Consider the following 1,143,552-nt stretch of genomic DNA (forward strand, 5'->3'; position numbering starts at 1 on the left):
ATCAGGAATGGACACATGAGAGCATGCCAGTCTCTGTTCCTGGACATGGGTGGCGGTGAGGGATGTGTGCTGATGCCATGTACATGTATGGTGTCCATGTCTGTGTGTTTGGCCTGCGTGTCTGTGACTTGTGAATGCCATGGATGCATGACACATGGCTGTGACAATGTTCAGAATCACTGATGCAGCCTAGTTATCCTTGCATCCACTGTGTCTGGGGTGTATGAGTCCAGATGGATGAAAGTACGGTGAAGTGTGTGCATGTGATAGGCATGACCCATGATGCATGTTCAAAAACAACATTGCATGTTTCAAGAGTCCCTTGGACATGTTTGCTAATGTCCATAGCATGCGCCATGCCTGTTACTGCATGTGTTTTGCCTGCACTGACCCATGTGTTGTGGAGGGACATGATGGAAGTGATCGTTGACAGTGCCACTCATCTGCTATTGCTTCCTGTCTAGGGGACCATTGTAGAGTACCCTGATGCTTGTGTTCTATGTCTCCCTCTACACAGCGCAAAGTGAAGAAGGGGGCGGAGACAGCGCTGTGGAGCGAAGCGGCGGGGATGCCCCCACGGCTGCAGCGGAAGGGGTGGGTGAGCCCCCACAGGGGCTTGCAACGGCGGAAGACGGGGTGGAGCCATCCAGGTTGGTGGTTTCCACAGAGGAGGAGAAGGCCGCTACTGAGCCGCACATGGGGCCTGGTGGGGGCATCCCTGCTGGTGCAAGTGGTGCAGTCCAGGGGCAGGGGCAGGAGGCAGCACAGGTCGCCGTGGAGGTGCCTGTGCATGTCACTGTCCCTGACACTGTGACTGCACCACCATGCACCAGCAGAGATGCCCCATCCCAGGCCCGTCCGCAGGTAGGGGGGATGTCCATGTCATTTGACTCCCCTCCACCTGCGGACGAGGGGACCCCTGGCCGTATGGAGAAGGTTCTGATTGGTGTCGCGTTGCGCATGGGTGTCATTCGTGATGAGGTGCGTGCTTCCCGGGGGAGCACGCATGTCATCACAAAGAGCACCATGCCAACGTGGCGCAGTTGGGAGCGACCGTGGTCAGGGGTTGCGTACATGTGTCAGCCACTCTGGCGACCCTCTCCTCCTCTGTGGAGGCTATGCGCCAGTCGTTCTCCATGCCGTCTTCCGGCCCAGATGCCACCAGGGCCCCCTGTGGACCTGCCCCGACCAACGCAGTCAACTCGGTGGGGATCCCATCCCTGCCACAGTCGGGAGTTGGAGGTCCAGCAGGGGTGGACACACCAGCAACTGGACCCCAGCAGATGGAGGATGTGACGGCATCATCGGGCAGGGCACGTGCATGACGGCGTCGGTGGATTCCATCAGCCTGGATGCCGTTGTGCTGGCAAAGGCAGTTGCGTCGGAGGCAGCGGCAGGCTCGACATGGGAGGCATCATGGCTCGGGGCCATCAACATCAGGGGGGCAGGCATCAGCCGGAGGGCAGGAGAACCCTGGAATGGGAGTGTCTTCCGTGTGGGAGCGGTTGGGCCAGCAGATAGGTGCGGAGCGGCAGCGGGCAGAGGAGGAACGGCTCACAACGATCAGGGCGGAGAACTCCATGCGGAGGGCGCAGAGGCGGGATGAGTGCCTCGAAGGTATTCGCAGGGAGTTGGAGCTGGACACTGCATTATCCCTGCGAGACCTCGGGGCCAGGGAACATGCCCGCCTCCAAGCCATTGAACAGGAGTTCGATAATGCCCTGGCCCATGACAACAACCAGTGAGCCGTCGGACTAGCCCGCTGCCCTTGTAAATAGTTAGGTAGTTAGTGTTAGGTTTCCTTTGCTTTTTTATTTATTTTGGACCTTTTGGACAATGGACCACATTTTTGTATATAGTTTTTTTATTAGGTAGTATTTTTAGATAGGTTTCATTTCTTCAGTTGGGATCATGGACCCTGGATTGTTTATCTGTATATAGTTGACTGTTGGATTATAGTTTTTTTTTTGGATTTACCCATGGAGCAATGGTTTTCGGTTTTGTTTTTCCCTTGGATGTACTTTTTTGAACTGTGACTTTGGACACCTTTCCTTTGGATTATGATTTGTGGTTTTTCATTATTTTACGGACATGCTGCTTTTGGTTTTTAATTCCCATTGTCGTTTGTTTATTTTTAATTCCATTTATGTTGCTTTTAATATATTTTTTTCATCAAACTTCAATGTGTAGTATCATCTCATTGGTTTCATGCATATCATGATATGGGTTTTGACATTCACTTACACCCATTGTGTGTATGTGAGGGATATGTGTTCATTTACATACTTGCCATTGGGGTTGTATTGTGTAATTGGCATTTCTAAGTGGTTGGATGCAATACTTGGGTGGGTGTTTGGCATGTGGAGGCTGCCCATAAGGGCCAGGGATCTAAATTGTGATGACGTGTTGGCTGGGGGACATGTGCCAGGGCCTGCTGGCAGGTGCCACACAATGCTGGGGGGTGGGGGTGCAGGGGACATGAGTGGGACATGAATGGGGGCTTGCTGGCAGGTGCCCCGCAATTCTGGGGGTTGGGGGTGCAGGGGGACATGAGTGGGGGCCTGCTAGCAGGTGCCCCACAATGCTGGGGGGTGGGGTGCAGGGGGACATGAGTGGGACATGAATGGGGGCCTGCTGGCAGGTGCCCCGCAATGCTGGGGGGTGGGGCTGCAGGGGGACATGAGTGGGACATGAATGGGGGCCTGCAGGCAGGTGCCCCGCAATGCTGGGGGGTGAGGGTGCAGAGGGACATGAGTGGGACATGAATGGGGCCTGCTGGCAGGTGCCCCATAATGCTGGGGGGTGGGGGTGCAGGGGGACATGAGTCGGACATGAATGGGGGCCTGCTGGCAGGTGCCCCGCAATGCTGGGGGGTGGGGGTGCAGGGGGACATGAGTGGGACATGAGTGGGGGCCTGCTGGCAGGTGCCCCGCAATGCTGGGGGGTGGGGGTGCAGGGGGACATGAGTGGGACATGAATGGGGGCCTGCTGGCAGGTGCCCCGCAATGCTGGGGGGTGTGGGTGCAGGGGGACATGAGTGGGACATGAGTTGGGGCCTGCTGGCAGGTGCCTCACAATGCTGGGGGGTGGGGGTGCAGCAGGACATGAGTGGGACATGAGTGGGGGCCTGCTGGCAGGTGCCCCACAATGCTGGGGGGTGGGGGTGCAGGGGGACATGAGTGGGACATGACTGGGGGCCTGCTGGCAGGTGCCCCGCAATGCTGGGGGGTGGGGGTGCAAGGGGACATGAGTTGGTGATCAGTAGTGCAGGAGACATGTGCCTTTGCTGGGGGGCATGCCCATGTTGGGTGGGCTGCCTGCGGGACATGACCAGGGATGCAGGGTAGTCCCCTGTGGTGTGGGCTGCCTGCAGGGGCCGTGGAGGGTGTACAGGGAACACCTGGGAGGAACCACACTGCCAAATCACATGTGGGACTCCCCGGCACCCCTGAAACAAACGTACCCTGCTGAAATCGCGTGTGAAACTTCCCACGCACCCCAGTAATGCACGTACCCCGCTCGCACAGGGCCAATCGCGTGTGACACTTCCCGCGCACCCCAGTAATACACGTACCCTCCTGAAATCGCGTGTGGAACTTCCCGCGCACCCCAGTAATACACGTACCCTGCTGAAATCGCATGCGAAACGTCCCGCGCACCCCAGTAATACACATACCCTGCTGAAATCGCGTGTAAAACTTCCCACGCACCCCAGTAATACACGTACCCCGTTCGCACAGGGCCAATCGCATGTGAAACTTCCCGCACACCCCAGTAATACACGTACCCTGCTGAAATTGTGTGTGAAACTTCCCGCGCACCCCAGTAATACACGTACCCTGCTGAAATCGTGTGTGGAACTTCCCGCGCACCCCAGTAATACACGTACACTGCTGAAATCGCGTGTGAAACTTCCCGCGCACCCCAGTAATACACGTACCCTGCTGAAATCACGTGTGAAACTTCCTGCGCACCCCAGTAATACACGTACCTTGCTGAAATCGCGTGCAAAACTTCCCCCGCACCCCAGTAATACACGTACCCCGCTCGCACCGGGCCAATCACTTGTGAAACTTCCCACACACCCCAGTAATACACGTACCCTGCTGAATTCGCGTGTGAAACTTCCCGCGCACCCCAGTAATACACGTACCCTGCTGAAATTGCGTGTAAAACTTCCCGCGCACCCCAGTAATACATGTACCCCGCTCGCACAGGGCCAATCGCGTGTGAAACTTCCCGCGCACCCCAGTAATACACGTACCCTCCTGAAATCACGTGTAAAACTTCCCGCGCACCCCAGTAATACACGTACCCTGCTGAAATCGCGTGTGGAACTTCCCGCGCACCCCAGTAATACACCTACACTGCTGAAATCGCATGTGAAACTTCCCGCGCACCCCAGTAATACCCGTACCCTGCTGAAATCGCGTGTGAAACTTCCCGCGCACCCCAGTAATACACGTACCTTGCTGAAATCTTGTGTAAAACTTCCCGCGCACCCCAGTAATACACGTACCCCACTCGCACAGGGCCAATCACGTGAGAAACTTCCCACGCACCCCAGTAATATACGTACCCCGCTGAAATTGCGTGTGAAACTTCCCGCGCACCCCAGTAATACACGTACCCTGCTGAAATTGCATGTGAAACTTCCCGCGCACCCCAGCAATACACGTACCCTGCTCGCACTGGGCCAATCGCGTGTGACACTTCCCGCGCACCCCAGTAATACACGTACCCTGCTGAAATCGCATGTGGAACTTCCCGTGCACCCCAGTAATACACGTACCCTGCTGAAATCGCATGTGAAACTTCCCGCGCACCCCAGTAATACATGTACCCCGCTCGCACAGGGCCAATCGCGTGTGACACTTCCCGCGCACCCCAGTAATACACGTACCCTGCTGAAATTGTGTGTGGAACTTCCCGCGCACCCCAGTAATACACGTACCCTGCTGAAATTGCATGTGAAACTTCCCGTGCACCCCAGTAATACACGTACCCCGCTCGCACAGGGCTAATCGCGTGTGAAACTTCCCGCGCACCCCAGTAATACACGTACCCTGCTGAAATCGCGTGTGAAACTTCCCGCGCACCCCAGTAATACACGTACCCTGCTGAAATCACGTGTGACACTTCCTGCGCACCCCAGTAATACACGTACCTTGCTGAAATTGCGTGTAAAACTTCCCGCGCACCCCAGTAATACACGTACCCCGCTCGCACAGGGCCAATCGCGTGTGAAACTTCCCACACACCCCAGTAATACACGTACCCTGCCGAAATCGCGTGTGAAACTTCCCGCGCACCCCAGTGATACACGTACCCTGCTGAAATCGCATGTGAAACTTCCCGCGCACCCCAGTAATACACGAACCCTGCTGAAATCGCGTGTAAAACTTCCCGCGCACCCCAGTAATACACGTACCCCGCTCGCACAGGGCCAATTGCGTGTGAAACTTCCCGCGCACCCTAGTAATACACGTACCCTGCTGAAATCGCGTGTGAAACTTCCCACGCACCCCAGTAATACACGTACCCTGCTGAAATCGCGTGTGGAACTTCCCGCGCACCCCAGTAATACACGTACACTGCTGAAATCGCGTGTGAAACTTCCCACGCACCCCAGTAATACACGTACCCTGCTGAAATTGCGTGTGAAACTTCCCGCACACCCCAGTAATACACGTACCCCGCTCGCACAGGGCCAATTGCGTGTGACACTTCCTGCGCACCCCAGTAATACACGTACCCTGCTGAAATTGCATGTGGAACTTCCCGTGCACCCCAGTAATACACGTACCCTGCTGAAATCGCGTGTGAAACTTCCCGCGCTCCCCAGTAATACACGTACCCCGCTCGCACAGGGCCAATCGCGTGTGACACTTCCCGCGCACCCCAGTAATACACGTACCCTGCTGAAATCGCGTGTGGAACTTCCTGCGCATCCCAGTAATACACATACCCTGCTGAAATTGCGTGTGAAACTTCCCGCGCACCCCAGTAATACACGTACCCCGCTCGCACATGGCCAATCGCGTGTGAAACTTCCCGCGCACCCCAGTAATACACGTACCCCGCTCGCACAGGGCCAATTGCGTGTGAAACTTCCCGCGCACCCCAGTAATGCACGTACCCCGCTCGCACAGGGCCAATCGCGTGTGAAAATTCCCGCGCACCCCAGTAATACACGTACCCCGCTCGAACAGGGCCAATCGCGTGTGAAACTTCCCGCGCACCCCAGTAATACACGTACCCCACTCGCACTGGGCCAAACGCGTGTGAAACTTCCCTCGCACCCCAGTAATACACGTACCCTGCTGAAATCGCATGTGAAACTTCCCGCGCACCCCAGTAATACACGCACCCAGCTGAAATTGCGTGTGAAACTTCCCACGCACCCCAGTAATACACGTACCCCGCTCACACAGGGCCAATCGCGTGTGAAACTTCCTGCGCACCCCAGTAATACACGTACCCTGCTCGCACAGGGACAATCGCGTGTGAAACTTCCCGCGCACCCCAGTAATACACGTACCCCGCTCGCACAGGGGCAGTCGCGTGTGAAACTTCCCGTGATCCCCAGTGATACACGTTCCCCGCTTGCCGTGCTGGTACAGGGTTAGCGCAGCTCTTTGCGTTGGATTGGGGATTTTGATGGCTTTTCCCTGCGCGAGGGACGTTCTTGGGGGCGTAACTGGCGCTGCTGCAGGGTCGCTGCGCCACTGTGTGCCACGGCTGGTTTTGGTAGCTGAAATCCATGAATACGCTGTGCGTGGAAATGGATTTTAGCGCACGCGGCTGGCGCAGGGATTCGCACGCGCACACTGTGCGCCAGCCGCGTGCGCCACTTGTGTGCTAAATTCTATGAATTACCCCCTTAGTCTCTTCCTGGGCTCTTGGAGTGTGGCTAATACCGTCCTGGGTGCTTCATGTGGGCTACAAACAGACCCCCCAGTCTGAGAGGAAGCTTTTGGAGGCCCTCTTAAAGAGATGATCATGCGCATAATTTGCTTTATCAACCCCAAACTACTGACTAGGAGATTAAGAGAGACAGACCTTGTATTGTATATGCCAATCAATAAAACAGCACAAGTGAAATATGTATACATGCTCGGATTTCATCGCGGCAGATTGTGTGCTTTCCCCGGGGTCTCTCTTGCACCGACTGTGGTTTTAAAATGGCACTGGTAAATGCATGGCGAAGATTCCTTGCGTTTGATCTCCTGGGCGAGCCCCCGTTGAGCTACCAGCCCCAGCCTTTGCAATGCGAGTTAAGCGATACATCACTTCATTACACAGGGGCCGGGGTTCTCTGAGAATATTGCAATGGCATTACAGCCAGCCCATCTCGGGGCTGCGGGATATAAGGAGCGCGGCTGCAGTATGTCACTGCGGTTCAGGCAGCCCAGGAAGATTTACTCCAGATGTCATCAGAACCTTGCATGCTGCAATTCCATCATCATCTGAGCTCATTACACTCGTTTCGCTGACTCATGTGGCTCTGACAAATGGATGTGCTGTGTGCACCCAACCATTCATGTCTGAGTTGAGTTCTGGGCCCTGCTCGGAATTATAAAATAGATGCGTCGTCCCCATAAGATGCGCTTCGCGGATGTTTAGAGAGATCGTTTGATCTTTCCCTGTGTTTGTTACAGGTGCCTTGCAGCATTGCCATGGTGACACCATCTGGGAGATTGTGGGATGGGAAAATCAAAAGCCTCCTCGTATTGTAGGCGTGTGATTTTCTCTCTGTAGCAAAGGAGAGTGTTCGGTGCTTTAAGTGGGTTCAGAAATCGGAGGAGGGGGGTGTTTAGTATCCTAACATATTGAAGAAATATTTGGCAAATAAGTGTCTGCCATGGTTTCAGAACCGAACCACCAAATGGCTAAGAAACCTTTGAAAGACTGTGGGTGAAGGAGTGATCTAACAAACACAGCCCAGTTTTCGTACCTCGAATGAAATGGAGTAACATATATTGTAAAAGGTTTGTTAATTAAGCAATATGACCAGAGCGGCGGGGGCATTATCGACTCAGGTAATGCCCCGGGGCACATAGTTATATGCCCGAGCGAAGCCCTCCGCCGCGAGGGTCATATTGCTTTTAGTACCCCGGCCCACATTATGTGCGTGACCGGGGCACTAAAAGCATTTTTTTCTGTCCAGAAAAGCCGTGGCATTTTGGGACAGGATAAAAAAAAAAAACGACCAAGAAAATGGCTGCCGGGAAAGGGAAAACGGGAGTCTGTTTTCCCTTTCCATGGCGGCCATCGGGAGCGGACGCGCTGGGAACACTTGAGGTAAGTAGGGTACAGGGGAAGTTTGAAGAAAAAAAAAAAACACATACCTACGTCCCTGTTAGGGGACGATGCAAGCCTCCAGCCATGTGTCTCCACACTGCTGGAACTTGCAATCATTCCCCAGCGGGGACGCAGCAGCAAAAAGGTAAGTGGGGCGGGGAGGGCAGGGAGGGAGGGAAGGAAAAGGCTGAGGGGCTGCCACGCCCCCCGCGGGGTAGAAAGGCTGTGGAATCCCGAAAGAGGGATTCCCGGCCTGGTAATGACTCGGGGAGGGCCAATCAGAATGGCTCTTGCATTCTGATTGCGCCCTCGCCGGGTACTAAATATCATTAATGTGCAATCAAAAAACTGAGCATAATAAAGATGTTAAAATATATAAAATTGAAAACAAATCAAAATAGGTAAAGCCTCCATGATGCTTGCATATTTTAATAAATCATTCTAATGACAGGACTTCAATACATAATAGGTTAAGACAAATTAAGCAATATTTTCGCCCTTTCCCTCAGCATTATAAAACCAATCATTTAATTCCAAAGATCGGTGACTAATGGTGCGACTCTAAGCACAGCTGGAAGTGGCATCTACTGTTCTGGAAGCCTGGGCCGGCCCAAGGCCACTTATAGCCCCAAGGATGGTCCATTGCTCATAATATATTACACACCTGACCAAAAAAAACAGGTGCAGGATGGTGACAAAATTACTTCTGCTCTGCAGGAGTCCGAGGATGAATAGTGGCTAATCCGCCTACTCAGCCCGCACACTACTACAAACAAACAGTGATCCCAATCAAAAAGGTGAAAGACACAGCCAAGAGATATACCTCCTCATCCTTTTTTAGTAACGTGTGACGAGGAAAGGCTTTAAACTGTAAAGGGGTGTGAATGTGAGACATAGCCCCCCAAATAGCAAAAGCACAACAGTTCCACTATAGAAGAATGTCCAAACAAGGTTCTATACAATTATATATTTTACTAAACAATTCAATTATACAACTAACTATAAAAACACTATAAAAACCCAACCCTGTAAAAGAAAACAGAAAGAGCCTTTACCAACTCTAGGTCCCCGAAAATGGACCAGGGACTTAATGGTTCTTAATAGTACCGTATTCCAGTTCTTAGGTGTCCACCAGGGTCGAATTAAGCTTCGAGGTGCGATGCTTGCGGTTCCAACCAGGATTGATGGACACGAGTTGCATTGATCTCGGATGGTGAGAAAGCGTTGAATTCATGCAGCGCTCTTTGTGATTGGAAGGCGATGTCAAGAGATGCAGATTGATGGCTCATTCAGAGTGGTTCGACGATTGGGTGTGGTTCGAAATGATGAGTAGTGCTGCTTCAGGTCAAGGAGTGATGCAATGATCCAGAGGTTCGAGTCGAGCTGCTATGTGAAGTTCTGGCTGTTCGATGATGCAGCAGTTTTAAGTTGTCTGCATGTTGTGCTGGTACACAAGCCGGATAGGTCACAAAGCTCTGGTTGAGCGATGCACCACAAGCCAGATCAATGATGCAGCAACAGCAGTTTAAACTTCCAAGATGAATGCCAAAGGTAGCACCAGGGTCCTGGTGGTTTGGAAAGGGCAAACATGGTTTCAATGCGATTCAAAATGGATCAAGTGGTGAAAACAAGAGACCTAGCTGCTATGGCTGCCCTGGATGTTGTGAGTCCCAATCCAGGTGCTCTCATACAATATTGACCTTTCTTCTGTTCACTCCCAACAGGGGGGAGGCTAGCTAGCACTTGCAGAAGTCCTTCACATCCAGTGTACCAGTGTATCTGGCAGAGAGATGCAGGTCTGGTCTACAACAGCAGTTCACCCACAATATGTCCTTGGATGGTTAGGGAAGAGAGCTAGCCTCTGCCTTTGAACATTATATTCCCCTCACTAGCAGGGGAGCTTGGAAAGGCCTGCTCTCACAAAAGAGGTCTCAATTAATTCTTCCTGAAATCTGAAATTAATCAAAGGTGTGGAAGACCCGCTGTTTTAAAAGCGAAAAGGGACTCCAGGGATTGGATGAAAGCAAGCCTGCTCTATGGGGTCCTAATACCTTGCTCTGAAGGAACTGGAAGGGACAGGAATTAGAGAAAACCTTACAGAAAACCAATATGCAGGAACCCTTCCTTAAGCTCACTTGTGCACTCCAGCTGTGTTCACTTGTCACCTTTTTAAGCCTGCATCTTCAAATTCTCTCTAGTGTGCAACCACGTAGTGTGAGGCAGGCCTTTGACATGGAAGTGCCTCATTGAAGCCAGGCTCCCAGGAGTTCTTCTGTTGTGAGCTCTTGGACCTTGCAGGGGTGAGTTACCCAACCTCCCAGAGTGTCAAAAGAGGCAGGCAACCTGCCCTTTGTCCTATTCAATGAAATGCAGACAGTCAGGTGCCTGGAATCCACATCACCACACATGGCTGGTCTGAGCTAGAAATCAGATATGGCTTTAATAATTATGTAAACTCTCAGCCACCCTACCAAAACCTAGGTATGGCTTGTATGTACATATTATCCCGCTATCAGTTGATGATTTAGCATAATTACCATGGTTTTGGAACAAAGGTGCAGACTTAAATGTGGCCTTTGCATGGGGATTAGTTTGCTCTCACAACTGCTGTGAAACAGGGGTCTTGTGATCTCTGAACCTGCTCTGCGCCACTGAAAAGCAGGTGTTTAGATCAGAATACTGATGCAGCAGGGCACAGGTGTACACCACTATGCTTTTGGCATGGAGTTGAATGAAAGACAGGACAGGTTAGCACAGATGGGATTACCTGCATCATTTTATTATGTAATACAAATGTAAAAAACGAGGACTTTTGAAACCCCTCTGCCAGAAGCCACCCCTCTGTCTGAAGCCATTTGTATTTGAACAATGGTAGACTGTTTATGTATCTCTGCACAAATATGATACTTTCTGTTCTGCATAAAAGTCATGGGAAGTGGTGGCCAGGGTGCACCTCATGCTCTGATGGTGGCCACTGCAGTGCCTGGTTACGAACAATTTCTGAATAGAGTGGCTGGCAACTACTGGCCAAAGATAATTATGATGGCGAGTCAGGGATCGAAATAACTGGAGCTATTTTGATGTTGCTTGTACCTTAAAAGAGCCAGGTGAGCTTGTATTTTTGTTTGTTCTGCTGTATACATACGTCTATAATGATAGGGGTGCACCAGCAACACCATACCTTCCATTCACCTATGGGCTATGGTCACAAATGTACTCTCAGTCTTTACATTTGACAGTGAAAGAGGTTGATAAGATACAGTAATAGTAATAGTAATAGTTTATTTCGACATATGTAATAAAACGTTACAAAATACATGATCAATAAAAAACAAACATTTAGAACAACTTAAACACAATACATTGCAGTGGTCTGAGCCTTAAAATAAGGATAGTGTTGCTAGTTGCACTATTATCATAAATGGTGGCCCAAAATGTCTTTCTCATCAGCCACAGCCTGTGGCTGTATCGAGCTGTTGCAAATATCACAGTGGGGGAGGCAGAACAGGTTAATAACACCACTGCCTGGTTAACTGTGTGAATTCCAGAGTCTCTAATGACCAGCTTTAAGAACAGGAGTCTCAACCTCTGACTTTGCACAGAACAGAAAGAAGTGTGAAACTGTTTCTCGTATGCTACCACACATAGGACAGATATCAGATGCTCAGGGGCACCAGACCTGGGTCAACACAGCAACTGGGTAGATACCCAATCTCAGGCACATATACAAAAATCTTTCTAATGGAGGCGAGATTTCATCCAAATACTGCTTAAAGCCTCGCTAAAGTGGGAAATATAGACACGACCAAGCTTGCACTTGGTGGCATCCTCGAGAAGAAGCTCAATTGCAATCCGTTTATCAGAGATCTTTGCTTTATTCAAGGCTGAACTGCTACTCCCCCTAAGATCACTCCAGAGTTCACCGACACCCAGCCTATGTAACATCTTCACGGTATGAACAAACCATTTGAGGCGTTTTCTTCAGCTCAGAAACATGAGATGTGCCAATGCTTCCCTACACTTTTCCAGGCCCAGTTGAAACCAGACTCTTATCCAAAAGAAGGCAGGATTAAACATAGCCAGGGTGCCCATAGAAATATCAAACTCCAAGTGAGTAGAAGGGGAGAAGCAATAATTCTTTTGAAAATGTGTTTTCTATTACATTCAATTGGCCAACCTTTGCATGTCCGCAGAACACTGACCGATACAGCACTGCAGGCTGAACCTGCTTGCTATATAGGTGCAGAGCCGGGGACACAGCACCACTTCCATGGCTGCAAAATTTTGACCTAACAGTGGCACTTAGTTTGTCCAGGTTGATCGCTGCTTGACCTCAATGTCCTCGGTCTCACCGAGACATGGTTAACGGCCAGCTCTGTCACGAGCTTTGACACTCTCCTCCCTGATGGCTACAAGATCCTCTCTACACCCAGATCCAACCGTTCTGGAGGGGGTGTAGCCCCGATATTCCCGGAGTGGATTCCTGCCTCTGTCATTCCTACGCAGGCCTACTCATCTTCCGTACGCCTCATCTGCAGGCTCTCTCTCTCCTGGCCATTCCCTTACTGTGGCTACCCTCTATCCACCAACTGGTCAGATCTCCTCCTTCCTCTCTGAGTGCGCAGACCTCTCCTCCTCCCTCCTGGTCTCAACCATTCATCTCCTCCTTCTTGGAGACTTTAACACCCACCTGGATGCTTTCTGTCTTTCCTCTGGACTCTTTCGCGACCTCTGCAACTCTCTCTCACTCTCTATCCTCCCCTCCGGCCCAACTCTCTCTGCAGGGCACACTCTGGATGTTCTGATCTTTTCAGAACGTCCCCTTTCTATCCCTCTCACCACTCCTCTCTCCTGGAGTGATCACTTTCTCCTTTCCTCCCATATCACCCTCTCTACCCCTCAAGCCAAGCAATCGCCACCACTGCCACCTACCTTCTCAGTTATCCAACAATGAAGCGTGTGTCAGTTGAGGCTTTCGCCGCCACTTTCTCCGCCTCCCTCCCCCTTCGGCTGACTCACACCCTGACACAGCCCTTTCCAAGCTCCACTCTGTTATATCTGATACTCTTGATGTTCTTGCCCCTGTCATGAGGATCCGCTTGAAGCCCAAAGCCAAGGGCAACTCCTAGCACAACTCAGACCTCGACACCCTTAAACGCAAGTGCAAGTGCAGGGTGGCTGAAAGGAAAGGGCATGCTTCCGGTACATCCTCTGACAAACTAGCCTGCCGACTGCTCCAAAGGCAATACTGGCTCTCTGTCTGCACCAAGAAGAGAGCCCACATCCAAGCCCGTGTCTCTGCAGCATCCAACAACTTGGCTGAACTCTTTAAAAACTGCAAGGAGTTGGCCATTCCTGCTGCTGTCTCTACTTCTCCTGTCCCCTCCCAGGCCCTCTGCATGGCCCTGGCCTCTCATTTCATCTCAAAAACTCAGGACATCCTGTCCTCTCTCTCTTCTCCCCCTCCTCCCTCTACTCTCCTCTCCTCTCTTCCTCTGGCCCCTCTTTGGCCACCTCTCCTCCCTCCTTCTCTGACATTCCCCTGTTCTCCCCAGACGAGTTTTCTAGACAAGTTCAATCTATGAAAGTCTCATCAAAAAAGGTTCTTACCTGTTCCTCCAAAACCATCAAGGACCACATTGACACCATGGCCCCTGCTCTGGCTGACTTCTGCAACCACTCCTTCACCAGTGTAGTCTTCCATTGCCCCCCTGAAGCACTCCATGTGCACCCTCTTCTTAAGAAACCCTCAGCCGACCCCTCCTGCCTGGCTAACTATTACCCGATTGCCATCACTCCTTTCCTGGGAAAACACCTGTAAAAGCTGGCCATCTCCCAGCTTAATCTTCACACTGAATCTGTTGGTTGTCTCCATGACCATCAGTCTGGCTTCAGAGCTGCCAGAAGCATGGCAACTGCTCTCCTGAACATCTGTGAAGACCTGCTCTCCAACCTTGATTCCAATACACCCTGTCCTCATCTTACCTGATCTCTCTTCTGCCTTTGACACGGTCAACCATGCCATCCTGTGGAACCGTCTCCATGATAACCTGGGTATCACCGATCATCCTCTGGCTTGGCTGACCTCTTTTCTCTCCGAAAGAACGTTCAGTGCTATGCAGATGGCACTCGGCTCATTTTGAGGCTCCCTTCTGCCACCTCTTCACCTTCTCTCATTTCTGACTGTCTGTTTGCTACCCAGGAGTGGTGTGCTGCCAATGATCTCTGCCTTAATGCCAGTAAGACTGAGATTCTCCACATCGGCACACCTGCTCCCTCCATTCCTGTCACTCTCTGGCCGGACTCTCTTGGCCTTCTTCCTGCTCCCACCTGTGGGGCTAAAAACCTTCGGATCATCTTCGACTCCACTCTCTCCTTCTCTCCTCACATCTCTGGCGTCTCTAAGAAGTCCCACTGCCAACTGCACCTCCTCAGAGGTATTTTTCCTTTCCTCTCCTTACCCCAGAAGCTCACTGTCTCCAGAGCTCTGGTTCTCTCTAGGCTGGACTATTGCAACAGCCTCTTTCTAAATCTGCCTGCCTCTACTCTCCACCCTCTGCAACTCATCCAAAACAGGTCTGCAAGATTGGCCTTGACCTCAAGGCCAGGGATAGTATCTCTCCAGTACTGAAATCTCTGCACTGGCTCCCAGTGGCTGCGAGGATTAAGTTAAAAAACCCTCTGCATTTTCCACAAGTCCTTCTGGGGTCTGGGGCCTAACTGCCTTCAATTTTCTCGTCGTAAATATCTTCCTTCTCAAGCTCTTCGCTCATCCGCCTCCAACTCCCTCAGGGTCAGTCGCTTCTCTAAACAATGAGTTGATGGTAGATCTCTTTCTTCGGCTGGGGCCTCCCTCTGGAACAGCCTCCCTGCCTCTCTGAAACTTCAGGAGAACATCTCCGGTTCCGGAAGCACCTCAAGATCTTCCTCTTTGCTTCTGCTTTCTCTCTTCCTCTACCCTGCTGAACTCCTGGCTGAAGCTGAGCCTGCACTGGTCACCTGGCTACCATCTGATCTCAGGCCCAGGTCCCCTCCCTACCAGTTGCCCACCTGCACTGCCCCCGTGGTAACCCTTCCACTCGGGGGCTGTTTCTGTATCCCTACAGTCCCCTATCAGCACTTGTCACTTGATGTCTGTACTTACCCTTGTACTTACCACTAGCCGGCCGCACTTTTTATTTATTTGTTTTCTTTATTTTTACTGTTGATCCTGTGTACTGCACTGCCTGTTAGGGAGAATTCTCTGCAAAGGCTAATTTCCCAAACCTAGTGAGTCCCCCAGCAGCTTTGCTGGATTTTTGGGGTTTATTTTTTTCTCCTGCTAAGAGTGAGACTCTTTCTCCCACTCTTAGGCATGATTTGAGAATGTCCTTTGACTATGTAATGTGTTTTATGGGCTATGGGGTCTTTTACTCCATAGGGCATCATGTGTTTTTGGTAAGTGTGTTACACAGCACCCTCAGTGCAGTAACACCGGGGTGTCATAGTGACCCCCAAACATAGACTCCATGCCCTGGGACTGACTACTGTCTCCCAGGGCATGTAAAGTCCATTGACTTTACTAGTCTTAAATTGTGAACAGAACCAGTACAGACCATCATATTGTGGAAGTACTGGTAGGGGTAATTCGATTGCCCCTGGGTCTGTTTTTCAAGAGGGCACTGTCCAGTCCCCCCTTGTCAAGTTTCTGGCTGGTGGCAGTGGATACCACGCGAAATATTTCACCGAAATATTTCCTATGGGATTTTCCCATTCATTTTAAATGCACCACTTTTTTGGTGCAATGTTAAAGTTACCGCCGGGTTATTTATTTAATATTTATTCCCCGGTTGGGTCTTTTTGCCAGGACTCGGTTTTAAAATGGCATTTGTGTTCGCCTCTGAAACCCTAACCCAAGTCGAGCCCTTTGTTCCACTTTTGGCAGGCTTCTGCACAGAAGCCTCCAAAAGTGGTGCCACTCTGTCGGGGTTTACAGGATGTGTGGGAGGGGGGAATAGGCACCCTGGACTGAGTTGCCTTGGCAACTCAAGTCGCACTCTTGTGTGATTGGCCCAGTGGTGAGCCGCCCAGCTCACCACTTAGCATGTTTGATTGACAGCTAGGCTGATTAATGGGGGTTTTCTGCATAAAAGCAGGGCTTTGGGGACTAGAACTTCAGAAGTCACCACAGGACCTAAAGAATCCGAAGAGGAGAGAAGCTGAGCCATCTACAACGACGACACCACCGGTGGAGCCCTGCTGCACGAAACTCACCACTTTCCCGATGACAGAGAAGATCTTCTTCCAGGAGAGTCTTCTTCCCTTTGAGCTGGTGGGACCAACAAGTTTGCATTTTTCATCTTCCTGGATCGTCTCGTGGTCGAATCGCCTGTGCCAAGCACCCCGGTGGCCGGATAGCCACGCTTCACCACTACAGCGAATAAAAGGGTAGTACCTTTTAACCGGGAAACTCCGCAGCTGGTTTCTTCCCTGGCAGTGCAACGACCTCCAGCTTTCCTCCACATCGAGATCTTCTCTTCCCCTGGACAAAGCCCCGACTTGCACCCTCTGCCAGGAACAACTGCCCCCACTGGGGCTTTCTCACCTTTTCAGGTACTGTGTCCCGCCTGGTCTCCCTTGCAACAGACTGTCCAAGGTGTCCCGAAAATCCTTGACTCTCTATCCTGGGGTGACCTCGGACCTGTTAACATTACCTTTCTAACTTGATCCAACCTCTTTTTGACTTTCCTGCAAAGACTTTGAGTGCATTTCCACTGTGCACATTCCACCTTGCTCTCTCTAAGAGTGGGCCTGGCCTATGAACTTTTTGCTCTACAGTAGACCCTGCCTTTCTTGACTTGTGGTTTCTTAAAAGTGTTGGTACTGTGTAATTTTCCATTCTGCCTTTTCTCTCCCTTTTTAAACAAATTATTGGAGTGCCATCTATGGTTACGCGCTCACCTCTGTTTTGCTAAATAAGTGGTGTCTTAACCTAGACTTGTCAAATAATTAATTAGGGAGGTGTATATATTTCCAGTGACTGTGTTTGAACTTGCTTTACATATTAGTGCCAGTGTATTTTTACAAGTGTGTTTTTAAATAAATAATTATATACTTTTATACCAAAGCTCTGGTCAGTGTTTGCTTGTGCTACTGTATTTTTGTACAGTATATACACGCAGTATATTGTGTATACTCTATATACTGCCTAACTCTTCTTGAGAGACGTCTGACTGCTCAGTCACAGCTACCAGGTAAATCCGGGTTGTACAGACTGCTACCAATTGGGTTTACTGCTAACACCTGTAGTCTTAAACTTTTTGCAGTGGTCCCTAAGGGAACTGCACAGGTTTCTGCCTAACACTGCCCCCTCCCCTTCACACTTTTCTCCTCCCCGTCCCCTGCACTTGCGCGATCTCATTGTCACCTGTCCTAGTAAGATCGCTGTCTCTGTCTTCACTCTTTTCCCTCTCCCTTTCCGCGTTGCGCTTTGAACACTTGTGTATAGGTGCATTATAAATGCCATATCATATTAACCTGGGCAACTCAGCCTGGATGCTCCTGGTACTTCACCCCAAGACAATAAAAACGGACCACTTGTTCAATCAAACCGCCTCCCGCTTTCAAATTGCTCACCATATATTTGGAGGGTTGGGAACTGAACACCATTGATTTTGATTTACTCACGTTCAATTTCAGGTGAAGCTCAGAACCCTTGGCCAGGAAAATAGATAGGGATTTTTCTAGGCCCTGTGGAGTGGTTGAGATTAGGACTGCACCATCTGCGTAGAAAAGCGCTGCGTAATTGTATAAGGCTGATTTCGGGCAGTCCTGGCACCCGCTCAATAACGCATCAATTATTTCCTGTATGTAGATGTTAAAAAGGAGCAGGGCCAGGACACAACCTTGTCTTACACCCATGGACACTTCAAACGTGTCCGTTGTCTCCCCCTGCCCCCGCCCATAGTTGATAAGATACAAAGTTCTCCAGGAGTCTGCTTTCTTTTTGTATCAGCACTATTTGGAGCTGGTCCACGTCTGTGGTCAATACACCCTCTCCTGTTATTATATTGAGATAGAAATAACAGGGAGCTGAGACTTCAACACAAATGGTGACAAATATACCCTCTAGGACTACAGTGCTCTTTAAATTCCATGATTGCTTGTCCACCAACTCCAAAAACAAACCCCACAATGCCCTCTGGAGTGACGTAGGACCCTTTCTGAAATCCTGGATCCACCACAGAAGGTATGGAATATCTGAAGACCTTTTTTTCTGGTGTAATGGCAGAGACAGCACAGTCACAGAAAGAGAGACAGAGAGCCACGTTATGTAAAGAATGGACCATGGTGTTGAATGAACATTGCTCATTTATTTGGTACCTTGATTACAGCTTCTGTAATAAGGAATGGGGCAATCTATTACCCTAAAGTTATTCACATTTTTCACATTTACAAAATAGAGAGCATGTGCTTCCTACTTATTACTAGACAAAATAGTGAAAACATGTTTACTCTATTTTTAGCTCTCGTACACAATTGTTCCTAATCTGGCCCATAAGAACTTTAGAGCAACACTTGTTTGCTCCATTGCCTATTGTGCAAGCAGCAAAAATGATACTGTGAATTTCCTCTGTGTTTTTTAATCTGGTGCAAACTAATACAATGGGTCTCATTAAAAGTCCAGCGGTAACCCTGCCGGTGCTACCTGGGGGTTGCCGCCAGTCCTGAAAGATTTACCGGTGCCTGGCTTGCCGGTAAAACCAGGGATTACAACCCCGTCGTTCCAGAAAGTCAGGCACTGTTAAGGTGTCAATCCCCATTCCCATAGGACTCAATGGGAATGGGGACCACAGAAGCACCAGCACCGTTAGTAACAGTGCCGGTGCTTCCATATAACTCTGCGGGCGGGTGCCGTTTTGCCTGCCAGGTCTGACATTGGCGGGATAGCGCCCGCATGCAGAATCGTACTGTGCCAGAACGGTAACAACAATGGCGGTAGGCTTACCGGCACCGTTGTTACCGGACCGGCACAGTCATAATGAGGCCCAATTTCCCAGTAATGGGTACAGAGGGTAATTTTATGAGCACCAGAGTGATAAAGACATGTAAAACCAAGGCATAGAGCGGTTTACACCTTGTTGTACAGCTCTAGGAGACATTCTTACTCTTTGAAGGTCTGAGGACACAAAGCAGAAATAAATTAATGCATTCCTGCTCTTTCTCCAAGTACATGGTTTATCACCAGCATGTAATTTCATGCTAATGTCAAACTAATGGATTCCTATGGACTCTGACTGCATTTCGCCCCTGCTAAAAGCAGGCAGATTCAATGGCAAGCCATTGTAAAGGATAGTTGCAGAGTGTCATTTGCACGCTTCATTTACATTTTTACAAAAGGGAGCAAGCAAGCAGTAAAGAATATTTTGCCTGTTTTTACTCTTTACTTTTGCGCTCCATTTTTCAAAAGTTGAAAACTGCACGCAGGAGGCCTAACAGCACATAAGTGCTAACGCTTGTGGTCCCCTGCATGCAACTTCCACTTTTAATAGAAATTGCCCCAATTGTTGCAATTGGAACTGACCAGCTGGATTTCCAGTAACTCCCCCCTTTATATCCTGGCTTCACTCAGCCATTGACAAAATCATGATGCTGTGATGCCCAACGTCTCACAACATACTGCTAACCTCACATACTTGTCGGTTCTCACTCGCCGTGTAGTCATTTCACTCACATAGCAAGCCCTTTACTCCCAGACTTCTATGGGTTCTCACCCACCAAAACTAAAACAAATCTGTATATTAAAACGTTGAGAGGTGTATCAAAGGGTGAGACTATAATAAACAGGCAACGCTGTAATTGTGTTCACATGCCATTTAGAACATGTTCTTTGCTGATAATGTAGTTCTGTGAGATAGGACTCCAATAGGACTACAGTGCTCTTTAAATTCCATGATTGCTTTTTGGAGGGGGTTGGATCTGGAGACTAGCAACCCCAAAACTAAAGTCCTGAACATTAACCACGCCAAAGCTAAAATATGACACTTGCTTACTGTGTGTATGGAGCTGAATTAATTAACAAGCAGGTCGACAGGTCATTGATTGAGCGCAAGTTGTTGCAGCTCTGCCTACAGTTACCCAACAGAGTTCCTACATCAATTTTATGACATGCACTGTGTCTCAGCTCATTGCAATCTATAGTTGAATGGAAAAGGTTAACCTTGTTTGAGAACATTCTTGATCCTCCTCCTCACTCCTTATCAATAAAAATTAATGATCTGTGGGCAAATCGATCATATACAATTTTGAATCATTAGGTGGCTCCAAGTAAACATCTCCCAACGTTATTAGATCTGGGTACAAAGGACCTCATGTCTAATCCCAGTTCACTTAAAAGGAAGCTTCAGGTAGCAGACTGGATTAGTACTAGAGATTGTGCAATTAATTATACATTATTTACCTATTCTGCCTAGTGGGCCAAAGCCCCTAAAGCATTTAGAGCAATACCTAGGTAGATTTCCCCATCGCGATTGAGACAGAACTTCATGAGGGTACGATTTAATATTGGCACCGGGAAAAAAGCATGTATGCCAATATTCAGGGCACCTCGGAGGAAGATGTCAAAATAATCGGGAGATCTGAATTTTTCCATTGTATTGCATTGGGGTTCGAATTATTTAAGAAGGGAGAAAGTAAAAAATATCAATATTATTGATCGAAAAAACAGGGTTTTCCCACCTAAATCGTGAGGGTTGGCATGCATGAAAAAGTTCCTAGGGAGCTTTCACTGTAGATTTGTTAATCTACCCAAAATAGTTCAGATGCTGGATCATCTTTTTGTTCAATGTCCTGTAGAGGAGCAGGTAGATGCTTTCTCACTAGTCCCTGCCCCCTAACCACCGTCATACTGGAACAGTCGGAGAAGAGCAGTAAATGGGACCCCCTGGATGGTTCCCAGACCGCAGCAAGTGTATGAGAGACAATATGCACTCAGAGAGCCATACAGAATGTACCCTCGCACTGAAAGTGTGGAAGGATGTCGCATGGAAGAATGCTACATGGAAGGATGTAACCTGCCAAGATGTCAGAATACATCTACGAATATTATGGATGCATGTTAAGTGAAATCTGATGAGCACAAAGTGATGTCATGAAGAAGATATATGAACCTATGCTGAAACAATATGAGAACACTTAAAAGTAACAATGTAACTGATGCATTAAGAGTAACATGTGGCTAAAGTAATCATAGATCTAAAAAAGATGAAGTAACTTACTGACCAACAACTGTAAATAAGCAATAAAGCAAGGTAGAAAGAAAACATACAGAAGCTTGCTATAGAGGAATATATAACATGGCAAGGAAGGCCATAATGAGAAAATGGATGCTGGCTCACATTGAACTTAACCAAGCTACCTCAGAGAAAGGCAGAAGCTGTAGAATCAGGAGATGCAGACACACAGCTCCATTTGGAGAGTGGATGATGAGTCAAGGTTGGCCCAAAGTTAAGGATGCTATTTTAAAAGGATAAGCACAGAGCAAACAGGGAGTACATGGATAAGCTCTTAATTTGGCACAGTCTTCATAGATGAAAGAAGAAGAAAACTTCTGTGAGAGCCAAACTGCTGATCAATTAAAAGTATACAAAGTTCATATGAGATCAAGTGAGCAACTCTCTAAAAGCTAAAAGGAGCAACAGCAGAAGGCTGAAATTGACAAATGTATGCTCTCTTCACATGTGACTCAGTAGTCAAAATCAAAGGCTATTCATTGGAGCCTCAAGCAAAAATAGTGGTGTGCTCACACTCCCTTTAATGTTCCAGGACAGTGAACAGGCAACAAAGTCAACTACAAACAGAAGACTTCGGCTATTGGCATACAAATGAGAGATGATGGACTAATTGTGAAAAACGGGGAGTAGTCTGACGGGATTCAAACACCTAAGTTTTGTTTTGGCTGCTAAAGAGCCAAAAGTCCAAGGTTGGGATAGTATGCCAACCAATCAATGGAGTTGAAGGACAACCTAAAATGGAATATAGCATAGACCAATCCACTGTTCTTTCGTCTGATATAATCAGCACTGTACGTATTTAGAGGTAGATCAAGGCGTATCCTACAGATAAGGGGTAGCCTATGATGCACTAATCCTTATATGTTCTATAAGTAGATATGTTCCCTTAACCAATCCCTTCCCTTAATTGGTTTAGTATTTTGCCACGTAGAATGATGTCATGGGTGACGCATATTGGTGTATAAACCTCCAAGCTACTAGGTGAGTGTGCATGCATCAGTCCGATGTCCGAGATCTCCCTGCTTTATTAACTGAAAATAAAGGAGTACTTTGCCATATTCCTTGAGTTTGTCCGATTATTTGATTTGAGATCATTATTGTAATTCCATCTAGCACACAAAAAGACGCTTCAAGGTGCTAGAGCAGAGTCTAATATTACAGTCTCAGAGTGACTTTTTTGCATGTTGTATTTTTGACAACTCTATGATAGCAACTTCACATTTCAGGAACCGAATTTTAATATGAACGTTTTCTTCTTTAACCATTGCAGCTTTGTACCTTATCTGAAGCATTTTAGGACAGACTAGTTGAATTAGATGTGTATTATCAATTATCTATAGTCAATCTAGGGGAGGAGGAAGGATAGCTCTGGGTAACGCATTGTCAGCACAACACAGTATCCACCACTTTAAAAGAACAATTATCATTAGAATTAATTGTGTGATCTATCTTAACTGCTAGCTAATTGATTAGATAGGGATGCTTGTTTGTTTACTTTTTTAATTAAGCTTTCGTAAATTATGTTTTTATCTTTTTCTAGTCGCGTTATCTTTTGTACAACCGTAACAAAATTAACAAAAATGATGGCCTTCAATAGCACTCCGCCTACTCAATGTGACAGTGAACCTGAAGGGAATGCGGCAGTGTAAACAATGCCGTGGCGCAGGAATATGAGCTCACGTTGCAGCGGCCATTAGGCTGCCTCGGCAATAAAAGGCGCGGATATGACTCCAATAAATTCACGGAAGTACCTGCCCGCTTTAAGCAGCGCGGTAGCTGATGCCCTTGAAATGAGTTCCACTTACTGCTAGCGGAGATTATTAAACAGCCCTAAAGGAACGCAGCAGGAATAGTGGGCCTCGACATGTAGATGTCCTGGGAGAAAGGTGCACGTCTTTAATGCAATGTGTAGCTCTTGGACTCCCCGGGGCTGTCACGTGCACTCGGGATTCATCAGGGCACTGCATATGTCCACCCACACGGTGCCAAATTGGGAAAATTTGTACAGATCTGAGCAATGTTTCTGCTGGGTTTCTATTGTTTTCTACATTGCGCAGTTTGCGCGACTGTTTTTAGTGTAACCAAGGCTAATTCTTCACGAATATATTCCGAGATTGTCGCAGACCTGTTGACCTTGGACACAGCTGGCATTTGCAGATAAGCAATAAAAAAAGGACCTAAAGATATCCGGCCGCAGGGAGAGTGTGTACAGTTTATTTCAGCAGAGCAGTGAGGGTCTCGGGGGGAGAAGGTGGGGAGATGGGGGTGCTACAAGAACATTGCGTGTTTTAAAGCCCTGACAAGGAAGTGCAATCCGGGAGGAGCGAAAACAGCGCAACACGTTCCCTTTTGAAGGGGAAGGGGAGGATTCCATCAATGTTGATGACAATACGACACCTGAAACAGCCACTCTCTGGGGGAACAGAGGCCTGGCAGCAGGCTCGTTGCCTGTGAATGCGAGTGATGCTTGCCACTCTCACATCTATTATTGATTTGATGAACAGACAAGATTTTGTCGCTGGAATTTGTAATAGGGTTTTTTGTTGGAAGCTGGCATTCTGTACTCGGAGCTACTGGCATGTATTAGTCTCACAAGTCTTTCCTGGCAGTGACATTTCAAAACGGCTCACCATGTTGCCAAGCTGCGGTCAAAAGCAGATGGCAATTTATGAGGAGAAACGTACGGAGAAACGAGGAGGTGCAATCGACCTGCTTCTGTTAACCCTGGATGCATTCTGTTAACCCTGGATGGATCCTGTTAACCCTGGTTAGATCCTGTTAACCCTGCATGGATCCTTTAACCCTGATTAGATTCTGTTAACCCTGGATAGATTCGCCTGTAACTGGAAAAACGGAGGTCTAAGTATTGCAAATGTAGCATTGAGATGGTGTATAACTAGATTCCAATCATTTGAAGAAAATTCACAAACACTAATTTGTGACTCTTGCTTAAAGCTCCCGTCGATGGGCCTCATTACACGGATGGCGGTAAGGGTTTACCGGTACTGGTAAAATACCAGTACCAGTAAATCCTTACCGCCTTACTACGAGGTCCCTTTGCGGGTTGGGGGATTTAACGCCTGCTTTTTGCAGGCGTTAAAAACCAACCCGCAAAGGGACCCAGGAAGCTAATTACGGTACCGCAATTTGCGGTACCGTAATTAGCGCCTTCCCCATTCCCATTAAGCCCTATGGGGCAAAAATGGGAATGGGGAAGGGCAATGGGGGAAGGGGGAATTACCGCCCCGCCAACCTTGGAATGGGGCGGTAATTCCCCTTTCCGCCAAGGCAGTGCCGGTATTTTACCGGCATGAACCATGGCGCTAACAGCGCCATGGTTCTCCGCCATCCGTGTAATGAGGCCCGATATGTCTTAATGGGAGAGTTAAAAACGGAACAAATCCCCCACATCTTGGAAGATAAAAAGTCGTCAGTGCACATTTTTGAAAACATAAATTATGCATTGTGACATCGAGCTGCACTCCTTAATTCCGCGGTCGCCCGCATCGGCATCAATTTTCCCGCTTGGCCCCACGCTGCTGTCACGGTGCAACAAACGCAGAAGAGTAGCCCCTACTCGACCAAAAGGGCGTCTGTCGCAATATTGTTCAGTACAGTAATTTAGAAAATATTCATAAGCAATTGCTAGCCAGCACTTACTCATTTATTGAACTTATGAATAGTTTCTAAAGATGACTATTGAACAATAGTCCGACAGAGGCCCCTTTGTTTTGTTGTTGTGATGTCAAAATGCAGAGAATGGGTGGAGAAGGAGCACAGAGCGAAAGATTACGGGCGAGTCCAGTCGCACCTCCAACATTATTGATGTATTACTGCGTGCCAGTGATTTGCAAATTCAATAATGTGAATAAAGCGTTCATCATTGACGTCGTCTACAGAAAATCATTTTTATAAAGCCCTTAGTGGCGACTCGTTTTCTGGGCCCCTAAACACATCTTATGCATCACCGACACCCGAGGAGCATTTCATGCAGACAAGGTGTTAGAGAAGTTTTCCTAAAGTCCATTTGAGGTAAGACTTCATAAAACAATCACAATGGCACACAGGTCTCCAACTCTTAGTATAAGTCTGTACTACTCATGGAACCTTGGTAGAGTGGGAGAGCAGTCAGCCTCATCATAAGAGGAAGATGTGAGCTATAGGTAAGTACACTGAACCTTGTTAGTAAAGCAGGTCAAAGAAACACACCAATAAATGTACATTAAAATATATATTTATGATAGTTACATAAGGAATGCTTCAAAATGCTAACATAACGTAAACCAACGTACATAGAAATACTTTTAGATCATTTTCAAAGGCCACTGTGAAGTGGGAGAATGGAAAACCAGACTCCCGTCCTTCACCTCTCGCGCTTGGCCTAGAGGGTCGCGGCCCAGACACCCGCCACGAGAAGAGTTTGCCCATTTACCAGATGACCAAATACCCTGGTACAGAAACATACGGATGTGTCCATCTGCCTGCCCAACAGCCCGCACTGGCCATGCCGACACCTGCGGCACGGACCAACTAGACTGAAATCTACACATCGTTAGAGATGCCATGACGACCTAGATAACGGGAAGCACCGCTGAACTATTATACACGCTGAACATTTCCACACCAATCTACACGAAGAACATACTCAGTGCTCTGACGTAGGCGACAGGCTTATTCACGGACGTGCATCTTTATTATTTTTACATAGGCTTTCAGAATGCAGAAACGCAAGACGCACCATGAGCTCATTTATAACGCTTGCTCACGCTTCTCTTGAAACCCGTTACCATCATGAGAGATATAATGGAAACACGATACTGGCCATGAAACTGTATGCCACTATAACCTAAAGCATCCATGCACTAAATGGATTACTCGTGCACCAGGCCCAAGTAGGCCCCAAGCAAGAGTTCCCGTGGACATTAACAAAGCAAAAGTCAGGTTGCTGAGCCTGCAGAAAGAACCCAGTGGAGCAACCAGCCAAGGTCGTAATGTTGCAAACCCACAGTCAAGAAACAAATCTTCAAAGGCACGATGTTGCAACCTCGCACTCCACGTACCAATGTTAAAATCATATCTGCAAATTAAACCAGACATACAGTGGAAAAACAATATTAATTGTGCAGAATTATGCCTCAAACACGGTCCCTCCCCACGTGACCAAGCCGAACCTGACGAGATGCCAAAACCCAGGAGAGAAAAGGCGTCTGGGTACCTCGCTACGAGACGCAGGCCGACACACTTGAAAGGCTCAATGGACACCTGCTACAGTGGGAACGGTCAGTCTCCCACCTATGAATAAATCCTCACATTGCCTGCACGTACCCATACTGAAACACTGTTGCAACCACAGGTGCACCGTGTGCTGGGAACAACGGTGGTCCCAGGCTGGGGAGCTCACGGATGCACCAATCAGAACATGAGGTTCTTATCTCAGACGTCAGTAACGTTAGCCAATCCTCAGGGGTCTTCATGTAACAATTCTTATGTATCTAATTGTAGGGACAACCCAGATATACCACCTGACTACACCTTAACCACTAATATCATTCTCTATAGGCGTACTATACTAACCCCACCACTCGAGCAACCAATCAAGAGTGGCGATAGGTTCTTTTGGTAACTTTTTGGAATGACGCAAGTAGCGCGTCATAATGTAGTAAAAAGGGCCTGCGAGCCCCACTATTGTGTGTGTGTCAGGACGAACGCGTGCGCTCCTTGACCCATCCCTGCCGTTTGCATAATAAACGACAGAAGTTGCCTTGCTCCTTGTGTGTGCCTCATACTCTGTCTCGATCCGAGATATACACGGGAGGAGTTGGGGCCTCCCTGCCCGGAGGTCTGCGGACGGCCCGGCCGACCCCGGCAGAATCCCCCCCGACAAGTTGGAGGCACTGCTGAGATCTGTTTAAGATCGACTTTTATTTTTTATTTTTCCAGGCACTCCCGTTGCGGGGAGGCCCGGCGGCGCGGCCCCCTCTGCCGTTGCCCCCTTCTGAGGACTACAGGACCATCGCGGAGCTGCGAGAGGACCGGACAGCGCAATCCGGATATTGGCCCTCGGGAGCCGGTTGAGAAGTATCCCGCCCGCGGTCGGCGAGTGTCCAGACGTGGTCCAGACGAGGGGAGGTGGCGAGCCGCTTGGAGGGGTGCACGCAGTCGAGCGGCCCTGCATCGAGGGAACTTGGTGAGCATGACACGCACAACAAGCAATGCGAAATTGTGAGGGAGGGGGCGGAAGTAAATAAGGGAGGAGGGAGGTATTGTAAAAAGGTGGGGTGAAGGTTTAATTGAGTGATGATAATGGAATGAATGGTAGTGAATTGAGTGCGAGAGAAGGCGGCTAACGTTACGCGAAAGAGGGGGGCAGGGCACGAGAACAACACGTGCAGACGCTCGCAACAAAAAGCTAACGTTACGCGAAAGAGGGGGGCGGGGCACGAAAACATCACGTGCAGCCGCTCGAAAGACACTGATTGGCCTAAATCGCGACTACGTGTGAGGGTGGGTGTGTGTGGTTTCCTACGATTTGACATTTATCATTCAATGAGTAGATGAGGTTCCCTATTGTTCGAGCAAGAAACTCGATAGGTAGATGAGGTTCCCTATTGTTCGAGCAAGAAACTCGATAGGTAGATGACGTTTCCCTGTGGGCGGTGGCTAGTTACGTAGTTGCCCAAAACGGAAGATAATTGGCTGGTTAAGCCCTCCTGTTGAGGGGCGTATCACACGCGAGGCGACGCAGCGTGCGCAGTCCGGTTATAGTATTGATGAGATTACCTTGTTCCAGGAGAGACAGGAAGACAGCTGTAGGGTTAGCGGGGTAGATTGCAAGTGTATTTTGAATTTAAAGAACATAACACGAATATACCAGTAGTTCGAAGAAATAGGTGACGTCACCAGTAGGGATTTAGTAAGATATCGTGAACACAAGAAGCTTTGGGTTTGACACTGGTGGGGAAGAGAAACATGATAAAGGAGCGGACACGGAGATAAACGATAAACGAGTGGATCAAAGAGGAGAAGGGGAAGGGGGCGTGGCTGCGCACGGAGAACGCCGGCCACGGCAAGTGTAAAGGTGGGAGGAGAACGGGGAAAAAGGACGACTGTGTAAGATCGTCGTAAGGGGTACGCAGCTGCAGGGGGCTGCGTGCGCTTCGGCCGCAGGGGGCCGTAGGGGAAGGAATATAATATAACATCATAAATATATTTGTTTTATAATTTTTTTTTTTTTTGTGATTATTATCATTGCATAATTTGTCAAAGGATTGTCGTAAGTCCCCACACTTGCGGGGCAAGGTAAGCAATAAAAGGTTGTATGTTGCAAACTGGTAGCAAGGGGAAGGGTAAGAAAGGGTGCGCTAGTATGTCATACGGGAGAGGGTTGGGAGGGTGGGGGAATACCCTCACTACCCCACTACAACATATATGCACCACACTGCCACCACATAGGGAGAAGTTAATTAAGTACAGCATAGAGTGGACCCAGGGGACGGACAACAAAATGTTGACACCATGGCCGCCTAATGGTAGCTTTGACCCATATGCCCAACATTCACTATTAAACCATCTGCACAATACATACAAGGGGAAGAAGTTGGCAAACCATGTGGAGGTGTTTAACTTATGGAGGATGTTCCAGGGGTCTAGACCAGGACCAAATGGAATGTTCACTATGGGGGAAACACCGGAAGAAAAGGAGATTAAGAAAGAAGGAACGGATGGGGAAAAGGAGAGTGAAGGAACAAAGAATATGGGGAATGAAAAATTGGGTGGAGGAAAGGTTGATAAATTAGCTGACATAAAACAGGAACCGAGCAATGAGATACCCTTAACACCGGGAGTGAAAACAGAGGGGGGAGGGTTGTACCCTTTAAGAGAATTAGGAGAAATAAAAGGACAGTTAAGGGCGGCTGAAGGATACTCAAACCCGGCATACAGCCCTCCACCATATGTGGCTCATGGAAAGATACCAATGGGGGACGGGAGGAGAGAAGAGCAGACTGTAGAGATAGGAAACGATGAGTGGGTAGCTGCACAGATATTGTTGAAATTACGAGGATCACTAACTGGAGAGGAAAGGGAGGCGGTAAAGAGAACAAACGAGGATAGTGAAAGAGAGAGTGAAATGAGGGGAGAGGAGCTGCTACGGCAGAAGGAAGAGATTTTGGAGGAAAGATTAGCTAAACTAAGGGATGAGCAGAATGAACTGATAAAACAACTTGAGGGGGAGGAAAGAGAGAGAGTGAGGAAAAGGAAAGAAGATAAGGACGAATTGGAAAAATTAAGGGAGCAAAGTGAGGAGAGAAAGAGGGAAGCTGTAAGGGTAAAAGCAGCAGCAGAAAGGGTATCAAGAGTAGTGATGAGGGAGAAGAAGAAGGAAGAAGAAGAAAATGAAAAGGAAATGGAAATATGGAGGAGGAGGATAATATCAGAGACAGCTAAAAAATATGAAGAGGGGAAGGTAATAGAGAGTATAGTAGAAAGAGAAAGGGTGAAATGGGAAAGGAGGAGAGAGGATGAAAGGATATTGGAACAGATGAGCAACGAAGTAATGGAGGAATTAAAAAGGAAAAGAGAGGAAAATAGTAGGGAGATGGAGGAGAGGAGTGAAGGGGAGAGAGAGGAGAGTAAGAGGGAGAGTGAAAGATGGGGAGAAGTATATAAAAATAGAGAGGTAGCAACAACGTCAGCACTAAGGGGAACAGGTGGTAACAACGGAAAGGAAGAGGGAGACCTAATAGACTTAAAAACTGTAACAATAAAAGGAAAAAAGGCAGAGTGGGGGGCGCAATTTATGAATGATTTTTGTAGTGAGGATGGAAGGAAGAGTGAAAGGGAAAGCTTAGATAAGCTATACCTCACTAGAACAAACATAGATTCGCCATGGGTGAGTAGAAGATGGGAGGAGCTGGAGAGAAGTAAGGAGGAAGTGAAAAGAATGGGAGAAACACAAACTAACGAACACACGCCACCGACGCTCACCAAGCAACACACGCCACCCACATCACCATCACGCTCTCTAACGCCACACCCCACATGTTCAACAACTGCACGCTCTCTGCACAGAATAAAGCTCGCACCCTTCATGGACGAAGTTACACCTTATGCATGTCGGCTTAGGGACCTCCCTAGTCGCAGGCAAGACAGGCAAACAGACGTGCCAATATTGAACACAGGAAAGGATGAAAAAAGGGGAAAGGAAGAAGAGGGAGGTAGGAGAAGAGGTAGTAAGGAAGGATTTGAAGTAGTAAAAGGAATGGGGGAAGAGGAGGGGTGTGAAGAGTTAACATCATGGAGCATAAAGGATGACACAAGACAGAATGTAATGCCACTGCTGGAGAGAGGAGGGGTTAGACCACAATATGTACCTTGGAAACATACGGATAAGGAAAACATAAAATGTAGGCTCCCATCATTAAGTGGAGGTGCGGGTAAATGGATATATGAAATGGAAAAACACACCGCAGGACAGAAACTAGCAGTGGGAGATGTTAAGGGCCTGTTAATATCAATATTAGGGGATAGAGCGGATGACATTTGGAAAAGAGCGGGATTCCATGGGGTAACAATAACAAACACATCGCATGATGGGGCACCATTTGCAAACTGCAGACATGCGCTATGGCAGGCACTAAGAGTGCAGTACCCAGACACATCAGACATAGGAGCCATTACTTCCCGTAAGATGGGTGAGAACGAGGATCCTGTTGATTATATCCAGGATATTCAAGAGAAGTGGCGCATGGAAACTAGAGAACAATGGGACAAAACACCAGCCATATTTTATCATATACTAGTACAAGGGCTCCCAGAAGGAGTTCAGAGACAATTAAAGAAAGTAGTGGGGATGGAAGCAAAACCATGGCCGGAAATACAACTGACTATAGTACATCACTGTAGAACATGGCAAGGAAAAATGAAACAAAAGGAAGAGGACAGGAAAACAGAAGAGGCCAAATTAGTACAGAAAAAACTTACTAAATATACCATGGAAGGGGCACTAATAACTGCGCCAACACCAATGGCCCAAAGCCCAACGCAAGTAGTGGCTGCACAAAATCCAGCTCAAATAGCGCCTCCACAAGAGGTAATAGAGCAAGTGCTGCCTCTGCAATCACACGCACAGAACATGGGAGGAGGGTACCCAATGCAAGGAGCTGGGTATTATAATTATAATAGAGGGAGAGGAGGGTTTATGAGGGGAAGAGGATACGGATATAATACCCAACAACAGGCTGGGGGACTCAGAAATAACTACCAGACAGGGCAACCAGTATACCAGGACAACACAGGGAACTTCCCATGGCAAAACAGGGAACCACCCGTGTGTTGGAGCTGCGGACTATTAGGACACATGTCACGTACATGCAGGGTCAGGCCAGGAACACCAGCATGGAACGAACAAGCACAACATAGGACATCACAAGAACAGCAGGGCATACAACCACAGCAGATGTCACCACAAGGGAGTGACCAACACTATTCCCTACCACAACAACAAATAAAACAATACCTGCCACAAGTAACTGGTGCAGCGTTAATACAACCACCACCACAACCTGAACGAACGCAATTGGGTGGGGTGACGGTGTTGGGGCACAACCCTTACACAGGGAATGGCCAGTCATTGTACCCCCAATAGGACAGCCCACAGACGGCCTTGGTGTGTCCCATCCTGTCAGTAACACCTAATAGTGCGGAGGAGCCACGCATAGAGGTAACGATAGGTGACAAAAAATTATCATTCCTTGTTGACACCGGGGCGACCCGGTCTTGCATAAGGGAAGGTAAGTTTAAGATGTCAGGCGAAGCCATGAACACACAAGGGTTTTCTGGGGCTAAAGGGTTGGTTCCATTTACTGATAACGTTCCGCTATCTATTGGAGATTACGATCTGTCAGTACCACTTTTGTATTATAGTGCCTCACCAGTAAACATACTGGGGAGGGACATAATGAACAGATTAAATATGACGATCTCCTTTACAGAGGATGGCATAATTTGCTCTACTCCAGGGATTAACATGCTTGCAGCACGACAGATTTTGCAAGCATACTGTGGACAGATAGCGATCAGGGCGGAGCCGGTAGACGGCGAGCTATTCCAGTACGGAACAGACATGGCATTTGCATGGATGCCAGGGATAGGAGGGAAAATATGGAGGAGACCAGCAGCCTATCTATTCCGACCAGAAACACCAGCTAATGAACTGGAAGGGAAGGTCATTGCAGTGGACATTGAGAGCATTATTGCAACAGCTGATTATGTTGCTGTGCACGCCCAAGATAAAGAAGGGAGAGCATGGAGGGCGGTGATAGCACTAGCAGAAGGATGTAGGCTGACCCAGGTGTCAGATGAAGAGTTGTTTTCAGAAGAAAAGGAGGAAAATGAAATGGTGTTCATGATGAGTGTAGAAATGTGGCTAACAGTGGCTCACAAACAAGTGGCACAGAAAATTGCAATGGCACTTGAGGCACCCGCTGGCACACCAGTCCCATTTTTTAAAGAAGATATGTCAAAGGTGCCAAAATCATTATGGACTATTAGCCCTTATGATGTAGGATGCATTAAAAGCATAGGGGGTGTAAAGATAAAATTAAAAAAGGGTGCCATACTACCAAGAGTGAAACAATACCCATTGTCAAGAGAGGCAGATGAGGGCATATACGAAACCATAACAGCCCTTATAAACAATGGCATATTGGTCCCCTCAGAATCCCCATGCAACACAGCTGTGTACCCGGTGCGCAAGGCTAAAGGAGGGTCTTGGCGGTTCATACAGGACCTCAGACCGTTGAACAACATAGTAGAAGCAGAGTATCCAGTAACAGCAAACCCGGCCACAATTTTGTGTGGCATTCCAGCAGAAGCATCACGGTTTACAGTGATTGACCTTAAAAATGCTTTTTTCTCAATACCATTACACCCAGACTCACAAGACTTGACAAGCTTCACTTACCGAAATAGGAAGTGGAAACATACCAGATTACCACAGGGATATTGTGAATCACCTTCAATTTTCAATAGGGTAATACAGATGGATTTGGGTAACGTTGAGTTGGAAAGCACAGTGTTACAGTATGTGGATGACATAATAATTTGCAGTACAAATGAAGATAAATGTAGAGAGGACTCATTAAAAATGTTGACGATATTGGCTGAAAAGGGGTACAAGGTAGACATGGAAAAGATACAATACTGTCAGGAACAGGTACTTTACATTGGCCAACTGATATCACAATATGGAAGAAGGATTGCACCACAAAGAGCACAGGCAATATCAGGCACTCCCGTGCCACAGACTGTAAGAGAACTGCAGCAATTTCTGGGACTGTGCAACTACTGTAGAGCATGGGTATTTGATTACAGCTCTTACATAGGACCCCTGCTTGAGGGTTTGAAGGAAGCAAATAAAGGGGAGAAAAAGTTGGGATGGACTATGGAAATGAAGGAGGCATTTGATGAATTAAAAGAAGCAATATCAACTGCTCCAGTACTAGCATCCCCAGACTATGAGCGACGATTTTTTATATTTTCACATTGCGACTCAGCAGTAATGAAAGCAGTATTGGCCCAAAAGACTAGCATGGGCTATAAACCAGTAGCATTTTACAGCGGTCACTTAGATCCAATAATGTTAGGACAATTCTCTTGCGAACAAGGTCTTGCTGCAGCTGCATTTGCAGTAGAAAAAGCATCATCAATAACTATGGGGTGTCCAACTACACTATTTGTAGAACATGCACTATTTGCGATATTGAATAAACCTAAGTCCACACTGACGACACAGAGGGCAACAGGTTATGAGATTATTTTGTCCAAAGCTGAACTGGCAATTGTTAGATGTAGCACGGTTAACCCTGCAAGGTTCTTAGCAGAAGTAATTGAAGAGGGAGATTACGCCCACGACTGCACCCAAGTAACTGAGATGTACTCATGTACTAGGAAAGTTGAAGAAAACGCACTAGAGGGAGGTGAGCTTTTGTTTATTGATGGGTCATCAACTATTGATCAAGGAGACGGGATAAGGAGGACTGGGGCAGCAGTAGTACAAATGATGGAAGCGCCAGTGTGTGTGGCTATTAAGTGTGTACAATTACCACAGCATTACTCTGCTCAAGCGGCGGAACTGGTTGCACTCATATTGGCACTAAAGGAAAGTTTTAATAAAAAAGTTACTATATATTCCGACAGTGCATATGTTACATCCACTGTCCACTCAGGGCTATCAAAGTGGAGAAGAAGAGGGTTTAGGAGAGCTGACGGCACTCCAGTACAACATGCCCTCTTGTTGGCTGAACTAATTGAAGTAATAAACGATCCCCAAGAACTAGCCCTAGTAAAATGCACAGCACACACCAATGGAGAAGACTATATATCAAAAGGAAATGCAGCAGCAGACGCACATGCAAAATATGCTGCATATTTTGGTGAGATATGGAACCCCACAGACTCACAGAGAGGGAGAGGGAGGGGAATAGCGAGGGAGATGTTAATAAAAGAAGGGTACACCCATCTCCCAGCCACCCAGATTATGGAGTTACAAGCGGCTGCACCAATGGCCGAAAAAGAAGTATGGGTGAAAAGAGGATGCACAATGTCACCAACCGACGCACTATGGCGCCAGGGTGGCACTGGGAAAGTTGTAATACCATTGGCATTGTTAAATACCGCCTTGAACCAATTACATCACCCTGCCCATACAGGCAAAGAAATAATAGCAGCACGAATTAGAGAAGATTGGTTCTGTCCCGAGTTAACATCCCATGTGTCAAATTTTATCAGCAATTGCCTTACATGTCAACAGTTCACGGCCGGTCATACTTTAAAGGTGATAAGAGGTACCATACCCCGACCAGAAGGACCTTTTCGGCACCTCCACATTGACTATGTTGATATGATCAACATTTGTCAAGGCAATAGATACATGATAGTAGTAGTATGCCCATTTTCTAGGTGGATCGAAGCAGGGCCCTGTTCACACCCTGATGCGTTTAGAGCAGCCAAATTTATAGTAAGGGAGGTATTCCCCAGGTGGGGAGTGTGCGAGGTGTTAAGATCAGACAACGGACCCCATTTCGCAAATGAAATGTTCCAGCATATCACATCCCTACTGAACATTAAACACAAATTTGCATGTGCGTACCACCCACAGGCCAATGGTGTATGTGAACGCCTGAATGGCCTATTGAAGGAGGCAATTGCTAAAATACAGCAAACAACAAAGAAAAGTTGGTTGTATTGCCTTCCGTTAGCACTGTTCGAACTTAGAAACAGGCCAGGGTCCGACCACCACCTCACCCCACACGAGGTGGTTACTGGACGCCAAATGCGCCTTCCCCTAACACCAACGTCAAGGGCATTCACCGACCAAGAAAGTTCTGCGAATGTGTTAGGTGATGAAATGTATCAATATGTGTCTTCTTTGATTACTAGCGTTGTGTTTGTGTCTCAACAGCTCGAGCGCACACGGGGCGGGTCCACCAGCAACCAAGAAATAGACGAAAATACAGAATTGGGAAAGGAGAACTTGTGCCAACTTGCCAAAGGTGACCACGTACTACTTCGAAATTTTAATAGAAGGTGGAACCAGCAGAGGTTCACTGGCCCCCATTTAGTAGAGGACGTATCAACAAGAGCAGTAAAACTAAAGGATAAGCGTGCGTGGAACCACCTGCATGATGTAAAAATCTACAAACTGCAGACCCGCCCCAGCGCCAACGACAGGTCCATTGGAAAAACGCCAACAACATCCCCGGCAGCGGAAGAAAACACAACCACAGACAACGACCCAATTGTCCCCTCGGAGAGAATAACGGACGAAGAAGGGGGTGATCCCCACACTGCCCACCCCATGGTCACACGTTCAAAGAGTAAAACTGCTCCCACCATCTGAGCAAACCCCCCCCCATTGACTACTAAATACAATTGTAATAAAAACTAAGGACTTCGCTTGCACCAATACACATGTAAACACGTGAATGTTCTCTTTTTCTCTCGCACATACAGGAGCTGCGTAATATTGTATTGTTAAGAAAAGTTATCTAACAAATTCAGTGTGCAGGCGTAGATGGTGCTGCCAGACGATAGTTACCCAGAAGAATTGTCACACCAATTTGTATACGAAATAAAAAGGCCAACATACTTAAAAAAGAAAAGGGTACGTGTATACTACACGGCCTTCCTCCTGGCCATAGAAAATTACATGCCCCACCTCCGCCCATACTTGCCGGTCTTGAGAGACCGATCACTTAGAGTAGCGTGGGAGCAACTCTTCACCTGGGCACTGAATGACTATTTGATAGGGAGAGCTTAATGAAACAAAACTAACATTTAATAACAAGCACTTTTTGAGAATTTTTAGGCGGGCAACTTTAACGTCGCAAGAATACGCTGCCAGGACTGCAGCAAGGTAAGAGCAAAATGTCGGTGAGGTTAGCATATGTAATAAAAATAATAGGGATTTTTATGATCACCGGAGTTTTGGCTGCCTCTGTATGGCAGTACAGCTATGCTATGAGTTTTTTTGCTGCACCCAAACCTAATGTACCCCACCTCCCTGCTGCAACAGGTGTTACGTCAGGTGGTAACAGTAACAATGAACAAAAGCGAAATAAAGTTAAACGCAGCACATACTCAGACAATAAAGGTATTGATAATTATGTACAAGATTCAGCACACGTCACAAACAACATATGGTACCAGCACATGACCCGCATTGGTAAGCAGACAACTGAGGATAGCTGTTACGTTTGCTCATTAATACCATACGCCATGAGCGCTTCACGAACATTTGTTGCCACAGAAATAGATGAAAAAACAGCACAGTGCATAATATATTTGGCCCTGTTCCAAACGAAAGGAAGATTCCAAGGAACAGTAGTGCACATGACATGGAAAACACGAGACTCATACCCATATGAAAACAACTTCCTCAAGACCTATCTGAGTTATCACAAGACCAGTTTACATGCTGAAGCATTCAGATACATAACAAGTGGCCCTGAAAAAGGAGAAACAAAGAAGGTAACACTGCAGTATCTACCATGTGATTGGTACGCCACGGAAGTTCCGGGTAAACAAGGATGCTGGGAGAGGCCATTACTGACGATAACAGGAAAGGTGTTCCTGGGTACCAGCTGGGAGATAGGAGTGGTTGGCAGCAACATGGTAACAAAAGAAACTATCTCAACCATCGAGACACACAATCATCGATGTTGGACGACATGGATCAAGTACGTACCAATGCTCACGTGGGTAGAAGAAGATGAAGACCCGATAACTATATTACCATTGACTGCGCCCAAAGTATGTTACCAGCATAAAGGAGAGGTGGACGTGGGATATAACACCAATTGTGCAAGTGTGATGGAGTTACCTGAGGGGGGAGCGGGAACAGCAGTAATAATGGACCATTATTGGGCCTGCGGAGAAAAGGCATATCATACACTGCCTCCCCTGTGGAGTGGTGTGTGCACAATGGTACACGTCAATGTACCATCACTAGTGGTACCTAAGAAGCATGTCGATGTGGCGAAATTTCCGAAAATGGATGAAGGAGACAGGAGAAGAAAGAGATCTGCACCACTCCAGAAGGAGCAAGAAAACAGGACCAACAGCAATAATACTGTCCTAAACAGGAGAAAAAGACAAGGAGAGCCATTAACAGGAAATTATCTGTGGGGAAGGTCGGAAACGGAACTAACCTCAATACCGCCAGAACACAGACTATTCAGCAGAGCAGCAATGTTCTTCTCCTCAATAATACATCCGGGACTGCAGGCATACGCAAACGCAAAATGGCTGCAAATAACCAGATGGGAACTAATGATGACCATAAATTCGACAGTAAATGGGTTTAACGCAATTAAAGAGGAGCTGCGAGCTGTAAGGATGGTAGCACTACAGAACAGATATGTATTGGACCTTCTCACAGCAATGGAAGGAGGAGTTTGTGCAAAGATAGGACAATCATGCTGCACGTTCATACCTGCCAACGATGCCGACAATGGTACACTAACAGAAGCAGTTTCACAATTGGCCCAGATGCACTCCAAAATGATGGACGAAAGTAACGGCGTAAACAAGGATAAAAGCTGGTTTTCACTATTATGGTCATGGATGCCATCTTGGCTGTCAGATGGACTGAAAATAATAGTGGGATGTGCTATTTTGGCTGGAGCTGCACTGATAATAATTAGATTTTGGAAAGCCCGGAAGGCGCGCTCAACTGATGAGTTGCTGGAAATGGTGGGAATGCACCCCTTGATGCCAGCGGATGACGGCCAGCACACAGGTGTGATAATACACGAAAGGGAGAAGTTGCGCACCCAAATCATCGCCAATCATCTAGACCCACCATCAGTGAAGATCGAGAACCCAAGGAACCCTAGGAGCTACATAGGAAGATGGGTGTACTGTACTCCTGGAGGAACATGCGAATACATGTATTGGTCATTTGAAGATCACGTAAACCATTATGGACATCTCGGAGGGATAACCAAGATATGGAGAGTAAGAGGAGATAACGAGAAGGATATGTTTGTGGTCGACAAGTCGACCAGAGGGGGGACTGAAGTGGGAGAATGGAAAACCAGACTCCCGTCCTTCACCTCTCGCGCTTGGCCTAGAGGGTCGCGGCCCAGACACCCGCCACGAGAAGAGTTTGCCCATTTACCAGATGACCAAATACCCTGGTACAGAAACATACGGATGTGTCCATCTGCCTGCCCAACAGCCCGCACTGGCCATGCCGACACCTGCGGCACGGACCAACTAGACTGAAATCTACACATCGTTAGAGATGCCATGACGACCTAGATAACGGGAAGCACCGCTGAACTATTATACACGCTGAACATTTCCACACCAATCTACACGAAGAACATACTCAGTGCTCTGACGTAGGCGACAGGCTTATTCACGGACGTGCATCTTTATTATTTTTACATAGGCTTTCAGAATGCAGAAACGCAAGACGCACCATGAGCTCATTTATAACGCTTGCTCACGCTTCTCTTGAAACCCGTTACCATCATGAGAGATATAATGGAAACACGATACTGGCCATGAAACTGTATGCCACTATAACCTAAAGCATCCATGCACTAAATGGATTACTCGTGCACCAGGCCCAAGTAGGCCCCAAGCAAGAGTTCCCGTGGACATTAACAAAGCAAAAGTCAGGTTGCTGAGCCTGCAGAAAGAACCCAGTGGAGCAACCAGCCAAGGTCGTAATGTTGCAAACCCACAGTCAAGAAACAAATCTTCAAAGGCACGATGTTGCAACCTCGCACTCCACGTACCAATGTTAAAATCATATCTGCAAATTAAACCAGACATACAGTGGAAAAACAATATTAATTGTGCAGAATTATGCCTCAAACACGGTCCCTCCCCACGTGACCAAGCCGAACCTGACGAGATGCCAAAACCCAGGAGAGAAAAGGCGTCTGGGTACCTCGCTACGAGACGCAGGCCGACACACTTGAAAGGCTCAATGGACACCTGCTACAGTGGGAACGGTCAGTCTCCCACCTATGAATAAATCCTCACATTGCCTGCACGTACCCATACTGAAACACTGTTGCAACCACAGGTGCACCGTGTGCTGGGAACAACGGTGGTCCCAGGCTGGGGAGCTCACGGATGCACCAATCAGAACATGAGGTTCTTATCTCAGACGTCAGTAACGTTAGCCAATCCTCAGGGGTCTTCATGTAACAATTCTTATGTATCTAATTGTAGGGACAACCCAGATATACCACCTGACTACACCTTAACCACTAATATCATTCTCTATAGGCGTACTATACTAACCCCACCACTCGAGCAACCAATCAAGAGTGGCGATAGGTTCTTTTGGTAACTTTTTGGAATGACGCAAGTAGCGCGTCATAATGTAGTAAAAAGGGCCTGCGAGCCCCACTATTGTGTGTGTGTCAGGACGAACGCGTGCGCTCCTTGACCCATCCCTGCCGTTTGCATAATAAACGACAGAAGTTGCCTTGCTCCTTGTGTGTGCCTCATACTCTGTCTCGATCCGAGATATACACGGGAGGAGTTGGGGCCTCCCTGCCCGGAGGTCTGCGGACGGCCCGGCCGACCCCGGCAGAATCCCCCCCGACAACTGCTTAGTTTGTTAATGCTCGCAGTTACAGTTGTTATAGAGTTTGACACTAATAACAGTTCATACCGTACTATCGGTAATAACGCGCACCAACACAGAAATACAGTAATTGTATTTAGCAAAACCACATAAGATAAAGTCGTTTTGGAAGGAAAACAGTTGGTTAGTCAAACAGTAGCAGAGCTTAAGGTTCTAGAGGCAGTTTTAGTGCAAGTTATCACTTTATAAGTCCAATCCCTAACTCTATGTAAAATGTAAGTTTGGAGAGGGCTCCAAATATCATGAAGCAGCAGAACAGCAAACATTCCTGTGGATACTTTCAGTCACTAGGTAAGAATACTAGAAGAATAACTCAACAGCAGAGACCCTGTTAAAGTACTCGAAAAAAGGGCCACAAGCTGCATCAGAGGTAAGAGTGGACACCCCATAGGCCTCTACATGCACTCCCACACTCTGGAGTGATTTCTTGGATTAAGGTAAGCAATGGGCCTCATTACACGGATGGCGGTAAGGATTTACCGGTAAAATACTGGTACCAGGAGGCCACCAGGGGGCGCGCAGGTGATGGCTGCCTGAGCGTTGCTCTCCCGCCGTCCGAGGCCGGTTAACGGGGATTGAGCCCCCCCCGGACCCCCACCGACGGCAACGCAGAGCGGGATCGGCAACCGGACCCCCCCCCGCGCCCCCCACGCAAAAGAGCGGGCTCCGAGGTCCACGAGGAGCCGGAGAACGAACTTTGCGGCCTGGGACAAGGGCGCGCCAAAGGCGCCTGGTGACTCCCTCGGCTGAGACATCGCAGGCGACAGGACCCGGAAGGTGAGGCACGTTCCGCAGGAGGACGCGAGAACCAGGGACGCAAGTCCCGAGCGGGACAAGGACATCAGCGCCTACGCCCCCGGGCGGGCTCAGGCACGGAAGGGGAAGCCGCAGACGGCCCTCCCACAGCAGCGGAACTCGAGTGCCCCGCCGACCCCCGCGGAGCAGAGCGCGGGAGGCGCCGCGGCAAGGGCGGCCCCCCGCTGCCCAGTAGAAGCACAGGGCTAACACGGCGAGGCCCCGGGGAGGCCCCCTCACCCCAGCGAGGTCCCCTCTGGCCCTCCCGAGGTCTGAAACCGAGGGAAAGGCAGGCGACGGCGTCGGGGGCTCGAAGACCTGGAGGGCCCCGGACAACGGTCCGCCCCCCCCCGGACCCAGAGGTACGACTCCGGTGGGTGGAGGCCCCTGCACTAACTCGCAGGGCGTGTGCCCGCCAACAGCCCCCCAGGAGCGGTCAGAACCAGGAAACGGACCCAGGCGCGAGGCCCCCACTTGGCTCTCGTGGGGCGTGTGCCCGCCTGAAGGCTCTCCTCGACCTCCCGGGCCCCCATTGTCTGGGGCCGAAGAACAATTCCCGTGGCCCTGAGCTGGCGGTGGACAACGAAACAGGTGCGTAGAAGGCCTGCATGGACTGGCAGGAAGCCTTGCAATCTTTTCGCTACAAAGGGGCTGGGAAAAATAGCGAGAGCCCCATAACCCACGGGGCCATGGCCCACCCGGAAACCCCAACGCCCTCCACCACAGCCATGGAGAAGGGATTTGCATCCATACTCCAAGAGATCCGGGATATGCGGTCAGACATCGCGCAAAAGCTGGAAAAAATGGATAACAGGGTGGATAAGATGGAAGACAGGCTCCTGCGGGTGGAGACCGACCAGTCCTCCTCAGCCATCCAAGAAGTGCAAATGGAAATGCGGCTGGCTGCCTTGGAAAAGAGGGACGAGGAAATGGCCAGACAAATGGATGATTACGAAAATAGGGAAAGGAGGAACAACCTTAGATTTTTTGGGGTCCCGGAAGTGGAAGGGGAAACGGAGAGAGACTTAATTCGGGTGGTTCGAGACATAATCACCCTTCTCTTTGCCAAAGAAATGACAACAGAATTGACATTCAACCGCGTGCACAGGGCGGGCGGCAGAGCGGGAAGCCCCCGATCGATCCTTGCATGATTTCATTACTATACGGACAAGGCAAAGGTCCTGGAGGAGGCAAGGAAAGCAGGGGTGATCTCCTACAACGGTGCTGAGATCTCGATATTCCAAGACCTTTCAGCCTACACCCTGGCGAAGCGGAGAATGTGCCGCCCCCTAACGCAATTACTGAGAGATAAAGGAGTACGCTACAGGTGGGGGTACCCATTCTCCCTGGCTTTTGAATACATGGGCCAAAAGACGTTGTTAACCACGGAAGAGGACATAAGAGGGGCCATTCGGGACTATGTGACTGAGCCCACCGATAGCAGAGGCCCGATGGGCCCGGCGGGATTGGGGGAGGGGCCTTTGGACCGTCCCGGGCCCAGGAGGAGGAAAACCGGCTCAAGAAAATACAGGAAGCTTAATACCCCCCCGGCTGCGAGGGAGGGGGAGCGCAACGACACAGACGACTGAGAACAGGGGCGACTGGCCCACTGGAGAGTCGATGCAGTGATGGTCCGGTTGACCACACACTTCCCCAGGACAGCAAGTAAGGTGGGATCGAAGATGGGGGAAAAAATGGGGGGAGGGGCTCACAACAAAGAGCTTAGCCCAGCGTGCCCGGCCGGGTAGGGCAGACTGGTGGTCCGGCCTAATGCCAGGAATGGCGAACTCAATGGCTGGACGCCGGGTAGGGGGGAGGGGGGGACGAAGTTACCAGGGGGTTGTTGTTGGGGGAAGGGGATAGGGGAAAAGTTGAGGGAAGGTCCGAATAATGCCCGACCAGTGCGATTACGGGAACAGATAACGAACAGTGATGTTAAGCGGGTGCCCAACAGCTTTGATGACTTAGAATTTGGCTGACTGCCGACCGGCCCTGGGGGTGGGCTCTCTGAACGTACGGGGCTTGAACACACCCACCAAGAGGTCCCTGGTTTGTCGCGAATTCAGGAGGGCGCAGCTGGACCTGCTGTTCTTACAAGAGACACATTGGACGAAAGGGAAGGAACCCAAAATGAGAGGGGGAGGTATAGGGGAAGTCTTTCACGCATCCCATAAGGGGAAGAAAAGAGGGGTGGCTATCCTGGTCGCCAGGGGTCTCCGCTTCACAAATGAGGCTACCATGCAGGACCCCGAGGGGCGCTTTCTTCTGGTGAGGGGTACCCTACAAGGAGCCCCCCTGACACTGGCTGTGGTGTACGGTCCGAACGACGGCCAGGCCCAGTTCTGGGAAGAGGTCAAGGAGAAGCTTAAATTATTCGTGAGGGGCACACTAGTGGTGGGAGGAGATTTTAACATGGTGTTGGTCCCGTCCATGGACAGGAAGAGGGTGGGCCCCCAGAACCCTAGACCCTCGGAGGAACCCATGGCGCGATCCTTCCGGAGAGTTAATGAGGAGCTAGGCCTCGTAGACTCAATCCCGACCCCCAGAACAGGTGTCCCCTCTTATACGTATTACTCGGCCATCCACGCCTCGTTCTCGAGGATAGATTATATCCTGGTGGATGAAACGCTTCGCCCGTATGTTACAGGCTATAGGGTCGATCCTGTTCCCTGGTCCGACCATGACATGGTAAGGGTGTCAATATCGGGGGGATGGTGTGAGGAGCGCAGGGGCCGTTGGAGATGCAACAATGCCCTACTGAAGGATGAGGCTCGTGCCCAAGAGATTGTAGATTCCATAACAGAATTCTTTGAGTTAAATGACAATGGGGAAGTGGCCACGCACACGCTCTGGGATGCCTTCAAGGCGACTCTTCGTGGTATCCTCATCCAAAAAGGTGCAAGGGTAAAAAGGGAAAGGGAGGCCCAGGAAAGGTCCCTGCGGGAAAAAATCGCCTATCTCCAACTGAGGGGGTCCCCAGACCGGACCCCAGACCGCGATCGAGTGGCCGTCCTGGAGGATTACAGACTCCAGTTGAAGGACTTACTTCTCCACAAAACGGAGAGAAGTCTTCAGATGGTAAAGCAGAAGTACTATGAGAAGGGGGACAAAGCGGACAGGATCTTGGCATGGAAGCTGAGGGAGGTCCAGAGGAGCAGAATGGTGAGGGAAGTGAGGGACGCCCAGGGAACTTTGGGTTGCGAATCCTCCCATATCGGAGGAGCCTTCCGCCAATATTATAAGACCCTGTACTCCTCCGAATACGACGAGGGAAACTCCCCGATAGAGAATTTTTTGAGCTCCATCCGGCTCCCGGCTCTACCCAGGGAAACATCCGAAGGGCTGGAAGGGCCAGTGACCGAAGATGAAGTGGATAGGGCCCTAGGTGGGATGAAAGCGGGCACCTCCCCTGGGGAAGATGGGTTCTCTGTCTTTTTTTACAAAAAATTCCGATCTTCCTTAATCCCGTACTTGGTGAGGGTTTTCAACTCGGTGCTAGAGGGGGGAGCCCTACCCGACTCTATGATGGGGGCTATCATTGCGGTATTACCTAAGGAGGGGAGGGACCCCAAGGAATGTGCCTCCTACCGCCCTATATCACTGCTTAACACAGATGTTAAGATACTGGCCAAGGTGGTGGGGAAGCGGATAGAGGGAGTACTCCCGAAACTAATCCATGGGGACCAGGTGGGGTTCATCAGTGGGAGACAGGGTTTGGATAACATACGCAAGACCATAGACCTGTTCCACTTTGCACAACGGTCAGACCTTAACGCTAGTGTCCTCTCTCTGGACTCAGAGAAGGCGTTCGACAGAGTCGAGTGGCGGTACATGGACCTCCTCCTGAGGAAGATGGGGTTCGGGGCCCACATTATGAGCTGGGTAGCGGCCCTTTACCGAGCTCCCACAGCAAGGGTCCAAGTAAATGGGGAGTTGACCGACGCCTTCCCCCTCTCTCGAGGGACAAGACAGGGGTGCCCTCTCTCCCCTCTGATATACGTCCTTACGATAGAAGCCCTGGCCATAGCCATCAGGGCCCACCCAGGAATTAAGGGGATCAGCAGGGGGGAGGTGGAATTTAAACTCTCCTTGTTCGCAGACGATATCTTGGTCTACCTGGTGGACCCTAGCTCCTCACTCCCCCCCCTACTAGACCTGATATCGGAATTTGGTCGCTTTTCGGGCCTGAAGATTAACGCTTTGAAATCGGTCCTGCTCCCCATGAGACTCCGAGACCCGGGGCTAGACCCCCTGAATAGACTCCACGGGATTGCAGTGGGGAAGGCTGAAATTCGATACCTGGGGGTCCTCCTTACACGGGATTTAACTAAACTGGCCACTGCAAACTATGACCCCATAATAGAAGGGATCACATCAGATTTAAGGAGGTGGGGAAGGATGATCCTCTCCTGGTATGGCAGGATGACGGCGGTTAAAATGAATGTACTGCCACGGCTCCTGTACCTCTTCACGGCACTCCCAACCAGTGTTCCGCAGCAGACTTTTAGGGTGTTACAGAACTCCACTAGGGACTTCATATGGCAGGGGAAAACACCGAGGACCAGGAGGACTACGCTGACGCTGCCCCGGGAGGAGGGAGGGTTTGGACTGCCGGACTTCGGCCTGTACTTTCGGGCGGCTCAGCTGAGGGTCCTCCTGGAGCACATGAAGGAGGGAATGGGGACGTACTGGTCGTATCTGGAGGACATGGACACCCACCCCCTGAAGGTGCGCGACCTCCTGTGGGCCCCACGGAGAACGATCCCGAGTCACCTGAGGGCTCACCCGACCTTGGGAGTCCTGTGGGACATCTGGAGAGAAGGCCCTGAGACGGCGCATCTCACCACATGGCCATCCCCGATGTCTTCCCTCTGGGGGCATCCCCTTAACCTGGGTAGCAAAGGGTTCAGGTTCTCCCAATCCTGGTCGGACAAAGGTCTGGAATGGGCGGGTCAGCTCTTCAGGGAAGGTGAATTCTTGCCCTATGAAGAATTGAGAGACACACTTGGCCGGGGATCCCTGTCCGTTTTTGAGTACCTCCGTTTGAAGGGTATATTGTGCGATCAATCATGGGGCTCCAGTCTGAGTAGACAGCTAACCCCCTTTGAAGAACTGATAGACACGGCAACCTCTAGGAAGGGGGCGGTTTCTAGCATGTACAAAATCCTCAATACGTATGACCTCCAAGGAAGGAGAACCTTCCGTAAATTCTGGGAAGAGCTGGCAGGAGAGGAGATCTCAGAGGACTCCTGGTCGAGAATTTTCAAAATCGCCTTCCATGGGAACCTTTTCACGGCCGATATGGAACACAATTTCAAGGTACTACAAGGGTGGCACAGGGACCCAGTGAAACTGTCGAAGATGTTCTCGGGGGTGTCCCCACTGTGCCCGAGGGGGTGTGGGCAAACAGGCTCCAGGAGCCATATGTGGTGGCACTGTCCAAAGGCACAGGTGTACTGGGGGTTGGTGAGGGGCTGGATGGCGGAAGTAATAGAGGAACTTTTACCTCTCAATCCTCTGACGATGCTGTTGGGCCTCCCCCCCCGAGGAAATAGAAGTTCACAGGTACCCGAGGATGTGGGAGACAATGCTGCGAGCGGGCAGGGTAGCCCTCGCACAAAAATGGAAAAGCCCGGAGCCGCCCTCCAAGGAAGAGTGGATGAAAAAGGTTAAAAATATGTATACAATGGATAAACTGACTGCCATGGTGAACAATGACACCAGCGCCTTCCTTACAAACTGGTATGGAATACAACAAACTTGGGGATGGGAGATCCACTAATCCTTCCGGTGAGAGATCCCGGTCCCAATGGGGCATCCACGCGGAGGTTGGCACCTCAGCGGTCGGAGAAGCCCAGCACCCGGGGCGGGACGGCACCAGACCAGACGGTACTAAGGGCATCAGCTGCATCACACTTGGAGGGATTGTACTCGGCGAGTCTCCCGGCACAACAGACTGGGCTTGGGCATTGGACAGGGGGGGTGGGCACAAGTTGGGGCGGTGGGGGTGCGGGGTGGGGGGGACATGGGGAAACTGTTTTTCTGTAAACCTGAATAAAAATTGAAGTTTAAAAAAAAAAAAATACTGGTACCAGGAAATCCTTACCGCCTTACTACGAGGTCCCTTTGCGGGTTAGGGGATTTAACGCCTGCTTTTTGAAGGCGTTAAAAACCAACCCGCAAAGGGACCCAGGGAGCTAATTACAGTACCGCAATTTGCGCTACCGTAATTAGCGCCTTCCCTATTCCCATTATGCCCTACGGGGCAAAAATGTGAATGGGGAAGGGCAATGGGGGAAAGGGGAATTACCGCCCCGCCAACCTTGGAATGGGGCGGTAATTCCCCTTTCCGCCAAGGCGGTGCCGGTATTTTACCGGCATGAACCATGGCGCTAATAGCGCCATGGTTCTCCACCATCCGTGTAATGAGGCCCAATATCTTTTCTCCCCACAGTACCTTAGGTTAGAAGAAATGTTTGTGGGTGGATTCTCCACAATGTAGAAATACTGGACCCGACCCCCGGATTCCTTGTTCTGGTGGAGGAAGGCAGGACAATGGACAGGATCTCTCAGCAGCAGTCTTGAGGGAGGACCTCTGGCATGGATTTCTTCAACTTCTCTGGTCAGTCTGAGGTTTTGGCGCCTTTTTCGGTAGCACCAACAAAGGCCACAATTTGCCCGGTCAATCTTCGTCAATTCCTCCACTCTGGTGAGGGACTTTGATGAGGTGGTTTGTGTCTCCAGAGGGTCCTCTGGAGCTCAGCAAAGACTTGGATGGGTTCAGAGCACTAAAATTGTGTTGGAGGTCTCCTGGTATTTGCGGTCTGAAGCTCTGGAAAGTCACAGTACCTCAGGACATGGCTCAGACTGTAGATCATCTCAGGGCTGGTTGTTCCCACCAGTCAAAGGGAAGGAATCATCTTCTTCAGAGTCCCTCTGTCGCATAGAAAATGGGGACGAAAAAGAGCAATGGCAGGTAATTACCCCGGTTCACACACTCGACATTTGTTGGAAGAGTGTATGGCCTTTGAATTTGCAAATACACAGTATAAATACTGAAATACGCATATAATTTGAAAGAAATCTCCAAAATTTAGAAAAATATATATCAGTTTATTTAGACAGCTGGAACTTAAAAGGATATCTAAAAAAGATATCTCTGAAGCAGAATATACATAAACATACAAATACCACAGATAAATCAATGTGGTACAGTTTCAAGCACAAATGAAGTGAGGTTAGTACGTGTTTATCGTGCAGCACTAGTTGCACCAGCAAACCATAGGGTAAAAGCAGAGGTGTTACACTTTGTCGTGACTCTGTCAACAGAATAGGCTTATAGATGTCTTTAGCCAATGTGATGGCATAGAAAATGGGATCAGGAAAGCAGTGGTCACTTTACAGTGTTGCAAAGGGTCTGCGGGCATCTCTGGTCATCTTCTTCTTCGGTTACTTCACTTTCCAGTAGTCGATTTGCCTTTCACCTCAAGAACCTCACCTTTTATTCAGTTTCAGCACACACTCCTCTGCAATCTCTCTCAGCAGTTTACAGAAAGGGGCGGGTGGCTATCCAATCAGGACAGCGAGGCCCCCAGTTGGAGCTGGTTCCACTCAGGTAGACAAAAAGCAGGGGAGTTAAAAACTCCTCCCCACTTTCTACCTTCCCAGACACACTGGAGCCTCGGCAGGGACACCCAAGGCTTCCGGCCAAAGGTAAAACACACACACAGACGCCCCTCCCAGAATGGTAGAAGGGCTTACAAAGCACAACCATGCTAGAAATGGCAAAACAAGAAAGGAGCCACCATGTTATTACATAAGTGACCCTATTGTGCACAACCAAGACTGTGAATACAGTGTGCAGTAGAAACAACAAAATAGTTTGTAGAACACATCCACTGCCACCACCCATAACTAGGAGCAAAGAGAAGGGGGATAGTAAGTATCCCCTTGGCACTCCGCATGTGCGTGCCAATCTCTCAGAATATATAACGTTTTAGAAGAGAAGCAAAGCATCCCTCTATCCTTAAATAAGGCTAAAGAAAGAATCTGAAAGGAGAAACTAAAGAGTCCCCAGCAATACTGCCCATAAGGAGCTGTGTGCTGCAAAAGTAAAATAGAGATGCCTTAAAAGAGATGTGGAGGAAAGTAGACTCCATAGAAATAGTAAAAAACAGAGAACAACATTCCAAAAGTCAGAGCCCACAAGAATGAGTGAGTGGAAAAAAGCTCCACACATTCAGGATATGAATATAAGGTCCAGAAGTCCAGCAACAAGTGCTGGGGGTCTTACTCAGAAAGGGGATGAAGCATAACAAATATACATCTCCCTAACACCCATACCCCCCCAGACTAGGCACATGAGGATCTAATCCACTCCTGGGTGAATCTATTGATCCAATCGGTCATGTTTTCTGGAGAGCCATCAGCATTCTTATGATGGGTATCTGACGTGTGCTCAACTGTGAATTCAAAACTTTGTAGGCTTATGGACCACCTGAGTAATTTTGAGTTTTCTCCTTCCATCTGCATCAACCACCCTAAGGGTTGGTGGTCAGTTTGAATCTTGAAAGTAGTTCCATAGATGAACTTCTTCAAGGTCCATGCAATACAAAAACATTCACGTTCAATTTTGCCCCCCCTGGTTTCCCTATCTTTTAGTTTTTTACTAATAAAGCAGATGGGATGCTCCTTACCTTTGCTATCAAATTGCTTCAAGTCTGCTCCTATCGCTGTGTCAGAAGCATCAGTCTGGACTAAGAAGGCCTACATATAAATCTGGAACACTCAGCACTGGAGCTTTACAGAGGGCACCTTTCAGCCCCTGAAGGCTTTTTCACAGTCCTCATTCCACTTGACCTTTTTAGGGTACTTGGGAGAGGATACAGTATTCAGAGGAGAATATATGGTCCCATAGTTCCCAATAAAGTTCCTGTAGTAACCAGTAAGTCATTACAAGGCTCTTACTTGAGTTTGACTAGTTGGAGTTGCACAGTCTTATACAGTCTGTACTTTGCTGGGTAAGGACGTAATCTCGCCTCCTTCTACAACATGACCAATGTAGACCACTTTATTCTGACCAACTTGGCACTTGCTTGCTTTGATGGTCAGACTAGCCTGTTGAAGGGCCTGCAACACATGTTCCAGGTGGATAATATGTTCTTCCCAGGTAGGGCTGAAACACTGCACTGTCATCCAGGTATGGCCATTCTGGTAACCCATTCAGAACGGTTCCATGTGTTACTATCCCCGCAAAAACATCGCCATATAAGTATGGCACAGTTTTTCTGTGGTGATATTAACCTATGGAACTAGTGAGCGGGGGACACCCCCGCAACCATTTACCCCATAAATTATCCCCATAAATAATGTTGCCTATGCTGTTTCCTGGCGACCATTTATATGGCGACATTATTTATAGGGATAATATTATCCGATACCTTCAGAACATCATTAACCATTCTCTGAAAAGTGGCAGGTGCATTCTTTAATCTAACTGGTATGACCGTAAACTGGTACAAGCCTTCTGGGATGAGAATGCCATTTTCACCTTGGCATGGTCAGTTATGGCAATCTGCCAATAGACAGTCAGTCAGTTCAAAAGTACTGAGGAATTTTGCTGAGCCCATATCCACCAGTTCATCTGCCCTTGGCAAGGGATGGGCATCAGTCCTTGTAATTGAATTCAAGTCCCTGTAGTCAACACAGAATCTTAGTTATGTAGTTCCTGCCTTTGGTATTAACACAACTGAGCTTGCCCATGGACTTGTGGAATGTTTAATCAAGGCAAGGTCAAGCATCTTGTTGACATCCTCTTTAATGTGGTTTCTCACATTATCGAACATCCTGTAGCCCCTGTTTTTAACAGGCACACTATCACCGGTGTCAATGTCATGTTGGCACAAGGGTTCAAGCCTGGTGTAAGTGACAACAGAGGGGCAAACTGATTTAATAGAGCTTTGTGCTCCTCTTTTTGCTGCAGAGTCAGATTAGAAGAGAGTTTAACTCCTTCTATAGACCCATCTGAAGGGTGTCCCCTGAGAAGATCTGGGAGAGGCTGAAGAGGGAAAATCCAAGTGTCCCTTCCCGCCTGATGGTGCCTCTAACTGGAAGAAGCACTCCCGGCAGAACTATCGACTATCCGAGATTGCACCCTATCCCACCGCTCCCAACGTAAGCTATTGATATTTTCTATTTCTATCTTGCTCGTACACAAGTGTTTCAGAGCGCGACAAGGCAAGGGAGGGGAACAGGGGAGAACAAAACAGTGATCTTACTATGCCCAGTGACATTGAGAACACTCAAGTGCATGGGAGAGGGGGAGGGCAAAAGTGCATGGGAGGGGGAGAAGTGGAAAGTGCAAAGCAGAGGAGAAACAGATAAATAGCAATAAATAAATAATAAAGTCAACAAACAGTGGTAGTGCAGCCAGCAATTTGCAAGTGCTAGGTTTAAGGCAGCAGGCAGGGTAGGTCTGATAAGTGCAGGAAGAAAAAGGGGGGGCTGCATGGGTACAGATACAGACCCCAGTGCAAAGGGTGGCCCGAAGGCAGTGCAGGAGGGTGGAGGGGTGAGCAGGGTCCTGTGCCCGGAGGACAGATGGTGTCCAGGTGCATGGTGCCAAGTGAGAAAAGATCAGCAGGGGAGAGGGGGAGAGAAGGCATAAGAAAAGAGGAAGGTCTTGATGTGCTTCCGGAATCGGAGATGGTCCTCCTCAAGTTTTAGAGTGGCAGGGAGGCTGTTCCAGAGGGAGACCCCAGCCGAAGACAGAGATCTACCCCCAGCTCGTTTCATTGAAAAACGACTGACCCTGAGGGAGTTGGAGGTAGAGGAGCGAAGAGCTCGAGAGGGAAGGTATTTGTGGAGGGATAGGTGAAGGTATTTTGGACCCAGCTCACATCATGACAGACATCATAACAGACATCCAGCCATCCGCCCGATCAACCCCATGACGGCATGAGCCTTAGCCAACACAACCAACGACAACCAAGACCGAGCTGGAGACGATTATATGGAACAACTCGATTGACATCCCACAGACCATGTTGCTGGTCGTTAGAGACTTAATGACGACATAGACGCGTTAGACAGGAAGCACACGTGCAATAGGCACAATTGGGACACTCGCACACCAATCCGCACGAAGAACATACGCATACAGTTTATGAGCTAGAGGACAGTGACACACATCCTGCCTGCATGTTTGTTATTTTTCATGTAGGCCCGCTATCGCACCGCAGAAACACAAGATGCCAGAAGAGCTTGTGTGTATGCTTGCAGATGCTACTCGCTTGTTACTCTATGGATGGACAGGAGAACTCCAGGGACCTGACCACTCATTGCATGCTTTTAACTTGAGCAATCATATTGGAAGAATAACCAGAATTTAAGTAGGCCTCCGATCAATCCAGCACACTAAACTCCTTTTGTAGAGATCTCGACGCTGCAAGCTGCTGAGCGAGCAGAATCGCCCTGGCAGTGGCTTCCACCGCCAAGGCCATAATGTTGCAATTGACATTCCTCACTCACGGTGCCATGATAAGCCCAGCTACAGGGCAGAACATCTCAAGCTAAAATACAAATCGAAGTAATTCGACTTCCCTAGCGGTCTTCTCACACGTGATCTGGCCGACCTGACATGATGCCAAGACCTGGAAGTTGGGAAGATGCAGCCATCCCACGCCTGACTGGACTGCTCTCATGGCATTAGCAAAGACCTCATTGTTACACACTGTCACATAGTTACATCTTGTTGATACACATTACACAAGAACAGGTGTCTCGAGGGCTGGGAGCAATGCTGGTCCCAGGCTTGGGGGCCCGCAGCCTGACCAATCAGTACACTGGGGGACAGGGGCTGGCGACCGGAATCTCCATCCAATCATCAGGGGTTCCAATGTAACATTTCTCAGGTAGCAATTATTAAGGGATGAACCAAGTATACCACCTGACAGCGTGCCCACCAATAACAGGGCACCCTATATGTCTCCATACTGGACCTACCACTCTGGGAGCCAACCCAGGGTGGCATTAGGTTCGAGGAAGATTTTTGGTAAGTGATGACGATTGTGACGTTACGAGTGTACAAAAAAGACCTGCAAGCTTGAAATTGTCGAGATGTACTCGGATGAAACCTGATGTCTAGTATGTTGTCCCTGCTTGTTTTATATAATAAAACGGCAGTTATCCTTTGCTCCTTTTGTGGACCTCAACTTATTTTGGATGTTGGAGAGTGTTGGGGCCCTCCGAGAGCTTGAGGTCCGCGGACCCTAGGTACGGCTCTGCCGACCCCACAATCTACCCTAACAAGTTGGAGGCACTGCTGAGATGCGCTCCTGGGACCCCGGCAAGACTGCATGCAATGCCAGCCCGGCAAGGTGCGGCCCCTCCGCCGTCGAACCTCGAAGGACTGCAGGACCCTCGCGTAATTGCAACACCACGGACGGCGTAACTGGTGATTGGCCTTCGGGAGCCGACTTCAAAATGTATCCCGCCCGCAGTTGGCGAGTGTCCACACGCGGTCCAGAAGAGGTGAAGCGAGCCAAGTGGGAGGGGAGCCAGCAGCCGAGTGGCGCCTGTAGACATGCACCTAAATGTAAGTGTGGTCCGCACAATGAGCAACATCTTGTGTAGGAGGGGGGAGGATGTGCGTGGAGGGTGGTATCACATTATCATAATATTCGGAAACAAGGTAGTGATTGGCATGTGTACAAGTAAATGGAACAGAGCGGAGGTAGCTCCTTCTTGTGCAGGCTAGCATCTTGGGGGCGGGACAGGGGGTCCCCAGGAAACAGAAAGGTTGTTGCGCCAACAAGTCTGGACAGGGAACACATGTCTGGGTGGGGGAGAAGTATGGTTTTCCTATGAATGGACGTTGTAGTTCGGTGAATAGATGTGGTGTTCCTTTTAATTGAGTATTTTAGTTCGGTCAATAGATGGTTTTCATGTTGATTGAGTGGTCTAGCGTGGTCAATAGATGTCTGATTCCCGTATAAGTTAGCTGTGACTATCTTAAGATTGCGGAAGGCAGGTGACTGGTTAAGTTTCTGGCATAGGAAGCGTATCACACGTCAGGCAACGAGACGGGTGCAGTACACCTACAAAAGGACAAGAGGTGATTGATAATGTATACTCCACTCCGGGGGAGGTGGGAAGACAGCTGTGGGGATTTTTTGATGATGTAAAATTAAAAGGGCCGGAGTATGTGTATGATACGTGCATGAATTGTTGGCATGAAGATTTAGCTGGGTGACGTCACCCATAGGCCATTGCATAGGGCAGTGCGTGATTAGCAGGTGCAGACCTTGCGAATCGGCGTTCAAATTACAAAACAGGTGGATTACTGACAGCGCGGACAGTCGCAGGGGGCCGGACACATTGGAGGGGCTTTCCGGGAGGTTACAATGCCCATGAAAATGGATTATACTGCATAAGGTATACGGCCACGGGGGCGTGGCTTGGTGGCCATGCAGTAGGAGGCACGATCGAGAAGCTCCTTCGAGATCCTAAGGCAGATCCAGCCAAACTGGTGCAAAACTACTAAAAAGCACCTAAAACTAACAGAAACAGACGTCGGAACATCCGTAGATCACTTGCTGAGTCTCCCGATGGAAATCGGAGCAGGAATCGAGGAGAAAAAGGCAAATGAATACGGCACCCGCGGAAAAAAAAATGGCGGGCGCGAGCGGCCAAACTGCTGGAGAGAAAGTCAGCGCTTCATAACAAGGCGAGGAGCGGCTGGCTAGGGCAACACCCTGCACAGTGGGAGCCACCCCAGAGAGGCGGCCGAAGATTAACACAGGCGGCCCAGGAAAGGGAGCCCAGGCACTACAGAGGTGCAGAGCCAGAGAAGCCCAGCATGGAGAACGCACCCGAGCTCCACTCAAACACGGGCGCGAGGGCCCCATCTCCCTCCGGAGCCACCCTTCCGCAAGATTGACAAAGTTAAGGCGGGTTAAGATAATTGGACAGAAACACCCGTGGCTGACTGAAGACGAACGGAAGCGGTCCAGGAAAAGCTTATATGGACACTAGAGAGGTACGGGGCTGGAAGAAGCCTGGCGGGGAGAGCACACCCGAGCTCAAACACGGGCGCCGGGCACACAGGCCCATCCCCCTCCGGAGCCACTCCCTCAGCAAGGATCATAAAGGCGGGTCAAGATAATCAGCCAGAAATTCACGTGGCCATGCGTGGGTGAAAAAAACATACCCAGAGGTCCGGGGAAGCAGCGGCAGGCGAGAGGGGCAGACAAAATAAAGGGAAGCGGACCCCGTAGCAAACTGAAGACACACGCAGAGAAGACCACAAGGCGCATTGGGGTGCACTAAAGAAGGGCTAGTATGAAACAAGCTACGGCTCAACATTCAGCACTGTAATCTCCCCCAGCACATGAAGAGGGCGCACAACACCTCACAGGACAGTTAAAACCCATAGCGGGAAGCCCAGGAACTCGAGATATTTAGAGACTGATAGGGCCGGGGAACGGATGGACCCAGATCCGACGACCACTTGGCAGTACAAAGGCGAGTTCCATAGAGATAATGCCAAATCGGAAAACAGAGGGAAAATCTAAACAAACCAGCATAGAAGCCTTCACTAAAACATCCGGAAACAAACAACCTGTCCAGCCTGACACAGCAATGGCTAACTCAAGCACAAAACAACAGGCAGAAAACACAAATGAAGGACTAATCCTAGAAGCAATAGCCGCCTTGAAAGCGTCCCTTGAGACCAAAATGGACACAGTGATAGGCGCCCTCAAGGCATCCTTAGAAAATAAACTGGACACTGTTATGGTAGACGTGGGCCTCTTCCGCCAGGACACCAGAAATCTGCAAGTGCAGCAAAACACCACTGATGTGGCGGTCACGCAAACACAAATGTCAGAAGTGATACAAAAGGTCAAGATCCTCAAACAAAAGGCGGAAGACGCAGAAGGCAGCGCATGAAGGAATAATATTCACATAGTTGGGCTTCCAGAGGGCGAAGAAGGCAGGGATCCCACTGAATATATCGAAAACATGCTGCTCCAAGAGATTGGAGCGAGAACACTGTCCCAAGGTTTCGTAGTGGAGAGGGCGCACAAAGCACTAACCAAAAGACCTGAGCCTGGCGCCCCTCCGAGAGCGATGATCGCCAGGATCATGAATTTCAAGGACAGGGAGAAGATACTATCATTCTCAAGAGAAGGGGGAATGATTACAAGGAACACCTCCAAAATTACCATCTACCCAGACTATACTGTCATGGTTCAGAAACAAAGAGCGAAATTTGTTCCGACTAAAGAGCGCCTCAGGACGGCAGGAGTGTGATACATGCTCTTATACCCCGCCAAACTTAAGGTATTACATTAAGAGAAATAATGGTTCTTTGACTCAACCGAAGATGTTCACACATGGATGGACCAACAGGGCATCTCTCAGCAAAGACAAAGAAACCGGAATAACAACGAGAACCAGCCTCGGTGAGAGGAAACGTCGACTTTAGGAACAAGATGTCAACATAAAGTAAGGTCGCCAAGCCAGATGCAGAGCATGAAGGAGCGACTTGCTTCAATCCAGCTGTGATGGATAAGGAAAGCCACAACCCAAAAATGAAAGTTTCACAAGTTCGGATGCCAGTTTGGAGGCATCACACTGCGGCAAGCCTGTTCCACTTCGGCGGACAGAGCAAGAGAAGCGGCGAGGCCCGAGCAGGGGGAGGGTGGCTGGGCGTTAGTTTGGAAGTTTTAGTTTATGTGTTGGTTAGTAAAAAGTTTGGCCGGCTGGCACAAGGCACTCACGTTGGGAAGGGCAATTTAGGCATTCACAGAACAGCTCGAGTGAGAGGGGACCAGGAAGACAACTAAAGGGAATCACCCCTGACGAAAAGGCGGAGAAGATCGAGAGGAAGGGGGCACGCCCCAAGAGACAGACAAAAAGAGAAGAAACAGGGCAAGAAACAAGATAACGGCCATGGGACAGCAGAGCCTGAGTAAACAAGACATAGATGGACCCTGACGAGATAACAATAGCAACCTGGAATGTGTGAGGACTTAACGCCTACGTCAAAAGACTCAGAGTGTACGCCTGGTTAAACAAGATGAAAGTGAAAATAGCAATGCTGCAAGAGACTCATCTAACATCAGAAAAACAGGCCAAGGTGGGCAAGAAATGGGAGGACAAGTATACAGCACTACATACTCGAACTATGCAAAGGGGGCGCTAATCTGGATAGCGCCGGGTGTACCGTTCCAACTATTAAAGCAGGAAAGCAATCCAGAAGGAAGACTAGTGTTGGTACACGGAATGCTAGAAAACAAGGAAATATGCCTGATTAACACCGACGCCCATTACAAAGATGCATCAGAATTCTTCAGGAGCTTAGCGCCCAGGCTTGCTCAATACAGGGAGGCTACGTTCATCTGGGCAGGAGATTTTAATTGTACACTGGACCCACTCCTCGACAGCTCAGACGATAAACATAGGAAGCTGGCACCCCCTGCTAAAGAGCTTCAAAGGACCCTCGCATGACAGCAGCTGGTGGACATCTGGAGGCAGGTACACAGAAGCGGGAGACGGTATATACACTATAGCGCACCACACGGCACATTCACACGAATAGACTGCCTATTTACGGGTACCGAATCTCTGATAGAATTCACAGGAATTGACATAAAAGCACGCACACTCTCAGACCATGCCCTGATACTAACAATAAGAACCCCAATAACAACGTGGCGCCTTCAAGCAGAGGCCCTAGGGGAGGGAGAACTGGAAGAACATCTGCAAGCGGTGATAGAAGATTACTTTGAACATAACAAGGGTAGCGTAGGAAGTAATGCCACGCTCTGGACGCATTCAAGGTAGTGATCAGAGGGGCGGCAATTGGGAAAACAGGAGGGTTAAAAGTAACAATCATGGAAGAACTGGACAAACTAGAAAGGGAGATAAAAATGGAGGAACGAAGGCCAGAGAGGGCGGACGAGGAACCAGGGGAACTACTGGAGTTAAGAACAAGATGCATAGAACTCTGGGAGAAACTAGGGAAGCTGAATTATATTAATTTGAAGATGAATATTATTTACAGAGACTCCACGCAGAAGGAGATAAACCTGGCAGCCTCCTAGCATGGCTCACTAAACAGGAAAACAAGAGAGAGCCCATAGTTGTACTAAAAGATAAAACAGGGACCAAGGTCAGGAACCAGGAAGATATAAACAATCTATTTGCTGGTTTTTATGAATGGCTCTACGCTCCCAACCCATAGGTGGAGCCGGAGGACATTGCAGACGCCCTAGCAGAGAAAAGATTACCAAAACTAACAGCCGAACAGGCCCAACTATTGGACGCCCTGTAAAGACTGGAGGGGGGTGTCTGTACTTCTGCTCTCTATATGGTAGAGGAGAGGCACAGAGGACCCCAGCCAAGATTCTCTATTCGGTAGCTATGGTCGAGCAATCGAGGCCTATCTTCTCAGGAGGTGATGCAGGCTGGTTCCTAAGTACAGTGTAGTCCAAAGCCCCCACAAAGGAATGTCCACACACTGTATTAGTTAAAGCACAGTCTTTATATAATTAATATTCAAGGTTATGTACACTATCACAATAGCTCACTTTGTGCTCTGAAAATCACTAATGGTAAATATATGCAGTTCTAAGTGGTACCACAATTATTAGCAGATCTCATTAAAGTGCATCAACTGTACTCAGGTTAAATGTCACACAGATCAAATTAATAAGGAAATGAACAATAGAAAATAGGAGGAAAGCAGTTGGTTGGAACAATTGGCAGAATGCTGGCCCCGTACCACTAGACACAGTTCTGTGTGGCGATCCCCCACCTGGGCAACCTGTAAAGCAAAGATGTATCACAAGCCCAGTCCATATATTGTTCTATGAGTCTTATTTCCTTCTACAATAGTTCTACACCCTCAATGTACCTGGACCTGTAGCGTTCGTCGATGGGAAATCGACGGCCCTTCTTGAGTGCCCTCCCTTTAAGGCAGGAATCACGGGTCATCGAATGTCCGACGGAGAACAGGGTGAACTACGGCGGTGAAGTGGCTGCTTCGTTCCTAGCAGTGCTCATCGACGATGGAGCGTTGGCGTCCTGCAAGGAAGAGGCGTGCGGGGCACTTCGGTGACAACAGTTCTGGACCGCAAAGAGATGATGAAGAACTGTGGCCCAGCAAGGGCGTCGAGTCGTCGGCGTCTCTGTGGTCTTTGGGTGGTGGGAAACCCACTGGTGGATGCTCCTTGGCGCGTCGACGGTCGGGCCTTCTCCAGCGGGATAAAGCGGGCAGCGATGCTGACGAGAGCCTCCTTGGATCAAATGAAGTTCTTAGGCAAACGGGAGCACGGTGGCTCCAGTCAGCGACGGCGGTCATCGACAGTGGCGGACAACAGTCTGGGCGCTTCTCTTTGGGATTCCGCAGCAGTCCCCATCTGGGGTCGGCAGCCTGTCGAAGGTCTGTCTAACAGGGAGCTTTGGCAAAGATCAGCTGGTGCACAATGGTCCCTCGTAGCTCGGGAAGAGGGTGCCTTACCAGGTCCTCTCTGGGTCAGTCCTTGGAGGCATAGCAGCTTTCAGATTGTGAAGGAGAGCAACAGCAGTTCTTCTCGTCCAGCAGGGCTTCAAGGTCAAGCTTCAGTTACTCCAGTTTTTCGTCGTAGTGGACTTCAGCTTCTGAACACGATTCCTAGCAGTGAGAGGTCCCCAGATATACTGTTGATCTCCCATTCATTCCGCTGGGTCACACTCAAGCATCCAATCACGACTACGGTCATTCATGCAGGCAGGCAGCCAATCAGCCACATGGGGCATTCAGGCCATTCACTTCTCTCCAGACACTCACAACAAGTTATGTGTATTGGGACGAGTACCGAGCCATTCAACACTCCAAGCTGCATTCACACCGGTTTCGGGCAGGGCTGTCTCAACCATTGTGTCAACCACCAGATACTAGACAGCCACAACATAGAATGTATATTCGTCAAATACTCCATTCAACCAGGTCCCTCCGACAGGCGTACCCACAACATACGGTCGTTGAGAAGGCTCCAGCCAGTCTGGTCGGCACTTCCCCACACTACCATATAGAGAACTTCCACCCAACAGCCAGTCAGGGGGAAGGGACAGAGGCAGGGATTCCCAGGACTTCGAGAAGATCAAGGTAACAGGTGATGGAAGGCAAGAGGCCATGTGAGCCATTTCTTCTCCATCTGGAATCTACCGATTCCAATGACAGGGTCTGGTAATCCCAAAATGGAGGATGCTCAGGGCACCAGTCATTTCAGCACGGAGCTGCCACCAGCCCGTACCCTGCTCTGTGGGTCACACACAGGTGCCCAAAAACATACACTAGGTGCACAGGGTTGCACCCATACCCATGGGTGCCATAAGGGTATCCCATGAGTCTGTTCACCAAAACCAAAAGAGAGAGAGCTGCACCGCCAGGTGTCCCACATGAACTCCTGTTCGGAAAACACGACAGAACACACGATAAAAAGCAGTAAAGGACAAGGATACAGAGGCCCTGTCCCTCCGATGCATTTCCAGCATCACACGCACCCATTACTGTGGAAGAAATCGAGACAGTGATTTCTGAGCTCCCTTCGGGCAAATCCCCGGGCCCTGATGGGCTTCCGGGAGAGTTTTATAAGACATAAGGGCACTATAGCCCCAAAATTACTAGAAACGTACCAAGAGGCATACGAAACAACAGAACTACCAAACAGTGGGCCTCATCACGACCTGGGCGGTAACCCTTAAAATCGGCGGTAGCGCTCATAGCGCCGATTTTAAGGGTCCGTCAGATCATGACTCCAAATACAGCCGGCGCAAGGACAGCCGGCTGTACAAGCGCCGGCCACAAGAGCGCCAGGAACCTTTAGCGCTAAAACATCATCGATCAGGAGTCCGGAGTAAGCGCTATTAGCGCCATAAAGGACCCACCCATGCACAACACCCCCTCCCCAACACCATGCTGCCATTTGGAGCCGGGAGCCTTGATGTCGACTTCTACCTGCTGCGCCTGGAGCTACAGAGGCCAGTCAACCAGGCCAGGGCCCTGGGAGTGCAGGGGGCAGTGGGGATGAGGAGAAGGAGGAGGAGAGCAGCAGCAGCAAGGCGCCCAGCCATCCCCAGGGTCAGGCCAACACCCTGGGCCCTAACTGATGGTCAGTTGGTGACAGAATATCGGCTGGACAGGGCAACCATCACCCAGTTGCTGGACACAATCCAGGGTGACATATGCAGCCGCAGAAGGGAGAAGGGGAAACGGGACACAAAATATCAGCATGGAACTCCCTGATGCAGGATCTGTTTGAACATAGAGAGGAAAGTGAAGAGGATGATCCTAGGGGGGAGGAGGAACAATAAAGAAAGACACTTGAGGACCCCCCCAAGAGCTGGAGGCACAAATTGGAAAAATCTCATGACTGCCACGGGCACAAAATTAGCCTACAACAACACGATCACCGGATCACTCCGAGATGGAAGATGAGAAGGGATACCCACGCAGAGTGCCAAACAGTCAGCTATGTTATATGTTTTGTAATGTTAATGCAAAATCAATAAAGAGTATTAAAATAAAAAAAGGTATACGGCCGCAGGGGGCCATAGACTTTGGGCGAGCGTGCCGATCAGCGACAGTTCCTTAAGAAGGAGGGTGGTACGAAAGTACGCCTCGCAAGACGTGCAGCTGTTAAAAGCCACACGCAGCACTAATTAAACATTGAACTGCATAACGAAAATTGTTCCACCCTTGTTCTAACAGCGGAAAATCAAAATCCTCAATTTGAGGTCAGGTAAACATACGAGTGAAAGACAATTATGTACCACGGGGTGGGGAGGAGCATCATACGGGATGCCCGGGATGGTACTGATCCCAATCCAACACATTTGCAAAACACTACCTAATTATTGAGATAAAATAGTGAAGTACAGTGAAGTACAGTGTAGAATGGGCTAAGGGTACGGAGGGGAAAGGATCTATACCATGGCTGCCTAACGGCAGTTTCTCAAGGGATACCTTACAGTCACTACTCACATACATACACAACACATACAAGGGAAAGAAATTAGCAAGCCGCCTAGAAATATTCGAACTTTGGAGAATATTCCTGGGGCATTACCATGGAATGTTGAACTTACAGGAGGCAAAAAAGGAGGGAGGGGGCACATGTGCCCCACCTCCTGCACCTCCCAGCATCGCCTCAGATGATGCGGATGATGAGGAGGAACAGGGGTTGTACCCGATTAGGAAACTAAAAGAAGCAACGGAACCTCGAGAATTAGCTGCAGCCGAAGGGTACTCAAACCCCACATACAAACCCCACTGCACGCCCTGAAGGCGCACACCACACGGGCAGAGGTAGGTAGTCCAGACGTCAAAGACAAAGGGCTGAGGCAGACGAAGAGCACATTCGCAGGGATAGGCCCAGATGAGTGGATTGCAGAGCAAGTACTATTGTGATTACAAGGAACCACCATGGAAGAACCAGAAGGGGCAACAGAAGCAATAAAGGAATTAGAGTTGGGGAAAGGATGTAAATGCAGCCAGATGAACGGCACAGGAAAAGAGCAATTACGGGAAGAGGAACGCGTTAGTGAACCAGTTAGAACAGAAGGAACAGGAAGAGCAGCTAGCATTAGAAAGGCGAGAAAAGGTGGAAAACTAAAGGAGGGAGCGGGAGGAGTTACTGGAGAAAGAACAGAGAGAGGTGATGGGGAGGATACAACAGGAGATTCGAGTAAGGTAAGTACGGAAGCAAGGGGGCGTAGAACACTAGAGAAAGAAAGGGTTGAGGCTGAATGAGAAATGGCATTCTGGAGACAGAAGATATTGCTGGACAGCGCCTATAAATACGAGGAAAGCAGGCTGAAGGAGTTAAGGTTAGCATTGACAGAAGAAGAGCAAAGTGAGAGAGAAAAGGATGAGGAAGCGCTACAACAGAGCACAAGAGAAAAGAAGATATGAAAGCGGCAAACTTTACAAACATTGATCTTGAAAGCGTAACAGTGTGGTACCCAATACCATGAATAAATGAGTGAAATGGATAGAGGAATTGGGTAACATCCACCTTCTGAGATCAATCGGAGAATCGGCCGATTACCCGATACATGAAACTATGCATGAGTTACAGATCCAGTCTGCAGCCCTAACCTCTAAAGAACTGAAACCAAAATCAAAATTTTTACCTCAATTGGCACCAGACAATATGATTGATGCTTTCTATAAAGCAGTTTCTCATGATCTACACCAATCTTTCAAAAAATCTGACCACCAAAAATGGAAACATGGCATAAACAACCTCCCAAATCAGGAAAGAACTGCACTAATGAATCTACAGACAAACAGACAACTCGTAATCAAGGGAGCAGACAAGGGGGGGGGGCATTATGATCATGAATCGGTCTGACTACATACAAATGGCTCAAAACCACCTTGAAACCCCTAACCGCTGCGAAAAACTCACATGTAACCCTAAACAAGAATCACACAAGAACTCAAGAACCTAATAGATGGTTGGCATCGTCAAGCCCTAATTACGGATGATGAAAGACAGAATCTATTCATACCTAAACCTACCATACCGACAATTTATTTCCTTCCTGAGGTACACAAGCCCGTTCTCAAAATTCCCGAGGGTAGACCAATTGTAAGAGGCATTGGATGGGCCACTGAACCCATTGCCGAATACATTGACAACATACTCAAACCGAAGGTCTTTCAGGTGAAAGCATACTTAAAGGATACTACTTCAATCATCAAGATACTGGCTGAAATAAAGTGGCATGACAACTATTTGCTGGCAACCTGGGATGTCAAAGCCCTCTATACTTCAATCGGACACAATCTAGCATTACAAACAAAAGATTATATTTTCAAGGACAAATCTGCATCACATTTCAGTTATGTTTATATGTTAAAGGAAATGTTGCTAACCACGCTGGAAAATAATATCTTTATCTTTGACAATAATTTCTTCAAACAAACATGTGGCGTCGCAATGGTCGTTAAATTTGCACCAGCCCTTGCTAATCTTTTTTTTTTATTTGTTTATTTATAAAGTTTACATATAGATAATCAATCAAACAATCATAACAATAAATACTCAGCAAAAATACACAGAATAACAGAATATTATATATACATAACTTGCAATAAATCAGTAAATACTCAGAAAGTCATCCCACACCTTTCCGTACAACCTCAACTTCCCTTCCCTCTTGAAAACCACCCTTTCCATGGATGCAAGGGCAGACATCCCCTCAATCCAATCATCAAGAGAAGGTGCATTCCGCGACTTCCAGCCCCTGAGGACCAATATTTTGCCCAGACAAGCTCCACGGAGTAAAAACTTTTTCCGTGACACAGAGAGATCCTCCAGCAATTCTCCACCTCCCAAAATCATTGTCATAAAATCCAATTCAACATCCAAATTCAAAACACGCAGACAGGCACCACAAACATCATGCCAAAATCCCCTTACACGCACACATTCCCACAGCAGATGTTCCAGACTTCCCTGTGCATTCCCACAACACCAGCATTCAGCCGAGTCCATCAACCCCCTCTTAAAAATTAGCTCCGGGCTCCAAAACACTCTATTGAGGATCTTTATCTGTCTTGACCGTTCCACCAGATCAATTGCACAGAGTTTAACATTCGCACACATATCCAGCCACATCTCAGGCGAAATCTCACACCCCAACCTCCTTCCCCATTCATCTCTCAAATCAGAATTTTCCTTATAAGCAGACACAATACAATTATATATCCTGCTAGCAATGGAACAACCACCTTGCTCCCTCTCCATAAAATAGAGATTCACCATTGAACTTCCTAGCTCCGCCACATCACCTATACATCTTTTCAATTTCCTAAAGTCTTCAGTTCTGAAATTATCAATGTGAAACTTTGCTCGTAACTCACGTTCCCCAATCCACCCTCCATCCACCATAACATCATCAATCCAGAGCACCCCACCTAGAAACCAATCCGGCCAGAATAAAGACCTGCCCCCGATAGAAATCAATGGGTTCAACCAAATGGATGAGTGAATGGTCCTTGAAGAAACCGAGTCCAACAATTCATGAACCTGTCTCCAAGTCTCTCTCAGAAAAACCGTCAAAGGCGATTTATTACATGACTTGTTTGTTGCCGTGAGAATTGCCCTTGGAGGGAGCGGACCCAACATACTTGCCTCTGCAATTACCCATTTATCAGGTAAGCCAATCAAAAAAGGCACAATAAAATGACTTGAAAAGGCTAAATGATATGCCCTGAAGTTCGGTACCCCCAGACCACCTTTTTCTACTGGCAACTGAAGATTCCACAATTTAAGCCTAGGCGGCTTATTATCCCACAGGAATGACTGCAACAAACCATCAATTTTTTTCCAGTAATGTTGACCAATTTTCATCGGAAGCATACCTAGAACGTAATTAATCTTCGGAGCTGCATTCATTTTGATAGCGTTCACCTTGCCCCATAGGGACAAATGAAGCAAAGACCACCTCAAGATGCTCATTTTCAAATCAGTAGATACCTCACTCATGTTTACCACAACCATCTCATCCACCAGTGGGGTTAGCCATATACCCAGGTATTTCAGTTTCCTTTCACACCACTGAAACCCAATCCCAGTAATCAAGTTCTTGTCACAATATCCTGAAATTGGCAACACCTCAGATTTAGACCAGTTAACCTTAAATCCAGCCACCGCATGAAATCTATCCAAAACATTCAGCAAGGCCGGAAGGGACACTGTTAAATTCCGCAACAACAAAAGTAGGTCATCCGCATAAAACCACAACTTTTGGTCGGCAACATGAAAACTCAGACCCTGTATCCCCACGTCTCTCCTCAAGGCAATCGCCAATGGTTCCATGGCCAAAACAAATATCAGGGGGGATAAAGGACATCCCTGTCTTGTACCCCTCCGTAGCACAAAAGAGTCTGACAATTGCCCATTAGTTCTGACAGCGGCAGTCGGACAAGCATAAAGCAAGACGATCCATGAAATAAACTCCTCTCCCAAATTCATAGCACGCAATACTGAAAAAAGATAGTTCCAATCAACACGATCAAACGCTTTCTCCGTGTCCAAGGAAAGCACCGCAACATCATCATCCATATCCTTTGCATGTGTCATCAACAACAATAAGTTCCTAATATTGCTAGATGTTCTCCGGCCGTGAACAAAGCCCGACTGATGAGTGTGCACTAACTTCAGATGAAGATTCTGCAAACGAAGGGCCAATAGTTTCGCAAAGATCTTATTATCAGTATTAATCAAACTGATCGGACGGTAATTCGAAGTCAAGCAACCATCCTTACCCTTTTTTAGAAAAACCGATATAATGGCATGACTAGTAGAAGCAGGAAGAAAACCTCCCACCCTGGATTCCATGAACATATCCCGCATAAGTTCTACCACCGAATTTGGTAAGAATTCATAAAATTCAGCAGGCAGACCATCCGGACCCGGAGACTTGCCCGAGTTCAACTTCCCAATCGCAGTTTTCAATTCATCCACAGTCAAAGCTTCACCCAGCATTGCATTCTCCAAATCATTCACTCTAGGTATCTCCAATCCATTAAAAAAGGAATCATTCAATCCATTGACACCCAACTCACTTTGATAGAGTTTCATATAATACTCCTTGAAAGTCTCATTAATCAATTTCGGGGTCACAAGTCACCTGACCATTCTCTCTTTTGATAGAAGTGATAGATCTTTCTGACTGCTGTTGTCTTAATCTATAGGCAAGCCAGCGATCACACTTTTCACCATATTCAAAATAAGAACATTTCAATTTAAACAAATCCTTTTCAGACCTTGTTTTCAAAGTCTCATTCAGCTCCCTCTGCAGTTCCCTAAGTTTTCTCCCTTTCTACAGATTAACTGAGTCATTTATCAAATCCTTTGAAAGCTGCTTAATATTTTGTTCCAAATCCAAACTCTTCCTCTCTATACATTTCCTCTTGCTACTGGACAAACCCAGGATCAATCCCCGCATCGCACATTTAAATGCCTCCCAGACTGTCCCAACACCAATTCCTTCTGTCCTATTTTCCACAACAAAATGATCAGCCTCAGACCTGATTTTGTCTACTAATCTTGTAATGGAAATGTTTGAAGATCTGTTCATCTACCAACTAACAGCTTTTAAAAATCCTATAATCAAATGGACTTTTTACATATACGAGGTATTACTAATCTGGAATGAAACCAAAACTGATCTTGACATCTTTTTGGAACAAGTCAACAATAATACCTTTGGTCTACAATTCTCTGGAATCTAAAGTGACTCAGAAATACACTTTCTAGACCTCACCATTCTCGTCTCAGGAGACAAACTAATAACCAAGACCTACAGAAAACAAACTGAAGTTAATTCAACCCTCTTTGCTACCAGCTGCCACTACAAACCGGTTATCAAAAATATTCCTAAAGGGGAATTCATCAGGGCCAGAAGGAACTGCACAAACACATCATCTTTGAAATCAGAGTGTGAATTACACTCTAAAAGATTTCTTGCCAGTGGGTACCCCAGAAATGCAATAAAAAATTCCAGAACCAAAGCTAGACAAATGAACAGACAAGATACTTCGACTCCTAAAATTAAACCAACCAAACAGGAAGACACAGTTCAATTTATCACCACCTTTTGTGAAAATACTAAAGTGATCAGAAAGGTACTTAAAAAGAATTGGTACCTTCTTAAATTGGACCCTCGCATTGCCAAAAACATCAGAGAGACACCAACCTTGATCTTCAAAAGAGCCAGAACCTTGAAAATGAGTATCAGTCCATCCTTACTACCGGATTTTGATGAAAAAACAAAAACAAACTTGCTCCAACAACCAGCAATTGGTTTTAGAAAATGTGGATTCTGTACTATGTGTAAGCACGCTTTACCTGAAACTACCACGTTTACAGATAAAAATGGGATCAAAACAACAATTAAACAACAAATCAACTGTCGCTCTAAATATGTGGTTTAGGCTATTCAATGCATATTGAATCCGGAGCCGGCTTCCGCTTCCGACGAATATCCCACTTGGTACCACTTGGCGATCCAATCCATCTTACTCTCCCCACTAGTTGCATTATAACATAACCACTTATCGATCTAATGCCTGTGCTTTCTGCTTCTCTGCATTGTTGATAAAACAGATCTCTAGCTCTTCTGTTGCCCATGCCCAGCCATTGCTGCCCATACGGAGCCACTTTGTCTGGCCTCAACCATCCGGGTCGCCCAGAGCCCACTGTACTATTGTGTTGTGCCTTATGGTCGCCTAGAGACCACTGTACTATCGCGTTGTGCCTTATGGTCGCCTAGAGACCCCTGTACTATTGCGTTGTGCCTTATGGTCGCCTAGAGACCCCTGTACTATTGCATTGTGCCTTATGGTCGCCTAGAGACCACTGTACTATTGCATTGTGCCTTATGGTCGCCTAGAGACCACTGTACTATTGCGTTGTGCCTTATGGTCGCCTAGAGACCACTGTACTATTGCATTGTGCCTTATGGTCGCCTAGAGACCACTGTACTATTGTGTTGTGCCTTATGGTCGCCTAGAGACCACTGTACTATTGCATTGTGCCTTATGGTCGCCTAGAGACCACTGTACTATTGTGTTGTGCCTTATGGTCGCCTAGAGACCACTGTACTATTGCATTGTGCCCTATGGTCGCCTAGAGACCACTGTACTATTGCGTTGTGCCTTATGGTCGCCTAGAGACCACTGTACTATTGCATTGTGCCTTATGGTCACCTAGAGACCACTGTACTATTGCATTGTGCCTTATGGTCGCCTAGAGATCACTGCACTTTTGCGTCGTGCGAAGTGACGCACTTAGCACAAATACTCCTATCACTGTATTTAGCCTATCTTCATTTAGTATTTGACTGCTGCCCTAGACTTGTATCCGACTACTGCTTTTAGCCTAGTTCTAGACTTTTAGCCTAGCTCTAGACTTGTATCTGACTATTGCTTTTAGCCTAGTTCTTGACTGCTGCATTTATCTCGTCTAGTATCTGATGACTGTACTTAGCCCACTCTGCCCAGCATCCAACTACGGCATCCAAGTCTAGTCTCCCTAGTTTATCTAGTAGCAACATTATGTACTCCTTCCTGCCTAACCCAGCCCACCAAGCATCGCTCACCAATCTGACAGTCATACTCACTATTATCTATATGACCATGCCAACACTTCTGCCCACAGAGGGCCCAGGAGCCTACATACAACCTATCTCCAAACCTTGCAACCTAGCACAGAGGAACCTTAGACTCCGTGCTCGACTACCCAAAATATTCGAACCTATCATTAAATATAACATCAACCTGGAACACCTTTGTCCCAAACTACTTCGACCTTTGGCAGCCCCCGCCCCTCCCAGTAGCCAACTCTACCATAAAACTCACAAACCTACAGCCAATCTCCCTCTCTCGCTACCAGAACCTGAATTAAAAGCTGCCTTAATCAATGCCAGATCATTAGTCGCTCATGCTATCGACATAGCAGACGCCATACGGGAAAATGACCTTGACTTCATCGCCATTACCGAATCATGGCTTCACGAGGCAGCAGGTCCGGCACTCACTCTGGCAGTCCCAGAAAACTACACCATCCTCAGAGCTGACAGACCAGACGCACGTGGTGGAGGAATAGCAATTATCGCCAAATCTGATCTCTCTATGAGAATCACCTCCACACCTTCCCTTAAATCCTGTGAGCTTCTCTCCATCAAACTACCCACCGCCAACTCTCAAACACTAAATATCTACCTCCTCTATAGACCCCCTGGCCCCATTAGCACTTTCAATGAAGATATCACCACTATTATCTCTGAGAAGCTAAAAAACTCCTCCCAAACCTTAGTGTTAGGTGACTTCAACCTAGGGTTCAACGATTTCAATGACCACCAGGCTACTGCTGTAGCCAATACCCTCTCGGAACTAGGCTTCACGCAGATCGTGAATACTCCCACACACACCAAAGGAAGAACCCTTGACTGGATTGCCAGTCACAACTGTAACCCTGCTATAACAGCCATTGCCCCCCAAACATGGTCAGACCATCATCTTATCTCCTTTACCCTCAATACTAAAAGACCCACAGTTTCTACACCCACGCCCGCAATACCCACCTTAACCAGAAACAAGAAAAACATCACAGCTGCTAATATTCTGCCCTATATCCTACCCAAACTGAATTCTCTTCCCGATCACACTGACCCAGGCACCCTAGTGGATGAATTCAATAATGCCATGTCCTCTGCTCTTGACAGAGTTGCTCCGTTCAAACTTAGGAACAGTAAACCAAAAAAGCACCTGAACCCCTGGTTTACACCCCACCTAAAAAACTTAAGACTACAGAAGAGAAAATGCGAAGCAGCATGGAACCGGCACCCGACCGCTGAAAATAAAACCAACCTAATAAACATCTCTTCGCAATACAAAAAAGATATTATCCTGGCCAAACAAGAAACTTACAATAACAGGATCACCCAAGCCAACTCCAGTATGAAGGAGCTATTCTCCATCTTAAAAGAATTGGAAACCCCTATCGCAGTACAGGATGACTCCATCAAAGATAAAACCTGGTGTACAGACATACAACTGGCACTAACCAACAAAGTGGCCAACCTCCAAACCAAAATTGCCCTAAAGAGAGCCTCTTTACCAACTCAACCTCCGTTGGACAAAATTCCCACACCCAAAGAATCTCCCCTATTCCGCTTCTCCAATGTCTCGGTAATTGAGGTAGAGAAGACCATTCTGACTCTTAAACCCTCTAATTGCAAAGGTGACCAATGCCCTGCACAACTGATCAAGGACGCGGCTAGAGATCTAGCCCCCTTCATTACAAAACTCATTAATGCCTCCTTCACTACGGGCACCATCCCTCGTAATCTAAAGGAATCCTGGGTACTCCCCCTTCTAAAAAAGCAAACATTGGACCCCAACATTCCTACAAATTATAGACCCATCACCACGGTGCCTTTCTTACTAAAAATATTAGACAAGATAGCATACACCCAAATCCAGAACTTCCTTGAGATGAACCATCTCCTTGGCACCCGCCAATCCGGTTTCCGTCCACAACACGGCACAGAAACTGCCCTTATCGACTTAAAGGCCCAAATAGACTCACTCAGAGACCAGGGCAAATTAGCTCTCCTCCTCCTCCTAGACCTATCTGCCGCCTTTGATTTGGTGGACCACAGAGTCCTTTGCAATCACCTGGACTCGGCGGCCCATTTCTCAGGGGAAGCTATAGTCTGGATACAGTCATTCCTTAGTGACAGGACCATGAGGGTGTTCTCCCCCGCAGCGGCAGCAGACCCGATTCCCATCACCTGCGGAGTGCCCCAGGGATCCTGTGTCTCGCCGACACTCTATAATATCTTCACTAAGCCACTCTTCGACGATCTTGATAATCTGGGTATCACCTATACTAACTACGCAGACGATACCCAGATTCTCCTACCACTTACTGGGGATTACGTTGAAGATCTGGCTTTGGTGAACAGAGTCTACAGCATCGTTCAAGCTTGGATGGCCAACCATGGCCTATGCTTGAACGATGACAAAACAGAGCTCATCATCCTAGGTACGGCAGCCCGCATTTCCAAACTCAACCAAAACTACTCAGCCTTCATCATCGATGGTAACACCATCAAAGTCGCTAGAGAAGTAAAAACCCTAGGTTTTTACCTTGATGCGACACTATCTTTTACCAAACAGGTGAACGCATTGGCCTCATCCACGGCTTATACATGCAAACTAATACGAGCTGGGAAACAATTCCTATCAGATGACAGCTGTCTTATCCTAGCTAGAGCCCTCATCTTATCAAAATTAGACTATTGCAACGCCCTTTACATAGGGACAACCAAACAAATCATCAATAGAATCCAAGTGCTCCAAAACAATGCACTTAGAGCGGCACTAAGTATCCCTAGAAGAGTACATATCTCTGAAATAAGACGTAAACACAAATGGCTATCCAACCAAGAAAAAATCAACCTCAAATCTGCCTCCCTTATCCACAAATGTTTAAACAACAAAGCCCCCCGCTACCTCTCAGAACGCTTCAACAGAAAAAATCCCACTAGACTTACAAGGACAGTCAGCCCTAACTGCCTACTAGTACCCAGATTTAAACTAGCCACTATTGGAGGATCCAGCTTCCCAGTCAAGGCAGCGCAATTATGGAACGCCCTACCTCATGCACTCAGAGCTAACCAAACGTTCAACAACTTCAGAAAGAACTCCATAAAATGGCTTACTGAGAATGAGATTTAAATGACTCTCTACCCTTGCACTTCTACATGTACTTCACATTTCACCTGACACGCTATGACCTGCTATATTGCTCGTTCTCTACCGACCTGCTATACTGCTCGCTCGCCTTGGATTTGATTGATTGTCTGCACTTGTTTTACCTTGTAAAGTCAAGTAATGGCCACTCCACATGCTCTGTAACCTGTAACTTGTAATGTATGTAACCAAGCTGTAAACTTCCTTGTTCTCTTGCGCCCTGCTACCCCAGGGTCCGGTGCGCACAATAAATAAACAAACAAAACAAAACAAAACAAACATATGTCAACCCATTTACATTGGAAGCACAATACGGGAATTAAGAACATGCATAAGGGAACATTTTTCAACAATAAGCAGCCAAGACAGTAACCTGCACTTGTCACAACACTGGCAAATGGCTCACCAGATGGACAATAAAAAAGACATCAAATTTATTGGCTTACAAAAATTTCAGAGGAACAAAAGAGGTGGTAATCAGGAACTACATCTCAGAAGAGCTGAAGCAAGACTAATTTGGCGCTATCGATCTGTAGAATTTGGTCTGAATTCTGATAATGAAATGGCTCATTTCCTTTAATGTACCTATTGACTCATACTCTATCTGGTATATGTTGCACTGATACTCCTATATATATATATGTTCTATGCATCTTTCTCTTTCTGCTATGCAATGTGAATATACCTGTACATATCCACGGTGTTCTCCAAACAGCGGATGTTACGTGCTATACATCATTTTGGGTTAAATGGACAAGCTAAAGACTTTTAATTCTCGTGAAACATATCTAATTGGTATCTTTGTCCTACTCTCTCTCTCCTTTCTAGTTTGCAATTTCGACTTAAACTACATAACCACAATGCAACTCATGTGGTGTCACTACTCGCTAACCAGAACAGTTTTGAGAATTGAATTTAGTTAAAACTATATGTGCTAACTTTGTGTGAAGTATTTTCTTTTCCAAAATCATCCTTAAATGTGAAAACAAAAAACACATTTCTGATCAAGCAAACAATCTGTTTTGCCCGCATCAACTGTAAGCCTACATCTTTAAATGGGCATATTCACTATTCTAACCATTTGCCACACGTTTTGAACTTCCCAAAATATGGCCGCAGTGTAAAACACTAAGGAAGGATTTATCTCCCCCTCACATACACTGGCTGGCCCATCCAACGCGGACCACTTGGAACACGGAGGACATATCCGTATGAGGTAAGGCGTTGCTGCTTACCCGCCCACATGCGGGGTGTCTTGTACTTCCTGATCCCACCATTCTACATACACGTGCTGCACAACGTGCGCACGTGTATCCATTTTCTTATATAGTGTTTGAATCTTAGACTGTGTTTAGACGGTATGATCCGTAGTATCTTGAAATACCAATCAAAGCCTCAGAAAGTAGCACAACGTGCGCACGTGTATTTATCTCCTCATATTTTGAATGCTTAATTGTTTTGAGACAGCATGATCCATGCTATTTGGACTAATAGAAATAAAGCCTCAGTAAGAAGCACAATGTGCGCACGTTTATCTATTTCCCTACATTTTGAATCTTGAACCATGTTTAAAAGGTATGATCCGTATTATCTGAACCAATACTAATAAAAGCCTCTGTAAGGAAGGCGACATTATGCTTTTATCATAATTTTGGCCAAATATGGCAAGCAATATACTGTCATTCTACTTACAACCAACGTTTACACTTTGTGTGGCTATAAATTCCAGTAGCGCATTATCTAAATACTATGAAACTAACTCGCTAGCATATGAAGCCATACACAAAATCCATATGGCATGGGTGACGAAATTATGAACTAGAAATGACATCAAACTTTATTTAGAACATAGGGCATGCTCTTTTGTATTTATGTTTACTCGCTCCTTCAAGCCAACCAAGTGTAACTAATGGGTTTGTTTGCAGTTTCCACACAGGTGGGATTGAACCCATGACTTACCTCCTTCACTGGCATTATGCTGGCATTCACGAAAGTGAGCAAGGGTAAGACCCTTTATTATGCATATGCTGCTAGTTCACTCATTTATCCATTATATCTTGCTTATATACAATCACTGTTTCTCATTTAATAATGTGTAAAATTACTAATCATCATCTCCATTTCTCCTCCAAACTTTTCCTCCTATGTATATGACGTCATCTACACTTTGGACCAACAAATCACTGGGCTCCACTCAAACTCACTCTCTTTTGAATGATTTTAGCACTATACTTGCACTCAGTGACAACATGGTAACTGTACATTATAAGTGTTTTTCAAAAGTGATTTACCATGTGTTTCTCATTTGCTTTCATGTTTTCTTTTCTCATTTATGTTATATGTATCTCTAGCCCGGATTTGAAAAAGGCAATGTAAACTTGCTGAAACACGTGTCATCCATAAAGGATACAATTCTCAAAACCTTCAATTAAAAGGAATACAAAACACTATCTCAAGATGTTTTCACTTCTTTATTTTTCGACGCAACAACAACTGTAAGCTCATTCCAACAATACTATTTTGAACAAACGGAGTGGAGGGTCTCGGTGTCTCCGTAGTTGCCTACTCCGATGCGACGATTGATTCAAATATATATTCCTCACAACTGAACGGGCCTCATTACACGGTAGGCGGTAAGGGTTTACCGGTACCGGTAAGGCCACCGGTACCGGTAAACCCTTACCGCCTTACTACGAGGTCCCTTTGCGGGACCCGACCTTAACGGCTGGTGTAGATCCGTGAGTGGGCAAAAATGGGAATGGGGAAGGGCCATGGAAAAAGGGGGAATTACCGCCCCGTCAACCTTGGAATGGGGTGGTAATTCCCCTTTTTTCCATGGTGGTACCGGTATGATACCGGCGGCAACCATGGTGCTAATAGCACCATGGTTTACCGCATAACGTGTAATGAGGCCCAATATCTAAAACTTTAAAACATCAACTAATAATTGGTTGCGAGGTACTGCCCCTCAAGGTGTCAACTAAAAAGTCCCTCATCAGTCACGCACCCAATACCGCGCAAACTAACATTCTCAGATGGATTTTGCAGTGAGAAAGATAAAGATAGCAATGGTATAGGTAAGGAAGGGCTAAGCAATTTGTACATTACACGAACAGGCATAGGAATGTCATGGGAATGTAGAACTCAAGATGAAAAGATCGGGGGATGACACACTGACACAACTACAGAGGATAGAACAGCAACAGTAGCACCACAAACACCCTACATGCATAGGCTCCAAGACTACCCCAGGTGCAGAAGAGATGGGGAAGCAGTCACACACAACAGGGGACACACACATCAGCAGGGTGGGCACACAGGACCCCGGGAAGCATCCCATGCAACACCATGAGGTCACAGACATCGGGGTAGACGTCGAAGATGAGAGAGGCCCAATACAGATACGACAGTATAGAAGAACACCTAGGAAAGGGCTGAATATTCACAGATGCCATTACTAGAAAGGGGAGGGAGTAGACCACAATATATACCATGGAAGCACGCAGACAGGGAGAACGTCAAGAATAGTTTGCCATCACTGAGCGGAGGGGCAGGGAAATGGATATATGAAATGTAAAAACAGACAGCAGGACACATACTGGCAGTGGGGGGCGTGAAGGGGCTATTAGTGTCCATAATGGATGATGCAGCAGATGAGATTTGGAAGAGGGCAGGATTCCCAGGGGTAACAACACAGAACACTACACATGACGGATCCCCATTTGAGAATTGCAGGCACGTGGTATGGCAGGCCCTAAGGATACAATACCCTGATACATCAGACATAGGGGCAATTACGTCACGCAAGATGCGTGACAACGAAGATCCCGTCAGCTACATTCAAGAGATTCAAGAGCTTTGGCACCTTGAAACTCGGGAGCCGTGGGACAAAACACAGGCTATCTTCTATCACATCTTGATCCAAGGGTTGCCTGAATCTGTGCAAAGGCAACTCAAGAAATTAGTGGGAATGGAGGCCAAAGCATGGTCAGAAATACAACTAACAATAGTACACCATTGTAGGTTATGGCAAGAAAAGATGAAACAGAAGGCGGAAGATAGGAAAGCGGATGAAGCCAAATTAGTAAAAAAGAAATTGTCAAAATAGGCCCTAGAAGGAGCAAACTCAGACAGCAGTGTCCCAACCCCAACAACTACCGCAACCACAAATACAACAACAATTACCACAACCACAACTACAGCAGCAATTTCCACAGCAGTTGCCACAATACAACACAGCACAGCAGTACCAACCACAGGCGGGGGGGATATATGAGTATGGGCCGGTACCAACAGAACTTTAGAGGAAGAGGAGGGTGAAACCGGGGGTGGGGATTTGTGCCACCAGCACACTACCCAGGAGGAGGGTTCCGGGGTTAGCCACAACAGGGATGGCAAGGTCAAGGAGAGGGAGGAGGAGGATTCCCATGGCAAGCAGGAGAACCACCTCAATGTTGGACATGCATATTAATAGGTCACATCTCCCACACGTGCAAATACAGAGCAGCGCAACAAGGGTGGGGCGAGCAAGGGCCACAGAACTACCAAGGAGGTCAGAATGGGTATTATCAGCAAACAGGACAACCACCCACGGTGCAACAGCGAGGCATACCCCAACCGCAGACGCAACACCAACAAGTACAAGGGACACTGCAACCACAGCAACAGCAAACACTACAACACATCCAGACAGTACAACTGACACAATTACAGGATGACATACAACAGCCAATGGACACAACAGCGATAGTACCGGTAACACAAACGGGAGGGGTGACTATAATAGGATACAACCCTTATACTGGCAACGGATAACCACTATACCCACAATAGGAAAGCCCACAGACAACCTTATTGTGTCCCATCCTATCAGTAACACCTAACCCTGCAGAGGTGACAAGATGGTTTCCTTTTTGGTTGATACGGGGGCCACAAGGTCATGCGTACGGGGAGGGAACTACACGATGTCAGACGATGCCATGAACATTCAAGGATTGTCAGGGGCTCGCAAGTGGTTCCATTCACCGATAACATCTCCCTATCTATTAGGGATCATGACCTATCACTGCCCTTACTATACTCTAAACATGCACCCGTAAATATTTTGGGACGTGACATAATGAGCCAACTGAACATGACTATCTCCTTCACAGAAAAGGGTATAGTGTGCTCCACACTAGGCACATACATGCACACATCAAGACAGATGCTCCAGGCATATTGTGGCAAGAGTGTGCAGAGGGGGAGCCGGTAGACCCAGAAGTGTTCCAATACGGACTGACATGGCAATGGCATGGCTACCAGGAATAACATGGAAAGTATGGAAAAGACCAGGTGAGTACCTTTTCAGGCCAGAAACACCCACAGATGAGAAAGAAGAAACGTTTGTGTCCGTAGACATTGAAGGGATAGTGGCATGGGAGGATTGGGTTGCAGTACACACCCTAGACAATGAAGGGAAGGCCTGGAGGGCAGTAATAGTGCTAGCAGAAGGGTGTATATTGACCCAAGTATCTTATGAAGAAGTCGTCTCACAAGAAAAGGGAACGAGTGAGATGATGCTGGGAATGAGTGTATACGTTTGGATACAGGTAACACACAGAGAAGTGGCCCAGACAATGCAATGGCAGAAGCACCACTCCCAGCACCACTCCCATTCTGCGAGGATGACCTAGCAAAGGTACCAGCTTCTTTATGGACAACAAGCCCTATGACGTGGGGTGCATGAAAAGCATAGGGGGAGTAAATATTGTCAAAAGAAGCAGAGGAGGGCATTTATGAGACAATAAGTGAACTCATTGAATGAGGCATTCTAGTACCATCAGAATCACCTTGCAACACAGCTGTGTACCCCGACCGCAAGGTAAACGGAGGATCATGGAATTTTCATACAAGATTTGACACCCCTAAACCACATTGTCGAAGCAGAATATCCAGTAGCAGCTAATCCAGCTACAATACTTTGTGGCATCCCAGCATCATGGGTGTTTGATTACAGCACATACATAGGTTCCTTACTTATAGCTAAAGGACGCACAAAGGGGACAGAAAATGCTGAACTGGACATGGAAATGACAGATGCATTTAATTATTTAAAAGAGGCGATATCAACAGCACCAATCTTGGGTACCCCTAATTATAAAAAGGAATTTTATATATTCTCATACTCTGATGGGTGATAATGAAAGCGGTACTAACAAAAAAGACAAGCATTATCCACAAAATTGCATAGTACAGCGGCTAGTTAGACCCAGTAATGACAGGACATTTCCCGGTACGAGCAACACTTTTTGCGGTTTACACAATCCAAAAAGAACAGTGACTACACAAAGAGCAACAGGCTATGAAATAATCCTCTCCCGACCAGAATTAAAAATAGTAAGGTGCAAAAATGTTAACCCGGCACAATTCCAAGCACAAGAAGTAGGAGAGGGAGAATATGTCCATGACTGTACAAAAGCTATTGAACTGTACTCAGAAACACGTAAAGTAGAGGAAGATACACTTGAGGGGGGAGATGTGCTATACATTGACGGGTCCTCAAAAATTGACCAAGGTGATGGGGTGAGAAGAACAGGGGTAGCGGTGGTAAGATTAAGAGAAGACGGTACAAGCGAGGCAGTAAGATGTGGTAGGTTGCCTCCCCAGTATTCAGCACAAGCAGCTGAATTAGTAGCCCTGACAATAGCCCTCAGAGAGAGTGAAGGGAAACGGGTCACTATCTATTCAGATAGTGCCTATGTAACATCAACAGTGCATTCTGGTCTAGCAAAGTAGTTAAGAAGAGGGTTCAGACGGGGCAGATGGCACACTAGTACAGCACGCACTCCTCCTAGGGGAACTAATTGACTTTGTGACATATCCAATACAACTCGCATTAGTAAAGTGCCGAGCACACCGTAATGGGGAGGACTCAATATCAAAAGGAAATGAAGCAACAGACTTCTATGCAAAACATGCATATTTTGGGGAGTTATGGAAACTCCAAGGAAAACAAATAGGGAGGGGAGGGGCAAGACAGATGCTAATGAAGGAAGTTTACAACCACCTACCAGAAACTCAAATAATGGAAATGCAGGCGGCCGCATCAATGACAGAAAAGGAACTCTGGGTAAAAAGAGTGTGCTCAATGTCCCCTACAGACGCTCTGTGGAGTCAAAATATTACAGGGAAAGTAGTGATGCCTCTCACATTATTACATACAGCATTAACACAATTACACCATCCTGCACATATTTGGAAGGAAGTGATAGCAGCACAAATATGAGAATCATGGTTTTGTCCCGAATTAAATGCCCACATAGTGAATTTCGTTAGTAATTGCCTCACCTGCCAGCAATTTATGGCCGGACATATACATAAGGTGATGAAAGGTATAATACCACGACTGTAGGGTCCCTTCCTGCACCTCCACGTCGACTATGTCGACATGATAAACGTATGCCAAGGCTACAGTTATATGATTGTGATAGTTTGCCCCCTTTCAAGGTGGATAGCAGCAGGCCTGTGCTCCCATGCTGATACATTAAGGGCGGCAAAGTTCTTGGTTAGAGAGGTCTTCCCAAGGTGGGGCATCTGTGAAGTTCTAAGGTCAGACAACGGCCCCCACTTCTCCAATGAACTATTCCAACACATCAGCACGTTGCTGGGGATAAAGCACAAGTTTTCATGTGCATACCACCCACAGGCCCACGGCATCTGTGAATTGCTTAACAACCTTCTAAAAGAAAGAATTGCCAAAACAAAACAGTCAACCAAAAGGAATTAGTTGTATTACTTCCCCCTGGCTCTATTTGAGCTACGGAACAAACCCGGGTCAGACCACCACCTCACGACCCAGAAGGTGGTGACCGGATGACAAATGCACCTTCCGCTGGCTCCACCCACAAGAGCCATGTATGATTGCGAGAGGGTAGCGGAAGTATTGGGGAAGGAAATGCATGACTATGTCACTTCACTGGTAACTAGTGCCTCATTTATCTCTCAACAGATCCAAAGGACACAGGGGAGGTCAGAGAACGACTAACAAGAAGCCAATGCCACTCCAGGGCAGGCAAAAGACTCAACGATCAAGCAAGGAAATCAGGTTCTTTTGCGCAATTTTAGTCGCAAGTGGAATGCACCCAGATTCACAGGCCTTCACATAGTGGAGAGAGTTGTTAAATTAGCAGGCAAAACTGTTTGGTCGCATTTACATGACATCAAGCCCTACAAAGCATCGACCTCACCCCACCTCAGCATCAACAGGGCCATGCTTCAGCAACGGATGCACCAAACAACAGCAGCATCCCACTATCAGTACCTGCCAGTGTAGATAATTCTAAGGACATGAATGAACAAGAGCGTACATGCCACTCAATGATCAGGCACTCACAGACATCTGAAGTTCCCACAGAAATGTTGATTGAAATGTAGAATAAACTGGACGTTATCACCAAAACATGTAGACTTATCATACAAATGCTGGTTATACAAAATAAAGAACACTACCATATAGATCGGGCTATTCAGCGCGCACTCACCCATTAGGAATCCACTGTGTTACCCTATCTTTGCATGCTCTCCTCTCTCTTTTTGTCTCGCACATGCAGGGTTCTGTGTCTGACAAATGTATATGAATAAATGTTGAAGATAGATTGAACGATTAATTGATTTAGATGTTACCTCCCATTGAACACTCCGAAGCACTCTCCCACCAATATATTCACGGCCAGCGAAGACCCACCCATTCCAGACCAAGGCCACCTCGCATGTATTATAACACGTTTATTGAATATATAGCGCAATCAGACCCACAACTCCATCACGCCCTACCTATACTCAGAAATAGAGCAATGAGGAGGATTTGGGAGGAACTTTTCTCTTGGGCATTAAACGATTACTTAGTTCATCGGGCTTAAAATACTCACCAATACTAATGCATTAACGCGGGTTTACTAAGATTTCAGGCGGGCAACTATATCATCTCAACGACTACAAGACTGCAGGGGTAGTGCTTATAATGGCTACCTTAATAAAGATTGTAATAAAAATAACATGGGTAGTTTTGTCTACTGGATTGGTAGCTGCCGTTGTTTGGCAAATGTACACAGCTTTGCATGTATCTGCAACACCCCATACTAACATTTCCCCCACCCAAGCTGCAAGGAGCACCGTGCCAGGTGGTATGACCAGCACAAACGAGAAGGTAAGGAGTGGTAAGCGTAGCATTGGCACTGATGTTAATGGGGTTGACACATATCTCACTGATACAGAACACGTCACAAACAACATGTGGTACAAGCACATGTCAAAAATTGGCAAGGACACAACACAGGATAGCTGCTATGTCTGCTCCTTGATCCTGTATGCCATGAGCGCTTCCAGAACCTTTGTAGCCACAGAAGTACCAGCAACAACAGCACAATGCCTCCGATACCTTGCATTGTTCCAAGGATGGGGGAGATTCCAAAGGAAAACAGCAACCTTCCGGTGGAGATCAAAAGCAACATACAAGTGCGAGGATAATTTCATAAAGACATTACCTATGTTTAATAACTACTGGCAGCACACACAAGCACTCAGGTACATAACTGACAGGCCAGAAAAAGGAGAGACTAAAGGAGGTAACGTTAGACTACCTGGCATGCAAATGGAGAGTCAGAGAAACAGGCGGAGAACCTGGTTGCTGGGAACGCCCCCAGATGTTGATATATACAGAAAAGTATACACAAAGGAAGGATGGGTGGATGGAGTGGTGGGAAGTGTTAGGGAGAATTCTCTGTTTAGGCTGAATTTCCTAACCTAGTGAGTCCCCCAGCAGCTTTGCTGGATTTCGGGAGTTTGTTTTTTTCAATCCTGCCAAGAGTGAGACTCTTTTTCTCCCACTCTCGGACATGTATGTGTGTAATTCCTTCAAATGTCAATGTGTTCTATGGGCTATGGGGTCTTTTACTCCATAGGGTCTCATATGTTTTGCTATGTGTGTTACACCGCACCCTACGTGCCGTAGCACTGGGGCGTCCTAGCGGACCCCCACCATAGACTCCATACCCAGGGACTGACTACTGTCTCCCCGGGCATGTAAAGTCACCATTGGCTTTACTAGACCTAAATTTACTAACAGAACTAGTACAAACCATCTTTTTGTGGATGTACTAGTAGGGGTAATTCGATTACTCCTGGATCTGTTACTCGAGGGGGCACTGTCCCGTCCCCCCTCGTCGAGTTTTGGCTGGTGGCAGTGGAAACTACTTGTTATGTTCGACCCCGGACATAACCCTATGGGATTCGTCCCATTGTTGGAGATTGATACTTTTTCTTGTTAATCTCTAACGTACCACCGGTCTACTTATCTTAAATAAGTTTATCGGATGGTGCCAGAACTCGGTTTTTAAAATGGCGTCTGTTTTCGTCTCTGTGACTCCTAAACCAAAGGTCGAGCCCTTTGTTCCACTTTTGGCGGGCTCTGTGCAGAGACCCTCCAAAGTGGTGCCATTCTGTCTGGGTTACCACAGGGGTGTGGGAGGGGGTTTAGGCACCCTGGACCGAGTTGCCTTGCCAACTCCGGTCGCACTCTGGAGTGATTGGCCCAAGTGGTGAGCCTCCCCGCTCACCACTTAGCATGTGTTGATTGACAGCTAGGCTGAATGAATGGGGGTTTTCTGCATAAAAGCAGGGCTTTTGGGACTGGACCTTCAGAAGTCGCCACAGGACCTAAGAATCCGACGAGGGTAGCGCTGAGCCGACCTGCACGACGACACCTCCGGTGGAGCCCTGCGGAACCGACTCACCACTTCCTGACGACAGAGAAGATCTCCCTGCCGGAGACTCTCTTCCCCAGACTGGTGGGAACAACCAGTCACCTTTGCTTTTTATTCGCCTCAGGACGCAGTGGTCGAATTGCCCGTGCAGAGCACCTCGGCAACCGGATAGCCACTACCCCTGTACCGCGACCAAAAGGTGGTGCCTTGTGACGGAGCACTCCGCGGCTGGTCTCTTCCCTGGTGGTGCACCGGACTTCACTTTTCATCGACGATGAGATCATCTCTACTCTTGGCAAAGACCCGACGTGCATCCACCACCAGGAACAACTGCCCCCGCCGGAGCTGCTCTCCACAACAAGGTACCATGTCCGCCTGGCTTCCCTTTCGATCGGTTCGAGTGAGGTGTCTTAATCCTCTCCGTTCCGTTGGGTCACCTCCAAGCTTTTCTCATTCATTGTTCTGAACTGGTTCAATCTGCCGATAACAATTTGCTACAAAGACTTGAATGCATCTCCACTAGAGACTTTTTGGGACATCGCGCCTTGCCTCTCTCCGAGTGGGTCTGGCCTCTGAACTTTATGATCTATTGTGATTCTTGCCTTCCTGCCTTGCATTTTATCCGCGTAGGATTGAACTGTGTTGATTTCATAACCTGCCTATCTTTTTCTCTCCCGTCCTAACAAATATTAGAGTGTCATCTAGGTTGAGGTATACAGCTCTGTCTGAAAATAAGTGGTACCGGTAGAACCTAGACTTGTCGAAATATTGCTAGGGGGATTGATCGTTTTCTTCTCGAGTAATTGTGTTTGATTTGTTTGCCATGAACTTGCCATAGTGTTTTTCATAGATGTTCTGTTATAAATAAATACCTTAATATCTTTACACTAAGCCTCGTTGCGTTTTTGCTTGTCTTACTGGGAAGAATTGCCCTATCTTGTATACTCCACATACTGCTCAACTCTTCTTGAGGGAAGTCTGACTGCTCAGCCACAGCTACCAAGTGAATCTGTGTGGTACAGACTGCTAGCAAGTGGGTTCACCGCCAAACACCTGTAGTCCTAAATCTTTTGCAGTGGTCCCAGAGGGAACTGCACAGGTTTCCGCCTAACAGGAAGCAAACCATTAACATTAACAAAGGCTGCAGTGAACAAGGTCCAGGAAGAAAACAATAAGTGCCTCAAAGAATGGGCCAAGAGTGCAAGCTTGCTGATGTGGTTGGATAAGGAAAACGGTCCACTGACAATCATTCCTCTCACAACACCAACACTATGTTACCAACACGACAGAGATATTGAAGTTGGGACAAACGAAGGATGCAGGAGAATAGAGAAGCTAGGTAACATGGGATCAGGCAAAGCAGTACTGATGAACCAATATTGGGCATATGGGACAAAAACATACGACAAACTACCACCTAACTGGCAAGGGATCGGCTCTTGGCACATGTTGATGCACCCTCACTAGTGGTACCCCAAAAACATGTCAAGATAGACGACTTCCCTAAAATGGATGAAAATAACAAGCAGAGGAATAGATCATTATCCCCTAACCCACTACCATCCAACAGTGACATCACCAAGGAGACACCATTACGAAGTGTGAAAAGGCAGGGAAATTACTTATGGGGCAAATCAGAAGCTGCACTGGACGAAGTACCAGCATCACATCGGCTGTTCAGCAGGGCTGCCATGTTTTTCTCAGGAATAATACACCCAGGGTTCCAGACATACACAAATGCAAAGTGGCTCCAGATTACCCGGTGGGAGCTGATGATGACAATAAACTCAACAGTTAACGGATTTAATGCAATAAAAGAAGAGCTCAGAGCTATACGATTAGTGGTCCTACAGAACCGGTATGTGCTGGACCTGCTCACAGCCATGGAAGGAGTAGTATGTGCAAGAAATAGGGAGTTCCTGCTGCATGTTCTTACCAGCCAACGACGAAGATAACGGAACGTTATCAGAAGCAGTATCGCAATTGGCAAAAATGCACACAAAAATGGAAGTAGAATCAAAGGGCACGAAGAAGGACGGAAGCTGGTTCTCATATCTCTGCTCATGGATGCCGTCCTGGCTAGCTTATGGCCTAAAGATACTAGCAGGGGGCTTGATCCTGGGATTGGCTTCTCTACTTGGAATAAAAGCATTCATGGCAAAATCAAAGACAACTACAGAAGAAATGATTGGGATGAAGCTACTCCTACCTGCAGAAGATGAGCAACAAAGAGATATAATACATATGGAACGAGAGAGGCTAAGACAACAACTAATGGAATCAGATATGTACCCGCCATCAATGAGATTAGAAAACCCAAGGAATCCAAAGATTTACGTTGGAAAATGGGTTTACTGCAAGCCCAGAGGAGGATGTGTGTATATGTACTGGTCATTTGAAGATCAGGTAAACCACTACTGACATCTAGCAGGAATTACGAAAGTATGGCGCCTGAGGGATTGCAAGAGAAGCCATAATTTTGTGGTCGACAAGTTGACCAGAGGGGGGAATGAAGACAGAAAGTCCGAGTGGCCCTACCCTCTGATGGCACCCCTAACCGGAAGAAGCACTCCTGACAGAACAACTATCGACCATCCGAGATTGTACCCAGTCCCACCGCTCCCAACCTAAGCTCACATCATGACAGACATCCAGCCATCTGCCCGATCAACCCCACGATGGCAAGAGCCTTAGCCAACACAACCAACGGCAACCAAGACTGAGCTGGAGACGATTATATGGACCAACTCGATTGACGTCCCTGCAGACCATGTTGCAGGTCGTTAGAGACTTCATGACGACATAGCCGCGTTAGACAGGGAGCGCACGTGCAATAGGCACAATCGGGACAGTCGCACACTAATCCGCATGAAGAACATACACATACAGTTCTATGAGCTAGAGGACAGTGACACACGTACTGTCTGTACGTTTGTTATTTTTCATATCGGCCCGTTATCGCACTGCAGAAACGCAAGATGCCAGAAGAGCTTGTGTATATGCTTGCAGATGCTACTCGCTATTTACTCTATGGATGGACAGGAGCACTCAAGACCCCTGACCACTCATTGCATGCTTTTAAACTTGAGCAATCATATTGGAAGAATAACCAGAATTTAGTTAAGCCTCGGATCAATCCAGCACATTAAACTCCTTTTGCAGAGATCTCGATGCTGCAAACTGCTGAGCGAGCAGAATCACCCTAGCAGGGACTGCCACCGCCAAGGCCATAATGTTGCAATTGAAATTCCTCGCTCACTGTGCCACGATGAGCCCAGCTACAGGGCAGGACATCTCAAGCTAAAATACAAATCAAATCGAAGTAATTTGACTTCCCTAGCGGTCTCCTCACACGTGATCCGGCTGACCTGACATGATCCCACGTCTGAGACTGAACCTTGCCAAATAACTGCAACAATCCGCCTACAATATGCGCTGGGACTGGACTGCTCTCATGGCATTAGCAAAGACCTCATTGTTACGCACATAGTTACATCTTGTTGATACACATTATACGAGAGCAGGTGTCTCACGGGCTGGGAACAACGCTGGTCCCAGGGTTAGGGGCCCACAGCCTGACCAATAAATACACTGGGGGACAGGGACTGGCGGCCGGAATCTCCAGCCAGTCATCAGGGGTTCCAATGTAACATTTCTCAGGTAGCAGTTTTTTAGGGATGAACCAAGTATACCACATCCTATATGTCACTATACTGGACCTACACTCTGGGAGCCAACCCAGGGTGGCGTTAGGTTCGGGGAACGATTTTGGTAAGTGACGATGATTGTGACGTCAAAAGTGTACAAAAAGGGCCTGCAAGCCTGAAATTGTCGAGATGTACTTGGATGAAACTTAATGCCGCGTATGTTGTCCCTGCTCGTTTGATATAATAAAGCGGCAGTTATCCTTTGCTCCTTGTGTGGACCTCGACTTATTTGGGACGTTGAAGGGAGTTAGGGCCCTCCATGAGCTGGAGGTCCGCGGACCCTAGGTACGGCTCTGACGACCCTAAAATCTACCCTAACAAGTCTCACTCTCCTCTTCTTCTTCTTGATCAGAAGCCAAGAGCAAAGCTCCTATCTCTAGTTTGGAAACAAAAGTCTTCAGGTGGTTGGTATGAAAGACCCTAAGGGCCTCCTTGGGGTTGCCCAAGTCTATCAAATAATGTATTGCCCTAGGTTTGCCTACAACCTTGAAGGGTCCTATCAATTTGTCCTGTAAGACCCTCTGTCTTACTAGAACCCTTATGAGAGCATGCTGGTCTGGAGTAAATTCCACCACATTAGCCTTCTGGTCATTCCATTGCTTGACCAGCTTTAAAGTTCTCAGAAGTCTCTGTCATCATCTGTGCCATCCTCTGTCTGAGGCCTAGTACGTAGTCAGTAACCTTACTGGCTTGAGGGTTGGACCATTCTCCAGACCCTCCTTAATCAGGACCCAAGGCCTCTGACAAGATGACCAAAAAGGAACTCAAATGGACTAAATCCTACTCCCACCTGAGGTACTTCTCTATAGGCAAAAAGAAGGCATGGCAGAAGAAGATCACACTTTCTTCTAAGTGGTTCTTCCAAAGCTACTCCACCATCCCATTTGTTTGAGGGTAGTAGCACTTTGAGAACATGTAGGTGACCCCGCGGTTTTCCACATGGCCTACATATAGTTGGACATAAAGGTTGACTCCCTGTCAGATACACCCTCCTAGGAAATCCTACTCTGGTAAAAAAAAATACCAATTAGGCCCTTAGCCACTGCATGGCAGTAACAGTCCTTGTTGGAATAGCGTCAGGGTATCTAGTGGCATTGTCTACTACAACCACTATAAATCGGTTGTCTGATGAAGTTGGAGGGTCTAGGGGACCGACAATGTCAATCCTCACCCTCTCAAAAGGACGTCTGACAACTGTAAGAGGCACTAAAGGTGCCACATTCTTGGCTCCACTTTTACCAGATAACTGGCAAGTGTAGCAACTCCTACAATGTTTCCCTACCTCTGCACCCATCTTGGGCCAGTAGAAGTACAATGATATCCTCTCCTTGGTTCTTTTTTAACTCAAATGACCAGCAAGGGGGACTTCATGTGCTCGTTTTAGGAATGTGGCTCTCAATTCCTGGGGTATCACCAGTCTCCAGAGGGCCCATGGAATAGAAACCATAGGCTCACTGTAGAGGAGTCCATCCTCTCAGTACGGCCTATGCTTCCCTGGATCTTGCCCTTCACTCTGGGAAGCTGCCTGCTGATGCAGACCTTCTAGAGGGATCCTCTCTCTGTCCTCTACTGAAGTCTGTCCTTGAGGGTCCACCTTATGCAAGCAAAGTCTGCAGCTCAGGATGGTCTCTAAGATCCAGATCTTCCAGACAGAGTTGAATATCTTCCACCTCTGCCTCATCAGAAGATGGTTCTTCTGGGGATTCATCTGGCACCATCTCAGCCACAGCTGGTGGTGGGGTTACAGGTCTTATAGTTTCTCTTCTACAGGAACTTTATTCCTTGAGGACATTTAGGGCTTGGGGCCCTTCTTTCCTTTGGAGAGCTGACAATGAAAGCAAGAGAGGCAACCTTAAAAGGCCTTCCAACTGAGACCGATGGGAAACCCAGAGTATACAAAAGAGATTGTAAGAATGACACAATGCTCCAAAGAGAACACGAAAATTGTACACAAACTTGCAAAATAATTGGAGAACTCCAACGCTAGATCAGGATCTTAAGTCATACTTATTTGACAGACCTAACTTGATTTTCACGAAAGCTCCGACATTGAAAAAAGAGAATTTAGTCCTTCTTTCCTCAAACCTTTGGAAAACATCTAAGACATGGTTAAGGCATAATATTGTTGGGTTCTACAAATATGGGATGTGCAGAATATGTCAATACATGCAAAAATGTAAAAGTACCAAGATTAATATTAAAGAGGATATGAGAATCACTGATTTCATCAATTGCAAAACAAAATGTGTGGTCTATACAATATCATATCCATGTGGATTACATACCATTGGTAGCACGATCCGCAAGTTGAGATTCTGGATTAGTGAACATTTGTTAGCGCTTACTAAAGATGAGCCTAAATTACCTTAACATAAGATTCATAGAGCTGATAACTATACCTAGGTACCCCAGGGAATAGACAGAGAAAAGGCACTTAGAAGGTCAGAAGCAAAAGCTATTTGAAAACACAGAACTGTGACACATGAATATATAAGTATGGGTGTTCCCTTTTTTGGGGGGGTAATGTTAATATGGGAGTCACAATTCCTATACAATTAGGCAACAGCTGGAATATATATTTGTTTGCAGGTATTGAGCTATATTTGCACTAATCCAAATCAATCACCATATATATTAAGGTAAATATTCCTCACGCACATTTTCAAAGATTTTTGGTTAAGGTGCAAACTGCATTTTTCATTTTGTCCTTCAGAGCAGTATATGCAATATATCATAATAAGGGCATGCTCCCTTTCTGTCTTCAGGCAACGCGCCAATCATTTGTGGAGCATCCTGGGCTCCAGATGAAGGAGCTATTTAGCCTAATAAGAAGGTTTACCATATTGTGTGAGGAGCACACACATTTAGAGTGTGAGGAGCACACACATTTAGAAGTATGAATCGGGCACATTAGTGAGATGTGGGTAGTTAGTGTTCAGTTAGGATATCAGACTCAGTTCATCTAGTAACTATTACTCTGATTCTTTTTTCAGAGTTGTGTGCACATTTCAATTTAGAGGCAAGGATAGAATACCTATTGCTTTATTTGGCTGCTTATAGAAGTTTGAAAACAAATAATTGGAGATAATAAAGTTGATAAGTCCAACTATAAAGTCTGTAATATTTACATCCTGCACTGATGGGTGGTTTAATTACCCCCACCCCCACTCATTTCTTTTTTAGGACAACTAGTCCATGAGGATGTTGCGTATTTTACCAGAAATTGGGAAGTAAGATGCTGTTAGGGTATACTTTTTTAAACTTAGAAACGGTTAACTATTTCAACCTGCATAATAATCAAGACTTAGAGCACACTGCGTTTACAGTATTGCACAAGATGGCCAATCTGGGAAAGGGTAGTGGTGGGCAACAAGCCATGTTCATTTTAACTTTATTGGGTTGGTGCTTCAGTGGTCGACACACGTGTATGGTGGTGGAGAATAGCATACATTAAAAGTATGTGGTGTGTAATAAGGATCAGAGATCAGGCTCTGATTGTATTTCTTCTTACAAAAATATATGGGCTTGCTATTTTATGTTACGTTTTTGAGATATATGTTTAATGTGAGTTTTTGGATATTTCTTTTCTCCTTTTTGTCTTTTCCTTTTTCTTATATACCCCATGCTGGGATTTCATACATGACTTACGTTGAGCAAACAATGATAGATGTACCTGTCTTTATGGATCGACAATCCTGTGGTTATGTATGGGTCTATGTTGACATATTTTCATTCGTAAACCATGTAATTGGCAATTGAACAATGTTAAATTAAAGCCTTGAGGATGACCTTTATGTGTAGGTCGAAACACGTATCGGGGGCATACTAGTAAAAAGACTCTGTACCAAGAATTTGCAGAGCATTTGTGTTATTTGTAAAAACAAAGACCTTGTATTGATGGATTGGTTCATATGATTTTGTGGTGTAGCACATTATGCCCCTGGACTCCTTTTTCTGATAGTACCCTACTTGTACTTCAGACTGGACACTCACAGTTCTTTTAACAGTCATGTCATTACTTTTAATGATAGCTGGCAGTATGGGACATATTTTGACTGGACCTGCAGCTAACCTGGTAAGCCTTTTGGGAGCCTTAGCAACTTCCTCAAGTTGAAAGAAACTTTCATCTACCACAGTTAAACTGACCCCAGTGCCTCTAATGGCAGGGGTGTCCTGACCATTTACAAGAACACAGTCTTTATAAAACTCTTTAGTATTATCAGGAATGAAATCATAGACTTCAATATTTTGTTGTTCCCACAGTCCCAGAGAAGGTAAAGAAACTCTAGCTTGAACACCTATGGGTTCTTCAGCTGGAGTGTGAAAGCTAGCACCTGCCATTGGTATATCCACATTATGTGTGAATGCTAAACTGACAGATGGGATCCCGAAAGGTTTACCCTTACATCTGGGATCTCCTTTCACATGGTCACCAGACCCACAAACCACACATTTCCCAAATGTCTTCTGGAATAGGGGTTTCTGGTAACCACCCTCTGGTTTGTGCCCAGCGGTTTCACTAGCTCTATAAGGTTATTTAGGGGGATAATTACCCTTGTTATGTTTGTGGCCCTCTGGGGGATTTCTGGAATGATCCTTCTCGTCCTTTTTATGCTTCCTCCCATTCTCATTTTCGTGAAGAGCACCAGAATCCTTGTTAGTAGCCCTTTTGGCCACCTACAAGCCAGCAGCTATTGATAGCTTCTTGGGGTCCAGGTCCTTTGAGTCATCAAGGTGCTGGCTCAGCTCTGGGGAACCGGCATCAACAATACTTTCTCGCATGAAGAGGCATCTCAAACCATCATAAGTGCTCACCTTGTAGCCCTTAATCCACCCATCTAAGCTTTTCAGGCATTAACACACCCAAGTGGTCCACAAGTTACTACCCCTTTTCTTGTGGTCCCTAACCCTTTTTAGGTATGGGCAAGGGCTCTTCCCAAAACAGGCTATGGGAGCAGTTTTTTACCAACATTTCATTTTGTCTATCAGTCTCATTCAACTCCATTACAGCCAATCTGGGGGAGCCTAGAGATTACCCATGGAACAAACTCACTTCCAAATAAACCTTGCACTTTACATGCAAACTCATATGTACCCAGCCGATCTAGAATATCCGTTTTAGGCTCATACACACTCACCAAATCTTTGGGGAGACAAGGCTTCCTGGACCTGGAGATGTCGGGCAAAGAGGACCCTGAAACAGAAGTGGAATCAAGGGACAACTTTTTCATGTCAAGCTCATGCTGCATGTCTTTTCCCTGATTTGCATTTCTTTCATTTCTTTTGCTCTCATTTTAGACCAGTGGTCTTCAAACTTTTTTGGCCTAGGCCCCCCCTGAGCAAAGTTTGGGCAGGCCGGGCCCCCCAAAAGTGGTCTTTGGAAATGAAGGTGCCTTGGGGGAAATCAGTGGTGGTATTTTACCACATTGTATATCAAAGACTGCCAGAGAAAGTGCAAAGGCAGCTCAAGAAGTTAGTGGGTATGGAAGCAAAACCGGAGGCAGAAATACAGTTGAATATAGTGCATCACTGTAGACTGTGGCAGGATAAGAATAAGAAAAAAAGAGAAAACCAGAAAACCTTAAGAAGCCAAGCTAGTACAGAAGAAATAGTGAAAATACACGTTAGAAGGGGCGGTTTTGACAAGCGGAGAAGTGCCAGGAATGCAGCAACCTATGGTTGCATCACAGGGAAATAATCAGCAGCAAACAGACCAAGGAGGAAGTGGAATCATGCAGAGAGGCCTAGGAATGGGTTTCAGAGGAAGGGGTGGTTTTCAGAGTAACCACAACAGTTTTCAGAACATGCAGAATGACAATCATAATATGCAATAAGGGCAAATTAGAAAAGCACCTCTTGTATGTTGGGTATGTGCATGACAGGCCACATTGCATGCATGTGTGGAAGTCAAGGGTATGTACAGAATGGGCAATTTTCAAGAGGGGGGGACATCTTACCCTCCGGCATATAGTCCACAAGTTGGAACTGGATTTGCACAAGATCAGACAGTATCAGCAGCAAGTGCCACAAATACAGCAAGCACAGCAAATACAGCATGCACAGCAAATACAGCAAGCACCATTGAGTCTTCTGCAAGGGCAGTCACAACATGCACCCTGCAAATACAGCAGAATGCAAAAATGGGACAACTGATGACTCCTAGAGCTGGAGGTGCACCTGTGATGAATGAGAATCCTTTCACAGGTATTGGGATGAGCATATATCCACAATAGGACAGCTCACAGGGTAACAATGTGTTCAGTACTGTCGGTAACACTAGATCCTCAAGAGGAACCGAGGGTTGATGTATCGAAAAGAGGCAAATCTTTTTCTTTTTTCGTAGACACAGGTGCAACTCGCTCATGTATACGGGAGGGAAAATCTCAGTTATCGGGAAATAACATGAATGCTCAGTGCTTCCCTGGAGCTACAAGTAGAGTTTACTGATGACTTGCCAACTTCTGTGGGAAAATGTGATATGTCTGCTCCTTCATTGTATTCATGGCAGACACCAGTTAATATTCTGGGGTGAGATTTAATGACAAAGCTTAACATCATGATTTCATTCACTGATAATGGCATAGTTTGTTCCACTCCTGGGAAACACTATTCAAATGTGGGCGAATTTATAATGGAATTTACAGGGCATGTGGCTCTGCGGGAAATGCCACTCTAACCAGAGTTTTTTTGTATGGGATACGCATTTTGTTAACATGGTTGCCTGGCTTAGCAGGAAAGACTATGAGAATACCTGATGCATTTCTGTTTAAACCACAGATACAGAGGGACGAAGGGGGGGGGACAAGTTATCCCTCTAGAATTATTAGCAGCTCTAGTACAAGGGTTACTAGCCCTGCTTGAAGGATGGCATGAGCGAAGGCCATGGAGAACAGTCATTGCAATTGGAGAAGGGTATAGACTTACTGATGTTACAGATGGGGATTTGTTTACAAATGATCCAGCAGACGAGTTGGTATTTGAAATGAATATTATATATTGGATTAAGATAGAAAAAAGAGAAGTCCCGCAGCAAATGATGATAGTACGGCAGCGTCCAGAATATTTTGACAAGGATTTAGACAAAGTGCCAACCTCATTATGGACCACAGGCCCTTATGACATAGGACTATTAGAGTGGGTAGGAGAAGTTCAGATTAAAATAAAACCAGGATCAATTTTACCTTGAGCAAGGCAGTATCCCATGTCTCGAGAGGCAGATAAAGGATTTTTTAAAAGCATTTCAGCATTAATGAAACCGGGTATTTTAGTGACGCCAGAGTCACCACGCAAAACTGCATTGTATCCAATAAAAAAATCTAAAGAAGGATCATCACGTTTAATTCTGGACATGAGACCAATTAACCAGATTGTAGAGGCAAAGTTTGCCCTAGTTCCAAATCCTGCTACAATATTGTGTAAGATTACTGTTGAAGCACGATATTTCATGGTGATTGATTTAAAAAAAATTGTTCTTTTCAATCCCGTTGCATAAAGATTCTCAGGATCTCACATCATTTACATTCCATCAGACAAAACTGAAAAGCACAAGATTACCTCCAGGGTACTGTGAGTCTCCAGCGATCATTAATAGGGTCCTTCAGATGGACTTAGGCAATGTTGTTTGAAAGGGAAAAGTGTTGTACTGTAATATGTAGATGATATTTTACTCTGCAGCACGACAGAAGACGAGTGCAGGGAAGACTCGATTCAGTTAATGATTATTCTAGCAGAAAAGGGATATAAGGTGGACAAGGAAAAGCTATAGTATTGCCACAAGGAGTTGTTGTATACAGGCCAGTTGATTTCACATGAGGCAAAAAAGGTTACACCTGAAAGAGCAGAGGCAATTATGAAAACAGCAAAACCACACAAGATAAAGCAGTTGCAACAGTTTCTGGGACTGTGCAACAATCAGTCGGTTACTTGTGGAGATTATTGAACAGATTCAACAGCTTCCGGAACACATGACAATTTTGCATAATTAAAGACATTTATCCTTCCCTAAAAAGTAGTTTAGAGGCAAAATGTGGAGTCCTAATAGTGATACTATAGCAGACAACGAAAGAGCACAGCGACATATGAGGAATCATCGCGGGTGAGGATGAATGTATTGGTGTATAAATATATGCATGCATCATATTCATTATTGTCTTCTTGTTTCTCATGATACACACAGTTTATTTTGTTGGTCCAAAGAGGGCAGCATTCCCTTTGATCCTTCCCACACCAGTGACCCCAACAGACACATTTGTTACGCGAAGCCAAGGCCATATGTGACTGTCCCTAAACCAAAGGCACGTGCAAAGTCACCTATCTCTTTGACAAATGGTTCTATGATTCCCTCTCAAGGAAATAAGTTTCTTAGCATATTTAATGAGTATCTTGTAAACAGTTCCCTTAAAAGAAAAACCTAAGAGAGGTATAGTAGAAGATGATTATGAGTTAAATAATGATCCTGACAGCACAGCATGTTTGGGGAATAACATGTGGTATCAGCACATGAAAGAGTTGGGCAAAAGAACCTCTGAGGAGAGTTGCTATGTTTGTGCACTCCTACCTTATGCATTAGGGAACTCTAAGATATTCATAGTTATATACATAGATGTCCAGACCGCTCATTGCTTAACTCACCTTGCACTCTGTCATACAAGTGGTCACTTCCAGGGCCGAACAGCATCGTTAGTATGGGTGACGGAATGGACAGCACCAGATGAAAGGGATTATGTTCAAGAATTGAAGACAAGAGCAAGAGCCCACACCAGAAATCAAGTGATAAGATACAAACAGCCTGTAATGAAGGGAGCAGGAATCAGAAGGGCAATAAACAGAAAGCTCAATTGCCAAGGAAAGACGGAAGTAGAAATACAAAGTTGCAAAGAAAGAGGCCAGATGCAAGTTTGGGGAACAGTACTTTCACCAGATGGATGGGAAGAAGGCATAGTTATATGCAGAGCAGTGGCATAACTGGACATCGCAAACCAGTTATAGATCATTTGCAGACAGGATGCAAACCACTATGGCCGAAGCTTGCTAAGCTGCTGACCTGGGTTGAAGATAGAGGAGGCCCAGTGCAGATGGTGCCTCTAGCAAGTGCAGACCTGTGCTTCAAAAACAATGGCACAAGAAAAGTTGGAGAGAATCAACAGTGCAATTGAATCTTTGATGTACCAGGAATGAAGGATGGAACAGTAGTGATAATGGATCCCAAGCTTATATGAAACTACCCAGAGACTGGGGAGGACTGTGTTCTATAGTAATTATTCATGTTCCAGCATTAGTGATCCCGAAAAGTGATCCAAACATTGGGGAGTTTCCCAAAGCGGATCTCATCTAAGAAGAGATCACTTGAAGTTCTTACTCAAACGAAGAGGGAGAATTATTTCTCAGCCAATAGCAGGTTTTGACTCCATTCCATATGTGCACACGTTGTTCAGCAAGACTGCTTCAACATTTATGATTAACTTCATGCCAGGGATCCAGACGATGGCAAACAGTAAATGGTTACAAATAACCAGATGAGAGCTCCTGTAGACAATTGTCACTACCATAAAGGGATTCAATGCAATCAAAGAAGATTTGAGAGCCATAAGACTAATGACACTCCAGAATAGATATGTCCTGGATATGATTACAGCCATGGATGGAGGTGTTTGTGCCAAAATCGGAGAATTATGTTGCACATTTACACCTTCTTATGATGAAGAGAATGGAGTCTTGACAAAGACCATAATGATGTTGAAGAACCTACACGTCAAAATGGGAGATGAAGTAGAGGACATCGCAGGTGACAACTGGATTGTGTCAATCTTCTCATGGGTACCTCAGTGGATGGCAAACATATTCAAGTTTCTTGGAGCACTTCTAGTGATGATAAGGTTTGGATTTTGTGTGATCAAGATAATAATCACACAATGCAAGAAGACAATGAAGCAAGTAATAGGAATGAAAATCATGCTTGATGTCAAATCTGGGGTTGAACCAAAGGAGCTGACTCATGAAGAAATCAGAGACTATATAAAGGACAGCATCCATGCACCTGAGGGAACAACGTTCCTGTATCCAAGAGACCATAAGAAGTATGTAGGAAGATGGATTTATTGCAGCCCAAGTGGACAATGCAGTCACATTACCTGGAGCATTGATAACCATGTAAAATCAGCAGGATCTTTGAAAGGGGTAATGAAGATATGGGTCCTCATTCCGAGTATGGCGGTAAGGGATAGCAGCCACCGGTAACGAGACCGGTGGCGGTATTCCCTTACTGCCATACTCCGAGTTCCCTCTGCGCCCTCGCCCTTAACGCCTGCTTTCAGCAGGTGTAAAAGTCGAGGGCGCAAAGGGGCCTCCAAGCCAATAACGGTGACCGTAATGAACGGTCACCGTTATTTGCATCTTCCCCATTCCCATTGCATTTGGGAATGGGGAAGAGCCTTGGTGAATGGGGAATTACCGCCCCGCCAACCTTGGAATGGGGCGGTGATTCCGCCATCCACCAAGGCGCTGCCGGTCCGGGTACGGCATTAACCAAGGCGTAAATAGCGCCATTGGTTACCGCCGTACTCGGAATGAGGCCCATGGTCCCCAAAGAAGCACTTCTTCAAGGATGTCGGAATATGAAGACTGATGAAGGAGTGGTCGATGAATCACCCAGACGGGGGAGTGTAGAGGAGGACTGAAAATCCTCTACTAGAAGCCCCGCCCCTAATCTGCCTATATGTTGGGAACCAGAGATAGTGATAAAGATGACACCAATAATTATGCCAATAACACGAGCAGCCTTTGAAGCAAAGTACCCATTAAGAAAGACATTCTTTATATATCCTCGAAGAGCGGACAGTCTCTTGGGGAAGATCCCCGAAGAGTGGGAGGAGATGAATGAAAGAACAGACTGGTGACATCACATGATGTAACGTGACACACTGCGAAGATATAATGGTGAAGCACATAAAGAGAACATATATAATCTGATGGTGAATTAAAGAATTGAGTAACCTGTTACGTGTAAAATGAACATTACACGTGTGAAGAGCACGGAAGAAACTGCAAATCATTTTATAAATGTACAGAGCCAGCAACGCAAGTAGACAGAGTGATCATAGAAGCTAGCTATACGTAGTATAATAGACTGCAGGCGGTGCCGCCAAGGTATGTATAAGCATAAGAAATGTGGATATTCCACATCGTGTTTTAGCAAACTGGGATCTCATAAGCAAGAAGCCTGAAGTTGTGTCGCAGTTAACAAACAGCTGACGAGCAAGGAAGATTCAAGGAGGCTTGTGTGGCCCAGTGTTAAGAAGGCCAGTGCAGCTGAGAACTGGTTGTCTATTCAAAGGATACAATTAATAGAAGAGACAAGCCAAGCTACTGCCAAGGGACAGCTAAGAGACAATGGGCCTCATTAGGAGTGTGGCGGCCACGGAATGAATGGTGCCGGTAAGGGACCGGCACCGTTCATTCCGTGCTGCCACATTACGAGGTCTGCAGCGGGTCCTGCTCTTCATGCCTGGCCAGACCACACGTGCAGAGCAGGACCTGTTTGCACACCAGGATGCTAACAATGGGCCTGCCATTAACGGGCCCTTTTTTAGCATCCTCCCCATTACCATTGAGCCCTATGGGGGCTCAAATGGGAATGGGGATGTACCGGGTCTAGGGCCCGCAAAAGGGAATTACTGGGCCCTCCAAGATCAGAATGGCCCGGTAAGTCCCCTTTTGCGGGACCCGAGTTTGGAGGTAGCAATGCCTCTAAAAACGGCATGGCTACCTCCAAACTCATAATGAGGCCCAATGAGTGCCAAGTTGTATTCATTTTAATACCATTTAATAGTGAATTGAAGCTCAAATTGTGGTCTTCAGACATGTGACCCAGATGAAAATAGACTTGAGCAGATGACGTCAAGGCAAGAAGATGTAAGTATACCCATACTTCCTAATATTCCCAGGAGTTTGTGGCGCATCCAAGGCCATGTTCAAAGGCTAACTTTATGACAGACAGTTTGAGTGATGATAGATGTTGGGCTAATTAGGTGGGTAGGTATGTTCAAGGCCAACCCACCCGCACCTGGAGCACCAGCTTGTGCACTGCTAGCGAGTGGAATATTCCAGAAGGGTACATACGTGCCAACCAATGATAGAGGGCCACGTAGCAAAGAGCCCTATAATTTGTGAACCAATAGATCGTTGTGTATTTTGTGACGATGAAGATGACTTGCACTAGAGGAGGGCTTAGTTTCCCACCTGATAGTAGAGACCCAATCATGACATGAAACCCCATAGAAATTATATGTCGATATTTCCCATTACCCAACCACAGCACTGCATATATTTTTACAATTTGCCACGTAGTAGGACGTCAATGATGACACATTTCTAGTGTAAAAGAATGCAATTTATGAAAATCTTTGAGCTTGAAACTGTTGACATGCGTAGATGTCCGTTGTACTGCCCGTTTTAGATAATTGTTGATAAAACATCGTACCTTTTGCCAACTTCCTGAGTTGACCTGAATATTGATGTTTGAGTAATTTCTTCATCCCCATCCTTCCCATAAGAGTGCCCCCTCGTCTTAAAGAGCCCCCCCCAAACTTTGGATCAACTCAGCTTTCTTTCCTTTAGTACCAAGGCATTTTTCTCTACACATTTCTTTAAGTTTCTCAACAGTAAGAGGAATTAGAGCTTCTGTTTTAAGGTTTTCCATAGTGGACATGGTTTAGTACTTTACATTATAGTAACTAGCCTTGAGGATGGATTATTTGAACACAATACAAACAAGAGTCACTCAGATCCAATCTGCACAAATCCCACCAGCTGTACCACTAGTGGTAGGGGAGTTTTCGTAAAGTCCACTTGAGGTAAGACTTTATAAAACTATCCCATTAGTATACAGGGCTCCAACTCTTAGCATCACTCTGTACTACTCATGGAACCTCAGTAGAGTCGCAGAGCATTCAGGCTTATCATAAGAGGAGGAAAATGTGAGCTGTAGGTAATTACACTGAACCTAGTTAGTAAAGCAGATCAAAGAAACACTTACACCAATAAATCTATATTAAAAAATATATTTCTTATATTTTCACAAGGAATGTTTAAAAATGCTTAGATAACTTGAACCAACGTAAAATACTTAGATACTTTTCAAAGGTCACTGCTTAGTTGGTTATTGCTTGTGGTTACAATTGTTACAGAGATTGTGTTAAGGCGAATCTTGGTATGGCGCAGAGGCAGCACAAATTCATACCTCCCCTTGATGGTCTTGGCGCCTCTCGTAGTGAAAACACAGGGCGCACATGCCAGGGCGTTGGTCTGGGCGTTGCCCAGAAGGTTTACAGGGAAAGAGGGTTAACGGTCATGGATTGGATGGGTAGAGGTAAGTAGGAACAACGGTAAGAGGATTAGGGAGAGTTTATGGATAGGTAGAAGGTGTTGGGGAAAGCATGCTGCTTGGCTCTTGGCTTATGGGCCTGTTCCAGCTGGCTTTTTGCTGGAGCGCACTCTGGCACTTCCTGCACCCATTCAAGCACAAACATACACCTAGAATGGGGTTTCCCCACTTAGTTGTTTGATGACTGAGTTTCCCCCTCATAACTCACATTAGAGACTTCTGATTGTGGAGCGTGGTTTAACCCCTGGACACCAATTCAGAGCTCAGCACCTTGACTCTGAGCTTCATTCAGTAGCGCCTGACTTTAGCGCTCAACCATTTGTTTGTAAACATGAGGAACATAAAACACTGGGTACATCAACTGTGTAACCTTACTTTGCCGCAATCAAACTATAAGCAATCATGCATTGCATATACATTAAACACTTTTGCATAATATTGTCATTGAAGTAAGCAGCACTTAGCTTTGGCTGTTTACATTTTCCGGAACCTGTCCCGGTAGTCAGCTGTCTCCTGAAGATCTAGGGGCAGCGTCTGTGGTCTAGCATAGATGAAACAGTGTGCGCCTCGGGCTGAAGGCACGTTAGGTTTAAGCACATCAACAGCACACGCATCACAAGAAGTGCTCTCCAAACACTTGTCATGCTTGTTAATGGCTCTATATTAAAGGCTCCAGGTTAATGGCTCCCCCCCCCAGTGCCCGTTCCCAACTGCATGCTGTTTATTCCCAAGCCGTAAGATTTAGCTGCTCCCCACTGCCGCATGAAGTGCCCGATTCCCTCCACTCATCTTTAAGGCTTGCAGTGCCCGAGGGAGTTGTTGTGGGCGAGGGAGTGGCCCCGCAATGGATTTCGCCTTCTGGGAGCTCCCCAGGATGCATTTGTGCTGGTGAAGCGTTGCCTGTGAACAAGCGTTCATTGCTCGCGCATGCGCACATGCCATGGCGTTGGTCTGGGCGTTGCCCAGAAGGTTTACAGGCTCTGTGGCCTGTCTCTCTTGTGCCTGTGAGCCACTGGGGCTTCTGGGAATTCTGGTCCTTTCCCCCAATTGGCCTTGTGTTGGGTTTTCTGCTGGCACGTGCTGGCTTAAATTGTCTGGTGCACCTGCAGGAGGGACAAACATGGCACCTACTGTGATTCTGGCCCCCCATTTTGCCTGCTACTCTGTTTCCTGACCTGCCTGCCTTGCCTCATGACAGTTTGACACTAATAACAGTTCTACAGTACTATCAGTAATAATGCGGACTCGTGCACAGACACAGATATACTGTAATTGTACTTAGTTATCAAAACCACATAAGATAACGTCCTTATGGAAGGAAAACAGTTGGTTAGTCAAACAGTAGCAGAGCCTATACGACCAATCACCAAATCTATGTAAAAGTCAGTTTGAAGAAGGCTCAAAGTCACACGAAGCAGCAGAACAGCCAAGGTTCCTGTGGATACTTTCAGTATCTAGGGAAGGATACTAGAAAAATAACCCAACAGTAGACACCTCTACGTGCACCCCAACACTCTGGAGTGATTTCTTGGATGAAGCTAAGCAATACCTTTTCTCCCCAAAGTATCTTAGGTTAGAAGGAATGTTTGTGGTTGGAATATCCTCAATGTAGCAGAGCTGGACCCAACCTCCGGATTTCTTGGTATAGTGACAAAAGGCAGGACAATGGACAGGATCTTTCAGCAATCTTAAGGAAGGGGGGACATTTGGCATGGATTTCTTCAGCATCTCTGGTCAGTCTGCAGTTTTGGTGCCTTTTCTGCAGCACCAACAAACAATATGATTCGTCCCATTCAATGTTCTTCGATTCCTGGAGTCCTGAACTCTGGTGAGGGGAATATGATGATTTGTATTGTGTCTCTCGAAGGTCTTCTGCAGTGCAACAAAGACTTGGATGGATTCAGCCTTAGCAAGATGATGCACTATGATTGCGTCAGAGGTCTCCTTTGTGGTCTGCATCTATGGAAATTCACAGGACCTCAGGAGATGGCTCAGACTGTAGTTAGTCTCAGAACTGGTCATTCCCACTAGTCAAAGGGAAGGAGTCATTCTATTCAGAGTCTCTCTGTCACTTAGAAAATGGGGTCAGGACAGCAGTGGTCACTTCACGTTGTTGCAAAGGGTCTGCAGGCATCTCTGGTCATCTTCTTCTTCGGTTACTTCAGTTTCCAGTAGTTGACTTGCTTTTCACCTCAGGAACCGCACCTTGTATTCAGTTGCACATACTCCTCTGCAATCTCTCAGAAAGAGGTGGGTGACTGCCAATCAGGACAGCCAGACCCCCACACACACGCACACACCTCCATCCTCCTCATCATCATCCTTGTCCTCCTCCTCCCAGAATGATAGAAGAAAGACTAACATCAATCATGCTAGAAATGGTGAAAAAAGAAAGGAGCCACCATGGTAGGACATATTTATTTATTTTGATATTTGTATCGCGCACACAACTCTGAGGCATATAAGCGCTAATCTTAAGAAAGTGGTTACATAGGAAAAACACTTAGGAGTTACTGTTGCAATTAGACAATATTACAGACTTGCAGATTTAGTGGACAGGGCATAATTGGTAATCTTCAATGTCGGCAGGGCGGGTAACTTGGCTTAATGCCAGCAATTAGACATATTACAGATTAAAGGACAGTGTATACGCAGAAATATTCAGTGTCAGCAAAGCAGATATGGCTAGACTTAAAGCCAGCAGCGATGGATATGTAGGAGAGCCTACTGGTTATAGAGTGATGAGGGGAGGTTGATGGTAAGGAGCAGTCACTCATTCAGGGTACAGCCATGTCTAGGTCTCCGGAATCAGAGTTGGGAATCTAGGTTAAAAAGTCTGGTTTTCAGGGACTTTCGGAATGACCAGAGGGATGGGTCATTTCTGAGCTGGGGTGATAGGGTGTTCCACAGTTTGGCTACTACTACCAGAAAGCTGGAACCCCCAGCTTTCTGTCTTTTATACCTAGGAGTGGCAATGAGGTTAGCATATGAAGCTTGAGTGTGTCTGTTGGTCTGAATTTTGACTATTTGATTGTTTAGATAGGATGGTGCGTTATTGGCAAGGCATTTGTGGGTAATAATGAGGATTTTAAATGTAATCCTATCTTGGACAGGGAGCCAGTGGATATGTCATCTGGTGGATGAAATAAGCTAATTCTTGGGAATATTCATTACAGCTCTCCTAGCGTTATTTTGTACTGTTTGGAGTTTCTTTATATTTCTAGTACTGGTGCCAGCAAATAGAGAGTTGCAGTAGTCTATCCTTGAGAGGATTTGTGCTCTTGCTCATGTGTTGCTATTGTCTGAAAATAGGAAAGGTCTGCTCAATCTAATAAGTTTAGAGGTGTAGGCTCCTGATCAGATAATGGCTTTAACCTGACCATTAAGGGTGAGCGAAGAGTCTATGTAGACCCCCAAGGTTTTTATTTCATTGGCGATATTGATGGTATTGCCATCAATAGTGAAAGAATGGTATTGTTTTGGGGGTCATTTATCTTGGTTTTGTTTCCTATTGGGATTAACTCAGTCTTGTCATCATTGAGGCATAAACCGTTTTGTGGCATCCAGGCCTGGATGGCTAGATAGATTTTGTTAAGGTTCTCTGAGCCTGTGGCATTCCAACCTGTGATGCGTATGAGTATTTGCGTATCATCTGCATAGTTGGTATATGTAAAGCCCATTTTGTCTACTTTGTCAAATAACAACTTTGTAAAGGCATTATACAATGTTGGTGATACGCAAGAGCCTTGCGGTACGCCGCATGCTACTGGGACTGGTGTAGCTGCTGAGGAGGTGGAGAAGACCCTCATCGTACGATTGGACAAAAAGGATTCAATCCATTTGATGGCTTCAAGAGAAAAGTGTACCGCAGTTTTGAGATGGTCGAATAAGATTTTATGATCGACCAAATCAAACTGCAGAGAGGTCTAATAGGAGAAGGATGCAGAGCACTCCTCTGTCCTTGAATTGGTCCATTTGTATCTTTAGGTCCAGTAGGGCTGACTCTGTTCCGTGTCCAGGTCTAAACCCAGATTGTCTCAATCCTAGAAGTTTGTTGGTTTCCATGAATTTTTGGATTTTCAGATATGCCCCACGGTCAAGGATTTTTAATAAGAATAGGACAGTAGGTTGGAAATTAGTTGGGATATTCGGGTCTAGGGTAGGTTTTTTTAGTAAAGGTAAAACCGAAGCTTCTTTTAGGTTATCTTGTACTGAGCTAGTGGTGAAGGAGCTGTTGTTGATGGAGGTGATAAACGGTGCAAATTTATTAGCGCATTCTTTTATGAGTGAGGCAAAGCAGATATCGCCTTTACATCTTGAGGGTTTTAATCTTTTGATGAGGTTACACGTTTCTTCTATGGTTACGTGCTTGAACATGAATTTGTTTGTTGCTTGTGGTTCTGAGGTCGAAGGTCCACTTTTGGGGTCTGTTGTCAAGATTTGAGGTGGGAATTTTGGTACAGGAAAAAGGGGGTGCTTTTGGGAGGAAAGGGGAAAGGCTTGGAAAAGGGTGGTGACAGGGACACAGTAGGCATGCCAGGCCATTTCTTATTGTGATGAAAGAACCTGATGAGCAGGGGAGGGCTGCTTCCATAGTTAAATTTGGCGCTAGGCAGACTGTCTATTAGTAATTGCAGTAAGTTGGGCAGGGAGTATAATTTGAGTTTTCACTACTTAGGGCAGGGTACAGCAGTCAGATATACAATGGATCAGACCAGGTGCACATTAGGCATATGGGTCAGGTGCAACAGTCAGCTATTCTAAGCAAGTAGACAGGGTATGGCAATCAATAATACAATGATTAAACGAGGTGAGCATTCAGAATTTAACATGTAGGTACGGCAGTCAGCTATTCCAAGCAAGTAGGCCGGGTATGGCAATCAATAATACAATGATTAAATGATAATCAATAACAAATTTCTTAAGCAAGGTATGCATTGAGCATCCTGCATCTAAGGTCCGGTGTGGTACTCAAATGCTATACCAAATAGGCCAGGTGCAACTTTCAGTGAGTCAATTACTTAGGTGAGATACTGTGGTTGGCGATAGAGCTCATAAGCATGATCAAGCGTCGCAGGGAAGTGAGTTCAAAATAAGGCAGTAGGCAAAGGTGGTGATCGTTAGAATTAGGTCGGTGGTTGTGGTATGACTCCAGGTGGGGACGGTTGATGGACTGGGCATTTGGGTCAAGACAGGTAGTTTAGGTAAGTAAGGGCCTCATTCCGAGGTTGGAGGTAAGTACCGGTCGTTTCCGGCATGACGTAAAGTACGACTCCGCCAAGGTTACAGACCGCTAATTGCGTCCCATTCCGACCTCGCGGACACGCGCTTTTCGCCATGCCGGAAAAGTACCTAGCGGCATGCCGCAAAACCCCCCGAAAAACCCCTACCGGCCTGCTGCGACACGTACATTACAACACCGCCATGGAAGCAGCAGCGACAGTAAATAACGGGGACCGTAATTTACGGATCCCGTAAATTACGGTCACCGCAAAACAACGGAACCGGAAATTACGTCATCGCACAGGAACAGGAAGGAGCGCTGCGGCCATCTATAAAAACACAATCCATAGCCATCCTCATCAGGCAGCACCCTCAGGAGCAATCCGAAGTTGGGGAAAGCATCAGGAACCCAGGAACTATGCCTAAAGCACCTAAGAAGTCTGCGGACCGGCTCCGCAAGAAGCGATTCTGCCCTGATGAGCTCCAGGTCATGGTGGACCACCTGGCAGAACACGCTGACGTGGTGTTCAGCCCAGACATGCGGAGGGACTCCACTATCCGCAAAAAGAACATCTGGGCAGAAACCGCCCAAAGGGTGAGCGCTGTAGGCTCCACCCCTCGCACCCCCAAGGACTGCCGCAAGCGGTGGGATGACTTGCGGGTGCGGGGACTCCTCACTGCCAACAGGAGTCAGGCCATGCAGACTGGAGGGGGCCCAAGTTCCCCTGTGCAACTTGAGGCATGGGAGGAGACATGCGCCGCAATGATTGGCACGGAATGCATAGAGGGCATCGGTGAAATGGACTGCGGGGCAACGTCATCTGCCGATGGAGGTGAGTGTCCAAAGTCAACACTGCCAATGGCAATTGCATGATGTAGACTCCCCCAAAGGCACCTTGTCATGTAGCCACCCCCCCATCCAACTAATGCAGAGTCAACTGCGACGCAATCAAGGGCCAACTGCAAGTACATAACACACATCAGCCATAGTGCAGTAACTTGCACATTCCATCATGCACATTGTGCATCAGGTTCGGCAGTGTGTGTGCCAGACTGCACATTACTATGGCAGGATGAGTCACTCCGACACATGCGTACACATGCGTACATTCAATTCACATTCATATGTACTAGTACTGTTGCAACGCCCATAGGGCCACAAACCCCAAATTACAGAAATGTTAATGCAGCGATCTATGCAATTAGCGCATCATACAATCACTCATGTTGTCCCTCTCCTCTACCCCCACAGGCACCGATCATGACAGCGGGGATACCCAGACGACCCGTCCATCCACCTCCACGTGCAGAGGCCGGTCCCGGAGCATTCCCGCACGGAATAAGAAAACCACCCAGGCACCACAAACACCAGTGGAGGATGCACCACCACAATCCCTCCCTGCCTCGGCACCTGCCACATTAGACACCCCAAGGTCGGCAGAATCAAGCATTGCTGGGGAGTTGGCAGCTACTGCCACCCAGGAGAATGTGGACAGCCCCTTATCGATCTGTGGTGCCACTGAGGAGGACTTTTACCCCACAGTCCACACCCCGGAGCCCACCAATGTCCCCCTGCCATCAACCAGTGACTCTGTGGAGCAGGAAACACCTGGACGTAGTGCTCCAGCAGATCCTGGACCTATTCCACAAGTTGAGGCCATGCCAGGGCAGGTAGGCCCAAGACCCGCCAGGAATGTACCTACATACATTGATGAACCACGTGCACATCAGCTGACGGACCTCATCAATGCCTTCATGGAGGACACCCGCCAGGGCAGGGTGGAGTGGGTGGATGAGCTAAGGCAGATGCGTCAGGCGGTCACTGACAGCAGCAATAGGTTGTGTGCGGTCCTGGGACGCATCGCGGATGCCCTAGAGGCTGCACCTCCCACACGACAGCTCCAGCGGGAGGACACACCGTCACAGTGCTCCTCCACCCAGACCAGCCCGCTCCGACGTTCAATGCGTACATTGCGCCGGCCCAACATGGATCCCCCTGGCTCTGGGGGCACGCCTTGAACATGCTGGCACACACATGTGGCCTATGTTGGGCTTATGGTACTATTCTGGGGTTGTTGTGGGTGAGGGGGAGGGGAGTGAGGGTGTGTTTGGGAGTTGGGGGGAGGGGGAGGGGAGTGAGGGTGTGTTTGGGAGTTGGGGGGAGGGGGGAGGAGGAGGGGAGTGAGGGTGTGTTTGGGAGTTGGGGGGAGGGGGAGGGTGGTGGAGGTTTTGTTGTACACGTTTCATGTCAATTATTCAATACACTGGTTGTTCATAATGTAAAACGGAGTGGACATTGATCATTGCGCAGGTGTCATTTGATGTCTCACAGTGCATGGAAGGCAACATTTGCTTCCTGGGGAGTCCGTGGTAGGTATATGTAGTCCCTTGTGTGCTTGAGGAGGGCATCCAGCTCTTGGTTCAGTATCCGGGTAAATAAGGGTTGTGATATACCATGCATGTGCCCCACTGTGTGCTGGTAGGTGCCTGTGGCAAGGAAGTGGAGCACAGTCACTACCTTCAGTGGAGGGGGGATGGCAGAGCTTTATTCAATGAAACTCACTATGTCGTCATGTATCAGGTCCACTATGGTGGTGATGGTGTCATGGTCAAGCCGGTACAGGGTGTGGATCTGATGTGGTGTTAGGTTGAAGGAGGTGGCTCAGATGCGAGGGATTGGGGGCTGCCGGCGTGGTGCATGCTGGGCCTGTCTCACCCTCCGTCTCCTCCTGTGTGTCCTCTGTGGTTGGGGCTGTGGTTGTTGTTGTTACTGCCTTGCAAGCAAGGCCTCCTGCTCCAGTTGTGCCACTACTATTGGTATCATCTTGGTGTGGGAGAGGGTGTGGTGTGTGGGTATGCTCATTTTGTGCTGTGCCAGACTCCATTGGCTACACCTGTGCTGATTGTGTGCACCTGTGGCTGTGGAAACCACTGCTCTGTGTTCTTAACTCCTTCTCTGAGATGCCTGTATGTACTCCATGCCAGTAAGGTACTTTACGGCCTTAAGGAGACCGTTATTTACGTGTGCTCCTTACTTGCGATCAGCTCCGGTTTACGCCATGGCGTTAATTACGCCATGGTGGTGTGCGCGCGCGACCCAAGACCGTAAATTACGGCATTGTTGTTTACGGTGCAGTAATTTACGGTCTGAAGGGTCGGAATGGCATGGAGCAGAAATCCATGCCGGTAAATCATTACCGGCATGGTTTGTACCTTACCTCCAACCTCGGAATGAGGCCCTAAGTCTTTTGCAGACAGTAGGGGGATGCCAGTGGGTACACCGTAAAATGGCCGGCTGATGATAGTTAATATTAAGTTTTTTTTTTTACTTGTGTACTAATTCTATGTTTATTGGTATGAGTGCGAGCATTCTGGGTGGAGCTCGAGTAGTAATGGTAATAGATCCCAACAGAGGGTGAGAAAAGTTAATGGAAAGGGGGTTTAAGAGGCCCTCATGTGGCGTTGGGAGTGGACAGTAACTTACCGTGTTTGCAGCGTGGCATCCAGATGCAGACCACGTCTGCCACGGACAGACTCGTATAGAAGGGGCCTTGAGTGCGGGCCTCAGGTGCAAGGCCGGCGTTTGCCTGCCGGCTCCCTATTGGTCTGTTTTCACTACAAAGGGACCAATGGCGTTGCTGGCTCAGGTGGAGCAAGGAAATCAGCAATGCACTCCAGTGCATTGTGGCCCGACGGCCATTTTCAAGAGGACTTGTGTAAAGTGGCAAATAGTGGCGATTTGCAGCGAGATGTAAAGCTCTGCATCAAGGACACACAATGTTTCAGGCACACAATAAGCCATATATTTCTTTGTTATATCAGGATAATTTCAGCGCAGCGTCCATGCAAACGGTAATATTTGTAAAAATGTTCTCTGCTCTGCGGTTAAACCGCATAAAGCCCAGATGGGCTTACCTTGTTGTTGTGCGAGGGTTAGGGACCCTCTGTAGGTCTCCTTTTACCAGTTGAGGACGACGATCCCCACTGCTTCCATGTAGGTGCAAGCAGGCAGATGTGGCCCTATTGTGCACAACCGAGACTCTGAATACAGTCTGCAGTAGAAAATAGCACAAGAGTTGGTAAAACACATCCACTGCCACCAGCCACAACTACAGGGTTGTCTATGTGACTTAAAAGGCACAGGAGCAGAGAGAGGGGATATACTAAGTATCCCCTTGGTACTCCACATAAGGTGGCCTTTGCCAATCTCTCAGAATATAAAGTTTTAGGAGAGATACAAAATATCTCTCTATCCTTAAGTAAGGATAAAAAAAATCCTCAAAGGAGAATCCAAAGGGTCGCCAGCAAGACTGCCCATAAGGAGCTGTGTGCTGCAAAAGTAAAATACAGATGCATTAAAAGAGATGTGCAGGAAAGTAGACGCCATAGAAAAAGTAAAACACAGAACAGAGTTCCAAAAGGTAGAGCCTATAAGACTGAATGAGTGGAAAAAGGATCCTTTTACTCAGGATATAAAGAAAAAGGTTCAGAGTTCAACAAAAAGGGTTAGGGCCTCACTGGAAGAGGGGATGACGCACACAAATGATAAATCTCCCTAACACAAGATGACTTTTGTGCTAACAATATTTTACCCTCATTAGCATGCAATTCACTCCAACACCTGCATTCTAGAGGCACCAGGTTACCCACGCAAACCGTGGGATCAATGGGAATCTAATTTCTATACATATATTGAACCAATTGATGGGAATAAATTTGCCTTAGAGAGATAATATACCCTGCTATTTAATGCCTTAAGAACCAAAAGCCAACACCTATTCGCCTTGGCAGTAAGAACCAAGAAAATTGATGGGTCAGCACACAATGACACCGTCAAATAACCACTGGCAAGGTTTGAATGCAGGTTCAGGAAAAATCTCCTACATAGTACATGAACCTCATAAATTCTATACTTCACAGCAGTAACCATCAGAATCGATATATAATTTTGTCACCGCCCTCAAGGAACTTGTGAGCATGTGCATCTGCGACTATTTGGACAACCAGCGCAGGAAGGATCAATTTATCGTTCACAGTCACAATTCCAAAACCAGGGAAGCATTGTGGATGGACAGAGACCCCAATGCTCAAACAGATATAACCACTGCCAAAACAGTAGAACGTTCTCTGTGCTCATTCAAAGAAATAAAACAAATTTACATCAAACAAGAGGTCTGTATGGGAAAATGAAGAACAGATATTCATACATGGGGAAGGTTGCTCAGCCAATCAGGTGGCTCTTGCACAGCGGGTGAGAATACACAATCCCTGCCCGCTGTCCCAGCCACCCGAAACGCTTCCCCATGTAGCGCCTTTATCTTCTTCCTTATTTTCAATGCTGGGAGGCAACAGGGAACCTCTCCCTGTTGCCTTCCCACCACCTACACTTACCCGCGCGGCAAGAGCTCCTCCCATCTAGCTATTGCGCAGAGATGGAAAAGGGACTTAATCCCTTTTCCATATGTCGGCAGCCATCTTTTTTTCTCCATTTCTCATTGTGATATCAACTGTGCTAGCAGCGTGGATCTCCCAATGAAAAATTGTGAAAACCATTTGCACGCCGGACGAACCGCAGGGTGCAAATGGATTTCATGCCCTGCCAGTCAGGCGGACATAGCCTTTAACAGCCACAGCCTGAGCTGAGACCCTCGCTTTGTTCGGGCCTGCTTTAGCTCAGGCTGTTAAAGGCCATCTTCACCCTCCTGGCAGGGCATGAAACCCAAAGAGGAAGATTTATCACGGACAACAGAATCTGCAAAGACGGTTGAAGCAAACAAATTCTAGATAACAAGAGAAGAGAACAATCACACAAGTTTTTTTGAATTGTCAGCCGCAACCACATTGCTAGTGACAGATCATGCCCAGCTACAGGAAAATGATGGTTTTAATGCCACAAACTAGGGCACTTTGCAACAATGTGCAACACCACAGTATTGCAAACAGCAGCAACAGTACAAACCCCAACAGAGGAAGAAGAATCAAGTGAAAAACTCGAACAATTAGTAATATGCATCCAAGATAACAAGAACCTTGACAGAAAATTGTTTTACGACATCAAGCTGGATACCATACAAACATTCTGACATGGCCAGATTAAAGTATTTCTCTTTCAGAAGAATGGTGTAAACTGTTCCTGTACAGCAAAGAAAAAACATGTGACAGTGATAGAACCAGGAATATACAGTGGACACATAATAGAGCTGCTGCGATACTGGCGAAGCATGTGAAAGACCTTTTAGCCGTTGTGAAAATATATGTCAGAGATTATTAAGCATCAAACTGGATTCTTGTTCCATAAAACATGTCATCTCAGTTCAGCACTCAACAGTTAGGACTTACTCATCATCAGAACATCGTTCAGAAATCAACTGAAACACTCAGACAGTATGTTCATAAGATCATCCTGCGTCCAGACACTTTTCCAGTAAAGCACAAGGTATGTTCGTGTCCCTTGTTGGCATGCAATACTGGATGAACTAATCTCCCACTGAAACAGGTAGAAGCAACTGAATGGTTACTTACAAAGAAACAAGGTTGCCAGACACTGCATTTCTGTGTGGCCCTCTGCAGATGTTCACAATCTGTATTGAAATTGTAGGCTTTGGAAGTTGTTTAACATAGGTTCTCTAAACAGATAGTTGTGAACATGTTTTTTCTTTAAAGAAGCCCTTAGACTGCAAAAACACAGAATGTCCTTTTAAGGATTCAGCTGTTCACATGTCCTCTTGAAGTAGGTCCAGTGTGTTATATTAGCCAAGGAGCAACTGCGTGAAGTAAAGTAAAACCACGTCTGGAGTCCAATTTTAGCTCTGAGTCAATGGCCTGTTGTAATACTACATGGGCTGTAAACATATGAGATGTGCCTCTTCACAATGGGGGAAGAAAGAACAGAAGGTGCACTTGGTGGCTTGAAACCATGATGAGTTCGCTGCAGCAGAATAAACATGTCTCTCTGAGTTTTAAAAACCCCCATTCTGTTCTGGTGTTTAATGTTACCTTAAAGTTATTTTCTGGACACAGGCAGGGATACTAGAAGTATTTTCCTACAGACTCCACATGAATATTGTTATGTACTCATACCCGTTACCATACATAACAGAACTGTTAATTCTTGCACAGAATGAAAAAGTCTTCACAAAATGAAACCTTAAAGAGTGCATACCATTAAATCTGCCTACATCAAGACTCAAAAGGCACACACTACCCACATCACACCAGAAGGCACATTTCAATATACCAGGATGCCTTTTAGCTGGCCCTCTGCAGCAGCCATGTTACAAAGGCGTATTACGAATCTGCTCAAGGACATACCCAGTCTTGCCTTCTTTCAAAGTGACATTCTAGTCCATGGACAAAGGCAAAGAATCTCACTGTACCACATTGAGCAAAGCTCTGAAGAAGCTGTTGGACAGTGGTCTCACCCTCAGACAAGAGAAGTGCAAATTCTAGCAGCTGAAGGTTTAACACCTGGGATACATCATTTCAGTGAGGAGAATGCACACTAAAATGTCTCTGGTAGACGATAAAGCTTCAAGTGTAATGAGCAAATAGCATTTAAGTCCCTGCAAGTCTGTCAGAATATTATGGCACATTTGGGGCAGCCTTCTCTGTGGAAACAGAACCACTCAAAGCCCGCCTGAAGAAAGGCGTATCATACAAGTGCACAACTGCATGCCAAACTGCTTTGGACGGGATCAAATCCAACATTATGTGTGCTCCCATTCTGCACCCATTTGTACCAGTCAAAACCACAAGTATTACAACAGGAACCAGTCCCTACAGTCTAAGGGCAATCATGATGCAGAAGTAGAGAGAAGGACATTCCATTGTTGCATTTGCATCTAGAGCGCTCACAGACTTGGAGAAGAACTGTTGTGTAATAGAACAAGAGATGCTTGCATGCACTTGGACAACCAAGCATTCCAGGAAGTAGGTATGGGGAAGGCCATTCCCACTTCGGACAGATCACAAACCTTTAGTGTACATTTTGACATCGGATGGCACCAACAAAGTCACATCATACCTAGATGCGCAATTACAGGAGTTCATGATCAGGGTGGAATACGCGCCAGGCTGAAAGAACGCTCAAGTCAACAGCCTATAAGCACTTTCCCTACCACACAAAAGTAACAAAAGATCGAACCAACATGTGGTCGCTTCTGCACAAGATGCAGAGGAAAGCACTGCATTCAGCATTCACTGCACAAGAATGGGAAATACACTCACGAGAGGACCCCACATTGCGACTAGTTGCCTCACACATCAAGACAGGGTGGCCATCAGAGAAAGAACTACCACAAAGCATACATCCATTCAGCAAGGTAGCACCGGAGACAACAAAAGAAGATTCATTACTTCATGAAAGCGACAATCTAATAACACCACCTGAACCCTAATGTCCCTATCGCAGCACATTTTCTAAAGACAGATTATGCTGTGGGTTAGTTTTAGCCCCTATACAAAAGGAAACTGCATTTGGATGACTGAGGCCTAAAAGTGCAGAACATTCAACACTCACTGTGGGTTGACAGAGAAAAGGCCAGCATGTACATTTCAACACTACCACATACCTCAACGGTGTTGTCAGAAGAAAAACTAAATTAAATGGGTCCTGTGCTGAAAAGATAAGGCCAAAAACCAGAGGCCTAATTTCCATTAAGTGTGATTGAAGCCTAAAGTGTAAATTTGCAGAAACAGTTAGCATGAAAAGGTATGCATTTTGCAGCTTAGAACAAAGAACACATGGAATCTCCCTTGCCAGACTAATGTGAATATATATATCAGGATGTAAAGTTAGACATTGATTGCATGATGCAAGATATTAAAGCGGGACATATGTAAAAGGAATTGAAACCTTCGAAAACACCAGTTTTTTGTGCATGAAGAATAACTTTGCTACCCCTAAATGATGTTTTTCATGAGATTCAAAGGCCCAGGCACTGCACACCTTCCACCTATCTTTATCTAAAAAAAATATGTGTGAAAGCTAACAAAGCCAGGCCAGGTTTGGTGCCAGACTAAAGCGTTGATGGCCCCTTAGATAGACAAAAGATCCAGTTATTGGAAGTAAAAACTTACAATATATGTATTAAAATTCAAATCTTCCAAGTTCAGGATCTGACTGACAGATGATATGCGGCAGAAGACCACCACATGATGAGAGGTGGAGCTTGCCTCTTTGCTCTTGAAGACAAGCAACATATGATCCATTAGCACTGGGAGAAAGAATGTTAATGGATTATTTGCAGGCAGAATAAACAAAGAAGCATATGGCTGAGATTACACGTTAAGTTTGAAGAAAAGAAATGTAATGTGCAATTGAAGTAAAACATGCATATTTAATTAAGAGATTGCCATAAGGGTATATATAGGATCAAGAGTTTATTGATTTTCCCCAGAACTGTACATCAGACAAAAATGGTTCAAGTATCATTAAAAAGCTTATGAACAGACCGATCTGTAGTGACAACTCTCCCAGAAATGTGACCCTGAAAACAAGAGTTACAACCTGGAATGTGATTATGACTTCCCTGAAAATGTCATGAAGCAGAGATTGTGAGAGATAACTGTATGTAAAATGTTGTGACACTGACTTATCATTTTTGAGTAATTCACAAAAAACTGTCAATGGAACCTGCAACCTTATGCGGTCACAGGGCTCATTGCATTTAGTCTGGCATGAGACTAACTCAAAAGTATATATATGTTGTTAGGTTTAGTCAGAAATTATAGCGATTCACAATGTCGTAGTTTTTTAAGTGCAAAACTGAAATGTGTGAAAATGCAATCTGGAACGAATCCTATGATATTGTCACAACTTCCATGGGGGATGCCCCTTTCCATGAAGCCAGGGAGGTGAGGCCACTACCCGATAGTCCCCCTTGGGGTGGTACTCAGCGGGTGGATCTCATGGAAGGGTAAATACTCCATGGGATTGCTGACAATGGCCCTGGGAGAACGCAGCATTCATTCACTCCTTTGGTGTCCCCACCTTCCCTAGCCCTCACTCAAGTCCCTCTGGTCTATCACACCACTATTTGTTATGGTTTAGCAGAGAACAACCTTAAAAAGACTGGGACAAGGAATAGGGAGATACACCCAACTCTGATGCAGAATATCACTGCAACGAGGAAGATGAAGCAAAGAGTTGAAGCTGCACAGCAGAGCCTACACACGTGGTGCAGCTGCCCAAAGGTCAGCTGGTTGGTAAAAAGGGAAGAAGGACTCACTCTCACATTGAGCAGCCAGCCCCGGGGAAGCAGGGAAGGAGACACTGGTCCCATACCTAGGTAAACCAAAGCCTGGAGAGTGGTACGCAGACAGCCACAGGTACCCAGGAGGTCTTAGAGAGGCAGACTTTACCGATGGCAGAGACACAGGAAGCCAGATCTGTGAAAAACAACCAGGAGCAGAGACACACAAAGCCGAAGGTGAGCGATCCTGGTGCTGCAGAGCCGCGAGAAGGAGAACGTCGAGCTTGGCAGGAACAGAGACGTTTCGCTCCACCTCCTGAAGAGACCGAAGACTGCCCGAGACTTCCCAAAGGTAGGGAAAGGGCCAGACTGATCAGGGGGGCCTTGAGTGAGCTGAGAAACCTTGTGAGAACATCCTGAAGAGCCAAAGGGGTTGAAAGGGGTCCTATACAGTTTAATACAATTTTTACAAACTTTGTGAAAGCACCCTTAAGATTACAAGGGATGAAAGGAAGCATAGAAATAGATACACACTTTATAAACCAAATAAGAAGATCCCGAAGAGCACAAGGGGATAAGAAAGAGAATATACAAATGAATGCGAACTGTGTGAGGCAGATAAGCATGTCCCGAGGGACGTAAGGTAACAACAGAAGAGGCATACAAGCATTGAGAGTGCACCTAGGTGGGACAGTACCTTGCAGAGGAGTATACCAGGTCTGTCCAAGTAGACACTAGGTAACAAAGAGACATGGATTCCGTAAAGCCAAAGGAACAGTATATGGGACGCAGGTGAAAACAGTCAAAGCCCATCAGTGGAACGCACAGGGGTCGAAGACCCACCTAAGTACAGGAAGAATTGTAATCAGTGGGCTGGAGAACCAAAACACAAGTATATATGAAACTGAAGGTTGTGGAAATTAAGTGTGGCAGGCAAGTAAACCAGACTTGATACACTATTGGAAAAGTCTACATTGAGATCTGGCAGGTTAGTGAACCAGACCTGACAAGAGACTGGGAAGGATAATTTTGTGCTACGGACTGGGGAAGAGGAATTCCCCAGAGGATAATGAGGAACTTCGTTTTCTGAATAACTTGAAGCAGGAATCGAGGAAGAGGTTTGCCCCGCCCCCAGGAGAGTGGGGAACTGGGTTATCTTTAAGTTTGGCTGAACTTGTTGACAGTGAACATTAAACTGTATACATTCTTTTGCATAAGAGCAGTGCTTTGGTGTCAGCATCCAGAACGGGAGAGACTGCCTTCTGGAATTAAAGAGAGACCCACTTTTTCTTTAGTTAGATGGAAAGTGTAAGGGATGGAAATAGGAATGGACACAGGACATGGACATTTTTGTTTGAAGGTTATCCTGACCAGGTCCTTAATATTCTTTTGTTGAGGTAGGACATCCCCTCATAGTGGTTAAGGACAGTTAGGCCTTTCCCCAACCCCTTTTTCTTTCTTTTGGTATAAATAAAAGTCTTTAGCCCAAACAAATATGCCGCTGGGTCTCGTCTCTCTCCTTCCACACCCTTACATATCACAGATGGATGGAGTCATAAATTCACAGGGATGATGCTGTAACTTCAGGAACCAATCATTGCAATGGACCTACAATTGAGAACCAATCTAAATGAAGAGCCAATATGCTGGCACATCCTAATTTAAAAAATGTGGGGTGCAATTAGGGGTTCATAAGATCACAATGGAAATAGTGTAGAGCTGTATGAAGGCTTCTGAGTTAGAACTCCTGACTAAATTGCTGTTGGAAACCAGGGAAAGACTAAAAGCTGGCTGGGACCGATACCAGGAGGGGTACATCAAGGGGGATTGGTGCAAGAGGTATCGATGACTGAACCTGTAGAGGCCATCTGACCAGATACCAGTTATGTTATGTTATCTCAATTTATAAAGAGCACGTTCACCCGAGGGCATCTTGGTGCTAAGAAACAACCATAAGGCACCACTTCAGTCTAGAACTTGAATGTTTTAAGAAGATGCCTACATTCCAGATGATTCTGGTGGTTCTAAATAGCACAGGCAGAGCATTCCAAATCTTTCCAGCGGTGATGGGGACAGCATGGCCACCGACTTGGAAGAGATGAAACCTGAGGATCATCACCAAACAGGCATTAACCGAGCTGAGGTTTCGACTGGGGCAGTACAGGATGAACTTGTCCCAAAAATGAGCAGAACCCTGCTGATAGAAGGCTCAGTGAACTGAACAAAGAGCTTTGAATTTAATACGCCGAGCCACTGGAAGCCAGTAAAGCGAGCAAAGAACTGGCGAAGTGCGGGTGCCATAAAGAGAATTGGTAGCAATTCGAGCTGCTAGATTTTGCAAGACCTGGAGCCCATGGATCAGTCCCAATGGTTGAGCCAGAGCAAAGCATTTCAATAATCCAGCCGGCTGAACACAATAACAGCCACAAATGGAAGGCAAAGATGGATGGTAAGAAAAGGAAAAACCCTCTGAAGGATCCTCAGGTGGAAATGGCCAGCTTTACAAACTGCATGACCTGAGGAGCCATGAGACAGAACCAGATCAAGAGTGTTACCCAAAGCATGAGTAGGCGCATTAACAAACTGAGAGACCAAGGTCAGATAGTGCCTCAAAGAAACTAGTAACCATTGAAGGTTTGCAGCTGATTAAACTTGATATTAAAGTCACCTAAGGCCATCCAGTGGGTATTTAATCTGGAGTTCCGAAGTCATCAATAGACTGATTCAAAAACCCTGTATGTGGACCAGAGGGCCTATAAACTATAAGGAAATACCACAGCAAAGTAGGTGAGAATGTAAGGCAGCTTATCAGAGCTTCAATACCAATATCATGCACTAAAGGGGTCTGAGCTAATTGTAATTCAGTTCTAAAAACAATTGACACCCCACCCAACATGCAGAGTCGGAACAGCCACCACAGTCAGCCAGGTCTCAGTAAGGCACATTAGGTCCGGGAGAGATTCAGTCAGCACATTCTGGACATGGGCGGCATGGGCTACCAATGAACGAGTTTTGGATAGAATGACTTTAAGAAAGGAGCTAATTTCTCCCACACAAGGAGGCTGCACCGCTACCAAATAGGTCCAATTAGCAGGAAACAAGGTGGCAGCTGGGCCCAACTCAAGAATCCTCTGCCGTGTAAGCCCAGCCGCGGCACCCAGGCAACCTGGGACCCAGACTGGCTTGCCTTAAGCATGCATTTGGAACACTCAGTGCATGCCTGCTGTGCTCGCCCACTGTGCCGTTGTTTCCCCAAGCACATATTTGCAGTGGGTCACGTGCGGCGCACGGAGGGCTACAATGTAAGTGGAAGAAAGACTTCCCGATCTGGACACAGCAATATAGATGAAAAACAATATATTCCCCTCTGAACAGTAAATAACTCTCAAGTAGTATCACTTCAAAAGAAGGTAAAAACACAGCGTTTGGTATTTAAGTGGCGAGCTCCTAACAAGAAGGCAGCCTTATCGTTTGTCTCTGCCGCGGCCGCATTTCCCCAAGCACATATGTGCTGTGGGTCACGTACAGCGCGTGGAGCGCTACAATGAAAGTGGAAGAAATACTTTGCCAGAGCGTGAAACCCAGAGAAATTCTATGTAAGTAGCCTGTCCAACCAGGCCAGGTTTTGTGGGGATCTGTTTGGTTTATATATTCCCTTATTGATTGGGTGGGCCCATGCAGAGGCAGCAAAGTTAGATCACAATTTTTGTACTTACTTTTTGACACTTTCAAAAAAGTAAAGCAAAGGACAGATTTGCAAAAGCATGCTTTCAGGTCCTATTGCATTCTCCCTGCGCAAGTTTGCTACAATCCCATCCAGCACTTCGGGCTGCAGCTGTAAGCAGAATATTTGTTGCAATTCAAACCTGGGGCTTTGGACATAGCGCAAGCCCCAATAAGCAAATCAGAGTACACATTTTTCCTTGCTCAGGGCCAGGCCCATTGCCCAGACACAAAAGTTATATCACAATAAATTGCACTTACATTTTGACACTTTAGAAAAAATGAAACGCAGGACAGATTTGCAAAACCACGCTTTGAGGTCCTTGCTGTTGCTCCTCGCAAATGTTTGCTGCAATCCTGTCCAGTACTTCGGGCTGTAGCCACAAGCAGAATTCATTTTCCCATTCAAACCTATCCCAATTTTGAAAAACTTTACCACATAGCCGGACCCTGGTGGCCATGCCCACTTTAACCCCAGTGCCGGTCCCTCGTAGTTATGGCCAGTAGGCAGATTGTCCAGATTATTTGGCCATGACCCGAACAATCTGGGCACTGCCCATGGCTACAGGCTAAAACACGTACACATTTGCAAAACAATGCCTTCGGGTCTATGCCAGTGCTCCTTGCACACGTTTTCAAAAAATAAAACATGGACAGATTTTCAGTAAAGTGTCAAAATGTACGTACAAAAAATAGTCATGTAACTTAGCCCCCTCTCGACAAAGTCCATTCAGACGTTGCACAAACATTCAAAGTTGGGTCTATAATCTTTCTGAAAAAATGTGTACAGATTCATCAAACGGCAATGAAGTTTTAAGCCATCTAAAAATGTTGTGAATCCCACTCTAATTTTGCCCCCTCTTAACAAAATCCCACCAAACATTGCATAACCATCCAGAATCTGTTCTAAAATGATCTTGCAATATTTCATGCAGTTTCATTGAGTGGTGCCAAAGTTATAAGCCATCCAAAAACTGCTTTTCACTGACCCTGTAATGCAGAAATATGCATGGGCGTCCCGAACATCTGAGATGTGTGCGCTCATCGGAGAAGAAAAATACCTGATTTTTGGCTTTTTATGGCCATATCCCATCCTCATCAATGTTGTGTTTTTTAATGTTTTTATGTTAATATGGGCGCAAATCCAACATGGCATCAGTTTCAAAGGTTTTGATGAACCTCACGTTTTTAACAGACCAATCAGAGGGTGAGTATAATGTCCGCAAAATGTCACACTGCTCTCCGATTGGTCCAAAGGCACCCGCAGACCGGACCCAGATATCACACATTTTTTCCCCATACTTTTTGGACATTATTTTAACAACTATTGAACAGATGTAGACCACATTTACAAAAGTACGCTTTCAGGACTAAGCTGCCGCTCCTGGCGCAAATTTGGTGAAAACCCATCCAGCGGTTTGGGCTGTAGTTGCGAGCAATTTTTTTTCTCCCATTGCATCTATGAGGATTTCCACACATTTTAGGACCCCCACCTATAACTTTGCTCCCCATGGACGAAACCGCACCAAACTTCACAAAATCATTCTGAGGGGGCCATATACTTTTTGTGTAACGTTTGGGGAGGATTCGTCCAGGGCAGGCAAAGTTATAAGTCACTCAAAAAGTGTTCTTTCTATGAGTTGAGAAACGTAACCATAACTACAGGGTCACTATCCCAGGCCCTGTAATAAAATGTGTTTTGTTTTAAAAGTCTGTTGTGCTCCAGCACTGCTAGCAGTGCCTAGTGTGCAGGGAGATTAAAAATACAGAGCGCTGCATGTGTGAAATTGTTTTTGCAAATAGAAAAGTGTTGCATATTATTTAAATAAAACTTCATGTAAAGTATAGTGCCATGGTTATGATTCTGTCATGTTTGTAGGTGCCCCGTCATTGCTGGCGTTAAGAGATTTCTGTGTGTGTTAGAAAGATTGAATTATTTATATGACCTGTGTTTTATTTCCATGATAACCAAAAGTTAAAACGCACATGTAATCTCAAATCTTTTTTTAATGTCTGTTCCCAAAAAGTTAGTTATTTGTATGGAAGCTTTGTTTTGTGTCACAGAGAAAGTGGCACCTCGTGTGATGTTGTGTAAATATCAATTTAGGTGATTCATTAACAAATATATATTCTTTCTCTACACCGGCCAGGCTCTTGGCTTACCTTTTGCTAAAGGGTGAGGGATCAACGTGGTTCTATGTGATAGAGCATAAACGGAATATTGTTGTGGTTATTTTGATTGTGGAGGGAAAGAATTCCCTGCATAAAAATAAAACATTCGAAAAAAAAAATTCGCCAATTTTGTGCCGACAAAAGGCCTTTCGAAAATATGGCATTCGAAAAACTCACTATAAACCTTGATTGTTGCCACACAAATGTATTCAACAGCACAAACAATACTGGTGGCCTGGGATGGACAGCAACATGGAGAAACATGCGAATGCCTGTTCAGCATGTAAGGACGCTGAAAAATGACTGCTTATTCACATGCCACCCATGAGATCAATAGAATGCACAGTAGTCCCTTGGTAGAACATCAGAAATGACTTAATTTTTCCCTTGGAGCAGTTGCTACAGAAAAGAAGTACACCTTGGTATTACACATCAAAATGGATGGAAGTGCAGCTAATGCAGTTTATGGTGTCCAGTTGGTATTAAATACGTTGGTGAATTTTCTTTCTTATGAGAAATGACATACAGCATCTTTGTACAGCCGCTTTACCACCCCAGGAGCAAAGGGCAGGTGGAGAGAGCAAATAGAATTTGTATTTGTATTTGTTTATTATTTATATTGCGCACCTATCCCTGAGGCAACTGGACGCTGGAAACTTAAGTTATAGGCATACATACATGAAATAGCAACAGACAGGTCGACCAGTGGTTACAGGTAGGTCATGTAGCCAATAAATACAGATAAGAGCATATGTCACAGTTGAAAGACAGTACAGTGAAATATACAAGGAAAGTTGATAGCAGAATGTGGAACAGATGCAAGAATAGTTAGGGCAGATGAGGTCAGCATGTGGACCAGGGCTTCAGATAGTTCTAACAGTGAGCCAACTCTTTACTCTAGTTTTGAGCGAGTAGAAGGAGGGTTCCGTTCTAATGTCAAGAGGTAGGGAGTTCCAACATTTGGCAGCTTGAACTGGGAAACTAGCTACTCCAGCTGTATTTAGATTGAATCTTGCTACTGTGAGGCAATGTGAATGGACCTATCTGGTGGGTTGGGCTGATTGGTGTTTGGCGAACTTGTCTGACAAGTATTTGGGGGTGGAGCTACACAGGCACTAATGGGTGATCAATAGAGTGTGTAATGTTATTTTTTTTTAAAAATTAATTGTATTGGTGTATATGCAAACCTTTAAAATAACAACATTCTTTAAAACATTCCTTATTACTCGTTACATCTCTTTACAGTATAGATCTTTACCAACGCTTCTTCTTCAATCTGTTTTTATACATGTGCGTGCTCTTAGCCTCAAAATGCATTTTGACTTGCCCCACAACGGTTATGATATATACTTAAATCAATAGACGGCTTTCAATTATTGCCAAAAAATGAGTCAGTGGTAATACCAATTTCATGTCTATTCCGTAGAACATTTGTTGCCACCACTCTTCGGCATTAAGAGACAGATGAGACTCGCTCCAAAGGCCCAGATGTCGGGTTCTTTCTGTTCGTAAGTTAGTGCAAAATAGTACCAAAAATGTTTTAGAGTTTCATGTTCCTGTGTACAGCATTGACATGTCGGTTTCAAGTTTGCATTGACTGACCATGCTCTCAAGCGTTCTTTCGTTTTGAACGTGTTAAGCCGAAAACTCATAAACAAACTTCTAGCATTTGGATCTGGGAATAATGCAATGTATTTTTGTGTGCTATTATAAGCACGAGCCTCTGATGGTACCTCGCTCAACATTTTAGATGCCCCTCTTTCAGAGCATGTCAAATCCCGGTCCGCCCGCCAAATGTTTGATTTTGCTGCTTCCGGGTTACCTTGAAGCAGATCTGGATTTATGTCAAATTCTGCCATCAAGTTTTTGCAGCGTTTCAGCCACATTGCCATCATGCTTGAGGCTGATGAAGTGGCACTATGGAAGATTTCAAATTGTGGAATTTGTTTGCATGCTTTTGTTTTCCGGTATAGCGATAACAGGCTCCAACATACTCTGCGTGGATAGAAATGAACGATAGTTCATACCGAATGGAAGCCGTCGATGTACCTTTCGGTAATCCCAGTACTTTGGTCCAAAAAATGTTCTCAAGCGAGGACCCCACCACCCATGAGCAACACAGGGCGTTTTCTGCCCTGTACGTTAGTACTGGTATTACCTTCTGTTGATAGAATCGCAAAACCACTTTAAGTGAAAACCTTCCAAATCTCCTTTCTAGCACTAAGACTTGATTTGCCAGTTGTTTGCATTTACATTTAGTCACCGTTACCCATGGGCCGTCATTAAGGCAGGAACTAACGGTCATGCCAAGATATTTTACACTCAGGGATATCAGCAATTTTTCGTGCCCCATAAACCACAATGATTTCTTTGCCAGTCTTGTTCCACCTTTGAGATTCTTGAGAGCAAGAATTTCACATTTTTTTGTGTTGATAAGCAGACGATTTTCAGCCACATATTGTTGAACTGCCTCAATTTTTCTTTGCAGACCAATTGGTGTTAAGTCCAACAATATAAAGTCGTCTGCATAGAGAAGCCAACTTAAGCGGGATCTATGCATCTTTGGGGGAAAGGACTTTACTGCCTCAATGGAACTGCCAATATCTGATATAAACAGGGTAAATATCGCAGCTGCCAAGGGGCAACCTTGTTTGACTCCCTTAAATGTTTTAATCGATGATGACAGGGTTCCAGTTTGATCCAAGCGTACTCTAATTGAGGTGCCCGTGTGCAGTTATTTTATTGCCACCAGTAGATCTTCCGGGCAACCCCATGTACGCATTTTGTTCCATAGCAATCCCCGGTCGACCGTATCGAATGCATAGGAAAAGTCAATGAAGGCGCGATATACTGTAGTTTGGGATTTTATCGCCTCCATTTTTAATAGATTCAGCAACAACAGATTCAGTGAACAACCAACCTGCTTAACAAATCCAGTCTGTCTAACATCAACATGATTCGACAGTGTGGCCCATTTTACTAGTTTGAGTTGTAACATGGTCACGTAAATCTTCCCTAAGATGTCTAATAAAGCCACCGGTCAATAGTTTTTGGGTTAAGTTCTTTCCCCCTTTTTAAACACTGGCACAATCACGGCAGATTTCCATGAGGTAGGCGTCTGACGCTGATCGTTTATTCTCTGAAAGAGGGCCACACAGACGTCTGCCCATAACTCCGGATGTTGTTTGATCGTGTAATTTTTCAGGCCGTCTGCGCCAGGCGCACGTGAGTTGTTTGCTTTGATGATTATTCGTATAATGTCCTCCTTTGGAAATGGTAGAGCCCATTTTGTAATAATTGGGCCATTCCAATTTGTTAATTCTGTGTTCCCTTTGTATAACTCCTTAAAGTGGGCTATCCACACTGCCTCCGCAACCATATTTGTTTTTATAGCTGCCTGGGGAGCTTGGATATCATTAATGATGTTCCAGAAGGCTCTAGTGTTCCTATTTTGAAGGCTTTCCAGCATTCGTTCTGAGTCTCTTTGTAGCATTAGACATTTGTGTTTTAATCCAGTTTTTGTACCTTTGTTTGGCAGCTTTTATGATCGATGCACGTGTTCCTTTGTCAGATGACCGAGCTTGACGAATTATAAGTCTCAATGCTCGTTTTTGTGTTAATATGTCTAAATCAAAACAGTGGAGACGTTTCATGTTCGCATGTTTTGAACCACCATTGTCTGTTTTGAAATTGACTAGTAAGTCTTCATATTCGAGAGTAGATCTCCCAACACAATATTGGTTTGATATCTGAACTACCTGCTCTTCAGTAAGCCTTAGCCTCACTCTAGATTCAACTTCGATTTTATGTGACCATTTTGTTTTAACATTTCTCATGGTGTTAGCAAATTCCATTATTAACATATCATGGTCACTACTTGTTTTGTGAACCACTCTTAGTGTTTTCACCCGTTGATGAAGGTCTGTTGATACAAATATATAATCGATTGTGGAACCATGATCTGCTCGATTGCACGTTTGCGCCGGGGGTATGTCTCCTTGTGTACTTCCATTCAAAATTTGTAGGTTTCTTACACTCATTTCTTCCATCCATTGGGACGATACATTTTTATTCAGAGACGTCTTTGGGTTAAAATGATCAATGTTCAAGTCGCCACAAAGTATTATGTTACAGCCCTTTTGGTCTACAAGTAAGCGATCAATAATAGTTGAAACTGTATCAATAAATTCTTGGTTACCTGCTCTTCCATGGTTCCAATACAAGTTTATTATCGACATTTGTTCTATTATTTCGGGCCTGGAATCCAGTTTTGCGATCGCTGACTCTTGGATGAATGGAGAGTGATTTATTGAATTAATGATGTCAAATCCTGATGATCGTCTTACCAGAGTTATCAGGCCAGCCATAGGATGTCCCTTTTCTGGTTGTATAGCAGGATTTAATACAATCTGGAAATCCAATACCATGGGAATTATGCTTAGCCAGGTCTCCTGTAGGCAAGCAATAGTCAAGTCACCTAACCACTCTCCTTTGAACAGATGACTAAAACCTTGCGTGTTCCATGAGCCTAATGTGTAGCACTGCGATACAGGCTCCTTCTGACATTATTGCAGTCGGTTACTATTTAACGTTGTGGCCAACCACTGCCATTTTTGAGCAGATTCTTGGTTGATATTGCTTTTGTGAGGAGTGTCTGTTGGATGATCTGGTTGCATTTGACCTTGTATGGTTATACTTATTTGTTTGAATTCGTCCACTGCCTCTGTACTTTGATCTTCAGCAAACAAGACTTGTTTCCTTTGATTGGGCACCAATCCTTTTTTATGGTCTTCATTGTTACAGATGTTAAGAGATGATGTAGATGGTCTTATAGGCTGATTGGAGACCACTGTGATAGATCCCATTGACAGTTTGCATGAGGTAGATACACGTTCTAGGCCATGTGATTCTACATCTCTGTCATTTTTTTGTCACTGCAGATTTTTCATCTTGCAGCTTGTAAACATCAAAGCCCAAGGAAAAGAGGGACACATTAGCATCCAAAATGATGTAGCTATTAAAGGCAATGTAATATGAAGCACCACTTTATCATTACCTCGCTTGTCTGTAAATTCAACAATATAAAGGTCTTCAGTGGTGATTGCACGCAATCCAGGTACATGATGTAATAACTTTATAATGTTCTTGCGATTTAAAATCAGATTATCAGACGACTGTAGCCTCTCCACCTGTAATCTGATCAGAGATTGTTTAGATGTTCCCCTGGTTATATTGCTTCTTCTCCGTAAGGAATCACCATTGTAATTTCCTGTCAATTGAACCTTTTTATGTTTATGAGGCAGGTTTGGGAGGTGTGATACGATTCTTTCCTCACATCCTCGTTCTTGTTTCGTCCATCGCTCTCTATTACTCTGGTCACTATCAACATTTTTTGTAATTTGTGCGAGGTAACTTTTGTTTATCTCTTGTCGTTTAGCCTGCATTGTCAGAAAGACAGGACTCTTCAATGGCGCACTCGCATGTGATTTTTGAACCCTTTTGTCGTTATTGGAACTAGGCTTTTCAATTGAAGTCTCTGATTCTGCCAGGCAGGGTTCTGGTAGATCTTGTTTTGGCACGTCCTTCTCGAGTACAACAAGTCCTCCCACCGGTACATCTCTTACCACTTTTGGATTAACAGATATGTCAACACCGGATTGTTGTTTTTCTCCAGTACTATTAGTGGACTTGGCAACATCCTCGTATTCAGCATCGTCCTAAGTCGACATGTTTAGCAATTCAATTGGAATTTCCTCCTCTGCACTCCCTTTGTCAGTTAATTCATCGCTGATTTGAATAGCAGGGGGAGTCACTGCAGCTTGATTTTTAGTTTTCTTCGGCAGTTGGTTATGTTCGTTAGCTAGCACATGGACTACTTTAATGTTCCGCAGAAATTTGCGAGCACCAGACAATTTATTCCCTTTTCTAGCTGGTAGATTTTTAGTTATTTTACATTGTGGCGCTTTCTCCTGTTGTCCAGTACCCGTGTTTGCAGGTGTCCCTGCCTCTTTGTTAAAGATAAAAAATAATGTTGGAGCTGTGTTTAGAATGGATTTATTCCCATTACCACATGTGTCCTCCACCTGTTTCATGTTTGATGTGGAATCACCCTGCACATCGGCAAGAGCTAAATTTGTAGAACTTCTTGCTTGTTCGAAGGCAGTATGAAAGGACACGTCCACAATTTCTATGATAGGTACTCCACTTTGATTCGGTTCCTCAATATTCTGTGGTGAGTTTAACTCTCTGAGTGGCAGAGTACTCGCCTCGCTATTGTTTGGATTCAAAGTCATGGGTACAAAATTTGACATTAGTGGATCTGGTTTTTCAATCGGAGTCTTAGAAATGTTCAGCGCTTAGATGTTCTTTGTTGCTATTGGACAACTGGGTGCATTTATAGTACTGCCACTGTTGGCCGTGTTAAGGATTTCATCATCCATGGTTGGTCGTGTACAACCATTTAGGCCATTGCAGTATTCCGCAGATAAAGATCTTTTTCCATCCAGTTTAAATAACGCAATAGCTTCTTTTGCAACCTCGGCAAATAGCTTTTTATCTATTGCGTCATTACTCCTTTGATCATATAATAACTTGTATAAGGCATCCAGTCTTTTAGAATCGTCAAGTTGTTTGTGGTTTGTTAGACCACATATTTGTTCCACATTTGCTACTTTAGAATTTAATAATGCCACAACTGTTGTTAAACCTCTGGTAGCCTCATGTGAGCTTTCATATAGCTTCATCAATGGTGCCAATGAGATAGTTCATGTGGATAATAATAGTTTTTTGTAAATCCATGGGTGGCATTACTGTACTTAAAGCTGGACCTTGTTAGTGGGCTTTCGAGCGGGGGGGGGGTCACTCTGACAGCGCTGCCTCTATTTCTCCTGATTTTGGGAAAGGGGCGTTCTATAAACGAGGAGTCAGCTGTGTCATCTGAATCTGAGTCAGTGTCAGAGTCTTCAGTCCTCAATAGTTGCTGCATTTTTATTTTTGACGCACTGTGCGTAGTGGCGCATTTCTTATTCGCAACCAGCCTTTTCTGTGACAGGGTGGGTAGACAGGAAGTGTCATGAGCGAGCCCAGTGTGCTCACTTTTCTCAGACATTTTAACACGTTTACAAGGGACACTTGCCACTGTCTCTTCACACGGATCAGTTATCATCCTGTTATTCCGTCTCAATGATACTTTAACTCCACCTGTCGGTGATTTGTCACAGTCATTATTCCTAGAAGCTTTATTTAATGTAAGTTCTGTAGCACGTTGCTTACAATTTCTAAAGAATCACGTCGCACATTGTGTTTTGAAGTTAAAACCGACACTGCAGGGTCGACTAACCTACCCTTGTCAAAACCATAATCCTTTTCCCCAAGCCAGCCATCATGTATTTCCCCAGCCGGTTTTGACACGTTTAATCCTGCAGAGCAGCTCGCAACTACCTGTAGTGCATGGAGACGAGCTAGAGACTTGCCAGCACTAGGTGAACAAGGTGAGCTAGTGTAGTAAATTTCTCTCAATGAAGACAGGAGCCTCTGATCTGTTTACAATGTATTTAATAACTCAACCAGATTCGCGCAGTATACACCCAACGTGCGTGCATTACTGATAAAGGCCAACGGGCCTGGGTTGGCAGAGAGAAAGCTCTGTTTATTAAAGTCCCCGCCTCGTAAGGAGCAGGCCCCCGTAGCAGGAGGGCTGTGCAGGACGCGCCTTCTCTGTCGTCCGCTCGTTCCTCAATCCCCGCGAAGGGCGCGGGGCGGAGCCTCCTCGGGCCGCGAGATCTCGCGAGAGGACGGGCTCTCGCGGTGTCTCTACACATCTCCCCTTTTCAAACGCACATCAAACTCACTGTAAAACATAGTCATTATATCTCACCGGTCTTCTGTGTTCCCTTCTGGGACGATCAACAGTCCGGGTGAAATTCTCTCGTTGCTCCTGATCAGGTTCTTCACCCGATGGTTCCAGTTCGACTTCTGTTTCACCCCTCTCTCTGCCGCCTCCTTCTGGTTCTCTTTCCTCACCTGCTCCAAAGTCCCTTTCGGGTTCCGCTGGAGGTCTCTCTGGGGTCTTAGCTCTTCCTCGATTCTTTTGGTACAATGCTACCCTTTCTAAATTCCACGCTCGCCCGTCTTCCGTGCGGATGTGGTTTGTCCCTTTGTGAGTCACTCTGATGGGTCTGCTAAACCGAGACCCTGTGCTTTGATCCTTCTTTGGTAACTGGATTTTAACCAAATCTCCCTCTCCGATGTCTGCCATCTGCTTGGTCCTTCTTCTTCGATCACTCCATGATTTCATGCGAGCCTTATCGCTTTCAATTCTCCAGACTACTTCTGCCATGTCCACCGCTTCATCCTCTCGTATTTTCGACAACCATGGTGGGATCAGCGTGGATGCTGCACTCCTCCCTCTCAACATTTTGAACGGGGATATTTGGGTGATCCCATTGGGTGTGAGTCTGTGGGCTGCTATGGCCTCCTTGGTAATTTTGAGCGGGTCCATGCCCGACGCTGTCGCCAATTGGATGGCGCCCTTTATGAACCTGTTGGCCCTTTCGACAAGCCCATTTGCTTGTGGGTGATACAGGGCCGCTTTCTTTTGTTTTATGTGGTTTCTTTTTAAGAACTCCTCCATGTCTTTCGAGACTAGTTGCACCCCATTGCCGGTGACTACTTGCTTTGGAAGACCTTCCCTCTGAAAAATTTCTGTGAGTACTTCTATAACGGTTGCCGTGGTTATGTTCGGGACGAACGCGGCCTCCACCCACTTGGATAGGTAGTCAACCAGTACTACACCGTACCGGTGTTCAGGTGCCATAGCTTCCAAGGGCCCTATGAAGTCAATGCCGACCTTTGACCACACGGCTTCTGGAATTTCTGTGGGTATAAGGGGTGCTTGGCGAACCTTGAGTCTCTTGTCGCTGTTGAGGCATTCATGGCAACGTTCTATCATGGATCGAATTTCCTGATCCATGGATGGCCACCAGTAGGCCTCTCTCACTCTGCGACGGGTCATGGTGTTTCCCAGGTGGCCCGCGTGGGCTCTACCTAGGATGATTCTTCTCATTCCTGTGGGAGGAATAATCTGGTCTGACTTCAGGATTATTCCCTCCGTTTCCGATAGTTCGTCCGACACCTTCCAGTAGGGTTTCATGCCCTCAGGTAACGCCTTTTCACTTGGCCAACCTTCCTTCGTCCATTTGCGGATCATGGCCATAGTGGGGTCTTTTCCATCCTCCTCTTCCCAGTGTCTCTCGCTGAGTTCCAGGTACTCTGGCGCTCTCACATCCATAATCGATGCCACTATGCATTCTCCACGGAGAAAAGTGGTGGCTTTATCCTTATCCTCCGGCAGTCTCGACATGCAGTCGGCTTGTGAATTTTTCCAGCCTGAAATATGCTGGATCTCGAACGTGTACTCTTGCAGCTTAGCTGCGATGCGTGCCAATCTTGGCGTGGATACTTTTGTGCCTCCCGGGCTAAGCATGTGGATTAGGGGCTTATGATCCGTCACCAACTTGAATTTGGTGCCCCATACATATGTTCTCAAATGTTCCACCGCCCATGCGCAGGCCAACATTTCTTTTTCGATGGTGGAATAGTTCTGTTCCGCCTCTGATAATGCTTTCGATGCAAAGGCCACCACATGTTCGGTGTCGCCTTTCCTTTGTGTTAGCACTGCTCCCAGTCCATAGGCACTGGCGTCGGTGGTGACAACTGTTTCCCACTCGGGATTGAACGGTTGGAGGCATGGTGCTTCTACGATGTGTTGCTTTATCTTCACCATTGCTGTCTTCTGGGGTTCTTGCCACACAAATTCCGAGCCCTTTTTGAGAACTTCTCTAAGGGGTGCCGTGGTTTCTGAAAACTTTGGTATGAACTTCGCATAGTACTCAGCCAGTCCCAGAAACGACCTCACTTCCTCTTTGCAGACTGGTTCCGGTGCTTTAATGATTGCTTGCATTAGATTCTGTTTGGGACTGATCCCTTTTTCTGAAATCTTATATCCTAAGTATTCAACTTCTTGTACTCTGAGTAGACATTTCTCATAGCGTAACCGCACCCCTGCCTCTTGTAGTTTGTTTAAGACAATTCTCAGCGTGGCATCGTGCGTCTGTTCATCCTCCGCATACACGAGGATGTCGTCCTGGAAGTACACTACGTTTTTGACTTTCTTCAGCAAGACGTCCATCATGCGTTGGAACGCCGACGCTGCCGATGACAACCCGAATGGCATTTTGGTAAATTGGTATGTGCCAAATGGAGTGATGAATGCCGTGAGGGGTTTCGATTCGTCATGTAGCTGTATTTGATGATATGCATTCCTCATGTCCAGTTTCGAGAATATCTTGGCTTCTTTCATTAGCAGAATGAGTTCATTTATGCTTGGAAGGGGGTAGTTATCAGTGACGACTTCCAGGTTTAAGCTGCGTAAGTCTATGCATACCCTGAGTTCTTGTGATTGGGGTTTCTTTATGAGCACGACGGGGCTCAGCCATTCAGATGCTTCGATTTCTTCTATGACGCCCTCCATTTTCATCTTCTCCAGCTGACTTCTAAGGGTATCCCTTGCCGTGGCTGGTACTGGCCTCACTCGGTGCTTTACAGGGACAGCATTCCTTTTGAGTATTATCTTGTGGAGGAATCCCTTGATGTGCCCCGGCTCCTCTGAGAACAGAGTTGGGTAGTCGCTTTTGGCCACGGGTCCTCTCGTCGCCCTGACTGACAGGACTTGTTCTTCAGTGCTGGGATCCAATCTGATTTTCAGCTTGTCCTGGTCGTCCCACCCTAGCACTGCTGGGCCTTCATGACTGAAGTAGACCCTGGTCGTGGTTTCCCTTCCTTTAAATTCGACTTTGGCGTTGATGTATGCTAGTAGATCGACTGACGCTCCTCCAAACACAGTGGGTTTGTGCTTCGTTGTGAGCACTTGCACCTTTTCCTTTCTCACCATGTCCTTATATGTGCGAAGGGGAAGGATCGTTAGATCGGACCCTGAGTCCGCCATGACCCTAGTTTCCATTCCATCAACTTTGATCACGCAGTGAGGCTTCTCTCTCCTCGCTCTTGTGCTGTTAACCATGATGACAGTGGGTCTCCCTTCATCGTCGGAGGATGACTCTTTCTCCGGATTGCGATCTGCATTTAAGCTGGACACTTTCTTGTTCCTCCACCTACACACGATGGAGAAATGGCCAATGCGTTTGCAAATGGAGCACTCCTTGTCTCTGGCTGGGCACTCCCTGTCAAACGCCAGGTGTTTCGTGCTGGTGCACCTGTGACACTTTAGGGGTTCTTTTCTGTTCCCTCTCCCTTCTCTCGTGTCAGCAGACCGCCTCTCTCTTCTTGCATGGTAACCCACTGCTTGTATTTCTGCCGAACTCTGGGCCCCAGTAAGCTCCTTACGTCTCCCTGCTGTTTCTTCGACTGCCCTGGCGATCTCAATCGCTTTCTCCAAGTGCAGTTCTTTTTCAACTATAAACTTATCTTGGACCTTCCGGCTGTTAGTGTGGACGACCAACATGTCACAAATGTGACTCTCCGCGTTGTTGCCAAAGTTACAGAGCGCTGCTAATTCCCTCAGCTTGGTGACGTAATCGTCGACCGGTTCAGATATTTCTTGCTTTCGTGTGTAAAACCGTATCCGGTGGAGCACTGTGTTCTCTTTACTGGCAAACCGTTTTATGATTCTCCTGACGGCCTCCTTGAAAACATCGTCATTGTCGCCAGCCACTGGTATCGGGGTGAGACTCTCGAATATTCTCTGTCCTTCCACCCCCAAGGCATTTAATAGCATGGCCCTGCGTCTCGCCACCGAAAACCCCGCTCCACCTAGGGCCTCCACATATGTCGTGAATAGGGGCTGCCATTGTGGCCATGGAATGGCAGGCCTACCTGAAGTCTGGAGAAATGGCGGCGGTGGCGTTGCTCCTTGCATGTTCTTCCGTGGGTGCTAGTGGTGATCCTCGTCGCCAATTTATGTAGTAAATTTCTCTCAATGAAGACAGGAGCCTCTGATCTGTTTACAATGTATTTAATAACTCAACCAGATTCGCGCAGTATACACCCAACGTGCGTGCATTACTGATAAAGGCCAACGGGCCTGGGTTGGCAGAGAGAAAGCTCTGTTTATTAAAGTCCCCGCCTCGTAAGGAGCGGGCCCCCGTAGCAGGAGGGCTGTGCAGGACGCGCCTTCTCCGTCGTCCGCTCGTTCCTCAATCCCCGCGAAGGGCGCGGGGCGGAGCCTCCTCGGGCCGCGAGATCTCGCGAGAGCACAGGCTCTCGCGGTGTCTCTACAGCTAGCTCTCAATGGAGATAGATTGCAGGATCCAAAATAATTTGTGCAGCACTCGACTGCAACTGTTTCGCATGTCTTACCTGACAGCACCTCTCGACCAGCTGAGCACACTGCAACGACTTCCGGCATTTCATTCAACGCCTCCACCAGCTGCTCTGCGCCCCCTTGAATCGAAGACAAGCGCCTCTCATAACCCCCTTCCCTAGGGCCCCCGCCAACAACCTCCTAATCACCAGGGGCCACAGGTAACGTTCCATTTGCTTCTATGCATGAAGCTATTGTCTCGGTATTGTGTGCTTCGTGCATTTCGTGTATTTCCAAAGCTACAGTTGTTGGATTACTTTGCGCTGCAGTAACGCTTACGCAATTGTTTTGCATTAAATCGTGTTGCACAGAGATGACCTCCTCTGCAGCGTTGGCATTATCATTAGCATGTCGTACCGATACAATACCAGAGTCAATCGGTTGTGGTTGTGAGAGTGAAAGTGGAATACTCTCAGTGAGTTCACTTGTAGAGGCACAGGAGTAATATTTACTAACTTTGATATGACGGCCGTGATGAGGCACTGTAATTCCACTTAAGTCTTCAGTGCACTCACGTTTCTTCTGTGCCTGCGTTTTCAGTGATGAGCTGGATGTTATCAGATGACATTTTTGCCACTCGGCAAACAGCTCAGCAGCAAGGTCCACAGCCCTTTGGTCCTCAGGGCTTAGCCTAGCTTAGTAATGTTATTCTGTCACGCACCGGGAGGCAGCTAGCTGTCGTCTGATATTAGAGATGTTGCTGGACTTTGGGATACTAAGGCAGATCTTAGGGCATTATTTTGTAGGACCTGTAACCTGTTGAGGTTCTGTTCAGCAGATCCTAGGGATAGCGTGTTGCAATGATCAATCTTTGATAGCACTAAGGCTCTGGCTAACGTTTTGCAGCTAGTGGGGGATAGGTATGCTTTACAGGCATTGATTAGCTTGTTGGTATAGGCCGTAGGTGATGCTATATTGCTAACTTCTTTTTTTAAGGACAAGGTAGCATCAAGGTAGACACCGAAGGTTCTGGCTTCCTTCACAACTTTAATTGGATTCCCATCAATATTGAAGGACATATACCTAGGGTCAGGTTTGTTTAGACGTGCCTGAGTGCCGACAATCAAGAGCTCCGTCTTTTCATCATTAAGGCAGAGACCGTGAGCGTGAGCAGCCATCCATGCCTGGATTTCCAAGTAGATATCGTTAATTAGCTTAGAGTTCTTTTCGTAGCAGCCTGTCAATGTGATGAGAACCTGGTTGTCATCTGCGTAATCCGTGTAGTTGACACCCATGTTGTCCAGACGATCGAAGAGGTGCTTCGTGAAAATGTTGTATAGCGTAGGGGAAACACATTAACCCTGGGGCACCCCGCACAATTGATGTGGATCGGGTCGTTAGAGGCTTCAGGCGCGAAGACTATGGTAGTTCGGTTGGATAGAAAGGATTTGATCCAGTTAGAGGCATTGGTGGAGAAGGCTGCTGCTGTGGACAGATGTTCTGTGAAGATCTGGTAGTAGTGGGATAGCCAAGTTACCATTGTCTTTAGCTTCATCCAACTGTATTTTCAGGTCTAGAAGGGCCATCTCCATGCTGTGTCTAGGCCGGAAGCCAGATTGTCGGAGGCCAAGTAAGTTGTTGTCCTCCAGATGTTTCTAGATTTGGAGCTAGGCAACTCTGTCCAGAATATTAAGAGGAAAGGGATGGTTGTGATAGGCCTGTAGTTCGTTGGTACTTTAGGGTCTAAGTTTATTATTTTTTAAAGAGTGGCATGACCCAAGCCTCCTTGAGGTTGTTGAGGACTAGGCTGGATTTGAATGAGGAGTATATCACTGTAGCAATTAAGGGGGACAATTATTTTGCGCCTTCCTTAATGATAGAGGCTGGGCATATATCTCCTTGACATCATGACATTTTTAGGCCTCCGATGATGTCTTCCACTTCTTTAGGAGAGACTGGAGAGAATGTGAATGGCAGCCACCGAGGGGCTTTTTGCTCTGGAGAGTGCTTTGTGGTGGAACTGCTAGTTAGGCTTTTTTTTGGGGCTTTTATCTTAGTCTGAAGTGAAGCTATTTTGTCTGCTAGGGCCAGCTGGATTTTGGCACACCAGGCTGTGTCCTTTATGCAACCCTCTGTTGGTGGGGCTGGAGATTCCAGTTCACTTAAGATGCTAAAGAGCTCCTTTGTCCTAGATTTAGCATTGGAGATTCTATTGTTGTAGGTTTCTTTTTTGGTAGTGAGATTGGAAGATTTGTAAGATGGGGCCACAGAAGTTAGCAGTGCCTTATTATGAGTGGTAGGTGATTTTCACCAAATGGTTTCTGCTGCTCTTTTGGCATTTCTCAAGATTTTTAGTTCAGGTGTGAACCATTTTTTGAGGTGGGCAATTGGTTTGGCCTTTTTAGGTTTGAGCAGTGCAATGTTGTTCAAGGCTGACTCTAGGGTGTCGTTATTGAGGTCAACTAGTTTGTACGAATCTAAGTTCTTATAGTTGGTCACGTCGAGGGTATTATTGATTAGAAAGCTTAACTTAGGGAGTGTTATGTTCCGGGAGTTCCTATGGAGAGTAGGAGGGACAATAATAGGGTTAGGGAGTGTTATCCCCTGGATAGCAAAAGAGATGTAATGGTGGTCTGACCAGGCGATGGGTTAGTTCTGAAGTAATTTAGTGGAAAGTTAAGGACTGATAGCCAATCCAGTGTTCCAACCCTTGGTATGTGTAGGTCCCATGATTAGGTGCTTAAAGCTGCACTGGGTGATGGATTTTTCCAAGGCTGAAGCGTTGGTATCGTTAGGATCCTGAAACCCTAAATTGAGGTCTCTGAGCAAAAAGATTAGCAAGCTTAGTTTAGTGTTAGAGGTTAGGAGGTTCATGATATCTTCCTCAAAGGAGGAGATGGGGCCTTGTCGGTGGTAGAGGAGGTGCATAAGGATAGTTTGGGTGGCTGTTAACAGTATTTCCACTGATAGGAGTTCTGCAGAGGGTAGGCTAGTATGATGCCCAGATGAGTTTTTGCTATGAAGGCAGCTCCCCCTCGGTTACCCACATTTCTGTCTGCTCTAATGATAGTATAACCCTCTGGGAGGGATAGCGAAAGTGCGGGCCTGCTGATTGATGGAGCCAGGTTTCAGTTATGGCGAGAAAGTCCAGGTCGTTGGCAGAGATGAGGTCCGCAATATCAAGTCGAGGGCAACTAGGGAGCGTGCATTGATCAGTGCTCCTTTAATGGTAGGTGGTATTGCTGCAGAGATAGGTCCTCCCGAGCTTGTAAGAGCAGTAGGTAAGGGATGTAGGAATAGGTAGGCTAATAGAATCTATTTTCTTTATAGTTGCTGAAGAGTGGGTGGTCGGCAAGGGCTTTTTGGGAGTAGTCGTTGGGAGATGAATGGGTGAACTTGAAGTTGTTTTACAATTAGGGAAGCAGGATCTTAGTCTCTTGTTTCTGATATTCACAGGTCAGGGTATTAAAGGAGTAGGTGGTGTGGTAAAGCGTTGGATCCAGTCTGCAGGTCTGAGTGGGTTATTAGGAGAATCTCCAATATGAGTGTCATTGATGGGAGCGATGTTTTTGCCAAACGGGTAAGGAAGGGGGTAGGAAGTTGGTGTGCGTGATAGATTGGAACAGCGGGAGGATTGAGGCCATTGTGAGAGTGACTGTGTGTAGGGCAACCATGAGGGCAATGGATGGTGACCTAAAAGGCATAGCTTTAGAGAGACGGGTGACGCACAGCACAATGCAAGGGTATGGAGCAGGGTGCTAGTGACCAAAAGGCACAACACAATGCAGGGGCTGGGAGCTGGATCCTGGGGCCTAAAGGCAACCTGGTACAGGCAGTTGACTATATTATTCTGGTATCCTAGAGCACAACACAAAGCAGTGGTAAAGGTACAGGGGCCTAGTGACCTAGTGGCATATCATGGAACATTAGGCTGAATGCATGGTCCTGGCAACATAGAGGAACAACACAATGCAGGGGTAAGGTACAGAGTCCTAGTGGCATATGATGTTACATTACACTAAGTGTATGGTCCTAGAGACCTAGAGGCACAACACAATGGACCAAGTAATCTGTCAGTCACACGAGCTACAGTAGACTGGGTGAGAAGTCCTGGAGGCACAATAGGTACAGGGCCAAGTACAAATTAGTAGCGATACACTTACAGAGATGAAAGACTGACCCAAAGGGATGAACGAAACAAGTAATTGAGTGTCTTGCGGTAATCATAACCTAAATATATTGCATGTAGCAGTCAGGTGTCGGTTATGATTAACAGGCTGCTCCGCTGGGTGCGTGCGCACAGGAGGCACGTCATTCCAATTGGGCAACCCGTCTAAGGATTAAAGAATACAGAGTGCAACTTAGAGTGTGAGCCGTGGATGCTCATTAGGAAACGTAGACACGGAAAGGCGAGTAGGTGCCATAGGTGACACGCTCGGCGTGCTGATCAAATAGGGATATATTGATGCCGCTGTGCCAGCTGAGTTGAATAAGAATGATAAAAGAAGCAATACAACAAGCCAGAGCAAACAGCTCAGACCTTTCTGGACCAGTACAAAAGATTCTCTTAACATACAGAGTAACGATTGTTTCTACCACTGAGATCCCCCCTTCTCAAGTGATGAGAGGATGAATGCCATGCACTAAGCCATAACCATCATGGACACACTTGCATTCAGAAATACATGGACGAAGTCAATCAGAGAGGAAGGTGTTAGACGCTCACGAAAGACAAAGACGGCATCTGACAAAACAAATGCTGTAGCCACAAGGACTGTTAAGATCGGAGACATTATCCAAATAAATATGGCGCCCAAAAGAACATGGTTACCTCTTCGAAATGTAGTACCACCATGAAAGCCATTACGACGCACCACGACATTGTAACAACTGAATACGTGAAGAAATGGAACATGTGAAGGATGGCAATGTACTAAAGGAATAAACACACCACTGTGAAGAGAGGATACAGAACAATACGACTTTGAAAGAATGGGCCAACATCCAGGAAAAAGCCATGAAACCTACAATCCAATGAAGGACAGGTGTACAGTTTGTTCAGAACAATTCGCCACAACGGGAAATCATTTTATGCTGAAACCAAACCAAACAGGAGCAAAAGAAACAGGGACAGATGCATACACATTGACCATTGTGACTATAGCATGGAAGGACCCAGAGTAACACCAGATTACAAGTTGGAAACAGGCTCAAAAGGAAGGAGAGTGTACCTATAAGGTTCAATCGGTACGAAGGAGAAGGTGGAGCATCTCGCCATGCACTTGAATTCCGTGGGCCTCCACAACGCATCAGCACTTTTGCCCCTTCACGGCAGTGGTCGAAGTGGGCTTGTTTTCATGCACTTCGACCACTGCTTCACTCCAGACTCGAGATGCAGCGTGGCTGAAAGCGGGGGAGCAAATGGGGGAACGAAAGAGAATGGAGCGAAGGTGATGGGTGAGTCCAGGTTCACCTTCAAAAATATTGATTTATCACCGCGTGTAGGTGAGGGTGTTTACTTTGTAAAATCATCAATGAATATAAAAACGTACATCACTGACCCCGCCTACAGAAGACCATTTCATAAACCCCACATGCAGGTCAGGTGATATTATGGTGCAGAGGCTTGGAGCCTGCTACCTCATTGGTTTTGACAACTAAGATCAGGTGTGAACAATGTATCCTGCAAGGTGGTCTCTGTTCACCGCACGCCGTATTTACAGCTTGTGCGTTCAGTGCAGAACAATGTATGTAGTGTTTTCAACCTTCTTTGGGGATCATGGAGAATATATTGATCATATGCAATAACCAAAACTGAACTCCTTATTGAAGTGTTTCATAGCCACGATGGTTAAGATCACTCTATGTGGTAAGCACTAGAGCCAAAACCCTGCCAAACTTGACCTTTCATCTCTCCTAGGTTATCAGAAGAGGATACCCCCTTCAAAAAATCCTAATTGTACAACTGGCTATAGTGTTGCTTCATATTTAATAATAGTGACTACTGCACACCCCACCTAAGACCGCATAAGTTTAGTAAAGCTATCAAAACCAGGCGTTTCTCCTAAACCCCTATGTAAGCTAGCAGTGCCTCCAGGCCAGGTCGATAGGTGTGCACAGTTAATAACAAGCTATATGTAATGTGCTATGCCACGATATGCTATACACCATGTAACCTTTGTGTAGCCATATCGCCCCCCATGTAACACATCATGTACCCAAGTTTGTACACTTACCTACAACTGTAACTAAGTCGATTCCTTGTAACAGCACCACAATGCCTCAAGGCTGTTTGTGTGCTTTATAAATGCAAATAAATAAAAATAAATACAGTCAGAAAGATGAATGTGAGCAACTGCACCACAGCTGCTGACTGCAGTCTCTGGGTGATTCCTTCCCACCCCCCATACCGGTGGCAACCCATACCCAAATCAAAACCCATGCCACACCAGAGAGGTCAAAACAACTTCGATATTTACACGGGTTAAAATAGGGAAATCTGACTCACCAATCAGCTCAGAAACGATACTCAATTGACTCTCCCAATATCACTGTCATCCCCACTCTTTTCCATGTGTAAGACAGTGGTAAGCACTTGGTTAAGTGAAGTTACCTATCCCCACCTTAGGCACAGATGATTTACTCTCAAATGAGCCAACCAAAAAAAAAAGAAATCCTTTAAACCTTTCCTGCATCCATCATTGTGATTCGCTGGACTCAGGGCTATTAAGAGAGCACACATGTGAGCTTTGTGGTAGGTTTCCCTTGGACCCAGGGTTTCTATCAGCCATCAAAGCAGATGGACACCCAACTGGCATTTCTCAGAGCCTTTATTCTGTACTCACTCGCATGAACTGTGCCTTGTATATCTCCGGTGTCGTATAACAAACCAATTAGAGGTCTAAAGTGATTGGTCTCCTCATACCTTGGATGACCATGGGTATAAAATATGTAGGTCCAGCTTTCTCACATTTATGTTTCTGTGCCAGGATGTTTTTAGGGAAATGTAATCCTTTGAGAAAATTCCTCACATTTCATTAAATATCGATATTCATAAGAGTCTCTGTCCCATTCTCTTAGTATATGGAGATACCAGGATGTTGCGGAATGCATACGTGTCTGAACAATGTCATGCGGAATTTTATGACTTTATGTCGTCGCCCCGCCGCTTCCCTCAGGCACAGTTTAAACACCCCTCCCCAGAAGCTTCTCAAAGAGGATGGCAATGCAGCAGGCTCTCCAGGTTCTCAGGGTCAAAAAGGTCAACCGCAGAGTCCTCTGGGAGGAACAGGGTCAGGGTGTACTCCATCCTGTTCTTGGTGCCCAAGCCGTCGGGATGTACAGGCTCATCATAGACTTGAAAGACCTGAACTGCTTCATTCACACTCAACAGTTCAAGGTGGAATGTCTCCAGCTGATAATGTCACTGGTGCGAGACATGGATTTTCTCGGTTCCCTAGACCTGCAGGATGCATATTTCCATGTCCCATCAACAATTCCTGCAGTTTGCAGTGGACAAGGACAAGTTCCATTTCAGGGTACTGCCCTTCGGCCTGACGTCCGCCCGCAAGTATTTACCAAGGTGATGGGACTGATTTTGGCCGCTCTCCACCTGCAGGGAAGCCAGGTTTTCCGATATTTGGATTGACTCCTCAAGACTCCGTCAGATGACCTGCTGATCCGGCATGTAGTGGCCACTTGCAGCCTACAGCAGACTCTGGACTTCCTTGACAACTGGTCAAAGTTGCATCTGCGGCCATCCCAGGACCTGCAGTTCATCGGGGCATGGTTCTGGACAGCAAGAAGTCCGGTTGTCAGGGCCCAAAAGTTATGGGACAGTTTGGAACTGCTGCTTTCCCAGAGTCAGGCTCCGGCCAGGGACTTCCTCTAGGTGCAGGGGTACATGGCATCCTGTGACTTCTGTGTCCCCTGGGACAGACTGCATTTGAGATCGCTGCTGCTCCACCTACACATGTTCTGGAGGGAGGAATCTTTGGACTGGACAGGGGTTAGTAGAAACCGACAGGACAAATGGGGATGTGATGATACCCTGGGCTTTATTTGCAAGCAGGCAAATGCCCCAAGCTTCATTGGCACAATCCCTGTTTGAACAACTTTATTGGAGGGAGCCCCAAGACATGTTGAAGAAAACCTATTGCCCATTTCTCAAACTGCACAGAAATTAAAATCACATATGTCAGCAGTACGAGAAAATGTAAAGGACCACCTGGGACAAGACAGGCTGTGTACAACAAACGTGTAGTCTCCCTTACCTTTTCTGTAGAACAGTCAGTCTTGGTTTTATTACCCACATCGGAAAGTCAAATGTTTTCCAGGTGGTATGGTCCCCAAGAAATCTTGGAACAGAAGAGCCTCCTGAATGATCTCGTATCCGAACCCAATAGATAAAAGAAGACACAAGTCTATCATGTGAACTTGCTTAAGGAGTGGAAAATAGTGCGACCATTCACTGGATGCATCACTTCGCCCTAAGGGGCAACCCTTTCCCATGAGGCCACGGAGGTGAGGCCAGTACCCAATTGTCCCCCTGGGGGTGGTATAATTCGGGAGGATCTCATGGGTAGGGACTCCCCCTCTGGGGATAAGGATGACCATCTAGGGTACAGCCCTTATTAGAACATCACACCCCGACATACTCTAGCCACTACTTCCTCTGCTCACCTCTTTGTAGACAATAGATGTATGTACTGTTTAAGGCAGAGTAGCACAAGGTTCTTGAAAATACTGAGATAAAGAAGAATAACAGGAACCCAAGTAATCCAAGTACTGGGACGAGTTGGCCCATGGAGCAATTAGGCTAGAACCCATGTAAGCGACGAAGGACTTCTACAATGGGCCCAGACACTGCTGGCAACATTGCATAAAGATGGACAATGGACTAAACACTTGGTTTCGAGCAGAGGCGGAAGACTGCAGGTGTGCTGTGCACCAAACGCGGGAGATTCAAACCTGCATCGCAGATCCGAAGGGAGAGAGCTACAAGGACGCTGGCAGACTGCAGCATTTGGTGATCAGAAGGCCTGCAGGAGCAGACCTGTGCACAGCATTGTTGGGAGAAGGAAGGAACACAGACAGCAGCTGGGAATGCCATCTCACAGCAGCAGGAAAAGCAAGATGCCAGAGAAGCCAAACCGAATGCTTGCCATCCCAGGAAGCCACAGTGCCATCTGACAACCGTGACAAGGTAAAGGGTGGCATGGGAGACGAGGAAGGGAAGCTGGGTGGCTCACCAAGAAGGCACATGCAGCTGTCCCTAGACCCCTTTGCAATCATAATGCTTTGGTGGCACGGCAGGGGTAGAAACCCTACAAACCTTCTCTTCATCGGAGTAGTGGAACAAAGCCCGTTGACTACCAGGGCAGGGTCGAGGATCCAAAGCACCATCCATAAAGAGAACTTGAGAGGCAGAGTCCCTCACAACAGTGGCAGAGATAAATCCACTGACAGGCAAAGGATGGTCAGGGACCCTAAACAAAGTATGAGTTATTTTTTCTTGTGATAGTGCTCAGCAGGGAAGTGAACCAAGTGGACCAGTTCAAAGAAGAAGAGAAACCAGGGTCTGAGACCCAAAGTAAGAAAGTGATACGTGCGCAACGGGAAGTGCTCAGAAGTGCCGCTTTGTGCGGTTGGAATCCTTGTGAGACTGCAGAACCCAGGATACATGATATTGCTTTTATCCCAAGTAAATGAGTTTCAAACGTTAAGCCACACCCACCAACATCTGCTTCCTTACAAATACGAGCACGCACGCACAATGCGCGTGCGCAACGGGAAGTGCTGTTTGTGCCTTTGGAATCCTTGTGAGACTGCAGAACTCAGGGTACGTGATATTGCTTTTATCCCGTGGTACGCTTTTCACTGCCTCAATGAGTTGATATCCTCTGTGGATATATACTGAGAACCTATTCCTGAGCCCTAGAAGTAGTTATCTCATTGTTATTTCTTTTATTTGTAGTAAATAACATTAAAACATTAAGCCACACCCACCAACATCTGCTTCCCTTCAAATACGACCACCCGCAAAATGGGAAGTGCTTTGAAGTGCTGCTCTGCTGCTTCGCTCTGCAACGTGCAGCAAGCAGCATCCCAGGCTGATTCTGGTGGGTGTGTGGGCCTAAATGAGTAAGTAATGATTTGTTATCATTTTAGCACTTGGTCTCTAACCTTTGTACCGGCCTGATACTAATTGGATTATCTGTTAGAGTCTTCTATATGAAATTATTCCTACACATTAAAAATGGAAGGCCTGCTCACGTCATAGTAATGCGAGCCTCTGTACTGTTAAAACCGACTCAAAGGCGTTGCCAGCCAACGCCATCAAATGGCAGTTAACTGGACAAACTACCATGACGCCGGATGGAAAGAAGGCTGCGGGTAATATCCGCAAGTTTTGCTGTCCGTGCACTGGAAAGGATGCTACATCGCGTAAAGGTGGCGTTTCAAAGTCTCGTGTCAACATCATACAGAGGGCTGATCCTGAAATAAGTACTGTAAACAATCTTAATATTTCTATATCGGACACGCAAATTATTTCAGGTGCTGGTGGTTCACCGTTAGCTTCTTCATCTGTGATACCGTCTGTTGATTTAACTAGTCAGGCTGATTTTTATCTGAACAGTTGCCTGTCCCTTTCCTCAACACTCCCTTGTCCATGGAGATTATTAATGTTCACTCAGTTGCTGATTTGTTACCTGCTGATGTGCCTCCATTGTTACCTAAAGCAGTCCTTGATGTTTTGAACACTTCGAGGGAGGCGGCTTTACGAATTGCCTTTAAGCATTGTTGTGAGTCTGAACAATAATAGTTTGTGTAAATCCCTGAGCATGTTCAATCAACCGATGCATGACTCGCCCAACCTCTCTTTATCATTTTCCTGACCAATGCCTTGTAGGACTCAACCTCCCCCTTGTGTACCTCGTGCTCCATTTATGAATCCTACTCTGAGTGAACACGCAAGTACCTCTTTTGGAGATCACATTGAATGCTATCAATTTGACCATTCGTTCATTGACTAAGCTATTTGAAACATTAAATTCTAAAATCTCACTTCAATCCAAGTAGATAGATGTTATTGTTTTATGGATGAATACCGGAGAACTTATGTTCTGCACAGGTGCAATTGTCTGTCTTCCCGAGTGTAACCAAATCTTGTCGGCCACTTGAAGGGATCGATCAAAGCACACTCCCCACTTTTGCCTCAATATTTGTATTTGTATTTATTTATTTGTATAGCGCGTCAAAACCATGAGGCAAATGAGTGCATCACTTACATTGTATTGATTCACAATTACAGAAGGATATGTACAAGTAGTGCGCAGTTACATTTACAGTATTATGCAATTTACATTTACAGTAATGTACAATAAAAGACACAAGAGCAAAAGCAGTGGATATATAGATCTATCCGGGCGGGGGCGTATTTACAATAGATGTTATATCCCTTCTCAGTTATGTTCCTGGTCCCTTAGCCAGGTTTTAACCTTATTCGGAAGATCATTAATGAAAGCTCAGCTCTAATAGAGATGGGGAGCGCATTCCAATTTTTGGCAGCGAGGACTGGGAAACTAACTACGCCCGCCCGTTGTTGGTTGAAGCGCGGAATGATGACACAGTGTGTTTGAGCTGTTATACTAGGTCGTAATGAAGTGCAGCGTGAGAAAGTGTTGCAGAGGTATATGGGTGCCTGATTATATAAGCACTTATGTGTTAGAGCAAGTGCTTTTAGTTCAATTCTTTGCTCGATGATTAGCCAGGTTAGATTTTGTCTAGCTGAAGAAATATGGTGTTTCCTTGGGATGTTGCATGCGGATCTAACTGCATTATTCTGCATGACTTGCAGTTTGTTTAGATTCTGTTGGGACATTCCTAGGTAAAGCGCATTACAATAGTCAAGCTTAGATAACACTTAGGGCCTCATTCCGAGTACGGCGCTAACCAATGGCACTATTAACGCCTTGGTTGACGCCGTACCTGGACCGGCAGCGCCTTGGTGGATGGCGGAATTACCGCCCCATTCCAAGGTTGGCGGGGCGGTAATTCCCCAATCCCCATTTACCCTTCCCCATTCCCATTCTTGCCCCATAGGGCATAATGGGAGTGGGGAAGGCGTTAATTACGCCACCGTAAATTACGGTGGCGTAATTAACATCAAGGTCCCTTAGCGCCATGGTTTTTAACACCTGCTAAAAGCAGGTGTTAAAACCTCCATGGCGCAAAGGGAACTCGGAGTATGGCGGTAAGGGATTACCGCCACCGCTCTCGTTAGCGGTGGCCGCTATCCCTTACCGCCATACTCGGAATGAGGCCCTAAGGCTTTTGCTACTGGTATGAAGTTGGTTGTAGATAGGTATGGCCAACAAGCTGTAATAAGCTTGCATGTGTATGCTGTGGCCGATGCTAGGGCATTGGTTTGTCTCGTGAGAGATAGTGATGAATAGATGTAAAGACAGAGTGTTTTCACATCATTTTCAACATTGTGTTACCATTGTGTGGGAGCGAGGGGCCAACGGGCCCCTCGCATCCTTTACTTCTCAGAACAAACTCGGACCAAGTGCTTCCAGTGGTGGGTTCACCCCTTGCCCTTATGCGATGTCAACTTTGGTTAGCATTTGCGTTGATGGGACCAGTGAGCAGGACACAGGGCATCCATTTTTCGACCCCCTTTCGACTCCATCTTGGTGACTAGGCCTCACTGTGATAATACAAAAATGCTTCTCTTTCCTTTCTCGCAACAGCCAGGTGCGCAGGGCACATGGCCCCCACCATCTTTCCCACTCTGACTGGAAAACTCTACAGCTCCATTCTCACGCTGAAGCCGGAGGTAATTGCAACAAAGAACAAATGTAACACATCACTCTTCCTCTGAGATCACTGTCCTGCGTGTGAACCGGCATGAGCTGAGCACATAGCTCATCCATCTCCACAAATGTGTCCTTGCCCCGTACCCCCGCCAGTGGAAACTTACTGCCATTGTAACTCCGTGCCCCTGCAAGGTATCCCTTTTATGTGCCAGATCGCTGACCACGCAATGATGCCCACCCAACAGACCCCCAACTAACATTAGACCCCTGCTGCAGTATATTGTTGTCTACTACTAACAAATGTCAACATACCAGAGATTCTTATGAACACAGACCCTCACTTCAACCAGTGTTTTTATAGCGGTCAAAACCCTTAACCTAATGCCTTTATAATCCGATGTTATTGATAGTATAGACACGTGTGTGAAGTTAATAGAGACATGATGATTTGTTCAAAGACTTCGAATGATTAGTATTTAGTGCATGCATTTTCAAGAATGTATTATGTTAGTTTAGCTAGTGGCCACCCTGCTTCACAGCGACCTGACCTTCACCCATTCGGAGCACAGATGCCTGATGTCCATCCTCCCACCAACCAAGCGGCCAACCCGGAGGAAGAGATGCCGCCCACACCATAGGTACTATATGGACTGTCCAATCCGGGACCAACGTAGTACCCTATGTTAGATGTGTCATCAATGACACACAATGACACATTTGTCCTATAGAATGTATTGTAACCTTAATTCTTGTCAGTGTGCTTTCATAGGCAGCAGAGTTCTTTGGATGCCATTTACTTACATAAACCTTACCTTGAGCTCTCGCAGCCTGTTCTCCTTGCCACATTCCCCGTCCGGGGTGTGTCTATTTTATTCCTTTTGCACGTGAAAGACGGGAAGGGCACAAACATTTGGTGACCCCGACGTGATTTGGGAAGGTGCCTTGAGGCCCGCACCGTGCGGCGAGATCCGGGACGCCCCCCAGCAAATCCATTGCCTCCGCGGTTGACCAGCCTGTGCGCACAACGAGAAAGGGTCAAGGGTTCCCGGTTGACGAATACCCAACAGTAAAAGCTGCTCGCTGACGCGGGCCACGGCTTGGTTGGGGTGCGAACCCGATTGTGGATAGACTGCGAACGGTGACTCTCAAACTACCCGAATGAACATGTGAGTACCAGTTGCGAAAGTTCCCAAGGAAAGGTAAGGGGAGGAATAAGGTAACAGGTGGCAGTGGGTCAGAACTAAGAATAGGGTCTGTATGAGTGATGTTGAGGCTTTTCTGATCTATCCTTTATATGGCCATTAGGTTTTGTGAGAATAAAGAAAAAGAGAAGAGGTATCCTAGCCCGAACGGGGTAGAAGGCGGCGCCGCGTAGCATTGTCTCGTCCAGTGCAGATAAATAAGTGAAGATAAAGAGAAAATAGTAGGGGTCTCGTATATTTAGTAGACTCGGAGTAGTAATTTAGAATATTCTTTTTCTGTGTAAGTAAGATTCTTGGGAAAGAGTAAGAGGGTGCAAGAGCAGTGGAGTGAATGAGAAGAGCAGAATAGGGGGTAAGGAGCCTACACAGTAACGGGAACAAGAGGGGAATAAAAGCACGCAGGTAGTACATGTTATGTGTTATATGTCTTTTATGTTCATTGTTGTGACGTATGTCAAGACGTTATTTGTGCTCTGTCAGTAATTGGTTATACATGCAAAAAGTGAAATGTTGGAATTGAAAATGCAATGATTACAAAGGTGATTTGAGTATTTAGGAACAACTGTCAATGATTGAGAACATTTATAATATTGTTGATTTACAATAAGGGGAGAGGTGTTTGAAGGGTGAAAATACCAAAAAAGGTAACAAATATTGCACACGACATAGGGGGGAAGTTCAGTTGCGGGTGAGTGCACAAGTACAGGGAGAGGCATCGTCATGGGGGGAATAACACCATTAGCTCACATTTGTCAACATCTCTCATTGTATAGTGAAAAGATACAAAAATATAACTATCAGTGGGTGACGGAGATAAAAGAGGATAGTGTAACACCAATCTGGCCAGAGTGAGGGTCGTTTGACAAAAGGGTATTAGATTTAGTAGCGACACACCTATTAGCAAGATATAAGGGAAAACAGTTGCAAAACAGAAGGGAAGTGTTAGACCTACGGCGAATGTTCGAGGAGGTTACCCCCACAGCAGAGGTAAATACAGATAAAACAATCGAGAAGCAGAAAACACAGGAAGAGGTGAACGGAACACCAAAGGTTGAATGCTCAACGACCACAGTTGAGAATGAGACAACTAAAATATACCCCTTAATGACAAGACAAGCAGTAGAATACAGCGAACCTCTGTATGTACCTGTGTGCCCCACCCCCACTCCCTCGGGCGGAGTGGTAGCCACCGTGCCACCACCATATGACAAAGGAGGGCTTTATGGCCCGACAAGTGCACCCCCTGTAAACCTAGCGCGATTAACCGGAGATTTAGACCGCCAGTTAGCACATGCACAAATGGAAACATCACAGCTAAGAGCACTGTGTGACAGGGGCCAAATGCTGCCTGGGGGAGGAGGGGTACCACCATTGTCAGTAGCAGACCTCACACCCCTCCTAAGTGTAACAGGAGAATCAGCACCAGCGACGCCAGGGCCAGCGCAGTCTACATTATCACAAGGAGCATCCACATAACAAGGGCGAGAAAAAGAATGGCGATCAGGAAAGTTCCTGTTCCATCTGAATGATAAACCAGTAAAAATAATACGACCAGCCACCCCAGAAAGCCAGCGAGGGGAAGGACAGGAAGAGAATAATGAGCAAGAAGAGGAAGTAGAAGAGGTGTGGCGTGATCAAGATGAATATGAAGAGGGAGTAGCAGCTGTAGGATCCCCACTGCCGTTTCATTTTGATGACTTAGATGCACGATCACCCCCATGATGGCAGCGTAGATTAAGGCGACGAGTAGGGAATATGCTGGTAAGTAAGACGAAGAAAGGGACGGTAGGTAAAACAGGAAAGAGGCATAAGCTGCAGATGCCGTTGATACACAAGGGAGCAGGTAGGCCACACTATATTCCATGGGCCCAGATGGACAAGAACAACCTGTTGAAACTCCTCCCCCCACTTCGGGAGGGGCAGGGAAATGGATACATGCATTCGAGAAGAACACAGCAGGAGTACCATTAGCGATAGGTGATGTAAAGAGTTTGTTAGTGTCTGCCGTTGGTGATCAAGCAGATGCAGTGTGGGAGAAGGTGGGGTTCCCAGGGGTGACTATGAGCTGTGACCGCCACAATGCATCACCCTTCAATAATGTTCGAGCACAAGTATGGGATGCGTTGCTGCGCACATTTCCAGATATTCCAGATTTACACTTAGTGATGCAGTGCACAATGGAGGAGAACTAGGACCCTACACAATTCATACTTCGAGTGCAAGACTTATGGAGAAGTGAAACTGGTACGGCGTGGAACCAATCCACCGCCTTGTTCTATTTTATAATAAAGAAAGGGCTCCCAAAAGAGGTACAGAAGGCCTTGGACAAAATAGCTGGGATAGAAGGCAAGGGCTGGCCTGAAATTCAGAGCATAATTGTGCACCACTGTAGGAGGATCAAAGAGGGAGAAAAGGAGATAGCACAAAAAAGATTGGCAGACGAAGCAAAGCTGGTGCAGAACAAATCAGTGAAGGTCGCCGCCATGAACGCAAGCGTAACAACAGATGGGGAGAATGAGGGGTATGAAAGTGCAGGAGGCAGGCCAGTCAGAATCGCTGCAGTGTGAGCAGCAGGAGGGCCAGGACAGTGGGATGGAGAAGAGAAAAACAGAGGACCTCAGTGGCAAGAAAGACCGGCAAGAGGATGAGGTGGGTACCGTGGTCAGAGAGGGGGGTTCGGAGGTATGGGGAACAGAGGATTTCGCGGGCAAGGGATGAGAGGAGGACAACAAGGGTCGTGTTGTAACTGTGGAAGGTGGGGGCACTATTCAAGAGACTGCAGGATGCGGCCCTCAGGGTATTTCTAAGGGCAACCTCCCATGGAAAAGGAACAGATATGGGGATGTCCACATCCAGGTAGCCCCTATGGATTACCAATGGGGGGGGAGACTGCATGACCAGTGTTATAATGAACCCCAAATGCAGCAAAGACAACCGCCCTCACAACCACACCATGGCGCCTCACAACCCATGGCAAGACAAAACACTATAGGAAACGTTAACAGCAAAATTTTCCCGACATCCGCAAATGGTGCACCAGCACCGCTCTGCGGCACAACTGTGGTGGGAGATAGTGTTTTTTCAGTGCCAGGACAGGAAATGTACGCAGATTAGGACAACCGACAGGGAGCACTTGCTTGTCCAGTCCTATCCACCCCCCTACGTGCAGAAGAGGAACCACTAGTGGGGGCAGATATAGGAAATAAGCAGTTTATCTTTATGGTAGACTCAGGAGCGGAAAAACCATGTCTTATGGAAGGGCGGTTTCCGCTCTCAGGCAGGAATTTGGAAACGCAGGGGTTCTCTGGGGCTATTTTAAAAGTTCCTTACAGCAAAGATCTTGATATAACTGTAGGGGGAAAAACAGTGTGCGCACCCTTACTGTATCACGAAAACGCGCCAATCAATTGCTGGGAAGAGACTTGTTGAGTAAGTTGAACATGACCATCTCATTTACCGAACAGGGAATAGTGTGTTCCACCCCAGCAGTATGCTCAGTACGAGCGATGTTGATGATTAGCACGATGACAAACGAGGTCGAAATACAAGGGATACCTATTGACATAGACATGTTCATCTATGTCATCAAGGTGTTGGCCCGAGTAGTACCTGAAATAATGAGAAAAGAGTGGAGGATACCATCAGATTTTATATTCCGCCCCATCGCAAATACAGATGTTGTACCAGGAACTAGACTGCCCATAGACATCGAGGCAGTTCACGTATCGAATAAACGAATTGTGGTAATAGGGCTGGACATGCATGGATATGAGTGGAGAACTGTGCTATGCATAGACCCAAACATAACGCTAATAGACCTAACTGACGAAGAACTATTCACTGATAATGAAGGTGATGGAGAGATAATAATGGAAATAAGTATACCTTGTGACATCATGATCCAGTACAGAGAGGTACACAACCCACTTATGGCCAGTGTCAATGCCCCACCAACAATATTTGAGGAAGACATGACGAAAGTAACACCAGAGATTTGGACCACAGGCCCCCATGATGTAGGGTTATTACATGAAGTAACGCCAATAAAGGAAAAACTCAAACCAGGTGCCATACCGCCAAGAGTGAAACAATACCCAATATCAAAAGAGGCAGAGGAAGGGATTAGAGAAACAATCAATGCACTCCTCAGACAAAGTATAATAGTGCCATCGAATTCCCCATGCAATACGGCAATCTTCCCGATCAAAAAAGCAAAAGGAGGGGCGTGGAGGATGATCCAAGATCTCCGCCCACTCAATGATGTCATCCAAAGGAGTTCCCACTAGTGCCTAACCCGGCATCAATACTGTGTAGTATACCAAAAGAATCTACATGTTTCACTGTAGTCGACTTGAAAAATGCCCTCTTTTCCATACCACTCGACCCAAGGATATTGTGAAAGGCCAAGCATTTTTAACAGAGTATTACGTGGAGACATTGGAAATATTGACGTAGAGAGCACCATAATAGAATACGTAGATGATTTACTTATCTGCAGCAAAACAGAAGAAAAATGTAGAGAAGATTCCATGACATTGTTAAATGTGTTAGCCACCAAAGGGTACAAAGTTGATAAAGGGAAATTACAATATTGCCTTGCCGAGGTCTTGTACCTCGGATAGCTGATATCCAAAGATGGCAAAAGAATACTCCCTGACAGAGCAGCTGCCATACATAACGTAATAATACCAAAGACAGTGAAGGATATGCAAACATTTCTTGGCATATGCAACTATTGCCGAGCATGGATACTTGATTAGGCAGCATACACACGCCCATTATTGCAAGCATTAAAGGAAGCGAAAAAGAGCAGGGCCCCAATAAAATGGACACATGATATGATGGCCCAGTACTTCAGACTGAAAGACCTCATAGCAGAAGCCCCAGTTCTCGCGAACCCAGACTATGACAGGGAATTTTACATATTCTCACACTGCAATGGAACACTGATGACTGCAGTGTTAACGCAAAAAACATCACTAGGCCACAAGCCATTGGCCTACTACAGCGGAACACTGGATGCAGTAATGCAAGGTAACTTCGCGTGCGAACAAGCCCTCGCAGCTGCAGCCTTCGCCATTGAAAAGAGCGCCACAATTGTAATGGGATGTTCAGTAACACTGTATGCAGAGCATTCACTATTTGCGATTCTTGAGCGGTCAAAATCAACACTGACAACACAAAGAGCGGCTGCATATGAGATAATTATTTCAAGCCCCAACGTGCATGCAGTCAGGTGCAAAACAGTAAACCCAGCAACGTTCATTACAGAACCGTGTACTGTGGAAGACATGCAGGAGCACGATTGTGCAACATATGAGTGGGAGGGTGACGATATTCCCAAAGCGAGCGAAAACGCTCTGCAGGAAGGGGAAATATACTTCATAGACAGTTCAGCATCAATAAATCCAGAAACAGGAGAGAAACATGTAGGAATGGCAGTAGTACGGATGCAGGAAGATAGCTATGAAACGATCGTCCAAAAGCGCCTCCCTTCCCATTACTCCGCACAAGTGGCTGAACTAACGGTATTAAATGAAGCATTACATACAGCCAAAGGATGCACAGTGACTCTATATTCAGATTCAGTGTATGCAACTACCACTGTACATTCAGGACTATCGCGCTGGTGTAGAAGAGGGTTCGGAAGAGCAGATGGCTCACAAGTACAGCAGGCCACATTATTGAATGAACTAATAGAGGCCTTAGCAGAACCATCAGTAGTAGCAGTGGTGAAATGCCAAGCCCATACCAACAACACAGATGCAATCTCATTGGGAAACGCGGCAGCCGGCGCAGCGGCGAAGGAGGCCTCGTATTTCAATGTATCCCCGGCGGCTGAGTGCATTGTTAAAAAAAACACCACAGAGCCACTAGAAGAGGCCTATAGCAACACGCCCATAACACAATTAATAGAGCTACAGAGAAGAGCACCAATAGAGGAGCAAGAATTATGGAGTAAATGGGGATGTAAACAATCCCCTATAGACCTCATTTGGAGACAAGAGGCAACAGGGAAGGTAGTAATGCCGGCAGAATTACTAGAGGTAGCGTTACAACAGCTGCTTTTTCCGGCCCATGTGGCAAAACAACACATCGCCACAGACGTTCAGGAACATTGGTTCGTCCCCAACCTACAGGAACATCTGTCCAAATTAATCATAGATTGTACTATATGCCAAACATACAATTTGGGGATGACTTTGAGGACATTACGAGGGACTTTGCCACGGCCTGTAGGGCCCTTTAGAGAGCTCCACATAGATTATGCAGACATGGGAGAAAGATGCAATGGGGCAAGATATTTAATTGTCGTAGTATGCCCCTTCTCAAGGTGGGTGGAAGCGGGACCATGCCCCCACCCAGAAGCCAAGTGTGCAGCCAAGTTTTTGGTGAGAGAAGTGTTTTCCCGGTGGAGAATATGTGATGTGATACGATCAGACAATGGCCCGCACTTGGCGAATGACCTCTTTAAAGAAGTGACATCGCTCCTAGTGGTGAAGCACAAACTGTGTTCCATTTATCATCCGATGGCTAATGGGATGGTGGAAAAGATCAGCGGCATGCTCAAGAGTAAACTATCGAAATTGTGTAACACACTGAAGAAAAACTGGGTGTATTGCTTGCCCCTAGCACTGTTCCAACTCAAAACACAGACAAGCAAAGATCACCATTTGAGCCCCCATGAAATTGTGACTGGGAGGCGAAATAAACACACCACTTTCCCCGATCAAAAGAGCATTGGATAAGCACAGAGCTGCCACACTGCTGGAGGAAGAATTTAAGGAATACTTGACCCAGCTGACACGCGCAGTACGCAGCATAGCGCAACAGATAGCACCGCCTTTCATTGAAAATGCAGCAACAGACACCACAATGCCAGCCACAGATAGCCCCAGTGGCCCGCTAATGCCAGAAGCACAGGTATATGTGAGGAGTTTTGTTAGAAGGTGGAATTCACCAAGGTTCCATGGTCCATATGAGGTGGTTTACAGTACACCCACTACAGTGAAGGTTAAGGGACTGAAGTATTGGGTGCACCTCTCAGATGTGAGGAGGGCGAGCGATACAGCACTCCCTCAATGCGAGCAGACATGTGAAACAGATGCTGCGAATGAGGTTGAAAAATAATAACAAACTGAATAAATAAAAAGGCACTTGTAATGAAAAAGGAAGATGGGTTGTCTCTCTCCCTCTCTTTCTCTCTCTCTCTCTCTCTCTCTCTCTCTCTCTCTCTCTCTCTCTCTCTCTCGTGACTACTCTCTTCCTCCTCCTTCTCTTGCACTCCCCTAGTGTGAGCAAGCAGGTATAAGTAATACTACAAATAAGGTTAAGAACTAACCACAACATGGTGGTCAATAGAGAAGAGTTTGTAATGGAGCAAAAACAATGATTTGCCTTCCCGCACTTCTCTATCTCTTCCACTCTCTTTTTCTCACTGATTATTCCTATGCACAGTGAAAAGAGGATATATGTGAAGCTGATGAAAGAAAAATGTCTATAAAACGTATAGTTAAAGTAAATGAAAATAGTGAATAAATGCAATATGTAAATATGTATATATGATAAGCATATTCTGGTGGCTTAACAAATTTATATCGCCCCTCCAGGTGACACAATGGCCGAAAGGAGTGCACTCACAGAGACTGATTTAATGTTAGCTAGCAATAGGGATGGCAGTAGGGCCAATAAGTACAGCAATGTTGAATGTGTTTTAAAATGTGCTGCTGTTTTGCTTTCTGTGATGCTGTTCTTCATGGCCTGGTATTACACTCTCTTATCTCTGGTTAGTGATATGCACAAAGGGGGGAGCGGGGCCCAACTGATACGAGAAGGGTCAAGCCTAATATGGACTGGAGTAAAGACAATATGGGGAGAAACATATGTCACTAATGATAATTATACGAATGCAACACACGCTTTAGAGCACTTCACTGCCGACACAACAATTATCTCCCTGTTACACCCTGGCATAAGCATGAGTAATGATAATGAAACAAATGAATATGATGGCGACTATTATTGGCCGAGTGACTTGGCTAACACAAGTATGCATGTGCAGACAACCATAGAACCTACCTCATATTACACTGCTGCTACTAATGAGTATAAACACGTCATATCTAACAGTAATGATACTGCCTGGGCTGGGGTGTTCCCAATTCATTATCGAAAAGTAAGAAGTTATAAGAAGGAGGGAAAGAGGAGAGAAAAAAGGGGGGCGGGAGGGAAAAGATATGACATTTATCATGATCTGGGTTTAGATGAAATATTAGACCCCCGCCACCCGATCAATCTAACAAATGGTATTCGGACATGAGTGCCACGGCAAAGCAGGCAACGAACGAAAGCTGCTATGTCTGTTTACTCATACCGCATGCATCAGGGACGCCCAAAATGTTAGTACCACAAGAAGTGCCCTTGTCGGAGGCTCAATGTTTGATTCATCTTGTTCTGTGTAGGATAAAAAGCACCTTCCAGGCACACGCCGTCACAATAAAATGCTGGAAAATGAGAGAATATGCAACAGCGGGCGTCAAGGAGTAATTTGCATCAAAGAGCCATTTTTTGTCATAAAGGAGATAAGGTATGCAGAGAACAAATGGCACGATGAAACTATCGAGTGCAAACCAGAAGCACTCAGAGGACTACCTGAGGAAAACTTCCAGTGGGTGAAAGAAGTTTGTGCCCCTATCTGGTCGCAACACGTTACTAAGCTAACATGGATTACCGCACTGGAGAAGCCAATAAAAATACAAAAGGAAATACAGCATGAACTCTGCTTCCACGCGGAAGGGAAAGTGAACATGGGGATGACAAAGAGATGCAACAAGAATATAATAATTCCTGATATGAAGAAAGGTACCGCAGCACTCATGGGCATGTACTGGATTTGCGGTAAACAAGCCTACCTGCATCTACCTGCTTCCTGGAAGGGTACTGGTGCCCTAGCCACCCTCCATACGGCCTTGATGGTAGCACCCGAAAGCCACATCCAAGGAGCAGCAGGAGAATCGGCTGGCAAATCGGCAGCAGGGCAATCGGCTGACCCATCAACAGCACCCCCAACAAGCAAAAACAGAACCACCAGCTTACAAACTGTTGTCAGAGCAAGAACTGAAAACAAAATTATCGCGAAGTAAAAGATCATCCAACTATATTTCATCTGAATCACCAAAACTCCTTGCTGAGATTCCACAAAAATACAAGCTCTTCACATCCGCAGAGACATTCTTTGCATCGCTCCTAGCACCAGGGCTCCAAACGCGAGCCAATGCCAAATGGTTACAAATAGTGTGCTGGGAGCTAATCCAACTGGCCAACGACACTGAAGAAGGGTTCAACATAATAAAAATAGAGCTCCGTGCCTTGCACCTAATGACAATGCAAAACCGATATGTTCTAGTCCTCCTCACAGCAATGGACGGCGGTGTTTGCCGAAAAATCGGGGGGGCGTGTTGCACATTTGTGCCATCTGAAGATGCAGATAACGGGACACTTTCCCATGTGATATCAGCAGTTTACAGCTTATGAGAACGGATGAGAATGGAGGGCGGAGTAGAGCCAAGCACATGGTTTGACAACATGTTCAGCTGGATACCATCTTGGGTCAATGTAATTATGAAAATACTTGTTGCTGTCACCGTCCTTGTGCTGCTGTTTTTCTGTGTGTGCCAATTAGGTCTGCGGTGTTGTGTAAAAAGTATGCCTACCTCAGCTATGATGATGGTAACAATGAGCCGACCGACAACGGTAGCAACTATGATAGATGCACAAATACAAACGGGGAACATAGCCCCCCCAAAATACAGGATGACTGCAATATACAGGCAGTATGGGGACAGGGTTGATAATTTGTACCACACCACAATCAAAGAACCAAGGGAGCTACAATGGTATAAAGAGGTATGGGTAGATCTGGATGGGGATGGTGGGATATACCTAATGTGCACTCCTGATGAATACGCAAGAAGAGGGCATAGCTTGAGGAGTGTATGCATGGCATGGATGCCTATAAAAGATACCCCAGCCTGGGAAGAAGCTGTTGCTGAAGCGGAGTATTACCGAAGGGAGAATAACAGAGCACAAGGTTCGTAATTCGTTACTTTAGATGTAATGAAAGGAGGGAATGTGCGGGAGCGAGGGGCCAACAGCCCTTGCCCTTGCCCTTATGCAATGTCGACTTTGGTTAACGTTCGCGTAGATGGGACCAGTGAGCAGGACACAGGGCATCCATTTTTGTACCCCTTTTGACTCCATCTTGGTGACTAGACCTCACTGCGATAATACAAAAACGCTTCTCTTTCCTTTCTCGCAACGGCCAGGCGCGCATGGCACATGGCCCCCACCATCTTTCCCACTCTGACTGGAAAACTCTGCAGCTCCATTCTCACACTGAAGCCGGAGGTAATTGCAACAAAGAACAATTGGAACACATTACTCTTCCTCTGAGATCACTGTCCTGCGTGTGAACCAGAATGAGCTGAGCACATAGCTCATCCATCTCCACAAACGTGTCCTTGCCCCCGTACCCTCGCCAGTGGAAACTTACTGCCATTGTAACCCTGTGCCCCTGCAAGGTATCCCTTTTATGTGCCAGACCGCTGACCACGCCATGATGCCCACCCAACAGACCCCCAACTATAATTAGACCCCTGCTGCAGTATATTGTTGTCTACTACTAACAAATGTCAACATACCAGAGATTCTTATGAACACAGACCCTCACTTCAACCAGTGTTATTATAGCAGTCAAAACCCTTAACCTAATGCCTTTATAATCCGATGTTATTGATAGTATAGACACGTGTGTGAAGTTTATAGAGACATGATGATTTGTTCAAAGACTTCGAATGATTAGTATTTACTGCATGCATTTTCAAGAATGTATTATGTTAGTTTAGCTAGTGGCCACCCTGCTTCACAGCGACCTGACCTTCACCCATTCGGAGCACAGACGCCTGACATGCATCCCCCCGCCAACCAAGCGGCCAACCCGGAGGAAGAGATGCCACCCACACCATAGGCACTATATGGACTGTCCAAACCGGGACCAACGTAGTACCCTATGTTACTTGAGTCATCAATGACACATTTGTCCTATAAAATGTATTGTAACCTTAATTCTTGTCAGAGCACTCTCATAGGCAGCAGAGTTCTTTGGATGCCATTTACTTATATAAACTTTACCTTGAACTCACGCAGCCTGTTCTCCTTCCCTCATTCCCCGTCCCTCATTCCCCGTCCGATCGGGAGCCGAGTAGGAGTAGTTCGGTTTTATCATTGTTTAAACATAAACCATGTTTGGCCATCCAAATTTGTATAACGCTGTAGATGTCATTCAGTGTTTTGCTGTCTGCAACATAGTCACCAGTGGTAGGGATGAGTTGTCATCCGCATAATTTATATACGTGACACCCAGATGGTCAAGTATATCAAATAGAGGCTTGGTGAATACTTTGTAGAGCGTCTGTGACACGCATGATCCTTGGGGGCGCCACAGGAGACTGGCGAGGGTAGGGCTGGGGATGATGGAGCAAAGACCCTCATGGATCTATTACTGAGGAACGCTTTGATCCAGGAGTTAGCTTGATCAGAGAAATGTGCAGCAGATGACAGATGCTTGCATAGTATATCATGGTTCACCAGTTCAAATGCCGTGGATAGATCAAGTAGTGATAGCAGGGCAGATTTGCCTTTGTCTTTTAGATCCTGGATCTGGTTCTTTAGGTCAATGATTGCTGTCTCTGTCCCATGACTAGGTCTAAAGCCTGAGTGTCTTAGACCTAGTAAGTTACTTGTTTCCAAATATTGCTGAATTTGGAGATACGCTGCTCAATCCAGTATTTTCAGCAGGAAAGGGACAGTGGTGATCGGGCGATAGTTGGATGGGTTGTTAGGGTCCAACGTTGGCTTTTTTAGGAGTGGTAGTACCCATGCATCTTTCAAACTGGTGGGTACATTACTAGAGGCAAATGAGGCATTGATAAATGCAGTGATAAAGGGAGTGAGCTCAGTTGCAGTTTCTTTGATTAACTTAGGTAATAAGTTCAATAATACGTCCATATCAGGATCACATGGTGCTGAGTTTACATCATCAGGCCGTTTCTCTCGCAGGCAGTCCTGTCCAGTGAAGTGCACTGCAACCCAGTGTCCAAGCCTTCTGCTTCATACAATATGTTTGAGTTGAAATCAAAAACTAAACCTCCAAATCCAGTGTTGAGCAATTTGTGACTCCAGCCATTAACCTTGCCACCTAAGAGAGTGTGTAATGCTGTGTTAACTAAGTAGAAAAATATTGCGCTTAAGAAACAGGGTAGCTCAATTTCAAATTCTACCTCTCCTAATAATTACCCTCCTTTGAATGATCTGATTTCAGCTATTGCTGCCTCGCAGAACGAGGGTATTACATGCGCTCCTCTTACATCTCATCTTCCATCAATTTAAGCTCGGCTAGTGTGGTTGACGTAGGGGCTGCATCAAACACCAAAGGTCTGATGCTGAGCTATGATGTTCTGCCACAAATCTGAGCCGGAATTCATAAATCTATTGAGGAGTATTTGAACTTGAAACACCTGAACGTGACTTCATCTGCTTCTAGTCATTACAGCTCTAGTTTGGGTGTTAAGAATGACACAAACATTGGCCCTGGCAGCTTGATTGTACCCCCTCATTCTCGAGAGATATTGTCCCTGTCGAACAAAAATGCTGACCAGAGCCAATCTGTGACCCAATGTTAAAGTAATCCTTTAAGACATAGGATCTTAACACAACCTATGTCAATCAACAAATATCATTGATTTATACTAAAATGTCAGCTGGCACCTTATTCTACGATCTAAGTAGAACAAGTGCCCTGGTCATTTTTAAAGAAATCAGTAGCTAATAAGATGTGAACTCCATGGACATTGCACACATGGAATTTTTAAACGATGATGATTTGTCTATGGTTGGATTATGGTTAACTTCCAATCTTGTAAGGAATGTCATTTGGCAAGCTAGAATGGAATTGTTTTCCTTGGGCTTTGTTTTAGCACTAGACCCCACTATGCTCAATGTTGAAAATGAGATGAATCATCCAAAGATGCTAAAAGCTAAATCCCCGGTTAGAAAAGTAAATATTTACAATCGTATTCAATCTGCTAGTGCGTCTTGTAATGAAAAGTATGCCGCTCTATGCAATTCTAAAAACGTGTTCCCATAACGATCTTTGGAAAATTAGCAGAACATAGTGACACTTGCTAGTTGGAACACCTGTGGATCGTCCCATCTCTTTGGCGTGAGTGCCATTTCCTTAATTTCTTTTGGCATTATAGCCATTCAGGAAACCTAGCTGGTTGAACACCCAGCATGGAATGATAATAATATGCTCTTCCCAGCCAAAGCTGCATCTAAAGGACGTCCATCATCAGGGCTTTTAGTAGTGGCCAAAAGTAGTAAATGTTTTGAAATCTATCCATGGGCCTCACCAAATTTATATCTACAAATGGTTAGAGTAACATACCAAGGGGGTGTTATCACTCTTATCAACATCTACCGCAATACAGCTGCGATAGCCGACGATAAATTCTTTGCTGACCTAAAACAATTAAACATATTCTCGCAAATGCCAGAAATTACCGACACCAGTTTGGTTGGGGATCTCAATTTACAGTGCTTGGCACATCGTGAGACAAGAGACAATTCTACATGCATTTGATGGCAATCCTTGATGGAAAAACGCCAATTATTGTTTTCAATGGTTCTCTTGTGGGGAATATCCCATTGCAAAACACATGGCAAAGAGCAAAAAGTGAATCCATCATCAATTACATATACGCTGACCAGCAAACTTTCAATAAGGCTATAAAATTTGCGGTGATTGAACAAGCTCACAGTGACCACGAGTTATCTTTAGAGTGGTCATATGAGATATCTACATTTAATTCTACTCAAAACTGCTATAAGCCATGTTTGATTATTAACAATTTGACAAATCGTTTTTGCTGGAATTAGCATTTCTTATTATGTTTAAATGAAAATATTGGGGCTACTGGAACAGGGTGGGGAATAAAATGAATTAAGTTGCCACCATTGTTTGGGGAAATAAGTGATTCATGACTTTTACTGTTGTGAAGTGGAATCATTTTACGATATAGAATATTCCTGTATTTTGTATAATGTTTTTTAACATGTTTACGTGATATCTGTTGTTTTTGAATTAATTACAAATTGATTTTTATGCTACGTTGTTTGAAATTTATGTACATTCGATGTAACCTACATTGGTTTTAAATGATGTTGTTTTGACACCTTATCTAGAGGATATACCCTGAATATCACACCTAAAGAGGGTTATGTGTCTCCTTCCTTTGGTTATATATATAAATGAAAATATCACAAGCAAGAGTTCATGCGCATATTGGATGGGCGAGTCTTACACTTCCATTCTTCAGTTATACAAACTCCATTCTAGCACAGCAACCCATTCTTATTATCAATCCAAGCATGTTTTCAATCCTGAAGTACAAAAGCGGAAAGCTGCATTAGGTAAGCAAAACAAAATGGCCTTGATGTTGCCATCTGAAAGATCCAAAACCATCCATGCTTTAAAATGCAAACACAGAAATTGGCTGAGAACCTAGAAAGCTCATTTATATCAGTGTGATGGAGAAGCTATGTTAACTAAAAATACATCTCAAATGTGGTCTCTGCTTAACATAGGTAATCATTCCAAACAAATGCCAGTGCAAATGAATGGGGTGTCTGAGAGTGAATGGGTTGCATACTATACCAAGATGTAAGCGTGCCCTCCTCAATCTAAGCAGCAGAGTACAATGGTGATGTCAAGTAATGTCCATTCGCAAATAACTGAGGAAGATATTTTGTATTTCATTACAAAATCAAGTAGCTCAAGGGCCCCTGGTCCTGACGGCCTGAATAATATGATGTTTAAACAGCATCCACAGTAATGGGTGACGATTCTTTTTAATATCTTTTCGCAAACAATGAAGTCCAATGTCATTCCTGAGTCCTGGCGTTGTTCGGTCATTGTCCCCATTTTCAAAAGAGGCGATCAGTCCTGTCCCTCCAATTACAGGCCGATAGCCCTCTTAGATGCGCAGGGAATTTTTTTTCTCTCTTTTCATCCTTAGAAACTTCAATAAATGGGTCACTGAACACTCTAAACAGGACCCATTTCAAACCGGATTTATTGCAGATTTGGGCACTTTCATCAACATGTTCACAATTACATCAATTATATCACATTTTGCAAAAATTAAACAACCTTTGTATTTTGTGTTTGTTGACCTGCGTGCTGCATTTGACTCAGTTTCTAGATAACTTCTAATAGAGCATTTGCTGCTCTCAAGCTTTCCAATGCACATTATTACACTCATAAAAGCTTTGCATACTTGCACTTCAATCCAGGTTAGATTGACTTTGGAAGGGAATTCGTCATGTCACATTGACACGAGCAGAGGGCTGAGGCAGGTGTGCATCCTTGCCTCAGCACTCTGATTTGTTCATATCTGATAATAGCAGAGTTTTTGAGGGAATAATATCTGATGCTCCGAAATTGGCAACCAAGTCTATCCCTGCCTTACTATACGCGGATGATTTGGTGTTGGTATCTAAAACGCTTCGGGGCCTACAAAAATTGTTAGATGCTCTTTCCAGGTATGTTCAAGATAACCTGCTTACCATAAATTTAGAAAAAAACTAAGATCATGGTCTATAATTCCAATAGAAAAAACAATACAAAAAATAACAAATGGTTTTTACAAGGGATGGAATTGGAACATGTCCATCAATATTCATACTTGGGTGTTCGTATTGTAGACCATAATGATCTTGAAATTTATTTGGCAAGTTTGAAAGCCAACTAACCATGACCATTTCTCAAGCCTTGGGCATCCAAGCCAAATATGCAAGTTTTCAATTGTCCCGGCCCTTGCCTATTACCAGCAAAAGATAACACCAGTCTTATTGTATGCATCTGAAACAAAGGCGGCTATAACTGAAATAGTGTGGCTAAAGTTTGAGGGCCTATTTTGGAGGCGCATCTTAAATCTTCCCAAGTGCGTCCCCATGGTATGGATAAAAATTGAATTGGGCTTGATTTCCTTATATGCAAGGTATTCATGGCAATTGATTGCATTGTTTAGAAAGTGTATTTTATCATCAGAATCGAAAATGTGCATACGCATACTTTCTACACACATTTTCTCTTATAAAGATCTGTTCATGCGAAAATGGAGATCATTGGTAGTTCAAGCGCTAGCAGAAGTGGATGCTTCACTCCATGATCTTTAGCAAAATCTGACTAGAGTCAAGACCAAACTATTCCAATCTGATTGGATCAGGACAAGAGCTAAATGCATGGGGTTTCGAGACTTTAAAGATAACCTGTTTCAACATAGAAAATGTAGTGTAATGGAGCCATATTTGATTAAATCCCCCAATCCTCGCACAGAGCTGATTTTCTGTGATTAAGATTTAACATATGGGTGACGAAAGACATACAGGTCAAATGCAGAATTATCACTCAACAAGAAAATGTGTGTCGCTTTTGCAAAGTATCCACACAAACTGAAACCCTACAACACCTTTTGATCGATTGCTGTGCCTTGAGAACCGTCTGTGCTTATTACTTGATACAATCTGTTCTGCAATACGCAAATATGTCACCAGAACTGTTATGGCAGTTGATTTTTTGTGGATTCATTACTTCACTTAGGCTTGGTGCAATTGGGTTCCTATATGTGTTAAAAATGAATGATGCTTAGAAGTGACAACTGTTTGATTAACTTTCTGATCCATGGAATGCATAATGACATTTTTTTTTCTCCTGCTTTGAGTGTGGATCTCGATACAGGTGGAAACTAGACGTTAGTGGAAAGGTGACCCGATGTCAACTAACAAGTTGGAAAGTGTTCAATAAGCTATGAACTAGCATTGATGATTTTCTATGATTAATGATTTTAGATTACATGTTTTCGTGTGACAATGATCAAGTGAAGGTTTTTTCTCTTGATTATGCCGTTTTTTAAGAATTGATTTATGTGTTTTTACTTTCTTTTTTATGTGTTAAAAATATATTGTAAAGTTGATGTAAATCAGCTAAATCGTTTAAAAAAAAAGTAAGAAAGTGATACAGGTCATCGGCCTTGCCGCAGTACTTGGAAAAGTAGTGAACCAAGAGAGTCAAATTAAAGGGCGACGCCAGGGTTGTGGACCCTCCTAACACTTAAAATTAGGTATTGTAAAACCAAAGGAAAAGAATATCAGAGGAAGGGAGTAATTCACGCTGGTTGTAAGGAAATGATAACAAGATACCAGGAGAAGGGAGTCATTATCTTGGTAACCCAGACCAGAAGGTCCAAAAGCCAGAGGGTTGGCAGTCAGTCCCCCGGACTATGTGAGACCAGATGACAGGAGAAGGGAGACATTCTCCTGGCCCACCCAGAAGAAGAATACAAGTATTGTTTGGAACTTTACCATTAGGGAAGGGAGTCATTCCCCTGACAACATGTAGACACACAAACTGTTCTAAGATTTGAGAATTGTTTGGTTAAAGCAGGAACCCTCACGCAAGAGAAGGGAGTCAATTTCCTGGGCCAAGAACAATATTTCCTTATTCTATAGCTTATAGCATAAGGGACGGTAAGTAAGGTTTTGTTTGATGCAGGACAGTGGACAATTCTTTTTTGACAGACATCCTGAGAGTCACTGTATCTCTTTGTTTGAGGCAGTGAAACACATCCTACGAATAGGGATAGTTATGTATTTTTTTTCTTTACGATTCAATAAAAGTCTTTAGCCCCAAAACATGCCACCTTTGTGTCAGCGTCTTTCTTCTGCACTCTTACATAGACCATAGAGAGAATACCAGCGTTACTGTGGCTGCCCTGTTTCCGGATTACGAAGACCAAGATAGGTTAATCCCCCTCGATCTGCCACCTTCCCAAAAGAATATTATGGACATATTGGACCAGTTTACTGAGGTACTCTATGAGCAACCTGGAAGGGTAAAAACCTTTTCCAATTCATAAGACCCCCAGCAGGAAAAAATCGCAATTTGAAACATTATAAAATACCGAAGCCCGAAAAGAAATAATTAAGAAAGAGGTAGAGAAGATGCTCAAAGCAGATATAATCGCGCCCTCCTAGAGTCCCTGGTCCTTCCCTATAGTTCTAGTCGCAAAACCAGACCAGCGCTGGGGATTCTGCATGAACTTCAGGAAGCTCAACTCAATCTCAATATTTTACAATTACCCGATGCGGATTGTTGAGCGGATTGAAATGTTGGGCTCCGCCAAGTATATACAAACCCTAGATTTGACCAAGGGTTATTGGCAAGTTCCCTTGAGTTTACTTGACAGAGAAAATACATCCTTTTCAACACCACAAGACCTGTTTCAATTTGAGATCTTACACGTTGGCCTTCATGGAGCCCCAAACAACTTTTCAATGACTGAAAGACAGGATCTTAAGAGCTTACTCAAGCTTTTCTGGCACATACCTAGATGATATTGTGGTCCATAGAGATAGTTGGCGCCACCTCTATGAGGAATGGCCTAACCCAAACAAATAGAAAAGGAAAAAGTCACTTCTAAAAACATCTCCACTACAACCAAAAGAGGACTTCACGCCTTTTTGGGGGTTAACCGGCTATTATAAGAGGTTTATAACTAATTATTTGAGCATTGCTGTGAACATTACAGATACATTGAAAAATACCCAGTCACAGAGAAGCTAAACTGGAGCAATAAAGGACCAAGAAAGTTTTGATGGCCTGACAAAGATCCTGTGTAGTGAACATGTCCTTAAAATGACAGACTTTAATAAAGAATGTTTACTACAAACAGACACATCTAAGGTAGGGTTGGGTGCTGTGCTATCACAAGAACACAACAAAATTGACAATTCTTTTAAAAACAAGGTTTTTATTCATAGTATTGTAGCAGTCAGATATATGACTTTTCACATTCATACAAAATGTAAAACATTAAAATTGTAAAAAACGTCATTGAATAAAATATAAATCATTAGTAATCCTAACCAGTCCTCAGATCACATCCTTCCAGTTATACAGCATAAAAACCCAAACAATTCAACAATTTCAATACTTGCATACTTACGAATGTTTCATGACCCGAGGAGAGTCTTCAGGATTCAACCATCCTATCTTATCTACAAACCGTTCCAGATGGAGAGCCCTCAAATCTTGGATCGTCGGACATTGAATCAGAATGTGACGTAATGTCTGCCATTCCTCGTCTTTACATAGGCAGCATTCCCCTCTTATTTTATGCTCTTTGTCCCGTGCCGCCAAAATCTTGCCTGTTGGCAATAGGTTTAGACGGAATCTCAAGAACTCAGGTCTCCATCTACAATCTGGGAATTTCTTCAAGCATGACGGCAGAATACCCATTGGTTTATCCAAGAAGGAGAAGCAATTGTGAAGTTTATAACACTGCATGGTGTCAATTGTCATTGCCCTGTCCTCATGATAGCTCTCTTAATTCCACCTGGGTTATCTGCCAGCTCCTTTACTGTTCTAGAACAGTTGGCTAAAATTGCCATCACCTTACCGTCCAACTTGCATAGAAAAATGCTGATGGCCTCCTGCTGCAAGGATTCTATGTCTTCATACAAAGTGAGTTTGAGTGGAACCTGGACTGGATTGACAAGTACAGTAGCATCAACTTCCAGTGCAGGCTAATACCGAGCGAACTCAAACCAAGTTTGTATCTTAGCACTGCCATTGTGAGGGCAGTGCTAAGAAAGGTTTAAGACCATCTTCCACAGCGTACCTTTGAGTCGTGCCCAATTTAAATTCCACGCTTGCGACTCCACATCCATCACATATAATAAAGTTGGAATTACTTTGCCCCTGTAGAAATTAAGGGAACAATGGAAAATCTAGAATATTTGCCCTTCAGTCTCTTCATCTGGCAAGTAAGTTGGTCTATTATTCTCTTCAATTTACTCTCAATGACTGTGCTGGTAGGGTTTGAAGTCATTTTTAATCGTAGATTCACAACTTCTTTAGTCTGGCTTATCGGCTGGCCACTGAGGGTCTGGATAGTGCCTTTTTTAGTTCAATTGCAGAAGCGCGTAATGTTATATTTGGATAGATTAATGAGTAGGGAGTAATCTTTGGCATAGGATCCTAGAGCAGTTAGTAGACGTTGAAGGCCACCCAGAGTATAATGCAAAAGCATGTCGTCTGCGTATGCGATCCAACTTACTTTCCGATTCCCCACCTTCAGGCTTGCTAAGGCCTGATCATTTAATGTCTCACTCAAATCTGCCAGGTAGAGGCTAAGGAGGCAGGTGGCCAAGAATGCACACCTGCCTCATACCTCTCTCCATGACTATGGGATTGGTTAGATTAACCAGATCATCTAATCTAACCTCTATGGTCGAGTTCTCGTGAAGATGGACTATTATTGATAACATGCCTGGTGGGATCCCCCTATGACTTAGCTCATTTCAAAGGCACCCTCTTTTAATGGTGGCAAAAGCTTTCGATAAATCAATCAGGGCACCATAGAGGGGGTGTTACACGCTTTCCAAGCCTTCTCATGCAAGTTGTTTAGGTCATTCAGGGAATTAGACATGCCTTTCCTGAAGCCAATCTTCACTTTGTCCAATATGCAACAGTTCTCAGCCAACTGTTCTAGTTCTCAGGGAACTGCACCTATCAACAGATTACTGTCTGCATCTAGAAGGGCGATCGGGCGATAGTTAGCAGGGTCTGCCCGATTGCCCTTCTTGTAGATTGAAATTATAATTGCAGTTCTCCAACTCATTGGGCACCATTTCAAACTAATCACATTATTGAACAGTGCCAGGAGGCCTTGTGACCTTACAGCTATATCGTATTTAAAGATTGTATTCGTGAGGGCATTAGGGTCAGTCACTCTCAAAGTTGATGAATTCTTTATTAGTTCTGCTATAACCTCTCTGGTCAGATTTAATGAACAAGGGCCATTGTCATTCCACTCCTCATCTCCTGCCAGGTTCTTTGAGAAACCTGAGGGCATCCTCACATTTACTCCCCTTGGGTCCTCTTCTCAGGTGGCCAAGGAAAGGCCATTGCTTTTGGATACTGATGCTAGGGTTGGAGAAGCGAGGGAGGATCATCTGGGTGGAGGGTCCTTGGTGATTGGGAATGAGATGGCTGCAGGTGAGCTAGGGTATTCCACATTTCCCTTTCAGAAAGAATACTCTATCCAGTGGAAGTTATGGGATATTGCTATCCTTTTCCCACTGACCTGTAAAATGCTCAGAGATATTACCACTCTAGGAGCACCAGAAAGTGGGTACAAAAGTGAGGGGTCGCAGGTGAGACATGGTATACCCCTTTTCCTATTAAAGATCAACTTAGCCTTCCCCCGGCCTTTATACGCTATTGTAAAGTCTCTCCCCCTTTTCCCGCACTTTTGACCTCTGACAGTACTGGGACAAAGAAGATGCGACTAGGAGTGATGAACACTAAAACCTCTGTTCACCAATCTAGTAAAGGAATGAAGAAAATGCCTGTAGAGTGCTTTAAAGGTCAGGCATGTTCCTTTAATTATGGTCAGACAAGCCCAATCGGATCCACACCTGCATCCTGTCAAGGGGTTGTAGGTGTAGAAAGGGAGAGCCAAAGAGCAGCAAAAGGGAGCATAAGGGAGGCCTGTGTGCCAGAGACCAGCAGGAGGCAGCCGTGTTGGGACCTGAGAGGAAGCCAGGATGCCGGCTGATGGCCCAGAGACCTGTAGAACTCAGGGCAAGCTGAGTTGTTAAGCTGCCACAGGTGTAGGAGCCTCCATGTTGGAGAGAGAGAGCAGCTGAAGCTGCGACCGAGGAACGAGGAAGGAAGAAGAAAGGACACTGCCCGTGTCCGTGCTGAAGCAGCCTAGCCACTGGTGCACGGAGGACCAACTCCAGAATGGAAGCGTGGCTCGCAGAGACCGGCCCACCGACCTGAGAAGCAGAAGAGGAGATGCAGAGCCCCGGAGAGGAACGCAGAGGACCGGTGAGTGCCACTCAGTACCGGGGCACTCCTAATGGGCTATTCATAGGCAATCAAGTGCTGAATGCATTTATTGAACATTTATTAGCAACTCTGTGTACTCACAGTTTGATGTTCGCTGCGTCTGGATCTCCACAATGGTTCAAGAAGAATGCAAGAGTGTCCTGCAGGGTGTTCAGAGACCAGAAAAACTGGGCTCTGTGCACCCCACGGGAAGCACTTGTGAGAAACCATCTCGGGGAAGAAAACCCGATGGTGATGGCCGATGGTTAGTTCTTGCAGTGATGAGAAGCCTTGCGGAAAATAGAATGGTGGTCATTCCGAGTAGGGTGGTAAGGGTTAACGGTCACCGGTAACGAGACCAGTGCTGTTAAACCCTTACCACCCTATTCCGAGTTCCCTTTGCGGGTTGGTACTTAACGCCTGCTTTTTGCAGGTGTTAAAAAAACAACCCGCAAAGGGACCTAGGAGCTAATTACGGCACCGTAATTTACGGTGCCGTAATTAGCGCCTTCCCCATTCCCATTGAGCCCTATGGGGCAAAAATAGGAATGGGGAAGGGCCCATGGTGAATGGGGAATTACCGCCCCGCCAACCTTGGAGTCGGAAAAATAACAGCGTCAACCAAGGCGCTAATAGCGCCTTGGTTAACGCCAGGGTCAGAATGAGGCCCAATGTCGTAGCTGAAATAGATTTCGTAGGAATGGATTCTTGGTAACGGGCATTGTAGATACGGAATGCTTAAATGTCCAAAAAAGATGTCCAGACACTAAGACTACAATGCCGAATGATGGTCCGGGTATGATACCAGACAAGGAAGAGAAAGGAAAGGAGCGAAGGCAAGAGCTGAATGAGAAAAGAAGAACAGTGAAAGGTAGAGAGGAAGCATAAAGCAAATAAGGACTAAGGGGCTCAAAGAAACAAGGAAGCAAGGCACTGTACAGAGAGCGCATGCACCATGGCTCAGATATAAGCAAGGAAGAATAACAAACAAGGATAAGGGGCAAGAAAGGAGGAGGAGCGCGGAGAGAACACTCCGAGTACGAGGGCGAAAGAGCAGTGAATAACAAATACATATATTTAGAAAGGAATGGAAGGCAGAATAAGAGTGTGCAAGAGAAGGTGCAGAACAACAAAAACGAAATGAAGTAACAGAAAAGCAAGGGATGGAAGAAAGAAGCAAATGCAAGTAGCAGGGATGAAAAGGAAACACATATTCACAAAGATCGAAGTAGCAATGCACCTACCTCTTTGAATCGGCAGTATTTAATGAGAAGGAACAGTAGGAACTTTGTCGTCCGCCATTTTGGAAAAGACTAGACCGGGAACTTGCTCTTCTGCTAACGGCATCAAGGAGGCACCATGTTGGTTTCCATTTGATGTAATGAGAATGGTACTTTCTCCAGTTTACCCACAGAGATTGGGACGTCTTTCTAACAATATAAAACTGTATGAAACTTTAATCAAAGCTGATTTATGTTTATTGAATACTGAATTTAATGAAACTTTGAAACAAAGCTGAATTACATATACTTTATATTGAACTGAATGAACACCTTGAAATGGAGTTAAAATCAGTTTATTTTATACAGAATGGAATACAACTTTATGGGCAAAGCGAATAACGGTGGAAAACCAAAAAGGAAAGTGCCCATTTACAAGAAACTTACTGAAAAGAGCGCAATTGTGAAACAAATACAACGGGAAGGTGGGGCATGAGAAAGACCACCACAAAGTGAATTTTATGAATGGATACAGTGCAGCAAGGTCAAAGACTGACAAAAAGTATGCAACACATTGTGGCATGGCCAAGAGGCTAAACAGGAGAAACCAGGATGGTGTGAAACTGCACACAGAGCCAAGAGGTTGATAAAGAGAAACCATGTGAATGTGAATCTATACACAGGGACAATTGCAGAAGAACCTGTGTGGGCTGGAGAGCCAATGGTTCCTGGTTGCGTGACCTGTAATGGGTGGACTGTGTTATCTGACAACTGCCCTTAGACCAGTGAGCCCTAAATGGTGAAAGTCAAAGACATTGTGAAATAAACCGAGAAGGAGCACTGTGAGTTAACTTGTAAAGCAAGCCAGAAGGAGGCTAAAGTTGACCTAGATTTGTGTTTAACTTTGAAAGATTGAAACCAATTCAAGTTGCTACGTTGAAATCTTGGGGAACGGAACCCTGAGAGTTGATGAACTGCAGTCTGTCTTGAGGACTCAGCCTCATGATCCCTTTGCTATGTGAACTGTGTTGCCTTGAACTTGGGGAAGGGAACCCAGAGGATTGTGTGAAACTGTATTGCCTTGAACTCGGAAAAGGTAATCTTGAGACCTTTGTGAAACTTTCTTGAACTTGGTAAAGGGGAGTTGAAGAGGAAGCTAAGATCTGGAAGAAGCTCAGAACTGATCACCATTTCTTTCATTATTAACATCCCTGCACATTGTTTAGCTTTAGTTGTTTAGGCAAGGATAAGTTTTAGACACTGACAGATTTTTAAGTTGAACTCTTGGACTTCGACTATTCCTTCGTTTTGTTCAGGTCAGGAAATCCCACCTTAGCATAGGGCAAGTTAGGCCTTCTACCATCTTGACATTTCATTTAATAAACCATTTTCTTCTGAACTTTGAATCTGTTGTCCGTCTCTTGCATCATGATTCCTTCACAGTTCCTATATAGTTCTTTAAAATGTTTTGCCCAGTCATTCTCAGCCACAAAACTGCTTTGCCACTGGGCTTGACTACCACTCTCCTGGTTTACAAATGCCCCTCATTAGTTTGCCCGGTCTTTGCTGCTTTAGGAGTCTATGTGCCCTGGGCCAGTTGCAATATTTCACAGCCAGCATCTTTTACTCTCTTAAAATCTCTAGTTTTTGATATTCTTTCTCAGCTCCCTTTTGCAGATCCACATTTCATGATCAAAGGCATAATTATTATTGGTACTGGATGTTTTCCCAATGTATATGGGTTTGTCCTGTTCCCAGATGAAATCTAGGAAGTGTGAAGGCATCATGAAGCAAGACACAGACAACAGATTCAAAGTTCGAAATAAAATACTTTTATTAAAGTAAATGTCAGGATGGTTGCAAGGTCTAACTTTCCCTATGCCAAGGTGGGATTTCCTTACCCAAAGAAACTAATGACAGTCTGAGTCCGTAAAGTTCAACTTAAAAGTCTGTCTGTATCCAAAACCAATGCTTTCCCTCACAACTAACACTAAACAATGTGTAGGGATGTCAACAATAAAGTAAGCAGTGTTCCAAAATAAAGTTCTGAGCCTCGTCCAGCTCTTGGCTTATTTTCCAGCTCCCCTTCCCCAAGTACAACACAGTTCCAAAACAATACATTTCAAAAAGGGTCTCAGGGTCCCTTCTCCAAGATTCCAACAGTTCCAAAAGAGCCTTGAGGTATTCCTTCCCTAAGGCAACAATGCAGTTCAAAATGTCTTATGTTTTCTTTCCTCCAGAAATCAGTTTGTCCAACTTGCCAGCTCACACTTCATTTTAGTCACTTACTATTCAAAACCAGTTCCAGGTCAACTTTACACTCTTTCAGATTCATTAAGAGTTTTATACAGATTTCTTTCTTCTGCTTTCACTTCAGCAATCTCTTTCATGCATATCTGTTTGATTGCTTAGCTTTCACAAAAGGGTCTCCTCTGTCTAGGCGCACTTGTCGGGCCAAGCGGTCTACCCATTACAGGTCACACAATCGATAACCCTTGGCTTTCTTGACCATACAGGCTCCTTTGTCACTGCCCCTGTGTTTTGGTTCACCTTTACTTTGGTTTCTCCTTGCCAGCCTCTTGGCTTTGCCACAATGTTTTTTCACATGGCCAGTCTCTTGGCTTTGCCAAAATGTGTTCTTTTTACACAGTTCACTCCGTGGTATCTACTTTCCTTCACCACATTACTTTCACACTCTTCAATAATGTTCATCACTTGCATTATCACTTTATCTTCTATGATTCAATTAATTGCCTTTCAGTACTTATTACATGCGTTTCAAATTTGCATACTTTCCATTCATAAGGTTCTCCAAGCTTTCCTTTTGTTCAGTGTTCAATAATGCTTAATTCATGAGTCTTTTTCTTATAGTTCAACTTGTTCATATAACCCCTCACTTTAGGTTCACTTATGCTTGCATCTCTCTTTTCGTTGATCTGGCAATCACATTGGCCGCCCAAGAGCACCCCAGTACGAGTGCTTCCCATTGTGCACTCACTGGACCCTGGCGGCACCTCCAGGCGTCTTCATTCCTTGCTCTCTGATCTGCTTCCACATCTCCATAATGCTGTGAGCCATGCTCACACTTTGGAAACCTCTTGGTGGGTTGCCGGCAGCTCTGCTTTACACTTACGGATGCTGCCGGTAGCTTGCAGCACTTGAGTCTCTTCCGTGCTGCAAGTGATTTCAATCCGGCACTCACTTAAGTCAACGCCTAGCGTGGAATGCACAACTGAAATCCTTATTTATTTGTCTAAAAGTTCTTATATTCTGAACGATGTACCACTCATATAACGCCCCTTTCCTGGAACCCCCCTGGTCACACTGACCAGGAATCCGGCTGGTTTGCAAAGTTAAAATATTTCTTTATGTAGTTACAATTCAATAACACTATGTTTTAATGGGTACACAATGATCACCAATGGGGTGATGTAACACTAAATAATCTCTTTAATACACAAGGAGTAATAGCGAGCAAAACAATTCAGCACCGAAATAATACTTTTGTGTGTGTTCAGACCAAATAGCAGTGTGGTTACTAGTTCCCCCTGCTCACCCCTCAAACCCTCAACAGGCAATGTAAAGAGATAAGAGGAGAGAGAGAGCAGATATTCAGGAATGGCAGCATTCAAACAAAATATCAATCCCAATTTCCCCCAGCAAACACAAGAGAGACACGGAATTGATGAGCAAGCTGTCAAAATGGTTTTTAAAGTTATCTGAGAACGGAATGTGCAAAAACACTAAATATGGTTTAAATTGCTGAAACTTTTTAAATTCTTATGGGAGCAGCTTTAGATAGTTACAAACACTAGCAATGATTTAATGCTAAGAAACAATGTGAAATCTTAAAACTGAGCTTGGAAGCAATCAAAAGCTGTTTTACACGTGTCAGAATTTCCCTCAAACGAAATTTGCGGCAAACTTTTCAGTGCGCAGTAATCGTGAATACGGCAGAACTGTATGGATTTGGAATGCGGTTTAGATGTGAATCAAAGCTGTGGATGTTAGCTACAAGCAGAAGCTGAAAATGTTGTTTCTAGCACAAAAATTGAGGAAGTTATTGAGGTTTTAGTGGAGGTCGTTTTTTGAAATAGGTGCAAGAATGGAAAAAACAGGAATGCGCTTTTAAATGACAAATGGATTTCTTACACTAGGGGATGACTATGAAGAAACAAATACCACACAGAAGCACAGTCACTTGATCAGGGCGACTGCCTGCTGAGGAGCTCGCCTTCTTCAGATGAAAAATATCAGCGCAGATAGTTTTAACAATACTAGCGAAGGAGGAAGATAGGAGGGATGGGATAGAGAGTCAGGCAATTCAAAAATATTTCTAAGAATTCAGGTTCTGAAGACAAGATAGGATGGATTTAAGGTAGGGATTGACTATGGACAGTACATATGCTAGTGACACAGTTCTATCTATAGATACTCACTAGATATGTTTCAAATGATACCGTCAGGGATTCTGGTCAGGACAGACTGCTGGGCACATCAGATTTGGTAGCGTCAAGGCGATCTGGACACTGTCATGATCTCTGCTTCCAAAAGGTCAGGGTTTTCCCAACTCCCTTGGAAGCAGATCCATAACCCAGGTTCCGAGTGCCAACCAGTCCCAATTGGGACCTTTTGGACCCAGTCCTGGCGCCAGTGGCACCAGGCTCATAAATATGCCCAGTCCCAGCGCTGGAAGCGCCGGGCTCATAATGCTTGGGTGGACTTACCTGCAGCAGACCATGCTGCTTACTTGCCTGCCAGTTGAGCCTCTGATCCTCTTCTGTTTGGAACTACTTTTCCTGTTGGGTGGGGCAGGAGCCACTCCCTAGATTCAGAACACTGGAACTGTTCTGGAAAGCAGGAACTCTTTTCTTACCTAGGCGTGGCTGTGGAAGGAGACACCTAAGCACTACAGGAGGCTATTTAAACCACACCCGATGGATGAATCTTGCTTTGCGTTATTCTGCATCCTCTGCAGCAGAACGCTCATCGTGTCTTCTGCATCTGATCCTGGGCCTAAGGAAAAAGGCTTACCATCCTGAATCCAGTCTTCAGCAACACCTATAAAGACAAGAAAGAACAGGTTAGCATTACGGTCTTCAGTGACAGCTCTTCACTTACCTGGTCCATCGGCTGTCACCAACGCCTCGCGCTGCATTCCGGCATCTGAAAGACAAAGGCTTACCTACTCTTCGTGCGCTCCGGAGGTCTTCACACTGCATTCCGGCATCTGAAAGACAAAAGCTTACCAACTCTTCGCACGCTCCGGAGGCCTTCGGCGCTGCATCCCGCATCTGAAAGACAAAACAAGGTGCGTTTAAAGACATTGGGGAACTTTAATACTCACGTGCCATTACTCCTTTCCACATCTAACCCAGTGGGTATTCCGGCAGCCTGCAGCCACTCCGAACTTGTACCTGCAAAATAAAAAGACAGTTATAGCGCATCGTGAAGCAGGCAACAAGCGCTTACTTACGGGCTTCCAGGCGCTTCTATTCATCACACGGGCTCCATCTTCAACTCACTTCAGCCTGTCATCCGCCATCGCCGGAACCCTGCAAAACAAGAAACATCATTACTAAAGACTTTAAAGACATTAGAATTACTCGAAACTTACCGTTCGTGCAGTAAACGACGGACAGCAGTCCTCTGAAGTCAAGAGGCCTGCTCCCCTTATCCAGTGAAGAAACTGGTTACAGCACCCTGCCCCGAGGCAGATGGAGAGCACGGCGTTCACTTACCTAAGGTGAGAGCGTTAACCTTTGGGGTTCTACAGGAGAAGAGAAAGGGAAGAAGAGAGAGACATTCAATAACCCAGTTCCTTAATCCCATATTTTCTATCTGCAAAGATCTTACCCTTCGAGTCAGACATACAGTGCACAGAGGTCCAGCCCAAAGAGCCAGCCGTGTGTTACACATCACCTTTGAAGATACGGTATACGCCCAGTCAAGACCGGCGCCTCTACGGGAATCAGGTGAGCGTTACAGAACGCAAAGCCTACCACAAAACTCCCGTCCAGGCGCTATGGAAACCTCGGATACCGACCAGCTAGCCCAGTTACTTGGGGAACTAAGGGCAGAAGTGCATGCAGCCCGTCAGGAAACAAACGCTCTAAGAAGGGAACTGATTATTTCCAAGGAGCGAACAGATGATCTCGCTAGACAATTGCTACAGTCACAAGCCGGACAGACCCCGTTACCCGCATCTGGGGGAAATCTTCCTTCTACATCCTCTATGAATCCAGTGCAGATCAACCTACCTGGGAATGTACCTCTGGCTCCGCCCGAACGATTTTCTGGTGACCCAAAGAGGTTTGCAGTATTTATCAATCAGTGCCGGTTGCATTTCTTATGCCGGCCAGCAGCCTTTCCAACTGATCAAGCTAAAGTAGCTTTCGTGCTTTCGTACCTTAGTGGCAATGCGGCAGACTGGTCGATCCCTCTAGTAAATCAAGATGATCCGGTCCTCCATGATTTTCAAGCTTTTCAGCTCAGTATGGAAAAACTGTTCGCAAGACATTCACAGGGGCAGGCCTTGGACAATGAGCTTCTTTCGTTGCGACAAGGTAATCAAGACCTTTTGGCTTATATTGCGTCTTTCAACAGACTGATAGTGGAAACTCAATGGCCTGAGGACAAAAGGATTACGCTGTTTTATAGAGGTCTACGTGGAGAGCTCAAAGATGTGTTAGCCCAAGTAGTGAATCCCCCACAAGATTGTTCGGACTATATAGACTTAGTCGTTCAAATAGATCACAGACTGCAGAACAGGAAGGCCGATCGTTCCAAGTTTGATGCTCGAGTATTTTCCAAACCGCCAACTCCTTCCAAAGGAGTAGACTCCGGGGAACCCATGCAAATAGGGGGTCTGAAAGGTCCTCTAACACAAAAGGAGCGGGAAAGGAGAAAACAGTTGCAATTATGCCTCTATTGCGGAAACTCAGGGCACTTTCTTCGAGATTGTCCGGTGAAACCTGCCAAGAAGGCAGTAGGAGCTGCAGTTACCAAAGTTACAAACTCTGAGCAGGGAAACAACCTCGCCCGACAAGAATAGAGGTCCTCTTGCCGAGCGTGAAAACCAGTTCTGTGACCTCGCATTTCGTGATACCTATGGTCCTCATTAGCCCTGATAATCCGGATCGATTACATGCAATTGAAGCTTACGTCGACAGCGGTGCCATCGGCAATTATGTGGATCATGAAATGGTTTTGAGGATGAATCTAACTCTTTGTCCCAAGGCTGTAAAGGACGTCATTACTACGGTGGATGGTACAGAGATAGCCTCCGGGCCAGTAATGCATACCACTCAAGAGGTGACGCTAGTAAGTCAAGATGGACACCATGAGAAGATCGTGTTCGATGTGATCAAGGCCCCTCAGTTTCAGATTATTCTAGGAATACCTTGGTTAGAGAAACACAATCCTCTGATCGATTGGCGAGCAACAACGGTCCAGTTTCCAGAATGTGTCTCTACTTGCTACCCTCCACCTGGTGTTGCACTGGCAGCAATTTCTTCAGAGACTCCCCAGTTACCTCCCGAATACCTAGAATACCAAGATGTTTTCCGGAAGGATCAGGCTAACTCTCTACCTCCTCATAGGTCTTATGACTGCCAGATAGACCTGATACCTGGATCTACTCCTCCTTGTATTAGAATTTATGCCCTCACCGAGCCTGAGAACCTTCACCTTCGACAATACCTGGATCAATACCTGGCAAATGGGTTTATTCGTCCTTCCAAGTCCCCTGCTTCTTCAGCTTTGTTCTTCATTCCAAAAAAGGAAGGAGACCTTAGAACTTGTATAGATTATCGCTCCCTGAACCAGATCACTGTTAAGAATAGATATCCGTTACCTTTGATCCCTGAACTCCTGGACCAAGTCAGAAAAGCATGCATATATACAAAGCTGGATCTTAGAGGAGCTTACCACTTGGTACGAGTAAAAGAGGGCGATGAATGGAAGACGGCCTTCCGCACCAAGTATGGGCTATTTGAATATCAGGTCATGCCCTTCGGACTTTGCAATGCCCCGGCCGCCTTTCAATATTTTATGAACGATGTCCTCAGAGAGCTCATGGATGTGTGTGTTGTTGTTTACATTGACGACATCCTCGTTTATTCTTCATCGGAATCTGAACATCGGAAACACGTGAAAATGGTCCTCGAAAGATTGCGTCAACACAAACTTTTCGCTAAGTTGGAAAAATGTGTTTTCAACGTGACTGAAGTTGAATTCTTGGGATTCATATTATCACCTGGCGGAGTGCGTATGGATTCAAAGAAGGCCGATGCAGTTCTCAAATGGCCATCACCATCCTCCGTAAAAGGTGTGCAAAGCATGTTAGGCTTCGCTAACTTTTACCGCAGGTTTATCCCCGAATTCTCTCGAATAGTCCAGCCCATCACTGCCTTGTTAAAGAAAAACAAACGTTTTGAATGGTCTACCGAGGCGGAACAAGCTTTCCAGGATTTGAAGACTAAATTTACCTCTGCACCAATCTTAAAACACCCTCGCCCCGAACTCCCCTACATCGTGGAAACTGATGCTTCAAGCCTTGCCATGGGGGCAGTTCTATCACAAAAGGACCCGGTAACCAATCAGTTGCATCCCGTGGCATTTTGGTCCCGCAAATTCTCGCCTCCTGAAATCAATTACACGATTACTGACAAAGAACTTCTGGCTATCAAGTCTGCCTTTAAGGCTTGGCGGCATTATCTGCTGGGGGCCCGACACACCGTTACTAATCACCGGATGTGATTACGGATCACCGAAACCTGCAATATTTGAAAACCGCAAAAGCCCAATCCTCTAGACAACTCCGTTGGGCATTATTCTTTGCCGAGTTTGACTTCATAATTACCTATCGACCTGGTACAAAGAACGGTAAACCTGATGCCCTTTCTCGGATGGGAGTGGAAAAACACTTGATCAACCCTAAACCTGTACCAATCATTCCCGAACAAAGAATTCTGGGTGTAATCGCCACAGAATCCATAGAGGAAGTTAAGGATAAAGCCAGGCAACTTGTAACTCCAGCAGACATACAGAATTGGCATCTGCAGGGAAAGGACTTTGCAGTAAAGGACAACTTATTGTATTTCCAAGAACGATTATACCTACCCAGCACAGATTTACAGAAAAAAGTAATCTCTTGTTATCACGATTCTTTAATGGAAGGACATCCCGGTATGGCCAAGACCTCAGAAAAGATCAAGCGCTACTTCTGGTGGCCGTCTTGGAAAAAAGATATCAGAGACTTTATAATGTCCTGTGGAGTATGCGCCCAAAACAAGAGTCAAAAGGAAAGACCAGCAGGCCTCTTACGCCCTATTGACATCCCACCTCACCCTTGGCATACGCTTTCTATGGACTTCATCACCGATCTACCTCCATGCTCCGGATACAATACGATTCTAGTAATCGTGGACTTATTCTCCAAGATGGCGCATTTCATTCCGCTCAAAGGCTTGCCAACAGCAGCAACTCAGGCCCGAGAATTTCTCGAAAACATCGTCCGACTGCACGGTTTTCCTTCGGTTCTAATTTCGGATCGAGGTAGTCAATTTATTTCTCATTTTTGGCGAAGTTGCTGTCGGTCGGCTCAAATTGATGTGAGACTATCGACCAGTCACCACCCTCAGACCGACGGACAAACCGAGAGGACCAATCAAACTCTGGAACAGTATTTACGCTGCATGCTGCAACAAACTGAAAAAACTTGGAAAGACATCCTTTGGATAGCCGAATATGCCTACAATAACTCTGTCCATTCAGGAACTGGGAAAACCCCGTTTTTTCTTTTGTACGGCAGTCACCCTCGAACCTCGGAGTTGGATCCCCTCCAAGATCTTGAAACACCAGCAGTAGACTACCAGCATTCTACAATCACCCAAGCCTTTAAGGAAGCTGTTTCTCACCTTCAAAGGGCTAAAGAACAATACAAGAGAGGAGCAGATCAACATCGGAAGGAAGCCCCTCAATATCAAGTAGGGGATCAAGTCTGGTTATCCACCAAATATCTACCTCTAAAAGGGCCACGCACATTCAACCCAAGATACCTTGGTCCCTATTCCATCACTACCATAGTAAACCCAGTAGCGGTCAAGTTGGACTTGCCCCCGCACATGAAGATACATCCGGTCTTCCACGTCTCTCTATTAAAACCCGTGCAACCTCAAACCCAACTAACTAAATCTCCAAAACCTATCCTAGTTGATGGAGAACTCGAGTTTGAAGTCAAAAGCATTCTGGACTCCAAGATCTCCAAATCTAAACTATTTTACCTAATTGACTGGAAAGGCTACGGCCCCCAAGAGAGATCCTGGGAACCTGCTGAATATGTCCACGCTCCTCGCCTAATCAAAAGATTTCACCGAACATTTCCTGACAAGCCAAAACCCCCGGAGAAGCCCGGTTTGGGAGGGGCCTTGAGGGGGGGTACTGCCATGATCTCTGCTTCCAAAAGGTCAGGGTTTTCCCAACTCCCTTGGAAGCAGATCCATAACCCAGGTTCCGAGTGCCAACCAGTCCCAATTGGGACCTTTTGGACCCAGTCCTGGCGCCAGTGGCACCAGGCTCATAAATATGCCCAGTCCCAGCGCTGGAAGTGCCGGGCTCATAATGCTTGGGTGGACTTACGTGCAGCAGACCATGCTGCTTACTTGCCTGCCAGTTGAGCCTCTGATCCTCTTCTGTTTGGACCTACTTTTCCTGTTGGGTGGGGCAGGAGCCACTCCCTAGATTCAGAACACTGGAACTCTTCTGGAAAGCAGGAACTCTTTTCTTACCTAGGCGTGGCTGTGGAAGGAGACACCTAAGCACTACAGGAGGCTATTTAAACCACACCCGATGGATGAATCTTGCTTTGCATTATTCTGCATCCTCTGCAGCAGAACGCTCATCGTGTCTTCTGCATCTGATCCTGGGCCTAAGGAAAAAGGCTTACCATCCTGAATCCAGTCTTCAGCAACACCTATAAAGACAAGAAAGAACAGGTTAGCATTACGGTCTTCAGTGACAGCTCTTCACTTACCTGGTCCATCGGCTGTCACCAACGCCTCGCGCTGCATTCCGGCATCTGAAAGACAAAGGCTTACCTACTCTTCGTGCGCTCCGGAGGTCTTCACACTGCATTCCGGCATCTGAAAGACAAAAGCTTACCAACTCTTCGCACGCTCCGGAGGCCTTCGGCGCTGCATCCCGCATCTGAAAGACAAAACAAGGTGCGTTTAAAGACATTGGGGAACTTTAATACTCACGTGCCATTACTCCTTTCCACATCTAACCCAGTGGGTATTCCGGCACCCTGCAGCCACTCCGAACTTGTACCTGCAAAATAAAAAGACAGTTAGAGCGCATCGTGAAGCAGGCAACAAGCGCTTACTTACGTGCTTCCAGGCGCTTCTATTCATCACACGGGCTCCATCTTCAACTCACTTCAGCCCGTCATCCGCCATCGCCGGAACCCTGCAAAACAAGAAACATCATTACTAAAGACTTTAAAGACATTAGAATTACTCGAAACTTACCGTTCGTGCAGTAAACGACGGACAGCAGTCCTCTGAAGTCAAGAGGCCTGCTCCCCTTATCCAGTGAAGAAACTGGTTACAGCACCCTGCCCCGAGGCAGATGGAGAGCACGGCGTTCACTTACCTAAGGTGAGAGCATTAACCTTTGGGGTTCTACAGGAGAAGAGAAAGGGAAGAAGAGAGAGACATTCAATAACCCAGTTCCTTAATCCCATATTTTCTATCTGCAGACATCTTACCCTTCGAGTCAGACATACAGTGCACAGAGGTCCAGCCCAAAGAGCCAGCCGTGTGTTACACATCACCTTTGAAGATACGGTATACGCCCAGTCAAGACCGGCGCCTCTACGGGAATCAGGTGAGCGTTACAGACACCACACGGCACAACTGGATTGGATCTTTTGGTTTCTGGGGATGATTCTTTTAGCAGGCAAGCAGTACAGCACAGCCCGGCTGTATATATTTTGATGTTCCCTGTAAAGCAATAGACTGGGCACAACAAGTTGAACAAATAGTTTATTGCTTGTAGGGATAAGCTGGGTAGTAGAGACCCCCAACTATCTGCACAAGTAGACTGACTCCTCAAAGAATAACATTCTAACACAAAGCTCAGGATTGCTCTGATGTCATCAATAGCTAGGATTCCATCAGTAGAACAAGGAATGGGAATCAGATAACACAATAACATATAATAGAAAAGTCATCAACATAACATTCCCCTTATGTTTCTGGGGTTAGTTCTGGTTCTGGAACTTTTAAGGCCTACCTGAAAATGGTTCAGCTATATAATGGGCCTTTCTGCTTTGCCAAGTTTCTGGAGTCTTGAGCAAGTGAGATAGATGGTTCTGCTGCAGGGTTCTTTGCCAGTATTGGGATAGTGGATGAATCTGTGTGTCTCTGTGTGCTGAGCTGTCTCTATTTATGCTTATGATAAAGGGTGTGTGTGCTGGTTTATCCTAAGCTCGCCCCTTGGATAGGGATTGGTCAAGGTCTCCTCTCGCCTTGATAGGACGAGAGAAACAGGGTGTCACCTGGCTTGTGTGGGTTTATGAGGCCTAGAGTCCACCCTTGCCTCTTGAACACAAAATCTACTTTTGGTACAATACATATTTCCACAGGTGCGACGTCTATAACAACCACATATATAGATCACATATCTTGAGTAGCAGATACTCCTCAAAACCCCGTCGTTGTAGGATCTTGTATCTGCTTTTGACCGAATTTCACCTTTTTTATCAGCAACACCATGTTTAGTTTTTCAGCAAATTTGTACATGTGTGCGTGTATAACATGGGCATAAGTGTATAAAATTTCAAACTTCTATCATAAATACATTTTGTGTAACATCACATTTTCCGTTGTTTCTTCCCAGAACATGTCACAGAGTTCTGGCGCCTTTTAAAATGTGCAGCCAATATTTACATTAACAATGCTGTTATTTTTGTGTTTTTGACAATTTTACACAGTAAGTTATGTCTTTTCAAAATGTGTCTTTTGTTCTTGTTAACTTGCTTTGTGTCCGCCTCCTTCTGTCTTTCTGCAGTTCAGAAGCAGTCTCCTCCCAGTTCCTCCTGAGCAGAGGCCATTTACGACCCCTCACACTTGGCATTCCTTTGACTGGAGGATGTCCATTGTCTCCTTCCCCCTGCAGACCAAATTCTTCTCCCACCCTATAATCATCACTTAGGTGTGTTTTCCTGGTGGATGGAAGCAGAAGGGAGAGGCCTTGCCTCTGTGGGGGAAGCTGTTATACTGGTTTGGTTGCTTTTAGTCAGGCTTAAATTCAAATGTTAATTCTGTTGCATTTTTTTCTTTGCTTAAAACAAACTTGTAATTTCAAAACAGGCAGCTAGAACACTTATTCCAGATTCTAAACCATGGGATTAAACAGTTACAACATAGTTTATACTCAGTAACAAGCCACTTAGTTTTCAAACATTTGATTTCAGTTTGTACAAGTTTTAGAGTTTATTATGCAGGCTTCTGACAGCTGTCATTCAGGCGGCCAAGGGTACTGCACCCACATTTTGACAGATTACACAGGCAGGCAACTTTGGCTGTGGATGTTTATTTGATACTTTCAGCTTTTCAGAACATTGTATGTTCACTATGCTTTCTTGAACTAAGTGAATTGTAGCACCCAGCAAGAATTCTGGATGTTTGAGGGTGTTTTGTGCCGGCATTCTGCAGTTTCAGCAACAAATAAAAAGATTTAAAGCAAGATTTTGGGATTTCCTTTAGCAGAGCCCTGCTTTTCCTACTGTCCTCCATATTCACTTGTTGTGGAGCCCAGTGACATGTTTACGGAGTGGGATCTGTGTTCCACCACTGACAACATGCATGGCACATTGGGCAGCCATCTTTTTGTGTTGCAAAGCACAATTTTTAGTGGTTTTGGCGGGCACAAGGGTTTTGCAGCCATGTTGATGTTTCTGGCACCATCAGAACACAGTGATGCTGCATGGCAGAGCAAAAGTGGGTTAAGACATCCCACAGAGCCCCCCCCCCTGCGGACTTGAGTTTGACCGCCCATCAAGGGGAAGTCAGGAGATTGGGATGTTCGTTCTTTCTTTGGTCCAGATGGAAAAAGTCATCTGCTTCTCCCATCAGTGCTGGATTGACAGGTTTTCCTCGCTAGTTCTGGATGGGAGTTTTGAGCGATACTCCGGGCGCCTTGAGTCTTTAGTCCCGGTTCCCCGAGTGGTCCTCCTTGGTACTTAGAATCCTGGGTTTCAGTGCTATGAGACAGAGCAGAGCATGGTTATGGAATTTTCCACACTATTATTCATGTGGTGGGGAAGATACATACATTGAATACTATTTACAATACCCCCTGTCTGTAATTCCCAATGATTTTGACAGGTGGAATTTTTCTAGGGATCCAGAATGTCCCCCTCTGGGTTTCCAGATGGCTCCTCTATTTGCCACAGAGAATGCTTGGGATGGCAACTCTTCAGCTGGTTGATGTGGACCCACTTGTCTTCCCCTTCTGCCAAACTGCCTTTGGGGATGCAGACTTTGTAGGCGACTGGTGAGACTCTATCTACAATTTCAAAAGGACCCAGCCAAGTAGGGAGACATTTGCACTGTTTGGCCTGGTTCCTTTGGAAATTGTACAAGTAGACCCGGTCTCCTACTTGGTATTCTTTTTTAGTCGCCTTAAGGTCATAGTGGGTCTTCATACTGTCTGCAGTTCTTTCTAGATTCTGCTGAGCATAGGCAAAACCATGTTGAAGGTGTTTTCTCAGATTCTCAACATATTCATGAGTTGTGGAGGCATTTATCAAGGTCTGCTCTTGGGTTCTGTAGAGCAAATGCTGGGGAAGCACCATACTTCGTCCAGTCATCAGCTCAAAAAGAGACATTTTTGTTGCTGAAGAAGGGGTAGATCTGATGGCCATAAGGACAAGGGGTAATCGAATGTCCCAACTTGTCCCAGAATCTGCCACAAACTTTTTTAATATGCTCACAATAGTCTTGTTGTATCTCTCAAATCCACCACTAGAGGCTTGTCGGTAGGCAATGTGTAGTTTCCTTTTGTCCCCAAGTATCTCCCACATCTTTGTCATCACTTCGCTAGTGAAGTGGCTACCTCGGTCTGACTCAATCCTTTGGGGTAGTCCAAAACTCGAGAAGATGTGGTTTATCATCAGGGCAGCTGCTGTTTCTGCCTTGCAATTTGGGGCTGGGAGACATTCCACCCATTTAGTGAACAAGCATGTTACGGTCAACATGTACTTGTTCCCCCTAGAGGAGCAAATCACGGGCCCGATACAATCGACTTGTAAATCTGACCAAGGCAGTGTCATCCCCCTCTTTTGGAGGGGAGCACGGTGTGTGAGTGATGTTGGCTGAAATTGTGCACACACAAGACACCCCTTCAAGTATTGGTCGAGGTCCTGCCCCATGAGTGGCCTGTATGCAACCTCTCGCAAGATTTCTAGTGTCGTATGAAACCCCCTATGACCTGTAAGTGATTTCCATCCAGCACTCCAACTAAGTCAATGCCTAGGATGGGATGCCCAATGGAAACCCTTATTTATATATTTTTATGTCAAAAGTTTGTTTAATTCTGGATGATGTACCCTTATATAACACCCGTCTCTTTGAATTCCCCCGGTCTCACTGAACCAAGAAATAGGTTGTTTTGCAAAGTTAAAAGATTTATTTGAAGAATTGAACAATATATAGATTACCCTTTTATGAATATGAATAATATCTGAATATCACACTTATGAATATGAACAATGATCAGCAATGGGTAATATTACAATATCAACAATCTCTTTAATCAATCAGGAGTAGGAATAGGAAGATTAATGTAGCAGAGAATACTTTGTGTGGGTTCAAGGAAATGCAATGATATGAAAGAATGCAACACAGAAATAAGCTTGATATGAAATTAACCAAAAGACAATATGATCACTCTTTCCCCTGTTACTACTCACTCCCCCCAACGTGCAATATGAAGATAAGGAATGAGGGCACACAGGTATCAGTAATAACAATCAATAATGCAGTTCAATCCCAATTCCCCCAGCAAGCTTAGAGAGAACAGTAATGATTTTAAAAACAGGTCAAAATGCTCTTGAATGTGATTTGCAATGAATGGGAAAATGCTAAAAATGATTTTAATTTGCTAAATGAGATTCAGAACTAGTGAGAGTGGCTTGGGATAGGTTCAGGTCAACACTAGCAATGATTGTAGAATGATTAGCAGATGGAAAATGAAATTCAGAAGTTGAAAGCAAGAAACAGCTATTTTACATGGAGTGAAATGGAACCAAATTGCAAATTCGCTGCAACATTTCCGCGTGCGGGAAACGCAATTACAGAAAAACGATAAGGAATTGGAATGTCGTTTTGGGTTTGTTTAAAAGTTGAGGATGTTAGCTTCAAAATGACATTACATTTCGTTTCTAGGACGGTTCAAAAGTTACAGAGGTTTTAGTGAAGGTAGATTTTTCAGAAACAGAGTAAAGATTCAAAATTAAAGATGCGTTTAAAGATTAGGAACCCAGATGGACTTATACTAAAGGGCTATCAAAGTGCAAGATAACCAATGGGACAACCACCAGAACAAGGTGCCTTCCGCTCTGATTGCTGTGCGTCAAGACACTTGACTTTCTTCAGAAAATATCAGCGCACAGATGATTATCGCTACAATTATCACAGACTATATAATGAGAAGAATTCAGGATGGACACAAGATTCTATAATGCAGTTCTGGATAGGTTAAAATGGATTGAATAGGATTACTTTAAACTAAGAGATGACTATGGGCAGTTCTAGACTAAATACTCACTCCTATGGCTTTGGAATGGAATAGGCCACGTCAAAGATCTGGTCAAGGTTTTGGACTTCATTCGCCACCAGACAGGTCTCAGGGCACGTGGACTCTGCTCTCAGCAAGGCCCTCTGGTCTGCGCGGCCTCTTGGACTGGATCGGACGGGTTGGTTCTGGGTACAGCTCTGCTCTATGGGTCTGGATCTTGGTTCTAGCACGAGGTTCTTAGCTAGAACAGCAAACCGCTCAGCCAGGCTGTTGGATTTTGTGGTGCCCCTTGGAAGTTTAGGGGTTCAAATCAGGTTTGCAAGATTTTTAAAGGCCTGCTGAAAAGGGTTCAGCTATTTGGATTAGGCCTCTGCTTCAAAGTTCTAGAGTCTGGATTCTGGGTCTGGTTCTAAAATCTGGAGTCTGGATCTTCCGGCAGGGTGCTTCGCCAAGGAATCAGTTGATGAATGGAAAGTGTGTTTCTGGGTCCTCAACAGTCCCTATTTATCCATTTCCAAAGTGGGTGGGGAGGCTGATTATCTATGCCCAACCCTCTAAGGATCCGATAGGTCAGAGAATTTCCCCTCTCCTGATTTGAGAAAGGAGCAGTGTGTCTTATGTGTCAGAGTGACACTGTGTTTATGGTCCAAAGGAAATCCCTCCCCTTTGCTTTTACTTAGGAAATCTATTTTCCCCAAAAACATATTTCCAAGATGCACAACTTGTTAATAATACATAATTACATCACAGATTGCTTAAGGTACATTGCTGTCCAACTCTCATCTTCCTGCAAGCTTAAATTCATAAATGACAACTTTTTTTGCACTTTTGGTGGGTTTCTCAATGTAAGTTCTGCACCAATTTTTATACATGCATACACATCCCATCTGGGCATCTTCCTGTAAATTTTCATGTTCCTAACATAAACACAATGGCTAAAATATGAATAATTTACGGGGTTCAGTCTCAGAACATCGCACAGATTCCAAATTAGTTTTAATATGTGGGCGAATTTTTCATTTTAACAACTTATAAGTTTCATATTTTTGTCAGTTCAGTACAATTTGTTATAAGAATTTTTCTAAAACATACATTTACTTCAATTTCAATTCACATTTCCAGTCTGGCCCGCCTCCAAAGCTCGGCTGAGTCAGAGGGTCACATGGCTTGTCTTCCTGCCAGAGCAGTTGTTGTCAGTCACACCCGAATTAGCATTTTCTATTCAGTTCAAGGAACCGTTTGTTTCTTGCTCAGGGCAGCAGAGGAAATCTCCTCCCCTTCTGATTAACATGCCAATGCGAAATCCTCTCCTTTTGGTGGGAATGAACAAGGTGGGAGATTCTCAGGGAAAGAAAGCCTCTTGGGAGTTTTAGCTAAATTAGGTTACCTTATGGTCAATTGTGACATAGTTCTTTGTGAAAACATTACATTTATAAATTTTAAATAAGCAAACATATCTTTAATTCCAGTCTTTTTCCACATGAAATCAATGTGTGGCACTCAATATGGCATTTTGATGGAAATCCCTTCTTTAGCATATTTAGCTTCTGAAGACACAAGTTCTCCTGTCAGATTTAGAGATCGCCAGCGCCTGTCGGAGGCGAGTAACGGTACTGCACCCATTTTTGACAGATTTCTTTCCATCAAGTATCTTTAAAATTGGATTTTGTTCTGATGACATGATTCTTGCTGACATTGTATTTATGTTAATGTTAATATTAAGGACATTTGTACCGCGCACTATCACCACCGTAGTGGTCTCTTGGTGCTCTGGCGGCTCTGAAAGAGGAGGGGAAGTTGAGTTAGTGGGAGGAAGCAGGAAAAGTGCAAGAGAGCAGTGAAGTGCTGTTGACAGCCTCAGCCCGGTGGGTCCATTGGCTCGGCTTGAGGTGTTTTGTGGTCCGTAGTCGTCATGTGCTGTTGTGCAAGTCTATGTGTGGTTTGTTTTGTTGTTGGATTGTTGTGAAGTTTGTGCGGATTGCTGCGTGTTAGGTTTGTGGTTGTGTTTGGTTAGAGTTTGAGAGGTGTATGCAGAGGGATGGAATTGTTAGTTGGTTGGTTAGTTGGCATTGCTGTCATTACAATTGTGGGATTCCATCTAGGTGCGGCACCTGCTGACAGTCACCTTTCTATCTAGATTTGACGCGAGCTAGGTTCATAATTCTAAGTGTGGCACATGCTGACAGTCACATTTCTATCTAGATGCGATGCAAGTTAGGTTCAGAACTCTAAGTGTGGTGCATGCTGAGAATCATATATGCTAATCACATTTCTGAGATTCCATCTAAGTGTGGCATATGCTAACAATCACATTTCTGTCTAGATGATACGCAGGCTAAATTTGAGAAATTCCATCTAAGTGTGGCATATGCTAATAATCATATTTCTGTCTAGATGCGACGCAAGCTAGGTTAAGAATTCTAAGTGTGGTGCATGTGGATTCTTGCAGCAGAATGATGTGGAACACCCAACAAGGAGGTTGGATCTTTTTGGTGGTTTGTGAGCCATGATTTTTGTAAATTTGACAACCAAGAAAACGGATTCCCAAACAGCTCTGTGTTTCTTTTTGCAATCAGCATTGTTTTTTCAAGTGCTTTCAGGCTACTTTATGGGTAGCCCAATGGTGGGTGTTGGCAGTGGACTCCTGTGTTCACTGAGATAGGCAAAAGTGGATGGCGGCCTATTTTTCAGATTTTTACTGCGCAATTTTGGGTGATTTTTAGCGAGCAGCATGCTTTCCGGCGGCCATTTCGGATGCTTCTGCTGCCAGCAATGCACAGTAATGTTGCAGGGCCTGGACCAGTGGGTTGAAACATCCCACAAGCCCCCCTCTTGCGATTGGCGTTGATCAACCATCAATGGGATTTCGTAAGACTGGGATTCCTTTCTGGTAGTCTTTAAGTCATAGTGGGTCTTCATGCTGTCTGCAGATCTCTCTAGATTTTGCTGAGCATAGGCAAAAGCATGTTGAAGGTGTTTTCTTAGATTTTCAACATACTCATGGGTTGTGGAGGCATTGATCAATGTCTGCTCTTGGGTCCTGTAGAACAGATGCTGGGGAAGCACCATCCTGCGTACAGTCATAAGCTCAAACAGTGACATTTTAGTTGCAGATGAAGGGGTAGATCTGATGGCCATTAGGACAATAGGTAATCGAATATCCCAACTTGGACCAGAATCTGCCACAAACTTTTTTAATATGCTCACATTTGTTCTATTCTATCTCTCCACTGCACCACTAGAGGCTAGCCGGTAAGCAATATGTAGCTTCCTTTTAACCCCAAGTATCTCCCACATCTTTGTCATTACTTCGCTGGTGAAATGGCTACCTCTGTTTGACTCGATCCTTTGGGGTAGTCCAAAACATGAAAAGATCTGGTTGATCATCAGGGCAGCTGCTTTTTCTGCCTTGCAGTTTGGGGCCGGGAGACATTCCACCCATTTAGTAAACAAGCATGTCACGGTCACCATGTACTTGTTCCGCCTAGAGGAGCGAATCACGGGCCCAATTAAATCTACTTGCAAATCTGACCATGGCAGTGTCATCCCCCTCTTTTGGAGAGGCACACGGTGGTGTGAGGATGTTGGCTGAAATTGTGCACACACAAGATACCCCTTCAAGTATTGGTTGAGGTCCTGCCCCATGTGTGGCCAGTATGCAACCTCTCTTAAGATTTCAAGTGTTGTATGATACCCCCTATGACCGGCTGTGGCCACATCATGGGCGTGACTTAACATCAGGCTTCGGAATGAGGTAGGAACCACCCACTGATCATGGCCAGCTAGGGATTTCCTCACCAACAAACCGTCTTGGATTCAGAACATTTTTGGACATTTCATCAACACTCTGAGGTCCTGTAATCGGTATCCATCAGGGGAAAGTTCTCAGGGTCCTCAATGTGTTGATAAAACTTACCAATTATTGGATCCCCCTTCTGAGCCGTAATCAAATCAGCATCTAGGGTCTCCTTACTCCATTGTGCAGTTAAGAGGTCATTGTGAGCAAGCAGTGACCTGGATTTCCCCCAACATGGGCTCGCTCTCAATTAGATCCCCTTGGATGGCCCGGTTTTGGCCAGCTGATCAGCTAAGTCATTTCCAGTTTTGTCTGGTCCCTCTACTTTGGAATGACCCTTGATCTTTTTCCAGTAGATGGTCATCCCATTCGAGGTGTACAGATCATCAAAATTTTGGATTAACTTCCCATGTTTCAAGGGTTTGTTATTAGCACATAGCATGCCTCTGGTTTTCCAATTAACCAGGTGCTCCACGAACCCGTTCCGTACATAATCCGAATCAGTGATTATGACCAGTTCATGGAGTTGATGTTGGACAGCAGTGAGGATGGCTTGATGCACAGCCATCAACTCTGCCACTTGACTACTTCGGGGACCAATCTTGTACCCAGCAGAGGCTTCTGGGGTCTCATTCACCCATGCATTCCCTACGCCGGCCACAAGTTCTTTTTCCCCGTTGTTGTCAACATGTTAAGAGCATCCATCCACATAGACAGTGGGCATTCCCTCACACTTGTCTTCTTCAAAGACTTTGTGTGGGCAATTGAGGTATGCCTCCATGTTGTCCTTGATTTTTAGACTATCGTCCTCGAGACAGTTTTCTCTGGCACCATCATGCAAGTCAGCCAGGCCTTGTGTAAGGGGACTCTTCTTATTTTGGTCATATCTGACCTCCACAGGAAAGCATTGCATTGACAGAATCCAGGGAGTAATTCGGGAATTACTCACATTTCCGGCCCGGATTCTGTCACTTTGGAGATATTGTAGAGGCTGGTGTGGAGTCTCCACTATAATGCGTTCCCCCTGGATAAACGGGCGGTAATTCTTCAATGCCCACACCGCTGCCAGGAGTGCCTTCTCACAATCGTTGAATTATTCCTCCACAGAGGATAAAGTTTTACTCGCATAGGAGATTACTTTATTGACCTTTTCATGCTTTTGATATAATATTGCAGTCAAGTATTTATTTGAGAACCCTGTTTCCAAGAAGAACTCCTTGTTTTTGACAGGGTAAGCTAGGCAAGGTGCTTGTGAGAGGCTTCTTTTGAGTTGTTTTACTGCCTTGGCTTGTTCTGGACCCCCTCCCACTTGACCCCCCCATCAAAAGATGGATCTGGGGTCTTGTGATCTCGGCGTAGTCCTCAATGAACTTTCTGCTGTAATTAGTTAGTCCAAGGAGGCTCCTTAGTTCCCGCAGAGTTGTGGGGTCTTTTAATTTCTGGAGTGCTTCCACTTTCATTTCCTGGGGACAGAGACCATGAGGAGTTATCTCATGCCCCAAGAAATTTACACGGGTTCTGCACCACTGTGCCTTTTGAAAGGAGAGTTTTGCTCCGGCAGCCCTCAACGGTGTCAGGACATAACGGATCTCCGCTATGTGTTCCTCCACAGTTGAGCTTTTGACTAAAATATCATCTACATAGGCCAGGTTACCCCTTTCACCCAAGTCGGGCATGGCCTTGTGTAGAAAAATGTTAAATTCATTGCCGGAGTTGATGTATCCGAAGGGAGTCTGGGTCCAAGTGTACTGCTGCACACCGAAGGTAAAGGCCAGCTTGTATTGGTCCTCTCTACTGACAGGTACAGTCCAGTACCCATTGGTCAGGTCAATGGCAGTGAATACCTTTGACCCCTGGATCTGGGCCAGCCCTTGGTCAATGTAGGGAAGAGGCCATCGGGAAGTATGGACCCGTTTGTTGAGCTCCCTTAGGTCAGCACAGATTCTCCACTGGCCATTTGGTTTCAAAATCCGTAGCACCCGATTATTGAAGGTGATGTGGACTGGACGAATTATCCCACGGGATTCAAGGTTCTTAATTATTTCCGTAAGGGACTCCATTGATGCGAGAGGCAAGCAATATTGCTTCACAAACACTGGAGTCATGCCAGTCATGCCAAGGTCCGTGGGAATTGTTGTTGTGTGGATTTTGGTGCAAACACAGTCATATGAGTCCACCGCAAAGAGATCTTGAAAATCTAAGAAAACTTGTTTCAATTTTTGCTTTTGCTCCAGAGTCTCACAGGCATCAGCTAGGTTGACTCTCTCTTCCACCATCTGCCTGAAGCCTGGAAATACTTACGGTTTGGCTATCTCAGCGGCCTCCTCCAGCTGGCTGGAGAAGTCCCTGGTCAAAGTGCTGATTTGGACAGATGGCTTCAGGTGGGGAAGGCAGTCCTCGTGAACTTGAAAGACCACCTCATCCCTCCTGAAGTCAGAGGTCACATCTTCCTTACCATAAGGGCAGGAAGAGTACACCAGGAAATTCCCCCCATGCCGGGTGACAATCCTGTTTGGGGTTGTGTCATTGTCGCTATCACTGTCAAAACAGTACTCGAGGATTGGTCCTAACAGTTCATTACCTAAATCTATGGAAAAATTTCGGTCATCATCTGCCATTCCAATAATGGTGCCTGTGCCCAGAGTGATACTCTTTAGGTCTCGGTTATCCACCTCTATTGGAATGGTGTTGTGGTCTATGTTGACTAGTGGTGTTGAGTTTACCCCAACCCTTGTTGTTGGAAATGAGCATTGAGATGGACATAGCCGTCAGGGTTTTTCAGTTTCTGTCCTCTTTTAATTTTTACTGCCAGTGATAATTGTCAGGTCCATTCTGGGATGGTGACTTCCTCTCCAACCTGAATTTCAACTGCATATGGCAGCAGTTGTGCTGACCGAAATGCTTTCCGGGGTCATCAAAGTCCATGGGATTACCCGCTAATCGGGACCATGCTTTGAAGTTTATTAGGTCCAAACTAATGGCAAAGCGATTGAGAATGTCACCGACTAAATAAAATGCAGCCGGGACATCTTGCACGACCCAACAATTGTGGACTATGCTCTTGTTGCCTATGGACATTTTGAGCATGCACCTGCTAGGCAGGAGATGTTTGGAATTGGGTATTTCCAGGTCCATTTCCCATTTGTCTAACAGTTTAAATGTGGGAATGGCTGGATCTTTTGGGAGTTTGTGGGACATGGCCTCGCTGATGAAGCTCTTACAGTTGTTCACACATACTCGGGCAAGAACAGAGTCCTTCACTTCATGTAACTGAATAGGGATGAACAGCTGCTCTCCAATTTTTTGAATATCAGCCAAGTTTGAGCTGATTTCTCATCTTTTTGCACTATAGGAATGGAAATTTCTGATTGTGAATTTGTATAGAATTTCAGAGTGTTTCCTTCCAGTGTGGAATGCCACCTTAGACTGGAAGGAAGGTTGATTTTCAGAAATAGAGAGGACTCACCATCACCAGTTTGTTGTCCTACTGCAATTACTGTCACGTCTGGGATTTGATTATTCTGGAAGTGAAATTATATTTGGTCAGGTTTTTGTTCAACCATGTGGCATGTGTTGTTTAAACTAACATGGTTGACACTCTGTTTCAATTTTATTGGTCGGCTAGTCTGGGTCCAGAGGACCTTGTTTACACAATCTATAAGGGGAGACAACCTATGCAGGATGTCATTCCCTAGTAAACAAGGTGTGGCCTCTGGAGTCACAACTATGACCGGGTGCTTCAACTTGTGTCGCCCAATTTTAATGTCTAAATCTGCAGTCCCCTCGACAGGAATTTCATTCCCGTCGAAGTTCTCAAGTTGTCCAGGAAGAGGGGTGAGAGGAATTTGGTATTTCTCCCCCCTTCCCGAATTCAGTTGATCAAAGGCCCTTTTTGACAGAAGGGTAGCTTGGGATCCAGAGTCCAGCAGTGCCACAATTGTACATTGCCCCTGTATTTGGACTGGGGCATAAAATCTTCCCTCCTTTTCCTCAAGGGGGAAAAGATAATGCACATTTCTGGCCCACTGGTGGGTTAATTTCCTTGCTTTGGATACTGACAGAGAGGTGATTTGGGCAGGATTTTGTTTGGGCTCTTGGGAACCTGTAAGAAAAACGTGACAGCTAGATATGGGGGAAGTTTTGGGTTCCCCTGGTTCTGATTCTGGGCTGCCCACCCTTTTTGGAGGCAGTCACCAGGGTGTGTTTGAACCAGGGGATTTTCGTGCTGGTCATTCTGGGTACTGATGATGGGCAGTTTTTATTCGGTCCCCACATCTACCCAGTCTGGATTGGGATCCTTTGGGACCCATTTTTCTTTGGGAGGAGTTCCCCCACCCCTAAAGGAGAAGATCCTTTTCCGAAGATCCTCTGAGGAGCCCTCTCCTTCAAACTGGAAGAATTGTACCTCCTCCACAAAATTGGCCTTTTTAGGCTCTTTATTTCTCCTACCCACCCTCTGCTCCTTGGGTTGCAGACTTTCGGGGGCAGGAGATTTTGGTTCCGGTCCCTGTGTTTCCAGGGGTTTTTCACAAGTGACGAAGGAAGCTTCCTCTAAGGCTTTACACCCCCCTTCCCCTTGTGCCACCTCCCTGGGAATCGGTGAGTTGTCGGGGTTCTTCCCCCGTCATTGTTCTGGAGCACCAGACCCTGGATTGGAGGAGTTCTGAGCCGCCATGCTCATCTGAGGGTTCTGTTGAGCCCTCAGCATGTGACCCATATCCTGTGCCATGTTCTGAACCTGGCGCTCTAGTTGGGACACCGCTCTGGCTGGTATGGGGTCCTCGGGTCTACCCCGGGTTGATCCCGGGAACGGTAACTATCCCTTATTGCAAAATACCCTGGGTTAGGTAAGTTTGGGTACCCCTCCACCCTTGGCCTCCCCTCTCCCGGATTGGGCGGTCTGGGCTCAGGAAAGTGGGGAAAGAAAGAAGGGTTGTTTTCGGGGTTGAAATTTGGCAGGTACCTGGGAAAGAAATTTGGTCCGGCATTTGGGGGATTACTGCCCTCCTGGGGAAAGTGGGGAGGGAAGTTTCCTGGGTTCCCTGCTGTCTGGTTAGATCCCCCCCTTTGGGCTGGAGGAGTCCACACATAGCTCCGGATTGGTCTATTTCCCTTGTAGCATGGGCTGATATAGTCAGGGGAGTTAGGGGTCCCATTTGTGGGGTTACCACCCTGGCTCCTTGTTTGGGATTGGCCAGAGGGCCTTCTGGGTTTGGGGTTGGTTGGATTCTGCGCGGGAAGGTTCTTAGGCCCCCCCATCTCCAGATCTAAAATGGGGGCAACCTTCACCTCCGCCACCTTAGCAGCAGCAGGGGTGTTGGTTGTTTTGGGATTTTTCCTAATATTTTTATTTTCCAACGGCTTCTGTACTTCATAGATGCACGTTGCTTGTTCAATGACCCAGTCTAGTGATCTTTTCTCATGAAAGTCCCTCACTATCTGGGTCATAATATACTTAGGGAAAGCATGAAAGAAGGTGTTCACAAATTCTTTAGTGTCAGTGCGCACCCTTCTAGTGGTCTGCGCAAAGGCACGTTTTAATTCCTGAACAAATTCTTGTGGGGCCTGGTCTTCCCCACATTGTAAGTTGTAGGCTGCCTTTCGAGGGTTCCTATTAATGGAAAAATGTTTCAAGATGGCCGCCCTATAGGTGGACCATCTGTATTGGTTCTGATCCTTCAGCCCCGCAAAGAAGCTGGAGTACTCAGGAGAAAATGTTCACTTTACATAACGAATACAGCTTTGGCTGTCCTTCAGATGGAAAGTTTCCATCATCTGTTCAAATAACTCAAGGTGCTCCCAAACCGAATATTTAGCATTTTTGTGGTAGGGCGTGATGACGCTTCTAATAGCTTTTATTTGTTTCAGGGGATCCTTGCGCAAGGCCCTCTTGACCTTGTTAGCCTTTTTATTTCTTGTCACCCTGGTCCACTCATCCTCTGACTCAGAGGCACTGCTACCAGAGGTAGCTGTCTGGTCTAGGCTCTCCCGAATTCTGTGAGCTTGGGAATGGCTGGCTGAATGTGGGGGCCTAGTTTCTTGGGACCTGTGGTGCTCAGAAGAGTCTTCTGACTCTTCCTTGCTCCCCGGATTGGTTGAGTACCCCCACCCACTGTCCTAGCTGGGAAGAGGTTTTTAGTATGCGCTTAGTGGGCCTGGTCTCATGGAGTTCCCGTCCAAATTTTACTGTCTGATCTATGGGTAAGTGATCTGAGGATCCGTTTCTCTGATTCTCCCCTCACTGGAGTCTGCCTGATCAGAGAAGATGGCCCTAGCACTTGGGAACCTATACATAGATGCCCGCCCATCCATTTCTGGAAGGCGCTGACCTATGGGCCCCATATTCCCCATTGGGTTGAAGTCTACCATCCCTGGGCCCTTGGCTCATGTGAGTCAGTGGACATGGGAGTGGCAGAGTCCATGGAATGGAATAGATTAAAGTCTCTGGTGCCAGGGTTCCTGAGGTTATGCTCAGGTGTTTCCCTCACCCATCTGACCTCATCTCTCTCAGCCCCTGCTCCCTGATCTGATGGCATGCAAGAATCTGACCCTTTTGTTCTTCTTTTAAAGTCTTACTGGTCTCTATTAATTGTTCCTGCATGGCAACCTGTCTATGGAGCCTGTCATTTTTCTCACAGAGAGCCTCATTGTCTCTCTGTCCTTCCTGTCTGATTTGGGAGTATTGGGACAATTTTTGCTGCAGGAGGCTCACCTCCTGAGTTCTATCCTTACTGGCCTGGTCATTCTTTGCCAGAGCCTCTTCCACCCTCCTAGTGTGCTCTAACAGCTTTTCATAGTCCATTTTGAGTTCACCCAGTCCCTGAAGGGCCAGGTGATTTTCTTCCACCTTGGTTTTTAAATAGTTGACTTCCTGGCCTAAGGCGTCCCTTTCCGGAATTAGAGTACCCCTCTGTGCAGCCAATTCGTCCCTTTGTTTTTTGAATGCACCAGCTTTCTGGCACTCTTCATCAAATTCTGTTTGGGATTCAAGGTCTTTAAGAATTACTTTATTATTTTCTTCTTTTAATTGGTCTCTCTGGTCTTGTAAGACGACCATCTGTTCTGCGCAAACTCTATTAAAAGTTAATTGTTGTGCCAGTTTTTGTTAGCTGTTTTAAAGAGTCCAACCTTTCTTGACACTCTTTTTGTAGTGTCAGTAATTTGGTGTGTTGCTCTACCCTCTCTTGCGGCAGGAGATCCAGATCTTCTTTTACTTTTGTCAGGTACTGTCTGGTTTCACTCTCTGATTCTTGGCTCTTTTGTAGCCTTTGCTCTGCAGAATCCAGATCAGTTTGGTCCTTCTCTAGGGACTGTACCTGCCTTTTTGTCAGGTGTAGGTTTTCGACATATTTTTCCTGTATTACTCCAATGTGGCGATACAGGTACGCCGCTATTTTGGCAATTTTACATTGCTCTTCTTTTACCCTTGGGGGCATATACAGTTCACTAAGTGCCTGGTGTAATGGACCGTGCTCCTGCCATGTATCTCATTCTATGGCAGTGATTTGTTGTTTGAATTCCTGTAGCCAAACATTCTCATCCTGCTCAGCCCATTCACCCCTGACAAACAGTTTGTGCAGTGGGTGTTCTTTTGCCATATTCATCTACACTGGGGTCACCATTCTGGAAATATTAATTTCCTTCTGACTTATCTCAGGGTTACTTTTAGCTTTGCAAAACTGGCACAACTCCTTTGAGTGTTTCTATTGAAGGGTGTTTTTACAGTATAGCACAGTGTGGTAGCCAAACAAGGTGTATGTACCCCGTCAGTTAGCACGCTGTGTTAGGCTGTCACAAGTGGTATGTCTAATTCAGGATCTCATGACGAGCCCCCAATCTGTAAGTGATTTCAATCTGGCACTCACCTAAGTCAACACCTAGCATGGAATGCACAACTGAAATGCTTATTTAGTTGTCTGAAAGTTATTTTATTCTGATGATGTACCATTCATATCAGGCCCCTCTCCTGGAACCCCCCCCCCCCGGTCACACTGAACCATGAATCAGGCTGGTTTGCAAAGTTAAAATATTTATTTATGTAGTTACAATTCAATCACACTATGTTTTAATGGGTACACAATGATCACCAATGGGGTGATGTAACACTAAATAATCTCTTTAATACACATGGAGTAATAGTGAGAAAAACAATTCAGCACCGAAATGATACTTTTGTGTGTGTTCAGACCAAATAGCAGTGTGGTTACTAGTTCCCCCTGCACACCCCTCAACCCCCCAACAGGCAATGTAAAGAGATAAGAGGAGAGAGAGAGCAGATATTCAGGAATGGCAGAATTCAAACAAAATATCAATCCCAATTCCCCCAGCAAACACAAGAGAGACACGGAATTGATGGGCAAGCTGTCAAAATGGTTTTTAAAGTTATCTGAGAATGGAATCTGCAAAAACACTAAATATGGTCTTAATTGCTGAAACTGGTTAAATTCTTATGGGAGCCACTTTAGATAGTTACAGACAAACACTAGCAATTATGTAATACTAAGAAACAATGTGAAATCTTAAAACTGAGGTCGGAAGCAATCAAAAGCTGTTTTACACGTGTCAGAATTTCCCTCAAACGAAATTCGCTGCAAACCTTTCTGTGCGCGGTAATCTTGATTACGGGAGAACTATGTGGATTTGGAATGCGGTTTAGATGTGAATCAAAGCTATGGATGTTAGCTACAAGCAGAAGGTGAAATGTTGTTTCTAGCACAAAAATTGAGGAAGTTATTGATGTTTTAGTGGAGGTCATTTTTTGAAATAAGTGCAAGAATGGAAAAACAGGAATGCGCTTTTAAATGACAAATGGATTTCTTACACTAGGGGATGACTATGAAGAAACAAATACCACACAGAAGCACAGCCACTTGATCAGGGCGACTGCCTGCCGAGGAGCTTGCCTTTTTCAGATGAAAAATATCAGCGCAAAGATAGTTTAACAATACCAGCAAAGGAGGAAGATAGGAGGGATGGGATCGAGAGTCATGCAATTCAAAAATATTTCTAACAATTCAGGTTCTGAAGACAAGATAGGATGGATTTAAGGTAGGGATTGACTATGGACAGTACATATGCTAGTGACACAGTTCTATCTATGGATACTCACTAGATATGTTTCAAATGGAACCGTCAGGGATTCTGGCCCGGGATTCTGGCCCGGAATTCTGGCCAGGGATTCTGGTCAAGACAGACTGCTGGGCACATCGGATTTGGCCAGCGTCAAGGCGATCTGGACACCGCACGGCACAACTGGACTGGATCTGATCTGCAATGGCTCTGGTCACAGCACGGCACAACTGGATTGGATCTTTTGGTTCTGGGGATGATTCTTTTAGCAGGCAAGCAGTACAGCACAGCCGGGCTGTATATATTTTGATGCTCCCCTTAGGTTTCTGGGGTTAGTTCTGGTACTGGAACTTTTAAGGCCTAGCTGAAAATGGTTCAGCTATATAATGAGCCTTTCTGCTTTGCCAAGTTTCTGGAGTCTGGAGCAAGTGAGATGGATGGTTCTGCTGCAGGGTGCTTTGCCAGCATTGGGATAGTGGGTAAATCTGTGTGTCTCTGTGTGTTGAGCTGTCTCCATTTATGCTTATGATAAAAGGGGGGGGTGTGCTGGTTTATCCTAAGCTCGCCCCTTGGATAGGGATTTGTCAAGGTCTCCTCTCTGCCTTGATAGGACGAGAGAAACAGGGTGTCACCTTGCTTGTGTGGGTTTATGAGGCCTAGAGTCCACCCCTAGCCTCTTGAACACAAAATCTACTTTTGGTACAATACATATTTCCACAGGTGCGACCTCTATAACAACCACATATATAGATCACATATTTTGAGTCGCAGATACTCCTCAAAATCCTGTCGCTGTAGGATCTTGTGTCTGCTTTCCACCGAATTTCGCCCTTTTTATCAGCAACACCATGTTTAGTTTTTCAGCAAAATGCGTACATGTGTGCGTGTATAACATGGGCATAAGTGTATAAAATGTCAAACTTCTATCATAAATACATTTTGTGTAACATCACATTTTCCGCTGTTTCTTCCCAGAACATGTTCTGGCGCCTTTTAAAATGTGCAGCCAATATTTACATTAACAATGCTGTTATTTTTGTGTTTTTGACAATTTTACACACTAAGTTATCAGTCTTTTTAAAATGTGTCTTTTGTTCTTGTTAAGCAACGAATGGTTGTTTGTCTCTGCCTCTTTCGGTCTCTCTGCAGTTCAGAAGCAGTCTCCTCCCAAACCTCCTGAGCAGAGATCATTTACGACTCCTCACACTTGGCATTCCTTTGACTGGAGGATGTCCATTGTCTCCTTCCCCCTGCAGACCAAATTCTTCTCCCACCCTATACTCATCACTTAGCTGTGATTTCCTGCTGGAGGGAAGCAGAAGGCAGAGGCCTTGCCTCTGTGGGGGAAGCTGTTATACTGGTTTGGTTGCTTTTAGTCAGGCTTAAATTCAAATGTTAATTCTGTTGCATTTTTTCTTTGCTTAAAAAAACGTGTAATTTCAAAACAGGCAGCTAGAACACTTATTCCAGATTCTAGAACATTGGATTAAACAGTTACAACATAGGTTAATCTCAGTAACAGGCCACTTAGTTTTCAAACATTTGATTTCAGTTTGTACAAGTTTTAGAGTTTATCATGCAGGCTTCTGATAGCTGTCATTCAGGCAGCCGAGGGTACTGCACCCAAATTTTGACAGATTCCACAGGCAGTCAACTTTGGTTGTGGATGTTTCTTTGATATTTTCAGCTTTTCAGAACATTGTATGTTCACTATGATTTCTTGAACGAAGTTAATTGTAGCACATAAGCAATAATTCTAGATGTTTGAGGGTGTTTTCTGCTGGCATTCTGCAGTTTCAGCAACAAATAAAAAGATTGAAAGCAAGATTTTTGGATTTCCTTTAGCAGAGCCCTGCTTTTCCCTCTGTCCTCCATTCGCACTTGTTGTGGAGCCCAGTGACATGTTTCAGGAGTGAGATCTCTGTTCCACCACTGACAACATGCATGGCAGATTGGGCAGCCATCTTTTTGTGTTGCAAAGTGCGATTTTCAGTGGTGTTGGCGCGCACAAGGGTTTTGCGGCCATTTTGATGTTTCTGGCACCGATCAGAACACAGTGATGCTGCATGGCAGAGCAAAAGTGGGTTAAGCAACCCACGGAGCCCCACAGCTCCGGCTCTAGGCATTTGACCAAGGAGGCTCAAACTGCTGTGACTCACCCGTGGGCCTCCCAGGCCTCAGCGGCGCAGTCTCTCTGCAGTATTCACCTGCGTCCTTACCCCCAGGCAGGATCCTCCTCGGCAGCCTCCGTCCTGCAGGATTTCTCTCCTCACAGGCCTGACACACACGGCCGAACTTCTCTCCTGCTGGTCTCTCTGTCTCATTGTCGGCTTCACCTGTTATGCACCTGTAACCACTTAACAAGCTGCAGGTGAGTCCTTAGGCCCATTTGCCTGAACATAGTTACTGGTGTTCTCTGGACATGCCTGACCCTCACAAGACAGCCTTCAGGCCTCTTCCTTTTCTCAGTACCAGAGTGGTGAAATGACATACTAGTGTGCACTGCTCCTAGTCACCTCTTCTGTGTCCCAGTACTATAGTGGTGTGACTGAGGGGGAATGATAGAAGGGGATTTAAAATAGCCCATAAGGGCAGGGGAGGGCACGATTGGCTATCACAAGGAAAAGGGGGGTACCATGTCTCATCAGCAGACATCCTCCCCCATGTCCCCAAGCACCCTCCACCCAGGAGATCCTCCCTCGCATCTCAACCCCCAGGGTCAGGATCCAAAAGTGATGGCCTTTCCCTAGCCACCTGAGAAGAGGATCCAAGGGGGAATATGTGTGAGTATGCCTTCAGGTTTCTCATAGAAGTTAGAGGGGGAACATCCTAAATCAAGTCGATCTCTTAACATAGGGGTCAATCTATCGCTAAAAAATGTATTCCATGTGTGACCTACCGCTCTAAACTTTGACATTCTGTTCCCCCCTGGAATCACCAGTAGCCTTTACTGTATACCAATCACCACTCTTGATTCCGCTAGGGAAAACGTAGTGGTTACCATGTTGTGGTCACTGCTAGTGGTCGTCCTAATCTCCATAAATAGACATCGATCGAACATATCTCTCGATAGTATTATGTTTTCTATGATTGAGCTGGACAGACCACTTTTCTATATGGGAGCAGAATGGCGATCCCCTCAATACTTCCATTACCCAGAATCAGGTCCCATTCATCAATGAAAGTCACCCATTTCTTCCCATTTTCGCGGGCCACTAGGTTGTTACACAGAGATGGATTTGTTAGCAGGCAATATAGGTTGAAATCGCCAGCCATCATTATGCTTGTTCTCCCACCCGAAGAGGCCTCCAACAGTATTACAGATAAATTCTCCATGAACGTTTCCAAGCTTGAACACATGGGGTTCAAATACAGATTCACTATTGTTAAGCTTTTCAAATTGTCACCTACCGGATAATGCAATTATGCTGCAGGGATGACTGGAGAGTTATTCATTAATGTTTTGGACATTATTATCGAGTTCTGGGAGGGGATTAATAGGCCCCCAGAAGGACGCCCTCCATTATAATGTGTTGCCTTTTCTTCCAATATGGAGAAACCACCTATTATAACTCCTGATGTTAACCAGGTCTCCTGCGGTAAAATCAGGTATTATTTTTCAAATATTTCTGCTTGTGTAAACTTATTTGTGAAACTCCTATGGCCTCTCGTGTTCTAATTTAGCGTATTAATCACACGGTTGGCTAATGCGACACATTACTCTTGCAAGTTTCTGGAAAACCTGGGCGAGAACGTCTGGCAACAGGGACCACACTTTACTTTTAGAATCAAACGAAACACAGGTTTGATTTACTTCACCTGCCTCCCTTCCCCCTACTTGTCCTTGCATCTTTCTCGATGAGAAAAGTGTAGTTCTTGATAGCTTTTCTGCCCCATCTGCTATTACATCCCTTCTTTTCTCTGCTGGTTTCCTATTCAAAATCACAAAGCCCAATTTCTGAAAATCTTTTTGAGCCGCCAGCAGAGCATTGTACCCAAGTCAGGTCTTTATACTGATTTCTACGATGTTTGTGCAGTCATCATAGGGACAATAGATATAATTGATGTCATGGGTTGCGAGAAGATAGAGGTCAGGGATTTCTTTTGTGATTTGTAATATTTCCTGTGTGTTCAAAACGAGTTGGTTTCCTACCAGCACTAATTATTCTATCCAAACTGTAGGGAAGTCAAAAAGCATGTTGTCACTCTCCTCCTTATTCTGGGTGCTTACTTCTGCAACCTGGTTTCTCTTCGACCACATGGGTGATGGGCACGACCTTTATAAAGCCGCTGGTATTTGAGGTGTCTGTCTAGGATTATTCTCATTTCCTAACCCAAGGGGCGAGCCATCCTCTAGGATGTTAAAGTTCATTTGCAGTTGAGCTGGCGTGTTTTTTTCTGCTGCTGGTTCTTTTGGAATCATTTTCCCACAATAAAACATTGGCTCCCAACTCCCCGGGGGAGTCAACTTCGCCAGGTGAGGTGCACCCAAATATCTCTTTGATAGGTTGACATCTTTCAAGATTCTTTTGTTTGCTAAGAAGATCACAGCATTGCAAAGCCAAACAATCTGGTTCATTACCCTAGAATCCTCCAGAAATTCCATTTGCCGATATGCATATTTTGTTCCCGGTTTATTCGATGGATTTTCACTATTGGAATCCCCGGAGGCTATTCCGGCTCCTACTTCTCTTGGCTCTGATAACCAAGTTCATCTAACTCCTCCGAGCTCCGTAGCTAGCATGGTTTTATTCAATATCTTGGTATGAGTGCCACTGTCATTTTTTGGGGGATATGTAAAGTTGGTGGCACACATCGCCTTAGCCAATCTGTGCTCATTGTCTGATTTTCCCTGCGTCCGCTCTTTACAATCAGATAGATCATCTACCAAGTTGAGGGTTCTCAAGAACTTTCTGGAATTTCTCCTTGGCTTCTTTCTCCGTTTTCTTGTTTTCACATTCACCTTTTTTTAAAGTTACTTTTTGCACAGCATGTTGTATCACAATTTCCAAGCGTTGATTTGTGTCTACTTCAGTGAGTGCTCCCTATGGCAAGTCTATAACTGCTGCGCTCAGAGAGTGGACTTCCAAGTTTATTGATTCTCGTGTCAAAACTGGAGTTGGTGCTTATCGTATTAATGTCAGAATGTACTCGCAGCAGTGGAATCCCTCAATGGTTATTGATGAGGGTTTCTGAGTGAGGCTTAGGGGCTGGACTCTGCTAGACACTGTGCATGCAATAACTTGTATTACCTTTGAGAGCTCCCTTGTTCTTTCATTCAGTCCTACCAAGGTTGAGGCTGTCTTTCTTTGCCTCTTGGCTGTCATTTTATTTTGTATCTAGCAAGTCTTTTAACGTGAACGGCACAATCTTCATCTCACTCAATTGTAGTGCGTTAGCTGAGAGTTTTACCATCATGTTTTCATATAAGCTCACAAACAGACTTGAGAGCAAATTTAGAGGCAAGATGGAGGGTGCAGTTAGTTTTACCCTTTTGTCCATTTTCCATAATGTCACGTGCAGACATGGATGTAACTCCGGCCCTAGGGACAAAATAGAGCTCAGCAACAGATGTTTTGTCAATATTGAGGCAATCACCTCAGAATTTGTGATCTGCTCTTTTTCTATAAGCTTGATTCACAACTGAGCAGCATCCAGCTCTGGAGAAGGTATCATCAACAATTATCCATCTTTTAGATGGGTTACTGCCTCGAGAATACTTCCATCGCACACAAATTGAACTGCCAACTCCCCTGGCTGATGTCTACTCTTTCTTAATTTTGAGCAAGAGCCCAGATTTTGAAAAATCTTTAATGTTTCTTTTGTCCGTAACTGTTGATATGCGAGAGGTTGTGGGGCTACCAAATGCTTCCATTATTGCTCCATACAGAGGTCTTTCATTCAACTGATCAGTTGTCGCACTTGGACCCTGGGGTATACTCAGATTTTTATTTAGGGGGTTTTCTCATGCTTTGAAATTTTTGGGGTGCAGGCTTTATCCAGCAGAATAAACCCCTTCACTTGTTTTTTTTTAACCCTGCCCCCAGCCAAATATGTGGCCGATATTATCAATGGAGTAGAAGGTAGAGCTTGATCTAAGGACTCCACATTCAGACCTGGAAGCCAGTCAGTGAAAATGGACGCATTGCTCCCTTTTTTAACTGCACCTGCAGCCCTGTTTGAATAGCCAATATTATCCAGAGGAACTGGGGTCTCAATTGATACGGTCTATTTTTCCCTTACAATCACATTTTCCCCTTCAGTTGGCGTCTGCATTGCAACTAGCATTGTCATTTCCATTGTTTCATTTCTTTGTTTGATTCGGATATATTTCCTTTGTGTCATTTGTTTGTCGTCTGGCCACTTCTCAAGTTATACATGCATAGATATTTGTCAAGTTTATTCTAACTCATCTTTTCAAATGAAATCGTTGTGTCTGGGGACTGTTTGAGCAGAATTTGTGGTGGTACTGGATTCCTCACTGAGTGATGACTCTGCAATTCCTTAACAATTAAAATTCATTAAAGCTCGGAATGCAAGTTTTTGGGATTGTTGGTAATCTGGTGGCAATAGGTGAGGATTCTAATAGTATTAGTGTTAAAGGCAATATAATAGTTACGTCCCCCACTGCTCGCCGTAGAAACAGTCAATTCCACCATTTTTGTTATTCACTTTAGGTGACAAAGAATGGATTCTGCTGACTTCGCAGCAGAGAAGGGGGTAATTGGGACATGCGGTTCAAAGGTTATATTACCCACAATCACTGTCCCTTGTACACTCCCTTTCCTTACTTCACCTGTGTCATCACTTTCAACATATGCCGCCTGGTGCCTGCAAATCACTGCTTGTATAGCTGATCAGATCAGCGCTGAACAGACCGACAGCAGAGCATTGATATTTAACCAACACCTAAAATGCGATTCTCTAAGCATCTGTGGTTTCAATCGCTGGGTGTGGTTTTGGAGTGGTTCAAATGCTCTAGGCCAACAGTCCCCACCCATTGGCTCCAATAGATTGCAGTTGCCCTCGCTCTGTGCTCTAACTGCCTTCCGAAAAGTGGCAACAGACCAGCTTTATACTAACTAATCGATGAAACGTTTAGTTGATCACAAGGCTGAAATATATAATTTCAATTTCTACTGCGCTTTTCTGCCCGCAGCACCACAGTGGCTGTCTGATAATATAACAATGTGTCCCGTTTGAGTTTAAATCCTGAGAATACTGGCTGTGATATGGATGCAGATCTTTTCATTAGCAAGAGGTATGCAGTGCCAGCTAATTTCAATGCTTCAGCGTTCACTGCTGCTGATCAATAAATGTCTATATGTGCACAAGTGCTGCCCAGACCTCAAAGAGCATGCACTCGTTCCTCAGGCAAAGATTCCAATTCCAAGTTCAACTGGAGGATATAAGGAGAACATCCTTTCTTCTCACCTCTCCCTGCCGCCCGAAAGCCAAACCATCTCTCTCACTTACTGCTCACATTCAGTATTATATACAAGCCAAAAATATTTCCCTAGAGACAATCATATGCTACTTTGAAACTCGTAACCTTTGCGATAAAAAGGGCTATTATACACTTAGGGCCTGATTCACAGCGGGTTTTCCTATGGATTTGTGCCATTTTAAAACGCTTCTGTGAATCAGGCCCTTAAGAGTCTAACAGAAAGTTTAGGTTGATTACCGATTACGCTCCATTGACCTGGATGAGTGTACAGAAAGACAGCAATGCCAGAGTTATGAGATGGTTATTGGATTTACAACACATTTGCTTTTCAGTGGAACATCAAAAAGGTCAGGAAGAGGGGAACATGGACTTCCTCAGCCACTTTCCTATCAACCAAGAACGGGACGCCACAGAGAAGAGGGGAAGGGTATGTGACGAATCGAGGGAATTTGTCACTTTTCCCCAAGGGGGAGGCCCACTGTGAGGTTTGGGTGGTGAGCCTGCTCCGCAACACCCCCTTGGGGGTCGAGGCAAGAGGGACATCAACGAGAGAGACTCCCTAAACCAGTAAAGCTAATGGACTAAATGGGACTCTCTGGAATGCCAGAAAGTTTCAAGCCTCAAGACCTGCGTAAAAGAAAGGTTAATGTATATCATTTGCAACAAGAAAGAGGGCTTGTCTCTTCAAATGAAATGCTCCAATCCACTAAGACAAAGACGTTTAATAGCGAGCATATATTGAATGAGGAGGAGAACGAGAGGGAGAGATGCATATGCAAGCAGGGGCAGTCCCCCTACCAGGATCATAGCCCTGAGGCTCTCGGCTGTGAGGCATTATACAAACAATATGCAGAATAGAATAGCAGAAAGAGGAGGCGCGGAAGGGAAGTGCGTAGCTCACGCTGTTGAAACCTGCATTGAACAAAGGGGGGCAGAAATGCTGGTAAATCACTGTAACAACGAGTGGGGGAAGGAGTAAGAGATTTTGCAGAACCCTGAAGGCAGTAGCGGAGAAGGACAGAGGGTGAGCAGAAGTTGTGGCATGGCTGCAAAGGAGTCGGGGTGGGCCAGTGGCCGATGGAACAGTGCTGAGACCACAGCAAGAAAGCGAGAAACAGTTTGGCTGGGTGCCGGAGCATCAAGGCGGCAGGAGAATGAAGTCTGCAGCGTGATCACTGGAAAAAGTGAATTGATAACCAAGCAAGACAAAGGACGCCCCCAGAGGTGGGCCAAGCCTGAAGAAGTCTACCGACATCAAAAAGAGGTAACAAGAAGAACAGGTGGCCAAACAGGAATTATAACACAGTTGGGGAAACTCGTCCCAGTATAAATATTGAAATTTCTAGAACAAACTTGATAAACTATAAATGCAGAGAAGAGAGAAACAAAAACCCTTGTAGAGGGATATGAAACAGCCTGCATAATAATAACCTATGAATAGAGAGAATCCACATATGGGTGTACGAACGAACAAAGGAACAAAATAGAGAATGGATGTGATGAAGTGAAAACCAGAGAAACCAATAGGCAAAACCATATCTCAGACCAAGTATATGATATTGATGAGTACTGTAATTATACCATTTCTGGACCAAATTGATACTTTACATAAAGTGCTTTGAGACTATTGATAATAATCAGAAGAACCCTAAAAGGGCCAAGAAACTGAATATTAAGAAGGGGAACGGAATCAAGAGTCCCTTTAGGGCACTTCAAGAGTTGATACAAGTCATGAGAGACTATTTGAAAGTTAATTATTGAAAGAAGGAACTAAGAGTGGCACAATAACGGTCTGTCAGCTTAGTATTGGACGGCGGACAGTTTGTTTTGGACATTCACTGGTGACTGACAAGCACCAGAATTCGTTTTTGTAGGTAGAGAACATTCCTATAGCATTAGGGAGAAATTAGCCTTATACTTATTAACATGTCCAAAGATTGCTGTGTCCTCTTTCTAATGCACCACAAAAGCCAGAGAAAGGTCAATACTGGCCATGAATACCGGCGCTGACATGATATCCCATGTGAAATCTACTTAAGATATTGTGAGCAGCAGCCCACTTGTTAAAGTCTTAATGAACAAGGGTCAAACAATTATTTGCATCAGCGTCCAAGGGGGCAATGGGTCTGTAATTCATACGATCTTTTTACAAGCCTTTTCTTTTGATAGAGACAATTATTGAAGTTTTCCAGGAAGGAGTATGCCCAGTTCTTAAAATTTGACAAAACTAAGTTTAAAATGCAAACCCATATGTTGGGTATAGCCTTAAAAATTCAATTACATAAACCATTCGGACCCAGAGCTCTAGAATTACTGCACCTATTGATGATAATCATAACATCCTCTACATCAAAATCTAACAACCACCTATTATAATCAGGTTTCCTTGCCGGGTCATCATCTGGTTGTGAATATAGCGTTGTATAATATTCACTACAAACAGATTGCAGGATTGATTTTCCTGGATGGCAGATTGAGACACATTCATAAAGGAATCCAATTTCCAGATATTGATATCCTATTTCCTGAGAATAATGTTCAACATATTTTCACCATCAACTTGTGACAACTTTACGTGCAATGCCTCCACACCATTTCATATTTGTCCCTGAGAGATCAAACCATTTTTAACTAGCGCAATCTGTTTCCTCATCAGATTTTTTATTTTTTCGTGAATCACGTCTATACCTATGTGTTCTCCTCGAAGTGGGCCTTTGGTAGTATACGCTCTCCTCCATTAAAATCCTAACAAATTGAGGTAAATCGTCTGGGGAGAAAGTTCGGTACTCGAACTCAGATAAAGTGTGATCAAATAGTCAAAATTGTGCTGTTAAAATGATCTAGGTTTCCTGGATGCCAAATGATAGACTTTGTCTTCCCATCTACTTCAATTTCAGGAATCCAATTAGGTTCGGGAACTGTATAGTAGTTTTCCAGAGTCATGATCAACATGTTATGGTCCTTCGCCGGCAAAGCTATTACCTCAAATTTTAGGCACTGGTTAAAAATGGCTTCCGACATATAAATGCAGTCAATACTGGATGATTGGTCATTCCTATGCCAGGTTTTTCCCATCAGTAGTTCTCTCTCAATATTACCATTCAGGAGGAACAAAAAACAATCCTCAAAGAATAGAATCCACTGATGTTCCCTCATATCTAATTTGAATTGATGCATCAATTGCACTGCCCTACAAGGTGGTGGGAGCGATCAACCGGGCAATTCAACTTTACATCTCCTGCCACAATAATACATTCATTCCCAAACATCATGATCCATCTACTGAGGATCGTGGCCAAATTACACAAAACAGGGTTAAAATTGAGGCTGCCTATTTGTAATGTAAATTAATCTGGAGCAAATTAATTTGATCAAGGGCCATAGTTTAAAATAAAACAGCAGCTTTGAGTTCCATGAGAGACACCTCATCCATAAAAGACTACAAAAAAGCCATGCTGGGGTGAAGACACATGATCACTTTTGGCTGCCAAAACCCCAGAACTTGCAACCCCTAACGAAAGGAGTTTGCATGAGCTTAACTTTACAGACAGGACCAAACGTCAAGTTTGTTTCTGTCTGGATGGGTTATGACCCTCTAATGGATCAAGATAGCATGGGGAACCTAAATAAATATATATGTCGAAACCTTTCTGTCGTAGTTCGTCTGTGAACAATTAACTGCGGATTATGCACGATGGAACCATAATTACTACAATGTCCGTTCTGCTCTCAAGTATAAAGTCTACCAAGTCAAGGTCTCGAGATGTAACTGGAGTGAGATAAGGAATTTTTTGAAACAACAATAGTACATATCCACAGTTTAACATCATCTTATTGTCTTGTGGGAAAATAGATTCAATCAGCATCTTTCCTGACATGGTCTGTTGGCTGCAATTGGGCACAAATGGCAGCTCTACATTTCCAAAGCAATCTTTTTGTCAACTTTCATTGGAACAAAAATTCCCTCTCCGGACCTTCTTGAACTTAATTGTTCATCCTCTAACCTCCTGCAGAGGAGGCACCACCAGTTGAGAAGTATCGGTCAAATCTACCAACTCAATCTGCAAACTATCAGTAGTCGTTGGGGCCAAGGATACTGTTGGGTAGATTAACCTTTTTTCCTTTTCTTTTTCTTTTATTTCACCAATTCCTTTAAATTAGCACCATTTTGATGGTTACTCACAGATGGCAACTGCGATTCAAATTCCCCTTCTTTTGGAGTAGTTTTATTCATCTGTCCACTCATGCTGCTTGTTTTGGAATTGTTTCCGTAGAACAAAGCTCTAAAAAATGTAATGGAAGAATGTTTATTTGTTTTTACTTCAGATTTTTGGTTCTCTTAATTTTTCCCTGAATATTCATATCAGACGAGATGTTGTTAATCCTGGAATCACCCAATTGTGAAGGCACACAAATAAGAGACAGCAATAGAGTTGATGGCGCTACATATGGCAGTTGACCTAGTCTCGCAAACTCTTGTAAGAATTCCATCGAGTGTTAGGAAATAGCCTAGAGTGCTTATTGATCATGGGGACAGGCAGCACCTCCCCCCCAGCCGCCGGAGCTATTTCCTTGGTCAGTGATATTTGAGACCGTTGCCGCCCCATTACCATCTGTCAAAGACTGTGGATGCGTTAGATGTTGTTCAGTATAAAGGTGCGCGATTTTACTTCACAGTTAATCAGGTCATCATACATTTTGACCAATGAGTTGAGAATAAAGTTAAGTGCAGTAAATGAGGATAACTTTGCATCATGCAGAGACTGGCCCATCCGGGGACAAGGTGTGGAGGTGGCCGAACATTAGGACGAAGAAGAAGAAAAAGATAACTCATGGTGCTGTTCTTTTTGGGTTCTAAGCAGAGCCGGAGTGTCAGATAAGGCTCCCATTGAATGTTTCATCACTTGTTCGTTTACAATGAAGTCCACTCTGCTTGACACTCAGTCTCTGTGTCCACACTAGACTAGACAAGAGCAAGATCGCAGAGTTTGGAACCGATACCATCAGCAGTGGATGCTGAGATATCGATGGCAAGTCTCCCTCACTGGCGCTGCTGTCTCTAAAAAAAAAAGAAAAAAAAAGAAATATCATTCTTTGTTGATGTTAGTAGAAGTCAGCAGATCGTTCTTGCATCTCTTCACCTGTAGTTACAGAGTTTGTGTTTAGAATTTTAGAATTACATTTCACAGAGGATTCGGTTTCAGCCCTATTGTCAGGTGCTTGCATATCTACATGAGCAATATCCATTGCTGTGGAATTATTTCTCAGATAGTACATTGCTGTCCAAGCATGTACCTTCACCAACACTCCACGCTAACACAGCTTCTGCCTGCTCCAAATGCTTTCAATTTAACTTGTGCTGTGCTGCGTGTCACACACAGTGAATCACGTTAAGGAGAGTCCGGGCAGCAACAAGCTGAGCCTGTCTAGTTAGATAAAGCGATTGCCATTAGGTCATCCCAATCAGCTAGCCTAGAGATTAGCTAGTAGGACTCAATCCTCACTAGATATTAGCCTGGGTTACGGTGGAAAATGCTACTTATAAATGAGAGAGAAATAGAGAGGGGACAGCCCTAGCGCCATGCAGAATACAATAATAAAAACCTTCAAACCAACATTGGGAGTTTGAGTGTTCCTTGAGCCATCTGACAGCAGACACATGCTTTGTTTTTGTTCGTTATGTTTGGATTGCCACATAACATGGAAATTAGAACCATCGTGTTTCTAACTTGTAATGTGAATGGGTTTGGGGCATACATTTATGATATGCGCTGCCTTCAAGTTTCTCTGTTGACACAAACCGCACTGTGTTGTTGCAGGAGATGACTCGTTGGCAAGCACTTACTCTCAGAGTGGATAATGCCTTATACTTCATGCTGGCGTCCCTACACGATGAAGGTAGAGTCAAGACTGTGTCTTAAGTACACTCCATTAACCATATCCCAGATTCATCAAGACACTCAGGGCAGGAGCATAAGGATGAGTGCTATATGAAGAGGGCAAACCAGCTATTATAAGTGCATAACTCATCTCCACCATTATTACAAGAACTCAATGAATTATTAACAAAATATCCAAGGAAAACTCCTCACAGATTTTCATCTTCAGAGGTGATTTATATGCTATTATGAATCTGCCTCAGGATCATTGGGAACACAAGGGGTGCTACAATAGGGAGTTGCATTGACCTTAAGACATTTGGAACATCTTTAGGAGGAGATGTCTAAAGGGTGAGCTACATTATTTTGTATGCCCCCCTCAACTGATTTACAAAGGGGCTTTACATAGTCAGTACTTGCATCAAGGGCTATCAGATCACTCCCCTTTGGTACTAGTGCTACAGAGGAAAGGTGGAGTGTAAATAGAGCCATGGCAGCTGCAATCACACAAAGTTACCAATATAGATATACAAGAGGGACTGAGAGATGCAGCAAACTCTTTCTTTGATCTTAATGAGAGCTCAGTGTATAGTTCAATATTATGAGAAGCCAGCAACACTGTTATAAAGGATAAGGCTATTTCTCTGATAATAAACAACAGAGTCCTTTTGAAGAGAATTGAAGGAACAAGAAAAGGGAGAAGGAACTTATTTGCTTCAACCAGATGCAACCACTCTATGGCGATAGCAAATACATTTACATAGTATTATATAGAATATTATAGCGCCTGCACAGCAGATGGGGACAGGATTATCAATGTTTTCCTTTTAGATATGTTAGATCAAAGAATAGATGCGAGCATACAGGAAGTCTTAGAATTGCAGACATTTGTCCAAGAATTAAAAAGTGTGAAAGTCCTGATACCCAACTAGCTTCCTTCAGAATATTAAAGACAATGTACTGCTCACACACTATTCCCCATATGTTGAAGTTGTTTTAAGAGGCTAGAGCTAATGAAACCCTCCTTCAAGTCCTTTGTGTGACCCTGATGGTAGTAATACCAAAAAGGGCGGCCTTAAGAATTGCATTCATCCTGTACACCCATTCTCCTCAATAAATATAAAAACTGAGATATTGGCGAAGGCGTAGAAAAGACTTACGACCCCCTAACCTCCATTGATTGATCCCAAATGCAGTGGTTTTAATTACTTCCAGGGCAACAAAACATTAACTTTGGAGACTTTGAAATGCATTACAAAATGGCAGAATGAATTGAGAGCCTTGAGCAATAATGTAATTGGATGCCAAAAAATAATTTGATGCTGTGGAATGGCCTTATAAGCTTCATGTTCTATGAAAGATTGAAGCTGGTCTGGGATTTCTGAGCTGGATCAAGTGGATATATACTGGTTTAAAAGCTTTAGTAACAGTAAATGGCCTAGAAGATGCACAAGACCATGCTGCCCTCTTTCTCTGACACTTTTTACCTTGGTCAAGAAATTTGTGGCTGAATGGCTATGAAGGGATTTACGGTGGAAGAACTTAATCTTGCTGGTGGCAAACAATTTTCTTCTGTACATTAGTGAAATTGAACTTTCCATTACAATGGTCATGGAAATAATTACTGAATATGGATGCTACTCAGGTCTCAAGAATAACTGGGAGAAATCTGCTGTCTTCCCACAGATGTTGGCAGAACATTTTATTGTGTTCATTTCCTACTGATGGTTGAAACCACCAATTTAATAACCTGCAGAATCCAGGTGAATACAAACAAGAAGATGGTCTTTGAACCCAATTAAAAGCCCCACTTTTCAAGTTTTACAGAAGATCTCAAAAATTCGGCCACTCTCCCCTTAGGTCTGATGGGTCGGGCAGCCAAAAACGATCACTCTTCGTAAGACATGTCATTCAAAATTTACTTTATTATATTCCTCAGTCATTTCACTGAATTGACCACAAATTCAGGGTCATTTGGTTGAATGGAAACAGTATCCAGGATTGCCCTGTGCAAATTATAGACCAATGTGGAAAGGAGGACTAGGCCTACATAACTTACAAAAGTATTAATCGGCAGTGCAACTATCAGTGGCCAACAAATGGTTATTCAAAGAAGATGAAAGCCTAGCTATACAACAGGAGTCAGACTGCATGGGGAAGGGCGGAGGGAGGAAAATGCTGTGCAGTGATAACGCCTGAAAAGCTGTTACAATCCATACATGTGGTCCTTAGTGGGTGGTGAATAAGCTTCAAGATATACCAGGATGAAAAGATAAAAATGCAAATTATACACCAGTATGGTGGGGAAATAATTCACTGAACATGCATCCCCCACCAGGGTTCCAAAATAGGGACAGACTAAGTATCACTTTATTAGTTCAAATAGGGGATGGCAACAGTCCCAGGCCACTTGAGAGGATACCTGGAGGGGCATGGACCAACATAGACAGTTATTTCTACACATGTTTAAGTCATGGATTAATGAAACAGATCCCAAGTACTTCACTGTGCCAGAAAGACCTTTAGATGAAATAATTTTTCAAGAACGTTTGACCCTCACACCTTACACCCATGACACTTCTCTAGAAGGGTCTATCCCTCAACCCAGAGGGCACTTGACCAGATTAAAAAACAAATGAAAGGCTCACTTGGGCCTTCTGGAGGAAGAATGGGTAGGAGCTCTTCCAAGCCCTCAAGTAGTGGTGATCAGCACTAGGTTCACACTCGCACAGCTGAAAAACCTCCACAGAATGGATTATTCCATGGAAGAACTGCATTGCATGCAAAGGACAGATACGTCATTATGTGTTTTGTGTAGAGCAGAGGAAGAAACCTTTTTTCACAAAATATGAACTTGACTCAATATTTAAAGATATTGGGTAGACATATCAGAACATTTGTCACAATTCATAGCGATATCATACAACCCAACATGATTTTTGTTTGAGGACTTGGGGCAAAATTCACCATTTCCTGTGATTGCTTCACTTTGGTTTCTCTACCTACATTGGTGGCGAAAAGGGATATTGCATGGAAATGGGCATCCAGGGGCACCCCCTTGGGTGCAGCAATGGACGCAGGGAAAGGACAAATGTTTGGAATTTGAAAAACCTTTTTATTTTTTATTTTATATGGTTTGTTACAAACCTTTAAAATACATTTTCACATTCATATACAATTTCTTTCAACTTTTGATTACGCTCCAGGTGGTCATACTATGTTCTACTAAATCTAGCCATTTTTGTAAGCATCTACACTCAATAGAGCTTCATGCAATTACTTGTGATTTTCAAAATCACAATGAGAGTAATTGCTGTTTACAGGTCCTCGTCCAAGGTTTGGAAGCGCAACAGGGTTTCTCCTATAAGAGAAGTCAGCGCTAGAGTTAGGGACCCGTCAGTCTTGTCAAACATTAGCTGCCACCAAACTTCGGCGCTTATCGTCGGACGCTTCTATATGAAACTTCCTAAATGTTTTGTTCATTCGTTTGTGACGAATTGCCGCGCAAAATAACTTCAGGTGTTTCAACGTTTCTTCATTAGATTTACACAGTCTGCATTGATCAATCGTGTTATTGTTCTCTGACCAGGTGTTTGTTCTTTCTTTAGTTTTAAACGAGTTTAATCGAAACTTCATGTAGGTTCTTGTACTTTTTAAATCCGGAAATAGTTTCCAAAAGTTTTGAATTTAATTGAGGGTTCTTTCGTCATAGGGAACAATTTTCATTATGACATGGGCTCTTTGTTCACAGGTCATACATCAATCACGTCTCCATAACATTTTTTTGGCAAGCTCTGGATTTGTTTGTTGTGTGTCTATATTGATGTCAAGTTCAGACATTAGGTCTCTGCATCAGTTTGCCCATAGCACGAAGACCGAGTTCTCATTGACAGGGCCTGTATTTTGCAAGATCTTGAATTGTAGAGGCGTTTCCTTCATAGTCGTTTTCCTGTACAGGGAAAGCATGTTCCAACACACTCGAGCTTTGATGGATGTTAAACTAAGTTCATGTCGGATAGAAGCTGTAGGCATTACTTTAGGTAGATTCAACACTCTAGACCAAAATATGTTCTCAAGAGCACTCCATAGTTCCTGCGGGCAGCTTAATGCGCATTCAGCACCAGAAATTAGTGCAGGACCACCTTTTGTTTATAAAAGGCCAAGGCTGGCATCAGGGAGTGTTTGCCGTATCTTTTATTTACTGCGGCTGCCTGAACTGCCATTTGATGGCATTTTTTTTGGTTCCTTCAATCCATGGGGTATCATTCATATTGGAATTAATTTGCATTCCCAAGTATCGCGTGTTCATCGTGGTGTTTAACAAAGTTTTGTCCAGATGTCATCGAAAGTGTGGCTGTTGATGCCGTCTCGTGCCACTCAGATTTTCAGGTAAGAGTATTTCTGATTTTGAGATGTTAATACTCAGACCATTGATTCTCACATATTGCCCCAGTGCGTTCAATTTTCTTTGGAGACCAATTGGAGTTGAATCTAGTAGTATTAGGTTGTCTGCATACAGGAGACGACTTATGTGAGATCCATTTAATTTGGGTGAAAAAGATGTAGTACTTTTAATGGTTTGGTCGATGTCAGAAATGAACAAATTGAAGATGATGGAGGCTAAAGGGCATCCCTGTTTTACACCGCACTGTAACCGGATGGGATCAGATAGTTTCCCAGAGCGGTCCAATCTGATGCTTGTTTCGTGTTTGTGTGAAGTTCCTTTATTGCCAAAAAAAAGACTTGCAGGACATTTCCATTTGATCATTTTTTACCATTATATCTCCCGATCAATGCTATCAAAAGCATGTGATAGGTCAATTATGGCCAAATAGATCATGGTTCTTGTTCTTATGGCTTCCAATTTCAAAATATTGACAATTAAGAGGTTTAGATTGCACCCCACTCCATTGACAAAGCCCGTTTGTCTCTGGTCGATATGCTTGCTCATGGAAGTCCAAGCTAATAGCTTGCGTTGTAGTAGCGTGGCATATATCTTGCTCAGCACATCCAGAAATTCAATTGGGCGATAGTCTTTTGGATTTGCCCTGTTTCCCTTTTTAAATACTGGTAAAATAATTGCACTTTTCCAGGATGCTGGTGTCGCACACGCCCTTGCGATGTTCTTGAAGAGAGTGTAGCAGAAATCTGCCCAGGCCTGTGGATTTTCTTTTAGTGTCAAGTTGGTTAGGCCATCTGGGCCAGAGGCACAAGACGTGCTTATTCTGTTAATGATTTATAGAATTTCAGATCTCTCAAATAGCAAGTCCCACATGTCTGGTGCGGGAAATGAGGGGTCTACAGAGTTTCCCTTCTTGTAGAGCTGATTGTAATGACTCATCCAGTCTTTCTCAGTCACCATATTTGTTTGGAGTGCGGTCTGGAAGCCCTCTTGTTCATTCATCAAAGTCCAAAACGTGCATGTGTTGTTGTTTCTCATTTTTGACAACATTAATTCTGCATCATGTTTTAATGTGATGGATCTATGTGATTTCAGCCAGTTGTTATATGAAAGTTTTATCATTTTGATGTTAACTGCATCTTGAATTGTATATGGTTTTCCACATGCTCTAATTTTAGATTGCATCTTGCGTTTTTGTCTCATTATATCAAGATCAAATGTGTGTTTATTGCTGAATACATGATTTTTCAAGCTTTGCTTCTTGTCCATAAAGTTTACAAGTAAGTGTTGGTATTCCAGTTGGCTGTGCTCGTTCTGATAAGCGTTATTGATGGTTTTGACGTAATGTTCGGTCAATCTGAGTCTGATTCTACTCGATACGCCCGCTATTTTGTGCTTCCATAGCTGATCAGAGCCGTTCTGTAGGCCATACATGCTTAGTAATACCAGACTGTGGTTGCTTTCCAGTTTTGGGACTACATGTAGTGATTTGACACGCATATGCAACGCTTCAGAAACAAGAACGTAGTCCAGCGTGGACTCTTGCAACTGTCTCTTCCAGTTTGCTTTTGCTGGTATATCACCTGTAGTGTTACCGTTTAGGAATTGTATATTTCTCAGTTCCATTTCGGAACACCATGGCTCAGATGCTTTCGTTCTAGCTGCGTTTCGATGGCGTGTTTTGTTAGATAACTCCAAGCAGTTGATATTTAGATCTCCACATATTAGAATATTTGGAGCTGGTTCCAACTCATGAATTTGATCTATTATAAATGTAATTTGGTCAACAAAGGCTGATGTGCTAGTTGCATTGTGTTGCCAATAGATGTTGATGACATGGAAACGATCTTGTTCGATCTTTTTTTACACCTTCAGCAATCAATAGTATTTTTTGAATGTAAGGTGAGATGTTATTTGTTCTTGAATTTTATGGCCAGACTTCTTTTGTACAAACGTCATGAGGCCCGCCATGGGCCTACCCTTGTTTTTTTTAATTGCAGGGTTTAGGGGAATTTCAAATCCTTCTATGGTTGGACACTCCACAAGCCAGGTTTCTTGCAGGCACGCTATGTGCATGTTTCCCAGCCAATTCGATTGAAATAGATGTACAAAGCCACGAGTGTTCCAACATCCGATCTTAATCAGTTTCAGTGGTTCTGATTTGCAATGTTAGCTTTGGTTCTGAAAAGCTAAGGCTTTCGAAATCCAGCTCCAGTCAGTAGAACCCCCACTTGTTGTGTTCAAACAGGATGGTGTTGAGGGTCCTCCAAGTGTGGACTCCTCATGTACAAAGGTTATCTTAATAGGTTCCTTAGTTCCGGTCACTTGGGGGATTCTTGTTACATCTTGTTGATGTGTTTTATTTTTTACATTGAGTCCTTTCTGGCAGCTGGCATAATTCTCGGATTGAAGGTTTTTCATGCCTTTCTGCATTACCACCTGATTTCGTGATCTATCCAGACAGATCTTTGCATCTGAATTAGGTTGTTTGACTTCAGGTTCTCGATGATTATGTGTCTCTGTGATGTCAAAGCCCATTGATATTAAGGTTGGCGCAGCCTCTAGTATGATGTTGAATATTATTCTAGAGTCGATGTGAAGCTTCGCGGTGTCGTTTTGGTCCTCCTTAAAAAAATTCCACAATTTTTATGTTTTTGGTGTTAATCATTCGCAGACTCAGCACATAATGTAGTAGTTGTAGAATGTGGTTGCGATTGAGAGAAAGATCATCTTCAATATCTTCTATGGGCTCTAAGCGTAAACAATACTTGGCGTTTAGATGTTTGTTGATATTTTGCTTCTAGTTTTTATTTTTCACAGTATGTGTATTTTGGACTTTATTTCACTCTCAGCCATAAGTGACACCCTCTTGTGGTTTGCTACTGTTTTTGTTACTCACGTTTCCGTTTTGAGCATTCTTTTGAGAGTATATACGTTTTTCGTTGCCAGTGGTTGGATGGAAGGCCACTTTTTGCTCTGACAGCTCCATTTTCTCGATGGTATGATTCATATCGAGTTTGTCCCATTTCTGGCATAAAGTCACGAAAGGGGGACTGTGTGGTTTTTCCAGCATTATTGGCAACTTTAAGGTGGAATGTACTATTGTTCATACTGTTGATGGTTTGGATGTTGGAATGTGTGGCGAAAAGCACAATAATTTTGGCTGCTTCACCATCGAAAATTTTTGCTTCTTGGACAGCCTCAACATCGTCTGCTTCCTCATCGTCATAAGTAGATAAATCCAAGAGATTGATTGGGATTTCGTTGTTAGATAAAGGCATGTCTGGCATTGGATCTTGCGTTGAGCCACTCTCCTTCGGTTTGTTTGGCGCCAATGATGTTGCCTCCGTGCAAATGGTGTTTGAGTTTAAAGTAAAGCTTACAGCTTTGATGTTTCAAAGACATTTTCTCGAGTTATTGGTCATCCAAGCTTTCTTCCCCTTTAGATTTTTTGATTTTTTAATTTGCAATGGTTTTGGATGTGGAGTTTTTTTGACTTCTTTTTGTGGTGCTTTAAAGTTCGGAAACACGTCTTCCGTAGAATTTGTGATCGCAATCACCAGCATCACAGGACCCTGAGGATCGATGATTCGGCCTCTGAGGTCCGCAGAGGTAGAAGGAATTTGTAAATCGACATTTGCAATGTTTCCAGTATTTTGAACGCTTTCCAACACACTGGCAAAGGACGTAATTTTGACCGCTGGCACGTGCACAATTTCCAAGCTTCTATCATGGTCTAAGAAGGTTGGTAGTGGTTGTAAAGTGTCCGGTGCTGAATTTCCGCTATGTGAAGGGCTTTTTAGTGTAGCATCGATGAGCAGTACTGCGTCCGTGGGCATTTGTGATGATTCCACTTTTTTAGATTGTTGATGGATTCCAATCAGAGGGTGTTCTGTCTCATTGATAGTTAGTTCTTTATCCATTGGCTCTGTATTTGAATCTTTGTTAGCAGTGCTTTTCATTGCCTTCTTGGGTCCAGGTGACACATAGGCTGTCCTACCCTGTTGACCGCTTCCCTCACAGGAATGATGTTTTTGTTGACGTAATAAGCCAAGAGCTTCTTTGGCCACTTCGGCCAGAGGTTTTTTGTCGTCACTATTGTTTTGTTTTTGGTCTGCTAGTGTGGAAAGAGAAGAATCAATTTTATTTGTGGATTCGTAGAACATTTGTTTGAATAAATTGTTGTTTCATTCAAAGTTAACTACTTTGGAGTTCATCAGGGTGACCAATGTAGTTAAGTCATTCAAGCGGTCCTTCATTTGTTCATGTAATTTAATGAACGGACACAAGGTCATTGTCATTGTGGATGTTAGAATCGGTTGCAATTCTCGCACAGTTTTTGTAATTAGTTCATCCTGATTACGGGATCACTCAGTTCTTCTTGATTTCCCCTCTGTGTTGTAATCTTCAAATTTTAGGATACCCCCGTTCTATGATCGATGAGTCGGAGGAGGGGTCGTCTGGACTGGAATCTTTTGCGTTGTTCACTGAGGTCATACTCAAAACTGCCTCTGAGATGCTGTGCACCGATCTTTCATTGCTTTGTCTTGGGGGTATTGCGTTTTGTTTCAAGTCCTTCCATGCTCTTTATTGAGAGCAATAAATGCCTGGAGAGTCACTATCTTCAATCCTTCTACGTTTAAAAGGGGCACTTCAGCCAGTAATGTCAGTTGTGGGCTTCGTTTTGGTTGGAGACAAGTTGTTTCTAGCCGGTATTTTAGGGCTAGATGATGTTAAAGCCTGGTCATGTTTTGCTCCATTGCGCGCTAAATTGATCTTAGTTAGATCTTGTAGGAGTTTGTTCACCACATCAAGTGAATATGTTCTTGGCGTTCGACAAGGGGATTTTCCCAGCATACACTGAACTTCTTCGTCTTCTGTCAGTCAATTGCTCAAAGGGGCTTCAGGACTTGTAAAATGTAGAGTAGATGTGACGGGCAATAATCTGTTCTCCTTCACTCGCCCACTAGAAGCACTTTCCCCAGGGTCAAGACTCCCACAAGCGGCATGTAAAATGTCATCAGTTGACGCTTGTGGGGCAAGATCCCATGTTTTTGGGCGTGTTACATCTGTAATCATTGTTGTCTCCTTTGAGCTTAATCGGGACTCACAAGAGGGCTCACAGGAGATAAACACTTTGTTATGCGGTGTCCATGATCCGTCTTTATTGATTTACTCATTCACTGTCTCCTGAGGCTCTTTGTTCGTGAACGTGAAATGCGTTGTTTTCGGTTTGAGTTTTAACAAGCTCTTATAAGCTCTTTAAAATGTCGTTATGTTTCTCGCTCGTTTTACAAGCCATGTCATAAGGTGCTTGGGGTAATTCAAAAATATCCGATGCAGAAAAAAACAAGTGGCATGCGGAGGGTGCTCAATTTCCCGATTGCCCAGCTGCTTCTCAGAAGAAACACACTGCAGCCCCTCATGAGCAGACAGCGGACGTGCAGGAAAGGTACAATACAGCACCCGCACGGTGATCACAACGAGCAGGCAAAGGCTGCCCCGTCCCGATCCACCAGCACCCCAGGAGCCCACAACGGGTGCGCGGCACCCAGGGTCACCGTAAGTGTTCGCTCATTAGGCGATCTCCTTGTTTGACCACTGTTGTCAAGTGCACAGGGCGGGGACACATGCCGCCGGGCTCCTACGTTCTGGGGAGTAGATGACATGGAGTTAATCATCATTAATGACATTTTGGATGTGCTTTGTATAGAACTGTGAGAACACGTACTGATCATAGAAGCACACGTGGAGGGTGAGGTACGGCTTACTTTCGTACTAGTCACACTGTTAATGTTAGAATTGGTGTTAATATCAGGAATCAACCTTATTTGACAAGGGAGAGGAGCCGCTTTCGAGATGAACAGTGTGTCACTTGCTCCACGACGCAGCTGTAGTCGGGTCAAAGGGTGTTGGAGGACTCTTCCCCTCCCTCAGGGACAAGTTGGGAGTTGCGAGTCTCCCATTACAGCAAGCCTCTCCACCTCTCCTCCAAGGCCTCCCAAGACTCTGCTGACTCCACATGCGCTCCGCCGATAGTCTTGAGTCTCATGGCACTGGCAGCAGGTATGCTCTGCCTCCAGGCAAGAGCAATAGAAAAGTTCCTCAGAGAAGCAAAGACAGAAAGACTCTGGATGACTGTCTCTAAGGAAGTTCTCTGGAAACAAACCAGCCATCTTTGAATGGTAAATATACCATGCATCTTCCTATTCGGTGGGACACAAAGGCCACAACTGTTGGCTTTGACAATGCTTGTCGAAGAAGGTCACAGGAAGGGTAGTTCACTGTGCAAATGTTCTCTCTTAAGTAGATCTCGCCCTCAAAGGCAAAATATTTTTTCACCCATCTTTTAATTTGAAAAGGCTAATATGTATGTCTATGAGATTAAAGTTTGAGAATTATAATACTTCACCATGTCCTTAACAGAATTATGACTTTCCTAAAACTTAATAGAGAAAATCTGTATTCAGCCTCCTGGGCTCAGAGGACAGGTCAACAACCCAATAGATTAGCCGAACCAGCTTTCAAACCTCATTCAGCCCCACCCTCATCCCCATGTTAAGGCAGGCTCCTCCCTGGTTAACCTCCCGTTAACAAACAATGATCTTTGCTCTACTCTGAGACAGTCCCAATGTTATACCCCCCTACCCCCCACGGGAACATAACCTTTAATGAAGTGAGTGATGTATGCTAGCAAAATGAGGACAGTCAAATACATTTTTCCTAGAATTTTAAGGCAGGCATAGTTTTATTTGCCTAAAACTATTTAGGGTAGTGGTTGATTTCTGTGTCTCCCTCATACATATAGACACATAGTCCCCTGTTATATGCAACACATGGGGGGTCATTATGAGGCGGGCGGTAAGGTATTACCGGCACCGGTAAGGACACCGGTAATCCCTTACCACCCTATTCCGAGGTCCCTTAGCGGGTCCCTCCAGTAACGCCTGGTCTGACCAGGCGTTATGGACAGGACTCGTTAAGGGACTTCAGAGCTAATAACAGTACCGCAATTTGCGGTACCGTTATTAGCGCCTTTCCCATTCCCATTGAGCCCGATGTGGGCTCAATGGGAATGGGGAATGGCTTTTTCAATGGGCACTTACCGGTCCCGCAATGGTCGGACTACACCGGTAAGTCCCCATTGAACTATACTGGAGTCGGTACAGTTATTGGTGGCAGTCACGGCGCTAAGAATGCCATGACTACCACCAACTTCGGAATGAGGGCCATGGTCTTGTGTGAATGAATGAGTGGTAGGTCATACCGTCACGAACGTCACATCCTGCCCTGCAACTACCCCATTTACTGATGTTTGGAAAGGGCTCTCTCAAGTAAAGTACAGTGAAGTGAACCACAATTCCTGTGAAGCACTGTGCAGACCTTTCCACGCCCATCAACTCCTATGTTGGCTCTGCCCACCGGCGAAGGTAGATGCACTTCCGGTGTGAGTAGCTGGAGACAATGCGAGAGTGAGTGTGGAGAGCCACTAATAAGAAGGAAAGAGCCGGCGTCTACGTCCTGCGTCGATGACATCGATACGCCGCCCTCAAGGACCTCCTCCGTCGGCACTGGATGTTAGAAGTAGGACGCACGACGCCCGTAGCCTCAGTTGTAGTTTTTTCCCCAGAACGTGTGCCACCAGTCTTCTGCCAGTCTGACACACAAAGCCTTGTGGAAACGTAAGCTGCAATGGCATAAGAAATTCTGTAGCAGGGAAGGGAGGGAGGGAGCGATATGGAATACGTCGTCGGACCATCTGATCGAAAGAACGTTACCAGGTAAGAAAGTAACTTGTTCTTTGAGGGGATTGGGTCCTCCGACGTATTCCATATCTATGACAGACTCCCAAAGCAGTACCAATGCAAGGAGGTGGGAAAAGAATTTAGAAAACAGAAATTTAGCATGCCCAATCAAATTGCGGAGTAAAGGACCGCCTTGTGAAAGGCCAGATCCTGCCCCCGGATGGAATCGAGGGAGTAGTGACGTACAAAAGTATGTACCGAAGCCCAGGTGGCTGCATCACAGATGTTATGAATAGGAACACCCCTCTGCAGGGTAGTAGAGGCAGCCATACCCCTGGTAGCATGGGCCCGTAAGCCTACCGGTGGGTCCTTACCCGCCAAGCGGTAACACTCAGATAGCCAAAATAATCCAGCGAGACAAAGTCTGTTTCATCACAGCTTGTCCCAAACGCTTTCCAGCGTAACCAATGAAGAGCTGATCGTCCACTCTGACCCGGGACATTCATGAAATATAAAAGCTTAACGCTCTCCTGGGATCAAGCCTATGGAGCCTCTCCTCTCCCTTACCAGGATGTGGAGGAGGATAAAATGCCGGAAGAACAACCTTCTGGCCTAAATGAAATTCCGACACCACCTTCGGAAGAAAAGAAGGATGAACTCTAAGGACAACCCTGTCCTTATGAAACACAGTGAAGGGTGGCTTAATTGAAAGTGCCTGTAACTCACTCACTCTGCGAGCGGAAGTGACCGCAACTAAAAATACAGTTTTAAGAGTTAACAGTCTCAAAGGGCATGAATGCAAAGGCTCAAACGGAGCACCCATCAGAAACTTGAGAACAAGGTTCAAATTCCAACCGGGCACCTGGAAAGGTGACGAAGGGAACACATTAGTGAGCCCTTTCAGAAACTGAGAAATTAAAGGAATTTTAAAATAGGAACACTCTTCAGACGAGCACTTAAATATGGACAGTGCCGCCAGGTAACCTTTAATGGTACCCACTTGAAGGCCCCTGTGGGCCAAAGAAAGCAAAAAAAAAGACAGAACCATGGGAATGTAACATACAAAATGATCCACATTCTTAACCCTGCACCAGTCGCAGAACTTACGGCAACGGTACAGGGACTTAGTTGCGGGCCGTCTGGCCGAGAGCAACACCTCCATCACGTCTTCACGGAGGTCCCAATCCTTATACCTCAACCTTTCAGAAACCAAGCGTGAAGGTTGAGGGATCTGACCTCTTGATGGAGAACCTGAACCCCCCACTCCCGTGAGAGCAGATCGTCTCGGTAGGGAAGACGACGTGGAGGGCAGATGGACAAGTCGAGAAGGTACGGGTACCACGCCCTCCGGGCCCATGCCGGAGCAATGAGGATCATCCGGGAACCGCACCTCCATAACCTCCACAGTACTTGTGGGATGACAGGGACTGGAGGAAACGCGTACAGCAGTGGGAATGACCACTCCACCACAAATGTGTCTCCTAAGGCTCCATTTGGAGGAAATTACCGCGAGCAGAACCTCTCACACTTCCGGTTGACACTGGAGGTGAAAAGATCCACTTGAGGGGTCCCCTAAAGAGTGAAGATCTCCAGGAGAATCTCCTGAGCTAACTCCCACTCGTGAGAGATGGCGCTCTGCCTGCTCAGAGCGTCTGCTGTCTCGTTTTCGTCTCCTGCCAGATGAACTGCCGAGATCGAAACTTCCTGCTGGATTGCCCAGAACCAGAGCTGCATCGCCTCCCTGCACAGAGGAAGTAACCCTGCCCCACACCCCCCTTTTTTGTTGAGGTAGTGCATGGCCACTGTGTTGTCCGTCAGGATCAGGACATTCTTTCCTCACACAGTCAGCAGAAAAGCCTTCAGGGCTAGCCTGACTGCCCTCAGCTCCAACAGATTGATATGGAGTCTGGACTCCGACAGAGACCAACGACCCCTGACTGTCAACTCGTTGGCATGAGCTCCCCATCCCGTGAGGTATGCGTCCATCACAATTGTCACCTCTGGCCAGGGCAGCCAAATGGAGCCCCCCTCATCAGATTGCCTCCGTCGGCCCACCACAGAAGGTCCTGGGCGACTGAGGACGGCACCTGAACAGGGTCCGACATCCTGCCGGAGGACTGAGACCACTGGAGCTTACGTGCCCATTGCAAAGATCTCATCCGAAACCTGGCCTCTGGCACCAGAAGAATGCAGGATGCCATGAGGCTGAGCAGTCTCAAGAACTCGAACGCTGGGAGACTCTGGGCAAGTTGAAACTTGTGCACCATCTGCTGAATGTGATGAGCCCTCACCTGGGGAGCAATACACTGCTGCGGGGACGTGTCGAGCACTGCTCCGATGTACTGGAGCTTCTGAGTTGGTGTCAAATGGGACTTCTTTAAGTTGAGGGAGAAGCCCAGCTTGTGGAGGGAGTGGCAGGTGACCGACAGATGATCCAGGACTTGCTCGGGAGAGTGTGCCCTGATCAACCAATCGCCCGGGTAGGGGTAGACCTGAATCCCCCCTTTCCTGAGGAGCGCTGCCACTACTACCATGAGCTTGGTGAAGACCCTCGGTGCGGAGGTCAATTCGAATGGCAGGACCCGAAACTGAAAGTGCGAGTTACCAACCGCAAACCTCAGGTACTTCTTGTGCTTTGGATGGATCGGCACATGAAAATAAGCGTCCTTTAGGTCGAGAGACACCAACCAGTCCTGAAGTTGAAGGGCCTGGAGGACTTGAGAGAGTAACCATCTTGAACTTGTCCTTCCTGAGGAGTTTGTTCAAACCACGCAAGTCCATGATGGGTCTCAATCCGCCCGTCTTTCTTGGAAATCAAAAAATAAGGGGAATACCATCCCTTGTTCCTCTCCGCTACAGGCACCAGTTCTATGGCGCCTTTCTCCAGCAGGGATTGAATTTCCTGCGCAAGGAGCGGATCCGGACTCTTCAAAGAGATTCCCCGGTGGATTGTCTTGAGGCCTCTGCCGGAAAGGACAGTAGCCGTGGGTTATGATCTCCAGAACCCACACATCTGAAGTAATGGCGCGCCACTCTGTAAGACGCTGCACCAGCCTTCCCCCAACCGGCGAACCATGGGACATGGCCTCATGACTGAGCTGAAGCGGCTGCGGCGTTGCCTGATGGCAAAGAGGCAACAGCCCGAGCGGCCTTGGCACCTCGAGTACCTTGTATTCCACCTCTGGCACTCTCATGGTGTCCCCTTTGACTGGAAGCTCCTCTCGCTTTACCAAAGGATGAGTAATAACGAAAGGAACCTCCCTTCCATTGCTGTCCCCTAGGACGAAAAGGCAGAGGTTGTCGAACTGCAGCGCCCAACGACTTTGATGCAGCCTTTGAGGTCTGCAACCTCTCAAGGCTCTCGTCAGCCTTGCTGCCAAAAAGATGTTCCCCATCAAAGGGCATGTTGAGGAGCCGGGCCTGCACATCAGGAGCAAACCCCGACTTCCGCAACCACACAAACCTGCGTATCACGGTGCTCGCCGCCATGGACCGGCTGACGCAATCTGCCATGTCCAAACCCGACTGAACGGCCTCACACATGGCATCCTTGCCATCCTGAACCATGCCAAGGAAACCATCCAGTTCGTCCCCTTTGGGAATATATTCACCCGCCATGGAAACACAGTTCCACAGAGTGTGCGTGAAACGTGACAAGGCACATATGGAGTTGGGCGCCTGAAGTGCCATACCCCCTGCAGAAAACACTTTCTTTGCCCAGCCGTCAAAACGCTTGTCGTCCCTATCAGGAGGGATGGTAGGGTACGACGCCTGCTTTGCCGGGGCTGTAGCCCCTGCACCACCAAACTCTCCAGAGTAGGGTGCTTGGACAAGTAGCAGGGGTCGCTACTGGCTGGGCGGTATTTTCGCGGCAAAGACTTGCCCACTGCCGGGAGACTCTCCGGAGCAGTCCAAGCCGCCGCCACCCTCCTCTGTAGAGCCATATGAAACGGCAGTACCGGGTCAGTTGGTGGACCAAGGTCGAGAATATCCGTAAGGTCATCCTGAACAAACTCCCCCGGGGAAGCAGACCATCCCAAGTACTCGGTAACGCTTGACATAAGGCGCCGGTACGAGGAGTCGGCATGAGTGCCAGGCTAGGCCTACAAAACTCCACCTCCGGAGAGGTGTCCGGCCCACTAGCATCATACAGGGACTGCCTCAGGTCCTCAAATTGGCTATGGCCCGAGATAATCTCGTCTGGCATCGTGTCAGGCACCATGCCATCATCAGAGCCCTCTTCCACCTCTGAAATAAACTCCAGATGGCGGTAAGAAGGCACAGAACGTGAACCAAAGCCATGCTTGACCTTGACCAGAGCCTTTCTAGGGGGTTCCATCGAGCCACGGGGTACCCCTTTCGACACAGCCTCGAAAGGCATCGAGTGAATGGGCGTCGACGCAGTCCTCGAGGCCAGGACATCGAGCGTGTCCTTCGACGGCCGGGACGCCGATGGCGTCGATGACTTCTTCGAAGGCAGGCCCTCGAAAGAGTCCGTCGACGACCTCGACGTCGACGTCTTCCGTGAAGACACCACAGGTTCACACGATCTCAAGTGCGTCGAGGACCTGGACCGAGCATGACGAGAACGATTCCCCTTGTCCGAGCGGGACCTCTCCCGTGAATCGTGACGACCACCCAAGGCCTCTCGGCTGATCACGACTGACCCCACTCGGAGGCGCGGACGGACCAGTGCCCTGCGATTCGAGAATTGCCAACATTTTCTTCCCGAAGGAAGCCCATTCCTCCAGCGTCGCATGCTTAATGGGGGTAAGCGACCCGCCGTCGGGCGGAGTCCTCGGATGAGGACGGGGAAGGCGACCGATGACAGCGCTTCCGGGAGTGCCTTGAAGAGGCAGAGGAGTGGCGAGACCGACTCCGGGACCAAGACCCACTGGACTTCCGATGACGACGCGGAGAGTCGCCCCTCGAGTCGTCCGTCGAAAGCCCCGCAGACCTCGACTTCCGGGGCTTGGACACCTTACCTACCGATAACTTCTTCTTGCGCTCCCGCAAGGCTTAAGAAGTGAGCGACTGGCAGTCGACACAGTCATCCGTGTCATGGGCCTCCCCGAGGCACCAGAGGCAGGCGCCGTGCGAGTCCGTAACCAACATCTTGGACCCACAGTCCCCGCACATCTTACAGCCCGGACGCAGTGTGGAAGACGAGGTAGACATCTTCATGAAGAAAGTACTTCACAAACACCAAACAGGTTCGAAGAACCGAGAAACAACAGAAACTCCAAAGAATCGAGGCGCGCTGAGATTCCCGAAGCAAACACGTTCGCGGAAAAAACGGAACTGAGGCTACGGGCGTCGTGCGTCCAACTTATAACATCCAGTGACGTCGGCCATCGGAGGAGGTCCTCGAGGGCGGCGTATCGACGTCATCGACGCAGGACGCCGAAGATTTTCCAAAGCAGCACAGCTGTGGTGATTACTGTCATAGATATGGAATACGTCGGAGGACCTAATCCCCTCGAAAAGTACTTTTGTGTCTTTACGTACAACCAAGCACTTTTACACGCACATTGAGCACAAGTCTCCATTCATCGTAGGGTTGAGCTTATAAAGTTAGGGTCTCTTCTCTGTAGATTGGCTATGCTATAAAGATTGCCTGCCTTTTTCCCTTACAGTTATTGGTGGAGTTTAGACCTTTACCGCATTGACTCCAATGACTGTATATATTTTACATGGTGTTGATTGTGTGGAATTTTTACGTTGCTTTTCATTATTCACTTGTGTTTATTTATTGGCCTAATAGATTGTATATTTTTGTATACTACTGCCTAAGGGTAATTCTTGGTGTCTGTGTGTGCTCATTAAAGACCTCTGATCACCCCCACTCCTGCGGAGACTTCGTCTTGACTGCTCTCCAAGCTATCACAAATTGATCTGGCTATCTTCCCAGAGGTGTCCCCTGTTTCACCAACAAGGGTGGCCTCCTAAACCTCTGTTCACCAGAGCAGAGATTAGAAATCTATTCTAACATATTGTATTTAGATATCCCTGCCAAATGCACCCGAATATAGGCGTAAAACAGCCTAATTTCAACAAAACTAACAGATACAGCAGGAGATGGTGGGACTCCTTTTCCAGTGGCTGCAGGTCTTCTTGTGCACACATGCACAGAACCCTTTCTATTTTTGCTTGAATGACTGGTTAGTAGAAGCAGCCCTCAGCCCCTGCAGGATCCCCCTACATTCTACGGGCACATCTAAGTGTCCAAACTCAGAAGTCAGGCACCACGTAGTGAGCCTGAGAGATCCTAGATTGTGATGAAGTATTTGTCCCCCATTCTGTTACTCTAGGTCAAGAGTTACTTTCAATGGGATTGGGTGATCCTCTGGCATGTGCACCAAATCTGAGTACCATGGTTGATGTGACCATGCCAGGGTTATGAGGACGAGGGGAAAGGTGCATCTCTGCATCATTTCTGTCACTTTGCACATCACTGGGATTGTGGGCAATGTCTAAGCGTACATCCCTTTCCACAGGATTGAGAAAGCGTCTCCTAGTGAGCCTTCCTGAATTAGCCTTGCTGGTGAACAGTGAGAACTTTATTTTTGTCACAAACAAGTCTATTTGTGGTGGCGCGCAGTGTTTGAATATATTTGCGAGCTGTTCACTGTTTGCGTTCCCATTCGTGGCATTGATTTACCGCTCTGCTGAGTGCGACTGCTTTGGTCATCTGGCAGGTGGGATGCTTGTAAGGTTATGTTGTTTTCACTTGCACAATGCCACAACCGCTGAGCCTCCAGTGACAGTTGCCTTGACCAGGTACCTTCTAGCTTCCTTGTTATAGTGCAGCAGTCACCGCACTATAGTTAAGGTGAGTAGTGAGTATCAAGAACATAGGAAACACAAACATTGAATTGCTAATAACTTTTGACGCACAAGATGGATTTGCCTGAAGTTTTGCAAACAAAAGATTCGTCACAGCACCTCCTACACATTGTGGTAAAGATTAATAAAAAAAATGCAAACGTTAGTAAGAAAGCAAAAAAAGCTGTTTTCAGCCTACTCCCATTCATTTCCCCATAGAGAATAAGTCAAGATTTCTGGGCAGCACAAAGCAAAATCCATCGCATGCAATTGGACTAGTTATGAAATAACTTGGGCACGAACCGTTGACTGTTTCTGAAAGGGGTCTTAGGTTACTGCATCCAGTAGTTTTTTTGATATTTGACAGGGGAAGGACGTGCCCCCTTCGCCCAAAATCATAGCTATATCTCTGTTACCCGGGACTCAAGGGGTTAACGCTCGTCCCGCTCAAGATGGCGAATTGCCAATTTCAATTTATGATCGACTCTGGGGCCACAGTGAACATCATGGGTGAACAAGACTACGCCAGGATACCATGCCCGCCACAGCTCAGTCCGTCTCGCTCCAGAATCTTCCAGTGGGGTGCCGCCACCCCGCTCCAAACGGTGGGTCAATTCACCCAGTGCCTTCTCCTGAACGGGCGGCAAGTCGATGCGACCATTCACGTGATACGGTCCCTCGCCAAGAGCCGATGCCTCCTTAGCTACTACACGGCGTCGCACCTCGGACTGATCGAAATTCACGTGAATGCGGGAGACGTGATCACTGCCGCAGCGGCCAAACCCGGCCAGGGGAACACGGTAGATGCGATTGCCTATCATCAAACTCAATCGCTCGTCTCACAAGAAGACATCGCGGAGGCCTTCCCCAAGCTCTGCGTGGGGCTAGGAAAACTACAGGGACCCCCCATCCGGCTCCACATTGACCCCAACGTGCGTCCAGTGCCGCAACATCCCAGAAGGGTCGGATTCCACCTTCAGGAGACAGTTTCGGAGGCGCTCCAGCAACTGCTCCGCGACGACATTATTGAACCGGCGACGGGGCCGACGCCGTGGGTGTCCCCCCTTGTGGTGGTACCCAAGGAAGGGGGTAAGATCCGCTTGTGTGTGGACATGCGGGTGGCCAACACGGCGATTCAACGGGAGCGACACCCGGGACCATGTATTGAGGACATGATTGTGCTGCTGAACAGTGCCCAAATGTTCTCCAAACTGGACTTAAATCAGGGATACCATCAGCTGGAGCTCCACCCTGATTCCCGGCCCATAACCACGTTTGCGACACACGATGGGCTCTTTAGATACCGGAGGCTGAACGTTGGAATCTCATCTGCCGCTGAGATCTTCCAGGAAACTATACGCCAGATCATCCGACCTATCAAGGGGGCTCTCAATTACAGCGACGACATTCTCGTCTTTGGATCGTCCAAGGAATCCCATGACAGGGCTCTACACGACACATGCGAAGCCCTTCAGAGTGCCGGCCTCACGCTCAACATATCAAAATGCCGGTTCAGCAGAACAAAACTCAAGTTCTTTGGACATATCTTCTCCAAGGACGGCATGCTGCCTGACCCTGAGAAGGTCGAGACGATCACCAACCTCGCCGAGCCCCGACAAGTGGCGGACGTCCGCTCGTTCCTTGGCATGGCAGGATACTGTGCGAGGTACATCCCCCACTATGCCTCCATCACAGACCCGCTGAGGAAACTGCTACAGAAGGAGTCGCCGTTTGAATGGACACAGGCCTGCCAACAGGCTTTCGCGGACATCAAGCAAGCCCTCGCCGAGGCTCATCGCCTCGCATATTTTAACCCACAGTGGCACACCGAGGTGGTAGTCGACGCCAGCCCCGTAGGCCTCGGTGCCATTCTGGCCCAAACCAGTGGCGCGGATGTTAACCCCAGACACGTGATTGCATACGCGAGCCGAGCGCTATCAACACCTGAACTAGCCTACTCCCAAGCCGAGAAGGAGAGCTTGGCAGCCGTCTGGGCGTGTGAGCATTTTCATAACTTTATAATCGGAAAGAAGTTTACGCTGATCACCGATCATCAGGCACTCCTCTCATTGTTTGGGAACCCGCATACCAAGATGCCACCGAGGATCGAGAGGTGGGGCATCCGCCTCCAGGAATATGATTACGATATCGTACACCGCCCGGGGGGCGACCTTAACCCCGCTGACTACCTCTCCCGACACCCAGTAGGGGCCCCGCTGGCACGGAAGGGTGACGTTGCGTATGTGCAATATGTGGCGGCTCAGGCGCTGCCCCCGGCACTATCACTTGAAAGGGTAGCGGCCGCATCGGCAGCCGATCCCACGACAGCCCTGGCGATCAGCCTCACGACGGCCAACAAGTGGAAAGATCACCAGAGAGCCACCCTAGCTCACCCGGGCGTGAACAAGCAAGAAATCGAACGGCTAGCCAGGGTCCATGGTGAACTGGCGGTAAAGGACGATAACATTCTGCTCAGAGGGTGCAGGATCGTCATCCCTGCCACACTCAGGAGCGAGGTGGTCAGCATAGCGCACGAAGGTCACAGGGGAGCGGAGAACACAAAGAAGCAGCTCAGATGCCATGTGTGGTTCCCCTTCCTGGACGCAGCTGTGGACGAGTGGGTGAAGAACTGCCACGCCTGTCAGTGCACAGCCCCTGCAGAACGTCCGCCCCCGCTCCAACACACTCAAATACCTGAGCACCCATGGGAACGAGTAGCCATGGATTTTTACGGGCCCACTGAAGCGGGCGACTACATTCTGCTCTTCGTGGATGAACACTCAAGATTCCCGATTGCCAAGAGAGTCAGTTCCACAGCGTTCTCTCAAGTTGCGGCAACGATAGAAGAGGTCTTTAGTGAGTGGGGGATCCCCAAGTGGGTCAAATCCGACAACGGACCACCGTTCTGTGGACACGAATTTGGGACATTGGCAGAGCACCTGGGGTTCAGGCACATGAAGATCACACCACGTCACCCCCAGGCTAATGGAATGGCGGAGCGATTTATGGGATCGATTAAGAAGACCATTCAGAGGGCACGGCTGGACGCCGTTGATACACACCAAGCGCTATGCCGCTTGTTAAGAGACTACAGGAACACTCCTCACGAGGTCACAAATAAGACGCCTGCAGAGCTCATGTTCAGATATGTGGTGCGAACTCGCATCCCGAGGAGTACGGTGCAGGCTGAGCCGGCCGACCAAGATCTGCTCCAGAGAGATGCGGTGGCAAAAGAGGTTGCGAGGCGTCGCACCGATGCACGAAGAGGAGCGGTGCTGCCGGAGCTCCAGGTGGGAGACGAAGTCCTGGTACAGCAGCCGGCAAGCAGGAAGACAGACCCGCGGTTTGCTCCAAGCCCCATGAGGATTGTTGCCATGAAAGGCACGATGGTGACGGCGGAAGATGAGAACAGGACCATCACCAGAAACTGTCAGCAGTTCAGGCCATATACAAGGAGAGAGCCCACGGAAGGAACCCAAAGGGCACTTTCACCGGAACCACGGATGCCGAGGGATGATGAGTGGTTTCCCCCGGAAGGGGACCCCCGGGACATGGCCCAGAGTGAAGTGATTGAAGAGGAGCCTGATCTGGGGACTCGAGGTGAGAGGCCGAGACGGCTCATAAAGAAGCCGATGAGACTTGTTGAAGAGTGTTGAGTTATTTGTTGAGACACAGCGTGTCAAGTTGATGTTTGGACATATTGTCCGGGGGTAGTGTTACCCGGGACTCAAGGGGTTAACGCTCGTGAGCCCCCTCCGTTGTAAAGGCGGAGTTTGACTGGGCAAGGGGGTTATGGGGCACGTGCGCTGCGAGTGCCAGTTCCAGTTTGGTTGTGAAAGAATAAAGAAGTTCCTCTTATCTCTCCGTGTGTGCGTCCTTCATTTGGGCCTAGATCCCTAGGCAACAATCTCCCATGGTGCTTTGCAGCAGAGTTACTTTTCAGAAATAAAAAGACGGGATTTTCTTTTGTTCGATGCAAGAAAAGATTGTGGTTATAATGTAAATAACTGGGGTTAGGTGAAAACAAATAGTGAAAAAAATCCCATTTGGAGGAGAGGGTGCAGGGGATGGGGGTGAAAGGACATCTGGCTAGAGGTGGGCAGGGGGAAAGAAGGCGCCATGTGAAATTGTAGAGTCTAGAATGCCGGAAATAAGGCAATTGCCATGAAAGAATTTACAATAACCGTGGCTATGAAAGTGCCCATAACTGCAGCTATACGTGCTATATGCAGTTAGAACCAGGGAGAGCCGTAAATAAAAAGTTGGAAAAAGATTGAAATGACATAATTCTAGAGATGGAACGAAGACACCATGTGAAATTGTAGAGTCTAGGATGCAGGAAATAATGAGATTCCCATTAAGAAATGTACACCACTATAATCACATTTTATAACAGCGGCTATGCATCCTGAACACCAAATCAGCAAAATGTAAGTGTTTCACATAAAACATTAAGTATATATAAAGAGGCAGTGCTGGGGCATCATAAGAATGGAGGGTGAGTGTGTGTGTGGAGAGGGTAACTGAGTGTATTAAGGGCTATTCGAGGTGCACATCTGCAATTTTCATCAAATAATCGCGGTTATGAGAAAGGTACATTTTGGTGCATTTTCATAACCGCGGTTATTCAATAATAAGTACATAGATAGAATTATACTGACATATTGTACAAAATGAATCATATGGGTTATTGAATCATTCATACAGTCGATTTATTTCTGTTTTTATCACTTAAAGGTGGTTCTGAGAAAAAAACATTTTGTGGGGGGCAGAACTTGGATTGGAAGGGGGAAAAAAAAGGGAACATGCTTTTGGGGGTTCTTGGTTTCTTAATTCTTTTGTGGGTTTATTTGGTTAAAAAGAGGGAGGAGGAATTACCACTCAAACACGAAAGGAAAACCAAGCAGTGACATTTGACTTGCTGAGTGGGCTGTTGCAATTGCGGACCACCTAGGGAAGCACCTCCCATGGGAATCCTTTGTGGCATACAAGGTACAGGACCAAGCACTCATTCAGGTTTACCTCCTGTCGAATGCCAGCAGGTTGGGTCACAGGGAGGGCGATATATGCCTGGCTTCGGAGTGCCACACTGTGGGCTACTCACCTCCCTCCCCAACTGTTGGTGTTTGGGTGTGAGCGGGTTACCATAAGTCCTTGCAGCAGAAACAATATTGATTTATTACACCTACACTGGCTCTTTGCTGCAAGTGAGACTGCCTCCCTGATGAGCACAGATATATATTGCACAGCCCGTGGTAGCAGCTGTGTAGTTAGGTTACATTGCTAAATCCATATGAAGACCTCTATTTGGGCAGCTTATGCTTATAACTAAACTCCCCCTGGACGAATCCTCACCAAACTTTGCACACAAAAAAAGTATATGGCCCGCTCGGAAGTTTTTTTGCAAAGTTTGGTGAGGTTTCGTCAAGGGGGGCAAAGATATAGGGGATCCCACATTTGTTTTTCTCCATAGACTGAATGGAGAAAAATCTTTGCTCACACCTTCAGCTCAAACTGCTAGATGGATTTTCACCAAATTTGCGGCAGGAGCAGTGGCTTGGTCCCGAAAGAGTGCTTTTGTAAATTTGGTGGAAATCCATAAAGTAGTTATTTTTTTAAACAACAAAAAGGTAGGCCCAAACAAATCTGTGATATCTGGGATTAGGCTGCGGACCCATTTCCCGGTTCAGTCCAGGGACAGGACTCTGATTGGCTTAGAAGGCAATGTGGAGTCCAAGGACATCAGACGCACCCACTGATTGGATGGTGGAAAGTGTGAAATGTGTCTGATTTTTGGAAATGCCCGTCATCTTGGATTCACAGACAGCAGACGGTGTCCGCAGACATCGTGGTAAAAACATACCAAAAAAAAACACAATATTGCACTTGTCAAATTTATCAAATAATCTCTGGGAGTTGAGTGGTGATGAGGATGGGATGGGATATGGCTGAAACAAGCAAAATAAACGAGTGTTTTTCGCTGTAAAAGTCCAGATGTTCGCTAACAGTCCTGCGAAGTTCGCAGACAGTTCTGCATTACAGGGTTGGTGAAAAGCAGTTCTTGGATGGCTTACAACTTTGGCGCCACTTAATGAAACTGCATGTCATTTTGCAATGATGTTCTTGACCTGATTCCGAAAGTGTTTGCAAAGTTGGGTGGGAGTTTGTCAAGAGTAGGCAAAATTAGAGGGGGGTCCCAAAATATTGTAAAGACTTATACATGTGGTGCCCTTTCACGAATCTACACAAAGGTTTTCAAAAAGATTATAGATCTAGAAATAAATGTGTTTGCAAAGTCTGGTGGGATTCTGTCAAGAGGGGGCAAAATTAGAGGGGGGATCCAAAAATATTGGAAAGGTTTATAAATGTTGTGCAGTTTGACAAATCTACACAAATGTTTGCAAAAAGATTTTAGATATAGATTTAAATGTTTTTGTAAAGTCTGAATGGATTTTTTCAAGTGGGGGCTAATTTATATGACTATTGTATGTGCATACATTTGACACTTTTGAAAAAATAAAACATGGGTGAATTTCCAGGAAACTTTTGTATGGAGCATTGGCAAGGTCCTTAAAGCATGGTTTTGCAAATGTGCCCATGTTTTATATTTTGACAAGTGTCATAATGTAGGTACAAAAAATAATGATATACCTTTGGTGACTGAGGTGTAGCCTGTGGCCACATTGTCTGGGTCATGGAATAGGTCATGATCCAGATAATCTGGCTACTGGCCATGACCACGAGGGACAACACATGGGGTTAAAGTGGACATGTCCACTTGGGACCGGCTTTGTGGTAAAGTTATTCGAAAGTGGGATAGCTTTGAAAGGGAAGAAAAATGTGCTTGTGGTAATATGGTTTTAGGGTTCTCTTTTTGCCTTCTGCAGGCTACCATGGAAAGCACAGAGGGCCTTGTATGGAACCCCGCCTTCCCTTTCCATGGTGGCCATCTTGGAAAAGGATTTTCCTTCCTACACTGGGACACCGCAGGCGTCCGGGAGTAGGAAGAAAAATCTATTTTTTTTTTTAGCACCCTGGGTTCCTGCTTTCGAAATCTGGGGTGCTAATGGCCTTCTTCCCTCCATCGCAGGGGCTGGAATGGGGGGGATAATGGTCCGGAGACCTTGTTATCCACCCTTGCTTCGCTTGGGCTGATAACTTGGGCTGCTGGGCTAGTTTCCACTGTTCCAGTCCCTGGAACGGGGGATGAACGCCACAATATTCCCATTAGCATAACACAACATGCGAATGGAAACGTTGGAAAATCTTATTGTGTCTATGTACTTTACTGAGAAATGTAAAGTAGATGGAGTATTTTTTTTTTGTTCTATTTTTTAACTGTGAAAGGTGGTTCCTAAAGGAACATTTCTTTTGTTTTTTGATGTATTCATTTTTTTGGCAGGAGAGCTTAGAACGAAAGGTGATATGATATGGCATTTATAACGTGCCTATACACAAGTGTTTCAAGGCGTGACGAGACAAGGGAGGGGAACAAAGCGACAACAATCCTACTATGCCAGTTGTCATTCAGATCCCGCAAGTGCGTGGGAAAGGGGCAGGGACAGTGCAGCACATGGCAAAGATGATAGCAATAAGTAAGCATGTGGCAAGTGCATGGTAAGTGCAGACATCAGGTGTCAAGGGCAGGAGGGGGACTGTAGGGATACAGAGACAGTCCCCAAGTGTGGGGGTTGCCAGGTGGGCAGTACAGGCGTGAAACGCTGGCGGGGAAGGACCTGGTCTCGAGATCAGAGGGTGTCCAGGTAGCCAGTGCAGTTCCAGTTACAACTAGAAGGTCAGCAGAGGAGGGTAGGAGAAAAAGCAGAAGCAAAGAGAAAGGTTTTGAGGAGCTTCCGGAACCGGAGATGGTTCGCCTCCAGTTTAAGGGAGGCTGTTCCAGAGGGAGCCCCAGCAGAGGAAAGAGATCTCCCACCAATTTGTTGCTTGGAGAAGCGACTGACCCTGAGGGAGTTGGAGGCGGATGAGCGAAGAGCTCGAGAAGGGAGATATTTAGGAAGAGAGAGTTGGAGGTATTTAGGCCCCACGCCCCAGAAGGCCTTGTGGATGGTGCAGAGGGTTTTGAACTTAATCCTTGCAGCCACTGGAAGCCAGTGCATAGATTTCAGTCCTGGAGGGATATGATCCCTTCGCTTAAGGACAAGGACAAGTCTTGCAGTCCTGTTCTGGATAAGTTGCAGAGGGTAGAAGCAGGCAGATTTAGAAAGAGGCTGTTGCAATAGTCCCGTCTAGAGAGAACCAGAGTTTCTGGGGGAAGGAGAGGAAAAGAAGAATACCCCTGAGGAGGTGCAGCTGGTAGTGTGACTTCTTAGAGACGTCAGAGATGTGAGGAGAGAAGGAGAGTGTGGAGTCAAAGATGACCCCCAGGTTTTTAGCCTTGCAGGTGGGAGCAGGAAGAGGGCCAAGAGAGGACGGCCAGAGGGTTGCAGGGAAGGAGGGAGCGGGTGTGCCGATGAGGAGAATCTCAGTCTTACTGGTATTAAGGCAGAGGTCGGTGGCGGCACACCACTCCTGGATAGCAGACAGATAGTCAGAGATGAGGGAGGGAGGGAGGGAGAGGAGGAGGCCGAGGGTAGCCTGAGAATGAGCTGGGTGTCATCCGCATAGCTCTGAAAGTTGGGGCAGAGAGCTGCGATGCGGTGGGCAAGGAGTGCCAGGGATTGGTTGAACAGCCAGGGAGAGAGAAAGATAGCAGAGAGGAAGGACCCAAGTTGGACATGTGAGGGTCAGCCAGTGAGGAAAGAAGTCAGCCAAGCCAGAGCCTGACCAGTGATACCCATGTTATCACGTAGACGGTTCAGCAGGATGGCATGGTTGACGGTGTCAAAGGCAGAAGAGAGATAAAGCAAGATTAGGACACAGGGGGTGTTAGAGTTGGAGAGTAGGTTTTCACAGATGTTCAGGAGAGCAGTTTCCATGCTTCTGGCAGCTCTGAAGCCAGACTGATTGTCATGAAGACAGCCAACAGATTCAGTGTGGAGATTAAGCTGGGAGATGGCCAGTTTCTCCAGGAGCTTGCCCAGGAAGGGAGTCGTGGAGATTGGGCGATAGTTAGCCGGAGGGGTCGGTGGAGGGTTTAAGAAGAGGGTGCACAAGGGAGTGCTTCAGGGGGGATAGGAAGACTCCAGTGGTGAAGGAGTGATTGCAGAAATCAGCCAGGGCAGGAGCCAGGGAGTTGATGTGGTCCTTGAAAGTTTGAGGAGCAGGAGGTGAACCTGTTTTGACGAGACTTTCATAGATCGAACTTGTCTAGAAACCTCATCTGCAGAGAAAAGGGGAAAGGCAGAGAAGAATGGGGGGTTGGCTGGAGAAGGGTCAGTTGGAGAGCAGGGTGAGGGAGGGGATAGGGGAGAGTGAGGACAGGATGTCCTGAGTTTTAGAGATGAAGTGAGAAGCCAGTGCCGTGCAGAGGGCCTGGGAAGGGACAGGAGAGGTAGAGACTGTGGCAGGATTGGCCAGTTCCTTACAGATTCTAAAGAGTCCAGCCGAGTTGTTAGATGTTGCAGAGACACAGGCTTGGATATGAGCTCTCTTCTTGGTGAGGACGTAGAGCCGGTATTGCCTTTGGAGCAGGCGGCAGGCCAGTTTGTCAGAGGATGTACATGAAGCATGCCATTTCCTCTCGGCCACCCTGCACTTGCGTTTTAGGGTGACGAGGTCTGAGTCGTACCAGGACTTGGCTTTGGGCTTCAGGCAGATTCTCATGGCAGGGGCGAGGATATCAAGAGTATCAGATATAGCAGAGTGGGAGGGGACGCTGTTGTGCGCTGAACAAGATGGCTGCCTAATCTGTGAGCTCCGTGGCTGGCATTGTCCTGCATCTGAAAATACTGCTAAAATCTGCAATTGTCGAGTGCGCAAATACTGGAAACAGTCTGCTGAATACGCCGGGACCGCACTGTCCCAATCCTGGGTGAAATTGGATCCCATATCCTGAAAAATGGACGTCAGAACTACCGAGATCCCTCCCCAACGGCTGCGACGCTGCGCACCAAAACCGTTCCTTGGATGACATCCTTGCATTGGACGGAGGGAGGAGTGCGAGCAGCCCGACTACTGGCACCATACTAGCCTGAGTGCAGCCCGGGGCAACTGACGGCAAGATCTGAGTCCCCTCCTGCTGCCAAGTCAAATACTGGAGCCAGAGATCCGCTCTGAGCGAGGACCGTGGCCCATGAGAACGCGGGGGCTGCGTGTGTGACAACATCCAGACGGGGGTGAAAGAAGAGCCCAGACAGTCTGTTGCAGGCCACCCCCCCCCAGGCCATTATCCCTAATCAATGTGGACGCCAAAGCCATTGCAAACAGATTGAACCCATATATGTCCAAATTAGTACATCCGGACCAGACTGTCTTTATACGAGGCAGATCTACCCCTCTCAACCTGCAGAGATTCTTCGCAATTCCCCCCACCTTCTCCTGCAGCTGAATGAAATCTGCACGGGGCGGAACCATGATTACCACCCCACACCCCCCCCGCCAGCGAGACACAGCAACATCTGGGGAGGGGTAGCAGCGGAGACACAGCACGGCAAAGAGCAGAGGCTGTGCTCACGGTGCCCCGCTCGCCCCTGACTGCACAGATCACAGCACGACCGGCCTGACACCAGCAAGGTACGTGAAGGGGCGGGGGGGGGGGGGGCCATAAATTTTCCCACGCGGCCTGCAGCACAGACGCGGCTTCTCGCCCCCTAGGATGAACTGAAGGAGGTGCTGGACAATACCTTGCTCCTGGCACATATTTTCACACCGCCAAACCACAGACTCCTACTCCCTTATCCACCACCTAGACCGCCTCAGAACACCTGAGCCCCCGAAACTCTGTTGCGAGGACCTGAAAATAAAAAAAAGAAAAGCACCCCATTCCCGGTGGGCAGAGTAGCCTGCCATAGACATATAAAGGAACAAATACTTAATCCAGTGCCACAGACCCACTACATTGCGCTCCATACCAATCCCCCCCGCAGAGGCACAGAAGACCACAGAACCAACACACAGGCGTGATGGGAGGTTCAAAAAATAAGAAGCGGGGACCCATGGATGCCTTTGCTAATACTACCATGATGGACCCAGATCTTGACTCAGCGCCCCTCTCCAGGGGCTCCACATCCGACCTCCCAGAACAAAACATGACCCCATACATGGCGGCAATGGAGAAAGGGTTTTTGGCAATCAACGCCAAACTGGATGACATAGGCGATAACATCACGTCCATCCGAGCAGACATCAGGAAGGTTAACTCCAGAGTCGCAGGGGCTGAAGAAAGGGTGTCCACTCTCGAAGACACGTCTGTCACACAGAGCAAATCCATAGAACAAATCCAAAAAGACATCAAAAATATCCAGAGCAAGTGCGAGGACCTAGAATCCCATTCACGCCGCAACAACATAAGGGTGTTAGGGGTGGCGGAACGCAAACTTAACACCCCCATGGAACACTTCCTTGAGGATATACTCCATTCTGTTCCCGGAGGCCCAGTTTTCTAAACAATTTCTGGTCGAAAGAGTACACAGAGCACTTGCCCCTCCACCTAAGCCAGGCGCTGCACCCCGAAAATTATAGCAAGAATACTTAATTACCGGGGCCGCGATCTCATCCTCAGACTGGCACGTGAACAAGCCCCCCTGTCTCCATCCCCATCCACATATATCCAGACTTTTCATCAGGAGTCCAGGCAGTGAGGTGCTCCTTTGACACAATAAAGAATGCTCTCAAGGAAAGGAAAATAGTATATGCAATGCTATTTCCGGCTAAGCTACGCATACAACATGTCGGCAGGACAGATTTCTTTGAGGAACCAGACAAGGCCATGTCATACCTAGAACAACACATTCCGACAGTGCAGAATGAAACCTGAAATCAGAAGCCCATATGACCACATTTCACATCAGAAACAGAACGACAATGCACCAATACGATAGTCTAATACAGCCACGACTCCAGACAGCCTCCTCTATTTCACAAAGTTGCAGATGGTTCAATGGGTCACACCGCCCGATTGGGGGGATGGTGAGGGTGCGTGGGAGGGACAGGCTCCGGTGCGGTTGTCTGGGAAGAAGCAGATCCTCATTACTATATAAACATGCACCCATAAGTGTGAACAAGGAATCAAGCTGGGGGGAAGTTACGACAGTTAAATGTTTAGTTGTAAAGTTTGAAAAAAACTGGCATCAACAGTTGGGAAAGGAAACCAATATAAAGCCAAGAGATACAATCCTGATGAAAAAGTATAGCGAAGGATGACTCAACAAATGAACAACGGCATTAGACTCCTGTCATGGAACGTCAGGGGGTTGGTCAACCCAATCAAAGCCAGGAAAACCCAAGCATATGCCAACAGGCATAACAAATACATTCTTCTACTACAGGAGACCCATGCCACCGAACGCACATCCGGCGCTCTAAGTCGCTCCTGGGGTCCACAAATATTTGCGACAGACTACAAGAGGGGTACTGACAGCGATCCACCACAGAATAGGCTTCCAGGTGCTAAAAAGCAAGGTGGATACCAAAGGCAGATTCGTAATACTATGGGGAACAATTCAAGGGCAAGAAGTAATTATAGTCAACACATACGGCCCCAACATAGACTCTCCTGAATTCTTCCAACAAATAATTGCATTAATAGTGCCGACAGATGATGCAAGAGTAATTTGGGGAGGCGATCTCAACAACACCCTCGACCTTTCACTTGACAGGTCAACAACAGCTCAGAGGGCAGACTCAAAGGCAGCAACCACCATCAAGCAAGCCATGACTATGCTACCGCTATCAGATGCATGGAGAGAACTGCACCCACTTACCAGAGAGTATACATTTCACTCACAAGTGCATGGAGCGAGTTCCCGCATTGATCACTGGCTTTGCTCTACTGACAGTATCCCAGACACGAAGGAATGCACAATATTACCCCGAACCCAATCAGACGATTCCCCCGATTGTCTTGGAGATTCATATAGGGGTACCCACACCAACCCATCGTACAAGGAGAATGCCCCCCGATCTCCTACAAGACGAATCCTTACATTAACAGCTGAGGATCGAGGTGACTGAGTTCTTCGAGCACAACCGGGATTCCGTTAGCACACAATCCACAATCTGGGAGACCTTCAAAGTGTGGCTTAGGGGACACCTAATCTCCAAAGTCCGCAGCACGCTGAAAAGAATACATGCAGAGCTGTCCCAAACTGCGGAATGCATCAAAAAAGCGGAGGAATGGTACACCACAGCACCAGGACCAAGAACCCTGACTCCGGTACAAGATGCCTTGGCAGAATTCGCGACATTAGCAGAACGAGAGGTCTGGTACTTGGCACAACCCACCAAAGCCAGGAAATATGGGGAGGGGAATAAATCTGGTAAAATGCTAGCTAATCTAATCAAGTCTGAATATGGACATCCACAAATTACTAGTATTACAGACCAGATGGGGGTGACCCATGTGGATCATCAAAGGGTAAATGAGGAGTTCCAGAGGTTCTACACTGAGCTCTACACAAACTCAGATCAAGCTTCAACAGAGGAACTGCGAAAATACCTGTACTCCTTCCCGCTCCCTGCACTGCCCCCAGAAGACAGAGCTGCCATGGACCTTCCCCTATCACTGGAAGAAATAGAACAAGCAATTAAGTACCTCAGGGCGGGCAAGGCGCCGGATCAGATGGTATACCTGCGGATCTCTACAAGACCCTCACTGAAGAGCTAGCTCCAATGTTGCTAGAGGTATGGGAGGAATCCATGGAAACGGGAACTCTCCCGTCCACAATGAGAAGGCATTATCACAGTCCTTTTGAAACCTCTCAAACCCCCTCAAGAACCATCCTCATACAGGCCATTATGCCTAATCAATGTGGACGCCAAAGCCATTGCAAACAGATTGAACCCATATATGTCCAAATTAGTACATCCGGACCAGACTGGCTTTATACGAGGCAGATCTACCGCTCTCAACCTGCAGAGATTCTTCGCAATTCCCTCCCAGATGGAACCCCATGCCAAAACAGTGGCGGTCACCCTGGATGCGGAGAAGACGTTCGACTACATATCCTGGAAGTTCATGTACGCCATGCTACAAAAGATGGGGTTCGGAAACCTAGTATAGGGGTGCTATACTGTCATCCTACCGCTAGAGTGAGGACCAACAAGACGCCATCACCAAGCTTCAATCTACAAAGGGACACCAGACAAGGTTGCCCTCTCTCCCCCCTAATTTTTGCACTAACAATTGAAGTAATTGCAGCATACCTATGTTTCAGACACGCTTGGAGAGGGATCTGCATCATGGGAAACCCCCAGTTCATATCTCTTTATGCGGATTATACAATGCCATACCTCAGAAACCCTGACATTAATCTGACACCCATTATGAGAGACATTGAAATCTTCACAAAATACTCTGGATACAGGATAAACCAAGCTAAGTCAGGAATAATACCACTATCCAGTTCTACAAGCAGAACCGTGAACATGGAGGGCTTCCATTGGTCCCCCACCGACGCACGATAGCTGGGCATTATAATGGCAACAGACAAGCGCACCCTGTACGACGACGACAACAATATTTACGCCCCGTTCCTGGTGCAATTCGAAATTAAATTAAAAACATGGGTCAAACTGCTGCTGTCCCTCTACGGACGCATATCCCTCCTCAAAATGGTGATAGTACCGAAACTACTATACCTCTTCAGTGGCATCCCCAATATGGCCAGGAGGTACATTTTTTGATATACTACAGAAAATGGTCTCTAACGTTGCCTGGGGAGGAGGTGCCATCAGACTCAGCTGGCAAAAGAGGTGTGAGAACTACGACACGGGAGGGATGGCTGCACCAGACTTTCTCCTATACTATCACTCTGCACATGCATACTTTGACAAATACTGGAACAATACTGCAGAGCAATTTGCACATATACGCGCTGAGGAGTTTTTGGCATCCCCCCTAAACGAGTATGATATTCGCCAAGGTCCCTGAGGAGAGGGTACTGGCAGACCCCCTATCCTCAACAGTACGGGCATGGTCATAGTTACTCAAAAGAGTGGGTTGTGACATACCGTACTTGCCACACCTACCACCATGGCACTATCCCGCACTCAAACCCATCGGCTGACCACACCATACAAAGAAGATGGGACCCAGACAAGAAGGCAAAAATCGGGGATCTCTTCCCTGAAGGAAGATTCCTTACTGTTGCTGAAATCCGAAACAGAACTGGACCAGGCCTATTCACAATCCTACAATGCCAACGCCTGAAAGCGGCCTGCATAAAGAAATGGCCATCCTTCCCAATGGCTCCTCCTACACATAAATTCTTATTGGATATCCTGATGGAAGACGGTTTTACCAGCAACGTCTCCACAATATACCAAGTGGTACAACGCAATACCCCATCTAAGAATAAGATGAAAGAAAAATGGGAGAGGGACCTGAACGTGGTGATTGACGAGCAGAAATGGGTAAATTATTTTAGATATACCAAAGACATCTCTCTAAATGCGAACTTCAGACTCATACAGCTAAAAATACTAAATCACTTGCACATTACCCCAAGTAAGGTTGCAAAATTTGATCACACTAAACAAACTGCATGTCCCAAATGTGGAGAGGTAGCCGCCAATTCAATCCACATGTACTGGGAAAGCCCCCCGATCAAACGATTCTGGGAAGAGATAGCAGAAACCATGAGCGACATACTGAACATGCACATCCCGGCCATGCCGCAGAAGTATCTACTGGGGGTATCGGGAAGGCCTCTATAAAAACTCAGACTATTCGCAGTGGGAGGAGCAGTGGCCAAGCGCAATATCCTCAGAAAATGGAAATCCAAATCCCCTCCCGCCCATGGAAACTGGTTCTGAGACCTTAACATACAAGAAAACCAAAAAACATCCGAGGCATCCAAGCCACCTCCAGACCAAAGGACATCTGGGGTCCCCTCAGGGAGTACTTACGAAGCAGAGAAGACCTCTCTGATGAATGAAATGCCTAGACTGTAAGGAATATATGCTCGACTCATATCCCCCTGTATTCCCCTTTTTAAAACAATCGAAACAAATGCAGTGTATGATGATTTATGTCTAACCGAATTAAATGTGATAAGAATGCCTAATGACATATACGATGATCCCTGTACTGTAACATGCCAGCATTAAATAAAGTAAAAAAAAAAAAAGATATAGCAGAGTGGAGGGTGGAGAGGGCTGTGTCAGGGTGAGAGTCTGCCAAAGGGCGTCGGGGGTGAGAAGGTGGCGGCGAAAGCCTCAGCTGACACACACTTCATGGGTCGGATGATCGAGAAGGTGGGTGGCAGTGATGGAGGTGGCTTGGCCTGAGGAGTAGAGAGGGCGAGATTGAAGGAAAGGAGAAAATGATCACTCCAGGAGAGAGGAATGGCGAGAGGGACAGAAAGGGGAAGGTCTGAGGAGAGCAGAACATCCAGAGTTTGCCCTGCAGAGTGAGTCAGGCCAGAGGGGAGAATAGTGAGTGAGAGAGAGTCGCGGAAGAGTCCAGAGGGAGGACAGGAGGCATCCAGGTGACTGTTGAAGTCTCCAAGAAGGAGGCATTGAGTGGTTGAGGCCAGGCGTGAGTAGGAGAGGTCAGCTCACTCGGAGAGGAAGGAGGAGATCTGACCAGGTGGCCGATAGATAGTAGCCACAGTAAGGGAATGGCTTGGGGGGAGACAGAGAGAGGCTGCAGATGAGGCATTCAAAAGAGGAGTAGGCCTGCGTAGGAGTGACAGAGGAAGGAATCCACTCAGGGAAAATCAGGGCTACCCCCCCACCAGAGCGGTAGGACCTGGGCGCGGAGAGGATCTTGTAGCCGTCAGGTAGGAGCATGTCAAAGCTGGTGACAGAGCTGGCCATGAACCATGTCTCAGTGAGACCGAGGACAAGTTCTTCCAGAAGGCGGCAGATATCAGAGGAGTGTTTGACAGTAGAGCGACAGTTAAGAGTGGCAATGTGGAGAAGGTTGCCATCCTTGAAGGACTTTCGGGAGGGGTACAGATCAGAGGTACGCCCTGCAGAGGTTTAGAAGGGGGCAGAGAGGGAGTGGGAAGGCAAGGTAGCCATGGAAAGGGGAGAGGGGACAGCCAGAGAACAAAGGAAGTTGATGAGGCGCGGGAAGCGTCTATCAAAGAGGTGAAGGTTGGCCTGAGGGCCTTGGACCAAGACAGTGCCATTAGAGTAGACATTAATGATGACCTTAGAGGAATGGAAGGAGGCCAGGAGGGTATCCCGATGGGTGCCATCATTAATGGGAGAAGAGGAGAAAGGATAGAGAACAGAGACCATATGAAGGGTCCATAAGTCATGTGAAGGCAAGACAAAGAGGATGTCGGTGAGTTCCCTTAGAGGAGGCACTGGTGTAGGTGTCAGCGATAGGGAGGCCTGGGTTGGACACCAGGATGTCCTTTTTAAACTTCTTCCTACCAGATTTAGTGAGGGGAGCAGGATAGTCAATAGAGAAGCAGTGAGAAAAGATAGGAGAGACAGAGCACCATAGAGTAGGTGGGAGAGGAGGGGGTGGAAGGAAAAGGGGGAGACACTAGCGGGGGACACTAGACTAGGCAGACAAGACAGCGAGAGGCAAGCAGGTTGAGCAATAGGCAGAAGACACACCTATGTTTGAGACTCCTGAAAGGGGAGAAAAAGGCCTAGTTTTCACAATGCAATTTTAAATACTGATACAGTCAGTGATCAAAGTGAGCGGGAACGGTTGGGAGCGGTGTTCCACTACTTTATTTTTTTCTGTTTACCATTCCTCTACTTTTTACGACTATGTTCACCATTCTATATAGAGGATATGTGCATTCATGTCCTTGTGCGGCAAGTGTAAATTTGTAATAGGAGCCTTAGTTACTACTCACTTAGACTATTGGAATGCCCTGGCCGCAGCACGTGTCACATGTTGCACTATGCTTCCACCTACCCTCTCCCCTGCCGAGACCACAGTTCCACTACTTTATTTGGTACACTTCTACCACTGGATACCATGCAGGATTATAACAAAATGGGAAGAAAACCACCTAAGTGTGAGACTCCTGAAAGGGGAGAAACAGGCCTAGTTTTCACAAACCAATTTCTAAATACTGATACAGCGAGGTTCACAGAAGGGTAGAGGTGGCAGGTGAGCACACACGGGGAGAAAGGAAGGAAAGACCAGCAAATTCAATAAAAACAGACCACGGAGGCTCACAGTACCTTCTGCAGCCGCCTGCAGTCACCCGCTGGACCCAGGATGGAAGTGACAAGCACAGTGAATTGCTAGGTTAGCTAACTTGGCCCGGGAAGGCACACCAGCCAATCAGGGGGGTTGGGAAGGTTGGGAGACAGGTGGGAGGGAGGGAGGGAACAGCAGCGAGGATCACAGAAGAGGAGAGGGGGCAGGGGAGGACACATGGGGAGAAAGGAAGGGAAGACCAGCAAATTCAATAAAAACAGACCACAGAGGGTCGCAGTACCTTCTGCAGCCGCCTGCAGTCACCCCTCTCCCCAGGATGGAAGGTGGGGAAGAGGCACCAAGCACGGTTATGGAGGGGCAGGTGGACAGGGGAAGATGTTGCACATGTGCTACTTCTAAGGGGGCAGTGTTTCTCATGCTTCCTGATTACCGCTTCAAAAGCACTTTGAAATTGCTTCCCTCTGCAGAATGATGTGTTGTATATACTGAGGACTGGTGTCTTAAAAAAAATATGGATCAACAGCATCTTTCATTCCTTGCAAGGTAGCTGGTGGGATTTTGTGTCCCACAGAAGTAGGCTGTGTGGTTACAGTATTGGATGAGGTGGACGACGATAGCCTCCTACTTGCTAAGAAAGGAACAACCTTTCTGAGAGCATTGCAGTAATTGGTTTTGGCGTGGCAGCACATGGAGGTGGTCCCGTAGGAGTACTGTCCGGGGAGTCTGCAACTGAGCATTTCACTTTGGCAGCTTTAGCCTTTGGTACATTCCCAACAGTGTTAAAGAATGTCCACACCCATGATTCTCTCTTCAGGCACTTCCTCTACCTCATCTTCTTGGTCCTCTTCATTGTCTTTGGAAGTACTGCACTTTTTTTTGTGAAGGTCCTCCAGCTGGTGGTGGTGTTGGCTCTTGAGGAGGAGGGATGGCAATAGGTTATGCCATTTTTAAGATAAATAGCAGTTTTGCTAAAATTCTTCCAAGTATGTACTGTGTACTAGATTGTTCATGGATAATGAATAAAATTAGGTGTAGGAGCTGTGCAAGGGACATTTTTAAGTTGAAAGTTCTTAGATCAGTAGAAAACTCAGCTCCGAACTGTCCGCGAAGCACGGATCTGATCGCGAAGTGCAGACGCGCTCTCGGGCACGTCATCATGCCGCACACCAGCGTATGGTCACGTGTCACTGTCCGGAATGTCCACGATGAAGTCTGATGTTCGTGGGCGTCTACGAACGCAAACTCAGTTGAAAAAGTTGCAAAAAGTGTATAGAAGTGTTAAAAATTATGCTAGAAGATGGGAAATGGCAGAGTTTTAAGGTGAAACTTTGTAAATTGGACACAAATAATGCTATGTTGGGTAAGTATGATATTAGTAGGTACCAGGAAAATAGCATGCACTGGTAAAAACCCATGGAATTCACTGAAAAAACTTTGTAAAAGGGACGTTATGGTTACAAGTAAAAACAAAAAAACCTCAGAAATTTGCCAGTTAAGGTAGACTAAGCAGAAATAACTCACGCCACCACCATGCACTGCTAAAACGAACACCCAGGACATCACGTGTGAAATTAGTTTTGATGAAAAGTCCCTACAAGGGGTTGTGTTTATAATGTTGGTAACAAGATGTCAGGGGTGATCGGGACACCTATCTTTAACTACTTAATGTATTAAAGAATGTACTTATCGAAACAACAGTGTATTGGAGTGTTGTTGATACGGGAACCATATCATATATAAACATAGGCAATGTCTGCAGCATGCACCATAGAAGTACAATATTTATAATCTTGTAATTTTGGAAAGTACAATAATTAATGCTACCGTATGCAAGTTTTGAGTAATGTTAAACATGCAAATAACTAGCTAACAATTCAAGACTTACTACACTTATGCTAGTACATATGAAGAACCACAATGCATATAAATCAGAGGCACATACACGGAAACTAAAGTAAGGAAGAAAGAAACAGCATCATCAGAAAATGTTAATAACATTCAAGTTTATCTTCATGTATACAAATGAATTGTGTGTTTGAGACCATCTTATTTCCCCATGTATGTGCACCATTAGCTGAGACTAAAATCTAAGGAACATACTTTAATAACATATGATCAGGTTAACATCTAGATATATAGCACCTTTTCAATTTTGATATTCTGACTGTCAGTGAACAAAAACAAGTGGCCCAGACATTTGTGATGTCATCTTTGATGTCCTGGTTGTTAGTCTTAGCAGTACACGGTGGTGGCATGAGTTATGGTTGTTTAGCTTACCATAACTGGCGAATGTCTGAGGTTGTTCGGTTTTACTTGTAACCAAAATGGCCCTCTAACAAAGTTTTTTCAATGAATTTAATAGGTTTTTATTAGTGCAACTTAACCATAACGTCCATTTAACCAAGTTTTTTCATTGAATATATATATATATATATATATATATATATATAAGTTTAAGTTGCACTGATAAAAAACTATGAAGTTCAGTGAAAAAACATTCCTAAATGACGTTATGGTAAAACTCCATTAAGGAGTAAAGAAAGAACATCACTAGAAAATGATAGAGTTTATTATCGTGTATTCAAATTAATTGGGTGTTTGAGGTGTGCTTATTTCCCCATGTATGTGTACCATGAGATGAGGCCATATCCTAAAGAAAGTAACCTAACAACATAGAACAAAGTGAACGTCTAGATATAAAGCACCTTTTCAATTAAAAATGTCTTACTGTCTTTGGAGAAAAACAACTGGCCTAGACAAGTCAGTGAACATAAACAAGGGGCCCACTTATGTGATGTCATCAGTGATGTCATCAATGACATTTGTGATGTCATGGGTGTTAGTCTTATCTGTGTACAGTGGTGGTATGAGTTATGGTTGCTTATTTTACCATAACTGGTGAATTTGTGGGGGGGGGGTTCGGTTTTACTTGTAACCATAACGTCCCTTTACAAACTTTTTTCACTGAATTCCATAGGTTTTTACCAGTGCACCCTTTATCTGCGACAAGTTCCTTATATTGTTTTGAGCCCCAATGTAGCATCTGTAGAGTCTGTGGACAGTACAAAAGGTTGCGGACATCAGATAGCATTCACACAGACCAGAAGCAGAGATGGCAACAAAACATTTTCTACCCATAAACCAACACACACATAAAACAACTTACTTATATTTAACTGCAACCAAATATACCTTTTTGTAGAAATTATTACTTGAAAAAGTACAAATTATTTATAACACAATATAATGGAATGTACCAAGCATAAACCATAACTAAACACCTGATATCACTTCAATACAACTGTGCATAGAGGCTGACACACAACAAGCGCTTATTCTAAAACAATATCTCACCAAACAGTAAGTACACTGTATTTATTTCATTGTTAGCATGCATTATGTAAACCTGAATTACAAACAAAAAGCACTATTTTTTCAATTAGACAAAAATGGTAGACACACTTGAATGGTTAAAGATGAACTTTCCAAAAGAATAAATGAGTGACGATAACCTCTCTAATGGTATACATGTTTCAATATAAACAAATAATACAATTTGTATAGCCCTCACTAAAATAATTTATTTTTTCTTACAGTACATAGTTTTCATGAAGAAACCATACCCCATGTTAATTATACAAAATCCCAAGATCACAAAGAGAAGCCCTTTCCCCAACTGTGCATAATCAAATCAAGAACTTGTCTACAAAATTGGATGAATTAAGTAATGATTTTAAAGAACTTTTACAATATGTGAAAAATCATGTCATTAAAAATGTTCCCCATCACTGTCCTTCTTGCGCCTGTCCCTTGTCCCCAGCAATCGTCCCCATCAAATTCTGAAAATGTTAATCAAAGACACTTTGATGAAACCCCACTTCCTTTCTCCCCTACAGCAATTCCCAAGACTCCCATCTACGGTTCCCATTCCAGTACCCCATCCCTTTCATAAATACATGTATTTTTTTATACTAATATTTTGTATAGAATTGTGTGATATTTCCTTTTTTTTCTTCAAAAGCCTAAATATGAGTCCACGGACACCACAACTGTCTGAGGTGTTTGCACTCAAAATGGAGGTGCCCCAGACAGGTGTGATGTCCGGACATGTCCGGTTTCGCATGACATACTTTTAATTAGTCTGCGGACACTGCACCTGTTCTACGGACACCCAGCGCATGTGCCCTGCGATTCCCACCCAATGGGTGTCCCCAGACGTCATCATGTGGCCGCACCCGTTTGGCATGATGGCCTGTTTGCAAATGGGGTCCATGCTCCACAGACAATTTAAAAGTGCATTTGCAGCCTGTTTATGGTGTTTCAAGCGCACACTTTACCATTCCACAGCTTCCAGACACATTCATGGTTGATCTGGCAAATTCTTCCAACTTTTTAAGGCCTATTTGCGACTCAATTTTCCATGGACGGCACAACTGTCTGCGGACAACTCTTTGAAGGTACCCACCCATTACTTTTCCTTGTTCTCAATCTGGCTATCCAAGAGAGAGCATCTGTAGTGACACCTGCTTTGCAGACCACCTTTATTTGCACCAAAGGCTTCACTCATTGCCAGCCCTCCTTGCCAGTGGCCACCACCATCACCTGGAGGCTTTAGGCAGGGGAACAGGCACAATGATGTAGAGGAGGATCAAGAGGCGGTAGAGGAAGTGCCTACAACCAGCACCGGAATGAGTCCTGGGTGTGGCCATTCTTTAAGACCATGGGTGGAAGCCCAAAAGTGAAAGCTGCCCGTATTGAAAGCATTGTGTGTGGGGTGAAACTCAGTCACAGACAATAACAGAGGCACTACCCGTTCGGGACCACATCAATGCACCAGCACATCCGTTTTAACCACCTGATTGCACTGAGACAGGCTGTTCCTTTCTCAGGGAGGAGCATGCCATCTTCCTCTGCACCATCTTCCTCAATCACTCCTGCTAGCACAGAGGGCACTCCTTTGGGGCAGAGAAACCCGCCAGCTGCCTTGCAGGCCATATGGTATGCTGTAGATCCTTACCTTTCTAGGGTCACAGTGTTCTGCATGTACCGAGACACTGCTATGCAGGGGGGAGCAGTTTCAAAGTAATTTTGAGGCAGTTGTTCAAGGAGCATGAGGAAACACTGCCTGACCTTAAATTTAAGGCACAGCCAACATCTTCCCCTATCCACCTAGCCCTCCATCTGTTTGTGGTGCCCCTTTCCCCACCATACCTCTTCCTGCAGAAAATCCCACCCAAAAAAACAAAAAAAACAAAACCAAACAAAAATGAAAGAAAGTCACAGGCTCCTGCGCAGCCTTCATAGTCCGTGGACAGCGCAGTAGTCCACAGACATCTGAACAAATTCCAGGTGTGGGTTGGGAGAATTAAAATCATTTAAATTGATTTACGTTAAAAAAAATCTGTGGCTCTTAAAAACCTTTTTTGTGTTTTTGGCTTTTTTATTTATTTTATTTTTGGTTTTATAAACTGAACTAAAGAACATTTTACTGAACTTAATTATTTCATCACACTTTTACAAGTGTTTTTTTTTCTGGATTTTCCATTTTCTTTATTTCAATTAAAGAATGCTTAAATCCATACTTTATATGTTCACGAAAACTGCTCCAAAGCATTGTGAAGGTTTTCCAGAAAAAACAGATTACCAACATCAGTTAGATGGACGCCATCGCTCCGAAAAATGTCAATGTCAAATTTAATGTTCTCATTATGAAAAGATGTCATGCCAACATGTCATAAAAAGCATACAAAACCTTATTGACATTGTGCCTGGCTTTCTCCATTTGTGGACAAAATGAATCTGAGTGCATGCATGAAAACATAATTTTCGAATTTGGAAACATTTCCATCAACTTTCCAAAAGTATCCTTCATTGCAAATTACATCCGGGTAACATACCACAAACTATTCCCTCCGCAATGAACATTAATGATGTCCGGATGTTTTAAGTGAACCATATTTTCACAAAACGGTAGTAAGTCAAGCCACTTCATTTCACGCACTCCACACCAAAACACTTAAAAATCAAAAAATCCAAGATTTCCAGCCACTCCACAGTTCTCAGCATACACTTCAGCCAATGGATCCAAGAGTCCACCAAAATCCATTCACTCTGCCTCCTCAAATACGTAGCCATTTTCGCTGCACTCAAAACTCCTGCTACCCTCTTTTCATGTACACCACACCCAGGAAACCAGAATGGCTGATCCCCCGATGTCCGCGGTCCCATTTCTATGCGAGGCATCCTCAAAAGACCCAGATATGGCACCTGCCGTTCACGGACTACTGTGGACGTCGCAGCCACTGAAATGGGTGGGGGGAAATTAAACACAATTTCAGTTATTTATTCTTTAGTGGTGGCTCTGAAAAGAATTTTTGTTTCATTTTTTTACTTTTGTGTACAGTACTATTGTACACTCTACATCTTCCATTACAATTTTTGTACTTTTTCAATGTATTCCTAACATTGTAAAGAAAAATCGCATTTCCGACAACTGTAAAATAAACTCCAAGTTCACAAAAAGAATTGACACCATCAGACCTTATATTGTCACTCGCAAAAGATGACATTCCTGCAATATAAAAAAGCAGATACAGCTTTATTGAAAAGCTGCCTCGATTCTTCCATTTGTGGACTGAAAAAGTTTGATAATCATTGCAGGTGGAAACAGTTCAATTAGGCTTTTCAAGAAATCCTTCAGGGCAACCTATAAATACATTGGAGTCACATACCCCAAACTGTACCCTACACAATGCACAATTACAATGGCTGGACATTTAAAGTGGGTCATGCTCTCACAGAATGGGAACAAGCTTGCCCAGTTTAAGCCACAAACTGCATGCCACAAAACATCCACTTCTGCCAATCCAATACTTCCAAAGATGCCATGATTTTCAGCATACACCTTCAATGACTGAATTGAAGAATCTCCCAAAATCCACACAATATGCTTCCGCAAACCCATAGACGTCTTCACTGCACACGACATTTGAAACAGCTACTACCCTCTCTTCCCGTAAACCACAACACCTCATTGGCTAATCCCCATAGTCCCTGTCCATGCCAGGCATTCTTCAAAGACCTGGATGAGGCACGTGCAATCAACAGACTACCACGGTGTCCGCGGATCTCGTAACACAGGGGAAGCCCTTCTACCCTTTCCACTTTCATGTTCTCATCACTCCCTCATTGGCTGCTTTCAAAGAATCACACATCCGTCCACCACTCGCATCCAAAAACTCTACACCTTACTCAGTCATCTCAGTGCAACACTTCAGATGTGCACTTGAACTCTAAGAGTATATATCTCCTGTTAATCACAGCCATCTGTATATGGAGTGTTCCAGCTACTTAAACTATAACAAAGTTTTCAATAAGCATATTTTCTTTTTAACGACTCTTCTTTTTTTCTTTACATACTGTCATGTCTAACACCACTTCTCCCATTATAAAACTCAGAATGCATAGTCAAAACCAGAACTGCAGGGAAGCTTGCAAAGTATGAAACGTACATTTGAAATAAAAATGGAAAATGCTATGCATTAAAAAATATTTCTATTTAGCAGCATTGTCATTAAAGCTAACAAATACATGTATACATTTACAACAGCACTGTGTGCATCTTTAAATAAAAAAAAAGTGCAAGCAATGTGTATAATGTTTGCACCCAGAGAAAATCACTGGCGTGGCAGTTCTTTACCACTGTTGGGAATGTACCAAAGGCTAAAGCTACCAAAGTGAAATGCACGGAGTGTAACCTTGTACTCAGTAGTGGACTACTTGGGCAGTACTCCTACAGGACCTCCTACAGGACCACCTACACGTGCCACCACACTAAATCCAACCACTGCAATGCTCTCAGAAAGACTGCTCCTTTCTTAGCAAGTAGTAGGCTGTCTTCCTCTACCTTATCTTCCTCAACCAATACAGTAACCACATGGCTTACTTCTGTCGGACGCAAAACCCCACCAGCTTCCTTGCAAGTGATAAAAGAGGCTGCTGATCGATATCGTTCAAAGACAACAGTACTCTGTTTATACTGCAACCTATCACTGTGCGGGGGGGACAATTTCTAAGTGCTTTTGAAGCTGCAATCAAGGAGCATGAGAGAAACTGCGCCCCTACCTTGGATATAACATGCACAACATCTTGCCCTGTCCACCTGTCCCTCCTTATTTGTGGTTGACGCCTCTTCACTCATTTCCCTCCCCACCTTACTTTGAGTTCTCCTGAAAAAAAAAATGAAAAAACTGCAAAAATGAAGGTTTCTTTAGGAACCACATCTCAGCTAAAAAAAACAAATAAAAAATTATCGTATAGACTCCATCTACTTTACATTTCTCAGTAAAGTAGTTAGACTCAATAAGATTCTCCAACATTTCCATTAGCATTTTGTGTTATGCCAATGGAAATAATGGACAATTGTATACTGGAGAAAAATATAAAAAGGACAACATTTTCTGTCCCAAAAACATTTCTCTAGCATACAAAAAGGACCATAATCTATGGAACTTTATAACTATCCGCTGTCTCCACAGTCCCCTTTCCAGGCCATGGATCATTAAAAGACCTGCATGGCACGTGCACACCATCAAACAGGAAAGCCCTTCTACCCTTTTAAATGTTATATTTGTAACACTTCCTCAATGTTTACTTTCAAACAGTCACACATCCATCCACCAATCACTTCCAAAAACTGTACATATAACCCTATGAACATATTAAGCTTCCACACACCAAATGCCACTTAATCTTCAACAAATCGTTTGCATCTGCATTTTCCTTACTTAAACAGAAAAAATGTAGAGTGGTCCTATACATGCACATGTGTTAGGACAATTTATAAAGGGCACGGTCACACAAGGGTATCATGGCACTGAGAGGGAGGAAGAACAGATGGGCAGTCCCATTTAAAACAAATAGGTCTTCAGGGCTTTTCTGAAAGTAAGATGATTAAGCACATTTTTTAATGGCTGCGGCAGGTCATTCCAAAATTGGGCTGTTGCCACGGAAAAAGCCTGGCCGCCAATACGAGAATGACGGACAGGCAGCACACAAAGCAGGCCAGGAGAGGCATATTGTAATGTACGATTGGGGGAGTAGCGGATGAATTTGGCCCTTAGATATTCAGCTCCTGCATATGCATTGTGCAGTGATCAAAGCACATAAATAGAAGGAGCAGTATGGATGGGCAAGTGCTCATGAGAACCCAGGAGGGAAGGGCCAAGGTGGGGCGCCCCTGGCCAACTACTGGAGCAGAGGAGACCAAAGGGTAGGATGCATCTTAACCATAACACATACTTATGTCTGTCGTTATCAGCATAGCATTCTGGGAATGCAAATCATCACTCAATTGCCTACGACATAAGGCTCTACCATGAAACCAGCCACACCAAACCACCCCTATAATTCAATGCACCTACCGTGCATCATAGCTCAGTGTCCACTATACCCTAATAATGTGACCAATGGCCAGTGCTCATAGCTTGCAGCCATGGCCAGTCGCCAACACTATGCCGCATTCCCCACTAAGCAAATCAAAGTACACATTTGCATCTGCTGAGGGCCAAGCCCACTACCAAGATACCAAATGCATATCACTAGTGTTTGTACATACATTCTTACACTTTGGAAAATAAAATAAGGCCTATTTTCAAAAAAATGCCTTCAAGCCCTTGCTAATGCTCGTCGCGCAAGTATGTTGTAACCTAGTCCACCACTTCAGGCTGTAGCAGCAAGCAGAATATTGTTTCCCATTGAAGCCTACCGCTTTGGCCATGCTGCATGCCCCAATAAGTAAATTACAGTACACATTTCTCCTTGCTGACAGCCAGACACGAATGTTATATCACTGTGTTGTGTACTTACATATTCACATTTTCAAAAAAATAAAACGCAGGGCATATTTGCAAAACCATTCTTTGAAGTTCTTGCTGATGCTCCTCGTGCATATTTTGTGCCATACCATCTAGCACTTCAACTTGTACCCACAAGCAGAATTTCTTTTCCCATTTAAACCTATGCTGATTTTGAAAAACCTTACCACATAACCAGTCCCGGGTGGCCATGCACACTTTAACCCCATTGCTGGTCCCTCATGGGCATGGCTAGCAGCCAGATTGTCCACACAATCTGGCCACTGCCCATGGCCACAGGCTATATTCCAGTCACCAAAGGTATATCACTATTGTGTGCACCTACATTATGATACTTTATTAAAACAAAACAAAAATCACACACATATTTGCAAAACCATGCTTTCATGTCCTTGCCAATGCTCCTTGTACGAGTTTGCTGCAAATCCGCCCAGGTTTTATTTTCTGAAAAGTGTCAAAATGTAAGTACATAAATTAGTCATATAACCAGGGACGTACGTCATTAGGGGTCGCCAGAGGTCACAACTGTGGTCTCCCTTGCGACATCTATAAAAAAAATAAAAGATTTTTTTTTGTTTTTTTTTTAAAATGCAAGAAGCTTTGAGTGTACAAGAAAGCCAGCCACTCCAAAAGTAAAGAGCCAGCACCATGTGGCTCTTTACTTCTGGACTGGCTAGCTTTCTTGTTCAGGCCCCTTAAAAAATCAAGAAAAATTAGAACAGGAGTGCCACAAGTCCAACACTTTCAGCACTGGCCGTAAATAAGAAAGAATAGGAATACCAAATAATGTGTCTTTCTGGAATTCTATACAATTGCTAGACTCATTAAAGGTTCATTTCAGGCACACTTCAGGGGGTGAGTCACTGGTTTAGTCTGTTCTTAAATGCTTCAACTCAGCCTTTCATCCTTCTGAGGTCGATTAATGAGTACCAACACAAGTTGGGTGATATTGGTGTATATTTTTTTCTATATAAAGCGCTTAAGCGTAAGTGCTATATAATAACACATCATTGTCATGGACGTCTGCTTGCATTCACAGTAATGTGGTAATATGGGCCTATGCACACTTATTTTAACGATGCAGATGGCGATCCATTCTTGTATGAAATGTACATCACATAGTAATATCGTAACCATATTTTTCGTAGCGTACAATGCTATGTGATGCCACTTCCTGTTTTGTCAATGGGTGAAAGGTTGTGTTCCATTGCTTCCCACGATATCACTTAAGTGTGGGGTCAAATGGCATCACTTCCTGTGATGTCATCAGGGGGTCAAGGGTCCTGTGATGTCACTTGCGCTACCCCTGGCATTTTGGTGAAATGACGTCCCTGCATATAACACAGCCCCTACTTGACTAAATCCATTCACACTTTGTACAAACATTCAAGGTTGACTATAATCTTTCTGAAAACGTTTGTGCACATGCATAAAACAGCAACAAAGTTATAAGCCATCTAAAAATGTTGAGACCCCCCTCTAATTTTGCCCCTCTTGACAAAATCCCACCAAACTTTGTAAAAACATTCATATCTATGTCTAAAATCCTTTTGCAGATGAATCAAATGGTACCACATGTATAAGCTTTTAAAATATTTTGGGGACCCCCCCCATCATTTTGTTTGCTCTTGGAAAAACAGCACCAGACTTTGCACAACACCATTCGGAGTCAGGTCCCCAATGTTATTCAATTCATTGAGTGACACAAGTTATAAGCCATCCAAAAACTGCTTTCTCCAACCCTATAATTCAGAAATAGGCATGGATATCCCTGAACATCTCAGATGTTCGTGAACATCACAGTACTGCCCCCAACATCTGCCCCGTTCGTGGATTTCAGAGATGAAATAAACACCAACACTTTTTTTTGCTTTTTATGGCCATTTCCCATCCCATCCTCATCAGCCCTCACCTCGACAGAGATGGTTTCAGAAGTTTAACAAGTGCAATGTTGTGTTTTTTAATACGTTTTTACCGCTATGTCTGTGGACAACGGGTGCAGTCTGCAAAGCCAACATGGCATGTTTCAGAAAATATGACTCCCTTCACGGTTTTCACCATCCAATCAGCAGGTGCATCAGATGTCCGCAGACATCACCTTGCCCTCTGGACCAATCGGAGGCCCGTCCGCGGACCGAACAGGGAAGTGAGTCTGCGGACCAAACCCAGATATCACTAATTTCTTTTCACCTTTTTGACAGTTTTAAAAAACCTACACCAAATGTACAAAAGCACGCTTTCGGTATCAAGCCGCCACTCCTGGTGCAAATTTGGTGAATATCCGTCCAGCAGTTTGGGCTTGAGGCATGAGCAACATTTTATTTCCATTGCGTCTATGGGAGCAACCACAACTTTGGGGACCCCCTATATAACTTTGCCCCCCCTGCATGAACCCTCACCAAACTGGACAGAATCAATCTGATCGGGCCATATACCTTTATTGAAAAATGTTTGTGAAGATTCATCCAGGGGAGGGTAAGTTATACGCCACCAAAAAAGTGCTCTTCCTATGGGTTGAGCAAATTAACCATAAGTACAGGGGAGCTGCTGCAGGCTCTGTAATATATGTGAAAACTTGTTTAAATAGATGTTATGTTTAAGTTGCACTTATAAAAAACTATGAAATTCAGTGAAAATCTTTTTTAAAGGGACGTTATGGTTTCAAGTAAAACTGAAAACCCCGGGAAATTCGCCAGTTATGGCAGGGTAAGCAACCACAGCTCGCGCCACCAACATGCACTGCTACAACTAACACCCAGGACATCAAAGATGAAATCACAAATGTCAATGACATCACATATCTAGGCCACTTGTTTTTTTATCACTGACAGTCAGAATTTTAAAATTCAAAAGGTGCCATATATTTAGACGTTAACCTTGAGGTATGTTAATGTACTTTCCTTAGGGATTCCACAGCTCATGGTGCACACATACATGGGGCAATAAGCAGGCCTTAAACACATTCATTTGTATACATGATACAGTATAATGTCATTTTCTAGGTGATGTTTGTTTCTTCCTTACTGCAGTTTCTCTGCATGTACTGATGATTTTGATGCATTGTGGGTATTCATATGTATTGTTTGTACTAACAGAAGTGTGTAGTAAGTCTTCAATTGTTAGCTATTTATTCCATGTTTATCATTACTCAAAATTCTGACATGGTTGTATTTATTATTTTACTGGCCAATATTACCAGATTAAAAATGCTGTGCTTCTATGGTGCATGCTGCGGCCATTAGCTATATGTATGTATTATTACTTACTTGTATTAACAACACTCCAATATAATGTTTTGTTTAGATGAGTACAGTTTTTAATACATTAAGTAGTTCAGGAGAGGTCTCCCCCGATCACCCCTGATGTTGCTACCAACATTGTAAACACAACACCTTATGTGGACTTTTCATCAGAATTCATTTGATATGTGAGGTCATCAATGACATTTGTGATGTAATCTTTGAAATTTTGGGTGCAAGTTTTAGCAGTGCACGGTGGTGGCACGAGTTATGATTGCTTATCGTACCTAAGCAGGTGAATTACTAGCGGTTTTCAGTTTCACTTCTAACCATAACATCCCCATAACAACTTTTCTCACTGAATTTCATAGGTTTACTAGTGCAAATTAACCATAACATCCCTTAAAGTTTTTACCATACCCCCCTACATTTTCTACAAGTTCCTTATATCATGCTCACCCCAATGTAGTAGTTATATTGTCCGCCGACAGAATGAGTATTGTGGATGACAGGTAGCATCAACAAAGCCCAGAAGCAGAGGGAACAAAAACATACATAAAACAACATTACTGATATTTACTACACCCAAATATAACTTTTTATACAATTCAACATTTGAAAATGTAAAACGTTTTTTTCATTTAGCACACAATATTAAAGGAATGCACCAAGTACAAACTGTTACAAAGTCACTCCCAGCCTTCTTAGGTTGACTTGCCAGTTTTATTACAGCTTCATAAGTATCTTTACAGGCAGTCATTTAAGTTGCTTATAAGTTACATTAAGGACATTACAACACTGGCAGCCCATCACCCAGGCCTCTAGCTAACCAACTGACCAGGTTAGAACCTTCACCCCTGCATTCCATCACTCAGGCACAAACATTCCACATGACATCACAACATTCCTTCTGCAAATGCCAAGCCATACACAACACAAACCATAAGTATAGACCTCATATCAGTTAACTCATACAGACTGAGATGCACCAGGAGCTCATTCAAAAACGACCTCTCACCAAATACAGCGTATTTATTTCTCTACCATTAATTATGTAAAATGTCTCAAAACCAAATGTCATCATTTCTTATTTTGACAGAAGTGGCTAAAAGAACACTTTCCCAAAGAAAAAATGAGTGATGATGAAATCTCCAATGATAAACAATACATCTTTCAATATAAACAAATAATGTAATTAATACAGAGCTCATTGAAATCATTATTTTTTCTTTTCTTTCACTTGAAGACACTACACCACAAATTAATTATGGAGAATCACAACAATCTGAAAGACAATCCTAATCTCCAACTGTACAGATTAAAATCATGAGCTTTCTCTGCAAAATTGGATGAGCTTAGCAATGACTTTAGGGAGCTTGTAAATTATGTTAAAAATCATGTTATTAGAAATGTTGATGATCACTGTCCTACTTGCACCTGTCTCCCTTGCCCCCAGCAATCACCCCAATCAAAGTCACAATATCTAAATGAAAGACTGTTTGATGAAACTGCTCTCCCTACCTGCCACAAATTTCCAATAAATAAATGTGTTCCTACTATAAATATCTTCTATATTATTGTGTGATGAATTCTTATTTAAAAAAATATATATATTAATAGTTTGCGGACATCACGAATGTTCAGGGAGTCAGTTTAGGCAATGGGGCGTCCATAGACATTTTACCTTGTCTGGGCATGTCCTTTCTTGCAGGACACACTTAATTGGTCAACGGACAGCGTGCCCATTTGCAGACATCGACGTGCAGGCGCCCGGTGTCTCCTGCTCGGCAATGTCAGCAGACACCTGCCGCCGCAGTGAACATCCCCAGATGCCATCATGTGACCACACCCATGCCGCGTGACAATGTGACCACGGACAGCTTGCATTTTTGGCCAATCTAGGATGTTTCAACTTGAAAGTTTACCCTTCCAGTACTCCTAGGCCCATTCTTAGTTGATTTATCAACTTTTTACAACTTTCCAAGGCCTATTTTTGACTCCGTAGTCCACAGTCAGTTCCTCTGAAGGGATCCAACCATTACTTTTAGTCATTCTTTACCTGGCTTCCTGGAGAGAGCACTAGGAGAAGACTTGCTTTGCAAAATCTTCATAATCTGCTCCAATGGCATCTGTCATGGCCATCCCTCGTTCCCAGGGACCACCAGCTGGAGGGCCTGGACAAGGGAACAAATGCAGTGATGCAGAGGAGGATAATGAGGAACAGGAAGAAGAGGTAGAGGAAGTGCCTACCTCCAGCGCCCGGAGAGCATCATGGGTGTGGCTCTTTTTTTACCACTGTTGGGGTGTACCAAAGGCTCGGGCTGCCAAGTTGAAATGCACAGAGTGTAACGTTGTGCTCATTCGTGGACAACCTGTGTAGTACTCCTACAGAGCCACCTCCATGCGCCGCTATACCAGATCCAACCACCATTGTGCTCTGAGAAAGGTTGTTACATTCTCAGGGAGAAGCAGGTTAACGCTGTCTACCCCATCTTCCTCAACCACTCCTGCCACCACACATGCTACTCCTGTGGGGCAGAGGATCCCGCCGGATGCCTCACAGGCCATTGAGGACACTGTTGACCCTTACGTTCTGGCACATTGATTGGTGGCAACCAGTCTGCAGCACCAGCAGGGTTACCACCATACTTGCAATGAGGCCCAATGTTATTAACTCTTCTTCCCAACAACTCCTCCTACATTCATAAATAATGTCTTGTATTAAAATTACTTCACCATTACCATATATATCCACTAATTTTCTTCTTTCTAGATTGCAGTGAACAACAACCTCCTAGAAGACCCCAACCAGAAGAAAACTACTCTTCACATCCTACAAAGTAAATGCAATAGTGTAGTAGTATTCTTTGTTACTCGTACAGTATAGTTTAGCCACATAGTAGCCTACAAAATTCCTTTCAAATCAACATTTATTTAGACTAATCATTAATAATTAGGAAAAGCTAACTCAAATGCGACAACCTCTTATAATGAAATGAACAGATGAGTCTGAATTTTGAATTATATTTGATCAATCTTCTTTATTTGCCAACTTAAATACGGTTCTTTTTCGAGGTTCATGAAGTGTTGGCTTCACACATCATATGTATTGTTCAGTTCAAATTTAGCAAATCATTTTCAACCAGTGTTGCTTTCACACTTTGTAACAAATAAATCCTCTTAATTTCAGGAAATTGGCTTGGATTGCTATATTGGTTACCATGTACTTTATAGCTCATAATTTCTAACTCTCGACACGTGTTTCCCCATTGTTATTTACAATGGTTCTTCCGGAGATTAAACATTTTCTAATAAAAAAACAGAAAGAAAAAAGCATACTAAGTGTATTTTCTTTGCCTTGTAATTTTCTTTGTGCAAATAGCAAAATAAAATGAAATAGCAAAAACAAAAAATGTTTTCTTTGAATCACCCTGTTTGCTTTATTTGTTAAAGTCCACATAGATGGTAATGACTAAATTTACTGTCCTGTTCTTCTTTGTAAGAATAAGTTTTCAATTTTAACCTAGTGTGCAGGTTTTCTATGAATTGCTAAAGGAAGAGAAAAATAGTGGTGTTTATTGTTCCTGTTTAACAAGTGCATTTAGATGTTAAAGGGAGAATTATTTAGCTCTTATTCACTTTCGCTCTTATTCACTACACCTGAACATGCACAATTTGTATTCTCACCTAAACCACCATTATTATAACACCCACTGTTAGCCTGAAAACATTGTAATGTCCTTACCTATTCATTCACACTACCACTCTTATGCACTAACCCAAGCCCTTCACATATCTACAAACACACAGCTATTCTTGAAACCTTCCCAACCACAACTAGCAGCCCATTGCACAATCACAGAGCCCTCTATTTATGTCTGCCATCATATCCACACACTCATTCACAATACACTCAAATATATTCCACAACTTTCAAACTCACACTTTCATTTCTTTTTCCAACAGACAGAACACCTACTAAAAAGCACCTCAGTAGAAAACAAAGAATAGAGCAGATAAAAATAAAAACATGCCAACTACTCATCCACCTTTAGCAGAATGTATAGCAAATATTCAAACAGAACTGCTAATACAATCAGTCGTCAAAACTAAACCAGCAACCACTAAACAAATTAGGGCCCCTCTTTCAAAACATAAAAATATCTAATGAAGAACAAAACTGCTAATGACCTTACCACTATATTTAACAATGTTAACGTAGCCACAGTTAAGCATTTGATTATTTTTTTTTACAAATATGTTCCACCGTAGAGTACTTTTGAAAACAGCTGAAAAGTCATGCTCTACCCTTAATAATTATAGCAGAAGACTAATCCTGGAAGATCTAATTGACAGCACAATTCTGCTGTAAAGAAAATTGTTTACATTTATTTTAAACAGAATGAAACAACTAACAAAATTAATCAGTAAATTACAAAAAGTACTTCTAAACATGCCAACGTCAACATAGATATCTTTTCAAACTTCTGTGAAGGTGAATGGATTCACACAAGCAGCACAGAACCATATTTCAATGAAGAGGCTTATAAACAAGAACAGAAAAACCCAATTTGCATACATAGTAATGGCCAAGGGTATGAAATGGTAGAAAACACCATTATGGCACAAGAAACCCTTATTGAAAAAATTCCCCAACAAACTTTCCATCAACTGTTCCTTTCAGCCAACCAATCCGTCCAGTCTACAAATGGCCATGCTGCTCAATGTGTAACATACGGCAACAATTCTTCAAATCTTTACAACAATTCCTTTATCACTATATGAAAGGAAAAGACAAAATTTGAATAAAATCTTTACAAAACATGGACTCCTGTCCAGCGCGCAACTACACTGGACTGCGAAGACATTCATTAGCCTGCATTTTCAGGAACTGCTTGCAAAAGCACCTTCCAACACATCAAAATGTTAGGAACACACCATTCCACTATACAGAATCTTCTGCAGAGACTGTGCTATGCAAAAGGTTCTCCTTTACAACTGCAACATTTTAATTACATTCTCCTACATGGAACTGCCAAAGAAGTTCTTCAACAAACAGAACACATCCAAAGTAAATATTTTGGAAGTGAAGATGACTTACAAAATTCAGTAACTTTAGAGAACATCAACAAAAACATTACAAACACCAATTGTGTAACAAACACATACAAAAAAGAAATAGCACTGTTTAAAAGCACATCTGCTGAAGTACCAAACCAAGTATGTGTGTGTTGTTGCAGAACTATTCATAAAAAGCACAAAACTGTAGATATCACTTACAAAAATAGAGGACAGCGAGGAATCCCAATGGTCCCAATTAGCTTTATTTATTATCTTATAACAGAAAATAAATACAAAATAAGTGACCCCTCAATTCTTTGCACATACTGCAATACAAAGCTTGAAAATAACCAAATGCCATCATGCGCTGTCACTAATAACTTGGAAATATTGCCACTACCAAACCCTTTCGAACAGCTTAATTTGTATGAAAGCATCATAATCCAAACAGTACACCCATTTCAAGCTATAATACGCCTTCAACCCAAAACAGCCAAATTGACGCCTCCTGAATTATTAAAAGGCATTTGTGTCAAAGTAGTATATGTGCCATTCGATCTTAACAAAAATGTAGTCCAACGGCCAATAGATCAATCTTTGATTATCCTATGTAATGGTGTACCAACAAAAGACAAAAGAAATTGGCAACAACTAGTAGACAAAAAGTTAGAAAAGACCTACAATATCTAAAAGAAAACAAGGAGTACTAACCAAGATATAAACATACAAGAGAACTTAAGAGAAAACACCGAAATAATTCTGGTTTCATCACCAATTTGTTAGACCAGAAACGTAACCCTATAATCGAATAATATGTATAATATGTTGGCCTGAAACCAATGGCATCATGTGACAAACATCGCGATCAAAGAATCTTCAATGTAACCAAAGGGCGTCCATTTTGTATAATGTCAGCCATTTGCTTTTGTCATTGCTTCGAACGCACACAGTGCGAGGCCAAGGCCTGCATAATGAAATACTAACACAGACCGGAATGTCAAACTGTGTAGAAATACATTGTTTTTCTCTCTCACTAAGTCCTTGAAGGCGAGCAGAAGCAGCATCTAATCAGCAGACCAGGTGCCGGGTTGTCCTGCAAACGCTGTAGTAAAAGGCAGTTAAAACATTAATTATATTCTTCTAGCGGTGCTCCTTCGCAGAGAATGGCATTTTCTGCATCAGAACTATCTGACCCTTAGCTCATGACCCAAGTCATACAGATAACGTAGTAAGGAATGTTTCCCTGCTAAGAACACATCCCTGCTCAACCATAGCCCCATGTTCCCCATAAGAGAAAGCTGTCTCTGCTTGCTTTGCTAAAATAACTATGTTTAGACTGAATGAAGACTTGTCATAACATGTCATAATTGTCAGCCACTGAACCCTAGCCTGAATGACATGAATATGGGCGGATCGAATTGCCTTCACAAAGATTATGTCTAATGTTTATATATTGCTGCTCGAGTGCTGTTCACTCTCTCTCGCATCTCACAGCGTTTCGGAACACACGTCCTGAGGCATTGAGACCCAGTCGGCCGACAGAGTACTTTGAAATAAACCAGACTTGTTTGTAAAGCGAACCTCATGTCTGACGTGTCACTTTAGTATATGGTTATTGTGCCTTAGTTTCCATATGCAGTCTTTATGGCCTAGCAAATATGGCGCCCGAACAGGGACCCTCCCACTAATGCTCCATCGTATACGTTGAAGGTGAAGAAGGCAAAAATGAGTAGAGGACAAAACAGTCGAGCCGGGATCGGAAGGTGTTCGGGGCACCCCTGTAGAAATGATGAGACTCCTCTGCAGATCTGTACACAGCCGATCGCTGATCGACGAGCAGCGCCCAGAGAGCATCAAGGCGAGGGTCTTGGAACTAGGCATATTGAGCCAGACACGCAGTCACAACGATTCTTGGTTGCGTCTGTATACGGGCAAACTGCATCCTGAGTGACGAATTGGTTGATCAGGTGAGTCATGCCCTGATTCTTAAACGTCCTGATATTGGTTGAGTGTTGCTCTTGCAAGATCAAATGCCCAGGGTAAGAAAAGGATAACATGCATGGAAAATTTTCTTCCTGTTTATTGAGTTTTTTTCACTGCGGTAGACAATCTTTGGAAATTGTCCAGGTCGCGCCACCCGAAGGGTCGCCGGCACATGAAATGTACATTAAATACGGTATAGTGGCAATAGTGTTTAATGCGATTTGGCATAGGCAGACCAGACGTGTCTCAGACCTTCAGTGGCCTAATAATGGGAGCTTTGAATTATCATGTATAGAACACCTAGAATCAGTATTACTACGCAAGAAGGCCCGACCAGCACCGTTCGACATTGTAAGAGACTGGAGGAAGGAAGCTAATCTCTTATTGAGAAGTAGGGAGAAACACGCGCGCAGAAATAAAACGAATGTAGAGAAAGCGCTAGAACATGACCAACATCAGCAGACAGAAGCCATTAGGAACAAGGACCTAATAAACCAAATATTAAATGAGCTAAGAAATGAACATCAAAGTACTGACCCAGTTGCACCTCCTCCTTGTGTACCTCCCATTCCAGTTATTCCATCAGCACCTGTAGTAAGCAGTTCCTCTCCCCCTGTGCCTGTGACATAATTTCCTCCACCGCCTTCAGAGCATGAGTTAGCCGCTTTAGCAGGCAGTTCTACAGAGATGGGGCCTGCACAAGGAAGCATTAGACAGACTTGTAGTACGATTAGCAAAGAAAGGAAAGAAGAACTGAAAGAATGGGCCGAAACCTATTGATGATGGCAATGAAGTGGCTGTGCAAAGTTCCATATCTGATCATAGAGGCCTTGGTGAACAACAGGTATTGTTAGAATGCATGGGGAATTATCTTGTGAAAATGTGGAGTGATGTTACAGATACAGTGGCACCGCAAGAGTTGCGCGATTTGGTTGTTCTTTCGAATTTGCGAGATAATGCGACGAAAGTACGAGAACACGCAAGCTGAATATTTGTGTTTAAGCGAGAACTTGATTCTTTGCATAGAGAATTTTTGAAAAAAGATAAACCGCATATGTTGTACGTCCAGCAACGATTTCTGCCACCGTTGAAACCTGTTAGTGAAGAAATGCAGATTTGTATGCGAGATGCACTTAGATGGATTACGGATGTCGCCATTTCCCAATTGAAGTGCATGATACGTTTAGTCAGTATACACTAGAAATGCAGAGAAAGGCATTACAGGTTATGGGAGAGTACCTACAAGATGAATGTATGAAGAATAAGATATGTTGTCCCACTGATTTAATGACAATTTATAAAAGAGCATTTTTGCCTGAAACTGGAAAGACTGCTTTTTCACTTGGTTTAGCTTTGTTGCTTAATAGACGAAGGAATGTAGAATCACCTAGTTTGCAATTACCTATGAGAGAGGTGCCTCCCACGTTTGTCCCAAATGTAGAGGTTGCTGCCTCTGGAGGTACTCCAGCTCGAACGATAGCAGCTCATCATATCGCACAGTTTGTACATGTACCTTTTTCAAGGCAAGAGGTAAATACTATAAAGCAGATGATCCCTGGTATTAGGAAAAACCTGTCGGGATTCTATAAGGAAATTGAATCGGTTTTGAATTCATCTGTTTTTACATTGAGTGACATTGATTTATTGTTTCCCGTGATTCTTCCTGTAGACGTATGGAAACAGGTTAGAAATATAAATGACGAGCCAATGTTAGGCGATACATGGGAGAATTTGACTAGAATTGATAGTGAGAGAAAGGCTGGAGAGAAGCCATTGCAGGTAATGTTGGCCTTACCATCACAAATAGTACAGAAATTGAAAACTTTGGTGCCCAAGAAGAGAATAGTTTGGGATAAATTGACTGCTTGTTTGCAGGCCAAAGAGGAAGGAGCGACAGATTATTTTAATTGATTTGAAGAAGTATTTGCAGATTTTAGTGGTCAAGATCTAAGTACTGAACCCGGGAAGAGATAGATTGTTGATAAGTTTGTGCGAGGGTTATTACCAAAAATCCAAAGTTTAATAATGACATCTGAAAGTGCATGGCAAGCAAAAACACAAAGTGGAGCATTATACATGGCCCAGTATAATGCAAACAGAGTAAATTTGGAAAAGGATAAGGAACTGAGGGACAAAGGGAATTTGAAAACAAGAGTACTGTTACAGCAAGTAGCAAACAATAATAGAGGTGGTGGGAACGCACCGCCCAGAGTCCAATTTGCATTAACAACCAATATGCAAGGGGGTCCAATAGGGATTAATGAATGTGTCTATTGTAGACAAGAAAGCCATTGGCAAGCACAGTGCCTGAATATACAGAATAGAGATGGGACTTTTCCGAGAAGACAGAATAGAGGTCGTCCGGGAATACAAGGACAGAATAGAAACCAAAGAGCGCCACAATTTCAGGATAACCAGGGTAATCGGAATTAGAATCGGAATCAACAACAAAATAATACAAATGGTGGGAATGTTTTTGACAATCAGACCAATGCATATTACTCTGGCGACTTCAAATCGGACGATGTACTGTTCTACTAGGACAGCCCGAGACAGGGGTTGGAAACAGTATCTATTCCCGTATACCAGAAAGGGCCCTAAATAGAAATGAAGGTTGGAAATAGGGAGCACTTTTTTTTAGTGGACACAGGTGCACAAAAATGTTCAATTGACCATCAGCGGGTTCCAGAAATACCACTGTCAGGGCATAAGAATGTCTCAGTAGGGTTCTCAGGTACGCCAGTAATAAGTCCACTGTCACAACCAATACCTCTAAGACTAGGTCCATTCACAGAGTCTTGCCCATTTCTTTTGACGAAAAATTGCGGCAAACATTTGTTGGGATTAAATTTATTAAAGAAATTGAATGCAGTCATTTATTGTTTTCCGGATGGAGTGTATTTGACAATCTCGCCACAAAAGACTCCTGTATCGCAATCTGCATCTAAGCCACTACGGACTGAATTGACTAAAGTACCGGCTTGTATATGGGCAGTGAACGACAATGATATTGGTTGTTTGAAAGTACAGCTAGTAAAGATTGTTTTGAAAGTTGGAATTGCATTGCAGCGTATTCCGCAATATAACATTTCGGCTGATGGAGAAAAAGCATTGAAATGCATTGTATCAGATTTGATTAAAAGAAAAACGTAATTGAAGAAACTTCTGGTAGTACTTGCAATAGTCCGATTCTTCCGGTTTACAAGAAAGGAGGTAACGATATACCTCACCATTTTATAATTGGATTTACGCAGAGTAAATAAAGTGGTTGATCTGCAATTTCCATTAGTCCCGGATGTGACTACAATTTTGACTATGATTCCAGCCTCTGCTTCATATTTTAATGTCATTCTGAAAAATGCATTTTTTTAGTATCCCAGTGCATCCAGATAGCAGATATATGTTTGCTTTTACTCTAGGAGGACATTCATTTACATTCACATGAATTCCGCAGGGCTACACGGAGAGTCCAAGTATTTACAGTAGAGCCTTGAAGGAACAATTAGATATGCTTGAACTACCGACAGGCTGCGTATTACTACAGTACATAGACGATTTGTTAATAGCAGCAGACACAGAAGATATTTGTAAAGAGAGTACAGTTGCATTATTGACACATTTAGCAGCACATGGACACAAAGCTTCGCAAAAAAAATTCCAGTATTGTCGAAAGGAAGTGGCCTACTTGGGCTACCTCCTTTCGAAGGAGGGAAGAAGATTGACACCAGAAAGAATAGAAAACATCTCTGATATGCCTATTCCAAATACGCAGAAAGAAGTCAGGGCTTTAATTGGCCTGGCTTCAATATTGTAGGCAGTGGATCGCTAATTTTTCGAGGATCGTGAAACCAATAGTGGCATTTACAAGGAAGGATGTTACCTTACCTCTGCCATGAAACATGGACTGTCGAGAAGGATTTGACCTGCTTAAAGCTGCATTATGTTCGGCTCCAGTTTTGGGCACGCCAAATTATGACAAGAGTTTTAAGTTATTTGTGCATGAAAACACTGGATGTGCTTTGGCTGTTTTGACCCAGGAACACGGGGGGAGAAATAGACCATGCAGTTACTTCTCTTCCACGTTGGATCCTGTTGCATGTGCTTTGCCGCGTTGCTTGCGAGCTGTTTCTGCAGCCGCTGCGTCAGTAAAACAAACCGAGGGAATGGTTTAAAGTCACGCTTTAACTATAATGGTACCTCCCTCATGGACGTTCTTTTAAATAGAACGCAGATGCAACACCTTACATCAGCCAGTTTAACAAGGTATGAGATGGTTCTATTTGCACTGCGATCCAAATTAAAAGGTGTTGCGCTTCAAATCCAGCCGAGTTAATGCCCCCTCCAAATGAGAAAGGGAGTGAAAAACAATTCCCCCATGATTGCTTAATGGTTACTAAACAAGAAACAAAAGGAAGAATTGACCTAACTGACACCCCACAGAAAAAGCCAGAACTGTTTTGTGACGGTTCTTGTTTTAAATGACCAGATGGCACATCAACTGCTGCTTATGCCATCACGACACTGAAAAGTATTAAAAAAAGCAAAAAAATCCCATATAACTCAGCACAAGCTGCAGAAATAATGGCGCTGACAAGAGCATGTGAAATCTCTGCAAATCTCAATGTAAACATACATACTGATAGTCATTATGCCTTTGTGGGGGTACACAATTTTGGTTGATTATGGGCTGAATGGGGTTTCCTGACATCACACAGAACCAAAATCCAACACGGCACTTTGATAGTGAAACTGTTGCCAGCGCTTGCGCTTCACAAGCGATTAGCAATAATGAAATGTGAAGCACATAAAAAAGTAACATGTAATGTTGGAATGGGAAACGCATTTGCAGACAGAATTGCGAAACAAACTGCCACTGATGTACACACAAAAATGTATGTCGAAAAAATTGAGGAAGTACCCTGCATGATAGAAAATGGAATTGCAACAGTTAAGGAAATGCAAGCAGAAGCTACTGTAGATGAAATAAAAAACTGGTCTGAGGGCCCAGCCAATCCTGAAGGTTATTGTGTGGACAAGAAAAATAACAGATGGATGTTACCAAATGCCTATGTGATGGCAATGGTCACTATGCCCAGAGTCCGAAACACATATGTGCTAGGAAAATGATTCAACACCTGCATTCTGTATGACAGAATCCACACATTACAAAAACTGCTGAAAGACTGGTTCAGAACTGCATGACTTGTTTACAACATAACATTGGAAAGGAACAGTGACACCCGTAGGTAGTTTTGGCCCACCGTCCATGCCATTTGAAGTCATCCATTTTGATTTCATAAAAATTGAGAGGTGCCAAACTATAAGTATGTTCTTGTGATGGTTTGTGCCTTCAGTAAATGGGTAGAGGCCTATCCCCTGAAAGACTTTACAGCTATGTCCACAGCTAAAGCATGCTAAAAGAATACTTTCCCCGTTTCGGCCTACCCAGTGTCATATGGTCAGAGAACGGCCCACACTTTATTGCGCCCGTGACATTACAAATCTGAGCAGGTCTCCAGATTGATAAACAAATTCATTCAGCCATACACCCGATGAGTGCTTATTTAGTAGAACGTCAGAACGGTATCCTGAAAAACAAACTTAGTAAAGTATGTGCGGGGAGCAATTTGAAATGGCCCGATGCACTACGGCTAGCTTTATTATGCATGCGAACAACTGTACAGGCGAGGACTGGTCTCTCCCCTTACGAAATCGTGATGGGGAGACCATTGAATGTTTGGAATGCCCCTCGACCAAAACAGTTGAGAGACAGAGTACCCATTACTTATTGATTACTGTAAACAGTTAACTCAAAACTTGCGTTTGATTCATCAGCAGGTGCAGGAGGCTCTTCCTGTCAGATATACCAGCCCAGGACATGGTCTGCAGCCTGGGACTGGACACTTGTCAACATTTTTGAAAGAAAATCTTCACTTGCACCGAACTGGACAGGACCCTTCCAGGTGCTACTGGCTATGCAGGCTGCCATCCGAGTGAGTGGACGCAAGCATTGGATCCACGCAACACACACGAAAAGTGTTCAGTTTCCTTTGCCACATGAGAAAGAGCTTGATGATCCTGACATCGAAAGAAAGACAGCTGCACTTGATCACAAAGATATCATCGCCAGTCCTCTGTCAGAAGTGCTTCCTAAGCCTGAGAAAGGGCCTGGGGAGATTGCAACGAAGATCGAAAGGCCAAAGGTGCCTCAACTTTGACTGACTGCTGCCTTATCAACATTATGCAGTGCATCTCAAACTGGCACTGATCCTGCATCTGGAAATGAGTGCATTGTTCATCGACCATACTGTACCTGGAGCTGTGAGGTACAATATACGTTCACAAAATCGTAAATGATCAGGTTTTGTTTTGCCTTTCTTCCTAGCCCACGGATGACGATGGGAACGGAGGCCTAGGGAAAAGGAGCGTATGAGCTATATCAAGCTGTATCAAATTGAAGGCTCTGACATGCGGTTTCCCGATGCTACCATTGAAAAGTGAAGGACCAATGCAACCGAGCACGGACAAGCAGGGGCATATGGTACCGACACAATCAAATTGATACTTGCTCCTGCCTTTTTGAAGCTCTGTGCCAATTCACATCAGCTTTCTATCATCAACAAGCAGGCTAGCCTGGACAGACCTGAACATTTGTTGCAAACGTGTGTTGCTGTGGAGACCTTTCCCCGACGGACACTGAAAAACTCTTCCTGAGTTAAACATTACAGACAATGCCTATATTCACTCCTGCTACCTCCTGCACAGATGCTGTTGATATAGAGATAGAGATTAAGCCTACTGCAAGAAAGACTTGATTTAGAAGGAATAATATGCTAATGATTATGATACTGCTTTGCATTTTTATTACACTAGTCCCAATATTCTGGTATCTAGAAATTGTGCATCCTTTGAACTCTCTTTTTACTGCTACCAATGCTCCTACTATGAGCAGCCCAGTACATGTGCTCTTTTATAGTCTCCCCTCACAAGAAGTGAAACATAGAAAAGGGTAGGACAGTAATACATTGCTACCGATTATGAATATGACCTATGCTATCTTGAATAGGTCTAATTGTTGGGTTTGTTCCCATTTACCCCAGCACGGGGAAAGAGGAATGGGTTGGTATGTACATCCTTTGCCACTTAATACCGCCTGTTACGCATCATTAAGAGCGCTATTTTTGGAAAATGGAATGATAGTGTCACTGGTCAGTTCGATGGAACAAACCTAAATGAATTTGAAAGATTGGTATTGGAACCATTGGGTTGTTCCGTATTTACAAGCAGAAGCAAAGTAAGCCTGGTAACAAGTCCAGTAGATAGGCTCTCTAGGCCTTACAAGTCCCTAATCACTTTTAAAATGGCTCCGGTAGGAAATAACGATGCTGTGCCTCCCTCTTATACTATTAATCATAGTCCACGTTGTGTCCCATTTTGCTTACGGAAAAAGGGTTCCCACATGAACATTGCTGTGCTTGAACAAGAAAAACCATTATACATAGGAGGTTCTGTCTATTTTATATGTGGAGATCAGGCCTACCCATGGTTACCTAGAACTTGGGAAGGGACCTGTTATTTAGGTATACTTTTGCCTGGTGTATTTCTTTCCAAAACATCTGAGATAGCAAAACTATCTAGATCTCGGCCACGTCGAGATGATACTGCAGGACAGATCGTAGGAGATATAGCGAAATCATTTATACCATTTTGGGGACAAGCAATACATTTGTGGAATATAAGGGAACTGTCCAGGGTGTTCGAAAAAAACGATAAATGGAACAACAGATATACTCTATAATATGACATTGGAACAAACAGCAATCAGATTAATTGCACTTCAAAATAGAATGGTTCTTGATCTAATTTTGGCTGATCGTGGAGGAGTATTCAAATTGGTGGGGTCAATGTGCTGAGTATTCGTAAGTGACTCCTCCCACACGATATATATTTTTTTTTAAGTTTTTATTACATTTTTAAACAAACAAACAATAAAACCAAACAAACAGTGCATGTTCAACAGTTTCATTACACTTTTTTTTAAATTCCCTAACCACTAATCCCACTACCCCACCCCCCTTGCGAGTCTATCATCTTGAGTCATCAGATTCCACACCCTGTGGTTTGGTCTCCTCCTCAACAGGTTCAGTCGGGTCATTTAATGACCCAAACAATCTGGCTATCAGTGATTTCCAGACCATCAGGGACTCATTCTCCTCCTCCCCTCCATTGCTGCACGCCTCTTGCCATGCTATGGTTTTGGCTTCTGCCCATTTTTCCAAGTCTTTCCACCACACCTCTATCCTCGGCACATGGAATGACTTCCATCCCATGGCAATCCTTCTCTTCGCAAGCACATAAGCCAGGTCCCTTAGTTTGCTTACATGCCTGAGTTTCCGTGGTCTGGGGAACCCCTCCAGCAGGCAGGCCCACACCGTGTCCACTACTATCTTGACCCCTCTTCCTTCTAGTTTCTTTTTTACACCCCTCCAGAACCTCTCTATGATCGGGCAAGACCAAAACATGTGCACCTTGCCTGTGTTCTCTTCGTCGCACTTGGGGCATGCTTGCCGACCTGCGTTCTCGAACCTCGATATCCTCCAAGGCGTCATATAAGCCCTGTGTGTTATGTAAAGCTGTATCTGTTTCAGTCTCGCGTTTCTAGACACCTTCTTATGATACCTTTGCACCCGTTCCCACATCCCATCTCCCATTTTGGCCCCAACCTCCGTTTCCCAGTCCAATCTCAGCTGCGTGACCTCCTTCCCCAGTTTAGACATCAACATCTCGTACAGTCTGGAGACCTCATGGCCCCCCTCAGCTATATCATATATAACGTCTATGGTGGCGTCCTGTTCTTCCTCCAACACAGTTTCAGGCCACATTCTCTTAATCCTCTGTACCATTCTGTGGCACGTGATGTACTGGCCTTCGTGCAACCCAGCCTCCTCCCGCAGCCCCTCAAAGGTAACACAAGAGCCCCCCTGCCAAATATCCCCCATCGTTGCCACCCGAGCCGGCTCCTAGTGGGTCCGGAATATCAGTCGCAGCTGAGCGTCTGCCCCTTTCAATACCACCAATGGCATCTGCGGCGAGCATGGGGACGGGTTCCCCATCAATTGGCATGCCCTGCGCCACACCTTCCACCCCAGCAGCATCATTTTAGGGCTCCCCACCATCTCCGCCCTGGGTGCCCACATAACTTCTTTCAAATAAAAGGGTGCACAATCCCGCCCAAACAGCCTAAATTCGGAGGTCTCTTCATCAGATAGCCATTTGGCAACATATTGCAACTGGCTCGCCACATAGTACGCCTCGTAATTGGTCAGCTTTATACCCCCTTTGTCATGAAAGTTCTGACGCTTCCATAACGGCACTCTGTTTCACGTGCCATGCCACAGAAAGTCCCTACACATGCTATTCAGTTTGGCAAAAAACCCTTTAGGAATCAGATATGGAATATTCCCGAAGTAATGTAGGAGCCTTGGCAGGACCACCATCTTTAGCATCGCTCCCCGCCCCATCATCGCCAAAGGCAGCTTCGCCCGAAACCGCATGCATTTCTCAATTTTTTGGATTGCCACCTCTGTATTACACCTATGCTCCTCCCCCACGGTGTGATATATATCTATACCCAGGTACTGAAAAGTACTAACCGCCAATGGTACCTGTAAGACCGGTAACCTCTCTGCTGGAACCCCTGTATACCCCCTAACAGGAACAGACTAGACTTCTGGGGGTTCACCGCTATGCCTGACAGCACAGCGTATCTCCCAAGCACTTCCAAAATGTACTGGAGGTTCTCCTCCAGATACCGCACATACAGCAGCATGTCGTCTGCATATAGGGAGACCAAATGCCTCTCCCCGTTCACCTCGATGCCTATGGTGTCATATTGCTGCCTCAAATAGATCGCGAGAGGCTCCAGGGCCAAAATGTAGAGCATAGGGGGCCACGGGTGTTAGGGAGAATTCTCTCTTTAGGCTGAATTTCCTAACCTAGTGAGTCCATCAGCAGCTTTGCTGGATTTCTGGAGTTTGTTTTTTTCCTCCTGCCCAGAGTGAGACTCTTTTTCTCCCACTCTTGGACATGATTAATGGTAATGTGTTTTATGGGCTATGGGGTCCTTTACTCCATAGGGTCTCATGTGTTTTTCCTATGTGTGTTACACAGCACCCTCCGTGCAGTAACACAGGGGTGTCATAGTGACACCCCACCATAGACTACATACCCTGGGACTGACTACTGTCTCCCAGGACATGTAAAGTCACCATTGGCTTTACTAGTCCCAAATTATTAACAGAAACCAGTACAAACCATCATATTGTGGACGTACTGGTCGGGGCAATTTGATTGCCCGGGGGTCTGTTAGTCGAGGGGGCACGTCTCCGTCCCCCCTGATCGAGTTTTGGCTGGTGGCAGTGGAAACTACTTTTTATATTCGACCGCAAATATTTCCCTATGGGATTTTCCCATTGTTCGAGGCTACCAACTTTAATTATTTAATTCTCATAGTCTCGAACATACCGCCGGTTTATTTAATTAACATTAATTCTCCGGTTGGTATTTTTTGCCAAGCCTCGATTCTAAAATGGCGTTTGTGTTCTCTTCTGTGACTCCAACCCAAGTCGAGCCCTTTGTTCCACTTTTTGGCGGGCTTCTCCACAGAAGCCTCCAAAAGTGCTGCCACTCTGTCTGGGTACCACAGGGGGTGAGGGAGGGGGTTTAGGCGCCCTAGACTGAGTTACCTTGGTAACTCAAGTCGCACTCTTGTGTGATTGGCCCAAGTGGTGAGCCGGCCGGCTCACCACTTAGCATGTTTGATTGACAGCTAGGCTGAATGAACGGGGGTATGCTGCATAAAAGCAGGGCTTTGGGGACTGGAAATTCAGAAGTCGCCACAGGACCTGAGAATCCGATGAGGGAGAAGCTGAGGCGACCTACCACGACGACACCACCGGTGGAGCCCTGCAGAACCGACTCACCACTTCCCGACGACAGAGAAGATCTCCCGGCTGGAGAGGCTTCTTCCTCTGACTGGTGGGCACAACCAGTTTACCTTTCTTTCTCCGCACCCCAGCCTGGTTTGTGGTTGAACTGCCCGTGCCAAGCACCCCGGCAGCCGGATAGCCACTCACTACTGAACCGCGAATCAACGGACCGCTCCTTGTACCTGAGAAACTCTGCCACTGGTTTCTTCCCTGGCAGTGCAACGGACTACTGTCTTCCTCCACGACGAGATCCTCTCTTCCCCCGGACGAAGCACCGACTTGCATCCGCTGCCAGGAACAACTGCCCCCGCTGCAGCGTTCTCACCACTTTAATGTACCGTGTCCGCCAGGCCTCCCTTTCTAAAGATTGCAACAAGGTAATGATAACTCCTTAACCTTCTGGACTGGGCTGGCCGCCTTGACCCTCCAACTGGTCCCTTTCTTTGATCCAACTCCTTTTTGAACCATTAGAAGACTTTTGTGCACTGCAACCGTGTGACCTTGGACACATTTGGTTTTGATCCTCTTAAAAGTGGATCCGGCCTACTGACTCTGAATTCATGGTTTTACTTTGCCTTCCCCTCTTGTTCTGTTCTTGTAAAAGTGTTGGGATCTGTTTCAAATTGTTCTCTGCTTTTCTCTCCCTTTTTAAAAAACGAACTATTAGAGTGCCATCTACGTTAAGCGCTCACCGCTGTCTGAAAATAAGTGGGGCTTTACTTAAGACTTGTCTAATATTCTTTTAAAGGAGTGTATATCTTTTAGTGACCGTGTTTTTGAATTGCTTACTATTAGTGCGTGTGTTTTTCTAGATGTGGTTTAAAATAAATAATTATATCTCTTTTACACCAAGCCCTGGTCAGTGTTTACTTGTTCTATTGTGTGCTCTTGATCTATTGTGAATACTCTGTATACTGCCTAACTCTTCTTGAGGGAAGTCTGACTGCTCAGCCACAGCTACCAAGTGAATCTGTGTGGTACAGTCTGCTGCCAAGTGGGTTTACTGTAGTCCTAAATCTTTTGCAGTGGTCCCAGAGGGAACTGCACAGGTTTCTGCCTAACAACGGGCATCCTTGTCTAGTACCCCTACTAAGCTGCCACCTCTCTGATATCACAGATCCCGTCTTTACTCTGGCCAGCGGTTTACTATACAAAATCTCCGCCCACCTTACATAGCCAGGCCCTAACCCATAGTGTTTCAGGCCCGCCAGCAGCCATGGCCACTTGACGGAGTCGAAGGCCTTGATCGCATCCAGGGACACGATTGCCATTTCTTCCTCACTTCCGCTGCCAAACTCAATGATCCTCTGAAGTCGCCTATGATTGTTTAGCCCGTTTCATTTGGATGTATTAACTTACCAATGACCTTTTTCAGTCTATTCGCCAAGACCGCAGTTAATATCTTGCCGTCTTGGTTCAACATTGACACAGGTCTGAAGGAACCACAGCTGCGCCCTGGTTTATTTGGTTTAGGGAAAGGTACTATAACAGCCTCTCTTTGACTCCGGCAGACGGCCCATCTCGAATGCCTCATTTATTATCTCCAGCAGCGGGGGGAGGACCTCTTCTATATATACCTTGTAAAATTCCCTTGGGGGCCCGTCTGTCCCCGGGGTCTTACTAGTAGGCAACTGCCTCACCACCTCCCCCAGTTCTTCCAGGGTAATCGGGGAGTCCAATTCCTCTCTTTCCGCCTCACTTATCTTGGGCAGCCCCATTTCCTGAAGCGTTTCTTCTATCATTGCCCGGCTACTTTCCCCGTCTTCCCCGTATAGCACTTTATAATAACCAACAAACGCTTGATTAACCTCCTCCTGGGTGTCCTCTACGCTACCATCTTCCCTCTCTATAGTTCTGATTGTGGCTCTAGGGGTCTCGCTCTTATATAACCACGCCAAAAGTCTCCCCGGTTTGTCACCTCCCACATGCTGTCTCTCTATGTACCTTTTATAGTTAAGGTTGCACAATCTCTCCAGTAATCCGCACATTTTTGCTGCAGCTTAAGTATCAAATCTAGTTTATCCCCTGTATTGTCGCCGGCTTTTAAGGCCTCTTCCAATTTTGCTTCCGTCTCCCTCCGTTCTGTTGAAACCCCACCCTGTAGGCCCTTGGATTTCGTCATGGCCGCCCCCTCACAACAACTTTAAAGGCCTCCCATAGTGTCCCCGCCGAGTCCACACTCCCAGTATTGGTTTCAAAATAATTTACTATCTCCTCCTGTAAATCTTCTCTAAAGAAGGGGTCTCGCAACGCCTCTGCTCGTAGGTGCCATGTCGGGATCCTCGCCCTCGGGGGGCAATATTGCCATGCAAGAATCAGGGGCGAGTGGTCCGAGAGGACCCTGGCCCTGTACTCTATGTGCGCAATTTCCGCTATCATTTCTGGTGATGCGAAGACATAGTCCAGCCTTGTTGATAATTGCTGTGGGGCAGAATAATGCGAATATTGCTTCTCCCCAGGGTGCCACACTCTCCATGCATTTTCCAACCCAAAGTCATCAAGCAGTGTCTGTAGTGCCCTGGCTGCAGGGGCCGGTCTATCCAATTTCCTGTCTGATCTATCCACCCTCGGGTTCAATACACAGTTGAAGTCCCCTCCCCATATCACCGTGCTTCCCACACACACGCTCAGGTTCGCACTCAGTGTCCTAATGCACGCCGTCATGTTCTGGTTCGCGGCTGATAATCGTCAGATTTTGGAAGCCATTACGGAGCTGAAGGAATCTTGGGAGGTTGCGATAATGGACCTACGCACTTCCCTGGAGGCCAAGATTGAAGCAGTGGGCATCGAAGTCTCCCTGCTGAGACAGGATGTCAGGGGACTGGCGGAACGCACAAGCAGCCTAGAGAGCGCGGTGAAATCTAATAGGGACACCGGTGCCAACAATACAAAAGAGATCCATGTTGGCGATTATCAGCTGCTGTCGCGCCCTCAGCTTGTGCCATTAGGCCTTTGGTTGAGGTGGCCGCAGGAGACAGTTCTGCTTTTGCAAAAATGTCCATCGTGGGTTGTTTGGTCTTGTTCTTGCCCACGGCCCCTCGTGCCGCCATTTTCTGGTTACCGTTGGGTCTCCCTATCACGATTCAGCGAGCAAGTGTCTCCCCAGCTGCAATTTCCACTCTTTACCGACTGTCGCGGTGGTCTCCAGGCAGAATCGTTCCACCTTGCACATAAACTCAAAGCCAATAGCTGATACTAATGCTTTTAAGATACAACACAGATGGTACGAAAAACAACTGCAAGCTTACTAGCTTCACACACAGGCAAGGATCTATTGGCAAGAAAACCTTCCCAACAGTAGGCATAATCTACCACCCTAGTGCCACAACCACTGCAGGTCACTATATTTCATACATTAAAAAAAAATATGTGGTTGGTTTAAATGCAACACCACTTCTGTTACTCTAAAACAGATATGACCAGCAAATCTAAAACGCCTACTTAATATTCCTTAAACCTAAATTTAGTCACTGACCTCGAAACTATCAACAGTTAGTGCACTTTAAACATTTACTTAGGTACTGCATACTTCAAACAAACATACTGTGAAAGTTAAACTCACATAAATGTAGTAGGTTATTTTTGAATGCTGTATAAATTAGTATTCCCAATGACCCAATGATTAAACAAACAAACAACAACTGTGTAGAACACACAGTAATGCTGTTTCAAACAAAGTACTTAGAATGTACGGATGAGGCTCTAAAAAGTACATAAATATGTGAGATTGTATGCAATGAGACATTGTAAACTATCTTGCCTAACATATTATACTGTGTTTTGATCAGAGACAGAAGCAAAGGTTTCTCCTTCATTACCATGTACAACAAACTCAACCTGTATCCCCAATGGTACAGCACTCATAAGTACTATTTGCACGTCAATTGCATTATGTCACCATGTTACAAAGCACTGTATAGAGTGCAGACACTATCTATAATTACTATACACATATTATAATGGTTGTATCCAGTGGCCAGATAACATTTCTGTAGACACGTTATAATGGTTGCAGCCAGTGGGTAGATTCCTGGGTGCATGCCCTACAAGGTTAAGTTGTGTATTTGCCTCCCAATTTGCAAGAAAACGTGAATACTGTCGGAGTGAAACATAACATTAATGATCCTTTGTTTTAGTGAATGTGTTAATGAATGGTGTTGCTGCAAAGCACACGTTTAGCAACAGGTTATAGATATCACAAAGGTGAGCTTTATAGTTTCTAGTCAATCACAAGACAGTCTGACTGTACCAGGATTAACATACAAGAACAGTGAAGGTCAGTTTCAGTGTATGCTGCAGAAGGTAACAGTTTGTATGAGCATTACACGATTCATCCTCTACACTCATGAGAATTGATGGGTTCTAGTCTTGAATTATATCAAATGAAAAACAAAAAGGTGCACAAGTAAGTGTCTGGGGAAACAAAAACTTTAGAAGGTTGTTGTTTCCTTATGCTTTTCCCCACTTGAAAAGGTGACCGAATGGATGATCTGAAAGTCCCCATTTCTTCTTCGAATACCGTTGTACACGTATGTATTTGGAAAATTCCAGATTCCACACCAATATCAAATACGTTTTTCACTTACTGTATGAAATTGAATTTTCAACTGCAAATTTAATGGTGAAACAGGTAAAACAAAAGAGGTCAAACAAAAGAATGAAGTCCTAGAAGGGAAAAATACCAATGTCCTTGCCACTATGAGAGGAACTAAAGACTATTGGTATGGAAGGCATTCTGAGGTCAGATGTATGCTCTGAAACTTGGGTCCTCCAACTTGGTTTGTGACAAAGTTTTGCAGAGTATGGCTGGGAGATTCTGCATTCACCGATTTTTAGAAATGTTACATTTTACATGTAATAAGGAAAATGGTCCATTAGGCATGGTGGAACATTACCTTTGTAGAAAAGAGTACCAAGAATGTGGAGCTCCACATATACAAACGCTTTTGTGGATTAAAGATGATCCACAGTTTGATAAAGATACCGATAGCTGCGTAATGCAATTTATTGAAAAATAGGTTACTTGTTCTAGCCCGACTCAGCATGTCAATGCTGATCTCTGAAACAAGATGAAAAGGCTTCAAATGCACATGTGTAGAAAATTGAAACGTAAATACAAGTACTAAGTACAGATTTTGATTTCCTAGGCCTCCTTCCTCAGTTGGTCGAACAAATAGTGTTTTTACATCTGCTCGGCACCATGTAACTGGCAACTCGCCTACAAATACATATCACCTAAAAATACATAAGGAATGCCATTTTGTAAATGATTACAATCCTGTCATTGCTCAGCTTTGGAATTCTTATACTGATATACAGTATATTGCTGATAGCACAACTGCTGCTCGCTAAGTTACAGCATACTTGACAAAAGATGAAAAGAGCAATGCAGCTGAGGTGTGGTCGGATTTATCTGCAGACAAAAGTCTTACTCAGAAAGCACTAGGCTTTGGTATAAAAATGTTCTCACGGCAAGTGTGGAAGCTATGAAGCTGCAGCTCGGTTGATTAGTTTCCCTCTGTAAGGACGTAGTATGAACGTACTTTGGCTAAGTCTTGGTCCTACAATAAGCAGAAAACGGGTACTAAAGCCTATGACTGAAATTGAACAGTTAGCTGAAAGAGTATCTCATAGTACAGACATTTAGAAAACGAAGTTAATTGATACCCATTATACAAAAATAGGTCTTCAAATTTCAGAACGTTATTCATACCGGAATGTGGAAGCGAACAATGACAGAGGATGGTTTAAAATACATAAATGTACGGGTTGTCTGTTGACACATGCTAAGTGTCATCAACCACATGAAACTGTCTTGCCAAACTGCAGAGAAAAAGGAAAAATGTTATTTTTGCCTTTTGCAGTTCTTGTTGCCAGAGCGTTCAGAGAAGTGATTCGCTTGGAAGTTTTCAAACTTTCAAATAGTAATTTCTTGCAAATAAAGTATATATTACTTACACAAATGTGAAGAGTACTTAGAACTACCGCAGCAAAATTAAATACGCCAAGATGAACTTTTGGGAGCTAATCTGGTAAAGGAGACTTCTGAGAGCAGTCAAGAATCTGTTGAAGGGAGTGAAAATATGTTAGGAGATCCAATTGTTCAAACAGATGTTGAGCTTGCCATGGAAGGCGTGGAGTGCAATGGAACAAATGGAACATTCACATAAAAATATGGAGATGTTATTAAATAAACTAAACAAAGAGAAAAATCAAATTTATGAGAAATTAAAATATAGGGTTTTGCATTGTCTTAAACATAAGCATGAATGTTCCTGTGACCACAACATCCCTTTATTGATGAAAGTTAGTGGACAGGCTGGTACATGATAATTTCTTCTAAGTCATGCATTGAGAGCAATGATACAACACATGACTGATTGCTCTGTGCCATGTATTGTGACTGCTCCCACAGGCTTAGCAGCATTCAATATAGATGGTGTTACTTTACATCGGTTGTTGATGCTACCAGTGGTGCATGACAAACTTGAATATCGGAAACTTGCATCAAATGCAGCACAAGTAGGGAGAGTTATGAGAAAGTTAAATGCCTTGATTGTAGATCAAGTCAGTATGATGTCTAACCTGATGCTAGCTTTCATTCACTTGCAAATGCAAGAGGTTGTTGGGATGGAAATTAGTCTATCCCCACCCCCCTAGGTGCTTAAAAGTGTGGCAAATCCCATACAAAGCTGTGTAGTGTGCTAGGGGGGAGAAGACCATGCTATAAAGTTCCACAATATAGCAGGAACAATAGATGCATAGATTCAGTGTGCATATAGAAAGGAACGCCATTTTGTAATTATGGAAGGTGCATAGTCTTGCATGGTCGTGCGGCACAGCTTTAGCTCCATGTAAGAACTCGACTAGGCCCAGATCATTAAGACATGATGAGCCTGCATGGCCAGTTCTCACAGAAGCTTCCCTTTGTCCCTTCACTGTTGCAATTACTCAGTATCACTGGGAGGAATGCGCCCTGCAAGGCTGTGAGACAACACCAGGCTCCTTGCAGTGTCCATTCATCACAGCCAAACTACAAGCAGACCTCAAACCGCCACTGAGGCTACCCAGAGCCATGGCCCACACCACTGACCTGATCCACAGACCTGTGCATTTTATGATCGCGAGTGTCCCCAGCCACAACCATCAAAGATCTGAGCATGCACGGCCGTTTCACCTCTCTATATCATTACATCCTTCCTTTGGAGTGCGAGGTGCAGGGAGGGATTAATTATAGACCAAATGAGGGTGGAGGCCTTGGGTGCGAGGGGTGCGATATCAACTAAGAATATATTGTGTGGGTCTGTGGGACTATATTTCTTCCTCCCTTCCCCCTGGCACCAGTCCCAGAGCCCCCCATGTGCATGCCACAGTTATGCAGTAGTAGTAGGCTTAGTGTATCATAGCAGTTCTGATATTGTAGCCTGGCATCCCCTATGGAGCAGGCCCACGTATATGGTCTCGCCAATCAGTGGCGCTAATTTCTACTGTATATTGACGCTACACCGGCTTTTAAGCTTCCGTTTGTACTAGGTTGGGCCAGAACATTCTTGAGCAGGAAAGTTCTTTGCTGATACCTTTGTATTCTGTACAATTAAACCTTGTTATCCTTACATACAATCTCTTGGCCTTTTCCCCTAGAGGGTTGTATTCTTTCAGACGCGAGCGTAACCAGGGACTTGCCTTCATTTGGTGACCCTGCCAACATGATCCCATCATCCCCGTATCTGTAAAGGCATCCAGGCGGTCTCTCCGGAAGGGCCGCACCTACCTACAGTGACCAGCCATAAAACACGTACCCTCGAGTAGCCCGGTGGGAGCCGTCTTTGCAGAATCCTGCCTGCTCTTTGGAGTGGGGTGCGGCCCCAAGGAGATCTGCGGGCCGGTTTTGGAACCCCGCGAACTGAGGAGTTCGGGTGAGCACGCACATGTGAGTATGGCCTGCAAGGGATAAAGTAGTGGCGGATGTATAGAGCAGTGTGAAAAGTGTGAGCACACAGTGATTGAAATTGAGTGCAGGGTATTTGAGGAGTGCATGGAATTTTTGGTTCTTTATTAATTTTTTAAGGAAAAGGGAAAACTAAGAGGGAACCTCCACGAGTAAGGGGGTGAAGGTGGCGCCACATGCATTGTTTAAACAGTGTGGAAAAAAACAGAAGAAATATAGGAGCTCTGCATGATTACAGAGCTCTGGAACAGTTGCGGTTGTTGTTTTAACTTGTTATTTTAGTTTGTTTTATTGGCGTATTTTATGGTGTAAGGAGGAGGTGCCTGAGGGGCACGTATGTGTGAGTTTGAAAACGTGAGAGTGTGAGGTGGGGTTATAAACCTCGAATTGGGGATAGAGGGGTGTGGGTATTGGACAGACGATTGCATATTGGGGTACTTATTGATGATGTTAACTTACATTATTGACAAAATTGAACTGTATGCATTGCAAACAAGTTATTGTATAACAACTGAGGCACAGTAGCATAGGTGTAGCCCCACTACCAGACACACATGAGACATGACTATGGGGGGTAGAACTTCCCCTAGACTCTGTATGCAAGGCCCCACCCATGTATTCCGAAAGAACTAAGAAACATCACAACCAGTGTGTGACAGACTAGAAGAGGGGGGGGGAATGCCCCACTCCTGGCCTGATCAGGGCTCTTTTGAATAAAGCAGGTTGGAACATATTTCTACCTTCTTGACAATAAACTATAGAAGCGACGACCATTACAGAATATAAGAGAAATATTAAGCATCTGGAAAATGTTTGAAGAAACAGAGGATCCAAAGGGATAAGGGGCGACAAACAGTAGTAAAGAGAAAGACCCAGGGGAAAATCGGAAAAACGTGGAGGGGCAAACAAAGAATATATCTGCTAGCAACTAGCCCAGTGGAAAGGTACTCAAATCCAACATATGTATCAGCAGGCATGATGGCAGCAGCAGTGGCCACAGCCCCACATCCCCCTTACGGCCCACACCGGGGTGAGCGCAAGTGATCTAGAAATGACACTGGCATCCACACGGACAGAGCTAGCCAGGCTAAAGGCAGCATGCAATGTGACCAAGGCAGTTACAGCGGTGCCACCTGTGGGGACAACGGCACAACCAGTGGGGGGTAACTGGAAGTCGGGAGACTTCTTATTCAGAATAGACAGCACACCCATAAGAACCATTCACAGAGCATGATGGAAAGAGAATTTAGGATACGAGAATGCGAAGGTGAAGACTGGAGTGAATTTGATACACAGAGAACGAGGTGGAAGGGGACGCAGCGCAAGCGTCCCAGTGCACCCAGAGGCTAGAAAGTTTATGGGACGGAAGATTGAGGGAGAGATTTGGCAGGATAGCATTAGCAAGAAAAAAAAGGAAGTGTGACTAAAGGCGGAAAAGGCAAGATGAAATGCAAATGCCACTGATAGACAAGAGAGCAGGGAGGCCTCACTATGTACCCTGGACACAGATGTACAAGAATAACCTCCTCAGGGTACTCCCAACACTCACGATGTGGGCAGGGAAGTGGATATATGCTTGTGAAAAGAACACAGCGGGGGTGCCCTTAGCAATAGGAGATATTAAAAGTCAGTTTGTGGCTGCAGTGGGGGATAAAGCCAAAAATGTGTGGGTTAAAGCGGGGTACCCAAGAGTTACATTGAGCAATGATGCCCGTGATGGAGCACCATTCAACAAGATTAAGGCCAGGGTGTGGGACGCGTTGCGACAGGTGTTCCCAGACACTCCCGATATACAATCCATCATGCAGTGTACTATGGGGATGTTGAAGCCGCTGCTCAGTTTATTCTCAGGGTCCAGAAGATTTCGAGGGCAGAAAAGGGCAATCAACCACACTTTTCTATGTTATAGTAAAACAGGGCCTACCCAAAGAAGTGAAGAAGGCACTCAGCAAAATAGCTGGGTTAGAAGCAAAAGTATGGCCCGTAATTCAAAGCATTATAATTCATCATTGTAGAAGGATAAAAGAGCGGCAGAAGAAAATGATTCAGAGGCGACAGGCTGAGGAAGCGAAACTGGTCCAAAATAAGTTAGTGAAAGTAGCTGTGGTGGCTACATGGCCAGCAACGACTCAGGCAGATGAGGGAGGGTATGCCCCCAATGAGGCAAATGCAAGAATAGTGGCAGTGTGGGCTGAAGGAGGACAAGGACAGTGGGGCGGCATCCAGCAATTTTCGTGTCCAAAATGGCAAGGATGACAGCAACAAGGGAAAGGTGGGTTTCGGGGGTCAAGGCGAGGTGGATTTGGAAGTCTTTGACCAAGAGGAGGGGGAACAGGGCAGAGCTGGACATGCGGGAGGTGGGGGCACTTCTCCAGAGAATGTCGGAGTAGGCAGAGTGTGGGATAAAACTGCAATTAGCAGCATTATGGCTCTCCACCCCAAGGGAATCCCCAAGGGCCACCTCCCAGAATGACTTCAATACCCTATGAAATGCAACAAGCTTATACACAGCTACCCCCGCAGGTTCCCGGCCCCTGCCACCTGCAACACCCACAGCAAACAGTTCAGCATTATCCACCTCGCACTAACATCCAACAAGTAGACAACAGGAATGCCTTTGGTAGCGCACCCAATGGCACAGTGGCCCAGTTTCAAGGTGCTACCGTGGTATGGGGAAACGGTTTCTCATGTCGTGGGACAGACACATACCCTGACTAGGACAGCCCACAGAGAGCATTTGCGTGTCCAGTCCTGTCAATAACCCTAAATCCAGAAGAGGAACCGTTGGTGGGGGCAGAGATAGGGAACAAACAACTCATCTTTATGGTGGACTCAGGAGCCGAGAAGTCATGCATAAGTGAAGGCGACTTCCTGCCATCAGGAAAAACTCTTGACACGCAGGGATTCTCTGGGGCTGTTTCAACTGTTCCATACAAAAAAGACTTTGATGCAAAAGTGGGAGGGAAAGTTGTACAGGCCCCCCCTATTATACACTAGCACTCTCCTGTCAACTTGCTCGGTAGGGATCTGCTGAGCAAGCAGAACATGACAATATTATTCACAAACAGCGGTATCGTCTACACCTCACCTGGCATGTGTTCAATGAGGGCAATGCTCACGATGCATGCCATGGCACATGATGTAGTGGTACGAGGCGTTCCTGTCAACCCCACAATTGTAATTTACGGCATCACAGTGCTTGCACAAGCAGTTGCCCAGATTACTAGAACTTGCTGGATAGTACCCACTGATTTCATTTTTCGGCATTTGGCGTCCCCAGAGTTGGTTGCAGGTACAATACTCTCCCTGGACCTAGAGGGTCTGCTAGTGTCAGCCAAAAGAATTGTAGTTCTAGGCACTGACTCTCACAGATGCCAGTGGCTCACCGTCTTATGCATCGATCCTACTGTGCCCCTTAAAGAATTGACTGATGCAGAACTCAGAGAATGGCCACAATGACGGGAGATCATACTTGAAATTTGCATACCCTGTGAGATTATGGTGCAGTACCGAAAATCCAAAGCCCCCTCATGGCTGTCACACCACCCCCATTCGGCCAGGCACACTTACAACCGGTTCCCCCACATTTATGGACAACCAACCCACATGATGTAGGGATGTTAAAGGAAGTAACCTCAGTGAGAGTAACCCTAAAAGTCAGGGCAGTGTTAGCCTGGGTGAAGCAATGCCCATTGTCGAAGGATGCAGAAGAGCGGATCAGAGAAATGATACAGGCCTTACTACACCAAGGGATCATGGTCTCCTCCACTTCACCATGTAACACAGCAATATACCCCATTAAAAAGGCTTTGGGGCAGATGGAGGCTGATCCAGGATCTCTGCCCCCTCATTGACTTAGTACAGAAAAAGTTTCCACGTGTCCCCAACTCTGCAGCCATTTTGTGCAGTATCCACAAGAAAGCGACCCATTTCACAGTAGCGGACCTAAAGAACACTTTCTTTTCAGTGACCTTGCACCCAGACTCACAGTACCTCACAGCATTAACCCTTGGCAGAAAGCGCTACGAACACACTAGTTTTCCCCAAGGGTACTGTAAAAGCCCCAGCATATTTAATAGGATACTGCACGATGAATAGGCTCAGCACAATAATCCAATACATAGACGATTTACTGGTGCACAGTGACAGTGAACAGAACTGCTACAGAGACTCTATTGCACTGTTGCAACTGTTAGCACGTAAGGGGTACAAGGCAGACAAGGAAAAGCTCCAGTACTGCCAACAGGAAGTACTGTACTTCGGGCAGATTATCTCTACTGACAGGAAAAGCATCATCCCCAACAGGGCCGCAATAGTGCGTGCCACTCCCAAGCCACTCGCAGTGTAAGACATGCAGAAATTCTTGGGGTTATGCAACTACTGCAGGGCATGGATTCTTGACTATGCAGCATACACAAGGTCACTCTTACAGGAACTCAAGGAAGCACAAAATGTTAACAGCAGAATAGAATGGACCACAGCTATGGTTAAGAGTGTCAATGATGTAAAGGAAGTGATCTCAACAGCCCCTGTCCTTGCCACTCCAGATTACATTCAGGAGTTTTACATATTCTCACACTCGAATGGCACACTCATGACAGTGGTACTGATACAAAAGAGCACAATGGGCCACTAGCCACTGGCCTACTACAGCAACATGCCATGCTAGACACTGTTATGCAAGGACAGCTTGCATGCAAATGAGCTCTTGCTGCTGCGGCCTTCACAATCCAAAAAAGTTCCACATTTGTGATGGGGTGCTCAGTAACCTTGTATGTGGAACACTCGGTGTATGCCATCATAGACCGCTCAAAATCCAATCACCACCCAGCGGGCATCAGCATACAAGATTCTCTCAACCCCACATATCCATGTTGTGAGGTGCAAAACAGTGAATTCAACCACATTTCTCACCGAGCCATGCACAGACGAAGATTTGCAGCAGCATGACTGTGCAATTTATGAGGGTGAGGAAGATGACCTCCCCAAGGATAGAGACGGCCCTTAAGAGGGAGGCGAGGTACTTTTTGTTGACAGATCAGCAACCATTGACCAGGACAGACAAGTTGGGGGGCGGCAGTGGTGTGCCTAGAGGCGGATGACTATGAGACACTAGTAATGAAAAAGTAACTGATGCATTACTCAGTGCAAGCAACCAAACTCATAGAACCTATTGAGGCCCTTTAGGCGTCAAAGGGATGTTGTGCCACCATTTATTCGGACTCTGCATTTATCACCACCAAGGTGCACATAGGTCTTTCACACTGAAGGAGGGGCTACAAGTGGGCGGACAGCTCACCAGTGCAGCATGCTCAACACACAGATTTCCGCCCTCACAGAACCCTCTGTAGTGGTGGTTGTCAAATGCGCAGCACACACCAACAACACTGATGAATTCTCGTTGGGGAATGCTGCCAAGGTTGCAGCATATCTCCCAGTGCCCATATTGCAGCACTGACCGCAAGACCAAAGGCAGACCCATACACAGCCCTACCCATAACCCAAGTAATAGAGCTTCAATGTAGGGCACCAGAGGAAGAGCAAGAAATGTGGCTTAAACGTGGATGTGCAATGTCTCAAACCAACACATTATGGAGACAACAATGCACTCAAAGTGGTGATGCCTGTGGCACTGTTATGCACGCCGCTTGAGCAGTTGCACTACCCATCTCACATTCCAAACACATTGCAGCAGAGATCCAGGAGGACTGGTTTATGCCTAATCTCCAGGAACAACTCTAAACGATGGTCATTCAATGCACCACCTGTCAAGTGTTTAGTACAGGAATGACACTCAGAACATTGCAAGGCACTCTGCCCCGCCCCATCGGATCATTTTGGGAGCTGCATATTTACTATGCAGACATGGGGGAGATATGCAATGGGGCTTGATACATTGTTGTGGTGGTGTGTCCGTTCTTTAGGTGGGTTGAGGATGGTCCATTCGCCCCCACCCAGATGCCAAGTGTGTGGCAAAATTCCTCATACATGAGGTTTACCCCCGGTGGGGGGGAATCTGACATTCTAAGATTGGACCATGGCACCCATTTTATCAAAGACCTCTTCAAAAAGGTCACAGCGCTATTGGGTATCAAACACTGAATTTGTTCCATTTACCACCCACAAGCAAATGGGATCGTGGAACGGATCAATGGCCTCCTCAAAAGCAGGCTTTCCAAACTAGGCAACCCCCTGAAAAAGAATTGGGTGTACTTTTCAATTTACGCACTGAGCCTAGCAAGGATCATCACCTCTCCCCTCATGAAATAGTGACTGGCAGACACATGCAAATGCCAATCTCCCATGAGGAAGGGATCAGATGTCCATAGAGCAGCAGCAATCCTGGGGGGAAGCATTCAATTTTACACATCTAACACGTGTGATCAAGTGTGTGTCACGACAAATGGCACTGCCACACGGATCAATGGCCTCCTCAAAAGCAGGCTTTCCAAACTAGGCAACCCCCTGAAAAAGAATTGGGTGTACTTTTCAATTTACGCACTGAGCCTAGCAAGGATCATCACCTCTCCCCTCATGAAATAGTGACTGGCAGACACATGCAAATGCCAATCTCCCATGAGGAAGGGATCAGATGTCCATAGAGCAGCAGCAATCCTGGGGGGAAGCATTCAATTTTACACATCTAACACGTGTGATCAAGTGTGTGTCACGACAAATGGCACTGCCACACGGATCAATGGCCTCCTCAAAAGCAGGCTTTCCAAACTAGGCAACCCCCTGAAAAAGAATTGGGTGTACTTTTCAATTTACGCACTGAGCCTAGCAAGGATCATCACCTCTCCCCTCATGAAATAGTGACTGGCAGACACATGCAAATGCCAATCTCCCATGAGGAAGGGATCAGATGTCCATAGAGCAGCAGCAATCCTGGGGGGAAGCATTCAATTTTACACATCTAACACGTGTGATCAAGTGTGTGTCACGACAAATGGCACTGCCACACCCAGAGGAGTCACAAAACAGGACAGCCTTGCCGGCTGACCCAGCACCCGCCCACCCACTGTTTCCATGGGAGCTAGTGTATGTCAGGAGTTTTGTGAGAAAATGGAACAATCCCATGTTCCATGGTCCCTATGAGGTTGTGTTTTCCAACCCTCTTGCAGTGAAAGGGCTCCGATATGGGATACACCTCTAAGACATTCACAGGGCCCCACCTGATTCCACACCAGGTACTGAAAATTAATGCAATAAGTCTACCTCATCTCATGTAGCTTAATGTTGACTATTTAAGTGCATGTGCAAGAGCTATACAAATAATCTCTCCCCCCTATCTCCTTCCTCCTTGCCCCTACCCAGTTTTTACCTCATTTACCCTCATCCCAATAACCTCCCATTTCTTTGGTTTACCCGTTCTTATTCCCACTACAGGTGTTGGAAAGATGAAGACTTCAACGTCAAATTGTTCATTACCTAGCAATAGAAATGTAATCAGTAGCACTAGAATGTTTTCTCATCAGTGTGGCCTCCCCTGTATGGCCATTTTGTTTACGTTTCTCATGTTTTTATTAGGAATATATTGGGGAGCATCTTTTATCTGACCAGGCCATGTAAAATAAGGGGGGGGGGGGGATTTAAACAAAAGTATACCCTTTAACTTAACTGAATTGACCCCAAGCCTGAACCTGAATGAAAGCATGAATGAAAGCACATCCTTTAATTTAACCGGACAAGAAAATATAACCCCAAATATGTATAATATGACCCCCGCCAATTACAGCAATACCTGCATGACTGTCTGCACAAGTACAATGTTTGAAGCATTACTTCCAAATGTCAAAAACCTTTTGTGTCATATAAATAATGATGTAAATATTATGAACAGTAGAAGCAGGTTAACAAAAAGACACATCTCACGCCTTAACAGAATAAAAAGACAAGTACATGAACCCAAATATGACGCATACCATGGCCTAGGCCTCGATGCACTTGAAGATATTCATCATCCCGAACACAACAGTTGGTATTCCAACATGAGTGCAGTGGGAAGACGAGCAACTAATAGCAGTTGCTATGTGTGCTCCTTAATACTGCATGCATCTGGGGCATCCAAAGTTCTAGTACCACTGGACGTAGCAATCAGAGGCACATTGTCTAATTCATATTGTGCTATGTAGGGTCAGGAGGCACTTTCCAGGCACGCAACAGCCATCTAGAACTTGTTGATTCGGATGCCCAGAAATGCAAAAAGAGTTCGACCAACACCAACTATCTAAAACAGCCCTACTTGGTGGGCAAAGAAGCAAAATACATTAACAAGTGGGAAGAAACAACCCTCACGTGTAAAGCTGAAGGACTTCAAGGGTTCCCAGAAATAACTGAAACCCATGGAACAGACTTATGCACAAATATGGATAGAGCACGTCCCCAAACTGAAATGGATTGCAGCCATAGAGAAGCCAGTAAAAGTGCACCAAGAAAAGACTTCCGAACTGTGCTTTTTCAGTGTAGAAACTATTTGTTGGCTCAAATGAATGGTGCAACAGAACAGTGCTGATTCCAGACCTCAAGAAAGGAACAGTAGCACTGATGGACTACTACTGGGTGTGTGGCGAGCATGCATACTTGCACCTCCCACCCTCATGTAGGGGCTATTGTTCGCTAGCTATGCTACACTCAGCCCTGTTAGTAGTCCCAGAAGAAAACCTGAAAGGGGGGCCACCACCTGATGATACCCACACAGTACTCTCAACCATTGCAGCACAGCATATGCTGCCGCCACCAGACTTACTCCATACTCTGCTCTTTGTCAGTTCAACTGCTCTATGTAGGTCTCATATTCTGGTTTCCAACAGACAGGTAAAATGGGCGGGCGGTTGGAGTAGGGGTACTTAGCTCCTCATCTACACTCCCACAACCCCCCTCTGGGCGATTCATCGACCACTCTCGCATCATCCTTCCAATCCAGGCATCCTCTTCTGAAAAAGAGCTTCTTAGCGACGCATATCTTTATAACTCCATTCAGGCATCCAGCTGATTTAACATGCTCATCTGTGTTCCATGTCATAAGACTACATTGTCCACTGTCTTTGGATAGAGGAACTCCGTTCCCACAGGTGCATGGATACTGGCCTTCACAAAGTCTCGGATTTCTTCATCCGTTAGGTCTCTAGCCTTCCATCCTGAAACGACATCGATCATGACCTTCATCCATATGGCTTTCTTTGCTGTCTTCTTACACTGCAAGATTATTAATATCTTGATCACACAGAATCCAAGCAATATCAAAACTATCAGGGCTCCAAGAAACTTGAACATGTCTGCCATCCATTGTGGAACCCAGGAGAAGAGTGATCCAAACCAGCTATCAACAGTGTCTTCTACTTCGTCTATCATCTGGCTATGGAGTTGCTGTCATGACCCTTGCCCTTGGCCCTCATTGGCAAGTCAGCCTTCCAGTTAGGGCCAGGTCAAAGGCCTTAAAACCTCATCCAAGACTCCCTTGGAGTCAGTTCTGGGGCCTTTGGCGCCAGGCTCATAACCATCGTGAAGACCAACATTAGAATGGGATTATTTACTTGGGACTATTTAACTTGGGGGGGTTCAGCCAACATGGAGGCACACACATAGCTCAGTTACAAGGAGCTGAGCTATGCGGTCTAGTCTTTTGGGTGTGGCAGGCCTCGGACTACTTTACTGGACTACTTTGGGTGTGGCAGGCCTGGGACTATTTTACCTGGACTACTTTACCTGAGACTAGTTAAACCACACCCAAACAGCAGAACATGCTTTGCGTTATTCTGCTGTGGGCAGCGTAACACTCACCATGTCCAGTTCTTTGAAGCCAGTTTACCTGAAACCAAGGACCTGCAGAGAGAGAAAGAACACTATGAAACTTACCTGGAACATTATCCTGTCTTCAATCCATCGCCGACTTCAGTTCCACTCACCTGAAGGTACGAACTCCAGCATCCGGCACCGCATGCATCCTGCAATACCATAACCTGGAAAGAGGAGAAAGAAAGACAGCATTAGTAAGCGTTTACTCACGTTTCCTTCCGAATAAAGAAAGCCACACGATTCTTACCTGGGTAGTCATCTCCTGGTCAGTATCATTGCTGGAACATTACGGCGCTCAGCAAGGAACATCGCAACCTGCAAGGAGAGAAAAGACACAGGTTAGCTATATAAAAGGCGAAACAGCGCCGCGCATCGCGCATCACTCACCGGACAGCATCGCGCACACCGCGCTTTCGCCTACCGGCCCATGCTCATCTTCAAACTGCATGACAACTCCAAAATACCTTTATACCTTTCCATACCTAAAAGGAAAGAAGCAAGACATTATTCGAACTAAGAGGAACATAAGACCTGCATATAAACACTGTAAAGCAGCAAACCTACAGAGTCGCAGAAGGCCTGGAATCCCACAGGGGGTGCTTGCACCAGTGAAGTAACTTGGTCGCTGCTCGCCCCCCACATCTACGTGCCCCTGCCACGAGGAGCAGGACGGAGAATCCACCTTCTACAATATTAAGGTGAGGAGAGGGCCCAAGGGGGAGGAAGGAGTTGAGGCCAAGGGAGGTGGGAAAACAAAGAAAGTGGTATTGAATCCAGCTCTCCTATATTGCAGATCCATCTTTAACCAGAGGCATTACCAAGGCACCGGGAGAGGGTTTGAGAGTGCAAATCATCCAACCAGGGCTGGGTGGCATCCCTGTGGATACCAGGTGAGCGTAACAGTATCGTCAGCATGTCTACAGCCTCTGCCAAGGTTCCATTCTCGTCATGAGAAGCTATACATGTGCAACATGATTCTCCAATTTTTGCACAAACACCTCCATCCATAGCTGTGATCATGTCCAAGACGTATCTGTTCTGGAGAGTCATCAATCTTATTGCTCTCATCTTGTCTCCGATTGCATTGAATCCCTTTATGGTAGTGTTAATTGTCTGCAGCAATTCCCACCTGGTTATCTGTAACCACTAGGTGTTTGCTCCAACCTGGATTCTCAGCATGAAATTCAATGTGAACACTGAAGAAGTCTGGCTGAACAGTCTGTGCGAATACAGGATAGAGTCAAAAGCTTGTATTGATTTGGCTGAGAAATAGTTCTCTCTCTTCATCCTCTTTATCAGCTCTACAGATCTCTTCTTCCTCAGGTGAGCATCTGCTTTTGGAAAACTGTAGAGATTCAGATCACTCTTTGGAATCACTAATGCTGAAACATGGACATTCACCAGTGTGCAGATTCCTCCCCAGTCTTTAGGTAACTTCAAGTATGCCTTGGATCCACAAGCCCAATAATGATCCATAATTACTGCTGTCCATTTACCATTCCTGGAACATCAAAGATTCGACCACAGTTCTGATTCTCTCCAACTTTTCCTGTGCCATTATTTCTGAAACACAGCTTTGAACTTTCCAATGGCACTATCTGCAAGGGTCCTCCTCAGTCTTCGACTCAAGTCAGTAGTTGAGCAAGTCTTGGCCATAATGGTTTGCAGACATTCTGCACTATGTCAATGGCAGGTTTGTAACAACCAATGACCACCCAGGCTCTGCAGATGACCACTCCTCCTTCACATCCGTCTGGTGATACCATGATCCCCAGATCTGCATCCGTCCTTCCATCCTCAAATGTCTCCAGATATTCCTGGACTTTCCAGTTTTTTGTTTACCGCCCATCTGATTCCTGTTCCTTTCACTCCAGGCTTCTTCTATCTGATCACATGATTCTCGTCTTTATATCCTGGATATAGTCATCTTCATCTGGATCTCTCCATTCAGTTGCCCATTTGAGGTAGGCATTGCGACCCATTAACTGGCCTCTGGTTTTGCAAAGTGCTACGTGCGAAACACAATGTGCTGTCTGGACATTATTTCAATAGCAATGAAGATTTTAGACTTCCCCATGGTCTATGGCATGAGTGCACATACGAAGCATTCCTTCTTTGAAGTTCTTATTCCAACTTCCTTCATGTGTTGATCTATGTTATTTCCCAAGTGAGATGTGCTGTCCAGGTAATCATTTAATTCATAATTATCTTCCTGGGTGCTTCTTTTAGGCCTCACTCTTTTCATGTGAGCTTCTATGATCATATCATGAAGAGTACCAGCATAGACTCTTCTAGCTGGCCTAATTACAGGAACATCTATCAATGTTCTGTGTGTAGGAGAAGTTTCGGCAAGTTTCATCCTCTCAACATACCCTTTAGGCATAAAAATGTCTAGCAAAATCTCCATGTGTGACTCTTTTGGGATTATGTTTGGGTCATTTAATACAGGACCAGGTGTATTTGCATGTATTACTTGTATGGGTTCACTATCTAACAACCTCTTGTCCTGTCAGTCTTGCCAAGCCTTTCTTTTCTGTCCAAAAAGAGTTTCTAGGATGCTTTTTGTATGTGAATGATTACTAATGGCACTTATCTCAGGCTCAGGCAATTTGTCATCTTTCTTTGGGACAGCAATGACTACATATGGTCTGGACTGCCTAGTAGTTGCCACGTTTACATTTTCCTTCTGCTCAGTAACATGCATAGGAGTCTTGGCTCCATTTGCACCTATGTGCGTACTGTCAGTGAAAGCATTACGATTATAAACAAAATGCAATCATAAATAACACAGAGGTATGTTACTTTACAACATCTACTTCGTGCACATCGTGAAAGTCACTCTGCATCCGGCATTATTATACTACTGTTGATGCTACCCATCTTTTATTGCCTAAGGAAGGAAAAACTCAAACTTTAATGCTGCAACATTATGTACTTCTTCTGGAATCTGCTGTCTTGACTTCAGCACTTTGTCCTAGCTGATCAAGGATAAGGCTCTCAACGAGCTCCTTGCATCAATCTTATCGGATAAAATACAAATGTCTCCTCAGCAAGAAAGAAAACGACTTCACCAACTGTTCTCTAGACGTCGTTCTCCCGAAAGTCTCCTTTTATAATGTTCTTATCTACTTCAACTGTCTAGATAAGTTCATTGACATATCAGCTCCCAGTCTATGCCTCGAATCTGCTTCAGCCCAGATGACATGATGAATTTCTTTCAGCATGAAACAAGAGTCTTTCTTTATCAGCAACCTCTCAATCTGTCCCTCAAAGGAAAGTTTCACATCGACCTCCGAGTTCCTTCGGAATATATGCTCACTTGGATTATACCACCTTCCAAGATTACATTCAAATGTGCAGTGTTTCTCGGATCTCTTAAAAAAGGTGAGCACATCCGTACGTCTTCCAACAAGAACTCAATTAGACGAAAGAACACTACAAAGACTATTCTATGAGCGGCATCGGTTGATAGGGGCATTTGTGCTCTCCTCACTGTACTCTGGTAACTGCAAAATTTGTTCAGTGATAACTATAAGCAACCTTCTTATAACTGGGCCATTCTTAGGATCTCGCGAGATAGCTCGAATGAGAGTAGTTCTCCCCATAATCGAAGGAAATCCATGCAATACAAACTCGAAATAAGCAAGAACGAGCCGAGAAAAGTCTAACACCACAGGCAAATCCAAACAGGAACTCAGTCTGAAAGGAATCAGGGTACTGCACACTCTTCCAATTGTTGTAACCACGATCAGAATCTGGCATACTTCTCTTCTTATCATGGCTTAAGCATGCCTCAGTCCAAAGTTTTTAACAAGCTTCTCTGTGGCTTTAAAAAACAAGTTTTTCCTCAACCCTGTAATGACTGCAGAGTATTCGAAACAAGCCACAGACCAATGAACTCTTTCACTTTAACAGCTTCTGTGTCCTTCTTCCTCATCATAGATCTCGTCTGCACGTGCTGTGGTTCTTCCCCAATGCTTGTACTTGCTTCCAGTAGGGGTGCGGGCAGAGGAGTTTCTTGAGCAAAGATCTTAACGTCGCCTAAGAAAGTCCAAGCAAGCCTGCCCTGCAGTTTGACAGCAGACAGCGTGACGTCTTCCACAATCAACGGACCGTTAAAGCGGGGTTCACCCCACTTATTCCTTGTATGGTTGCGGATTAGGACCGCATCTCCGGGGAAAAGTTTGGGAAGACCAAGTTCTTTAGATTTACCCGTTAGAGCATCTCCTCCTGTGTTCTGTACTGCCCTACACCCTTGTCGCTGCAGCTGCCCTGAAATGACAGAGATACTTGAAGTCATGCAATTCAAATAGTCACGCAATTCCCCTCCTAGCAAATCTGCAGTTGGCTGAGCATCACTTCTAATTCTGGATGGAGGCATTAGGGGGGTTCTCATTAATCTCCCTGTGACTATCTCGTGGGGGGTGAGATGATGGTCAGAACCCGGTTGGTTCCTTAAATCATATAATGCCAGTGGTAGGCAATGCAACCACCCTTTCTTCAAGGGAAGCTTAAATTTGGCTATTCTTTCTTTAAGCAAACCGTTGAGCATCTCACATATCCATTTCCCAGTGGACGATAAGCCGAAGAAAATGTGTGCTTTATACCAAGCAACAAGCTGATCTGTTCAAATGTTTGTTTCACAAAATGTGGGCCATTGTCTGACCTCATTACGTCACAAAGTCCCCATCTAGGAAATATCTCCCGCACTAAGAATTTTGCTGCACAGGTGGAATCTGGGTGTGTACAGGGACCTGCTTCAATCCACCTTGAAAAGGCACACACCACTACAATCAGGTATTTATATCTATTACATATTTGTATCATGTCAACATAGTCAATATGCAAATGCTGAAAAGAGCCATTAGGTCTCGGAATAACTCCCCTAACTGTGCGCAGATTATGCCCAGCCGTACATTTTTGACATATAAGACAATTCACTACATAAAATGCAACATCTTTTTATTTATTAGCATTCATATAGCACACAGCAGCCCAGAGTCCTTGTGACACTGTTATAGTGAACATATCTGGTTACAGTGGGCATAACAGACATGTACATGTATAGAACACTTAAATGCAAATGGTCAGTTTAGTTATGCATACTTACTTAGTGGTTTTGAGACTTTTGCAGAATGTAGTGAGGGAGGTTTCAGCTCTAAGGGTGTTGGGCAAAGTATTCCACAGTTTGGGGGCTAGGTGGGGGAAGCATATACCCCCTGCTTTAGCTCGTTTGATGGGTGGGATGCGCAGTTGGTTAGCGTGATGGGGCGTGCTGATGTGTCTCTTGATGGTTTCGGATAGGTAAGAGGGGGCAGAGAGGCGAAGGCATTTATGGGTTATGGCAAGAGTCTTGAATGTTATTCTTTCCTTAACTGGGAGCCAATGGGCATCTCGTCTGGCCTGTGTGATGTGGTTTCTTTTGGGGATGCTGAATGCTGCTCGGAGCGCATTATTCTGGACAATTTGGAGACAGCTTAGATTTTTAGCTGAGGTGCTTGCAAGGAGCATATTGCAGTAATCTAGCTTGGCACCAATGGTGGCTTGGGCGACAGAGAGGCTGTTTTGTTTGGAGAGGAATGGTTTAATGGCTTTTATTAGTTTAGTGGTGTGGGCAGAGGCAATGGCATTAACCTGTTTGTCATGGATAGGGTGGAGTTGAGGTGGACCCCAAGGGTCTTGACTGAAGTAGAGACTGGGATGATGGTGTTGTCAATGATGAAGTTGCTATACTTCTGGTTCAGTTTGTCAAGTATTTCTTTAATGCTCTAATAGATTTGGTACAAACCAATTGTCAGCAATAGTTGCAGCAAGATTTTCCCTCGTCGTGTGCGCAGGGTGGTGTAGCTGTTCCAGTGCCACCCTTAATAAGGCTACAGGCATCACTGGTTTACCAGTACTGTCTTGTCACCACAATGCTTCAGAGGGGTTTAAAGAACACCCTCTTTGCGTCCACAAATTCTTTTCCTCTTGAGGTGCTTCCCCCCTGGACCTCTACCAACTGCATTTTTGACAGGTTATTATAACTTTCAGAAACAGTCATCATAACTATTTTTTCATTCATATTAGGAGTCTCAACATTCATCATCTCTATCTGTATTTGCTACGCGCTTGGCCTCGGCATCTGCTGCTTGATTTCCATGCGAAATAATTTTCGTGTGAGCTGCGCACTTGATGACTGCGATGCTTCCTGGGAGTTGGAGTGCCTTAATAAGCCTGTCCAATAAGGTGGCGTGCTGCACTGGCGTGCAATCCGCTCAGAGGTAGCCCCTCCTTTTCCAACGTGCTAACCCTGCGTGCACCTGTGATGTCACATAGGTGGAGTCACTGTACACTAACTTCCTGGTCTGTGTGATTCTCGAGCAAGAGTATCAACGCCAATAATTCTGCAGCCTGTGCTGAACAATGAGACAGCAATCAAGTACTTTTAAGCACCCAAAATTCCCCACTAGCCCTGTGCTTTATCACAGCGGCACCTGTATACCTCTGTCCACCATTTTGATCCATCCTTGAAGAACCGTCAATGAAAACAATCCCCTCCTGCTAATGCGTTCTCTTTTATTCTAGGGATTTCATCATGGAACTCTTCATAGTTTGCGCAATCGTGTACAGGCTCTCCTTCTGTCATTAGCTCAGCTACAAACATGGCAGACTATTTTAAATCGCTGGATTCGATATAACTACCTCATAGGCAGAAGCCCTTTGAGAAGTCAGCATGCCCTTTGGTTTCTCAAAAATAGGAAATACTGCATGCTCAAAGAGTAATGTCATGGAACATCCCATCAGCCATCTCTATGGCAAACGCGGTGGTAGCTAAAGACTTTGCATGGTAAGTGAACTCTCATTACTGGGTCTAAGATTCCACTGTAATATGCAAGGGGCTTGTACCCAAATGTGGTTCTCTGCTGAGTACTGCTGTCAAGACAGTGCCATCTGTATGCGAGAACAAAAAGAATTCCTCAGCATAATTGGGAATCCCTAAAACTGGAACAGTGCAAATTGCTAATTGCAATTTGTCAAACCCTTCTTCCATTTCCTCAGTCCACATGATTTTTTCCTGCGTTGCCTGTGCTTTCTTTAGAGTCTGCAATAAAGGCCTTATATACTAGCTGTAGTCAAAGACCCATGCCCTGACATAATTGCATAATCCCAAAACCTCTGCATATGTTTAATCGTGTGTGGCTTTGCAGTTTTCAAAATAGCCTCAGCTCTTTCAGGGGTGACCTTCTTTCTTTCATGTGAAATCAATTGGCCTATGTACAGCATTTCTTGTTGACAATATTGTAACTTTTCTTTGTCAACTTTATATCCTTTGTCAGCGAGTATAATCATCATCTGAACAGATTGCGTCAGCACTCATCCTCTGAGGTGCTGTATACTAAAATGTCTACGTATTGCAACACAACACTTTCTAAATCAATATTGCTTAAGTCCATCTGAAGGACTTAGTCAGTCTGAACGTGAATGATCTCAGATCCTGGGAGTCTTTGCACAATGGGATTGAGAAAAACACATTTTTTAAGTCAATCACCATGAAATATTGTGCTTCAACAGGTATATTACATAGGATTGGAGCCGGGTTAGAAACTAGAGGGAACTCGGCCTCTACAATATGGTTTATCGGCCTAAGATCTTGAATTAGCCTCCAAGACCTCCTCCTTAGATTTTTTGATAGGGTACACTGCAGTATTAGATGGTGACTCTGACCTCACTAAGATGCCCTGATCCATCATGGCAGAAATCGTCTTAAAAATACCTTTGTCTGCCTCTCGAGACATGGGATACTGTTGTGCTCAAGGTAAAATTGCTCCTGATTTCAATTTAATCTTCACTTCTCCAATCCCCTTTAATAGGACTACATCATAGGGGGCATTGGTCCATAATAAAGCTAGCACTTTCGCCATGTCATCATCGAAATACTCAGGACCCTTTTGTGTTATCATCGTCTGAGTAACTTCTCTTAATTGCTTTCACCCAGTAAGTGAAGTAAGTGATGTCTATGTTATATATTACTTCGCCATCAGATGGATGATCTCCAAACAGATCGTCAGTGACGTCAGTCAATCTGTAACCCTCTCGATGGCGATTACTGGGCACCAATGTCAGTTTTCATCATCAGTTCCATCAAGCAAAGCCATTTCTCCTCACACTATGGCTGCTTTTAGCTTTAAGGGAAAGACTCGTCACTCCTCTTCAAGAATAGGTATTCTTGGTCTGAACAAAAATTCATCGGGTGTTCTCATTGCTTTGCCTACTAGGCCTGGTAGCCAGGACAGCAGAACACGTACTCCATATTGACAAACCTCTGGTTCTAACGGTATTGCTCTCACAGCTATTTGTCCTGCAAAAGTCATAATAATTTCACACACATTTAAATAATGCATTCCTGGTGTTGAACGCACTATGCCTACATCAGTAAATTAAATTGTCATATTCAACTTTGTCATTAAATTTCGTCCCAATATATTAACAGGTGTTTGCCTTGAATATAGCAGTGGCACCTTCATGTCGCATTCTCCTATAGAGACTGGTAATTCTTCATTGAAAGGAACTCTACTTGCAGCTCCTGTGAAACCCTGAGTATTCATGGCATTGCCAGACATTGAAAATTTTCCCTCTTGTATACATGAGCGTGTTGCACCCGTGTATACTAAAAATGAAACAGGTTTGCCTCCTATACCGACTTCTACCCTTGGTTCCTCATGAGGATTCGGCATCACGGATAGTATTGAACACATCAGGTCTCAAAGTGAGCTGTCCTATTGCGGGTACAGTCTCATTCCATTACTCGTATAAGGATACCCTCCATCAACAGTGACACCCCCTACTCTAGGAGTTAACGGTCCTGTGCTTGTGTTTTGCTGCCGCTGCATAGGTGACTGCTGCCACTGCCCTTGTGTTGGATTAACTGCTACTTGCTGCATTTGCAAGCCTTGCTGCACTCTCAGCGCTTGCTTCTCAATGGTTTAATTGTGAGCAAATACATCTCCATTTTGCTGCGAATATGCAGGCGGATTTGACATCCCCCTCTTAAAAATTGCCCATTTTGCACTAATCCTTGACTTCTACACATGCGAGCAAAGTACCCTGTCATTCCACAAGTCCAACATATAGGCAGAGGTCTCCCAGCCTGCCCATTTTGCATTTTCTGATTACCATCCTCCATATTTTGAAACCCACCTTTGTTATTCTGAAACTTTCCCTGATTATTCTGCCAATTCCCTGGATTACCTTGCCAACCTCGTCCTCGAAATGCTCTTCCTCATGAAGCAAATCCACTATTGCTTTGATCGAACTGCCTTTGATTATTCACCTGTGGCATGTTCACGGTTTGCTGTGAATTCGATCAGTCTACACTAGTCAACATTGCCCCTTCAAAGGCATATTTGGACAATTTTTTCTGCACTAGCTTCTCCTCTTCGCCCTTCCTAACACCATCTTTTTTGCGATTCTTTTCTTGAAGGAGTCTGCAGTAATGCGCAATGGTCAGCAGAATTACCAACCACGGTTTGATTTCCATACCCACAAACTTCATGAGCTGCTTTTGTACTGGCTCTGGTAGACCTTGGCATAATATATGATAGAATACTGGTATAGATTTTCCCCAAGCTTCGCGCGTTTCCAGAGCCCACACCTCCTGAAAGTTTTGAATGTAAACAATCGAGTCATCTCCGTCCTGCATCTTTTTTGTCATTATAGCTCCCATAGCAGACGTGTCCAGATACTGTACTCCAATCGCTTTCCATACTGCCGCTCTACAGTTATTGAACGGTGCTCCGACATGAGCAGTGTTAACTGTAGTTACACCAACATATCCTGCCCTTGACCAAACATCATCAGCTCTCTCACCAAGTATGGCAATCAGGAGACCGTTAATGTCCCGTATAGCTAATGTATTTCCTCCTGTCATTTTTTCTAACTCTTGTATCCATTTCTCAGCGCTAGAAGTTAAACTCGGAAGTTTACACCTCAAATTATCCTTATCCATCTGGGGCCATGATCTGGCCCCCTCCCTTTTCCATTAAGAGAAACTGCGAAGCCCAAACTCATTCTCATCTCTCATCATTTGTCTGTCCACCGCAGGGACGATATTCCTGCATCGCCTTCTACCTGGCAATGATCTTAATCTGCTTACATATGGTGGCGATTCCCCCCCCCACTCTCACCGTGGAGTGGCCCTTTAGGTCGGTCTGACTGTGTCAATGGTTCCAATGTCCTAGTTATAGGTGTGTTTAAATCCGACCATCTTACTACTTATCCATAGGAATCCCTCAGGACCACATGCGTCATCTCTCTCTTCCCCCCATGGAAGGTTTCCCATTCTTCGTCTGACATTTCTTATGCCCAACCCGTGCAACTTCTCTCTTCTTCATCTCTATTCAGAGTCAGTCTGTCTAAAGACAGCTCCTCATGCTTCGTACTACATGAGGCTTCCTCTATGTCATACAACTGAGTGCTCTCAATTCGATCATTTTTTTACCTTCCCCTTGGACTCTTTGAGCTCTCACTTCATGGTATACTTTATCGATCACTTCCCCAATGCGCCTAGAGTCAAAGTCGTCTTCTAGATTTTCTCTAGACGGCCCTGGTAATGACCAATTCTGGAGAAAATGTCTATATCCTCCCATGCTGGATTAGGATTCCTTACTTCCTTTTTCCAGGTGATCAGGATTGCATGCTCTCTGCCTTCTTTTGCGTTCCATATCAATGTCAAATTCTCTTTGCTTTCTTGCTTCCTCTCTCACTCGGTCTTCCTCTTTTTTTCTTCATATCCCTTCTCTCATTTGCCCTTCATATCTGCTCATTCCTTCGTGTCTGTATTCTTTTTTCTCTTAACTTTTGCTCTTCCTCTTCTATTCTTTTTCTTTCTAGTCTTTCCTGCTTATCAATTGTTCTTTGTCTATTGTCACGTTTCCTTTGCTCCTCTGCTCTGTTTTTTTCACTTGCTCATCCTGATATAACTGCTCTCGTCTCCATCTTTCCTTTTCACCCCTTCGTCTTTCAATCATTCCTCCCTTTCTTTATCTTTATCTTGCTCATCTTGATCTTCTCTGTCTTACGTCTTCGATGCTTTTACCATAGAGTAAGCGAAATCTGACCACCCAACCATTCGTTCTTTAAGAGCGCTATCTCATCAGTTTTATCTCTTTCTCCTCTCCATCTCTTTATTTCTCTTCCTATGTCTAGAGATGTACTTGCTCGATAGCTTCTCTCCTTATCGCGTCTCTCCTCGTCTCTCAAGATCTTCGAGATTACATCTTTCTCTGTATTTTTCTCTGGACCCTCGTCACTACTTTGTGTAGGTGACTCATAAGCGGGTTGCTATACCCTGGCACTGCTTTAAGCTCCCTCAATGGGTATAACCCATCTTTCTTATTTTTGTCCTTTATTTCAGATGGGGCGGGTGGAGCAGATGGCTTTTCACCCCCCTCTTTGCATACATTAAGTATCCAATCTATAGGAGGTGGCTCATCTCACTCCTCCTGGTACATTTTCCAGATCTCTAAGCTTGCTAGTCGCTTGTCTAGCTTCTTCTCAGAATATGCTGCATGCAAATATGTCATCATATGCTGCAGGACTGCCTTCAATAGTGACCCTCCTTGTGGCCACGGCATAATATGTGTATCTGCAGTTCCTTTAACCCATTCTGCACTATACTGTCTAAGTTTATGTGCATGTTTCGGAAACTGCTTGCAGAGATGCACAAGTGGAGTAACCTCCTACAGTTTCGATTTGTCACTTTTTAAACTGTTAATCACTCGTTTGCCTTTATCACAGATTTAAAAATATGCATCAAGAGCACCAACCGTCGCAAGCTCCAATCCCTTTGGTCACAGTTCTTACTTTAATCTTGCTAAAAAAAAAACACCAAGTGCAATTTAAAACAATCAATTTCTTTTTTCTATTATGATGTCATCTTTAAAACCGCATAAAACAAGACAGAAACTCGACCAGTCACACAAATCTTCTACGATCTTCCCTTTAAGACTCGTCTTGCCTTCTAAAATATGAAGTGTAAATTAACCTCTTTAGATTCGCCTTAAATCAAATACGTGTTTTGTGACATCCACTACGGGACTCTATGTTTACATTTCTTTGAACGTTCTTTAAAACCTATGTATGGGGTGTATCCTCTGTATCGTGGCCTCTTTCACAATATTTCTTATTGCTCGGCCACCCTCAAGTCAAGATCTACTCAACATTTTAACACTCTTATTCTCATGTTTATCCCGCCTTGTAAAGTCTTGGTAATTACACTACCCACTATCTATGGGGAGCTTCAATCAGCCGAATGGCAAAGGACGTGCGATATTTCCGGGACTCTAAAGTTTACTTATGTTGATGGATTTTTTTAATAAACCATCCTCTCTCTGCTACCAAGTGAACTGGATATTCCAGCCCCTTTGATGAGTAGAAATTACCCTGCAGATGGATGGGGATGCAGATTTTATTCATACATCAATAATCAAAGTGACTCTGGTAGTTTGGCAAGAGGAAAGCTGTTTTAATGTCAATTATCTAAAACAGGGAGTACAACGAACATCAGCCCTCGCTCAATCCTCTTACTCACCGACTCACAAAAAACAGAGGTTATATTAAGAAAATTCATCGTCAGTGACATTTTGACCTGCGTCATTACCAACGTCATCCTCAGTGGCAAACTACAAAAACTATTGAAGGAAGTGATAGGCTCTAAGTGAATATCTAAGTATACGTTCCATATAAGCATGGGGCAGTGAATGAAAGTGATCGAGTATTTATCAGGTGGGGCAACGAAGCCCTCCCCTTAAAATGGCCACTATGAACGTCACTAAATACACGACGTCCCATTGGCTACACAAACTATAGGACCCTTAATTACATGGTCCCCTACAATTGGTTGGCTTCTAACCCCCATGAGTACTTTCGACCTACGTCTAGCAGCTTGCAGGCTGAAAATCCAGATGCTGGTGAGCTCATCCTAACACTAGCTTCCAACCAATTAGCAAATCAATCCATCATCACCTCAATGGTCTAGTGTCAATTAGGGATTTGAAGTTCGGCCTTGAGTTTGTACTATGCACTGAGAAATGTAAGGCGGGTGGGCACACTCTGCCCTCGTGCGTAGGTGTGACCACCTCATTTGTCCAACTTCATGCTTTCACGTGACTGAAGACCATGGAATCGAGCCTTTTGTTGCATTTAAAATACCATTCTCTAATAGTCCTCCGACGTCTTTTGTTCTGATAATGCCTTCTTTCACACGATGTGTATCCAATGTTAGTTCACACCAGTTTGATAAAACCTTGGCTTAGACTGGTGGCACACGTTCTGGGAAACTACAACTGAGGCTACAGATGTTGTGCGTCCTACTTATCACATCGGGTGACGTTGGCCGTCGGAGGAGGTCCTCGAGGACGGCGCATCAACGCAGGAGCCGAACATTTTCTGAAGCAGCACAGCTGTGGTGATTACTGTCATAGATATGGAATACGTCGGAGGACCCAATCCGCTCGAACTATTAATTTGATGCACCTTCTTACTCAGGATTTTCTTTGTGAGAAATAACCACATCAAAAGGGCCTCAATGTACACAATCAAAAAATATGGCCCCTGAATCGCGCTTGTGTCTTTAGATATTACATCATCATGCTTCTATTAGTCTGATTTTTTTTAATAGGAATTCTACCAAATCCCCATTTCGAGATAAGAAAAGCTCAAGTTTTCCTACATTGCATTCAGACCAAATAATACAATTTCCTTGTGTGTGAAACCTAAACCATGCACAACTCTAGGGTTTCCTTTTAACCAGAACAAGAAAAATGAACACTAAGTAGACATGGTCACTAAGAGCAGTAAAATTGGCTTCAATACATTTAAACTACTTCGGAATGCACACTTAAACAAAAATGAAATCGGGCCTTGAGTGAGCATTCCCATTAGTCCACGTAAAGGAGGAAGTCTTCCCCACCCTACTTAACATTTGTAAACTCGAAAGAGCATACTCACACAAACATTAAGACCACTTATGACCAGAATCAGCATTTTTGCCAGTTAAGAGGCAATATTGGTGCTCTCAATTGTACTTTGGCCAAATCCTCACCAACACAATTATCCCCAGCAGGAGAAAGACAATAAGCTTTAAAATAATCTGCAATGAGAACATTTTGGCTCAAGTTGGTGGCATTCCAGCTCAACAATATATTGTCTAAATCTTGTTGTATAGCAATGGTCTGTGCCACTCCAAGAGAGTCATACAAATTATTCAACAATCATTTGTTTAGGGGAGAAGGCAGTCCCTCAACTACTGCACTTAATGCAAAAGGTGATTATCTAAATTTAAGGTATTCACTAATTTTTAGATGAGTTTTGACACAAATACAAAGGTCACCCATCGGACATCCCCATTCCTGTGAGACGGAGCTTGCCAAATTGTGTTAAAACCATCAATAAAAAAAAAAATATCTTGCTTGACCAGGTCTCCTGTAATAAAAAGACATCATTAGCAGGTCCTATAGAAAAACCACAAGGGTTACGGATAAAATAGTGGAATCCACAAGTGTTGAGGGGAAGAAATTGACAGGTTGATGTTTCAGAATTACATTATGGTCTATTTGAACCCAACATCTAAGAGATCCAGCAAGTCTCCTCTCTTACCATCTTTTTCCTCCGCAAAGGTTGAAGGACAAAATAGAAAAGGCTTGATCTTTCAGAAGAGGACCTTGCTCCATCTGGTTCTCGGTTGAAACAGAATGTCTGGGCTCTATAATATCAGTAGGTAGCTTAATAATAGTATGTTTGCAAGAAACAAAGCTAAATCCTAGATACATTAATGAGGAACAAATATCCAGTCCACAACAATATATTAAACAAATTCAACCAAAGCCGAATTTTCTATAAAGTCAATGTCTGGTAGTTCAACATATGCAATGTCAGAGGAAGAAATTCTTCTAAGAAAGGGGACTTGATGCATTAATTGTAAAATATTGTGCCGATTAAGAAAAAGACTTTCAGCAGTGGCGACAGTCTCCATAATTTGTATCCACTTACCCAATGGAGGCTCATTGACTGGTAACGATTGCTGTGTGAAATTGGAATTGCTGTGGTCAGGTATACCAGAGGCAACCTTAGGAGCAATATTAAGGTTGTGTTCCCCGTCTCCCTCCTCCAACCCTAGCGGCTGGCTCTGCAAGCTTGACTTCTGGCACAGATGAATTGAAAGGTTTGCACTGCACCAAGCAAGAGTGCGTGGACTGAGCATTAATCAATGGTTCACTAGCTAATCGAGGATTGTTGGCACCAGATAGAATAGCAGACTTCTGCAAGCATTTATCCATTGGGTGACACTGCTCAAGATCACAAATTGGACCCCTAGGTGCCTTAAGAGTTACAGATTTTTCCTCCAATGGTGAACAGCAATTGCTCATCCTAACGCCAACCAACACCACTTTATTGGGGTCTTCCAATGCAACATTTTTTTTCTTTCCCATAAAGGCTGCTTCCGAGGTCACTTAACAGGTATTATGCTGTGGCTGAAATATCTGCATTTTATTACACTTACCATGCCTCCATTTCCTTGCGCGTTTTTTGGAGACTTAATAAAATACATCATCAACCTCTGGCATGATAGAAGGATATTCAATAGGGAAAATACTCTTCACAAGATTATCTTCTCTATTTTCATTTGGGTCCGGTCTCACAACAATGGGAGAAAAACAATTAGTAGAAATATAGGGGGTTCAATGAAAATCCCAAGAGGTTGTACTTAGATCTTGTATAGCTTCCTTATTAGTAATAGGTCCATGACCCTAGCCAAAATCTTAAATTCCATTTGCTCTTTAACCACATTAGAGGATATGCCAAAAACGGCATCCACATTAATAGCAACTGCGTTTAAGCTAGGTGTTAAGTTTTCAATGGGAAAGATGATTTCTATTTACTTAAAGTTGTATCTAAGTCATCCGTTCCTGCCAATTCATCCGCAATTTTTACCAAGTCTGGTAAGGCTGATAAGTTAGTTCCTGTTTGTTTATTTTACTTACATAGTGCACCTGACCCAGGGGTATCTGGGCGCTCTTAAGGCAAGTAGAATGTTACAGACATGAGGAGTGTATTAAGGAATACAGTAGAATATAGTAATATACAGAAAGTGCATACAAGGAGAATATGATCAATTGCACATAGGTAGGACATGGCATTTAGAGACATAGGCAGTGATGGAGGGTTACAGATCCAGGTGTGTATTAACATGGCTAGTAAGATGGTCACGACAAGTATAGAGAAACAAGTGTTCTACTGAAAAGCTGACATGTAGGCAAGTCCAAAGTGCACATACTAGCAGATGAAGACAGGTCAGGGGTGGTCAGAAGGATAATACGATACTTTAGACGGTGGCGTTTCCAAAAACTGGGTTAGTGCTAACTAGTTCTTTCTGAGTAACCAAGAGATGACACTCTTCCTGAAGTTGCAGAATATGGTATCACTATATATTATCCCCAACAAAAATATTGGCGTATATATGGTCGTCTGGAATGGTCATAGGTGATATTTTTGGGGGGATAGTTTGAGGGGTTTTTGGGAGCGGGGGTTGCAGGGGTGGACCCCACTCCTTTAAAAATAATGCGAGGGTGTCCCCTGCAGGTTCCATGCCTTAATATCACTGCAGAAATATGGAGATATTTTTGAATGGCAATATTTTTGCGGGTATATTAACACATGGAACTGAGAATACTTGGATAGATTTAATGTCAGAGGGGAGGGTGTTCCACAGTTGGGAGGCCAAGACTGGGAAACTAGAGCCACCTGCTCTTTTTTAGGTTAAATCTTGGGACCACCAGGCAGGATGAGTTGGATGATCTGGTGGTTCATGTGGAGGATCTCAGGTTGAATTTTTTGGTGCGATATGGAGAGGGCTGTGTGGTTTAACGCCTTAAACGGTGAGACAGTTTTGAGTTCAATATTGTCTTTTATGGAAAGCCATTTGCATTGTTTTCTGGTAGCTGATATGTGCTCTCTTCTCTGTATATTTCATGCAGCTCTAAGAGCATGGTTCTGCATTATCTGTAGTTTGTGGAGTACAGCCTTATTGGCGTCTAAGTAGAGACCATTACAATAGTCCAGTTTGGACAGTATAAGTGCTCTAAGCTAGTGGGAGGCAGCTTTCTGTTGACAGGAATGGTCGGCAGGCCCTTATCAGCTTGCCTGTGTAGGCAGTGGCTGAGGCGGTCATATTCTCTTGTTTGGTAAGATTAGAAGTGGCATCAAGATTAGAGCCTAAAGTTTTTACTTCTTTAGCAATTGGGATGTTGTTCCCATCTATATTGAGAGTAGTGCATTTGTGGTTTATTTTCTTTATATAGGCTGGTGAACAGACTAGGAGGAGTTCTGTTTTGTCGTCAGTCAGGTAGAGGCCGTGGACAGCCATCCATGCCTGAATGATTGTGTAGATTTCGTTCACACGTTGTACATCTGAGTCATAGATGCCTGTAAGGGGTAGGAGTATCCGGGTGTCATCTACATAGATTGTATACGTGACACCCAGACGGTCCAGTTCATCAAATAGCGGCTTTGTAAAGATGTTATACAAAGTTGTAGATACGCATGAGCCTTGGGGACACCAGAGGTAATGGGTATCGAGTCAGCTGAAGTGGACGCGAGAAGACTCGCATGGTCCTATTGTTTCGGAAAGATTGGATCCACGTGGGTTCCATGTCATTTCATCACCTGCCTCTTCATCCCCAGGATTTTAAACGTACACATTCCATCGAATGCGCTCATGGTTTTTTTTTTTTGGAGGGGGGGGGCCCTCAAACCGCCCTCCCACACTTATTTTTTGCCATTGCCCACCCGCCCATACCCTTATCTGCCCTTTCCCACCCACCCCCCCTAAAAAAAAAATCGATTAGCACATTCGATGGAATGTGCACTTTGAAAAGCCTGGGGATGAAAAGGCAGACGATGAAAGGACGTAGTACCTCCACGTGATGGGTGTCTTGGAGAAGTGTGCTGCTGAGGCGAGGTGATCACTATGTACCATGTGGTCGACCAAGTCAACCCGCCGACAGGTCCAAGAGGAGCAGGATTGAGTTTGTCAATCTGGCTTTTAAGGTAAATAAGGGCGTTTTCTGTCCCATGTTGTGGTGTAAAGCCAGTTTGCCAGGTTCCTAGGAGTTTGTTGGTCTCTAAATAGTCTTGCATTTGCAGATATGCAACCCTGTCCAAGATTTTTAACAGGAAAGAGACTGTAGTAATAGGTCTATAGTTTGTGGGGATCATGGGGTCTAGTGTTTGTTTTTTAAGTAGTGGGAGTACCCACGATTCCTTCAGGTTACTGGGTACAGTGCCATTTGAGAAAGATGCGTTGATTAATTTGGTAATAAATGGGGCCAGGTCTATGGCCGCATCTTTAACAATCTGTGCAGGACAGCTGTCACCCTGGCAATTTGAGGGTTTGAGCGAGGCCATCATTTGTTGTACCTCAGGTACTGATACATTGGTGAATTTAAAAACTAAGGGCTGTTGGGTAGAGGTTGCTGGGGTCTGTTTGGATGAGGCTGAATCAGTTAGGAGTCGCCGTTTATCTGCTATTTTAGTCTGAAGGCTGGCAATTTTGTTGGGGAGAGCATTTTGAATGTTCGTGCACCAGAGTTTGTCTTTTAGGCATGAGTCAATGGGTTGGTTGAGTGCCTCCATTTCTCTCAGAATGATGAAAAGTTCCTTAGTACTAGAACCTGCTTGGTTAATTCTATTGTTGAATGTATCCCCCTTGGTGCAGATAATCTCTTCATATTTAGCAGTAATAATGGCTAGGTTAGTTTTGTTCTCTGATGAAGGGGTATGTTTCCAGAACTATTCAAGTTTTCTTTTTCTGAACGAAGCATCTTTAGTACGAGGGTGAACCAGGAGTTCTACCAGTAAATTAGGGTTGCTTGTAGGTAGTGCGCTTAGGGTGGGGATTACTAGAGGCATAATTGCCTCAGCAGTAATGTTATGTTTATTTCTGGACGGGCACGGTGGTGCTACAAGGCCGATTGTATTTGGTAATTTATTCATGCTAAGCTCAAAAGACAGAAGGTAGTGGTCAGTCCATAGTTGAGGTACGATCTCATTCACTGTGATGTTGCAGTTTAGATCAGCTACCCAGTCAAGGATCCTTCCTTTCTCGTGGGTTGGTTGGGTGATAGATAAGCCCAATGGTTCTCTCAGCAAATTAAGGCAGACGTTCAATAATGAATTTTTGTCATTAATAAGAGGGGAGTGTGCCGACTGCTCAATTCGAGAAGAAGTCTAAGGTATGATAATGTGTATCTGTAAAGCGCCTACACACAAAGCAAGTGTTTCAAAGCGCTCAAGGAGGGAGGGAGACAAGTGGGAAAACCAGAAGCCGTTCAGATCCCTTGAATTTCTGAATGATAGAAATCTGCACAGGCAGAATAAGTGCATATAATAAAATGAACAGTGCACATAACAGCAAATGGGTCCGATGACTATTCTGCAGTTTTTCAAAGTGCATCGAGGTGCCACCATGCAAGGAGGGGGGGACAAGGGAAGACAGATAGATGAATCTTCAATGCATGGTACGTTCAGATCGTGCAAGTACACAGACGGTACAGGAGAGAGAGTTCGGGGGGGGGGGGTCAAAGTATGCCCAGTCAGTCAGAAGTGAGGTAAGTGCTGAGAGATGCCACTCTCATGGGTACATTGGCCAAGTGCAGTAATGATGCAGCAAGAGGACTGGTGAGGGTGCCAGGGACCCGTGACACTCTGAGATACACCCGGAGGCCAGTCAGCAAGCTGTGCGGAAAAGGAGGGAGAGGGGGATAAAGCTGAGAGGAAGGTTAGCAGGGTAGAGGGAGAGAGAAGGAAGAGGAGAAGAGGAATGTCTGAATGAGTTTCCATAACTTAAGGAGATCAGGCTCAAGACGGAGGGCAGCTATTCCATAGGGAGGTCACTGCTTAGGATAAATATCTCCCACCAAATCTCTGCTTGGCGAACCAGCTCACTCGCAGAAGGTTGGAGGTAAATGAGCGGAGGGTTCGGGAAGGACTGTATTTATGTAGGTATCGCTGCAGATAAGTCCCCAGAAAGCCTTGTGAACAATGCAGAGGGTCTTGAACTTGATCCTTGAGCTACAGGGAGCCAGTGGAGGGATTTCAGTGCCAGAGAGCTGTGGTTTCTGGGCTTGAGGCCAAGGATAATAAGGGCAACAGTGCAGTGTCTTCACAAACTTGCGCCATTACAGTTGATGCTGAGAAAAAGCCAGTGATTTTCGGCTGTTCCTCCATAAGCATTTCCATATTGTCTTTCTTGGAGCAGGGAGCACCCAGTCTTTCTTTAATGATGCATCTTTGTTAACAATCAGCACTCACCAAAGTCTTTCAATGGATAACGAAGCCGCATAACTGCCAGACTACTTGACTGCACTTACTGGTGCACTTTCACTGTGTACGCACATGGAGGTCAACGTTAAAATAGAAAACAAATGATGTCAACACAGCAGAAAGCAATTATCCTTGGCAGCGGAGCAGGCAAATGTCTTTGTACCTTAATTGCACTTACTGGTGCACTTTCACAGTCTTCAAGATTCTTCAAAGAACAGTAAAAAAAACTATAGGTAGCATTGGTAATGGGAACCTTTGAAATTATTTTGAATATATGAAGCTTAACCTTAATATAAGGCAGTATGCAGAAATGTTATAAAACATTTCAATAAGTTTGCTTGAGGACGATATGAAAACAGTCTTAAAAAGGTAGACTGATTTCAAACAGGTTTCATGCCGGTTCATTGGAGGTCATGTTGAATCTCCAAGTAAAGAACATTCCTTGTGTTGCTTTGATGTCTAAACTTGTAGAGTGTGACAAGTTCAACTCTATAATAATGTGCTCTGAGAAGCAACCAATTATATAGATAAGATTGTGCAATGTTCTAGATGTCACCTTACGCCACTAGAATTTGATCAAAAAGCACAAGCGCGATTAAGTCCATTAGAAAAAATCTATTTAAAAAAACAGAAGGTCTAGAGTCCATTTTAAACCTGTGCATAAATGCAGAGGTTATGTTAAAGTAAGAATCTGACTGTTGAAATTGGTCTGGTGAATGAAGCAACGGGGAGAGATACTGCATTTCTCACTTTTCAACACAGTACAAATATAGAATATATTTTGTTTAAGTTTTATTGTGTAGAGGAACCTCACTTGGTTTGTCGTACCTCTAGAGGCTTCATGAATTTTAAATATTGGCTTGTGAAAAGAGTAACATTTCCATTGTGCTCTGCATATGCAATAATTGTGAGAAACCTGCTGGCATTTACACAAGTAGTCCCTGGGGATCCGTTGCTCAGGTGGCTAGTGTAGGGCCAGTGGAGGGCCATTGCTCTGGGATCCCAACCCTGGGGGCAAACAAGCAAGGGAAGATCACCTGGGAAGCGGTCCTTTGGAAATGCAGGGAGAACATCCAAAGGCGAGACTCGGTATCCCAAAGGGACGATGAGTGAGGCCCAGAAGCTTTTATGGGATATGTTGGTCCCATCATCCCTGACCCAGGCCTCATTAATCCTGATCCAAGAGAGGACAAGAAAATATTTTATTATAAGAAACTAGGTCATAAAAAAGATCCAATAAGACAAAGACATGGCCTTAAGGGAAGTATCCATTCACCTTCCACTACTCTACACCACAGGGAATACTATTAAGTCCCAAGCTTGTATGCCAATGTGTCAAGGGTACACAGAGTGGCCTACCGAGAGGGAAATCTATCACTTTAAATGAAACCAATGCTAGAGGATCTTCCTATGATCCCCATTTCAGTCACCTAATGTTTCACTAAATAAATCTAATCTACAGTCACATTTCCTCTCTCCCTCCCAATTTCCAATAAGTACTGGGACGAGGAAGAGGCGATCAAGAGCAACAAGGATTACCCATAGAAACAACATAGGTATATAAAGGGAGGCCTACCATCCAACACTTTTGAATTGTCTCACTAAGAGTCAGGCACTGTTCCCCAACTGTGCACACCTGACTTCCATGAACTCGCCTACAGTATAAAAAAAGGGTGGTTCTGCCAGAATCAATGAGCGAGCTGGGGTTGCTGGAAGGAACACGGAGGCCAAGAAGCAGAAGACTGTAAGGAGAGGAGCCCAGAAGGACTGGTTGAGTGCGGGACGAAGACACACTAGCCCAGTGTGTGTGAGGGGCTGCAGCATGGCCAGGGAGCCATGTCTCCAGGGAGCCAGAGCAGGACGGAAGACAGTCTAACAGCCCCGTTTAGGTCAGTGGTCATTCCCCTGGCACATGTGCGGGTTGCAGGGGCGTCTGAGGGGCAGGTGGTGAGACCCTGACCTCGACCCAAACCGATTTAACCAGCTCTCTGGTGCAGTGCTACTGTTGGCGAGTTTCATGAGACAGAGAAACTCAGTAGCGTGTGGGTGGCCGGAGTGGGAGCAGGAGCATTGTGGAAAGAAGAGCTTGGTGAGGGAAAGCGGTGAAAGAAAGCAAAGCTAAGCAAGAGATAGGTAAAAGCAAAGCAAAGCAAGCAGATGCTGGAAAGCAGTGAAAGAAAGTGATTCAAAATGACAGGAAAGGTGCGCTTGAAGGGTGGAAATAAAGAAAGACAGAGCAAGTGCGCTGGTGGCACGGAAACAGCCAAGATTGGGTGCGAGTGACTCGAAACCAAGAGACGCAAAGACAGTGAGAAAGAAAATGGACACTCAAGAGAGGGTGCAAGCATCCTGAAAGAAATACTGAGAGTGAAAGGCATGTTGAAGGGCAAATGAAGCACAGGGAAAAGCAAGTAGAAGTGTGCAAGAGGCACAAAGGTGGAAAGAAGGTGCAAGTGTGCACAACAGGAAAAGAAGATGTGCAGGAAAGGACAGAGTGACAGGCACAGAAGAGGAAAAGGTGCCAGAGAATAAGGAGAGGCGTTAAAGGTCAGAGTGGTCGCACCTTGGAAGAGCAAAGAACCAAAAGTCTCTGATACTACCCCCATAAAAGGACTGTAAAGTGAAAGGTACTTCCTGACCAGAAGGTCCTAGGCTTGGTAAAGGGAACCCTAAGAGGCACACAAAAGACATTGTTCAACTTTGTGAAGAGAGGCCTAGACTTGGGGAAGGGAACCCCAAGAAGCCTCACAGCAAGTGTTTTTTCTTTGTTTGGAACTGGAAGGACCAAAGCTTGGAGAAGGGAACCCCAAGATACCCAGAGACATTGTGAACCGATTCTGCTGCAAGAGCCCTGCATGGAAGGTTCAAGGGCCCCCTTTTTGAGTTGAACTCTTTTAAACTAGCAGAATTACACCTATTGGTAAGACTACCTTAGACCAGCTGCGGTTTACATTTCGTTTTGAATGGCTGTTATACCTTTACAAAGGCCCCCTATCACATTGAGTTTAAGAGTGATGGCAAGCATAGGTTTGGGCACAGACAAACTGTTTGACTTCCGGCAAACGACGGCCCTTAGAAAAATCAGTTGAGGGAACAACCCCCTTAGAGTTCAGGCCAGATGGGCATTACACCAACCCCACAAAGTATGATAATAAATGTTTCGACCCCGTTACATACAAGTCTTTGTCTCTCTTGTTACCATGCTTGTCTCAAACTGCATAAACCACAATGATTGACTTTAGAAGCTGCACTGATAGACATAGATCACACAGTGTTTAAACAAGGAATGCCATATTTAGCAGTCACAAATTTTTTTTAATTAAACTTTGACGAGACCAAAGTGACATCTGAATTTCATGTATTCAAGAGTACAATAGGTTACGTGTACTGTATGCTCCTCATCTTTGCTTATTACCAACTCATGTCAGACTTATTTCAACCAAAAACAAGCAGCAGGTAAAGGTACACTCAAAGACAATTGTTGCAGTCTAATCTGTCAAAGAATACAATCTTACAGTGTTGAAAGTAAAGTAGATTTGAAATACTCCCACTGTAAATTTTGTAATGAAACAGGAGTTGAAAGCTAGTCAAATGCAGCCTTATGTATGTTGTTCCAAATGACACCACTCACGCAAATAGTATCTTAAACAGCAGACAAAAAACCTATTGTTAGGGGAGTTTTCCTAAAGTCCACTTGAGGTAAGACTTCAAAAACTAGCCCTTGGTATACAGGTCCCCAGCTCTTAGTATACGTTTGTACTACCCAAAGGATCTTGGTATAATGGCAGAGCAGCCAGGCTTATCATAGGAGAACAATTGTAAAAAAAAACTAACCACCACACAGAAATTCTTAATACTTTTCAAAGGTGATTACTTTAAAAGTAGTTGCTTGCGTTACAATTGTTACAGAATGTGACAGTAATGCAAGTTCTACCGTATTGCCTGCACTACTGTGCACCATCGTTACTTCACTTGTATACAGTAATTGTATTTAGTTAGAAAAACCACATCAGGTACAGTCTTTTGGTTATACACAGCAGCTGAGCTTCACATTCTAGACACACTTTTATGATCTTCAAACACTTTAAAAATCCAATTTCTAACTATACAGAAAGTCAGTGTAGGAGTAGAGACAAAGTAGCAGAATAAGCAAAGTTCCTCAGGATAAGATACTTAGTAATATAACACAAGTAAGAGGGACCCTGTAAAACTAAAAGGGACACAAGCTGCACAACCTGGGTCAGTGGTATGGTGGACAACCAGATGTCTCTTCATGCACTCCAGTCACACTGGAGCGACTCTTTGGTTTAAGGTAAGTTCTGCCTTTAACCCCACAGTACCTTAAGGTAGAAGAAGTAAACTCCTCTGTGCAGCGGCGACAGACCCAGTCTCCCGATTCCTCAGTCTGGTGAGGAAAGGAAGGACTCTGAATGGGATGTCTCAGCAGCAGTTTCAAGAGGACCCTTGGCATGGCTTTCTTCAGTCTCCTTTGTTGGTCTGCGGTTTTGGCACCTTTTTATCAGCTCCAACAAAGGACGGTATTCGCCTGTTCGAAATTCTTCAATTCTGAAGTCCTGCACTCTGGTGAGGGGACTGAGATGAGTGGGGTCATGCCTCTGGAGGTTCAACTGGAGCTCACCAATGTTTTGAACGGATTTGGCCTCGCAAATGTTACACTACAAATGAGTAGGAGGTCCCCCAGTAATCGCAGTCTGCAGCTCTGAAAAGGCGCAGCACCTTAAGAGAGGGGTCAATTTGTACTTTGTCTAAGCAGCCAAAGGGAAGGAGACATCCTCTAAAGAGCTCCTTTGCTAATCAGAAAACGGGGTTATGACAGCAGTGGTCACTTCACGGTCATTGAAAGGGATTGCAGGCAACTCTGGTCATCTTGCCTTTCACCTCAGGAACCTCATCTTTAATTCAGTCTTTCCACACACTCCTCTGCAAACACTCAGCATTTTACAGAAAAAGGCAGGTGGCTGTCCAATTAGGACAGCCAGTCTCCCCCCACAGTGTGATGTGGTGATGATACCACCACCACCACCACGTTAGTACATAGGTGACCCTATTGTACACAACCGAGATTGAATACAGTCTGCGGTAAAAATAAAAAATAAATAGTACAATAGTTGGCAGAACACATCCTCTACAACCAACCATAACTATAGGGTTGTCATTGTGACTAGAAAGTCACAGGAGCATAGAGAAGGGGGATACTAGGTATCCCCTTAGCACTCCACATAAGGTGGTGTGTGCTAATCTCTCATAATATAATGTTTTGAGAAGGATGCAAAGCATCTGTTAGGACCCTGCAGTCCTCCCACATTTCTCCGCTTTCTATGCAGGAGCTCACCGGCTTCCCTGGAGGTTTCAAACGCAGCAGCAGAGGTGGCAACGATGACAACAGCCACATCCCGTCTTCTGTGTTGCAGGCTTACATGACAGCATGACGTTGCAGGGTCCTTTCCTCTAGTGTGACCCACTGTACCTTATCTACACAGAGCATATTTTAGCCATGGCGAGACAGTTCGAGGTGTTCTCGCAATGGTTGCAGTTACTGTGGAACTACAGACCCCAGATCCAGGACAATGTATATTGCTTGGTTTTTCATCATTTAGTTACGTAATCATTTAGCTAGGACTTTTTCAAGACTTGGATACATTTTTGAATATTAAGGATTTACAACTGATGGACAGGATCTTGTTTTTATTGTGCTCTTCTTGACTCATGGCATCTTCTGCCAGGTACTGACCCACATATATTGCTGTGTTGATTGACTGTCGTTCTTGGTGTCCCCCCCCCCCCCTTACCCTGTACCCTTGTCATCACTTACAGTTCCTGTCCTCCACATCTACCATAATAGGTGTATCACGTAGCACTTCCACCAGGAAGAAGGCCCTCACTGTGTGGTTAACCCCTACCAGGGGGTGGCGTTCTGACTGGTGGGCAGTGTATAGCTTCCTGCTAATGAGAGGTCCACAGGCACGCTGAAAACGTTTACAGTATCCCTCTATCCTTAAGAACAGTAGTTGGTTAAGGATAAAGAATCTCAAAGGAGAACCCAAAGGGTTCCCAGCAACACTGCACATATGGTGCTGTGTCCTGCAAAAGTTAATCAAAGATGTCTTTAAAGAGATATATATGAAAGCAGACTCCATAGTAAAGGTAAAGCACAGAGAACACAGCAAATAAGAATGAATTGGGGAAAAAGTCTCCTCTCATTCAGGATGGAAAGAAAAAGGTCCTGAATTCCGGAAAAAAAGTGCTGCGGGTCTCACTAGGAGAGGGGAGGAAATATACACATGATAAATCTCGCTAACACCTATGTGTGGAACTTTCAAGTTTTAAAAACTGTAGATAAAAGACCACAAGACAACTATTCTGCAATGTCCATTCGACATGTAGTAGCTGTAGAGAGGCAATTCTTCAGAACATAATCAACAATATGCTCAAGAATGTTTTGGGAGTATTTTCGAGGTGTTAGTGAAAGACAGAGTAAGTGTAGATAACTCAATAGGAATACCCTATGAGTGGTATCATGAGTGTCCACAATGTCATACAAGTAATGAGTCTCAATCCTTTGGAAAGGTTTTTATATCTTCCAGTACCTGATCACAAATGTGTACATTTTGCTGATCTGGTAATAAAACCTTATGAGATGAGTTTGTAGAGGAGCAGGTAGACGCATTCTTCTAAGTAACTGCCCACTCCTCCGCATCCTATTGGAATGACAGATGAGGAGAAACAATTGGGAATCCATGCACAGGTTTATGCGATATTTCGATACCCCATCGATTATCTGAAGGCCGATATGCACTCAGGCAGCCATTCAGAAGTCACCCTCCCGTTGAAACAGTGGAAGAAAACTACCATTATGTTAAAACAAAGTCCAATTACAGCAAAAAAAGAGTGTCCTAAAGAAGATATATGAACCGTGTTGAAACGATATGAACCGTGTTGAAACGATATGAACATACTTAAGGACTATGTATTTGGAGCACTAAGGGAAACATGTACTCCATGATGCAGTATTTACGAATACAAAGAAGAATGAATTGACTTACTAGTCAATAACTAAATATGCTGAAACGCAAGGTAGAAACAATACATAGAAGCTTGCTTATAACGAGGTAGATATTCAATGGTTAGGACTACCATCATCACAGGATTGACGGCGGCTTGTGTCAATCAACCCAACAACTTCAAAATACGAGCCCAGAATCTTAACGTGGAAAGATGAAGCTGTTTTCCTTGTGAAATAGGGGAGGACATTGGCTTGAAACCAAGGAAGCTATTTCGAGAGATTAAGGAAACGTACGAAGGGAGTCCAACGAGCAAACCATGCCCAAGGACATATTTCCCCAAAGATAAGGAGGAACAAGAACATTTACTGATGTCAAATATTGCATAATTAAAAGGACATAAAGTCAATATGGGATAGAGCAAGCAAGTCTCTAAAGGTTAAAAGGAGAACTGCAACCAGCATAATTGAATCAAATGATGTAAAATGCACTGTCGAAATGGACAGATTCATGGTCTTGCAACACGTGATTAGGAGCTCGGAAACAAGGGTTATTCATTAGGCCTGGAGCTAAGATAGCAGTGTACCTACACTCCTTTGAATGTCCCGAGACATTGCGGACTGGCAAGGTTAGTCTTCAAACAGAGGACACGGACATGAGGCCTACCGATGAGAGGGTGGCCTAGTTGGGAAACAAGGGATGAGCAGACGTATCTCCAAACACCTGGGTTTCGTTTCAATGTACTTGCCGCTAGCAAGCCAAAAGTCCACGTTTGGATTTGGGTTGTCAACCAATTAGAAGAGCTTGCCATGCACTTTTACATACAATGTTGCAAAGTGTTATTCCGCTACGATGAGTACCCTACCTCACATGTAGCGCAGGGTGTGTCTCACACATAAGAGACCACCAATGAGAGACCAACACACATTTTCTATAGGTAGATTATGATCCCCTAATCCAATCCCACCCATCAATAGGTTTTTACAGTTTGCCATTTAGGATGACGTCATAGATGAAGCATCTAGCATTATATAAGCTAGAAATGAATTAAACAAGACATTGTGATCTTGCATGAGTAGAGTTGAGTGTTTATTCGCCCTGCTTTACTTCTTGAGATTGAAGCAGTACTTTACCATCTCCTCTTTGTCCAGTTATTTTGTCTGAAATGTTTTACTGGTAATTCCATCTAGCACAACAGATGCTTCAAAAGCACATATGGTAGCAGTGTGGATGGTTCTGGTCTAATCGACCTAGAGCTCAGACCTTGTTATGCTCACCTGGTCTCCACAGGGGCATCGCACGAAGCTGAGCGATGACCGTCTGCACGCGTCTTTCTCTGTATCACTACTTCTCTCAAACGTGGGCGTTTCCCTAGAATGTTGAACAGAGATGTTAACCTGCTGCATAGGATAGGCAAGTCTCCCACCTCCCAAAACCTCCTACCGCTTCCCTCTGTGCTCATGTCTCACCTTAGGTGTTCTAATGGTGGACTCTCCGTCCTGCGTCTGAATGCAGGGGAGCTTTAATGTTCATAGGCGTATTCACTGGATCTAGTTGCGTCACTGATCCTGCGGCCTGTAGAGGAATCCAGACGAGCTGTGACTCTGAAGGCAAGTCTTCATGGCCAATTGGTTCATGGTAACAGTTTGCTTAATGTGTTCTTTTGTTGCCGAAGTTTTCACTTTTGTACTTATTCCTTTGCAGGTGGGTTTTTGGAGGTGTCAGATGAAGGAATGGGCTCCTCACTGCGATGCTGCACAGTTTTTCTGCAGGTGAATTTTAGCGCGAGAGTGCAGCGTCGAGATGCATTGTAAATGGGTTTTTTCTTTACACGACTACCCTGAGGTTTTCTTTTCCCTTTCTCTGCATGTGCGGTGTGGCTCCAGAGCAGCAATCACATGCACCGCTTTGATGGAATGCTGGGAAGACGGACGCCGCCTGGTGAGTTCTCACTCTCCCTTCTTGTCTTTTTCTGCAGGTGCGGTGGTTCCCAGGAACGGTAGAAGAGAAGGCCGTCGGATAGAGTTGGAGGACTGCTTCTCTTAGGTAAGGACACAACCGCTGTTCCTCTGCTTATTTTCTCTTTCCTTTTCTCCAACAGGTGCTGATGGTCTGTGGTTCCTGAGGCATGGCTGAAGTCTGGGTAAGCAGGAGCTGAGCAGGCACGGTGAGCATTATGCTGCAGGACTGCAGAATAACGCGAAGCGTGTTCTGTTCTTTGGGTGTGGTTTATATAGCCTTGATCAAATAGTCCCAGGTAAAGTAGTCCCAAGCCCTGCCACACCCTGGAAACTAGACTGCATGGCACAGTTCCTCCGACTGGGCTATGTGTGCCTCCATGTTCACTGAATCCTCATTCACATGATCAAATAATATGAGCCTGGCTCCAGGAAGGCTTCTGAAAATGTTTTGGGGCCTTAAAGGACGCCATGGGAGCCTGCAACTGGGTAAGGCTGGAGGTATGCATCATGACAGACCTAGAATCCAAACCTAGATTCTTTGACATCCGACGGCTCCCGCCATAAGCCAGTCGAGCGGGGATTTCCCTGCGGTGAGCGGTGCACTAAAACAGAATCACGTGATCCATATATGGTCGACAGGTCCCCTTTAAAGAAATTCCTGTTCAGTCCCCACAGGTATCCCACGGACAAAAAGGTGACCTGGTTGATTGTGGGAGAGTCGATGTGGGTGGAATCGAGCTGAGTACCATACATAAGTAGACCATCGTAGTTGGTAGAAGAGTGCATGTCAAATTCCCAGAGGGGGTAAATAAAAAGAGGGGAATACATCCACTAAGGTAGTGGAGAAAGACGTACATAAAGGGGAACATATATATATAAAAAGTGCACTTATGTAAAGAGTATAATATGAATGTATAAAAAGATGGGTTTAAAATAAATAGCAAAAACAAAGAAAGAATAGCGCAAGATAAATATATGATTTCTTTCCTTACACTTTTTTGACAAAGGATCAACGTCGGATATAAATGTTAGAATTAGACAATACCAATTAAGAAGTAAAGAACAGTCCAAGGATACTAAAAAAACAACTATATAAAAATAATTCATGGAAAGTGTAAACGAAGCTATAAAATAGTGTTGATAAAGTTTGTTTTCAAAAATAAACTAAAGTAGGAAAACTATGCTGATTTCTGGAATACGAGGGGTGTTTGATGGTGCCTACTCAAAAATATTGAAACAATATATTTAGTTAATTTGGAAGCAAGAGAAAAACACAAGTAAGTATTGTTAGGCAGAATTTCATGCAGTACACTCTGGGACCACTACACACAATTAGGACTACAGGTGTTAACCAAACCAACCTTTGGTATAAGTCTGTACCACAAAGTTTTTGGTAGCGAGCTGAGCAGCCAGGCTTATCTAAAGAGTGAATGTGAGCAGTACAAGTAGTTACACAGAGGACTTTCAATCACAGTGGTTCAAGTAGACACTTATACTCAAGGTTTCTTGGTAAGACACGTATTAATTTATTACACAACCATTTAGAAAACATTTCACTAGCAGAAGAAAAATTATTATGTACCAATACAAAAGATTTTGAGACCGTTTGACCTCCCCTGAAATAGGAGCCAAATGGCAGTTCGGTTATTTATAAGTGAGCAAAAAGGACAAGGTAAGTAGAATAGATCACATATACTTGTTAGACAGTGCAAATAGTTTCAGTACACCAGAAGAGGTCAATTCAAGTCAATAGGCCAGGCCAAAGGCAATGTGCTAGTGTTCTGGCTAGGAAAGAGCAGTTCTGGTATCAAACGGTAAAGTCTTTGCAAAAGTTCTCAGAAGTAGGTTAGGCGAAAAAGAATAATATGTCGGGTCACAAGTTGATTAGGCCTGTAAGTTGGGAAAGTTTCACAAACTTTCACAGCGAGAGTGGCGTTCTCTCAATCGGGTTGGCACAGTACCTTAGTATGAAGAACAAAAATGCAGCTGAAGATGTTGGTTCCTGGCAGGTCCAGCAGATATCACTGTTCCTGAGCCTCAGTTGTGGGGACACGAGGGAGGATGTTGAGGGACTCCTGCACTGCACGAGATTGTCGAAAAAGCAAACAAGATGCAGCCACTTCAGTTCCAGTAGCTGTAGATTCAAGCACACAAGCTGGCATCCCTCTCCCTGGTTAATCCTAACCAGCCTTGAGAATGGTATCCAGGTGGTTTACAAGTTGATTGGTCCCACCAACTCAAAGGAAGAAGTTATCCTTTAAGGGCCTTCTCGATCGAGATGAACTTGGCAATTCGGACCTGCAGCAGGGCTTCACCGGGCAAGCCAACGGTCCACGAGTTGCAGCAGCCGTCCTCTTCCAGTTCTTCTTCGGTTCTTTCATTCCAGTGATCAACGCTGCTTTCCAGTCCAAGAGACTTGCCTTTTAAACAGTTCTCTCCCTTTCATTCCAGCCTAGCTGTCACTCACCCAGCAGAGTGGTTGCCCTTGCTGGACAGTCAGCCAGCCAATCATGCCAGAGTGGATTTGGGTCTCCTAGGAGACTAAGGCACAGGGAGTTTCGGGCACCTCCCTCACTTCCTGCTCACCCCAGACACTCAGACTCCAGAGGCGATCTTCAGTCCTGAAGCCTGCCAAAGGCACACGAACAAAGGGACCAAACCTGGTTTGGCGCGCAGAGACAAACACTAGAAGGACCTTTCCAAAATGAAAGAGCAAAAAAAGACCAGGACCTGTTTAAACAAAGGGGCTTAAGGCGCCATCTTGAAAAACATGGCTCCCGTGATTTTTAGCTACCAGTGTTCGCGGTCGGGAAAATTCATGGTAGTTCGTTTTAAAACCACTGCCACCAGGATTTTCAAAAGGAAAGGGGAGCATTTGACTGCTACATGAGTATTTAAACACAGGGTTTACCGTGTAACCCCTTCAACACTCCATTGTAAGATGGTGTGCGCTGGGTCTAGGAATTTGGAAAGACTAGTAACTTCAATTTCACTTTACATTCTCTGGGAAACAGTAGTTTATCCCAGAGAAGGTATTTTAAACCTTTGGGAAGTCTAAAAGACAACCCTGTATTACTGCACTCAGGGTGCTGTGTAACACACATGAAAAGATGATGCCTATCATAACCAAAAGAAATAAACACAGAAAACAAACAGAAGTAAAAAGTTCAAAGTCCAGCAAAAGAGCTGGGGGTCTCTAAGGTAGAGAGGGATTAGCACATTTTGAGAATTCTCCCCAACAAGTATTGTCTGAATTGGCCTGTTGTAATGGAGGAAACAACCCTCACACCTATGCAGGACACTGCCAAGATATGCAGCGAAGATTATGCAGTGCCATTCCGAATGGATTAAGGGCACGATCAAAATAGTTATTCCCTGCCCTCCAGGAGGTTCCTTGTCAAATATAGTATTACAAAATCTGACATTTGCATGCCACGTATAAGGGAAAGCAGCTAGATAGAAGATTGGCAGTATTAGAGCTTTAGAAAATGTACAAGAATGAGAAAGAAGATCCAGTCTATAAGGCATGAATGCTCAGTCAGCATAAAAGACCCAACGACTTCAGCTCCTCTTTCCCTTCTTGAGAAACACGACCATAAAGGAGAGATTTTACCTTGTAAAGGAATTGAAAGCAGCAGCGAGGTAGGTTAACCCACCATCTGAACCCCCTGCCTATACTAGTGAAGAGACAGAGGAAGAGAGTAAAAGTAGAAAATGTAAATATTTACAATCATGCAATGAAAGCAAACAGCATGATGAGAACAAAAATAGACAGAAGAAACAGATAGAAGAAGAGGCAGCGAAAACAAAGAAAAGACAGTTAAGGGTACGGCAATAGTACAGAATGAATCAAAGGACAAATATCGCTCAAACGGTTACATGTCTTTATACCGGAATATTTTATAAAGAATGAACATATATCGAATATTGTATCATGAAAAAATGTATATAGACTGCACTTTTTCTGGGGTGGGGGTCCTCCCCCAAACCCTTGTTTCCCACCCCTGAAAATCCACTGCAACCGTTTCCCAAAATTATTTAACCCTTTACCACCACCCCTAAATGCATTCTCTATAAAAATGTTTGTTATAAAATATTTGATATATGTTCATTCTTTATAAAATATTGGCTATAAAGACTGCATACTGCTCAAACTAGATGATAACGCTATTGATGAGGTTCAAGAAAGAGAAAAGGAAAGAGCAAGACAAGAAAGAGAAGGAAGAAGAGAGGTTAAACAAGAGAAGGAATGTTAGAAGGGAAGAACAAAGCATGAAGCGAAAAGGGAAAAGGAGATGTTAAGAGAAACGAGAAGAAGTAAAGCCCAAAGATTGAAAGCACGTAGGATACAAAGAAGGCGAGAGGAAGAGGAATTAAGGGAGATAAGGAGAAGGGAAGAAGAAATTAAAAGCAGGGGGATTCAAAGACGATGAGATTGAATACGCATGCTTGGGAGGCATGATAACCATAGAAACACAAGTGTTAACCGAAGAGAAGATATGGTTAGAAATGTTGCATGGAGGTTGATGATGGGCATTATATATGGCAACATGGAGAGAAGAAGATACAGAGAGTAGAGGAACAAGAATGGGGAATCTGTAGAGACAAATGAGGGATAAGGAAGAGTACAGAACTCAAGAGGGCGAACAAGAAGCATCCTTTAGAGGAATGGGAGGAAGCTTAAATGACATCAGGGTAGACAATCATAGAACTATATCCTTAAGTGGGTTAGACCAGGAGGAGGTGGAAGAGGATAATAGTCACACGAGTTGGGGCATAATGATATCAGATGAGGAAAGGAGTCAAAATAAGATGCAAGAAAGAAGAGGGTGCATATGGATTTTCAAGAGAATTGAGCGTAGATAAAGGGGTAAAAATAGTTAAATCTAGAGGACCCTATAAGGAAGACACCAGAACCAAAAACATATTCTGAGCAAGCCCAAGTTGGTTCGCATAGTACAGGGGATGAGTCCCCAACATATGTAAGCCCTTAATCTGCTTACATATGTTGGGGACTCATCCCCTGTTTTTACCACAGTCACACTCCCCAATTTGGGTTGGACTACCTGTGTAGCTCCAGTATCTATCAAATTGTGATGAGCCTGTCTGTTGCATTATATCTTGTATCTGTTGAGTTGAGTGCCTGTTGCATTTGCATAGGCGTTTGCTGTTTCTGCCCCTGTGATGACTGTGTCTACATTGGTACTTGTTGGAATGCGGTTGTGACACTAGTGTCTGTATTGGCGCTCGCTCAAACTGCTGTTGCGGCGCTTATGCTTGATTTTGCATGTGATCTTGGCCATAATATCCTTGTGAATCTGTGTTATATTGTGGAGCATATGCCATCCCCTCACTTGGAAATTGCCATTCTGTTGTGGCATGGCTGCTCTGCTTCTACATACTCTAGCCATATGTCCTAATTTTCCACAATTCCAACATATTGATGATTGTCCGCCATTAAATCCTTCCCTCCTTTGAGGGTTTTGAAATCCTCCTTCTCAAGGCCCATTCCCTCTGCCCATTGGCATATAATTATACCCATTCTGATTTTGGGCATTGGCTATGTTGTTTTGCTGTGGGAACTGTACTATTTGAGACTTGCTTCCCTCATTACTTGTCAACACTGTTCCCTCCTATGGCATACTTTCATCATTATTTCTGCACCAACTTTGCTTCTTCTGGCTTTCTTCCCTCAATGTTCTTCTCATCTTGCTCTTTCAGCATTCTGCAACAATGCACGACTGCCAATTGTACTCTGGTCATGGTTTTGCTTCCATTCCCACCTGTTGCTTTGACCGCCTCTGCGCTAGTCCTGGCTGGCAGTTCATGACATAATATATGGTAAAATAATGCTACAGTTTTATCCCACGGTTCATGCATCTCTGCACTCCATTTGTCTTGAATATCCTGAATAAAAGCAATGGGGTCTTCATCCTCCCTCATCTTACTAGTTAGGATCGCCCCAATTTCCGATGTATCTGGATATTGTACTCTAAGCGCTCAACATTGGTCTGCTCTACAATTATTGAATGGCGCTCCATCATGCACTGTATTTTTTGCATTTACTTTTGGATACCCTGCTCTTTTCCAAATGTCATCATCTCTCCCCTAGGATAGCTGATAATAGGCCTTTTATATCTCCTATAGCCAACGTCATTCCTGACGTTCTTTTCTTTCATGTCTGTGGTAAGAGGGAATCCTTTCATAGGCACAGGAATAAATGTATACCCACAATAGGACAGCTCATAGGACGACTGGATGTGTGCAGTACCATCTGTAACACCAGACCCCCAAGAAGAACCAAGAGTCCAATTGACGATAGGCGGTAAGACCTACTCATTTCTTGTAGACACTCGAGCAACTCGTTCCTGTGTCAGAGAAGGAAACTGTTAAATGTCAAGCATTGCCATGAATGTACAGGGATTTACTGGGATGACTACTGTAGTTCCATTTACAGACGAATTACCCATTTCTATAGGGGAACACAACACTGGTGAACATATCAGGACGTGAATTCATGGCAGAAATTAACATGACAATATGCTTTACTGGCAAAGGCAGAGTGTGTTCAAATCCAGGTATACATTACAAAAACGTGAGAGAATTTATACTAGCCTTTGCAGGAAAGTAAGCCTTAAGGGTAGTGCCTCTAGATGAGGAAGTGTTCTTGTATGGAGTGCACACTTTATTATCATGGTTACCCAAAATGGCAGGTAAAATAATGATGCCTCATAAAAATTATTTAAAGCCTGAAATTCCCATGGATTTATTTTATTTGTTGGTAGCGCCCAGACCCGGAGGTATCACGGCGCTAGAGGAATGGTAAGGTACAGGTAGTAGATGTAAGAACTGGGTTACAAGTGAGAAAATGATGCAGGCATAGCCACTGCAGTTATAGGCATTCACATAGAGCAGTAAAAGCAGTTACATGTATTGAAGATTTTCTCTTTTTTTTTTTTTTTTTTTTTTAGAAGAGAGGGTATGAAGGTTCTACTTGTATACAAGGGGGTAGGGCGTTCCACAGGGTGGGAGGCGATGGCACTGAAGCTGGAGCCGCCAGCTCTCTTTCTGTTGAACCTGGCGGTGAAGAGTGTGGAGGAGGAGCATACACTGCGAGTGGTGTTTATTTTTTAATGATGTGGCTGGATAAGTAGGCGGGGCAGTGTTGTGAATGCAACGATGCGTCATAGCGAGGAGTTTCAACTCAATACGTGCTTTAATGGGGAGCCGGTGCGCATCGCGTCTAACTTGGGAGATATGGTCTGATCGTTTCAGACCCCAGTCTACTCTGAGGGCATTATTCTGAATCAACTGAAGATTATTTCAGTTTTTGGTTGAAGTTTCAGCCAGGATAGTGTTGCAAGGAAGCGCAAGTTGTTCCTCTGGAATTAGAAGCAGCAGTGGTGAGAGAAGAAAGGGTGATGCTTCAATGAGACAGATGAGGGAAGAGGATGGAGACCAGTGATAGCCCTCAATGAAGGATTTAGACTGACAGACTTGACAGATGAGGAACTATTTAGGGATGATTATTCAGATAACAAACCAATATTCTGTTTAAGTCTCACTTATTGGATCAAGTTTGAGATCATAGAGGTATCACAGAAAATGGTGGTGGTAAAATCAAAGCCATAATGTTTTCAGGACACATGAAAAAAGTGCCAACTATTTTATGGACCACAAGTCCATATGATGTGGGTCCATTGAAAGGAGTAAGAGCAGTGAACATCAAACTTAAAACAGGAGCTATTCTGCCACGTGCAAAGCAATACCCTATGTCCAGAGCTGTGTACTCTGTCAAATAATCGAGGGGGGGGGAGGGGCATGGAGATTCATCCAGGACCTTTGCCCTTTACACCATATACTTGAAGCAGAGTTTCCTTAAGTTCCAAACCCTGCAACAATATTGTGCAATATCCAGTCAACAGCTAGGTATTACTATTGTCGATTAAAAAAATGTTTTTTTTTTAACTCCCTTACAAGTCACCGGATTGGACTTCCTTTTCATATAGAACAATACGCCTGAAACATACTTGTTTGCCTCAGGGATAATGCGAGTCCCATTCTATCTTTAATAAAGTCCTTAAATGATGAGCTTGAAAAGTGCCATAATTCAATACGTGGATGACAATTTAGTGTGCAGTGAGACAGAAGAAAAATGTAGAGAAGACTATCAAACTTTTGATGATACTTGCTGAAAAAGGGTACAAAGTAGACGAAGGACAAGGGAGTAGTTTCTTACCTGCAACTCCATTTCTCCAGCGTTGCTATCTTTCATGGATTCACATGCTATGAATATTCCCGTTGAAAGGCTGGGAACCTCGGTCATTTTAACTTACCGTTTTCCCATGGAAAACTTCGACACTTCAGTGTCCTAATAACGTCCTTTTTGGGTGCTTTAGCCAGCACCAATAGGACGTAGATTATAAATAGCCCCGCCCCTGCGGCTTCCCTTCAGATTTTAACCTCCAAAGTAGAGGCAACCCGAACCAGGTTTGCATGCAGGGGCAGCCGGTGGGCGCATGTGAATCCATGAAAGATACCAACGCTGGAGAAATTGAGTTACAGGTAAGAAACTACTCCATTCTCCAGCATTGGATCTTTCATGGATTCACATGCTGTGAATAGATTACATAGCAGTACCCATCATGCATGGTGGAGTGTAAATGCAAACCAATATAGGAACAGAATCACATACATGAGACCAAGAAACCCATCCAGTGATCAGGTTCAAACAAATCCCCTTAAGCTGCAGGGCTTACCTTATTGAAACAGGCGTTGCACGACCGTCCGTCCCACCTGCACATCCACACAATGCTGCTGCTCCAGACAGTAATGTCGAGTAAAGGTATGCGGCAACGCCCAGGAGGCAGCCTGGCAAATGTCCACCAGCGGAATCCCAGACCATAATGCCGCCAACAAAGCCGTAGACCTCGTCGAGTGTGCCCTAGGTTTCTTCTCAAAAGGCTTCCCAGCTTTAGTGTGGCAGAATGAGATAGCAGATAACACCCAACGAGAAAGTCCCTGCTTGGAGATTGCCTATCCTTTGACGGATGGTCCATAAGCCACAAACAGCTGTTTTGAAAGTATGACTCTTGAGTATGATTCAAATAAAACTTCACCGCCCTCTTGACATCCAAGGAATGCAAAGCCCGCTCTGCAGGCGTGGAGGCTTAAGCAAAGAACGAGGGCAACACAATAGAAGAGATTTTATGAAATGTGGTTGGCACTTTTGGGATAAAGTGCGGATTATTAGCCAACACCACCTTGTCTTTGAAGAATCTCAAGTATGGAGGGCCCACAACCAAAGCTTGCAACTCAGACATCCTTCTAGCCGAAGTAATGGCCACCAGAAAAGCCACCTTCCAAGACTAAAACTGCAAAGGCGTTGACGACATCGGTTCAAACGGTGGTCTCATCATACCTGACAGAACCACATTAAGGCTCCACACTGGCAGAAACTTCTTGACTGGAAGAAAAGTTCGAAACAACCCCTTCAAGAAATTCTTGATGAGAAGATCACTAAACAGAGGCGCTGCATGCCACTTCCGAGTAAATATAGAAATTGCTGCCAAGTGTACCTTAATGGAGGAGAACGCCAGACCCTTTTCCGCCAACTTCAACAAGTAGGGCAGAACCTGCCCCAGTGAAATGTTCAAAGGGTCCACCTCAGGCTGGCCTTTACACCACACAGAAAACCTTTTCCATTTACATGCATAGGAGGCATTTGTGGACAGAGGTCTTGCCGCCTCCAAAATGCGCCAACAGTCACCAGAAAGCTCTAGCAGGCCAAACTCTGAGAAGTCAGGAGCCAAGCCGTCAGGCTGAAAGATCCCGGATGGTGGTGCCAGACCGTGCCCTTGTCCTGAAACAGACAGTCCGGCGTCACTTCTAACCGAATCGGCTCTGCGACGGACAGATTAAGGAGATCCAAGAACCACGGCTGCCTGGCCAACAACAGCGCCACCAGAATCACACGGCATGGGTATCTCCGAATCCACTGGAGGGTACGTTGAATGAGCGGAAACGGGGGAAATGCATAAGCGAACCAGTCTTTTCCATGGGAGCGAGAATGCATCCCCTAGAGACTCGGGGTGAGCCCGCCTGCTGGCAAACTCTGTGCACAGTTTGTTCTCCCTCGTGGTGAAGAGATACAACGGAGGATGGCCCCATTTCTGGAAGATCATGCACACCTGTTACTCCTTCAGCTGCCATTCGTGGAGCTGGCCTACCTCCCTGCTGAGCGCATCCAACTGCACATTCAACATTCCCGGCAGATGAAACGCCACAATGCCAATGTCGTGCAACAGAGCCCAATGCCAAAGTTCTTGTGCTTCTTTCGACAGCACCCTGGAATGCGTGCCCCCCTGTTTCCTGAGATAAAACATTGTGGTGGTATTGTCCATCAACACCCTCAGCACCGAACCGCGTATGCACGGTAGAAACAATTTCAGGGCCCAATGTACCGCTCTCAACTCGAGCACATTGATATGGAACCGTGACTCCACCAGAGACCACAGGCCATGGACCTGCGGAGCCCTTGAGATGCGCCCCCCCCCATCCTGTCTGAGAGGCATCTGTCACAATTGGAAAGTGGAACTCTGGTTCCAGCAAAGGCATGCCCCAAACCAGATTGTCCGAGCACGGCCACCATCGCAGAGCTTCCAACAGAACGCTGTCGATCACCACCTTGTTGGACCACGATCAACGACTCTGAGCCCACCGGTCGGCAAGGAACTCCTGCACCGGCCTCATGAAGAGACAGTTTTTCACCAGCGGAATGCAGGACGCGATGGCCCCCAGCAGTGACATGTAGGTCTGGACCGACACCCTTGTACCGATCTTCCACTCTGCTGCTCTTTGCCAGAGCTTCAGAACCCTCTCACCAAAGGGCTTCACAAGACCCAGCTGAGTCTGGAACTCTGCCCCCAGAAACACCAGGTCCTTGGAAGGCGATAGAAAGGACTTCTCAAAGTTCACGGCGAAGCCTAGACGTTGCAACAGCTGCATGGTAGCGCTGAGACTTTCCAGCGCCTCCCATGGCGACTAACCGCGTACCAGCCAGTCGTCCAGGTATGGGTAGACGTGATGACCTTCCCATCGGAGCCACGTCACCACCGGCACCAAACATTTTGTAAACGTCCTGGGAGAATACTTTAACCTGAACAGGAGCACTCGGAACTGGAATCTTCTCCTATGACAAGCCGCAGAAACGTTTAGTGCCGTCGACACATCGGAATGTGGACAAATGCGTCCTGTAAATCCAACGAGGCCAGAAACTCGTCCGGCTGTACAGACCGAATGACTTCCTGAAGTGTGAGCATCTTGAACTCCAGGCGTTGCAGAGTCTTGTTCAATGCCCAAAGATCCAGAATGGGTTGCCACTTGCCGTTGGGTTTCTTCACTACAAAGTAACGGGAATAAACCCCTTGGCTTTTCTCGGCCACTGGAACCAATTCTATAGCCCCTTTTGTAGCATAAGTGCAACCTCCTGCCATAGGATGTGAAGGTGAGGTTGCACAGCGTACACTGGAGGAATGGGAACCAGGGCACACTTGAACTTCAGCGAGTGGCCCAGATGCACCGTATCCAACACCCAACGGTCTGACATAACCTTGCACCACTCATCCACCTGCAGTGCTACCCTGCCCACCAGCAGAGTTCCCTGATGACAGTCATTGCTGTGGCTTAGCTTGTCTCCCCTTGGAATAAGAGGCCTGCCCACCTTGTTTCCTGGAGGCCTGAAAGTCCCGACTCTTCTGCATCGACTGCGCCAACCTCCTATACCCCTGGGGGGAGTCACCAGACCGACCGTACCCCCGGTCTCTGGAGGATGTAAACCGGGCATTTCCCTGATGCCCCACGGAAGGGACAAAAGGGGTGAAAAGAGCGCCAACTCTGCAAAGCTCCCAATGATTTAGCAGTTTCAGAGTACTCCTTCATACCCTTGAGGGCCTCATCAATTTTCTCACCAAACAACTGCTCCCCCTCACAGAGCATGTCCAGGAACTTATAATGCACCTCCGGGCGAAGGTCTGTGCACTTAAGCCAGGCATGTCGACGCAGCACAATGCTGTTAATCTGTTTCAAACCAGATTCCGCCAAGTCCACGGCAATGTTAATACTAGGATTGGACGCCTCCTCCCCTTCGCGTACCAACAGCTTGGAAGCTTTACAGTGTTCGTCAGGCATATGTTCCAACAGAGGCGCTAGCCGATGCCACATCTCACGATCATAGCGAGCCATGATCGCCAACGAATTGGCCACTTTTACCGTTGTCACCCCAACAGTCAAAACCTTTTTCCCCCGAAGGCATCCTGCCTCCTGGCATCACTGTCGGGAGCGGAAACACATTTGTGCTAACTCCTGGCTTTACGACTAGCAGCCACCGACACACCGACTCAGGCGTGGGCTGAGACACTAAGCACTTCGGTGTAGAGTCCGGGGCCTTAAACTTCTTCTCCAGCCTCCCTTGGACAGCCGGTTCCGAGAAGGGATGTTGCATCGTGCGCAGGCCCTCCTGCCACACATGGTCCAGGATAGGTACGGCGAACACAGCTTTCCGTCTCTTGCCCATGTGGTCAAACAGGAAGCACTCCTTTCACTCCTCCTCAGGAGCGAACCCAAATTCTACACATGCCTTTGCCATCATTGCGTGGAACGCCCCAACTTCGGGAGGAAACGGTTGTGCCGGACTAGGAGGCAAGTCTACCTAAACATCCAAGTCCCACGCCGGATCCCTCGACAGCGACGAAAAGCCAGTAGACATGGTCTCCCTAGGCACACTGTCCGACTCAGTTAAGCAGCTCACCCTCTACAGGATGGGAACATGGACGACCTTCACTCACCGGCAGAGGCAACTCAGCTGCATCCGTCGAACGCAGAGGAACACCTGCAGCAGTGACGATAGGCCCAACTGGAGCCACATTCAGAGGAGGCAACCTGGAATCCAGCTGGCCCAACAAGGATTGCAGCGTGGACAGGACCTGGAGCGACATCGCCTGCGGATTCACCAGGGGGTAACTGGACAGACCAGCCCCCACACCCATCGACATCGATGGACCAACACACTGCAGGCCCAGGGCTGGCGGACCCAACACCGGCTCCCATTTGTCCTCCACCTCCGATGACACCAACAAAGCAGCAGTTTCTTGATGTAGAAGAGTGTCAGGCAGAAGTGAGTCAAAAGCAGAAGACTGCCACGCCTCACTCATTGGCAGCAAGCTGTTCGTATCCATCCTCGACGAGAACCTCGGGCCTTTATCCCCAGTCATTGCTAGAGCCAATGACAACTGTCGACGACGGCATCAGCACTGGCAGAGAAATCATCAACAATGGGACCCCTGTCAACAATGACGTAGGTCGGAACCTCAACCTGCGGTGTAGATTTTCCAGGCGATCCCGCCTGCCTGGCCCCACTGGACCAGTGTTTAGATGACTCCCTGCTAGAGGACGACCTGGGATGGTCCCCTGAAGAGGAGTGTTTCGACGACGAGTCCTTCTTGGCCTTCACCTGCGATGCAGACTTCTCAGGACTACCTCCAGACCCTCAGGACTGGTCCGACCGTCCATGCTTGGACGAAGACGCCCCCTTCGACAGGCGTTTACTCGACGAGGAGCGACCACTCTTCACGACCTCCGCCCCAGGGGCAGGCCGAGACTTCTTAGAAGGGGGCTCAGCCGATGCACCCCAGCGATGATCCGCCACTTGAACAGGATTTTCAGATGCCAGACTACGAACCGACCCCACCTCCGAGGCAGGGTAGGTACCCTCATACAGCCAACATATCAACCGCTGATTGCAGTCCTTAAGCGTCTTCTGCGAAAACCCTTTACAGATCTCGCAAGAATCGGCCGAGTGATGGGGGGTAAAGGCAATAGAGGCAGTCCATATGCCCGTCCCCCTCATAGACCTTCAGGCCGAACGTCGCACAGGGCCGGAACAGGGACTTCTTCATTCCTGAAGACATCACAAAACCAATAGCACAAGCACATGCAGAAACCACAACGAGCACGAGGTGATCCCAACACTTTGGAAATGGTTGAAATCTGAAGGGAAGCCACAGGGGCAGGGCTATGTATACCCTACGTCCTATTGGTGGTGGCTAAAGCACCCACAAAGGATGTTGATAGGACACTGAAGTGTAAAAGTTTTCCATGGGAAACGCCAAGTTAAAATGACTGAGGTTCCCAGCCTGACGACGGGGAATATTCACAGCATGTGAATCCATGAAAGATCCAATGCTGGAGAATTACAGTATTGTCAAGAAGAAGTGGTATACATAGGGCAGTTAATCTCACATGAAGGGGAAAAGAGCGACACCTGAAAGAGCAGAAGCTATTATGAGAACCGTGCAGCCAAACACAGTGAAACAAATGTACATTTTTTTAGATCTATGCAAACACTGCAGGGCATGGGTCTTTGGCTACAGTACATATATTCAACCACTATTAAAAGTGCTTACAGCTGGTTAAAACTAAATTAGTGAACAGAAGACATGACTGAAGGATTTAAATGAATTAGAAAATGTGATTAGTACAGCTCCTGTATTAGGGATTCCAAATTATAGTGAATCATTTTATTTATTTTCCCATTCAAATGGAGGTCATGACAGCAGTCCTTGCACAATGACGCTAGGACATGGCCATAAACCACTAGCTTATTACAGTGGGATTCTAGACCCAGTTATGAAAGGACACTACCCTTGCGAACAATCTTTGGCAGGTGCTACATTTGCCATAGAAAAGGTCTGAAGTATAACCATGGGGTGTGCCTTAACCATTTGTAGAGCATACATTATTTGCAATTTTAGAGAAACCCAAAAGTATGTTGACTACTCAAAGAGCATCAGGTATGAAGTAATTATTTCAAACCCTGCAATTAAAATTGTAATGTATAGTGAATCCTGAACAGTGGGAGATTAAGATGATGTGCATGATTGAGTTACATACACTGAATGTATAAATTATATTCCCCATGTTTGAGAGTATGCCCTAGGAAGAAGGGAAGTAGGTTTCATTGATGGTTCATCCAAAATTGATCCGCAAACTGGGGTGAGACATTCGGGATCGGCAGTAGTAAGGATGACCCCCGAGAGGGCACCTGTGAAGTACTAATGAGCAGATGATTACCGTCAACCTATTCAGCACAGATTGCAGAATTAGCCATGCTTATTGATGCACTATGAAGCTTTGAGGATGAGGAAGTGACGGTGTACTCCTCCTATGCGACAACAGTACATGCAGGCCTAGCACGTTGGAAAAGGAGGCGCTTTCTCTGCCCAGACAGCACTCCAGTGCAACATACAGGGCTATTAAAAAAACTAATTGAAGCCTTAAGCTTTCGAGCAACCGTAGCAATCATGAAATCTGTAGGGCATTCAAAACTAACAGATTTAATCTCTTGCGGAAGAGAAGCCGCAGACTTTGAGGAAAACATGTTGCATAATATTCAAGATGAATGAAAAAGACTAAAAGTGACAGGGCGATGCATGTTGGTTAAAGAAGGATTTGATATAATGTCCATTGTACAGTTAATTGAGATACAAGGACGAGCATCTCAGGAAGAAAAAAGAGTTATGGAAAAAGCGGGGGTGTTCTTTATCCCCCACTGAGGCACATACGAGACAGGACAGTAAAGGAAAGCCAGTTATGCCTCTTGCATCATTGCGAGTGGTACTGGAGCAGCTCCAATATCCCACCCATGTGACTCAAGAGAGTATAGCTGCTACTATAGCAGAATACTGGTTCATAATGAACCTCAGTGAGCATGTGGCACAGTTCATTGTAAACTGTATTGTGTGCCAGAAATGTACGGCAGGGCACACCCTGCGAGCAGTAACCCCCAGACCTGATGGCCTCTTCCAACATTTGCACATAGATGTGGATATGTTGCAGACATGTAATGTTATCGATACATGATAGTTGTAGTTTGTCCATTTTCTAGACGGATTGAAGCATGTCTGTGCATGCATCCTGATGCTGCAAAGTTTTTGGTCCGAGAGGTCTTTCCAAGATGAGGGGTGCAAAGTTTTGCGATCCGATAATGGAGTGCATTTTGTGAATGAACTCTCTGAAAATATAGTCTCCCTTTTAGGCGTTAAGCATAGGTTTGCTTCTGCCCATCACCAGCAAGCCAAAAGGATATGCGAGAGATCAAATGGACTTCTGAAGGAAAGGATAGCAAAGCTTAAATTGACATTAAAGAAAGTAAGGCTACACATTGCCTACCTCTTGCGTTATATGCACTGAAAAACCAACCTGGTTCAGATCCCCATTAAACGCCCCACGAGCTGGTGACTGGATGTCGAATGAGTACTCCTCACACCCCCACAACAAGGGCAAATACAGATGTCCACAGTGTAGCAAATGCACTAGGGGATGACATTATTTAAAAACAATGACTCAAAGAATCTCTTATAGCTCAAGAGATCAAGCGTCAACAGGAGGGGTCAAATTTACACAAAGAAGACAATTTGCCTATCAATTTGGAAATGACACTAAAAGCACTGCCAGTATATATAGGGGACCAAGTGTTAATATGCAAATTTGTACACACCTGGAGTACCCCTCGATTTGAAGGCCCACATGAGATGGAGGACATAAGCCCTACTGCAGTGAAGTTTAAAGAAAGAAGGGCATGGATCCACCTGCATGATATCAAAACCTATAAAGGTGAAGCACCATTGACCTCACCTGCACCAGTCTTCAGTGAAGCAGGTTTCACCAGTGAAGCAAGTATCTCCAGCGAAGCAATCCCCACAGGGAAGTAAGAAAAGAGCCACAACTGATGCAAACGATGGTCAAGAACATGGACAAAGAAAGTAACACACTTTCAGATTAGGATTGATTTATGGATCTGCAGTAATCTTGGAACATTTTTTCCTAAATCTGACATAGAAAAATACTATGAAATATTTGAGTTTTTATGTTGCCAACCATCTATACATTCTTACTTCTCTTATATACTTCAGTCTTATCCAGCTTTAATACAAAGAACTACAAAGATTGGGACATTTATTCAGAGTTCCAAAGAATGGCTTTGTTTTAAGAATTGTTTTGGCAATTATTTTACAATTTGTTATAAATGTATGACCGTTAAAACGATAAGCATTGATATATTAAAAAATAAAAGTGGTAACAATTGAAGTGTTCCAAGAGTTAACAACTGTAGCACCACGAAAACATTTTCTGTGGAGTTTTCTTATTTTGACTAATCTCCTTAGAACGTTAGCATTTACACATGTTACAAGCAGTCGGGAGGCAGAAAATAAGACAACCCCCCACTAGTCCCATTACCCCCGTTAAGAACCCAAAAACACCATTACGTTCGAACATTAAAAAACCCTTTTCCTGAGTAAAGAGAAATGCTGAGGAAGATAATGAAAGTATCACACATTTAGGTAAATCGGCTCACTTGGCAAATTATGTATGGTACCAGCACGTAAAAAGGTGTGAGAGAACTTCAGAAGAGTTGTGTGCTCATTAATACTGTATGCCATGAATGTGGCAAGAACCTTTATTGCAAGAACCTTTATTGCAAGAGAAAAGTCTACACACTATACAAAATGTCTCATCTAGCAGCCTGCACTACGAAAGGCCAATTTGAAGGGAAGTGGGCAACTTTAAAATGGCGATCAAGACAGAAATTTCCATATGAAGATGCATATGAAAAAGGCAAAAACAATGTAGATTGGACAAACTAGAAATGTATATATACATCCCAATTTGGAGAGGGATGGATATATACATATATATACACGAGCTGTTAACATGACAATGAATTTCTCAGACATAACTGAAAAAAAAAAATCAAGGGAGCCAGGATGTTGGGAAAAAGCACAACTGTTGGTGTTTGGGCATGTGGCAACTGAAAATGGATGGGAAGATGGACTAATATCATGCCCTGGACACTTACTGAAAAGAGACTCAGTCCACAGAGTACAAAAGATGAATAATGAATGCTTGGAATCATGGGCTAAGCATGTACAATTATTCACTTGGGTTGATAATGAAGCAGGACTGTTGCATATACTACAACTGAAGAATGCAACAACCTGTTTCAAGAATAAGGGCAAGGTCTATGCTGGAAGAAACAAAGGATGTGGAGAAACAATTGAAGTACCAGGAATGAATGGAGGAACTGCAGTTCTGATGGATCGATATTGGGCCTGCAGATCCAGAGCCTACATGCCGTTGTCTAAAGATTGGGGAGGAGTGTGCTCCATTTTAAATGTGCACATTCCAGCACTAGTGATTCCCCAAGGTGATCTCCATATTGCTGAATTTTCAAAGATGAATGACTATTACAGAAGGAAGAGATCATTTCATCTTCGCCTATTGAAGAGGGAGAACTATTTTTCATTATCAATGAGCTTATGGAGACATAATGAACACAAATTATTCAGCAAGACTGCCATGATAATGACATCTATATTCACAGCAGGACTTTAAGCTGCAGTGAACGCGAAGTGGCTCCAGATTAAAAGATGGGAGCTATTACAGAAAATCAATGCAACAACAAAAGGATTCAATGCAATAAAGGAAGAGTTGAGAGCCATCAGGCTGATGACTCCAGAAAAGGTATGTTCTGGATCTGATAACCGCAATAGAGGGAGACATGTGCGCCATGGTTGTACCCTCTTGCTGTATGTTCATACCATCTCATGATAGAGAAAATGGGACCCTGACAAAGGCAATAACTATGCTGATGACCCTGCACACAAAGATGAAAAAAAAGCTGATGAAACAGCAGGAGACTATTGGTTTTCATCTTTGTTTGGATGGATTCCATCTTGGTTGGATAATGCTTTTAAACTACTTGGAGCAATATGACTGTTAGTAATGTTGGGATTCTGTCTCGTAAGGATCATGGGACAACGCCAAAAAAGCTATTGGAATGGAGCCAATGATTGACATTAATAGACATACTGTGGAGCATGGATGCAGACAGAAGAAAATACGAGAGAATATAAAGAAGAGTTCTCTTGCACATCCAGGAACTAAGTTGTATTATCCCCAGAACCAGAAAACATATGTGGGACGAAGTACATTTTGTTTACCAGCAGGAGATTGTCAGATACATAAAGACAAAGTCTAATGACCGCATAAGAGTGTCCTCAAGAAGATATATAAACCTATGTTGAAACAATATGAAAATACTTAAGAATGACGATGTAATTGGAGCACTAAGAGGAACATGTACTAATTGGGAAACAAGGGAAGAGCTGACGTATGCCCAACCACCTGGGTTTCGTTTGTATGCACGTGCTGCTATCAAGCCAAATGTCCAAAGTTGGATTTGGGTTTCCAACCATTTAGAATAGTCTGCCATGCACTTTTACATACAATGTTGCAATGTTGCTGCCGAGGTAACCTACACTAATCTTTAGTTTGGGTTGGAGTTTTGAGAGTGGTCACTAGCGCACCAATAGGGACCGATCCCACGATAACAATTCTTGGTACATCCCTGTCTTACTCCCTTATTAATCTGCACCGGTGCAGAAATCATGCCATCGTCTGTAAGGCAAACACCCACCTGACTACACTGATGGAGGCTTTTCAGGATATTTATAAGCCAAGGCGGGCATCCCCATTCACTAAGTTTGCCCCATAGTTTTGCTCGATCAACACTGTTGAATGCTGCCTTAAACTCAACAAATACTATTTAAAGCGTCTGCCCACCTATCTCTAATGTCTCTTATCATTGAATCAAGGGTCGTGCTTGATCAAGCTCGAAAACCTGTTTGCGTATAATGTACGATCTTGGCTTCATCTACCCAAGCCTGCCAGGCTCAAAGTACAAATGTTGAAAGCAATTTTCCTGTCACATTGAGTAGCGACAGTAATCTGTAATTCTCAATCTCCTTTTTTATAGACAGGGAGAAGTATAGCATGCTGCCAGGACTCCAGAATAGTCTGAGATAAACAAACCTTCGCAAACAGCGTCAGTACCCTCGCCCACTGGTCTAGCTTACGCTTGAGTACTATATTGGCTAAGTCATTTGGCCCTGGGGCTCTGGAATTTTTAAGTTTAAGGATGGAGTTTCTAACTGCCTCGATACTAAAAGACAAGGCCAATCTCCAACCATGTAATCAGGACTGGCATTCTGTGGCTGATAGCCAGTTCTATTTAAGCTACAAACAAATGATAAGACATTGTGATCTTGTATGAGTCAATTTGATGAGTGTTTATTCGCCCTACTTTACTTCTTGAGATTAAAACTGTATTTTCCCCATCTCCTTTGAGTCTATCTGGTTATTTGGTGTGAAATATTTTACTGGTAATTCCATCTAGCAAAACAGATGCTTCAAGGTGCTACAGCACACAATGTAGTCACAGTGTGGTTGTGATTTACAACCCTCACTTCAAACTTTAGAGTATAAGTATATTTTAGTGATGATAAAAAGCGTTACACAATGCATGGTAGGAAGATTAATATTCACATTTCACACTTTGTAAATGCTCAGATGTCCATTTGCAAGAAAACATTTAAAACATCTGTAATCATCCTTCATGAGGGTGCATCCTGTCAGTGTATATTTCACAACATGGATGCACACAGAAACAGATTGGCATGTGTGCAATGACTCTACATTATGAGACAAAGTTTGTTTGCCCAAGGGTTTAAAGCATGCCTACTTAATATTACTAGAACCAAGGTTTTAAAGTATATGTGCATATCCGCAATGACAAGGTAAATAAACCTACAACAGAGAAATATTGATGCTACATTTGTGTGTATTGTGTACATATTTAGTACGTATTAATATGATATCAATAAGAAAGGTTTATGGTTCTAGTTCATTTACCTTCTCTAAACCGAGTGTGCATGCTGTCAGAGTGCACACAAGAAAAATGTTCCTTCTGAAGCCGAATATGCTCAAATTGATAGAAATTAGCATTTTGCAATCTTCTACTTCTGTTTTAAGTACTAGCTTGCATAGGTGGGCTCTGTGTGCATTATTTTGAGTTTAAGGGAGTGCAGTTGAGATAACTTTACATATGAAACAAAAAAGTGTCATAAGGAGAGCTATAAAAAAAAAGTCACACAAATGTAAAGTATTGAAAAAGAAGAACTGTATTAAAACAGTTTGTATTGTGAAGTATAGATTGTAGAATACAGTCATGAGCCTGGTTTTAGGTGGCCAAATGATGCACACAGATTTTACAATAAGTATTCTAATAATAGTTAACAGAGATTCACTGTGTTTTGAATTATTGATGTAGTGATAGTGTAATATTTTGTATTCCTATTATTTTATATAATATTATGACTTTACAATAAAATGTTTCCACTCCAAATAATGATGAAATGTTGGCATGTCTTTACATATTTAGTCAAACTGATGACATGGTTAAATTCTGTGTCTCGGTTTCCTTAATAAGGTTGCAAATCCCATATACAGAAATGTTAAATAAAATGTGTACAAACATGAAACATAAGCCATTTGTATATATTATGATGCTAGTGTACATTTGTGTAAATAAAATTGCTATTTTGTTAAATTATTTTAGGAATTTTGGATAATATTGTAATTTAATATGTACATTTTATTATCGAATGTAAAATTACATATCAGAAAAGGATTAGCAATAAGTACTTTAAATAGTACTGTTTTTTATAAATAGTTGAATGACAAGTAATAGTATTCTACTTTGATACTTTAACACTATTAGAAACACTACTTTTATAAAACTAAAAATGTGTCACACATTTTTGTTTTTTTCCTCTGCAGCAAAATGTTTAGTAATCATAACCGTAATTGGTTGAGTACTAGGAATACATTCAGTATTCATACAGTACTATTACAAAAAGAAAACATTTTTTTACCCGTCTTTTCCTTTTATTCTCATTGACAGATTTCATCCTGACTAAGCTATACAAATTCAGAAGATTAAGATTTCAGGTTAGCAATATTGAATAATATTTGCTGTTTCATCTATTTTTTGAAATATTTGTTGAAAATATGGATTTTTCTTTATTATATCAAAGAAAATGTATAAGCTATAAATGTTAAATGTATTTGTACCACGCACCGTCACCAATGGAATTGGTCCCCAGGCGCTCTGGCAGATCTGTAAATAATAAGGGGGGGATTGGTTATTAGGGTGAAGAGGGAGTAGGATAGTGAGAGGAGTGGTATCCTGTTGGCAGCTTCAACTCGGTGTACACCGGGTGCTGAGCTTTGGTGTGGGTATTGGATTGGTGTCAGTCCGCGTGTGCTGTTGTCCCGGCTTATGTGTAGTTGCAGTGTTGTGAAGTGCGTGCGGCTTGTTGTGCGAGAGATGGTTGTGTGAGTTTTTTGAGTGAGATAAGTATGCAGAGTTTGAGTTTATATTGGTTAGTGGGTTACATGACCTTTAGCATGCTAACATTCAAAGTTTTGTCTAAGTGTGGCACTTGTTGGCCTTCACATGTGGGCATGCCTACATTCACAGTCTTTTCTAGGTGCGGCGCAGGCTAGTGTTTAGAAATCTGTCTAGGTGTGGGCATGCTAACATTCCTAACTTAATCTGGATACAGCGCAGGCTGGTGTTCACAATCATGAGTGTGTCACCTGCTATCATTCAAGTTTCATCAAGGCGCGGACATGTTATCCTTCAATCAATCCTATCTAGATGCGATGTAGGCCAATTGTCCACAATTTTAAGTGTGGCCTGTGCTAGTCTTCACGTTTAGCGTAGGTGCGGGCATGCTAATATTCAGAGTCCTATCTAAATGTGATTCAGGCTAATATTCACAAATCTAAGTGCGGGCATGCTAACATTCAAGGTCCTATCTAGATGCGATGCAGGCCAGTATTCACAATTCTATCCAAGTGCGGGCATGCCAACATTCAAAGTTCCATCCAGATGCGACGCAGGCCAATATCCACGACTCCATCTAAGTGTGGCCATGCTAATATTCACAATTCAATCTAAATGCATCTGCCGGTCTGGATATGCTCCGTCCGGTACGTACGAGTGGGCGAATCACTAGAGGGCTTTCGTCTGGGTCCAAGTATGTGATCAGTCTCTGGAGCCTTCCTTTAGTGGCTATTTTCCATGATATCTTATGCTCAGTCGAGTGGTTGGTTCTTTGGTTTGAGTGTTTGTCCAAATTGAGAGAGGCCGAGGTTGGAGTTATTTTCATCGTCGTTTTAATGTCTGCGCATTCTAGTGCATCTCCGTTGTGGTTACTCTGCGAACAGCCATGATTTGAGGAGTTTCCTGAATGCTAAGTGGTTTGTTGTGTTCCGTATATTCTTAGGTAGGTCGTTCCAGGCTTTGGGTGTCTGATGAGAGAAAGAGGATCTTCAGAGTTTTTTTCTGTTGTAGGGTTTTGGTTCCAGGTGTATGTCAGTGTTTGATCTTAGTGCTCTTGTCGGTTGATGTAGGCATAGTTTTTCGCTTAGGAATTGTGCGCCTTGTTTGTGTATTGCTCTGTGCGTGATGCACATGGATTTGAACTTTATTCGCTGTTTTAGTGGTAGCGAGTGTAATATTTTTAGCGCGGGTGTGATGTGTTCTCTTCTGGGTAGCATGAGGAGGAGTATGGCTGCTGCATTTTGTATGCGTTGCAGTTTTTTTTTTTTTTTTTAGAAGTCGTTTGGGCATGCCCAGGAATAGGCTATTGGCATAGTCTACTCTGGACATGATCAGAGAGATGATGGTTAAGTGTTCTGTTGGCGAACAACAGTAACGGTAGGATCCTTTTTGCTGCTCGCAGGAGGAAGAAACATTTCTTGATTACCGAGTTTACTTGTGGCTCTAGAGTGAGGTTGTTATCCATCAGAGCCCCTAGGTTTTTTGAAGTTGATGATGGTTCTGGTGTGGTGCCGAGCTCTCTTGGCCAGGGGATGTAGTTGATGTCTCCTCCTTTTTTTGAAACAATCATTATCTCCGTTTTGCCTGGGTTGATTTTGAGATGGTTGAGGTTCATCCAGTTGAATATGTTGCGAAGGGAATTCTCTAGTGTGGCGTTTTCTTCTCGGGTATCTTGTATGTTGAAGATTATTTGAGTATCGTCGGCATAGTTGTAGCATGTGAGGCTGTGTTTTTTGATGAGTTTGATTAATAGGTACATGTAGATGTTGAATAGAAGCGTGAGAAGGATGATCCTTGTGGTACTCCGCATGTGGAGTCTCTGGGTTTGGATGTAAAAGGTTTCATCCATACTGTTTCTGTTCCGTTTGTTGGGAAGGATTTGCTCCATAGTAGGGAAGAACAAGTTACTTCTTACCTTGTAACGTTCTTTCGATGGGATGTTCCTCCGATGTATTCCTTATCTTAGATATCTCTTTCCATGTCCCTCGACAGCCGCCGTACCAACGTCGACGTCATCCTGCCTATAAAGGCCGCGCGCAGCGTCCGTTGCTCAGTTCCGTTTCGTAGCCCACAATAATTCTTTCTGGACTAGACTAATCACCCAGAAGGAGCGTAAGCTGCAACAACAAGGGAAGTAGTACTGCGGGGATGGATGGGAGGGTCGATAAGGAATACGTCGGAGGAACATCCCATCGAAAGAACGTTACAAGGTAAGAAGTAACTTGTTCTTTGAAGGGATTGTGTCCTCCAATGTATTCCTCATCTTAGATAGGCTCCCATAGCAGTATTCTGTTATTGGAGGTGGGAGTACTGACTTCATGCTTCCTCTTATTGATGAATAGAGTGCAATACTGCCCTTCCAAACCTAGTTTCCTGACTGGAGGAAGAATCCAAGTTGTAAAACCGTGTAAAGGTATGGACGGACGACCATGTGTCAGCCGTACATATGTCTTGAACCGGCACTCCTCTTTTGAGGGCCGATGAAGCTGCGATACCTCTGGTCGAATGAGCCCTAAGATTTTGAGGGGGCTCTTTTCCTGCCAGTTTATAACATTCCAAAATGGCTAAAATAATCCATCTGGAAATGGTCTTCTTAGTTATCGGTAGCCCCAGCTTGTGACCTGCGAGGCCTACAAACAGCTGGTCTGCTTGTCTTATCCTAGCCAGTCTACTAATGTAAAAACTTAAAGCCCTTCTTGGGTCCAGCCTATGTAACCTCTCTTCCTCTTTCCCCGGATGGGGAGGAGGATAGAAAGATGGAAGGGTAATCTTCTGTGTGATAGGAAATTTAGAAACCACCTTTGGGAGGAAATTAGGCTTCACTTGCAGAACAACTTTGTCTTTGTGAAAGATTGTATGAAGGGGTTTACAAGAAAGAGCTTGTAACTCGCTCACCCTTCTAGCAGATGTAAGTGTTACTAATAAAACAGTCTTAAGGGTAAGAAACCTTAACGAACAAGAGTGGAGTGGTTCGAAAGGTGTGCCCATCAGGAAAGTTAGGACTAAATTTAAATCCCATAGGGGAACCTGGAATGGTCTTGGGGGATAAACGTTAGTTAACCCCTTTAGAAACTGTATTACCAAGGGTAACTTGAAATAGGATGGTTCTTCCGCCATGCGCTTAAAGATGGATAGCGCTGCGAGATAGCCCTTGATAGTGCCAACTTGAAGGCCTGAATTTGCCAAGTAGAGTAGAAAGGATAACACTGTTGGTGTACCACATGAAAAGGGGTCGATATTCTCTTCTCTACACCAGCTGCAAAATCTGTTCCAATGGCAGCGGTATAAAGATTTTGTTGCTGGCCTTCTTGCCGAAAGCAACACCTCCATAACGTCATCAGGGAGGTCCCAATCCTTGTACCTCAGCCTTTCAGAAGCCAAGCGTGAAGGTTGAGGGTTTTGATGTCTGGATGGAGAACCTGACCTCCCTCCCTTCTGTGGGAGCAGATTCTCTCTGAGTGGAAGTCGAATTGGAGGGCAGATGGACAAGTCTAGAGGGTCCGGGTACCACGTCTCCTGGCCCAATCCGGGGCAATTAGGATCATGGTTTTCCGGAATCTTCTCAACCTCCTGATCATTTGAGGAATGACAGGGACTGGTGGAAACGCGTACAGGAGTGGAAACTCCCAGTCCACTATGAACGCGTCTCCCAGAGCTCCTCTCGGGGGAAATTCCCTTGAACAGAACAGATCGCACTTCCTGTTGACACTGGTGGCGAACAGATCCACCTGAGGGGTTCCCCAAAGGGCGAAGATCTCTTGAAGGACTTCCTGAGCTAGTTCCCACTCGTGGGAGAGACTGCTCTGCCTGCTCAGAGCGTCCGCTGTCAAGTTCTTCTCTCCGGCTAGGTGAACTGCCGATAGAGAGATTCCTTCTTGGATTGCCCAAAACCAGAGCTGCATCGCCTCTCTGCACAGTGGTAGTGATCCTACGCCTCCTCTTTTGTTGAGGTAATGCATGGCCACTGTGTTGTCCGTCATTATCAGGACATTCTTTCCTTGTACAGATGGCAGAAAAGCCTTCAGCGCAAGTCTGATGGCCCTCAGCTCTAACGTAGTCTGGACTCCGATGGAGACCAATGACCGCTGATCGTCAAGTCGTTGGTGTGGGCTCCCCACCCCGTAAGTCAGGCATCCGTGACTACTGTTATCTCCGGCCAAGGTTGCCAAAACTGCTCTCCTTTCAGAATGTTCTCCTGACAGGCCCACCACTGAAGGTCACGAGCCACCCTGTCGGGAACCTGAAGAAGATCTGTCATTCTCCCTGAGAATTGTGACCACTGAGTTCTCAGTGCCCACTGGAGAGATTTCATTCTCAGGCGAGCCTCTGGCACTAGGAAAATGCAGGATGCCATGAGGCCTAGCAACCTCAAAAAGTCGAAGGCTGGGAGACGTTGGGCATTTTGAAACTTGGTGACCATCTGTAGAATATCTTGAGCCCTCACCTCTGGTGGCGAGGCTTTTCCCAGGGAAGTGTCCAGGATCGCTCCGATGAACTGGAGTCTCTGCGATGGTATCATTTGTGACTTCTTTAAATTGAGGGAGAAGCCTAGTCTGTGAAGGGAGTGGCAAACAATCTAGCTGGATCTGAGCTTGTTCCGAAGATACAGCTCTGATAAACCAATCGTCCAGGTAGGGGTAGACGTGAATCCCTTCCCTCCTTAGACTTGCAGCCACTACCAACATTAACTTGGTGAAGACCCTCGGGGCGGAGGTCAGCCCAAATGGTAGAACTCCAAATTGATAATGAGAGTTGCCAATTGCGAACCTCATGTATTTCCTGTGTTTGGACCTTCAGGACGCTTATTTCCATGTGCCAATCCATCTCAGAGATACCAACCAGTCCTGTAACTGAAGGGCCTGAAGGATCTGAGAGAGAGTTACCATCTTGAATTTGTCTTTCCTGAGGAATTTGTTCAATTCCCGCAAGTCCAAGATGGGTCTCAGTCCTCTGTCTTTGTTTGGTATGAGAAAGTAAGTGGAGTACCAGCCCTTGTTCCTCTACGCTACAGGTACCAGTTCTATGGCACCTTTCTCTAGCAGGTCTAAAATTTCCTGCAAGAGGAGCGGATCTGGAGCTTTTTGAGAGCTGATCCCCGGTGCATGACTCTGAGGTATGCGTAGGAGAGGCAGGCAGTAACATTGTGCAACTGTCTCCAATGCCCAAGCATCTGACGTGATAGCCTGCCATTCCGCCAGATGTTGAGTTAACCTGCCTCCTATAGGTGTCTTGTGAGGGAAGTCCTCAGAGTGGTTTAGGGGCGGCTGATGCAGATGCCGATGGTAAAGAGGCACCTGCTGTTGCTGCGGCTTTTGAATATTTACCCCGTCCACCTCGGGTAGTTCTTTGTCCCCTTTGAGCCGGTCGTCCTCCACCTCTTCCGAATGCGGAGTAGAAGCGAAAAGACTTGCCTCTCGCAGAGGTTCCTGTGGGACGAAAAGGTGTCTGACGGATTGCAGCGCCTAGGGATTTTGCTGCTGCCTTTGATGTTTGCAGTTTTTCTAAACTGTCATCCGCCGTTTTCCCAAACAAAGAAGAGCCATCAAATGGCATGTTCAAGAGCCTGGCTTGCACATCTGGGGCAAAACCAGACTTTCTCAACCAAGCAAATCTCCTGGTTGTTGTACTTGCCGCCATTGCTCTGCTGATACCGTCTGCCGAGTCAATGCCTTTCTGGAGGGATTTGCACATAGCGTCTTTACCGTCCCTTATGATATTTAGGAACGCCTCCCTTTCTTCTCCCTCCGGGATGCAGTCAGCCGCTGTAGAAGTACACTCCCAAAGTGTATGGCTAAATCTAGCAGGGGTGCAAGTAGCATTAATAGATGTTAACGCCATGCTACATGCCGAAAAGACTTTCTTAGCCATAGCCTCGTATTTCTTATCGTCCCTGTCCTGTGGGACGGTAGGGTAAGCAGTCTTGATGTCAGTAGAAGATGCCGCCTGTACCACCAGACTTTCTGGGGATGGGTGTTTGGACAAAAACACTGGGTCTGCAGAAGATACCCTGTATTTAGCAGACAGTTTTTTATTTACTGCCGGGACGTCATTTTTCTTTGAAGAGCTTTATCAAGAATATCCGTGAGGTCATCCTGTTGGAAAGCCGGTGAAGGTGTTGACCACCCCACAAATTCTGCATCCTGGCCATTAAGGCTCTATAAGGGGTTTCAGCATGCTCCCCGGGTCTGGCCTAGCGAACTCCACCTCTGGGGAAGTGTCTAAACCACTTGCCTCATGTAAGGAATCATGGAGTTCCTTTAATCTGCGTTCCTCTGAGGAGAACTCCTCTTGAAATGGGGTTGCAGATCCCTGCAACTCAAATGGCTCTTCTTGATCAGACAGTTCTCCCTCTTCCATAATTGAAGACATTGTTCTCAATTGGTCTGAGCTCACAAAGGGTGTGAAACCCATCTCCAAGGCAGAGGGTGCCAAACTTGTCGTAATCGGCCTCGAAAACGTCGATGTCGTCAACGCCGACGTCCAAGGCTTCGAAAGTGGCGTCGAAAACAAAGGTGGAGGCCTCGAGGTCTTCGATAGAATTGGAATTCTGCTCGAGGATATCGACAATCTCGACGACATCAAAGACCTGGGAATAGGCACTGGGTGCGCCGCAACCGTGACTTTCCTTGGCGTCGACGCCGGTGTTGAGGATGGCGTCCAGTCGACAGACCCGTGTGTCGAAGGTCCCTTCGACAACAGCGTCAAAGACACCGACCTCGGCGTCAACGGAACCTTCGAAGAAGGATTCGAGGTCTTTGCTTTACTCGAGAGTTTGTGACGCGCTCGAGAAGCTTCCTTCGCCAGATGCTGCGACTCGCGGCGTTTTGGACCTTTGGGTCTTTCGACCAGAGCATCGCTCTCGGCAGTCTTCGAGGGGGTCGAGGCCGCTTTCTCGAAGACGCTCATCATATTTTTTCGGAATTCCTCCCATTCAGCCTGGGAACTATGCTTCGTGGGGCAAGGGATTCTCTTAGGTGAAACAGAGGAAGAAGAGGACGAAGAAGGGGATCTTCGGCGTCTCCTTTTCGAGTGCTTCGATCTCGAAGAGTGATGGGACCCGCTTCGAAACCTGGAGCGCGAATGGTGACAAGGAGACGAATGTCTCAGCTTCGTCGAGGAAGAACAAGCTTTAGAAGTCTTACCTTTTTCCAGCTTCCCCCTACGCTCCTTCAGGGCTTTAGCAGTCATGGACATACAGTCCTCACACTCCGAACAATGGTGTTCAGCTCCCAAACACCACAGACAGACCCTGTGAGGGTCCGTTAGCGACATCTTTTTTCCACAGTCTCGGCATTTTTTAAAGCCGGACCGAGGGGTCGTCGGTTCAGACGAGGAAGCCATCGAGTAGGGATCGAATATCTCGAGGAAAATGGAATAATATATCTACGAAACTGAGCAACGATATTCCGAGGCACTGAGTAAGTGCGGAAAAACGGAACTGAGCAACGGACGCTGCGCGCGGCCTTTATAGGCAGGATGACGTCGACGTCGACACGGCGGCTGTCGAGGGACATCGACTCGGCGGACGTCGACGCGCAGCGCCCTCTAGAGAGAAAAAATTTCAGAGGCCAGCAAAGCTGGAAAGAGATATCTAAGATAAGGAATACGTCGGAGGACAGAATCCCTTATAAGTGTCTGTTATCCCTAGTCCTTCTAATCTCTTTATGGGGATGGCGTGGTTGACAGTGTCGAAGGCTGCAGACAGATCAAGGAGAATCAGGGCGGTACTTTTGTCCGAGTCTGCGTTTCTTTTTAGGTCGTCATATTGAGAGGAGAGCCGATTCTGTTCCTCTCATGGGTCTGAAATCAACTTGTGCCTGTTCTAGTAGGCAATGCTCTTCTATGAATTCTTGGGTTATTTGGTAGACGTAAGTTTCTAGCAGTTTGGCTATGTAGGGTATGTTGGAGATGGGTCTGTAGTTGGAGAAGTCCTCCACATTTCCTGTTGTGTCTTGGAGAAGCGGCTTGATGTAGGCAGATTTGAAGGCCTGTGATACTTTACCTGTTGAGATTGAGAGGTTGAGAAGGTTCCTGTGGTATTCCATGGGGGTTCCTTGTTTGAGAATCGTTTTGTATATGTCCGGGGTGCAAGGGTCTTCAGGAGAGCCTGATTTATTGTTTTGGTTTACCAGTTTGACAAAAGCCTCAACTGATATTTCTGGGAAGTTTCGTAGCTTGTTTGCATGTTCCTCATTGGTGTCGGTGGGGTTAGAGCTGTGATCGCTTGGTCTGTTTTGTATGGAGTGTTGGATGGAGGTTATTTTGTTTTTGAAGTGGTCTCCGAGGTCCTCGCAGAGTTTCATCAATGGAGTTGGCGTGTTATTGCAGCCTGGTGGGTTTTTTATTTCGTTTAGGATTTTGAATAGTTCTTTTTGAGCGTTTGGTGCTCTGAAGATTCGGTTGTCGTAATGTTTCCGCTTCCCTTTTTGCATTTCCTTTTTATACGAGCGGATCTGTTGTAGGAATTTCAATTTGTTTGCGGTGGTGTTGTCGGTCCTCCATTCAGATTCTAGTTTTCCGTTTTTTCTTTTCATGGCGTTGTGTAGCGGGGTGAACCATTTTGCTGTAGTTTTCTTACGTGATGGGGTGAAGGGCTTTTCTTTGGCGATGTCATCTATGGTTGTTGCGATCCAGGTATGAAGTAGTGCAACTTTTTTGTCTAGGTCTGCTTCTTCCATGGTTGATGCTTGGGGTTTGCCGAGTTCTAAGAGTTCGCTTAGGTTGGAGTTTTTCATGGTTCTCCAATTTCTTTTCATCACGATGGGTCGTTTTTCTTGCTTTTTTGTTGCAGCGGCCGTTGTGATTATGAATGGAATGATGAGGTGGTCCCTCCAAAGTATTTGAATTGGGGTGTCGTTGTGATGAGATCCTTGTTGGCAAAGATTGCGTCAAGTGTGTGCCCTGCTTAGTGGGTTGCTCCTTTGACTAGTTGTTGTAGGTTCATGGCTGCTAGTTGGGCAGTTAAGGATTTTTGTGTAGTTGTGGTTTCTTCATCGAACCAGATGTTGAAATCTCAGAGGATGATCAGATGGTTGTATTTGATGGCTGGGATGGTGATTGCTTCCGTGAAAGAGTCTATGAAAGTCGCATCGTAGGTTGGTGGTCTATATATCAGGCTGAATTTCAGGTTAGTTTTGGGATTTACTGAAAGTCGTATTAAGGATTCGCATTTCTCGATGTTTAGTGGATCTTCCATTTTGATGGCCAGTTGTTCCTTGTGGATGATCGCTAGCCCCCCCCCTTTTTGGATTTTCTGTTTGTTTGGATGCATTTGAAGTTTTCAGGCAGGCAGTTGTTGAGGGTGATCTTGTAGTCGTCTAGCCATGTTTCGGTTACAAACATCTATGCCTCCTTCTGACAGGTGGTTGTATATTTCAGTTGAATGCTTGGACATTGACCTGGCGTTTATTTACAGTGGATTTTCTGGGTGAGATTTTGTTTTGAGGTTATTTGTTGCTCAAGTTTGTAATTGTCGGTTCGTGGTGTTTCCGCGTTGATGTTGGTAGGATGAAGAACGGCGACAGCTGCTTCTTCATTGAAGCGGTCCAATAGGTTGATAACAGGGCTGATTAGTCTTGGTGTTTCTGCTGTGATGGTGCTCGGATGAGGATCAGCGGTGGTTTCTTCATTGAGTCCGATTGTTGGGTGGGGGTAGAATTGCTGGTGCTTCGCCGTATTGTGCGGGATGTAGTGGAAATCGATGTTGCTCCTCTGTTCTTGTGATGTAAGGTGTAATGGGGTCGGAGCCCTCCCCCACTCTTGTTGAGTGTTCCCATCTTTTTTCCGTGTGTTTCAGGAAATTCTTTGCATGTTTCGAGGTTTCTGTGTTGGGGTGTCGGTGTACCGTGGTTGTTGCAAGGTAAGGTATGAGGTATAAGGATTTTTCTCTTGTGGATTTTGTTCCAGTTATGGCTGTGTTAGGCGCATTTCCTTCCAATGGGGTTGCTTCTTGTGGGTTCTGTCGGTGTTTTGTGTTCACGTCTCGTTGCAGTCTTGTTCTCTTTCTCCGCGTCCTTTTCTGGGTCGGGCCATATTCCAGTTTAAGTGCAGGCTTAGTAAAGTAGCTGGTCCTCTATGCTGTGTTGTGCTGTCGCAGTGACCTCGGTTTTTTCTTCTCTGGAGACGCTGGAGTGTACTCTGGCTCAGTTTGCTTTTCTGTCGGTGGGTAGGGTGTGTTTCCCAAGGGTGCACTGTCGGGTAGTTACGGTGTTAACGGTCTGCTGGAATGGGACTTAAATGAGTTAGGTTGTGGTGGGTTTCCGGGGTTCATATAGTACTCAACCAAGCGCAGTTAGGTTATTTGAGAGACCTGTATAGTGGAAAGAGTCCTATCAGTGCAATCTAAACCTCACACAATGCAGTTTGAAGAGACCTGTACAGTGGGAGAGTGGTCTAACAATGCAGTATAAACATCACATAGCGTGGTTTGAAGACAGAGCCCTTGCTAGGTGTGAGAGACCTGTATAGTGCGAGAGGCCTATCAGTGCAATCTAAACATCATACAATGCAATTTGGAGACAGAACCCCTGCTAAGTTTGAGAGACCTGTATAGTGGGAGAGAGGCCTATCAGTGCAATCTAAACATCATACAATGCAATCATCTTCTTTACTTTGGGTTTGGTAAGTGGCTCGTAGGCTGGGGTAGAGTAGTTGCTCTACTCCTGACCCATGCCACTCCTACCTTACTGGTCCTTGTAGACGATAGTTGATGGCCGGCCCCTGCAGACACTTCTTGTGGCCGCCTCTGTTGGAGCCGCCCTTGGACTTAGGGCCCTTAGCCGCAGGGCTGCACGGGCAGGAGTGCTGCCCTGGGAGAGTCGTTATGACCTAGATGGGGTGCCAATCAGGGAGTGGGGTGGGCTTAGGGAAAGGGAAGGGAAATACGGAAGGGAGGCGAACTGGAGAGCGGCGCTGATGGGGCTGCACACGGGCCTGGGGTGGCCTCTGGCCTGGCAGGGGAGATCAAGATAGAGGCCTAGATGGGCGAACTCACCGGTAGGCTTCCTGATCACAATGGAAGGACCAATGGGATCGGGCAGGGGCGGGACGGGACGGGTCACTAGGCTCACCAAGCACCACGGATGGACCAATGGGAGCGGGCGGGGGAGGGCGAGGATTCAGGAAGAGGGTGCGGGAAGGGAAAGGAGAGCAAGGGGCCTGCTTTCAGGCTCGGGATGCCACTGAATGGGCAAAAAGAAATGCAAACAAGGCGCTTCCTAGGCGCATGCACTCACCGAGCTCCAAAGAATAACAAAACCTTTGAAATTCACTGAAGAAACATGTAGTCTTGTCAGTCTAGAAAAATGGATACCTCATGTTTGACGGCAAACGTATGTTGGTGGCCGTGGGCCAACCGTCTCATGCACGATATGACAGACATATAGGTTTCCGAGTTTGCCAATGAACGACCATTTTGATGTAACAAGGATCGCCATTTTGTTTTCTAACCATTGCTCATTGCTTTCTGTTCTTATTGCTTCCCAGCACAGGGCCGCAAGGATAACAAGGGTTCGTTGAAACACAACGTAGGCAGCGCCAGGAAGGAATGCCCAGCTCCCTCCCGAATGTAGCCTTGAAGCAGAGCTGCAGGGCATTTAATCATTTTGCAGCTGCCAGCCAGTCTCGTTATATGGTAGAATATGTTGTAATAAAGCAGGTAAAGGCCTGAATTATGCTCTTCTTACAGCCCCCCCCTTTACTGAGCCCTGTAGAGCGTGTCGGCTCCCAGGATACGAATAGCACCTCATAGATAGCAAGGTCTGGAATGTGACTTTTCCCCCCGTATGTAACTCACTTCCAAGAACAGAAGCACTGCGTTCTGTTCAACAACTGAAAGATGCCTCCGCACTTGCAAATTGCATATTGTTACTAGGATATTAGAAGGTGTCATAATTGGCGAAAGTGTCCATCATCACACCGAGTTCAAAGAAACCCAATAAAGGGGGGTGTTAAACATGTCATAGCTGATTGTATGATATGCATTTTGTATATATGTAACTGATGTACATAATTCACTCTCTTGCGTCCCTCGAGGTCTAGAGATACATGTCGCGGGGCCTGAGACCGAGTTGGCCAACTGAGACTATTTGCTTTGCAATAAAGCCTAGCTTTGGGAATACAACCTCATGTCTGGCGTATCTATTGTGTGTGGCGACTTGCCTCGTTTCCATATACGCAAGGGACACATAGGGTCCCCTTTCAAGATGGCACCCAAATAGGGACCCTCCCCCACTTGTTCCATTGCATAAGTTGTAATTGAGTCAAGGTGGAGAACGGCAAGGACGGGACGATCGAGCCGGGATCAAGAGGTGTTCGGGGCGCCCTGTAGAAGTGATGAGATTCCTTTGCAGATCTGCACACATCTGATCCCTGATCGACGTGCCTGGCTAGAGAACAAGGAGGCGAGGGTCCCGAAACGAGGCGAAGCCAAGAAACGCAGACACAACGTCATTGGTTGCGCTGGATTACAGACGACTTGGGTCCGAAAGGACAAATTGATTTATCAGGTGAGTCATTCCCCGATTCAAAGTGATCCTGATATTGGTTGAGAGTTGACTTGGCAAAATCAAACGCCCTAGGTAAGGTTGATTAACCAGGGGGAAGGTTGAAACATGCCTGGGGTATTGTCCACCCTAGCGGGCTTTTCCGCTGTGGTAGACAATCTTTGGAAAATGGCCAAATTGCACCACCTGGGGGAACGCCGGCATATGAGATGTATGTGAAGTATGGAGTGGGTGCAATAATATTCTGTGAGACTTTGCATAGGCAAACCAGAAAGCAACAAGACCATCAGTGGGCGATTAATGGTAGTTTTGAGATAGCGAGAATAGATAACTTGGAAAGGGTGTTGATAAGAAAGAAAGCGCGTCCTGCAGCATTTGATATCGTTAAGGACTGGAGAAGGGAAGCAATGCTCCGATTTAGAAGTAGAGCGAAGCATGTGCGCAGGCATAAGTCGAAAGGTGAAGTAGCGGAAGAAAAGGAAGAGGAGGAGTGGACTGAAAGTCTAAGGAGGTCAGGTAGACGTGACCAGTTGAATATAGAAAAAAATATACCCACAACGAGAATTGCACACAGCAGATGAATTGATAGAAAACATATTGACCCATACAAAACAAGGCCCAAGATTAGAAGCGAGGCCAAACATGTCAGTAACTAGTGCCCAAACCCCGCCCGGAGCTCAAACTCTCCCTCCCGTAGCTCAAGCCCTCCCACAGCCACAGACCGCGCACGTAACACTTCCTATTAGCCAACCAGGCCCACAGCAGACACTCCCTGTTCCCATTATCCCATCAGCACCTCCCGCCTTAGATACAGACTTGGTACCGTCCGTCCCTCCCGGGGTTGAAGTTGAAACCGCGGGGCGAGAGGCGGGACTGAACAAAGTAGAGGTACGAGGGTAACTCGCAGTGCGATCAGCAAAGAAAGGAAGGAAGGTGGAATTGCAGCAACAGGCAGAAATGTATATAGATGGGAATGATGGGACGGCAGCATTGGCCCCGATGTATGACTTCCGAAGAAGCAACGAAAGACAGGTAGTGCTGGAATGCATGGGTGAATATTTGGTGGAGAGATGGAAACAGTTAACTGGGAAATTACCACCGCAGCAATTGTTAGATTTGAATGCATTAGCACGCTGTAGGGAGAGGGATGAAGAAGTGAGAGAACGTGTATATGGACTTTTTGAACTTAAAGATGAATTAGATAATGATTATGCCGAAATGTTTACTGCACCTGGGTACAGGGGTAAGGATATCGGGAGACATAGGAAACTGTAGAGCTGTATATACAACGATGACATTCAGTGTCGTCATTACAGAGGGGCGACAAGTTGAAAGTATGTATACGAGAAGCGTTTAGATGGATGTCGGATCCCAGTATCCCCACAATGGAGATACATGAGATATTTGATGAATATTCCATGCCCATGAAAAGAAAAGCACTGCAGTCGATGGCTGAACATTTACTAGACAAAGATATAAAAAACGATAAGGCCAGCCCACCCGAAATAATGGCAGTATATAAGAGAACACTAGAGCGAGGGACAGGAGAAACAGCTCTCTAGCCATTTTCTATCGCTTGATTTGGGAATATTGTTACACATGAGAGAAGGGGGCGGGACAGTAAGTGGGGCATTTCCTAAGAGAGGTCCCACCTACCTTTGTGCCCAAAGTAGAGGTTCCCGCAGCGGGCAACGTAGCGGCGCAGGTAACACCAGCCCATTATACCGCCCAATATGTGCATGTCCCCTTTTCCAGACAGGAGGTGAACAACATAACGCAGACGATTCCTGATATAAGAAAGAATCCTGCAGGGTTTTACAAGGAAGTAGAGTCCTGCCTGCAATCATCCCTGCTTACCATGGGTGGCATAGACCTAATATTCCCAGTGATCCTGCCAACAGACATATGGAAGCAAATAAGAAAGGTGGATGACTTAATGCCCTTTTGCGCCACATGGGCGGACTTGATAATAGAAGACCGGAATAAAGCGGTTGGAGGAACACCGGGACCGAACCTGGTAGCATTACCAGCACGCATAGTACTGAAATTAAAAGAAATTGTCCCAGAGAAAAGAATTCAATGGGACAAATTGACTGCATGTGTACAAGGCCAGGATGAGTTAGCTACAGATTATTTTAACAGGCTTGAAGAAGCATTTGAAGACTTCAGTGGGCAGGATGTGAGCTCGGAAGCGGGAAAGAGGTTATTTGTTGACAAATATGTGAGGGGGGGGTTAAAAGTTCCAATCCATAACCTAATAATGACATCAGAGAGTGCATGGCAAGCAAAATCGCTGGGCAAAGTATTACACATGGCCCAATATTATGAGAACAGAGTGACCGCGGAGAAAGAAAAAGAGGAGAAGGATAGGGTAAATCTGAAAACACGGGTACTACTGCAGCAAGTAGTAGGACATAATAGAGGGAGAGGGAATGCACAAGGAAGGAGTAATTAGAATATGCATGGGGGACCAGTGGGACCAAATCAGTGTGCGTATTGTAAGGAGGAAGGACACTGGCGAGCGCAATGTCCACATCTGCAGAATAGAAATGGGACTGGTCAGAGGAGACAGCACCGAGGGCACCAAGGAGCGAATGGACCAAATAGGAATAGTATGCAGCACAACCACAATAATGGAGGTAATCAAAACCAAGCCCAAAACCAAAGTGCCCCCAACCAGAGTCAGGGACAGCAAAACCAACAGTATGGAAACCAGAGTGGGGGAAATAGAGGGAAGAGTAGGAACGTTTTCGATACACAGCCAAACACGTATTACAGTAATAGTAATGATTACACATCGGACAATGTGTTATTTCCCCAATAGGACAGCCCAGGACAGGGGTCGAAACCAGTGTCTATTCCCGTGAATCAGAGAGGACCCTACGTAGAAATGAGAGTCGGGAATGAGGAGCACCGCTTTCTTGTAGATACAGGAGCGCAAAAGTGTTCAATAGACCATCACTTGGTTCCAGATATACCACTGTCAGGGCAAAAGAATGTTTCCGTAGGGTTCGCAGGTACACCAGTCATAAACCTAGTGTCACAATCAGTCCCAGTTACTATAGGACCATTCACTGAACAATGTCCTTTCCTTTTAACAGGAAATTGTGGGGAGAACCTGTTGGGATTAAATTTGTTGAAAAAATGAGGTTCCGTTATACATTGCACGGCAGACGGGGTGTTCCTAACGATTTGGCCACAAGATGACCCTGTGTCTGAATTCATGTCTGAAACTTTACCAGGAGAACTAAGTAAAGTGCCAACCTGCATATGGGCAATGCATGACAACGATGTAGGATGCTTGAAAATAGAGCCAGTAAAGATCATTTTGAAAGAGGGTGTTACACTACCGCGAATTCCCCAATACAGAATTTCGGCTGAAGGTGAAAAAGGATTGAAGAGTATTGTTACAGATTTGGCGAAATTAGGGGGTGATTGAAGAAATTACAGGCAGTACATGCAACAGCCCGATTCTTCCAGTTTATAAAAAAGGAGGCAATGAAGTACCATACCGTTTCATAATTGATTTGCGCGCGCTAAACAAAGTAGTAGATCCACAATTTCCTTTAGTGCCAGATGTCACTACAATATTGACAATGATACCTGTTTCAGCAGAATACTTTAGTGCAGTTGATCTAAAAAATGCATTCTTTAGCATTCCGGTGGACAAGGACAGCAGATATTTGTTCGCGTTCACATTAGGAGGACGATCATTTACATTCACGCGGATTCCGCAAGGTTACATGGAAAGTCTGAGTATTTACAGTAGAGCATTGAAAGAGCAGCTAGACATGCTAGAATTACCAGTGGGTTGCGTACTCTTGCAATACATAGACGATCTATTATTAGTTGCTGACACAGAGGAGATTTGTAAAGAAAGCACTGTATTACTACTGTCACACCTAGCTGCACATGGCCATAAAGCTAGTTTGAAGATGTTTCAATATAATCTTAAGGAGGTAGCTTATTTGGGCTACCTACTTTCGAAAGAGGGGAGAAGGCTAACGCCAGAACGAATAGAAAGTATTTCTTGGATGCTTATTCCAAAGACACAGAAAGGAGCCATAATAGGCATGGCTTCATATTGCCGACAATGGATCGGTAATTTTCCGTTAATTGTGAAACCGATGGTGAATTTGACTAGAAAGGATGCGGTTATGCCTTTACAGTGGGATGAGGAATGTCGGAGAGCATTTGAACAATTGAAAACTGCATTATGTTCTGCTCCAGTTTTGGGCACACCGAATTATGAAACGGTTTTTAGACTGTTTGTGTGTGAAAGGGAAGGATGTGCATTGGCAGTTTTGACACATGAACAAGGTGGAAGAAATAGGCCATGCGGCTATTTTTCTTCTGCGCTGGACCCTGTAGCGCACGCACTACCACGATGTTTGCGATCTGTCGCGGCAGCTGCTGCATCAGTGAAACAAACGGAAGGGATGGTATTGGGGCATACTTTAATTCTGATGGTGCCACATGCCATAGACGTTCTATTAAATAGGACACAGACACAACACCTCACCTCTGCTAGATTGACAAGATATGAGATTATCTTGTTCGCGCCCCATATCCAAATTATGAGGTGTAGCACTTTGAATCCTGCAGAATTAATGCCTCTACCCATAAAAGATTGGTGAGAATAAATCACCCCCCCATGATTGCTTAATGGTCACTGAGGAAGAAACCAAGGGGAGAGTTGATTTAAGTGATACCCCACAGAAAGAGCCAGATGGAGAGTTATTTTGTGACTACTCTTGTTCGAAATCATCTGATGGCACGACAACTGCCGCGTACGCTATCACTACCCTAGTGAGCGTTGTAGAAAGCAAAAGAAATCCCCTACAACTCGGCACAAGCCGCAGAGATAATAGCATTGACCAGAGCCTGCGAGATTTCTGAAAATTTGAATGAATATATATACTGATAGTCCGTATGCTTTTGGGGTGGTTCATAACTTTGGTCGACTCTGGGCTGAGAGAGGGTTTTTGACATCACATGGCACAAGAATTCAACATGGCCCTTTGATTGTACGATTGCTGTCTGCACTCACGTTTCCAAAACGCCTAGCAATAGTGAAATGCGAGGCACACAAAAAGGTAACATGCAAAGTAGGAGAGGGAAACGCGTTTGCAGACAGAATTGCGAAACAAACTGCCACTGATTTAAATACTAAAATGAGGACGGTTCAGACTGAGGAAGTACCCTGTATGATAGAAAATGGAGTTACCACTGTCAAAGAAATGCAGGCCGAAGCCACGGCTGATGAAATACAAGGGTGGGCAAAGGGCTCTGCTGATTTAGATCTGGAGGGTTGTTGGGTGGACAAGGAAACTAGAAACAGGATGTTGCCAAATTAGTATGTGACTGCAATGGTCACAATGGTCCACAGCCCTACTCACATCTGTGCGAAAAAGATAATGCAGAACTGCATCACGTGTTTACAGCACAATGTAGGAAAGGGAACAGTGACTCCGGTAGGCAGTTTTGGCCCACCCTCTATGCCTTTTGAGGTAATCCATTTTGATTTCATAGAGATGGAGGGATGCCAAAATTTGAAATATGTCTTAGTGGTGATCTGTGCATTCAGCAAATGGGTGGAGGCATATCCCTTAAAAGACTGCACAGCAATGAGCACAGCAAAAGTAATGCTTAAAGAATATGTTTCCCGTTTTGGCTTGCCCCGTGTCCTATGGTCAGATAATGGCCCACATTTTGTGGGCACAGTGGTGTCACAGATATGTGCGGGTCTTCAGATTGATAAGAGATTCTATAGTTCAAGGCATCCGAGTTCGGCCGGTCTTGTGGAGAGGCACAATGGGATGCTCTAGTCAAAAATAAGCAAGATATGTGCAGGAAGCAAGTTGAGTTGGGTGGATGCATTACCAATAGCGCTATTGTGCATGCGTGCATCTGTACAGGCTAAAACTGGGCTCTCCCCGTACGAAATCGTAATGGGGAGGCTGGCAAATGTTTGGTGCGCACCTCAGCCAAAACGACGAGAGGTAGAACATCCTGTGCTTAGTACTTATTGTGGCCTTTTAATGCAGAAATTGCGTTTGATTCATCAGCAGGTGCAGGAGGCTTTACCCGTGAGATACACTGGTCTGGGGCACGCGCTGGAGCCAGGAGACTGGGTGCTGCTTAAAAATGTTGAAAGAAAGTCATTGTTAGCACCCAGGTGGCGCGGCCCCTATCAAGTACTCTTGGCAACGCAGACGGCGGTACGGGTGGATGGACGGAAGTCGTGGATCCATGCCACCCATGCCAAAAAGATTCCAACTTCACTGAAAGACTGGAAAGAGACAGCGGTCCCAGAAACGAAATAAACTGTTGCCAGTAAGCCGCCACTAAATCTGCCCAAGCGAGAAGTGAAACTCGAAACAAAGCCTGAGACGATTTCCAAAAAGGGGGAAAGGCAAAGAGTGCCCCAACGTTGCCCAGCAGAATCTACATCACTGTTGGCTGACACGAAATCTGCCTTGCAAATACCAGCAGACTCAAAACTTGTACCTCTTTGGCGCCCACCAGCACTTGCCAGCATGCCAAAGACCGAATCTGCATCACTGGCGTGGCGCACACCAGCACCTGCAGTAGCGCCACAGGCTGACTTTGGGCCTGAATCTGGAAGTGCACCGGCACTGTTCACGGATCACACAATACCAGGAGTGAGGCGATACAATTTGCGGCCTCGAAAGACAAAGTGATCCATAGTTCTTTGGTGTTTATGTCAACCTCTAGTTCTGCTCATGAACGGAGAAGGAACTAGAGCTGTAGAGGAGAGAAGCATGAGAATTGTGCAGGTCGGACAATTCAAGACTCGCGGCTCCTCGGTGCGATCATAAAAAGTAGATGTGTCTGGAACCAGAGCGGACAAGCTGGGCGCACATGGTACTAAGGCAATAGATAACTGATCAAAAGTCCTCTGAGCAGTGTGAGAAAGGACAAGTGATCTTGCCTAAAAACAAGTAAGCAAATCCAGGCTATAAAGAACTGGCAGCACTGAACTGTGACAATTCGGTTGAACTTATGGACATCAGAGCAAGTGCAACTAAGAGATATCCACAACGAACTCTAATAAGGAAGAAGGACGATGAGAAACATGTCGGGACCGGTTTCACCCTCTTCCTGCACCACTGCTGAGAATGAGTTAATTGTAAAGACTAAGCTTAAGAAAAACACATGGTAAAAAGAATTCTATGCTGGCACTGACAATAATTATGTGCTTTATGGGTGTGGTAGCACCAATAACGACAGCCCTAGTATTATGGTATGTGGAATTGATACAACCATTGGGAATGTTTTTACCAATAGTTAATATATCCACTACTGAAAGCCCGGTTCAGGTGATTATTTATACCTTGTCCCCAATGGAAGAAAGACGCAATGAAGGGTTTGGGAACAACACGTTATTGATCATGAATATGACACATGCAATTCTAAAGAAAACAAATTGCTGGGTATGTGCCCATTTACCACAGCATGCTGGGAAAGGAATAGGTTGGTATGTACAGCCATTACCATTAAGTTCTGCATGTAGTGCATCTCTAATGTGCAATGTTCTATGGGAAATGGAATAAGAGTAGTACGTGTCAATTAGACAGAACAAACATGAATGAGTTTGAGGAAATAATTATGAGGCCTGTGGGTTGTTCCATATTCCATAGAGCACAAGTGATGACCTCAGAGCCTACGAGAAAAAGTATGCGAAAGATAACACGACAAAATAGACAAGATAGATTGTCCCCACCAGTTAAAACATCTCTGATGACGTTTCGTGTAACAGACGAGAACAAAGATGCAGTTCCCCCTTCTTACACGGTGAATTATAACCCAAGAACTGTCCCTTTTTGTCTAAACAAGAAAGGCTCCTATTCAGTCGGAACATTTACTGGATGCATGAATACAGTGGTATTAAAATGGGAAATAGAACCAGTATATGTGGGAGATCCAGTTTATTTTATATGTGGAGAGAAAGCATATCCTTGGTTGCCCAGAAACTGGGGAGGTACATGTTACCTAGGTCTACTGTTCCCAGGAGTGTTCCTCTTACAGCAGACATGGCCAGACTATACAGATCTAGAACCGAAAGGAGTAGCAAAGGTGTTTTGATAGCGACTGACGTAGCAAAATCATTCATTCCATTTTTGTCCCAGATAGTGAACTCCTATAACCTAAGGCAGCTGTCCAGAATACTAAAAAAATACCATAAACACAACAACAGATATACTATTTAACATGACGCCGGAAGAAAAAGGAATCAGGTTGATGACGCTGCAAAATAGAATGGCTCTCGATGTGATCCTGGTTGATCATGGGGGATTTGCAAAATAGTGGGATCAGCGTGTTGTGTATTTGTAGATTACTATTCCCCTACGATTTTTGAAGCAATAAAGAAAATGCATGTCCTAAGCTCCGAACTCCCTACTGGAGAAGGAGGCTGGGGAATAGAGTCCTGGTTGTGGGGAATATTGCCTTCTTGGGGATGGAAGTTGATCTCAAGATTAGTAGTGGTGTTTGGAATATTCATAACGTGCTGTTGTTGCATACACTGCCTACCGATAGTTTGCACTGAGTTAACTGAGGGATGTACTAAGGGATGTATGCATATGATGACAAAAAGAAAACAAACTCATGGTCGGGCTGACCATGACACAAATGAGATGAAGACAGTAAAAGAATTGATGGCTATAGATATTAAAGATGATGCTTACAATAGCATGCAAAATTCAGACATAAGTACTTCAGACTTATCGTCATCAGAGAAGGATACAATGAATGGATGAGACGTTTGGCATACGGCCAAAGGAGGGTTTGTCAGTCTAGAAAAATGGATACCTCATGTTTGACGGCAAACATATGTTGGTGGCCGTGGGCCAACCGTCTCATGCACGATATGACAGACATATAGGTTTCCGAGTTTGCCAATGAACGACCATTTTGATGTAACAAGGATCGCCATTTTGTTTTCTAACCATTGCTCATTGCTTTCTGTTCTTATTGCTTCGCAGCACATTTTCTGCTTACACTGCTCGACTAAAACATTGTTGTCTGAACGTGAAAGGACAAGGCCGCAGGGCCGCGAGGATAACAAGGGTTTGTTGAAACACAACGTAGGCAGCGCCAGGAAGGAATGCCCAGCTCCCTCTCGAATGTAGCCTTGAAGCAGAGCTGCAGGGCATTTAATCATTTCGCAGCTGCCAGCCAGTCTCGTTATATGGTAGAATATGTTAGAATAAAGCAGCTAAAGGCAGCTAAAGGCTTGAATTTTGCTCTTCTTACAGCCCCCCCTTTACTGAGCCTTGTAGAGCGTGTCGGCTCCCAGGACACGAATAGCACCTCATAGATAGCAAGGTTTGGAATGTGACTCTTCCCCCGTATGTAGCTCGCTTCCAAGAACAGAAGCACTGCGTTCTGTTCAACAACTGAAAGATGCCTCCGCACTTGCAAATTGCATATTGTTACTAGAATAGATATTTGAAGGTGTCATAAGTGTCCATCATCACACCGAGTTCAAAGAAACCCAATAAAGGGGGGTGTTAAACAGGTCATAGCTGATTGTATGATATGCATTTTGTATATATGTAACTGAAGTACGTAATTCACTCTCTTGCGTCCCTCGAGGTCTAGAGATACACGTCGCGGGGTGTGAGACCGAGTTGGCCAACTGAGACTATTTGCTTTGCAATAAACCCTAGCTTTGGGAATACAACCTAGTATATGGCATATTCATCCTGTGTGGTGACTTGCCTTGTTTCCATATACATAAGGGACCCCTAGGGGCCCCTTTCAGTCTGGAAACAGTTAAGGTGAGCAGTACATTCCAACAAAACCTTTGAAATTCAGGGAAAAAAAAAAACTTTAGTTGCAGGGACGTTAAGGTGAAAATAAAACCCAACGAAAACCTGGAAATTCAGCAGACAATTCAGGCAAAGCCACCTTAACGTCCCGCCCCCTGTTGCGCAGCATATGATCACACTGGTGGCATTACTAATTACATCATATATGAGATCACTGATTGTATTATTGATGGTCCAAGATATGCAATCACTCATTAAGTTAAAATATGGAACAAGTTACTTACATCAGGCTATTCCCCGTCAGGCTGGGAATCCTCAGTAAAGAAAAAATCAGTTTCAGTTTCGTTTCTGAACTGTCTTTCTACTAGTAACCAATCACTGGTCTCTGGGTCATACTGCCCCCAGCCAATGACTGCCCTCAGCCCAAGCCCCTCCACTGGCAGCCATCTTCAGATTTGGTAGCACGTGAAATGGCAGTAGGACCAAATGACCATGCCAGAGAACAACAGTTACAGATAAGTAACTTGTTCCTTCTCCAGCATGGGGTCTGGCATGGATTCACATGCTCATGAATACAAGAATACATAGCAGTACACACATGCACAACCACGGGAGGTGGCAAGGCTGAACATTAAGCATTTCAACAACTCAACATTAAGCATCTCTTACCTCCTCAGTAGGCTCACCTTCAAGCGAACAGGTTGCGCAGCACTGCCTGGCCGACTCTGGACTCCTCCCTGGAATCACAGTCGACGCAGTAGAATCTCGTGAAGGTGTTTGTCGACCTCCATGTAGCGGCCCTACAGATGTCCAGCAGGGACTCACCAGACAAGAACGCTGTGGTAGCAGCGATTGCTCTGGTTGAATGGGCTCTTAGAGGGCCAGGCAACGGTCGGTTTGCCAACCGGTGACAGTGCAGGATGCAGCCAGAGAGCCATCTGGAAATGGAAGCCTTCGAGAGGGCCTTTCCCTTGGTTCACAGGTCCAAAGTTTACAAACGGCTGTGATGTCTTCCGAAGACTCTTGGTGCAGTCCATGTAGAACTTCAGCACTCTAGCCACATCCAGCGAGTGCCAAGTCCTCTCAGCCGGCGACAAAGGCGACAGGAAGAAAGCAGGTAACACCAAGGGCTCGTTGAGATGGAAGTCCAGCGGCAACTTGAGCATGAAGGAGGGGTGTGTCCTCAGCACTACCCTCGTCTCGTGGAATGTCAGTTATGGAGGTTTACAGGAGAGGGCCTGGATCTCTCCCACTCGTGCGGAGGTGATGGCCACAAGAAACGCTGTCTTCCACGACAGGAACATCAACGCTGCTGAATGCAGAGACTCGAATGGCAGCCCCATGAGCCTGGTCAGCACCACGTTGAGCTCTCATGCCGGGACCGGAGCCTTCACCGGTGGGAACGATCCGTACAGTCCTTTCATGAACTCCTTCACCAGGCAATGAGACCACAGAGATGACCGCCCGAGTTCTGGTGCAGCGGGAGATAGCCGCCAGATGGATCTTGATGGAGGCATGTGCCAGTCCCGCCTTGGCCAGCGATAGCAAGTACGGCAGAACTTGACTTGAGGGGCCGTAATCCGCAGAGGGTTAATCTTCTGTGCACAGCACCAGAGTACCTCTTCCATTTGTGTCCATAGCACTTGAGAGTCAAGGACACTCTGGCCTTTGCAAGCACCTCCTTACAGTCCGCAGGGATATCGTACCCTCTGAACTCTAGTGCTGCAGGAGCCAGGCCTGCAGGTTCAGCGATCCTGGGTCGTGATTGAGGATGGCGCTTCCTTCCCTGGCGAGAAGATCCGCGTCTGTCAGTAGTTTGACCGGGGGGGGGCGGGGTAGCGCCGACATGTCCAGAAGGTCCAGGAACCAGATCTGCCTCAGCCACGCAGAGGATCATCCTGCACCGGAACCATCCGAGTTGCCTGATGAGTCGCAGTAGCAACGGCAACGGGGGGGGGACACATACAGGAACAGGCCGTCCCAGGGGAATGAGAAGGCATCGCCCATACTCCCCGGCTGGGGAAACCTGGCAAAACCTCCATCACTTGGCGTTCATCGCTGTCGCAAATGGGTCGATCTGGGGATTGCCCCATCGTCGTAATAGGAGATCCACTTGATCCTGCCGAAGTTCCCACTCGTGGCACGAGCGCAGCTCCCTCCTGAGTGAGTCGTGATGGTGTTCTTTATTCCTGCCAGATGGAAGGGCACCAGGAAGATCCCCTGGGCAACAGCCAAGTGCCACAGATCCTGCGCTTCCTTGCTCTTGAGGGACGGAAGGAACGCCCTGAGGGCCCAGAACACGGCTCGGAGCTCCAGGACGTTGATGTGTAGTGACCTCTCCTCCGGGTGCCAAAGGCCTCTTGCATGGAGAACTCTGGTTTGTGCTCCCCATCCATCCAGGGAGGCGTCTGTTGTCACAGTTTCCTGATGTGCCGGGGTGTGGAAGTCCATGCCCGCTGCTAGATGCTCGCGGGTGCCCCACCACCAGATTGCTTGGTGGAAAATCTTGTTGAGTGAGATACTGTCTTCGAAACTGCCTGCCGCTTTGATCCAACGGGCGTCGAGGAACTCCTGCAGTGGACGATTCCGCAACCTGCATAGGCGCACGCGGTAGATGCACGAGGACATCATGCAGAGTAGGGACTTGATGGACCTCACCCTGGCCACGCCCATGGTCAACAGCCGTTGTACCTTGCCCAGGATGGCTTTGGTCCTCTACTCTGACGGCGAAGCCAATCACGCCCCTGTGTCGAGTCTGGCTCCCAGGAACAGGGCAGGGTGTCTTGCGATGGTACCAAGTGGGATTTCGCGAAGTTGATCGAGTATCCCAGATCCGTGAGCAGTTGGATGGTCTTTGCTGTGTGATCGACGGAGAGTTCCCTTGACTTTGCTCGGATGAGCCAATGTCCAGGTAGGGGTAGACGTGGATCCCGTGCAGGTGCAAACGCACCGCCACTGGTGCCAGGCACTTGGTGAAGACCCTGGGCGCCGACTTCAATCCAAAGGGAAGGGCCTTGAACTGATAGTGTCACCCTTGGACCACAAATCGTAGGAACTTTCAATGTCCTTTGAAAATGGGGATGTGGAAGTAGGCATCCTCCAAGTCCAGCGACGATAGGAAGTCACCTTCCTCCAGCTGTCCCAGCACATGCTGGAGGGTGACCATCCGGAATTTCTGGGACTTGATGTATTTGTTTAGATGATGAAGGTCCAGGATGGGTCGCCAACCGCCGGTCTTCTTTCGGGCGAGGAAGTACCGCAAGTACACTCCGGAGCCCCTGAGCCTCTTCGGGACGAGTTCTAACGCACCCTTTTTCAGCATTGCTCGTACCTCCAGAAGTAGCTGTGGGACATGGTTTTCCTTCCTGGCCACAGCTGGTAGACGGGGACACTTTCTTTGGAACTCCAGAGTGTGCCTGTGGGTCAGCACGTCCAGCACCCAACGATCGGTGGAGATGGACTCCCACACGCTGACTAATTTCGCCAGCTGGCATCCCACCCGGGTGCTTCGGTGGGGGCCCGGTGCCGCGGCCGGTTCAATCCTGCTTCGCTGAGGCATTGGCACCGATGACGTCCTCCGGCCTTGCTGCGGCCTCTGTAGGCCTCCTGCAATGATAAACGGGCCGCTTGGCGGTACGACGAGGAACTGCCACCAAATCCTATGGAGGCATCTTGAGACTTGCCTCCGGAGGTCCGAAAGGGCGGCCGTCATCGATGGAGAGAACCCAAGGCCCGGGCCGTCTCGGTGTCCGCCTTGATGGCCTGCAGTGACTCGTCCACTGCCTTGCCGAACAGGTTGTTCCCGTCGAAGGGCATATCCAGTACCCTGGTCTGTACGTCCTGACAGAAATCGGTGGCCTTAAGCCAACCGCGCCGGCGAAGGCAAACGCTGGTACCCATTTGGCGAAAGCCGGTGTCGGCGATGTCTGTGGCCACCGTAATAGCATGGTCCAAAGTCACCTCGCCTTCCTGCAGGATTTCAAGGGGTTCCGCCCCCTCTTGTCTGGGAGGAAATCCAGGAGGGGAGCGATCTTGAACCACAGCTCCCTGTCGTAACGTTCCATGATCGAGAGGGCGTTGGCTGCTTTGATGATGGTCGCCGCCGACGAGACTCCTCGTCGCCCCATGGCATCCAGCTTCTTCCCCTCGCCGTCAGGTGGGGAAGTGGAAGTTGATCCCGTCGCCCATGCCGATTTCTTCTTGGCCGCTGTGGAGACCACCGAATCCAGGGACATCTGAGCTCTGAGGCATATCGGGGCAAAATTTAGGACCCGGTACTACTTCTCATACCGGTTCCTCTTCGCAGGAGCCGTGGATGGGTTCTTGAGTAGCGATAGTCCTTCGTCCCAGATGCCGTCTAATAATGGTAGTGAGAGGACGGTCTGCCTCTTGGCCTCCCGTCGCTGGTAGAGGAGACCCTCCTTCTGTTCTTCGAGACAAAGTTGGAAGAGCCCCTAAGCCCTGGCGATCATGGCGTGGAAAGAGCCTATTTCGTTGGGAGGGGAGGCCCGGGCAGGAGGTGATGGGAGATCTGTCCCGTCACCACCTTCGTCGTCTGTCTCCCTCGTCGTCGTCGTCATCTCTGGTCCCGTCTCATCCCTCGGTGGCGGGGAAGGATGTGAGGGCTGCAAAGGAGGGGGGGTGGTATGGATTTGCCTCTGCTTGTTCGGTGGGCTTCCCGACGGTTGAGGCACCGCTGGATCGTCTGCTGGGGTCAAGGGCAACCTTGTCCTCATCTCCATACACAGGGCCTGGGATAGCCATCAAGATTGCACCTGAGTTTTCCTGTGGCATAGGCACCGGTTGCAACGGGATCGATGGCTGGGGAGTAGGATCCTCTGTTTCCTCCACGATCCGCGGCTGCACGTCAGCTCCACCGTTGCCTACGTCTGCCTCGACGGGATCCCTCCCGTAGGACCAGACTTCCTCAAACTTCTTGTCCAGGATCTTTGGGACACCAGCCAGCCCATCTTCAGAGGTGGTATCTGTGTCCGTTGTGTCTACCGTGCCCCCCCCCCTTTCTACACCAGGAATTTCAAAGGGGTCTTATCGATGGGCCGAAAAGAGGATTCCCTATGGGGTGGCAGGGAAACTCTAGGCCCGGAAGCCGTCTCCACTGGGGTAGCCTCCATAGGCTCTGCTAGGGCCACCACGACTCCTTCGATCAAGGCCTTAGCTGGGTGAATCAGGGCCTTCGTGACTTTAGGGGGGGGTTGCTGCCTTGCTGCCCCTCGGGTGCCGCCGTCGGGATCGACCGGGGCTTCTCCCGAATCTTACTGGGTTGCCTCGTGGTTGATGGTGTCAGTGACATTGCGCCCTGCCTGGCAGCCAAGGAGCCCGAACCATCGGCACTCCCGGTGCCCGCGGACTTAGAAGACCGCTCTGACTTCTTCTCTCCTGCTGCTGGGCTCTTACCCTCCAGCCAGTTGGTGAGCCGAACGAGACAATCCTTCATTGTCCGTTCAGACATGTTCTTACAAAATGCACAGTCCTTCTGCACGTGCGATTTGTCATTGTGAAGGCAGTAGAGGCACCGACTAAAGTGTTCATCTTCCTTGAAGACATTCTGTAATCCGCATCCAGGGCAGCTCCTGAACAGCTTGGATCCAGGTGTCGTGTTTCCTTTGTCCCGGGCCATGTCTACGTGGGGTAGGCCTCAAAATCGACGCAAATTCGCCCTTGAGGGGCATAGAAAATTCCGAAACGGGTCCCTGTTGATCGGAAGTAGAATCGTGGAGCTTGAGGCTCGATTGACCGAAAAAAATAAGAGTAAACTCTTTGAAAAATCGCAAAACGCAGTAAAAGCTGGAGAGCTATAGCACGAGGACTCCCAACACTTGAACGTGCGGTAAAAATCTGAAGATGGCTGCCAGAGGAGGGGATTAGGTAGAGGGCAGTCATTGGCTGGGGGCAGTATGACCCAGAGACCAGTGATTGGTCAATAGTAGAAAGGCAGTTTAGAAACTGATTTTTTCTTAACTGAGGATTCCCAGCCTGATGGGGAATATTCATGAGCATGTGAATCCATGCCAGAGCCCATGCTGGAGAAGTATAGGGCCCCTCTCTTGGCACATATGTACATTGACAACATTCTATGAAACATTAAACGTCTACACAAGCATATCATCATCAGCATTTGTTGCAGTGATTCTTATAATGGCATTTCTTTTGAGATGCGTGTTATCGTCCACCACTTCGACTAGGGCTGTTGTGACCTTGAACTTGTTGTCCCAGCTGCCCTTAATTTGCAACCATCTGTCAGCTATGAATTGTTGAACTGGCTGCATTTGCATTCTGCAATTGAGGATCAAAGGAATGCACATCAGCCCCAGAAGCCCCATGAACTTGCTGACCGACACCCACATTTTCGGTCTGAATGTAGGAACCATCTATCATAGTGTCTTGATTCTATCCAGGGAACGGTCGAACTAAAGCTTCCGCAGTTGAGAAGGCAGCTCAGAGGAAGTTCACTTGTTTGGAAGGCTGCATACAGGACTTTCTGTAGCTGAAGAAGCCAAGACACTTCAACACACTCATCGTGTGCGCAAAGGGCTGTGTCACTTACCTGATTTTGGGCACCGATACCAGCCAGTCATCGAGGTATAGGTGCACATGATTGTTTCTTCGCAGCTGGTCTGCTACCGGGGTGTGACATTTTGTGAATGTCCTCTGGGGCCGATTTTAGGCCGAACAGCAGTGCTTTGAATTGATAATGTTGGATTCCCACTATGAATTTGCACACTGTGTATCGGAATGTGGAAGTATGCTTCCTGAAGCTCTAACGAGGCAAGGAAATGCTGAGGCTGCACCGCCTTGATCAAGGCGCTCAGAGTGATCATCTTGAAACTTTGCCTTTTAATGTACTTGTTGAGTGCTCAGGAATCGCCCTGCATCTTATCTGTTTTTTTGATTACCAAGTATGTAGAATACACTGCTCGCCAACAAGTAGTCTTGAAACTTCAGATAAGGTGTTCTTTTTGATTCTAGTTTGAACTTAACATTTCTACGTGTTATAATGAACTTCTTGGAGTTCTATTTGGGGGATTACTGGTCAATTCCATTACATGTCTGTTTCGCATCAGGTCTTGTACCCGTTTGTCTGTGATGTTCCATTGTGTATGTAATTTGTGAGGTTGCGGCTGACCTTAATCTGTGTGGAATCCTTTCTTTCTAAATCCTTGAGTTAGTATTCATGACTCAGGTACGATCAGTCACCTCTTGTTGATGTAGCTGAGCGACCTAATGCTCCTCAAAAGGGACAAGGTTTTCCTCCCCTGGAGGGATGGTATCCATATCTGATTCCATGGCTTTTAAAGCCTCATCAATATTTGGCCCAAACAATTAGTTCCCCTCAAATAGCATGTTTAGAACCTTTGTTTGCACTTTCGTTCATAAATCGGTGCACCGGAGCCAATCTTCTCACCAAAGTACACTTGTTACCCATCTGCTTAACACCTGTTTCTGCCATATCAACAGCTATATTTATATTATGGTTTGATGCCTCTTCCCCCTTGCAGAGGATTCAAATGGTTGCTTTTCTTTTTTCTTCCAGCAAGTGCTCCAACATGGGAGCCAGTATGTGCCAGATTTCCCGGTCATTTCTCGCCATTATGGCCAGTTCATTTGCTGCTCTTACCTTAGTCGCCCCTATGGAAAGTACCTTCAAGCCAAAAGCATCTGCTTTTCGTCTATCATCCGGTGAGACAGAGCACTTGGATGCTTGTGAATTTGCTTTCCTCCCGGCCACCGAATCGGGCATAGGTTGTGCGGCAAGTCATTTCGAGTCTGAGGCTCTACATTCTTCTCAAGCCGCCTTTTCAATGCTGATTCTGAGAACTGGCGCTTCAATGTGAGAAGGCTTTACACCCACACATGATCCAGGATAGGGATAGAGACCACCAATTTTCCACACTTATTCATATGGTCGAATAAGAAGCAGTCTTTTTCCTCTATTGATGTCTCATCAAATTCTTTGCATTTCCTTTGTAACTAACCTGAGAATTTGTTTCTGCTCCCCAAGGTGGAGCCCCCGCCCCCATGTGAGGCTAGGGAGGTGAGCAAGCTCTGCAACACCTCCCCGAGGAACCGAGGCAAGTGGGACCTCACCAGGCGGGACTATCCTTTTTGGGGGCAAGGAATCCCATTCATGTGAGGAACTCCCAAAGAAACCATCCAACCATAGTTCTTCAAATACCTCCAGTAAGGAAATGCATGAAGAAAATGCTAACCATGTTATTGCCACCAAGAAAATCTGATCCCTCTTTTAAAAGAAAAATCATCTACAACCGAGACAAAAATGATCTGTGGAGCAATAAAGACAGAAGAAACCCAAAAAAAGGAATACAAGATAGCGTCTGAGAAGTTCCACAGCTATGTAAATAAAGAAAGGGGAAGAGACTTGCGAGAGAGGAACGGACGACGCCCGCAAGTTCCAAACTTGCTTGTCGCTTATGTGAAGAGACTGGATGTGTGGCGTCCTGTGTTTGAAAGGAAGCAAACTATAGTGTTAGATGTGCAGCATCAAGAAACCAGAGGCGAGATGAAGCCCGAGAGTAACAAACCTGCTTGCCAGCTTATGTGAAGACAAGACTGGACACGTGGCATCAAGTGTGAGGAAGCAACCTGCAGGGTTAGACACGCAGCCTTGAGAAACTGAAAGGAAGCGAGAAGTGAAAGCAGACATGAGGCATCCTTATCCTGAGCTAGGGATGAGTGGTGGCATGACCACAACCGAGCCGTGGTGGACCAGAGGTCCCTCAAACAACGCTGATAACACTGCCATTTTCAAAGCAGAACCTACCAGCAGAGGAAACACCTGGGAATCCGCCTGTACAGCAACACGAAGGAACAAGAAAGGAATCACAAAAGACCAATCTGACAAACTGGAGAGAAGGTTCCAGCTGAAGAGCAAACTCGATGACATTATCCCTGAGCATGTCAGGTAACAGCAAAAACAGGAGACAGAAGAGAATCATTACTGGAATGCTCATACTCGTCCCATTCGAGATAAAGCATGGTCATTGAATGAGGATTATTATAGCACTTTTCATACTCGTCCCAGGCAAGGGGAAAGTCTTGCCATACTACAAAAAAACAGCGGGAACAAACCTCAAGATTGGAATGTTCATATTGAGATCCAAGCAGTTTTAACCAGAGAAGAGGACCACCAAAAAAAGGAAAGCCTGAACAGAAGATGGAAATAGACAATAAGGGCAAACACCAACGAGAATCCAGCGACTATGTCCTATGTACCAAGGGCTAGAGAAGCTCAAAAGTTTAAAACGATCTCAGAGAATAACTCCAAGTCCAGAAAAGAACACGAAAGTAGAGAATAATTATCTAAAAGAAGCAGCAGGAATTGAACAATCATTTAACAGAACTGTTAAAAGCAATCACCAGTAACTATTTGGGGAATAGTTTACGGAACAGATTGTGGTAAAACAAGTCTTCAGGAGAAGGGAGTAATTCTCCTTCCTTTGTTGGTTATAGTAATGGTAGGGTTAGAATAGGTGAGTTTGGATGTTGGACAGATTCTGATTTGGACTCTCACTGATGACCGACTAGCACCTTTGTTTTGTTAGGTAGGTAAAGTCATTAGCATAGGGAAAGGTAGGCATTTATTTTTAAAGTTAAAACTTTCAAGAAGATGGAAAATCAAAATCTGTGTCCTCCTTCTGGCATCAGTTAATATTATCCCCAATAATATTGCCATATATGTGGTCGTCGGGAACGGCAACAGGCGAGATTATTGGTGGGGATCATTTTTGGGGTAAATGTGAGCAGGGGGTTGCGGGGGTGTCCCCCACACCCTTTAAAATAATATGGGGGTTGCAGGGGTTTTCCCTCGCAGGTTTAATGGATTAATATAACTGCAAAAATATGGTGCCATTCTTCTATGCCAATATTTTTGCAGGGATATTAACACATGGAACCCTCCTCCTTACCCGCCAAAAGAAGTCCTGACAGAGAGCACCCACCCCAAAATGTTTCCCTTTTCTCTTTATGGCCCAATATATGGCCACACTGTATGATCAACTACCTCCTATAGAATTGTAAGGCATAACACTTAGCTTAAAAAGGGGACCAATCCCTGTGCGTATTAAGCCCACTCCCTTAAACTCACGATTACCTGAGCTTCGGAAAGGGAGAAAGAGGCCAAAAAGAAAATCGACTTGATAAGTCAGACGATTGGGAGGAAGCTGAAAGTGAAGACTCCCAAAATGGGACCTCCAACAATAAAATAGATTCCAACATGAGCACATGGTAGATCACCAGATACAGGCAGATCAAAGTTCTCAGGAAGGCCTAGACCAATAAGAACATGATTCCAACCATGCATAGTTCCCCATGGAGTATTACAGCCCTATCAAGAAGGGGGCCTTATTTATACATTTTGAGAGGTTGGCTACTCAGTTCAATTGGGATGAGGGAGAGAAGACATGTTATCTGCTCCAGTTATTGAAGCGAGTTACAAGCTTCCTATCAAACCTCAAGAACCCACTGTTTGCTGGAAAAAAAGAGCACTATTAGAGTGGGAAAAACCAAAGGGTTAAATCGACAACGGTTTCATGAACGCCATCTGTAAACTGTAGTTAGCTGCCCATGTCCTAAATACACTTTGCTAATGGTTAGGTAGAAAAAACCTCACAGAAAAGCTTTACGCATTACCATTACAACAATTAACAGCCTGCCCCCTTCATTACAGCGAGTAATCCTCCAACAATACAAACCCATGTTTGAAACAGCTATTCAGGTGGCCCAAGCCCACTCTGAGGTTGCCAAATATCTATGGGTTGTAAGCAAATCAGGGGAAGGGAAGAATGAAAACCTCCAACCAAGTACATCCCACCTGAAAAGTGGGTCCGAAAAGATAAATTACATCCCCAAGATCTCACTAATACAGAAGACTCCCATATGAAATATCCTTTGAGAACACCCACCAAAGTACCACTAATAAGTGGAGATGAAGGCGGGAGGTTGAAAACATCTGGGTCTACTTCAACATTTCCTTTGCATGTGGAGAAAAGGGACATATAATTTACCCCAAAACCAAACCCAAGGAACTGATGTTAGGTGGTTGTCAGCAGAATCCATGGGAAGAGCTAAATGAAGAACCAAATCCCAAGACCAAAATGGCAGAGATTTATTATTGTGGATCCGACCCCGGATCCTAACAACTGTAGGCTAATCGCCCTGATTGACTCCATTAGTAAAGTTTTCGCAATCCTTTTCTTGAGGGATCTTGGGACATTAGTTTAAAAAAGAAATTCCTAAGTCAATTTCAGGTTGGTTTTAGGCCTGAGTTGGGTACTTCGCTTAATGCCACAATCCTGTCCCATGTCATACATCAAGTTCAGATCCAGGTTAGGCAGATCCAGGTTAGGCAGAAACTCTTGGAAATGAATGTGCCAAGAAAGTTGGTTGAACTCCTTGCCGTTCTTCACACCAACACGTCCATTCACATACGTCTAACTAAGGTAGGTGCCCTGTGATGAACCATTAGAACGTTTGTTGGGGTAAAACAGGGTTACACCCTGGCACCTATTCTTTTGCATATGAATGTGTGTGACGTAGCTAACATCTGGCAAGGCCCTTCAATTGAACCAGCAAGGTTAGGTAACTAGGTAACATCAAGCTGGGATGGATGGCCTATCCCGATGATTTTATCATTTTTGATAGGATACGTAGAAGATTGAGTTGCAAATTGAATTTATTCTATGATTATGCTGCGGCTAACAACTTACTTCCCAATGCGACTAAGCCCAAGTTTACTAGGGGGCATATGCTCAAAAACAGAGCCTGGGTTATGGGTAATGAAAAAGTAGGAACAAGTTACTTACCTGTAACTATTGTTCTCCAGCATGGGTCTGGCATGGATTCACATGCTCATGAATATTCCCCGTCGTCAGGCTGGGAATCCTCAGTAAAGAAAAATCAGTATCAGTTTCGTTTCTGATCTGTCTTTCGTAGTAGTAACCAATCACTGATCTTTGCGTCATACTGACCACAGCCAATGACTGCCCTCTCCCTAAACCCTGCCTCTGGCAACCATCTTCAGATTTGGTAGCACGTGAAGTGGCAGTATGACCAAGTGAAGAGCCGCAGAGGGGTAGGCGGGAGGGTTCGCATGTGAATCCATGCCAGACCCATGCTGGAGAACAACAGTTACAGGTAAGTAACTTGTTCGATCTCCAGCATGGGGTCTGGCATGGATTCACATGCTCATGAATAAAAGAATACATAGCAGAAAACAGGCAACACCAAGGGTTTGTTGAGGTGGAAGTCCGACGGCACCTTGGGCATGAAGGAGGGGTGCGTCCTGAGCACTACCCTCGTGTCGTGAAGAGTCAAGTACGGGGGCTTGCAGGAAAGGGCCTGGATCTCTCCCACCCGTCGTGCGGAGGTGATGGCCACAAGAAACGCTGTTTTCCACGACAAGAACTTCAACGGAGCCGAGTGCAGAGGCTCGAACGGAGGTCCCATGAGCTTGGTCAGCACCACGTTGAGCTCCCACGCCGGGGCCGGAGCCTTCACCGGCAGGAACGATCTGAACAGTCCCTTCATGAATTCTTTCACCAGACGAGACCACAAAGACATCTGTCCCGTGGTTCTGGTGTATCGGGAGATCGCAGCAAGATGAATCTTGATGGACGCGTGCGCCAGTCCAGCCTTGGCCAGCGTCAGTAGGTACGGCAGTACTTGGGGATCCGTAATCCGTAGAGGGTTAATCTTCTGTGCGTGGCACCAGAGAACCTCTTCCATTTGTGTCCATAGCAGTTGAGGACGCCCTGGCCTTTGCAAGAACCTCTCTGCAGTCGGCCGGTATGTCGTAGCCTCCAAACTCTAACGCTGCAGGAGCCAGGAGCCAGGCCTGCAAGTTCAGCGACTTCGGGTCGTGATGGAGGATGGCGCCTCCTTCCCTGGAGCGAAGATCCGCGTCCACAGGCAGCTTGATTGACGGGGCCGCTGACAAGTCCAGAAGGTCCGGGAACCATATCTGCCTCGGCCACGCAGGTGCGACGAGGATCATCCTGCACCGTGACCTCTTGAGCTGGTTGATGAGCCGGATCAGCAACGGCAATGGAGGGAACGCGTATAGAAACAGGCCCTCCCAGGGGAACGAGAAAGCATCGCCCAGGCTCCTCGGCTGGAGAAACCTGCTGGCGAAACTCCGGCACTTGGAGTTTGTCGCCGTCGCGAACAGATCGATCTGGGGTGTGCCCCACCGTCGGAAGAGGCGGTCCACTAGATCCTGTCGTAGTTCCCACTCGTGGCACGAGCGCAGCTCTCTGCTGAGCGAGTCGGCGATGGTGTTTTTTATTCCTGCCAGATGAAACGGCACCAGAAACATCCCTTGGGCGACGGCCCAATGCCACAGATCCTGCGCCTCCTTGGACAGGGCTGGAGATCTGGTACCGCCATGCTTCCTGATGTAGAACATGGTGGTGGTGTTGTTGTCGGTGAAGATCCTCGCCACCTTGCCATTGAGGGACGGAAGAAAGGACCTGAGGGCCCAAAACACTGCACGGAGCTCCAGGACGTTGATATGGAGGGACTTCTCCGTCGGAAGCCAAAGGCCTCTCGCGTGCAGGTTTTCAGTGTGCGCTCCCCACCCTTCCAGGGAGGCATCCGTGGTCACTGTCTTCTGATGGCCGGGGGTCTGGAAGTCCATGCCCGCCGCCAGATGCGCGCGGGTGCCCCACCACCGGATCGCTCGTCGGAAACTCTCGTCGAGTGTGATCCTCTCCTCGAAGCTGCCCGTCGTCTGGATCCAGCGCGCGTCCAGGAACTCCTGCAACGGGCGCATCCGGAGCCTGCACATGGGAATGAGGTAGATGCAAGAAGACATCATTCCGAGGAGGGACTTGATGGACCTCACCCTGGCCACGTCCGCAACCAGCATCCGCTGCACCTTCCCCAAGATGGCCCTCGTCCTTTCCTCCGACGGAGAGGCCAGAAGCGACACTGTCGAGCTTCGCTCCCAGAAACAGTGCGTCTTGCGCGGGCACCAGGTGGGACTTGGCATAGTTTATGGAGAATCCCAGGTCCGTGAGTAGTTGGACGGTCCTTGCCGTGTGCTCCACGGCGAGCTCCTTCATCTTCGCTCGGATGAGCCAGTCGTCCAAGTAGGGGTAGACGTGGATCCCCTCTAGGCGCAGCCGCGCCGCCACCGGTGCGAGGCTCTTGGTGAACACCCTGGGTGCCGACCTCAAGCCGAAGGGAAGGGCTCTGAACTGGTAGCGACGCCCCTGGACCACGAATCTGAGAAAATTTCGGTGTCCCTTTAGGATGGGGATATGGAAGTAGGCTTCCTCCAAATCGAACGACGACAGGAAATCGCCCTCCTCCAGTTGACCCAGGACGTGTTGGAGGGTGACCATGCTGAACTTCTGTGCCTTGATGAATTTGTTCAGTCGTCTTAGGTCCTGGATGGGACGCCATCCTCCCGTCTTCTTCACGAGGAAGTATCTTGAGTAAACACCAGAGCCCCGAAGCCTCTTTGGGACGAGCTCGATGGCGCCCTTCCTGAGCATCGCCCTTACCTCCAAGAAAAGTTGAGGGACGTGATGTTCTTTCCTGACCACAGGGGGGACGCGCGGGCACCTCTTTAGAAACTCGAGCGCGTGACCCTGAGCCAGGGTGTCCAGCACCCAACGGTCGATGGAGATGGACTCCCACACGCTGATGAAGCTCGCCAGCCGGCCTCCCACCGGGGTGCTTCGGTGGGGGCCCGACCCCACGGCCGGTTCAGTCCTGCTTTGACGAGGCTTTGCTGCCTTGTCCTCCTTGGCGACGACGGCAGGGTCCGCCCGACTTGCCTCGTCCCCTGTAGGCTTCCTGTGACGAACAGGCCGCTTGACGATAGGTGTAAAATCCGCCGCTGGAACCTTTGGAGGCACCCTGTTTGCCTCCGCCGCTCCGAAGGGGCGGCCGTCGTTGCTGGAGAACACCAAGAGCCCGGGTCCACCTTGATGGCTTGTAGGGAATCCCCAAACAGGTTGCTCCCGTCGAACGGCATGTCCAATACTCTGGTCTGCACGTCCTGACGGAAGTCAGTAGCCTTGAGCCATCCACGCCGCCTAAGGCACACGCCGTTGCCCAACTGGCGAAATCTAGTGTCCGCGATGTCCGTCGCTATCGTAATGGCGTGGTCCGACGCCACTTCTCCTTCCTGCAAGATCTCTAGGGCCTCAGCCCTCTTGTCGTCTGGTAGGAAGTCCAGCAGGGGGGCGAGTTTGTACCACAACTCCCTGTCGTAGCGGGCTACGATAGCCAAGGCGTTTGCAGCCTTGATCGTCGTCGCTGCCGATGAGATGACTCTGCGTCCCATTGTGTCCAATTTCTTTCCCTCGCCGTCCGGCGGGGAGGTTGACGTAGAGGCCGCCCCCCCCCCCCTGCTTTCTTCCTGGCCGCCGCGGAGACGACCGAGTCCGGGGTCGGCTGTGCCCGAAGGCACAAGGGGGCCGCGTCCGGGACCCGGTACTTCTTCTCGTACCGATCCCTTCTAGCCGGCGTCGTGGATGGGTTCTTGAGGAGGGCGAGGCCCTCATCCCAAATATCGTCTAGTAGAGGTACAGCGAGGACCGTCTTCCTCTTGGTCTCGCGCCGTTGATAAAGGAAACCTTCCTTCTTCTCTTCCGGGCAGAGCTGGAAAAGCTCGGATGCCCTGGCGATCATGGAGTGAAACGATCCAATCTCGTCGGGTGGGGAAGCCCGGGTGGGAGGTGACGACGGGAGATCCTCGTCGTAAACCTCGTCGTCTGTACCCGTCGCGGCCGTGTCAGTCCCCGTATCATCCCCACGTGTCATGGACGGGGAGGAGGGCTGAACAGGGCGCAATGGCTGAAAAGGAGGTGGAGGATGAATCCTCCTTCTCTTAGGGGGAGGGCTCCCAGAAGGGCCTGGCTCCGGGTCCCCCGTCGGGAGCGGTTCCTCCGTTGGTGGTAACGGCAGTCTCATCCTTATCTCCGAGCATAAGGACTGTATGGCCGAGTTATCTTGCGGCACTGGTTGAGGGAGATCCGACGGCCGATCATGAGCCCAGTCGGCATCCTAGACGCCCTAGTCTTCCACGTCGGGGTCCCTCCCGACAGGATGGCCTTCTTCCACGCCAGAGCCGTGGCCTAAGACTTCGATCAGCTCCTCCTCATAGGTTGAGGCCGAGTAAACGACGACCTCCTGCCCCCCCCCCCTTTTTCTTCTCCGTCGGAGGTTTCACGGGGGTCCTGTCGATGGGCATGAAAGAGAACTCCCTCCGCGGTGGCAGGGAGATTCTGGGCCCCGGGGTCGCCACCACTGGTGTAGCCTCCACAGGCTGAGCCAGGGCCGCCGCGACTGTCTCGATAGAGGCCTTGGCCGGATGGATCAAGGCTTTCACCACCTTAGGTGCGCTCACCGCCTTCTCCTTGGGGGGGGAGGGTCACCACCTCGCTCCCCCTCCGATGGGGCCTTAGGGCACGACCGGGGTCTCTCCAGGAGTTTCGCCGGGTGCTCGGCCTTCCTCTTACCCGAGCCAGAGCATTGGCTCGTGGTTGATGGCGCCGGGGAGGATGCGCCCTGCCTGGCGCCCGTAGAGCCCGACCGTTCGGCGCTCCCGGTGCCAGCGGACTTGCGGTGCTTGGCCTTCTGTTGGACCCCCGTCGCCGGGGCGCCCTCAAAGGTCTTAGAAGACCGCTCGGACTTCTTCTTCTCGCCTGACGGGCTCTTTCCTTCCAGCCACTCGGCGAGACGTTGATGGCGGTCCTTCATGGTCCGCTCCGACATATTGCCGCAAAACGCACAGTCCTCCACGTGCGTCTTGTCCTCATGTAGGCAGTAAAGGCAAGGGAGTGTTCGTCCTCCTTAAAGACATTCTGAAGCTGGCATCCAGGGCAGACCCTGAACAGCTTTCCGGGCATCGAGCTTCCCTTCTCCTGGGCCATGTCCGAGATGGGCCTGAGAAACTTCTGGAGTCCTCCAAAAGCGTGGCTCGACGAAATCTTCACCCTTGAGGGGCGTAGACGAATCCAACACGGGTCCCCGTTGATCGGATGAAGAAACGGTGGAGCTTGAGGCTCTTTTGACCGAAAAAAGAGACATTTTTCTGAGAAAAAAACGTGAAAAAAAGCACTAACGCTCGAGAGCAATAGCACGAGGATCCCAACACTTGAACGTGCGGTAAAAATCTGAAGATGGCTGCCAGAGAGGCTTAGGGAGAGGGCAGTCATTGGCTGTGGTCAGTATGACGCAAAGATCAGTGATTGGTTACTACTACGAAAGACAGATCAGAAACAAAACTGATACTGATTTTTCTTTACCGAGGATTCCCAGCCTGACGATGGGGAATATTCATGAGCATGTGAATCCATGCCAGACCCCATGCTGGAGAAGAGCAGGTTCTAGAGGTGACCTATCTGGGATACAAGCGCTCTAATGGGACCTTCCTGGAATCCGTGAAAACTAGCCTATACCACTGTTAGGCAAGTTTATATGTAGTACCCTTTAGGTGCACTACAAAAACCTTGACCGCTTGACAATAGGGACCCAACCGTTGGTATAAGTCTGAACTACACAGGTTGGTAGTGTGGCTAAGCGGCCAAGCTTATCTCAAGAGGAGTCAATGTCAGCAGTAATGTTGTGACAGAGTTTCACAGTAGCAGTTATTCAAATAAACACACTCAAGTTTTCTTGATAAAACAATTATTAATTTATTCCAAAGTCAGTTATATAAGCCTTCTTCAGAAGGGAGCAATATATGTAACAATTAAAATATACTTCAAAACACACTTAGTTTTTCTAAATCAGATGATACCCATTGGGATGACACACTTCCTACACCCTCAGGTTACTTAAATAGCTTTATCGCTGGTACATTTAGAGCAATACTGAGTTTGGTGCAAAACAGAATAGAGGAATAAAACAAAAGGTTAACAAATAATTCACAAACAGGTAAGTACTTTTTTAATCCTTCCAATGTTCAGTAAATTAACCCTATCCTAGGAAAAAGATGAAGTACAGAGTCAGAGGAAAAGAGGAGTCTATCAGGGAGCCAAAACAGCCAATGTTAATTGCATAATGTCAAGGGTAGCTGAAGATTTTCTTTGCAGGTAGGTAAAAAGTCTTGCACAAATGTTTTTAGAAATGTTTGTAGAAAACAGAACACTTGAAGGGACACAAGCTGGGAGGCTTGTGACGGGCAAAGTTTTAGCAACTCTGCAAGGTAGCCAAGACAGGTCTCAACTGGAGCAAGTAAGGCTACACAACTAGCAGCAAGTTCTTAGACTTTAAAGTACATCTGGTTCGAAGAAATGGTTCCAGCTGGCTTCTGTTCCTGTACAGCTCTGCAAATCCTGTTGTTCCTGAGCCTCAGTCGCGGGGACAAGAGGGAGGACGTCTGTGGACTCCTGGTCTGCAATGGGAAGGTCAGTGGCAGCAATGGGCAAACTTCAATCCATCGGTTCTTCGGTTTTCAGCTCCTCGCAAATAGCAACACCGCAGTTCTCGGATACCACTTCAGACTTTCCTTGCATCTGGGGGCCAGCACTGTGTTGAGGTGGCTCAAGCTTGGTCAGTCCTGCATCAGGGAAGTCCGGAGGATCTTCCTAGCGCTCGGGTCCGACTTAAAGCAACGCCCACAATCTGGTGCTCCTCTCCCTGGCACTTTGGTTCCAACAGCAGCAGCGGAAGTACAAGCAGCTTCAAGAGGATGTCCAGGCGGGCTTACTTTGGAGTTGATTGGTCCCACCAACTCAAAAAGGGAAAAGTCGTCCTTGCAGGGCTGCTCTAGTCTAGGCGGATTCAGAGCTTCAGCACAACAGCAGGACTTCACTGGGTAAACCAACGGTCCAGGAGTTGCAGCAGGCATCTCTTCCAAGTTCTTCGGATTCCATAATCCAGTGGTCGACTCTGCCTTCCAAGACAAAAAGCCTCGCCTTTTATGCATGTTTCTCCCATTTATTCCAGCCTAGCTGTCGATCACACAGCAGGGTGGCTGTCCTTGCCAGACAGCCAGCCGGCAAATCACTTTTGGGTGAATTACTGTAACCAAGGAGATTAAGCATAGGGAGTTTCGAGCACCTCCCTCACTTCCTGCCAGACATACTGGAGCCAGAGGCGGCTTCACTCGTGAATCCTGCTAAAGACAAAACGAACAAAGGGACCAACCCTGGTTTGGCGCGCAGAGTAAATCTCAAGAAGGACCGTTCCAACAAGAAATGGCGAAAAAAAGACAACCAGGCCCTTTGGACAAAATGGGCTCCCATGGGTGCCTTACTGCAGCTGCGAACGCAGCCCACAGTAAAAACACAATGGTAGAAAAAAGTAAACCACTGTGACCAGCCATTAATTGTAGAACGGGTAACATAAAAATGTTAGATGATAAACTACACAAAGGGGATACTAAGTCACACCTCCAGCACCCTACGATAAGAGTGTGTGCTGGGTCTAGAAAGTTACAAAACGTAAGTAAAGTCAATTTCACTTCACTGCTCTTGGAAACAGTAGTTTCACCACAAGAAGGTATTTAAACCTTAGGGAAATCTAAAAAACTTCCCTGGGCCACTGCAATGAAGGTGCTGTGTGACCCAATGTAAAGATGATGCCTATGGAGTTTGTCAGACTCCAAAGTCACAAGAAACAGAATAAATCACATTAAAATTATATGAGCGATAAAAAGATCCAGCAAAAAGAGCTGGGGGGTCTCTAGGGTAGAAGGGAATTAGCAAATATTTGAGAATTCTCCCTAACAATGTACATTTTCTTTGGTTCCTCTCCAGCGCTACTACCTTGCCAAAGTTGAACCGACAATCCGGTATAGGCTTGACATCTCTTTACATGAGTTGGGTAATCCGCTTAATCATATTCAAGGAAAGCTTTGGAAGGAGGTATTGGGTCCGTCCGTAGCAGAACCTAATTCCGTCATTAAACGGGAACTTTGCCTCACTTCCCTGAAAGGATTGGTCTCTGTGGAGACAACTATCCACCTTAAGTAAAATTCTTGTTCCTCCTGCTAATTCCTTATATGAGGCACTCTATGTAGTGATGGAGGTTCGGGCCGTTGCATTATTCAGTTTGGGCTCTATGATTTACCTATTATAGGTCAGGAAAAGGAAGTAGACTGACATTCCTATATCAAGGACGACATACATAGCAACAAGTAAAGGTTGCCAGGAGGCACTGCCAATAATTCCCAGCTGCCTATAAGGTATTTTATAGAATAATATATCTTAGTCCTAAGGGAGCATGGACTGTATATATCTATTTAGAAGATCAATATATTATATTTTATGTTAAGTGTCTTTATTCAACATTGTTTGGCAGAGAGACTAGGAAGAAAAAATGTAACATCGCCAGGCTTTTTCTACAGCACACACAAGTGGAAATGTTGCCCCTGATGAATGTCCAACATTGAAATGCATGGGTAGGACAGAAGCTTGTACGAGTTGGGCTCAAAAGGCAGTGAGAGTAATCGCACGAATAATACACTTTAGTGAGACGAATCCAGTGTAAAGTTTGTACATGGACAGATTTTTTTTGCTGTAATTTTGAAAGATTGTTCACATGTTTGTATGTAATTGTGGTTTTATACATTATTCTTAATGTTTTGAAATAACAATTGTATTTTTTTTTAATACATGTTTGGGAAAAACCCAAGGATGTGTAGGTTTTCCTGTCCCTCAAGAGTGATGACACTTAATGTTTAGCTTCCTTTTGTATAGTTAATGTGGTTACCCGCTTGCAAAACATGGTGTGTACATCACACTGGACATAAAACATCCTTCAGCTTGGACCTGAGGGGGAAGCAAAAAGGGATATCAAGCATTGCTCTCATCTTCCCTTATACTGAGATGAATTAAGCTTCTGTATGTCTGATTTGAGGAAGTTTTACTTGGACAGTACATTAGCCATTTATGATAAATGTTCTATTAAAATGCTGAAAAACTACTGTTTTTTTTTTTTATTAAGTGCGTACGGTTGCATTCTGAACAACCTTTAACATTATAAAAAAAAGAATGTACTTACACACCAAAACAATGAATTACATCGAGTTTAAAAACAATACATTAGAATTACATATTTACATCAAATTGATGCATACAAACTACAAGCTTTTTATAAATATTTTGTAGAAAAAAGTCAGTAAAATTAAGAAATGGGTAGATATTAAAAGAGAAATCAGGCCCTTGGCCAACAAAGTTCTACAGCTAATTTACCTAGGAATTGCTTCTAGCAACACTTTAGTTCCAGTCCATTTATGATGAGCTGACAAGTAATTCTGCACCAACTAGCATGCTCCAGAACTGATCTAAGCCGGGTGACTTAAATTTGGCATACCCTTTCCCATAGTTTGCACTAAGAACTGTGCATTGCGTCAATATGTAGCTCACAGCTCTTAGTAATCGTAATCAAAGTTGTGGACAGATGACTTGTACAGTGTTTCAACCTGTGTGGGCCAGGTGGTCCATTCATAGATCTAGAAAATAAAGGTAGATAACTCAAGTTATGGTTAGGCACATTTAGGACTTCGACCGATGCAGGTCGCACTAGGCCAGTGTGCACACACGGCATACTGGGTGGAATCTGTGTGTTGGGAAGGATATGACTAGCAACATGTGTAGAGACATGAACAAAAGTATGGTTATTTGCATGCAAACACACACGAGCCAAAGAGCACGGAGACAATGGTTGGAAACTTCCATAGGGGCGCGGACAGCCTGTAGAGGAACAGGGCAGCGTACTGAGGTGGACAGCCTGTAGAGGAACAGGGCAGCGTACTGAGGCTTGCACCGATGTATTTGCCCTGTGTGTAACAGCAGACTGGGCTTCAGACAACGTTGATTTAGGTGGATGTGAGCAAGATGAAAGAATCCATGTCTATAGGACCCTGTAGCAGCACCTATCTAATAGACCAATCACTTAGGACATTAGAAAAGGGGTATTGGCCAGCTGCAAATGTCTTCCCTTTCTGAACAGCTAGTTTGCGAGACAATAAACATGGAGGTTTTGTGGATTCTGGTTTGCCATGGCGGCTCAAAGAAGCATGTTGGAGACGATTTTTCTGTTTCTTTTTTTGCTTTATGGCAGGACTGTTTAAAAGAGATTGCCCGATAGATATTGCTTCAAGAATTTTCGCCTCAGTGGCAGCAGTAACCTTAAGGGATTCTTGCGGCCTGGCCATCTGTTCAGAGGAAGTGGGTCGGAGAATGTTTGCATTTAACACCCCGCTGGATGCCAACAGGGTGATCACGTTGTGCACGATACACAAATGATCGCTGGACGGGTCAAGCGTGACTGAAGGGTTGGCTGAAGAAACCCCTTGAGTAAGGTTAGAGTTTATACACGAGTCAGAGCTTTAGTCAACGATATCAACCACTAGGGCCAATATATGTTTCATCTCACACTGGTCTTCAGCCACTTTAGCACATAAAAGGAGCAGAGCGTCCAATATGCATGTTCGTGTGTTTGAGGTAGAAAAAGAGTAAGAGGTATTCTGTCCCCAAGGAGAATTGTTACGTAAAGTACAGTGGTCCTCTTCGCGTTCACTTTCGTAATTCGAAGGGTCTGTTAAAGAAACTAACCTTTTTAAATCAGGGCTTGCCGAAAGGTTAGAGCCAATAATGTTGTTATTGCTAGTGCTGTTAGGGGCAGAAGAATCGCATTGCAAGCTTAAGCACAGATTAAAGAGTGATCCCTGGTTGTCAATTGCGGGAGAACAAAAAGGGGTGTTTTTCCTTTGTTGTTAACATCTTTACTGACATTTCCCTCACTGCTTTGATGACAATTTCTTTTTTCAAGTAGCCAGTTATCTTCGTTTGGGATGTGTCCGTTAATTTCTTTCAACTTGATGTATTGGTGCCCATCATAAGAGGGGCTACGCGCACGTTTACCTGGCTGGGGGACAGCACTTAGTAGACCATACCGCGATTGTTGGTTTTCATATGCGCACTATACCAGATGAGGATTAAGATAAATGAGTGCTGCCAGCGCTAACAATATTCAAAGAGGGAGGAGCAATAAAAAAAAGCGGAGGATATCACCACTACAGGCCCTAGACAGCAAGCTCTGCAGTAGCAGTTTGATACAACACTCCCTCGGGGTAATTAACTCTGGGACTCGCCTTGCAATCAGCAATCATTTGGCGCTTGGTTTCCCTCTTCCTGCGGGTCTGCGAGGCACTCCCTTGAACGCGCACGGTTCCCCACCTTACAGCACTTCCGGCGGAGCAGGAGAGACTTCAGATGACTCGACCAATCAGCAGAGAAAGTAGCTGGAAAGCACGTTATTTGAAAACAGAAACGCTACGATCCACAAACAAAAGCACCAGAGTCTGCACTCGTTGAAAGCACTCCCTCGAATGCCAGCCATTTCCTTTTGTGCAGGCTATGGAACCAAAAGCCACTACTTTTCTCTCCTCAGAGGAACAATTCTTTTTTTTTAACCCTTGTTCAAGACAACAAAAGAATAGATCTCAAGGTAGTAACAACACGTACTCAAGCAATGAGGCCTTGCATCAAAGGGGTATTGTCAGTGGCCTGCATGTTAAGGGTGGGTAGCAGAAGTAGAATAGAGGTAGGAATCTGCATAATGTATGTACTCCGAGCCATTAAAGTGTAGGAATTTACAAAGATAGAGAACGTGGGCTCCAGCTTTTAAATGTGTGGAAAAGGCTCATGTTCTAAAAAAGAAAAGAAAAAAAGGTCACTTATTCAGCTTCCATTTGCCTGAAGCCAAGACAAGCAGTTTTAGTGTCTGGAATGAGGCCTTGGTACTGTAAGAAAGCATTTATCACCATATGAGGAAGGAGGGCCATCATTTTCTAACACCTCTGCATAGTGGCCACCACTTATGGGCTCCTTTAGACAACCTTAAAGCCATTGAGGGCTTTTAGAGGCTTCTCTGAAGTCATACATATTGGCTATATGTTTTCACAGTAATGTGATCCCATCGTTAACGTGCTCTTTGTAGAGAATTCAAAGTGTTGACAGACCTCTTACAAGCAACATTCTTTGGCAGTGGTTTCACAGATTGAATCATACAATTTTGTAAGCAGCCTTTTTTAAGAAACCATGACTATATATCATTTGGTATTGTCTTTAAATAAAGACAAAGCCTGTTTTTTTTTTTTTAAAGTTAAAGCTCACCGTAACCCAGAAGGTAATGGGATGCTTCACAGGGCAAAGGAAAAGCATAATAGTTTCATCAACAAATCAAAAGAAAATGTAAGTATTAAAACAAAAAAAAGATGGAATATCCTGAAACAGAACAAGGAGAATACCAAGTGAAAAACATTATGGATACAGGAAGTGACAATGCGTTTTTATGGCCTTGTGAATATCAACAAAGAAGGAAAAAGGGGGATGGAGATTATAAGAGCTCTAGGCACAGAAAAGGCTTGGTCAGAGTAAGATGCATGAAGCAAACGTGGAATCATTAAGCTAAGAGTGTTGGTCGCTCGTAGATCACGGGGGCCTTCTCATAAATTAGGCTAAGCTGCAACATAGGCACATTTTTTTAAAAATGTTTTCTTATTTTTAATTTTATTGGTTTAAAATCAACCCTTTAAAATATTACACAAACACAATCAACAGAAGTAAAAACCACAAAATCCAGTGACATTTATCTCCCCCCCCAATTAAACCTCCTCCCTTCTCACTGCCCAAACAGAAAAAGTCGCATTGCCAGATCTTATTTTTCATGATCAACCTTGAAAGCACTTAAACTCGTTCAGCCAGGAAGGAGGTCAGGGGCATGATTAATTTCATTTCCAATCCATTCCACATTCTCCACCACTCGTCTGCACACGCAGACTGATTTTCATAATGCCATCGGCCCAGATGAATTGATCTTGCATCTTTCAACGCTGAGCAAAAGAGAACTAAGTGTTTAAGGGACTCCAACTCCTTATTACAAAAGCGACGGATAGAATTTAGTCACACATTACATGCCCAGTGGCCGGTTCGCTCTTTAGTGTTCATTGCATTCAGCCGAAATAGCATATATAGTCTTCTGGCTTTCGAATTCGGGAAACGAGTCAGATATTTTTGAAGGATGTTGTAACCCCTTGATTCAGCAGGGGAATTTTTCATCGCATTGGCGGCTAAACGCTCGTTACAAGTATTTATCCAGTCAGCGCGCCATAGGGTCACCTTGGCAGCCGTAGGATTTGTGTGAAGAGTTTTCAAGCTAATGTTGTTAAATGCTAAAAGATCTTCACATCTTTTTATCCATTGAGAGAGAATATCTTAGCCTCCCGATGGAGCATTGTGGAATATCTGGAATTGGAATATTCCTTCCTCTAGTCTAGTTTTTTTAAACAGTGCTAGTTGGTTCAGCATATCCTAGCGGGCAGTGAAATTAAAGCCAATTCATACCGTATGCAGGCTGATGCAATTCCAGGTGGTAAGTTTAAGGTCTTGGTCCAGAACATATGTTCTAGTGAGTTCCAGTGTGATGCCGGGCAACCAAAGGCGTTTTCCGCGCCGTAAACCAGAATCGGCACAACTTTTTCTTCATAGAAATTACGCAGCGGTTGCAATGAAAATCGCCCATATTTTCTATGTATCACCAAGCCCTGGCAGGCCAGCTGACCACATTTTCGCTTTGAATGGCCCACCCAAGGGTCGTCACAAATGCTGGAATTTAGATTCATGCCGAGGTATTTTACGCTTTTTGAGAGCTGTAGTTTCGTTTGATTTAGAGACCACACATATTTTAAGTCTCTTGAGTTACGACTTGTTTTTAAATTCTCGAACACCAGTATTTCTGTCTTGGTTGTGTTGATCTTCAAATTATTCTGGCAAACGTATTTTTGAACAGCTTCAAGTTTGCGTTGAAGACCAATCGGTGTTAAATCTAGAATTACCAAGTCGTCAGCATGCAACAGCCAGCTTACCTTCGATGAATTGAGTTTTGGTGGAAAAGATCCCACCGATTGATTTGCATCCCCAATATCGGAGATAAACAGGCCGAAAATGGCAGCTGCTAACAGGCAACCTTGCTTGACTCCTTTACACGTCTTGATTTGAGCTGACAACGTCCCCGATGTGTCCAGCCGAACGGCAATTGAAGTATTAGAGTGAAGCTCTTTAATTGCTGCAAGTAAGCCAACCGGACAGCCCCACAGTTCCAGTTTTTGCCACAACAGTTCACGGTCAATCATGTCAAATGCCATAGAAAAGTCAACAAAAGCAAGATACACTCGTGTTAGTTCTCAAAGCTTCCATTTTCAGCAGATTTAGAACAAGCAGGTTTAGTGAACACCCTATAAATTTCACAAAACCCGCCTATCTTTCATCCGCTCTTTTCGCTGATTTAGCCCAAGTGATCAATTTTACTTGCAAGATGGATGCAAAAATCTTGCCCAGAACGTCGAGGAGCGCCACCGGATGATAATTTTCCGGTGATGCTCGGTTTCCTTTCTTAAATATTGGCACGATTATCCAAGTCTTCCATGAGGCTGGCACTTGCTTTTGCAAGTTGATTTTCGTAAATAGATCAAAACACAAGTCTGCCCATAGATCAGGAAACTGTTTGATCATATAGTTAGACAACCCATCGGGGCCAGGGGCCCGCACATTTTTTGCTTTCATCATTACATCTCGAATATCGTCCTTTATGAAATGTAAATTCCATGATGTTATGTTGGTAGTTGACGTATTTGGAGCAAGATCTTTGAAGTATAGGGCTGTGAAGTGGTTTACCCACTCTATTTCAGGAATAGGGCAAGCTTGCAAGGCCACTTGCGAGGTTTCCCTGCAGTTGATAGTTTGCCAAAACTCGCCACTGTTTTTATTCATAAGGATCTTCATCATTGCTTCAGCATCGTTTTGAAGTAATATAAATCGATGGCTTTTGATCCAATTTTTATAGGCTTTTTTGACTACTTTGTTTTTTACTGCTATTTCACTCTTCGGGCCTTTATTATTTTTTTCGAATTTCAGCTTGCATCGTTCTTTTTCGTTGTTTTACCATAAGATCAAAACTATGTTTGTTCACAAAAGACCAGTTTTTCAGACCAATATTTTTGGTTTTAAATTGAGATAAAATTGGCACATATTCAATCTCCACTGACTTTGACTTGAATTGTTTAAATATCTTAGCCACGTCTTGTTCTCCCAATTTTAGGAAAAGACGATTTGTTTCCACTGTGATTTTAGTTTTCCACTTTTTGATTTGCAGACTTTGTGTGTCTTTAAATCGTAGTTCTAGCATTTCATGATTGCTATTTTTCATGGTACGAACTTTCATGGTCTTAATTTTTCCATGCACCGTGTCAGAAACAAAAATATAATCAATGATGGAACTTTGACCTTCCCGCTGCCACGTGGGCTTAGCGGTACGTCTCCTTGCGTTCGACCATTTAGCATTGAGAGCCCTCTTACTTCCATTTCTTCTAACCATAATTTTGACAAATGACCTTTGGCGGGACACTGGGGATTGAAAAAAATCAATATTTAAGTCGCCACAAACTATCAAAGCACTTCCACTGTTTGATTCCAACAAGTTATCAAGAATTGCGGTGACCTGATCAATAAATGGAAGTGACCCAGTCCGTTGGTGATTCCAATATAAGTTGATAATCTGGATCACGTCGGAAAGTTTGAATGGAGCGGCGGTTTTGCGAAACTCACAGACTTGGATGTAGGGCGTGTAATTCATTGAGTTCTGCAACCGGTATCCCGATGACCTTTTAATCAATGTCAGGAGACCTGCTACTGGACGGCCCTTTTCTGCCTTAATGGCTGGATTGATTGCACATTCATAGTCTGTGATTGTTGGTAATTCACAGATCCAGGTTTCCTGTAAACAGATTAATTGTAACTCGTGTGCCCAGTTATTATTTAAGAGATGTGAAAAACTACGCGTATTCCATGAGGCAAAAGAGCATTCTTGATTCACATTAAACTTCGGGCATTAGCTGTTCAAATTTGCATTTAGTGTCGCGGCCATCAAGTTCCAGTCTTCCACGGGGACAAGTTCTCTTTGAGTGCTTATTTTTTTTATCAATGAGGATTTTTCAGTTGGTCTCTCGTTATCTATAGTAATCTTAATTTTCTCCATTGAACTTCTTCTGAAGCTCATGGCCTCTTCAACCGCCGCAAAACTTTGGGAAGGCGAAGCGGCTGATTGCGCACTGCGAGTTAGTCCATTCCGATCGGACGAGAATCACCAGGTTTTCTCACTTTGATCCAACTTTCTCGCCACTTCAAAAGGTTTAGAGGTGCACTTATTAGAGTGCCAGGCTTCTCGTGGCTGATTTGACATCTCTTCTTTTTCACGTCGTTCCGGGTCCCTCACTTTAGAAGCGTCGATACCCATTGATAACAGCTCTTCATTTGCATCCAAAATTACATTTGCGATTAGATTAGAGTTTAGATGTAAAATCACCTTATCGGTGCACATTTCCTCAGGGAATTCAATAATTTTCAGATCTTTCGACTCCAAAGAGCGAAGACAGGGTACATGATGAAGCAGTCGTAGCACATTAGTTCTATTCAGAATAAGTTTATCCAAGCCCTCCAGTCGCTCTAACATTAACTTAATCACCAACGGTGGCTCTGCCGTTTGTACGGCAGGCATCCTGTTCTTGTTTTTCAGATTTTGCGCCAACATTTTGGGCTTATATAAGTCCGGTTTCTGGAACTTAGCTACTTTGGCATCAAGAGTTGCTTTCGCGCCTGATCCCAATTCCTTCTCAAGATACCCCTCATATAAGTTACACTGGCTTAAGTCGTCAGTATTTTGAACTTTCAACTGGCCTTGTATCCTTTGTCTTTCTCTTTTAGCTTGTAGTGTAATGAATTCCGGACTCCTTGGCACTCTACCCTCATCATTCTCCTCTACAACTAGAGGAATGATCTCACACAGTCCGTCTCTCACTACACATCTTGGACAGGTTAATGGAGCTTCATCCTTCTGTGACTCACTCAGGGTGCAATTTTGTTTCTCTAATGATGTAATCTTACAATCGCTGCTCGATTTTGTTTCTAATGCAGATACAGCAGCTTCTTGAGTGACGTGTATTTCCGCAACAGTTTTAACCGTTTCAACATCTAGTTCAATCTTGTCTTCATAAACTGAAAGATCCATTAATTCCACTTGTATTGCCAAGTCCTCTTCGTTGGGCGGACTCTCCATCGCGTTAGACTTTGGATCATCTATTTCAAGGTGGACAATCTGACTCTCCTTTATTGTGTCCGCTAATTTCAAACTGGTGGAAGTAGCCTTGTCAACTAGTTGAAACATTTAAATTCTGTAAGAATTTTCGGGCTCTTTTTTGTTGCGATTTTTTTCGAGCAGGCATGGTCTTTTGCTTTTTCATTAGAGGATGATTTTTCTTTGAACCCATAGTTGAAGTTGGTTGCACTTCTAGATCTAAGCTTTCAAAAATAGGAAACAGACCTGCGGACTTCGCTGTTATCACCGCCACATTCTGCAGGTCAGAAACCCCTTCTATAATTTTCTGAAGTGGAGATGAACCGGAGGCCATTTGAGGATCCACTAAGGCTGGATTCGATGCATTATTTGCTTGCATAAAAGCTGTATTAAACGAAATATCAAGAGCTTTTACTAAGCAATAATTTTTGGAATGGGATTCATCAATGAGCTTTTGCTTGCGCACCTCGATTTCCAACAGAGCAGCACTTTCTTTAGGCCCCTCATTCGAGATGTCAATCACTTCCGTTATTGAACTTCCTGGTGATTTACTATGCAGGAGAGATTGCGTGTGTGGTTGGACAGGCTGTAAATGTGGATCAGGCATCTTGGCCAGTTTTGAAGAGTTTACGCAGACATTCGAATTGGCAGCTAAAGCTTTACTTCCCAAGTCTTTCAGGTTACCGTCGTCCCGCAGCTCATCTTTTTTTTATTATGGCTGTGTCTGATTTATGAAATAAGGACAAGGCTTCTTTTGTAACCTCTGCAAACAGCTTTTTTTCAATCATATAATTCTTTTTAGTTTCATTTGTTGCTAGGATGCCCGCCATAATTAATTTGATGAGTCATCTCTTCTTGTTTGTGTCTATCTCTACCCTGCATTGATTCTAGGGGAACCAGTTTGGAATTCATCAGAGCTAGTAAAGTTGTGACATCCTCCACGTTATCATTTAAGGTTTCATATAACTTAGTGAAGGGTGTGAGAGAAATTAACATTGCCGATGTAAGAGCTATTAATAGATCATTAGAGGGCACGTGAACACAAGGAGCTGGCCGCTCACCTTCCACTCTCCCCTTGCCTTATGTGGAATGCGTCTAGAACATGCCCCTTCCCTCCTAATCTTAGGAAACGGATGTTCACCAATCGAGGAGTCCGACATATCAGAATCGTCAGATGTCTCTTCACACACTGAGCTTTCACTTCCAATGATGTAACGTCTCTTGTTGGTGGACTGATCAGTCTTGGGTGGAATAGGCACTCTTTTCTGCAAATCGGCCACATTTCCCTCTTGTAACGGTTCAAAACTATCAGAAGACTCTGTCACAAGTGGTTTACTTCTTTTATAATTACCAATTCCCCATATATCTGGATTTTAGTTAGTGACACTCATACAATTCCTTTTCTGGGGGCTTTGGATAATAACTCGTGAGGTAGATTAGATGCATCCAACCGGTTACAAGATCTGGATTTGTTTAAACTTATTAGGTTCTGTAGGACTGCAGAGACTACCTCTAACAAGTTTCTTTTGTCATTATTTAGTAAACCATTTCCTGTAGAATTTCGAATATTCTGTGTATTTTCACTATGCCATGTTGTATTCAAGCTAGAATCCTTAAGGGGGGTCTCTGTGGGCTGTGAAGCATAAATGGGGCTCTTAGCATTTTGAGGGGTGGCAAAAGAATCACAGCGAGGCATTTACAGGATTGCTCAGCGACGTGAGAGAATCAGAGATTGTACTTACAGCATTTTTGTGGCCAACGCCCGCGCCACCTGTCCCGCTGGGTGAAGCGGTTAGCCCCATATTACACTCAGGGGGAGGAAGCGAGGCAGATCCCACTGCAGCATCTGCCAAATTCACCAGGCGCTGCACGATCCCCGCCTCACTCGCGATCCCCACAGCGGCGACGGGCTCGCCCGCGACCACTGGCCACGCCCCCTGGCCCAGCCCGCCAACAGATGCCACGGAAGGGGATCTTGTGGTATCCTCCATTCTCCACTCCTCGGCAGCCTCCTCGCACACTGGCACAACACCCATCGAGCCAGCTGTCTCCGCTCCACTTGGCGACAGATCGGCCCGGCCAATCTGCGAATAAAGGTCGGTATTACTGCTCGCTTCAATCTCGATACCACTTGACTTTGCGTTCTTCATATTATTCATTTCGTTTTTTTGTTGGTCCTCTGAACTTGGTTTGAGAATGTTGAGCTTGTGCCCCCATCCTCCTCTACTTGTTTTACTTGCAAAGGAAGGGGAGGAGGCAATGGTGAGGGAAGGCTGGAATTAGCCTGCACATGTAGGGTAAGGGGCGTGGACATGTCACGAATAGGTGATAGACCAACATCCAGTGTTTTCAGGGGTTCAAACACATCTTCCAACAGCGTTACAGATGCATCTTCAGCTAAGTCAATATTGTCAGTTACTGACCCACAGGAAAAGTATTGGCTCCCTTTTTTGGTTTTCGATTTTTTCGCCTGCAATACTTCTAAGTTTGCTGTTTGTCTTACTTAAGCTCTAGTTCTTAGCAGCACATTAGATGTAATGAGATTAGATGGATCAATTTCTTGCAGACTAATTTTGTCCGATTATTGGCCTTGCGCCACTCGCCAAACAACAAACAGCGATATTCTCAGCCCTTTGGTCCTCAGGGCTTAGTGCCACAAGGGCGGAAGAGGCGGCCTTAAGTACCTGTTTGACCAGGGTCAGATGATCGGGTCAGTTGGTGAATTAAAGGTACAGGCACACGCACCTCTGTTTCCTCTCCTCTCCACCTGGTTGAAAGGAACACTCGCCACAGAAAACAGCGATATCCTCAGCCCTTTGGTCCTCAGGGCTTAGGCAAATTATACCTGTACGACAGCCTTCAAGGTGATGCAGCATTTCTTCCAAAAAGTGAATAAGTGAATTAGAGGCCAATAAGAAATTAGTGTGGCAGTGATGTGATTGAATTTCCACACACCTGAAATGAGGTGTGCTGCAGAAAGTAGGACCGTTTTAGTGGGGCAAACAGGGTTGAAGAAATGCCACTATGGACATCATTGCCTCCGAATAGCCATGAAAACTTGAACGAAGTGCGTAGATCCACCTGCGAAACAATGCTCGCATTTTCCAAAGAAGCGATACGTAAAAGATTTTTTTTTTAAAACAGGAAGGTGAGAATTGAGATTTGAAAATCTAAGCTCGAATCCTGAATGAATCCCAAATGACTTTAAAGGACAGAACAGAACAAGGGACACCTAGTGAAGAGTGACAGAAGCCCCCCATGAATAGATGGGCAAGAGATACACCAACAAAAAGTCTGTTTGGTGGAGGTACGTTTATTTATTGGATATTTATAAGGCGCTTATACAACAAGAGCAGTGTTTCAAAGCGCCACAAGGCTAAAGGGAAGGGAACAAAAACAATGGAAAGGTAATGAGTAAATAATAAAACAAACATCGGTCCTAGTAGGTAGTATGACATTTGGAACGTGCAAGTGCAGCGACAAATAAGAGGAGAAGGGTGGGGGGATAAGTGCTAAAGGGTCACCGGGAGGAGAGTGCCAAAGGTGCCTGTGGGGGGGGCAATAGGTAAGTGCATGGGCAGAGACGTCCCAAGGCAAAGAGGATGGTCTACATCACAACAATTAAGTGCATGGCTTAGAAAAACCACCCAACAGACGGGTGTGGGCGCAGAGGACAGTGCAGGAGGAGGGAGGGAGGGAGGGAGGGAGGGAGGGGAGCTAGCGGCGATTGGGCAGATGCCCAGACCATATGTGAAAGTAATGACATCACTACCCAATGGTACCAACAGTCTCTCCGGGAGTGGACGTCAGCACAGGCCTGTTGAACGTGATGAATAGAGACTGTCTGAACATGCACAATAATAAGCTCAAATAGCTCAGTTGGTGCGGCATACGTTACTTTCATTTTCCCACGACCCAAAGTATTTAGTTTAAAATATGTTTAGAGTTCACTTTCGACTTGGGGTGCCACTGCCTTAAATACATTTTAAATTTTCCACAGAGAAATGAAACACTCAACAGAAAAACAAATTAAAAGAAACTAAGATAGTGCCTGTGATTGTCAGCTTTTATAGCCTTTGCAATAGAAGCACAAATAGTTGAAAATAAATCCCTGACCGGGAAAGGCGAAAAAAGGTTTACTGCTCAAGTGTTCAGGATGCCCATTCCAGGCTGGTGTGTTCCTTGGACTATGATGTGATTTTGCAATAATTCCAATGCTGCTGGATCACAAGACCTGGGAAAGGAAGTGAGCCAGATTAAAATGACTTCATCCAACGTGGATTGGTCATTTCTTACTAAAATATTTACTACTGCGAATAAAAACTAACTATTCACTAAACCACGACATCAATTAAATACCTGTGGGCTTATTTTAAAATATTGGTTATTGATTTTAACAAATGTTTAACTGTCTCCCCATTATAGCAAATCATTTACTGCAAGAAACAGGTGAACAATAACAATGGAACATATAATAGAATACATATTTTATTGCATTGAAATATATTTTTTCTGGCTGTGACAAAACCTGTTCGGAAAGCTGAAAATGTACCCAGTGCTGACATTTGACAGATGGAATTCCTATTTACTTTCTTTGGAAGGCAGCATATTTAAGAAAAAACTTACAAGTCCCATCTTTCTAACTTACCATACCAACTTTTATCAGTGCTCTAAACCTTTAGAACCCCAACAATTAAAGTGGCATTAACCATATTTCACATGAAAGGTTAGAAAGTTAAGTCTAGTTTTTAAACAATAATTTTACTTCACTTGTGGGAAAGATAGACTAAGTACTTAACATGCCTTGTTCCATAGGACAAAACTAAAATTAGTTTGAGTATTTTATACTTCGTCAAAATACTCAAACAATATACAGTAAAGGAAAACAAAAACGAATATGCTGCATGTATGCACATTTATGGATTTGAATTCACTCAAAAAAACAGTCTTCATATGGATAGTCTGGAACACTTCTGTGATGGTATGTTGCGCTCATCTTTAGAGAAGTCCCACCAACATGCACATTTCAAGCGGTTTATTTTCCATTTCTGGATGCAAAAGCACTTTTCTCCCCTTACCTGACACGCTCTATTTCAGCTCAAGCAATCACGGCAGAATATTTGTGTTTTCATCACACTTTGTGAAAACTGGCAGCATACGAAGGCAGGCCAGGCTGACTTCACCATTAGTCTTAGGTCGTTTGTGCGGTATTCAGATTTTCTATAGAACACCACCGAATGTTCTTCACATTTCTCAGTTTCACAATACTTTCAAAAGTTAGTGTTACGTTTATGAGATGCTTTCTAATTTAAATTTTATGAAACCGAGCAACGTGCAGAAGGGCTTTATAGGCTACAGAGTCCCATTAGTAAATCATGGAGTTAAAAAGTTCCCATTCGTTTTTTTTAAATTGAAACTGAATGGCGCTCAATTAACATACATGAGCTGCTCAGGAAATATGGTAAATCAAGTATATAATCATACTGTGCAATCCTTTGAGGAATTGAGGCATTTGCTCGATGTTTTTAAATATTGCTTTTTCCTGTTCAGATCGCAATAATAGTTCAGGATTTTGAGCTTCAAGCATAGGGACATCTCCTTAATCTTTTCTGAAACATTGTTTATATAGATGGTGTTGCTTCTTTGGCCTGATTTATGTACATAAATTACATATTAAATAAAACATGTAACCTTTACATGTAATTTTACAACAAGTTCCAATTTAAAAATTGAGTTTTATGAACGATACACAAAAAAAATCTGCTCTTTGTTTGCATCTAGGTTCCAAGACACGGTGTTGATCAAGGTGTAAATCTCATTTCTCATCTGAATATTTGTGAAAATGACTGCTGGATAAAAAAAAAAAAAGGAAACAAATTATTTCTCACAAAACCAGTAGCCACAGAACTCAATCAAGTTAAATAGACTGCTGAAACATTCTCTGGGCGTGCACTGCAGGTTCCCTCCCAAGAACAGCTCCTTGTACACAGAAGAAGCACCAGTAGCAGCCTCTCTCTCCATACCACCCAAGTACGGTGATTTAAAACCTTTTTCATTGCCGAGTGTTTGCTGAACTACCCAATTAGGGTAACTTTCCACACCTGATGAAGACAGTGCTGTGAATTAGAAGAATCGTTAGTAGATTTCCCACGCTGTATTTTGCAGATCAGAGGTCAGTGAGCGCTAACTGTGAACGTTTCATGTTTTTTCAAGAAAGCATCTGGATGTACTTGCTGACCATGCAAACCAGAAAGTAAAAAAACAAAAGCAAACGTGAAACTAATAAACACAAAAACAACTGCACTTCCGGTAGAAACGCTGTAATATTAGGATATACCATAATTCTAAATCTTTCTTGGGTAGGTCTGGATAAAATAGTGAAATTCATTGTCACTCCAAAATTCCGATTTACATTCCAGTTTACAGTCTCCGTGTTGAACAAGGCTTTGACGATTCCTTTTTCTGTGTATGAATGCACTGAAATATATACGATGCAAAGGTAAAAAGACCCATTAGGAGATTGAATTTGTTGTAGAAAATCAAGTTCTTCCTGTACAGTCTAGAAATAAAAGATGTTCCCAATTCCAATAGGCATGAGCAAGGATCGTTCCAGTCACACCAAAATGCTATACACCACCGCTGAAGGTTCTAGGCTTTAGTGGTCATTTTCATTTTGAAGAGATGCTGTAGCGAGTGCTACTGCTGTGACCTGTTGTCCCATGCCATGAATTTGCAGCTTTGCCATTTTCTTCTGTTCGCACTGTGACACTAAACGGTTCAACTCTGCTGCGCTGTAGCCAATTAGAGTTTTCAAATCGCAGACAAATTTGTACACAAACCTCTTCCCTTGTACTTTGCAGATCATGTCCCCATCATAGTAATACCTGGAAAACACAAATAAGTGCATATTAAAAGCACAATGAGAGGCCATTAAGAAAATAAAAAAAATCAACGAGCACCATCATTCCTGGTATCAAAACAAACGTGCTGTTTCTCATGTCCTTCATTTACCGTTTGAACCTAGAACAGCCGCCTTGCCATTCTAACACAGAAGGACCACTATCTTCCCAATGCTACCAACATAAAAGAGGATCTACTTCCCCTTTTCCACTGCACTAAAAAGCATTCTATACGTCATTTGTAGCACTACAGAATCGATCACTTTGACCATCATCTCTACCCTCTGTTAACAACCATAATACCAAGGCCACTTTACGTGCCATACTGCCAAGACACTGATTAAAGGTGTAAGCTGTACTATTGCATCAACCTGTTTCTCCACTATTTTTAGCTGCATACTAAAGAAATCCTCAACTTTGCTACTTGCAGCCGGTTTACTGTTAGGTAAGAATTAGTGCAGTCCAACTGGTGTGGGACTACACAAGACTTCTCCTGGTATTAGGTAACCCACCTTTTAATATAGGCCTGTAGTACACAAGTTGGTAGTGTGACTGAGCAGCCAGGCTGATCATAATAGGGATAATGTGAGCTGTAGAGCTGTACAATGAAATCAGTAAATACAGGTATCCAAGTAAACACATACACACCGTTATATAATAAATGAACGCCCGTAGCCTCAGTTGTAGTTTTTTCCCCCAGAACGTGTGACACCAGTCAACTGCCAGTCAGACACAAAGCCTTGCGGAACGTAAGCTGCAATCGCAAAAGAAATTCTGCAGCGGGGAAGGCAGGGCGGGAGCGATATGGAATACGTCGTCGGACCATCCCATCGAAAGAACGTTACCAGGTAAGAAAGTAACTTGTTCTTCGAGGGGATTGGGTCCTCCGACGTATTCCATATCTATGACAGACTCCCAAAGCAGTACCAGAGCAAGGAGGAGGGAAAGAATTTAGAATCAAGATTTAGAATACCCAATCAAATAGCAGAGCAAAGGACGGCCTTGCCAAAGGCCAGATCCTGTGCTCGGATGGAATCGAGGGAATAGTGACTTACAAATGTATGTACTGAAGCCCAGGTGGCTGCATCACAGATGTTGCGAATAGGAACACCGCTCTGCAGGGCAGTAGACGCAGCCATACCCCTGGTAGAATGGGCCCGCAAGCCAGCCGGTGGGTCCTTACCCGCCAAGCGGTAGCACTCCGAGATGGACAAAATAATCCAGCGAGACAAGTCTGTTTCGTCACAGCTTGCCCCAAACGCTTTCCAGCGTAACCAATAAAGAGTTGATCGTCCACTCTGACCCGGGACATGCGTGAAACATAAAAGCGTAAAGCTCTCCTAGGATCAAGCCTATGGAGCCTCTCCTCTTCCTTACCAGGATGCGGAGGAGGATAGAATGCCGGAAGAACAACCTTCTGGGCCAAATGAAATTCCGTCACTACCTTCGGAAGAAAAGAAGGACGAACTCTAAGGACAACCCTGTCCTTGTGAAATACAGTGAAGGGTGGCTTAACTGAAAGTGCCTGTAACTCACTCACTCTGCGAGCGGAAGTAACCGCAACTAAAAACACAGGTTTCAGAGTTAACAGCCTCAAAGGGCAAGAATGTAAAGGCTCAAACGGAGCACCCATAAGAAACTTAAGAACAAGGGTCAAATCCCAACCGGGCACCAGGAAAGGGGACGGAGGGAATACATTAGTGAGCCCTTTCAGAAACTGTGAAATCAAAGGGATTTTAAAGTAAGAACACTCTTCAGACGAGCGCTTAAAGACGGACAGCGCCGCCAGGTAACCTTTAATGGTACCCACTTGCAAGCCCCTGTGGGCCAAAGAAAGTAAAAAGGACAGAACCATGGGGATGTCACATGCAAAAGGATCCACAGTCATAACTCTGCACCAGTCGGAGAACTTACGCCAACGGCAACGGTACAGAGTCTTTGTTGCTGGCCTTCGGGCCGAAAGCAACACCTCCATCACGTCTTCAGGGAGGTCCCAATCCCTATACCTCAACCTTTCAGAAGCCAAGCGTGAAGGTTGAGGGATCTGACCTCTGGATGGAGAACCTGACCCCCCTCCCATGAGAGCAGATTGTCTCGGTAGGGAAGACGACGCAGAGGGCAGATGGACAAGTCGAGAAGGTCCGGGTACCACGTCCTCCGAGCCCACGCCGGAGCAATGAGGATCATCCGGGAACCGAACTTCCGTAACCTCCGCAGCACTTGCGGGACGACGGGGACTGGAGGAAATGCGTACAGCAGCGGGAATGACCACTCCACCACGAACGCGTCTCCTAGGGCTCCTTTCGGAGGAAATTCCCACGAGCAAAACCTTTCGCACTTCCGGTTGACACTGGAGGCGAAGAGATCCACTTAAGGGGTCCCCCAAAGGGCGAAGATCTCCAGGAGAATCTCCTGAGCCAACTCCCACTCGTGAGAGATCGTGCTCTGCCTGCTCAGAGCGTCCGCCGTCACGTTTTCGTCTCCGGCCAGATGAACGGCCGAGATCGAAACTTCCTGCTGGATTGCCCAGAACTCGAGCAGCATCGCCTCCCTGCGCAGAGGAAGTGACCCTGCCCCCCCCCCTCCCCCCTTTTTGTTGAGGTAGTGCATGGCCACTGTGTTGTCCGTCAGGATCAGGACACTCTTTCCTCGCACAGTCGGCAGAAAAGCCTTCAGGGCAAGCCTGACGGCCCTCAGCTCCAACAGATTGATATGGAGTCTGGACTCCGACGGAGACCAACGACCGCTGACAGTCAGCCCGTTGGCATGAGCTCCCCAACCCGTGAGGGATGCATCCGTCACGATCGTCACCTGCGGCCAGGGAAGCCAAAATGGAGCCCCCTTCATCAAGTTGCCTTCGACGGCCCACCACAGAAGGTCCCGGGCGACCGAAGGCGGCACTTGAACCGGGTCCGACATCCTGCCGGAGGACTGCGACCATTGCGTCTTGAGCGCCCACTGCAAAGATCTCATCCGCAAGCGAGCCTCTGGCTCCAGAAGAATGCAGGATGCCATGAGGCCGAGCAACCTCAAGAACTCGAACGCTGGGAGCGTCTGGGCATGCTGAAACTTGTGCAGCATCTGCTGAATGTGAAGAGCCTTCACCTGGGGAGGAAAACACTGCCCCAGGGAAGTGTCGAGCACTGCTCAGATGTACTGGAGCCGCTGTGTTGGCGTCAAATGGGACTTCTTGAAATTGAGGGAGAAGCCCAGCCTGTGAAGGGAGTGGCAGGTGACGGACAGATGATCCAGGACTTGCTCGGGAGAGCACCCCCTGATCAACCAATCGTCCAGGTAGGGGTAGACGTGAATCCCCCCTTGCCTGAGATGCGCTGCCACCACCACCATGAGCTTGGTGAAAACCCTCGGGGCGGAGGTCAATCCGAACGGCAGGACCCGAAACTGAAAGTGCGAGTCGCCAACCGCGAACCTCAGGTACTTCTTGTGCTTGGGATGGATCGGCACATGGGAGTAAGCATCCTTGAGGTCGAGTGACACCAGCCAGTCCTGAAGCTGAAGGGCCTGGAGGACTTGAGAGAGAGTAACCATCTTGAACTTGTCCTTCCTGAGGAGTTTGTTCAAACCGCGCAAGTCCATGATGGGTCTCAATCCCCCGTCTTTCTTCGAAATCAAAAAATAAGGGGAATACCATCCCTTGTTCCTCTCCGCTACAGGCACCAGTTCTATGGCGCCTTTCTCCAGCAGGGCTTGAATTTCCTGCGCAAGGAGCGGATCCGGACTCTGCAAAGAGAGGTTCCCCGGTGGATTGTCGCGAGCCCTGTGCCGAAAGGGAAGACAGTAGCCGTGGGCTATGATCTCCAGAACCCACACATCTGAAGTAATGGCACGCCACTCTACAAGATGCTGCGCCAGCCTTCCCCCAACCGGCGAACCATGGGACATGGCCTCATGACTGAGAGGGAGCGGCCGCAGCGTTACCTTAGGGCAAAGAGGCAACTGCCCGAGCGGCCTTGGCACCACGGGTACCCTGTCGTCCACCTCTGGTACCCCTGCGTTGGCCTCTTTGACTGCCATCTCCTCTCGCTTTACTGAAGGACGAGTAATAGCGAAAGGAACCACCCCTCCACTGCTGTCCCCTAGGACGAAAAGGCAGAGGTTGGCGAACTGCAGCGCCCAACGACTTAGCTGCAGCTTTCGAGGTCTGCAACCTCTCAAGGCTCTCGTCAGCCTTGCTGCCAAAAAGGTGTTCACCGTCAAAGGGCATGTTGAGGAGCCGAGACTGCACATCAGGAGCACATCCCGACTTCCGCAACCACGCAAACCTGCGTATCACGGTGCTTGCCACCATGGACCTACTGACGCATTCAGCTAAGTCCAAACCCGACTGAACGGACTCACACATGGCATCCTTACCATCCTGGACCATAGCAAGGAAACCATCCCGTTCGTCCCCTTCGGGAATATGTTCAGCCGCTAACGCAACACAGTTCCACAGAGTGTGTGTGAAACGAGACAAGGCACAAATGGAGTTGGCCGCCTGAAGCGCCATACCACCAGAAGAAAACACTTTCTTCGCCCAGCCATCAAAACGTTTGTCGTCCCTATCAGGAGGGATGGTAGGGTACGACGCCTGCTTCGCCGGGGCCGCCTGCACCACCAAACTCTCCGGAGTGGGGTGCCTGGTCAAGTAGCAGGGGTCGCTACTGGCTGGACGGTATTTTCGCGACAAGGATCTGCCCACCGCCGGGAGACTCTCCAGAGCAGTCCAAGCCGCCGCCACCCTTCTCTGTAAAGCCATATGGAACGGCAGTACCGGATCAGTTGGGGGACCAACATCAAGGATGTCTGTCAGATCATCCTGCACAAACTCCCCTGGGGGAGCAGACCAACCCAAGTACTCAGAAACCCTGGCCATAAGGCGCCAGTACGAGGAGTCGGCATGAGAGCCAGGCTCAGGCCTACAAAACTCCACCTCCGGAGAGGTGTCCAGTCCACTGGCATCATGCAGGGACTGTCTCAAATCATCAAACTGACTATGGCCCGAGACAATGTCATCTGGAACCCGACTAGGAACCAGGCCATCAGAATCCTCATCCGCCTCTGAAATATAGTCCAGGTGGCAAAAAGAAGGCACCCGAGAGTGCTTGCTCTTAACCAGAGCCTTCCTAGGGGGTCCACCCGTGCCACGGGGTACCTCCGTCGCGAAAGGCGTCGATGGCGTCGAGCGAATCGGCGCCGGCGTCGAGAGAACCGGCAGCGGCGCCGAGAGGATCGGCGTCGAGGAAATCGGCGTCGACGTCGAGGAAATCGGCGTCGACGTCAGATGCAGCGCCTCCAGCATTGGCGGCGTCGACACAGCCCTCGAGGCCAGAGCCCCGAGCGTGTCCCTCGACGATATGAGCGTCGACGGCTTCGACGACTTCCTCGGAGCCGGAGCCTCGAGAAAGCCTGTCGACGCCCTCGACGCCTCAGACATCGATGTCTTCCTCGAAGACCACACAGGTGCACACGGTCTCGAACGCGTCGAGGACCGGGACCTGGAACGGGTACGTCGAGAACGAGCCCCCTTGTCCGAACGGGACCTCTCCCGTGACTCGTGCCGACCACTCTTGCGAGCGGTGTCTCTCGACCTCACACGACCGACCCCACTCGGGGGCGCGGACGGCGCAGAACCCTGTGATTCAAGAATCGCCAGCATTTTCTTCCCGAAGGAAGCCCATTCCTCCGGCGTCGCACGGCTGCTGGGGTAAGCGACGTGCCGGGCAGAGTCCTCCGAAGAGGACCTGGAAGACGACCGGTGTCGGCGCTTCCGAGAATGCTTCCGAGGAGACCCACGAGACTTCCGACGATGACGCGGAGAGTCACCCCTCGAATCATCCGTCGAAAGCCCCGCAGACTTCGACTTCCTGGATTTGGACACCCGACCTACCGACAGCTTCTTCTTACGTTCGCGTAAGGCTTTGGACGTGAGCGACTGGCAGTCGACACAGTCATCCGTGTCGTGGGCCTCCCCGAGGCACCAGAGGCAGGCGTCGTGCGAGTCCGTCACCGACATCTTGGACCCACACTCCCCGCACTTCTTGAAACCCGGACGCGGGGCCGAAGACAAAGTAGAAGACATCTTCACACGAAGGATATCCACAAAACGAACAGGTTCGAAGAACCGTAGAAGAACAGAACTCAAAAGAGTCGAGGCGTGAACCGAGAAACACGAAGCAACACGTTCGCGTAAAAAAACGTAACTGAGGCTACGGGCGTCGTGCGTCCTACTTATCACATCGGATGACGTCGGACGTGGCCCTCGACGACGGCGCATCGACGTCATCGACGCAGGACGCAGAAAAAAGTTTCCGAAGCAGCACAGCTGTGGTGATTACATGTCAGATATGGAATACGTCGGAGGACCCAATCCCCTCGAATGTGTATTTATACACAAAGATATTTAAAGCATTCTTTAAAAAGCAGTAATTAGCTGTAACATTAAACCCAAGTTAGGATTCAATTAAAAACGTGAACAACAAAGCAGGTGAGTAATTCATTCATACGTTACACATGTTTCAGCACCTGGAGGTGATGTCATTTGAGGTCAGTATAGCATTTGTATAGTATCACCTTTGCAGTATTGAGTAACTTAAAGGAAGGAAAGGTTAGGGTTAGGATCAGACAGACTGATCGGTTATAAGAACAGTAAGATTCCCTCAAAGGTATGCAGGCAGTCTATTATCCCAGCATTAAAGGGTTCAATGTTTAAAACCTGTAAGGGAACAAGCACTGCCAAAGCCAATAGGTTCAGAAGGAGGCCTTTAGGGAGCCAGGACAGCCAAAGTCAATGAGCAAAGTCAAAGTTCTGATGCTCTTCTTCTAAGAAACTTTCTTAAATAGTCAGTGTTCAAAAGAGAAATCACAGCAACTCAAGAGCAGTCACCTTTAGAAAGCACAAGTTGTAAGGCCAGTGCAGGTAAGTTGAGGTCAACTTAGAGTAGGGTTAAATCGCACTCCCGAAGATAGGAAGCACCCCAAATGGCAAAAGGATAATTTACCCCAAACCCCACAGTACCTTTGAAATGAAGAAGTTGCTCCAGCTGGATGCCTTCAGGATGAAATGCAGTAGACCATTGTTCCTGGTCCTTGGTCGTGGTGACGAAAGGGAGGACGTCTGGTGGGCTCCTGCGGCAGCACTCGAGAGAGGGACTCAGCAGCAATGGATTTCCATTGATTCAGTGGCTCTTTGTGGGTTTGGCACCTTTTTCTGAGCAACAAAGAATGAAAATCTCTGGTTAAGATTCCCTTGATCCCTCGGTCCTGGACTCCGGTGAGGGGGCTCTGGATGTGGAATTACTGCTTCTGTAGGGTCTGGATGCCCACGAAGATCTGGCTGGATTCGCACCTAAGAGGACAATGCACTCACAGGTGGTCGAGGTACCCCGGGTATTGGGCTTCTGCAGCCTTGCAAAGTCACAGCAAGTTGGGGGTTGCGCCAAAATAGAGTTGGTCTCGAGGCTAGTTGGTCCCACCAGCCTAAGGGAGGAAGTCTTCCTTTAGCAGTCTTCCCCCGTCGATTCGAAAACTGTCTGCACAGCTTCACCAGGTACTTTGCTGTCCAGGAGCGTGCTGCTAGTGTCTCCAGGAGCGTGCTGCTGGCGTCTTCTCTCGTCTTCTGCTCTGGATGTTGTCCTTCAGTGGTAGACTCTCCTCTTAGTCCCAAAAACCTTGCTTTTTATGCAAGTTCCCATTCATTCACAGCCCTAGGCTGTCAATCACAGCAAGGTGGCTGTCCTGCGGGACAGCCAGGTGGACAATTTGTACTGGTTTCACTCAGGCACACCTAGAGACAAAGGACAGGGAGGTTTCGAGACCCTCCCTCACTTCCTGCCTTTCCAAACACAATGGAGCCTGGGCGTGCTTCTGGGCTGAATCCCGCTAAAGGCAACACTCACAAAGGACTCAAACATGATGCAAACAGAGTAAAAGCACAGAAGAAACTAAGAAATGGTGAAAAAAAGAAGACGGGGGCCATTTTGATTAACTAGTTACCCTTGGGTGCAGCACTGCAGATGAGGTATCTGCCTGCAGATACTTGTCACTAGGTAGTACAAAATAAACCACTGCCACCATCCATTCAAGTGAGTTAGTGTAACAAAAAATTACATGAGGAATTGGTTAAATGAGTCAATATGTAAGCCCCCCCAGCACTCCACAAAGGTTGGTGTGTGCTGGACCCATAAAGTAAAGCTAAGACCAGGGTCATCTTACTATTCTTGGGAACAGTAGTTCACCCAAGAAAATGTAGTTAAACATTAAAGTCAAACTGACTTCTCGGTGGCACTGCACAAAAAGGTGATGTGTGTCATAATGTAAAAGCAGATGCCTATGGAGTTTACCAGACGCCATAAAACAGTTAGGAACAAAGAAAATCATAGTCCGGAAAATACATCAGTGAGTGAAAAAAAGGTCCCACTCACTCAGGAATAACATTTTAAAAGCGATGAGTCCAGCAAAAGAGCTGGGAGTCTCTAAGGTTAAATGGAATTGGTACAGAAATTAAAATTATCCCCAACATTTACCTTCCCACATCCAAATGTACCTGACCCTACAAACATCAGTGCAGCTGTCCTGTGGTGCAAAACTGGCCACTATGTATTTTCATAGCATTCAAATCAGTCATTTACCTAAACAAATCAGTTTAAGCCCCAGGCCGGTAGCTGTGCACTCTTCTCCATTGAAAGGTGATGTGGTCCTACCTCTTCTGCTCTTAAATGAAACACTGTGCCAACACACGTTCTATTGCTCCCTGCTTCTTCACTACATGATTTAGTTATTTTACCCTACTGCCACTCCCCCCACTGCAGCGCTTTCCCCCTAGAAACAAAAAGGAGAGGCTTCTAGTCAGGGCTCCTTTAAAGTGACCCTCAAAATAGAACTCCAGGGGTCCTCACCAGATGTCTTGGTCAAATTAAACCACAATCACCAATGGTTAAACGCAACTTCGTATTGTCAAACATCTCTGTCTACACGATTCTCCCTGCATCGTGGCTATTGATGGCACATACAAAAAAGAAATCCAAATGAGTCATGTACTTTTGATGCAACCATAGTGCAGAATTTCTATTCTCGATAGCAGCGCAAAAAATATGCATTCACAATCCTGAGAACATCAAAGCATGCAGGAAACCACAATCAGTTGAGAGAAATTCTTGAAAGAGGAAAAAAGGTGGCAAATTAAAAAACAGTTACCTTAAAGCACGACTGAGCTTCTCATAATTCATTGTTGGTTTGTTTTTACGCTGCCCCCATTTCTGTGCAACCAGCTCCGGCTGATTTAACTTAAACTCCCCCTCATCTCCGACCCACGAAATGCAATCCCGAGCATCCTTATCAGTGAGAAGCTCAAGCAAGAACTGCCAAAGCTGAATCTGACCATTGTTTCCTATTTTTGAAAGGAAAAAAAAGATCTGTGAAAAATAAAGTTCATCGATAAGAGATGTTCGACAGAAATAAACCTGTAAGAACTTTACATGCACTTGCCAAATTACAAAAATTGAGGGCAGGCATTATTAATGTAAACATCCTACATTAGCACCCTGGGAGGTGTCGTCAACCAATGAGAATGCTCACAGCATGCACTGTATTCCCCAAGGAAAGCCTGCGTTCCAAGCATTTTCATTGTTGTTGGGTACTTCTCCCCCTTCCCCGCTAGCCCTTCAACCTTAGCACCCGCATAGTTCCCGACACGCGTGTTAATGTATTTTTATTTTTTTGAACAAAAAAATAATAATAATAAGACATTTACCTTGCTGTGCAGCCCGCAAGTGCTCAGTGCGGTCATCTGCAAAGTCTGTTTTTCATGTTGATAACGTCACAGTAATCAACATGACAAACGGACATCACGAACACCAGCACTGCCGGTGTCCGAACGCACAAGCAAGGTACGTGTATTTTCTTTTAAAATAAGACACCATTAGCACCTGTGTAGAGAACTAAACCGGTGCTAATAGCGATATGCCCCACGGTGATGGGATGGCTCTTTTGGTAATGGCACCACCTCGTTAAGGGACTCGCTGGGCACGTGCCATTACCTAGAGGGTCAGCACGCCATCTCAGGGGCATATTGCCTCAATATTTATGGCAGCTCCTCAATTTGTGACAGTGCCCCGACCTGCCCGTCGCCCATTATTAATGAGCCAAGCCAGCCCAGAAAAAGATCTCCCAAGCTTGCTTTAACTGTCAACAGGAAACTTGTTTTCCTTTGTCATTTTAGTTCACAATGAGCATACCCAGTGGGCCATGCAAGGCAGGGTGAGTTTTCAGTTTGGTACTTTAATTTGGCAATAAACAGCCATAAAGGTTACAGTAAAAAAAAATAATAGTTTAAAATGTTCAAAAAAAGAGTTAAAATCAAAGATAGGTATTGGATTTCAATTTTTAGTACAGTCATAGATAGCAACTTCAGTGCAACAGCAATTAACAATCCATACAATAATAAGACCCATATTAACGCTAATGAACCAGTTTGTGAAAAAGGACATCAAAACACATTTTAATAAATACTACCCACATCCCATATTCCCCCACAACTAAGAAAAACCCTCAATCGATAACATGACCGAAGGGATTGCAGTATACATTTTACTAAAATATCTCCTACGTAATCACAAAATTAAATCATTTACCTACACTCGGCCATCATTTTCTTTCTGCTGATACAAGCAAGAAATGAACATTTAGCTACAGCAAGTACATGCACATTATTAGATTTAGAAGCTCTCCTGGCATTCAAAGTATTATGAATATTTAATTCTAAAAATATTGGCTTCAAGTATGATCTTCTCAAGTTGCCGTATAAAGGACAAATAAGAAAGAAATGAGCGTTTCACTGTCATCAGTACAAGTGGGGGATGTTAGGTAAGAGTTTCAGGTATCCAGTCATTTTATTGCGAACAAAACAAAGTGGTACATAACATTTTGGCAATCAGTGCCTATTGTTGCTGGGTTGCCCTAGGTGCTCCCCTTTTAACTTTCTCTGGCTAGCTTTGTCAGAACTACTGTTCCCAAGGGTATAAAGGATCTTTGGATCACTTTCACATTTTATTAGATGAGACCAGCTTCCCACACCCTATGTGCAGTGCTGGGGAGACGCATTTAAAAAGGAAAGGGGATACATTATAACATTTATGTTACAAGGACAAACTTACCTTTAATGGCTGGTGGCAGTGAACCTTTTTATTAATTTGGTGCACTTTTACCATGGGCTGTTTCCACAGCCCCGGTAAAGGCACCCATGGGTGGCCATTTTCCCAAAATGGCCAGAGTCTTGTTTTTTTGCCATTTTAGTGTTCCTGGTCCTTTCTTGTTCCTTCCCCCAACATCCAGGGTGGGAAATTCCTGTGTGTGATTTTTGTGTCTGCGAGGGAGGAAGCCAAAACTCTGCAGCCGTTTGCCTGAAACCTTCACCTTGCCTGAAAGGAACCAACTCACATTGGGGGGCTGGCTGGTGCTGATTGGACAGCCAGACCGCCCCTTGCTGTAAAATGCAGGGAGAGAACTCAGAAGTTGTGCTGATAAATACTCCGAACCTGGAAGCTGCTGACAAGTCAACCACTGGACCTGAATCCGAAGAGGAAGATGACGATTTCCAGAGACCGGAGAGCCTGCTGTGCAACCTGAGATGTTACCCTTCTTTCCTAGCTACCTGGGACTTCAGAAATAACAGCACTGACCCAGAGCCTATTGAGATCCACTAGACTTAAGACGACCTGCATTTTGAGCCATCCCATGACGTGCTGAGACCTTGCTGGGCTGCAAACCGCCACTACCTTGGAGCCAGTGTGCGGTGCACGGTCTTCCGAAGTTAGATTCCGTCCGAAACGTTTGTGGACTCCTGCTGGACCTCCATAGACAAGATTCGAATCCCTTAAGTCCCCTCATCAGAGTGCAGGACCGAGAGAGTGAAACAAATTCAACAGGCGATATTAGTCCTTCATCTGGCTCCAGTAAAAAAGGCGCAAAATCCACATAGCCACGAGAAACTGGGAAGAATCCTTTGCTGGAAGCCTTCTCTGGCAACTGCTGCTGTAAGTTCGCATACAGTGTTCATTTCTTCAGTATCCAGACAAAGAATCCAGTGACTGGGTCCTGTGCTGCTGCATCCTGAGGGCATCCATTCAGAAGCTCTTGTTTTCTCCAAAGTTACTGTGTTTGCTTGGGTTTAGTTTAGCTTGTTTATTTGTATAGTGCAGCCAAACCCTGGGGTAACTGGGCCCTTTGACCCTTAAAGAGCAACATAAGTAACAGAAAGTTGCACAGACGAGAGACAGCAAGGTATGATACAGTACAGAAAGAACATGGAGGACCAGGTTACAAAATGATCTGTGATAAAATGGGCAAGGAGAGTTATACTGACCAGGTTACAGGTTGGTCCGTAGCCGTATTGGCACACATTTAGCAGGATATACGATATTGCTAAGTGCAGTTGACAGTTTATTGCTGAGAAATGAGCAGTGCCTTTACCTTGGCCCTGAATGACCAGAACAAGGATTTGGCTCCAATTGCCATAGGTAGTGTGTTCCAGCAGTTCGCTCACAGGAAAACTAGCTCTCCCTGCCGTCTTCAGGTTGAATTTAGGGATGTTAAGTTGGTGTAAGTATGGGAACTTAGTGGGTCTGGTGGAGTTGTGCCTAGTAAATTTGTCTGATAGGTAATGTGGGGCTGTCAGAGGCATTTGTGTGCAAGGACTAGTGCTCCTAATTTAATTCTCTCATGGATGGGGAGCCAGTTTGATTCATTCCCCGATGGTGCAGATGGGGGCTTGCAGGGGAGATTGACGGCACATCTGAGGGCGTTGTTTGGAAGTATCTGTAGTCTGTTCAAGTTGTGATTAGTGGAGCCAAGGAAGAGTGTTGCAGTAGTCTAGTTTGGAAAATATCAGGGCCCTAGCCAGTGTGAGAGGATAAGGAACAAGTTACTTACCTGTAACTGTTGTTCTCCAGCATGGGTCTGGCATGGATTCACATGCTCATGAATATTCCCCGTCGTCAGGCTGGGAATCCTCGGTAAAGAAAAAACCAGTATCAGTTTCGTTTCTGATCTGTCTTTCATAGTAACAACCAATCACTGGTCTCTGCGTCATACTGACCACAGCCAATGACTGCCCTCTACCTAAGCACCGCCTCTGGCAGCCATCTTCAGATTTGGAAGCACGTGAAGTGGCAGTATGACCAAGTGAAGAGCCGCAGAGGGGTAGGCGGGAGGGTTCGCATGTGAATCCATGCCAGACCCATGCTGGAGAACAACAGTTACAGGTAAGTAACTTGTTCCTTCTCCAGCATGGGGTCTGGTATGGATTCACATGCTCATGAATAAAGAATACCTAGCAGTACACACATGCACAACCACGGGAGGTGGCAAAGGCTCAACATTAAGCATTACATCAAACTCACCATTAAGCATCTTACCTCCTCACCAGGCTCACCTCAGGCGAACAGGTTGCGCAGCACTGCTTGGCCGACCCTGGACTCCTCCCTGGAATCCCGATCGACGCAGTAGAATTTCGTGAAGGTGTGCGTCGACCTCCACGTAGCAGCCCTGCATATGTCCAGCAGGGGCACACCAGAAAGGAACGCCGTGGTAGCTGCGATCGCTCTGGTGGAATGGGCTCTCGGACGGCCAGGCAGCGGTCTGTTTGCCAACCGATGACAGTACATGATACAGCCGGAGAGCCATCTGGAAATGGAAGCATTCGAGAGAGCCTTCCCCTGATTGACAGGTCCAAAGTTCACAAAGAGATGTGACGTCTTCCGAAAACACTTCGTGCGGTCCACGTAGAACCCTCGTGTCATGAAAAGTCAAGTACGGGGCCTTGCAGGAAAGGGCCTGGATCTCCCCCACCCGTCGTGCGAAGGTGATGGCCACAAGAAACGCTGTTTTCCACGACAGAAACTTCAACGGGGCCGAGTGCAGAGGCTCGAACGGAGGTCCCATGAGCTTGGTCAGCACCACGTTGAGCTCCCACGCCGGGGCCGGCGCCTTCACCGGCGGGAACGATCTGAACAGTCCCTTCATGAACTCTTTCACCAGACGATGAGACCACAGGGACGTCCGGCCCGTGGTTCTGGTGTATCGGGAGATCGCAGCAAGATGAATCTTGATGGACGCGTGTGCCAGTCCAGCTTTGGCCAGCGTCAGCAGGTACGGCAGCACCTGGGGAGCCGTAATCCGTAGAGGGTTAATCTTCTGTGCGTGGCACCAGACAGAGAACCTCTTCCATTTGTGTCCGTAGCATTTAAGAGTCGAGGACGCCCTGGCCTTTGCAAGAACCTCTCTGCAGTCGGCGGGTAAGTCGTATCCTCCAAACTCTAGCGCTGCAGGAGCCAGGCCTGCAAGTTCAGCGATTTCGGGTTGTGGTGGAGGATGGCGCCTCCTTCCCTGGAGAGTAGATCTGCGTTCACCGGCAGCTTGATTGGCGGGGACGCTGACAAGTCCAGAAGGTCCGGGAACCATATCTGCCTCGGCCACGCAGGTGCGATGAGGATCATCCTGCACCGTGACCTCTTGAGCTGGTTGACGAGCCGGATTAGCAGTGGCAAAGGAGGGAACGCGTAGAGGAACAGGCCCTCCCAGGGGAACAAGAAAGCATCGCCCATGCTCCTCGCCTGGGGAAACCTGCTGGCGAACCTCCGGCACTTGGAGTTCGTCGCCGTCGCGAACAAGTCGATCTGGGGTGTGCCCCACCGTCGGAAGAGGCAACCACTAGATCCTGCCGTAGTTCCCACTCGTGGCACGAGTGCAGCTCCCTGCTGAGTGAGTCGGCGATGGTGTTTTTTATCCCTGCCAGATGTAACGGCACCAGAAACATCCTTTGGGCGATTGCCCAATGCCACAGGTCCTGCGCCTCCTTGGACAGTGCTGGGGACCTGGTTCCGCCCTGTTTCCTGATGTAAAACATGGTGGTGGTGTTGTCGGTGAAGATCCTCACCACCTTGCCCTTGAGGGACGGAAGGAAGGACCTGAGGGCCCAGAACACTGCACGGAGCTCCAGGACGTTGATATGGAGGGACTTCTCCGTCGGGAGCCATAGGCCTCTCGCGTGCAGATTTGCGGTGTGCACTCCCCACCCTTCCAGGGAGGCATCCGCAGTCACTGTCTCCTGGTGGTCTGGGGTCTGGAAGTCCATGCCCGCCGTCAAATGCGCGCGGGTGCCCCACCACCGGACCGCTCGGCGGAAACTCGTCGAGTGTGATCCTCTCCTCGAAGCCGCCCGTCGTTTGGATCCAGCGCGCGTCCAGGAACTCCTGCAACGGGCGCATCCGGAGCCTGCACATGGGAATGAGGTAGATGCAAGAAGACATCATTCCGAGGAGGGACTTGATGGACCTCACCTTGGCCGCGTCGGAAACCAACATCCGCTGTACCTTGCCCAGGATGGACCTGGTCCTTTCCTCCGACGGGGAGGCCAGAAGGGACACTGTGTCGAGCTTCGCTCCCAGAAACAGTGCGTTTTGTGCGGGTACCAGGTGGGACTTGGCATAGTTCACGGAGAAACCTAGGTCCGTGAGAAGTTGGACGGTCCTTGCCGTGTGCTCCACGGCGAGCTCCCTCGTCTTGGCTCGGATGAGCCAGTCGTCCAGGTAGGGGTAGACGTGGATCCCCTCACGGCGCAGCTGCGCCGCCACCGGTGCAAGGCACTTGGTGAATACCCTGGGTGCCGACCGTAGTCCAAAGGGGAGGGCTTTGAACTGGTAGTGACGCCCTTGGACCACAAACCTGAGGAATTTTCGGTGCCCCTTTAGGATGGGAATGTGGAAGTAGGCATCCTCCAAATCCAACGACGACAGGAAGTCTCCTTCCTCCAGCTGCCCCAGGACGTGCTGGAGGGTGACCATCCGAAACTTCTGCGCCTTGATGAACTTGTTCAGACGTCGCAGGTCTAGGATGGGGCGCCATCCTCCCGTCTTCTTCTTCACGAGGAAGTATCTTGAGTAAACTCCGGAGCCCCGAAGCCTCTTTGGGACGAGTTCGATGACGCCCTTCCTGAGCATCGCCTTTACCTCCAGGAGAAGCTGAGGGACGTGAAGCTCTTTCTTGGCCACGGGGGGGGACGCGCGGGCACCTTCTTTGAAACTCGAGCGCGTGGCCCCGGGCTAAGGCGTCCAGCACCCAACGGTCGGTGGAGATGGACTCCCACACGCTGACGAAGCTCGCCAGCCGGCCTCCCACCGGGGTGCTTCGGTGGGGGCCCGACCCCACGGTCGGTTCAATCCTGTTTTGACGAGGCTTTGCCGCCTTGACCTCCTTGGCGACGATGGCGGGGTCCGCCAGACTTGCCTCGTCCTCTGTAGGCCTCCTGAGACGACGAGCGGGCCGCTTGACGGTAGGTGGAGAAACCGCCGCCGGAACCTTTGGAGGCGCCCTTGCCTCCGCTGCTCCGAAAGGGCGTCCGTCGTTGCTGCAGAACCCCAAGGGCCCGGGCTGTCTCAGTGTCCGTTTTAATGGCCTGAAGGGAATCGTCCACTGTTTTCCCCAAACAGGTTGTTCCCATCGAACGGCATGTCCAGGACTCTGGTCTGTACGTCTTGACGGAAGTCCGTAGCCTTGAGCCATCCACGCCGCCTAAGGCACACGCCGTTGCCCAACTGGCGAAACCCAGTGTCGGCGATGTCCGTCGCAATAGTGATGGCGTGGTCCGACGCCACCTCGCCTTCCTGGAGGATCTCCAGGGCATCCGCCCTCTTGTCGTCCGGTAGGAAGTCCAGCAGGGGGGCCAGTTTGTACCAAAGCTCCCTGTCGTAGCGGGCCACGATAGCCAAGGCGTTGGCCGCTTTAATAGTCGTCGCTGCAGACGAGATGACCCTGCGTCCCATAGCGTCCAATTTCTTTCCCTCGCCGTCCGGTGGGGAAGTCGATGTGGAGGCCGCACCCCCCCACCCCCCGCTTTCAACCTGGCCGCCGCGAAGACGACGGAGTCCGGGGTAGGCTGCGCCCGGAGGCACAGGGGGGCCGCGTCTGGGACCCGGTACTTCTTATCGAACCGGTCTCTTCTAGCCGGCGTCGTGGAAGGGTTCTTGAGGAGGGCGAGGCCCTCATCCCAAATGTCGTCCAGTAGAGGCACCTCGAGGACCGTCTTCCTCTTGGCCTCGCACCGTTGATAAACGAATCCTTCCTTTTTCTTCTCCTCAGGGCAGAGTTGGAAAAGCTCGGATGCCCTGGCGATCATGGACGGGAGGAGAAACCCTGGTGGGAGGCGACGACGGTAGATCCTCGTCGTATACCTCGTCGTCCGTACCCGTCGCTGCCGTGTCAGTCCCCGTATCATCCCCTCGGGAGGAGGGGGGGAGGAGGGCTGGACGGGGCGCGACGGCTGAAAAGGAGGTGGAGGGTGAATCCTTCTTTTCTTGGGCGGGGGAGCACCAGAAGGTCCCGGTTCAGGATCCCCCGACGGGAGAGGTTCCTCCGTCGGCAATGGTAGTCTCGTCCTTATCTCTGAACATAAGGACTGTATAGCCAACAAAATGGCCGCCGAGTTGTCTTGCGGCACTGGCAGAGGGGAATCCGACGGGCCGGTCTTCCTCCACGCCAAGGCTGTGGCTTAAGACCTCAATCAGCTCTTCCTCTGAAGCTGAGGCCGAGTCTACGACGACGCCCTGCCCACCCTTTTTCTTCCCCGCCGGGGGTTTCACGGGGGTCCTATCGATGGGCACAAAAGAGGACTCCCTCCGAGGTGGCAGGGAGACTGAGCCCCGAGGTCGCCACCACTGGTGTAGCCTCCACAGGCTGAGCCAGGGCCGCCGCGACAGTATCGATAGAGGGCTTGGCCGGATGGATTAAGGCCTTCACCACCTTAGGTGCGCTCACCGCCTTATCCTTGAGGGGGGGGGACATTGCCTCGCTCCCCCTCCGATGGGGCCTTCGAGCTCGACCGGGGCCTCTCCAGGAGCTTCGCCGGGTGCTCGCCCTTCCTCTTACCCGACCCAGAGCGTTGGCTCGTGGCTGAGGGTGCCGGGGAGGGTGCGCCCTGCCTAGCGCCCGTACAGCCCGACCGTTCGGCGCTCCCGGTGCCAGCGGACTCGCGGTGCTTGGCCTTGTGTTGGAACCCCGTCGCCGGGGCGTCCTCAAAGGTCTTAGAAGACCGCTCGGATTTCTTCCTCTTCTTCTCGCCTGACGGGCTCTTCCCTTCCAGCCAGTTGGCGAGACGTTGATGGCGGTCCTTCATGGTCCGCTCTGACATATTGCTGCAAAACGCACAATCCTTCTCCACGTGCGTTCTGTCCTCATGTAGGCAGTAGAGACAAAAGGAGTGTTCGTCCTCCTTAAAGACGTTCTGAAGCTGGCATCCAGGGCAGATCCTGAACAGCTTTCCGGGCGTCGAGCTTCCCTTCTCCTGGGCCAAGTCCGGGCCTGAGAAACTTCTGGAATCCTCCAAAAGCGTAGCTCGACGAGATCTTCACCCTTGAGGGGCACAGACGAATCCGACACGGGTCCCCGTTGATCGGATGGAAAGTCGGTGGAGCTTGAGGCTCTTTTTGACCGAAAAAACGAAGTTTTTGAGAGAAAATGTGAAAAAAATGGCACTGACGCTCGAGAGCAATAGCACGAGGATCCCAACACATGAACGTGCGGTAAAAATCTGAAGATGGCTGCCAGATGCGGTGCTTAGGTAGAGGGCAGTCATTGGCTGTGGTCAGTATGACGCAGAGACCAGTGATTGGTTGTTACTACGAAAGACAGATCAGAAACGAAACTGATACTGGTTTTTTCTTTACCGAGGATTCCCAGCCTGACGACGGGGAATATACATGAGCATGTGAATCCATGCCAGACCCAATGCTGGAGAAAAAAGGTTTACAGGCATTAATACTTTTATTTGTGTAAGCCGTGGATGAGATGGTGGCGATAATTTGTTTTTTGAGTGAAAGTGTGGAGTCAAGATACACACCCAACGTTTTAACTTCTTTTGAGGATTTTTATGATGTTGCGATCAATGGTGAAGGATTGGTATCTAGGATCGAGTTTGTTGAGAAAGGCTTGGCAGCCGATGATAAGCAGTTCCGTCTTGTCATCATTTAAGCAGAGGCTAGGAGTGGCCATCCATGCTTGGATTTCAATGTAGATCTCATTTAGTTTTGCAACATTGTCCTCATAGCTCCCAGTAAGCGCAATGAGGACCTGGGTGTCGTCGGCATAGTTAGTATATGTGACACCCAAGTCATCAAGGTGGTCGAAGAGGAGCTTGGTGAAGATGTTGTAAACCGTTGGGGAGATACAAGAACCTTGGGGGACTCCACATTGAATTGGGACAGGGTCCGCAGCGCCTCCGGCTAAAGGGCCGAAGACACTGGTTGTTCTATGAGACAGGAACGACCAAATCCAATAGGTGGCATTCTGGGAGCATGCAGCAGCCAAGGAGAGGTGTTTGTTAAGTATTTGGTGGTCGACTAGGTTGACGGCTGCAGACACATCCAACAATAATACTTACCCGAAGCCTTGTGTGAATCCTGCGAGGCTAAGTGGGCGTTTCGTGTGGTTGGGTGTTTGGCCATATCATTCGCCCAGGTATAATGCTGGAACGCATATAGGAGGGAGCCTTCTGTGAAGTCCCTGAACACTTAACTAACTCTAAGGTTAATAGTTACTTGAAAAAGATAACCACTGTGTTAGGCGGAATTTCATGCAGTACCCTCTGAACACCACACACAATTAGGACTACAGGTGTAAGCAAAAACCAACCTTTGGTATAAGTCTGTACCCCACACTTTTTCGTCGCGAGCTGAGCAGGCAGGCTTATCCCAAAAGGGAATGTGAGCAGTAGTTGAAGTTACACAGAAGTATCACAATCACAGTGGTTCAAGTAGACACTTACACTCAAGGTTTCTTGGTAAAAAAATACTTATACATTTATTGTGAAACACCAATATACTACAGTAGCAAACTAAGTTGTAGGGACAGTTTGCGCTCCCCTGAAAAAGTAGTCAAATGGCACTTCAATTACTTTCAATGGGAATATAAAGACATAAGGTTGCACAATTGGTTAGAAAACACTTCTGTTAGGCAATGCAAAGGTTCAGTGTACCAGGAGGGTCAGTTCAATTCAATAGGCCAGGCCAAAGTCAATAGTCTAGTGTTCCTGGATAGGACAGATCAGTTCTGGTAACAAATGGAGAAGTCTTTGTAAAAGTTCTCTGAAGTAGTTTAGTCGAAAAAGAATGATATGCTGGGTCACAAGCTGATTAGGCCTGCAAGTTGGGAAAATTGACAAACTTTCACCGCAAGAGTTAGGATCTCTCAACCGGATGGCACAGTATCTTAAAAGTGAAGCAAAAATATGTAGCTGAAGACGTTGGTTCCTGGCAGTTCCTGCAGATCTCGCTGTTCGCGAGCCTCAGTCGTGGGGACAAGAGGGAGGACGTCGGGGGACTCCTGCACTGCACGGGATCGTCGTCAGAGCAAACAAAATGAAGTCACTTTGGTTCAGTAGCCGTTGCTTCAAGAGACAAACTGGTTTCCCTCTCCCTGGCTAAACCTAAACCAGCATTTAGAATGGTATCCAGGCGTCTTCTGAGCCGATTGGTCCCACCAACTCAAAGGAAGTAGCCGTCCTTGAAGGCGCTTCTCTGTCGAATGGCATCCTGGTGATTCGGATGTGCAGCAGGGCTTCACCGGGCAAACCAACGGTCCAGTGGTTGCAGCAGCCGTCCTCTTCCAGCTCTTCTTCGGTTCTTTCTTCCAGTGGTTGACTCTGCCTTCCAGTCGTGGAGGCTCGCCTTTTAAACATTTTTCTCCCATTCATTCCAGCCCAGCTGCTACTCACCCAGCAGGGTGGCTGTCCTTGCCGGAGAGTCAGCCAGCCAATCACGCCAGAGTGCATTTGGGTCTCCTAGGAGAATAAGGACAGGGAGTTACGGGCACCTCCCTCACTTCCTGCCCACCCCAGACACTCAGGCGCCAAGGGTGGACTTCAGTCCTGAAGCCCGCCAAAGGCTCACGAACAAAAGGACCAAACCTGTTTTGGAACGCAGAGTTAAACACCAGAAGGACCTTTCCGCAAAGAAACGGCGAAAAAAGATGAAGAGTCTGTTTTTACAGAGGGGTCTTGGGCGCCATATTGAAAAACGTGACGGCCCCGATTTTTAGCTACTGGTGTTCGCGGTCGGGAAAAATCATGGTAGTTCATTATAAAACCACTTTCACCAGCCATTTCAATAGGACTTGGTAGCATTTGACTGCTACAAGAGTGTTTAGACACAGGGGATACTATGTAACCCCTCCAGCACTCCATGGTAACATGGGGTGTGCTGGGCCTATGAATATGGAAAAGACTAGTAATGTCAATTTCACTTTACATTCTCTGGGAAACAGTAGTTTATCCCAGAGACGGTATTTAAACCTTTTGGGAAGTCTAAAAAGACATCCCTGTGTCACTGCACTGAGGGTGCTGTGTATCACACATGAAAAGATGCCTATGGAGTTATCTTAAAACTCCAAAGTCAAAGTACACCAATGTAAAACACACATCAAAATACATGAAAGAGGGGGGGGGGAAGAAGCTCACTCTTTCCAGATTAAAAAAAATCAAGTCCTCAAAATCCAGCAAAGTTTCTGGGGGTCTCTAAGGTGAAGGGAATTAGCACATTTATGAGAATTCTCCCTAATACACTGGAACTCACTTTCCTGCATCTCAAACCTTTCCTGGTCTGCCTACAGCTGGCTCCTAGACCACTAGTCTCAATTGGCTTTGGCACCTCTATTTTATGATTACTAAACTCGGGGTCTCATATAAACCAGTAACCCCTTTAACTCTGGCAAGTAGAAACAGGTGGGGAAATGAGGTAGGGGCCAAGTGGGAAAAGCCTGGCATTCAAAACACTCACAGCAGCCACTCAAAACGAACACTCCCATCACTTAGAAATCTGCACACCTTCCTGGTTTTTACATCACTTCCCGTCACTCCAATATGGACATTGTGGAACATCCAGGCATCCTGGAAGCTACAGTGGGCTCTAGTGTTTGGGCGTGGGTCGCTATAAAAGCCACGCCCAGAGATCAGCCCGTGCTTCGTGTGCTTCCTGTAAGCTCGAGAGCACAGGCTTACCGCCACCACGTCTTCAGTTTCCAGTCTTTACCCGATCCGATTCCTTCCGACGACCGCAGTCAGCGCTGGCTTCATCAACCCTGCAACAAGAAGAAAGAGAGAGGAAGCAGTTAGCGGACATTGAGTTACACGCGCCTGCAAATCTCTGCGCTATATGCTTTGAGGCAGAAAGGTAAAAATTACCTTGCGCACCATTTACAGTGATCCATCATATCTCGCGCATCTTCCACCCGACTCGGGTAACCTGCAAGGCAAGAGAAAAGACATTAGAACTCTTCATCCATCGCCGCTCGCCGCTATTGCTGCAGTCCAGTGCTGCGAACTGGCACTCAAATCAGCAAGCGCCACGGCAGATCGGAGACAGCATATTTGAATAATCCCAGTGAGGTAACTGGGCAGGCAGTTACTAACATTGTGATTCTACTTACCTGACCTTACCTGTGAATTTACCAGAACTGAAATCCCAGTGCAGTAACTGGGTAACACAAACTCGTGCAAGTAAAGCAGCAAACTCAGCAACTCCGGAGCAGCTCCCAAGATATAGCACCCCTGCATGAGCAGGAGGAGTGCGCACCAAATTAAATACCCAGGTGAGACAGCACTATAGTGTATTAGGCATCTAGATGGGTTGGGAGGGAGGAGGGTAGAAAATCCCTTTATTTCAACCCTAACATTTAATTCTTCTGGCAGGTCAGACTCCCACAAACGGAGGGGTGGTATAGAACCAGAGACGGAACTGGAGGACTCCATTGGTCCTGCAGAGACGCAGGTAAGCATGACACTATTTCACAGCTGTGTCGCTCTCCTGCCTCTGAGAAAACTCATGTTATAAACTAGGAAAGGAATACAAAAGATAAGGCTTCTGTCATGAAACTATAACAAGTGTAAAAGTACTTAGTTGAAAATGAGTTGGTGTTTTAACCGGATCTCTGAAATGAACAAGTTACTTAGCAACTGGTAACGTTCTTTCGACTGGATGTTCCTCCCACATATTCCACATCTTTGACATGTAATGTCCACAGCTGTGCACTTCGGAAACTTTTTCGGTAACAGCCTGACCCAATCGGTGTACAGCATATCCTACAAAGAGTTGATCGTTCACTCTGACCCTGGGCATCCTACAAATGTAAAAGCTCAGAGCTCGCCTAGGATCCAAACGATGGAGTCGCTCCTCTTCCTTACCAGGATGAGGAGGAGGATAGAAAGATGGAAGAACCACCTTCCGACTCAAACGAAATTCAGATACTACCTTAGGTAAGAAGGAAGGACATACCCGCAGTACAACCCTGTCCATATGAAACACAGTAAAGGGTGGCTTAGAGGAAAGTGCCTGCAATTCACTCACTCTGCAAGCAGAAGTAACCGCAACTACGAACACAGTCTTGAAGGACAACCTCAAAGGACAAGAGTGCAAAGGTTCAAACGGAGCACTCACGAGAAATTTCAAAACCAAATTTAAATCCCAAACCGGCACCTGGAAAGGGGATGGCGGGAACACAATTAGTCCGTTAAGAAATTGAGACATCAAAGGAATCTTAAAGTAATAACATTCTTCAGATGAGCGCTTAAAAATAGACAGCGCCGCAAGGTAACCCTTAATGGTACCCACTTGAAGGTTCCTGTGGGACAAAGAAAGAAAGACAAAACCATAGGAATGGAGCACTGAAAAGGATCAACATTGTGATCTCTGCACCAGTTGCAGAACTTGCGCCAACGGTACAGGCATTTTGTTGCAGGCCGCCTGGCCGAAAGCAACACCTCCATCACGTCATCCGTGAGGTCGCAATCCTTATACCTCAACCTTTCAGATAACAAGCGTGAAGGTAGATTGTCTTGACCTCTGGATGGAGAACGCGAGCACCCTCTGGGTAGGGAAGATGGCGTGGAGGGCAGATGGACATTTCTATAAGGTCTGGGGTACCACGCTCTCCTGGCCCAATCCGGAGCAATGAGGATCATGTGGGAATCGAACCTCCATAACCCCTGCAACACTTGAGGAATGACGGGGACTGGAGGAAACGCATACAGCAGCGGGAATGACCAATCCACTACGAACGCCTCTCCTAAAGCTCCTCCGGAGGAAATTCCCTAGAGCAGAATCTCTCGCACTTCCGGTTGACACTGTGTTGTCTGTCCTGATCAGGACACTTTTCCCCCAGTCGGCAGGAAAGCCTTCGAAAGCCTGACGGCCCTCAGCTCTAACAGATTGATGTTGAGTTTGGACTCCGACAGAGCAACGACCGCTGGCGGTCAAGTCGTTGGCATGAGGGCCCCATCCTGTGAGGGAAGCATCCGTCACTACAATCTCCTCCGGCCACGGTTGCGAAAACAGCTCCCCCTTCATCAGGTTCCCCTTGTTGGCCCACCACAGAAGATCCTGGGAGACCGAGAGTGGAATTTGAACGGGATCCGACATCTTGCCTGAGAAGTGCGACCACTGCATCTTGAATACCCCCATTGCATTCATCCTCAGCCGGGCCTCTAGCAGCAGAAAAATGCAGGATGCCATGAGGCCGAGCAACCTTAAGAAATAGAAAGCCGGGAGACTCTGGGCATGTTGAAACTTGTCCACCATCTGCACAATGTGTGAGCCCTCACCTTGGAAGGCGAGCACTTCCCCAACTACGTGTCTAAAACAGCCCTGATGTACTGCAGCTGTTGGGAAGGTGTCTTCTTGAAATTAAAAGAAGCCCAGCCTGTGGAGGGAGCGGTAGGTGAGACTGAGGTGATCAAATTTCTTGCATGGGAGAGCGCGCCCAGATAAGCCAGTCGTTCAGCTAGGGGTAGACGTAAATTCCCCCCCTCGCCCGAGGTACTCTGCCACCACCACCATTAGCTTGGTGAAGACCCTTGGGCAGAGGTCAATCCGAATGGCAGGACCCGAAACTGAAAGTGAGAGTCTCCAGCCGCAAACCTCACGTATTTTCTTTGCTTGGGAGGAATCGGCACACGAAAGTAAGCATCCTGTAGGTCCAGAGACACCAGCCAATCCTGAAGTTGAAGGGCCTGGAGGACTTGAGAAACAGAAACCATCTTGAACTTGTCCTTCCTGGGTAGTTTGTTTAACCAACCCAAGTCCAGGATGGGTCTCAATGCCCCCGTCTTTCTTTGGAATCAATAAATAAGGGGAATACCATCCGCTCAAGACTCTCGTCAGCCTTGTTGCCAATGTAAGTGATTTCAATCCGGCACTTCACCCAAGTCAATGCCTAGCGTGGGATGCACAACTGAAACCCTTAATTATTTGTCCCTATAAATTCTTTTATTCTGAACGATGTACCACTTATATCAGGCCCCTCTCTTTTAACCCCCCCGGTCACAGTGAACCCGGAAGCAGGCTGGTTTCCAAAGTTAAAATATTCATTTAGGGATTTCACAATATATATCACACTATTTTTAATGGTTATACAATGATCAGCAATGGGATAATGTCACACTACACAATCTCTTATCATAAGGAGTAATAATGGGCAAAAACAAGGCTGAGAAAAATATTTTTGTGGGTTTGTTCAATCAAATGGCAATGTGATTACTATATACCTTGCACACTCTTCAATCCCCCCAATATGCAATATATAAATATAGGAGGAGAGAAAACAGGTTTCAGGAATGCAGAATTCAAGCAAATATCTCAATCCCACTTTCCCCCCAGCAACCACCAGAGAAAAACAGGATTAGCAAACTGGTCAAAAAATTGTTTTAAATTTGGCTTTGAATGGAATAGGTAAAACACTGAAAATGGTTTAATTCGCTGTAATTGTTGAAATTCTAAAGGGAGCCACTTTGTATGGTTGTAGATAAACACTAGCAATGATATGAGAGTAAGAAGCAATGTGGAAACTTAATTTTGAGGTCAGGTGCAAGGAAGCGCTATTTTACACGTTATAGATTTTAGCCAAACGAAAAATTTGCGGGAAACTTTTCCACGCGCGGTACACGTGACTGCCGAAAAACTATAAGGACACAAATTTTGTTTCTATCATAAAATATGAAGTTATGGACGTTTTTATGGAGGTCGTTTTTCAGATAGAGGCAAAATGTGAATGCGCTTTCAAAATACAAACAAGATTTCTTTACACTAGGGATGGACTATGAAGAAATAAACTACACGACAGCATAGCCACAAGACCAGGACGCCTCCGATCAGGTTTTTGACGGCCGAGACGCTTGCCTTCTTCAGATGAAACTTATCAGCGCAAAGATAATTTTAACAATATTATTACAGAAGGACTATAGGATAAGAGAGAGAGTTCAGGCAAGACAAAAGGATTTCTAACAATACAGTTCTGGATATAAGATAGATTTGATTTGGATAGGGATGACTATGGACAGTACATAGACTAGTGACAATCCTATAATATGGATACTCACTAACAATGTTTTGAATGGAACCGTAAGGGATTCTGGTTCTGGTTAGGGATACTTTCTGGGACAGACTGCTGGGCACACCGGACTGGTCTGGTTCAGCGATCAGCAAGGCGCTCTGGACACTGCACGGCAGGACTGGACAGCAAGGCGCTCTGGTCTACACTGCACAGCACGACTGGACTGGACTGGATCTGCAATGGCTCTCTGGTCTGCACAGCACGGCACGAGATTGGGATTTAATCTGCCCTTCTGGTTATGAAGATAATTCTTTGGCAGGCAAGCAGTTACTACACAGCCTGGCTGCTTCTTTGGTTTCCCCTTTAAATTGACGGATGGGTTCTGGAAGTTAGGCCCAGCTGAAAGTGGACCAGCTATGCAAGGAGCCTTTCTGCTTGCAAAGTTTTTGGAGTCTGGAACAAGGAATATGGATGAATCTCCTTCAAAGTGCTTCGCCAAATTCGGGATGGTGGGTGGATCAGTGTGTTTCTAGGTCCTCAGCTGTCTCTATTTATGTGTTTGATAAAGGAGTGGGTATACTGAATTATCCTAGGCGCACCCCCTAGGTAGTCTATTGGCTAAAGTCTGCTCTCTCCCTTGATTGGAGGAGAAAACAGAGTGTCATCATAATGATGTGGGTTATGAGGCAAAACATCCTCCCCTTTGCCTTTTGCACATAAAATCTATTTTTGATAGAATACATCTTTACATGTGTACAATCTTTATACCAATAACATACATAGATCACATTTTGTGGAGCACACCCTCTAAGAAGCTTCGTTGCTGTGAGATCTTGAGTGTGAATTTGACACATTTTTTCAATAATATGCTTTCTGTGCTTTGTGAATTAACAAAAGTGTCTATCCCCACCTCCATCTCCATCTGGCACGTCTGAAGCAATCCGCCCCCTTCCTTCTGGGAGAGGCCACTTTTTGACACTTCACAATCGGCATATCCTTTCACCCAAGGAGGGTCCACTGTCTCTTCCAGGAGCAGCACAAGCTCTCCTCCCCTGATTGAATCAACACAAAGGTGTAAGTTCCTGGCCTTGTAGGAAGCAGGAGAAATGCCTTTTGTTGGGGGAAGCTGGGGAGAACTGGTTTGGTAACTCTGAGTTCAGCTTAAATTCACTGTCAATTTCTTACATTTTTCTTGGTTTAAAATAAAACTTGCAATTTTTTAATCAGGCAACTAGAACTCTAACGCCAGTCTCTAAACCATGAAAATTAAATAGTTACAACCTATATTACTTTTGAGAACAGGTCACTTAATGCCAAACATTTGATTCCAATTGCTCAAGTTTAAGCTTCTGATGCAATTGGTGACAGCTGTCATACAGGCGGAACCTGGTACTGCGCCCATATTTTGACAGATTGTCACAGGTAAGCACACTTTTTACTGTGGATATTTTGATGATAGATTCCACTTTTCCTGACATTGTGTGTTCATATTGACTCCTCAAATGAAGTGGCGGGTAACACCCAGCAAAGATATTGGAAGTTTTGTGGTGTTTTGGTCCGGAATTTTGTATTTTCAGCAACCAAGAAAAAGGGATTTAAGAGCAATTCCTGGGTTTCCTTCAATAAAGCACTGCCTTTCATGCAGTTTCCATTTTTCCTTGGTATGCAGCCCAGTAACATGTTTCAGCAGTGAGGTCTCCTTTCCACTACTGACAACAGGCAAAGTAGATTTAGCAGCCATCTTTTTCAGTTTCAAAGCGCAATTTTCATAGGTTTTTGGCACGCATAGGGCTTTTGTGGCCATTTTGATGATGCTTTACCCATCAGCACACAGGGATGTCGCAGGGCAGAGCCTAGTGGGTTAAAACATCCCACGAGCTCCCCCTCGTGAGTTGACTCTTGACCGTCCGTCAAGGGGAAGTCAGGAGATTGGGATGTCCAGTTTTCTTCTTTCTGGTCCAAATGGGAAAATTAGTCTGCTTCTCCCATCAGTGCTGGATCGACAGGTTCTCTTTGCCGGTTCCAGATGAGTATGGAGTGATACCCTGGGCCATTTGGATCTTTTCGTCCGGTCCCCGAGTGGTCCTCCTTGATGCTTAGGATCCATGGTTTCAATTCTAGGATGACAAAACAGAGCGTATTTGTAGACATTTCCCCACCACTATTCATGTAGTGGGGCAGAAGCATACATTTGATGACAATCTTTTCTATTTGCAATTTATTATGCATTTTCAGCAGATGGAATAGTTTTATAGTTGGAATTCTAGGGGTCTGGATGGTCCGCCCTCTGGGTTTCCAGATGAATCCTCTATTTGCTGCAGAGTGTGCCTAGGATGGCAAAACTTCAGCTGGTTGATGTGGACCCACTTATTTTCCCCCTCTGCCAAACTGCCTTTGGGGATACGGATTTTGTAGGCGACTGGTGAGATTTTGTCTACAATTTCAAAAGGTCCCTGTCAGCTAGGAAGAAATTTGCGCTGTTTGCACTGGTTCCTTTGGAAATTGTATAAGTAGACCCGGTCTCCTACTTGGTATTCTTTTCTAGTAGTCTTAAGGTCATAGTGGGTCTTCATACTGTCTGCAGATCTTTCTAGATTCTGCGGAGCATAGGCAAAAGCATGTTGAAGGTGTTTTCTCAGATTTTCAACATTCTCATGAGTTGTGGAGGCATTTATCAAAGTCTGCTCTTGGGTTCTGTAGAGCAGATGCTGTGGAAGCACCATCCTTTGTCCAGTCACCAGCTCAAACGGTGACATTTTTGTTGCAGAAGAAGGGGTAGATCTGATGGCCATCAGGACAAAAGGTATTCGGATGTCCCAACTTGGCCCATAATCTGCCAAAAACATTTTTAATATGCTCACAATTGTCTTGTTGTAGCTCTCAACTCCACCACTAGAGGGTGGCCGGTATGCAATGTGTAGTTTCCTTTTGACCCCAAGTATCTCCCACATCTTTGTCATCACTTTGCTAGTGACGTGGCTTCCTCGGTCTGACTCGATCCTTTGGGGTAGTCCAAAACGCGAGAAGATGTGGTTCATCATCAGGGCAGCTGCTGTTTCTGCCTTGCAATTTGGGGCCAGGAGACATTTCACCCATTTAGTGAACAAGCATCTCACGGTCAACATGTACTTGTTCCCACTAGAGGAGCGAATCACGGGCATGATAAAATCGACTTGTAAATCTGACCAAGGAAGTGTCATCCCCCTCTTTTGGAGAGACGCACGGTGTGTGAGGGATACCCGTTCAAGTATTGGTCGAGGTCCTGCCCCATATGTGGCCAGTATGCAACCTCTCAAGATTTCCAGTGTTGTATGTAACCCCCTATGACCGGCTGTGGCCGCATCATGGACCTTGACTTAGCATCAGGCTTCGGAATGAGGTGGGGACCACCCACTGATCATGGCCAGCTAGGGATCTCCTCACCAACAAACTGTCTTGGATTCAGAACATTTTTGGACATTTCATCAACACTGAGGTCCTCTTTCCCTATGTAATTGTGATCCGTCAGGGGAAAGTTCTCGGGGTCCTCAATGTGTTGATAAAACGTACCAATTATTGGATCCCCTTTTTGAGCCGTAATCAAATCAGCATCTGGGGTCTCCTTACTCCATTGTGCAGTTGAGAGTTCATTGTGAGCATTTGTCTGGGACCTAGTGATAGCAGTGACCTGGATTTCACCAACAGGGACTCGATCTCAAGTAGATCCCCTTGGACGGCTCTGGTTTTGGCCAGCTGATAGGCTAGGTCATTTCCAGTTTTGTCTGGTCCCTCTACTTTAGAATGACCCTTGATCTTTTTCCAATAGATGGTCATCCCATACGAGGTGACCAGATCATCAATATTTTGAATTAATTTCCCATGTTTCAATGGTTTATTAGCACATAGCATGCCTCTAGTTTTCCAGTTAACCAGGTGCTCCATGAAGCCGTTAACAAATAAGAGCAAGGGAAGAGGACCCAAAGTTCGAGTCCTCCCGTCCCCTGCACACTCTTGGACTACGCAACAAGGGCGTAGATTCTTAAGAATATAGTTAGCAATATTCGTTTTTAAGCACTCTTTAGAGAATAGATTCTACAAAATGTATAACATCGAACAGAAGAACAATGGTTTCTGCATTTTAGGTGTACAGGGATGAAGTGAACACCTATTTATTTATACATAAAAAAATGTAGTTAAGACAGGAGAAATTGCATAACAACATTATAATGTCAACATAATCAAAGGTTGATGGAAATTCCACTCTCAATGGCTTGACGCGTTTCGAGGTGATACCTCTTCTTCAGAAGCCTCTGTGGATCTACTGTCTAATCAAAATACATTCAGGGAAAGAAATCAACAGAAGGTATACTTGTAAGTTCCTCAACCAAATAAACAACAAGTAGCATTACTTCATTTAAATTAAGTATCTACATGTTATGCGTTAAACAGTGCAAACATTCAATTTAGTTTGACCATAGAACTATCTGGCCATGTTTTTTTTAAAAATTCAAAACACTGTCTAGTATAAATTCTGTGCACCTCTCATGGGAATCCAACCAAATAGATCATTAGTAATCTAAAAATGGAAGCTATAATGAAGGCTTCTAAAATTCAATTCAACAAATGAAACATTCGATTTTAAGGGCATATTCAACCAGAGTAGATTTACTGTTAAGCATGGTAAATACAAACTACACACCAAAGAAGGGTTTTTTTTTCACAAAGAGGATATTATACATAAAAAAAAGTACTGACCTATTAAGGTTTAATGTTGTAGCTGAAAAGCCATCTATGGCGAAAAATAAGTCCACAGAGATTACCGGAAGTATTGAAGTACTTTTCTGTACCAAGAAAACACCTAAATCGAAGTCTTGGCACTGCAAGCATGTCCACTTCGACTTATTTTTCGACATAGATGGCTTTTCTGCTACAACATTAAACCTTAATAGGTCAGTACTTTTTGTTATGTATAATATCCTCTTTGTGAAAAAAAACCCTTCTTTGGTGTGTAGTTTGTATTTACCATGCTTAACAGTAAATCTACACTGGTTGAATATGCCCTTAAAATCGAATAGGTTTAATTTGTTGAATTGAATTTTAGAAGCCTTCATTATAGCTTCCATTTTTAGATTACTAATGATACTCTATTTGGTTGGATTCCCATGAGAGGTGCATGGAATTATACTAGACAGTGTTTTGAATTTTTAAAACTTTTTTTTTATTAGCTTGACAGCACAACAAATAAAAACGGGAGGGAGCCACATGGGACCAGTGCAGAAAGCACACAATGAGAATTACAGGCAATACAATTTGTATCAAAAGATGACATTTTGGAAGAATGGAGTGTACAAGTTATTAACGCATACATTTTAACATGACAACCACTATGGAGGACCGCCTGGGGAGGCAGTGGCAGAAGTTAACGGCGAGGTCAGGGCAGAGATATAGTCTCGAAATCTCGGCCAGACATCCCTCGGCCTGGAGCGGGAACACTGCATCGCACTCCAGGACTGCTCGGTGTCGTGAGCCCACGTGACCGAACAAAGCCAGTGTGTGTAGGTAGGGGCTCTAGGGCGGAGCCAACATAACAATATGCAGCGAACTGCCAGCAGCATACAGAGACCCGCTAGTTTCTTAGAATCTCGAGGCAACTGAGGGAAATCATGGAAAAAACAATGCAGTGGGGTAGGGGTTATCGGGTGTTCCAGAATGTCAGACAATGTAGAGCAGATATCTAACCAAAACTGGGATAACCGGGGGCAGAGCCACAACATGTGCATATAGGAAGCTTGGTCTGCGCCACACCTTGGACAAGAGGGGGGGGTTAGCATCGGACATGCGATGAAGTCTCATAGGTGTATAATGATATCTGTGCAGGATTTTGAACTGGATGAGTTTGAATTTAGTGTTGTAGGAAACCTCGTGGGTGCGGGCGCACATCCGAGCCCACCTCTCATCAGTGATCTCTGAGCCAAGATCCCTCTCCCATTTGCGTCGAAGCTCGGTGAAGTGGGGAGCCGCTCTGGACTGTAGTAAGGAGTAGAGCCTCGACACTTTGCCTCTGAAGGAGAGATAGGAGCAGAGCTCCTCCACTATCGGTTTATCCGGGGGCAGGGCAGGGAAGTCTGAGTATCTGGCTTTGAGGTGTCCGCGGAGTGACGAGTACTGTAGCCACACCGAGGGTCGGCGCCTGAGCAGGGGGGGAAGGTCAGACCATTCTATGAAGTTTCCCTGCTCGAAGGCGTCGCGCAGAGTCAGGAATCCCGCGGTGGCCCAGCGGGTGACCACTGAGAGTGGAACGTGCGGGACACCGGGCAGGAAGTTCCACAATGGGAGATCCCCGTGGAACGGATAGGGAGTGTCAACCATGGACCAGAATTTGGACAAGGCCAGGGATGTGCTGGTCACTGGATTCGCAGAATTCGGGTCAGGGGGAATCGGCTGGAGGATCAGGGAGCCAATCACACTATCACATACAGACAGCCTCTCGAGGCGAACATGTGGGGGGGGTCAACAGTATTGAACCAAAATGCCGCAAACTGTGATTGGGCCACCACCCAGTATCTGACAAAATCGGGTGCGCTAAAGCCTCCCAGTGCCTTAGGGGCGGATAGTGTAGAAAATTTGAGGCGAACAGCCCCGGAGTGCCACAGGAAAGTGTTACATATGCTGCGAAGCATTCGAAAAAAATTGTCCCCCGGCCAAAGAGGCAGATTGGTAAATCGGTACAGTAATTGGGGCAACACAGTCATTTCGAGTATACCAATCCTGCCTGCAAGCGAGAGGGGAAGTTTAGTCCAGCTGGCGGCCTTGGCCTGCAGGGTAGTTAGATAGGTGTGGAAGTTATCATCGCGCAGCTGAGGTGTGTGCCGGGAGACCACCACTCCCAAGTAGGTGAAGCTGTCAGGACACCAGTTGAACCCATGAAGCTTGGGGGGAGCCTGTGTGGAGTCTGTGAGCGGAAACAGTACAGATTTAGAACAGTTAATCCTCAGACCGGATATGTCACCGAATCGGGCCACGTCCTTCAGTATGGTCAGAAGGTTGACCACCGGGGATCGAACATAGAGCAGGGTGTCATCAGCGTAGAGGGAGATTATGTCAGTCTGGCCCGATGTGCGCAACCCTCTGTGCGAGTGTGACTGTCTAATCATGTCAGCAAAGGGTTCCATGGCAATAGCAAAGATAAGCGGGGAGAGGGGGCATCCCTGGCGAGTTCCTCTAAAAATCTGGAGGGGGGAAGAGCACCTATCTTCTGTGCGGACTTTGGCGGACGGGGCGGTGTAAAGGAGCTTTATCCAGGCGCGGAAATTAGGACCGAAGTTACATTTCTCAAGAACACACCATAGGTATCTCCATGAGACTGAGTCAAAAGCTTTCTGCATGTCCAATGCAGCCGCCACTGCCCGATTGGTAGGGTCGATCCTGGTGATTACATTGAAAAGTCTCCTCAAATTCAGGGAAGTGGACCTGCCGGGGACGAAGCCAGCCTGATCCGGATGGATAATGTGGGCCATGTACGGGGCTAAGCAGTTAGCAAGTAGTTTGGCAAATATTTTAATGTCACTATTGATCAGAAAAAGGGGACTGTATGAGCTGCACTGCGTAGGGTTTTTCCCTGATTTAAGGAGCACTGTAATCAACGCCTCCCGGAGGGACGGTGGAAGTATGCCACTGTCGCATGATTCTTCCCAAAGCATCAGTAGATGCAGTGCCAATTGGGACTTGAATAGCTTATAGAAGTCCATCGGGATCCCATCGGGGCCGGGGGCCTTACCGGATGCCAGGGACTCAATGGCCTCCACGATTTCCTCTAGGGCGAAAGGCCTCTCCAGGGAGGCGCTAGCGTCGTCTGACAAGATCGATAGAGGAAGACTCTCCAAAAAGGAGTTGATGTCGGAGATCTGGGAACTGTCCACCTCCGAGTACAGGGACGTGTAGAATGCGAGAAACTCAGAATTGATGTCCTGAGGGGAGGTGGCAAGTGTGCCATTTGGTCTAGAAATGGCCGGGATATGGGGGGCCCCAAACTCGCGGCGCAGCAGTCTAGCCAGCACTCTGCCGGGCCGTTCACCCTCGCTGATTGAGGAGAGTCTAGGAACCTGACCTCGCGCTCCGCAAGGCCACGAAACCTGTCCAACTCGGAGCCTAGAAGCGCTAGTGTGGACGGGGAGTGGTCCACCGCGTATTGGGATTCATAGGCGGACAGGGCCGATTCGCAGGCAGCGATATCGGCACGGATGTCCCTAAGTATGCAACTGCACTTGGAGATGGCAACCCCTCTAGTGTGTGCTTTAAAGGCCTCCCAGAGCACCGCATATGTTGGGACAGAATGTAAGTTAAATTTGAAATATTCCTCGATAGAGGTCTCGAGCTCAGACACAAAGACTTGGTCAAGGAGTGAGTGGGGGCTCAGTCTCCACTGTCTAGTTTTATTGCCATCTAGTCCCCAGTTCAAAGAGATTAGTACAGGTGAGTGGTCCGATAGTGTCCTGGGAAGAATGGCTAAGTGGGTAATGCATCTAACGAGTATATCTGTGACAAGCCACCTATCTATCCTGGAATGGGAGTCATGCACTGAGGAGTAGAAGGAGTATGTATGGTCATCAGGATACATCAGGCGCCAGGCGTCAACCAATGCCAGGCGGGGGAGTGAGGTAAGGATAGAGTATGCTGCCTTAGAGAGTTGGCAGGGACGAGAACCCGATCTATCCAGGCTGACATCTAGTATCGTGTTGAAGTCACCGCCCCATAGAATGGGAATTAGGGTAGGTCTCAAGTAGAGTGGCCAGGTGGAGGTAGAAGTCAGGGTCGTCAATGTTGGGACCATATATGTTCAGAATGGCTATCTCCTGTAGCTGTAATATACCGGTGATGAGTACAAACCTACCGAGTGGGTCTATGTGGGAGTGCTGACAGGTGAACTTCAGGCTTTTATGTATTAGGGTGAGGGTGCCACGGCTCTGAGTGGAATAGTTAGTATAATACCTCTGGGAGCCCCATTGCTTGGCAAAGCTCTCACAATGCTCCGAGCGAGCGTGGGTTTCCTGCAGGCATAGGATCTTAACTCCGTGGCGTTCGGCGTGAAGCTGAATCTGTCTCATCTTCCTATGGTTGCCCAGTCCCCTGACGTTCCAGCTCATAAAGGTGAGAGCCGTATCAGCCATATTCGAAGGGGTGATGGTGGAATAGATAAGTGTGGATTCCAGTAAGGTGAACGGGGTGTACCCGTGTGGTACGCGGCCCTCCGGTCATATGTGTGTATTGATTGCACGTGGTACCTGTGGCGCCTCTAGAGGCTGTCAAGACTTTTACAAACCATAACATTCCCAATTTACCCCCACCCACATCCCTCCCCCAATCAGAGGGACGAAACCCAAGCACAACCACAACAAACAAACTTTTAGGCATCAACGCCTGGGGGTCTGCTTGCGGCCGGGCTATGGCGCGCCGGACCGGGAGAGCGTAAGGAGAGTTATGCTACCTAGTAGGATTAGGCAGGGCGGTTTAGAGTGTATGCGAGTTGCCTCAGGACCAAATCCGCGGGAGGGTGGGCTCAACGGAGATTGGGGTGCCGCCGTGTGATAAGACGCGGTAGCAACATGGATGGGTGCATATTTAGCTAGAGGGAACCTGGGTTCCGCGATCAAATCAAACAGTGACTGGGATGAAATGTCGGATGACTCCGGAAAGGGACCCTTAAGAGATGGTTGTTACAGTTAGTGGTGCAACAGCAGGGTGCGAGATACACCCACACAGATAGGAGATGAGGCAACCACCGCAACATGAACTACAATTAAGTGCGATGAATAGGGGTAATCGCGGGGGGGGGGGGGAGCACCGTGGCGGCCCCGACCGCGGCCCAGTTACAACAGCAGTCATCGAGAAACCATACAACCAATGTCCACCTTGTCTAGATCAACCAGGAAAGTGTTCATCTATAAATTTCGAGGCTTCTTCTGGGATAGTGAAAAAGTGTGTTTGATTAGAGTGTACAATCCTCAGGTTGGCGGGGAAGAGCATGGAATACTTGACCCCCAGGTCCCGGAGTCTCCTTTTCACCGCGAGGAAGGTTTTACGCTCCTGCTGCACAGCCACAGAGTAGTCCGGGTACAAGTGTATCCTCGCCGCCCCAAGATGAAGCTCACCCTTGGTCCTGGCCGCACAGAGCAGGGCGTCGCGATCACGGAAATTAAGGATTCTGGCAATGATAGGGCCGGGTGGGGCACCCGGCCTGGGTCTCGCGGCCAGAGAGCGGTGGGCACGCTCCACTGCAAATTGTGCCGAAAGCTTGGGGTTATCCAGGAGGGTCAAAAGGGTGCGCTCCACATAGTCCTCCATGGGCTCACCGATATCGTCCTCTGGAATGCCGACGATGCGGAGGTTATTCCAGCTAGAGCGGGATTCAAGGTCGTCATTTTTCTTTTCAACCATAGAGACCCGGCTGGTCAGGGTGGTCACAGCTGTGCGAAGGGAGACCAGGTCGTCCTCTGCGGTGCTAACCCTTGTCTCGATCTCAGCGACCCTGCTGTCCGTTTTTTCGATATGGGCCTTTATGGATGAGATGGTCCCATTCATATCGTCCAGCTTAGTGTGGAGCGCGGTAAAACCCTCGCGCATGTATTCCATCATTTTTTGCGAGTCGTCGGAGGTAGAGGGAGTTGCAATGACTGGGGACTCCTCCGGGGGGTCAGTCAGCGGCCTGGAGGGAGTTTTAGCAAACATATTTAGCGAGGCCTGCCTCTTGTTAGACCCGGCTCCTTTGGTCATGGTGACAGAGCGTGTGCGGCGTCCAGGATCAGGTGCAGGTGTGGCGGGATGCCTCCCGATCGACGGACCTCAGGGCGACCAGGTGGGGAGAAGGGAAGGTGTGGAGAACAGCTGACAAGGCCGGGGGAGGCACCAGGGGTCCACGACAGAGCAGGCAGAGCGAGATAGTCGGGCACAAAGACCAGAGGGGTAGGCCAGGCGTGAGGTTGCTAGTGGTGTGTAGGGGCAGCTCCGCAGTCGTAGGGGGCAAGGACCCCTCCCCCAGGGCAGTTGGCGGGCCACTGGCACAAGCCCGGGAGCGCCGGAAGCCCACACAGCCGAGTCGGCTGGTGGCAAGTGGGGGAAGCCAATCGACCGTGGGCTAGAAGTGGATCTGAGAGGGGTATTGCACAAGGGTTGCCCAGCGAGGGGTCCAGATCCAGAGTTAGGGGGGGGGCAGAGATGGAGGCCGGAGAGAGCTGCGGTGCCCCAGAGCAGGTGTCAGCTGGGGTTCAGGGTCCGAGGTCGCTGCAGGCAGAGTCCACTGAAGTGGGCAGGGGACAGCACCGTGGTTGGCACGGCACGTAGGCTCAGCCGCGGCCAGGATCGTGGGAGGCGAGAGAAATCCAAGCGGCCCCCTCCCCCCGAGCCCCCCTACCTTGTCGTGGGTCAGGGGGGCAACGCCTCGCTGGAGGGGGGGCGCCGATGGTAGGTGGCGCGGAGAAGCAGGGGTCCGCAGTGACGACTCCGTGGCACGAGACAGGGAAGCCAGGTAGATCGGCGTCACAAGCGCCGCGGGAGCCAGCCGATGCAGGTGGTCACAGGTCCAGGCAGGGTGCGTGGGGTCCCCAAGAGGGGTGATGAGGCCGTCGATGGAGCACAGGCCCACTCGGGAGCCGGCCAGCCCGGGTCGACGAGGACGACTCCGGGGCCCCTCCCCCACCGCGGCCCACAGCGCCGCGCTCTGAAGTGGAGGGGAGAGCCGCGGCCGCTGGAGCCACGGGCGGGCGGCCAGGCGCACTCGATCCCGGCGGAGTCGAAGGCAGCAGTACGGTCCCCAGGGGGGGCGGCGGGGGCCAGGAATCCGCAATAGTGCAGCGGACGCGTTCAGGAGGCAGCACCGCCTGCGTGCAGAAGGATAGCAGCAGCAGAAGAGTCCTTTTTTCGGGTTAGTACGCTCTCCCCGCACGGAGCTCCGCAGTTAGGCGGCCATCTTACTTCGGCGCAACAGCGCCCCCCAGTGTTTTGAATTTTTAAAAAAAACATGGCCAGACAGTTCTATGGTCAAACTAAATTGAATGTTTGCACTGTTTAACACATAACATGTAGATACTTAATTTAAATGAAGTAATGTTACTTGTTGTTTATTTGGTTGAGGAACTTACAAGTATACCTTCTGTTGATTTCTTTCCCTGAATGTATTTTGATTAGACAGATCCACAGAGGCTTCTGAAGAAGAGGTATCACCTCGAAACGCGTCAAGCCATTGAGAGTGGAATTTCCATCAACCTTTGATTATGTTGACATTATAATGTTGTTATGCAATTTCTCCTGTCTTCACTACATTTTTTTATGTATAAATAAATAGGTGTTCACTTCATCCCTGTACACCTAAAATGCAGAAACCATTGTTCTTCTGTTCGATGTTATACATTTTGTAGAATCTATTCTCTAAAGAGTGCTTAAAAACGAATATTGCTAACTATATTCTTAAGAATCTACGCCCTTGTTGCGTAGTCCAAGAGTGTGCAGGGGACGGGAGGACTCGAACTTTGGGTCCTCTTCCCTTGCTCTTATTTGCTATAGGGTTTTTGTGCCAAAACCCTCTTTTCCTCCTCTGCACCTCATAAAAGTATCGACACCACTCCTCCATTTGGGTGTGCACTCACTTCTCCACTATACCTTGCTCCATGAACCCGTTCCGTACATAATCCGAATCTGTGATTATGACCAGTTTGTGGAGTTGATGTTGGACAGCAGTGAGGATGGCTTGATGCACAGCCATCAACTCTGCCACTTGACTACTTCGGGGACCAATTTTGTACCCAGTGGAGAGTTCTGGAGAATCATTCACCCATGCATTCCCTACAACAGCCACAGTTTATTTCTCCCTGTTGTTGTCAACATGGTAGGAGCATCCATCCATATAGACAGTGGGCATTCCCTCACACTGGTCTTCTTCAAAGACTGTGGGGAATTAAGGTATGCCTCCATGTTGTCCTTGATTTTAAGACTTTCGTCCTCGAGACAGTTTTCTCTGGCACAATCATGCAAGTCAGCCAGGCCTTGTGTAAGGGGACTCTTCTTGTTTTGGCCATATCTGACCTCCACAGGAAAGCCTTGCATTGACAGAATCCAGGAAGTAATTCGGATTTTACTCACATTTCCGGCCCGGATTCTGTCACTTTGGAGATATTGCAGAGGCTGGTGTGGAGTCTCCACTAGGACGTGTTCCCCCTGGATAAACGGGCAGCAATTCTTCAATGCCCACACCGTTGCCAGGAGTGCCTTCTCACAATCGTTGAATTTTTTTCGTCCACAGAGGATAAGGAACAAGTTACTTACCTGTAACTGTTGTTCTCCAGCATGGGTCTGGCATGGATTCACATGCTCATGAATATTCCCCGTCGTCAGGCTGGGAATCCTCGGTAAAGAAAAAACCAGTATCAGTTTCGTTTCTGATCTGTCTTTCGTAGTAATAACCAATCACTGGTCTCTGCGTCATACTGACCACAGCCAATGACTGCCCTCTACCTAAGCACCGCCTCTGGCAGCCATCTTCAGATTTGGAAGCACGTGAAGTGGCAGTATGACCAAGTGAAGAGCCGCAGAGGGGTAGGCGGGAGGGTTCGCATGTGAATCCATGCCAGACCCATGCTGGAGAACAACAGTTACAGGTAAGTAACTTGTTCCTTCTCCAGCATGGGGTCTGGCATGGATTCACATGCTCATGAATAAAGAATACATAGCAGTACACACATGCACAACCACGGGAGGTGGCAAAGGCTCAACATTAAGCATCACATCAACTCAACATTAAGCATCTTACCTCCTCACCAGGCTCACCTCAGGCGAACAGGTTGCGCAGCACTGCTTGGCCGACCCTGGACTCCGCCCTGGAATCCCGGTCGACGCAGTAGAATTTCGTGAAGGTGTGCGTCGACCTCCACGTAGCAGCCCTGCATATGTCCAGCAGGGGCACACCAGATAGGAACGCCGTGGTAGCTGCGATCGCTCTGGTGGAATGGGCTCTCGGACGGCCAGGCAGCGGTCGGTTTGCCAACCGGTGACAGTACATGATACAGCCGGAGAGCCATCTGGAAATGGAAGCCTTCGAGAGAGCCTTCCCCTGATTGACAGGTCCAAAGTTCACAAAGAGTTGTGACGTCTTCCGAAAACACTTCGTGCGGTCTACGTAGAACTTCAGCGCTCTAGCCACATCCAGCGAGTGCAAAGTCCTCTCAGCCGGCGACGAAGGCGACGGGAAGAACACAGGCAACACCAAGGGTTCGTTGAGATGGAAGTCCGACGGCACCTTGGGCATGAAGGAGGGGTGCGTCCTGAGCACTACCCTCGTGTCGTGGAAAGTCAAGTACGGGGCCTTGCAGGAAAGGGCCTGGATCTCTCCCACTCGTCGTGCGGAGGTGATGGCCACAAGAAAAGCTGTTTTCCACGATAGAAACTTCAACGGGGCCGAGTGCAGAGGCTCGAACGGAGGTCCCATGAGCTTGGTCAGCACCACGTTGAGCTCCCACGCCGGGGCCGGAGCCTTCACCGGCGGGAACGTTCTGAACAGTCCCTTCATGAACTCCTTCACCAGACGATGAGACCACAAGGACGTCCGCCCCGTGGTTCTGGTGTATCGGGAGATCGCAGCAAGATGAATCTTGATGGACGCGTGTGCCAGACCAGCTTTGGCCAGCGTCAGCAGGTACGGCAGTACTTGGGGAGCCGTAATCCGTAGAGGGTTAATCTTCTGTGCGTGGCACCAGACAGAGAACCTCTTCCATTTGTGTCCGTAGCATTTAAGAGTCGAGGACGCCCTGGCCTTTGCAAGAACCTCTCTGCAATCGGCCGGTATGTCGTATCCTCCAAACTCTAGCGCTGCAGGAGCCAGGCCTGCAAGTTCAGCGACTTCGGGTCGTGGTGGAGGATGGCGCCTCCTTCCCTGGAGAGTAGATCCGCGTCCGCCGGCAGCTTGATCGGCGGGGACGCTGACAAGTCCAGAAGGTCCGGGAACCATATCTGCCTCGGCCACGCAGGTGCGACGAGGATCATCCTGCACCGTGACCTCTTGAGCTGGTTGACGAGCCGGATTAGGAGAGGCAAGGGAGGGAACGCGTAGAGGAACAGGCCCTCCCAGGGGAACGAGAAAGCATCGCCCATGCTCCTCGTCTGGGGAAACCTGCTGGCGAACCTCCGGCACTTGGTGTTCGTCGCCGTCGCGAACAGGTCGATCTGGGGTGTGCCCCACCGTCGGAAGAGGCGATCCACCAGATCCTGCCGTAGTTCCCACTCGTGGCACGAGCGCAGCTCCCTGCTGAGTGAGTCGGCGATGGTGTTTTTTATCCCTGCCAGATGAAACGGCACCAGAAAAATCCCTTGGGCGACGGCCCAATGCCACAGGTCCTGCGCCTCCTTGGACAGCGCTGGGGACCTGGTTCCGCCCTGTTTCCTGATGTAAAACATGGTGGTGGTGTTGTCGGTGAAGATCCTCACCACCTTGCCCTTGAGGGACGGAAGGAAGGACCTGAGGGCCCAAAACACTGCACGGAGCTCCAGGACGTTGATATGCAGGGACTTCTCCGTCGGGAGCCAGAGTCCTCTTGCGTGCAGATTTTCGGTGTGCGCTCCCCACCCTTCCAGGGAGGCATCCGTGGTCACAGTCTCCTGGTGGGCTGGGGTCTGGAAGTCCATGCCCGCCGTCAGATGCGCGCGGGTGCCCCACCACCGTATCGCTCGTCGGAAACTCTCGTCGAGCTTGATCCTTTCCTCGAAGCTGCCCGTCGTCTGGATCCAGCGCGCATCCAGGAATTCTTGCAACGGGCGCATCCGGAGCCTGCACATGGGAATGAGGTAGATGCAGGAAGACATCATCCCGAGGAGGGACTTGATGGACCTCACCTTGGCCGCGTCGGCCACCAACATCCGTTGCACCTTGCCCAAGATGGTCCTGGTCCTCTCCTCCGACGGGGAGGCCAGAAGGGACACTGTGTCGAGCCTCGCTCCCAGAAACAGTGCGACTTGCGCGGGCACCAGGTGGGATTTGGCGTAGTTCACGGAGAATCCCAGGTCTGTGAGGAGTTGGACGGTCCTTGCCGTGTGGACCACGGCGAGCTCCCTCGTCTTGGCGCGGATGAGCCAGTCGTCCAGGTAGGGGTAGACGTGAATCCCCTCGCGGCGCAGCTGCGCCGCCACCGGTGCGAGGCACTTGGTGAATACCCTGGGTGCCGACCGTAGTCCGAAGGGAAGGGCTTTGAACTGGTAATGACGCCCCTGGACCACGAATCTGAGGAATTTTCGGTGCCCCTTTAGGATGGGAATGTGGAAGTAGGCATCCTCCAAATCCAACGACGATAGGAAGTCTCCTTCCTCCAGCTGACCCAGGACGTGCTGGAGGGTGACCATCCGGAACTTCTGCGCCTTGATGAACTTGTTCAGACGTCGCAGGTCTAGGATGGGGCGCCATCCTCCCGTCTTCTTCTTCACGAGGAAGTATCGCGAGTAGACTCCGGAGCCCCGAAGCCTCTTTGGGACGAGTTCGATGGCGCCCTTTCTGAGCATCGCCTTTACCTCCAGGAGAAGTTGAGGGACGTGAAGTTCTTTCCTGGCCACGGGGGGGACGCGCGGGCACCTTCTTTGAAACTCGAGCGCGTGGCCCCGGGCCAGGGCGTCCAGCACCCAACGGTCGGTGGAGATGGACTCCCACACGCTGACGAAGCCCGCCAGCCGGCCTCCCACCGGGGTGCTTCGGTGGGGGCCCGACCCCACGGCCGGTTCAATCCTGCTTGGACGCGGCCTTGCCGCCTTGACCTCCTTGGCGACGACGGCGGGGTCCGCTAGACTTGCCTCGTCCTCTGTAGGCCTCTTGCGACGACGAGCGGGCCGCTTGACGGTAGGAAACGAAACCGCCGCCGGAACCTTTGGAGGCGCCCTTGCCTCCGCCGCTCCGAAAGGGCGTTCGTCGTTGCTGCAGGACTCCAAGGGCCCTGGCCGTCTCAGTATCCGCCTTGATGGCCTGAAGGGAATCGTCCACTGTCTTCCCAAACAGGTTGTTCCCGTCGAAGGGCATGTCCAGGACTCTGGTCTGGACGTCCTGCCGAAAGTCCGTAGCTTTGAGCCATCCACGACGTCGAAGGCAAACGCCGTTGCCCAGCTGGCGGAACCCAGTGTCGGCGATGTCCGTCGCCACGGTGATGGCGTGGTCCGACGCCACCTCACCTTCCTGCAGGATCTCAAGGGCCTCCGCCCTCTTGTCGTCCGGCAGAAAATCCAGCAGGGGAGCTATCTTGTACCAGAGCTCCCTGTCGTAGCGGGCCACGATAGCCAAGGCGTTGGCCGCTTTAATCGTCGTCGCTGCCGACGAGATGACTCTACGTCCCATAGCATCCAATTTCTTTCCCTCGCCGTCCGGCGGGGAAGTCGATGTGGAGGCCGCACCCCCCCCCCGCTTTCTTCCTGGCTGCCGCGGAGACAACGGAGTCCGGGGTAGGCTGCGCCCGGAGGCATAGGGGGGCCGTGTCCGGGATCCGGTACTTTTTCTCGTACCGGTCTCTTCTAGCTGGCGTCGTGGAAGGGTTCTTGAGGAGGGAAAGGCCCTCATCCCAAATGTCGTCCAACAGAGGCACTGCGAGGACCGTCTTCCTCTTGGCCTCGCGCCGCTGATAAAGGAAGCCTTCCTTTTTCTTCTCCTCAGGGCAGAGTTGGAAAAGCTCGGAAGCCCTGGAGATCATGGAGTGGAAAGATCCGATCTCGTCGGGCGGAGAAGCCCTGGTGGGAGGCGACGACGGAAAATCCTCGTCGTATGCCTCGTCGTCCGTACCCGTCGCTGCCGTGTCAGTCCCCGTATCATCCCCTCGGGTGGACGGGGAGGAGGGCTGGACGGGGCGCGACGGTTGAAAAGGAGGTGGTGGATGGATCCTTCTTTTCTTGGTAGGGGGAACACCAGAAGGTCCCGGTTCTGGATCCCCCGACGGGAGAGGTTCCTCCGTCGGTAACGGTAGCCTCGTCCTTATCTCGGAGCATAAGGACTGTATGGCCAACAAAATGGCCGCCGAGTTGTCTTGCGGTGCTGGCAGAGGGGAATCCGACGGGCGAGCAGGGGCCCCGTCGGTATCCTCGACGATGTCGTCGTCACCTGCGTCGGGGTCCATTCCGACGGGCTGGCCTTCTTCCACGCCTAGGCCGTGGCTTAAGACCTCGATCAGCTCCTCTTCTGAGGTTGAGGCCGAATCTACGACGACGCCCTGCCCCCCCTTCTTCCCCACGGAGGGTTTCACGGGGGTCCTATCGATGGGCACAAAGGAAGACTCCCTCCGAGGAGGCAGGGAGATTCTGGGCCCTGAGGTCGCCACCACTGGTGTAGCCACCACAGGCTGAGCCAGGGCCGCCGCGACCGTTTCGATAGAGGGCTTGGTCGGATGGATCAAGGCCTTCACCACCTTAGGTGCGCTCACCGCCTTATCCTTGAGGGAGGGGGCACTGCCACGCTCCTCCTCTGCCTTAGAGCTCGACCGGGGCCTCTCCAGGAGCTTCGCCGGGTGCTCGGCCTTCCTCTTACCCGACCCAGAGCGTTGGCTCGTGGTTGATGGTGCCGGGGAGGGTGCGCCCTGCCTGGCGCCCGTAGAGCCCGACCGTTCGGCGCTCCCGGTGCCAGCGGACTCGCGGTGCTTGGCCTTATGTTGGGCCCCCGTCGCCGGGGCGCCCTCAAAGGTCTTAGAAGACCGCTCGGATTTCTTCTTCTTCTCGCCAGACGGGCTCTTACCCTCCAGCCAGTTGGCGAGACGTTGATGGCGGTCCTTCATGGTCCGTTCCGACATGTTGCCGCAAAACGCACAGTCCTTCTCCACGTGCGTCTTGTCCTCATGAAGGCAGTAAAGGCAGAAAGAGTGTTCGTCCTCCTTGAAGACGTTCTGCAGCTGGCATCCAGGGCAGACCCTGAACAGCTTTCCGGGCGTCGAGCTTCCCTTCTCCTGGGCCATCTCCGAGACCGGGCCTGAGAAGCTTCTGGAGTCCTCCGAAGGGTAGGTCGACGAAATCTTCACCCTTGAGGGGCACAGATGAATCCGACACGGGTCCCCATTGATCGGATGTAGGATCGGTGGAGCTTGAGGCTCTTTTGACCGAAAGAATCGAAGTTTTTTGTGAAAAAGCGCGAAAAATAGCACTAACGCTCGAGAGCAATAGCACGAGGATCCCAACACATGAACGTGCGGTAAAAATCTGAAGATGGCTGCCAGAGGCGGTGCTTAGGTAGAGGGCAGTCATTGGCTGTGGTCAGTATGACGCAGAGACCAGTGATTGGTTATTACTACGAAAGACAGATCAGAAACGAAACTGATACTGGTTTTTTCTTTACCGAGGATTCCCAGCCTGACGACGGGGAATATTCATGAGCATGTGAATCCATGCCAGACCCCATGCTGGAGAAAGTTTTACTTGCAAAGGAGATTACTTTATTGACCTTGTCATGCTTTTGATATAATACTGCAGTCAACCATGTATTTGAGAACCCTGTCTCCAAGAAGAACTCCTTGTTTTTGACAGGGTTAGCTAGGCAAGGCGCTTGTGAGAGGCTTTTTTTGAGTGGTCTTACTGCCTCGGCTTGTTATGGACCCCACTCCCACTTCTCCCTCCAACCCCCCCCCCTTCAAAAGATAGATCAGGGGTCTTGTGATCTCTGCGTAAATCTCAATGAACTTTCGGCTGTAATTAGTTAGTCCAAGGAGGCTCCTTAGTTCCCGCAGAGTTGTGGGGTCTTTTAATTTCTGAAGTGCTTCCACTTTCTTTTCCTGGGAACAGAGACCCTGACGAGTAATCTCATGCCCCAAGAAATTGACACTGGTTCTGCACCACTGTGCCTTTTGAAAGGAGAGTTTTGATCTGGCAGCCCTCAACTGTGTCGGAACATAACGGATCTCCGCTATGTGTTCCTCCACAGTTGAGCTTTTGACTAAAACGTCTACATAGGCCAGGTTACCCCTTTCACCCAGGTCGGGCACGGCCTTCTGTAGAAAATTGTTAAATTCATTGCCGGAGTTGATGTATCCAAAGGGAGTCTGAGTGTACTGCTGCCCCTCGAAGGTGAAAGCCAGCTTGTATTGGTCCTCCCTACTGACCGGTACAGTCCAGTACCCATTGGTCAGGTCTATTGCAGTGAATACCTGCGACCCCTGGATCTGGGCAAGCCCTTGGTCAATGTAGGTAAGAGCCCATCGGGAAGTATGGACCCGTTTGTTGAGCTCCCTTAGGTCAGCACAGAGTCTCCACTGGCCGTTTGGCTTCAAAATCCCCAGCACCGGATTATTGAAGGTGCTGTGGACTGGACAAATTATCCCACGGGACTCAAGGTTCTTAATTATTTCAGTAAGGGACACCATTGATGCGAGAGGCAAGCGATATTGCTTCACAAACACTGGAGTCATGCCAGGGTCCATGGGAATTGTTGTGTGGATGTCGGTGCGAACACAGTCATATGAGTCCACCGCAAAGAAATCTTGAAAAGCTAAGAAAACTTGTTTCAATTTTTGCTTTTGCGCCAGAGTCTCACAGGCATCAGCTAGGTTGACTTTCTCCTCAACCATTTGCCTGAAGCCTGGAAAGACTTCGGTTTTGCTATCTCAACAGCCTCCTCCAGCTGGGTGGAGAAGTCCCTGCTCAAAGTGCTAATTTGGACTGTGGCTTCAGATGGGGAAGGCAGTCCTCGCGGACTTGGAATATCACCTCATCCCCTCCTGAAGTCACATCTTCCTTACCATAAGGGCAGGAAGTGTACACCAGGAAATTCTCCCCATGCCATGTGTAGATCCTGCCTGGTGTTGCGTCATCGTCACTATCAAAACAGTCCTTGGGGATGGGTCCTTACAGTTCATTACCTAAATCTATGGAAAAATGTCGGTCATCAACCGCCATTCCAATAATGCTGCCTGCGGCTAGAGTGATACTCTAAGTCGCTGTTATCCACCTCTATTGGAATTGTGTTGTGTTCTATATTGACTAGTGGTGTTGTGTTTACCCCCAACCCTTGCTGTTGGAAATAAGCATTAAGATGAATATAGGCGTCAGGGTTTTTCAGTTTCTGTCCTCCTAACTTTCACTTCGTGAGAATTGTCGGGTCTGTTCTGGGATAGTGACTTCCTCTCCAATCTGAATTTCAACTGCATAAGGCAGCAGCTGAGCTGACATAAATGCTTTCTCTGGGTCATCAAAGCCCATGGGATTACCCGCTAATCGGTGCCAAGCTTTGAAGTTTATCAGGTCCACACTAATGGCAAAGCGATTGAGAATGTCACTGCCTAAGTAAAATGCAGCAGGGCCATCTCGCATGACCCAACAATTATGGACTATGCTCTTGTTGCCTATGGAAATTTTGAGCATACACCTGCTAGACAGGAGATGTTTGGAGTTGGGTGTTTCCAGATCCATTTCCCATTTGTCTATCAGTTTAAATGTGGGAATGGCTGGATCTTTTGGGAGTTTGCGGAACATGGCTTCGCTGATGAAGCTCTTACGTTGTTCACACCCAATCGGGCAAGAACAGAGGCCTTCCCTTCATTTAACTGAATAGGGATGAACTGCTCTTCAATTTTCTGAATATCAACCTGACTTTGAGCTGATTTCTCATCTTTCTGGACTATAGGGGTGGGATTTTCTGATTGTGCATTTGTAAAGAATTTCAGAGAGTTTCCTTCCAGTGTGGAATGCCACCTTAGACTGGAAGGAAGGTTGATTTTCAGAAATAGAGAGGACCCCCCCCGCCCCATCACCAGTTTGTTGTCCTACTGCAATTACTGTCACGTCTGGGATTTGGTTGTTCTGGAAGTGAAATTCTATTTGGTCAGGTTTTTGTTCAACCATGTGCCGTTTAAACTAACATGGTTGACACTATGTTTCAATTTTAAAGGCTGGTTAGTCTGGGTCCAGAGGACCTTGTTTACACAATCTATGGAGGGGTGACAATCTACGCAGGATGTCATTCCCGAGTAAACAAGGTGTGCCCTCTGGAGTCATAACTATGACCCGTTGAAGTTTTGAAGTTGTCCAGGAAGAGGGGTGAGAGGAATTTGGTATTTCTCCCCCTTCCCGAATTCAGTTGCTCAAAGGCCCTTTTTGACAGAAGGGTAGCTTGGGATCCAGTGTCCACCAGTGCCAAAATTGTACTCTGCCCCTGTATTTGGACCGGGGCATAGAATCTTCCCTCCTTCTCCTCAAGGGGGCAAAGATGATGTACATTTTTGGACAACTGGTAGGTTAGTTTCTTGGTTTTGGACACGGACAGGAAGGTGATTTGGGCAGGATTCTGTTTGGAGACTTGGGAATCTGAAAGAAAGGTGACAGCTAGATATGGGGAAAGCTTTGGGTTCCCCTGGTTCTGATTCTGGGCTGCCCCCCCCCCTTCTTGGAAGCAGTCACCAGGATTGGTTTGAACCAGGGGATTTTCATGCTGGTGATTTTGGGATTTGATGATGGGCGGTGTTAACTCAGTCCCCACATCTACCCAGTCTGGATTTGGATCCTTCGGGACCCATTTTTCTTTGGGAGGAGTTCCCCCATCTCTGAAGGAGAAGATCCTTTTCCCAGAATCCTCCGAGGACCCCTCTCCTTCAAACTGGAAGACTTGTACCTCCTCCACAAAATGGGTCTTTTTGGGCTCTTTATTTCTCCTACCCCCCCCCCCTCTGCTCCTTGGGTTGCAGACTTTCAGGGGCAGGAGACTTTGGTTCCGGTTCCTGGGTTTCCAGGGGCTTTTTACAAGTGGGGAAGGAAGCTTCCTCCAAGGCTTTACTCCCCCCTTCCCCTTGTGCCTCCTCCCTGGGAACCGGTGGGTTGTCGGGGGTTCTTCCCCAGTCATTGCTCTGGGGCACCAGGTCCTGGATTTGAGGCATTCTGCGCCGCCATGCTCATCTGAGGGTTCTGTTGAGCCCTCAGCATGCGACCCAGATCCTGTGCCATGTTTTGGACCTGGGGCTCTAGTTGGGACACCCGCTCTGGCTGGTACGGGGTCCTCATGTCTCGCCTGGGTTGACCCCGGGAAGGGTAGCTGTCCCTTCTCCCAAAATACCCCGGGTTAGGAAAGTTTGGGTACCCCTCCACCCTTGGCCTCCCCTCTCCTGGATTTGGCTGTCTGGGCTCAGGAAAGTGGGGAAAAGAAGGATGGATTGTTCTGGGGATTGAAATTTTGCGGGTACCTTGGGAAGAAATTCTGTCTAGAATTTGGGGGATTACTGCCCTCCTGGGGAAAGTGAGGAGGGAAGTTCCCTGGGTTAGCTGCTGTCTGGTTGGATCCCCGCCCCCCCTGGGATGGAGGAGTCCATACATAACCCAGGATGGGTCTATTGCCTTTGTAGCGTGGGCTGATGTAGTCAGGGGAGTTAGGGTTCCCATTTGTGGGATTACCTCCCTGGCTCCCTGTTTGTGACTGGCCAGAGGGCCTTCAGGGTTTGGGGTTGTTTTAATTCTGCGCTGGCAGGTTTTTAGGCCATCCCCATCTCTAAATCTAAAATGGGGGCAATCTTCCCCTCCGCCACTTTAGCAGCAACAGGAGTGTTGGTTGTTTTAGGGCTTTTTGGATTATTTTTGTTTTCCACTGGCTTTTGGACCTCAAATGCGTGTGGACTGTTCAATGATCCAGTCTAGTGATCTTTTCTCGTGAGAGTCCCTCACTAGCTGGCTCATGATATACTTAGGAAGAGCATTGAAGAAAGGATTTACAAACTCTTTGCTGTCAGTGCGCACCCTTCTAGTGGTCTGCGCAAAGGCACGTTTTAGCTCTTGAACAAATTCTTGTGGTGCCCGATCTTCCCCACATTGCAAATTGTAGGCTGCCTTGCTAGCCTCCTGAGGATTTCTGTGAATCCCCTATAGGTGGACCATCTGGAATGATTCTGATCCTCCAGCCCCGCAAAGAAGCTGGAGTACTTGGGAGAAAAGGTCCATTTTACATATTGAATACAGATTTGGCTGTCCTTCAAATGGAAAGTGGGCATCATTTGTTCAAATAGCTCAAGATGCTCCCAAACCGAATACTTTGCATTCTTATGATAGTGCGTGATGACGCTCCTAATGGCTTTGATTTGTTTTAGGGGATCCTTGAGCAAGGCCCTATTGACCTTGTTGGCTAGTTCGGGTGACCCTGGTCCACTCATCCTCTGACTCAGAGGCACTGCTACCAAAGGTGCCCGTCTGGTCTTCTAAGCTCTCCCGGATTCTGCGAGCTAGGGAATGGCTGGCAGACTGTGGGGGCCTAGTTTCTTGAGCCCTGTGGCGCTCAGAAGAGTCAGATTCTTCCTTGCTTCCAGGATTGGCTGAGTACCCCCCACCTCCCACTGTCCTAGGTGGGAAGAGGTTTTCAGGATTCCCTTAGTGGGCCTACCCTCATGGAGTTCCCCACCAAATTTTACCATCTGGTCTCTGGTTAAATTATATTTTTTAGGATCCATTGCTCTGACCCTCCCCTCATTGGCGTCTCTCTGATCAGAGAAGATGGTCCTAGTACTTGGGAACCCATATCCAGACACCCGCCCATCCATTCCTGGGAAGTGCTGATCTATGAGCTCCACTATTTTCTCCTGCACACTCTTCAATCCCCCTAATATGCAATGTATAGATATAGGAGGAGAGAAAACAGGTTTCAGGAATGCATAATTCAAGCAAATATATCAATCCCACTTTCCCCCCAGCAACCACCAGAGAAAAACAGGATTGGCAAACTTGTCAAAAAATGGTTTTAAAATTTGGCTTTGAATGGAATAGGTAAAACACTGAAAATGGTTTAATTCACTGTAATTGTTGAAATTCTAATGGGAGCCACTTTGTATGGTTGTAGATAAACACTAGCAATGATATGAGAGTAAGAAGCAATCTGGAAACTTAATTTTGAGGTCACGTGCAAGGAAAAGCTATTTTACACGTTATAGATTTTAGCCAAACGAAAAATTTGCGGCAAACGTTTCTGCGCGCGGTAAACGTGATTGCGGAAAAAATATAAGGACACTTCAATTTAGTTTCTAGCATAAAATGTGAAGTTATGGACGTTTTCGTGGAGGTCGTTTTACAGATAGAGGCAAAATGTGAAAACAAGAATGCGCTTTTAAAATACAAACAAGATTTCTTTACACTAGGGCTGGACTATGAAGAAACAAACTACACAACATCACAGCCACCAGACCAGGACGTCTCCGATCAGGTTTTTGCCCACCGAGACGCTCGCCTTCTTCAGATGAAATATATCAGCGCAAAGATTATTTTAACATTATTACAGAAGGACTATAGGATAAGAGCAGATTCAGGCAAGACAAAAGGATTTCTAACAATACAGTTCTGGATATAAGATAGATTTGATTTGGATAGGGATGAATATGGACAGTGCATAGGCTAGTGACAATCCTATAATATTGATACTCACTAACAATGTTTTGAATGGAACCATCAGGGTTTCTGGTTCTGGTCAGGGATACTTTCTGGGACAGACTGCTGGGCACACCGGACTGGTCTGGTTCAGCGATCAGCAAGGCGCTCTGGACACTGCACGGCAGGACTGGACAGCAAAGCGCTCTGGTCTACACTCCACAGCACGACTGGACTGGATCTGCAATGGCTCTCTGGTTTGCACAGCACAGCACGAGATTGGGATTTAATCAGCCCTTCTGGTTATGAAGATAATTCTTTGGCAGGAAAGCAGTTACTACACAGCCTGGCTGCTTCTTTGGTTTCCCCTTTAAGTTGAGGGATGGGTTCTGGAAGTTAGGCCCAGCTGAAAGTGGATCAGCTATGCAAGGAGCCTTTCTGCTTGCAAAGTTTTTGGAGTCTGGAACATGGAGTATGGATGAATCTCCTTCAAAGCGCTTCGCCAAATTCGGGATGGTGGGTGGATCAGTGTGTTTCTAGGTCCTCAGCTGTCTCTATTTATGTGTTTGATAAAGGGGTGGGTATACTGAATTATCCTAGGCGCACCCCCTAGGTAGTCTATTGGCTAAAGTCTGCTCTCTCCCTTGATTGGAGGAGAAAACAGAGTGTCATCATGATGATGTGGTTTATGAGGCAAAACATCCTCCCCTTTTCCTTTTGCACATAAAATCTATTTTTGATATAATACATCTTTACATGTGTACAATCTTTATACCAATAACATACATAGATCACATATTTTGTGGAGCACACCCTCTTCCAAGCCTCGTTGCTGTGAGATCTTGGGTGTGAATCTGACAGATTTTTGCACTTACTATCCGGGAAACAATGTCTAAATTGTCAAAAATTGTTTGCATATGTGCGCATGATATCTGGGCATAATCGTATGAAGTTTCATGCTTCTGACATAAATACAACTGTTACAAAACCAGAATTTTCACTGCGCCTTCCCAGAACATCGCACAAAGTTCTGGCTCCTTTTAAAATGTGCAAAGAAAAAAAAAACATTCACAATGCTGTTGATTCAATCATTTTTACAAATATGCACAGTCCTTTATCAGTCTTTTTCGAAAATATGCTTTCTGTGCTTTGTGAATCAACAAAAGTGTCTATCCCCGCCTCCATCTCCATCTGGCAGGTCTGAAGCAATCCGCCCCCTTCCTTCTGGTAGAGGCCACTTTGACACTTCACAATCGGCATATCCTTTCAGCCAAGGAGGGTCCATTGTCTCTTACAGGACAAGCACAAGCTCTCCTCCCCTGATTTAATCAACACAAAGGTGTACGTTCCTGGCCTTGTGGGAAGCAGGAGAGATGCCTTTTGTTGGGGGAAGCTGGGGGGGGGGGGGGGGAACTGGTTTGGCAACTCTGATTTCAGCTTAAATTCACTGTCAATTTCTTACATTTTTCTTGGTTTAAAATAAATCAGGCAACTAGAACTCTAATTCCAGTCTCTAAACCATGAAAATTAAATAGTTACAACCTATATTACTTTTGATAACAGGTCACTTAATTCCAAACATTTGATTTCAATTGCACAAGTTTAAGCTTCTGATGCAATTGCTGACAGCTATCATACAGGCGGCCCCTGGTACTGCGTCCATATTTTGACAGATTTTCACAGGCAAGCACACTTTTAACTGTGGATATTTTGATGATAGATTCCACTTTTCCTGACATTGTGTGTTCATATTGATTCCTTAAATGAAGTGGCGGGTAACATCCAGCGAAGATATTGGATGTTTTGTGGTGTTTTGGTCCAGTATTTTGTATTTTCAGCAACCAAGAAAAGGGTATTTAAGAGCAATTCCTGGGTTTCCTTCAATAAAGCACTGCCTTTCATGCAGTTTCCATTTTTCCTTGGTAGGCAGCCCAGTAACACGTTTCAGCAGTGAAGTCTCCTTTCCACTACTGACAACCGGCAAAGTAGCGCAATTTTCATAGGTTTTTGGCGCGCATAGGGCTTTTGCAGCCATTTTGATGATTCTTTCCCCATCAGCACAGGGCAGAGCCTAGTGGGTTAAAACATCCCACACCAAAACAAATGTGCGCCATCAAAGGGCCTGTTCAGAAGACAGGCTTGCACATCCAGAGCAAAACCCGACTTCCGCAGCCACCAAATCTGAGTATAACGTTGCTCGCAGCCATAGACCAGCTAACACTGTCGGCCGTATCCAAACCAGATTGAAGGGATTCGCACATGGCATCCTTGCAGTCTTGCACGAGAGCAAGGAACCCATCCCTTTCTTCCCCCTCGGGAATATGCTCAGCTGCTAAAGAAACAGTTCCAAAGTGTGCGAGGAACCTTGCTAAGGCACAAGTGGTGTTGGCCTATTTCAATGCCATGCTCCCTGCAGAAAATATCTTCCGAGCCCAATCGTCGAAGCGCTTGTCGTCCCCATCAGGAGGGATGGTAGGGTACGCCGCCTGCCTCGATGTGGCTGTAGCCGCCTGAACCACCAAACTCTCGGGAGTGGGGTGAGTGGATAAATAGCTGGGGTCGCCAACGGAAGGGCGGTACTTTTTGGTCAAAGATTTATTAACAGCCGGAAGAGATTCCGGTGACTGCCAAGCAGCTGCCACCCATTTCTGTAAGGTGAGATGAAACGGTAACACTGGGTCAGAGGACGGACCTTGATATAATAGGTCAGTTAGATCATCCTGCACAAAGTCTTCAGGAGGACTGGACCTGCCCAGATACTACGAGACCCTAGCCATGAGCCTCCTGTATGAAGACTCAGCATGTGCCCCAGGCTCAGGCCTATCAAATTCCACTTCTGGAGAAGTGTCCAACCCACTGGCATCATGAAGGGTTGGCCTCAATTGCTCCAACCGACTGTCTCCAGAAAAAATTGGAGCCACATCAAGTTCAACAGGGTCTTCAAAATCCAACCTTTCTTCCTCTCCATATATGTAGTCCAGAGGGAGTCGAAACCCTGGCCTGGGGACAGAAGAGGGCCTGGAGTCCAATACAGGCCTCCTAGACTTCGCAGTAGTCTTCCTAGGAGGATCCACCACACCAGGGTACTCCAATGGCAAAGTTTGGCCAAAAATCCCCAAAGGCGCAGAGGGCTTCGACGCCGAGCGCGTCAACAACCTCGGCGTCGTGAGCGCCGAAGGCTTCGGTGTCAACACGGGTGCGACGGCGCAATGGGCCGATAAGACGGCAAAGCGTCGACGTCTGAGTCGGACGGACACGGCGCCGGCTTCGAGCCCTTAGTAAGTTGCAGCAGTCTCGCTGGGGACGAGGACCGAGACCTAGAAGCACTTCTCTTGCGACAATCCGAAACCTTGTCGAACGGGACTTCGAAGGTTCCCGATGCGAGTCGCGGACCCGAGCCCGAAGGCGTTCGAGCCACGGTACAAGGCCGATCCTGGCCGGCTTCGTTAGAAGGTGCAACCGGACCCGTGCCCTGCGATTGAAACATCGCTAACATTTGCTCCTTAAAGGCAGCCCTTTCCTCCGGAGTGGAGGTCTTCGTCAGGCATGCCACTTTCCTCGCGGCTCCATCCTCTGAGGAGGAAGGGGAAGGCGCCGGTGACAGCGCTTCCGAGAATGCTGCGAGGATGAAGAATGGCGGCAACCACTCTGGGACCGAGAGCCCCGGGCCACCACACGACAGAGTCGCCCCTCGAGTCGTCGACTTGGACTTACTGGGCTTAGAACCCCTACCTACCTGGAGTTTCCACTTCCGCTCCTGCAAGGTTTGGCAGTTAGCGACTGACATTTTGAACAGTCGTCGGTGTCGTGACTCTCACCCAAGCACCACAAACAAATGCGATGCGGTGATCGAAATTTTCGACTTACAGTCCTGGCAGGTCTTGAAGCCATACTGCGGAGTCAGAGGGGTTGAAGAATAATACATCTCAACGATGAACACACGAGGCGCCCTGCTGCCCATTTTGCACACATAGTTGTGGAAAGGCCAAATTCGTCCAAGTCTTTGCTGAGCCCTCAAGGACACACTAGAGACACAATCCAACTCATCCAGACCCCCTCATCAGAGGGTGGGACTGCAGGAAACAAAGATTGATCGGGCATCCTTTGTTGGTGCTGCAGACAAGTTGTCAAAAACCGCAGAGTGACCAGAGAATTTGAGGAAAGCTGTGCCAGAGGTCCTCCCTCGAGTGATGCCAAGAGATCCTGTCCATTGTCCTGCTTTTCCTCATCAGACCAAGGAATCCAGAGGTTGGGTCCAGAGCTGCAACATTGCAGAGCATCCAGCACAAACATTTTGTCAAAACCTAAAGGTACTGTGGGGAAAAAGGTATTGTTTACCGTATTCGAGAAAGTCCCTCCATAGCGTTTGAGCGCACGTACAGGTGTCCAGGGTGTCTGATGCTTGTATCCCTTTAGCAAGTCCTTTAACAGGGTCTCCAACGGCAGTTAAGCCTTTTTGCATATTTTTTCTTAGAGACTAGAAAGTATCCACAGGAACGTTTTGACTTCTGCTGCGTTTCAAGACTTTAAAAACCTCCCTGAGCTGCCTTTTAGCTAGGATTGTGTTTTAGACTTTAAAAGACTTGCTGTGCATAGAAACTGCCTCTAGGACCGGAAGTTCTATTCGGATAAGCTTAACCAACAGTTTTCTTTCCTAAAATTCACTCTTAACTGTGCTCTTAACTGTGTATGCTGACGCAATGCAATTACTGTATTAGTTTGTGGGTGGGCGTTATTACCAGTAATACAGCAGACCTGTCAAACTCCTGTTTTAGGCAAGATCGTGTGCAGTACCCTTTGGGTGCACTACAGCAACCGTGACCTCCTGGCAATACCAGCACTTACTTCAGCACTCTCCCTGCACTTGCCACCTGCAGGCCGCTCTGATTATCTGGTTTATTTATTATTATCCCATGTGCTGCAATTTCCGTTCTTTTATTTATCTTGTTTATATTATCCCATGTACTGCACTTTACCACCCCCCCTCGACTTTTCTTCCCCCTCACCTGCACTTATGCGATCTGAATGACACCTGGCCTATTAAGATCGTTGTCTGTCTTCCCTCTGTTCCCCCTGCCCACCTTTGCCTCGTCGAGCCTTGAAACATCTATGTATAGGCGCGTTATAAATGCCATATCATATCAATAGGAACCCAACCTTTGGTATAAGTCTGTACTACACAGGTTGGTAGTGTGGCTGAGCAGCCAGGCTCATCTCAAGATGGGCCAATGTGAGCAGTAGGGTTGTAACACAGTTTCACAGTGACAGTTATTCAAATAAACACTTCCACTCAAGGTTTCTTCATTACACAATTATTAATTTATTTCACAGTTATATAAGCCTTCTTCAGAAGGGAACAATATATGTAACAATTAAAATACACTTCAAAACAAGTTCTCTAGATCAGATGATACCCATTGGAGATGACACACAGACACTTCCTACACCCTCAGGTGACAAATAGCTAGGACACTGTGGACATTGTTTTATTCCCATATCTAACTTTTGCACCAAACTCAGTATTGCTCTAAATGTACCATTGAAAAATCAAAGGTTAACAAATAATTCATAAACAGGCAAGTACTTTTTAAACCTTCCAATGTCAAGTAATTTTTAACCCTTTCCTGGGGGAAAGGTAATGATATGATATGGCATCTATAACGCGCTTATACACAAGTGTTTCGAGGTGCGACTGGCAAGGGAGGGGGAACAGGGGAAAACAGAAAACGATCCTACTAGGCCAGGTCTCATTCAGATCGCGCAAGTGCATGGGAAGGGGAAAGTGCAGTACATGGGATAGTAGAATAAATAGCAATAGGTAAAAGTATGGCTAGCAGGTGGCAAGTGCAAGGTTAAGTGCAGACATCAGGTGTGAAGTGCTGGTAGTGCGACTGTAGGGATACAGAAAACAGTCTCCTAGTGCGGGGGTTGCCAGGAAGGCAGTGCAGGTGTGTGTGTGACTGGCAGGGGAGGGACCTGGGCCCGAGATCAGAGTGTGGCCAGGTAACCAGTGCATTATCAGTTTCAGCCAGGAGGTTAGCAGGGGAGAGGGGGAGGAAAAAGTAGAAGCTAAGAGAAAGGTGCTTCCGGAACCGGAGATGTTTCGCCTCAAGGTTCAGGGCGGCTGTTCCAGAGAAGGCCCCCGCCGAAGAGCTCTTCCACCAACTTGCTGCTTAGAGAAGCGACTGACCCTGAGGGAGTTGGAGGCGGAAGAGCAAAGAGCTTGAGAACGAAGATATTTAGGAAGAGAGAGTTGAAGGTATTCAGGCCCCAGAAGACCTTGTGTACAATGCAGAGGGGTTTGTACTTAATCCTTGCAGCCACTGGGAGCCAGTGCAGGGATTTCAGTCCTGGAGAGATACGATCCCTGTGCTTGAGGCCAAGGACAAGTCTTTCAGCCCTGTTCTGGATGAATTGCAGAGGGCGGAGAGTAGAAGCAGGCAGATTTAGAAAGAGGCTGTTGCAATAGTCCAGCCTAGAGAGAACCAGAGCTATGGAGACAGTGAGCTTCTGGGGGAAAGAGAAGAAAGGAAGAATACCTCTGAGGAGGTGCAACTGGTAGTGTGACTTCTTAGAGACGTCAGAGACATGAGGAGAGTGTGGAGTCGAAGATGACTGAGGTATTTAAGCCTCACAGGTGGGAGCAGGAGGTGGGACGAGAGAGGCTGGCCAGAGAGTGACAGGAAAGGAGGGAGCGGGTGTGCCGATGAGGAGAATCTCGGTCTTACTGGCATTTAGGCAGAGATCGTTGGCGGCACACCACTCCTGGATAGCAGACAGACAGTCTGAGATTAGAGAGGAATAAGAGGTGGCCGAGGGTAGCCTGAAAATGAGATGACTGTCATCCGCATGGCACTGGAAGTTGGGGCAGAGCGCGGCAATGCAGTGGGCAAGAAGTGCCAGGTATTGGTTGAACAGCCAGGGAGAGAGGTTAGACCCCTGGGGAACACCACAGGTAGGGATAGAAGAGAGGAAGGACCCAAGCTGAACCTGGGAGGGTCGGTCAGAAAGGAAAGAAGTCAGCCATACCAGGGCCTAGCCGGTGATCACCAGGTTATCACGAGACGGTTGAGCAGGATGGCATGGTTGACCATGTCAAAGGCAGAGGAGAGATCAAGTAAAATGAGGACACAGGGGGTGTTGGAATCAAGGTTGGAGAGCAGGTCTTCACAGATGTTCAGGACAGCAGTTCAAGGCAGAGTGTCAAAGGTAAGAAGAGTCTCTCAGGGAGTCAGGACAGCCAATGTTAGTTGAACAATGTCTAGTGGAGCTGATGATCTTCGCTGCAGGTAAGTAAAAGTCTTGCGCAATGTTTTTAGAAAAGTTTGTAGAAGTAAGATTCTCTTGAAGGGACAAAAACTGAGGCTTGTGAGGGGCAAAGCTATAGGCAATTCTGCAAGGTTAACCAAGACAAGTCAACTGAGAGCAAGTAAGGCTACAGCACAAGAGGTACATTCGCTTAGACTTTACAGTACCTTTGGTTAGAAGAAATGGTTCCAGCTGGCTTCTGTTCCTGTACAGCTCTGGAGAGCCTGGTGTTTCTGTGCCTCAGTCGTGGGGAGAAGAGGGAAGATGTGTCACAATTGCCAGGTAAGCACCTTTCCTTCCCAACCTCCTCACCCGAGCCTTCTGATGAGCTGTCCTTGGTTTCTGTGATGGGTATTCTCCTGGGTTTCTAAGAACCGGTAATCAACTGCCTTTGGGAAGGCTTCTTCTTTTCGTGTAAATAAGGCCTGGCTCCCTCAGAGGCCACCTTGGCAGGAGGGGGCACCTGTCCAAGGGGAACCCCGAGGTGCCAGACCTCGAGTTGCAGGGAAAAAGCCTGATAGGCAGAAAAAACCCTGGTATTGCAGGCAATGGTAGTCCTCGTGATGTTCCTGTAGAAAGCGGCTGAAGACAAGATGTCTGATGGAGAGGTCTGTCCACTTGAAAGCGATGAAGACTGTAGGTGGGCAAACCATGAAAGTTTGGTCTTCAATTGAGTCCGGGGGGGGGGGGGGGGGAGTAGCAACAGAACAACAGGTAAGGGATACAAAGGAAGTATTCACGAAAGAAGCAGGGGTTAAGACACCAAAGAATCAGCAGAATCCCACTTACCTAGAATACTGGCAAACCCGGGAAGTGTAAGGTAACCGAGCCGCGGTAAATGAGAAAAATAGCTCCGCGGCTGCGAGCAGAAAAGAAGAGTCGCGGCGCGGTGAAAAGGAAGGGTGAGTTGCAACCGCGAACGAGAAGAATAATCGGAACAGCAAGCCTGCTGTGAAACAACACCAAGGTAAGTGCAATAGTAGTATAAAGAGAGGAATACAGAATATAACAAGAGCTAAGGTAAGGAAGCACACAGAATACAGGCAGAAACGAAAGGGAAAGCTAGTGAGACGAAAATAGGACAGAAGACTGGAATCACAAACAGGGAGAGAACAACTGAAGCAGAAGCAGTGGATCGGGGAGGCAAGGCAGGAATCAAGAAAGGATCCGTAGAGGAGAACTCCGCTATACAGCGCAGCAGCGTTGAAAGGGACAGAAAACAGATACAACGCGCCAAAAAAGGGGGCGTGGTTCTGTCTTATAGTAAAGGGCCACCATGTTGAGTGAGGACTAGACCTGAAGGTGTACTGGTAGTCCGCGCCGCCATGTGTTCCACAACTTCCACGGGCGAGTCCTGAAAGGATGTCTGGGGACTCCTGCACTGTAATGGGAAGGTCAGCAGCAGCAATGGGCAAACTTCAATTCAGTGGCACTTCAGCGTTCCAGCTCCTCGCGTCTGACAGCAAATTGCAGCACTGCGGTTCTTAGATACCACTTCAGACTTTACTCGCATCTGGGTGCCAGCACTCTGTTGAGGTGGCTCAGGCTTGGTCGGTCCTGCTTCATGGGAATCCGGAGGATCTTCCTGGTGCTCTGGTCCAACTGAAAACTGATCCACTCAGTTTGGTGTTCCTCTCCCTGGCACTTTGGTTCCAGCAGTGGAAGTACAGCCAGCTTCAAGAGGATGTCCAAGGAGTTCACTTTGAAGTTGATTGGTCCCACCAACTCAAGGGGAGAAGTTGTCCTTGAAGGGCTTCTCTAATCAAAACTAATTCGGAGCTTCAGCACAGAAGCAGCGCTTCATCGGACAAACCAACGGTCCAGGCGTTGCAGCAGGGGTCTCATCCAAGTTCTTCTTCGGATTCCTACGTCCAGTGGTCCACTCTGCCTTCCAGGCCAAAAGCTACGCCTTTTATGCAGGTTTCTCCCATTCCAGCCTACCTGTCAATTACACTGCCAACAGGCCAATCAATTGTGGGTGCATTCCTGTAACCAAGGGGATTAAGCACAGGGAATTTCGGGCGCCTCCCTCACTTCCTGCCCCTGCCAGACATACTGGAGACAGAGGTAGGCTGGCTTCACTCGTGAATCCCGCCAAAGACAAAACAAACAAAGGGAACAAACCTGGTTTGGCACAAAGAGTAAATCTCAAGAAGGAACTTTCCAGAAATGGCAAAAAAGAAGGACCGTGGCCATTTGGACAAAATGGGCACCCATGGGTGCCTTAGTGCAGCTGTGAACGCAGCCTGTGGTAAAAATACACAATGGTAGTAAAAAGTAAACCACTGCCACCAGCCATTAATTGTAGAAAGGGTAACATAAAAATGTTACATGAGAAACTAGACAAAGGGGATACTGAGTAACCCCCTCCAGCAGCCTATGGCAAGATAGTGTTAGCTGGGTCTACAAAGCTACAAATTGTAAGTAAAGTCAATTTCACTTTACTGCTCTTGGAAACAGTAGTTTATCCAAGAGAAGGTATTTAAACCTTTGGTAAATCTAAGACTTCCCTGCGCCACTGCACTGAAGGTGCTGTGTGTCACAATGCAAAGATGATGTCTATGGAGTTTGTCAGACTCCAAAGTCAAAAGAAACAGAGTATAAATCACAAAACAAATACATGAAATATAAAAAGTCCTAAAGTCAAGCAAAAAGAGCTGGGAGTCTCTAAGGTAGAGAGGAATTATCCCGAACATCGTGTAACAATTGTTCAGCAACTACCAACTAAGTGGCCTTTTGAAAGTATTGAAAAGTATACCGGTGTATGTTAGTTTATTGTGCCAAGTATTTAACAATGACTTGTGTTAATATAATTAATATATATTTTAATATAAAGGCATGTTCATGTTTCTTTGATGTGCATTAATAACTAGGTTCAGTGTACTTACCTACAGCTCATATCTTCCTCTTAAACCTGACTGCTCTGCTTAGCAAGGTTCCTGAGTAGTGCAGACTGATGCGAAGAGTTGGGGATCTCCAAACCACTGGGATGGCTTACTAAAGTCTTACCGCCAAGTGGGACTGTAGGAAAACTCCCCTAACAAAGATTTTTTTCAAACCAAAGGTTTGTAGGGAGAAAAGGTATTGCTTACTTTGACCCAAGACGGCGCACCAGAGCGCTGGAGTGAACGTAGAGGTCGCCACTCTTACCTCTGACCCAAGCTGATGCTTGTGTTCCCTTTTCAAGTCCTTTAACAGGGTCTCCCCAGTTATGTTATTCTTCCAAGTATCCTTATCTAGAGACAAAGGGCCCAAATCATGGAAGTGTTTTATAATGGCACAATCCCATAGGAAAACATTCCATGAATCAGGCCCTAAAAGTATCCACAGGAACTGTGCTGCTCTGCTGCTTCACAGGACTTTGAGCCCTCTCCGAAATGCCTTTTAGCTAGGGTTTGAGAATTGGACTTTAAAAGGCCTTAGTGTGTGAATAAACTGCCTCTAGAACCTTAAGCTCTGACACTGTTTGACTAACCAAATGTTTTACTTCCAAAAAGTATCATCTTAAGTTGTTTTGCCAACTAAATACAACTGCTGTATATCTTTGTGGGTGCGCGTTATTACCAATAATACGGTACAACTGTCATTGTCAAAAGCTGTAACAATTACCGCAAGCAACTACCAACTAAGCAGTGGCCTTTGAAAAGTATTTACAAGTAATATTGTGTGTTTTGGTTTAATGTGCCAAGTATTTTAAAACATCTCGTGTAAATATATATATTTTATATAAATGTGGGAGTTTCTTTGAATTGCATTACTAACTGGGTTCTGTGTACTTAGAGATCACATCCTCCCCTTATATAAGCCTGACTGCTCTGCACTATACCAAGGTTCCATGAGTAATACAGACTGATACTAAGAGTTGGGGATCTATATACCATTGGGATAATTTTATTAAGTCTTAACCCAAAGAGGACTTGCCTAACACTTGTAACTAGTGTTGGTATAACTAAGTGACTCTGCAAGTGAATAACACTATGTTATAAGCCATATGGTCTACTAGCCTTGATTTACTGAATATAATCTAAAAGTAACTAACTGTGGTTTTACTCCCCAAGAAAAGTTGAATGCCATTCTGAATTTGTTATGGGTTTGACTCACCTTGAACTGCTGATTGCTATTCTTAATAAGGTTATACTTTGGTTTGTATATCTTAAGTATTGAGTTATTTTTTTTATAATTATGTTTATATGAGATGTTATAGTGCTTACCCAAGATTTATCTTGGTCTACTTGTAGATAGATTAACCATTTATTTTTACAATACATAGTGTTTGGACTTGGACCATAAGTATGCTACAATTTCTTTGTACCAAGCTACAGCCCTCTGTCCCTCCCAAGATGAGCCTGGCTGCTCTGTCTACGCAACCAAATGTTCTCAGGTGGTAGAACCTTCTACACTAACGGCCCAATTCTCATCATGGCGCAGTGAGCGTGCTTAATAGCACACTCACTGCCCCATTTCTTGACACCCTGGCACCACTGCTATTCTTATGTGGGCCTGGGCGTCTTCGCAAAGCACGACAGTGCTTTCACTGTAATCTGCCCGTTTCTAATGGAAACGGACAGATTGCAGAATCTCAGCAGCATTTCCGTTAAATAACGAGGGAATGGTTATTTAACGAAAATGTTGCGGAGATGAAAACAAAAATGCATGTGCTGTTTGGGTGTGCAGATGGTGACAGGTCCTGCACTGCATTTGTTTATCTTTGTTTGCAGAAGGAACAAGTTACTTACCTGTAACTGTTGTTCTCCAGCATGGGTCTGGCATGGATTCACATGCTCATGAATATTCCCCGTCGTCAGGCTGGGAATCCTCGGTAAAGAAAAAACCAGTATCAGTTTCGTTTCTGATCTGTCTTTCGTAGCAATAACCAATCACTGGTCTCTGCGTCATACTGACCACAGCCAATGACTGCCCTCTACCTAAGCACCGCCTCTGGCAGCCATCTTCAGATTTGGAAGCACGTGAAGTGGCAGTATGACCAAGTGAAGAGCCGCAGAGGGGTAGGCGGGAGGGTTCGCATGTGAATCCATGCCAGACCCATGCTGGAGAACAACAGTTACAGGTAAGTAACTTGTTCCTTCTCCAGCATGGGGTCTGGCATGGATTCACATGCTCATGAATAAAGAATACATAGCAGTACACACATGCACAACCACGGGAGGTGGCAAAGGCTCAACATTAAGCATCACATCAACTCAACATTAAGCATCTTACCTCCTCACCAGGCTCACCTCAGGCGAACAGGTTGCGCAGCACTGCTTGGCCGACCCTGGACTCCTCCCTGGAATCCCGGTCGACGCAGTAGAATTTCGTGAAGGTGTGCGTCGACCTCCACGTAGCAGCCCTGCATATGTCCAGCAGGGGCACACCAGATAGGAACGCCGTGGTAGCTGCGATCGCTCTGGTGGAATGGGCTCTCGGACGGCCAGGCAGCGGTCGGTTTGCCAACCGGTGACAGTACATGATACAGCCGGAGAGCCATCTGGAGATGGAAGCCTTCGAGAGAGCCTTCCCCTGATTGACAGGTCCAAAGTTCACAAAGAGTTGTGACGTCTTCCGAAAACCCTTCGTGCGATCCACGTAGAACTTCAGCGCTCTAGCTACATCCAGCGAGTGCAAAGTCCTCTCAGCCGGCGACGAAGGCGACGGGAAGAACACAGGTAACACCAAGGGTTCGTTGAGATGGAAGTCCGACGGTACCTTGGGCATGAAGGAGGGGTGCGTCCTGAGCACTACCCTCGTGTCGTGGAAAGTCAAGTACGGGGCCTTGCAGGAAAGGGCCTGGATCTCACCCACTCGTCGTGCGGAGGTGATGGCCACGAGAAAAGCTGTCTTCCACGATAGAAACTTCAACGGGGCCGAGTGCAGAGGCTCGAACGGAGGTCCCATGAGCTTGGTCAGCACCACGTTGAGCTCCCACGCCGGGGCCGGAGCCTTCACCGGCGGGAACGATCTGAATAGTCCCTTCATGAACTCTTTCACCAGACAATGAGACCACAAGGACGTCCGCCCCGTGGTTCTGGTGTATCGGGAGATCGCAGCAAGATGAATCTTGATGGACGCGTGTGCCAGTCCAGCTTTGGCCAGCGTCAGCAGGTACGGCAGTACTTGGGGAGCCGTAATCCGTAGAGGGTTAATCTTCTGTGCGTGGCACCAGACAGAGAACCTCTTCCATTTGTGTCCGTAGCATTTAAGAGTCGAGGACGCCCTGGCCTTTGCAAGAACCTCTCTGCAATCGGCCGGTATGTCGTATCCTCCAAACTCTAGCGCTGCAGGAGCCAGGCCTGCAAGTTCAGCGACTTCGGGTCGTGGTGGAGGATGGCGCCTCCTTCCCTGGAGAGTAGGTCTGCGTCCGCCGGCAGCTTGATCGGCGGGGACGCTGACAAGTCCAGAAGGTCCGGGAACCATATCTGCCTCGGCCACGCAGGTGCGACGAGGATCATCCTGCACCGTGACCTCTTGAGCTGGTTGACGAGCCGGATTAGCAGAGGCAAGGGAGGGAACGCGTAGAGGAACAGGCCCTCCCAGGGGAACGAGAAAGCATCGCCCATGCTCCTCGTCTGGGGAAACCTGCTGGCGAACCTCCGGCACTTGGTGTTCGTCGCCGTCGCGAACAGGTCGATCTGGGGTGTGCCCCACCGTCGGAAGAGGCGATCCACTAGATCCTGCCGTAGTTCCCACTCGTGGCACGAGCGCAGCTCCCTGCTGAGTGAGTCGGCGATGGTGTTTTTTATCCCTGCCAGATGAAACGGCACCAGAAAAATCCCTTGGGCGACGGCCCAATGCCACAGGTCCTGCGCCTCCTTGGACAGCGCTGGGGACCTGGTTCCGCCCTGTTTCCTGATGTAAAACATGGTGGTGGTGTTGTCGGTGAAGATCCTCACCACCTTGCCCTTCAGGGACGGAAGGAAGGACCTGAGGGCCCAAAACACTGCACGGAGCTCCAGGACGTTGATATGCAGGGACTTCTCCGTCGGGAGCCAGAGTCCCCTCGCGTGCAGATTTTCGGTGTGCGCTCCCCACCCTTCCAGGGAGGCATCCGTGGTCACAGTCTCCTGGTGGGCTGGGGTCTGGAAGTCCATGCCCGCCGTCAGATGCGCGCGGGTGCCCCACCACCGTATCGCTCGCCGGAAACTCTCGTCGAGCTTGATCCTTTCCTCGAAGCTGCCCGTCGTCTGGATCCAGCGCGCATCCAGGAATTCTTGCAACGGGCGCATCCGGAGCCTGCACATGGGAATGAGGTAGATGCAGGAAGACATCATCCCGAGGAGGGACTTGATGGATCTCACTTTGGCCGCGTCGGCCACCAGCATCCGTTGCACCTTGCCCAAGATGGTCCTGGTCCTCTCCTCCGACGGGGAGGCCAGAAGGGACACTGTGTCGAGCCTCGCTCCCAGAAACAGTGCGACTTGCGCGGGCACCAGGTGGGATTTGGTGTAGTTCACGGAGAATCCCAGGTCCGTGAGGAGTTGGACGGTCCTTGCCGTGTGGACCACGGCGAGCTCCTTCGTCTTGGCGCGGATGAGCCAGTCGTCCAGGTAGGGGTAGACGTGAATCCCCTCGCGGCGCAGCTGCGCCGCCACCGGTGCGAGGCACTTGGTGAATACCCTGGGTGCCGACCGCAGTCCGAAGGGAAGGGCTTTGAACTGGTAATGCCGCCCTTGGACCACGAACCTGAGGAATTTTCGGTGCCCCTTTAGGATTGGAATGTGGAAGTAGGCATCCTCCAAATCCAACGACGACAGGAAGTCTCCTTCCTCCAGTTGACCCAGGACGTGCTGAAAGGTGACCATCCTGAACTTCTGCGCCTTGATGAACTTGTTCAGCCGTCGCAGGTCTAGGATGGGGCGCCATCCTCCCGTCTTCTTCTTCACGAGGAAGTATCGCGAGTAGACTCCGGAGCCCCGAAGCCTCTTTGGGACGAGTTCGATGGCGCCCTTTCTGAGCATCGCCTTTACCTCCAGGAGAAGTTGAGGGACGTGAAGTTCTCTCCTGGCCACGGGGGGGACGCGCGGGCACCTTCTTTGAAACTCGAGCGCGTGGCCCCGGGCCAGGGCATCCAGCACCCAACGGTCGGTGGAGATGGACTCCCACACGCTGACGAAGCCCGCCAGCCGGCCTCCCACCGGGGTGCTTCGGTGGGGGCCCGACCCCACGGCCGGTTCAATCCTGCTTGGACGCGGCCTTGCCGCCTTGACCTCCTTGGCGACGACGGCGGGGTCCGCTAGACTTGCCTCGTCCTCTGTAGGCCTCTTGCGACGACGAGCGGGCCGCTTGACGGTAGGAAGCGAAACCGCCACCGGAACCTTTGGAGGCGCCCTTGCCTCCGCCGCTCCGAAAGGGCGTCCGTCGTTGCTGCAGGACTCCCAGGGCCCGGGCCGTCTCAGTATCCGCCTTGATGGCCTGGAGGGAATCGTCCACCGTCTTCCCAAACAGGTTGTTCCCGTCGAAGGGCATGTCCAGGACTCTGGTCTGGACGTCCTGCCGAAAATCCGTAGCTTTGAGCCATCCACGACGTCGAAGGCAAACGCCGTTGCCTAGCTGGCGGAACCCCGCGTCGGCGATGTCCGTCGCCACGGTGATGGCGTGGTCCGAAGCCACTTCACCTTCCTGGAGGATCTCAAGGGCCTCAGCCCTCTTGTCGTCCGGCAGAAAATCCAGCAGGGGAGCCATCTTGTACCAGAGCTCCCTGTCGTAGCGGGCCACGATAGCCAAGGCGTTGGCCGCTTTAATCGTCGTCGCTGCCGACGAGATGACTCTACGTCCCATAGCATCCAATTTCTTTCCCTCGCCGTCCGGCGGGGAAGTCGATGTGGAGGCCGCACCCCCCCCCCGCTTTCTTCCTGGCCGCCGCGGAGACGACGGAGTCCGGGGTAGGCTGCGCCCGGAGGCATAGGGGGGCCGTGTCCGGGACCCGGTACTTCTTCTCGTACCGGTCTCTTCTAGCTGGCGTCGTGGAAGGGTTCTTGAGGAGGGAAAGACCCTCATCCCAAATGTCGTCCAACAGAGGCACTGCGAGGACCGTCTTCCTCTTGGCCTCGCGCCGCTGATAAAGGAAGCCTTCCTTTTTCTTCTCCTCGGGGCAGAGTTGAAAAAGCTCGGAAGCCCTGGAGATCATGGAATGGAAGGATCCGATCTCGTCGGGCGGAGAAGCCCTGGTGGGGGGCGACGACGGAAAATCCTCGTCGTATGCCTCGTCGTCCGTACCCGTCGCTGCCGTGTCAGTCCCCGTATCATCCCCTCGGGTGGACGGGGAGGAGGGCTGGACGGGGCGCGACGGTTGAAAAGGAGGTGGAGGATGGATCCTTCTTTTCTTGGCAGGGGGAACACCAGAAGGTCCCGGTTCTGGATCCCCCGACGGGAGAGGTTCCTCCGTCGGTAACGGTAGCCTCGTCCTTATCTCAGTGCATAAGGACTGTATGGCCAACAAAATGGCCGCCGAGTTGTCTCGCGGCGCTGGCAGAGGGGAATCCGACGGGCGAGCAGGGGCCCCGTCGGCCTCCTCGACGATGTCGTCGTCGTCGCCTGCGTCGGCACCCATTCCGACGGGCTGGTCTTGTTCCACGCCTAGGCCGTGGCTTAAGACCTCGACCAGCTCTTCTTCTGAGGTTGAGGCCGAATCTACGACGACGCCCTGCCCCCCCTTCTTCTCCACGGAGGTTTTCACGGGGGTCCTATCGATGGGCATAAAAGAAGACTCCCTCCGAGGAGGCAGGGAGATTCTGGGCCCTGAGGTCGCCACCACTGGAGTAGCCTCCACAGGCTGGGCCAGGGCCGCCGCGACCGTTTCGATAGAGGGCTTGGTCGGATGGATCAAGGCCTTCACCACCCTAGGTGCGCTCACCGCCTTGTCCTTGAGGGAGGGGGCACTGCCACGCTCCTCCTCTGCCTTCGAGCTCGACCGGGGCCTCTCCAGGAGCTTCGCCGGGTGCTCGGCCTTCCTCTTACCCGACCCAGAGCGTTGGCTCGTGGTTGATGGTGCCGGGGAGGGTGCGCCCTGCCTGGCGCCCGTAGAGCCCGACCGTTCGGCGCTCCCGGTGCCAGCGGACTCGCGGTGCTTGGCCTTATGTTGGGCCCCCGTCGCCGGGGCGCCCTCAAAGGTCTTAGAAGACCGCTCGGATTTCTTCTTCTTCTCGCCAGACGGGCTCTTACCCTGCAGCCAGTTGGCGAGACGTTGATGACGGTCCTTCATGGTCCGTTCCGACATGTCGCCGCAAAACGCACAGTCCTTCTCCACGTGCGTTTTGTCCTCATGAAGGCAGTAAAGGCAGAAAGAGTGTTCGTCCTCCTTAAAGACGTTCTGCAGCTGGCATCCAGGGCAGACCCTGAACAGCTTTCCGGGCGTCGAGCTTCCCTTCTCCTGGGCCATCTCCGAGACCGGGCCTGAGAAGCTTCTGGAGTCCTCCGAAGCGTAGCTCGACGAAATCTTCACCCTTGAGGGGCACAGATGAATCCGACACGGGTCCCCGTAGATCGGATGTAGTATCGGTGGAGCTTGAGGCTCTTTGACCGAAGAATCGAAGTTTTTGTGAAAAAAGCGCGAAAAAATAGCACTAACGCTCGAGAGCAATAGCACGAGGATCCCAACACATGAACGTGCGGTAAAAATCTGAAGATGGCTGCCAGAGGCGGTGCTTAGGTAGAGGGCAGTCATTGGCTGTGGTCAGTATGACGCAGAGACCAGTGATTGGTTATTGCTACGAAAGACAGATCAGAAACGAAACTGATACTGGTTTTTTCTTTACCGAGGATTCCCAGCCTGACGACGGGGAATATTCATGAGCATGTGAATCCATGCCAGACCCCATGCTGGAGAAGAGTGCATACTGCCATCGATAGTTCTACTATGCACTCTTCTGCAAACAAAGATAAACAAATGCAGTGCAGGACCCACCTATCACCATCTGCACACCCAGACAGATGCGTGCTCCTTGTGGCACTCCTCCTGTATGACACCAATTTGGTACCGTACTTCGGCTCCAATTTCAGGCAGTTCCGAAATTGGAGGAGTGCCACAAGCATACCCATGCAAAAGGTGAGGTAACGAAAGTGCCGGTTGCTAGGTCGGTTTTCAGGCCTTCCTGGCAACCAGCACCGATATTCCGAAAGTGGCGCATTCAGTCCGACTTTGGAAGAATGCGGCACATTCAGAATAGGTGTTAATTACCGAAAATGACTAACACTTTTTAGGACATTTTCGGTAATTAACACCCACTTGAGAATCGGGCCCTAAGAGTGGAGTTTTGTGCTGCCCCGGAAATGGTTTTATAAAGCTCTTAGTTGGACTGTCCTAACAAAGGGGTGATGAGAATGGGATGGGATATGGCCATAAAAAAAAAAAAAAACACCACAAATCTGGTGGTTTTTGCTCTCTGAAGTCCGCAAACATCTCAGATGTTCGGGGACATTGGCAAGATGTTTCTGAACGTAAAGGTTGGTGGACATCCATGCATATTTCTGCATTACAGTGTCTGTGAACAGCAGTTTTTGGATGGTTTATAACTTTAGCACCATTAAATGAAGCTGCATTTTTGTTGCAAGTTTTGTGATATAATTTCAGACCCACCTTTGAATGTTTTGGCAAAGTTGGGTGCCGTTTCGTCAAGAGGGAGCAAAGTTAAATTGAAGGGCTTATAAAGTTGGTGCCATTTGACAAATCAGCACAAAGGTTTGCAAAAGGATTTTAGACAACTTGTAATGTTTGTGCAAAGTTTGAATGGATGTGTGGGGGTAAATTATCCCTATTTTTTGTAGCTAAATTTCCTAATAAATAAAACTCAGATCTGAAAGCATGCTTTTGCTAATATGTCCATCTTTATTTTTTTTAAAGTGTCATAATGTAGGTACACAAACTTTTATATAACAGTGGAGATTGAGGCATAGCATGTGGCCATATCCATGTCCGGGACAATCTGACCATTGACCGTGGCCACCTGGGAACGGCAATGGGCAATCTGGGACCTGCTGTGTAGTCAAATTGGCAAAATTCCCGATAGGCTTGAAGGGGGGAAAAAGTCTGGGAATGGCAATGGGGTGTCTACTCAGATTTGGTTATTGGGGTCTGCAGCATGGCTGAAGCCCATGCCCCATGGATTGTGGAGACTGGCCATGGCTGCAAGCCATTGGTCACATTATGGGGGTATAGTGAACACTGGTCCAGGATGCAGGCTAGGTACAGTGGATAACAGGGGTGGTTTGGTGGGGCTGGGGTCATTGGTCGAGCCTCATGCCCTAGGAAATTCAACCATTTGTGATGTCTTCTTCGATAACCTAGGTGTTAGTCTTATCAGTCCATGGCGCTGACCGTGCACACTGGCCATGGCCAAAAGGCCATAACTAGTGGTCTTGTAGTGTTCTCAAATGGACAATGGGCACGGCCAAAGGCCATGGCTAGTGCTCTGGTAGCGATTTAAAAAATAAAGTGGGTATGGCTGGAGTCCATACTCGCTGGTCATGGCCGTGGTCTGGTAGTTTTGTAAAACGGACAGAGGGCACAGCCGAAGGCCAGGCCCAATCGGAGTCCATGGCTAGTGGTTTGGTAGTGTTCTAAAATATACACTGGCAGTGACGCAGAAAAAACTATGGTATAACAAAACCTTGGAAATTATTTGCAAGAACGTTAAGTTGAGAATTTAATGCAACAAAACGCCTAAAATTCAGCTAAAGTCACCTTAACTTTGCGACCCCCTCTTGCATAGCCTATGACCACAATGATGACATCACAGTTTACAGTGGCCCCTTATTGTGTTAAAATATACAGTGGGCGCGGGCAAACGTTGCTGCAACTTCCCATGGACATAGTGCAGTGATGTTGCCATTGTGGTCATATTGCGATTGCATCACTTATTCCATCATGCATGACTTCACTGGTGCATCACTAAAAACATCATATGACAATTATTTAACTGGTGGCATCAGACATATAATCACCCTAGGCACTTGCACATATTTGGACCACTGTGTCTACATATGTCATTTTATCATTTTAGAATAATTTATAAATTGAAGTTACTCAGTGTAGTGACTAGAGTACTCAGTCCTCAGTCCCATTTCCTCCATTCTTGTGGGCGGCCCAACATGGGGACAGTTTTTGCTTCCCCTTGAAATTTAGAATAGCGCGTGAGGGGCGCTTCCCCGGGTTTGGGAATGCCCCTGAGGCCTCGCCCGCCCACTCCTTACCTCAGTCCCCTTTATACACATCAGAGGCTTTAATACCTGGCTACCTTGTGGGTGGGATGTATGGAGAAAAGGGGACTAAGGACTACGAGTACTCTAGGCTGACTACAGTGAGTAACTTAAATCACTCATATGTCCCCGACCCCTTTCCTCCATCCTTGTGGATGACTCCACCGAACAAGACCATTGCGTGGAGCTGTGACAACCTGCCTCATACTAAAGAAGCAAAAAGGTTCGACAGAACCACCCGACTGAACTTTGCATCTCGCCTGGAGCTAGTATCCAGGGAAATGGTGCTTACAGAACGTGGCCCAAGTAGCCGCAATGCTGATGACTTCCCCAGAAGCATGCCTCTGAAAGGAGACAGCCGTCGCCTTTGCTCTGACCGCATGAGCATGGATCCCGCAGGGACCACCTTATCCATGGATGTATATGCCACAGAAATGGCCTGGACCACCCAATGGGCGAAAGAAGCTTTGGAAGCCTGGATGCTGGATGCCGGGAGATGAGCCCCCAAAGGCAAAGAACAAGGCATCAGATTTCCTGAAAGGCTTCGCCAGGGAGAGATAGAACTAGAGCATTCTTAATGTCTAAGGGATGCAACACCCGTGCTGCCTCACACGTACGCAAGATGACTTATGAAAAGTGGTGAAGGGCTCACATGATAAAAGAGCCAGCAGCTCGCTGACCCTGCGCGCCAAAGTGAGCGCCACCAACAGTTCTGCCTTAAGTGTCACCAGCCTGATGTCGACAGAGGCCATCGGCTCGAAGAGCTTACGCTGCGTTAGGACAATTTTTCTCAAGTCCAACTAAGGGCTTCATAAAACCATTCAACTGAGGCAGTACAAGAATTCACTTTTAGTAGAAGGCTGTACCACCTGAGTTCATGGTAGCGTAGACAGAGCAGCCAGGCTTATCTTAGGAGGGAGAGAGGGTTGTAGAATCAGTACAAGTGAAATTGTAATACAAATGGTCCAAAGAAACACTGAAACACTATGTATGTAAAAATAAAGGATTTATTTAAATACAAGTAGGCCCAGATAAATCTAGGGGTCAATAATTACTAATACATTATATGAAATAATCACAATTATAAAAACACAACACTATACTTGAAGGTACACAGACAAAAGTATAAACCTTATTTCCAACAGCTAACAGTAGTTCCAGGGAAGTTAAAACCTTTTCATACACATTTAGTATAGGTCACACCTATTCTTGGGGAGTAAAAACCAATAGTTACTTTCACAATTACATTCAGTAATGCAAGGGCAGTAGACTCTACCAGTTGTACAGTGACTCTCGGTAACAAATCGCAATCAGTCAACTGGATAATATACTTTTGGCGAATAGTGTAACACTTATTCTCGGTACAGTAAAAACCTATAACTACTTCTGTGATACACAGTTATACTAGGCGAGTAAAACCTAAGGGTGTAATATTCAATTACAGGTGCTTTTGAGATCAGTGAAACACAGATTGAGCTAAGCAGTAAAGAACAAATTAATTACCTGTAACTGTTGTTCTCCAGCATGGGTCTGGCATGGATTCACATGCTAATGAATATTCCCCGTTGTCAGGCTGGGAATCCTCGGTAAAAGAAAAAAAGTTTCAGTTTCGTTTCTGAACTGTCTTTCTCCTAATAACCAATCACTGGTCTCTGTGTCATACTGCCCTCATCCAATGACTGCCCTCTACCAAAGCCCCTCCTCTGGCAGCCATCTTCAAATTTGGTAGCACGTAAAGTGGCAGTAGGACCTAGAGAAGAGCCGCAGAGGGGTGGAGAACAACAGTTACAGGTAAGTAACTTGTTCCATCTCCAGCATGGGGCCTGGCATGGATTTACATGCTCATGAAGAAAAGAATACACAGCAGTACACACATGCAAACGACGAGAGGTGGCAAGGCTCAACATTAAGCATTTCAACAACTCAACCTTCAGCATCTCTTAGTTCCTCATCAGACTCACCTTCAAGCAAACAGGTTGCGCCGCCCTGCTTGGCCGACTCGGGACTCCTCCCTGGAATCCCGGTCGACGCAGTAGAATCTCGTGAAGGTGTGCGTCGACCTCCATATAACAGCCCTAGAGATGTCCAGCAGGGGCACACCGGACAGGAACGCCGTAGTAGCAGCAATCCCTCTGGTCGAATGGGCTCTGGGACGGCCAGACAACGGTCGGTTTGGCAACCGGTGACAGTGCGTGATGCAGCCCTTGAGCCACCTGGAAATGGAGGCCTTGGAGAGGGTCTTCCCCTGGTTCACAGGGCCAAAGTTCACAAACTGCTGTGACGTCTTCCAAAAACTCTTCCTGCGGTCCATGTAGAACTTCAGCACTCTAGCCACATCCAGCGAGTGCAAAGTCCTCTCAGCCGGCGAGGAAGGCGACTAGAAGAAAACAGGCAACACCAAGGGCTTGTTGAGATGGAAGTCTGACGGCACCTTGGGCATGAAGGAGGGATGCCTCCTCAGCACGACCCTCGTTTCGTGGAATTTCAAGTACGGAGGCTTACATGATAGAGCCTTGATCTCTCTCACTGGTCGTGCAGAGGTGATGGCCACAAGAAACGCTATCTTCCACGATAGGAACTTCAGAGGTGCCGAATGCAGCGGCTCGAACGGAGGACCCATGAGCCTAGTCAGCACCACATTGAGCTCACACGCCGGGGCCAGAGTCTTCACCAGCGGGAACAAGCGGAAAAGTCCTTTCATGAACTCCTTAACCAGGCGATGAGACCACAGCAATGACCGCCCCAGAGTTCTGGTATAGCGGGAGATAGCCGCCAGATGAATTTTGATGGAGGCGTGCACCAGCCCCGCCTTGGCCACCGACGGCAAGTACGGCAGCACTTGAGGGGCCATAATTCGTAGAGGGTTTATCTTCTGTCCACGGCACCAGACGGTGAACCTCTTCCATTTATGTCCATAGCACTTAAGCTATGAAGAAGCTCTGGTCTGAGCTCCAGGGCGTTGATGTGCCTCCGGGAGCCAAAGGCCTCTTGCGTGGAGATTTCCAGTGTGCGTGCCCCATCCCTCCAGTGAGGCGTCCGTCATCACTGTCTCCTTATGCGCTGGGGTCAGAAAGTCCATGCCTGCTGCGAGAAGCGCACGGGTGCCCCACCACTGGATCGCTAGACGGAATGTCTAGTTGATGGCAATCTTGTCCTCTAAGCTTTTTGACACTTGTATCCAACGGGTGTCGAGGAACTCCTCCAGCGGCCGTATCCGCAACCTGCACAGCCGAACGAGGTAGATGCATGACATCATGCCGAGCAGGGACTTGATGGACCTCACCTTGGCAACCTCCATGGTCAACAGCCTTTGCACCTTGCCCAGGATGGCTTTAATCCTCTCCTCAGACGGTGAGGCGAGTCGTGCAACCGTATTCAGCCTGGCTCCCAGGAATTGAGCGTCCTGCGATGGAACCAAGCAGGACTTTGCATAGTTTATCGAGAACCCTAGTTCCGTGAGCAGGCAGACGGTCCTCGCTGTGTGTTCGATGCAGAGTTCCCTTGACTTCGCACAGATCAGCCAATCGTCCAGATAGGGGTAGACGTGGATCCCCTGCAGGCGCAGCTGCGCCGCCACCGGCGCCAGGCACTTGGTGAAGACCCTTGGCGCTGACTTCAAGCCGAAGGGAAGGGCCTTGAACTGATAGTGCTGTCCTTGGACCACGAAGCGCAGAAACTTTCGATGCCACTTGTGTTTGGGGATGTGGAAGTAAGCATCCTCCAAGTCCAGCAACGACAGGAAGTATTCCTTCCTCCAGCTGTCCCAGCACATGCTGAAGGGTGACCATTCGGAACTTCTGGGATTTTATATATTAGTTAATATGGCAGAGATCTAGAATGGGCCGCCAACTGCCGGTCTTCTTTCGGACGAGGAAGTACCGCAAGTATACTCCGTAGCCGCAGAGCCTCTTCGGGATGAGCTCGATTGCGCCCTTTTTCAGCATTGCTCGTACCTCCAGAAGTAGTTTTGGAAGTGTTTCTTTCCTGGCCACAGGTGGAAAGCGGGGACACCTTTGGAACTCCAGGGTGTGTCCGTGGGCCAGGGCATCCAGCACCCAACGGACGGTGGAGATGGACGTCCACACGCCGACGAAGTTCGCCAGCCGGCCTCCCACCGGGGTGCTCGAGTAGGGGCCAGACATCACGTTCATTCAGTCCTGCTTCGCTGAGGCAGTGCCACTTTGGGTCCCTTGGTGACAACAACTGTTTCCTCCGGCCTTGCTGAGGCCTCTGTAGGCTTCCTGGGATGAAGAACGGGCCGCTTGACGGTACGAAGAGCTGCTGCCGAATCCTTTGGAGGCACCCTACGATTTGCCTCCGGGGACCGAAAGGACGGCCGTCGTTGCTGGAGTGTGCCTAAGGCACGGGCTGCCTTGGTGTCTGCCTTGATGGCCTGCAGTGACTCGTCCACCGCCTTGCCGAACAAGATGTCTCAGTCGAAGGGCATGTCCAGTACCCTCGCCTGGACGTCCTGACAGAAGTTGGTGGCCTTGAGCCAACCACGCTGGCGAAGGCCAGCGCTGTTGCCCATCTGGCAGAACCCGGTGTCGGCGATGTCCGTGGCCATCGTGATGGCATGGTCCGAAGCCACCTCGCCTTCTTGTAGTATCTGAAGAGCCTCCGCCCTCTTGTCATCTGGGAGGAAGTCCAGGAGAGGGGCGATTTTAAATCACAGCTCCCTATCGTAGCGGGCCACGATAGCAAGAGCATTGGCCACCTTAAGGGTCGTCGCCGCCGACGAGATGACCCGTCATCCCATGGCATCCAGCTTCTTCCACCCGCCACCTGGTGGGAAATGGAAGTCGATGCCACTGACCCTGCAGATTTCTTCCTGGCCAGCACGGAGACCACCGAGTCCATGGACGGCTGCGCTATGAGGCACATCGGTGCAGAGTCTGGAACCCGGTATTTCTTCTCGTACCGGTCTCTTCAGGAGGGGCCGCCCTTCGTCCCAGATGTCCAACAGCAGGACGCAGAGTACGTTCTTCCTCTTGGCCTTTCGTCGCAGATAAAGGAAACCCTCCTTTTCCTAGAGTTTGAGCTGGAACAGATCCGAAGCCCTGGAGATCATGGCGTGGAAGGATCTCATCTCATCGGGGGGAGAAGCACTGGGTACCGGCGACGGGAGATCTGTTCCGGCTCAGTCTCATCCCTCGGCGGAGGGGAGGGGTGGTACGGTGGAGGAGGATGGCCTCGTCTCCTCTTAGCTAGTGGATCCTCTGACGGTCCAGGCACTGGGTGCCCGTCGGCAGCCTTGTCCTTATCTCCATGCACAGGATGTGCTGTGCTTGTAGGAGGTCTTCCGACCTGTCGGTCGGTCGTGGAAGCGGTTGCGATGGGAGTGGCCTGGGGTCCGGTTCCTCCCCGCCCTGCCGTTCCACGTCAGTTCCCTCATCGCTCTTCTCATATGCCTCGTCAGGGTCCTTCCCGTAGGGCCCGGCCTCGATGCCCCTCTTCTCCAGCACAGAAGAGATCCAAGCCCAGCTGGACCACTGTGCCTTTCCTCCCCTTTCTTCTCGGCCAGGGGCGACCGTCTCGGGGAGATGAGCAGCATCTTCACGGTAGTCATTTCAATGGGCACAAATGAAGATTCCCTCTGGGTGGGCAGGGAAACGATGCCTCCTGGCAACCCGTATCTGCGGCCTTCACCAGGGATTCCACCACTTGCTCAATAGACCGTTTGGCCTGGTGAACCTGGGCCTTCACGACCTTAGGCACGTCTTAGGCCTTCACCGTGGGGGGGGGGTCAGCACCTCGCTCCCCCTTGGCTTTCTCTGTCGAAGACGATCGGGCCTTCTCCCGAAGCTTACCCGGTTGCTCCGACTTCCCTTTCTACGCTGAGCCGGAGCGTTGGCTCGTGGTCGACGGAGTTGGCGAAGCTGCGCCTGGCCTGGCTGCAGAGGAGCCCATACCCACTGCGCTCCAGGTGCCCACGGACTTGCGGTGCTTTGCCTTTTGTTGGGTCGCCGGAGCGCCCACAAAGGTCTTAGAAGACCACTCAGATTTTCTCTTTGGCGAACGTTGCCAGGGCTCACCTGCCACCGGGTTCTTTGTCTCCGGCCACTCAGCGAGCCACTTGTGACGGTCCTTCATGGTGCGGGAGGACATGTCCTTGCAGAACGCACAGGCCTCCTCCACGTGCGATTTGTCAGTGTAAGCAGTAAAGGCACCGGGAGTGCCCAACCTCCTTGAAGACGTTCTGTAGTCCACATCCTGGGCAGATCCTGAACAGAGGCGTCGAGTCTCCTTTGTCTTCGGCCACGTGCACGCGGGGGTAGGCCGCAAGTATCTTCTGGAAATCCTCCAAGAAGTGAAGTTCGACGTACATTTGCCCTTGAGGGGCATATAAGCTTCCGAAAACGGGTCCCTGTTAATCGGATGATTAAGCGGTGGAGCTTGAGGCTCAATTGACCGAAATAAATTGAGAAAATTCTCTGAAAAAACACAATACGCAGTAGAAGCTCGAGGACACCCAACACTTGAACATGCCGTAAAATCTAAAGATGGCTGCCAGAGGAGGGGCTTAGGGGGAGGGCAGTCATTCCAGTGATTGGTTATTAGGAGAAAGACAGTTCAGAAACAAACAGATTTTTTCTTTAACCAAGGATTCCCAGCCTGACGACAGAGAATATTCATGAGCATGTGAATCCATGCCAGATCCCATGCTGGAAAAATAAGTTTAACTTGCATTGCTGTGAAAGATCTAATCTAGGCTTCATTGGGAGATTGTAAAGTATTCATATGTTACGAGACCGTTAACCTTTTCCTTCACTAACCTTTTCCACAACCTCAGAATTGCATTAAATGTAGAGTAATATATTAATGCCAAACATTGCCCTAGTAATTGAAGTCACCTCAGGATGTAGGGAGTGTGTGTGTGTGGCATCACAAAAGGGTATCCACTTGCTTATCTTAAATCTGAGGGAGTGTTGTGAAGTGCATTTTTATTGTTGCATATTGCCCTTTTCAAATAAGACTTATTTAAAACTGACTGTTAAATGAATAGTTATTTTACTAGAAAACCTTGAGTGTACGTGTTATTTGGATGCTTGTAATTGTGAATCTCATGTTACTTGAGCTACGTCTTGCTGCTCAGTCACTCTACCAACTTGTGTAGGACAGACCTATACCAATTGGTGGGTTACCCATTACCAAGAGGACACGGCTGGTGTAGTCTCCCACAGGGTTACTATATCCAATCTTGCCTAACAAGGAGCAGCTAACCGGAGGGATATTAGGCCACAAATTGGCAAACTGTAATGTCCCAAGCCCCAACTCTGGACGACAAGCAATGCACCGGAAAGGCATTGTGCAACGCTGGCTATCCCACAGTACCCTTGTGACTACTTATGGTTACACCAGTCCAAGGGTCGAAGCAGCGACAAGGGTCTTCTTGCAAGAGAGGCGCAAGGCCAGAGCAGGAATTAGCTTTGGCAAGGCTCAGTGGATATCTTTTGGGTCGTCAGCAGTGCTCCTCTTCTTTGGGGTCTTGTTAGGGAGAATTCTCAGAAATGTGGTAATTCCCTTCTACCTTAGAGACCCCCAGCTCTTTTTGGTGGACTTGAGGACTTTTAATGTCATGTAATTTTTAATGTGATTTATCCTCTGTGTTTCTTTTGACTGCTGAGTTTAACAAACTCCATAGGCATCATCTTTACATTGTGTCACACAGCACCTTCAGTGCAATGGCACATGGAAGTCGCTTCGATTTCCCAAAGGTTTAAATACCTTCTCTTGGTGAAACTACTGTTTCCAAAAGCAGTGAAGTGAAATTGACTTTACATTTGTAACTTTCTAGACCCAGCACACACTATCTTCCCATAGGGTGCTTGAGGGGTTACTTAGCATCCCCTTTCTCTAGTTTCTCATGTAACATTGTTACGTTACCCTTCCTACAAATAATGGCTGATGGCAGTGGTTTACTTTTTACTACCATTGAGGGTTTCTATCGCGAGCTGCGTTCGCAGCCACGGTAAGGCACCCATGGGTGCCCATTTTGTGAAAAATGGCCATGCTAGTCTTTTTTCAGCATTTCTTGTCAGGAAGGTCCTTCTTGAGATTTACTCTGCGCGCTAAACCAGGCTTGGCCCCTTTGTTTGTTTTGTCTTTGGCAGGCTTCACGAGTGAAACTCGCCTCTGGTTCCAGTATGTCTGGCAGGGGCAGGAAGTGAGGGAGGTTCCCCGAAACTCCTTGTGCTTTAGCCCCTTGCTTACAGGAATGCACCCAAAAGGGTATTGGCCAGCTGGCTGACTGACAGCTAGACTGGAATGAATGGGAGAAACCTGCATAATAGGCAAGGCTGCTGAAACACCTGAACTGTTGGTTTGCCCGGTGAAGCCCTGCTGCTGTGCTGAAGCTCCAAATTCGCCTAGACTAGAGAAGCCCTGCCTGGACGACTTCTTCTTGTGAGTTGGTGGGACCAATCAACTCCAAAGTAAGCCCGTCTAGACAGCCTCTCAAAGCAGTCTGCATTTCCACTGCTGCTTGTTTGTTTTATTAATTTCTAATGCGCTCCAGACCCGTGGGTAGAAAGGCGCAGCAAGTAGGATAATGCAAAGTTTACAAAGTTACAAATTATACAAGATACAGTAATATACAGTGTTATGCAGAAACCTGTGCAGTTCCCTCTGGGACCACTGCAAAAGATTTAAGACTACAGGTGTTTGGCAGTAAACCCACTCGGTAGCACTCTGTACCACACAGATTCACTTGGTAGCTGTGGCTGAGCAGTCAGACTTCCCTCAAGAAGAGTTAGGCAGTATACAGAGTATTCACAATAGGTCAAAAGAACACAGTAGAACAAGTAAACACTGACCAGGGCTTGGTGTAAAAGATATAATTATTTATTTAAAACCACATCTAGAAAAAAACACAGGCACTAATAAGTAAGCAATTCAAAAACACGGTCACTAAAAGAAATACACTCCCTTAGAAGAATATTAGAGAAGTCTTAAGTAAAGCCCCACTTACTTTCAGACAGCGGTGAGCGCTTAACGCAGATGGCACTCTAATAATTCATTTTAAAAGGGAGAGAGAAGCAGAGTATAAATTGAAACAGATCCCAAAACTTTTACAAGAACACACCAAGAGAGGAAGGCAAAGTAAAACCGTGAGTTTAGAGTTCAGTAGGCCGGATCCACTTTAAGGGGATGCAAACGAAATGTGTCCAAGGTCACACGGTTGCAGTGCACAAAAGTCTTGAAAAGGTTCAAAAAGAGTTGGACCAAAGAAAGGGACCAGTTAGGTCAAGGCGGCCAGCCCAGTCCAGAAGGTTAAGAGGTTATTATTACTTTGTAGCAATCTTTAGAAAGGGAGGCCTGGCGGACACGGTACCTTAAAGTGATGAGAATACTCCAGCGGGGGCAGTTGTTCCTGGCAGCGGATGCAAGTCGGTGCTTCGTCCGGGGCAAGAGAGGATCTCGTCGGGGAGGAAGACAGGAGTCCGTTGCACTGCCAGTGAAGAAACCAGCCGCGGAGTTCTCGGGTAAAAGGAGCGGTCCTTTTATTCGCGGTCCAGTGGTAAATGGCTATCCGGTTGCCGGGGTGCTTGGCACGGGCAATTCGACCACAAGACGGCCTAGGATGTAAAGAGAAGAAGGTAAACTGGTTATGCCCACCAGTCAGGGGAAGAAGCCTCTCCAGCCGGGAGATCTTCTCTGTCGTCGGGAAGTGGTGAGTCAGTTCTGCAGGGCTCCACCGGTGGTGTCGTTGTGGTAGGTCGGCTCAGCTTCTCCCTTGTCGGATTCTCAGGTCCTGTGGCGACTTCTGAAGTTCCAGTCCCCAAAGCCCTGGGGCACACCCCCATTCACACACCCCCATGCAGCACACCCCCATTCACTCAGCCTAGCTGTCAATCAAACATGCTAAGTGGTGAGCCGGCCGGCCGGCTCACCACTTGGACCAATCACACAAGAGTGCGACTTGAGTTACCAAGGTAACTCAGTCCAGGGTGCCTAAACCCCCTCCCATACCCCCTGTGGTACCCAGACAGTGTGGCACCACTTTTGGAGGTTTCTGTGGAGAAGCCCGCCAAAAAGTGGAACAAAGGGCTCGACTTGGGTTGGAGTCACAGAAGAGAACACAAACGCCATTTTAGAATCGAGTCCTGGCAAAAAATACCAACCGGCGAATTAATATTAAATAATTAAACCGGCGGTATGTTCGAGGCTACGAGAATTAAATAATTAAAGTTGGTAGCCTCGAACAATGGAAAAATCCCATAGGGATATATTTGCGGTCGAATATAAAAAGTAGTATCCACTGCCACCAGCCAAAACTCGATCAGGGGGGACGAAGACGTGCCCCCTCGACTAACAGACCCCGGGGCAATCGAATTGCCCCGACCAGTACGTCCACAATATGATGGTTTGTACTGGTTTCTGTTCATAATTTGGGACTAGTAAAGCCAATGGTGACTTTACATGCCCTGGGAGACAGTAGTCAGTCCCAGGGTATGGAGTCTAGGGTGGGGTGTCACTGTGACACCCCTGTGTTACTGCACGGAGGGTGCTGTGTAACACACATAGTAAAAACACATGAGACCCTATGGAGTAAAGGACCCCATAGCCCATAAAACACATTAACATTCAAAGGAACACCACAAATCATGTCCAAGAGTGGGAGAAAAAGAGTTTCACTCTTGGCAGGAGAAAAAAAACAAACTCCAGAATTCCAGCAAAGCTGCTGGGGGACCCACTAGGTTAGGGATTTCAGCCTAAAGAGAGAATTCTCCCTAACATACAGCAGTCATAAAAAAGTACAGTGAATTGCATTAAAAAAAATGGAACATAATTCAACAAGGAAAATGGGACCAGTATCAGGTGTCAGACCTAGAAGTAGGGTGGGCAGGTACAGATGGGTGACTAGTGGTCATTAGAGATGAAATGTTGGATGGCGTTCCTTCTAAATAGTAGGGAGGCTTGATCTGCTCTCAGGTTGTTTGGTAGTAGGTTTCAGCAGCCTTCACAGGGAAACTATTACTACCAATCGTGCAGTTTAAATCTAGGTACTACTAGGCAGTTTGTGTTGGTAACTCTGGTTGGTCTAATAGAGGTTTTCTTTCTGTATTTTGTTCACGAGGTAGCATAGGGGCGGCATTGTTAAGAGCTTTGTGTGTCAAAGAGATCATTTTTAATTGTATTTTGTTGTCTGTGGATAGCCATTTATGTTGACGTCTGATGGCGGATATGTGTGCTCTTTTATTTATGCCAAGCGCTGCTCGCAAAGGGTTATTTTGTACTGTTTGTAGTTTCTGGATGGTCGATTTATTAGCCCCGCTGTAGAGGGCATTGCAGTAATCTATCCTGGAAAGAATTAGGGCTCTGGCCAGGATCATGCAACTGTTAGAAAAGGCTTGCCGGCTCTTATCAGTTTGCAAGTATAGGTGGTGGTGGAGGCCAGGGATTTTAACTGTTTATCAAATGATAGCGTGGAATCCAGGTAGAAGCCAAGGGTTTTTACTTCCTTGGAGACCCTAATAATATTTCCGTCTATGTTGAAGGAGGAAAATTCCTGGCCTAGTTTTTTGATGTTTATGTGTGAACCCAAGATTATCAGCTCTGTCTTGTCGTTCAAGCACAAGCCATGAGTGGCCATCCTTGCTTGAACGATGCGATATGCTCTGTTCACCAACTCCCGAGTCCTTACTATGATCCCCAGAGAGTGGAAGGAGAATCTGTGCATCATCTGCCTAGTTAGTGTAGGTGATATCCAGAAGATCCAAATCGTCGAACAGGGGTTTGGTGAAGATGTTGTATAAGGTTGGCGAGACACAAGAGCCTTGAGGAACGCCACATAAGATAGGGGGTGGGTCAGCTGCAGCCGATGGGGGAAAATACTCTCATTGTTCCCTCACTGAGGAATGATTCAAACCATTTGATGGCCTCAGGAGAGAAGTGGGCAGCAGAGTCCAGGTGTCTGCAAAGGACCTTATGGTCTACCAATTCGAATGCAGCTGAAAGATCGAGTAAGAGCCGGAGTGCTGTTCTCCCTCCATCTCTCAGCTCATCAATTTGAGTCTTTAAACAGATTAGGGCAGTTGCCGTTCCGTGTAATGGGCGGAAGCCAGATTGTCTAGCTCCTAGGAGCTTGTGCAGATCAAGGTGTTTTTGTATCTGGATATAGACGGCTTTGTCCAGTATTTTGAGGAGGAATGGCACTGTGGTAATGGGGAGATAGTTGGTCGGAATGAGCGGATCTAAGGCCTGTTTTTTGAAGTGTTTTAAATTAGCTGGGATAGTACCTGATGTGAAGGAAGCATTCATTAATTTTGAAATTAATGGTGAGAGGTCTCTGGCGGCATTTTTTTAATTAACTGTGCTGGGCAGATATCGCCTTTACAGTTGGACGGTTTGAGCGAGAGAATAATTTTTTTCTAGTGGAGAGGTTTTGGAAAAATGAAATTTGTTGTTGTGTGCCTCGAGTGAGTCACTGGGTGGTGAGGTATTGGGGATATGCTGTAAATTGAGCATATCTTTTTTTTGCTGTATTTTGGTTTGGAGTGTATTGATTTTTCTTGCTAGCGCATTTTGGATATCTGCGCACCAAGTCTTATCCTTGGTAACTAAGTCTGGTATAGCGATTGGTGACTAATTCTTTCAGTTTGGAGAAAGGTTCCCTCATGCTGTTTGAGTTGGTGATGCGTTCATCATAGGAGTTTTTTGGCAAGGTACACTTCATTTTTGAAGTGAGAGGAAATGGAGGTTAGTTTGGCTTTGTTTTCGTTTGAAGGGCATAGCCTCCAGGAGTTTTCACTTTTTCTTTTTAGAAGTCGTAGGTCTCAATTGGGACGTGAACCATTTGTTAAGGTGCGCTTTGGGTTTACTTTTTCTAAGTTTGAGCGGGGCAATTTTGTCCAGTGTGTTCAGCATGATATTGTTGTATTCCTGGACTAGAGTACTGGGGTCTAGGTTGTCAGGCAAAGCGTTTAGAGTAGGTAGGATAGCAGGGATAACTTTGTCCACTGTAATACTTTTTTTATTTCTAGTTAGACAAGGTGGCGCTAGCAGTGAGACCGTAGGAGAGGGTCTGGCTGTTGATAGCTTAAAGGCCACAAGTGAGTGATCTGTCCATGATTGAGGAGATATGGAGGAGATAGAGAATGTACAGTTGTAGTACGCTATCCAGTCCAGTATTCTCCCTTTTGAATGAGTGGGTTTATTGACTCTGAGACAGGCCTGAGGTGTTGATGATATTGGCTATATCTGAGGCTTGTCTGTCCCTAGGATCATTAAAGCCTAGACTGAAATCTCCTAATAAGAGAAGCTGAGAGGTTGGTTTAAGGTTGTTGATAATTAGACTATACAGGTCCTCCTCAAAGGCACCGAGAGGACCTGGGGGTCTATATATTAGGTGGATAGTGAGAGTTTGTGTATTGTTTATCTGGAATTTAATAGATGTTTTCACAGGATTGTAGGGTTTGAAAAGGGGCTGTTCTGAGAGAGAGGGTCAATTTTGAGATAATAGCGATTCCAAAACCTTGTGAACCGTGTTTGTCTTGTTATAGTGTAACCTCCAGGGATGGCTAACATTAACGATGGGCCAGCTACATTGTGTAACCAAGTCTCGGTTACCGCCAGGACATCCAGATTAATTTCTGTAACTAGATCGGCTATGTCACGGGCATTGGGGACAAGGGATCTTACGTTGAGAAGTGCTCCTTTAAGTGGTGATGCCTCTTTTGACGTGTCAACTTGGCTGGGAATAGTAAGTTGTGTCTGTAGACTTATGCTTTTGTCTCTTAATTTTGGTGGCATTTGTTATTTCAATGTGATTTGACTTTTGTAGGTAATTTGTTTTCAGGTTGGTTGGCGGTATGGTTCTTCTCAGTGGTTCATATAGTTTTGTGAGTCTTACGCGAAGTTTAAGATTTTTGTCTAGTAAGGTGCGTGGGAGGGAGGTGATGATTTCACCTATGGTGCTAGTGTTTTTAGGTTGAGAGGTGGTAGAATTATTAATCACTACGTTGGGCAGCGTATGTGAGATAGGGTCTGACGCCGAGGAGGAAGGCGCAGTATGGTATTCCTGGGTCATGGTGATAGAGAGTAGAGTAGCAGCTATGCTATAGTACAATGATGGATACAACATGTGCCAGCAAGTCAAGATCTGTGCACGTAGGTGCCTGAGAAAAATGAATACCATGCAGTAGGTACCTAGGTTTAAATAGGCTAGTGGTGGACACTGTGCTGTATCAATGGGTCAGGGACACTATACAGTACAGTTAGGTCGCAGCTAAACTAGTGATATTACAAGCATGTGAGGCGTGAACGGCCAGGCGCAGTTCATAAGTGCGCCTAGCAGACAGATGCCGTGGCTAGATCGGACCTAGAATAGTACTGGTATACTATAGGTAAGGTACAGAGGTACATGTGTTATGTTGCAGCAATAACAATCCAGTGTGCTGCTGGAACCGAAGAGCCAGGGAGAGGAACACTAGATTGTGTGCTTTGTTTTTAAGTCGGACCTGAGCGCTAGGAAGATCCTCCCGACTTCCGTGTTGCAGGACCGACCAAGCCTGAACCACCTCAACAGAGTGCTGGACTCCAGAAGCAAGGAAAGTCTGAAGTGGTATCCGAGAACCGCGGTGTTGCTATTTGCTGTCAGACGCGAGGAGCTGAAACACTGAAGAACCGCTGAATTGTAGTTTGCCCATTGCAGAGCAGGAGTTCCCAGTCATCCTCCCTCTTGTCCCCACAACTGAAGCTCAGGAACAACGGGATCTGCAGAGCTGTAAAGGAATAGAAGCAAGCTGGAACCATTTCTTCTAACCAGAGGTACTGTAAAGTCTAAGAGAACATCTCTTCTTGTGTACCCTTACTTGTTGTCAGTTGAGACCTGTTTTGGTTACCTTGCAGAGTTGCTAAGGCTTTGTCCTTCACAAGTCTCCCAGCTTATGGCCCTTCAAGTGTTCTATTTTCTATAAACATTTCTAAAAACATTGTGCAATACTTTTTACCTACCTGCAAAGACGATCTGCAGCTCCCCTTGACATTGTGCAATTAACATGGGCTGTCCTGGCTCCCTGAGAGACTCCTTGTTACCTTTGACTTTGTGCTGTGACCGTTCCCCCAGGAAAAACGTATTTGCCATTGGAAGGTTTTCAGAAGTACTTCCTGTTTGTGAATTATTTGTTAACCTTTGTTTTATTCCTCTATTTTATCGTTTACACCAAACTCAGCATTGCTTTAAATGTACTAGTGATAAATCAATGTCCAGTGTCCAAGCTATTTAAGTCACCTGAGGGTGTAGGAGGTGTCTGTGTGCCATGCCCAACGGGTATCACCTAATTTAGAGAAACTAAGACTGTGTTTTGAAGTTCGTTTTAATTGTTACATATATTGCTGCCTTCTGAAGGAGGCTCTACAACAGACTGTGAAATAAATTAATAATTGTTTTAGCAAGAAACCCAAGTGTTTATTTGAATAACTGCTACTGTGAAACTCTGTCACAACATTACTGCTCACATTGACCCCCTCTTCAGATAAGCCTGGCTGCTCGACCACACTACCAACCTGTGTAGTTCAGACTTCTAGCAAAGGTTGAGTACCTATTGCCAGGAGGTCACGGTTATTTTAGTGCACCCAAAGGGTACTGCAAACAATCTGGTCTAACAAGCCTTGGTTCCAGTCGATCTGGCGAACTGCTGCAGGACTCATTCTTTTATCCCAAGCACGGACTGGGGCTACCTTGCTAAGTATCTGCACCAAACTGGTTAGAGCTGCCCAGTCGTGGGCAGCCTCTTGCCCCACATCTGCCCAGAAACAGCTGTCCCCCAATTGTATTGTGGATTGGGACACAACAGTCACATTTCCCCATATCGGGCCAGGCTGTACACAGCTGCACTTTCCTTGGGAACTCCACGCTGGAGCATGTGCGTGTGAATGCCTTATACAACATTACTTGACCCAACAAGGCAGGAAGAAGGACAAAGTAAAAGATGGCCAAAGAACAGGGTGAAAACCAGATGGAACAGCCATTTTGGAGTACTTAGTGCCTGAAATGGCATAATGCAGTATAAAATACACGTGCATCAGAGTACATTGGGAAAAGAAGCATTGGCATTATGCATTCATAGGCACCTGGGTGCAAGGAGGACTGTGCAAAGTTTTAAAGGAAGATGTGATAAGGGACGCTGGTGTGCAAGAGAATGAGAAGGAAGAAGAATAGAGAAAAAGCCTAATATGAAATATTGTTAGGGAACTTCTCAAATGCTGTACATGGCACATATTGACATAAAATGATCCGTATAGCTCAGGAGTAACATGGAAGCAAGGCAACGCGGCGCAACACAGGTTTGAATTCCCATCCTGCGCTTAGAACCCACTCGCTGGTATTAAGCGTGTTATAAATGAACAATAAAATAAATTATATAAATCCCAACTGTAGCCGGTACTTATTTATCAACGTTGAAAAACAAAGGCTCAGTTGTCCTCGCCAGGATCTGAACTTGAGATTCGGCACACATTGCGTCAGCAAGCGTACAACCCACTGAGATATCTCACCTCTATAACAAAACCCTGCTGTTCCCAAACCCCACCAACCTAACTGTGTCTGGTGTAGGACGGTAGCATAGTAAGGCAATGCACAACCAATGGGATTATATGGTGGAAGGGATTATTAGGTGGCCGCTAATGCTGATCACCATTATGTGCATTCTCTGCGACATCTCACCATATTTACTTCAAGTGTGAGGTTAAAGACACAGTAAATCAGGTGATTTACCCACATGAATCTGGGGTTTCCCTGATTCCTCTGTGTCTAGTGCGGCTAGACCAACCACTTGTGCAATCCATTAGGGTCTACATGCATGAAGAACACTTTGCAGCAGTACACCAAGAATACAATTCCCAGAATGCAGTAATTTGATAAATGTTAGCTTGTGGCTGGAATCTCACTCATATAAGAACTTGTGTGTTCAGAATCTGCTGTACTTAAAAACGAGATTAAACTGATGCGCGAGGCATCCAAAACATTAAAATGGGAACTAAACAGTCAATACACAACCAAAATATAAATCAACTGGTAACCGCACACATTCTAAAAGTAATATTAAACAGGCACTCAGCATGCACCCTCTACAGAACCATTAGCGGCCACCCATCCCCTCTCTCCAACCCGAGAGAGAGAGACACAGACAGAGAGACAGAAGAGAGACAGAAGAGGGAGAGAGACAGAAGAGGGAGAGAGACAGAAGAGGGAGAGAGACAGAAGAGGGAGAGAGAGAGAGAGAGACAGAGAGAGAGAGACAGAGAGAGAGAGAGACAGAAAGAGACAGAAAGAGACAGAAAGAGAGACAGAAAGAGAGACAGAAAGAGACAGAAAGAGAGAGACAAAGAGAGAGACAAAGACAAAGAGAGAGACAGAGACAGAGAGAGAGACAGAGACAAAGAGAGAGAGAGAGAGAGAGAGAGAGAGAGAGAAGATCCTCTCTGTGGGGGAAGACGGCGTGGAGGGCAGATGGACATTTCTATAAGGTCCGGGTATGACTCTCTCCTGGAGCGATGAGGGTCATGTGGGATCCGAACCTCCTTAGCACCTGAGGAATGACAGGGACCGGAGGAAACGCGTACAGAAGTGGGAATGACCAATCCACGAATAATGCGTCCCCTAAGGCTCCACTTGGAGGAAATCCCCTTGAGCAAAATCTCTCGCACTTCCGGTTGGCACTGGTCGCAAACAGATCCACTTGAGGGGTTCCCCAAAGGGCGAAGATCTCCAGAAGGACTTCCTGAGCCAACTCCCACTAGTGGGAGACAGTGCTCTGCCTGCTCAGAGCATCCGCCACTGCATTCTCTTCTCCGGCTAGATGAACATGCCGAGTGATATTCCCTACTGTATCGCCCAGAACCAGAGCTGCATCACCTCTCTGCACAGCGGGAGGGACCCCAACCCTGCCCCCCTTTTTTGTTGAGGTAATGCATGGCCACTGTGTCGCCCGTCATGATCAGGACACCCTTCCCCCGCACAGACAGCAGAAAAGCCTTCAGGGCTAGCCTTATGGCCCTCAGATCCAAAGGGTGTATGTGGAGTTTGGACTGCGATGGAGACCAACGACCGCTGGCGGTCAGATCATTGGCATGAGCTCCCCATCCTGTGAGGGAAGCGTCCATCACCACTGTTAACTCCGTCCACGGTTGCCAAAACGGCTTCCCACCTCATCAGATGCTCTTCGCTGGCCCACCAAAGAAGATCCTGCGAGACAGAGTGGAATCTGAATGGGATCTGACATCTTGCCTGAGAAATGCGACCACTGCATCTTGAGAACCCACTGAAGAGATCTCATTCTCAGTCTGGCCCCTGGCTCCAGAAAAATGCAGGATGCCATGAGGCCGAGCAACCTTAAGAATTCGAAACCCGGAAGACTCTGGGCACGTTGAAATCTGTTGACCATCTGTACAATGTGATGAGCCCTCACCTTGGGAGGCGAGCACTTCCAAGGACGTGTCCAACACAGCCCCAATGTACTGGAGCTGTTGGGAAGGTGTCATATGCCACTTCTTGAAATTTAGGGAGAAGCCCAGCTTGCAAAGGGAGTGGCAGATGAGGCTGAGATGATCCAAAGCTTGTTTGAGAGAACGCGCACGGATCAGCCAGTCGTCCAGGTAAGGGTATACATGAACACCCCCCCCCCCTCCTGAGATACGCTGCCACCACCACCATTAGCTTGGTGAAGACCCTCAGGGCGGAGGTCAATCCGAATGGCAGGACCCAAAACTGGAAGTGCGAGTTGCCAGCTGCAAACCTCAGGTATTTTCTTAGCTTTGGATGAATCAGCACATGAAAATAAGCACCCTGTAGGTCCAGAGACACCAACCAATCCTGAAGTCGAAGGGCCTGAAGGACCTGAGAAAGAGTGACCATCTTGAACTTGTTCAACCAACGCAAGTCCAAGATGGGTCTCAGTCCCCAGTCTTTCTTCTACTAGTTCTATAGCACCTTTTTCCGGCAGGGTCATGATTTCCTGATCAAGGAGCGGCTATGGAAGCTTCAAAGAGGGATTCCCCGGTGGATTGTCGTGAGGCCGCTTGAGGAGGGAGGCAGTAGCCGTGGGCTATTGTATCTAGAACCCACGCATCCGAAGTAATAGCTTGCCATTCTTCGAGATGCTGAGACATTCTACCCCCAACTGGCGATTAATGGAGCATGGCCTCATAGCTGCTTTGGAGCGGCTTTGGCAGCACCTGAAGGCAATGGGGCAGCTGCCTGAGCGGCTCTGGCACCTCTATTTTCCCGTGCACCACGGGTACCTTTTCAGTGGCCCCTTTGATTAGGGGCTCCTCTCGTGCTACCTAAAAGAGGAGTAGTAACAAAAAGGAACCCCCCTCCATTGTCGTCCCCTAGGACGAAAAGGCGGAGGTTGACGCACAGATGCACCCAAAGATTTACCAGCAGCTTTAGAGGTCTGCAACCTCTCAAGGCTCTCGTCAGCCTTGCTGCCAAACAAATGAGAGCCATCAAAGGGCATGTTCAGAAGACGGGCTTGCACATCCGGAGCAGAACCTCCACAGCTATGCAAATCTGCGAATCACGGTGCTCGCAGCCATGGACCGGCTAACACCATCAGCCGTGTCCAACCCAGACTGAAGAGATTCCCACATGGCATCGTTGCCATCCTGCACAAGTGCAAGGAACCCATCCATTTCTTCCCCCTCAGGGATATGCTCAGCCGCTAGAGAGACAATTCCACAGTGTGTGAGAAAACATTGCCTAGGCACAAGTGGCGTTGGCCGACTTCAGTGCCATACTGCCTGCAGAAAATACCTTGCGTGCCCAACCATCGAAGCACTTGTCGTCCCCATCAGGAGGGATGGTAGGGTACGCCGCCTGCGTCGAGTTGGCCGTAGCCACCTGAACCACCAAACTATCGGGAGTGGGATCGCTACTGGATGGGCAGTATTTCTCAGTTAACGACTTGTTGACCGCCGGAAGAGCCTCCGTGGGCTGCCAAGTAGCCGCCACCCTTTTTTGCAATGCCAAATGAAAAGGCAACACTGTGTCAGTGGACGGACCCTGATCCAAAATATCAGTCAGGTCATCCTGATCAAATGCAACCGGAGGACCGGACCACCCGAGATACTCTAACTCGAGACATCAACCTCCTATAAGAGCATTCAACATGATCCCCAGGCTCTGGCCTACCAAACTCCACCTCAGGAAATGTGTCAAGGTCACTGGCATCATGTAATGACTGATGCAACTCCTCCAACTGACTGTCTTCAGAAATGACCATGTCAGGAGCCTCATGAGTTTCAACAGACTCAAACTCCATATCTGATCTCTCCTCATCCTCAAATATCATTCATAGAATGAAGAACTTCTTCCTCGGGACAGGAGCGGCCCAGGAGTCCACAACAGGCCTCACAGTCTTGGATAAAGCCTTTCTCTGAGGATCTACAGTACCAGGGGGCTCCACTGGCGATGTCTGGACAAATTGCCCCAAAGGCATAAAGGGCGCCGTTGGCTTTGGCGTCGAAAATGGTGCCGAAGGCTCAGAGGGCTGGATCGAAGGAAAAGCTCTGGCAGCCGCACTCGGCGGACACAGCATAGACGCCAACCTCAAGCCCTTTCCAGATTTCTGCACTTTAGCTGGGGACAAAGACCGAGACCTAGATCTTGCACATCTCAGGCAATCCACCGGATCCTTGCCCGAACGGGACCTCCACGGTTCCCGATGTTGGAGTGCCCGGGTTCCGAAGTCACGTGAGCTTCGGACCAAGACCGTTCCCCGCCGGCTTCTTCCGATGGGACTGACGGAACTGTGCCCTGGGATTGAAAAATCGCCAGCATTTGCTCCCTGAATGCCTCCCATTCCTCAGGAGTCGAGGATTTAGTGGAAGAAGCCACCTCGCAGAGTCATCATCCGACAAGGACGGGGAAGATGACCAGTGACACTGCTTCCGGGAGTGCCGAGACGAGGAGGGTGGGTGGCGGGACTCACTCTGGGATCGAGATCCCCAGGACTCCTTCGGATGAGGAGAGTCACCCCTCGAATCATCGGAAATACACATCGTTTTTGAGGATTTACGGAGTCTAGAAACCCAAACTACCTGTAACTTCCCCTTACACTCCTGCAAGGCCTTGTCAGTCAACGACCAGCACTTCGAGCAGTCTTCGGTATCATGACTTTCGCTCAGACACCACAAGAAGATGCGGTGCAGGTCCATAATCGACATTTTGGACTTACAGTCCCGGCATGTCTTAAAACCAGACCGCGGAGTCAGAGGGATAGACGATGAAGACATTTTCTTTGAAGAAGATCACACGAGGTGCGCCAAGTTCTCGAAGCAAACACGTTGGGGAAAAAGCAGAACTGAGGCTACGGGCGCTGTGCGTCCTATTTATAACATCTGGTGACGTCACCCTCGACGGAGACCTTTGAGGGACATCGCCCAACGCCACCGATGCAGGACGCCCTTTGCCGAATAAAATTCCGAGCAGAACAATTGTGGACATTACATGTCAAAGATGTGGAATACGTTGGAGGACACAATCCATTCAAAAGGGGATTACTGACTGTGTAGAAGAAGTGCTGGGATGCGCATTTCAATGCCAGGGGCAAACACTGTCCCTTGAAATTAAGAGGCATATACTGTTCCCCACTATCAGCTGGGTAAAATATGCCACACCGGAAAAAAAATCCATGTCTAGTGATAAACCCCGACAAGACACAGTGGGCAAAGTCGAGCACCATACAACAAAGTTATTTTGTTTAAGGGCGGTTTTCTTTATGACGCCACACTGTAAATAATGTACCTCAATACGCAAAAGGTGCCCCAGCACAACATTGCTGCATTACCTGAAAAACTGTGCTTAAATTAGAAAACACGCTCTAGGCGCAGGGCAGGTGGGGGCATTACTCTTCGCCAGATGCACAATAGGAACTTCGTGGTGGTGCGTTCTAACGTAGGTTCTGCTAAAGAGTTAAAGGGGGCAACCATGGCCCTGCCCAATAGAGCTGTTTCGGAGGGGGGTGGGTGGGGGGCGAAAGAGAGCATATTTCAGCATAGGTCCTACATAAGGGTGACTGCTAGCGCAGCTTTAAACTAGGCGCTGCCCAGAGGCAAAGGAGGGGGGCAGGGTACACCTTTGACCCCGTGCAAATGAGTTGGTGGGGGTTCCGACTTAGGTCCTGAACCTGGACTACGTCTTGCACAAGAGGGGATGGCTCCAGCATAGACCCTTCAATGGGAATGTGGGGGCAGATGGGAGTCCTGCTTTGGTGGGTGGGGGGCAGGGGAGGGGTGTAGGATGTGCAAATAGGCCCTGCTCCGCAGGCCTGTCTGCCCTCCGATAGCAACAATTCAGACCTACTAGAAACATACTTGCTTCTCGGCCCGCTAGTACTCGTCCTCCCCGGGATCCCTGCACAGCAGTTCGGGAGTTCAGGCTGCAGGAGGCCATTGTGACGTGGAACCAGCTCAATGTCTAAGTCTCTGATCTTCACTGGAGCCCCCACCCTCAACATAGCTGAACTGTAACAGCTGCTTATCCATAAGAGGAATTGTGGGGTGTGTTCAACCTCGGAAGCAGTGAGCTGCAGCAGGCGTTAAATGGCCACGACCCCCTGGTTCGCCTGCTGAGCTTTCTTTATTTCACGTCATGCGCGAGCCGTGGATGCCGGCGCCAGGCTGCAAAGATCACGCTGCATTGGACAGTAAATATAGTCTGACAAAAGCATTAATGCATAAAAAAAGAAAATATTAATAAGCACATAGTTAAGTGAAGTCATTGTGCTACTACTTCGGAGCGTGCACAGCTCCACAGTAAATGCAGCAGGCTGGCAGACGTGAACAAGAGAATCAAGGCCCCAAATTTGCTTTAGGGTTTTTCATGCCAAATCCATAGACTTCTCCAAAACTCCCCTTTACAGTAGCAATGATTTGGCAATATTTTGATGGTTACACCACAAAATGAACCAAAACCAAAAAACGTAGAACTCCAACTGTCCTGGATACATCCAAAAATGTAACAAGAATGTTACCACAGAAAAAGAAAAAGGAATACATTTTACCTGTGCAGCACTTCGCTCTAAGTACAGTAAAACATTACAAGAATCTTGCAAAGAGGACACAGTCGGGCAAGGGAAGTAAAGCAAAAACACTTTAATTACCTCCAACAGTGAGTACTGCATTTATGCCATAGACAACAGCTGGGAGTTTCATTGATGTAATTGGAATAAAGTAGCAAAACCAAAGTCTCCCCAGACAAGCATTTTCTTAGGCATTTGAGGAGAAGCAGGAACTAAGTGTGATTTTGCATGGAGAGCCGTTAGTAAGATTTTCTAAAGTCCAACTGTTGAGACTTCCTAAGACTTTTGGTATTAGAGAACCGACTCTTAATATAGGCCTGTACTTCAGAAGTCGGTAGAGTTGCTGAGCAGCCAGGGTTATTTACGGAGGCAGTCATGTGAGCTGTAGATCAGTAAACACAGGGATCCAAGTAAACACTTACCCACTTAAAGTTATATTAAAATATATTAATTTGTATATACACAAGGCACACAAATCTAAAATGTAACCACTAACATTTAAAGTGAAAATATAAGAAGACATGCATTACTCACCGTAATAGCATTTCTGATTTTATCTGCTTAGATTCACATGCTGTGCATATGGTCCGACATCCAGTGGTAACCGCGGAGTATTGCAGCTTATCTTTCGGGGACCGAAAGGGGACGTCGGCATAGGTGTCTGTAACACTATCCCTATAGTACCGTGTGTAGTACCCAAAATCCCTCACGCGCCGAGGTCCCTCCGATTGTATTTTTTCTGCCATGAGGGAGCCCAAGGCTATAGTGAGTGAGTACATAAAGAGAGAAAGTAGTCAGATGTCTATGTTCCTTCCACCCCAAGCGGGGAGGAAGGGAGGGAGCATGTGCATCTAAGCAGATACAATCATCAGAAATGCTATTACGGTGAGTAATGCATGTCTTCTGATGCTTGTTAATCTGCTTAGAATCACATGCTGTGAATAGGCTAGCGAGCAGTACCCAGAGTTGGAGGTGGGTTCTGAGAAGGAACTGTAGAGAAAATATGTCTTAGTACTGCTTGTCCCACCTGAGAATCAGACCTAGAATGAGTGTCTAGGCAATAGTGTTTTGTAAAGGTGTGTACAGAACTCCAGGTTGCCGCTTTGCAAATGGACTCAAGGGGAACATTTGCAATGAATGCTATGGATGTCCCAGTGCCTAGAGTAGAGTGTGCTCTAGGCTTGAAGGGCAGGTCTCTCTTCGCAAGAGTGTAACAGTGTGATGCATTTGACAATCCACCTTGAGATCGCGGATTTAGAGACAGGATCCCCTTCTCTCCCAGCTGCTACTGAAACGAATAATCGTTTAGTTTTCCTCAGTGGTTTAGTTCTTTCCAGGTAAAACATGACTGCCCTGCGCACGTCTAGTGTGTGAAGGCTTCTTTCAGCCATGTTAGTAGGGTTCTGGAAGAACGTGGGTAGTTCGATTGACTGGTTCACATGGAACTTCCAAATAAATTTCTGCGCAAACCTGTGATGTGTGCGCAGAACTACCTTGTCTTTGTGGACTGTAACAAAGAGGTCTAAAACGGAAAGAGCCTGTAGTTCACTAACCCTTCTGATAGAAGTGAAAGCCACTAGGAAGGCTGTCTTGTAAGTCAGATCTTTCAGGCTTGCTTTATGCATAGGCTCAAAGGGAGCTCCCATGAGCCTGGTCAAAACCACATTCAGATCCCATCCAGGGGCTGGATGAGAGATGGGAGGATAAATCCTCTTAACCCCTTCCCATAAAGGCTTTAATTACTGGTATCTTTCACCACAATACTTTTTGCTGTGATGTGGTGTAGGCTGACAGAGCAGCCAGATGAACCTTTAGGGAATTGAAGACTAACCCAGAGTCCAACAGGTGGGTTAGCTACAACCCAATCTGTGAGGGTGAGCAATCTATGGGATTGACGCCCCTGGAATAGCACCAGATGACAAAACGTTTCCATTTGCTGGCACAGCAATAACATGTATTAGGCTTTCTCGCTTCCCTGAGTATGTTTGGCGGGCCCACATGGGAGCCACCAGTATCATGGTAACTGGTTCCTGGTGCATCTTGTGCACTATCTTGTTGAGAATGAAAGTCAGGGGGGGGGGGGGGGTATGTGCGTAGACAAATTTCCTCAACCAAGTTATCCAGAGACCGTTCCCCTTGGATCGGTTCTGAGGGTACCTGGAGGCGTAGCCTTGGCATTGGGCATTCTCCTGAGTAGCGAACAGGTCGATCTCTGGGAAAACCCATTCTGCGAAGACGTTGGACACAATGTCTTCGTGCAGCCACCATTCGTATTCATCTGGCAGAGGAAAATCTCTGCTGAGTACGTCTGCCAGAAGATTGAGTTCCCCTGGAACATGTTGGGGCAACAAAAACATCTTGTGTTTGAGAGCCCATATCCAAATGTTTTGGGACAGCTTGGATAGCCCTGGAGAGTTAGTGCCCCCGTTTGTTCAGATAATACATTGCTGTAGTGCTGTCGGTTAGGATCAGCACTGTCTTCCCTTGCAGTTGCACCTGAAAGGCTTTCAATGCTTTGACCACCGCTAGTAGCTCCAGTAAGTTTATATGGTTGGACGCTACTTGAGGGGATCACACTCCGTGTGTGTGTCTGCTGAAGCAGGTGATCCCCCCACCCCCCAACCCGTGAGAGATGTGTCTGTCGTGAGAGTGGCTTCCACTGCAGGGGTGGTGAAAGTCTTCCCCTTCAAGAGGTTTTCTCTTGACCACCACTGCAGAGAGGAGGAGAGCTGGAGAGACAACTAACAGATCTTCCCATTGTCCGCTGGCCTAACACCAATGGCTGTTGAGCCACTCTTGCATGGGACGCATGCGCAGCCGCGCATGGGGAACCAAGTATATACATGACGCCATCATCCCTAGCAAAAGCATCGCTTTGCGTAACGTCACCTCCTGACTGGCTACATATTGAGGAATCTGAGAGAGCATGTTCTAAACCCTCTCGCTGGAGGGGAAGACAAGACCGTCTTCTGTCCGAATTAGCACTCCCAGAAATTGTTTCTTGGCTGGGGGCTAAGCTGGATTTCTTTTCGTTGATTGAAAAACCCAGGCTGAAGAGATCTACTGTTTTTTGGGTGTTCGAAAAACAAGCGTTGAATGAGTCCCCCGTAAGCAGCCAGTCGTCGAGGTAAGGGTAAACTGGGACTGATAGTCTGCGCAGGTGTGCTGCTGCCACTGCCAGGACTTTGGTAAACACCCTTGGCGACGAGGCGATGCCGAAGGGGAGTTCTTTGAACCTTAGGTATTTTATGTGCGCTGGCAACATTGAAATATCAAAGTATGTATCTTTCATATCCAATGTTGCCATGAAGTCCCCCTGTTGCAGCAATGGGATCATCTCCTGCAGTGTTACCATGCAAAACTTCTAGGGTTTTATAAACTTGTTCGCTGGGCGCAGATCCAGAACAGGACGCATGGTGAGATCCTTTTTGGGTACAAGGAAGTTCACTGAATAAGTACCCTCGTTTACCAGAAGAATAGGGACGGCTTCTATGGCGTCCTTTCCCAGCAGTGCTTCCACCTCTTGGATCAGGATCTCCAGATGGTCCGGTGAAAGGCGCCGTGAGCGCGGCGGTCTGATCTGTGGAGGTCGGGCGACCATCTTGAAGACCCACTGGGCGGAAGTTATCCCCTCCCATGCCTTGAGGAAAGATGTTAATCGCCCCCAGACCGGCGAGACATGGGAGGGGACATGGACTTGGTGGTCATTTCTGACCAGAGGCTGTGGCTCCTCTGGGATTGGGGCCTCTGCCTCTACCTCTGCCACGTTTCTGACCCCTTGCGGGGTAGTAAGTAGGGCTTCCAGATGTTTGATTCGTGTTGAAGTTACCCGTGCCATAGTTCTGACCGGCACGGGCTTGTCCTCTAAAGGACCGCCAAGAATTATTACCCCTCTGGGAGGAGGGTTTTTGTGTAATCTGGTGCAAAGACCTAATAGTCTTGTGCTCCTTCTTGGCCGTCTCCAACGCTTCAACTGCTTTCCCGAAGAGGTTAGTCTCCTCAATGGGTTTATTAATGAGGGAGGCCCGAGTCTCAGGTCTGAAGCCTGATGTACGCAGCCATGTGTGTCTTTTCAGAAGAGTACCTTGTGCAAGAGACCTGTCTGCTGTTTCTGCAGTGTCCAGGGTGTTCTTCACCACATTCTGGTTAACCAGTTTTACCTCTGAAACAATGCAGAGAGGTTTTGTTCTGGCTGGTTCAAGAACCTCCTGGAGGCCTTCTTGGAGTAAGTTCCATTGGGCATCAGCATAGCTTGCTAATAACGTAGTATTAGCAACCCGAATGGTTTATGCAGCTGCTGATGTTGCACGTTTGCCCAGGGCATATAACCTTTTAGACTCCTTGTCCGGTGGTGATTCTCCCGTGGCAAGGGGTACCCCTGCCCTCTTCCGAGTGGTAGTCACTACCAGCGAATCTGGGATGGCATGCCCTTTGATATGCAGAGGGTCGGTAGGAGAAGGCCGAAATAGTTTTTCGACTCTCTGGTTCACTGCCCGTGTCTGAGCAGGTGTGACCAAAGAGGGAGCTACCCGCCCCTTAACAGAGTTAAGGAGGAGGATGGATTGACTCGCTGGAGGTTTTTCTTTAATAATATCCTCCACGAAATCCTGCTCCGGTACCGCCTCCCGAGTGGCAATTTTGAAGAATTCTGCAGCCTTTTTCAACATGGAGTTGAAAGCCATTTGGTCATCCACAGGGGAGGCCTGGCGAGCCGGGGTGGACGGAGGAGAATCCAAACACAAAATATCAGTCTTGATCCGGTTGTGTCCAAGGGTTTTCACCTTCCTGCTGGATTTCCTTCCAGTTGTCTGTCGTACCCTGTTGATCCTCCTCATAGTTTGAGAAAGGAAGCTTTGTCTTCTTCATTATAGATGTCTCTAAGTATCCACCTAGATCACGTCTTGTTGGAAAACCGGAGACTGATCTACTTGAATTTGGGGGTTAGGGTCTAACCGTGCCCTTTTCGGGGGCGGGTGATCAGAAGAACTGATAATCCGCTCTAGCCGATCCATATAACCCTCGAACTTCTCTGTAGTCCACTTAGAGTACCCAAACGGGCCGGCGCGAGGAGAAATGACATTCTCCGCACCTTGGCGTCAACGGGAACCTCTAAGGGTGTCAGAGAGAGTCTCTTAACTATCTACGTAAGTTCCATCGGAATCGGGAATCCAATCCACCAAAAACCTTTCCGCGGATTGACCCATAACCTTCGGCGTGACCGGAATAAGGCCCACCACCGCTGCGATTCTTCCGATGCTACTTTATATATAGTCGCCGAATCGTCGTGAGACAAAGGCTCTGGTGATTTGTCGGCAGTAGAAAAACCGTCCGTGCCACCAGGAGATTTAGCGGACGGGTTTCCGGGTAGAGGCCTAGTCGTAGTTGTTGGGCCTACTGAGGCCCTGGAACTCGAAGCGTCGGGCTCCCGACTTTCGACGTGTCTAGGATTAGGAGTAGCGCCCTTGGTTTGTCTTGGTTGCCCAGTCGCCATACGCTGCTGCGAATGCAGGGAAGGCCTTGGATCAGAGCGATCCGAGGGAACCGGCAAAGACTTCGGCGGCCCCGCTGGCGCTTTTGTCTTTTTCGACAAAGGTGTCAAAATTGGCATAGGGGTTATGTGCTTAGTGCGATGCACTTGTACGCCCCTGTTGCCGGGTGTGGTCCCTGTAGCAAGACCATAGTCGAGCCTGGAAGGGTCGGGCGTGGCGATCTAGAAGTGTCCACCTCAAGGTCTATAACATCCGCGTTGGATGTTTGGTAATCCGAAGTACTCCCGTCACTTTCGGCTGGTGTGGCAATGGGGGAGAGGCGCTCCACGCGTGACATGCCATACGCGGCCCACCGCTTTACACGGCGCTCCTTAAGGGTCTTGGGCCGTAGGAGTTTGCACGCCACGCACCGCTTCTCATTGTGCTCTAGGGGGGAGACAGGCGTTACACGTCCTGTGTTCGTCCTTCCAAGGATATCTGACCCTACACTTAGGGTAGAATCTAAAAGGAGTCCTCTCCATAGCAAAAGGGAAGGATGACCAGACCGAAAGGGAAAAGAGGGGAAATGAGGAAAGACATACTAAACAATATGGCCACCCCAACCCCACTCTCCCTACTGTAGAGGTCAGCCAAAGGGCCCGACCACGTGGACAATCCGGCCGCCGGATCTTGGGCACCGAAATCCACAGCCGTAGACTATTCCCCCATAGGCTTTGTTGAAGTTGTTGTTATTGGCGAAGTGACTTAACGAGGAATAAACCAACAATTCGGTAAAGATAAACAATGTCTTTAGTAAGAGCTGCGCTATAGGGCGACCAGTTATCTGGGCGGAAAAAAACAATCTGAGGGACTTTGGCGCGTGAGGGATTTTGGGTACTACACACGTCACGATAGGGATTAGTGTTACAGACACGCCTATGCCGACGTCCCCTTTTGGTCCCCGAAAGACAAGATGCAATACTCTGCGGTTACCAATGGATGTCGGACCATATGCACAGCATGTGATTCTAAGCAGATTAACAAGCATCAGAAACAATAATACAGGTGACTATCTATGCTTTACATATCCAGCACACAGAGTGACATCAATTAAGGTCAGTATCAGCACTTATATATATATCACCTTTGCAAAACTGAGATGGGAGGGAAAGTTTCAGAGTTAGGCAGAACAAACTTTAGTTTTAATAAGTACACTCTCCCAAAGAGGGATATTGGCAGTCGGTTTCCTATGTTCACAATTAAAATCTATAGAGGAACCAGCACTGCCAAAATCAGTAGGATCAAGAACATGGACCTTTGGGAAGCTAGCGCAGCCAAAGTCAAATGGCCAGTTCCAGTTCTGATGAATGTCTTCAGAGGAAAAAAGTTAGTTAACCAGTCAGTGGTTCTTGAAGAAACAGGAGCTCAAGGGGACCCTACCCGATGGTGCACAAGCTGCAAGGCCTGCACAAAGGAGTGGAGGTCAACTCAATTGAAGAAAATAGCACTTCCCAAGCCAAGCACAGAAGAACAAGTTACTTCTTACCTAGTAACGTTCTTTTGACGGGCTGTTCCTCCGACGTATTCCTTATCTTTGATAATACGTTTCCAGCTTGCTGTACTCAAATTATTTCTGTAGAGGGCGCTGCGCGTCGACGTCTGCCGAGTCAATGTCCCTCGACGGCCACCGTATCGGCGCCGACGTCACCATGCCCATAAATAGCCACGCGCTGCGTCTGTTGCTCAGTTCCGTTTTGTAGCATAAGAAAAGTCATGCCTGAATTGGTTAGTGACCTTGAAGGAGCGTAAGCTGCAACCACAAGGGAAGTTATCACTGCGGGGATGGTTGGGAGGGGCGATAAGGAATACGTTGGAGGAACATCCCGTCGAAAGAACATTAACAGGTAAGAAGTAACTTGTTCTTCGAAGGGATTGTGTCCTCCGACGTATTCCTTATCTTTGATAGACTCCCATAGCTGTGGCATGTAATTGGAGGTGGGAGTGCTAGTGTTATGTATCCCTTTAGGGATGGAACGAATGCAATACGGCCTTGCCAAATCTGGTCTCTTGAAAAGTGGAGGAATCCAGATTGTAAAATTTTGTGAATGTATGTGCGGATGACCATGTGGCAGCCGCACATATGTCCCGGACCGGTACCCCTCTTTGGAGAGCCGAAGAGGCTGCGATACCCCTGGTTGAATGAGCCCTGAGATTTTGGGGTGGCTCTTTCCCTGCTAGTCTAACATTCCAGGATGGCCAAAATAATCCACCTGGAGATGGTTTGTTTTGTTATGGGTAGTCCCAACTTGTGACCCGAGTATCCTACAAACAGTTGGTCTGCTTGCCTGATCCTAGCCATTCTGCTGATGTAAAAGCAGAGAGCTCGCCTAGGGTCCAGCGTATGTAGCCTTTCCTCCTCTTTCCCCGGATGGGGAGGAGGGTAGAACGAAGGCAAGGTCATTTTCTGAGTAATATGAAATTCAGAAACCACCTTTGGGAGGAAATTAGGTTTCACCTGTAGGACAACCTTGTCCTTGTGGAAGATTGTATGTGGGGGTTTACAGGAGAGGGCTTGTAGCTCGCTCACCCTCCTAGCAGATGTTAGTGCTACCAATAGGACAGTTTTAAGCGTGAGAAATCTCAGCGCACAAGAGTGAAGTGGTTCGAATGGAGTGCCCATTAAGAAGTTTAAGACTAAATTTAAGTCCCATAAGGAAACCTGGAATGGTTTTGGAGGGTAAACATTAGTTAGTCCCTTGAGAAATTGTACCACTAGAGGAATTTTGAAATACGATGGTTCCTCCGCAGTGCGCTTAAAGATAGAAAGCGCTGCAAGATAGCCTTTTACAGTGCCCACTTGAAGGCCTGGGTTTGCCAAGTAGAGTAGAAACGATAACACCGTTGGTGTACCACATGAAAAAGGGTCGATATTCTCTTCCCTACACCAGCTGCAAAATTTGTTCCAACGGCAGAGGTATAAAGACTTTGTTGCTGGTCTTCTGGCAGAAAGCAACACCTCCATGACGTCATCAGGGAGATCCCAATCCTTGTACCTTAACCTTTCATAAACCAAGCGTGAAGGTTGAGGGTTCTGGTGTCTGGATGGAGAACCTGACCTCCCTTCTGCGAGAGAAGATTCTCTGAGTGGAAGATGGATTGGATGACAGATGGACATATCTAGAAGGTCCGGGTACCACGTTCTCCTGGCCCAATCCGGGGCAATTAGGATCATGGTTTTCCGGAATCTTCTCAACCTCCTGATCATTTGAGGAATAACAGGGACGGGTGGGAACGCGTAAAAGAGTTGAAACTCCCAGTCCACTACGAACGCATCTCCTAGAGCTCCTCTTGGGGGAAATTCCCTTGAACAAAAAAGATCGCACTTCTTGTTGTTGCTTGTGGCGAACAGATCCACCTGAGGGGTTCCCCAAAGGGTGAAAATCTCTTGAAGGACTTCCTGAGCTAGCTCCCACTCGTGGGAGACTGTGCTCTGCCTGCTCAGAGCGTCCGCTGTCAAGTTCTTCTCTCCGGCTAGGTGGACAGCCGTTAGAGCGATTCCTTCTTGGATTGCCCAAAACCAGAGCTGCATCGCCTCTCTGCACAGTGGCAGTGATCCTAAGCCTCTTTTGTTGAGGTAGTGCATGGCCACCGTGTTGTCTGTCATTTTCAGGACATTTCTCCCCTGTACTGATGGCAGGAAAGCTTTCAGCGCTAGTCTGATTGCTCTCAGCTCTAATAGGTGGATGTGTAGTCTGGACTACGATGGAGACCAACGACCGCTGATAGTCAAGTCGTTGGCATGGGCTCTCCACCCCGTGAGTTAGGCGTCTGTGACTACTGTTATCTCCGGCCATGGTTGCCAAAACAGTTCTCCTTTCAAGATGTTCTCCGGATAGGCCCCCCATTGAAGGTCGCGGGCTACCTTGTCCGGAATCCGGAGGTCTGTCATTCTCCCTGAGAATTGCGACCACTGACTTCTCAGTGCCCATTGAAGAGATCTCATTCTCAGGCAAGCCTCTGGCACAAGGAAGATGCAGGATACCATGAGGCCTAGCAACCTCAAAAAGTCGAAGTCTGGGAGACGTTGGGCATTTTGAAACTTGGTGACCATCTGTAGAATATCTTGAGCCCTCACCTCTGGTGGCAAGGCTTTTCCCAGGGAAGTGTCCAGGACCGCTCCAATGAACTGGAGTCTCTGTGATGGTATCATCTGTGACTTCTCCCTCAATTTAAAGAAGCCCAGTCTGTGAAGGAAGTGGCAGACATAATCAAGCTGGGCCTGGGCCTGTTCCGAAGATACAGCCCTGATCAGCCAATCGTCCAGGTAGGGGTAGACGTGGATCCTTTCCCTCCTTAGACTTGCCGCCACTACCGACATCAGCTTGGTGAAGACCCTCGGGGCAGAGGTCAGCCCAAATGGCAGAACTCGAAATTGATAATGAGAGTCGCCAATTGCGAACCTCTGGTATTTCCTGTGTTTGAGATGGATTGGCACATGGAAATAAGCATCCTGAAGGTCCAGAGATACCAGCCAATCCTGGAGCTGGAGGGCCTGAAGGATCTGAGAGTTACCATCTTGAACTTGTCCTTCCTGAGGAACTTGTTCAATTCTCGTAAGTCCAGGATGGGTCTCAGTCCTCCTCCTTCTTTGGTATGAGAAAGTAGGGGGGAGTACCAGCCCTTGTTCCTGTCCGCTACAGGTACCGGTTCTATAGCACCTTTCTCTAGCAGGTCAATAATTTCCTGCAAGAGGAGCTGATCTGGAACTTTTAGAGAGCTGTTCCCCGGTGGATGACTCTGGGGAACGTGTAGAAAGGGTAGGCAGTAACCCTGGGCAACTGTCTCCAATGCCCAAGCATCTGACGTTATAGCCTGCCATTCCGTCAGATGGTGAGTTAACCTGCCCCCTACAGGTGTATTGTGTGGGAAGGCCTCAGAGTGGTTTGGTGGCGGCTGATGCAGATGCCGAGTGTAAAGTGGCACCTGCTGCTGCTGCGGTCTTCGTACTTTTGACCCGTCCACCTCGGGTGGACCTCCTTTGGCCTCTTTGAGCCGGCTGTCCTCTGCCTTTCCCGAATGCGGAATAATAGCGAAAGGACTTTCCTCTCCCAGAGGTTCCTGAGGGGCGAAAAGTAGTTTGGCGGATAGCAGCTCCTAAAGATTTTGCTGCTGCTTTAGAAGTCCAACTTTTCCAGACTGTCATCAGCCTTTTTCCCGAATAATGAAGAGCCGTCAAAGGGCATATTCAAAAGTCTGGCCTGTACATCAGGGGCAAAGCCAGACTTTCGCAACCACGCATGCCTGCGGATTGTTGTACTTGCCGCCATGGCCCTGCTGATACTGTCAGCGGAATCAATGCCAGTTTGAAATGATTCGCAGATGGCATCTTTGCCATCTTTAATAATGTTAAGGAAGGCTTCCTTTTCCTCTCCTTCGGGTATGCAGTCAGCCGTTGATGAAGCACACTCCCATAGTGTGTGACAACCTGGCGAGCGTACAGGTGGCGTTGATGGACTTCAACCCCATACTACAGGCAGAGAAAACTTTATTTGCCATAGAGTTGTACCTCTTGTCATCTCTATCCTGTGGGACAGTAGGGTAAGCGGTCCTATTGCTAGATGAAGTTGCCGCTTGAACCACCAGGCTCTCTGGGGTCGGGTGTTTTGACAGGTATTTAGGGTCAGCAGCCGCTACCCTATACTTGGTTGACAATCTTTTATTGACTGCAGGGATAACTTCGGGAGTTTCCCAATTCGATGCAATTTTCCTTTGTAAGGCTGCATGGAAGGGGACCACCGGGTCCTCCTGTGGGCCTTTGTCCAATATATCTGTTAGGTCATCCTGTTGGAAAACAGGTGAAGGCGCAGACCAACCCATAAACTCAATTATTCTTGCCATCAGGGTTCTATAGGGTGTTTCGGCATGTTCCCCTGGGTCTGGCTTAACAAATTCCACTTCTGGGGAAGTGTCCAGCCCACTTGCCTCATGTAGTGACTCCTGTAGTTCCTTCAGCCTTCTTTCCTCAGAGGTGAAATCCTCTGCAGTAGGCAGTGTGGTCCTCTGTAACCCAAATGTTTCCTGGTCAGAATCTTCCCCTTCTTCATAAATTGAAGAAAGTCCAGGGTACTCTGACCTCTGAAATGGAGTAAAACCCATCTCTAAGGCAGAAGGAGCCAAACTCGTCATTATTGGACGAAAAAACGTTGATGTCGTCGACGCTGATGTAACGGGCTTCGAAGGCGTCGAAAACTGCGTCGAAAAAACTGGAAGGGGTCTCGAAGAACTCGAGAGGATCGGGATCCTACTCGAGGGCGACGACGGTCTCGGCGTCGTGCCGGAGGCCCTTGAAATCACTGTTGGCTGTGGAGTGGCCTTGGTCCTCTCTTTCATCGGCGGCGACGATGGCGTCGAGTCGACAAATGCGTCGAGGAACCCTTCGACTCGTCGGCGTCGAGTCGATCGACCGATGCGTCGAGGAACCGTTCGACAACGGCGTCGATGGCGCTGATCAGTGCGTCGAAGGAATCTTCAACGACGGCGTCGAAGACGGTGCCTTCTTACCCGATGGCTCATGGCGCTCTCGGGTGGAATGTTTCGCCGGGTGCTGCGACTCAAGGCGTTTTGATTTTTTGGGTTTTTCACCCGGGGTATCACCCTCAGCTGTCTTCGAGGGGGTCGAGGCCGCGTTCTCGAAGACGCTTAACATTTTCTTTCTGAATTCCTCCCACTCAGCTTGAGAACTGTGTTTAGTGGGACAGGAGACCCTTTCTGGGGACACAGAAGACGACAAGGAATGGGACCTTCGACGTCTCTTTTTTGAGTGTCTTGATCTCGACGAATGGTGGTAGCTGCTTCAAGATCTAGAATGGGAATGTTTGACGGCGAGGAGACTAATGCCTCGACTCAGCCAACAAAACTTTCGAAGAGGTTTTGGTTGACTTACCTCTCTCGAGCTTCCCCTTGCGATCCTTCAAGGCTTTCGCCGTCATGGACATGCAGTCCTCACATTCCGAGCAATGGTGCTCGGATCCCAAGCACCATAAGCAGATCCTGTGTGGATCCGTTATTGACATTTTTTTACCGCAGTCTCGACATTTCTTGAAGCCGGATCGCGGCGTCGTCGGTTCTGATGAAGAAGCCATCGAGAACGATAAGGTATATTCGAGTAGAAATCGATAGTTAACCTGACTGAACTGAGCAACGACGTTCCGAGGCTCCACGAAGCGTGGAAAAACGGAACTGAGCAACAGACGCAGCGCGTGACCATTTATGGGCATGGTGACGTCGGCGCTGATACGGTGGCCGTCGAGGGAGAGCGACTCGGCGGACGTCGATGCGCAGCGCCCTCTACAGAAAAAATTTCCGAGGCCATCAAGCTGGAAACGTATTATCAAAGATAAGGAATACCTCGGAGGACACAATCCCTTCGAAAAGGGCATAAGGTAAGTACTACTCAAGCCCCACAGTAGCTTGACAGTTGGGAAATTGTGGTTGGCTTCCTTCGAGGTCCAACACTGCAGACCCCGATTCCTGCTCGTTGGTCATGGTGACGAAAGGGGAATGGGGGGCCCTCTGGCTGGCTTCTGCGACAGCACTCAGAAGAAAGTGTCGGCAGCAATGGATTCAGCTCACGTCAGTGGCTCTTTGTGGTTTTTATTAGCGCCAAGAACAAACTAATATCGGTGGTCAATTTCTCTTCAATTACTTGGTCCTGAACTCCAGTGAGGGGACTTTTGGTGAAGAATGTCTGCCTCTAGTGGCCCACATGGATGCCTGAAAAGTTTCAGCCAGATTTGATCTTCAAAAGAGGATGCACTTGATGATCCAGCTACCTTGGGTATTGGGATACTGCAGGAAAATCGCAGTAAGTCTGGGGATGGCCCAAAATGAACATGCTCTTGAGGCCAGTTGGTCCCGCCAGCCTAAGGAAGGAAGTCGTCCTTGGCGGTTGATCTTGTCGATGTGAAAACAGGGTCAGCACAGTTGCAAGGCTTCACCGGTGCTACTTTGGTCCTGTAAGGTGCTGCTTTCATCTCTGCTTATCGTCTGCTTCGGATTCCTTGTTCCAGTGGTCGACTGTAGTCCCAAAATCCTCACCTTTTATGCGTGATCCCATTCATTCACAGTCATGGAGCTGTCAATTACCTGGGGCTTGGTTGTCCTCCAGAAAGCCGCCCAGTTAGAATTGGTTTCAGCCAGGCACGCCTACAAAGGACAGTGAAGTTTCGGGCTCCTGCCTTCCCAGACAAACTGGAGCCTGGGTGGGCTTCAGGGCCGAAGCCCGCCAAAGGCAAAACCCACAAAGGACTCAGATCTATTCTAAAGGATAGAGTAAAAGCCCAGAAGGAACTGACAGCCACGGTGAAAAAAGAACACAGGCCATTTTGAGAAAATGGCCACCCATGGGTGCTGTACTGCAGTTGAGAGATCAGCCTCCATAAAAGGTAGTAAAAAGTAACCACTGCCACCAGCCAAGTAACAAAATGTTACATGAGAAGTGTGATAAGGAGTTACAATGTAACCCCCAGCACTCGCGCCTTGAAACACTTGTGTATAGGCGCGTTACAAATGCCATATCATATCATAAGGGGTTGTGTACTGGACCCACAAAAGAAAATGTAAGTAAGATAAAAGTTATCTTACTATTCTTGGGAACTGTAGTTGACACGAAAATGTATTTAAACATTAAGAGAAGTCCAAAGGATTCCTCTGTGACACTGTGGAGGGTGCTGGATAGGTAAGATTTGCACAGAACTGGTAAATCTCCCTTTCCTGGTTAAACCCCAGAACTTTTTGCTTTATTAGTGGGATATTTTTCATTAATACCTCAGTGAGTGGGAACCTTTTTCCACACGCCATAATCTTTAACTCTTTTTATGGGCGTCATTTTTAAGACTCTCCATAGTGTCTTATTAGTATCATCTTTAACAACTTATTGGCAATACGTGCCTGTTGTTGCTGGGTTGCCCTTGGGGTTTCCCTTTTCACTTTGTGCTAACCTTGAATGAACTACAGTTCCCAAGGGTAGAAAGGATCTTTGGATCCCTTTTACATGTTATTCTGTGAAACCAGCACACCCCGACCTTGTATGGAGTGCTGGGGAGATACGCTGTATCCCTTTCACATTAAAACTAACAATTCTGTTACAGTGACAAGCTTCAATGGCTGGTGGCAGTGGTTTCATTATGAACTAAAATGGTTTGCATTTACCGCGGCTGTTCACAGCTCCGGTAACGCTAACCACGGGAGCCATCTTTTTCAAAATGGCATCGAGTCATCTTTGCTAAAATGGACCCCAGACTTCTTTGTTCGCCATTTTACGGTTTCTTGTTGTTTCTTCTTCCTTCCCCCGACATCCAGGGCGGGAAATTACTTTGTGTGTTTTGTATCTTCGGCGGGAGTCCCCTGGACTCCACACCCAGGCTCCAGTCTAAGAACAGGAAGTGAGGGAGGAGTCCAAAACTCCCCAGCCCTTTGTTTTACGCCTTGCTTGAATTGAGACAAATCCCAGTCGGGAGCTGGCTGTCCTGATTGGACAACCAGACCGCCCCTTGTAAAATGCAGGGCGAGAATGCAGCGGTTGTGCTGTAATTCCTGATAAATACTGCAAACCTGGAAGCCGAAGAATAGTCGACCACTGGAATTTAAACCGAAGAGGAAAATGAAGGAAAAGCGGGTGAGACGATTTCCAGCGACCAGAGAGCCTGTTGTGTAACCGGAGCCTGCTGTAGCCCTTCCTTCCAACCGACCTGGGATGTCCGAAACGACGATCCCGACCCAGAGCCTGATGTGACCCACTAGACTCAAGGAGAGCTGCATTTTGAGCTATCGCACATGTTGCTGCGACCTTGCGTTGTTGCAATACACCAATGCCCTGGGACCGCGAGCAATTGTGCGGTGCACGGTCTTCCAAATTCCGAATCTCGCTGAAACGCCAGAGACACGAATCGAGTCCGAAAAGTCCCCTCACCAGAGTGCTGGACCTTTGTAACAACAAAAATTCAACTGCGATTTTCTGTCTTCTTCTGTGCTCCTTGAAAAAGGCACCAAATCAGCAGAACCGCATTCAGCCGTGAGGGAAACCTTGCCTAGAGCCTTCATCGATCCCTGCTGCAAAGTCCCTTCTGAGATCTTGTTTTCAGTCACCATGAGAAGGAATCCACTGACCGGCTATTTGGCTGCAGACCCTGAAGTTCTCCTGCTGCAAAATCTTCAATGCTGAGGTACGGTGTTGGCTTGGGTATGTACTTAACTTAAACCCGTTAGTATTTCTGTGCTACTATGTGGTTTTTTTCTGTGATTGGGAGGTCCCTCGTCCAGTACACCCAGTCCCACTGCTAGAATCCAGCTAGGGTGTCTTCATGCGAAGCCCCTGGACCCTCTTCTAACTTTAAATTAAATTACTTACCTGTTTGCCCAGTTTTGCTAAGGAACTTTTTGCTACTAAAGAACCTATTCTGACACTGCCTGTTGGTCACTAGTCCTAGTGACCCCCCTTCTGCCACTGGTAGCACTCAGACTGTCAAGGGATTGGGAAAAGAAAATAAGTGTTTAAAAGTTACTTACTTGTAAAGAGTTGGTTGTTAACTGTAATTCTAAGAGTGAACATTTACAAACGTTCTTACTGATCTTGAATGTGTGATGCACTATTCTCATAAGTATGGTTATCATCTTTTCTTCCTTAGCCACTGTTTTGCCAGCATTAGAACGTAGATGTGAAGGTGTTTTACTCTCCTGAGATTAGGATGTGCCTCTTCCCAAAAGTAAAGTGTTGGTATCACCTGTGGGATGATTCAACCCACTTGTTGCTCTGTCTTGCGGCATCACTGTGTTCTGATGGTGCCAGAAAGATCAAAATGGCCGCAAAACCCTTGTGCGCGCCAAAACCTCTGAAATTTGCCCTCTGCAAAGCACAAAAGGATGGCTGCCCAATCTGCCATGCATGTTGTCAGTGGTGGAACAGAGATCTTGCTCCTGGAACATGTCACTAGGCTCCACAACAAGTGAAAATAGAGTACAGAGGGAAAAGCAGTGCTCTGCCAAAGGAAACCCCAAAATCTTGCTTTAAATCTTTTTCTTTGTTGCTGAAACTGCAGAATGCCGGTACAAAACACTCTTAACATCCAAAATTCTTACTGGTGCTAGAATTCACTTAGTTCAAGAAATCATTGTGAACTCACAATGTCTGGAAAAGCTGAAAGTATAAAAGAAACATCCACAGCAAAAGTCGCCTGCCTGTGAAATCTGTCAAAAATCTGGGCGCAGTACTCTCGGCCGCCTGAATGACAGCTGTCAGAAGCCTGCATTGAAACTGTAAACTTGTACAAACTGAAATCTAACGTTGGAAATCTAAGCGGTCTGTTCTTGAGAGTAATCCATGTTGTAATTGTTTGAGCCCACGGTGTAGAATCTGGAATAAGTGTTTTAGCTGTTAGTTTGAAATCACAAGTTTATTTTAAACCAAGAAAAAAATGCAACAGAATGAACGTTAAAGTTAAGCCTGGCTAAAAGCTACCCAAACTGGAATAACAGCTCTCTCCAGAGTCCTCTCCAGCAGGAAATCACACCTATGTGATGATTACAAGGGTGGGGGGGGGGGGACAGTGGACATCCTCCAGCTACAGGAAACGCGAAGTGTTAAGAGTCATAAATGGCCTCTGCACAGGAGAAAGAGGGAGATGTTCCTGGGTCCCAGGAAAAGACCAAAGGGGTGGAGCTAAACTACCATTTGTTGCTTGACAAGGACAAAAGACACATTTTAAAAAGACTGATAACTCCCTATGTAAAATATATAAACAGCAGCATTGTTAATGTAATTTTTGGATGCACAGGTGAAAAGGCGCCAGAACTCTGACATGTTCTGGGAAGAAACTGCGGAAAAAGTGAGATTACAAATGTACGCATTGAACATAGGCATACGTGTATCAAGTTTCATACTTTAATTGCTCCGAAATTGGACATTGTGTTCAGGATGAAAAGGGCAAAATTCTGCGAAAAGGAGACACAAGATCCCACAGCGACGGGACTTGGAGGATTATCTGCTAAACAAAATATGTAATCTGTATATATGCCTGTTATAGAGGTTGCACATTTGTAAATATGTATTGTATCAAAAATAGATAAGTGTTCAAGAGGCTAGGGGTGGACTCTAGGCCTCAAACCCACACCATAAAAGATGACGCACTGTTTTCTCCTCCAATCAAGGAAGAGGGGAGACCTTGTCCAATCCAGGTCAGAGGGGCGAGCTTAAGATAAACCAGCACACACACCCCTTTATCATAAGCATAAATACAGTTAGCTCAGCACTCAGAAAGGACAGATTCACCCATCATCCGATTTCTGGCAGAGCACCCTATTGCAGAACCATCCATATTACTTGCTCCAGACTCCAGAACTTGGCAAAGCAGAAAGGCTCATTGCATAGCTGAACCATTTTCAGCTAGGCATTAAATTTCCAGAATCAGAACCAACCCCAGAAATCTAAGGGGAACCAAAAAAGACAGCCGGGCTGTGCTGTACTGCTTGCCTTCTGAGAATAATTATCAGAACCAAAAGAGCCAATCCAGTTCCGTGCCGTGCTGCAACCAGAATCAAAAGACCTGATCCAGTCTTGTGCCGCGCAGTGAACAGAACCAGTCAGTCCGAGGTACCCAGCAGTCTGTCCCAGAACCAGAATCCCTGACCAGAAATCTTGACGGACCAGAATCCAGACGGTTCCGTTTAAGAACATATCTAGTGAGTATATATAGATAGAACTGTGTCACTAGCATATGTACTGGCCATAGTCCATCCCTATCTTAAATCCATCCTATCTTGTCATCAGAACCTGCATTGTTAGGAGTATTTTTAATTGTCTAAACTCTCCATCTTATCCCTCCTATCTTCTCCCTGTATTGTTAAAGCTATCTTTACACTGATAGATTTTATCTGAAGAAGGCGAGCTCCTCAGCAGGCAGTCGCCCTGATCAAGTGGCTGTGCTTCTGTGTGGCATTTGTTTCTTCATAAGTCATCCCCTAGTGTAAAAACTTCATTCATCATTTAAAAAAAGCGCATTCCTGTTTTCCCATTCTTGCACCTATTTGAGAAAAACAACCTCCACTAAAACGTCCATAACTCGCTCTGTTTTTGTGCTAGAAACAAAATTTCAACTTCTGCTTGTAGCCAACATCCACAGCTTTAATTTGCATCTGAAACCGCATCCCTTATCTATAATACTATTATACTACATGAAGGGTCTACTGCCCTTGCATTACTGAATGTAATTGTATAAAGTAACCACTGGTTTTTACTCCCCAAGAATAGGCTTGACCTATAATGAATGTGTATAAAAATGTTTTGACTTCCCTAGAACTAATGTTAGGTACTTCAAATAAGGTCTATATTTGGGTCTGTGTACTTTCAAGTATAGTGTGTTTGTATAGTGTGTTTTTATAGTGTGTTTGTATAGTGTGTTTTTATACTGTGATTTCATTAATGTGTTAGTACTTAACCCTGGATTTATCTGGGCCTACCTGCATTTAAATACATCCTTTATTTTTACAATACATAGTGTTTCAGTGTTTCTTTGTATCATTTGTATTACAATTTCACTTGTACTGATTCTACAGCCCTCTCTCACTCCTATGATAAGTCTGGCTGCTCGATCTATGCTACCATGAACTCAGGTGGTACAGCCTTATACTAAGAGTGGAGTCTTGTACTGCCTCAGTTGAATGGTTTTACTAAGCCCTTAGTTGGACTTCAGAAAAACTGTCCTAACAGTGCAGTGTGTCACTAAGCATAAAGAAGATGCCTATGGAGTTTACCAAACTCTGTTAAACAGTAAGAATCAAAAATCCCAATCAGAGAAAAAGAATGAGTGAGTGGTAAAATGTTACACTCACTCTGGAGATTGAAATCAAAAAAGTCCAGCAAAAGTGCTGAGGGGTGGGGGGGCGGGATTGGTGCGGCCTGGGGGTGTGAGGGGGGGAGGGGGGGGGGGGTTCTCTCGGGTTAAGAATTAGCACAGAAACTGAAAATCTTCCCCAACGAGAGCCAACCAGCCTGGCAACAGTGGGCAGCGGTGGGGCAAGATTTGGGTATGTTTAAACAGGTATGTGTCGCAAAGGTGAGCATTGTGTTGACAGATAAGGCGTAGAGGGAAAGAGCAGGAAGTAGGTTCATGCAGTACTCCAGTGTTGGGGAGAATTCTCAGATGTGCTCATTCCTCTCTACCTTAGAGACCCCGAGCTCTTTTGCTGGACTCTACGACTAATTTTTTACCTGGAGAGAGCGACATCCTTTTTTCCCCACTCTCTCATGCATTTATAATGTGATTTTGAAATCTTTCTTTTGTTTGTGGAGTTTGACAAACTCCATAGGCATCATCTTTTTACATTGTGTCACAAAGCACAGCACCTTCAGTGCAGTGACACAGGGAAGACTTTTTAGATTCCTCAAGGTTTAAATACCTTCTCTTGGATAAACCACTGTTTCCAAGAGCAGTGAAGTGAAATGGGCTTGACTTACATTGCAACTTTCTAGACCCCAGCACACACTGGGCATCATTACGAGAATGGCGGTAATGATAAAAGGAAGGCGGAATGGTAATAGCGGCATCATCAACGGGTCCGGGGCATTCCGTCCCGACAACCTGCCAATACCGGCACCACCCATACTGTGCTCCCTCATACCGGCATGGGCACGTACACGCGCCCATTCCGTGAGCAAATACTGGCATGCCGGTAATATGAGGACATCACAACCCACGTGGACATGCAAATACCGGCTTCCCGAAGGCGGTAATTAGGGGCTGCACGATGCCGGCCATACAGGCATCGCGGACCACGCGTAATCGGCAATCAAGCCAACTGCCACAGGTGCACACAATCACCACAGGTGGAGTCAATGGAGGCTGGGCCAGTATAAAATGAGTACGCCCACACACCACACCCCTTCCTACACCAAAATGCTACCACTAGCTGTTGCAATCATAGCGCTGGAGGACATGCCTACACTGCTGCAACAACAGCAACTCCAACAACAGCAACTCCAACAACAACTACAGCAGCAACAACAGGCAGCACAGAGGAGACGCAGGAGGAGAAGGAGGAGGAGTGTGAGACAGTGGCAGCAATTACCATCAGCGCAGCAAGCAGTGCCTCGTAGGCAGCCACCAATCCCTCGCATCAGACACAAGCCATTCAACCTAACCCCTGAGCAGATCCACACCCTGTACCGGTTGGACCGGGACACCAGCACCACAATAGTGGACATGATCAACGACATTGCCAGCCTCATAGAAATACCGCACTGCCATCCCCCCGCTACTAAAAGGTGGTGTCTGTGCTCCACTTCCTGGCTACAGGCACCTATCAACACAGTGGGGCAGCTGCATGGCATTTCACAACCACTATTCTCACGAATGCTGAACCAAGTGCTGGATGCCAACCTGAAGCACACAAGCACCCACAGATCCCTACCACGGACTGCCCAGGAGATAGCCAACACCAAAGTAGGCTTCCATGCACTGGCAGGCATGCCCAATTGTGTTGGTGCCCTGGACTGCACCCATGTGGAATTGGTAGTTCCCCCATGCCATAGAAGCGGTGTACCACAATCACAAGCAATACCACTCCATCAATGTGCAAATGGTATGCGACTCCAGCAAGATCATCACCCATTGCTGCTCCCGATTTCCCGGATCAACACATGATGCCATGGTGCTGCGCAACTCCACGCTACCCTGTCACATGGAGCGACATGCTGGACCACGTGCCTGGCTGCTTGGCGAGTTGCCTGACTGGCCCATGGCAGTGCATCGGGGTACTGATGTGTAGGGATGCATACTCCACCTGGGTGGGAAAGGGGGATGCGTACTCCACCTGGGTGGCAATTGACGGTGATTGGAGAATGCATGCAGAGCTAGACACTCCTGACCTGAACCTCCCAAACCCAACATGACGCATCACTGGCAAACATTTTACCAATTATGCATATCGTTGACAACAAGTAAGAGGCAAAACCAGGCCACCATGGGTATGTCAAGCAATGCATGACTGCACAGGATTGCAACTGTGCTAATGTGGCTAGTGTGACCATGAACAGTGTATATTAAACAGCATATATGGGAGGCTAAACATTGTCGTACAACCACAGGACATCCACCTCAGAATGCATTATTTCACCCTGCATCATCTATTGAACGCCATCCAGACTACCACACCACATGGCATTATAGTATGCATCTAGGTACCATTCTTGCATAAGTACAGGGACATGTGCATGTCCACACCAAATAGCTGCGGCCATGACTGCTTCCTGAAGGTGGCAGCTCAGAGTCAGACACACCCATTTGTATTTGCTTGCAGGTGATGGAGGATATCCCTTGAGGCCGTGGCTACTTACCCCTGTGCGGAACCCGCAGAACAGCAATGAAGAGGAGTACAATTGTGTTCACACCCGTACCCGTGTTGTGATTGAGCAGACCTTTGGCCTGTTGAAGGTGCGTTTCCGCTGCCTAAGCAGGTCTGGTGGGGCACTCCTTTATAGGCCTGAGAAGGTGGCAAAGATCACCATGGCCTGTGTCATGCTGCACAACATGTGCGTCCGGAGAAATGTACCACTGCCACCTGACATTGACATGCATGCGCCGGGTGAGGGTGATGAGGATGAAGACGGAGGTGAAGTAGCAACCCTGCCAGTACGTGATGCACGGTATGGGCATGCAGTACGCCAAGCACTGATTCACGAATACTTCTGAACCACAGGGACTATGATAGACATGTGTCAGTGACACACTGGGTCCATGTGGACATGCACACAGGGATTGTTGGGAGTTGGGCACTGAACACCGTCACACATTAAATGGATACACACGAAATGAACAATGTCCAGCCATTTAATGATTTTTCTCACAACGGGTGTATTAGTTCAAATAGTAAAAATGTGACAAACCCCCCCCTCAAAACCACCAGTGAACTCACAACCCCCCCAGTTAACTACAAACCCCCACAACAAACTCCAAAACCCCCAAACCCACCCAACAAACTCCCAAACCCCCCCAATAAACTCCACAATGTGCTCCCCTTCACCCCCAACCATGTGTCCCACTCCCATTTTCCGCCCACACTACTTGCGGGACTTTTTGCTGTCCGGGGGCGGCATTTCAGTGTGCATTGCACTCCTTCTGGTCTGGCGCACAGGGCTGGTGGGGACTGAGGAAGCAGGTGTTGTGGCTGATGAGTCGTCGGTGGCAAGTTCCACTCCTGCTGCAAGGCGTGGCCGCTGCATGTGGAGCAGGATTGCTGCAAGTACTTGTGTTATTGCCCCTAGACAGTCCCTCATCAGCACAACCGACACATTCACAGCGGCTGTGTTTGCTGTAATGGCCGCTGTGGTCCCCGCAATGGCAGTCGCGATTACCCGCCTGGTGTTATCTCCATCCGCAATGTACTGCCGCAGGAGCTCCGACGTGGCCTCCTGACGGGCCTCCACCCTCGACAGACGGGACTCGAGGGTGTTGGTGGGAGCTGGAGTGGTGGGTGGTGCACTCACAGGGCCTGCATTTTCGGTGCTGTCCTCCTCGAAGGGGCTCAGGTCCGAATCATGGAGGCAGGGATCAGCACTGCTGTAGGTGGGTGAGGGCTGGATATGGGGCGGGGGGGTGAACATGGGGCTTGGGCTGGGTAGACATGTCACTTCCATAACTCCCGCCTGGTCAACATTGCCATCCAAGTCATCCTCAGTGTTGGCCGGTGCTTGTAAGCACTCCCCTTCAACTGGTGTGGGTGTGGGCTGCTGGGTCTCAAGTGTGTCAGGCACACTGGCAGCAGGTGTTGTTGGCTGTGTCTGGGCTCGGTCAGGCACACTGGCTGTGGCCTGCTTGGTTGCCACGGAGGTGGTGGTGGCCCTTTTCTTTGGGTGGGACGTGGATGCCCTTGCAGTGTTGTCTTGGCTGGCATCTTCCTCATCGGTGCCTGGGGGTAGAAGAGATGCAGGGCATCAGTGATGGTGTTACATGCCAGAAGCATACAATGGTGCTGTTCATTATTCATTTAATCATGCATTCATGTCTTACAGGTTTGTCACACAGGGTATTCTGCGGGGGCATTTTGGCATTCACTGCATGGCAGGTGGCATGCCGTTTATTTGCGGTTTGTGTGATGTATTACAAGGGCACGGTCCAGGTGTGTTGGTTATGGGATTGGCACTCAGCATGCATTTCTGTTTGGCAGGGTTTGGCCCGCCATCTGGACTTTGATATGTTCATGTGGGTGTTGGGACATGCATTGCCTTGCCTAGACTCTCTTCCACATCACTTGTGCCATGTCATGGTTGCCCCTACAGGGATCTGCAGGGTCACTCACCTCCTCCTGGGGATGATGCCGCACCCGTCTCCATCTCCCCAAATCCCTCAATGGACTCTGGATTTATGAAGCTGCTTGCGGTCTCCTCCCAGGGCATCATTTTGGCAGGAGAGTGGGAACCCCGCCTGTGGTCATGGCCTCCCTCCTGTTGCGGACCCTCAAGCGGAGGTCATCCCACCTCTTCCTGTAGTCCTTGTTCCTACAGCCGACACCTTGCGGGCTACCTCCTGCCAGATGTCATCCTTCTGCTGCACCTCACGCTTCATGTCATGGGATTTCATGAGATCTGCATGTGCAGCAAGGGTGTCCGCTAACATATTTAATTCAGCGTCGGAAAAACGCTGGTTCCGCAGCCGGGGGGGGGGGGGGGGTGGTCTTCCGGGTAGACTTAGACATTCTCGAAGTATTGGCACAGAGCTCTCCAGGAATCAACTGGTGGCTTGGGAGGATTGCAATGGATTGTGTTTTTAAAGATGGCCGCCGGCCCATTTCCCGTTCCGACGCGATGACGTTATTTCCGGGTCTGGTTTTACAAGCCCCGTATTAGTGCGTTTGTACTACCAGGTCAGTATTTAGGGGTTCCTCCTAAGCGGTGGCGGTATCGGCGGGTCCTGTGATGGCGCTATCGGGGGGTTGGAGGGCCTTTTGCGGCATGCCGGTATGGCCATTACCGGCATGGGGGTTTGCGCACTCGTAATCACCCACTATTAGCGGCGTCATACGAGCACGGACCCGCTCGTTCCGCCATGCCGGTAATGACCCCGTTTTTACCGCGCTACTCGTAATGAGGCCCACTATCTTACAATAGGGTGCTGGAGGCGTTACTTAGTACCCCCTTTTGTCTAGCGTCTCATGTAACAATTTTATGTTACCTTTTCCTCGAATGGCTGGTGGCAGTGGTTTACTTTCAACCACTGTGGTGTGCATTTACCGCGGGCTGCTTTCGCAGCTGCAGTAAAGCACCCAAGAAAAAAAAAATCATGGTCGACTTTTTTGCCATTTCTTTGTGGAAAGGTCCTTTTTGAGATTTACTCTGCGTGCCAAACCAGATTTGGCCCCTTTGTTAGTTTTGCCCCTTTGGCAGGATTCACAAGTGAAGCCCGCCTCTGGCTCCAGGGTGTCTGGCAGGGGCAGAAAGCGAGGAAGGTGCCCGAAACTCCCAGTGCTTAGTCTCCTAGGAGACAGGAATGCACTCTTCGGTGATTGGCGGGCTGGCTGTCTGGCAAGGATAGCCACCTTGCTGGGTGACTGACAGCTAGGCTAGAATGAATGGGAGAAACCTGCATAATAGGCAAGGCTTTTTGGCTTGGAAGGCAAGAGTCGACCACTGAACTAAGGAATCAGAAGAACTTAAAGAGAACACATGCTGCAACTCCTGGACCGTTGGTTTGCCCTCTGAAGCCCTGCTGCTGTGCTGAAACCCCAACTTTGTTTTGACTAGAGAAGCCCTGCAAGGACAAAATCTCCTCTTGAGTTGGTGGGACCAATGAACCCCAAAGTAAGCCACCTGGACACCCTGTCAGAGCTGGTTGAAATTCCAATGCATTTGCTGCTGGAACCGAATAGCCAGGGAGAGGAACACCAGATTGTGTGCATTGCCTTTAAGCTGGCCAAGAGCTCCAAGAAGATCCTCCGGACTCCCAGGAAGTAGTACTGACCGAGCCTGAGCCACCTCAAGAGTGCTGGACCCCAGATGCAAGGAAAGCCCATCACGCCAGCCAGGAACCGTAGTGTTGCTATTTGCGGTAGACGCAAAGAGCTGAAACACCGAAGTGCCACTTATTTGAAGATTGCTGGTTGCGGTCAGTGACCAGTGCAGAGGTCCTCAGACGTCCTCCCTCTTGTCCCCACGACTGAGGACCAGGAACACCAGGATCTGCAGAGCTGCACAGGAACAGAAACCATCAGCTGCACTTTTCTTCAACTTGCCTCTTGTCATGTAACTTCACTTGTTCTCGGTTGGCAAGACTTGTTGTAGTTGCTCTGTAGAGTTGCTGACAGATTCTTTACGTCACAAGCCTAAACAGCTTGTGGCCCTACTTTGAATTTCTTTTCTACAAAGACTTCTAAAACATTGTGTAAGACTTTTTCTCACCTGCAAGAAGTCCTTCAGCTCACCTAGACTTTTGCCCAATTGACTTTGGCCTAGCCTGGCTCCCTGAATGACTCTTCTTCCCTCCGACATTGTGTTTTGTGTTCCTTCCAGGAATGGGTTAACTAACTTTGCATTGGGAGTTACCAAAAGTACTTAACGGCTTCAGAATATTTGTGTGACCTCTTGTTCTGTTCCAATAACCTTTTTCCTTTGACAAACTCTTAAGTCTGATTCTAAATGCAAACAGTGGAATATTAATGGCCACAGTGTCCTAGTTACTCAAGTCACCTGAGGGTGTAGGAAGTGTCTGTGTGCCATCCCAAAAGGGCACTTACTGATTTAGAGATATTAAGAGTGTGTATTTTGAAGTGTATTTGTGTGTTACTATTATATTGCCCCCTTCTGAAGAAGGCTTATTCTAACTGACTGATAAATTAATAATTGTTTAATCAAGAAACCTTGTGTGTAAGAGTTTATTTGAATACGTGTCACTGTGAATCTCTGTAACTCCCCTACAGCTCACATTGACCCCTCTTGAGATAAGCCTGGATGCTGAACAGGCTACCATCCTGTGTAGTACAGACTTGTACCAAAGGTTGGGTTCCTATTGCCAAGAGTTCAGGCTTGTTGTAGTGCACCCAAAGGGTACTGCATACAATCTTGCCTAACATCCAGTTTGCTGAGCACTAGAGAATAGAGTATTTTAGTGGAGTGATTTCTGAGATGTGGACAAATTATTGTAATGTTTAAGAGGCTGAGATGAACTAAAAGTTTCAGAGCATTGTCAAAGAGAAGCCCAGGTTTCTGAGCCACAGGTGAAGGGAACAGAGGGGAAGAGATTGGAGAAGGGATAGTTGGTTCTTCACGGAAGATAAGGTTGATGAATATCATTTCAGAAACACAAACGTGGACAAAAAACCCATCATACAATGATAATCTTTTTGCAGTTTAAAAAAGGAAGTACAGATGTTGTAGTAAAACTGACCGTCAAATGAAGGGATAATACGTTTACATATTTACCAATTAAGTCAATGAAAATTTCATTTGGTGGTACAGGCATGTAATGTTTTACATTACTCTACTATTAAATCATATCAGTCAGAGAAAATCCCTTTGATAGACTGGGTTTGGACAATAGACTACTTGTACCTGTTCTGTTGCCCGGCGAGCTCCGATCTTCGCCTGAAATTCTTGGTGCTCTCTGAACTTTAGCTGTCTTCTGAGTATTGTTTATTACCTTAATCGTAGTTGGAGTAGAAGACTGAAGCGATGCTGGAATAATTTGGACAGCTTTAAGAAAAGAAAATATTTAGGATGTGCACGATATACGATATTTCATTACCACACAAACATTGTACTGAGATTTAGCACTTTTTAAAAAGGTGTTCTCCTAAAGTTGGGAAGAATGTTTTTTAATTCAATATTTCAGGTTAGCACAAACATAACTATCAATATTTGTCCAAAATATATGTTTCATTAGTTGATCAACTTAGCCCTACTTTCCGGACCTCTCATGTTGCTTTAAACCAGATACAGCTCTAATGGATGGGAAAAAAATCATTTTAGCCAGGTACTGCACAGCTCTTTACCGACCGACCGACCTCAGACACGCTTCACCCTTCCATCGCTCTTCCCTATTTCACACAGCAAGGTTATTTGAAACTGGCAGGAACGCACTCTCAGGCTGTTCTCAGGAAGGGGGGCCTTCCCACCCTCTTCCTAACTAACCACGTCACCCCTCACCCTGCCGCTCAACTTGCTTTGAGCTCCTCTGCCCCTTCCAGGCTGCTACCCCAATGCAAGCTGCTTCCCCAGACATACCTACTTCCCATTGCACCTGTTAGGCAAGATTGTATGCAGTAACACTGGGAGACTACACCAGCCTTCTCCTCTTGGCAATAGGTAACCCAACCTTTGGTATAGGCCTGTACTACACAAGTTGGTAGTGTGACTAAGCAGCCAAACTTATCTCAAGGAGGGTCAATGTGAGCTGTAGGGTTGCAACATAGGAGTTTCATGGCAACAAGTATTCAAATAACACCTACTCAAGGTTTCTTGATTCAATAATTATTAATTTAACAGACAGTTTTAAAATAAGCCTTCTTTAGAAGAGAGCAATTGGCGACAGTAGAAATACACTTCAAAATGCACCCCTTCAGTTCAATAAAGTAAGTAGATACCCTTTTGGGATGGCACACATTCCTACACCCTCAGGTGACTTCAATAGCTAGGACACTGTGGACATTAATATTTCACTTTTCACACTTATTGGTAATACTGAAGTTGTGGCAAAAGGGTTACTTGTGGCTTCATCAGTAGAAAACTGAAGGAACCCGAGACAAGGTGGGCAACCATAGAACGTGAATGTTTTGCTATTGTGTGGGCTTTGAAGAAGTTTAGACCATACTTTTATGGATCTACTTTTGGGATTCAAACAGACCACCAACCCTTGAGATGGTTAATGCAGATGAAGGGGGAAAATCCTAGATTGTTAAAATGGTCAATCAGCCTACAGGGTTTTGATTTTACCATTGAACGCAGGTCAGGGTGTAATCACCAAAATGCTAATGGTCTCTCCAGAAAGTATGACAGACTGGAGTAAGGAGATTCATCCAGGGGTGGATTAAATCCTCCTTTGCCTTAGTCTGGGGGTGAGTAGTGTTGGGGAGAATTCTCAGAAATGTGCTATTTCCCTCCACCTTTGAGACCCCCGGCAACTTTGTTGGATTTTGAGGACTTGATTTTTTTAGCCTAGAGAGCGCAATACCCTTTTTTCCACTCTCTCATTTTCATGTGATTTGAACTCTTTTGGTTGTGGAGTCTGACAAACTCCATAGGCATCCCCTTTTACATTGTCACGCACCACCTTCAGTGCAGTGGCCCAGGGAAGTCTTTCAGATGTCTCAAAAGGTTTAAATGCCTTCTCTTGGATAAACTACTGTTTACAAGAGCAGTAAAGTGAAATTGACTTTACCTACATGTGTGACTTTCTAGACCCAGCACACCTCATTTTACAATAGGGTGCTGGAGGGGTTACCTAGTATCCTGTTTAGCTTCTCATGTAACATGTTTTATGTTACCCTTTTCTCGCTGAATGGCTGGTGTCAGTGGTTTTGTTTTAACTACCGTGGTGTGCCTTTACCGCGGGCAGCGTTAGCAGCTGCAGTAAAGCACCCAAGGGTGCAATTTCTGTCAAAATGGCCCTGGTCTTTTTTTGCCATTTCTTTGTGAAAAGGTCCTTCTTGAGATTTACTCTGCGCGCCAAACCAGGTTTGGTCCCATTGTTCGCTTTGCCTTTGGTTGGATTCACGAGTGAAGTCGCCTCTGGCTCCAGGGTGTCCGGGGTAGGCAGGATGTCCGGGAGGTGCCCGAATCTTGCTTAGTCTCCTAGGAGACCCAAATGCACTCCTTGGAGATTGGCAGGCTGACTGTCCGGCAAGGACAGCCACCCTGCTGGATGACTGACAGCTAGGCTGGAATGAATGGGAAAGAACTGAAAAAAAGGCAAAGCTATTGGCTTGGAAGGCAGAGTCGACCACTGGACTAAGGAACCGAAGAACTTTAAGACGCCGCCTGCTTCAACTCCTGGACCGTTGGTTTGCCCAGTGAAGCCCTGCTGCGGTGCTGAAACTCCAAATTCGTATCGACAGAGAAGCCTCTGCAAGGACGACTTCTCCCTTTGAGTTGGTGGGACCAATCAACTCCAAAGTAAGCCCGTCTGGACATCCTCTCTGAGCTGGCTGTACTTCCACTGCTGGAACCAAAGTGCCAGGGAGTGGAACACCATATTGTGTGCGTTGCTTTTAAGTCAGACCCAAGCGCTAGGAAAATCCTCTGGCCATCCCTAATGCAGGACTGACCAAGCCTCAGCACCTCAACAGAGTGCTGGACCCCAGACGCGAGGAAACTATGAAGTGGTATCCGAAAACCAGAGTGTTGCTATGTGCTGTCAGACGCGAGGAGCTGAAACACTGAAGAACCGCATAATTGAAGTTTGCCCATTGCTGCCGCTGACATTCCCATTGCAGAGCAGGAGTCCCCAGACGTCCTCCCTCTTGTCCCCACGACTGAGGCTCAGGAACAACAGCATCTGCAGAGCTGTACCGGAACAGAAGCCAGTATTTCTTCTTACCAGAGGTACTGTATATTAAGAGAACTTACCTCTTGTGGTGTAGCCTTGCTTGCTCTAATTTGAGACTTGTCTTGGTTGAGTTGTTAAAGCTTTGTCCCTCACAAACCTCCCAGCTTGTGGGCCTTCAAGTGTTCTATTTTCTACAAACATTTCTAAAAACATTGTACAAGACTGTTTACCTACCTGCAAAGAAGATCTTCAGCTCCCCTTGACATTGTGCAATTAACATTGGCTGCCCTGGCTCCCCGAGAGACTATCCCTGACTTTGAGCTTTGGCCTTTCCCCCAGGAAAGGGTTAATTTACTCTGCATTAGAAGGTTTTAAAAGTACTTACCTGGTTATGAATCTTTTGTTAACCTTTGTTTTATTCCTCTATTCTATCTTTTACACCAAACTCAGTATTGCTCTAAATGTACCAGTGATAAATCAATGTCCACAGTGTCCTATCTATTTAAGTCACCTGAGAGCGTAGGGAGAGTCTGTGTGCCACCCCCAATGGGTACAATCTGATTTAGAGCAACTAAGTGTTTTGAAGTGAATTTTAATTGTTACATATATTGTGCCCTTCTAAAGAAGGCTTATACAACTGATTGTGAAATAAATTAATAATTGTGTTTATTTGAATAACTGTACTGTGAAACTCGTCAACAATTCTGCTCACATTGACCCCCTTTGAGATAAGCCTGACTGCTCAGCCACTCTACCAACCTGTGTAGTTCATACTTATACCAAAGGTTGGGTCCCTATTGCCAAGAGGTCAAGGTTATTGAAGTGCACCCAAAGGGTACTGCATACAAACCTGCCTAACATCAGGAACGGAGGAAGACAAAGAGCTGTGTAGTTTTGGACTCCCATCTTGCTTCCTGCCCTCACAGACAGACTGGAGCCTCTGCGGGGAGTCCAGGGGACTCCCGCCAGAGATAAAAATCACGCAAAGGAATTTCCGAACTGGATGTCAGGGGAAGGGACAAGAAACACTACAATGGCACAAAAAAAAAAAAGAACACCGGGGCTAGTGTGGTAAAATGAGCACCTTTAGGTGTCTTTACTGCAGCTGTGAACACATCCCGCGGTAAATCTGCACCAAATTAATGCAAGGTATCACTGCCACCAGCCATTGAAGGTAAGCTTGTCCCTGTAACAGAATTGATACAATTTTAGTATGAAAGGGGGTGCATTGCATCTCCCCAGCACTACACATAAGGTGGGGTGTGCTGGTTTCACCAAATAAAATGTAAAAGGGATCCAAAGATCTTTTCTACCCTTGGGAACTGTAGTTCTCTGAAGGTTAGCAAAAGAAACTTAACAGAGGAGCTCCTAGGGCAACCCAGCAACAGCAGGTATGTATTGCCAATAAGTTGTTAAAGAGGATAACTAAAAGGAAAGCAAAGAAATGACACCCATAAAAAGAGTAAAATATTCTGTGAGTGTGGAAAAAGGTTCCCTCTCCCTGAGGTATTAGGAAAGATATCGCACTAGTAAAGCTAAAGGTTCTGGGGTTGACACAGGTCAGGAAGATTTACCATTTCTATGAAAATCTTACCTAAGAAAACTCAATAACACCAAGTTAGGACCAATAGGGGTCTGCTGCCCTTGAATTACTTACTGTATTTAGTTTTACTCGCCAAGAATAGCATATTGCCATTTCTGATTGTGCATCTTTAGGTTTGACTCACCATGACTTGCTGGCTGCTCTTCTAAACAAGGTTATACTTTGTTTTGAATACCCAGAGTATTGAGTTGGTTTTTAGAGTTGTGTTTATATGATATGCAATAGTATTTACCTTTCCCAAGATTTATCTTGGCCTACTTGTATTTAAAAGAAACCAATATTTTTACAATGCATAAGTGCATCAGTGTTTCTTTGGACCATATGTATGCTACCATTTCTTTGAACCAACCTAAAGCCCTCTCTCCCTACTAAGAGGAGCCTGGCTGCTCTGCCACTGCTACCAAATGATTTCAGGTGGTGCATCCTTATACTAAGAGTGGAGTTCTGTATTGCCTGAGGTATGGTTTTATGAAGCCCTTAGTTGGACTTTAGAAAAACTGTCGTAACACACTTTGCCCAATCCAAGCTGCGCTAGCATACCAACATGCACAGTCAAGACAGTCCATTAATTTTGTCACTTTGGAGGAAGGCTTGTTCTTCTCTACATCCCTTTTCTGAATTGGAAGAGTAGGAGGGTGTGAGGGTAAAGGTCATATGTGCGGCCAACAGAAAGTCACCTGAAACGTTTGCTTTTGTCTGCTGGTTCACAAACCTTTTTTCACCTAGCGAGGCCCCTACCAGGGCTTCACTGTTAATGTGAATTGTGTCCCCGGGATTCCTTACGACTGCCAGGCAGGTGTGCACCAAAAATATCCCATTATCTGTTTACTTAGCCCCTTACCTCACTGTATGGCAGTAGCCTTTTCAGTTACTGTTTAAGGTTGCACACTGCAGCTACAATTTTGTTTGCAGGGAATGAAGGTTCCTGTGGGTACTCAGACAAGGGAATTCGGTGTCAAGGAGAAGTTCTGCTCCTTAATTAAAAATAACTGGCAAGTGTTTGGGCAACTTGCTCTGGTGCCTCAGTGCCACCATTGTCCAGTATGCACACATAATTAAGATAGTTTACTGTCATAGGAAAAACACATGGTGCATTTTGGGCACCTTACTCAGAGAGGCTTAAGGTCTCTCAGCGAACAGTACATTTACAGAGGTGCACACTTACTAAGTTCATTGTATGCGGATTCATAGGAGAAAGAGGATCTCTGAACCTGCCAAGACAAGCAAAAATATCAGGGTGCTTGTGCCAGTCTTAGCTCAGGAATTTCACCACAACCACCCCTAATTCCACTGGGGACAAACAGATTAGTCGGGGGTGTGCCCCAAGCCACAAACATGTCTGCTACATTCTAATGCAGTGCTGACTCATGGGATGCTAATTCCTGCTTGTTCGGGTCATCTGCAACATGTTGTCCATCCTCACAAGAGCTGCCACGGAGGAGACCTGATCTTAGGCCAGAACCATGAACACAGCTGTGTTGCACAGCAGAAATCACCTCTTTCCATCGAATCACCGGAAGGAAAAGCCCAAGGGCGTGCTGGATAACTTGCACCTCAAACCTATTTGTGTAAAGGCCCCTTTCTCTGCCAACAGTAGATTCTCAGTGAACGATTGCACAGACGAGTGCCATAAAAATGGGGCATGCAAGAACAGTGCCAACTCAGGCCAAGGTATCCAAAAGTACACCCTCCACAAAAATTGTCCTGGGAGATGCAGCACAGAAAGTTGGACTGCACCTTCGACAGGACATGGACCAAGAGTGTCAGGTCTTGCTAAATCTGGAACCACTGTGGCTGTAGCAGAGAGCACATTGTGCAGGGCTTCTCTAGTCGAAGCAAATTCGGAGCTTCAGCACAGCAGCAGGGCTTCACCGAGCAAACCAACGGTCCAAGAGTTGCAGCAGGCGTCTCTTCCAACTTATTCTTCGGATTCCTTCATCCAGTGGTCGACTCTGCCATTAATTTCAGACTGGCTGTCAATCACACAGCAGGGTGGCTGTCCTTGCCGAACAGCTAGCTGGCCAATCACCTCTGGGTACATTCCAGTAACCAAGCGGTTTAAGCACAGGAAGTTTCGGGCAGCTCCCCAACTTCCTACCCCTGCCACACATATCGGAGCCAGAGGCAGGCTTCACGCGTGAATCCCGCCAAAGACAAAGCGAACAAAGGGACAAGACCTAGTTTGGCATGCAGAGTAAATCTCAAGAAGGACCTTACCAGCAAGAAATGGCAAAAAAAGAAGCCCAGGCCATTTTGACAAAATGGCACCCATGGGTGCTTTACTGCAGCTGCAAACACAGCCCGCGGTAAGAACACAATGGTAATAAAAAGTAAACCATTGCCACCAACCATTAATTGTAGAAAGGGTAACACAAAAATGTTACACGAGAAAATAGACAAAGGGGATACTAAGTAACCCCTCCAGCACCCTATGGTAAGTGCATGCTGGGTCTAGAAAGTTACAAATTGTAAGTAAAGTCAATTTCACTTCACTGTGTCAGGGTGCAGGCCCTGGGATTGTGTGTAAGGAGGCCAGCTGTGGGCCCAAGGCATAAACCAGCAACAAACACCAGGAAAAAGAAACCCACAAAGAAAGGAATCCAGACTTATAAAAGGCTTTTGTGTCCTTTCTGCGGGAAAAGGAGCCTACAGGCTACGGCTTCCAGCAGTCACCGGGCCAAGAACTACAAAACTCCACCCACTTTGGGTGGGGCAGTGGGACGCATCGAAAGAGCAGAAGCACAGGGTTTGTGCTCAGACGTCCGACTGAAGCAGACGTGTTTTCCAGAGCTCTGAGCAAGGGGAGAAGCACGAGGGGCCATGCCCCAGACAACCTCCTTTCAGGCCCCTCGCACACCTCAGCTAAGTAGCGCCAGCGCTGGGGAGCCCAAACAAGCGTTAGGAAAAACACGTGCACAGCAGCAAAGCCGCATTGAGGAGCGAACGCTCAGGAAGCTTACCACGCGGCCAGGGGCATATGCAGGGGGCGTCGCCCACAGTCTTGAGTCCCCCCTACTCCAGAGAAGCTAAGTTACCCACGCAGTAGCATTCCTAGCAACAAACCAATACCGCGCGAGGGAGCATTCCAGTGCGCAACAAGTCCTAGATCAGTGAATGTTATTTGCATATATAATTAGCCAGGCGTGTTGTCTAGAGAAACTGACCGGCATTAGCCAATTCGTAAAGAAGTCGCAACTCGCCACGTGCGGCTAGCAGCACCTCAACGACCTGTACAACCTTGTGCGATTTTTAACACAAGGGTCACCTTTCACAACAGAGCCACGAGCGGCTATATTTCCGCATAAACAGTATTTAACCCATCACGGCTGCATGTAAACTAATACGGAAAAAGCCAGAAACAAGTGGGCTTGCATGGGGAGGTGTCACTAATCTGCTGCATGAGCATTGCTATGTGTGTGTGTGAGGAAACACCCACAGAATAATAACTCGCACCCTCTTTGCAGCACTGAACTGCTCCTTACAACGGACCTGAGTGCGCGCAGGCAGGAGGCCAGCACTCACCGCAAAGATAAGTCTCTCTTTGGCTCGCTTTTGAGCCTGGTTGTACTATGTGCATGCAGTGTGTGGTTTTCCGACGGAGTGTGTTTAATTGTTAAATGTCTTCTTTACCCTATGTTCCCTTGCTCCTGAACCTCTTTCCGGTTACCCTAAGTACCAGTTCCTGTCCAACCAACGATTCCCGAACCCTTTTTTCCCCGGTGGGGACTCGGAGACCTGTGTAAGCCTCGGCTTGCAGGCGCCCAGACCGCGGAGGGGGTGGTTGGTTCGTGCCACTTCTGCGCCTGGAGACCGAACTGTGACACACTGCTCTTGGAAACAGTTTCACCAAGAGAAGGTATTTAAACCTTTGGGAAAGCTAAGAGACATCCCTGTGCCAATGCACTGAAGGTGCTGTGTGTCACTTTGCAAAGGTGATGCCTATGGAGTTTGTCATACTCCAAAACCAAAAGAAACGCAGTGTTTAAATCACAGAAAAATGCATGAGTGGGGAAAAAGCCCTGACTCTCTCCAGGTTGAAAATTAAAAATTCCTAGAGTCCAGCAAGTGCTGGGAGTCTCCAAGGTAGAGAGGAATTGGCACATCTCTGAGAATTCTCCCTAACAAGGGCTATCTTAGAATATAATATTTTTAAATCTGAATTTAAAACCCATTTCTTCTGTTGATTTTCTTCTTCCATTTCTGTTTATTCTGTATCCCCCTTTAGCATCATGATGACTCTGGCGATAGTTGCGCTATTCAAATTTTCTATAGCTCGATAGATGGGTCAGCAGGCCCGAAGGAGCAGCACAGTCCGGCTTTGGGTTCCAGCAGGTCCTCCATCATGACAATGGAGAGAAGCGTCGGACTGGTAAGAACTACGAAGATGCTAGCAAAGTTTCCAGCGATGAGGCATGCAGGTTCCCGTGGAAAACTGCAGTACGGTTCCAGTCAGGTACAGGCCAATTGCAGACCGGACGATGACTCAGCCCTCAGAACAGATGGATGCAGAGCAGGACTTCAGACTGGTGTGTCCCACCAGTGCAGAGAAGGAAGACACACAGTATAGGTCTTCCCAGTGGATTTGAAGGTAGAGGACCAATAGACAAAGCAGTGACCAGATATGATATGATATTTAGAACGCACTTAATACCCAGAGGTTTCTAAGCGCGGACCTGGGGATCGAACCTGGGTTGCTTTGTGTCGTCTTGCTTCCAAGGCGAGCGTGTTGCCATGGAGCTATCCTCCCGAGACAGGAGTCCCGAGCTGGAGTACTGCAAAAGTGCATCACATTGCATGGCCATTTCCTATCTGAGAAGCAAGGAAAGTGACTAACAAAGAAGATGGAACAAAGAACTGGTCATGTGCAACGAAGATCAGCCATTGCGAGTATATGGTACTCGAAAAGGCATTATAAAACAGGTGTTAGGGAGAATTCTCAGAAATCTGCAAATGTTTCTCTACCTTAGAGACCTCCCCAGCAACTTTGATGGATTTTGAGGACTTGAATTTTTAACCTGGAGAGAGTGAGACCCTTTTTCCCCCCACTCACTCATGTATTTTTGTTATGATTTGAACACGGTTTCTTTGGTTGTAGGCATCATCTTTACATTGTGTCACACAGCACCTTCAGTGCAGTGGCACAGGGGAGTCTTTCAGATTTCCCAAAGGTTTGAATACCTTCTCTTGGATCAACTACTGTGTCCAAGAGCAGTGAAGTGAAATTGAGTTTACTTACATTAGTAACTTTCTAGAGCCAGCACACACTATCTTACATTAGGGTGCTGGAGAGGTTACTCAGTATTCCCTTTGTCTAGTTTCTCATGTAACATTTATATGTTACCCTTCCCCCGATGAATGCCTGGTGGCAGTGGTTTACTTTTGACTACTGTGGTGTGCGTTTACCGCGGGCTGCATTCGCAGCTGCAGTAAAGCACCCAAGGGTGCCTTTTTGTCAAAATGGCCTCGGTCTTCATTTTTCACTGTTTCTTTGTGCAAAGGTACTTCGAGATTTAGTCTGCGCGCCGAACCAGGTTTGGTCCCTTTGTTCGTTTGGTCTTTGGCGGGATTCACGAGTGAAGCTTGCCTCTGGCAGGGTGTCTGGCGGGTGCAGGAAGAGAGGGAGGTGTCCGAAACTCCCGGTGCTTAGTCTCCTAGGAGACAGGAATAAACTCTTACACGATTGGCCGGCTGGCTGGCCAGCAAGGACAGCTACCCTGCTGGGTGACTGACAGCTAGGCTGGAATGAATGGAAGAAACCAGCATAAAAAGGCAAGGCTTTTTGGCTTGGAAGGCAGAGTCGACCAATGGACGAAGGAATCCGAAGAACTTGGAAGAGATGCCTGCTGCAACTCCTGGACTGTTGGTTTGCCCGGTGAAGCCCTTCTGCTGTGCTGAAGCTCAGAATTCGTCTTGACTAGAGAAGCACTGCAAGGACGACTTCTCCCCTTGAGTTGGTGGGACCAATCAACGCCAAAGTAAGCCACCTGGCCATCCCCTCGAAGCTGGTTGCATTTCCACTGCAGTTGCTGCTGGAACCAAAGAGCCAGGGAGAGGAACAACAGTTTGTGCACGTTTCTTTTAAGTTGGCCAAGAGCTCCAGGAAGATCCTCCGGACTCCCAGGAAGAAGGACTGCCCGAGCCTGAGCCACCTCAACAGAGTGCTGGACCCCAGATGCAAGGAAATCCCATATCGACAGCAAAGAGTCCGCAGTGATGCTATTTGCTGAGACGCAAGGAGCTGAAACCGTGGAAGTGCCACTGAATAGAAGTTGCTACTTTTTGGTCGCTGACCGTCCCGTTGCAGGAGTCCTCCAGACATCCTCCCTCTTGCCCCCACGACTGAGGCCCAGGAACATAAGATCTACAGAGGTGCACAGGAACAGAAGACAGCTGGAACCGGTTTTCTTCTAACCAAAAGGTTCTGTAAAGTCTAAGAGCACTTACCTCTTGTTGTGTAACCTCACTTGTTCTCAGTTGAGACTGGTCTTGGTTGCTTCTGTAGAGTTGATAACAGCTTCTTAACCTCACAAGCCTAATCAGCTTGTGGCCCTGCTTTGATTTCTTTGTTTCTACAAAGACTTCTAAAACATTGTGCAAAACTTTTCCCTACCTACAAGAAGTACTTCAGCTCACCTAGACTTTTGTCCAATTGACTTTGGCTTGGCTACCTGAATGACTTGTCTTCCCTCTTACTGTGTGTTGGGTCTTCCTTCCAGGAAGGGGTTAATTTACTTTGCATTGGGGATTACCATTTGTGAGATCTCTTGTTTTGTTCTAATAACCTTTTTCTTTGACATACGCCTAAGTATTGCTCTAGTATGTCCAGTGTCCTAATTATTTAAGTCACCTGAGTGCGTAGGAATGGTCTGTGTGCCATCCCAAATAGGTACTTTCTGATTTAAAGTGTATTTTGGAGTGTATTTGTGTTTTACTATTATATTGCCCCTTCTGAAGAAGGCTTACTAAAACTGACTTAAATAATGGTTTAATCAAGAAACCTTGTGTCTAAGAGTTTATTTGAATATGTGTCACTATGAATCTCTAACTCCCCTACAGCTCACATCAACCCCTCTTGAGATAAGCTAGGCTGCTCAACATGCTACCAACCTGTGTAGTACAGACTTGTACCAAAGGTTGGGTTCCGATTGCCAGGAGGCCAGGGTTGTTGTAGTGCACCCAAAGGGTACTGCATGCAATCTTCCCTAACAAAAGGTATAAAATAAAACGAACAACTGTGCACCGGGGAAAAAACATTTACTGACACCAACCTGTTCAGTACACATCACAATAGTAATGTCGATGTTACTTCTAGAAAAACAAAAAAGGGACAACACTCCACTGAAGGTGGCTTGCGCGTTACTCTAAAAATAAAAGGTGAAAAACAAAGGGTGACATTCCCTGCACTGGCAGCCACAGGGGCTAGCCAAAGCATGCCCCAAAAAACGAAAACAGCATGTGATCACTCATCCTAAAAATCTTTCATTGTCCAGACAGAAAGGAGGTATGCTCGAGGACTCCACTAAAGTCAGTGGATGAAAGATGCAAACAAAAAATAAAACATTCCTAACGCCATGGTTCTGGTGCTCCCGTGCTCTAGATGTACAAACGGAACATACACAAAGGTCGGAATACACTCCTTCCGCCACCCCAAATTCTTCAGCACCTCTTTCATTAAATGAGTGCAGGACAGGCGCTTTATCACAATGTGTTTCTGGCTGCAAATACGTTGTACCCTTGTGCAAGCAAGCACAAAGGGCCACCTTCACTCATGACAACATACCCCAGGGTTTAACAAGATCGAAGGAGAATGCCTGTCGGCAAAACGCTAATAAACCTTCCTCAGGAAGACAAGTAACTATTCCGGGGGATAGCCTGACTGATTCAGAGCTGACTGCCGTTGCCAACATGTCAAAGTCTATATAGGTCTGCATTCGAAGGGCTGCATTGGAGAGTAGTCTGCTGCATACTGCCCTTTGTCTGACGTCACTATACAACCGCATATTTTTCAACTAGGTCAACATAAAAAGGATTCACTAGTGATTTTTTTAATTATTTGGCTCCAAGAAGTGGAAGCAAACCGTTCTCTGCTATAACTCTTAAGCCTGAACAATAGAGTACGAAAAGATGTAAAACCGTGCACCGAGAGAGAAAGATCCATAGGGCGTGAGCGTAAGGGGCTTAAGCCGCAATTGAAGTGCAGGGGTGGTAATGTATACAACTACAAACTACTTTGCAAATTACTTTAACCGGCCACAAGATGGCAGTATTAACACGTGGGACGTTGAAGAGCACCGAAAGGGAAAGTACACCGACATCTCCAAGTGATGATACATAAACAAAACTTAATTTACTTTATAATACATGGCAGCCTGTAATATTGCCATAAAGCCCCGCAAATAATCTTGTTACAGGAGAGTTAACGACATCACAACTAACCTGTACCAAGAAAATGACATCACAATTGTTTTGTAATCCGTTATTACACTCAGTTGTTACGTCACAAGGCTTCCTGCTTGAGCCAGCAGAGAGTATAATTTCAACTTTCACTGTAACACTTAATTAAAACCTTGACTATTTCAAATTTTTTGCTTGTAAATTAGTTTTTCCATGACAGTTTAAAGCCATTAATTGACAAGGAACGGTCTGATTGACCGTTTGACAAATGTGAGCAAGAATATGCATGCTACTCCTTATTTTAAAGTACAAAATGAAAACGTTTTCGATGCATTTAAACTCCTTACACTATTTTTTTCTGCAGCACATTACGAGCTACCAATTCGCGTGTTTACGTGCAAACAGGCTACATTGATAATATGGATCAGCAAGCAGAAGATGACTTGTATCAGATTTAACAAGAGGACATGTATTAAAGAAGATGACAGTGTGGCCATGTATTAGTGGAATGAAATCCCCCGTACTGTATGTAAAAAGAATATTGCAAGTCACCTGGGACTTCTGCAAACAGATAAAGAAACTCGGGCTTTGGCTCACGGAATACCCGTTAAGTAGAAATATCCTTGTAATGTAGGAGAGGGAGTACTTTACCCCATATATGAACCTAAAACAGAAAATGCCAACTGCGACAGAGGATCTCTGTGAAAACGCATTTATCTAGAGCATCGGAGCCCGTGGGTGAGGTTGACAGGCTTTACAGAGAACAGGGGATAGTGTCTCGAGAAGACAAAATCAATTGAGGCGTGAAGACGGTGCCTGGGCAGCCTGACGGATATGTAACGGCTAATGATTAAGTGCTGCTCATGAATTCTATAGATGATTGAACAAACGGGTAACAAGTAAACTGATGCGACAAGTTAGGCAAAATCAGAGCGGACCCAACAAATGGCCTTGGTAGATCGATGAAAGCTAGTGCTGTGTCAACCAGTATTACAGGCCAAGCTCGACTCAAATCGGGTGTAACTGAAATAATTATTAAATCTTCTGACAAATTATCTGTACTTACGTTGATCAATTGTAACCGTGGCTATTTCACCAGAATTTTCTTGGCTGGCCAGTACATCTGTCAAATGAAACAGAAACATTTACTAAATATAAATTCGGCAATGGTGAAGTATTGCAAAAGGTTCAGGAGGTTTAACGGTTACAATGCCCTTATTTTAAACAAGAATTACTTATAAAACGTTCTGTGCAGTTCCCTAAAGATATTAAATAAGTAACAGGAAATGATTTTAAATGCAGGACCATCCCAACGTTCTTGTCGTTCAAAAAAGAAACTTAAGACCTTGCTCTTCATTCAATACCTAGTTGCCACTCCTTGTATTACAACATCACATCCCACCACCAGGGCGGAACATCCGTTGCCACATATTGTAGTCCCTCACAATCAACGACATTTACTGTGCTATATTGCTTCGTATTTTAGTCCAAGCAATTTAAAAGTGTTAAACACTGCAAGTGTTATTTATTTTAAACAAGATATTTAATATATTATTGGACGTTTGGTAGTGGCCAAACATTGCAGATTTAGCATTGACAGTATTCCCCTAACCTAGACTGCCTCCCCAATGCATTTAATGCGCAATGTATGTTGCGTGTATTTTCCCTTAGATCTTAAACAAAATCTTCTGCAAAGAAGGGGGAGGGACAGAGATTACCCAAGCTTGAGGTTGGATATTTCTAGTCGTATACACATCCACCTTAGTGATGTGTAATTCTTTCCCCCTCTTGTACGCTTGACACTGATTTGCTGTAAATTTAATGGGCGCAGACTCAGATGTCCAGGCTTGTCAGAACAGTGCATTTTCCTTTGCTGCGTGTGCCTACATGTTGGTGTTATATGCTTTAATAAGTGTTAGCAATGTTAATAGCATGAACATCACTCCTTTAGTCATGGCATGTTTTTTACTGGGACAGTTGAAGTTCCACTTGACATATCAAAGCTAAAACCTATTAGCTTTTTCATTACTTAATTGCAAAGGGATGTGTAATCCAATGCAGAGAATAAAAGGAGTGGAGTTTGGATCAGCCAAGGGATAAGAGGTAAAGTCTGTCCAATTAGAAGCGGAGCCAGCAGTGGCCATTATATGATACCTGGCTCTCAGAGGACATGTCCTCCAAGTATTTGAGCTCAAACCTCTCTCCCAACTACTCATTCAATGAGGCGATGAAGCATGCAAAGACCAAAACTATCACAAGGTTTAGCAGGACCACACAAGTGTGGGAGGTTTCGGATTTCTTTATTCCTGATGGAGGCAGACAGAGAAACTGTATTAAATGAAATCCAGAAAACGAAAAACCAGTCTTGGATCTTGCATCTGAAGGGCCTGCAGATGAAGAAAGGTACAGTATCGAGACAACCAGACATGGGATCTGAACCAGCATCAAGCCGGTGGTCTAATGTAGTTAAGGACCAACCCAACCTGTGCAAAGTGGATTAACTTGGGATGCTTTAACTAGAAAGGGAAAGGCAGGAGTCAGAGAACCCCGAATCCCCAGACTATACATTCTAAATCAAAAGCTCAGGAATTCAGCACATAGGGCATTATGGCAAGCTGTGATATTTAGTTCTCAGTAGAGCCATGGAAGTAAACCAAAAAGTCTGAATTTTGTAAAACACTGTTATAGCACCCACCTCATTACAGACATGGCATTTACCTTCGATCGTATTCCTATGGCATAGCATTGATGGTAGATACCACCATATAATAGGATAGTAAATCTACTTAGTTTTATCTCCACGCCAGAGATCGAGGTAACCATTTAAAATACCCTCAGAAGTTCTTAAAATAATAAGCGCTGGGCCTCAATACGGAACAAAACATTGTTCATGGGGAAGGGAAAGCAGAGCATCTCTGATGCCCAGTCATCTCCATTCCTATGTAATGCATGTACATGATAAAACTGACCATTTTGTGCATTTCAACAATTGTACTGTAGTCATCTGAAAAACTACTGTGGCATCATTCATTTCCACTCTCTAAACAAGCGTGGAAAAGTATATAAATACATATTTTCTGGAATACCAGCAATGATATTCGAAGAAAAAACAGCAGTTGCCACAGGTACAGTGGTCATGCTGTAATTGGGTTGCTTTTTCGAAATACCACTGGTAGTAAGGAAAATTCCCTCCCGGTATTTTGCAGACAAACAAATCCACCAAGCTGTGGTAATAAAGACCAACGTTCTCAAACGCCCCTGAAAGTCCTGTTCCTAAAAGTACTCCTTTGAAAAGTCAAATATTTCTCATACTCTCTTACATGTCCTCCGATTGGCTCTTGAACATCGTTGACAAAGGAAAGCAATCGTTTACAGTCTCGACCATGCCCTACCTCTATTAAAAATGTGATCACAAAAAAAATCTGCGATATCCAAAGTCCCTTCTATGAAACTCACTTTGCTTTCCAGTCCTGGAAATCTGGCTGGACCGCTAATGAATTGCAGGAGCGCGGCCGATATTCCTCAAGGATTAAAAAAAAAAAAGGATGGGGCCTGCCTAGTCAACATGAGACTCATTTCACCCGTAGTCGGTCTCTGGTACTGAAGTCTGTAATTATATAAAAGTGGGAGCAGTCAACTTGAAACAAAACTGGTAAACGGCAGAGCAATGGACACTGGTCCCAGGTCTCATGAATGGTACCCACTAAAACAGTCCAAAGTGCTTGAAAGCAGAGAACGGTACACAGGTAACCCAATGAAGATGTATTGCATGGAGAGAGGGGACAGTGGGTCTCAACACTCTGGAAACAGAGTGCTTTCTTCACCAGCAGGTGGAATAGAAGGAAATGAGTTGAGCTATGTGCAGGAGAGCATAGATCGGGTAAGAGCTATACACATCCTTGACTTCAATCTTTTCAAAGTGCTATGCCACTTTTTCCATTTGCACCAGCAGGGAGGCAAAACGACACCACAAATAAGAATTACAAAAGAAAAGCGTTGCGTATGAGTGTTTCGGAAATTATTACCACTGATATTTCCAACTCCCCCATAAGCTCCACAAGACTGGGCAAAGAACTCTGCACTAGAACCTGCAATGGTTCTGCTTTAACAGTGTGCTGTAGGGTTCGCCACGTAACAAAGCAGACCAGAACCACTGCATAAACAAGCATTGGCAATGCCAACAGTTTGGGTTTTTGTATAGGCATGTGAAAGGCACTTGTCAGTCACTGTCGTAGTGGTATTCACTGGTCATTGATTGTAGCAGGTGCAAAATAGTGTTAGTACCTCTGCATCGAACAGAAGTGCCTGGCAAATGCCTAACACTTGCAAACAAGCCAAAACTGTTGGCTTCGTCAATGCTTGTTTTTAACAGGACTTCAGTGATAGACACGCATATTGCTTATAAATCTAGTGGCTGAAGCCAGACCTGGTTAAGATATTTGTATTACACCAGTAGCGCCTTTACAACTCCAATTAAGTCTAACTCTCAGAAGACAGCTTTGAAGAAACATTGGCAGGCACTTCAAGCAAAGTTTGATGGCAAGGCCTAAATAAAATGAGCTCAAAAAGTTCCCACACCTTCAAGCTTTGTGTAACATATATGACATTTTTCCCTATCTGTACTCTAATGCAATAGTTTTGGCTTATAGGTTGCTCTGCAACCCAATAGTCCAAACTTTAAAAAAAAAAAAGACAAAAACAGGCACCACCCACAAAAGGAGGGTGCAGGCCTCTGAACAAGGAATCTTGAAATTGAGTGAAGCCATTTTCTTTTACATGGAAGGACTAAGAAGGGAAATCCGGTATCCCAGGGACAAAGTCCATTTTGTTTAAAAGTGTTCGGGCTATTATAGAAACTATCTTGTGATACTGTGCAAGGAAAGAAAGAGGAGAGCAAGTTGTGCTGCTGGGTTGAATATGATCAGTGTGCGACATGTACGGAGGGAGCAGAGAAGCCATGGCACTCTTTCACAGATTTTAGCAGGAGATGGACATGCCGTCCATGTCCTAATTTACCAGCTAAACTGTACAGCCTTGCTCTGCCCATGTTAAATCGTTTTCAGAGCGCAATTATCTTAGCATAAATGTGCACTTGTTACAACATGAGGCTGGGAAGAGGGATGGTAATTTTATGAAAGAAGGAACATGAGCATTGAATGTGGGCCAGGTGACTAATTGGATAATTGCTCTAATGGAAGAAAACAAACCATTTCATTGCGGTAGTCTGAAACAAATCTGAAAGGTCACACAGACCTAGCAAATTCTTAAAAATCCCACTGGACCTGCAGGCCGACTTCCTTATTGTACATACTTTACCTAAACGAAACACACCAACCCAATGTTGACAGGTGACAACATATTTACCAGTGCTTTCCCTAAAATGGTGCATGTCCCATAAGCACACTTCATATTTCGTGCAATTCTGCCATCCAAAATCCTGCCATGCACAGTGAAACTTATTTGCAATATAAGGCAAACAAAGTTTGCCATACATGCCAAATAAAATACTTTTTTCAAACATCTCATACTCGCCAGGAAGGTAGAGAACCATGCAAATGGTATTTGCCCTTCATAGAATCTTGTTGCATTAATATTTTGGGCATAGCTTTGCCAACAGCTAAATCTAAAAACCAGCAAAATAAAATATGTCAAAAAGCAGCGGAACATCAAACTGATGATTGACACTTCCATAAGGTGAAAGCAACGAATGATTTTAATCAACTTGAGTTAAATAGTGGGTACGATCAAAACATGCAAGTAATACATCTACATTTTTACTGTGCGTTTGGATTATCTCTGCCATACGTAAATAAGTCCAGAGCTCACATACATTTTCGAAGAAGCTCCAAGTGACTCCATAAGATTTCGCCTCGCGGTACCCTCTGGAAGAAGTCTTCTTGGCTGAGTTCACAAAGGTCCTGGCCTGGCATGCTGAGGCTGCTGATGTCTATTTCATCCATGCCAAATTCTTTGATCACCCACACCACCCAGTGGAGTACCTGGTCTGTTGACCACTGTATTGGGTCTACAAAAAATAAAGAAAGCATGTTTTAAAACGGCACTATATTACTGTCAACCTTCTTTGCATAGTGATGTATCTGGTCATATATTGTGCGTGGTGCAAGTGATTATTTTAGTCATGAGTTTTCTTTAGTGTGGATCTATCTGATAACCTTTCACTTTACCATCAATGCACTCCTAAACTGAGCACATGACTGCAAACACATTTTTTGCCGTGAGAGCTCAATGAGGATACCTATCTGACGGTGTATATGTATACAATTGTGTAGTAAATATGCATAATTAGTGCCAATATTTGAGTGGTGCAGTACAGTGATCCAACATTTTGATGTTACATTTTCCATATTCTAGGGGCTTGAATAATTCTGTTCAAAAGGTTGGGCCGCACTTTTGTAGATGGTAGTCTTAGACCCCTATATCCACCATGTTCTCTTGAAGTTTCCTTTTACCTCGACATATGGGGTACTAAATCACATTGCTCGGCAGTTATACTGAGATTTAAAAATAAGTAACACTGTCTGCTGACGGAAAGGATACCACCAGTACGACTAACACACCATCAAATGAATACCATTCCAGTGTTTGTATTGGTATACTGTGGTGAACTAAGACTTCTGTGCAGCTTTCCAACATTTTCAGGCACACATGGGTTTAACTTTCTTTGGGTCCTTTAAATGAAAGCACAATTTGTGAACTTTAGACATTAATCTCTGCTTCACAGCTTACACATTGACTACACAGTTTAACGCCTGCCAGACGCATACCTCCCTTCTTAGCAAAAGGAAGAGCTGCAGTCGCCTGACGGTCTGTAGTGTTGAAAAACCCACCATGAGAACAAATTAAGAGACCTAGAAAAAATGTTTACCGTATGGTATTCCAAGTCGTTCTTGTTCCTTCCGGTAACCCTCCAATGCTGCAGCCCATCGCGTCACTTGCTCAGACGTTTCATCGGACATTGTGGTAATGTGTTTTGTGCCATCCAGAGTTATGACCTGGGTTTCTTCCACAAGCTGGGCTTCAGCTCCTCCATGATGGGCATCCGGGTCAATCACTACTTCCACTGTCTCAACTGGTTTTACAATCTCGAGGATGTTCAGCTTGGGCTCCATTCCTAAACAATGACACGTTATGTGATAAATTACCCTTACATTTCATTATTTTTTTTTTTTTACAAATTTACTTCAACAACATGAAAAGGTATCTCAAAACTAATGTAGTATACAGAAGACTGGGTAACATAACATAAGAAAAAACTATAACATATGGTAGATCATCAAAGCAGAATCCCCCAATAAATAAATAAATAATACAAAAAAAGAATAAAATAAAAATTACATTAAATCATTAATTTTTCCCCACATTTTATCATACACTGACTATTTGTTCATTTGTAAATCATCTTTTCAATTTTAGAAAGTTTGTGCATCTCCTCAACCCAGTCATCAAATAAAGGAGCAATCCTAGATTTCCATCCACGAAGAACTAAGCGTTTGCCGGTGATCATGCTCCTGAAAAGCCATTTTTGTATGTGCAGAGCTAAGTTCATCCAGTTCGGAATCATCCCCCAAGATCACCGTTTTAAAATCTAGGTTCAAATTCAGACCAATAATTTTCACACATGTCTCACATATCTCTGACCAAAAACTCGAAACACGCACGCAACTCTCAGGGCACCAATACACACGGTTCCAAATTTTAATTTGTCGAGATCTTTATCCAAAATTCATTGAACAAAGTGCAACATTCCTGCACATATTACTCCAAATATCTGGAGAAATATCAAAATCAATCCGTCTGCCCCATTCCTCATGTAATTTGTGATTTTTTTGAAAATTTGGCACAATTCTTTTATAAATCCGTCTAGCAAGACCACCCTCACCCTCTTTTGGTTTTGCATGAAAGAAGCCCAAATCCAGACTATCAGACCAATCCACCTCACCAACAGCCTTCTTCAAACGCCTGTAGGCCAAATCCGACAAACTCCTAAAATCCCATTTTTATCTCATCTCATTTGCTGTCAACCATCTACCATTCATACCACGATCACCAATCATTTTAATGCCATTCAAAAACCATTCAGGCCAAAAAAGCGTTTTGGCATTGTCTTTAATCTTAGGATTTAACCAAATTGAAGAACCTAGATCCTTATATGCATCTTTACCCAAATGTTCCATTAATTCGCACCACGCAGTGCGTAAAGATCCAGTCACCACTGATCTAAATCTGCGTTCCTTTGAACTAGTAGAAAGCAAAGCCTCTGGGCCAACCGGTCCAAAAGCATTAGATTCCGCAATCGCCCATGAATCATGTACTGTATTTAGAAATGGAACAAATGATCATGAAGTAAAGGCCAAATGATACGCTTTAAAATCTGGAATACCCAATCCACCCTCATTAACCGGGAGTTGCAATTTCCAAATTTTAAGTCGTGGAGGTTTCTTGTCCCATAGGAATTCCTGTAACAAACGGTCCAACTCTTTCCAGTACTGATTTTGCATTCTCAAAGGTATCATACCAGTTATATAATTGACTTTGGGAGCCAAATTAATTTTAATGGCGTTGACCTTTCCGCAGAGTGACAAATTAAGAAGCGACCATCTTTCTAAATTTACTTTGCAATCATTACATATGTCACGCATATTTTCCTCAACTATACCAGATATCGATGTCAACCAAATGCCCAAATAACGTAGGGATTTATCACATCTATGAGAGAGTGGCAGGACCTCTGATTTTGGCCAATTAACTTTATATCCAGATGTTATGTGAACTCTAGATAAAATCTCCATCAGGCACGGAAGAGAAACATCTAGCTTTTGTAAAACTAACAAATCATCTGCGTTCAACCAGATTTTATGCATCACTCCCCAACAGCTGACACCATGCAGCCTAGGATCCATTTTCAGTGCTATAGCCAAAAGCTCAATCGCTAAAATAAACAAAAGCGGTGAAAAAGGGCACCCTTGTCTAGTACCCTGTTCAAGACAAAAAGGCTCAGACTTTAATCCATTCATTTTGACATCTGCAGTTGGATTGGCATATAACAGCTGTACCCAAGAGATACATTCATTACCAAGATTCATATCTTTCATAACCGCATACAGGTATCTCCAGTTTACTCTGTCAAACGCTTTTTCAGCATCAAGGGAAAAGACAGCCGCTTCACACTCACCCTCATTCGCCCTCTCCATAGTATGTAGAAGTTTCCGCATATTGCTAGAAGTACATCTATCTTTCATAAAGCCGGATTGTTCCTCACCAATTAATTTGGAAGAAATGTTTCCAATCTTAAAGCCAAAACCTTAGACAGTATCTTGTCAGTGTTGATATTTAATTCTTATGCAAATCATAGAACAGCTTGTGCTCCTGTTTTTAATTCCAATTATATTTTATGAACTATGTGCATATTAATAACAGAATAGATTACATTAAATTATAAAGCATTATCTGAGCACTCAAACTATCAACAAGCAATGTGATGAGCAAGACCAACAACCCAAGATATACACAGTATAGACCAAAATGCAGAACAATGTTAAGCAGGGTCTGTTCACTTGGCTGCAGGTATTTATCTTCTATGCATAGGACGCACATTTAGAAAGGAAATCATAGGGACAGGGACGATGGTCGTCATCGCTTCTGGCCTTTAAAGAGATGGAAGTTACGTCCCAGGAGTTTGCTTCCAGGCAATTTGAATATGCAGATCACTTCTTCTGCAATAAACAAGCATTGGCAATGCCAACAGTTTGGGCTTTTGTGTAGGTGTCCAGTCTATCCATAGAAAATAGTTTCATTGAATTAAAATCCAACGAAATTCATTAATTGAAATGCTTTTCCATCGAAAAGCATATATTATAGATTTCGGCACTGGACAGCTCCCTCTGACGTGTGTAGTCAACTTCATATGGAGCTTTCCAGTGCTTAAATCTGAACAGCTCCGTATAAAATGTGTAGTGTGCACTTTCATGGACTGGGGGCATTTATTTTATTGGACCCCAACTCCCCCCCCTAATCCCTTCCAATAAAATAAAAGTGCACACTACACATCTGATACGGAGCTGTTCAGATTTAAGTACTGGACAGCTCCATATAATGCGTTTTACATGTTCCGTCAACTTTCCATGCAAGAAATGCAAAGTGTTTATATAAAAAAACCCTTTTCTATGAAAGGGTTTCGATACATAAACACTTTACACTTCATGTATGATAATTCGATGGAAAAAGACCATAAACCTTTTGTGTAGGCATGGCAAAGGCACTGGACAGGCACTGCCGTAGTGGTATTAACTGGCCATTCATGGTAGCAGGTGCGAATACCTGGGCATATAATAGCAGGACACGCATAGTGCTTATAAAACGAGTGGCTGAAGGCAGACCTTGTTAAGATATTTTACTTACACCAGTAGCTGGCTTACAAGTCATTAACTCTCAGAAGACGGTTTTGAAAAAACATTGGCAGGCGCATCAAGTACAAAGTTTGATGGTAAGGCTTGGTTAAAGCTGGCTCAAATGGTTACCATGAGGTGGTGTTTTGGGCGTGAAGGTTTCAGGAACTGGTTGGTAGTGGCCATAGGGATTAGCGCTGCCATGGGCACTCAATGGGTGGGAAAATAACCAAATACATAGAAGCAGTGTTTCCCTCACCTCACCGTTCTGCTTATGCATCCCTATATGCCAATTCTCCCCATCTGTATTCTAATACAATAGGTTTGGTTTATAGGTGGCACAATCGCCACCTAATGCCACAAACTAAAAAAGCACTTGGACCACTTTATCATTGCTACCGTCGAGTGGGGAAAGGTTTCCTAAAGAAGTGGTCACTGCACAGCTACCTCAGCACTGTTGCTCACATTTAGTCTGAGGGGCAAACAGAATGGACTTTCGAAATATATGGACACAATACCTTTAAAACATGCAAATGGGAGAGTGTGTGGCCAGCGGCACCCAAGATGGCTGCCTTCAGAACAAACTTTGGTGGACCATGAGCGACAGTGCTGTCTGAGATTCAGGTGATGCAGCAAAAGGTCATCTTACTTCTCCGATGATAGAGAGGAGCAGCTGGTGCGCATCAGAGGCACTACAGAGAATTAAAAGCATGACTCAAAGCTGCTTTGGTCCACCTCAGGATGGGCGTGGCCTCCGGAAGATGTGCCACAGCTGATTAGGTGAGCCCGGGTGATGTGGGCTGGAAGGTGGGTTCTTCATGAATTCATTCAATTGATGAGGGGGGCGGTAGGAGAGATATTGTAAGAGCCCTGGTAACCCCCCCGACCCATGCATAATTTAGACTACTCAGCAAAACGCTGGTCTTTGCCAAGATAACTGTACAGCACCATTAGCTATGCTACTACTAGGGGCCCAAATTGGAGTGTACCTCGATGGAGTACCCAGCTTCTTTGCCTTTCCCTTACCTCTTTTGATTCATAAAACAGACTTATGGAGTGGTGCATTCCAGGATGCCGTGAGGGTCTCACTGTCTTGTCTGGGGAACAGTCACTCCGGAGGGGTGGACACCAGGGAATAATGCAAGGCATGAAAGGTAGCCCAGTATTCCAGTAAATGAGTGCGGCCCCAGAACTGCCCCAACGGTAGTTTAATTACTGTGACTAGTATCTCCTCCCACTTTTAGCCACCTATGCGGCAGACTCGAAAAAGTAACTGCAGCTGCGAGCGGTGATACACAGCCTATAAGACGTCACATGTCTTGAATCCAGTTTCCCCTTTCAATAACTCAGACTTCAACATCAACATCAAGTAGTACAGGGTGAATTTGCTTAGCCGATTCCTGAAACATGCTCTCGAGGGGTACCTTTGTGTTGTTTTCGTTCAGTTAGGAAAGGTAGGACCCAAAACTACTTTTGGCACCAGGACTTTGATCTTACCAAATCCAGAGAGAAGAAAGGCTCAGGTGCCTTCCTCTGGAAGATCCAAAGACAGCAACAGATCACAGACCTCCCCACTGAACAAATATCATCTTTAATGTCTGACAAGATTAAATAAAGCAGGAAATAAAAGCAGCAAGTAATCCTTTTGAACCAGGATGTGAAGCAAGTGAATTCTCAGTAAGGACACAGTGAAAACTCAGTACACTCACTGCAAGTAGGTGTCCGGTCAATTGGTCGAAAACAAACTTATCACCCATTTGCAAGGTACGCTGACATATGCGAAGAAGAATATGAAACACTCCTGGACCTAGGAAATAGACAACGCATAGAGAACCTGATTCGGTGGCCCGGTGTAGTAAGCAGGGGAGAGGGGGGGGGGGGGGGGGAATCATATCTGCAGAGCTGGGTGCTTGCATGGTTTAATACCATTTTCCCAGCAATCAGCAAAGAATGTAAACCAATGGCAGAAACACACAATGGATATAATACACAAAGGGCTCTGTCCTTGGGGGATTTGGAGCACAAACCCACAACTTATTTATGAAACTTCAATCTTCGCACCAAGGAAAAAAAGGAATTTGCACAGCTACACATATGCCAAACATACAACGGGATAACAAATTGCTCATCTTTTAAGACATTAGTCAGAATGCCTTCCTCCTCTGTAGGGCGAGTGCCACAATAACAGCCCTTGAACAATTAAACAATAGCTATAGCTGGACGTTCCCCATTGGTATATACTTTAACTGGTAAGATAAGACAACTCTCTGCAACACTCGACAAAATGGTCCCAGAAGTTGGGATAAAATCTACATGCAAATGAGTATCAACCACCAGAGAGGAGATGGAGGAGAGCATCCCATCGGAAAGGTGAGAAGCCTGCTTGCACACGTCAGGTCGGAATGTCAACCCACAAAATGTTGGTCATCTTGATGCAATTTTGACATTCTTGAAATGTAAAAACAGAGCCCTTTTAGGGTCCAGGCTATGCAGTCTCTCTCCTTCGTTGCCCAAAAGAGTCAGAGGATAGAATGTTGGTAATATGATTTTTTGTTACAAGTGGAATTCGGAAAGTACTTTTGGTAAGAAAGATGGTTTAACCTTAAGAACCACTTTGTCCTTGTAAAAAGTATTATATGGAGGTTTACATGAGAGAGCCTGTAGTTCACTAACCCTGCGGGCTGATGTTAAGGCCACAAGGACAGTCTTCAATGTTAGAAGACTCAAGGGACAGGAGTGCAGAGGCTCAAAAGGTATACAAGTTAGAAACTTAAGTACTAGATTTAAATCACAAGTTGGGACATGAAAGGGGACTGGAGGGTATACATTAGTAAGCCCTTTCAGGAATTGAATTATCAATGGAATTTTGAAATAAACCTCTTCCGAGGAGCGCTTGAAAATGGACAGCGCAGCTAGATATCCTTTAATTGTTCCGATCTGGAGCCCCAGATTGGCTAGATGCAATAAGAGAGCACCACATTCAAAAGGGTCCCCATCCTTATCTTTGCACCAGTTCCTGAATTTGCTCCAATGACACCGGTCCAAGTATTTTGTTGCTGGTCTTCTGGCCGAAAGCAAAATCTCCATTACGTCCCAATCCTTGTATCTCAACCCCTCAGAAAACATGCGTTAAGGTTGAGTGTCTTGACCTCTGGATGGAGAACCAGACCTTCCTCTTGCGAGAGAAGATCCTCTCTTTGCGAAGGCGTATTGGAGGGCAGATTGACATGTCCAGAAGGTCTGGGTACCGTGTCCTCCTGCCCCCAATCTGGGGCAATTAGGACCATGGTTTCCTGAACTTTCTCAACCTCCTGATTACTTGAGGAATCACTGGGACTGGAGGAAACTCGTACAGAAGTGGAAACTTGTCCAGTCCACCACGAACGCGTCTCCTAAAGCTCCTTTCGGAGGAAATTCCCTTGAGCAGTACTGCTCGCACTGCCGGTTTACAGTGGTCGCGAACAGAGCCACTTGAAGGGTTCCCCAAAGGGCAAAGATCTCCAGAAGGACTTCCTGAGCTAGCTCCCACTCGTGGGAGCCTGTGCTCTGCCTGCTCATATCGTCTGCCGCCATGTTCTGCTCTCCGGCTAGGTGAATTGCTGATAGAGAGATTCCTTCTCGTATTTCCCAGAACCAGAGCTGCATTGCCTCTCTGCACAGTGTTAGTGACCCTACGCCTTCTCTCTTGTTGAGATAGTACATGGGCACCGTGTTGTCAGTCATTATCAGGACATTCTTTCCCTGTACAGAGGGCAGGAAGGCCTTCAGCACTAGTCCGATTGCCCTCAGCTCCAATAGGTTGTGTAGTTTGGACTCTGATGAGGCCAACGACTGCTGATTGTCAGATCGTTGGTATGGGCTCCCCACCCCGTGAGTGAGGCGTCCGTTACTACTGCTATCCCCAGCCATGGTTGCCATAAAGATTCTCCCTTGAGGATGTTGTTGTTGCAAGCCCACCATAGTAGATCCTGAACAACTGCGCTCAGTACTTGCAGAAGATCCGACGTACTCCCAGAGAACTGGGACCACTGAGTTCTGAGGGCCCATTGAAAGGATCTCATTCTCAATCTGGCCTCTGGCACCAGAAAAATGCAGGATGCCATGAGGCCGAGCAACCTCAGAAAATCGAAGGCCGGCAGATGCTTTGCATTCTGGAACTTTGTTACCATCTGCCGAATATGGAGAGCTCTCACCTCGGGAGGCGAGGCTTTGCCCGAGGAAGTATCCAAAACTGCTCCAATAAACTAGAGCTTTTGGGATGGTAGAACGCGAGACTTCTTGAAATTGAGGGAGAAGCCCAGTTTGTGAAGGAAGTGACAGGTGATCAACAGATGTTCCTGAGCTTGTTTGGGAGAACGCGATCTGATCAACCAATCGTCCAGGTAGGGGTAGACGTGAATCCCCCCTCTCCTGAGACTCACTGCCACAATCACCATCAGTTTGGTGAAAACCCTCGGGGCGGAGGTCAGCACGAATGGCAAAACGCGAAACAAAGTGAGAACCGCCAACCGCGAACCTCGGGTACTTTGTGCTTGGGATGGATTGGCACATGAAAGTAAGCATCCTGAAGGTCCAATGATACCAACTAGTCTTGGAGTTGGAGAGCCTGAATGATCTGAGAAAGGGTTACAATCTTGAACTGGTCCTTCCTGATGAACTTGTTCAAGGTTCTTAAGTCCAAGATGGGTCGCAATCCTCCGTCCTTCTTTGGAATGAGAAAGTGGTGGGGGGGGGTGTACCAACCCTTGTTCCTGCACGCTACAGGTACCTGTTATATTGCACCTTTCTCTAGCATGGTTAAAACTTCCTGCAATAGAGCAGATCTGGAATTTTGACAGAGTTGGTTCCCGGTGGATGGTCCTGAGTGAGGAACCCAGGAAAGGTGAGTGAAATGCAGCGCTGCAGCGATCATAACGAAAAGCTTTTAAAAATGATGTCTTCCCTTTCAGGAACGAAATGCTTTTAAAAATGATGTCTTCCCTTTCAGGATCAGCTTGGGCCCGCTGGCACTCCCCTGGGGGAAATGATGCCTGCCTCTGGGGTTGCTGGGGCGGACCTGGCTCCTTGGAGGTAGGCATCATGACAGTACCCCCCCCTCAAGGCCCCTCCCAAGGTTCTTCCCTCTGGGGGTTTGGGCTTGTTCGGAAATCTCCGGTGAAACCTTTGTACTAATCGAGGTGCGTGGACATGGTTACTAGGCTCCCACGATCTCTCCCGAGGTCCATATCCCTTCCAGTCAACAAGATAGAAGAGTTTCGACTTTACCACCTTGGAGTCTAAAATGTCTTTAACTTCGAATTCTAATTCCCCTTCAATTTGATCTGGAGGCTTGGACAATCGGGTTCCTGGTTGTACTGGCTTCAAAAGTGATGCATGAAAAACTGGATGAATACGCATGTTGGACGGTAGATCCAGTTTAAAGGCCACTGGGTTGATTATAGCTTTGATGGGATAAGGTCCTATGATTCTGGGATTGAAGGTTCGCGGGACCTTGAGGGGTAAATGTTTAGTTGCTAGCCATACCTGGACTCCTACTTGGTAAGGAGGAGTTTTACTTCTGTGCAAATCAGCGTTTTCTTTATACTTTTTCTTGGCTTGCTGTAAATGAGTTGCAGCTTCTTTGAAGGCTCGGGTTATTGTGGAATGCAGATGATTTACTGCGGGCATTTCCAGGGTCAGAGGTGGATCTAGATCAGAGGTCCGAGGATGGTGACCATACAAAGTATAAAAGGGGTTTGTCCGGTTCCAGAATGCACTGAATTGTTGTATGCATATTCTGCGATCCAAAGGATGTCTTTCCAATTTAACTCGGATTGGTGTAACATGCACCGAAGATATTGCTCGAGTCTGATTGGTTCTCTCGGTTTGTCCGTCGGTCTGGGGGTGGTGGCTGGTGGATAACCGCACATCTATTTGTGCTAGTTGGCAACACTTCTTCCAAAAATGTGAGATAAATTGACTTCCACGATCCGAGACTAAAATGGAAGGGAAACCATGTATGCAAACTATATTCTCCAGGAATTCCTTGGCCAAGGTGGAAGCTGAAGGCAAACCCTTTAAAGGGATAAAGTGGGCCATTTTGGAGAATAGGTCCACAATTACAAGGATTGTGTTGTAACAAGGAGGCAGATCTGTTATAAAGTCCATTGACAGGGTGTGCCATGGTGCCGGTGGAATATCCAAGGGTTGAAGTAGGCCGGCTGGCCTTTTCTTTTGAGCCTTGTTTTGGGGGCAAATTCCACAAGACAGTACAAAAGACTTTACGTCTTTTCTCCAAAAAGGCCACCAGAAGTGCCGTTTGATTTTTTCCTCCGTTTTAGCGATGCCAGGGTGTCCTTCCATTAAAGATTCATGATGGGCAATTACAAGTTCTTGCAATTCTTTACTTGGCAGAAACAACCGCTCCTGGAAGTAAGGTAAGTCATCCTTAACGGTGTAATGAGGACCCTTTTGACTCCATTCCAGTAAGGTTGAAGAGTCTAGAAGTTGTTTTACTTGCGTTTGGATATCCTCAATAGATTGCAATGAAGTTAAGCCTAAGATTCTTTGCTCAGTTATGATGGGCACAGGTTCTAAGCTCGAATTAGGTTCTTCCATGCCAATCCGGGATAAGGCGTCTGCTTTTCCATTCTTGCAGCCAGGGCGATAGGTAATTACAAAATCAAATTCCGCAAAGAATAGAGCCCATCAGAGTTGTCGTGAAGATTGAGCTTTGGCCGTCTTTAAATACTGTAAGTTTCTGTGGTCAGTAATTACGGTGATGGTGTGTCTTGCCCCGAGAAGGTAGTGACGCCAAGCCTTGAAAGCAGATTTGATGGCCAGTAACTCTTTATCGGTAATTGCGTAGTTGATTTCAGGAGGAGAAAATTTGCTGGACCAAAATGCCACTGGGTGTAGTTGGTTAGTTTTTGGGTCTCTTTGCGACAGGACAGCTCCCATGGCCGAACTGGAAGCATCGGTTTCCACTACGTACGGGAGATCTGGGTGCGGGTACTTCAATACAGGTGCAGAAGTGAATTTGGTTTTCAGGTCCTGGAAGGCTTGTTCGGCCTCAAGAGTCCATTCGAAGCATTTGTTTTTCTTTAGGAGAGCGGTGATGGGTTGGACTGTTCGGGAAAATTCCGGGATGAATCTTCGATAGAAATTGGCAAAGCCGAGCATGCTCTGAACTCCCTTCACCGAGCTTGGAGATGGCCATTTGAGGATGGCGTCCACCTTTCGCGAGTCCATTCGGACTCCTTGAGGTGTCAGGATGAATCCGAGAAACTCAACTTCTGTGGTATGAAAAACACATTTTTCGAGTTTTGCAAATAGTCTGTGCTGGCGCAGTTTCTCAAGAACTGCCCTAACATGTTTTCTGTGATCAGATTCTGAAGAAGAGTACACCAGGATGTCGTCAATGTAAACAATGACGCAGACATCAATAAGTTCCCGAAGAACATCATTCATAAAGTACTGAAAGGCGACAGGTGCATTGCACAAACCGAAGGGCATCACCTGATATTCGAAGAGCCCAAATTTGGTGCAGAATGCAGTCTTCCATTTGTCGCCTTCTTTTATGCGCACCAGGTGATAAGCTCCTCGGAGATCTAACTTGGTGTACACGCAAGCGTCTTTCACCTGGTCGATAAGCTCAGGGATCAAGGGCAGAGGATAACGATTCTTAATCGTTATTTGATTTAGGGCGCGATAGTCTATACACGTTCTAAGGTCGCCTTCTTTTTTTGGCACGAAGAACAGAGCTGAAGAGACAGGAGACTTGGACGGGCGAATAAAACCATTGGCTAGGTACTGATCTAAATACTGACGCAAATGCAGGTTCTCAGGTTTCGTAAGAGCATAAATCCTACTACAAGGTAGTTGAGCATTGGGTACCAGATCGATCTGGCAATCATAAGACCGATGGTGAGGTAACGTGTTAGCCTGTTCTTTCTGAAAAACGTCTTGGAATTCTTGGTATTTTGACGGTAGCTGTACAGGGGTGGAAGTTGCTGTGGCTAGACCCATAGCTGGATTTCTTGGATAACAAGTTGGTTCACAATCAGGAAAACTTATCTTCTTTGCTCGCCAGTCAATTCTGGGATTATGTGTTTCTAACCAAGGAATTCCAATAATTACTTGAAATTGTGGGACCTTGATCACATCAAACACGATTGCTTCCCGATGTCCATCCTGACCCACCAGTGTCACTTCAACAGTGGAATGCGTTACAGGCCCTGAGGCTATTTCGGTTCCATCTACTGTAGTAATGACATCTTGGGTTACTTTCGGGCGGAGAGGAAGCTTAATCCTGGAAGCCAATTCACGGTCTACGTAATTTCCAATAGCTCCACTGTCGATGTATGCTTTTATAGCATGCAACTGCTGAGGCTGTTTTGGGTCCACGAGCACCATTGGCATGACGAAATGCGAGGTCAAAGAGTTCGTTTTCAAGCTCGGCAAGTGGACCCCTACGCTTGCCGGGCTAGGTCGTTTCCCGAATCAGGTGTCACTAATTAGTTATCAGTAGCTCCAACCACCTTCTTAAGTGGTTTAACTGGACAATTTCGAAGAAAGTGATCGGAAGTCCCGCAATACAGACAAAGTTGCATTTGCCACCTTCTCTCTCGTTCTTTCTGCGTTAAGGGTCGTTTAACACCACCGATTTGCATAGGTTCAGATACGTCGGTACTCTTGGAGGTAGCGTAGGTTTTGATCGGTGCTCGGTTTTCATACTTGAACCGATCTGCTTTTCTATTTTGAAGTCTGTGATCAAGTTGAACCACCAAGTCAATGTAGTTTGCGCAGACCTGGGGTGGGTTTACTATCTGAGCTAGAACATCCTTAAGCTCTCCGCGCAGGCCTCGATGAAACAATGTGATCCTTTTGCTTTCTGGCCATCCAGTTTCCACAACCAGTCTGTTAAAGATGGCTATGTAGGACAGAAGATCCTGATTACCTTGTCGTAAGGATAGCAGTTCGTTATCAAGGGCCTGTCCTTGAGAGTGTCGAGCGAACAATCTTTCCATGCTGGCCTGGAAGACCTGAAAATTCTGGAGAATGGGATCATCCTGATTTACCAATGGAAAAGACCAATCGGCAGCACTGCCACTGAGGTAAGATAGTATAAAGGCTACCTTGGTCTGGTCGTTAGGGAAGGCTCCGGGTCTGCATAGAAAGTGTAAACGACATTGGTTCATAAAGACGGCATATTTCTTGGGATCCCCCGCAAAACGTTCAGGCGGGGCCAAAGGCATGTGTCCAGGTAGATTAATTTGTACCGGGTTACTCAAACCCATTGATGTGGAAATGTCTCCGGAATTAGGTAAAGGAGTGTGCCCTGCCTGGGCCTTTAATAACCTTTTGGCTAGGTCATCAGTTCTTTCCTTAGATAAGATCAGTTCTCTTTTGAGAGCGTTAGTCTCCTGGCGGGCTGAGTGCACCTCTGCCCGTAATTCCCCCAAAAGCTGGGCCAGCTGGTCAGTCTCGGAAGTCTCCATAGCGCCCGGGTGGGAAATTGTGGGTAGGCTTCGCGTTCTGTAACGCTCACCTGATTCCCACGGAGGCGCAGGTCTGGCTTCGAGTGCTGATGCTTCTTCAATGGTGAAGCGCAGGACTCTGAAGATGGACAGGAAGGACCCTCTACTCTGGCTTCTCTGGCTCGCAGGAATATTCCCCTGTGCGTGAAAAGGGAGTATTACCTACTGACTGAGTTATTATGCTCAAGCCTCCCACTCTCTTCCAACCCTCCACGTTACCCTTCCACGATTCCCAATGAGTCTTTCTCTTCGATTTGTCCAAACAGACAGTACTTCACCCGTTACGGAAATTGCTGATTGATTACATAGATTGTCATTTCGATTTCCTGACTCGCTCATACTGACCATGCCGTTTGTACCATTTGCTGCTATTTTGAATTTAGCCGATAGTACCATTTTCGATACTACCATTTGCTACTATGTTGCATTTAGCTGTTTGTACCTTTTCTACTATTTTGAATTTAGCGGTTTGTACCATTTGCTGCTTTTTTTTAATTTAGCTGTGCCCAGTGACCACCCTGTGCTACCCCCATCCTGCTTTTCCCCACATCCTGACACCCCCCGCCACTATTCTCGCTTTTCTTCCCCCTCCTCCACGACACCTATGGCACTCTCCTATTGTTTCTGTTCCCCCATTGACAATCCTACCCTTCTCACTAAGCCTGGTAAGAAGAAGTAAAAAAAGTATATATTATATTTTGTTTTAACTGTCGTCATGGACTGCATGAAGGTCCGCTTTTGCAAATTGTCTTTCCTGACTGGAAGATGAACCCAGGCAGTAATGTTTCACAAATGTGTGAATAGACGACCAAGTGGCAGCTAAACAAATGTCTGACTAGAACACCAATCAAGAGCAGCAGAGGTTGCCAAGCCCCTTGTGTAATGTGCCCTCAAGCCTTCCGGCGGGTCTTTGCCCGCTAACCTGTAACATTCCCAAATAGCCAGGATGATCCACCTGGATAGGGTCTGTTTTGTAACAGCTAAACCCAATTTAGGGCCTGTATAGCCAATGAATAATTGGTCATTTTCATGGAATTTAGTCATTCTTGATATATAAAATCGGAGCACGTTTTTGGGGCTATCCTGTATAATCTTTCCTCCTCCTTTCCAAAATGAGGAGGTGATAGAACGCTGGCAAAATAATCTTTTGCAACAAGTGGTAGTCGGAGACTACATTTGGTAGAAAAGCAGGTTCCACTCTGAGAACAACCTTGTCTTTATAGAAAACTGTAGGTGGGGGTTTACAGGAGTGCCTGCAAATCGCAACAGTGCAGGCAGACATTCTTGCGATTAGCAAAACAAGTTTTCAAGGTGAACAGTCTTAATGGGCATGAGAGTATAGGCTGAAAAGAAATGCATGTTAGAAATTAACACCAGGTTAAGATCCCATACACAAACTTTGAATGTGACTGGTGGAAATATATTAGTAAGACCCTTTAGGAATTGCACAGAGGGATTTTAAAATATGAATCTTACTCTGAAGAGTGTTTGAAAATAGATGGCGCTTCCAGGTAACCTTTAATTGTTCCAACCTGGAGCCCCAGATTCGCCAAACATAACAAAAAAGAAAGCACCATAGGTTTGTCACACAGAAAGGGATCCACATTCTTATCCCTGGCACCAGCTGCTGAATTTGTTCCAATGGAAGCGGTACAAACTATTTTGTTGCTGGACTTCTGGCCGAAAGCAAGATCGCCATTACGTCATCCGGGAGGTCCCAATGCTTGTATCTCAACCTCTCAGAAATCATGCATGAAGGTTGAGAGTGTTGACCTCTGGATGGAGAACCTACCCTCCTCTCATGAGAAGGTACTCTTTGTGGAAGACGCATTGGAGGGCAGATGGACATGTCCACACGGTCCAGGTACCACGTCGTCCTGCCCAATCCGAGGCAATTAGGATCATATATTTCCCGAACTTTCTCAAACTCCAGATCACATGGAAATGACGGGGACTGGAGGAAACGCGTGTAGGAGTGGAAATTCCCAGTTCACTATGACCGCGTCCCCTAGTTCTCCTCTTGGGGGAAATTCCATGGAGCAGAACAGTTACACTTGCGGTTGACACTGGTCGCAAACAGATCCACTTGAGGGGTGACCCAAAGGGTGAAGATCTCTTTATGGACTTCCTGCGCTAGTTCCCACTCGGGGGAGACTGGGCTCTGCAGACTCAGCTGCCGTGTTCTCCTCTCCGGCTAGGTGAACTGCTGATAGGGAGATTCCCTCTTGAATTGCCCAGAACCGGTGCTGCATTGCCTCTCTGCACAGTGGTAGTGACCATACACCACCTCTTTTGTTGAGGTAGTGCATGGCCACTGTGTTGTCCGTCATTATCAGGACATTCTCTCGCTGTGCCCTCTGGCAGGAAGGCCTTCAGCGCTAGTCTGATTGCCCTCGGCTCCAAAAGGTTGATGTGTAGTTTAGACTCCGATGGGGACTAACAAATGCTGATTGTCAGGTCGTTGGCATGGGCTCCCCACCCCGTGAGCGAGGCATCCGTCACTACACGTATCTCTCGCCATGGCTACCAAAAAGATTCCTCCTTGAGAATGTTGTCCTTGCAGGCCCACCACAGAAGGTCATGAGAGACCATGCCTGGAACATTCAGGCAGTCTGACATTCTGCCTGAGAATTAGTACCTGAGCCCATTGGCACTAGAAAAATGCAGGATGCCATGGGACCGAGAAACCTCAAAAAATTGAAGGCTGGAAGATGCTGGGCACTCTGAAATTTGGTGACCATCTGCAGAAGATGTTGGGCTATCACCTCGGGCGACAAGGAAGCATCCAGGACTACTTCAATAAATTGGAGTCTTTGAGATGCTGTAATGTGGGACTTATCGTAATTGAGGGTGAAGCCCAGTCTGTGGAGAGTAGCAGGTTACACTGAGATGTTCCCGATCTTGTTCGGGTTAACGTGCCCTGATCAGCCAATCGTCCAGGTAAGGGTAGATGTGGATCCCTCCTCTCCTGAGACTCGGTGCCATCAGCTTGGTGAAAACCCTTGGGGCGGAGGTCAGCCCGAATGGCAGAACTCGATACTGATGATGTGAACTGCCAACAGTGAACATCAGGTACATTCTGTGCTTGTGATGGATAGGCACATGAAAGTAGGCATCCTGAAGGTCCAACGACATCATCCAGTCTTGAGTTGTAGAGCCTGAAGGATTTGGGAAAGGGTAAACATCTTGAACTTGTCCTTCCTGAGGAACTTGTTCAAGTTTAAGCCCAAGATGGGTCTCAATCCTCCGTCCTTTTTGGGAATTAGAAAATATGGGAAGTTCCTTCCCGCCACAGGTACTGGTTCTATAGCACCTTTCTCTAGCAGGGTCAAAATTTCCTGCACAAGGAGCGGATCAGGAACTCAAAGAGGTGTTCCCCGGAGGATGATCCGGAGGCCTTTTTTAAATGTAAGGCAGTAACCTTGGGCTACAGATTCCAGTGCCAAGCATCTGCAGTAATGCTCCACCATTCTGTGAAATGCTAAGTCTACCTCCCACCGGGGTCTTGTGAGTCAAGGCCTCAGAGTGGTTTTGAGGCGGCTGAAGCGGCGGCCGAGGGTAAAATTGACACTGCTTAGGTTGGCTTAGCACCGCTTCCTCGTCCACCACGTGGGAATCTTCTCTGACCTACTTGTCCTCTTCTTCCAATTGAGGAGAATCAAAAAGACTTACCCCTTCAAGAAGATGAACCGGAGTAGGGGTGTTGAGGCTGTCTAATGGCAGCGCTAAGGGATTTAGCCGCTGCTTTCAAAGCCTGCAGCTTTTCCAAACTCATCAGCCTTGCTGCCAAACAGCCTTGAGCCGTCAAAGGGCATATTGAGGAGTCTAGACTGCACAAATGGTGCAAATCCGGACTTCCTCAACCGCGCAAATCTGCCTAACACTGTGATAGTTGCCATGGATCTGCTGATGCTGTCTGCAGTAACCAGACCTGACCGAAGGCATTCACCCTTTGCCTCCTTACCATCCTTAGGAAGCCGTCTCTTTCTTCACCTTCCGGGATGTGGTCAGCCGCCATAGCTACGCAGTCCCACAGGTTAAACGTAACCCTTGATAATGTACAAGTTATGTTAGTTGACTTTAATGCCATATTGCCAGCAGTAAATATTCGTCTCGCCCAGGCATCCACTCTCTTATCCCCCATCAGGAGGGATAGAGGGGTATGCAGATTGCCTAGTACATGTGGCAGCCTGAACCACCAAGCTTTCTGATGTTTGATGTTTTGTCAAGTACTCTTGGTCGCTGCTGGATGGCCTATATTTTTTAGCAAAATTTGTATTTACTGCAGCTGTTAGAAAGGCGTCATCGACTTTCTATGATTTTTCAAAGGAACCCCTGATGGACTGGATTCCAGACTTGTCGAAGCCCTTGATGATTTCTCGTCTGATCGAGACTTTTCTCGATGCAGAACCAGTTTATGGCTCGGTTTCGAAGAATTAGTCTTCGACTTCATTTGTCTTGATGCAGATCGAAAGGGGCATGGGCTTTCCGCTTGTCTTTATGAAATACATGCCACTTTGCTGGGGAGTCCGACATAGTTGGACATTTGATTACCTCGGCCGAGGAATCACTAGAGGTTGAGGGTTTCTTATGATGTAGTTTCTTGGCCTTCTTCGAAGTCAAAGAATGGCGCGATCGAGTTCTTTCAGATCTTTTCCTTGAGGAGAATTTCTCGACTCAGACTTCCTTTTTGAGCTCTTCGAAGGAGACTTCAAAGGCAACCTCCCGAAGGCCAATTTACCTTTACGCTCCCTCAGAGCCTTCTCTGTAATAGCCTGACAGGAGTTCTAGTCGGAGGTACGGTGACCAGTACCAAGAAACGACAGACATATGCGGTGGGTGTCGGTGATCAACATCTTGGATCCATAGACTTCGCACTTCTTGAAGCCAGTCTTGTGTGTTCATGGAGCCGACTGGGAAGACATTTTCGTTGATCAAAAATAGCCGATTAAGTTCAGTGAAGAACCGAGAGCATGCAGTAATTCTTTGAAGCGTTGGCTTGGAAAAACGGAACTGAAGCCAATGGGCACTCCGTGTGCTACTTATACTGATGATGTCGACAGTCGAACAGTGGCCCTCGAGACACATCTACTCGGGGGGATGGCACACAGCACCCACTGCTGAAGCTGGAAGGATAATTATAAGATGAGGAATATGTGGGAGGACACAATCCATCCAAAGGGAGCGGAGAAGAAAATAATTCAGGGAGGCAACCTTGAGAGACCTCCCAAAGGAGACGAAGGGGAAACCCAAAAGTCTCAAAAGTAAAGAAGGGCCTCAAGCCCAAAACTTCCTCCAAGAAGAGAGTTCCTGTAGAGGAAAAAGTCAAGGTCACAACTGTGACCCCACCACCAGCTGAGACTGATTTGGTGCCAGAAGAACCCTCCTCTGATGAGTCAGAGGTGAAGTACATTTAACCCTGTCTAGAGGATCCAGATCCTAGAGGCCATCCTGAGTTGCAGACTCTGCTTGCAGAAGGTGGACCCTCAAAGACAGATTTCAGTAGGGGACAGAGAGAGGATCCCTCTCTAGAAGGACTGCCTCAGCAGCCAGCTTCCGATAGTGAAGGGTAAGAATCTGGGAAGCAGAGGCTTTACTGGGAGGATGTGTCCACTAAAGTACCTATGGAATCTATTCCAAGATACCCCAGGAGACTGGTGGTACCCCAAGAGTTGTTATCCACATTTCTGCAATTAGCACATGAAGTTCCCCTTGCTGTTTGAGGTTAAAAAATAAAGAAAAAAAGGAAAGCATATTATTGTACCTTTACTGGCCAAAGATGGGTGAGCGGTTGAGAAACATTGTAGGAATTGCCACACGTGCAGCTATTTAGTAAAAGTGGAGCCAAGTATGTGGCACTGTTATTGCCTCTGTGGGAGTTCCTGGGGTGGGGATTGACATTGTTGGCCCCCTTACACCCTCCAAACCTCTTCAGGCAACTGATTTATATGATTTTAGTGGACCATACCACTAGATTCCCAGGAGCTATTCCAATAAGAAATTGGAAAGCTCAGACAGTGGCTAAGGGCCTACTTGCTATTATTACCAGGGTAGCATTTCCTAAGGAGGTTGTATTCGAAAGGGGGGTCAAATTCTATGTACCACTACATGCAGGCCATGTGGAAAACCTGTGGGGTCAACTACAAGTTCTCAACATCCTACCACTCTCAAACAAATGGGTTGGTAGAGAGGTTTAACAGGACTATGACAAGCATGATTGGACCCTTAGAAGAACTCCTAGAATAAAGTAAAGTGGTACCTTCTACTGCCATGCCTTCTTTTTGCCTATGTAGAGGTACCTCAAGCTTGAGTGAGCTTTAGCCCTTTTGCGTTACTTTATGGTCATCCTGTCAGAGGTCCTTTGGCCCCGATTAAGGAAGTTCTGGAGGGTGCTCCAACTCTCAAGCCAATAAGGATTACGGACTATGTGCTAGGACTCAGACAGAGGATGGCACAGGTGATGACTGCGGCTTCTGAGAACAATAGCATGACCAGAAGGCTAAAATGGAGTTTACAGGACAAATGGACAAGACCCTTCAAGGTTGTAGGCAAGATTGGAGAGGGCAACTATTTTGATAGACTTGGGCAACCCCAAGGAAGCCCCTAGGGTCTTGTTTATACCAACCACTGGAAGACTTATGTCGCTAGCACAGAAATAAGAGCTTTGCTCTTAGCTTCTGATCAAGAAGACGAGAGTAAGCTTACCAGATAATTTCAGGGGACACCCTTCAGATGGGTCTATAGAAGGAGTTAAACTTCTAATTGGACACTGCAGCAGTAGGAGGAGTAGTGCAAAACATTTTTAAATCAGTTTGCCCCTCTGTTTTCACTTACACAAGGGTTGGCCCCTTGGGGCCAACATGACATTGACACTGGTATACCTGTGGAAGGCAGGGGCTAAAGGATGTCAGATAATGTGAGGAATCGCATTAAAGAGGAGGTCAACAAGATGCTTGACCTTGGAGTGATTGAACATTCCACAGGTCCATGGGCTAGCCCAGTTGTGTTAATGCCTAAAGCAAGTACCAAAGAGTAACTTCTCTGTGGACTAGAAGGCCTTGAATTCGGTTACAAAAACTGATGGTCTCTCCAGAAAGTATGACCGACTGAAACAAGAGATTCATCCGGGGGTGGATTAGATCCTCCTGTCCCTTAGTCAGGGGGCACGAGTGTTAGGGAGACTTCTAAATGTTATGCTTCATCCCCTCTCCTAGCGAGACCCCCAGCATTTTTTGCTGGACTTCTAAACCTTTTTCTTTCTATCCTGAATGATTGCAGCCTTTTTCCGCTCATTCTCATTTGCTCTCGCTTTCAGAACTGTGTTCCCTGTGGTTTACCTTTACTATGGTGTCTATTTTCCTCCATATATCTAACCAACTAACCAATATCTCATAACCAAATATTGTGCTATTTTTTACCGCAGACTGTATTCACAGTCCATGCTGTGAACAATAGGTTCATCTATGTGCTAACATGGTGGCTCCTTTCTTTTTTCACCATTTCCATCGTGGCTGTTCTTTGTTAACCCTTCTACCATTCTAGGAGGGGGAGGTCCCTGTGCGAGTTTTGCCTTTGGTGGCAACCCTTGGGTGCCCCCGCCTGGGCTCCTGTGGGTCTATGCAGGCAGGAAGTGGGGGCAGAGATTTTACACTCCCCTCCCCTTTGTCTGCCTGAATGGAACCAGCTCCCACTGGGAGTCCGGCTGTCCTTATAGGACAGCCACCCGTCCCCTTTCTGTAAACTGCTGAGAGAGATTGCAGGGGTTTGTGTGCTGAAACTGAATAAAGGGTGAGGTTCCTGAAGTGAAAGTCAAGTCAACCACTAGAAACTGAAGTAAACAAAGAAGACAGCCGGAGACGCCTGCAGACCCTTTGCATCAACGTGAAGGAACCAGTTACTTACCTGTAACTATCATTCTCCAGCATGGGTCTGGCAAGGATTCACATGCTCGCTGTAAAGACTGGAGTGGGGGACAGGTTAGCTGTACTCCTGCCCTCTATATGGCAGAGTAGAAGCACAGAGCACCCCAGCCAATATTCTGTATTGTTGGTAGCAATGGACATGCAATCAAGGCTTAAGTTCTCAAGAGGCGATGCAGGCTGGTTCTTAAGTACAGTGTACCCCCCCCCCCCCCAAGCACCCACAAAGGAATGTCCACACACTAAGTTAGTGATAATACAGTTCTTTATATAAATAAGGCTTTGATTATGTACACATACAATAAGACACATTGTGCTTAGGCAATTCTATAAAGATGGAACAAGTTACTTACCTGTAACTGTTGTTCTCCAGCATGGGTCTGGCATGGATTCACATGCTCATGAATATTCCCCGTCGTCAGGCTGGGAATCCTCGGTAAAGAAAAAACCAGTATCAGTTTCGTTTCTGATCTGTCTTTCGTAGTAATAACCAATGACTGGTCTCTGCGTCATACTGACCACAGCCAATGACTGCCCTCTACCTAAGCACCGCCTCTGGCAGCCATCTTCAGATTTGGAAGCACGTGAAGTGGCAGTATGACCAAGTGAAGAGCCGCAGAGGGGTAGGCGGGAGGGTTCGCATGTGAATCCATGCCAGACCCATGCTGGAGAACAACAGTTACAGGTAAGTAACTTGTTCCTTCTCCAGCATGGGGTCTGGCATGGATTCACATGCTCATGAATAAAGAATACATAGCAGTACACACATGCACAACCACGGGAGGTGGCAAAGGCTCAACATTAAGCATCACATCAACTCAACATTAAGCATCTTACCTCCTCACCAGGCTCACCTCAGGCGAACAGGTTGCGCAGCACTGCTTGGCCGACCCTGGACTCCTCCCTGGAATCCCGGTCGACGCAGTAGAATTTCGTGAAGGTGTGCGTCGACCTCCACGTAGCAGCCCTGCATATGTCCAGCAGGGGCACACCAGATAGGAACGCCGTGGTAGCTGCGATCGCTCTGGTGGAATGGGCTCTCGGACGGCCAGGCAGCGGTCGGTTTGCCAACCGGTGACAGTACATGATACAGCCGGAGAGCCATCTGGAAATGGAAGCCTTCGAGAGAGCCTTCCCCTGATTGACAGGTCCAAAGTTCACAAAGAGTTGTGACGTCTTCCGAAAACACTTCGTGCGGTCTACGTAGAACTTCAGCGCTCTAGCCACATCCAGCGAGTGCAAAGTCCTCTCAGCCGGCGACGAAGGCGACGGGAAGAACACAGGCAACACCAAGGGTTCGTTGAGATGGAAGTCCGACGGCACCTTGGGCATGAAGGAGGGGTGCGTCCTGAGCACTACCCTCGTGTCGTGGAAAGTCAAGTACGGGGCCTTGCAGGAAAGGGCCTGGATCTCTCCCACTCGTCGTGCGGAGGTGATGGCCACAAGAAAAGCTGTTTTCCACGATAGAAACTTCAACGGGGCCGAGTGCAGAGGCTCGAACGGAGGTCCCATGAGCTTGGTCAGCACCACGTTGAGCTCCCACGCCGGGGCCGGAGCCTTCACCAGCGGGAACGATCTGAACAGTCCCTTCATGAACTCCTTCACCAGACGATGAGACCACAAGGACGTCCGCCCCGTGGTTCTGGTGTATCGGGAGATCGCAGCAAGATGAATCTTGATGGACGCGTGTGCCAGACCAGCTTTGGCCAGCGTCAGCAGGTACGGCAGTACTTGGGGAGCCGTAATCCGTAGAGGGTTAATCTTCTGTGCGTGGCACCAGACAGAGAACCTCTTCCATTTGTGTCCGTAGCATTTAAGAGTCGAGGACGCCCTGGCCTTTGCAAGAACCTCTCTGCAATCGGCCGGTATGTCGTATCCTCCAAACTCTAGCGCTGCAGGCGCCAGGCCTGCAAGTTCAGCGACTTCGGGTCGTGGTGGAGGATGGCGCCTCCTTCCCTGGAGAGTAGATCCGCGTCCGCCGGCAGCTTGATCGGCGGGGACGCTGACAAGTCCAGAAGGTCCGGGAACCATATCTGCCTCGGCCACGCAGGTGCGACGAGGATCATCCTGCACCGTGACCTCTTGAGCTGGTTGACGAGCCGGATTAGCAGAGGCAAGGGAGGGAACGCGTAGAGGAACAGGCCCTCCCAGGGGAACGAGAAAGCATCGCCCATGCTCCTCGTCTGGGGAAACCTGCTGGCGAACCTCCGGCACTTGGTGTTCGTCGCCGTCGCGAACAGGTCGATCTGGGGTGTGCCCCACCGTCGGAAGAGGCGATCCACCAGATCCTGCCGTTGTTCTCACTCGTGGCACGAGCGCAGCTCCCTGCTGAGTGAGTCGGCGATGGTGTTTTTTATCCCTGCCAGATGAAACGGCACCAGAAAAATCCCTTGGGCGACGGCCCAATGCCACAGGTCCTGCGCCTCCTTGGACAGCGCTGGGGACCTGGTTCCGCCCTGTTTCCTGATGTAAAACATGGTGGTGGTGTTGTCGGTGAAGATCCTCACCACCTTGCCCTTGAGGGACGGAAGGAAGGACCTGAGGGCCCAAAACACTGCACGGAGCTCCAGGACGTTGATATGCAGGGACTTCTCCGTCGGGAGCCAGAGTCCTCTTGCGTGCAGATTTTCGGTGTGCGCTCCCCACCCTTCCAGGGAGGCATCCGTGGTCACAGTCTCCTGGTGGGCTGGGGTCTGGAAGTCCATGCCCGCCGTCAGATGCGCGCGGGTGCCCCACCACCGTATCGCTCGTCGGAAACTCTCGTCGAGCTTGATCCTTTCCTCGAAGCTGCCCGTCGTCTGGATCCAGCGCGCATCCAGGAATTCTTGCAACGGGCGCATCCGGAGCCTGCACATGGGAATGAGGTAGATGCAGGAAGACATCATCCCGAGGAGGGACTTGATGGACCTCACCTTGGCCGCGTCGGCCACCAACATCCGTTGCACCTTGCCCAAGATGGTCCTGGTCCTCTCCTCCGACGGGGAGGCCAGAAGGGACACTGTCGAGCCTCGCTCCCAGAAACAGTGCGACTTGCGCGGGCACCAGGTGGGATTTGGCGTAGTTCACGGAGAATCCCAGGTCCGTGAGGAGTTGGACGGTCCTTGCCGTGTGGACCACGGCGAGCTCCCTCGTCTTGGCGCGGATGAGCCAGTCGTCCAGGTAGGGGTAGACGTGAATCCCCTCGCGGCGCAGCTGCGCCGCCACCGGTGCGAGGCACTTGGTGAATACCCTGGGTGCCGACCGTAGTCCGAAGGGAAGGGCTTTGAACTGGTAATGACGCCCCTGGACCACGAATCTGAGGAATTTTCGGTGCCCCTTTAGGATGGGAATGTGGAAGTAGGCATCCTCCAAATCCAACGACGATAGGAAGTCTCCTTCCTCCAGCTGACCCAGGACGTGCTGGAGGGTGACCATCCGGAACTTCTGCGCCTTGATGAACTTGTTCAGACGTCGCAGGTCTAGGATGGGGCGCCATCCTCCCGTCTTCTTCTTCACGAGGAAGTATCGCGAGTAGACTCCGGAGCCCCGAAGCCTCTTTGGGACGAGTTCGATGGCGCCCTTTCTGAGCATCGCCTTTACCTCCAGGAGAAGTTGAGGGACGTGAAGTTCTTTCCTGGCCACGGGGGGGACGCGCGGGCACCTTCTTTGAAACTCGAGCGCGTGGCCCCGGGCCAGGGCGTCCAGCACCCAACGGTCGGTGGAGATGGACTCCCACACGCTGACGAAGCCCGCCAGCCGGCCTCCCACCGGGGTGCTTCGGTGGGGGCCCGACCCCACGGCCGGTTCAATCCTGCTTGGACGCGGCCTTGCCGCCTTGACCTCCTTGGCGACGACGGCGGGGTCCGCTAGACTTGCCTCGTCCTCTGTAGGCCTCTTGCGACGACGAGCGGGCCGCTTGACAGTAGGAAGCGAAACCGCCGCCGGAACCTTTGGAGGCGCCCTTGCCTCCGCCGCTCCGAAAGGGCGTTCGTCGTTGCTGCAGGACTCCAAGGGCCCTGGCCGTCTCAGTATCCGCCTTGATGGCCTGAAGGGAATCGTCCACTGTCTTCCCAAACAGGTTGTTCCCGTCGAAGGGCATGTCCAGGACTCTGGTCTGGACGTCCTGCCGAAAGTCCGTAGCTTTGAGCCATCCACGACGTCGAAGGCAAACGCCGTTGCCCAGCTGGCGGAACCCAGTGTTGCCGATGTCCGTCGCCACGGTGATGGCGTGGTCCGACGCCACCTCACCGTCCTGCAGGATCTCAAGGGCCTCCGCCCTCTTGTCGTCCGGCAGAAAATCCAGCAGGGGAGCTATCTTGTACCAGAGCTCCCTGTCGTAGCGGGCCACGATAGCCAAGGCGTTGGCCGCTTTAATCGTCGTCGCTGCCGACGAGATGACTCTACGTCCCATAGCATCCAATTTCTTTCCCTCGCCGTCCGGCGGGGGAGTCGATGTGGAGGCCGCACCCCCCCCCCCGCTTTCTTCCTGGCTGCTGCGGAGACAACGGAGTCCGGGGTAGGCTGCGCCCGGAGGCATAGGGGGGCCGTGTCCGGGACCCGGTACTTTTTCTCGTACCAGTCTCTTCTAGCTGGCGTCGTGGAAGGGTTCTTGAGGAGGGAAAGGCCCTCATCCCAAATGTCGTCCAACAGAGGCACTGCGAGGACCGTCTTCCTCTTGGCCTCGCGCCGCTGATAAAGGAAGCCTTCCTTTTTCTTCTCCTCAGGGCAGAGTTGGAAAAGCTCGGAAGCCCTGGAGATCATGGAGTGGAAAGATCCGATCTCGTCGGGCGGAGAAGCCCTGGTGGGAGGCGACGACGGAAAATCCTCGTCGTATGCCTCGTCGTCCGTACCCGTCGCTGCCGTGTCAGTCCCCGTATCATCCCCTCGGGTGGACGGGGAGGAGGGCTGGACGGGGCGCGACGGTTGAAAAGGAGGTGGTGGATGGATCCTTCTTTTCTTGGTAGGGGGAACACCAGAAGGTCCCGGTTCTGGATCCCCCGACGGGAGAGGTTCCTCCGTCGGTAACGGTAGCCTCGTCCTTATCTCGGAGCATAAGGACTGTATGGCCAACAAAATGGCCGCCGAGTTGTCTTGCGGCGCTGGCAGAGGGGAATCCGACGGGCGAGCAGGGGCCCCGTCGGTATCCTCGACGATGTCGTCGTCGTCACCTGCGTCGGGGTCCATTCCGACGGGCTGGCCTTCTTCCACGCCTAGGCCGTGGCTTAAGACCTCGATCAGCTCCTCTTCTGAGGTTGAGGCCGAATCTACGATGACGCCCTGCCCCCCCCTTCTTCCCCACGGAGGGTTTCACGGGGGTCCTATCGATGGGCACAAAGGAAGACTCCCTCCGAGGAGGCAGGGAGATTCTGGGCCCTGAGGTCGCCACCACTGGTGTAGCCACCACAGGCTGAGCCAGGGCCGCCGCGACCGTTTCGATAGAGGGCTTGGTCGGATGGATCAAGGCCTTCACCACCTTAGGTGCGCTCACTGCCTTATCCTTGAGGGAGGGGGCACTGCCACGCTCCTCCTCTGCCTTAGAGCTCGACCGGGGCCTCTCCAGGAGCTTCGCCGGGTGCTCGGCCTTCCTCTTACCCGACCCAGAGCGTTGGCTCGTGGTTGATGGTGCCGGGGAGGGTGCGCCCTGCCTGGCGCCCGTAGAGCCCGACCGTTCAGTGCTCCCGGTGCCAGCGGACTCGCGGTGCTTGGCCTTATGTTGGGCCCCCGTCGCCGGGGCGCCCTCAAAGGTCTTAGAAGAGCGCTCGGATTTCTTCTTCTTCTCGCCAGACGGGCTCTTAGCCTCCAGCCAGTTGGCGAGACGTTGATGGCGGTCCTTCATGGTCCGTTCCGACATGTTGCCGCAAAACGCACAGTCCTTCTCCACGTGCGTCTTGTCCTCATGAAGGCAGTAAAGGCAGAAAGAGTGTTCGTCCTCCTTGAAGACGTTCTGCAGCTGGCATCCAGGGCAGACCCTGAACAGCTTTCCGGGCGTCGAGCTTCCCTTCTCCTGGGCCATCTCCGAGACCGGGCCTGAGAAGCTTCTGGAGTCCTCCGAAGGGTAGGTCGACGAAATCTTCACCCTTGAGGGGCACAGATGAATCCGACACGGGTCCCCGTTGATCGGATGTAGGATCGGTGGAGCTTGAGGCTCTTTTGACCGAAAGAATCGAAGTTTTTTGTGAAAAAGCGCGAAAAATAGCACTAACGCTCGAGAGCAATAGCACGAGGATCCCAACACATGAACGTGCGGTAAAAATCTGAAGATGGCTGCCAGAGGCGGTGCTTAGGTAGAGGGCAGTCATTGGCTGTGGTCAGTATGACGCAGAGACCAGTGATTGGTTATTACTACGAAAGACAGATCAGAAACGAAACTGATACTGGTTTTTTCTTTACCGAGGATTCCCAGCCTGACGACGGGGAATATTCATGAGCATGTGAATCCATGCCAGACCCCATGCTGGAGAAACATCTTTACACTCTCTATGTGGTACCACAAATACTTCTTTGGTTCCATTAAAATGCATCAACTGTAGACAGTTTTATTTATTTATTGATTCATATTTGTAGAGCATGCAACAGCCCGAAGGCATCATGGCGCTTGTTACAGTGAGTGAGAAAAAGCTTAGCTACATATAATAGTCATATTTTACAATTTGCGTATCACAGTTTGAGCCTAGGAGGGGTGGGAAAAAAGAAGGTTAAAGAGGGCAGTTTTGAGGTTTTTGCAAAAGGCAGTGACGGAGGTTTCTACTCCGAGGGCAGTGGGGAGCGCATTCCATAGCTTGGGTGCTAGATATGGGAAGTCAATCCCTCCTGCTTTGGCCCCGTTAATGCGTGGTATGATGAGTTGGTTAGTGTAGCATGTTCTAGTGGGCCTAGTTGAGGTGGCTCTGGCTAGTGTGTCTGAAAGGTAGGATGGAGCTGTAAGGTTAATGCATTTGTTTGTGGTTGCAAACATTTTCAAAGTTATGCAGTCTTTGACAGGGAGCCAATGAACATGCTTTCTTGCTTGTGAGATGTGGTTTCTTTTTGTAATGCTAAGGGCTACTCTAGGTGAATTATTTTGGGTGATTTGGAGTCTATTTATGTTTTTTGTGGAGGCGCTGGCTAGAAGCGCATTGCAGTAGTCCAACTTGGCCCCTATGGTGGCTCTTGCTATTGAGAGACAGTTGTCCTCAGTTAAGGAGTTTATGGCGTTGAAGAGTTTAGTGCTTAGTGTGGAGGCAATGGCACTGACTTGCTTATTCATGGACAGTGTAGCATTAATATGGACCCCGAAAGTCGTGACAGAGGAAAGGACTGGGATGATGCAGTTTTCAATGTTGAAGCTGGAGTAGAGGCAGTCAAGCTTTGCTATGGTGGACTTTTGGCCAAGAATAAGAATCTCAGTCTTCTCCCCGTTGAGGCATAGGCCGTTTGTGGCCATCCAAGCTTGGATGGTGGAGTAGATTTGTCTTAAGGCTGTAGTACCTTGTTGATAGGAGCCTGTTAGAGGAAGGAGCATCTGGGTATCATCAGCATAGTTGGTGTATGCAATCCCAAGTGCATCCAGTTTATCAAAAAGGGGCTTTGTGAAGAGATTGTATAGTGTAGGGGCAGTACAGGATCCCTGTGGGACACCACAGTGAATGATGGTGTGAGCTGCACTAGCTATGTTTGAGAAGACCTTCATTGCTCTGCCTTCTAGGGAGGAGGTGATCCAGGAAGCTGCTTGGTCAGAAAAGTGTGCTGCATGTGCGAGGTGTGTGGTGAGGGTTTTATGATCTACGAGATCGAACGCCGCAGAGAGGTCTAGGAGGAGGAGGAGGAGGAGGGGCTTGCCTTTGTCCAAGATTCGAGTGATTTTATTTTTTAAGTCTAGCAGGGTGGTTTCAGTTCTGTGCCAGATTTTCTTTTTCCTAGGATGGAGTTGGTTTCTATGTAGAGTTGGATCTGACTGAGCGGCCTTGTCTAATATTTTGAGAAGAAATGGCACGGTCGTTATGGGCTGGTAGTTATTAGGCTGAGAGGGGTCTAGTGTTATTTCTTTTAGCAGGGCACGCACCCAAGCCTCTTTGAGGCTGTCGGGGAAAAATGCCTGTTCTGAATGACGCGTTGATTAACAGTCAGGAATGGAGCAAGTGGCTTGGCACACTCCTTTATGATCTTGGGAGGGCATTCATCGCCCTTACATTGAGATGGTTTAAGGTGTTTGAGGATGTCCAACTTCTGCTTCTGTTTCCAATAACATACAAATCAATTAATAATTGGAACCAACAATAGACTTGAGGAGGAAAACAAGTTGTTTAAACAATTGTCAGAATACTGCTCCCGTTTACCTAGACAGTTCTGTGCGAGGATCCCCCCACCCCCCCCCAACCTGGGCAACCAGTAAATGAGATCATAAACAAGCACAGTCCATATATTGCTATAGTAGAGTTATCTCCTTCTATAAATTGTTCTACCACCCCAATGTACCTGGTATAGCAGATTTCTTTGATGGGGCGTCGACAGATCCTTCTTGAGTGACTCCCTTTAAGGCAGGAGCCACGGATCGTCAATAGTTCTTGAGGAAGGTGAACTTGGCTTCGAGAGTCCTCAATGAAAAGGTTTGATGGCATCGAGGCAGCAGCTTCAGTCCTGGCGGTGCTCGTCGATGATCGGTCATGGACGTCCAGCGAAGATAAGGCGTGTGGTGCACCTAGACGGTAGTTTGTTGCCGAAAAGAGTCAATGAAGAACTTTGGCCCAGCAAGGGCGTTGTGTCGTCGGCATCTTTGTGGTCTTTGGGTTGCGGGAAACCAACCGGCAGATTCTCCTCGGTTCGTCGGCGACCTTGAATTTCTCCGGCGGGATAAAGCGGTCGACGGTGATGAGCAAGGGAGTCCATGATTCAAAGTGTTCTTAGGCAAAGGGTGAGTGTTACTGCTCCGATCGTGGGCAGCACGGCGTCAAACGGTCCCCGCTTCTGGGCAACACGGCTTCAACAGGCTTCCATCGGCAGTCCTCCGAACCCTGGTTGACAGCAATGGACTTTGATGGCCTCGATGTCCGGGTGCTTTACTTCGAGATGCCTCGGCGGTCGCGGTCTCCGGTTGACAGTCTTTCGAAGGCTGGCTTCCAGGGTGCTTCGGTGAAGGTTAGCGGTCTGCACAATGTTCCCACGTAGCTCGCAAAGAGGTCTCCTAGCCAGGTCCCCTCTCGGATCAGTCCTCAACAAACTAGACAGCTTTCAGATCAGGTCGAAGCAAATGCAGCAGCAATACTTCTTCCAGCTGGGCTTCAAGGATGAGCAGCAAGTTTCAACTTCAGCTTCTGAACTATTTCCATCAGTGAGAGGTCCCCAAATATACTGTTTGGTCTCTCATTCACTCTGCTGGGTCACACTCAGGAAAATAATCATTCAGAAGGACATTTATGCAGGCAGACAGCTAATCAGGCTCACAGTGCATTCAGGCCATTCTTCTCCTTCCAGACACTAACAATGAATGTGGATTGGGACAAGTACCCAGCCATTCAGCACTCCACACTGTTTTTATACCATTTCCAGGCAGGGCTGTCCCAGTCTTCGTGCCACATACCAGAAACCAGACACCCATAACAGGAAATGTATATTGGTCCCACACCCAATTCACCCGGGTCCTACCCCAAGGGTGTACCCACAACATACAGTGACTGGGAAGGCTCCAGCCAGTCTGGCCTGGACTTCCCTTCAATACCATATATGGAACTTCCACCCAACAGCCAGTCAGGGGAAGGGACAGAGTCAGGGTTTCACTTTCAAACTATTTCTCCTCTAAACCAATCACTGTCCTCTGGGTCATACTGCCCCCAGCCAATGACGGTCTTTTCCCTAAACCCCTCCTCTGGCAGCCATCTTCAGATTTGGTTTGCACGTTAAGTGGCAGTATGACCAAGAAGAGCCGCAGAGGGGTAAGGGAGGGTTTGCATGTGAATCCATGCCAGACCCATGTTGGAGAACAAGTTACAGGTAAGTAACTTGTTCCTTCTCCAGCATGGGGGTCTGGCATGGATTCACATACTCATGAGTAAAGAATACTTCGCAGTAGAACATTACAGAACCACGGGAGGTGGCAACGCTCAACAGAAGCAATTACTCTTACCTCTGGAACAGACTAAACCCCTCAAGCGAACAGGTCGCGTAGCATTGCTTAGCCGACTCTGGACAGGAACGCAGACGTTGCAGCGGTCGCTCTTGTGGAATGGGCTCTTGGACAGCAGTCGGTTCGCCAACTGATGAAAGCTTTGGACAAAGCCTTCCCATGGTTCACAGGACCAAAGTTAAGGAACAGTTGAGGAGTCGTCCGAAAACTCTTTGTGCGGCCACGTAGAACTTCAGGACACGAGCAACGTCCAGCAAGTGCACAGTGCTTTCAGCCGGTGACGAAGGCTTCAGGAAAAACACAGATAACACCAAAGGCTTGTTGAGGTGGAATTCTGACAATACCTTTGGCATTAAAGAGGGGTGCATCGGCAGCAGATATGCACGTTTGCAGGATAGGGCCTAGATCTCACCCACCCTCCAGGCAGAGGTGATGGCCATGAGTAAAGCTGTTTCCCATGAGAGGAACTTGAGAGGGGCATGATGAATAGGCTCGAGGGGGGCCCCAATGATCCTAGTCAGCACCACGTTGTGTTCCCAAGCTGGGGCAGGAGCCTTCACCGGCGGGAAAGATCAAAACAGTCCTTTGAGGCACTCCTTGACAAGACAGTGAGATCAAAAGAGATCGTCCTGGAGACCTGGTGTAGCGGGAGATGAACCTTGATTGAGGCATGCACTAATCCGGCCTTGGCCAGGGATAACAAGTATGGAAGAATCTGCCAAGCCGTGACCCTCAGATGGGTGATCTTCTACGACCGGTACTATGTAGCGAAACGCTTCCACTTGTGACCATAGCAAAGTCGGCTATGCTGCAGTCCGCTGGCAACTCATATCCTCCAAACTCTAGGGCTGCAGGGGCCAAGCCCTCAGGTTAAGCGATCCTCGGTCATGATGCAGGATTGCGCCTTCTTCTCTGGTGAGAAGATCTGGGACCACTGGCAATTTGACAGGGTGCGACGCTGACAGGCTGAGAAGGTCTGGGTACCAAATCTGCCTCAGCCACACCAGGGCAATGAGTATCATCCTGCATCGGCACTGAGTGTATTGACTCGCGGTAGGAGAGGAAACGGCGGGAACATGTACAGAAACAGGCCTTCCCACAGGAAGGCGAACACATGGCCAATGCTCCTCGGTTGATGGAATCTGCTGGCAACCTTCTGGCATTTGGAGTTTGCCCCTGTCGCAAACAGATCGATCTACGGCCTGCCACACTTGAAGAAGCGGTCCACCTGGTCCTGCCGAAGTTCACACTCGTGGCAGGTGTGCAACTCCCTGCTGAGGTCGTCGGCGATGGTGTTCTCGACTCTCGCCAGGTGAAAGAGGACAAGGAGCATCTCTTGTCTGACGGCCCAGTGCCAAAAATCCAACACCTCTTTGGAGAGCGCTGGGGATCGACTGCCCCCTGCATCCTGATCTAGAACATCGTTTTGGTGCTGTCCTTGATAATCCTCACCACCTTGCCCTTCAGAGATGGAAGGAATGACTTGAGGGCCCAGAACACTGCCCGCAGCTCCAGGATATTGATGTGAAGAGCCTTCTCCTCCACCTGCCACAGGCCTCTGGCATGCAGACGTCCGGTGTGGACTCCCCCAGCCTTCCAGGGAAGTGTCCATGGTCACCGTCTCCTGGTATGAGGGGCTTTGAAACCCTGTGCCCCGGGCGACGTTGTCGTGAATGCCCCACCAGCCTATTGCCCGACGGAATGCCTTGCCGAGCAGGTTCTTGTCTGCGAAACTTCCGGACACCTGAATCCAGCAAGCATCCAGGAACTCCTGAAGAGGTTGCATCCTTAACCCGCAGAGCTGGATAAGGTAGATGCAAGACAACATCATGCCGCGAAACGACTTGGTGGTCCACACCATGGTGGTCTTCAGTGACAACAGCGGTTGCACTTTCCCCAGAATGGTCACTAACCTCTCTTCCGAGGGCGACGCTAGGCAGGAGACTATGTACTTGAACTGGTACTGCTGTCCCTGAACTACGAAGCGTAAGAACTTGGTGCTTCTTATGAATGGGGATGTGGAAGTAGGCGTCCTCCAGGTACAGCAACGTCGAGTCTCCCAGTTGACCGAGAACGTGCTGCAACGTGACCATCCTGAATCTTTGGGACTTGAGGTACTTGTTAAGACGCTGCAGGTCTAGAATGGGCCACAGCCCCCCGTTTTCTTTTTTACTAAAAAGTATCTGGAGTATAGTCCGGATTCGTCATGGAACCAGCTCTACCGCCCCCCTTTGCAGGAGGAGAGTGAAGTACTGCACCTGCCAGGCCACCAGAGGGATCCACGGACACCTGTGCTGAAACTCCAGGGTATGTCCGTGGGCGAGAGCATCCAGCACCCATCTAATGGTGGAGATCTTCTCCCACTCGCTGAAGAATCCAGTCAGCTGGCCTCGCGCCGGAGTGCATGGGTGGTGGCCCGACGACTTGGCCGCTTCAGTCCTGCTCCGGCGCCCTGCCTTGAGGGTGACAGCGGGGCTGACCACCTCCACCGTAGGCCTTGGAACGTTCTCTGTAGGCCTTCTGGGTCTTATACCTGAAGGGCTGGCGGTACAACTAGGAGAAACCTTTCAATCTGCCAGACTTTCCTCTGGAGGAGTGAAATGAAGAGCAGTGTTGCTGGAGCGTGCCCAGGGCAGGGCCCGTCTCTGTATCTGCGTTGATGGCCTGCAGGGATTCCTCGACAACCTTCCAAAAAGGTTGTCTCCTTACGGCATGTCCAGTACCCTTGCCTGGACCTCCTGGTGGAAATTCGTGGCCTTCAGCCAGCCTTGACGACAGAGGCAGACACCGTTCCCATCTGCCGGTACCTTGTGTTGGCGATGTCCAGCGACACGGTTATTGCATGGTCCGAAGCCACCTCACCCTCCTGGAAGAGGGCAATCGCCTCCATCCTCTTGTCATCACGGAGGACCTCCAAAATTGGGCCCAACTTGTACCACAGCTCCCTGTTGTATCTGGCCAGGATCACCAGCGCGTTGGCTGCCTTGATGGTTTACGCTGCCATCCCATGGCGTCAAACTTCTTCCCCTCGCTGTCTGCAGGGACTGCGGATGACGAGGGAGGGTTTGACTACCTTTTCTTCTCAGTCGCCGAAACCACAGAGTCCAGCGGTGGTTGCGACCGTAGGCACATGGGTGTGGATTCCGGCACCCAGTACTTTTTCTCTAGCCTATCCCGCTTGGCCGGGCCGTGCAAGGGTTGCTCAAGAGGGCCAGGCCCTCCTCCCAAACGTCCACCAGAAGGGGTACTTCCTTTTGGGTTTGCGCCTCTGGTACAGAAAAACCCTCCTTTTTGGTCTCCTCGGTCGTAAACTGGAAAAGCTCAGAAGCTTTAGCGACCATGGAATCAAACGACCCCACCTCATCCGATGGGGCCACCCTCGGTGGATCTGGCATGATCCAAACACTAGGCCGGCATCATCGTCGGCATTGCCGCAGTTGTCCTCCACGTCCTCGTGGATCGTGTGTAGGTACTGCAGGTCCACGACGTCTGGACAAAACCTCCATGGTCTGTGGCACAGCCTGTAGCTGTCCTGGCACTTCTCCCCTTCCCCCATTTTTGCACCCTGAAGGGTTGGTGCCGGGCTCAGACTACATCCTCTTCTCAGGTGTGCCATTTGGCTTTGTCACAGTCACAATGGAGGCTTCCTGCCTCTTAGGCAGGGACACTTTGGGCGCAGAATGGGTTAACTTCACGGGGTCAGCTGACTTCGTGAGAGCCGCCGCCACCGGCTCAATCATTGACGAAGACTTCTCATGCGCCACCTGGCCCTTCTTGGGCAGGTCGGCCACCATTTCCTCCACCCTTGGCTTCTCGATTTCCTTTTTGAGGAGGAGCTCGATCGCTGGCTGGTGCTCGAGGCAGATGGTGATGTTGATCGCGGACCAGCTGGCGGGGTGACCCCGATGGAACCGGACTTGTGGTGCTTGGCCTTGTCTTGGGCCCCCACGGATGGTGTGCCCTCAAAGGTCTTAGAAGTAAGTTCCTCCCTCCCTCCCGAAGGTGCGGAGAAGGCCTGATGGCCTTCTGGAAACTTCAAAGAAACTTGGACGATCCTCGCCCTTGAGGGGTGCTGAAATTCACCGGCAAACGGATCGCCGCTGTCAGCAGATGGAGAGAAAAGCGCACAGGTTCTTTTTTGACAAAAATAGAAATGTTCCTTTGAAAAGTAAAAACATTTAGAAGTAGCTCACAGAGCAAAACTCGAGGACTCCCAACACTGAAACGTGCAGTAAAAATCTGAAGAATGCCAGAGGAGGGACTTGGGGCAAAGAGAGTAATTGGCTGGGGGCAGTGTGACCCAGAGGACAGTGATTGGTTTAGAAAAAATACAGTTTGTAAGTGAAAGTGAAATTTTTTACCGAGGATTCCCAGCCCGACAGGGAATATTCATGAGCATGTGAATCCATGCAGACCCCATGCTGGAGAAGCAACCACTACTGTCATTACCCTGTTTTCTATGCGACAGAGGAGCTCCCAAGAGTACTGTGGGAGCAACCACCCCTGAGAGAAACTGCATTTTGAGCCAGGAGCTGTCTCTTTCCAGAGATGCAGAACACGAATACAAGGAGCCCTACGACCCATTTGCAGCGCATTGTCTTTGAGAGGCCAACTCTGTCCAAGTCTTTGCTGGGCTCCAGGTAAACCTCCAGAGGCATGATCCAACTCATTCAAGTCCCCTCACCAGAGTGCATAACTTCAGGAATTGTAGAGGATTGACCAGGCAAATGCTGGCCTTTGTTGGTGCTGATAAAAAAGGCACCAAAAACCACAGACTGACCAGAGAAGACAAAGAAATACGTGCCAAGGGTCCTCTCTCTCGAGACTGCTGCTGAGACATCCCCTTCAGAGTCCTTCTTACATCAGGAATCAGGAGACTGGGTCAGTCGCTGCTGCACAGAGGAGAATACAGCTACTAGCATTTCTTCTAACCTAAGGTACTATGGGGTGAAAGGTAGTACTTACCTTAATCGGAGAAGTTGCTCCTGAGTGTTGGAGTGTGCGAAGAGGTGTCCAGGGTGTTCACTCTTACCTCTGAACCAATCTGCCAGCTTGTGTCCCTTTAGTGAGTCCATTAAGAGGGTCTCCAACATTGTGTTAACTCTTCGAATATCTTGTCCTAGATACTGAATGTATCCTCCTCAGGGACCTTTGCTGTTCTGCTGCTTCGTACGACTTTGAGCCCTCTTCAAAATGACTTTTGCAACCTCCTGCACCATTTAGAATGTGTGGAGTACGGGAGAAGGACTGACAGCTAGCGAGAATTCTCAAAAATGTGCCAATTCCCTCCACCTTAGAGACCCCCAGCAACTTTGCTGGATTTTGAGGACTTGAGTTTTTTTTTTTACCTGGAGAGAGTGAGACCCTTCCCCCCCCACTCTCTCATGTATTGTGAGAATTTTACCTTTGTTTCTGTTTGGTTATGGAGTATAAAAAACTCCATAGGCATCTTTTACAACTGTCACCCAGCACCTTCAGTGCAGTGGCACGGGGAAGTCTTTTAGATTTCCCCAGGTTTAAATACCTTCTCTGGGATAAACTACTGTTTCCCAGAGTGGTAAGAGTGAATTTGACTCTACTTAGCATTGTACTTGCTAGACCCAGCACACCCCTTCTTACAATAGAGTGCTGGAAAGGTTACTTAGTATCCCCTGTATGTAAATGCTCATGTAACATTTTTTATGTTACCCTTTTCTCAATTGACTGGCTGGTGGCAGTGGTTTCGTTTTAAACTACCAAGGTTGGCATTTACCACAACCGTTCGCAGACCCGGCAACGTTAACCGTGGGAGCCATCTTTTTCAAAATGGCATCCAGCCATCCTGGTTAAAATGGTGCCCGGTCTTCTTTTTTCACCAGGTCTTTGTGGAAAGGTCCTTCTAGACTATTTCTCTGCACGCCAAACCAGGTTTGGTCTCTTTGTTCATTCGCCTTTGGCGGGTTTCAGGAGTGAAACCGTCTCTGGCTCCAGAGTGTCGTGGGTAGGCAGGAAGCAATGGAGGTGCCCGAAACTCTGTGTGCTTAGTCTCCTAGGAGAACCAAATCCACTCTGTGGTGATTGGCTGGCTGACTGTTCAGCAAGGACAGCCACCCTGCTGGGTGAGTGGCAGCTAGGCTGGAATGAATGGGAGAGAACTGAATAAAAGGCGAGTCTCTTGGCTGGGAAGGCAGAGTCCACCACTGGACCAAAGAACCGCTTGAAGAGGACGGCTGCTACAACTACTGGACTGTTGGTTTGCCCCGTTAAGCCATGCTGCAGGTCCAAATCGCCAAGTTTGCATCGACAGAGAAGCCCTCCATGGACTTCTCCCTTTGAGTTGGTGGGACCAATCAATTCCCAAGTAAGCCACCTGGACACACATCTCAGAGCTGGTTGAAATTCCTCAGAGTTGCTGCAGGAAACCGTAGAGCCAGGGAGAGGGACACCAGACTGTGCCTTGCTTGTAAGCTGGCCTAAAGCTTTTGGAAGATCCTCCGGACTCCCACGAAGCAGGACTGACCAAGCCTGAACTCCCCACGCCCCCTCAGTCGAGTGTGGGACCTCAGATGTGAGGAAAGTCCACTTTGATAGCCTGGAACCGCGCTTATTGCTATTTGCTGTACCGCAAGGAGCAGAAATGCGTAACCGTCACTGAAAGTAAAGTTTGCCGGCTGCCAGCTTTGACTGTGCCAGTACAGTGCAGGAGTACCCATACGTCCTCCCTCTTGTCCCCACGACTGAGGCCCAGGAACAGTGAGATCTGCAGAGCTGCACAGCAGCAGAGTCTTCAGCTGCATCTTTTTCTTCTTTACTAAGGTACTGTAAAACTAGCCTAAGAGAACTTACCTCTTAATGTGAAAGTGCTTGTAACTTCTGCAACTCACAAGCCTAATCAGCTTGTGGCCCTACATTTGATTCTTCTTGTTCCCAATGACTCCTAAGAACCTGTGCACAGACTTTTCCATTTACTTACCTGAAGTGCTGCATCCTATATACTTTGGCCTATTGACGTTGGCTTAGCCTATTGAATTGAATGACTCTTCTAAGTGCTATCTGAAAGTATTTGCCATGCTTATGACTATTTGTAATTTCTTGCGTTCTAATAACCTTTGCCCTTCACTTACTTTTTAAGAGTATTCTGAATGTCAACAGAAAGGTATTAATGTCCCCAAGACACTTGTTACTGAAGTCACCTGTGGGTGTAGGTTGTGTCTGTGGGCCATACCAAAAGGCCTTGTCTGATTCAGAAACTCGAAGTGTACAGTATTGAAGTATATTTGTGTGTTACTATTCTATTGCTCCCTTCGGAAGAAGGCTTTAAAACGGTCTGATACATTATTAATTGTTTATGCAAGAAACCTTGAGTGTAAGTTTATTTGAATACGTGTAACGGTGAATCTTTGTGTAACTCCACTAGAGCTCACATGTCCCATCTTGAGATAAGCCTGGCTGCTCAACACGCTACAAAACTGTGTAGTACAAGCTTATACCAAAGGTTGGGTTGCCTATACCTGTAGTCATAGTTTTTTGTAGTGTTCCCGGAAGGTACTGCATTCAAACTTTGCCTAACATGGACCACGAAAGGAACGGCGAGAGGGTGCTGGGATCCGATTGAGGGATTTTAATGTCTCATGTTCCTTCTTAGCCGTTTCCAAGGCGTCGTCCACAGCTTTACCATACAAGGTAGATTATTCTACTGGCTTATTTATCGAGGAGGCCTGGGTCTCTGGTTTAAAACCTGAATTGTTTAGCCAGGCGTGTCTCTTGAGGAGAGTTCCATGTGCCAAGGTGTGTCCCGCTGTCTCAGCAGCATCTAAGGTGTTTTTGAGGATGTCATGGGTCACCTGCCTAGCCTCCGTTACGACGGCCAGCAGGCGTGATCGTGCGTGTTCCAGGACCTCTTCGAGGCCTTCTTCGAGCAGGCCCCATTGTACGTCGCTATAACTAGTGAGAAGGGTGGTATTGTTCGCAATTCTGGTGGAATAGGCTGCGGACATGGTAATGAGCTGGCCAAGGGCATGGAGTTCATGCAGTCCTCGTCAGGGGAGTGCGGGGGGGGGGGGGGAGGCTTCTGCAGTAGACCGTGGTACCCCAGCTCTTTTCCTGGAAGTTGTTACAACCAGAGAGTCTGGTGTGGCATGGCCTCCAATGTACATAAGGTCAGACGGAAAGGGGCGAAACAGTTTCTCAAATCGAGGGTTGACAGTAAGGGAAGGAGACAGCACGGACGGAGCAAGGCGTTTGATAGAATTCCGCAGGGGAATAGCTTGACTTGTAGGAGGCTTTTCCTTAAGAATTTCCTCAACAAAAATCAGAATCCTGAACTGCCTCCTGTGTGGCGATTTGGAAATTGTCTGCTGCCCTCTTCAGAATGGCATACAAAACTATCTGGTCATCTATTGGTGACGGTTGCCGCGGTTGAGAAGAGGAAGACGGGTCCAGAAAAATAACATCTGGGTCTAGGGTAGGAGTGGGTGAGAGCCAATGCACTTCATCTGCCGGTTGACCTTGCCCCCAGTCTGTGTCCTGGTCAGTTGTGTCCTGACCAAAAGTCCCCGTCCTCCAAGCGACAGCGCCAACTGGGGGGCGGACAACGGCTTTTGGCCTGCATTGCATAGGCCGCCCACCGCTTTGTCTGCACATCCTTTAACGTCTTAGGATGAACAGGACTTACAGGATCGCTCATTATGGTCACGAGGTAAGCACCTATTGCATTTGCGATGGGTGTCCTTTCAAGGATATTTTCCGTTGCAAGACAGACAAAATTTAAAATGAGTCCTCTCCATAGCAGAGTTGAAAGGTAGCCAGACCAGAAAAGGAAAGAGGGGGAAAAGGAAATGCATTCTAGAAAGAATCAACCCAGGGCTCCACTCTCCCTACTGTACGGGCCTGGCCGGAGGGCCCAGGCCACATGGTCGACTGAAGTCGATCGATGCACCAGTCGCCAAACAGCAATGGAGGTCTTCGGCGGGGTCCATAAAGCAGTCGTCGAAGAGAAAAGTTGAAGACTAGACGACTGTCAGTCGTGGGACAACAAATAACTTAAGCAATGAGCGACCAACTAGTTGGGTGGAAAAAAACAATCCGAGGGTTCTCAACGTGTGAGGGATTTTGGGTACACTACACGTCACGGATAGTGTTACAGTCACGCCCATGTCAACGTCCCCTTTTCGATCCTCGAAGGAAAGATGCAATACTCCGCGATTAGCACTAGATGTCTGACTATATGCACAGCATGTGATTCTAAGCAGATTAACAAGCATCAGAAAATACATTATATATTTTAATATAACTTTTTAAGTTTAGGGACCTGTATGCCAAAGGACAGTTTTATGAAGTCTTACCTCAAGAGGACTTTAGGAAAACATCTCTAAAACCACTCGCAAATAGTTTCTACTGGGCCAAGTTGTTCACAGTTGGGGGTATGTACATCTTCTGAATTTCTACAAAGAAAGGTCTAGGGGTGATTTTATGTCTTCAGGTGAATTCCAATATTAAAACCTAGGTTACACCTGGGTACGCTGGAAGCCATGTCTTAAATGTCAATTGGATTTTTCTCTAGCATGATCTACTCTTATCTGGCATAGTAACACTAAGGATATCCCATAATGCTGCAACCAGCAATATCTTTTCACTTGACGGTATTTGTATTTGTTTTATTTATAACGCGCAAACCATCAGGCCCAGAGGCATCACGGCGCAATTTGTACAGAGTTACAATAATGCATGTTTACAGACATAAAAATTATATTAACAGAATACTAGGCAGTGTTTCTATCTACACGTTACAAAGATTACAGTACCACTAGGCTTAGTAGTGGATATACCCATATGGTGTACAGAAAATGGTAACGGAGGTCAGCGGGCTAGCGTATGTAAGACATGGGTGCAGAGCATGTTTTAGTGCTGGTCGTATAGCCAGGATTTGGTTTTGGACCGGTAGTGTGTCCTGGTGGATATTCCACTTGGTTTTCTACTGGTTCCAGCAGACGGCCTACAGGTATTTGTAAGTCGCCTGAACTGCAATGAGGACAATCTTAGTAGTGATCTTTGTTCATCCATTTCCACACATCTGCAGATGGTGCCATACCATTTCCACTCTATACCTCACTAAGTACAACTCAGTTTCCCTCATCACCCCTCTTTGCCACAGTTCCTTATTACCTCTCTCCTCAGACCATCCTTGAAACTACTGCTGTTAATACGGTAAGAATCAATCTATGGACTCTCATATTACTTGCGTTCGCCAATCGCCTTTGTTGCCATACAAATAATGCTTAATTTAAGAGCAGCATTTATAACGTGCTTGGGCTGAGCATTATACATGAGGGAATAAAAGTAAACGTTTTTTTCTTGAATTATGTTCACAATGAACACACGTTGAACTGAACGCACCGAGAGTGCATTTCCTATGTTTAATCGTTATGAAGACTGGTAGTATTACCGAAGCGGTCTTCGGATGCATGCAGATTTAGGCTGATGCGCACAGCTAATGTGAGGACACAGGATCATAAGCATCATTCTTGTGTTTCTTTACTGAATTTTTTCAGGCATAACGCATTAGAGATTAAGCGATACGTATACAAACGATCCACTAATAGGACTAAATGGCAGGCAGATGTTATTGCACACTATTGGATATAATTGAGATGTCAGAATACACAGGTTAAACACATTTTTGGACTCGCAAACACACAAGGGAATTAACCCTTCATAGGAACATATGAACGTACACTTGCAGCCAATTATGGATGGTAAGTATAGAACAATTTGGTTCTTGATATTGTTTAAACAATATCTTTGCTATGAGAACATTAGAGTCATGGGCACAACTGAACTGATGATTCTTCATGTTTCTCTCTCCACTCTTTCCTCACCCCGACCAATCCTCCCCAAAACCCCATCCTTATTTTCTGTCTAAATATGATTATGCTTTGTTTTGATATTCGATTTTGATGACAAGATGTCCTTTCCAATGTGTATATGTTGTATTATATCTGACAAATACGCATATGTACCAATCGTTGGTATTAGATTGTTATTATGCCCAGATTTGAGAAAGGCGAAAAACAAGCCGAAACACGCGTCATCTGTGAGGGCAGTTTGTTAATGGATTATTAAAGACTCTAAATTACTATAACTTGGCGCAAGTCTCCAGGAGTCTCTTCCTTCATCCTTGAAACATGTTCTCCTTATCTTGATCTTTCTTTTACTGTTCTCGATTTATCTTCTTCCGTTTTCCTTTCCAGATGTATTATGAATTGCTTTTTCAAACTTCGATTCACATTACCGCTGTGGGGTACACTTGAGGCCCTTGCAGAAATCCCCTTCAAACTAAACCACATTGAAATAATGCAACAAAAAAAAATGGCTGTATTTTTCTTTCTATGGCGCATGTGTGCCGAGCACTGAACACGAGAATGACACAAAGAGTGGCTCTGCACTGTTTCACTTCAAATTAAATCAGCAGAAAATGACCTACATGCAGAACTGCATTATATTTGCTGTTCTGTTTTCGGATTACTAAAGCTGCACACATGACATCTAAAATGGCTTTGCAATTATTCTGGCTTCCTTTTAAACATCACAAGGTTGTGCGCTTCATGAAAACACACCCCCTCCGTGCCTTATTTCTTCTAATTGACAAGAAGCGAGGCAAAACATTTCAAGAACGTGATTGCTGGGCTGATAAACTACTTGAAGAACAAAGAATTCTGTTTTCCTTTCAACACGGCTTCTGTTTGTGACCCATCGCGCTCAAATTGCAGCAAATGAAAGAAATGACATGGCATTTCTTTTTTTCCATGTCAAAGATCAAGGAACTCGTGTGCAGCATTCTTTTGTGTCTATAAATCAACCGTATATGCCAAAGCCCCAGAAGATTACTTGAAATGAAACTGCAGGCTGCAGAAACTGCATTTTTTAAAACGTGAAATGACAGAAAATAAACACGTGTAAAACAGTGCTTTTGCAAATCAGGAGAATGCAGTTTGAAAGTGAAATGTCAAATAACAGCGTGTGCTCGCACAGAAATATGATTGAATTTTTGAGTGGGGATTTTGCTATATAAATGTACATTATATTTATCCCCCAGACTTTTTCCTTTTAAAAAAAGAACTCTCAAAAACCAGCAGAGAAACCAGCAGAACGGGTTTGGCCCAGGCACTGACTTCAAAGATGCCCTGCCTCCCAGAGAAAAAGTGCATCCATAAGGGAACCAGCCCATAAGGGCACATGAAAAGGCTAAGAGTGTGAAAATAAACTGCCCAGCTAGACTGGCCGGCATCCCTGCAGTAAGGAACAAAGAAACCCAGTAGGGCTGGTGCATGACCGAGAGGGGTGTTTTCCTGCAGCAACCCTCTGAAGGAAGAACTGTCAGAACTTCAAAGGGGCATCATAAAAGCCCTTTGTTGCATGCCAGACCTGGCAGAGACAGTGGCTATGGGGGTTTGTGGGACCGCTCACACATGCGACTAATCCAGCCCATTGACTTTAAAGAACTTTTTACATTAAGACATTTCTCCCAGTACCCTGAATAAGCAGTCATTTTATATTATGCCAGTATTTCATGGGATTTATGGACAAACACAGACCAAGCAACTGTTTCTAGCACTTGGTGAACTGGAATGGCCGGAAAAATGCATTTCAGGGTGAATTATAAATGGAACAAACATGAAACTTGGTGAAAAGATGTGAAATAATAGTGGGCATATGTGTAGCCATTTGCAGAATTCTAAATATTACGCTTTTCATAAAAATAGTGAAATTGTGCCAAAGGGCGATGCACAATCGGCAGCGGACTGTCCAATTCCTTGTGACATATGGAATCTGCATATCTGCTTCTTATGATGGTGCCTAGTATAAATTGGAAGGTGTGCTCCATAACTAATTTTTGATCAAAAGTAGCTTTGTGAGGAAGGTCATACATGCAAACACACGTCATTTCCCGTGAACCAATCCGCCCCTCCCCCCCGGGGAAAAAGGGAGGATCCGTAGGCTAGCCAATCCCAGGATAGGAAGAATTCCAGAGTTACCCCCCCCAAAAAACTCCCACCCCCTAGATTGTAAACCAATGATGTCCTTTTGGCTATATAAGGGGGAGACAGGGAAACAAGGGATTCAAACTCAAAACCAGATCCAGAGAAAACCATTCCATCTGCAGGACCCATCCAGACAATCCAATCTCAAATCCAGGCAGAACCACCCATCCAGATCCAGGCATCCAGGGAAAAAGGAGGGGTGGCAGCTAATCCCATTCAGGAGCGCCTAGCTGTCCCAGTGACCAGATCCCTCGGGCCCGCTGTCCAGAGACCTCGCTGGCTGTCCAGATATCCAAACTCAAGCTTACATTGTAAGTATCGCATTACCCAGTCCCTATATTGCATCTCCCGCTCTTTTGACCCTTGCATCCCATTCCAATTCCCTGGAAATCCCATTCAAAATCCCAAATTGCCACTATCATCTGTTCACCTTTTCCATAGAAGAATCTGTGTTAGTCAATGTCTGTTAGCATATTCATTTTATAATTCTTTCAGTTATCCGTGGAAGTCCTTCTTACCATTTTGAAATAAATGAATGAATTCCTCTATAAGGAGACCCCCCCTGTATGCAGTCTTTTTCTTTAATAATATAGCCATTAAAATATAGCCTCAGTAGAACTAGTCATTGTGCAACAAAAAACAAATTTGCCCGTGTATTGTGCTTTTCTATAAATTCCAATTTGCATTCTTCCCATGTGGGATGTTTGCATTTGCACTGCCACACAGTGGTGGCTGCTGCCCTATTTGATTTTTGCTCTGATTTTTCATTGAACCCTAAAATTAATAAATATTTCATTGTTACACACTGGCCTGGTTCATAGTCCATTGCGACACAGGGTGTTTGTTAACATGGGTGTGAGACAGGTTGGGGGCCTTCTCAAAGAAAGGACCCGAGAGTAATTAAGGATAAAAAGCGTTTTTATTGTGCGCCACATCCATGGTCAGTGGAAGTCGTCCCTGGATGGAGTGTGCCACGTTATAAAACCGTTAAACCGCATTATGCCACATTCTTTCTTTGATCTCTCCCTATCATGCTTTTATCTCAATTGTCTGAGGTCTCCAATCTTGCATTGTGGTGTTGTCATGGGGATGAAGTGAACGGATGGGAGAGGACTGAGAAGGCAGAAGTAAGAGGTGACAATACTCTGTCATATTGCATGGTTAACTTAACTTTCTGAAATAAAGAATACCACTACAAAATCATCCAGCCTCACCGATTTCTTAATACTAGTCACAAGCCTGAAACCTGACAGTCAAGTTACCTGCGTCAGCATAGAGCCGCATAGACAACATCCAAATTGTTGGTCTTAAACATCCTCAAGATAATACATTGCATTGACCACTTGAAGAAAAAATATGCGCACCTGAGCCGCTGCATGCCAAGGGATTGGACAGAGCTCCTCATTACTCTCCTCCTTGTGCTGTTTTGATGAAGTCAGCACTAGGACAAGGTAGGCCTTCCCACATGTAATCTACAGCTGAATGATGCCACCAGAGCAGCCCACCCAAAGCTCACTGTTTCCTCCAGTTGCCTAGCAACCAGCATCCTGGCCTGCCCACTCCACAAGCGACACTAATGTCAGAAAGCAGAACCCTCACTGCAAAGAAGTACACACATTGCCCTTGTGATCCCTTTGCATACTGTTCATGCAGCAGTTCTTTTGCAATTGTACTATATGAAAGAAGCCTGCCAGCCAGGATGGAGGACAAATTTATCCCTTGGAAGGGATAGACAAATACTTGGCAAATTGACGATAAAGGTTGATGACTACTAAGGTCAACAAATGGGTAATAATCCTAGTCCCACTCTTTTCTACAGTCACGTGGGGAACCGCCAATCAAATGTAAAGACTGGAAAGAGGGTGTTCTATCAAGCGAGTCTGTGAAGTGCATTAGGCTAGTGGTAGTGGTAATAACTCAGTTATTACATGTGTCCTGAGCATCGGGGGGGTCCTGAAATATATTCTGGGTGTATATCTATGTAACATTTCTAAAAATCGAAATTATGCCCCACTATTTCATTGACATGGCATGATGGTCAAGCAATGTATTAATAGTTCCCTGACCCCATGCCCCAGCTCAAGAAACAAGTGGACCTAACATCTTTGGACTAAGCCTTTTAAAATAAGAGGATAATTTTTTTGTGAACAAGAACATTTTGCAATACAGGAGAAAAAGAAAGGGAAAACCTAGCAGAATATTTCAGCTCTTCAGGGAATTATTACTAAATGGGAATTTGCACACTGGTAGGAAGAGCATCAGATGGATTAGTTGATTATATGTGCCTACCACAAAAGCACTTTGGAGAGAAAAGTACCCATCTCTGGAGCGGGAAATTGACATAGTCCAGATGATTGAACATAGTTTGACTTATATCAAAGAATTGGAGCTGGAGACTCCCAAGGTTTTTGAAGAGGCTAATGCAGCAACCAAAATACACTGCAATAATAAAGACACAGTGAAAGTAGGCCGTAGGAGACCAGACCAAGACAAATCATGCAGATTAAGGGAAGACGATTGCAGCTTTGTTCCTTATGAGGTTTCCAATGTGGGAGTCTACAACATTTTGCAAACAAAGAATCCTTTGTTATACATAACTTGTAGCGTGCGTTGGAGGAAAGGACACTTTGAAAAGTATGGCAAGCAATACAATGAGAATAGTAAATCTGTTTAAGAGGTCTCCAAACCTGGTGGTCCCACAGGGAATTGCAAGAAGGATGGGTGGTCAATGAGGGCACCAATGGTACAGAAACAAATGTTATAACTGACAGCGAGGTGGACTATACTCTCTTTAATGCTCAAATTGGAAGCAAAAAGTTAAAGTACTGTATGCTGGACGAAACTGATGCCTACTCTAATGCCCATTGGGAGATTATTGATATCTTGGGTGAGTTCTATGAAGACCAAGTTCAAAGATCGGAAGGCTTCTGGCATTGTGCATGACAAGGAAGGGAGGAAATGTGAACTTGGAGGATAAGTAGGCCAACTAGGGAATTGGATTGGATCCTGATCACCCATCACACCTATTGTTTTGTTCAGATGTAGAGAAATGCCTTTCAGGTTACTATCAGTGAGCAGCAGCGTATTACAGAAGATAATGTGCAAGCTTCTTGAAAGGATTAAAAGGAGTCGGATGTTAGAAAGGCAACATTCTCTTATTCAACTAAACATTGCTTCCTCAACTGCAAACATTCAGCGAAATGTGCATGAATAATACAACCGCAAAGAAGTTAGTGCTGGAAAAACATTGTTTAGCACTATAAAGTGTATATGACTGAGCTTGCTTTGTGGTTGCCAAAAAGGTATGCGCTTTGGGCTCCCTACGCGAATTACACAATCTGTTGAGCGAAATCGGATGGAGGAGAGGGTGGTATGAAGCACTTTTCTGTAGATTGCATACTCAATATTAGCCTTGGATGGTCTGAACCAATGAGGGAGGTATAACTATTGAATTGGAATCAGGAGGATGGATCTCAGATACTCAGCTGCCAATGTAATAGCCTCATATTCAATCTCACCTGAGGAAGAACACATGCATGAGGCCAGGGCATTAGGTATCTCTTAAACAAGCAAACAAAGGCATGCACATTTTAATGCAGTTTGAATAGATTATTTTCTGCTCTGAAGTGGGAAGGCATTCACATAGCATAGAGCCTATTTCACCTTTATTCCCAGAACTCCCAACAGAGGTCATGAAAGGGAGAGCCAGAGAAAACCACCACACTAAAGGTTATGCATATCTTTAAAAAGAAACTTTACAGCCACTATAACTGGATTTTATTAGTCTCTTATTCATGGTTGTTGCTCCAAGTTCTCACCATCCAACAGGGAATCAAGTACTTTATTGAGGTGTAAAAAGCCTGCTCCAACTCAGGCATCCTTTCTTTCAGCTTCTGAGTTCACAACTTTCAAGGTGGTATCAGTCATGTCTTATCAATCAGTTATTGCGGCAAGTGTCTTTTTTGCCTTCAGAACCCGGGAACAACATCTCTGTAGAATTGGTAACCAATAGATACTCTAGGGAATGGCTGCCTCATCTTGGATCTACAGCAGACGCAGACTAAAGAACATGAAGGTCACTGTTAATAGAAAATGCATGCACATAAGCAAATTTAGTGGCGTCATAGGTTTCTGAACATATCCGTTAGCTTGCAATCCGCACTTCACTTCAAAACTGCACACCATGCCAAGGAGACAGTGTCTGGGAGTGTCAAGCTATCCAGCAGCTAATCTCAAATGCCTATGAATTGTAAAAGCTAAACCCACAGTCAGGAAGGCTTTTGGGCTGTGTGTAGCACAGATCTGTTTTCTTTGTGCCAGTTAATTCAGCTGGGAACAGAGTGGTTAGAAGCAGGACAGCCGGCTGACAATAGGCTGCCATTTTAAGAGTGCAAAAGAGCATGGTGGACATCTTAATGTCCTCCAACTCTGATGACGCAAATTGCAGAAGCACTCTGTGCCTTTATGAATGTATGTTTTTGATATATATATATATATATATATATATAAATGTGTCAATCTCACAATTACAACCATTATATACAAGACTGTGATCCTCATTACTGCCTCGGTTCAAATAATCCTGGGCAGCTATAGTGTTAGCATTAAAATTATTTTGATTTTATTTTTGGCTCCACTTTTTAAGTTATTTGAGAAGACTAAAAGGCCAGATGACAGGATCTAAAATGTTTTAACCGTAACTGATCAGCGATTCCCCTCAATCTTGGGAGTTCTTGGCAAATAGGGCATCGCCAGTAGGGCACTAAACCTGCAGGAACCGCACTCCCACCACTACACTATTTGCCACTGGAGCAAAAGGCAAGCCTGCAGCGGAAAGGGCAATATATCATCTATACAGACCAAATCATAATACATTATGATCCACATAGCCGCTCAATACAATTGTTTACTAGGCATAAGTAGCCTAACACTTTGTGCAATGCCGTTAGTGTTTGTAGAACCAACGTGACAGATGACACGTATCTTAGCTGCTACTCCAAAGAAACACAGCAAAGCGGGGACTAGTGCTACACTGAACGTTCCCCCAAAGAAGTGATTGTACAAAACACTTGCAATAATTAAAAAACTGTATAGTTTGAGCATTTTCAAGACCAATCTGCCTCAAGAAATGTACCTACAGGAAATGGCAGGAGTTCCTGTTAAATGTTAAACACAAAGGGGGTCTACGCAAATGGGTTCTGATACTGCAATTACTTGCACCGTTTTAATATTGCAAGTACAGCGCTTTGGATAACGCACCTTATAGGTGTGTAATTGTAATTTATTTTATTTGATTTATATTAAATGGTTTTTAAAAAAACCTGCCCATAACCAGTTACTTGTTCTTACCCCTAGGTCCTGTTCATTTCACCCATACATTTGGGAGATTGGATGGACCCTACAAAACATTGAGAGGATGGTCTTTCAATTGCAGAAGAGGAGATCAGAAATACAGTTCATCCAAAAAGATTCCTCAGGGCTGCCTGCACAAATCGAGCACTACCATTGTGTCGCAATCCCAAAAATTATTCTTGCTAGAAGTATGCCAATTAGCCGCTTTACAATGTCTTCCAGAAAAGCATGTCTCAAAGTCTACTGTGCACATCTTGAGGATGCAAAGCACTTTACAGGAATCAAAATAAATATTCAACAAGCAGGAGCTCCTGGCCATCAACATCCTTCAGTAATCGGGAGTTCGCCTGTGTGAACTAGGACCCAGTGCATAGCATGCCACAACTGTTAAAGTGCACATTAAATGAAAATGATAACTTGTTGTTCATTATCTCTAAACCATCATACATCTTCTCGATGTGTCTTAATGCTCATTTGTACACACCGTAACGAAATGCAGGTATGTTTGCAGGGGACCAGGAGTCAAAAATAGCTCCTGGTTGCTGCTTGAGTCAAGATAACCAGACTCCTTCTATGGCCCAATCAGGAACTAAATAGCTCCCAGAAAATTCAAGCCATGGGCTTTAGATGACATTTCAAAACTAACACGTTTTCTTTGTAAAGAAAAAAAAAAGAAAAGCTACCCATCTTGCTGTAGATGGCTTAGAGGCTTGAAGACCAGTCAAAGAGCCTCAACATGTGGATCAAGAACCCACCCCAAGCCTTTCTCAGTGTTTGGGGCATTTTTATACGGCACTGTGGGGAGGGATGTGCAAACGTTTAACAATCGTGAGACAAAGTCAATCAAAGGGGAAGATAAACCTCCCTAAAGTATCAATTCAGTTAGTGCACAAAGCTAATGAAATAAACATTGGCATACTGAAAAATATCCACTTACTAAAGGCTCAATATCCACTTACTAAAGGCTCTACACAAATGGTATGAGGGGGGTGGGAGGAGGAAAGCTTAATACATTCAAAGAGGACATGTACACAGTCATTATCAGCAAACATGATGCCACACAAACAGTGATCACAGTATTACGGACCTTCTAGCACATAGTACCAGGATGTATCCAAATTCACACTATACAATGACATAGACCTAGAGGGTCTAAGGGTGCAACGGTAAGATTGACACAGAGGGGTTGCAGTGTTTGCTATAAACCTAAGTGTAAAAAGGAAAATAACCCCCCCCCCCAAGCTGTAGTGGGTCCCTGAGCCTGGTGTGCAGACCTGGTTCCCTCTCACCAGGTATGAAGAAGAAGAGTAGTCTGGATGCACTTCCCAAGCTGTAGTCGGTCATACAGACTTGGTTCACTAACTTGCCAAGTACTGTATGGACTTTGTTAACTTCCAATTCTCTTTATTTGGGTGCTAGTCCCAGACTCGCAATTCCGGATTTAGTTTTCCTTTGTGTGGGCGTGGTTTACTCTCATTCCAAGCTTTAGTACAAAACCATGCATCTCTTTGCTTTCTCCCACTGCATTAGGGTCCCAGGCTCTCCTTTCCCAGCCTTTCCCATTCATGCTATCATCTCCTTGAGCCTTTTCGGCAACCCGCATACCATGTGGTGTGGATTGCGAGAGTGTTGGCTCCCTTGAGGTAGCTGGGCTTGTTCGCAGCACTCCGGTAACTTCCCTTGCTCTGCGGCGGCCTCAGTGGTCTTTCATTCCGGGACAGAGTGGTCTTGCACTCTCATGCTTCCTGGTTATCTGGGGCACCTGGAGTCCTAGTCCGCTTGTGGGCTCTGCGGACCTTGCATGCTGGACTCGTCTGAGACTCTCGCTCCCTATTCTCAAAGTCCCGGTCAGCACCCACCCGCACGTCGGGCTCATCCTGGCTCTCGCGGTTCCTCTAGGGAGGGGGCTTGACCACCTGTGAAGTCCTCCTTTGGTTTTTATCTTGCTTCTTCCAAATCAATTGTCGCAAACCACTCGATTGGTAAAACTGGTTAGAATGGTTATTCGGTATTGCTGCGCACTTCCTCCTCGTCTCAGCACTCACTTAGTACTGATGTGGTAACTCACGAGTACTGAGATGAGGAAGAGTTGGTATTTGGACTACTTTCGCAAAGTACATAGGGTAGGATTGAAGAGGAGCAAGATGAAGGAAAGGTGGGGTGAATGTGGAAAGGGGACTAGGGTCATGCGATTGGTGGGAATATCGCATTCTCCCGATATGGTTGTCACGGGTCCCAAAGGGGAAGGGGCTTGCCCGCACATGACATCAACCCACTAAGTGCCACCCACAGGGGGACTATTGGGTAGTGGCCTCATCACACTGGCTACATGGAAAGGGACTGCGCCTTCTGAAGCAGCGACGACATCCTGGGATTCAGCACAAGGGATGAAAGTAGAACTTCACCAAACATATCCAGAGGGCTCCAAAAGGTAGATACACATTTGGAAGATTGCGCCAGCATTACAAAGCTAGGAAAAAGCAATAGTCTAATCTTACAATGTAATAAATGATTTCACACTGACCGTGGAATGCAAACCTTTAAATGTACATTTAAAAACAAGGGAAAATGCAACAATTCCAGCCATTTGAAACTCAAATTCAAGGGAACCCAGGAAAAATGTCACTATCCAGGCGAGGACTTGTAAAAGTCACTTTTGGAAGAGTTTTATGTATGTTTTACAGGTTCTATAGGAAATACAGGACTAAGTCAGTAGGTGGTTCTGTAGTGAAAAACAAGGCAAGCCCCAGTTCAACCCCAGTTCCAGAGATGGCGACAGCGCACTGCAGGGGACATCAGAGGTCTTCCTTGAAGAGATCCAGGATCAGGTTGGACACCCAGTAGCCTTAGGAAAAGAGATACAGACAAGCTGGATTCAATCTTGTGGCCAATGCTGGATTTGACTTTTATGGACTTCATTCATTCACGGTACGTCATTCTTTCTCAACTCTCATGCTGTACTTCCTTTGCATCTTGTACTCATGGTGAGCCTGAATCATGCTGTTCCCAACTTCACCTTGTATCCTGGCTTGCAACATTATGTGTTACTACTGACTTGTGCAATTGTATTTGCTCTCCACGCTTGCTTCTCCACTCTTTTTGACTGCTTAATCTCTTCTCTCTCCTCCTTTCCCTTCTCCCTTTCCCTATCTCCTCCCCTTACTTTCTTCTATGCACTTACTCTATCAGAATTGTCCCTGGACCTAATATGATAGCAACCTCATCTGTTTCCTCCACCCTCCCATTATTTTTTTCTTTCCTCCCCACCACCCCTCCAGCACTATCTGAAATGTCGTCAGGGCTAGTATGATAGTCGCCCGTTTTGTTCCTCCCCTCCCTTTCTGCACCCCTCTCCCTCACCTTTTGTTTTTCTCCGGCTCTACCAGAAATGTCGTCAGGCCTAGTACGGTAGTCGCCTGTCTTTTTCCATTTCCTTCCCACTCTCCCCCCCCTCCCTTCCTTATCTAGGTCTTAGCTCTTGCACTATCTGAAATGTCGTTAGGCCGAGTACGATAGTTAATTTCACATCCTTACTGTTCATGGCCTGTAAGAATGTGGTTGTATTTTCCCTTGTTCCCTCCCTTGCCTTGAAGCGCTTTGAAACACATTGTGTATAGGCGCTATATAAATAAACGATCATATCAGATCATATCCTAACCCCAACACAAGTCGATAGTGTAGCATGGCATTGCTTCAGCTGCATTTCCCGGTCACAGTTACACCCCCATGCTTCACTTCCTGGCAGTTGTACTCTTACTGGCACCTTCTTTCGTGGTGGCCTGGCAGGACGCCGACACGAACATCGGAGTCAGACAAGCCGTGGGAGCCATCCTGTGGGGTCTGCACATGCATAGGGCACTTGCACCACGCTTCTGCACATGGGCATTAGAACTGGTGTCCTCTGTTGCCTCGGCAACCCCACCATAGGTCACAAGCCTCTCACGGCACCAAGGGATTTAACCCTGCGCAGTCAGACTTAACACGCTGCATTCGCTCCCGTTGCCCGTGCCTTGTGTAGCACAGTCTGGTCCCCATTGCCTGTAGTTCCCTTCTGCTTTTCTTCACTTTGTCCCATTTCTGCCAGCCTCTTTCCTCAGTTCCACCTGTTCCTGCCTGCTCTTGCTGGATACTGCTGCTTTAGTTTTTCCCACCCTAGCCTGCCTTGCACCTCTTCACTGGTCCTCATGAGTGTACGACCGACCCCATCCAACTGTCGCCTTTGTTGCATTTCTACTCTGGTTTTACACCCATCAGCAGCAGCATTCGCCGAATGACCGGTTCAGCGCTTGTCGCTGTCAATGCATCTTGTTAATCTGGAGAGACGTCTCGTGGTGAAGGGAGCTGGTCTCAGAGTGCTTAATCAATGTGCACCCACAGAGGGTGCTCTAAGACAGGCACCGTCTCCACAATCTACATCCCCCTTATATTCTGGACCGTCAAAGTCCTGCTCACGTCACCAAGACAGTCAACAGGTACCATCAACGATGAGACCGTGCTTAGTAAGTAGACCTCTATGCAACCCTACAGACCATGGGCGACCCCTGAAGATATGTTTCAAGAATAACCCACCAATCCAGGGCCCAGTGGTAGGTACTCTCGGTCACAGTTCCCAAAACGACAGTTTCAATAAGGCAGAGTAACCCGGCGAGTACAACTCATCTTTTACAGGGCGTACTGCAGGATCCAGGAAGCTTGGTGCAACAAATGAGGAGGAACAGAGGAAGCACAGGGAGGACAAAGGCGGCACACGAAGGACGTCAAGCAGGGGAAAATCCAAACCAGACCAGACCTATGCATGGACAGAGGATGTAGTCAACATCGCCCAATATGGTGTTTAAAATGCAGCAAAGGATCAAAATATCAAAAATCCTCCAGCAGTTGTAAACCTGCCCTCCTGAAAATTCAACAAAAATAGTGTAGTGTGTTGAATCAAAATGGTGTCATCACTCCTTTTCCAGTGGGGACCTCTACCCATGGTACAGCCGCTGCTACCTGGATCCAGACCCTGGGGGGCAGCTATATGAGGGAGGATCACATGGAGAGGAGGCAACCGTCAGAGGAGTGCTACAACATCATCGGACGAGACATTGTATCCCCCTTTACCTTTTAGTGATACCCCCTCCATTCCCCATGTCTTAATGGCATATTGTCACAACTCCCTTCACCCACCAATAAAAGCTACTAAGAATACCCTTCCATACTCTGAATATAAATAACGGACTTACATTTCCTTGAATGTAAAAGTACTGTGACGAAGAAGCTGAGCAGAGTAATGAAGATCGATATAGGTCAGAAGCAGAACTTGCACTCTAGTGGTTGTGAATGCATACTTGAAGCTGGGAAATTTAGACCACTGAGCCAGGTGACTGGAGAGAGGCGCTGGCAGAGAGAAACGTGTCCTATTGGTACCGACCGTAGGACCCCCTACCCCCCCAGTGCTGTTGAGAAGACCATGGAGCCAACCGGTTCACGGAGAAGGCCGAGGGAAGCAGACTACATGAGCCGGCTCGCTGCAAAAATGCCATGAGAAGAAGAGAAGGGAATACTTCCGGCTTTACGCAGGTACCGAAAAACAGCCTCCATGCTGATGGAGCATGGTGAAACCCAGAGCAGGAAAGTGGAGCCGCAAAGGCGAGGGGCGAACCCAGGAAGTAGGAACGTAACACTGAAGAGCCACTGCATGCTTACCGCAGGAGAAACGACGCACGCCACAGAGAGCTGGTGAGTCCACCCAAGGGAAGCTGGGCCACCAGGGCACTTCGCCAACCCTACCGAAGGCAAATAAGAATAAATGAAACAAATGAGAAAGAATGGGAGACTCAATATTTCCTAAAGAGAGACAACGGAATGAATACAATATAGTCAAATTTGCAAAGTGTGCCAACTGAAACGTATGAGAAAGTCCTGGCAGGAGTGTATACCGGACAGATTCAAGTTGCAAATGTGTAAAGTAAATCACAAGAAGGAGTGCTCAGAAGGATACATAAACTATAGCCAAAGACTGTTGAAATTATATTAAAAAGGAGAAGAAACCTGGCAGGAGAGCACACCAGGTACCCCATCAAAATTAAGACTAACAGCCAAGTTGTTTTGCATACAGGTTGTTTTGCTGACCAGGGAAAACTCCTATCCTTAAAAGTTTAAAGTGCAATGAAGACAAATCCAGGCGAAGGGGGCCATCCTCTGAACTGTGAACTTTAACCATTTGGAATTTTTATGTTGGAGTTTCGCCTTTCCTTTTTGAACATTTGTACACTGAGGCCAAAGACACACTTCCCCTTTTTCACCTTACAGTTAATTTTAGAACAAGATACTTTCTTACCTGGTAACGTTCTTTCGATTGGGATGTTCCGACGACGTATTCCACATCTATAACAGGTAATCACCACAGCTGTGCTGCTTCGGAAAATTTTCGGCGTCTGCGCCCTGCGTCGATGACGTTGATACGCTGTCCTCGAGGGCCTCCATCGAGCAGACGTCACCGGATGTTATAAGTAGAACGCATGACACCCGTAGCCTGAGTTGTTTTTTTCCCAGAACGTGTGCCACCAATCTTCTGCCAGTAGGACTAAAGAAAGCCTTCCGGAAACGTAAGCTGCAATCGCATAAGAAATTCTGTAGAGGGGCAGGCTGGGAAGGATCGATGAGGAATACATCGTCAGAACATCCCATCGAAAGAAAGTAACTTGTTCTTCGAGGCGATTGGTTCCTCTGACGTATTCTACATCTCTGACAGACTCCCAAAGCAGTACCAACGAGGTGGGAAAAGAATTTAGAATTTTAGAATGCCCAATTAAATTGCAGAATAGAGGACCGCCTTTCCAAAGGCCAAATCTTGCCCCTGGATAGAATCCAGGGAGTATTGTTTATACTAAAGTATGGACAGAGGCCCATGTGGCTGCTTCACAAATGTTACGAATGGGAAGACCCCTCTGCAGAGCAGTAGAGACGGCCACACCCCTGGTAGAATGGTCCCTTAAGCCTGCCGGAGGGTCCTTACCCGCCAGGCGGTAACATTCAGAAATTGTCAAGATAATCCATCTAGACAAAGTCTGCGTAGTAACAGCTTGACCCAAACACCTTCCAGCGTATCCTACAAAGAGCTGATCGTCCACTCTGACCCAGGACATGCGTGAGATGTAGAAACTTAAAGCTCTCCTAGGATCCAACCTATGGAGCCTCTCCTCTTTCTTACCAGGATTCGGAGGAGGATAGAACCCCGGAAGAATGACCTTCTGGCTTACATGAAATTCCGACACCACTTTGGGAAGAAAAGAGGGACAAACCCGAAGGACAACCCTGTCCTTATGGAACACCATGAAAGGTGGTTTCGCAGATAGTGCCTGCAACTCACTCACTCTGCGGGCGGAAGTAACCGCAACTAAAAATACACTTTTGAAAGGTCAACAGTCTCAAAGGACAAGAATGTAAAGGCTCAAACGGAGCTCCCATTAGGAATTTTAGAACCAGGTTCAAACCCCAGCCGGGCACCTGGAAATGGGACAGTGGGAACACATTAGTGAGCCCTTTCAGAAACTGAGAAATCAAAGGAATCTTAAAATAAGACCACTCCTCAGACGAGTGCTTAAATATGGACAGCGCCGTCAGGTAACCTTTAAATGGTACTCACTTGCAGGCCCTTGTGGGCAAACGAAAGCAAAAAAGACAGAACCACAGGAATGGCACATGAAAAAGGATCCACATTCTTAACCCTGCACCAGTCGCAGAACTTTCTCCAATGGCAACGGTACAGGAACTTTGTTGCAGGCCTTCTGGCTGAAAGCAACACCTCCATCACATCTTCAGGGAGGTCCCAATCCTTATACCTCAACCTTTGAGAAGCCAAGCATGAAGGTTGAGAGTCTTGACCTCTGGATGGAGAACATTACCCCCTCTCCCCCTTCCGTGAGAGCAGAACGTCTCAGTCGGGGAGATGGCGTGGAGGGCAGATGGACATGTCGAGAAGGTCCGGATACCACGTTCTCCTGGCCCATGCCGTAGCAATGAGGATCATTTGGGAACTGAACCTCCGTAACCTCTGCAGTACTTGCAGAATGACAGGGACTGGAGGAAACGCGTACAGCAGTGGGAAGGACCACTCCACTACGAACGCGTCCCCTAAGGCTCCTCTTGGCGGAAATTCCCACAAGCAGAACCTTTCGCACTTCCGGTTGACACTGGTGGTGAAGAGATCCACTTGTGGGGTCCCCCAAAGGGCGAAGATCTCCAGGAGAATCTCCTGAGCCAGCTCCCACTCGTGAGAGACCGTGCTCTGCCTGCTCAGAGCATCCGCTGCCTCGTTTTAGACTCCAGCCAGATGAACTGCCGAGATCGAAATTCCCTGCTGGATGGTCCAGAACCAGAGCTGCATCGCTTCCCTGCACAGAGGGAGAGACCCTGCCCCCCCCCTTTTGTTGAGGTAGTGCATGGCCACTGTATTGTCTGTCAGAATCGGGACATTCTTCCCCTGCACAGACGGCAGAAAAGCCTTCAGGGCTAACCTGACGGCCCTCATCTCCAACAGATTGATATTGAGTCTGGACTCCGACAGAGACCAACGACCGCTGACTATCAACTCGTTAGCATGAGCTCCCCATCCCGTGAGGGATGCGTCAGTCACGATCCTCACCTCTGGCCAGGGTAACCAAAATGGAGCCCCCTTCATCAGATTGCCTCCGATGGCCCACCACAGAACATCCTGGGCGACCGAGGGCGGCACCTGAACGGGATCCGACATCCTGCCGGAGGACTGCGACCACTGCATCTTGAGAGCCCACTGCAGAGATCTCATCCGCAGCCTGGCCTCTGGCACCAGGAGAATTCAGGATGCCATGAGGCCGAGCAACCTCAAGAACTCGAACGCTGGGAGACTCTGGGCATGTTGAAACTTGTTCACCATATGCAGAATGTGAGAAGCCCTCACCTGGGGAGAAAAACACAGCCCCGGGGATGTGTCGAACACTGCTCTGATGTACTGGAGCTGCTGGGTAGGTGTCAAGTGGGACTTCTTGAAGTTGAGGGAGAAGCCCAGCCTGTGAAGGGAGTAGCAGGTGACAGATGATCCAGGACTTGCTCGGGAGAGCGCGCCCTGATCAATCAATCATCCAGGTAGGGGTAGACGTGAATCCCCCTTTCCTGAGATACGCTGCCACCACCACCACGAGCTTGGTGAAGACCCACAGGGCGGAGGTCAATCGAAACGGCAGGACCCGAAACTGAAAGTGCGAGTCGCCAACCGCGACCCTCAGGTACATCTTGTGCTTGGGATGAATCGGCACATGAAAGTAAGCGACCTTGAGGTCGAGAGACACCAACCATTCCTGAAGTTGAAGGACCTGGAGGACTTGAGAGTAACCATCTTGAACTTGTCCTTCCTGAGGAGTTTTTTCAAACCACGCAAGTCCATGATGGGTCTCAATCCCCTGTGTTTTTTCGGGATATAAAAATATGGGGAATACCATCCCTTGTTCCTCTCCGCTACAGGCACCAGTTCTATGGCGCCTTTCTCCAGCAGGGATTTCATTTCCTGCGCAAGGAGCGGATCCAGACTCTTCAAAGAGATTCCCTGGTGGATTGTCGTGAGGCCTCTGCCGGAAAGGAAGACAGTAGCCATGGGCTATGATCTCCAGAACCCACACATCTGAAGTAATGGCACGCCATTCTACAAGATGCTGTGCCAGCCTTCGCCCAACCGGCGAACCATGGGACATGGCCTCATGACTGAGTTGAAGCGGCTGCTGCAGTGCCTGAGGGCAAAGAGGCAACTGCTCGAGCGGCCTTGGCACCTCAAGTACCCCATTTTCCACCTCCGGTACTCCTACGTTGGCCTCTTTGACTTGCAGCTCCCTTCGATCTACCAAAGGTAGAGTAGTATCGAAAGGAACCTCCCCTCCATTGCTGTCCCCTAGGACGAAAAGGTGGAGGTTGGCGGACTGCAGAGCTCAACGACTTTGCTGCAGCCTTTGAGGTCTGCAACCTCTCAAGGCTCTCGTCAGCCTTGCTGCCATAAAGATGTTCACCATCAAAGGGCATGCTGAGAAGCCGGGCTTGTACATCAGGAGCAAACCCAGACTTCTGCAACCACACAAATCTGCGCATCACGGTGCTCGCCGCCATGGACCAGCTGACACAGTCTGCCACGTCCAGTTCCGATTGAACAGATTCACACATGGCATCCTTGCTATCCTGTACAAGGGCAAGAAAGCCATCCCGTTCTGTTCAGCCGCCAACGAAATAATTCCAGAGTGCGAGTGAAACGTGCTGAAGCACACACACAGTTGGCTGCTTTCAAAGCCATACCCCCTGAAGAAAAGACTTTCTTCGTCCAACCGTTAAACAGTTTGTCGTCCCTATCAGGAGGGATGGTAGGGTACGACCCCTCCTTTGCTGGGTCCACAGCAGCCTGCACCACCAAACTCTCCGGAGTAGGGTGCATGGACAAGTAGCCGGGGTCGCCACTGGCTGGGCGATACTTTTTCGGCAACGACTTACCCACTGCCGGGAGAGTCTCCGGAGCAGTCCAAGCCGCCGCCACCCTTCTTTGCAAGGCCATATGGAATGGCAGTACTGGGTCAGTTGGTGGACCCTGGTCCAAGATATCCGTCAGGTCATCCTGCAGAAAAATCCACTGGTGGCGCAGACCACCCCAAGTACTCAGTCACCCTCGACATGAGCTGCCGGTATGAAGACTCGACGTGCGTGCCAGGCTCAGGCCTGCCGAACATAACCTCCGGAGGTGTCCAGACAACTGGCGTTGTGCAAAGACTGATGCAGGTCTTCCATCTGGCTATGACCAGACAATAGGTCGTCAGGAACCAAACCTTCCTTAGACCCTTCCTCCACCTCAAAAATCTAATCCAGAGGCTGGAACAAATCCGTGGAAGAGGGCACAGAAAAGGCTCAAATGCAGGCCTCACTGACTTCTTCAGGGCCTTCCTTGGAGTTTCCACTGATGCACGGGGTACCTCCTCCACTAAAGCCTCCACAAAAGGCACTGAGGGCTTTGACGGAATCAGCGTCGAGCGTGGCGCCGATGGCTTCGACACAGGCCTTGAGGGCAGAGCCTCGAGCGTGTCCTTCGACGGGCTTGGCGTCGATGCCATCGATGACTTCCTCGGAGGCGGAGCCTCGAGAGAGTCCCTCAAAAGACATGGCGCTGACGTCGTCTTAGAAGACCTCACAGGTTCCGCCGGTCTCGAGGGCCAGGACGTGGAGCGGGCATGGCTAAAGCGATCCACCTTGTCCGATCGGGACCTCGATGGCTCCCGATGATCATGCCGACCGCCCGAGCCCGAAGGTGTGCGAGCGACGGCCCTAGCATGTTCCTTGCCGGCTTCCTTCAAAGGCGCGGATGGAACGGAGCCCTGCTATTGGAAACCACCATCACCTCCGTACGAAATGCATCACATTCCGCAGGAGAGGAATGCTTGTTGGGACAAGCAACCTGCCGACGGGCGGAGTCCTCGGACGAGGAAGGCGACCGGTGACAGTGCTTCCACGAGTGCCTCGGAGAGGCAGAGGAATGGCGGGAACCACTCCGGGACCGAGACCCCCTGGACTTAAGCCGACGTTCCGGAGAGTCGCCCCTCGAATCGTCGGTCAAAAGCCCCACGGATTCTGACTTTCGGGGTTTGGAAATCCTACCTACAGAAAGCTTCTTCCGCGCCCGCAAGGCCTTCAATGTTAACGACTGGCAATCGTCACAGTCATCAGCGGCGCGGTCCTCGCCGAGGCACCAGAGGCAGACGTCGTGCGGGTCCATAAGTGACATCTTGGAACCGCAGTCCCGACACTTCTTGAATCCCGACTGAGGGGTAGAAGAAGACAAAGACATGATATCTTCACAAAACACCAAGATCGAAGAACCGAAAGAGCATTTTCCAACCCCTTTTTTGTTTCAATCAATGTCTACAGCCACATATATGTCTGTGTCTCATTCCTGGTTCCTCACAGTAGGAACAGGGTCTCCACTAGACACCCTATACTCAGAGGGGCTGGCCTACGAATCATACAAAGGGGGATCCAAACTAAAAGTTGGGTAGCCAGCAATCAGGTTAGCCCCAAAAACTGCCAAACACCCAGGAACACCCCCCGCATGATGCGTAATGTCCATGTCAGTCTCCATGGACTGGCCTAAGCTGGCAAAAACAACTTTCGAAGGGTAGGGGCTAAGTGCAAAGTGGGTCCATATGTGTACTGTGGCCATTCTAGGCCTGTCTCATGATTTCATCAAGCAAACAAATGCACAAGAAACAAAATGGTTGCGCTAAGTACTTTTGAAAAAAAATGCATTTGTACCCGATTGGCTACCATAAAGGTACATTATGCTACCCAAGCAGTAGGTCAGCTTCCACTTCTGGTGAAAGCCAAATTAGAGTGGTCACAAGCTTACTCTCCAAATTCAATGTAGAATCTTATTATGGCACAGAAGGGGTGCTTCAAAAGCATCCCTTATAATGATCCTTCCAGCTTTAGCTGCTTCTGAAAAAGTTTGACAGGTGGTGCTGCGTCCCGTCTCGTTGAGTCGATGTCGCTCGAGGGCCTCCATTCGACTGTCGACGTTGTCAGTATAAATAGTGCACGCATTGCCAGTGGCGTCAGTTCTGTTTTCCTTCCTCCTGTAGAGGAATTACCAGGCGTACCATAGATCGTAGGCTCCAAGAAAGCGTAAAGTGTAAGAACACTTCAAATCTACGACAGGATATTCTGGGAGGGGCGATGAGGAACGTGGGAGGAACATCCAATCAAAGGAACGTTACCAGGGGGTAATTAACGTGTTCTTCTAATGAGTCCTCCCATTTTGTTTTAACTTTTGTCATGGACTGAATGAAGGACTGCTTTTCCAAAAAGTCCTTCCTGACTGGAAGATGAATCCAGGCAGTAATGTTTCACAAATGTGTGAATAGACCAAGTGGTCGCTGGACAAATGTCTTTGACTGGAACACCTCTATGAAGAGCAGCAGAGGTTGGCATGCCCCTTGTGGAATGTGCTCTCAAGCCTTCTGGTGGGTCTTTGCCCGCCAACCTGTAACATTCCCCAATAGCCAGAATAATTCATCTGGATATGGTCTGTTTTTTAACAGCTAACCCCAATTTAGGGCCTGTACATAGGCAATTAATAATTGGTCATTGATGAATTGTTGCCATTCTTGATATATAAAAACAGAGCCCTGTTTGGGTCCAGCCTATGTAATCTTTCCTCCTCCTTTCCAGGAGGAGACGGTGGATAGGAAGTTGGCAAAATGATCTTTTGTCACATAGAAACACATATGTGGGGGTTTACAGGAAAGTTCCTGCACCTCGCTTAGCCTGCGGTCTGACGTTATTGCTAATCACTAAACAGTTTTTAGGGTTAACAGTCTTAACGGGCATAGGTGTATAGGGTCAACAGGAATGCATGTTAGAAAACACTAGGTTAAGATCCCATACAGGGACTTTGAATGGAACTGGTGGCAATAAGTTAGTAAGACCATTTAGGAATTGAATAATCAGATTTTATATGAATCTCCCTCTGAAGAGCACTTGAAAATAAAAATCGCTGTCAGATAACCTTTAATTGTTCCAATCTGGAGCCCCATATTCGCCAAATGTAACAAAAAAGAAAGCACCATAGGTGTGTCACATACAAAAGGATCCACATTCTTATCCCTGCACCAACTGCTGAACTTCTTCGAAGGGCACAAAGATTTTGTTGCAGGCATACTGGCCGAAAGCAGGATCTCCATGACCTCATCCAGGAGGTCCCAATCCTTGCATCTCAACCTCTCAGAAACCATGCGTGAAGGTTGAGAGTCTTGACCTCGGGATGGAGAGCCTGACCCTCCAGGTTCTCTCTTTGTGGAAGACGCATTGGAAGGCAGATGGACCTGTCCAGAAGGTCCAGGTAGCATGTCCTCCTGGCCCAATCCGGAGCAATTAGGATCATGGAATTCCCGAACTTTTCTCAACCTCCTCATCACGAGAAATGACCAGGACTGGAGAAAACTGGTACAGGAGTGGAAACTCCCAGTCCACTACAAACACATCTCCTAGAGCTCCTCTTGGAGGAAATTCCCTGGAGCAAAAGCGTTCGCATTTCCGGTTGACACTGGTTGCGAACAAATCCACTTGCGGGATTCCCTGAAGGGTGAAGATCTCTAGAAGGACTTCCTGAGCTGTGCTCTTCCTGCTCAGAGCGTCCGCTGCTGTGTTCTCCTCTCTGGCTAGGTGAACTGCTGATAGAGAGATTTCTTCTTGAATTTCCCAGAACCAGAGCTGCATTGGTTCTCTGCACAGTGGAAGTGACCCTACGCCTACTTTCCCGTTGAGGTAGTACATGGCCACTGTGTTGTCCATCATTATCAGGACACTCGTTCCCTGTACAGAGGGCAGAACGGCCTTCAGCGCTAGTCTGATTGCACTCTGCTCCAAAATGTTGTGTAGTTTGGACTCTGATGGAGACCATCCAACGCGGATTGTCAGCTAATTGGTGTGGGCTCCCCACTCCCAGAGTGAGGCGTCCGTCACTACAGTTATCTCCGGCCATGGCTGCCAAAAAGATTCTACCTTGAGAATGTTGTCCTTGCAAGCCCACCACAGAAGGTCGAGAGACTGCTCGGAACTTTCAGGTGGTCTGACATTCTGCCTGAGAATTGGGACCATTGGGTTTTGAAAGCCTATTGGAGGGATCTCATTCTGAGGCAAGTCTCTGGCACCAGAAAAATGCAGGATGCCATTAGACCGAGCAATCTCAAAAAAATTAATCTAAGGCCGGAACATGCTGGGTACTCTGGAATTTGGGTTCCATGTAATAATGTCCCCGCAAAAATGTCTCCTGACCAAAAAGTCACTGTTTTTGCAGACACATTATTACATTGAACATGCAGGAGGCACCCCCGCAACTCCCAAATTTATTTATCTTTCACAAGTGGAGCAGGGGACAGCCCCGTAACCGGTACCCATACATAATGTCACCCTATATAATGTTGCCAATGGCTTTTCCCAGCAACAAGCAACATTATGTATGGGGACATTATTACCCGATAACGGAATTTGATCACCATCTGCAGAATATGTTGAGCTCTCACCTCAGGGGGTCAGGGGGTGCACGCTTTCCCAGAGGAAGCATCCACGAGTGCTCCAATAAATTTGAGTCTTTGAGATGGTATCATGTGCGGCTTCTTGTAATGGAGGGAGAAGTCCAGTTTGTGGAGAGAATGGCAGGTTACACTGAGATGTTCCCAGGCTTGTTCGAGGTGAATGTGCCCTGATCAGCCAATCGTCCAGGTACGCATAGACTTGATTCCTCCCCTCTTGAGACTCACTGACCACTGCTAGTAACTTGGTGAAAACCCCTGGGGCACAGGTCAGCCGAATGGCAGAACTCGAAACTAATGAGAACCGCCAACCGCAAACCTCAGGTACTTTGTGCGTGTAATGGATAGGCACATGAAAGTAAGCATCCTGAAGGTCCAATGACACCATCCAGTCTTGGAGTTGGAGAACCTGAAGATTTGGGAAAGGGTAACTAACCATCTTGAACTTGTCCTTTCTAAGGAACTTGTTCAAGTTTCCCAAGTCCAAGATGGGTCTCAATCCTCCGTCCTTTTCGGAAATTAAAAAGTATGCAGAGTACCAACCCTTGTTCCTTTCCGCAACATGTACTGGTTCTATAGCACCTTTCTCTAGCACGTAAACATTTCCTGCACAAGGAGCGGATAAAGAACTTTGAAATAGTTGTTTCCCGGTGGATGATCCGAAGGCCTTTTTTGAAAAGGAAGGCAGTAACCTTGGGCTACAGTTAACAGTGCCCAAGCATCTGGATTAATGCCCCGCCATTCTGGCAGAGTAAGTCTGCTTCCCACCGGGGTCTTCTGAATCAAGGCCTCAGAGTGGTTTTGAGGCAGCTGAATTGGCGGCTGAGGGTAAAACTGACACTGCCTGGGCTGGCTTAGCACCTCTCCCACGAAGGAATCTTCTCTGACCCCTTAGACTGGCTTGTCCTCTTCCTCTTTCAATTGAGGGGGTAGAATGGAAAGGACTTACCCCTCCAAGACGATGAACTGGAGGTAGGGGTGTTGAAGCTGCCTAATGGCAGCGCTAAGGGATTTAGCCGCTACTTTCGATGTCTGCAGCTATTCCAGCCTTGCTGCCAAACAGCCTCAAGCCATCAAAGGGAATAGAGGAGTCTAGACTGCACATCGGGTGCAAATCCAGACTTCCTCAACCACGCAAATCTGCGCAACACTGTGCTAATTGCCATGGATCTGCTGTTGCTGTCTGCAGTATCCAGACCTGACCGAAGGCATTCACCCATTGCCTCCTTACCATCATTGACAGCCAGGAAGCTGTCTCTCTACCTTCTGGGATGTGGTCAGCCGCCATAGCTACGCAGTCCCACTGGGTAAACTTAAATCTTGACACGGTACACGTTGCGTTAGGTGACTAATGCCATACTACCTGCAGTAAATATTTTTCTCAACCAGCCATCCACTCTTATGATCCCCATCAGGAGGGATAGAGGTATCTCACTGACAGAACCAATCTGAATTATATGTACTCGTTCATCCAGGAATTGACTATTAGTAACTGGATGTGCCTAAATAGCTCAAATACTGAGCTTATGATATTTGGGACAAACCAAGCCAGGAGCAAGCTTAATCAAGCTTTTGCAAATTTGTACTAGACAACTGCCCCATCAAGGTGGTTGACAAAGTAAAAACGCTTGGCACAGTACTTGAGGCATCCCTCAACTCGGATGCCCAGGTTAACAATGTTGCTATAAATGCCCACTATCAGCTTAAAATCTTGAGGCAAATAAATCCATTAGTATCACGAAAAAACTGAAACCCTAGTCACAGCTATAATAATGTTCCGACTGGACTATTGAATGCCCTACTCTGCAAAGCTAGAAAAAAGAACATCCAGAAGCTACAAATCATTCAGAATGATGCGGTCAGGATAATTCATAACGTCTCTAAGAAAGACTATCTCAAATTACAGGAAGGAGCTTCATTGGCTGCCTATGGAGAAGAGAATCCAATTCAAGACATTAAACTTAACTCACAAGTTTGTATATGGAAAGGCGCCGGATTCCTTGAAGCATACCCTGACACAATACACACTGAACAGAACTCTGCGATCAAGTGTCGCACATCTCCTTATCGTACAACATGTCAAACGAGTCAGAGAAAAGGGCACACCACTCTTTCCTCTCAGAGCCGCTGGTGCATGGAATAATCTTCCTACATCTATGCGATCTGAAGAAAAATATAGTACTTCTCAAAAAAACTTAAAAACCATTATTTACGAATAACTTGAGGCTGACCCTTATATGTCCCGTTATACTTTGTGTTGTCCGTCTGAGCGCCCTGATACCTGCCGACTATGGCACGATAGAAATAAACAAAAATAGCGTACTTACAAGGCTTTAAGACCAGGGTTACAACTTTCAGTACCAGGATATTTATGGGAATGAAGTGACTAATACAGAGTGTAAATTGTTACTGTTGGTTCCAAGGTGATCAAAAGGAACACAAACCGTCAATTTATCCTCCTTCCACCAGAGAAGGTCCGACGTGGCCACGTCCAACACTGAAACCAAGCCCAAACAAGCCTGGGTGCCACTATCTCACTGAGTGTGTGCATCTGTGTCTTCCTCATATGAAGCGCTGTATGAAGCACCACCATTATGTCCAAGATCCAGTACGCAGGACAAGCAGAGGTAGGACCTTGGTGGATGTGCACATCCATAAACAGATAGCATGTAAATCCTGAAACTGCTCAGATGGAGCAATAGCATGTGCAACTGAGCAGTCCATACCAATACAATGAATTCTCTGAGATTGAGTCAGAAGAATTTTTCACGGTGACTGAAATAACCAATACACAAACCACTCCAATGAGGTAAGAGATAAAAGCACTTTCACTTTACTGGAACACATGAATGAGCCAGTCATCGAAGTAATGGTGAATGTGAATCTCTAGGGATGGTGTATTGTTCGCACACTTTCAGCAGCCCACAAGTTAATGAGCATAAGAATGGGAGGTACAAGAAAAAAAGCACACAAAAAATGCAGGCACATAAGAGCGCACCCACCTCAGAGCTCCAGTATCAACCATGCATGGGGGAAAGGTCTAGAAGAAGGAGCGGCAAGCATTTGTGAGGGAGGTTCCAAGCACAGGGTATTCGGGGGGGGGGGGGGGGGGGGGCAGAGATTACACAAGTAGCCCTCTTTTCTGAATTTATGCTGCAAGTCATCTTCTGACCGTGTCCCTTTTCCAGGGATGAAATTCCACAAGTATCGAAAGAAGGTGGCATGAAATAGGTGTTCTTAGAGGTATCTTTGTAGTGCCATCAGGTTTCAAGAGGCTGTCTAGTATCAGTTGGTTTTCGGGCCCCAGAACCAGAAGCCCTCTACATGTGGTTCAAACTCCTACTGCCACATGGTTGAGGGTCTTTACCAGGGTTGACCTCTTTTGCAACAGTAGTGAAGGACACCATGTTGGGGAAAATTGTCATTTCTGTGCTAATTCCCTTCAACCTTAGAGACCCACAGCTCTTTTGCTGGACTTACTACAGGGTGAGACCTTTTTCTCACTCTCTCATGTGGTTTTACCCGATTTGGATTTTGTGTTTCCACTGTTTTTGGAGTCTGACAAACTCCATAGACGTTTACTTTTTGTATGGTGACACACAGCACCTTCAGTACAGTTTCAGAGAAATCATTTAGATTCCTCATAAGATTTAAATACCTTTTCTTGTGTTAACTACAGTTCCCAAGAATAGTAAAGTGAAAATGACTTTACTTACCTTTTCTCTTTATAGGTCCAGCACACCCCATTTTATGTGGAGTGCTGGGGGATTACTTAAACCCCTTTTCCTACATTCTCTGGTAACATTTTAATGTTACCCTCACTACTTTAAATGGCTGGTGACAGTGGTTTAATTTTTCCTATCACTGTGCTTTTCTACCGCAGGCTGAACCCTCAGCTGTAGCACAGCACCCATGGGTGACCATTTCGCCAAAATGGCCCAGTCTTTTTTCGCCATTTTCTGCTTGTGAGGTCTTTCTTGGGTTTTACTCTGTGCAAGCCCTTTGTCTTACCTTTGGCAGGCTTCAGCCCTGAAGCCCGCCCCTGGCTCCAGTGTGTCTGGATTGACAGGATGTTAGGGAGGGTTCCGAAGCTCCGCTGTCCTTTGTCTCTAGGAATGCCTGAGTGCAACCAGTCCTGATTGGCTGGCTAGCTGTCCTTTCATGACAGTCACCCGTCTGTGTGATTGACAGCATAGGCTGTGCATGAATGGGAGAAACCGGCTTAAAAGTCGAGGGTTTTGGGAATAGAGGCAGAGTCGACCACTGGGAGAAACACCCGTTGAAGAAACGATGAATGAAGCTTGCTGCATCTTCCTGGACCCTTGACTTGCCCGGTGAAGCCCTGCGGCTGTGCTGAAACGACTTTTTCAATTCTACAGAGAAGCTCCGGAAGGGACGACTTCTCCCCTTGGGTTAGTGGGACCAACTAGCCCAGAGACAAAATGCACTGGACCTTCTTCTCCGACTGGCTGTACTTTATTGCTGCAAGAACCGAGTGCCATGGGTCGAGTAATCGGTAGTCGAGTGAAATGTCGGAAATCCGGTAAGAAGTTCCAGGAGTCTCCTAAGGACCCTCCAGAAGCAGGACAGCCAGAGCTCTAGTCCCCTCATCAGAGTGCAGAACCCAAGGAGTGAAGGAATCCCAACTGGTATCTGGGAACCGCAACGGTGCTGTGTGCTAAGCTCTGAAACTGCAAAGTGCTACTGAACCGAAAAGAGCCCATAGCTGCCGACGACCTCCCAAGTACTGCCGCAGGAGCCCTCCAGACGTCCTCCCTCTTGTCCCCATGACTGAGGCTCAGGTACATGGGGCCTGCACTGCTGTAGCATGACGGAATCCAGCTGCACCGCTCTTCTTCAAACCAGAGGTACTGTTTAGACTTGGGGTACTTCCCTCATTGTCTTTTGGCTGTGCGTTTCACAGTTGGGAATTGCAGTGGCTTACCTTTAGGGTTGATTCCAACTCTCTTTTCACAGGCTTAACAGCTTTTGAACATACAAGTGGTTTTCTACAAACTCTCTAACGTTGTGCAAGACTGTTTCTGATCTAAAAAGGGCCTCAGCTCCATAGACTGTGTTCCAATTGACTTTGGCAGTCCTGGCTCACTGAAGACTCTAGTCCATTGACTTCGATATTGTTGGACCCTCTTAGGTGGTAGCTTGATGTGAACTGTTACTGCTGAGAAAGGCTTGTCTAGACTTCGTTGGAAGATCTAGTTTTCCTCACATATGCTGAGAACCTGTTTAACCTTTTACTTCCTTAAACCTTTCCTTTCTACAAACGCAGAATCTACATATTATAACCAGTGCGATATATAAATGCCATTACCGGCCTCGGGGTGTAGGAATTGTGTATGAAGCGTATCCAAAGATTATCCACTGGCTTGTTCCGATTCTGAAAAGTAATTTTAAAGTCTATTTACAATGTAACATGAATTGCCTTTTTAAATAACGCCTATTTAAAAATGTATGTTAATTAAATAAGAACAAGTTACTTTCTTACCTGGTAAGGTTCTTTCGATGGGATGTTCCGCCGATGTATTCCACATCTATGACAGGTAATCACCGCAGCTGTGCTGCTTCAGAATATTTTCAGCATCTGCGTCCGGCGTCGATGACACCGATATGCTCCCTCGAGGGCCTTCGTCGAGCCGACGTCACCGGATTTTATAAGTAGGACGCACGACGCCCGTAGCCCCAGTTGTAGTTTCTTTCCAAGAACGTGTGGCACCAATCTTCTGCCAGTATGACTACAGAAAGCCTTGCGGAAACGTAAGCTGCAATTGCATAAGAAATTCTGAAGAGCGGCACGTTGGGAGGGTGCGATGTGGAATACGGAGGAAAATCCCATCGGAAGAACGTTACCAGGTAAGAAAGTAACTTGTTCTTCGAAGGGATTGCGTCCTCCGACGTATTCCACATCTATGACAGACTCCCTGCTTCACAAATGTTACGAATGGGAACACCCCTCTGCAGAGCAGTAGAGGTAGCCACACCCCTAGCAGAATGGGCTCCGTAAGCCTACCGGAGGGTCCTTACCCGCCAAATGTTAATATTCAGAGATTGTCAAAATAATCCATCTAGACAAAGTCTGCTTAGTAACAGCTTGTCCCAAACGCCCTCCAGCGTATCCTACAAAGAGATGATCGTCCACTCTGACCCGGGACATGCGTGAGATGTAGAAACTTAAAGCTCTCCTAGGATCCAACCTATGGAGCCTCTCGTCTTCCTTACAAGGATGCAGAGGAGGATAGAACGCCGGAAGAATGACCTTCTGGCTTAAATGAAATTCCGACAACCTTTGGAAGAAAAGGACGAATCCCAAGGACAACCCTGTCCTTATGGAACACCGTGAAAGGTGGTTTAGCGGATAGTGCCTGCAACTCACTCACTCTGCGAGCTGAAGTAACCGCAACTAAAAATACAGTTTTAAAGGTCAACAGTCTCAAACGACAAGAATGTAAGGGCTCAAACGGAGCTCCAATCAGGAACTGTAACACTAAGTTCAAATCCCAACCAGGCACCTGGAAAGGTGAAGGTGGAAACACATTAGTGAGCCCTTTAAGAAACTGAGAAATCAAAAGGAATCTTAAAATAAGAACACTCCTCAAACAAGCCCTTAAATATGGACAGCGCCGCCAGGTAACCCTTAAATGGTACCCACTTGCAGGCTCTTGTAGGCTAACAAAAGCAAAAAGGACAGAACCACAGGAATGTCACATGAAAAAGGATCCACATACTTAACCCTGCACCAGTCGCAGAACTTTCTCCAATGGCAACGGTACAGGGACTTTGCTGCTGGCCTTCTGGCCGAAAGCAACACCTCTATCACGTCTTCAGGGAGGTCAGATTCCTTATACCTCAACCTTTCTGAAACCAAGCAGGAAGGTTGAGAGACTTGACCTCTGGATGGAGAACCTGACCACCCTCCCGTGAGAGCAGATCATCGAGATAGGGAAGATGGCGTGTAGGGCAGATGGACATGTCGAGAAGGTCCGGGTACCACGCTCTCCTGGCCCATGCCGGAGCAATGAGGATAATTCGGGAACCGAACCTTCGTAACCTCCGCAACACTTGCGGGATGACAGGAACTGGAGGAAACGCATACAGCAGTGGGAAGGACCACTCCACTATGAACGTGTCCCCTAAGGCTCCTCTTAGAGGAAATTGACGTGAGCAGAATCTTTCGCACTTATGGTTGACACTGGTGGGGAAAAGATCCACTTGCGGGGTCCCCCAAAGGGCAAAGATCTCCAAGAAAACTTCCTGAGCCAGCTCCCACTCGTGAGAGACCGTGCTCTGCCTGCTCAGAGCATCCGCCGCCTCGTTTTCATCTCCGGCCAGATGAACTGCCGAGATCGAAATGTCCTGCTGGATGGCCCAGAACCAGAGCTCCATCGCCTCTCTGCACAGAGGGAGAGACCCTGCCCCCCCTTTTTGTTGAGGTAGTGCATGGCCACTGTACTGTGTCAGAATCAGGACATTCTTCCCCGCACAGACGGCAGAAAAGCCTTCAGGGCTAGCCTGATGGCCCTCAGCTCCACAGATTGATATAGAGTCTTGACTCCGACAGAGACCAACGACCGCTGACTGTCAACTCGTTGGCATGAGCTCCCCATCCCGTGAGGCATGCGTCCGTCACGATGGTCACCTCCGGCCAGGGTAGCCAAAATGGAGCCCCCTTCAACAGATTGCCTTCGACGGCCCACCACAGAAGATCATGGGCGACCGAGCGCGGCACCTGAACGGGATCTGACATCCTGCAGACGACTGCGACCACTGCATCTTGAGAGCCCACTGCAAAGATCTCATCCGCAGCCTGGCCTCTGGCACCAGGAGGATGCAGGATGCCATGAGGCCAAGCAATCTCAAGAACTCTAACGCCGGGAGACTCTGGGCATGTTAAAACCTGTTCACCATCTGCAGTATGTAATGTTACCTCACTTGGGAAGGCAAACACAGCCCCCGGAATGTGTCGAACACTGCTGCGATGTACTGGAGCCGCTGGGTAGGTGTCAAGTGGGACTTAAATTGAGGGAGAAGCCCAGCTTGTGAAGGGAGTGGCAGGTGATTGACAGATCCAGAACTAGCTCGGGAGAGCGCGCCCTGATCAACCAATCGTCCAAATAGGGGTGACGTGAATCCCCCTTTCCTGAGATACGCTGCCACCACCACGAGCTTGGTGAAGACCCTCGGGGTGGAGGTCAATCCGAACGGCAGGACCCGAAACTGAAAGTGTGAGTCGCCAACCGTGAAATGCAGGTACTTCTTGTACTTGGGATGAATCGGCACATGAAAGTAAGCGTCGTTGAGGTCGAGAGACACCAACCAGTCCTGAAGTGGAAGGGCCTGGAAGACTTGAGAGAGAGTAACCATCTTAAACTTGTCCTTCCTGAGGAGCTTGTTCAAACCACGCAAGTCCATGATGGGTCTCAATCCCCCGTCCTTTTTCGGGGTCAGAAAATATGGGGAATACCATCCTTTGTTCGCTACAGGCACCAGTTCTATGGCGCCTTTCTCCAGCAAGGATTTGATCTCCTGCGCAAGGATTGGATCCGGACTCTTCAAAGAGAGCTACCCCTGTGGATTGTCGTGAGGCCTCTGCCGGAAAGGACGACAGTAGGTGTGGGCTATGATCGCCAGAACCCAAACAGCTGAGGTAATGGCATGCCATTCTACCAGATTCTGCGCCAGGCTTCCCCCAACCGGCGAACCATGGGACATGGCCTCATGACTGAGCTGAAGCGGCTGCTGCAGTGCATGAGGGCAAAGAGGCAACTGCCTGAGCGGCTTTGGCACCTCTGGTACTCCTATGTTGGCCCCTTTGACTGGCAGCTCCCCTCGATCTACCAAAGGTAGAGTAGTATCGAAAGGAACCTCCCCTCCATTGCTGTCCCCTACTATGAAAAAGGCAGAGGTTGACGTACTGCAGCGCTCAACGGCTTTGCTGCGGCTTTGGAGGTCTGCAACCTCTCAAGGCTCTTACAGCCTTGCTGCCAAAAAGATGTTCACCATCAAAGGGCATGTTAAGAAGCCGGGCTTGTACATCAGGAGCAAATCCCGACTTCCCCAACCACGCAAACCTGCGCATCACGGTGCCCGCCGCCATGGATCGGCTGACACAGTCTGCCACGTCCGGACCCAATTGAACGGATTCACACATGGCATCCTTGCCATCTTGTACAAGGGCAAGAAAGCCATCCCGTTCCTCCCCTTCGGGGATATGTTCAGCCGCCAAAGATACACAATTCCACAGAGTGTGAGTGAAACGTGCTAAGGCACACACAGAGTTGGCTGCCTTCAAAGCCATACCCCCCTGAAGAAAATACTTTCTTCGCCCAACCGTCAAAACGTTTGTTGTCCCTACCAGGAGGGATGGTAGGGTACGACGCCTGCTTTGCTGGGGCCGTAGCCGCCTGCACCACCAAACTCTCCCGAGTAGGGTGCGCTGACAAGTAGCAGGGGTCGCCACTGGCTGGAAGGTACTTTTTCGGCAACGACTTACCCACTGCCGGGAGACTCCGGAGCAGTCCAAGCCGCCGCCGCCCTTCTTTGCAAGGCCATATGAAATGGCAGTACCGGGTCAGTTGGTGGACCTTGGTCCAAGATATCCGTCAGGTCATCCTGCAGAAAATCCACTGGTGGCGCAGACCACCCAAAGTACTCCGCCACCCTTGACATGAGACGCCTCATGAAGACTCGCCGTGCGTATCAGGCTCAGGCCTACCGAACTCAACCTCCGGAGAGGTATCCAGACCACTGGCATCGTGCAAAGACTGACACAGGTCTTCCCATCTGGCTATGACCAGACAATAGTTTGTCAGGAACCTCATCAGGAACCAAACCTTCATCAGACCCTTCATCCACCTCAGAGATGTAATCCAGAGGCTGGAATAACTCCCTGGATAAGGGCACAGAAAAGGTTCAAATACAGGCCTTCCTGACTTCCTCAGGGCCTTCCTCAGAATTTCCACCGATGCACGGGGTACCTCCGGTAAAGCCTCCTCAAAAGGCGTTGACGGAATCGGCATCGACATCTAGCGTGGCGCCAACGGCTTCGACACAGGCCTCGAGGCCGGAGCCCCGATCGTGTGCTTCGACAGCCATGGCGCTGATAGCGTCAATGACTTCCTCGGAGGCGGAGCCTCGAGAGAGTCCCTCCACGGACATGGCGCCGATGGCGTGGATGTCTTCTTAGTAGACCTCACAGGCTCTGACGGTCTCAGGGGCGTCGAAGACCGGGACCTGGAGCAGGAATGGCTAGACCGATCTACCTTGTCCGATTGGGACGTCGACGGCTCCCGATGATCACGCCGACCGCCCGGGCCCAAAGGCGTGCGAGTAGTGGCCCTAGCGCATTCCTTGCCGGCTTCTCTCGAAGGCGCAGATGGAACAGAGCCCTGCATCCCATTCCGCAGGAGAGGAATGCTTGTTGGGACAAGCTACCTGCCGTCTGGCGGAGTCCTCGGACGAGGAAGGCGACCGGTGACGGCTCTTCCGCGAGTGCCTCGAAGAGGCAGAGGAATGGAGGGAATCACTCCGGGACCGAGACCCCCCCCCCCCCCGGACTTACACCGACGCGAAGAGACGCCCCTCGAATCGTCATTCGAAAGCCCAGTGGATCTCGATTTACAGGGTTTGAAAACCCTACCGACCGTCAACTTCTTCCGCTCTGGCAAGGCCTTCGACGTCAAAGACTGGCAATCGTCACAGTCATCAGTGGCGTGGTCCTCGCCGAGGCACCACAGGCAGACGTTGTGCGGGTCCGTAAGCGACATCTTGGAACCGCAGCTGCTGCACTTCTTGAAGCCCGAACGCGGGGTAGGAGAAGACAAAGACATGATAACTTCACAAACAACCAAGTTCGAAGAACCGATAGAATCAGAAGAACCGAGGCGCGCCGAGATTCCGAAGCGAACACGTTCACAGAAAAAACAGAACTGAGGCTATGGGCGTCATGCGTCCTACTTGCACATCCGGTGACGTCGGCTCGACTTAGGCCCTCGAGGGAGCGTATCAACGAAGAAAATTTTCCAAAGCAGCACAGCTGTGATGATTACCGGTCCTAGATGTGGAATACGTTGGAGGACACAATCCCTTCGAAATAACGATTTATAACAGAAACCTTGAGTGTACGTATTACTTGAGCTGTACAAATGAAATCCGTAAATACGACAGGTCACATTTACCCCTTTTGAGGTAGGGCTGGCTGCTCAGTAACACTACCAACTTGTGTAGTACAGACCTATACCAAAAGGTGGATTACCTAATACCAAGCAGATAAGTGTTATGTAGTTTCACACAGTGTGACTCCATCAATTGTTACCTAACACACTACTAGTTTTGGTACCAAATGGGAACCTTTTTCGTAGGATGGAGAGCTTGCGATCGGTCACAAAACTGACCACAGCCTGCAGTAATGGTGCCTTCCTAGGCATTACCTCAAGCTGCAGCCCCCAAGCACCCAGACGACCTTGGTGCTCATTAGGATGGAGGTTATAAGGCCACAATACAGTCTTTGTGCATATCATCCAGGGACAGTCTTACTAACTGATGCATCTCCTGAGGGCGGTCAAATGCAGTATGTGTGAATGGTAGGCACAGAGTCAAAGCACATTTCTGACTGAACAAAGCATAACAAAAAAAAAAGAAAAAACACTCGCCTGGGAGTATCCAAAAGGAGTGACCCAAAACTTAAAGGACAAAAATCAGTAATAGAGAAAGAACGTGTTCCTGTCCTGGAAAAAAAATGCAACAGGGTAGTGCAGTGGCAGGTGGTAAACTATTTTTAGGGGAGGGCTGTATGCAATGGAAAATGGCACAGCATGCCCCATTTAAACGTGATCTTTAAAGATGCTGTTCAGGCTTTTCTGAAGTACTAGCCATTCCCAATCAGTTCGTAAGAAAGCAGAAGGTGCAACAAAAAAGACATTCCAAATAAAGCATGTGATCAAAGATGAATCTATCCAGTTGGCTCAGATGCCATTGATTATTTATGAATGCACCTAAACTTTAAATGAAAAAAGAGAAAGGACTCTGCTGCTGCAGAAGGTGGATAGAGTAACTCTCCTCCATGACGTGGGGTGGAGTCACTCGGCAAACACAAGGACTGCATAACAGTGAAGATGAATATGACAGCAGTCTCTGCTGAAGAGTGGTTGGGGAAACCGAGCAGGAGTGCGCGGCCTCACAAGGAGTTGGAAAAGATACAAGAGATCAGGTAGGTGGGCTAGCACTATTTTGCCATGACAAAAAAAATAACAGTGCTCGCACAACTGCATGCTGCATTGTGCTGGTAGTGCTCAGTCGCAGATTTCTTGAAAACCATTGCTAATAATTTCAAATTATTTTGTTTCACTACATCAGTGATGGTGTTGCAATATGGAGGCCACAACATTTTGACGTACAATACTAGGATCATAGTTACAGCCAGAGCTTATTTATTTGCATGTGTATTTGACATTTATCACAAATATATTTACCACAAGTATCACTTTTTAGCTACTAGGTTTGAAAAGTAATGAAATACAAAAAGACCAAATATCATTCTAACTAGTCGCTGCATTTGAACACCACCTATTGTGAGGGCAACGCATAGTTTTACAATAATTAGGTTTTGGATCACTTATGAAAACCATAAACAGTATGTTTTAGCAAATGACAGTCAATATTGAAAGTGTGGCTTGGTTGACGTCCCTAGTTGGTGAAATGGTACTAGGAAATAGTTTATGAAATAAAATGAGTGATTACAAAAATATTTGTGCCACCCGGTTGCTCTAAAAAAACATTTTTTTAAAAATGTTTGGCTTTTGGCAGCCATACAGGAACATCTACTACTAAGCTTAGCAAGGGCTAACAGTATATTCAAAGTAACATTCAAAGATTTGCAATTATGTTCGTTTCTTACATAATACTATAAACATGAAATGTTAAATCTTTTTATACTATGAAACGTAAACATGAAATTGAGTTAATTGTCAAAGACAACCAAATTTATTATATTGTGTAAGGTCTAAACACAGAGATTGAGTTAAAAGTGCTGGGGTACCTATTAACTATAACAGTTAACAGTTACTGAATAAAAGTACCAACCTTCTTGCCCAGAATTCATTTCCCAAACAAGATGATGTACTCCCCCTCGTTCCTCCAACACCTCTATGAATTTTCCTTATTGTTAATGATGTAAAGGGGGAAAAGGAAAAAAAGAAAAAAGTACAGTATCCAAACAGCTAATGTCACAGAAGGCATGTAGTTTTCTATACACAATAGAAACAAAGGTTCCCAGTGTTTTCGATCTTTGCATGAATGATTGTTGTGCGCAAAAGACACGAGCAGACATAAATAACAGATTACTTTGTTTTGTTCACAGACATACATAATGCCACATGCGTAGTCACTGTCTTACAACTACTCCGACGGGCTATACTTCCATCACCTTCCCTGTATGTGTTTTCTTGTAAGGTCCCTAAAGGGTCAGGTCTTCAGTGATGGCTTTAACAAAGACACTTCGAGAGCACATGAGCTTGCAGTGTAAAAAATTCAAGATAGTCCACTAATATCCAATTTAAAGGGGACGCTGGAAAATGAAAGCAGAAAATCTGTATTCAGAACAGAGCAACTGTTTCTCTACAAACAACTACTTCAAACAAACAAGGCCTTATCACGCAACGCCTCAAAGAAAAGCCAATGTATAATATCACCAAAAACTGCCATCTCTGGTGCTACGCTGTTGGGCCAGGAAGCTAGAGACAACTACTCTAGCAAGGCGCTGAAAGGAGTAGCACCCAAGATACCTGTTCAATCTGCAGGAGACCAGGCACCACATCTGCATAGGGAAGAAAAAAACGTTAAGCTACATGGCACCACTGAGAAAACAGTGTGATGTGTACTTATTTCAACACTTTTGGGGTAATGGTCCAAGCCAATTCGGGGATGCCAATTCGGGGATCCCACCACGTCGTTCCGAATCAATCATCTTCTTAGTCACCCTACACTCCTGAGAAAGACAAACCAATCCACCTACAATCTTACTGCAAATCAGGCCAACCCTAGACTACTCTACCACCACACACTGCCCATCTACTGTTCCACAAATCTTCTAAACTATAGGTGGCCCACATTTTTCCTGCTACACTTAATTGCTCTGCACACTGGTCATGGAACATTTAATGAAACTACATCTCCAGCTGAGACCGTTTTCATTCATACAGAGCCCCTTCGCCTACTCCAGCCCATGCCAACAAAACAAAAAACATCCTCACTCGAGCACATACAAATAAGAAACCATTTCCCTATTTACAGTAAACACTGTCCTCCACTTCTGGCTGACGGTTCAAAAAGGCACGTATATAGATTTGGCACGCCTCTTATTTTCGCTGTTAAAGGCCTACCCACCTGCTACTCCACTTTTAAGCTTCAAAGCAGCAGGATAGATCACCCAACGACTTTTAGAGAATTACCATTCCTCTTTTTTACCCAATCAAATCCCACTGCTTATATCCAGCTGCAAATTGACCAATTTCCAATGCCCAACACTCTTCCATTTGCACTACTCCAGACATTCCCCTCATTAAATGAACCTATACTCCGACCACCTTTTTGCTGATGGCGAGACAAACCCCCATACTTTCCCCCCCCAAATCTCCCACTTTTACACCAAGTGACAGAATTTCCACTTCTATTTGTCAAAGAATGGCAATTTAATTTGCATAGCTGCATCTGAAATCACTACAAATGAGATCCGAAAAGGTTCACCAGACAGCTAACGGCGTGTGAGAGATTTCACAGAGTGAAATCAGTAACATCCCAAGTCCTTGGAGTCATTCTGACGCTTTACCTCTGCTCTCTTTTCCATGTGCCACAGACAACACTGCCAAATCAAGCCACAAAACATTTCAAGATTTAAAAAAAAGCTGTTCCCTAGCTTTAGCAATGTTAGTCCAAACACATGATTTCAACGATCATAAACAGAGGTTGGTCATGCATCTGCACAGATGCAGTTATCTGGTGCTTGGAATTAAGACCAGGATACTGGCAGTAGTGCCACATAGCATGTGATAGCAAGGCTGTAAGGAAACATGTGAAAATGTTTAGCATGTAGAAGAAAACCAGGGTACCTTGTCTTGGTCGCTCATTGCCATAACAAACTAGGCACCACAACATCAAGTTCTAAAACCACCCTTACACCCAGTTGTTGTACTGGAAAAGAAAATGAATAATAGACAAGCCAGCCTCCCTCTAAGAGAGGTTTATGCCTCAAACCACTGGTCACCTACAAGCTCTAGAACCACAGGACACCCACTATTGGGAGATGGGCAGAGGATTAACATTTTAATTGTGTTGAAACTATAAACTATACGGTTTCTCCCAGCTAGCTCCACGACAGAGAAGGTGGCCAAGTATAGACCATGTGGGCCATCTTTGAAAAAGGCAGCATAGCTTCTTCCAAACCGACCCAAACTGCTCATTAATGGCACATGCTAAAAAGCAGAAGATATCAGCCCAAATTGAAATCAGATTAATCGTTTGGGTCTATGCTGCGTTGTATTTGTATTTTATTTATTTATAAAGCGCACCTGGCCCAGGGGCATCCAGGCGCATAATTTGAGATACATGCATAGTCATACGAGGCAGTTACTATACAAGGAAGTATTTACACATTTACAGAGTTGTATGCATACATAGTAAGTAAATTACAGTTAATGTACACAAAGGGATTTGCAAATTATAAACCGACAGAGGTCAAATAAAACAGGATAGACAGTTACGAATAATACACAACAGAATTTACATGTGTGCAGCAGGCCAAGATGGTAGGTCAAGGCAAGTGTGCGGAGTAAACCGTCTAAATCAAAGTGTGGTTGGGGCATACAGCCATGCTTTTGCTTGCCTTTTGAACACAGGGAAGGAAGGTTCAGCTCTGAGGGGGTTTGTTATTTAATTCCAAACTTTAGCTGCCATAACAGGGAAGCTGGTTCCCCCTGATCGAAGCAAGTTGAAGTGGGCACTTCTGAGGGGTCTGTTAGCGGTGTGGATAGTGAATCTCTTGACTAGGTAACTAAGTGCATAGTTCGCAATGCATTTGTGCGTAAGAGCAAGGGTTTTTAAGGATACGCGTCGTGGGACTGATAGCCAGAGGAGACTTTTTCTAGTATCGGAGATGTGATGGTTCCTGGGGATATTTAGAGCAGCTCTGATAGCATTGGTTCTGGACAATCTGAAGTTTGTTGAGATTCCCTTGGTTAGTGCGGAGATAGAGGGCGTTACAATAATCAATTTTAGACATGAGGGATCTCTGTGCCCAAATTGCATGGTGTGATATTTAGACTGCATTGATAGGCCCCTCTCCCACTATACAGGTCTCTCAAATTTAGCAGGGCCCATGTGCCCAAACTGCATTGGATGATATTCAGATGGCATTGAGAAGGCCTCTCTCCCATGGTGCTGTTCTCTCAAATTTAGCGGGGCCTCTGTGCTCAAATTGCAATGTATGATATTTAGACTGCATTGATAGGCCCCTCTCCCACTATACAGGTCTCTCAAAATTAGCAGGGCCTCTGTGCCCAAATTCCATTGGGTGACATCCGGATTGCTTTGACGGGTCTCTCTCCCACGGTGCAGGTCTCAGGTTTAGCAGGGCCTCTGTGCCCAAATTGCACCATGTGGTATTAGATTGCTTTGATAGGCCTCTCTCCCACTATACAGGCCTCACAAATTTCGCTGACCAACTCACTCTTAAGTGAGACAGAACCCACCAGTGAATTACTGTGGAGTGACACTCTGGTTAGGGGATCACAGCACAAGGAGCAAGTCCGAGCTGCGCCATCCAAGCCACTCTTCAACTAATAGATACCCTTCTCAAACCCACATAACTTGCTCACCGCAGTGAATCGCACTCAGGGAGACGGACACTAAAGAGAGCCACCGATAACACCCAACTATATAACCCCTAACCACCGCCCTAACCCTCAAGACATTGATTGAACGAGTAGGCAACTTCAGTCGGAACACTACCTATAGACAGAGCCCAAACTAGTAGCGGACTGCCTCCACACCCACTACTACACCACAAGACAACAAGACCAAAGCCGGACAAACTGGACATCACCAAACAAAGACTAAAACAACTCTCAATCTTATAATGCTGCTCAAATGCCCCATTCCAAGGAAAAGACAATGAGAAGAAAGAACAAACACTCCGGAACAGCAACTAAGAACGACAACTATAGAAGGCACTCCCACAGACAGGAACACAAATCGAACCAACACTGAGAGAAGAGACAAATCCCTCTACCCAACTCCATACCTCGCCGACAACTGGCCACCACAGCAATCCAACCCAACGCTAGAAGCAGCAACATCAAAAAACCTAACACAAGCAAGTAGAAGAAGGATAAACAACTCGAAACACTTAACACACGACCAATGCGGAAAACCCTACATCACCAAAACAAGAGGAACTTCAAACCGACAGCCACAACTCCTGGAAGACGAACCCGATGAAAACAAAAAATCCCAAGACAGAACCTAGAAGAACTTTTTGAAGACACCAACACCCCGAAACCCACAGCCCAACAAGAGATCGACCAGGAAGGAAAACTCAACATCGTTCAGAAGACGACCTCAACAAGAAAGTCCAAACCAAACACCACCTCCAAACTTCACTGCAATCTAATAAACGCAAGATCCATGTCAAAACACTCAACAGAGATCTTCGAGCTACTCAACGACAACGGCATGGACATCCTATTCATCACAGAAACATGGCTGGACGACAACTACAAAATCACACTCCAAAGCTGCCTTCCAACCAACTTCAAATGCCTGCAAACAAACATGAAAAACAAAAAAGGAGGAATCGCAATAGCATTCAAAGAACACCTGAAAATAAAAACAGACGAACCACTCAACATCCTCAACTGTGAAACCATGGCAATACACCTAACAGCGAGCCCAAAAACCAAAATCACATTCATCCTGGTGTACAGACCGCCGACATATGATGCAACCTTCGTCGACAACTTCATAGAAGCCATCACCAACTTAGCCATTGACCAAGAACACCTAATCATCCTGGGGGGACTTCAACATCTGGTTTGAAGACAGTCACGCCAATTCCCAAAACTCACTGATTGAACAACTCACCACCATGGAACTACGGCAACTAGTCAAAGGGGCAACACACTCGGCAGGACACACCCTCAACGCAATTTTCACCAAAAAAAACTCATCACCACAGCACCACCAATACAAATACTATGAAGCGACCACCTCATCATCCCATTCGTGATCACTCTGCCTACTCAAGTCTGCATCCGACCCCCGAAACTTCCAACCACCACAAAAAGAAACTGGAAACACGTCAAAGAAAGCAACCTATTCAAACAACTGGAATTAACCAAACCCTCAACTACAGAACTAGAGCTAGCTGACCTAGATGGGAAAGCGGAGATACTACACAAATGGATTACAGATACAAAAGACAAGATCGCTGCAGAAAACCCAGAGAGGTAGAGAAAGTCAAAGGGCACGTGTGTGCACCAGTTGTGTGCAGCTTGGGTGGTATTCGTGTGACTGCTGCTTCTTAGCGGTAGGTGTGGTGGTTGAGAGATCAATAGTATGTGTTTGTTCTGGCAGGTTGTTATCCAAACCGATACTGGCTGGGTTAGGTCTGGGGAGAACGCCTAGGCTGGGAAGTGTATAACCAGCAGTGTTTAGATAGGGTGTTGGGCGGTATGAGTCAGAGTGATGGTATGACAACAGCTATAACGAATGGTGTCATAGTATCGCTGTGTTCTAGATGAGTGGTGGTGTAAGGAATAGAGTAAGCATGGAGAAGTGATAAGGTGGTTTATCTTAGGTGCTTATGGGCGCGCTCACTCCAAAAGGTTACATGTACGGCAGCCATACCATGTACTCCAACTGTTCTCCGCCTTTCCGACCGTTTCAGGTGCTCAAGGACATTTGTATCGGCCATCTGGATAACGCACTCGTCCACTCTACGCACACAGCCGCTCTACGCGCTCATCCGCATTCGGCACTCCCCCTCATTAGGCCCTCGGCCCCTCTTTAGGCACTCGGCCGCTCATGAACAATCATGTTAATGTTAAAGGATATTTATACTGCGCAATATCACCACCGGAGTGGTCCCCTGGCGCTCTGGCGGCTCTGAAGGAGGGAGGGGGGGGGGGGGGTGAGTTAGTGGGAATAAGCTGGCAAAGTGCAAGAGAGCAGTGATTTGCTGTTGGCAACCTCAGCCCGGTGGGTCCGTTGGTTGGCCTTGGGGTGTTTGAGGTCCGTAGTCGTCGTATGCTGTTGTGCAAGTTTATGTGCGGTTTGTTTTGTTGGTGCAGTGTAGTGAAGTTTGTGCGGATTGCTGCATATTAGAGTTGCGGTTGTGTTTGGTTAGAGTTTGAGCGGTGTATGCAGAGAGAAGAGATTGTTAGTGGATTGGTTAGTTGGCCTTTCAGTCCTTGCAATTGTGTCTAGGTGTGATGTTTGTTATCATTCACTATTCCTTCTGAGTGTGCGGCGCTTGCTAATTTCAAAATTCTGTCTAGATGCGAGGAAGGCTAGTGATCATGATTGTCATCATTCACAGTTTCAAGTGTGGCGCATGCTAGCATTCATAGTCCTGTCTAGATGCGGCGCAGACTAAATTCAAGAATTTCCATCTAAGTGTGGTACATGTTAAAATTCATAAACATGTCTAGATGCGAAGCAGGATTAAGTCAATAATTCCATTTAAGTGTGGTACATGCTAACATGCATAATCCTGTCTAGATTTGATGCAAGCTAAAATTGAGAATTCCAACATCCGCTCTGCACACTCGTCCGCTCTATACATTAATCTGTACAGTGCAGTGTTTAATGCACTCATCTGCTCCACCTATTTCATCCGCTCCATTCATTTCGTTCATTAATCCTAATTATCAGTTTAGTCCAAGTCACATTTCGTACGCATTCAGTTTCAAGTTCTCGTTCAGTCCCATGCCCTACACCCGTCTCATCTATACGAATCGTCCATTCATGCCATGCACTCACAGAATCAATGCCATCTGTCTGTGGACCGATCTCTCGCCTAAACCCAGTTTTTTTTCTTGTTTTTTTTTAATCTGGTTTATTCATTCCATTCTGTATGTCCTTTCTAGATTACATTAGAGGTTATTTTTTTTGCTTCCTCACTTGGTTCATGATGTTGTATTGCTATTTGTTTTAATGTTAATTAAATCTAGTCTAGGTTAATTGACAGGTTGTTATCCAGATTATTCCTTAAGTCATCACTGATCTTTTGTCCATTACATTTATTTGTTTAATTCATTAATTTCAGCGGTATTACTGTCTTAATACAACTTATTCTTTATATTTACTTTACAGGTATGATCGATTTCACTCAATCTATTTAGTTTGTCCTTTTTAGCCAATCGGTGGAAGTTATTAGTTTACGATTTCATGCTCGGAATCGTGATATTGCATTGATATTTATGATCAAGTATTTTGGCAACGTCTTTGAGATGCTGTTATCCAGTTTGAGTTAGGTTGAGTTTGGGGTCAGTTTTAGGAGAAGAGCCAAGTTTTAAGCAATTTGCGGAAACACAAGGTCTTCAGTGAGTCGGATGTGGGGCGGGAATGTGTTCCACAGCAGTATGCGTTGACTCCAAGGTAGAGGGGGGGGTTTGCGTAGTCCAGTCTAGATATAACTGATTGGACAGCTGTCACAACCCTCGCCCAAAACCCCCTCTGGCAAACCCATTGGCCATGTGGAGTCAGGACTCGGGCCTCTAGAACCTGGCATCCTTTTCCAAAACCCTCTTGGGGCCACTCCTGGCACCTATGGCGCCAGGCTCATACACCATGAAAAACATGTGCTTGGGAACTACATAATGTGTTATCAGCCAACATGGAGGTTTCCACATAGCTTGGTTCGTAAGAACCAAGCTATGTGGTCTAGTGTTTTGGGTGTGGCAGCCTAGGGACTACTTTACCTGGACTATTTTGTTTGGGCTATTTAAACCAGACCCGAGCAAGACAACACGCTTCGCGTTACTTTGCAGCTTGCAACGTGACGCTCACCGTGTCCAGCTATTCCCTTGGAGAAGCAGAACCTGCAAGGAGACAAAAGGAACATCATTAGCAGTAGCATCTTACCTGCAGTCTTCATCTTTAAACACTCCCAGCTACTGAGAACAGCTTCCTCGAATCTGCACGCCTCCCGGACAGAACAACCTGAAAGAGGAAGATAGAGGCAACATTAAAGAAAGTAGTAGAGACATTTGCAAGTTACGAACTGCACAAAAGGCTTACCTGGCTGGTCGCCTCTCGGCTGGCACCACTCCAGACATTCCACTCGCGCTGAAGATCACTGACCTACAAGGAAGGAAAACACAGGTTAGCAAAGGCAAGACTTCGCAGCGCTGCGCATAGCGCTTACTTACCGCATCATAGCGCTCTTAATACGCCATCATTTACCAGCGGGGCTCAACCAAGCCAGTTCGCCGCGCTGAAGCTCTGCATACCTAAGGGCAAAAGAGAGACATTTTTAAACAAAGAAAGGCATGCAGGATAGCAACAAAACTAATGAACAGAAATAAGACCTACCTGAACAATATCAAACGGGCCGGCGTCAGTGAAGTAACTGGACCGCACACGCCCATGAAAGACAACGTGCCCCTGCAAAAAAGGCAGGACTGAGAGCACGCCTAACTCTACCACAAGGCAGAACCTTCCCCGCAGACCACATCTGGGTAAAGCTGAGAAGCATACCAGCGAGTAACCCGGCTGGGTGGCGTCCCTGTGGATACCAGGTGAGCCTAACTTCGGAGAGTGTATGGAAAGGACAGGTACGGAAAAATGCGCTTAAGAGTTTTGAAGTGGTAGTGGCAGGACTTTGAGACGTTGTTGACTTGGCGTGAGTGTTAAGTCAGAACCACCTGTAACCCGGTCTACTACACCGTTGTTGTTTTATCACAATCTGCACTGTATATTTTTACCATGCTGTAACTGTTTAAGTCTCCGGCGCCCAGCTACCCCAGGGTTCGGTGCGCGGTACAAATAAATAAACTAAACTAAACTAATCTACGACGCATCCAAGGTTTTCAACTGATTTAGAGGAGGTCAGTGAGTTGCCCGTGGTAGGCCAGGGTAGTGGGTGTGGACGAAGTTCAGTGTTGCCACATACCATTATTTCGGTTTTGGAGGGGTTTAGCAGTAGGTGGTTTGTGGTCATCCAGAGCTCTATGTCGAGGAGGCAGGCCGCGAGGTCAGGTCGGCAGTTGGGATTTGAGTTCAGGAGTTTCAGAATTAGTTGAGTGTCATTGGCATAGTTGTAGCACAGGATGTTGTGCATGCAAATTATTTGTGGGAGGGTGGCCATGTAGAGATTGAACAGGAGGGCCGATAGGCATGCTCCTTGTGGCACTACGGTGTTGACTGGTCGGGGTTGGGAGGAATAGGTTGAGAGTAGAGTCATTTGATTTCTGTTTTTGAGGAAGGATGCTATCCATTTGAGGGCGGTTCCACGAATTCCTAGGGAGTGGAGGCGGTCAAGAAGGATTGAATGATTGTGTCAAAATCGGTGGATAGGTCAAGGAGGATTAATGTGGCGCAGCCTGCACAGTCTGCTGCGTTTGTGAGGTCATCCCAGATTGAGGTTAGGGTGGTTTCAGTTCCGTGTCGGGCTCTGAAACCTGATTGAGTGGGGTCTAGGAGATTATTAGCTTCAACAAATGCATTTAGTTGGGAGTAGGCGGTTTGGTTGATGAGTTTGGCCAGGAACCTGGTGTTAGAGATGGGGCGAGAGTTTTTGGGGTCAAGGGAAGGTTTCTTTTTTTTATTAGAGGTTTGACATGAACTGTTTTGAATGCGTCAGGAAAAATTCCTGAGGAAAGGGAGTCATTTATGATGGTTCTCGCGTGTTCTCCTGCACAGGTCGAAGCAAAGATTTCTTTGGGGGTTGTGGCCGGGCAAGGGTCAAGCTGAGAGCCGGATGGTTTGCAGGCAGAGAGAAGTTTGAGAAATTGGTTGGCAGATATTGGACTAAAGGAGTCGAACGCTGGATGGCTAGTGGTCAATCCCTGCACGAGGAACGCCGGCAGAACACTACAGAAACCTTCTAAACCTATCACTGACAACAGGGACTGTACCGAAGCTCTTCAAATCAGCATATATCAAGCCACTCCTGAAAAACACAAATGGCGACGTAGAAGACCTCTCCAACTACAGGCCGATCTCCAACATCCCCTATACGGCAAAACTCCTAGAAACCTACGTATATAAACTAACCCAAGAACACATAGAAAAACACCACCTTCTAGACCAAGCCCAAGTAGGTTTCAGACCAGCAAGAGGAACGGAAACAGCACTACTATCCATCTGGGACGACCTCAAAACTAACGCAGACTCAAACACTACCTCCGCCCTTATTCTGCTCGACCTCTCCACAGCCTTTGACACAGTTAGCCACGATACTCCGACCTAAAGACTAGAAGACATAGGCATAACAGAAACAGCACTACTCTGGACCAAATCATTCCTAGCAGACAGAACGGGAACCGTATGGATTAAACCATTCAAATCCACTCCACGAGTTGATGACTGGAGTGCCACAAGGATCCTCACTATCTCCGCTATATTTCAACAACTACCAGACTCCGGTCATCAGAATCTTCAAAAAATACAACATTGCATGCTAGAACTACGCAGATGATACTCAAATCATCTACAAAATCAAAGATACTGATGCCGATCATTCAAACCTAATTGACTGTCTAATTTCAACTGGATGAATGCCAACAACCTGAAAATCAACCCAGGAAAGACAGAAATCATGATCATAACCAAAGACCAAGAGAATGAAACCACCATCCCGTGGCCTACGGAAATGGGAAATGAACAGACACCATCTAAGGTAGTAAAAAATCTGGGAGTCCCAATGGACAACACCCTCACCCTAGAACCACAAATAAATGTAACTGAAGAAATGTTTTTTCCTCCTCCACACGGCAAGAAGACTTCTACCTTTCCTCTCCTTCACGCACAAAACACTCACTATCTTCGCCCTCATCATGTCAAGAATCGACTATGCAAACAGCCTCTACCTCGGAATACCAGAACACCTCTTGAAGAAACTACAACGGATCCAAAATGCAGCAGCAAGACTACTACTCAAACTATCCAGAAGAGACCACATCGTTCCTGCCCTAAAAACACTACACTGGCTCCCAGTAAAACATTGCATCACCTTCAAAACAATGTGCATAACGCACAGGGCAATCAGTGGACAAGGAGCAGAATTCCTACAAAAGAAAATAACAATCTACAAGCCAACAAGACCCCTCAGATCAGGCAACAAAATCCGCCTGGAACTTAAACAATATCTTAAGAAAAAACTTGGAGGCACCTCCTTCTACCACTTAGCCGCAAAAACCTGGAACAACATCCCAAAAGAAATAAACAGAAGATCACCTAAAATTCAGAAAATCACTAAAAACCTGGCTCTTCAACACCACAGACTCAAACTGAAATCGAAACAAAGAAAAAAGATGACTAAACGGGAAAGGACACGGACAACCCCAGAACTGACAGGGAATATCCCACGGCACCCGGAGGGGTGACTCCGGGCAGACTAACGCAGGCGACACGCATGGAGATCAAATCAACTACCCCAGCCAACCTCACCCACCAGGTACCACAATGGTGTGGAATTGTAGGGAATTGACAACCAACACACTATCTGAGTTGTTGACATTGGCAGGTATACTGGCCACAGGAGTATGATGGGAGGACAGGTGGTGCTATGAGAGAGCCTGATAGAGGTGGGGGCCAGATGAGAAAGGGACCTTGAATGCCAGACGGGCCCAGATCAGGACAGAGGCGCATCAGGTGAGACTATGCAAGTCCAGCGCCTCAATTCAGGATAGAAATGCCAACTAACCAACCCCATTGACAATTTCACCCTCTGCATACACCTCTCAAACCAAACGCAACCAAAAACCTACAGCACAACAAACCGCACAAACTTCACTAAATTGCAACAACAAAACAATTCACACAGACTCGCACAACAGTACACGACGACTAACGCCCGCAAACACCCCAGGCCCAGCCAACGGACCCACCGGGCTGAGGCCGCCAACAGCACATCACTGCTCTCTTGCACTTTTTCTGCTTCCTTCCACTAACTCAACCTCCCCTCTTTCAGAACTGCCAGAGCGCCAGGGGACCACTCCGGTGGTGATAGTGCACGGTACAAATATCCTTTAACATTAACATTAAGATGACCAGGGTCATAGCTAATGTAGTACAGTTGGCTTGGGATAGGAAGGGGCTGAAGGCTGTAATGAGCTTGCATGTGTAAGCTGCAGAGGACGATACTGCATTGGTTTGCCTAGAGACAGAAAGGGTGGAGTCGATGTAAATGCCTAGGGTTTTTGGTAACTTTGATGATGTTGCCATCAATGACAAAGGAGTTAAACGCAGAGACAAGTTTGCCAAGTCTTTGATGGGTGCCTAAAATGAGAATCTCTGCCTTTTCGTCATTCAGACAGAGTTCATGATTGGCCATCCATGCTTGGATGACTTGGTAGAGTGTGTCAGCTGTGTGATCGCTGGTGATAGGTACGAGTATGATCTATTAGACCCAACAACATACTCAAAAAGAACATGACCGTACCTACAGAGGAGAAGGTCAACTGCCCAGATGATGTGGCTTCTGCTGTGGCACATACAACCTACTTCAACACCAGTGAAACAATGTGAACCTAAATTGATTAGAGCTACCTCTAAACTACCGCTTCAACATTCTGAGAACCGCTTTGAAATGGACAGTGCCCGATTAAGTTGGTAATGTGGGACATACTGGTTTTGATGGAATAGTAGCATGTATTGGGTAAGCAGGATTTCCCACCTCATCTCTTGGAGGAAGGATCAGCTTCTGAACTATGACATTTTAGAGCACTTCATAGACTTCTGCACATTTGTCCACCCATTACGTGGAGTCTTGGGAAAGTTTAGCACCTTTGCGGTCATCAAAACACAGGAAACTGATACCAAGCACAAAAGCCCCTTAATAGATTAATTCCACGTATTTGTATTTCAAGTCAATGTTTGAGGTTTGGGCAATGTAAGGGAGGCATGGTATCAAGTATGACTCTGACAAAAGGTACAATGTGTAAAACTTTTATTAAAGTTTCTGGGTTTGGAAAAACTCCTACTTTGCCCTATAGCTAGGATCGGAGTAGTCTTGGCCATCAAATAATAAATAAAACAGTGCTAGTTGAGTTTGTCAAATCAAAATGTCCTATACTAACAAAACCTAATGCCTGCCCAATCTCTTGTACAAAAGGTGTGTAAAGGAGAATATGTATGCAAAGGAAAATCAGTGTTCAAATATAAAGAATAAATGTGGCTGAGTCGGCTCTCCTACCCACGTTGGACAGCACAGAGTAAGGTGGTACCCGTAGGCAGGATGACACACTGGCTCAGGTTAACAGTCAGTTCAAAACGTGGATTGAGGCCCGTCTGGCCATCCACGTTAAACTCTTTCCAGCTTTCAAAACACAGTTGAACAAAAAGTTCACGTCTGTTGCCCTCAGTCGAGCTCAGACCTTTAAAAGCACTTGTAGGTGTTCCCTTCCCCAAGCTTAATTTACATCCTTTAGGGGTTTCCCTTCCCCTAACTTATCACACTTCCAGTCTCTCTCAGTCGGGCACGGACCATTTCCTGATGTCGAAGACTTCCGAATGTGTGTGGCATTTACTTCAGACCTCAGCAGGACCACTTCGACATTCCCCTTCAAATCAATTCGCTTTTACAGTTCATTCACTTTATCGCTACAAACATTTGACCTTTCACAGAGACCTTCGAGTGAGCTACTTCCTTTCGCCGGACCACTCAGTTATTCAGTATTGCTGGTTTCACAGCTATCGTTACTTCAAAGTTCTTTCCCAGGTCTGCCTTTCTTCGCATCTCATCCACACACGTGCAGTATTCAATTGTGCGAATTAATATTCCAACTTCTATCTTTCCGTAACACACCGCTCTTTCATGTCGCTTGCCAATTCATCAGATGTGTGCGTTTCATTCTCGTCTGTGCAGTTTTTCATTTCACAAGTAAATATTTATACAAGAGGCTTGGCCTCCCCAACTCTGCCGTTCACCCGGGGGAGTCGCTGGCGTCCTTGAAACACAATGCAGCCTTCTTGTTTGGGATTTGTGCTCCTCCACGTGTATGTTACAGCCTTTTGTAGGCAACAACCTCTTGCAGGGAAATCCTGGAGTTCTTCACCAGTTTCTCTCGTCCCTCGGTCCATTGTTCTGCTCCAGTAGGTTCACCTTCGCCCCGGAAGTTCTGCTCTTACTCGTGTTCCACCTTGCTCAGAGTGTGTCACTATGTTCTGCCTTTTATCCGTGTGAGGAGAGCTAATTGCTATCAGAAGTATGCACTTAAAGTCAAGTGCCTGACTTTGCCTGACCCGGTTAGCGGGACATGTCCAATGCGATATACAAGGGTTAGCCTTCCTACTCTCAGTTGCCCTCTTCCTCGGCCCAGTGTGTGTGTAGAAAGGCGGGGGGCTGGGGGAGGCTGGGACATCACAGAACCCTATGAAATAGGATGCGTCTCACCCCCACTCCCCGAACACCACTCACCTATTTGATCCTCCCACACTGGTCCACCCCTAGTGTCTGGATCAAAAGACGATGGCCGTGACCTGGCCACCTGACAGATCTCCGGGGGACTAGAAGGTGAGACACCCTTTGGTTTCTCAAAGCACCACACTGAGAAAATATCTGTGAAGGGTCAGGAATAAATCTCAGACACAGTGGATTCATGTTTTTGGCCAAAGACTTATTAAACAAAATTGTTTGGAAAAATGCCTCTCTGTCCCTGCTCTAAGGGGTATTTTCCACATCAAAACAAAAGGAATGGGTTGTTCCTTTGTCAGAATGTCCAAAACAACAAGTCCTGTGTCCAAAGTACTATTCCGACCCTTAGAAAGGACATGTCTTTGGCCTTGAAAAGTGTACACATGTTCAAAAGAAGCCATGTTTAACTCCAGCACAAACGTTCCAGGTAAATATAGCTCACAACTCCAGAGAGTAATTCCCTTGCCCTGGATTTCCCTGCACTTATTAGTATTTCTTCAAGTTAATTTCCATCAATAGAATGAGCATACAAAGTACTGCCTGGTGTCCTGCCAAGCTTTCTCTTACTCCGGGATAGGTTTTATTCACACTCCTTGTATCTCTCGTTACATCTTTGTCAGAATTCTCTCACATAACATTGTCCAACTTGACCTTTTCCTGGAATGTCCTCTTGTGAGGGATTCTCTTTTATATAATGCTTGCAAATACCTGGTATACTCTCCTGCCAGGGGCTGCTTTGTTTGCAAACCACTTGTTCTCATATCCACTAACACTTTTGTACTGCCTGGAATACTCTCCTTTTGTTTTATAAACAAAAGGGGTGCCTGTTTAGAAACCCTTGGTCCTTCAGGCTAATAATAGTAAATCAGAGAAATGGACCAGTGGGATAGGGAACGGTATATATCAATACATTTATCTTTTCATAAGCAATAAATGTCACTCCTTAAAATTAGTTTATTATCGTAGAAACAATATCAATTCTAAAATAATCTCAACACATTATCATAATTCGACTCCCACACAATATTCATTCCTACCATCCATTCAATATCTTAAAACATGTATCTATCATTTTTGATGTGTTGACTACTTTGGTCAACAATACAGTTTAATTTACAATGCAAATGTCCTCCACCTCAATAGCCGATGGTACTATCTGTGTTTATTCAGTTTCACAAAGTCTACATATGTTTCGGTTGTCTATTTGGAGTGCCATAGATTTGTCCTCTCATTAAAGCAAACCTCTTCCGGACCACATATGGGAATTGGGTCATTCCCACTTCTACCAAGTAAGGTGAGTTACACCACCTAAAAAGTCAAATACAATACACCATATAAAAAAGTATGTCCCCTAAGGCTCCTCTTGGAGGAAATTCATGCGAGCAGAACCTTTCGCACTTCCGGTTGACACTGGGGGCGAAGAGATCCACTTGTGGGGTCCCCCAAAGGGCGAAAATCTCCAGGCGAATCTCCTGAGCCAGCTCCCACTCATGAGAGATGCTGCTCTGCCTGCTCAGAGCGTCCGCCGTCTCGTTTTCCGGCCAGATGAACTGCTGAGATCGAAATTTCCTGAGGTACTTGTTATAGCAACTATTTATTTATTTATTTACCAGAACTGTCTGTGCCAGTTTCCTTCACTGACCTCTTGATCCATTTCCTAAACCCATATAGAGGTTGGACTTCTGAATGCTGCCACCATCCGCTGGCATCATATTGAGTTATACCGTGACCCTTTCACCGCTCATCTTTATTTCATCACGTTTCATTTTTTGGTACGTCTATACGTTTAGTTTCAGGTTAATATATTTGCTCATTAGTTTTTCATTTTCAGACATAGCGCTTTCTGAATATCGACAATAGTCATCCCCTCTTAACACTATTTGCTTGAGATTGGAACCAGTAATATACACAGTTAATTATATATTTCCTCTTTATTTTTATTTTTTACCATTCCTTACTCTATTCAATATTCATGCTTCTATCACAACCCACGGTTACTTATAACGGGTGACTCTGAAAACAGCAATTGAATGACTCTGTTGCCAGTCCCACAGAATGAGTACCGAGCCAACGTTCATGTTTTCATGAACATTATACTAACCTAATAACTATATAAGAATAAGTTATGTAATTTTGAATTTCGGTTAACGAGGAGATTCAGTATTATCAAAAGTCATGGAATATTACATATGTAATTGAATAACAGTTTTTTGTTTTTTACAAGCAACTGAATGAATGTTTTCTTTTTGTGTTAAGAATCCAATTTGGGCCATATGAAGAAGCGGAAAGTAACCTCGAAACGCGTCGCCAAGTGAATTGGACTCCATATGTATACATCTCTTTCTTCAGAAAAAATCTTTTTTCGCTTTTTCAAAAAAAAATGTTTCTCTCCAAACTTGATGTGATCTTTTGATACCATTTGTGCTTTTTTATGTTGTAAATTTCATGTCGAAAGAATTGAACCACATTATTTGTGATGTATAAAAAATGTTTTTGTATAATTTTGTCTATTGACATTTCTTTTCATGAAGTATTACTCCTTAAACATTCTGTTGATGTATAACATTATTGGACTTGATCCAAACACCCAAAAGTGTGCAGGGGACGGGAGGATTCCTAGGTTGAATCCTTTTCTTTTTTCGGATTGTCGTGAGGACTCTGCCGCAAAGGAAGACAGTAGCCGTGGGCTATGATCTCCAGAACCCAAACATCTGAAGTAATGGCGTGCCATTCTACAAGATACTGCACCAGCCTTCCCCCAACCGGCGACCCATGGGACATGGCCTCATGACTGAGCTGAAGCGGCTGCGGCAGTGCCTGAGGGCAAAGAGGCAACTGCCCGAGCGGCCTTGGCACATTGAGTCCCTTGTTTTCCACCTCTGGTACTCCTACGTTGGCCCTTTTGACTTGCAGCGCCCCTCGATTTACCAAAGGAAGAGTAGTATCGAAGAGTAGTATCGTAAGGAACCTCCCCTCCATTGCTGTCCCCTAGGACGAAAAGGGCGGAGGTTGGCGAACTGCAGTGCTCAACGACTTTGTTGCAGCTTTGGAGGTCTGCAACCTCTCAAGGCTCTCGTCAGCCTTGCTGCCAAAAAGATGTTCCCCATCAAAGGGCATGTTGACCCGTAGCCTCAGTTGTAGTTTTTTCCCCCCAGAACGTGTGGCACCAGTCTTCTGCCAGTCTGACACACAAACGTAATCTGCAATCGCTTAAGAAATTCTGTAGCGGGGAAGGTAGGGAGGGAGCAATATGGAATACGTCGTTGGACCATCCCATCGAAAGAACGTTACCAGGTAAGAGTAACTTGTTCTTCGAGGGGATGGGGTCCGCCGACGTATTCCATATCGATGACAGACTCCCAAAGCAGTACCAAGGCAAGGAGGTGGGAAAAGAATTTAGAAAACAGAGTGGAGTAAAGGACAGCCTTGCCAAAGGCCAAATCCTGCCCACGGATGGAATCGAGGGAGTAGTGACGTACAAAAGTATGTACCGAAGCCCAGGTGGCTGCATCACAGATGTTACGAATAGGAACCCCCCCCCTTCTGTAGGGCAGTAGAGGCAGCCATACCCTTGTTAGAATGGGCCCGTAAGCCGACCGGTGGGTCCTTACCCGCCAAGCAGTAACACTCAGATAGCCAAAATAATCCAGCGAGACAAAGTCTGTTTCGTCACAGCTTGTCCCAAACGCTTTCCAGCGTAACCAATGAAGAGTTGATCGTCCACTCTGACCCGGGACATGCGTGAAATGTAAAAGCTTAACACTCTACTAGGATCAAGCCTATGGAGCCTCTCCTCTTCCTTACCATGATGTGCAGGAGGATAAAATGCCGGAAGAACCACCATCTGGCTTAAATGAAATTCCGAGACTGCCTTCGGAAGAAAGGCAGGATGAACTCTAAACTCGACTGTCCTTATGAAAAGTCGAACGCTGAGAGACGCTGGGCAAGCTGAAACTTGTGCACCATCTGCTGAATGTGATGAGCCCTCACCTGGGGAGTAAGGGTGGCTTAACTGAAAGTGCCTGTAACTCACTCACTCTGCGAGTGGAAGTGACCGCAACCAAAAATACAGTTTTAAGAGTTACCAGTCTCAAAGGGCATGAATGCAAAGGCTCAAACGGAGTACCCATCAAAAACTTGAGAACAAGGTTCAAATCCCAACCGGGCACCAGGAACACATTAGTGAGCCCTTTCAGAAACTGAGAAATTAAAGGAATTTTAAAATAGGAACACTCTTCAGACGAGCGCTTAAATATGGACAGCGCCGTCAGGTAACCTTTAATGGTACCCACTTGCAGGCCCCTGTGGGCCAAAGAAGCAAAAAAGACAGAACCATGGGAATGTCACATGCAAAAGGATCCACATTCTTAACCCTGCACTAATCGCAGAAGTTACGGCAACGGTACAGGGACTTTGTTGCTGGCCGTCTGGCCGAGAGCAACACCTCCATCACGTCTTCAGGGAGGTCCCAATCCATATACCTCAACCTTTCAGAAGCCAAGCGTGAAGGTTGAGGGATCTGATCTCTGGATGGAGAACCTGACCCCCCCTCCCGTGAGAACAGATCGTCTCGGTAGGGAAGACGGCGTGGAGGGCAGATGGACAAGTCGAGAAGGTCCGGGTACCACGTCCTCCGGGCCCACGCCGGAGCAATGAGGATCATCCGGGAACCGAACCTCCGTAACCTCCGCAGTACTTGCGGGATGACGGGGACTGGAGGAAACGCGTACAGCAGTTGGAATGACCACTCCACCACAAACGCGTCTCCTAAGGCTCCTTTTGGAGGAAATTCCCGCAAGCAGAACCTCTCGCACTTCCGGTTGACACTGGAGGCGAAGAGATCCACTTGAGGGGTCCCCCACATGGCAAAAGAATCTCCTGAGCCAACTCCCACTCGTGAGAGATCGCGCTATGCCTGCTCAGAACATCCGCCGTCTCGTTTTCGTCTCCTGCCAGATGAACTGCAGAGATCGAAACTTCCTGCTGGATTGCCAGAACTAGAGCTGCACGCCTCCCTGCACAGAGGAAGTGACCCTGCCCCCCCCCCCTTTTTGTTGAGGTAGTGCGTGGCCACCGTGTTGTCCGTCAGGATCAGGACATTCTTCATTCGCACAGTCGGCAGAAAAGCCTTCAGGGGTCTGGATTCCGACAGAGACCAACAACCGTTGACTCAACTCGTTGGCATGAGCTCCCCATCCCGTGAGGGATGCGTCCGTCACAATCGTCACCTCCGGCCAGGGTAGCCAAAATGGAGCCCCTTCATCAGATTGTCTTCGACGGCCCACCACAGAAGGTCCTGGGCGACCGAGGACAGAACCTGAACAGGGTCCGACATCCTGCCGGAGGACTGAGACCACTGGAGCTTGAGTGCCCATTGCAAAGATCTCATCCGCAACCTGGCCTCTGGCACCAGAAGAATGCAGGATGCCATGAGACTGAGCAATCTCAAGAACTCGAACGCTGGGAGACTCTGGGCAAGCTGAAACTTGCGCACCATCTGCTGAATGTGATGAACCCTTACCTGGGGAGAAAAACACTGCACCAGGGACGTGTCGAGCACTGCTCCGATGTACTGGAGCCTCTGAGTTCGTATCAGATGGGACTTCTTAAGTTGAGGTGAAGCCCAGCTTGTGGAGGACGTGGCAGGTGACTGACAGATGATCCAGGACTTGGTCGGGAGAGCGCGCCCTGATCAACCAATCGTCCGGGTAGGGGTAGACATGAATCCCCCCCCCTTCCCTGAGGTGCGCTGCCACCACTACCATGAGCTTGGTGAAGACCCTCAGGGCGAAGGTCAATCCGAACGGCAGGACCCGAAACTGAAAGTGTGAGTCGCCAACCGTGAACCTCAGGTACTTCTTGTGCTTTGGATATATCAGCACATGAATATAAGAGTCCTTGAGGTCGAGAGACACCAACCAGTCCTGAAGTTGAAGGGCCTGGAGGACTTGAGAGTAAACATCTTGAACTTGTCCTTCCTGAGCAGTTTGTTCAAACCACGCAAGTCCATGATGGGTCTCAATCCCCCTTCTTTCTTAGAAATCAAAAAATAAGGGGAATACCATCCCTTGGTCCTCTCCTCTACAGGCACCAGTTCTATGGCGCCTTTCTCCAGCAGGGATTGAAATTCCTGCGCAAGGAGCGGATCCGGACTCTTCAAAGAGAGATTCCCCGGTGGATTGTCTTGAGGCCTCTGCCGGAAAGGAAGACCGTAGCCGTGGGTTATGATCTCCAGAACCCACACATCTGAAGTAATGGCACACCACTCTGCAAGATGCTGCGCCAGCCTTCCCCCAACCAGCGAACCATGGGACATGGCCTAATGACTGAGCTGAAGCGGCTGCAGCGTTGCCTGAGGGCAAAGAGGCAACAGCCCGAGCGGCCTTGGCACCTTGAGTACCTTGTTTTCCACCTCTGGCACTCCTATGGTGGCCCCTTTGACTGGCAGCTCCTCTCGCTTTACCAAAGGACGAGTAATAACGAAAGGAACCTCCCCTCCATTGCTGTCCCCTAGGACGAAAAGATGGAGGATGGCGAACTGCAGCACCCAACGACTTCGCTGCAGCTTTGGAGGTCTGCAACCTCTCAAGGCTCTCGTCAACCTTGCTGCCAAAAAGATGTTCCCCATCAAAGGGCATGTTGAGGAGCCGGGCCTGCACATCAGGAGCAAACCCCGACTTCCGCAACCACGCAAACCTGCGCATCACGGTGCTCCCCGCCATGGACCGGCTGACGCAATCTGCCATGTCCAAACCCGACTGAATGGCCTCACACATGGCGTTACCATCCTGAACCATGGCAAGGAAACCATCCCGTTCATCCCCTTCGGGAATATGTTCATCCTCCAAGGAAACAGTTCCACAGAGTGTGCGTGAAACGTGACAAGGCACATACGGAGTTGGCTGCCTGAAGCGCCATACCCCCTGAAGAAACACTTTCTTCGCCCAGCCGTCAAAACGATTGTCGTCCCCATCAGGAGGGATGGTAGGATATGACGCCTGCTTTGCCGGGGCCGTAGCTGCCTGCACCACCAAACTCTCCGGAGTGGGGTGCGTGGTCAAGTAGCAGGGGTCGCTACTGGCTGGGCGGTATTTTCGCGGCAAAGACTTGCCCACTGCCGGAAGACTCTCCGGAGCAGTCCAAGCCGCTGCCGCCACCGCCACCCTCTGTAGAGACATATGGAACGGCAGTACCAGGTCAGTTGGTTGACCTTGGTCGAGGATATCCGTAAGGTCATCCTGAAGAAAATCCCCTGGGGGAGCAGACCATCCCCAAGTACTCTGTGACCCTGGACATAAGGGGCCGGTACGAGAAATCAGCATGAGTGCCAGGTTCAGGCCTACAAAACTTCACCTCCGGAGGGGTGTCCAGCCCACTGGCATCGTGCAGGGATTGCCGCAGGTGTAGAATTTGGCTATGGCCCGAGAAAATCTCGTGCGGTACCATATCCGGAACATGCCATCATCAGAAACCTCATCCACCTCCGAAATAAACTCAAGCTGGCGGAAAGAAGGCACAGAATGCGGAACAAAGCCATGCTTGGCCTTTGCCAGAGCCTTCCTAGGCGCTTCCACCGAGCCCCAGAGAACCCCTGTTGAAACAGCCTCGAAAGGCATCGAATGAATCGGCGTCAACGCCGAACGCGGCGCCGACAGCATCGATGGCGCGACAGTCCTTGAGGCCGGGGCAGCGAGCGTGTCCCTCGACAGCCGGGGTGCCGATGGAGTCAACGACTTCTTCGAAGGGGGGGCCTAGAAAGAGTCCGTCAACGACCTCAGCGGCAATAGTGTCGACGTCTTCCTTGAAGACACCACAGGTTCACACGGTCTTGAACGCGTCGAGGACCAGGACCTGGAACGGGCATGCCGAGAACGATTCCCCTTGTCCGAGCGGGACCTCTCCCGCGAATCGTGATGACCACCCGAAGGCGTGCGAGCGGTGTCTCTAGACCGATCCCACTCGGAGGCGCGGACAGACCAGTGCCCTGCGATTCGAGAATCGCCAACATTTTCTTCCAGAAGGAAGCCCATTCCTCCGGCGTCGCATGCTTGGTGGGGTAAGCGACCCGCCAACGGGCGGAGTCCTCGGAAGAGGACGGGGAAGGCGACCGATGACTGCGCTTCCGGGAGTGCCTTGAAGAGGCAGAGGAGTGGCAGGACCGACTCCGGGACCGAGACCCACTGGACTTCCGACGACGACGAGGCGGAGAGTCACCTCTCGAATCGTCCGTCGAAAGCCCTGCAGACCTCGACTTCCGTGGCTTAGACACCTTACCCTACCGATATCTTCTTCTTGCACTCTGGCAAGGCTTGTCATGGGCCTCCCCGAGGCACCAGAGGCAGGCATCGTGCAAGTCTGTAACCGACATCTTGGACCTACAGTCCCCGCACTTCTCAAAGCCCGGACGCGGTGTTGAAGACGAGGTAGACATCTTCACGAAGAAAGACTTCACAATACGAAACAGGTTCGAAGAACTGAGAAAGAACAGGAACTAGTCGAGGCGCGCCGAGATCTCCGAAGCAAACACGTTCGCAGAAAAAACTGAACTGAGGCTACGGGCGTCGTGCGTCCTACTTATAACATCCAGTGATGTCAGCCGTCGAAGATTTTCCGAAGCAGCACAGCTGTGGTGATTACTGTCATAGATATGGAATACGTCGTAGGACCCAATCCCCTCGAAAGGGTACTTACTGACTTAGAAATATTAAGAGTGTGGATTATGGAGTGCATTTGTGTGTTACTGTTATATTGCCCCCTTCTGAAGAAGGCTTACTCTGACTGTTACTCTGACTGTTAAATTAATAATTGTTTAATCAAGAAACCTTGTGTGTAAGAGTTTATTTGCATACTTGTCACTGTGAATCTGTGTAACTCCCCTACAGCTCACATTGACCCATCTTGAGATAAGCCTGGCTGCTCAATCACGGTACCAACCTGTGTAGTACAGACTTGGTACTGCATATAATCTTGCCTAACACAGAAGACGCTCCCTGGGAAGCAGTTATGACACCATCTGTTTCATCACATATCCCAATAATAACTGACACATTCGATGAAATTTCAATGAAGGAATTTGGTGTTGATCCATAAAGTGATTCTACACTCCATGTGACAAAAACTCTGCAAGGAAATTTAAAATAGTAACAATAGTTTGGGAGGGCCATTTTACTTTAATTGTCCTTGACTGATCGCCACACTGAGGTAAAAGAACAAGTTACTTCTTACCTTGTAACGTTCTTTCAATGGAATGTTCCTCTGACGTATTCCTTATCTTGGAACATTTTTTCAGTAGAGGGCGCTGCGCGTCGACGTCCCTCGAGTTGGTGTCCATCGACAGCCTCCGTATCGGCGCGGACGTCATCGTGCGTATAAATAGACTTGCGCAGTGTCCGTTGCTCAGTTCCGTTTTGAAGCTTAAGAGTAGCTGTGTATGAATTGGTTATTGACCTTGAAGGAGCGTAAGCTGCAACCACAAGGGAAGTTTTACTGAGGGGATGGATGGGAGGGGCGATAAGGAATATGTCGGAGGAACATCCCTGCGAAAGACCGTTACAAGCTAAGAAATATCTTGTTCTTCGAAGGGATTGTGTCCTCCGACGTATTCCTTATCTTGATAGACTCCCATAGCAGTGGTGTGTAAACGGAGGTGTGAGTAAAATTGCCATATTCCCCTTTAAGAATGAACAGAGTAACACAGCTTTGCCAAATCTAGTCTCTTGGCTAGAGGAGGATTCCAGATTGTAGAATGTTGTAAAGGTATGTGCGGACGACCATGTGGCAGTCGCACATATGTCTCGAATCGGCACACCTCTTTGGAGGGCCGAAGAGGCTGCGATACCCCTGGTTGAATGAGCCCTAAGATTTTGAGGGGGCTCTTTCCCTGCCAATTTGTAGCATTCTAGAATGGCTAAAATAATCCATCTGGAAATGGTCTGTTTTGTGATTGGCAATCCTAATTTGTGCCCTGTGTAACCTATGAACAGTTGGTCTGCTTGCCTAATCCTAGCAAGTCTGCTGATATAAAAACTCAAGGCTCGCCTTGGATCCAGCCTATGCAGCCTCTCTTCCTCTTTCCCAGGATGGGGAGGAAGATAGAATGAAGGTAAAGTTATCTTCTGAGTGATGTGAAATTCAGAGACTACCTTTGGGAGGAAATTAGGCTTCACTTGTAGGACAACTTTGTCTTTGTGAAAAATTGTATGAGGGGGTTTACAAGATAGAGCTTGTAATTCGCTCACCATCCTGGCAGATGTCAAAGCCACTAATAAGACAGTTTTAAGGGTGAGAAATCTTAACGAACAAGAGTGGAGTGGTTGAAAACGAGTGCCCATCAGGAAATATAAGACAAATTTAAAGTCCCACAAGGGAACTTGGAACGGTCTCGGGGGATAGACATTAGTTAACCCCTTCAGAAATTGCATTACTAGAGGTAATTTGAAATATGATGGCTTCTCCGCAGTGCGCTTGAAGATCGATAGCGCTGCGAGGTAGCCCTTGATCGTACCAACTTGAAGACCTGAATTCGCCAAATAGAGTAGAAAAGATAACATTGGTGTACCGCATGAAAAGGGTTCAATATTCTTTTCTCTACACCAGCTGCAAAACTTGTTCCAACACAGCGGTATAAAGTCTTTGTTGCTGGCCTTCTAGCCGAAAGCAACACCTCCATGACGTCACCTGGGAGTTCCCAATCCTTGTATCTCAACCTTTCAGAAACCAAGCGTGAAGGTTGAGTGTTCCGATGTCTGGATGGAGAACCTGAACTCCCTTCTGCGAGAGAAGATCCTCCCTGTGTGGAAGATGAATCGGAGGGCAGATGGACATGTCCAGAAGTTCTGGGTACCAAGTTCTCCTAGCCCAGTCTGGGCAATTAAGATCATAGTCTTCCAGAATCTTCTCAACCTCCTGATCACCCGAGGAATGATAGAGACTGGAGGAAACGCGTACAGAAGTGGAAACTCCCAGTCCACTACACCCCTAGAGCTCCTCTCGGGGGAAATTCCCTTGAACAAAACTGATCGCACTTCCTGTTGATACTGGTGGCGAACAGATCCACTTGAGGGGTTCCCCAAAGGGCGAAGATCTCTTGAAGGACTTCCTGAGCTATCTCCCACTTGTGAGAGATTGTGCTCTGCCTGCTCAGAGCATCCGCTGTCAAGTACTTCTCTCGGCTAAGTGAACTGCCGATAGAGAGATTCCTTCTTGAATTGCCCAAAACCAGAGCTGCATCGCCTCTCTGCACAGTGGCAGGGATCCTACGCCTCCTCTTTTGTTGAGGTAGTGCATGGCCACTGTGTTGTCCGTCATTATTAGGACATTTTTCCCTTGTACAGATGGCAAAAAAGCCTTCAGCGCTAGCCTGATGGCTCTCAGCTCCAGCAGGTTGATATGTAGTCTGGACTCCGATGGAGACCAACGACCGCTGATGGTCAAGTCGTTGGCATGGGCCCCCACCCTGTGAGTGAGGCATCCGTGACTACGGTTATCTCCAGCCATGGTTGCCAAAACAGTTCTCCTTTCAAAATGTTCTCCCGACAGGCCCACCACTGAAGGGCTTGAGCCACTTTGTCCGGAACCTGAAGGAGATCTGTCATTCTTCCTGAGAATTGCGACCACCGAGTTCTTAGTGCCCACTGGAGAGATCTCATTCTCAGGCGAGCCTCTGGCACAAGGAAGATACAGGATGCCATGAGGCCTAGCAACCTCAAAAAGTCGAAGTCTGGGAGACGTTGGGCATTTTGAAACTTGGTGATCATCTGCAGAATATCTTGAGCCCTCACCTCTGGTGGGGAGGCTTTCCCCAGGCAAGTGTCCAGGACCGCTCCGATGAACTGGAGTCTCTGTGATGGTATCATCGGTGACTTCTTTAAATTGAGGGAGAAGCCCAGTTTGTGAAGGAAGTGGCAGACAATCTAGTTGGATCTGAGCTTGTTCCGAAGATACAGCTCTGATCAACCAATAGTCTAGGAAGGGGTAGACGTAAATCCCTTCCCTCCTTAGACTTGCAGCCACTACCGGCATTAGCTTGGTGAAGAGGTCAGCCCAAATGGCAGAACTCGAAATTGATAATGAGAGTTGCCAATTGCGAACCTCGGGTATTTCCTGTGTTTGAGATGGATTGGCACATGGAAATAAGCATTCTGAAGGTCCAGAGATACCAGCCAGTCCTGAAGCTGGAGGGCCTGAAGGATCTGAGAGAGAATTACCATCTTGAACCTGAGGAACTTGTTCAATTCTCTAAGTCCAAGATAGGTCTCATTCCTCCGTCCTTCTTCGGTATTAGAAAGTTGGGGGGAGTACCAACCCTTGTTCCTCTCCGCTACAGGTACCGGTTCTATGGCACCTTTCTCTAGCAGGTCTAGAATCTCCTGCAAAAGGAGCGGATCTGGAAACTTCAAAGAGTTGTTCCACGGTGGATGACAGAGATGCGTAGAAAAGGCAGGCAGTAACCTTGGGCAACTGTCTCCAATGCCCAAGCATCTGACGTAATAGCCTGCCATTGCGTCAGATGTTGAGTTAACCTGCCCCCTACTGGTGTCTTGTGAGGAGAGTCCTCAGAGTGGTTTAGAGGCAGCTGAGGCAGATGCAGAGGGTAAAGAGGCACCTGCTGCGGCTTTTGTACTTTTAACCCATCCACCTCGGGTGAATCGTTTTTTGCCTCTTTGAGCCGGCTGTCCTCTGCCTTTTCCGAATGCGGAATAAAACCGAAAGGACCTACCTCTCCAAGAGGTTCCTGAGGGGCGATAGGGAGGTTGACGGATTGCAGCTCCAAGGGATTTCGCTGCTGCCTTGGATGTTTGTAAGCCCTCTAGGCTGTCATCAGCCTTCTTACCAAATAAAGATGAGCCGTCAAAGGGCATTTTCAAAAGTCTGGCCTGTACATCTGGAGCAAAACCAGACTTTTGCAACCACGCAAATCTGCGGATTGTAGTACTTGCCGCCATGGCCCTGCTGATACGGTCAACAGAATCAATGCCAGTTTGAAGGAATTCGCACATTGCGTCTTTACCATCTTTAATGATATTCAGAAAAGCTTCCCTTTCTTCTCCTTCCGGGAGACAGTCAGCCACAGATGAAGCACACTCCCAAAGTGTATGGATGAATCTTGCGAGCGTACGAGTGGCATTAATGGATTTAAGCGCCATGCTACACGCAGAAAAGACCTTTTTTGACATAGCGTCAAATCTCTTATCATCCCTGTCTTGTGGAACAATAGGGTATGCAGATCTACTGTTCGATGAAGTTGCTGCTTGCACAACCAGACTCTCTGGAGTTGGATGTTTGGACAAATATTCAGGGTCAGAAGCAGATAGCCTATATTTGGGAGATAGTTGCTGGTCAACTGCCGGGATAACCTCAGGAGTTTCCCAGTTGGCCGATATTTTCCTCTGCAATGCAGTATGAAAGGGAACCACAGGATCTTCCTGTGGGCCTTTAATTAAAATGTCTAAAATAATCCTGTTGAAAAGAAGGTGAAGGTGTAGACCAACCCATGAATTCTATTATTCTGACCATTAAAATTCTGTAAGGGGTCTCAGCATGTTCCCCTGGTCTGGTTTAGCAAATTCCACTTCTGGGGAAGTATCTAAACCACTTGCATCATGCAAGGATTCTTGAAGGTCCTTCAACCTATTCTCTTCAGAGGTAAATTCCTCTGGTACAGGTGTTGTAGTCCTCTGCAACCCAAAAGGCCTTTCATGATCAGAATCCTCGCCTTCCTCATAGAGGACAAGGCTCTGAAATAATCTGACCTTGGGAATGGTTTAAAACCCATTTCTAGAGCAGAAGGGCCCAAGCTTGTCGTAACCGGTTGAGAAAACGTCAAAGTTGTCGATGCGGAAGTCAAATGCTTCGAAGAAACTGAAAAAGGCGTTGAAAATGTATGAAGAGACCTCGAAGAACTCGAGAGGATTGGAATCCTACTCGGAGTCGTCAAGGTTATCGAGGTCATGGTCGAAGCCCTTGGTAAGTCTACTGACTGAGAAGTAGTGACAGCAGTAGGTTTGTCCTTTATCGGCGTCAACATCAGCGTTTAAGACGGCGTCGACATCGGCATTGAAGACGGTGTCGATTCGACCGATCTGTGTCTCGATGGGCCCCTCGATAATGGCGTCGATGATGCATATTTATGAGTCGAAGGGATTTTCGACGATGACGTGGTCTTACTGCCTTTGCTCGAGGGTCCATGACCCTCTCGGCAGTTTTTCGCCGGGTGCACCGACTCGCGGCGTTTCGATTTTTCGGGCCTCTTAACCAGGGTATCACCTTTAGCCGTCTCCGAGGGGGTCGAGGCCGCTTTCTCGAAGACGCTAAGCATCTTTTTACGGAATTCCTTCCACTTAGCTGGAGAGCTGTGTTTCGTGGGGCAGGTGACCCTTTCCGGGGAAACCAAAGACTAAGAAGAGGGTGATCTACGAAGCCTCTTTTTCGGGTGTTTGGATCGCGAAGACTGATGGGAACCGCTTCGAGACCTCGAACAGGAATGTTTACTGTGACGGCGAGGAGACGAATGTCTCGATTCTGCCAATGAACCTTTCGAAGGAGTCGAAGTTTTAAGAGTCTTATCGATTCAGTCCTCGCATTCTGAACAATGGTGCTCCGCGCCCAGGCACCGCAAACAGATCCTGTGAGGATCCGTCAACGACATGTTCTTTCCACAATCACGACACTTTTTGAAGCCAGACCGTGGGGTCGACAGTTCAAATTGTGGCAACCACAACCACTAATCAGTCCACTAGGGAATGTAAACTCGCACTGCAGCCTAACTGTGGTTTAAAATAAGGACAACCGCATTCATGTTTCACACTTTCAGAGAATCAGTAGCTCAATGGATGGGATACTGAATTATTTGAAGGGATTCAATTTGCCCACTTTCACTTATATGCAATGATACATTTGAAGAACAAGTTACTTTCTTACCTGGTAACGTTCTTTCGATGGGATGGTCCGACGACGTATTCCATATCTATGACATGTAATCAGCACAGCTGTGGTGATTACATGTCATAGATATGGAATACGTCGGAGGACCCAATCCCCTCGAAAAATGGTCACTATGAAAACTTTACAGTCAAATATTTCTTCAACAAGTGCTTTTGGTGTATATGACTGCTTTGGTATATATAACAAGATACGTGATTACCAGAATTTAACAGGTTTCTCACTGGTATTCTGCATTGGTGATCACGTTTTTCTTCCATTGAAAAAACCTTTCAAAACAATGTTAGGAAAGATGCATCTTTTTGCAACTTCCCCTCCATAGTTTCTATGGACCCCTTTCTTTTGGCTCTTTTTTTAACCTTTGCTACTTCCCGTCCTTTTGCTCATTGTTATGTGGAAACTGATCAGTTCTTCAAAGTCTTAAACCTAGGAAAGTAGGGTTCCCTTTTGAATTCGCTTAACTTTTTTTGTTACCTTTATTTACAGATTTTACACTTTTTCGAATTCTTGTACTTTAACATTCCACACTCACTTTACAGTGCAGTGCAAATGGATACTTTTGTCTCACCCTAACTTTTTACATTGGGGATTAAATATTTTTAATGTGCTGCAGCAGATATAGTTGTACCATTTTTGCTTTACTTTTACTGTAAACATTCGTGTTTAGTGCATATGGCTACTAAACGTGACTAGTGCCCAAAATATGGAGTGCCGCACGTTTTTCACTTGGTTCTTTGGCCATATTATTGTTTGACCTTCCTTCCGGCCTTGTCAAGTGAGGATATCCCTTATAAGGTCATGCACTGCCTGGGAAACGGAGTGCCTGCGCGTCAGCGCCAGCCTGCCTGACTGTGTTGTGAGAAACCAGAAGGTGTCTCACCCACTAGTCCCCGGGAATCTGTCATCCACATGGCCATGAGACGGCCATCGCTTTTGGATCCAGTTCCTGGTGGTGGACCAGTGTGGGAGGATCACCTGGGTGAGGGGTCTTCGGGGAGTGGGACACTGGATGGTGAGACGCAGTATTCTCTTCCCTTTAACACCTTTACCCTCAACCTACCAAGTAGGATACTTAGGAACTCAGCCCCCCGCCCCCTTACCACAATGCGAACAGTTTCACACAGACAGCCCGATATGAGAGAAAACGGACTAACATCTGAGCCGAATACCTGACGTGTCCCAATACAATGGTCAGGCAATTACTGGCCATCACGCACAGTTTACCTCCATTACACTTCCCCACACAGATAAAAGGAGGAGCACGAGAGCACACCGAGCGAGGCCAAGCACACGCGGAAACAGCAGTTTCAAGATGACAGTTTAACACGAGAAAAATGGTGAAACCGAAGGGGATCACAAGGAGGGGAATTCCCTTGACCTTTTCGACAAGGAAATGTAACTTTCATGAAGCCTTGCGAATAGAAAGGTTAAGAGCAGGAAACCAGGCTGAGGAATCCTGCATTGTGTGTCAGAGGTACCCGGGGCCCTACTGCGTCGATAATGAAGGCAGAGAGAATCGCCAGCTACCGTGGTACGGTCATTGGCTCCAACAACGAAGCAGCGTCAGAGAAGGCAAGGTTGCAAAGCGGAAACATTGTATGGCGAGCACTGGAATGAACATTATATGAAACGCATGTGATAACCAACCCAAGTAAAGTTGAATTGCAGATGAGTGATTGAACTTTGAAACCAAGATACACAGTCCGGCACCGCATGCATGCTCAATCGAAGATCTCTATATGGTGTACAACTGAGAGTTGTCAAAAGTGACAGAGTGGCAAAGGATTGTGAATCAAAGTGGTCCTGCAACGAGTCAAGCAAAATCCAGTGCACAATTGAAAGTCTTCGATGTTCATACAATAAAGAAAGTTGATGGCAAAGTAGATAAAGTTGGTCCGAACCCGGCAGAGGGCGATCAATTGAAAGTTTGGTGTTAAAGCAAGCTTTTGTTACAATAGATACATTGGTCTGAGCCCGGCAGAGGGAGACAGACTGAAGATTTTGTGTTAGATCAGATCTGAGCCCGGCAGGGGGGGGATCCGGGGTGAACCGTGAATCACTCAAGAAATTACATGAAAATCCTGAGAACTTTATGTTCTTACGTCCCGTCCCCTTTCCTCCATACTGCTTACGTCCCGTCCCTTCCAAGGGACGGGAGATGGAACCTTTTTCACCAGCAAAAACCTTCTTCCTCTTTAAATTTAGAGGCGCGCAGGGGTGCGACCCAGGGAGCATGCGCTGCCCTGACTCCGCCCTCCGGCACCACACCTCAGTCCCTTTTTCTGCATCGACAGGAAAGGGCCGAATTCACCAGCGCTCCTGGGTTTGGCTTCATCCATGCAATTCCATACGCAGATACTTCTTCTATTTGTCTTTCTTTTGTCTTTTTATCATTCAGATACTCGGTCCTCAGGTGTCGCACTCCTCGCAGTGCATTTCAACTTCTACAGGGTTCAGCAGGTGTCCATACTGCAACGGGCTCTTCCCTACTTCAGACCCCCACGCCCTCTGCCTACGTTGCCTTGGCCCAGACCACGGTTGGCAATCTTGTTCAGCGTGACTTGCTGTCCTTGAAAGCGCTGAAGAACAGACTAGCCAGGTGGACGGAGCTCTTCCAGACGTCTCCTCCAGAGGACCTCAAGAACTTTGTGAAGCATCGAATCAGGCCTAAGGTAGGGCCGATATTCTATATCGCACCCGCAAGGGAGACTCCATCCCAGGGACTCTCCTGCACGGGAGAGACCGGTCAGATCCTTATACCAGCACGAACACAGAGGCTGCTGCAGCTACCGGCCTCCGGATCGAGGGATCCTCCGGTGACAGTGTTGAGGGACCAAAAGAACAAGTTACTTCTTACCTTGTAACTTTCTTTCGATGGGATGTTCCTCCGACGTATTCTTTATCTTAGATATCTCTTTCCAGCTTTGCTGGCCTCGGAAAAAACTCTCTCTAGAGGGCGCTGCACATCGACATCCGCCGAGTCGATGTCCCTCGACAGCCGCCGTATCGACGTCATCCTGCCTAAAAGGCCGCGCACAGCGTCCGTTGCTCAGTTCCGTTTTGTAGCCCACAATAATTCTTTCTGGACTACACTAATCACCCTGAAGGAGCGTAAGCTGCAACAACAAGGGAAGTAGTACTGTGGGAATGGATGGGAGGGTCCATAAGGAATACGTCGGAGGGACATCCCATCGAAAGAACGTTACAAGGTAAGAAGTAACTTGTTCTTCGAAGGGATTGTGTCCTCCGACGTATTCCTTATCTTAGATAGGCTCCCATAGCAGTATTCTGTTATTGGAGTTGGGAATACTGACTTCATGCTTCCTTTTATTGATGAATAGAGTGCAATACTGCCCTTCCAAACCTAGTCTCTTGACTGGAGGAGGAATCCAAGTTGTAAAACCGTGTAAAGGTATGGACGGACAACCATGTGGCAGCAGCACATATGTGTCTAACTGGCACTCCTCTTGAGGGCCGATGAAGCTGCGATACCTCTGGTCGAATGAGCCCTAAGATTTTGAGGGGGCTCTTTCCCTGCCAGTTTATAACATTCCAAAATGGCTAGTGTAAGAGGATTCAATTCAACACTACAGCTAAGTCAATGCCTAGTCTTGGATACTGAATGGAAACCCTTATTGATATATCTTTATGTCCAGTTCATGCGTTCTGGATGACTACCCCTATATAACACCCCTCTTTTGGAATCCCCCTGACCCCACTGAGCCAAGAAGTAGTTCTGTTTTGCAAGTTAAAAAGGTTTATTTGATAATTTAAACAATATAGATATATATCACACTTTATAATAAATTAATAATTGGATATCACACTTAATCTGATATGATAAAGATTAACAATGGAGAATCTGGCACTAGCACACTTCTTTATAATCTATGATGAGTGGTTATAGGGTGGATAAGATAGCAACAATACTTTTATGGTTTCAAATGGATGCAATGTGGAATGAAATGCAGTACAGAAAATAACTTGATAGGATTTCAGCAAAAGACAATGTAATCACTTTCTTGGACAATTCACCCCCCCCCCCTTTATGCAATGCAAGGAAATGGAAGGAAGGCTCACAGTTCTCAGAAATGCAATCAAATGTAATTCAGTTCACCCCAGCAAGCTTAGACTACAGATCGGAGTTTTAAACACAAGCCCAAAATGCTTTTTATATGTGCTGGCAATGAAGAAAAAAAATATACTAAAATGCTTTTAATTCCCTCTAGGAGATTCAGGGTGAGTGGTATCAAGTTAATATTAGTCCAGGCTCACTTTAGCAAGGATCTAGGAGTAATTGGTAGGTTAAACGAATTTTTGGCAAATGAAAGCAAGAAAACTGCTGTTTTCACACTTTGAGAAATTTGCAAATCACGGCAAAATTCGCGGGTGCGTTTTCCGCGATTGCGGCAAAACTATAGAGAATAGGAATGCGGTTCTGGGTTCGTTTAAAAGCTACGATTCTCAGCTTTCAGGGGAAAGTTACTGCAAGTCTCTAGCACAAACGGTCACGGAGATATGAGCGATTAAATAAAGGTCGTTTTTCAGATTTGAAATTTTAAAGTTCAAAAAGACAAGTGCAGCTTGCAACTAGAAAATGACAGGTGACAGCTTTGCAAATGACAGGTGACAGTTAGGAGACAGTTCTACTTAGATTAAAATAGGATTGAATTATATTATTTTAACTAAGAGATTGGTTCTGCACAGTTCTGCTAGGTACTCACACTATATTTTTGAAATATGCCTCGCCACGGATCTGGTCAGGTTTTAGACTGGACTCTGGTCTCTGCACTTCACAGTGATCTGGGTCAGCTCTGCTCTCTCTCTGGTTCTGGAAATTTGATAGATTTGAAGTCTCTATATCTGCTCTCTGAAGGTTGAGGGAGGTAAAGTATGGATTTTCCCGGCAGAGCTTCCAGCTGCAAATGGATTTGAAGGTCCCTATCTGTCCTGTCTGTCTGCTTTTATCTGTTTTAAAAATGGGTGTGTGTGCAGCATCACTAGACCCTACCCCTCTCCACTTATCATTGGCCAAGCTTTCATTTCTCCCCTGATTGGGGGAGCTAAGTTGTGTCAGAGTGATGTCATTTTACAGCCTGCAGAAAGTCCACTCCTGTCAACTTGCACACAAATCTAGATTTGAACCAAATACATATTTGCAGAGGTACATATTGTTTTAAAATTACACGCACCCCTTACATATCTCAGGAGGTATCCCCTGTTCAAACTCTGCTCTTCCTGGGGGCTTGCATTCAGAAATGGCACATATTTCACTTTTTAACTGATTTTGCAATATCGGACATTAACCCAAATTTACACACATGTGCGCAAGGAGTATGGACATTAGTTGATGAAGTGTCAGATTTTTCACATGCACACATTTTGAGTAATATCCTCTTTTCCGCTAAAACCCCCCTGAACATACCACCGGGTCCTAACACGTCTTAAAATGTGGGCAGAAAAATCACAAGAATTATGGTATCATTTAAATAATTTTCACAAGTCCGTAGAGTTGTAGAGTTAGGTTCTGGCCCCAAAGGGGTGTGGTTTCCCCCCAGCATAAGGTTGAATTTCTGGTTTTTCCAGTTCTGCCAAGCCAGCTTGCTCTCACAGGCAGTGCTCCTCCCCTTTACTTCCAGGAGGAAGCTACATTTACGACATCTGCAATAAACCATCTGCCTGGGTCAGGACAGGGCTTTGTTCAGAGCTCCTGTATTCTGTGAGGGCTCCCCTTAATTCAATTATCAGAGAGATGGCATATCCTTAGTGTGGCCAGCAAAAGGCAGATAGGCCTGGGAACACAGCTGTGACTCAAGTTTCATCTCCTGTCGGGGGTAGCTGGTGGGCAGAATTCAGTTCCTTAAGACAGGTTTCAGATAAAATGTCACTTTTTGTTACCCAGTTTAAGTCAAGACATTTTTTTACATATGCAGCTAGAATGCTGATTCCAAGTTTAAAACTATGACATTTAAACAATTGAAACCTATGTGACACTCAAAAGTAGGTCACTCAGTCAATTTAAACATTTAGATGTTTAGTGTCTTTCAGTCCAAATTTACTTAAACTGCTGAAATCCACAGCTCAGCCAGTCTTGTTATAAACCTTCAAGTCACTTCAGAATATAACTTTACATTGGATCCACCTCTCAGTAAGTCTTTCTTTGGCTTGCCTTGGGTTCATTTATTCAGTTTTACACAAAAAGTAAAATCTGGTGTTGTTTTAAAACGCCGGCTTTTGGATAGTGGTGAGTACTGGTACTGCACCCCTTTTTGGGATTTAAGAAAATGAATTCCCAACAGTTATGGGTTTGCTTTTGGCAATCAGCATTGCCATTCCCAATGGTTTCAGACTACTGTGTGGGTAGTCCAATGGTGGTTTTAGGCAGTGTCCTTCTGTTCCCACAACATCGGCAAAAATGAGTGGCAGCCTATTCTTCATGCATTTCCCGGGCATTTTCTGGGAAGCTCTGGCCATCATGATGTTTTCCATGTCAGTACTGCACAGTTTTGAGGTAGGGCTTGGATGCGTGGATAAAAACATCCCACACTAGAATGATCCATCTGGAAATGGTCTGCTTAGTTATCGGTAACCCCAGCTTGTGACCTGCGTAGCCTACAAACAGCTGATCTGCTTGTCTTATCCTAGCCATTCTACTGATGTAAAAACTTAAAGCCCTTCTTGGGTCCAGCCTGTGTAACCTCTCTTCCTCTTTCCCCGGATGAGGAGGAGGATAGAAAGATTGAAGGGTAATCTTCTGAGTGATATGCAATTCAGAAACCACCTTTGGGAGGAAATTAGGCTTCACTTGCAGAACAACTTTGTCTTTGTGAAAGATTATATGAGGGGGTTTACAAGAAAGAGCTTGTAACTCGCTCACCCTTCTAGCAGATGTAAGTGCTATTAATAAAACAGTCTTAAGGGTAAGAAATCTTAACGAACAAGAGTGGAGTGGTTCGAAAGGTGTGCCCATCAGGAAAGTTAGGACTAAGTTTAAATCCCATAGGGGAACCTGGAATGGTCTTGGGGGATAAACGTTAGTTAACCCCTTTAGAAACTGTATTACCAAGGGTAACTTGAAATAGGATGGTTCTTCCGCCATGCGCTTAAAGATGGATAACGCTGCGAGATAGCCCTTGATGGTGCCAACTTGAAGGCCTGAATTTGCTAGAGTAGGAAGGACAAAACCATTGGTGTACGACATGAAAAGGGGTCGATATTCTTTTCTCTACACCAGCTGCAAAATCTGTTCCAACGGCAGCGGTATAAAGATTTTGTTGCTGGCCTCCTTGCCGAAAGCAACACCTCCATAACATCATCAGGGAGGTCCCAATCCTTGTACCTTAGCCTTTCAGAAGCCAAGTGAAGGTTGAGGGTTTTGATGTCTGAATGGAGAACATGACCTCCCTTCTGTGAGAGCAGATTCTCTCTGAGTGGAAGTCGAATTGGAGGGCAGATGGACAAGTCTAGAAGGTCCGGGTACCACGTTCTCCTGGCCCAATCCGGGGCAATTAGGATCATGGTTTTCCGGAATCTTCTCAACCTCCTGATCATTTGAGGAATGACAGGGACCGGTGGGAACGCGTACAGAAGCAGAAACTCCCAGTCCACTATGAACGCGTCTCCCAGAGATCCTTTCGGGGGAAATTCCCTTGAACAGAACAGATCGCACTTCATGTTGACAATGGTGGCGAACAGATCCACCTGAGGGGTTCCCCAAAGGGCGAAGATCTCTTGAAGGACTTCCTGAGCTAGTTCCCACTCGTGGGAGACTGTGCTCTGCCTGCTCAGAGCGTCTGCTGTCAAGTTCTTCTCTCCGGCTAGGTGAGCTGCCGATAGATAGAGTCCTTCTTGGATTGCCCAAAACCAGAGCTGCATCGCCTCTCTGCACAGAGGTAGATCCTACGCCTCCTTTTGTTGAGGTAATGCATGGCCACTGTGTTGTCCGTCATTATCAGGACATTCTTTCCTTGTACAGATGGCAGGAACGCCTTCAGCGCAAGTCTGATGGCCCTCAGCTCTAACAGGTTGATATGTAGTCTGGACTCCAATGGAGACCAACGACCGCTGATGACCAAGTCGTTGGCATGGGCTCCCCACCCCCTGAGTGAGGCATCCGTGACTACTGTTATCTCCGGCCAGGGTTGCCAAAATTGTTCTCCTTTCAGAATGTTCTCCTGACAGGCCCACTACTGAAGGTCTCGAGCCACCCTGTCGGGAACCTGAAGAAGATCTGTCATTCTCCCTGAGAATTGTGACCACTGAGTTCTCAGTGCCCACTGGAGGGATCTCATTCTCAGGCGAGCCTCTGGCACTAGGAAAATGCAGGATGCCATGAGGCCTAGCAACCTCAAAAAGTCGAAGGCTGGGAGACGTTGGGCATTTTGGAACTTGGTAACCATTTGTAGAATATCTTGAGCCCTCACCTCTGGTGGCGAGGCTTTTCCCAGGGAAGTGTCCAGGATCGCTCCGATGAACTGGAGTCTCTGCGATGGTATAATTTGTGACTTCTTTAAATTGAGGGAGAAGCCCAGTCTGTGAAGGGAGTGGCAAACGTGATTTAGCTGGATCTGAGCTTGTTCCGAAGATACAGCCCTGATCAACCAATCGTCCAGGTAGGGGTAGACGTGAATCCCTTCCCTCCTTAGACTTGCAGCCACTACCAACATTAACTTAGTGAACACTCTCGGGGCGGAGGTCAGCCCAAATGGCAGCACTCGAAATTGATAATGAGAGTTGCCAATTGCGAACCTCAGGTATTTCCTGTGTTTGAGATGGATAGGCACATGGAAATAAGCGTCCTGAAGGTCCAGAGATACCAACCAGTCCTGGAACTGAAGGGCCTGAAGGATCTGAGAAAGAGTTACCATCTTGAATTTGTCTTTCCTGCGGAATTTGTTCAATTCTCGCAAATCCAAGATGGGTCTCAGTCCTCCGTCTTTCTTTGGAATGAGAAAGCAAGGGGAGTACCAGCCCTTGTTCCTCTCCGCTACAGGTACCGGTTCTATGGCACCTTTATCCAGCAGGTCTAAAATTTCCTGCAAGAGGAGCGGATCTGGAGCTTTTTAAGAGCTGATCCCCGGTGGATGACTCTGAGGTATGCGTAGGAGAGGCAGGCAGTAACCTTGTGCAACTGTCTCCAATGCCCAAGCATCTGACGTGATAGCCTGCCATTCCGCCAGATGTTGAGTTAACCTGCCTCCTATAGGTGTCTTGTGAGGGAAGTCCTCAGAGTGGTTTTGGGGCGGCTGATGCAGATGCCGATGGTAAAGAAGCACCTGCTGTTGCTGCGGCTTTTGAATATCTACCCCGTCCACCTCGGGTAGTTCTTCTTTGTCTCCTTTGAGCCGGTCGTCCTCTACCTCTTCCGAATGCGGAGTAGAAGCGAAAGGACTAGCCTCTCGCAGAGGATCCTGTGGAATGAAAAGGTGTCTGACGGATTTCAGCGCCTAGGGATTTTGCTGCTGCCTTTGATGTTTGCAGTTTTTCTAAACTGTCATCCGCCTTTTTCCCAAACAAAGAAGAGTCATCGAATGGCATGTTCAAGAGCCTGGCTTGCACATCTGGGGCAAAACCAGACTTTCTCAACCAAGCGAATCTCCTGGTTGTTGTACTTGCCGCCATTGCTCTGCTGATAGTGTCAGCCGAATCAATGCCCGTCTGGAGGGATTCGCACATAGCGTCTTTACCGTCCTGTATGATATTTAGGAACGCCTCCCTTTCTTCTCCCTCCGGGATGCAGTCAGCCGCTGTAGAAGCACACTCCCAAAGTGTATGGCTGAATCTAGCAAGGGTGCAAGTAGCAATAGATTTTAACGCCATGCTACATGCCGAAAAAAACTTTCTTTGCCATAGCATCATATTTTTTATCGTCCCTGTCCTGTGGGACGGTAGGGTAAGCAGTCTTGACGTCAGTAGAAGATGCTGCCTGTACCACCAGACTTTCTGGGGATGGGTGTTTGGACAAAAACTCTGGGTCTGCAGAAGATACCCTGTATTTAAGTAGACAGTTTTTTATTTACTGCAGGGACGATATCTGGGGTTTCCCAGTTCGTCATGAGAGCTTTATGAAAAGGCCCTACAGGATCCTCCTGTGGACCTTTATCAAGAATATCCGTGAGGTCATCTTGTTGGAAAGCCTGTGAAGGTGTTGACCACCCCATAAATTCTGTGATCGTGGCCATTAAGGCTCTATAGGGGGTTTCAGCATGCTCCCCCGGGTCTGGCCTAGCAAACTCCACCTCAGGGGAAGTGTCTAACCCACTTGCCTCATGTAAGGAATCATGGAGTTCCTTTAATCTGCGTTCCTCTGAGGATAACTCCTCTTGAACTGGGGTTGCAGATCCCTGCAACTCAAATGTCTCTTCTTGGTCAGATAGTTCTCCCTCTTCCATAATTGACGACATAGTTCTCAATGGTTCTGAACTCACAAAGGGTGTGAAACCCATCTCCAAGGCAGAGGGTGCCAAACTTCTTGTAATCGGCCTCGAAAACGTCGATGTCGTCTAAGGCTTCGAACTTGGCGTCGAACACAAAGGCGGAGGCCTCGAGGTCCTCGATAGAATTGGGGATTCTGCTTGAGGATGTCGACAATCTCGACGCCATCGAAGACCTGGGGGATAGCCACTGGGTGCGCCGCAACCGTGACTTTCCTTGGCGTCGACGCCAGTGTCGAAGATGGCGTCGAGTCGACAGACCCGTGTGTCGAAGGTCCCTTCGACAACGGCGTCGAAGACACCGACCTCGGCATCGACGGAACCTTCGTCGACGGAACCTTCGAAGGAGGATTCAAGGTCATAGCTTTACTCGAGGGTTCGTGACGCGCTCGAGAAGCTTCCTTCGCCGGGTACTGCGACTCGCGGCGTTTTAGACCTTCGGGTCTTTCGACCAGAGCATCGCTCTCGGCAGTCTTCGAGGGGGTCGAGGCCGCTTTCTCGAAGACGCTCATCATATTTTTGCGGAATTCCTCCCATTCAGCCCGGGAACTATGTTTCGTGGGGCAAGGTATTCTCTTAGGTGAAACAGAGGAAGAGGAGGACGAAGAAGGGAACTTCGACGTCTCCTCTTCGAGTGCTTCGATCTCGAGGAGTGATGGGACCCGCTTCGAGACCTGGAGCGCGAATGGTGACGAGGAGACGAATGTCTCGACTTCGTCGAGGAAGAAGAAGCTTTAGAAGAAGTCTTACCTTTTTCCAGCTTCCCCCCACACTCCTTCAGGGCCTTAGCTGTCATGGACATACAGTCCTCGCACTCCGAACAATGGTGTTCAGCTCCCAAACACCACAGACAGACCCTGTGAGGGTCAGTCAGCGACATCTTTTTCCCACAGTCTCAGCATTTTTTAAAGCCGGACCGAGGGGTCGTATGTTTCCGACGAGGAAGCCATCGAGTATGGATCGAATATCTCGAGGAAATTGGATTAATTCTCTACGAAAACTGAGCAACGATATTCCGAGGCACTGAGAAAGCGCGGAAAAACGGAACTGAGCAATGGACGCTGCGCGCAGCCTTTATAGGCAGGATGGCGTCGATACGGCGGCTGTCAAGGGACATCGACTCGGCGGACGTCGACGCGCAGCGCCCTCTAGAGAATTTTTTTTCCGAGGCCAGCAAAGCTGGAAAGAGATATCTAAGATAAGGAATACTTCGGAGGACACAATCCCTTCGAATGTTCCTTTACCGGGTCTTCACCCGAGGGGCTACACCCCAATACCGGCAATACCTCAGAGGGGGATCCTAAATGCAGCTCTACCGACCCCCGGGTCGAGGGTGTCACACCTACTGGGCCTAGGCCTGAGGAGCAGGGTAGGCCTTGTGACCCACATGCAAGATTCTTGGAGGAGACCTGGCCCAGCGGGCTGAGCAAGACGTTGCAGGCAGCTCAACAAAATCATCAACTCCTCTTCCTCCTCCTCCAGATCCTCCTCCTCCAGATCCCCAGGGTACACAGGATACAGAGAAGGATCCCGACACCATCCTCAGCCAGGTCCTTTCCACGAATGTCTTGCTGGCCTGGCGGAGTATCTGGGCCTACCCCAACCCGAGGTCGAGCAGCCGGCGAAGGGGATCTGGCGGAAGTCCTCACACAGCGCCCCTCTGCCAAATTGGGGATTCCTATGCAGACCGATGTAGTCTCCCTGGCCAAAAAGGGCTGGCTCAAACACTACTCAGTGCAGCCGGTAAATCGAGGCAGATGGAGGGGGATACACTCTTGCTTTCTGCCCATCCTCAAACACACTCATCAGTGATCGCTGCAACATCACTATACTTCAAGCCTCAGTCGTCCTCAGCCGCCTCCTCTGCGGGACTGCTAGGCAAGGAAGAGAAGATCTTGGAGGCGTATGGCAAGAAACTCTATTCCAACGCTTCCTTACATCTGCGTCAGGCCAAGGCCGATGCCATGCTGGCTGCCGCCAACCAAAGATTATGCCTGGAAATCGCAGGCTTCCTCCCGGAACTCCCCACCCAGAGCCAATCACACCTTAAGGCAGGACTAGCCGAGTCCAAGCTGGTAGCACATGACCTCATGGAATCCACTGTGGCCCATGTTGACACCTCTGGCCATGCCATCTGTATCGCCACAGACATGAGGAGGACAGCCTGACTCCGGGCAACAAAATTCAACCCGGACGTCCAGGAACGCATACTAGATCTACTGTTCGAAGAGTGGGGGGACCTCTTCCACTCCTTCACGGATGAAGAGCTGGACAAAAAGAAAAACAGCTCACAAATGGCCAAGTCTTTATCCATCCTTACAAAGACCACGCCCAACTCGCACACCCAATCTCAGCAGCACTCAGATAGGGGTCGTACATACGGAGGGTTCTGCAGCTTCCAGGAACGTAGATCCAGACAGCCGGACCGCTCGCTGTCTCAGAATCAGCGCAAGCAACAAAAAGGGGAGCGATGGGGGTGGGGAATAAGGGCTTTTTCCAGTCCCCCTCCTCAGTGACAGCCTCCGAGGGAAAGAAGGCATGACATGCCCTTCAGGTCCACGTGTCTCCGGTGGGGGCAGACTTACTCTCCATACACATTTCTGGTGCCAGAATTTCGCGTATCCCTGGATCCTCTCTGTAGGGTCCCCGGGGTTCCACTCTACTCCACTCCACAGGTTGGGACAGCAACTCCTTTGGCAGGGATCCGGTCGCTCGAAGAGAGCCAGGCAGTGGAGGCCAGGAGTGGCTTTCACGCCAGGATTTTCGCCATTCAGAAGAACCAGCGGACCCAAGAGTTGTGCTGGACCTTTCAACCCTCAACCTCTTCTTAACTCTGCAAAAATTCAAGATGGTTACGTCAGCTTTTATAGCGGAGACATTGGACAAGGAAGACTGGATGTGCTCCCTGGATCTGAAGGACGCGTACCTACACGTCCCGATTTGGCAGCCCCATTGTTCCTTCGTACGGTTCAGGATCATGGGCTGCCATTTTCAATCTAAGGTCCTTCCTTTTGGCCTCAACTCGGCCCCCAGGGTCTTTACCAGGCTCATGAATGCGGTGGTGGCCCTCCTCAGAGCGCACGGCCTCAACATCTACCCCATACCTCGACGCCTGGCTCGTCAGGGCTACATCTCCGGAAGCAGTTCACCACTCTTCCCATGCCCTTATGAACACACTGCACGATCTGGGCTGCTCACTCAATCTTAAGAATTCACAGCTGCAGCCTACGCAGAATCTGACATTCTTGGGCCTCATCTGGGACACGTGCTCCGAGAAGGTATTTCCGCCTGCCATCAAGAGGGCCACTGCCCACTTCCTCGGCAGAGAAGTGACCTTGGCATGGTGGTACCAAAATATCCTGGGTCTACTGGCAGCGATCCCATTAATCGCACCGCACACGAAACTAAGAATGAGGAGGATTCAGCTGCACTTCGCGGCCTCATGGAACCAGGAGCGGGGGATCTCAATCCGAGATTATGAACGTCCCTCCATCTCTCCACCCAGACCTAGCTTGGTGGTCCAGAGATTGCAACCAATGGACGGGCAAGCCCTTCCAGCCGCCCACTCCGCAGGCCACCATCACGCCGGATTCCTCGCTCGAGGGCTGGGGAGCCACCTTGGACGATCTCTCAGTCCACGGCACCTGGACTCGACAGGAGCAGGTACACCACATCAATTGGCTAGAGATGAACGCCATCTGGCTAGCGCTCAGGGCATTCCTAACACTTCTCAGGGGCAGGGTTGTCCTCATCCAGACGGACAACTCGACCAGCATGTACTATGTCAACCATCAGGGAGGCACCAAATCCCCTCCTCTGTGCAGAATGGCAATCAGCATGTGGGAGTGGGCCCTGGAAAAGACATCTACCTCACAGCAGTCTACGTCCCGGGGGAGTCCAACCTGGAAGCGGACAGGCTCAACAGGCTGGGAGCAGACAATTGCGAGTAGCAGCTAAACAACCTCGCTATTGTCAAGATCTTCAACAGGCGGGGTCATCCCTCACAACAAGAAGTGCCCTCAGTTCGCCTCCTAGCAGGGACAGGGCCCCGGCTCCCTGGGGACGCATTTCACCTCCAGTGGAACGGCATGAAGGCCTACGCCTTTACGCCCACGCCACTGATTCGCAGAGTAATTTGCAAGATCAAGGAGTCTCGCCAACTCCAAATCATTCCAATGGCTGCCTGGTGGCCGGCCAGGCCATGGTTTCCGGAGCTGCTCAGCCTCTCGGATATGCCCCAGATACACCTCCCGACAGGACCAGCACATCTTCTGGCACAACAGGGGGGGCAGTGATCCGCCCCGCGCCACAGAAACTAGCCCTCACAGCGTGGTACCCGACCAGGTAACGTTGCAGCACCTCAGCCAGTCGCAGGCTAATCTGGAGATCATACAGGGCGCTGGGAGCAAATGGATCAGATTATGCCACTGGGCAGACTCCAAAGAAATCAATCCCCTGGCATGCACTTTGGACGACGTGCTCTCCTTCTCGGCGCACCTCGCCCACTCTGGTGTGCAGGTTGACACCTGCCGTACTTACCTCGCAGCCATCGGAGCTTACAGGAACTCTGAGGAGGGCATCTTTTCCTCCAATCCTATAGTCAAGAAACATCCGACGGGACTCGCAAGGCTCTGCCCGCCCGTCAAGAGACCGCACCCTGTGTGGGACCTTAACTTAGTCTTGGGCACCCTGGCACACAAACCGTTTGAGCCAATGGCGTCCGTGGACATAAGGCTGCCTTTACTAAAATTGACCTCACCTCAGCGCATAGAATCAGCGAAATCCAGGCACTGGTCGCCTCGGAACCAGATACTACCTTTCACAAGGACAAAGTAGTCCTGCGGACACACCGAGCATTTCTGCCCAAGGCGCCGTCCGCTTTCCATTTTAACGAGGAAATAGTTCTTCCTATGTTTTTTCCCGATCCTAAGGACGATGCACAGAGAGTTCTGGCACTGTCTGGATGTCAGGCGTGCCCTGAAATTCTACTTGGACAGGACCAAGAGTTTCCGTAAATCGGCCGGCCTGTGTCACTTTCGGAGGCTCAAGACCAGGCTATCAGGCCTCTAAGGCTTCCAATCCTGGTGGATGGTCTCGGCCATCAAAGATGCGTACGAGAGCCAGCACAAGCCACTCCCAGTCAACATACATGCCCATGCACTCAGGGCCAAGGCAACGGCCATCGCATTCCAGCACCATGACCCATGGCAAGTCATAAGCAGGGCGGCCACATGGGCCTATCCCTCAGCTTTCTGTAAGCATTACTGTTTGGATGCCGGCTCTAGATCTGATGCGGCTTTCGGACAGGCGGTTCTCAGGAACCTATTTGATTAAGGAGGGGCACCTCTACACCCTGGGGCTACAATCAGTTGTAATCACCCAAGCAGTATGGAGGCAAGGGGACGGGACATAAGAGTACTTACAAGTTACTCACCATAGTGACTAACGGACTCTTAGTTCATAGTCCCCTTTCCTCCATACGTCCCTCCAACCTCCCCCCCCCAATACTGGTGTCATTAGGCAATGGTAAAATCTATTGTCGACGCGTCAATGAGGACTGAGATATGGCACCGGAGGGCGGAGTCAGGGCAGCGCATGCTCCCTGGGCCACCCTGTGCGGCTCTAAAATTGAAGGGGAAGAAGGTTTTTTTCTGGTGAAAAAGGTTCTGTCTCCCGTTCCTTGGAAGGGACGCCCAAGCAGTATGGGGGAAAGGGGACTATGGACTAAGAGTACTTTAGTCCCCACGGTGAGTAACTTATTTGTAGTGGATCTGAGCCCGACAGAGGCAGATCCGAGGTGAATAGTAAATCATCCAAGAAAGTTGTGCATAGGAGAATCTTGAACTTGTAGGTTTCCGGCCCACGAGGCCTGGTGTTGGCACAACCCTGCAGCAAGGGTTCACACAGACCAGACGCATGCCAAATTGCATATCACATATCTTTAATACAAAACAAAGAAATGACAGAACCCTACTTGCTACCGCCAATCCTCGAAAAATCTTTACCTGGAGGCTTAGTAACTTAGTTTATCTACTCGACCCATACATTTGATGACATGATTATTATTTGTATTGAAAAGCTGCGGCACATGAAGATTAGCAGCAAAGTTAATGTGCAATATTCTCCACCTGCTGGAAACATTGGCACACATTGTATTGCCGACTGTAGAAAGTACAAGATCACCCACATGTGAACTACCATTGGCAGGACCAATTTGAGGGTTTGAGTTTGCAATAGTTTCTTGGTTTGAGCCCGGTTAGATTAAGTCTAAAAGTTAGAATTTGAGTTCAGGTTAGAAAACTGATCCCACAATACAAAATGGAGCATCAGACCAAGCCCAGGATAATTTTATAATCAAAGTTAGTGTTTGGACTTTGTAGGCAAAAAGGTGAACTAAAAAGTGCAGGATTCTACTAGAAAATAGGCTGCAAACTGATGCATAATGTTATTAATCGGAGTAACAATGCATGTCATATGTGTTTATTGAAAGAGTCCATTCCTTTGTACCCCAGTGCAGCTTCTCACTAATGATCTGTGTCTTACTGGACAACAGCAAAGGAAGAGGCATGCAGAAGGCGCTTCAGGCTGCTGCCTACTGTTGGCTCAATACACTCATGAAAATGCATGAGCAGGGCATTCACGAATATAAAAGATGATAGTCAACTGTCAAGCGAATTGTACTTAAGTGCAACAGGGGAAGGCAGTGGCTGGGTGCGTTGTGGCTGCAACAGTCCGAGATCATTCAAGCGCTGTACTCCACTGCTGGTGCCCCTTCTCCCTAGCACCTCAGGTTCGATCTGTCTTGTTCGGCATGTACAAAAAAAAAAGCTTGCATCTCTGGGGCCTGTATCGATGCTGAATTGTCCTGATCACTTGCCCAGACATCTTATACTATCTGTATCACTATGTACTTCCAATGGAAGCTCAGTTAGCCTCTGCTCTGGGTCCTAGCTCCCAACACAACTTTTCTTTTTTAATTGTGACATGGTTTACATGAAACCGTACACAAATCATAAACAAATAATCAAATTAAAACTAAAATGAATAAGAAAAAAGAAACAAAGTACAAATACACTCATTCATAATTTGACAGCGTTTAAAAAGTTAACCAAGGCGATAACAGAGATGCATTTTCCCCCCACATTAATCTTGACCAAAACAGTTCCTTTGAGTAGTCGGACTTAAAACGGTCTTGTTCTTTAAATAACACAGTAGTTCGAATCAAGGCAAGAGCCTGACAGTCCAAAACCAAATGTCTCAAAGTTTCTATCCCATCAGTTTTTCTACAAAAACCTCATCGTAAAGAAGACTCCTCAGAAAGCACAGCCGTCACATTTTTGGTCCTTTCTCTTTTGTGGATCTGGTTGAATTTAAAGTGTAAATACATGTGACAGAGCCTATTACAAGGAAGGAGTTTCAAGTACATTGCCAAATTATCCTTTTTACGGGGAATACTAGCATATTCGGAGAACAGATTACGACGCGAGCGCCTCTTAAGCAAATCTTCAATCCTCCCTGAATAGCTTGGATTTCACTGTGTCGGGACGAAACTGTAGCTCCTATTCTGACTAATCAATCCGCTCCAACAAGATGTGCATCTGATTTTTGTATGCATTAATAGAGGGCCCAATCAACATCTGTTGTAGGTCTATGCAGATGGAATTCCCAGGAGGAGATAAAAACATTATAATTTAACTGCAGCCTCCATTCATTACAGGCGTGGAGCAATATTCAATTCAACTCATGGCATATGATGGGGTTGGGTATAGACGATGACAGACCCAAAACAGTCTTCCATATCTGCCCCTGCAAAGAGTCGAGAAAGGAGCCCAATTCTACAAAGGAGATATCAAGGCCAAACAATAGAGTTGGCTCAATTTCACAACAGGGAGAATGTGCACAATTTCACTAAGAGGCCCTTCATGTGGGACAGCAAAGTTGAAAGCTTGACTTTCAGCAATCACTTCCACATTTCCAGGGATGCAGTATTCGGCAGACTGTAACCCAGGTATTGTAAAGATGCTACCAACTCTAGTTGTTCCTCTCCTAGAAATCAACACATAGTTTAAACTTTCTTACTGTTAGAAGAAGTTACCGCCTTTGATTTTGAGCCATTGGCCACAAGATTGTTCCTTAGAGCATAAGAGTAAAAAATATTCAGCTTTTGTTGAAGACACCGTAGAGTTCTATCAAATAATATTATGATGTCTGCGAAAGCTACCCAATAGATCCTTAAGGGACCTAATTTTATCAGGACCACCTCATTGGACCGCCACAATTCCCAGCCATCACTAAGAAAGATGTTGAAGAGTGTGGGGGCCAAAATACACCCTTGTCTTAAGCCGAGATTTACCGGGAAGGGTGAAGAAACAACCCCTTCCCGATTTAAACGGATCCTTAAAGTCGACTTCCAATGCAGAAGGCAATCAAATGAACCAATTTGGATGGTATATTGTATTTTAATAATTTGGCCCACAAATGCTCACGAACAACACAATCAAACGCCGAGGATATATCTAGAGATGGCATGTACACATTACCAGCATGGTTGTGTTTAACATACTGTAGAACGTGGTTTCATAAGGGTAGCATTTAAGGCAGTGCCCATATTTTACCTGAAACCCAAATGGAAAAGTGAAAGAATGGAGATTGATTCAGAATGCCGTTCAGATCTCTTAGCAGGATTGCAAAAACCTTGCTCACAGAGTCAATCAAGGCTATAGGCCTATAGTTGCCTGGAGCCGATGGGTCCCCCTTTTTATAAATTGGATTATCGATTGAGACCAAGAGGAAGGAGCCATTTGCGTTTTGTAAATCTTATCAAAGTGAGGTTTCAAGAATCGTGCCCATGCTCCGGGATCCTTTTTCAACAAATAGGGAGGGAGTGAATCCGACCCGGGGGGCCGAGATGGTTTCAACTTGTTTATGACCCATGCAACGCCTTCAATGTCCCATGGTCGACGACCATAACTAACGAGGCCTCTAGTAGGATCGGGAAGATTGTAAAAGATATGGGCATACTACATTTGTTGGTAGAAGCTAATCCAGGACGATTCTTGAATAGTAACCCTGGTCTTGATTCTATCAGCAGTCTCAGAATGTTCCCATTATCTTTCAAGTACAAAATCATATTTTAAAGATTTAACTAAGTTTTTGTAATATTGACACATTTTTTTTCCTCAAATAGATATACATGAGGAGGAAAACCTCCACCCTTCAAGACCCTAAGACTTTTGCGTTTTTCACGCCTGGACTCCATAATTCTCGCATCAAATAAATATGGTAAGATTTTTCTAGTAGAAACTTCAGCTTCAACGGATACTTCCTAATACCATTTTTTTTCTTTCATTGTGTTTTACATTTACACAAATTTGTTTACAAATGAATGAAACAAACATTAAAAAAATATTAAAAGTACATAAAACAAACAAGTTACTTAACTGTAACTGTTGTTCTCCAGCATGAGTCTGGCATGGATTCACATGTGCACGAATATTCCCTGTCAGGCTGGGAATCCTCGGTAAAAGAAAAAAACAGTTTAACTTTCACTTACAACCAGTCTTTCTCATTTAAACCAATCACTGTCCTCTGGGTCATACTGCCCCCATCCAATGACAGTCCCCTCCCTTAGCCCCTCCTCTGGCAGCCATCTTCAGATTTGATAAGTACGTAAAGTGGCAGTAGGTCCAAGAAGAAACTCAGAGTGGACGGTGGGAGGGTTTGCATTGTGAATCCATGCCAGACCCATGCTGGAGAATAGTTATAGGTAAGTAACTTGTTCCTTCTCCAGCATGGGGTCTGACATGGATTCACATGCTCATGAATAACAAATACATAGCAGTACAACATTACAAAACCACAGGAAGGCTCTACAGAAGCAAATAACTCTTACCTCTGGAAGACTCACCTCAAGCAAACAGGTTGCTTAGCACTGCTTGGGCGACTCTGGACTCCTTCCTGAAATCCCGGCCGACGCAGTAGAACTTCATGAAACTGTGCATGGACCACCACTTAGCAGACACGAGACAGGAGCGTTGTTGCAGCGATCACTCTGGTGGAGTGGGCTCTCGGACTGCCGGGCAGCGGTCGGTTTGTCAACCGATGACAGTGCATGATGCAGCCGGAGAGCCACCTTGAGCTGGAAGCCTTGGACAAGCCCTGTCCATGGTTCACAGGAGCAAAGATCACGAACCGTTTTGAGTTGTGAAGACTTTCGAAAACTGTTTGTGCAGGACATGTAGAACTTGAGGGCGCAAGCAGCGTCAAGCGAGTGCAAAGCCCTTTCAGCTGCGGACAGAGGCTTTGGGGGGTGGGAGGGACAGGTAACACCAAAGGCTCGGTGAGGTGGAATTCCGACTGAACCTTTGGCAAAAAAGAGGGGTGCGTCCGCAGCACCACCCTCGAATTGCGGAAAGCCAGGTATGGTTGCTTGCAGGAAAGAGCCTGGATCTCACCTACCCTCCTGGAGGAGGAGATAGCCACCAGGAAAGCAGTCTTCCACAAGAAAAACTGGAGGGGCCTGATGCATAGGCCAGTAGCACCCCTTACCCCCATGAGCCTCGTCAGAACCACATTGAGTTCCCACGCTGGGGCAGGAGCCTTCACCAGCGGGAAAGACCGAAAAAGTCCTTTGAGGAACTCCTTGACGAGTCGATCAGACCACACTGAAGATCTTCCTGGAGACCTGGTGTAGCGGGAGATAGCCCCCAGATGCACCTTGATCGAGGCGTTTGCCAATCCGGCATTGGCCAAGGATAGCAAGTATGGAAGAATGTACGACCGGCACCACATAGCAAAACGCTTTACTTGTGACCATAGCACTTCAAAGTCGACGACACCTTGGCGAGGACCTCCCTGCAGTCCGCAGGCAACACATGTCCTCCAAACTCTAGGGCTGCAGAAGGCAAGCCCTCTGGTTCAGCAATCCTGGGTCATTATGCAGGATTGCGCTTTCTCTGGTGAGAAGATCCGGAAGCACTGGCAGCTTGACCGGAGGCGACGCCAACAGACTGAGAAGGTCCAGATACCAAATCTGCCTCGGCCACGCCGGGGCGATGAGTATCATGTTACACAGACAGCATCTCAGTGTGTTGACTTGTAGCAAGAGAGGGAATGAGGAGGAATGTGCACAGGAACAGTCCTTCCCACGGGAAGGAGACGCATCCCCCCCAAACACCCCCCGGAAACCTCTGCCACTTGGAGTTCACCGCCGTTGCAAACAGATCTATCTGGGTAAACTGCCCCACTAGGTGAACAGGCAGTCCACCTGATCCGGACAAAGCTCCCACTCGTGGCAGTACCCTGCTGAGGGAGCTGCAATGGTGTTCTTGACTCCTGACAGGTGAAGAGGGACGAGGAACATGCCATGTCCAACAGCCCATCGCCAGAAGTTCTGTGCTTCCTTTGAGATCGCTGGGGTTGAGTGCCCCCTGGCTTCTGGATGTAACAAAATGGTGGTGGTGTTGTCCGTGAAGATACTCACCACCTTGCCTTTCAGAGACTGGAAACAACGTGAGGGCCCAGAACTCTACCCGTAGCTCCAGGATGTTGGTATGAAGATCCTTCTCCTCTGGCAATCACAGGCCTCTGGCGTGCAGACGTCCGGTGTGCACTCCCCATTCCTACAGGGAGGCATCTGTGGTGACCGTCTTCTGGTATGGAGGGTTCTGGAATTCCCGTGCATTGGGCAATGTTGGAGCAAACGCCCCACCACATCATCACCCGCCGAAACTAGTTGAGCGTTATCTTGTCTGTGAAGCTTCCGGACACCTGTATCCACCGGGAGTCTAGGAATTCCTGGAGAGGTTGCATCTGCAACCTGCAGACCGGACGAGGTAGATGCAGGACAACATCATGCCCAACAACGACTTGATGGCCCGCACTATGGCCGTCTTCGTCGACAGCCACTGCACCGTCCCCAGAATGGCTGCTATCCTCTCCTCAAAGGGCAACGCCAAGCAAGACACTGCATTGATTCTGGCACCTAGGAACAGCACGTTCTGTGATGGCATTAAGCAGGACTTTGGATAGTTGATGGAGAATACCAGATCCGTTAGGAGTCGGACGGTCGCATCCATGTGCCCTTTGGCCAGCCCCCGAGAAAGGGCGCAAATTAGCCAGTATGGGTATACATGTATGCCCTGTAGATGTAGATGGGCTGCCACTTGCGCCAAGCATTTCGTGTACACTCTAGGAGCAGACTTCAAGCCGTAAGGTAGGGCCTTCAATTGGTAGTGCTGTCCCTGCACCACGAAGCGTAGACATTTTCAATGATTGTGCATGTGGAAGAAGACGTCCTCCAGGTCCAGCGATGTCAATAAGTCCCTTTACAGTTTGGTCGAGCACGTGTTGCAACGGGACCATCCTAAATTGTTGGGACTCGAGATATTTGTTCAGACGTCGTAGGTCTAGAATGGGCCTCCAGCGCCGATCCCCCCCCCCCCCACTGGCCCCTCCCCAACCCCCTGGTCTTCTTTCTGACCAGAAATGATCTGGAATCGACTCCAAAGCCCCAGAGTCGCTGGGGAACTAGCTCCATTGCCCCTTTTCACTGCATGGCCCGTACCTCCTGCAGGAGCTGAGGGATGTGCTGCAGGCAACCAGAGGGATCCGCGGACAGTTCTGTTGAAATTCCAGGGTATGTCCCTGGGCGAGAGCGTCCAGTATCCATCCGTCGGTGGTGATCTTTCTCCACTCGCTCACAAACCTAGTCAGCCGGCTTCTCACCAGGGCGAACGGGTGGGGGCCCAACTTCCCAGTCGGTTCAGGCTTGCTTTGGCGCCAGGGGTCCTGCCCTGCGGACAATGCTGTCCTCTGCTACCATAGGCCTGGGAACGGCCTCTGTAAGCTTCCTGAGTCTTGGCTCTGGAAGGCTGGTGGTACGATGAGAAAACTTTTGAAGCCCTGCTCGACTTTCCCCTGGAGGAGCGGAAAGAAGAGCGGTGCTGCTGGAGGGTGCCCATGGAACAGGCCATATCCATATCCAACTTGATGGCCTGGAGGGACACGTCAACAACCTTCCCAAATAAGGTTCTCTCTGTCGAAGGGCATGTCCAGCAGCTTTGCTTGTACCCCCTATTGGAAATTCATGACCTTCATCCAGCCTTGGCAACAAAGGCAGACAACATTTTCCATTTGCCAGAACCCTGTGTCGGAGACGTCCAATGCCACTGTGATGGTGTGATCAGACGCTACCTCCCCTTCCTGGAAGAGAGCAATTGCCTCCATTTTCTCATCATCGGGGAGGAACTCCAAAATAGGCCCCAGTTTGTACCACAACTCCCTGTCGTACCTGGCAACGATCAGCAGTGCATTGGCCGCCTTGATATTGGACGCCGCAGTGTAAATCACCTTCCTTCCCATGGCGTCCACCCTCTTCCCCTCGCTGTCTGGAGGGACAGAAGATCACGAGGAGTTGGCTGACTGGTTCCTCGCGGCCGAATCTGGCGATGGTTGCAACCTCAGGCATTTGGGTGCGGAGTCCAATACCAGATACTTCTTTTCCAGCCTATCCAGTTTGGCTGGAGCCGTGCAAGGGTTGTTCTCAAGGTCCAGGCCCTCTTTCCAAACGTCGTCCAGAAGGGGTACCGCCATGACGGTCTTTCTCTTGGCCTTGCGCCTCTGGTACAAGGAGCCCTCCTCAGTTTCCTTGGGCAGTAGCTGGAATAGCTCGGAAGCTCTAAAGATCATGGAGTGAGCAATCCCACTTCATCCGGCGGAGACACACTATGTGGGGCATCCAAATGAGGGGATTCGCCGTCCGATGCGATGATATCCTCATCGTCGTGGACGTATCCGTCCCTGTGTCTGGGTCTGCTGGGGGAGAAGGCGCCTGACGTGGAGGCTGAAGTGGGGCATCGGATGACGCTTCCTCCTCTTCATTGGAGGCTGATCGTGGACCTGGGGAACCACAGGTGCCGGAGGCATCCTCAAATGGATCTCCAACACCAAGGTGTATAGAGTGGACAGAATATCCAAGGAAATGTCCCTTGGCAGAGATGGCAAAACAGGAAAAATAGGCCCTGTGCCGTCATGGTTACGGTTGCCCTCTTCCACAGCTTCGTGGACTATGTGCAAGGACTCATGGTCTTCGTTGTCCGTGGAAGAGACCTCCATGGCTTGGGCCACAGCCTGGGAGTGTTTCAAGGGCCTCCTCATCCCCCTCTTTCCCCCTTGCCCCCCTCCATCCCCAGAGGGTCTTGAACCGGGGCCTGAGCCGGTTTACCCCATTCTGGCATGCCAGCAGACTTTGCCAAAGTCACTGAGGTGGTTTTGCGCCTTGGGGTTAGGGACACCGTCTGAGCTGCAGGGGCTACATTCGTAGGGTCCTCGCCCTTAGCTGCAGCAGTCTCCAACTCCGTCGCCAACAAGGTCTTAGTTGGCAACGCTTGAGCCTGCTTGGGCTGTTCAGCCTTCTCCTCTGTCCGCAACTCCTAAGATTTCTCACATTTAGCCAGGGTAGATTACTTTCTTTTCGAGGAGGAGCTCAATTGCCGGCTGGCGATTGAGGCGGATGGTGTCGATCGCACCCTATCCTATCCAAATCTGTAGCATTACTGGTTTACTGATTGTATACTATAGAGATCTCTCACATTAAGCATCATCTATGCCGACAAGGTCCCTTATGTTGTCAGCTCTAACATTCTGACCAGGACAATAGTAAGTGATATTTGAGAACTCGTCATAAGCCTACACCATAAATCATGAGAAACGATCTGGGACGTTGAATGGACAAATCGCCAAAAGCTTCCGGTTCTAGGGTCCAAGAAATGTGGGCAGCACATCACAAGGTAGAATAAAGTCTCAGCAAAGCCCATATTACACACACTGCAGGATCGCATTTGAATAGAGAAATTAACTCAAAGTGGGAGGCATTGTAGTCTGAACCCGATATACCAGTGCCGAAATGTCAAAGATGGGAATTTAGCTTGATATAATCTCAAATCCATTGGAGGTAGATAAAGAAACTTCTTGCCCCGAGTAAAGTTTCAATCTACCCAGATCTTGCAGATCCGTAGCCCAGTCCCTATTTGTATTTTTTCAGCATACAGTCGGGCTTTACACCATTCAGACCCACCAACTCCATCTTTTCACATCGCCTTTAAAACATGTTTAGATAGGGATTGGATTGTTTTGAGAGTATTGCCATCAAATAAACTCCCAGAGAGGATTTGCCTGCATACTTCAAATTGTGCAATTAGTTATACATAGATCAAAACGTTCACATCCTATTGTCTGAGAGTCCATAAGAACCCAAAGAGTCTTGTGGATCACAGGTGTCAAAAGGAGACAGAAAATTCACTAACATGTTAAATAAACCGTTATCCCAACGTCACATTAAGCCTCTCCTGTTGCATAATACTGGAAAAAAAAACGCTGGACGGATTACATGATTCGCAACTGTCCATTGCAGTGTCAAATTTACGATCGAATGATCCCCAATGCAAGGGCCGTAGAAGATCATTTTGTCACAGTTACATTTCACAGTAGATGCGATCGTGCTCCTGCGCCAGGTAAAAATGCGGCCTTTGTAGGACAAAGACACTACAAGGTGTTGAAAATCCCAGTGGGACATGAAAAAATCCAAAATGATAGCACATGTAAGATTGTTTTGGGGGATAGAAGGTGAACAGGAGGCACTGTTGTATCTAAAACTCTCAGCACAGTTGGCATTGAAGTCCCCTCCCACTATCATATAGCATGAGGGTGACCCTCCATTACCCACGGCTTAAATAACTTTCAGGATTGAGTGATAAGAACTGACAGAACGTTTGGCAGCTTTCCAGTAAACATTGACCAATAAAAGTTCTGAATTGGTATTAGGAAAGCTAGAACCGACCACCAAAACACCCTGAGAGGCGAAACATACATCAGAAGTAACATTTAAGAGTTGGATGTTCTTTCGTCAGGCATTATTAGGAATGCCTTTTAAACGAGTAGAAAAGTACGAAAAAAGGTCCCTATGCCCCAATTATTTTTACCCGTTCCCTACACCCAGCCCCTTATCTGCCCCTTTCACACACCCCCAAAAATTTTTGTTTACCTTTTTCGTAATTTTGTACATGTAAAATGCAGTTGTAGAAATTACTGGCAATGAAACCATGTTATACCCAATTAAGTTATGAAATAGCAATTACCAGACCCCCGCTTGGACAACCCAGTCCGGATCGGGTGGCCGGTAAGGTGTAGGTAGAATAACGCTTCAGATGAAAATTAGCAGTCGAGACAGTTTCCTGGACAAATAAAATGTAAAAATTGCATAAATACATGGAACATCCCACAGTTTATTTAAATGTGTGTAGTCGCAAGCATTCCAAGATAGAATCTTAATACCGTTCGGGTTAGGGTTGATTCAGGCCCTGGCTAAAGGTTGCAAAGGTTTTTAATGCAGACGCTAACTAGGACCAATCTTTTACATCTTTAAACGAGGAAATGAGCGGAACATTGGATGGAAGGGAGGATGATAATCGAGGGACATCACATTATCAAACAAACAATTCCGCCGGAGTTGGTGTTCGAGGAAAACAACTAAAAAAGTTGGCAATATTCTGTGAGGTTTTCGCCACAATCTGTGTCAAAATATAAAACCATGCAATTGTTACTCTCCAAGGGGAGGGAGATGAAATCTATATCCTCCGAGTGTAGGGGTCTTAATGGTGGTATCAACTGAAATATTTTTAGAAACTTAGATCTATTTAGTCTTATAGAATCATGCAGTTTCGGATTAACCTCCTAACCTATAACCTTAGAAGGGCATGGATAAATTAGATCTATAGTAAGAGACTTGAGTCTATAGTTGGCTGGGGAACCAAAGAAGTGGCCAAAACTGGTGGTAAAATAGAGGAAACTGCAGAAGAATTGACCAGAGGACTAATTAGAGCCAAATTGGGGGATCCCGGACCTTGAGTGGGTACGTCTGAGGCAGAAGATATCAACAGCATGACAAGAATGCCCTTCCCACATCTAGCTGCAAAAAAAGTAATTTTGAACTGCTGACCCCTTAGAAGTACCTGAATAGGTTTTACGGTCACAGGTGAACTTGTGTAAGAGAGGACTCTTGATCCTCTTGGGATTCGAATCCCAAAGCCAAACCTCAGTAGATGGATGATCTGTGGCCATATCTCTGTGCCACTGCATCAAACTGGTAGACTGAATGTCCGCCTTAATGGCAGTAACAGCAGAGGTAATCAGGTAAACAAAGGTACGGCTCGGGTGCCCTTCCGCCCTTCCAAACGTCAGGTGAGGGTTAAATGAACCAACTTCCCTTGAAGATGTTTGTTGTGGATTTAAGTCAATAGTAACCACTAAGGGCATTTGTCTAAGATGTTTTGTAGAGGAGTTACTTGATTTGCGTTTAGGAGTGGCTGATTTTGTGATTGCTTTCTGATATTGTAGGTTTTCTTCCTTTGCTTTTTACGCAATTAGTTGTTAATAGGAGGCTCCTCAAGAACTGTGCTAATCTCCACTCTTATAGGGGCCTGTGGGGATTAGAAAAAGCACAGGGACACACTAAGCCATGTATTGCAGTGTACAAGGGGTGTGGGAGTATTAGGAATAGGGGAATTATTAGAGGTCTGGGCGACATCTATCTGGTCGCAACAATTTCTCACAATGACCAACAACCTGTGCCTCATCTGTAAATTTACCATTAGTTACAAATGAAGCATGAGTAACAGAAGCAGTTTGGAAATCCACACCTGTGCCGACCCCTTGAACAAGAGACTGAACACTTTTATCCAATAAAGCAAGTTTGGTTGCATTGCCAGTCACAATGTCTTTGACATTGTCATAGAGCCTCAGAGATTCTAAGGTTAAATGCAAACCAGAAATGGAGGCCAATCCATGTAAATCTGCTTCAAACAGAGAAGGAATCTGGTTTTTAAAAGAAATGATTTTGAAAGTATGTGTCTGTCAACATATCATGAATATTCAGGTGCTCCAGAAGTTGGTTAGTCATCAAAGGGCCAATATTAGAATCTCATGCAAAAGAAGTTATCCTGACCCTAGCCAAGTGTGAGACCTCCATGTCTTTACATAGTCTGAGAAAAGACTGGTCCAAAATGACTGATTGCTCTAAACATGGTGACGACAGGGGGACCATGGGAACAATAGCTTTGGCCTGTTCCGCAAATGCCTCTGGTTGAGGGTCGAGTGGAAGTATTTAAAATGTTAATACCAAAAGATCCCCTCTGATCAATGGACTTGGGCGTAGGTGGTAATAGTTTCCGAAGGTGCACACAGTTCCAGGAGGAGCAGAAAGGATCTTGGATGGATCTAGAGGTTGAACCTATTCCATGGAGGTCTGGCAAAAGTCAAGCGTAGCATCATAAAACAACAAATGAGATGACGGAGGCGGCATCTGGGAATGATGAATCGATGCAGCCGACTCCACACGGGGCATGTCGGAAGTGTCCACAGTAAGACAACTTGCCGGCCGAAACTTGCTGTGCAAATCCTGCCATACAATGAGAAATACTGTTTTTTTTACGAAAAAAGCAGCGGTCAGCAATACAAAACAAAAATGGCCTATCCGAAGCCAAGCGTAAACAGCCCCTCAAAGCAACTAACGGTACTTAAGAAGTGAGATGCCACTAGCAGCACAGGAGCGGAAAGCATAGTGCAGTTGTCATTTCCAAGAAGGAATGTACCTACTGCCAAACTGCAACCTTCACTTAGCCTCACTTCTCACTGCACCTTGCGCACGCATCCGCGCTGGTAAAACACTTTTTGAAGTCAGGTGCAGATGTCGTATGCCGAGCTCCCAGGCAGAAAAAAATATAATCATAAATGGTAGAGTGCTCAATCCGCTCTTGTGGTACAAGCACAGAAGCACTAGATTCCTTGCCAAACTGCTGCCTTCACTTAGCCTCACTGCACCTTGCACCAATACTGAACTTGTAGCGGATGGTCATTGGGTTTGGCATCTAGTTAGCCGACACTGCCACTCTCTGCCCAACTCTGGGTCTGGCAGGTGGCACATATACTTCGAGCAGGGGAGTGTTAGCACAGAAATGAGAATTCTCCACAATTCCCTTCAATCTTAGAGACCCCAAGCTCTTTTGCTGGACTTAAGGACATTTTAATTTTAACCCTTGAGTGAGTGAGACCTTTTTTCCACTCGTAATGTGTTTTGACTTGATTTGGATTATTGGTTTCCTTTATTTTCGGAGTCTGATAAACTCCATAGGCATCTACTTTTTGTATGGTGACACACAGCACCTTCAGTGCAGTGTCACAGAGAAATCCTTTAGATTTCTAAGGCGGTTTAAATACATTTTATTGTGTGAACTACTGTTCCCAGGAATAGTAAAGTGAAATTGACTTTACATTTTCTCTGCAGGTCCAGCACACACCATCTTATGTGGAGTGCTGGCGGGGGTTACTTAGTGGCTACAAAGTAACCCACCCCAGCACTCCACATAAGATGGTGTGTCTTATCCGACCTACTCGTGTAACATTTTTAATCTTACCCTCACTACTTTAAATGGCTGGTGGCAGTGGTTTAATTTTCCTACCATTGTGCTTTTCTACCGCAGGCTGAATCCTCAGCTGCAGTATAGCACCCAGGGTGGACCATTTTGTCAAAATGGCCCCAGTCTTATTCTTTGGCCATTTTCTGTTTGTGAGGTCTTTCTTGGGTTTACTCCGCTCGCCATATCAGGCATGATCCCTTTGTTCGTTTTGCATTTGGCAGGCTTCAGTATTGAAACTCGTCTCTGGCTCTAGTGTGTCTTGAATGGCAGGAAGCGAGGGAGGTTCGTTCACAAAACTCCCCTGTTCTGTGCCTTTTAGAAATGCCTTAATGCACCCAGTCCTGATTATCTGGCTGGCTGTCCTTGCAGGACAGGCACCTTGTTTGAATGACAGCTAGGCTGTGCATAAATGTGAGAAATCTGCTTAAGGTGAAGGTTTTGGGACTGAAGACCCATTCGATCACTGGGAAGAACAACCCGACGAAGAAACCGTGAACGAAGCTTGCTGCATCCTCCTGGACCTTTGAATTGCCCGGTGAAGTCCTACTGCTGAGCTGAAACTCCTTTTTTTGATCGACATGAGACGCTCCGGAAGGGACGACTTCTTCCCTTGGGTTAGTGGGACCAACTAACCCCGAGAAACTCCACTGGACCACCTTCCCTGACTGGCTGTACTTCTTTGCTGCTGCAGGAACCAAGTGCCAGGGGTCGAGAAATCCATAGTCAAGCGCAACATCTGTGATCTGTCCAGAAGTTCCAGGAGTCTCCTAAAAGGACCCTCCTGAAGCAGGAATACCAGCGCGCGAGTCCCCTCACCAGAGTGCAGGACTCAAGAAGTGAAGGAAGCACAACCGGTATTCAAGATCTGCGATCATGCTGTTGACCGCACGCTGAAACCGTGAAGTGCTGCTGACCTGTAAAGAGCCTGTAGCTGCCGCCGACCTCCCAATTGCTGCCGCAGGAGTCCCCCAGACATCCTCCCTCTTGTCCCCACGACTGAGGCCAGGAACCCAGGATCTGCATCGCTGCAACCAGACGGAAGCCAGCTGGACCACTCTTCTTCTAACCAAAGGTACTGTTCTGATTTGGGCTACTTACTTCAGTGTATAACCTTGCTCTTCTCAGTTGACACTTGCAGTAGCTACTTTGCGAGAGTTGATTTCAGCTCTACCTTTCACAAGTGTAACAGGATGTGACCCCTACAGCGATTTTTGTTCAACACTAACTTTCTGCAAGACTTTTCTATCTACAAAGTGCCTGAGCTCCATAGACTGTGCTCCAATTGACTTTGGCTGTTCGGGCTCCCTGCAGACTCTTCAAGATACTAACTCTCCCTCATAGGTGATAATTTGTTTTTTTAACTATTATTGCTGGGAGAGTTTTGCATCTAGACTTCATTGGAAGCTTCAAGTGCTCACATGTTTTGAGAACCTGTTTAACCTTTTTCCTTCCCTTAACCTTTCCTTTCTGCGAAACCTCCAAATCTATAAAGTGTACTAGTGATAAATAAATGCCATTACTGTCCTAGTTAGTGAAGTCACCTCCGGGTGTAGGAAGCCTGTAAGAAGCATCTGAAACGAGTATCTACTAAGTTTGTGTTGATTCTGGAAAAGTATATAAAAGTATATTTGATGGTTACACGTATTGCCCTTTTTAAAGAATGCTTATTTTAAATCTACTGTTAAACAAATAAGTTAATTATTTATAACAAACACGAGTGTGTTATTTGGCTACTTGTATTTGCGATTTTCATTGCCACAGCTCTACAGCCCACATTTACCACTCGAGATAAGCCTGGCTGCTCAGTCACACTACCAACTTGTGGAGTGCATGCCTAAACCAATAGGTGGGTTACCTAATACCAAGAGGACAAGGGTTGTGTAGTTTCCCCCAAGGGTTACTACATCAATTCTTGCCCAACGTGTCTGGCAAGCTTTCTCACTCCTTGGACCTATCTGGCCTTACCACTCAGGCCCCATTCCCAGCTCCATGCCACACCATCAGAACCATAACCACATGAACAATATGTTCATTTTTTTTAAAAACTTTGCAATGCTTCTCTCCCTCAAAACTGGATCTTGGGCTATGCATTGTATCAAGTGCACTTTTGGATCTTTTGGAACCAACCCAAAACAAGTGTGCACCCACCCTACCCCGCTCAAGCTAGTCTTCTGTGCTACAGCCATGGACTCATGCCAGAGAGACAAGAATTCAAACATACAAACTATTCAACAGTTAAATTACACATCAACTTAGCATGAACACAGAAAAAAAAATGAAAGTTATAGGTTACAGATACTTGGCGAACAGTCTTGCGTTCCTTTTAGCCAACGCCCAGGACCCAGCTGAGCTTAAAGACTGGCCTCCATCTCTCTGGTTGTCACCCCTCTGATCAGGCACTGCCCAGGCTTTTCTGGTCTGGACCACAATCCCTGCACCCTCCTACTCCAGTCAGCCCTTAAGTAAGAACGTGGCAAGTAAGGAATTGCTGCTTAGGGGCAATCAAAGCCCTGGCACGTGCTTGGTGCAAGAACATGAGCAAGTCCCCCCCCCCCCCAATCAACATGTGTGCAAACTTTTATCAGGTAGGCCTGTCAGAATGACAAGCGTCCAGAACCTTCCTTCCGTTCAAATTATGTTTGCTGGTGGAAAATCCCACTCTGCATCTATCCAAGTCACTCCTTCCCCCTCCCATCTTGGAGCTCAGGGACAATTTGGGTAGCGCCGCTCTGGAATGCACCTTATCAGTATGGCTCGGTCAGGCTGTTCTTTCTCATGGGAAATGCATACCTGTTCACAATGGATGGCAGAGCACTTGCAAAAGCAAATAGGTTTCAGAAAAAGCAAAATACCTGCATTGTGATTAACCCCTAGTGAGTAAGCTTTACAGCCCCTGCAGTCTGCTAGTCATAGTATTACAAGACTGGCCATCAAGGCGCTATAATGCTTTTACACTGCAGGTCTGCAAGCACACAATGCATGCCTCCATTAGCTTTAAACCCTATCCTGGCTTTGCAAGCTATGCACTTGTGCACAATGTAGATAGCTCAGCAGGGTGTTCACCTGCGCATCAAGATATTACACTCTAGCAAGCCAGCCACACTCTTAGGTTCAAGCTTATACATTCGAAATGTATATTGATAGAGAATATATTTCCGACACATTCGCTACAGGACTGGATCACCAAGCTAAAATCTTCACCCAGCAAGTTGCAGTGTGGACATTTAGGTCAACGGGGGTCTGACCTTTGGTATAAGCTTTTACTACACAGGTTGGTAGCGTGTTGAGCATCCAGGCTTATCTCAAAAGGGGTCAATGTGAGCTGTAGGGGAGTTACACAGAGATTCACAGTGACAAGTATTCAAATAAACCCTTACACACAAGGTTTCTTGATTAAACAATTATTAATTTGTTAGTTAGAATAAGCCTTCTTCAGAGGGGGACAATATAATATAGAATACTCTTACAAGTTGTTAAAAGGAAAAGGATATTAGAACAAGGGACCACAAATATTCTTAAGCAGGCAAAAACATTTGGATCCCGACAGCAGAGTCATTCAGTATAACAGGCTAGGCCAAAGTCAATGGGCAAAAGTGTTATATAGGATGAAGCACTTCTGGTAGTTAAGTAGAAACGTCTTTGCACAATGTTTTAGAAATCTTTGAAGAAAAGAAGAATCATATGTAGGGCCACAAGCCGCTAGACTTGTGAGGGGTAGAAGATGCAAGCAACTCTACAGCAAAAGGCAAGTTCTCTCAGACTTTGTACAGTACCTTTGAATTGAAGAAAACGTGCAGCAGATGACTTCTGTTCCTGTGCAGCTCTGCAGATCTCACTGTTCCTGGGCCTCAGTCATGGGGACAAGGGGGAGGACTTCTGGGGACACCTGTACTGCAATCGGACGGTCACCGCTCACAACCGGCAATCTTCAAATCAGTGGCTGTTCAGTGTTTCAGCTCCTCGCGTCTACTGCAAATAGCAACACTGAGGTTCCTGGCTGTCAAGATGGACTTTCCTTGCTTCTGGGGTCCCGCACTCTGCTGAGGGGGCTCGGTCAGTCCTGCTAACTGGAGCTCTAAGCCAGCTAAAAAGCAACGCACACAATCTGGTGTTCCGCTCCCTGGCTATACGGTTTCCAGCAGCAACTCTGGAAATTCAACCAGCTCCCAGAAGGATGTCCAGGTGGCTTACTTTGGACTTGATTGGTCCCACCAACTCAAGGGGAGAAGTCGTACGTGCAGGGGCTTCTCTGTTGATACGACTTTGGAGTTTCAGCAGCAGGGCTTCTCCGGGCAAACCAACGGTCCAGGAGTTGCAGCAGGCGTCCTCTTCAAGTTCTTCTTCCGTTCCTTCGTCCAGTGGTCGACACTGCCTTCCAAGCCAAAAGCCTCGCCCTTTTATTCAATTCTCTGCCATTCATTCCAGCGTAGCTGCCAATCACTACAGAGTGCATTTGGGTCTCTTAGACTAAGCACAGGAAGTTTCGGGAAACTCCCTTCCTTCCTGCCTACCCCAGCCACCCTGGAGCCAGAGACACGCTTCACTCGTGAATCCCGCCAAAGGCAAAGCGAACAATAGGACCAAACCTGGTTTGGTGCGCAGAGTACTCAAGAAGGACCCTTCCACAAAGAAATTGCGAAAAAAAGAAGGCCGGCCATTTTGACAAAAATGGCACCCTTGTGTGCTTTACTGCAGCTGCGAACGCAGCCTGCGGTAAATGCACACCACGGTAGTTAAAACGAAACCACTGCCACCAGCCATTCAGTGAGGAAAGGGTAACAAAAAAATATTACATGAGAAGCTAGACAAAGGGGATACTAGGTAACCCCCTCCAGCACCCTATTGTAAGATAGTGTGTGCTGGGTCTAGAAAGTTACATTTGTAAGTAAAGTCAATTTCACTTTACTGCTCTGGGAAACAGTTTATCCCTGAGAAGGTATTTAAACCTTTGGGGAAATCCGAAAGACTTCCCGGTACCACTGCACTGAAGGTGCTGTGTGACGCAATGTAAAAGATGATGCCTATGGGGTTAGTCATGCTCCATAAATCAAAAGAAACACAAAGCTCAGAAATCACATTGAAATACATGAGGGTGAAAAAAAAGGGTCTCACTCTCTCCAGGTTAAAAAAAAAATCAAGTCCTCAAAATCCAGCAAAGTTGCGGGGGTCTCTAAGGTGGAGGGAATTCGCACATTTCTGAGAATTCTCCTTAACAGTGAGACATGGTATTCCCCATTCCTTTTCATGATAAACCCCCTGTCTCTCAAGCCTTTGTAGGCTGTCAGCCCTTTCCCTTTTCTTCCCACACAACTGTCCCCTAGAAACACCAACTCAATACTGGGACGAGGAGACGAACTAGGAAGGCACATCCTGTGGGCTACATTGACCCACTCACAGAATTCTTCTCCATAACCAAGCTGCGCCTCTGCAGTCAACAGCAAACTGGCTGCGCTGGCTCCTTGGGGCACCATTGTGTCAAAACTGCGCCTTGCAGCAACAAAAGGATGCCTGCACCATCTTGCCAAACACAAAATGGGCGAGTTGGATCAGGGAGCACACAAATAAAGGTGCCAGTGTGTTCTGGGGTGCACCCAAAAGAAGTGAATCAAAGAAGCGCTGCTCTACTTTTCGCAAAACAAAATATTCTCATTGCAAAAAGGGAATATTTCAAATTAAAAAAAAATGCTGCTCTGATGCCATTTAATCTGTTTTTCATCAAATTACTGTTATTAATAAAGCTTTGCCATGCCCATCCATACCCCATTGTGCTTCAGCAGAAGAAAGCATGATCCCTGAATGACAGGCTCTTTCAAGCCAAACCTGGGAAAATAAATTAAACTTCATTTTCAGCCTCACGGGAAACGCTTTACTTTTTGAGTTACAAAGTGTCAAAGTTCAATAATTCAAAGTAACTCCAGCCCTCTGGGCCTATGTCAATTTCAGTGCATCTGTGTTCAAACAAATTGCTGCCTACAAAAAACTAACTATGGCTGCAAAACAATATTGGGAAGTCAGGTGGAAAAACCGAATTGGAAGGGAAAATGCTGGCTTTCGCCACATGCGTCAAAATGGGTTTTTGCAAACCAAAGAAGAAAATGCCAGTTTTAAAAGTACAAATGTTGGAATCTTATCCTTGCCTACCAATGTGAAAGGGGATTGTGCTGTGAAATATATATATGGGAGGTTTTATTCAACAGGCTTTCTTCTGATTTAGGACAAAAATAAGTAAGATAAGGAATTATAAAGCAGTGGCTACATGGGGGGAAATCATCCCAAAACAGGATTCTGCTTGGAGGATGCTAGCAACAGAAGGCCCCTCGTAGTAGGTAGATTGTCGGACAAACAAGTGCCAAGTGCTACCTTAGCAGACTTCAAGGTGGGCTGGACTTCAAGCTGAGCTGGGGCTTCTTACAATTGAAGGAAATCTGGGACACGAAGATGTGAAAAAGTAAATTGCACCTCCCCGCGACTTCTGCTGGGAGTTTCAGAGCCAACTCAAGAGCAGCCTATGGGGAACAATGCTGAACATTTGCTTCCAAAGACTTATTAATAAAACTTGTTAGACTTATCTGTGCAACAGGACTTTGCAAAAATTAAAAAAGTTATCAGTTTAAATGTGATTTTATGGACTTTAATTTAAGACATCGTAAACTTTACTGCCATGTTGGGAACAGAACTGGCAAAGAAGTGGATATTCTGAGGAAAGTGTACAGGATGCCACCGTAAAATGTAATACTGATATGCCCAATAAGACAATACATTACTTGCCATAAAAGCATTTCTGATGGTTGTATCTGCTTAGATTCACATGCTGTGCATAGTCCGACATCCAGTGGTCACTGCGGAGTATTGCATTTTGTTGTCGATATCCCTATAGTGACATGCATTGTACCCACAATCCCTCACGCGTCGAGGTCCCTCTGTTTTTATTTTTTCTGCCCTGAGGGAGCCTATTAGACGTAAGTGAGTACAGAAAAGAGAGATAAAGGATGTCTAGTTCCTTCCATCTGAGCGGGGAGGAAGGGTGGGCGCATGTGAATCTAAGCAGATACAACCATCAGAAATGCTTTTACGGCAAGTAATGCATTGTCTTCTGATGCTTGTTAATCTGCTTAGAATCACATGCTGTTCATAGACCAGCGAGCAGTACCCGGAGTTGGAGGTGGGTTGTGAGAAGGAACAGTAGAGAAAAGATGTCTTAATACTTCTTGTCCCACCTGGGAATCAGATCTAGAGTGGGCATCTAGACAGTAGTGTTTTGTAAAGGTGTGTACAGAACTCCAGGTTGCCGCTTTGCAATTGGACTCAAGAGGGACATTTGCAATGAATGCTATGGAAGCCCCAGTGCCACGAGTAGAATGTGCTCTCGGCTTGAAGGGTAGTTCTCTCTTAGCAAGAGAGAAAAAGAGTGATGCATTGGACAATACATCTAGATATAGTGGATTTTGAAACTGCATCTCCTTCTCTTCCTGCTGCCACTGAGACAGAACTGATTAGTCTTTCTCAGAGGTCTAGTTCTTTCCATTTAAAACATGACGGCTCTGCGCACATCTAGTGTATGCAGGCGCCTTTCTCCTAAATTTGAAGGGTTTTGAAAGAACGTTGGTAGTTCTATAGACTGGGTGACATGGAATTTTGAAATACATTTTGGTGCAAACCCAGGATGTGTGCGAAGAACCACCTTATCTTTGTGATCTGTTACAAAGGGGTCCAGTATAGAGAGCGTCTGTAGTTCACTCACTCTCCTAATGGAGGTAATAGCTATTAAGAAAGCAGTCTTAAGAGTGAGGTCCTGAAGGGATGCCTTATGCATGGGTTCAAAGGGTGAGCCCATAAGCCTGGTAAGTACCACGTTTAGGTCCCATCCGGGAAATGGGTTGGCTATAGGAGGGTGTATCCTCTTTATTCCCTCCAAGAAGGCTTTAATAACTGGGACCTTCCACCATGACACTGAGTTGAGAAGTGGTGTATGCGGAAAGTGCAGCTAGATGAACTTTAATAGAATTAAAGACCAATCCTGAGTCTAATAAGTGAGTCAGGTAAAGAACAATAGGTGTGGGAGAGCAGTCAACGGGGTCGATGCTCTTATTTCTACACCAGATGACGAATCCCTTCCATTTGATAGAATAACAGTAACGAGTGTTAGGTTTCCTAGCCTCCCTAAGAATGTCCATGCATCTTTGAGGGAGTTGTAAATGTCCAAATTCTATGACCTCAGGAGCCAGGCTACTAAATTCAGGGTCTGTGGGCATGGGTGTAGCGTTTTGCCCTTGACCTGTGACAGCATGTTGTACGGGCAGGGAAGTTTCACTGGAGGAGATGGAGACATCTCCATCAAGTGAGCGAACCATGGCTGCCGGGCCCACATAGGGACCACTAGTATGGTGACTGGTTCTTGGTGCATCTTGTGCACTATCTTGTTGAGAAGGGGAGTCGGGTTTGGGCGGGAAGCGTAAACAAATTTCCCTGACCATGTTATCCAGAGACCGTTCCCATTGGACTGGTTCTGGGGGTACCTGGAGGCGTAATCTTGGCATTGGGAGTTCTCCAGGGTTGCAAACAAATCTATTTCTGGGAATCCCCATTGTGTAAAAAACGTCAAAGACGATGTCTTCTTGTAACCGCCATTCGTACTCTGCGAGCAGAGGGAAGTCTCTGCTGAGTCTCTGCTGAGTTCGTCTGCTAGCAGATTGAGTTCCCTTGGTACATGTTGTGACAACAGGAACATGTGTTTGAGAGCCCACTTCCAGATGTTCTGGGACGGCTTCGACAGTCCTGGGGAGTGAGTGCCCCCTTGCTTGTTCAGGTAGTACATTGCTGTGGTGCTGTCTGTGAGGACCATCACTGTCCTCCCTTGCAGGTGTGTCTGGAAAGCTTTCAGTGCTTTGAAGACTGCTAGCAGTTCCAGCAAGTTTATGTGTTGGGACGCTACACTCGGAGTACAAACTCTATGTGCAGTCTGATGGGATAGGTGAGCCACCCATCCTGTGAGGGATGAGTCTGTGGTTAGAGTGGCCTCCACTGCGGGGGTGAAGAATGGTTTCCCTATTACAAGGTTTTCCTTCGACCACCACCATAGCGAGAGAACCAAGGCCTGCAAGACCACCACTAGATCGCCTCATTGTCCGCTAGCCTGACACCACTGGCTGTTGAGCCACTTTTGCATTGGGCGCATGCACAGACGCGCGTGAGGTACCAAATACATACATGACGCGACCATTCCTAGCAAGCGCATTGCTTTGCGTACCGTCACCTCTCGACCAGCCACATATAGAGGGATCTGAAACAGCAGATTTTAGACCCTCTCGTTGGAGGGGAAGACTTTGTTCGAATAAGAGCCCCTAGGAATTGTTTGATCTCGCTGGGGTCTAGGCTGGACTTCTTCTCGTTGATGGGAGAAGCCCAGTTGGAACAAAAGGTCTGCAGTCTTTTGGGTATTTGAGAAGCATGTCTCGTAAGAATCCCTTGTTATGAGCCAATCGTCGAGTTAAGGGTATACCGGGATGGACAACCTGCGCAGGTGGGCCGCTGCCAATGCCAGTACCTTTGTGAATACCCTTGACGCTGACGCTATGCTGAAGGGTAGCACTCTGAACTGGTAGTGTTTGCCCTCTATCATGAACCTGAGGTATTTTCTGTGAGCTGGCAACATTAAAATATGAAAGTATGCATCTTTCATGTCCAGTGTTGTCATGTAATCTCCCTGAGAAAGTAGAGGAATCCAGCACAGGGTGCATGGTTAAGTCCTTTTTGGGTACAAGGAAGTACACTGAATAAATACCTTCCGTTACCTGTGATAGAGGCACGACCTCTATTGCTCCCTTTAGTAGCAGCAGTTCCACTTCTTGAAGAAGAATGGCGAGGTGCTCCAGTGATAAGCGTCGTCCCCTTGGGGGTCTGTACTTGGGGGACTGACTGAATTCTATGCAGTAACCGCGGGCTATGGTTGACGATACCCAGCGGTCTAATGTTATTCCCTCCCATGCTTGTAGGAATGATGTTAACCGGCCCCCGACCAGCGTTGCATGGGAGGGGACCCGAACCTTCGGATCATTCGGTTTTGGTAGCCAGGGATCCTCTGGGAGTGGGGCCCCTCCACCTCTATCCTTGCCATAGCGCTGTCCTCTTTGTGTGTACTGGCCACTGGTTCCCCGATTAGAGGACCAGTTGCCTGCAGTGAACTGCTGTTGTTGGCGTTGGCCTCGAAAAAAGCATTTGTTGCCGAATCCTCGCTTATTGGGAGGCCTTGAGATTTGGTCTAAAGTCTTGAGGGTGTCGAAATCCTCCTTCGCAGTCTCCAGTGCGTCGTCCACTGCTTTCCCAAAGAGGTTAGAATCCTCTATTGGTCTATTAATGAGTGACGCCTGGGTTTCTGGCTTAAATCCAGAATTGCGGAGCCACACATGACGCTTCAGAAGTATTCCCTGGACTAAAGAACGGCCAGCCGTTTCTGGAGCATCAAGAGTGTTTTTAATGATGCTCTGGTTAACCAGAGTTCCTTCTGTTACTGTGGTCAATAAGCAAGTTCTTAAGGGTTCAGGGACTTCCTCGAGGTCCTGCCGTAATTTGCCCCATTGGGCATCAGCATAACTTGCCAGTAGGGTATTATTATTGGCAATTCTGGTTGAAAAAGCTGCCGAGGCTGTAATTCTTTTACCCAGGGCATAGAGTTTCTTTCCTTCTTTGTCTGGGGGTGCTTCGCTGGTTGACAGCGGAACCCCTGCTCTTTTCCTTGTGGTAGTTACCACCAAGGAGTCTGGAATTGAGTGACCCCTAATATATTATGGGTCTGAATGAGAGGGAGTAAACAGTTTTTCAATTCTGGGATTGACCCCTCTGACCAGTGCCGGTGTAGACAACGATGGAGTGATTCGTCTCTTAACTGAGGCGAGGAGGGGAATGGTTTGGCTAGTGGGAGGTTTTAATTGAATGATTCTTTCTACAAAATCAGTATCGGGAGTAATCTCACCAGTTTCAATCTCAAAATGCGCTGCTCCCTTCCGTAGTAGCGCTTTGAAGGTGGGCTGATCATCTTTTGGTGAAGGATTCCTGACCGTTGTGGTCTGAGGAGAGGGAAGGTTTATGATCTCAGGGTCTGTAGACTCTGTTGGTGACTGCCAAGGCTGTGAGTCACCTTCATCTGGGTCTTCCTCGAAGCCCCCTCCCCACCTATGTCAAGGATTCCCTAAAAACATTCTTCCTCAAGTTTCGGTTGGTCTTCACCATCCAAGAATTGCTCATCCTCTTGGAAGCGAGGGTCTTCTTCAATGAGGTCCATAAGTATGAGATTCCTCCTGAAGGGGTTTAAATAGTCTAGGATATTTAGCCCTGGGGTCCGCATGAAGTACCTCCCTTGGCCTCTTGGGAGCTTTCTGTTCAGGAGTGGACATAAATCTATCCAGTTTCTCCATACACGATTGGAATCTCTCAAGAGTCCAATGTGGCAACCCAAAATGGTCTGGAGGCGAAAAAGGAGGCTGTTCTTCCTGTAGCCGTCTTGGTCTGTCCCATAACGTCGAGGATAAAGTCCCTTCGCCTTCTGAGAACCCTTCACGTAGGCTAGGGCCTTCATTCGACGGTGGGAGCTGTCCCTGCCTCCCTTCCGGCATTCTCGGCATTTCCCTGGCCTTGTGAGTGGTTTTCGGCGTATCACTCGCCATCCGTTTCTGGCCGTTGTAGGAAACTATACGCGCCAAACTCTCGGCGATTAGTTTCTCCGTCGAGGGTTCGTCTGGCGTCGTGCTGGCAGTGCCGTGTCTTTTGGCAACGATAGCACTCTTACGAGGCGCGTCGCCTGATGTTCTGGTGGTCGCGCCCTTGTCTGCAGGTAGCCCAGTCGCTAGTCGCGGCTGCGGTGGCGGGGAGGGCTTGGGACCCTTACGGTCAGTGGAGGACGCCGGTGGGTTCGGCGTCTCCGTTGGCGCTATGGCTTTCTTCGTCTTTGACGAAGAAGTGCCTTGGGTTGTATGTTTATGCCTTCTGTGTTCGTCAGTGTCGCGGGGTGGTTCATCCCCATAAGTAGGACGTGAGCCGAACGGGCTGGGGACAGACGTCGAGGTGCGGGTACGCTCCCTAGAGAGGTCTACGACTTCCGAAACGGAGGTCGGGTTATCACTATCCTCGTCACACTCGGCAGCGGCGGGTGAGGAATCGGCTCTAGACATAGCGTAGGCTGCCCACCTCTTGACCTTGCGGTCCTTTAAAGTTTTCGGGCGAAGTAGTTTACAGGCTGCACAGCCTTCCTCGTGGTCGAGGGGTAAGCAACGGTTACACCGCTTGTGCTTGTCTTACCATGTAAATTTGCCCTTACAGCGTGGGCAAAATCTAAACTGAGTCCTCTCCATACCTGAGGATATAGCTACTAGTGATAACGACCCGAAGGAGGGGGGGGGGAGGAGAAAGGCATTCTTAGAAATAGAAGAAATGTCCCACGACCCCACTCTCCCTACTGTATAAGGCCGGCGAGGCCAGGCCACGTGTTCGGCAGCGCCGAAGGATCTCCTCCGTCTAAGTCACCGCCGTCAAAATTCTTACTCAGTGGTGAAACAGCGTCACAGCTCCGACGCCAAAGGAGGGATCTAATGTAATGTATTTAATAATACCCAACGACCAAAGGGTCGAGTAAATGTTTTTACAATTTCTCTCGAGGAGCTCTGCTTTAAGGCGACCAATATCTGGGAGGAAAAAAACAATCTGAGGGACCTCGCCGCGTGAGGGCTTGTGGGTACAATGCACGTCACTATAGGGATAGCGTTACAGAAACGCCTTGTCGACGTCCCCTTTTCGACGTCCCCTTTTCGACTAGGAAAGCAAAATGGAATAATCCGCAGTGACCACTGGATGTCGGACTATGCACAGCATGTGATTTTAAGCAGATTAACAAACTTCAGAATTATCTATACACATGTGTAAAGTTATAGAATTTTAAGTAATATAATTCTCACTGAAAAGTGCAAAAAACTGGTAGAGGGGCGAAACAAGGTCCTGCAACCGTGAGGATTGGACTGCTATGCACTACATAAAATATGTAATCTGCCCATGTGATTTGTTAAGATGCCATTACTATAAAAATGTGCCATTTATGTAAAAACTGGATTGTGGCCAAATTAACTGTGGGAAGGCTTTTGACCTCATAAAATGCAACCTCATTAACGGAGACTCCTCCTCGAGGAGGCGATTAATTTAGGCTGACCTATCCGAGTCTTCGAGGTGTTTAGTTAAACCTGCCCTGCCATATAATTCAATGATGTTACCATGCTCTATAAAAAGGGTGCCCGACAGAACTCTGGACAGACTCTTTACTGAATTTCCTCGCCTGCGTTCCCGATCTTCTACCTTCATCTTGCCAGACACCAGATCCCACTGCAAAGCCAAATCATAGCTGATTCCAGATCCCACTGCAAGGCCAAAGCATGGCTGACCATCCTAGCAAGGCCTCAATCCTGAAACCCCACTAACAAGCCCAATACCCAAAGGGAGAAGCTGTGGTATTTTTTTGGGAAGCATCCTGAAACCACACCGGCTTCTTGCCCACTAACTGCATGCCCGCTGCAACCCTGCCATCCAGCTGTCCTGATTATCCGATGATCAGACCTTTGCAGAGCTGTCTTTTGCCAGGAGAGTCCGCTACCCGGTGACCAGAATCTTTTGTGACTAGAACCGGTTGACTGTCCAAAATCCCAAATTCAAAAGTGGACTGAGTATCCCACATCCCATGACACAGTCTACCACATAGTCTACCCCATCTTGACTTTTGTCTTTGTTCCACTCTCTAAGCAACCCTATCCATACCCTAATAATTTGTATGACTGTGCCAATTCTCTGTGCACCCTGTTCTTGTTTTCTAGTGTTACCGCAATTCTTTCATTCATCTTCTCTAGTCCTATTTTGAGTAATCAAACGTATTTCCATATAAAGCTGCACGCTGGGGTGACAAGGGTGATGTTGCGAATCAACCTTGGATCTTACTGTGTCCCTCTCTAACAATATAATCTAAATAATTTAGTTTAACTAAAATTTGCTTTTCTTTCAAAACCGATTTTCGCATTTTTTAACTGCTTTATTTTCCTAAAAACAAACCTCATTCTACCTTGCAAATCTCTTGATTCACCAGCTATATTTCTTTCCACTCAGAATTATTTGTGGGTTGAAGGAAAATTGCAGGGGAAACCTTACTTGGGTGCCATGTATCCTAATTCAAAAAGTGTTCCTATTCATTTGTGCTTTGGATAAGTTTTACTAGAAGGTTAACCAGGTGCATTGCTTTCATTTCCATTGTTATTATCACCCCATTGGTGATTGCTGCCCAATATTACAATTTGTGTGATTTCTGTGAACTTTATAAAAATAAGTAAATATTGTATTTTCACCAACCGGCCCGGTTCATGGTCCATTGTGACCCGAATATTTGTAAAAGGGGGTGTGAGACAGGTCGGGTACTGGCTCAATTTAAATTTGTTGAAATTAAAGATAAAGCATTCCTATTGAGCACCACATTCCAGGCTAAAACCAAGTGTCCTGGTCCAGTGTGACACGCCCAATCAGAATCCTTAACAATCCCCATTTGGTTTAGACAAACACATATCAGCATCCTATTGTTAATACAGACACACATCAGTCAGGTTGTAAGACGAGGCAAAGACAACAGAGTTATTACATACTTAGTTTGTTAACTCAGACCTCCCTAAACACCACTCTAGTACTGAGACGAAGACGGGGGTATGGAGGTATACAGGTGGAACAACCAGGCACGTCCAACTAATGGGTTTTGTCAGACACAATTATAATAGTTCTTTTATAATGTGCTTGATACCAGCGAGTGGTTTCTAAGCGCAGGATTGGGATTCAAACTTGTGTTGCGCTGCGTTGTCTTGCTTCCAAGACAAACGCTTTGCCCCCGAGCTATCCTTCCTCCCCAATTGGACTGAATGACCCACATCTAAGGTCACTTAACACTCCTAACGGATATAAAAGACGTCACGGCACAGAGCAAGGAGGATCGGGCTGGAGAGAAGGGAGCTGGAGGTACAGGAGCAGGGAGCCATATCATGCAGGAGTGACGCACGCTGAGGCAGCTTGCTAGAGGGTCTGAAAGTGTTGCTACCCTCCTTATCAGATACACGCAGCAGGAGCTGTGGTATGCTCAAAAACCTCAACCACTGTGGGAAACCAGGAGAGCAAGCAGTGCCCTCTGTGGCTGCTCCGAAGGAAAAGCAAAGCTCGTAGAAGCCGGAAAGCAGAACCAGAAGCCTTATGAGTCCCGTCATGAAGGACAACAAACAGACGGGAGCTGCCGTATGCAACGGTGAGGGAAACACTCATACCAGGGCGCTCTGGTTACCTTTTGAATACCGAACTTTTAATCAAGAACGAAAGACTTAAGCAAACTAATAATACAGTTACTCACCGTAGGGACTACCTTACTCCTAGTCCCCTTTCCTCCATTCTTATGTGACATTCCTCCGTCCTGTGGTACGGGACCGGAGCACTTTGAAAAAAGCATGTGTCCTTCCTCTTTTTACGTGGGGTACCGCACACAGCCGTAACCCTGCCCTCCTTCGCTCCGCCCAGCGCATCGCCCATCAGTCCTTTTCTATCGCCAGCTCTATGACCTTTAAGCAATAACAGGAAACCTTTTAGAGGGGACAGCAGGCGGGCATATGGAGGAAAGGGGACTATGGAATAGGAGTAAGGTAGTCACTACGGTGAGTAACTATTATACTCTTACGTCCCGTCCCCTTTCCTCCATACTTATGGGAGATTCCCAAGCACTCCTCACAGCAATTACGAGTGGATGGAAACTGCTTACTGAAACAGGTTCCTAAGCACAGCTTGACCGAACTGAGCATCAGCCCTGGAGCTCCGGTCCAGACAGTAAAGCTTACAAAAAGCTGATGGGGAGGCCAACGTAGCTGCTTTCGCGATGGTCTCCCAGGGAACATATTTTTGGAAGGCAACGGCAGCCGCCTTGCCCCGCACAAGATGAGCAAGAAATTCCCTTTGGGGCCCGAAGACCCTGAATGGTATAGGCCTCAGAAATACAGGCAGCAATCCATCGGCAGATGGTCGCTTTCGAGGACGGCTTTCGTTGCAGATTTCCGAAGGTCACAAAAAGCTGCGAAGAGTTCCTAAGCTCAGATGTTCTGTCCAGATAGTACTTAAGGGCTCTTCTAACGTCGAGGCAGTGCAGAACCCTTTCGGCCTCTGAGCCGGGTCTGGGAAGAAGACAGGCAATGAAATTGACTGATTCAAATGAAAATCAGAGACCACTTTCGGAAGAAAGGCGGGATTAGTCCACAGGACAACCTTATCCTTATGAAAAGTAAGGAAAGGATGCTCCACCAACAAGGCCTGAAAGCTCACTTACACACCTTGCCGAAGTCACAGCAATCAAAAAGGACACTTTCCACAAAAAGGTACTTTAAATCTACAGTAGCAATGGGCTCAAAAGGCTTATGACAAGGCCGTAAGGACCACATTCGAATCCCACCTTGAATGCAGGTTGCGAACAGAAGGATAAAGACACATCAGGCCCGCAAAGTGTCTTTTAATGACTGGATTAGACAGTGAAAACAAGCACTGGTCAGTGGACAAATAAGCGGCAACAGCCGATAAATAAGTCCTGCAGGACAAGACATGGATGGCAGACTCTGCCAGATGTGAAACAAAAGACAGGACCATGTCGATAGTAGCCATTTACTCCTATACTGAGATCCTGTAGAGGGTTTCCTGGCCGCCTAAATGATGCACATGTTATCCGCGGACAAATTGAAACGCTCTAAAGATCTCAACTCAGGCACCAGGCCGCCAAGATGAACGATTGTGGGGAGGGGTGACACAGCTGCGGATCGCTCTGATGAAGCAGATCTGGAACCAGCGGAAGTTTGAGCGGTGGGCACACCAATAGATGCTGAAGTTCCGGAAAACCAAAACCTAGCCGGCCACCAAGGGGCTATTTACAGCAGGGAACCATTCACTGTGTTCCTTAGCTTGCAAAGTGCCCGACGGATCAGAGGAAGGGGCGGAAAAGCGTAGGCCTTCATGTTGTGCCATGGAATCTCGAGAGCAATCCCCAGTGAGGAGACTGAGCCTGTTCCTCGAGGCATACAGGGGAAGCTTCCTGTTTGTAGATGTTGAAGAGGTCCACTTCTGGAGTGCCCCAGCAGCGAAAAATATCAGAGGATCTCTGTGTTCAGTTCCCACTTGTAGCTACAATTGCTCGTCAGCTGAGGGCATCTGCACTGGCCCTGGATGTGTACAGCTACCACCCAGATACCATGCTGAATGGTCCATTCCCAAATCTGAATGGCAAGACCCACAAGAGGGGGAGACCTGGTACGCCCTCTGCTTGTTGATATAGAACAAGGACACTGCATTATCCATACGGACACGGATCACCTTGTTGACAATGCCCGGTTTGAACGCTTTCAGTGCCAGGAATATCGGCAACAGCTCCAGATAATTTATATGAAGCTGTCTGTCCTGTGGCAACCACAGATCGAAAACCTGAAGATGATCCAGCGTCACACCCCAACCCAGAAGGGAGGTATTAGTCATGAGAGTCAAAAGTGGGCAAGGGTCCTGGAAGGGATTAGATTAGCTCACCGACAGATTGCGAGAGACGACCACCACAAGAGGTCCGCCCTCATGAAAGGTGGAACCAGTATCATTTTGGAATCTGGGTCCACTGCTTGAAGCCATAAGCTCCAAAGAGCCATCTGTGTCCACCTCATCTTGAGAAGAGGAAGAGCCAGCACGCCCAAAGCCATGAGGCACAGAAGCCTCTGGAACCACCAGGCCGACATGCTCTCCGACTGCATAAATATCTGCACACAGATCCACCATCCTGTCCCCAGTCAGGTACACTCTGCAATCGATCGTGTTCCAACGAAAACCCAGGAAGATTTCCACCAGTTCACCGACAGCCCAAGGTGGAACGGGAGCTGGAGGAGATACTGAAGGTTGCCTGAGGCTTTCAGTGGACAAGGACTGCGCAGCAGCCAATCGTCCAAATACGGATACACATGGAGACCCTGTAGCCGAAGATAAGCTGCGATGACCGACATCTTCATAAAGACACGCAGTGCCGAGCTGAGACCAAACGGGAGCACAAAACTGGAAATGCTCCTCGGCCATGGAAAACCGTAGGCATTTCCGGTGGGGGCTCCAAATGAGGATATACATAAGCATCCTGAAGGTCCACCACGCTGAGCCAGTCGCCCTTCTGTAGAGAGGACTTTATCTGACAGGGGGGTGATCATCTTGAATTTCTCTTGGGGCAGAGAAAGGTTGAACTGGGAAAGGTCTAGGATGGTGCGCAGGCCAGCCTGGTTGGGTTTGGGCACCGTAAACAGACAGGAGTAGAAGCCCTCCCCTCGCTCTCCTAGGGGAACGGGTTCCACCGCCTTGAGATCCAGAAGCTTCTGGACTTCGGCTCTGATGGAGCGTGTCCCCGACTGCTGGAAGGGAGGTTTGAAGGGTAAAGTAGGGGGAAGGGGCAAGCGGAGGCCCGCCCGAGCAACGGACAAGACCACCGATCCTCAGTGATGGTCTGACACGCCTCCCAGTGAGACGCAATGCGCCCTCCCACCGGGGTCTGGTGCGAACGCCGAAAAACCTCATTTAGCAGGTTTCTCAGTGGCGAGACTCCCAGATCCTGAGGAGGCGGCAGAGGACAGAGAGAAAAAAAAAAAAAGATCGGCCTCGCTGCTGACGGGAGTTTCCAGCTGGAGGATCGACTCTACGTGTCTTTCGATCCAGAAACCCCCGAAAACCAGGAGGAGGACCGAGGCTGCAAGGGCATTCTGAGCCCTGAAAGGAGGTTTCACCAGAACGGACAGGGACTTTGCTGTCTGGGTGTTGTCCTTCGTCTTAGTCCGCTCTACATCCGTTGACGAATGGAACAGTTCTTTGCCGTCAAAGGGCAGGTCCAGAACTTTATCCAGAACCTCCTTGGAAAACTTTGTGGCATGAAGTCAAGCCTGACGAGAGGTGTCCACACCAAGCATGAGGCCCGAGCCGAGGTCTCGACAAGATGCGCCACAGCCTCAAGCATATACTGCGCCAGGACTCTGGCATCTGACAAGCTAGCCTCAAAATCGTCCAGCTTGTCCGCAGGAATAAACTTCTCAAATTCTGACAGACCTTTCCACATTTTCATATTCGTCGACGCTAATATGAGCTCTGCGTTCGCCTGGCCAAAGAGTGAAGCAGCTTCCTTGGCCAGAACCTGGGCCACTGTAGACGACGCTGAAGCCAGTCTGGATTGTAGCGTGGCGGCCGCCACCACTGTGGAGGAAGGGAGCGGGAAAGACTCTAAAGTTACCTCCTCCGAAGTATGAAGCCTATAACTAGCGTCAATCTTTTTGTTAACGTGCAGTCCAGAGTGTGGCTTATCCCAGACCTTGCCGACCTCAGCCAAAACGTCTGTCTGGAATAACAAGCCGGTGCCCTCCTGAGGAGACAAGGTGAAAGCCCCAGAAAGAACCCCTTCTTGCGGAGGGGGTGCCTCAGGTACTGGAAAATCCAGAAGAGCCATCATGTCCAGTACCCGGTCATGGAACGCCCTAACGGAGCGGGGCTGGTCATTGCCATCCTTATCCCCTAGTGTGTCATCCAACACGTTCAGATCGACCTGTGTCACATCTGGCTCAGCCAAAGACTTGTCTATTGGAGACAAGGGAGACAGGGGCTGAAGGGCTGAGGTAGGCCAACCCGTAGAGGTGGAACAGCTGCCGCAACAACCGGTGCTACGACAGGAACCGTCGGCACAGGAAGGCAGATTTCCTTAAAAAGACCTCCGAAATACTCCTTCATGGGGTCAGAGTGCAAGAGCTTCAGAAAGTTTCCGAAAAAGGCATTCTCCGCAAAAGGCTTAGACACTGGGGCAGACGGAGGCCTCTCATGAGAGCAGTAGCTCCTGGGTCGCAAGGGAGAGGCCTGCCACGAAGGGCCCCCGCCAGCTGTATTAACATAGATTAATGGCGCAGATGCTGCAGGAAGCGAGACAGTGTGCGGTAATGGCATCCAAGCGTTCCAGTCAAACTGGACGTAACGGCGCACAAGGAAAACTATGTTCACCTGAAATAATGCTCCCAGCAACCAACGCTGATGGCGTAAGTGTAAGGGATGAGTCCCAAATGGCCACCGTAGTTCACGCGGGAGCGGGCGCCATTTTTCAGCACCTGAGAACTGAGTCGCATGTGGGAGCGGGGCAGGGGTCTTGACTTTAGCCTTGACACAAGGAACCTCGGCAGAGCCAGTACTGTATGGCCTAGGATGTTTCTGAGACATACTATCAGCCAAATTAGCCTCTAAAAGAGGAATCTCAGCCACGCTGGTAACAGAGGAATTACGGTCAGCGACCTCACTCTGTGCCCCCTCGACAGAACCGGTATCACCACCAGGGCGGGAACGATGAGGAATCCACCTCACCGACAAGACCTTAACAAGCCTCTCAGTTCTGTCAGTCACCTTAGCCTCAGACAGAGGAACCTCGGACCAGAGTCCAGTAATGGCTCCCTCACGAGGGGGCCTCGAACCTTGGTTCGGTACACAAAGCCTCTACCGAGGCCTCAGGGCGCGCCCCGGTGTCTGTATGGGAAGCTCCAGACAAGGAGACCTCGAAGCAAGCTCCGGTAGCCTCAGTATAAATAGCCTCCACAGGAGGGGCCTCTGATTGTAATCCAGTGTAGGCACGCCACTTACGGAGGCCCTCAGAGAAAACTGGTCCCTTTTTGAGGCCTGAAAGGTACCTCAGGGGAATCTCTGGTAACAGAGCTTTTGAAGCCCCTCACGGACCGGGAAGACCCCGGGAAGGAGTCCACCGGTCGGGGTGCCCTAAAAACTAAACTGAACGGCCGTCTCTTCTTCTCGTTGATGAAACTCTGAAAATGCGGGCGAGGTACGCGCTGAAACACCACCTCCCACTGCTCCAGACAACATTGAAGTGCCGGACCGAAAGGGAATCGCAGTAGAAGCACGAGTCCCACAAGTGATCCAGACCCAAACACTAAGCAAAGAGGATGGGGGATCCGCCCTAGCGAAGCGTCGCTCGCAAGAAGGACAAGGACAATTAACTGAACCGGCATAAACATACTACTACACAACCAGTCCCGAATGTGCGGATAAAATGACTGATGGGCGATGCGCTGGGCGGAAATATGGAGTAAAGTGTTACGGCCGCACGCGTTACCCCGTGTAAAAAGAGGAAGGACACATTTTTTAAAAATGTTATGCTTTTTACAAAGTGCTCCGGTCCCGTCCCACAGGACAGAGGAATGTCCCATAAGTATGGAGGAAAGGGGACGGGACATAGGAGTATAAGATATAGAAATGCATTGCCCATAGTCAAGGGGAATCTGTAAAGCTGTATAGTAACAGCAAGTACCTGTGAATAACGATCTGAATGAAAAAACATGATGTTGAAAATAATGCTAACATTGGAAACTGTATGAAACGAGCATTAACAAAACCCATTGGAAACTGTGTGAAACAAGTACTTTTGAACACTGAACGAACTTGAGTCATAATAAGCATTTTTCGAATGCCACACAGAGCAAAAGAAAGTTTTGAGCACTCGTGAGTGCAGTGAAAGTGGTGATGCATGTAACAGATACCATGTAATGTATTATCTGTGACAAAAGTAATGGCAAACTCTAGAGAATACCAAGAAGGGCATGAAATGAGAAACCAAGCATTGGCCAAAGCTAAAAGAGTCCAAGGAACTGTAGGTTAAGAGGAAACCTGTATTGGCAAGAGCCAGAATAATACAGAAAAGTGTAACAAAGTGTGTGGTGGCCAACCAAGCCACGGTACAGGGTTAGAAGAGTGTGACCGTGGTGAATAAATCAAGCCTCACGGTCAAAGGAAAGCAGTGGCCAATTGTTGACAGAAAGCAGTCAAGAAGGGGTATCGGTTGCGAAGCCTGAAATGGGTGGACTGTGTTGCCAGACAACTGAGCCTAGACAGAGTGCCCCCCTGTATGAAAAAGCCAATCAAAGTATCTGTAAATAAGCTTGTGGTTTGCAATCACCTCTTATGTGATTTTGAAGTTAAAAAAATGTGAACTAGTGAAAAGTACTGAAGTCAAAAGAGCTCGGAAGAGTCCCAAGGAATTGTGTTTGAACTCTTGGGTAAGGGAACCCTGATACCTTGTGAACTGTTTTGAACTTGGGGAAGGAGAAGATGATTACAAGCCAAGAGCTGGAACAAGCTCTGAACTTTAACACTATTCATATTGATGCTGACATTCCTACACATTGTATACAGTTAGTTGTGAAGGCAAATAAAGGTTTTGGACACAGACATTTGATTTGGACTTCCTGAAACAGACCATCATTAGTTTTCTTTAGGTAGGGAAATCCCACCTTAGCATAGGGCAAGTTAGGCCTTACTCCATCCTGTATTTTAAGTTATTAAAACTTTTCAGAACCAATCTTGAATCAGTTTTCTGTCTCTACTTCATGATGCCTTCACAAAGCAAACAAACATTTCAGAAGGGACACTTGACCGCAGGGTTGTGCAGCATGAAAATAGTACTCTGCCGTCCGAAAAAGTACTCTAGGTTAGTGCACGTGAGGATTTTATGAAGTCTGATCAGACTGCACTCGCCCTTTCTGCGTGTGTTCAGGCTGGAGAGGTTACAGTCCTCATTAATATGCAATGCAGACATTTGATTTTACCCAGGAAAAATGTAAATGGGTTTAAAGCACATGATATAGTTATTTGCACACGATAACAAATTAGAATCCACAAATTCTGATTGCAAAGTCACCAATATGGCATTTGACCAAATGTCCTCTTTTCCAGCCCTTGTACATCTTTTGAACTTAGTTTAGCACTTCGGACTAGTGTCCATTTAATTTAAAAACTAACAATTATCCGATAAGGAAACTGAATCAGAGTGGGGCATATTTGCCCAACATCGTAAAATTTCTGCCAAGTGCTGAAACCGGGATTAGCAATTGTTGCATTGTTTCCCCAAACTTCTATGGGCCACAAAAGACAGAATTGCATAACCCTTGATCCCCTCAACGATATCACAGAAGAGGGCATGATCCCGAATTCCAATGATGGGCCAGCGTATGCTTTTTAACAATATTTATTTAGAATTGAAGTCTTGCATTTTACTAAACATGGTTTTAGAATTAGCACAAACACCCAACTAACATAACTACTAAAGTAGAGGGCTTACTGAATTTACCAATTAGAAACCACATTGGTTTAAATCACATGGTTTGCAAAGTGGTCTACAGTGATTGCTATACAAAATTATGCCCACAGTTCTAACCCAGATTTTGATGACAATCTATGTTTGTTACTAAACCACAACTCTCCGAGCCGGTACTTTCAGTGTGGTATTGTGTAGTATACACGTATTCCATTGTTTAGAAAGATGAGCAATCTTAAACTTCAGAGATACAAAAAACAAGGGGGCTACATGATTTGCCAAGAATAAAAGCATTTTGGTAAAATGGAGAAGCCCAGATTAGAACTTGGATCTTCTCTTTTCAAGGTGACCAAGTGTACTGCTACACAGCATCTGTCTTCTAGATTTGTATGTGCTGAGTTTATTTCTACAGATTCACCTTTTTGGCAGATAAAGAAATTGGAGAACAACTTGTTAAATAGATATGCCCAAATCACAAAACGTTACCTAGACAGTAAAGCTTGGATTACAATAGATCTACATTTTCTTCTAAAATCTACAGTTTAGCCACCATACCTCAAGTCTTTTCTTGGATAGTATTTTGTACCTTAATGAAGTGCTTTAGAGAAGTGTTCATTATATACGTTTGGCAGGCATACACATAAAGAACAGAGGGGGGTGGGGGGGGAATTATTTGCTCAAGATCAAACCATTTTGGTGAAGTGGGGAAGCCAAATCGTGTGTTCTTTTTCTATCCACATGTTTCGCCTCTTCCTCCACCCCGCCCACCCTGGTATTGATGTGCCTCCTCTTTAGCCCCCTCCCCCCTTTCTCCTCTGGTTCCCTTTATCCCTGTGTTCAATTGGGAGTACAGATGGATACTGGACATATGGCTGTAAGTGTATCTATGGAAGGTGATGCTGTTTTTGTGAATTTGAGTAATTAATGAATGACAGTTTTTAAGGGGCAGGTGAGGAATTGCATACATGTGATTCTATTGGGGACACATTTGGAGGTTTGGCTAGAGGGTGGTTCTGTGCAAGTTTTCATGTGTGGGGTGTGGGGAACTGCCACCGGGGAGTGGGTGTAGCATTGAAAACGGTCAGTGAGTATTTGGTTGGCTAGTGTGCTTGGATGTGCATGTGGTGCTGTTAATATAGGCAGGGTATGTGCTTAGTCGTATCAGGATTAAGGAGGGGTTTGGGCTTTATATGGGTGTGGCTTGACTGTATATCCAGGAAGTTTAATGTCTGAGCTGGTTGGTTTGCAATTATTGCTAATCCAGAATGTGATCACGCTAATCTAGACCAATGGTCTTCAAATATTGCATATGGTCAATATCGCTAATCCTCTGGATGTTTTCATTGCTAATCCTGGGGGTTGGACCACTATAAAACATCCCATACCTGCTCATCAGAATACCTAAACGTGGCCACGGTCATCACTGCTAAACACACAGCCTGATATTACTGATTGCTTGTCTGATGGGATGTATTGCAAATCTGGATAGTTAGCCCTTATTACTAATACTATGGGATGACTACCCCCATCTGACATCTTCATTGCTCTTGGAGGGTAGGTGATTTGCATCTTAATGGGCAATACTCTGGTGAAAGAATTTGCATAAAACGCAGAAGATGGAACACCCTTAAAAGGCCATAAAATACCTATATGCTTTCTCCGAGTGACCCCCTCCCTCTAATTTGCAAAAGTATTACTTATTTCATAGCTAGCTGTGTGATGTGGAAAATGGTTTGCCTGACAGACAATTTTGCAGAGATGGTGGTATCTATATATTTAACAAAGATATACAAATCAATACTTTAAAGATATAAGAAGCTATACTTCAAAGATGTATAGGAATGTTCAGTCCATTCCATGAGGGCAGGGGTCTGCAACCTGTGGTTCTCCAGATATTTTGAACTACGACTCCCATTATCCCTCATCTTTGATTAGGCTGGCTAGGGAAAATGGAGGTTATAGCCGAAAACATCTGGAGAGCCAAAGCTTGCAGACACCTGATTTTGGGAAAACAAATAGTGAAGTGCTAGCACAGATTCTAGTTCATCGTCAGTGTATAACCAGATAAAAACCATGAATCAACTACAAACACTATCACATTATGTATTTTATTAGTATTTATACAGCACTTTGCGCCAAAGCGGTTGTAATAATGGTACAAAATTAAGAATTGGGAAGAAAGAAGATAGTCCTTGAGGCAAGAGCAAAACAAGGAGTAGAAGAGAATGAAAATAAATTGAAAGTACATTCCAAGGAAGAGGTGCAAGTAAAGAAAAAGAGTGAGAAGAGTGACTGGGAGGACGAGAGGAGAAAAAAGATTCGGAGCGAAGCGAGCGAGAAGGAGAGAAGAGAGATAGTAAAGAAAGATATGGAGGAGCATGAATATGAAGGATGCAAAATAGTGGCTGGATTCTCTGCACTGGCAGAACTCTTTTGTGCTAAACTGAACGCTCTGTTGGATAGGTTATCCATTTTATTGCTTTGAAAAAACATTCCCATTTACTTAACTTTGGGTACACTAAACATCGATAGCAAATATATACTTACACATGAGAAAGCATTTTTTTTAATTGTATAGCCAAACAAATTATTAGTAGCTTTTAATATATTAATTCAAATTAACCATTCAAGTTCGACTTACCCTGCCGGGATATGACTTGAACACTGAGCTGAACGGTTCCATCTGTCTTAACACCTTGATCAAAAAGGCTACGCTCTGGGTCCAGCTTTAAAAAGTAGTTGACACAAATAATTAATTGTAAGAGTCTCTTGGAGGTGCCAAAGCTGCTCATGAAGCGGTTTTTAAATTAGTACCTTAGGCACAGTGTGCAGATCACCAACAAATAGCAAATTAAAGAGCCATTAGAGTTACAGAAAACTATACAAACAACTTGCCAATCATTTCCATAAGAGGCTTGCAGATATTGGTACCAACATGGGCAGAAGGCACCCCTTTCAGTGGGTGACATCTTAACATTAAATACAAAATAATTTAGGTGAGTGGAAACACTACAAAAGGGTACTCTCTAATATCCTGTTTTGGCCACTGTTTTTCCAATTCTGGTAGTTTCACCAAGGTTTGCAAACCTTTTCCAAATTCATCAGTGCTTATCAATTTATTCTCCCAAACTAAAAAAAATGGACAAATATATTTTCAGTGTAGACAAAAATGTTGAAAAGCTTTTATTGCTGCATCTTTAGGGCACAATTCTGTTGATGCTAAAAAGAAAATATTATGCCGACACAACCCTAATATCTTTTTTGCATTCTTGGGCTTGTAGTCCTGCATTTAAAATTGAAAAATCAACCAGCACATACAAAAATGCAAAGACTCAAATACCAAGAAGAGAGCCCAAACTCATTTTTCAGTGAGCCCCACGGTATGATCTACTCAAAGCTAAAATATATCATGATGTACAGGATTGGAATGGGAAGGTCCATTTAGGCACGGGGGAGGGGAGGTGTTTCTCTGTATATTCATTTTAAAGCTGGATGCAGCACAAAGATCTGAGCAACCTTTTAAATAACCACTTGAGAGGAACTAAGCTCATCACACAGATTACAAATGCTGCCTTTAATACAAATATACATATACATGCATATTAACGAAGTGGGGGGGGGGGGTTAAATCGATTTTGGGACCAGACACAAAAAAAAAAAGAACAAAAAAAAAGCTGGATATTCAGCGGCTATGGTGTTACTATATACATTGGATTAGCATCGGGGTGGGAATATTATAATCAGAAAGTGTGCCATAACCAATAAATGGACTTAGTCGAATGCAGACTTGAAATGTACAGAATATAAATCGCTGCATTCAGTAAAGCCATGGATTTTTGTAATAGGACAACTAGTGTAAGTGCTTGATCCATTGTACTCAGTCCATTTGGCAAGGATTCGGATTGAACTATCCTCCACTAGAGTAAATAAAATGTTTCCATATATTTTACTAGTGGAGTCTAGTTATGTCATTTAATATTTGTATAGCACCTACTGCCATTGTCATGGCTTCAAAGCACTGTGGGTGGAAGGCCCTTGGAAGACCGTAGTCTGTGCAAACATGAAAAATAAAAGAATGTTCATTACACATTGCATGCAAATAAAAAGCAGAATTAGTTGACTATTCAAGCAGAGAAGACTTCTTCATAGGACATGCAATACTGACCGTAATCGTATTTCTGGTGCTTGTATCTGCTGAGATTCACATCTAGTGATAATCGCGGAGTATTGCAGCTTTTATCTTTTTTTTTTAGATCAAAAAGGGACGTCGACATGGGTGTGTGATACACTATCCCAAGCGTGACATGTAGCGCACCCAAGATCCTCACGCTTTGAGGTTCCCCCGGTTTTTGTTCTGCCAAGAGAATGCGCGAGCTATGCTCCTTCAACTCCAAGAGGGGCAGACTGATGGGCTCATGTGAATCTAAGCAGATACAAGCACAAGAAATACGATTACGGTGAGTAATGTATGTCTTTTGATGCATGCGAATCTAGAATCACATGCTGTGCAAAGACTAGCAAAAAGTACCACGAGATGGTGGTGGGGTGTGTGAACTAACAGCAGCAAAGATGTCTTAACACTGCCTGAGCCACCTGAGAATCAGTCTTAGAATGTGTACCTAAGCACTAATGTGAGTGAAGGTGTGAACAGAACTCCAAGTAGCTGCTCTGAAAATAGTTGTAGGGAGAATTCTCAAAAATGTGCGAAATCCCTTCTACCTTAGAGACCCCCAGAACATTTTGCTGTACTTTAGGACTTAATTTCTAACCTGGAGAGAGAGAGACTTTTTCCCCCAACTCATGTATTTTTCTGTGATTTGGACTCTGTTTCTTTTGACTTTGGAGTCTGACAAACTCCATAGGCATCATCTTTACATTGTGACGCACAGAATATTCAGTGCAGTGACACAGGGAAGTCTTAGATTTCCCAAAGGTTTAAATACCTTCTCTGGGTGAAACTACTGTTTCCAAGAGCAGTGAAGGTAAATTGACGACTACTTACATTTTGTAACTTTCTAGACCCAGCACACACTATCTTACCATAGGGTGCTGAGGGTTTACTTAGTATCCCTTTTGTTGAGTTTCTCATGTAACATTTTTATGCCATTTTTTTGTTGGAAAGGTCCTTCTTGAGATTTACTGGTGAAGCCCGCATCTGACTCCAGCGGGCTTGCAGGGGCAGGAAATGAGGGAGGTGTCTGAAACTCTGTTTGCTTAATCCTCTTGGTTTACAGGAATGCACCCAAAACTGATTGGCCGGCTGGCAGTCCTCTGAGGACATCCACCCTGCTGTGTGAGCGACAGCTAGGATGCGAATGAATGGGAGAAACATGCATAAAAGTTGTGGAAGGCAGAGTCGACCACTGGACGAAGGAATCCGAAGAACAACTTGGAAGAGACCCCGGCTGCAACTCCTGGACCGTTGGTTTGCCCGGTGAAGCCCTGCTGCTGAAGCTCCGAAATCGCCTCGACCTTGGGTTGGTGGTTCCAATCAACCCCAAATCGAACTAGTCTGGACATCCTCTTGGAGCTGGCTGCACTTCCATTGCTGCTGCAGGAATCGATTGCCGGGGAGAGGAACATCACATCGAATGCATCATTTTTAAGTCAGACCCCGAGCTCCAGGAAGATCCTTCGGACTCCCATGAAGCAGGACTGACCAAGCCTGAGCCACCTCAACAGAGGGCTGGACACCAGATGCGAGAAAAGTCCATTAAGGTATCCGAGAACAGCAGTGGTGCCATTTGCGAGAGACGAGAGGAGTTGAAACTGCAGAGTGCCGCTGATCTGAAGTTTGCCCTTTGCGGCAGACGACTTTCCATTCGTAGTGCAGGAGTCCCCATGACTGATACCCAGGAACACAGGATCTGCAGGCCTACACAGGAACAGACGCCAGCTGGATCCAGTTTTCTTCAAACCAAAGGTACTGGAAAACTAAGGGGACTTGCGTGTTGCCTTGCTAGCTCTCAGTTGAGTCTTGGTTTGGTTACCCTTGCAGAGCTGCTTGGAGCTTTGCCCCCTCACAAGCCTCCCAGCTTGTGGCCAGTCAGTGATTTCCTTTCTACAAACATTTCTAAAACATTGTGCAAGAAGATCTTCAGCTCCTCTAGACTTTTCTCAACTAACTTTGGCTATCCTGGCTCACTGACAGACTCTTCTTACCTCTGACTTTGCGCTTTTGCCTTTCCCCTAGGAAAGGGTTAATTTACTTTGCATTGGATGGTTCCAAAAGTACTTACCCCCTTAAGAATATTTGCTAACCATTGTTTTATTCCCTCATCTTTTTCCTTTTGATACTAATCTCAGTATTGCTCTAAATGTGCAAGTGAAGAATCAATGTCCACAGTGTCTCAGATATTTTAGTCATCTGAGGGTGTATGAAGTGTCTGTGTGCCATCCCCAATTGGTACCAACTGATTTAATGAAACAGAGTGTGTATTTATTGAAGTATATTTTGTGTTATAGGATTCCTGCCTTCTGAAGAAGGCTTATTCAACTGACTTAAATAATTGTTTAATCAAAAACCTGGTGTATAAATGTATATTTAAATAACTGTCACTGTGAAACTAAGTGTTAGAACCTTACAGCTCACATTGACACCTCTTGAGATAAGCCTGGCTGCTTAGTCACTCTACCAACTTGTGTAATACATGCTCATACCAACGGTTGGGCTAACTATTGCCAAGAGGACAAGGCTGGTGCAGTCTCCCACAGGGTACTGCATACAATCTTGCCTAACAAAATTAGGAGGAATATTTGCAATGAAAGCTATAGTAGCTCCTGTGCCTCAAATAGAATGTGCGCTAGGAATAAAGGGTAGATCTTTCTTAGCTATAGAGGGACATGTTTGGATGTATTGAACAATCCATCTAGAGATTGCTGACTTAGAGATAGGGTCCCCTTCTCTACCAGCGGCAACACAGACAAAGAATGTATTGGTCTTTCAAAGTGGTTTTGTCGAGGTAATACACCACTACTCTGAACATCTAGTGTATGGAGGCTTCTTCCAGCCGAGTTAATGGGATTCTGAAAGAAAGTTAGAACTTAGAAACAAATTTAGGCGCAAAGCGTGGGTGTGTGCGCTAAACCAATTTGTCCTTGAATAGTAGCAAATGGGTCTTGGACTGAAAGTCCGCAGTTCACTAGCTCTCCTAATAGAGATAATAGCCACCAGAAAAGATGTCTTGTATGTGAGAACCTTAAGACTAGCTTTGTGCATTGGCTCAAAAGGAGGGACCATAAGTTTAGTAAGGACAACATTCAAGTCTCGTCCGGGAATTGGATTAGAAATAGGAGGGTAAAGTATTTTCACCCCTTCCATGAAAGCCTCAATTACAAGGACAAGGGCAGCAAGGTGAACCTTTAGTGAATTAAAAACAAGCCCAGAGTCCAAGAGGTGAGTTGGATAAAAGACTATGTGTTTAGGCAAACAGTCAATTGGGTTGATGTTACAACTACTGCACCAAATGACAAAGCATTTACATTTACAGGAATAACAGTGCCTAGTGTTAGGTTTCCGTGCCGCTTTAGGAATGCCCATACACCTTTGAGGGAGCTAGAGATACCCGAGCTCTAACACCTCAGGAGCCATGCTGCTAAATTGAGGTTTGAGGGCATGTGTGTAATGTTGTCCTCTTGCCTTGGGATAGCATGTTGTATGGGCAAGGTAGCTTCACCTGAGGGGGGAAGTGACATTCTCATGAGATGCGAGAACCACGGCTGGCGAGCCCACATTGGTGCCATCAGGATTAGTGTAACTTGTTCCTGGTGCATCTTGTGGACCATCTTGTTGAGGAGTGTAACTGGGGGAAATGCATAGGAACTTTTTCCTGACCATGTTATCCCAAGACCGTTCCCTTTGGGCGGTCTCTGGGGATACCTGGAGGCACAGTCTGGCGTTGGTTGTTCTCAAGTGTTGCAAAAAGGTTGATGTCTAGATGACCACATTCTGCAAAGCTGTTGTATAAAATGTGTTTGTGCAAGCGCCACTCGTGTTCCAGGTATAGCTGCATGTCTCTGCTGAGCATGTCTGCCAGAGGATTGTGCTCTCCTAAAACATTTTGAAACAGGAGAAACATGTGTTCGAGTGCCCATTTCCAAATGCTCTGACAGTTTGGACAGCCCTGGAGAGTGAGTGCCCCCGTTTGTTCAAGTAATACATGGCTGTGGTACTGTTTGTAAGGACCAGAACGGTCTTCCCCTGTAGTTGTGTCTGAAAGGCATTTAGAATTTTGAATACAATAAGTAGCTCCAACAGGTTGATATGTTTGCTACCGACTGGGTCCAGGTGCTGTGCACTGTCTGTTGTAGAAGGTGTGTTCCCCACCCTGACAGGGATTTATGTATTTATTTATTCGCATTTGTATATCGCACTTGCAGCCCATGGGCATCGAGGCGCTGTTACAAGTAAGTGTTGGATTCTTAATTCAGCAGATATGCATGAGACCAGAGGTCTTATGGATACAAGATTACAGGCATAGTTGCAGGTGAGGCATGATATTCATAATACAGTAACAGAATGCATTCAGGTACGTTTCATACAAAGAGCTTGGTTTTAACAGCTTTGCGGAAGGCTTGGTGGGATTCAATCATTCTGATGTGAGGTGGCAGTGCGTTCCAGTGGGTGGCGGCCCGAGTGGGAAAGCTGGCACCACCAGCGCGCACCTTGCGTGAATTGGGCGTGACAATCGTGTTGGAATAGCACATTCTTAATGGTCTAGTGGCAGAGTGCTTGGTGATTCTTTGGGTCAAGTAGGGTGGAGCAAGTTCGTGGAGGCATTTGTGGGTGAGGGCGAGTGTTTTGAAAACAATCCTCTCTTTCACCGGGAGCCAGTGTGCCTGTCTTCTGACTTCTGAGATGTGGTCTTTTCTCGCAGTGCCTGTGGCCGCCCTAAGTGCATTATTTTGAACTAGCTGAAGTTTGGCCAGGTTCTTATTGGAGGTTCCAGCGAGTAGGGCATTACAGTAGTCCAGCCTGGATCCAATTATTGCCCTAGCAATGGTGAGGCAGTTCTGGCGTGACAGGAAAGGTCTGGCAGCGTTGAGGACTTTCGAGAAATAGGCTGAGGAGGAGGCAATGGCATTGACCGGTCTATCCATTGACAAGTCGGAGTCTTGGTAGACTCAGAGTGTCTTCACATGATTGGAGACCTTGATGGGAATGTTGTCAATAGTGAAGGAAGTGTACTGTTCACCGAGGTTCCCCAGCGTGGAAGGTGCTCCTATGAGGAGGAGTTCGGTTTTTTCACTATTAAGGCATAGCCAGTTATCTGCCATCCATGATTGGATAGTGGAGTAGATAGTGGTAAGAGTTTTAGTATCCGCCAGGTAATCGCCTGTGAGTGGGATGAGGACCTGGGTGTCATCCGCATAGTTTGTATACGAGATGCCCAGGGAGTCGAGGATGCTGAACAGTGGCCTCGTGAAGAGGTTGTAGAGCGTGGGCGCGATACATGAGCCCTGAGGCACACCGCAGGTGATGTGGCTAGGGGTGGCACAGGCTGAGTCGGAGAAGACTTTCATGGCCCTTTCTTGGAGGAAGGAGGTAATCCATTCGCAAGCTTTGGGGGAAAAGTTAGCTTGGGTAGCTAGATGGTGACACAAGGTGTTGTGGTCCACCAGGTCAAAGGCGGCGGATAGATCCAGGAGCAGAAGGAGAGCAGGTTTCCCTGCGTCTCTTAGATCGTCCATTTGGTTCTTTAGGTCCAAGAGAGCCGTTTCGGTACCGTGTCGTGGGCGGAAGCCAGATTGCCGCAGGCCGAGGAGACGGTTTTCTTCAAGGAACTTTTGGACTTGCAGGTAAGCTGCTTTGTCCAGGATTTTCAGCAGGAAGGGTACAGTGGTGATAGGTCGATAGTTCCCCGGGATCGTTGGGTCCAGCGATGGTTTTTTGAGGAGTGGGCGTACCCAGGCCTCCTTAAGTTCCGTTGGAACGTGGCCAGACTGGAAGGATGAATTAATGAATGCTGTGAGGAATGGAGCTAGGATCTGTGCTGAGTCTTTAATGAGACTAGCTGGACAAGCATCTCCCTTACAGCTAGAAGGTTTGATGGACTTGAGCATGGCGATGACCTGGTGCTCAGTAATATCTTTGAAGTCAAAAGATGGAGAGGGATTAGTGATGGAGGGTGTGGTGGGTTGACTATGCAGGTTAGCTATGAGACGGGAAAGGGCTTTTTGGTGGCCACGAATTTTAGTTTGAAGAGTGTTAAGCTTGTCTAGCATTGCGGATTGAATGCTATTGCACCAGTTGTCATCTTTGATGAGAGCGGGAGGAGGAGAGGATGGTTTTTCCAGTTCCCTGAATATGGTGAAGATTTCCTTTGACCCCGATTTGGCGTCATAGATCCTAGCGTTGAAGGAGGCAGCTTTAGCTAGGGTGATGTTAGTTTTGTAGGATTTAGAGATGGCTTTGAACGCATTTTTGTTGGTTTCTGAAGGGTTAGCTTTCCAGGTGGAGAGGGCAGTCCTCTTTTGCGCACGTTGTTCAAGGAGTTCTTTGGAGAACCATGAATTAGCGTGTTTGGTTTTCTTGGCTTTTTTGAGGGTCAGTGGTGCAACGGCGTCAACTGCTTGGGTGATGACTTCTTTGAAAGTGTTGGCTAGGGTTTCTGGGTTGTTGGAGAATGGGGCCTGCAAGGCCGGGCTGCGGAAGTAGGGTGCTAAATTCTCGACTGTGAGCTGGCGGGAGCTCCTGGCGAGAGTAGCTGGGCAAGGGGCGGGAGGTGAGTTGGTCTCTTTTGGTGCGAAGGTTGAATTGGATGTAATGGTGGTCAGACCATGGGATGGGCGTGTTTTTCGTGACGAGTAGTGAGCAGCTATGTTGACTGATCCAGTCGAGGGTGCGCCCTTTGATGTGGGTGGAGTCAGAGACAGATTGCGCAAAGCCCAGGGTGGATAGGGCGTTCTTGAGGGTTTTGGCATGGGGGTCCTTGGGGTCATTGAGCCCCAGGTTGAAGTCGCCCAAGAGTATGACCTGGGAAGTCTTTTTGATGTTGTTGGACAGTGCGAAGATGATGGTGTCATGGAAGTCAGTGCAAGGACCCGGAGGTCTGTAGACAATGTGCACAGTTATGGTGCAGTTAGGAGAAACATTTATTTTGAGTGGGAGGTAGTCACTATTGTGGTCGAGTTGCCCTGCCATTTCCCTAATAGCAAAGGATTCCCTGGCGATGAGGGCCACGCCACCACCTCTCTGAGAGGTGCGGTCCTTCCCGAATATGGAGTACCCAGATGGAATAGCCAGAGATAGTGCCGGGCCTGAAGTTTCATTGAGCCAGGTTTCTGTGAGGAACAGGAGGTCAAGATGACAGGGATGAGTCTGTGGCGAGAGTGGCTTCTACTGCGGCAGTGAAGGATTTCGCAATCAGAAGGTTCTCCTTCGATCACCACTGAAGAGACTGAACAAGGGCTGTTGAGACAACAACTAGATCGTCCCACTAACCGCTTGCCTGACACGATTGGCTAGAGTCGCTCATGTATAGGACGCATGCGCAGACGGGCATGTGGAATGAGCAAGAAGCAGGATGCCATCATCCACAACAGCCGCATGGCTTTCCGTACGGTTACCCGAGGACCGGCTACATACTGGAGGGATCTGGAACAACAGGTTTTGATGGCTCTCGTTGGAGGGGAAGACAAGCCTGTCTTCTGTCCGAATTAGTGCCCCCAGAAATGTTTGACTTGGCTGGGAACAAGACTTGACTTCCTCGTTGAGAGAGAAAGAAAAAATCCAGAATCTTAACATAATATACTAAAAAAAACTCTGCACACATTTTTTCAGATATCAGAATGAAAATCTGAATTTTCAAGTATAAGTGAAGGATAAATACAAACCACCAACAATACTAAACAAGATTGTGAAAAAGAAAAAACAATAAGAGCGAGTTGTCCTCTTCCATATAGATATGACATATGTGGCATTTCCGTTTTATGCAACTGCTAACTAAAAACAAAGAAAACTTCTGAATATTTATATAGGAAAAAACATTGCGTTTTTTTTGTTTATTTAGAAATCTCTCCTGAAGAACCATAGCCAAAGCTATGGGGAAACAGTTGTTGGGAGATTAACCAATGTCAGAAGGATGATGAATGTATATAACAAATACATGGAATAAATTGAATTATTTACACCATTGACAACCATTTGTTCTGGGGATCGCACCAGGAGTACCAACTTCTTTCTCTCCTTAAAATTTGGAAGAGCATTGCGTTTAGGCGCAGCTATGACTGGTGTGACGAATCTGGACTATTCTAACCCTTCTAAACAGAGGGTAGTCAACCCCTTTGAGGCTAGGGAAGTGAGCCCGCCAAGCAAGACCCTTCCCTAGGGGTTTGGGAAGGAGGAAACCTCACTGAGAGTGCATCCCCCCTTGGGGACAAGGACACCAATTCCTGTAAGGAACTCCCTGTTCAGAATACATGGGAATCAGAATGACTGTTAACCCGGTTTAGAATTAACCAAATAGTGATATTTCTTCAATCTCTCTGTCTGAGCTAATGCTGGATGCCACCTGAACGCCACAGTCAAAGAGGAACCACACACTGCTTTGGTTTTTGACAACGTACATAAAAAGACGTGGAACCTTGAATGGAGGAGAGAATCCTACGCAGACACAAGCCTTTGACAGGAAGACATCCTGGAGGAGCAGACCCACGTTAAACCGCAAAGAGGCCGGCGGTAGCGTGGAGAGCAAGCTGATCACCAGCAAGACGCCAGATGGCTGGTACCCTGAGCGGCAACGAAGCCGAAGTAGTGAGAGACAGACACAGTAAAGAGACCAGCTCGCCTGGTGGCAAGACCACACAGAAGCCATGGTCGGCCTGGGGCCCCATTAACTGATCCGAGACCAGACCGCAGCAGAGAGATCAGATCCTGATCTGAGCATGAGAAGTGAAACAACTGCTAAACTGGGCAGAGTACGGAAGTGACAGCCACAAGGTTACTGGAGCCAAGAAATCACAAAGTGTTCCTAAAGCAAGCCTACACGAAAGCAAAAGGGCTTTGGAGAGCCCAGGAAAATAAATCAAGAGACATTGATATTAGAGGCTGGGAAAGCCACAAGGGTTACAGAAGCCAAGAAAACCAGAAAGCTGTATCCGGTGAGAAGCCCCACCAAGATTGTGTTCTATGAAAGTCTCATCAAAACAGGTCCATCCCTGTTCCTCCAAAACCATCAAGGACCACATTGACTCCCTGGCTCCTGCTCTAGCAGACTTCTGCAACCACTCCTTCGCCACTGAAGTCTTCCCTTCCCCCCTTAAGTACTCCCTTGTGCACCTTCTTAAGAAACCCTCTACCGACTCATCCTGCCCAGCTAACAACTGGCCAATCTCCATCACTCCCTTCCTGGGTAAACTCCTGGAAAAGCTGGCCATGTCCCAGCTCAATCTTCACACTGAATCTGTAGTCTGTACCGTCAGGTTATTGTTAGAGGAGTTTTCCTGAAGACCACTTGAAGTAATACTTCATAAAACTACCGTTAGGGAGAATTCTCAGAAATGTGCCAATTCCCTCCACCTTAGAAACCCTCAGCACCTTTGCTGGATTTTGAGGACTTGATTTGTTTACCTGGAGAGAGCAAGACCCTTTTTCCCCCACTCTCTCATGTATGTTAATATGATTTTGAACACTGTTTCTTTTGGTTGTGGAGCCTGACAAACTCCATAGGCATCATCTTTTACATTGTGTCACACAGTGGGTTCCATGTGTTTTTATATTTGTGAACTAATGATTAAAAAATTATTAAAAATCAAAAAACTTTTTTACAACAGAAACAACGAGTACCGGGTCTATTTTTTCAGGACTGAAGGTACCAGCATTGTGGGGTACACACCAGATCAGTAAAATGTTATATGTTGTAATAGTCTCCTTTAAATATTAATATATCTAGGTCATCCCCTGACCGTGTGAGAACGTTTTAAAGAGGGGTCTGTTTTCGCCTTACAGGAAGTCGTGCTGGAGGGTGACCATCCTGAACTTTTGTGATCTGATGTATTTGTTCAAACAACGAAGGTCCAGGATGGGGCGCCAGCCAGTCTTCTTCCTGACGAGGAAGTACCTTGAGTATACCCCGGAGCCCCGGAGCCTCTTCGGGACAAGCTCAATGCCTTTCCTGAGCATGGCCCGTACTTCCAACAGCAGTTGCGGGACGTGGTTTTCCTTCCTGGCCACAGGCGGAACGTGAGGGCACTTCTTCAGGAATTTGATAGAGTGTCCTCTTGCCAGGGTATCCAGCACCCAACGGTCGGTGGAGATGGACTTCCATACGCCGACGAAGTTAGTCAGCCGGCCTCCCACTGGGGTGCTTCGGTGGGGGCCCGAGACCACAGCCGGGTCAGTCCTGCTTGGAGGTGGTGGCCTTGCCGCCCTGGCCACCTTGCCGACGGCGGCGAGGCGCTCCCTGCTTGCTGCGACCCCTGTAGGCCTCCTGAGGCTAGGAGCGTGCCGCCTGGCGGTAGGACGACGAGCCACCGCTGGATCCCTTGGAGGCACCCTGTCTGCCTCCGGAGCTCCGAAAGGCCCATCGTTGCTGAAGGACTCCTAGGGCGCAGGCCGTCTCCGTGTCTGTTTTTATGGCTTGGAGGGATTCGTCCACCGCCTTCCCGAACAAGTTGCTGCTGTCGAACGGCATGTCCAACACCCTGGTCTGGACGTCCTGACGGAAGTCGGTCGCCCGGAGCCAACCCAGTCGCCGTAGGCTAACACTGTTGCCCAGCTGGCGGAACCCGGTATCGGCAATATCGGTTGCCACCGTTATGGCGTGGTCCGACGCCACCTCGCCCTCTTGCAGTATTTCCAGGGCCTCGGACCTCGTGCCGTCCGGCAGGAAGTCCATATGGGGGCCAGCTTAAACCAGAGCTCTCTGTCGTAACGGGCCACGATCGCCAGGGCGTTGGCCACTTTGAAAGTCGTAGCCGCAGACGAAATGACCCGCCGCCCCATGGCTTCCAACTTCTTTCCCTCGCCGTCCGGCGGGGAATTAGACGACGAGGCTCCTGACCTCGCCGCTTTCTTCTTCGCCGCCGCCGCAACGACAGAGCCTGGCGTTGGCTGGGCCCTGAGGCACAGGGGAGCGGTTTCGGGGACCCGGTACTTCTTCTCGTACCGGTCCCGTTTGGCCGGTGCCGTGGAGGGGTTCTTCAGGACCGACAGGCCCTCCCTCCCAGATGTCATCGATTAGGGGCACCGCGATGACCGTCTTCCTCTTGGCCTCCCGGCACTGATAGAGGAAACCTTCCTTTTTCTGCTCCTCAGGGCAGAGCTGGAACAATTCGGACGCCCTGGCGATCATGGCGTGGAATGAGCCAATCTCGTCGGGCGGCGAGGCCCGTGCGACGGGAGACCTGTTCCGTCGTCGTCGCCATCGCCCTCAGAACCCGTCGTCGAGCCCAACGCACCGTCATCTCCTGACTCGTGGGAGGATGAGGAGGGAACTGTAGGCCTTAAGGGGGCGAGCGGAGGAGAGGGTTGGGTCCTCCGGCGTTTATTCTGAGGACTTCCTGACCAGGTTGCGGGTCCTCCGGCCTGGGCCGTGGGAATCTCGTCCTTATCTCAGAGCATAAGGACTGGATGGCAGACAAAATGGCTGCCGAGCCATCCTGAGGCCTAGGATCCGGCTGCGCCGGAAGGGAAGGCTGCTCTTCCTCACCATCGTCGTCTTCCTCGGTTATCTCCCGAGGATCTTCCTGATGGGATCGAGCCTTCTCGAATTGGACTTCGAGGTTCCTCACGGCCTCGGTCAGTTCCTCCTCCGAGGCAGACTCCGAGCTCGAGGAGGGCACCGTGCCCCCCCTCGCTTCTTCCATCATGGCGGCCACGACGATGGGCTGAAAAGAGGATTCCCTCCTTGGCGGCAGGGAAACTCTAGTCCCGCAGGCGGTCTCAGCTGGCGGTGTCTATGCCGGCTTGGCCAGAGTCCCCGCGATAGCCTCGATAGAGGCCCTCGCCTGCTGGGTAGGGGGCCTTCACCACCTCAGGTGCGTCCCGGGCCTTCTCCTTCGGGGGAGGGGCGATGCCTCGCTCCACCTCCTCCGAGATCGGACGGGGCTTCTCCCGAAGCTTACCCGGGAGGTCTCGGACTTTCTCTTCCCCGAACCGGAGCGTCGGCTCGTGGTTGACGGTGCCGGGGAAGGTGTGCCCTGCCTGGCGACCGAAGAGCCTGACCTTTCGGCGCTCCCGGAGCCAGCAGACTTGCGGCGCTTGGCCTGGCGTTGGGCCCCCGTCGCCGGGGCACCCGCACAGGACTTAGAAGCCCGCTCAGACCCTTTCTTCTTCTCACCCGTCGAGCCCTTCTCCAACCAGCTTGCGAGACGGGATCGACGGTCCATCATGGTCCGCTCCGACAAGTTCTTGCAGAACTGGCAGTCCTTCTCTACATGAGTCTTGTCCCCATGAAGACAGTAGAGGCATCGTGAATGTTCGTCTTCCTTAAACACATTCTGCAGCCCGCATCCAGGGCAGTTGCGAAACAGCTTGGGTCCGGGCGACGAACTCGCATCCTGGGCCATCTCGAAGTAGGCCACAAATCTTCTGGAATCCTCCAAGAAGTTGATTCGACGGAATCTTCACCCTTGAGGGGCGTAGGAAATCCTGCAACGGGTAGCTGTTAACGGGAGTAGAAACGGTGGAGCTTGAGGCTCGATTAACCGAAAAAATGTGAAAATTCACCTGAAAAAGCGCGAAACACGCAGTAAAAGCTCGAGAGCTAAGCACGAGGACTCCCAACACTTGAACGTGCGGTAAAAATCTGAAGACGGCTGCCAGAGGCGGGGCTTAGGTAGAGGGCAGTCATTGGCTGTGGTCAGTATGACGCAGAGATCAGTGATTGGTTACTACTATGAAAGACAGATCAGAAACGAAACTGATACTGATTTTTTCTTTACCGAGGATTCCCAGCCTGACGACGGGGAATATTCATGAGCATGTGAATCCATGCCAGACCCCATGCTGGAGAACCAGAGCTGCATCACCTCTCTGCACAGAGGAAGTGACCCTGCCCCCCCTTTTTGTTGAGGTAGTGCATGGCCACTGTGTTGTCTGTCAGAATCAAGACATTCTTCCCTCGCACAGTCGGCAGAAAAGCCTTCAGGGCAAGCTTGATGGCCCTCAGCTCCAACAGATTGATATGGAGTCTGGACTCCGACGGAGACCAACAACTGCTGACTGTCAACTCGTTAGCATGAGCTCCCCATCCCGTGAGGGATGCGTCCGTCACCATCGTCACCTCCGGCCAGGGTAGCCAAAATGGAGCCCCCTTAATCAGATTTCCATCGACGGCCCACCACAGAAGATCCTGGGCGACCAAGGGCGGCACCTGAACGGGATACGACATCCTGCCGGAGGATTGCAACCACTGCATCTTGAGAGCCCACTGCAGAGATCTCATCCGCAGCCTGGCCTCTAGCACCAAGAGACTGCAGGATGCCATGAGACCGAGCAACCTCAAGAACTCGAACGCCGGGAGACTCTGGGCATGTTGAAACTTGTGCACCATCTGCAGAATGTGATGAGCCCTCACCTGGGGAGGGAAACACTGCCCAAGGGATGTGTCGAGCACTGCTCCGATGAACTGGAGCCGCTGGGTTGGCGTCAAGTGGGACTTCAAGTTGAGGGAGAAACCCAGCCTGTGAAGGGAGTAGCAGGTGACAGATGATCCAGGACTTGCTCGGGACAGCGCGCCCTGATCAACCAATCGTCCAGGCAGGGGTAGACGTGAATCCCCCTTTCCTGAGATACGCTGCCACCACCACCATGAGCTTAGTGAAAACCCTCAGGGCGGAGGTCAATCCGAACGGCAGGACCCGAAACTGAAAGTGCGAGTCACCAACCACAAACCTCAGGTACTTCTTGTACTTGGGATGAATCGGCACATGAAAGTAAGCATCCTTGAGGTCGAGAAACACCAACCAGTCCTGAAGTTGAAGGGCCTGGAGGACGAGAGTAACCAGCTTGAACTTGTCCTTCCTGAGGAGCTTGTTCAAACCACGCAAGTCCATGATGGGTCTCAATCCCCCGTCTTTCTTTGAAATAAAAAAATAAGGGGAATACAATCCCTTGTTCGGCTCTGCTACAGGCATCAGTTCTATGGCGCCTTTCTCCAGCAGGGCTTGTATTTCCTGCGCAAGGAGCGGATCCGGACTCTTCAAAGAGAGATTCCCTGGTGGATTGTCATGAGGCCTCTGCCGAAAGTGAAGACAGTAGCCGTGGGCTAGGATCTCCAGAACCCACACATCTGAAGTAATGGCACGCCATTCTACAAGATGCTGCACCAGCCTTCCCCCAACAGGCGAACCATGGGGCACGGCCTCATGACTGAGCCGAAGAGGCTGCGGCAGTGCCTGAGGGCACGGAGGCAACTGCCCGAGCAGCCTTGGCACCTCGTGTACTCTGTTTTTCACCTCGGGCACTCCTATGGTGGCCCCTTTGACTTGCAGCTCCTCTCGATTTACTAAAGGATGAGTAATAACGAAAGGAACCTCCCCTCCATTGCTGTCCCCTAGGACTAAAAGCAAAAAAACCATAGGTTGGATCAGTGAAACGGGTTAACTCTGGCAAAATTTAGAACATATCACCTTTTATTTACGTTGTTCAATTACAAAAATATATGATTAATTACATAAAAACTCTTGAATATTCAACAATTCATCATCTCATTCATACCTTCAAACAATCCCCATTCTAACACATCTATCCGAAAAGCACATCAAGTAATGCCCAATGCTTAATTTTTAGCAGAGCATCTGTTATTGCTGTTTGTTAGTATTTTTCAGCAATGACCCAGTCCATAGTATCAAGTGTCATTGTATAGCTGGTATGATGTTTGACCAGATATCGTATTTCTAGAGAAAAGCGTCGACACGTGTTTCGGTCAAAGACCTTCTTCAGGACGTTGGGCAAGAGGACACTTCTCCGCCCTATTGTATGCTTGTATGGGCCAAAATCCCCAAGAAGCAAATCCTAGGATCATGAGAGAGGACCAAAGGGATTAATCCTCCACTGGCCTCGGTATTTATATCGAGCAAATATCTGATGGCACAAGGAGCAACTCATGCAGAAACTGCACGGATATGTAGGCCGGACGTGCACTGATGTTTTACAAGCAGTAAATCCTCACTGGACCCATCAACCACTAGGTCCAATCGATCTGCAACCCCAAGCGGGAGAATCACAACTACGGTCGGCGTTCGGTTAACACGTAACTGCCGACTCAATCAAAAGCAGAGGTTGGCGAACTGCAGCGCTCAACGACTTCGCTGCAGCTTTTGAGGTCTGCAACCTCTCAAGGTTCTCGTCAGCCTTGCTGCCAAGAAGATGTTCACCATCAAAGGGTATGTTGAGGAGCCGGGCTTGCACATCAGGAGCAAACCTGCAAATCTGCATATTACGGTGCTCGCCGCCATGGACCGGCTGACACAATCTGCCATGTCCAGACCCGACTGAACGGACTCGCACATGGCATCCTTGCCATCCTGTATAATAGCAAGAAAACCATCCTGTTCCTCCCCTTCGGGAATATGTTCAGCCGCTAAGGAAATACAGTTCCAGAGTGTGCGTGAAACGTGACGAGGCACACACAGAGTTGGCTGCCTGAAGAGCCATACCCCCTGAAACACTTTCTTCGCCCAGCCATCAAAACGCTTGTCGTCCCCATCGAGAGGGATGGTAGGATACGACGCCTGCTTTGCTGTGGCCATAGCCGCGTGCACCACCAAACTCTCCGGAGTGGGGTGCGTGGTCAAGTAGCAGGGGTCGCTACTGGCTGGACGATATTTTCATGGCAAAGACGTGCCCACTGCCGGGAGACTCTCCGGAGCAGTCCAAGCCGCTGCCACCCTTCTTTGCAGAGCCATATGGAATGGCAGTACCGGGTCAGTTGGTGGACCTTGGTCGAGGATATCCGTCAGGTCATCCTGCAGAAAATCCACTGGTGGCGCAAACCACCCCAAGTAATCCGTGACCCTCGACATAAGGTGCCGGTACGAGGACTCTGCATGGGTGCCAGGCTCAGGCCTACAGAACTCCACCTCCGGAGAGGTGTCCAGACCACTGGCGTCGTGCAGCGACCAACACAGGACTGAAATCTGGCAATGACCAGAAATAATCTCGTCTGGTACTGTATCAGGAACCAACCCATCCTCAGAACCCTGATCCACCTCAGAAATATAATTAATCCAGAGACTGGAACGTGGGCACAGAATAAGGGATAAAGACATTTTCTGCCTTGGCCAGAGCCTTTCTAGGGGGGTTCCACTGTGCCACGGGGTACCTCCGACAAACAGCCTCGAAAGGCATTGATGGAATCGGCGTCGAGCACGGTGCCGACATCTTCGACAGTCCTCGAGGGCAGAGCCCCGAGCGTGTCCTTCGACAGCCTGGGTGCCGATGGCATCGACGACTTCCTCGGAGGCGGAGAGTCGCTAGACAAACTGGGCGCCAAAGGCGTCGAGGACCGGGACCTGTAACCAGCATAACTAGAACGATTCCTCTTGTCCGAGCGGGACCTCTCCCGTGAATCGTGCCGGCCACCCGAGCACGAAGGTGTACAAGCAGTGTCTCTATTACGGTCACAGCCGGCTCCTCGGAGGCGCGGACGGACTGGAGACTTGCGATTCAAAAATCGCCAACATCTCCTTACGGAAGGAAACCATTCCTCAGGAGTCGAATGCTTGGTGGGACAAGCAACCTGCCGATGGGCGGCGTCCTCAGAAGAGGACCGGGAAGGCGACTGATGGCGGTGCTTCCGTGAGTGCCTCGAAGAGGCAGAGGAATGGCGGGACCTACTCTGGGACCGAGACCTCCCAGACCGACGACGAGGAGAGTCGACCCTCGAATCATCCGTCGAAAGTCCAGAGGACCTCGGCTTTCGAGGCTTGGCCACCTTACCTACAGAAAGCTTCTTTTTACGTTCCTGCAAGGCCTTCAAAGTAAGCGACTGGCATTCCACACAGTCATCCGTGTTGTGGGCCTCCCCGAGGCACCAAAGGCAAGCGTTGTGCGTGTCTGTTAGCAACATCTTGGACCCGCAGTCCCAACACTTCTTAAAACCCAGCCGTGGGGTAGAAGAAGATGAAGACATGACGAACTTCACAAAACGAACAGGTTCGAGGAACCGAAAAGAACAGAACTCAGAAGAGTCGAGGCGCGCCGAGATCTCCGAAGCGAACACGTTCGCGGAAAAATGGAACTGAGGCTACGGGCATCGTGCGTCCTACTTAGAACATCCGTGACGCCACCGAGGACAGCGTATCGACGTCATCGACGCAGGGCGCAGAAAGATTTTCCGAAGCAGCACAGCTGTGGTGATTACTGTCTTAGATATGGAATACGTCGGAGGACCCAATCCCCTCGAAACACAGCATTTACAACAATGTTGTATTTCGGACTGCAGCGGCTTTCGCTTTGAGTCTCCTGGGCTTCCCCTCCCCCGGGTCAGGGGAGCCCAGGAGACTCAAAGCGAAAGCCGATGCAGTCAGAAATACAACATTGTGGTATTTAAACGTGTTGAGCCTGGTTTGCTCAAAAGTTTACAAAGGAACTTTCTTTAAAATGATGTTTAATGCATGTTTTTGATTATTGCCCATCTTTTGGGACAATAATATTTTTGAGCGCTCTAGTCCTTTAAAGAGGTCTGGCTCAAGGCAGAGAGCAGCAGGGAGGACATTCTAGAGGGAGGAACCTGCAGAGGAAAGAGCTACCACCCAGTCTCTGCTTGGAGAAGCGACTCACCCACATAACATTGGAAGTAGATGACGGAAGGGCACTGAAGAAAAGGTACTTAGGAAGAGAGCTTTGGCGATAGTACGGGCCCCTGCCCCATAAAGCCTTGTGGACAATGTAGAGGGTCTTGATCCTTGCAGCCACCGGAAGCCAGTGGAGGGATTTCAGAGCCGGAGAGATACGGTCCCTGGGCTTTATGCCAAGGATAAGTCTTGCGGTCCTATTTTGGATGAGTTGTAGAGGGCAGAGGGTAGAGTTTGGTAGATTGAGAAAGAGGCTGTTGCAATAGTCAAGACTAGAGAGAACCATGGCCCTGGAGACAGTGAGCTTCTGGGGGAAGGTGAGAAAAGGTAGAATACCTCTGAGGAGGTGCAGTTGGAAATGGGACTTTTTGAAGATGTCCGCGATATGTGGAGAGGAGAGAGTGGAGTCGAAGATTACCAGAGTTTTTTTGCCGCACAAGAGGGTGAGGGCACAGAGCCAAGGGAGGTCAGCCAGAGTGAAAGGGGGAAAAGCAGGAGCAGGGCTCCCAATGAGAAGGATCTCCATTTTACTGGTATTAAGGTAGAGATAATTAGAGGTGCACCATGTCTGAATAGCAGAAAGACAGTCGGGGATGAGCGGGGAAGAGGAGGCAGAGGATAGCCTGAAAGAGAGCTGCGTATCATTTGCAGAACACTGAAAGTTAGACAAATAGGTAGAGATCAGGTGGGCCAGATACAAAACCAGGGCGAAAGGATAGATCCCTGGGGAACACCACATGTTGAGTGTGATGGAGGAGAGGAAGGACCCAAGTTGAAATGTGAAGGATTCTTCCAGGTGTCACACACTGGATCAGGACGCTTGCCCTTAGCCTAGGATGTAGCGCTCAATTAGAATACTTTTTCTTTATTTTCAACTAATTCGAATTGAGCCGATAACCAACCCGTCTCACACGCCCTTTTACAAATACCCCGGGTCACAATGGACTATGAACAAGGCCGGTTGGTGGGAATACAATATTTATTTTTCAAAGGAAATCACACAATTTTTATATGGGCAGCCACCACCAATGGGGTGATAATTACAATGAAAATCACTGAAATACAATTGGGTTACAAGAACATATCCAAAGCAAAAATGAATGGGAGCACTTTTCAATTAGGATAGATAGCACCCAAGTTAGGTTTCCCCCTGCAATGTTCCCTCAACCCACAATCGAATTCTGAGTGGATAGAAAGAAGCAGCAGGTAGTATCAGGGATGTTATATCACTAGCAACTATAATGCAAGGTATCACAAAAGGCATACAGTTCACAAAGGTTTACATTGAGAACAGTGCAGTCAAATAACACATGGAAAAGTTGCATTTTTCTCCTTCAGCTGTAATTGTTTTTTTTTTAAATGGGTGAAAAACACAACCAGAATGATATGATAGTTTATTTATATAGCGCCTATACACAATGTGTTTCAAAGCGCTTTGAGGCAAGGGAGGGAACAAGGGAAAATACAAACACATTATCACAGGCCATGAACAGTAAGGATGTGAAATTAACTATCATACTCGGCCTGACGACATTTCAGATAGTGCAAGAGCTAAGACATAGATAAGGAAGGGAGGGGGAGAGTGGGAAGGAAATGGAAACAGACCGGCGACTACCGTACTAGGCCCGACGACATTTCTGGTAGAGCCGGAAATAAACAAAAGGTGTGGGAGAGGGGTGCAGAAAGGGAGGGGAGGAACAAAACAAGCGACTATCATACTAGGCCTGACAAATTTCAGATAGTGCTGGAAGGGTGGTGGGGAGGAAAAAAACAGTAAGGGGAGGGTGGAGGAAACAGACAAGGTTGCTATCATATTAGGCCCAGGGACAATTCTGATAGAGTTAGTGCATAGAAGAAAGTAAGGGGAGGAGATAGGAAAAGGGAGAAGGGAAAGGAGGAGAGAAAAGAGAGTAAGCAGTCAAAAAGAGTGGAGAAGCAAGAGTGGAGAGCGAATACAATTGCAGAAGTCAGTAGTAACACATAATGTTGCAAGCCAGGATACAAGATGAAGATGGGAACAGCATGATTCAGGGCCACCATGAGTACAAGATGCAGAGGAAGTCCAGCATGAGAGTTAAGAGTGACGCACCGTGAATGAATGAAGTCCATAAAAGTCAAATCCAGCATTGGCCACAAGACAGTGATGGTGAAGGAAGGCACCAGGTGGGCGGGGCTTGCTAAGTTGTGAAAAAGAGCAGCAGGCAGGAAGGTACCAGGTGGGAGGGGCTTAGGCCAGGTGACCTAGATTCATTTGTACCTGCTCCCCATCTGCAAAGGAAAAGAAGCTGGAGGGCTCCTTAAGTAGGGAAACAGAGCGGCAAGCAGGAAGGCACCAGGTGGGCGGGGCTTGCTAAGTGGTGAAAAAGAGCGTGAAGCAGGAAGGCACCAGGTGGGCGGGGCTTAGGCCAGGTGACCTAGATCCACTTGCACCTGCTCCCCATCTGCCTGTGGTTTTTAGGCTGGGGGATAGATGCAGATCACAGGGACAATATATAAGTGAAAGGGTAACTATAGCTGAAGAATTGAATGAGATTTTCAAGGTGGAATTAGGGTCGATTTTAGGAAAATGGAACAGTTAAAAAGAGAAAATCGGTTTGGAAAGAAAGGAAAAGTTTTACCTAAGATTTAGTGGCTAGAAAAGAGGAACGCCAACCGTGAATATAAAAGTTACGCTGCAGTTGTAACCTTTTACGCAGTGTATCCCTTTTCGTCATAGAAAATTAATTTAATCAAAATATTGCTAAGGACTTATGATCTATGCGAGACAGAAAGAAAGGGAAGAATTGCGCCAACACTAGAAAATCAAGCACAGGGTGCACAGAGAATTCTAACAGTCTTAAACAAGTTACCAAGGCAAGGATAGGATTACTTCGAGAGTAAGAAAGTATGAAGATGGGGTAGACTATGCGTGGCTATGGGATGGGGAAATACTCACAGTTTGCACTTGAGTTTGGGGATTTGGGTAGCCAACCGGATCGTCTTCCCCTGCAGTTGTGTCTGGAAAGCTTTTAGTGCTTTGAACACTGCCAACAGTTCCAACAGGTTTATGTGGTTGGATGCTATGTCTGGCGACCAAGCTCTGTGCGCTGTTTGTTGAAGCAGGTGAGCTTCCCACCCTGTAAGAGACGCATCTGTGGTTAGAATGGCCACTACTGCGGGGGTAGTAAAGGATTTCCCTTTCAAGAGGTTCTCCCTAGACCACCACTGCAGCGAGAGAAGGAGGGCCGGCGAGACTTCTAGATCTTCCCATTGTCCGCTGGCCTGACATCACTGGCTGTTGAGCCACTCTTGCATTGGGCACATGCGTAATTGCGCGTGATGAACCAAGTAGATACATGACGCCATCATTCCTAGCAGTCGCATAGCTTTGCATACAGTCATCTCTCGACTGGCTACATATTGAGGGATCTGAAACATGTTTTGGACCCTCTCGGAGGGGACGACTAGGCCGTTCTTTGTTCGAATTAGAGCCCCTAGGAACTGTTTGACCCGACTGGGGTCTAGGCTGGATTTTTCCCATTGATCGAGAATCCCAGACTGAATAAAAGATCTATCGTCTTTTGGGTATTTCACAGATATGTTTCGTTAGAGTCCCCTGTTATGAGCCAGTCGTCGAGGTAAGGATATACCGGGATGGATTGCCTGCGCAGATGTGCTGCTGTTACGAGTACTTTTGTAAATACCCTTGGTACAGATGCTATGCCGAAGGGTAGTACTTTGAACTGATAATGCTTGTCTTGTATTATAAATCTGGCTGTATTTTCTGTGCGCTGGCAACATTGAAATATGAAAGTATGCATCTTTCATGTCCAGTGTTGCCATGTAATCCCCCTGTGTTAGCAGTGGGATTACTTCCTGCAGTGTTACCATGCACACTTTTGTGGCATTACAAACTTATACGGTGGGCGCAGATCCAGAACAGGGCGCTTGGTTAGATCCTTTTTGGGTACAAGGAAGTACACTGTATAAATACCTTCTTTTACCTGTGCCAGAGGTATGCTTTCTATGGCTCCTTCTCCTGTAGAGTTTTTTCTTCTTGCAGAAGAATGTGAAGATGGTCTGGTGTCAGTTGTCTTGCTCATGGAGGTCTGAATGTTGGGGACCTGTTGAACTCTATACAGTACCTGTGGGCCAGAGTCTTTAGCACCCACTTGTCTGTAGTTACCTCCTCCCATGCCTGAAGAAATGTTAGCCGGCCCCCGACTAGGGAGGCATGGGAGGGGAGCCTCTAGGGTTAGAGATCCGGCCTCTTCCTTTGCCACGGCGTTGACCCCTTTGGGGATACAGGGTGGTGTATCCACTATTTCCCTGTGTAGAATTCCAAATGTTTCCCGATGAGTATTGTTGCTGAGGGAAGCGTTGGCCCCGAAAAAGCTGTTTGGAAACAGATCCTCTTCTCGTAGAGGGTCTCTGTGTGATCTGGTCTAATGTTTTTAAGGTGTTATGCTCCTTTTTTGCGGATTCGAGGGATCATCTACCGCTTTCCCAAACAAGTTAAATTCTTCAACAGGTTTATTAGTGTTGCTTGCGTTTCTGGCTTAAATCCAGAGTTCCGCATCAAGCATTTTTTTATTTATTTATTTTTTAAATTTTTATTTAGGAGTGTGCCCTGAGCCAGGGATCGACCAGCTGTTTCTGTGGAATCCAAAGTATTCTTAAGAATGCTCTGGTTCACCTGTCTGCCTTCAGAGATAGTGTAGAGGAGACGAGTACGTAGGAGTTCGGGAACCTCTTGTATACCTTCCTGTAGTGAAGCCCACTGGGCATCGGCGTAGCTGGCCAACGAGGTATTGTTGGCAATGCGCGTTGAGAACGCAGCAGCAACTGTGATTCTTTTTCCCAGGCCGTAAAGTCATTTACCTTCCTTGTCAGGGGGTGCCTCGCCGGTTGACAAAGGGACCCTTGTCCGTTTCCGTGTAGTAGTCACTACTAGGGAATCTGGGGTGGAATGACCTCTGATATAAAGAGGGTCTGATGGAGAAAGGCGAAAGAGTTTCTATTCACGGGTTGACATCTCTTGTGAGAGCAGGTGTTAAGGATGGCACCAGACGTTTTTTAATTGAATTAAGGAGGGGAATAGCCTGGCTGGCCGATGGCTTTTCCTTGAGGATATCTTCCACAAAGTCAGCTTCGGGGACCGCCTCATCCATAGCAATCTTAAAATGATCAGCTGCTTTACGGAACATTACGTTAAAGGTCAATTGGTCATCCACTGGCAATGGTGGTTGTTAGGAAAGATTTTGTAATTGTAGGTAATTTTCCTTCCATGCGGCAACCCCTAAACTTTTTGCTGTTGTTTTTCACCTTGTTCTTGACTTTGCCAGAGAAGTGCAGCCTTCTGCTGCACTCCTCTGGGCTTTCGCTCCTTTTCTTACGGGGAAACTGACATGCCCTTAAGACAGTCAGTACCGGGGAACGCTGTTTCCCATAGTTTCTTTTATCATGTTGCGGCTTTAGTGCAACATGACACAAGAGGGCACTGTAAGCTAAGTTACAGCTCTCTTGGGTCTCTAGTCTTCTACAGGCCCTAGATACTCGTTTAGGATGGTATTTGATCGGTGCAAGTCATTCAGGGACTGGAATGGTGGCAGCGATCGATTTGTGTATTTTGAGCTCCTTTTGGCGTTCTGAGCGCGTTTTTCGCACTGAACCCAAAATGGTGGCCTGGCTCCCAAAATGGCCAGACCACGAAGGCTCCTTTGTCTTGTCCACTGACCGTCTTGCTCCCTTCACCTTCCCCGGGTCGAGCTGACCCGGGGCCTTCCTTATTTGGGCATGTACTTTCCCGCGAAACACGGATGCTTTCGCGGGCTTCTACATGTCGTTTGTGTGCCTCCAGGGTGTGGGCTGGGATGTCTGGTCCCAATACACATCCTGGCTGCCAGAGAGTCTAGGGTGGTGTGAATGCCTGGGACCACCGTGGTCCGTGATTGGTCCACGTATGGTATGTGTGTTGATGAGCGGATCTCCCATTGGCTCCCCTCCGTTTTGGCGCAAAGGGAACCGTGGATAAGAGGGGGCTGGAAACACCACTACCATGTCGATCTCCTGAGTTCTCACGAACGAAGGAATACAGGAGCCAAGTATCCTGCAACCAAGAGGCTGGACCGAGGAATCGCTGGTGACCCGCTGAAGGATTCCTCCTTTGCACGGCTGTCGTCCTGTGAAACCCTTTCCTCCTTTGATCGAACCAGAAGGCCTGTACTGGTGCTTCGACCTTTGGAATAGCAGGAACAGCTATTCTCGGCGACTTCATCATCTCCTGCCAGTAAGCCTTCGGAAGCGTCTCTGGGCCATCCAGTTGACTGACCAGCTTACAAGGGAGTCCTGCTCTGTAACCGCCGCCGGGTTGTGTTGTATTTCGAGTCCTGGTCACTCTCACACGCTTAGTACACTTGGCGTTCCCAAGTCTGAAGTGAGTAGTGTACATTTGGCTCGGATACACACGGCCGCTCCGTTGCCCTGCTGTGGTGACAAAACTGTGCAGGTTTCTTCGATTGGGACGTCTTTTTTTTCTCTACACGACGACGAGGCATTCCTGGCTCTTCTTAACCTGCCAGCTGCTGAAACTAAAGTGGAGAAGCCTGGGTCTGCTTGCATCGGGGACCGGTGAGTAGTTTAGCTAGGATCTGGTCGCCCTCCTGCAGTAGCCCATTGCTTTTCCCCGCTGTGTAAAAACAGCACCCTTTTGTCCGTACTCGCGCTCTGCTTCTGCTTACTGTGGAGGCTGCGCTTGAGTCGCGGAACCTATTCTTCTTCTGTTGTGCACTAACCCGAACTGCCTGACTTCCTCCGAAGAGCTTCTCCTTTTGCCCGTTGGCACCAGCGTGTGCAGGTACTTTGAGCACAAGGCTCCACTCGTCGCAGGGCTCGGACTTCCATCTAGTTAGGTGCCTCTGAAGGCGAACTGAGTCTAAAGCATTATCGCACTGCCCGTTTTCCTTCCCTTTCAGGTGGACTACACTTTTCGTGCATATAATGCTTGCAACTGTCGTATTTGTATATATATTGTGTTGATATGGTATGTGTTGGCTTAATATTGTGATATTCTCGCTACGGTCGTTGTTTTAAAGGCCTTAAAATAAATGTGTATATATTTTTGATATAACAACTGTTTGGAGTAGTTTGTAAGCGCTCTTGCTTTGTGTGCTCATTGCGGGCTTTCAGTCACCCTCACCCCTCTTGAGACCTAGTCTTGACCGCCGCGATCGCTACCTTGATTGGTCTGGCTCGTCCAGAGGTTACCCTGTTCCAAGTAATTAGGTTGGCCTTCTGAACTTCTGCACCACCAGGACAGAGTTCAGAAATCCGTCTTAACAGTGGTTGCCAGGTGGGAGTGGACTGGGGAGAGTCCAGGGACAGGACATCAGGGTCTTGATGACCCAGGGATTGCCATGGTTGGGGGTCACTCCCATCTCGGCTTTCTTCCCAGCCCTCTATGGGTTCATGCAAGTCCTCAGGGTTGATGAATTCTTTATCCTGGGTATCAGCATGAATTTCATCTTCTGTTAAATCATAGTTGTAAATATCTTCTTCTAAAGAGGGGTCAAAAAGTCTTGGAAACTTGGCCTTGGGGTCCATAGGGCTCTCATCCCTTGGCCTCCTTGGTGTGGGTTGTTCTGAAGGGGAAACAACCCTTCCAGCCTTTCCATGCAGTTTTCTCTAATCCAAACAGAGGGTCTAGAATTGTCTAGAGGTGGAAAAATGTCTTGATTTTGTTCATCCGTCAAAAAGCGTCGAGATTTTCGTCTCATTGTCGAGAATAGTCCTTCGCTTTCGGAGAACTCCTCTTGGGGCCCCGACAGAGGTGAGACGTGTCTGTGCTTCTCCTTGGACTTCTGGGTGGGTTCTGGTATCCCCCCACCCCCCTTAGGCCTTCCTTGGACCTCGATGGATGCCTGGGCCCTTCGTGGGCCTCGACGCGAATCAGCGGCGACAATCCTGGCTAAGCTGCCAGTGAAGTCCTCTGCGGTGGGGAGGCGTGTAGCTTCAGCCTGCGAGGGGGTCTTTTGCACCGGTGTTGGGGCCATGTCCTCAACGGCCGCCCTATTCGGCGCTGCCGAGGCCTTGTCTGTGACTGCCTTTTTCGGCAGAATCGGAACCCTGTTGTCCCCGGACGCCCTCTTGCGATGCGTCTCTACGGAACCCAATATATTGGGGGTAGCGCCATTTGTTTTCGATTGCCCGGTTGCTAGGGGTGATTGCGCCTGCGGGGAGTGTTTCCGGTGTACTCGCTGGCGCTGAAGTCTTCTTCGACCTGGCCAAAGATTGACTTGGGTTTGTGTGCTTTGTGCTGTGTACATGTTCATCTTTGTCGCTGGGGTGTGACTTCGCCATAGCATTGCCTAAGCCATGCCGATCGTGTCCAGGGACAGACTATGAGGAACGCAAGCGTTCCGTCGAAAGGTCAACAACCTCCGGTTCGGAGGTATGTACGTCACTCTCGCCGTCACATTCGGTGGGAGCGGGAGAAAATTCAGCCTTCGACATACCGTAGGCTGCCCACCATTTGACTCTACGCTCCTTTAATGAAGGAGCTTGCAATCCGCGCAGCCTTCCTCTGTGATCGAGGGGTAAGCACCGGTTACACCGTCTGTGCCCGTCTTTCCAAGGGAATTTGCTCCTACAATTAGGCCAAAACCTAAATGAAGTCCTCTCCATAGCTGAGGATGGTTAGAGTGACGAAGACCGAAAGGGAAAGAGAAAGGAAACCGAAAGGCATTCTCAATTTGTATAGAAATGTCAACCCCGACCCACCACTCCATACTGTATAGGCCGGTGTTAGGGAGAATTCTCATTCAATGGCTAATTTCCCTTACCTAGTGAGTCCCTCAGCAGCTTTGCTGGATTTTTGGAGTTAATTTTTTCCACTTGGTAAGAGTGTGAGCTTTTCCCCCACTCTTACCCATGTTCTGCCATGTGCATTTTATCTGTTTCTGTGATTGTGGGCTCTGGAGTACACCACTTCAGTAGCCCCCTTCTTCTGTGTGTTACACAGCACCTTCAGTGCAGTGACACAGGGTTGTCTTTTAGACTTCCCACCGACTCCATTTCTGGGGCGGTCTACTGTCCCCCAGAAAAGGGTAAAGTTGCCATTAACTTTACTTAGTCATTTAACCACAGGTCCAGTACACCCCATCTTACATGGAGTACTGGAAAGGGTTAATCCTTAGCCCTTGTCTACCTCCTAGAGCATTGATTCGCTCTTTTAACATTTAGACTTGGCTGGTGGTAGTGGTATCTACCCTAACTTTTCTACCGCAAATATACTATATAAACGTGGTATTGTTGTAGGCTATTATATTAGCCTACAACAAGTGGCACAGCGAGTAGAGCGCTCGCTTTGACATCCGTGCAGAGCCTGCTAACGCAGGTTCAAATCCCGGCAGGGCCAAACTCAGCCCTTCATCCTTCCGAGGTTGATAAATGAGCACCACACACTGTGGGTAATAATAAGCAGCGCTCAGATACCCGAGGGTTCGTAGCGCTATATAAATGCCAAACTTAAACCCGCTTGACCAAATACTTTTCTTTTGGCTCCGGTCGGGTTTATTCGCCATTTCTTTTTGTTAAAGTCCTTCTTGTGTTTTACTTTGCGCGGCAAACCACGTTTGCCTTCTTTGTTCACTGTCTTTTGGCAGACTTCTGCCAAGAAGCCCTTATCTAGGCGCCTGGGTGTCTAGGTGGGCTGAATGTGAGGGAGGGGTGTAGTCACCCTCTGCACAGGGTATCCTAGGAAACCCAAGCCGCACTTTGCCATGTGAGGTGGTTGTCCGGGCTGGACAACCCCCCCTGCTGCGTGATTAACAGCCAGGCTGTGTGAATGGGGGATTTTCGCATAAAAGGCAGGACCCTTGGGCTAGAAGTCAGAGTCGCCACTGGAACTACAAGGAACCGAAGAGAAGCGGAGAAGAAGTCGGCTGCTGCAACTATCCCGTCCCAGTGAAGCCCTGCTGCAATCCTGAGCTATCTACCCTTCAACGATCAGAGAAGATAGAGTCCGGAGTCTTCTTCCCTTGAGCCTAGTGGGGATAACCAGCTCATCTTCTACAGCCAGAGGATCCTCTTCGTGGTCGAAATCGTTGCACACTGCTGTAGAGGTCCAGATAGCCATCTGAAGAGCCTCTCCTGTTTTTAAGGAGCGCACCTTTTATTCACCGTCGCTGCTGCCGGCTTCAGCCCTGTGTGGTGCAGGCCCCACCAGACGTCGTCCTCCTTGCCGAAGCTCCAGGAACCATGGGTCTGCAGGAAACTACCAGGAACAACTGCCGTGGCACCAGCTTCTTCCTTTGAATAAGGTACTGTGTTCTGCTTGAGGAATTCGGGGGAATCCCTTTTCCTCCTCCTACAAGGCTTGCCCTCATCTTCCCTCCATCCTATAACTTTTGCTTCCTCCATTGACAATACCCAAGTTCTCCTGGCTACGTTGAATCGTGAACTGTCCGACTGTCATCCTCGACAACAGGAACCCGGTTCCACTTGACACTGGCCCCGGCCTATTGACTCTTGAATTTCTGTCCATGAGTGTTCTCTGATTCCGTCTGCCTTGACAAAAGTATTGCCTATGATTTTGGCCCCCAACTCTCTCTGGGTATATCAGGTGCTAAGTGTGTTTTTCCCCGGTAACATTTCTTGCCGAGGATACACGTTTATTTAGTAAGACCGAACTGTCATTACTGTCAAAAAGTGATCGCATATGTATTCCCGGTAAATTCTTTTGTTTCACAACACCGGTCCGTTAAAACATAGGCTACTTACCTTGAGTTATACCGTACAAAGTGAATTGGTTAGTTGTAGTGTATTTTACGTGTGGTTTTGAATTAATAGAAGTGTTGTGTTAATAACAAACGGTTTAAAAATAAATGTACTTCTATTTTTTACCTGAAACCTTGAGTCAGTGTTTGCTTGAGTCACAGTAATTGTGGTCCCTTTGTGTAATCTCTGCTACTGCTCATATACTCTTGAGATAAGCCTGGCTGCTCCACTCCTGCTACCACTTTAACATAGTAGTGCAGGCTTGTGCCAAAGGTAAAACTTGTATTGCCACCTGTAGTCTTAATTGTGTGTAGTGGTCCCTAAGGGCACTGCACAGGATTCTGCCTAACAGCCGGCGGAAGGCCCGGCCACGTGGTCGGCAACGCCAACTGGATCACCGTCCACAGAGTTCCTGAAGGTCTCCGGCGAAGGTCTTGCAACAGCCGTCGAAACAAGGAACGGGTATGCTGATAAGTATTCTTTCTATAATTATTCAACCAATGTCGATGGACAATAAGCAAAGTCTTTAACAAGCTCCGCATCAAGGCGACCAGTATGCTGGGCGGGGAAAAAACAATCTGAGGGACCTCAATGCGCGAGTGATTTTGGGTACACTACAAGTCACATAGGGATAGTGTTACAGGCACACCCATGTCGATGACCCCTTCCGATTCTCGAAAGACAAGATGCAATACTCTGCGGTAACCACTGGATGTCGGAACATATGCACAGCATGTGATTCTAAGCAGATTAACAAACATCAGAAAACATCTTTATAAATGTAAACTGTATTTATTTATTTATTCGTATTTTTAAAGCGCACGGCAGCCCGGGGGCATCATGGCGCTGTTACATATGCATATCTGGTTACAAGAAGACTTGTTAGTTAGTTACAAACTGATCAAACGCAAGGAAGGGGCAGCCCTGCAGATGTCCAGCAGGGGCACACCTGATAAGAACACCGTCGTTGCAGCGATCACTGTGGTCGAATGGGCTCTCGGATGGCCAGGCAATGGTCTGTTTGCCAACCGATGAAAGCCACCTGGAAATGGAAGCCTTGGAGAGGGCCTTCCCATGGTTCACAGGGCCAAAAAATGTTGCGACGTCTTCCAGAAACTATGTGCGGTCCCACGTAGAACTTCAGCAGTCTAGCCACATCCAGCGAGTGCAAAGTCCTTTCAGCCGGCGACGAAGGCGTAGGAAAAAACACAGGCAACACCAAGGGCTCATTTAGATGCAAGTCTGAAGGCACCTTGGGTATGAAGGAGGGGTGCGTCCACAACACAACCCTTGTGTTGTGCAAAGTCAAATAAGGTGGCTTAGAGGACAGGGCCCGAATCTCACCCACTCGTTGTGAAGAGCTGATGGCCACGAGGAATATGGTCTTCCACGACAAGAACTTCATTGGAACTTTCTGTATAGGTTCGAATTGAGGGCCCATGAGCGTAGTCAGCAACACATTGAGTTCCCACACCGGGGCTGGAGCCTTCACCGGAGGGAACAAACTGAACAGTCCTTTGACAAACTCCTTAACCATACACTGTGACCAGAACGACGACTGTCCCGGAGATCCGCCAGATGAACTTTGATGGAGGCATGGCCCAGTCCTGCCTTGGCCTACGACAGCAAATATGGTAGTACCTGCGGAGCCGTGATTCGTAGAGGGTCTATCTTCTGTGCACAGCACCAAACGGCGAACCTCTTCCATTTATGTCCGTAGCATTTTAGAGTAGATGATGCTCTGGCCTTGGCAAGCACTTCCTTGCAGTCCGTTGGGCGATCGTAACCCCCGAATTCTAACGCTGCAGGAGCCAGGCCTTCAGGTTCAGCGATACTGGGTAGTGGTGCAGAATTGCGCCTCTTTCCATGACGAGAAGATCAGAGACGACCTGAAGCTTGACTGGAGGTCCGAGTACCAGATCTGCCTCAGCCACGCTGGTGCAACGAGGATCATCCGGCACTGTTGATTGAAGAGTCAAAGAAGCAACGGCAACGGAGGGAACGCATACAGAAACAGGCCGTCCCAGTGGAACAAGAATGCGTCCCCCATGCTCCCTGGCTGGGGAAACCTGCTGGCAAACCTCTGACACTTGGTGTTCGTTGCCATCGCAAACAGATCGATCTGGTGATTGCCCCATTTGTGGAAGTTCCCACTCGTGGCAAGAGCATAGCTCTCTGCTGAGAGAGTCGGCAATTGTGTTCTTTACTCCTGCCAGATTATGGAATGGGAACATCCCCAGGGCGACGGGCCAGTGCCTTACGTCCTGCGCTTCTTTGGAGTGTGTCGGGGATCTGGTGCCCCCCCCCTGCTTCCTGATGTAAAACATTTTGGTGGTATTGTCCGTGAAGAACCACACCACCTTGCCCTTGAGGGATGGGACGAAGGACTTCAGGGCCCAAAAAACTGACAGCATCTTTTTGACCTCAGGCAGCCTCAAGCCTCTTGGGTGAAGACTTCCTTGCGTGAAGCTTCCTCCCTGGAGGCTCCCCATCCTTCCAGGGAGGAGTCTGTCGTGATCATCTCCTGGTGCAGTGGGGTTTGGAAATCCACGCCTTCGGACAGAGGAGCGTGAACTCCCCACCGCCTTATCGCTCAACAGAAGCTCTTGTCGAGCATGATCTTGGCCAGGAAGCTTCCCCGACACTTGTATCCAATGGTCATTGAGGAACTCCTGTAGTGGACGCATCCGCAGCCTGCGTAGTTGAATGAGGTAGATGCATGTCGAGCAGAGACTGGATGGTCCTCACCGTGGCGACCTTCAGTGCCAACAGCCATTGTACCTTGTCCAAGATGGCCGCTATCATTTCCTCCGGCGGAGACGCCAGGCACTACACAGAGTTGAGTCGGGATCCCAGAAACAGCGTGTCTTGCGATGGAGTCAAGCAGAACTTTGCATAATTCACTGAGAACCCCAGATCCGTCAGTAGGCAGACGGTCCTCCGTGTGGTCGACGGTGATGTCCTTTGAACTGGCCCGGATGAGCCAGTCGTCCAAGTAAGGGTAGACGTGGATCCGCTGCAGTCGCAGCTGCGCCATGACCGGCGCCAAGCACCTGGAACAAACCCTTGGTGCCGACTTCAATCTGAAGGTAAGGGCCTTGAATTGGTAGTGCTTCCCTTGAACCACGAAGTGCGGAAACTTGCTGTGTCCCTTGTGAATGGGGATGTGGAAGTACGCATACTCCAAGTCCAGCGACGACAAAGTCTCCCTCTTCGAGCTAGAGAATGGGCCTCCAGCCTCTAGTCTTTTTGACAAGGAAGTACCTTGACTACACTCTAGCCCCAGAGATGCTTCGGGACGAGCTATATCACACACCTTTCCTTATCATGGCCCGCACCTCCAGCAGCAGCCGAGGGACGTGGTTTTCCTGCCGGGCCACCGGTGGTATTCGAGGTCACGTCCGTTGAAATTCCAGGGTGTGTCCATGGGGAGAGCATCCAGCACCCAACGGTCGGTGGAGATGGTTTTCCACACACTGTCAAGTCCGCCAGCCGGCCTCCCACCGGGGTGCACGGTTGGGGGCCCGACAACACGGTCGGTTCAATCCTGCTTCGACATCGAAGAGCCGCCTTGGGGACCCTGGCGACGATGTCCACTTCCGAAAGCCTTGGAGCAGCCCCTATTAGTTCCCTGGGCGGAAGTGTGGGAGGGTTGACGGAATGAAGAGGAGCCCCCACCGAAACCTTTGGAGGATCCTTGGGATTTGCTACCTGAGGACCGAAAGGACTGCCGCTGTTTAAGAGTGCCCAGGGCACGCGCTGTCTCCGTGTCCATCTACGTGGCTTGTAGAGACTCATCTAGAGCCTTCCTGAACAGATTGTCCCCGTCAAAGGGCATGTCCAAAACCCTCGACTGAACATCCTGCCGAATGTTGGTGGCCGTGAGCAAGCCACGATGACGAAGGCAAGTGCTGTTGCCCATTTGGCGGAAACCCGCGTCGGCGAGGTCCGTGGCCACAGTGATGGCGTGGTCCGACACCACTTCAATCTCCTGCAGAATTTCCAACGCTTCTGACCTCTTGTCGTCGGGGAGGAAGTCCGGGATGGGAGCTATCTTGAACCACAGCTCTCGGTCGTAGCGTGCTACGATGGTGAAGGCGTTGGCGGCATTGATTCTAGTAGGCGCAAAGTAGATAACTCGTCACCCCATGGCATCCAACTTCTTCACCTCGCTGTCCGGAGGGGTGGAGGCTGCCGAGGAAGAAGCGCCCGAAGACTTCTTTTTGGTCAGAGTTCGGCGACGGTTCGGCCTGCAAGCACTTGGGCACAAAGTCCGGCACCTTGTACTTCTTCTCAAAGCAGTCAGTCCTCGCCGGAGCCATCGAATGGTTCATGAGAGCCAAGCGTTTGTCCCCATATGTCATCCAGGAGTGGGACTGAGAGGATGTCTTTCCCTTTGCCTCGCAGCGCTGATATAAGAAGACCTCCTCCTCTGGAGCGAGCTGGAAGAGCTCCAAAGCTCTGGAGATCATTGCATGAAACAAGCCTATCTCGTCCGGCGGTTAAGACCTGAGAGGTGGTGACAGGAGTTTTCCCTCATCCCACCGTCGTCCTCGTCAGTCATCGCCGTGTGAGGGTCCATCTCATCTCTCAGGGGTGGGGGGGTGGCTGGGAGGGGATAGGCGAAGGGTGGCAAGGAGGAGGAGGGTGTACTTTCCTCTTCTTGGCCGGAGGCTCCCCCATTGCCAGGCGGTCGGCCGTCGCTGGGTCCGCCAGCACAATAGGCATCCTCGGCTGAATCTCAGAGACCAGAGTATGCAGTTCCGAGAGAATGCCCACTGAGAGGTCTCTAGGCGGCAGCTGAACGGAGGTGGCAACTGAGGTGTATGTTGAATCCGGACCTGGGGTGTATGCTGGGTGTCCAGGCCCCCGTTGCATTCGTCGACTGTATCCTAGTCATCTGCTTCATTGGCGCCCTCGTCGTAGGGCCTGCTCCCGACGTTCTCCTCCTCCTGGATGGATCGAAGGTAGATCAGCACCTCCTCTCGGGAGATATCCATACCCTGGAGGGCCTCCGCATCTCCCACCCCTTCTTCGCGACAAGAGGGGATGGTTTCAGTGAGATGACCGGCATCTTCTCCTCCGGGGTCTTCTGTATGGGCTGGAAAGAGGATTCCCTATTGGCTGGGAGGGACACTCTTGCCTTCGGGGATGCGCCCTGCAGGTCTGCATGGTGGCCTTCGCACGGGACGCCGCCACCCCCTTGATGGAAGGGCTGGGACTTTGTTGGATGTACCTGGGCCTTCACGGTCTGGATCGGTCCCTTGTCCTAGAGGCCTTCTCCTTAGGGGGGAGGGTCAGAGCCACGATCCCCCTTGGCCTTCTCCAGCAGGTCAGTCTTGGGCTTCTCCTTGAGTTTGCCTGGATGGTCCGGCTTCCTCCTGGCCGAAGATCCTGAACGTTGACTGGTGACTGAAGAAGTCGCTGGAGATGTCGGGCGCACCCTGGCTGCTGAGGAGCCAGTCGCAATGGTGCTCCCGGTGGCAGTGGCCTCGTGATGCTTAGCCTTCTGTTGGAAGCTCGCGAGAGGGGCATCCTCAAAAAGGTCTTAAACCCACACAGCTTTCTTGGGACAGGGAGAGGCGTGCTGCTGGGACCCACACAGAGCTATGCCGATACTTCAGCGTACAAGGTGGCATCTCCAGGCAAAACGCCCAGTCTTCAGGATGGGTACCGTCGTCTGCACGACCGGTAAATTTCTGGACACGTTTAGTCTTTATAGTCTTTTTATGCGTGGCGGTGAAGCGCCTGGAATTGTGTAAGTATGGCAAGCGCTCTTACTGTCTCTTTCTTTGTCTTTGCAGGCGACGATGCAGAATGAAGAAATCCGGAATTCGCCGCGTGCCGGTAAGTGTAACACTGCTGTTGTCTATGAAGATGCAGCGTGAAGAATCCGGAATGCACAGCGTGCCGGTAAGTATGGAAATGCTGTTTATCTTTGCCGGCGAAGGTGCAGCGTGAGACACGGCCGCTGCTGATGGATCAGGTAAGAAAGCACTGCGTGTTAAAGTTCGTTCTGCTAACCTGTTGTTTCTGGTCTTTTGCAGGTGCTGATGTTGATCGGGTACAGGAATGGTAAGTATAATTCTTGCAGGTTCAGGATCCAAAGAAGAAAGGCTGGAACAGACTCGGTGAGCGTTCTGCTGCAGATGCGGAATAACGCAAAGCACGTTTCAATCGGGTGTGGTTTAAATAGCCTTGGAGTGATGAGGCGTCTCCTTCCACGGCCCCGCCTAGGTAAGAAAAGAGTTCCTGCTTCCAGAAGAGTTCCAGTGCTGTATCCAGGGAGTGGAGCTGCCCCACCCAGGTAAGAAAGTAGTCCCAGTTCACCGAGGACTTCTAAGAGTCTGGTAAGTAAGCAGCATGGTCTGCCGCAGGTAAGTCCACCCAAGCACCTTCACACCAATGATGAGCCCGGCGCTTCCAGTGCCGGGACCGATGCTTCTGATGAGCCTGATGCCACCGGCGCCAGGACAAGGTCCAAAAGGTCCCTGTGGGGACCGGCTGGTGACTAGGATCAGGGTTAGGGGCCTGCTTCCAAGGACGTTGGGCTGGTCCTGACTCCTTGGAAGCAGTGATCATGACACCTGGTGACTGTCCTCCCAGTCTCCTGTGGGATCTGCCTGGTCATCCACAGTGTAGTTCTGTAGGAACTTAATATCCTCCTCATCATAAATGTCCTGATAAGTGTCCATCTGGATCTCGTCTTCGGGATGGATGGAAGTGTAATCCTCCTGAGAAAGGTCCTATTTACCCTAGAAAATTTGAAGCAGGCACAGAGGGAGAGTCCTCCCGAGGTCTCTTGGGGGTAGGTTGCTCTGAAAACGAGACAAACTTCTCCAACCTGTCCATACACCCTTCACATTTTTCTCTGGTCCATCTAGATGATGGAGAAGGGTCTAAGGGTGGAACATTTTAATTTTCCTCCCTATGGCGCCAAAATTTGTCTCCAATAGCTCTAGACAAAATCTCAGAACTATCTACGTAGTCCTCGCAAGCATCGGGGCGCTGAGGCGTGTCTTGTCCACGGACCGCTCCTTGCGCTTCATCATCTCTTTAGACCTCATCTCTTTAGACCTCGCCTTCAGCCCCACTGCCGAAGCAATCCTAGCGATGCTTTCGGAGATGTTCGGCGAATTGGGGCGATGTGTCGGTTGACTAAGAGGCCTAGCGGTAGATTTTTCTCCTACCGGGGACTTCGGAGCGTCAACTACGCGCGCTTCGACGACCAGATGTGTTTTGGAAGTAGCGCCCTTTGGTTTAGAAGGCCCAGCCGCAAGACGCTGCTGAAGAAGCGGGGAAGGCCGTTGATCTTGAAGATCAGAGGATTCCGTCCAAATTTTCGGCGGTGCTGCTGACGCTTTCACCCGTTTCGACGGTACTGTCGAAACTGGGTGTGTGTGTTTGGTGCGACTTCGATCTTATACAGCTCTGTCGCCGGGTGTGATCGCCATATCGTGACTCGCATCAGGGCTAGCCGGATCGGGGAGGTGAGTAGTGGACCTAGGAGTGTCCGTCGTGAGGTCTATGGCATCCGACACAGATACCTGGTCATCACTAGTACCCCCGTCATTTTCGGCGGGTGCGGCGATGGGGGAAGATCATCCAGCCGCGACATGCCGTAGGCCGCCCACCACTTAACGCAGCGCTCCTTAAGCGTTTCAGGGCGCAGGAGTTTACAGGTCGCGCACTGCGCTTTGTCATGGTCAAGGTGTAGACAATTATTACACTAGTGCTCGTCCTTCCAAGGATATCTTGCCCTTCAAGAGGGGCAAAACCTAAATGGTGTCCTTTCCATAGCGAAAGGCAATGAATGCGATGACCAGACCTAGAGGGCAAAGAAGAGGAGACACATAGCTGAAAAGATATGGCCACCGCAACCCCACTCTCCCTACCATGTAGGCCAGCCAGAGGGCCCGGCCACGTGGACTGCTCCGCCACTGGATCTTAGGCGTCGAAGGTCCACCGCAGTCTTTGGCGAAGTGCAGGAACCACCGTCAAAATGACTTAATAGGATAATCGACAAAGTGATAAAGTCTCTTAAGAGCTCCGCAATAGGGCGACCAGTAATCTAGGCGGAAAAAATCAATCTGAGCGACCTCGGCGCATGGGGGATTTTGGGTACACTACACGTCACAATATGGATAATGTTACAGACACGCCTATGCCAACGTCCCATTCGGTCACCGAAAGACAAGATGCAATACTCTGCGGCTACCACTGGATGTCGAACTAAATGCACAGCATGTGATTCTAAGCAGATTAACAAGCATCAGAAATGGTATTGTGGGCAAGTCCAAGCCAGACAGGCTGGAGTCTTCCCAGGGACTATGTTGTGGGTACACCCTTGGGATGGGACCAGGGTGAATGGAGCGTGTGACCAATATGCATTCCATGTCATGGGTGTCTGGTTTCTGTGTGTGTGACACAATAAATGAGACAGCCCTCCCAAAACTGACATGAATGCAGTGTGGTGTGCTGAAAGGCTGGATGCTTGCCCCAATCCACATTCCTTGTTATGGGTGTGGGTGGAAGTGAATGGCCTGAATGCACTGTGAGGCCGATTGGCTGCCTGCCTACATGAATGCCCTTCTGTCCGATTGGCTGCCTAAGCTTGGTTGAGCAGTGTGAATGGGGGACAGATGTGTATATCTGGGAAGCTTTCACTTACCAATTTGTTCAAAAGCTGAAGTTGAAACTTGAAGCTGTTTATCCTTGAAGCCCAGCTGGAAGACGAAGGTTTGCTGCTGCTTACTGTCGTCGAAATCTGAAAGCTGTCAAGTCTGTTGAGGACTAATCCAAGAGAGGCCCTGGCTAGGAGACCTCTCCCCGAGCTACGAGGGAATATCGGGAGGATGGCTCCCGGGGCTACGTGCTCGCCTTGGAAGCAAGACGACACAGAGCAAGACAGGTTCTGTCCCCGGGTCTGCGCTTAGAAACCTCTGGGTATTAAGCGCATTATAAATAACCTAGCATTTCATTTTAAGGTGCAGAAGCAAATTTTCGAGACACCCTGGAAGCCAGTCCAGAAAGGCTGTCAACTGGAGACGGGTTCTGCCGAGAAACCTTGAAGTAAAGCACCAGGACATCGAGGCCGTCAAAGTTCATCGCCGTCGATCGCGGTTCAGAGGATTTACGTGACCACTGGAAACCCATCAAGCTGTGTTCCCCAGAAGCAGGGACAGCTTGACGCTGTGCTGCTCAATGACCGGAGCCGCAACGCTCGACCTTTGCCTAAGAACATTTGAATGAAGGGCTGCATTGCCATCACTGTCAACCACTTTATCCCGCCAAAGAAAGTCAAGGTTGTTGACGACAGAGGAGAATCCACCAGTGGGTTTCCTGTCACCCGAAGTCCACAAAGATGATGACAAGTAAAGATCCGAAATCCAGCCCTGGACAAGTCCCGATAGTCGATGCCGACACCTGCATTGAGGTGCACCGCACGCCTCATCTTTGTAGCACATACACGATCAATCATCGACTGTTGATAAGCACCGCGAAGGTCGAAGCTGCTGTCTCAACGCCAGAGTTCATAATTTCTTTGAGGAATCTCGATGACCTCTGGCTCCAGCTCTAAAGGAGTCCACTCGCGAGGGATCCGTCGATGAACCATTGAAGAAACTCTTCTAACTCATGTACATTGGGGTAGTTGAACCTTTTCACCAGGAAACCAGACTAAACATTAATGGACTGGGCTTGTTAACCCTATTTATTACAGGTTGCCCAGGTGGGGGGAGGGGGATCCTCACATAGACGGTCTTAGTAGCTAAAGTAAACATTACCGTTTCATTTGTATGCCATTCGAACTGTAAGCAGTTGGTACATTTTAAAGAAGCCAATAGCTAAGTGTGGTACCACATAGACATTGCATATATTTGAAATGCTAGAGTACAAAGTGTGTTATTAATTGACGTATATATCTTGAACCACAACTGTTTTAGCACATAAGTGTGTGGACATTCCTTTGTGGGGGTCTTGGGGACTACACTGTACATAAGAACCAGCCTACATCACCTCCTGAGATCTTAAGCCTTGGTTGCTGGTCCATTCTACCATATAGAGAATCTTGGCTGGGATGCTCTGTGCTTCCACTCTGTCATATAGAGGGCAGGAGTGTTAGGCAAGAATTGATGTAGTAACCCTGTGGGAGACTACCCAACCCTTGTCCTCTTGGTATTCGGTAATCCACCTATTAGTATAGGTCTGTACTACACATGTTGGTGTGACTGAGAACCAGGCTTATCTCAAGAGGGGTAAATGTGAGCAGTAAAGCTGTAGCAATGAAATTTGCAGATACAAGTAGCCAAGTTACACTTGCACACAAGGTTTTGTAATAAATTATTAATTTATATAAGTTTCTAAAATGGGCAATATGTGTTGAAATCAAACATACTTTAAAATACTTTTCCAGAAACAACACAAAGCTAGTAGATACTCTTTAGAGCTGCTTCTTACACACTTCCTACACACGGAGGCGACTTCACTAACTAGGACAGTAATTACATTAATATATCACTAGTACACTTTGTAGATTCTGAAGTTGGCAGAAAGGAAAGGTTAAAAGGAAGGAAAAAGGTTAAACAGTTTCTTGGAGCATGTGAGCACTTTAAATCTTCCAATGAAGTCTAGATAAAAAGCTTTCCCAGCAATATTAGTTTAAAACCAAGGTATCACCTATGAGGGACAGTAAGAATCGAAGTCAAATGGAATAGAAGAGTCTGCAGGGAGCCAGGACAGCCAGTCGATTTGAGCAAAGTCTTTGGAGCTGAGGCACTTCTTAGATAGTACATTTCTTGCACAAAGTTAGTTAGTTGTCCCTTCTGGAGCTTCTGTTGTCAAACAGAAAACAAGTTTCAGCACAGCAGCAGGGCTTCACCGAGCTGTTCAACAGTACAGGAGGATGCTGCAAGCGTTGTTTCTTCGTCAGGTTGTTCTTCCCAGTGGTCGACTCTGCCTTCAGTCCCAAAACACTCGCCTTTTTAAGCAGGTTTCTCCCATTCATGCACAGACTAGCTATCCTGTAAACCAATCAGGACTGTGTGCATTCAGGCATTCCTAAAGGATGGGGGAGTTTCAGGAACTTCCCTCACTTCCTGCCCTTCTAGATACACTGGAGCCAGAGGCGGCTTCAATACTGAAGCCCGCCAAAGGCAAAGCAAACAAAGTGCTCAAACCTGGCTTGGCACGCAGAGTAAAACCCATGAAAGACCTCACAAACAGGAAATGGTGAAAAAAAGAAGACTGGCCATTTTGACGAAATGTTACCCCCATGGGTGTTATACTGCAGCTGATGATTCAGCCCACGGTAAAAAAGCACAATGGTAGGAAAATTAAACCACTGCCACCAGCCACTGAAAGTAGCGAAGGTAACATAAGAAATGTTACATGAGTAGGTAGGGAAAGGGGCTACTAAGTAACCCCCCAGCACTCCACATAAGATGGCGTGTGCTGGACCTACAAAAAAGGGAAATGTAAGTAAAGTCAATTTCACTTTACTATTCTTGGGAACAGTAGTTCACACAAGAAAAGGTATTTAAACCTCTGTGACTGCACTGAAGGTGTGATCTGTCACCATACAAAAAGTAGATGCCTATGGAATTTGTCAGACTCCAAAAACAAAGGAAACATATAATCCAAATCAGGTCAAAAAACATGAGAGAGTGAAAAAAAGGGCTCACTCTATCCAGCGTTAAAATTAAAAAGTCCTTGTTAGGCAAAGTTTGTATGCAGTACCCTCTGGGTCCACTACACACAACTCTGACTACACATATAAGCAACCCAACCTTTGGTATAAGCTTGTACTACACAGTTTTGGTAGCATGGTGAGCAGCCAGGCTCATCTCAAGAGTGGAAATGTGAGCTGTAGTGGCGGTACATAAAGATTCACAGTTACAGGTATTCAAATAAACGTACACTCAAGGTTTCTTGCATAAACAATTATTTATCAGGCAGTTATAAAGCCTTCTTCAGAAGGAGCAATAGAATAGTAACACACAAATACACTTCAATACTGTACACTGAGTTTCTGAAACAGAAAAGACCCTTTTGGGATGGCCCACAGACAACCTACACCCACAGGTGACTTCAATAACTAGGGCGCTGGGGACATTAATATATTACTTTTGGCATTCAGAACACTTAAAAGTTGGTAAAAGGCAAAGGTTATAAGAACAAAAAAAGAGTCCACAAATATTCTTAAGCAGGCAAATACTTTTGGATACTCCAAGAAGAGTCATACAATTCAATAGGCTAAACCAAAGTCAATGGGCGAAAGTCTTGTAGAGGATGAAGCACTTCTGGTAAGTAAGGAACAAGTTACTTACCTGTAACTGTTGTTCTCCAGCATGGGTCTGGCATGGATTCACATGCTCATGAATATTCCCCGTCGTCAGGATTCCCAGCCTGACGGGGAATATTCATGAGCATGTGAATCCATGCCAGACCCCATGCTGGAGAAATGGAAAAGTCTTTGCACAAGTTCTTAGGAGTCTTGGATGAAAAGAAGAATCAAATGTAGGGCCACAAGCTGTTTCGACTTGTGAGTTGTAGAGGTTTCAAGCAACTCTACAGCAAGAGGTAAGTTCTTAGACGTGTTTTACAGTACCTTAGAAATGAAGAAAAGATGCAGCTGATTACTTCTGTTCCTGTGCAGCTCTGCAGATTTCACTGTTCCTGGGCCTCAGTCGTGGGGACAAGAGGGAGGACGTCGGGCGACTCCTACAATGCACTGGCAAACTTCACTTTCAGTGGCTGTTAAGTGTTTCAGCTCCTTGCGTCTACCGCAAATAGCAACACTGCGGTTCCCGTCTATCGAGATGGACTTTCCTTGCTTCGGAGGTCCCACACTCTGGGGGGCTCAGGCTTGGCCAGTCCTGCTTCTTGAGAGTCCAGAGGATCTTGCAAAAGCTCTAGGTCAGCTTAAAAGCATCCCACACAATCTGGTGTTCCTCTCCCTGGCTATACTGTTTCCAGCAGCAACTGCGAAAATTCAACCAGCTCCAAGATGGATATCCAGGTGGCTTACTTTGGAGTTGATTTGTCCCACCAACTCAAGGAGAGAAGTCGTCCTTGCAGGGGCTTCTCTGTCTATGCGAACTTGGCGTTTCGGCGCAGCAGGGCTTCACCGGGCAAACCAACGGTCCAGTAGTTTCAGCAGGCGCCCTCTTCAAGTTATTCTTCGGTTCCTCCAGCCAGTGGTCCACTGCCTTACAAGCCAAAGGCCTCACCTTTTATTCAGTCCTCTACCATTCATTCCAGCCTAGCTGTCAATCACCCAGCAGGGTGGCTGTCCTTGCCCAACGCCAGCCAATCGTCACAGAGTGCCTTTGGGTCTCCTAGGAGTCCAAGCACAGCTAGTTTCGGGCACCTCCCTCACTTCCTGCCTACCCCAGACACTCTGGAGCCAGAGGCGGGTTTCACTCGTGAACCCCGCCAAAGGCGAAATGAACAAAGAGACCAAACCTGGTTTGCCGCGCACAGCAAATCTCAAGAAGGACCTTTCCACAAAGAAATGGTGAAAAAAGAAAACTGGGTGCCATTTTAACAAAGATGGCTCCCGTGTATGCTTTACTGTAGCTGCGAACACAGCCCGCAGTAAAGGCATACCATGGTAGTTCAAAGGAAACCACTGCCACCAGCCACTCAATGAAAAAAGGGTAACATAAAAAATGTTACATGAGAAACGAGACAAAGGGGATACTAGGTAACCCCTCCAGCACCCTATTGTAAAATAGTGTGTGCTGGGTCTAGAAAGTTACAGTGGTAAGTAAAGTCAATTTCACTTTACTGCTCTGGGAAACAGTAGTTTATCCCAGAGAAGGTATTTAAACCTTCGGGAAATCTGGAAGACTTCCCTGTGTCACTGCACTGAAGGTGCTGTGTGACACAATGTAAAAGAGTATGCCTATGGAGTTTGTCAGACTCCACAACCAAAAGAAACACAAATCACATTAAAAATACATGAGAGAGTGGGAAAAAGGGTCTCACTCTCTCCAGGTTAAAAAAATGCAAGTCCTCAAAATCCAGTACCGTTGCTGTGAGTCTCTAAGGTAGAGAGGAATTAGCACATTTCTGAATTCTCCCTAACAGTCCTAAAGTCCAGCAAAAGAGCTGGGGGTCTCTAAGGTTGAAGGGAACAGAAATGAGAATTCTCCCTAACAAGGAGTACAGATAACCCCCCCCCTCCAGTCTTTACACTACCTACAACGAACAAGTTACTTTCTTACCTGGTAACGTTCTTTCGATGGGATGGTCCGACGACGTATTCCATATCTATGACAGGTAATGTCCACAGCTGTGCTGCTCCGGAAAATCTTTGGCGTCTGCATCCTGTGTCGATGACGTCGATGCGCCGTCCCCGAGGACCTCCTCCGACGGCCGACGTCACCCGATGTGATAAGTAGGACGCACGACGCCCATAGCCTCAGTTATAGTTTTTTCCCAGAACGTGTGCCACCAGTTTTCTGCCAGTCAGACACACATGGCCTTGCGGAACGCAAGCTGCAATCGCAAAAGAAATTCTGTAGCGGGGAAGGCAGGGAGTGAGCGATATGGAATACGTCGTCGGACCATCCCATCGAAAGATCGTTACCAGGTAAGAAAGTAACTTGTTCTTCGAGGGGATTGGGTCCTCCGACGTATTCCATATCTATGACAGACTCCCAAAGCAGTACCAAACAAGGAGGTGGGAAAGAATTTAGAATACAAAATTTAGCATGCCCAATCAAATTACGGAATAGAGAACTGCCTTGCCAAAGGTCAGATCTTGCCCTCTGATGGAATAGAGGGAGTAGTGACGTACAAAAGTATGTACTGAAGCCCAGGTGGCTGCATCACAGATGTGACGAATAGGAACTCCCCTCTGCAGGGCAGTAGACGCAGCCACTCCCCTGGTAGAATGGGCCCGAAAGCCAGCCGGAGAATCCTTACCCGCCAAGCGGTAACACTCGGAGATAGCTAAAATAATCCAACGAGACAAAGTCTGTTTCGTCACAGCTTGTCCCAAACGCTTTCCAGCGTAACGAATGAAAAGTTGATCGTCCACTCTGACCCTGGACATGCGCGAAATATAAAAGCTCAACGCTCTCCTAGGATCAAGCCTATGGAGCCGCTCCTCTTCCTTACCAGGATGTGGAGGAGGATAGAAGGCCGGAAGAACCATCTTCTGGCTCAAATGAAATTCCGAAACCACCTTCGGAAGAAAAGGACGAACTCTAAGGACTGCCCTGTCCTTATGAAACACAGTGAAGGGTGGCTTAACTGAAAGTGCCTGTAACTCACTCACTCTGCGAGCGGAAGTAACCGCAACCAAAAACACAGTTTCCAGAGTTAACAGCCTCAAAGGGCAAGAATGTAAAGACTCAAACGGAGCACCCATAAGAAACTTAAGAACACGGATCAAATCCCAACCGGGCACCAGAAAAGGTGACGAAGTAACATTAGTGAGCCCTTTCAAAAACTGCAAAATTAAAGGAATCTTAAAATAGTAACACTCTTTAGACAAGCGCTTAAATATGGACAGCGCCGCCCAGTAACCTTTAATGGTCCCCACTTGCAAGCCCCTGTAGCCCAAGGAAAGCAAAAAAGACAGAACCATGGGAATGTCTCATTCAAAAGGATCCACATTCTTAACTCTGCACCACTCGCAGAACTTTCTCCAACGGCAACGGTACAGAGACTTTGTTGCTGGCCGCCTGGCCGAGAGCAACACCTCCATCACGTCTTCAGGAAGGTCCCAATCCTTATACCTCAACCTTTCAGAAGCCAAGCGTGAAGGTTGAGGGATCTGACCTCTGGATGGAGAACCTGACCCTCCCCCCCGCTCCCGTGAGAGCAGATCGTCTCGGTAGGGAAGACGACGTGGAGGGCAGATGGACAAGTCGAGAAGGTCCGGGTACCATGTCCTCCGGGCCCACGCCGGAGCAATGAGGATCATCCGGGAACCGAACCTCCGTAACCTCCGCAGCACTTGCGGGATGGCGGGGACTGGAGGAAACGCTTACAGCAGTGGGAATGACCACTCCACCAGGAACGCGTCCCCTAAGGCTCCTTTTGGAGGAATTTCCCTCGAGCAAAACTTTTCACACTTCTGGTTGACACTGGAGGCGAGGGGATCCACTTGAGGGGTCCCCCATAGATCTCCAGGAGAATCTCCTGAGCAAGCTCCCACTCGTGAGAGATCGTGCTCTGCCTGCTCAGAGCATCCGCCGTCTCGTTGTCGTCTCCAGCCAGATAAACAGCCGAGATCGAAACTTCCTGCTGGATGGCCCAGAACTCGAGCTGCATCGCCTCCCTGCACAGCGGAAGTGACCCTCCCCCCCCCCCCCTTTTTGTTGAGGTAGTGCATGGCCACCGTTTTGTCTGTTGGAATCAGGACACTCTTTCCATGCACAGTCGGCAGAAAAGCCTTCAGGGCTAGCCCGACAGCCCACAGCTCCAACAGACTGATATGGAGTCTGGACTCCGACCGAGACCAACGACTGCTGACTATCAACTCGTTGGCATGAGCTCCCCATCCCCTGAGGGATGCGTCCGTCACGATCGTCACCTCCGGCCAGGGCAGCCAAAATGGGGCCCCCTTCATCAGATTGCCCTTGACGGCCCACCACCGAAGGTCCCGGGCCACCGAGGGCGGCACCTGAACAGGGTCCGACAGCCTGCCGGAGGACTGAGACCACTGGAGCTTGAGTGCCCACTGCAAAGAACTCATCCGCAGACGAGCCTCTGGCACCAGAAGAATGCAGGATGCCATAAGGCCGAGCAGTCTCAAGAACTCGGATGCTGGGAGATCCTGGGCAAATTGAAACTTGTTCATCATCTGCTGAATGTGAAGAGCCCTCACCAGAGGAGGAAAACACTGCCCCAGGGACGTGTCGAGCACTGCTCCGATGTACTGGAGCCGCTGCGTTGGTGTCAAATGGGACTTCTTTAAATTGAGGGAGAAACCCAGCCTGTGAAGGGAGTGGCAGGTGACGGACAGATGATCCAGGACTTGCTCGGGAGAGCTCCCCCTGATCAACCAATCGTCCAGGTAGGGGTAGACGTGAATCCCCGCTTTCCTGAGATGCGCTGCCACCACCACCATGAGCTTGGTGAAAACCCTCGGGGCGGAGGTCAATCCAAACGGCAGGACCCGAAACTGAAAGTGCGAGTCGCCAACCGCGAACCGCAGGTACTTGTGCTTGGGATGGATCGGCACATGGAAGCATCCTTGAGGTCGAGAGACACCAACCAGTCCTGAAGTAGAAGGGCCTGGAGGACTTGAGAAAGTCACCATCTTGAACTTGTCCTTCCTGAGGAGTTTGTTCAAACCGCGCAAGTCCATGATGGGTCTCAATCCCCTGTCTTTCTTCGGAATCAAAAAATAAGGGGAATACCATCCCTTGTTCCTCTCTGCTACAGGCACCAGTTCTATGGCGCCTTTCTCCAGCAGGGCTTGAATTTCCTGCGCAAGGAGCGAATCCGGACACTTCAAAGAGAGGTTCCCTGGTAGATTGTCGTGAGGCCTCTGCCGGAAAGGAAGACAGTAGCCGTGGGTTATGATCTCCAGAACCCACACATCCGAAGTAATGGCTTGCCACTCTACAAGATGCTGTGCCAGCCTTCCCCCAACCGGCGAACCATGGGACCTGGCCTCATGACCTAGTGGTAGGGGCTGTGGCGTTGCCTGAGGGCAAAGGGGCAACTGCCCGAGCGGCCTTGGCACCTCGAGTACCTTTGTTTCCACCTCTGGCACTCTTACGATGGCCTCTTTGAATGCTAGCTCCCCTCGCTTTACTGAAGGACGAGTAATAGCGAAAGGAACGTCCTCTCCATTGCTGTCCCCTAGGACGAAAAGGCAGAGGTTGGCGAACTGCAGCGCCCAACGACTTCGCTGCAGCTTTGGAGGTCTGCAACCTCTCAAGGCTCTCGTCAGCCTTGCTGCCAAAAAGGTGTTCACCATCAAAGGGCATGTTGAGGAGCGGGGACTGCACATCAGGAGCGAACTCAGACTTCCGCAACCACGCAAACCTGCGATTTACGGTGCTCGCCGCCATGTACCGGCTGACACAATCTGCCAAGTCCAAACCCGACTGAACGGCCTCACACATGGCATCCTTGCCATCCTGATACATAGCAAGGAAACCGTCCCCTTCGGGAATATTTTCAGCCGCTAATGCAACACAGTTCCATAAGAGTGTGTGTGAAACGAGACAAAGCACATATGCAGTTGGCCGCCTGAAGAGCCATACCCACCGAAGAAAACACTTTCTTCGCCCAGCCGTCAAAATGTTTGTCGTCCCTATCCGGAGGGATGGTAGGATACGACACCTGCTTTGCCGGGGCCGTAGCCGCCTGCACCACCAAACTCTCCGGAGTGGGGTGCCTGGACAAGTAGCAGGGGTCGCTACTGGCTGGACGGTATTTTCGCGACAAAGACTTGCCCTACTGCGGGAGACTCTCCGGAGCAGTCCAAACCGCTGCCACCCTTCTCTGCAGAGCCATATGAAATGGCATAACCGGGTCAGTGGGGGGACCGAGATCAAGGATATCCATGAGATCATCCTGAACGAACTCCCCTGGGGGAGATGCCCAACCCAAATACTCGGTGACCCGAGATATAAGGCGCCGATATGAAGAATCGGCATGAGTGCCAGACTCCGGCCTACAAAACTCAACTCCAGAGAGGTGTCTAATCCACTGGCATCATGCAGTGACTGCCTCAGGTCATCAAACTGGCTATGGCCCGAGATAAGCTCATCTGGAACTGCAACCGGAACCAAGCCGACATCAGAGCCTTCATCACCCTCTGAAATGTACTCCAAGCGTGGAGAGGAAGACCTCTGGGGACCAAAGCAGTGCCTGACCTTAGCCAGAGCCTTTCTAGGGGCAAACCCTGTGCCACAGGGCACCTCCGACACCACCGCCTCGAAAAGCATCGAGGGCGCCGAACGAGTCGGCGCCGACAGAAAAGGTGTCGACGTCGAGCGAATCGGCGTCGACGTCAGCTGCAGAGCCGCGCCGCCAGCATCGGCGGCGTCGACACAGGCCTCAAAGCCGGAGCTCCGAGCATGTCTCTCGACGACCTAGGTGCCGACGACCCCCTCAGAGGCGGAGCCTCGAGAGAAACCGTCAACGATCTTGGCGCCACAGGCGTCGACGTCTTCTTCGAAGACGCCACAGGATCACGCGGTCTCGAGCGCGTCGAAGACCGGGACCTGGAACGGGCATGGCGAGAACGGCTACCCTTGTCCGAGCGGGACCTCTCCCGCGAGCCGTGCCGACCACCCGAGCCCGAAGGCGTACGAGCGGTGTATCTCGATCGGTGCCGACCGACCCCACTCGGAGGCACTGACGGACCGGTGCCCTGCGATTCAAGAATCGCTAGCATCTGCTTCCCGAAGGAAGCCCATTCCTCCGGTGTCGCTTGCAGGGAGGGATAAGCGACCCGCCAACGGGCGGAGTCCTCGGAAGAGGACGGGGAAGGCGACCTATGCCGGCGCTTCCGGGAATGCCTCGAAGAGGCGGAGGAGGGGCGAGAGACTCCTGGAAGGAGACCCACTGGACTTCCGACGATGACACGTAGAGTCGCCCCTCGAGTCATCCGTCGAAAGCCCCGCAGACCTCGACTTCCGGGGCTTAGACACCCAGCCTACCGACAGCTTCTTCTTGCGTTCCCGCAAGGCCTTTGCCGTGAGCGACTGGCAGTCGACACAGTCGTCCGTATCATGGGCCTCCCCGAGGCACCAGAGGCAGGCGTCATGCGAGTCCGTGACCGACATCTTGGACCCACAGTCCCCGCATTTCTTGAAGCCCAGACGCGGGGTTGAAGACGAAGTAGACATCGCCACGAACAGGTTTCTTCACAAAAAACCGAACAGGTTCAACAAACCGAGAATTCGAAAACAGCAAATTCCAACGAGTCGAGGCATACCGAGATTCACGAAGCAAACACGTTAGAGGAAAAAACAGAACTGAGGCTATGGGCGTTGTGCGTCCTACTTATCACATCGGGTGACGTTGATCGTCGGAGGGATCCTCGGGGACGGCGTATCCACATCGACGACGCAGGACCCAGACGCCAAAGATTTTCCGGAGCAGCACAGCTGTGGACATTACCCGTCATAGATATAGAATACGTCAGAGGACCCAATCCCCTCGAAATAATTTTACAACAAAACTTAAATCCGGCTTAGTTGACCTTCGAAAGGACCTTGCATCTTTTGAAGAAAAAACAGACAGTAATGAGAAGGCACTACAAGACTTGGCCCAGGACTCTACGCAATCAGAAGAGCTCCCTGAACACTTGGCATGAGCAACACATAACGTAGAGTTGCAATGTGAGGACCTGGAGAACAGATTGAAAAGATCCGCATATGAAATATTCTAGAGTCCGTGAGTGATACGCTCTTACAAGAGGAAGTTACGGGAGTCTTCAACGACCTATTGAACGCGAAAGCAGAGTTAACAATTCCTATAGATAAAATACACATGGTAGGTCCGAAGCGCCATGTTCCGGCAGCCTAACCCAGAGATTGCTTGGCGGGTTACCCCACTGAAGGAACAAATCTTACGGGAAGCCAGAAAAGCGACACAAATCATACTTAATGGGAACGAAATTCAATCGTATCAGGATATTTCCCCACTTACACTACAACAAAAGAAGGGATACGAGAGATATCCTTCAACACTTTCAACTACAGAAAATACCTTACAGATGGACCTTCCCATTTGGCCTTCTTTTTACTTGGGAGGGGAAACATCACTATCACCAACAAGGAGAAGGGGGCCTGTATTCTACATCTTGACCAGGAAGATCAGGCAGATCAAGTTACTGTGACCAGAGTATAACGCCACTCGCGGACCGAAACACTGGGAGTGGACAACTGTATTGAACAAAACCCTCAAAAGGGCCCCCCCCTCCGCCACAGAAACAACCCCCACCACGCTTGAATAATTAGAGGTTAATTCGCTCAGAAGAAAACAATGAGGTGAAATAAGGTACACTATTTTAGAACATGAAATCTTTTTGTAATGCCTAGGCACAGTAGATGCTCATCTTCGAAGTCATAATAGACTTACTCAGAGGGTTTTAGAATACCCAGCACTTCTCCCTGGCTTAGATGGTGGGCCATCGCTCAGGACGAAGTCCAAGGAGAGAGTAGCAAGGATGGTGTACACCAGGGGGAGGTGAATGTTATTGGGGAGAGGGAGGAGGGGGTAAGAAGGGGGGGATACGTTTAAAGTTGGGAGGGGGGGGATTGAACGGTACACAGGATGACAATTTGAGGCTTATGTCTGACTTTAACACGCATCTATTAGCGTTCTAGTGGTACACCGTCATATTTCGATGTTTAACACTTAACATTAGGGGGCTTAATTCCCCCATTGAGAAGGAAGTTGGAACGGGTATTAAGTACATATCAGCCTGATCTTAATGCCCTACAGGCAATGTAAATTAAGTATCAAGATCGATATAAGTTGAAGTTATAACATTTCCCAATACTTGGGCAGGCTAACGCAAACAGCAAGTCAGTGAGAGTGTTGATAGCCTTTAGGGCAGACACGCGGTCGCTATCAAGAAAGTACAAGCTGATGAGGTGGGACGGTTCCTCTTTCTTCTAGCACAGATGGGACCACTGACTAACTTAGTTTCTTTATATCCCCCAAACACTGGGCAGGAGGGCTTCTTGAAGGGTGAAGTGATTCTGATGGGAGATCTGAACTTCGCATGGGACCCGGTACAAGATAGAAGCTCCATTACCAAAAGTGCACGCCCCGCACCGTCTTTAGCCTTGAGACTGAAATTTGACCACCTGACGCTTAGAGATATGGCCTACCCTGAAAGGAAAGGGCATATGTTAGGGAAAATTCTCATAAATGTGCCAATTCCCTTCACCTTAGAGACCCTCCTCCCACAACTTTGCTGGATTTTGAGGACTTGATTTTTTTTTTACCTGGAGAAAGTGTGAGCCTTTTTTCCCCACTCTCTGCGTTTTACTCTTGTGTTCTTAAGGAGTTTTAGACAACTCCATAGCCATCATCTTGAAAGCCTTTCTAGGCTATCCCAAGGTTTAAATACCTTCTCTGGGATAAACTACCGTTTCCCAGAGAATGTAAAGTTAAATTGACTTTACTAGTCTTTTAAATTCCTGGACCCAGCACATACTATCTCACAATATAGTACTGGAGGGGTTGCATAGTATCCCGTGTCTAGAAACTCATGTAGCAGTCAAATGCTACCCTTTCCTATCGAAATGGCTGGTGGCAGTGGTTTTAACTACTGTGATTTTTCCCCGACTGAAAACACTGGTAGCGTTAAATCGCGGGAGCCATGTTTTTCAAGATGGCGTCTGAGCCCCTCTGTAAAAACAGGGCCCGGTCTTTTTTCGACGTTTCTTTTTGGAAAGTTCCTTCTAGAGTGTCTCTGCGCCAAACTAGGTTTGGTCCCTTTGTTTCTATGCCTTTGGTGGGCTTCAGGACTGAAGACCGTCTCGGACGCCGGAGTGCCTGGGTTGGGCAGGAAGTGAGGGGGGTCCCTGAAACTCCCTGTGCTTAGTCTCCGAGGAGACCCAAATGCACTCTGGCATGATTGGCTGGCTGGCTGGCTGTCCGGCAAGGACAGCCACCCTGCTGGGTGAGTGGCAGCTAGGCTGGAATGAATGGGAGAAAACTCTTTAAAAGGCGAGTCTCTTGGCTTGGAAGGCAGAGTCGACCACTGGAACGAAAGAACCGAAGACGAGCTGGAAGAGGACGGCTGCTGCAACTACTGGACCGTTGGTTTGCCCGGTGGAGCCCTGCTGCAGGTCTGAATCGCCACGTTCATTTCCACAGAAGCCCTTCAAGAAAGACTTCTTCCTTTGAGTTGGTAACACCAATCAACTCGTAAGCCACCTGGAAACCGGAGCTGGTTGTATTTTCCTCAGAGTGCTGCAGGAAACCGAATAGCCAGGGAGAAGGACACCAGTTTGTGTGCTTTAAGACAGCTGCCGGAAACGAAGAATTGCCAGTTTGCCAGCTTTGTGACCAGTCCCCGTGCAGTGCAGGAGTCCCCCAACGTCCTCCCTCTTGTCCCCACGATGGAGGCTCAGGAACAGCGAGATCTGCAGGAACTGCCAGAAACAGAAGTCTTCAGCTGCATCTTTTTCTTCAATATAAGGTACTGTGAAAACCCGACCGAGAGAACTTACCTCTCACTACGAAAGTTTGTGAAATTTTGGCAACTTGCAGGCCTAGTCAGCTTGTGACCGACAACTCTTTTGAACTACTTCAGAGAACTGTGGCAGACTTTTCCGTTTCGCTACCAGAACCGTTTTAACCTATACAAGACACTAGCCCATTGACTTTGGCCTACCTGCCAACTCCTCTGGTGAACTCAAAACTATTTGCACTGTTATAAAGTAACTATACTATTCGTTTTATTAACTTATGCCTTTTTGCTCACACTTCAATTGCTCTGAATCCCATTCTGCTCCTACTTCAAAGTAGTTTAAATGTTTCAGAAACTGTTAGTGTGAAGTATTGTAGGATATTTTTGTGTGATATTGATCGCCTCCTTTTAGTGAATGTTTTCTAAATGACTGTGTAATAAATTAATAAGTGTTTTACCAAGAAACCTTGAGTGTAAGTGTCTAGTTGAATACTTGTAATTGTAGACCTCTCTGTAACCTCATTACAAGGTCACATTCCCACTTGATAAGCCTGGCTGCTCCGCTCGCTACCAAACACTGTGTGGTACAGACTTATACCAAAGGTTGTTTTCAAAGGTAGCAGGCGCCCCTCTCTCGACAGAACAAGGCCTGATAACCTGTTCAGTGGTTATTAACCACTTGAGAGTTCGCAGCCACTGCTTTTACTCACTGTGCCTTTCACAGATGGGAAATATCCATTTGCATATCAGTCTTTGTCCTGCCCAGGGGCAGTCCAGCACCGAAATGCAATGGCAATTCCAACCTGAACGAGAGTACCACCAGCAACCCCATACACGTGTTTCACCCTTGTTGGGGATCATCAGTGAGGTGAAGCTGACGCCTCTCTAACCACAGTGAGAGGGAGACCACGTCTGGTTGCCCCCAGGAGACCTAGGGTTACCAATCCCAGGTTCCTTGAAATTTAGTTTTCAAAGGTAGCAGGCGCCCCTCTCTCGACAGAACAAGGCCTGATAACCACTGAACAGGTTATTAACCACTTGAGAGTTCGCAGCCACTGCTTTTACTCACTAAAGGTTGGTTTTGCTTACACCTGTAGTCCTAGTTGTGTGTAGTGGTCCCAAAGGGTACTGCATACAAACTTTGCCTAACAGCATATACTTACTACGCTCACGTCCACAAATCCTTCTCAAGAATTGACTATTTTTGGGTCTCAGTAGAGTGAAACAAATTGATACCCATACCGTTTCCATTTCAGAATATGAGCCCCTGACCATGGATCTCCATTTTTCCTAAATTCTCCCCCACACTATGGAGCTTGAAATTCCCACAAGAGACTCTCTTGGATCGAGTCCTATGCGATGAAATAGACGGCAAAATAACCGACTACTTTAGATCCAATGGTTTGGGATGCGCTTAAGGCGACCCTTAGAGGGGAGATTATTACAATACAAGCGCACAGGAGGAAGCTAAAGCGTAAAACTAAAATGGACTTGGAGGGGGGAGGTAAAGGATATTTTAAAACAAATGAAGGTAGATACACCAATGAAACTCCAAAAGGCAATACCGGAGCACTATGGGGAAGACTTAACTTAATACGCACCAAATGAGCAGAAAAAAAAGCTTGTACTTAAAGCAGAGGGTGTATATATAAAAGCTAATAAAGCTGACACTGTTAGGTAGGCAACTGTTAGGCAAGTCTGTATGTAGTAACCCTGTGGGAGACTACACCAGCCTTGTCCTGTTGGCAATAGGTAACCCAACCTTTGGTATAGGCCCGTATTACACAAGTTTGTAGTGTGACTGAGCAGCCGGACAGATCTTAAGAGGCGTCAATGTGAGCTGTAGGACTGTAACAGAGTTTCACAGGCCAAACACTTACACTCAAGGTTTCTTGGTAGAATAATTATTTATTAATTTAACAGTCAGTTCTAAAATAACCCTTTTTTAGAAGGGAGAATTCTCAGAAATGTACTAATTCCTCTGTACCTTAGAGACCCCCCCAGCAACTTTGCTGGATTTTAGGACTTTTCATTTTTAACCTGGAGAGAGCGAGAACCTCCCTCCCCCCCTTCATGTATTTTTATGTGATTTGAACTTTGTTTCTTTATGAGTATGCAAAGTCCCTAGGCATCATCTTCACATTGCGTCACACAAACCTTCATTACAGTGGCAACACAGGGAAGCCTTTCAGATTTCCCCAAAGTTTAACTATCTTCTCTTGGATAAACTACGGGATTTACTACCGTTTCCAAGAGCAGTGAAGTGAAATTGACTTTTACTTACATTTATAAAACTTTCTAGACCCAGCACACACCATCTTACTGGAGGGCTTACTTAGTATCCCTTTTGTCTAGTTTCTCATTTAACATTTTAATGTTACCCTTTCCTCGATTAATGGCTGGTGGCAGTGGTTTACTTTTAACTACCGTGGTGTGCTTTTACCGTGGGCTACGTTCGCAGCTGCAGTAAAGCACCCAAAAGGTGCCATTTTTGTCAAAAAGGACCAGTCTTCTTTTTTCGCCATTTCTTTGTGGAAAAGTCCTTCTTGAGATTTACTCTGCGTGCCAAACCAGGTTGGTACCTTTGTTCGTTTTGTCTTTGGCAGGATTCACAAGTGAAGTCTGCCTCTGGCTCCAGGGTGTCTGGCAGGGGCAGGAAGTGAGGGAGGTGCCCGAAACGCTCTGTGCTTAGTCTCCTAGGAGACAGGAATGCACTCCTAGGGGATTGGCCGGCAGACTGTCCGGCAAGGACAGCCACCCTGCTGGGTGACTGACAGTTAGGCTGGAATGAATGGTGGAAACTTGCATAAAAGGCGAGGCTATTTGGCTTGGAAGGCAGAGTCTACCACTGGACGAATGAATCCGAAGAAGAACTTGAAGAAGATGCCTGCTGCAACTCCTGGACCGTTTGTTTGCCCGGTGAAGCCCTGTTGCTGTGCTGAACCTCCAAATCAGTTTTGATAGAGCCCTGACCGGACGACATCTCCCCTTGAGTTGGTGAGACCAATCAACTCCAGAGTGAACTCGTCTGCTGGCTGTACTTCCTTGCTGCTGCCGGAACCGAAGTGCCAGGGAGAGGAATTCCAGATTACAGTGCATCACTTTTATGTCAGACCCCGAGCTGCTGGAACATCCTCCGGACTCCTAGTAAGCAGGACTGACCAAGCCTGAGTCACAACAGAGTGCTGGACCCCAGATGCAAGGAAAGTCCAGAGTGGTATCCGAGAGTCTGCAGTGGTGCTATTTGCTGAGACGCAAGGAGCTAACAGCAAAGTGCCACTGAATAGAAGTGTGTCCTTTGCTGTCGCCGACCATCCCGTTCTGTTGCAGGAGTCCCCAGAAGTCCTCCCTCTTGTCCCCATGACTGAGGCACAGGAACCACAGATCTGCAGACCCACACAGGAACAGCAGCCAGCTGGAACCATTTCTTCTAACCAAAGGTACAGTACAGTCAGAGAACTTGCCTCTTGAGTAGAATCAGTTGATCTCAGTTGAGTCTTGTCTTGGTTACTTCTTGTAGAGTTGCCAACAGTGTCTTATCTCACAAGCCTAATCAGCTTGTGGCCCTATATTGATTCTTCTTTTCTCAAGACTTACCTACCTGTAAGAAGTGCTTCAGCTCACCTAGACTTTTGAAATTAACTTTGGCCTGGACTGGGGGGCGTACCTTGGCGGCCATGCAAGCGTGAGCTAACTCTGAGAGGCTCCCACTCGATCCGGCCAATGATCCTGAAAAAAGGCGGAAATAAACACCGGAAGACCGAACAAACGCCAGGAAAAGGCATCGGAAGGCTCAGGGCACATACGGGAGAAGACCCGAGAAAAATCGGAAGTTGGAAGAGCGTAAACGGAGAGGGAGAGATGCGCGGCACCACCAACAAAATGGCGGTCGTGCAACACTGAGACCACGACCCGCGTCCTGCGACACGAAGATGGACCGGAGGTGAAGGGCGGTGCCGGGAGAGACAGCCGACCAACACCCAGCTCAGGCAGAACCGGAGTACTTCCCGAGCGGCGTAGGCGCCAAGTACCAACTGCAGCAGGCGAGGGAAGGAGCCCGCGACGGCACTGCAAGCAGTCGCGCTGCATTGAACTGGAGCGGGTAGAGACGCTGCGAGAAATGAGAGGCGGCCCACAGACCGGACCGAAGAAGAGCCCTCCCCTGCCAACGCGGAGGTGAGCAACAGCAACAGAGACCCGGTAGGGGAGAGAGGTGTGGCAGCGACTGGGACGTCAACACCCAGACCGAGGACTAAGCGACAGACTGCGGAGCCCGCGAGGGGAGCTGCGGCCTAACTGGGACGGCGCAGGGACGAGAGGCGGCCATCAGCATAATGACAAAGAAGTGAACCAAAGGAGATACACACAGATGCAGACCCCGGCCCAGCCGGCCGCCTCAAGACAATCAGTGAGAGAGAAATATAACCCACGAGGCGGCAACTCAATAGAAGCTACGAGCCACAAATTCAGCTGGCACGACTGGCCACCCGCCATAACACCAGGACAGGGGCAGTGACTAGGGGAAGAGCCGCCCCACGGTAAAATAGACTGCAAGCACCCACGGGTGTGCGGGAGGACAATACCGCAGAGAGACACGGTGGATGAGCAAATAAAGAGAGACGGAGGGAAGATGCTCTTTAAAGGTCAACACACGCAGGAAGTGCGTGCGAGGACTGAGCAGAAACCCACTGAAGCGCAACGCAGACCCCGACCAAGCAGGACCCAACTGCAGGCCGAGACGAGCAGGTATCAACATGCCAGACAAGCCAAAGAGCGGCAGGGGGAGACAGACAGTCATGGAGACATTTGCCCGCAAGTGTGATGACCAGCAGCCCGAGGCGGAAGAGAAAGACACGCCAGAGCCATATGTCACGCAAGGAGAGATCAGGCAAGTGGAAAGCAGCATATTGGAAGCCATAGGGGCGCTAAAGACGTCAATAGAAGGCAAGCTGGATGCAGTGATGGTGGATGTGGGACTCCTCAGACAAGACAGGAGGAACCTGGCGGAGAGGATGACGACAGTAGAACAACAAGTGCACAGCAACTCAGCGGAAGGAACCACCTCTCGAACAAAAATGACAGAAGCAATAGATAGAATCAATATACTAGAACGCAGAGCTGAAGACGCAGAAAGCAGGGCCCGGCGCAACAACGTACGCATAGTAGGGAGAAGAGGGCAGAGACCCCATGAATTACATAGAGAACCTCCTGATCCAAGAAGTAGGAGCTGAGACCCTGTCCCAGGGCTTTGCAGTAGAGAGGGCACATCGGGCGCTAACCAGGAAACCGCGCCCAGGAGCACCACCAAGAACAATGATTGCAAAGATCATGAACTTTAAGGACAGGGAAAAAATCCTGACTTTCTCAAGAGAAGGAGGGAACATAACAAGAAATGGGGCCAAGATAACGATGTATCCAGACTACACGGTTCTTGTGCAAAGACAGAGAGCCCAGTTCTGGCAGACCAAAGAGCACCTTCGAGCGGCAGGGGTGAAATTCATGCTGCCGTACCCAGCTAATTTTAAAGTACTACATAACGGGAAGACACAGATCTTCGAGACAACGGCCGACGCCCAGGAGTGGATGGACCAACAAGGGATTCCGCAGTTGGCAGAGGGAGGCGAGCGAAACAGAAACCCCCCCAGGCGAAACAGAGTGAAGCCGGCCACGATATGCGTATCCAACGCCACAGCAACAAGACAGTAGAGACACCCTGCCGTGAAATATCGAAATAGGGTGACTGACAGCCTCCAAGTTGAAAAGCCTACAGTAAAGAGAATTGCAAGGGGAGCACAAAACTCAGGGAAGTGGAACCGCCAAGACCCATAGCGGAACACCAGTTAAGATAATGTTTATAGTGTCAGTTTCGGGACGCTACGCCGCACCAGGCAGGCCCGAGGAGAGGACGGCGGCACCTGGAGAGCGGTGGGGCCCGAGCAGGGGGAGGGAGGCTGGGCGTTTGTTGATGTTTTTTTGGTTAATAGTTATAGCAGTTGGAGAGTTAAGGCTAAGCCCGCAAGGAAAAGAGAAAAGCAGAAGGAGAAATAACAGTTGTCATACACAAAGAATCAGTATGTAAGACAGACACAGGGAGCAGTACCCACGAGCAGAGAGCTGGTGGAAAGCATGAAGCGAGACTGTCAACAACGGAATACAGCGAACAGCAGGAGAACCGACCCGAGAAGGCAGACAAATAGACTATTTAAAATTCAACAGGCAGAAGGGGAACAAATCCCTGGCAGGAGCAAACCGAGAGAATAAGACACTGAGCAGGCCCATGGGAAAAAACAGGCCGCTAGCGCGAGTCTCCACAAGGACCGAGATGACCTGAGGATTGTCACGTGGAACGTCAGAGGGATGAACACATATGTCAAGAGGCTGAGGATATATACCTGGTTGAACAAAACAAGGACCCACATTGCAATGTTGCAGGAGACACACCTGACGGCTGCAAAACAAGCCAAGATAGAGAAAAAATGGGGAGGTCAGATGTATAGCGCAACATACTCCAATTACGCAAGGGGAGTAATGACCTGGGTCGCTCCTGGAATCCCATTCCAGCTCATCAACCAAGAAAAAGACGCGGATGGCAGGGTTCTGATGGTCCATGGGATGCTGGAGAATCGGGAGATATGCCTGGTGAACACCTATGCCCCCAACCATGACGCGACGGCCTTCAGGACACTCCCGCCCCGGCTGGCCCCGTACAGGAATGCTACGATGATCTGGGCGGGCGATCACAATTGCACATTGGACCCCCGGCTAGACAGGTCGGACAATAAGCACAAGAGAGCGGCGCCACCAGCGAGAGCACTACGACAGATGCTAGACCAACTCGAGCTCGAAGACATCTGGAGGAAGGTACATGGGGAAGAGGGGGGATACACGCACTATAGTGCCCCACATGGGACATTTACACGGATAGACTACCTTTTCACGGGCAAGGAGACACTGGGGGAAGTTACTGAGGCACATATACACGCGCGAACCCTATCTGACCACGCCCCCCTGCGAAACACATGGGAGCACGCGCACACACACAGGAGAGCCCCTATACCCACGTGGAGATTAAGGGCAGAGGCATTATTAGACGGAGGTTTCCAAGAATACATCCAAAACGTAATAGACGATTATTTCAAGCATAATGCGGGTAGTGTGGGAAGCACAGGTACGGTATGGGAGGCCTTTAAGGTGGTGGTCAGACGTGAGGCGATGGGGAAGACGGGAGGTCTTAGGCGAGAAACCCTAGCGCAACTAGATGAGCTGGAAGGGGAAATCGAGCAGGCCGAAGGGCAGGCGGGGGGGGAGGGGAGCGGAACAGGGGAACCTCACCACCCTGCGACAACAGTGTGTGGAGACCTGGGAAAGACTAGGGCGTCTTGACTATGGGAAATATATACAGAAATTACACGCCGAAGGGGACAAGCCTAGCTGAGTCCTGGCCTGGCTAACCAAACAGGAAACTAAGCGGGAACCGATCAATGTAATCCAAAATAGACAGGGAGAGGTGATAAGATCCCAGGAAGGTATAAATGAGGTGTTCTCGCAATTTTACGAGGACTTATACTCCAGGGTCCAGGAAGCGGAAGAGGGGGACCTGGAGGAAGCCCTCGCGGAAATCAGCCTCCCACAATTGACGGAGGAACAGGCCCAAATGTTAGACGCCCCTCTCACTGTAGAGGAACTAACGGAAGTGATCACCCAGCTGCCGACAGGGAAATCTCCGGGGCCAGACGGGTTGCCGGGCGAATTTTATAAACAATACAAAAACGATATAGCCCCGAGACTGCTGGAAACCTTAGAGGAAGCATATGAGAAAGGAAGACTGCCGAGTAGCATGTCAGAATCTATAATAGTCCCGATCCTTAAACCAGGAAAGCCACCTCTCGAATGCAGCTCCTACAGACCGATCTCCCTGATAAACCAGGACTCCAAGATCCTGACGGCGACATTGGCTAACCGCCTTAAAAGAGTGCTACCCACCCTGATCCATACAGATCAGACAGGGTACGTACCGGGACGAAACACGTCCTGGAATCTACGCAGACTCCATTATGTCATAGAAAGGACAAACCAAGAGGGAGGGGAGGGTGCTGTAGCCTCACTCGATGCAATCAAAGCATTCGATTCGGTAGGATGGGACTGGCTCCTGGGAACGCTCGCTCACTACGGGATTGGACAAGGGTTCGTACGATGGATAGAACTAGTATACAAAGATCTGAGAGCGAGGGTCAAGACGGGTAGGCAAGTTTCTAAGGAATGGGGCATAGAGCGAGGCACAAAACAGGGATGCCCCCTGTCTCCAATGTTATATATTCTGGCCCTGGAGCCGTTCACAGTATTCCTAAGAACGGATTACAAGGACACGGGCATAGAGATAGATGGGGAAACACACCAGATATCCATATACGCGGACGATATACTCCTCTACATACAGAACCCACGCACCCACCTGCAGGACTTGCTGGAGGCGCTGAGCGCGTTCGGTAGGTTATCCGGAATAGTGGTCAACAGAGAAAAATCCTCACTATTTCCCCTAGCTGGCCTACGCGCAATACCGACAGATCAATTGCCGCACCTAGGTATCACATGGACCCCAAACACCTTCAAATACCTGGGAGTGGACATTTACCACGACACCACGGAAACACATGCAGGTAACACACAAGCAGCCCTAAACAAAATCGAAAACGCCATGAAATTCTGGCAGACCTTACTGTTGGGCATGATCGGCCGGGCGGCACTGCTAAAAATGACGGTCGTACCCCGACTTTTATATTACTTTACAAACATCCCATATAACATACCAAGGTCCTTCTTTAAACACCTACACACCATGGCGAGAACCTTCCTGTGGGGAGAGCGGAGAGGGGAGAAACAGGGTGGCACTAAATACACTACAAAGGAGCTACGAGTGGGGGGGCATCAAACTCCCAGATTTTGAGTATTACTACTTGGCAGCACAACTCCAATTTGTAGTGCGATGGCTAGGGGAAGAGATCTCAATAGACGCAATACTTTTTGGGCCAACACTCCAAAGATACTACCTGAGAGAACTCTTATGGATAAAGGCCGCCCAAGCCAAAGACCTTCCCAACATAGTCCAGCTAGGCCGAACACTATGGAAAAGAGCCTGGAAATCACAAGGCATACGAGACCCCTGCTCAAGACATATTCCACTAGCGGGGCTAGTAGACACCCGAGTGGCCAGTTTGGCCACGTACAGAACACAATGGGAAGACAAAGGAGTAGCCCAAATAGGGGACCTGTGGCGAGAAGGACAATGGGTCGAATTCCAAACCCTGGTAGACGAACAGGATATGCACAAGGGCCAATTCATCCTGCATAATAGCCTAGTGTGCGCAATAAAGAAAAGGTGGAACACCATGCCAGAGCCCAAGGACGCCGAAGGAGCACTAGACGCATGGTATGATGTTTCCGATGGGGGACACACCATATCCAGACTCTATGAGCAATTGCTGGGATTCACCAACAAAAAGACACTAAGAGCACGAACGAAATGGGAAGAGGAACTTCAACAACCCTTTGAAGAAGAGGAATGGAACAAAGTCCTCTGGTACACGAAAAGGGTCTCCAGGAACGCCAGGTTCAGGCAGCTGCAACTCTACATAGTGCATAGAGCATATCTAACTCCCAAGAGAATGTCGAGGATGGGAGATGGACAGGCCCGGTGCTGCCCGCGTTGCGGAGTCGAACAGGCCGACATGGTGCACATGTTCTGGTCATGCCCGCAGATAACAGACTTCTGGAACATGGTGAAAGAGAAGGCGCTGACAGCAGACATACACATGCCAGCGGGATCGCCAGCATCATACTTATTGGGCCTGTTCCCAAGGGGGCACCGGCAGATGTCACATGTGGCAAAAATGAAAGACTTAATGACAATATTGGCGAAGCGCCGCATAGATGGCATGGAACAAGAGCGAAGGCCCCTCGAAGGAGGGCTGGTGGGCCGACCTACAAAAATGGACAATAGCAGAGACGGCAGTCTGGGCGAGAGCCACTCAAAGGGGGAGAGTAACAGTGGGGCCAGACTATTGGCATGGAACTCTAGTACAAGACCTGCTTGGTAACAGAAGCGGGGATGACACGAGCGACCCGGGCAACTCAGGAAATGAGGAAATTGGCCCGCCCACGCCAGAAGGCACTACATAATTCAGAGAAAGGAAAGAACTGGGGGGAAGGAGGCCTGGCAGTGGCCTGCGCAGACACTGAACAGTGCAAATCCTACTTGGAAAGGCCAACATATACACGCATAAACGAGAGCAGGGGACACTCCTAGTGAAAGGAGGGAGGCTGCTGAGAGACCGGTCCCTCCGCTATAAACGCGACAACTGTTAGAGCCAAGCCCGAGGAGGCGACGGACTACGAACATACCGCGGCAGCCTTTGGGAGAGGGAGGGGGGAGGAGGAGGGAAGGGGGAAATGGGGAATGGGGAATGAGTTCTTTTTTTTTTGTTTGTTCTTTCACTTTCTTCTTATGTTGTAAAACAATAAAAAAGTTAAAAAAAAAAAAACTTTGGCCTGGACTGGCTCCCTGATTGACTTCTCCCCTCTGAGTGTTTGTTTCGACCTTCGTCCCGGGAAAGGGTTAACTTGCTCTGCATTGGGGGGTTCAAAAGTACTTATTTACTTCAGATATTTGTGTGACCTCCTGTTTTATTCTAAATAACCCCTTTCCTTTGCCACACTTCTAAGTACTGCTCTAAATGCAACAGTGACATTAATGTCCACAGTGTCCTAGTTATTTAAGTCACCTGAGGGAGTAGGAAGTGCGCGCCATCCCAAAAGCATATTTGCTGATTTAGAGAAACAGAGTGTGTAGTTAGTTGAAGTAGATTTGTGTTTTACCATTATATTGCCCCTTCTTAAGAAGACTTATTCAAACTGACTGGTAAATACATTAATAATTGATTAATCAAGAAACCTTGTGTTTAAGAGTATTTGGAAAATCAGGGTTTTTTTATCGCGACTGAAACGGTCGCGATGGAAATGACTGCATTAGAAATGTATGCAATACAAAAAGGTTCATACATTTCCCATGCGGACATCCATTGTAAAACAACCCCAAATCCATACAAACGCACAAACCCACCCCTGCACACACACACACACACACACCAACACACCTCCACCCACAACACACCCCAACCCCCTACTTAACTTTCATTCCGACACACTGTCCCTGCGACGCTCGTTCCCTTTCACTTCCATGATCGGGAACCGGTGCCACAGGGTCCTTTTCCTTTTTAAACTTTTGGACGGGTCAGCTGCAGGGGTGTCCCCCGCAGCCCCCGCTCACTATACTTAATAGTATAGTGAGCAGGGTGTTACAGGGGATACCCTGCAGCCTTTTTGTATTATTTTTTTTTTTTTTAACTTACCCCACCAAAAGACCTAACACACATACTGTCTTTTGGTGGGTAGGTAATTGGATTCAGTCATTTTGGCCGAATCCTATTCGGATACTCGTCACTGTGGATTTCTGTTTAACTCCACTACTGCTCACATTGACAACTCTTGAGATACGCCTGGCTGCTCAATCACGCTACCAACCTGTGCAGTACAGACTTATACCAAAGGTTGGGTTCCTACTGCCAGGAGGTGAAGGTTGTTGTAGTGCACCCAAAGGGTACTACACCAAATCTTGCCTAAAAATAAACTTCAAAATACACTCCTTCAGTTCAGTAAAGTAAGTAGATAACCCTTTGGGATGGCGCACAGATATTCCTACACCCTTGGGTGACTTCAATAGTTAGGACACTGTGGACCGTGATATATCACTTTTCACACTTAAATGATAATACTGAAGTTGTGGCAAAAAGGAGGTGGTTAGGGAAGGAAACCATGGTTAACACGTAAACCGGTACGCACTTTTGTACCCCCCCGCCCCGCAATGCAATGTAGACTAACCCTTTCCCAGCTATACAAGTAAGGTATCTATTAATTTTTGGAGGGATAGTTAAAACACAAAGTCAGAGGTTAGAAGAGTCTTCCGGGAGCCAGGACAGCCAATGTCAATTGAGCAACGTCTAGGGGAGCTGAGGCACTTCTTGAAGGGAAGTAAACTGTCTTGCACAATGTTAGAGAGTTTTGTTGAAAAAGAAAACCCTGTTGGGCCACAAGCTCGGAGGCTTGTGAAGGGCAAAGATGCAAGCAACTCTGCAAAAGGCAGCAGATGCAAGTCTCCACTGAGAGCAAGCAAGCTACACAATAAGAGGCAAGTACCCCTTGGTTCACAGTACCTTAGGTCTGAAGAAAAGGTTCCAGCTGGCTTCTGTTCTTGTTGTACTATGGCATATCCTGTTGTTCCGAGGCCGCAGTCGCGGGGACAAGAGGGAGGACGTCTAGAGGCTCCTGCACTACGATTGAAAGGTCGGCAGCAGCTAAAGGCAAACTTCAGTTCAGCGGCACTTCACGGTTTCAGCTTCTCGCGAATAGCACCACCGCGGTTCTTGGACATCGGTCGAACTTTCCTCACATCGGGGGTCCAGCACTCGGTTGAGGTGACTCAGGTTTGGTCAACCCTGATTCTAGGGTGTCCGGAAGATCTTCCTGGAGCTCGGATCCGGCGTAAAAACGATCCACTCGATTCTGGTGTTCCTCTAACTGGCAATCGGTTCCTGCAGCAACAATGGAAGTACAGCCAGCTCCGCGAGGATGACCAGATGAGTTTGTCTTAGGGTCGATTAGTCCCACCAACCCAAAGGGAGAAGTCGTCCTTTGCAGGGCTTCTCTAGTCAAGGCAAATTCTGAGCTTCTGCACTGCAGCAGGGCTTCACCGGGCAAACCAACAGCCCAGGAGTTGGAGCAGCCGTCTCTTTCAAGTTATTCTTCGGATTCCTTCGTCCAGTGGTCAACTGTCATCCAGCCTTTTATGCAGGTTTTCCCATTCATTTGCAGCCTAGCTGTCACTCAAGGCAGCAGGGTCTGACAGCCAGCCAATCACCTTTGGGAGCATTCCTGTAACCAAGGGGCCTGATGGACTTGCACCAGATTATCTCACTGCTAGGGTCCGCTGATATTATCCAAGAAGACATCTCCATTCTGGAGACAAATTGCTGATGTACGTACCTCGCTCCAAACTGGTATCTAGAGTGGGCAGAAGATTTGCTGTGTTTGGTTCCGAACTGTGGAACCAGCTCGCACTGGAAGTCAGAACATGCCAGACCCTGGGACTTTTCAGAAGGATGTTCTAAACCTTGTTTAAATGACTTAGTTAGCCACAGATCGTATACAGCAGCTACACATTCTATTTTGGTCTATAGTTATCTGTGCCCAAATACAGTGGAGTCTGTTTGGTGCGTGTTGGAAATCTTCAAAATCAAGCAAAGCCAGTTTCGGGAACCTCCATCGCTTCCTGCCCTGCCAGACACACTGGAGCCAGAGGCAGGCTTCAACAGTGAACCCCACCAAAATCAAAATGAATAAAGGGACCAAATCTGGTTTGGCGCAGAGTAAATCTCAAGAAGGAACTTTACAACAAGAAATGGCGAAAAAAGACGACCTGGGCCATTTTGACAAAATGGGCACCCATGGGTGATTTACTGTAGCTGCAATTGCAGCCCCTGGTACAAACACTCAATGGAAGTAAAAAGTAAACCACTGCCACCAGGCAGTAATTGTAGAAAGGGTAACATACAAATCTTACATGAGACACTAGACAAAGAGGATACTAAGTAAAAGTAACCCCTGCAGCAGCCTATTGTAAGATCGTGTGTGGTGGGTATAGAAAGGTACAAATGTAAGCAAGGAACAAGACATTTAACTGTTGTCTAGCATGGATTCACATGCTCATGAATAAAGAATTCATAGCAGTACACACATGCACAACCACGGGATGTGGCAAGGCTCAACATAAGCATCTCTTACTTACTCACCACGCTCACCTTCAAGCGAACAGGTTGCGCAGCACTGCTTGGCCGACTCTGGATTCCTCCCTGGAATCCCGGTCAACGTTGAAGTTTGTGAAGGTGTGCACTGACCTCCACGTAGCAGCCCTGCAGATGTCAAGCAGGTGCGCAGCAGACAGGAAAGCCGTAGTAACAGCAATCGCTCTGGTCAAATGGGCTCTCGGACTGCCAGGCAACGGTCGGTTTGCCAACCGGTGACAATGAGTGATGCAGCCGGAGAGCCACCTGGAAATGGAAGCCTTGGACAGGGCCTTCCCATGGTTCACAGGGTCAACGTTCACAAAAAGTTGCGACATCTTCCAGAAAGTGCAGTCCACAGAGAACTTCAGAGCTCTAGCCACATCCTGCGAGTGCAAAGTCCTCTCAGGACGCAATGAAGGCATCGAAAAAACCAGGTAACACCAAGGGCTCGTTTAGATGAAAGTCAGACGGTACCTTGTGCATGAAGGAGAGGTGCGCCCGCAGCACCACCCCCGTGTCGTGAAAAGTTAAGATAGGTGGCTTACAGAACAGGGCCTGAATGTCTTCCACGACAAGTACTTCAGTGGAACCGTCTGCATAGGTTCGAATGGAAGGCGCATTAGCCTAGCCAACATCACAATGAGTTCCCCCGCCAGGGCTGGAGCCTATACCGGCGGGAAGGAACGGAACAGTCCTTTGATGAACTTCTTAACCAGACGGTGTGACCATAACGACGACCGTCCCGGAGATCTGGTGTAGCGGGAGATAGCCGTCAGATAAACCTTGGAGGTATGGGCCAGTCCGGCTTTGGCAAACGACAGCAAATATGGTACCACCTGCGGAGCCGTGACTCGTAGAGGGCTGATCTGTGCACGGCCACAAACAGCGAACCTCTTCCATTTATGTCCATAGCATTTTAGAGTAGACGATGCTCTGGCCTTGGCAAGCACCTCCTTGCAGTCCGCTGGGAGATCGTAATCCCCAAACTCTAATGCTGCAGGGGCCAGGCCTTCATGTTCAGCAATCCAGGGTTGTGGTGCAGAATTGCGCCTCCTTCCCTGGCGAGAAGATCTACGACCACTGGAAGCTTGACTGGAGGGGATGCCGACATGCTGAGAAGGTCCCTGTACCAGATCTGCCTCGGCCACACTGGTGCGACAAGGATCATCCTGCACCGGGACTGTCTGAGTTGATGAGTCGAAGAAGCAACGGAGGGAACAAATACAGAAACAGGCCGTCCCAGGGAAATGAGAATGCTTCCCCCATGCTCCCCGGCTGGGGTAACCTGCTGACGATCCTCCGGCACTTGCTGTTCGTCACCGTCGCAAACAGATCGATATGGGGATTACCCCATCTGCAGAACAGGTGGTTCACTTGGTCCTGCCGAAGTGCCCACTCGTGGCAAGAGTGTAGCTCCCTGCTGAGAGATTCAGCGACTGTTCTTTACTCCTGCCAGATGAAACGAATGAGGAACGTCACCTGGATGACGGCCCAGTGCCATAGGTCCTGCACCTCTTTGGAGAGTGCCGGGGATCTGGTGCCACCTGCGTAAAACATTGTGGTGGTATTGTCTGTGAAGACCCGCACCACCTTGCCCTTGAGGGATGGAAGGAAGGACTTGAGGGCCCAAAACACTGCCCGAAGTGCCAGCACGTTGATGTGCAACGTCTTCTCCGAGAGCCACAGCCTTCTGGCGTGAACACTTCCGATGTGAACGCCCCATCCTTCCAAGGAGGTGTCCGTCTCCTGGTACGGTGGGGTCTGGAAATCCACACCTCCGGACAGATTAGAGCGCACTCCCCACCACCTTATCGCTCGACGGATGCAGTCGTCGAGCGTAATCTTGTCCTGGAAGCTTCCTGACACTTGTATCAAACGGTTGTTGAGGAACTCCTGTAGTTGGCGCATCCGTAGCCTGCAGAGCTGGATGAGATAGATGCATGACTATATCATGCCCAGAAGAGACTTGATGGTACTCAATGTGGCAATCTTCAGTGCCAACAGCCGTTGTACCTTGCCCAAGATGGCCGCTATCCTCTCCTCCGACAGTGACGCCAGGCACAACACCGTGTTGAGTCGAGATACTAGGAACAGCGCGTCCTGCGATGGAGTCAAGCAGGACTTTGCATAGTTCACGGAGAACCCCAGATCCGTCAGCTGGCGAACGGTCCTTGCTGTGCGTTCGACTGCGACATCCTTCGATCTGGCCCGGATAAGCCAGTAGTCCACATAATGGTAGACGCAAATCCCTTCGTAGGTGGGCCGCCACCGGCGCCAGGCACTTCATGAAGACTCTGGGTGCACACTTCAGCCCGAAGAGAAGAGCCTTGAACTGCTAATGTACCCCCCTTGAACGACGAAGCGCAGGAACTTGCAGTGACCCTTGTGAATGGAGATTTGGATGTACACATCCTCCAGGTCCAGCAACAACAAAGTCTACCACTTCCAGTTGCCAGAGTACGTGTTGAAGAGTGACCAAGCAGAACTTCTGGGACTTTATGAACTTGTTCACTCGTCGCAGGTCGAGAATGGGCTTCCAGCCCCCAGTCTTTTTTCGTACGAGGAAGTACCTAGAGTATACTCTGGAGCCCCGGAACCGCAGTGGAACCAACTCATGGCCCAGACCGCTAGCAGCAGCAGTTGAGGTATGTGATTTCCTGCCGGCCACTGGTGGTATCCGCGGACACTTCCGATGGAATTCTAGAGTGTCCGTGGGTGAGTGCCCAGCACCCATCGGTCAGTGGAGATGGACTTCCACGCGCTGACAAAGTTAGCCAGCCGGCCTCCCACCGGGGTGCAGAGGTGGGGGCACAATGTCACGTCCAGTTGATTCCTGCTTGGACAGCGTCGTCCTCTGAATTTCTTGGAGCGGCCCCTGTTCTCCTGGGCCGAGGAAAAGGAAGGTGGAAGGTTGACGGTAAGCAGAGGATCCTCCACCGAAGCTCTGAGGAGCAGGTAGACTTGCCTCCTGAGGACCGAAAGGACGGCCGTCGTTGCTGTAGCATGCCTAGGGCATGTGCCGTCTCCGTGTCCGCTTTGATGGCCTGTAGGGACTCATCCACAGGGGAGAAAATCCAGCAGAGGGGCGAGCTTGAACCACAGCTCCCAGTCGTAACGCGCCATGATAGCAGGGGGGTTGTAGGCCCTCGCCTACCCATCGCATCCAATTTCTTCCCCTCATTGTCAGGAGGGGTGGACGGAGCCAAAGACCAGAAGACATCTTCCTGGCCGCTGCCGAGACCACTGAATCTGGTGACGGTTGGGCCCGCAAGCACGCAGAGGTCGGCACCCTGTACTGTTTCTCCAGGCGGTCCCTCTTCGCTGGGGCCATAGAAGGGTTCTTCATGAGCGCCAAAACTTTGTCCCAAATGTCATCCAAGAGGGGGACTGAAAGGATGGTATTCCTCTTTTCGCTGGTATAAGAATCCCTCCTCCTCCTCAGGCGTTATTTGGAACAACTCCGACACCCTGGAGATCATAGCATGAAAAGATACAATCACGTCTTGAGGGGACGACCTGGGCGGAGGCGACGGGAGGTCCTCCATCCCAACGTCATCGACCTTGCGGAAGTTGTCGCCGTGTCAGGCTCCGTCTCACCTCTTGGAGAGGGTGGTGAAAGATGACAAGGAGGCAAAGGGTGCCTCTTCCTCTTCTTAGCCGGTGGTTCCCCCGTCTCCAGCAGTGCGGCCGGGCCCAGGGCCGCGGGTGGGGCCGTAGGGGCAAGGGGGATAACCGGCATCCTCCTCTGAATCTCGGATACCAGAGTGCGCAGAGTAAAGAGAATGTCCGCCAAGAGGTCTCTAGGGGGTAGTTTAGGCAGAGGGCATGTTGGAGGCCTTAGGTGAAGTAAGAGGGCCAAGGCCTCAGTCATCCTTGGGCTCTCAGTCGCCTTCCTCAACGGTATACTCGTCGACATCACCTTCGTCTCCCCCCCTCGTCAACGCCCTCGTCGTAGGGCGCAACTGGCATTTCCCTAGTCGTCATTGATCTCCAGGATGGTCTGAAGGTAGGTGAGCTCCTCCTCTGAGGAGATGTCCGTGCCTTGGAGAACCTCTGGGTCTTCCCCCACCCCCCTTTTTTCGCATCCATAGGGGATGGTCTTGGGGAGATGACCGGCATCTTCTTCGGGGTCTTCTGGATGGGCTGGAACGTAGCCTCCCTCCTGGGAAGAAGGGATACTCTAGCCTTTCACAGTGAAGCCTCCACGAAGAAAGTAGACAAAATCTGCCCTTGAGGGGTGCTGAAGCATGTGAAAAACGGTCACTGTTAATCAGAAGGTTGACTGATGGAGCACGAGGCTCGATTAACTGAAAAAGTGAGTAAATTCTTTCAAAAAGAAAAATAATTCAGTAAAAGCTCAAGAGCTAAGCACGAGGACTCCCAACACTTGAACGTGCTGTAGAAATTTAAAGATGGCTTCCAGAGGAGGGGCTAAGGTAGAGGGCAGTCACTGGCTGGGGGCAGTATGACCCAGAGCACAGTGATTGGTTTTTAGGAAAGACAGTTCCGAAACGAAACTGATTTTTTTTCTGTTACGGAGGATTCCCAGCCTGACGACAGGGAATATTCATGAGCATGTGAATCCATGCCAGACCTCATGCTGGAGAAAGTCAATTTCACTTCACTGCTCTTGGAAACAGTAGTTAATCCTAGAGAAGGTATTTAAACCTTTGGGAAATCTGGAAAACTTCCCTGTGCCACTGCACTGTGTGACAATGTAAAATGATTATGCCTACGGAGTTTGTCAGACTCCAAAACAAAAAGAAACACTGTTCAAATCACAGCAAAACACATAAGAGTGGGGAAAAAGGTCTCATTCTCTCCAGGGTAAACATTAAAAAGTCCTCAAGTCCAGCAAAAGTGCTGGGGGGTCTCTAAAGTAGAAGGGAATTAGCACATTTCTGAGGATTCTCAGAAACAGTTTTGGGAGTGGGCCTCGATGTTGAGCTTTTTGCACAGAGATATGGAACAATATTGCCCGCAGAATCTACACATTTTGGACATTCTCTAAAATGTATAAGTGATTGGTCACCTTGTGTACAAGGGTGGGGGGGGGGCAAGGGAAATGCGTTAGGATGGATACAGAGGGAGTGGAAAGTTCTAGGATGGGAATGTTCATATTAATTTTGATGTTTATTTTGTAAACCCAATAAAAAAAATGTAAAAAAAATATTCGAACCAGTTTGACCGATTAGCACCTCAGTGACTCCATCTAAGTTACTGTATCAAATTACACAACAGACTACATTGCGCTGGTAGATGGAATGCAGCGTCAGCCTTCACATTGAGCGTCCCAATCGTTTTGATACATGGTGAGTCTTTTTATGAGACAGCTACTAATATAAAATATGAATATTCAGCAAAGAGGTTTTTGAAGTTCTTAATATAATCGTGAAGGCATATGTTATTCCATCTATTCATAGAAGGTAAATAATATAATCGGGCCAGGTAAATTAGTAAAATTCCAAAGTTTATGAACATCCCCACCCTGATATCGCCCGCTCCACTGTTGGCCTCCAGTACAAGTAGCTTTAGCTAACGTAAAGGTTGGAGACACCTGGTCCACATCATATCTCCCATGAATCCAACCAATCCCATGAAAACTAGTGGAGGCTCGATCCAATTTCTGGTGGAAACAGGACCCCGACCACAGGAGCAGCATCAGAAGAACAAGTTACTCTATTACCTGGTAACGTTCTTTCGATGGGTTGGTCCGACAACGTATTCCATATCTACGACAGGTAATCACCACAGCTGTGCTGCTTCGGAACATTTTTGGCATCCGAGGCCTGCATCAATAACGTCGATATGCTGTCCTCGAGGGCCTCCGTCGAACCGGCGTCACTGGATGTTATAAGTAGGACGCACAACGCCCGTAGCCTCAGTTGTAGTTTTCTCCCCAGAACGTGTGGCACCAATCTTCTGCCAGTATGACCACAGAAAGCCTTGCGGAAACTTAAGCTGCAATCGCATAACAAATTCTGTAGCGGGGCAGGTAGGGAGGGAGCGATATGGAATACGTTGTCGGACCATCCCATAAAAAGAACGTGGCTGCTTCACAGAGGTTACGAATAGGAACACCCCTCTGCAGGGCAGTAGAGGCAGCCATACCCCTAGTAGAATGGGCCCGTAAGCCTACCGGAGGGTGCTTACCCGCCAAGCGGTAACATACAGAAATTGCCAAGATAATCCATCTAGACAAAGTCTGCTTAGTAACAGCTTGTCCCAAACGGCTTCCAGCGTAACCTACAAAGAGCTGATCGTCCACTCTGACCCGGGACATGCGTGAAATGTAGAAATGTAGAAACTTAAGGCTCTCCTAGGATCCAACCTATGGAGCCTCTCCTCGTCCTTACCAGGATGCAGAGGAGAATAGAATGCCGGAAGAATGACCTTCTGGCTTAAATGAAATTCCGATACAACTTTCAGAAGAAAGGAAGAATGACTAAGGACAACCCTGTCCTTATGAAACACTGTGAAGGGTGGCTTAACAGAAAGTGCCTGCAACTCACTCACTCACTCTGGGAGCAGAAGTAACCGCAACTAAAAATACAGTTTTAAGAGTTAACAGTCTCAAAGGACAAGAATATGAAGGCTCAAATGGAGCACCCATTAGGAATTTTAGAACAAGGTTCAAATCCCAACCGGGCACCTGGTAAGGTGACGGTGGAAACACATTAGTGAGCCCCTTCAGAAACTTAGAATTTAAAGGAATTTTGAAATAACAACACTCCTCAGACGAGCGCTTAAATATGAACAGCGCCGCCGGGTAATCCTTTAATGATACCCACTTGCAGGCCCTTGTGGGCTAAAGAAAGCAAAAAAGACAGAACCACAGGAATGTCACATGAAAAGGGATCAACATTCTGAACCCTGCATCAGTCACAGAACTTTATCCAACAGCAACGGTACAGGGACTTTGTTGCAGGCCGTCTGGCCGAAAGCAACACCTCCATCACGTCTTCAGGGAGGTCACAATCCTTATACCTCAACCTTTCAGAAGCCAAGCGTGAAGGTTGAGGGATCTGACCTCTGGATGGAGAACCTGACACCCCCCCCCCCCCCCGCCTCCCGTGAGAGCAGATCGTCTCGGTAGGGAAGACACCATGGAGGGCAGAAGGACAACTAGAGAAGGTCCGGGTACCACGTTCTCCGGGCCCATGCCAGAGCAATGAGGATCATCTAGGAACCGAACCTCCGTAACCTCCGCAGCACTTGCGGGATGACGGGGACTGGAGGAAACGCGTACAGCAGTGGGAAGGACCACTCCACCACGAACGCGTCCCCCAAGGCTCCCCTTGGAGGAAATTCCCACGAGCAGAACCTTTCACGCTTCCGGTTGACACTGGAGGCAAAGAGATCATCTTGTGGGGTCGCCCAAAGGGCGAAGATCTCCAGGAGAATCTCCTGAGCCAGCTCCCACTTGTGAGAGATCGCGCTCTGCCTGCTCAGAGCATCCGCTGTCTCATTTTCATCTCCAGCCAGATGAACTGCCGAGATCGAAATTTCCTGCTGGATGGCCCGGAACCAGAGCTGCATCGCCTCCCTGCACAGAGGAAGTGACCCTGCCCCCCCTGTTGAGGTAGTGCATGGCCACTGTGTTGTCCGTCAGAATCAGGACATTCTTCCCTCGCACAGTCGGCAGAAAAGCCTTCAGGGCAAGCCTGACGGCCCTCAGCTCCAACAGATTGATATGGAGTCTGGACTCCGACGGATACCAACGACCGCTGACTGTCAACTTATTGGCATGAGCTCCCCATCCCGTGAGGGATGTGTCCGTCACGATCGTCACCTCCAGCCAAGGTAGCCAAAACGGAGCCCCTTCATCAGATTGTCTTCGACGTCCCACCACAGAAGGTCCTGGGCGACCGAGGACAGAACCTGAACAGGGTCTGAATTCCTGCCGGAGGACTGAGACCACTGGAGCTTGAGTGCCCATTGCAAAGATCTCATCCGCAACCTGGCATCTGGCACCAGAAGAATGCAGGATGCCATGAGGCTGAGCAAACTCAAGAACTCAAACGCCGGGAGACTCTGGGCATGTTGAAACTTGTGCACCATCTGCAGAATGTGATGAGCCCTCACCTGGGGAGGGAAACGTTGCCTCAGGGATGTGTAGAGCACTGCTTCGATGTACTGGAGCCGCTGGGTTGGCGTCAAGTGGGACTTTTTCAAGTTGAGGGAGAAGCCCAGCCTGTGACGGGAGTGGCAGGTGACGAACAGATGATCCACGACTTGGCTTCTGAGAGCGCCCTAATCAACCAATCGTCCAGGTAGGGGTAGACGTGAATCCCCCCCCCCCTTTTTCTGCCACCACCAACATGAGCTTGGTGAAAACCCTCGGGCGGAGGTCAATTCGAACGGTAGGACCCGAAACAAAGTTCGAGTCGCCGCCAACCGTGAACTTCAGGTACTTCTTGTGCTTGGGATGGATCGGCACATGAAAGTAAGCGTCCTCGAGGTTGAGAGACACCAAACAGTCCTGAAGTTGAAGGGCCTGGAGGACTTGAGAGAGAGAGTAACAATCTTGAACTCTTCCTTCCTGAGGAGTTTGTTCAAACCACGCAAGTCCATAAGGGGTCTCAATCCCCCGTCTTTCTTTGAAATAAAAAAAATAAGGGGAATACCATCCCTTGTTCCTCTCCGCTACAGGCAACAGTACTATGGCGCCTTTCTCCAGCAAGGCTTTGATTTCCTGCGCAAGGAACGGATCCAGACTCTTCAAAGAGAGATTCCCTGGTGGATTGTCGTGAGGCCTCTGCAGGAAAGGAAGACGGTAGCCGTGGGCTATGATCTCCAGAATCCACACATCTGAAGTAATGGGACGCCATGCTACAAGATGCTGCGCCAACCAACCCCTAACCGGCGAACCATGGGACATGGCCTCATGACTGACCTGAAGCGGCTGAGGCAGTGCCTGAAGGCAAGCAGGCAACTGCCCGAGCGGCCTTGGCACCTCAAGTACCTTGTTTTCCACCTCTGGTGCTCCTATGTTGGCCTCTTTGACTTGCAGCCCCCGTTGATCTACCAAAGGTAGAGTAATATCGAAAAGAACCTCTCCACCACTGCTGTCCCCTAGGACGAAAAGGCATAGGTTGGCGAACTGCAGCGCTCAACGACTTCACTGCAGCTTTGGAGGTCTGCAACCTCTCAAGGCTCTCGTCAGCCTTGCTGCCAAAAAGATGTTCACCATCAAAGGACATGTTGAGAAGCCGGGCTTGAACACCAGGAGCAAACCCCGACTTCCGCAACCACGCAAATCTGCACATTACGGTGCTCGCCGACATGGACCGGCTGACGCCATCTGCCATGTCCAGACCCGACCGAACGGATTCACACATGGCATCCTTGCCATCCTGAACAAGAGCAAGAAAACCATCCCGTTCCTCCCCTTCGGGAATATGTTCAGCCGCCAATGAGAGACAATTACACAGAGTATGAGTGAAATGTGCTAAGGCACACACGGAGTTGGCTGCCTATAAAGCCATACCCCCTGAAGAAAGCACTTTCTTCCCCCAGCCATCAAAACGTTTGTCGTCCCCATCAGGAGGGATCGTAGGGTACGACGCCTGGTTTGCCGGGGCCGTAGCCGCCTGCACCACCAAACTCTCCGGAGTGGGGTGCATAGTCAAGTAGCTGGGGTAGCTACTGGCTGGTGGATATTTCTTCGGCAAAGACTTGCTCACTGCCGTGAGACTCTCCGGAGAAGTCCAAGCCGCTGCCACCCTTCTTTGCAAGGCCATATGGAATGGCAGTGGCGGGTCAGTTGGACCTTGGTCAAGGATATCCGTCAGGTCATCCTGCAGAAAATCCACTGAGGGTGCAGACCACCCCAAGTATTCCGTCACCCTCGACATAAGGCGCCGGTACAAGGACTCGGCGTGCGTGCCAGCCTCAGGCCTACCAAACTCAACCTCCGGAGAGGTGTCCAGACCACTGGCGTCGTGCAAAGACTGACGCAGGTCTTGCAGCTGGCTATGACAAGACATGAGTTCATCAGGAACCTCATCAGGAACCATGCCTTCATCAGACCCTTCATCCACCTCAGAGATGTACTCCAGAGGCTGGAACAAATCCCTTGATGAGGGCACAGAAAAAGGGTCAAATACAGGCCTTACTGACTTCTGCAGGGGCTTTCTCAGAGTTTCCACTGGTCTCCGGGGCACCTCCGATAAGGCCTCGAGGGCAGAGCCCAGAGCATGTCCTTCGACAGCCTGGGCGCAGGTGGCTTCTTCGGAGGCGGAGCCTCGACAGAGTCCTTTGACTGCCTTGGCGCCGAAGGCTTCGATGTCTTATTCGAAGACCTCACAGGCTCCGACGGTCTCTAGGGCGTCTAGGACCAGGACCTGGAGCGGGCATGGCTAGAGCGATCCACCTTGTCCGACCTGGACCTCAAAGGTGCACGGTGATCGCGGCGACCGCTCGAGCCCGAAGGCGTGCGAACAGCGTCTCTAGCAGGTTCCCTGCCAGTGTCTTTCAGCGGCGCGGACGGAACGGAGCCCTGCAACTGAAAAATTGGCTTCATTTCCTTACGAAATTAATCCCATTCTGCAGAATTACTCGTCACAATCGTCCGTGGCGTGGTCCTCACCGAAGCACCAGAGGCAGGCGTCGTGTGGGTCCATCAGCGACATCTTGGAACCGCAGAGCCGACACTTCTTGAAACCCGGCCGCGGGGTAGAAGAAGACATCATGGAAATCTTCACAAACTAACAGGTTCGAAGAACCGAAAAAGTAGTACTCAGAAGAACCGAGGCGCGCCGAGATCTCCGAAGCAAACACGTTCGTGGAAAAAACGGAACTGAGCCTACGTGCGTCCTACATAGAACATCCAGCGACGTCGGCTCGACGGAGGCCCTCGAGGACAGCGTATCGACGCAGGAGCCGAAAATGTTCCGAAGCAGCACAGCTGTGGTGATTACCCATCATAGATATGGAGTACGTCGGAGGACCCAATCCCCTCGAAATATGGTATTTCAGGTAAAACCGACAACTGCGCGGGAATCACGTTTGTCCCTTTAAACCCCAAAACTAGCCTTCACCGTTACGAGAAAGGTGGAGTGAATGGATTATGAGATCTTCAGTCCCAGGGAACAATGGATTCCAGGGAGGGATAAGGCGATTCTGGATTTAGTATTACAGGCAACCCTTTTTCCCCTGTCTTTTTATTTACATAACCCCACCCGACAGACCAGGGAGGAAAACCAGAATAGTTGCTTTACCCCTTTTACGCCCTAGGCATGAACTCAAACTCATTCTCTTAAATCTCTCTAATACACTGATCAAAATTAAAAGGGGGGGGGATTTGTTGCCTTGCCTTTTCTATGAAGTTTCCCTATGGGAAGCACTGGATAGGGACCATCTAGAAAGTCTGATACAACAAGAAAGGGGCCACGAAAATGTATTTGCCTCCCCCGATCCCCACCCCACCCCTCAAGTGGGAGAAAAATCCATGCACAAGTATATATCAAACAAATTCCCATCTTTCCAACCTAGGGAATGCCATAACCTTCAAGAATCTATAGGATCACATGAAAAAGAATACCCTAATCCTGAGAAACCTGAAACAAACACTCTAGGAGGAATAGAGTTATCAGAATTCTCACAAGACAAAGAAACCCTACTTGCCAGAGAGATAACCCGAATGAACAAGTGGAAACGCCTTTACTGCCATCTGCTGTTCCAGAAAGGGTATGCTATTCATGTATGGGGAAATGACCACAGGGCTAAGAATTGTCCCTTGAATTTCTTACTCCTTAAAATAACACCATAGGAAGAAGACACCAAGGGAATCCAAGTATCGGAAACCCAGAAAATTAAACATCCAGTTGCGCGAACACCCCCCCCCCCCCCCCATGTTGGGTGCCCAGGCATCTTCCTTAGCTGTAGAGGTAGGTAAACAAGGGAATAGAGGTAAACCTCCAAAAGGGAAAGAAAAACTAAAGCAATAAAGGCAAAACTGCATACCTTTTTGGAGATAACCAACACCCCATATACCGAGTCCCCGCTACCATTCAGAACCAACAGGTCTGGCTCAGCTAGATACAGGGAGTAAGAGGTGTTCAATACACCCGGAATTACTACTACCTGTAGGTTGGAAGGAAACAGTAAAAGAATAAGTTGGATGTGTCCATGGTCACACTCAATTACCCTATAGTCTCCCTATCAGCTTCTTGGGAAAAAATACTGGAGTAATAGCAGCTGTAATCCCCAAGTGACCCGTTCAATTGATCATCTGGAGTAGAGTATGCAACTTAAACCAAGTGGGTTTAGATGGCTTAAAGTCCCCACACTAGGGAAGTGTTTGGAACCCAGAAAATCGATTACTCATCTATGGAGTATTTCCATTTTAACACCTGGGATTAAGAAGAGTTAGTGGATAATCTTCCCATCTGGGATTGGGAAGACGAAGGGGAGAGAAAACCCCAAGGCCATATCCATCTTCCTCAGAACCCTAGGATAAACCACAGTGAAAGGGGAAGGGCATGTGACGAATCTGTGGATATTGTCCCTTCTCCCGTGGGGGTGGGGGGGGCCTTTCCCCATTGGGTCAGGGCAGTGCGTCCACAGTACAATAGTCCACTTGCGGGTGGTGCAAAGGGGGAGGATCACATGGGCGAGGAAACCCCTTTTGAGATTAGGGACTACCAGTCGCAGAGAAAGCAGTATATGTCCATGCTGTCACCCCCCTTCCTCTTTGCCAAAACCAAACTCTGCTTCCCTTGATACAAACAGTGCTAATAACAGACAAGAGAATCCAACTGGCCTTCCATTTCTTGGGAAAACAAGTACTGGAATGACGAAGATGGCTAGGAGTGTGAAGATTGATCCCAAGAACTGTGCTGAGTGGGGATGGGGGGGGCTGTGCTGAGTGAACCGGATTAGGAAAAACACATTGACAATAAACCAGGGAAACCAGGTGAGGGTGATCCCATTGCCTGCGAGTGACGCTGTAGCATTGGCTGCAACACGGGGGAGCCGAATGCCATGCAGAAGGGAGAAGGGCCGGGCGTAGTCCAGGATGTAAGGACTATGCGTGTCATAGCCCAAACAACTCTCCGGGCATTTGAGGATCTCGCTGAGGAAAAGGCGCTCTGGGAGACGCGAAGCTCACCACGAAGCGGAGACTGATGAAACGAAGCACCCAAACACCTTCAAGGCCTCACAAACATGTCCCGCTGCTCAGAAGACACTAACCAAGCGCGAAGGTACACGAGCCAGCCCGATCGGGACTAGAGGTCTGGGAAGCAAGCACAGAGAGCCAAATAAGAGGGTCTCTTACCCTGAGAAGATACTGCAAGTCTGGGACCCCACAGCCATATGATAAAGAACCAAATAAGAGGGTCTTGGACCCCAGGAGTAAATGAGACAAACCTATGCTTGGTAGGAGAGTAAAACAAGCTGTCACGATTCAGGACTGCAAGTCTGGGACCCGCACCCTTATGAGAACCAGAGGATAAGGGGGTCAGACCATGAGAGCTAATGAAATAAAGATAAGATTTATATTCTTGGCAGGAGAGTACACCAAGCTGGCACACTACTGCATGGCGATTCGGTGACTCGCACACTTATGAGAGCCAAAGGCTAAGGTGAACTTTATCAGAGAGACTGCTGTGAACTTTCAAGAAAGCCACATAATAAGGATACCATCTCCTAGTTAGTTGAAAAACAGCAGAATCCAGGGGAAAGGAGCCATTGCCTGGATGTTACATTTGCTTTGTTGTTGTTAAAAGAACATATGCTTATTTCTTAAAACCACCAGAGACATTAGGAACATTTTGTTGGCAAATCACTTTCTACACTATTTCCTCAATTGAGGTAATATTCTTGCACATTGGATTCAGGTTATGAGTGTTTGGGTCAGTAGTAGGGTTTTTGGGCATGACAGTGACTATTTGTTTGACATCCTGACACTCAGTTTTCTTTGAGGCAGGGAAACATGTTAGCTTTAGGGACAGAAAGGCATTTTATCAACCATTGCTTTATGTTAAATAAATGTTTATGACCCAAAACATGTCACCTTTGTGTCACAGTTTTACTTCTGCCCACTTACAAAGGCCACAGCTCAACAAATTTTAGGACGATTTGTAAAAGGAGGACTTTGAAATATGTGTCCCCACCATCTTTAATGTAATGTAAATTTAAACTAGCAAACTAGTGTCAATCATCTAATGCAAGAAGCAGGAACATTAGTGGGAACAGATTGAATGGATAGTGGGACGAACCTGGAGGTGTCGTCACGGCTTTGGATGGATGGGGAAGCTCCAATACCCCCACCCCCTCCCATGAGGCCAAGGTGGTGATGCTGCTACCCTGTAGTCCTCATCGGGGTGGAATTTAGTGGGAGATCCTCATGGATAGGGAGGCCCCACTTGAGGGCTGTGAGCACATATGAAGAACGCAGTACCCTTTCAATCCCACATTTACTCCTACCCCTTCTGTGTACCCTCCACCAAGTACCACAATTAATTTTGGGTCCAAAATATCTTCAGCTATCCCTACGTAAATACCTCCCCTCTCGAGCTCTTCCCTCCTCCTCCTCCAACTCCCTCAGGGTCAGTCGGTTTTTAAAGAAAAGAGCCGGGGGTAGATCTCCGTCTTCGGCTGGGGCCTCCCTCTGGACTGAGGAAAACCATCTCAGGTTCCGGAAGCACCTCAAGACCTTCCTCTTTGCTTCAGCCTTCGCCGCTCCCCCCATTCCCCTGCTGATCTGCTCTCTTGGCACCTTGCATTGGGACACCCTCTGTCTCTGGTCCCAGGTTCCTGCTCATCCTGCCACCCCTTGCACTGGGGTTTGTATCTGTACCCATACAGCCCCCCCTTTCTTTCCCTCCTGCACTTATCAGGCCCACTTGATCTGCTGCCTCAAACCTAGCACTTGCCACTTGGCTGCCCTACCACTTTGCGTTGATTTTATTATTTATTATTATTTATCCTGTTTCACCTTTGCTCTGCACTTTCCACTTTCTCCCACCCATCCATGCACTTTTCCCCTCTGCCTATCCCATGCACTTGCACGTTCTCAATGTCACTGGGCCTAGTAAGATCCTTGTTTTGTTCTCCCCTGCTCCCCTCCCTTGTCGTGCTCTGAAACACCTGTGTATGAGCGCAATATAAATAAAATATACTGTACTGCCTTCCTAATAGAACCCATTGAGGAAAAAAGACACAATCTCCAAGGGCAGTACTGGGACAAGGAACAGGACGTGAGTTATGAAGATTACTAACAGGAACAAAGGCACACATTCTAGCCTTTGGATTAACGTGATTGGTCAGCTGTCATTCAAAGGCAGAGCGGGGCGAGCATGATGGCGTCTTCGATCACAGTTCGGTGGGGACCGTGCACTTCCCAGGGGCCACATTGACACTCAGCAGGTAGAAGCAGACGACATGCAGAAAGGCAGACCCGCGAGAACCAAGAAAGCAGACGAAAGAGGAAACTTACCTGCGGTGGTGCTGCGCTGATATCCAGGCAACGGGAGACAGACACGTGGGGAACTCGTGAGAGACCTGCAAACAACCGGAGAGACGAGGCCAAGACCCTACAGATACAAGGGTGGCTAGCCTGAAGGTTGGGGAGATCCATATAGCACACAGGGCATGAAGTGGAGTGGAGGAAGAAAAGTTACAGGGACTGGGAGTCCTAAGAGAGTCTGATACCCAAAGCAGAAACATATAAACCCCAGCCATAGGGAGATGTCTGCACATTTCGTAGGGAGATACGAAATGTGCAGACATAAATGACGTTCACAGGCCTTTCAGGGGAGTAACCTTGGGCTGTTGAACGAAGGAAATATAAAGTGAGATACCATTGTGAGTGAACAAGTGAAGGGTGTCTGGTACCCATATCAGAAAGGTGTACCCCAATCCATAACAAGGGAAGTTCACAGACGTTGGCAAAATAGCAAACCAATGCTATGGAATGAAGGAAGGTTAAAGCAAACTACTATTAAGAACAACAAAGTAAAGGCATCTGGGACCCATATCAGGAAGACTTACCTCAAACCAAGACGGGGAATTACAAACATTACAGAAACAAGTGACATTCACAGACCAAGGCTGTGGGATAGAGAAAGAGTAGAGAACAAGAACACAGAGTGAAAAGTGAAGGGGGTCTGAGACCCAGGTTGGGGAAATGTTGCCCAAACTACATTAAGAAGAATACGAACTTTGTATGTGTAAGAGAGTAAAGCAAGGCTGTGGGTGAACCCAAGTGCAGAGAAACAAAACTGGGAATTGAACAACCTTCTATATCCCGCTTGGCAAAGGAGTGGGCCAAGAAAAGGGGTTACGTAAATACGGTCTAGGACCCACAACAGGTGAGAAGAAGAGTTACAACACGGCTAAGAGGGAAAAAAACAGGCTATTTTGTTTTGTCACAGCCCTGGGAGGCGGGCCTGTTTACAAAGAACAAACTTGATTAAACTGGCATGGTGTTGGGAGAAGGAGAATCAAACCCTAAGCCTTATGGATCTTTTGTTTGCTTCCTTAAACCTATTCTGAACCTACACAGAAATCTACTTTGTCCAATACCGAAAAGGCTCTGGGTTAAGGAAGCCAAAGGCTAAGCCTTGTGGAACTTCGATTTGCTTTTCTACACCGTTTTTGAACTTTCATTTGGGAACTGTACAGCTAAGCTGCAGGGTCACAGCCAAAAGTCATTGTCCTTTTCACCCTTTTCCTAAGTTTAGTTTGTGAGTTATAGGATAGGTTTTGGACACAGGAGGGTGGATTATAATTTGGACATCCTGACACCAACAGTATCACTAGTTAGTTTTGTTGAGGCAGGGAAACCCCTCAGAGACAGGGCTAGTTAACACTTCTCCAAACACCCCTATTTTATTGTTAATAAAGGTGTTTATCAATCAATATGCCACCTTTGTGTCTGTCTCTTACACCTAGTTCATCTTACTAAAGTATGCATAATAGAAGCATGTGTTTTGTGAAGAATATTGAAAGTTCGCTTTTGGGGTGAATTTTTTTATCTAAAAACGAAAACACTTGTGTTACGGCAGAAATCTGATCTAAACAAACAAATTGAGAAAAAGGGGAAGTCCTCCATAAATATAAGGCACCAAACTCTTCTTTACCTGGATATCCTGCAGACAAATTTCATGTGCTTCCAAGGAGCACTGAAGCCTTGGCTCCAGCAGTTTTTTTAGGTTTCCAATCGGTTCATTTATGTCAATTGCCTGACTGACAAATTCTGCAGTTGTGTAAGTTTGTTCCACAACACTGGATATAGAAACAAAATGAAACCATTATAAAACCGTTTAGTTCATAGTTTAAGAGAACACAAATGTATACTGTGAAATTAAGAGTAAATCCAATTCCATTCAAATATGTAGATATATTAAACAGTTTGAAAACATTGGTAAGATTATTTAACAAACATTGTATCATTATCAAAGAACACAAGTCCCAAATCATCATGTACTATCCACAGATGATGGGCAGAAGTAACAAAGTAGATAAATCAAACAAAATATGTTCGAAAGAAGAGGTTATCACAAAAGTAAACGTATAAACAGCAATCGCACGGGTTAAATACCTATTGTTCATTGTCACATACAAGAAGGATGTAAGGGAGCAAATTGATTGTTCATATTGCAGATATTATGAAACATATCTAAAATACATAGATTCTTCAGTCAAAGTGATTAAGCTAGTGGAGATCAGCGGCTAGTATGCAGCGGAGAAAAAGGGGTGGGTAGGTGCCTATCCTTGCCCAAGCACACCTGTGCATCTTGAAAATGCTACACGAAGAAATTTGCGAAGTTTCAACTGTGCCTAAATTACACCGTTTATGCGCCATTGCCTTTGGAGGAGCATAAAAAACAGAATTAACTGCAGTCACCAGCACCCAAATAGTGTGTCAAGAAACTGATCTAATATAGATTTCAAATATCAGTTTACCCAATCAAAATGTTGCGAGAGTCCCTAAAAGAAAATAGTACATTTCTGTGTGTGAGTTCCAGTAATGATTAAATCGACTACAGAACTCTTAAAATAAGATTGCTCAAGAAAAATAAACATACTAGGTGATTTTCGCTGTGAAAACAAGAACATGGTGCATTTTGCAAAGCTTCTTTCATCAACAACAAACCTATAACTTTGTTATGGAAACTTAACACCTGGTATGTTATCTATTCCTTCGTCCAGTGGTCGACTCTGCCTTCAAAGCCAAAAAGCCTTGCCTTTTATGCAGGTTTCTCCCATTCATTCCAGCCTAGCTGTCAGTCACCCAGCGGGGTGGCTGTTCTTGCCGGACAGCCAGCCGGCAAATCACCTAAGAGTGCAATCATGTCTCCTAGGAGACAAAGCACAGTGAGTTTCGGGCCCCTCCCTCGCTTCCCCGCCAGACACCCAGAAGCCAGAGGCTGGCTTCACTTGTGAATCCTACGAAAGACAAAACTAACAAAAGAGACCAAACCTTTGGCACGCAGAGTAAATCTCAAGGAGGACCTTTCCACAAAGAAATTGCAAGAAAAGACCAGTGCCAGTGCCATAAAGTCAACCCTTCTGTGCTTTAATGCAGCTGCAAATGCATCAAGCAGTAAAAGCGCACCACGGTAATTAAAAGTAAACCACTGCCACCAGCCATTCATCGAGGAAAGGGTAAAAATAATTGTTACATGAGAAGCTAGACAAAGGGGATACACTAAGTAACCCCTCCAGCACCCTATTGTAAGATAGTGTGTGCTACCCTGTTGTAAGATAGTGTGTGCTGGGTCTAGAAAGCTGCAAACGTAAGTAAAGTCAATTTCACTCTACTGCTCTTGGAAACAGTTTATCCAAGAGAAAGTATTTAAACCTTGGGAAATCGAAAAGACTTCCCTGTGCCTCTGCACCGAGGGAGCTGTGTGACAACGTAAAAGATGGTGACTATGGAGTTTGTCAGACTCCACAACCACAAGAAAAAGCTCAAAAATCACATTAAAATACATGAGAAAGTGGGAAAAAGGGTCTCACTCTCTCCAGGTTAAAAATGCAAGTCCTCGAAATCTAGCAAAGTTGCTGGGGGTCTCTAAGTTAGAGAGGAATTAGCACATTTCTGAGAATTCTCCCTAACGGTTGGTTTGCCCGGTGAAGCCCTGCCGCTGTGCTGAAGCTCTGAATTTGCTTCGACTAGAGAAGCCCTACAAGGACGACTTCTCCCCTTGAGTTGGTGGGACGAATCACAGGATCTGCAGAGCTGCACAGGAACAGAAGCCAGCTGGAACTGTTATTCTTCTAACCAAAGGTACTGTAAAGTCTAAGAGAACTTACCTCTTGTTTAGCCTCACTTTTTCTCAGTTGAGACTTGTTTTGGTTGCTTATGTGAAGTTGCTAACAGCTTCTTTACCTTACAAGCCTAATCATCTTGAGGCCCTACTTTGATTTCTTCTTCTTTTCTACAAAGACTTCAAAACCATTGTGCAAGACTTTTACCTACCTCCAAGAAGTGCTTCATCTCACCTAGACTTTTGTCCAATTGACTTTGGCCTGGCCTGGCTCCCTGAAGGATTTTTCTTCCCTCCGACGTTGTGTTTGTCTTCCTTCCAGGAAGAAGTTAACTTATTTTACATTGGGGGGTTTCAAAACTATTTACCTGCTTCAGAATATTTGTGAGATCTCTTGTTTTGTTCTAATCTTTTTCTTTGACATGCTCTGAAGTATGGTTCTAAATGCAACAGTGATATATTAATGTCCACAGTGTCACGCAATCACCTGGGACACTTACCGCACCTCGGCGGTCGGCGCATCAGGGTCCCACGAGGGCGTGCTGGCGTTGGTGGCAGCGCAGACCGTGGCATTTCCCTTGGCACCTGAGGGCACGTTACGGGCCTGCTCCCATTGGGACTGCCGCACGAAGAGTGCAGTCACGATCCGTATCGAGCCATCCCCGGCAACCACACCAAAACACTATTCCTCATGCAGCTCATCACATGACTCCTTCCATACACCGGTTGCGCGATCCCGTGATCCCAAGCAGGCGATCACGTGACACTAAGCAGGAAGCTTAAAAGGACTCAAACGCCGGAATACGCTTCTCAGCTGTTATACACAGCATGTGGCGTCTGTTCCTGTTTCCTGGTTGCTCTTTGTGGATTTTGACCTGGCTTTGTTTTCCTGGATTGGTCTACTGGTTTTCCCTTGGATTTGGCGCCTTATTGTTCTTGGATTGATATTATGAACTGCCTTGACTTTTGCTCCATGGACCTTGGACTGCCTTCTCTTGACTCTTGGATTTGTTGCCCTGGCTTTGCACCCTCAACCTGCCTTGCCTCTGGATTGCCTTGATCGGTCCCATTCCCATCCAGGAATTGCCCTTTCTTCTCCTGTCCTACGGTGACACCCCATTGCTGTCGTGGTTTGACAACAACCCTGTTGTCTCATTTCATCACCACGACACATCATTAAAACCAAACGTGGGGAACCAACTTACCTTCTATCTCCCCCCCGTCTCCCTACTGGTAGGTGCCTCTTTATATTCGGTCTGTAATTTGAAACCTAGAGTTCTGTTCCAGTTTATCCTTGACCGGCTTGTTTCCTTTGCAGTCATCGGGGATCCGGAGTTTGCTGTTCCTGCCACCTGTGGCCTCAATGATAGGTTAGGGAGTACGTTAATACTCTCTCTGACTGGTACTTGGGGATGGATGTATTACAATCCACGCGAACCTCAGATCTTGACACACAGTGTCCTAGCAATTTAAGTCACCCCACGGTGTAGGAACTATCTGTGTGCCATCCCAAAAAGGTACTTACTGATTTAGAAACCTTAAAAAGAGTGGGTATTTTGGAGTGTATTTGTCTGTTACTATTATGTTGCCCCTTCGGAATAAGGCTTCCTCAAACTGACCGTTAAATAAATTAATAATTGTTTAATGAAGAAACCTTGTGTGTAACAGTTTATTTTAATACATGTCACTGTGAATCTGTGTAACTCCCCTACTGCTCACTTTGACCCCTCTTGAGATAAGCCTGGCTGCTCAACATGCTACCAATCTAACCAGGTGGTCAGGGTTGTTGTAGTGCACCCAAGGGGTACTGCATACAATCTTGCCTAACAGACCATAGCTTCTACAGTTCAGGAAGGATCTCAAGACCCTCCTCTTGAAGGAATGGCTCCTCGCTAACACCAATATCCACACCATCAATTCCCCCACCCTGTCTGAGAATGGGTGATCTGCTCCCCACGATTTCCTCCACTGGTTGCTTGTAGACCCCTTGCTGCTCATTTGCTGCCCTCCCCTGGTGCCTCTGGGCTTCCTGTTTCACTGCTTCCTTCACTGTGTCCTTACTCCTGTGATTGTAAAGCCCTACGTTGCTTACTAAAGCTCGGTTTGCGCTCAATAAATACCCTAATACGAATAATAATAAAAGGGACCATAGTACAGTTAGAGCAGTATTTACAAACCCATGTGTTAGTCTTCATAGGAAATACTGAAGACCGACTGCTTCTGGTTGGATGCGGAGGATAATGAGCCTGATGCTGAGCAATCTGCCCCATTTTAAGCATAGGGCTACTTTTAGCGAGCAGACCCAGGGTCAAACTGACACATTGGTCTTGGGGACCCGGTGGTCAGGTATCTTCTGAAGTTTTAACTGCAGCCAGGGGACACATTGGTCCAAAAGAGGTTATATGCCGGTGCTTCCCCTAGTTGCAGTTCTTCTGTGCTGGTGGAGTAACCGTCAGATACTTCAATCAAGAACAGCCGTGAGCTTTGGAGCCACTAGATGTGCATAGTGGCCAAAGAAGAATTGCTGAAGCAGACATGCAATGCAGCTCACTGCTCAGTGAAGATATAGCTCGAGTTCTGGAGGGTGCAGCTGGCATGGAGCACCAGTTCAGGTAGGCCCAGCACTCTTTGGTATACCCATATTCACTTGGGGTTCATGCTTGGATCATTAGTAGCTGCAGTTCATGAACACTAGGTTGTTGGTGCACTACATATTTCGGACCGTCTTGTGTTAGGTCCATGGAAAGATGGCATTAAGAGTTCCTGAAAGCAGATATTCAATGATCCACAAGTCCGATGGTCACAACAGGTCAAGGGAAGAGTGCACCATGTTTGGATTTTATCTCTGGTAGCTGACACAACCACTACCAGATGAAGACTGGTAGGACCCTTCTCAGCAGGTTGAGTGTTGTGGGAGGGTCTCCTTTTATGCAGTCAGATTGGCATCCTCCTTTGTGCTGCTTCAGGACTCCCCTTCAGGTGCTACAAGGTTTGGGAGCGGATTCTCCACTTATGCAAAAAGCCAGCCTATCAGGGCCTCTTGCCAGTGCAAACAGCTACCTGGAGCGGGGAAAATAGCCCTGGTCCAATTTTGTTTAACAGGTCCTAACTTAAGTGACAAGATCTCGGAATCTAAAGAGAATATTATGCCTTGGCTGTATGGCTCATACAACAGCCTCAATGCTTATACATGGCATAATGTACCCCCTACGGTATGTTAAAAGGATACTGCAAGTTCTCAAGGAGTTCCCGACCAAATAGAGGAACGAGGCCAAATCCAGCGTTATAAGGTCACAGAACTCAGAGGACTTGCAATATCCTATTGTATGCCTTTTTAATACTTGTCACACACTGTCTGGCCTCTTACTTCTTGAAAAAGCATGGGTTCTTCCAGCCGTTGATAAATAGGATCATTGGGAATTGGTTTGTTTTAAAGCATTAGTTCTAATATACAGCTTCTAATGTATTGCATTTTATTAAACCGCTTACCTTATTTTCTGCATCTAAACACAATCAGTTTTGTGATTCATCTTCTAGTGTATAAAACTCCAGCAGTGCACAAAATAAACATACTACCATAAACAGTTCATTGTCAAATAAGGGCTGTATAGTGTCAGAAATCTATTTTACATTAGTACCCGGCGAGGGGGTGTCCCGAGGGGGTGTGCCGTTCTCCCAGCCAACGAGGAAGCTCAGAACAAGGTCTTTACCACACGCTATAGAGCCCCGTTCTGGGTCTCCTCAAAGCAGGCGACCGCCATCTTCCCTCACTGCAAATCAGATAAGTGCGCTCCTGTGTGCCCCGGCGTCCCCATCCCAGTCACCCCGCTTTTCCACATTTTTAGGGCCCCCTCCCGACTTACTTTTCGTTTCCATCTTCCTCGCCAGGGAACAGTATTCTCCTCGGCACGTCTCCGGCTCCGAATGGCTGCCATGGAATGGGAGAAGGTACTCTGTAGTTCTCTACTGCCCGATCCATGGCAGCCATCTTATTGTTCAATTTTTTCTCGAGTTGAGAAAATGTTGACATGCCGTTTCTCAACTCGAGAAAAATCACTTTTAGTACCCTGGTACAACGTGGCTGGGTACCAATAGCAATATATCCCTCAAGCTGAGGCATTACTGGTGAGGTAATGCCCCAGACCCTCCTCTGGTTATTTGGCTTAAATAAAAAGGAATTTTAAAAGTTTGTTACGGCTTTAATTATCGAATTTAAGTGCTGCAGTGACAGTTCGAATTCTGCTCTGTTCTTGCTCAATCAGCAGGCATTGTGAAATCACAAGTGGAGCATAACTATTGATTAAAAGGCAGTAGTGATGTTCTTATTCAAGTTCAAAAGTGATGTCAAAACGAGTCTGTAGCTAGAAAAGTATTTACTGGATTTTACTGGGTATTGCATACTGCCATCTATTAGTTATAGGCAAATCAAAGGAGTACAGCAGAGAGAAGAAACTCCAACACTTTAGGATTTTGCCCACCCTTCCACTCAAGGGAGGGAATCTCTATTCTTGTATAGATAAACCCCTAGTTCCAATAGGCATTTATCCAAACCTGGATAATTTATACTGTTCTGTTTGGAGAACTTGGGAGTACAAGAGTATCCCCCCCCCATGAGACCAACCCAACTTTATTTCACGCATCAGACTGTTGATTTTAACCCAATACCAAAGAAGAATCTGCATTATTTTGTGGATGAAACCCTAAACTCTATAGCTCCCAAAGTACCTGATGAACAAATTCTCTACGAAACAATCCACCAGGCCTACTAGTTCAACATACACCAATTGTCTAAACATTCCGTCTTTCAAACTGAACAAAGCAGGAGGTTCCAGTTTCCCTGCGTTAGTGGCCAAGACTTGGACCAAGCTTCCACTAAAAACTGACCCCATCTTCCTTTCATTTAGAAATAAAAGTAAATGTTGGTTATTCTCGCAATCTAACTAAATAATCATTATGCTCTATCGTGCCCTCTAGACTTCAGCAACGTTCCTGGCCATGCCTAGAGCCCAGGTAGGATACATCCCCCGGCCAGCTGTATTCCTATCCAAAAGCTCTCCTATGAACCTGTTTTTGTACATTTGTAAACGTCAAGATCATGTGTATATTTGTAAATGATATTTCTTTCCAAAATTGTATAATTTACTGTATTCTGTAATGCACTGTATACAATTATGTAACCATGTACCTTAAGCAAAGCGTCCAGATGCCTTCGGGCTCAGTGCGCTATATTAGCAAATAAAACAAACATGCATCGGATCACTTTCTATTTTTAAACAAAAGCATTGGTCTTTACTGCTTGAATCACCAGTTTTGTCAATCCACCATTGGATTCAGGCTTTAATTCTCTACAACATTCACAAACTTGTAACAGTTGGTCTTGCCAACGATGGCCAACTCTCACACAGCAAGACGTGGCCATAAGAACATATAGCCATATATGTATTCCACTCACAAGGCCCTGCATAAGGTACCTGGCAGGCGCCGAGTATAGCAGGGTAACACTAGACTAGAATCTCAAAAAAGCCTACTTCCAACCAGTGGAGCCTACACAGGCAGCTCGCTGTACAGGGAGACTAAGAAGAAGGGTCATTAGCGTACTTGACGGAGGGGTTTTGGGTCCTTTGGGAGAACAAAAGTTATTTACATTTCTGATGAATCGTCATCGGGAGAAAGGTCAGGTAAACCAATTAGGAAAGTGAAAGAAATGCAGGTAAGAGTAATTGAAACACAGTAAAAATATATCAATTTTACTTACGTCATGTAAAGTTGATTAATGAAATAACTATAAAAGGCGAGGGGTTGGGCGGCAGCAGCAAGGGGGGTTGGCGAATAAACATACATACAATTCCTCCGAGTAAGGATTGATTTGGCAGGCAGAACACGTATTGTTTTTTCGCTCCGATTACACTGTAGAAAATCCACTAGATGGCACTCCACGACCAACTAGAACAAATATGTTACCTTCAATTCAAGAACAAAAGGAAACAAAACTGAGATAATAAATCTGCGATGCTTATAGGGTGACATTAGTTCGTTGAAAAAAAATTTACAAAAGATAACTCTTATTTTAGGAGCGACATTTCTTCGGCGTCTTAAATTGAAAAGATATTTTCTATCATTGTAAAGACAAAACTGATCCTTAAGCAGCGGTGTCGGGATGAACCGTTCAGACGGTTAGCATGCCCTTCCCACATTAGAACAGGTAGTCATTATGCCTAATAAGGTACCCTTTACTCTTTCATTGGCCAAGTCAAACAGAAAGCAATCTTCGGCAGCAGGCCTATATCTAGTTCCAGACCTATGTTCCAAAGTGAAGACAAACTCGTAACAGGCCAGTGGAATGTTAATGTGTTAAAATGGAATTCTAGAATCTGGCCTGGTGGACAGACGTTAGGAGGCCACCCTAGTTATGAACATGGAGCTCTGAACGTATAGCCAAAACACAAAGTAAATGGATGAGCAGTCTGGGATTATTCATAGGAAAGTGAGTAGGGCCAAGGGCCCTCAATGAGTCCACACTGTATAGCACACACTATATATATATATATATATATATATATATATATATATATATGATACATTACTCACCGTAATCGTATTTCTGATGCCTGTATCTGCTTAGATTCACATGCTGTGCATAGGCCGACATCTAGTGGAAGCTGCGGAGTAATACAGTTTGTTTTTCGAAACTCGAAAATGGGCGTCGACACAGGGCGTGCCAGTAATACTATCCCTAGTGTGACGTCCACTGTACCCAAGATCGCTCACGCGTCTAGGATCCTCAGATTGTATTTTTTCTGACATGAGGAAGCATGAGGAGTAGCGTGAGTACAGATAATCCAAGCAGATAGACAGAAAGGTAAGACTACAAGCAATCATGCGCCTTCTCTCGGAGGGGAGGAAGGGTGGGTCGCATGTGAATCCAAGCAGATACAAGCATCAGAAATACGATTACGGTGAGTAATGTATCCCTTCTGAGGATTGTGGAATCTGCTTAGATCACATGCTGTGCATAGATTAGCGAGCAGTACCAGAAGAAGGAGGTGGGATGTGAGAAGGGTCATGAGCAAACAGGTGTCTTAGAACCGCTTGTCCCACTTGTGTATCTGTCTTGGAATGAGTGTCAATGCAGTAATGCTGAGTAAAAGTGTGAATAGAGCTCCAAGTAGCTGCTTTGCAAATGGTGTCGAGGGGAACATTTGCAATGAAAGCCAGAGTGGCCCCAATGCCTCTAGTAGAGTGGGCCCTTGGCGTAAAAGGCAGAGTTTTTTCAGAAAGAGAGTAACAGCTGTATACAGTTGATAATCCACTTCGAGATAGCGCCTTTAGAGACGCGATCTCCCTCTCTGCCTGTAGCTACGGAGACAAACAGTTGATCTGTTTTCCTTAGCGGTCTGGTTTTATTTACATAGTAGAGGACCGCCCTACGCACATCTAGGGTGTGTAGTTTCACCTCAGCCGAGCTTTGCGGGTTCTGGAAGAAAGCCGGAAGCTCGATGGACTGGTTTACATGGAACTTTGATATAAATTTAGGTGAGAACCTACGGTGTGTGCGTAAAACCAGTTTGTCTTTGTGGATAGTAAAGAAAGGATCCTGCACTGACAGAGCCTGAATTTCACTGACCCTTCTTATAGAGGTAATGGCTACTAAGAAGGCCGTTTTGTAAGTCAGGTGTTTGAGACTACTTTTACGCATGGGTTCGAAAGGGGGGCCCATGAGCTTAGATAGCACCACATTAAGGTCCCATCCTGGCGGTGGGTTCGAAATAGGAGGGTGAAGTCTCTTTACTCCTTCCATGAAGGTTTTATCTACTGGTACTTTCCACCACGACACCTTGTTATGGGATGTGGTGTAAGACGAGAGGGCTGCCAGGTGTACTTTCAGAGAGTTAAAAACCAATCCTGCATCCAGCAGGTGGAGCATGTATGTCACAACGTTGGAAGGAATGCAATCAACGGGGTTGATTTGTTTATTCTGGCACCAAATAACGAATCTCTTCCACTTGTCAAAGTAACAGTGCCTTGTGTTTGGTTTCCTGGATTCTTTTAGGATGTTTATACACCTCTGAGGTAAATTGAGATGTCCAAACTCTATGACCTCAGGAGCCATGCTGCCAGGTTCATAGAGTTGGGTTGCTGGTGCACCGTTTGACCTTGTTGCTGGGACAGTAGGTTGTACCAGGCTGGAAGTTTGATGGGCTCGCACACCGCCATCCTGCGTAGGTGTGGAAACCATGGTTGTCTCGCCCACATGGGAGCAACTAGGATGAGCGTCATCGATTCTTTGTTCATCTTGTACACCACCTTCCTGATGAGAGGAGTTGGTGGAAAAGCGTACGCAAACATCCCTGACCAGTTCATCCACAGGGTGTTCCCTTGGGAGTCTGGCAGGGGGAACCTGGATGCAAATCCTGGGCATTGTTTGTTTTCGCTTGTGGCGAATAAGTCTATAGTGGGGAAACCCCACTGAGAGAAGAGATCTTCTACGATCTCTCCGTGAAGGACCCATTCGTGTTCTTCTGGGAGGGAGTCTCTGCTTAGAGCATCCGCTAGGGAATTGAGCTCCCCTGGAACATGTTGCGATGACAGGAAGATGTTCCGCCTGAGTGCCCATATCCAGATTTTCTGGGCAAGCTTGGACAGATTTGGCGAACGAGTCCCTCCTTGCTTGTTCAGATAGAACATGGCTGTCGTGCTGTCGGTCCGGATCTGCACCGACAAGTTTAGTAGATGGGGCTCGAACGCCCGAAGCGCTCGGAATACTGCCAGAAGCTCTAGCAGGTTGATGTGGTTCTTGGCTACTGAGTGAGACCAGAGACCCTGAGCTGTGTGGTGGAGATGGTGAGCTCCCCACCCAGTCAGGCATGCATCTGTAGTCACCACTGCCTGTACTTCGGGATCGTAAAAGGGTTTTCCCCGTGCGAGATTCTCTCTTGTCCACCAGTGTAGGCTCTGTACAAGTGTTGGCGAAACAACCACTAGATCGTCCCACTGACCACTTGCCTGAGACCACTGTTTCGCCAACCATTCCTGCATGGGACGCATGCGCAGTCGCGCGTGGGGGAACAGGTAAATGCATGACGCCATCATGCCCAGTAACCGCATTGCTTTGCATACCGTTATTTGTTGACCGGACTGATAATGTGGAATTTGCAGTAGTATATTCCGAATTCTCTCTTCCGAAGGGAAGGTCAACCCTTTTTGAGTATCTAGAATTGCTCCTAGGAACTGTTTTGAGGTGCTTGGCACCAGGCTTGACTTCTTCTCGTTGATTGAGAAGCCTAATTCGTGGAGGAGGTCGATAGTCCTTTGAATGTTTGTCCTGCAAATTCCTGGGGTTTCCCCCGTTATGAGCCAGTCGTCCAGATAAGGGTACACTGGGATTGCCTCCCTGCGTAGGTGTGCAGCTGCCACCGCCAGTACCTTGGTGAATACCCTTGGTGCTGAAGCTATCCCAAAGGGCAGTACCTTGAATTGGTAGTGGCGACTGTCCACCTTGAAGCGCAAGTACTTTCTGTGCGCCAGGAGCATGGAAATATGAAAATAGGCATCTTTCATATCCAAGGTTGCCATGTAATCCCCCTTTTTTAGGAGGGGGATTACCTCTTGTAGCGTGGTCATACGGAATTTTTGGGGCTTGACATACTTGTTGGCAGGCCGTAAGTCCAATACTGGGCGCATTGTCAAATCTTTCTTTGGCACAAGGAAGGAAGTTGAATAGATACCCTTGTTTACCTGGTGTCCTGGGACGAGTTCTATCGCGTCCTTTTCTAGCAGAATGGCTATCTCCTCGAGAAGGATCTTCTGATGTTCTAAGGAGTGTACTTTTTGTCGTTGAGGATGGTTCCGGGGACGCTGCAGTAATTCTATACAATATCCTGTGGACACTGGACAGCACCCATCTGTCTGAGGTGATCCCTTCCCAAGCCTCGGTGAAGTTGGAAATGCGTCCCCCTACTGGGGTTGCGTGAGAAGGGACCCTGAACTGAGCGTCAGTGCTTAGGTGGGGGCGTGCCACCTCTCTTGTTGGGGCTGCCTCTCCCACGACCTCTTTTGTTACCCCTGCCTTAACTTTGGGTAGACTGCTGGCTGTTGTTCCACTGTGTACCTTGTCCCTGGGCATAGTTGCCTCTTTGAGAATTTTGGCCGCGTGGGCGACGAAAATTACTGTTTCCCCTCTGGTTAGGGGGTTTGTTGGTTAGTTGGCCAAGGGATTTTAGTGTTTCGTATTCGTCCTTGGCATTTTTCAGTGCGTCTTCGACCGCTTTCCCAAACAATAGATCGGGTTCCACCGGCTTGTCTATTAATGAAGCCTGAGTTTCTGTTTTGAACCCCGACTGCCGTAACCACGCATGTCTCTTGATAACAGTACCTTCTGCTATCAATCTCCCTGCGTTGTCCGCGGCGTCGAAAGTTGCTTTCAATATGCAACCAGACACGGCTCTCCCTTCTGCCGAGATCCGAGCCAATTGGCCCTTTAACGGTTTAGGAGCAGAGGCTACGAGTGCCGCGACCTCTTCCCATTAATGGCAGTTGTAGCTGGCCAACAGGGTGGTGGAGTTAGCAATCCTTGCTTGGTAGGCGGACGTTGAGGCTACCTTCCTGCCAAACCCGTAAAGTTTCTTGCTCTCCTTGTCGGGAGGAGCTTCTGACGAAGATAAGGGTGTTCCAGCCCTCTTCCGAGTGTTGGTAACAACTAGGGAGTCTGGTTTAAGATGTCCTCTTATATAGAGAGGGTCAGACTGGGCGGCCCGGAAAAGTTTTTCGACCCTGGGGTTGACTGCTCTGGTGAGGTTTGGGTTCACCAGGGACGGATCTATTCTTCGTTGGATGGACCTAAGGATAGGGATGGTCTGAGCGACCGGCCTCCTCTCTCCCACCAACTCTTCTGCGAAGTCCCTTTCCTCCTGTACACCGTGGGTGTCGATGTGAAAATGTTCTGCCGCGCGAGCGAGATCCTCATTAAGGAGGGGCTGGTTATCGACTGGCGAGTCGGTAACTGGGGCTTCGTTCTCTACCGGGGAATCTACTCTGTAAATTTCCTGCTCATCTTCTCCCTCCTCCTGGTCCTCATCATCCGCATAGTATTCCGTCCCGGTTTGTTCCTCCATAATTTCTAACTCCTGGTCCCCCTCAGGGAAAGGCTCTCCTATGTTCCTGGGGTGTGGAGTAGAGTAAGGCTGCACCTCGAAGGGTTCAGGTCTTTCAAACCGGGCCTTTTTACTTAGGGGGATAGGATCAGTAGAACCTGAGGGTTTGGCCCTCTGAGGGTCATACGAGAGGAAATGCTCTGGATTCTTGTCGTAAAAATCAGCCAAGGAAGACATCCTTGACATGACCCTGTCTATGTCTTCACTGGACCATTCTTTGGAACAGGGGGTGACTTTAGTAGGCAATTTAGGGGACTTATCAAGGGTACCTTTGCTGGATGTTGATCGCTCAGTAGACTTGTATTTGTCTGTCTGCTTAGGGGGGAAGGATGGTCTTACAGGAGTGGAAGAACGTGCTTTCCGCTGTTTTCCCCCCTCCCCGTGCGTGGAAAAATGTTTTCCCTGTCCCTTGGAGGACCCGGAGACTTTCGACACCTGGCGTCGAGGATCGGGAGAGGTATCTGTGTTTTTCGAGCGTGGGGCCTCGCTGGTGTTAACTGCGGGCTCCGTCTCTTGGAGCGCGGCCTGGGGGTGGAAGTCGTCTTCGTCCTCCGACGATCGAACTTCCGTTAGTCTAGGGAGCGAGGCACTCTTGGCAAGAGTGGATGATTGCCTTGTGTCATGAGGCGATCTCGATCGAGAGCACCCAGAGGACACCGAGTCGGACCATTCTATCTGTGCCTCTTTTCCGAGAAGTCGACGTCGCCGAGGTTCGGTTGGACTTAGTGTGCTTAGTGTGTGTAGGGTGTGTAGCGCTTGCGTCGCCGGGGGTCTTCCCCATAGCCGCCCTGCCGGACGACCTTCTGAGGTCGGGGACCTGCGCTCGGCTGTCTTTCGACGCCGTAATGCCCTCGCCGTCCGAAAGTACGGCATCGCTGAAGGCGCCCTCCGCTGCCATGGCCGCCTGCCTGGTGTGGTGGGCCCAACGCTTTGTCGAACGGTCCTTAAGTGTCTTAAGTTTAAACCTACTACACGCTCTGCAGTTCGCTTCGGGTGGTCCCTCGGCAAGCAGAGATTGCACGTGGCGTGCCTGTCGACCCAAGGGTATTTGCAGTTGCACTTGGGGCAGAATTGGAAAGGGGTACCCTCCATACTCACCTTGAGGCAGCGGGCTGTTAAGTGTAGGAAATATATATGTGTACCTATATACCAAGAGTGAAGAGTATGTACCACCCCCCACTCTCCCTACTTGCAGGGCCGAGGCCAGCGGCCTACCAGGCCCGGGCCGAGGCTAGCAGCCTTCCGAGGCCCAGATCCGTCGTGCAGCAGCCAACGGTCGATGTCTTCTCCAGCCGTCGTCGAGGGTCGACGTTGGGGTGGGGAAGGATGTCAATAAAGAATTATAAATTTCAATTATTAGCAAAAGTATGGCTAAGGCCAGGGGACTCCGCAAGATGCTTCCGACCAGTATGGCGGAAAACAATCTGAGGATCCTAGACGCGTGAGGGATCTTGGGTACAGTGGACGTCACACTAGTGATAGTATTACTGGCACGCCTGTGTCGACGCCCATTTTTGAAAAACAAACTAATACTCCGCAGCTTCCACTAGATGTCGGCCTATACACAGCATGTGATCTAAGCAGATTCCACGAGCCTCAGAAATATATATGCACACACTGAAAAAAACTTTGTTAAAAAGGGACATTATGGTTACAAGTAAAACCGAAAAACCCCATAAATTCGCCAGTTAGGGTAAGCTAAGCAACCATAACTCACACCACCACCGTTCACTGCTAAGACGTACAGCTAGGACATGAAAGACAATATCACAAATGTCATTAATGACATCACAGATCTGGGCTTTTTTGTTTTTGTTTGCTGGCATGATTAGGCTAGTTTTTTGTTTTTATTGACAGTGTGAACTTCCAAAATGTAAAAAGGTGCTACATATCTAAACATTAACCTTTTTATAAGTTCTTAAAGTACTTTCCTTAATTGTTTAATCTGAGCTCATGGTGTACATACATGGGGCAATAAGCAGGCCTCAAACACACAATTCATTTGTGTACATGATGATGAACTAATGTTATTGTAATTTTTTGGTGCAGTGTTTCTTTCTTCCTTTAGTTTCCCTGTATGCATCTCTAACTTGTATGCATTGTGCGTTTTTATATGTATTTTATTCTACTAACACGTGTGTGGTAAGTTTTCAATTATTACCCATTTATTCCATGTTTAACGTTACTCAAAACTCTCAAAGTTAGCATTTATTATTTTACTATCGGAAATTACCAGATTAAAAATATTGTACTTCTATGGTGCATGCTGCAACCATTGCCTATATGCATGTATGATTAGGTTCCTCTACTAACAACAACCCTAGAATACAATTATTTGTTTACATAAGTACATTCTTTAATACATTAAGTAGTTGATGATTGGTCTTCAATCACCCCTAACATCTTGTTCCCAACATTATAAACTCAGCCCCTTGGAGGGACTTTATTAAAATGAATTTAACATGCGATATCAGTAATATCATTAATGATATTTGTTGTGGCATGAGTTATGGTTGCTTAGCTTACCATAACTGGGGAATTTCAGTTTATTTTCCGATTTTACTTGTAACCATAATGTCCCTTTAACACATTTCTTTCAGTGAATTTCATGGCTTTTTACCAGTGCACGCTAATTTCCTACAACTTACTAATATCATACTTACCCTAACATAGCAACATTTGTGTCCAATTTACAAAATTTCACCTTAAAACTCTGCCATTTCCCACCTTCTAGCAACTTTTCCCACTGTTTTTCCGTGAGTCAACATTGACGTCAGTACGGATTTTCCAGGCAGTGTCACATGACCATGCGCAGCATGAGGACGTGTCTGCGAATAGGTCTATGCTTCGCTAATAGTTCAGAACTGCATTTTCAGCTCATCTAGGATCATTGAAGCTCAAAATTTACCCTTGCACAGCTTCTACACCTATTCTTACTCATTATCCATTAACAATCTAGCAAACAGCACATACTTGGAAGATTATCTATACTGCTCTTAATCTTTAAAATTGCATTAACTATTACCACCACTCCTCCCCAAGAGTCAGAGCCAAAGCCAGCACCACCAGCAGCTGGAGGACCTACACAACAAAAGAAATGCAATACTTAAAAAAACAATGAAGAGGACTGTGAAGGATTCTTTCTTAAAGAGGGCTCTGACAATAACAGGCTGCACGGCAGGGAGAAGCTGAAAGGATAACAATAACTGGGCGGTGCTTAGTGAAGTGATGGACAGCTTTAGATATCAATAAAACATAGGTCTGAGAAGAAACCGCGTTCTTTTCTTTAATGTGCTTTTGTTCTTGGTTGCCAGGAGACAGAAGGGAGAAGAAGAAAATGTCTGTTATGAATGGGCATATTAGAGAAGCTTCCTCGCATTTCTAATAATGAAATGGTTATTTGGATCCGGATGAAGAGTTAATGACCTGTTGGCAGAGAAGAAAGTTGCGCTGTTGCGCACAAATGCCTGTTTATATATTTAGTTAATAAGAAGTCCTTCATTCCTATACACAGTGAGTAGCGGTGTAACTGACACAGACGGAGTGTCATTTCAGTGTGAAGCCAAAGGAGGCGCGGCTTCACTGTGTGAATGGATGGGAATCTCGATCAGCTGCGAAAGTTGAATCAGCCGGGACGGAACGAGCAATCCCAAAGTGAATTGCGGCGTAATCGACACCCTGAGGAGGAGTCGTCATCTACAGAGTCCCAGTACCCTTGAAGGTACGACAGAGTTAATAAACCAGCGGTTTATAAAAACAGTCAGTATCGCAATCAGCTACGGCCGCAATATTAAACATGAACGTTTTCTATAATGAGCCTTGATAATAATTCTGTCAAAGAGCATCAGAATTTAATGAATAACAGACTGAATACAATTGGTAAAGAGGCAAAGGAAACACTGCCAACGTTCTAGAAATTAACACGAAGACTACAGTACATTCAATTGTATTTTAGAAAGAGGTGACAATACTATCCTCTAAGAAAACGTGACATCCTGCATCAGAGAAAAGAAAGACATGAAGTAAAGGAAGGCCAATGGAAGCCTAAATCTTAAGAGACAATCTGATTTAAACATTAATATGCATATTTTCATAAAGACTGAATAAGAGAAAGGAGAAAGAAAATACAGTACTTCAAGAGACTTACAGTATTTACCAGAGTGAAGAAGAAATTCCTGCTTGATCCTGAAGCAGCTCCAGTGAAGTGTATCCTTTTCAAATCAAACATAGGAGTTAATTAAGTTCTTGGTGTTAAAATACACTTGTGTCCTAGTGTCTTATCCCCACAAGTGAAGGTGTGACAAGGACCAAGAAGATGAGGTAGAGGAAGTGCCTACCTCTAGCATCCAGAGATCATCATGGGTGTGGCAGTCCTTTACCACTGTTGGGAATATACCAAAGGCTAAAGCTACCAAAGTGAAATGCACAGAGTTCAACATTTTACGCAGTCGCAGACTACCTCGACAGTACTCCTATGGGACCACCTCCATGCAGTGCCACACCAAATCCAAGCACTGCAATGCTGGTTGTTCCTTTCTTAGGAAGTAGTAGGCCGTCCTTCCACCTAGTCTTCCTCCACCTCATCTTCCTCAACCGATACTGTAACCACACAGCCTACTTCTGTGGGACACTGTGGTAATCAGGACAGTAGCCGAGGTTGCTGTTGATAGACCTTTATTAAGCAAGGATTAATTGTTCTGTATTAACCACGATACTTGGATTCCTGGTTGTCCCACAGTTGCGTCACTGTGGGACAAGCACCAGGACTTGCTCTCCTTTTGAAGTGTCTCCTATACACTTGGACCCGGATAGGCCCAACAGTTGCTCTCACTCTCCTCTCCTTCTCCCTGCAAAAAGCAACAACACTGCTATTAGGCCAGTCCCTTTTATACCTACTACATGAAGGAAAAAGGGCCAATCAGGGATACTTTCCCTCCCCCCCTTCTGATTGGTGTATTCTCTAGGCACCCCCCCTCTAGAAATAGAGCTGCCCCCTCCCTTCCTCCTCCTTTCTCTTGGATGACTGGCCCCGGCTCCCTTACCACTCTCCCAGCCCCTCCCTGATTGCTAAGACAGATGGATCGTGCCTGATGCACGTTCTCCCCACAGGCCCGCCCCTCCAACATGGTGCTCCCCTGGAGGTCTGTCCTGCCTGAGGCCCCGCGTTGGCAGCCCTGGCGGGTAAGGAGGGGGTTCCTTCTCACCCCCAATTGCTCATGCTCTCCCCTCTGTATTGCTGTCCTCCGGCGCCGAGCAGCTGGCACAAGCCCGGCTCCTGGCCTCCCAAGCCCCGCCGCCTCTCGACGTCCGAGGCTGCAGCATTAGGCTGTGTCCCCGTGCTCCACCGTCGCAGCGCCAGTGAACCTGTCCTCTGAGGGAGGACCTGGCGCCGCGGCAGCGAAGGCGGCCCTGCCGCGGGACATCGGCAAGGAGCCCCCGTTGTCGGGGGCTCCTCTCTGGCGTCCCCCGCCAGCGCGGCCAGCAGCAGCGTTTTCCCCGTGAGCCGGGAATGTACCGACAGAGGCACAGCCGGCTCTGCCATTTGAGCGGCCAGCCTCAGGCCCGCTCTGGCACCCAATCTCACAGACACAAAATCCCACCAGCTACCTTGAAAGCGATAAAAGAGGCCGTTTATCCATATCTTTCAAAGACAACAGTACTTTGTATATACTGCAACACACCTCTCTGCAGGGGGGCAATAAAACATGCTTTTAGGTCCTTGCTAATGCTCGTCGTGCACGTTTGTTGTAATCTAGTCCACCACTGCAGGCTGTACCCGCAAGCAAAATATTTGTTAGCATTCAAACCTAGTGCTTTGTGAAGGTATGCATGCATATGTAATGTTGTGCTCACACTTGGAGTTTGTAATAATCACCATATGCGTTAGAATGTACATGTGGCAGGGGGCATAGGCAAAGGGAGGACTCTGGCAAGTGGCAGAGGAAGAGGCCTGTGTAATAGCAAGAAGGGGCCCAGATTCAGTTACACCAGGAGACTCCGGTTTGTATTGCAGAAGGTCGTCAGGCAACACGAGAAATGCTTCTGGACTGCATTTTCCAGAAGGCCTGTATGAACATGAGCCTTCCAGCGCAGCCAGAACCACACTCAGGAATGCGCGCGTCACGCCCACGAGCCTTTTCTCAAGCTACAAACTCTCCAGCTGAACGGAGGTGCTTGCAAGGGGCTCCTGCAGGCTACTCTTTGCGTGCCCTCCCCTGCCTGTGACAACTGCAGGCCCCGCTCACCACTTCAGATATGCGAAAGCCTTACTCTGATTGTGCGCCCAGTGTTTACTAGTCACAGAACACAAACTCTGCGTTCTGCAACACGGCGGTTGGGGAAGGCTTAATTTCGGCATGGACCGAAGACTGTCGGTCGCATGCTAAACTAAGGAGCCAACAGCTCGCTTTGGGAACCAGGGAACCTGTGACTGCATGAGCGAGAGAAGGGCTGTGAAAGCCAACGGTCACATCAACCTAGGAATGCCTCCCGTTATATGTAAAAATCGCTTCCGCTGCGCATTCTCATAGTTTTTTGGCTTACTTTATAGCAGAGCGTCCCACGCAGTGGCAAGCAGCGTGAAGACAACCGCAGCTAAGTGGTGTTTACTGTTATTTCACTTTGAAATGTTAACAAGGCAATGGATTACTAATATCATGTGTTGCTAAGCAGATATGTTACATGCACTAGATCCCTGCTGGGAGGCAGGGAGATAACATGAGGAAATGTTTATCTGATGACAAAGTGAAAGTGAAAGGTGCCCACCTTAAGTGTTAGAAAGTGGCATTAGGAGAACCTAAAGGCTAAGCATTCATTGCAAGACAAGGTTTGAGTTCTAAAGTGTGAGAACAGAGCTAATGGGCGAAGATCACCAACCCCAGGAAGGGACATCGGAGCCGAGGAGCATGGTTTTCCCTAAACCCCCTTACCCATCCATAACCTCTACCTAACCCTCTTTCCGGATACCCTCATTCCCCTACCTATCCAAACCAGCAGACCCTAACCCTTTTTTCCCCAATGGGTTGCAGTGGCCTGTGGTAATACACACTCCCTGGTGCCAAGACCCAACGGGGAGGCAGGAGTTTGTGCTGCCTCTGCGCAAGACAGGGCAATGATCTGACACGCTTCGCCATGCCGCAAGCCCTAGTAAGCAAATTACAGTACACTTTTCTCCTTGCTGACCGCCAGGCCCATTGCCCAGACACCAATGTTATATCACTGTTTTGTGTACTAACATTTTCACACGTGCAAAACCATGCTTTGAAGTTCTTGCTGATCCTCCTCATGCACATTTGCTGCCATCCCAACCAGCATTTCCACCATTTCTTTTCCCCATACAAACGCATTTGTTTGTTCCAACATTATGACACTTCAAAATATAAAACAGGGACACATTTGCAAAACCATGCTTTCAGGTCCTTGCCAATGCTCCTTGCACGAGTTTGCACAAATCCGCCCATGTTTAAGTGTCAAAATATAAGTACATAAAATAGTCAAATCCATTCAGACTTTGCACAAACTTTCAAGGTTGGGTCTATAATCCTTCTGAAAACGTTTGTGTATATTCGTCAAATGGCAACAAACTTATAAGCCATCTAAAAACGTTGAAACCACCCCTCTGATCTTGCACCCTCTTGACAAATTCCCACCAAACTTTGCTAAAACATTCATATGTAGGTCTAAAATCTTTTTGCAAACTTTTGTCCAGATTCGTCAAATGGCACCACATTCTTTAAGGCTTTAAAATATCTTGCCCCCCGCCCCTCTAAGTTTGCTCCCTCTTGGCAAAACAGAACCATTCAGAGACAGGTCTAAAATGAAATTCCCAAATTTCATGCAGTTTCATTGAGTGGCGCCAAAGTTACTAGCCATCCAAAAACTGCTTTTCACCAACCCTGTAAGGCAGAAATAGGCATAGATGCCCCCGAGCATCCCAGGTTTTCCCAGACATCAGGAGTGTTCGCGGACGTTGGAGTTGAAAATGTGCCTGTTTTTTAAGGCCATATCCTATCCCATCCCATCCCATCCCATCCCATCCCATCCCATCCCATCCCATCCCATCCCATCCCATCCCATCCCATCCCATCCCATCCCATCCCATCCCATCCCATCCCATCCCAACCACCCCTCACCTCCCCAGAGATTGTTTCATTAGATTGACAAGGGCAATGTTTTTTGTATATGTTCGTGAATCCAAAATGGCAAGTGTTTCCAAAAATTTGACATCTCATATTTTTTATTAACTAAACAGGGGGCACTTCTGATGTCCGCGGACATCACGTCACCCTCTTAGCCAATCGGATGCCCGTACGCAGATGAACAGAGAAGTGAGTACACGGACCAAACCCAGATATCACTTATTTATATTTACCTACTTTTTGGCATTTAAAAAAAAAAATAAAAAGACTGGATGGATTTACACCAAATTTACAAAAGCACACTTTCAGGACCAAGCCGCCGTTCCTGCCGCAAATTTGGTCAAAATCCATCCAGCGGTTTGTGGTTGTAGGCGTGAGCAAACATTTTTCAATTGTGTTTATGGCAAAAATCATGTTTTGGGACCCCCTCAACCCCCTATACGAAGCCTCACCAGACTTCCCAGAATCAATCTGACAGGGCCATATACTTTTTTTGCAAAGTTTGGGGAGGATTCATCATGGGTGGCCCCCTAAATTATAAGGCACCCAAAAAGTGCTCTTCCTATGGTTTGAGCAATTGAACCACAACTACAGGGACGCTACCGCAGTCCCTGAGAATATTCTGCTTGGATTCAACTGCTATGTATAGGCCGAAATCTAGTGGAAGCTGCAGAGTATTACAGTTGTTGCTATCGAAGCTCAAGAAGGAACGTCAACAAGGAGTGCCAGTAATACTATCCCTAGTGTGACGTCCACTGTACCGATGGTCCTTCACGCATCGAGGTCCCTCAGATTGTTTTGTAACTGACAGGAGGTAGCATGAAGTGTAGGTCGAGTACAGGTGTATCCAAGCAGATAAATATCAGAGAAGATCATATAAACATCTATGTTGGGCGACTGCCTTTTTGTTCCCAATATGTCTTCTACAAAGTCTTTATCGAGCTGGGTCTGGATGCCAAAGTGTTCAGCTGCCTTATTATATTATGGAGCGGCTGATTGTCAACAGGCGAAACCTCCTCCTCCTTTCTCCACATTTAAGAGGAATGGCAGCCAGGCGAGAAAGGAATTGAGGGGAAAATGCATTCTACAATGACCGCCCCCCCACCACTCTACTTACTGTTAGGGCCCAGGCCCGGTGCGGCCTTCCAGGGCTGAAAGGGTCCATCGAGTCTGGAGTGTCGATAGACGGTCGTCCTTTTCACCGCAAAGTAGTTGAAGTCGGTTTTGAAAAAGGACAGAAAGAGTAATAGTCTTAATTTTTCATAAGCAAATGGCGTCAGCCGAAATGAACTCCGCGATAAGGGCCCGTCACGATGACGTAAAAAAAACAATCTGAGGTACCTCGACGTGTGAAGGACCATGGGTACAGTGGATATCGCACTAGGCATAATATTACTGGCACACCCTGTCGACGTCCTTTTTCGAGTTTCGAAATACAACTGTAATACTCTGCAGCTTCCACTAGATGTTGGCCTATGCATAGCATGTGATCTAAGCAGATCCCACAAGCCTCAGAGACATACGAGATACATTACTCACCGTAATCGTATTTCTGATGCTTGTATCTGCTTAGATTCACATGCTGTGCATAGGCCAACATCTAGTGGAAGGTGCAGAGTATTACAGTTGTTTTCGAAACCCGAAAAAGGACGTCGACATGGTGTGCCAGTAATATTATGCCTAGTGTGACGTCCCCTGTACCCATTATCCCTCACGCGTGTAGGACCCTCAGATTGTATTTTTTCTGGCATGAGGAGTAGAGCAAGTAAAGAGTATCCAAGCAGATAGAAAGACTACAAGCATCCATGCGCCTTTTCTCAGAGGGGAGGAAGGGCGGGCGCATGTGAATCTAAGCAGATACAAGCATCAGAAATACGATTACGGTGAGTAATGTATCCCTTCTGAGGCTTGTGGAATCTGCTTTGATCACATGCTGTGCTAGATTAGCGAGCAGCGTTAGAATAAGGAGGTTGGATACGAGAAGGTTCATGAGCGAATAAATGTCCAAGAACCGCTTGTCCCACTTGTGTATCTGTCTTGGAACGAGTGTCAATGCAGTAGTGCTGAGTGAAAGTATGTATTGAGCTCCACGTAGCTGCTTTGCAAATACCGTCTAAAGGGACATTTGCAATGAAAGCCAGGGTGGCTCCTGTGCCTCTTGTGGAATGAGCCCTGGGCGTAAAAGGCAGTGCCTTATTTGATAGGGAATAACAGTTTTATACATCTGACTATTCACCTCGAGATGCTTTTTTTGAAATGCGGTCACCTTCCCTGCCTGGCGCTATGGAGAAGAAAAGTTGATCTGTCTTTCTAAGCGGTCTGGTCTTGTCTACATAGTAGAGGACTGCCCCCCTCACATCCAGTGTGTGGAGTTTTACCTCAGCTGAGCTGTTGGGTTCCTGGAAGAAAGCCGGTAGCTCAATTGACTGCTTAACATGAAATTTGGAGATGAATTTATGGGAAAACCTAGGGTGAGTACGTAAAACCAGCGTGTCTTTGTGTACAACAAAGAAAGGATCCTGCACTGACAATGCTTGTATTTCACTAACTCTTCTTATGGAAGTGAGAGCCACTAAGAAGGCAGTCTTGCAAGTCAGGTGTTTGAGACTACACTTGTGCATCGGCTCGAAAGGGGGACTCATGAGCTTAGCAAGTAGAACATTGAGATCCCATCCTGGCGGCAGGTTAGAGATTGGAGGGTGGACTCTTTTTACTCCCTCCATGAATGCTTTGATAACCGGTAACTTCCACCATGAGAACTTATTGGGGGAAGTGGTGTAAGCTGACAAAGCCGCCAGGTGGACCTTTAAGGAGTTGAATACTAACTCCGCACACAGCAAGTGGAGACTATATGTAAGAAAGTGGGAAGGAGTACATTCAAGGGGTTAATTCGTTTAGACTGGCACCAAATTACAAATCTTCTCAACTTGTCAAAATAACAGTGCCTAGTGTTAGGTTTTCTAAATTCTTTTAAGATGTCCATACATCTTTGAGGCAGGTTAAGATGAACAAACTATGACCTCAGGAGCCATGCTGCCCAGTCCATTAAGTGAGGTAGAGGGTTCACTGTTGGGCCCCTGTGCTGGGAGAGCAGGTTGTACGGGCACAGGAGTTTGATGGCATCGCACATCACCAGTTTGCGTAGATTTGGATACCAGGGTTGTCTTGCCCACATAGGAGCAACTAGGATGAGCGTCATATGTTCCTTGTGGATCTTTTTCACCACCTTCCTCATGAGGTGTTTGGGGGGGGGGGTGAAGCATAAGCAAATTTCCCTGAACAGTTCATCCATAGGGCGTTCCCCTTGGAACCTGGCTGGGGAAACCTGGACGCGAAGTCTGGGCATTGCTCGTTTTCACTTGTAGCGAAGAAGTCTATTTTGGGGAAACTTCATAGAGAGAAGAGGTGTTCTACGACCTCTGCGTGAAGTTGCCACTCGTGTTCTTCTGGTAGGGGATCTCTACTCAATGAGTCTGCGAGAGAGTGGAGTTCCCCTGGAACGTGCTGCGATGCTAGGACTATCTTCTGTTTGAGAGCCCATTTCCAAATTTGCTTTGCAACTTTGGACAGATATTGGAGAACGTGTGCCGCTCTGTTTATGTAAAACATTGCTGTAGTGCTGTCTGTTAGGACCTGCACAGATTGGTTCATTAAGGGGGATTCGAACGCCTGAAGGGCCTTGAATACTGCCAGAGGTTCTAGCAGATTGATGTGGTTCTGAGCTGCCACGTGAGACCACAGACCCTGAGCTGTGTGGTGAAGGTAGTGGGCCCCCCACCCAGCAAGAGGCGTCCATTGTGATAATCGCCTGCATCTCTGGATCGTAGAAGGGTTTCACCTTCAGTAGATTTTCTCTCATTCACCAGCGAAGATTTTGTAGCAGTGTTGGTGAAACGACCACTAGATCGTCCCATTGACAGCTTGCCTGAGACCATTGTTTCGCCAAACCACTCGTGCATGGGTGGCATGCGCGCATGTGAAACCAGGTAACTGCAAGATGCCATCATGCCTAGCAATAGCATTGCTTTGCGCACCCTTATCTGGCGGCCGGCCTGATAATGTGGTATTTGTAACAACATATTTTGGACTCTTTCCTCTGACTGAAAGACCAACCCATCCTGTGTGTTTAGGACAGCCCCCAAGAACTGTTTGGTTGTTCTTGGCACTATGCTTGACTTTTTCACGTTTATTGAGAAGCCCATTTGATAGAGAAGGTTGATAGTCCTTTGAAAGTTTTGCGTGCAAATTAGGGGTTTGGGGGGCTCCCCTGTAATGAGCCAGTCGTCCAGGTAAGGGTACACTGGGATTGCCTGCCTGCGCAGGTGTGCTGCCACCACCGCCAGTACCTGAATCGAATAGACACTGTTTTTGTGGAGGGGTACCCCCCTCGAGAGGAGTTGCCCATGCCACGAGCTCTGGCTCTACGCTGTCCTCTAGGATAGTTCTGGGAGGACTGACCTTGATTATTTCCCCAGGGAGTCCCTCGGCTCCGATTGTAATTGGACCCCCGTTGTGAACCTTGGCTGCGAAAAGGGCGAAAATGCCATTACCCCAATGGCCAAGTGGCTTGTTGGTGAGTTGACCCAAAGATTTAAGTGTGAAATACTCCTCTTTAGTGGTTTTAAGGGCATCCTCGACGGCCTTTCCAAAGAGCACATTGGGTTCGATACGCATGTTAATTAAGGTGCCCTGCATTTCTGGTTTAAAACCCGGTGGCCGCAGCCCCGCGTGACGTTTAATAACAGTACCCTGTGCAATAATCCTTGCAGCGTTGTCTGCAGCGTCAAGGTTGTTCTTCAGTAAGCAGCTTGACACTGCCCTCCCTTCTGCGGCCACCTGTGCTAGCTGGGATTTCAGTGGTTCCGGGGCAGACGACAGTAAGGCCGACACTTCCTCCCATTTGTGGCAGCTACAAGTAGAGAGCTTTCCATAAGGCTCACAACCCCTAAAAATAAGAGAAAAGCACAGGACAGCAAGATCCCGAAGTGGTCAACGCTGGCTGGAACCCCTGTACCTCCCACACAAGAAGCAAACAGCGCCAGAGGACATAAGCCAACATTGACTTTACAATTAAACGGTGCGTGACAACTGCGCCAGGTGAGGGGATCACATCAAAAGGAAAGGGCATCATAACTTCCACCGCCTAGGGCAGGATCCAAATTGAGTCCTGGAAATCCCCCTTAAGCGGATCCATCTAGAGAGGACTTAGACTCCACCGCCACATTGAAGAGGACACCGATCGAGGCTAATAGGCACCAAACCCACTCGCCCACCCCCAACTAAGTGAAGCAGAGCACTGAGCCTCCAACTCTCATTACCTGAACCAGCTCAGAACTCGAAGTCACACAGAGACCAGAGAGCAGATAGCTGAGGGATTCCCACGCCCCCCAATAGTGCAATACCCTGCCAGCTACTAAATTTTCTGCAGCAGTGGGGGCGGGGGTGGTCTGAAATTTGGGTCGCAAAACAAGCACAAATGCAGCCAGGTGCACATGCAGGGGGAAATTGATCCTTCCACAGCCCTGAAATTACAAGAGTTCCGCAGGGGCAACATCATCATGGCAGCCTCCTAGCCTCAAGACGCCCTTCTCATTCCAGGGGGGCGGGGGGAGACCACAAAGCCTCCAAAAAAGCAGACGTACGCCTCCTGCTTGATGAAATCTGCTCTCTCTGCAACATGACCACTGTCAACGCTCTGCAAGAGAGGGTATGCAAAATAGGACAAAGTAGAAGCCGTGGAGAACTACCAGCAGTCCGCAGATGATATGGAAATGAAAATAGAAGGCTGCTATCAAGACCTGAAGCAAAGTGATTTCGACCTGGCGGCGAAGATAGACAACCTAGAGAACCGAGAAAGAAGGACAAACATTTGTATACAAGGCCTTAAAGAGACCCTGAATGAGACACCGGCAAACCTAGAAAGATGAGTGAAAGCTCTGTTAAACTCCCCCCTCTTCTCTTCACCCCCAGACTCTGAACTCAAATTCGACAGTGTCCATCGAGCAGACCGCGCAGTATTGGTGAAGCGTCACTTCTATAGACACAAGGCGGAAATCATGAGGCTGGCAAGAGAACGGGAAGTCTGAGTTTGACGACTCGAGTCAAAATATACCAGGATCTGTCCGCCGCCACACTCAGAGACAAGCCTGTCGTTTCCTAACCTCCTGGGTGCGCAAACATGACACAAAACACAGATGGGGCTACCCCTTTGCGCTCACGTCTGACTGCCAATGTAGAGTATAGAGTGGTCTCAGTGGAGGAAACTGCTAATGTGCTACGAGGACTTAGAGAAAAGGAAGGCTCCGCAGAAGCAGAGGAAATGCCAACCTCATCGGAGCCAGTGCGAAGACCACTGGGTCCTTGGCCGAGGAGGGCTTGAGAAAATTCAAGAGATTAGACTCCTCCTGAACTAGAACAGATATGCCACAAGAGGAACTTAGTTATAACGAGTCCCAGAGAAGCAGACGAAACTCTCAGTGCAAGACGTGATAACACTAATCTAAATTCCACATGTGAAAAGGCAACCGAGTGCCACCTCAACTCAGCAATGCCCCTCTCTGGGACCAAGCACGCACAATCTGGGCAGCAACTAATGTCATGGTGTATACTGACCTTTTATTAGCTATAAAGTTATAGAGTTGTGTTGAATGGGTTGAAGGGGAGACACCTGTTGTATGGTACTATGTTATCTACTAGGACGTCTCGGAAGTTAAAGAAACTCTTAGTTCTTCCATTTTTTCAACTATTCCTTTTTTTTTGTTTCTCAAGTGGGAAGAGGGGTTGACGGGGGGGGTTGACAAGACTCTAGCAATAGTAAAGAGGAAGAAAACAAGAGGTCGACTGATGGAGAAACCTACCAACAAATATTTATAGGTAAACATGCCCTGAGCTTAGGTCGCGGGCACTTAAGTACACAATGCCTAGCAACAGGGTCCCGTTAAATGTATGGAAGCGCTCACAAATATCGGGAGCGGGACAACACATCCAACTAACCACAACGCACGCTACGCTCAACACCCCAATGGTTGCTGACACAATACACATAGGGTCACTAAATGTTAAGGGTCTCAACTCGCCACAGAAAAAGTCCATGCTGGTCAAGATCTTCCAACAAGCCAAAGTAGACATGCTGTGCATTCAGGAAACCAAATTAAAAAAGGATTGGGAATTCCCGCTTCGAGGTGTGCGCGTGTGCGCGTGTGCGCGTGTGCGCGTGTGCGCGTGTGCGCGTGTGCGCGTGTGCGCGTGTGCGCGCGTGCGCGCGTGCGTGCGCGTGCGCGTGCGCGTGCGCGTGCGCGTGCGCGTGCGCGTGTGTGTGTGTGTGTGTGTGTGTGGGGGGGGGGGGGGGGGGGGGTGATATGGGTCAGAATCATTTACCGCAGCTCTCTTGAGCTACCCATTTCTCAAACTCACAAAGACCTGAGCAGAATATTTTTAATCATACATGGGTCCATTAGAAAAAAAAATGAAATTACACAGTGCTCCATGTATGCCCCTAAAATCCAGCAACTAACTTTCTGCAAAGACCTCCTTGCACTGCTGGACAGTGGGAGGGCAGGATCATTGATCTGTGGGGGAGATTTTAATCTAGTTTTGAATCCAGCACTTGATTGGAAATCCTACAGAGAGGGGGCAGTCCCTTCTCGGAACAGGGTCCTTCCGAAACCTAATAAATTTAACACTTGCTAATAGATTCCTGGAGAGCCCAACATCCACAGCAAAAATCATATACATTTTTCTTTCGCCCACAAAACACTTTTTTCCAGAAAAGAGCACATCTTTTTAGAGAGACCTTGAGCAGCACCTAAGGAGAACAACAATAGAACCAGTGGGGTGGTCAGATCATGATATGGTAACAGTAGGATTGGAACTGGGCCCCAGCAAGCAAATTGACAAACTGTGGATGTGCAATGACACTTTTCAGAGACGGCCCTTTAGAGAATCACTAAATACAGAGATCAGAGAGTTCTTCGTAAGAAACGATACAGGAGACCTTCCTCGTACCACAATATGGGAAGCACCAAAGGCCACAATAAGGGGCCTCATAATAGCCCAAGGGGCATCAGTCAAGTCAAAAGAATCAGGCAGCTCAGAGAAGCCCAGCTAGAAAGGGATATGTGAAAAAGAATCAGCCCTAGAGAATACCAACCGAAATCTTAGCAGAAACCAGGGGATTTAGGCAAGAACTTGAAATCTGGCAGGAAAAAACCACTAGGCCCATCTTCGGTTTGTTAAACAAAGGTATTATGAGAAAGGAGATGAAGCCCACACATTACTAGCCGCCAGACTAAGAAAGCAAAGAGCGGATAGAGCAGTAAACAGGATAAAATCCCCCTGAGGAGCCTCCTTAAACTATCCAACCGACTTAACAGCCTGCTTTGCTCAATTTTATGAACAGCTGTATACCTCGGATTGCACCCCCTCCCCTCAGAGCACGTCAGAATTCATGACCAGAGTCACATTCCCCCCCAATACAAACCGCGACAAGCTAAATTCCCCCCCTAACGATAGAAGAAATCGATCATGCTATCTCAAACCTAAAAGCAGGCTCAGCACCAGGTCAGGGCAGCTTTACCCCAACTTATTATAAAAGGCTAAAAGGCGCCCTCACGCCTTTTCTATCCCTCCTGTTCAATGACATGACGACACCGGGACAAGCTCCACCCTCCTTCATAGAAGCCAGTATAATTGTAATCCCCAAAGAAGGAAGAGAAACTGGAATGTGGCTCGCACAGGCCCATCTCACTGTAACGTGGATGCTAAAATATACGCTAGTTTTCTGTCCAACAGACTCCGCAGAATCCTCTCACTTTTGGTCCATAGTGATCAGGTGGGATATGTGAAGGGGAGACAGGGCACAGATAATGTCTGCAAAACTACTAATGGCGTCAGTCGAGCCAAGCGATGTTGACCCCACCCTAATCTCAGTTGACGCAGAAAAAGCGGTTGGCCAGGTGGAGCCGTGCTTTATGATCCAATTCCTCGAAAAAGCAGGCCTCAGATTGATTCATGGAGCACGGGCACTGTACAATAACACAAGTGCAAGAATGGTGGTCAATGGCGTGGTGTCCCCCCCGTTCATGCTAACCAGAGGAACCAGGCAAGTCTGCTCCTTTTCGACGCTGGTCTTTATCTTAGTAATGGAACTCTTGGCTCAAATCATACGAAATGAAGCGACGATAATAGTCTTTAAGAAGTTTGTCAAAGTATACAAATTTACCTTGCTTGCAGACGACATTCTAGTTTATGTAACTCAACCCGCACAGTCCATCCTGGCATTCCTGGCCAGAATGGAAGAATACACTGTACTCTCAGGGTTCCGCAATAATCGCAATAAAACAGTGGATTTACCATTGAAAAATAGGGATGCAAAACCGGAATCCCTGGCGAATTGGGGCCTAAAAGTAGCAAGCAGCAACATAAAATACCCCAGGTATAACCATAACAAAACAACTGAACCACCTATATCAAGCCAACTATAAACCGCTCTGGTCGCACATTAAGAGCGACAGAGAACTGGGCGAAATTAAAACTTTGTTGGGGAGGCAGGTTCACAGCTGTAAAGATGAATTTTCTGCGCGGCCCCTCTTCCTGTTTGTTTCTTCCCATCACTTTCTCAAGTTCCTGTGGGATCGGAAAAGACTGCGGATCGCATACATCACACTGATCCTCCACAAGGAAAAGGGAGGCATAGCATATCCAGACCTCCAAGAGTACTATAAAACGGCACAGAGTGCTCGTGGACCACATCCGGGAAGCCAAAAATAAACAATGGGTTTATTTAGAAAATGGGTACTTCGCCCCAATCACCCTGGGAGAGTGGCTCTGGGCTTCCCTGAAATGTATACCACGCAAAGCATTAGAACACCCAGTCCTGACAGTATTACGGTCAATATGGAAAAAAGGAACCCCGAGCATGTGTGGAATCACACCCAGGCCGTCCCCCCTCCCCCCCGATCAGAGACCCCCTTATAGACCCAATTTGATTTCAGCCACAATACGAACAGGGGTTAATAAGAGCAGGCCAGATGTGGAAAGAGGGAGTTTTTTTTGTATCCAGAGAGGAACTAGAAGAGGCACAGCAGTGCCTCAAAAACAAACCTCTCCCCTATCTGCAACTGTAGGGGGTCCTCACAGGCCCACGATTGAAAGCACAGCTGCAACGCCCCCTCACAACCTTCAAACACATACTAAACATGCACCCAGGAACTTAAGTACTGATCGCGAGAATGTACAGAGCCCTTATAGAAAGAGGTCACTTGCCTACCCCCCCCCCCCATACCCAAGAGCTATGCGAAAAAACACTGGGATGGGAAAACAATCAGGAAGGGTGGGATGCAATATACTGGGCCGTCTGGAGATAGTCGATAGCGGTCCAATATAAAATGCACAATTGTAGAATAGTCACACAATGGCACCTCACACCCCATCGCCTAGCGATAATGTATACAGGAGTCAGCCCCTATTGCTGGAGGAGATGCACACAGTTCAGCACATAGTGGCAACAGTGGTGGGACTGCCCCAACACACAGACCTACTGGAAAGAAGTCCTAGGCTGGATCCGCGAAATAGAAGGTATCAATATAGAACTTGACCAACTGCTGGTTCCATTTGGTGTGGAGATGATCGAGGAGCAATACTTGGTTCTGCCCCATATGCCCAGAAACCTGCAGCACAGGTCTGTGTGACCATAAAATGGAAGGGAACCACCCTGCCCACTAAAAGAGTGGCTACGAAAAGCCAAAGAAATATACGAGATGGAGAGCCTCACTGCAGCACTCATAGAAACCCACACACTTATTGACATGCAGTGGCTCCGCTTCCTAGAGTCAAACACAGTTGCATGAACCCCCCACCAAATACACCATCACAAAGCAAAGAATGAACACCCCCCCACCCGAGTTGAGCGACCCCACACCACACCTTGACACCCCTGCAAATGCTTTGATAGACTGAGCCAGCAACAAAACTGAAGATCATGCAAGAGACACGCCCGTGACCATATGCCAAAGAGAACAGTAGCCTCTGACGGAACCTCGTCGAGGCAGGGAGGGACTGGGGGAGTGGGGGGTTCTTTATTTTGAAGACAAGAAAAATGTAAAACTTTTTTTTAATCTTGTGTTTGCCTCACCCAGTGAGAGAGAAATGTTATGTACGGATTGTTTATTCATTGATCTTAATAAAAACTATATTTTTTTTGTTTGCATGCCTCCTTGAGGATGTCCATACACCCTTGAGCTAGTTTTAAATGGCCAAATTCTATGACTGCAGGAGCAAAGCTGCCAAGTTCATAGACTGAGGTTGTGGGTGGAATGTTGTCCCCCCCCGTGCTGTGTAAGCATTTTGCAGGGGCATGGGAGTTTGAGTGGATCACACATCGGCAGTTTGTGCAGATGTGGAAACCAAGGTTGTCTCGCCCACATAGGAGCAACTAGAATTAGTGTCACTTGTTCCTGGTGCATTTTGTTCTCCGCCCTGCTCAGTAGTGGGCGGGGGTGGGGGAGGGGGAGGGGGAGGGTTCAGGGCGGCGTAGGCAAATTTCCCTGACCAGTTCATCCGCAGGGCGTTCCCCTTCGACCCATGTTTGGGAAACCTGGATGCGAAGTCTGGGCATTGCGTGTTTTGGCATGTGGCAAACAAGTCTAAAGGAGGGTAACCCATTAGGGAGAAGATATAGTTTAGGATATTTTTGTCGAGCTGCCACTTGTGCTCTTCGGGTAGAGGATCTCTGCTCAATGAGTCTGCCAGAGAATCGAGTTCCCCTGGAACATACTCTGCTTGAGTGCCCACTTCCAAATGTTTTGCGCTAGCCTGGACAGACCTTGAGAGTGTGCCCCCCGCTTGTTTATGTAAAACTTGGCCGTTGTGCGGTCTGAGGATTTGTACTGTCTGACCTGACAGTTGCACTTGGAAAGCTTGCAGTGCTTTGAGCACTGCTAGAAGTTCCATAAGGTTTATGTGATTTTGGGCTGTGTTCTGTATCCACGAGCCATGCGCTGTGTGGTGAAGGTAATGGGCTCCCCACCCGTTGAGTGATGTGTCTGGTGTTACAACTGCTTGCACTGTAGGGTCATGTTAGGGAGAATTTCAATTTCTGTGCTAATTTCCCTTTAACCTTATTTTTTTTTAATTATTTTTTTTAATTTATCGTGCCATAGCCAACATTTGACTTTAAACACATTTCACGAACAAACATACAATGAGATAAAACTACAACCTTAAAAGGATTAAAACATTCAAATTCCTAAATTATTAGCATTTTTAAAAAGGAAAACAATCTCACAGACTCCAAAATATTAAAGAAGAAAAAAAAAAAAAAGAGAAAAACAGAGGAAGGAGAAAAAGCGAACTGGAAAACACATAGTTCCTCCACAATAAAACTCTTTGGTCTCAGAGACTAAATTTCAACAACTCATTTAAACACAACTTCAAAAGAGAAACTTAAAACTGGGAGAAACTAGTCTGTCCCCCACCCGTGACACCCAATCACCTTCACCTCCTTCTCTCCTACTTTCAACTTAATCATTAATCAAATTAAGTTCCATCAGAGCTCTAACAAGTTCCATTGAGAGAGCAGACTCATGGCATGAGGATAATTTCCCTCAAAATTCAATGGTATTTAACCAGGACGGCTGATGGACAAACCCACCAAATCTGCTTACCATCATACTCCAAGTACCTGGACAATCTACTAATAAGTGTTTGGATATCTGAATCACGTTATTATCACACTTAGGCAATATTTTCCCTTCACTATCCCTTGTAGACTGAATCTCAAGGGTCGGGAGTAGGTTTAGGCGAAATCTAAGAATAGCTAAACCCAGCCGCAGATCTGGAGATTTTTTTTAGATAGGCAGGGAACATTGATAATCGTTCAATCACTAAACGAGGCAGATCTCTTTGCCCTTCTGATACTATTTATGCTATCAATCCAGTCCTGCTGTTTAATCTTATCCTTCACCCTGTCCGTATTACCCAGAAGAAGCTCAAGTCGCAACCTGCTTTTACTAATATTTCTGAGCATCTTTGCTGGAATTTATTCAGGAAACCATTTTTACCCAATATCAACTCTTGCGCTACTTCCACAAGTAAAGAGTTTTTGGGAGGATCTCCAACCACTCTATATAGGTTCAGCCATTTCCATTAGAGTCATGATCTGAGTGAGGCAAGACCTAATTCATACCTAAGGCCAACTTTAGGGACAGATTCCAGTAACCCCAATGTGCGTTTCCAGTTTAGCTTCAATTGTGTCCCATTCAATATCCAGAGCTAAACAATTATAGTCTAGACCAAAAAACTATCGGGACAACCTTGCCTATATAGAATCTCACTAAGGGAAGAACCGAGAATTTACAAAATTGCGCCTCGATTTTTTTTCATTTTCGAGCCCAGCTTTAGTATTTTTAGTTCAATTTATCGCAACAGATCTCATTTTGTTGGAAAAGAGCTTATTGTTGCTCCCAAGTATGTCAATTCCGGAACCATCTCAATCGGTAATTGGTCCAAACTCCAAACATAGTGCTTCACTAACCTTCTTGGTTGTTTAAATCTTAGATTTTAAAGGATTAATGATGAGGCTTTTATTTCGCGAGTAGTTTTCTATAGCAGATAGAAGACGTTGCAGCCCTACCTGAGAGCGATCCAGGACTACATCATCATCCTCATACGCCAACCAATTTGTGAGTTTCCAATTACGGGGGATATTAGTCCTATATCTTTCAACCACCCCGCTAGGTCTGCTATAAACAGGATAAACAGAAAAGGAGCACATAGGCATCCCTGGCGGACCCCTCTCTGTATCCTGATCGGATTTGTGAGTAGGCCTGCTCTAGTCAGCATTTCCCGCATAAAGTTATTAGAATGGAGTTCTATCAGGATCACTAGTAAATTGGGAGGAATACCCGAGGCATCTAGTTTTTTCCATAGCAGATTTCTATCAATAGTGTCAAATGCTTGTGAGAGGTCCAGCCATGCCCCATATAGTGGAAGTCCCCCTTTTCGGAAGGATGGCGTTGTCAAGCAACTCAATACCAGCCCATTAAGTGAGGTTGAGAGACCCTTTCTAAAACCTAATTGCTGCCTTGGTATAATAGCTGTTTTGTTTGTTGTTGAGACCAGCAAAAATGTTGCTGTAAGCATCCAAAAGAGAAATTGGCTGCTAACAATCAGTCCTCCTTTTTATAAATGGGAATAACTATAGAGTTTTTCCAAGAATCAGGAAAAGTCTTCCACAGAATTATGTTATTGAACAGTTTTTTTAGGACCCTTGCCCACAAAGGTGGATCCATTTTTAAAATTGAGTTGCTCAAGCCATTCGGCCCCACAGCTCTAGATGCTGAAGATTTCCGTATCTGCATTTCTAGGTCTGCGGCCAAAAAGTCCAGGAACCAGTTACCTAGTTTTAATCTCTCCCCAAGACTAGTATTCTGGCAATCATAGACCCCTGCAAAATGAGCACACCACACCTGTTCTTGGATATGCCCATCCTGTTTTTGCGAGCGACTTATTCCATTCTTTCCAACCAAAGCCCAGAAAGTTCTCAAGTTTCCCCGGGACAGGGCAGCTAACATTTTCTCCCCGTCTTGCTGGAACATAAGACCCCTAGGAGCTCTAACCCAGTTTCTCTAAGAGTTGTTAAGCAATCTCAGACCCTCCTTAAGGTGTTCAATATCTTGACAGTGTCTCTTTAACCAACCTCTGAGTTCCGAGTTGCTTCTTTTTGACCATTATATCAACATTAAAAGAATGTTTGAAAATCCCATGTCATTTCTGGAGGTTTGATTCTTTTGGGGCCACATTAGATAAGAAAAGAGATAAGTTACATGGGTTACAAAAGTTTGATAGTTGTTGGTCAGAAAGTTGGTCAGCCAAAATCCTCAGTTCACAATTTAATACTTCACCCCCCCTTTGAAATCTTCTTACAGCATTACCAGCTCCATTCATAGACAGCTCTTGTTCATAGAACACTGCATCGGGATCCCCCTCTAACCGTAGACTTGCAATTAACATTACATGATCATCAATGTTGCCCTCCCCCAAATGAAAAAGTCAAGACATCTCAAAAATGCCTTTCGAGGTGAAAAGATAATCAATTGTTGAGAAAGCCTCCTCTCTAAGAGGGAGCATTAGGGATATCTCACCTCATGTTACCATTAAACATTTGCAAGCCCCATTCTGTCAGAAAATCTACCCAAGTTTCACCATTACTTGTCTTTTGACGATATCGTCCAAAACTCTTGTTAACCGACGCGATACATTGAGAGTTCAGATCACCTGCAAGGATAAAGTCATCTCGCGGGAACAGCCGAGAACATTCCTCTACACCATTAGACAGACTAAGCAGAAAATTGTATAAAGAAATGATTTTAGGGTTCCAGTAAACATTTATAATAATCCAGCCTTTACCCCTACCGGCCCCTCTTTTTGTTGCTCGCACCATTAGAATACCTTCACTAATATCCCATAGTCTCCGAGTCAAAAATCTCAATACTACATGCCACCATCAAACTCCCCTTTGGCCTCCCCCCCCCCCCACCCCTCTGAACCCCGAGCAACTGCTGAAAAATAGAAAAACCTTCGAACCCCACTGGGCAAGTTAACCAAGTCTCTTGGAAAAGAATTAAATATGCCGATTTAAAGATTTGCGTTTTCCTTGGTTCTTGAGAGAAGGAATTATACCCTCTGGAGTTCCAAGATAGTACTTTTAGTTGATTCTTCCCTAGAGTCTGTTGCGAGATGCCAATTTTAAGAATAACCTGGGAGATTATCTATGGAACCATTTCCCACATATTTACTGTGGTTGGAGAGCATCCTTCTTTGTTCTTGGGTAAAGTCTGTTGACTCTCCCACTGCGGATATCCTGTGTTGACAATTAGGGGTACTGGACATACGTTGGAGATCGACAGACCTCTTTGAACCCAACCGTCTATTTCCCCCCCCCAGAATTAAGTCCGCAACAAGTCTCGACTTCAGAGTTACTGCCGCTGTGTTTGTATCAGGACCTAGAGGAAAGTTAACTACATCAATATCCTCTGTTGTGAAATATTTTAGGGCAGGGATCATACTCATTTCCTGTAGAATTGTAGATCGATTTAGCAGCAAATTATTTTGCATTAAGGGAGTTTAACTTGATAGAAACACTTTACAATTCTTTTTTTTATTTTGTTTGTCAGTTAAATTCCACAAGGCAGTCACCACGTTGGGATTTACTAGTGGAGAAGCCAAAATAGTGCTTCCATTGCACCTTGCTGGCAAGTCCTCCACCTGAGGCCTTTGTGGGTACCTGCCCCTGAATATAGACTCCAGCCCCTTATTATCCAAATTGTTCACCTCTCCCACCATAGGTGCTGCAACTTTAATGATCTGATCCAGGGGCTTTCCCCAGACTGGAGTTGACAACATTTTTGGGTTTCTTTCAGAAAAATCGGTGCAATTTTTACTGAGGAAATTGCCGATTTGTTTTGACTTTTCGCCAAAAGAAATTAGGAGCAATTTTCTTTGGCAGTTCTGGTATCTCCATCTGGCTTCCAACTGTTAATTTCTCAATCGTTTTTCCTTTTTCCATTAAGTCATTAACACATTCATTATTTACTTTGTCTTCTTGGTCTTTTTCCCCTTGATCCTTTTTAAGGGGGGTCTCTTTCTGGGTTTGTCAATTTTTTTCATACCCTCCTTTAACTTTTTCAGGAATTGGTTGGAGTCTGCGGATTTACATTTCTTTTGTTTCTTCTTTCCTCCCCTTCAGTTCCTGTGTTAAAATTCCTGGAAGGGTACTAGAGATTGGTTATATCTCATTGGCACAAGTACCAGAGTTTTGTTAAGTCAAAGGTATTATCCTCCGTCCGATCTCTACCCTCAATGTTTTGATCTTGACCTGGTCCAATAAAGGGAACCTCAATTTCCAGTTCCAAGAGGTCTTCATCTCTCGGATCACTAAGACTAACAGGGACCTGGCATTGGGAGTCTCCAGATTCACTTGGGGACTCTCCTTGAGTCGGTAGAACAACCACATTCCCATTCTTCTGTCGTTCAGATGTTGTCAGTAGATGGTTTGAAATCCTATTTTTCATGGTGGTCGCCCTTTGAGTATACTCCAGGTTTCCCTGAAATAATGCCAGAATCGGGTGGCTTTTTAGGGTAGACGCACTTCCTTTATGTCTCGGCACTTCTGATTCTTTCATTAAGCCAGACCCCATCGGTGACCGATTGTCCACTGGATAGATGCTTGGGGGAGGGACAAAGATACCCCCACCTGTCCTTATAGGGCTTAAAAAAGCTTGAGGTTGCCACCTCCTTTTCGATACATTTAGACTTCTTGCTCATTTCAGTACTCTTAGTCTGCTTGCAGCCGGTAATTGCAGCTCCTTGAGCAGAGCTCCGAAGATCATACATATACGACAAAATATGAGAAAGACTAGCACCTGGGTCAAAGGCGCAGTCCTGCATGTCCATGTTTTTTTATCTGCTCTTAGACTGCCCAGTAATTTCTGCTCAGAGTGCATATACACAAAACAAAATTAAGGCAAATAAAAAGACACAAAAAGAAATCTTTCCCTTCTCCGTGTCAGAAGCAATAATTCACTATTCACCTCAATTTTTGAGGCGCTTCCGTATTACCCCAACTGGAGAAGCTCAACACTGATTATTAATCAGTACCAGACCACAACATTACAAACCCAGGCTGGTAGCTTAAAACGCACTCTGCGCTCACTGCCCACTGACAATTATTAGCAAGCACCAAAAAAAAAAAAAAAAGAAACAGCAAAAAAAAGCTGACAGAAACCACCACACGCCAGAGATAGGCACACTAGTAGTGCGTCAGGGAAGACACTCCCGGGAGCAACACCACAGCGGATATGCTGAAGCACCTAAGCACTTTTATCTCTATTTTCTCAGAGCACGGAGCTCTAAATACAGAGCTCTGAAATCTGCAAGGTTTTCCACTTGGCGCCCATTTTTTAAAGCTTAAAGCTTTAAAAGCTTATTACGGTTTACCACTGAAGCACTGACGCAGGACCGCAGCACCTCCTGGCCGTGCAGCCACGCAGCAACCTTGCACCCTATAGCCACCCTACCGTGCAGATCTTCGGCGCGGATCTTCGGCTTTGCGGCCTGCGAGTCAGCTTCTGCCTCCACTTCGGCTTCAGCTCAGCTCTGCTGGAAGGCTCAGAGTGGCTCTGTACCTTCTCGCGTCTCGTCGCATCACCTTCAGCGTTTCCCGTTCTCTCAATGAGAATTTCTTTTTCGAAAAAAGGAACTTCAGGCACTCAAGTCAAACCGCACAGTCTGTCTCAGTTAACACAGCCGCTTCCGACTCGAAAAAAATGTCCTCAACCTTGGAGACCCCCAGCTCTTTTGTTGGACTACCCTTTGATTTTAACCCTGGAGTGAGACAGACCTTTTTCTCACCCTCATGCATTTTGGTCTATAAATTCCCTCTGTTTTTGGAGTCTGAAACTCCATAGACATCTACTTTTTGTTTGACGACACACAGCACCTTCAGTCCAGTGTCACAGAGAAATCCTTTAGGTGCATTCCTGTAACCAAGGGGATTAAGCACAGGTAGATTTGGGCAAATCCTTCACTTCCTGCCCCTGCCAGACACGCTGGAGCCAGAGGGGAGCTTCACCAGTGAATCCCGCCAAAGACCAAACGAACAAAGGGACCAAACCTGGTTTGGCGCTCAGTGTAAATCTCAAGAAAGACCTTTCCAACTAGAAATGGCGAAAAAAGAATAGCAGGGCCAATTTGACAAAATGGGCACCCATGGGAGTTTTACTGCAGCTGCAATTGCAGCATGCAGTAAAAACACACAATAGTATGACAAAGTAAACCACTGCCACCAGCCATGAATTGTGGAAAGAGTAACAAAAAAATGTTACATGAGTAACTAGACAAAGGGGATACAAAGTAACCCCTCCAGCACCCTATGGTAAGATAGTGTGTGCTGGATCAAGAAAGGTACAATGGTAAATAAAGTCAATTTCACTTCACCGTTCTTGGAAACAGTAGTTTCACCAAGAGAAGGATTTTAACCTTCGAGAAATCTAAGAGACTTCCCTGCGTCACTGCACTGAAGGTGCTGTAGGTCACAATGTACAGATGATGCCTAAGGAGTTTGTCAGACTCCAAAGTCAAAAGAAACAGAGTGCAAATCACAGAAAAATACATGAGAAAGTAGGAAAAAGGTCTCACCATCGCCAGGTTAGAAATTAAAAGTCCTCCAGTCCAGCAAAAAGTGCTGGGGGTCTCCAAGGTAGAAGGGAATTAGCACATTTCTGAGAATTCTCTGTAACAAAGATGCAGTTTGGCTACTCGTTTCCCCCTGCGAAGGTGAGTGAGAGCTGTGTTTTGAGGGGCTCCGGGACTGAGTCTATCTGTTGAGTGATTTCATCCCACTTGTAACAATTATAACTGGCTAATAGCGTTGTATTATTCGAAATCCTCGTTTGGTAGGCTGCCGAGGAAGCTACCTTCCTGCCAGGGTGTAGATTGTTTTATTCTCCTTGTCAGGAGGGGATTCGGCAGAGGCCAGAGGGGTTCCCACCCTCCTTGTAGTAGTAACTACCAAAGAGTCAGGCTTTAACTGCCCCGTAATGTATAAGGGATATGATTGGACTGGTCTGAACATCTTCTCGATGCGCAGGTTGACCGCGTGTTTAGTTGGGTGTAAGCATAGGGTTGGCTGCATCTCTGTACCGATTCTATTAGGGGGATAAATTGGGTCGCTGATTTTTTTTTTTTATCCCCAAGGATGTCCACTACTGGCTTTTTGTGTGTCTATTTTGAAGTGCTCTGCAGCCTTTAGGAGCAGGTAATTGTATTGTAACTGGTGGTCTACCAGGGATTCAGGCACCGGTGGGTCGGTGTGATATGGGGACTGGATGACTTATACGTCATACTATTGATCCAGCTCCACCGTGTACACTTCATCCTCTGGGTCTGCATGTGCCAGGGTCCTGGGAGCCTTGCCTGGAATGGTAATAAGTGTCTTGCCCTAGGTCCTGATGCGAGGTGGAAGCCTGTGGAGTCTAGGCAGGCTTTTTTGGAAGCTGGCTGAGTGACTGCTGCCCCGCCCTGTGAGGTTCCCTGAAGATTTGGGAGGACCGCGGGGTGGTCGTCAAAGAAATTAATAAAACAGGACATCCTCCTCATAACTTTTATCAAATTGTTCTGAGGTCCACTGGCAGTAAAGAGGGAGTAGAAGTAGCAAGTGTAGGTGGGGGCTCTGGGACAAGGGTTTTCTTATGGTGCATAGCCCCTGAAAGAATCTTGGGTAGTGAAATCCCTGCTTTTAGTAGCTTGGACTTTTTCCACCTGGAACATCGAAGACTTATGGTTTTTCAACATTCAGGCCTTTTACAGGGTGTCGGAAACATGCCTTTTGATTAACTTGCTCATCTTCGAGCTGTTTGTGCTTTTTTTGGAGACCGTTGACGCATCTCAATGCCCAGTTGGCGCCTGAGGACTTTGTAGGTTACAACACAGTGTTGGAAACACACTTTACCATCGGCTTTGGGGGCCTGTTGTGTGGTGATCGCGACTGCAATGGCCCAGAGGACAGGGAAAGTTTGGACCTCCCCCTCGACGCCACATGTAGCCCATCGGTCAGCGGCGTGGTCGATATCCGGCCGTGGGAGGTGTGCTTGGTGTGATGAGCCTTGGTAGTGCTTCAGCCGCCGGGTGTTAGCCCCGTACAAGAACTGCTGGCCTGCCTGTTGGGGGCGTCACTTAAGATGTCGATGCAGCCATCGCTCGAGGCTCCCTCAACGTCGCTGGTGGCCTCAGCCTACATGGTGTAGTGGGCCCAGCAGTTGGACCTGCAGTCCTTTAGGGTTTTAGGCCTGAACAGTTTGCAAAACTTGCACTGTCCCTCTGTGTGATCCGTGGGGAGACAAAGATTGCACACCAGGTGCAAGTCTTTCCAGGGTAACTTCCTATCAAAGGAGGGGCAACATTTTAAAGGTGCGGTAGCGGGTGGAAGGTTTGAGGGTAGACGTTTGTTCATGTTTGGTGGGGTGCCATTACTGGATAGTTTAGCCCGTTTTTCAGCCATAGTTTGCGTGTGGTTTGGTGTTTATTGTGATGGGTGTATGTTTTGTGGTAGAACGGAAGGAGGTGTTGAGGCGTTTGATGGTGAGGTGTGATGCACTTTGTATGCTGTGGTGTGCTTGTGATAGTAAAGGAAGGAGGTGTTGTGATTGGCGTTTCTTCTGGTGTATTCATCATGCCTGGATGAGGTATGTATGGAGTGATGCCACTTGTGGAATGTTTGCGGTCACCCTGAAATGTTTGAGTCTGAATAGAGTTCCACCCTAGGCAGTTGAGTTATGTGAGCCTGGGTGGTGGGAGCTAGTGGGTTCCTCTTATGAGTACTTTCTAATCTCCTGATGAACCAGACTAGTACCGATGTAACTCAAGAATCTGAATAAAGCAACTGAAGACTACTTGACAACTTGACAGTTTATCCTTTTAAGTATGACAGTCTATCAACCTGTCGTAACAGATCAACATTCTTCTCTCTACACCAGCTGCAGAATTTATTCCAACCGGAGCGGTATAAAGATTTGGTTGCTGGCCTTCTGGACAAAAGCATAAACTCCATTAAGTCATCCGGGAGGTCCCAATCCTTGTATCTCAGAAACCACGCGTGAAGGCTGAGGGTCCCGATATCTGGATGGAGAACCCGACCCTCATCTCGCGAGAGAAGGTCCTCTCTTTGTGGAAGACAAATCTGAGGGCAAATGGACATGTACAGAAGGTCCGGGTATCACGTCCTCCCGGCCCAATCCATGAGTATTTCCTGAACCTTCTCACCTCCTGATTATGTGAGGAATGACGGGGACTGGAGGAAACCTGTACAGAAGTGGAAATTGCCAGTCCACCACAAATGCATTTTCTAGAGCTCCTCTTGGGGGAAAATCCCTTGAGCAGTACAATTTGCACTTCCGGTTAGCACTGGTCACAAACCGATTCACTTAAGGTGTTCCCCCAAAGGGTGAAGATCTCTTGAAGGACTTCCTGAGCTAGTTCCCACTCGTGGGAGACTGCGCTCTGCCTGCAGAGCGTCCGCCGTTGTGTTCTTCTCTCCGGCTAAGTGAACTGCCAATACAGATATTCCTTCTTGTAGTGCCCATTACCAAAGCTGCATTGCCTCTCTGCACAGTGGTAGTGGCCCTACACCACCTCTCTTGTTGAGGTAGTACATGGCCACTGTGTTGTCTGTCATCAGGACATTCTTTCCCCGTACAGATGCCAGGAAGGTCTACAGGGCTAGTCCGACTGCCCTAAGCTCTAAAAGGTTGATCTGTAGTTTGGACTCTGATGGAGACTAACAACCACCGACAGTCAATTCATTGGTATGGGCTCCCCACCCCGTGAGTGAGGCGTCCATCATTACTGTTATCTCCGGCCATGGTTGCCAAAATGGTTCTCCTTTCAAGATGTTTTCCGGACAGGCCCACCACTGAAGATCCATTGAGACGCTTGTCTGTGATATGTAGGAGTTCTGACATCCTTCCTGAGAATTGTGACCACTGGGTCCTGAGAGCCCATTGGAGAGATCTCATTCTCAGGCGAGCCTCTGGCAGCAGAAAAATGCATGAAGCCATGACACCGAGCAACATCAGAAAATCGAAGGCAGGAAGATGTTGGGCATTGTGGAATTTTGTCACCATCTGCAGAATGTCTTCAGCCCTCAGCTCTGGTGTTGAGGCTTTTCCTAGGGATGCAGCTTTGTGAAGATATCAATAGAGACTTCTTGAAATTGAGGGCGAAGCCCAGTCTGTGGAAGGAGTGGCAAGTATAGCTGAGATGATCCAGGGCTTATTCTGGGGAACTGGCCATGAGCAGCCAGTCGTCCAGGTAAGGGTAGACGTGAATCCCCGCTCTCCTGAGACTCGCTGCCACTACCGACATTAACTTCGTGAAAACCCTTGGGGCGGAGGTTAGCCCAAATGGCAGAACCCGAAACCGATACTACCTGAGGTTCGCCATTGGCAACTCGCACTGTCTGTGCTTGAGATGGATCGGCATATGAAAGCAAGCATCCTGTAGGTCCAATGATACCAACCAATCCTGAAGCTGGAGAGCCTGAAGGATCAGAGACAGGGTAACCATCTTGAACTTGTCCTTCCTGAGGAACTTGTTCCAAGTCTCTTAAATCCACAATAGATCTCACTCCTCCGTCCTTCTTTCGAATTAGAAAATAAGAGGCGTACCAACCCTTGTTCCTTTCCACTACAGGCACTGGTTCTATAGCACCTTTCTCCAGCAGGGGTAAAATCTCCTGCAGAAGGAACAGATCTGGAACCTTCTAAGAGTTGTTCCCTGGTGGATGACTGAGGTTTTTGCAGGAAAGGTAGGCCGTAACCTTGGGCAACTGTTTCCAATGCCCAAGCATCTGTAGTAATAACCTGCCATTCTATCAGATGTGGCGACAACCTGCCTCCTACTGCAGTCTTGTGATGGATGACCTCAGAGGTTTTGGAGAGGCTGATGTAGAGGCAGCCATTGCTGTTGCGGTCGTAGTACCTCTACCCCCATCCACCACGGGGGAATCGTCTTTGACAACTTGAGCTGGATGTCCTCTGCCTCTTCCAAATGGGGGAAGAGTAGCAAAAGGACCTACCCCTTCAGGGCACACCTATTGGGCGGTTTGGAGTTTGTCTTATTGCAGCTTCTCCAAACTCTCATCAGCTTTATTTCCAAATAGATGTGTGCCATCAAAGGGCATGTTGAGAAGTCTGGATTGAACATCCAGGGCAAATGCAGACTTCCTCAACCACGAAAATCTGCGGATCACTGTGCTATCCGCCATGCCTCTACTAATGCGGTCAACAGAATCGAGACCAGTCTGAAGGTATTCGCACATAGCGTCCTTTCCATATTTGACAATGTTCAAGAAACCTTCTCGTTCCTCCCCTTCGGTGATGTCAGCCACCATAGAAATACACTCCCAAAGGGTGTGGGTAAATCTCGCCAGCGTGCATGTCGCATTAGCAGATTTTAACACCATACTACCGGCCGAGAAAACCTTCTTGGCAATGGCATCATATCTTTGGTCATCCCTATCTTGTGGAATTGTGGGATAGGCATTTTGTCTACCTGAAGAGGTAGCTGCCTGTACTACCAGCCTTTCTGGTTCTGGATGTTTTGAAAGGTATAGAGGATCAGAAGTAGAATCTCTATGTTTGGCCGTTAGCCTCTTATTCACTGCCAGGACCACCTTGGGTGTTTCCCAATTGGAAGTTACCCTCCTCTGTAGTACCCAATGAAATGGGACAATTGGCTCTTCCTGTGGTCCTTTATGCAATATGGCTGTTAAATCGTCCTGTTCAAACACAAGTGTGGGTCTGGACCATCCCATATGCTCCATGACTCTTGTCATGAGTTGTCTATATGTGCCATCGGCATGATCTCCTGATCTGCCTTACCAAAATCAATTTCCGGGGAAGTGTCGATACCACTCGCCTCATGCAGACAGTCCTGCACCTTTTTTTATACTAGACTCTTACGATGTGTTCATCTAGTACAGAAGGTGTCCCATATTCGAGACCAAACGGTCTTTCCTCCTCAGATGATTCCTCAGCATCTTCATAAATTGAAGAAAGTTTCCAAATACTCTGGGCGAGGTTGTGGTGTAAAAGTCTTCTCAAAAGAAGAAGACCATATAGACGTCCTAATGGGAGCCGACAGTGTTGAAATCGTTTATGTCGACGGCTTTGAAGGTTTCCACTAAGTCGTCAATGGCTTCGACACAAACGTCGCTGTCTTCGACGATCGCGTCGAAGGAATTGTCATATACAGCATCGAGGTGGTCGGTACTCAAGGCGTCAATGACTTCTCCTTCGATTCTGGCGCTGAGGGCCTCGACGACGCACTCTTCGGACTTGCCGTATGGGTTTCTTACGGCGTGGATGACTATTATTTTGTGTCACAGAGGCTCTCTCTCGACTCGAGTGAAGGACGAGATCGCTCTCGAGTAGTTTTGACGGCCGAGTTTGAAAGCTCACGGCTCCTGTGCTTCCCAGGTGTTTTGACTGGGGTATCATCTTCAGGTGGAGGGGGCCAGAGCCGCGTTCGCAAACACCATCATACTTACTCTAAATTCCTCCCATTGAGCTGGGGTACTTTGTTTTGGGACCCGTTCAAGTGAACTGGATGAGGAAGTGGACGGCGACCTATGGCGCCTCTTTTTGCCATGCCTCGAAGACAAGGAATGATGCGAACCACTTGGTGAACATGAAAGTTTCATTTAGGTTTTTTTATGACAAGGAGACAAGGGCCTTGACTCGTCAGAGGATTTACGTTTGGAGGGAGCAATAGATTTTTTAGGCTTGCCTCTCTCGAACATCCCTCTGCGCTCTCTCAAGGCCTTTGCCGTCATCGACCTGTATTCGTCACACTCCGAAAACGGATGTTCTGACCCTAGACACCACAGGCAGATCCTGTGTGGGTCCGTCACAGACATTTTAGCAACGCAGTCCCAGCACTTTTTCAATCCGGACCGGGGAGTAGGCGGAGTCAATGAAGAAGCCATCTCAAAGATATTTTCTCAGAAACTCAAAGAAAATCGAAGTCTCACACAGAACCAAGCATTAAGTTACCGAAGCTGTGAAGCGCGGAAAATCGAAACTGAGCAAGGGGCGCTGCGTGCGCTACTTATACCTGTGATGACGTAGACGTCAAGACGGAGGCCTCCGAGGGACATCGACTAGAAAGGCATTGATGCGCAGCGCACTTTACTGAGAAAAAAAAGAACAATTGAGGCAGTAAGCTGGATATTAGGAAATATCAAAGATAAGGAATACCTGGGCGGACACAATCCAATTGAAATGGTTTTTATGAAGTCTGGGAAGGACTAACTGTTGTAACGGGGGGGGGGGGTCGATAAAAATGGAGGGAAAGGTGCTGCTAAGAGAAATCTTTACCAACATGCAACAGAAAGCCAAGAAGAAAACAGAGGATTTCACAACAAAGTGTGAAAACTTGCGAGCTATGCATGTGGTGATGCACAGGTCTATCTGCACATCACAAAGCATTGTATGGGTCTTCCTACTCTCTGCACATCAGATGTACCTAGAATGTGTCCCTCTAATAGGTCAAGTAAACATTTTAATTCTGGGAGATTTAACAAGACATACAAAGAAACCAACAGTACCAAAGCCCAGTAGATTAGTGAGAAAGAGTAATCTCTTTATGAGCGACCACCAGAGTTTGAGGTAGAGAATATTTAATGGTCCGTTTTAGTTTAATACAAAACATGTAATTATGAACCTAAAAGCAGAACGTAAATGTAAAGGCTACTGCTTTAATCCCTCCAACCCCCACCAAATTATTCTCTCAAATATTGAACTTACTGTTTTATGGTAGCAGTCAGCTAGACATTGCACCGGATATACAGACATATGTTAACATTACAACAGAAAATATACCTTTCCTCTGTGCATTCTGCTCGCTCAGTCCCATCAATCTCTATTTCTATGAGCTCCTCTGCCTCTCTCTTCGTCATGGCTATAAATAGTTAAGAGTCCTGTGGAAAGCAAGAGAACCCATTAATCGTTCATATAAATCTTTTTTCCAGGTGCACAGTACAGCCTCTGTCTAGCATAGTTATGTTAAGCCTCAGCATTCAAATCACATCAAGATACCTTGTTCTGACGCTTAAGTGATGTCGTATTTTTCAGAAAAAGCTACTGGTGGGTTTCTTCCGCCTCAATCTACTAACAGGATGAAACTATGGAAGCTCTCTGGACATACACGAGTACAATAAGATTCCATAGGGGAGCCCTGGGTTTCCAGTTGTAACCATACAGTCAACTGTCATTAAGTACCAAGGATGAATACCTCAGCTCTGGGGGTCTGTATCACTCTAGTGTGCACACTGCCTGGGGCTCCCCTACAGACTCCCTTTGCAGAGTTTGTGGCCCAAGGAAATCACTGATCTCTAGATGGCTAATGTTCTGAACGCCTTAACTTTGAGAAAGATCTGCAAAACAATTAAATAATGCAATACCTCAACCATGGGGGCAAATACGGGACAACAACCTTGTTCCGTACACATCTATTCTATGGTTCTCGAAGTACTGGGTGCCCAGGATTCTGCAATGAGCTGAATCACCTGATAAATTCAGTACGACGTCCTTTCATCGCCTGCCTTTTCATCCACAGGCTTTTCGAAGTGCACATTCCATCGAATGTGCTCATCAAATCTTTTAAGGTGGGAGGGTGGCAAAGGGACGGTAAGGGTTTGGGCGGGTGGGCAATGGCAAAAAAATAATAAAAAGAGCACATTCTATGGAATGTGCACGTTAAAAAGCCTGGGGATGAAAAGGCAGGCGATGAAATGACATGGAACCAGAAATTCCAGGTAATATCCTGAAACCCTGCAGGCTAGACGCTCCAGTTATTCCCAAAGTTCCTAGTGGATGCACCTCCCCCATTGTGCTAGTCAGCAAATGTTGAGGTCGGTGATGTCAGTGGATAGTATACCACTAACACCTTCAGAAACGGAAACCATGCTTCCGATCTCCACCACGGAAACATAAATACCAAGCAGGTGTGAGGAGTCAGGAATACAAACTGACAAAAGTAAGCCATGTTTTTGGTTACCGACTTATTGAAAATGAAAGGGTTGGGGAAAATGCCTCTCTGACCCTGCTCTAAAAATGCCCCTACCTAGACCAAAACTAAGGATCTGTCTGCGTCAGGATGTCAAAAACAATACTGTCCTGTGTCCAAAGTTCTATTCTGACCCTCACACTAAAACTATCTAAGGTGAAATGGGAAATGTATTTAACCCTGGGAGGTTTAGAAAAGTGGTGAGCCACTTCGTGTACTCTGCCAGAGCTAGCCTCAGTCACCCAACACTGCATTAGCACTGCAATCCATTTGTAACGTAGGCCACATTCCTTCTGGGACACAGCTTGAGTCATTTAAGATGTTATATTTGCCTAGGATCTGTTATTACAAATGTATTCAGCTAATAGTTAATTGTGCTTTATATTTAAACAATAACTGCCTTCTTTTAGTGCCTGCCCATGTCTGTGTATACATTTGCATGAGAGAGCTTTCCCAGGGCCCCTCCTCCCCCCTAGTTCCCTTGTAGTGCCTAGAAGAAGTCAAAAGTAGTAACACAACAGATCTGTACAGGTTATTTAGATTTTGACTCAAATTTGTTTCCCCATAAGAAATTTAGACAAATGAGCTATTAACTGTTAAAATGTCCTTCTGCTTTCGTTCGATCTGCAATGTTGAGAATACGTTTAAATATGTGTCCGACAAATCAGATTCTTGCCAGAGGAGCCATTCTTGAAACTGAGGCCTTCTGTCGATTTTGTAAGAATGAAAGACAGTTAATGACGTTAAGTCATTTAATAGTTCAATGTACAGCCTTAACTGGTCTAAGAGAACAATATTTTCAAAATGTAATGCAATTTTCATGCTTGCGTTCGCCTGATGAAATTTGGACTGCTTTGATTACGAGCAACAGAACCATTTTACACATTGCACTAACTCAATTTATACAAACAATTTTACCTTATGTTCCTTATGCAGTCGAGACTTGAGAACTTTTAACTATACAAATGCTTTTTTTAACAGATCTGATTTAATATATTAATTTTCCAAGATTGATTTACTAAAATCATATGTAATGTAAATGGAAAATTGATTTAGGTTAAATGTTTTAATATTCCTGTGTTATGGTTGATATACTATATTAATTCTATATTTTTTTTTAGAAATTCTATATTTTTCTACTCTCTTGAATGTTATAAATTGTATTTTTTTTATATGTTGTATATGTTGCCATTATATCAATTTTTTCCACTAAAAATGTAAATTTGAAAGTTGAAATTTTCAGCCAAATCAAATAAAAAAAGAAAAGAAAAAACAAGTCAAAAAAGTCTTGCCTAATTCGAAAGCGCTTGGGGGTGCAGGAAGACCCTAGTTCCTTCCCAACAAGGGGGAACAGAGGGAGGACAGAGACATTGATCTTACTAGGCCAAGTGACATTGATATCGTTCAAGTGCAGGGGAGATGGGAAAGGTGCCAGGGCAAAGGGGAGGGGGCAATGCTGTACATGGGATCAAAACAATAACAAGAAGTGCGGCTAGCAAGTGGCAGGTACAAGGGTAAGTGCAGACAGCAGATGTCCAAAAGCGCAAGTAGGGGGACTGTAGGGTTACAGATACAGACCCAAGTGCAAGGGTTGCCGGGAGGCAGTGCGGTGTGCAACTGGTAGGGCAGGGGCCTGGGCCCGAAATCGGAGGGTAGCCAGGTGACCAGTGTAGTATCAGACAGGAAATCTGCAGGGGAGAGGAAGAGAGAAAGAAGCACAGAGGAAGGTCTTGAGGTGCTTCCGGAACCGAAGACGGTTCTCCTCAAGTTTCAGAGAGGCAGGCCCCAGCCAAAGAAAGCTCTACCACCAACCTGTTCCTTGGAGAAGCGACTGACCCTGAGGGAGTTGGAGGCTGATGAGCGAAGAGTTCGAGAAGGAAGATATTTAGGAATAGAGAGTTTAAGGTATTGAGGCCCCAGAAGGCCTTGTGGACAATGCAAAGGTTTTTGAACTTAATCCTCGCAGCCACTGGGAGCCAGTGCAGTGATTTCAGTCCTGGAAAGATACGATCCCCGTGCTTGAGGCCAAGGACAAGTCTTGCAGCCCTGTTCTGGATGAGTTGCGGAGGACGGAGAGTAGAAGCAGGCAGATTTAGAAAGATGCTGTTGCAGTAGTCCAGCCTAGAGAGACCCAGAGCTCTAGAGACAGCGAGTTTCTGGGGGAAGGAGAGGAAAGGAAGAATACCTCTGAGGAGGTGCAGCTGGTAGTGTGACTTCTTAGAGAGGTCAGAGATGTGAGGAGAAAAGAAGAGTGCGGAGTCGAAGACGACCCAGAGGTTCTTAGCCTCACAGGTGGGAGCAGGAAGAGGGCCAAGGGAGGTCAGCCAGAGAGTGACGGGAAAGGAGGGTGCACAGGTGTGCCCATGAGGAGAATCTCCGTTTTACTGGCATTAAGGAAGAGATCGTTGGCAGCACACCACTCCTGGATAGCAGAAATTCAGATATGGGAGAAGGAAAGGTGGCAGAGGGGAGACTGAAAACAAGCCGAGTGTCATCAGCATAGCACTGAAAGTTGGAGCAGAGAGTGGCTATAAGGTGGGCGAGAGGTGCGAGGTATTGGTTGAACAGCCAGGGAGAGAGGTTAGACCCGTGGGGAGCGCCACAGGTAGCGACTGATATCGAGGAAAGGAAGGACCCAAGTTGGACCTGGGAGGGTCGATCAGAGAGGAGCGAGGTCAGCCAGGCCAGGGCCCGATCGGTGATACCCAGGTTATCACAGACAATTGAGGAGGATGGCATGGTTGACTGTGTCAAAGGCAGAAGAGAGAGATCGAGAAAGATGAGGACAGAGGGGAGATTAGAATAAAGGTTAGAGAGCAGGTCTTCACGGATGTTCAGGAGAGCAGTTTCCGTGCCTCTAGCTACTCTGAAGCCAGACTGATGGTCATGGAGACAACCAACAGATTCAGTGTGAAGATTAAGCTGGAAGATGGCAAGCTTTTCCAGGAGTTTGCCCAGGAAAGGACTGATGGCGATCAGGCGATTGCCGCACAGGAAGGGTGGGGGGCAGAGGGGGCGGGGGTTCAGCTGAGGGTTTGAGAAGAGGGTGCACAAGAGTGCTTCAGGGGGGAGGGAAGGCTCCAGGGGTGAAGGTGTGGTTGCTGAAGTCAGCCAGGGCAGGAGCAAGGGTGTCAATGTGGTCCTTGATGGTTTTGGAAGAACAGGGAAGAACCTGTTTTGACAAGACTTATAGAACGGACGTCTAGAAACCTTGTTAGGGGATAACAGAGGAAAAGATGAGAGGAAAAGTGGCCCGAGTTAGAGGAGAGAGTAGAGGTAGGTAGAGGATAGAGTAGAGGGAGGTGGAGGAGAGGAAAAGAGGGTGGCCAGGATGTCCTGGGTTTTAGAGCTGAAATAAGCCAGGGCTGTGCAGAGAGACTGGGAGGGGACAGGAGAGGTAGAGACTCCAGCAGGATTGGACAGCCCCTTGCAGATTTTAAAGAGTTTGGCCGAGTTGTTAGATGCCGCAGAGACGCGGGCTTGGATGTGGGTTCTCCTCCTAGTACGGACAGAGCCGGTATTGCCTTTTGATCAGACGGCAGGCCAGTTTGATGTGCAAGAAGCTAGCCATTTCCTCTCACCACCCTGCACTTGCGTTTAAGGGTGACTAGGTCAGAGTCATACCAGGAGTTACACTTGGCTTTGGGGCTTCAAGCGCATCCTCATGACAGGGGCAAGAACATTAAGAGTATCAGAGATAGAAGAGTGGAGCATAGCAAGGGCTGTGTCAGGATGTGAGTCAGCCAAAGGAGGAGATGGGGGGGGGGGGGGGGGGGAGAAAGTGTCAGCGAAAGCCTCAACTGTCACACGCTTCATGGGTCGGATGACCGAGAAGGTAGGTGGCAGTGCTGGAGTTGGCTTGGACTGAGGGGTAAAGAGGAGAGGAGTGATGAGGGAGATTGAAAGGGGGAGGTGCGAGGAGATTAGAAAATCCAGAGGGTGCCCTGCAGAGTGGGGTGGGCCAGAGGGGTGAATAGAAAGAGTCGCAGAGGTCGCAAAAGAGTCCAGAGGAGGGCCAGGAAGAATCCAGGTGGATGTTAAAGTCTCCAAGAAGGAAGAGTTGAGGGGTCGAGGCCAGGAGGGAGGAGGAGCGGTCCGCCAGTTCAGAGAGGAAGGAGGTGATCTGACTAGGTGGCCGATAGATGGTAGACACGGTAAGAGTGGCCAGGAGAGCGAGAGAGAGCCTGCAGACAAGGCATTCTAAAGAGGAGTAAGCCTGCATAGGAATGACAGAGGCAGGAATCCACTGCGGGAAGATCAAGGCTACACCCCCTCCCGAATGGTTGGACCTGGGCGCAGGGAGGAGAGTGTCAAAGCTCGTGACAGAGCTAGCCGTGAACCATGTCTCGGTGAGATCGAGGACATCGAGATCAAGTTCTTCCAGGAGGCAGCAGATGTCAGAGGAGTGTTTGACAGCTGAGCGAGAGTTGAGAGTGGTAATATGGAGAAGGTTGCCAACTTTGAAAGACTTCCGAGGAGGGGTATAAATCAAAGGTACGCCCAGCAGAGGTGTAGAAGGAGCCCGGAGGGGGGGGGGAGGAAGGGGGGGAGAGAAAGGAGGAAAGGGCAAGGTAGCCAAGGAGGAGGCAGAGGGGGGAGGCAAGGAAGCCGAAAAAGGGAGAGAAGTGACAGCAGGAGAAGAAAGGAAATTGATGAGGCATGGGAAGAGTCTATCAAAGAGGAGACGGTTGGCCAGGTGGCCTTGGACCAAGACGCTGACATTCAGGTAAACATTAATGAGGACCTTAGAGGAGGGGGAAGGGGGCCAGGAGGGCCTTCCACCGGGTGCCATCATTAATGGTAAAAGAAGAGAAAGGAGAGAGCTCAGAGACCATATGAAGAGTCCATAGGTCTGGCGAGGGAACGACAGAGGATGTCGCTGGGGCTCTGTCTGGAGGAAGCACTGGTATAGGTGTAGGCGATAGGGAGGCCTGGGTTGGAGAACAGGATATCCTTTTTGAACTTCTTCCTACCAGATTTAGTGAGGCGAGCAGGATAGTTGATAGAGAAGCAGTTTGACAAGATAGGAGAAAGAGAGCATAATACAATAGGTGGGGGAAGAGGAGCGAGGAAGAGGGGGTGGAGGGGAAATGTGGCAGGGGGGAGACAAGGAGGGGTGCATGCAGACGAAACAGAAAGGGACTAGACAAGAGTGGACAATTGACTAAGTAGGCAAGAGCTCAGATGGAAGAGCAGGCAGAAAACAAGGCAGTGCGGTAAGCAAATCAGGAGTTCGACTCGCTGGGTGCCTGGTTCACTATCCAGCCAGGGCTTCTTCGCTTTCTTCTCAATCCTTGGATCCAAGAAATGCACTTCTCAAGAACTGCGTCACTGACCCCATTGTTACAAGCTTTGTGTCAATTGTATGATCTTTACTTGGGCTTTCAACACTGTTCATTTCTCCATTAGTTCCACAGCCTTCACTTATGCTTTTCCCAAAGTTTGTATCAATTCCTTGGCCTTCACTTAGGCTTAGCGCACTGTTCATATCCGAATCAATAATATTTCCTCTTCTTAAGCTGTTTGTTACGTTTGCTTCAATTCTGTTGCTTTCATTTAGGCATTTCATAAAATATTTGCATCTGTATTACTTGTGTGCCCTTTTCTTAGGCTCTTAGCAATATTCATCTCAATTCTATTGCCTTCACTTAGGGGTTTTATAAAAAGCATTATAAAAAATGATAAAGGAAAAGTATGCTCAATATATGAATTGTGGGGTATGAACCCGATAAAGGGATGTGGAAAATGTGGCATCTGCAAACTTACTAAGAAGTGCAAGGAAATAGACATTGGTTTGGCAAAACCCTGGATACAACATACATTCACCACGATTAACCATTGAATATACGATTGTCTGTCCATGTGGTTTGAGATATTTAGGAAAGACAAATCGCAAAATAAAAAAAACACAAATATTTGAATACCGGAGCTGCATAAAAAAAAAAATATAAAAATAAAGTTGAACAAGCCCCTCTGGATAAATATTTTATGAAAAATAAACATGGCTGGGAAGAATTCTTATGGATAGTATTACAATAAATCGTGGTACTAATAAAAGGAGAAAAATATGTAAAGCTCTTTAAGAGAGAGCAGGAGCTTATTTTCTTTTAAACAAAAAGTGACACTGGACTTGAACAAGGAGGTGGAATGGCACAGACTTAACATAATCTAAGATTCTTTTTACCTACAGAATCCTGGGTATATACAGCCCCGAAGTTGTGGCCTCCAGCTATAAAATACCGAGTTATAAAATAACCAGGTATTATGGGGTACCAACAGATACTGGGAAAGTAACCAAATTTTAAAACCCCCTCTCCGTCCAATTACCAACAGAATGTCACGTGCTACAGACAAGACACCTCAAACATACCGGCAGAGGGGTGCTGTTGCGCACGTGGAAAATGGCTGCCTGATTTCAGAGCTCCTGCTCCACCGAGAGATCCTGTTCCAAGTTATCCTTTCAGAGGCTGCCTGAGAAGCTGGAAAGCTGAGTTAACAACGGCCCAGATATCTGAGCACATTCAGAGAAAATCCTGGTCAGCTGCGACCCATATTCGCCAATATATGGTCATGGTGAGATTGGCCGACACCCAGCGCTGAGGCGATCTGGCGAATAGAACCGGGCAGATCCACCCATTGGCCGGGGATGCAGAGGGACTGCAGGCCGCAGGTGGGAGGAGCCTGCAACTGCGGCTCACGCTTTAGCCCAATATACGGGTGTTGGTTGCGCCAAGCGGGAAAGAAGGCTGCGACGGACACCAACCAATGGACCCCATGCATGAACGAGACCTGTGGGGTGCTCCGGCTGACAGACAACGTAAAACGCTTTCTGCCCTTCCGGACGTCGTGATCGGATGAGGTCCTACAGCAAATCCCCAAGTAACACAATGGGGGCTGCAGCTCCCTGGAAGCAGCACGACACACGCACGCGACCCCAAGTAAGAGGCTGGGAGGTGGTGGGGAAGGTGTGGAGCAGTGTGTGGCGGGCTTAACCCCGGCTGTATGCGGAGCTCGCTGCTTGGCATAGCTCCCGCTCAGACCGCAGCTCGGCCTCAAGGCTGGAACGGCTGCGTATGTTATTGACTGGAGAAGACAGCTGTCGCCTGTGCTGAGGGATTCTAACAGGGCGGAGCTCCTGGGAACACAGATCCACAATTTAGACTGACACTAAGCTTCCAATACTCTGAGCCTGCCATAAGTTGGTGCTCCAAGAGCAATACAATATCCTGACCTGAGGCGGACTACGCAGCCCAGAGCTTACTGAGCAGTGAAACTCGGACCACTGTGGCAGGCTCACGCGGTGCGGCCGGCCCTCAAGGACCTTGTGGAGGCGATACGGGACGCTCAGGATGGCTCATCACAGTTCTAAGGGGCGCTGATGCCTCCGATTGTTCACTGGATTCCCTCCAGTTACACAGATGCTGGCACTGCCCATGCTATACCACACTGCTGCTCAGCGCCTAATATATTACTGCCTCTTGATCACCTGGAGGCACACAGAGGCTGCCCCCACGACCCTTTATTAATAAAAAGAAAAAACACCTGATGCACACATAAGCTTCGCGAGTTAAGACGAAACTCAGTGCCACGAGATATTACGAACTGAATACTACATACGTGGAAGGACAGTCCATTCGTGGCCAACACGCCCTGAAGACCTAAAACACGAAGAAGTGTGCAGACATACTTTGAACCCCATTCCTCGCCAGCCAAACTAACCATATGGTGACGGTGTGAACATTTACAGAAAATCATTGCCCTGAACATTGATAACAATGAAATTGAAAGCAGCACGCTGCTCTGCGCCACCATGGGGGAACCACATAAAGCAGGCAAAACATCTAAGACCCCTGGTAGCAAAAAGAAAGGGCCAATGGACACTTACACCAGCAGCCAAAACCGAACGGTTGCAGTGGCGATGCATTCGGAGCCCATTGTGACTGGCGAGCCTGAAGGAGGGGAACGAGAAGACAAGCTTGCAGCACTAGTGCAAAATGGGTTCCTGCCAGTTAACGTGAAGCTGGACGAGATAGTGGCCACTATTGGCTCCATGAGGGCCAGAATAGATAAAGAAAGTGCACGTGTCACGGAAACTGAAAATAGAATAAGTGCAAATGAAGATACCATTGCTCATCACAGTCGAGACATTACCCAAATTAAAGAAACAATGAGCAAGCTACAAAATAAATGTGAAGACGTCTAATCAAGATTAAGGAGAAACAACGTTCGAGTGGCTGGCATAGCGTAATCCTTCGGGAAAGGCCAAATGGAGAAGCAACTGGAAACACTGTTCAGATCCTTGTTTGGGCCCCGAGTCATTCTCTGAACACTTTCTGGTCGAGAGAGCACACTGTACACGCTGGCTCCGGTACTCAAACCAGGTGCACCACCACGCACGATAATTGCACGTCTCCTTAACTACAGAGACAGACACAATCCTACGCCTGGCAAGGGAGGCTGGAACATTGCAGTATGAGGAAAACCGAATACACATATACCCAGACTTCGCCGGGGTGCAGGCAAGCAGACGATCTTACGAACCAGTTAAACTCTTGAAAGCACGCCAGATTACATACGCCTTGATGTTCCAGGCCAAAATGAGGATTCAACATGCATGAAGAGCACACTTTTTTGAGAATCCGGCTGAAGCCATGGCCTATATAGAAACTTCTATACCCCTTCCTCCCAGAGGGGGCAGACCGGTGCATAACAGACCCCATTCTGTGGATTAATGACACATGCCAAGTGAAGTTATGTTTGGGCTATCAAATCCTTTTTTGTCCAGAATTAGGCTGAACTAGCATCGAAAGCGGCCCCATGATCCATGGCTAGGTGGAGTGGGGAGAACCGGAGTTGGCGGTCATGTGAAGCAACATGGCTACCCCTGGAATATTCCACAAGTTGAAGTGGGAACATCGTCAAGTTGGGGGTGATGATGAGGGTGGGAAGAGGGTATGAAGCATGTTGTTGTTATATAGACTCATGGTGCAAAACGGCGACTGGGCCCCATGATACAGAGCCTCGTCCCGAGGGGAGGATAAAGGAGGCAGAATGTTTGTTAATGATTAAATCAGTGGTTACACGGATGCTGGCACAACCCACACTATACAAACATTATATCACTAAGAGACAAGGTATCGTCGGGACATTTCCCTATGAAGCATTGGTGACGGGCTGAAGGTAAAATTGCTGTTGTGGAATATAAGGGGTCTGAATAACCGGGTAAAGACTAAGAAAGTGGGCAATTATATCACTAGGCATGGTCCCCATATCCTAATGTTGCAAGAAACGCACACAATGGATGCGAGCAATTTACACATATTGCCCAAATGGAGCAAATTAAGGTTCCACACTAATTATTCATCCCAGTCCAGAGGGGTCATTACTCTTATCCATCCAAGTGTGGGGTTCAAACTGGTGGGCCAAAAGGATGACCAGCTTGGCAGATATGTTCTGGTGTGGGGTGAGATCACTGGCCAGCAACTATTGCTGATTAACACATATGGGCCTAATATTGATGACCCTGCCTTTTACAAAAATATTTATCAGTTAATCGCTTCAATTAATGTGACCACTATAATATGGGGAGGGGATTTCAATGTGGCCCTGGACCCCAAAATAGATAGATCCAGGACTACTGTCAGAGCACCTAATAAAACAGTTCTCACCCTGAAGCACATTCTACCACAGCTTTCACTTGTGGACGCCAGGCGTGTGCTGCACCCGGACAGTAGGGGATACACGTATTACTCCTCTGTGCAGGATTCTGAGTCTAGGATCGACTATTGGTTTGTCTCCCCTGCTGTGGCCACTGCACTGAAGACATGCGAGATACTACCCCGCACACGGTCTGATAATTCCCCTGTGTTGATGGAGGTGGAGCTTCACAATGCCCCTAGGCCCGTAAAAGGATAGAGAACGCCAGGAGGAATGTTGGGCGACCCTGGGGTTGTGGAGGAATTACACATAGAAATTGCAGAGATTTTTGCTAACAACGTGGAATCAGTTGATCGGTACTCCACTGTCTGGGAATCCTTTAATGTTTGGTCTAGGGGAACCATGATATCTAAGTCAGTGGGTCTCCTGAAGGGGGTCTGAGCTGAGCCAACTGAAACTGAACGCAAACTGGGGGAACTTGGAGACTTACACTCGCACACAAGACAAGGCAATATTGGCTGAAATTAAGGCAAATCTACAAGAATTTGGCAAGTTGGCCACTAGAGAAGTGCGCACCGGTACGCGCCTGTAGATATGGGCATGGGAATAAAGCTGGGATGACACTGTCCAATCTGCTCAAACATGATAGGCAACCAAACCAGATTACAAGCATACAAACGCCACAAGGGGAGGTTCTTCTAAGTGAAGAGGGGATCAATAGTGAATTTGCTAAATTCTACCAAGAACTATATAGAAACAAAGATACCAAAACAGACACTGAAATTAAGTCTTACCTAGAGGCACTTTCCATGCCAACTCTCCCCGAGGAGGTCCGACTGGCAATGGAGCGGCCTGTAACCGCTGAGGAAATCGCAGAGGCGGTTAAGGCATTGGCGACGGATTAGGCGCCGAATTCTATAAAGAGTTCCGCGAGGAGCTAGTACCAGTACTATTGCAGCTATGGGAAGAAGCCCTTCAGACCAATATACTACCCCCGACAATGAGAGAGGCTGTGATAACCGTACTCCCTAAACCTCGTCGGCCACCCCAAGATATATCCTCCTACAGGCCCCTTTCACTTATAAACACTGACGCCAAGATATTTGCAAAAGTACTGGCCAATCGACTTTTGCCGGCAGTCCCGACACTAGTTCATGCCGACCAAAACGGGTTTATCCCCACTAGATCCACAGCCCTTAATCTCCGTAGACTTGTTGGCATTATGGCACAGATAGACCAAGGGCAGTGGTCATATCCCTTGACCCCGAAAAAGCCTTTGACTCAGTGTCATGGGCTTATTTGTTAGCAGTACTGGAGGCATTTGGGATGGGCCCTAATTTTATTAGATATGTGAAACTGTTATACACAGAACCCGGTGCAAGAGTATTGACTAATCTATCCATCTCTGAATTATTCCTACGGGGAAGAGGCACCAGGTAGGGGTGCCCATTCTTGCATATACCAGACAGGGGGATAAAACTGAAAGGCTCTACCCAACTAATCTCCCTATACGCGGATGATACGCTCCTATATGTTAGTGAACCAGAAAATAATATTGCACCCATCATGGCGGAGATTCAGGAATTCGCAGTTTACTCTGGGTATACTATAAATAATGCAAAATCCGAAATAGTCCCACTTACACCGACAACCAAGTGTCCAGACACTCGGTGCAGGCTTAAATGGTCCGAACAAACTATTAGATACCTGGGGATACTGGTCTCTAGGGATAGATATACACTATACACAGATAACCATGAAAGCACATTACACACACTAAACATCAAATTACTGATGTGGGGGCGCCTGACAATCTCACTGCAGAGTCGCAGTTCTTAAAATGATAATTTACCCAAATTACTGTATTTTTTTGTGAACGGCCCTTCTTTGCCAGGCTTCGATCCACGGTGGTAACTTTTCTGTGGAATGGGAAAACAGTAAGGATAGGGTGGGAAAAAATGACTGAACCATACTCCTCAGGCAGCATAGCGGCACCAGATTTTGAACTGTATTATTACGTTGCCCAAGCTCAATTTGCGAAATACTGGCACGGTGAAGCCGATGGCCCGCTTCCCGCGTGGATAGAGGAATACACCACACACCCCACGAATATAGTCTAATTTTCGATACACAATATAGACACATGCGATTAAAACCCAGTGAGCTGCACGGTTGGGGCATGGAAGGCTATATGCAAAAGACTGGGCTTGGAAACCCCTTATAACCCAGGTGTCCCTCTGGAACTACCCGGGCATACCTCCAACACACGATAGCAGCCTACAGGAATCCTGGGATCCAAATAAAGAAATTAAACTGGGCGACATGTTCATTAATGGGAAATTCGCAACCTTAAATGACGTGTTGGGGGCATTGGGCGGGGGACCGCTTAAGACACTCCAATACCATGAGAACAGCTTTCCAGAAGCACTGGCTGCTCTTCCCAGATGAGCCGCTTACACATCCATGTACGCAGCTGGCAACTGCTGGGGATAGCCTGGGGATCTCTAAACTATATGTGGTGGTCCAAGCACATACCCCCACAACAAACCAGGTCAAAGACAAGTGGGAGAGAGACCTACAGGCCCCCATTGATGATAAAACCTGGGACAGGTATTGCTCGCTTACCAAAGGGTATTGTTAAATGCTGGCCTACGCTTAATCCAGTTTAAGATTTTAAATAGACTACACTACACGCCGGCTAAGATAGCCAAGTTCACGTTGGATGGTTCGGGTGAATGTCCCAAATGTAGGGCTCCTCAGGCTGGTGCATGCCACATGTACTGGCTGTCCGGTAGTGGCGGGATTCTGGAGGGAGGTGGCGGAGATGCAAGAAGACATTACACATGTTCCCCCTCGACTGACCCCACAGAAATACCTGTTTGGTGACATAGGCAAGTGCAGAGAAAAAAATCAGGAGACTGTTTAATATTGCATGTGCGGTGGCCAAAAAATGCATCTTACAAACTTGGAAAGGCCCTGGTCCGCCGAACATGAAACATTTCCTTCGGGAACTAACATATGTTAATGAATCGGAAGAACAATTTGTCCTGACCCAGCCAGCTGCAAGTAGGCCCAAAGATATATGGGGCCCTTTCAGAATGTATTTATGCGACATGGCGAGACTTCGTAATCTTTAATGTTCAAATGAGCTGTGTCATATCATTGTTGAAATATGTGAAATGTGATGAGTGCTGTGTATCTTTTGTAACCACATTTCACGTTTGGAGTGCCGGCGAAAAGGAATGGAGAATGCCTGAAAGCGCGTTGGGCAGACGGATTGATTCCGTGCTCGTAGATATTAAAAAGGTAAGGTAAGATATCGTCCCGAGTGCACTCCCATTAAACAGAACATGGAATTCCAGGAAATATTTTGCAGCACGTAGAACTGACCAAGGATTTCCCCCCCTTTCTTGCAGACAACCAAGCAGTTAAATAATACTACGCTTGTTTTCTTCTTAATAAGGATGTGACCAACAGGAAAATCACTGCACTCGTTTTGACAGAAGCCTTTGGGAATTTAGCTACTAGACTGCAGGTAAGCCACTGGAGAAAGTATATATACACCATTACCTTATTTTAAGTGCGGTTTATAGACTCAGAACCACGCTCTACTATCAACTGAGGGGATTACACCTTTGTCTTAATGTAGGCAATTGAGGACATACACTAAAGATAATAACTAAGAAGTGCACTCTACACGAGAAAAGGGCCCACCTACAGGAAAGAAAGCATTCCTGTTGGAAAAAATGGGTGTGCACACGTTTGTACTAGCATACCAGTTGATAAGATAGCGTGCAGTTATACTTGAGTAAAGCAGAATGTGCTGTCCGTATATCCGACAGTCTGGACTAGGGACCAATGTGGGATTCAGGTTTTCAATATACACCTTTTTTGTGCATCTTTGTAGGAAAAGAGTAGCTATTCAAATGATCAGCATTTTATTTACATACTGTGTGGGAGGAAGGTTGGATTCTGTTCCAACTAATAGATAGCATGAATGGCCATTTTATTTGTGGTTTTATTGCAGAGTTGGGAAGTTTAGGCATCCGTTTCAAAAGGAAAAAAGGAAACGATAACACCGATTTGTTTCTAACCAACAAAAGCACTTTATTATATATTTTTTTAACATGTTTGTTCGTACTAAGAAATTAGCTCCCGAGGAATGTTCAGCAAATGATGCATAAGAACAGAAACATGTAGAGCAAATGGTCATAGAATATTCTAAAGACCACAGATCTAACATCGACTGGGATCACCTTCCAAGATAGGAAGGGCTAAAAAGGACGTACAGTTGTGTGTTAATCATCCGATAGGTCCAAAAGTGGACTTTAAGATGTTTATTCTGTGTGATTGTAACAGGAGTAATATACTGATTAATTTGTCCTGCATATATGTCCATTGAATATCAGTGCAATATCTTCAGTCACGATTTAATGTATTTAAGAAAGATGTATATGCTATTGTTAAATAAAATTGTTACGCAATTTGTGTTTCGTGAATGCTAGACTACCAATGACACTGCAATAATCCCCTCTATACCAGACTCTCCTTGTAATAGTATTTTTGAAGTCAGGTACATATACTATACTCTAGTAGTGTCCCTCTTTAATATTAGTGTATCATTTATATGGCTTTCTCTTAGGCTCATAGCAATATTTGTCGCAATTCCATTACATTCACTTGCATTCTGACCTTAATATGTTTGTGTCTGTATCAATTAGGTTGCTTTCCCGTGCTGGGGCCTGCATGCGACAACCACCCTGAAGCCGCACAGTAACCCATGTGCCTTCCATGGGTTTACCAGTGTTTCTCAGCATCTTTGGCATTCATCACGCTTCTCTGCGTCTCGCCAACTGACCGGCAATGCCTTCCATAAGCTGAATCATTCCCGCTTCGCTTCTTGTCTGGCAGCTCTAACTACCTGTGAGAGGGACGCGGCTGCGCTCCGCACTCCACCCCCGTCTCTTGTGCTGCGAACACTGTCCTAACATTACTCTGTCCCTCTTCCTCATCTCACTACTAGAAAAGGGGGTGGGGGAGGAGGGCGGGTGGAAAGAGTTACATAATACTGTTGGCTAGGAAAGCCTGGAAATTCAGCATCCACATTACAATTAGACATACAGGAACGTGTTCTATGCCCTTGGGCGTCAATAGGATTTACCATAGAAGGGTTGTTTGAATCCAATTTTCTTTTGCTTACCTGGAGTCTTCCTCTACGGGGTCGTCCCACAGATCACCACCCCCAGTGTCAGGTAGCTTCTGCCTTTCCCTGGCCACGTGGAGAAGCTTCCCTCCAGAGAATCAGATCAGTGACAATGTTGCTAGATTCATCACAAGGACCAGTGGATATTTGTTACTGTCATGTTGAACCTTACAGAAAACCTGCAGAGAATTACTTATGTGGGGCCGCAGAAAAGCACTAGAGTAATACTGAATAAGAGCAAAACATAGAAGGACTCAAGTTGCACTGGGGAAATCCCAGCGCAATTTCATAAATGGGGGAGTGAGCGAGAGCAACAAAGAAAACAGGACTTCCAAAACAGCTGTTGGAGCAGAGCTGACTAACACTGGGAAACACTGCTCCCGAGCTGAAAGGAAGCTGGTGTATGCAGGTGCCCAATTTACATTGCTGGGGAGCAGGGCTATCTAGAGCCAGAGAGCTGGAGCCCAAGACGGATATAAGGACACTAATTTAGAGCCTGTGCAAAATGCCCAAACTAGTGCCAAACAATCCTATGTGCCAGGTATTTCGTCTGTTATACAACATGACCAGTCTTCTATACAAATGTGTATTACTGAATACACGGTCGCTTGTTTGTTTATTAATTTATATGGCGCACCAAACCCAGAGGCATCTGGGCACATTTGCATAGAGTTACAAGTATACTTTCGGCATCAGTTACAGTAATTACAATAGTTACTGTAGAACTGTACATCATAAGGGCATAGTACAGATAATATATACATAATACACATTATATTACAATACAGGTATAGAAGACAATACAATAGCAGTCAGTGGCAGTAGTTGCAGTGCCACAGAATCATGAGCAAAGGCTAGGACTCTTCCGCTTATGTCAATTGTCATTAGTTACAAGCCACAAGCCACTTTATAGTATTTTGCCTGAGGTTATGAAATGGTTGGTCTGCTCTCAAGGAGGGAGGGCATTCCAGGATTGTGCAGCCATAACAGGGAAACTAATCCCCCCTGCCATTTTTTATTTGAATCTGGGAACGACCAGACAGAATGAGTCGACGGTCCTTGTAGGTCGTAAGGAGGATTTTCTGATGATTCTCTCAGAGAGGTAGATTGGGGACGCTTGATTAAGACATTTATGGGTTAGGGAAACAGTTTTAAGCATAGTTTTTTCCTTAGTGGATAGCCATTTGGTCTGTCTCCTCAACTGAGATATGCTCACTTTTTGGTATGCCAAGTGCTGTTCTGAGCCCATTGTTGTGAAGAATTTGGATTTTATTGATAATGTACTTGTTAGCACCCAAGTATAGTCCATTACAATTATCCAACTTAGAAAGGGAAAAGGCTCTAGCTAGGATTGTGCAACTTTCTTTGGAAAGCAAGGGTTTACAGGCTCTAATCAACTTGCATGCATATGCTGTGGAAGAGTCCAAGGCGTTAACTTGCTTACTTAATGTGAGGGCTGAGTTTTTACCCCTTTTACCACTTTAATGATATTCCCATCGATATTGAAAGAAGTGTATTTTGTACTAAGTCTGTTGAGTTTGGCTGCAGTATCGAGTGCGAGAAGCTCCATCTTATCGTCATTCAGCATAGGCCATGTGCGGCCATCCATGCCTGGATGATTAGGTACATTTTATTCACTAGTGCCATGTCCTTGTTGTAGTCTTCCATAAGGGGTATGAGGATCTGGGTGTCATGTGCATAATTGGTGTAGGTGACGCCCAGATGGTGCAAGTTGAACAATGGCTTTGTGAAAATATACATTTCTGGTGAATCACAGGAATCTTGTGGCACACCACAAGTTATTGTAAAAGGGTCAGCGGCAGCTGAAGGAGAGAAGACTCTCATAGTCCTATTGTTCAAAGAAGGATTTGATCCAAGTAATAGCCTCCTGTGAAAAGTGAGCAGCTAAGGCAAGGTTTTGCAAAGTACCTTGTGATCCACCAAAACAAAAGCAGCAGAAACATCAAGGAGAAGTAGTAGGTCCATTTTTCCTTTATCTTTGAGCTCCTCGATCTGGGTCTTTAGGTCTAACAATGCCGTTTCAGTACCGTGTTGTGGCCTAAATCCTGATTGGCGGACTCCTAGGAGGCGATTGGTCTCCATGTACTCCTGGATCTGGATGTAGGCCACTTTATCTAGTATCTTAAGTAGGAAGGGTACTGTGATAATCAGCCTGTAATTAGTTGGAATGATAGGGTCCAGAGATTGTTAGGAGGGTTAAGACCCAAGGCTCCTTTAAATTGCTAGGGACAATAGCAGATGAGAACGATGCGTTAATTTAGTGATAAACTGCACCAGGTCTCTAGCAGCATCTTTAATTATCTGGGCAGCTATATCCTTGACATCTTGAAGGCTTGAGGGAGGCCATTATTTTTTCAACCTCATAGATGGATACTTGTGAGAATCTGAAGTGATAGAGGGGTTTGGTGGAAGGAGCCAAGGTTGTAGCATTTTTCACTAGGTAAATTAGCTCATTTATCTGCAATCTTATTCTGAAGGAGGGAGATTTCGTTTGTAAGGGCATTCTGGCTATTAGTACACCAGGTTTTGTCCTTCAGGCAAGATGGTGAACAGTTCCTTAGTACTTGAGCTAGCTTTATTAATCTTATTGTAGGTTTTACTGTTTGTTACATATTTCTTTTTTGTAGAAGGCAGCTATATTGACCAGTTTCTTTTTTTCTTCAGTGGGTGAATGTCTCCACAGGACTTCTAGTTTCCTTTTTTCGACTCTCAAGGATTTTAGTTGCAGAGTAAACCATGAGTTCACGTGGACTCTCGGTTTTCTTTTCTGCAATTTAAGTGGGGCAATGGCGTCTAGTGCTTTATTCATAGTAGCATTGTGGACATCTACTAAGGCGTCTGGATTAGTTGAGTCTGGTAGTGAGTTAAGGGCAGGGGTTATAAGTGGTACGATCTTATCCATCGTGATATTCTGAGTGGGGAGCTATTAAGTAGGCCTTAGTGGTAGCGATGTTGGCTAATAAGGTAAAGGAGAGTAGGAAGTGATCTGTAAAAGTTTGGGGAGTAATAGAGGTCATTGATGCTTCACAATTGAGGTCAGCAACCCAGTCTAAAGTTCTACCTTTGTCATGGGTAGCCAGGGACACTCTTTGGGTGAATCCAAGTTCGGTAAGCGTATTGGCTATGGCCAAAGCATGTTGGTCGTTGGGTTCATTGAAACCCAAGTTGAGATCCCCAAGCAGAAGTATTTTAGAGGAAGCTTTAGTGTTCTCACAAAGTATTATGTAGATGTCTTCTTCGAATGAACCGATCGGTCCTGGTGGTCCTTAGATTAAATGGGGTGTTAGAGTACCAGAGTTAGAGGTAGGTAATTTGACTGTCAGTAGTTCACAAGAGTTGACAAATGGTGAGGAGGCTATTCTCATATCTAATTTTGACTTGGCTATGAGGGAAATGCCTCCGCCTCTGGAGTCAACTCTCTGCTTTTATGATGTTATAGTTGTCAGGTACTACAACTAAGAGGGAAAGGCCTGCGGCTGCATGTAACCATGACTCAGTTACTGCTAGAAGTCAAGGTTATTGGTTGTGATAAAGTCTGCTATCTCAGTGGCATGCGCCACCAATGATCTAACATTGATTAAGATGCCCTTGATATTTAGGGCATTAGTATTGGTCACAGGGGCAATGGATTTGCCCTGACTTACTTTATTGTTGGAGATTTGAGAGGGGGGCTGTAGCATTATTTTGCTTTATGTCATTAGATTTGGTATTGTAGTTGTTCCCAAATTAGGAGTTCTTGATTTGGCTAAAATGATGTTTGTGTTAGTTGAAGCTTTGCTTACTGGCTCTGGCATACTTCCTTTGTCATTAATTTTAGTATTATGGTTATCCCTCATGTTGGGGAGACCTATTTTAGCTACAGTGTTAAAGGTTCATGGAGTCTAGTTAGCCTAGCGCAAAGTATTATTTCCGACTGAAATAGAGTAGGATATATTTGTTTTGTTTAGGGTGCAATTAATTTTTAGGTTACTTCATGGCAGGTGGGTGGCAGGTATAGGTACCACGCTACTGTTATGTTCTGATTTGGGGGAGTTGATGTCCAAAATCAACGTGGGTAAGAACCTGGTGGGTTTGATTGTCAAGAGCGGATTGTTAAGCAGAAGGAGGAATGTGGTTGGTTTGATTTCTAATAGAGGAAAGGTTTTGTTGGCCATAGTAAGATACTGATGGTTAAGGTAATTGGATGCTACTGTATCAGCCTGTAAGCCAGCAATCAATGAGGCGCACAGTAGTTTTAACAGTAGGTGGGCGGTAACGTGCTAGTGGAGTGCTGCACTGGTTGACAGACACGGATTTTAAGAAGAATAGCCTACAGGATACGGTGCCCACAGCACCCAACAAATGATAGTTCAAGACAAAGGTAGACAGTGTGAACAGTACCATTGCAGTCTCACTGCACAGATGGCAGAAATGGGCCAACAGTGGTACTACAATGTGTCTACTAGGTCAGATTTGGATGGATTTTCACACTGCCCCCAATGATGATGTGGCGCAGCACGTAGGAACAGTAACAAGTCAGGTGCAAAAGGTGACCTTGGCTTGTTCAGACGTAAAGGAGGCAAGCAGAAGTTAAGTCACATTTGGTCAGTGTGATGGATTGACCATAGCCATTAGAAGATGCATGCCACGTTATAGCAGCAATGCTGCTCTAGATTGTCACAATAGGCAAATGGCAGGAGTACAGGGCAGGAACAGCACAAATGTAGTTATAACAACATAGTATAATAGAAGGCAGTGGCGGGTATGCACATGCTCAACGGGGAGGCACCTGGCAACAGGACCAAATAACTGCTTATCTAATTACTCATTTTAATCAACTGTTTGAAGGGAGAAAAAGAGAAACAGCAGTGCCCACTCACCCCCCCATTCTGGGTATGCAAATGTACACACAACAGGCCTTATAGGAGCAGAGTCGCCGACCATGTATCTCACACATACAGGTATGCCACGACTAGGATAGGTACAGCACAATGCAATTATTAATCACAGTGGTCAGCATATTAGAAAAACAACAGTAAGCAGATGTACATAGATCTTACTAATATTGAGTGATGAGCAGTGGTGGCAGAGGTAGTCGTCGTGAGATGCCCCTAGTATAGTCACAGTCTCACTGGGCACATAACAAGTAGGGCAATAACAGGTGGTGTCTGCCGTGGTGTATATAACCGGAGTCACAGCCGCACAGTCCTGTCCTGCTCTACGCCGGCGGGGGTCTCCCGAGCCCTAGACGGAGCGACGTGGGCTTGAGGTGGTGGGCAGCTGGGCCCCATGCTTAGCTTCCAGGGGCTGGACGCCCCCCGGCCCGGTTGATTGGCTCGGGGAGAGGAACACTCTGGGGCAGACGAGAAACCCCGCTCCTGTGAGGAGCCGCGGTCCACAAGGGCTGTACCACGAGCCGAGAAGACCGTCAGCCGCAGCTGGATGCTGCCGCTCGGGGGTGGGCTCGCCTCCTCCACCGGCGGCTCACCCGGTCCGCGCGGAGGACCGCACTGGGGGCAGGATCAAACGGGCACCGGATTGCTTCACTGGAGGCCTCCTTCGTCTCGGACTATTCATCTAGACCCTCCTCTTTCTTTGCCGCCATCTCGGGACTGCAGGCACCGGGCCCTACATCGGGACTGCGCCACGTTGGTCCACTGCCGGCTACAAGCACCCCTGAAAACCTGTGCTGGGTGTGCGTGTGACGGGCACCGGGACGCCCTTGGACCTTGATTGAGCAGTGAGGCCGGGGGTATTGGGCGCTACTACGGGAGACGAGGAAGATCAAGCTCATCAAGGCGACTTCGGCCCCACACCCCACTCCTCCCCCCAACCCCCCGGCCTCTCTTTAGCGGTCTGGGAGCACCTGCCCCACCTTCTGGAAGCGGTAGGTCTTTGGTTCCTGGGCGAGAACTGGTCCCTGGACATCACCTGCAGAACTCTCATGTGAAGTGGGAGACTCCACTCTACCTCTCCGCCTCGACACCGCATCAGCCCTTCAGAGAACCCCCTCCTCTCTGCAACATACCTGGACCACAACAGTCTGACTTTGGGCTGCCCCCCCCCCCCCCGAAGTGGTCTCCCCCTGGTTGAAGATCAGTCCTTTCTCTACAGTGTACATCGTCTGGCCTGCTTTATTGGGAGGTGACTCTGCTGACAGGTGGGGGGGGGGGGGGGGGGGGGGGGGAGTCTCAATCCACCCGCCCGCGCCCTATTTCCCACAGCACCTGGGCACTCCCCCTGCGGATTGGCCCCAACTGTAGTGTACTGCATTGATGTCGAGATCGAGGACAAAGACCCAGGCCCAATCCCCTCCACAGGGGAAACAGGGCAGGAACCTAAGGCAACTGTGAGGGACACAGAAGGACGCCTCCCTGTGACGAATTCCCCCCGCTCCTTCATATCTCCCCTCAAGGCATACTGCACAAAGATATGCAATCCTACTTCAAAGACCTTCAATCTCAAATCATTAGCTCCATGCAGGAACAGTTTGCAATTTTCAGGTGGCCAAATGAAGCAGGCCATTCATGAAGTCAAACATGATGTGGCTAAGCTAGAGGAAAGGGCGGACATAGTAGAGAAGAAGCTTCAGCAGGTCGAAGAGGACTCCATGAAATCAGATGAAACCCTAGACAGGGTTGCCCAGACTACCATGTTCCTAGAGCAACAATGTGGGGACCTGGGAAACAGGTTGAGAAGATCGAATATAAGAATTAAAAACCTGCCCGAGACCATAGAGGACTCAGACCTGCATTCCCCAGTGACAGCTCTTTATAGGGATTTTATCAGGAGATGCAGACCCAGAGGTGGGGGAACGTCCGAACCAGGGGCCAGACCCAGGGACGTCATAGCAGCGCTATCCTCCTACACCCAAAAGGAGCAGATTCTCAGGAAAACAAGGCTGGTTCCTCAGGTGCGAGTGAATGGTCAGGAGGTACAATTGTACCAGGATCTCGCCCAGTTAACACTTCTCAAACGCCGGAAGATGGGCCCGGTGGTCCGTCACCTACAATCACTTCAAGTGAAATGCAGATGGACTTTTCCCTTTGGCCTCCTCTTTTCCTGGGAGGGGACGCAGTACAGGATCACAACCTGTGAGGAAGGGGAAAAAAATCCTGAGAATAGAGTGCGGAGTCGAGGAGGCGCACCCAAGGCCGCAGAGGCGGACCCGTGGTTCGACTGCACAAGATGGTTGGTCAACGGTCCACAGGAAAAGCAGGGAGAAGAAGCATAACTGATGTGCAAGGTGACTGGGCTTTCCCCCCCCCCCACCCCTAGAATGGAGAAGGTTCATGAGATACATGCCACTGCTGCCAGATACATACAATACTCCCGCCCGACCGATCAGTGCCAGGCCAGGAAGGGGGGACAGCACAGCTTGTTTGGAATCAATAGTGGGGTTTAGGACCCCCCCACATGGAGTTATTGAGGGAACACATGGACCGGGAGCACCAGGCACTACGCCTCGGGGCAGGTAGCAACCCGGTACAGCCCTCAAAGGACTTGGGGGAGGGAAAGTGGGTATATTTGGGGAAAGGGAATGTCAGGACGGCACTCTGCAAAAGGAGCGACACAGAAAAGGCTAGAATGGGAGCGGCACGTCATACTCAAGTGAAGATTAAACAGCTGATAAGACACCAATGGCCACACCTGTGGACAATCCTCTCTCAGAATGTCAGGGGTATGAACTCCCCTATGAAACGGGCCAAACTAGAGCGCCAAGCTTGGCAACATAAGGCAGACATATTGCTATACCAAGAGACCCATATAAAGAGGGGCAAGAAACACCAGATTAGAATCAAAAAGGGACAAAGTACATCTATCAATCCAATGCCGAAGGTAAGAAAGCAGGAGTTCTGATAGCCGTGAAAGACTCTCTCAGGGCGCAGATCCACGACCACATTGCAGACAAAGAGGGCAGATACATCTTCCTAAACCTTACAACTTGAAGGAAGACCAGTAACTTTGGCGTAGATCTATGCGCCGAATGTAGGACAGGAGTCGTTTTTGGCTTCATATGTTGGGTGTGAGTTGGAGAAATTCTCTTCATGAAACTTCATCCTGGGCGGAGATTTGAACCTAGCTTGGACTCCCTCGCTGGACAGGAGCTCCAGAACAGGCCCCCACTTGAAGGCTCCCTCTGCGACTCTTAAAGCATGCGAGTCCCTTTCCCTTCATGATGTATGGCGAACACAAAATCCGTGAACACCGGGATATACGCACTTCTCACACGTCCATAATTCCCTATCAAGGATAGGCTATATTTGGGCATCTACACCCATGATGGGCACGATGGGGGACATGGAGGTGGGTCCCAGCTCTCAGATCATGCTCCGGTTATACTCTCCTCAGCACTCAGAAATAGGGAGAGGATGCCCTGGTCCTGGAGGTTCCCGTCTGATCTACTGCAAGACACCACGATTGTAGAATAAATACAGGAGAAGATAGATGCTTACTTCACTGAAAATGACACAGGGGAGACCCCACAGGAGATAGTGTGGGATGCCTTCAAAGTGGTCTTAAGAGGTGAGCTCATAGCCCTCAAACCAAGGTGAGAAACTTTTGGCACAATGGGAACACGACTTGGAGCACGACTCCAGATGGCTTAGAAGGAGGTGGTGGCCAACCCTAGCAGAGCCAAGACAAGAGCGATGCAGCATATCCTGGGGCAATTAGACCTCCTTCGCACGAAATAGGTGGAGCACTCACCCCTTCGAACAAGGCAAAAGTACTACTTGCTTGCCAACAAAGCAGGAAAAAACATCGCACCTTCTATGAACGAAGCAAAAGTAGTTTTGTTTTCCGAAGCCAGGTAAGGACCCTACCCTGCCAGGATCATATAGGCCGATCGCCCCGATAAATCTTGATGCAAAGCTTTATACAAAAATTCTGGCCAATAGGCTAACAGAGCATCTGGCATCTTTGATAGATCTGGATCAATCAGGTTTTGTCCCCTTGAGACAAACAGCGGACAACACCAGGAGGGTGTGCCACCTCATTGAGAAGGCAGAACGTACCGGCACTAAAGCTATGCTAGTGGCATTGGACGCTGAGAAAGCGTTTGACCGCGTTGAATGGTCATAACTTTTTCTCACAATGGAACAAATGGGATTTGGAGAACCCTACTTGAAAATGTTGAGGGCGAATTACAACTCTCCTTCCCTGAGAATATAAGTTAATGGCTTCTTGTCCCAGCCAATCGTCCAGACGAGAGGAACGAAGCAAAGCTGCCCGATGTCCCCCCTCTTATATGCCCTTTTTCTTGAACCCCTCTTGGCAAAAATACGCCTTCAGCTTCAAATAAGGGGCATTCAGATGGGGGCGCTAGAACATAAAACCACGGCCTTTGCGGATGACATGTTGGTGGCCATAGCTGAGCCCACGGAATCTCAGTCAGCCCTCTTATAAGAATTGGAATCATTTGGGAGCTGTCTCAGGTCTCCAAGTAAACAAGATCAAGTCGGAAATCTTGAATATCTTGGATGACCCTTCGGCAATAATGAGATTAGCGCAGATACAGGGGATGAAAGTAGCACAAAACAACAAAACATATCTTGGAATCAAGCTCACCCCCTCTGTGTCACAGCCTTACCAGGCCAACTACCCAGCCCTAGTACTGCAACTGCAGAACCTCTTGGCAAGGTGGTCCCCCCCTTTCCGTCTCGTGGCTGGGAAGGATTGCTGCAGTAAAGATGACAGTCCTCCCAAAGGCCCTTTACTACTTTCAGGCCCTTCCAATAAGATTACCCAAATCATTCTTCAGATCACTGAACAAGAGGATTTCATCATATGTATGGCAAGGCAAGAGACCAAGAGTGGCATCGGCTTTGATGACGGCGCAGGTGGGGTACGGGGACTTGGCGTTTCCGCATTTCCAGAAATATTATGAGGCAGCACAACTTCGAGTGATAGAGAATGGGTGGCAAATACCCCCCAGCACAAGTGGACAAAGCAGGATACGGCTGTGGAAAGGACTCCCCTCTCTAATCTCCTTTGGTCCCACGAGAAACATAGGCATGCAAACTCCAAAATAAGTAAAATCCTAGGCGTGACTCTCACCGCATGGGTCACCGCATGGGACACTGCAGTGAAAAGAGTGGGTCTGACAACCCATCACTCCCTCTTCACGCCGTTATTTGGCAATCCCGATTCCCCCTGGGGATGGACCCGAAAGCATTCTCCTCTTGGAAGCAGGCAGGTTGCACCAAAACTTGCGACATGTTCCCCGCTCATTCGCTTAGGACCTATGGAGGACCGTGTCTGAGAATTTGGTCTGACTACCTCGGATAGGTACCAGTATACTCAACTAGCCCATTGGCTCCCCTCCCCTACCACTAGGGAAGCTGGTACAAGGCCCTTCACGAGATTTGAAAGCTTTTTGATGACAGACGCATGAACGCAGAAACTTATATATAACTTGTACGGGCATTTGAACCTGCAGGGGGAGGAGGTCTGGTGGAATTACATGAAGAAATGGGAGGGGACGCTGGGGGGAGAGGATACCACGGCACTTCTGGGAGAAGTTTGGCGAAATATACCCAAATTGGCTATGTCGACCATTCTGAGAGAAATGTGGTATAAAGTGCTAATACAGTGGCACCTGATGCCAGAAAAACTACGTATCATTTTTCCTGATAAGGACGGGCTGTGCTAGCGGGGGTGCCAACAACATGGGGACTGGAAGCACATATGGAAGACGTGTCCGGTCCTGGAGGACTTTGGAGGGAACTCTAGACTGAGGTGGTGAAAATGGTCCACGGACTTGACTCTGGGGGAACGGAGTGTGGTTGGCAGGCCTTTGGGATCCGCAACAGTCCGTTTATACAAAGCGCCAGCGGAAAGTGATAATGGTTTTGGTGATAGCGGCATGGCTAGTAATAGCTCAATACTGGAAACAACAAACTTCCCCCCAACTCAACTTCAATGGCTCAGAAAAGCCTGGCACTTCGTCAGCATGGAATGGATGACCCATAAATTGCAGGGTACCCCAGAAACTTTTCATGCAGACTGGGGTCCTTTCCTCCAATATTTGCAAAGTGACTACATGCTGCAATGGTGTCCTCTTAATATTCGTATCTTGAACCTGTTTTGACCTAACTCCTAATGCTGTGTCTTGTGTTCATATGCTTAAGTACTGCCGTTCTGAACTCCTGGGGAATGTGGGTGGGGGGAGGGTGGGGGAAGAAGGGTTTAAGGTTGTGTTTGGTTACATGTTAAAATTAATAAAAAGATAGTTAATAAAAAAATAAGAACACTCCTCAGACGAGTGCTTAAATATGGACAGCGCCGCCAGGTAACCTTTAAATGGTACTCACTTGCAGGCCCTTGTGGGCTAACAAAAGCAAAAAAGACAGAACCAGAGGAATGGCACATGAAAAAGGATCCACATTCTTAACCCTGGACCAGCCCCAGAACTTTCTCCAACGGCAACGGTACAGGGACTTTGTTGCAGGCCTTCTGGCTGAAAGCAACACCTCCATAACATCTTCAGGGAAGTCCCAATCCTTATACCTCAACCTTTCAGAAGTCAAGCATGAAGGTTGAGCGACTTGACCTCTGGATGGAGAACCTGACCCCCGTCCCGTGAGAGCAGATAGTCTTGGTAGGGAAGACGGCGTGGAGGGCAGATGGACATGTCGAGAAGGTCCGGGTACCACGTTCTCCAGGCCCATGCCGGAGCAATGAGAATCATTCGGGAAACGAACATCCGTAACCTCCGCAGCACTCGCGGAATGACGGGGACTGGAGGAAACGCGTACAGCAGTGGGAAGGAGCACTCTACTACGAACGGGTTCCCTAAGGCTCCTCTTGGAGGAAATTCCCGCGAGCGGAATCTTTCGCACTTCCGGTTGACACTGGTGGCGAAGTGATCCACTTGTGGGGTCCCCCAAAGGGCAAAGATCTCCAGGAGAATCTCCTGAGCCAGCTCCCACTCGTCCGCCGCCTCGTTTTCGTCTGCGGCCAGATGAACTGCTGAGATCGAAATTTCCTGCTGCATGGCCCAGAACCAGAGCTGCATCGCCTCTCTGCACAGAGGAAGCGACCCTGCCCCTTCCCCCCCCCCTTTTTGTTGAGGTAGTGCATGGCCACTGTGTTGTCGGTCAGAATCGGAGGGCGGATTAACTCGACTTACGAGTGGAGCTACGCAGGAGGCATCACTCGACTAGAGTCTTACACGGAATCAACCGTTGGAGACCTCGTCATCGGTGGAGGTCATGCAGGATTGATCCTCTGCTGACCGAACTTTCGTGGACGTGTACCAGTGAAAGGGACGTTGCTACTTGGAGAAGCACAGTGAACTGTCTGTGAAACATTTTCTGCCCTTGGGGGCTATGATGCGTTATCCATTTGACGCCTGACACACCAGTGAGGGTCTTTACTCATGCCCACCACAGAAGATCCTGGGCGACCGAGAGCGGCACCTGAACGATATCCGACATCCTGCCGGAGGACTGCAACCACTGCATCTTGAGAGCCCACTGTAGAGATCTCATCCGCAGCCTGGCCTCTGGCACCAGGAGAATGCAGGATGCCATGAGGCCTAGCAACCTCAAGAACTCGAACACAGGGAGATTCTGGGCATGTTGAAACTTGTACACCATCTGCCTGCAGAATGTGAAGAGCCCTCACATGGGGAGGGAAAGACTGCCCCAGGGATGTGTCGAGCACTGCTCCGATGTACTGGAGCCGCTGGGTTGGCGTCAAGTGGGACTTCAAGTTGAGGGAGAAGCCCAGCCTGTGAAGGGAGTGGCAGGTGACTGACAGATGATCCAGGACTTGCTCCGGAGAGCGCGCCCTGGTCAACCAATCATCCAGGTAGGGGTAGACGTGAATCCCCCCTTTCCTGAGATACACTGCCACCACCACCATAAGCTTGGTGAAAACCCTTGGGGCGGAGGTCAATCCGAACGGCAGGACCCGAAACTGAAAGTGCAAATCGTCAACCGCGAACCTCTGGTACTTCTTGTGCTTGGGATGAATCGGCACATGAAAGTAAGCATCCTTGAGGTCGAGAGACACCAACCAGTCCTGAACTTGAAGGGCCTGGAGGACTTGAGAATAACCATCTTGAACTTGTCCTTCCCGAGGAGCTTGTTCAAACCACATAATTCCATGATGGGTCTCAATTCCCTGTCTTTTTTCAAAATAAAAAAATAAGGGGAATACCATCCCTTGTTCCTCTCCGCTACAAGCATCTATGGCGCCTTTCTCCAACAGGGATTTGATTTCCTGTGCAAGGAGCGGATGCAGACTCTTCAAAGAGAGATTCCCTGGTGGATTGTCGTGAGGCCTCTGCCGGAAAGGAAGACAGTAGCCGTCGGCTATGATCTCCAGAACCCACACATCTCAAGTAATGGCACGCCATTCTACAAGATGCTGCGCCAGCCTTCCCCCAACCGGCGAACCATGGGACATGGCCTCATGACTGAGCTGAAGCGGCTGCGGCAGTGCCTGAGGGCAAAGAGGCAACTGCTCGAGCGGCCTTGGCACCTAGAGTGCCTCGTTTTCCACCTCTGGTACTCCTACATTGGCCCCTTTGACTTGCAGCTCCCCTCGATCTACCAAAGGTAGAGTAGTATCGAAAGGAACCTCCCCTCCATTGCTGTCCCCTAGGACGAAAAGGCAGAGCCTTGCTGCCAAAAAGATGGTCACCATCAAAGGGCATGTTGAGAAGCCGGGCTTTTACATCTGGAGCAAACCCCGACTTCCGCAAATCTGCACATCACGGTGCTCGCCGCCATGGACCGGCTGACAAAGACTGCCACGTCCAGACCCGACTGAACAGATTCACACATGGCATCTTTGCCATCCTGTACAAGGGCAAGAAAGCCATCCCGTTCCTCCCCTTCGGAATATGTTCAGCCGTCAAATGAGTGTGAGTGAAACGTGCTAAAGTACACACAGAGTTGGCTGCTTTCAAAGACATACCCCCTGAAGTCTTCGTCGAAACGTTTGTCGTCCCCATCAGGAGGGATGGTAGGGTATGATGCCTGTTTTGCTGGGGCTGTAGCCGCCTGCACCACCAAACTCTCTGGAGTAGGGTGCATGGACAAGTAGCAGGAGTCGCCACTGGCTGGGCGGTACTTTTTCGGCAACGACTTACCCACTGCCAGGAGACTCTCCTGAGCAGTGCAAGCCGCCGCCACCCTTCGTTTCAAGGCCATATGGGATGGCAGTACCGGGTCAGTTGGTAGACCTTGGTCCAAGATATCGGTCAGGTCATCCTGCAGAAAATCTACTGGTGGCGCAGACCACCCCAAGTACTCAGTCACCCTCGACATCAGCCGCCTGTACGAGGAGTCAGCATGCGTACCAGGCTCAGGCCTGCCAAACTCAACCTCTGGGGAGGTATCAAGACCACTGGCATCGTGCAAAGACTGACGCAGGTCTTCAATCTGGCTATGACCAGACAATATTTCGTCAGGAACCTCATCTGGAACCAAACCTTCCTCGGACCCTTCCTCCACCTCAGAAATATAATCCAGAGGCTGGAATAAATCCCTGGAGGAGAGCACAGAAAGAGGCTCAAAGACTGGTCTCACCGACTTCTTCAGGGCCTTCCTCGGGGTTTCCACCAATGCACGGGGTACCTCAGAGATAGCATCCTCAAAAGGCGTCGACAGAATCGGTGTGGACGTCGAGTGTGGCACCGATGGCTTCGACACAGGCCTCGAGGGCGGAGCCTCGAGTGTGTCCTTTGACAGACATGGCGCCAATGGCGTTGACGTCTTCCTCCAAGTGGTGACCTCACAGGCTACGACGGTCTCGAGGGTGTCGAGGACCGGGACCTGCAGCGGGCATGACTAGAGCGATCCCCTTTGTCCGATCGGGACCTGGAAGGCGCCCGATCGCGCCGACCCCCCGAGCCCAAAGGCGTGCGAGCGGTGGCCCTAGCACGTTCCCTGCCGGCTTCTTTCGAAACCACGGATGGAACGTAGCCCTGCGACTGAAAAATAACCATCAACTCAGTGTGAAATGCATCCCATTCCGCAGGAGAAGAGTGCTTGTTGGGACAAGCAACCCGCCGATGGGCGGAGTCCTCGGACGAGGACAGGGAAGGCGACCGGTGACGGCACTTCCGCGAGTGACTCGAAGAGGCAGAGGAATGGCAGGAACCACTCCAGGACCGAGACCCCCTGGATTTACGCCGACGACGCGGAGAGTCGCCTCTCGAATCATTGGTCGAAAGCCCTGCGGATTTCGACTTTCGGGGCTTGGAAACCCTACCGACAGAAAGCTTCTTCTTCCGCTCCCGCAAGACCTTCGATGTTAACGACTTCCAATCGTCACAATCATCCGTGGCATGGTCCTCACCGATGCACTAGAGGCAGGCGTTGTGCAAGTCCGTAAGCAACATCTTGGAACCGCAGTCCCGACACTTCTTGAAACCCGGCCGTGGGGTAGAAGACGACGAAAACATGATATCTTCACAAACGAACATGGTCGGAGAACCGATAGAATATAACTCAGAAGAACCGAGGTGCGCCAAGATCTCCGAAGCGAACACATTCGTGGAAAAAACGGAACTGAGGCTACGGCCGTCGTGCGTCATACTTTTAACATCCCGTGACGTCGGCTCGACGGAGGCCCTCGAGAACAGCGTATCGAAGTCACTGACGCAAAAGACGCTGAAGATTTTCCCAAGCAGCACATTTGTGGTGATTACCTGTCAGATGTGGAATACGTCGGAGGAACCAATCCCTTCGAAATCTATGTTCTGTAGAACACAGAAGTACTGTGCCGTCCGTCACAGGTTCCAGAGAGATAATCCAGCAGAGCTTCCATCATCTTCCTGGGGTCCATATTTTGTTCAACGGCTTTCGGTGGACTTCCAGCGATTGACAGAGGTATGGTAAAAATACCCCAATTCTTTCAAAGAACATGGGGAGCAGATACACTTCCATACTCCAATCAGGCACACTATCCTAATATTTGTCAGTCACCAAATCAGGGATGGTTGCCACATTCAAACTTTCCTTTACAGAGCTCTAGTCTGTATTGCATACCAGAAGAAAGATTGGGACCTGAAGTCATACTTTTACTACCAGAGTTTAAATTAAATTAAAGAAAACACCTTACTGACCCTATTACGAAAAGGGAAACTCCCTATCTAACAAACTAAACTAAGGGTGCTCGTCACAATTAGTCAAAATAAACCTTGCCCTCTACCCAAATCTTAACTTCTAAACTGGCCCTACCACTTAGAAAAACAACATCAAAGGGAAAGCAGGCGATAGATTGATTTCTGTGTTCTTTAATCTGCCACATCCCAATGTTTCTAGGAATCTCTATGTTCTGTGGTGGGTAGGAAGGAGGAGTTGGACACATATTGGACATTTCTTTGGTATTTATTAAAAATAATAAAGAAAATGCGTCTCTTACCCTATTGCTACAGGGATGTTCCCTACCAAACCAAACTAACTAAAAATGTTTTTGTCAGTCCAACTCCAAAATGTCCTCATTCCAAAATCTAATCTACCCGACCCTACCACTAATAACAAAGGTTTGCCAAAAGAATGTCCCTCTCCTAGCTGCTTCCCTTCGGCCAGCTGTCTCGAGGCTTTACTTCAGGGCTCTTACTTCATTTATATGAAAATGCCATGGTCTAGAAACACATTCATTACAATGGTCTCTTCTGGTATTCAGTCTCTTATTTATGGGCTCCAGGAGTTCCTGACAACTATTCATAGGTCTGGTCTTCCAGCTGGTGTAATGCTCACCACCAGTATTCTCAGTGGTTTTCTTAAGATAGTCTCTTATAGTCCTTGCTCTCAGTTGGACCATTTCCACTCAACAATTATGGGGGTTATGTCTTTATCATGGGTGAGGCACCACCACTAGTGGGGTCTCTCTGGCGCAATATGTAATCTTGACTCACAGTGCTTTTCAAAGTCTCTCTTTAAGGTATTATTTCCCCACTTGTATCCTTTGAAGGATGGAAGAAGTTAATGGATTTCTCAAAGCATCATACTTAATATCTACACTCCCTTTCCTTGGTTTCTCGCGAAATATACACATATGCTTTTTCAATGTCCCAACATCAATATCGTAGTTTTCACCACTTCCTTCACTAAAAGGTAGGTTCCCCCGGGAGCCTCCCCAGTCTCCATTCTACCCCGGCACCATTGCTGGTTGTGGGTGGCATTTCAGCGTTGGGCGCATGGGTCTGCTTCTTTGGTTTCTCGGCTCACCCTTTCCGGCTTTACAACCACCCGCTCTCGGCGTCTCTGTAGGTTGCCATACTCGGCGAATGCTTGCTGACGGGAGGTGTCAGCGTCTTTAGACGGACCCAGGCCCACTGCAGTGCTTCCATGTGCACACCACCATGTCGGACGGTCCTCCAAACTCAGTCCTGACAACAGTTTTTCCGCTGTTCAGGTTGCCTGGGTCTCTGGCATCCCGCTCCGACATGCTCTGCTTTTCGGATTTCTGCGGGCTCTGCAGGTCCACTCTTCTCTACCCCTACAAGCCATAGCAACGTCAGAGGACTTTCCCTGTGCATGGCTCTCTCTCCTTTGATCCACTCGCCATTCTTACATTCAAGTTCGCTTTAACTGATATTCCCTTTTCCTTCAGGCGTCTTGGTTGATCCAGCATTGCCTGGAGCCAAACAAAAAGCAGGTTATTGTTTACATGAGGTAGTCCCATATATGCACAGAACGTGGCTGGCATAAGGAGATCCTTGTGGGAATGAGTCCTTGTCCCCTAAGAGGTAGTCCCTTCCAGTGAGGTTCCACTTGCCCAGACCACTAGGGTTACCTTCCTAGCCTCAAAGGGGGTGGCTCCTCCCTGGGAAGGAGTACCAAATCGATTTGTCACAGTTTCCACAGTTGTTTAATAGTAGGCAGGTCTCCGGACTATCAGTTTGTGCCCATCTTGTCAGAGTTCAAAATAAAGAAAAGGTTCTAACCAGGTATATAGCATTAACTCAAGTATAAATACATTTTTTTTGAAAAGTACTTCTCTCAGTGGTCGTAGATTAAAGGATATTTAATTATTCCTACTCCACCAACTACGTGTGTCTCTCCCTATGAGATTCCAGTCTTGCTCGATTCTGGTTTCTCCAAGGGATGATTCCTTACTTGCTTTATAGGGCCTTCCTGACTCCATTGCTTTTCTTGTTCCTAGTTTCTCACTTGATTCGTAGGGGTATAGGTATCCCCCCCACCCACAATATAGCTGTCTCTTGGGTTTTGTGCACAGCTTGGAGCCATGTAATGCTTTTAAATTGGATAAAACATGGCACTTGTGCGCAATACACTTGATGTGAACTATTTTGCTGATAAACACGCTTTCAATGCTGCTCATATTATTCCACTGATAAATCAACATTATTCATTGCTTAGGTTAGTTTGAACTACTCATCCAAGGACACTTCAAGAAAAAGGTGCGCAAATAGGCTAGAATAAGCTGGTGCCAGCCGATACTCAACCTTACCATGGACATTGTCAAAATTGAGTGTAAATTATGGAGTTTTCATACATTTATGAGAGAGGGAATATTTCTGCTCCATGAAGGTACGATGGGTCACTCCAGCCGGGGACCCATGAGAGCTGCCAATGGCTAGAAGCTTCGAGCCAGAAGGTTCTAGAAGGTGCTGTACCGCGATTGCAGAGGGCTTAAAATGAGGGGCACTGAGGCGGTCAGGTAGAAAGCTTCACTTGCCTTCGGGGCTTTTCAGTGACTTATGGCGCAATGAGAATGTTTCTTGAAGCAGTGTCAATGGTGATGTATTTTATATAGAAATCTTCTATTCTATTCTTTCCACATATATTTATCCATTCATTATTTTTGCTATTTCAGGCATGTTTGGTTTTTGTCGATGGTATGAATAAAGAGGCTCCAGCATTCTCTGCAAAACCCCCCACTGTGGTCAGATGATGTGGGCGGGGGGCCAATTATTTGAGTGTCTCTCCAGCGTTCAAGGTTTTCATTCAGTGCACTGGGGAGAAAACAGCCAAGAGTTCTATGTAACATATGCAGGCACTTTGTGAAAGCAAAACATGTAGGTGCTGTAAACCAAGGGTACCTTGTGATAAAAAAGTTCCAGGTACCAAATAACTTATGATGAAGTGAGTTTTTTTTTTTTTTTTTTGCAGTGGGAGTCAGGGTGCTTTAATAAGTGTTTTGGGTGTGCCGTCTGAGCGACTGCATTTAGGTTGCAGTGAATAAGTTACTGTAAAATCATCATTGTAAGTTATTGTAAATATGAACACACTGTTTAAGAAAAAGGTGAAGGGGTCATTGGACGACGGGGACTGCGTTAGTACTAGGATTGCAGGGTGGGCAAAGAGTCCATATGATAAACTAGCCCAAGCATGGGTGTGTGCTGCAGGACTGAGTGAACCGTGGAATGAGAGCCTAGGTGATGCAGGACCTGCAGAGGCTGTGTTTTGTTTACAGCAAGTTTAAGTGGAGAAGGAAAAAGAATTTGCTGCGCAGGGAAGGCGGGGGTGGAGTCTACTGCATGCATACAGAAAAATGCACCAGAGGAATGTTGAGCTGAATGAACATATTTTACGATTGGAAAAAGTTGGCTGCTGAAAAGCACATTGCGCTAATGCAGCAATTCCAGAACAAACTTTGGCATAAAGCAGACCAATATCAAGCGGTGAATGCCCGATATAAGTACAGAAAACAGTGGGGTAACAAATAAGAGTACAGTGGCATCTGTAATCGCCACAGCAGGGGTAGACTGGGACCCGGATCGGTGGGACAGTGATATTTGGAACTTCACTGACTCGGAGTGTAGCTCAGAGATGGCCATAGAATCCCATTTCAAATATGACAAAAAGACAGTAAATGCTAAACCGGTAACAAGGTTTAGGGCTGGTCCACATAACCCAGGGAGGGTTTCGGGTGGGGGGATGGGGGGAGAAGAGGAGGGGAATGAGTTGTGGATTACACACAAGAGATGGGTGAGATTATTACTCAGTTAAGGCAGAGAACAGGGGAGCCTTTGCTCCCCAATTGTGCAAATGTTTGATGGAGGTGCCACAGGCCTGTTAGACCCCACAGATCTGCTGCGCTTTCTGCCTCTATCCAAGGACACCAATATACGGGAATTATTGCAGTCCAGGCCTTCTCCAGGCGAGGAGAACCAGGGGTCACTGTTGAACCTAGCGGCCCTAGGCTGTAACCGTAAATATCCTATTACTACTGAATGACCCAGCTAGGAAAAGAAGTGTATGCATTGAAAGAGGCAGTGCCAAAAAAAATAATCAAAAAAATAATCAATCAGAGAGCATGCCATGAAAGGCACAATTCATGTAGATGATCCGGCACATATGGGGGTGGTGTCACTGTCTGTGTCAACCGGGAATATGATCATAAAAACGGCACCACCCGCATATAGTGTCATCATGAAGTCTATACCACACCCCGTGGCTAATAATAAGCAGCGCTCGGATGCCGGAGGGCTCATAGCGCTATATAAATGTTAAATTATTATTGTTAGTAGGGATGACTGGTAAAGCAACTGATTAGGTGATCGATGCAATTCGGCAACTGTCAAATTTGGGGGAATGGGACAAAGGGGAGGATGGAAAGAGTGAGAGGGGCACAGTGAGAGAAGAACGGAGGACAGGAGACAAGATAGAAAAGATGCCCAGGTGTCAAGAAAGGACATGTTTTTGGACGTGTTGAAAGATGGTGTATCACAGGAGGAGATTGATGTTACTGAAACCAGGGACATGTACGAGTTATACAAGAAGAGGGGACTCGCTGGGAAGTAGCGTTATAAATAGGTTAAGAGGCAGGTGGTTTCCAAGCAGAGAAGTGACACTTCCCCTTCGGCGGCTCCTCGTCAGGAGGAGCCGGAAGGTGGTCTATGGGAGTCCCTTCCAAGTACCAGCCAATGTATGCCAATTTGAGAAAAACGGTCAGTGCAATTTTGGAGTCCGAGTCCGGATCCACTCACTCCAAATGTGATAGGCTTCTGGCCAAGCCCCAGCAGCTTCTGCTTGTATAAATGTTGACAGACAAACTCATGTTATTGTTAAGATATTTTGGAAATCTGGAAACACACAAGAGGTCCAAGCTTTGGTAGATACTGGGGCGGAGGCCTAATTGATTCATGGAAATTCTGCCAGGTTTTAATGTCGACACTTTCATATTACTGGACTGGTGGGGTGGGGGGAACTCTAGCAGTACAGACTAAGTGAAAAGAGGATGGGCAATTTGCCAAAGCAGAAATATAAAGTGTTGATTGTCCAGATACCCGAATATATAATTGGTTTTGACATTCTGGAGGGGTTGACTTTAGGACTAGAAATGTTGGGGAGGAGACAGGGTCTTGCCACCCCCTAAGCAATACTGAATAAGGCACAAACATTAGAAGACACATTCAGGGAGCAGGGGGTGGGGGGTACACACAGTGAACAATCACTGTAATGCATGTATTAGGAGCCATAGAAGAAACGCGAATGCGAACAACAAACGGCAGCCATCCTAGTATGTAGACTAGAGTGCCGTGAACAGTATTCGGTGCTTGAATAGCATGTCCCTCGCATGAGCGCGGGCAAAACCCCCACCCCAGCCAAGTCCCACACAGACCATGCACTCCTCCATTGTTCCAAAGAATTACAGGCCCTCACACACAGAGAAGAATGCGTCCTGCAAGGTCATGAGAAGGGAGCAGCTCGCCTCTTGGCAGTATCATCCCGTGAGACAGATAGTAAGGCTCCATGCCCCAATGATCCAGGCACAAGAAATGCAGCTTTGCAATGCTTTCATCCCATGATTTCTGCACTACTCAAACCCAGACCACCAACCATAAAACATTCACATCCCTCAATCGATATATCACTAAGATCAAGGCAAGGCTATCGCGCCTTCACAAATGGGTCACGTGATTTGTGCAGCGAGCTGCATAGTAGCAACTAAATTATAGCCCAAAACAAAGGTGCAGGACCTTGGAGTTGCTGAGCTGCCTGGGAATGAGTGAACCGTGCGAGTTGGTGTGACCTCAGCTCTTCTACAGCCCAGTATGTCTGCCAGGTGTTTGCAACAAGGATAAAACAACATTGCATAACAAAGTAACCAATTAATTGTTAGGCTAACCTCACCACGGATGGTGAGCCCAGCAGCACCCACGTGAAAGAAGATGGACAGATGAAGGCGACCAATGGGCTGGCATCCCATATGGAGCAGACCCTATATGTGTTGTGCCCATCCAACTGGGTTGGTAAAATTGTACTATATAGTATGACATCCTCTGTAACGATGTTTGTAGTAAGGTACTTCACGTGCTCCCAGAGCGCTTTCGTGCAGCAGTCCTTTTTCTGTTTGTGCAAATAAACACTGGTTACCTTTGAAAGCTCATCTTGGGCCTTTCTCCCTAGCAGGTTGTATTTTTTCTGGTGTGAGCGTACAGGGGCGTGCCTTCAGCAGGTAAAACCTATCAGTTTGGGTTATTATATGCAACTTGAAAGTCCCCCCGGTGCACGTGCCTTTGGCCACAAAGCGTGTATCCAAGAAGCAATACTGTATTCCCGGAGGACACAAGGAAATTGCAGACACCATTAAGGAATATGTAGAAGCAGGAGTGGTACGTCAAATTACTACTGCTTGGAATAACCTGGTGTGGCCAGTGAAAAAGGGGGATGGGAGCTGGAGAATGACTGGAGAGAATTGACAAACACACCCCCCCTTAATTCCCCATACAGTCCCAGATACAGTTACTTTGAGAACATTCAAAGGTTTGAGGGAACCTGGTATACTGTGTTAGACTTCACAAACGCTTTTTTTCTCTGAAGGGTGCCAGGTACAGTTCATTTTCCTGGAGTGGGTGGCAGTATACCTTCACAAGGTTACATAAGGGATACTTGCACTACCCAACAACTTGTCACCAGCTGGTGGCAGAACATTTGGACAAGATACCATGTAAACGTGTGGTACAAATCTTGCATTACATTGATGACATTTTGATTCAGGATAAAGATGAGCCAAGTGTGCAAAATCAGTTGGAAGTAATCATTGACGGGCTGAAGTAGGAAGGGTGGAAGATTAACCCTAACATAATTCAAGGGCCAGCTGAGACTGTAAATTATGGGAATTCAGTGGCATAATGGGAACGAGAGATGGTGCTGAAAGCTCAGCAAAGATAGTTTACCGCTGCTGTGAACAAGAAGCAAGCTTAGCAGTTTATAGGGCTGCCTGGGTTTTGAAGACCGCATATACCACATTTAGGGCAGATATTGACTCCACTCTACAACCGGCCTTGCAAATTCTTAAAAATCGTACTAGACCTGCAGGGCGAGTTCCTTAGTTTACATACTCGACCTAAGAGGAAGGCACTTGCCACAAGGCGACTGGTGGCAAAATATGTACTAGTGCTTTTTGTCGCCATAAGCACACTTCATATTCGCTGCATTGCTGTCAAGTATGCACAGGGAAACCTGCATTTGCTATTTACTGCAAAAAAAAAAAAAACAAAGTTACTTCTTACCTGGTAACGTTCTTTCGACGGGATGTTCCTCCGACATATTCTTTATCTTTGATAATACGTTTCCAGCTTGCTGGCCTCAGAAAATTTTTCTGTAGAGGGTGCTGCGCGTCCACGTCCGCCGAGTCGATGTCCCTCGACCGCCACCGTATCGGCGCCGACGTCATCATGCCCATAAATAGCCACGCGCTGCGTCCGTTGCTCAGTTCCGTTTTGTAGCATAAGAAAAGTCATGCCTGAATTGGTTATTGACCTTGAAGGAGCGTAAGCTGCAACCACAAGGGAAGTATCACTGCGGGGATGGTTGGGAGGGGCAATAAGGAATACGTCTGAGAAACATCCCGTCGAAAGAACGTTACCAGGTAAGAAGTAACTTGTTCTTCGAAGGGATTGTGTTCTCCGACGTATTCCTTATCTTTGATAGACTCCCATAGCAATGGCATGTAATTGGAGGTGGGAGTGAGAATGTTATGCATCCCTTTAGGGATGGACAGAATGTAATACGGCCTTGCCAAATCTTGTCTCTTGAGTAGTGGAGGAATCCAGATTGTAAAATTTTGTGAATGTATGTGCGGACGACCATGCGGCAGCCGCACATATGTCTCAGACCGGTACCCCTCTTTGGAGAGCCGAAGAGGCTGTGATACCCCTGGTTGAATGAGCCCTGAGATTTTGGGGTGGCTCTTTCCCTGCCAGTTTGTAACATTCCAGAATGGCCAAAATAATCCACCTGGAGATGGTTTGTTTTGTTATGGGTAGTCCCAACTTGTGACCTGAGTATCCTACAAACAGTTGGTCTGCTTGCCTGAGCCTAGCCATTCTGCTGATGTAAAAGCTGAGAGCTCGCCTTGGGTCCAGCCTATGTAACCTTTTCTCCTCTTTCCCCAGATGGGGAGGAGGGTAGAACGAAGGTAAGGTAATTTTCTGAGTAATATGAAATTCAGAAACCACCTTTGGGAGGAAATTAGGCTTCACCTGTAGGACAACTTTGTCCTTGTGGAAGATTGTATGTGGGGGTTTACAGGAGAGAGCTTGTAGCTCGCTCACCCTCCTAGCAGATGTTAGTGCTACCAATAGGACAGTTTTAAGCGTGAGAAATCTCAGCGCACAAGAGTGAAGTGGTTCGAATGGAGTGCCCATTAGGAAGCTTAAGACTATATTTAAGTGCCATAAGGGAACCTGGAATGGTTTTGGAGGATAAACATTAGTTAATCCCTTGAGAAATTGTACCACTAGAGGAGGTTTGAAATACGATGGTTCCTCCGCAGTGCGCTTGAAGATAGAAAGCGCTGCGAGATAGCCTTTTACAGTGCCAACTTGAAGGCCTGAGTTTGCCAAGAAGAGTAGAAATGAAACACTGTTGGTGTACCACATGAAAAAGGGTCGATATTCTCTTCCCTACACGAGCTGAAAAATGTGTTCCAACGGCAGCGGCATAGACTTTGTTGCTGGCCTTCTGGCCGAAAGCAACACCTCCATGACGTCATCTGGGAGATCCCAATCCTTGTACCTCACCCTTTCAGAAGCCAAGCGTGAAGGTTGAGGGTTCTGGTGTCTGGATGGAGAACCTGACCTCCCTTCTGCGAGAGAAGATTCTCTTTGAGTGGAAGACGATTGGAGGACAGATGGACATATCTAGAAGGTCCGGGTACCACGTTCTCCTGGCCCAATCCGGGGCAATTAGGATCATGGTTTTCCAGAATCTTCTCAACCTCCTGATCATTTGAGGAATAACAGAGAATGGTGGGAACGCGTAAAGGAGTGGAAACTCCCAGTCCACTACGAACGCGTCTCCTAGAGCTCCTCTTGGGGGAAATTCCCCTTGAACAGAACAGATCGCACTTCCTGTTGGTGCTTGTGGTGAACAGATCCACCTGAGGGGTTCCCCAAAGGGCGAAGATCTCTTGAAGGACTTCCTGAGCTAGCTCCCACTCGTGGGAGACTGTGCTCTGCCTGCTCAGAGCGTCCGCTGTCAAGTTAGTCTCTCTGGCTAGGTGGACTGCCGATAGAGGGATTCCTTCTTGGATTGCCCAAAACCAGAGCTGCATTGCCTCTCTGCACAGTGGTAGTGATCCTCTTGTGTTGATGTAGTGCATGGCCACCGTGTTGTCCATTATCAGGACATTTCTCCCCTGTACTGATGGCAGGAAAGCTTTCAGCGCTAGTCTGATCGCTCTCAGCTTCAATAGGTTGATGTGTAGTCTGGACTCCGATGGAGACCAACGACCGCTGATAGTCAAGTCATTGGAATGGGCTCCCCACCCCATGAGAGAGGAGTCTGTGACTACTGTGATCTCCGGCCATGGTTGCCAAAACAGTTCTCCTTTCTAGATGTTCTCTGTATAGGCCCACCATTGAAGGTCGCAGACTACCTTGTCCGGAATCCGGAGGAGATCTGTCATTCTCCCTGAGAATTGCGACCACTGACTTCTCAGTGCCCACTGAAGAGATCTCATTCTCAGGCGAGCCTCTGGCACAAGGAAGATGCAGGATGCCATGAGGCCTAGCAACCTCAAAAAGTCAAAGGCTGGGAGACGTTTGGCATTTTGAAACTTGGTGACCATCTGTAGAATATCTTGAGCCCTCACCTCTGGTGGCAAGGCTTTTCCCAGGGAAGTGTCCAGGACCGCTCCAATGAACTGGAGTCTCTGTGATGGTATCATCTGTGACTTCTTTAAATTGAGGGAGAAGCCCAGTTTGTGAAGGAAGTGGCAGACATAATCAAGCTGGGCCTGGGCCTGTTCCGAAGATACAGCCCTGATCAGCCAATCATCCAGGTAGGGGTAGACGTAGGATCCCTTCCCTCCTTAGACTCGCCGCCACTACAGACATCAGCTTGGTGAAGACCCTCAGGGCGGAGGTCAGCCCAAATGGCAGAACTCGAAATTGATAATGAGAGTCACCAATTGCGAACCTCAGGTATTTCCTGTGTTTGAGAAGGATTGGCACATGGAAATAAGCATCCTGAAGGTTCAGAGATACCAGCCAGTCCTGGAGCTGGAGGGCCTGAAGGATCTGAGAGAAAGTTACCATCTTGAACTTGTCCTTCCTGAGGAACTTGTTCAATTCTCCTAAATCCAGGATGGGTCTCAGTCCTCCGTCCTTCTTTGGTATGAGAAAGTAGGGGGGGGGGGGGGGCAGTACCAGCCCTTGTTCCTGTCCGCTACAGGTACCGGATCTATGGCAGCTTTCTCTAGCAGGTCTATAATTTCCTGCAAGAGGAGCGGATCTGGAACTTTTAGAGAGCTGTTACCCGGTGGATGACTGAGGAATGTGTAGAAAGGGTAGGCAGTAACCCTGGGCAACTGTCTCCAATGCCCAAGCATCTGACGTTATAGCCTGCCATTCCGTCAGATGGTGAGTTAACCTGCCCCCTACAGGTGTATTGTGTGGGAAGGCCTCAGAGTGGTTTAGGGGCGGATGATGCAGATGCCGAGGGCAAAGAGTCACCTGCTGCTGCTGCCTTAGTACTTTTTCACCCGTCCACCTCGGGTGGATCTCCTTTGGCCTCCTTGAGCCGGCTGTCCTCTGCCTTTCCCGAATGCGGAATAATAGTAAAAGGACTTTCCTCTCCCAGAGGTTCCTGAGGGGCGAAAAGGAGTTTGGCGGATAGCAGCTCCTAAAGATTTTGCTGCTGCTTTAGAAGTCTGCAACTTTTCCAGACGGTCATCAGCCTTTTTCCCGAATAGTGAAGAGCCGTCAAAGGGCATATTCAAAAGTCTGGCCTGTACATCTGGAGCAAAGCCAGACTTTCGCAACCACGCATGCCTGTGGATTGTTGTACTTGCCGCCGATACTGTCAGCGGAATCGATGCCAGTTTGAAGTGATTCACACATGGCATCTTTGCCATCTTTAATAATGTTAAGGAAGGCTTCCTTTTCCTCTCCTTGGGGTATGCAGTCAGCCGCTGATGAAGCACATAGTGTGTGACTGAACCTGGCGAGCGTACAGGTGGCGTTGAAGGACTTCAACACCATACTACAAGCAGAAGACTTGCTTCGCCATAGAATCGTACCTCTTGTCATCTCCATCCTGTGGGACAGTAGGGTAAGCGGTCCTACTGCTAGATGAAGTGGCCGCTTTAACCACCAGGCTCTCTGGAGTCGGGTGTTTTGATAAGTATTCCGGGTCAGCAGCCGCTACCCTATACTTGGCTGACAATATTTTATTGACCGCAGGGATAACTTCATGAGTTTCCCCAATTAGATGTAATTTTCCTCTGTAAGGCTGCATGGAAGGGGACCACAGGGTCCTCCTGTGGGCCTTTGTCTAATATGTCTGTTAGGTCATCCTGTTGAAAAACAGGTAGAGGCGCAGACCAACCCATAAATTCAATCATTCTTGCCATAAGGGTTCGATAGGGTGTTCGGCATGTTCCCCTGGGTCTGGTTTAACAAATTCCACTTCTCGGGAAGTGTCCAGCCCACTTGCCTCATGTAGTGACTCCTGTAGGTCCTTCAGCCTTCTTTCCTCAGAGGTGAAATCCTCTGAAATAGGCAGTTTGGTCCTCTGTAACCCAAATGTTTCCTGGTCAGAATCTTCCCCCTCTTCATAAATTGAAGATAGTCCAGGGTACTCGGACCTCTGAAATGGTGTAAAACCCATCTCTAAGGCAGAAGGAGCCAGACTCGTCATTATTGGGCGGGAAAACGTCGATGTCATCGACGCCGATGTGACAGGCTGCGAAGGCGCCGAGAACGGCGTCGAAAAAAACTGGAAGGGGTCTCGAAGAACTCGAGAGGATCGGGATCCTACTCGAGGACATAGACTACGGTCTCGGCGTCATGCCGGAGGCCCTTGGAATCACTGTTGGCTGTGGAGTGGCCTTGGTCTTCTCTTTCATCGGCGTCGATGTCGGCGTCGACGATGGCGTCGATGTCTCGATGCGTCGAGGAACCCTTCGACAACGGCGTCGATCCTTGTGTCGAAGGAATCTTCGACGACGGCGAAGATGGTGCCTTCTTACCCGATGGCTCGTGGCGCTGTCAGGTGGAATGTTTGCTGCGACTCGCAGCGTTTTGATTTTTGGGTTTTTCACCCGGCGTATCACCCTCAGCTGTCTTCGAGGGGGTCGAGGCCGCGTTCTCGAAGACGCTTAACATTTTCTTTCTGAATACCTCCCACTCAGCTTGAGAGCCATGTTTAGTGGGACAGGAGACCCTTTCTGGGGACACAGAAGACAAGGAAGGGGATCTTCGACGTCTCTTTTTTGAGTGTCTTCATCTCGACTAATGGTGGGAGCTACTTCGAGATCTAGAATGGGAAGGTTTTCGACGGCGAGGAGACGAATGCCTCGACTCAGCCGAAGAAACCTTCGAGGAGGTTTTGACTAACTTACCTCTCTCGAGCTTCCCCTTGCGCTCCTTCAAGGCTTTCGCCGTCATGGACATGCAGTCCTCACACTCCAAACAATGGTGCTCGGCACCCAAGCAGATCCTGTGTGGATCCGTTATCGACATTTTTTTACTGCAGTCTCGACATTTCTTGAAGCCGGATCGCGGCGTCGTCGGTTCCGATGAAGATGCCATCGAGAACGAGAAGGTATTATTCGAGTAGATATAGAAGTTATCCTGACTGAACTGAGCAACGACATTCTGAGGCCCCACGAATCGCGGAAAAATTAAACTGCGCAACGGACGCAGCGCGTGGCTATTTATGGGCATGATGACATCGGCGCAGATACGGTGGCCGTCGAGGGACATTGACTCGGCGGACGTCGACGCGCAGCGCCCTCTACAGAAAACATTTCCGAGGCCAGCAAGCTGGAAACGTATTATCAAAGATAAGGAATACGTCGGAGGACACAATCCCTTCGAAAAGTGTGTCTGCAGAAAATGACAAAGGAGTTGAACATCCCCATACTCGCCAGCAAGGTGGAGTATCATGCAAACGGTACTCGCCCTTCATAAAGACGACTTGCCAATTCTAGTGGGCCAGTAGATTTTGCAAGCCCTGTACAAAGTGACGCAAAAGTATGAGTTTGAGTGGGGAGAGGAACAACAGAGCTTTTGATTTGGCAAAAGACACTGAGCAGCGTGCACTTGATTTGTGGCTTTTGAAGTCAGGAGAAGTGGAATTGAATGGGTCTGTACAAGAATATTGCAACTGGAGCTTGTGGCAAAAGCAACACAGAAAACTGGTTTGCTTGGGATTTTGGAGTCGCAAATTACCAGAGACTGGCGATAGGTACACCCTGTTTCAGAAGCAACTGCTAGCGTGTTATTGGGCTCTTGGTGATACTGAACAAATGACAGTGGGCCATGATGTACTGATCAGGCCCGCAATCCTTTTTATGCAATGGGTTTTAAGTTCCCCTAAAACACACGGTTTAGGACATGCCCAAGAAGCCAGTATAATCGAGTGGAAATGGAACATCCAGGATAGAGCAAAATCAGGGAAGGTTGGGGTTGCAAAACTACATGAGCAAGTGGCTAGTGTACCACCTGTAGATTACATACGCAGGAAGCGACAGAAATGCAGGAGTCTCCAATAGAATTGGGAGTATTTTATGGGGATTTGACGGTGGGATAGACAGAACATGCCTGGTTCACCAACGGTTCTGCTCGCTATATTGTAACAAAGTGTTATTGGAAAGTTGTGTCGAATAATCCCAAGACAAAAAAGATCCCAACAACGTCCGGTACAAACTTTATGCAGTGTATCAAGCTTTGAAACAAGAAATACCTGGTCAATGTCATCTGTACACAGATTCATGGTCAGTGGTTAATTGACTAGCTACGTGCCTGCCCACTAGGTGGAAACCTAATTCCAAAGAATTGTGGGGAACTGAACTGTACGCAAGACATTTGGGAGATGCTATCACAAGGTGAGGTAACAATATATCATGTGGGTGTGCATTGTACAACTGACTCATTAGAATGTTGGTTCAATTCTGTTGCAGACGAACAAACTAAGATCACCTCTGTGGACATAGAGGCTCAGGAGGGCGGGTTTGGCAAAGTGGGCACACCAGAAATGTGGACACATTGGAGCGAAGGCTACTTGCAGGTGGGCACAATCAGGGGTTTAGTATACCTTTAGAAGTAGTGAAAAAGATAATTTTACAATGTCCATTGTGTCAACATCAGCAGCATAGGACCATCCCTCACATTAAAATGCAGGGTCAAATCTGGCAGATTGATTTTATCGGCCCTCTTCAAATCAGTAAAGGTTGTCGCTATGCATGTACGATTGTGGACACATTCGGGATATCTGATGGTGCTGCCATGCAAGCGAGCCACACAAATGTACACTACTAAATTGTTGGTCAGATTACGATGTATTACTGTGTGCCGTTGCAAATCCAGAGTGATAACAGCTTGCACTTCAAAGTTAATTTAGGAATACTGTCAAGAGAAGAACATAGAGTGGCTCTACCATTTACCGTATCACCCCCCAAGTGGCTGGTTTGATTGAATGCATGAACGGTTTATTTAAATAACAATTGAGCAAATCAGGCCTTAGCAGCCTGAATGGCTGGCGAGATCCGTTGTTTGATGCCGTGCAGATTTTAAATAATAGACCATTGACTGAGAATGAAACATCCTTAATGCGAATGTTGGCACCTGCATTGCAGATGCAACCTAATTCAGTTGAAGAGACTATTGTACTAGGAGAGAACGCCAGGTGATTATATCTCGATACCGTGCAACCCCAGAATCTGCAGGGGTATAATTGCATTCTCACAAAGAAATCAGAGTAGAAACCAGAGGTATGATGGTGATTGAAACTGGGATCGGAGTACAGATTCCACCAGAACACATGGGATTGATTTCCTCCAGATCTTGATTTGCACTAAAGGGCCTCCAAGTACTAGAAGGAGTGATAGATGGTGATTACCAAGGAGAAATTAAAGTTATTCTGATAAAAAGCAGAGACCAAGCACTGCTTATTCCAGAGACGAAGACGGTATGGCACAATTGTTATACCTGTTAAATTGTCCATGATCAGAAAGGGTACTGACACCGATACACCAGGCAGAATAACAGGATTCGTAAAACGTCACGCAGGCTGTACGAGATATGTCGTTAGCACGGCAGAGATATTTGCTGATGATTGCCCAAACTGAATACATGTGGGCGTATCTCGCACAAAAGATTCTGAACATTTCACATTTCTGTTTGACGTACGTGCACAATGCAGTAGACTTGCTGACTACATGTTTGGTAGCTGTGGCAACGCCTGCTTCAGTTTTGAGACAGAGTCTTGCACAAAGAATCTTTAGTGGAGGGTTCCAATGTGCAGCAATCATTCTCAATCTACGAGTACTGCAGGTTTTGCCAGGAAATTGACCAAAAATTGAAAAACCTTACTCAAATAGTGACTTAAAAAGTCACCCAAGGTGACGTTTGGTACCATATGGCTTGTAAACCAAATGAGGTTGGAAAATGTCAACAACTGGGCGTAAAGTGGGATATAGGAATACTGAACTGTGTTTTGAGAAGTAGATGTGTTCACGCGCTCCAAGCATGCGCACCAATGTAAATAACAAAATGGCATGTAATCATACAATTTTAGTGTTGGAATATGAGAATGCATTACTTACCGTAAAAGCATTTCTGATGATTGTATCTGCTTAGATTCACATGCTGTGCATAGGTCCGACATCCAGTGGTCACTGCGGAGTATTGCATTTTGTTTTTCGTAGTCGAAAAGGGGACGTCGACAAGGCGTGTCTGAAACACTATCCCTATAGTGACGTGCGTTGTACCCACAATCCCTCACGCGTCGAGGTCCCTCTGTTTGTATTTTTCTGCCCTGAGGGAGCCTTCTAGACGTGAGTGAGTACAGAAAAGAGAGAGATATATAAAGGAAGTCTATGTTCCTTCCATCCGAGCGGGGAGGAAGGGCGGGCGCATGTGAATCTAAGCAGATACAATCATCAGAAATGCTTTTACGGTAAGTAATGCATTCTCTTCTGATGTTTGTTAATCTGCTTAGAATCACATGCTGTGTATAGACTAGCGAGCAGTACCCGGAGTTGGCGGTGGGTTATGAGAAGGAACAGTAGAGAAAAGGTGTCGTAATACTGCCTGTCCCACCTGGGAGTCAGATCTAGAGTGTGTATCTAGACAGTAGTGTTTTGTAAAGGTGTGCACAGAACTCCAGGTAGCTGCTTTGCAGATGGACTCAAGGGGAACATTTGCAATGAATGCTATGGATGCCCCCGTGCCTCGAGTAGAGTGTGCTCTTGGCCTAAAGGGCAGTTCTCTCTTAGCAAGAGTATAGCAGAGAGTGATGCATTGAACAATCCATCTAGAAATAGTGGATTTTGAAACTGCATCTCCTTCTCTTCCTGCTGCCACCGAGACGAAGAACTGATTAGTCTTCCTCAGTAGTCTGGTTCTTTCCATGTAGAACATGACCGCTCTGCGTACATCTAGTGTGTGCAGAGTCCTTTCTCCCAAATTGGAAGGATTTTGAAAGAACGTTGGTAGTTCTATAGATTGGTTTACGTGGAATTTAGAAATAAATTTCGGAGCAAACCTAGGGTGAGTGCGTAGAACCACTTTATCTTTGTGAACTGTAACGAAGGGGTCTAGAATAGTAAGAGCCTGAAGTTCACTTACTCTCCTGATGGAGGTGATAGCTATTAAAAAAGCAGTCTTAAGCGTGAGGTGTTTAAGAGATGCTTTGTGCATGGGTTCGAATGGAGAGCCCATGAGTCTGGTAAGTACCACATTAAGGTCCCATCCGGGAGCTGGGTCAGCTATCGGGGGGTGTATTCTCTTTACTCCCTCCATGAAGGCCTTTATAACAGGGATCCTCCACCACGACACTTTGAGTTGGGAAGTGGTGTATGCAGAAAGTGCAGCTAGGTGGACTTTAATGGAGTTAAACACTAGACCTGAATCCAATAGGTGGGTCAGGTATAGGACCACATGTGTGGGAGAGCAGTCAATAGGGTTGATGCTTTTACTCCTGCACCAGATGACAAATCTTTTCCACTTGCTAGAATAGCAGTGGCGAGTGTTCGGTTTCCGGGCTTCCCTGAGGATGTCCATGCATCTTTGCGGGAGTTGTAGATGTCCGAACTCTATGATCTCAGGAGCCAAGCTGCTAAGTTCATGTTCTGGGGGCATGGATGCAGAGTCCTGCCTTTGTCCTGAGACAGCATGTTGTACGGGCAGGGGAGTTTTACTGGGGGGGATAGAGACATCTCCATCAAGTGAGCGAACCATGGTTGTCGTGCCCACATTGGGGCCACTAGTATCATGGTCACTTGTTCCTGGTGCATCTTGTGCACCACTTTGTTGAGAAGGGGAGTCGGGGGAAAAGCGTAAACAAATTTCCCTGACCATTGCATCGACAGACCGTTCCCCTTGGATTGGTTCTGGGGGTACCTGGAGGCGTAACTTAGGCATTGTGAGTTTTCCAGGGTTGCGAACAGGTCTATTTCTGGGAATCCCCATTGTGTGAAGACGTCGAAGACGATGTCTTCGTGCAGGCGCCATTCGTACTCTTTGGGCAGGGGGAAATCTCTGCTGAGACTGTCTGCTAGCAGATTGAGTTCCCCGGGTACATGTAGTGATAGTAGGAACATGTCCTGTTTGAGAGCCCACTTCCATATATTCTGGGCCAGCTTGGACAGGCCTGGAGAGTGGGTGCCCCCTTGCTTGTTGATGTAGTACATGGCTGTGGTGCTGTCTGTAAGGACCATTACTGTTTTGCCTTGTAGGTGTTCCTGGAAGGCTCTTAGCGCCTTGAACACAGCTAGTAGCTCCAGTAGATTTATGTGTTTGGATGCTACGTTCGGAGTCCACACTCTGTGAGCAGTCTGATGGGATAGGTGCGCCCCCCATCCTGTGAGGGATGCGTCTGTGGTTAGAGTGGCTTCCGCCGTGGGTGTGGCAAAGGGTTTCCCTTTTTCCATGTTTTCCTTTGTCCACCACCGTAGCGAGAGAACTAAGGCCTGCGAGACCACAACTAGATCCTCCCATAGTCCGCTGGCCTGACACCACTGGCTGTTGAGCCACTCTTGCATTGGGCGCATGCGCAGGCGCGCGTGAGGTACCAAATAAATACACGACGCCATCATTCCTAGCAAGCGCATTGCTTTGCGTACCGTCACCTCTCGACCGGTTACATATTGAGGGATCTGAAACAGCATGTTTTGGACCCTCTCTCTGGAGGGGAAGACGAGGCCGTCCTTTGTTTGAATTAGAGCCCCTAGGAATTGCTTGATTTGACTGGGGTCTAAACTGGACTTCTTTTCGTTGATGGAGAAGCCCAACTGAAACAAAAGGTCTACTGTCTTTTGGGTATTGGAGAAGCATGTTTCGTAAGAATCCCCTGTTATGAGCCAGTCGTCGAGGTAAGGGTAAACTGGGATGGACAACCTGCGCAGGTGGGCCGCTGCCACTGCCAGCACCTTCGTGAATACCCTTGGTGCTGATGCTATGCCGAAGGGTAGCACTTTGAACTGGTAGTGTTTGCCCTCTATCATGAACCTGAGGTATTTTCTGTGCGCTGGCAACATTGAAATATGAAAGTATGCATCTTTCATGTCCAATGTTGTCATGTAATCTCCCTGAGAAAGCAGTGGGATTACTTCCTGTAAGGTTACCATACGAAACTTTTGGGGTTTGATAAACTTGTTCGCTGGGCGCAGATCTAATACAGGGCGCATGGTTAGATCCTTTTTGGGTACAAGGAAGTACACTGAATAAATACCTTCCGTTACCTGAGATAGAGGCACGACCTCTATGGCTCCTTTTTCCAGCAGTTGTAGTACTTCTTGGAGAAGGATGGCAAGATGTTCCGGTGTCATGCGACGTCCCCTCGGGGGTCTGTAGGATGGGGAACTGTTGAATTCGATACAGTATCCGTGGGCTACGGTGGAAAGTACCCAACGGTCTGAAGTTATCTCCTCCCATGCAGGAAGAAAGGATGTTATCCGGCCCCCGACCGGTGTTGCATGGGAGGGGACGCGAATCTTCGCGTCACTTGGAGTTGTTGGGGGCTTGGGAGCCTCTGGGGGTGGATCCCCGACCCCTCCCTTTGCCCCGGCGTTGGCCTCTTTGGCTGTACTGCCCACTATTGGTTTGGTAATTGGTGGCAGGGTATTGCTGATGTTGATTTTGTTGTTGGTGTTGGCGTTGGCCACGAAAAAAGCGTTTGTTGCCATAGCCGCGCCTGGTAGTGGGCTTAGAGATTTGGTCAAGAGTCTTGATAGTGTCGAACTCTTTTTTAGCCATCTCTAGGGCTTCATCTACCGCTTTTCCGAAGAGGTTAGCGTCCTCGACAGGTTTATTTATCAAAGACGCCTGTGTCTCTGGTTTAAAGCCTGAGTTGCGTAGCCATACATGGCGCTTTAGGAGTATTCCTTGTACCAAGGAACGTCCTGCTGTTTCTGCCGCGTCCAGAGAGTTTTTAACAATGCTCTGGTTCACTTGGGTTCCTTCGCCAATAGTTGACAGTAGGCGCGTACGTAAAGGCTCCGGTGCTTCCTCTGCGTCTTTTCGCAGTTTGGCCCACTGCGCGTCTGCGTAGCTTGCAAGCAAGGAATTGTTGTTGGCAATTCTTGCTGAGAAGGCAGCCGAGGAAGTAACTCTTTTTGCAAGGGCATATAGCCTCTTGCCCTCCTTGTCAGGGGGTGCCTCACTGGTGGAAAGTGGTACCCCTGCCCTCTTTCTAGTATTAGATACCACTAGGGAATCCGGAATGGAATGTCCCCTAATGTAGAGGGGGTCTGAGGGTGAAGGAGTGAAAAGTTTTTCAATCCGTGGATTGACCCCTCTGATCATTGCGGGAGTGGACAGCGAAGGTATGATCCTTCTCTTCACTGAAGCGAGGAGTGGAATGGTCTGGCTGACCGGGGGTTTTTCTTTAATCACTCTTTCTACAAAGTCCAATTCTGGAGAGAGTTCCCCGGTGTCGAGTTCGAAATGCGCTGCTGCTCTGCGCAACAGTGCTTTGAACGTGGGCTGATCGTCAATTGGAGACGTGTTCCTAACTGGAGAATTGTCCGGAGGAGTTAGGTTTAGGACATCAGTGTCGGAATACACTGATGGTGATTGCCAGGGGTGTGAAGGTCCCTCTTCTGGGTTAACCCCGAAGCCTTCTTCTTCTATTATAATGTCTGTTCTGTCTTCCAGACATTCCTCCTGGTTCTGTTCTTCATTGTCCATGAAATCATCTTCTTCCTCGAAGTATTATTCCTCCCCAGTGAGGTCATATACATCTTGGAAGTCTGAGGCTGTGTCCTGCTGGGGATCGACTAGCCTCGGATTTTTGGCCCTGGGGTCCTCCTGAGGCCCTTCTCTGGTCCTCTTGTGAGTTTGAGAGGCCTGGGTGCTCATGAACCTTTCCATCCTCTCCATACAGAGGTGGAGTCTTTCCATTGTTTCATGGGGTACCCCAGAGCGGTCTGGCGGGGGAAACATAGGGTTATCTAACTCGAAATGGCTCGACCTCTCCCAAAGCGTTGAGGAAAGTGTCCCGTCGCCCTCCGAAAAACCTTCAGGTGTGTCGGGAGACTCCCTGACTGAAGGGGGTAGTCCCTGCTTCCCTTCGGGCTTTTTCGGCGTATCCTTTAACTTATGCGTAACGCTCGACGTAATCTTCGGCGTACGCTTTTGGGCGTCGGCTACAGCGATCCTTGCTAAGCTATCGGCGACTCGTTTGTCGGCGGAAGCTTGAGTTTTCGACGCTATGGGTATCGAACGCTCTACGGCGGTCTGCGCTTTCTGTTGATGCGCACCGGCCGATGGTTTGGTGGCAGCGCCCTTGTTTGCCGAAAGCCCAGTCGCAGGTCGCGGCTGCGGTTGCGAGAGGGGCTTCGAACCCGAACGGTCCGAGGAGGTCGCCGGTGGAACCTGCGTCTCCTTGGGCGCCGAAGGTCTTTTCGACTTCGTCGAAGAAGAGCCGTGGGTTGTGTGTTTATGTGGATCTTTGTGTGCGTCTGTGTCGCCGGGGTGTTCATCCCCATAAGCAGGGCGTGAGCCGAGCCCGTCGGGGCCGGGGACAGACGACGAAGCGCGTAAGCGCTCCTTAGAGGGGGTTTCGACTTCCGTAGCGGAGGTCGTGTTATCGGGTTCCTCGTCACTGTCGGTGGTAGCAGCGGCGGGTGAACCTTCGGCCTTCGACATCGCGTAGGCCGCCCACCTTTTAACCCTTCGGTCTTTTAGAGTTTTAGGCTTAAGAAGCCGACAAGCCGCGCACCCTTCCTCCCTGTGATCGAGGGGCAAGCAGCGGTTACACCGTGAGTGCTTGTCCTTCCAAGTGAATTTGCCTTTACAAAGTGGGCAAAACCTAAACGGTGTCCTCTCCATAGCCGAGGCAATAAATCGCGATAAACACCCCAAGGGAAAGGAAGGGGAAAGGGAAAGGCATTCTCAGAAAAGACCCAGAGATGTCCCACGACCCCACTCTCCCTACTGTATATGGCCTGCGAGGCCAGGCCACGTGTTCGGCAGCGCCGAAGGATTTCTTCCGCTCGACCCTCCGTCGAAGATTCTTTTCGGCGGAGAACAGCTTACAACTGCGTCGAGGGAGGGATTATTAATATTAGAGAAAAAACGACCAAAGGTCGAGGAGTTGCAATGTCTCTCGAGGAGCTCCGCGTGAAGGCGACCAGAAGCTGGGCGGAAAAAAACAATCTGAGGGACCTCGACGCGTGAGGGATTGTGGGTACAACGCACGTCACTATAGGGATAGTGTTTCAGACACGCCTTGTCGACGTCCCCTTTTCGACTACGAAAAACAAAATGCAATACTCCGCAGTGACCACTGGATGTCGGACCTATGCACAGCATGTGATTCTAAGCAGATTAACAAACATCAGAAATTAAGAATATGCATTTTCTTAGTCCTAAGCTAATCGCTTTTTTGCAATCAAAAACGCTATTCTATTAGTAATGTTCAAAAAGGGGTCGCATTTGTCAGTCATCGAGTAAAACAAAATGGAAAGGTGTTTTTGGCTTTTTTCTGTCAGTCATTACAAGAAAAGACGGTCTGTGTAGAGTGCATGTTTTAGCCACCTGGCCTTCACTGATAAACCTAGTTTAAATAACATTAAAGGCATATTGACGATTCAGCGAAGTAAGAAAAGTTGATTCAATATGGTTTCATTCTCTTAACTAAATGCTATGTAAAGATTGACTGCACTAAGCAGAGGTTAGTTACATACTGAGTCAGTGTTCAGCCCTTCCATTTTTGTTTAAAGCACGAAAGGTATCTTTTAAAGGTTATGCAAATAGGATGACCATTGTTGGAACAAAGGGCAGTCAGGTTCTGTGTTAAGGACCGCAAGCACAAGTCACCGTCCGTGAACTGGTGGATAGAGCATGCAATTGAGCCATAAGCAAAGTGTATACTCAACAAAGCAATAACGTCTGATGAATATACAATTTGTCTTGCCCACTATCTGACTACATCCAGAGCGCCTGCAGGTGAGAGCCGTGGCCCGTGACCCCCCCCCCCGGCCAGCATCCTAACTTTGGGCCTCCATACTCCCGCGGCCCTTGCATTCCCCCGGCACCTTCCCTCCCTCTCCCTCCTCCCCCCGCCAGACTCCCTCCCCGCCCCCGGAAGCCTGATTGGGCAGTGCCCCTGAGCTTCCTGGTCCTCCCACCAGCGGCCACCTGCACGCTCTCACTACTTCCAGAGCGCCTGCAGGTGAGACGTGGCCTGTGACCTCCCTGGCCAGAATCTTAACTTTGCGCCTCCATAATAGTCCCGCAGCAAGTGCCACTCACATTTATTCCGTGACCAAACTAGACCCCCAGGCCACAGAACCGTCCCTCTGTCACCCCGCACCCTCTTCCAAGTCTCTCTCCCGCCTCCCGATCCGCCCATCCCCACTCTCATTGGTCCTCTCGGCCTTCATCACTGGTAAGGACCACAAGGGCAGCTCCAACAGAGCCAGCTCCAGGAGGTGTCAGCAAGGGGAGCCAGTGGCCTGCAGTCAACCAGCAACTACAAGGACCAGTAAGGTAGGAGTGGCTTGAGTCGGGGGGGAAGAGCATCAGCTCTACCGCTGAAATCTAACCACTTGCATTGGGTGACATTTGGATTTTGATAGGCCTCTCTCCCACTATACAGGTCTCTCAAATCTAGCAAGGGTTCTGTCTCCAAACTGCATTGTGTGAGGTTTAGATTGCACTGATAGGACTCTCTCCCACTATACAGGTCTCTCAAATAACCCACCTGCGCTTAGTTCAGTACTCTATAAAACCCGGAAACCCACCACAATCTAACTCAATTAAGTCCCATTCCAGCAAACCATTAACACCCTAACCACTGACCCCCCCAGCCCCCTGAAGTGCACCCTTAGGAAACACACCCTATCCACTGACAGAAAAGCAACACTGAGCCAGAGTACACCCCAGCATCTCCAGAGAAGGAAAAACTGAGGTCACTGCGACAGCACAACACAGCATCGAGGACCAGCTACCTTACTAAGCCTGGAATTAAACTGGAACATGGCCCGACCCAGAAAAGGACGCCGAGAAAGAGAACAAGATCGTGCAACAAGAGACGCGAACAAAAAACACAGACAGAACCCACAAGAAGCAGCCCCATTGGAAGGAAACGCGCCTAACACAGCCATAACCGGAACAAAATCTACAAGAGAAAAATCCTTATACCTCACACCCTACCTCGCAACAACCACGGTACACCGACACCCCAACAGGGAAACCTCGAAACATGCAAAAAACTACCTGAAACACGCGGAAAAAAGATGGGAGCACTCAACAAGAGAGTGGGAGGGCTCCGACCCCATTACCCTTTACATCACATGAACAAAGGGGCAACATCGATTTCCACTACATCCCGCACAATACGGCGAAGCACCAACAACAATTCTACCACCCACCCAGCAATCGGACTCGATGAAGAAACCACCGCTGATCCTCATCCGAGCACCATCACAGCAGAAACACCAAGACTAACCAGCCCGGTTCTCAATTTATTGGACTGCTTCAATGAAGAAGCTGCCGTCACCGTTCTTCATCCTACCGACATCAACGTGGAAACACCACGAACAGACAATTACAAACTTGAACAACAAATAACCCCAAAACAAAATCTCACACAGAAAATCCACTGTAACCTAATAAAACACAAGGTCAATGTGCAAACATTCAACTGAAATATACGACTTCCTGTCAGAAGGAGGCATAGACATCCTATATTTGTAACCGAAACATTGCTAGACAACTACAAGATGACCCTGAAGAACTGCCTGCAAACTTCAAATGCATCCAACAAACAGAAAATCCAAAAGAGGGGGTGGGGAGGGGCTAGTGATCATCCACAAGGAACAATTGGCCATCAAAATGGAAGATCCATTAAACATCAAGAAATGCGAATCCTTAATACTACGACTTTCAGTAAATCCCAAAATTAACCTGAAATTCAACCTGATATACAGACCACCAACCTACGATGCAACTTTCATAGATGATTTCACGGAAGCGATCACCATCCTAGCCATCAAATACAACCATCTGATCATCCTCGGAGATTTCAACATTTGGTTCGACGAAGAAACCACAACTAAACAAAAATCCTTAACCGCCCAACTAGCAGCCATGAACCTACAACAACTAGTCAAAGGAGCAACTGACTCAGCAGGGCACACACTTTACGCAATCTTTGCCAACAAGGAAATCATCACCACGGAACCCCCAATTCAAATACTTTGGAGCGACCACCTCATCATTCCATTCATAATCACAACAGCCGCTGCAACAAAAAAGCGACAAGAAAAACGACCCATCATGATGAAAAGAAATTGGAGAACCATAAAAAAACTCCAACCTAATCAAGCTCCTAGAATTCAGCAAACCACAAGCCTCAACAATGGAAGAAGCAGACCTAGATAAAAAAGTTGCACTACTTCATACCTGGATCGCAACAACCCTAGACAACATCACCAAAGAAAAGCGCTTCACCCATCACGTAAGAAAACGACAGCAAAATGGTTCACCCCACTACTCAACACCATGAAAAGAAAAAAAACGAACACAAGAATCTGAATGGAGGACCAACAACACCACTGCAAACAAATTGAAATTCCTACAACAGATCCGCTCATATAAAAAGGGAAATACAAAAAGCAAAGAGGAAATATTACGACAACCAAATCATCAGAGCACCAAACGCTCAAAAAGAACTATTCAAGGTCAAACGAAATAAAAAACCCACTGGGCTGCAATAACACGCCAATTCCATCGATGAAACTCTGTGAGGACCTCGGAGACCACTTCAAAAACAAAATAGCCTCCATCCAACACACCATACAAAACAGACCAAGTGATCACAGCTCAAACCCCACCGACGAGGAACACGCAAACAAGCTACAAAACTTCCCAGAAATATCAGTTGAGGCTTTCGTCAAACTGGTAAACCAAAGCAACAAATCAGGCTCTCCTGAAGACCTTTGCCCCCCCGGACATATACAAAACAATTCTCAAACAAGGAACCCCCATGGAATACACAGGAACCTTCTCAACCTCTCAATCTCAACAGGTAAAGTACCACAGGCCTTCAAATCAGCCTACATCAAGCCGCTTCTCAAAGACACAACAGGAAACAGAGGACTTATCCAACTACAGACCCATCTCCAACAGAGCCAAACTGCTAGAAACGTACGTCTACCAAATAACCCAAGAATTCATAGAAGAGCACTGCCTACTAGACCAGGCACAAGTTGGTTTCAGACCCATGAGAGGAACAGAATCAGTTCTCCTCTCAATATGGGATGACCTAAAAACAAACACAGACTCGTACAACAGCACCGCCCTGATTCTCCTTGATCTGTCTGCAGCCTTCGACACCGTCAACCACGCCATCCTCAAAGAGATTAGAAGGACTAGGGATAACAGACACTGCCCTACTATGGATCAAATCCTTCCTAACAAACAGAACAGAAACAGGATGGATGAAACCTTTTAAATCCAAACCCAGAGACTCCACGTGCGGAGTACCACAAGGATCATCCTTCTCACCGCTTCTATTCAACATCTACATGTACCCATTAATCAAACTATCAAAAAACATGGCCTCACATGCTACGACTACGCAGAAGATACTCAAACAATCTTCAACATACAAGATAACCGAGAAGAAAACACCACACTAGAGAATTGCCTTCGCGACATATTCAACTGGATGAACCTCAACCATCTCAAAATCAACCCAGGCAAAACAGAGATAATGATTGTTTCAAAAAAAGGAGGGGACATCAACTACATCCCCTGGCCAAGAGAGCTCAGCACCACACCAAAACCATCAAGTGTAAAAAACCTAGGGGTCCTGATGGATAACCTCACTCTAGAGCCACAAGTAAACTTGGTAATCAAGAAATGTTTCCTCCTCCTGCGAGCAGCAAAAAGGATCCTACCGTTCCTGTTGTTCACCAACAAAACACTTTCATCGTTCTGATCATGTCCAGAGTAGACTATGCCAATAGCCTATACCTGGGCATGCCCGAACGACTTCTAAAAAAAAAAACTGCAATGCATACAAAATGCAGCAGCCAGACTCCTCCTCAAGCTACCCAGAAGAGAACACATCACACCTGTGAAAAAATACTACACTGGCTACCACTAAAACAGCAAATAAAGTTCCAAGTCATGTGCATCACGCACAGAGCAATACACAAACAAGGCGCACAATTCCTAAGCGACAAACTACGCCTACATCAACCGACAAGAACACTAAGATAAAGCACCGACATATGCCTGGAACCAAAACCCTACAACAGAAAAAAACTTGAGGATCCTCTTTTTCTCACCAGGCACCCAAAACCTGGAACGACCTACCTAAGAATATACGGAACACAACAAACCACCTAGCATTCAGGAAACTCCTCAAATCATGGCTCTTCACAGCGTAACCACAACCGAGACGCACTAGAATGCGTAGACATTAAAACAGTGAAAATAACTCCGACCCCGGCCACTCTCAAATTGGACACTCAAACCAAAGAACCAACCACTCGACAGAGCTTAAGATATCATGGAAAATAGCCATTAAAGGAAGACTCCAGAGACTGATCACATACTTGGACCCAGATGAAAGCCCTCAAGTGACTCACCCACTCATACGTACCAGACGGACCATACCCAGACCGGTAAACGCATTTAGATAGAAGTGTGAATATTAGCACGGCCATACTTAGGAGTTGTGGATATTGGCCTACGTCGCATCTGGATGGGACTTTGAATGTTGGCATGCCCGCACTTGGATAGAATTGTGAATACTGGCCTGCGTCGCATCTAGATAGGACCTTGAATGTGGAACCTTCAAGGTTAGGTGAAACCTGAACGTCAACATGCCCACACATAGATTTGTAATATTAGCCTGCGTCGCATCTAGATAGGACCTTGAATGTGGAACCTTCAAGGTTAGGTGAAACCTGAATGTCAACATGCCCACACATAGATTTGTAATATTAGCCTGCGTCGCATCTAGATAGGATTGATTGAAGGACAACACACCCGCACCTATATGAAACTTGAATGCTAGCAGGTGGCACACTTAGAATTGTGAACACCAGACTGAGTAGCATCCAGATTAAGTTATGAATGTTAGCATGCCCACACCTAGACAGATTTCTAAACACTAGCCTGCGCCGCACCTAGAAAAGTTTGAATGTTGGCATGCCCACATGTGAAGGCCAACAAGTGCCACACTTAGACAAAACTGCGAATGTTAGCATGCTAAAGGTCATGTTACCCACTAACCAATACAAGTTCAAACTCTGCATACTTATCTCACTCAAAAAACGGACACAACCATCTTTCGCACAACAAGCCGCACGCACTTCACAACACTGCAACACCACAAGCCGGAGCAACAGCACACGCGGACTGACACCGATCCAATAGCCGCACCAAAGCTCAGCACCCGGTTTACACCGAGTTGAAGCTGCCAACAGAACACCACTCCTCTCACTATCCTACTCCCTCTTCACCCTACCAACCGATCCCCCCCCCCCTTATCACTTACAGATCCACCAGAGAGCCTGGGGACCGATTCCATTGGTGACGGTGCGCGGTACAAATACCTTTAACATCTTTTGAAAATGAATAACAAATTACCTACGTTGATGCAGGCCCAGTTTATGTACAAGAAGTGACACAGTGAACCATTCAGGCACTGCACTTCTCCACTCTCCATGAAATACTGGTCGTGGATGAACCTTAAGTCCTCTCAAGTGTATGATATGCGCAAATTAAATCTTACCTTGCAATTTTGAAACTCTGTCTCAGAAGCTCTATTTTGTTCGAATTATAGCGCTTAGAAGTCTCAAAATGGCACCCCCCCCGCCCTGCCCAACCCCCCTGCCCCCTCCTGAATACCCTCCCCCACCCCCTGCCCCCGCCAACCCCAACACCCCCCTGCCCCCTCTGCACCCCCTGCGCCCCCCCCTTGCCCCCACCCCCCCAACACCCCCTGCCCGGCGAACAATTTAATATTTGGTCAGCCTGTACCCCAGAAGGTACTGCAAGGAACTCAGGGAGGCAACAGTAAAGACAGACAAGCGATCACAGTTCAAGTGTGTTTATTAAAAACTGTAAATGCAAGGTGAAAAGAATGCCTAACTTAAACCTAAATCTATGATGGTAGCAAGCTTCGACCATCAAATGAAAAATAAGGCAGTCCTTGTGGTGTTGTGTCAAAATAAAAGGGCCTATACAAAGAAAAACCTATTGCCAATTCCTTATAACTAATTACAAAAAGAGTGTGGGATAAGGGTATAATATAGAAAGAAGTGTTCACAAATAATAAGTCAGGATGTAATTGCCATGGGTCTCCTTTCCCCACGTTTCCAGCACGGGACAAGGTGGGACCTTGTAGCACAACACACGATTGAACTTTCTTAGCACAAGCCGACAGTTCCGTTCCAGCCATCAGGTTCTTCGATGGTAACGTTTCTTTTCAATAAAAATTCTCTTGCCTTTGAAGGCCTGATGTATTCAACAACAAACAAAAAGTGCCTTTCTCAATGGACTTTAGGTGAGGACTTTTCACCCCTGGATCTGCCTCAACCAGGCTCGTATCAACTTGACAAGGGGGACCATTCACTTCCCCTGGTCTTTCAATGCTTCTTACTTTCACAAGTCTTTATGTCTTTTTAAACAGTTCTTCAGGCTTTGTTCCCGATTGTCGGCTTCAGTCTGCCAGGTTCACTCTCGCTAACGTTTACAACGCACTTTTCAAGCGCTCAAATCACCAAAGGGATTCATTTCCCTTTCTTTCACATTCATCTGTCGGTCAAAGACTTTCGACGGTACAGAGAATTTTACAAGACCCCTGTATGACCACTTTGACCTCATCCCAAGGCCTTTCGGTTACACTAGTCTCTTATCAGGTAATCGCCCAAAGCTTCCTGCGTGAGTACCCGCATGGTGCCGGACACCTCTGTTTCAGGCCTCCCCCCCCTTTTGCCAATAGTTACTTTCAACAAGTTCAAAGTTAGCTGCTTGCTACTTTTCGTTCAACACAGTTCGGTTTCATCTCGAGTCTCCCCTCAACTCAACAGCTGTGATGAACTGCCTGGCTTTCTTCTCCTTCGAGTCAAGGTTTGTACCACAGAGTCTAGCGTCTCTACCAGGTTTGGTTATCAGCGGAAGGTCTTGTGTACCGTAGACGTGTACCATAGACATCTGTTGCAATACACGCTGGCTATTGTTCACAGCCTTAGGTTTCCATCTGCAGAGGATTCACGGGCCTTGGTCGGAAAGGGCAAGGTCACTACTCTCCTTGTCACCCCCTCTGTATACGACATCTTTCGCCTCCTTTTGAACTGCCTTGCTGAGTTAGCTCTCACGTTGTGCAGTCGGCCTTGCTCATCCTGTGCTCTCGTGCTCTACCTTTTATTCCTGTGTGGAAGGGAAAGGGCTGTCGGGTGAGTGTGTAATTCTGGTCAATTGCCCGACAGTTGTATTGGGCCATGTCAGGTAAATGTCTCTGGTGTTAGTCCATTCTCTTTCATGTTGTACGAAAGTGTGCGTGTCAGAAAAGAGTGGGGGGCAATGTTTTGAAACATCCTACATGGGAGGATGGGGAAAATGTGTTGAAAGAAGTGGGATACCGCGCCTCACCCGTCGGCGACACACTCCCCAAGAACGCCCCATCCAGGTGATCCTCCCTCACTAGTCCACCACCAGGAACTGGATCCAATAGCGATGGCCGTGTCCTGGCCACCAGGATGACAGACCCCGGGGACTAACCAGGGAGACCCCTTTGGGTTTCTCACAGTTGCCCGGCATACGAAATGTATGTCAAATATGGGTTAGGGGCGATAGTATTAAACAGTTCATGGCACAGACAGACTAAGGAAGCGCATAGCTTGAGATGGCCAGAAAATGGCTCTTTTGACATATTCATAATTCAGCATTTAGAATCTATATTATTAAAGAAAAACGCTAGACCCATCCGCCTTTGATGTTATCCGCGATTGGCGCAAAGAAGCCACACAGAAGACCAAACGCAAACAGAAATGTGCTCGAAGACATGTCACAGGCTGATAAAGCTTTAGTTAATTATCAGCAAAATAATAGAGCGATAAGACAGATATTGTCAGTTACAAAGAACAGGAATTTACCCCATTATACATACTACTACCCAGGATCCCGTAATAGAAGAGATTCTTAATAACCCTCGCCAACATCTCCTTCGCTCTGCACCTCCTCCTCCGTATGGTCAACCAGAGAGCTCATTAGTATTCCGGCTCCCGGGCCCTTAAGTCACTCCCACTCTTCCAGATCCCAAAATCCTCCCCTACTAGAAGATGACATATGAGATGCCAGCATAGATCCTCCCAGTGAATAGATACATGGCCCATTGACTAAGGAAAAAGCAAGTAATTTCGAACATGAAAACACACACACACACACACACACACCTTTAATGCCTACCCGACAAAGGAAATTGGAGGGAGCAGGGTATACAGTTAGTATTGAGCGGGGTCAGACAGAATGTGGCTGAGGAAGTACTTGAAACCCAAGGTCGTGAGCGACTAATTTTATTAGAAAGTTTGGGTAACTAGATTTGAATCCAGTGGGAACAATAATTGCCTTCGGCAGTTCCTACGGAATGGCAAGATTTAAATTTAGCTGTCTGCTCTTGTCATACGGAAAAGGGTGCTTTTTCACATGTTGAAGGACTTTGGGAGATATTTGATGAAATGAAAGGACTAGAGAAATCTAGATTGGATTTAGAAATGAATACCTACGAGTATGTCCAACAGCATGTAAAGAATCTTGTGTGTCAGATGAGGAATTAGTTAATTACATGTACCGCTCTTAGATGGGCCACTGCTTTGACCCCTCTTTTGGTCAGTTACAGTACTTTTTGTCAGTATGCCACCCAGATGCAGATGCATGCCATGAAAGTAATGTTGGATGCAATTTTTCAGCAAAAATGAGGAAGGCGAATTGGAGAATTCTGCAGAGTTGCAACACTTGAAACTAATGATAATGCATTCATAATGAGTATTCCAGAGCAACTCATCCACTTAACAGAACTTTTAAAAATTACACAAATCACCTCGTTTCCAGCTTTCTATGCAGGAGGTGCCGCCTGTTTATATACATGTCAAATCTAAAAGAGGTAAGTAAATAAATAATTGAACAAATCCTGGTATCCTCTAGGAACAGTTATACCTCTCTAGGTGATGGTCCGGTACTTATATCTTGAAAAAATAGATATAGTACAATACATAAAGTTAATCAAAAAATATATTTATTAATACTAATACATTTTTGTAAATAAATGTATACAGACCCTAAACTCACACAATAGTTGATTATATCTAATACATATAAATCACTATTTTTTCATAAATCTTCCAACATTAAATCAATACATAGACACAAAATGGCAAAACATTACAACATCACAAAACAAGTGTGTCACAAAACCACATATTCGCGACATGTGTCATGTTTCAGTTCTCTAAGCCCTTAAGTGACTGACTTTCTTCAGGGGAAATAATTCTAATTCTTTAAAATTCCTTCAACATCGTGCGGTAGGGGTCCCTAAAACATCCACCAACGGATGTCATAAAACCTGTCATTTCTAAAACAAACCTTACCACTAGACTTGCTACCCCACCCGCATGCCAATCATGTGAGGTACTTACAGCCAAAGTTCCTTTATCCAGCAACCGTACTTTAACCATCCATCTGGTACACAGACCTCCTGGTCCATTGGGAACCTTCGAGGAGCATTTAACTAACCTCTTGGCGAACAATACGAAAGACACCTCACAGATCACACTGATGGGGGACTTTAATCTGGGCTTCAACGACCCCGATAAAAAACATGCCCAATCAGTGGCCGCCATACAGACGGATCATGGCTTCACACAAAAAGTCCTTACTCCCACACATCAAAAGGAAGGACCCTCGACTAGGTGGCCAATCTGAACGCCAATATCTCAATCACCAACATTGCACCTCAATCATGGTCTCTCCCACTGATGAGAATGAAGCCAAACTGACTATGCCAATATGTACAAAAAAGAAAATATCCGTACAAAAAAATAAAAAAGATTTACTATCCTCTGGGAAATGGAAGCACCCATCCCTCCCTCTGACAATGTCCCCAAAGATGAGCAATGGTGCACCGACATACAAAATGCTCTGTCGAATAAAATTGCATCCCTCCAACTCAAAATAGCCAACAAAAATGCTTTACTACTCCCATCTGAGCAGCAACTCATTCCTCAAGCCGCACATGATAGCATTACCACACCCTTCAGATTCACTAAAATCTCCATCCTTGAGACTGAGAAAATCATACTCTCCCTAAAACCATCAAATTGCCAGGGTGACAGCTCCACGGCTCCAATTATAAAAGGATGCAGCTAGCGATCTAGCCCCATTCATCTCAAAGCTTATTAATGCCTCACTTAAGACAAACACAGTGCCCAATAATCTCAAAGAATCCTGGGTTCTGCCACTGCTAAAAGCAAACACTAGACCCTTCTATCCCGACCAACTACAGACCCATCACCACAGTTCCCTTCCTCCTCAAACTAATTGATAGTAGCTTATCAATTCCAGGACTACCTTGAAGCAAACCACTTACTAGGATCCAGTCAGTCCGGCTTTTGTCCTTTACATGGCACAGAAACGGCATTAATAGACCTTAAGACACAAATTGACGAATTAAAGGATGATGGGAAAACAGCTATGCTACTCCTCCTTGACTTATCGGCAGCCTTTGACTTGGTGGATCACGCAGTCTTATGCAACCATCTCAGGTCAGCTGCCCATTTCTTAAGTGATGCCATAACTTGGGTCCAGTCCTTTCTAGCAAACCGCACAATGATAGTCTTTTCCCCCTCAGCCTCTGCTGACCCTATACAAACAACCTGCGGTGTGCCATAAAGATCCTGTGTCTCACCTACAATATATAACATCTTTACCAAGCCCCTCCTTGACAAGTTGGACAGGCTGGGTGTCATCTACACTAACTATGCAGACGACACCCAGATCCTCATTCCCCTTTCGGGCAACTTTCTCGAAGACACTGCCTTGGTAAACAAGATTTACCTCCTCATTCAGGCATGGATGGCATCTCATGTCCTCTGCCTGAACGATGCCAAACATGAGATGCTGATCCTGGGTTCAGAAGCAAACAAAAAAACGTATCCCGAGCTACGCCTCTTCCAACATTGACAGTAACACAATCAAGGCGATGCTCGTAGTCAAAACATTAGGCTTCTACCTGGATTCCACTTTAAGCCTAAAAAAACAAGATAACTCTCTAGCATCTTCAACTGCCTACACCTGTAAACTTATCCAAGCGTGCAGACCATTTCTCTCTGAAACTAGTAGTATCATGCTGGTTAACGCACTAATTATGTCCATATTGGACTATTTTAACGCCCTGTACCTAGGCGCCAACAAATACATCCTAGACAAAAATCAAAGGTTACAAAATAACACTCTAAGAGCAGCCCTGAATATATCCCTAACAGAGAGCACATCTCCAAGTTCAGAAGAGATGTCCACTGGTTAAAAATAAACAGGATTCTCCTCAAAACAGCTTCACTCACTTCCAAATGCCCGAATAATATAGCACACCATATCTCAGAAAGAATAAATAGGAAAACTTCAACACGCCCCACTAGTGTAACACTCACCTGATTCCCACAGAGGCGCCGGTCTTGACTGGGTGAAAGCCGTATCTTCAAAGGTGATGTGTAACACACAGTTGGCTCTTTGGGCTGGACCTCTGTGCACTGTATGTCTGACTCGAAGAGTAAGATGTCTGCAGATAGAAAATATGGGATTAATGAACTGGGGTTATTGGGTGCCTCTCTCCTCTTCCCTTTCTCTTCTCCTGTAGAACCCCAAAGGTTAACGCCCTCACCTTAGGTAAGTGAACACCAAACTCTCCATCTGCCTCGGGGCAGGGTGCCGTAACCAGTTCCTTCACTGGATAAGGGTGCAGGCCTCTTGACCTCAGACGACTGCTGTCCGTCGTTAACTGCACGAACGGTAAGTTCTGGGCGCTTCAAATGTCTTAAAAGTCTTTTATAATGATATCTCGTGTTTTGCAGAGTTCCGGCGATGGCGGATGGCGGGCTGATGAGAGTTGAGGATCGAACCCGCGTGAGGAATAGAAGCGCCTGGAAGCACGTAGGTAAGCGCTTGTAGCCTGCTTCACGATGCGCACTAACTGTCCCTTTTATCTTGCAGGTACAAGTTCGGAGCTTTAGAGAAGCTGAAGGGTGCTGGAATACCCACTGGATTCGGCGTGGGAAGGAGTAATGGCACGTGAGTAATAAAGTTGCCCAATGTCTTTAAACGCACCTTCTTTTGTCTTTCAGATGTGGGATGCAGCGCCGAAGGCCTCCGGAACATGCGAAGAGTAGGTAAGCCTTTGTCTTTCTGATGCCGGAATGCAGCGCGAGGCGTTGGTGACAGCCGATGGACCAGGTAAGAGATGCGCTGCCACTGAAGACTGTAGTGCTAACCTGTTCTTTCTTTGTCTTTACAGGTGCTGCTGAAGACTGGATTCCAGGATGGTAAGCCTTTGTTTCCTTAGGCCCAGGATCAGAAGCAGAAGACACGATGAGCGTTCTGCTGCAGAGAATGCAGAATAACACAAAGCAAGATTCATCCATCGGGTGTGGTTTAAATAGCCTCATGTAGTGCTTAGGTATCTCCTTCCACAGCCACGCCTAGGTAAGAAAAGAGTTCCTGCTTTCCAGAAGAGTTCCAGTGTTCTGAACCTAGGGAGTGGCTCCTGCCCCACCCAACAGGAAAAGTAGTCCCAAACAGAAGAGGATCCGGAGTTCAACTGGCAGGTAAGTAAGCAGCATGGTCTGCTGCAGGTAAGTCCACCCAAGCATTATGAGCCCGGCGCTTCCAGTGCTGGGACTGGGCATCTTTATGAGCCTGGTGCCACTGGCGCCAGGACAGGGTCCAAAAGGTCCCAATTGGGACTGGCTGGCACTCGGAACCGGGGTTATGGGTCTGCTTCCAAGGGAGTCGGGCAAGTCCTGATCTTTTGGAAGCAGAGATCATGACAACTAGATCTGCCAATGCCCACCTCCTAGAGGTTCCTCGATTCAAACGAACTGAAGCAGGTGGCTCCAGCTTCCCGGTTACAGCATTCCTAGCTTGGAATGCACTCCCCACAGCCTTAAGATCCGAACAACCTTACCCACAATTTAGACGCAATATGCTAAACTGGCTGCACACAAACGACCATTAACAATGAATCTGGTTCTAGCCCAACTCACCCCCTGATACTTGATACCCTCTTTTCTGCTTTACTTTAAATCCTGTTGTCGCATGGGAACACTGGCTTGGGTTCCATCTCAATCCCTGTATCTATGTGACCCACTGCACTATTTGACTGTAATATGAGACCTACTGTACCACTGCCTCATTGTAACCCACAAGTGGTAACTTAACTTGTCTTTGCATGCTGAACTCACTGTATTTGTTGTAACTAAGCCTATACTTGTTCTGCTGCGCCCAGTTACCGAAGGGTTTGGTGCGCATCAAGTAAACAAAAAGTATTAATTGGGATAAGCTTGCCGCATGTGCCCAGAATAAAACTGAAGAGGTAATAGAGTATTTTAATAAGTTTGAGCAAATATTTATTGTTTTCTCAGGCCAAGAAATGACTACGCTTGCAGGGAATTTGTAGATAAATTCATCCAGCAATTGTTACCAGAAATTAGCATTCTTATGCCGCCATCAGAGTGCCTGGCAGACTAAAACACTGCATATGGCTAAATATTATGAGAATAGAGTGATGTGGAGAAAGAAAGCAGAAAGAAGAGTAGGTCTTAAGACAAGCGTGTCACTACAGCAAGTACAACAGGGAACTAGGGGAGGGCCATTTATTGGCTCCAGAGGAAGTGTTGGTCCATTCGTACGATTTGCCCCGCCAGGGCCTAATCAGTGTGCATATTGCAGACAGAAGGGCCACTGCCCAGCCTTGTTGAATAAGTGGAATATATCAAAGGGGGAAGAGGACGTCATGGAGGACAGATAGAAGGTAGGGGCGGATGGGTACCACCTGCACCTTCAACTGGCCCTGCGGGAACTACAGTCCCTATTAACGCGATAATCCAAGCAAATCTTTTGTTACTAATCAATTCAATATTGAGGATTTATCTTGGGATTTCTCCGAATAGGACAGCCCTCAAATGAAAATGGAACCAATTGCTATCCCTGTGGATCCGACAGCATCCTACGTTCACATGAGAGTTGGAAGACAAAGGCAGCGATTTCTAGTAGACACAGGGACGCAAAAAAGCTCTATAAATCATGCTAAGGTTCCAGATATTCCTTTGAGTGGGCATACTAATATTTCAGTAGGGTTTGCTGGAAACCTGTAGTTAGTAAAGTATTGGTCGCAGTGCCTGTTCTTTTAGGACCAGCCGCTAGTGAGATAACTTTCTCATTAACTACACAGTGTGGAGAAAATTTGTTCGGATTACATTTGTTGAAAAAGTTGTGTGCTACTATTTTTTGTATAGCAAACTGATTCATTTTCGAAGAGTGTACTGTAATGTGTACTCCACATTACAGTATTCCCTTCGAAAATGAAACAGTTTTTAGCAAAACCTCTGCCACCAGAGTTTGATAACATCCCTGATGCCTTATGGGCAGTATCAGATAATGACGTCGGTCTTCTAGATATTGCCCCAGTAAAAATACAAATACGACAAGGAGCAATCTATCCGACGATTCCTCAGTACAAAGTATCCCCTGAAGTAAGACTTAGTAAGACAAGGGATCATAGAAGAAATAACGGGGAATGTATGAAATAGCCCCATTTTACCAGTTTTTAAAAAGGGGACACAAATTATTGTCTTGTAATTGATTCAAGATATATCAATAAGATTGTCGAACCTCAGTGTCCAATAGTTCCAGACATTACCACCATTCTTATCATGATACCACCATTTTCAGAATATTTTTCAGTGACCGACTTGAAATTGTATTATTCTGTTAAATTTGGAAAGTAGATTTTGATTTGCTTTCTCCCTCGGTGGGAGAGCGTATACTTTCACTAGAATACCACAAGGCAATACAGGGAGCCCAAGTATATACAGAAGGGCACTTAAGGAACAGCTGGATTCCATGAGTTGCCTGCAGCTGTGACCTTGATTCGATACATTGACGATTTACAGCTCCCACAGAGGAACACTGTAAACATGCAACTATATTGTTGTCACATCTAGCTCGCCATGATCAAAGCATCTTTGAAGAAATGTCAGTATTGTAGACAGGAAGTAGCTTATCTTGGGTACCTCCAGTGTAAGGAGGGTAGGAAACTAGCACCCTATAGAATACAAGCGATTTCTATAATGCCACAGCCAAAGAAACAAATTGGAGCGCTTGTAGGCACTGCCTCCTATTTCAGACAATGGATACCCAATTTCTCGCTCATTGTCAAACACTTGATACAATTTACGACTAAACATGTACAGGATCCAGTGCCATGGACTGATGAACATCAAGGAGGCATTTGTTTTGTTGCGCACAGCGCTTTGTTCTGTTCCCGTTTTAGGAACTTTGGATTACAATAAGAAATTTGTTTTGTTTGTGCACAAAGTTGATGGATGTGCTTTGGCAGGAACATGGAGGAAGGAATAGACTGCGGCCATTTTCCTCCATGTTAAACCCGTTGCATGTGCGTTGCCTAAATGTTTGCGTGCAGTAGCAGCTGAAGCTTCGTCAGTAAAACAATGTGAAGGTATGGTTTAGGTCACGTTTTAACCTTGATGGTACCTCACTTGGTCGATGTCCTTTTAAATAGGACCCAGTTCGATAGATAGATATCTATATCTATATATCTCTCTAACTATGGCCCAATTTACCAGATATGAATTCATATTGTTTGCACCACATATCAAAGTTAAACCCTTGCGACTGGCAACCAGGGGGCGCACAGATTAGGAACCTCTGTGAGCGCCGACCCAGGGTCCCTGAAAGTTGGCTGAGCCCCCACTACGACCCATCCTCCTTCCCCCCCCACACCGCCGGAGAGAACACTTGGCGGAACTCGACATACAAGGGTGGCCTGCAGATGCAGATCGAAAACCAGATTAAAATTGGAGGTGTTTTCGTTGAGATATGAACAACTAGCTGCCCATGCAGTGACTGCGTAGTTGCTGCCTGCCTCCCTCGGAGACTTCAGAGAGGTGGAGGGAGGAATGAACGTCATAGAAACAACCTCAGGACCCGACAGATCCACCACAGAACCCATGACATTGTGGGGAGGGCGGCTCCGAAGGTGTTAAAAGCAGAGAAAAGTAGACTACGGAGCCGTTGGTAACAGGGCAGCGATCCCGCCACAGAGACACGAGACTCCGTTGCAGAGGCGCAGGCGGCCCGGACCCGCAGCGGACCCCAATTGTGCCTCACTGTGTAATGAGGCGGTGACTGGCAGCGAGGAGGACCCAGCATTTGTGTCGCACGGTGCCCTGTCAAACACTATCAGGGAGACGGGGGCGCAGATGCCGAGGAGGTACAGCCTGCCAGCCCACAATGACACAAAGGAACAACAGTGTCCAAGTTAGGGAGGTAGCGGGACCGAACCCAGTGTGTTTATGCGTTGCCGCGCCCCTGTGGACACTGCCATCTCTCACCGGCGCGAGAGTCCTCGACGCACTGGGCCTTGTCCGGGAATAAAGCACCAGCAATATTGGCGGTGAAAGTGCCCGCGGGCGTTGGGACCTGACAAAGAAACGTTTACCACCCCCCCTGCCAATCTGTCACATACTCGGCAAACAGGGCCCCGATAAACCCACTGGCCCGCACAGCTGTTTCAACGCGTCCGAAAACCATAACACGTCGTAGGGACCCGAGAACAGCGCATTGCGAGCCCTCTCACTTGCGAATGGCCGTGGAACATTACAGGTGAGCCCGCCATCGGCTCCCTTCCTCTCAACCCACGTGGTGGCTGAGCTCCCTCCCCCACATACCCTCCGGAGAGTGTGCTATACTTCAGCCCTGAAATATACACCGCTGCATAGGGCGATTCCTGCCTGCAGTACTCAACGTTGAACCTTGGACACCCCCCTATGTCAGCATATGCTCATCGGAGCGGTAATGTGATAAACAAGTGCGACCGACATAAACTGGAAGACCAGAACAGCAACGTTCCTCGGCCCGCTCTCTGACTGAATATAAACACCCTATATCACATGAAGGGTGCCTGTCCAGTTCCCAGGACTGTACGAGACCGGGAGCAGGACGGTTACTCTTTAGAGGTGACAACATTCAAATTCCGTGACGCACTGGACCCTAGAGTTCCCTAGAACCACCTTCTGAGCAATGCACCTCTGACGCCTTGCCCCATTTGGGAACCCCACACACTAAAGGCTGCTCCTCATAGTGACTTTGCACCTCTTGGCACTGCATAGATGCGGCACTGAACTACCAGCACTCTTATGCAGAGAGGAGAGAACGCAAACACACACCCGAAGAACATTCCAGATGCCAGAAGTGGGACGGATGCACCGGCAAGTAAAGCAAACCTGCCCCCATGGCTGAAGTAATGAGCAGGAACGTACAATGCAAAGGGGACACGAATGCCAAACGGAGCACCTAAGCACATCGGCGCCTCCACTGACTCAGATTGTGTTCCTGGAACCACTCTGAGGTCGTTGGAAATCGGACCTTCCCGAGGACAACTGTGGGGGAGAGACTTGGCCACAGCCTAGATTAAGGGGAGATAGTCTGAATGCGCTCACGGGCCACCCTGGGATGCAATAGTAACCGTGCTGGCAGCGACCTCGGACACTTGAGACCCCTCCCCACGCCAGTTAGGAATGAACCCCCCCCCCCCCCTGTCACGCAAAGACAGGGGGCATAAAGGTGCGACAGACTGAACTACACATATGGCAGTGGGAGAATAGAACGAAGCTGCAGTCCTGCTGACGGAGGGAGGTCGCCCAATAAATAGAGGCCACAACATCGGGAGGCGATTGAAAACTTCGGAGCATGAAAGGAACCGCAAAGAATTCCTGAAATCACTCTGAGACCACCCATATGGGACACCGATGAGGACAATTGTGCGCTACAGTCCAAGCTATTATCACCAAAGTGCGTTTTTGAAACTAGGACTGAACAACCCCATGGTGTTGTATAACATACAGTAGCAGAAAACACCACATTGGTGAAAAGGCAGTCCCGTCCCACCCTCAGACAGCGGGTACTTGGCACCTTCTGAACTCAACCCAGACCTTGCCTGGTCTAGGGTAGTCACATATACGTATGTGATCAGATACACTGAAGGGAATTAGGGCTTCAATACCCCGCCGCGGATACAGCGCAAGGGGCAACCAAAGTTATTCCTAGAGGGTCAGGCACCCACAACTGGGGTGTGCGCCCTCCTCTTGGAAATCCTCCCGCCGCCCCAGCCTATTGGCCCCAAACAAGTGGAAAACTCTCCATTGGCTCACCAGTCGCAAACACGCATCTCCACTCGGCGGGAAGACCTTAGGAGGAGAGATCTGGAGACACCCATTCAGAGACCTTCCCTCACCCAACGCACCCCAGCTGTTATCACCCGAGGACTATATGGTTGCTATTAATTTAATACAGAATGCCCAGCGATGTAACCCCTAACGAACTACGAATTCCTCAGACAACCTTAACGAACCCCATCGTTAACACGACAAGGAGATCTCCTGTTCTCTAGCATGATCTAGTGAGCACACACTTTGGCCGAGTACTCCTCCCCCCCCACCCGTAGCTCATGGACATAAAACTGAAGCTAACCGGGTTTGCCTACTCACCAGTCCCTTCTCCACTCAAGGCTCCCCAAAACATGAGTATGGCTACTCCTGGAGCAGAAGCGGCAGCAACCAAAGGCGATATTGCGGCCCTACTAAATGAGATCAAGAATGTGGGAACCAATATGAGAAAAAAAAAAACGACAAGACCACGCAACGGATGGATAAGATGGGAGGAGAAACTCATACTCTCGAAACCCAGATGGACCTTAGAATTGCGGAAATTGAACATAGAGAGGAAGAATTCCGTCTTAAAATGGACGACCTTGAGAATCGTGAAAGGCGGAACAATCTGCGATTATTGTGGCACCCTGGAACAAGATGGAGTCAGAGAGGGGCATCAAGAAGATGCTCCACAACATCATGAAGTTGCTATTTGAGGACGAAGCGATTGAGGAGCCAAAAACGGAGAGAATACACTGGGCGGGTCCCAGATCGGTCCTAGCCCGCTTCCACAACTACCAGGACAGGGCTAGAATCCAGACTGGGCCGGTCGCCCTGGGCGAAGCGCGTATCACGATTTTTTCAAGACTTATCATTGACCCTCGCCCCAACGAGGATGTGCCTTTCTTTTACAAAAGGATTAAAGGAACGCGGAATCCGTTACAGATGGGGATATCCCTTTTCCCTATCATTTGAAAATGAGGGCAAGAAAAAACAGTTGAAGTCCGAGAGAGATATCAAGAACTCCATATCAGACCTCATGGACAAACGGGATGAAGAAAGTGAGCAACGTGAGGACGGACGAGGTGAAAGACAATGGCGCGTGCAAGGACCCAGGAGAAGGCTCGTCAAAGGTTCGAGAAAATTCTGGAGGGGAAACGCCTCGCCAGAGGAGGGTTAAACATATTTGAGGATATAATGTCTCCAAGGGTCATACACCATTCAACCATGAAGGGGCCTTGACGTTTACTAGAACACGTCATCTTCGAGGTGAGGGCGCAAGCCGATGCCACCGCCGCAGGGGTTTTCCCCTGCTACTTGGCCCATGCCCCCTCGAGGATATTGGACTCATGGCCTCAAGAACATGAAGGTTTTACGTACCTCAGACACAAGTGGGCAACTGGCCCGGACGCAGGTACGTCTTTAAATGCTTAGGCATCGATTGATTGAAGATGAGAACAGGTCAAGGTGGCGGACTTTATTTGGAAGACAAACGTTATCCGCAGGTGTTATGGTTTGTTATGAGAGGAGGGGGTTACTGGGGGCTCATACGTCATTGTGATATTAATACACAAGGGGCCCTGAGGTAACCGTCTCCGACAGTGGTCTGGGACTAGCCCAGTGAGATCAAGTGGGGTGTATCGGACAGCAACAGGGGGGAGGGGGAGAGTGGGATCAGGAGGGAGGTAGGAGGGGGGGAAAAGGGAAATAGGGCGGGAAGGGGAAAGGACATGAACAGTAACTCTGTTATGTGACGGAATAGTGAAGGTACCGACAATACATTGTGCATTAGATTGCAGACTGCTGCCGTGGAGTCTCTTGATGCACATTGTGAGAAATGGCAGTTAACTTACTCCCAGAGAACAAATCTCCTCAGGGTGGGGACCTTAACATCAAAGGGTTGAATTCCCCGACCAAATGATCCCTGGTATGCAGGGAATTCTGTAGAGCGGGACTGGATGTCCTGTTCCTACAAGAAACCAAATTTGCCCGCAGAGAACAACAAAGGGTCCTTAGTGCGAAAATGGGAACAGAGTACTGGGGGTCCGGGCCCCTCAGGAAGGGTGGAGTTGGGATACTTCTCAGAGGTTTAGACTTCACACTCACAAAGTTATGGGCTAATGTAGAAGGGCGAGCACTGTTGGTAGTTGGCTCGATAAGTAAAACTGCCGTCACCTTGGCCACATTATATTCCCCAAACTCAGGACAGTTGCGATTCCTCAAAAAAACAATTCCCAAAATGTTGGAAGCAACGGGACAAGTACTTCTTGGGGAGGGTGGGGGACTTTAATTTGTGGGCTGATCCAGCTTTAGACAGGACGTGTAACCCCAAGGCAAAAGAACCAGCCGAGAGTGGCCGCACAGAAGTGATGAACATGATGGAGACGTACCAGTTAACAGATGCATGGAGGGTCCTTCACCCTGCCGAAACAGGGTATACCTTCCACTCCGCCCCACACAACACATTCACCAGGATTGATTATATGTTTCTGTCTGAAGAAATAAATTATGTTCTCGAAAACTCTGAGATCGTCCCGGTTAGCTGGTCAGATCATGACATGGTCACGGTCGATATACACTGGATGACCTATCGAAAAAGAAGGGACGATGGAGGTGCAATTAATCCCTTTGGAAAGATCCTGTCTTTAAAATGGAGATGGAACAGGAGATTAACGAATACTTTAGGACCAAACACACAGGGGAAATTTACAAATTGACAGTATGGGAAGCGGGCAAAGCAACGTGGCGGGGTATTTTAATCAGAGAAGGTGCAAACAAAATAAATGGAAAGGGCCTTGATCGAACGCAATGAGATTTCTCACTTGGATGAGGTAGTAAGGGGAACCGAGGAGGGCAGAGCTGATAGGATATTAGCAGCTAAACGGGAAGAGCTCCGACTCCTAGAGGAAGGGCAAATAGTTTGTAAGCTACAACTCCTTTGACAAACGTTTTATGAGCAAGGGACAAAGCAAACGCTTTGTTTAGCGGCTAGGCTTAGGGAACAACGAGCGGAAAGAGGGCTGCCGAAATCCAACAGAGGGAGGGTCCCCAAAATGTAACGGGGTGACATTCCTGAGGCTTTTGCAACTTTTTACAAGACCTTGTATAGATCAGAGGTAGACCCCGGACATTTGGAGACTACAGTAGAGATGCCGAAACTTTCTGGGCAGGAATCTCTTGCACTGGAAGCCCCAATCACCGAAGAAGTCATCAAATTTGCGATTGGGAGTGTACCCCTTGGGAAAGCCCCAAGCTAAGATGGATATACTGCGGGGTTCTACAAATCCTTCCTTTCCTATCTCCTCCCGTTCAGGGTCCAACTCTTTAATGAGATCCTTGACACTGGAAAGGCCCCCCGATTCTTTTGTCCGATCCCTCGTCTCAGTGATCCCCAAAGAAGGGCGATATTCCAAACTATGTGGGTCATGCCGCCCCATAGCTTTGTTGAATTTAGACGCAAAGATTTACACCAGCGTCCTAGCCGCGAGGCTCGAGACGCTCATGCCCAGTCTGATAAATTCTGATCAAGTGGGATTTATACTGGGCAGGCAAGGCGCCGATACGATGGGAAAGACATTACATCTGATCAATGAGTCTCTTAAAATGGACAACGAGCCTGCCCTCCTGTCAGTGGATGCAGAAAAGGCCTTTGACATGGTTGAGATGAGCTTCCTGAAGGCAGTTTTAGGTACAAAATGTATAAATGGGATCCAAGCCATATACACGTCTCCCAAAGCATTGGTATTTGTAAACGGGGAATACTCCCACTGGTTCGGACTGGGCAGAGGTACCAGACAGGGGTGCCCTCTTTCGGTGATTCTCTTTGCACTCTCCATAGAACCCCTATCCCAGAGGCTGCGGACTGTCAGGTGCAAGGACTCCATATGGGTGGAAAGGAGTACAAGGTGGCCTTATACGCCGATGATTTACTCATGCACATATCTAACCCTACAACGTCCATACCCAGGGCAGTCCAGCTAATAGAAGAATATGGCGCGTTCTCTGGCTTCAAAATAAACAGAGCCAAATCCATCTTGTTCCCCTTGCAGGATCTCACGCAAGGAGACAAACAGGTTTGCCCCTTTAGGTCTTAAGATTGAAGAGGTTATTTTAAATAAATATTAAGGTATATATGTTACAAAGGATATTATTAAATTATACAAGGCCCATCCCCCAGCCCCCGGCCCGCTTCTATCAAGATTTCATGCAGACTTGGCCAGATGGGAGAAACTGACAATATCATGGCTAGGTAGGGTCAACACAATTAAAATGGTACGTCTGCCCTGATTCCTTTACCCGTTCCAGATGCTCCTATACGAATGCCAAAACACTTTTTTGATGCCAAGGTTCCTCTGGCAGGGGAAGAAAGCAAGGGTATCCTATGAATCACTAACATTACCCAAAGATAAGGGTGGTGTGGGCCTCCCAGACCTTAGGAAATATTACGAGGCTGCCCAACTGAGAATCCCGATTCTGTACTTAAGGAATTGCAAGGAACCCCAGTGGATTGCCCTAGACAACCAGCACCTAGCCCCTGCAATGATCTCCGAATGTCTATGGGTACCGCGCAACAAACTCCTGCGAAGACTAAGGGACCACCTGATACTGGGGACCATATGGGACATATGGAGAGAAAGGACTGGGATGCAAAAGATCACCTCATGGCCGTCCCTCCTGAGCCAACTATGGTCCCAGGGAATAAGGGAAGACATCCCTAACAGAGAGATTCCAGTCATGGTATGAATTAGGGTTGGAGAGAGTAGGCCAATTATGGAAAGATGGGTCTTTCGTTACAATTAGCGAACTTGAGGAGGCCCTCAGACTGGCCCCCCATTCGTATTTCACTTCCTACAGCTTAAAGGTATCCTGTCTAGGGACAAGTGGAAGGACAACGTCAGTAGGAATCTCACCTCAATTGAAAAATTGTTAAATTCTAGAACCGAAATGAAAGGCCCGATTTCTGCCATGTACAAAGAGCTAATAGAGGCTGGCAAAGGATCAACCATGATTTGAAAAACAGGTGGGTGATCGACCTCGGAGATGAGATTGATCTGGATATGTGGGGTTGGATATGCAGAGCTGCCTCCAAGGTGTCGATATTGAGCCAATATAAGCTGCATGCTATCAAACTATTGAATAGGTGGCAGTATGACCCCCGCATAGACATTCTAAAATGTTCCAATCGTTAGTCCATTATGTTTGCGCAAATGTGGACGAATAGCAAATTACTGGCACATGTGGTGGGGTTGTCCATGTATTAAAGTGTACTGGGATGAGGTCCTGGGGTGGATCAAAGATCTCGACGGGACCCAACGGGTGGCTGATCCCCTCCGGATTCCACTCTGGTAATGTGGAAATCTGAGCGGGTCCCAAGCAAGGGCGATTGGGTTAATGTAGCCACCAATATGTGCGTAAAATAAGAAAAAAAGAAAATTAAAAAATAAAAATCACTGCTGTCTTACTTGCCAAATCCTTGCAATGTAATCTAATGTGGGAAGACTTTGTAAAGAAATACATGACCAAGACTACATGAAGTCCACAGCAAAGACAAATCGATATTCCGATCTGCCCTTCCACATTATGTGTAATGCCTACCACTGAGGGGCATCTACATAACTACTTCAAGGACAATGCAACAAGGTGGTCATGCTCAATGTATCTCACAGAAAGCGAACACTAAGAACTTATCTCGACCTTCAGAACTACTCCCACTGAAATAACAAAGACATCCCGTCACAAGGAGGGTCGGGGGGAGGGAGTGAAAAAAACTGTTTGAAATGTTCCAAGCACACACTGTTGGGGAAGGGGAAGTGGTTTATTTAAAGACGGAATGTGTTGATGTGTTCCTAACATTGTTTTTCCTTCTGAAAATTTCAATAAACCTGAATTAAAAATAAATAAATTTAGCACTACAACACACTCAACCCCCGCTGAACTATTACCCATATATCAGGGACAATGAGGCAGCCAACCATAATTGTATCTTTGCAACTGAAGAAGACACCAAGGGCCGAATTGATTTGCAAGATACCCCCCTTCCGAAGTAGAATTATATTGTGACGGATAATGTTTTAAAATGCCTGATGGAACTACAACCGCAGATTATGTGGTTACTACTTTAAAAACTATAGTTGAAACCAAACGAATACCCTTTAATTCAGCATAAGCAGCAGAAATCATAGCTTTGACTCGTGCTTGTGAATTAATCAGAAACCCTTTCTGTAAATATGTTTACTGACAGTCAGTATGCTTTTGGAGTAGCACATAATTTCAGAAAGCTATGGGTGGAAAGGGGATGTTTCAATTCACATGGAACTAAGATACAGCATGGTTCATTAATATTGCAACTGTTATCTCTAAAGCTACCAAAGAAACTAGCTATAGTTAAATGTGCTGCCCATCAGAAAATAGTGACTGAAATGCATAAAGGAAATGATTTTGGCGACTCCATGGCTAAACTGCATTGGTACCTCTGGGATATAGAATGCTGAGAACATTAGAAGGGCTCAGGAATTACGTTGCATGGAGGAAACCTCTTAGTATTAAAGAGATACAAGCAGTGGCCACTGAAGACATAAGGGGATGGGAAGACAGCTTTGCTATACAGGATGAAGAGGGGTTGGGTCACAGGATTAAAAAGACAATGGATGTTACCTAATGCCTATGAACCTTTGGTTGTGTGTATGACCCACGGACCCACCAACATACACCCTAAAGCTATTTTCAAACAATTTGGAGAATGTTTGGTGTAATTCATGTATTACTACAACAGCTGAAAATGTGGTTAGAAATTGCATGATATGCTCAGAACATAAATATAGCCCGAGGGACTACAGTCTCTGCAGGAAATATTAACCCTACTACCTTCCCATTTGAAGTTTTAGATTTTGATTTTATTGAATTAGAAAGATGTACTAATTTGAAATATGTGCCAGTAGTGATGTGTGCCTTTAGCAAATGGGTAGAGGCTTTTCCCTTGAAAGATAATACAGCCATCTCCACTGCGAAAGTCATGCTGAAAGAATATTTCCCTGAGGTTTGCATTGCCCAGGGTAATCTGGTCTGACAATGGCCCCCACTTTATTGAAGTAGTAATACAAAATGTGTGTAATGGATTGCAGATCAAAATGAAATTTCACACAGCTAACCATCCTCAAAGTGCAGGGTTAATGGAGCGCCATAATGCAATTTAAAAAAACAAAATAGCTAAAGTTTGTGCGCACACAGGACTTAAATGGCCAGACAATCTGCCTTTGGCATTACTCGGAGGACTACAGTTGCGTCCAAATCAGGGTTATCCCCTTATGAAATAGTTATGGGCAGACCAGCTAATGTTTGGGGGCGCTACTAGACCACGATCACTGTGCACCCACTACTTGTTGATTATTGTAAACAAATGACTAACAATTGCATTCTATCCACTAAATGTTGAAGTATAGCTTGCCAGACAAAAATTTGCAAGAGGGACAATGGGTGAGAAACCTGGCGACCTGGTGATGGTCAAAAACATTAAAAGAAGCACTGCAATGGAACCACGTTGGATATGATAATACTAGGTGTTGTTGGCCACCCAAACTGCAGTTCGAGTAGAGTTGAAGTCATTGGATCCACGCTGGTCATATCAAATTGGTTCTTTGACCCTCCCCCTCTGATGGCCGTCAGTCTTCGTCTGAAATGAGGGATTCCAGCACCCCTGCAAATCTGTCAAAATCCGATAGAAAGCCTTCAATACAGACACTCGCCTTGTTCAAAGATCATGCTATCCCAGGAGCGACTACATACAATCGAAGACCCAGGAAGGACTACGATTGCCCATCGGAAACCTACAAAGTGCAGATCAGGTACTGATGCCAATCTGTGCCCACCGGAAACCTACAAGTGAGGGTTTGTTATTGTGGTCAGCCTTGCACCCACGAGAAATCAGCATGTCCTGATCCCTGTGCACACCAGGAGGTAACGGGGTACCCAAGGACTGAAGAAAACCTGCATTATGGAGTTGCATCCACTTGATGCTCAAATTCAAATGAAAAACAATGAAGTGACTCTACCTTCTTGCTCACAAACACTATGGACAATGGAAGACCAAACAGTAATATTTACATTCTGTACAGTTTTAGTGATGGGACTTTCTGCCTTCTTGTGGTTCCTTGAACATGATTCTGTACATCTTTTAAAGACACTTCTTCCCAATGAGACTGAAGCTACTACTAAGCTCCCCATGTTTTAACCCATACTCATCATCCCTTGGATGTATTTCAGAGGTATGGTTACCGAAATAATTCATATGTACAGGTTTTGGACAACGTTCAAAAAGAAATTAATAGAACTAATTGTTGGCTTTGTTCACATGTTCGCAGAGTGGAGATGGCGTAGGAATACCGGATTATGCAGTCGCAGTTAATCAATCAATATTAGGTACTGTGCCCATAGTAGATTAATGATTGGGATAGAGCATGTGCCCCTGCTGGAAGGATAATAATTAACACTACTATGTAAATTCCTGAAATATGTAATAATACCCTTAATAGCAACCATACAAGTCTTAGTATGGTGTCTAACCTTCCATGGAGATCGTATACTTATATGAATGTTACCTATCCTTTATTCCAGGTAACACATAGGATAGGAGAGCCCCCATTTGCCATAGGAAGAGAAGTATAAAATGCAATCCTTGATAAAACCATTGACTATACCAATTAAACTAATTCCATTCTCCCTTATGGGAATTGATATGTGTGTGAGGACGGGAAAGCATATAAGTGGATGAAGAAGGGTTGAACAGGCATATGTTACCTTGCTAATGTATTTCCTGGAGTTTATGTGGCCTCCACAGATAATATATATCAGTGTGCAAAATTGCAAAGAGAAAAGAGAAATGCAGTACACCGATACTGATGCCCAGGTAGCAGCAGATTTTGCTAAAGGAATAATACCATTGTGAGGGGTTGCACTTAACTCATTCGGAAATATTTGTGAATTTAACAACTGAACAGAACGCTATTGGATTAGTGGGACATTATCACGGCTGCGAAAGGAGGGGTCTGTAAAATAGTGGGCTCCTCTTGCTGTACCTACAAACCTGATAGCTCTAGAGATATCGTTGATGCTATTGATATTACACGTACTAGGAGAAGCAGTACATTATGAGGTTGGACAGGCGAGCCGAAGGTCCAAATGTTTTTGGAACGTGTTGAAGGATTGGGGATGGACATGCCTAGATTCAGTGCTCCAGATAAGATTTTGAGGTGGGAGTATCTTACTCCCCATTTTTAAACTTTGAGCGTAAATGTGATTTCAAGAGAGTAAAAATGACTTTTCTCCTTTGCAAGAGAGTAAAATGTATGTGACATCCAGCCGACATATGGAAATCATTGCTATGCGGCAGCCTTTTGCATTGTGACAGAATACACCTTTCCTTATTTCTCTAATGTTTGGCCATTTGATCTCTCCTGTATATATTTAAATGTTGAAAGCGTTATGGCTTCTGTCCAGTAACCTGACCTTTGCACTGCCTTCTGCTCTCAACTTGTGTGTAAATGTACACAGGAAAATAATAAAGCTGTCATATTTACAAGATTTTCATGCGTAAAAACGCCTAGTACGCACCTTATCTGGAACCCTGCCTAGATTATTAGTGGTATTTGGCTTAATGTTAGGTTACTGTTCCCTTAGATCTCAGAGCTGTGTTAGGGTAGTAAAAAGAATGAAGCCCCTCCCCAAATAGTTATAAAATGAATACCATGATGATGGAAGACATGCAAATTCAGGTTTTAATAGACAGACATTGAAAGTCGAACTGATTTAGGCGAAAAGGAATTAGCTTAGGGTAAAAGCAGGGTTTGTGAGAATATAATAATAATAATAATAAAAAATATGCATTTTATTTGCCCTAAACTAATACCTTTTTGCAATCAAAAACCCTGTTCTCTTAGCAATTATCAAAAAGGGGTCGCATTTGTCACTCATCGAGTAAAATAAAATGAAAACATGCTAGTGTCTCATTTTGTCAGTAATTACAATAAAAGACCGGCTCTGTGTAGAGTGCATGTTTTAGCAACCTGGCTGTCACTAATAAACCTAGTTTAAGTAACAATAAAACCAGGTCCTCCCATTCAGCGAAGTAAGAAAAGCTGTTTCAATATGGTTTCATTCTCTCAGCAAAATGCTATGTAAAGACTGACTGCACTAAGCAGAGGTTAGTTACATACTGAGTCATAGTGGTTCAGCCCTTCCATTTTTGTTTAAAGCACAAAAAGGTATCTTTTAAAAGGTTATGCAAATAGGGTGACCATTGTTGAAAAAGGGCAGGAGGGCAGGCGGGTTCTGTGTTTAAGGGCCGCAAACACAAGTTACCGTCCGAGAACTGGTGGATAGAGCATGTTATTAATCCATAAGCAAAGTGGAGACTCTTGACGGCAATAAATGAATAACAAATTACCTATGTTGATGCAGGCTCCATTTATGTATAAGAAGGGACACAGTGAACCATTCAGGAACGTCCCCTTCTCCACAAAATACTGGTTGTGAATGACCCTGAAGTCCGCTCGAGTGTACGATATGCGCAAATTAAATCTTGTCTTGCAATTTTGAAACTCGTCTCAGACGCTCATTTTGTTTGAATTATAGTGCTTAGACGTCTCAATAGCTCCTAATCATTTGAACCATGTGAAACGTCCGACAGGATGGCTTTTTCGTGTGTCAACACTACATATACTTATATTCCAGCTAATATTTCCGGAGGACCATGTGCTCTAACACAGCTTTGATTAATGATGGCTTTTCTTGCAACGAGTGTTACATCGAATGAGAAAATAAACATTTGATTCTGTAGGGCTATCGCCAGACTAGGATTCAAATGTGCACCTGTTGTCAGAATCGTAAGTTGTGGCTCTTGCATTTTCATTGGTGGGAGTTTGGGGGATTAGCTGCTGGGGGCTTTACATCTTTTATCAAGTTAACATGTAGATAGGCAAACTACGAGAACAGCAGCCTTACAGAATCAAGCTGCTATTGATTATCTACTGCTAAAACATAACCTGGTTTGTTGCGCAGATTAAGGCATGGGCTTGAGTGACCATTCCCAGTCTATTGCAAATCATATAAAAAATGTGAACGACTTAATGAAACAAGCAACGCAATACCACACTGGGAATTGGTGGGACTAGTTTTCTTGGATTCCAGATGTTGGAGGAACTCTGCGTTAGAAAGTAGGTTCTGGAGTCCCTCTACCGGCACGAACACGGCCCATTGACCTGTTCTTGGGTGGATGGCCCCCGGGAGAGTCTCAACAAAGTATTTAGCTCACTGCCCCTTTCACAGAGTAGAAATATCCCTGAAGATCAGCTTCTGGTATTCCCATTTACGCAGAAACGGAATGGGAGTCCCTGCCCTCTGGTGGAGAGTCACTCCCAGTGAGGTCCTTCTTTCCCAAACCTGTAGACAGGGTTTTGCTTAGCGGGCTCAACTCCCTAGCCTTAAAGGGAGTGGCTCCCCCCAAAGAATAAGGGGGAAACCTCCAGAATTGTCACACCGGGCAAACGCTCAAATTGGGATTCAGCAGTGACTAAAACACCAGTTCATGCAATTAGGAAGAATTCTCATTTCTGTGCCAATTCCCTTCAACCTTATTAGAAATCCCTGGCTCTTTTGCTGGACTTTAGGACTTTTTAATTTTAACCCAGGAGTGAGTGAGCCCTGTTTGTCACTCTCTGAAGTGTTTTGATCCGATTTGGATTTAATGTAACCTTTGTTTTTGGAGTCTGACAAACTCTATAGGCATCTACTTTTTGTATGATGACGCGCAGCACCTTCACTGCAGAGTCTCAGAGAAATCCTTTATATTTCTCATAAGGTTCAAATACCTTTTCTTGTGTGAACTACTGTTCCCAAGAATAGTAAAATGAAATTGACTTTACTTACCTATTCTCTTTGTAGGTCCAGCACACACCATCTTATGTGGAGTGCTAGGCAGGGGGCGGGGGTGTTTACTTAGTAACCCCTTACCCTACTTACTCATGTAACCATTTTTATGTTACCCCCCCTTAACTTAAATGGCTGGTGGCAGTGGTTTTATGTTCCTACCATTGTGCGTTCTTACCGCAAGCTGAATCCTCAGCTGCAGTATAGCACCCATTTTGTCAAAATGGCTCAGGTCTTCTTTTTTTGCCATTTTCTGTTTGTGAGGCCTTTCTTGGGTTTCACTCTGCGCGCCAAACCAGGTTTGACCCCTTCGTTCATTTTGCCTTTGGCGGGCTCAGTACTGAAACCCGCCTCTGGCTCCAATGTCTGCAAGGGCAGGAAGTGAAGGAGGTGTCCGAAACTCTCCTGTAATTGGTCTCCAGGGAAACCTGAATGCACCCAGTCCGGATTGGCTGGCTAGCTGAGCTGTGTGAGTGACAGCTAGGCTGTGTATGAATGGGAGAAGCCTGCTTAAAATGCAAGGGTTTTGGGACTGAAGACCGAGTCGACCTCTGGGAAGTACATCACGAAGAAGAAATCGCAAACAAAGCTTGCTGAATCCTCCTGGACCGTTGAACTGCCAGGTGAAGCCCTGCTGCTGTTCTTTTTCTGATGACAAGAGAAGCTCCGGAAGGGACGACTTCTTCCCTTGGGTTAGTGGGACCAACTAACCCTGAGACTAACTTTGCTGGAAGACCTTCCCCATCTGGCTGTACGTCTTTGTGGCTGCAGGAACAGAGTGCCAGGGGTCGAGAAATCTGTAGTCTAGTGCAAAGTCTGTGAGCCAGCCAAAAGCTCCAGGAGTCTCTCCAGGTCCCTCCCGAAGCAGGATGACCCAAGCTTGCGTCACCTCGCCAGAGTGCAGGACTCAAGGAGTGAGGGAAGCCCAACCAGTGTCAGAGATCCGCGGTTTACAGAGCACTGAAACCGCAAAGTGCTGCTGATCCGAAAAGTTCCCATAGCTGCCGCTGACCAGCGAATTGCTGCCACAGGAGTCCCCAGACGCCCCCACTCTTGTCCCCACAAATGAGGCCCAGGAACACAGGATATGCATTGCTGCATCCAGACAGAAGCCAGCTGCGTCCTCTTCTTCTAACCAAAGGTACTGTTCTGACTTGGGGTACTTACCTCAGTGTCTGTAGCTTGCTATTCTCAGTTGAGATTTGCATTGGCTGTGTTTCTAGAGTTGATCTCAGCTCTAACTTTCACAAGTGTAACAGCTTGTGACCCTACAGTGATTTTACTTCAACAAACTCTCCAACTTTGTGCAAGACTTGTTATCTAAGAAGTGCCTCAGCTCCATAGACTTTGCTCCAATTGGCTTTGGCTGTCATGGCTCCCTGCAGACTTCTATTCCATTTGACTTTGATTCTTACGGTCCCTCATAGGTGTTGCATTGGTTTTAAACTAATAACTGGAAAAGGTTTTTATCTAGACTTCATTGGAAGATTTAAAGTGCTCACATGCTCCGAGAACCTGTTTAACCTTTTTCCTTCCTTTAACCTTCCCTTTCTACCAACCTCAGAATTTACAAAGTACACAAGAGATATATAAATGTCATTACTGTCCTAGTTAGTGAAGTCACCTCAGGGTGTAAGAAGTGCATATGAAGCATCTCTAGAGTAGCTACCCGTTTTGTGTTGATTCTGAGAAAGTATTTTAAAGTGTATTCGATTGCTACACATATTGACATTATTAAAGAATGCTCATTTAAAACGGATTGTTAAATAAATCATTATTTTACTAGAAACCTTGAGTGCAAGTGTTATTTGGATACTTGGATTTTGGGTTTTCCTTGCTACAGCTTACATTTACCCCTCTTGAGATAGGCCTGGCTGCTTAGTCACTCTACCAACTTGTGTAGTACATGCTTATACCAAAGGTTGGGTTAACTATTGCCAAGAGGACAAGGCTGGTGCAGTCTCCCACAGGGTTACTACATCAATTCTTGCCCAACACTGGTGGCAAGCGGTGGAATAGACGTAGAGTGATTACATTGTACTTGTGCCCAACTAAACCAGCTACAAGGCAAAACTCCATCAAAAAAAATGAAGCGATTTTAACATTCCAAATATGGATAACTTCAATGAGCCAGCCTGGATTGTTCTGGCAGTAGATCAACTGAAAGATAAGTGCAAAATCAGGGGTCTGACTCTGAAAGGAAAGCAATGTGCATTGATTACAAGGCTGTTGAATCACCAAAGTTTGGGTAGTAGGCCTGTAACACCTACTCAACCAGATAATGAGTGACAGTTTAGAGTCAAGCTCCAATCTGCAAGAGGAGGTAGAAGAAGTACGGCTAATTTGCATGCATTCGCCTAATGGTGCACTCTATTTTGTCACTCACGTATTTTGAACATTGCATCATCATAGTCCCAATGTTCAGCACGTCAAGCTGCCTCTGCTCTGTATGCTTTGTTTTTTTTTTAGTGTAAACTACCGTAACCCATTACCTGGATAACACGCTCCTGTACGCCCCACTGTGTCTAAACCTGTATCCCTTACCAACAACACCTTAAAGTGTCCCAACACATCAGCACTCTGCCCTTGTACCGATTATAGCATTCACTTTTTTACTGCACTGTGTCGCTAACCGCATCAGCATGTCCCACACCTCGCGCCTTTAGTACAGTAGCCCATCTAGCATGTACTGCTCTTACCTCCTGCAGCACTGTGTTAGCCCATACAGCTAGTCGCGCACCTAGCTCCCTTTATATTGTTTAAATTGTTCTATTAGCCTATCCTGCACCTTAGTGCCCACTGCACTGTGATGTCAGCCTAGCTCACCTTATATGCCTTCAAAGTGAACAGATGGCGCCCTACCGTATTCCATGTTTGGCCGTCTGATCAGAATGTCAGCTATGTGTGACTTACCGTCTCGATTTGTGTTTCAATGCATTCTATGTGTACCCTATTGATCTGAATAATGCCCTGCTGGACTCTATTTGTGCCCTATTGACTTCAACTGCACCCCACTGCACATCATATATACCTACTGATGTGAACTACGCCTAATGTATACCATATGTGCCCCATGGATCTGAACAGCGCCTGCTGTATTCCTTGTTTACCTATTGATTTGAACTGCGCCCTTAGGTACTTCATACACCTTACTGCCTGGAATAGCACCCCGCTCTATCTTACAAGCGCCCGACTGTGCCCCACTGCAATACACGCAGACTGCCCATCCTTTCCACGCTCCCCTCATCACCCTACCCACCTATACACAACGCTACTCCCCAGACCTTTTCTCACATACTGCCTCGCGCCGCTTACCATCTTTACCCTGAACTGCACCTGGAAGGTAACCCTTCGACTATTAATGCAAAACCGGATACAACCGAGTCGCCTGGAACTATAGCAGAATACCTACAGTCCTTTACAGGAGTGTCCTAATCGCACCAATGTGCGGCCATCTACCTACCAACATACCGTACTGATTCTATCTGCCCACGTATAAATTGTGTCATTTAAATCTGCCTTGAGAATTGACGCCTACTGGTGATCTGCTCCTAGCCTCTGAAATTACTGATTCCTGCGGACAAACCACCTATTGCCTATATTCTTTGCACAAATACTGTTGGCCCATTGTTCTGCACTACCTCATACTGTTATTATTTGCCTATTGCTTGAACTTGCACAAAATACTATTATAGACCTTCTGCACTGAACTGGTACATACAGTTGGTATTTGCCCACTTCCTGATTTTGCACAAAAGACGGTTATCGGCCCATTGCGTTGATTTGACACATAATGCTGGCATGTGCCCACTGCTTTGAACCTGCACAAAATAATGTTATTGACCCATGGCTTTGTATTGAACATACCGTTAGTAGTTGCCCATTGCCTTGAACTGGTATTAACTTCTGTTACTAAGCACATTGTCCTTATAGCCACTGCTAGCCGTTGTGTTGCTTTATATATGGCACAGCTGCTAACTATTACGCACACTAGTGCTCCTTGTATCATAGACCAGATTGCTATACATTTGCCCCAGATACAATTCTAGTACAGTATACGTACTACCAGATTCACAACCTGCCAGGCCACTTGTTAGAGGCACCTAGACTAATAGTCACCTCCTGACTACAACATGTGCGCTACTAGCCGCTGCTTAAATACCCTCCTGCTTATTCTAGTTCAGCCCTTCCTTCACACTATAGTAGCCATTCACTCTTTTTCTGGAATCTTAAAATCAACATGACCTTGTTTTCATCACCAGGGATTAAACCTTCAAAATGTCTGCCCCCCTCAACTTGAATTCATGCTACCTCAATATCAGACCAACTACATTCCTACCTGAATTAAGCCAAACTATCAAGGATCTTAGTTAGTACCAGCCTAGCCGCCAACACGGATGCCACTGAAACCCTAACCAAATCACAATGGATAAACCTATAGGCTAGGAAACCTACACCTAACCAGCCATGCTCTACTAGCAATAGAAATGCCAGGCTTGGTTCCAAGCTTAACATAAACCCCACCCTACTGCCTAAACCACGTGATACACCCATCACCTCGATAGCAACAAACAATTGTACTTTAAAAACTTCCAAAAAAAAGGGAACCTAGGAAAGACTCAAACCAACCTCCTGAACGCAACTAGCTCCCCGCTAAAAAGTGCCCTAATTAACGCTAGATCGCTGGTGGCCCATGACACTGATATAGCAGATTTAATTAACACAGGAGACAGACTTCTTAGCTGTAACCGAAACTGCAGGACCTTCCCTACTACTGGCCATACCTAGCAGCTACACTATTGTAAGAGCTGATAGGGTCACATCGAAAGGGGGTGGCATTGCCTTCATTTGACCCAACAGAGCTGGTTGAATTGTACAACTCCACCATGACCCTAGCTCTAGACACTATTGTGCCACTTTAATTGCATTAAAGCAAACCAAAAGCCCACCTTAACACCTGGTTCACCCCTCAGTTAAAACGGTTTGCGTGCAGAAAAAAGAAAAATAGAAGTCTAATGGAGAAACCTCCCTTCCAAAGAAAATAAACTTAACTTGAGTGAAATATCTAGCAAATACAAAGCTGAAATCATACGGACCAAAAGAAAAACATACACAACGACAGGATTAATAAAGCCAGTTCCAGTACCAAGGAACTCTTTGTGATCCTAAGGGAATTGGAATCTTCCATAGTCCCTGATGATCCTTGCATCAAGGACAAAGCATGGTGTACAGACATACAAAATGCTTTATCCAATAAAATTGCAGCCAAAAGACTCACCATCTCTAAATTAGATTCACGCCTGGAACCTGAAGAACCCCACATAAACCCCCCCACCTAAGTTCAAATTTTCACATGTCTCTACTATAGAGGTATAAAAAAAAATAAATCACATCACTCAAACCCTCAAGATGCCAACGCGATACTTGCCCTGCCCAAATAAAGAAGACGCCAGAGACCTGGTCCCATTTATTACCAAACTAATAAATGCTTAATTTCGCACTCGTAGAGTCCCAACAAATCTTAAGGACGCCTGGGTCCTACCCCTGCTAAAAAATGCATCACTTGACCCAACTAATTACAGTCCTATTACAACGGTCCCATTCCTCCTCAAAATCTTAGACAAGGTGGCATACTTCCAGAGCCAGCAATACCTTGAGACTAATAACCTCCTAGGTCTAATACAATCGGTCTTTAGACCTCTCCATGGCACTGAGACGGCACTAATCGACGTAAAAATGCAAATTGACTCACTAGAACAAAAGACAATGTGCTCTGCTCCTTCTACTAGACCTTTCGGCTGCCTTCGATCTGGTGGACCACAAAATCCTTTGCAAACACTTCATCCTCTGCAGCCAAATTCTCTCAAGAAGCATCTGACTGGATTCAATCCTTTACCAAACGGCCAATGAGGGTTTCCCCCCCCCCCAGTCGGCAGCTGCTGACCCCTCCCCAATTACATGTGGAGTCCCTCTGGGCTCCTGAATGTCCCCCACCATGTACAATATATTTACCAAAACATTATTTGACAAATTAGACCATCTGGATATCATCTATACTTACTATGCAGATGATACCCAGTTACTCCTACCTCTATCGGGAGACGATGACCTAGATCTAGCCCTCCTCAATAAAATGTACAGAGTCATTCAGGCATGGATGGCGGCCCATAGCTTATGCCTGAATGACAAGACAATTCTAGGTGCTCCAGCCCATCTCAATAAACTCTATGCGCAATATACATCTTTCACCATTGATGGTATGGCTATCAAAATGGCTACAGAAACTAAAACATTAGGTTTTTACCTACACGCTACTCTTAACATGGGTAAGCAAGTCAACGCCACCTCCTCTGCAACAGTGTACACATGCAAGTTGAGTCACGCTTGTAAGCCTCATCTATCTACTAAGAGCTGCACTACACTACGAAAGCCTTAATATTGCCGAAACTCTACTATTGCAACGCCATCTAGGCAGGAGCCAGCAAACAGACCACTAATAAACTTCACATGTTACAAAATAAAGCTTTGAGAACTTCCTTAAGCATTCCAAAGAGAGAACACATCTCTGAAGCCAGAAGAGATAACAAGTGGCTTTCCATCAAGGATAGGATTCTATTCAAAATAGTTTCCATCACTCACAAATGTTTAAATAACGCTGCCCCACAATACCTCCAAGATAAAATCATCAGAAAATCATCCTCTTGCCCCGCCAGGGCTGCCCAATCCGGTTGTATTACAGTTCCCAAATTCAACCTGAAAAGAGCAGGTGGGAATAGCTTCCCGGTACAAGCCGCCCAATATTGGAATGGCCTCCCCTGTACCTCCGAACCAACCAGACCTTCCCAAGCTTCAGGAAAAATACAGAAACATGGCTCATCTCCAACGACATCTGAATGTAACCTGTCATTCTGTAAACCCCTTCCTTGCACTACTGTTGTATTTGTATCAAACCTGTAATGTATTGTAAATATCTTACATGTAATCACCTTGTACTGTATATATAAATTGCATATTCTTCGGGTGAGGAGCGCCTTACAACAGAACAAACAAACAAGAGTCCTAGGAAGAGGGGACCTCTCTGCCAGAGCCTGGCCTTATGCCTCATCCCATTTGCATTGGGACCCCCACAAGGGACACAGTTAAGCCCAGAATAGGTTTCTCTTGAAAGAATGAGATTAGAGTTGGAGTTCAAAAAGTGAAATGCCCAAGCTGAAGCCAAACATCAAGAGGTGAAACTAAGCGAAAGAGAGATGCAACATGAAATGGATATGAAAAGACTGTCTCTTGATTCTGCTTCCCTTTCAGGGTTCTCTAGGTCTGCTAGTCCCAAGAGGCCTTCTGCTTCCCTTTAAGTGTCCTCTAGGTCTGCTAGTCCCAAGAGGCCTTGACTACCCAAAGAAGCAGTGCGTATGTATGAACCTAAAGTTGATGCGTTGGATTGGCTGGGTACATTTGAATACACCCATGGTCTTCAAGGAATCAGTGGGAAGGATGTAATCCCTTGGCTCATGTCTAGGCTCCCCCTGAATGGCTATGATGCTGTACTGGAGTTGGGTGCCATTGAGAGAAAGGATTATGAATCAGTGGAGCTGGCATTAATAGCCAGATTTGGGAGAACTCCTTTCCAGTACCCTAAGAGGTTTAGGACCCTCAAAAAGACTTAAGGTACCCCGTGGGCTACCTGGCCATGTGAGTGTTAGATCGTTGGGTTACAGAGTAAGCACTTTTGAATGAACGAGGAATCTTTTTTTGTTAGAATCTATTTTTCATGCCTGCTCTCCTGAGCGGAGACAGAATTTGGCTGATTCAAAAGAGATTGATCCCATTCTGACTTGTGGGTAGCCAACAGGACCACTCACAAGAACCATGGGGCAACTCACAAAAAGGAAGAAGGGAAGCAGCATAATCTAGATGGGAAAGAGAATTCTAAATCCACCTAGCCAAAAAGAGGGTCACAAACATAGCAAGGGTAAATTCCATGGGAAACATGGTAAATCTAGTGAAACCTATGGTGCCAGACCAGAGGGAGGTCAACAGAAACCCCCACTCCAAAGAACATTAGGGAAATGTTGTATATGTGGGTCTGTAGATCATGTGAAAGGGGATCACAAATGCAAGGGTAAACCTTCAGGGAGGTCCACAGTGCCTCCTTAGCCTTCATCCCTGGCAACTTTCAACTACTGCCTGAAGACCCCATTGGAGTTCAAGCCAGTGTTTTAGTGTCCCTGGGTCGGTAGGAACAACAGAATGTGGACGTGTACAACTCCATACCAGATAACACAAAATAATATTATAAGGACAGTGTACTTGTAAATGGTCAGGAGACCACTGCCATAAGAGACACAGGAGTAAGCATTACAGTGGTTGATGAGTTTTTTCAAGCCCGAGGATGTAGCTTAGGCACCCAAAGGCCCCACTAAACTTGCAGGGGGCCCTATCCAAATAGTTCCTATACTGCCAGCTCTCATCCAGTGCAATCATATGACTGTTAGTATACCGGTCAGTGTACAGAGCAAAGTGCTAGGGAGAGTCCTGTTGGGAAATGATTTGAAAACTCAGGGTTGTATCGATCACCCGAAGCCTCCCAGCAAAAAGAAGCAGGAGAAAAAAAGATTGGAAAAAGAAGCAACCTTAGGAGACTCAGTGGGAGGTTATGATTTCCAATACCCCCAATCCACAGGAAGGCCACCCTTCTATTTCCAAGCCAAAGAAAGAGACAAAAAGGGGAAACCCAAGGTCTCTGGGAGAAGGAAAGGTCTTAAACCTAAACCTGTTCGTAGGACAAGGACATCCCGGGAGGACAGTCCAAGGTTACCCCAGTGACCCCTTCCCCAGCTGAGGCTGATTGGGAGGACCAACCAAACTAGAAGAGACAGCTACTAGTGACACAGCAGGAAGAAAACCTTCCCTGCATTGGAGATCTGGATCCTAAGGACCATCCTGAGACGCAAACTTTACTTGCAGAAGGTGGACCCTCTCGGGAAGACTTCAGCAGAGGTCAAGTGGTGTCCCCCTCTCTAGAAGGTCTGAGTCAGCAAGCTTCCCAGCTGGAAGGGCAGGAACCAGGGAAGTATAGGCTTTACTGGGAGGATGGCATCCTCTACAGTGAACCAACTGAGTCTACCCCAGGGGACTACAGGAGACTGGTAGTGCCCCAGGAGGTGAGACAGAGGTTCTTACAGTTAGCACATGAGATTCCTCTGGCTGGCCACTTAGGAATGGGAGTTGTAAGAGTGAGAGGCTATCTCTGTATTTCTACTGGCCCAAGATGGGGGATGATGTAGAAAAATTCTCTAAGAGCTGCCACACTCGTCAGACTTCTAGCAAGAGTGGAGCCAAGCATGTGGCACCTTTAGTGCCCCTCCCTGTGGTGGATGTCCCTTTTGAGAGTGTGGGGGATGGACATTGTTGGTGCCCTAGACCCTCCAATGTCTTCAGGCAACCGATTTATATTGGTTGTGGTAGACCATGCTACCAGGTATCCTGAAGCTATACCTATGAGAACTGTTACTGCTCAGACAATGGCTAAGGCCCTCCTTGGTATCTTTACCAGGGTAGGTTTTCCTAAAGAGGTCATATGTGACATGGGATCAAATTGTATGTCCCACTACATGCAGACCATGTGGACAAACTGTGGAGTAACCTACAAGTGCTCAACAGCCTACCATCCCCAGACTAATGGGTTGGTGGAGAGGTTTAACAGAACTATGAAGAGCACCAATGTGCTTTAGAGGAACCCCTTAGAAGTGGGACCTTTTACAGCCCCTTCGAACTTCTCTATGGTCATCTAGTCAGAGGCCTTTTGGCCCTGATCAAGGAAGGGTTGGATCGTGCTCCTTCCCTACAGCCACTGAGAGTCACTGACTATGTGCTGGGCCTCAGGAAGATGATGGCACTCCTGATGACAGAAGCTTCAGATAACCTGAAAGCAGGTCAGGCTCTGGTCAAACATTGGCATGACCAGAAGGCCAACATGGTGGAGTTTACTCCAGACCAGCTTGTTTTGGTTATGGTACCTACAAGGCAGAGGGCCTTATAAGACATATGGATTGGGCACTTCAAGGTTGTGGCTAAACCTGGAGATGTCAACTACTTAGTGGACTTGGGCAATCCCAAGGAGGCCCCCAGGGTCTATCACACTAACCGTCTCAAGGAGTAGGTTTCCAGACCAGAACTAGGAGCCTAGCTTATAGCCTCTGATCAAGAGGAGGTGGCGAGTGAGCCTCTCCCTGATCTTCTCAAGGCACAACCCTCAGATGAGAAAATTGAAGGCGTAAAACTCTCATTGGGTTTGACTCTGCAACAACAGGAGACGTGCAAGGCTCTGTTGAATCAGTTTGCCTCCCTGTTCTCACTGACACCAGACTTGACCCTTTGGGGCCAACATGATATTCTCACTGATGACAGTCTGCCTGTCAAAAGCATGGGTTACAGAAAGTCAGATCATGTAAGATCCCACATGAAGGAAGAGGTCAAGAAGATGCTCGATCTTGGGTTTATTGAACCATCTACAAGTCCATGGGCTAGTCCAGTTGTAATAGTGCAAAAAGCCGTAACCAAAGATTGAGATTCTGTGTTGGCTATAGAGCTCTTAATACAGTAACCACGACTGATGCCCACCCTTTAGCCAGGACAAATGAGCTGGTGAACAAACTTGGTTCAGCCAAGTTCCTCAGTACATTTGCCCTAACCTTAAGCTATTGGGTGGTTTCGAGGGAAAAAACTGCATTTTCCACCCCAGGAGGCATCTACCAGTTTAAGGTGATGCCTTTTGTACTATAAGATGCACCTGCTACATTTCAGAGGATGATGAATCAAGTTCCGAATGGGTTAGAGGACTTCTGCATGGCATGACTGGATGATATTGCAGCGTCAGCCCCACTTGGGAAGAGCATCTTCACCACCTGGATATGTTTTGAAGGCTCTGAAACAGGTCCAGCTCACCATAAAAGCTAGTAAATGTCGAATTGGTCAGAGTAAAGTGGTCTACCTTGGACATGAGCTAGGATGAGGTGAAATAAGGCCAATGCCTAGCATAGTACAAGTGGTACAATACTGGGCCACCCCTACTACTCCCAAGTGAACCTTTCTAGGTTTCACTGGGTACTACAGGGACTTCATAGAGAACTATGGGACCATAGCTTCTCCCTTGAATGTTATCTCCTCACCCAAATTCCACACGGTCTGACAAACTCTATAGGCATCTACTTTTTGTATGATGACGCACAGCACCTTCAGTGCAGTGTCAGAGTAATCCTTCAGATTTCTCATAAGGTTTAAATACCTTTTCTTGTGTGAACTACAGTTCCTAAGAATAGTAAAGTGAAATTGACTTTACTTACCTATTCTCTTTGTAGATTCAGCACACACCATCTTATGTGGAGTGCTCAGTGGGTTACTTAATAACCCCTTATCCTACTTACTCATGTAACATTTTTTATGTTACCATGACTACTTTAAATAGCTGGTGGCAGTGGTTTAATGTTCCTACCATTGTGCGTTTTTACTGCAAGGCTGAATACTCAGATGCAGTATAGCACACCTATGGGTGACCATTGTGTCAAAATGGCCCGGTCTTTTTTTTCCCCACGCCATTTTCTGTGTGCAAGGTTTTTCTTGGGTTTTACTCTGCGTGCCAAACCAGGTTTGACCCCTTTGTTAGTTTTGCCTTTGGCGGGATTCAATACTGAAACCCTCCTCTGGCTCCAGTGTGTCTGTAAGGCGCAGCAAGTGAGGGAGGGAGGTGCCAGAAACTCCCCTCTCCTTGGTCTCCAAGTAATTCTGAACACAACCAGTCCTGATTGCTGACTGGCTGTCCTTGCAGGGCAGCCACCCTGCTGTGTGAGTGACAGCTAGGCTGTGCATGAATGGGAGAAACCTGCTTAAAAGGTGAGGGTCTGAAGACACATTCGAACACTGGGAAGGACATCCTGATGAAGAAACCATGAACGATGTTTGCTGAATCCTCCTGGACTGTTACGCTCACCTGGTCTCTGCCGGGACGTTGGGGCATGGTTGCAGCCCTCCCAGGAAGTAGAACCCCTCGGTCTGCTTTCTCACGCTGCAAATAGGCTGTGGGCTGCTGCAATGAATTGGAACACTGCTCCTGCGTAAATAGTGGACGCAAGTTTTCTGGCCTGTGAGTGAATTCCCTCTCAAACCCTTCTTCCCATAGCAACGTTTCCGTGAGCATTCATCGACCCATTAAGGCTCACCTGTAGATTATTAATGGTGAGCTCTCCGTCCTGCTACTTCTGGCAGGGGCACTTTTAGGATGAGGACAGAGTTCCTTCACTGGTCCTTCATACGTGGTGTTCAGCCCATCTGCGACTATTCCACGCCTTTCTGGTAAGTGTCTTACAGTTTTCTCTTTGTCTTGAAGTATTTGTAATGTCTTTCTCACAGCCGGTTGTCAGCTCTGTAATGTCTATCTTTCTGCCAAATAGGTGCGATTGCGGCCCAGCAGAGCTACAAAGCACGAGGTGGCTCCAGATGAGGAGCAGAGGATCCCCCGGCGGTCCAGCAGCAGGCAAGTGAGCTTTTAAGAATAAGCGCAAAGAATTTTGCAAGCGCAACCTCAAACTGAAAGTTCGTAATATCTAACCTTGCCTTTTGTCCTTTTACAGGCTCTGCCTTGAAGATGTCGTGCTGCGGTGCCCAGAACTGAAGTCCTGCGTGCCGGAGGATGAAGAATGGACGCCAGGCTCAGGGGAGAAGAATGCAGGTGAATGCTCACTCCAGGAGGTAAGCATATGGGCAGGAGACTGGATTCCCAAAAGGTAAATCCTAATTTATCCCAGGCGGCGGTGAGCTTTACGCTTCATGCAAATTCAGATTAACGTGAAGCATGCGCCTTGGGGTTGGGTTGGCTTTTATAGCCGAGCTCTTAAGGCCACGCGCGCTAGTTCTCTTCTGCTTGACATACCTTGCCACTCCTTGAAGTTGCACGTGCAGCTCAAGATAGAAAGCCACACCCAGACTGACTGAACACTTGTGGAAAGTTCCTGAAGAGCACTCCTGCCCATAATAAAGAGTCTTGCTTATGTTTCTCCATGAGCCTGGCCCCAAAGGCGCCAGGACTGAGTCCAACCGGCCCCCCTGCATATAATCATCCCAAAGGGACGTGCGTGAACCATGCACGTCCCTTGCTCCCACAACCTGATGGTGCAGCTCCTGTGACCCTGGGCAAGTGGCCATGACAACCATTGAACTGCCCGGTGAAGCCCTGCTGCGTGATGATACTCCTTTTCCTGATCGACAAGAGATGCTCCGGAAGGGATGACTTCTTCCCTTGGGTTAGTGGGACCAACTAACCGCAAGACAAACTTTGCTGGAAGACCGTCCCCACCTGGCTGTACTTCTTTGCTGCTGAAGGAACCCAGTGCTCGGAGTCAAGAAATCCATAGTCGAGTGCAACTTCTAAGCCGGCCAAAAGCTCCAGGAGTCTCCCTAGGACTCTCCCGAAGCAGGACGACCCAAGCTCGAGTCACCTCACCAGAGTGCAGGACTCTAGGAAGCCCAACCGGGGTACGAGTTAAGCAGTGGAGCTGTTCAACGAGCGCTGAAACCGTGAAGTGCCGCTGATCCAAAAAAGAGCCGTATCTACCGCCGACCATCGAATTGCTGCCGCAGGTGTCCCCAGACGTCCGCCCTCTTGTCCGCACAACTAAGGCCCAGGAACACAGGATCTGCATCGCTGCAACCAGGCAGAAGCCAGCTGGACCCTCTTCTAACCAAAAGGTACTGTTCTGACTTGGGGTACTTACCTCAGTGTCTGTAGCTTGGTCTTCTCAGTTTTATTGCAGTGGCTGCATTTCTAGAGATGATCTCAGCTCTAACTTTCATAATTGTAACAGCTTGTGACCCTACAGCGATATTACTTCAACAAACTCTCAAAAGTCTTGCACAAAGCTAGTTATTTAAGAAGTGCCTAAGCACCATAGACTTTGCTCCAATGGACTTTGGCTGTCCTGGCTCCCTGCAGATTCTTCTATTCCATTTGACTTTGATTCTTACTGTCCCTCATAGGTGATGCATTGGTTTTAAACTAATATTTGCTGGGAAAGGTTTTCATGCAGACTTCATTGGAAGATTTAAAGTGCTCACATGCTCCGAGAACCCTTTTAACGTTTTTCCTGCCTTTCTACCAACCTCACAATTTACAAAGTACACAAGTGATATATAAATGCCATTACTGTCCTAGTTAGTGAAGTCCCCTCAGGGTGTAGGAAGTGCATATGAAGCATCTCTAGAGTAGCTACTTGCTTTGTGTTGATTCTGAGAAAGTATTTTTAAAGTGTATTTGATTGCTACACATATTGCCCTTTTTAAAAGAATGCTTATTTAAAACTTATTAGTGTTATTTGGATACTTGTATTTGTGGATTTCATTGCTACCGCTCTACAGCTCACATGTACCCCTCTTGAGATAAGCCTGGCTGCTCAGTCACTCCAACTTGTGTAGTACAGGCCTTTACCAATAGGTGGGCTACCTAGTACCAAGAGGACAAGGGTTGTGTACTCTCCCACAGGGTTACTACATCGATTCTTGCCTAACACAAGCATACAGATTTCATCACGGCTTCTCCAAGCTCTCAACCCAAGGTCTTTGGGAGTTCCTGACTATTGAGACGAATCGCAGGATTCAGTCACTTCTCCCCAGGGGGAACCTTTCCCTGTGAGGCTAGGGAGATGAGCCCGCTACGCGATACCCTGCCTAGTGGTAGAGGCAATCGGGACATCACTGGGAGAGACCCCTCCATCCCCTTTGGGGACAGGCACTCCCGTCTGATGCGTAACTTCTTGAATCACTCACCTACAACCCATCAATAACAGTTTCTACCAGAAGAAGACATGAGGAACAAGCTAATGTTGGCTATTGTGGTGTAGAAACATTAAAACATAAGAAAATAATATTTATGTAATACTGAGAAGATTGTGCAAGTAATAGAGTACTCAGGAAACAGCGGACTATGGCATTCTGCCGGGGAAGACCCAGCAATGCACCATAAATCCAAGAGTAGTCCTGCTTGAAGAGAGGGAAGGCTGGGAGTTTCAAATCAGCTGTGCGAGGAGAGTTGAAAGACTGGGACATGCAGCTTCTGAGCTTGGAAGGAAGCTGGTGTGCTAAGCCAACACGAAACAAACCTGAAACAAGAGAAGCTGAAGGAAGGAGGGAACCCTGAGGCTTGCAACCTAAGTCTAGGTGGTGGCGTGGCTGCGAGGCGGTGGACTGTTGAGTCCATCAACAACACAGACCACAGACCCAATCACAGCAAGGAGCGGGTACAACGTAAGAGAAACTGAGAACCAAGAAAACGGCCTGACGAAAGGAGGAAAGAATCCCCATCCTGAAGGAAGGCCCAGCGACGCCAACTTCAAGAAATAAAAGGTAACGGGGAAGGCGGGAGAACCGGGACGGATACAAAATATAACGAATGGAAGAAGCATACTCGTCCCATTGAGGACCTGAAGTTAGCAAAGAAGTGTGGTAAGCAAGATTTGGAGCAGTACACTTGGGTGCACTACAACAACCATGACCTCCTGGCAATAGGAACCCAACCTTTTGTATAAATCTGTACTACACAGGTTGGTAGTGTGACTAGCAGCCAGGCTCATCTCAAGAAGGGTCAATGTGAGCAGTAGGGGAGTAACAGATTCACAGTGACAAGTATACAAAAAAAAAACATACTCAAGGTTTCTTGATTGAACAATTATTAATTTATTTAACAGTCGGTTAGAATAAGCCTTCTTCAAAGGGGCAATATATCAGAAACGCACAAATACAATCCAAAATACACACTTAGTATGTCAAAGAAAAGTGTTCTAGAATAAAACAAGAGATCACAATTATTCTGAAGCAGGTAAGTACTTTTGAATCCCTCCCCAATGCAAAGTAAGTTAACCTCTTCCTGGAAGGAAAGGTAAATCACAAGGTCACATGAAAGGAGAGTTCTTCAGGGAGCCAGGCCAGCCACAGTCAATTGAACAAAAGTCTAGGTGAGCTGAAGCACTTCTTGTAGGTGAATAGGAGTATTGCACAATGTTTCAGAAGTCTTTGTAGAAAAAGTAGAATCAATGTAGGGCCACACGCTGGGAAGCAACCAAGACAAGTCCCAACTGAGATCAAGGAAGGCTACAACGACAAGAGGCAAGTTCTCTTAGACTGTACAGTACCTTTGGTTAGAAGAAATGGTTTCAGCTGGCTTCAGTTCCTGTGTGGCTCTGCAGATCCTTTTGTTCCTGTGCCTCAGTCACGGGGACAAGAGGGAGGACTTCTGCAACACAACCGGATAGTCAGCGACAGAAAAGGACAAACTTGCATTTAGCAGCACTTTGCGGTTTCAGCTACTCGCGTCTCAGCAAATAGCACCACCACAGTCTCACGGATACCACTCTGGACTTTCCTCACATCTGGAGTCCAGCACTCTGTTGAGGTGGCTCAGGCTTTGTCAGTACTGCTTACATGGAGTCCGGGGGATCTTCCAGCAGGTCGAGTCCGTCTTAAAAGTGATGCACTCCGTTTGGTGTTCCTCTCCCTGGCACTTCGGTTCCAGCAGCAGTAGATGTACAGCCAGCTCCGAGAGGATGTCCACCTCCGAGAGGATGACCAAACGAGTTCACTTTGGAGTCGATTGGTCCCACCAACTCAAGGTGAGGAGTCATCCTTGCAGGGCTTCTCTAGTCAAAACGAATTTGGGGCTTCAGCACAGCAGCAGGCGTCTCTTCCAAGTTCTTTCTTCAGATTACTTCGTCCAGTGGTCGACTCTACCTTCCAAGCAGGTTTCTCCCGTTCATTCCAGCCTAGCTGTCAATCACACAGCAGGGTGGCTGGCCTTGCCAGACTGCCAGCCAGCCAGCCAATCACCTTTGGGTGCATTCCTGTAACCAAGGGGATTAAGCACAGGGAGTTTTGGGGATCTCCCTCACTTCCTGCCCCTGCCAGACACGCTGGAGCCAGAGCCGGGCTCCACTCGCGAATCCCACCAAATATAAAACTAACAAAGGGACCAAACCTGTTTTGGCGCGCAGAGTACATCTCAATAAGGACCTTTACAGCAGGAAATGGCGAAAAAAGAAGTCCAGGGCCATCTTGACGAAATGGGCACCCGTAGGTGCTTTACCAAGGCATGCGAACGCAGCCTGCGGTAAAAACACACAATGGTAGTAAAAAGTAAACCACTGCCACCAGCCATTAATTGTAGAAAGGGTAACATAAAATTGTTACATGAGAGACTAGACAAAGGGGATACTAAGTAACCCCTCCAGCACCCTATTGTAAAATAGTATGTGTTGATTCTAGATAGTTACAAAAGTAGATAGTCTATTTCACTTTACTGCTCTTGGAAACATTTCACTTTACTGCTCTTGGAAACAGTAGTTTATCCAAGAAAAGGTATTTAAACCTTTGGGAAATCTAAGAGAGTTCCCTGTGCCACTGCACTGTAGGTGCTGTGTGACGCATTGTAAAGATGATGCCTATGGAGTTTGTCAGACTTCATAATCACAAGAAACACAGAGTCCAAATCACAGAAAAATACATGAGTTGGAAAAAGGGTCTCACTCTCTACAGGTTAAAAATGTAAAGTCCTAGAATCCAGCAAAAGTGCTGGCGTTCTCTAAGGTAGAGAGGAATTAGTAAATTGCTCAGAATTCTCCCCAACAAGTGGAAGGTTATTTAAAAGCACTCATACTCGTCTGATTGAAGATGAAATAACAGAAAGTTGGGAATTATTTGAACCCAGATACCTGTACTAATACGGAAACGAAAATAGAGAACCAAGAGAATAATTACTGAACACTCATTCTCGTCCCAGTAACTATCAAGTGTTAGAGGAAAGTCGTTTTGGGAATGTTCCTATCTGGCCAAACCAGGGAAAAGACAGCAGATTAAATAGTGAAAACGTGGCAAGTGTGATAAACAAGGAGAAAGAGAAAAATACCCTCTGAAGGAGGAACCAAGGTGTCAAGGACACGAGAGAGGAATTAAAAAGCCCCAATTCCAAACTGTATGAACTAATTAAAGTAGTTGCCAAGCACTACCTACGAATGAGTTACTAAAGTGACTATGCTGAAAAGCAGACCACATTCTCTTGTGCTTCATTTTATTTTTGGTAGTGGTTAAGGACAGAATAGGTTATTTTTGGACAGAGGACATATCTTCCTTTTGGACTCACTGACAACCACCTTAGTAAATTTGTTTTAGGTAGGGAAACTCCATAGTTTAGGGTAATTTAGGAGTATGCATCTGTTCATTTGAAAAGTTTTTAAAATAGAAGACCAAGTCTCGGTTCTTCTTCTGACCTGCCACACTATATAGGTTATGTTGGCCAGCTTTAATATAGCGTCAAAGTGGTCTTACAGAGGTAAGTTGTGTCCCAAGTGTGGTGTATTGTGCCCCAACGGGGACTCAATACGTAATCTTATAGAGTAGAAAAGGGAATAGGAAGAAGGCAGAGGAAGGCTAATTTTAGAGAAAGTTGACATTTCCAAAATACACGTTCGAGATGGCTTGAATGAACGCAGTACCATGCAGAAAGATTAGGGTTTACAGTTAATCAGCAAAAGGGCTCACTCACAATGTTTCTGAAAGTGCTTGGTTTCTAGTACTTTCAAGAAGTACTGAAATGTGTCTGGGAATCGATGCACGCCTAAGGCTCGAAGTATCCCAAAATGTACACAGCTGTCACTCTTGTGTATGTATACTCGTGTGACAAACTGCTACTCGTTCTCTAAAAACATACCTGTTGATGAATCAGTCAATAAACAAAACCTTTTTAGAGATCAGTCAATTGCGCTGGTTCAAAACGGATCTGTGTTTTACCGAAGTAATAGTCTATTTTGCCGCAAATCTTTACTGACCTTCGAGCAAGCAACCCAAATCTCTGTCCGGTCAGCAGACCTGTAGCAATCCCCTGACCCGCACTTACCTTTTTTTCACTGGCCTCCAGCGCTCCAACTATACCGCTGTGGTGTCAGTTCCGTCCCTCCGCTGCGAGTTGGAGCTGATGCCGCAGGGTCCCCTTTTCCTTATTCAAGTCCCCCGCTTCCAATGGCCTGGAAGTGGGGGGCCACCCCTGCAACCTCGAAAGCCCATTATACTGAACATGGGGAGCAGGGGACACCCCTGGAACCCCTGTTCGGTATAAAGGGCTTCAATTTATTGGTAGTGGCCAAATCGGCCATTGCGCTCCTCTGGATGATCCGAGACCCTGGCAGTCACACCGGATTAGATCCCACGTGCGGAGCCTGGGCCGCAGAATGACCCGCTGAGGCCAGCTTCCCTAGTGAAAAAATTATGGAGGCCGAGGCGGTTGATAGCCGCGGGCTGGGGTGGAGTGGAGTGGATCACTGGTACCCGACTCAAGCGAGCTCACCTAGCTGTTGCTCGCTGGCAGACCAGTGTGGTCGGTGCCTGTGACCGGGGCAAGGCAGTGACTGTTCCAGTGCCCTGGACAAGGCCTTGCGCGGTCCACCTTTCAGTCTGGCCCAGTGGCTGCCTCCACTGCAGTGAGGGCTCCCATTACCCGGCCACTGGCGAACAAGCCAGACTTGCATGTTACCCAAGGTAGCCTTGACGAGAGGCTTGGGCAGATCGGGCTGGATTTGACAAGGATTCTGTGGCTTGAAAAGCCTTGGGTGAGCCACAGCAGCGACATCCAACACCAGCCAGAGGCCTTTCGTGGGGGGTTACCAGCCTGCTGGTTGACACTCCCCAGCTCCTGAAGTCATGACCGTGAGGGATAATAAAAAAATATGACCCTATGGACACTTACCAATACCCTGACCCCAGCAGCTGCTGTGGCAACAACAGGAGAGGGTGATACTGAGGGTGCCTCTGTGAAATCTCGCCAGGATCCTACCATGGAGCCCATGGGGCTGGGATTCAAATCTGTGAACTCCAAACTTGATGACCTGTCTGCAAATATCTACTCTATTTGCACAACATTGGAGAAAGAGACCACCCATATCACAATTGCTGAGACCTGGTTTAGAGAAACTGAGGACAGAGTTTCCAAGATTGAAACGGACCTTTGAAACCAGCTCCTTTCTCAATTTCCCAGATGAAACATGAAGATCTTCAACCCCGCTCCTGATGTAGCAATGTACCCGAGACGTCCCCAAAGAGCTCTATGGAAACGGTTTGGAAGGCACCTTAACCACTGTTCTAGTGAACCCCACAGTCTCCTTCCAATTTCTAGTAGAAAGAGAGCCCTGCAGCCGCCACCCAGACCAGGGGCCCCGCCTAGAACCATCATTGCGTGACTCATTAACTACAGGGACAGAGATCTCATCTTGCAGCTGTCCGTGGAATAGGACGAGCAGCGGTACAAATCCAGCCGGGTGTTAATCTATTCTGACTTTTCCCTTGCAGTGCAATCGGCACGCAGATGAACCGGTTAAGCTCCTCCTTAGGGATTGTCAAATGCTGTAGTATTCCCCTGTAAGTCGTGGATCCAATTCATCAAAGAAACCAAAGAATGTCCTGAATATAGTGGACAGAGCAGATGGATCTACGGCTTGCGACAAGGGCTGAGCGGAACGGACCGTAGTTCTGAGTTGAGTGGAGTGCCGACGGACTGGTCGTTGGTTTTGGCGCATCGTTTAAGGTGTTTGGCTTCCCCTGCAGATGGGGAGTTTGCAGAACTGATAGGATAGTATATAATCCCTTAGCATGTACATGACCTATCCTTATGTGATCAGTGCTATCAAACTGACATCAGCATATGATGCCTTTAGATACAAGGAAGATGATGCAGGAGGTAGCCCCATCTTACTCATTTCCATGGCACGCCCATTAGCATCAGTCCCAGTGAGGCTTCTCTCCTGGAACGTTTGGGGCTTTAATAAGCTGGCCAAGACTAGGAAGATAGGTGCGTTTATCTAGTGTCATGCCCCACAGATACCTATGCCACAAGATACCCATGCATTAGTTTGTGTCAAAGAAGGCTTTGCTTCCCAATGGGGCAGATGCAGATAATATACTTCACAAGCACGGGGAGGTGCCAGTTCACAATACCCTGCTTTTCAAGCATACCAAATCCTTGGTGCTTCTTGTAAACCGCTACGGTATTAGCCTGGGCAATACTGTATTTTATAGGCAGCTGTCCTGTATCCTTGATGCTACAGAGGATCTCCTGATAATATGGGGTGGAAACTTTAATACCATACTAGTTACAGAACTTTATCGCTCCACGGCTTCTCAGAGACCTTTGTTGAGTGCTGTGAATGCCATCAAGCAGATCATGGATCATTTCCAACTAGCGGATGCTTGGAGAGGCATACACCCGCATCTCAGGGACTACTCATATTATTCCACGGTACATGACATGATGTCCCAAATTGATTACTGGCTAATCTTCTTGTCACTGCATCCTTTGGAGGGCTATCATTTGCTAGCTTGCACATACTCCCATTCCCCGATAGTACCCACGCTTAAATTGGGCGCAGACCATCCTCTCTTGAGATTAACCACACTAGCACTACTCGACATAGCATTTCGATGGACATTGGATGAGAATATTAATACCTTCATGGTCTCCTTACATGCTGGTCGGTGGAAAACATAAGGTGTTCATCGGGGGCAAGGGGGGGTGCAGCTCTATCCACATCGGTAGAGTATTGCAAAGCAAGGAGGGAGCTGCAAGCACAAGTAATTAATATACACACCCTCGAGAACCAGCATAGTAGTGACCACAATGAGTGTGAGAGGTTCGATTAAAGCGAAACTAGTACAGGGTTCAAAATTGAGGAGAGCTGGGAGTTTTTTAGCTCCTGCTTGTAGCCTATAAGAGCCTGGTTAGCTTGGCACCAACAGCTACTAGGAGCTACTTTTGGCTCTGCAGGCCAACTGATGAATTCTATAAATAAGCATTACGACACATCTATAGGGCAAGAAAAGTAAAAGGTGTCACAAAATGTTACTTTACATCTTATGTTGAAGTTAGATTTGAGGAATGCTATGTACTAGCTCGTGGTTCCCCAATGGTAGCTCCTGCTCACTGGTTAATGATGGATACCCAGGAGCTACGTTTAGCTCCTGCTCATCAAATCTTAATTTCGAGCCCATAGTGACATTTCATGAAACAGCTGAACAGTAAACCTATTATATTAATAAACCAGTGATAGCACGTAGATAAGGGGAGGCTGACGGACCGGGCAGGGCTCTGGCCCGGGTGGTACAATCAAATTACACTGGGACAACAATACATGTACAAATGCTGGACGGTGTGATCCATACAGACAACTCTATATGCGAGACCTTTGCTAAATTTTATGGTATGCTATATTCAAACCATGCGAAAACTCATGTGGATATGAAAACATATCTAATATCATGCTCCCGATCCACAGAAGCCCTGAATGGGCCCTTCACTCTAGAAGAGATTCCGGCTATTTCGGCCTTCAATCTGGCAAGACCCTGGGGTCGGAGGGACTAGTTGCAGAGTTTTATAAAATTATATAAACATACCTTGGCGCCACTGCTATTACAGGTGTGGAACGAGGCAAAAGGATGTGGCATACTCCCTCCCTTACCGCCACAGACATTAAAGCACATGGAGCGAAACCACTAAATCTGCGCTTAGTTATATTTGGAACACAATATATTGGCAACTGCTTATTTGATCCAGAGCGGATAACAATCGGAGCATGGGCCAGGCCAGTGCTCCAGATACGATTTTAGAGTGGGAGTATTTTACTACCCAATTTTTAAAGATGGGAATAAAATGTTTTTTTCTTTTATGGAGTAAAAAAGTAATTGACATTCCCAATGGGAGTATTAAGGATTGAGTAAAATAGGTTTTAACTGTAAAGCCACAATGTTTTTGTAAGAAAACATCCTTTGCAACTAGTTATTTATGCACATTAAAAAGATCAATTTTACCACTTTGGATCAGCAATAACAGACAGTTCTTCCACTGGCACTGTGTGCACTACCGGTCCTAGCATATCCAGGAGCCAGGGGATGGGCCCTTATGTGTCTATTTTCTATTTTTGTTGGGAGCATTATTACTCTATTTTTATTTTTGGGGAGTATTTGCCTATTTTTAGGGAGTAAAAGTGGCATATTCACACCTTATTTGTAGGACTGGGGCAGGCAGTTCTGTTGTCTAGGATACGAGGCCCTGTATTGTAGAAGTGCACCATGGATTTTTTCTAATAGTCTGATTCAGCAGAATAGGGCTGCACAGCTCAAATAGGACGTGGATTGTGTCCTCGTGATGGAAGATAGGGTTTGCAACGGGAATTCATTGCACTAAACTGGAAGGTACCCAGACTGCACTTTTACAATATGCTTGCACGAGAGCCGATAGGACTGATTTTCTATTCTCTGGCCTGGTGGACAGATGTATAGAAGGGCATCCTGGTATTGTGCCAGGGACAACACTGGAAGCTGTAGCCAAACCAGTTCAAGGTAGCAAGGCGAGTGGTCTAGGCTAAGTCTCAAGAGGTGGTGAGCTTGTAAGGGGTCCACAATGAGCGCACACAGTGAAGCAGTCAAGGAACACACTTGGAGAAACAGGTATACAAATACTATTTACTTATGGCCAAATTACACAGTGAAACATTACTACTAACAGGTAATATCACACAACACTAAAGATATGATACATATACATAATCACTAGGGTAGTGCAAAATACTTAGCATACCCCTACAAAGGCAGGTACAGATTAGCATGAGCACTACAAGTCCACAGAGATTCAATCCTAACTTCAGAAGTCCATCCCTAAAATATATGGGGCCTTGTGCCCAAATGTTCAGCACAGTTCCATAGTTTGCTTACGCTTGAAAAAACGAAGGTAGGGTCTCTCGGGTCAAGTGAACAGTTCCAATGGTTAGGGGACGTTTATCTGACTAACAGACATGTACCCAACGTTCGGATTGCTCGTGTGAACAAGCAGTGGCAAAGCCAAAGTAATATCAAAGTTTCTAAAAGTTAACACTTTTAAATTGGAGTCAAGTGTACAGATAAGCATCGCTAAAACTCACCCCCTGTACTCCAATTCTTCACAGGACTTGGCAAGTCAGTTGAAGATGGTCCAGGGTCGCTTTTCCCGCCATAAGCCTCAGCCCTCAATTCCCAGCGGTTGCAGGTTCGAGCAGTTCTCCGTTTGGTGACTATTGCCGGTGCAAGGAAAATGCAGCACAAATCAATGCAGGGCCCCTCTCAGGACGAGACTGGACGCAGGTTTCGGTCGATGGCCAACTGTGCACGGAGATGCAAAGGGATTCACTTGCCGTGGTCAGCCTTTCCCCTTGAGGCTAGGACCACAAAGTTTTGCAGAAGTAACTTGTTGCACAAGCGGAGGATCCCCCAAGTTCCAGGCCTGAACTCAGAACTGGTCAGCCACTGGGCGGTCCAAGGGCATTTCCGAAGACTCTTCTTGGTAGGACTCGGAGCTGAGGGGGTATGACCTGTTGCTGAGCAGAATGTGAGGTCACTTGTCCCCGATTGAATGACCTCCACCTGTATGAATTTTGCAGGTCCCTTTCAAAGGTGGATTGGGGCATCCACCATTCCGAAATCTGGATAAAGGGAGAGGGCCTGTAGCCTTTCGAGATCGTCAACCATAAGATCCAAGTATCTGATGCCAAAGAACAGCCAGAAATCCACTAGAGGGCATTTGCTGCATTGTCCAAGCCAACCACTGCACACTGAACCGCTGCCTTAAACTTTTCTAGAAAGGCCTGAACTAGGTGCATTCCTCTAGAGTAGTGGGACCAATAGCCTGGAGGTGCTGGTCTGTATTTATCGCTTTTCCAAGGTGGAGTCAAAAACAGATCTGTATTTGGCCTGCACTTGCCTGGAAATGGACTGCACCAATGCATGGGCATTGTTACATCCCATTAACAGAACTTTGCCGACAACCTGGGAACTCTGCTTGGACTTCCCCAACCTGCTGCTGCCATCTTTCACCATGAAGGAGAGCCAGTCAACCCTATCCTGGATCACACCAACGTCTGCTGTTCCGAGGGGTCCTCTTGTGCTGTTGGAACTGAAATTGAGTCATATTCACCCTGTCCAGGCGACTATGCAAGGACAGACTTAACTATTGGTGGAAACCTCAAAGCCCACAGCCTGTGTGCCTTCATCAACTTTATCCATTGCAAGCCCACTTTCACCCACAGATTTCCTATCCCGGGAGATGATTGGTTTTGGAAGTGTGGGGGTCAAGGTACCTTACTTCTTCAAGCGTCACTTTCCCACTGGGTGTAAAGGCCTCATTTATAAAGTAACTACCTTATCAAGCCATAGGGTGTGGAGAATGGGTCATTAATTCTCTCAACGGTCATCACGTACCTGGGGACTGGTAGCCTACACACTCTGTAGCTGTACAACTGCCTGGGAAATTTCTACAGTGCCTTTCTACACATTTCTACCCGTAACAGTGAAACAGAACTCTAAAAACGGTAGGAATAGGCTTCTTAAACATCGTTATCTTCTATTGCAGGACACTAGCCATTTGCAAGGCTTCAGAATTTACTTTTAACATTTTCTACCCAATTGTATATAGCTTGGTCTGTGTTAAATTATAAAGTTGTAGGAAACCCATCTTGGTGTTGCCCCTCAGCCCCAATCTAAGCACGACAGCTCAGTCACTCTACCTTTGAGAGTTTGCTCAAAAGTGTAAACTGTTTACACCTAAAGTTGGTTTCTCAGAACACCACATCAGTGAAGGTTCTGAAAAATCTCTTAACACAACAACTATATAGGTATTTAAGGGTTTCTTTACATTCTATTTTTACTAATAAGCATGACGCATAACTGCTGTCAAACGTTTTCATCACTGTACTCAAATCAGAGTAGTGTTTGAGGTGAACTGTTTGCAGTCCTGGGTCACAGGAAACAGCACTTCCTGAGTCGGCACATCCTGCCTGATGCTTCCGATGAAAAACCTCACATAGGAAGCAGCACAGAACAATGTACAACACCAAATAACTGCCTCAGTTCCTGCTTTGATTGCTTTTAATAATTGGTTGCCTAAACGACTATCATCAACTGAAGTGCATTTTGCATTATAATTACTGGTAATCACAAAAACATTCTCTGTAGAATTTCGTATGTTTTGTTTCATTAAAAGAAATTAGATGCACCTATCAACCAACCAAGAGCATACTTTACACAAAAGGTTTTTGTTTAAGATGTTACATTTTTCTTTAGACCATTTAACTTCGTAACAGTCAGTGAAGCAGAGCAGTATTTCAAGCAGTTAAATGAAGTTGTGCTAATTATGCAAACATTTTAAGTATCATTAGGAAGAAATAAAAAAAAAAACTATAAGCCTGGCGTCAGACTTGCTTGGTCTACTTTACACTCACTGTGTACACATGCAAGTATTTCCCGAATTCAAGTGAACAAGCCGTTTAATACGTTTGGGTGCAAGGTTGGTAAACCACATTTTATGCACTGACTTTTAACTCAGTTGTCAAATTTAAAATGGGTGGAGACAAAATGTTATTTGAGAAACGGGGGACAGAGAGCGAGGTGGGGTAAATAATTTTTGGGAAAAAGTATGCCAAGTGCAGAAGTAAGATGGAAGCCATAGAAAGGACAGGACAGCATCGTGGAAGGTTGTGAATATGTTAATATAGGAGCACTGTTGGAACTAGAAAGTAGGTTAGCGTGGGACTAGTGGAGGGTGAGAAGGAAAAAAAAAGACTAGGATTTGCCATTTCAGGAAGTATTTATTGTAAATAAAAAGAAAATGCCTCACTTTCCCTAATCTAGGGGGTTCCCAGTCTAACACAACTAAATTAGGGTGCTCGTCAAAAAAAGTCTGTCCAGTCAAAATTAAACTACAGTGATCGTACCACTAACCTAAAGTCCAGGAGAATAAGTCAATTCTCCTGGAGTGGCTCCCTCTTCAGACCGTTCTTGGCTATCCGTTGCATGAAGTCATTCAGTTCTTTTAGGTGACTTTTCGAACTCCCTGGCCCCCCGCCTATGCAAGGATGTATTTTCCTGTGTTGCATGACTCCGAGTTTCTGTCACTTTACCTTTCTCCAAAGTCTTTGAAAAATATCTCTTTCTCTAGGATCAACTATATCTTCTGAGAAATAGAATCAACCTCCTTATTGTTCCCGTTCTCAGTATTCCTCCGATTATTTGGCCCCAGTGATGCTGGAAATGCATTGGAGAGACAGAGCCTCCATGTCTTCGTCCTGTACCCCCTTATGTGTGTTGTGCATTATTTTCTGCACAGGAGTCCAGTTAGGACCCCTGGCAGTGCAGCTCTTCCTCTTCTTGGTCATGGTAAACAGAGACCCTTCCGATACCCTTATGGCACCCATGGATGGGGGTACAACCCTGTACCCCTAAAGTATGTTTTTGGGCAACTATGTGTTACCCATGGAGCAGGGTATGGGCTGGTGGCAGCTCCATGCTGAATGAATGCGACAGGTGCGCAGAGTATCCTCCATTTTGGGATACCCAGGCCCTGCCATAAGAATCGGTGGATTCCTGATAGAAACCAAGAGGCCACAGGGGCCATCTTGACTCTTGTTGCCCGTTAGCAGAGTGTATGGAGCAGACTAGGATGCACGGAGTGGATAGGAGTGCATGAAATTGACTCGAGCGCATAAAATCGTGTGACGTATATAGTATGGTCTGGAATGCAGAGAACGTTTGAAAAAGCATATAATCCATCATATCACACCACCACGCTTACTCTCTCCTTTACATCACCATTCAGCTAGAACACAAGAGATACTATGACACCATTCGGTATAACTGTTCCCATACCAACATCTGCCGCTTACTCCACATCACTCCAAGTAAACACTGCTGGTTACACCCCCCAGCCAGGCGTTCTCCTCAGGCCTAACGCAGCCACATCCGGTCAGGATATATCCTGCAGAACAAACACATACCCCTGATCTCTCAACCACCACACCTACCGCTAAGAAGCAGCTGTTACACGAATACCGCACGAGCTGCACACATACCCGGTGCTCACACGCACCTTTTGACTCTCTCTACTGATCTGAACTTCGGTTCCCAAGGGCGTTCAACCTACCAGCGCCTTCAGACCATAACAATGGTATATAAGGCGCTATATAAATGCAAAATAACATAACCTTGTTTCCTAAAGCCCTGGGAAGCCCTGACTGGCTGTTGGGTGGAAGAACCAGATATGGTATTGTTGGGCTGGAGCCTTACCAGTGACTGTACATTGTAAGTACACCCTTGGGGTGGGACCTAGGTGAACAGAGTGTGTGACCAATATGCATTCTATGTTACGGAGGTCTGGTTTCTGTGTGTGTGAGACACAATGAATGAGACAGCCCTGCCCGAAACTGACATGAATGCTGAGTGGTGTGCTGAAAGGCTGAGTGCTTGCCCCAATCCACATTCCTTGTTATGGGTGCCTGGGTGGACGTGAATAGCCTGAATGCATGTGAGCCCGATTGGCTGCCTGCCTGCATGAATGTCCTGTGCAAATGGATGACTGAGCCTGGCTCAGCCAGAGTGAATGAGGGACAGATGTGTATATCTGAGGACCTCTCACTAATTTGTTCAGAAGCTGAAGTTGAAACTTGAAGCCCAGCTAGAAGAAAAAGAATTGCTGCTGCATTTCCTTCGACGAAATGTCAACGCTGAAGAGTCCATCGAGGACTGATCTGAGAGAGGACCTGGCTAGGAGAACTCTCCCCGAGTTACGAAGGGGATGCCGAGACTCTTGAAGTACAGCGTCGGGACATAGAAGTCCATTGTCGTCGACTGGGGTTCTGAGGATTTCCGTAACTGCTGGAAGCCAGCCGAGTCGTGTCGCCCAGAAGCAGGAACAGCTTGACACCATGCTGCTCGACGACCGGAGCCGCAAAGCTCCACCTTGCCTAAGAACATTTTGACAGAGGGCTCCCTTGCCATCACTGGCAACCCCTCTGTCCCGCCGGAGAAAGTTGAGGTCGTCTGCTACTGAAGAAAATTTGCTGGTGGGTTTTCCGCCAACTGAAGCCGACAAAGACGTCCCGAGGACACTGTCAAAGTGAAGATCCAAGGTGCAGCCCGTGGTCGAGTCCCGATCGCTGAAGATATCCAGCGGTACATGCTGCGGCACCGACAGGCCAGATGACTGCCGTAGCAACTCCCGACCCTCCAAGCCCGCTGCAGGGCCCACATTCATCAGAGCCTTCTTTGTGGCACCGAACACTTTGCATCGAGGTGGACTGCATGCTTCATCTTCCCAGGATTTACACAAACGATTGTCGAAGAGCACTGCAAATGTCGAAGCTAGTGTCTCAACGCCAGTGTTCCACTTTTCTTCGAGGATCTCGACGCCATGTGGCTCCTGCTTTAAAGAGCCGACCCTCGAGGGATCTGTCGAAGAAACTCTTCCAAACCAGGAGCATTGGGGTGGTTGAACTTTTTGACCAGGAAACAAGACTGATTAAACATTTATGGACTGGGCTTGTTAATACTTTTATTACAGGTTGCCCAGGTGAGGGGGATGAGGGGGTCCTCACTAGGTAGCTGGAGAAAGCATTCTACCATTGTTTAACCGAACTTGACTTCCTCCCTATGATCTATGCTTTTACACCTTGCTGCATGATTTGTATTCCATTATAACTGTCAGCAGTTGATTCATTTTAAAGTAATCTAAAGCGGAGTGTGGTACCACATAGACATTTCATACATTTGCCATATTAGAATTGCCAGAGTACAAATTTATTAATTGTGATACCTCTGAAACTTTAGCACATAACAGTGTGTAGACATTCCTTTGTGGGGCTTGGGGACTCACTGTACTTAAGAACCAGCCTGCATCACCTGAAAGCTTAAGCCTCGATTGCTCGTCCAATGCTACCACAATAGAGAAACTTGGCTGGGGTGCTCTGTGTCTCTGCTCTGCCATATAGAGGGCAGAAGTACAGAGACCCCCCTCAGTTCTTTACAGCTCCTCACTGGGACGAAAGGTGATGCTCTAGGCAAGGACGCTCAATCTCTTTGCTCTCTCACTAGGATATGTACTATGGACCCAGTGATAATTCTCACTGTCCTGGCCCCTTGCTGTATTAAGGACAATTTGGAAGAGCCCTGAAATGACTCATTTTCTTGATCACTTGCTGTCTTACTGCAATGACTAGAATGACCTGTGAGGAATCCGAGGGCGTCCTCACTTCTTTGCCCAATATATCCTCCTCTCTGGTGGCCAGGTAAAGGCGGTCACTCTCGGATCCCGACCCTGGGGGTGGATATGCGATGGAGGATCAATTGGGTGGCGCCGGCGGAGACTTGGGGAGTGGGGATGAGGCACCCTTTGGTGAGACAGTATCCCTCCGCCCCCATATCCCTTTTTATAAAAAAGGTGTCAGATATCTCCCAGGCCTTTCTAGGATATTACCAGTCAGTACCTTATTTTTCTAGAAAACCATCTCCCAGTATACACCACTCTGGTACTGGGTTGAGAAGAGTGATGCCGAGTACCAAGACCATTATGCAGTAAAGGAACATTGACTGCAGGCGACGCAAAGGGTGCAGTATAAATGGTCCACTCAGGTAAGGAGGAGATCGCCTGTGGATTGTTTGCAAGAGAAGCTCGAGGTGAAGACAGGGAGAAGCGTGCCTAAAGCGTCTACCATCTGCAGAATCGTTGCAGCTGAAGCGGATTGTAGCAGGAGCATTGCCTATCTCCTGGAGTCAGAGACACTCCCTCTCCATTCAACCAAGGAAGCAGAGATCCAGTATGAGAGGCGAGCTGAGCAAGGAGCAGACACAGCGAGCCTGCCGCCGGAGAACAGCACCTGGAGACAGTGTACCCGGTGAGCCAGCGAAGCCTGAGAGACTCCAGGATGCTGTGGTGTGGACTGCGTGGTTTGTGCAGGTCGCATCCCGTTTCGGCAACTTGAATGCCGGTCAAGCTTGAACTAAATACTTTCGATAGACATGATAATTCGGTTTTCTCAGGTTAAGGTTTTTATGAATACTGAACTGTAAATGAGATAAAAATAAGGCCAAGAGAGGGTCAGGAAAAAACAGTAATATTTCAACTTGTGAATATGCCTGAACACAGGGTGCCAATTCCCAGCAGGAGAGTAAACTGGAAATTTGACGTTTGTTTACTCAATATCACTGATTGGAATAAAATTAAACCTTTTTTTTTTTAATACTGATCTGAAATAAAGCAAGTGTGGTTGAATGCCAATTGGATTGAAAGCAGTTTGGTGCAATGCTCTGATAAAAAGCCACTGTGTAAACTGAGAGAACAAGCATTGGCAAGTGCCATAAGAATAATAAGGAACTATGCATCTTGAAAGCATAAGCATTGGCAAAAGCACTAAGAATATTTGAAAGTACAACAAGTGAAGTGGCAAAACAAGTACTGAGAAAACTCCAAGAGGATATGAAATGAGAACAAGCCAAGTAACACTGAACCTAAAACATTGGCAGTGTGCCTGTGAAGAAGCAAGTAAGGTATATCAGTCGGGTGACCTGTGATGGGTGGACCGTGTGGTCCGACAACCCACCTAAGGAAAAGCCACCTAACTCATCAATAAGCTTGCGGTTAAACATAAAGGAAAACTTGTGTGATCTGAAATTAAGGAACTGAACTTTGTAATATTGGTGAAAGGCAACCAAGCCAGAAAAGCTGGGAAGTATCCCAAGGAATTGTGTTTTTTTGGAACATTGAGAAACGTAAACGCTTGGGAAGGGACCCCCCTCTTTTTGGTAATGTGGACTATCCTGAATCTTGGGGAAGGTAAACCCCTTTTCCAATCAAGAGCTGGAAGAAGCACTGAACTTTTATTTCAACACTACTCATTTTGATGTTGATATCCCTGCACATTATATACAATTACATGCAAGGGCAAGTATAGGTTTGGGACACAGACAGACTTTTGCTTTGGACTTCCTGACACAGACTATTAGTTTCAGTTAGGTAGAGAAATCCCACTGTGGCATAGGGCCAGATAGGCCTTTTACCAAACCTCTTTATTTTATATAAAAGTTCATAACCTAAACTTAACTCAATTGTCTGTCTACTTCCTGAAGAAACCCCAGATCACACCAGAGAATACATCGAATCCGACCAGACTCACAGAACAAGGCACAACAGCGCCGCAATCTCTTACAACCTGCAGGCAGAAGTAATATCTACTAGAAACATGTACTTCCAAGTCAGGAATGTTATGTCCGCAGACTACGGTGGTTCAAAAGGCGAGTCCTGTGAGCCACACGCCACCAAAGGACGATCCCATGGTAGTACACCTGCATACACCGGACGATAAGCCTGGCAAGTAATACACTTTTCAGCTGGTACTCCGAATCCAAGGCTCCCAAAAAGCCTGAATAGCTGCCCACTGAGCCTGTAAATAGGACACAGCCAGGACCATAGCCCAGCTTTCTTGGAAAAATTGAATAAAGATCAGCACTAAGCAATCCACAGCATGCACAGGCTTCTTGGCACACCACAGCACACACTTCCTTCGATGCTTATCAAGTGCAGAAGGCCTCTCACATTTGTGTACAGTCAGTGCCAATTGCAGAGTCAAACCCTGCCTATACAACCCCTGCCTCTCAATTTACCTCCCTCCCAAAATGTGATACAGAAGTCCCCAGAATCTGCCTGAGAGAGCACAGGGAAGAGGGCAGGAGCCACTGGCAGGTTGAGAAAAATGATAACAGGAGCATGTCCGCCACACTAGGGACAGAGTCGCGTATCTTGACCAGCACCATTTACGGGGCTACTCTGTGTCTTTCCCCCTCTACCTCTGCTTCCCATGGTGCTGGTCTTGGTTTACTGAATTATCTGTGTTTTTACTGGACAGCCACTGCTATTTAGTTCTGTGAATTTTCAAAATATATATGTTGTATTTGAAATATTAGAAATTGATTATTATGTTTATTTTAAGACTCTGTCCCTCTGTCAGGCAAACATTTTTATTTATAAAAGTAATATGAGGCACGGGGTGACGGGTGCAAAGAGTCCCAGCTTGATATAACATTTCTTTTATTCTAATGTTTTGCTTGAAATTTATGCTCCTTTTACATTAACTTTAATGATCATTATCACTTGTAATCATTATCACTTGTAAAAAGTACAGATATTCCCCTTCTGTGTTCTCCCACCCCCCGCACCCAACACGTATCACCAATTAACCATCAGAACTTCCATTGCGTAACTGCACGCTCTTCGAGTCATGTACATACTCCATACGCCCGTCAACTGCCAACCTCACCTTGGACTCCCTGTTCCTGCTTCAGTCTCAACCGGGTGCCCAATTTACCCCTTGCCCTCTCCATTTCCTTTTGAAGTTTCTAATTCTTCTTTCTCACTCTCTCTTTGCCCCGGTCACTCCTGCTTTGAACAATTTGTTGCTGCTTATGCTTCTCACGTCCTTTCTATCCTGATCTTCCTCCCTCCCCCGAAACCTCTGAAATGTATTTTGCATTGTTAGTCATGCTTAGAACATTGTGGTTGAGGGCCGGCTAAAGATGCATCACTGCTTGTGGGTGCCCATTTCAACATGATGGTTGGGGCCCACCCTTGCTTAAAGTGGAGACCAAAAGTCAGAGGCACCTGCGGGGTCCATATGTTATAATGGAGACAAAGAAATACAGCCAGGGAGTTAATAGCCTCAGACTATCACGAACAGACAGCCAGCAGGGAGCTGAAACATTAAATGTCCACCGAAAATAAATTGATCTTTCTTTGTCAGCAAGGGGCTAATTTAGAGCAACCGGAGGGAGAAAGAAAAAAAAAAAAAAAAAAAAAAAAAAAAAAACCACAGAGGCATGAGGGAGATGACGCCCTGAAGGGCAGTAGTAGTGCAGCTTGTAATGTGCGCACTGCAAAATCCACATTTAAAGTACTGCATGAAGTATTGCGGGGGTCATACAACTCTGCCAACACTAAACCCCTCTTTGACTTACTGGACTCCCTCAACATAGCCTACACTAACTACGCCGATGACACGCAAGTTCTCCTCCCCCTCACCGGAGAGTACTATCTAGATTCAGAAGCCCTCCTCAAAATCTATTCCACTATCCAAACCTGGATGGCGATCAATGGTCTTTGTTTAAACTGAGACAAAACCAAAATCATCATCCTAGCCCCCAGGGAAACACTAACCAAACTCAGCCCCGATTACTCTCACATGATCATTGACAGTATTAGCATTCCCATCTCCTCCGCCGTCAAGACCTTAGGAGTCTACCTAGACGCCACACTCTCCATGACCAGACAAACCAGCGCCAACGCCTCCGCATCTGCTCTGACCACCAAACTCATTCATGTCATAAAACCCTACCTTACCACGCCCAACTGCCTCTCCATAGCCAGAGCTACTATAGGAGCCAGATTGGACTATTGCAATGCCCTCCTGGCAGGCACATCGACTAAAAACCTAAGCAGGCTCCAAATAGTGCAAAATAATGCCCTCCGCGCTGCACTACACATCCCCAAAACTGACCATATCTCACAGGCCAGCAAGACTCATCCATTGGCTCCCAGTCAAGGAAAGCATCAACTTTAAAATTCTCCCTCTCACACACAAATGCATCAATCACACAGCACCCCCATACTTATCTGAAACTATAACTAACAACTCTTCCACCCGTCCTAGCTGAAATAAAACCTTATAAATAAATAAATCAAGGGGCCCGTTGCTAGGGCTCTTCCAATTGAAAAGATTGAAAGGCCCGGACACCGGCTCTGTTCATGGCCATATGGCAGGTAATGTTATTTCCTGTGATGTGTTGGTATGCTTATTATTGTTTTTGAAACTTGAAGAATCCTACCGTTTTTTAGTTGCAGAATGTTGGCATGTATGCTTCTGGTGGAAGCGGAATGACAACCGTTCCCACACTTCTACTTTGATGTGCAAACAGTGGGTGTCACACCACATCCATACGCGTGGCAGTTGCTCGCTGAGGTGGGCAACATTACACGGTTGCGAATGTAAATATCCGTCAAAGGCATAATTCTAATTTGCACAGAGGTGACTGCAAATGTCAGTAAAAGTCGTGATCCTGATGTCTAAAGGGGCACGTCTGACTCCTGAAATGAGGTAGTAAACACGTGAAGGGTATCGAATTACGCAGTGCATTCCCAAAACACCCTGTGTGAAGCACAAATACAATTTTTAACCTATGTATGGTACGTACCACTTGTTTGGTGCTATGTGCTGGAAGCACGGTAGTCCATGTGCAAAACGTGTGGTTCTCAACTAGGCAATACAATCTCTAGAAAGCATAGTATGTCACGCACATGGACAGGATGTCTTAGGCGTGGCGCACCATGCGTATTAGCGACATGAGAAAAACGAGTAAGGGGGTAAGCAGCATCGCCCCCACACCATGATGTGTGCAGCGGTAATGTTAAGTGGAGTGTTTAGTAGAACATGAAGTAGTATGATCCGATTTGAGCTTTCCCGCCCGCAATTGTCTTGGGACTCCGTCTCAGTAGCAGTGGTCCGGCTTCAGTGGGTGCGGTTGTAACTGCTGTCACTCACCTGTTGTCTCAAGACTCACAGGACCCTCGGAAACAAAACAGTGGGTCGGCGGGAGGAGGAGGCACGGACCGGGTCACCGGGCCTTTCACTTCCGGAGGAGCCTTGAGTGAGCACTTGCAGACCGCGCCACAGCCTACAGTCGAACTCGGAAAACAAGCACCAGAGCTAGTCAAGAGAAACCGAACCCTGCAAAACAGACCCAAAAGAGGCCGCGCTCATCTAACGATGACGATAAGCTACAATTGTTCCATTTAATGTTAAATATTTAAATTTGAATAATAAATAATAATATTGTATTTCGTGGCCCAAATGTTTGTTTTTACCTGTCTGTCACTAGCGCCCCGTAGTATTATTTTACGCTATTAATTATATTGATCTCCTGCTTCACTGACCCTTGGAAATAGAAGAGGGACTACGGAAGAGCCTCTTCAAATTGGACTGCACCTAGGTAGCAAAACCGGTCGCCATGTTTCAACTAATATGTTGCAGGTATATAGAACGATTAATAGTATACTAAGAGATTGGTATACTTATTATCATAACGTTTATTATATATAGTATCGTAGATAGTTAACCACTGTATCATCAATTATTATAACTACGATGTACCTTACTTTTCATGCAACTTGCTGTAATGTTTGTTTGTTTATTTTATTTCTATAGCACTCTGGACCCGGGAGTATAAGGGCGCTTAGTACAGGTTACAAGGCAACAGTACAAGGTAATAAGCAGTGATACTAGAACAATTTGAACAACAGTTATATACAGGAAATAAAGGCAGTGGGGGTGATAGCTAACAGAGTACAAGAATTGTGGACTCTCAACAAGGTACATGTGCGCTATTTATCACTGTTTAGATATAAAGAGAAATAAATCCAAGGAACGGTGTAAGCAGCAGTCCAATCCCGGTCAACCTGGCCACACAGGTTGATATTATATTACCAATTATATGATGTAGGGGATGGAATTGCGCTAAGCACCATTAAGATAAGAAACAACAATCAAAATACAGTATTTTAATGAAATGAGATGAAGAATAGCCGACACGTGTTTCGACACTTGGGTCGTCTTCAAGGCATGAGGAAATAGAAATGGCCAATAAATATAGAAAACCAAACTGGAAATCGGTAGGTAAGTACCCGTTGAAGGACGTATTTAGACTGATGAAATCAATAAGAAACGCCAATTGGCTAAGACGAATATATCGCTCAGTAAATCGAGTATGGAACAAATAGAATAAGACAAATCCGATTGTCTTATTCTATTTCTTCCATTCTATATATATTGGTCTTAGCCAATTGGTGTTTCTTATTGATTAAGATAGAAGCCGAGTGTTTTCACGTTTTTGGCGACCGGGATAGTGTTGCCATCAATTATGATGTTAGAGTAATTGGGACTTAGCTTTTGTAAGTTGTTCGGTGAGCCAAAAATAAGCAGTTCAGTCTTCTCGTCATTAAGGCAGAGGCCGTGTGTGGCCATCCATGCCTGAATGACGGAGATTTCATTGATCCTGGCTACATCAGTATTGTAATTGCCCGAGATGGTGAGGAGTATCTGGGTGTCATCCGCGTAGTTTGTATAAGTGACACCCAGACGATCCAGTTTATCAAAGAGGGGCTTTGTAAAGATATTGTAAAGGGTGGGTGAAACACATGAGCCTTGTGGGACACCACAGGTGATAGGGATAGGGTCTGCTGCTGCCTCCAGAGAAAAGACCCTCATGGTTCTATTGGCCAGGAAGGACTGTATCCACATGACAGCAGAGGGGTAAAAGTGGGCGGCAGAGGAGAGGTGGTTACAGAGTATTTTGTGGTCGACCAGGTCAAAGGTTGCTGAGAGATCTAAGAGGAGTAGGATGGCAGCTTTGCCCTTATCTTTAATTTCGTCAATCTAACTTTTAAGGTCAACAAGGGCAGTTTCTGTTCCATGTTGAGGCCGGAAGCCAGACTGACGCAATCCGAGTAATTGGTTAGACTCTAGGTAATGCTGAATTTGCAAGTAAGCAACTCTGTCAAGGATTTTTAACAAGAAGGGAACAGTTGGGATAGGCCTGTTATTTGTAGGGATGGTAGGGTCCAAGGTCTGTTTTTTTAGTAGCGGGAGGACCCATGACTGTTTCAAATTGTTGGGTACCGAATTAATGGAGAATGACACGTTTATGAGCTTAGAAATGAAGGGGGCAAGGTCTCTTGTTGCATCTTTTATGATCTGTGCAGGGCAACTGTCCCCTTTGCAGTTTGATGGTTTGAGGGATGTTATAATTTTTTGCACTTCTAGTATGGTTACATTTTTGAAGGTGAAACCCTGGTTAGTGTTAGGGGAGGTAGGTGGGCTGGGAATAGGGGGGCTATGAGTGGGGCTACTAGTGGAACGTTGAAGTCTTTTATTTTCTATTTTAGTTTGTAGGCCAGTGATTTTGTTCGCAAGGGCATCTTGGATACTAGTGCACCAGAGTTGGTCCTTCACGGACGTGTCCATAGGTGGATTGGGGTTTTCTAACTCCTTCAGGATAGTGAATAATTCTTTGGTACTGGAACTAGCATTACTTATTCTTGTATTGTAGGCTTCCTTTTTAGTGCAAATAATTTATTTTTTATAAAGGGAAGATGCATTTATGTGTTCCTCTGTTGGATTCATTTTCCAAAGGGTTTCCATTTTGGACTTTTTATTTCTTAGTATTTTGAGTTCTGGTGTATACCAGGAGTTAAGATGTGCTTTGGGTTTACTTTTGCGTAGTTTTAGTGGGACAACAAGGTCAATAGCTTTGGTCATGGCGTTGTTGTAGGTGTCTACTAGTGAGATTAGGTCTGATGTGTTGGGGATCATGTTTAGGGTGGGTAGAACCAGTGGGATGAGGGCTTCGGCGGTGATGGTACGCTTATTTCTCGTCAGACATGCTGGTGCAGGTGGGCGCTGTATGTGGAGAGGGTTATTAGTACTAATGTCAAATGAGAGTAGGAAGTGGTCGGTCCATGTAAGTGGTTGGGGGTCCTTACTGATAATGTTGCAGTTGTGGGCAACGAGCCAGTCTATGGTTCTGCCTTTCTGATGTGTAGGTAAGGTGTTAAGTTGAATGTAGTTGTGTTCGCCAAGTACATTAGCAAGGAAAGATGCTGGCGTGTCGTGGGGATCATTGTAACCCAAGTTAAAGTCACCTAGAATAATATTCTGTGATGGAGGTTTAGATTTTTCGGCTATGAGGGAAGTTATATCTTCCTCAAAGGAACCTATGGGACCAGGGGGTCTGTATAATAGTTCCAGGGTGATGGAGTTCTTAGGGGAGGTTTGAATTTTAATGGATAGGTGTTCACAGGAATTTAGGTGAGGGGAGGTCACAGATCTAATGTCAAGCGAGGATTTGAAAATAAGTGCTACACCTCCTCCACGGGCATTAGGTCTGTCAGCCCTGAGGATGGAGTAGTTGTCTGGAACTGTGAGAGATAGAGAGGGGCCTGCTGCGGCATGAAGCGAAGTTTCTGTGGTGGCGAGGAAATCCAGGTCTGCTGAGCGGATGATATCTGCAATTTCCGTAGGGTGGGCCACGAGGGCTCTAACATTGAGTAAGGCTCCTTTAAGTGGCACAGAGTTTGCAGTGGTGTTTTTGTTAGTGATTTTAGTAGTGGGAATGTTGGTCATTTTGCTAAGTAGGGTGAGGAGTCTACAACCTAGTCTGTCGTTACGGGTCATGGGTTAGGGGAAGGCTGTAGGGCGATGTTCTAGCACATTGCGTGAGTTCTGGAAGTTATCTGCGTGGTCATCTGTGGCGAGGTTAGGTGGAGTGTTACCTAAAGTAGCGCTAATTTTAGTACTGTGGTCTGTAGGTGCACTGTGGGGGAAAGGAGGTAGGGAGAGTAGGAAGGGTGTGGGGCAGGGAATGGGGTGGTGTCTAGGACAGCCAAGCTTGGCAAGTCCATTACTGAGAGGGATAAAACTATTTCTGCTACAAGGCGTGCAGTCGGGCATAATGCAGAAAGGGAATATGATGAATACTAGCCAGGCTGGAATAGTTCAGATATGGATTCAGGTAATAGCTGGCTAGCAACTATAAGGCACAACACAATCAGTGTAGACTGTTAGCGACCATAAGGCACAACACAATCAATGTGGTCTGTTAGCGACCATAAGGCACAACACAATCAATGTAGTCTGTTACCGACCATAAGGCACAACACAATCAATGTGGTCTGTTAGCGACCATAAGGCACAACACAATCAATGTGGTCTGTTAGCGACCATAAGGCACAACACAATCAATGTGGTCTGTTAGCGACCATTAGGCACAACACAATCAATGTGGTCTGTTAGCGACCATAAGGCACAACACAATCAATGTGGTCTGTTAGCGACCATTAGGCACAACACAATCAATGTGGTCTGTTAGCGACCATAAGGCACAACACAATCAATGTGGTCTGTTAGCGACCATTAGGCACAACACAATCAATGTGGTTTGTTAGCGACCATTAGGCACAACACAATCAATGTGGTCTGTTAGCACCCTACGGTTTAACACGTAGTGCAGTGGGGCAGCAACTAAGTTCAGAATAGGACCTAAGCTGAGGAGGGGTTAGGCAACGCTTGGGTTCAGGTAGGATGCTTGAGCTAATAATGCAGTGGGCAGCAACTAAGTTCCGAGTCGTACCTAAAGCTATAAAACCAAAGGTGTCATATGCGAGGACAGTAGTCGTGTGTCAGAGCGCAAAGCTATGAGGCACAAACTTGCAGGTTAGAATGCTGGGTACAATTACTGCATGTGGCAGAAATAAAGCAGTCTAGGTGCTGTTTGCTAGTGGGAGCCCAAGAACTATAGACACGAGAAGAAACAAACATGGTTGAGGTAGAGGTGCTGTCGTAGGAAGTTGCACACAGTGTTAAATAAACAAAACAGTGACCATCATAGAGTAAAGCAGCCATAACCATGGTAGCAGTATATTTAGGTACAGATATCTAGATACCTAGATACCTGGATTCAATTCTAGTCAGAAAGGCAGTAGATTAAAAATGCAGAGGGGCACTAATTCAAGTACATAAACCAAGCATACCTAAGTTCGATTTTGGCAGAGGGGGCCAAAAATGCAGTAGATTAAAGATGAAAAGGGGCGCAATGCAAATGCATTAGTAATGAGCACACTAATGTGATTTGTCTATGAGGGGAGGTAGTAGAGAAGGCCACCAGAGTGTAGAGTACATAGGTCCGACTGGAAGTGGTGCACTATTGCAAATGTTATTGTTTTGAGCAACCTTAACGTCCAGTACAGTGACTTGGACACATAGCAGATGATGCTAAGGTAATAAAGGGTGCAGATAGAGTGGATAAGGTAGAAGGCGCAGGTAGAGTAGGTTAGGCAAATGAGGATTACTCACAACCTCATAAGAGACGGGCAGGGGGGGTGGCCCTGGGCTCTGGTCAGCTCAGGACAGTCTCTGGACAGTTGTCGGCCTTGCCCTCGGGGCCTTACCAGGAGGGGCCGGCTTACGCCTTTCGGCGCAGGATTGGATGGGAAGTAGGCTGCTAGAGCCAATCATCAGCCGCCTCACGTCTGTTGAGGAAGTAGGTGTAAAAAAGAGATTCACATGTCCCGGGCGGCCATCTTGGAGCTGCTTGAACTCATGTGCTGTAATGGCGGTGGCACAGCTCAAAGGGTGATTCCAGCTTGGGCAGCAATGCACATCAAAAGGAGGCTGTGCATTTCCAGTTGCAATATTGTGGATGATGAAAATAATACTCGTGGTTACCGCGCCAATCGCGCTAAGAGTAACCCAATAAAGCGATTTTATGTTACCTTAATAGTGCAGAGATCATGCCTATAGCGATCCTGCACTTAGGTGGCAGTTGTGGTCCACTGCTCCTGCAGTATACCGGAGCTCCTGCTCCTTTCCAGGTGACGATACGAGTGACCTGTTCGCAAGGCACCGTTGATTTCGAGCACAATGTCTACTAAATTATGCTTAACCTTCGATAAAAATCAATTAACTAAGAAATATACTACAGATTGGGTGAATTCAAATTATGGGGAGAATTTTATTTTCTCCTGCAAAAATTCTTTTAAACGTGGCCATAAACCGTTCACTTCTTTGACTGAACACCTTTCCATGTATGTTTTTGCAAATGTGTTAACATAACGCAATGTCATACATGTCTTGGGGCACAGGGCAGCTCCGCAAAGTTCTGTGAACCCCCTCCCTCCACAGACTCACTCCGGACATGTCTGCCTAGTTCGGACTCGACCGTCGCTCTGCCCGGCCGGGAAATGCCCCTTTTATTTAAAGGCACGCGGGGGACTGCAACGTCACTCCGATGCGTGCTGAACCCTTAAAGGGGCAGCACCACACTCCATCTTTTTCATGAGGACAAACAATAACAGAACAATGATAATCTTAAAACACAACACCCACAGCAAATCAGATCAAACATGGACCCCTTTAATTACAGCCACCCGAGTCCCCTTAACACTATAGCACCCCACTGGGGCCGCTCAGACTCACTGTTCCAACACATGGTCACTGAGGCAAACAGGTTTCCCTCGCCCTGTCCTCAGGGGTACCTCCTGCTCGCCTCCTGGAGAGGGGATCCCACGGCAGGCGTCATGCTGACTGGAGCGCAGGGTAGAGGAGCCACACCCCAGCCCTCATCTGGAACCTCTGTTATGTCCTTGTCCGGGGACACCTCTGCCCTAGGTTCCCCATGTCTTTTAAAGAAGCTTACGTTTCGGTGACAAATGCCTTGCCATCGAAGGCCGTTACCATGGACCCCTTGACGGCCACCATGTCCAATGGTTCAGGCTCGTAAGTTAGTGATAGCTTCCGTGTGGGTGCCTGTTTCTGATAAGCACCTCATCACAAGGTATAAGTTGCTGAGGTCGGAGACCTCTCCTCTGGTTTTCCTGTTCAGTCCTTAACCTGCGGTCACGTTCCACCTGTTGATCATCAATGACCGTAGGCTCCTTTTCCCCGACCTCGGATATCAGTCCTCTTGGGCATCATTTGAATAGGGCTTCTTCCGGGGCCACTCCCGTAGATGTGTGTGGGGTGGTCCGGTAAACACACAGAAACTGGTACAGAGCCCTTTCCAGGCACCGGCCTTGTCCCTGCACAATGCAGAATAATTTGTTGAGAGTTTGCATCAGTCTCTCTGGCTCCCCATTTGCCCTGGGCCACAGCAGGGTGATCTTCCTGTGATGAACACCATAGCCCTCCATCAGTGGCGCAAAACTCTTGCCCTGAAATGGTGCCCCATTGTCCGGGCACAGAACCTTGGGGAGTCCATGAGCCGCTTAGATCTTTTCCATGGCTACCACCACATTCTCAAAGGCCACCGACTCAATGAACTCGACCTTAGGGTATCTGGACCATTCATCTACCACCACCAGGAAGTGGGTGCCCCGTGTCTGCATGCACCACTTCCCATGGTTGCGTGCCTCTGGGCATGGCTTTGATGGAAGGCTCTCTCTGTGCTGGAGTAGCTGCCTGGCACCACACACACAATGCCACACACTCCTCCACACGTTTCTCCAGCTCAGGAAACCACACCTTTAAGCGCAGACGGGCTTTCGTCTTGGCAGCCCCTTGATGACCTTGGTGGGCCAACCCAATGACCTCCTGGACTTTCACTTGAGGAACTACGATCCGGTCACCCCTGAGTAGGAGGCCAGACCCAGAAAATGACAGTTCGTCCCTCAGCTTCCACAACTGTTGAAGCGTGACCTTCGCCTCTTGCGATCGCATCACCAGAGAATCCAGCACCGCCTTCCAGGATCCCTGCTACATTGCAGATTTTAGGATGAGAAAACACTTGTCCTGTGCCGCAGCCACCTCAAGGTTCTCCAAGGGCAAGTAGTTGGGAGTTGCCGCCCCCACCACCAACCGAACATGAGCGTCCGCTTCCTCTACACAGTCATCCGCCCAGCCCTCCGGGCCCCCTCTGGGGTGGCGAGACAGATAGCCAGCCGCATTGTTGGTGCCAGGCCAATAGACCAGCGAGAAGCCATATTCGAGTAGCTCCAGCATCCGCTTCGCAGGTGGTTTTGAGGATGAGCCTGCCATGATGGGCAGCAGAGGCTTGTGGTTGGTCACTACCGTCACCGGTCGACCCAAAATATACCACCGAAAATGCCTGCAGCCCATAGAACAGCCAAGGCCTCCCGCTCGATCTGGGTGTATTATTGCTCGGTCTCAGACAGCGCCTTGCTGGAATACTCCACTGGCCTGACACTGGAATCAGCACTGACTTGTGTCAACACAGCCCCCAGACCAAAAGGGCTGGCGTCCATTACGATCTCCGACAGAGTCCTCTGCTGTGAAGGTGCTTTTGATGTCTTCAAAAGCCGCTTGTTCTAGCGGCCCCCATTGCCATGTGGTCTCCTTCTTTGTGAGGGCTCGCAGAGACTCTGATGGAGAGGCGAAGTTCTTTATGAAGCAGCCACAGTACGTCACCATGCCCAAGAAACTCTGTACCTCCGACACATTCTCCGGTGGACGAGCATCCTTGATGTCTTTGACCTTACGGGGATCAAATGACACACCTCCCTCCTTGAACATGAACCCGAAGAATTCAATGGTAGGCTTCAGGAATTCGCATTTTCCACAGTGTAGCGTCAGGCCAAGGGACTGAAGCCGTTCAAATGTCTTGGCGAGCTTGTGCAAATGTTCAGGTTCTGATTTTGCAAACACCAGGATATCATCACTTATGTTTAAAACACCGCTGAGATCTGCCAGGGCACCCTGAATAATGTTTTGAAACACCTCTGCTGCAGAGGACACCCCAAAACTTAGTGGGCCTCATTACACGGATGGCGGTAAGGGTTTACCAGTACCGGTATTTTAGCAGTACCTGTAAATCCTTACCGCCTTACTACGAGGTCCCTGCTTTTTGCAGGCGTCAAAAATCCAACCCGCAAAGGGACCATGGAGCTAATTACGGTACCGCAATTTGCGGTACCGTAATTAGCGCCTTCCCCATTCCCATAGAGCCCTATGGGGCGAAAATGGGAATGGGGAAGGGCAATGGTGGAAGGGGGAATTACCGCCCCGCCAACCTTGGAATAGGGCGGTAATTCCCCTTTCCACCAAGGCGGTGCCGGTATTTTACCGGCATGAACCATGGCGCTAATAGCGCCATGGTTCACCGTCATCCGTGTAATGAGGCCCGGTCTCTTTTACCGATACAGCCCTATGTGAGTGGTGAAAGTCGTGATGTATCGAGATTCAGGGTGCAACATGACCTGGTGGCACCCGGCCCTGAGGTCCAATTTGGAAAAGAACTGAGCCCCCTGCAACTCGGTGATGATGTCATCAATGGTAGGTGTCAAATGCCGCTCTCTCTTGATAGCCTTGTTGGGAAGCCGCATGTCAACACAGATCCTCACAGAGTCCGGTTGCTTCAGCTTTCTTGCAACGACAATGGGGGACACCCACAGGGTAGGGCCTTCAACCTTCCTGATGATATCAAGGCTGACGAGATTGTCCAGTTCTTTATCTACTAACTCCTGTAAGTGGAAAGGCACCCGGCGGTGTTTGAGAGCGATGGGTTGCACTGATTCATCAATATGCAGTCTCACCGGATCTCCTGCCATCTGCCCAATCCCTTGGACTAAACAGGAGTATTTTTCCAGCAACGTTTGAATGTCTTCCACGTACACTGAGTACGCAAAACTCACAAACCCTAGGGCTTCAGCCGCCGCACAGCTCAACAAAGTGTTGGTGCTTACACGTGTCACGTAGAAGCAGGCCCTTATATTAGAATCACCATGCCCGACATCAGCCACAAAAGCACCGTCCAGGAAATTTGAAGATGCGGGTCTTGGGAGCAGCCAGTTGCGAGGAGCACTCCATGGCATCGTAGTGTTCCCTTGCCATAACGTTGACAGAGGCCCCAGTGTCCACCAGCACCGGGACTGACGGGTGGAAAGCATAACAAAGCGCTCATTGTCCGTATTCGCCAAGGGCAGGAAGTAGTTATGAAGAGGCGCCTTTGCTGTGCCGTAGGATGCATCTGTTGTTTGAAGCGACTCAAAAATGTCCTGGACCACGGGCCCTGCAGAGTACAAAAGGGATGCCAGTTTTCTGTCCTCATTGGTCTCCATGGTGGCCCTGAAGTACATGTCGAGGGGATGAATCCACTGCTTCCACCTAGGCCCCAGGCTGGACGGGAGACCAGAGATGTCAAACTCAGTGATTGGCTGCAGCGCCCCTGGTGGTCTCATCTGGGCCATTGCTGGAGACGCAGGCGCGGGCAGAGGCTGGATCACAGGTGGAAGAGGAATCTAGGGCAATGGCTGGACCACCAGCTGGGCCGCAGCTTGATCAGCCTGGTCATTCATGGGCTAAGCACACGAGCACCCCACGATGGATGACGATGGGGCCGTAACTCAACCAAACAGTCTGCTTCCAGATGAAAAGTAGTGGCAGGCCTTCCTGATCTTCAAACCCACCACACCAGTCCAAATGCAGTTCAGGATATTGCCATGTTCCAGACTCAAGCACACAACCAGTGTTAAGCAGAAGAATTCACAAGAGAAAACAAGAAGTGTCAAAAAATGGAGCCATGGAGGCCTAGGGGACCAACAAAGAAAAGCAGCAGGCCACCCCCAGCACCTCAACTCGACGAAAATGCCCTTCAGAATCAAAATTTCAAACTTCTGAAGGGCTGTGCGTGAAAAAACAGCTGCCCGCTGTCAATATTTCCAAAAATCTGGCCAGGATGGCATTTAGGAACACTTCTGGAGTGCCGCGACCATCCCAGGCCTTTGTCTGCAAAATGACTGCCAACCGCGTGGGCCACACCCTCTCCGCGGCATGGAACGAGAAGTTACAACACCTAATTTGTGAAAAAAATTATTTCCAGCATCACTGCCGGGCCCGGGCTTGACTCCGGTCTCGTTGCCACAGTTGTGGGGCACTGGGCGGCCCCGCGAAGTTCCGTGAGCCCCCTCCCTCCACAGACTCACTCGGGACACGTTTGCCTAGTTCGGGCTCCCCGGTCGCTCTGCCCAGCCATGAAATGCCCCCTTTATTTAAAGGCATGCGGCAGAGTGCAACGTCACTCCGCCGTGTGCTGAAACCCTAAAAGGGGCAGCACCACAACACATGACAACTAGTCAAAGCTTCTTTTTAAAAAAGAAAATGTTTATGTTTGGTTTATTACAAACCTTTTATAAATACATTAAAAAAACAAAGATCCTCCTAACAAAGTAATGGTTACAATATAAAATCAAAATTAAAATTGTTGAATTATGACTCACAATACCCCTAAAACAATATGTTCAGATTTATCAAGGTCTCTATCCCTCCATAGCTCTCAACATTTTGTCACTTCATGGTGGGTAAAAACACCTGATTTTCCTTTTGGTGGGGGAAAGCCCATTCAGTTATATGGACGGGTAACATACATGCCAACCCTCCTGATTTAGGCGAGAGACTTCCGACTTTTCATGAAAAAAATATTGCTATTTTTCACGTTCTAGCTCCAATGCATCCCTATGGGAAAATGTGCAACTCCCGATATCTCCCGCCCAGGTGAGTTGCAATGTTGGCATGTCTGGGGTAAGGAGCTTACCGGTCACAACCTTATCCCCACCAAGGGCTCACGAGGCCCTAAGGACCTTATTCGGATCCCCTCGGATGCCTTGGAGTCAATCCTGGCTTTGTTGGCATAGGAGACGCTTGCTGGGACGGGGTTTCTATGAACAGAGGACAAGCATGGCCGCCCCCATGGGGAATACTGGAGAACTGCATTCTGTGGTCTAGCCTTCAGGGTGGGGCCCGCCTGGGGCCCGCCCCAAAGACACCTGGGATACTGCCTTGCTATTTAGACCACGCCCGACCAACAGCACACGCTTCGCGTTATTCTGCCTTGCAGCGTGACGCTCATCTGATCCTGCCCTGCAGCATCCATCGGCTCTGAACTTATCCAAGGCAAGAACCATCGCCATCCTTATCTGCTTTGCAGCATCCATCAGCTCTGAACTTATCCAAGGCAAGAACCATCGCCATCCTTACCTGCTTTGCAGCATCCATCGGCTCTGAATTATCCAAGGTAAGAACCATTGCCATCCTTACCTGCTTTGCAGCATCCATCGTCTCTGAATTTATCCAAGGCAAGAACCATCGGCATCCTTACCTGCTCAGCAGCATCTATCAGCTCAGAACGTATCCTAGGCAAGAGCCATTTCCATCCTTACCAGCTCCCCAGGTCGCCCGGAAGGCTAACATCTTCAAGACATCTTCATCTCATCGGACTCTTGGGAAACATCCTCCTTCAGGTCCTCGCGACCTATAGAACAAAACCAAAATCACAGGTTAGCCACTTGCTAGGACGCTCCCAGCGCCGCTTGGCGTTCTTCTTACCTGTCTTAACCGCGCTTCGACCCCTACCGCAGCGCTCGCCACCTGCAACAAGAAGCGAGAAAGAAAATATTGCAAAGTCAACTAAAGACTTGCTTGCATCTAAAAGACATTGCTTTCGCCAGAAAGACTTACCTGAAAGAAGGAGTTGCAGCCAGTCTGAACTCCGGCCCTCGCCAGTGAAGAAACTCAGCAAAACGGTGCCACCTTTCGACGCGCCCATGCCCAGCGCGGCAGGACGGAGAGCGCATCTTAATAGAGAACCAGGTGAGAGACATTCCCTGGGGAACTGCGATTGGATCCCGGGAGGTGGGTTGCAAGGAAAGGACCGAAGCTTATCTCCCCCTCCTGTCTTCCAGAGTCGTTCCTCGATTATCCAGGTCCCAGGACAGGCGAAGGGTTCCCGAGGGCATTCCAGCCATTCGAAAGGCGCCCCCGTGGACCAACAAGGTGAGCGTTACAGAATGCCAAGCCCTAACTAAATCATCCACCATGGTACCATGGAAACCTCGGAAACAGACCAGTTAGGCCAGTTGTTGGGACAGTTGCGCGCGGAGGTTCATTCTGCGCGGCAGGAAACCAACGCGTTACGAAGGGAGTTGATTGTTGCCAAGGAGAGGACAGAGGATCTCGGGAGGCAACTTCTTCAGTCACAAGCAGGACAAGCCCCGTTGCCTGGAGTTGGCCAGGCCACCCCGGCTATCGTAAGCAATCCGGTTCAGATTAACCTCCCTGGGGCTGTGCCACTTGCTCCTCCGGAACGGTTTGCGGGAGATCCCCGGCGATACGCCACCTTCATAAACCAATGTCGCCTCCTCTTTCTGTGCAGGCCTGGGGCCTTCCCTACGGATCAGGCACGTGTGGCTTTTGTGTTATTCTACCTTAGCGGGAGTGCAGCTGACTGGTCAGTCCCATTTATCAGCCGAAATTACCCTCTGCTTCAAGACTTTGATGGATTTCAGCGGGAGCTAGATAAACTCTTTGCCCGACACCTCCATGGGCAGGCCCTAGATAACAAACTCTTGTCTCTTCGTCAAGGGAACCAGGATCTGCTGACCTACATAGCGATGTTCAATCGATTGGTGGTTGAGGCAGATTGGCCTGAGGATAAACGGACTACGTTATTCCACCGGGGTTTTCGTGGGGAGTTAAAGGACGTCTTAGCCCAAGTGGTGGACCCACCCCGGGATTGTGCCGAGTTCATTGGTTTGGTAGTCCAGTTGGATCGTCGACTACAAGATAGGAAGAGTGATCGGGGAAAATCGGACTTGCTCCCCCTATTCGTACGCCCCAAGGATCAGGCTCCGCGGGGCTCCGACGGAACCAGTGAACCCATGCAGATAGGAGGGGTCAGGCCCCCGTTAACCAAAGCCGAACGGGACAAAAGGAGAGAGATGCAGTTATGCCTGTATTGTGGGAAAGCAGGCCATTTCTTAAAGGAATGCCTGGTCAAACCCCCCAGACGAACCGTCGGTGCCACAGACAAGGAAAACCACGAACAGGAATTGGGAAACGACCAAGCCCGGCAATTGTAGGGGTCCAATTGTCGAGCGAAGAAATCCAGCTTCAGACCTCCCATTTTGTGCTACCAGTGATTTTAATCCCCCACCAACAGTCATCGAATATGCATTTGTTGGAAGCCTACCTCGACAGCAGAGCAGTGGGGAACTATATCGATCGAGACCTTGCAGCAAAGATGGGCCTAGTCCTGTGCTCCAAGCCAACCGCAGAAACCGTAACCACAGTTGATGGTACCGAAATCGCTTCGGGTCCTGTGTCAGAGTGCACCACCGAACTTACCCTCCTGTGCGAAGATGGACATTGTGAAACCATAGTATATGACCTGGTCAAAGCTCCCCAGTTCCGGCTGATCCTGGGAATGCCATGGCTGGTTGCCCATAATCCTCGAATCAACTGGCGAACAAGCGAACTGGTTTTTGCCCACAGCTGTACGCATACTTGTTACCCAAAAGGGCGGAAAACAAAGCTTGCAAATTCCCCGGTGCGGGAGGGGTTGGCCCATGCTCTGGGAGGGGCAGCAACCCTGCCAGTTCATTACCAGGATTTCCAAGATGTTTTCCAGACGGAGCAAGCAAACACGTTGCCTCCCCACAGACCTTACGACTGTCAAATTGACCTGCTACCTGGAGCCCAGATTCCATGTGCTAAGACTATCGTGCTTTAAACCATGTGACCATCAAGAACCGCTATCCACTACCCTTGATTCCGGAGTTACTTGACCAGGTCAAGGAGGCCAAAATCTACACCAAACTGGACCTGAGAGGGGCGTACCACCTGGTGCGCATCAAAGAAGGGGACGAGTGGAAGACGACCTTCCGTACTAAATACGGCCTGTTTGAGTATCAAGTAATGCCGTTCGGCCTATGCAACGCCCCTGCTGCGTTCCAGTACTTTATGAACGACGTCCTCTGAGAACTTATTGACGTCAGCGCTCTTGTATACATCGACGACATTCTGGTGTACTCAACATCTGAACACGAACATATTAAGCATGTGCGGGTGGTCCTGGCTAAACTTTGCGAACACCAACTGTACGCGAAACTCGAGAAATGCTTGTTTCATGTTACCGAGGTGGAGTTCCTGGGTTTTGTCCTTTCCCCCCAAGGCATACGAATGGACGCTCAAAGTAGACACAGTTCTCAATTGGCCAGCCCCCACTTCGATTAAGGGAGTCCAAAGCATGTTGGGGTTTGCGAATTTCTACCGCCGCTTCATCCCGGGTTTCTCCCAAATTGTGCACCCAATTACTTTGTTGCTCAGAAAATGCAACAAGCCCTTTAACTGGACCGAAGAAGTGGAAAAAGCCTTTCAAGAACTCAAGACCAGGTTCACCTCCGCCCCCATTTTGCGACATCCGCGTCCGGACCTTCCCTACATTGTGGAAACTGATGCATCCAGCCTGGCCATGGGAACGGTTTTGTCCCAAAAAGACCCTCTCACAGGCCAATTGCACCCGGTTGCCTTTTGGTCACGGAAGTTCACACCTGCGGAGCTCAACTACGCCATCACCGATAAGGAGCTATTGGCCATTAAGGCAGCCTTTAAGACCTGGCGACACTATCTGCTGGGGACCAGGCACACCGTCACTGTAATTACTGACCACAGGCATCTCCAGTACCTGAAAGGAGCGAAGGCCCAATCATCTCGGCAGCTACGCTGGGCCCTTTTCTTCGCTGAATATGACTTTTGATCACGTACCGACCCGGGGCCAAAAACGGCAAGGCTGATGCTCTCTCCCGCATGGGTACAGATGGCATGGCACACACGCCGCCGGACCCGGTGGCCATCATACCGGAGAATAGGGTATTAGGTATTACTACCACCATGACCCAGAGTTAACTACTATATGAAATTCAACAAGTCTTCACCCAGGAGCAGCTACAAGAGTGGGCCTCCAGGGGTGAGCACTATAGTGTCAAGAATCAACTGCCGTACTACCGAAATCGGCTATTCGTTCCTGTGAAGGAATTACAAGGACAGGTCATCTCAGAGCACCATGACTCCCTCATGGAGGGCCATCCAGGAATCGCCAAAACCTTAGCAAAGATACAACAGAACTACTTGTGGCCAACTTGGCGCAAGGATGTAACCGAGTTTGTGTTTTTGTGTGTGTCTGTGCCCAAAACAAGTCTAGCAAGCAGAGCCCTGGCGGGCACCTCCAGCCATTGGACATTCCCCCAGCCCCATGGCACACATTGTCACTCGATTTTATCACCGACCTCCCTCCATGTCAGGGCTTCAATACCATTTTGGTGATTGTGGACTTATTTTCTAAGATGGCCCATTTCTTCCCCTTCAAGGGTCTTCCAACTTCTTCTGGCCTCGCCAAAGTCTTCCTGGAACACATAGTACGCCTACACGGATTCCCGTCAGTCCTAATATCAGATCGGGGGTCCCAGTTCGTGTCTAGCTTCTGGAGGAAGTGCTGCTCTTTGGCCCAGATAGACATCCGGCTATCCACTAGCCATCAGCCACAGACCGATGGCCAAACGGAGAGAACAAATCAAACTCTCGAACAATACTTACGCTGCATGCTGCACCAGGGTGAAGAGGACTGGAAGGAACTTCTATGGATCGCCGAGTACGCGTATAATAATTCTCTACATAGCAGCACAGGGCATACGCCATTCTTCACGATCTATGGACGACATCCGTGCACTTCTGAACTCGACATCCCTAAAACCCTGGAAATGCCTGACGAGACTCTACACACCACCATCACTCAAGCCTTTGCGAAAGCTCAGGAGCAGCTATGGCATGCTAAGGCATGCCAGAAAAAATGCGCGGATCAGCGTCGCTCCAAAGCCCCTATTTATCAGGTGGGAGATTTGGTGTGGCTTGCTTCCAAGCATGTACCGATCAAAGGACCACAAACATTTCGTCCCCGGTTCTTGGGACCATACCCGGTGGAGGCCATCATTAATCCAGCAGCTATGAAACTGACTCTACCAGACCATATGAGGATACACCCAGTGTTCCATGTATCTCTCCTGAAACCATTTAGGCCGGGGACCCGTGTAACTGCTCCCCCTAAACCAGTTGTCATGCAGGGGGAACTGGAGTACGAGGTAAAGGACATTCTGGACTCCAAGTGGGTGAGATCGAGACTCTACTACCTAGTAGATTGGAAGGGATATGGACCTCAGGATAGGATGTGGGAACCTAGTGAGTATGTTCATGCCCCTCGCTTGCTCCAGCGTTTCCATCGGACGTTTCCCTCCAAGCCAGGACCCGGCCGGAGAACCACCTTGAGGGGGGCCTTAGGGAGGGAGTTCTGTCACGACCTTATCCCCACCAAGGGCTCACAGGCCCCTAAGGACCTTATTCGGATCCCCTCGGATGCCTTGGAGCCAGTCCTGGCGTTGTTGGCATAGGAGATGCTTGCTGGGACGGGGTTTCTATGAACAGAGGACAAGCATGGCCACCCCCATGCGGAATACTGGAGAACTGCATTCTGCGGTCTAGCCTTCAGGGTGGGGGTGCGGCCCCCCCGGGGCCCGCCCCAAAGATACCTGGGATACTGCCTTGCTATTTAAACCACGCCCGACCAAGAGCATGCGCTTTGCGTTATTCTGCCTTGCAGCGTGACGCTCATCTGATCCTGCCCTGCAGCATCCATCGGCTCTGAACTTATCCAAGGCAAGAACCATCGCCATCCTTACCTGCTTTGCAGCATCCACCGGCTCTGAACTTATCCAAGGCAAGAACCATCGCCATCCTTACCTGCTTTGCAGCATCCATCGGCTCTGAACTTATCCAAGGCAAGAACCATCGCCATCATTACCTGCTTTGCAGCATCCATCGGCTCTGAACTTATCCAAGGGAAGAACTATCACCATCCTTACCTGCTCAGCAGCATCCATCGGCTCAGAACTTAGCCCAGGCAAGAGCCATCGCCATCCTTACCAGCTCCACTGGTCGCCCGGAAGGCTAACATCTTCAAGACATCTTCATCTCATCGGACTCTTGGGAAACATCCTCCTTCAGGTCCTCGCGACCTACAGAACAAAACCTAAATCACAGGTTAGCCACTTGCTAGGACGCTCCCAGCGCCGCTTGGCGTTCTTCTTACCTGTCTTAATCGGGCTTCGACCCCTACCGCAGCGCTCGCCACCTGCAACAAGAAGCGAGAAAGACAATATTGAAAAGTCAACTAAAGACTTGCTTGCATCTAAAAGACATTGCTTTCGCCAGAAAGACTTACCTGAAAGAAGAAGTTGCAGCCGGTCTGAACTCCGGCCCTCGCCAGTGAAGAAACTCAGCAAAACGGTGCCACCTTTCGACGCGCCCCTGCCAAGCGCGGCAGGACTGAGAGCGCACCTTAATAGAGAACCAGGTGAGAGACATTCCCAGGGGAACTGCGAGGGGATCCCGGGAGGTGGGTTGCAAGGAAAGGACCGAAGCTTATCTCCCCCTCCTGTCTTCCAGAGTCGCCCCTCAATTATCCAGGTCCCAGGACAGGAGAAGGGTTCCCGAGAGCATTCCAGCTATTCGAGAGGCGCCCCCGTGGACCAACAAGGTGAGCGTTACATTGCCGGGTGAGAGAACTGCTTGCAGGGTGGGTGACACCTGCCAAAAGTGTGTGAGGTGAGAGGTATGTACCGCCCGAACAAGGTCTATGACATCATACCCATGCATGCCAACTCTCCCGACATAGGTGGGAGACTCCTGATTTTTCAATTAAAAATAATGCTATTTTGAACTGTTTCCCACCTAAAATCATTATAACCCCAATGCAGTATTATGGGAAAACTGCATTCTGCTGATTTCTGTTGTGAAATCTCGCTCTCGGGGGCTCCACAATGTTGGCATGTCTGCATACCACCTCACTTAAAGTTCCAATACTTCCTCCATGAAATTCATCACAGTCAATATCATTTAACAATTTTCCCCAGTTATAAACAATTTCCACCACTATTTGAAGGACAGTGATTTATAACAAGTAGCAATCTCGCTAATGTATTTCCACCTCGTTATGTCCAAACCCTTGCATTCTGTTATCGGATGTTCCATCGATTCAATCATATCCCTCCTCTCACAAAAACTACAAAAGAGGTTCCTGTCTGGGTTTTGTCTCCTCAAAATCAGAACCTCCTTCGTAGGTAGGATGGTTAATCTTAGCCTCATAAAGAGATCTCTATATTTTGGGCTAGGGAATTTTGATAAATATCCTGGAAGATCATTAATTGATCTTCGTTCGTGTTCCAGATCCAACAGCAGTTAGATAGCCTGTTAGATTGCGTATCTATCCAATCTTGCCTTTTTAGTTTAGTCTTTTGCTTGGTTTCCCCTATTGTTTAGAATTTCAAAGGGGAGGAGAATTTCATTCTCAGAGCAGCTACGGTAAAGGGACAGTGATATCCACCTGACCATCAAATGCAATGACCGGATGCCTAGTTCATATCTGAGTAGGGATTTTGGCAGACATCTTGGCAGACAGAGAACTCTCTTCCAAAAGAACCCCTCCATCACATCCCAACAACCTATTTTGAGGTTTAGTAAGGTTTCTGCCCCGTAAACTAGAATAGGAACAACCTTCTGTTTATAGAAGGTAGTAACCGGAATCAGGGTGAATTTTCCAAATTAAAAAAAAAAATCATAGTTACTTGGGTGGTCAATCAAGTGCATTTAAAACGAGTTCTATCCCTCCATATTTTCTCATTGATACTGCAGTTAATTGAGACAAGTAGACAATGGAATTAACGACCTCCAGTGATTCATCCCCCAAAACCCACGTAAATGTAGCCTTCTTTTTTCCTTGCGCCTCTGATAATATCATTATTTTAGATTTTTTGGTGTTTATCCTCAAGTCATTAGTTTTAATGTAAGACTCCAACTGGGTTAATCTCCTCGGTAGCCCTATTGGGGTTTGGTCAATCATGCCCAAGTTGTCCGCGTATAACATCAACGGAATGACTTGGTCATATATTTAGTCATATATTTTGAGAGGGAAACATCTGAACAGGCTTTTGAATTTGTTCCATATCCGATAGGTACAGAATGAATAATGCCGGTGCTATGGGACAGCCCTGTTTCACACCCCTAAAGGTGAGTATTTGTTTAGTTAGGTCACCTTTTGCTGTCATTCTGATCTGGATTTTAGTTGAGGAATATAAAGCCTTGATCGGTTCCAGGAGATCTATCTCTCAGGTTCAATTAGTCAGTTTCTCCCAGAGCATAACCCTGTTGATACTATCGAAGGCTTTCTCCACATCAACGAAAGCCAGGTAGATCTTCTGCTTTGCATTAATTGCATTTAACTTTAGAATGTTTAATAAGAATACGTTTAGATCCGTGCCAATGTCCTTTACAAACCCTGATTGTCTTTTATCAATATGGCCTGAATCCTTTGCCCATCCCATTTGATGATGCAAAAGGATGGATGCAAATATCTTCCCCAGCGTATCCAAGAGGGCGATTGGTCTATAATTTTCTGGATTTTCCCTTTCGCCCTTCTTGAATACCGGTATAATTATGGCGATCTTCCATGATTGTGGGACCTCCCTTGCTCGTACGTAAGATTTGATTAAAGTCTGCACAGTCTTCCAGATTTTATTTTAAAGTATTATTATTCAACCCATCGGGCCCAGCAGAAATTAAGCCTCTTAATTAGAATCAAAATGTCTGCTCTGTCGAATTGAACGAACCATAAACCTCATTATAAATATATTTAAATCCTCTAGTGTTCCAAGAACCCATACGTAGAGGAGGACAGGTCAGGTCAGCCAGATGTTATTTTTCAGATATATGTGCCAACGACCCAGCCAGCCAAGACCAGTCTCTAGAGGAGGCAGAGTGAACATGTCTGTCTTGATAAACCTTAACCTTATTTTCTATATCCGTTACACAGTCGACTGTAATTTTAAATGTTAGCATCTCTTTTTCAGTTGTCCCCCTACTCCCTTGGATTCATTCTTTCAACATTTAGTACAGGAGGATGTATCAATACCATATATCAGGTTTTGTTGACCCAACCTTTTTTCTATTTTAAGGAATGCCTAGATCTAGGCCGTGGCTCATCCTCAGATACCTCAAAGCCCAAGGGCAAGAAGTCAGTTGAAGCCTCCAGTAGCGAGATTTTCACCAATGTAAAGTGAAGATGGAGGATAATCCAGTCTGTCCTCGATTCTTGATGTCACCTGGAGCAATAAATCTCAATTTAGGCGACCAATGCAACAATTCTAAAAAAAAAATTCTGTTCAGAATTAAGTCATCTGACTTTGGAATCAGTCTTTCAATTGTTACTTGTATTTTTGGAGGGACGGTGCATCTGGATGGTCTCACGATGTAGCCTTGATGAGGCCAGTCCTTCCCCTGGATATGGGTGGGAAGTTGGAAGTGGATAATTTTGTTTTTCTCTGCCAGTGATAATATTTTTTGTTCTAATGTTAGAAAGGGAATTGTCGCTCTCCCTCCTGGTTGTTCCAATTGTTTAAGGGAATCCGGCAGTGAACCTGTCACAGTCTTGGTATTCAACTTGAGAGGAGTGTCGTCGACCTCATCGATCAATTTGAAGTTTGATCCCCTGACCTACCTCATATTCTTCCTCGTACTCAATAGAGTAGGTAGATACATTCATGAAGAGACGAGTGTCCTCGTCTAATGAAGTCTCAGTTACTGGCTTCTGTGGATGAAGGATGAGAGGCACCACCGTTTCTCTAGGCGGTTTAGATGCTCTATTTTGCTGGTTTTGTGAACAGGGAAGGACCAACTTCTGAAAAAAAGGCTCTTGATCCATTTGTTTTAGGCTTTTTAGACGGCAGTAGGTTTTTTGTGTTCTTTTTTTTTCTGGGTCGCCCTCTGATTTTCCTCTTGTTCATGGCTTTTTGTTTTTTCGAAAATAGAAAATATTTTCACGTTTATAGTTTTAGAATTATCATAATGGCCAGCGACCAGTGGAGAGATCGAGATCACGGAAGTGTTAGGGCTTTCTAGAGTCCTGGTCACGGATTTTGGGCAAGGCACCTTTTGTAGCTCAAGCATGAAGGACAAGCACTGAGGGATTTGCCCATCTTCGGGATCAGTGCTCCAGATAAGATTTTGAGGTGGGAGTATTTTACTCCCTATTTTTAAACTTTGAAAGTAAATGTGATTTTAAGAGAGTAAAAATGACTTTTTCCTTTGCAAGAGAGTAAAATGTATGTGACATCCAGCCGACGTGTGTGAACACTGTATGGAAGTCATTACTATGAAGCAGCTTTCTGCATTGTGACAGAATACACCTTTCATTATTTCTCTAAGGTCTGGCCATTTGATCTCTCCTGTATATATTTAAATGTTGAAATCACAAAAACCTAGCCAACTACATAGTAAAGCAAACATGAATTGTATTGTGTGTTTTGAGGTTCGATAGCAGAATTGTTTTTTGATGTTTAATGAAAGTCCTCATTTCCTGGAGCTATTTCTACCTAATGGTATGCCAATGTTATGTTATAACAGTGCACAGAGGCCAGGACTCCATGCTAAATTCTATATGCAATCTAATGGTCAAATGGTTATTTATATATACGCTTTTGGCAAAGCGCTGTACACAGTACATATTTATCACAATTATCACCAAACCAAAGTCGGTACTCCTTTATTGACCTCGAAAGGATGAAAGTCTGAGTTGGCCTTGCCAGGATTCAAACCTGCAACCTACAGATCACGCACAGATTGCAGCAACAAGTGCTCAACCAGCTGAGCTATCTTATTGGCTAACATCCTTCAGAGGTTGGTTAGCTGAGTATCGACTGAGGTATAATAATCACAGTACCTAGATGTTGGATGAACCATTAATGAAGCGCTACATAAAGTTAAATACCTAACTGGATTTGGTTTGGCTGAGTTTCTATTTCAATTACCAATGTAACTTTCATTTGTTTTTGAACAGCGCTTGCACTTCCTGGAGGGTTTTGGATATTTTAATTGTAGTCTTGAAGATTTCAGAGGCTAGAACACCTGTAATTGGTGTAATGATAATCACTCATCCTTGAGCAAAGACTCTGCTGCCACTGACCATTTGTAGTAATGTACCCCATTGACTGCAAAGTTGAATGGATGTAAAGTAGAATGTGCATAGTCATCATTTTACACACTTTTTTTTATAATTAGAGTGTACATTCAATTATAAGTGTAAAAATGATCTGCCTCTGCATGATTATGCACACAGCACCAGAACTCTGACAAATACAATTGTGCAATACTGGTTTGCTTTCACCTGGAAAAAAAGCATAATTAGTTACAAAATATTAATTCTCAATTGCAACTTAGTTTTCCATCTTATTAATTATACAATCCTAAAATTCGAGGAAAATAAATATGCACAGTGCTTCTGTTTGTTCCACGAGCATCAACACAGCAAAAGTTGAAAGGAAAGAAACCATTCCTTTTATCACAGTGTGCAGTTTGGTTTTTTGAAAGGCTTCAGAGAAATACATTATGTTTCAGGGATGGTGTGCAATTACATCCATGTAGATGAAAATCAAAAGAAGCCTTCTGGTTTCTGTCACGTAACATGACCTTTGCACTGCCCTCTGCTTTAAACATGTGTATAAATGTACACAGAAAAATAATAAAGCTGTCATATTTACAAGATTTTCATGCATAAAAAGGCCTAGTACGCACCTTATCTGCAGGCCTGGTCAGGATCCTGGTTAGTTTCTGTTCTGACAACGGTTTTCTTTTTCGAAGTAGAGTTTCTGATTGAAAGAGCTGGGTCACAGGACCCCTTGTTCAAGTTAGATGAAAAAGTAGTTGTGGCCGTGGAGGATGTATGTATTGTCACTGTAGTCACCTACTTATCCGGATGCAAGATTTCTTTTGAGTATTGCGACCATTTCAGTAAGTCTAAGATAGCAGACATCAAGGTGTTTTTGTCGGCATCCTCTCCTCTTGCAACGTCAAATAGCCTTGATTGCCACTGGGCGGTGAGTTCTGCTTCTTTATGCAACCATGAATGGACCGAGCCTGTGAATATTTCCAGAAATATAAGCTCGGTATGCATCATAGCCAATAGGGTGGCCTGGTCTCTTATTGAATAGTTTATATTTTCATATAGTGTTGCGAAGGAGCCTAGCGCTTTCCTTCTTTCCCAAGTTTCCCAAACACTTTAGAATTAGGCAAGACTTCTGTTAACCGTTTTCTAAGCACTACATGAGTCCAGTGGGGGAGAAGGGTAAATATAAGGCACAAATAACTATTTAGATGGATATATTTGTAAAACTGTTAAAAGGTAGTTAGCTTTGCTCAAAGCACACAGTGAATGCAGCCTGTGCTAAAAATAGACTACAGGCAGGCTGGCAGAGCACACAGTGGCTGAGCAGCTGCCTCTGTCCATCACAAGCCAATGGAGACTAAAAAGGATTCAGCACGACATACAGAGTACTATGTAAAAACGGGTTTTTTGTAGAAAGTAATGGACCAGATCAAATATAATTATGTTGAATGAAGTGTTGAGAGAATGGCGGGAAGATGTGTTTATGTATGAATGTTTATAACATAGCAAATGATGCTAAGTAAGAGCACAATGTATTCCTGCATAGGCAGCATAATGTTATTTAGCTTGTCCCAAACGGAACCCAGCCATGCCAGAAGGAAGCACTGGAGCATTCCTTTTAAGGAAGAAGAACAGTTTTGGATGAGCTTTGCCGGTATCCAGTGACCAAGTCAAGAGTATTTAAGATCCAAGCCCAGCACCAGTCTTCAGGACCTGGGAACCAGCCAAGGAAGACAGAATGCTGGTCAGAATGTCAGAGTCCTCTGCCATTCCCCCCAATCCTCATCTTTGGAAGGATTAAAGTTTGTTATCTCTTGCAAGATAGACTCATAGCCTTAATTCCCTAGAGGGGTGCATTTACTCTGGTTTGAGCGTGATCAGGGGGTACCCCAAAATATTTAAGGGGTGCTCCTGTAGGTTGGGGTTCACTTTCAGTGGTGACGATCCGACGTGTTACTTAGTTTCTTGCCCCCGTACTTTGCGAAGCCCCAGGCAGGTCAGCCATGCCCATCTGTAGTGATCAGACTCCTAAATCAAAAAACCTATGTATACCGAGCGACTTAAGTAGAAGCCATTTTTAAAGAAATCCTCTCTGCTCACTGGAGCAGGGCGTGGCTCCAGAATTACAGGCTAGCTTGGGACTTCATAATGGAGGGAAACTCAAGTTAAGCACGCCCAGGTGACGATACTCTTGCAAGTGATAACAAAATGGGAACAGGTATGTATGATATGGTGATGTGAACAAAATATTTGGTGATGTGAATGCTACTACGAGGAAGTGGAGAATGTTGTACGAGGTCAATGGAATAGATGGAATAGGATTTGGTGATGTATTATGACGTAGGACATTTGGTGATGTAGTGTTGGTGATGTACTGTGAAATAAGACTTTTGGTGATAAGGAATAGATAGGATAGATTGGATTGGATTGGATTTCAGGTGATGTGTTGAGGAGTAGATTGGATAAGAGGTGGGGTATGCATTGAAATTGTCATGTATTTCTGTTTTTCTACTTTTTATAATGGAAAGGGAACCTCAGCATATAAAATACTGAGATGAAAGGGATCCTCAGCATACAAAAGACAGAGATAAAAGGGATCCCCAGCTTATAAGGACTGGGAGGTAAGGGATTCTCAGCCATAACAGGTTGAGAATGTAGTACCACACATTATTCTTCTTATGATAGTAAAAGCAATAAGTGGTATTACAACAGTAGTGGCTCGGTATAAGGAATGGGCCTGGATGGTAGTCAATTATTTTGTGTATATTTTCTCTTGCTGTCTTGTTTGGTAAAAAAGGAAGGAGGGTGGATGAGTCGCGGTGTGTGTTTATGTGTGAAATCAAAGTGAAGAAAGTGTAAAAGGGGGTGTGAAAAAAGTGGGTTGATCTATATTTTTGAAGCACGTGCAGCATAGCCGTAGGGTTTAAGTGAAGCATTAGGGACGCGCACAACATTATGGAGGAAGTAACTCCAATAAAACACATGCATAGGGTTCTACCACTGTGTTGTGACAGAATAAATAAACAATTGATAGTAGAAACAAAGGAAGGGGGGACGTCCTGCTCCTGGCCAGAGCAGGGCCTGCTGTCATGATGCCTACCCCCGGGCATCCGGATCGAGTCCATCAGCCCCGGGAGCAGGCATCCAGATACTCATTAAAACCCAGCTAGGGGCTGTTTGGATTCAGTCCTGGCGCCTTAGGCGCCAGGCTCATCATAGAAATCAGTCCTGGTGCCATAGGCGCCAGGGTCATAGACTTTACTTACCTTATGCAGACCATGCTGCAAATGAGTCCAAGCCAACGTGAGGCCTGGATGGGACTATTTTATTACAGGGAATATTTTTTACTCGGGTGTGGTTCTGGGGAACTTCTTACCTGGGACTACTTTGCAGGCTATTTAAACCACGCACGAACAGCAGCTCATGCTTCGTGTTATTCTGCATCCAGCAGCGTAACGCTCACTGTGCCTGCAAGTCAGCATCCAGTCTTCTGCCACGCCTGCCTCGAATCCGGATCTCCTAGACAAAAGGAAAAGAAAGGAGAAGAGGTTAGATCACGGCCATTATTTGATTCCTTACCTGATTCCGGACCCAGCACATCTCCGAGCCTGGAAAGGACATTATTTCAGCATGCGTCGCTTCGCCAGCAGCAGCACCGCGTTATACTCACCAGTCCACCACATCTTTCAACTCGGCGCTGCCTCCATCATTTTCTTCGTCGAAACCCAGCACCTGGGGGGAAAACAAAAGGAATAACAAGGTGAGCCGAGAAAACCGACAAAGACAATCTCTTTGCCATCATAGGCTTACCTGCTTTACCACCGGAGGTATTATCCTTTAATTCGCTGCATCTTTCTATGCCGCACCTATAAAGTGAGAGAAAACAGCAAGTTAAACTTTGGCAACTTTTACCGGACAGTGTTTGGTAATACAGACTCTTACCTGAACGCCATCAGCTGCCTCCAGACAATATTCCTTTGGACCCAGCTGCAACCTAACGAGGGAATGGAACAAGAGTGAACATCGGACATATTGAACTCTTTGAACTTTATAGACACTGGAGCCAATATTCCTCCCGTACCTTCAAACCAGTGAAGTAACTGGTATCTACGCTCCCCTGCATGCCATGCAGGATGGAGAGCTCATCATTTAAAAACATAAGGTGAGGTTACCAAGAGGGGATATCAGAGGTGATTAGTGGGGAGAACGAGAACAGTTGGGGGGCCATCACTAAAGTCCACGGGTGGCTAAATCCCTTTCTCCACTTGCAGGAGAATACTTCTACGAGTCCAGCAGACAAGATTAGGAGGGCCAGTCCAGACTGTCATCTCTTCACTACGCATCACGTTGGTGGAGACCGCAGCTGCCCGGGTCCGATCGATGCCCCTGTGGGAACCAGGTGAGCGTAACAGAACACGAAGCCTATCTACAAATCCCCACCCGGCGTAATGGAGACCTCAGAAACGGACCAACTAGCCCAATTGTTAGGAGAACTTAGGGCAGAAGTGCACTCCGCGCCCCAAGAAACTAATGCCATCTGGAGAGAAATGATTGTCTCAAAGGAACGCACTGATGATCTTGCCAGACAACTGCTGCAAAACCAAGCCGGGCAAACACCACTACCTGGGATTGGGGGGAATTCAACCCCCGTTTCATCGAGCAGCCCTGTGCAAGTGGTTCTACCAGGGAAAATTCCTTTAGCTCCACCCGAAAGCTTTGCTGGGGACCCGAAAAGGTTCGCCGTGTTCATGAGCCAATGCCGCTTGCTCTTTTTATGCAGACCAGGAGCTTTTCCAAACGACCAAGCCAAAGTATCCATTGTAGTGTCATACCTTAGTGGCAGCGCAGCGGATTGATCAATTCCATTAGTCAACCAGGATGACCCTCTTCTTCGGGATTTTCAGGGTTTTCTATTGAGCATGGAAAGACTATTCGCCAGACATTCACAGGGACAGGCCCTGGATAACGAACTTCTATCCCTACGACAAGGAAACCAGGACCTGCTAACTTATATTGCAACCTTCAATAGGTTGGTGGTGGAAACCGGATGGCCAGAGGTAAAGCGAATTATTTCATCGTGGACTTCGGGGTGAACTCAAAGATGTTTTGGCCCAAGTTGTGAACCCACCTCAGGATTGCGCAAAATATATAGACTTAGTGGTCCAGCTAGACCACCGACTTCAGAATAGAAAAGCTGATAGAGTTAAGTTTGAGAATCCGGTATTGGTTAAACCCAATGTTACTCCCAAAGGAACAGATGCATCAGAACCAATGCAGATCGGGGGGGGGGAGGTTAAGGGACCCTTAACTCAAAAAGAAAGAGAAAGGAGACGACAGATGTAGTTGTGTCTGTACTGTGTGGCCTCAGGACATTTTCTATGGGATTGCCCTATAAAACCATCCAAGAAAGTAGTCGGAGTTGCTGATAGAAATCAAACAGAGCCTGATTCAGGAAACGACCACGCCCGACAAGCGTAGAGGTCTGCTTGCTGAGCTTAAAGAAGGAAACTCAGACCTCGCACCTAATCATACCAATGGTCTTTATTGATCCAAGGCAGCCATCACGTATGCACGCAGTTAGGGCATACATTGATAGCGGGCCGTAGGAAACTATGTGGACCACAAATTTACTTCTAGGATGAATCTACCTCTCTGCAAAAAGACCACTTTGGATGTTATCACCACAGTCGATGGAACTGAAATTGCCTCTGGGCCTGTAACTCATTCCACCACAGAGATGACACTGTTGGGTCAAGATGAGACTATTGTGTTTGACTTAATCAAAGCCCCGCAGTTCCAAATAATACTGGGGATACCTTGGTTGGAAACACATAATCCTTGTATTGATTGGTGAGAGAAGAGAGTAACCTTCCCGGAGTGTGCACACAGCTGTTACCCGGAAAAAACCTTGAACAAAAGCCTGGCCACAGTCGCTAATCCAGTCATGCAGTTACCTCAGGAATATCAAGAATTCAAGGATGTTTTCCAAAAAGAACATGCAAACACCTTACCACCTCATAGATCATACGATTGTCAAATCGACCTCAGACCCGGTGCACAACCTCCATGCAGTAGGATCTACGCCCTTACGGAACCCGAAAACCGTCACCTACGACAATACTTGGACCAATACCTTGCTAATGGCTTCATTTGTCCATCTAAGTCCCCTGCATCTTCAGCTTTATTCTTTGTGCCCAAAAAGGAAGGTGACCTCAGAACGTGCATAGATTACCGTGCATTAAACCAGATCACGGTGAAGAACCGATATCCATTGCCTCTGATCCCCGAACTACTAGACCAAGTAAAGGATGCTTGCATCTACACTAAATTAGAACATCCGAGGGGCATATCATCTGGTACGTGTAAAGAAGGGCGACGAATGGAAGACCGCTTTTCGCACCAAGTACCGATTATTCGAATATCAGGTGATGCCCTTCGGGTTGTGCAATGCACCAGCAGCCTTCCATTATTTTATGAACGATGTCCTTCGTGAACTCATTGACGTCTGTGTTGTCGCATACATAGACGATATTCTAGTGTACTCCTCCTCAGAATCAGATCATGTTAAGCACGTTCGTGCAGTCCTTGAGAAACTACGCCAGCACAAGTTATATGCAAAATTAGAAAAATGTGTTTTTCATGCTACAGAAGTTGAATTCCTTGGACTTATCCTGACTCCAAAAGGAGTCCGAACGGACTCTCGAAAGGTGGACGCAATTCTGAAGTGGCCATCACCCAGTTCAGTTAAAGGGGTGCAAAGCATGCTTGGATTTGCTAATTTCTACCGCAGATTTATTGCTGACTTCTCATATGTTGCACACCCCATCACAGCACTTTTGCGAAATAACAAACGCTTCTTGTGGACCGAAGAGGCTGAAAAAGCCTTCCAAGAACTGAAATTGAAATTCACGTTGGCACCTGTCTTAAAGCATCCACGCCCCAAGCTCCCATACATAGTTGAAACCGATGCATCCAGTTTAGCCATGGGGGCTGTCCTGTCCCAGAAGGATCCGGAAACCGGTCAACTTCATCCAGTAGCATTTTGGTCCAGAAAATTCTCGGCCCCCGAATTAAACTCTGTGGTTACCGATAAAGAGTTGTTAGCCATCAAATCCGCCATCAAGGCTTGGCGGCATTATCTTCTCGGTGCCAGGCATACCATTACTGTAATCACCGATCACAGGAACTTGCAGTATTTAAAAACAGCCAAGGCCCAATCATCGCGTCAACTTCGATGGGCCTTATTCCTTGCCGAATTCGATTTCGGGATCACTTATCGACCAGGTTGTAAGAATGGTAAGGCAGACGCTTTATCCCGAATTGGGATGGGAGAAGCATATTCGAACCCGGAACCGGTGCCTATAATTCCTGAACAAAGAATTCTTGGGATAACTACTCTACAGACCTTAGAAGATATTAATTTAAAGATCCAACAACTTTTCGATTCAGCAGCCCTGCAGGACTGGGTTAAAAGGGGCCCAGATTATTCAGTTGTCAATGACCTACCTTACTATCAAGGGCGTCTATTTCTACCACACAAGGAACTACAAGAACAAGTCATCTCCAATTACCATGAAGTTCTGATAGAAGGGCACCCAGGTATTGCAAAAACTAAAGCTAAAATTAAAAGACAATTCTGGTGGCCCACCTGGCGAAAAGATGTAAAGTCATTTGTACTGTCTTGTGGCATCTGCGCCCAGAACAAAAGTCAAAAGAAGAAACCAGCTGGTCTTTTACAACCTTTAGATATTCCACCCACACCATGGCAAACTTTGTCTTTAGACTTTATTACAGATCTACCGCCATGTAATGGATTCAACACCATTCTAGTTATTGTGGATCTTTTTTTCCAAGATGGCCCACTTTATTCCTTTAAAAGGATTACCTTCTGCTTCAATCTTGGCCAAGGAATTTCTTGAAAATATTGTTCGAATACATGGATTTCCTTCCGTATTGATCTCTGACTGAGGTAGTCAGTTCATTTCGCAATTTTGGCAGACGTGTTGTCAGTTGGCACATATCGACGTAAGGTTATCAACCAGTCACCATCCCCAAACCGATGGTCAGATGGAGAGAACCAACCAGACTCTTGAACAATACCTACGTTGTATGCTCAACCAAACCGAAAGTAATTGGAAGGACATTTTATGGATTTCTGAATACGCATACTCAGAACTCGATTCGCCCCAGCATTTAGAAATGCCGGCAGTAACTCATCTGCATTCTACTATTACACAAGCTTTTAAAGAGGCAACAAAACATTTGAAACAAGCAAAAGAGAATTACAAGAAAAATGCTGATCAACATAGAAGTGACACCCCACCATATCGAATAGGAGACCAAGTTTGGCTGGCTACAAGACATATACGTCTGAAAGGAACTCAGATTTTTAATTCTAGATATTTGGGACCTTACACCATTAAGGCCATTATCAACCCGGTGGCCGTCAAATTAGAATTACCCTCTAATATGTGGATTCATCCTGTCTTTCATGTTTCACTTCTAAAACCAGTTCAACCTGGACAAGATTAACCAAACCACCTGACCCCATCCTAATAGAAGGAGAACCTGAATTTGAGGTAAAAAACATCCTGGACTCTAAAATGGTTAAATCAAGACTTTTTTATTTAATCGACTGGAAGGGTTACGGACCACAAGAGAGGTCATGGGAACCTAGTGACCTTGTTCATGCTCCGCGATTGGTGAAAAAATTCCATCGGGACTTCCCAGACAAGCCAGGGCCAAAGGGAAGAACAACTTTAGGAGGGGCCTTGGGGGGGAGTAATGTCATGATGCCTACCCCCGGGCATCCGGATCGAGTACATCAGCCCCGGGAGCAGGCATCCAGATACTCATTAAACCCCAACAGCCCTGGCTGGGGGCTGTTTGGATTCAGTCCTGGCGCCTTAGGTGCCAGGCTCATCATAGAAATCAGTCCTGGCGCCATAGGCGCCAGGCTCATAGACTTTACTTACCTTATGCAGACCATGCTGCAAATGAGTCCAAGCCAACGTGAGGCCTGGATGGGACTATTTTATTACAGGGACTATTTTTTACTCGGGTGTGGTTCTGGGAAATTTCTTACCTGAGACTACTTTGCAGGCTATTTAAACCACGCCCGAACAGCAGCTCATGCTTCGTGTTATTCTGCATCCAGCAGCGTAATGCTCACCGTGTCTGCAAGTCAGCATCCAGTCTTTTGCCACGCCCGCCTCGAATCCGGAGCTCCTAGACAAAAGGAAAAGAAAGGAGAAGAGGTTAGATCACGGATATTATTTGATTCCTTACCTGATTCCGGACCCAGCACATCTCCGAGCCTGGAAAGGACATTATTTCAGCATGCGTCGCTTCGCCAGCAGCAGCGCCGCGTTATACTCACCAGTCCACCGCATCTTTCAACTCAGTGCTGCCTCCATCATTTTCTTCGTCGAAACCCAGCACCTAGGGGGAAAACAAAAGGAATAACAAGGTGAGCCGAGAAAACCGACAAAGACAATCTCTTTGCCACCATAGGCTTACCTGCTTTACCATCGGAGGTATTATCCTTTAATTTGCTGCATCTTTGTATGCCGTACCTATAAAGGGAGAGAAAACAGCAAGTTAAACTCATGCAACTTTTACCAGACAGTGTTTGGTAATACAGACTCTTACCTGAACGCCATCAGCTGCCTCCAGGCAATATTCTTTTGGACCCAGCTGCAACCTAACGAGGGAATGGAACAAGAGTGAACATCGTACATATTGAACTCTTTGAACTTTATAGACACTGGAGTCAATATTCCTCTGGAACTCCTCCAATACCTTCAAACCAGTGAAGTAACTGGTATCTACGCGCCCCTGCATGCCATGCAGGATGGAGAGCTCATCATTTAAAAACATAAGGTGAGGTTACCAAGAGGGAATATCGGAGGTGATTAGTGGGGAGAACGAGAACAGTTGGGCGGGGCCATCACTAAAGTCCACGGGTGGCTAAATCCCTTTCTCCACTTGCAGGAGAATACTTCTACGAGTCCAGCAGACAAGATTAGGCGGGCCAGTCCAGACTGTCATCTCTTCACTACGCATCACGTTGGTGGAGACCGCAGCTGTCCGGGTCCGATTGACGCCCCTGTGGGAACCAGGTGAGCGTAACACTCCCATAACAGAAATATGCTAGAAAAAATGTCAATTTTTGGAGCAGCAAAATATGAAGGGAACAAGTCCAAAAAAAGAGAAGAGATTCTAGATCTCTGTTAATTAGTTGAGTATATGGAAGATCAGGAAGGTGAAAAAGAGATCCAATGTAAGGGCATATACCCCGTAATGCCTAAACCTGCAGTACGGTATAAAGACCCAGTCTATAAGCCTCCAGAGGTAGAGAGAGTGTCAACAGGATTATCAAGATTAGCAACTAGGAGGGTGGACTCAAGAGCTTTTGCACCTCCATATAACCCATCCACAAGCACTAATATGCCTGTAGCATTGGTGTACCCAGAGGGTCCACAAGTAGACATTGACAATGAGTTAAGAGCATTGCAGGAAAGGTTGGTCAGGTTACAAGAACCTGAAGAAGTATTACCAGAAATAAGGGTACCAATGCAGAAAACAGGGGATTGCAGTCAGGAGATTTTTTGTTTAGGTTTAACCCTGGGGCAATAGGAAATGTTTGTGTTGAAAATGATGATGGGCAGAGGGTATGGACGGTCCTGGGACAAGAAGTAGAACAAACAAGGGAAAATGGAGGGGAAGATCAAGGTGGTAGAAATAATGAAGAGGCAGGGCAAGAAGGAGATCAAGGCAAGGAGGCAGTGAGAAACCCGTCCCTGCTACAAGTGGCAGTGGGGAGGGACAGACCAAAAAATAGACCAGATTTAATCATGGTAGTTCAAGATCAGAAGAATACTAAATGGGTAGAAAACAAAACAGATATGCAGATGCCTCTAAAAAATAAAGAAGTAGGGCTAACGCAGTAAGTGCCATGGCCTCAAATGGACAAAAATAATGTAATTGAAGCTCTCCCCCAGATTATAGACGGAGCTAGTAAATGGATCTATGCATTTGAAAAACAAACAGCAGGGGTAGCCTTAGCACTAAGAGACTTTTAGAGTCTACTGGTCACCAGGCTGGGGGCATATGGGCAAGGGATGGGGTAAGTCTTGCAGGGCCTCATTACACGGATGGTGGTGAACCATGGCGTTATTAGCGCCATGGTTCATGCCGGTAAAATACCGGCACCGCCTTGGTGGAAAGGGGAATTACCGCCCTATTCCAAGGTTGGCAGGGCAGTAATTCCCCCTTCCACCATTGCCCTTCCCCATTCCCATTTTTGCCCCATAGGGCTCTATGGGAATGGGGAAGGCGCTAATTACGGTACCGCAAATTGCGGTACGGTAATTAGCTCTCTGGTCCTTTTGCGGGTTGGTTTTTAACGCCTGCTAAACAGCAGGCTTTAAATTCCCCACCCCGCAAAGGGACCTCGTAGTAAGGCGGTAAGGATTTACCGGTACCAGTAAAATACCGGTACCGGTAAACCCTTACCGCCATCCGTGTAATGAGGCCCAATGAACATGATGGAGCAGCCTTTGATGAGGTATGGGCAAGGGTATGGGCTGCCCTATGAAGGATTTACCCAGATACCCCCGACTTACATTCTTTAATGCAGTGCACAATGGGTGATGATGAGGACCCAGTTAGGTTTATTCATAAGTTACAGGAAATGTGGAGAGTTGAGACAGTACCATTTTTCTATTTTATTGTAAAGCGGGCACTACCAAAAGAGGTCCAGAAGGCACTAGATAAAATTGTGGGAATTGAAGCCAAAGGGTGGGCAGAGATACAAAGTATAATAGTCCACAATTGTAAGAGAATCGAGGAGTGGGACAGGGAGACAGCACAGTAGCGGCAAATTGATGAGGTAAAACTAGTGGAAAAGAAACTAAATAATTGTCACAGCTTTCGTGTTTTCTCACCTGTTTATGTTACCTTGTGGGATCCTTTGCTGGGGTTTTCTTCCGTGGTGTTCGGGTCTTGTATAAACCCGCTCGGCCGTCGTCGGATTCCAGGATTCGTTCAGCTTCTTCGTCCGGGATCAAGGAAACTCCAGGAAGACCAGGAAGGAAGAGTGCACACGGGGGAGGTGTGCGTGGATCACGGAAAGAACAAGTACAAGGAAAGGGAAGGAGAGGGTCTGGGAATTAGAGCAGCAACTCAGTTCCAGGAGCACAACGCGACGCACGTCTAGCCTCAGCTAACGATAGCGTTGAGACGTGCAGAGCCGCAGGGGCGTGGTTAATTTATGGAACGTGATGCATGGACGTAAAGGTCGATAGGCCGCGTTCTGCGAATACGGCCATGTTGGGTGTACTACAGCGAGTAACCCCCGACGTGCCAGGGACCATGAGGACCAAAAGGGGTTTGATCGATGGATCATGACAGGATGCCCCCTTCTAAAACTCGTTCCACCGGGTTTGCCTGGATGTATTAGATGAAATTTTCTGAGTAATCTGGTGGAGTTCAGGTTTGAGACTGGTTCCCAGGTACGTTCACTGGGTGGATAGCCCTTCCATTCCACCAGGTATTGGAGTTGTCCTCGTCTATATCTGGAGTCACATATTCAAGACACTTCATATTGTAGCTGGTCATTGACAATCACAGGACTGGGTCTAAGATTAGTCCGGGTGGTTTGGATGTAAGGCTTCAATAGAGATTTGTGAAAAACTGGATGGATTTTCTTCCAAGAGTCTGGTAGTTTAAGTCGAAAGGCCACAGGGTTAATGACTTCTTTTATAGGAAAGGGCCCATAATATTGAGGAGCCAACTTATTCGGTCGGAGATGTCGGGGCAGTAGCTTCGAGGATAGCCATACTTTATCCCCAATGGTGTAAGAAGGCCCTGGCCTTCTCCTCGAATCTGCATAGTGCTTAGTTTGGATCTGTGCTCTTTCTAGATGTTCCTTGACTTCTCTCTGTACGTTGATGAGTGTTTCAATCCAGGAATCGACTGTTGGAACTGGTGTAGGATGCGGAAGGACTGAAGGTAGTACCGCAGGGTGGAATCCATGGCTGCAAAAAAAAGGGCTGGTTTTAACGGCCGAATGGTCCGAGTTGTTGTAGGCGAATTCTGCCACTGGCATCAGAAGCGACCAATTGTCCTGGACCTTAGTAGAAAAACAACAAAGGTATTGTTCAAGGGTTTGATTCACTCGTTCTGTGACTCCATTGGTTTGGGGATGATATCCTGAGGAGAGGGCTCATTGGATTCCTAGTATCCTGCAGAGGTGTTTCCGAAATTGAGAGATATACTGTGGTCCTCTGTCCGATATAATCTTGGAAGGAAGTCCATGCAGTCGGAAGATGTGTTCCAGGAAGATTCCAGCAAGTTCTGACGATGATGGTAAGTTATTCAAAGGTGTAAAATGGGCGATATGCATGAACAAGTCAATGGTGACCATGATAGTGGTGTACCCTCTGGATGGCGGTAATTCTACAATAAAATCTGTAGCGATGACTTCCCAAGGTCTTGTTGGTGGAGTAGGCTGTAATAAGAGTCCTGCTGGTTTCTGGTTGTCATGTTTGTTTTGATTACAGACAGAACAAGATTGCACATACAGTTGAACGTCAGCCTTCATTCTGGTATGAGTGTGTGGTATCATGGCAGAGGTTTATTATCTTTTGTTGTAGTTTCTGTGTGGGAATAAACAGGTTGTTATTTTTAAACAGGTATCCGTCCTGGGTTCTCAGATCCCATTGTGTCCTTTTGGAAGGATCCTTCCAGAGTTCCGAAGTCTGAGTTTGCATACAAATGTCTTCCAGGAGATTGTTTGCTTGAGCTACAAATATTGTATGGGGGAACATCTTGGGATATGCCTGATCTCCCGGAAGCTCGTAGTGTGGACGTCGAGAGAGGGTGTCAGCTATTATATTTTGTGTCCCGGGAACATGGTGAATCTGGAACTGGTACTGGGAAAAGAAGAAGGCCCAGCGAGCTTGACGGCTGTTCCTACATTCCAAGGCCTGCAGTACTTGTAGGTTTCGATGGTCCGTGCGGACCTGGACAGGATGCTTCGCTCCGAGGAGTAGATGACGCCACTCGGTGAAGGCTTGACGGATGGTCAGCAGTTCCTTTTCCAAGACTGAGTAATGGGTTTCACTGGGGGTTAACGTCCGGGAAAGGTAAGCGATGGGGAGTTCCATCCTGTCCCCGAATAGCTGTTTGAGGACGGCTCCAATAGCGTAACTGGAGGCATCTGTCTCCACTATGAATGGTTGGTTGACATCAGGTTGAACCAGGATGGGAGCTTGTGTAAACTCAGTCTTCAACCGTTGAAAGGCTTCCTCTTGAGTTGTGATCCAAAGGAAGGGTACATGTTTCTTTAATAGGACAACGATTGGTTGGACTATCTCAGAAAAGGAAGGTATGAATTTCCTGTAGAAATTAGCTAAGCCCAGGAAAGACTGGATTTGTTTCACAGAGGTGGGGCTTGGCCAGGATAGTATAGCCTTAACCTTAGATTGATCCATTCCAATGCCTTCTGGACTAAGGACAAATCCTAGGTAGAGTACAGTAGAAACATGGAAGATGCATTTCTCAGGCTTTGCCAGGAGCTTGTTTTCGCATAGTCATTGTAACACTGCCTTTACATGTTCTTCGTGCTTGGAAATTTCCTTCGAAAATATTAGGATATCGTCCAGATAGACAATCACAAAAAGGAATAGCATGCCTGAGAACACCCTATCAATGAAGCGTTGGCAGACCGCCGGGGCATTAGCAAGTCCAAAAGACATGACCAAGTATTCATAATGACCAAAGGGTGTTCTAAAGGCCATTTTCCACTCGTCTCCTGCCCTAATGCGAATCAGATGGTAGGCACCCCTGAGATCCAACTTGGTGAAAACAACTGCGCCCCTTACTGCCTCCAGAATGTCCGAGATCAAGGGTAATGGATAGCGATCCTTAAGGGTGCATTGATTTAAACCTCAATAGTCCAGACACGGTCTGAGTCCCTTGGTGTCTTTCTTGGGAACAAAAAACAGTGAGGCCCCTGCTGGGGATTTAGAGGGTCGTATGGTGCCATTTGCAAGATTAGTATCCAGGTATTCTCGAAGGGCTTTCTTTTCAGGTTCGGATAAGATGAACATCCTCCCAAAGGGAATTACAGCAGAAGGGTACGTTTCTATAGCACAGTCTTCTGGTCTATGGGGAGGTAACACCTGGACAATGGCAGAGGAGATGACATCAGAGTATTCCTGGTATATCTCCGGAACCCGGATAATGTTTGAGACAGAGATTGTACCTTGGTGATTCGTAGGAGGTCCTTCTGATGGTGTCGGAGTAAGGTCTGACAATAAACAGTGGGACATACAAAATTCTGAGCCCAGGAACAAGGAACCCGCTGCCCAATTGATGTACGGATTGTGTTTTTGAAGCCAGGGCATTCCCAAAACCATTGGGTAGTGGGCCGACTTGATGATGTCAAATTTTATCCTTTCTCGATGGTGGTTTATGGCAAGTTCAACGTCCTTGGTCTGAAGGGTTATGGGTCCTGAAGAAAGGGGTCTTCCATCAATAGCTTCTACAGGTTGCATGACAGTCCGGGATTCGAAAGGAATATGATGTTTAAGAACCCATTCTTGGTCTATGAAAATTCCCATAGCTCAGCAGTCCACCAGTGCTAGGATGGGATGCGTTTCCTTCTTGGATGGCGATAAGAAGGCCTGTAAAATCACCAAGGAATTTTGTCCAGGAGAGTTCAAGGATGGAATTGATGTGGAGCAGGCATCACTCTCCCGAACCTGTGCTCCATTTAGGATCGGGAGCTGGCATTTCCCGAGCGCCGTGGGGGGCTATTGGGCACTCGCTTACTAAATGTTTGTCTGATGCACAATACATACACAACCCGGTATGGTTCCTACGGATTCTTTCTTGGGAGGATATGGGTCCACGGAATGCTGCATAGGTTCAGGCTTGTTACTTGAAGTGGAAATACCTTCGGGGTTCGAGGGTATCCCAATGGGGCTCTTCTGGAGTGGCGACTTGCTTTTCTTTTTCTCTGCCTTTCTCTCCTGAATGCGAAAGTCAATCTGCAGAGCAAGATCCATTAGGGCCTGTTAAGAACTTGGGCGCGCCACTCTGGCTAGTTCATCCTTGATGTCTTAGTTTAACCCTCTTCGAAATAGGTTAAAACAAGCTTCAGGGGACCAATTTGCCTCTTTAGCCAGCTGTTTGAAACGTGTGACATACGTAAGCATATCATGGGTTCCTTGTTGAAAGTCGAGTAGACGTTCCTGGGCACTGTAGACCTGCCTGCTCTGGGCGGTCAAACATGGTTTTAAGGGCCTGTATGAAGCCATTTTAATCATCCAGGAGAGAATCCCCAGAGTTAACCAGTGGGGTGGCCCAGGTCAAGGCATTGCCGGAAAGATGCAAAATAATAAAGCCCCCCTTAGCCCTGGGTATAGAAAAATAATAAGGCTTGAAAGTAAAGTGGACCAAACATGAGTCAAGGAATCCACGAAGACTCTTTGCAGAACCATCATATTTATCAACAACGCTGCCAAGTATTACACTCTCTTTCGTAGCGGATTCACGGGACAACACCAATTGCCTTAAGGCAGCGTTCTCTGCCGCACTTCGGTCGTCAGCTCCCATGTCTGTGTCGAATTCAGTCAGGTGGCGTCTCAATCTGTCACAGGTTTTGTGTTTTCTCACCTGTTTATGTTGCCTTGCGGGATCCTTCGCCGGGGTTTTCTTCCGTGCTGTTCGGGTCTTGTATAAGCCCGCTCGGCCGTCGTCGGATTCCAGGATTCGTTCAGCTTCTTTGTCCGGGATCAAGGAAACTCCAGGAAGACCAGGAAGGAAGAGTGCACACGGGGGAGGTGTGCGTGGATCACGGAAAGAACTGGTACAAGGAAAGGGAAGGAGAAGGAGAGGGTCCGGGAATTAGAGCAGCAACTCAGTTCCAGGAGCACAACGCGACGCACGTCTAGCCTCAGCTAACGATAGCGTTGAGACGCGCGGAGCCGCAGGGGCGTGGTTAATTTATGGAACGTGCTGCATGGATGTAAAAGTCGATAGACCGCGTTCTGCGAATACGGCCATGTTGGGTGTACTACAGCGAGAAACCCCCGACGAACCAGGGACCAGGAGGACCAAAAGGGGCGTGATCGATGGATCATGTAAATAAGGTTGTCGTTTAAGCACCAGTGAAGGCACCGGCTCAGGGGGAAAGCACAGGAGATACCCAACAAATTGGGAATGCCACAACTGCGTCACTATGGGGTGAAGGAGGACAGGGACAATGGGGTGGGGGACAGTACCCCAACCCACAGTGGAAGTGTAAAGGAGCACCAAGGGGAAAAGGAGGATTTTGGGGAGCAAGAGCAGGAGGCTTTGGGAGGTTAGGGCCTAGGGGAGGAGGATTGGGAACATCACAGTGCGGGTATTGCAGGAAATGGGGGCATTTCGCAAGGGAAGGCAGGAACAGGCCTGGATGAGATTTAATTATGGGCCATCACCTCCAGGGCAGGGATTCCAAGGGCCTCACGGAAGGAGACAACAGGAATTCGGGGGAGGCGGACAAAATCAGTCCCCTTAAAGGGCTGACAGGCAAGGGCAACATGGGCAACAACTACAGCAGGATAAGGGAACACAGTTTAACAGAATGGCAGGGGGAGCAGGGTCAACTAACACACAGGGATTTGCCTCAACTCCACATTACCTCGAGAAGCGGGTATATGTCCTTTCTGTTACCAAAAAGAAAAAAACCATTTCCCGGCTGTACCCTTGGATGAAACAGACAGGTCACGTGGGACTCAGCGTCACACTCTTCGACAATTTAATTGCCCTCCGTGAGGTGTGTCTGGTTGATCCAGGAGTTATTTATTAAAACGTTTTGTAAAAATATGTATGTATGTGTCGCACAAATTCTCAGCACAAGAATGCACTTTATATTTGATTCATTTCTTTACAAGTGCATGTACCATTCTCTTGTGCATGACTGTTTAACATCTTTATAGATAGAAAGCATAAATTCTCTGAGATAAATTCAAACAATTTGTGTTTAAAAGTGCATAAGTCCACTTGTGTCACTCTGAATAGGGTGGCATCTATATATCTGGTCGATATATAGATGCCACCCTATTCAGAGTGACACAAGTCGATTTAAAAGTGCATAAGTCCACTTGTGTCACTCTGAATAGGGTGGCATCTATATATCTGGTCGATATATAGATGCCACCCTATTCAGAGTGACACAAGTGGACTTATGCACTTTTAAACACAAATTGTTTGAATTTATCTCAGAGAATTTATGCTTTCTATCTATAAAGATGTTAAACAGTCATGCACAAGAGAATGGTACATGCACTTGTAAAGAAATGAATCAAATATAAAGTGCATTCTTGTGCTGAGAATTTGTGCGACACATACATACATATTTTTACAAAACGTTTTAATAAATAACTCCTGGATCAACCAGACACACCTCACGGAGGGCAATTAAATTGTCGAAGAGTGTGACGCTGAGTCCCACGTGACCTGTCTGTTTCATCCAAGGGTACAGCCGGGAAATGGTTTTTTTCCGTAACTGTCTTGGTTTTAAGTGTTTGGATTAACGAGATTTAGATGTATAAAATTTATTGTGGCAGTTCACTGTGAATATGGTTTTTCATGTTTGTAATATAGGGTATGAATAGTCCCCATGCAAATTCTGCCGACAGTCGGCATATTAGCATTTATTTAGGGTTAGTAACATCAAGCAGGGGTAGCTTAGTGCACTCCCTGCAGGGAAAGAGTTAGGGTTGCATTAACTGCACAATATAATAAATAGCTTTGGTGAAGCTTTTCTGTTCCTTAGTCTGTTTTGTGTGTTATAGGGGGAGCAGGGTCCCCATTCCAAGGAGTTGCAATGGCGGGGGCGGCCCTTTTTCATTCCCCAGGACAAATACATATTCTAATTCGGACAGCCCACAGAAAACACTTGCATGTCCAATCCTATTGATAACCGCACACCCTGAAGAGGAGCCCTTGGTGGAGGTGGAAATAGGAAACCGGCAGTTTATATTTATGGAAGATTCAGGTGCAACTAAATCATGCATCATGGAGAGGAATTTTCCATTATCGGGTAAAACTCTTAACATGCAGGGATTCTCTGGGGCTATTTCTACAGTATGTGGGGCTATCATTCTGCCATAATTTATTACACTACTAATGTGTACCCTAACACTTGCCCTGTACTACCCTAACACTTGCCCTGAACAGAAGAACACCCTCTCCCTGGGTGGTGCAAACAGACCCTAGGAAGTGCTGTGGCATCGCCTATCTAAAAGGGATAGGTGAGAGGGAAACTTACCCTATTACTACAATGGATGCCACTCGAGGCGAGGTAATATATTCTTGTATGCAATTAAAATATTCACCATATTCCATATACTGCCTATCTCGGTTGATCAGGCAGTTGACACAGGACTGTTGGTCAGAAAAGACAATTTATTTTACCTACGTGAAGTGTGCTTGTATCACTCGAGAATGTAATGAAAGACGATAAGTGTATAAAAAAGAGAAAAAACAAGATATGTATATAAGGATTAGCACAGGGTTCCAAAATAAAGAACCGTCTGATGCAGGGGCAGAGGTTAACTCTCACTATGTTCTCGATTAGCATCTAATTTGAAAAACAAGATATACTATCTCGTATATTAACAATCCCCCTATTGGTTTTGTAGGAGGTGGTATCGAGTGTAAAAAGAGGAGACTGCAACAAGAGGTTTTTAGTCCTCTAGGGTGGTCTATATATATAGTGGTTTTACTACGGCTCTCCCTTAGTTATGAGACTTCCTAGGTTGTGGTCGACCGGTTTCAATTACATTTATCTTCATTCGTCATCTTCATCAGGACCGATTTCTTCCATCAGAGAACACAAATCTGTTGACCCATAAAAAATGACACAGCAACTTCTGTAAGGGAAGATCAAAAATCCAGGGTGACTCCTCTGGGGTAAGTGGGATATGGCATAAGTAATTTGTATGCATCATATGCAATTAACTAAAAGGGGCCCAGTGGGCATTTGAACAGATAGCCTCCTCCCACACTGGGGGATGTCGGGAGGGGGGAGGATTAAAAAAAGGGGGGGATTGGTGTGGGCCTATAAATTCCAGATGTAACAAGGACGTGTACTGTTCTGTTCCCAATGGCATTAATTTTTTCAGAGTTCCTAACTGTTTTTCAGCAAGGAATTCACAACAATTTGATTTACCTGTTATTCACACTTAAAGGAGATGTTAAAGCAGCTGCTTGACAAGCTGCCTCAGTGGTGTGATTCTCAGGTCTTTGTTCCGGCATATGCATGGTGAATATATTCCCTTTGCGCTATGGGCGACACAGAAAAAAAATATATATAGATCGTATCTTTTCAGCTCAGGAGTCCCTGTGTCAAGTATGTTATCATCCAATCTTACACTGTTTACCTGTGGATGCGGGCTTCTAATGATAGTTCAGTAGTTGCTCCCAGTGTAGACTCTCATGATTCGTTCGCAATCTTTATCTATCATCCACTTCAGATGTATGCGGAGACTTCGCACAGAGTGATACTATAAGGGAATATTGTAATGATTTAAATATAATGCCTCTGCAGTGTAGGTTACACCAAAGGCATTCGCACCAAGGAGTATGTACACCCGTGTTCCATGAGTGCATGTCTCCACATTCTAGTGCACAATGTAAATGTTTCCAAATATGGTGAGTCTATTATGCCCATATTCCCAGGGTGCACATTGTTTCTGAGGGACCCTAAGCTCTATCCAGCCATGTATATAAAGCATGGATGGGTAGACAGTCTCTGCTGGTATCGTATTCATAAATAGCCCAGTGCAGGCACAATGTTGGTGCTTAGAATAATGGCTACTAACAATTGGTAACATATAGCTGTTGGTCCTACAGGCCGTGGCAGCACTACGAAAATGCTCATAGTTCTAGTGTGAGAAAAACGTACTTGTTTCGCCTCTGCGTCTCTCAATGAGCGGGCAGCGAGGCTCCCACCGTGGAATCTTGTGCTGCTCGTAGCAGTGTAAATGGGACAGCCCGAGTGTGCCGTGTGATATCCTTATTCATCAAGATCACGTGATCGCGGTTGCGTCACGTGATCGTGTTAAGGTCGCCATCTTAGAGTGGGCTTGCAATGTGTATTCAAAATAGGCACAACAGTGGCATGCCCTGTCAGTGACCGTACTATTATACTGCAGATGCTACATACAGTGTTCTTCCCCATATGCCATGTAGGCTATGTTACCTTGTGATCACGTGATCGAAATCGTGTCACGTGATAGCTCTGCCATCTTGTGGCTGGCATTGTACTGTCTGCTGCCGATCTAGTGTGTGGCATGTTGTGACTGGCTATTAGTAAATATTCAAAGTGTAAGTCTCTGACCTTGCTAGGGGCCATAAAGATAAATGGTATATAATGTGTTTTATGTACCTACACATGCAGAGTGTAAATGATTTGTACATGTCTAAGTACGTCGAAGGCTACACATGGTTGCAAGATGAAAGCTGAGTATTTTAATAGCACGGATTGACTGGGCTGTCAGGCCAAAAATGTCGGTGGACCCTATATATACTCTTACACATATCTGGGTGCTTGTGCTTACGCCTAATGTCAGTTCTTGACTTCCATCAGGTGTCGGAAGCTACAGATCCTTATTTCATTAGTGCAAGACTATTCCACTGGATCTCCTCGTTCAGACCACCATTTACAGTGTCAAGACAGAAGATCCAGTGCTGCTCTTATTTCAATAATATATCATGAAAATTACCCCCTCGTCGCGGTGGGACGGTTTTTTCCAGAATAGTCCACCTAAAGTCATCCCCTGAGTGTTTCAGTGCTGTGTAGTGGGAGACCAATGGTGCAGTTAGTTTGTTGGTCCTAATACATGACTTGTGTTCTATAAGTCGGGGCATGTGATCAAATAAATAACCCCTTTGCTATTGCAGTTAGTAAATCGTCTCTGTTCCCATGGTGTTTCCACCCTATGTCTACAGTTTTGCTTCTACCAGTCTGTCTGCACATCGTGCATGAGCCACAGGGTGAGTGGCCACTCAGTGCTGTAATGTCCCAGATGGTATTTTGTTCAGGATTCTCTTTTGGCTCCTCAAAGGTGTGTACCAGTCCATCCCTGATATTCCTCCTGTGCTTAATGGCAAAGAGGGGCTCAGCCAGTCCACAACTGCCTGTATTTAGGATAGGCCACAGTTTTTTTATTTCCCATTTTAGGTTGTTAAAAATCAGTGACTAGCTAAGGACAGCTGTAATGGTATCCTCTGCTGAAGTTTTCACATGTTGTTGCAGTGTGATATCACGTGGGATAGTCCTAGCTCTTTTCCGTGTATCCCTTATGATTTTGCTAGGGTACCCTCTCTGGATGAGTTGGTTTTGTGGTTCCTCTGATTGTTGGTTAAAATCTCCAATTTTGGTGCAGGTAAAACCGGAGGAACTGACCAAAAGGCAAATTGTCGCGCAAGGCACGTGGGTGATAACTCGTATACTTCAATAGTGCATTTCGATCAGTCAATTTCCTGTAGATTTTGGAGATAAGTCCACCTTCGTGTGCGAATATATGAAGGTCTAGGAAATGAGTTTCGATTTTGTCATAGTCAATGGTGAACTTTAGGAAGGGACTACATTCTTTAAGCCACCGATGGAATGTCAATAGATCATCCTTACTGTCTTCGAAGATCGTGAAGATGTCGTCGATGTATCATCGCCACACCATGATCTTCTTAAGGTGTGGGTTGGTAGCACAATAGATGTTTTCATTTTCAAAATGGTCGACATATAAGTTTGCAAGGCTTGGTGCAAAGGTAGCACCCATGGCCGTGACTGAGATCTGTTGATAGAATTGATTTTTAACCAGGAAGACGTGTTTTGTTAAGGCAAGGTCAGTGAGTGCCGTGATGAAGTTTCCATGGCCGGTCGTGATATTCGGGTTGAGTTCCAAATGTTGTCTTACCATTTCCACGGTTTTCATCTGAGGAATATTCGTATAAAGGGATGCAATGTCCATCGTCACCAGCCACTGCGTGTTGGCATTAAATTGCAGGGTGTCCACTAAGGTGAGCATGGATGTTGAACCCTTCACGAAAGATCGCATTTTTGGTATATCGTCACGTAGGAATTTGTCCGCATATTGCGAAAGTGGTTCCAAAATGGAGAGGATCCCTGAGACTATAGGTCTGCCTGGTATTTGAGACACACCGTTATGCACTTTTGGTAGTGCATAGAATGCTGGTGTCCTTGGATGGAGTGGTATTTAGAAAATCTGCTTCTTGATCGTTGATCATGTCTTCCATCAAGGCTTCCTCAACCATTGGTGCGATAAGCCCTGCGAATGATGGGTGTAGAGTCAGCTGGTAGTTTTCTGTAGCTCCCTTTATCCAATAGGAAAGTAGTTACCAGTTGGTCATAGTTGTCTCGGTCCATAATTACGGTAGCTCCCCCTTTACCGGCAGGTTTGATAATTATGTCTTCATTACAAGCTTGGTCATTCAGTTCCTGCAGTTCGTCTTTGGTACAGTTGTTATTAATGAATGGTAGATTGTTCTCCATTTCTTTTCTTTTTTTTAGTGGTGCTTGGTCAAAGGTTGCTGATTCTGTTGTACTACTCGCTGGATGTGGTATACATTTCGAGGGTGGAAGTAGACCAGTATCATTGGGGTTTGGTTCTTTAGTTTTGTCCACGAAGAATTGTTTCAGTCTTTCACATCATCTGCGTCATTTCAATCCTCGTTTGAAAGGGGTCATAACGTGCTGTAGGTATGAATGACAGACCCTTTTGTAAAACATGTTCCTCTGATGTTGTTAAGCAGTGTTTAGAAAAGTTCATTATCAGGAAAAGGTTGGCTGCGGGAATGCTTGTCCCCTGCTGCGTGTTACCCTTGGAGGGAATGTTTGCCATCTCGGCCTGCCCCGATTGTTGCCTCGTTGTCCTAAAAAAAGGGGTTGTGGTTGTTGCTGGTATTGGTTGCCTGCTCCTCCAAAATTACCTGGCTCGTCCTGTGTAGTAAAGCGTACTTGCTGTCTGGGTCGGAATGGTGCCCCACCACCCATTCCTTGGCCACTGTTGTTGGAATTGTTGCTCAAATTATTGGAAGAGAAGGAGCTATTTCTGTAGGTCTGGTTACCACTTTGTGTGGTCGCTAGAAGGGCAGCATCTCGTCTTGCCTGCTTTGCTTCTGGTGTGTAGTATTCTTCTGTTGTATAAGGATACATTTTTGCATGTCCAAACACTGCTAGGTCCTTTTTTAGTTTTTGGATCTTCCTTGAGGTATTAAATTCTTTAAATTCTTTTAACATCACATCTAGTGCGGCCAGTTTCATTTTATATAGTTCTAAATCAATTTCATCCTTGATAGTTGTCAGTTTTTGTTCTAGCTCGCAGACTAAGTTCTCCGAAATAGATTTGGCAGTGTTGATGATCAGCACTAGCCAATCGCGAGTACATTTGTTACATTTGTTAGCGATATAGGACCAATCTTTCCGGAACTGTAGGTGCTCTAGAAAGATTTATGGCTCGATACGGATAATAAGTCAGTTTGGGGCCGCATGGACCCGAAGATATTCCGTCATAAGGGCGCAGTGTAGTTCGGCTCTTATAAGTTTCTACCGGATTATTTCTACCTCATTCCATTCATCCAGGCTGATGGTGTTTTGAAATGGAATATTAAGACCTAAGAGGGAAGGATTGGAATGAATCCCCTCTACCAGGCCTTCTGCATAGGCCAAGTAGTTATTTTCTGCCATAGTTGAAGGGGAGATAGAAAATCCCTATGGGATGTGTACAGGTCCTAGCCAGGGGAAGGTGGAGGAAGAAGGGGGAAAGAGGGGTAGAGAAAGAGCTACCCACTCAGAAACCTGAGATTAATATATATTTTACAACAGGAGAAAGTCTCCTGTTGTATTATAATAGTTTCAATCAATCCCAGCAGTGAAGAGTCACTGCACAAAGATTACAAACCAAACAGGGATGGTACTATTCTTTTGAATACATCTCAGAAAACCAGGGTGGTACCCACTATGTTAGCTTCTAGTAACAGTATCACACAAAACAAAAGGACATGTGGGGCTATCATTCTGACATAATTTTTTGCACTACTAATGTGTACCCTAACGCTTGCCTTGCACAGAATAACACCCTCTCCCTGGGTGGTGTAAACAGACCCTAGGAAGTGCTGTGGCATCGCCAATCTAAAAGGGATAGGTGAGAGGGAAACGTACCCTATTGCTACAATGGATGCCACTCGAGGCAATTTAATATATTCTTGTATGCAATTAAAATATGAACCGATAAGAAGCAGTATTTTTCCATATACTACCTATCTCAGTTCACGCGGGACTGTTGGTCAGAAAAGACAATTTATTTGCCCTCTGTGAAGTGTGCTTGTATCACTCGAGAGTGTAATGAAAGATGATAAGTGTATAAAAAAGTGTAAAAACAAGTTATGTATATAAGGATTAGCACAGGGTTCCAAAACAAAGAACCGTCTAATGCGGGGGCGGAGGTTAACTCTCGCTATGTTAGATGTTTTTGATTAGCATCTAATTTGAAAAACAAGATATACTATCTCGTATATTAACAATCCCCCTATTGGTTTTGTAGGAGGTTAGAAGGTGGTATCGAGGGTAAAAATAGGAGACTGCACCAAGAGGTTTTTAGTCCTCTATGGTGGTCTATATATATAGTGGTTTTACTACGGCTCTCCCTTGGTTATGAGACTTCCCGTTCGTCATCTTCATCAGGACCGATTTCTTCCATCAGAGAACACAAATCTGTTGACCCATCAAAAATGACACAGCAACTTCTGTAAGGGAAGATCAAAAATCCAGGGTGACCCCTCTGTGGTAAGTGGGATAGGGCATAAGTAATTTGTATGCAACATATGCAATTAACTAAAAGGGGCCCAGTGGGCATTTGAACAGATAGCCTCCTCCCACCCTGGGGGATGTCGGGATGGGGGGAGGATTAAAAAAAGGGGGGGATTGGTGTGGGCCTATAAATGCCAGATGTAACAAGGACGTGTACTGTTCTGTTCCCAATGGCATTGATTTTTTCAGAGTTCCTAACTGTTTTCAGCAAGGAGTTCACAACAATTCGATTTACCTGCCATTCACACTTAAAGGAGATGTTAAAGCAGCTGCTTGTCAAGCTGCCTCAGTGGTGTGATTCTCAGGTCTTTGTTCCGGCATATGCATGGTCAATATATTCCCTTTGCGCTATGGGAAACACAGAAAAAATATATATAGGTCGTATCTTTTGAGTTTAGGAGTCCCTGTGTCAAGTATGTTATCATCCAATCTTACCCTGTTTACCTGTGGATGCGGGCATCTAATGATAGTTCAGTAGTTGCTCTCAGTGTAGACTCTCATGATTCGTTCGCAATCTTTATCTATCATCCGCTTCAGATGTATGCGGAGACTTCACACAGAGTGATACTATAAGGGAATATTGCAATGATGTAAATATAATGCCTCTGCAGTGTAAGTTACACCAAAGGCACTCGCACCAAGGAGTATGTACACCCGTGTTCCGTGAGTGCATGCATCCACATTCTATTATGCCCATATTCCCAGGGTGCACATTGTCTCTTAGGGACCAGAAGCTCTATCCAGCCGTGTATATAAAGCATGGATGGGTAGACACTCTCTGCTGGTATCGTATTCATAAATAGCCCAGTGCAGGGACAATGTTGGTGCTTAGTATAATGGCTACAAACAATTGGTAACATATAGCTACTGGTCCTACAGGCCGTGGCAGCATTACGAAAATGCTCACAGTTCTAGTGTGGTGTGAGAAAAACGTACTTCTTTTGCCTCCGCGTCTCGCAATGAGCGGGCAGCGGGGCTCCCACCGTGGAATCTTGCGCTGCTCGTAGCGGTGTAAACGGGACCGCCCTAGAGTGCTGTCTGATATCCTTATTCATCAAGATCACATGATCGCAGGTCACGTCACGTGATCGTGTTATAGTCGCCATCTTAGAGTGGGCTTGCAATGTGTATTCAAAATAGGCACAACAGTGGCATGCCATGTCATTACCGTACTATCTTACTGCAGATGCTACATACAGTGTTCTTCCCCATATGCCATGTAGGGTATGTTACCTCGTGATCACGCAATCGAAATCACGTCACGTGGTAGCTCTGCCATCTTGTGGCTGGCATTGTACTGTCTGGCTGAAACATGTCTGGGGTTGCTTGTGTTTCCGTGCAGAGGGGACCTGGCCTAGCAGTTCGGGCTGGGCTGCTACCATTGGTAGCAGTACCTCACTGATTTGCATATGGCTGGACCCCTTTTGCAATGGCACAGATGGGCTAAAAAACGGTGGTGTGGAAGGTTGCCCAGAGCAATCCAGTGGTTCAGATTCATTCAAAACCTTCCACCCATCACTTTTGTGCTTACTGCTTGTCTCACTATGCGAAAGAGGGTATGCCCAGACGTGTGTCCCTTGCTCGCTGCACCATAGGGAACCAAGATGCACCTCACTGAGGAGGCCCAACAAGGCCGAAACATGTCTGGGGTTGCTTGTGTTTCCTTGCAGAGGGGACCTGGCCTAGCAGTTCGGGCTGGGCTGCTACCATTGGTAGCAGGCCCTGACTGATTTGCATATGGCTGGACCCCTTTTGCAATGGCGCAGACGGGCTAAAAGACGGTGGTGTGGAAGGTTGCCCAGAGCAATGCCAGTGGTTCAGATTCATTCAAAACCTTCCACCCATCACTTTTGTGCTTACTGGCGATCTAGTGTGTGTCATGTTGGGACTAGCTATTAGTAAATATTCAAAGTGTAAGTCTCTGGCCTTGCTAGGGGCCATAAAGATAAATGGTATATAATGTCTTTTATGTACCTACACATGCAGAATGTAAATGATTTGTACATTACTAAGTACGCCGAAGGCTACACATGGTTGCAAGATGAAGGCTGAGTATTTTAATAGCCCGGATTGACTGGGCTGTCTGGCCAAAAATGTCTGTGGACCATATATATACTCGTACACATATCGGGGTGCTTGTGCTTACGCCTAATGTCAGTGCTTGACTTCCATCAGGTGTCGGCAGCTGCAGATCCTTATTTTATTAGTGCAAGACTATTCCACTGGATCTCCTCGTTCAGACCACCATTTACAGTGTCAAGACGGAAGATCCAGTGCTGCTCTTTTTTCAATAATATATCATGAAACTTTCCCCCCCGTCGCGGGGGAAGGATTTTTTCCAGAATAGTCCACCTAAAGTCATCCCCTGAGTGTTTCAGTGCTGTGAAGTGTGAGACCAATGGTGCAGTTATTTTATTTATACATTTGTATAGCGCAAAAATAGCCCTTGGGCATTGAGGCACTGTTACTTGCAGGGAACTTAGTTACAGGGGATACAGATACAGGTATTTAATGCATTTGAATGTTATACAATGGTACTGTAGGGTGCATCATATAAACATTTTGCAGGTTATCAAGAGATGCGTTCTGTAGGTAAGGGTGACGAGTGAGGAGCCATCAGGTGAAAAGTGCAGTTTTCATGGCTTTGCGGAAAGCCACAAGAGATACCTCGCTTCGCAGAGTAGGAGGTAGGGCATTCCAGTGTGAAGGTGCAAGGTAGGGGAAGCTGGCGCCACCTGCTCTGGCTCTTTTTACCAGGGGTACGCTCAGCATGTTGGCGTACGGTGTCCTGGTAGGCCTTGTAGAGGTGGAGGGGTGTATCCTTTGCGATAGGTAGTCAGGTGCGGAGAGGTGGATGCTTTTATGGGTCAGTGTAAGGGCTTTGAATGTGATTCTCTCTTTTATTGGGAGCCAGTGGGCTGATTTTTTGGCGGCCGTGATGTGTTCTCTTTGCTTTGTTGGTCCTAATCCACTCCAGGGATGTGTGTAACTCAAGCAAAGGTAATAATCAATGCAATAGCAAGGGAGTCAGTAGTCCACGGAGTTCCTGTGGTCCTAGATATATTTATTTTAATGGTATTAAGGAATTAGTAAAAGCAGTGCCTCAAATTGCAACAAAGTGTTGGCAAGTACCTACAGATTTTATTTTCCGACCCATGGTGCCACCCGAGATGGAGGCAGGGACAATTTTGTCATTAGATTTACAAGGACTAGAAGTGTCAGAAAAAGAGTAGTCCTGATTGGAACAGACCAGGACGGGTGCGAGTGGCGCACGATATTATTTATAGAGCCGACAATACAATTAAAGGAAATGACAAATAAGGAGTTATTGGAGGACAGTGAGCAAAATGGGGAGATTATTTTGGAAATCTGCATCCCCTGTTATATCATGGTGCAGTATAGGGAGGTACAGTGCCCCCTGATGGCAGTGGTAACTCAGATGTTTTTATTTTTTGAGGAGGACATGCAAGATGCGCCAGCACAATTATAGACTGTTAATCCACATGATGTTGGGTTACTGAGAGATGTGACCCCAGTACAAGATTACATTGAAGTAAGGTGCTTAGCACAAATCATCCAGTATGTGGATGATCGGTTGGGATGTAGTGAAAATAAACATCAGTACAAGAGGGGTTCTGTTGCATTATTGCAATTTCTGGCTCACAAAGGGTACAAGGCAGATACAAAGAAGCTACAATACTGCCAACAGGAGGGACTATACTTGGGACAACTCATTTTTGTAATGTGGAAAGAAATTATCAGATAGGGCGACGGCAGTACGCACCGCCCCTAGGCCTAGTACTGTGAATGAAATGTAGCAGTTTTTTGGGCTTATGTCATTATTGTAGTAGGGCATGGATCCTAGATTACGCAGTCTACACAAGGCCACTGTTAAACATTTTCAGGGAAGGACGGTGGACTTAAAAGTAAATTAAAATGGACCGACAAAATGAGTAGACAATTTGAGGACTTCAACTATTTGCACAGCCCCTGTTTTAGCAACTCCGGAATATATGCAGGAGTTTTAATTATTTTCCCACTCTGAACGGCTCATGCATTGACTGAAGGAGACATATTATATGGTGATGGGTCATAAATAATTGACCAGGGTACGGGACGGAAGCACACAGGGGCAGTAGTGGGACACAGTAAAGGGGGGAGGGAGAAATAGTGACCACCCCTGTAGAAAGCAAGACCATGGTTCCATACACAGCATTGCCCATATTACAACTGGACCATTATTATCTGGGGAACTGATCCGCCCCAGGTTTATAGGTCCACATGAGGTGGCTTTCTGTGCTCCTCTTGCCGTCCGTATTATGGAATTAGATATTGGGTCCATCTCTCGGATATCCGATGAGCAACGAAGACAATGCAAAGTTCGGTAAGGGCATAGCCAAAGAAGAGACATTTTTGAGGATACATGCCAGGGTGGTGCGCAGTCGCAAACGCCTGATTTTTTCTTTTTTTGATTTTTTGATAGTTTCTTAATTTTATCCTTTTTTCAATTTTGTTTTTTTCCATTTTTTTGAAGGTCCAGAACCCTGTCGACCCTGGTGGAAAAAAGGGTCTCCCTCTTCCTTTCTCTATCTCCTCCAGCCCTCTCTCTCCCTCTTTCTTTCTTTCTTTCTCTCTCTGTCTCTCTCTGTCTCTCTCTCTCTCTCTTTCTCTCTCTCTTTCTCTTTCTTTCTCTCCCTTTCTCTCTGCTGAGACTTGAATGTCGTGTAGGCAGAAGAGTCCTCTGTCCCCAAATGCCACACAGAGAGAACTCAAAGTCACTCCTTGTGCGACCGTTGAGGCCAGAGGTGGAGATGGTTAACTCCGGAACGGCAAACCTCTGGGACCCCAATCCGCTGCAAGAAAATACTGATTAAGTACCAAGCAAATGACAGTAAATGACAGTGCCAAAATAACGTGAAAAAGGTCTTACCAGAGGGGTCAGGAGAAAGGCAATGTACCTATGAGGTAAGGGTCCGGGACTCACGTGGGCAGGTAGACTGTAGTCCCAATAATGACGTGGAGAACCACCGTATGACAAGAACGTGGTTTGATAGCTGTGGAGCTTGAAAGCAAGAAGTTCCAAAGAAAACCAGATGCAAAAGGGAAATCCGTGTTGCATTCCAAAGAGCAGTCCGATTTCAAAGCACAGGCAAATCCAATGTAACAAAGCCAGTAAGGTAATCTAAGCGAAGTCCAAGTAAGCAAACCGAGGTCAAAAATCCAAAAAGAGTCAAGAAATCCAAAGGAACACGTAGCGCCAAACAGGTTGCAAAGAACAGCTGTGAAGCAGCGAGTACAGGGAGAGCCGTGTTTAAATACTTGCGGTTCTGGCATTACTTCCCGTCACATGACGTGCTGCCGCATCACGTGAGCAGATCCCCAGATCACGTGAGCACACAGCGCTGGTCACGCGACACAGAAGCATAGTAGCGTCCCGCCGATAACCTAGGGGCCAAGGAAGCTGCCAATGCAAAAAAGGACGCAACCTGGAGAGCGTTCTGTTGCGGGTGAAGCGTGCATGTGCACGCGAGTCATCAGGAGCCCCACGTGAGTGCCGGATTGTGAAAGGGGAATGAGATGGGACAGCGGGAGCGGGGCGAGCTATAGTCATTCCAGAGTTCTGGGCAATGGCAGGAGTGGCAGTATTAACAGGTGTGTGTACAAGAGAGGGTGTGACACTCTCTCTCTTTCCTTCTTTCTCTCTCTCTTTTTCTCTCTTTCTCTCTTTCCTTCTCTCTCCCCCTCTCTTTCTCTCCTTTTCTTTCTCTTTCTTTTTCTCTTTCTCTCTCTTTCTTGATATTCTTTTTTTTCTCCTCTCCAGGAATAAGCAAAGATGACTCACCGACCTCTCTGTTATGTAGGGATTAGATTAAGACAAAAGTAATTTGTTCTAGAAACTATGTATTATATAAAGTACTATGTTATTTTGTATGACACTGGTTGTGGTTGTTGGGGTGGATGAATGTATATTTATTATATGGAGTGGCCATATAAAGGGGGGGGAATGAACAGTTGGAAGATAATGCTAGTATAAATATATCTATGAAACAAAAACACAATCACAAAATGTGTCACTTTTTGCCGGCCACCCCTACAAGTTTTCTTAGACGAATGAAACGGGAAGTATGAATGACGTATGATTTATATAAGGGATTGGGATTTGGCAGTAGTTCTGACGTCCAGAATAGAAACATTGAATAGTAGGTACTGTGATATGCGCATTACAGGAAGGAATATAATCAATGAAAGATGTTACCTGTGTGCAGTTATCCCGCACACTTTAGGGGCTACTAAGGTTTTTAGTTCCACATCCAGTCCCAATTACAGAGGCACAATGCTTGGTTCATCTTGTACTATACGTGAGAAAGTGCACGTTCCAGGGACATAGTGTGCAGTTGAGGAGCATTGATCTAGACCCAGCGTAATGCAATGGCAACTCAAAATACTGAAAGTTTCTACAAGGACCATATTTCTCCTTGGGAGGTTACTCAAATGACAATGACAAATGGCAGGGCACCACAGTGATGTGGCTGGCAGATGGGCTGATCGAGTACAGCAGAGAAGCAATATCCCAAATAGACACTATGGGCCTCATTACACGGATGGCGGTGAACCATGGCGCAATTAGCGCCATGGTTCATGCCGGTAAAATACCGGCACCGCCTTGGTGGAAAGGGGAATTACCGCCCTATTCCAAGGTTGGCGGGGCGGTAATTCCCCCTTCCACCATTGCCCTTCCCCATTCACATTTTTGCCCCATAGGGCTCTATGGGAACAGGGAAGGCGCTAATTAAGGTACCGCAAATTGCAGTACCGTAATTAGCTTCCTGGTCCCTTTGCGGGTTGGTTTTTACCGCCTGCAAAAAGCAGGCGTTAAATTCCCCAACCCGCAAAGGGACCTCGTAGTAAGGCGGTAAGGATTTACCGGTACCAGTAAAATACCGGTACCGGTAAACCCTTACCGCCATCCGTGTAATGAGGCCCTATGTGTGCGCAAATATGGTCCCAACACATCACAAGGCTGACACGGATTGCAACAATGAAGAAGCCAGTGCGAATAGATAGAGCCAAAACCTTTGAACTTTGTTTTAGCAATGAAGGAACAGTTCTTGGTGGCACAAACACACAGTGCAACCACACTCTTGTGATCCCTGGTATGACGAAAGGTACAGCAGCAGTGATGGATTACTACTGGGTTTGTGGCCGACAAGCCTACCTGCAACACCTACCATCTTGGAGGGCAAGTGTTAACTGGCCACCCTGCACTCAGTGCTACTAGTAATCCTGGAAGAACACCTGAAGGGAGAAGAAATGCCTGTTGGGGTGCCAACAGACAGTCTAGCACCTAAAGAAGCAGAAAGAAGCTTGCAGATCACACAATAATTTGGCATGCTGCCAGAAAAAGGACGATTTCAACGGCAGGAAAGAAAGAAGAGGTCAAACTGTCTCAAAAGACACTTCCACACTGCTCTTTTTAGCTCAGCAGAGACTTTCTTTTTCATCTTTTTTGGCTCCTGGGGTACAAACAGCTGCTGCACTTTTCTACCCCCGGAGGATGCTGAGAATGGCTCACTATCCCACCTCATCAAGGCGGTGCACAATCTAGGTGTTCAAATGAAGAAAGAAGGTGGAGTTCAGAACACAGATTGGCTATCGCTTGCCTTTGATTGGGTCTCGTCATGGCTGGAGGTAGCAGTAAAAATACTGGTTCCTGTGATCGTGTTCTTCTTGGTTCCCTTCCGCACATGCCAATGGCGGTCTCCGATGATGTGTACCTATAGTCCCTAATAGTGCAAAGATGATGGTATCAATTGGGGGATCTAAAACACCTTACCATACAATAAACAGTGAAACTCAAACTAATATTTCTGGGGTTGTAGATATGTCAGATGGGGATGTGTTTGTTACTGTAGAAGTAGAAGTAACGAAAGGGGGGAATGTTGGGAAGGAACCTAGTGCTTTCCTTCTTTCCCAAGTTTCCCAAGCGCTTTAGAATTAGGCAAGACTTCTGTAAACTGTTTTCTAAGCACTACAAGTCCAGGGGGGAGGAGGGTCACTAAATAAAGATAGTTAGGATTTCAATATAAGGCACAAATGACTATTTAGATGGATATATTTGTAAAAATGTTAAAAGATAGTTAGCTTTGCTTTGCTCAAAGCACACAGTGAACACAGCCTGTGCTACAAATAGACTACAGACAGGCTGGCAGAGCACACAGTGGCTGAGCAGCTGTCCCTGTCCATCACAAGCCAATGGAGACTAAAATAGATTCAGCACGACATACAGAGTACTATGTAAAAACAGTTTTTTTTGTAGAAAGTATTGGACCAGATCAAATATAATTATGTTGAATTAAGTGTTGAGAGAATGGCGGGAAGATGTGTTTATGTATGAATGTTTATAACATAGCAAATGAAATAAGAGCACAATGTATTCCTGCATAAGCAGCATAATGTTATGTAGCATGTTCCAAACAGAACCCAGCCATTCCAGAAGGAAGAACGGCAGCATCCCTTTGAAGGAAGAACAGTTTCAGACTAGCTCTGCCAGTAACCAAGTCAAGAGTATTTAAGCTCCAGGCCCAGCACCAGTCGTCATGACCTGGGAGCCAGCCAAGGAAGACAGAATGCTGGTCAGAATGGCAGAGTCCTCTACCATTCCCCCCAATCCTCATCTTTGTAAGGATTAAAGTTTGTTATCTCTTGCAAGATAGATTCATGGCTTTAATTCCCTAGAAGGGTGCATTTACTCTGGTTTGTGCGTGATCAGGGGGTACCCCAAGATATTTAAGGGGTGCGCCTGTAAATTGGGTTTCACTTTCAATAGTTTTATGAATAGATTTACCGCTACTGTCAAGGCAGCTGTCATCATGTTCTGGAGATGCACATAATCAACTTCTTGAGTCGTCAGCCCTTTGGGATCCCTCTATGGGCCGATTCTTGGGTTGTAGAATCAAATCGGGAATGAGCCGATGATAGCTACGAGGATGATTTAGATATTTGTGGCGTATCCCAGTGTAGATGAGGATCAACCACTCTTGGAATTGTGTCGACTTAAGACAACTTTAAAGGAAGAGAGGCAACAACCTCCTCAGATTTCCCATCTACATTTCTTATTGGAGGAGATTTCAGATTGAACACAGGACATTTTGAATTGAATGATTTCCCAATGGAATCTTGAGCAATCAGAGAAGTCGACAATTTATGTTACCATAGTCACAGACTTTTCTCTGTCTAGCCATAGTAGAGTTCAATTCAGCTATGGCTTGGGCGAGTCGCGCAGCCAGAGCAGAATGTTGAAACTCTAGTGTGTTGGACGCCTGAATTACAACTAGTAGACAAGAGAAAGTCTTCTGTGGGCCCATTGTGGGTGTTTAAATCCCAACAGAAATAGCATATCTGGGGAGTCGGGTGGGTGAAGACTTCTTCCAAGTAGGCATAGTCACCTTCAAAATCGATATCATCAGAAGCCAAATCACTTAAGCGGTTAACATCCCAGACTATTTGATCTCTTGGTATCATTTGTTGATTGGAGGTAGACTGAGGGGGGGCATCTGTCCCCCTGGAGCTGAACTCTTTTTTATTGCCTGAGATGCAATTTCATTTCTTAGAAGCATTGTTGTACAGGGCTTTTTCAGGAACGAGGTGTCACCACTTCTCAGTTCTTTCAAAGACCTATTTAGTTCAACACTGGGCACAGGCAAACGGACCTCTCTCACACTGGGGCACGGCACCACCTTCACCTCTTTGAAGAGCAATAATCCTTCACCTTCTCCTACTTCAACACACATGTTTCCATTTGTTAAAAAAACTTGGTTTTTTTGAACATTCCATCAAGGACAGGACGGATTGGGAGAACAACTGGCTACTTTGGGAGGCCGTTGCCAGTTCATCCTTTTTCTTGCCTTGACAGCGAGTACAAGGACCTGTGATCACCATATCAGTTCCCCCAAAGGGTGATCCTAATGATGCTATACTATGTGAGTTATCCAAATAAGTCGAGTAGTCCCAACATAATTCTGGTAATACCTGATAGTACCGTTAATCACCAGTGAAGTGCCGCTGGTGAGGTGCTCAGACCAAAGGGATAATAACCCTGCAGACTCCAAGACACCCTAAGCCAATGAGTTCCACAATGGGTCAATGTACTCTCTATGGGGGCCCAATATTCAGAACAACATTGGCCACAGCGCCTCAGCGCCTCACTCCTCGGGATGCAGGTTGGGCAATTAGCAGTATATAGTCTCAATGGGTTGTTGTGAGTTATAGTGGCCAAAGCCAACCGTAAGAAGTCTGAATTGGCTACTTCTATGGTGCCAGACACTGAGGCACAAGGTAACACAAAACACACCGCTGCACACTGCTGCGCACCGCACCTCCAGGGAGGTTTTATGCCTTGTGCTGGCGCTGCCAACAGGGTCCGCCGAAAGAGAAGAGAGACATTGCAGTAGCTTGCCAAACAAAAATAAATCCCACAAGACACACGGAACACACAGCTGCACACTGCTGCACTCCGGGCATCCAGGGAGTTTTTATGCCTTGTGCTGGCACTGCCACCAGGGTCCGCCGAAACCGAAGAAAGACACTTCAGTAGCTTGCCAAAATAAAGGAAATCCCACGAGACACACGGAACACACAGCTGCACACCGCTTCTATGTATGCCCTTTATGACTGGAAAACCCAATTTTCCCCCTCCAAAAAAGCCAAATCCTGCCATAGAACAGATTTCTTAAGTCTCCATGTGTGAGACTGCCGTCCAGTCCTGTTTTTGCTTGGAATTCTGAAACTGCTTCATAAATAAACACAAAGTATGTGTTTTAGTTACATTATTCATCTGCAGAATATTTATCAATATTAATCAGGAAACAGTATGTTTATATCCATACATGCTGTGATGTTACATAGATATCCGATTTAGGTGAGATACTGTAAAAAACGTGCTATTTTTTTACTGTCTCCCGCCTAAAATATCCCCAACCCCAACACAATTCAATGGGGAAATGTCACGCTCCCGATTTTCGGGACAAAATCTCCCTCCCAAGGGATCTAAAAGGTTGGCATGTATGATGTTGTGCCCCTTTCAGTAATACAAGTCCATGCTAAGGGCTCATGCTGATGTAACATGTCTGTGACCATGTGACCAATGTAATAAAAGGAATGAGCGGTTTTGCTCATCAGTCAGATCCACCAGACTCCTGTGGTTACTGCAGCGCTGCGGCAGCAAGGCAGAGGGCCTGCCCTGCTGAGCCCTTCATGAAGACAGTTCCCGTGTGAGGTAATGCTGTCCCCTTGCTCCTGTATATAATTCAGAGCCCCTGCGAGGCAACTCTGCTCTCTATATGATTGTCTACTGCAGAGTCCTTGCGAGGCAACTCTGCTGGTGTAATGGCATGGGTGCCCCCAGGCCATGATGTGTCCGTGTGACCAAGGGCCAACAGGGTTGTCCCTGTTATTTGGTTGTCGGCTAGATGCCCCTAGCAACCGTGTGCCTGGACCCCTTGTCCTGGGGGTTGTGAGAAACCTGAGAGTATTCTCCCAAGTGGACCCAGAGAATCCCTTGTTCAAGGCGCTCTCTAACCAAAGTAAGAGGAAAACATATGACTAATACCCGAAGAGAACCCAATATAGAAGATCTTGGGCGAGTACCATCTTGCAAAACATCAGGAGGAAGTCTTCAAAACCCTTCTATCGAGAATTAAATCCAGGAGTCCCATATTTGTTATTTAGAGGGCGAACAAACAAGAGAAGAGGTAAGAAACTGGAATGAGAGAATGCATAAAGAGCAAAAACTAGAGACTCATATCCCCCTGGAATTTCTTTTAGCCCCCTGAATAATATCAGAACTTCAGATCTACTGTATCTCCAGATGGGTCAGAAACCTCTCCGTTTGAAAAGTGCTTATTTTGTGGAGTGGGGACAGGTTAAGGAGATTTGCCCTGAAAGGATATTCACAAATTCCTCACCTGTGTCCGAAGAACTCGAATCTTTACGAGAGGTCTTCGTCTTTTCCTTACTCTATCTTGCCTTGGATTTGTCCCTCAGGTGGTCCATGAAGAGGTAGGGCCTATCCTCCCCAGCCCCCACAGTGGCCTCCTCTATAACCCACGGTAAGGACACAGGGGCGACTAGGTCAGAAGTGTCCTGCTTTCTCGAGGGAAAAGCCTAAAGGCATAAAAACCCTCTGTAGTAGAATGGGTAGCTAGTTAGCACAAGGCTTCAGTGTTCTTCTGGATTGATAAGTATGGTAGTCGGTAAGTATGGTAGCCGGAGCAGGGTATTTTGACTAAGGAAAGCACTGTAATGCCTAAGATGCAGAGAGGCATGTAGGATCCTGATGCTAGGTCAGAAGACTGTAGTAGCAAGCAGTGGTAGGGAGAGACCAGAGAGAGGGTCCTGAATGAAGGATGCCCCAATTGCGAGGAAAGGAGTAATAAGCAGGAGCTAGCACAATGCATCAACGACACAAGGGAGGAGTCCAGAAGCAAGAGGGAACCAGGGAAACACAGCGGGCACTATGCAGAGAAAAAGCGTATAGAAGCTTCTCTTGTATTCAGCCATGAATAACCTGTTGGAAACACGTGAGGATAAAGGTCCCCCGTCAGCATTCCTTGCTGAGTGCATTCATCTTGCACTGACTAAGTATTTTGTCATATGTAAGGGAGCTTTCTATCAACAGCTATATGGCACGAGTATGGGGGCAACCTTTGCCCCTGACTTGGCCAACCTGTACATGAACAACTTTGAAATCACACATATTTATGTGATTGACAACCCATATCATGAAAAGATAAAGGCCTGGTACCGCTACATAGATGACATCTTTATGATTTGGCGAGGTACCAAGGATGAACTTTTGGTGTTCATTACACGGCTGAATACAAGAGAAGCTTCTATACAATTCACATGTGAATCCAATGACAGTGAAATCCCATTTCTAGAGCTGTCTATTCGTCGTATGGGTGATAATAAGGTTGGTACGAGTTTGTATAAGAAACCTACTCAAAAGAACACTTTATTAGAATTGCACAGTTACCATCCACAATCGTTGAGGGAAAATTTACCCTTTGGCCAGTTTCTCCGGATCAGGTGGAATTGCTCTGACAAAGCTGATTTAAAAAATCATAGTCAGGTGTTGAAAACCAATCTAAAAGAGAGAGGATATCCATCTCAGATTATCAGAAGGGCCTATAAAAAGGCCGCCAATATATCAAGGACAGATTGTCTATTGAAACATAATACAATCAAATTAGACAAAATCACCTATGTGTCCTCATTTACACTGATTAGCAATGACTTAAGGAAAACCATTTTAGCTAATTGGAAAATGATTAACACAGAAGACTTCAGTATTCCTCCTCCTCGTTTTGCATTTAAACGCCTCACTAACATCAGAGACAAACTGGTTCATACCTATCCAGTGTCCAAAACTATTTAAAATGCTCAATCAACATTGTGGCAACTTCCACCGGTAATAGGACATTTTAAGTGTGGGAAGTGTAACATGTGTCAATTCACAAAGAACATCAAAACCATTGACTTAAAAGACATAAGCTGGAAATTTGACTCCTTTAGCAAATGTGCCACTAAATGGGTGGTATATTGCATTATATGCCCATGCAGACTTATATATATCGGTAAAACCAAACGTCCGGTGCGCACTAGAATTGGAGAACATTGTGGCTGTATCAAAAACAACACGGTGGATAAGCCATTGGTAGAACACTACAAAAAAGATGAAACATACACATAATGACATCTTCTGGTGTGTGCTGCAAAAAATGGACAACCACCCACGTGGTGGGGATCGTGACAAGAAATTACGTAAACTTGAACAGAAATGGATATATAATTTGGACTCGGTTAAACATGGTCTGAATTTATATATTGAATGGGGCCTATTTCTGCACAAATAACACATACATAGTTTTGGGTGTATTTATCGGGAGATGTTCTTGATAATAGCACCATTTTTACATAAACAAGTTATGCTGATCAAATGCAGCAATTCATGTTTTTGAAAGTCGGGCTTGCTGTAAATTGCAGCCTAGCCCGTTCTACTTTGCCTTTTACAAAATGTCCGCAAGGAAAGCAGACATTTCCAGGCCCCTTTCGCAATTAGGCATTTTCTGTTGAAAATCAGGTCACATGACTCGCTATAGCACGTAAAGGCCGTGATGACGACAAAGCGAAGTAGTACTTCCTGCTTTGATGCCGGCTGAAAACTCTGAGGCTAAACGAAAGCAACGCCGGGGTGGAAACAAGATTCAAATTGCGATCACAAGGTAACTCGATAACACATATAGGATGTATTTAGGATCCAATGCAAAAACGGACGCGGATTAGTAACCACGGCCGCGCAAGTGTTTTTCTTTGCCCTATTTTTGAACATTAGGGTCGGGCGGCGATCAATACCTGCATCCCAGATCGCAAGAGAAATTATGCTGCGGCAACGCAGAGACCGGCAAACCGAACTACTGCTGGTACGTTTGATTACTCTAGAATGTGCTGTGCTGCCAGGTGATTAAACTTGAAGTGTGGACACCTCATAGCCCTTTTCTGTTTTGTAAAGACCGTCTCGAGTCTTTTTATCTGTGTAAAGACTGTTCCGTGTCTTTCCCCTTCTTTCTAGTCTAATCATTGAAGGACAAAGCTATAACGGCACACTGTAGGCGTTTTGAAGTTGCAACTAAATAAGTGATTGTAGGAGAAATTATACTGCGGCAAAGTAGAGACCGGCAAACTGAACCATTGCTGGTATGTCTGATTACTTTGGATTTCGCTGTACTGCTAGGTGATTAAACTAGAAGTGTTGAGACCTCACAGCTGCATCTGTAAAGACCTTTTCGAGTCTTATATCTGTGTAAAGACCGGTCGTGTCTTTTTCCCTCTTTGTCTAGTTGAATCATTGAAGGACAAAACTGTAACGGCACAGTGAAGGGGTTTTGAAGTCGCAACTAAATGAGTGAAAATAGGTATGTCCAACCTAATGTTCTCTCTCCATGTTAATTAATGCAGGCTGAGTAATGTGAGCCAGAAGAAATAGAATCACTCTGATGTGAAATGACAAGCAAATTGATGTGTTCTTGTTGTACCAAGCAGCTAATGGTAGTGCATGGTTTCTGTAGTCTTGTTTCTGATGCAAGGATACCCACCCAAATAGATAGAGAGGTGAAACATAGCTTCTCTGCCATTAATGCATGTATAAGAATAACGACAGGCTCTCTTTTGTTGTTTGAGACTAACTATACATTGATATAGTTTGTTCTGTTTTTTAGATACCTCGAGACATTGCACATTTGATTGTGTGACATTCTGTATTTGTGAATACTGTGTCCTGAAGAAAGCCTTACATACACGACCAATCAACATAAAAATAAGGATAAGTCGGTATGGGATCAAAACATTAAGGCTGGAAACGGATTTGTGCACGTCGACACAAAGACATTGGGGATTGTTTAGCAAAATGAGATCAGGCTATTTCAAAGTCACCCATGTGTCACTAATACCACTAAATCACACACACCTGACGGCCCTTTCCTTTCCCCACAGGGATAAAAGGTGGAGCACGAAAGCACACAAAGAGCAAGGCAGACCGCACAACGTGAAGGCTAACTCAGGATGGCAGTTCAAGACTAGGCGAAAGAGAGCGAATACGGAGAGGGTGACAAGGAGATATGTGACCTTGTCCTTTCTGGTCCAGGCCTGTGAAACCTCAGCAGATGGAAACCTAAGACCGCGCCAAAGGACAACGTGCGTTGCAGCTGATGTCTACAGTACGTAAGACCCTCCTCCACTGATAACCAAGCCGGGGAGAGATGCTTGTCTCAGTGGTACCAAAGCCAAGCGATTTGTCACAGCCGGTGAGTCGAGGGGAGTGTTGATAAGAAACCGAACTATGATAAACGAAAAGTAGCCAAAGACTAATTTAAACTTTTAAAGATATGATTGAGAAACAAGGGGTAAAGCCAGCAACAAAGGAGGCCGGCACCACATGGGTGCTCAAGCAGGAAACTGTGGGCGATTACCCGACGTAAGAAAAACAACCATAACTAGAAGGCCTTAGGAATAGGTCGAGGATAGGTCAAAGTGGTCATACAGTGGGTTTGTAAAACCCTCTGTACCGTTGAAAGTTTTTGACCGGCAGATGATTGAGAAAGCTGAGAGAAGCAAATCCTGCATGATGAGCATTAATATATGGACTGTGTTCTGTAAAGATTGGCAAGAGTGAACCCGAGAGAGGGATGCTGATGAGAAGGGGCGAAGTCTAAAGTCCCGGGAAACAGTGTGTTGACAAAAGTAAACCCAGCAGATGGATGTTCACGAGAATTGTTTGAAAAGACATTGAGACTACTGAAAGTTAAAAAGGTAAACTGTCTTTGTGCAAAACCATAGTGAACCCGGAAGAGGGAGGCTGAGAACCGAGGCACATATTCAAAAGGGGTCAGCGCCCGGAGGAGAGGAACGCAGGGATGACAAATCCTTACCTTAAGTGTGAAAAGCAAGAAGTATTGCTAGACAAGGGGAAGGGAAGTGTCCACCTGTCATTTGGCATCCTAGTGTCATGGCCACTAACCCATGGCCATCACTTCCATCCTCCAAAGGGTCCAAATGGACCCTGTCCTTGGCGCCAGGCTCATAAGAAAGTGTGCTCTGCACACTTTGAGTCCAAAGCACGTGCACCCATGCCATTAGAAGGCATTGGAAGGCACGTGCAGAAGTCTATGGGAGTGTTGAGGTGGGGCCACAAGGCGCAGCTGAGGGGGAGTGGCTGGAGCCAGGCTATTTAAGCCAGTCCCACCTGCATTTAGAGGCTTTGCGTTAGTCTGCTCTGTGCAGCGTAACGCTTACTGCCGCCTGAAGCTCTTACCTGTTTCCAGCTCAGCACGCATTCCATCAGGGCCTGGACATCATCTTCAACGCGTGCATCTTACCTGAATCTAGCCATACCATCGCTCACAGCGCCGCGCGCACCTTACCCGAATCCAGCCATGCCATCGCTCACAGCACAGCGTGCATCTTACCTGAATCCACCCATACCATCGCTCACAGCACAGCGTGCATCTTACCTGAATCCAGCCATACCATCGCTCACAGCGCAGTGCGCTTCTTACCTGTTTCTGCAAATCCATTGCCTGCAGTTCGTCTCATCCTCACCTGTCCGAGAGCACCTACGTGGGAGTCTTCTTCTCATCCAGCATCTTCATGGATTTTCCATCTACCAGCCGCTGACAGGTTCTCAGATCGCCGCTCTCCATCATTCAACGTCAGGCTATCCCTGCAAGAGAAAAGGAACGCACAAGGTTAGAAACTGCATAAACATTTAACGCTTGCCCGCGCAATACCTAAGCCTTGCGTATTACCTAGAAACACAATTTACCCTCCGGTGGGGCCGCTCCATTTCCCTTCTGGCACTGTGCAGGCTCGTTTCCAACACAGCAACACAGCGGGGCCATCTTTACATCTATTGGGAAAAAGTAAAGACATTATAACAATTACAGGCAAGAATCATTGGAAAAGACATTGCAAAATCTTACAGACAATAATCATTGTTACGAACATTTACCTCAAAAGGGGATTGATCGCAGCCGGTCTGGCCCATCACGTATACGGACCAGTGAAGCAACTAGGTCTATCTACAGCACCCCTACTGAAGAGAAGCAGGACGGAGAGCTCATCTTTACAAAACAACAGGTGAGAGTTTATGGGAAAATGCATGTTCCTCTCATTCTGGTAAGAGGGGTTCAAGGGGGATCACAATTCAACCGCAGCATTTTCACTGCTTCTTACCTTCTCCCAAGGGCATTGCCAGCGACTAGAGCAGTCCACACTACAGCAGCTGAGGGTAGACCCGGATCCAGGGCAGCCAACTCCAGGGAGGGCCCCAACCGTGCCCCTACGTCCCCCCAGAGATCAGGTGAGCGTAACACCTAGCCTGGCCGAGGGAGATCCAGGGGTGGAAAGGTATCACACAAAGTTCACTGAGAAGGGAACTGTCTTGTGAATTTGTTGAATATAATATTGTGAAGGGTCTGCGCCTGGAAGACGGGGACCCAGCGGTGAAGCCGTCATCCAAAGTATATGTGAAGCAGAACTTTGTGTTTGTTTGTCGGATACATCAGTCCTCGAAGCAAGAGACTTTTTTATTGAAGAGAGACTTTACCATCAAAGAACCTGATATCTGAGATGGAATTGTCGGCTTGTGCTAAGCAAGCTTGAGCTTGTGCTGTGCCAGCTGGAACGGAACTGTCGGCTCGTGCTAAGAAAGCCAGAGCGTGTGCTTTGCTCCAAGGTCCCACCTTGTCCTGTGCTAAAAACGTGGGGAAGGGAGACCCCAGACAATCACATCCTGGCCTATGATTTGAGAACACTTCTTTCTTTATTGATACCCTATCCCACCCTGCATTTATAGTTCAATAAACACCCTTGAACTGTGATCACTTTTGTCTGTCTTTACTGTTGCCACCATGAGTTCCTTACATATGGTGTCAGTTGTGGGATTTGACTCAACTGAAACCTGGCCTTTGCCCAGCGAAATGATCCAGTCCTCGCTGAAGCTTTTTTACAAGCTATTCCTGAAGAAGAAAGCCTAGGGAAGGGAAGTCCCTTTTTCTTCTTAAAACTAGGGTTACTTTATAAAAGAAACCTCCCTTGAAGGGTTGTCATGCACCTGGGTGCATGGAAATTATGGCAGAAGTGGAAGGCAGGACATCGCCATTGAAGGTCCTGCCACGTTCCTTACGTTTTCAATGTGCGGTCTAGTCTTTCTGACTAGCTTGTTTCACCGAAGGTTCTTATTCACTTCCTTCCGGACAGACTGACGCGTTGCAACTGCAGTGTTATATTCGACTGCTAATTTGATGCTAAGTGTTCTGATTTCGTTCAGCACGTGAACTCTTTGTCTATCCTTTCCGTGCTCATCTGTGGCACCGCTTGCATCCCTTCCTGCATTCTCTTTATCCTTCCTTTCTTTCTGTTTTACCACGATTCCAGCGGACTTCCTTTTAGCTTACTCTTCCGGCGCTCTGCTTATCTGAATTGACAGCCTCTGGTTTCCTTAGCGGTGCGCTGGCTGTTTATATCTGTCTCTCAGGGTTTTACCGTGTTCTAGTTCCGCCACTTTGGGGCTTGGCTCCTCTCAATCCCCTTTCTCTTGCTCAGTGGTCCCCTACCGGCTCTTACTCCTTGGAGCCTTGATACCGAAGCCTTAGTGGATTACACCTGCATCCATCTGCCCTAGGACCTTCTACTACCGCTCACCATCTATTGGGTTTTGTTGCGCCTATTGGCTTTTTCCCCGTCTGGCTGTCCCGGAAGGGGGTCATGGGGGTGCAGTCGGGGCTAGACTGCAACAGTGGCTTCCTCCCGAGGCAGGCCACCACACACATAAAAAACACGAGACTTCAACAATTGGAGGAGAACACAGAAGGACTAATACAACACAGAGGCATCTGACTCAGGTGAGGAGGGAGAGTCTAGAGACTCGGGGGAAGATAGAACTGATATTGACAAAGGTTAATAAAAACTCAACTGGTAATACCTAAAACTCACTGAAAGGTCATGCTACAGATCGCAATTCCCATCTCACTGGAGGGCATTTGGGACAAGCAAAAACCCAGGCACAGATTAGTGGAAAGTTTTATTGGCCAGGTATCCACGCCGACATCAAAACTTTCATATAAACATCCCAGATATGTCAAAACACCAACCCGCACGTTCCATTACCTTCCCCTATCAACCTGTTTGCCAATTATAGAAGTCCCCCTTTCTTTAATTGGCATGGACATAATAGGACCTCTGGAAACATAAATTGGGCAACAAGTATGCCACTGGATTATGCAACCCGATACCCAGAGGCATTCCCAATGCGAAATAATACCACTCAGCTAATCCTGAACCATCTTCTACCATATTTCTCTAGGTTTGGCTTTACCAAAGAAATACTAACAGATCAGGGTTCAAATTTTATGAGTAAGCTTATGGACGAAGTCAAAGAGCTACTCCATATTACCACCTTGCGAACTTCTGTGTACCATCCCCAAACCGATGGTCTAGTAGAAAGATTCAATAAGACCTTGAAATGAATTCTATGAAAATTGGTAGATAAGGACGGGAAGGACTGCGACTGATTAATCCCATGAGCACTATTTGTAGAGAGAAAAACTTCCAAAGCTTCCACATGATTTTCACGATGGAAGAGAATCGAGAGATGTTTTGGACATGCTCTGGGAAACATGGGAAGAACGCAAGGAGGCCCCCATTCCAATATCCCAAACCGCCAGGAGAATGCGAGAACCCATAAAATTAGTCTGGGGCTTAGTATGTACTCACATGGGAAAGGCCCAAAACCAGCAAAAGGCCAGTTACGCCAAAAAAGTTAATTTAAGATATTTTTCTATCGGACAAAGAGTACTAGTCCTCTTACCCACCTCAGAAAACAAACTTGTACATGTTTAAATAGCCCAGCCAGACCGAAAACAGAAAGTCCACTTATATTACATTAACCTCCTAGAAGAGTGTCAGAGAGCACCAAAGTATTAACTGAAAAGGATACGGTACTTAAAAGGATACAGGTGGTAGGGTCTTCGGGATCCCTGTTCACGCGTTTTGATAGTTGTGAAGTCAAGTTAAGACCTTCCAAATGATACAACTCTCTGACTGGTAAAACAGGCAGAGCGATGGATCACTGGAAAGGGCGTGGGTAAGGTATAAGAAGTCAGCCTAGAACAAAATAAAGTATCATGAATAACTGCCCCAACCTGGGTATGATGGAATAGGAAATGTCATGAATGCACACACTGACCTTGAGTCTAGGGCAGATGAATCCAGCAGAGTCTCTTGAGGAATCCAAGGTAGAACAAACAACAAGGAAGGGAAGATTAGTAAGGGAGACTTATCCCGAACGGAACGAGGCTCACGCTAGATACCGGGTTGATGCACCACAGGATAGCGTCCAAAGTACTGTTCACTGTCACCTTCCAATTATCCTTGAAAAGTTTCCTTCCCACGTAGTGTAAAGTATAGAAATGAATCAATCCCCCTGTTAATAACACAGGTGCAGGAGTTGGAAATAGCGCTCCTTTTAAGGTATAAACAAAGTACACGCGGTTCTGGACAGCCGCGAAGAAAAGAGCGTGTGCGTGTGGATTTACACGCGATTAGGATTCACGCAGTCCAGGCCAGCAGCGCTTGAAGACAACATATGCGTGTGGATTTTACACGCGAGCAGGATTCACGCAGTCCAGGCCAGCAGCGCTTGAAGATAGCGTATGCGTGTGGATTTACACGCGAGCAGGATTCACGCAGTCCAGGCCAGCAGCGCTTGAAGATAGCATACGCATGTGGATTTACACGCGAGCAGGATTCACGCAGTCCAGGCCAGCAGCGCTTGAAGATAGCGTACGCGTGTGGATTTACACGCGAGCAGGATTCACGCAGTCCAGGCCAGCAGCGCTTGAAGATAGCGTACGCGTGTGGATTTACATGCGAGCAGGATTCACGCAGTCCAGGCCAGCAGCGCTTGAAGATAGCGTGCGCGTGTGGATTTACACGCGAACAGGATTCACGCAGTCCAGGCCAGCCGCGTTGGAAGATAGCGTGCGCGTGTGGATTTACACGCGAACAGGATTCACGCAGCCCAGGCCAGCCGCGTTGGAAGATAGCGTGCGCGTGTGGAATTACACGCGAACAGGATTCACGCAGCCCAGGCCAGCCGCGTTTGAAGACAACGTGTGGATTTACACGCAACCAACAGCTCCAGGAATCAGCGTGTGGCGGAAAACACGCTATAGAAGGCCAAAAAAGTAGCTGTAGTAACCCGCAAGGATGCAGACCGGAGGTTCAGCTACACAACGCCAAATGATTCGATCAGAAGCAGCGAGTGTAGTTTCCACGCTGCTTAAATACGTAATGCCGTAGTTCACGTGACGAAGCAGAATACACGTGAAGTTAGCGACGTGAAAAGTGCAAACGTCGTTTTCCCGGCAACGTGTCGAACAACCGCCATTTGGAATAGAACGGTCTAGCTGTTCTACGAGCGTAGGAGGTAGGGCCACGTCCAGCATGCATGACAGTGCCATCCCCCAAAGGGGCAACCTCTCCCCTTCTCGTGTGAAAACGCTTCAATAAAGCAGGAGCATGAATATTAGAAAGAGGTTCCCAGGACCTATCTTCGGGACCATAGCCCTTCCAGTCCACCAGATAAAACGGCCTACCAGAACGTAGTCTCATATCCAGTATGTCCTGTACCTCGTATTCATCCGAACCCCGCACAGAAATAGCAATAGGCCGTACAGGCAATCTAGTAGCTTCAGAACATGGCTTAATGAGTGACATGTGGAATACGGGATGCACTCGCCATCGTTGCGGCAAAGCCAGACGAACAGCAGCCGGATTAATTACTTGGAGCACTATATACGGACCAATGTATTTAGGCAATAATTTCTTTTTGCTTGGAATTCTCAAGTGCTTAGAGGACAGCCATACTTTCATACCAGCCTTGTAGACGGGTGCGGGTATTCTATGAGCATCGGCATAGAACTTGTCGCGTCTTTTAGCCCGCTCCAATTGCTGCTTCACTTTCCTCTGCAATTTCTTCAGATCATGAAAGGTACGGCCTGCGGCAGGAGTATCTAAAGACAAGCTGGAATCCAAAGGTATGGATCGAGGGTGCTGTCCATAAAGCGCATAGAACGGTGAAGTGCCTATGGCACTATGATAGGAGTTGTTATAGGCGAATTCAGCTGCCGGCAGGACCGTGAGCCAATCCAATTGGTACTGCAGACACAGACACCGCAGATATTGTTCCATAGTGCAGTTGACTCTTTTGGTCTGTCCATCTGTTTGAGGGTGGTAAGCACTGGACATTCTATCATCAATCAGTAATGCAGAGGTTAGTGCTCTCCAAAAGCGTGACGCAAACTGTGAGCCCCTGTCTGTAATGATTACTGACGGTAGACCAAAGAAACGAAATATATGTTGGATGAATAGGTCAGCCAGAACAGCAGCGGTTGGTAAACCAATACAAGGAACAAAAAGAGCCAATTTAGTGAAATAATCCACTACAACCCATATGGTATCGAACTCCTGGTTTGGTGGGAGTTCTACCACAAAGTCCATAGATATCATGTCCCATGGTTTGTTAGGGACAGGTAGGGACTGGAGTAAGCCCACTGGTTTACCAGGAGTGTTTTTACATTGGATGCATACAGAACAAGTAGATACATGATCTATGACATCTTTTGACATGGACGGCCACCAGCACCATCTTTTGAGTAGTTCTAGTGTTTTCTTCCGTCCAGGATGGGCTGCGATCAAGGAATCATGATTCCACTTGAGGGCTTTATTCCGCGTTGAAGACGTCGGTAGGTAGAGCACTCCTTGTGTGAATGGTAGACCATTATGTACGTCCAGATTCATATCCTGGATTACTTGTGGATGATTCTTCACCCACTCTTGTACTTCGGTTTTTAAGGATGGTTGAACAGAACAACTACATATTACATGATCTGCCAACAACTGATTCTGTGCTTGTGCTTCTTCCTTCGCCTCTTCACTCATACGGGACAATGCGTCCGACTAAACGTGTTCTCGGGCAGGGCGATATATGACCTGGAAATCGTATTGGGCAAAAAAGACATGCCATCTGGCCTGTCCGGCCGTAAGGCATTTCATGGATTTGAATGCTTGAAGATTTCTATGGTCAGAGTACACTAACACCTGATGTTTGGCCCCAAGAAGATGGTGACGCCATTCTCGGAAGGCATCCTTGATAGCCAGCAGTTCCCGCTCAGTGACGGTGTAGTTCCGTTCATATGGGGTAAGTTTGCGAGAGAAGAAAGCCACTGGGTGCTCCTCCTTGGTTTCTGTGCAAACTTGTGAGAGTACCGCTCCAGTAGCGACACTGGATGCATCCGCTTCAACGATAAACTGGCGATTTGGATCTGGATGTTGAAGCACGGGTGCAGTGGTAAATGCTTCTTTCAACTTTTCGAATGATGCTTGGGCATTTGGGTTCCAACAGAAAGGAACTTTAGAACTAGTTAAGGCCGTCAAAGGAGCTACTGTTTTGGAGAAGGAATGAATAAATCTGCGATAAAAATTCACAAAGCCTAAGAAAGACTGTAATGACTTGACATTGTGCGGAATCGGCCAATTCAATATGGCCTTCACCTTGGAACGGCTCATTCGAGCACCTAGATTGGTAATGTCATAGCCCAGGAATTCCACTTCCTGTGAATGAAAGACGCATTTCTCGGCTTTCACATAAAGAAGGTTCTCCCTGAGTCTTTGTAGGACTGTAGAAACGTGTTTGACGTGTTCCGAAAAAGATGATGAATAGATCAGAATGTCATCCAGATAAATCACCACAAACTGGTCCATTATGTCCCTGAATATATCATTCATGAAGAATTGAAAAGTGGCGGGAGCGTTGCACAGACCAAAAGGCATCACCAAATACTCGTAGAGACCATACCGTGTCTTGAAAGCGGTCTTCCATTCGTCGCCTTCGCGAATGCGAACTAAATTGTATGCTCCTCGCAAGTCCAATTTGGTGAAGTAACTGGAATTACCTAATTGATCCAATAGAACGTTTATCAGTGGTAAAGGATATTGGTTTTTTATGGTAATGTCGTTAAGTGCCCTGTAATCAATACAAGGCCTTAGATCTCCCTCTTTCTTCCGAACAAAGAATAGAGGAGACGCAGCAGGTGATTGTGATGGCCGTATGAAACCCATCGCTAAAGCTTTGTCAATGTATTCTTTCAACACAACGTCTTCTTTTGGGGTCAGTGAATATAAACAACCTGTAGGGATTTTGGCACCAGGAATCAGTTCGATAGGACAGTCGTACTGTCGATGGGGAGGCAATTGTTCTGCCTGGCCCTTGTCAAAGACATCAGCATACTCAGCGTATTCGCATGGTATGGTAGCGTCGCTTTGATGTACCACGCTGATAGTCGAAGCTCCCACCATAGAGGCCAATATGTGTTGCTTGTTTGACACTTCCTGACTGGTAAAGCAATGTTCATTGCAATGAATCGAAGGATACTGGAGTAATCCCGAAACCCAGTCAACGGCGGGATTATGAAGGGTTAACCATGCAAGACCAAGTATGATCTCGTACTGCGGAGCAGCTATGACATCGAAGATGATTTCTTCCGAATGATTATTCGATAATGTCATCTGAACAGATACCGTCTCCTGGGTTACCATACCAGAAGTCAAAACAGATCCGTCCACGGTATTAACCGTTTCAGGTTTGTTTTTGTTTACAAGGGGTATGGAACAGTTCTTGGCATATGTGATGTCTATGTAATTGTTGGTGGGTCCGGAATCAACCATGGCCTTGGAAACCAATTCTCGTTCACCACAACGTAACGTCACCTCAACAATTACGGGTGCGTGTTTAGGAATGGTACTGGAGTCCGATGAAACACTCGACATAGGGACTCCTGCTATTGTCGAGTTTTGGCGTTTCCCGAACGCTTGATGGGTTTTTTAGGACATGTCGCCAATAAATGCTCGGAGGAACCGCAATACATACATAAATGGTTCTTTCTTCGGTTCTCTCATTCTGCATTGGACAATCGGCCTCTCACGACGCCAATCTGCATGGGTTCAGGGTCGTTCGAGAGGACTGCCGGTGTCTCTGAACGCCCCGAGGCTTGCATGAAGGGCTTTTTCTCTCCTTTCCGAGCATTCCTTCGGGCATCGATTTGTAAAACCAAATCGAGCAACTCTGTGAATCCCGTAGGAACCACCGGAACTGTAGATAAGGCATCTTTCAGTTCTTCTGAAAGACCCTTGTAGAAAACAGCCGTTTTCTTGCCGTCAGGCCATTGAGTTTCGGCTGTTAGTTGATTGAACCGGACAATGTAAGGCAAAAGAGGTTGATTGCCTTGTTGTAGATTAAGTAACTCCAGATCCATGGCTTGAGTAGCATAACGCATGTCAAAGACTTTACTCATAGCAGCCAAGAGATCGTCACAGTCGTACAACAAAGGGCTATTTGTTTCCAACAAAGGGTTAGCCCAAGCAGCAGCTGTGCCCCCTAAATGGGAAAGCACGAATGCTGCTTTTGTGGTTAGGTCAGGAAAAGATGTAGGACGGCAAAGAAAATGGAGTCGGCACTGATTAACGAAGGTTCTATAGGTTTTGGGATCACCAGTGAACCGTTCCGGAGGGGCCAAGGGAAACTGAGTGGGCATAACCACGTTAATAGTTTCCTGTGGTGGTGTCATAGTCCCAGATCCAGATGCAGTGGCCATTGGAACCTGTGCTCCCTGAGGACTACCGTGCATGGCGTCTTGCATAACGTCCATACGGTGCTGTAACATGTCCTGTGCCGTAACCATTTCATTTCTCAAATCGCTGATCAACTGAGTCAAAACAGCTAAAGGATCCGTACCCTCCATGGCTTCTGATTCTGTCAGAGAGCACCAAAGTATTAACTGAAAAGGATACGGTACTTAAAAGGATACAGGTGGTAGTGTCTTCCAGATCCCTGTTCACGCGTTTTGATAGTTGTGAAGTCAAGTTAAGACCTTCCAAATGATACAACTCTCTGACTGGTAAAACAGGCAGAGCGATGGATCACTGGAAAGGGCATGGGTAAGGTATAAGAAGTCAGCCTAGAACAAAATAAAGTATCATGAATAACTGCCCCAACCTGGGTATGATGGAATAGGAAATGTCATGAATGCACACACTGACCTTGAGTCTAGGGCAGATGAATCCAGCAGAGTCTCTTGAGGAATCCAAGGTAGAACAAACGACAAGGAAGGGAAGATTAGTAAGGGAGACTTATCCCGAACGGAACGAGGCTCACGCTAGATACCGGGTTGATGCACCACAGGATAGCGTCCAAAGTACTGTTCACTGTCACCTTCCAATTATCCTTGAAAAGTTTCCTTCCCACGTAGTGTAAAGTATAGAAATGAATCAATCCCCCTGTTAATAACACAGGTGCAGGAGTTGGAAATAGCGCTCCTTTTAAGGTATAAACAAAGTACACGCGGTTCTGGACAGCCGCGAAGAAAAGAGCGTGTGCGTGTGGATTTACACGCGATTAGGATTCACGAATCCAGGCCAGCAGCGCTTGAAGACAACATATGTGTGTGGATTTTACACGCAAGCAGGATTCACGCAGTCCAGGCCAGCAGCGCTTGAAGATAGCGTATGCGTGTGGATTTACACGCGAGCAGGATTCACGCAGTCCAGGCCAGCAGCGCTTGAAGATAGTGTGCGCGTGTGGATTTACACGCGAGCAGGATTCACGCAGTCCAGGCCAGCAGCGCTTGAAGATAGCGTACGCGTGTGGATTTACACGCGAGCAGGATTCACGCAGTCCAGGCCAGCAGCGCTTGAAGATAGCGTACGCATGTGGATTTACACGCGAGCAGGATTCACGCAGTCCAGGCCAGCAGCGCTTGAAGATAGCGTACGCGTGTGGATTTACACGCGAGCAGGATTCACGCAGTCCAGGCCAGCAGCGCTTGAAGATAGCGTGCGCGTGTGGATTTACACACGAACAGGATTCACGCAGCCCAGGCCAGCCGCGTTGGAAGATAGCGTGCGCGTGTGGAATTACACGCGAACAGGATTCACGCAGCCCAGGCCAGCCGCGTTTGAAGACAACGTGTGGATTTACACGCAACCAACAGCTCCAGGAATCAGCGTGTGGCGGAAAACACGCTATAGAAGGCCAAAAAAGTAGCTGTAGTAACCCGCAAGGATGCAGACCGGAGGTTCAGCTACACAACGCCAAATGATTCGATCAGAAGCAGCGAGTGTAGTTTCCACGCTGCTTAAATACGTAATGCCGTAGTTCACGTGACGAAGCAGAATACACGTGAAGTTAGCGACGTGAAAAGTGCAAACGTCGTTTTCCCAGCAACGTGTCGAACAACCGCCATTTGGAATAGAACGGTCTAGCTGTTCTACGAGCGTAGGAGGTAGGGCCACGTCCAGCATGCATGACAAAGAGGGGATAGATAACCCGTCAGCCACCCATGCCAAAGTTCTAGCCTGCCTGGTTCCCAAAGACATAGATAACTCTGAATTAATTCCACCCAAGTATCTAGCAAACAAGGAGAAGATCTAAAGGACGTAATAGTGTCATTCCCTGATGTATTCTCAGAACAACCGGGAAGAGAAAAAGGTACATATCATTACATTTGAACACCTAAAGGCAAATTAATTTAAAACCGACCGGTCCTGGAGATTCTGCTTCGACTTCTGTTAAGTTAATGCTATATCGGACTTCGATGCCTATTCCATGCCACGCATCAATGACCTAATTGAAAACTAGGAACAGCCACCTATCTGTCTACCCCAGATTTAACAAAGGGGTACTGGTAAGTCCCTGTATATGGGCCAGACAAGGAAGATACAGTGTTTTGAATGCCCTAGGGTTATTCCAGTTTAAAGTCCTACCTTTCAGCCTAGACGATGCACCAGTTACGTTCCATCGTCTTATGGATAACATCCTACAACTCTATTCAGACTTTTGTAGAGCTTACATTGATGATATCGTCATTTATAGTAAGACCTGGGAAGACCATATCTTCCATCTTTATACCAGCCTAAAAGTCCTTAGAAATGCTGGTTTAACTGCAAATCCAGCTAAATGCAGATTAGCCCAATCCACCGTGAAATATCTTGGCTTCTTTGTAGGGAACGGAACTGTACAGTCCCAACATGAAAAAGTAAAAGCAGTCTTGGATACTTCAACTCCCAAGACCAAAAGAGACCTTAGAGCTTTCCTCTGGTTAATAGAATATTACCGTAGGTTTATCCCCAACTATTCGGATAAAACGGCACGGTTGACAGATATATTTAAACATGCTGAACTCCAGAAACGTCAGTGGAGCGAGGACGGCGAGGTATGCTATTTCTTTTAATATTTTTTAATTTTATTTGTATCTGGTTTACAACACACCTTTACAATTCAAGTATCACAAAAATTCACACAAATAGGTAAAAATACAAACAGCATGTCACAGTTTTACAGTGACTTCACATCAATTACATATACATATACTTGGTATTACGCAACATCTATCAAAATATAATTACTAAATTATCATTAAAATATTTTAATGTATTCATCCGGGATTGTCTAAATCCATAAAACCATATTATAATTTTTTAGGAACGAGACAGACAATTTCATACATAATATACATTAACTGTGCTGGTGTAAATTTTAGTCCATATTATCTAAAAGCACATCAAATCGAAAAAAAAAAATTCATTTTACCAAAAATACAGAGCAAGTTTCAACTATCCATAAAAATAAAAAATACAGCTCAACTCCAACTTTTCAATCAGTAATTTCAAGAGTTCAGATGTTGTTATCATCCCAGAATTTGATCCCTCCGTTCCCATAACTGTTTTACCATTTACGCCTGGGCCAGTTACTTTCCTGTTCATACTGGAGGGATACAGGCCTCTATTTCCAGTTCGGGATCAATATATGAATTCAGGGATTTAATAAAGGATGCCACAGCCAAACCCTCTGAATTGTTTGTATAGAGATATATCGGGACCAAATATAATTATCATCCCCCTCACTCCTCACTTTGCAAACTTCTCAAGGTAGATCATTCTTTTTGCCCGTAACGCCGGGCATAAGAGCAACAAGTGCTTCACAGTTTCTATTTCCCCTGATTTCATACAAAATTGACAGAAAGGATTCACAATGCCTACCATCTTCCTTCTTAACAGTACCTCCCAGTAATTTGAGAAGGAGGGAGCGATAATATCGATTGGAGAATTGGGTAAATATAAAGGAAATGGTCCGACATCTTTTATGTTCCAGCTTTAAGTCCCTAAGAGAGGGGTATGAATGGAATTCATCTGTTGTGGCAATCCAATCCCTTTCATATAGCAACCTTTTTACTCTATCAGGATTTGTTACCAGGGTCAATCTATCTATGTCAAGATCAGCGAGGAGATGATCGCATGTATCCCAGATCGAACCCATATATTTACTCAAAGCATTGCCCGCTCCCACCAATGGCACCAGTTTACCCAAATCCACATATAGGGTATTACATCAATCCCATATATTATTTTAGGGACTGTTTTCCTTTCATAGAAAGAAACTGAAGGGGGGGCGTGGCTTGGAGCGCCACTGATGAGGTTGCTCCTTTGAAGCCGCCCGTGGGTAACCCGCCGGCCACCGTGAATATCATGCGGTTCCAATGAAGATACACAATCATTGATACTACCTAAGGTGATCGGAACCACTGGGGCACAACGATGTCGAAGATGACCGACTAATGCGTGTGCGTTATGCCTGATTTTGGCAGCCAAACCCAGCACCCGCCGCCCTCCATGAAAAGCAAGATGGCGGGTGCCCGAGAACCCAGGAGAAGGAAACAGACCTCGATGTGAGGTGCTAGCGGAGAGCCAAGAAAGTGGTGAGGAGGGGCGCACTAACACCCGACAGCATAAGCAGCCGCAGATCCAGCTGCAGAGGACTGCCCGAGGCGAGGAGGGGGCAGATCCAGCCTCGACTCTCACTCGGGTTGCACGGCGGCCGCGGCTGCAACCGTGGCGGAGCACCTACCAGGAGCCCTCTCATACTCAGAGCTCCGGCGAGGCCAGGCGGCATGAGACGGATTGCTCCCTGCCTCCCCTCCTCCCCCCGCACTGATCCGGGCCCCTGGGACGGGGGCGCCGTGAGCCGGACCCAGCCGGAGCATTGGCGAGGGAGCCTACGTTACGGGAGAGCAGCGGTGACATCCTGCTTCCAGGAGAGGCTCAGGTGCCGCGCCTGGCCTCCGGTCAGCGGACACTCCAGGTACAGCAGCATCGGGGGTGTGAGGCGTCAGGTGGGAGTCCCCCCGCACACGCAAACGAACCTTAGCCCCAAGAACCTCAGGAGGCAAAGTCAGCCCCAGCGTAATAACGGGAGGCCCCACAGCAGACCCAATCTGCCTCATTAACAGGGGCCACCAGCAACAGCCCAAGACCCCGCTACACCACCAGGCATCCTGACCAAGCGCCCAAAAACTATCCTCATCACCGTGGACCCCCTGGGACGCCAACTAACCCTCCCCCCCAGGAACCATCAACGACAACTGAGGAAGCGGCCCTACCGCCGCAGACCACCAGCATCCTCACAAGACCCTTCCCATCACTGAAGACTGCCAGCCACGGGCCTGGAACCGACGCCATCACCAACGGGGGGAGACTCTTCCAATGCTCGAGCAGCGCGGGGGAACCACCCAGAAGTACATAAACACAGCCTCCCCCCCACAACGAGCTCAGCTTCCCCCCTTTGGAGGGTGCCGAGGGCCCCACCTAACGCCTAATAGAGCCGAGCCCTGGGCCGAACACCAAGGACCAAAGAGTCCCCGGGTGGGGTCTCCCCCCCACCCGAGAAACAAACCACGCCAGGAGCAAGTCCACGCCTGCCCAGGCCAACACGGCACACGGCACACGGAAGATCCCTCCAGCTAAGGCCCAATCTAACACAGACTCCCACCCCCACGAGCTTCCTGGGGTGCCCCGGCCCACATACTCACCCAGCGCGCTGACCCAGCCCAGAACATCGCAACTGACCTCCAGCTTCCCTCCACACAAAAAGCTCCACGATAGCTAATACTGGACATACTCAATCAACCAGTCTAACAAGACGCAGGAATCCTCAGGACCCGATCCATTGGGGTGCCCACTTGGAGAATTCCCCTACAAGGTCTCCTTCACATTCTTATTGCCCCCCGGTGGACACCTCGACCTCCTTGATGCAGCCCCCCCCCACATAGCCATCATGTCTAAGCAAACTAAGGCCGGTAAAGCCGCGGACATAACCACTATGTTTGCAGTAGCGGACAAAGGCAAAAAGCATGATCCTCCCAAACTGACCCCGCAGAAACATCCAGAGGAAAGAGATGCTTTCGCTACTAAAGGGGACCTAGTGGCCTTCATGGCGGACATCAAGTCCGAATTGCGGGTAACAGAGGCTGAGCAGAGGCTAGGGGAGATCGAGGAACGTTCACAAGTCCATACAGCCACCCTGGGGGAAATCCAGCGATCTATCAACGCCCTAAAAGATAAATGTGAGATCCTGGAGTTTAAACAAGAGGACCTTGAAAACAGGGCGCGTCGCACTAATCTCCGGATCCGAGGTGTTCCATCCTCTGTCCCCGAAAACAAGCTAGCAGAATACATAGGGGACTTCTTCCAGGCACTGTTCCCAGATCTGGACAACTCCCAACTGCTGCTAGACCGAACCCACAGACTGCGCCCATGCCGGGGAGTGGACTCAGACCCTCCCCCAGATGTGATCACCAGGGTTCACTTCTTTACAACTAAAGAGGCCATCTCAGCGATTAGCCGAACGGGAGACAACCTCTCGTTTCGGGGCACCTCACTTCAGATTTACCAGGATCTCTCATTACTTACGCTACAGAAAAGAAGGGCACTCCGCCCCTTGGCACTCTTTCTCCAAGACCAACAGGTGCGATACAGATGGTTATTCCCAACGGCGCTACAGTTCTCATACAAAGGCACTGTCCGACGAATCAGCCATTTGGAAGACGCAAACAAAATCATGCATCCAACCTCACCCGGGGAGACCTCCTCGCCAAATCGGGAGGGGGCAGGGGACCCTGAAACACCCCCCTCCCCGAAGCCCAGGCGGTCATCATAGTCGAAGATACAGTGAAACCACAGGAGGAGGTAGTCTGGGGTGGAGCGTGCCTCATAGATCTGGGTGACACTGGCCTCGGCTCGCCTGCCCTCACCTACTATGGAACCACCAGCTCACTTCTAAATAAACAAATCTCAACGATGGTGGCGGCGGGCCATACCCATGGTTGATACCCACTCCAATGAAAGTTCCAACGTTAAATCCTTGGAAACCCACGTACTCAACACCTCGATTTGTTCATTGGCCCAGTTGGTCAAGGGTGCTTCCGCACACACAATGTTGGCCCACCCGCTGGTTAACGTTACGCCCCCCCCCGTTGGGGGCGCATGTTAAAACTCCAAGTGCAGGATGACACACTCCTAACTCACAACTGTAATGGTGGTTGATCCACCACCGCTCGACCCCTCCCCCCCAGCCCAACTCACACAAAGAGACTTGATGGCAGATTACCAAACCCTAAGGCTCCTCTCCCTAAACGTCAATGGGCTGAACTCTCCTACCAAACGAAAGGCAATCCTGCTAAAACTCCAGGATGAAGAGGCAGCAGTGGCCATGCTCCAAGAGACCCACCTGCTATAGACAGATGTTGGCCGGCTCTGCTCCCGATGGTACCCCCTCCAATTCTTCGCCTCAGGAGGAACTAAAAAAGGGGGCACAGCGATCCTCTTTAGGAAGGACCTAAACCCACAGATATTGGAAACAAAGATATGTTCGGAAGGCCGATTCATAGCGGTCAAATGCCTTCTGCTGGGAGATCTATACACTTTCATCTCGGTATATGCCCCCAATGTCGGACAACCACATTTTTACGATTTACTAGGCTCCTCCCTCTCACCCTTCATAGAAGGCCAAACGATAATCGGAGGAGACTTCAACGGCGTCCCAGACCCTACAAGAGACAAATCGCACCCCCCGACTCCGAGCGACTTCACCCAGGCGCTGAGCCTCCTCCAGATGTTCCGATCCCTAGAGGTGGTGGACGCATGGCGGGTGCTTCACCCCACCGAAAAGGACTTTTCCTTTTATTCATACGTCCACCGAACTTTCACAAAGATCGACCGCCTCCTAACTTCCCCTCAAACTATGGCTTTTGTCAAGGAGGTGTCCATCGGCACGAGAGCCCTATCCAACCACGCCCCAGTAATCCTGGAGACCCGGGCACAGAACTCTAAGCCCGACAGCCCACGCAGATGGGCTTTATACGACCCTATCCTCAATGACATAGCAACAAGGGACAAGATCGCGAAATCCATCAAGAACTTCTTTGAAGAAAACCCAGCTTCCGACACCTCTGTGGCGAACAACTGGGATGCTATGAAAGCAGTACTCAGAGGCACTCTGATCGCCCAAGGAGCGGCCTACCACAGGAACAGGCGACAGACCCAGATAGCCTTGGAGGAAGAACTGGGGGCCGCAGAGGAAGCCCAACCAGACACAGAGAGCCATGCGCACAGCCAGGAAGAAACTGGAAGCCCACTACGCGGAACAAACCGCCCTACTCATGGCCGAGGCCAAACAATCATACTATGCGAAGAACAATAAGGCAAATAAAATCCTGGTGGCCAAACTGGCCAAACTAAGATGAACTAATATGATCGCAGGCCTGCGCGACCCCGAAGGAGTTGTCCAATACTCGGAACCCAAAAAACAACAACTAGCGGTGGACCACCTCACCAAGGTCATGACGGCTACTCCATGGAACCAACCGCAACAAATTGAATACCTGCGTAAAGCAGCGCTGCCCCGACTTCCCGACACAACAAGAGAGGAACTGGAGGCGCCCATCACAGAGGAGGAGATTGGGGATGCCATTAAATTGCTCAAAACACGAGCCCCAGGCCCAGACGGATTCTCGGCCAGGTTCTATAAATTATTTAGACCCCAGCTGGTTCCACCCCTGGTAACACTTTTCAACTCCTTCAGGGAAACAGGATCGGTAACCCTCTCGATGCAGGAATCGACCACCATCCTCCTGCCCAAACCAGGGAAAGATCCGAGGGACCTGGCCTCATACAGGCCGATTGCACTCCTGAACATTGACGCAAACCTATACTCTAAAATCCTGGAGAACCGCCTGGGTCCCGTCTTACCAGAGATCATCCAACCAGACCAGGCAGGTTTCATTCTACACCGGGCGACAGGAGATAACATCCGGAGAACCCTAAACCTGGTGGACCTTGCTACACGGAACTCTCAGAAACTGGTCTTAATGGCCCTAGATGCGACCAAGGCATTCGACAGGGTGGATTGGACATTCATGAAACACACCTTGGGGGCCTTCGGCTTTGGGACAGCATTCCAAACAATGGTCCTGGCTAACTATACAGGCCCAAAGACACTCCAGAGGATCAACGGACATAACTCTGCCCCAATCCCCCTGACCTGCGGGACTAGACAGGGCTGTCTGCTGTCGCCTCTGCTCTTCGCTCTGACCATGGAGCCCTTTGCCCAAAGAATTAGGCAAAACAACCAAATCAAAGGCCCGCAGGTAGGCCCTTCGCAACACAAAATCGCCCTATATGCCGATGACGTTTTACTCATGCTCTCAGAAGCCCGCTCATCTCTGAGGCACGCGTTAGAAGAAATAACCAGCTACGGAGAGGTATCCTGCTTTTCAGTAAACTTTGCTAAGTCAACGGCCCTAAGCATCGGCCTCACCCCAGGAGGACGGGAACCACTGGCTAAGATGTGCCCAATCACGTGGGAAAAAAGGGCCCAACCTGACCCTACCTGGGGGTCTATATCCCAGCAGACCCAAAAGACACATACAAAGCGAACTTTCCCCGGTTACTCAGAGAACTGGAAGGGGACCTGAATCGCTGGGCGACCCAAGAGATCTCGCTGCTGGGACGCATAACAGCCTGCAAGATGAACCTCCTCCCGAGGTTCCTTTATGCCTCCGCCTCCCTCCCAGTGGCAATCCCTGCTCCAACCCTCCGAGACCTACAGAGGAAGATGCTGAAATTTATCTGGAGAGGCAAGAAGGCGAGAATCCCCCTAAAGACTCTACTGGGGGGCTCCAAACTGGGAGGGCTAGGAGTCCCGGACCTACAGGCCTACAGGGTGGCAGCCCAATTAGCACAGGTCCACGCGTGGCAAACAACCACAAGCCGTCCCAGATGGGTAGAGCTGGAGCAGTCACGAATACCCCTACCCCTACGATTCTTGCCACACATCCCACCCCCCCTCAGAACGCACTGGGGAGATCTTCTCCTGGCAACCAGACACACTCTAAATTCCTGGGATTGGGCACTGAAACGAAAGGGAGTTCTGAGAGGTCTGAGCCCACAATCCCCGATCTTCCATAACCCGGCATTTTCGCCCAGAGCAAACCCCCACAATTTCCAAAATTGGATAAACGGCGGCCTTGAAACCATAGACCAGCTGTACGTGGGAGAGGCACCCCCCACATTTGAGCAATGTGAAGAAAAGTTCCAACTCCAGGAACGGGACGGATACACTTATATCCAACTGCACCACTGGTGCGCACACCCCCAAACTCGGCAGGCGGCAACGCGTTTTTCCACCGCCCTTGAACTAACACTAAAGGATCTCCCGGCCCGTGGGAGGGTATCCACCCTCTACAGGCGGTTTTTGGGTGACTTCCTGAGCACGAGACCTCGCTGCATGGCCCAATGGGAAGCGGATCTGGGTCACCCGATAGAAGACCAGTCCTGGGTGGACATCTGGACCCGGACGCATGCCTCATCCACTTGCATCACCAACAGGGAAAGTGCATACAAAATCATGCTACGGTGGTATTACCCGCCTCTGAGACTTCATCACATGAACCCCCAAATGGACTACTTCTGCTGGAGAGGGTGCGGCCACCCAGGCTCCTTTTTCCACATGTGGTAGACGTGTCCAAAGATCCAGCACTTCTGGAAGGCATGCCTGGGGACCATCGCACAAATCACCGGGACAGAGATCCCGCTAGAACCGGAGCCCGTCCTGTTGGGAGTGCCGATCCCCCCGATCTACCCACGCTCCGGAAACAGAGCAAAACTGTTGACCCAATGCGTACTAGCCGGGAAAACGGTGCTGGCCCGCTCCTGGAAATCCCCAGAAGGCCCCCCCATGGCCCAGTGGTGGACAAAGCTCTGGGATATACTGATTGCGGAAAAGGTAACAGCGGCAAAGGTAGGTGCCCTCCACAGATTCCAGAACCATCTGGGCCCCAGTACTGGAATATGTGTCACGACTCGCTCCCTTCGCTCCCGTTCCCGCCACTTGGGGGCATGTTTTGGGGCTTATTCCCTGCTGGACATTTCCTCCGAACCTAATGCCACAGTGCTGCAATGAACTGGGAGCGCAAAATCCCTATTTTCCAAACTACTTCCCTTCCGGATCCATTCCAGGTTTTTGGCAGCCAGCATGCTTCTTTAACCAAATGACTGTGCTTCCCAGAATGCCTGGCCCACTACTCCACCTCCACCCTTGCAGGACAAGGTTGGGTGGAGGATAGGCAACACCTGTGGCTGCAGGTGCAGCAGTCAGCACACCTGAGGCGTGTGCTCGTTAACAGCTTTAAAAGCCTCAGTCTCACTTCAGTCCAGCGCTGGTCATCGTCTGCAGTGTTCCTGTTTTGACTAGTCCCTGGTTCCTTGTTCCTTGCCTTTTGTACCTACTTTCTTGTTCCTGTTTTCTTGTTTCCTCCGCCCTGAATTTCGGATTCATGAGCTAATTGATTTCTGCTCCCTTGATTTCCCTTTTTGTCTTCCTCTGTTTGCAGGCAGCATTTCTCAGTGCTCTCCCCTTTTAGATGCAGCCCAGTTTGTCTGTGTTCTATATTTCTTTGACTCTGTCCTTTGCTGCTGTTACCCATTTACCTTAGCCTTCCTCTTAGTTTAGTTTCCTGTCTTTTCCTTGGAGGGGTAGGGAAAAGTTTGCATTGGTTATTTAGCTTTTTCCCTGCTCCTGATCCTTACTTCTATTGGGATCCATTTCAGGTTTTCCTTAGCTCTTCTGCATTTATTTTCCCTTTTGATTTTAGGTGTGGTGTGCGGTTGTTAGCTAGCTCCTGTGTGAATGCTTATGTTTTCCTCACTATTTGTTATCACTATTTCAACTTAGGTATTTAGTTTTCTGCAGCGGATCACGCTCGGCTGCCTTCCAGCCTTCACCCTTGCCCTGTCGGGCTCCCCACATTACAGCGGATCACGCTCTGCTGCCTTCCAGCCTCCGCCCTTGTCCTCTGGGCTCCCTGCCCTGCAGCCTGCCTCGCTCCGGTTACCTTCAGCCCTTGTCCTCTTGGGCCCCCTGTTCTACAGTCTACCTCTCCCTGGCAACCTACAGCCCTTGCCCTCTTGGGCCCCCCTGTTCTACAGTCTACCTCTCCCTGGCAACCTACAGCCCTTGCCCTCTTGGGCCCCCTGTTCTACAGTCTACCTCTCCCTGGCAACCTACAGCCCTTGCCCTCTGGACCTTCCTACTTCTCCCATTGCTGTTCTAGCCTCTCGGGGTCCCAGTTTCATCAACAGGATTCGTGGGCTAGCTGACATTCAAGAGGTATATCTCGTCCTTGTGAGTACAGTTCTTTAGTTCCCTTATTTGATTCCATCAGAGTGTTAGTTCACAGATCCTGTCATTGCTTGCCCTCCACGTGGGTTTAGCGCTGTCAGTACCTGTAACAGCAATTGGGGGTAAGGCGCTTGCCGACTTTCCTCGCGGTCAGGTGCTTACCCCACATCCCTTTTCATATATTGGGTTTAAAATCACACTCTGTTTGCACTCCTGGCTTCTGGCATACATGAGTCATTGTTCCTATGTGCACATTTCCCTTGCCATATTCGCTGCCTTAGTATTCGCAGGACTAATCCTGACAGTATCCTGACAGTATGACCAGCCCAAAATTCCCATTGAATATGGCAAGTTTAAGAAAGAAAGGCAGCAAGGCCTCTAACAAGTTAGTACAGAAAGCTTCCCCTACATTTACCTGTGTCAATCAAATCACTAGTCTTGGTTTAAATGAACTCCTTGTCACGAATGGGCATTTACGAGCAAAGTATTTTTCCCATAGGATGGCACATCCTACATTGCCTGATCCTAGTTCGATCTTTTGTTCTGATCCCGATTCTATGTCAGCGCAAGCCTTAGCCGCAGAAAACAACACACTGTTAGACTTATTATACAAGAGTACCTCTGTTGTTGAACCCCATGATTCCAGTTGTGCTTCATCTCAGATAGAACAGTTTCATGGTACAAACATAACGAATGGAGGGGTTCCTTGCATAACTTCAATTTTCTACTCTCAGCCCAAATACTTCTTTGCACAAGTACATACGGTAGTCCCTAATGTCAAGAGGTCTAAGGTCAATAGATTACTTAAGGGTAACACAGACCAAGTTAGTATGAGAAAGTATACATCTCAGAACCTGAAAGCAGTTGAGGACAATGCACAATCGGTGCACATCCAGATTGCTAGTGCAGGATCCAGCCCTGATGCCACTATGCCTCCCCCTGTGCCTACTGATAATGATGTACAGCTAATGCAGGGCATGCTAAGAGCTAAGCTTGAGGAGTTAACACAAGAATTCATTTCTTTACAAGAGGAGAATAAGATCTTGCACGCATTCCTGAATACACCTCAGACTTTATCCATTGATGTTGATGAAGTGAACACAGTTCAGCCCCTGAGTGCAGAGACTTTGGTAAACCATGATAATTGCCAATATGTTAGATCTATTGGAAGTGAAAGTCTTTCTTCTAGCACAACGCTCAATCTGGGCACAGTTTCTAACAATTGTTCTGCTGATTGTCAGGGATTGCAGTTAGCTGAAGATTTACAAGCCACTCCTTTACCTAAAGTTTCCTGTGTAGCAGTCTGTCATAATTCTGAGCTAGCACACATACAAACTTCTGATCTCCAAACACAATACACAAAGGTGACATACACAGATTCAGACACTACAGTAGGCTTAGGTCCTGCTCTTGATACAGCTGCTGAGACTGAAGTAGATGTTAAAGCTGATGTGGAAAACGATCTTACCTCTGGGTTCACTCTTCCTTCTGCCAATCCTGATCAATACGAACAGTCAGAGACAGTACAGATTTCATGTTCTGATGAACTCATTCCACAGTATACAGAACCAAAAGACCAGCAGGCGATTCCTGAACTATTGATTGTTAATCTGCCTCTTTCAGAAGCTAAGACAGAGGAATGGACAATTGACGAAATCCTGATTAACAGAGACTTTACTATGGTGATTCCACTGGTTGATTTTGACTTCCACAAAGAAAGAGACTCTGTGTCACCCACTAAAGAAAAGGTCTACAAGAGTACAGTTCAGTCCTTGGTTACTGGAGCCAAGGAGTCTAATGCCCTAAAGGTGCCCTCCATTCCTGAGTCACCAATGTGTCTATCAACTTCTGAGACTTCTGGGTGTCCTCCTACAACCATTGACTCTTCTATGATCCAATCCACAGCCCTGCAGTCATCTTTGGTACACGTGTCTTCTATCAATGAACCGCTGTCATGTCTGCCATTTAATCAAGAGCCTCCACCATGCACGGGGTCAGTCCCAAAGACCCTGACATGTTTGGATTCAGCTACCGAGATGGCTCCAACTAGCATGCCTTCAGCTTCAAAGTTTCCTCTGGCCTGCCTGTCTTCAGCTACAGTGACTCATCCAGAAGATCATCCTTCAGCCAGAGAGCCTCCGATAGTCCATCATATGTGCATGTCTTCAGTTCCAGAGTCTATTGCTTGTTTGCCTTCAGTTCATGAGACACCGGTATCCTGCTTAGCCTCGCTTCCAAGATAGAGGTATACCTGTCTACACCATCAGATCCTGCTGTATTTTCTACTGCTCCAGACAGTCCTCCTGAACCCCAAACATCTACTGTCGATGAACGTTTAGATTGCCTTTCTTTTGCTTCAGGAGGAGCACCAGAATGCCTGCCTTTTCCACAAGACGATTCTTCCAACTGCTTCACTTTAGCATCAGAGCTTCCTAAAAATGCAGCATCAGAGTTTGAGACTATTGCCAGCTCCCGCTTCAGAGTCATCAAGCTGGACCAAGTGGTGAGTCAGAACCACTCACCTGGGTATGCACAGGGGGTGGTGCAGACCGGCGTATTACCTACAGAACTTGTGCAACAGAATTCCGCCAAGAAGCACCAGTTGGGTGCTAGTAGCCAAAGGAAGGGAATGTCTGCTGCAGTTCAAGATGTGTCTGTTATCGCTCCTTCTGCGAGTGTGCCTGAAGTACCAAGTGCTGTGTCTATCACTCCTATCAGTATGCCAAACGTTCCTGCTGTTGTATCCAACGTGCAACAAGGTAGCTACACGACTGTCACCAGGAGTACCAGCCTTGTACAACCCATTGGACTTCCAGGCATCCAAGGTGTAGAACATGTGCAGTCAAACCTTAATCATTTTCAACCACAAGCTTTTTCCCAGATGGATGACAGAAAAAGATCTGAACCTCTACCTCAGCCGCCACCTTCTCTAATGGCTGAACATGAACATTTCCTGAAGCCAGCAACTTCCTCACCTCCCGCATGTCCGCTCTCGGCAGAAAGGCTAACAGAACTTCTACCATTGTCTAAGGCAAGTTGCACCAGTCTGCCTCCCTCCTCAAAGACTTACAAGGGTCCACTCCCAGTGACTGAGCTTCCTGGACCTTTCAACGTTGCTTCAGGTCTTGCAAGTCCTTCATGCCCTTCTTCGAACCATGAGTCTCTTCCTCACCAGAAACCACCGTTTCCATCAGTATCACCTCCGAAGACAAAGCACTCCTATCATGGAAGCCCATCTGCCTTTGCCCACAAGCCACCATTTCCATCAGTGCCACCTCCAAAGAAAAAGCACTCCCATCATGGAAAGAAGAAGTCTCGTGCGGGTGGCGGGCACCCGAAGAGGGCCGTAGGAGGGGGTATACTGTCACGACTCGCTCCCTTCGCTCCCGTTCCCGCCACTTGGGGGCATGTTTTGGGGCTTATTCCCTGCTGGACATTTCCTCCGAACCTAATGCCACAGTGCTGCAATGAACTGGGAGCGCAAAATCCCTATTTTCCAAACTACTTCCCTTCCGGATCCATTCCAGGTTTTTGGCAGCCAGCATGCTTCTTTAACCAAATGACTGTGCTTCCCAGAATGCCTGGCCCACTACTCCACCTCCACCCTTGCAGGACAAGGTTGGGTGGAGGATAGGCAACACCTGTGGCTGCAGGTGCAGCAGTCAGCACACCTGAGGCGTGTGCTCGTTAACAGCTTTAAAAGCCTCAGTCTCACTTCAGTCCAGCGCTGGTCATCGTCTGCAGTGTTCCTGTTTTGACTAGTCCCTGGTTCCTTGTTCCTTGCCTTTTGTACCTACTTTCTTGTTCCTGTTTTCTTGTTTCCTCCGCCCTGAATTTCGGATTCATGAGCTAATTGATTTCTGCTCCCTTGATTTCCCTTTTTGTCTTCCTCTGTTTGCAGGCAGCATTTCTCAGTGCTCTCCCCTTTTAGATGCAGCCCAGTTTGTCTGTGTTCTATATTTCTTTGACTCTGTCCTTTGCTGCTGTTACCCATTTACCTTAGCCTTCCTCTTAGTTTAGTTTCCTGTCTTTTCCTTGGAGGGGTAGGGAAAAGTTTGCATTGGTTATTTAGCTTTTTCCCTGCTCCTGATCCTTACTTCTATTGGGATCCATTTCAGGTTTTCCTTAGCTCTTCTGCATTTATTTTCCCTTTTGATTTTAGGTGTGGTGTGCGGTTGTTAGCTAGCTCCTGTGTGAATGCTTATGTTTTCCTCACTATTTGTTATCACTATTTCAACTTAGGTATTTAGTTTTCTGCAGCGGATCACGCTCGGCTGCCTTCCAGCCTTCACCCTTGCCCTGTCGGGCTCCCCACATTACAGCGGATCACGCTCTGCTGCCTTCCAGCCTCCGCCCTTGTCCTCTGGGCTCCCTGCCCTGCAGCCTGCCTCGCTCCGGTTACCTTCAGCCCTTGTCCTCTTGGGCCCCCTGTTCTACAGTCTACCTCTCCCTGGCAACCTACAGCCCTTGCCCTCTTGGGCCCCCCTGTTCTACAGTCTACCTCTCCCTGGCAACCTACAGCCCTTGCCCTCTTGGGCCCCCTGTTCTACAGTCTACCTCTCCCTGGCAACCTACAGCCCTTGCCCTCTGGACCTTCCTACTTCTCCCATTGCTGTTCTAGCCTCTCGGGGTCCCAGTTTCATCAACAGGATTCGTGGGCTAGCTGACATTCAAGAGGTATATCTCGTCCTTGTGAGTACAGTTCTTTAGTTCCCTTATTTGATTCCATCAGAGTGTTAGTTCACAGATCCTGTCATTGCTTGCCCTCCACGTGGGTTTAGCGCTGTCAGTACCTGTAACAGCAATTGGGGGTAAGGCGCTTGCCGACTTTCCTCGCGGTCAGGTGCTTACCCCACATCCCTTTTCATATATTGGGTTTAAAATCACACTCTGTTTGCACTCCTGGCTTCTGGCATACATGAGTCATTGTTCCTATGTGCACATTTCCCTTGCCATATTCGCTGCCTTAGTATTCGCAGGACTAATCCTGACAGTATCCTGACAATATGACCAGGGATTTCCGGCCCTGACCTATAAACCCATCAATGCACGCTGGACCCTGAGGGACCAAGAAAACCCTGAAAGGGACACATAGATGATGGGGCGCGAGGCAGGAAGGAAGAAGGAATCCGGCTCTGGGAGCTGGGGGGAGGAGGGGAAGAGAGTAAGAAAATGTTTGGGGGTCAACATGCTTAAATGATTGCGCAAGTTGTTATGTAATTGTCATCCTGCCTTGATTTAAAATAAACAAAGTTTAAAAAAAAAAAAGAAAGAAACTGAAGGCTTAGAGGAGAAACTGAGGAATTTATGATCTAATTTCAACATGTGGGTTGTTAATCGAAGGTCTGTCTGCTTCAGAAAGGCACAGAGCCCAGACCTCGAAGGTTGTGCCGTTAGCGGAAAGCCCAGGTATAAGACTTTTGAAGTCATCTCTATGGGTGAGCCACCCATATTCCAACCCAACTTTTTCCTTCTTGACCTCTCAAAACCAACTTGGGTCTTCCTCGGATTGACCATTAGTCAATTTTTCCGCTGCAAATTCAAGCCGTTGAAGGCCCACCCTGGTGCGATCGAGAAGCAAGAAGGCATCAGCGTAGGCCAAACATGGGATGCGTAAATCAACCAATTTAAGATCCACTAGGCCCGCCTCTTTTTGGAACTCTCCAATGTCTGAAACATAGAGGTTGAACAGACAGGGTGTCAGGAAACTGCTTCGGCCCAGACACTTGGGGAAAATAAGAACTCATATTCAAGCAAAGGTTCCGCCTCCTAGTTCTGCGCTCCCTAGTTCTCCCTCACGTTCGCACTCTCAGGTAACTGTTCCACGTAAGGCCGTGAATATCCGCTGTGTATCAGTTAGGCGGCGCTGGAGGTTACCATAGAAACGTGGTCCTTCCGCGTTCGTCCAATCACCTGTCTTTTCACGTTAAAGCTCTGTTTCATCTTGTCATGTGATCTATGGTTCCTATTTATGCCCCGCCCGTTTTTGGATTCACTGCTTCTGAATTAGTTTTCTACAGCCTATGCATTTTTGGTGAATTCGCTTTCTTGGTTATCTACCCGGCTACGTCCTACGGAACCTCCTTGTCTTGCTCCTTGTCTGGCTGTTCATGAAATCCACGTTACGACCATTGGAACGGTTTTTGACCTGCTAAGCTTGCCGATTTTGTATTTCATACTGTCTGCACGATTACTGGCTAAAAACCCTGGACTACTCTTTCTGCTCTCGCAACTTGGTGTTCATCATTCGCATTCAAAACACTATTCCCGCACTACCCTAGGAATCCTTGCTCTCTTACCTTGATCGAGACTCTTTTCCTCGCGTGTACTCGGACTGCCTTCAGGAACTTCATTAGGTGTCCTCATGCAGGCGGGTGTTAGGAGGAGCCTTCTTCACGTCGATTGACCTGGGACTGCCTTCTGGAAACTCTGCTAGGCGTCCTCGTGCCGGCGGGTGTTAGGAGGAGCCTTCTTCATGTCGGTTGACCTGGGACTGCCTTCTGGAAACTCTGCTAGGTGTCCTCGTGCCGGCGGGTGTTAGGAGGAGCATTTCTTCACCCCAGTTGGACAAGAACTGTATTTTGGCTGGTAGGTCTTTCCCACATCATTCCCTAACCAATCCATTTCCGGATACTACAAACTGCAGAACCCTACTCTTGGGCATATGGTAAGAGTGTTGTTTTGTTTGGTTATACTGTTCATGATACTGCTACTCTTCTTGGTTAACTAACCCAAGTCCTTTTATACTGTTATCCACTTCATAGGATACGCCTGTTAACGTATCATCAGGATTACTGATCTGAGTACTGGGACCTTACCTGCTAGTCCAAAGGTACTACTCCTCGATCTTGCCTTGTCATTTGTTCATGTGCATACATTTTGTACTTTCCTTGACTTTCTTTTACAGGTCAGTGGAATCCTGTGGCATCCATCCATCTTTGGGTCAATTAACTCCTCAGGCGATTATTATACATCACTGAGAGGTACATTGGCAGAAAGAACTTGTCAACTACACGACGGGTTCAACTGCCGGAGCAGAAATCCAACCAGGAATACTATAGAGTTCTGACACAGGGAGGCTAATGAGCAAGCTTATCTTAATCCCACATATGTTTCACTCCGTTGGGACACGTTTCCCTCTAGGTTAAGCCAGACACAGATTCTTGCGTTATCATAAAGGGCCATTATTAGATTCAACAAAACTCCAGGGATACCCCATTTTGTCAGGTTAGCCCATAATTGGGTGTGAATTACACATTCAAAAGCTGTGCACAAATCTATTGAGGCTACATAGAGTTCATCTCCAAAATGGTCCCAGGCTTATTGCTGGAAGGCTCTTATTACTAGCCCGTTTAAATTTGTGGAGTGGCCTACTCTAAATCTGGTTTGAAGTACATTTAGTGCAAAGGAGCTAGCCATCCATTCATTTACGTGAGAGAGAAAGATAGATGCATACATTTTGCAGTCTGCATCTATTAGTGCTATTGGGCTATAGTTTCTAGCTTGGTTTCTATCACCACGTTTAAAAATGTGGACTACATAGGCCGTTTGCCAGTTGCTTGGGATAACACCATTTTTACAGCAAGGTGAAAGGGAGTCCCGGTAAGGGTATCCCTAATTCTAAGCTTGTACCTTAATTATGCTCACACCAGAATGAATGCACCCCTCTAGGGAATTAAGGCCAAGAGTCTATCTTGCAAAACATAACAAACTTTAATCTTTACAGAAAATGAGGATGGGGTGGGGGGACAAAGTACTCTGCCCCTCCAACCCCCCAACCAGCATTCTGTCTTCCTTGGCTGGCTCCTGCAGACTAAATTATAAGCAGGCGCCTTTATATACTCTTCAACTTGGTCACTGGATAACGGAAGAGCTCATCCAAAACTGTTCTTCTTGCCATACAAGGGATGCTGTAGTCTCCAGTGTTGCATGGCCAGGTTTACATTTAGAGCAATCCTGCTTAACATACTGCTGCCTCTGCAGGAATACATTGTAGCTCTTGCTTAGGATCATTTGCTATGTTATAAACATTCATACATAAACACATCTTCCCGCCATACTCTCAACACTTCCGTCGTAAATCTCCCCCCGTCTCACCTGGGATCGCTTCTTGTTCTGTTCCGCGGGAGGATTCCTCTTGTGGACGGATCGGGTCTTGTATAGGCTCGCTCGAATCTCGTCCATCTCCAGCGCGCGTTCAGAGTTCCAGGAAGGTCGCAGTTCCAGGATGTCAGGAAGGAAGTAGCGGTCGCTAGGGTTGAGGATTCCGGGAGCAGATTTAGAGGGGGAAAGGTGGTAGGAAGGGAGAAAGGACCAGGAAACTAGGAATAGTGGATTCGCCGAACAGCACACACACGTCTAGTCACTACCTAATGATAGCGTTGAGACGCGCGGGGCCGCGGGGGCGTGGCCAATTTATAGAACGTGCCGTGTCCGACGTAAAGGCTGGTGCGAGGCAAGTCACTTGGCACGGCCATGTTGGGAGTAACAAGGAATACAAGCCCCGTCGCGATAAGGAACAGGAAGTCCAGAAAGGGCAAGTTCTATGGGTCATGACAGCATGCCTCCTCCGAAAACCGGTTCCACCAGGTTTGCCCGGGTGTATGAGATGGAATCTTCTAAGCAATCGAGGGGTGTTTAGGTTAGAAACTGGTTCCCAGGTTCTCTCGCTAGGAGGATATCCTTTCCATTCAACCAGGTATTCAAGTCGACCCCGTTTATACCTGGAATCGCATATTCTGGACACTTCATATTCCAGTTGATTGTCCACAATCACAGGACTGGGTCTGCAGGTTTTCTGGGTGGATCGGATGTAGGGTGTCAATAGAGAGGTGTGAAAGACTGGGTGTATTCTCTTCCAGGAGTCTGGTAGCTTGAGCCGGAATGAGACAGGATTGGTGATTTCCTTTATGGAAAATGGTCCATAGTACCGGGGGGCTAATTTGTTTGGCCGTAGATGTCTTGGTAATAGTTTCGAGGACAACCAGACTTGATCACCAACGGAATAAGAAGGCGCTGGTCTTCTTTTGGAGTCCGCATTACTCTTAGTGCGTGTCTGGGCCTCTTCCAATTGTTCCTTGGCTTCCTTGTGTATGTTGATGAGAGTCTCAATCCATGAGTAGAGAGTAGGTACTGGTGTGGGATGTGGAAGAACAGAAGGTAAAACGGACGGGTGAAAACCTTGACTGCAATAGAAAGGGCTGACCTTGACTGCTGAGTGATCGGAATTGTTGTAGGCAAACTCGACCAAGGGCATAAGGAGAGACCAGTCATCCTGAACCTTGGTGGCAAAACAACAAAGATATTGCTCTAGAGTCTGATTTACGCGTTCCGTGGCTCCGTTGGTTTGTGGGTGATAACCTGATGAGAGAGCGCGTTGGATCCCTAGAATACGACACAGATGTTTCCAGAATTGTGAAACGTATTGAGGTTCTCGGTCCGATATGATCTTGGAAGGAAGTCCATGAAGACGGAAAATATGTTCCAGGAAGATTCCAGCAAGTTCTGAGGAGGATGGTAGTTTATACAGAGGCGTAAAATGAGCCATATGAGTGAAAAAGTCTATGGTTACCATGATGGTCGTGTATCCTCGGGAAGGTGGTAATTTCACAATGAAGTCTGTAGCAATGAATTCCCATGGTCTTGTTGGCAGCGGTGGTTGCAGTAGAAGACCCGCAGGTCTCTTGTTATCATGTTTGTTTTGACTGCAGACAGCACAAGCTTTGATGTACTGTTGTACGTCGGTCTTCATTCCAGGCCACGAAAACTGTCTTTGTATAAGAGGGAGGGTGTTAGTTATGCCACAATGTCCGAAGTGAAGGGTATCATGGCAGAGGTGTATCATTCTTTGTTGTACTTTCTGTGTATGAATGACCAGTGCATTGTCCTTGAATAAATATCCTTCCTTAACTCTTATGTTCCATGGATTCTTCCTTGAAATATCCTTCCAGAAGTCAGAGGACTGGGTTTGCACTCGGATTTCTTCCAGAAGGTTGACTGCTCGAGCTACAAAGATCGTGTGGGGAATCATCTTAGGATAGGCCTTGTCTTCAGTGGTTACATAGTCAGGACGTCGAGATAAGGCGTCAGCAATCATGTTTTGTGACCCAGGAACATGAGTGATTTGGAATTGGTACTGGGCAAAGAAGTAGGCCCAACGCGCCTGATGATTGTTCCTGCACTCCAATGACTGTAGAATATGAAGATTCCGATGGTCCGTGCAGAGACCTGAACTGGATATCTAGCACCCAGTAGTAGATGTCGCCATTCAGTGAAGGCTTGGCGGATGGCTAACAGTTCCATTTCCAGGAAGGAATAGTGTGTCTCACTGGGAGTCAGGGTTCGTGAGAGGTAAGCAATGGGGTGTTCCAGTTTATCCTCAAGTACCTGTTTCAAAACCGCTCCTATGGCGTAGTTAGAGGCATCCGTTTCCACTAGGAATGGGTGATTTATGTCGGGTTGGGCCAGGATGGGGGCTTGCGTGAACTCTGTTTTCAATCGTTGGAACGCTTTATCTTGCAGTGTAGACCAGATAAAGGGGGTGTCTTTCTTCAAGAGAGCAACGATCGGCTGAACGATCTCAAAAAGGTAGAAATGAACTTCCGGTAGAAGTTGGCAAGCCCCAGGAAGGATTGAACTTGTTTCACAGATGTGGGAGCGGGCCAAGCCAGTATGGCTTTTACCTTTGAAGGGTCCATACCAATTCCTTCTGGGCTGAGGATGAATCCTAGGTAGTGAACAGAAGTAACGTGAAAGAAGCATTTTTCGGGTTTGGCTAAAGGTTTGTGTTCACGGAGTCGTTGTAATACTGCCTTTACATGTTCTTCATGCTTTAGAGGATCCTTGGAAAAGATCAATATGTCATCCAGATAGACAATGACGAAGAGGAATAACATGTCAGAAAACACCCTATCCATAAAACGTTGAAAAACTGTGGGAGCATTAGCTAGTCCAAAGGGCATGACTAGATATTCAAAGTGACCAAAGGGTGTTCTAAAGGCTGTTTTCCATTCGTCTCCTTCCCAGACACGGATTAAATGGTAGGCACCCCGGAGATCCAACTTTGTGAATATTACGGCGCCTCTCACAGCTTCCAGGATATCCGAGATCAGGGGCAGTGGGTACCGATCTTTGAGGGTGCATTGATTTAAGCCATGATAGTTGAGGCAAGGTCTGAGTTCCTTGGTGTCCTTCTTGGGAACGAAGAACAACGAAGCACCCGCTGGAGATTTTGAGGGTCTTATGGTGCCGTTTTCAAGATTGGTGTCCAGGTATTCTCGGAGGGCCTTTTTCTCAGGTTCAGAAAGAATGAACATTCTGCCGAAGGGAATCACTGATGAAGGATCTGTATCTATGGCACAGTCTTCAGGTCTGTGCAGGGGTAAGGCCTGGACTATGGCAGTTGAAAATACATCAGCATACCCCTGATAGGCCTCTGGGACTTGTATGATATTGGAAACCATGAGTGGTGTTTTCTGGTCTGTTAGTGGTTCTTTAGGAGGTGTCAAGGAGGGATCCAGGGATAGACAGTGGGACATACAAAACTCTGAGCCCAGGAATAGTGATCCTGCTGTCCAATTGATATACAGATTGTGCTTTTGTAACCAGGGCATACCCAATACCATGGGGTAATGGGCTGACTTAATGATGTCGAATGTAATCCGCTCTTGGTGATGGTTTATGGAAAGTTGGATCTCTTTTGTCTGCAGGCTTATGGGTCCTGAAGAGAGGGGTCTTCCGTCGATTGCTTCCACCGGCTGCATGGTGCTTCGTGTCTCGTACGGAATATGATGACTAACAACCCAGTCTTGATCAATGAAAATTCCCATAGCTCCGCAGTCCACCAAGGCCAGAATGGGATAGGTCTTATTCTTGGATGGCGACAGGAAGGCCTGTAGTATCACCAAATTGTTTTGTCCAGGAGAGTTCAAGGATGGAATTGATGTGGAGCAAACATCTCTCTCCCGACACCTCGTTCATCTAGGATCGGGAGCTGCCGTTTCCCGAACGCCATGGAGGGGCTAGAGGACATTCTCTAACAAAGTGTTTATCCGAGGCACAATACATGCACAGGCCTGTGTGGATCCTTCTCATCCTTTCTTGTGGGGAAATGGGTCCACGGAAGGCTCCTATTTGCATGGGTTCCGGATCAATGTCAGGGTGTCATGCGATGGAGTATTGTGTGCTTGACTAATACCCTCTTTAGTTCCCTCCTCCTCCTCCTCACCTGTACGGGGGTTCTTCCGAAGAACTGTCCGTGGAAATGGCTCTTCTTTCTCTCCAGAGGTCCAGTCCTTTCTTAGTGAGATTAGGACGAGCTCCACCGGAGGCCACCTTGCCTGCCGGCAGACAGCAAGGCAAAGGGGGCCCTCAGAGAGCCTGCCCCCAAAACCAGGGAAAAGCGTGGCTGAAAAACCCTGGTGCGCTGAGATGTGATAGCACTACGGATACGAAGACAGGAAGGCTTTCCGTTGGAGTAAGATGAATGGACTCCAATTCCCAGAAGACACTACGGTTGGCAGATGGAAGAAATTCCAGCGTGGGTGTCCGGAGCCGCAGCTTGGATGGATACTACAGGTGAGAAAAGAGGAAGAGGACTGAAGGTCGCTGAAGTGGAAGGAGCGTACAGTGACAGCTGTACACACAGCAGGGGGATACCAAGGAAACACACGAGACAAGCCGGGGATGAAGCGGGCTGCTCGAGTGGAAAGAAAGGAGAGGAGGCGGAGCAGAACGAGCAGCCACAGCGGGCAGAATGAAAGGAGAGGAGGCAGCCAAAGAGGGCGGACAAGGAGGAAAAGCCAGTGGAGAAACACAGGCGGGACAGGAGCGGAGTACAAAGCGTAAGGACCTAGCCGGAAAAGCAAGGTTGCAACGCGAAGACTTCCGCGTGTGATGCCTATTTAAATGCGTCATGACGTGCAAGGTGCGTGGGAGACTAGACCGCCGGTGGAATTAGCCCTTCTTCCATTGTCTCCATAGCTTCCATGGCGCACGCGCCATGACAGTATAACCCCTTCGCCAAGGCCCTCCTCCATGTTTACCTGGACGAAGTCTGTGAAACTTGCGTAGGAGTCCGGAGGCATGTAGATTTCTCGCTGGTTCCCACGATCTTTCCGTCCAAGGGTATCCCTTCCATAAGATGAGGTATTGCAGGACACCGTGTTTGTATCGAGAGTCCAAGATGCGTGAAACCTCATACTCTTGGGTGTCATCCTCCTCACTGGGAATCTTTCTTCTGATGGTTCTGGAGAAAGGATCAGGTTTATACTCTTTAAGAAGCGAGGTATGGAATACCGGATGTACCCTTCGAAGAGAGTTTGGAAGGGCGAACCAGAAGGCTCCAGGATTGATCCTTTGTTCTATGGAAAATGGTCCGATATATCTAGGAGTGAATTTACCTGGATGGACTCTTCTGGGGAGGTATCTAGTGGACAGCCATACCTTGTCTCCTTTTTTCCAATCGGGATATGGTCTTCGGTTCTTATCAGCCCATCTCTTATAAGTTTGACGACTGACTGACAGGGTTTCTTGAGAAGCCTTATGAGTTTGTTTAAGGGTGTTCAGCAGTTGGTCTATGGTAGGTACATTGGTGGGTTGAACTGTAGAGAATGGGATATGTTTGGTTTCGTACCCATAGGTACATTTAAAAGGACTCATTCCTATTGCAGTATGTTTGGTGTTGTTGTATGAGAATTCTGCCACTGATAAGAGATGATACCAGTTGTCCTGATTCTGGTTGCAGTAACATCTTAGAAACTGTCCAAGTGTAGCGTTGAGGCGTTCAGTCTGTCCATTTGTTTCGGGGTGAAAACCAGAAGATAACGCCCTCTGAATATGTAACTGTTTACACAAGGTTGTCCAGAACTTGGAGGTGAACTGTGTTCCTCTATCGGACACTATAGAGGACGGTAGGCCATGGAGACGGACTATCTCCTTCAGGAATACGTCCGCTGTGGTAGTTGCCGAAGGAGTACCTTTCAGTGGGACGAAATGAGCTAGTTTACTGAAGGAGTCAACAACAACCATGATTGCTGAATATCCTTCTGATTTGGGTAATTCAACAATAAAATCCATGGATATACGTTGCCAGGGTCTGGTAGATGGTTCATCTTGTTGTAGAAGCCCCAATGGTTTAGACGTACTGTGTTTACTTTGGGCACATATGGGGCAGGTGGAGACGTACTTCACTACGTCCTTGTTCATTGTCGGCCACCAAAAACTCCTTTTCAGCAAATCCAGTGTGGAAGCACTACCTTTATGTCCAGCCATGGGCAGATCATGGCACCAAGATATTGCTTGGTTCTGGAGAACTTGGGTGGGCAGATAAAGCAAGTCGTCTTTGAATAGGTATTCCCCTTTATAGGCTAGAGAGGGATCCTTTGGAAGAGATGCAGTCTTTTGGGCATTTAATACTTGTTGTAAATAACTATTGATGGTTCCAATGAAACTCTTCCCGTTGAGTAGACATTCCTGTTCTGTGTAGTTCCCAGATTCTTCTCCGTAGCTGCGGGAGAGTGCATCAGCTAAGTGGTTTTCTTTACCAGGTAAGTATGTAAGTACGAAATCGAATTGGGAGAAGAAATAAGCCCAACGAGCATGACGAGAGTTTCTGCATTCCATTTGTTGGAGAATACTTAGGTTCCTGTGGTCAGTCCGAACTTGAAATGGGTACCTTGCTCCTTGCAACAGATGACGCCACTCCTCACAAGCCTGTTTAATTGCTAACAGTTCCTTTTCAATCACCAAATAGTTTCTTTCACTAGAGGTGAGTGTTCTGGAATAATAGGCGATGGGATGTTCGAGTTGGTCCTCCTTCCGTTGTAGCAGAGCTGCCCCAATGGCCCCTTGTGAGGCGTCAGCTTCTACGATAAAGGGCTGAGACTGGTCAGGCTGCCTGAGGATAGGTGCTGAGGTGAACGCTTGTTTGAGCTGGTTAAAGGCGGAATCAGCTTCGGTTGTCCAATGGAATTTCACCCCCTTCTTTAGCAAAGCCGTAATAGGTAAGACTATGTTGGAGAAGCCTGTGATGAATTTCCTATAGAAATTAGTCAGACCCAAGAACCTCTGGATGTCCTTGATTGAGTTGGGAACAGGCCAATTGTTAATGGATGCTGTCTTGTTGGGATCCATCTCGATGCGGTTTTCTGACAGAATAAAGCCCAAGTACGGAACTGTAGAAACCTCGCAAAGACATTTCTCAGTTTTGGCTAACAGGTGATGGTCTCAGAGTCTCTTGAGCACTTCCCTTACATGTAGACGATGTTGTTCTAACGTGTGCGAGTAAACCAAGATGTCATCCAAGTAGACTACCGTGGATTTAAACAGAAGATCACTGAAGACTTTGTCCATGAATCTTTGGAACTGGGCTGGCGCGTTGACTCACCCAAAGGGCATCACCTTGTACTCGAAATGACCTAAAGGAGTACGAAAGGCGGTCTTCCATTCGTCCCCTTGTTTGATCCGTAGGAGATGATAGGCCCCTCTGAGGTCTAATTTGGTAAACGATCTTGCCCCTTGTACTGCTTCCATGATCTCCTTTATCAGAGGCATAGGGTATCTGTCTCGTATGGTTTGACTATTCAGGCCCTTAAAGTCAATACACGGTCTTAGCTCCTTGGTTCCCCTCTTTGGAATAAAGAACAGGGAGGCTCCAGCCTATGAAGTAGATTCTTGTATCATGCCATTCTGTAAATTACTTGCTAGGTAGTCCCTTAATGCTTCCTTCTCAGGAAGGGATAAGGGATACATTCTCCCAAAAGGAACCACAGCATTGGGTACAAGATCGATCCTACAATCCTCGGCTCGATGTGGAGGAAGGGGTCTGGGTTGAGTGTCTGTAAAGATGTCGGTGAATTCTTGATAAGTCACAGGAATGGAGTTGATACTTCTTGCAGGCACTGCATCTCCCTGATGTGAATGTTGCCCTTCTTCTTTCAAGCAGGACTGCATACAAAAGTCTGACCTGAATTCTACTATGTTAGTTACCCAGTCAATCCCTGGATTGTGCTTTCTTAACCAGGGTATTCCGAGTATTACTGGAAAGTGGGCTGCCTTTATCAAATCAAACACCAGGGTTTCCTGATGAGTTTTCATCTTAACCATGACTTCTGTGGTTTCCTGTCGGATGAGACCAGAAGACAGAGGGGTGCTGTCTACTCCTTCTACGGGTATGGGTTGTGGTTTTTCTCTTCTGGAAATGGCGTATTTATTAGCCCATAGGTCGTCCATAAAGTTTCCAGCTGCACCGCAGTCTAGCATAGCGAGACACTCTACTGCATGAGTTGTTGTCTATTCCAGAACGATCTTCAGGACCATAAATTGGTTAGAGGGGTTACATGTTATGGGTGGACTTGCAACACAGGTATTAGCCAGCGAAGCCCCTTCCGGGTCCCTGCCCAGGGTCGGGGTCCTTCGTTTCCCAGTCTTCTGGGAGGTACTTCTGGACAGTCTCTAAGAAGGTGCATCTCAAAACCATAGTACATGCACATTCTTAGGTCTTTTTGTCTCTTTCTTTCTGCAGCACTAAGGGGACCCCTTGCTGCACCTATTTGCATGGGTTCTTCAGTCTGGAGATGTGACTTCACCAGAGCGGTAGGCGAGTAGGAGGAGGGAGTAGGGTGTGGATTGGGTCTGGACTTCCTTCTTTCTGTTCGTCTTTCGGATATCCGAAATTCCATCTGGAGGGCTAGGACTACCAGTTCTTGGAAGGAAGAAGGTCTGGCTACCCGAGAGAGTTCATCCTTCAAGTCCTCATGTAACCCTCTCCTAAAGAGTGTTTGTTTAGCTGAATCGGGCCATCCTGTCTCCAAAGCTATCCTCTGGAAGTTTGAGGCATAAGTTTGTACATCCGAAAGGCCCTGTTTGAGATCAAGTATGTTTTCATACGAAGCATTTAAGGCTTCGGTCCTTTCGAAGCGTTCTCTGAATCGTAGTACAAAGGCATTGTAATCATTTAGCACTGGATCAGCTTCTGTGACCAATGGGGTGGCCCATGCTAGGGCGTTACCCCCAAGGTTTGAGACGAGGAAGCCAACTTTTGCCTGGTCGAATTCATACATCTTAGGGCGAAAGGTGAAGTATACTCTACAAGCGTCGAGGAATTCCTTGATCCTCTTGGGTTTCCCTTCATACTTCCCACAGGGTAATGGCATAGGTGGGAGATCACCCCGGACTTCTTCTCGCTGAATCATTTGTTGTCTCAGGGTGGCATTGTCAGCCTTAAGAGCAGAGTTTTCAACCTTAAGGGTTTGGAGCTCGGCAGTTATCCCTTGTATGGCGTTAACCAGTTCTTGATACTGCTCTAAGCTAGCCATCATTTGGCGTTGCAAACTGTCATGCGATGGAGTATTGTGTGCTTGACTAATACCCTCTTTAGTTCCCTCCTCCTCCTCCTCACCTGTACTGGGTTCTTCCGAAGAACTGTCCGTGGAAATGGCTCTTCTTTCTCTCCAGAGGTCCAGTCCTTTCTTAGTGAGTTTAGGACGAGCTCCACCGGAGGCCACCTTGCCTGCCGGCAGACAGCAAGGCAAAGGGGGCCCTCAGGGAGCCTGCCCTCAAAACCAGGGAAAAGCGTGGCTGAAAAACCCTGGTGTGCTGAGATGTGATAGCACTACGGATGCGAAGACAGGAAGGCTTTCCGTTGGAGTAAGATGAATGGACTCCAATTCCCAGAAGACACTACGGTTGGCAGATGGAAGAAATTCCAGCGTGGGTATCCGGAGCCGCAGCTTGGATGGATACTACAGGTGAGAAAAGAGGACGAGGACTGAAGGTCGCTGAAGTGGAAGGAGCGTACAGTGACAGCTGTACACACAGCAGGGGGATACCAAGGAAACAAACGAGACAAGCCGGGGATGAAGCGGGCTGCTCGAGCGGAAAGAAAGGAGAGGAGGCGGAGCAGAACGAGCAGTCACAGCAGGCGGAATGAAAGGAGAGGAGGCAGCCAAAGAGGGCGGACAAGGAGGAAAAGCCAGTGGAGAAACACAAGCGGGACAGGAGCGGAGTACAAAGCGTAAGGACCTAGCCGGAAAAGCAAGGTTGCAACGCTAAGACTTCCGCGTGTGACGCCTATTTAAATGCGTCATGACGTGCAAGGTGCGTGGGAGACTAGACCACCGGTGGAATTATCCCTTCTTCCATTGTCTCCATAGCTTCCATGGCGCACACGCCATGACACAGGGGTTGGGGCAGGATCAGTTTTTACAAACGTCTCAAGGGAGTTCTTTTGAAAGGGTATCTTGGTCTTTCTTCTTTCAGCCTTTCTTTCCTGGATTCGGAAGTCTATTTGCATGGCTAGATCCATAAGAGCCTGGAATGAGCTAGGACGAGCCACTCTGGCTAATTCATCCTTTATATCCTCATTTAGATAAAGAACCCTCAGCAAAAGTAATGGAAATCAGGTCAGCCAAAATGTCCCTTGAGTCTGCTCAAAGTCCAAGTAAAAATAATTTGGCACCTGAACAAAGGGGTAATCAACAAAGGTCATGTGAAATAGAGTGGAACTTGCTTCTGAGGACCAATCTGCTTCCTTGGCCAGTTGTTTGAATCTAGTAACATACGTTAGCATATCCTGGGATCCCTGTCGGTAATCAAGTAACCGTTCCTGAGCACTATAAACCTGTTCTGGGCGGTCGAACATAGTTTTGAGTGCCTGAATAAATCCATCATAATCATCCAGGAGGGCATCTCCAGAGTTGACTAGGGGAGTGGCCCAGGTCAAGGCTTTCCCTGTGAGGTGCGAGATTATGAAGCCCACCTTCGCCCTGGAAGTTGAAAAATAGTAGGGCTTAAAAGTAAAATGTGCCAAGCAGGAATCCAGGAATCCACGTAAGGACTTTGCCAAGCCATCATATTTGTCTACCACTCCACCCAGTAACACACTCTCCTTGTTAGCGCAGTCGCGAGACAAAACAAGTTGCTTTAACGCAGCATTCTCCGCTTTTAAGTTCTGCACTTCAGTTGTTAGTTCTTGCATGCCACGCATGAGGTCCTGGACTGCTTTCTCCATAGCAGTATCAGTGTCGGTCGTTTGGCGTCTCAAACTGTCGTAAATCTCCCCCGTCTCACCTGGGATTGCTTCTTGTTCTGTTCCGCGGGAGGATTCCTCTTGTGGACGGATCGGGTCTTGTATAGGCTCGCTCGCGTCTCGTCCGTCTCCAGCGCGCGTTCAGAGTTCCAGGAAGGTCGCAGTTCCAGGATGTCAGGAAGGAAGTAGCGGTCGCTAGGGTTGAGGATTCCGAGAGCAGATTTAGAGGGGGAAAGGTGGTAGGAAGGAAGAAAGGACCAGGAAACTAGGAATAGTGGATTCGCTGAACAGCACACACACGTCTAGTCACTATCTAATGATAGCGTTGAGACGCGCGGGGCCGCGGGGGCGTGGCCAATTTATAGAACGTGCCGTGTCCGACGTAAAGGCTGGTGCGAGGCAATTCACTTGGCACGGCCATGTTGGGAGTAACAAGGAATAGAAGCCCTGTCGCGATAAGGACCAGGAAGTCCAGAAAGGGCAAGTTCTATGGGTCATGACAACTTCACTCAATAAAATTATATTTTATCTGGTCCAGTAATTCTCATAAAAGCCCTTATTTTTACATAATGTTGCATTGTGTGGATGAGCACGTACATTCTCCTATTCTTAGTCTGCATGGGCTTTTGATGGACAGGAACAGCTGCTCTGCCACTGTGTACTCTGCCAGCCAGCCTGTAGTCTACTTTTAGCACATAGAGGATGCTGATGTTTAACATGCTTTGAGAAAAGCTAACTACCCTTTAACAATTTTACTAATTTATTCAGCTAAATAATTATTTGTGCCTTATATTTAAATCCTACCTATCTTTATTTAGTCACCCTCCTCTCCCTTGGACTCTTATAGTGCTTAGAAAACAGTTAACAGAAGTATTGCCTAATTCTAAAGCGCTTGGGAAACTTGAGAATGAAGGACAGCACTAGGCTCCTTACCAACACTCTCCCCTTTCGTTACTTCTACAGTAACGAACGCATCCCCTCCCGACATATCTACAACCCCAGAAATATTAGTTTGATTTTCGCTGCTTATTGTATGGCAAGGTGTTTTAGATCCCCAATTGATACCATCACATTTGCACTATTGGGGACTATAGGAACACATCATCGGAGGCCGCATTGCCACATGCAGAAGAGAATCAAGAAAAACACAATCACAGGAACCAGTATTTTTACTGCTGCCTCCATCCATGACGAGACTCAATCAAAGGCAAGCGATAGCCAATCTGTGTTCTGAACTCCACCTTCTTTCTTCATTTGAACACCTAGATTGTGCACAGCCTTGATGACGTGGGATAGTGACCCATTCTCAGCATCCTACAGGGGTATAAAAGTGCAGCAGCTGCTTGTACCCAAGGAGCCAAAAAAGATGAAAAAGAAAGTCTCTGCTGAGCTACAAAGCCGATACTCATCAGGTATTCCTCTGAGCAGTGCGAAACAGTCTTTTGAGACAGTTTGAGCTCTTCTTTCTTCCCGGCATTGAAATTGTCCTTTTTCTGGCAGCATACCAAATTCTTTTGTGATCTGCAAGCTTCTTTCTGCTTCTTTAGGTGCTAGAGTGGCTGTTGGCACCTCGACAGGCATGTATTCTCCCTTCAGGTGTTCTTCCAGGATAACTAGTAGCACTGAGTGCAGGTTGGCCTGTGAACACTTGCCCCTCCAAGATGGTAGGAGTTGCGGGTAGGCTTGTTGGCCACAAACCCAGTAGTAATCCATCACAGCTGCCGTGCCTTTTGTCATACCAGGGATCACAAGAGTGTGGTTGCACTTTGTGTTTGCGCCCCTATGAACTGTTCCTTCATTGCTAAAATAAAGTTCAACATTTTTGGCTCTATCTATTCACACTGGCTTCTTCATTGTTGCAATCCGTGTCAGCCTTGTGATGTGTTGGGACCATATTTGCGCACACATAGGGCCTCATCATGACTTGGGCGGTAACGCCAGCGGAATTACTGCCGGCGGTATTAGCCCCACCGCCAAACTCCCTGGCGCTAATAGCGCCGGATCACGAGTTCGGTGGTAATGTTAATCTCCATTCCCCATTGAGCCCATTCGGGAATGCCCCATTCCCCATTGGGCTCAATGGGGAAATTTCACGCTAATGCCGCCGGCGGATTTTCCGCCGGCGGTATGAGAGTGAATTTGCGGCCTATTTCCCCCCAGCTAAGAGCTGGGGCGAAATCCGCCGAAGTCCTGATTTGGCAGACCCTTATATCCAGTGGTAATAGCGCTCCCGCCGGATTTAAGGGTTACCGCCAAAGTCGTGATGAGGCCCATAATCCCTATTTGGGATATTGCTTCTCCGCTGTACTTGATCAGCCCATTTGCCAGGCACATCACTGTGGTACCTTGCCATTTGTCATTGTCATTTGAGTAACCTCCCAAGGAGAAATATGGTCCTTGTAGAAACTGGCAGTATTTTGTGTTGCCATTGCATAACGCTGGGTCTAAATCAATGCTCCTCAACTGCACACTATGTGCCTGGAATATGCCCTTTATCGCGTATAGTGCAAGATCTACCAAGTATTGTGCCTCGGTACTTGGGACTGGATGTGGAACTAAAAACCTTAGAAGCCCCTAATGCATGCGGGATGAGTGAACACATGTAACAGCTTTCATTGATTATATTCCTTCCTGCAATGCACATACCAGCTATTCAATGTTTCTACATTCTGGATGTCAGAAATAGTATCAAAGCCCAACCCCTTATATAAATGTTATGTCATGTTATGTAACTTGGCATTTATATAGCGCCTTATGTGTCTTTGGTATGACCTCAAAGCGCTGTTAGGTTGAACGCCCTCGGGAACTGCAGTTCGAGTCAGTAGAGAGAGAGAGTGTCATATGGTGCGCAGGTGCACCGGATATGTGTGCAGTTGCTTTTTAGCAGTATGTGTGGTGCTGAGGAAATCAGTTGGATGTGTTCAGTTTGGAGGGTGGGCACCCAGACCGAGTTGTGGCTGCGTTCGGCCTCTAGTATTATTTAGTGTTTTTTTGGAGTGCAGCGCTACTGCATGGGATCAATGTATTGCTATAATGCGGTACAGCAAGCCATGTGTTCCCAATGTAACATATGGATGTGTAAATGAAGACAGGCTACACATGTTAAAAACAAACCATTTTTTTCACATTTAAAAGCGCACATTTTTGTTCTCATCTCAATTGAAATGTCTCACTCGTGGAGATACATTAGATACTTAATTATTTAACCTAACTAACAAATACTAATCACTAATACTAATCAAATAACATCATAATGTGATCTCCATGTGAAAATGAGGTAGAAAAGACAGGCTGTGAAAGTCATTTTAAACGTGCACTTGGATTCATTTTTTTTTTCTCTGTTCACTGTGTTAGCTGGATGCAAAATCTGCATGCCAGGAAATGAGTAGATACAGTTTCTAAACTGTATAAGCCAAGCCATTGTTGAAGAAGGAGGATAGATTATTGTGGACTTTGATTGGGTACACGTCATTTTAAGGGTTGTGACAGAGGTTTCTTGAAGCAGCTCGGGGAGAAGGAGAATTATTAGACATTTGGCGGTGCTGCAGTGAGGACTTGGCTGGGCTGCTGGGAGGCGTTGTTCCAGTGCACTGCTGACCTTCGGAGACTGGGGTGTCCAGTCAATTAGCACCGGCTTCAGAACAAAAAATTGCAGATTGGAACTGCATGTTCTCGCTGGGCGCTTTAAAAAGAAGACCCTGAGCCACTTATCAGAGGCGACCAGCCAGGAGATCGTGTGTGGGAGAGCTATAAATAGCTGGTAAATATACAAATGGAGTGAGTTTGCTGTGACGGACAAATGATTTATTATTAGGCAGGCAGTGTAGCAATAGTCACTATTGTGGAATCGCCGTGTTTAAATGCCACATTCTAATGTTGCCATCTAAATGCAAGTCAATTGATGTACTGTTCTTTTTATTGTTGCAAAGAATTTAATGAAATGCCTTGTATTTTTGCAACTGTTTCTCTTCTGTTTATTCTAGAAAAGACTGCCTCGCAAAGCTGGTAATGTATGATTTTGAAATGAAACTGGTAGAAATCACAACCCGTGTAAAGGTTTTTTTTGCTTCTGTCTTTCTCTGGTGCATTTAGCCCATGTCACATAATAAAAGCGGAGGTTATTAGGTAATATATGTGCCAGACTTCCTATGCAGATAAGGTAATGTTATGAGCAATTATAAATAGCTGTGTGCGTGGTTCCACTCAGTGTATATGAGTGTGTGGCTTCTTAGTGGAGCATAACATAATAGTCTGCTGGACGTACGTGAGTCAGCAGAGAGAGAGGCCTCTGGAAATATAATCTCACTAATGTAAATAAATTAGTGATAATACCACATGTTATTGTGAAAACTCCATGGAAACATAATTTCACTAATGTAAATAAATTAGTGATAATACCACAGGGGTTGGTGAATGCTATATGTGAAAATTGTGGTATCCATAAAATGTAGGCCCAAGGTCTCTCTAGTGATCACACAAACAGACCAAGCAAGAAAAAGGGGGGTTTGTATATTGGGGACCACAAGTAGAACCGAAAATCATGCTCATCACTATACCACAACAAAATGTATACCAACCAAATGTATCTGTGTACTGAAATAATGCATAGCCACTAAACCACTATAATACCAAACCCAATCTAAATACAAGGAGCGGTTATTACTAAATTATTTTGTTTTTGGCGGTAAGAAAATACTGCTAGGTCCCAAATCTACACAATATACCCAACATATTTATGGTGCATTGCAGGCTGGGAAAGTGATCATAGAGCACCTACTGGACGTGGCAAGTGTGCCTCACACCACCATCTGCACATTAAAGGGAACCCATTTCATAATAGCAGTGTGTCACTAAAAACGAATTTCAGAATGTCTCAAAGGGAAGCCACATTATCAGACCTAGTGCAATATTTAGAGGCAAAATGATTTGCACATGGGACGTGGTCATCGAATAGTACCTCAGAATGGCATGCCCGCATTCATGGTGAGGTGCAGAAAGAAAAACAAGACAATATTTTTGCAGAAGTCAGCATAATTCAGGTCTGCCTTCTAAGGTTATTAAATGCAGCCGATAAAAATGCAGAGAAAGACTGTTTGATACGGCTATGTGCCAAGATCTGGTTTATTTTTAATAGGTCCCTGCGAATGCAGGAAAATGATACCTAGCTAATTAACAGGTTAAAGACTGACTTAGATGGGGCAAGTAAGAAAGAGGAAATGTTAAGAGCGGAATTGGATGTATGTCAAAAAGATATGCAGTTAAAATGCAGAGATTTTGATATTCAATTGTCCAAAAGCAAGAAACAGTTTGAAGACAGTGAGCAAGAATTGGTACACTTAAATGCATTGGTGGACCACATTAGACAAGATAAAGATGAGATGGTTTCAGAAATGCAAGTTTTACAAAAAGAACATTTTGAAAAAGAAAGTGACCTCCAAAATGCAGAACAAGAATTGGTTAAAATGCTTCAAAAAAGGGACAAGAGAAATAAAGAATTTAATGAATGCCAAATGCAAATGTGCGACATGCAGGAGGTAATTAATAAAATGATTGATGAAAACAACTATTTGCAAAATGAAGCAGACAGGCTCCTTAAAAAGTGTAAGGACTTGGAACAGCAAATGTGCATTCCGAGGTCCCAGGAGAGGCAGCAGGGCACCACATTCAATGGAGTTGAGGTGAATTCTATTTCTACCCAAAAAGCTAGTGCCCCAGTGAATGGGCCGGTGACTGAACTTGGTTGCAGCGCCCTTGGGGGATTTGATACTCCCATTGGGGGCCGCCACCAATCCCATACACCTGGAAACAGGGTTGAGTCACCAAGTAGTGCAATTCCATGCATTGCAACAAGTAGCCCCATAAAGATAATGAAATCCACTAAAGCCCTGATCAAACCATTTAAAAAGGGAGGGGAATGCTGCATAGAGGATCACTTAGAACCGGTTCATGACATTTTTAAAGCCCTCCAGATACCTAAGGAACAGTACAGGCAGTATTTTCATTTAACTTTAGATGCTCCGACGGCCAGTATCATAAGGGGATTGAATGAACAGCAGAATATGACAGGGGCAGAGTTTGAAAAAGAGATTAGGCGTCATTTTTCTCCTTTCCAGTCATTGCAGGAGGCAGAGAAAGTCGCTTACACAATCACTGCTGGGCCTAATACATCCCCTCACCAGTTTTTACAAGACTTAAAAAGAGCATTTTCTCGCTTTGATGTATCTTTTGACCCCAATTCCAATAAGTTTAAAATTGCCTACTTCTATGGGCTACAGAAATACATCATATCCCAATTGGTCCGTGAATTTGACCGTGACAAGTCCCTTGAATGGATTGTACACCAAAGCACAAAACTGTATGAGGTACTCTATTGTCAGGGTAGAGAAAGTGATAAAATGAAAGATACTAGACCTAAATCTAAAGAACCCTCAGCAACAGTAATGGAAATCAGGTCAGCCAAAATGTCCCTTGAGTCTGCTCAAAGTCCCAGTAAAAATAATTTGGCACCTGAACAAAGGGGTAATCAACAAAGGTCATCACACCCTGCACCAATGCTTCAATCACATGATCCTAGTAATAGGGAGAGCTACATCAGCCCCAGGTACTTAGGAGATAGGCCCCGGGCAGGCTATCGACCTGATATGTCAGGTATGAACAATAACCAGAGACAAAATCAGGATCAAAGAGATGATGGTCCTTATCAGACATTGGGGACACAAAACAGATTTGATCCCAATACCATGATATATGGTAATCATGATAGGCCCCTATATGTGGATCGATTTGCTGATAATGGGAATCAACATAGAGGCCAGTATCCACAACATGAGAGACAGGACATGAGGCAAAGCATAAACAACACTCCACGTCAGTACAATGATTCCCCACCAGGGGACTACAACCAAAGGATGGGTGCATCCCGATTCCCTCCACAAATGAATCAAGAGTTCAGGAACCATCCCAATAGAAACCATTCCCCTGAGATGCATCAGAATAGATCCAATCAGGGGGAAAACAACCAATATCGGTCTAGCCCACAGAGAGAGGATTCTAGAGAGATGGAAAGGTTCCAGTGCCTCGAGGCCCAAGTGAAAATTTTAGCTGAGCAAATAGGAAAGCTCTGTACAACACAAAAACTGTCATCAAAGGAGGGGGCAGAAGGCCATAGCAATGACCGGGGGGCTTCTGAAAAGTGACTAAGTACTTATGATACCTGCAGTGCCAAAAAGACAGTTTGCTCTGATGTAATTTTGCATAATGACTCTGAGATGCCTAATGATTTAAAAGTGAAAATACCAATGCAAATACTTCTAAAAGAGAGGTACGGTTTAACCTAGAACTAAATCAAACATTTTAGATTTGTACAAATGAAATAGGAAAACCTCAAGATCCAAAAGAACAAAGAGACAGATTTAAGAAAAATGACTCATGCATGGGGAATACCAGTGAACCGGGAGTAAGTGGTGATGCTATAACTACTTTCCAGGGCAATCAAAACAATGACCAAACACAGGCAGGAAAAAGAAATGTTCAAAAGGAGGGTACAGATCAATCACCTGAAGAATTCTTTGAGCCACATATTTTTGATGAGGTTAAAAGGGCTGGTACCATACTGAATAATCACAAATGCACAGAATTAGACAATGTCAAATTGCCAAGTGATGTTGTTACACATGTTCAGTTGGAGGGTTGTAGTGTGACCTCTGATGATACCTGGATGGATGGGCGAACAGTGGCCACACTCCAAAAAACCTCTGAACATGGGGAAATGAATAAAGTCTCTCACACAGAAATGGGCAAAAAGGAGGGAAAAATGTCTTTCCATTTACCAATGTGCTTAGCCAAAAGTGAAAAAGGCCTGAGAAAGGTGAGCCCTGAAATCAGTAAGAATTTGCACTTCTTATGTGTGTTAGAGGAAGTTTAGGACAGGTATTATGCTCCCATCACTGTAGAAGAAAAATGCAATACATTTGCGATGATTGACACTGGCACACAGGCCACAATTATGTCTAAAGAATTAGCAAAGAGTATCAATGAAGAGAGATCCCCGCAGAATCAGATCACATTGAAGGAAAATCAAGGTCCAGTGCATAATTTTAACGGGGAGGAGGTGCCTATTATAGGCGTCACCGAGGTTGACATAAAGATAGGTAAACACAGAATGAAACAGGAGGTATTGGTCACATCCATTTGTGAAATACCATTTCTGATGGGAACAGATTGCCTAAAAAGATTGCCTCCTCTAATAGATGCGGTGAATGGAGTACTGTGGTCCTTAACTAAAAAACCATTGAGACCTAAGAAACTAAAATCACAAAACAGCAATATGAATGAATGTCACACCGTTGCCAAAACAAATGATGCAGTGGAGGTGTATCTCCAGAATAGTTGCATACCTAGCGTCACTGTATATTAATGTGTCAAGACAAAATGCAGAGTAAAAATGAAAAACAATCTGTACAGATATACTTGGACCCAAGGAAAAGATGGCAAACTGCCATAGTTCAGCACACATTACGCTTTTATTTAAAAGAGAAAACATGCAAACAGGATATTTCTCCTGAAGCAGAGTCAGAAAAACACATCACCACTCTTGCTGAAATGCACATGGAAGATGAGCAACCATGGGTTCACGTTGGGATAAATGACTATTCTAAAACAATAAAAGCCACTTTAGCGCTTGAACAGGAAAGGAGCTTCATTAATGAGAAATTGTTGCAAAAAATAATGGAAAGGGAGGAGATCCCGAAATTTAGGATTAAAAACCAGTATGTCTCTGGTTTGGACGGTCCAGACTTTGAAAACCGAATTGCAGGTAGATGCATGCTGAAAATTAGCATTGGACAAAAAACAATTTACCATAATGTTTGGATAGTGAGTGGAACACAAAATGACTTTTACATGGGCAATGACATCATGCACAGAATGTGTATGGTGTTAGATTTCCTTAATCAAAAGATATGGTCACGCCTAGGTGGGCCGGCACCTGAATTTGAAGACAAAAGAAGGGCTTATCATTGCGCACAGCTGGTCCCTTATGCAATTGAATTACAAATGAGGAAAGATACTATTATCCATGCATTTACAAAGCAGTTTGTAATAACACTGAAATGCAAAAATGGACAGCAGATGAAAGATTCTGATGCATTTGTGTGTCTGAATGAATCCATAAAACAGCAAGGCCTGGATTATGAATACATTCCATTGGTAGATGTGGGTGAAGGGTCTGTAAAAATGATGGTGAATAATAAAGGTTGTCAGGATATTCATTTAGAGGAAAACTCCCCATTAGGAATGGCCATACAAAAATCACATTACACAGCAGATCTAAATAACATGGTGATTGGAAATATTCCTGAAAAGTATGTAGATGCTCAGGGTGAATTGCCAGAATACCTGGACTCTCAGCCCAAAGGGATATTTAAAATTCATTCTGTGTACCCTTATGATTCACGCGAGACAGTGTGCTGTGATCAAGAGGATTGCATAACATTTAACTTGAATGAAAATGAAATAGAAAATCAGCGCATTGAAGTGGAAGCTGATATGCCAAAACATTTAAAAGTGGCAGATTTACAAAGAGACACAGCCACACAATTAGAGGAAAGCGCCGAGATTCCCCTGCCAGAGCATTTTCCAGAATTCTCCAAAATGGTAGAGGAGCAGATTTTATTAGCGGATGCATGTGACAACGATGAGGATAGAAATTAACTGAGGAAGATATTTATGGAGTTTAAAGATGTATTTGCAAAAGATGCTTATGATTGCGGGCTAACTGATTTACATGTGGCCACGCTACCGGAAGGGTGTAGCAGAAACCCAGTATTTGTGCGCCAGTATAGATTACCATTGGCATGTTTAGAGCCATTGGCAGAGATTATTAAGAATTTGGAGTCGCGGGGAATCATTTGGCCCATTCATAGCACATCCAAAACACCTATTTTAGGTGCGTTAAAGCCAAATGGTCAATGACGACTGTGTGCAGATTTGAGGGAGTTAAATAAAAGAGTGCCAGTATCCAGGTGGCCACTGCCATTCATTGATCAGGGATTAGCTCAGGTACATGGTTCAAAAGTATTTACCAACTTAGATCTCACCTCTGGATATCGGTGCGTGCCATTGGCAGAGGAGATACAGAATTTATTTTCCTTTTCATTTGATAAGACTTAATACGCATGGGTTAGAACTCCATTCGGGTACGTCAATAGTGGGAGTGAATTTGGCATATTTTTGAGAAAAGCTATGCCTGATGCAGCAGAAAGGGGAACCATAGTTTATGTGGATGATGTGCTGATAAAAATGAAAGCTTGAAAAGCCATTTTGATGAAATAAGACATGTGTTTGGCCAATTGCAGAAAGCAGGCGCCAAAGTATCTTTACAAAAAGCACAATGGTGCAAGAAAAAAGTGAACTTTCTAGGCCATGAAGTGACTGAACATGGACTAAATCCAAAAGAAAAAAATAGAGGCCATACAAAAACTAAAAGACTCTAAACATGTGAAAGGGGTAAAACGTTTATTAGGAATGACAGGCTATAACAGAAAGTTCATTGAAAATGATGCTGAAATCACTCAACCATTGACTAAACTGCTTAAACTGAATACACCCTGGAAACGGGAAAAAGAGCAGTCTGAGGCAGTGGCTAAATTAAAGGAATGTCTTGTAAAGGCACCATGTTTAGCATATCCCATAAAGGACAGGGATTTCTTTATAGAAATAGGTTTCTCTGAACATTGTATGTCAGCAGTGTTATCACAAAAACATGATTTGAATCACAAAACCATTGCCTATGCAAGTAAGGCATTTTCCCAAGTTGAAATTAAATTCAATGAATGTGAAAAGGCCCTATTAACCACTGTGTGGGCGCTACAACATTTCTGCCCCATTGTTCAGGGAGAAAAGGTGATTATTGAGACAAACCATCAACCTTTGCAGTTTTTAGAGAGCAAAAGAATTAGGTCAAGTAATCTAGCACAGTCCAGAATCACTTCATGGATGCTGGCATTACAGGGTTTTCCTGTAGAAGTGAGATATGGCCAAAATAAAAAAAGCCCAATTGCTCAAGGTTTAGCAGATTTACATGACTGTGCAGCTGAACAAGTATCAAACGAAATGGAAGTGGAACCTAATTTACAGGAATTTGAACAATCACCACACAAAGCTTTTGATGAAAAGACATGCAAGGACTTGCCAACTGTATATGTTGATGGTTGTGCTTTTCATATTGAAAATGACAGTAATAAACAATTAGTGTCAGGAATAGGAAATGTCTGGTTGAAATGTGAAGGCGTCCCTATTATAGGGATGAGAATTGGTGCTAGGAGCAGTCAAGTAGCGGAATTGGCAGCCATTCATAAAGCAATTGCTACTGCGGTTGATAATAAATTCAGTGAAATTGTCCTGGTGACTGATTCTGACTATGCACGAAATAGCTTTGTGGAATATTTACCTGGCTGGAAAGCGAGAGGCATGATTACATACAACAAAAAGCCACTTAAACATGGAAAAATGATACAAGCCATAGACAAATTGGTGTCAGAGAATGACAACAATATACTGGAGGAAAATTCATGGGCATCTAAAAACTCCAGGAGAAGATAAGGAGGGGAATGATAAGGCAGATCACCTGGCTAAAATTGGGGCTGTGATGGGAGAATTGCTACCTATTGAACATTTACTTGGTGAAATACAAATTGATGCAGTAACACGTTCTAAAGCACCAAAGGAGGTAAATCAACCAGTAGCACAGTGGAGTTATGATACACCAGACCAAGATCTGATTGAGGCACAAAAGGAAGATCTAATTTTGGGAATATATTATAATCATTTGATAGATCCTGAACAAAACCCTTTAACAGAAAATGATTGTATAGGAAAAGAAGAGTTGAGGGTGCTATTAAAGAATAAAAAACGAATTAGACTACAGGATGGACTCATGATTAGAGAGGCCATAACAGGACAGATACAGTGGGTGGTACCCCTTTCATTCAGAGGGCTAATGCTACACCATGCACATGATGCAATAACTGCAGGCCACAGAGGTTCATAAAAAACATTGGAAATACTAAAAGATTATGCTTACTGGCCACATATGTCCCAAGATGTGGAATTATATACTAGAGGATGTCTAGTATGCGCCCAATTTAAACCTGCTTCGCCAATGCATAGAAAATTCCAAATTTCTAGCAGCATGGCAGGGGCCATTCCGAATTGTAGATAAGATCTCTCCTGTGGTTTATAAAATTTTGAAGACTGAAGGTGAAACAGCAACAGAACAGTTTGTTCATGTGAATCAAATTAAACCATGCCACCCCAGACATGAGATTAAACAACTTGAGCTGTAGAAACAGATAAAGTCCCTTGAACATAAAAAGGTAAGATAAATGAGTCTAGTCGGAAGGCAGCGGCAGAGAAGTTAAATAAAGATGGTTGATTATTATAATGGAACATAAATACTGTGATATATGTATATATATATATATATATATATATATATATATAAAAATATTAAAAAAATAATGGAAGCTGAAATTAGTAGAGTTGGTTTGCAAAATGAAAATGTATTAAATGTTGAATGCTATTTTATGTATGTTTGTTTTCTCTTTAACATGTGCTTAATTTCAGAAAGAGAGAGGAACAGGACAAAATGATTTATGAAGTGCATGGATATATATATATAATTTATTTTTGGAAAAAGGGTGAAGTTAGTATTGTACTAAGTACTTCATTTGTTTCTTTTCTATTTGATTTAGAATATTAACACATTTTGGCTTGGAGGTTACATGACCGGATGACACAGGAGATGATGGAGTCCTGGAGTCCCCAGGATGAAGATCAAATGATGACTGCCTCCGGGTGGAGGTGAAGACAAAGTAAACGGAATGCCAAAAGAGATGACTCCCATGGAAAAAGGATCCAACAGTGCCAGGATGAAAGAGTACCCGAATGAACCAAATTATGTGACATCGCTGGTCCGGACATAGCAGAGGCAGACAAGTGTCCTGGAGTATGGAGTTCCACGTATTTATTATTTTAATTAATTATTTCAATCTGTTATGTTCATTCTTTGTTTTAGTTATTTGTTTTATTTTGTTGTTTTGTGATTGACTTCAAGTATAAAATTCAAACACTGGACTATGTACACTTCCATTCGGAAGAAATATGTAAAATATTTTATAAGAACTGATGGACTCAGAGATGGATTTCGATATTATGATGATTGAACAATGATTTTTCAATTTTCATTTTCCACACGTGAATATTCATTTTATTGGATTGATACATTTTAAAAGAAGAAAGGAAGCAAGTTGGGTTTCTTCCAATTGTGGCTTGGACCATAGCCAAATTCTCAGAAAAAGGAGGGAATATGTAGTATTATTTAGCGTGTTTTTGGAGTGCAGCACCACTGCATGGGATCAATGTATTGCTATAAAGCGGTACAGCAAGCCATGTGTTCCCAATGTAACATATGGACGGGTAAATGAAGACAGGCTACACATGTTAAAAACAAACCATTTTTTTCACATTTAAAAGCGCACATTTTTTTTCTCCTCTCAATTGAAATGTCTCACTCATGGAGACACATTAGATACTTAATTATTTAACCTAACTAACAAATACTAATCACTAATACTAATCAAATAACATCATAATGTGATCTCCATATGAAAATGAGGTAGAAAAGACAGGCTCTGAAAGTCATTTTAAACGTGCACTTGGATTCATTTTTTTTTCTCTGTTCACTGTGTTAGCTGGATGCAAAATCTACATGCCAGGAAATGAGTAGATACAGTTTCTAAACTGTATAAACCAAGCCATTGTTGAAGAAGGAGGATAGATTATTGTGGACTTTGATTGGGTACACGTCATTTTAAGGGTTGTGACAGAGGTTTCTTGAAGCAGCTCGGGGAGAAGGAGAATTATTAGACATTTGGCGGTGCTGCAGTGAGGACTTGGCTGGGCTGCTGGGAGGCGTTGTTCCAGTGCACTGCTGACCTTCGGAGACTGGGGTCTCCAGTCAATTAGCACAGGCTTGAGAACAAAAGATTGCAGATTGGAGCTGCATGTTCTTGCTGGGTGCTTTAAAAAGAAGACCCTGAGCCACTTATCGGAGGCGACCAGCTAGGAGATTGCGTGTGGGAGAGCTATAAATAGCTGGTAAATATACGAATGGAGCGAGTTTGCTGTGACGGACAAATGATTTATTATTATTAGGCAGGCAGTGTAGCGATAGTCACTATTGGGGAATTACCGTGTTTAAATGCCACATTCTAATGTTGCCATCTAAATGCAAGTGTCATAAATCACCAATGTATCAACTTCTGTCATAAATCACCAATGTATCAATTTAAAAGGATACGGTAACCAATAAAGGATACAATTTGGTAGGGCTCTTCCGGATCCTATTTTCACACGACTTGATTCCCACAGTACCATATATGGAACTTCCACCCAACAGCCAGTCAGGGGGAAGGGACATAGGCCCTCATTACGACCCTGGCGGAAAGTGACTGACCGGACCGCCACAGCGTAAATAGCGTTTCCGCCATTGCACGAAGGAGCAAAGTGCGGCCCATTCCGACCCATCGGGCACGAGCACCACGCCACGGCGGAAGTGCAAAGTCCGCGATGGCGGAAATGACCCCAAAACGGCCCACACCGCCGCCGTACGGCGCCCTAGGTGCAATACCGCCACCCCTCTTAGCGGTCACCGCAGTGTGCGCCTACCGGAAAGTACGGTGACCGGAAATATACGGAAACGGAAGTAAAAACATGGGCCCGGAACGGGAAACATCCCGCCGTACACCTATAAAACCACTAAAACCACACAACCACTAAAATCACTACCCTGAAACACACCCCAACCCGTCACCCACCCTAGCGAAACCAAGACAAATGGGAAAAGTAGCGAAGAAAGCGTGCGACCGCAAGCGGCAGGTCCACTTCTCCCGTGAGGAACTCACCGTGCTAACAGAGACCCTCCAGGAGAATGCTGCCGTCGTCTTCTCCACGCAAATGACCAGAACGGCACTTGCAAACAAGAAGACCATATGGGCTCTGGTGGCACAGCGGGTAAGTGCGGTGGGGACCGCACCCCGCACCCCACAGCAATGCCGCAAGCGATGGGACGACCTGCGGATACGCGTCCGCAGCATACTCTCTGCCAACCGCAACATTGCCACAGCCACCGGGGGAGGTCCTGAATCACCCATCAAGTTGACCCCCTGGGAAGAAATCTGTGCCTCCACCATCGGAATGGAGAGCATAGAGGGAGTCGGAGGGATGGAGAAAGGAGTGCAGACATCCGAAGATTCAGGTAGGTGGGCCAGATAAAACAATGCCAAATCCACACAGTCCATCCATGTGAAGTACCATGCGTCCACATAGTGCAACAGAAACACATGTCCAGGAGAACGTCCACACACATCGGCCTGATAGCGCACGTTAAAACCCACAATAAATACATAAATAATTAAAAACCCCTAATACACGCACTACACGTGCAGCAGGCACACCCTAACTGCAGGCTGCCAAACAACTGCACCCTCACTCCACACACAAATTAAAGCACCTCCAAGGCCCCGACCCAAATCACCCTCAGGTACCACCCCAATGCATGTGATACAATGCCATTCCAATTCCCACAGACCCATCAATAACCCTCGCCCTCCTTTACTCCACCACAGGGTCCGATCCAAACGACGAGCTACAGGACACCCCTACCAGCACACCTGCAAAGAGGGCCAAGACCAACGGCCAGAGACCCTCCACCTCAGCTGCACGCATCAAGACACGGCAGCAGCACAAATCAGGTGGCAGCACAGAGGAGGGAACATCAACAGGCACCCCAGCAGCCAGCATGCCCACAACACCACCACCACAGGTCCCCCCAATGGATGCCACAGAAGGCACTGCCTCTGGTGGCAGCAGCACCATAGGTGACACCCCATTGATGGCAGCATGCTCGGACACAGAAAACGGGGATGTCGAAGTCAGATCCATCCATGACCTGTCCCAATCCCCCTGTCTGTCCCATCCCGTACAACATGAGGATACCATGCAGGGGCACCCACAAGACGACGACTGGCCATCCCCCACAAGCCCTGTGGCAAGGCAACATGAGGACAACAGCCCCTCTGTGACACCCCCGCAAATGGCCATGGCCCAGCAGAGGCAACAGTCCCTCGACCAGTTAATCGTACAACAGCAGCAACTGGCCACACTCCTCAAGGACCATGCCGATGAATGTGGGGGCACTAAGGCAGACATAGAAACATCAACTGAGACACTTAGGGCAGAAATGGAGAGAGGTACAGAGACGCTAAGGGCACAAATGGAGAGTAGCACCGAGAGCCTGAGAGTCCAAATGGAGAGTAGCACCGAGAGCCTGAGAGTCCAAATGGAGAGAAGCACCGAGAGCCTGAGAGTCCAAATGGAGAGAAGCACCGAGAGCCTGAGGGGGGAACTGCATGCGACGTCCAAAGACGTATGTGCCGAACTTGCCGCAGTGCGCCGTGTGCTCACTGAGCTCTCGCAAACCCTTAGGGACATGCATGGACGTGAGCAGGCAGACACATCATCCGTTGCAAGTTCCGTCCAGGGCAGCCCCCAACGTAGATCTGGAAGGAACCTGCGCTCCACAGGCAGGGGTGCCCCTGATACCCGCAGAGGGGGCTTGCAATAGCGACAGCCCACTGACAATGAGCATCTTTGGACACTGGTGTTCGGGGGGGAGGTAGGAGGGTGGAGGGGGTGTGTTGGGCTCACTTGGGTGGCGGGTCGATAGGGTGTTCAACATGACATCACATATGCCATAAAAAGTGCACGATCAACCAATGAGATGTGTGGACATTGATCTTTGTGTACTAGGCCATCATAGGCGTACAGTCCATATTGTGCATGTCCCAGCCAGACACACACAGTGCCACGAGTCCCGTGTCCATGTATCAGCCACCAGGCGTGAGTGCTAGAAGCATACATCAATGAGATGCTGACGAATGTCACGGCCCTCCGGTGCCTCGCAGACTCCATGAGGTGCTGCCACATCCCCACCCTCATCATGACCATCATCAGGTGCTTGCAGTTCTGCGTCAGGGGGCATGGGCACATTTCTACGTACGCACATGTTGTGGAGCATGACACATGCCATGACCATCTTTGCAACCTTCTCATGGCGGTACAGGAGTGCCCCGCCAGACCTGCTGAGGCAGCGGAAACGAGTCTTCAGTAGGCCGAATGCCTGTTCAATGACTACACGGGTACGTGAGTGGGCATGGTTGTAGTCCTCCTCATGCTGGTCCCGTGGGTTCCGGACTGGTGTGAGGAGCCATCTCTTCAGTGGATATCCAGCATCACCTGTATGTGGACGAGAAATGTATGATGTGGAATGCCATTGCTACGTACGCACACCCCCCCCCCCCTTCCTGCCAGGTCATTGCCAAATCACATACCCCACATAATCATGCATGTAATGAGACTCACCGAGTAGCCAGGATCTGTTCCCTGCGTGTCGCTCCATGTAGCGTGGTATTGTAGAGTTCCTCAAGACCATAGAATCATGGGTTGATCCAGGGAATCGGGCACAACAATGTGTAATGATCCTGTTGGAGTCACACACCATTTGAACATTCAGGGAATGAAATTGTTTTCGGTTGCGGTACTGGGCCTCCATGGCATGTGGGACGACCAATTCCACATGGGTGCAGTCGATGGCACCAATGCAACCCGGTATGCCGGCAAGTGCATGGAATCCCACTTTTGTGTTGGTAATTTCCTGCTCCGAGTGTGGTTGAGAGATGTAGTCGTCTGCGTGCTGCAGGAGGGCATCGAGCACTTGCAATAGTGTCCGTGAGAACAGTGGCTGAGAAATGCCATGCAACTGTCCGACTGTGTGCTGGTAGGTGCCTGTGGCCAGGAAGTGGAGTACAGACACCACCTTCAGTAGGGGTGGGATGGCGGTTGGGCTATCTATCATGCTGACAAGGTCAGCCTGTGTCATGTCCACAATGGCGGCTATGGTGTCCCGGTCCAGACGGTAGAGGGTGTGGATCTGCTCATCAGTGAGGTTGAACGGATGTGCTCGGAGGCGTGGGATTGCGGGCTGCCTGCGTGGTGGTAGTGGCTGTGCTGGCGGCCCTTGCTGGCCCTGCCTTGGCCTCCTCCTCCTCCTGCGTCTCCTGCGTGCGGCTGGTTGTAGTTGGTGTTCGTCTTCTTCTTGGAGTTGGAGTACTTGCAGTGCTATCAGGTCCCCCAGGGCCAACATCGCGAGTCCTGCCGGTAGCATTTCGGTGTGGTTGTGGGAGGAGACTGGCTGTGCAATTTATGTGTTTTCAGGCTGTATGGCCTCCACCTGTGGTGATTCATTCCACCTGTGCAAACTGCTCTCCCCTTTGGCCGAGCACGTCCCGCGCACAACGCTGCAATTCGGGGAATGGCATCTTGCTATTGCAATCATGTATTTGTACCCGATGGCCGTGTAAGATTGGTTGATATGTTCATTCTGCTGTGGTCCCATTGTTTCACATACTATCTGTGCAGTCGCGAACAGACTTGTGAAGGGTCAGTGGAACGTAGTACTCGAGTAACGGTGGGCCCTCATGCATCACTGTACCGAGTTGCAACGACGGGCGGGGCGTCCCATTTGTGGGTGAAGGCAGTTGCCATTTTCACACACAGCCGCACTCGATGGAATAATTAGTGATTTCAAACGGCCACAGATGCCTTTTCGACGTGATGTTGCAAATGAGGAATTCGAAGGGCGGCGCTTTCGGTTTCCAGCTAGCGGCGAGGAGATGCCCACAGGTCTGACTGCAAATATAACGTTCTATTGTTCAATGTCCTTGAGACAGGGCCCATGGCGAGGAAGCAATGATTGATATGAATAGTTTGGGATGCGCAATAGCTACGTGGGCGATGAGGCCGGCCATTCCCAAATACATGTTACTTCACAACACTGGAATTACGGGCTGGGGCACTGTGGATTTTGCAGGCTGCATAACGCACAGACTCAATGGATGTTTCAAATGTCATGTGAGTAATTATTCAGGCGTTTTGATCCCGGGATGAGGGAATGATGAATGGATGCATGGGCAGGTGATTTGATACAGAGTTTGCCATGTACAGGGCTTCTTGGGATCTATCTGCCTCCCCTACGCTATGTGATGCAGGGCTGCCATAGTGGGACCATCGTCTATCTGGCCTTGTTGAGCCCTCCCTGTCTTGACGCGCCCTCAGACACTTGTGTCCATGCACGTTAACATTCCCATCTGATGGATTCTGTTTTGACAGACGCATGCACAGGTACACTCGTTTGTGATGGTGTTTGCACCTCGATATAGATGGTTATGAGTCGCAAGTGGTTTTGGGGTGGTGATGATCCTTTGGAGTGGGCTAGCATGCATATGGCTGTGGATTTCGTGTGATCATTGAAGTGAGTTGTTGGAATGTAGTTCTGATGGCCATTCTGTTCTTTTTCTTCTCTTTTGGTTGACAGGTATCTCCTCCCCTTTTGCCACTGCCATCTGTATGCCACTCCTGCAGATGGGTTTTACTCCCGACACCTGCTGCTTCGTGTTAATCAGTGGAGCAGCATTACGATCTTATGGGACGATCGCCAATGGCCCACATGCCCTTACGCAGTACTGGTGGCTCGGAGCAACATTTCGGCCTTTCAGCTGGACTAGTGCCTCCCCATTGGGACGGCCCTGCGGTTCTGTGCGCTTCCATGTTGCCTTTTCGTACGTGAATGTGGCTATGTGTACCATGAGGGAACAGGGCGACACACAAGTAGTGGCTGGTCATTTCTTGCGGATGCAGCCCACAATGGTGATTAGTGTTTTGGAGTTCATGGCCTGATGGCTGTATGGGCTTGGTGACTTTGATGTGCATTAAATTTCTATTCTGATTTGGCCCGTGTAGCGTTTTTCTTTGCAAGTGATGTGGCATATGCCTATTTGGGGGGCGATGTATTGTGAGGAGGTCTGCATTGGGTTCCAGCTTCGGAGTTTAGTTGCGTGGTACTGTACTGGGCGCGTTTGCCTACTAAGCCCGTGAGGTCAGGGATGGGGGCTGCCAATATGACAGTTTGAATGTTGTCATGCTCAGGGGCGGGGGATTGGGTTTTGTGTAACAGATGCCGGTCAGCCAGGTGGACTGGTGGAATGATGTGATTCTCGGAATATTGCTGGTCACAGGTGCCTGTGTTTGCGTGCGTTTCTTGGTGGGGGACTGTGGTCATGTCCATTGGGATGGCTTCTGTATTCGTGCCATCTGTGCCCTGCAGCTCCCATTGGCCCCTCTTGTGTTTCTTTTGTTCGTTGCCATGCATGGGTGACTTGTACATTTCAATGGTTGCATTGTGACTTCATTGCACCTACGGGGAGTTGTACTTTGTGGGCAGGGAGCGGTGTACAGGCACTCAGTGGGGCCGTTTACGGTTGATTCGCGATGCCGTACTTCTCACCATGGCGGAATGGTACATTACGCCATGCCTGATGGCGTTAGGTACATGTCCGCTAGGGTCGGAATTGGCGTACCCTTGCGCCATGGTGGTGTTTGCGGTTTCGCATGGCGCGCGCGCGTGCTTGGTGCATTTAGCGTTGGCGTTCACTACGGTGTCGCTAATGGCTTCGTACTTTGCGGTGACGGGTCATAGTCGCACCGAGCGCTATTCGATGGCGGTATTGCATTTCCGCCATCGTTTTCCTATTTCCGCCAGGGTCGTAATGAGGGCCATAGTCAGGGATTCCCGGGACTTCAGGAAAATAAGGTAACAGGTGATAGAAAGCAAGAGGCCACAGGGGGCATCTTGTTTCCTATCAAATTCCTTCCAAATGATACAACTCTCTGACTGGATAAAACAGGCAGAGAGATGGATCACTGGAAAGGGTGTGGGAATTGTGTAGGAACGGCACGAGGCTCTCGCTAGTGTAACGCTCACCTGACTCCCACGGGGGCGCTGGCCTGGTTCGCGCTGCTGTGACCTCGTCTAAGGTGATGCGCAGGGTTCGGAAGACGGACTGGACCGGGCCCCAGATCTGGCTTGTCTGACTCGCAGAAGTATCCTTCTGTAGGTGAGAATAGGGGGTTAATTGTCTGCGGGGTAATGCAATCGGCCTCCCACTTACCCCTCGCACCCTCCTCAAAACCCTTCTGTGCTTCCCCGTAGCGTCTCACCTTAGGGTCTGGAAGGACGAGCTCTCCATCCTGCTTCTGATGCAGGGGCGCGTTGGTATCCAGTTACGTCACTGGGTCTTCGGATGGGTGAGAACCAAACTTGCTTGGCTTTCAGGTAAGTTTTTCTATAAGTGGTTCCCCTTGTGTCCATGCATTAATGTTCTAATGCTAGTGTCTTTTTCCCCATAGGGGCCGGGGTACGGAATGCCGGGGAACAGGCACCGACCCGAGGTGAGCGGTGAAATCCTTGTGGAAATCAGGTAAGTCTTTAATGAGTGTTTTGGTAATGTCTTTTCATTCACTCATTAATGCTGATGTCTTTTTCCCCTTAGGGGCCGGGGTCCGAAAATGCCTGGATGCGGCGCGGACCCGAAATGAAAAGGGAATGACCCAACAGATAAGTCTTGACATGGAGTTTTAGCTTCCCTTTTCCCTTCTTTCTCTCACCTTTGTTCTTGTCTTTTTCTCCCTAGGCGCGGGGGCGCGACTGCGAATCCGGATGGTCGCTGCTGAACATGGAGGCGCCCTGTAAAGGTGAGTAGAATGCGGCGCTGCAGCGATCGATGCGATGTGCTTTTAAAAATAAATGTCTTCCTTTTCAGGATTGTCGGCGAAATGTCTCTGGGATGCAGATTTAGCAGGTGAGGCCTTTTCCTTCTTCTGTTCTCTTGTTCCCTTCCTTTGCAGGTGATTCAGGATGCTGGCAGGTGTGGCAGAAGTCAAGATGCAGGAGCAGACACGGTGAGCGTCCAGCTGCTAGATGCAGAACAACGCGAAGCACGTGTGGCTGATCGGGTGTGGTTTAAATAGCCTTGGAAGAAGTTCCTAGAATGTGTCCTTCCTCCAATCAGGTATGTATCCTTCCCCGACCACGCCCGGGTGGTAAATGAGTCCCACAGTTAAAGTAGTTCCTTTCAGACCTCAAGGAGGCCGGGCTTCTGCAGCATGGTCTGCATCAGGTAAGTGCACCCAAACACTTTCATAATGAGCCTGGCGCCTATGGCGCCAGGACTGACGTTTTCTATGAGCCTGGCGCCATAGGCGCCAGGACGCTGTCCAAAGGGCCCCTATAAGGGGTTGCTGGGACCTTCCCTGGGGACTTGATGACCGCTTTCGGGGACGCAGGGCCTGAGCCAGCTCCCCGGGAGCGGGCATCGTGACAGCACTCCCCCCCAAACCCCCTCCCAAGGTTGTTCCCTCCGGGGGTTTTGGTTTGTTTGGGAAGAGTCGGTGGAATTTCCTGACTAATCGAGGTGCATGCACATGGTCACTGGGTTCCAACGACCTCTCCTGAGGTCCGTACCCCTTCCAATCAATTAGGTAGAAAAGCTTTGACCTAAACATTTTTTAATCTAAAATGTTCTTCACTTCGAATTCGGGTTCCCCATCTATTTGAATAGGTTCTGGAGGTTTGAGTAGTCGGGTTCCGGGGACCACTGGTTTCAGAAGTGACACATGAAAAACAGGGTGAATTTGCATATTAGCTGGTAAATCAAGATTAACCGCTACTGGGTTAATTATTGCCGTAATAGAATAAGGTCCCAGATATTTTGGGTTAAAAGTTCGAGGCCCTTTGAGCGGTAAATGTCTGGTAGCTAACCACACTTGATCCCCAATCTGATACGGAGGTGCTTCACTCCGATGTAGGTCAGCATTCTCCTTGTATTTTTTCTTGGCTTGTTGTAAATGCGTGGTTGCCTCTTTGAAGGCTCGGGTAATGGTAGAATGCAGATGTTCTACTGTGGGCACTCCGAGGTTCTGAGGTGAGTCGAGGTTTGAGGTTCGAGGGTGATGTCCAAACAAGGTATAAAAAGGACTATGGCCAGTTCCAGAGTGTACCGAATTATTATATGCGTATTCGGCTATCCAAAGAATGTCTTTCCAGTTGCTTTCAGATTGCTGTAACATACACCGTAAGTACTGCTCAAGGGTCTGATTTGTCCTCTCGGTCTGACCATCGGTCTGAGGGTGGTGACTGGTCGATAATCTTACGTCGATTTGTGCCATTTGACAACATTTGCGCCAGAAGTGGGAAATGAATTGGCTTCCCCGGTCAGAGATTAGTATAGATGGGAATCCATCTAACAATATTTTCGAGGAATTCTTTGGCTAGGACAGAAGCTGAAGGTAAACCTTTCAAAGGAATGAAGTGGGCCATTTTGGAAAACAAATCCACAATTACCAGAATGGTATTGTATCCCGAACAAGGAGGCAAGTCCGTAACAAAATCCATTGATAGGGTGTGCCAGGGTGCTGGCGGTATGTCTAGAGGTTGAAGGAGACCGGCTGGTCTTTTCTTTTGACCTTTATTTTGGGCGCAAACACCACAGGACATCACAAAAGATTTAACATCTTTTCGCCAAGAGGGCCACCAGAATTGTCGTTTCACCTTTTCCATTGTCTTGGCAATACCGGGGTGTCCCTCCATTAATGTATCATGATAACCTGAAATAACTAGTTCGTGTAAATCCTTGTGCGGCAGGAATAAGCGTCCTTGGTAATAAGGTAAACCATTATCTATGGTAAAGTCTGATCCCTTTTGTATCCAATCCTGTAGGACTGTAGGGTCCAGGAGTTGTTTCACTCTGACTTGAATGTCTTTAAGCGTCTGTAACGAAATCATGCCTAGAATTCTCTGTTCGGGAATTATTGGTACTGGTTCTGAGTTTGTATCAGATTCTCCCATTCCAATTCGGGATAAGGCGTCTGCTTTGCCGTTCTTGCAGCCAGGTCGATAGGTAATCACGAAATCAAATTCAGCGAAAAACAAAGCCCATCGGAGCTGCCGTGATGACTGAGCCTTGGCGGTTTTCAAATACTGTAAATTCCGGTGATCAGTGATCACTGTGATGGTATGTCGAGCGCCAAGCAGGTAATGCCGCCAGGCTTTAAAAGCGGACTTTATGGCTAACAGTTCTTTGTCAGTGATTGCGTAATTAATCTCTGGTGCCGAGAATTTTCTGGACCAAAATGCTACGGGATGCAGTTGGTTGGTTTCAGGATCTCTTTGAGACAGAACTGCTCCCATGGCTAGGCTGGATGCGTCAGTTTCGACGACATACGGGAGATCTGGACGTGGGTGTTTAAATATAGGTGCGGAGCTAAAATTAGCTTTTAAATCCTGGAAGGCCTGCTCGGCTTCTTCAGACCATTCAAAATGTTTATTTTTCCTCAAGAGTGCAGTAATGGGTTGTACTATGCGTGAAAATTCCGGGATAAACCTGCGAAAGAAATTGGCAAAGCCGAGCATGCTTTGAACCCCTTTTACAGAGCTAGGTGATGGCCATTTGAGGATGGCATCCACTTTTCTTGAGTCCATTCGGACTCCTTTGGGTGTCAGGATGAAACCGAGAAACTCAACTTCTGTGGTATGGAAAACACATTTCTCCAGTTTAGCAAATAGTTTGTGTTGGCGCAGTTTTTACAGAACTGCCCTAACGTGTTTTCTGTGATCAGATTCCGAAGAGGAGTACACTAGAATGTCATCGATATAGACGACAACACAAACATCGATGAGTTCCCGAAGGACATCATTCATGAAGAATTGGAAGGCAGCAGGCGCATCGCACAACCCGAAAGGCATTACCTGGTATTCGAATAATCCATATTTTGTACGGAATGCTGTTTTCCATTCGTCGCTTTCTTTTACTCGCACCAGATGATATGCCCCCCGGAGATCTAACTTGGTGTATATGCAAGCGTCCTTCACCTGGTCAAGGAGTTCAGGAATCAGATGCAGAGGATAACGGTTTTTAACCGTTATCTGGTTCAATGCGCGGTAATCGATACAAGTTCTAAGGTCGCCTTCTTTTTTAGGCACGAAGAACAAAGCCGAGGATGCCGGGGACTTTGACGGGCGAATAAAACCATTGGCGAGGTATTGATCCAAATATTGTCTCAAATGCAGGTTCTCAGGTTCGGTAAGGGCATAAATCCTGCTACAAGGGGGTTGTGCACCGGGCACCAGATCGATTTGGCAATCGTACGATCGGTGAGGAGGTAACGTGTTGGCCTGTTCCTTTTGGAAGACGTCCTGAAAGTCCTGGTATTCCGGAGGTAATTGCATGGAGGCAGAGGTTACAGATGCTAGATTAATCTTCAGGTTTTCTGGGTAGCATGTTTGTGCACAATCCGGGAAGGTTATTCTCTTAGCTAGCCAATCAATTCGAGGATTATGTGTCTCTAACCAAGGAATTCCAAGAATAACCTGAAACTGTGGAGCCTTGATTACATCAAACACAACTGCCTCCCGATGGCCGTCAGGACCAATAAGAGTCACCCCAGTAGTGGAATGTGTTACCGGTCCAGAGGCAATTTCAGTTCCATCGACTGTGGTGATGACATCTTTGCTGGTTTTAGGACGGAGAGGGAGGTTAATCCTAGAGGCCAATTCACGATCCACATAGTTTCCAATAGCCCCACTATCGATGTATGCCTTTATTGCATGCAACCGCTTAGGCTTTTCTGGATCTACGAGAACCATTGGCACAATGAAATGCGAGGTCTGAGAGTTAGTTTTCAAGCTCGGCAAGCGGACCCCTATGCTTGTCGGGCTGAGTCGTTTCCCGAAAGAGAGTCTTCATGGTTTTTATCAGCGGCTCCTACCGCTTTTCGGGGCGGTTTTGCCGGGCAATCTCGTAGAAAGGGTCCAGAGTTCCCACAATAAAGACATAATTTTAACTGCCGCCTCCTTTCACGTTCCTTTTGAGTTAAGGGTTCTTTAACCCCTCCAATTTGCATAGGCTCAGAGACATCAACTCCCTTGGGGTTAGCGTGGGTCTTGACCAACACCCGGGTCTCAAACCTGGACCGATCTGTTTTTCTGTTTTGAAGTCTGTGATCCAATTGGACCACTAAGTCTATATATTCTGTGCATTCTTGGGGCAGATTTACAACTTGGGCCAAGACATCTTTAAGTTCTCCGCGTAGACCTCGATAAAATAACGTGACTCTTTTATCCTCTGGCCATCCCGTTTCCACAATTAGTCTATTAAAGGTTGCAATATAGGATAGGAGGTCCTGATTGCCCTGTCGCAGGGATAGAAGTTCGTCATCCAGAGCCTGCCCCTGAGAGTGTCGAGCAAATAACCTTTCTATGCTTGCTTGAAATCCTTGAAAATCACGGAGAATCGGGTCATCTTGAGTAACCAGTGGAACTGACCAATCAGCAGCGCAGCCGCTGATATATGACAATACAAAGGCTGCTTTGGTCTGATCATTAGGGAAGGCCCCAGGTCTGCATAGGAAGTGCAAACGACACTGATTCATGAATACGGCGAATCGTTTGGGGTCCCCAGCAAAGCGTTCAGGTGGGGCCAGCGGCATGTTTCCAGGTAGATTAATCTGCACAGGGTTACTGGGAACCACAGGAGCGGGGTTCCCTCCGGAACAGGGTAGAGGAGTTTGTCCAGCTTAACCTTGCAAAAGCTGTCTGGCCAGGTCATCAGTTCTTTCCTTTGATATTATTAATTCCCTCTTGAGGGCATTAGTCTCTTGACGAGCGGCATGTACTTCGGCCCGTAATTCCCCCAGTAATTGGGCCAACTGATCAGTCTCAGAAGTTTCCATAGCGCCTGGGTGGGAATTTGTAGGAAGGCTTTGCGTTCTGTAACGCTCACCTGACTCCCACGGGGGCGCTGGCCTGGTTCGCGCTGCTGTGACCTCGTCTAAGGTGATGCACAGGGTTCGGAAGACGGACTGGACCGGGTCCTAGATCTGGCTTGTCTGACTCGCAGAAGTATCCTTCTGTAGGTGAGAATAGGGGGTTAACTGTCTGCGGGGTAATGCAATCGGCCTCCCACTTACCCCTCGCACCCTCCTCAAAACCCTTCTGTGTTTCCCCGTAGCGTCTCACCTTAGGGTCTGGAAGGACGAGCTCTCCATCCTGCTTCTGATGCAGGGGCGCGTTGGTATCCAGTTACGTCACTGGATTTTCGGATGGGTGAGAACCAAACTTGCTTGGCTTTCAGGTACGTTTTTCTATAAGTGGTTCCCCTTGTGTCATGCATTAATGTTCTAATGCTAGTGTCTTTTTCCCCATAGGGGCCGGGGTACTGAATGCCGGGGAACAGGCACCACCCGAGGTGAGCTGTGAAATCCTTGTGGAAATCAGGTAAGTCTTTAATGAGTGTATTGGTAATGTCTTTTCATTCACTCATTAACGCTGATGTCTTTTTCCCCTTAGGGGCCGGGGTCCGAAAATGCCTGGATGCGGCGCGGACCCGAAATGAAAAGGGAATGACCCAACAGATAAGTCTTGACATGGAGTTTTAGCTTCCCTTTTCCCTTCTTTCTCTCACCTTTGTTCTTGTCTTTTTCGCCCTAGGCGTGGGGGCGCGACTGCGAATCCGGATGGTCGCTGCTGAACATGGAGGCGCCCTGTAAAGGTGAGTAGAATGCGGCGCTGCAGCGATCGATGCGATGTGCTTTTAAAAATAAATGTCTTCCTTTTCAGGATTGTCGGCGAAATGTCTCTGGGATGCAGATTTAGCAGGTGAGGCCTTTTCCTTCTTCTGTTCTCTTGTTCCCTTCCTTTGCAGGTGATTCAGGATGCTGGCAGGTGTGGCAGAAGTCATGATGCAGGAGCAGACACGGTGAGCGTCCAGCTGCTAGAAGCAGAACAACGCGAAGCACGTGTGGCTGATCGGGTGTGGTTTAAATAGCCTTGGAAGAAGTTCCTAGAATGTGTCCTTCCTCCAATCAGGTATGTATCCTTCCCCGACCACGCCCGGGTGGGAAATGAGTCCCACAGGTAAAGTAGTTCCTTTCAGTCCTCAAGGAGGCCGGGGTTCTGCAGCATGGTCTGCATCAGGTAAGTGCACCCAAACACTTTCATAATGAGCCTTGCGCCTATGGCGCCAGGACTGACGTTTTCTATGAGCCTGGCGCCATAGGCGCCAGGACGCTGTCCAAAGGGCCCCTATAAGGGGTTGCTGGGACCTTCCCCGGGGACTTGATGTCCGCTTTCGGGGACGCAGGGCCTGAGCCGGCTCCCCGCGAGCGGGCATCGTGACAGCTAGATACCGGGTTGGTGCACCACAGGATAGCGTCCAAAGTACTGTGCACAATAACCTTCCAATAGTTCATGAAATACTTCCTTTCCCACGATGAACACAAATTAGAATTTCACCTGTTAACTGTCACAGGCACCAAAGGTTCAAAAATAGTTCAGAAAACAACGTGCAGGATAGCGCGCGATAGATTACACGCAGCCAGGCCAGCCGCGCTTGAAAACAGAGTTCGCGTGTAGATATTAGTACGCAAACAGGATACACGCAGCTCAGGACAGCCGCGCTTGCAGACAGCGTCCGTGTGGAGATTTGACACACAAACAGGATTCACACAGCTCAAGACAGCCGCGCTTGCAGACAGTATCCGCGTGTAGATTTGGTACGCGAACAGGATTCACGCAGCTCAGGACAGCCGTGCTTGCAAACAGCGTCCGCGTGAAGATTTGGCATGCGAACAGGATTCACGCCGCTCAGGACAGCCGCGCTTGCAGACACCGTCCGCGTGGAGACTTGGCACGCGAACAGGATTCACGCAGTTCAGAACAGCCGCGCGTGCAGACAGCGTCCGCGTGGAGATTTGGCACGCAAGCAGGATTCACGCAGCTCAGAACAGCCGCGCTTGCAGACAGTGTCCGCATGGAGATTTGGCACGCGAACAGGATTCACGCAGCTCCGGAATTAGCGTGTGTAGGAAACACGCTCAAAAATAGGCCAAAGAAGTTGCTGAAGGATATGCGAGCACGCAGGTCCGGAGATCAGCTACCAAAACGCCAAAATTGACTTAATCAGAAGCATCGATCGGAGTTTCCACACTGCTTATGTACGTACTGCCGTGAAACACGTGACGGACCTAAATCACGTGAATTTTAACGACGTGAAAAATGCAGACGTCGTTTTCCGGGCAATGCATCGAACAATCTCCATTTTGAGTCGAATGGTCTAGTGGTTCTATGGGCGTAACTCATTTTGTATGGAGAAGTCGTTCCTGATCCAGAGGTATGTCCAGCAGGCATGACTGCAAGTCAATTGATGTACTATTCTTTTTATTGTTGCAAAGAATTTAATGAAATGCCTTCTATTTTTGCAACTGTTTCTCTTCTGTTTATTCTAGAAAAGACTGCCTCGCAAAGCTGGTAATGTATGATTTTGAAATGAAACTGGTATAAATCACAACCCGTGTAAAGGTTTTTTTTGCTTCTGTCTTTCTCTGGTGCATTTAGCCCATGTCACATAATAAAAGGGGAGGTTATTAGGTAATATATGTGCCAAACTTCTTATGTAGATAAAGTAATGTTATGAGCAATTATAAACAGCTGTGTGCGTGGTTCCACTAAGTGTATATGAGTGTGTGGCTTCTGAGTGGAACACAATAGTCTGCTGGATGTACATGAGTCAGCAGAGAGAGAGGCCTCTGGAACTATAATCTCACTAATGTAAATAAATTAGTGACAATACCACATGTTATTGTGAAAACTCCATGGAAACATAATTTCACTAATGTAAATAAATTAATGATAATACCACAGGGGTTGGTGAATGCTATATGTGAAAATTGTGGTATCCATAAAATGTAGGCCCAAGGTCTTTCTAGTGATCACACAAACAGACCAAGCAAGAAAAAGAGGGTTTTGTATATTGGGGACCACAAGTAGAACCGAAAATCATGCTCATCACTATACCACAACGAAATGTATACCGACCAAATGTATCTGTGTACTGAAATAATGCATAGCCACTATACCACTATAATACCAAACCCAATCTAAATACAAGGAGTGGTTATTACTAAATTATTTTGTTTTTGGCGGTAAGAAAATACCGCTAGGTCCCAAATCTACACAAAATACCCAACAAGCCTGAGGAGACTCCTAAGCTAGCCGGAATTTGCTCAGCTAGCTTTGTTTTATTAGGATTATGAGGTGTTCGTGGGGTTGTGTTAGTATGAGAACAGCTAGACCGAATGTGTCATAGTGTAGCTGTGTTCTAGTTGAATGATGGGGTATAGGAGAGAGTGGCATAGTGGTGTGATATGGTGGTTATGAGTAACATCAGTAAGCGTTCCATCCGATCCATCCGTTCCATCGGATCCATCCACTTCTTCCGTTCCGTCCACTCCACCCGTTCCGTCCACTCCATCTGTTCCATCCACTCCATCCGTTCCGTCCACTCCATCTGTTCCATCCACTCCATCCGTTCCATCCCTCATCCGTTCCATCCCTCGTCCGTTCCATCCCTCATCCGTTCCATCCGTCATCCGTTCCATCCATCATCCATTCCATCCCTCGTCTGTTCCATCCACTACGTCTGTTCCATCCACTTCGTCTGTTCCATCCACTTACTCCGTTCCATCCACTTCATCCGTTCCATCCACTTAAACTGTTGCATCCACTCCATCCGTTCCTTGTACTCGGTCCATTCTAGCCACTCCATCCTTTCTATCTTCACATCAGTTCCAATCCACTTCGTCTATTCCATACACTTCATCCGTTCCATCCGCTTCGTTCGTTCCATCTGCTTCATCCGATCGATCTGCTTCATCCGTTCCATCCGCTTCATCCAATTCCATCTGCTTCGTCCAATTCCGTCCACTCCATCCATTCCTTCTACTTGGACCATTCTAGCCACTCCATCCTTTCCGTCTTGACATCGGTTCCAATCCACTTTGTCCATTCCATACACTTCGTCCGTTTTATACACTTTATCCGTTCCGTCCGCTTCATCCGTTCCGTCCGCTTCGTCCGTTCCGTCCACTTCGTCCGTTCCGTCCACTCTGTCCGATTCCGTCCACTCTGTCTGATTCCATCCACTCTGTCCGTTCCATCCCCTCCAACCGTTCCATCCACTCCAACTGTTCCGTCCACTCCAACCGTTCCGTCCACTCCAATCGTTCCATCCACTTCAATGGTTCTATCCCATAGTCTGTTCCATCTGTTATCCATTCTTATTCATTCTGTCTGTTCCATCTCCTTTATCCGTCCTATTCCCTGCAGAGGGATGCTAATGAAAAGGGGCAAAGCTTGAAGTCCCTATGAAGTGTGTGTAAACATAAGTGAACCCGACCGAGGGATGTCCATGGAGAACTGTTGGAATTATGAAGCTAAGGGTAAAGAGTCCCATATCGTAAGAGCTGAATAATAAAGATACGATTGACAAGATGTGCAGTAGTGAACCTGAAGGAGGAATGCTGATAAAAGGAGGCAAATTCTAAAGTCCTGGAATACAGTGTGTCGACAGGAGTGAACCCGCCAGAGGGATGTCCGCAGTGAACTGTTTAGCAAACGTTGGCAAGAGTGAACTCGGCAGAGGGTTGCTGACAGAAAGCTGCAAAGCCTGAAGACATTGTTGTTTAAAAAGACATTAAGATTTGTGAACCAAAAAAAGCCATAGTAAACCCAAAGGAGGGAGGCTGACGTTTGAGAGGGGTCCGAACCCAAAGAAGGGAGATCCAGGGGTGGAAAGTCAACACCCCAAAAGTCTGATTGGAAAGGACTTTTGTACGTGTTTTGTTGAATACGATTTGAAAGGGGTTTAAGCCCAGAAGAAGGGGACCCGGGGGTGAAGCCATCACCCAACGTATATGTAGAACAGAACTGTTTGTTTTTATTTATTTATTCACATTTGTTAAGCGCACATGCAACCCGTAGGGCATCGTGGCGCTTGTTACAGACATGACTTGTTATACATACAATGAAGTCATTACTTAGTTGCAAGAGAGTAGTAAGGAGAAGATAGGAGAGGAAGAGGAGATGATGTCGTAGGAGGAGCTAGTTGAACAAGGTGGTTTTCAGTTTTTTTCGGAAGGCAGTGAGAGAGGTTTCTGCTCTGAGTGTGCTAGGTAGTGCGTTCCATAGCTTCGGGGCAATGTATGGGAAGCTTATTCCACCTGCTCTAGCTCGTTTGATGCGTGGGACCCTAAGTTGGTTGGTGTGGCATTGTCTGGTTGGTCTAGTGGAGTGCGATCTGACTAGAGTATCAGACAGGTACGAGGGTGCGGATAGGTTAATACATTTGTGTGCAGTGGTAAGTATTTTGAATGTAATGCGCTCTTTGACCGGTAGCCAATGTGCTGCCTTTCTGGCTTGCGCGATGTGGTCCCGTTTAGGTATATTGAGGGCTGCTCTTAGTGCATTATTTTGTGTTGTTTGGAGTTTATTGAGATTGGTGATGGAAGTGCCAGCCAATAGCGCATTACAATAATCTATCTTGGCTCCTATGGTGGCTCTGGCAATAGATAAGCAATTATCTTTGGTTAGGAAAGGTTTAATGGCATTAATGAGTTTAGTGCTCAGGGCGGAGGCAGAGACAATGGAGTTGACTTGCTTGTCCATGGATAGTGATGCGTCAATGTGGACTCCTAGTGTTTTAACAGAAGGTAGAACTGGGATGACACAATTGTCTATGCAGAAGTTTGTGTAGAGTGGGTCGAGATTCTTGAGAGTGGATTTTTGGCCAAGGATGAGAATTTCGGTCTTATCACCGTTAAGACATAGGCCGTTCGTGGCCATCCATGCTTGGATGGTGGCGTATATATTCTGGAGGGTGGCTGCGTCCTGAAGGTAGCGTCCTGTGAGCGGGAGGAGTACTTGGGTATCGTCAGCGTAGTTGGTGTATGTGATCCCAAGTGCGTCCAATTTATCAAAGAGAGGTTTGGTAAAAAGATTATAGAGGGTGGGAGCTGTACATGAACCCTGATGGACTCCATACCTGATGGTGGTAGGCTCTGCGTTGGCTATATTGGAGAACACTTTCATCACTCTACCTTCGAGGAAGGAGGTAATCCAGTTTGTGGCTTGTTTGGAGAAATGAGCAGCCTGAGTTAGGTGGTTCGTGAGAATGGCATGATCAACTAAATCAAATGCCGCCGAAAGGCCTAGGAGGAGCAAGAGGGCCGGCTTGCCTTTATCTAGGATTAGGGTGATTTGATTCTTCAGATCTAGTAACGCGGTTTCAGTTCCATGACCTTTACGGAATCCGGACTGCCTTTTACCTAGGACAGAGTTGTTTTCCAGGTAGGCCTGTATCTGCATGTGTGCAGCTTTATCTAGGATTTTTAGGAGAAATGGAACCGTTGTAATGGGCCGGTAATTGTTAGGTTGGGCGGGGTCCAAGGTTGGTTTCTTTAAGAGCGGGCGTACCCACGCCTCTTTAAGGCTGTCAGGGACTTTACCCGTCTACCCGTCTTGAATGAGGCATTAATGAATGCTGTGATGATCGGTGCGAGGGGTGCAGCACACTCTTTAATTATGTTGGGGGGGCAAATGTCACCTTTGCATTGAGATGGTTTGAGCTATTTAAGGATGTGGGGAGTGTCCGACTCGGTGATTGGCGAAAAATTGAATTTTGAGGTGTGCTTATCTTTGGCGGTATTGACGGAGAGGGTCTGTTGGGGGTGTAGAGCCTTAAAGTGTTCTGCTATTTTAGTTTGGAGAAGGTCTATTTTATTTAACATCGCTGTTTGGATGCTATTGCACCAGGCTTCATCCTTAACAATCTCATCTGTGCAGATTGGGGGGATAGTGAGCTCTTTAAAGATGGTGAAAAGCTCTTTTGAGTGGGAGTTGGCTTCCATGATACGTTTATTGTAGGTTTCTGGCTTCGCCTTGAATATTACATTTTTGTATTTTTTAGAGATACAAAGAAAGTCTACTTTGGTGGCCTCACAGGGATTGGCCTGCCATGTTTTGAGGGCTTGGCGCTTACGTTGGCGAAGATTTAGTATGTCATCCGTGAACCATGAGTTAGAGTGAAACGATTTTTTTTCTTTTTTGTTTTCAAGAGGAGCTGCGGTGTTGATGGCCAAGGCGAGGGTGTTTTTGAAGATCTCTGCTAGAGTGTTGGGGTTGGAGGAGAACGGGGGTGCTAGGCAAGGGGTGTTGAGAAAGGGACGTATATTGTCTGCTGTCAGTTTTTTGGCACTTCTGGCTAGCGTGGCCGGTGCATGTTTTAGAGGTTTGGAGTAAGATGATATGGGGATGCAGAATTGGAGGCAATTGTGATCAGACCATGGAAGGGCTGTGTTAGAGTTGAATTGGATCCACAGTTGTGATCTGCCACCCAGTCTAAGATACGGCCTTTATTATGGGTCGGGGCAGTGACTATTTGTGTGAATCCTAGATCTGTGAGATTTCTTGCGAGAGTGGTAGCTTCTTTGTCGAGTTTATCATTATATCCAAGGTTTAGGTCTCCTAGAAACAGTGTTTTGGAAGTTTGTTTGATGTTTTTTCCAAGAAGATGGTTGACTGTGCCTTTGAAGTTATTAGCAGGGCCTGGGGGTCTATATATGACGTGAATGTTTACCGTATTTTTGTGAGAGAGGGTAAGTTTGGCTGAGAGGATGTCAATGGTGTCTTCCCCGGAGGTGGGAGTCTGTCTTAAGGCTAAGGTGTCTTTAAAAATCAGTGCAACTCCACCTCCTATTTTGGTTAATCTATCCTGTCTTAGGATCGAGTATCCTGATGGTACAGCTAAGCTGATAGTCGGGCCAGCGGCAGAGTGCAGCCAAGTTTCTGTTATGGCTAACATATCTAGGTCCTGGTTGGTAATAATGTCATTAACTTCTAAAGCGTGGGCGTTGAGTGAGCGAACATTTAATAACGCACATCTAAGGTGTTGGATCTTTTTTGGTTGTGGTGGCTTGAGGACTGTACTAGTGATGGACTTTTTGGTAGTGTGTGTAGGCTTGCTAGTCAAGTGGTGTCCGACTTTACGCTGGTCATGTGAGGTTGGATCGAGTGTTGGAGCACTGTTAGGGCGTTGGAGCACTGTGATGGTGTATGGTGGCCAGGTCTTGGTGTGAGTGCGAGAGCTTATGCGTAGGTTCCTGCGTGTTACCTGCATTGGTGTTGAGGGGAATGCTAATGGAAGTGTCCGTGTTCTGAGTCTGTACTGTCTGAGTATGATATCGGGGGGAGTAGCGTGTGTGGCCGTGTGTCTAGGTGCCATGATATGGTTGTTGGGTTGCCCTGCGGGCATAGAGTAGTCAGTACTACTAGTCAGTAAGGTGTGGACTAAGCCTATGAAGAGGTACAATGTATGTGTGGCGTACATATTGAGGAGGGTAGGCGAGAGTGGGTTAGATGCAATATCAGTTGGGCAACACAGTATCACAGTAGTCTCTAAGCGACCATAAGGCACAACACAGTGTCACAGTGGTCTCTAGGCGTTCATAAGGCACAACACAATGTCACAGTGGTCTCTAAGCGACCATAAGGCACAACACAATGTCACAGTGGTCTCTAAGCGACCATAAGGCACAACACTATGTCACAGTGGTCTCTAGGCGACCATAAGGCACAACACAATGTCACAGTGGTCTCTAAGCGACCATAAGGCACAACACATGTCACAGTGGACTCTAAGCGACCATAAGGCACAACACAATGTCACAGTGGTCTCTAAGCGACCATAAGGCACAACACAGTGTCACAGTGGTCTCTAGGCGACCATAAGGCACAACACAATGTCACAGTGGTCTCTAAGCGACCATAAGGCACAACACTATGTCACAGTGGTCTCTAGGCGACCATAAGGCACAACACAATGTCACAGTGGTCTCTAAGCGACCATAAGGCACAACACAATGTCACAGTGGTCTCTAAGCGACCATAAGGCACAACACAATGTCACAGTGGTCTATGGTAGACCGTACTGCAGATACAGTTATCAGAGGCAGCATACAGCAGGGCATGGCCAGGGCAGAATGCAGGTGGTAATACATGGTGCTACTATGAAGCAGGAGAGGGTTGGATAATAATGCTAATGCAGTGCTAAGACCATTACTAATGGCTACACAGGACTAGTGGTCTGTAATTGGTTAAGTGGGTACAAGTAGGGCACTGAAGCATTTTGTGCCAGTTCAAGTGCACCACTGTGCAGTGGAGACCTTGGAGGTAGCAATGATGAGAGGTTCATGTATACCGGGTCAGTGATGGCTTGAAACAGTTCAGGTCGCTGGCTAATGCGTTAGGAAAAGGTTGTTGAAAGGGGCAGTATGCTTACGCCAGAGAAGGTGGGCAGGGGTTCTAGCCCTATGCTCTGCGGATGATCAGGCTAGAGACAGGCACAGTGCCTTTGTGTGTGCCTTCGTGGTGGGCCGGCTCGAAGCCTGCCAGCTTGTGGTTGGCTCCCAGGTAGGGGAGAGGGGCCAATCACGATGTTTGCAGGGCTGTGGGGCCGAGTAGAGGGCTGAAGATGTGACGGTCGGCCATCTTGGAATGGTGCAGACCTCGTGGGTTCAAATGGTGGCTGGATGCACTCCGAGTGCAATAAGGGGGCAAATCCTGGCTGAAAAAGGCCACTGGGCAACGCTGGTGCGGCGCGGATATTATTAAATAATCCGCCGCGTGTTGCCTCCAAAACGCACGCTCGTGCTGCAGACTTCCAATATGCAGCTAAGGGCTTGTGACATACCTGGAGTCAGGCAGGGCTTGGGGGCGTCGATGCAGGGCTGGCTACTGCTCCAGCAGTAGATGGAAGGAGCTCCTGCTCCTCCTGGCTCTGCGGACGATCAGGCCGGCCTGCTGGCTTGTGGTTGGCTCCCAAGTAGGGGAGAGGGGCCAATCATGATGTTTGCAGGGCTGTGGGGCCGAGTAGAGGGCTGAAGATGTGACGGTCGGCCATCTTGGAATGTGTCATGATCTCTGCTTCCAAAAGGTCAGGGTTTTCCCAACTCCCTTGGAAGCAGATCCATAACCCAGGTTCCGAGTGCCAACCAGTCCCAATTGGAACCTTTTGGACCCAGTCCTGGCGCCAGTGGCACCAGGCTCATAAATATGCCCAGTCCCAGCGCTGGAAGCGCCGGGCTCATAATGCTTGGGTGGACTTACCTGCAGCAGACCATGCTGCTTACTTGCCTGCCAGTTGAGCCTCTGATCCTCTTCTGTTTGGAACTACTTTTCCTGTTGGGTGGGGCTGGAGCCACTCCCTAGATTCAGAACACTGGAACTCTTCTGGAAGGCAGGAACTCTTTTCTTACCAGGAACTCTTTTCTTACTTAGGCGTGGCTGTGGAAGGAGACACCTAAGCACTACAGGAGGCTATTTAAACCACACCCGGTGGATGAATCTTGCTTTGCGTTATTCTGCAACCTCTGCAGCAGAACGCTCATCGTGTCTTCTGCATCCGGTCCTGGGCCTAAGGAAAAAGGCTTACCATCCTGAATCCAGTCTTCAGCAACACCTATAAAGACAAGTAAGAACAGGTTAGCATTCCGGCATCTGAAAGGCAAAGGCTTACCTACTCTTCGTGCGCTCCGGAGGTCTTCACACTGCATTCCGGCATCTGAAAGACAAAAGCTTACCATCTCTTCGCACGCTCCGGAGGCCTTCGGCGCTGCATCCCGCATCTGAAAGACAAAACAAGGTGCGTTTAAAGACATTGGGGAACTTTAATACTCACGTGCCATTACTCCTTTCCACATCTAATCCAGTGGGTATTCCGGCACCCTGCAGCCGCTCCGAACTCGTACCTGCAAAATAAAAGGACAGTTAGAGCGCATCGTGAAGCAGGCAACAAGCGCTTACTTACGTGCTTCCAGGCGCTTCTATTCATCACACGGGCTCCATCTTCAACTCACTTCAGCCCGTCATCCGCCATCGCCGGAACCCTGCAAAACAAGAGACATCATTACTAAAGACTTTAAAGACATTTGAATGACTCGAAACTTACCGTTCGTGCAGTAAACGACGGACAGCAGTCCTCTGAAGTCAAGAGGCCTGCGCTACCTATCCAGTGAAGAAACTGGTTACAGCACCCTGCCCCGAGGCAGATGGAGAGCTCGGGATTCACTTACCGAAGGTGAGAGCGTTAACCTTTGGGGGTCTACAGGAGAGGAGAAGAGGAAAGAGATAGGGACACCCCAATAACCCCAGTTCATTAACCCCATATTTTCTATCTGCAGACATCTTACTCTACACGTCAGGCATACAGTGCACAGAGGTCCAGCCCAAAGAGCCAACCGGGTGCTACACATCACCTTTGAAGATACGGTAGTCGCCCAGTCAAGACCGGCGCCTCTGCGAGAATCAGGTGAGCGTTACAGAACGCAAAGCCTACCGCAAAACCCTCGCCCAGGCGCTATGGAAACCTCGGATACTGACCCCCTAGCCCGGTTACTTGGGGAACTAAGGGCAGAAGTGCATGCAGCTCGTCAGGAAACGAATGCTCTAAGAAGGGAACTAATTATTTCCAAGGAGAGAACAGACAATCTTGCTAGACAAGTGCTACAGTCACAAGCCGGACAGACCCCGTTACCCGCATCAGGGGCAAATCTTCCTTCAACAGCCTCTATGAATCCAGTGCAGATCAACCTACCTGGGAATGTACCTCTGGCTCCGCCCGAACGATTTTCTGGTGACCCAAAGAGGTTTGCAGTATTTATCAATCAGTGCCGGTTGCACTTCTTATGCCGGCCAGCAGCCTTTCCAACTGATCAAGCTAAAGTAGCTTTTGTACTTTCGTACCTTAGTGGCAATGCGGCAGACTGGTCGATCCATCTAGTTAATCAAGATGATCCGGTTCTCCATGATTTTCAAGCCTTTCAGCTTAGTATGGAAAAACTGTTCGCAAGACATTCACAGGGGCAGGCCTTGGACAATGAGCTTCTTTCGTTGCGACAGGGTAATAAAGACCTTTTGGCTTATATTGCATCTTTCAATAGACTAATAGTGGAAACTCAATGGCCTGAGGACAAAAGGATTACGCTGTTTTATAGAGGTCTACGTGGAGAGCTCAAAGACGTTTTAGCCCAAGTAGTGAATCCCCCACAAGACTGTTCGGATTATATAGACTTGGTCGTTCAAATAGATCACAGGCTGCAGAACAGGAAGGCCGATCGTTCCAAGTTTGATGCTCGAGTACTTTCCAAACCGCCAACTCCTTCCAAAGGAGTAGACTCCGGGGAACCCATGCAAATAGGGGGTCTGAAAGGTCCTCTAACACAAAGGGAGCGGGAAAGGAGGAAACAGTTGCAATTATGCCTATATTGCGGAAACTCAGGGCACTTTCTTCGAGACTGTCCGGTGAAACCTGCCAAGAAGGCAGTAGGAGCTGCAGTTACCAAAGTTACAAACTCTGAGCAGGGAAACGACCTCGCCCGACAAGAATAGAGGTCCTCTTGCCGAGCGTAAAAACCAGTTCCGTGACCTCGCATTTCGTGATACCTATGGTCCACATTAGCCCTGATAGTCCGGATCGATTACATGCAATTGAAGCTTACGTCGACAGCGGTGCCATCGGCAATTATGTGGATCATGAAATGGTTTTGAGGATGAATCTAACTCTTTGTCCCAAGGCTGTAAAGGACGTCATTACTACGGTGGATGGTACGGAGATAGCCTCCGGGCCAGTAACGCATACCACTCAAGAGGTGACGCTAGTAAGTCAAGATGGACACCATGAGAAGATCGTGTTCGATGTGATCAAGGCCCCTCAGTTCCAGATTATTCTAGGAATACCTTGGTTAGAGAAACACAATCCTCTGATCGATTGGCGAGCAAGAACGGTCCAGTTTCCAGAATGTGTCTCTACTTGTCACCCTCCACCTGGTGTTGCACTGGCAGCAATTTCTTCAGAGACTCCCCAGTTACCTCCCGAATACCTAGAATACCAAGATGTTTTCCGGAAGGAGCAGGCTAACTCTCTACCTCCTCATAGGTCTTATGACTGCCAGATAGACCTGATACCTGGATCTACTCCTCCTTGTAGTAGAATTTATGCCCTCACCGAGCCTGAGAACCTTCACCTTCGACAATACCTGGATCAATACCTGGCAAATGGGTTTATTCGTCCTTCCAAGTCCCCTGCCTCTTCAGCTTTGTTCTTCGTTCCAAAAAAGGAAGGAGACCTTAGAACTTGTATCGATTATCGCTCCCTGAACCAGATCACCGTTAAGAATAGATATCCGTTACCTTTGATCCCTGAACTCCTGGACCAAGTCAGAAAAGCATGCATATATACAAAGCTGGATCTTAGAGGAGCTTACCACTTGGTACGAGTAAAAGAGGGCGATGAATGGAAGACGGCCTTCCGCACCAAGTATGGGCTATTTGAATATCAGGTCATGCCCTTCGGACTTTGCAATGCCCCGGCCGCCTTTCAATATTTTATGAACGATGACCTCAGAGAGCTCATAGATGTGTGTGTTGTTGTTTACATCAACGACATTCTTGTTTATTCTTCATCGGAATCTGAACATCGGAAACACGTGAAAATGGTCCTCGAAAGATTGCGTCAACACAAACTTTTCGCTAAGTTGGAAAAATGTGTTTTCAACGTGACTGAAGTTGAATTCTTGGGATTCATATTATCACCTGGCGGAGTGCGTATGGATTCAAAGAAGGTCGATGCAGTTCTCAAATGGCCATCACCGTCCTCCGTAAAAGGTGTGCAAAGCATGTTAGGCTTCGCTAACTTTTCCTGCAGGTTTATCCCCGAGTTCTCTCGAATAGTCCAGCCCATCACTGCCTTGTTAAAGAAAAACAAACGTTTTGAATGGTCTACCGAGGCGGAACAAGCTTTCCAGGATTTGAAGACTAAATTTATCTCTGCACCAATCTTAAAACACCCTCGCCCCGAACTCCCCTACATCGTGGAAACTGATGCTTCAAGCCTTGCCATGGGGGCAGTTCTATCACAAAAGGACCCGGTAACCAATCAGTTGCATCCCGTGGCATTTTGGTCCCGCAAATTCTCGCCTCCTGAAGTCAATTACACAATTACTGACAAGGAACATCTGGCTATCAAGTCTGCCTTTAAGGCTTGGCGGCATTATCTGCTGGGGGCCCGACACACCGTTACTGTGATTACGAATCACCGAAACCTGCAATATTTGAAAACCGCAAAAGCCCAATCCTCTAGACAACTCCGTTGGGCATTATTCTTTGCCGAGTTTGACTTCATAATTACCTATCGACCTGGTACAAAGAACGGTAAAGCCGATGCCCTTTCTCGGATGGGAGTGGAAGAACACTTGATCAACCCTAAACCTGTACCAATCATTCCCGAACAAAGAATTCTGGGTGTAATCGCCACAGAATCCATAGAGGAAGTTAAGGATAAAGCCAGGCAACTTGTAACTCCAGCAGACATACAGAATTGGTACCTGCAGGGAAAGGACTTTGCAGTAAAGGACAACTTATTGTATTTCCAAGAACGATTATACCTACCCAGCACAGATTTACAGAAAAAAGTAATCTCTTGTTATCACGACTCTTTAATGGAAGGTCATCCCGGTATAGCCAAGACCTCAGAAAAGATCAAGCGCTACTTCTGGTGGCCGTCTTGGAAAAAAGATATCAGAGACTTTATAATGTCCTGTGGAGTATGCGCCCAAAACAAGACTCAAAAGGAAAGACCAGCAGGCCTCTTACGCCCTATTGACACCCCACCTCGCCCTTGGCATACGCTTTCTATGGACTTCATCACCGATCTACCTCCATGCTCCGGATACAATACGATTCTAGTAATCGTGGACTTATTCTCCAAGATGGCGCATTTCATTCCGCTCAAAGGCTTGCCAACAGCAGCAACTCTGGCCCGAGAATTTCTCGAAAACATCGTCCGACTGCACGGTTTTCCTTCGGTTCTAATTTCGGATCGAGGTAGTCAATTTATTTCTCATTTTTGGCGAAGTTGCTGTCGGTCGGCTCAAATTGATGTGAGACTATCGACCAGTCACCACCCTCAGACCGACGGACAAACCGAGAGGACCAATCAAACTCTGGAACAGTATTTACGCTGCATGCTGCAACAAACTGAAAAAACTTGGAAAGATATCCTTTGGATAGCCGAGTATGCCTACAATAACTCTGTCCATTCGGGAACTGGGAAAACCCCGTTTTTTCTTTTGTACGGCAGTCACCCTCGAACCTCGGAGTTGGATCCCCTCCAAGATCTTGAAACACCAGCAGTAGACTACCTGCATTCTACAATCACCCAAGCCTTTAAGGAAGCTGTTTCTCACCTTCAAACGGCTAAAGAACAATACAAGAAAGGAGCAGATCAACATCGGAAGGAAGCCCCTCACTATCAAGTAGGGGATCAAGTCTGGTTATCCACCAAATATCTATCTCTAAAAGGGCCACGCACATTCAACCCAAGATACCTTGGTCCCTATTCCATCACTACCATAGTAAACCCAGTAGCGGTCAAGTTGGACTTGCCCCCGCACATGAACATCCGGTCTTCCACGTCTCTCTATTAAAACCCGTGCAACCTCAAACCCGACTAACCAAATCTCCAAAACCTATCCTAGTTGATGGAGAACTCGAGTTTGAAGTCAAAAGCATTCTGGACTCCAAGATCTCCAAATCTAAACTATTCTACCTAATTGACTGGAAAGGCTACGGCCCCCAAGAGAGATCCTGGGAACCTGCTGAATATGTCCACGCTCCTCGCCTAATCAAAAGATTTCACCGAACATTTCCTGACAAGCCAAAACCCCCGGAGAAGCCTGGTTTGGGAGGGGCCTTGAGGGGGGGTACTGTCATGATCTCTGCTTCCAAAAGGTCAGGGTTTTCCCAACTCCCTTGGAAGCAGATCCATAACCCAGGTTCCGAGTGCCAACAAGTCCCAATTGGGACCTTTTGGACCCAGTCCTGGCGCCAGTGGCACCAGGCTCATAAATATGCCCAGTCCCAGCGCTGGAAGCGCCGGGCTCATAATGCTTGGGTGGACTTACCTGCAGCAGACCATGCTGCTTACTTGCCTGCCAGTTGAGCCTCTGATCCTCTTCTGTTTGGAACTACTTTTCCTGTTGGGTGGGGCTGGAGCCACTCCCTAGATTCAGAACACTGGAACTCTTCTGGAAGGCAGGAACTCTTTTCTTACCAGGAACTCTTTTCTTACTTAGGCGTGGCTGTGGAAGGAGACACCTAAGCACTACAGGAGGCTATTTAAACCACACCCGGTGGATGAATCTTGCTTTGCGTTATTCTGCAACCTCTGCAGCAGAACGCTCATCGTGTCTTCTGCATCCGGTCCTGGGCCTAAGGAAAAAGGCTTACCATCCTGAATCCAGTCTTCAGCAACACCTATAAAGACAAGTAAGAACAGGTTAGCATTCCGGCATCTGAAAGGCAAAGGCTTACCTACTCTTCGTGCGCTCCGGAGGTCTTCACACTGCATTCCGGCATCTGAAAGACAAAAGCTTACCATCTCTTCGCACGCTCCGGAGGCCTTCGGCGCTGCATCCCGCATCTGAAAGACAAAACAAGGTGCGTTTAAAGACATTGGGGAACTTTAATACTCACGTGCCATTACTCCTTTCCACATCTAATCCAGTGGGTATTCCGGCACCCTGCAGCCGCTCCGAACTCGTACCTGCAAAATAAAAGGACAGTTAGAGCGCATCGTGAAGCAGGCAACAAGCGCTTACTTACGTGCTTCCAGGCGCTTCTATTCATCACACGGGCTCCATCTTCAACTCACTTCAGCCCGTCATCCGCCATCGCCGGAACCCTGCAAAACAAGAGACATCATTACTAAAGACTTTAAAGACATTTGAATGACTCGAAACTTACCGTTCGTGCAGTAAACGACGGACAGCAGTCCTCTGAAGTCAAGAGGCCTGCGCTACCTATCCAGTGAAGAAACTGGTTACAGCACCCTGCCCCGAGGCAGATGGAGAGCTCGGGATTCACTTACCGAAGGTGAGAGCGTTAACCTTTGGGGGTCTACAGGAGAGGAGAAGAGGAAAGAGATAGGGACACCCCAATAACCCCAGTTCATTAACCGCATATTTTCTATCTGCAGACATCTTACTCTACACGTCAGGCATACAGTGCACAGAGGTCCAGCCCAAAGAGCCAACCGGGTGCTACACATCACCTTTGAAGATACGGTAGTCGCCCAGTCAAGACCGGCGCCTCTGCGAGAATCAGGTGAGCGTTACAGAATGGTGCAGACCTCGTGGGTTCAAATGGTGGCTGGATGCACTCCGAGTGCAATAAGGGGGCAAATCCTGGCTGGAAAAGGCCACTGGGCAACGCTGGTGCGGCGCGGATATTATTAAATAATCCGCCGCGTGTTGCCTCCAAAACGCACGCTCGTGCTGCAGACTTCCAATATGCAGCTAAGGGCTTGTGACATACCTGGAGTCAGGCAGGGCTCGGGGGCGTCGATGCAGGGCTGGCTACTGCTCCAGCAGTAGATGGAAGGAGCTCCTGCTCCTCCTGGCTCTGCGGACGATCAGGCTAGAGACAGGCACAGTGCCTTTGTGTGTGCCTTCGTGGTGGGCCGGCTCGAAGCCTGCCGGCTTGTGGTTGGCTCCCAAGTAGGGGAGAGGGGCCAATCACGATGTTTGCAGGGCTGTGGGGCCGAGTAGAGGGCTGAAGATGTGACGGTCGGCCATCTTGGAATGGTGCAGACCTCGTGGGTTCAAATGGTGGCTGGATGCACTCCGAGTGCAATAAGAGGGCAAATCCTGGCTGGAAAAGGCCACTGGGCAACGCTGGTGCGGCGCGGATATTATTAAATAATCCGCCGCGTGTTGCCTCCAAAACGTACGCTCGTGCTGCAGACTTCCAATATGCAGCTAAGGGCTTGTGACATACCTGGAGTCAGGCAGGGCTCGGGGGAGTCGATGCAGGGCTGGCTACTGCTCCAGCAGTAGATGGAAGGAGCTCCTGCTCCTCCTGGCTCTGCGGACGATCAGAGCCAGGAGGAGGAGTTTGTTTGTTGAATACACCAGGCCCTCAAAGGCAAGAGACTTTTGCTGAGAAGTTAGGACCAGAACGTTCGTCTCATGCTTTGGAAAGCTCCATCAGTGTGCTGTGCTCGGAAGTCCCACCTTGTCCCGTGCTCAAAACGTGGGAAAGGGAGACCCCTGGCAACCTGTATCCTGACTTATTATTTATGAACACTTCTTCCTTTATTGAAAACCCTATCCCACACTCTTTCTATATTTTGTTGTAAGGATTTGGCAATATTATTTTTTTAGTATAGGCCTTTTACTTTGACAAGACGCAACAAGGACTGCCTTATTTTTCATTTGATGGTCGAAGCTTGCTCCCATCTTAGATTTAGGTTTAGATTAGGCATTTTTTCCAACCTGCATACAGTTTAATAAACACCCTTGAACTGTGATCACTTGTGTCTGTCTTTACTGTTGCCACCATGAGTTCCTTATAGGAGGGAAAGTCCTGTCAAGCTTAACATCCCATACTCAATTAAAGTCACCCCCCATATGAAAAAGGTGTCTCGTTTGGTTGCAATACGACTACATAGCATACGAAAATGGGCAGGTATCTCATGATTCGGAAAATAAGAGTTCACAATACATACTTCTCTGTGATCAAGGTAACCTCTTAAAATCAGATATCTCCCCTCTCTATCTATGTCACTGTCCAACAATTGAAACGGTAACCCTCTGTCTATCCATGTAAATACTCCTCGAGCAAATTTAGAATACATGGCACTGTAAACCAGTCCCTCCCCAACGTTAAACAACCGCTTCTTCGTCTGCCGCCATCAGATGAGTTTCCTGGAGTAGCACTATGGAAATGTTCTTACGTTGTAGGTAGTATTTAACTCTGTTCCACGCATATAGGCCACTCACATTCCAAGTCAGGAAATTCAGCTGCAACATATTCAAGGTTCTCTCTTCATAGCCACCTGGTTCCCATATGACTACCCCAATATAAGCACATGATAGTCACAAAGAACCCTGTTTCCACCTTAGAGAACACTTCCCTGTGTATCGGACTAGCAAGCACAGTAATATTGTTCAACGCATATAGTTGTTCCCCCAGCACACCTCTCGCCACACAGTAAAAGCATAGTGAAAGCCATTTAACAAAAACAAAACAAAAGCCGATCAATACCTCCCTAAAGAAAAGGGTTAAACATCGCCCAACAGCTATATTCCGTTCGCCCGCACCAGCAGGGCCCCGTAAAGCCATTGGGTACTGGACTCTGGCACCATCAACTGGGCGGTGCCAGGTATCAACCAAGAAAGAGGGATTAGGGGGCGTGGCCAACATGTGAGCTCGAAGACGTGAGTCCCGTGAGCTCCTCTTGCCGCCGACAACATCCTGAGAAGATTATCCTCCCTGGTGGGACGTAGCGACCCGAATTCTCAAGTTCAATTAGATGAATGTCAGAAGCAGCTCCGTGGCAAGTTTCAGCTCGCCAATCCTGTGATTTGTGGCATTAAGGCGTGAAATAGTTTTGGCACGTAAGACGCGTGTGGCACCTCCAAGATGGCTGCCTTGACTCGTCTCTTTTAGAAGACAGAACCTCTTGGAGCCTGCAGTGGGGGAAGACACCTGCGCCGTGTCGCTGTGGAACTGGACGTGCGACTACTGCTACCGGCGCACGGCGGACGAGACAGGGAGAGAGGAGCCGAATCCCCGTGCCTGTCTGCTGGGGAGGAGGTGAACTGCAGACCCAGCTGAAGCCTCCCTGGAACCGGAGGGAGAGGACCTCCAGCGGCGCCCTGTGTGTACGGGGGTGCTGTGCACGTTAGAAGAGACGGTGAGACTGGGAGTTGCGACCCCATACCTTCCGGCTGGGCATCGGCGCTGCCTTTCGCACCGCGAGTGCCGGCGGTGGTGGCTGCGGGGAGCGGCGTCGGCCGTGGGTTCTGGTGACTGCAGCCCTGGTGGCCGGAGCGCCGGAGGAGGAGAACGGCAGAAAGAAAGATCCTCCTGCCGAACGCCGGCCGAATCCGCTGGTGCTCCCTCCCTTCCCTGCACGAGAGGTCCTCGCGGGAGGGTGGATCGCGGCTGGGTGTCAGCATTACCACCAGAACACAGCGACGCATTGACCTGCTGACACTTACGGATCCCATAAGCCCTGAGTACCTGCATCAAACATCAACGCCACTGCCTGAGCAATCCTCTGCAACTCACGGCGGGAACGGCCCGCGATTTGTGTCCAGCAGGGCAGCTGGGGCCCGGTGGCAATCCGTGCCGTGCCTCCCCTCTTCTTCTCCTCCCTGCGCTACCACGTGAAGAGCAGTCTGCGGAGGGGGACCGAAGATGGTACTGGGAACAACCCTGAGGCATAACAAGTGAGTGGGGCCCCCTCCTCCTTTAGACCCTTTCGACATTCCTGAAGAAGCAACCATTGGGGGTGAAAATATACAGGGGAAGAGGGTGATTCTTCCCGACGAGGGAGGAGGCGTGGGACACAAGGAAGCCCTACAATCCAGCAGTGGGGGCCGGGCCCGGCTAGAAACTGGTGAAACAATGTGGGCCCCCCTCAGGGTCTCGTGACAGTGTGGGCATAAGACCTATTACGGAGGACACCTATAGTCCCAGATGAACGGTGTGCTGTAGTGCAGGCCCACCTGCTCCTGGTGTAACACAAGCCGCAACGCACCGTAAAGTGGAAGAGAGGCCACTGGTAGAGGGCGAGAGCGAGGACACTGAACCCAACTGGGACTGCTCAAACGGTGCTGACCCCTCCGTTGCAACGCTAAACGCACGTCGAGATGGGAAAAGACAGGCAAAGAAAAGCTTCAACCCAAAGCAGCATGGACCAATATGCGGTCGCTGCCGCCCCGTCTCAGTCAGGAGTGGGTGCACGACCGAACTCCCCGCCGGATGAAGCACCCCTCTCCTTGCGAGACGTCATAGCGGCCATCGCCAGTTCCCACTCTGCCATGGAAATTAAGATGGACAGCATCGCAGCGGATGTCTCCTTCCTGCGGCATGATTTACAGAAGCTAACATCCAGAACTGGTGAAGCCGAGCACCGTATTTCAGAGGCGAGGACAATATCAGTGGGATAAACAGACAGCTGTCCCAGGCTCTGTCCCGCCTGAAAACCCTGGAGGCTAGAGCGGATGAGGGAGAGGGAAGGTCTCGCCGCAACAACGTCCGCATTCTGGGCCTGCCAGAGGGGGAGGAGGGGCAGTGTCTGGAATTGTTCCTCGAGCAGTGGCTGACTGACATTTTTGAACCCCACTTTTTCTCAGAATTCTTCTCTGTAGAGAGGGCTCACAGAATGCCATCGGGCAAACCGACTCCAGGTGCTCCGCCTCGGACAATAATTGCCAGATTGTTGAATTATCGCGACAGAGACGCTCTCCTGCAAATGTCGCGCTCACATGGGTCAATTACACACAATGGGTCGAGAATAGCCTTCTTCCAGGATTACACCCGAGAGGTGCAATGAGCAAGGCAATCCTTTGAGCCACTTAAAAGGCAATTGGCACAGATGAAAGTGAAATATGGCCTTCTCTTCCCAGCCCAACTCAAGATTTATCATAAGGGATCGACAGTTCATTTCACAGACCCACAGGAAGCCTGGAGTTGGGCCGATGCTCATGTTGAAGGAGACTGGTCCACAAGACCAGGAGCACAGAGAGGAAGACCCAGGCCTAGGCCACAGCGGGCCTCCCCAAGGAGAGACCGGGAACGTAACGAACAAGAGGCTCCAGAGCCTGCTGCGGAACCAGTTATGCACTGAATGAGGTAACATCCTATAGGGCAGAAATGGTATTCCCTACTATATTAAATGGGCGCACTGTCGCTGCACTTCCGGCTGTAACACAAGAAACATCCCACCATGCACAACGCTTATATTCGGCGCAAGAAAGAGGGACCCCCCCCCTGAGAAGGACCCTTTCTTGGAACTTATTTAGAAGTTAATTTGGGTTTGAGTTACGATGGGGCGACAGATGCTTCAGTTGGGGGTGAAGTATAGGGAGGGGGGAGTTGGGCATATGTTTTCATGTTTAATGGATGGACAAACTCAATGGAACACCACAATACTCGACGCACAGGCGGTGGAGCGAGATGGGCCGTGGTTCGCCGCCGTGGCACACATACACTCAATGGCCCGATTCCAAGGACCACCGTTACCACTTTACCCACGAACGCTTAAATGAGCTCACAAGTCACTAAAACTCTGACTTTAAAACTCCTCACCTGGAACGTAAATGGCCTAGGAAACAGCCTAGACACAGCCCGGACATAGCTTTCTTAACTGAAACCCACCTAGCCGGCACAACCAATGCACCATTTCAACGATCCAATTACCGCACAGCAATACAGGCGGGATTCACGATGGGAGCCAGAGGGGTAATAATCCTGATACATAAAAGACTTCCTTTCACACTCACGAACACGATTCAGGATACTGGAGGCAGGTACACGTACGTCACGGGCACGCTCTGGAACAAAAAGATCTCCCTGCTGGCGATCTATGCCCCACCCGCACTGCAAACCACGCTGTTAGAAGACATAACGCCACTGCTTACGATGGACACGGCAGACGTCCTAATCCTAGGGGGAGATTTCAACGGCGTAATGGATAATGTTCAAGACCTTACACACCTGCGCAGTAGAGACCCGAAGCGCCAAACTAACCTAGCTAGCTTTGTCGAAGCCCTCGGACTCAGAGACGTGTGGCGGGATCTCCACCCGGATGGCAAGGAATACTCCTACCACTCTGGGGCGCATGCATCTTTGTCACGCCTGGACTACTTTTTCATACCAGCATCAACAATACATACAGCGACACAGGCGGAATACCTCCCGAGAGGCATCTCGGATCACTCCCCCCTGCTCATGTCCATTGCAACGCACAAACCGAACCCACCCCCAGTGTGGAGATTGAACAACTATCATCTGGGATCCCCGGAACTAGTAGAACGCCTACAGAATGCTAGCACGACATACTTCGAATTAAACGAAGGGACTGTCGACTCCCCCATTACTCTGTGGGAAGCTTATAAAACCGTGATTCGCGGGGAAATTATCTCCTGGACTGCGGCGCAAAAGAAAGCGCACTTAGAATCGATAAGGGAAGCAGAATTAAACGTCAAATCAGCTAACAGAAACACACCTAACCCAGGATACCCCCGCAACAAATAGAGCTCTGTCCCTGGCTCAGAAAAAGCTACAAAATATTGCACTGGACAATGCTAAAGAAGCGCACTGAGCGATGAGAGCCAGAATCTACGAAACAGGGGATAAAGCTGGTAAGATGCTAGCGTGGCTTGAACGGAGGGATGAGGGCCACAACCAAGTAAGAGCGATCAGAACACAGAACGCTGAAACGAGGTCAACAGATGCAGACATCGCGGAGGAATTTGCTAAATATTATAAGAAATTATACAGCGCACCTGAGCTCCCCACCAAAATCTCTGTGTTGGAAAAGATCGTCCTCCCTTCTCTCACTGCGGAACAAACGGCTATGATGGAAAAGGAGATCACAGAAGACGAGATAGTGGCAGCTATGACGCACCTACAATCTGGAAAGACACCTGGACCGAATGGCCTCCCCATTGAAACTTGGAAAAAGATAGGCGTGAACGAAGTGGCCCCACATCTACTTAAGCTGTTTCTACATGCTCGAGACGAAGGAAATCTACCAGCAGATTTAAGGAAGGCGACAATAATTGTATTGCCCAAAACATACAAACCCTCGGACGATTGCAGCTCCTATCGACCAATATCCCTGATTAATAGCGAAACGAAGATATTGGCGAAACTACTAGCTATACGACTACAGCAGGTCATAACATCCCTAATACACCCAGATCAATGTGGTTTTATGCCCGGTAGATCCACGAGGATGAACATACGCAGACTTCACCTGGCCGTTGAGCGCGCCCAGAACCTGGATGCCCCTGTGAGTGTACTCGCAGTGGACTTTGAGCAGGCCTTCGACCCAGTTCACTGGGAGGCACTCTGGGCGATTATGCGTAAAATGGGGATTAGCGAAAGATTCTTGACCTGGGTCCAGCTGCTATATGAGGCACCGATGGAGGAAGTAAGGGGGAACGGTTGGACGTCGCGATCCTTCGCACTGGGGAAGGGACACGGCAAGGCTGTCCACTATCGGCCCTCCTTTTCGCACTGGCCATGGAACCACTGGCCCAGTGGCTGAGTGAGACGCGAAGCTGGGAAGGCATCCCTGGAGGACCAGAATGGAAAACAGAGTCTCACTATATGCGGATGACTTGCTGATTTACCTACAACAGCCTAGAACAGCATGCCCAGTGGTGACACAGCTACTGCAGGAATATGGTACCTTCAGTGGCTTGAGGGTAAACCGATCCAAATCTACACTGTTCACATTGAATCACCTAGGAAGCGAGACCCCTGAACCCTGCCCATACAAAGTCGCACATGAACAGTTTCGATATCTGGGTGTCTGGATTATGAGAAACCTCGACGACTACACACTGAATAACCTTCAACCTATCACAGAAAGGTTCATAAGGGATGTGCAACATTGGAAGTCCCTACCCTTGACACTTTTAGGGCGTGCTGCACTGTTTAAGATGCTAATACTTCCACGGTACTTGTACGTACTTCAGAAAGCTCCACTGCACATACTAACCAAGACGTTCCAAGAGATAGATTGTATACTTAGGCAACTACTGTGGGGAGGTGGACACCCAAGAATAGCCCTTCAAACATTACAAAGGTCAATCTGGGAGGGAGGTATCGACCTACCAAGGCTGCAGACGTGCTACTGGGCCAGCCAGATGGCGATAATAAACAATGCTTTGCACGCCAGCCCAACGCTACCACATGTGAGAGCGTCCCCCCCATGGAACTGTACGCGGGAACATGTAGAACAACTCCTCGCAACATGACCTCACACTGTCACGAAGTCCAGAATCCAAGGCGCAGGAGCGACGCAGTACCAACCACCCCCACTTTGGTCGTGGAGCCCGCAAGTCAGAGCTTACACGGGTTTCCTGGACCAGAGCAGGGAAGGAGGGTTAGGGTCTTGATGGTTGGATAGGTAGGGGGAATTAGGTAAACCGGATTGAGGGTGAGGTAGAGGTTATGGGTGGGAATGGGGAATTTTGCAGGGAAAGATTGGTTGCTGCGCACTTTTGTTCTGGTGTCCTCAGCCCTTACTAACTACTTGTACATAAGCACCAATTTGCACATAAGAACATTCTTACACTGCCTAACCCTAAGTCATCAGATCAGTACAGGAGTTAGCATGCAACTTAGCTCTGGTCTTCTGTGTCTTGTCCAGCAGTCACGTCCTTGGCAAGTCTGAAGGGTTGTTTTCAAAAGGTCCAAGCTAAAAGAAATTAACAAGCATTAAAACATGCCCTCTGTCATTGTCTGCATTCACCTCATGCAGCTTCACTCACACTGACACACTCTCTAATGCCCCCCCACAAGACCTGTATAGTGCTATTGCACTATGCTACGCAAGCGATCTTCTTGCAGACCCCTGCAAACGTGATAAAATGCACAAGCGGTTTTCCTGCAGACCCTCGTGATCAATTTGTGCTTTTAAACTGTGGTAGGTATCTCCGGTGCTGTGTTTTCGCCTCACGGGTCTGCTATGGTCTCCAAGAGGCGGAAACACCCCAAATAACAAATCACCCGTGCACAGGTTAATATATCCCAAAAGAATGCCGCCGACGCATTGAGCGCCGAAGTTAAGCCACTTAGCTTTTCGTAGCGATACAGGGGCTCTGGGGTGGCAAGCGATCCCCCCTGCACTTCCCCCTCGATCCCCTTGGGCCCTTAGCAAGGAGGAGTACTTATCTCGTGTGGGCGAGGGGCCGGGCTGCTGCTCCGGTGGGGCTGGGCCCCTCGGGTGTAGTTTTGCTGGAGCTCCGGTCCAAACGTCTTGTCGGCATGGAGTCTCAAGCGCAAGCCCCGTGCTCGGGGCTCTGCGCATGCGCGATGGGGCGGCCGCGCCCTTCCTGGTCCCTGATTGGTCCAAAACGTCCCTGGGCATGCTGGGGATTGTAGTCCTTTGGCGCCGGCTGCTGGGAAACGCAGTCTTTAGCCTCTTTCTCCTGCACATGGGGCAAAGCAGCCTTTTGTATGGTTGCATCTTTGTTTGTCTCTCCCCACCAGTGCCCACAACAGTACCCACAACACCCCTGCGCCTAGCCTGTCCTTGTCTCTGCCTACCTGAGTCCCTGACACACACATACCACGCATCTGGGCAGAGTCGCATACCTTTATAGGCTGGGGGGATAAAATCACTCCACTACAGCCACTATGGAACAATAGGAACCTTCCTGAGGTAATTAAACTGCTGAAATGGCCGGCGTGGAAGAGACACGATATACAAAAAGTGCAGGATATTATGGAGGAGGGAATCATAACACCTTTTGATGAGTTAGTCTTGACCGTCGGTCTACCAGAAACAGAGAGATACCACTATACACAGCTTCGGCATGCTCTGCAGCAGCACCTCCCTGCCCTCTCTGACATGGCAGACTCCACCCCACTGGAGCGAAACATAGTGGTGGACCATATTCCAGCCAAGGTCACTACTGTTATGTATAGTGTCATCACTTCCTTTGCTACACCAGAACTGGAGAGATTGAAGCTGCGATGGGAGGCTGACGTGGGTGAAATTATGGCTGAAGACTGGGTACAAACCCTAATGTACCCCAGAGAGGTCACCATATCAGCTAGACTACGCCTAGTACAACTGAAGATACTACACAGAATCTATTATCCGAGAGTAGCCCTGTACCGATGGGGCAAAATAGCTGAACCCAACTGTCTACGATGCCGGGAAGAGGATGGAACCTTCTTCCATATACTGTGGGAATGCCCGGTGATCTGTCAATACTGGCAGCAATGCTGCGATGTGCTGTCGAGGGTGCTGAACCAGACGATTCCCAGAGATCCTAAACTCCTGATACTGGGAGTGGACAGCGAGATAGATCTGTCAAAATATGAGAAGCTCTGCCTTATGACCACAACAGCAATATGCAAAAGGAACATAGCACGCCTCTGGGGAGCAGCGGAACCCCCGCAAGTGGAGCAGTGGTCAAATGATGTAGAGATCTGCATTGCGATAGAAAGGAGGGTTTACAGAGCCAGGGGCTGCCCTGAAAAAGCAGACAAGGTATGGCAGCGCTGGGAAGATGCGCTGTGAAATACTGAACCGTTAATATCATGACATCATGGACTAGGGTGGTGGACAATGCTGCGGGAAATATATTATTGTACCAACCTCCATTACACTGTGTATCGAAGCTTATATGCAAGCATACAAGATGTGTTCCATATGAATGTTTTTTCCATCCAACGTTATTTTTACCTCTATTGTTTTTATTAATGTTTTTGTTTAAACGCTGGCCACAGTAAGCCCAGCGGCTGTATGTTAAAAATCAATAAAATGTGTTATGAAAAAAAGAAAGAGGGGTTAGGTTTGTGCTCCCAGCGGGTCAGCAATTTTTGAAGCACCCCTTTGTATTTCACCTCCTTCCCTGGAAAATTGTAGGATTACGTCTCTATCCCTAAAATTCAAGATTCAAGCAATAATTGGTCTATAATAAGACCCCGGGGGAGGGCTTCTTCTGAAGTGAACACTGAGCCTGGTCAACTGCAAATCCTTCAAGTCCGATTTCCTGGAGAAAAGGATTTTCTATATAGGTAGTCGGGTCCGGTTTTTTGTGCCCTCCGGTATGCCCAGCACACACACGTTATTCCTGCGGGATCTACCTTCTGCATCTTCCGCTCTCATTTCCAGGGTGGTATTGCGCACTTCCAGCGTCTCCAGTCGCCCCACAAGGGACTCTGTCGTGGATGTGGTGTCCTTCAACAACACTTCTGCAGTCGTGACCCTTTCAGCCAGCGTCTGTACATCATGCCAGAGTAATTGGACGTCTATTTTAACCTCATCAATTCTGGTCTCCAGAGAGGGTCTAAGGGCAGCAATTGCAGCAAGTACCTTATACTCATGTGGGTCTGGTTGAGAGGATTGGACCCTTTGTGTCGCAACAGCTACTGAGGAGGCGGGGTCCTGCTGTCTAGCCTGCTGCGCAAAAGATTCCATAATTGTGCCTTTACCTTTGTCCTTATGTTTAGTAGGTAACATATTAGTGGAAAGTGTGTAGGATGTAGGCCACCGTAGCTTCAGCAATGTTTGAGGTAGAAATTAGCAAAATGCACAAACACAGAACCAAGCAGGATACTCTAATATGAGACAGTGGCGATAGGACAATGGTGTCAGCTCATCTGTACCAATCCACAGAAATTCACATCTTCTGCAACCGAGCACATGTCAAGTGGCAGGGTAAATGTCAGAGAACCTTTTAATGTTCGCAGGACAGGCTCAGTCAAATGAGCAGACCAATTCCAAACCACATAAATTATCCCACTGTCTGTATCACCACAAAGTATTCTGCAGCTCCTGGCAAGGATGTGGGACACCAGGGTCCTAGCCGAGAGTTCTCAGTCGCCTCAGTAACCACAGGGAGCTACAAGTATGTTAGTTGAAGTGGGAACACAAACATCCCAACAACACCCATGGTTTGGTAGGCCAATACAGTGTAATCCAGCTCTGCAAGTTCAGAAACGTGCAGTAATTGCAAAGGTCTCAAGGCCAGCACATCAAACCTTAAAGTTGTAGTGCTATAAGGGCAACTGCAGCGCATCCAACCTCATTAGGCAAAAGGATCACATCTACAGAGAGAAAGGTCCTACACTGTTTGTAAAATTGCAAGTAGAGGCTACTTGCAGCACACATGCCACGTGGTCAATACCCCGGTCTGTTAAGCAGCAGGGCTCTCTCACCAGGCTTTCCCCCTCAGTTCGCAGACACCATCAGGAGCAGCCACAAACTTGAATACGTTTGAATGTCTGCAGTTAAGGGTACTCTCGCAACTCAGTCTTACGGTAAACTCACATGCAGGCGGTGGATCAGCTGTTCCAATGCATCTGTGTCTTATCCACCAATGATTTAAAGTATTCAAGCTCCAGGTGCACAGGCAAATGTTTATTAGTAGAGTACTACATGTCAGCAATTATGTCCTGGGCTTCAGGAGCAGCTTCTCAGCGTGAGCGCATTATTCGCCCGCGCTCGTCAGAACTCTCTGTCCCGCTTCTCTGACTCATCAAGGGGGCACATTCAAACCGGGCCGCGCATCTGACTGCGCTGTGCCAAGGTTCTCAGCAGCCGTCACCCCCAAAGCCACAACTAATCAGCGGGACACAGTCACCACTGAAGGGTCTGGTTAATACTTGCCACACATCAAACCAAACATCAATCCCGACGGCGGTATAATTCCGCAAGGGAGCCGCATCGCCTGGGCCGCCATCTTGGGAGGCACTGGATCCAGGCTTCAATGTCAGGAAAAACGCTTTCCAGGTACCGATTTCGATCGGGATAAAGCAGGATACATAGACGCTCACTTCCCCTGCCAATAAAATGCAATTAGGTACCAGAAATACCACCGATAATAGCCGCAACGAGGATCAATGTAGATGATCTTGGTGGAAACTCCTGTCAGATACACCCTCATTGCATGAGCTCAGGCCACGCCCCCATGGGTCTGATCTGAAGAGAGGATTTGGCAACTCCTCCTCCAGGGGCATTGAGTCTGTCTGGCCTAAAGAGGAAGTAATTAGGGGGATAACTTGTGAGAGCACCGTGCCTGAAGCACTGTGGAGCCAGGATTCTGTGGTGGCTAGGATGTCAAGATGGTGGTCTATTATGATGTCATGAACATTAAGAGCATGTGCTTCTAGTGAGCGTATGTTATTAGTACACAGTTGAGTACTCATGACACTTTTGCAGGAAGATGGGCGATCTTGGAGGTAGGGGTGTGATGCATCTCAATGTCAGGTGGAAGAGTTGGTCAGCACGTGTGGGAGCTAAGTCTAGCATATCTATCGTCCCCTAATAGAGGGAAGATAAGATCATAAGATGCAGGCTCGAGGTGTGAGGTTCTGGTCTCACATGGGAGAGTGTGTCTCTTCGGAAGCTTAGCTTGCGGTGAGAGTGGACAGGTGGCTGGTAAGTTGTGAACCAGACAGATATGGCGCAGCAGTGGAACGAAGTCTCATGGAATGGTTGGTGAGGGATGGCACTTTGAGCTTGTGCAGGGCAGGTATCCTTTAACACGCAGGAGTTGTCTAATCCCTTAGTGTGTGCTGGTGTTCCTCCTTGGGACCTTCCTTTGGTTTTGCGTGCTTTGCAGGACTCACCCTTTCACCCAGTGGCGACCACTGATATCAAGTTTCACACAAGGAAAACAGTGTTCTTGGTGGCCATTACCTCGGCAAGGAGGCTGGGTGAAATTGGAGCACTGTTGTGCAGGGCTGGATTCTCTGGTTCTTAGATGCAATTTGAGTTTCCTTCCTAAAGTCCTTTCAAAGTTTTATCAGGCACAGGATATTGTACTGCCATCCTTTTTTCCCAGTCCCACCTCACCTGAAGCAGAGCGATGGCATAAATTGGACGGCTTGCATACATGCCAACATGTCAAGGCACCTGAAAGGGAGATTTCATCCGAGAAATCGGTTTTCGTATTTTAAAAAGTTTTTTATTGAATGACATAGTTTATTAAAAACTTTTCCACTCATATTTGTATCATTTTAAACATTACTTTCCTTTATACTACAACATTTAATCAAGTCCAAAAACTATTCTTCTAGATGAGGCGTTTTTCTTACTATCCCTTTGTGGTTTGTAGCAATTATAGAGTTCCAGAATTGGATGACTCTGAATATCAATGCTCTGTCGCCTCCACATAGAATTTGGACCCAATGTTGTTTTGGTTCGCGTTGCGCTCTTATTTGGGAAGCATTTTGCTAAACAAATGTCTTTTCCCTTCGAGAGCCGTGCATTCCATAATAATATGGTGTAATGTCTCCACTTGTTCTTTTTGAGAGAAAAATCTACAATAAGCCAATGTCGCCGGCAGCTGCTTAGACTTGATCAATACTTCTCTGGTCAGAAGCAAATTGAGCAGAAATCGTAAAAACAAGTCTCTCATGACCCGATCTAGAAATTTTTGTAAGTACTGTGGCAATTGGTTCACAGCTCGTAACTCAATTTTGCAGTTAAGTGCAAGTTGATATTGTGCTTTTTGCTGTAGAGTGCGGATCCAATCATTTCTTTGCAGTCTTATTTTAGCTTTCTGTGGGCGTTTAACAAGCATATCTATAGTTATGCCTTTGTTTTCCATTATTTGGATGCAGGCCTCCTTCCACATATTCAAGATTATTTGTTTTGACAATATTTTTCTGGCATAGAATTTCAATTGCGGGAATGTCATCTTTTACGAGCGTCTTTCTGTAAAGACTTTAACATTTCCACTTCTTTACTGACTTTATTGATTGCAATGCCAGTTCAGAACGTATACGTGGCGTTGGGTAAGCAGCGGGCAAGGATAATATATTCCGCCAAACTAGCCCTTCTAGGTAAGTCCAAAGATCCTGTGGTGTATTTAGCATTGTTTCAGCACCATATGTCAAGATGGCCATTATTTTCTGTCTATAAAAGGCGATAAACGGCTTCATTGCAAATGCTCCATTTTTGAGGTGGAGGACCTTTCCTTGTCGTGCCAGTGATACAGCTTTTTCCTTCAATTGCTCTACCCATTCATTTTCGGTTTCCGACTGCTTTAGTAGAAGCCCCAAGTATATAATTGTAGTCACTGTTTTTATTTTTTTTCCTTCTAGAAATATTACTATAGGTTTCTTTTTCTTGTGCTGTTGACCTGTCAGGGTCATCACTTGTGTTTTTTTCACATTGATCTTGAGTTCGACTTGAGTTCTGTCAAGATTTACCAAGTCGTCAGCATACATAATGTATGTTAATTGTGTGTTGTTCAGATTTGGTGGATTAGCTACTATGTTCTTTTGGTTGTCTGCAATGTCTGATATAAATAAATTGAATAAAGTTGCAGCCAACTGTTTTGTCCCTGTTTTAGACCATTCCAAGTTTCTATTTCGGACTATAGCTATCCATTTTGGGATAGTCTAATTTTTATCGATGTGTTGGTATACAGGGCTTTGATCGGTTCTAAGATTTCCTTTGGGCACCTCCAGGTGTCAAGTTTCTCCCAGAACTTTGTTCTGTTAATGGCATCAAAAGCCAATTGTAGGTCAATAAAGGCTGCATGAGTCGTGGTTCTTTCTTTCATGACTTCCAGTTTTAGCATATTAAGTAGGAGCACATTAACATTTGTTCCTATATTCTTCACGAAGCCTGTTTGCCTAGGATCACTTCTTCCTGCTATCTTTTCCCATTCTATCAATTTTCTTAGCAGTAGGGACGCAAACACCTTGCCCAATGGGTCCAGAAGCGCAATAGGCCGATAGTTCACCGGATTTTTTCTGTCTCCGTGTTTAAAACTAGGTATCAGGAGGGCTGTTTTCCAAGTAATCGGTATGTTTTGATTTTTGTTTGATGATTGCAAACAATACCATGCACAACTCGGTCCATACTTCAGGGTTCTGTCAAAGCTTTTCGTTGCTTAGCCCATCAAGGCCGAGCGCCCAGGATGAATTTAGATGTTTAATATGATGCCGTAGTTCGTCCGGCTTCCAGCAGAGATACCATTTGGAGTTTTTATTGGGTGCTGGTTCTTCCCTGTGGTCATTTTGTTTCCTGTATAATGATGAAAAATAAGTTATCCACTCTACCTCTGGAACATCCAAAATTAATTTCTCCTGTTGTTCAGAGTTTTCGTTTAGCAAATTCCACAGGTTTCTGGTATTTCGGTTTTGAAGAGCTCTTAGCATGTTTTCAGCGCCATTTTGCATGATATCCACCTCTAGCATTTATGCCAGTACTTATATTGTTGTTTAGCATTTATGCCAGTACTTATATTGTTGTTTTAGATTTTTAACAATTTTTATACAATTCACTTGTTCTGACTTTTTCACTTTCTTTATTTTCCTTTGCAGTTCTTTTTTTTGTTGTTGCTGTCATTTGGCTGTTATACGTGTGGATATGTTTCCTGCACTGTGTTTATCTCTGCTTGTTTGCTATCATGAATGGTCTCAACAGCCATCCATATTCTAGTTTTTCACTATCCTGATGGAGCGAGAGTTGGAAAGTATATGTTAGACTGGCAGCTTGCACTTGGGAAATTCTTAGACGATTCATACCTTTATTCTATTCTAACATCTGCATTTGTATTTTAATTGTTGAGAGCCTGTTCATCGACCAGTCAATTGATATTTTATTATGATCGCTGTTAGTAGATGATTTTTTAAGAAACTTTCTGATATTCTCTGTAATTCGCTCAGAGGTGTAGATGTAATCTAGAAACGCAGTTGATGTGCCTCTTTACCAAGTCGGCATTGTAGGATTGTCATCTACACAACAGCCATTGGTTAGAGTCATCTGTCTTTTCTCCATTTCCTTACTCCATAATCGGGCCCTTTGAGTTAGTTTCCTCAGATCAATTTTCGTTGCATCATGGGTGAACAGATGTATATTCAAGTTGCTGCATACAATTATGTCTATTTGTTTGTTCTTTTTTCAATTCAATTTCAGAGTAAAAGTTCTAGAAATAATTACATTGACGTTGCAGAAACGACTTGCGTTAAGCCCATGGATCCTGGTAAAGAAAACTAGCGTGTTTCCAACGGAAAGGGAAGCATGAAACGCAGCTACACCGAAAATAGCCCCAGTCATATTCAGAACAGCTTCCAGATATAATTGTTCAAAGAGTTGCGGTGGAACGGCTAGATACCGATGTACCTGGTCTGTCTTCGTGTCTCTCTTCTGGATTAATACCACAACATTATAACTAAGAAGACAATGCAGCCATTGGCCGGAGCCTGTGCATAAAACACGAGGAGACCTACCTGAGGTTCTTCACAATTTGGGAGAGAGAGATAAAAAAAACAGCTTGCTAGCCAAAGTGACTCTTCTGAAGGAAAAAAGATACTTGGGTTACCAATTGCAACACTTTGTGAAGCGAAAGAAATTAGCTTGGAAATTGAATTAAATTTGTCAATTCACATCAATGAGAACTTTGTTTTTAGAAATTGTGTTTGTTTGTAATGTATACGTCCTGATGAGGTGCACCAGACGGAAGCTGTATAGACCGTTCTAGCGGCCCGAAACTCGAGTCGACAACACCATAGACCCTACTCTTCCCAGAGCTGGCTCTAACTTGGGTTCACACAGATCAATATGTGTCCATAAATAATTACTTTGGAACATCCACCCAGTGTTTTATATATTTTTATAAACAAAATAATGTCAAATAGGCGTATTTTGAATTATTAAAATGTTAAACCCAGGGGATGGGATGTTCTGTTCTGAGTCACAGAACAAAACTACTAGGATTGCGTTTTTTGCACAAGTATGAGTGGTTGTTTGTATGTATGGGGATGAAAGAGTATGTAAGGAATGATATGTGAGACGTGAGCTTCTTTTCGGTTGATGTGATAAAATGCGTATTCTCTAGCAATTGGTTTGTTTATAGATGTGTTATTAATATATTTTTTGATATGCTCTTTTTGTAAAAAAAATTCCACAATTAAAATATGATGAAATAAATTTTAAACAAATGAGTTCTGACACGCTGTCTTGTACCTTAAATATATACTCTTCAAATAGGGTTGTTGTTTTTGGAGGGGATTAGGCAACGTTCTCTACATATGAACTTATAGGAATCAATAATAGGAGGATGTGCAGTTTATCTATGGGTAACTGCAACCTTTTTTGTTCGGTATTTGTTTGTTCTTATCACGAATATCATCAATAGTAGATAAAACTGTATTGATGAATAATTCACTATTGATAGCTGTAGGATTCCAATAAAGATGTATTAGCCCCAGATTTTTCACTTTTATCTTTTTTTCTTCTTTGCTTTTTGAAGTTTGAACTTGAGATTTAAATTTGACGATAGTAAATTGACTCCAAGGATTAAGATTTATCGTCTGTTTGACTTCTTGTACGCCATCTATTTTAATTAGCGTCAGTAAGCCTGACGCAGGACGTCCTTTGGACTGTTTGATAGCGGCATTTCTGCAAACCACATAACCATCACAAGTTGGAGGTTTGTTAAGAATTTCAATCAGGCGACACACACCTTGGTCTCAGCCTAGGATGTAGCGCTCAATTGATGTGCCTTTGTCTTTATTTCATGCAAATTCAATTTGAGATGTTACACAACTCGTATTACACCCCCTTTTTCAAATACCCCGGGTCACAATGGACCATGAACCAGGCCGGTTGGTGAACATACAATATTTATTTATTTTTAAATTCAAAAGAAATCATACAGTTTTTAATATGGGGCAGCAATCACCAATGGGGTGATATTTACAATGAAAATGGAAGCAATGCTCTTGGTTAACCTTCTCCTAGAACATATACAAAGCACACGTGAATAGGAGCACTTTTTGGATTAGGATAGATAGCACCCAAGTTAAGGTGGAATGGACTACCCATTCTGGAATGCACTACCCACAGACATTAGAGCAGAAAACTCACTCCTGGCATTTCGTAGGAAACTCAAGACCCAACTCCTTGCACAGTAAATTGTAACCGTATCTGTAAATATGTAAACATCACATGTAAATATGTAAAAATATCAGATCTACTGTAACTAAATGTTTCATCATGTATATGTAACTAAGCTATGTATGTAACTAAGATATGTATGTAACAAGCCCCACGATGCCCAAAGGCTGATGTGCGCTCTACAAATCTGAATAAATAATAATAATAATGATAATAAGGTGTCCCCAGGCAATGTTCCCTCAATCCACAAATAATCGAATTCTGAGTGGATAGAAAGAAGCAGCAGGTAGTCAGGGATAAGAGGCAGAAAACAGACTTTAAACCCTTAGCAACGCCCTAAAATAACACTCAAATTAACTAATGTGTGGTTAAATTATAATGTACATATGTTTTATCACAATAGCATGTAGGTTATATCACTGGCAATCACAAGGCAATTGATCAGCAAAAGGCATTCAATTCGAAAATGAGTGGAAAGTTTAGAGCATGCTACAGCCAAATGACACGTTGGAAAACTTGTAATTTTCTCAATTCCCGCTTTAAATTACCCAAACAGTTTTTAATAAAAACGGGTGAAATACTCTGATTTGGAGTGCGGTTTTTGGGCTGGGGAAAGATATATATCACAAGGACAACACAAAAGTGAAAGGAGGTCTCTAGCTAAAAAAACTGGATGAGATATGCAAGATAGTAAAAGGGTCGATTTGAGTAAAATGAAGCCGTGAAATAGGAAAGAAAATCAGTTGAGACAAGAACAGGTTTACTTTAAACTAGACTATTCAGACTACCAAAGAGAGACACAGTAAGATCCAAGGTTGATTCGCGACATCAACCTTATCAACCCAGCGCCCAACCCTAAGCGGAAACTAGTCTGATCACTCAAAATATGACTAAGGGCTTAGGATTTACACAGGACAAAATTAATAAAGAGATGGCGCTAGCACTTTAGAAAGTCAAGTACAGGTACACGATAATTCTAACAGTTTCAACAAGTTACCAGGGTATAAATATGACTGCTTAGAGAGTGGGATAAGGACAAAGGCAAGGTAAGCTATGTGTGTCTGTGGGGTGGGGATTATACTCACAATCCACTTTTGAGTTTTGGGGATTTTTGGACAGTCAATAGCTTCTGGTCTCCAGGGCTTGGGTCACCAAGTAGCAGACTCTCCTGGCAAAAGACAGCTTGGCAAGGTCTGGTGACTGGAAGCTATGAAAGCTGGCTGGCAGGATTGCAGCGGGCATGCAGTTAGGGGGCTGCAAGCCTGTTTGATTTCAGGATGCAAAAGCTACCACTGCTTTCCCCTTTTTGTTAATGGGATATTAGTGGGGGGTTTTCTGGATCAATGGCCTTGCTGGAGTAGGAATCAGCTATGCTTGGGTTTTGCAGTGGGCTCTGGAGTAGCGTCAGCAATGCTTTGGCCTTGTAAGGAAAATCTGCAATCAGCAAGATGAATGGAGATCAGGAATTCCAGCACAGGAAATTCAGGAGAGAGTGTATGCGGAGCTCGGTTATGGACTCTTATTTATAATGCATAGTGACATGATAGAAGTATATGGCTGGGCAGACTTAGCTAAACACGCCTCTAAAACACTGGATTGGTCAGGGGTGCTAGTCCCCACCTTGCTCTCAGCTGGTTGGATTTCAAGGGAAGGATGCCAGATTTATGATGCGAGTTTTATGATGTTCAAAAACTTCCACAGTTACTTTAGCTAAAATCCGATTTTGCCACAAATGGTACATTTATACAGTTGAAGTATCTTAGCAAATTACATAAACAGGTTACATATTTTATGCAGACATTCCAGTCCAACTCAGCCGTGAGACATTGTTTCACCCTTCTACCCATTTTACGCGCTTTTCAGTGAGAATTATATTACTTAAAATTCTATAACTTTATCCATGGGTGTGGATTATCATTAGGCATGTAAGTATTAAAATTTGCAATGGCATAATGGATACTTTCCTTCTAATACCCAATTATCTGCCATTTCTATTCCCAAGGTGTCAGGGGAAGCTACAATATTAATGTTAATGTTAAAGGATATTTGTACCGTGCACTATCACCACCGGAGTGGTCCCCTGGTGCTCTGGCGGCTCTGAAAGAGAAAGGGAGGGTGAGTTAGTGAGGGGAAGCTGGAAAATGTGCAAGAAAGCAGTGATGTGCTGTTGGCGGCCTCAGCCCAGGGGTTCCGTTGGCTGGGCCTGGGGTGTTTTCGGCCGGTAGTCGTTGTGTACTGTTGTGCAAGTCTATGGGCCTCATTAGGACCCAGGCGGTAAGGGGTTTACGGCGGCGTAAACAGCGCCGACCCTTACCGCCTGATTCCGAGGTCCCTTAGCGCCATGGAGGTTTTAACACCTGCTTTTAGCAGGTGTTAAAATCCATGGCGCTAAGGGACTTTGTTGTTAATTACGCCACCATAATTTACGGTGGCGTAATTAACGCCTTCCCCACTCCCATTATGCCCTATGGGGCAAAAATGGGAATGGGGAAGGGTAAATGGGTTAATGGGGACTTACCGCCCCACTCACCTCGGAATGGGGCGGTAAGTCCGCCAACCACCATGGCGTAAACGTAGTTTACGCCATGGTGGTAAAGGTACGACCCAGGCGGTAACTTACCGCCTGGGTCGTAATGAGGCCCTATGTGTGTTTTTGTTTTGTTGTTGCAATGTAGTGAAGTTTGTGCAGTTTGTTGTGCTGTAGGTTTGTGGTTGTGTTTGGTTTGGAGTTTGAGAGGTGTATGCAGAGGGGGAAATTGTTAGTGGAATTGATTAGTTGGCATTTCTATCTTGGATTGAGGTGCTGGGTTTGCATAATCTCCCCAGATGGGGTGTGGGAGCATTTCTGGGCCTCTGTCCTGATCTGGGCTTCTCAGGTATTCACGGTCCCTTTCACATCAGGCCTCCACTTCCATCAACTTCCTTCATAACCTTACCTGTCTCCCTTTCCCACTCATGTGGCCGGTGTACCTGCTAATGTCCGCTACTCAGTTAGTGTGGTGATTGCTAATATTGGACAATTCTATAACATTGTGGTACCTGGTAGCAGCTAAGGGGCGAGTGAGGAAGTTGGGTCGGATTGGCTGGGGTTGTTGATTTGTCTTTATGGGTGTCGCTTGTGTTCTATTTTCCTTGGCATCACCTGTCTAGGTGTTGTGGGAATGTCTTAATCCGTTCTGGGATTTGTCAGTGTCCTCTTAAGTTTAGCCATCCATTTTCCTTTCTGTTGTTTCGGTTTACAGTTTGGGTCTGTGGTGTTGAAGGGCCAGGTTTTTAGTCATTTCCTGAATTGTAGGTGATCTTTGGTGCTTCTTATTTCTTTTGGGATGTTGTTCCAGGTTTTTGCGGCTAAGTGGTAGAAGGAGGTGCCTCCAAGTTTTTTCTTAAGGTATGATTTTAGTTCGAGGCGGATTTCGTTGCTTGACCTGAGGAGTCTTGTTGGCTTGTAGATTGTTATTTTCTTTTGTAGGAATTCTGCTCCTTGTCCACTGATTGCCCTGTGCGTTATGCACATTGTTTTGAAGGTGATGCAATGTTTTACTGGGAGCCAATGTAGTGTTATTAGGGCAGGAGTGATGTGGTCTCTTCTGGATAGTTTGAGGAGTAGTCTGGCTGCTGTATTTTGAATCCGTTGTAGTTTCTTCAGGAGGTATTCTGGTATTCCGAGGTAGAGGCTGTTAGCATAGTCGATTCTTGACATGATGAGGGCGACGATAGTGAGTGCTTTGTGTGTGAAGGAGAGGAAAGGTAGGATTCTTCTTGCCGTGTGGAGGAGGAAAAATCATCTCTTGACTGTTGCATTTATTTGTGGTTCTAAGGTTAGGGTGTTGTCCATCAGGACTCCCAGATATTTTACTACCTTAGATAGTGATGGTGCGGTTCCCATTTCTGTTGGCCACAGGATGGCGGTTTCGTTCTCTTGGTCTTTGGATATGATCATGATTTCTGTCTTTCCTGGGTTGATTTTCAGGTCGTTCGCATTCATCCAGTTGAAGACTTCTTTTAGACAATCGATTGGGGTTGAATGATCAGCTTGGGTGTCTTTGATTTTGTAGATGATTTGAGTATCATCTGTGTAGTTGTAGCATGTAATGTTGTATTTTTTGAAGATTCTGATAACTGGAGTCTGGTAGATGTTGAAGTACAGTGGTGATAGTGAGGATCCTCGTGGTACTCCACAGTCGTTAACTCGTGGAGTGGATTTGAAGGGTTTAATCCATACGGTTTCTGTTCTGTCAGCTAGGAAAGATTTAGTCCAGAGTAGTGCTGTGTCTGTTGTGCCTATGTCTTCCAGTCTTTTGGTTAGGGTGTCATGGCTAACTGTGTCGAAGGCTGCGGAGAGGTCAAGCAGAATAAGGGCTGAGGTTGTGTTTGAGTCTACATTTGTTTTTAGGTCGTCCCAGATGGATAGTAACACAGTTTCTGTTCCTCTTGCGGGTCTGAAACCGAGTTGAGCTTGGTCTAGCAAGTGGTGTTTTTCTATGTGTTCTTGGGTTAGTTTATATACGTAGGTTTCCAGGAGTTTTGCCGGGTAGGGGATGTTTGAAATCGGCCTTTAGTTGGAGAGGTCTTCTACATCTTAAATTAGAGTCCAGAAAATCACATTTAAACTGCTAAATGTTCACATTTTTGCAAAGTCCTGTGGCAAAGATAAAAGTCTTAACATTTTTATTAACAACATAGTCCTTGGAGGCAAATGTCAGTATTGTTCTCCATATATGGGCATGCCTTTCCAAGGCTACCCCCTCACCCCAGGGTTGTCACAGAGATGTTCTTTGAAGCTTCCTCTAGAAGTCACGGGTAGGTGTGACTTTTCACCTCACACTTCCGTGTCCCAGAAGTTCCATTGTCAGAGGGCTCAGCCCAGACCAAAGTCTGGCCCAAGTAGCAATTATCACTGGTGAGCCAGTATCTACTGTGAGGGGCCTTTTGTTTCTGGTATCCTCTCAGCAGAAACCTGTCTTTGGCCTGACATCCCCCCATGCAGCCACTGCAGTTTGATTACATTTATTTTTGCTCTGAATTGGAAGAAACCCTGCTGACTAGAACCATCTCATACAAGTATTTTCACAGCACAATCCCCTTTCACATTACTAGGCAGGGAGAAGTTTTTGTTCAACATAGTACCTTCCAACAGGCATTTTCTTCTTTAGTTTGCAAAGGCCCATTTTGACACATGTGGTGAAAGCGGGCATATTCCTTTCAAATTCGGGTTTTGCATCTGCCTTTCCAATATGGTTCTGTAGCTGTAGCCAGCTTGTTTTACACAACAGTCTGTACCAAGCAAAGGTCTCCATGAAATTGACATGTACACAGAAAGCTCTGATTTTCTTTTCAAGCAGCAATTTTTGAATACGAGTATTTTGTAGCACAATTTAAGCATTTCCTGTGTAGGTGAAGGAAAGCTTTTGTTGATTTTCTCAGGTTTGGCTGGCACAGCCTGTTATTCAGGAATAAGGCTCTTTTCTGATGGAGCACAATGTGAATATGGCTGGGCGTGACAGGGTCTTTTTGATAAAAGCAGTTTGGTGAAAACAGGGCAAAATAGCATCAGAGCGGCATCAATTTAGAGGTGACAGGGTGACAGGGGAATTTTGGGCTTGCTGCAAAGCAGTGCTGCTTTTTCACTCCATTTCTTTAAGACAAACAAGAACACACCCTAGTAGCCTTTCTCGGGGTGCTTCCTGTTCCATCTTGCCCAATGGCGCTTGGCAAAACAGTGCAGCCATCATTTTTTGCTGCAAAACTCAGTTTTGGTGCAATGGTGTTCACTGGAGCCAGTGCAGTCATTTTGCTGTTTCTGCTGAAGCATAGCTTGGTTATGGAGAAATTCTGTTCAGTGGTTCAATGTAGCCCACAGGTTTGTGGAGCCACGTTTCCTGAAGACAAATCATTTGATGTTCTGTGAGGTCTTTATTTTCACCTGTCAGCAAATGCCCTGCACCCCCGGGTGTTCCAAGAGCAGATAGTTATGTTTGTATTCTGTTTGTTAATTGGTTGTTATTGATGCATCTTTTTCGGGGATGTTCCACAAGGTTCCCATGCTTCAAATTCACGCCAGATTGAGTGATAGGGAGAGATCGATTGTCTTCTTTTACTAGGGAAATTAGTTCTTTAGCAAGTAGAACTGTATGGTTCATCACCCTTGCTAGGAACTGGGGGTATTGAATTGGATCCATACTTGGTCAGTTTTATCCTCATGACAAAATTCAATCAGTTTGATATCCTCTGATTTTATAGTTTTTAACTGTGGAATCACCTGCAATAGTCGGAGGATGTTTGTTCTATTTAATATTAATCCATCATCCTTTGTGTTAATCCGTTCTATCTTTAAAGTTGCAGATGAGACATTACATCTAGGGTCAATAAACATGGGTAATTTAAGCCAAGAGTCTTTCGACTTTTGCGAGGGTTTTGATGTTTGGTCGGCATTTGGTTTCCAAGCCGCAACTCTTGACTCATCTTGCAGAGATGCTTCTGATATGGTACGATAATCTGGCGCTACAGACTCTAGCTCATCATCTGTGATATTCTCAATTGAGAGCTCACCTGTTTCATTGTGTACAGTGTGACCCTCTTTGCATTCATCAACAATGATCAGGGACTGTTCTTCCTAATTTTTGTACTCATTGTTTATAGTTTGATTCGGCTCGTCTATATAAACAGATAGATTCAGCTGGGATAATATCTGTAACTGAGGATTCTGACGCTTAAGTGTCATCTCAATCGATATTTTGTGAAGATAGGTTAATACCTATAAAAGGTTTTGCAACTGTGATGGCTGAGATAGAGGAAGGGAAGGAGTTTGTGCCTTCCGAATCATTTATGGATACCCCCCCCATATTTGAGCCAGGTAAAATAACCATGCTTAGTATAACGCAGCACTTTGACGCCTCTACTCAGTGTTCAAATCACCCTGACTCATGGATACCAAGTACAGGCACTACAGCCAAGTCGATTAGCGAATCCGCACTTGACAAGGTTGGGGAATCACTAATTCTGATGGAATTGAAAAAACAAACTCGTACTTTGAATGAAATCATGATGGTTTTTTCAATTTTATCCATTCCATCCATTTTATCCATTACACCAATTCCATCCATCTCATGCATCCACTTCATCCACTCTATCCATTTTATCGACTTCATCCATTCATCCATCTCATCCACTCACTCTATCCACTTTATCCAT

The 1,143,552-nt window shown here is 46.9% G+C and overlaps 1 protein-coding gene across 6 annotated transcripts; it reads right to left on the bottom strand.

The window, feature by feature from the left end:
* Positions 1–408,193: 408,193 nt before the first annotated feature.
* On the bottom strand, positions 408,194–968,264 carry GABPA (GA binding protein transcription factor subunit alpha). 6 transcript variants are annotated; one of them, XM_069636385.1, is made up of 11 exons: positions 968,065–968,227; positions 847,290–847,387; positions 799,434–799,578; positions 715,463–715,547; positions 630,256–630,330; positions 552,684–552,929; positions 551,628–551,822; positions 546,864–546,920; positions 532,869–533,009; positions 419,818–420,010; positions 408,194–410,607 (listed from the first exon to the last, which is right to left on the bottom strand). In XM_069636385.1, the coding sequence occupies exons 2-11, from the start codon at positions 847,364–847,366 to the stop codon at positions 410,379–410,381; spliced, it is 1,443 nt and encodes a 480-aa protein (XP_069492486.1). In that variant the 5' UTR covers positions 847,367–847,387; positions 968,065–968,227; the 3' UTR covers positions 408,194–410,378. The 6 variants fall into 6 exon arrangements, with proteins under 6 accessions (XP_069492486.1, XP_069492487.1, XP_069492488.1 ...); XM_069636386.1 differs by lacking the exon at positions 630,256–630,330 and having other exon boundaries at positions 968,065–968,264; XM_069636387.1 differs by lacking the exons at positions 630,256–630,330; positions 968,065–968,227 and adding an exon at positions 967,718–968,048.
* Positions 968,265–1,143,552: the final 175,288 nt, after the last annotated feature.

This window comes from Ambystoma mexicanum, chromosome 7p (genome assembly GCF_040938575.1).
Source record: "Ambystoma mexicanum isolate Mex_15411 chromosome 7p, UKY_AmexF1_1, whole genome shotgun sequence".
NCBI classification, from domain to species: domain Eukaryota; kingdom Metazoa; phylum Chordata; class Amphibia; order Caudata; family Ambystomatidae; genus Ambystoma; species Ambystoma mexicanum.

What these genes read in the sequence shown, in the direction of transcription:
- GABPA (XM_069636382.1), bottom strand. Translation starts at nt 847,366, where the DNA reads ATGACGAAGAGAGAGGCAGAGGAGCTCATAGAAATAGAGATTGATGGG. An exon ending in TCAAGTCATATCCCGGCAGG is followed by an intron (nt 630,331 to 715,462) that starts GTAAGTCGAACT and finishes ATTAACAATAAG; the next exon opens with GAAAATTCATAGAGGTGTTG. An exon ending in CTTGGAGCTTCTTCGAAAAT is followed by an intron (nt 546,921 to 551,627) that starts GTATGTGAGCTC and finishes TTCATTTGACAG; the next exon opens with ATGTACTGGCCAGCCAAGAA.